Consider the following 841,769-nt stretch of genomic DNA (forward strand, 5'->3'; position numbering starts at 1 on the left):
GTGTGCCTTTGTAAGAGTAGTGGCTCGTGTATTAAGGCAGGGATTATTAAATCAGGTAACTATTTATGTAGATGATATACTGTTGGAAACTATTTTGTAAAGACTGGCAAGCCAAAGAACCTCTTGTCAGATAATGGTCCTCAATATGTATCTGAAAAATTTAAGACATGTCTTGAAAAGACGAGAATTCGCCTTATTAGGATCTTGGCGTATTTTCCGCAAGGGAATATGAGCCAAATAGCTATGCAGGAATTAAACCGACTATGTAGAACTTACTGTGCCAGGAAGCATTCGACTTGGGCTGACCATATTAAAAATTTTGAACAAATTAGCAATAATCTTAAACATGAGGCCACAGGTTTTGCTCAGTGTGAGCTAATGTTTAATCAGGAACCCCATAACATCATTTCAAGTATGACTGATTTTCCAGTTTTAACTCAGAGCTCTTTAAATGAAACGAAAGCACAGGCTAGGGCAAACATACATAAAAGAGCCTTGGATAGAAAAAAAAAGGCATGAAGAAAAAGCTTTCTCCTCTAGTTCTGGAACTGGTGAACAGTATTAGTAAAGATTAAAGAAAAATCAAAGAGAATTTAAACGGAAACTAAAAAGTTCATGCATGTCTGTCATGGACCATTAAGGGTAATAAGCAAACCTCATGCAAACGCATACCGCTTTGAATACCCAAAGAGTAAAAAGGAACTAGGTCTACAGAATATAGTAGATCTGAAGAGATTTAAAAATAACAGTAACTACTTACTGTAAGGAGTCTGCCACTCTCTAGCAGAGACACAGTTTGGCGTGCCGTGTGGTCCCAGTTGGATGAAACTTTAATTCCGTTTGAAGTTTCATTCTCCTGTTCTGTTCTGTCTATACTAGTTACTGTAGGAAGTCTGCCACTCTTTGGTAGATACATAGTTTGACTCACCATATGGTAGCATCGGGATGAAACTTTATTTTCGTTTCAAGTTTCATTCCCTTCCTCTGTTCTATCATAGTAAGTAAGAATCACATACGTCTTCATGTAGTATATAATCTATTAGGCTGTAAAGTCTTCCTAGTAAGTAATCTTCCTAGTGAATAGTCTTCATAGTATATAATTAGTTCCCGAACATGACTATACCCAAATGGCAACTTACTAATGACGGTGACAAGTAAATTGCGGAAGTAATTTCGCGTACCAATAAGAGAAGAAACATGGTTAAAAATAAATAGATAAAAATAAGGTCCACAATAAGGGTTAGTAACTACAAATTGAGAGGCACTTTGCATTATGAAAAGTTATTGAAGCTAGGAATGCATAAATCTAATCGATTAGAATCTGCATAAAGTAATAATTTTAGTGAGAGGAAGGTTGTCTGAAGAGCAGAAAGTGTAAGAATGTAGTGTCCCAGGAGGCAAGCAGTAGCTTTTTAATATTAATTAAAGGGAGATGTTTGGAAGTGGTGTGAGGCTCACACCAAATGTATAGAGTAAAGGGAGAAAGAAGTGGCGAAGTATATGTGTTTTTAAAATGGAGAAATGAAATAAGTAAGCTAATATATAATTAAATGATGGAGAATTGGTGAATAATTTCCATTACGTCTCAATAAAATGGTAGAGAAACGCTTAATCTCCCTTAAGGCAGATGGTAAGTTTAATTGGTAAAAATAGGCAACAGAATCCTACAAATACGGTGGGAAATGCAGATTATAAAACAACGATATGTTAAAATGAAAACAATTTTTAATAATTAGTACAACATAGCAAAGTATGTACTGCTAAGCAAATTGCTTCTTTGGTATACTAATCCATATGATAATTGAGCCAAACAAAAGTAAAAGTTGAAAAGGTTACTCAATCTTCTAAGTTAAAGCAACACCTCAAATAATAAAATAAATTGAAAATTAGCCAAAAAGTCACTATTATGAAGGTAACTTGAATGTATAAAACTATGATTTATGAAAAAAGAAAAGCATGACTGCAAAGTTTGTACAGACCAAATTATGAAGTAAAATGACCCGTTTTCTCGAATGTAACGTGTTGCTAATTGTCTTTCTGACAACATCTCAGTTATTAGAATGATTGCCAGGAAGTAGATTATAAATTGTGCATTGTGTTCGCTTAGATGTAAGTTGAGAACACAAGCTTAGGCTATGTTACCTACTTCTCAGGGACATGAAGGCTGCATGAAAGACTAACTACAAGCTGTAGTGGAAATGGGCGCAAGGACAAATCGATCTGCAGTGAATCATACCCTTCCCTTTTGATAATAAAATATAGTGAAAAAGCCAATTCTCCTACCATATTTCTGATCATTTAGAGAAAAGTGTAGTACAGACGCCCTCCTCAGTGACTACGACTGTGGTGTGAGTACTGTAAAGTAAAAACTACATGTGTGCAAATACTGAAAACTTCATAAATGAAATAATAATAATAATTTTGTAATTACTGTAAAATTTATGTAATTTTTCTATGGAACTTTAAAAATGATTTTGTGAAAGTTTGATATAATATTTTCTATGTGTATACAAGCATGATTATTTTGTATGTGGAGTCTTAAGGAATTTATAAAAATTAATTTCATTTTTACCAGAGGTAAAAAAATCCCTTGTTCCTGTTTATATAATTTTGTTCAAATATAATTTTTTCACAAAAATAAATAGGGCGTGATGAAACAAAGCAAACGCTGAATCGTGTGTGACATACAGAGGCGAGTAAGTACAAATGGTTCAAATGGCTCTGAGCACTGTGGGACTTAACTGCTGTGGTCATCAGTCCCCTAGAACTTAGAACGACTTAAACCTAACTAACCTAAGGACATCACACACGTCCACGCCCGAGGCAGGATTCGAACCTGCGACCGTAGCAGTCTCGCGGTTCCCGACTTAAGCGCCTAGGACCGCTTGGCCACTCCGGCCGGAGACAAGCAAGTGTGCCGGGAGTTACGCCAGTTAACTGTTAGTACGTCACGTTACTTTAACGCGTCCGCGTGTATCGCACAAGTATTGCACCACAATTAAGTATAAAAAAAGTCAAAATTTACATTTAAAACTTTGTAAACATATATTGTATTCTAATAAAGTTTTAAATATCATCTCTTAATGTAATTAAACCAGGAGTTTTCGTAAAAATACACTCTCAAGAAAAAAAGTGGGGCTAAATAATAAAGCTAGAAAGTCAGAATTTCGTCAGACTGTGTCAATGGAGCAAGTTTGGAAGTAAAAGAATAGAAATAACTATCGGAATTCACGTTTTTAAGAAAAATTAAGGGCGCTAAATATTCGACTTGGAAACGTATAAATTTGTTTTATGCTTCAGTTCACCGTAAAAGTAACAACTAAGAGACCACGTTAAGTTGCCTCTTATAGTTTTAAGTAATTTAATGAAAATCAAATTCGTAACTAAAATATACCCATCTGTAGTAGATTGAGTACCTGTAATTTTAATGATAGGAAATTTTGTTTATAACACATGATAAAACCTACTAAATAATAGAGCTATACCAAATTTTAGAACCATGATAGTAATAACATCCAGTTAAAGTTCTAGTAAAAGTATGGTTCAGAGGTAACGATCTACTGGTAGTACCAGTATAAAAATTCTAGAAGGCAAGGTTTCTTTTCAAGCAAGCTGAAACTTCTTCTGTGCTGTCAAACAACTTACCTAAATATAAAACTTAAGAATATTCTAAATTAATTCATATCTATGTTATTAAAGATTATGTGTCAGAGAAAGCGGTCTTTAAGAGACTGCTGCCATATGCATTAGGCAGTAAATAAGAGACGTTCTCTCGGCCGTCCGCTGCGGCATATATATATATATATATATATATATATATATATATATATATATATATATATATATATATATATAGCTCGAGAGACAGGAAAAAGGTTAACTTCGCACTTAGCTACTGTAAGATCCATGTCTGTCTAACGCCGGATCGCGCTCTGTCTCGGATGACGAACTGTGACAAAACGCGTATTTTCTGTAATAACGGATAGTGAACTTGCGAGGACAGTACACAGTCCTGGATCGCTTAGATTTCGCTAAAGTAACTGTTAGTGTGCCGTCCGTAATAATTATAAATCCGCGTGGCAAGTGCTGAATATTATTTCCAATTTTGTGGTGAGCATTTATTTTGAACAGTTATTTGAGCATTAGTAGCCGGGGCGAAGGACTATTTGGTAGGAACGTACCATAGAGGTCGCCTCTGAACTGATAATAATGCTGTTTAAGAGAAAATGATTTACTGTCAATTGAACATTGTGACTTTTGAAATGTTGCACGTGTGATACTTTACTCAATATATGTACGAACTAGGACTTTATACCTTCATTTATAATCATAGTCCTGATCCCGATTATCAGAAAGAGAACAGAAACATTTCTTTCACTGGGATGGACCAAAATGTGAACGTGCTGACTGGAAACTAAGGTTAGTACGTTCTCCATCGCCAGGCACGCGTAAGAAAGATAGCAAAGGCAAACCAACCATCATTAATAAATAATTATACCCGCCGCCCCACAACTCTAAACGTCCATTACTATGCAAGGAGAGATCCTCGCACCACATACGTCCACGGACACCAGAAACGATTTTCGCTCAACATTTGGGCAGGCATTGTGGGTGACCATATCATCGCGCCGGTCCGTCTATCTCCTCGACTTACCTTTACTTTTTGCAACAAACTCTAACCGCTGGACATACGCCTAAAGCGTGTGGTTGCAGCGTGGTGGATCGCCCGCACATAACAATCGTGCTGTGCCCGGATATTTAAACGAACATTTCGACGGCTGGATAATTGACAAAGGTGCTCGTAGGACATGGTCCCCGCGAACGTCAGACCTTTCGCCACTGGACTGTTTCCTGTGGGGATTCTTCGACGTTCTAGTTCACCCACCTAGAAACGAGGAGGAATTAATAGATCGCATTCAACATGCCGCCAGGCACACCAGGACAATTCCAGGATTCTTTGAAAGAGTTCGGCAAAACACCGTTCGACGTTACCAAGCTTATGTCGCGTCAGAGATCGCCAGTTCCAGCAACTGCTCTAAGTAAACAATGTCCTAGCTACAAAAAGGCCCTTTCCAGAGCCGACACAATTTGTAAAAGACTTTCTGTACGCGAACTAACAGTTGTTGACGGGTTTGCTCCTGGTATGCCTTATCATGAAACTACAATGGATGTGTCGGGACCCCGGCGGGTTCGCCCCCAGCCCGCCAGAGTGGAAGGTTGGCGCGCTGCCACCGAACTCAGGGGCCGCCTTGGATCCATCTCTATCTTCCGCAGGCAAATCGTTCGCGGTCAGTCGTTGTCTAGGGCGTCCGGCAACAGGGCAGTCCCGCGCCAATCGGAGAGCGTGGCGCATGGTTTCCATAGTTTAAAAATTGTACCTTCTCGACCTACACAACACTAGTCATTTTGGTTCCTGCTGGCATCTGTTATGCAAGGTTAAAATTTCGTGAAACGTTTTCCCCACCCTGTATATCCAGAAGAAAATTTGGTTGCTGGTTCAGAAAAATAATTTCTTTCTTGTATAAAACCTCTTGAGGTCCAACTCATGAGGATATAAGCCTCTTACGCCATTACTGTTAGGATGTCCCAGCACATAAAAATTCTTATGAGGTACGCGAAGAATTATATATGGCCTATTACTCGGACAATAAGTGCCATTTCTTATGTCTCTCATGCCCGCCGAGGTGGCCGAGCGGTTCTAGGCGCTACAGTCTGGAACCGCGCGACCGCTACGGTCGCAGGTTCCAAACCAGCCTCGGGCATGGATGTGTGTGATGTCCTTAGGTTGGTTAGGTTTAAGTAGTTCTAAGTTCTAGGGGACTGATGACCTCAGAAGTTAAGTCCCATAGTGCTCAGAGCCATTTGTACCATTTTATATCCCTCATGAGAGCCTCTTTCTGGTAACGCGACACCGATGAGGCAGCAAGACAGGAGTTCTGATGCTCAGAAACTTAGATATCATATACATATCCCAGGATAACACCAGGTTTTTCTGAAAATACCTCTTCATGTACATGCAAAGTTATCGCTGCTGTGCCGTCTTAGGTAATCAGATTCAGATACTTTGAATTCAATGAAATTAGCAGTTTGCTGTGTTTCTTGCGTGTGATTCATTTCAATCGGACAATAACCCTACTTTGATTGATTATTGCCTAGTGATAATACGTCCGAGCGGATATACCGTACTCGAAGCGCTTGACAAAACGTTTCATGAATATCTATGGTTTAACGATCTCCGTTCCTAATTTCCTTCCTTGATCCACGCAAGAGGACGGTCTGCGCTTACCTCTCGCACATAATATCCCATACCAGGATAACAGAGGCCGATAAATTATCTACCAATAGAAAAGTGCTCCTTTTTCGAATATCACTTCGCCGACGGCTCCAAATACTTTAGTGTTTTGCATTGGTAACATGAGTAGCCTTTTTATCTGATTCAAACATCTAAAGAAATTGCTAACCACAATCGAAAAGCAATGCACCAGTATCGATTACCTGTTGTACTTGAATGGCAGTTATGCTGCCGTTTACTGCAGCTTGAACTTTCTCGACACTTTCTCTCAGACAACTACGCGTTTTCTCGGAGAGTTCTCGTCTGAGGTCTTGCCTGTCATTATACCTTCACATGTTCAGAACAGTGTACTGCGTACCTTCACTCTGTCCGCGACTGCCAGCCGAAGGGTTACGCGTGTCGTGCACAGTTTGACACGTCTCGTGTAGATTTACTGTGATTGTTATCGGTCACCTCCGCAATATGTACACTATGCTGCGGTGTTTGGCTCTGAGTATTTTGATGCGGAGGCTGCCAGTGTGACTCATGCTGTCCATCAGACATAGGAACCACAGTAGCAACATGTATTGATACCTAGCCTAGCAGAATAATTAAGGGGGGTAGGACGTCAAACGGGCCGACTTGGTGCAGGAGAGGCACCACAGGACATTTTGATTTCCACTGTCTATATTTTTACAAATACATTCAAAAAACTTTGTCAGCATGACCAGGAAGGATTCAGAATTCACACTCATAGGAGTGGAAGTTCGAAAACATAACGAGAAGATATTTTTACATATGAAACTGCTTAATTTTTTTCACATACTGATGTCAGTATTTGTTGCTATAGATACACTTTTCTTCATAAGTAAGAGAGATTCTTCGATGAATTTTGCACAGCATACAATCCATACTTAAAGGTGTATGAAACTCTAGAATTTTCCAAAACTATTAAACACTGTGGTAAAAATTGAGGTAATTAACTATAAATTTTGTGTTTTTTCTAAACATGAAGTTTAAAATATAACAGTTCATTTGCTTTTTCACCAATTAAATAAATTCTAGAGTTTCATACGCCTGTGAGTATGGTATGTATAGTATGTATGCTGTGCAAAATTCATCGAAGAATCTCTCTAACTTATGAAGAAAAGTGTTCCTATAGCAACAAATGCAGCCATTAGTAAGTGAAAAAATGATGAAATTTTGCACGTAAAAATATTTATTTTGTTATGTTTTCGAACTTCCACAGCAATGAGTGTGAATTCTGAATTCTTCCTGGTGTTGCTGACAAAGTTTTATGAATTTACTTGTAAAAGTATAAACAGTTGAAATTAAAATGTCCTGTGATGCCTCTCCTGCTCCAAGCCGGCCCGTCTGACGTCCTACCCCCCTTAAGTACTGAGGAGCACATGCTAGCCCCGTACTTACCCATATTTGTAATTTTTCCTTTAAGAATGACTAGTTTGCGGAACGATTAAAATAACAGTAGTACAGCCGCTTTATAGAAAGAGAGAAAGGGATAATGTAACTAACGGCAAATCACAGTAAGACTCAGGTTTTATAGTTTTGTAACACACATTTGAAGAACACCCGACGTTTGAATTTCACAAAATGGGCATGTTATCAGTGAAACTGAACAGTTCAAATTTATAGGTGTTCAGATAGTAAACTGTTGTGGAAAGCCCACGTTCAGAATCTTGTTCAAAGACTCAAAGCTACCATTTTTATTATTCGAACGGTATCCATGAGAAGAACATTCCGGATCATTTCTTTCCATCCGCGCATGGGGTGATGAAACGGTACAGTAGTTTCCGCTCTATAGGCAGCAGGTTTCGCTGCTGACTCGCACCGGGAAACAGAAACAGAGGCGGCTCCGCAGCCAATTTTATTACACGACGCGGCCGGCCGCGGGTGCAACAGAACCCATGTGGATGGGTGGAAAGAAATGTGTCAGGCTTCATAATACGTATTTATATGTGTCGTGTATTATGCATTTCTTGTACGTGGATGTGAATCTGCCCATGAACTTTCCTAATCCTCTTCACACCTTTCCGTAAAGCGTGGCCACATCTTGTCGGGAAGTAGTTCTGTGGTATAGTAGTGCCAACCTTACTCCTGGATAGGGGATCAGAGAGACAGCACAGGCAAGTAAAACTCAAAGACTTTCAGTGTCACAATATTTGGGGTGGAGAGATTGATCACGGCCAAGTGGTTCGACCACTCCCTCCACCGGGGCCCAGGAAGACCTCCGGGTGCCCGCCATACTCGGGGAGTGTTACAGAAGACGGGTAACTGAGCAGACGTGCCCTCAGTGCGTCTATCTCAATGTTCACGCAGGGAAGAGAGGTATTTGCATATTTGTACTAATTATTTTATTTCCAGCTTCGGATTGTGTAAGGTAATGAATGTGCTAGTTTAATTCCGGAAATTTGACCCCCTGCGTTAAAGTATCTGGTCCCCAGTTTGCCTGTTATCCTCCTTACATAGTGAATGTCCTATGTAAAATATCGGGAGACTTTGGTGGTATACATTTGGCCAACTCAATACCGTCTTACCCGTAGAAATGTGCGTGCAGATTAGTATATAATACACCCGAGCTATAAGTTGTAAAATTGTATTATCTGTAAACTGAAACAATTGGTGCTGTCGCTGTAAAGTCAAGTGATAATGTTTAAAATAAATAGGTAATCAACTGTCATCAATCTTTAACATACCTTAAAAATCACAAAGAAGTTAAAGGAATTTATTTAACATAAAAGCTATAGAATGCAGGGAACCACAAATCAGCGTGTGAACCCTCCAGCCCATTGCCTAGTATCGTACAGAAAGGACACGCTCTCTAGGTAGCGCTCTCAAGCTCCTCTCCCCAGTTACCCGTTGCACAATTTTGATTCAGGGCTTGACATCAACTTTCGTCTGGCGTCGCTAGGCAAGGAGGTAAGACGGTAAACTTTCAAACTACGTGATAGTTCGACAGTAAAAATACTCCGCTTTGCTTATTTTTATTAGCTTATGACGTATGGTATTACATTCTGGGGTAACTCTTCCCATTCTCAAAGGATATTTTTTTGTTCCCTCCCCCCATGAACCATGGACCTTGCCGTTGGTGGGGAGGCTTGCGTGCCTCAGCGATACAGATAGCCGTACCGTAGGTGCAACCACAACGGAGGGGTATTGTTGAGAGGCCAGACAAACGTGTGGTTCCTGAAGAGGGGCAGCAGCCTTTTCAGTAGTTACAGGGGCAACAGTCTGGATGATTGACTGATCTGGCCTTGTAACCATTAACAAAACGGCCTTGTTGTGCTGGTACTGCGAACGGCTGAAAGCAAGGGGAAACTACGGCCGTAATCTTTTCCGAGGGCATGCAGCTTTACTGTATGATTAAATGATGATGGCGTCCTCTTGGGTAAAATATTCCGGAGGTAAAATAGTCCCCCATTCGGATCTCCGGGCGGGGACTACTCAAGAGGATGTCGTTATCAGTTTCTTCAGATTCAGAAGGACGTAGGTTGCAGTAGGTACTGGGAGATGAAGAAGCTTGCACAGGATAGAGTAGCATGGAGAGCCGCATCAAACCAGTCTCAGGACTGAAAACCACAACAACAACAACATTTTTTGTTCAGAAACGTGTGGTTCGGGCAATAAGTGGTGTGAGTTCGCGAAACTCTTGTCGACCCCTGTTCACCAGTCTGAGTACTCTGACTTTGGCATTTCAAATCTATCTTTCACTACCGGCTCTTCTTAAGACTCTCAGCGTATTCCCAGGAGGTAGCAGCTTTCACTCAGTTAATACTGGGCAAACGCCCACTCTGCATTTGGGTCGCATTTCCTTGACTCTTGCGCAGATAGGTGTGCAGTACACTGCTGCATCCATTTTCAATAAGCTACAACAAGAGTTCGCCAACGGCCTTGCAGCAGTGGTAACACCGGTTGCCGTCAGATCACCGAAGTTAAGCGCTGTCGGGCTGGGCTAGCACTTGGATGGGTGACCATCCGGTCTCCCGAGCACTGATGGCAAGCGGGGTGCACTCAGCCCTTGTGAGGCAACCTGAAGAGCTGCTTGACTGAGAAGTAACGGCTCCGGTCTCGGAAACTGACATTCGTCTGGGATTGCGGTGAGATAACCACATGCCCATCCGCATCCAGTGACGCCTGTGCTGTGAGGATGTAACGGCGGACGGTCGGTACCTTTAGGCCTTCATGGCCTGTTCGGGAGGAGTTTAGTTTAGTTTAGTTTTATCGGAGCGTGTACTGGTATGAAATTTCCTGGCAGATTAGAACCGTGACCTAGACCAAGACTCGAACTCGGGGCCTTTACTTTTCGTAGGTGAGTCCTCCACCACCTGAGCTACCCAAGTACGACTCACGACCCCTCCTCACAGCTTCACTATTGCCATTACCCTGTCTCCTACGTTCCAGACTTCACTGAATTTCTCCTGCGAAACTTACGGGACTAGCATTTCTTCTGGAAGAAAGGAAAAGACACGGCCTGGTGAGGTAGGAGACCAGGTACTGGCGGTAGTAGAGCTATGAGGAGGGGGAGGGGGTTGTGAGTAGTACTTGGGTAGCAGAACAGAAAGACAATTCTGTTTTGAAAATGGACAAACAGTTTGAGCCGTGTTGGGCTCATGTATGCATGTATGCGTTGGTTTAAACCTTAGTTCCTATTGTGTTTGGTTTCCCACAGTTATTTCGATTATGGTGTTGTTCGCTCACTCCTTGAGAGGAAGCAGCGGTTTATCTATATTCGCACCTTCTACTATCTTTGGTCTGGTGCTTACAGTTTCCGGCTGCACTTGTGCGAGCAGTCGGTCGGTTGGTGTGGAGCAACGAGGATATCTCCTCGGGATGTAGTTTGGCCAGACCCGCTGGCGGTCTCTACACAGTGTCGGAGTGTGTGGGGCTGTTCGCATTGCTACGAGTTCTGTGACTCACCGATCCTGGACATGAAACTTGAGTTTGGATTTAATTTACCAGCAAGTCAAGACTGTTCACATTGCGCCGTTTGGTTCTCGCTGTTGGCTGTTGATACAACGTGTGTGTTCTAGTTGGCGATGGATTAGCCACCTTCTGGTGGAGTCAAACTGAATTTCGTTTTTTGCAATACAAATGCACCAGCGGAATTTTCTGCCTTGTGGCCCTTAACGTTCCGGTTACATGTCCTGACCGTTGACGTAAATTCAGGCAGTGTTCTTGAGAATGGTTGGGCCGTCTGCCTGTCTCACCTAAGTGAACGTTAGTATTTGCAGTGCTGGCCGACCCCAGAAACTTCTTGTGTGTATTTGTATGGCTCATAGCCGATGGTTTTCAATTAAAGTTGAATTGTTTTAGTGATGTTTTAAGTCATGCGGCTTCAGCCCCCTTAAAATTAAAGTTCCTTGCTTTTCAAGTGTTAGACTGTTTGGCCCTTCAGCCTGATTAAAATATTGTTTAAAGCCTTGGGCCTTCTGCCTACTAAAAATTATTTTACTTGTGTTTTAATAAGTCGTGCGCCTTTAGCTGTTTTAAAATTAAAGTTCCTTGCTTGTCAAGTGTTAGATTGTTTGGGGCCTTCCGCCTAATTTAAGATAAGGCTTTGTTGTTTAAATTTATTTTACCTTGAGTTTTAAGTCATGGGGCCTTCAGCCGTAGTTAAATTAAGGATCTTTGTCTTTAGAGCATCAGAAAGTTTGGGACCTTCAGCCTAATTGAAGATAAGGCCTTCTGCCTTGTGTTTTTTTCTATTTAATTTTACCTTGAGTCTTAAATCATCGGCCTTCAGCCTTCTTTAAATTAAAGTTTTTGCTTTTCAAGTGTTAGATTTTTGGGCCTTCAGCCAAATTATAGAACTTACTTAACGTGAGGCCTTCTGCCTTCTAAATATTCTTTTTGGTGTCTCAATTTTGAGTTAATGGCTTTTAGACGTTTTTTGTAAAAAAATAAAGTGGTTGTGCCCTTAAGGCATAAGATAGTATGGTGTATTCAGCCGATAACTAAGTTCAAGAATTTGTACTGCAATGTTTGGTCAAATAAATAAAGTTATATGTGTTCGAGTGTAACTGACAGCCGCTCAGTTTGGCCCCTTTCCACGGTTCCGACTACCTGTCCTGTCCTGCGGGTTTAGGAGGGCGCATCACAGTAAAACAAAATGGTAATGCAAACCATAGCAAAAAGATCAATTCCGAGCCATTTTAAAAAATTCCGGCAGACCATGTGCTCGCGAAAGGCAAAGGTCCCGAGTTCGAGTCTCTGTCCGCCACACAGTTTCAGTCTCCCAGAGAGCCTGAATTTACTTAGTTTTTTCCATATGCCTCGTTGTCGTTTGACAGTCCTTTCTGTAAGTTTGGTACCCCCTTCATCAGACGTCACTTAACGACTTACAGCAATCATCAGCCTTGTTCTGCAATTCTCTATACAATAACTGAATTTTAAATCTGGATGCGCCATGAGATATGCACTAAAAATCTAAACAAACCATATGTTGGTCTCACAAATTAAAGTTAAATAATTGCATATTTTTATTTCGATGGTCAGAATCAGATTATGCTCTCAGTGTCTTGAATAATTATTGTACATACCTGTACTGCATCCATCCCATACAGGAACTGACGTGTTCTTTCCATTGCTCCAGTCAGATTTTGTGTAGTTCTAAACATTTTTAGATTAAGGGCAAAACCACGCAAAATAGTAAACAATTGATTAAAAATAAAAATTAATCACATCAATCTTAGAGGCTAAATGTTGTCAGTGACATGTACAGACGTCTTCCAACTATTGCTGCCTTGATTGTATTGCAACTGCGTTGGTTTATAATATATGCTGATTTTAATAAAGGGTTCAATTAAAACTATCTGTCACATCGTAATTATTCAAATAATATTATATGTAACTATCTCAGTCGATTCCTATCGTCGTGCACTATAACCTGATAGGCCGATGTCTTTGGTGCAAAGAAAATTTACAAAAGTTATCCATTACTTATCAAATTTCCGTTTAAAAAAAACCTCACGTCGCTGTAACTATTAATGCTTCCACAAGTTATCTCTATAGCATATGTACGCATACACAGATTCATCGTTTTCTCCTCTTTAGAATTGTATATCGTGAGTTCTGTAATAATAACAGTTTGCGCAAATGTGCACAAAGTCACTCGTCTCTTTATGAGTAGGGATGGGCGGACGTGACGTCACATCCTGGTTGTGCGCACTTTTGACAGCTCTGCAGGTCCCCGGTCACAACCAACACGCCCACCAGCCAGCGTGTGTAATTCAAGCGCCTCGCTCGACTAAAACAATGGCGTCATCTCAGTTTATAGTACCGAGGGATCAAAAAGTCAGTATAAATTTGGAAACTGAATAAATCACGGGACAATGTAGATAGAGAGGTAGAAATTGACACACATGCTTGGAATGACATGGGGTTTTATTAGAACATATATATATATATATATATATATATATATATATATATATATATATATATATATATATATAAGTTCAAAAAAATGTCCGACAGATGACGCTTCATCTGATCAGAATAGCAATAATTAGCATAACAAAGCTACACAAAGCAAAGATGATGTTCTTTACAGGAAATGCTCAATATGTCCAGCATCATTCCTCAACGATAGCTGTAGTCGATGAATAATGTTGCGAACAGCACTTAAAGCATGTCTGGAATTATGTTGAGGCATTGGCGTCTGACGTTGTCTTTCAGCATGCCTAGAGATGTCGGTCGATCACGACACACTTGCGACTTCAGGTAACCCCAAAGCCAATAATCACAAGGACTAAGATCTGGGGACCTGGGAGGCCAAACATGACGAAAGTGGCGGCTGAGCACACGATCATCACCAAACGATTCGTGCAAGAGATCTTTCGCGCATGTAGCAACATGAGTTGGAGCGCCATCCTGCATAAACATCGTACGTTCCAGCAGGTGTTTGTCAGCCAGGCTGGGGATGATGTGATTGTGTAACATATCTGCGTACCTCTCGCCCGTCACGGCAGCAGTTGCAAAACCAGAATCTCGCATTTCCTCGAAGAAAAAAGGCCCGATAACGGTAGATGTGGTAAATCCAACCCATACCGTGACTTTCTCGTCGTGCAATGGAGTATCCACGACAGTTCTAGTACTTTCGGTAGCCCAAATTGTGCAGTTGTGGTCGTTGACAGACCCTCTGAGCGTGAAATGAGCTTTGTCGGTCCACAACACGTTACTCAACCAATCGTCATTTTCCGCCATCTTTTTAAATGCCCACACCGTAAATGCCCTCCGCTCCACTAAATCGCCAGGTAACAGTTCATGATGCCAATGGACACGGATAGCATCGGAGCGTACGCCTTAGTGCCAACAAAACTGTAGAGTATGGAATGCCGGTGCGACGTGCGACTGCACGAGCGCTGACTTCCCCGTGCATAGACGAACCCGCTACAGTCTCCATTTCTTCCTGAACTGTCTCAGCAGCATTACGCCTTGTGCTCGGTCGGCCACTACGGGGTCTATCGTCTAAACAACCCGTGGGTTCGAACTTCGAAATCGTTCTCGCCACAGCTGCATTTGTCAACGGACCATTACCCGTTGGAATTCCCTTCCTATGGCGACAGGATGGTAACGCTGAACTAGCACATTCCCCACTAAAAGCGTTATTTCAGGTAACGTCAACTTGCTGCGACTGCTGGCGCATCCGATTCTCTCTCTGTCTCTCTCTCTCTCTCTCTCTCTCTCTCATTACAGCTCCTTTTATACACGATTGTCATGCGCAGTCACTGACGTTTCGCTATCCAGCGCCATCTGCCTGATATTCTGTGAACTTTTTTTCGGTTCTAATAAAACCACATGTCATTCCAAGGATGTGTATCAATTTTTACCTCTCTATCTACATTATTCAGTGGTTTATTAAGTTTTCAAATTTATACAGACTTTTTGATCACCCGGTATATCATATCACAAGTGAAATCCATTTGAAGAAAAAAAAGGATGTAGTATCTATAACAACAATAACAACAACTGAAGACCTAACTCGATTAAAACTAGTGGAAACAGGGAAGGCCGTTACATTTTACTGATGGGATAACATAGTCCCAGGCAATAATTCGGTAGGGAGTCTAGTGGGTGCATGCGTGTGTGTCTGTCTGCACGGTATTGTCAGGAGGGCTCTTATCTGCGAAAGGTTTCGCACTCACCTCGCTAAGTACTCTCCTGGATGACGCAAACCTGTATCTAATCTGGGGCTCCCCAGTCATTCTGCGCTCTCGTAGGAAGTTTATCTAATCTGTAGCTCTGCTCTGTAACTGAACGATTCTGGTCTCTCTCTCTCTCCTCAGCGTGTTCGCTATTCGATCTCTCAGAACGGGTTGCCCCACTTTTTAGAAAAGGGTCCGTCTTAATATGCTGCAAGAAAGGAAACATTTCAAGCGGTAGGATGGAGCAAAGCAAGTGCTTTGGTTCCACACGGTGCAGTGCAAAGTTCTTAACTTTACCGAAGAGTGACGCTGTCTTAATGCTCACAGCTACTACACAAAAGGGCAACTGTGGTAAACTTATCCACATTTCACAGCAACCAGAGACGAAAGTATACTCACAATTGTCAGCTAGCAGTGCAAAGATGAAAGGAAGAGTTAATAGCATAAATATATGGAAACATTGTTACAGAAATCCTTGTGAGTAAGTAAATGGCAAAATAATCACTTTTATCCGAGTTCATCATCACTTTTCTCAATGTCTCGATTATATTCCATCGCTATAGCCCTACCATGCTCAGTATTAGTATAAGATCTGGTGTTTTTTTTACGTGTAGCCTTCCTAAAAAATAAGAAACGTACAAGAAATCAATCAATATTGCTGTTGTTTACAATTTCTTCCCAACGTTCAAAAAGCTGTTCACTGCCTTGCCGTTAGAAATCACCTGCTTTCCACTCGAAGAACTCGTCTAGCCAAGCCTTCAGTTCCACGTCATTACTTAGGGAAAAGCCTGGTAATGCATTTCAGAGAGATCAGAGCAGGTGGAAATCCGATGACACTAAGTCGGGAGAGTACGGAAGACATGGCAGTTCTTCGGCACCCAAGCGACTGAAAGGCTTGCGTGGCGATGTGAGGGCACTGCCGTTTTGTATAAGAACGTCATGTCGCCGATCAGGCCATTGTTGCACGATCACGTTGTTGAGTCACTGCATTTATTGGACGTGAAGTTCCTGATTCAGTGTTTGGTTCCGATCAAGCAATTCGTGGTGGATCATGCATGTCTTTGATGTCTGAATTGTCTGTGAATCGCTTAGACAAATTTTAAGCCCTGATGGGAGGCATCGCTTCTTTGCTACACAATTCACTAATGTCTCCATAACTTCTGTTGCTTTGCTAGCTCGATTAAACTCAAAAAGCAGGAGGTGTCGAAAATGCTCTTGGCGTCGACGTGACACAAAATTTCAATCATTTTAATGCCCCAAAAAGAACATAAGGAATATCAGAAAAAATAAATGAAGGACACTTTTTGGTAAAGCAAATAATTCGCCATCGAGTACTCCAAAACGCATTGCTAAAACATTTCATTATTGACGCAAAATTTTCACCTAAGAAATAAGCAGTGCTAGTGGCGACGAACGAGTTCGGTCAAAAATAGACGAATAAGATCCTGAGAAAAATACCGCAGTCTGACTACTTGGACTGTTGCAGCTTTTATTTCAAACGCAGGGACGTAAAGGAAAACGGCAGAATCTTTAGGGTACGTGCTGAAACAAACATGAAGCGCTGCAAAACAATAGCCGTGCTGACATTAAAGAACGGATGTGTAAGCTAAAAAAAAAAGAGAAAAATGCTAAAGAAACGCACTTAAAGTCTGAGGTGGAATTCGAATGTGGACTTAAAGGTGAGCAAGACTTGAGCGACAGAGAAACGAAGATATGAGAAGATAAAGGAAAAAAGTTACGATTAAGGTTTAACGTCCGATCGACGACAACACATAGGGCGCAGACTGGGATTAGGGAACGACCAAGCTCTTGCGAGGAAACAATGGCCAGCTTCGCGGAAAGTGTATGGAACTCGAAAGTATGAAGTGGACATGTGGCAGCCAAATTGTGTCGCATCGATGGAGGAGTTTCGCTCAGATTGAAAGGCGCTCTAGGCGTCTGTCTTTTATCTCCTGTTAGGACGATCTGGGAAATTCACAGGCATAATGTTGAAGGCAAAGATAATGTGTTTATATTTGTGAGCGCATTATTTTTAACTCTACAGTTTGTTTGCGCGAGTACTCCTGTAAACTGCTTAACGGTTACACCTGTTTCGTAAGACTAATCATCAGTAGTTCTTGACCGACGGCTGCGTCACAGAATGTCAGGAAAAAATATTTCCATGGTGGCTCTTATTAGGGATGGACAGAAGAATGGAAGGGGAAACACAGCGAACAGATGAACAAGCATTGGATGGAAAGTTCGAGCTGTTCCTCAGTTGGGTACAATGCATACAAGAAAGAAACTGACAGATAAATGTTATACCTATGTAGTGCGAGTATATTCCAAGCCAAAACAGAATCAGTTGTCCTGAACTGTTTTCCAGTGCTGTTTATACGATGTGTGGCGTGGCTATTCTTCATGGCACCTTGAAAGCCATCTGCTATAAGAATCGCTCATACTGTGTTTCCATAAGCATATAGATATGCACCTGCATGCCCCGAAGAATGTACAGTCTCCGGCTGCTACAGTTATTCATCTTTGGTTGAGAACTGCAAAGATTTGTCTTAAACAGTTTCTGAAAGTCGCCCCCAATATTATTTGGTTGGCACGGAGAATCGGTTAGAGAGGCCCCGTATGGGTGCTGGACAAACGGGACGCACTCTTGGCTTCAACCTACTGCCGTGAACACGTTCGGGTTTCCTTGGTGGCGCTTTTAGTATAGACACTTGCCTTGTGATTCTGCAACGGGCAGACTGAAGTGACATCATCCAGGGCTACGGTGGGGAGGTTACTTTATCCCCAGGGCATCGGGAGTGACAGCCCGAAAGTGAATGTGTGGTCTTCCTTAGCGGTTGACCGCATTGTGGGACAATTTATTTTCTTAGAGAAAAAAAAATAGCTCTAACAACTACCTTGATGTCCTGGTGCTCCCTGCGTTACCACGACTGGCTGACCACCAAGACACAGACCTTTTCCAACAAGATTAGTGCACCGGTGCATTCGGCTCAGACTGTGTGAGATGTTCTAGACCAGGTGTTTCCACATCGCTGGATTGTCCAATTCCCTGGCCTTCTAGGTCGCCCGGCATTACACCGATGATCTCCTTTCTATGGGGCTATGTCACCAAAGGTGACACTGATACACTGGGCTGAATGTGGATACAGCTTGAATAAAGGTTGAATGCAGTTCGTACTACAAAAGGTATCCATGCTCAAATTGATTGGATGGTATAAACATTTTGTGAGGTAATGTGTCACACAAGCCAAACATAGTGTGAATATCTTAAAAAGTTTGGATGTTACAACACATTAAAGCTGTAGCAACCTTTTGAGACACCGTGTAGTAGCAAAGGTACTTGTATTTATATGCGAAATTGCTTATTAAACCAATAACAGATACTACGGAGACGATATTTACACCATGTAATCAAAAGTATCCGGACATCCGGCTGAAAATGTCTTACGAGTTCGTGACACCCTCCATCTGTAATGCTGAAATTCAATATGGTGTTGGCCCAACATTAGCCTCGATGATAGCTTCCACTCTCGCAGACATACATTCAATCATGTGCTGGAAGGTTTCTTACGGAATGGCTGCCCACTCTTAACGGAGAGCTGCTCTGAGAAAAGGTATCGATGTCGGTCGGTGAGGCCTGGCACGAAGTAGGCATTCCAAAACATGTCAGAGTGTTCTATAGGATTCAGGTCAGGATTCTGTGCAGGCCAGTCCATTACAGGGATGTTACTGTCGTCTAACCACTTCACCACAGGCCGTGCATTACGAACTGGTGCTCGATCGTGTTGAAAGATGTAGTCGCCATCCCAGCTCTTCAACAGTGGAAAGCAAGAAGGTTCTTAAAACATCAGTGCAGACCTTTGTTGTGGTAGTGCCACGCAAGACAACAAGTGTTGCAAGCCCCCTTCATGAAAAATACACCATAACATCACCGTCTCCGAATTTTAATGTTGGCACTACACACGTTGGCAGATGACGTTAACCGGGCATTCGCCATACCCACACCCTGCCATCGTATCGCCACATTCTGTACCGTGATTCGTATCTCCATACAACGTTTAATCGCCCATTGTTTACGCTTCTTACACCAGGCGAGGCGTCGTTTCGCATTTACCGGCGTGATGTGTGGCTTATGAGCAGCCGCTCGACCATGAAATACACGTTTCCTCACCTCATCTACATCTATATACATACTCCGCAATCCGCCATACGGTGCGTGGCGGAGGGTACATCGTACCACAGCTAGCATATTCTCGCCCTGTTCCACTCCCAAACAGAACGAGGGAAAAATTGACTGCCTTTATGCCTCTGTCCGAGTCCTAATCTCTCTTATCTTTGTGGTCTTTCCGCGAAATGTAAGTCGGCGGCAGTAAAATTGTACCGCAGTCAGCCTCAAATGCTGGTTCTCTAAATTTCCTCAGCAGCGATTCACGAAATGAACGCCTCCTTTCCTCTAGAGAATCCCACCCGAGTTCCTGAAGCATTTCCGTAACACTCGCGTGATGATCAAATCTAGCAGCCAGCTTCTACGTCCTCCCTCAATCACAACTGATACGGATACCAAACGCTCGAGCAGTACTCAAGAATAGGTCGTATCTACATCTACATTTATACTCCGCAAGCAACCCAACGGTGTGTGGCTCAGGACACCTTACGTGCCACTGTCACTACATCCCTTTTCTGTTCCCGTCGCGAATGGCTAGCGGGAAGAACGACTGTTTGAAAGCCTCCGTGCGTGCTGGAATCTCTCTAATTTTACATTCGTGATCTCCTCGGGAGGTATAAGAAGGGGGGAAGCGATATATTCGATACCTCATCCAGAAACGCACCCTCTCGAAACCTGGACAGCAAGCTACACCGCGATGCAGAGCACCTCTCTTGCAGAGTCTGCCACTTGAGTTTGCTAAACATCTCCGTAACACTATCACGGTTACCAAATGACCCTGTGACGAAACGCACCGCTCTTCTTTGGATCTTCTCTATCTCCTCCGTCAACCCGACCTGGTACGGATCCCACACTGATGAGCAATACTCAAGTATAGGCCGAACGAGTGTTTTGTAAGCCACCTCCTTTGTTGATGGACTACATTTTCTAAGGACTCTCCCAATGAAACTCAACCTGGTACCCGCCTTACCAACAATTAATTTTATATGATCATTCCACTTCAAATCGTTCCGCACGCATACTCCCAGATATTTTACAGAAGTAACTGCTACCAGTGTTTGTTCCGCTATCGTATAATCATACAATAAAGGATCCTTCTTTCTATGTATTCGCAATACATTACATTTGTCTATGTCAAGAGTCAGTTGCCACTCACTGCACCAAGTGCCTATCCGCTGCAGACCTTCCTGCATTTCGCTACAGTTTTCTAATGCTGCAACTTCTCTGTATACTACAGCATCAAATCCGCGAAATGCCGCATGGAACTTCCGACACTATCTACTAGGTCATATATATATATATATATATATATATATATATATATATATATATATATATATACATACATACATATCGTGAAAAGCAATGATCCAATAACACTCCCCTGTGGCACGCCAGAGGTTACTTTAACGTCTGTGGACGTCTCTCCATTGATAACAACATGCTGTGTTGTGTTTGCTAAAAACTCTTCAATCCAGCCACACACCTGGTCTGATATTCCGTAGGCTCTTACTTTGTTTATCATGCGACAGTGCGGGACTGTATCGAACGCCTTCCGGAAGTCAAGGAAAATAGCAACTACCTGGGAGCCTGTATCTAATATTTTCTGAGTCTCATGAACAAATAAAGCGAGTTGGGTCTCACACGATCACTGTTTCCGGAATCCATGTTGATTCCTACAGAGTAGATTCTGGGTTTCCAAAAACGACATGACACTCGAGCAAGAAACATGTTCTAAAATTCTACAACAGATCGACATCAGAGATATAGGTCTATAGTTTTGCGCATCTGCTCGACGACCCTTCTTGAAGACTGGGACTACCTGTGCTCTTTTCCAATCATTTGGAACCTTCCGTTCCGCTAGAGACTTGCGGTACACGGCTATTGGAAGGGAGGGGAGGGGGGGGGGGGGCAAGTTCTTTCGCGTACTCTGTGTAGAAACGAATTGGTATCCCGTCAGGTCCAGTGGACTTTCCTCTGTTGAGTGATTCCGGTTGCTTTTCTATTCCTTGGACACTTATTTCGATGTCAGCCATTTTTTCGTTCGTGTGAGGGTTTAGAGAAGGAACTGCAGTGCGGTCTTCCTCTGTGAAACAGCTTTGGAAAAAGGTGTTTAGTATTTCAGCTTTAAGCGTGTCATCCTCTGTTTCAATGCCATCATCATCCCGGAGTATCTGGATATGCTGTTTCGAGCCGCTTACTGATTTAACGTAAGACCAGAACTTCCTAGTATTTTCTGTCAAGTCGGTACATAGAATTTTACTTTCGAATTCACTGAACGCTTCACGCATAGCCCTCCTTACGCTAACTTTGATATCGTTTAGCTTCTGTTTGTCTGAGAGGTTTTGGCGGCGTTTAAACTTGGAGTGAAGCTCTCTTTGCTTTCGCAGTAGTTTCCTAACTTTGTTGTTGAACCACGGTGGGTTTTTCCCATCCCTCACAGTTTTACTCGGCACGTACCTGTCTAAAACGCATTTTACAATTGCCTTAAACTTTTTCCATAAACACTCAACATTGTCAGTGTCGGAACAGAAATTTTCGTTTTGATCCGTTAGGTAGTCTGAAATCTGCCTTCTATTACTCTTGCTAAACAGATAAACCTTCCTCCCTTTTTTTATATTCCTATTAACTTCCATATTCAGGGATGTTGCAACGGCCTTATGATCACTGATTCCCTGTTCTGCACTTACAGAGTCGAAATGTTCGGGTCTGTTTGTTATCAGTAGGTCCAATATGTTATCTCCACGAGTCGGTTCTCTGTTTAACTGCTCGAGATAATTTTCGGATAGTGCACTCAGTATAATGTCACTCGATGCCATGTCCCTACTACCTGTCCTAAACATCTGAGTGTCCCAGTTTATATCTGGTAAATTGAAATCTAAACCTAAGACTATAATATGCTGAGAAAATGTATGTGCAATGTATTCCAAATTTTCTCTCAGTTTTTCTGTCACTAATGCTGCTCATTCGGGAGGTCGGTAAAAGGAGCCGCCTAACTGCCATAGTACTTGCAGTGGATCCTGATGCAGTTTGAAATTCCTGTGTGATGGTCTGGATAGATGTCTGACTATTACACATTATGACCCTCTTCAAGAGTCAGCGGTCTCTGCCAGTCAACAGAAGAGGTCGGCCTGTACAGTTTTGTGCTGTACGTGTCCGGTCACGCTTCCACTTCACTATCACGTCGGAAACAGTGACCTAGAGATGTTTAGGAGTGTGGAAATTTCGCGTACAGACGTGTGACACACAAGTGACACCCAATCACATGACCACATTCGAAGTCCGTGAGTTCCGCAGAACACCCCATTCTGTTCTCTCACGATGTCTAATGACTACTGGGGTCGGTGATATAGAGTACCTGGCAGTAGGTGCAGCAAAATGCACCTAATATGAGCCGGCCTTAGTGTCCGAGCGATTCTAGGCGCTACAGTCTGGAACCGCGAGACCGCTACGGTCGCAGGTTCAAATCCTGCCTCGGGCATGGATGTTTGTGATGTCCTTAGGTTAGTTAGGTTTAAGTAGTTTTAAGTTCTAGGGGACTGATGACCACAGCAGTTAAGTCCCATAGTGCTCAGAGCCATTTGAACCATTTGAACCTAATGTGAAAAACATTTGTTTTATTGAGTGTAAAGATACTTCTGATAACATAGTGTATGTGTACGGCAGACAGTTGGGTAGATGCTGAAGGCAGCTTTTAACTGGCCATGTTTATAGTATTCTGTAACATAAACACAGATTTTTACTAATAAATGATTCATTATCTAAGAAAATACGGTCACAACTAGTAGCTCACCACAGATACACAATACATTAGCAACTGCATGAATGAATTGTTCTATTGTCTCAAACTGGGATGTTTATTTAATAAGAATCTAGTAAGTTAATATTTGCAAAATAACTATTTGAGTAGAGTAGTACTGCTGCAGCACGTGCATGAAGACATGACCTTGACTAGGTTTTTGTCATCCCGTTTATGAGGCACGAAGTTTAAGTAAGAGATGGTCATTCTGCGATGTTTAGAGTGCAGTAATGTTACGTCAGGCTGCAGATTATCTAAACAGCCTCCTCCAGGTCACACGACAAACTTGCGTCTCAGCTGTTAGCGGCGCATTCTAACATTCAATCCTTATCTGCACATTACGAAGAAATGAGGCTCGTCTTCCACTAACTTAAACAATACGTAAAACTCTTGTCAGAAATCTGGCTAAAACCACACATATCCTCTCCACCTGTTTATCTCACGTGATATACATTTATTAGTGTCGACGAGCCAAAGTAATTTCAAACCTAAAGACTTCAGTACGTCAAAACCTACTGTAGAAAGACATATTGAATTGTCATTCAATGAAAGAATCGTACATAGACAAAAGTGGTAACTGGTGTCGTCTACGTGACAACAAAAATTATCTCATCAGTTACACTACAAGCCATTAAAACTGCTACTCCAAGAATAAATGCAGATGATAAACGGGTATTCATTGGACAAATATATTATAGTAGAACTAACATGTGATTACATTTTCACGCAATTTGGGTGCATAGATCTTGAGAAATCAGTACCCAGAACAACCACCTCTGGCTGTAATAACGGCCTTGATACGCCTGGGCATTGAGTCAAACAGAGCTTGGGTGCTGTGTACAGGTACAGCTGCCCATGCAACTTGAACACGATACCACAGTTCATCAAGAGTAGTGACTGGCGTATTGTGACAAGCCACTTGCTCGGCCACCATTGACCAGACGCCTTCAATTGGTGAGAGATCTGGAGAATGTGCTGGCCAGGGCAGCAGTCGAACATGCGATCGTGCATTATCCTGTTGAAATGTAGGGTTTCGCAGGGATCGAATGAAGGGTACAGCCTCGAATCGTAACACATCTTAAATGTAACGTACGCTGTTCGAAGTGCCGTCAGTGCGAACGAGAGGTGACCGAGACGTGTAACCAATGGCACCACATACCATCACGCCGGGTGATACGCCAGTATGGAAATGACGAATACACGCTCCCAATGTGCGTTCACCGAGATGTCGCCAAACACGGATGCGACCATCATGATGCTGTAAACAGAACCTGGATTCATCCGGAAAAATGACGTTTTGCCGTTCGTGGACCCAGGTTCGTCGTTGAGTAAACCGTTGCAGGCGCTCCTGTCTGTGATGCAACGTCAAAGGTAACCGCAGCCGTGGTCTTCGAGCTGGTAGTCCATGCTGCTTGCACTTCGTTCGTGCAGATGGTTGTTGTCTTGCATTTTAAACGTTCCCATCTGTTGACTTAAGGGATCGAGACGTGGCTGCACGATCCGTTACAGCCATGCGGATAAGATGCCTGTCATCTCGACTGCTAGTGATACGAGGCCGCAGGGATCCAGCACGGCGTTCCGTATTACCCTCCTGAACCCCAGATTCCATATTCTGCTAACAGTCATTGGATCTCGACCAATGCGAGCAGCCATGTTTCGATACGATAAACCGCAGTCGCGATAGGCTACAATCCGACCTTTATCAAAGTCAGAAACGTGATGGTACGCATTTCTCCTCCTTACACGAGGCATCACAACAACGTTTCACCAGGCAACGTCGGTCAACTGCTGTTTGTGCATGAGAATTCGGTTGGAAACTTTCCTCATGTCAGGACGTTGTAGGTGTCACCACCGGCGCCAACGTTGTGTGAATGCTCTGAAAAGCTAATCATTTGCATATCACAGCATCTTCTTCCTGTCGGTTAAATTTCGCGTCTGTAGCACGTCGTCTTCGTGGTGCAGCAATTTTAATGGCAAGTAGTGTACAGTCATTTCACTGTAAATAGGAACACGACATAATGGTGTGAAAGATGAACATAGACTTATTGAGAGACGTTCCCTACTAAGAATATTGTTCAGATGCAATATGAGCTTTCTTCCACTACAGTTTACACACCATACGGTGCAAAATCACACTCATATCGGCGCAATCGCTACGAAAGTTATTAAACACGGTTTTCCGAACCTGCTTCACCAAAGGAGACGAAGTAAATATTACTGAATTCACATCAAGAACTACTGTCAAGATGAGAAACATAGAAATATATATCGTCGGTGTAACAAAGCAGCCTAAATCACTTAATAAAGCCAAGGCCTCCGGTCCAGATTGTATACCAGTCAGGTTCCTTCAAATTTAGCAGTTACATACAACCGCTCGCTCATCCGTACCTAAAGACTGGAAAATTGCTCAAGTCACACCAATAACCAAAAAAGGAAGTAGGAGTAGTCCGCTGCATTACAGGTTCTTGTCACTAACGTCGATTTGCAAAAGGTTCAAATGGTTCAAATAGCTCTGAGCACTATGGGACTTAACATCTGAGGTCATCAGTCCCCTAGAACTTAGAACTACTTAAACTAACCTAAGGACATCACACACATCCATGCCCGAGGCAGGATTCGAAACTGCGACAGTAGCGGTCGCGCGGCTCCAGACTGAAGCGCCTAGAACCGCTCGGCCACACTGGCAGGCATTTTGCAGAAGGGTATTCGAACATTATGAAGTACCTCGAAGCAAAAGATTTATTGATACATAGTCAGCACGGATTCAGAAAATATCATTCTTGTGAAACACAACTAGCTTTTTATACTCATGAAGTATTGAGTTTTATCGACAGGGGATGTCAAATTGATTCCATATTTTTAGATTTCCAGAAGGCTTAAGACACCGTTCCTCACAAGCGTTTTCTAACCAAACTGCGTGCCAATGAATTATCACCTCAGTTTTGCGACTGGATTCGTGATTTCCTGTCAGAAAGGTCATAGTTAGTGGTAATAGACGGAAAGTCATGGAGTAAAACAGAAGTAATCTCCGGCTTTTCCCAAGGAACTGTTATAGGCCCTCTATTGTTGCTGATGTATATTAACGCTATAGAGAGACAATTTGAGTGGCCGTCTTAGATTGTTTGCAGATGATGCTGTCATTTACGTCTTGTAAAGTCATCAGATGACCAAAACGAATTGCAAAATTATTTGCATATCTGTTTGGTGCGAAAAGTGGCAACTGACCCTAAATAAAGAAACGTGTGACGTTATTCACATGATTTCTAAAAGAAATCCGCTACATTCCGATTACGCGATAAGTGACACAAACCTGAAGGCTGTAAATTCAACTAAATACTTAGGGATTACAATTAAAAATAACGTAAATTGGAATGATCACATAGGTAATGTTGTGGGTAGAGAAAACCAAACACTGTCATTCATTGGTAGCAGACACTAAATAGATTGCTTACGTCACGCTTGTCCGCCCTATTCCAGAGTATTGCTGTGCGGTATGGGATCCTCTTCAGGTGGGACTGATGGACGACATCGAAAATGTATAAAGAAGGGCAGCTCGTTTTGTATTATCGCGAAATAGGGGAGATAGCGCTACAGACATGAATTGGAGTGGCAATCATTAAAACAAAGGCGATTTTCGTTGCGACGGGATCATCTCATGAAATTTCAATCATCAGTTTTCTCTTGCGATTGCGAAAACATTCTGTTGTCACCTACATAGGGAGAGATGATCATCACGATAAAAGAAGAGAAATCAGGGCTCCCACAGAACAATATAAGTCTCGTTTTTCCCGTGCGCCTTTCGAGCGTGGAACGGTAGAAAGACGTTGATTAAACGTTCTGGCAGGACCTTTACAGTGAATAGCAGAGTAATCAGGTAACTGTAGAAGCAGATGCCGACAAAGTAAGAAATATACGTCAAGTTTCCGCTCCACGAGTCTCAGCACATCAGCACATGAAGTGATATTCCTGGACTGCTCTAAGCATCCCCCAAAACTCAAATCACCTTACAAAACATGTGAGAATATTATATTGATCGTAATGCTGTAACAGCTGATTTCTCAGAAAAATTGTGGTATCAAATAACAAGAGAGCCTAAAACTGATGGCGAAGTCGATGAACTTGCTAGTATACGCGCTACTCTCTATATCGACCATGCATCTACTCTGACCAACCAGAACATTATGAACAACTACCTGATAGCCGATATGTCCACATCTGGCACGGATAACAGCTACGATGCGTCGTAGTATGGAAGCAATGACACCTTGGTAGGTCGCTGGAGGTAGTTGGCACCACATCTACACACACAGGTCACCTAAGCTCCGCAGTGAGGGAGGAGGGGGGGGGGGGGGGGGGGAGGGGTCGATGAGCTCTGAGGCCACGTTCAATCACATCTCGGATTGGAATGGGTACAGATCTAGTAAGTTGTGGAGCTAGTACATCAATTGGAACTCGCCGCTTTTTTCTTCTAACCACTCCATCACATTCTTGCCTTGTGACATATCGCATTATCTTGCTTAAAAATACAACTGCCGTTGTCATGGCTGGGTATACGTGGTCTGCAACCAGTGTACCATACTCCCTGGCCTTCATGGCACCTTGCTCGAGCTCCACTGAACCCAAGGATGCCCATGTGAATGTTTTTCAGAGCATAATGAAGCAGCCACTAGTCTGTCTCCGTAACGCAATACTGGTGTGAAGGAACTGTTCCCTGGAAGACAACTGATTCGCGCCCTCCCATTGACATGATGAAGAATGTATCGGCATTCATTGCAACGTTCTGCCAATGCACCAACATCCAGTGCCATTGGTGAAGTGTCCATTTCAGTTGTAGTTGCCAGTGTCATGGTGTTAACATTGGCACATGAATTGATCATCGGCTGTGGAGACCCATCGTAGGGAGTGTTCCGTACACTGTGTATTGAGACAGATTTGTACGCTGCCCAACATTAAAGACCGATGTCAGTTTCGCCACAGTTCGCCTCCTGTCCCGTTTCACCAGTCTGGCCAGCCTACGACGTCCGACATTTGTACTGAGGGGTGGCCGCTCAAACCCACGACATCTGGACGTGCTTTACCTTGTATTCGCCAAGTAATGAAGACACTCACAACAGCACTCCCAGAACACCCGACATGTCGTGCAGTTCCCGAAACGCTCCTGCCGAGCCTTCGGACCATCATAATCTGTACTCGGTGAAACTCAGAAAGTTCGCACGTCTTCCGTATTTTATACACACACAGCACTCTCACTGATACTACATGTACCGTGCATTCGTCTGACTCGCAGTCATTGCTCGCCAGGTGACGGTATTATACCCTGAACGGGTTTTTGTAACCTTTATGTAACCTATCAACATCCCTCCATGAACCATGGACCTTGTCACTGGTGGGGAGCCTGCGTGCCTCAGTGATACAGACGGCCTCACCGTAGGCGCAACCGCAACAGACAGGTATCTGTAGAGAGGCCAGACAAACATGTGGTTCCTGAAGAGGGGCAGCAGCCATTTCAGTAGTTGCAGGGGCAACTACTGGATGATTGACTGATCTGGCCTTGTAACAAAAACCAAAACGGCCTTGCTGTGCGGGTACTGCGAACGGCTGAAAGCAAGGGGGAAACTACGGCCGTAATTTTTCCCGAGGGCATGCAGCTTTAGTGTATGGTTAAATGATGATGGCGTCCTCTTGGGTAAAATATTCTGGAGGTAAAATAGTACCCCATTCGGATCTCCGGGCGGAGACTACTCAGGAGGACGTTATCAGAAGAAAGAAAACTGGCGTTCTACGGATCGGAACGTGGAATGTCAGATCCCTTAATCGGGCAGGTAGGTTAGAAAATTTAAAAAGGGGAAATGGATGGGTTAAATTTAGATACAGTGGGAAATAGTGAAGTTCGGTGGCAGGAGGAACACGACTTTTGGTCAGGTGAATACAGGGTTATAAATACAAAATCAAATAGGGGTAATGCAGAAATCGGTTTAATAATGAATAAAGAAATAGGTGTGCGGGTAAGCTACTACAAACAGCATAGTGAACGCATTATTGTGGCCAAGATAGACGCGAAGCCCACGCCTAAAGTTTATATGCCAATTAGCTCTGCAGATGACGAAGAAATTGAAGAAATGTATGATGAAATAAAAGAAATTATTCAGATAGTGAAGGGAGAGGAAAATTTTATAGTCATGGGTGACTGGAATTCGGTAGCAGGAAAAGAGAGAGAAGGAAACGTAATAGGTGAATATGGATTGGGGCTCACAAATGAAAGGGGTAGCCGCCTGATAGAATTTTGCACAGAGCACAACTTAATCATAGCTAACACTTGGTTCACGAATCATGAAAGAAGGTTGTATACAAGGAAGAAGCCTGCAGATACTGACAGGTATCAGATAGATTACATAATGGTAAGACAGACATTTAGGATCCAGGTGTTAAATTTTAAGACATTTCCAGGGGCAGATGTGGACTCTGACCACAATCTATTGGTTATTAACTGTAGATTAAAACTGAAGAAACTGCAAAAAGGTGGGAATTTAAGGAGATGGGACCTGGATAAACCGAAAGAGTCAGAGGAGCCAGAGGTTGTACAGAGTTTTAGGGAGAGCATAAGGGAACAATTGACAGGAATGGGGGAAACAAATACAGTAGAAGAAGCATGGGTAGCTCTGAGGGATGAAAAAGTGAATGCAACAGAGGATCAAATAGGTAAAAAGACGAGGGCTAGTCGAAATCCTTGGGTAACAGAAGAAATATTGAATTTAATTGATGAAAGGAGAAAATATAAAAATGCAGTAAGTGAAGCAGGCAAAAAGGAATAGAAACGTCTCAAAAATGAGATCGACAGGAAGTGCAAAATGGCTAGCAGGGACAGCTAGAGGACAAATGTAAGGATGTGGAGGCTTATCTCACTAGGGGTAAGATAGATAATACCTACAGGAAAATTAAAGAGACTTTTGGACAAAAGAGAGCCACTTTTATGAATATCAAGAGCTCAGATGGAAAACCAGTTCTAAGCAAAGAAGGGAAAGCAGAAAGGTGCAAGGAGTATATAGAGGGTCTATACAAGGGCGATGTACTTGAGGACAATATTATGGACATGGAAGAGGATGTAGATGAAGATGAAATGGGATATACGATACTGCGAGAAGAGTTTGACAGAGCACTGAAAGACCTGAGTCGAAAATAGGCGATAAGAGTAGACAACATTACATTCGAACTACCGACGACCTTGAGAGATCCACTCCAGACAAAACTCTACCATCTGGTGAGCAAGATCTATGAGACAGGCGAAATACCCTCAGACGTCAAGAAGAATATAATAATTCCAATCCCAAAGAGAGCGGGTGTTGACAGATGTGAAAATTACCGAACTATCAGTTTAATAAGTCACAGCTGCAAAATACTAACGCGAATTCTTTACAGACGAATGGAAAATCTAGTAGAAGCCGACCTCGGGGAAGATCAGTTTGGATTCCGTAGAAATATTGGAACACGTGAGGAAATACTTACCCTACGACGTATCTTAGAAGCTAGATTAAGGAAGGGCAAACCTACGTTTCTAACATTTGTAGACTTAGAGAAAGCTTTTGACAATGTTGACTGGAATACTCTCTTTCAAATTCTGAAGGTGGCAGGGGTAAAATACAGGGAGCGAACGGCTATTTACAATTTGTACAGAAACCAGATGTCAGTTATAAGAGTGGAGGGACATAAAAGGGAAACAGTGGTTGGGAAGGGAGTGAGACAGGGTTGTAGTCTCTCCCCGGTGTTATTCAATCTGTATATTGAGCAAGCGTAAAGGAAACAAAAGAAAAATTCGGAGTAGGTATTAAAGTCCTTGGAGAAGAAATAAAAACGTTGAGGTTCGCCGATGACATTGTAATTCTGTCAAAGACAGCAAAGGACTTGTGAGAGCAGTTGAACGGAATAGATAGTGCCTTGAAAGAAGGGTATAAGATGAACATCAGCAAAAGCAAAACGTGGATAATGGAATGCAGTTGAATTAAGTCGGGTAATGCTGAGGGAATTAGATTAGGAAATGAGACTCTTAAAGTAGTAAAGGAGTTTTGCTATTTGGCGAGCAAAATAACTGATGATGGTCGAAGCAGAGACGATATAAAATGTAGACTGTCATTGGCAAGGGAAGCGTTTATGAAGAAGAGGAATTTGCTAACATCGAGTATAGATTTAAGTGTCAGGAAGTCATTTCTGAAAGTATTTGTATGGAATGTACCCATGTATGGAAGTGAAACATGGACGATAAATAGTTTGGACAAAAAGAGAATAGAAACTTTTGAAATGCGGTGCTACAGAAGAATGCTGAAGATTAGATGGGTAGATCACATAACTAATGAGGAGGTATTGAATAGAATTGGGGAGGAGATTGTGGCACAACTTGACAAGAAGAAGGGACCGGTTGGTAGGATATGTTCTGAGGCATCAAGGCATCACAAATTTAGCATTGGAGGGTAAAAATCGTAGAGGGAGACCAAGAGATGAATACACTAAGCAGATTCAGAAGGATGTAGGTTGCAGTAAGTACTGGGAGATGAAGAAGCTTGTACAGGATAGAGTAGCATGGAAAGCTGCATCAGACCAGTCTCTGGACTGAAGACCACAACAACAACAATCAACGAACTGCATATTCCGTGTAAGAAACACTTCTTCCGGTGTGTAATATGGAAGCTGTTCATAGATGTTTTAAGAGAAATCCAAAAGACGAGCGTTGCGGATAATACAGGAAGCTACAAAACAGGGTGAAGCAATGGGTTCGCAATACCTAATTCATCTACGCTTGTTCCCTTGTATGCAATGACACGATTGCCAATTTCTGTGGACAAATCTAAGTAGGTTTGCCGCCGGAAGGGCAAAAACAGAAACTGCTTCCCAGATCTCGGATGATGAAGCGAATGGACTTTTCTTTGCCCCTCTCAGCCTCCATGTAGCGAAGAATTACCGTTCACAAGAAACCCAGTCTACATAACTAATTGGTTTCTAGTGGTTGTCGTTTTCTCTGCCGCTGTAATCTCACTTGAACACACATATAGTCAAACAAAAAGACTTAAATGAACATACAGACAGCCAAAAAATACAATCTAAAGCATAATCTGAGGAAGATGGCAGCATTTAAAAGGAGAAAATGACAGTTTTAGTGCTATGTTTCGATAACAGAAGAACAACAAGAAAAACTGCAATATTTCAACCAGTTTTGCAGATGAGAGAAAGCTGTTTGGCTTAAAAATGATTACTTCTTTTATACAAATTTCCATGAACAGATTGAAATCTATAATCTATATGTACAAACGAAACCTCAGGACACACAGTGAAGATCCTTTACAAATAAGTCAAAACGCATTTGGGTGCGCAAATAAAATAAAGAACATTATGTGTAGCATGCATAAGGGACTTTTCTTTTAATCTACTGCAGTTTACATAACTAACTCCGACAGTTTCCATCTAAACCGCGCGACAAAATCCACCAAGGAAAGCAATAGTGAGAATCTCTTCTAAGGCTATAGGCAATGACGGAGTCAGCATGGCCATGATCGAGGATGGCGCTGATAGAACCTCTCTTAACTGACATATTTACTTTTTCTCTCGTGAATGAAATATCTCGTACTCCACCGAAAAGAAGAATGATCCGACCCACCCCCAATACGGAAAACCCGCTATCGCTTAGTGATTACCCACCAATCTGCATGTTACCTGCTGTTGCCAAGGCCATGGAGTATATTGTTCAGAACCAAGTTATTGAACACTTGTGTGAATTCATTTTATTTGAAAGATGTAAGTTCGGCTTTCTCAAACATTGTAGAACAAATATTGCACGTATTAAGATAACTAATGACCTGAATTACACCATGGGCAGCCGTGAGGCCACAACACTGACACTGCTAGACTTCAGTAAAGGTTTTCATAATATGAACGTTGCTATACTGCTCAGAAAAATGCGGCAACTTAACTTTTCAGATAAGCTCTGAAGAATGAAACAGCGTTGTGGGAACATGTTTCCTCAGCAGTGTCACAGGAGCCCGTCTTAGTGTCCTCTTTTGTTTTGGTTGCGTGTCAATGAAATTTATTCGATTTTGTCACCCTGTGAGAATCATTCCCATGTCGATGACATCCAGCTCTGCCCAACTGCCAGATTTGAAGGTACAAATACTACGGTTGTCCAGATGAATGACGATCTTTCTGCAGTGGCAACGTGGAGCATGCGAAAACGTCGCAGGTAATCTTAGTATATCAGAAATTAATAAACTCAGAATTCCGCAGGCAATTGCCTACCATCTAAACAACGGATCAGGAAACAGTGAAGAACTTGAATGTAATTTTGGATGAGCATTTAATATTAGGAGAGAGTACTGTCGCTCTTATGTCGGCAACACTTCTGCTTGCCTCTATGCCTTCAAAAAGTTCCGGAATATACACTGAAAAAGCCAAGAAGCTGGTACACCGACCTAACATCGTGTAGGGCCCCTGCGAGCACGCAGAAGTGCGGCATCACGATGTGGCGTGGACTCCACTAATGTCTGGAGTAGTGCTGCAGGGAACTGACACCATGAATCCTGTACGGCTGTCCATCAGTCCGTAAGATTACGAGGGGGTGGAGATCTCTACTGAACAGCACGTTGCAAGGCATCCCAGATACGCTCAACAACGTTCATGTCTGGGGAATTTGGTGGCCAGCTGAAGTGTTTAAACTGAGCAGAGTGTTGCTGGACCCACTGTCCAGCAAGTCTGGACGTGTGTAGTGTCTCATTGTCCTGCTGTATTTCCCCAAATCCGTCGGAATGCAGAATGGGGGTGAATGGATACAGGTGATCGGATAGGATGCTTACGCACGTGTCACCAGTCAGAGTAGTATCTAGACGCATGAGGGGTCCCGTATCACTCCAACTGCAGTCGCCCCACACCAGTACAGGGCCTCCACCAGCTTGGACCGTCCCCTGCTGTCATGCGGGGTCCGTGGATTCACGAGGTTGTCTCCATATTCGTACACGTCCATCCGCTCGATACAAGATGAAACGAGACTCGTCCGACCAGTCAGCATGTGTCCAGTCAACAACAGTTCAATGTCTCTGTAGACGTGCCCGGGCGTGGCGTAAAGCTCCGTGTTATGCAGTGATCAAGGGTACACGAGTGGGCCTTCGGCTCCGAAAGCCTATATCGATTGCGTCTCGTTGAATGGTTCGCACGCTGACACTTGTTGATGGCCCAGCACTGAAATTTGCAGCAGGTTGCGGTAGGGTTACTCTTCTGTCACGCTGAACGATTGTTTTTAGTCGTCGTTTGTTCCGTTCTTGCAGTATCTTTTTCCGGCTGCAGCCGGCCGCAGTGGTCTAGCGGTTCTAATCGCTCAGTCAGGAACCGCGCGACTGCTGCGGTCGCAGGTTCGAATCCTGCCTCGGGCATGGATGTTCTAGGGGACTTATGACCACAGATGTTGAGTCCCATAGTGCTCAGAGCCATTTGAACCATTTTTTTTTCCGGCCGCAGCGGTGTCGGAGATTTGATATTCGGGGTACAGTTGTGAAATGGACGTACGTGAAAATCCCGACTTCATCACTACCTCAGAAATGCTATGTCTCATCGCGCGTGTGCCGACTATAACACCACGTTTAAACTCACTTATATCTTCATAGTCTGCCAAAGTGGCAGCAATAACCAGTGTAACAACTGCGCCAGACAGTTGTTGTCTTATGTAGTCGTTGCCGACGGGAGCGTCATATTCTGCTTGTTTGCATATCTCTGTATTTAAATACTCATGCCTATACCAGTTTCTTGGGCGCTTCAGGATGTTAAACGAGATACGTGCCATCACTGGTTCTGCCGTAATTCCGTTGTTGTTATGTAACTCAGCAAGGCACGAGGAGTGAAAACACAAGACGTTAGAAATAACCGTGAATGTTTGTGTGCGTTACATGTGCAGCATCCGTCGACGTGCCCAAGTCAGTGCTTCGTACAACCAGTTAGGCTTGTCGTAGTCAGAGAGATTGCATTACTACGGCTGGCCTTTGTGACCGAGCGGTTCAAGGCGCTTCAGTCTGGAACTGCGCCACCAACACGGTCGCAGGTTCGAATCCAGCCTCGGGCATGGATGCGTGTGATGTCCTTAGGTTAGTTAGGTTTGAGTAGTTCTAAGTTCTAGAGGACTGATGACCTCAGATGATAAGTCCCATAGTGCTCAGAGCCATTTGAACCATCTGAACATTACTACGGCAGACTGCGGCTACTTCACTGACTACTCAGTAAATACCTTTCGTGCTATCGCTTATCTAACATCCTCCCTGTGCCGACTTATAAAACTAATGTCTTAGATATTGTAACTACTAATAGGCCGGATCTTTTTGACAACGTCAGTATAGAAACGGGGTCTAGCTATAATGATGTCATTATAGAAATTATGATTACGAAAGTTAATAAATCAGTCCAGAAGGCTGGGAGAGTGCTTCTGCTAGATAGAGCAGATAAACGGTTATTAACATCTCAGTTAGACGTAAACTGGCATCACTCATTTCCAATAAGACGCATGCAGAGGAGTTATGGGCAAAGCTTAAGCAGATCGTAAATCGTGCTCTGGAGCGTTACGTGCCTACTAAGTGGGTATAGGATGGAAAAGACCAACAGTGGTTTAATAATGAAATTCGGAGGAATCTGAGGAAGCATATGCTGTAGCACTCTTTGTGCCAAATGGGGCTCACAAATGATGACAAGCGAAGGTTAGTAGAAATGCAAGCGTCTGTAAAAAGATCTACGCACGAAGTATACAACTACCACCGTCACAACTTAGCAGAAAATTTGGCAGAGAAATCGAGAAGAATTCAGGTCCTGTGTAAAATTGCTAAGCTGCTCTAAGGCTTCCATTCAGTCCCTTGTTGATTAGTCTGGCGTGCCAGTTGAAGAGAGCAAAACGAAAGCCGAAGTTCAAAATTTCATATTAAAGAAATCTTTTACACATGAGAACCGTACAAACGTTCCGTCATTAGACCATCTAACAGACTCCCGTATGGACGACATAGAAATAAGCAGACCTGGATAGAGAAACCGCTGAAAGATTTGAAAACAAATAAATTAACAGGTCCTATTCTATTTCACAAGGAGTACTTGTAATATCAATTTTGACCTATTTCTTTGTATCTGCATCGATAATTCTATGTAATTTTGTGATATTTCTTATGTATAAAATGTTGCGTCTTTCATGTAAGTTCTTTGACCATGTTTACATGTTTCAGCTATGTGAAACTTTTGAACGCGTTCGTTTAAATTATGCTTGTGGATTACAATAACTAATGGAATAATGATTATGTAATGTACTGTAAATGACTTGGTCCATAGTAAAAGATAGAGGGAAGCTCCGCAGTTACGGAAATAGCCTGGCGGTGTGGAAAAGGTGTTGGCGCGCAGGTGGCAACTCTTGGCTTGTAACGAGTAAGGAGTCTGGGCTGAGCAGTGCTGTGGTTAACATCTCGTTAGCAATAGCGGATAATTCTGGCTCATCGTCCTGGAGTTTCATGGCCAGAAGAGCTTAAGTGCAGTACTTATCGGCCTCGGATGCTACATCTGGTGATACCATTATCATGGCATTGTTTTTAGCTCTATAAAAACATAATTTCAACGCCAAGAAGGTATGTAAGAGGGCGAGACCAACAGTATTGCATCGCCACCAGGTTAATAACTACTGCAAATTACGCCACCAGTGCTTCCAGCCTTCCACTAAATTGATTGTATTTGGCCATCTGAAGTAGAGCAGGTATTTGTGAGACTTGGTTGATTTTAATAATAATCGTGTGTTACTAAAAACTCTATATTATGCCGGTGATTATCCCTAATCACAAACAAAATGATGGTTCAAACGGCTCTGAGCACTATGCGACTTAACTTCTGACGTCATAAGGCGCCTAGAACTAATTAAACCTAACTAACCTAACGACATCACACACATCCATGACCGAAACAGGATTCGAACCCGCGACCGTAGCGGTCGCTCGGCTCCAGACTATAACGCTCAGAACCGCACGGCCACTCCGGCTGGCCCTAATCACAAACCTGGACAGGAATCCTATCCTAGTGAATCTAATTCCAAGTGTCCTAATTTATTATGAGAAAGTGTTTGAACTCGAATTTAATGTTGTGTTGTCGTTCGCACAGCCAATTATATTTTTGATTAGGTCAAAAGATTGCTTATGAAACAAATTTATAAATTAAATAGTTATAGTTTGTTACACCTTACTTAATTAACAATTAATGAGAAGAATACTTACAATTTCTCATACATACTGGTGTAGGTTTGTTAGTGAGCTTGGTTCTTCAAATCATGTAAGTTTAGGGGTCCTCATGTACTACACCAGTTACTTAATGAAACAAGGGCTCCTTCAGAATCAGTGTAGTTAGAATTTCATTCTGTTTAGTTACTTCAAACCGAGATTAAGGAAGAACTATTTACTGGACTCGCATTCGGGAGGACAGCGGTTCAGTCCCACGTCCCGGCCATTCTGATTTAAGTTTTCGGTGATTTCCCTAAATCGCTTCAGGCAAATGCCGGGATGATTCCTTTGAACACGGCCGATTTGCCGGCCGGGGTGGCCGTGCCGTTCTAGGCGCTACAGTCTATAACCGTGTGATGCCCTTAGGTTAGTTAGGTTTAAATAGTTCTAAGTTCTAGGGGACTGATGACCTTAGAAGTTAAGTGCCATAGTGCTCAGAGCCATTTGAACCATTTTTGAACGGCCGATTTCCTTCCCCATCCTTTGCTAATTCGATGAGACCGATGACCTCGCAGTTATGTCTCCTCCCCCAAATCAACCCAACCCAACCAACTATTTACTGTGTTATCTATTCTAATGCAACTTGGTTAATGCATAGACATAAAGACCTTGTACTGAACAATGGAGAGATAGGTTATGATCATTAGCAGACTCCCTGATTTAAATTCAGAATCATTTCAAGCTTTTCCCTGTTGAGTATTGCTACTAGTTTCATGTGTGTCTGTCACTGGTTTTATAAGCTGTTGTACCTAGTTCATTTAAGCTCCGTGTTGTTGAGAGGCATATGTTGCTATTTACTATCTCATTGGCCATTTGTTTACCTGACTTACTAGTTAGTAGGACCTTTATCTGCAAGGTTAGGTTACTGTGTTATAGAGAGAACAGATATATCGAAAGAGTATAGTGTATGTGTGTCAAGGAAGGTTAGGCCAGCCTTGGCACTGTCTTCTGCTGTATCATTTAGCTTGACACAAGAATGCCTAATTAGGCTGGCGTCCGGTTTTAGTACGTAATTTTACAGCTTGCTTTTTTGCTACGGGAACGTCTGTTCCTGACCCATCGTTTACTATTGCTTATACCCTGCTGAAGTGTTTCGGAAACGATTCCCAGTTTGATTGTTCTATTTCCATTAGTTTATCCCCCGGTCAAAAATTCCTCGCAGAGGTACTGCGTTAGCATCGATTGCCGTTTAAGGTGGTCAGTGGTACCGTTACATCCTCTAAGACATTGGCCCCTTACATAACCTGCATTGATAGTGAATCTCTCACCCAGCACCAAGTCCCAAGCGACTGGAAAAAAGTGCAAGTTACTACAATATATAAGAAAAGTAAAAGAACGGGCCCGAAAAGCTACGACCAATGTCCCTAACTTCTGTTTGCTGCAGAATCCTTGACCATATTCGCAGTTCGAATATAATAAACTTTCTTGAGACTAAGACGCTTATATCCACGAATCAGTATGATATTAAAAACCATCGCTCGTACGAAACTCAGCTTGCCCTTTTCACACATGCCATACTGAGAACTATGCAACAGCAACACGCAGATTCTATATTTCTAGATTTCCGCAAAACAGTGTATCAGTTACAGTTACTGAGGCCTCCACAGCGAGTCAGTCGCTATCGCCGTCATCCAGATGGTGCAAACTCTGATGATGGCCCGTAATTAAAAGGCCGAAGTCAGTCAGAAGTTAAAATCGGCTGCGATCAAGACTGTTTTTAAATAATTTTATTACAATAAGGATCGCTGTTCTCCAACAATGTAATATAAAATTAAGAAATTATTTTATACTTTTAGCGCAATTTAAAAACGTGCTATATCAAAAAGCCATTTTTATTTAAATAATTATTTTGTGCTTTTTAGTCACTTGTGCGTACAATTTGTCAGTTCATTTCAAACATTTCAATTAGATTACAATAGAAATACATGGTAAATTTCAAGTTTCTTTCAAAATGGTTCAAATGGCTCTAAGCACTATGGGAAAATATCTGAGGTCATCAATCCCCTAGACTAACCTAAGGACACCACACAGATCCACGCCCGAGGCAGGATTCGAACCTGCGACCGTAGCAGCAGCGCGGTTTCGGACTGAAGCGGCTAGAACCGCTCGGCCACAGCGGCTGGCCAGTTTCTTTCAGTTTCTCTTCCTCCTACGTAATCATGTGAAAAGACCGTCAAGGTAAAAATGAGTGAGACTCGAACTCGCAAGGAGGCCTACGAGCTTCTCAGTAATCGTTCTTCCTTCGAACAATCTGTGACTGGAACAGGAAAAATGGGAAATATCAGTAGTACACATTATAGCCTCCGTCACCAGCTGACAGGAAATCTGACTAATATTGCATTGTCATCCAGTTCTGTCCGCCTACTTAGCTGGATGGTAACGTGCTTGCCTCCCATGCACATGGTCAAGGTTCGATTCCCGTCCGGGTTGGAGATTTTCTCCATTCGTGGACTGGGTGTTGTGTTTTCACAATCATCATTTCGTCCTCATCATGGATCGCAAGTCGTCCAATGTGGCGCAGAATGAAATAAGACTTGCGCTTGGCAGCCGAGTCGGCCGTCGTGACCGAGCGGTTCTAGTCGCTTCAGTCCGAAACCTTGCGGCTGCTACGGTCGCAGGTTCGAATCCTGCCTAGGGCGTGCATGTGTGTGATGTACTTAGGTTAAAGTAGTTTTAAGTGCAGGGGACTGATGACCTCCGATGTTAAGTGCCGTAGAACTTGGAGCCATTTGAACCATTTTTTTTGGCGGCCGAACCCGAATGGGACATCCCGGTCAACAATGTCATACGATCATTTCATTTCATCCAGTTACAAGCTTTGTTTAAAGTTTCGAGTCTTTAGATCATTGGATAGTTAATATAAAGTCAACTGCAAAATTTGCACCGAGCAGACAGAAATTCTGGTACCACTGAAAAGATGAGTGCAGCAGATATTAGCTTCAATGGCGCTGATAAACAGCGGGAATAGTTAATACTGAACAAAGCTCCAGAGACGGGTGGAATGCCTATCAGATTCTAGTCTGCGGCCGAGTTTGCCTTTCTTCTAACTACAGCCTATCGTTGCTCCCTCGGACAAAAATTGGGGGCTATCTATTCCATGAAAGCACAGGTTACACATAATAAGGGTATTAGAAGTAATCCACAAGCTACCTTGCATTACGCTAGAGGCCCATGAGTTGTAGACTCTTAGAACATATTCCTTGTTTAGACATAATGAGTTACCTTGAACAGAATGAGGTTCTACATTCCAACCGGCATGGCTTCCAAAACCATCGATCAAGTCAGTAAGGGAGATTCAGTATTTCTCAACTTTCTAAGATCATTTGAGTCAGTTCCACACCTTCCTCGTTATGAAATTGCAATCGTATGGGGTATCAAGCGAAATCTGTGGTTCGATTGAGGATTTCTTGGAGTATGGGATACATAATGATATTTTGGTGGAGAGTCATCGACAGACGTAGAAGTAACGTCAGGTGTTACCCAAGGAAACATACTGGGACCCTTCTTGTGCATGTTGTATACAGAGTGTTTCAGAAGTGATGGCCAATAATTCACAGACGGAAAGTACAGGCCCAAAGTAGCTAAAAAGCTCCAATATACATAGGTGCTCAAATCAATCTTTGTCGAGATACAGCACATTTTCTGTTGCGGTTCACGAGTGTCTAAGAACACATGGCATCTCCAAAAGTTAAAGTATGTGTTAGAAATGTTGTCCATGCGCGGGAATGCAACACTGAACTCGTCTCAATCTGCATGAGTAATTTCTCAAGAGAACTGACCTCGGTAGCATTGACCAGGATTCTGACATGACCTCGCACTGAGAAATCCATGAGATTTAAACCCGGAGACCTTGGAGGCCCATGGCACAAGCCCTCCTCTACCTCTCCAGAGTTGATCATAATCCAAGTTAGAAACCGGTGCACTCGTAAATGAAAAAGCACTGGAGCACCGTCATGCATCAACGACGTGTGTTCAATGGGACATCATCTTCTACATCAGGAAATACAGTCCGCAGAAGTCGCATGTATTGCTGCCCAGTCATCCTCTGTGGTAGGAAGTGTGGTCCAATTATGCAGTCTCCGACAGTCCTGCCCAGAAGTTCAACGAATAATGCTGCTAATGTAGTGACACGTGTGTCGCATTTGGATTGACATCAACACAAATGTGACAGCTGTGGTAGTTAAAAACACCGTCACGGGTAAATCCAGTCTCCCCCGTGAACAGAATACTGCTTAAAAACAGGGGATCCAGGATACACTGTTGTTGCTCCCATTGGCAGAAATTCTTTCTAGGGGGAATGTCTGCACTGTTGAGGGCTTGCACTCGCTGGAGATGATACGGATAGAGTACTTGTCGATGTAAAATCTGCCACACACTGCTATGACTCAGGACACGCTCTTGAGTAGCAATCCTCCTTTCGAATGGTTCAAATGGCTGTGAGCACTATGGGACTTAACATCTGAGGTCATCAGTCCCCTAGAAATTTAGAACTACTTAAACCTAACTAACCTAAGGACATCACACACATCCATGCCCGGGGCAGGATTCGAACCTGCGACCGTAGGGGTCGCGCGGTTCCGGGCTCAAGCGCCTAGAACCGCTCGTCCACAACGGCCAACATCAATTCTCCTTGTTGAAGTACATCTACATCTACATCCATACTCCGCAAGCCACCTGACGGTGTGTGGCGGAGGGTACCCTGAGTACCTCTATCGGTTCTCCCTTCTTTTCCAGTCTCGTATTGTTCGTGGAAATACGGACTGTCGGTATGCTTCTGTGTGGGCTCTAATCTCTCTGATTTTATCCTCATGGTCTCTTCGCGAGATATACGTAGGAGGGAGCAACATACTGCTTGACTGTTCGGTGAAGGTATGTTGTCGAAACTTTAACAAAAGCCCGTACCGAGCTACTGAGCGTCTCTCCTGCACAGTCTTCCACGGGAGTTTGTCTATCATTTCCGTAACGCTTTCGCGATTACTAAATTATCTTGTAACGAAGCGCGCTGCTCTCCGTTGGATCTTTTGTATCTCTTCTACCAACCCTATCTGGTACGGATCCCACACTGCTGAGCAGTATTCAAGCAGTGGGCGAACAAGCGTACTGTAACCTACTTCCTTCGTTTCCGGATTGCATTTCCTTAGGATTCTTCCAATGAATCTCAGTCTGGCATCTGCTTTACCGACGATCAACTTTATATGATCATTCCATTTTAAATCACTCCTAATGCGTACTCCCAGATAATTTATGGAATTAACTGCTATCTTGTAGCTAAATGATAAGGTATCTATTTTCCTATGTATTCGTAGCACATTACATTGACATTCAATTGCCATTCCATGCACCATGCGTCAATTCGCTGCAGATCCTCCTGCATTTCAGTACAATTTTCCTTTGTTGCAACCTCTTGAAATGTACTTGATATGTTACAGCGTCATCCGCAAAAAGCCTCGATTTTATCCACAAGGTCATTAATGTACATTGTGAATAGCAACGGTTATGACACTCCCCTGCGGCACTCCTACTTCGGAAGACTTCTCTCCATTGAGAATGACATGCTGCGTTCTGTTATCTAGGAACTCTTCAATCCAATCACACAATTGGTCTGATAGTCCATATGCTCTTACTTTGTTCATTAAACGACTGTGGGCAACTGTACCGAACGCCTTGCGGAAGTCAAGAAACACGGCATGTACCTGTGCACCCGTGTCTATGGCCCTCTGAGCTTCGTGACCGAATAGCACGAGCTGGGTTTCACACGACTGTCTTTTTCGAAACCCATGCTGATTCCTACAGAGTAGATTTCTAGTCTCCAGAAAAGTCATTATACTCGAACATAATACGTGTTCCAAAATTCTGCAACTGATCGACGTTAGAGATACAGGTCTATAGTTCCGCACATCTGTTTGACGTCCTTTCTTGAAAACGGGGATGACCTGTGCCCTTTTCCAGTCCTTTGGAACGCTACGCTCTTCTAGAGACCTACGGTACATCGCAGCAAGAAGGGGGGGGGGGGGGGCAAGTTCCTACGCGTAATCTGTGTAAAATCGAACTGGTATCCCATCAGGTCCAGCGGCCTTTCCTATTTTGAGCGATTTTAATTGTTTCTCTATCCCTCTGTCGTCTATGTCGATATCTACCATTTTGTCATCTGTGCGACAATCTAGAGAAGGAACTACAGTGCAGTCTTCCTCTGTGAAACAGCTTTGGAAAAAGGCATTTAGTATTTCGGCCTTTAGTCTGTCATCCCCTGTTTCAGTACAATTTTGGTAACAGAGTGTCTGGACATTTTGTTCTAATCCACCTACCGCTTTGACATAAGACCAAAATTTGTTAGGATTTTCTGCCAAGTCAGTACATAGAACTTTACTTTCGAATTCATTGAACGCCTCTCGCATGGCCCTCCTCACACTACATTTCGCTTCGCGTAATTTTTGTTTGTCTGCAAGGCTTTGGCTATGTTTATGTTTGCTGTGAAGTTCCCTTTGCTTCCGCAGCAGTTTTCTAACTCGGTTGTTGTACCACGGCTGCTCTTTTCCATCTCTTACGACATTGCTTAGCACATACTCATCTAACGCTTATTGTACGATGGTTTTGAATTTTGTCCACTGATCCTCAACACTATGTGTACTTGAGACAAAACTTTTGTGTTGAGCCGTCAGGTACTCTGTAATCTGCTTTTTGTCACTTTTGCTAAACAGAAAAATCTTCCTGCCTCTTTTAATATTTCTCTTTACGGCTGAAATCATCGATGATTCCCTGTTTTGCGTTAACTGTTTCAAATAGTTCGGGTCTTTTTGTCACCAGAAGGTCTAATATGTTATCGCCACGAATCGGTTCTCTGTTTAACTGCTCAAGGTAGTTTTCAGATAAAGCACTTAAAAAAATTTCACTGGATTCTTTGTCGCTGCCACCCGTTATGAACGTTTGAGTCTCCCAGTCTATATCGGGCAAATTAAAATCTCCACCCAGAACTATAACATGGTGGGGAAATCTACTCGAAATATTATCCAAATTATCCTTCAGGTGCTCAGCCACAACAGCTGCTGAGCCCGGGGGCCTATAGAGACATTCAATTACCATGTCTGAGCCTGCTTTAACCGTGCCCTTCACCCAAATCATTTCACAAATCGGATCTCCGTGAATTTCCTTCGATACTATTGCACTTCTTATCGCTATAAACATGCCTCCCCCTTCACTGTCCAGCCTGTCTGTGCGGTATACATTACAATCTGAGTTTACGATTTCATTACTGTTTACGCCTGGTTTCAGCCAACTTTCTGTCCCTAGTACTATATGGGCGTTGTGACCGTTTATTAATGAGAGCGGTTCTGGAACCTTTCTATAGACGCTCCTGCAGTTTACTATTAGCACATTAATATTGTTAATCCCTGTTGCATTTTGCCTACTCCTACCTTGCCGTGTCTCAGGAGGCGTCTTGTCGGGCCTAGGGAGGGAATTCTCTAACCTAAAAAAAACCCCATGTGCACTCCACACGTACTCCGCTACCCTTGTAGCCGCTTCCTGCGTGTAGTGCACGCCTGACGTATTCAGGGGACCCTACATTTCACCACCCGATAGCGGAGGTCGAGAAATTTGCACCCCAGATCTCCACAGAATCGTCTGAGCCTCTGGTTTAAGCCTTCCACTCGGCTCCAAACCAGAGGACCGCGATCGGTTCTGGGAACGATACTACAAATAGTTAGCTCTGATCCCACCCCGCGAGCGAGGCTGTCCGCCTTCACCAATTCCGCCAACCGCCTGTACGAACTGAGGATGACCTCTGAACCCAGACGTCAGGAGTCATTCGTGCCGACATGAGCAACAATTTGCAATTGGGTGCACCCAGTGCTCTCTATCGCCGCCGGCAGTGCCTCCTCCACATCTCGGATGAGACGCCCCGGCAAGCAGACAGAGTGAACACATGCCTTCTTCCCCGACCTTTCCGCTATTTCCCTAAGGGGCTCCATCACCCGCTTAACGTTGGAGCTCCCAATAGCTAATAAACCCCTCCCCCCGTGTGCCTGCTTGGACCTTGCTGAAGGAGCGGCCACATGTCCTCTCACAGGCCGAGCGGGGGATGCCACACGCCCAGCCTCCACATTGACCCTCCGAGTACTAGGAAGTTTGTCTAAAATTCGTAACACTGTCTCTTCAACATCGGGTGTTATGGATCTGGATCGATCTTCTCGTGCATCGTGTGCAAAACTGTGAATGGAAAATACTGTGACTGGCTGAACGTACGCCTGTCGGACTGCCTTCAGAAAGCATTTTTCTTGGTGGAATCGTGCAGTCGCAAGGGCACTGCCGTTCGCTTTTCCATACATAGCGTGCATGCCAGCATACCCTTCCCTGTTGTAACGTCTGCGCATGGTGCCTTCACGTTCGAAACTGATTGTGAAGCCGGTACGGCACAATGTACGGAAGGGGAAAGGGTAGTAGTTGCGCATGCATAAACAAACAAGTAATCGATCCCATACGTTGAAATACCAACGTAAATGCAGTGGTATCCTACTGGAATTAATGTGGTACCTCAGCAACGGTTGATTTGCGGATCCATGTTTACTGGAGCTTTCCAGCTACTTTTGGCATATACGTTTCATGTGTGAATTATTTACAATCACTTCTGAAACACTCTGTATCAATGATCTAGCGCACAGTGATAATAATAACATTGCACCTACGGGCTTATGAAAATAAAAAAAATAAAAAAAAGAGAGACCCTCAACTACATACTCTAAGCCTCAGAGTTGAAATATTAAAAGTTTAGGCTGGTTTCGTTGTCTAGGGGTTGGGATACGTAGCTGCCGCATTACAAGCCAAATACTGCCGAGTGAACAGTATACAATATGAATACACACATGAATCGAATGTCGAAGGTTCCTATCACCCGGCAACAGCGAATTTTCAATGTAACATAGAAATTTATAAATGAAAGTTTGCAGGTACTATTTTTAACTAATTTAAATGATGAGTACGATAGCAGAAGTGCCTTTAAGAATGTTGTTTATCACTGAAAAACATTTACTGGTGTCGACGGTCCAACAGTTAAATAAAATATAACTTTAATAACAGGGAAACAATAGATTCCTACTTCAGGTATTAGTTATGAGCAACAACATAGCTTGCGAGATATTCACTTGTAAACGCATACTACGCCTTCACCGCAAGAGCCACGGAAACGCCACAAGTGCACAAGTCGGCACTACGAAATATTTCTATCCCCCGCGACCACACGCAAACAGCTCAACGCTCTCCACGACTTTCCCGCGACCGTCCGTCATGCCTTCCCGTGCAGCACTCCCCCGTGTCCTGTGAGACCCGATGCTCCTCCCCCACCTCCATACAGTCTCTCCATTGGCTTCGGTAGTCGCCTACCGTAGTAAGGATCGCTGTGATTGGCTAGAGCGCTCCCGCCATGTCTCCAAGCCGATGCACACTCACTAACATATTGAAACACACACGAAATACTTTATTTACATTTAAATAACTTGAAATTAAATAAATATTCCTGCAGCTCGACCATAAACACGCTCTAACACACATTATTAAATACATAAACAAATTAAATAAACGTGTATCGAAGGAATAGCAACAAAAGTAGGTCTGTAGCGTAATGTCTCTGTGCTTTCTCAAACACAGTAAATATTTGACCAATTTCTTCATGAATAGCCTATATCGGTTACAAACAAAGATATAGACTAATAAATATATTTTTAAGCATGCTGCTACAGTTTTTTTTAGTGTAACTGTGACCTGACGAGATCAATAGCAGTCGGCCTATTTGACCTCCAACAAACCATGTACTATTCAAATTACACGCCTGTAATTTATAGCAACATCGGATGAACCGTTTAGATTTTGGAAACTCGTTGCTGGGTGTTACTTGTATAATTTACAGTCAGATACTAAACTTTAAACTAATAAAGATGTTGAAACTCTGATTACACCATCAGAATAGTCGTGCAAATAGTGGTATTGTACATGTTTCCTTTTAAGGTATGAACTGTGAAATGGTTCCACAAAGTCCGTCATCCTTGGCACCCGCAGCAGACAAATCTCTTTTATCGACACGAAGTGCAATTCTCGGCACATCGTCAACAAGGAATTCCCAGCCACGTGGTCGGCCTGGACCACGCGCTGGGGCTACGCCTCTTGCTCCGGCTAATGTTCGGCACCACGTGGCTGCTGACAAAGCCCGGCTTGCCGTGCAGTCTGTGCGGCCGTGCCAACTCCAAAGTTAGAACATTTTCAGGGCGCCACAACTCGCCTGTTACCTCACACTCCACATTAAGATTATCTTCAGCAGAAAATGGGGGAACAATACTCTAACAAACATTTCGATCTCTTAGCCAATGACATAAAACGTCTGACAGGCCGCAAAGTAAAATTTGAGAACAAACTGAGAATGTTCCTCCTTGACAACACCCTTTATTCCGCCGAAGAATTACTATTATTGTAATATGTAAAAGGTGGCGATAAGAACTACTAATACACATCTGGATATTTATTTTCCTTCATTAAAAACTTACAAGTGTTCAGCATATAGCTGTATGTAAGCTGTGGCGCCATTAAGTTAGTAGACTGTTTTGTCTGGCCCCACTAGCTGAAAGATAGTATTGACTATCCCTCTTGCAGCCCCATTGCCAATATCTATGAGGAAGAGTTGATACCTGTGGGTTCTGGCCTCAGAAACTCTTTGGTTTGCTGGCCAGAGAGGGGGTACCAAGTTTGGGTTCAAATGACTCTGAGCAATATGGGACTTAACTTCTGAGGTCATCAGTCCCCTAGAACTTAGAACTACTTAAACCTAACTAGCTTAAGGACATCACACACATCCATGCCCGAGGCAGGATTCGAACCTGCGACCGTAGCGGTCGCGAGATTCCATACTGTAGCGCCTAGAACCGCTGGGCCAGTCGGCAGGCCGAAGGTTGGGGATTGGCGGTAGCTTCATGACAAGAGATACTCACGAGGTCCGAGCGACTGAAGCCACGAACTACGCAAGGAGGGTCTGTGCAGAGGAAGGATACCGGACTGCTTCACCGGGGTCTGCGTCGACTGCAAGCAGCAGGCCGACATCACGTCGGTTGGTTGGCAACGGTTGTGTCGGACGACCGCTCGTGGCCTGACTGCCCCCTTCTGCCTGGCTGTCATGGGCACCACTCAGCAACCACCGTGAAGCACCATGGATCCATGGAGCTGCTTCCTGATAAACGGGAGTAACATCCTGCAATCCTCATGGTGATTGGTGTCATTGTCTACCCGACTTCCTAATTATTTTCTATTTTGTACTGGACTCCCTGAGTTTTACTCGGCCGGCTCTTCCGTCGTAAATATAGACCACAGTATTGTACTAGGCACTAGATGTCGTTTGAAAATTTGTTGTCATATTATGTTGCCCTTCCTTTCTATTTCATGTCCGATAGTTAATGGCGTGATGAATCAGCTCCTGGTCGGAAATACAGTCGGAACAGTGGTACCGAGCCGGCCGCGGTGGTCTAGCGGTTCTAGGCGCTCAGTCCGGAGCCGCGCGACTGCTACGGTCGCAGGTTCGAATCCTGCCTCGGGCATGGATGTGTGTGATGTCCTTAGGTTAGTTAGGTTTAAGCAATTCTAAGTTCTAGGGGACTGATGACCGTAGATGTTAAATCCCATAGTGCTCAGAGCCATTTTTTGAGTTGTACCAAGGCCCAGGTTGCTATTAAGCAAACAGACTCTTGTGGTTAGATTTAGATGTAAACCACTTCAATTCCTTGATTTTAATTTTATTTGAGATAATGTGAACTACATGTTGAAGTAAGCTGGGCGTTCCTGTCTATGAAAGACCGAGTCATTATTAGCGTATTATTAAGCGGCTCTTGTGGTTCTGCCGAGTGAGATCTCTTGTAGTAAGTGCTCATACGTAATATTGTAAAACGTTCCTTCAAAGCGGCCTTCGTAAACATATTAACAGCCAACTGTCCCCAGGCCTTTCGTCAGAATAAGATTGTTGTTGCTGATTGAAATGAAAAGGTTGCTCGCTTTGAAGCAAGCTTTATCATTGTCATAAATGTTTCCTAATTTGTTTAACCTTTAAGCACAGGTGCGCACCTTAACCTCTGAAACTTTCGACTTGCACTTTCCAAATTTTTAAAAAAAATTTACATTATTTGTTTGAGTAATTGAAACACTCTTGTCATCAATATTACTTATATGTTTTTATGAGTTGCAGAAGGGCATTTAATAAGAGAAACGGTGTCCAGCGCGACAGTAAACAGCGCTGTTTCACGCGATAACGAGCGGGCTCCAAGTCCGGGCTCTTGTAATTATTGTAATATTATTCTTGTTTTGTTTTCTCCTGTAAAAGCTTATACATTTCACAAATTTGTTAATTTGTAAGGAAAAAATTATGATTATATATTGTTAATTAACAGGTTGTGTGGAAAGAAAGTTACAGTGGTGGGTCCTCCCTTCCACATTTTCCTTAATACCAGTAAATACAAAGTATCAATATGGAAAATTAATTTCCAATGTGAATGTAAAATGACTCGTACCACATTATTACGACTTATCGTGCAAAATGATCCCTGGAGCATGAAACTAACTAACCAACCAACCTCAGACTTTCGCAGGTCATGTAGTGATGCATAATGAAGTACTTTTTCAAAGAAACTGTGCAGATTTTCAGTCAGATTTTGATGTGATTTCAAAAATGCGCAAAAATCGACAACTTGCTTTGAATGTTCAGAAGTGTAAAACTGCGCACTTCAGGAAACGAAAGTGTGTAGTATATTGTGACTATTATAAGTCAGATATGGAATCGGCCAATTCATACAAATACCTGGGTTACCGATTTGTAGGAATAAGAAATGGAGCAATCACATAAGCTCAGTTGTGGTTAAAGCATGTGGAAAAATTCGGTTTATTGGTAGAGTTACAGAGAAATCCAATCAGTATACAAATAAGATTTCTTACAAATCACGCTGGGATCCTAGGGTATTACTCAAAGGTGTGGGATCCGTAACAAATAGCACTAACAGTTGTTACTGAATGTACACAGAGAAGGGTAATACGAATAGGTACAGTTTTTTTTCTTAAATCAACGGGGGATCGTCACAGAGCTGCTAAAAGAACTGAACTGGCTGACTCTAGAAGATAGACATAAATATCCCAGGTAAGACTTGTTACAAAATTTCAAGAACTGGCTTTAAATGATGACTGTAGGAATATACCAAAACTACTTATCGCACTCGAAGGGATCATGAGGATAATTGAATTAATTACAATGCACTCAGAAGAGATTAAACAGTTACTCATCCCACTCTTAGTACTTGAGTGGAACGAGAAAAATTCCTAAAAAGAGCTACAATGGAATGTACTCTCTGTGATGCATTTCATAGTGGTTTCCACAGTATAGTTGTACATGCAGATATAGAGAAAAAGCGACATCTATCTTGCCTTCCCGCCTCTCTCTGATTTACCACACCTGTCTGCTTGCATAGCACCTGAAATGCGTTCAGATACTACATGCACAACACACGAGGCTTTCAGGGTAGCCAAGATATCAGACATTACCAACTGTTATCACCCCCATTCCCACTGCAACGGAACAGACCGATAAGAAAGCTAGTTAATTCTGAATTGTCACCGAGTTCTGAGCAATGTTTAAAATTTCAAGTATCTAGCTCATTGGAAGTTAGTTTAAAATGAATTGCAAAATCTGCACTGGACAGATAAGAAGACAAGATAGGGATCTTGAAATCTGACCCTTCCTTCCTACTTGCAGCTATTATCCACACTAGTCTTTTATGAAGATTTGAGAGGAGCGAATATTACAATAAACTTTCTAGTTTACTTATCTTTCCACATAGAGTTGACTCCAGTTCTTCTTGTCTAGGGGTCTGATTCTTGAAGCTGAAATTCTCACATTTTACGTCCTCATGGTTGAATTATTCTAAATAAATTAGAAGGTCGTTGTTGTAGAATTTTTTTGTTATATTCATATATTTTGTCACATTTTAATATATCATACAGTCTTTTGATTTTCCACATTTACAAACCCGAAATTACGTTGTTCGTACAAAATACATGAGTACGTCCGATCGCATCAGATGCATGCTTACTACTCTCTCATTGAGCGGACATAACAGTATCCGAAGGGTCTACAATTTTTCTTGACCAATGAATTTCTGTCAGTTTCGATTATTTTTCATAAATGAATCCAGAAATAAACATAATAAACAGTACTAGATTGCACAATTAATAATAGAAATTTTACATGTGCCAAATAATTTATAATTTCAAATGTTTTTAAAAAATTAACTGTACATTCGGAACTAGTACTTACCGATCATAACATCCAAAATAAAGTGATTCATTTTCACAAATTTTAGCTTGAAATATAACATGCTGTGTATAAAATTATATGAAACTTTTCAGAAAAGAAGCTGAGATAATACTGACCTGTCCAAAATTCGAAAAATAAAATGAAATAATTCATTTTCGTGACTTGAACTAAACCGAAACGTTTTTTTTTAGTCCATTAAATTTCGGGCATGCAGCTGCGCAAATAAAATTTCTTCCAGTGATATTTCGGACGCGAATCGTCCAGCCATTCTCAGAGTAAGACGCAAGACTGACGACAAGGTGCCAAGCGCAGCCGAATATACCGGGTGGTAAATAAGTCAGTATAAATTCGAAAACTGAGTAACTCACGGAATAATGTAGATAGAGAGGTACACATTGACACACATGTTGACACACATGCTTGGAATGGCATGGGATTTTATTAGAACTGACTTTTTGATCACGCAGTACATTGATAAAGGAATCGAATGTCTGTACGCTTTCACCATAGGCGGCGCATGTGTAAGCGAATCTCGTTGCTGACGATCAGCGTCTGTAGCTCACAGACGGGTAACGCCTCGGCGAAGGATATAAGGCCGCGCTTCGAGCTTTATGAGGTTAAGTTAATCCGGACACTTTACTGCAAATGACTTACAAGTTCGTGATGCCCTTCCTCAGTAATGCTGGAATTTAATTTGGTGTTGGCCAAATCCTAGCCTTGATGACAGCTTTCACGCTCTCAAGCATACGCTGAATCATGTGCCGGAAATTTCTTAAGGAATGGCAGCCCATTCTTCACGGAGAGGTGCACTGAGGAGAGGTATCGATGTCGGTCGGTGAGGCCTGGCACGAAATCGGCGTTCTGTAGGCTTCAGGTCAGGACTGTGTGCAGGCGAGTCTATTACAGGGATATTATTGTCAGGTAACCACTCCGTCACAAGCTGTGCGTTAGTGTTAAAAGATGCAATCGCCATCCCCGAATTGCTCTTCAACAGTAGCAAGCAAGAAGGTGCTTAAGACGTGAGTGTAGCCTTGTGCTGTGATAGTGCCACGCAAAAGAACTAGGGGTGAAAGCCCCCCCCCCCCCCGAATTGCTCTTCAACAGTAGCAAGCAAGAAGGTGCTTAAGACGTGAGTGTAGCCTTGTGCTGTGATAGTGCCACGCAAAAGAACTAGGGGTGAAAGCCCCCGCTACACGAAAAACACGACCACACCATAACACCACCGCCTCCTAATTTTACTGTTGGCACTACACACGCTGGCGGATGACGTTCACCGGGCATTCGCCGTACCCACACCCTGCCATCGGATCGCCACATTGTGTTCCGTGATACGTCATTCCACACAACGTTTTTCCACTGTTCAATCGTCCACTGTTTACGCTGCTTTCACCAATCGACGCCTCGTTTGTCATTTACCGGCGTGATGTGTGGCTTATGAGCAGCGGCCCGACCATGAAATCCAAGTTTTCTCACCTCCCGCCTAACTGTCATAGAACTTACAGTGTCCGCTCCGATAGGTGAGTGGAGAGCGTAACGGATTGCCGTCCTACGGGCCGGGGTTCGATTCCCGACTGGGTCGGAGATTTTCTCCACTCAGGGACAATGTTGTGGTCATCATCATTTCATACCCATCCGGTGCTAAGGTTGCCTAATGTGACGTCGAATGTAATAAGACCTACACCAAGGCGGCAGGACCTGTCTCGCAAGTGGCCTCCCGGCTAATGACGCCAAACGCTCATTTCCATTTCCGTAGTACTTGCAGTGGATCCTGTGTGATGGTCTCTATAGATGTCTAAGTATTACACATTACGACACTCTTCAAGAGTTGGCGGTCTCTGTCAGTCAACAGACGAGGTCGTCCTGTACGCTTTTGTGCTGTACGTGTCCCTTCAGTCCCTTAACGTTTCCTCTTCACTATTACATCGGAAACAGTGGACTTAGGGATGTTTAGGAGTGTGGAAATCTCGCGTACAGGCGTATGACACAAGTGATACCCAATTACTTGACCACCTTCCAAGTCCGTGAGTTTCGCGCAGCGCCCCATTCTGCTCTCTCATAATGTCTAGTAACTACTGAAGTCGGTGATATGGAGTACCTGGCAGCACAATGCACCTTCTATGAAAAACGTGTGTTTTTGGGTGTGTCTGGATACTTTTGAACACATAGTGCACTTTAATGATGGCTCGACGATACGCGCACGAAATATCAGAGGAAGGAATTTATTTGCGCGTCTGTATTCCCGAAATGAAATGGTCTATTCAGTACACCGCGATAAGTTGAAATTTATTTGTTGGTTTTTAACCTTGAGAGAGTTTCACTTTGCTCCGAGGAGGTTATTACACCCTGCCTGGGAACCACTGTTCTATGAAGTGCAGGAGTGAGTGAAAGGTCTCTGTTGGATTCCTTTAATGTTAGTTTTTTAAAACTGTTGTCATTTAAGGAATACATTCCACTTCTAAATTTACTGTGGTGTTTATGACTATATGGGAGGAGACTGAGCAGTGGAACGTGTTACTTTTACACATAATCAAGAACGATCTGTCACACTACTACACTTTAAAACACAGTTTATGTGTAATTCATGTCACACAGTCTCATACGGAACCTACATCCGCTTTCTTTTATGTGCTGTATACGATAAGAGACTGTCATACCCCTTCCCTTCTGTGTGAGAGGATGAATGAGCAAATGTATTTCTAGTTGCATGCTTGATGGTAGCAGACAAGCCTGTCTGCTAGAGAACAGTAGGACCAACGTCGGAACAGGTAGCTACGCTTTCTAAAAGCAGAGAGGGTTCTATTCTTAGTATGGTTCTGTCCGTCCCTTGTCATGTTGGTATAGGAAGCTGCCTCTCTCGTCACTTCCGTTTCTATCTGTTAAGCACTCTTGGTAGGGGCCCAGGTCAGCCTGTCAGCGGCGACCGTCTGAAGTGGTAAGATCTCCGGCTAAGCTAAGTCTGTAGGACAATGGATTTCTTAAGTACAGCCTAACTGAAAATTTAATCACTTTTATTTCAGGTTTAGATCTAAAATATCTAATGTTATCTTAAATTGCAACGCAGTGTAATTCGAGTGTGAAGTTCAGAATATCTTCCAGTAGTTGCTTTGTAACTACTTTGTGAGTAAAGTGGAACCACGTGTTGATCAGAACCTCTAACTAAGATCATCAATCTCAAATGCGAATGTGCGTGAGATTATAACGTCTCGTCTTGACAATATTTTTCAATATAGCAACTTTTCTTTGTGTTCAACCCACATGGGGTGTACTTTGTGAGATCAGTACCACGTGCTTATAGGATTGTTTGACCCATCAGGTTAATAGTAAGATGATAGTAACCAGTTCGAGGGTTTTCTTTTGTAATTTGTGTTTCGATGTAATTTCTTTTAATTATCAAAATTATTGTGGAGTTACACTCTTCGTGTAAACCAAGTTGAGCACGTGAAGTATGTGGTGTAATCATCAAAGTAACTCTGAGCTTTTCGGTAAGATTTCACAGAGAGTTAGTATTAATTTAGTATACTAGTGTGTGGTAATTTCATGACGGACGGGACTGCGCTACGAACGTAACTTCCTTGGGTGAAAATTGAATCGGTTGGTTGTGGTTAATTTCCTCTTGCATATGTTTCAACGTTCTTCGTGTGTTATTTTATGAATGCAGTGTTGTATGAAGTCTCCCAATCTTGGCTCCATATTTGATGTCTTCCGTAAGATTACAAACTCACATTTTCACAATCCTAAATAAGGCACCACTTTAGTTATGAATCAAGTTTAATATGCTAAAATTTTAACGGAACAATGATCAATGTTAAAATAAATGTCCAAATATAAACTGATTTATATCTTTTTATTTAAATTGTCTTTTATTTATATATCACCGGTTATCGTAGGATGACTACTAAAAGATTATAATTAATGTTAGTCTGTTTGGGAATTTGGTAAGCTAGACTGGATACCTGGTGAAACAGTTGCTCAGTAATTCAAGGTTAGCTTCCCCAGATAGCTCACAGCTTTTAACCCGTTTTTATTGTCTCGAATATCAGCACCGCTTTCAACACAAATTAATGTATCAACATTACATGAGTGATATCAACTGAAAATTGCCGAGTAGAAATGTGTCGGTGCCGAGGTGGAAGTACTCGATACTCGTTCCGTGTGGCTGGCTGCAGCCGGCCGGCCGGTGTCAGTGGCCGCGCGCTCGCCTCCTCCCACGACGCGAGAGTCGCCGGAGCGGGCGGCGGCGGTGCCCACGGCCGGCCCGGCCAGGCTGTGACGCGGCGTGACGTGGCGGCTGGCGTGTCGCGTCACGGCGGGCGCGCACGGTGGAGAACGCCGAGCCACGGCGCTCCAGTTGGCCGCGCTTAGCCGCCGGAGTTTGCACGCCGGTCTGCGGGATGTCGCGCAAAGGGCGCAGCGGCAGGCGCTGGCGATGGCCGCTGTCCACCGGCGTCACGGTGAGTAGTAGCCTCCAGCCGGAGGCCTCCGCTGTAGCTCCTCTCCTGTCCGACAGCAACCGGACACTCCCTGGGGCTTCGCTACACTGTTGGAGGGGGATCGCCCGCCCCAGAGGCCGCCGCTGAGACGCGATCGCTGTAGTGCAGCAGCAGCGGTCGTACTTGGTTCCCGCGTGTAACTCGCGACGCTGCACTTCGCCGCTGCGAGGCCGGCACGCGGCTGACATTTCCGCTCCGAATCGCCAAGGCTGCGGCCGCCGACGCCGCTAACGGCTCGCGCGCGCCTTCGTGCTCCAGCCGGCCTTTCTCTTCCGCTTCCACGGCGCCAGACATGCTCCTTTGTCACTGTTAAGCCATCTCTGTAAACGATCAAACTATCTGCTAAACATCACTAGTTTGTCAAATTATTTGGCTGCGCGTCTTTGTTTCACATGTCTGTCGAACGTACACTGCGGAAACCCAGTATTCGATGAAACAATCCGACAAACTTCACTACTTTGTCACGTTATTGGTCGGTTTGATGTTCAGTTTCACGTGTTTGTCAAACATATAACGTATAGACCCCTGTAAACGATCAGAGAAACTTCACTAGTTTGTCAAATCACGTGGCTGGGGGTCTTTGTTTGATGTATTTGTCAAACATTGCGAAAACCCTGTTGTTTTTGTTGTGGCCTTCAGTCCTGAGACTTGTTTGATGCAGCCCTCCATGCTACTCTATCCTGTGCTTCTTCTGCACCTAAATCCTTCTGAATCTGCTTAGTGTATTCATCTCTTGGTCTCCCTCTACGATTTTTACCCTCCACGCTGCCCTCTAGTACTAAATTGCCTCAGAACATGTCCTACCAACCGATCCCTTCTTCTGGTCAAGTTGTGCCAGAAACTCCTCTTCTCCCCAATTCTATTCAATGCCTCCTCATTAGTTGTGTGATCTACCCATCTAAACTTCAGGATTCTTCTGTAGCACCACATTTCGAAAGCTTCTATTCTCTTCTCGTCCAAACTATTTATCGTCCACGTTTCACTTCCATACATGTCTACACTCCATACAAACACTTTCAGAAAAGGCTTCCTGACGCTTAAATCAATACTAGATGTTAACAAATTTCTCTTCTTCAGAAATGATTTCCTTGCCATTGCAGGCTACATTTTACATCCTCTTTACTTCGACCATTATTAGTTATTTTGCTCCCCAAATAGCAAAACTTCTTTACTACTTTAAGTGTCTCATTTAATAATCTAATTCCCTCAGAATCACCCGATTTAATTTGACTGCATTCCATTATCCTCGTTTTGCTTTTGTTGATGTTCATCTTATATCTTCCTTTCAAGACACTGTCCATTCTGTTCAACTGCTCTTCCAAGTCCTTTGCTGTCTCTAACAGAATTACAATCTCATCGGCAAACCTCAATGTTTTTATTTCTTCTCCATGGATTTTAATACCAACTCCGAACTTTTCTTTTGTTTCCTTTACTGCTTGCTCAGTATACAGATTGAATAGCATCGGGGAGAGGCTACTACCCTGTCTCACTGCCTTCCCAACTACTGCTTCTCTTTCATGTCCCTCGACTCTTATAACTGCCACCTGCTTTCTGTACAAATTTTAAATAGCCTTTCGCTCCCTGTATTTTACCCCTACCACCTTCAGAATTTGAAAGAGAATATTCCAGACAACATTGTCAAAAGCTTTCTCTAAGTCTACAAATACTAGAAACGTAGGTTTGCCTTTCCTTAATCTTTCTTCTAAAATAAGTCGTAGGGTCAGTATTGCCTCACGTGTTCCTGTAGACGACCAAAAAGCCTGACTAACATCACCAGCTTGACAAACGTTTTGGCTGTCACCTGTTTTACTTTATGCATTTGTCAACATAAACAGTTCAAACACTTGTAAACGATTCATTATCCGATCCTCATTAATCTATCATATTATTTGGCAGTGTGTCGCTTTGTTTCACGTGTTTGTCGTACATACGCCTTGTCGATACGTGTAAACGGTCACCGGTGTATCAAACTTCACTAGTTTGTCAAACATTTTGCTGCGTGCTACTCCGTTTGACGTCTTTGTCGAAAATGGCCAGTATTTGACGTGCCTCAGAAAAAAAGTTGGTTGATGGCAGGAATGACAAGGTATCTTACGTTCTATGCGTCGATATTACGTTGCGCGTGTTTTGCGTAGAAGGGTTTTTCTTTTTTCCTTAAGTGTGTCGTGAAGTTTCTCAATTGTGGAAACTGCCAGTAGAATAGTATATGGATAAAAACAAGAGCACTGACGATTACCAAGATGCTACAGGTCTTGCCTCTTTTCCATACATACTTCACACAGTTTTTGATGTTGCAAGCAACAACCATACAATAATTTTCGAATAAACACACCGCCATTTGACTGACTCCCCACTAAATGGTAGATGTAAAATCATCATCTTGTAAAAATATCAGTAAATAATAGTGGGAACATGTGTTCATCTTTTATATACCAAAGTAAATCTGTTTTGATTAAATATGACGTGCTCCCACCATTATTTAATGATCTCTTTGTAAGATGATGATTTTACATCTGGCATTTCGCGAGGAGCGAGTATTTTTCTTAATTTATAGCCAATTTTGAGCTTGATGTTCTGCAGTATATGTTAATGACACAAACTCAATCACTTCAAAATGGCATAAAAGCCGGAAACCTGGGTCGTAATTAAATAAGCAACAATACAGTCAAATGGTGGAGTGTTCATTTAAAAAATCATCATACAGGAAGACGTTAAGAAGAAAATCTATATTCTATGCACAACATACAATCGGCAGTGCAAATAAATAAATAAATAAAATAAAAAATTGGAGCTCTCTGATTGTTAAACGAACTATGTTTCTTGTCCGATCATACGTGTCTCATTTTCTATCTCTCTGTGGTCCACTACCTTTTCTTGTTCTTTATACACATTTTTTAAGTCAATGCAAGACGTTTTCTCTGCATAGGCAGGCATTCCAACTGTCGTTAAAATTATTTGTGGCAGTATGACAGCTGCTTCGATAGTGAGACTACATTGACAGACTTCGGTTCGTCTCCGTGATTCTTTGAAAAACTCGTGGATATGAACCAGCAAATTTGACAAACAAGTCTGATCGCTACCAGAAGCGTTTAGAGCCGCAAGCTACCGCTCTGGTCATTAAAGTCACAACAGAATGTAGCGACGTGCAATAGACATCAAATGTTTGAGAGTTAAACCATATGGACCGTTATATAAATTTCTGTGTATTCCGCCGTTTGGGCTACTGACACTATTAGATGTCAAAAAGCATGCGAAGCAAGTTCTTTTTTCTTTAGATTTAGTGGCTTTCGAATCGTGCCTATTGAGCCACCTCAGTATTGTAAACGCGATACGACACGGCATTGAAGGCTATTTTCTTGCCAGGTGCAACAATACGAGTGTAAGGACAATACAACACCCAGTCTACGAGCGGAGAAAATTTCCACCCACGCGCAAAACAAGGTTCAGTGTGAATACGGAAACCCATGCCTAATCTCGATCTCAACTAACGTGAGTCTTTAGAGAAATAGAAAAGAAATTTATTTGGCGATCCAGGCTATTTTATTCACAAAGCATTCACAACGATCGCGTACTGATACAGGAAATTTAATGTGTTTATTAACAAACGTCAAATTCGCTTGGAGAGCGCTAAAGGTTTCCATATGCTTGCAAATCTGCTTTCCACCGCAACAGCACAAATTAGGTAGGAGTTAAGCCGTCAAACTATGTACTTGATTGAAGAATACGCATCTGATTTCTCACTGAAAAAAAACATTCGTGTGTTGGCTTCTTGTAAGAATGTCACGCTGCTTTCCTTGTAAGAAAGCCAAACATATACAACTATATGTCACAATTCTACAGTGTCAGGACCGTATCCTGTTTAGTCTGCACTTTATGGTTCTCCGATTTATTGTGCGTCTTGGTTGGGATGCCAAAACTGCCAAGCGAATGTGGAACAGGCGGCTCCAGAACGCCCATATGCAAACACCGTGCGATATCTCCACGACCTCACACGACTAGCGCCAGAAAGGACAACCACATCGCTCGTTCAACGTTGCAGCGTCACACAGCTACGTCATATTCATTTAGTGAGGAAATGAGCTTCTCATCAGTGCATTGGGGACTGGAGCACTACGGACTATCATCAGATCGGCCACTCTTGCAGCTTCCTCTGATGCATGAGAAGGCGGAGGCACATTGGCAGTTCTACTTCCAACGGCACACACGTTCAACAAAATAACACAAGACCACATGTTTCCCTTGCTATCCAGACTTAACTCTACACTGAACCTGTTCCACTGTTGCCCTTGCCAGCACTTTGTCCGAACTCTCAAGGGCTGAAAAATATCTGGTCGCACATTGCTGAGAAAATGTACTCCAACAGTCGTCAACCACTAAGATAGATGGACCCTGCCATAAAGTAGGAGAAGCGCGCAGCGACATATCTATACCGGCCATCGAGGCTCCGGTCGACGTATGCCCACCAAATTGGTTGGAGACACTGTTACTGCTAGATTTGGCAGCTGTGTGTGCTAAATTTCACTCCCTGCTTATCCCCCTATCACCTAAAACTTTAATCATGTGTTCTGCCTAATATTCTGTACATGCATAATAAATAAAGTTTCATTTTCTACTATAGATTTTGCTACTGCAATTTTAGTGGCCAATTGTGTAGTGCCTGCTAGAAATTGTAACAGGTAAATAAAGCGAAGTAGTTTTAGGTGACTCCGTTCATTCAACTGTGGATGCATCGCTGGAAGCCGGAAAGTCCACCTACTTTTTACCTGGCCTTTATCCGCATCTAAATAGGGTCTGCATGTCAATTTATGGATTAGGCTATGCTAGTGGTAGAGGATGCCCAAACGCCTGTCGATAAATACATCTACCTAACAGATATCTCTACAATCACACAGCTGTAAATATAGACAATTTCTTTCATGAGCACGACTTACCTGGACTCCAGAGCAACAAAAATGTATTGTTATATAAACACGGTGGTAAAGTAGTGGTGTACTCTCTATATAGCACAACAATCATGGTGTTACACATCGATCGCCAAGTAGACTGCATTTGTTTTGAATACTAAGCACCCTCATAAATGTGTGTGCATGTTACATTGCCCACTGCCCTAAGTTATGGGGGAAGCTGTTTGTACAAATTATGTTTTCGTTCTAATGGAGAGAAAGCGTTCTTTTATTGAATATAACGTCACATATGCCTTTTGTAAAACTGTTAACACGCCATATACAGACTGAATCAGACGCCCCTACCGACCCGTTTCATGCAACCTGCAACGCCTTAGAAAAAACATGTACAACGTTTTCATAATCTATCGTTTGCTATGCGCAAACTATTAGTACTACAGAAAAAAATGAACAAGACCTTTTTGTTGGAAATTTTCTGTAATTGAATATTTTACCAGGACGTATTTTCGCTGGATACCACCGTTTTCGAGATATTCCAGAAAATCATTTTTAAAAATCACTTCTGAAGGTTTCCATTGAATAATTCGAAAACTACGGCCTCTACCGAGAAAAAAATCCCAGTACTAAATTCAACTATATTAAATTTTCTAGAAAAATGTCCTGTTAGTTTTTCCTGTAGGACTAATAGTCTGCATATAGCAAGGGCATACAGAAATCTTGAAGTAGTTGTAGATTGCATAAAACCCATAGGTAGGGACAGCTGTATCAGTCCGTTTACGTGGGCCTTAATTTGTCTTGCGAATCAACATTGTTCACACAAGGCACTGTATATAGCTTGGTGTTTGCAGTCCTGTTACATTTTATTTCGTAAGGCGAACGGCAGGACGGTTCCCATGAGAAGTTCACTATCCTTACCCTAGTTGTAGATGTGCTCTGTCCCTAACGACTTTGTCATCGATATGCTATTGAAACGTAGAACTAAATTTTACATCGTTTGAGGCATGCCATTAGCAGGCAAAGAAATCGAAACAGGGCGCCAAGTCAACAAATAGCACCACAAGAACAACAACAAAACTCGATGTGGTGATATATTAAATATGGTTCGTCACAAGATTCAATACTTGGTCCACTCTTGTTCTTGACCAACATAAATTATTTCCAGATATATTGAAGGACTCTTCAGAAACTGTGATGTTTGTTGTTTTACTGTGCCTGTCAGAACATGTAGTGAAACCAAATATCACACTACCCTGATGTCGGGTTGGTGTAGAGAGTGGTTGCATAAGATCCCACTTTAAAAAAAGAGTAATATGTTTGTGACGCAAGACAGACTTAAGCAGTACTGAACGATAGCTTGAGGGGCGAAGTGTAAAGAAGCTATTAGTGTTGTCTACAGCAGATACCACAAAGTACAGAACCTGTTTATACGTCGTGTTGAGGGTATAATGGAGATATTTCTATTGATGGCGAGAACAGCATTACACCAGTACTTCCTAAATTTGCAGACTAAAAATTATAGTTATTGCGACCAGTACGTTTTTAGGTTGGTTAGTGCGTCCACATACGCATGGCACTAGCCATCCATTAATGTCAATTTTCCTCTAGGCAACAAGGCAGGTAGTGAAAATGGAACGTGCAGACGCAAAACGGGTAGTCTATACTGACATGCATAGTCCTGTTAGTGGTGCAGTTAAGACCGTGCAGAAAACATTTGGTAGTAAATTATGTGATGAATTTGGCATAAAACTGATAGATGCAGAGACAAAAAGACTAACTCGCTTAATTGGGTACATACAGGGTGTTACAAAAAGGTACGGCCAAACTTTCAGGAAACATTCCTCACACACAAAGAAAGAAAATATGTTATGTGGACATGTGTCCGGAAACGCTTACTTTCCATGTTAGAGCTCATTTTATTACTTCTCTTCAAATCACATTAATCATGGAATGGAAACACACGGCAACAGAACGTACCAGCGTGACTTCAACACTTTGTTACAGGAAATGTTCAAAATGTCCTCCGTTAGCGAGGATACATGCATCCACCCTCCGTCGCATGGAATCCCTTATGCTCTGATGCAGCCCTGGAGAATGGTTTATTGCATCACAGCCGTCCACAATACGAGCACGAAGAGTCTCTACATTTTGGTACCAGGGTTGCGTAGACAAGAGCTTTCAAATGCCTCCATAAATGAAAGACAAGAGGGTTGCCGTCAGGAGAGCGTGGAGGCCATGGAATTGGTCCGCCTCTACCAATCCATCGGTCACCGAATCTGTTGTTGAGAAGCGTACGAACACTTCGACTGTAATGTGCAGGAGCTCCATCGTGCATGAACCACGTGTTGTCTCATACTTGTAAAGGAACATGTTCTAGTAGCACAGGTAGAATATCCGGTATGAAATCATGGCGGTGAATCGAGAAAGTACAGTACATAATGACGAAACCAAAATGAGCTCTAACACGTAAATTAAGCATTTCCGGACACATGTCCACATAACATCTTTTCTTTATTTGTGACCGAGCGAGGTGGCGCAGTGGTTAGCACACTGGACTCGCATTCGGGAGGACGACGGTTCAATCCCGTCTCCGGCCATCCTGATTTAGGTTTTCCGTGATTTCCCTAAATGTTTCAGGCAAATGCCGGGAAGGTTCCTTTGAAAGGTCACGGCCGATTTCCTTCCCAATCCTTCCCTAACCCGAGCTTCTGCTCCGTCTCTAATGACCTCGTTGTCGACGGGACGTTAAACACTAACCACCACCACCTTTATGTGTATGTGAGGAATGTTTCCTGAAAATTTGGCCGTACTTTTCTGTAACACCCTGCATAGAGGTAACAACTGTGGCAATACCTTAACTTATATAACTAACACACTGTATAAGAAATAGTGGTAACACCGTCAGTTGTGCCCGTGTATGTATTCATTTAAGTGCGATCGGTTTCAGTGGTCTAATCAACTATCATCGGTCCCTCTATTGGAAAATAGTGGCCCTATAACCAAATGTGAACACTGCCATAGAAGTTGAATAAAAAGTACTTCCTAATACTAGTTGGCTGAAGGGTTGTATTGGTCACATCACGCACGAGCAGTTCTGTGAAATTCGCTTTTACCCCCTGTTATGGCACAGTATACAGATGGTTGTAGAACCACTATTTGCCATTAGAGGGGCTTGATGACGGTCGAAAGGCCCACCTAAACCACACATAAATACATACAGGCACACAGCTGGCGGTGTTATCACTACTTCTCATATACCGATTGGCTGTTGTCCCACTACCTGCCTGAGGTTGACGATGGATGTACGAAAACTGAAGAAGTTAATTTCAAAGGAAGACACGTTTGGACTGAGATAAGAAGATAAATGGGGGAAAGAGACCGAATGAAATGTAATTCATCTCCAAGGAACCATTGGAAGGCACTAGTCTCTCAAATTAAAATACTCAGATAATACAGTGTGGCAATCAATTGGTTGGCTCTAAGCACTATGAGATTTAACATCTGAGGTCATCAGTCCCATAGGCTGAGAACTACTTAAACCTAACTAACCTAAGGACATCACACACATCCATGCCCGAGGCAGGATTCGAACCTGAGATCGCCGCAGGAACGCGGTTCCGGACTGAAGCGCCTAAAACCGCTCGGCCACAGAGGCCGGCTGACAATTATTTAATGACCACATTTATTTGTAGTGTACTTTTATTTGTGCCAAATTTTCAGTTACTAAAATGATGTGGGACGTAGTATGATACATGAAAAATACAGGAGAACAGCGAACTTTCCCCATTTCTTTAAAAATTCCAGACTTCACACATCGTCCACTGAATCATTCGCACTCCTGACAACTAACTACCACTACCTTCATATATTGTGCAAGATCTACGTTTGATATCATGTCTTATGGTTGCTTCAACATCGTCTAAGTTGTCATTTATTGTCATGGACTCTATACTTTACTAAAGCCCATGAAGAAAGTCTGGAGTAGTTATGCCTGGGGAATGGAGAGGCTATTCAGTGTCACCAAACGCCGACATCATATGACTGGAAAACTTGTGTTGCAGTAATTTCCTTCTCTGAATCCTTGTGCGACCTTAACTATCGCCACTAAGAGTAGCGGTATCGCCATTTTCTTTCTTTTTTTTTTAAGAAAAAGTACCTGTCTGTTCCCACTGATATTGATATGTAAAAGATGTTCGAGACTCTCACATGGGTTTTGTCCAGCCCATAACCTCACATTCTCTTTATTCACGCAATCACATATATGGAAGAGAGCTTCATCATTCATTATGAGCCTCTCTCCAAAATTCTGAATGACTTTGTTATTTCCATCTTGTTGCATAGCACTAAACGACTTTTAAAATCAGTTGGTTTCAACATTAGAGGTACCTGAAGTTTAGAAGCAAATCAGCCTTTTGCTCAGGATGTTGAGCACTATATTTCTGCCATCTCCAATTTTGTGTGACAACCTTCTTGCAGATTCGTCTGAGCTGGCTGTGATCGTACTTCTCATCTTTTCAAAGTCATCTTCAATCAATGTGTACCGATCGATGCCTGCCCGTATTTTTAGCACCAATTACTGTGCCACTGTTGATGTGAGATTCAATGTATCGCACAATCGCCTTGCGCGCCCACTTACCATATTTCTCTAACACATAAATTACACAGCTATCTGGTCATTTAACTGAGAGATAAACATTTTTTTTACTACATCATCAGTGACACATGTTTACGCAATTACACAGTTGGAGGTGAGCCGCCAGCAGTGGTGGACGTGGGGAGAGAGATGGCGGAGTTTTGAAATTTGTAAGACTGGATGTCATGAACTGCTATATATATTATGACTATTAAGGTAAATACATTGTTTGTTCTGTATTAAAATCTTTCATTTGCTAACTATGCCTATCAGTAGTTAGTGCCTTCAGTAGGTTGAATCTTTTATTTAGCTGGCAGTAGTGGTGCTCGCTATATTGCAGTAGTTCGAGTAACGAAGATTTTTGGTGAGGTAAGTGATTTGTGAAAGGTGTAGGTAAATGTTAGTCAGGGCCATTCTTTTGTAGGGATTTTTGAAAGTCAGATTGCGTTGCGCTAAAAATTGTTGTGTAAGTTTAAGCACAGTCTTGTATAATTTTTCTAAGGGGACGTTTCACACTAAACGTAGCACGACACCTTCCTTGAGCAGCGATAACTGAGTAATTGCTGGCAGAAAAAAATTCCTCTATTGCTACTCGCTATTGTGTAACTCTACAAATGGTTCAAATGGCTCTGAGCACAATGGGAATTAGCATCTGAGGTCATCAGTCCCCTAGAACTTATAACTACTGAAACCTTCCTAACCTAAGGACATCACACACATCCACGCCCGCGACGGGATTCGAACCTGCGACCGTAGCAGTTGCGCTGCTCCGGACTGAAGCTCCTAGAACAGCTCGGCCAACGCGGCCGGCGTGTACTCTACCTCTCCATGTTACACCACTCAGTTTCACGAATGTTAGGCTTAATCTTCACCCGACAAGAAAGTCGGAAAAATTTGTACCACAAAACTATACAAATTACTACTTCAAGAGCGCCCATTCCACTGAGAATACAACACAGGCATAGCTTGCACGCATGGAGAAGACATACGTTGTGGAAAAAGGTTCGTCATGATGGTGGGCCACTAAAGCCATAATGCAACGTAAAGTTCGACGCCGTCGGGACGTATGGATGCAACGCTGCTAGTGGGCTATGGAACGTTGCAGTTAAGCGTTATGGCGTGATGACTCACGGCAGAGGATGTGGTGGCCCACATGTGGCAGTCTGTGTGTGTGTAACGGACGCTTGCCATGTGATCGCTTATTTACTCGAATGCGTTATGACCGCAGCGCACTCCATTGCGTCTTATACTCGTCTGCGCTCGGACCTCATTCCGTAACAGATGTAAAGGGAGACAATTATTAAACTATATGAAATTAAATCGTCATAACCTCTGAATCGTTTACGTTAGGGCGTTAAAATGGCACTGTTGGCTGCGAGCCATGATGGGATGATGTTTGGTTTGTAGGACGCTGAGCGGCACGGTCATCAGAGCCCTTACGAAGTCACAGTTTTCACACAGTCCATTTTGTACACAATCCAATCTAGCCACTGTCACGAATAATGATGATGATGATGATGAAATGATGAGGACAACACAAGCACCCAGTCCCCGGGCAGAGAAAAATCTCCATCCCGGCCTGAATAGAACCCGTGATCCAGAAGGAGCATCGCTAGCCACTAGACCACGAGCCGCGGAGTACATGACGGTAATTAGTATGGTTTGGTTTAGCAATGATGTCTACTTTCATTTGGATGGGTTCGTCGATAAGCAAAACTGGCACATTTGGGGGACTGAGAATCCACATTTCGCGATCGAGAAGTCTCTTCACCCTCAGCCGGTGACTGTGTGGTGTGCAGTATCCGGTTACGGGATAATCGGTGCGATATTCCTTGATGGCACGGTAACTACCGAAAGGCACGTGAAGGTTTTGGAGCCGGCCGCGGTGGTCTCGCGGTTCTAGGCGCGCAGGCCGGAACCGTGCGACTGCTACGGTCGCAGGTTCGAATCCTGCCTCGGGCATGGATGTGTGTGATGTCCTTAGGTTAGTTAGGGTTAAGTAGTTCTAAGTTCTAGGGGACTGATGACCACAGCAGTTCCCTAGTGCTCAGAGCCGTTTGAACCATTTTTTGAAGGTTTTGGAAGATGATTTCATCCCCATTATCCAAAGTGACCGTGATTTCGACAAGACGTGGCTCATATCAAGACGGAGCTCGACTTCATCGAAGCAAGAGAGTGCTTCATGTCCTGGAGCATCTCTTTGTGGACCTCATTCTGACTCTGTGGCACCCAGAAACCAGTGGCATGGGCCGCGATTTGCCACCATATTCTGCGGATCTGAACGCATGCCGCTGCTTTTTGTGCGGCTATATTTAAGGAAAATATGTACATCAATAACCCCAAAACCTTCGCTCAGCTGGAAACAGCTATTCAGGAGGACATCGACTGCACCGATGTTCCGACACATAAACGGGTCGTGTAAAATTTCGCTATTCGTCTATTCCACATCACCGCCAATGGTGGCAGGGATATCGAACATGTCATAACCCAAATCCAAATATCTGTAGTGACGCTTGCATGTTGAATGAAATATATGCACACGGTAATTTGTAACTAACTTACTTTTTTTCATGTATTTCTATAATTACCACAGTGTATCTACTGCGGTATTTGAGAAAACGTGTGTCATCCTGTTGAGGAGCTATGGAACATGTTACTGCTTGGTTATTATAGCTCTTTTGGAGAACGGAACTTTACTCTGTAGAACTTAACGTGAATCACGGGCAGATCAATAACGTGAATCAAAGCTTTCACCGTTCATATTTGAAATCAAGAGAGTCGTAAACGTAGGCGCCCAAGTTGATCCAATTTTCCTGAACTTGTCGGAAACATTCGATAAACTTACGCAGCGGAATGAAACAGTATGCACACTTCACGTGGTCAACATGCCGACACGCTGGATAGTTTTCAAAGTGTCGACACTGCAGAAACCCAATATCAAAATTTTGCCGAGAAGGGCTCTTCCACTCCGGTAGTTATCATTATTATTATTACTATAATTATTTTTATTGTTATTATGAGTATTACTATTATTATCAGTTTTCTTCCGTTGGCATTTAGCATCTGTTTATCCAATTAAAAGGTAAATTACGTAAAGTACAGAACAAAAACTGAAGTCGTAACATGAGAATAACAAGGGGATTTTCTAGCCTACTATTGATTGACATATGTGTAATGTACTCACTAAGAGGTTTGGTTACTTAATAAAACGATGAAAATTAAGTCCCATGCTTCTTGACAGAGCGTAGGGGAATGATGTGGGAGACCCCCACCGCCGTACAAGGCAAGGCCCTAACGGCGGTGGATTGCCGTTGCCTTCCTCCGACCGTATGGGGATGAATGATGATGATGAAGACGATAGACGAAAAATATCATAATGTTAACCGTTACCAATGGTGCTGTAGCACAAATATAAGTGCACAAATACACGTTTAACAAAGCTGGTTAAAATTTTACAGGATAATTTGACGCAGATTCTTGTTCTAAAGAACACACTAAAATGACGAAAGCCATGCGATACCTCCTACTTCCGTGTCGGTTCTCCTTTCATCCGGCGTAGTGCTGCAACTCGACGTGGAGTGGCTTCAACAAGTCGTTGGAACGCCACTTCAGAAATACCGGCAAGCGACTTTCAAGTATAACATCTGACGTGTACGGGAATATGCATCATGGATGTAGGAATGCAGGTCGAGGACGCATTGTTGACGACATATGGAAGTTTGGGTCTGGCTGTGAGTCAGTCGTGCACGCATAGCCAAATGGTAAGGTTACCGCTCGCCATACGCGGGGAATCTGGGTTCAAGTCCCTGGCCGGCACAAATTTTCACTATCGTCATTATATTCTACAACCGATGGTTTTCCTTAATCGCAATTGCGAATACATTTAATACACTTCAGAATTACTGAGCCATGCTGCCTCTATAGCCGTCCATAATTGCGAAAGTGTTGCCGGTACAGGATTTTCATTATTGTCATTCCATTCTACAACCGATGGCTTTCCTTAATCGCAATTGCGAATACATTTAATACACTTCAGAATTACTGAGCCATGCTGCCTCTATAGCCGTCCATAATTGCGAAAGTGTTGCCGGTACAGGATTTTCATTATTGTCATTCCATTCTACAACCGATGGCTTTCCTTAATCGCAATTGCGAATACATTTAATACACTTCAGAATTACTGATCCATGCTGCCTCTATAGCCGTTCATGATTGCGAAAGTGTTGCCGGTACAGGATTTTGTGCATGAAATGAACTCCCATAAACGTCAGATAGTCCCCTTTCCGGGCGATCTCGGTGGCCAAATCATGCGCGCGAATTGTCTAGAATGTTCTTCAAACCAATCACTAATAATCGTGGCCCAGTGACATGGCGGATTGTCATCGGCAAAAATTCAGTCATTGGTTGGGAACATCGAGTCCATGAATGGCTGCAAATGGTCTCCTAGTAGCCGAACATAGCCATTACCAACAAGTGACCCAGTCCATCCAATGTAAACACAGCCCTCACTATTATGGAGTCATCTCCATCTTGCACATTACCTTGCTATCAGCTTAGGTCCATGAGTCTGTGAGGTCTGCGCCACAGCCGAAATCCACAATAAGCTATTACCAACTGAAATCGGGACTCATCCGACTAGGTCATGGTTTTCCAGACATCAAGGGTCCAACCGATATAGCGAAGAGCCCAGGAGAGGCGCTGCAGGCGATGTCGTGCTGTCAGCAAAGCCACTCGCCGTCGGTCGTCTGCTGCCATAGCACATTAACGCCACACTTTCCTAACAGATACGTTCGTCGTACGTCCCACATTGATTTTGGCTGTTATTTCACGCAGTGTTGCTTGTCTCTTGGCACTGACAACTCTACACAAACGCCGCTGCTCTCGGTCGTTATGTGAATGCCGTCGGCCACTGTGTTGTCTGTGGTGACGCTCCTCACTTATGACTCTTGTAAATCTGCCTATCCAAATGTCCTGTAAGTTTTTAAAGGAAGTCATCTTCCAGCATTGGCTATTCTTTTATTCTGAAATAACCACTTCATTTCATTACTTAGCTTGTTTTTCTTCTCCTTCTCCTCCTTCTTTTTCTCCTGTCATGCGTTACGGGTTAGGCCTTGCTCGGTCTCTTGCATTACATTTGCTTCATCCATCATTATGCTGATTTTCCGATGTGGCTGCTACCTTTCGAAATATATTGCCAAAAATGTAGTGGTAATCTTGACTATTCCATTCGCAACAAGTAGGATACCCGTTTTTGTCCATTTTCTTAAACCTTTTCGTTGAAATATTTTGAAATCCTTCCTGACATCTGCATTTATATATTTTATGATCTAACGTCTTGTGTGCTGCTATGTTTCTGAATAGTTTCATTTCGTTGGCCTTTATACTTATTTAATCTGTTTATCTTTTTTATTTAGTTTTTAATTGCTCAAGAGTCACTCTCATACAGCAATGTTAATACTGACATAAAATTTAAGATGCATTTCCGTTCATATTTTATTTTGGAGAGACCTTCTAAAGATGCCGTTTAGGTAAGTGAACCTCTGAGTTTTTGTGTTTTTCATGTGGGTCTCCTCTGTATGTTAGCATGGTCCCTGAAGATTTAAATCTATCTACTTGCTCTACGATCTTGTTTCCTATCACTGCTTTTGCCCTTACTGTCTTTATCCTACAGAAAGCAATGGCTTCTATGTTTTGTACTGATTTTGATATGGTATTTATCTTACATGTTTTGTGTGGTTCATAGACATCTCTCTGTAGTCCATCTTCACTATTCGTGAATACAGCTTGATTGTCTGCTAACAGCATCATCATTAGCAATTAGAGAATTTCCCCCTCATCACAAAAAATATTGGTTTGTTTGTTGTGTATGTCTGCCCTTCAGTAATTACGCTAAAGTATTTTGTTGTAAGGTTAGTAGAATAACAACTGCTACCAGTCACAAAATAAGGCGATTTTATTTATTGCCGGCAGGTTTCGAGCTTGTGCTCATCTTCAAGTCGTTTTACATTCGATAACAGATTTTAGTGCTCACTGTTAGAGATTACTGTCTAAATAAAAATGACATTGTGACGATGAATAAATAGACCCAACTGAAACAACTGGAAGTTGCTAAGCGACTTGTGTTGTAAAGTATTATTGTATTCGCATACAGTTGTAGTATCCATGTCGTTTCCGCAATACATTCATCACATTTGTACAAAAATATCTCGAGTTTTTACACATTAATGACATCAGGGTAAATATTGGTACTTCCATGTTATGCCTTAGATGCAGTGGGTGTTAATAATTTCATAAGCACGTACACTCATAACATCTAACGCATTTACATAGGAACACTGAGGTTATAATCAAAGATCTTAGCTGATAGTGGTTCAAAAATGTTACACATACAGAAATGTAACAGATATTATAGATTATGAAAATAAAATTGTTTCATGATTATGGAACCACACTGTCTTTTATAATATATACACTCCTGGAAATGGAAAAAAGAAAACATTGACACCGGTGTGTCAGACCCACCATACTTGCTCCGGACACTGTGAGAGGGCTGTACAAGCAATGATCACACGCACGGCACAGCGGACACACCAGGAACCGCGGTGTTGGCCGTCGAATGGCGCTAGCTGCGCAGCATCTGTGCACCGCCGCCGTGAGTGTCAGCCAGTTTGCCGTGGCATACGGAGCTCCATCGCAGTCTTTAACACTGGTAGCATGCCGCGACAGCGCGGACGTGAACCGTATGTGCAGTTGACGGACTTTGAGCGAGGGCGTTTAGTGGGCATGCGGGAGGCCGGGTGGACGTACCGCCGAATTGCTCAACACGTGGGGCGTGAGGTCTCCACAGTACATCGATGTTGTCGCCAGTGGTCGGCGGAAGGTGCACGTGCCCGTCGACCTGGGACCGGACCGCAGCGACGCACGGATGCACGCCAAGACCGTAGGATCCTACGCAGTGCCGTAGGGGACCGCACCACCACTTCCCACCAAATTAGGGACACTGTTGCTCCTGGGGTATCGGCGAGGACCATTCGCAACCGTCTCCATGGAGGTGGGCTACGGTCCCGCACACCGTTAGGCCGTCTTCCGCTCACGCCCCAACGTCGTGCAGCCCGCCTCCAGTGGTGTCGCGACAGGCGTGAATGGAGGGACGAATGGAGACGTGTCGTCTTCAGCGATGAGAGTCGCTTCTGCCTTGGTGCCAATGATGGTCTTATGCGTGTTTGGCGCCGTGCAGGTGTGCGCCACAATCAGGACTGCATACGACCGAGGCACACAGGGCCAACACCCGGCATCATGGTGTGGGGAGCGATCTCCTACACTGGCCGTACACCTCTGGTGATCGTCGAGGGGACACTGAATAGTGCGCGGTACATCCAAACCGTCATCGAACCCATCGTTCTACCATTCCTAGACCGGCAAGGGAACTTGCTGTTCCAACAGGACAATGCACGTCCGCATGTATCCCGTGCCACCCAACGTGCTCTAGAAGGTGTAAGTCAACTACCCTGGCCAGCAAGATCTCCGGATATGTCCCCCATTGAGCAAGTTTGGGACTGGATGAAGCGTCGTCTCACGCGGTCTGCACGTCCAGCACGAACGCTGGTCCAACTGAGGCGCCAGGTGGAAATGGCATAGCAAGCCGTTCCACAGGACTACATCCAGCATCTCTACGATCGTCTCCATGGGAGAATAGCAGCCTGCATTGCTGCGAAAGGTGGATATACACTGTACTAGTATCGACATTGTGCATGCTCTGTTGCCTGTGTCTATGTGCCTGTGGTTCTGTCAGTGTGATCATGTGATGTATCTGACCCCAGGAATGTGTCAATAAAGTTTCCCGTTCCTGGAACAATGAATTCACGGTGTTCTTATTTCAATTTCCAGGAGTGTACAATGCTTGCTGAGAAATCATGTAATGTTGTAATCATTGTCAAAGTTACTGTTTTTTAACTAGCTGTGATGGGGCAACTAGTAACAGTTTCATTTGTTACAAGTTTCTTTAAAGATGTGTAGAAAAGACTTGTTCACTGAGAATAAGGTGTGTTGCGTTGAAGGTATGTACGTAAATTTCAAGCTCTTCAAGAAGGTTCTGTAGCGATTACATTACAAATAACCTGCAGATAATGCACATTCTAAGCAAAGGAGAGAAAACGAATTTTCTTGAAGAGCTTAAAACTCACATACATACCTCCAACTCAGTACACCTCATTCTCAGTGAATAAGTAGACCTGTGGAATCAGTTACTTCTACAAATCTTTAATGATTCTTTTAAAAACTTAAACTATTTCTCACTGCCCCCTGAGAACTACTCAAAAATGGTAAATGTGAGAATGATTACAACATTATATTATTTACCAGCAATCCCTCCCAGCAATCACTCCGAATAGTAAATGACGGTGTGGTTGTACCAATTTCATTCTCATGATCCCATAAGCTCTGTTATGTTTCTGTATGTGTGACATCTTTGAGTTTCTTTGATGTAAGGTCTTTGATCATAACCTCAGCCTTCCTACATAGACACGTTAGATTTTGTGAGTGTGTGTGCTCCTGAAATTATTAAGAGCTGCTATATCAAACACATAATATGGAGGTACCAATATCTACCTTGATATATAACACACAGTTAACGTGTAAATAATGGAGATATTTTTGTAACAAATGTGATGAATTTAATGCGCTAATGACATGGTTTCTCTAGCTGTATGTGAGTACTATAACACTTTAAAACACACATTACTTAGCAACTTCCAGTTGTTTCAGTTGGGTCTATTTAGTCGTTATCACATTGTTTGTTTCTTCATTTAAACAGCGATCTCCATCAATGAAACGTGTAGTTGAATGTAAAACCTCTTGAAGATGGGCATAATCCCGAAACCAGTTGTGCATTAAATAAATCACCTCCTGTTGTCAACGGTAGAGGTTATTATTATAGACACTCTTAGAAATCGTCACGGAGTTCAGAAGAATCTATTATACTAAAATTAACGTATTTTGATGTGTTATGTGTACTGTGCGAATGATGTAATCTGTTGACGTTCTTAATAACTGCGCCCGTGCCTACTGTAGTGGAGGGAAATTCTTTTTTTGGGACGCCACCACAGTTGCCTTCTACCACACTGATGAATGGATTATAACGTGCTGTAAACACAAATAAGTTTTATTTGTTATGCAGCTTGATAAGGCCTGAGGGTGTGCAAGAAGCTAACGACTAGTTAATGAGATAAAGTTTTTGTTTCACATTAAAAGAACAGAGTACGCTAGAAGATGTCTTTCCGTAAGTGTCTTTAGATTCCTTAAATTTCTAATATCTGTTTTATAGAAGCAAGAGTTTTGCACGTAAACAGTCTTGATAGTTGATAGAACGGACAACTCTCCGCCTTTTGAAGCCACTTCCATTCGGTCCCAGCCGATACAATTGCTGTTCTTCCTTTGTCAAAGATGTGTTTTGTTTTTCAAGTTAATTTTTTGCTGTAGAACGTAAGCGGATTACAAACACGTCCCTGACACGCAATGACCATTCGATGACATCGTACCACCTGAACTATTCATTACTGACCGTTGTGTCTACCTCCTAGCACTTGTTTAGAATCTTTAACGGATATATATGCAGGACGTTTGCGACAGCCTGGCTAATTCATGAACGTGGTATGTACTCAGACGAAGCCGTACGTGGATTCTCTTAAAGCAATACGCTCTGTTAGCTACGCAGCGCTGTGGCGAATGGTAGGCAGGATTTTATGCGAGGTGTGCTGGCTGTGTGCCTAAGGCGAACATTTGTGTAGCGAGCTTGCGCAGAACGTGGCCCCGTATCTGTTGGTACAGCTGTGTCCGATAGCGACAGCCTTTGCTAGGTACAGCTCGCACCTCTTCGCTTATCCAGTCGAAGGTCAGGATAGCGTTATGCGCCCTCGCTATCACACTACAGGACAACCTCACCACGTAACATACCTTGCTGCATTTCATTAGTTATTCAGTCTTGTTCCTCACCCTTCTTCTTTTTTTTCTCACAGCTGTAACTAATTTGTTCTCTTCCGACCATTTTTTACTGCTGCGCGTATGTATTGTGCTAATTTTTTCAATACAGGAATTATGTTTCTGACGAGTACTGTACAGAAACACAATGTAAAAACAAACAAAGAAAGAAAGAGCAGCCGTCTAAGGAATTAGAAGACGGAAGTCCGTAGATGTCTTGTACAGGAACAGTTAATTATAAGTTCAGAAAAATTGATGAATTAGTCGAGAGAAAGAGTTGAGGAAGTCAACAGCGCGTTGGTTCTCTTATGATCCATGCACAAGCAGTGATTCGGCTTGACATTGATTGGCAGAGTTGTTGGATGCCTTCCTGTTAGTTCCCACGTCGGAACGTCAAAATTGCAAGCTGGTGGGAGAGCCCTGCCCATGTTGTTGTTGTTGTTGTTGTTGTCTCCTGTCCTGAGACTGGTTTGATGCAGCTCTCCATGCTACTCTATCCTGTGCAAGCTTCTTCATCTCCCAGTATAATTCTCCAAAACGTCTTCAACCGTGGAGAGATCCGGGGATGTTGCTGGCCAAGATAGGTTGTGGCAACCATGAAAAGTAGCAGAAACTCTAGTCGTGTGGGGTCGGGCATTGTCTTGCTGAAATGTAAGCCCAACATGGTATGCCATGAAGGGCAACAAAGCGGGGCGTAGAGTATCGTCGACGTACCGCTGTGCTGTAAGGGTGTCGCGGATGACAACCAAATGGTCCCGTTATGAAATGAAATGAAATGGCATAGAAACAATCAATTCTGGTTGTCGGGCCGTATGGGGCGGTGACAATCAGGTTCGTATCCCACTGCTCTTCGGGGCGTCTCCATACATGTCTTCGGCCTGGAATCTCATTGACTGGAGTGCAATTGTCTTCAGTGATGAGTCTCGCTTCGGACTGACCCCCGATGACCAGTGAAGAGGTGTCTGGAGACACCCCAGACAGTGGACGGGTTGTCATCGGGCTTGCCAAACCCTAACTTGGCCCCATAATTGACTGACCAATTCGTAAAGTACGGCAGGTGTATTTGCATGTACAAGAGTTAAAAGTCCAATATTCCGCAGTAGCTGTTTTTATTGAAGTCGATTAGATACTCCCACAACCTTTTTCGCAACTTTAAAGTCCCATTTGCACCTGTATATAGCACTATGTTACGTGGCATATATATTTATTACACAATGCTGCAGGTTAACAGTTGGCGAGGGTAGGGAGATTTCTCAGCCTTCCTCTGATAAAACCGTCATCGATGGTGAGAATGTCCAGTCTGTGTTAGAGTAAGGAACTGACATCATTTTATTGATTAAAATATGCTTCTGTCGGCCTATGTCAAGCGATGGACGATACCCACACTCTCACAGGAGCGTATTTTCATTGGTAAAGTGATGACGGTTCCTGATTTTGACACAGACTGGACATTCATAGTTGATGATGGTTTTAGCAATGGAAGGGTGAGAACTTTGCCTAGCTGCGCCAAGTGTTACTCTGCGGCATTCTGTAATAGCTCTCCATATCATATGACAGAGCAGTCTGTACCCAAGAAGATGCAATTTAAAAGCGCGAAAGCTGATGTGTGTGTCTCTTATCGTCTTAAAGAAATGCCACTAGATGCTATTTCACTTTTGATTCTGTGTTGTTTTTTTAACAGTTTCAACCCCAGTATACACAGGGTGGTCCATAGATCGTGACCGGGCCAAATATCTCACGAAACAACCGTCAAACGACAAAACTACAAAGAACGAAACTTGTGTAGATTGAAGGGGGAAACCAGGTGGCGCTATGGTTGGCCCGCTAGGTGGTGCTGGCATAGGTCAGACTGTGTGTTTTTTTTAATGGAACCCCCGTTTTTATTACATATCCGTGTAGTACGTAAAGAAATATGAATGTTTTAGTTGGACCACTTTTTTCGCTTTGTGATAAATGGCGCTATAATAGTTACAAACGTATATGTACGTGGTATCAAGTAACATTTCGCCAGTGCGGACGGTATTTGCTTCGTGATACATTACCCGTGTTAAAATGGAACGTTTACCAATTGCGGAAAAGGTCGATATCGTGTTGATGTATGGCTATTGTGATCAAAATGCCCAACGGGCTTGTGCTATGTATGCTGCTTGGTATCCTGGACGACGTCATCCAAGTGACCGGACCGTTCGCCGGATAGTTACTTTATTTAAGGAAACAGGAAGTGTTCAGCCACATGTGAAACATCAACCACGACCTGCAACAAATTACGATGCCCAAGTAGGTGTTTTAACTGCTGTCGCGTCTAATCCGCACATAAGTAGCAGACAAATTGCGTGAGGATCGGAAATCTCAAAAACGTCAGTGTTGAGAATGCTACATCAACATAGATTGCACCCGTACCATATTTCTATGCACCAGGAATGGCATGGCTACGACTTTGAACGTCGTGTACAATTCTTCCACGGGACGATGACAGATTTTTTGCACGCCTCCTATTTAGCGACGAAGCGTCATTCACCAACAGCGCTAACGTAAACCGGCATAGTATGCACTATTGAGCAACGGAAAATCGACGATGGCTGCGATAAGTGGAACATCAGCGACCTTGTCGGGTTAATTTATGGAGGTAGGAAGGATAATTGGCCCCATTTTATCAGTGGAAATCTAAATGGTGCAATGTATGCTGATTTCCTACGTAATGTTCTACCGATGTTACTACAAGACATTTCACTTCTTGACAGAATGGCGATGTACTTCCAACATGATAGATGTTCGGCTCATAGCTCGCATGCCGTTGAAGCAGTATTGAATAGCATATTTCATGACAGGTGGATTGGTCGTCGAAGCTCCATACCATGGCCCGCACGTTCACCGCATCTGACGTCCCCGGATTTCTTTCTGTGGGGGACGTTGAAGGATATTTGCTATCGTGATCCACCAACAACGCCTGACAACATGCATCAGCGCATTGTCAATGGATGTGCGAACATTACAGAAGGCGAACTACTCGCTGTTGAGAGTAATGTTGTTACACGTATTGCCAAATGTATTGAGGTTGACGGACATCATTTAGAGGATTTTAGCAATAATGGGGTATTTACAGGTAATCACGCTGTAACAGCATGCGTTCTCAGGAATGATAATTTCATAAAGGTACATGTACCACATTGGAACAACCGAAATAAAATGTTCAAACGTACCTACGTTCTGTTAATTTAAAAAACCTACCTGTTACCAACTGTTGGTCTAAAATTGTGAGCCATATGTTTGTGACTATTACAGCGCCATCTATCACAAAGCGAAAAGAGTAATCCAACTAAAACATTCATATTTCTTTATGTACTACACGAATATGTAATAAAAATGGGGGTTCCTAAAAAAACGCTGTTGATATCCGTTTGACCTATGGCAGCGCCATCTAGCGGGTGAACCATAGCGCCATTTGGTTTCCCCCTTCAAACTAGACATTTTTCGTTCCTTGTAGTTTTTTCATTTGACGCTTATTTCGTGAGATATTTGGCCCGGTCACGATCAATGGACTACCCTGTATACAGAGTGTTACAGAAAGGTACGGCTAAACTTTCAGGAAACATTCCTCGCACACAAAAGAAGAAAAGATGTTATGTGGACATGTGTCCGAAAACGCTTAATTTCCATGTTAGAGCTCATTTTAGTTTCTTCCACCTACGCTCAATGGAGAACGTTATCATGATTTCATACTCTACCTGTGCTGCTAGAACATGTACCTTTACAAGTACGACACAACATGTGGTTCATGCACGATGGAGCTCCTGCACATTTCAGTCGAAGTGTTCGTACGCTTCTCAACAACATATTCGGTGACCGATGGATTGGTAGAGGCGGACCAATTCCATGGCCTCCACGCTCTCCTGACCTCACCCTCTTGACTTTCATTTATGGAGGCATTTGAAAGCTCTTGTCTACGCAACCCCGGTACCAAATGTAGAGACTCTTCGTGCTTGTATTGTGGACGGCTGTGATACAATACGCCATTCTCCAGAGCTACATCAGCGCATCAGGGATTCCGTGCGACGGAGGGTGGATGCATGTATCCTCGATAACGGAGGACATTTTGAACATTTCCCGTAACAAAGTGTTTGAAGTCACGCTGGTACTTTCTGTTGCTGTGTGTTTCCATTCCATGATTAATGCGATTTAAAGAGAAGTAATAAAATGAGTTGTAACATGGGAAGTAAGCGCTTCCAGACACATGTCCACATAACATATTTTCTTTCGTTATGTGTGAGGAATGTTTCCTGAAAGTTTGGCCGTACCTTTTTGTAACACCTTGTATACACCTAGTGTACTGTGTGAATTGGCCAGCCAGTTACAAATAACTACTTTACCTGTGGCTGCTCTAGTTTTAACGTTACCTGCAATTACCTTGGCTAACAGGGTCACCGGATCTCTCCCCGATTAAGGATGTTTGAAGCATTATGAGCTGGTCCCTCCCACCAGCTCGGAATTTTGATGATCTGACGCGACAGTTGGACAGAATTTGGCACGATATCCCTCAGGACGACATCCAACAACTCTATCCATCAATGGCAAGAAGAACAACTGTTTGTATAAGGGCCAGAGGTGGACCAACGCGTTATTGACTTGCTTCAGCTCTTTCTGTTGATTAAATCATCCAATATTTGTGAACTTGTAGTCATTTGTTTGTCTGTGTATGCACATAATGTACACTGAGTTCCGTCCCATTCGGATCCTCCCTTCTTGGTGCATCATTTCTTTGTCTTATACTTCTGGAGGCACGCTGTAATTGATATGCAAATTTCAGTCGCACACTATAAAAATTCCTCCTATGTTTACTACCTGTAAGTAATGACGCAGTTTACCTAGCAGCAGTTTATTGTAGTTCGCTTGAACAATGAAGGGTTCTTAGCAGTTTGAGACTGGCAACAGCCATTGCGAAGAAGGGTAGTCGCGTACAGGAGAGCAAACTATAATTACATATTGCTGACGTCAATTTTTTCAAATAATTAACACGTTTTATGCTTGTGAACTATAAATTTCTTGGAGAAAAACAGCTCACCTCCATAGAAACAAAATGGAATGAGTAAACAGCAGTATAAACATCCTGACAAAAAAAACGCCTTGAAAGAGAGGAGGAAGGAAATCAAGTGTAACGGGTTCAGAGGAAATGCGGCGGTATTTCGGTGATTAAAAAACCGAATCAAAATTATAAGGAAGGTGGCGTATGATCGATTTATCAGTACGATGTTGCATCCCATCTGACGTAGAAAGCCGTTCTATCCTCTCCCTCGGCATGCTGGCCGACAACTATTGCAACTGGTCCCTCATATTCCGTACACTGCCAACGGGAGTGGTTGATGTCCAACCTGGTTCGATACATGTCCTACCGAGTAGAGATCTCGGGATCTTGCTGGTCACGAAAGTACCTTAGAATCTTGCACAGAGGCACGGCCCATGTTTGGACGACCGTTGTCCTGCTGAAAAATGAGACGACAATACTGCTGGATGAGAGGTGAGACATGTGGCCACAGGATATCAGTGATGTACCGTTGTGCCGTTAAAAGCTCCCTCAATTGCAAACCAGCCGTGACATGAAGACATACGTGACAAGCCGCCCACACAATGACACCGGGAGTAACACCGCTGTGTCTCTCTAAAGCATTGGAAGAATGGGATCTCTCCATAGGTCGCTCCAAACTCGCCGATGGTGCTCATCCGGAGCGGTGAAGAACCGCGATTCATCATTGGGACACCTCTCATCGCCGGTCCATGCTTTCCTGACACACCACCATTCGAAATGCAGCAGTTTGCGTGCTACCTAACAATGGGACAGTTGGTTGGTTGATTTGGGAGAGGGGACCAAATAGCGAGGTCATCGGTTCCATCGGATTAGGAAAGGATGGGGAATGAAGTCGGCCGTGCCAAGGAACCATCCCGATACTGCCTGAAGCGATTTAGGGAAATCACGGAAAGTCTAATTGAAGATAGCCACACGTGGGTTTGAACCTCTGTCCTCCCCAATGCGAGTCCATTATGCTACACTGCTCTGCCTCGTTCGCTAATGGGGCAATAATTCATAAGTGTGACTGCCGCTAGTCTCCAACCAACTGTTCGTGACGAGATAGAACGTTGCGGATTGTAGGTTCAGGGGTTATGATGTATCTGGTGCACAATGCGGTGATCCTCCATGTAGAGATGAGATGTGGTCTACCAGAACCTTGCCGACAGTATGCCTGCCCTCTCGTTGCCATTCACGCCCGACTACTGCATAAATCTCGATACTGTACGAGTCGTTCAGATGGCCAAACGGGCACCCACAAAGAGGCATTTCAAACCCTGTTGAGTTTCTGATAAAGCTGTCTCACACGGGTGTGCACGTTTTGCATGTACGTCTCAGAGATCACTCAATATCGGACGCTGTTCACCGCCCTTATGTACCTTACCAAGTCTGGTAACAACTCTAAACACGAACAGCACTTTGCTTCCTTGCAGATTCACAGCCTCTCAGTGTTTAACAAAAGAATACCTTGGCCGTTGTAGGCTGTATTGTAATTTATTAAAATCGTGCTGTTAACTACTTCTGGCCATGAGCAAATATCAAGCTCATTTGGTATGTCACCTAAAAGAATGTGATGAGCATGATAGGTAATACATAACAGAGCAAATATGCTTGATAATGGCTAGCGGGCGATATTAGCGATTAGCACGATTTTAATAAAGCACAATACAGTCTCAATGGACAATCTATTGTTTCATTGTACGAAAAACACTGATGCCCTCTTGTGGCGTGTCACCTGGCAGAGAGACGTTTTACATAACCAGCGATGCTGTGTACGTGTACAAATGTACACTGACAAGGGACCACAACTACTGGCTGCTTCACTATTTTTGTCAGACAGTGTACTGCGGAACACAGTTCGCTCTGTTCATTCACGGAAAAGGATGCCCTCGTATAATGACGCGCAAGTTGATGCCGCATTCTTTCACATACGAAAGGCGTTACATTCAATTCCTCGATTTAAATACAAATAACCCGACCAGCTTCAGCACTTCCTTGAAGAAATATCCCTACTCTTGGAAAGAACAACATTTGAGACGTAATGGAGACACTACTGGTTGCCTGTTTTGAAAATAATTTATTTTCCCCCCACAGTCATTACAATCTGTATACGAAATGACAGGTTTCAGTTATCATAGACCATGTTTAGATCATAATAAATATGCTGTGGTTCACAGCTGCCACTACTGTAATCACACTGTCTTTGAGCACATGACTTTCCCTCTGTTGGGGGCAGCAAGAAAGATCATACGAAAGATGTCATGGTTCACACGCAGCACTGCCGAAAGCATGCGGTCAAGATGAGTGTAATATCTGAAGTGCCAAAGTGAAGCACAATATCATTCTCATGATCTAAATACATTGAAGCGGCAAAGAAACAGGTTTAGGTATCGGTTTTCAAATACAGAGGTATGTGAACAGGCAGGATACGGCGCTGTGGTCGGTAACGCCTATATATGAAAATAAGTGTCACTGCTGCTGAAATGACAGGTTGTCAAGATTTAAGGGAGTTTGCACGTGGCGTTACAGTCGGTCCACGAGCGCCGAGGTAGCGATTAAGTGTGGATTTTTCCGTACGTCCATTTGACGAGTGTACCGTGAACATCAGGACCCTGGTAATATATCAAATCTCCGACATCGCTGCGACTGGAGAAAGATGCTGCAAGAACTGGACCAATGACGCCTGAAGAGAATCGTTCAACGTGACAGAAGTGCAACCCTTTGGCAAACTGCTGCAGATTTCAATGCTGAGCCATCACCAAGTGTTAGCGTGCGAACCATTCAACGAAGCATCACCAATAAGGGCTTTCGGAACCCAGTCATGCACCCTTGATCACTGCACGACACAAAGCTTTACGCCTCCTCTGCGCCCGTTAACACCGACTTTGGATTGTTGGTGACTGGAAACATGTTGCATGGTCGGACGAATCTCGTTTCATATTGTTTCGAGTGGATGGATGTGTACGAGTCTGGAGTCAACCTCATGAATCCATGGACCCTTCATGTCGGCAGGGGACTGTTCAAGCGCATGGAGGCTCTGTAATGGTGCTGGGCGTGCGCAGTTGGAGTGATACTGGAACCGTGATTCATGTAGATACGAATCTGACAGGTGACACCTACGTACGCCTCATGTGTGATCACCTGCATCCATTCGCGTCAATTGTGCATTCCGAGGACTTGGGCAATTCCAGCAGGACAGTGCGACACCCCACACATCCAGAATTGCTACAGAGTGGCTCCAGGAGCACTCTTCTCAGTTTAAACATTTCCGCTGGCCACCAAACTCTCCAGACATGACCATGATTGAGCATGTTTTGGATGCCTTGCGACGTGCTGTTCAGAAGAGATCTCCACCCTCTCGTGCTCTTACCGATTTATGTACAGCCCTGCCGGATTCGTGGTGTCAGTTACCTCCAGCACTATTTCAGAGATTAGTGGAATCCATGCCATGTCGTGTTGTGGCACTTCTGCGTGCTCACGGGGTCCTTCACGATATTAGACAGATGTACCAGTTTCTTTTGCCTCTTCAGTGTATATGGGGCGAGCAGTTTCAACTTGCGGTAGCATCATGAGCAAACCGCTGATCTGCATGCCGTCGCTAGATCTGATGGTTTCGAGTCTTCAGCCGGCACCTTCGAGAGATGACCTCCTCTAGCGTGCTCTCATCCGGCACTCGGGCACCTCCAAGCGTCCTGGGTTTGGCATAGGAGGGCACCCTCCCCCCTGGGCTTGTGTTCACTTTGCTGCGGCACTAGCTCACTGGCGTTCAGAGGCAGCTACGTCACCAAGGCCGGCGCTGCGGTCACGGACCACTGCTGATGCAGCACCGCCGGCTTGCGTAAGGCCGCAACCGGGTAGGCGCAGCGAACCGGGTACCTCAGGTTGTCGTAGACTAGTCGAGTACCCGGGTTTGCCTCCCCCCCCTCTCCTACACACGCGGTGCTGCGAGACGATTACGCCTCTGTGTGTTAAGCTGAGATAGCAACCCCTGCCTGGACGATCACACACGCCACGGGACGAAGTCATCAACCTCTCGCTAAGTTCCACAATAAAGTATAATATTACTGACTGAGCTCTACTGATTCCAAGCTCGCCGTAATACCCGTAGAAAGCAACCCACTCCCCATTATGGAGCAACAGCCTCATTGTCGTTACCATGACAAAATAAAAGTAGGGTGTAGTACGTGGAAAAATCCATTACTGTTCTATTACACTAGCAGCAATAACTTTGGCACAGCAAAATACTTATGAATCACTATCCAGAGTAAGCTTACGTGCAATTGCCACTTGAAATACAGACCCCAGACAAGCTTCCATTGGAAGAAAGTTAATGAACTGTTGTTCAACTACAAAAGAGTTTGTCACAGGTCCACGGTTAAGGAATTAGTTGCTAGCGCAGTTGAGCAGATGTAATTTCGATCGATTGCTCACACGGTGCCTGCGATATGTAAGCTATAAAAGAATCTCAGACCAGAGAGCAGTGTTGACTGCGGTAGGATCTGTGTAGCAGTTGTAGTAGTAATAGCTAGCAGTCTGGTGTATCGAGTTGGCTGGGCCGGTCGTGGGAGCGATGGCGGTGCCTGAGCGTTATAGTATAAGGTAAAAGCACCTTGGCGCATATGTACTATTGTTATATCAAGTCCCATGCAAATGTTTTTAAAAAAAATCTCTTAATAATCATCTTTCTTATAAAAATTAGCTTTTGACAATCATTCATCTCAATTTAAAGAAATTACTAATTTCTCCAATCCATGGTCATCCCGATTATTATAAAGATAGATCAGTTGTTTCTTTTATACATGACAAATCTATCGGCCAGCATTGCAGTGGGCTGTGCTAGAAAAATTTCATACAGGAGCAGATATATACGCGTTATCCGGCGACTTCATTGAGGTAAGAATTTTCAGTTTATTAAATATGATCTTTCAGGGCCATGACGCAGCACTGCTGACGTCCAAATTTACCAGTCTAAATTCACAGTCAATTATTGAAAGGTTATAAGTGAGTCACATTTTTATTAGGAGATGAGTCACATTTTATTATTGGTAGTTACGGAATTTTTTATTGGCACGTTACGCTGAATGAGAATGCAATAAATAATTATATTTTTATTTTTGGGAGGTTACGGAATAATTCTGTTAGGAGGTTACAAGTTTGCTTATAAAACACTGGTTGGAACAATTCTTGACCACTTCTCGTGAGTCTCGGAACTTACCCGTAGTTCACGAGGGTATCCTTCTTAGAACGCATTGAAATGGGTGATTTTCGTGATTTTTTTCAAGTAAAATGAAAAGTGATGTTCAGTCTCATGATACAAAGTGATTGCTTAACTTTTTGTCTTTATAAAATAATTTTTGTGTCCACATCGTAGATGTACGCTTCCTTTAACCGCTGCACCAGGTGGAAGTGTAAGTCATTTTCAATATTCCATTAAATTTCGGGCATGTAGCCGCGCAACCAAAATTTCCTCCACTGATATTTCGACCGCATATCTTCCGGCCATCCTCAGAGTGAGTCACAAGACTGACGACAAGATGCCAAGCGGGCCTTCTATGCTCCACCGCGGCGGTACTACGCATGCGCGTCACAGATGCTGGTCGGCGGCAAAGAAATGCGCTTACACATGCGCCGCCTGTGGCAAAGCCGTACAGACACTCGATTTGCTTATCGATGTATGATCGGCGGCAGTGACACCATGACAGCTCCTCTGTTGTTTAATTGCCCCAAGAGACGAATTCCATGCTTTGTCCAAATTAAAACCATTATCTCTATTTATTAAATTATTAGCTAATCTAATTTCTATAGCTTCATTGAAGACGAGCTCTAATTTCCCTTATCTTTGACTGGTGATCATTGTGCGATGTGAAAGAAAGTTGGTGGTAATAATATATGCTCTCTACAACCTCGATGAAGTTCAGATTTTGGAATTTAGTGAGCAGCCCCTTCCGTTTAGCGCGTCGGCTATCTGCAAGTGTCTCTCCCCTCAAAGTTTCTGTGAGATTTGCTCTCGCGATGGCTAAATGTATCAGTCACGAATCTTGCCGCTCTTCTTTGGACCGTCTCAATCTTATGAATCAGACCCAACTGGTAAGGGTTCCACACAGACTAACAATACTCTTACAACTGGGCGAACTGAAGTATTGTAAGCAATTTCCTTTGTTGAAGGACTGTATTGCTTCAGGATTCTACCAATAAACCCCAATCTACTGTTCGCCTTACCCGTTGCTTGTGTAATCTAATAATTACGTTTGAGATCATTTCGTATAGTGACACCCCGATATTTGACGTATGTTACCACTTCCAAAGGCTGGGTACTTATTTTGTACTCGTACATTAATGGGTATTTTTGCTTTGTTATGCGCAGTAGGTAACACATACTAATACTGAGAGATAAGTGTCATTCATTACACCACGTGTTTATTTCCTGCAAATCCTCATTGATTTGTTCACAATTTTTTTGTGATACTACTTTCCTGTAGACTACAGCATCATTGGCAAGCAGTCAAATGGCGGTGTCAGTACCATCAACCAGACCATTTATGTAAATTGTAAAAAGCAGCGGATCTATTACACTGCCCGAGGCCACACCTATTGTTAGGCTTGTTTCTGTTGAAGTCTCCACATTCAGGATGACATACTGCCTTCTGTCTATTAGAAAACTTTCTATACAACAGCATATGTCATCGGATAGACAGTAAGCTCTGTCTTCACATCACTGTAATTCATGGAATGCCCTGTATCAGTACAATGTTCGGCCAGAGCTGACTTGTCTGGCTGTGATAAGCGTGTGCATCTTTGATGCTCCATACATCTATAATGAACGGTGCGTGTTGTTTCACCTATGTACGACTTCTCACAATTTCCGCAAGGAACCTGATGCACGCCCGCTTTACGAAGCTGTAAATCGTCCACAGAGCCGAGTAAAGCTGCAATCTTCGTGGGGGGGGGGGGGGGGGGGGGGAAGATCACCTTAACACTGTTTCTCTAGGTCTGAAGGAGTTACTATCTTTTTCACCATCACATACCTTGAATGCTCTACGAATTTGTTGCGGAGAAAATCCATTAGATTTAAAAATGCTCTTGAGGTATGTGAGCTCTTCTTGCAAAATATCTGCATCGGATATACAGTGCGCCTTATGCACGAAGGTCTCAAGGACACCTGTGGTCTGCTAAGTGTGATGACAGCTACTGGCATGAAGATATAGATTTGTGTGTGTTGGTTTCCGAGGTATGGCATGTCCTAATGTGCCATCAACTTAACGGCAAACGAAAACATCCAAAAGGGGAGGCAGCCGTCTTTTTCTATTTCCACAGTAAATTTGATGCTAGCATGGATGGAATTCAGATGCTCAAGAAATCGATGTAATTCATCCATACCGTGTGGCCATACCACAAATGCGTCGTCCAAGTACCTCCAGAAGACCGTTGGTTTAAAACTTGCTGAGTCCAGTGCCTTGTACTCGAAGTCTTCCATGAATAAATTAGCTGCCAGAGGAGAGAGGGGGCTTCCGAGAGCAACGCCATGAATCTGCTCATAAAATTTACCATTAAACGGAAAATAAGATGATAAAAGCACATGTTCAAATAAGACCGTAATACCTTTATCAAAATGTCGGCCGATAGGAAATAAAGAGTCATTTAAAGGTACCTTAGTGTATAATGATACCACGTCAAAACTAACGAGCACATCCGTACTATTTAGCCAGAACAAAATCCATAGAATTACGAACGTCGTGATTACATTTTCCTACCAATTGTTTTAATAAGGAAGCTAAATATTTGGCAGAAAAATACACTCCTGGAAATTGAAATAAGAACACCGTGAATTCATTGTCCCAGGAAGGGGAAACTTTATTGACACATTCCTGGACTCAGATACATCACATGATCACACTGATAGAACCACAGGCACATATCCACAGGCAACAGAGCATGCACAATGTCGGCACTAGTACAGTGTATATCCACCTTTCACAGCAATGCAGGCTGCTATTCTCCCATGGAGACGATCGTAGAGATGCTGGATGTAGTCCTGTGGAACGGCTTGCCATGCCATTTCCACCTGGCGTCTCAGTTGGACCAGCGTTCGTGCTGGACGTGCAGACCGCGTGAGACGACGCTTCATCCAGTCCCAAACATGCTCAATGGGGGACAGATTCGGAGATCTTGCTGGCCAGGGTAGTTGACTTACACCTTCTAGAGCACGTTGGGTGGCACGGGATACATGCGGACGTGCATTGTCCTGTTGGAACAGCAAGTTCCCTTGCCGGTCTAGGAATGGTAGAACGATGGGTTCGATGACGGTTTGGATGTACCGTGCACTATTCAGTGTCCCCTCGACGATCACCAGAGGTGTACGGCCAGTGTAGGGGATCGCTCCCCACACCAAGATGCCGGGTGTTGGCCCTGTGTGCCTCGGTCGTATGCAGTCCTGATTGTGGCGCTCACCTGCACGGCGCCAAACACGCATACGACCATTATTGGCACCAAGGCAGAAGCGACTCTCATCGCTGAAGACGACACGTCTCCATTCGTCCCTCCATTCACGCATGTCGCGACACCACTGGAGGCGGGCTGCACGATGTTGGGGCGTGAGCGGAAGACGGCCTAACGGTGTGCGGGACCGTAGCCCAGCTTCATGGACACGGTTGCGAATGGTCCTCGCCGATACCCCAGGAGCAACAGTGTCCCTAATTTGCTGGGAAGTGGCGGTGCGGTCCCCTACGGCACTGCGTAGGATCCTACGGTCTTGGCGTGCATCCGTGCGTCGCTGCGGTCCGGTCCCAGGTCGGCGGCACGTGCACCTTCCGCCGACCACTGGCGACAACATCGATGTACTGTGGAGACCTCACGCCCCACGTGTTGAGCAATTCGGCGGTACGTCCACCCGGCCTCCCGCATGCCCACTATACGCCCTCGCTCAAAGTCCGTCAACTGCACATACGGTTCACGTCCACGCTGTCGCGGCATGCTACCAGTGTTAAAGACTGCGATGGAGCTCCGAATGCCACGGCAAACTGGCTGACACTGACGGCGGCGGTGCACAAATGCTGCGCAGCTAGCGCCATTCGACGGCCAACACCGCGGTTCCTGGTGTGTCCGCTGTGCCGTGCGTGTGATCATTGCTTGTACAGCCCTCTCGCAGTGTTCGGAGCAAGTATGGTGGGTCTGACACACCGGTGTCAATGTGTTCTTTTTTCCATTTCCAGGAGTGTACTTTGGTGAACAAATAGTGCTCTTTAAAGCTCTCATAGACAAGTCCTCTAGACGCTCATCCTTACCCATCTTGTGAACTTTAGAAATACCATAAAAACTCGGTGGTACTGCACCTCGTACTTTTTAACTTCTCATGACTTTCTTCAGTAGTGACGAAGATGCACATTTCCAATATGTTTTCCATCAGCTTGTTGTTGTTGTTGTTGTGGTCTTCAGTCCTGAGACTGGTTTGATGCAGCTCTCCATGCTACTCTATCCCGTGCAAGCTCCTTCATCTCCCAGTACCTACTGCAACCTACATCCTTCTGACTCTGCTTAGTGTATTCATCTCTTGGTCTCCCTCTACGATTTTTACCCTCCACGCTGCCCTCCAATACTAAATTGGTGATCCCTTGATGCCTCAGAACATGTCCTACCAATCGATCCCTTCTTCTGGTCAAGTTGTGCCACAGGCTTCTCTTCTCCCCGATCCTATTCAATACTTCCTTATTACTTATGTGATCTACCCAACTAATCATCAACATTCTTCTGTAGCACCACATTTCAAAAGCTTCTATTCTCTTCTTGTCCAAACTATTTATCGTCCATGTTTCACTTCGATACATGACTACACTCGATTCAAATACTTTCAAAACTGACTTCCTGACACTTAAATCTATAGTCGATGTTAACAAATTTCTCTTCTTCAGAAACGCTCTCCTTGCTATTGCCAGTCTACATTTTATATCCTCTCTACTTCGAGCATCATCAGTTATTTTGCTCCCCAAATAGCAAAACTCGTTTACTACTTTAAGTGTCTCATTTCCTAATCTAATTCCCTCAGCATCACCCGACTCAATTCGACTACATTCCATTATCTTCGTTTTGCTTTTGTTGATGTTCATCTTATATCCTCCTTTCGAGACAACTGTTCTTCCAAGTCCTTTGCTGTCTCTGACAGAATTACAATGTCATCGGCTTAAGATAACCGAAAAGTATGAAGTTCTAATAAAATGGTGACTTGTTGGCACAAATGTCATTTTGTGTATATCAGTCTTATTGCATGGACGAGGGATTTCAGCTGATGATATTCCAGAAAGACTTGGCAGGAATGCAGTTTCTATACATAACTGGTGGCTGTGACGGTCATGACAGAGTACGGTCGCAAGAAGACCGGGCTCAGAACGACCACGTGGCACTCTCCAGAGGGAAGACCATCGTTTTCAGCTTACGGCTCTGGCGCATCGTAGTGCATCTGCAGCAGATGGCACCACAGTTACACAATGAACTGTTAGAAATAGGTTACTCCAAAGACAGCTCCGCATCAGACGCAATGTAGCGTGTATTTCACCGATCCCAAACCGTTTGCGTTTTCCGTGGCGTCAAACGAGAGCTCATTGGAGAACAGGGTGGAGGTCTGCTGTTTTTTCTGATGAAAGCTGGTTTCACCTGGGTTCCAGTGGTGAGTGTATGTTGCTTAGAAGGAGGCCAGTTTAGGGCCAACAACCAATCTGTCTTCGTGCTAGACACACGGGACCTAATCCTGGTGTTATGGTCTGGGGTCCGATTTCGCATGACAGCAGGACCACTCTCGTGGTTATCCTATGCTAATTTGTACGTCAGTCTGGTGATTCGACCTGTTGTGTTGCCATTCAAGAACAGCGTTCTAGGGCGTGTACTCCATCTGGATGCCAACGGCATTGCCGCATTGGTAACACCGGCTCCCGTCAGATTACAGAAGTTAAGTGCTGTCGGGCTGGGCTACCATTTGGATGGGTGACAATCCGGTCGGCAGAGCGCTGTTGGCAAACGGTGTGTACTCAGCCCTTGTGAGGCAAACTGAGAAGCTACTTGATTGAGAAGTAGCGGCCCGATATTGCGAGCTAACATACCCAAAGATGTTCGAGCTCACATTCGGTTTCTCTTCGTTGGTATTCTAGCAACCCTACCACAACAAAGGTCAGCATTTAATAACGATTGTGGTGTTGCTCACGCTGCTAAATACTGCATTTTCGGACAACAACAGTCATATTATGTGGCAGGTGTCATTAGAGCACAGTTAATAGTCATTTCACGGAATAATGAAAAAACTAGGCACTCATCTTTTTGTGTTTCCCACGGTGGTCTCGTCGTAAAATCACGGCTCAATTGTTGAAAATCTAGGTGGTTATGATTCCAAGCTCGGATGCAAAGAGGCCTAGCTTTCATCCTGCTATAATCAAAAGTATTTTAGATGTGCTTCACAAACCATTCTTGAAGACTACACTTTTGCTGGACAATGGTGATTTAAAAAAAGCTATCAGCACTCCGAATGTAGGTTACACTTCCTTTCAATTGCAATATCACGTAAACAAAAAACATATTTGAAAACATATTCCTCACAGTCACTGTTAAAGCTCACATTTTATAAGCTGACTACGTTAAGCGTCTTTCCAACATGACGTCCAAGACTTGACTGTTTCAAGGTCCGACTCTCTAACAAGTTAACAACTAACTAACAATTGCTTACGCGCCCAAAATTCGGAGTTACAAGTACGTCAAAGATCATAGTGACAAAAGAAAGAATACACATAAGAATAATATCATTGCAATATAAACATATCGATATATCAAAATTGATATCAAATCTGAATGTTGTCTCAGAAATATGTTAAGTAGTTGACCCGTGGTCTAGGGGTAGCGTCTTTGATAAATAATCAGCATTGGCGGCCGAAGACTTCCGGCATAAGAAGTCAGCCTCATTCTGCCAACGGCCTTGTCAAAGAGGGCGGAGGAGCGGATAGAGTTTCAGCGCACTCTCTTGTCCTAGGGTTGGGAAATTGCCCGTGAAGGAGGAAGAATCAGCAATGATCAACGACATGAGGATGCAGAAGGCAATAGAAACCACTGCATTAAAGACACGTAACGTGTATCCACAGGACATGTAGCCAATAGTTGAAAAAGTGTCAGTATGATCTTTCCATTGGCAAAATATTCCGGAATAGTCCCCCAATCGGATCTCCGGGAGGGGACTGCCAAGAGGGAGGTTACCATGAGAAAAAGATTGAATAATCAACGAAAGGATAATGTTCTACGAGTCGGGGCGTGGAATGTCAGAAGCTTGAACGTGGAAGGGAAACTAGAAAATCTGAAAAGGGAAATGCAAAGGCTCAATCTAGATATAGTAGGGGTCAGTGAAGTGAAGTGGAAGGAAGACAAGGATTTCTGGTCAGATGAGTATCGGGTAATATCAACAGCAGCAGAAAATGGTATAACAGGTGTAGGATTCGTTATGAATAGGAAGGTAGGGCAGAGGGTGTGTTACTGTGAACAGTTCAGTGACCGGGGTTGTTCTAATCAGAATCGACAGCAGACCAACACCGACAACGATAGTTGAGGTATACATGCCGACGTCGCAAGCTGAAGATGAACAGATAGAGAAAGTGTATGAGGATATTGAAAGGGTAATGCAGTATGTAAAGGGGGACGAAAATCTAATAGTCATGGGCGACTGGAATGCAAGTGTAGGGGAAGGAGTAGAAGAAAAGGTTACAGGAGAATATGGGCTTGGGACAAGGAATGAAAGAGGAGGAAGACTAATTGAGTTCTGTAACAAGTTTCAGCTAGTAATAGCGAATACCTTGCTCAAGAATCACAAGAGGAGGAGGTATACATGGGAAAGGCCGGGAGATACGGGAAGATTTCAATTATATTACATCATGGTCAGACAGAGATTCCGAAATCAGATACTGGATTTTAAAGCGTAGCCAGGAGCAGACATAGACTCAGATCACAATATAGTACTGATGAAGAGTAGGCTGAAGTTCAAGACATTAGTCAGGAAGAATCAATACGCTAAGAAATGGGATACGGAAGTTCTAAGGAATGACGAGATACGTTTGAAGTTCTCTAACGCTATAGATACAGCAATAAGGAATAGCGAAGAGGGCAACACAGTTGAAGAGGAATGGACGTCTCTAAAAAGCGCCTTCACAGAAGTTGGGAAGGAAAACATAGGTACAAAGAAGGTAGCTCCGAAGAAACCATGGGTAACAGAAGAAATACTTCAGTTGATTGATGAAAGGAGGAAGTAAAAACACGTTCCGGGAAAATCAGGAATACAGAAATACAAGTCGCTGAGGAATGAAATAAATAGGAAGTGCAGGGAAGCTAAGACGAAATGGCTGCAGGAAAAATGTGAAGACATCGAAAAAGATATGATTGTCGGAAGGACAGACTCAGCATACAGGAAAGTCAAAACAACCTTTGGTGACGTTAAAAGCAACGGTGGTAACATTAAGAGTGCAACGGGAATTCCACTGTTAAATGCAGAGGAGAGAGCAGATAGGTGGAAAGAATACATTGAAAGCTTCTATGAGGGTGAAGATTTGTCTGATGTGACAGAAGAAGAAACAGGAGTCGATTTAGAAGAGATAGGGGATCCAGTATTAGAATCGGATTTAAAAGAGATTTGGAGGGCTTACGGTCAAATAAGGCAGAAGGGATAGATAACATTCCACCCGAATTTCTAAAATCGTTAGGGGAAGTGGCAACAAAACGAGTATTCTCGTTGGTGTGTAGAATATATGAGTCTGGCGACATACCATCTGACTTTCGGAAAAGCATCATCCACACAATTCCGAAGATGGCAAGAGCTGACAAGTGCGAGAATTATCGCTCATGCATCGAAGCTGCTTACAAGAATAATATACAGAAGAATGTAAAAGAAAATTGAGAATGCGCTAGGTGACGATCAGTTTGGCTTTAGGAAAAGTAAAGGCACGAGAGAGGCAATTCTGACGTTACGGCTAATAATGGAAGCAAGGCTAAAGAAAAATCAAGACACGTTCATAGGATTTGTCGACCTGGAAAAAGCGTTCGACAACATAAAATGGTGCAAGCTGTTCAAGATTCTGAAAAAATTTGGCGTAAGCTATAGGGAGAGACGGGTCATATACAATATGTACAACAACCAAGAGGGAATAATAAGAGTGGGCGATCAAGTACGAAGTGCTCGTATTAAGAAGGGTGTAAGACAAGGCTGTAGCCTTTCGCCCCTACTCTTCAATCTGTACATCGAGGAAGCAATGATGGAAATAAAAGAAAGGTTCAGTAGTGGAATTAAAATACAACGTGAAAGGATATCAATGATACGATTCGCTGATGACATTGCTATCCTGAGTGAAAGTGAAGAAGAATTAAATGATCTGCTGAACATAATGAACAGTCTAATGAGTACACAGTATGGTTTGAGAGTAAATCGGAGAAAGACGAAGGTAATGAGAAGTAGTAGAAATGAGAACAGCGAGAAACTTAACATCAGGATTGATGGTCACGATGTCAGTGAAGTTAATGAATTCTGCTACCTTGGCAGTAAAATAACCAATGACGGACGGAGCAAGGAGGACATCAAAAGGAGACTCGCTATCGCAAAAAAGGCATTTCTGGCCAAGAGAAGTCTACTAATATCAAATACCGGCCTTAATTTGAGGAAGAAATTTCTGAGGATGTACGTCTGGAGTACGGCATTGTATGGTAGTGAAACATAGACTGTGGGAAAACCGGAACAGAAGAGAATCGAAACATTTGAGATGTGGTGCTATAGACGAAGGTTGAAAATTAGGTGGACTGATAAGGTAAGGAATGAGGAGGTTCTACGCAGAATCGGAGAGGAAAGGAATATGTGGAAAACACTGATAAGGAGAAGGGACAGGATGATAGGACATCTGCTAAGACATGAGGGAATGACTTCCATGGTGTTAGAGGGAGCTGTAGAGGGCAAAAACTGTAGAGGAAGACAGAAATTGGAATAATTGAGGACGTAGGTTGCAAGTGCTACTCTGAGATGAAGAGGTTAGCACAGGAGAGGAATTCGTGGCGGGGCGCATCAAACCAGTCAGTAGACTGATGAAGAAAAAAAAAAAAAAAAAAGTTAACAGAAATGCAGTAGAATATTACTAGTATCGAGAAGTTCAGGTGAGGTACCATAATGGTTACGTAATTCAAGTGCCATTACAACATGTTTTGACTCAAATTCGTCTATGTTTTGAACCGCACGTGTCGCATTACGAACTCTAAATTAGACACTTGTAGCCCTTTGGTTAAATAATCTGGCTGATGCCAAGTTTACGAAATGCAATGTTAATAAACATATAATAAAAGTAATGGTAATTAACGACCCATAAATTATGTAGGCCATACAGTTGCTATTTGGTTAGAATAATGTTTATTCAAAAAGCAAACTACTAGCAAAAGTGGTCGTATTTAGAATTACGATTACACTCGAGCGCATATCCATTTGACACAATTCTACTATTCACAATCTCATCGTTAATTATGAGTTCAATAATCCACCTAGTTAGCTACGCGAGAAGTTATGAGTTCACACCAGGCGCGCGCCTGCTCCCCGGTCAGAGACTAAGTCCCACGATACCACAAAACGCGAAATTTTCTAAATCGTTTCTCTTCCTAGCTGCCTAAAGACCTACTGTCCACTTTCGCGTCTCAATCCGAACTGTCCGCTTTGGTGTCTCGACCAGAACTGCCCTCTGCCCGTCTCGGACAGCGTTTCCCGCGCGTCGAACATCTTCGCTCAACTGACTAGCGCAGTTCCCTTTCCTGAAGCCGTCCATCTGATTGCCTACAGCTTATTCACCATTACTTTTCATTTTAACATACTTAAATAATCAAAGCTTGACCACTTTCACGTTCTAAATTAAGTAACAATAATATCCATTACATAATAAACGTTAAATTCTTTTACATAAAACCAGTACAATTGCAATTTTGTCATATTATGTCATGATGGAGACCGTGGCTGTTGTTTGAAGAAAAATGTTGATGGTGTTAGGACAGCAACCAGCCACACCATCAACAGTACAATGGCCTTCTTAACTTTGAATGTCACGGCCAGTAGCCTTGCACCAATGTGCTTTCTGATAAATAAATAAAGAACAAAAGTAAGTATTATGCAGTAAATTTTCAGCAGATATCCTTTTACCTAATCATTCAGTAAGGTATCATGCTGTCACCGTTCAATGTGTTTTTTGTGGAGGAAATGATAATCTGAAGACCACAACAACAACAACATGTATTAAACAAATAGAGTTACAAAATTGATATTGACAACGTTTCTCATTTTAATGATGCACCTCTATGCGAAATGTCGATCGTTAAGATCGACCAAATCGTTCAGATTTTAGGATTCAGGTCTTTGTCACAAAACTCGTTAATTTCACTTTAACAACAAATCCTGATCAATATAGGTATGATCAATATAGAAGTTTTATTGGGATCACCATGAAAATTTATGGAAGATGGTGGATGAAAATTAATGTGGCTTGATTCCCTGCATTACTCCAGAATTAAATAGTTATCATAAATGTTTCCCTTTAAAGCCGATCTCAGGTCCGCCATATTTAACACTGCTAGGGCTCCTCGGGCACAAACACCTTCTACTTGGTTTCCCTATGACGTAGGTTATTGTCTGTCTCACTCGCACACTACAGAGCTCAGGCCTCAATAGACAATAGACGCCTGTGAGTTTCCCGAACTCATTGTGAATCTGCGTTCTTTGTGGCATCCGGTCCTAGACGACAGCGTTCGTTTCACAATTCCTGAAGTCTGACGCTTTCGGCCATATACTTAAATGAGAGCGCAATGCTCGTTGTTGTTGTTGTTATGGTCTTCAGTCCTGAGACTGGTGTGATGCAGCTCTCCATACAGTAAAGCTGCATGCCCGCGGTAAAAATTACGGCTGTAGTTTCCCCTTGCTTTCAGCCGTTCCCAGTACCAGCACAGCAAGGCTGTTTTGGTTAATGTTGCAAGGTCAGGTCAATCAATCATCCAGACTGTTGCCCCTGCAACAACTGAAAAGGCTGCTGCCCCTCTTCAGGAACCACGCGTTTGTCTGGCCTCTCAACAGATACCCCTCCGTTGTGGTTGCACCTACGGTACGGCTATCTGTATCGTTGAGGCACGCAAGCCTCCCCACCAACGGCAAGGTCCATGGTTCACGGGGGTCAGTGCTCATTAACTCACAATATCTGATCCAATAATTCCTTTGGGCTGAGGATGTCACGGTGGCCTTCATGGCCCGTTCGGGCATAGTATAGTATTCCAACTTGATAACGCTCGCTCACATACGCTGTTGTAACCCAACATGCGCTACAGAGTGTCGGCATGTTGCCGTAGCCTTCTTGCTCGCCAGATCTGTCTCCAATATAGCACATACGGGACAGCATCATCTCCAGCGTCATTCACAAACAGCATTAACCGTACATGCATGGACAGACCAAATGCAGCAGGCGTGGAACGCCATCCCGCAAACTGACATCCACCACCTGTACAGTCTGAACGCTTGTATTCAACATCCTGGCTGTTACAACAGTTATTAATGTACAAGCATTTCACATTTGCTGCAGCTTCTCTCACGCTGACAGTAACCTGTGATCTTGTAGTTTTAATCTCTTACATATGTAATCTAAACGAATATATTCCCGAAATTTCACTACTCTGCATTAATTACATTTTGGAGTTACGAGTTTTTTCCGTCAGTGAGTCCTGGAGTGTTATCTTCAGTCATTTGCTATAGATAGACATTTTCACCAATGTGTGCTGAACCGTGCGCTCCGAAACATTTGTGGCTGCACAAGCACAGTATCCTGCTGAAAGATCTGCCACAGATCGCCATCTGCCCTACTGTACAGACGGGGCAGTCTTATGAACAGCACGTGGTGATGAAGCGTGGACGACCAACCCTTCGTCGTCCGCTCGTCCGTCCTCGAACCACTTTCCACATAAGTTCACGACAACAGAACACTAACAGCAGACCAAGGTCGCCATTTCCGAGATGCTCGTTTCCTGACGCCGGGTCACAACAATCTGCCGTTTGTCAAAGTCCCTTTTGTCGGTGAATTGATCGGCTTGCGTCTCGCCTACGCTTCTCTTGTAGCATTTGCCACTGGAGTTCGGTCAACATGTCCGTAAGGCTCTCGCACGTACTAGACGAACACTTGATGAGACGCGGCGCTCTTCTTCGAATCTTCCCTAATTCCACAATTATTTATTTATTGCTTATTTATTCTGATTAGATTGGGGCCTTAAGGCCCTCTATTACATCCAATCAGCCACAATACTCACCATAGACATTACGAAAAGTACCCAACAATAGGCGTAACAATAACAACAACACTAATAATGATTTTGGTACTTTCAACATTGCAGCCCAGTCAGCAGTCGTGATAATCTAATATATAAGAAACTATCAGCCTCGAATGCGGTATGTGAAACCAACTTTTACCTAGGTTTCAGCCCAAGTAATTGAGCCTTCTTTAGAAGATATACTATGCCTATTCAGGCTGTTTTAGTTTTATTTCTGGACATGCCCTCCTGGACATATTATAGCATAAGATATATCTTCTGAAGAAGGCTCAATTACTTGGGCTGAAGCCTAGGTAATGGTTGGTTTCATTACCGCAATCGAGGCTGATAGTTTCTTGCATAATAATTATAATAATGAAAATATCTTAATGAACAGCTAAACTCAATTTAAGAAGGCCTTAGGAACTGCAAAATACATGACCTTTATAAAAAATTTACAAATCAAATCAAAGGATGCACTCCAGGAAACCTCTGTTTCAGGAAACAAAGAAAATTCTCAAAAATTAGCCAAATATTTCTCACAACTTCTAAATTGCTCAAAGTCAAGTACGAGATTCCCCACATTACAAACAGAAGACACGAAAGAACGTTCACTACCGCGAACTCAAGAAGAAATTTTTAGTCAAAGAGGTCAAAAATAATAAGTCAGAGGGAGTAGATGGGTTTGTAGATGAACTACTAAAGAGCCTTAGTCCACAATCCTTAAAAGAGATAATTCTATTCATCCAAGAAATCTGACAGACAAAAAATATTCCAAATGATTGGAAACGTGCACTAATTTATCCACTGTACAAATACAGAGAGACATCAGATGTAAACAACTACAGACGCATTTCCCTTTTGCCGATCACTTACAAAATTTTAACCGCGTGTCTTATAAACTAGAACACACATTTTCAGATTACCAAGCAGGCTTTCGACCTAACAGATCGTGCCCGAAGTAGATCTTTAATCTTGCAGCTATTTTGAAAATTAAAGCAATCAGGTCGAAATCAATAGTCTGCACATTTGTTAATTTTAAAACAGGATACGATTCCATAGATAGACTATCCATATGCAGTATTCTAGAAGAGTGCAGACTAGACACCAAAACTCGAAAACTGTTCAAACAAACGCTGTCAGAAGCCAAATCAAAAACTAAATTCTTAGATAAAATTTCGGAACCATTCTTAGTTAAAACAGGAGTAAGACAAGGTGATGAGACTTCGCCACTACTACTCAAATAGTTTTAGACAAAGTAATGAAAGAATTGGAGACTGAACTAAGAAAACAAAACTTTTGGAAGCCAAGAGAACTAGGGTGAGGTCAAGGAAAATTTAACGTTCCATTTTTAGCTTTTGCAGATGATTTACCGACTTTTACCGACAGTGAAGAAACACCAGTAAAACAAAAAGGTTGGCCTGCAAATCTCCTTTGAGAAGACTGAATTTATGTGTTCCTGGTTAGATATTACGAAACTTAAAATAAATAATGGTCAAATCAACAGAGTCAAACGCTTTAAATATCTCGATGAAATTATTAAATCAACAGGACTTGAATAATTAGCACAAGAAAACAGATTTCAAAAAATCAAGAAACCGTCCAGAGTTGTTTCATCCTCGTACAACAAAAAATACGCGTCAAAAGGCACTAATATCAGAGACTATAACACAGTAATCAAACGACACTTACACATGCAAGTGAAACACTGTCACTCAATCGAAAACTGATGTACAAGAAATTAAGAAAGTAGAGAGAAAGATTATTAGAAAAAATTTGAGACCACGATACACACGAGATGGATACAGACTGCAAACCATCGAGACAACAGAAAAAGGGTCACACATCAAAATTGACATCAGAAAGGGACGAGTGAAGTTCTGCGGCCAGCTAGATAGATTACCTACAGACTAACTAAACGTCTATTGGACTATGTGACATCACTTAAAGCATCAACACGCTGGGTAGCTGAAGTTAAGAAGCATTTGACAAAAGCAAAAATTGACGTCACAGACACATCAGACAGGGATACATTTAGAAGCAAAATTGATAGGTGGATATTTACTCCAGAGATGGAACCAAAACCATACCGACCAAAGTGGACCGAAGAAATAAAGAACGCCTTCAGAGAGAAAACGAAGAAATTTGGGAAAATAAGAAGAGCCCTAAGAAAAATTGAAAATCAACTACTTATCTTTCTGCAACGGTGGCATTCGCTAATAATAATAATAATAAACCCCGTGGAGGCCCGGGAAACGAATAGGCCTCCGGAATGTTCTGCCAGTCGTAAAAGGTGACGAAAAGAACAAATCACTAATAGGGCTAACACCCCTTTTAGAGTAATTAGTTCCTTCAGGACAGAACTAATGAAGCCTCGGACAAGCGCCGTCATGGTCTGGGAAGACGCTTGAGCCCTATGCCCGTCCACAATGGTAACGACACTGCTAGCCACACGGAAAATGATTTAAATCCAAATAGAGGTGTTTTGCAGGATATGCTTCCTGCAACCACTATAGAAGGAAAACAAAGACAGAGCATGAGATGGTCAGATGATGTTAACCGACACCTCATGTTCTGTTATTTCCAAGCAACAAACTTAAGAACCAACACAACTGGATACAGATCACAAGTATACACAGCATTTATTACCAGATACCCAGAATTAAAATTTTTAACAGAACAACGACTAACTGATCAGATCCGTGTAATAATAAAAAATAACAAGATACCCCAGTCAGAATTAGAAAACATCAAACAACAAGTACAACAAATACTGGAACAAAATAATGTGCAATCGGAAGAAGAAGAAAATACAGTAATGGACTCAAACATCCCACAGCAAATAAACAAAGAACAACACACATCAATTAAACAATCAGAGGAAAACGAAATCTTAAGACAGCCACCAGAACAAGCACAAATAGAACACGAAGTGACACACATAATAGATATGGAGGAAAAATTTCAGCTGACATATACACAATAAAAAGACACAAATACAGACATTAGACCATTCTTGCATAGACCACCAAATAACCCACAAGTCTAAACAACAATAACAACTATCAACACAATCATACACAGCAAAATAAATGAAAATACAACCATGGAAGAGTTACAACTACTGGTTTATATAGGAGCACTCACTACGCTAAATATACACACAAGGCAGAGATCAGAACCAACCAACATACAGAAGAAATCCACAAAACCAGCATGGCAACACAGGTTACGGACCAGAATAGAAAAACTGTGAAAAGACATCGGCCAGCTAATACAATTTATAAGAAATGAAATACCAGGAAAAAAACGAAAAAGGTTAGGTAAAATCTCACAACAAGAAGCGATATAACAATTAGATGAAAAGAAGCAGAAATTACAGGCATTGGCCAAACGACTTAGAAGATACAAAAAAAAGTTAAAATAGAAGTAAACAAAACCAAACATTCAACACAAACCAAATGAAATTTTACCAGACAATAGATAACACACATATTAAAATAGACAATCGACCAAACATAACAGACATGGAACACATCTGGAGCAACATATGGTTAAACCCAGTACAACATAACAGGCATGCATGGTGGATACAAGCAGAAACAGACACATACAAGATGATACCACAAATGCTTGAAGTGATAATTTTGCAACATGAATTCACCTGAGCAATTAATTCTATGCACAATTGGAAAGCTCCTGGAAAAGATAAAATAGCAAATTTCTGGCTAAAGAAGTTCACCTCAACACATTCACATCTAACTAAATTATTTAACAGTTACATTGCAGACCCATACACATTCCCTGATACACTTACACATGGAATAACTTATCTGAAACCTAAAGATCAAGCAGACACAGCAAAACCAGCAAAATATCGCCCCATAACATGCTTACCAACAATATACAAAATATTAACTTCAGTCATTACACAGAAATTAATGACAATACAACGCAGAACAAAACTATAATTGAAGAACAAAAAGGCTGCTGCAAAGGAGCATGAGGATGTAAAGAGCAACTGATAATAGATGCAGAGGTGACATGTCAAGCTAAAACTAAACAAAGGCCGCTACACTACGCATACATTGATTACAAAAAGCTTTTGATAGTGTACTCCACTCATGGTTACTACAAATATTGGAAATATACAAAGTAGATCCCAAATTGACACATTTCCTAAACATAGTGATAGAAAATTGGAAAACCACTCTTAATATCCAAACAAATTCGAATAATATCACATCACAGCCAATACAGATTAAGCGTAGAATATACCAAGGAGACTCATTAAGTCCTTTCTGGTTCTGCCTTGCTCTGAACTCACTATCCAACATGCAAAATAATACAACTTATGGATACAATATTAGTGGAACATACCAACACAAAATCACACATTTGCTATACATGGATGATCTCAAACAACTGGCAGCAACAAATCAACAACTCAACCATTTACTAAAGATAACAAAAGTATTCAGCAATGATATAAATATGGCTTTTGGAACAAACAAACGTAAGAAAAATAGCATAGTTAAGGGAAAACACACTAAACAAGAAGATTACATATTGGGTAACCACAGCGACTGCATACAAGCGAGGGAAAAAACAGATGCCTATAAATATCTAGGATACAGAGAAAAAATAGGAATAGATAATACAAATATTAAAGAAGGACTAGAAGAAAGATGTACACAAAGACTAACAAAAATACTGAAAACAGAATTGACAGCAAGAAACAAGAGAAAAGCTATAAAAATATTGACCTACTCATTTGGAGTAGTGAAATGGAGTAACACAGACCTAGAAGCACTCAATACATTTACACGATCACAATGCCACAAATATAGAATACATCACATACATTCAGCAACAGAAAGATTCTCATTAAGCAGAAAGGAAGGAGGAAGTGGATTTATAGACATAAAAGAACCTACATTATGGACAGGTAGACAATTTAAGAAAATCTTTATAGAACGAGCAGAAACTAGCAAAATACACAAGGCAATCATTCATATAAATACATCGGCTACACGATTACAATTTCATAACCATTTCTACAACCCTTTCGATTACATAACATCAACAGATACGAAGAAAGTAAATTGGAAAAAGAAAACAGTACATGGAAAGCACCTGTATCATCTAACACAGCCACACACGATCAAGACGCATCTAACACATGGCTAAGAAAAGGCAATGTATAGAGTGAGACAGAAGGATTCATGATTGCAACACAGGATCAAACAATAAACCCAGATATTACACCAAGCATATTATTAAAGATCCCAATACCACAACAGATAAATGCAGGCTTTGCAAACAACAAATGGAAACAGTAGATCACATCACAAGCGGATGTAGAATACTAGCAAATAAAGGATACCCCAAAAGACATGACAATGTAGCAAAAATAATGCATCAACAATTTACCATACAACATAAACTAATAAAAGAACACGTTCCCACATACAAGTATGCACCACAAAATGTACTGGAGAATGATGAATACAAATTATACTGGAACAGAACCATTATAACAGATAAAACAACACCACATAACAAACGTGACATAATACTCACCAATAAAAAGAAGAAATTAACACAACTAATCGAAATATCCATATCCAATACAACAAATATACAGATGCAAACAGGAGAAAAAATTGAAAATTGCATCCAACTGGCTGAGGAAGTCAAGGACATGTGGCATCAGGATAAAGTTGACCTTATACCAATTATACAATCAACTACAAGAGTCATACCACACTATATCCACCAGAACATCAACGCAATACAGCTACATCCAAACGTATATATATATTCAATTGAATCTGATACGAGTTTCAGACTGCTGTATCGGCGGAAAGAGTGTTTCGCAAGTTACTTCTTTAGTAAATGAATGGCATCTCCTTGAGATTCTTTCAATTAATCTTAATGTATCAGCCGCTTTTCCTTCGATTCGTTTTCTACGATCGCCAAACTTGAGGCAGCTACGCCTGTATATCGCCTAGCTATTGTCGTTTCTAGCGGTATATAGTTAAGAATGTTTCCAACAGTATTGGTTCTTCGCTCCATGCTGTGAGAATGACGTTATGTTTCATTACATTGATGGCCAACTGGCAGCCCTTGCACTATTCTTAGGGATGTCTCTATAACTTTTTCTACAATCGCATGACGTTGCAGCTACCTTATATACAGCAAAATTATTGGCAAAAGACGTCAAGAGGCTTCTCACTTTATCCACTAGGACATTTGTTTTCGAATAGTGGGCTGTAGTGAAATAAAAACAATCCACTTATATGCACCTTTTTGAGATTTTTCTCTTATTTGTGCAACTAAAATTAGCAGAAACCGTCTGGCTCACTATTACTTCTATTGGGAACTACCGATTTCAGTATGTCCTGCAGATCAGCTTCATACGCAAGCTGGAACAGGACAAAGAGGTGACAAAAATCACGTAGGTGTAAGATTACAAGCAGTACCTTCAAAGGTACAAAGAGAATCTCAAAACATCGTGTAACCCGCACTTACCTGGCGCTGCAACGCCCAACTAATCGGCAGTGGCACGAACGTCATGAAACTAACGTAAAAGTACAAAGGATACAAAGTGTAAAGATTGTACAGTCACGTGACTCGTGGAACGGCATTGACTGCTCCACTGATACAGCCTGAAGGAGATTATTCCATCGTAAAATAAAGATAATCAATAAGATAAAAAAATTGAATATTAAATAAAATATTAACATCATTCATTTCAACATATATATGTTACAGAGTACAAGATAAAATACAGATATAGGAAACAATCTACATTAAATTGCACATCGCAAATTTTCTTTCATGTTTATACACTTCGTCAAACAGTACGAAATTACTAAGCACATCTAGTTGCATCGAGTCCTTTCGCTGTTAAAATAGGTCGAAGAATTTGCTTCATTTAAAAATTAAAATAACAAAAATACTGACACTCTCAGGGAAAGATCAAACTGGAACAAGGAATTTGGTTACAGAAACAGCTATAGCTTTTAGCAAACAATACTTCTCATACTGGTATACGTGTTACGTGGTAGCAGTAGGGGACAAATGAAAGTGTCCGCTAGAGCGCACGATTTACTTCAGCAAGTGGGAAAATATCGGACGTACGTTTCACTGCTTGTTTCCTGCATTTGTATTTGATCTTTTACTCTATAACACATACATATAGAATTGAACTGGATTAATATTTTTTTTACTTTTAATTTCATTTTATTAATTATTTTTATTCGTTGACGAAAGAATTTCCTTAACGGTTTATCAGAGTACTAGCTAATGATTGTGCACATGTCAAGTAGCGATACAATTTTTCTCCCTTACAGCCTTTCTATTTTTACAACACTTTAACGTCATTCATATCACTGTTGTGAAGCTGCACCTTGCGGTGCTAAGCACGTGTGGGTTACGTGAGGGTTTGATGGATTTTTACGCTTATTTCACGGCATTAGTTAAATGATTCGCATTTCTTCTTTTACCGCCTGTTTTCCCTTTTCCGATTTAGATCGCTAGATTGTTTTCAGGACAGATCGAAACCAGTACTCGTTAATAAAATAAAATATGGTACAAGTTGTGTTTTCTCGTTTTTTATAACAGCTGAGATTACGAATCCATTTACGTGGCGTTAGTCAGAAACTTAGACCAGTTACACTGGTTCAGTGAACTTGCCGCAATGTACCCACGTACTTGCGATCGTGTTACGACACGTCCTGTTAAGGACGTGAGGTATATTGACTCCTGTAGCTACTGCCGATTTTCTGATTTTTCCTTGATTTGTGGAACTAAGCATATGGATATCTGAAATCAGGAGCCACTCCACGCCGTTTAATTGGGTTGTCACAGTGCGCCCACGTGCTCACGCCCGTGTTATGACACGTGCCTCTCCTTGCGCGTCACGTGGGCAGACAGCGGGACACCGCCCACGTTGGCGGAACTGCGGTCCGCAGCTACGGCCTTCCTTCCCAAGGTAAGGCTGGTCAGCCGACTCGCTGACAGCGGATTCGTAAGGCTCTCACCGCCTGACAACTTGCTGACACAATGATCAGCAAAAACTGTCTATTTTTAGGTTATCAGTCTTATAACTGGTCTGATACGGACTGTTACGTTTCGTGTCATCTGCCAACCACCGCTTCTCAGCATAGCATATTCATTGTCCTCAACTATTTGTTGTATGTATTCCAATGAATGCTGAAGATTAAACGGGTAGATAACATAACTAATGAGGACGTATTGAATAGAATTGGGGAGAAGAGGAGTTTGTGGCACAACTTAACTAGAAGAAGGGACCGGTTATTAGGACATGTTCTGAGGCATCAAGGGATCACAAATTTAGCATTGTAGGGCAGCGTGGAGGGTAAAAATCGTAGAGGCAGACCAAGAGATGAATACACTAAACAGATACAGAAGGATGTAGGTTGTAGTAGTTACTGGGAAATGAAACTTGCACAGGACAGAGTAGCATGGAGAGCTGCATCAAACCAGTCTCTGACCACAACAACAACATTCCAATACTCCTATGGGTCTCTTTTTATGTACCCTACGACTCGCTCTAGTAACTAGTAAGCTATTCCTTTGTGTCTTAACACTCTATCGCCCTGCGCCTTCTTGTATTTACTATTTTTGACATACTTTTCTTCACCGATTCTGCGGAGAAGATAGCACTGAGGCCAGAGAAGTAATGGAATAGCGATTTTAGATACACAGATGGCGGTAGTGGCATACAAAGGGTATAGAAGGCCAGTGCTTTGCCACAGCTGTCATTTGCACTCAAGTGATTCATGTGAAAAGGTTTCCGGCTTAGGTATGGCCATATAACTGGAATTAACGTACTTTGAACGCGGGATGGTAGTTTGAACTAGGCGCATGAGACATTAGATTTCGGAAATCGTTAGAGAATTCGGTATTCCGAGACCCACAGTGTCAAAAGGAGTGCCGAGAATATCACATTTCAGGCATTGCCTCTCGCCACGGATACCGTAGTGTTCGACGACCGAGAGCAGCGGCGTTTGTGTAGAGATGTCAGTGCTAATAGACAAGCAACACTGCCTGGAACAAAAGGTAGAAATCAACGTGTGACATAACGAAGAAAGTATCCGTTAAGACAGTGCGGCGATATTTAGCGTTAATGGGCTATGGCAGCAGACGAACATCACGAATGCCTTTGCTAACAGCACGACATCGCCAGTAGCGGTTCTCCTGGTCCCGCAGTTGGACCCTAGACTACCGGAAAACCTTGGCCTGGTCAGATGGCTCCAAATTTCAGTTGGTGAGAGCTGATGGCAGGGTTAATGTGTGGCGCGGACTCCAGGAAGCCACGGGTGCAAGTTGTCAACAAGGCACTGTGCAAGCTGGTAGTGCCTCCATAACGGTATGGGCTGTGTTTACGTGGAATGTACTGAGTCCTCTGGTCCAGCTCAGCCATTCATTGACTGGAAATGGTTATATTCAGCTACACGGAGACCATTTGCATTCAAGGACTTCACGTTCCCAAACTGCAATGTTTCCGAGCTACAACCGTTCGCAATTGGTTTGAGAAACGTTTTGGACAATTCGAGCCCGACATGAATCTAATGGAAAATTTATGGGACGTCGTCGGCAGGTCAGTTCGTGCATAAAATTCTGCCTCGGTAACACTTGCGCAATTATTGACGGCTATTTAAGGCAACGCGGCTGAATATTCCTGCAGGGGACTTCGAACGATCTGTATAGATTCGATGCCACGTCGAGTTCTACATCTACGTTTATACTCCGCAAGCCACCCAACGGTGTGGGGCAGAGGGCACTTTACGTGCCACTGTCATTACCTCCCTTTCCTGTTCCAGTCGCGTATGGTTCGCGGGAAGAACGGCTGTCTGAAAGCCTCTGTGCGCGCTCTAATCTCTCTAATTTTACATTCGTGATCTCCTCGGGAGGTATAAGTAGGGAGAAGCAATATATTCGATACCTCATCCAGAAACGCACCCTCTGGTAACCTGGCGAGCAAGCTACACCGCGATGCAGAGCGCCTCTCTTGCGGAGTCTGCCACTTGAGTTTGTTAAATATCTCCGTAACGCTATCACGGTTACCAAATAACCCTGTGACGAAACGCGCCGTTCTTCTTTGGATCTCCTCCGTCAACCCGATCTGGTACGGATCGCACACTGATGAGCAATACTCAAGTATAGGTCGAACGAGTGTTTTGTAAGCCACCTCCTTTGTTGATGGACTACATTTTCTAAGGACTCTCCCAATGAATCTCAACCCGGTACACGCCTTACCAACAATTAATTTTATATGATCATTCCACTTCAAATCGTTCCGCACGCATACTCCCAGATATTTTACAGAAGTAGCTTCTACCAGTGTTTGTTCCGCTGTCATATAATCATACAATAAAGGATCCTTCTTTCTATGTATTCGAAATACCTTACATTTCTCTATGTTAAGGGTCAGTTGCCATTCCCTGCACCAAGTGCCTATCGGCTGCAGATCTTCCTGCATTTCGCTACAATTTTCTAATGCTGCAACTTCTCTGTATACTACAGCATCATCCGCGAAAAGCCGCATGGCACTTCCGACACTATCTACTAGGTCATTTATGTATCTTGTGAAAAGCAATGGTCCCATAACACTCCCCTGTGGCACGCCACAGGTTACTTTAACGTCTGTAGACGTCTCTCCATTGATAACAACATGCTGTGTTCTGTTTGCTAAAAACTCTTCAATCCAGTCACACAGCTAGTCTGATATTCCGTAGGCTCTTACTTTGTTTATCAGGCGACAGTGCGGAACTGTATCGAACGCCTTCCGGAAGTCAAGAAAAATAGCATCTACCTGGGAGCCTGTATCTAATATTTTCTGAGTCTCATGAACAAATAAAGCGAGTTGGGTCTCACACGACCGCTGTTTCCGGAATCCATGTTGATTCCTACAGAGTACATTCTGGGTTTCCAAAAACAACATAATACTCGAGCAAAAAACGTGTTCTAAAATTCTACAACAGATCGACGTCAGAGATATAGGTCTATAGTTTTGCGCAACTGCTCGACGACCCTTCTTGAAGACTGGGTCTACCTGTGCTCTTTTTCCAATGATTTGGACCCTTCCGTTCCTCTAGAGACTTGCGGTACACGGCTGTTAGAAGGGGCGCAAGTTGCTGCATTATGTCCGGAGAAAGAAGTTCCGACGCGGTATTAAGAGGTACCTCATGACTTTTGTTACCTCAGTGTATTTTCCACCTCATCGGCCCAATGAATTCTAAGTATACTTCCGTAGCAACAATTCTTGAATGGCTTAGCTCTCTTCTTTTACGAGTTTCCCCCAGCCCAGGTCCATAAGCACAGAAATGTGTTTGTTAGTTTAAGGCCACTTTTGACTTAAGCATAATTCTTTCCCTTAAAGAATGTCTTATATGCCTGGGGTACTATGCTTCTTATCTCTTTCTTCCACCATCCGTTATGCCCTATTTTTATTCCACGGTAGCACGATTCCTTCTTTGTTGCCCCCCGCTTTAATGTGACCTCGTCGCCAATTTCATTTCTGTTTCTTTAATGCTTTCGTCTTATTTTTACTCTCAAACCAAGTTCTGCGCTCAGGAGACAGTTGACTCTATTCAACAGGTCCTGCACTCCTTCCTTAGTTTCACGGAGAATGGTCAAGTCAACAGCAAATTTTATCAACCGTATTGTTTCGTTATAAAATCTAATTTCATTTATGCACCTTTCATGTATCTCCTGCATTGTTTCTTCGATGCTGAATTTGAGCAGCAGAGGAGAAACAGTTCTATCCTTCTTTTCAAGTACAACATAGCCACGTATACTGCTCGTTTCCCTGTCCATGACGACGTGTGAATATACAGGCTGAAAAGTATTTAAACCGACAAACTTTGGGAGGCTGTAGGGGACATCAAAACAAATATTTTTCCCTAATGTCATTTTTTCCTATGAGGATTATTTAAACCGGTGGAGGCCGTATTACGCTCTTCAGTTGTTAGAGGCCGTATTACGATCTTCAGTTGTTAGGGAGCGTATCACGCTCTTCAGTTGTAGGCAACTGCTGTCCTCCAGTGTAGTAGTGCATTGTCTTTGTTTACTAATGGAGCGATACACTTGGAGTGAGTACACTGATATGGTTGGTGCGTACTACGTAGCGCAACACAATGGTTGAGTCGCACAGCGGGTTTATCAACAACAATATCCTAATCGCATTATCCCGCATCATACGACCTTTTCTGCTCTGTACCAACGTTTGCATGTGACTGGGTCATTTAGCAGATTACCTGGACAGGGACGCAGTCGCACGGTAAGAACGCTGCAATTTCAGGAAGCTGTCTTGCAGCATGTGGAGCGGGATCCTTCAATCAACACTCGTGCAATTTGCACGTAACATGCGGACGAATCAGGCGAATGTAAGAACAATCCTTCGACAGCAATTGTTACGTCCATTTCACTTACAGCGTGTCCACAACTGGGAACCAGTTGATTATCCACCTAGAGCACAGTTTTCACAGAGGTACGTGGAACAGTGTGAAATGCACCGTGCATTTCCATTCTCTGTGTTGTTTACCGATGAAGCTACGTTAGGGTGTAATGGAGTCTTCAACATACACAATTCGCGTGTTTGGAGTAAGGATAACTCACATGCCACAGTTACTAGCGCTCATCAAGTGCGGTTCTTCGTTAATGTGTGGGTCGGTGTTGTTGGGGAGCATTTAATTGGGCTGTATCTGCTACCTAGGCCATTAAATGGCAGGCACTATTACAATTTTCTCGCCGGAGCATTGCCAGAATTGCTGGAAGGCGTCCCGCTCCCTACAAGATAACGCATGTGGTTCCAACACGACGGGGCGCCGGCACATTTCAGTCGTCGTGTGCGTCGATTCCTGGACCGACGGTTCCCAGAAACGTGGATTGGCAGAGGTGGTCCTATATCATCGCCTGCTCGATCCCCAGATATGTCCCTTCTGGACTTTTCTGTGTGTGGGGAGAGACGCGCAACCTTCTTTACGCAACTCCTGTTGCATCAGAAGAGTATCTGGTTGCCCGGATAGTAGCAGCAGCAGGAACAATTCAGGATACTCCTGGGGTTTTGTCCGGTGTCAGACAGAACATGATCCGATGGTGTAACCTTTGTTTACGGGTCTATGGAGGCATTTTTGAAAATCTACTGTAATTGAAATTTGGTTGTGTTAATGTGTTGTCTCTTGGTAATAAAAAAATGGAAAAGTATTTGTTGGTTTAATTATTTTGTCGCCAGATAAATCTTCCTCTACCGGTTTAAATACTCCTCACAGGAAAAAATGACATTAGGGAAAAATATTAGTTTTGATGTCCCTTGCAACCTCCCAGAGTTTGTCGGTTTAAATACTTTTCACCCTGTATATGTTCCGCAAATCCCTATACAATAAATGGTGCGCCTTCCATTCGAAAATTGAACACTTCCCAGTTTTAAGTGTTTAAAAGTCGAGAGATTAATAACAACTCTGTACTCCTCTGAGCTAGATGTGATTTACTTACTCTTCGGAAATTGTGACTAAAACCAAATCATTCAGTTTTATCAATGAGATTTCAAGACGTAATGGGCATCTTCTTCTCGGCATCAGATTTAGATCAATCTGTCTATAACATGCTGTAGCGTGCGGGACATGTATATCGATTCGATATTGCCATTATTGCATTTATAAAATTTTCCCGGTATTTAGTCTGCAGCATAGTTTCAAGGTATTTACACTAGCTAGTGAGACCCTGTGTCTCTTATATACAAGGTGACAATTGTTCTTCGAAGGAATACATCATTCACATTATCTTGACTCGATGATACTAGTGTTATCGTTCCTATTAGTGTTCTATTGCAAAACCGTCGAATGGTGTTTACATGTCAATCGCACGTTAGATGGATACGCCGTATTCGGCGAATATTTACTGCTGTAATGTAATAAAATAATTTTTTTATTATTTTGTGACTATTAGTGTAATGTAATAAAATAAACCGTGACTTACATAAAAAAGAAACACACATTAATGCAATGGCTCAGCATAAGAGAGAAATAACTAATGTATGTATATTATTAAGAGTGTAATATGTTGTGTAATTTAGCCCGACATGTATAAGCACTCAATACACTAGGTCAGTTCCCAGGCCAGTTACGTAATCGTCGATGCAGCGTGGTTTCGTCTTGATTTCCCAATATAAGATAACAAAAGTAGCATTTACAAATGAAATCCTATAATGGAATTAGAATACTGTCACCAGACCTTTTCTGCCTGGGATATTGTCTAGTAATATAAAGAAAATCTGCAAATCAAATTGTTAAATTGTTAGTAGGTCACTACGGTCTCGTGGAATCTGAAATAAAGTTAATTGTCCTTTGTTAAGGCCCATATATACTTAAGGCAATACAGGTATCAGACTGACAACAGATTGACCAAAATAACCATTAAAGTTTTCGGTTTTTTTTAAGTACAACTTACATTATAAGCTGGTACAGCAAGATGAGCTTTACACAATAACGTCCTCTTAGGTCCGAATCCAAGCAGATAAGATAAGAGAATGACAAAGGAAAGATAATTCATGCATAGAAACGCAAGAGTCCATGGAATAACATGTCCATTGTAGTTCTATCTCTTCTTATTTGGCGTACTTGTCGATTGTTTATAAAATTTATCGTAATATTTAGTTTATGTTTATTTTTAAATCCAAGTCTACCCAGGAGGAACAGTACACTGCTTGCACGATACACGGGAGAGAATTGTCAGAGCATGTGCTTCGACAAGTGACGAAGCGATAAGGAATACCACTCAATCCATGATAAGAAGATTGCAGCACTGCATTGATACCAATGGTCATCACTTCGAACACCTTCTGTAAATGGGCTTTCATGCCACCTTTTAGACCTTCGTTGACCTTCAAAGACCATACTGTTACGCATCACTGAATTAGTCTCGATAGCTTCTATCAGAAAATAAGTATCAAACTATAGCATTATTATAGAAGTATATGAAATAAAGTCGTCACAACTTCTGAACTGTTCGCGTTATGATTCCAAACTGCACGGTTGGTCGCAGGTAACGATGATAATCAGTATGCGCATTATGGTTTGGTTTAGCGACGAAGGCCACTTTCATTTGAATTGGTTCGTCAATAAGGATAACTGGCGCATTTGGTGGACTGAGAATTCGCATTTCGCGATCGAGAAGTCTCTTCACCCTCAAAGGCTGACTGTGTGGTGTGCAGTGTCCAGTGACGGAATAATGGGTGCGTTATTCCTTGATGGCACGGTGACTATCGAACGGTGCATGAAGGTTTTGGAAGACGATTTCATCTCCGTTATCCGATGTGATCCTGACTTCGATAAGATGTGGTTCATGTAAGACGGATTTAGACCCCATCGCAGCAGAAGAATAATGTCGTGGAGGAACGCTTTGGGGCCCGCATTCTGACTCTGGAGTACCCAGAGGCTACTGGAACGGGCCTCGATGATCCGCCATATTCTCCGGATCTTGACAGACGCAGCTCCTTTCTGTGGGGCTATGTTAAAGACAAGCCATACGGCAATAATACCAAAATCATTGCTGAGCTGAAAACAGCCATTCAGAAGGTTATCGACAGCACCGATGTTCCGGCACTGCAACGGGTCATGCATAATTTCGCTATTCGCCTGCGCCACATCATCGCAAATGATGGCAGGCATATCGAACATGTCATACCCTAAATCAGAATAGCTGCAGTGACGTTAATATGTTGAAGAAAAGAGTGTGCGTCTCGTATTTTGTAACAATTTACGTTTTTATTCATATAGTTCAATAAGTGTTACCCGAGAGCTGTAGTCTGGCTTGATGTTGGCGGAATGAAAGTCGTGCGTCACGTCACCTGATGCTGCTAATTGTCTGAATAATGAACGTAAAGGTGTCATGAAATTATCAAAACTGTCTCTTGAGTTTATGGCAAGCAGACAAATCTAGAAATTATACATCCTGTGCTGACCACTACCACTTCTAGTGAAATTATAACAAATTCCGAATACAGTTGGACCACAAGGAAATAGCTGTCTGTTACTCAGAAGCACCAACTTCAGTAAACAGGTAAACCGGCGGATGAAAATCCCTTGTGCCTGAGCCCACAAAGGCCATGTTACAGAGGCGGCGATTCGCTGATGATCGATGGCTGCCCGTAGTCGTTGCCAAGGCGATTATAGTCGAGGTTGAAGCGGCAGCTACAACTGTCTTGCTAAGGCTGTGCGGCTACCAAATACTGTAAGGGCTGAAGGATAAGCCGCGGCCTACTTTCTGCCACGTGGCGCAACGGAAACAAGTAGTGACGTGTTCGCTAGACTTCCTGGTGGTGAGAATGGATTCGCCTGTAGACGAACGGGGCGCCACTTGTGTCGGCTGATGGCGGAGTTCCCTCGAAAACAACCCGGTGTTCTTGTTGTCCTCTGAGGATGTTGGTGAGTGGCCCCAGCAGATGCACCGCATGCAGGCTAGTGCTTTGACAACCTGTGGGACTTGCCTGTTACGTTGTGTACTACATGTTGTGATACAGCGCCTCTAATTTGTAACGGAATACAGGGTGCGGCGTTTAAATCCGGACAAATTTCAATTTGAATTTCCCATCATACCGTACTTCCACCGGAGGGCGCGACTGGCGTTCTTGAAAGCCGTAGGCACCTAGTAAACAGTCAGACCCTCAATCAAAATTGCCCAGATGTTACCGACAAGTGCGGAGTACAACCGAAGAGCCGTGATTATCGGAAGTCTTCACACTGTGCGTTCGACCACTGAAATAATTAGATTCTTCGGGTACTCGAGATCAACTGTTTACGGTATTATGCTTCGGAGAAGTCTGGGGTTCACGTTCTTCGTACTGTGTCCGGTGACGGTGATATTTTGCCACCATATTTCTTTGAAAAGGGACAAACTGCCACAAAAGAAGTTTATCTGCATGTTTTGACCAATGTCGTGAAACACTGGATGGTGACTGTGCCCTCGGGGAGACAACATGTCTTTCAACAGAACGGCGCACCGGCTCACACTAGCCACTTAGTCCAAAACTGGCTCTCGGATAACGTTGCGACGTTCTGGTCAAAGGAGTTCTGAGCCCTGAATAGCCCGGATTTGAACCCCATCGACTACTATGTTTGGAGCGTAGTCGAAATAGTTACCAATAAGACGAGACATCCTAACATCTCTATGCACTACTATCGAAGCAATATGGACAGCGCCGTTTTTAAGAGTGTGTGCGATCGCTTCAGGACAAGACTCGATGCGGTAATGGCGGCTGAAGGTGGTTACATTGAGTAATGTTACTCTTGATAGATGCCACTTCTTACATGTAAAAGATTTTCATTTCCATTTCTATTTTGTGGTAATAAGTTACTTTTTAAAGAAAGTTTTATTTGTCCGGATTTAAGCGCCCGCACTCTGCACATCCGGCTCATTTCTCCTTCTTATGGACAACATTTTGAATTAATCAGCTGTATTAAAATATTTCCACTACTACATACGAGCTCTTTGCATTCCGTTCAGAAGCTGCTTTTTTATGACTGTCTACTTGCCAAATGCTGGTGCATATACAGAGAGACAGCGTTCCAGCCGGTAGAAAATACTTATGATCCGATTTTTCGAAAACTATTGGGTGAAACATTTTATTTTTTCCCAACTTACAGTCTGATATCTTCACTTTATAAAGAACTTAACTGCTTTTTGTTACCCGCTGCTTCAAATTAAGTAAAACATTGCCTTTTCTGAGAGACGGTGTTCCAGCTGATATGAAATTATCATCATCCGTTTTCCAAGAAACTTATTAGATGAAAAAAATTTATTCTGCACGTCTAATAGTCACATACAGTCAGATATCTTCACTTGATGAAGGGCTGAATTGTTTTTCGTTATAGGCGATGGTTGCTGTGCTGCATCAAATTAAGTAAAACATGATGCAAAGTTTTAAATATTTCGCAGAGGTAAATACGCATTCTGTAAACTTCGCGTATGATTGACTTTAGCTCACACATTGCTAGGAATGAAATGTAGATAATATATCGAAATTTTATTTAAAATTGAGCGCAGAGCGATATCTCATTTCGTTCTCCAGTTGTTGGGTTTTATATCCGAAGAACGGTGGCGCGCGACCTGTGCATTCACGTCGCTGTGCATCGCGAATCCTGTGGTCATAACATTCATCATATCTCGTAAACGAATCAAGATATCAGAAGGAGATTTTTTGCCAATGATAGCACGTAATTAAGTATATATACTGTGTGGTAAATACTCGAAACTTTTTAATTCACCGAGATATGGGAGAAACCGGCCGCAGCAATGAGATGTCGTTGGCTCTGGACGCATCCAGACGTCCATAGTACGTAGGGAAAACAACCGACGTGCGTATTCACGTCCACAACACCTGGGGAATGGCGCAGCAGGACGTGTAGGTAAGCGCACAGCAGCGGAAGGTTTAATGAGATCTACCACTAATTACACAACACGGCAAATAGGCACAGGAGTGTGTGCATTTTCTTTCGAGTGCACAAAATCGATACCTTCCCGAAGACAACAGCAACATCAGTGGACAAACATATATCGCTGCTGATCCTGTGTAATAAATAGTTCATGTATATTGATGGCACTATATATGGGCAAAGCCTAATGTTACCTTCATTTCCACGGAAAAATTCGCTGTTCGTTTAACCGTAATGGGTTTTGTTAGTCAAAAATTCCTTGAGCCAATCACAAATCTGTGAGAAAGTCGCCAGGATCTTAAAATAGTTCAAATGGCTCTGAGCACTATACAACTTAACTTCTGAGGTCATCAGTCGCCTAGAACTTAGAACTAATTAAACCTAACTAACATAAGGACATCACACACATCCATGCCCGAGGCTGTATTCGAACCTGCAGACTTTAGGGCCTAGAACCGCACAGCCACTCCGGACGGCGCCAGGATCTTATTACGATATTAACTGACGACGTGGAACCGATAACCGTGTCTTTCGCGAGTAGTATTTTTCCCGAATTCGTGTCGATTCCTTCAGAAATGTCTGTTTTCCTCCACGAGCATCACAATGTTTTATCTTAGGGTGTGCTCAAAGATACTGCTACAGACGGCCTAAGCAGCAGTGGCTCGTAAGTCTACGTATCCGTTAATTCTTTTCCTTTCTGCACACAGGATTGATCCGCGCTGTTTTCAGTCATGGTGAACTTTTCGGTGCGCAAGATATCCTCTGTAAGTGAGTGGTAGGAAGGGAGCTAATTTGTATAACTAATAGGAATTGTGTCAGGGTCTAATTTCCTTTTCTGCTGTAGCTAGTCTTAACTATTTTTCAAGGCAGAGAGTGTATATTTCAATGTATACATCTGCATCCACATCCTTACTCTGAAAACAACTGTGAAGTGCATGGCAGCGGGTACTTCCCATTGTAAGAGTAACTAGGATTTCCTCCCAAAATTGACGAAATGAGTGCAGTAATGATGACTTCTTAGACCAGTCTGCGTGTACTAATCCTGAATACAAGTTACCTGCGGGAACGATGTTAGACGTTGTGGAATGTTGTTGTTGCTGCTGCATTTGTGGTGGTCTTCAGTCCGAAAACTGACTTGACGCCTTTCTACAAGCTACTCTCTTGTGTGCGAGCCTCTTTATCTTTCGTTATTTAGTTAACAGAAAATGGTCTCTAGAATCAATGTTTTCCAGAAACTCGTAAACAGCAAATGGGGAGCAAAATCTACTATCCTGAGAACCACTGCCCAAGCACTGATGGTTCTCAGCAGCTGAATACACCTGCCTGGTTTGGACCACATCAACCCACTGGCAGAAAGTCGACGTAAACCTCAATAAAACATGCTTCATCAAACAGTGTGTACGAAACCCAGACCGTACCAAAGCTTGGCAGAGCTGCAGGTCTTACGAGTCCCATCTCGCTAAGAACGTCTCACAAATTCACAGAGAGGCTCACACAAACCACTGACGATCGACGTCCTCTCATTGACAGCGAACGCGAGCCTGGACGACTGAGATCCCGTAAAAGGTTTCTGAACACAGCCACTGAAGAACCACCACAAAACTATCCACCAGCGCAGGTATCGCCTGCTGGCTCCACGACGAACTGGTAGACGGGACGAACGTGGACCGCATAACAACAGAGGTGACGCCATCGAAAGCAAACACGATCAGGTGGGGTCAAGGCAGCGTGGATCATGACAAGTGCGATTGTTGTGCTGTGCAAGACGTGGAACACCTCCTGGCCGGTCCAAAATATCCATACAGATGCAACATCGACGATTTGTACCTGGACAAGAAAGCAGCCCTGCATATAGCCCAGTACCGGGCTGAAAGATTATGTTTGGTTTCTAGAAACGAAAACGTAAAGTGAAGTCTTCATCTCTGAATAACCACTGCAACCTGCAACTATTTGAATCTGGATACTGCATTCATCTTTGGATTTCCTTTTCCTGACTTTTTCTATTTTTTTTTCCCATCCTTCCCTCCAACACTGGTGATTCTTTCATGTCTCAAAATGTGACTTATCAACTAATCTCTTCTTTTGGTCACGCTATGCCATAAATATGTTTTATCCGCAATTCTTTCAATATCTTCTCCAGATTTTCCTTGTATTCCTTTAATACTTGCTCAACATACCGTTTAAATAACTTTGGGGACAGACTACGAATCCCTCTCACTCCTCTCTCAACTACTGCTTGCCCTTCACGCCCTTCGACTCTTGTAATAACCATACGGTTTCTCTAAACGTTGTAAAAACCTTTCGTTCACTGCAGTTTCTCCCTGCGACCTTCAGAAATTTAAAGAGTTTATTCCAGTCAATAGCTTTCTCCAAATCTAAAAATGCTATAAACATACGTTTACCTCTTCTAGAATACGTCATAGACTAAGTATTGCCTTGCGTGTTCCTATATTTCTCCTGGGAGCCCAAAGTGATCATCTCCGTGGTCGTTTCTACCAGTTTTCCCATTCTTCTGTAAATAACCTGTGTCAGTATTTTGCAACCATGACCCATTTAGTTGATGGTTCTGCGCCACACTTGTTTGTAATTCGGTCCAAACCCGCGTCTGGCTGTCCAGATACAGGTTTTCAGTGATTTCCCTAAATCAGCAGAGGCGAATGTTGGGGTGGTTCCTTTGAAACAGCACGACCGATTTCCTTCCCCATCCTTGACCCTTTCCGAGCTTGTGCTAGGTCTCTAATGACCTGGGTGTCGACGGGACGTCAAAAACAATCTTCCTTCCTTCCTCCTTTGGAATTTTAATGATTAAATTCTTCTTGAAGTCTGAGTATGTTTCATATGCCTCATACTTCTTGCATACCAGTTGGAATAGTTTTGTCATGGCCAGCTCTCCCATAGATGTTATGGGTTCTGAGGGAATGTTGTCTACTCCAGGGATATTGTTTCGGCTTACGCCTTTTAGTGCTGTGTCAAATTGTTCTCTCAGTATCACGTCTCCAGCCATCTCTTCACCTCATTCTTCTTGCCTTTCTATAATACTGCTTTCATTTCCCCTGTATAGCCCCTACATTACATCTGCAACCTTCCACCTTTCCCTTCTTTACCCGGTACTGGTTTGCCTCTGAGATGTTTACATTCATACAGCTGCATCTGTTTGGTTCAAATGGCTCTGAGCACTATGGGACTTAACATCTGTGGTCATCAGTCCCCTAGAACTTATAACTACTTAAACCTAACTAACCAAAGGACATCACACACATCCATGCCCGAGGCAGGATTCGAACCTGCGACCGTAGCAGTCACGTGGGTCGGGACTGAGCGCCTTAACCGCGATACCACCGCGGCCGGCAGCATCTGTTTCTGCAGAGGCGTCTTCACTTAATACTGATTCTTGAAATTTTGTAATCAGGCTCTCGGCGAATAATTTGGGTTTATCTACTATCGCCTACCATTAAAAAAATTACTGCATCACCATGACGCCATACTGCAGATCAAACCAATCTATGTCCATTTGCGCTGCCTTTCTTTGTATATTTTCAATATCACTTATTATCCCTCTTTGTTATGTGATCACACATAATTGAGCAATGTTCACGAGTATTCTGTAAGGAGTAAGAAGATCGAATTTTTCCAACAACCTTCAAATGAACTGTAGTCTGTCACTTATGACAGACGTATGCGATTGTTCCGTAGCACCCACCCACTATTTGTTACACCAAAGTATTTGCAGTAGATGACTGACACAAACTCTGAATCATTGATATTCTTCTCGTAGGATACTAATTTCTTGCCTAGTGAAGTGCAAAATTTTACATTTCTGAATATTTAAAGCAAATTGCGTATCTTTTCACCATTTTTAAATCTTATCAGGTCTACTTCATTATAGATAAAGGCGTGAAGTGCAAACGCTACGATTACTATTAACACTATGGTCCACTTTCCTTAATAAGGCAATTTCCTGAATGACTGACTTTCGTCCTTAAGTTTTGCATACTAACGCACCTGAAACAATAAGTTTTACGTACAGATATAATTATGTACACACAATTGAAAAGTTTTCTTGTCCATATATAGATTACTAGATATGGACAAACATGTTAATGAAATGTTCTGCAGACTAAAACTAAAGAAACTACAAAAACGCAGGAATTTAAGGAGATGTGACATGGAAAAACTGAAAGAACTGGAGGTTGTAGAGGGTTTCAGAGGGAGCATTAGGGAATGATTGACAAGAACAGGGGAAAAGAACACAGTACAAGAAGACTGGATAGCTTTGAGAGATGAAATACTGAAGGCAGTAGAGGATTAATTAAGTGAAAAGACGATGGCTAGTAGAAATCCTTGGGTAACACATGAGATATTGAATTTAATCGATGAAAGGAGAAAATTTAAAAATGCAATAAATGAAGCAGTCGAAAAGGAATACAAGCATTTAAAATATAAGATTGACAGGAAGTGCAAAATGGCTTTGCAGGAATGGCTAAAGGACAAATGTAGGATGTAAAAGCATATATCCACTACAGGTAAGATAGATATTGCCGACAGGAAAATTAAAGACACCTTCGGAGAAAAGAGAATCACCTGCATGAATATCCAGAGCTCAGATGGAAAACCAGTTATAAGCAAAGAAGGGAAAGCAGAAAGGTGGATGGAATATATAGAGGGTCTATACAAGGGAGATGCACTTGAAGACAATATTATGGAAATGGAAGAGGACGTAAAGGAAGATGAGAAGGGAGGAATGATACTGCGTGAAGAATTTGACATAGCACTGAAAGACCTAACTCCAAACAAGACCCTGGGAGTAGACAACATTCCGTTAGAGCTACTGACAGACTTGGGAAAGTCAGCCAAGAAAACCTCTTCCATTTGGTGAGAAAAATGTACGAGACAGGATAAATACCCTCAGACATTACGAAGACAGTAATAACCCGAGTTCCAAAGAAATCAGGTGCTGACAGAGTGAAAATTACCGAATTATCAGTTTAATAACTCACGGCAGCAAAATACTATTACGAATCATTTACAGAAGAATGGAAGAACTCGTAGAAGCCGGCCTCTGGGAAGACCAGTTACGATTTCGGAGAAATGTAAGAACACACGACGCAATACTAATCCTACGACTTACCTTAGAAAATGAGTTATGGAAAGGTAAGGAAACAAAAGAAAAATTTGGAGTAGGAATTAAAGGTCAGGAAGAAGAAATAAGAACTCTGATGTTTGCCGATGACATTGCAATTTTGGCAGAGACAACAAAGGACTTGGAAGAGCAGTTGAACGGAATGGACAGTACCTCGAAAGGAGGATATAAGATGAAAATCAACAAAAGCAAAACGAGGATAATGGAATGGAGTCGAATTACATCAGGTGATGCTGAGAGAATTACGTTACGAAGTGAGACACTTAAAGTAACGGAATGAGTTTTGCTATTTAGGGAGCAAAATAACCGTTGATGGTCGAAGTAGAGAGTATATAAAATATCGACTGGCAATGGCAAGAAAAGCTTTTCTGGAGCAGTTAAATTTACTAAACTCCAGTATAGATTTAAGTGTTAGGAGGTCCCTTTTGAAAGAATTTGTGTGGAGTATAACCATGTAGGAAAGTGACAGACGGACAATAAATAGTTTAGACAAGAAGAGAATAGAAGCTTTTGAAATGTCGTGCTACAGAAGAATGCTGAAAATTGGATGGGTAGATCACGTAAGTAATGACGAGGTAATGAATAGAATTGGGAGAAGAGGAATTTGTGGTACTACCTGAGCAAAAGAGGGGATCGGTTGGTCGTAGAGGGAGACCACGAGATTCTGAGGGATGTAAGTTTCAGTAGTTACTCGGAGATAAAGAGGTTTGCACAGGATAGAGTAGTATGGAGAGCTGTATCAAACCAGTCTTCGGACTGAAGACCACAATAACAACAATAACTTATAAATTACTAAATAACATGATAAGAATCTGGCACATTCTGCATGTCCCAAGAAGTCTGGGTGTTACTTCCATCACTTGTAATTGTTCCCAGCTAGCTTCCTAAATAAGAGGTAATAAAAATAGGTTTTTAGAGGTTTCATTACTGTTCTCATAGCGGAAGTTTGAGCATCTGTGAGGCCCTCTAACTCCGGCAGTAGCTTCATCTTCATGTCTCATGACTGGGAGCTCTAAAGCAGTCCCCGTCCCAAGAATAGCGACACATGTCGCACGGAAGGTCGGCGACCACCTGTAGCGCTTTCTGGCGCATTGTCTGGAGGAGGAGAGGGGGGGGGGGTCTTGTGGTGCGTGTGACGTCAGCATACAGTCGCTTCCAACACCAAGGGCACCTGTGGAAGCTGCGAGCTGCTTACGATCGCTCAAACTGACCTGACCTCTCACCTGCAAGGACGTGGGTTGTTATAAAGCAAAGGACGGCGCTTCTGTTGCCGCAGAACTGTTACTAGACGCCGGTCTAAATTTCCTCTTTCGACAGACTCGCTTAGTTATGTAAAATACAACGACGCTGATTCAGATAATAATCAACTCGATCTTTATGTGGCAACAAATAGTCCTCTAAACGTCCTAACATTGGCAGCACTGTATTCGTCAACAAAGAAGGAGGTTAGAATATAGGGAGATAACGGTCGTTACCTTCGCTGAGCACAGCCAGCAACTCCCAAATGAGTTCTGGTCTTATGTAAAGGCTGTCAGCCTTCAAATGCTAATGGATGGAAGTGTAGTAAAGCAAAAGCAGAATTGCTGAAGTACTTTAAAGAGAAAATTTCAGTAGTACTGCTCCAGTTTATTTCTTTCACCTCTGTAAATGTGGTATAAATATTAGTGGCACTGAGAAACAGCTGAAATCGTTAAAAGTACATAGCTCGATGGTGTCTGTTCGAGATTTGATACAGAATTTGAGGCTGAGTTAGCCCATTACTTCACCACAATGTACTGTAAATCCCACGTACAAAACGGTGGCCACGTAGAACTTTGAAAGTCATTTGTATGGATTCGATGGTGGTTTTAAAAGAAATTGTATAATGATTAACAGCAGCAAAGATGTAGTCCAATTATTTCTGTGGGTACTGGCAGAATTACAAAAGAAACCGAGGCGCAGAAAATTGAAGACGACGTTTGCCATATCGATGGGTAAATAACAGATGACAGGAAAAGCAAAGGCGACATAAAATATAGTCTAGCAATAGAAAGAATGGGTACACTGAAAACGATGAATATGTTTACACTGAATATAAATTTAAATGTTAAGTAGAATTTTCTGAAATTATTCACCTGGAGTGAAGGTCTACATGTTGGTTAATCGTACAATGGAGACAAGAAGAAAATAGGAGTTGTAAGATGTGGTGCTACAGAAGAAACCTGAAGATTGGTTGCCTACATTGGCTAACTAATGTAGAGGTACTCAATCGAACAGGTGTAAAATATCTTTGCGCTACAACTTGACTAAAAAAAGGGACTGATTAATAGGACATACAGAGAAGAATAAAAATGAGTTGATTTTGTATTGGATTGAAATGTAGACAGTAAAAACTGTAGGAGGAAACCAAACCTTGACTAAAGCAATCAGCTTCAACTGCATGTACGTTATTCGGAGAGCCGGCCGGGTTGGCCGTGCGGCTCTAGGCGCTACAGTCTGCTACGGTCGCAGGTTCGAATCCTGCCTCGGGCAGGTTTAAGTAGTTCTAAGTTTTAGGGGACTGATGACCTCAGAGGGAAGTCCCATAGTGCTCAGAACCATTTGAACCATTTTTTTATTCGGAGATGAAGTGGCTTACACAGGATAGAGTAGCATGGAGAGCTGAACCACAACAGTTTCGGAGCTATACTGATTGAAAGTTGGTAAAATTTGGAAATTTGTGGTACGTTCTTATGGGACCAATTTGCTGCGGCCATCGATTCCTAAGCTTACACACTACTTAATCTAACTTAAACTAACTTACGCTAAGGACGACACACACACCCCTGCCCTAGGGAGGACTCTAACCTCCGACGGGGGAAGTCCTAGACCGCTCGGTTACCCCACGCGGCTGAAAGTTGGTACCATAGAACAACCCAAATAATTTTCCGAGTCGTATAGAGCAGGTGGCGAAGTCTCGGCAGCTTCCAGTTCAGTCACATTACAAAGAAAGAGAGAGTTAAGTAGAATTACAAACTCGTTTCCAATCAGTAATTGCCGGCCGGTGTGGCCGAGCGGTTCTAGGCGCTTCAGTCTGGAACCACGCGACCGCTACGGTCGCAGGTTCGAATCCTACCTCGGGTATGGATGTGTGTGATGTCCTTAGATTAGTTAGGTTTAAGTAGTTGTAAGTTCTGGGGGACTGAAGACCTCAGATGTTAAGTCCCATAGTGCTCACAGCCATTAGAACCATGTGAGCCAATCACTAATTCATAATGGCTACGCAATTACGAGATTGTTGGTAGTAGCCACTGCTCTGTAAATTAATTAATTGTAAAGTCGATTAATTTAATCTGTTTATTTATGCATTAAAATCAATTTTCTCCACCAAACTGAAACATCGGATATATTTTTATTTATTTATTTATTTACTTTTTATTTACACGTCAAGTTCCATAGTACCAAATGAGGAGCAAATCTCCAAAGTCATGGAACGCGTCAGTACATGAAACTACAACATAAAAGTAATAACAGGTGAAAATAAATGTTTATGAACCGGTGCCTAAGTAGAGGCCTATCGAATAATGGAACGGAGTAGTTTTCATGATCACCAATCATTTAATTTAAAAAATACAGAAAATGGCGTAAAAAATCAGTTCAAGACATAGAAAGAGATGTTTACTTTATCTCGCTAGCAGATCAGTCCTAGGTCGGACGTCGATACTCAGTGATACTACTCCGTGCATGGGTGTCTAATCCGTCTCTAATGACCACATCGTCGACGAGACGTTAAGCCCGGATCGTTTTCCTTCTCTAATTGACGAGATGGGAAATACCATGTTTATTTGGTTCAAACGTCTGCCGTGAAGGGAGTATTCAAATACACGTAATACATTACCTCAGAAAATATTTGTGAGTTGTCATTTGCCAAAATGGAATTCTCTACAAAATTTGCCGTTTTGCCGTTACCACAATAAATAAGTAGAAATGAATGAAGAACAATTTGTAAATAAAATAATGACTGTAAAGATTATGTGTTGCTTGTAATTAAGGCAGTTAATACACATTGTAACCTGAAACGTTGTCGTGGAAAATAATAATTATCTTTGACTAGTTACCGTAGATCTACTGAGAAATTTTATTTGCACGTTCATGTGAGCTAATTGCCCCACTAAATCTTCATCTTAGCAGTCACACTGTTTACAAGATCTTTGACGATACCAGCTCTACAATTCATGTTTTCGTTGTAATGATGTGCTGTGAATATTATTTTTTAATATCAGTAGTCACTTTGAAATTAATATCATCAGAAGTCCAAATTAAATTACAAAATGGTTTAAACAAGACATCCAGTGTGAAAACTGGGAACTGACCCTGAAAATGAAAACATGTGAAGTCCTGTACATGAGTTCTAAAAAGAAACCGTTAAATTTAGGTTAGGCAACACATATCAGAAATTTCAAGGTTATCGATTCAACTCAATAGCTAGGGATTGCCATTATGAAGAACTTAAATTGGAACAGACACATAGAAAATGTTGTGTGGAAAGCGAATCAACGACGGTGTTTTAGTGGTAGAACACTTCGAACGTACAGCAAATCTACTGAAGAGAATGCCTACACTACACCTGTCCGTCCTCGGCTGGAGCACTGCTGAGCTATATGAAATCCTTGTCAGATAGGACTAACGGAGGACATTGAAAAAGTTCAAAGAAAGGCACCTCGTTTTGCGTAATTCCTAAAGAGTTTCACGGATATGATACACGAGCTGGGTGATTCTTTCTGAATCAAAGAAAATGAGTTGCTTTAAGTTTACCATGTTCTGAAACCCCAAAATGTTGAGCTCAAAATCATTAAAACAAAGGCGTTATTCATTGCGACGAGATCTTTTCACAAAGTTTGATTCACCAACTTTCTCTTCCAAATATTAAAAGATTTTTTGAGTCCCACCCACATATGAAGAACTGACCATTGTAATAAAATAAGAGAAATAGGAGATCACACGAATGAATTTAGGTCATTTTTAAGACGTGGTACTCCGGAGTGGAAAGGCCGAGGATCAGTCTCAAAGTTGTTCTGCGAACTCTACGGCGGGTACTTAAGCCTGAACTGCAGACTAGAAGTGTAGATGTATATTTAAAAGGCAGCGAATTTCTTAATACAGGAAACTATGCTTTTGAAATCTTCCACTCTCTATCAGTGATTTTATCTTTCCTTGTACAAATGCATTTAGCATACGATTAAATGCTGCTAAGACACTAAATACAGTAGTCCATTTATTTACATCTGCGTCTCTTCCCTGCAAGCCACTGTACTAAGCGTGGCTTCATAGGAACATCAAGCTCTTTCTTTCCAATTTCATTCACGTATTCAGTGACGGAGTAAGTATTTAAATTAAAATAAATTTTTAATGTAAAACGGTTTTAAACCAGTCTACAAAGTAGAAAATAATTTCTCTTAGCCAAGTCCAGATTCCTGGCTCGGTAACGTGTTCTGAATATTTTTGAGTGAGTATTTTACTAGCTTCGAAAGTACCTGTCAGATTTATAACAAAAACCCATACGCTCCCAGTTTTTCGTTGTAAATCCTACAAGTTTTTTCATAACTATTAAAAATTCACGATCATAAATTTTCAGAACTGTCTGTATGGGGCTAGGAATCTGTACAGGGCTTCGAGAAATTATTTTATACTTTCTGGTCTGGTTTGAGAACGTTTTACGTTAAAAATTTATCTTTCTTTATATAATTTCTTATATTTTTTACTCCGATTTGAAAAATTGGTGTATCTAAAATTTATTTTTAAACAAATAATTATTTTCTGCTTTTTAGTCTTGTTGTGTGAAAATCTGTGAACGAATTTTAAACATACTGCTGAATGAGAGACATATGTTAGATTTTAGGTTTAACTCAGTGTCTTTTCATCTTCGATACTGTCTGAAGTACAATAGTGTTATACTTACCATCTAATTACATATCAGTGTCTTTAATTGTTATTGTCCTAAGAAAGAAAAATAGGGAAACAAGTAAAATTAATTTTATATTATTTCTTATAACATTTTCATTTCAATATAAATCTTACACCAGTGGCTTCGTCCTTGTATATGTATGTCGCACATACGGCACACATCTTCCCCTACTCCAGGCCCCCCCCCCCCCCCAATCACTGTATCCATATTCTCCTTTCCACTCTCTCTCTGTCCATCCCCTCCTCTCATCTCTCTCTCTACGCCCCATCGCCCCTCCATCGCAGATCGCAGTCAGAGTCCATCTCTTCCTCCTTCGTCTGTGCTATGATATGTCGATCCACAGGTGTACCCCTGCAACGCATTCGGATACTACCCACACAACACATCTGTCGTGCTACTCAGTCTACATTCAGACGTTACTTACCTTTTTCACGCCGACATCAGTCCTTACCGAACAGATCCAGTTCTCAGCTACGTTTAAAATTACAAGTCTTTCACTCATCGTGAGGTTGGTTTAAAATGAACTGCAAAATTTATGCGAAACAGACAGGATAGCAATTTCACAAAAATGTAGTAAAATTACTGTCAGAATGACTCTGCAATCTGTCTTATCCCCACTACGACGGTGGCAAAACAAAGGCTACACTCTCTTCATCGAATATCGGATCTGTAAGTATACTGAACATGCATTCGCGTTGAAAAGTAACTAAACCTAGTCTTTTTCCAGTAATTTCTATTTACATTTCCTAAATAACACTGTTAAACTTTTGTGCAAGATATACCTACCTATTACGATACGGGCAGCACGGATCTGAATCTCGTTTGTCTTAGTGCCTATTTCATAAGGTTTCATAACAAGGAGGAACAGAATTAGGCCCAATAGCGTCTTATAAGGAATTCCCTTCACACATCGAGTGCACTATGCCAGAACGCTAAGTTTGCCAATCGCGTTTCATACTGCAGAGCTTATGTGTTCTTTCCTCGCGATACGTCATATTAGTATTGTCTGTAAATATTTTAATGTGATAGCTGCTATAAATATTGTAACAGGCTAATATCTGGTCCGTTGTCTCTGTTAGCAGCGTCATCTTGTATAATGCCATTCGCAAAGCCAAATGGAAATTCTGTTCAAGTCTCTCTGCGTTTCCTTTCGATCAATCAGCTAAGATACTTTTCTTCTATGCAACGTGCCGCTAATCCTGTGCGCAGGTTCTTTACCTCAGAGGTCCTATTAGGTTTCCTTGTCGTACACTTTACGTTAATTTCGTTTGCCACATGTTCTGTTTATTTCAGCCCCCCCCCCCCCATCACTGTATCCATATTCTCCTTTCCACTCTCTCTGTCCATCTTCTTTGGCCAAATGTCCTCTTTCCCAAACGTTTCTTGGTGAAAATCCAACATCTATTAAGACGTATTGGATTCTTCCAGTCAAAAATTCTTCGAGATACCAGCATACCTGAGAATAAACTTTTTAAGATCGTACCTTGAATTATCGGTATACAGTGTCGGAAGCCTTTGTCAAATATAGGTTGTGCGATATGCAATAAAAATGGACTATGCCCACACGACATCATCGACTTCGTTCAAATTTATGGTATACAGGGTGTCCGAAAAGTCTTTCCCTGATTACATAAATTGATAACTCAGGCTGGAAGTAAGATACAAATATGAAACTGGTGTCTAATTGTTTACAAAGTATCAACGTTTTTTTCACACATCAGTAAACTTCCACATGAGCACCCTTGGTAGCACGTAGCACGTCTAGGCGATATTCAGTTTCCGTCCACACATTAGCCAACATCACTGGAGGGATCGATTCAACTACTGTGGTTATCCGTTTCAGCATGGTTTCAAGATCTGGTACACGTGTTCGCTAGACCTCGTCCTTGACATAACCCCATAAAAAGGCGTCTAATGTGGTTATGTCAGGAGCGCGTGGAGGCCAAACCGTTGGCCCATCACGACCAATCCATCGCCCAGGAAAGGTCATACCGAGATAGGCACGGACGTCCAAACCCCAATGAAGCGGTGCACCATCTTGCTGAAACAAGACATCGGGGTGATACTGAAGCAGGTGAGGAACAACATACAGTTGCAACATGTCCAGATACACTGCAGATGTGATGGTAGCCTCAGCAAAGAAGAATGGCTCGATAATTCGATCGTACAATAGCGCGCACCAAACATTCACCTTTGGACTGCCTCTGGTGTACTCCATGACCTCGCCAGGGGGTTGTAAACCCGAAATGCGCACATTATGGCGATTCACTACTCCACTGACAAAAAAGGTCGCTTCGTCGGAAAAGGCAATTCGTCTGAGATAACCATCATCGTCCTCAATACGTGATAGCATTTCGACTGCAAAGTCATATCGACATGTACTGTCATTGGGCAACAAGGTCTGAACGATTTGCACTTCGTATGCACGAAACAATAAACGTTGGGTAAAATGTCATGGGGAGAGCTTTTTGTCCATCTGTAATTCACGTGAGGCCCTGCGCACCGATTTCTTCGGACTTCGCGGAAAAGACTGCCTTACAGCTTCCACCGTGTCTGCTGAGGTTCTTGGTCGACCAGACCTCGTAAGGTCAGCAACCGATCTTGTGTTCTTGAACTTCTCATACAAGGCTTTAATGCTCTTGAAATCAGGTGGATTCCTTCCAAATGTTGTCTGGAAGTGTCTCTGCACTGTGGTTGGTGATCGTGTCTCATGGTACCACAGGACACACTGTGCCTTAACATGGCTTCTTGGGCACTGCACCTCATCCACTACTTACGTACATCGAACCTAAAACAGAAAAAAAACTTTGATAGTTGTAAAGAATTCGACACAAGTTTCATATTTGTATCTTACTTCTAGCCTGAGTTATCAATTTATGTAATCAGGGAGAGCTGGCCGCGGTGGTCTCGCGGTTCTAGGCGCGCAGTCCGGAACCGTGCGACTGCTACGGTCGCAGGTTCGAATCCTGCCTCGTTCATGGATGTGTGTGTTGTCCTTAGGTTAGCTAGATTTAAGTAGTTCTAAGTTCTAGGGGACTGATGACCACAGCAGTTGAGTCCCATAGTGCTCAGAGCCATTTTTGTAATCAGGGAGTCTTTTCGGACACCCTGTGTGAAACCTTTGGACAGAAATGAAATGACAGGAGTTGGAGGTCCAGATGGCGAAGCGTTTAGGAAAAAGAAACATTTATAGTGCGGCTCTGGCGACGCGTGAACCATTTATGGCTAGCGTAATTTCCAGACAGTGGTTGGTGCCGTGGAAAGAGCACGTAACAGTAACCCGGGGTTCGTAAGGAAGAATCCGTCACCAGAAACTATTTTTATTCAATTTTTAAGCTACTTACACTGCAAATAACGCGAAATATTGTTCAGTGTGTTGTTTCTACTAATATTTTCATATAAGGCGTGAAAAGGAAACGCAAAGGAAATTTTGGGGTTGAAAATAAATTTCCAGGAAGGGATTGTAAGGCGTACACGAGAAATTCATGTATAAAATTAGATAGTCATAGCAAAAACCTGGGGGGCAGTAATTTCCTCGACATTTTTACAAGCCATGTTTTAACAGCTACATGAAGGTTTTAAATTTTCTATAAGAAAACAAACTTAGTTAACATTAACAAGAGGTTCACTCTCATCACAAAGATAGTGACAAATCACTCGTAACGCATGATTTAGCCAGATATAGGCGAAGATAGAGGGTGATGTACAGTGGAATGTATTTTGATGTCTTGTTCTCGGGATACGATTTATTTTTGCTCTCTAGATGAGATAAGAGCAATTTTATTCTTTACCCGACGATAAAAGTAGACACGCAGGGCTGCACTAGAGGAATACATTTGGGGAAAATCACTTTAATAGTAAACGACGCAAATCATTCGTCTTGAAAGACATCTTCGTATTCTTTTCGTCCATTGACAGGAGAAATTGGTCCTCCTGCAAGAAGTCCTTCATCAGACCAGTAAAAAAATAAAATTATATGAGGTTGTTGTAAGTTTCCCAGATTTTGATGAAGTAATGAGAACGTATGTCTATTTTGCCGTGTTCTCATTCACCATTAGCGTCTGGTAGGCACAAGTAGACTCTTCGCAATAATTTTATAAAAATGGTTACACTGCATTGTGTTGCAAACGACAGGGTTACTTTGCATTCTGGTGTCAAAATGGTTCAAATGGCTCTGAGCACTATGGGACTTAACATCTGAGGTCATCAGTCCCCTAAAACTTAGAACTACTTAAACCTAAGTACCCTAAGGACATCACACACATCCATGCCCGACGCGAGATTCGAACCTGCGACCATAGCAGTCGCACGTTACCGGACTGCAGCGCCTAGAACCGCTCGGCCACCGCGGCCGGCACTTTGGTGTCCAAAATCAAAACAACAAACAGAAATTTTGCAAGGGTGCGTTTATTTTTCCAGAAAATAGTGTGTACAGGTCACAGTAAAGTAGAAACAGTGTAAAGAATACAGGACGTTCAGATGGCATGTTGACGGCTCCACTCTAGACGTTCCCTCCTATGAAGACACGCCAGAGGTAAACAGACAGCAGGTCTCCAACATTAAACGCCACTAGACCAAAATCTACTGTAGAATGTTTGTCTCGATACAACACGTCCAGTTGATGCTGCGAGGTCAGATGCCTGTTACGGTGCAGCACTAAGGCGGTATCATTGTGCCCTTACAGCCAAATAACGGACCACTCTTTCACCCTGCCTTGATCTTCGGGACATAGTTTCGATCTCTATAACTTGTCACTTCATCCCAGAAACAACAGAACGATTCACATTAAGCCATCGAGCCACATTAGTTTGCGACTCACCTTCTTACATTCTTCCTGGGGCCCTCCACTGCAGAGAGTCTGATAGGCGCCTTCTCTGTGCCATACTGCACCGTCTATGACTGTGTACTCAGTGACGCGAGTACCCGACAAACACTACCCAGCTTGACAGGTGCCCTGACATCAATGTTGGCATGGTTGCCCGTTGATCGGAATGCCATCTTCGTTGGAGAACACGATCGTAAAGACTTCTGCTGACAGTTTGTATGATTATATCGTGAATTAGACACAGGACTGGGAAATCGCATTTTGTTGCTTTAATTTTGGACACAGGTGTATATATAGTATTTCGGTTTACGTACAGTGCAAGTAACGTAAAAACAAACAAAAAACGAAAAAATCCGAAAAAAGTTTGAGCATAGGGACTGAACTCTTCCCGCTGCTGCCTCTACCTGGAAGCTACAGTTACATAAACGGATCATGTCTCGCACCACTCATTACAGAAGTGCTATCTTTTCTAAACTCTCGGTCATGTGGAGTGTAAGCCCCCCCCCCCCTGCCCCCTCCCGTGCTATGATAGGTCTGTACGGCACAGGTCATCCCCGTGTTCAAGAAGGGACGTCGAAGAGATGTGCAGAACTATAGACCTATATCTCTAACGTCGATCAGTTGTAGAATTTTGGAACAAGGTATTATGTTCGAGTATAATGACTTTTCTGGAGACTAGAAATCTAGTCTGTAGGAATCAGCATGGGTTTCGAAAAAGACGGTAGTGTGAAACCCAACTCGCGCTATTCGTCCACGAGGCTCAGAGGGCCATAGACACGGGTTCACAGGTAGAAGCCGTGTTTCTTGACTTCCACAAGGCGTTCGATACAGTTCATCACAGTCGTTTAATGAACAAAGTAAGAGCATATGGACTATCAGACCAATTGTCTGATTGCATTGAGGAGTTCCTCAATAACAGAACGCAGCATGTTATTCTCAATGGATAGAAGTCTTCCGAAGTAAGAGTGATTTCAGGTGTGCAGCAGGGGAGTGTTATAGGACCCTTGCTATTCACAAGATACATAAATGACCTGGTGGATGACATCGGAAGTTCACTGAGGCTTTTTGCAGATGATGCTGTGGTGTATCGAGAGGTTGTAACAATGGAAAATTGTACTGAAATGCAGGAGGATCTGCAGCGAATTGACGCATGATGCAGGGTTCAAATGGTTCAAATGGCTCTGAGCTCTATGGGACTTAACATCTGTGGTCATCAGTCCCCTAGAACTTAGAACTACTTAAAACTAACTAACCTAAGGACATCAGACACATCCATGCCCGAGGCAGAATTCGAACCTGCGACCGTAGCAGTCGCGCGGTTCCGAACTGAGCGCCTAGAACCGCTAGACCACGGCGGCCGGCATGGTGCAGGGAATGGCAAATGAATCTCAATGTAGACAAGTGTAATGTGTTGCGAATACATAGAAAGATAGATCCTTTAACATTTAGCTACAAAATAGCAGTTCAGCAACTGGAAGAAGTTAATTCCAAAAATTATCTGGGAATATGCATTAGGAGTGATTTAAAATGGAATGATCATATAAAGTTGATCGTCGGTAAAGCAGATGCCAGACTGAGATTCATTGGAAGAATGCTAAGGAAATGCAATCCGAAAACAAAGGAAGTAGGTTACAGTACGCTTGTTCGCCCACTGCTTGAATACCGCTCAGCAGTGTGGGATCCGTACCAGATAGGGTTGATAGATGAGATAGAGAAGATCCAGCGGAAAGCAGCTCGCTTCGTTACAGGATCATTTAGTAATCGCGAAAGCGCTACGGAGATGATAGATAAACTCCAGTGGAAGACTCTGCGGGAGAGACGCTCACTAGCTCGGTACGGGCTTTTGTTAAAGTTTCGAGAACATACCTTCACCGAAGAGTCAAGCAGTATATTGCTCCTGATTAGAGCCCACACAGAATCATACCGACAATCCCTTTTCCCACGAACAATACGAGACTGATATAGGAGAACCGATAGAGGTACTCAGGGTACCCTCCGCCACACACCGTCAGGTGGCTTGCGGAGTATGGATGTAGATGTAGATGTAGAAATATTTGAAAGCAATAACGCCGTATATACTTGAAACGATTATAGGATGCTAGTCAGAACATGAGTGAAGTAGTCGGACGAGAATTGAACCCAGTGTCCGCAGCCGTTGCAGGTGGCCTTGCTCATGCGCTAGGAAGTGGCGTAGAGTTGCGGGTTGTTTTGAACAGAATCCAATATTCAACATGATTTCTGCATTGTATCACGTTACGTTTCAGCGCAAATATTTCTGGAACAATAATAAATACTGAAAAAAGACTTTCACACTTATGAAAGGGACTCATGAAAGTAAATACTATGAGACATTCTGATTATTTGTTACGCAATCAACAACATGAAAAATCACAAAAAGATGTCAGTTACATCCCGAGTTGACAATTGAAATAAACGAAACGCGCCGCTATTGCACTTCCCTAGACGCAAGGGTGAACCCGACGTTGCTCGTAATCATGATGTGACGATGCAACAGGTGCCGTACTTATTACTACACTGAAGAGCCAAAGAAACTGGTACGCCTACCTAATATCGTGTAAGGCTCCCGCGATCACACAGAAGTGCAATAACAAGACATGGCAAGGGTCGACCAATGTCTGAAGTATTTCTGGAGGGAACTGACACTAAGCATCCTGCAGTGCTGTCCATAAATCCATAAGAGTACGAGGGGATGGAGATCTCTTTTGAGCAGCACGTTGCGAGGCATCCCAGATATGCGCAATAATGTTCATGTCCGAGGACTGGTTCAAATGGCTCTGAGCGCTACTGGACTTAACATCTGTGGTCATCAGTCCCCTACAACTTAGAACTACTTAAACCTAACTAACCTAAGGACATCACACACATCCATGCCCGAGGCAGGATTCGAACCTGCGACCGTAGCGGTCACGCGGGTCCAGACTGTAGCACACAGAACCGCACGGCCACACCGGCCGGCCATGTCTGAGGAGTTTGGTGGCCAGCGTAAGTGTTTAAACTCAGAAGAGTATTCCTGCAGCCACTCTGTATCAATTATGGACGTCTGGGGTGTCGCATTGTCCTGCTGGAATTATCCCAGTCCGTCGTAATGCACAACGGACATGAACGGATGAAGTTGATCTTACAGGATGCTTACGTGTGTGTCATCTCTCAGAGCCGTATCTACACGTATCAGGGGTCCCGTATCACTCCACCTGCACACGCCCCACACCATTACAGAGCCTCCACCAGCCTGAATAGTACCATGCTGACATGCAGTGTCCATGGATACCTGAGGTTATCTCCATACCCTACACGTCCATCCACTAGATACAATTTGAAACGCGACTCGCCCGACCAAGCAACATATTTCCAGTCATCAACAGCCCATTGTCGATGTTGACGGGTGCAGGCGAGGCAGGCATGAAGCTTTGTGTCGTGCAGTCATCAAGGGTACACGAGTGGATCTTCGGCCCCGAAAGCACATATCGATGGTGTTTCGTTGAACGACTTGCACGCTGTCACTTCTGATGTCCCAGCACTGAAATCTGCAGCAATTTGAGGAAAGCTGCACTTCTGTCAAGCTGAACGATTCTCTTCAGTCGTAGTTGGTTCCGTTCTTGCAGCATCTTTCTTCCGGCAGCAGCGATGTCTGAGATTTGATGTTTTACCGGGTTCTTGATATTTGCGGTACTTTCGTAAAATGTCCGCAGAGAAAAATCCCCACTTCATCGCTATCTCCGAGATACTGTGCCCCAACGCTCGTGCGCCGACTGTAACACCACGTTTAAATTCACCTTCATTTGATGTCCGCCCCGATATCAGAATGGTCAGCGTGACGGACTGCCGTCCTAAGGGACCCTGGTTCGATTCCCGGCAGGGTCGGGGATTTTCTCCACTCAGGGACTGGGTGTTCCGCTGTCTTGATCATCATTTCATCCGCATCTGGCGCGCAGGTCGCCCAATGTGGCGTCGAATGTAATAAGGCGGCCGGACCTGCCCCATAAGGAGCCTCCCGGACAATGACGCCAAACGCTCATTTCATTTCCACTTCAATTTGATAACCTGCCATTGTAGCAGCAGTAACCGATATAACAACTGCACCAGACGTTTGTTGTGTTTTATAGGCGTTGCCGACCGCAGCGTCGTATTCTGCCTGTTTACGTATATCTGTATTTGAATATGCATGCCTGTACCAGTTTCTTTGGCTTCAGTGTAAAAAGCGTGCTTTGTACAGTTTTCATTCATTTCGCGTGTTCCTTAATTTAAAACCGATGTTAAATGGAAATCTGGGATGTGCATATAAGATAGTGTTAACTTCGGCTGACAATACAGTGACTGTGTGTTGTCTTGGAACCATTACAGTTTACATATCCTGATGGCGCCGGTTTAAGAGTGTTGTTAGAAAACATCGCGCTCTTATAGTTTTCATTCACTTCGTGTCTGGTACGACCTACGTTTAACAAACTGCAATCCTGTTGTTCTACGTCTGTCTGGCGACTGGAACTACTTCCACAACTCACCGAAAGATAACTTTCACTGATTATTACTTTATTACAGTTTAAGTGTGTTGTAGTGCTTTTTATTTCAGTGTAAGAGCAACGTCATGTGTGACAAATGTGGATGTTGACATAGGTAAATTGGAATGTGAGAAACATTTCAGGACTGTTATTTGATGTTTCAGTGGGAGAATCCACCGGAGGAGTTAAAAAGTGTCAGATGAGGTTCTTCCATGGAGTTGTAGGTTATTTAATCGTGACAAGAAAATCGTGGAAGAAGAAAAAAGATTTATGCCCTCCAGACAGAATTAGTAATGGCATATTTTGAATTAGTTAGGTTGAAGGGGGAAGAAACAAAGGGAGCTCGGTGAAGGTGACAAATAAGTCAAAAGGAGAAAAAATCAGAAGTCACATTTCAAACTGGAGTTAACAATCACCTTGACTTCTTACCTGAAATATGGGTAGAGCCTCAACCAGTTTTTGAGCTTAAGCGTGCATCAGTCTCGTAGGCTGGGTGGATAGAAAAGTCACGTAGAAAGCAAAGAATCTTGCTTCTACGGAGCAATCGCGGGAGAGATGTAGGCCAAATGCTACAGGAAAAGCTAGACGCAGAATAGCAGGTCACAAGTATCGTGAAACCTAGCTCCATATTTATGCGATCACTTATCAAACGCCACAAGCCTTAAATAATGGATATTGTCAAACAAAACTTCAAGTGATATGGAATTGAAGATTTTTCACAGAGCTGATTTGAGTCATACTTGACAAACAAAATGCAAAAGGTTGTGCTGAATAATTCAGTCAATGTCGTAGCGGTAGAAAATTTCACTGACTGGGGTAAATTCACAAAAGGAGTGCCACAGAGTTCAATTTTAAGTCCACTACTATTCCTGACATGGGTGATTGACTTTCCACATAACACTCCACAAACAAAATTGGTACTTTTTGCCGACGATACCAGTGTTATTGTAAATCCCATTAGAGAGAAAGCAACAAAAGAGCTTGTAAATGATATTTTAGAAAGAATTATTAAGTCGTTCTCTGAAAATGGGCTCTCCGTAAGTTTTGAAATAAACACACTACCTTCAGTTTTGTACAACATGTAGGTCATACCAACAATTGATGTTGGATATGAGAAGAAGTCAGTAAATATTGTAGAATGTTCCAAATTTTTAGGGTAACGTATAGATTAAAGCTTGAATTTGAAGAATCGTACTACTGAGCTTCTTAATTTCAGCGACTTTTGCTGTTCGTATAAATGAGGAAAAAGAACGTATCAACGATCTGACATATTTTGCACATTTCCACTCAATAATCTCATGGAATAATTTTATGGGATAATTCATGACTTAGAAAAGAAGTATTTATTGCAGAAAAGCGAGCAGTAACAATAATATGTGGTGTTCACCACGGACGTTAGGTAGGTACCTCTCCAAGGAACTGTGCGTTTCAACTGTATCTTCACAAAACATACATGAGCTAATGAAATTCTTCATAAATAATACAACACAATTTGAGGGGAACAGTGATGTCGACACCTACTGCACTAGATTAAAAAATGACTTTTATGTCCTATTACTGAGCTGTCAGTGGATCACAAAAGACGATTTGTCTAATAGCATAAAACGTCTGTCGGGTACAAAACCAAGTTTTAAATCTAACTCTAAAAAATCATTTCTCCTGGAAAACTCCTACTCCATTGACGAATTTCTACTTAAAAAAATGGTGGCCATTAAAAAGTAAAGGAAAAGAAAACTTGAATTCCAGTTGCGTGGGTAGGAATAAAATGATAGTGTGTTCATTAATGTTAAAATGTAATGATGGAGAAATGTGGTGTAAACTGACTTGTCTCAAACCATTTCGATAAAAGAATCGTTCAGATGATCTATGGAACGTGTAAGTAACTAACTAACAACAGAGGCCCAAGCCCACCTTATCGTGCAGTGCGCCAACTAGCGCAGTTATTGGCAGCAGGAGTAAACAGTACACTGTTTTTGGTTCTAGGTCTCTTATTATTCGATGTATCGTTGTAATTTGGATGAGTACCATGTATATCTTGTATCCAAATCAGTAATGGTGTTCGGTAACATACTTCTTACTTCTGTCGGATTGACTTCTAGCCAGCTATACGAACTGCACTACGCCCATCGAGCGAGGCACCGCAGTGGTCACCACATTGTAGATGCAGTGGTCTAAATACCCGACTGGTCAGCCAGATGCAGGTTTCCAGAATTTCCCTAAATCGCTTAATGCAAGTTAATGGACGGCCTTTGTGAAGCAGATAGGATCGACTTTCTTCCCCGGGCAGAGGTTGTGCTGCTTCTCCAACCATCTTGTCGTCAGCAAGATGCTAAGCGTTGATCACCTTTCCTAACATTCCTCCAACAACAAGAAGTACAGTCTTGCGCAGCCAATCACTCAGCCCAGTTCGAGTTTGTATTGTTGGCGTTTTCCAACATTATGTTATGTTTGGTGCAGTTTACGAAATCTGAAAAAATTGTTATGTACTGAACAAAGCTTGCGTCCACATCTGTCTGCTGTAGCTTAATTTCATAACCGTGACAAACTACCACATACTCTCCCTCCGGCAGCTGGTGCCGGACTGACACGCTGTCAAGTGGAGACCGCAACGAGCGTGGCGCCATCTGCACAGTAGCTGCAGTGTGGCGCCGCCGGCGGCTGATGCTGGAACTAACGCAGCGTTAAGAAGGAACTTAGACTCTGCAACGAATCACTTTCGCCTCTCACAATGTTATTAGACCGGAAAAGGAATCTAAGGTACCTGTTTCACTTTTAGTAATGTACGTCTTGAGTGGCGCTGGTTAGGGAGCGGGTACTGTGAAGCTAAAGGCTTTGCACCATTTTACTCAGTGTGTCCGAGTTCCTCTGGTTGCACAGGAACGGCGGGATGATCAAATATGTGTACTGAATCTCAGTTTTCGTTAGAAGTTACTGATGCGTTTGGACGCAAAAATCTTCAGATATTACCGTATTTGCGAGTGCTTTCGAGGTACGATAAATCCTGTGAAGAAGATAATAGCGTAAAATCTGCTACTATCTTTTGAATTCACGTGAAAAACATCGAAATTTATAAAGTGTATTATCTATAAAACGATCCTTTTATTTTCTAGGATACAGGCATGGGTAGGGTGATAAAGTGCTGCGAAAGTGGGGCTATGAAGTAGATTTTGTTCATAGAAATGGTTATAAAAGTAAGGTTTCCATCTGTAAAGCTGACATTGATTACAAAACCGTTCGTGTCTCGAATCGTCTCATTGACATTGAAAATGATAATATTAAGAAAGCTCTTTAAAACTACGGGGACGTTAAATCAATTGCAAATAAACGATGGTCGTCTCGCTTTAAACTGCAGTTATTGGACGGGTTCCACTGTGTAGAGATGGTCGTAAAGAAAAATATTCCGTCTCACAAAACTGTTTGTGGGTATAAGGCACAAATTGTTTATACAGGTCAGGAAGCTACATGTCGTATATGTAACGAAACCGGCCATTTCAGACAGGAATTCCGCGGCGAACTGTTTTTCTTAAAAGTCATTTGATACAGCGTTAGAAACTTACCTTAAATGATCTGTTACCAAAGAATAGCCCGGATCAACTGGTTGAAGATGTTAACGCAGCGGGCCAAGTTGATATACCACGATAATTGTCAATTTTCCCCGTTAACAACAAAGGAAAACGCTGTTGCCACTACTCGTGAAACTGAAATGCGACCGAGAAAACGACCTCTGGAGACAAGTGATAGTTGTTTAGAGGACGAACTGTCCCGTACAACTCTCTTAGTTCGCAAGCAAAAACAGTGCGATGAGAAGGCAGAGAAACCGCAAGGCAGAAAGCGAATGGAAACTGATGAACGGAAATATAATACACATATGGTACCAGAAAATGAAGGGGGTGTAGTCAGTATTAATCTGCAAGAAACAACAAGTGAAGTAGCTGATTGAAAAGACCAGCAGTTATCTGTTAGTAAACAAGTTCAGAGAGTGGTTGCAGAACTGGCGTCTCCATTTGTTTCCCTCGATCAGGAAGTAAGTGATGTTAATAAAGAATAAGGAAGTGGTGGACAAAATGAAATTTCGAAATTGCGAAAGCGGCTGCTGCTGCTCCACACGAGCCGCGAAGTAAAATAAAAAAGCAACCAAATGTGAATGTAGATCGTAACCAAGGGAAGGAAAAATCCGGAAAGGGCGACCCAAACCCAAAGAATGTTCGGTACAAAACGGTCCTACACGAATCACTGGAGGAAAAATCAGAAAGTTTACAACGAAATTAGTCTGCTAGCGGCACAAGAGAAAACCTCAGAAGTAGAATAAAACAGGACAGTAACTAATAAACTGATTGACGTATTATTCCATGTTCAGCCTTCCGAGAAAACTGTTAATAGTTTAACTGAACCCTGACCCACAAAAAACTTAATTAGTTCATCAAAACAACTACATACTGACAGCGCAATGACGCAATATTATTCTGTCACCGCTATAAACATAAATAAAATTACGTCCGGTTTGGAATTATCGGCACTTAAGGAATTTTTTTACGAATTCGCGACTGATATTGCCCTATTACAAGAAGTTCTTGTTGTGGTTGGCAGTAGAGCCAACCCCGTATTGCTAAAGGAGGCCGAAATGCACGCGTTTCAGCTCACGCAGGCTGGCGTGAGGTCTGGAACATGACAAGGGAATTAGAATTGAGAAAAACGGACGTAGCTGGTGGAATACTTAACTTTAATCAATTAATGGAGAACGTCGCTCTTTATGGTACATGATTCACAATATCAATAGTACAGATACTGGCGCCTTGCTAGGTCGTAAGAAATAACGTAGCTGAAGGCTATGCTAACTATCGTCTCGCCAAATGAGGGCGTAGAAGTCAGTGAACCATCGCTAGCAAAGTCGGCTGTACAACTGGGGCGAGTGCTAGGAAGTCTCTCTAGACCTGCCGTGTGGCGGCGCTCGGTCTGCAATGACTGATAGTGGCGACACGCGGGTCCGACGTATACTACCGGACCACGGCCGATTTAAAGGCTAGCACCTAGCAAGTCTGGCGGTGACACCACAGTTCTAATGTCGGATTTAGTAATTCCCGGTTATGTTAGTTACATAAATGTGTTTCACGAAACAAGTGTTGGAACAGCTGTTTTGGTGAGGGAAGGGACTCCAGTAAATGAGGTGGAGCGACTGGAGTCCGGAAGGGAATAGGACTAAATATCTATGATGTGACTATCATCAGCTTGTATGCAACTTCAGGAAATTCTCAACTACTCGACAGGGCACGTTTCTTCAAAGATGAACGGATGTACTTCTTACGGAAAAATCCAAGACAGTTATAACTTGGAGATGATTTTAATTGTGTTTTAAATCGAAAAGATCTGTTACCTAGTTTAAATTTGTCAAGTAAACTAAAACAACTAGTTAGTGGTTTAGAATTAAAGATTAAATGGCAAATCAAATACCCTTCCATTGTTGAGTTCACTAATGTCACGGCAACATCACGTAGTAGAATTGATAGATTATATATTTCTAAAAATCTTGAAACTTCCGTGACAATAATAAAAACCATTCCTACGTACTTTTCAGACCATTCAAGTGTCTTAGCGTGCATAAATCTAACAAGACAGCCGGTTCGCCTATTAAAGAATAAGTGAAATTTCAACATTTCCTTGTTAGTAAATCATGATTTAGAAGACCTGATTAAAGAATCATGGGCAATATGCCTGCGTGCTCGTAGTAGATATGCCACGGCAATCGACTGGTGGATTAAAATGGCAAAGTTGAGAAAGGTTCTTATTCAACACAGTACTCAGAGCGCAAGAGAAATGAAATTCACTATAGAATATTACTGTACTGTTTTGAGAGATCTATATGATGCGGTCTCTCCTCACGTCGGATTGCACACATCAAAAAAGTCAAAGACAAGTTACTTAATATCAAGAGAAATCAAATGGAAGGGTTGAAAATAAAATCGAAGGCAAATTCGGTGTCAGAAGACGAAACTGCTTACCTGTACCATTTAGTGAAGCATCCGTAAAGCGGAAGAAGGACTTTTATTTATGAAATTCTAACATAAAAAGCCTACGAGTCTCAAAACCCATCTGGATATCATGGACGAGATTTACCGCTATTGTGGCGAGCCATATTCTGTAAATCAAAGTAGTGATGCATCCTTGGAAGAATTCCTTGACATCGTAGCCCCACAGCTGATAGAAGATGACAACGAAATTTTTCTCAAGGTTGTGAAGGGGACGTGTATGAGACTCTGTGCGCCTCACCACCAAAAAAATCCCCAGGACCGGATGGTCTGCCAGCAGAATTTCACATCCGTTACTGGCTACTAGTGAGTGCGAAAATCACGGACATTGTAAATGAGGTTATTCAGGGTAAAATGAGTTTGAGGAGAGTGAAATTGTTCTAGTGGCAAGAAATAATGGAAACAAAGATTTAAACAATTTTCGTCCAATTTCGCTGCTGAATTCTGATTATAAAGTAATAGCTAGGCTAGTAAACAAGAGAATTTCATGCCTTAGAGATAAAATTATTCGTAAACATCAGAACTGCACGCAAGGCAGAACAATTTTTCAAAATCTAGTAGGATTCAGGGATGTCATTCCAATAATTTCTGTAACAAACATAAAGTGTGCTTTTTTTTTAATTTTTATAAATTCTTCGACGTAGTAAATCATGACTATTTTCTACGAACGTTGAAGAAAATAGGTTTCAACGGTAGTGTCATACAATTGATAAAGAACATAGCAACTGGAATAAATGCAAACGTAGCGATGAATTGTCAACAATCCAGGCCGATACAAATAAAATGAGGTGTTCAAGGAAATCCTCTGTTCATGTCGCTCTTCGCCATTTCACTGGAACCTTTCCCGCGACATGTCCATACTAGACTGAAAACCTTAACATTATCATGAGATAAAACAGTTATAAGATCCTACGCTGAAGATATAGTGGTCGTTATAAGTAATAATGAAGAGGCAACCACGCTTGCAACAGTGATTGATACGTACTGTAGAGCATCTGGAGCCAATGCAAACGAAAAAAAGTAAGATGTTAAATCTCAGAGGTTTTGGTAATGTCAGCGTCGAGTGGGTACAATTAGTCCGACATTATAAACACATGGGATCACCCTGACAGCATTCCCCATGAAAATGACCGATGAAATTGGGAAGTTGCAGCAGGTAAAGTGCAAGGAGGAGCCATTATAGAGAATTTAACTCGATATATGAACCAAGTTCAAAGAACAAAGTATATCAAATCACGCATCCTTGCTAAAGCTTATTATACTGCCCAGCTGTTTCCAATATGGAGAATGAAAGCGAGGAGATTAATGTCCGAAATCACAAACTATTTGTGGTAAGGTGAAGCGCTAAGAGTACCTGCACTTTAGATCCTAAAAATTGTGAACTAGGATTAATTGATATAACGGATAATACCTCGGCACTTTTTATCAGAAGGCAAGTTAATTTAAAAAGAGACTTGCTAGAAAGCATAACCAGCCTACTTTTTGAGATAATTAAACCTCGAAGCCTGCTTCCCCCGATTGACGCGCAGAATATCAACAGTCGTTTACAGAATGTGAGGGTTTTCTATGTTGAGTTCAGTTATGTAAGTGCCGAAATCAGACAGTCACGACACTTAACATCAAGAGGCATAATGCAGGAACGAAATGAAAACGAAGGAAGGAACAAAGTAGAACAGCAGTTTCCAAAGATTTATTGGACTGAAATTTGGAAAAACATTAGTTCTAATGTGCTGACGTCTATTATAAAAAGTCACGGTACAAGACAGTTAACAGCATACTTAGCACCAATGAAAGACTGTACGCAATCGGACTCTGTGAAACAAATTTATGTCAACAATGCGATCTAATTGACACAATAATTCGTGGATACATTTGCAGTGGTCACATGAATAGTTCTAAGTGGATCCGAGAGCAAATAGCTCTGATTACAAGGACATCCCCTAAGAGTATATCGCTGTCATTGATACACAGGCTTGAAGCACGCTATTTCCCAGAGGCAAAAAATAACGCTGTATACTGGTTGCTGGGAAATTTTGTTAACTACTTCATTAACAAACTAAGATCCGACAGCACCATAGAGTTCAAGGTACACATGCTGTGTGAAAATCACAAAATTAGAAGGTATTCCAATCACAAGAAACAGTTCGGTAATATGTTAAAAATTATATTTGAAAGAATGGGCATTGGTTAATATAAAAAAGATGACTGTGTTTACAGTGATGTATTGTAGTTACCTTAAGGATATTATTTAAATTTTTACTGCATTATTGGTTTATAGTATAAATATGAAAATTGACAGTTTTTGTGGAAATTTCTTTATCGATTGGTTAAAATCATAACATTGTATCTGATACAATGTAATATTCAATGGCTGGCAAATTTCCCCGTCCCTTGTGATGTGTAAGTCAGTTTTCCAGTGAAATATCTTTTATATAGGTCTGATCACTTCAGATAACTAACATTCTACTAATATCAAGAAAGTGTAGTTGGAAGGTTAGCCAACTTTATAACATCTCTTTTCCACCATTCTCAAATATTTAAGAGATTGTGTAATATGATTATTAAATCGCTTTTTTGTGCGATGGGCATAAATCTTCAGTATTGTATATAAGTTTTGGTGACTTCCATACAATTGTCTGAAATGCTCGTACGTAGTCTGACTGAGCTGAGGAGGTTAAATATCAGTTTGGTCTGTTTACGCGTCTCTCACGGAGACTATTTCCTCGTGTACATTAATATATTAAAAATTATCCTAAGAACTTACTGATGTCCTTCTTAAAGTGCTGTTTATGCTTCTGTAACGATAGAAGCACATGTAATTAAAAGTGCAGTTTTTTATTTGTTCAGTGTTTGAAACAATTTGAATGTCTCTAAAAAAACTTTTCTTTCTGTTAATTTAGTCAGTAACGAAATATTCTGTTATATTTCTTTAACATCAGCATAATTGCAGTGATCAAACTATTTTTGTTCAACGCATTACATGTATAACATGTGTGTATGGTTAGTACGTGTACTTACTATATATCTGGAAAGTGTGACGTTGTTCCTTAAATAAATGTTTACAGAAAAAAAGTGGTAACGTGCTTACCTCCCATGCGGCGGGCCCGGATTCGATTCCCGGCCGGGTTGGAGATTCTCTCCACTCGTGAACTGGGTGTAGTGTTGTCCTCATCATCATTTCAGCCTCATCACCGGCACACAAGTCACGTGATGTGGCGTCGGGTGAAATAAGACTCACACTCGGCGGCCGAACGTCCCCGTATGTGACCTCCCAGCCAACAATGCCTCACGCTCATTTCATTTTATTATTTCCATGGAAAATAAAATTATCTTCTTCTTTTGAAAACAAATGCTACTTTTCTGGCCTTCGTTTGTACGTACAAAATAAAGCTATCCACGTCCTAAAGGCTGTACTGAACACTATAGTACTTTAGTTGGCATCGTGAAAACAAAGGAAGATGAAGATTAATCGTCATTACAGACGGAACGAAAGCTCTGGTTGAGGAAGTGTGGGGAACAGGATTGGACGTATCCTTTCGAAGGAGCCAACCCAGCATTTGCCTGCAGCGATTTACGGAAATCATTGAAACCCTGACACTGCATGTCTGGGCGGGAATCTATCATTGTGACACCACAATTCCTGTTGGAGGTCGATAAGTGACAGAAGGCAGATTTCTGAGACTGACTTTGATCCCTGGCACAGAGCTACGAGTGAGAAGCCTAGCACTTAGCCACAATGCGTCAGTATAATCCGCCGTGGACGGCACAAAAAAGTTTATTTACAAAAAAAGAAAAGAAACAGAGTTCGTCTACTATGACAATTAATAATACAAATTAATAAGTGGAAAGTCACTGACTGAAAACAAGTTTGTCACAAAAATGAAAATGATATGTCTCCCTCAGACCGTCTTTAAGCAAAATTCAACCAAGAGTTACGTTCTTGTATCTTGGCAGGGAGTAAATTTAAGTTTTCCCATCTCTGCATGGAGTTAACGTTCCCTCGGAACATTCTAGAGTCAGTGTACGACAAGAATCATATTTAGACAGCGTTTTACAACATCGAGAATCACGAATACAGCCGGCGGTGTCGGAGACGCGCCGTCGGATCTGGGACATATTCTGGGTGAGGAGGACTGACGAAAAAGAGCAGCATAGAATTTGGGACATATGGCTGATGTTTCTCTGAAATTTTGAGGAGGATTGTTCCCAAGTTAGTTTCATGATACAGACGATGATTTAGAGAACTTGGTAGTGCTATGTAGTAATACAGAGAGAATTTTACTTTGTTGAGAATGAGTATTTCTGCCATGTTGTTCAGATAGTATAGTAAGAGTTTAAGACAAATAAGAGGGGATGCAATGACTGAGAGGACGATAAAGCAATCATAGAGTATGACAGTCTCTTCATTTGTTGGTAAGTAGTCGTGATAATTGTTTTTAGACTTGTATAATATGGTGTAATAGTCATAAGTCAAAAATGTATCGTACCCACGCATTCAGTGCCAGTTTCGGATTGCCTGAGCTTTCGTGTGAAAATCCTTGGATAATGGCATCGTTACAGTCAAGTTCGCGGAGCATTACTGTCCTTAAGAGCTTCTTTAAAGCTCGAAAGGAAGTACTTTTTTATATTTCTGCAGTGAGTGAAATGACGCTGACACTTTCTTACAGACTGCAGCTGCGTGTGTTAATTCAAGTCTAAATGATTGTCCCGAATTATCCGTAAGTTTTTTTTTGCAGAAGAAGGTCTCTGTACCATTCAGGATTAATGGAGGAATAGATTCTCTTAAAGTAGGGGTAATAGGGTCTGAGCGACTAAGGTTGCTTGCGTTTTAGATGGGTTAAGCTACAAGCTTACACTCAGCTACTATACTCACAGGGCAAGTAAATCCACATTTACGTGCAGGATGGCTGCGCACAGGTTTGTTGCACTTGCACTTAAAACTAAATATCGTCAGCGTATAGGTGACATTTTCAGTGAGAGAGAGTAGTTGTTACATGATTAACCTGTAAAGAGAAGAGTAATGGGCCCAATACAGATCCTTATGGACCTACGATACTACATCCTTTTCGTTTCAATCATTACACACTGCTGGCGGTACGAAAGGTATGAGTGTAATAATTGTACAGCGCTTGAAAAAAAAGGTTTTACTTTTAAATTTAGCAAGTAAAATACCAAAGTCGACAGTTTAGAAAGCTTTGATGGAATCTAAACAGCAGGTAAAAGTCACCTGTTCTTTATCCATAGTTTTTTCAATTCAACAGTCACTTTTATAAGAGCAGTCGCCATGTTGCTACCTTGTCGAAAACCGGGCTCGTATTCATCTAAACTGTAATTTGATGTTTAGCAATTAGTATGGTGCAAATACACTTTTCGGGTTTGACGCAGGATCGTACTGTGTAAATTGCACTTTATTTCATCGATGCTGCTGCTCGACGTTTTCAGGTGGTGCCTTTCAACAATGACAGCAGCACCTGAAGATGTCGAGCAGTTGAATCGATGAAATAATGTGCAATTTACACAGCACGATCCGGCGTCAAACCCTAGAAGTGTATTTGCAACACATCCATCGCAAAGGCCTGAAAAGTCACAATTAGTAAGGAGTTCGTCAACAATGTATGCTACAGCCTTGGAAAATGCTGGTAGAATGTAAATGGGCCTGTAATAGGAGGACTGTTTGGTAGATTCCTTCTAGGGTAATGGTTTTATGAACCACTACGGGCTGACTTATGGGAAGATGTTGTAGGTCAGGGAACAGTCAAGATGTCCGTGATTTCAGGCAGTAGAGGATCGCCGAGAAGCTTGATCATTTGCATTTTAATTTATCCTTCCCTGCAGCTGCCGAACTAATTCGCGCATTTCGCTTCCGGTCGGTGTTGGTGCTTACCGGGTGCAGAAAATATTTTTCGTTTGTTCCAGTCACCGATACCTTAAGGGTAACGATAGTCTGTGCACTAGTTCGTCGGTCAAGTAAAGATATCGGTGTAGCGAAACAGTCATTTAGATCCTCAATAGCAATTAGAGGTTCAGCTGCAGATTTGAGTTGGCCTGTTTGTAAACGTAGTAGATTTTCCCATAGGACGGCAGGTATGTGAGAAGCTGGTGGGCATAACTAAGCTTTGAATTCATCACAGATCGACAAACTCGGCTGTGTAGTCGCTTGTAGGTGAGATTATTGTCAGAGGTCGGGTGCCGTTTGCATTTCATGTGTGCTGCCTCCTAGACACTATAACGATCTGTTTACGTAATGTGTATACATAAACATACAGTTATAAATGTCCCCGTTCGTAGTCGCTAATTGTAACAGTACGTTTACTTTTGTGCTGCAACATATAGCTATAATCAGCGTTGGAAGTATATTTGAGAACGCCGACCGTGTGCGGCTGTTTCCTGTTGGATCGTCTGATCAGTCGGAAGTTGTATTGGAGAGGAGAGTAAATGGCTATTCAAAATATAATTATTTTTTTGATAGCTCAACATGAATTTCCTAAGGGACCGTAGTTTATCATGCATTTACCAGTAGAATATGGCGCGGAGAAAATATTTCGCTGCATACAACTTCCGTCCGATTTCGACGAAAGAATTCTCTATTTGGCAGAAACATAAAGAAAATTAAATAACTTCATGAAGGAGTGAGACATACATTCTATATTAAATAAACAGTCCACACACCAACTCCATTTAAATCTGAATTTATGGCAATTAATAGATGAACTTACACTGCAATGAAAGATTTGACATGGATGCCGTTTTGACTGGCACTTTTCTTCTCGTAATAAAAATAATTCCTTTGACGTTTTCACATACACGTTACACAATAAATCTACTGCTATGCAGTATTGCACTTTTACTTTACACTAAAATAATATTATTTTTAACGATAATAATACTGCGGCAAGACATGCGCGTCCGACACAAGTTACAAGAGACAAGAGAAAAATGAGTAACTGTTGATCGAGAATATCTCGTACATAAAAAAAGTGTAAAAGTGTTCTTCTTCTGTCCGGTTTTCGCGCCGCGGTTTTCAAAGTCAATAACTCACTGCAACTCTAACGGCGCTTCGAGAATAAACAAGTTACGTCACAGGTGTTCACCTTTTACATTCTCGCAACATTATTTGCTAACTGTAGCTGTTGCCGAGCGACTCCTCGATTAGTGAATGATTTAAAATGATAAGGCAATCACATAATGTTACAACACACATCAGATGTCTGAGGCGGTTGTAAACCATGGTGCATGTTTCTTCGTTTACTGTTTTTAGAGAAGCGTATTTGTTGTATAAACCATTGAGTCTGTTAGTGAAGTTCACTACTTCACTATTTACGTCAAAGCTATTTCCTGCCATTGTCTGCCAAGAAGTATCAGAGGCCTGTATGCTTAGACGTAATTATATGTGTAAGTCACCACTTGTGGTCTGTTCTTTGGGAATTTCAACGCGTAACTCATCAACATCACTTCATGAACAGACAAGCCAAGATCAGAAATTGGATCCGTATGAAAATGGGGATTTGGTTGCGAATAAACTGATGGGCCAGAACATTATCACCACCTACCTAATAGTTGGTATGTCCACCGTTGTCACGAATAACTGCGGCGACGCGTCGTTGCATGGAGCCTCGGTAGGTCGCTGGAGGGAGTTGAAATCACATCTGCACACAGAAGGCACCTAATTGTCATAAATTCCGAGGAGGGGCTATGAGCTCTCACGCCACGTTGAGTCACATCCCAGATGTATTCGATTCGGTTCAGACCTGGCCAGTTGGGGGTGGGGGTGGGGGAGGGGACAGCACATTAATTATAAGTCGCCACTGTGTTCCTTCAACTACTTCACCACAGTCCTAACCTTGTGAAATGGCGCATTATCTTGATGAAAATACAATTGCCGTAGTGAAACATGATCATCATGAATGTGTACAAGTGGTCTGCAACCAGTGTACGATAATCCTTGGCCTTCATACTGCCTTGCACGAGCTCCATTAGACCAGTCGATGACAATGTGAATGTTCCCCAGAGGATGAAGAAGCAGCCTCCAGCTTGTCTCTGTCCCGCGGTACGGGACCAAGGACCTGTTGCCCTGGAAAGTGACGGATTCGCGCCCTCCCACCAGCATGATGAAAAAGGTATCTGGATTCATCAGACCGTGCAACGCTCTGCCAGTGCGCCAACGTCCAGTGTCGATGGTCAAGTGCCCATTTCAGCCGTAGTTTCCGAAGTCGCGGTGTTAACATTGTCAAATGCATGGGTCATCGCCTACAGACGCCCATAGGTAGGAGTGTTGGGTGCACTGTGTGTTCAGACACACTTGTAATCTGCCTAGCATCAAAGTCTGATGTTAGTTCGAACACAACTTGCCGTCTGACCCGTTTTACCAGACTGCCCAGCTTACGGCGTGCGCTATCTCTAATGAGGGGTGACCACCCAACCCTACGACACCTTGGTTTCGCCACGTGTTAAAGACACTCACCACAGCACTTCTCGACCATCCAAGTCGTGCAGTTTCAGAAATGCCCTTGCCGAGCATCGGGCCCATCACAATCTGCCCTCAGCCAAACTCAGATAGATCGCATTCCTTCCCAATTCTACACACGCACAGCACGCTGGCTGATACTACATGCACTGTGTGTGTGTGTCTGACTTGCAGGCATTCCTCGCCACGTGACGCTACTATCGCCTGGAACGATTTATATCGATAGAAGGTCGGTGGTCATGATGTTCTGGCTGATTAGTGTATATCGATAGAGGTATGTGTGCACGCTATATGATAATTAGACCCACGTGGAATCAGTGTACGGTTTGAGCAGGAAGGTATATGCTCGAATTTTGATACAGAAAGATTGTAGTTTAGAAAACTTACGTTAATAACTCCAGTTACAATTACATGTTCATACAAAGACGAAGACTTGAAAGAGCAGACTCAACAGATTCAAGTACAGGTAGTTGTCTAACTTTGAGACAGTTTCTACTGAGGGAGCCAGTCTCAATGAACATGTAATCTGACTGCTTGTTGTCGTTTTTATACGTGAGCACGACCTTGAGGAACAAGTTTGCGCGTACGTATACAGGCATTCCACCCCCTCGTCTGTCACATCTCAGTAAAATGTAACTGGAAATGATACTCGGTTTCGGCCATGTCTCAGACAAGAGTGTGACATGATATACGCATCTGAACTCAATCAAATGAGCTGCATATACATGTGAGCGAGTTGTAGAGAAGAGGTATCACGAATCGTATTATACTGCAGGTAGGAGCAACAACTGGCCCGCAGTCAGTCATAGCCCATCGCCTTGTGAAATGCGATGGGCAGGGGACGAGGTAGACGGACGGCGATTGCTGCGACCCGCGTCCTGTGGCGGCTGGAAATCTGCATTCCGCCGAGACGTGGTTGCCTGACGTGGCGGCAACCCGCACTGCTGCTATGTTTGATGTGTAATCGACCATGCAGGCGTAACATCGCAACGTGTGAATTTCTATCTTTGCCGAGAAAAAGCAACACCCTCGAAGTCTGCTTTCAGATCTGTATCTACATCTACATGACTACTATGCAGTTTACATTTAAGTGCCTAGAACAGGCACAATATTTCTTCACCGTCACACTCTCGAACAATGCGGTGGGAAAGAGGAACACGTAAATCTTTCCGTGGAGGCTCTGTTTTCTATTACTTTATTACGATGATCGTTTCTCTCTTTGTAGTCTGGCATCAATAAAATATTTTCGCATTAAGAGGAGAAACTTGGTAATTTCGTGAGGAGATATAACCGCAACGAGAAACTCCTTTGTTTAAATGATATCCGCACCAACTCGCTTATCATGTACGTGACACTCTCTCCCCTAATTCACGATAATTAATGCAAAACGAGTTGCCCTTCTCTGCAATTTATCTATGTACTCTGTCAATTATATCTGATAAGGTCCTGTAGCGCACAGCAGTGCTTTAACACAGGACGGACTACTGTATCTTTAGCAGGGGACGGACTATTGTAATGTAGACCCGTTGCATCTTATAAGTACCTCACCCGTGAAGGTAATATAGCAAGAGTTGTCATTGTGCTACGAAATTGAATCCGACGTCTACTACGTCCGTTGCCCAAACATTGGCTTCTTGTGGATGTGTTTTGATTAAAGAATGCCTGGTTGCGCCATTTGTGAGTGTACTAATCGTTCTGACATGGTCTAAAGTGTGAAAAAACCGTGTTTGATTCGTAATTGGACTCTTTCAAGTTATTGCTTGCACTGATTACTTTTACTGTAGAGGTATTAATTCTGTAGTTTGATATTATAGTTCTTATTAGCCCACCTCTAAAAGCCTTCTAGGTGAACACTGTGAGAAGGAAAGATTGAAAACCGACCAAACATAGCGAAATAAGTATTTAGTATTTTAGCAAAGAATACGTAGACGGATAATCAGTTTCGTCAGTCCATATCAAGAGAAATGTTGGTTTATGAAAGCAGCCTTGTCATATCACATACTGCTCTTATTGTTTACTCGAAACGTGTAACAAAAACGAAGTTACAGTAACGAGTGTGTATGTGTCGTAGTACTGTATCTACTAAGCATTTAAAAATAAAAAGTCGTCTCAAAACGCCTTCCTGACGCTGTTCTATTCACGAAAGCAATGTAACATAACCTATTTAAAGCAACTGCAGCGTGGACATGACATAAATTAACAACAAGACTACTACTACTACTACTACTACTACTACTACTACGTGATCAGGCCCAGTGGACCGCACGCATCTACAAGTTTCCTCCTCCACTGTATTCTGTGCATTGCTGCTATCTGCCATTCGTCCACATCTATTGACACTTGGTTTAAATCTTCATGGAGTCCATCCCTCCAACGCTTCTTGGGTCTTCCTGGCAGTCTCTTTCCTGTAGGCGTGAAATCCAGGAGCTTCCGAGGCCATCTGTAATCCTCCATCCGGGCCACATGGCCAGCCCACTGCATACGTTTGGCTTTAACAGTTCCTGCTATGTTGGGCTGCTGGTATATTAAGAACAAGAAGCAGTCGTAAAAAATGCCCCACTAATGTTTAGGGGCATTCAATATGGCGATGCCGGCTTGAAATCAACGTACAGCTTAAGTTTGTAGCTCCATCTTTTTTTTATTACACCTGCATAGTTCTGTCAATAAAGCGCAGTCAATTGTTTGCCTTCCTCAGAACATTGGCTACGTGACCTTTCCACTTTCAGTTGCTGATAATGGTTATTCCTGTATGTTGAACTGACCACTTATATTTGTGTGATATATCGTGAAATCGAAATTTTACGGAGTTCTTTTAGTGCTCATGTACATTACCTCATACTTTTCCTTATTTAGGGCCAATTGACACTTTACGCACCATACAGATATCGTATCTAAGTCTTGTTGCAGTTGGTCTTGATCACCTGATGACTTTACTAGACGGAAAATGATAGCATCATCTGAAAACAGTCTAAGAGGGCCGCTCAGAGAGTCTCGCAGATCGTTTATACAGATTAATAGCAGCAGAGAGCTTCTAACACTTCGTTGAGGAACGCCAGAATCAGTTATGTTTTCCGTTGGTCACAAGAAAAGAAATTACAAGAAATCAAGAATCCAGTCACACAACTGAGACGATTCATCATAGCCACACAGTCTCATAAGAAATTTCTTGTGAGGAGCGGTGTCAAAAGCCGCCTGGAAATTAAGAAATATGGAACCAATTTATTTCAGATCATCTGTCAACAGTACTTATTACTTCTTGCTAATAAACAGCTAGTTGTGTTTCACAAGTACGCTATTTTCTGAATGCCTGCTGACTACGTATCAATGGACAGTCTTTTTTGAGGTATTACTCGGGCATGGTATATGCTCCAAACTTCTACTGAAAATCAACGTGAATGATATGGGTCTGTAATTCATCGGATTTCTCGTGTTTCTTTTATTGAGTGTTGGGTGACCTGTGCGAATTTCCAGTCAGTACGGATAATTCGCCAAGAGAGCGGTTGTATATGATTGCTAAATATTTTCTACTGATCATCATTCTCTCTGAGTATATACAAGTATGCTAAGATAGTTATGTTGGCAGCTGTTCTTCATTGCTCGAATTCTGGAATATTTACTTCGTCTTGTTGGGTGAAGGGGTTGCGGAAAATTGTGTTTAACAACTACGCTTTAGTGAGGCTTTCATCGGTAATGTTACAATTGGTATTGCACAGTGAAGGAATTGAATGTGTCTTGCCGCTATGGTATTTTCATATGACAAGAATCTGTTTACGTTTTCTGCCAGATTTCGCGAGAGAGATTCATTGTGGAATCTTTTAAAATCATCTCGCATTGAAGTTCGTCCTAAATTTCAAGTTTCCATGAAACGTCGCCAATCTTGGGAATTCTGAGCTCATTTAATTTTGTCATACTTTTTTCGTTGTTTCTGCAGCAGCATTCTGATCTGTTTTGTGTACAATGGGGCATTAGTACCATATTTTATTAATTTATGTGGTATACGTCTCTCAGTTGCCGTTGACACTGTTCATTGAATTTAAGTCACAGCTGGTGTACATTTACAAAGGTGGTTTGGAAGGAGTAGTGACTATCTCTTAGGAAGGAGCCAAGCGAATTTTTATCTACTTTCTTAAAAAGATATATTTTGCGTTTATTTCTGGAGGATTGGATGTTCTGGTTTTAGTCTCGCCAGAACGATCTTGTGGTCACTGACCCCTGTATCCGTCATGGTGCTTCCTATTTGCTTTTATTTGTTACTAAGCAGTCATATTTGTTTGCGCATCCATTTACGCATTGAGTGGGCTCCTGAATTAATTATACAAAACAATTTTCGAAGAAAGTATTTAGTGCGACTTCGAACAACTTTTTATGCCTACCACCTCTTTAAAATATGATGGTGCTCCGTCTGTGCGCCCTATGTTTTCACTCTGCAGGCAGTAATTTTGCTGAGTTTAGAGGTTAACAATGTTCGCAATATTCATTGTCATGTACAATGATGCCCCACCTACGAGTACGCATGCCAGCAGAATAAACTCATAGCTTTGAACGGGATCACATTTTGGGCCAGCGAGAAGCTGAATGAATGTGTCAACCTACTGCTGCACATGTTGCGCAGAATGTATCGATGGTGTGTCGGTGATTTCGGTAGTGGTCGATCGACTATTCCAACACACGAAGACCGGGTTCTGTACTTTCTCGTAGAACAGACGAGAGTCAAGAGCGGCCCTTTGTGTGGGCAGCGCTGGCCGACGGAACATCATCCAGAGAAGAAAGCCCGCCACATGTTGGACCTACTGTGTCACGAAGGACCATTAGCAACCGTACACTAGCAGCAGGACGAAGATAACGTGTGCCTACCCATACCGCGCAGCAGTATTCCAACAGAGGACGGACAAGTGTAATGTAAGCTGTCTCTTTAGTGGGTTTGTCGCATCTTCTGTGTTCTGCCAACAAAGCGCAGTCTTTGTTTCGCCTCCCCCATAATATTATCTATGTGGTCTTTCCAATTTAAGTTGCTCGTAATTATAATTCCTAGGTATTTAGGCGAAATGACAGCCCTTTGATTTGTGAGATTTATCGCACACCCAAAGTGTATCGGATTTCTTTTAGTACCCACGTGGATGACCTCGCACTTTTCTTTGTTTAGTACTAATTGCCACTTTTCACACCATACAGAAATTCTCTCTAGATCATTTTGTAATTGTAACTGATCGTCTGATGATTATACTACACGGTAAATTACGGCGTCATCTGCAAATAATCTAAGGGGGCCGCTCAGATTATCAACTAGGTCATTTATATAAATTTTCAGTCTTGTCATTCCATTACACCGCAGATATTTCTCTATCTTCGCAACTACGAACGCATTTCATGTATTTCATAACGGCTGAAGTCACCGTAATCTCTGTTCCAAAGCAACTTTGCACAGTAAATCGGAACAACACAGTCACGGCAATATTATACACACCTGGAAATGGAAAAAAGAACACATTGACACCGGTGTGTCAGACCCACCATACTTGCTCCGGACACTGCGAGAGGGCTGTACAAGCAATGATCACACGCACGGCACAGCGGACACACCAGGAACCGCGGTGTTGGCCGTCGAATGGCGCTAGCTGCGCAGCATTTGTGCACCGCCGCCGTCAGTGTCAGCCAGTTTGCCGTGTCATACGGAGCTCCATCGCAGTCTTTAACACTGGTAGCATGCCGCGACAGCGTGCACGTGAACCGTATGTGCAGTTGACGGACTTTGAGCGAGAGCGTATAGTGGGCATGCGGGAGGCGGGGTGGACGTACCACCGAATTGCTCAACACGTGGGGCGTGAGGTCTCCACAGTACATCGATGTTGTCGCCAGTGGTCGGCGGAAGGTGCACGTGCCCGTCGACCTGGGACCGGACCGCAGCGACGCACGGATGCACGCCAAGACCGTAGGATCCTACGCAGTGCCGTAGGGGACCGCACCGCCACTTCCCAGCAAATTAGGGACACTGTTTCTCCTGGGGTATCGGCGAGGACCATTCGCAACCGTCTCCATGAAGCTGGGCTATGGTCCCGCACACCGTTAGGCCGTCTTCCGCTCACGCCCCAACATCGTGCAGCCCGCCTCCAGTGGTGTCGCGACAGGCGTGAATGGAGACGTGTCGTCTTCAGCGATGAGAGTCGCTTCTGCCTTGGTGCCAATGATGGTCCTATGCGTGTTTGTCGCCGTGCAGGTGAGCGCCACAATCAGGACTGCATAAGACCGAGGCACACAGGGCTAACACCCGGCATCATGGTGTGGGGAGCGATCTCCTACACTGGCCGTACACCTCTGGTGATCGTCGAGGGAACACTGAATAGTGCACGGTACATCCAAACCGTCATCGAACCCATCGTTCTACCATTCCTAGACCGGCAAGGGAACTTGCTGTTCCAACAGGACAATGCACGTCCGCATGTATCCCGTGCCACCCAACGTGCTCTAGAAGGTGTAAGTCAACTACCCTGGCCAGCAAGATCTCCGGATCTGTCCCCCATTGAGCATCTTTGGGACTGGATGAAGCGTCGTCTCACGTGGTCTGCACGTCCACCACGAACGCTGGTTCAACTGAGGCGTCAGGTGGAAATGGCATGGCAAGCCGTTCCACAGGACTACATCCAGCATCTCTACGATCGTCTCCATGGGAGAATAGCAGCCTGCATTGCTGCGAAAGGTGGATATACACTGTACTAGTGCCGACATTGTGCATGCTCTGTTGCCTGTGTCTATGTGCCTGTGGTTCTGTCAGTGTGATCATGTGATGTATCTGACCCCAGGAATGTGTCAATAAAGTTTCCCCTTCCTGGGACAATGAATTCACGGTGTTCTTATTTCAATTTCCAGGAGTGTATTTATGATCGTCTGCCTGCTATACCACACAGCTGAACTGCCGCCAGAGGATGGCACTGATGAGATTGTTTGGGCAATACTTATTGTCACCCGTGTGTTTTACTAGGTCTGAATTTGTTATCATATACTCCTATAATCATGAGCTGGCCGTCACATTACTGATGTTTTCCTTGAGGGCGTTCCAGTTTCCGGCAGTGCGTAATACATTACTTGATTGGAAGCGCACAGCTGTTCTAAGGGGAAAAAAATGCCGTGGGAGACCTATAAACTGTAACGCAACGTAATGTGTGACAGTCCTTTCGCTCTTTTTCGTCAAATGAATCCCTCCTTCATGTGTCATAACCTCCAACGACAGTACCAAAAACACCCTCCTCCGATCAAATAACCGCCTGCTCCGTTTTTTCCGCCCTACCTTCGATTTTCTCTTCGCTTCCTAAGATAATCGGAAGGAGGGTACTTTCAGAAACATCGACCTAAGTCGCTTCTGCTGATCTACACAATGCTTAAGTCTTTACGCGTTCGTGAAGGATCTGATTGATGACGTTAGCGGAAAGTGGTGGATGAATTTATGGTAGTCTTTTACACAATGTTGCAAGTCTCAAAGTGCTCTATTCCTCAAATACTGGATACATTTGAGCTGGGTAATTTGCATGCAGTGATTTACATTGCCTCAAGACACGTAAACAGTTTCTAAGTTTAATGCTTCTCTTTCTGCATTAAAACATTAACGTAATATTATACCTTTAATGAGTTGATTATCGGAGCATTTTAAATGTTTAAATTCGATAAGTATTTTATGAAGTACTGAAAAACAAATTTTTGTTGCCCCAGGAGGCCTTTAGATAGGCACCCTGCATCCTATGTTAAAGAAACGGTGGGAGTGGTGAGTGGCTGAGAGTTTTTTGGAGAATAAATATTTATCAAGTTTAAAATCCTTTATTATCACAATCCAGAAAATCAGAGTAGCTGAGCATAACAAAAAGAACATAAGGATATATTTGTAAGCGTGGGTTTCCGCGGCCGTTGTTACTAGCAGTGAAATTCTTCAGTGTATATGACAGCATTATAAATATGTTAAATACCCGACATTTCAGCCGCTGTTGCAAATAACCCTTCACAGTGTGTCTTTCTGGCTGCTGAATGATTTTTTATTTATTGTTATTTCAATTCCAAACAACGGAGCGGGCCGGCAGCGGATCAAACCACTCTTCAGACAAAGACTACCTAAACACTGTTTACAAGATGATTAAAATATATTAAAAATGGCAATGACGCAAGAATTTGTAGAAGCACGTCGCTCGCCGGCATTTACGATTTATACATAAAAACAGCCGGCCGCTGTGGTCGTGTGGTTCTAGGTGCTTCACATCGGAATCACGCGGCTGCTACTGTTGCTGGTTCGAATGCTCCCTCGGGCATGGATGTGTGTGATGTCCTTAGGTTGGTGATGATTAAGTAGTTCTAAGTTCTAGGGGACTGATGACCTCAAATGTTAAGTCCCATAGTGCTTAGAGACATTTGAACCATTTTTTGAACATAAAAACAAGTGATAGTAATCGAGGTTTCTGTAAAATACACATAGATAGAAAGTACTGATGGTTTTTGGAGCTCTTTTGATGACTTCATGTTATAGTGTAATGTAGTCACTATTGAATGTGAACCACGCCATGATGTGATGGTAATGTTAAGTGATACACGAAGATAATTGTCAGGACTAGTCTGCTTTAATGGGTATGACCATGGGGCCCTGTAGGGCTGAGAGGAGTACATCTCGGGTCAGATTTCATCGTTGGAGATTAGCAGCTGGTTAAAACAGATAAGGCATGAAGGTGCATGGACGGCAGAATATAGATGTAGCAGCGCAGTGGGATACCTGGTTTGTTTATTACTGAGTGCGAAATAGGGTGCTGGTACTGGGCTTTGCGATTAACGTGTGTAATCTGAGGGCGCTGTAGGACGAGAAGCATTGTGGAAAGAGGATGAAATGGTACTAGAGGTGATTTGCGGAAGATATGGGGATGCGGAAGATGGAGTGCATGTGTTCCCAGGATTTCAAGTGACTTACAGAATTTAGGCCAGGCAGGTATCCAGTCAAGCCTGGCTGAGGTTAAGATGGGGAAAATGAGGGATTAATAGGTGAGGATAATAGTGGGAGGATGTGGACCCCAGGTGCGGCCTGTTGGTAGTTTTAGTGGTCTTAGCTGGTTTCGGGCTTTGCAGATATGCGTTCCACGTTAGTTTACTGTTGAGAGTTAGTCCTAAGTATTTTCTACATCTACATTTGTACTCTGCAAGCCACCCCACGCTGTATGGCGGGGGGCACTTTACGTGCCACTGTCATAACCTCCCTTTTCTGTTCCAGTCGCGTATGGTTCGGGGGAAGAACGACTGTCTGAAAGCCTCCGTGCGCGCTCTAATCTCTCTAATTTTACATTCGTGATCTCCTCGAGAGGTATAAGTAGGGAGAAGCAACATATTCGATACCTCATCCAGAAACGCACCCTCTCGAAACCTGGACAGCAAGCTACACCGCGATGCAGAGCGCCTCTCTTGCAGAGTCTGCCACTTGAGTTTGCTAAACATCTCCGTAACGCTATCACGGTTACCAAATAACCCTGTGACGAAACGCGCCGCTCTTCTTTGGATCTTCTCTATCTCCTCCGTCAACCCGATCTGGTACGGATCCCACACTGATGAGCAATACTCAAGTATAGGTCGAACGAGTGTTTTGTAAGCCACCTCCTTTGTTGATGGACTACATTTTCTAAGGACTCACCCAATGAATCTCAACCTGGTACCCGCCTTTTATATGATCATTCCATTTCAAATCGTTCCGCACGCCTACTCCCAGATATTTTACAGAAGTAACTGCTACCAGTGTTTGTTCCGCTATCATATAATCATACAATAAAGTATCCTTCTCTCCATGTATTCACAATACATTACAATTGTCTATGTTAAGGGTCAGTTGCCACTCCCTGCACCAAGTGCCTATCCGCTGCAGATCTTCCTGCATTTTGCTACAATTTTCTAATTCTGCAACTTATCTGTATACTATAGCATCATCCGCGAAAAGCCGCATATATTGTGCAAAGCAATGGTCCCATAACACTCCCCTGCGGCACGCCAGAGGTTACTTTAACGTCCGTAGACGGCTCTCCATTGTTAACAACATGCTGTGTTCTGTTTGCTAAAAACTCTTCAATCCAGCCACACAGCTGGTCTGATATTCTGTAGGCTCTTACTTTGTTTATCAGGCGACAGTGCGGAACTGTATAGAACGCCTTCCGAAAGTCAAGAAAAATAGTATCTACCTGGGAGCCTGTATCTAATATTTTCTGGGTCTCATGAACAAATAAAGCGAGTTGGGTCTCACACGATCGCTGTTTCCGGAATCCATGTTGATTCCTACAGAGTAGATTCTGGGTTTCCAAAAACTACATGATACTCGAGCAAAAACATGTTCTAAAATTCTACAACAGATCGACGTCAGAGATATAGGTCTATAGTTTTGCGCAACTGCGCGACGACCCTTCTTGATCACTGGGACTACCTGTGCTCTTTTCCAATCATTTGGAATCTTCCGTTCCTCTAGAGACTTGCGGTACACGGCTGTTAGAAGGGATTAGTGAGAAGGATGGGATGGCCGTGGTTGGATAAATAGAACTCTGGACGATGGAAACACCGAGCGGTGTGACCAATGATTGAGGCTTGGCTTTTTTGTAGTTGTACTTGAAGTTTCCACATATTACACAAACCGACCAAAATAATGACAAAGTCTTTAGTTCTCACATACTGCTAAAAAGACTACCATCGCAATCTGATAAAGTATTGAGGATGAAGGGTGTTAGACGTCCTTTGTTGTTATTTGCTTTTCTTCTTGTCATTGGTCGAAATGGACTTCCTTGACTGGCATTTGTTTAATGCTTGCCAGTGGTGAAAACCTGCAAATGAGAAACGGGCGACAGTTGTGATGTAGCGCTGACTACTTGCTGTCTGGTGCCAACTGAGGCATGCTGTCTGTATCCGTCTTCTTTGTTCATCTTGGCGGATCGCTTGGCTGCTTCCAACGCCTCTCTAACCTTCCTCCCCAACGTAAGTGGCTGTTTTGTCAGTACGCTGGCTTCTAGAAATACTATCTGTCTGGCGCCCTCGTTGTAGTGTTCCGCCACCGGTGACTTGGTGTATTGTCTCAGATGAATATATCATTCATATTTCAACACTCGTGTGCTAATCGGTCATTCCGTCTCGTCTAATTACAATAGTTCTTACTCGCAGCCGATTTCCTAAACTCCAGCTGTATGTAGTTTGTCCACAGCAACTTTCATCAAATCAAGGACATCTTTTATTTACTTGCTGTCTCGGAAAATTGGCTAGATGCCCGCTATGCGGATATTTTAGCCCACACGTTCTCTGATCCGTTGTACTTTACGGCAATAGGGCGTTGTTTTTGCTTCTTTCTGTTCTTCCCTATTACCTTCATTCTTTGTCGACGTAATTTTATCCACCCCATGACCATTGGCTCTAAAGTTGGAGCTGACGTTTAGTAGCTCAACTTTTAGATGTTGCCCATCGCTAAACCTGTGGGCACTCTTGGTTAAAGTGAGCAGGGCGGATTTCTGTGTAGGGTTATGGTGGGACGAAACATGTCTGTCTGTGCTGGTGGATTTTCAGTTACTTCTTATATCCTCCGCCGAGCAGGAACAACATAAAGCATGTTCTTTGCTCTTCTGTCAAATTACATACTGCTGTAGTCTACTAGATTGGCTGCGAGTGTGGACTTGTGAATGTAGGCAGGATGAGACGACAGATTACCACACTCATATGCGAACGTGAAAGATTTATTCGTCTAGGACAACACACCGAGTAAGCGGTGGCAGAACTTGTGGATGAGTGCGCCAAACAGGTAATATTTCGAGAAGCTCGCGTACCGGCAAACCAGAGGTGGATTACACAGGCGATAGAAATATCCAAGCGACCCACCGACATGAATAGAGAAGGTGGGTACCGGCTTCCCGTCCCGGCGTCTTGGCTGCCAGCAGTAATAGCGCTACGGAATGGCAGCTCTCGCAAAGATAAATATACAGGAGGCCGCATGTAAACAGAGTACTCGCACGCCTCAGCCGGCAGCATAGACCCAGTTAACAGCGCTACGTCACAAATGCCGCCAGTTTATCAAATGGCCCAAATGGTTCAAATGCCTCTGAGCACTATGGGACTTAACTTCTGAGGTCATCAGTCCCCTAGAACTTAGAACAACTTAAATCTAGCTAACCTAAGGACATCACACACATCCATGCCAGAGGCAGGATTCGAACCTGCGACCGTAGCGATCGCGCGGTTCCAGACTGTGGCGCCAGTTTATCATTCGCCTGTTTCCAGCATTGGCAAGAAATAAAGAAAACGCGAATCAAGAACGCCTACTTCCATCAATGACAAGAAATAAATCAAGCGCCATTGAAGGACGTCCAACACCCGTCTTTCTCATCCTCAATACCCTATCAGATTACAATGATAACGTCTTCCATCAATATATAAAAACTAAAGTTTTTCTTATTCATCAGTCGGCAATACACTCTGGAGAAGGGCATTTGCAACAGTGCTGACATACCTATGAACTTAATGCCTACCATACAATGTCAGTTTGGCAAAATTCCTGGCTCTAAAAATAAATGTGACTGTACAAGAACAAGAGAAGAAAAGGGAAAGTTAACAAACCAACAAATAATTAAATTTACAAGCTGGAAAGGATAGTATTGGAATAGGGTGTCTGGGAACAAATTCATGACACAGTTCAAAAATGAAATACAATTGGAAACCGTTAATAATAAATCAAGACTAGTTAGACGAAGTGCATCCTTAGAGGCAGCTGAAACTGAAAGTTCAAGACTGAACATAAACACTGAATCGCGAAAGGCAGGAATAGACAACAGTCGTGTTGATAACGTAGGTAGGGATGATTGTGATACTATGATGTTTGCAAAAACTCATGAGCTGGGAGAAGATTTGAACGAAATAAAAGATGATAATCAAAAATTTTAAAAAAACTGACAGAAAATAATGAACCATTTTTGCGTGACTTGGACAAAATGTTTCATCAACATGGTGAAAGTTTCCATAACGACTCAAAGATAAAAAAAAAACATTATAGGACCAACGAAAATCGAACATTCTAATTACAATCAGGTCAGTAAACAACACGATGAAGAAAAAGAATCCGATGTGGTTGAAGCAGAGTCCCGCTTAATGTTACAGCAACAAGACGTTCATCAGATTACTGAGCCGAAGTACAATGATGCACAATGCCGTTGTTCAGATGCACAAGTCACGTGTCTAAATTAATTCAGATGTCAAGCTGATTTGTGATATTTAACGACATTCTTTGATCTCAAAATTAATGTAAAAGAGAAAGATCAATTAGTAAAAGCCATACGTAGTTGGAACACTGACTTTGAGCGAAGTTTGATACAAGAGAATAATGAGTGGTTAGTCAAGAAACCTACAGTGATAACTACTACTTCAGCCGCGCGGGATTAACCGAGCGGTCTGAGGCGCTGCAGTCATAGATTGTGCGGCTGGTCCCAGAGGAGGCTCGAGTCCTCCCTCGGACATGGGTGTGTGTGTTTGTCCTTAGGGTAATTTAAGTTAATTAGTGTGTAAGCTTAGGGACTGATGACCTTAGCAGTTAAGTCCCGTAACATTTCACACAACTACTACTTCAATGTCGAGATCGACAATTTTACTTCCAAAGGAATAATTAAAGTTTCGTGTTTGCGAATTTCTAATGTGCCAGATAAAATTATGGACAACATTAGTATGTCGGTGATTAGGTATGGAAAAAGTGTGGCGTTAAAAATGCACTACATTTTTTAGAGTTCTGAACAAAGTTCCCAGCTGAATATTCGCTAAAGATCGCGATTATAACTTCACAATTGTTGTGGAGAAAAAATTAAGGTAGACCAATAGAATGAAAAAAACAACGGGAAAAGAAGAGAAAGGGGGAGAAGGTCTTCTGTGGGCAGTGGTGAGCTAATTGTGAACCTCACAACGTCCTGAAGAAGATCTCACCAGATGGGTCGAAACGTCGATCAAGCAGAAGTAACTGAGGAGGAAAATGACGTGGCCTGACATTCTACAACATTTTACCTTCTATGACAACGGCATGCGGACTTACATACAACGGAAATATTGCCAAATATTGACTGGCTAACATTGCAAGAAAGCCACTGTACATCTCGAGAGAATCTGCTTAGAGAAAGTGAATAAAAATCTATCAGGTTCGAAACTACGTATGTTCTTGAGGCCCTTAAGTATCATGAAGATAAAAGCAGGCTAATAACAGGCTCTTACGTGCATTCATTTTTTCAACTCTCCATGCATGTACCGAACTGGAAGGAGCTTCAGTAAATGGTGGAGTAGAAAGATTTTCCTCTTCCATCGTACAGTGAATGGCCGTCGGCCTTGCCGCATTGGTAACACAGGTTTCCTTCAGATCGCCGATGTTAAGCGCTGTCTAGTATTCCTACTTCTGACTAGTGTGTGTTATTTACCATCCTGATACGTAAAACCAGATGTAATAGTTGCGTGTATTTTGTATTCTCTGAATTGGTTTACAAATCATACTGTCATTCAAAGCCAACTGTAATATTCTTATACAATACTGTTAATAATAAGCAATGTAACAAACAGAAATACAGTTAACTATACGGACAGCAAAACCACAAAAACTTGTGTAATAACCGTGTGTGTTAACCTAAGGAATAAGCATCAGACTTTAACTAGTTTCTTCAAATAAGTCATGAATTCAGAGGTACGGGATATAACAGTAGGTAGACTACTATTCTGCATAGATAACAATATATGTGATTGGTGCTACACTATTATTCGCCAGTCTAATTAGACACACGTAATGAAGCTGAGTAGAGCAGCAGAAAATATTGCAACTCCCTTCATACCTAACAAACTTCACTTCAGATTTTGATACAAGCAATACAAAAAGAGTTAAGCCGCTCGAAGCAAAACTAGAGCACCCAATTGCTTAATCAGACTGATTTCATGAAAACAAAAGAAAATTTGGACAAGGGGGGGGGAGGGGTTTCTACATCATCATATTTGGTACTCAACATTTCATTGATTCACTATAAACTGTTTAACGTTACTATTTATCACCATTAATCATCAGCTTAGTATTTCCTTTCATTAATACGTAATGTGAAAGCAGCAGACAATTTATCTAATGTGGTCTCTGAATCTGGCATAACCTTACGTAATCATTTTAACACAGAAAATAATAGCAATGTTAATTATGAAATTCTCAGTTATTCTTTCCATCAATTATTTCCCTGGTTAATAACTTATTTGCCGACAATATATTAAAGATTTCACAGTCTTGGCTGAATACAGGTCACTCGGAATTTTCATTTACCATGTTAGGACCCTGCTTGGTTTATGAGCGGGATAAATTACCATGTGGACACAGTTGTTGATTTGGATGATGGTTATTATTCTTAAAGCACATTTAAACTTGCTGGCACACACTATAATACATAGCTGAAACGTCGTACCCTGTAAGCTGTGATCAGTGACGGTGGCGTTGGTGGCAACAACTGCATTAATATCAGAACGGTCAAGAGCAGTTATCCAAGTCGGATTTATTTCATCTTCATAGCGATGATCCATCCCCAATCGATAGCCCGTTTTTCTCCCCATAGCAGTCCGTGGTAGACTGCACTTTCCAAGCGAGGCAAGATGCAACAATACGGCGCATTCCACACAATGCTGGCGCTGTACCTGCTGCCTCTAAGATCACTGGCCACCGACTGACTTTATTAGCGCCCGCCAAAGCGCGCCAAACGTTTCCGCTCCCACCTTTTCCTACGCTTACACAGCTTTCCGTTCCTGACGGAACTACTTCCATCTTTTATACTACACATATCTCATACAGCCCTAAGTGAGTACCAGTAACTATTACATACATAATTACATTATAGCACCTTTTTACATTTAATAATTATAACAAATAGATATCTTTACAATGTTTAAAAGTAAATATTACACCCTTTTTCTTAATATGTACATTCACTTTAATCTCATCGAAGGGTTTCAGTATTGATTTCGCATTAAACAAGATGTCTCTACTTCTGCTTTAACAGTTCCAAAAAAATATTTAAATAAATTCTTTTTTAAAATATGAACAGTAATATAACAGCTTTCGGCTAGAACTTGGATGGGTTACCATCCGAGTCTGACGTGTGCTGTCGGCAAGCGCGGTGCACTCATCCTCGTGAGGCAGATTGAGGAGCACCGGTTACGAAAACTGACAACGTCCAGGAAAGCGGTGTGCTGCGCACATGCCCCTCCGTATAAACATCCGGTGACACCTAAGGTCTGAGGATGACATGGTGACCGGTCGGTACCGTTGGGTCCTAAAGGCCTGTTCGGACGGTGTCTGTCTGTTTTATTGTACAGTAAATACGCAGAGACCAGTCGAACGTAGGTTTCGGCATTGGTAGCCACTGAGGAGTGCAGGCGCGTTACGTGGGTTGCCTACGTCGCAGGGGCGAGCAGTGCCGCGACTTGCGCCGCCTTGACCCAGTGTCGACGCGGGCAAGGCCGCGACTTGAGCTGCAGGCGCCGTCGTAGCGCCGTGGTCGCTCCCAAAGCGGCAAGAGCTCAGCCGGCGGTTCCTGAGCAAGGCTAGTCTGTCTGCCCGCCCTGTACACCACGCTGTCATTGGCCTCTTTCACGCCTGGCCGGCTCATGCTACAGCAGGTAGCGTTTCAGGACACGTACCGACCTTGGTCAAGGAATCGCTCCGTCCGGAAGTTGCCCAACACCGTTACCAGTCTACAAATGGACTCTCGTTGTAACGTTTCTTGTCGCTGCGTTTCTTTTTATTTTTTTTAAAAAAAAGGGATAAGCAAAACTGCAGGATGTACTATTTCCAGCCAGTTGCAGACAAAGTGCTGAGTGAGCACAGCTAAGTGGGTGTCACCACGTCTGTGATCCCAGGATTTAAGTCAGTGTGGCTGTCTCTGACGCCGGTTGTTCTTTGATGTGGTACGGCAAATACAATCAGACACTTCAGTTACATTTACAGAAAAACAGCTAAGACGATTTACGATTGGAATACGTTATTCGAGAATTGTATAAGATAATGCAATGTAGTAAAATCAAATAGGGCAATGCTGAATAAATTAGTCTAAGAAATGGTACTCTAACAGGATAATTTAGCATCGTTTGGGATCACAGCAATGTAACTAAAGTTCCGCCATTTGACTGTATATATCGTTCATTCTAATGCACAATCATAATTTCGGCTTTTGGCCATTTTCAGTTACCAGTACCACGTACCAAATGAAACTCTAGATTCTTTAACTACGGAAACAATCCACAATTCGCTTACATCTAGAGTCTGTTCTGTCCTGTCAATAATGTGACAGAAAACACCCTTACTGCAACCTCATGCGGCGACACGGAGATGCTGGCACGCACTGAACGCAAAACGACGTTGACTCGTTGAGGAATTAGCGCTGTGTCGCAAAATTTCTTATTTCAGGTGAATTAACCCCGTCAGAAGTATACCACCGCTGTATGCTACAGACTCAATATAATAACTCATTTTTCTCTACCGGTCTTTAAAACTGCAACTCTATCCCGCTGGCGTGCAACAAATTTCAGACTTGCGTGAAGTGTACTACCCGTGGTTTGATATGCAAATGAGTATCATTAGCGAAAAATCGCACCAAGAAGCTAGCAGTAACGCTATCTACAACCTGTATATAATGTGTCCAGCCTCTGTGTACAGTATCACACAGTATAGTTTGAAAGCTCCGAGGAGAAATTTGCCCGACTGCATTAGTCATCGTTATTCTATCCCAGCACTTGGTACTTAGAGGTATGAGATAGCACTGGTACACAAAACGATAACCACAGGTTTGCGTAGTCTGAAATTTGGTGAGCGGCTGTGCTTATGATCGAGTTCTTCTGACATTACCGTTCAACAAAATAACGCAAGACCGCATGTTGCCCGCGCTGTCCTGACCTACCTCGATTCAGACAGTGTTCAACTGGGGACCTAGGCAGCGCGTTCTCCATATACGGTCACCCAGTGAAAACATTTCGTTATAGGTTGTTAAGACACTGACGCGCCATCCACTATGGTTGCTGAAGTCTGTAAAAATGTTAAAGCGGCATGGAGCGACGTAACACAAGTTCATTTCAACATTTGGTCACGTAGGTGGATTAGAGCCATTGTCGTTGACAGAGGTGAGAGTTGTGTGTTCTTTACTTTCCGCCAGTATATCCCAAATCACCTATAAATTTAACTATGTATTCTTCCTGCTACAGTGTACGTTCACAATAAATACTATTTTGTCCTTCGTAATAGTGCAGTAATGCCCTGTAGTGTATATCGCAATTTAAAACCATATCGACTGTTATCGAGTGTTTCAAAAACGGGAAAAAGGTTATTCAAAGACTCTGCCAGTAACAACGTTTGTTGACTTGATTTACTAAAGTGACGTGTTTCGAGGTATCAACGTCATCTACAGACAACAATGACATCTATATCTACATCTACATGAGTACTCCATAATCCACACTTAAGTGCCTGCCACAGGACTCACAGAACAACATTCAAGCTATTTCTCTACTGTTCCACTTACTAACAGTGCACAGAAAGAACGAACTCTTAAATCTTCCATACGAGCGCTGATTTGTCTTATCGTATCACAATGATCGTTTCTGGGGGTCAAAAAATCTTTTCGTATTCTGAGGATAATGTTCGAGATTGAAATTTCGTGAAAAGATCTCGTCACTCCGGAAACGATTCTTGTTTCAATGAGTGCCATCCCAACTCACGTATCATATCTGTGACGATCTCTCCCCTAGTCTACGATAATACAAAACTAACTGCCCTTCTTTGAACTTTTTCGATTCCGTACCGCCCAGCAACATTCTAGCTGGGAACGGACAAGCGTAGTTTAGTCAGTCTCTTTAATAGACCCGATATATCTTCTAAGTGTTCTGGCGACAAAAAGCAATTTTTCTTTTGCCTTCCCCACAACATTTTCTATGTACTCATTCCAGTTTAAGATGTTAGTAATTGTAATCCGTAGCTGTTTAGTTTAATTGATGGTATATAAATTTATCTCAATTATCGTGTATCGAAATTTAACGGCATTATTTACGGCCAACTGCCACTTTCCGCACAATACAGATACAGTATCTGAATTATGTTGCAATTCTGTTTTAGTCTTTGTTGACTTTAATAACCGGTAATTGACACCACCATCGGCAAATTATCTAAGAGGGCTGTTCAGATTGTCTGCTACACCGTTTATGCAGATTAGGAACAGCAGAGGATATATAAGACTTCCTTTGGGAACGCCAGATATCAATTCTGTTTTAGTCCGTGACTTTCCGTCAGGTACTACGAACTGTGACATTTCTGACAGGAAAGCACGAAATCAGTCGCACAACTGAAACGGTAAGCCATAGGCACGTCATTTGATTAGAAGTCGCCTGTGAGGAACAGTTTCAAAAAAGTTTTGGAAATCTAGAAATATGGCATCAATTTGAGATCTCTGTCTATGCACACATTACTTCGTGAGAATAAAGGACTAGTAGTGTTTCACAAGAACGATGTCTGCAGAATACGTGCTGAGTGTGTATCAACTGATAGTTTTCCTCGAGGTAATTCATAATACTCGAACACAGTACATGTACCAAAAACACGTCGGTGATTCATCGGATTACTTTCTTTCTTCAGTACTTGTGTAGAAAGATACTTGATAAAATATACATAGATATTAAGGCTATTCTGTAAAGTGTTGACATGTTCTTCGGTCATCTTCATTCATATAAAGTAGATGTATTCTTGTGCTGTGTTAAGTTCCCCCATTGGTGAGGCTTGTTGAATCTTATTAACCACTATTCATAGACTTCAAGGGGACACTTAAAACACAGTCAACTCTAATGTAATGCAATATCTATGTGTACGTCTGTTGAATGTTTTGTATTGCCATTGCCGCCTGAAGGTGAGGTTTGTACTTCGAAACATGATGCCTCATTAAATAACCAGAATTTAAAATGCTGCTATGACCCTGGACAGAGTCAGGGTGGTAAAAGAAGGGAACTAGCTTTTTCAGTTATCTAGCAGCTTCAAACACATTCAGGTCAAAATATCTTGATGCATTCGCTCTTTTAGTTGTTAGTATTAGTCCCCATGTCATGTGGTACAACGCACCTTGTCAAGTAAAGTAACATGATACATGATGTTATCGCACCTGGAACAAGTCCACCCCCAAAAATTCCTCCCCCCTCCCCAGGACATCTTCTTCAGCTATTACATGTATGATCTTCTGCCAGGTGGTAGTATATATTGTTTACTATGGCTGGTTAATGTTCTGCCACTGTGGCCGAGCGGTTCTAGGTGCTTCAGTCTGGAACCACGTGACCGCTACGGTCACAGGTTCAAATCCTGCCTCGGGCACGGATGTGTGTGATGTCCTTAGGTTAGTTAGGTTTAAGTAGTTGTAAGTTCTAGGGAACTGATGACCTCAGATGTTAAGCCCCATAGTGCTCAGAGCCATTTAAACCATTTGTTAATCTTCTGGATTCTGGTCGAGGAATCAGGGAATTTAGCCTATAAATTTCAAGAAGCAGGTGCGCCAACACTTGCAGCTACGAGAGAGTGTGTGTGTGTGAAATCTTATGGGACTTAACTGCTGCGGTCATCAGTCCCTAAGCTTACACACTAATTCACCTAAATCATTCTATGGACAAACACACACACTCATGTCCGAGGGAGGACTCGCACATCCGCCAGGACCAGCGGCACAGTCCATGACTGCAGGGCCTAATCCCGAGCGGCGGCCAAGAGAGCTCACTGCACTGGGGAAGTGGGGTTAACTCTTGTAAAAGGGCGAATATATTTTCATTTGAATGTCTGCCAGGTAAGTCGTTAAGGCCAGTTCCCTTGTTTTACGTCCCTAACTCTGCCCTGGACATATTCGACCTTTTTGTACCATGATAGCAGCATTTTGCATTCAGGTTCCAGACTTTTATTTTACCAAAATTTTGACTTTATACCGCCATAGGTTGGTAACTGATTTAGATTTTTGTTCACTCGGGCAGACGTGTGATGCGATGTAGGTTTTTTTAATTATCTTTCGAACCATGTTTATATCATGGCAATGCATAAAGGTTTCAGAAAACAAGAGGACGATCGTTAATTACACAAGTTTATCTACCTGCTTAAAAAATTTGACCTGATTCCCACAAGTCTGAAAATATAAATGGCACGCGTAAATACTAAAAAAACGTGTTTTTTGCACGAAAAATCGGAAGGAAGCTAGCTTTTTGAATGCAAGTTTTCAATTTTATTGTTGGTATGCATTGCTTCTATTTATCTGAATCATTTTAAGCCGTTTCATTCACGTGGATTTCGTATCTCCCCTACGGATAAAGATAATTGAGTGAAAAAAATGTGTTTCGACTTTACCCATTTATTTACTTCAGTGCAAAGTTTCAGCCAATTCGTACAAGTGATTTCAGGTGTGCCGCAGGGGAGTGTCATAGGACCGTTGCTATTCACAATATACATAAATGACCTGGTGGATGACATCGGAAGTTCACTGAGGCTTTTTGCAGATGATGCTGTGGTGTATCGAGAGGTTGCAACAATGGAAAATTGTACTGAAATGCAGGAGGATCTGCAGCGAATTGACGCATGGTGCACGGAATGGCAATTGAATCTCAATGTAGCGAAGTGTAATGTGATGCGAATACATAGAAAGATAGGTCCCTTATCATTTAGCTACAAAATAGCAGGTCAGCAACTGGAAGCAGTTAATTCCATAAATTATCTGGGAGTACGCATTAGGAGTGATTTAAAATGGAATGATCATATAAAGTTGATCGTCGGTAAAGCAGATGCCAGACTGAGATTCATTGGAAGAATCCTAAGGAAATGCAATCCGACAACAAAGGAAGTAGGTTACAGTACGCTTGTTCGCCCAATGCTTGAATACTGCTCAGCAGTGTGGGATCCGCACCAGGTAGGGTTGATAGAAGAGATAGAGAAGATCCAACGGAGAGCAGCGCGCTTCGTTACAGGATCATTTAGTAATTGCGAAAGCGTTACGGAGATGATAGATAAACTCCAGTGGAAGACTCTGCAGGAGAGACGCTCAGTAGCTCGGTACGGGCTTTTGTTGAAGTTTCGAGAACATACCTTCACCGAAGAGTCAAGCAGTATATTGCTCCCTCCTACGTATATCTCGCGAAGAGACCATGAGGATAAAATCAGAGAGATTAGAGCCCACACAGAAGCATACCGACAATCCTTCTTTCCACGTACAATACGAGACTGGAATAGAAGGGAGAACCGATAGAGGTACTCAGGGTACCCTCCGCCACACACCGTCAGGTGGCTTGCGGAGTACGGATGTAGAAGTTTAAAACACGGAAGTGGCACGATTTAAAAACCTCCAAAACCGTGTTTGCACGTAAAATCCGAACGGTGCACATACAAATGGAGCCATTAGCTGAGTATTAGTTTCAGTCCAATAAACATCTTTGACAAGAGGAGTTAGTCTGTTCGCACAATTTGTCTGGGTGCAGCGGCCGTTCATCGTTCAAACGTAACATAGATACAGTAGTATATTCGAAATATTATTAAAAGGGCCTCTGATACAGGCTAATGCGGAAACATTTTACCCCTAGCTCCTAGTCAAATAGCAACCTAGCAGCAGGACTCCCCAAACCGCAATTCTGTGCCGCTTCAAGTACATCTGTTACAGTGCCTCCATGCTGTAACGATGCAAGTAAATAAAGTAATTTTGTGAGTGGTAGTGATCTCTGAAAAACTTTTCGTGGTGTAGATTATCTCAACTGGGAAAAGTGTGTGGCAGTTAATAATTTTCCCTGCCAGTTCAATGAAAAAAAAAATTAAAAATTTTTCTTAACTGATTTGGCAGTAATGGTTTGGGACACCCAGTAAAACACGTCCGTCATACTCATTTTGCGGTGGGGCTCTAATCCAGCCAGTATTTCGCTCGGTCTGACTGTTCGGTCTACGTCAGTACCAGCGGCAGCAGGACGCCACGTGTGTTTTGCTTCGCTCGCTGTTGTCCCGCTAGTGGCCGGGCAGTGGAGCCGCTGACAGCTTCAGCCCGGGCGGGTACTCGGGCAGCCACAGGTGGTGGGGCTAGCAGCGGCCGGCCAGCTACAGGTGGGGGGTGGGGTGGGGTGGAGTGGGAACCGCCGAGGCGCCTGACCCGCGCTACACGAAGCACGCACAGTGTTCGTCCGCTCTCCGACCTGCGCAACTCGCGAAAGCCAGGCGCCCCCGGCAGCTGAGAGTGGGACGTCGACACACGTCGCTACCACCAACTGAGTGCAGAGCCGCCTCACCAGGCTACAACTCAGGTGAGACGCACACCAGTCAGCAGTGCCACCACTGACCAAACATACGCCTCCGTCCAGCTCTTTATTCACTTAATACCGTTAAACAAACATCGCTGGTTCCTTCGGCGTGTTACACATTGGAAGGTACGAGGTCTATTCGGAAAGTAAGGTCCGATCGGTCGCAAAATGGAAACCTCTGTGAAAATCAAAAATGTTTTACTTGCATCCAGCTACTTCTCTACATAGTCGCCGCTCCGATTTAGACATTTTTCGTAGTGTTGTACCAACTTTACAATACCCTCGACACAGAAGGCAGACGCCTATGCTTCCTGCCACTTCTCTACGCTAGTCTACAGCTAGTCGTCTGTGCCACAACATTGTCTCCATAGCCAGCGGTTCATGTGAGCAGAGCTGAAACTCAGGGAGAGTCTCACCGAAAACGCTGCAGGAGCATCTTCAATGCACCTGCACAGTGTGGCCCAGAACTGCCATGCAGAAGAAAACGCACGACAGCTATGTTATGTGGGGTGCATGACATTAGGCACAATCGCTCATCAGGCCCTCATACTGGGCGGGAAACACAATTGTTCAATGCATGTGTGCTCAGAACTGAAAAGAGCCACGTGACGCGATCGAGGGCATGCTGCAGGCGCTGCCCATCGCATCTGTGCAAAGCTTTATCGGATTTTCACTGTGGTTTACATTTCGCACCGCATCGGACCTTACTTTCCGAATAGCCCTCGTAATATGACTCTGTTGCAATGGTTGTGACCATATCTGAGCTTCTGATTCCGGAAAGAGATGAGACATCACCCCACACAAGAACCATCATTTTAATTTTTGCGATAACAATGAAAGAAAAACTTTTTTCGTACAAATCGTCTTATTGTTTCTCAAAATATACACCTTAAAAATTTGTACATGTTTGCATGCGGTCGCGCCAGTTCTGGAAACATAAGTTATTCTTTCCCTTTTTATTCCTGTGATACTGGCACTTCGAAAACATGCTTTCAGGAGACTTAACACCACCTTTAGGTGATCAAAATGTAGTTTGACATAAGCGAACAAAAAAAAAAAAAAAAGAATTAAGTCAAAAGATGCAAAAATTCATTAGTTCGATGTTCCTCACAATCAACGATTTGTCTTACGTGCTGTGATACAGCTGGCATTTTTATGACATGACTATTATGCGATCTTCCTGATTTAATCAGCAACAGCCCTTCGTCTATCACCTAAGGCAATCTGCATCTATATCTAGATTATTACTCTCTCTAATTTAAAATTAAGCCCAACCACCTTCAAGCTACTTTTCTACCGTTGCACTCACGAGCAGCGCGTGGGAAGAAGAAACACTTAAATATTTACGTGCGCTGTCCGATATCTTTTATTTTATTATGTTGATAATTCCTCCCTGGCAGGGGGGTGGAAAAAAATATTTTCACACTATAAGGAGAAAGTTGGCAACTGAAATTTCATGAGAATATCCTGCCTTAGGGAAAAAGGCGTGTATTTTAAAGACTGCCACCCCAATTCTTGTATCTTATTCGTGGTACTCTCTCTCTCCTATTTCACTATGTCTTCTGTCAACTTTTTCGGTTGTCTCTGGCAATTATATCTGAGACGGATCCCACGCCTCACAACAACATTCAAGAAGAGGGCACACAAGCGTAGTGTAAGCATTACCTTTAATAAGCTTGTTACATTTTCTAGCTATTCTGCCAACAAATCGCAGTCTTTGTTTTCCTCCCCCCCCCCCCCCCCCCCTCCCAACATTGTCTATGTGATCGTTCCAATTTAAGTCATTCGTAATTGTAATCCTTAAGTATTTAGTTGAGTTTCCAGCCTTTAGATTTATGTGATCTAGCCTGTAACTGAAATTGAGCAGATTCTCATGTGGATGATTTCACACTTTTCATTGTTTACATAAAGCTGTCACTTTTTGTACCATTCAACGTCGAACCAATTGTAGAGTCCTTTTCTTTTCACTCTGATATTGGCACCCCGAAAGCTTGCTTGCTGGAGATTCGACAGCTTCTTTACTTGATGAAAATTTCTGTCCACTCAGTTCTAATTTGACATAAGGGAGCAAAAAGTATTCGTTACGCAACACTACAGGTTGGTACAGAGAGAGAGGCATTAGTTGATGTTTTTCGAATATTTTACAAGTTATGATTCAGCTGGCATCCTCATGATTGAAAATGATGCGACATATTTCCTGATTACATCAATGGCTTGTGGCAAATGAATATTTTTGGCATTATCTATTAACTTTTCTTCGATTCCTTTAAGCAATGGTAGCGAAGTTGTAAAAAAATGTATGTTGTTGTTGTTGTCTTCAGTCCTGACACTGGTTTGATGCATCTCTCCATGCAACTCTATCTTGTGCAAGCTTCTTCATCTCCCAGTACCTACTGCAACCCACATCCTTCTGAATTGGTGATCCCTTGATGCCTCAGAACATGACCAGAAGAAGGGATCAGTTGGTAGGACAAGTTGTGCCACAACCTTCTATTCTCCTCAATCCTATTCAATATTTCCTCATTAGTTATGTGATCTACTCATCTAATCTTCAGCATTTTTCTGTAGCACCACATTTCGAAAGCTTCTATTCTCTTCTTGTCCAAACTATTTATCGTCCATGTTTCACTTCCATACATGGCTACACTCCTATTGCATGAAATATGCATGCAAGGAGCTATATTAATTCTTTATTACTGTACCCAGTTTAGATAAGGTACTACCTTCTCAGCATGGAAAAGATTAATATTGCTCAAATCTCACAACAATTTAGGATGTGGAAGACAGCATATTACATATAAAATGTTCATAATTGTGCAGATACAGGAAGGCAATATACGCTGTACCACAGAAAAGGATACGAACCATTAGATAACACATAATGATCCATCATGGTAACAGATAATGTCCTATCTGTGGTAAGGCACTTATTGCCTTTCACAACTGTGAATGTTTTATTTGTAATAATTGGTTTTCCAATTACTACATTATTATGACATCTGAGTGATATTACTTTCATTCATGCCGAGAAACTGATACATTACCGAAAACGCTAGTAATAGTAAAGAAGGATTAGTACAGTCCTATGTCATGCGTTTTACTGCTTTTGGACGGTGCTCGAAGAAAATATTCATACTCGAAATGTACCAAAGAAACAATCGCCTTCTGGGATGTGCTTCATGGATGAACCGTTTTCATTAGTTTCAGTTCCTATCGTACGACATAAACAGCTAACTGTTGGTAACTTTCCAGCTCGTAATACGAGGGTAATCCCAAAAGTAGGTCTCCTATTTTTTTAGAAGTACGTAGACCTGTTTATTTTCACAATAGTTTACATCAGTTTGCAGCTTGACCATTTAGCTATTTTTCGACATAATCACCATTTCTGTCGATGCATTTTTGTAGACGCTGTAGCAGTTTATGTATGCCCATGTTATACCAGCTCGCCACCATGCTGTTCAGAAAGTTATGAACCTCTTCTTTCACCTCGTCGTCGGGGATGAATCGCTGGGGCCACAATTAACGCTGACAGGTACTGTGAGACTCTCATAAAACTCAAACGGGCAATTCAGAACCGGGGAAGAGGGACGTTGAGCAAGGGTGTACATATTCTCCATGACATCGGTCGGCAAACCGTTGCTCTCCTGCAACAGTTTCAGTGGAACATAATCACCCACCCACATTATAGTCCTGACGTGATGCCCAGTGACTATCTCCTGTTCCCCAGGTTAAAAGAGCATTTGGCCAGAAAGCGATTCAGCTCCGTCGATGAGGTGAAAGAAGAGGTTCATAACTTTCTGAACAGCATATCGGCCAGCTGGTATGACATGGGCATACAAAAACTGTCACAGCGTCTACAAAAATGCATCGACAGAAATGGTGATTATGCCGAAAAATAGCTAAATGTTGAAGCTGTAAACTGATGTAAACCATTGTAGAAATAAACAGGTTTATGTACTTCTAAAAAAATATGAGACCTACTTTTGGGATTACCCTCGTAATACACACGTTTTCTCCGGTAGTGTGACGATGTTCTATTCATACCCCCCACCGAATTTGTTTAGCAGTTTCTTACATGAACCGGAACGATCATGTTATTTTCATTTCGGTAACATTGTGCGGAATCCATGGGAGCAGATCTAAAGGTTCACACGAAACATTGCAATCTTGGATATGTCTCAACGTGCTGCTGTTTTACGATAAGTCACATGCAAATTATTTTCAGGTATTAATGGGTTTTTGGAACAACATATTTTAGTCGACCTTCACGAAATTCAGCGGTGTCGGGAGCACTACCACGAAGAGATACAGCAAACCACTTGAAACAGTCTTCCCTGAAAGTGATTCAAAACCTGAAGTGGTAGAAGCAGTTCGATCCATTGTTGTTGGACTAGGACTTTGCGAAAATTGGAAAAATTACGGAAAAGAAATCTTTCCATTTTTACGACACTCTTTCTCTGAACTCTCCCTGGAAGCAACACACTCGGACAGTTTCAGAGTTTTCATTGCTCTAAGAGTGAAAACTGATGAATTTCAAAAGAGTAGCAATGACATACCACATAGCGCCACCTTTCGGTCGTTTGTAAAACTCAGTAACTGTAGTTTTTACCTCCTACAGTTGTAAGTATTTATATGAACGTAAAAAGGTTTCTTTTTCAATTTGAAGAATGGTTAATATTTAACGTTTACCAAAAAAAAAGGTAGCCGCCGTGACCTGGTGGTTTGCTTTCTAAAGCAAGAAATTATGTACTTTTAAGTTTTTCATATTGTGACACCCCAAAATTTGGGATGGCAATCATTAACACAATGACACAAAGACGTTACTCTTTGCGACTAGAACTTTTCACAAAATTTCAGTCACCAACTTACTCCTTCGAATGGAAAAAAGTTCGAAACTGTAATCACTAAGTTTCTCCTTCAGATATGAAAGTATTTTGTTAACTCCTGTCGACGTAGGACGACATGATCATCGTAATAAAATAAGATAAATCAGAGCTCACACGAAAAGATTTGAGGGTGGATTTCGCCCCCGCTCTGGTCGATAGTGGAACGGTAGAAAAATATTTTGAAAGTAATTCAGTGGACCCTCAGTGGTGATAGGAAGCGTAAGTCTATTTACAATTTGTACAGCAACCAGATGACAGTTATAAAAGTCGAGGAGCACGAAAGGGAAGCAGTGGTTGAGAAGGGAGTGAGACAGGGTTGTAGCAAATCCCCAATGTTATTCAACCTGTATGTTGAGTAAGCAGTAAAGGAGACAAAAGGAATATCAGGAGCAGAAATTAAAGTCCATGGAGAAGAAATAAGAAGTTTGAGGTTTGTCGACAACATTGTAATTCTGTCAGAGACATCAAAGGACTTGGAAGATCAGCTGAATAGAATGGACAGTGTATTGAAAAAGAGGATATAACATAAACATCAATAAAAGCAAAGCAAGGATAATGGAATTTTCTCGAATTAAATTAAGTTATGCTGAGGAAATTAGATTATGAAGTGAGACACTTAAAGTAGCAGATGAGTTTTGTTATATAGTAAGCAAGATAACATATAAGCACAGCTGCTAATTGCACATAGAAAGGCACAACGATTAGCATTCCCATATGAATACTAGCAATGTACCATGGAAAAGATTGACAGAGTTGCATGAGCTTGAGTACATTTAAGGGACTCGTTATACAGACAGATCACATCATTACAAAATTTATGTGAACTGCAGGAACATGTTGGTTAACCAGTGATTGGTTAAAAGACTGGCAACTAACATTCAACACAACCAAACGTAATGTTATGCACATGTGGGGAAATCAGGCCCTACAGAGTAAGGAAAAATGCTACGTAAATACTCAGCTTTTCCGCTTTGAAACAAAGTATCTGAAACTATCTGCGCATCTTACACTGATATCTGATATCTAGATCGTTTACAGATTTCCTTACACTCTTTGATTAAACATACGAGGCCGTATGTTTCATTGAAGGATGTATGGAAATCTGCAAACGATCTAGATATCAGCTATCAGTGTAAGATGTGCAAACAATTTGAGAACACTGTCTGAGGGAGGAATAGCTGAATCCTTTTTTACATACTTTTTCATGATTATTACATAAACTATAAAGGTCTGCCTCCCCCCGTCTCCCCCCCCCCCCCCACCCCCACGCGTGTAACTTTGGTTACATTGAATTTCAATAACTGCGACAGCTCCACTTCAGCAAGACAAGTCTTGTGTAAGAAGAACCTACAGCACTGTTAATTTAGCACATCAAGAAACTCAGATTCAAAATCGTTATCACAGTGCCAGGTTCTCCGTACGACTGAGGGATGTGGATCCAAATTATACAGCATATACACATATTTTTTTATTTCTTGCAGATACGTATTTCAAAACTTTGAATAATTCCTTATTTTCCAGTTTTGTTTCAAATACCTTACTAAGCTGCGCATCAAATATGATTTGTATCTTACACCTGCAATTTTAATCTCTTTGTTCCCAGCCTCTTTGTAATTCTGTTAACCACCTTTTCTTCCTTGTCAGCACCTTTCACATTCAGGTGTTTTGGCGTATCTTTAAATTTACAGAAACTCCGATGACGATGCTTACGTTCGGAAGTACGAGTGGGGAAAATAAGAACGAAATACAGGCAGTCAACGGACTTTATTCATAAAGTGTATTTCTTTCTGTGTCATGCATTATGGGCTCGTCAAAAAAAGAATATACTAAAGGTTCTTGTTATTCAAGATTGAAGCTGCAAAGGAGGACCTGTACCAGCGACTAATACCTCCTATACTTCTGCAAAGGATGTGTGGAAATACATAAATGATTGTGGTTCAGCGAAACTCTGCTATGAGTGCAACAAATGGAAATAATTTTAGCTAAAATGTTACGTGTTGTTCATGTTGGACGTCCACTGTCCGGTGAGGTAAATTATCCGTGCAGAACTGCTGAGAAAGTGTGACTCGTCCAAGAAAAACGGGTTCTTACAAAATTATCACCTGACTACTGTTCGTCCACCGGGGTACCCTCCCATGATTGATGAAAAGGACACAGAAAGCTCAAAGGAGTTTAGTGTGGTTTGCCACAGGCTAGTTTAGTCAGGTATGGAAGGTCAAAGAAGTGCTGAATAGTCTCCAATGGTGAACTGCAAAAGTAAGAACCGCTGCAACACACGAAGATTCACTCTTGAAATCGTAAATACTCTCCCTCCAGTTACTGTACAGTGATTTGCCCATTATTTATTGCATTTGTAGAAGTAGATTCTGTCATCAAGCGAGTATGTGAGGTAGCATTGTGCAACGGATTTAATTGGAGCAGCGGATTTTTTTTAACTTTCATCTTATTTTACGTACACGCAACCTGTTTCGCGGAGGAGTTCCCTGTGCAGGTCTTCACGTGAGACTTACCTAACACGTGCTGTCGCTGGTTACCTTGGGTCGCCTGGTTGCTGCCTTTCAGACCTTGGTGTGACCATGTCTGGTCTTTCCTGGAATTCAGATAGCATTGTTTTGGAGGTACAGTTTCTGGGACATTCAAATCACTGCTCTAGTGATACCAAGTGACAAGTATGATGACAGTGTCAAATGAAATATGCGTGCGTAGGAGACGTAATAGCTATTTCTGGCGTCCAGAGTCTTCCCTAGACATTATTACACAGACGGCACGTGAAGAAATCTAATTTGCCGAAGGTTCCTTCATGTTACATCTGCATGCAGTGATTATTCCAGAGCGTACGCTACACATATCTACGAAAAAAGGCCCCATGAAGGAAAAGTGTCAAATTTTTTGCGAAACGATTTATCTAAAATTAAAAACGAAATAGATTAGAAAAACATTTTACTTTTCTTTTAATGAAACTGCATATGAGTTGCCGACTGCGAATTTAAAGTTCAATATGTAACTTAGCATCTCAGCATTTTAAAGGGTTCTATAGCATATTAGCTACACATGATTTCCAGTATCATTCAAAGACGACTCAATTGTTCCTCTAATCTGTTTTATTTATTACCTTCGGAAAAATCATTTCACAAAACATTTGACACCTTTTCTAATTTTTTTTTAAATTTTCAAGTTTTGTCCAGAAAGAGTGAAATTTAACATATTGAAATATCGATCCGTATTCTATCAGTTTCTTCATTACGCTCTCTCAAGTAACTGAATCTTTCTTAGCAAAACTAGACCTCACGATGGTCAATTTGATACCCCGTTTGTCCATTTACCACTATTCGTTTGGTTATGAAAATTAGTATAAGAAACCATTGTACAATTTATAGGGACGCTTGTTTTCACTCTACTCAAACATTTGGTCGAAAGGATGCCTTGAAAGTCCACAGAGCTAGTAGCTACGAACATTCACCTCTGTCAGTGATATAATTTGGTAAGATAGACTGTTGACAGCCGTTGTAGAGAGGATATAAAATGTAGACCGGCAATGGCAAGAAAAGCGTTTCTGAAGAAGAGAAGTTTGTTAACATCGAGTAAAAACTGAAGTATTACGAAATCTTTTTTGGAGGTATCTGTATGGGGTGTAATCATGTATGAGAGTGAAATGCGGACGATAAGCAGTTTAGACAAGAAGAGATAGAAGCTTTTGACTTGGGGAGTTACAAACGAATGCTGGAGTTGTGATGGGTAGATCGCATATCTAATGAGGAGCTACTGAATAAAATTGGGGGAAAAGAATTTTGTGGGAAAACTTGACTAAAAGAAGGCACGTGTTTATTGGGCACATTTTGAGACAACAAGAGATCACTAATTTTGTATTAGAGGGAAGTGTGTGGAGCAAGAATCGTAGAGGGGGACCTACAGATGAATACAGCAAGCAGGTTCAGAAGGATATATGTTGCAGCAGTTATTCCGAGATGGAGAGTCTTGCAGATAGAGCAGTCTTTGGGTGAAGATGACCACGAAAACAGTATGAGTGTCGTTCCTAAACGTCACATACAGTAGCTTCCTCTGTTTTTTCCTCATTCCTGTGCCAGATGAAGGTGGAAATACAGTAAATACTAAAAACCATTCTGCTTTACTTGTTTCCTAATGGCACTCGTCTCTGGATCTTCGGCTGAAGTTGCGAGCACGAATATCTGTCATTATCCACGATTCAGTCTCCATTGCTTGTGGCAGACTTCAGACGAGATCGCGACCGAAGTTCTGCGAGTGACAGAATGACAGAAAGGAACCATCGTAATTAGTCGTGGCCGTACAGGCTACGTTTTCGAACTGTTACTTTGTGGAATAATTATTAATTTGTATTTTCTGCTACCAGTCAGTTTTATTTGTTTTATGTTTAATTGAACATAACACAACGCGTTTCGGACATGTTCTATCCACTTTCAGGGGTATAAAGCATATAGGAACGTGTTATGCAAAGTTGTTAAAGTAGATTAGCTGGAGCGTTGTCTTTACTGTTGGCTGCTGAAGGGACTGTTGGGGTATTTAGAGGCAAGGGAGGGGGCTGTGGTTGGTCAAAAATCGATATCCAGTGACGTTTTATGCTTGAACGGAGCTGTTCAAAAATGGCTCTGAGCACTATGTGACTTAACATTTGAGGTAATCAGTCCCCTAGAACTTAGAACTACTTAAACCTAACTAACCTAAGGACATCACACACACCCATGCCCGAGGCAGGATTTGAACCTGACACCGTAGCGCTCACGTGGTTTCATACTGAAGCGCCTAGAACCGCTCGGTCACAACGGCCGGCGAACGGAGCTGTGTCTCGTTGCTCGTTGTGACCGGCATCACAGACTATGTGGTATACAGATATTTGCATCATTTAATTATGTTGCGAAAATATTGTGATACGCTTTTTTATATGTCATCAACACTTTTATCACAATATTATGTATTATGAATGAAAACTTCCATTTCATCTCCGAGTGTGATATCTGTTCTTTTACTTTTCCGATTTTATGCAAAATTTCAAGATTGTATTCGATTTTCAAAGGATGGACTGCGTCTTTAATGTGTGTTGCTACTGCTAAATTACATTTATACGGCCTGTAGTAGTCTATGTCCTCTTTAAATTGAGTTCTGAAATTTCTGACTCTTTCGACAAAACAAAATTTGTTGCATTGGTTGCAGGTAATTTTGTAAGTGCCAGATGTATCAAGATCTGTATCTGGCGGTTTCTTTCTTGTGATTAAGCTTCATATACAGGATGTTGTTAATGCTGAAGCTCATTTTTATATCTGTGTTTTCGAATTGCCTTGCTAATATTTCTGCCGGCCGTTGTGGCCGAGTGGTTCTAGGCGCTTCAGTCTGGAACCGCGCGACCACTATGGTCGCAGGCTGGAATCCTGCCTCGGGTATGGATGTGTGATATCCTTAGGTTAGTTAGGATTAAGTAGTTCTAAGTCTATGGGAATGCTGACCTCATATGTTAAGTCTCATAGTGCTCAGAGCCATTTTAACGATTTTTTGCTTTCAGATATTATATCAGGTTATGGCATTTTCACATATTTGACTGCTGTGGCGTTGTCAGTCGTGAGTGTACTTTGATGATGTTTGTTCAGTTTATTTTTGGTCTCTTGTGACGGATTAACGAGTGAAGGATCATGGCAATTTTTTATTATGGTACATTTTTTAATTTATATTTCTGGGACACCAAAATGGTAAATGAACAACTGTCGTATAAAAAAGCGTAACACGTGATTTTCGCAACATAATAATTGACGCAAAACATTTGCTACCCACACAGGATGTGGTGTCACTCATAATAAATAACGAAACACAGCTCCACGTCAGGAGAAGACATCACTGGCCAACGATTTGTGGTCTACCACCGCCCCCATCCGTCTCTGTAAATACCCCAGCAGGCACTCCAGCAGAGAACAATAAACAAAAATTCTATGTTTATTCAGTTTAAGACAATTTACTCTCTTTGTCAGAAAAGTTCCAGGAGAGGTCTTTTTACAAAAAAATGGAAAATTGCAGTTACCAAGTAATTATCGTAGCTCATATCGAAGTGGTCCCCTTGGCTATCTAGGAACAGCTGCCAGCGCTTCTAGAGGTTTTGAAAGCAAGCTGGAAAATTTTCAACTGCGATGCTTGTAAGCTCATTTGTGACAGCCCGTTGGATGTCTGCGATATGTTGAGGAAGTTTTCATTTCAGTCGCCGTTTCAGTCACAAAAACATGAAAAAATTGCAGTGTGAGAGGTTGGGCGAATGTGGCAGATGTGGGATGGCAGTAACAGAATGTGTGGCCAGATACTTGGTAACAGATAAGGATGTACTGGGTCTTGCTTTGTCATGCAGCAGGAACCAGTCACAAAACGGGGTGCAAAGTAGAATTGCTTGTCGCAAACGTTTCAAGACTTCGATGTAAATAGTTTGGTTCAGTTTTTGACCTAGAGGAACATATTCATGGGAAAGTCAACCTTTACAATCAAAGAGTGCGATCAACATTGTCTGTTTTCGAAAATTGTCGTTTGACTTTTCTCGAGTCTGGTGATCCTGGATTCCGCCATTCACCAGTTTGACGTTTCGTGTGATAGTCACACTGGTAGCACCAACTTTCATCATCAGCAACAATCTTTGACAGAAATGTGCAATCACTTCTGGCCCTATCCAGCAGTTCAGTACAAATTCTTTGTCTTTTCTGATTCTACTTTTCTGTTAGCATGCGAGGGACGAGTTTTGCATTATGTTTCCGTTTCCTTAAATCTTCGCGTAAATTCTAACGACGCACATCACGTTACAAATTAAGCCCTTCTGATATCGCACACACAGTTACATCACGGTTTTCTTGTAATAACGGCCTTACACGCTCCTCGTTTGCGTCGGTATGTGCTGTGGATGAACGACCACCTCTGGGATCGTATTGCACTAAATCTCTGCCTTCACGAAACCGTTTGCGCCACTCGAAAACACGACTTCTTGAAAGTGCATCGCCTGCATATTCTTGCTTAATCACCGTCCACGCTTCACTAGGGGCTTTCCCGAGCTGAACGGAGAACTTAATATTCGCTCTTTGGTCACGGTCACCATCCATTGTGTCCTCGTAACTAAGGTGCACAAAATCCAAACAGTATTTGCTTAGGGCAGCCCTGCCACCTAATGAGTTTGCACGGACACATTGCCGAGATCATTTCAAGGAGGCACACATACCAGGTAGCACAACACTTGTCCCTTTTTAATACTGCAAACTCAGAAATTAAAAAAAAATACCTTGTCCTGGAACCTTTCTAACAAAGGGGGCCATTTTAAGTAACAATTTGCTGTACCCATAAACGCCTGAAGATGGGCAGAACATGTTCGAAACGCGTTGTGTTACGTTAAATGAAACATAAAACAAATGACATAAAACACATGAAAGCGACCAACACCAGATACTATCGTGTCTGGACGCGTCCTCGACCATACCACGAAAAACGTTGATCTAGTTTTCGGCGTATCAACTTGGATTGTCCAACTTGTCTATGAGGAATTGTGTACCACTGGTAGCCAGGTAACTCGGCCTCAGAACAGTCGTAAAAATATTTTGACCGACAGGCAACGCAGAAGTGTGCCTCGCATTATCGAATATTATCGATATAAAACCCGACAACAATATCTACTGTCAGTGCAAGCATGACGATCTCAACCAGTTGCCGAGCTAACTTTGCGGATGGAACTGCATACGATGCAAATTTCAAGCAGGGTACTATTGCTCTAAAGCAATCTTTATTTACTCATCAACGTCAACTTTGTCCCCTTCAGAGTAAGCGCCTTAGATATAATTCACTTCTGCCTGCTCTGTTTTCTATCTTGGAAGCACTTCCGGAACTCACTTTTCGTTATGGTGTTTACCTCCTTCAGCGATACTGTTTTTATCTCATGCATGGCGGCAAAACGAAGTCGTTTGATAGTTCTCTTCGGTCTCGCGAATAGAAAGAAGGAACAGGGGCCATGTCCGAAGAACACGGTGGCCGAGGTAACATAATGTTTTTGTGTTTTGCTAAAAAATCACGTTCAAGCATTGAGGTGTGAAAGCAGGAGCGTTATCGTGAAGAAATCTGCACGAGTGGTTTTGCCACAGTATAGTTGTTTCCTTTGGATTGCAAGGCGGTAACTCATAATACACCACCCAACCGTAACCGAAGCAAATAGTGAGGAAAACCTTCACATGTAATGGAACGTATCAATTTTTATCGGTGTTGGCTTTGAGGCAGTTTTCGGTGGGATGATTGGGCCTTGGTTTCGACGTCATACCCGTATACCCTCGCTTTGTCTCCTGTTATAACCTTCTTTAGATGTCCTGGGTCGTTGTCGACTTCATACAGCAATTCCTAAGAGATGTCTGTGCAACAAAGGTTTTGCTCGAAATTCACCAATTTCGAAACAAACTTTACTGCTATACGTTTCATGCCAAAAATATCCGAGTAAATTGTTTGCCATGAGCCAAAGGATATGTCATCGTCAGCAATCTCTCTGATGGTGATTCGGCGGTTCTACAGAACCATTTCCTTTACTCCTCCCACATTGTCATCAGTGATTGACGTGCTAAGGCGTCCAAGGCGGTCGCCATCTTCAGCCTCTACTCAACCTTTTTTTTTTTAATTTTACCACTGGTAAACATTTGTCTTACTTATAGTAGAGTCACTAAAAGCCACAGTCAACATTTCGAATACGGTGTTGCCCTTTATTCCATTTTCCAACCAAAATTTAATGCAAATTCTTTGATCCACCTTTTTCGAAAGTGAAAATTCGCCAAGCACTCGAAAACACATATACTCTTTTCGATTGTCATCAGTAAACTAAGTTCTGAAAACAGTTGGAAATGCATACATACATCAGGAACATAGATAAAAAACAGTCGGAAATCGGATGTACAAGCCCACACAGTTAAAATCTCCCGTTATTTTTGATCAATCCCGTATGCGAGACTTCAACGGGCCAAACAACAAAAGCTGGTCTTTAGTTATTTTGTGGGGTGGAGTGTGATCGGATTTCACGTCTTCTCAAATGATGGAACCGTACTGATGGCCGAATACGGTGTTTGACTCGCAATGTGTGCAGGTTGTAGTTTGTTGTTATACCAGATTGACGGTCGTGTTCGGACAAGCCGTCGTCCAGACGGGTGCTAGAAATATGTCCCACCCAATGGACGCAGGGCGGTGGGGGCAAGATTGTGCTACATGGGACAATCATCTGGATTTTCGTGGAATCTGTTGTTTGGTTGGCTAGTTTGGGGCAGGGGACCAAACAGTGAGGTCCTCGAACCCATCCCATGAGGGAAGGATGGGAAAGGAAATCGGCTGTGCCCTTTCAAAGGAACCATCCAGACATTTGCTGAATCGATTTAGGGGAATCACGGAAAACCTAGATTATGATGGTTTCACGCGGATATGAACCGCCGTCCTCCCGAATTCGAGTCCAGTGTGCTAGCCACTGCGCCACCTCGCTCGTGGTGGGACCTGTGGTAACGATCATAGACGCCATGGCAGACGTAGAATACGTATCAATTGTTGCGGACCGCCTAAATTCCTTCACGCTCCATGCCTTCTCTGATGTCAGCGGTCAGCGGCATCTTCCAACAGGATAACTGTCCATGTGACAAGACCAAATTCGTGCTGCACTATGAGGAGCGTGACAGTGAACTCGCGTTGTTGTCTTGGCCAGCAAGCACGCCTGATCTGAATCCTGTGGAACACGTCTGGGATGCACAGGTACTTGAGGTTCTAATGTCAGCAAACGTGAGTTACGGAGATAATATTCCTCGTCTCCCAAAAGTCGGAGACGATTCGATTTTTGGTGCTTCGCTAGGGGCTTGCGTGGATGCGGTAATCTTCTTCCTTAGGAGCAGCTACTCTGCAGATGAAACCCTGAGCTGATTTGGGTACCTGCGGGTATATCGGTGGACATCCGCAACAATAATTACGAAAGTTGTCCAGAACGTAATGCACCGTACTGCTTCTCTTAGCCAAAAACAATGCTACGAATGGGGAACGTTATGTTGGTATTAATTGAAGTCTCCTGAATGAACGCGATGTTTCCGTAACTTCCCACAGATACCGCAGCTGGAGGACAATTTCACAATGGCGACTGCAGGTGAGGTAAGTTACAAGCAACCTGCCGACATTGAATTTCTCACTGCGGAGAAAGAAATTGTGGGAAATATTGACAAACGTTTGTGCCAAATCTATTAAGTATCTGCCGTAGACAGAAGTGCGGTTCGTTGCTGGGAACAGAGGGTGAGGTCATCAGAAGGCGGTTCGGCGGACCTCCACGATTTGCAGCAGTCGTGGAGATCATCCACGGCTGTCACACCTGACACACCTGACCTAGCCCCGTGGGACTTGCACTTATTTGGGCCCTTAAAGGGTGCCATTCGTGTCATTGGTACAAGACATTTTGAGGACGATGAGGAGTGGATTCACGCAGTGAAGCGACGGCTCCGCCACCAGGGCAAGGATTGGTACTGACTTACTTTCTGGGCAATACTCGTAATAAGAAAATTATCATTATTATTATCCATATGAATAAAAATGTAAACTTTCATTTGTTCAGAATAATAGATTACCGTAATTTCTTCACCTATTGCCCTCAAATTTTACACAACGCTGCATTCGAATACACGTGTTTTTATGTATTTTTTAAATATATATAGTAATAAATATCTAATATATAAAGGGGAAACGTTTTTACCATAAATCTCGGCAGCTCTTCAATGATTTACTTTAATATTTACACAATACTATAGTAAAAGATTATTAAACAGCACAAAAGTTGTGTTTATAGCATATCGGTGTTGATTAGAACACAGCTAGAGAATCTCATGTACGATAACGATCAGTAAAGAACAAGGTCAGAGAAAACCGTAAGACGACATGGGCAGAGGAGTGGGAGGAAATGGACATAGAAAGCGAGGAGGAGGATATGGATATAGAGATGGGGTAGGTATACGTGGAGGAAGAGGGAGAAGATTGGCGCAGAAAGGAGGGAGAAGGTGATGGACAGAGAGAGAGAGAGGGAGGGAGAGGGACATGGGCAGGCAGATATGGGGAGAGATGTCGGAAGAGAAGATGGAGAGAGATAGGAAGGAGGAGGTGGTGGACAGAAAGAGGGGAAAGAGAGGGACGTAGACGTAGAGAGGAGGAAAGGGATAGAGACAGGGGAGATAAGGAAGCAGGATATATAGCCAGTGTCCATAAATACTAGAAACGTGTGCTTTTTCTTTTCTTTCTTTTCCATTCATGTAGACTGAGCCAAGGAACGCGTGGCTGGAAACAGCTAGTTATTGTATAAAATATAATATAAAAATACTAATATTTGTTGTATAATATGGAATGCCACTATATTGATGAGTTGTTGACATGTGCAAGGCCCTTCCTCCTGGATTGCGGAACAATTATACTTGCATCATGTTTACGTCACACTAGCAGCTGAGCTACTTCTCAGTCATTTAAGTAACACACGTGTCACAAATAATGTTGGGGATAAAATTGGCGAATCTGTCAAAGTTTCTCTAAGACTTATTTATTAGTTTACAGTGCAACTCTTCTTAAATTGAGTAGTGCAGAAAGTTAACGTGATATATCGTGGCGGTGAATTAACGTTCATTTCGTAAGTGAACTATACGACAAACTTTAAGCAGTATGCAATACGTAGTGAGAAATAGGAGCATAACTTCATTTCACTTCCCATTGTCATGGAAACGTACGGTAGACAATTTCATATAACTAGTTCAATTAACCTAGACAGAAACTATTAGTATTAATAAAATAATCAGTCTTGATCGCAAAACAGATGTTTATCTATGCTAACTGGCTTCAGGGTTGAAACACTATCTCCAGACCATAGAAAATCTTGAAATTTCTCGTGAGTTCCTATGAGGAAAATCAGGAATTATATAATACGTTAACATTGTACAGAAATGTTGTAAGATTAGGAAAATAAAATTCGAAATGTTTACACCCCATCGGTGAACTGCGTAGGTAGTGAATGGCATTGTAGTTTACGTCGGAAGGCACAGTAATCAGTAATGAATAGCGAATGCGTACTATAAGCTATTAAGGCGAAGCTGCCACAAAATGATTAGTGCACCTGGAAAGACGACGTCGATTTAGAAGTGGTGCCCCAGACGGAGTAGCAAATGTACTGATAATGGGTGCAACGTCGTCTGACAACCGATAGTGTAGTGACGTACCTACAAAAAAAATGGTTCAAATGGCTCTGAGCACTATGGGACTCAACTGCTGTGGTCATCAGTCCCCTAGAACGTTGAACTACTTAAACCTAACTAACCTATGGGCATCAAATACATCCATGCCCGAGGCAGGATTCGAACCTGCGACCGTAGCAGTCGCACGGTTCCGGACTGCACAAACGTGTGAAGCAACCAGGCAACCATGCTACGCAGAAGCACTCGTGCTTTCTAGAACGAAATGAGGGCGTTTGGAGGAGGTCAAATTGTGGCCTTGCGAGTCGTGGTCCTTTCTGATAATTGCCGCACAGGGTGGACGTGTTGCGTCATCTGTGCTCTGATGCTGGTATTTGTGGTCACGAAAACACACGAATACACACGTAGACGATGTTCTGGACGTCCACGCATCACAGATGCCCGCCAGAGTCGTCGTGCTGTATGGGCAGCAGTGGCAAATCGTACAGTTACCACAGCACAGATAAGAGGGTCAGTGAGACCAAACGTGTCAATACGAACGGTTGCAGGCCTGTTATTACCTGTGGGACTGCGGGCACGCACACCTTTCGCCCGTCTTCTACACACACCAGAGCATCAACGTATATGGCTCGACTGGAGCCATCAGAGGATCATTTGGTCTTCAGCGTGAAAGCAAACTCTCCCTGCAAGCAAGTGATATTCGTTTGCGCGTACCATATAGATTTCGTGAGAGCTGTCTCGTAGAGTGCACTCGTCCAAGACAAACTGGCCACACCCCAGGCGTTACGGTCTGAGTTGCTATAAGCTACAACTCTCGTTCACCTTTGGTGTTTCTGGAGGGGACGCTTACCAGTACTCGGTATGTGAAGGACGTTGTTAGATCCATTCTTTCGCCGTCCTTGCAACAGGAAGGTGATGTGTTGCTCCAACAGGATTGCGCTCGATGACACACTGCCTTTGAAACTCAACGTCCTCTGCTACATGTCCACCAGCTTCCCATAACCAGCATGATCTCCGGACCAATTGGAAGGTGGACTTTCAAGACTGAAACCGGTCACTATAAACAAAACATCTTTTTTGCGGTCAAAGACTGATTATTTATTAAAATTAGATTTAGACGGCTGTATTTTACTATTATGTTACCAAACATTAGAAAGATGTAAGCGTTGTCAGCCTATGAAATGTAAATTACGTGCTCCGTCTTCGGCAGACGAAAATTCAGGCTAGGCGTAATCCTGCCGTCATCTGCAGCACACCGAATGGCTTAAAATCAGCGACTAAACTTTATAGTTGCCGATGTGCATTCGAATTACATCAGATTAGATTCAGTGTCGTTCCATAAACCCAAAAATAAGATGATTGTCGTGGCTGTAGGACATGTCCGAAAGTATAGCACAAAAAACGTTTGAATATAATACTTTCTACGCTTAAAATCTGTCAAGAGATTGTCGAAATATCTAAATACAATGCAGTAAAATGAAACAGCTAATATTTACAGAATTAACACATTGTCAGAATAAAACATTTTTATGTATTATTAATAAATATATCATACACAAAATACCTAATCTTGACTGTTATGACCAGGTGCCATCAAAACTGAAATCTAGCAGAAAGTTTTACTTAAGCTGGCTTAAGAGTCTGTGTTAACATATTCATCTATAGAGCAGAATGATTTGCCTATCAAAAAGTCTTTCAGACCCTGTTTAAACCGTGGTTTATCTGAAACCAAGATTTTAATGGTTGCTGGCAACTTATTGAAAATGTGTGTTCCTGAATATTGCACTTCTTTTTGGACCAAGGTAGTTATTTTAGGTCTTTATGTCGACTGTTCTTATTCCAAGTACTGATACTATGCATTAAGCCATTGGTTGGAAATAGGGTATATTACTTGCAACAAATTTCATTAAGTAATAAATATATCTACAAGCATTGGTTAGAATACAAACTTCCTTCAGCAGGTTTCTACATGATGTTCTTGAAGCTACACCACAAATGATTCTTATCATACGCTATTGCACCCCAAATACTTTGGCTCGATTTGATGAGTTACCCCAGAATATGATCCCAGATGACATAATAGGATGAGTGTAAGTAAAGTATGCCAGTTTTTTTATATTTATATATTCTACATCTGACATCATTCTTACTGCAACCACAGACCTGCTTAGGCGCTTAAGCAATTCTGTAGTATGCCCTTCCCAACTGAATTTACTATCGAATTATAATCCCGGAAACTTAACACTGTCAACCTCTTCGATCTGCATGTCTTCATATGTTATACACATGCTGGAAGGAAATTTGTTACAAGTTCTGAAATGCACATAGTGGGTCTTCTCAAAGTTTAATGACAGTGAATTAACTTTAAACCATTTATTAATGTCAGTGAAAATTTGATTAGCAGCCATTTATCTGTACTTGACTTCCTACTTATTGTTATGTTTCTATCATCTGCAAACAACACAAACTTAGCATCTGTCAGTGTACCAGACGAGAGGTCATCAATATACAGAAGAAAAAGCAAAGGACCAAAGATGGAACCTTGAGGTACACCACATGTAAATAATTCCCAGTCAGATGAAAACTAACTACTTACTGCACAGATATTTTGCAACGACACCCTTTGTTTCTTGTTAGATAGATAAGACTGAAACCACTTCGCGCCATTGCCAGTGACACTATAATATTGTAATTTACTTAAGAGAATTCTGGTGTTCACACAGACAAAGGCTTTTGACAGGTCAAAGAAAATGCCAATAGCCTGGGTAACAGGAGTTACAGATGCGGCGCGGATGCGGATATCATTCGTTTTATCCGCACCGGCCTCTAGAGTTGGCGAAACGGACATTGACCGAGGGCCGTGTTGCACCTGCGAACCTGTGGGTGGGAGAGGTGGGGAGGGGAGGGATCGTGTTCTCAGCAGAGCGGCCACCACACGCGGCCGGACCCGTTGCTCAGCCGGTCCTGACGTCACAGGAAGGCCTGCGGACCTTGACTCGGACCGCCACTGCAGGCTGCGTGACGAAACTGCGGCCCCTGACACTGCGCTATGGATGCACAGTAAGGTGACAGAAGAAAGGCACACAAAGCGATGAGGCGGCCACAGTCTGATGAGGGGAGAAAGTTTCACTTTCGGGAACGTAACTGTTCATAAAGGTATCGATCACCAGGAGGCATGTGGTTGTTCGAATGTAAAAGTTTGACAGTGCACTTATCGGATGGACGATCTTATAAACACACTGAACAGTCAAAGAAACTGCTACACCTGCCTAATGTCGTGTAGGAACCCCCGCGAGCACGCAGAAGTGACCCAACACGACGTGGCATGTCTGCAGTAGTGCTGGGGGGAACTGATACGTTGAATCCTGGGTTGTCCACAAATCCATAAGAGTAAGAGGGGGTGGATAACTCTTCTGAACAGCACGTTGCAAGGCACCCCAGATGTACTCAATAATGTTCATGTCTGGCGAATTTGGTGGCCAGCGGAAGTGTTAAACTCAGAAGCCACTCTGCGGCAACTCTGAACGTGCAGGGTGCCGCATTGTCCTGCTGGAATTGCCCAACTCTGACAGAATGCACAGAGGACGTGAATGGATGCAGGTGGTCAGACAGGATGCTTACGTACGTGTCACCCGTCACAGTCGTATCTAGACGTATCATGGGTCCCATATCACTCCAACTGCACACGCCCCACACCATTACACAGCCTCCACCAGCTTGAACAGTCACCTGCTGATGAAGAGAACCGTTCAACGTGACTGACGTGCAATCCTTCCGCACATTGCTGCACATTTCAGTGCTGAGGAATGAACAAGTGTCAGCGTGCGAACCATTCAGCAAAACATCATCGATATGGGCTGTCGGAGCCGAAGACCCACTCATGTACCCTTCATGACTGCACAGCAGCAGCGTATTCTGCCCCTTAAGACATCTCTGTATTTGAATACGCATGCCTATACGAGTTTTATTTTTGCGATTCATGAGGTAGTGTCCATCCCTGTACACGTCTATCCGCTTGATAAATTTGAAACGAGATTCGTCCGACCAGGCAACAACAGTCCACTGTAGGCGTTGACGGGATCAGGCGAGGCGTAGAGCTTTGTGCCGTCCAGTCATCAAGGACACGTGAGTGGGTCTTCGGCTCCGGCAGCCCATATCGATGATGTTTCGCTGAATGGTTCGCACGCTGACACTTTTTCATGCCTCAGCACTGAAATCTGCAGCAATTTGCTGAAGGATTGCACTTCAGTCACGTCGAACGATTCTCTTCAGTCGTCGTTGGTCTCGTTCGTGCACTACAGTCTGAAAACGCGCGACCGCTACGGTCGCAGGTTCGAATCCTGCCTCGAGCATGGATGTGTGTGATGTCCTTGGGTTAGTTAAGTTTAAGTAATTCTAAGTTCTAGGGGACTGATGGCCTCAGATGTTAAGTCCCATAGTGCTCAGAGCCATTTGAACCATTTTTTCGTTCGTGCAGGATCTTTTTCCGGCAGCACGATGTGGGAGATTTGATGTTTTACCGGATTCCTGATATTCACTGTACATTCGTGAACTGGTCGTACGGAAAAATCAACACTTCATCGCTACCTTGGAGAAGCTGAGTCCCATCGCTCGTGTACCGCCACGTTAAAACTCACTTAAATGTTGATAATCTGCCATTGTAGCAGCGGTAAGCGATGTAACAACTGCGCCAGACACTTGTAGTCTTACTTATATAGACGATGCTGAACGCAGCGGCGTATTCTGCCCGTTTACATACCTCTGTATTTGAATACGCATGCCTATACGAGTTTCTTTGGTGCTTCAGTGTATTTTAATTGGTGTTGTCTCCCTCTGGAATGACGGCAGCCGGCCGCTGTGGCTGTTGCTAAGAACGGCCGGTACAGTCCTGAACTTACAAGTGTTGCGTCACGCCCTAGTTGTTCAGGAAGCACTTTGTGTCTTATAGTTTCTTTTAAGGTCCATCCAAACCACTGGATTTTAACGATGTATAGCTGAACGAACGTCCTGTCTGTAACCCTAAAAAGTCCATTTGCCGGATTGTACTCTACTAACCTGTGAAACTGCAGAATTCTCAGTCTTTGTAACTTTCTGATTAATTTGAACAAATAAACAGCTACTGCTTCAGAGGCGCCATCAGACCTGTAAGATGGAAAGAAAAATAAAAGTATTTCAGAACTTGCAAAACATTTACGCGAGGCGAGTACATACACACGAAAAACACGGCTGCGGTAGGAGGACGCCTACTGCGTAGTCCGTTAACTGAACTTACTAACAGTATACGTGGCACTTGAATAACGGTCACCGGTGAAAGACAGGATGACAGATCTTTAGTAAGTAAATATTTACCAATAGTAATTAAACATCAGAAAGTACAGCGGAAGTGAGTTAATATTTTAGCGAAGTTCAAAAATGGTTCAAAAATTGCTCCAAGCACTATGGGACTTAACATCTGGGGTCATCAGTCCCCTAGACTTAGAACTACTGAAACCTAACTAACTTAAGAACATCACACACATCCATGCCCAGGGCAGCATTCGAACCTGCGACCGTAGCAGCAGCGCGGTTCCGGACTGAAGCGTCGAGAACCGCTCTGACACAGCGGCCGGCTTTAACGAAGTGACAAAAAAATATAGTGCACTTTCTCAGTACAAAAGGGTATTACTTAATTACAAATAAGCAAACAGATATACCAAAAGGAGTAGCAGTGTTATAAATTTTCCTGAAAGTACTGAATATGTGAACTAAAATATACATGTATGTGTCTTAAAGGCGACATCGGCAGCTGTTCTACTGCACGAACAATGCATAAACATTCAGCAGCCGTAGGACGAGCAATGGCGCAATGCTAGGCATTCCGTCAGCTTAGAGGGAATCACCGACTCGTGTTTACACTACCTGATAATACTACAATGTAGCCTGTTATAGCACGTCTTTGAGAATGTCAAAGCAGACACTGCAGCGAGAGGCAAATTTCTCGTTAAGGGAGTTGTTGCGGTTGTTTTTGGGCTAGCAAGGATTTCATTTCGTATCAGTACGTTAAGTAACCTGCCTTCTTGTCAGCGACGTAAATATTTGAATCATATAGCGCAACGGTGTTCGAAAGAGGATACAAGATGAAGGACACCAAAAGTAAAAGAAAGGTAGTGAAGGGTAAAGGGGTGTATTAAAGTAATGCCAATCGACGGTGAGGGAAACGAGTCTACAGAATCAGGCTCTGAAAGTAGTGCACACGGTTTGATATTTAGTCAGCATGATAGCTAATGATGACCTAAGACGAGAGGGTATAAAATGCTGACCGACATTAACAATAGAAGAGTTTCTAAAAAAAAGAGACTTATTTTAACATCTAATATAAATTTAAGTGTTAGTAAGTCTTTCCTGAAAGTACACTACTGGACATTAAAATTGATTCATCACGAAGATAACGTGTTACAGACGCGAAATTTAACCGACAGGAAGAAGATGCTGTGATATGCAAACGATTAGCTTTTCACAGCATTCACACAAGGCTGGCGACGGTGGCGACACCTACAACGTGCTGAGATGAGGAAAGTTTCCAACCGATTTCTCATACACAAACAGTAGTCGACCGGCGCTGCCTGTTGAAACGTTGTTTTGATGTCTCGTATAAGGAGGAGAAATGCGTACCATCACGTTTCCGAATTCTATAAAGGACGATTGTAGACTATCGCGATTGCGGTTTATCGTATCGAGACATTGCTGCTCGTCTCGATCCCCGAGTCAACAGATGGGGACGTTTGCAAGACAACAACCATCTGCATGAACATTTCGACGACGTTTGCAGCAGCATGGACTATCAGCTCGGACACTATGGCTGCGGTTACCCTTGACACTGCATCACAGCCAGGTGTACTCAACGACGAACCTGGATGCACGAATGGCAAAACGTCATTTTTTCGGATGAATCCAGGTTCTGTTTACAGCATCATGATGGTAGCATCCGTGTTTGGCGACATCGCGGTGAACGCACATTGGAAGCGTGATGGTATGGGGTGCCACAGCATACAACTCTCGGTCACCGCTATTTGGCATTGGCGACACTTTAAACAGTGGACTTACATTTCAGATGTGTTACGACCCGTGGCTCTACCCTTTATGAGATCCTTGCGATTCCTACATTTCAGCAGGATAATGCACGACCGCATGCCTCAGGCCCTGTTCGGCCCTTTCTGGATACAGAAAATGTACGACTACTACCGTGGCCAGCACATTTTCCAGATGTCTCACCATTTGAAAACGTCTGCCCAATGGTGGCCGAGCAACTGGTTCGTCACAATACGGCAGTCACTAATCTTGATGAACTGTCGTATCGTATTGAAGCTGCATGGGCAGCTGTACCTGTACACGCCATCCAAGCTCTTTTTGACTCAATGCCCTGGCGTATCAAGGCCGTTATTACGGTCAGAGGTGGTTGTTCTGGAAACTGATTTCTCAGGATCTATGCACCAAAATTGCATGAAAATGTAATCACATGCCAGTTCTAGTATAATATATTTGTCCAATGAATACCCGTTTATTATATGCATTTCGTCTTGGTGTAGCAATTTTAATGGCCAGTAGTGTATTTGACTGGAGTGTAGCCATATATGAAAGTGAAACGTGGTAGATAGTAAAGAGAGGAAGAGGAGCCTTTGAAATGCGAATGATGAAAATTAGATGGGTATAGAGATCCTGACCTGAGTTCGGAAGGAAACAGAGTTAGGGCTCAAATCGACTAGAAGAAGGGATCGGTTGATAGGAGACGCTCTCAGGCTGTAAGGAATCATCAGTTTGTTATGGACGGACGTGTGCGGGCGGAGGCTGTAGAGGGGGAGCAGGACTTGTCCCACAGTGAGCAGCTACAAGTGGATGTGGGGTACAGTAGCTATACATAGATGAAAAGGCTAGATTAGCACAGAGAGCTCTCTGAACCAGTCTTCCGACTCTAGGCCACTACAAAAACAACTATTCTTGGCGTGACCAGAAGTGCCGGCGATGTGTTCCCCTTATGCGGTCCCATCACTGAGGTGGTAAGTACGTTCCTTGCTTAGCGTGATAAGCTTCCTGCATGTCTGGTCGAGGAACACTTTTCACTATTATCACGCTTTAAGTTGAAAATCCATAAGTTGAATATACGTCATTTTCGTGACATGAAATATTGTGCTTCAGTTTATTTCCAAGCATGCCTGTGACCTGAAAACCTATGTTAGCGAAGCCGTTGGTGCTTAAACACACGAGTGATAATATTTTTGCAAGTGACCTGTTTCATAAAGATGTGAGAGACTGATACACAATCGCAGTTGGCTTACTATGACAACCTACCCTGTTCATACGATGAGCAGCTTGCAGGCTACAACGTCACATACCCACCGGCTAGCGATATCAACACGAACCGATGTACCGCCAGCAGGTAAACCCTAATGAGCTATGAAATGACAATTAAATCAAGACCCTAAGCTGTCGACAGGTGTTGATATACAACAACTGGGACAGTTGAAAGTGTGTGCCCCGACCGGTACGCGAATCCGGTATCTCCTGCTCACATGGCAGACCCTCCTCTATTCATCTGAGCAACCGAGGGCACAGATGACAGTGCGACTGCAGGGATTTATCCCTCGCACGCTCCCCGAGAGACCCATATTCCCGACTTAATGTCCACACACTACATTCGTAGTGCCCCTGTCCACTACACTCATTACTCTCGGCAGACAATCTTACCGAGTCCCGTAAGAGTTCGGGCAATGCGTGTGCATCCAGCACAGAAGAAGGAGGTCACTGGCCGGTTAGCCTTACCATATATGAAGATGGTATCTGTTCTTTCGGACGTGTCCGAAAGAACAGATACTATTTTCATATATTATGAACTATGGCCGGCGCCTAGCTCTGCACGCTCCATTGCCCGTTCCTTCTACGCCTGTTGCCGCTGCGTGCTGACGGGTCGTAAGACGACTGCAGACTTTTCTTTTGCATATATTTTAGTTCTTATCCTTTGTACATTCAGGCATACGTCACATAACCACAACCACTTGCAACGTATTACTTAATTGTATGTAATGAAACCACGCTCGTTTATACTCATAAGTTAACCATTGCACAATTTACAGAATGAGATTTTCACTCTGCAGCAGAGTGTGCGCCGATATGAAACTTCCTGGCAGATTAAAACTGTGCGCCCGACCGAGGCTCGAACTCGGGACCTTTGCCTTTCGCGGGCAAGTGCTCTACCATCTGAGCTCTCAGCCCGCGAAAGGCAAAGGTCCCGAGTTCGAGTATCCGTCGGGCACACAGTTTTAATCTGCCAGGAAGTTTCATTGCACAATTTTTTCTTATTCCATTTTACGAAAACGACTATTCAATGAGGCCCTTAGAGCCCAAGTGAGGCAACTCACATTTTTCTTCTTTTGAAATAATTAATAGTTTACAAGTAATGTTATACAGAATTCAGTAGGACTTCTTGTATTACTTCTTTACCATGTATGTTACCAGAATACTTTCTTTTCTGACCCAAACTAACAATTTCAATAAATTTTGCCCAGTTACGGAACTGATATAAGGGCTATATCTCCTGTGATATAAACACTAAGGTACTTTATTTACTCCGAAAATATACTTGTCAGTCAGCATCACTGTATTTACCTTATGTTAGATAATGTTTGTAAGTAAATGTCAATACTCTCATTTACACTCGGTGATAAATGTCTTCGGCATTGTTAGACTTTCAAACCTGTGGTGACGAAAAGGTGCCATGAAGGGAAATGTTTTTCCATATAATTCTTCTTCTCATCTGTAACACTATGCGTTCTTGTTCAGGTATAGCTTTCAAGCCGAACTTGTGAAATCCCTTGTCCATTGAATGAGTTTCCGTGAAAAAGAGTGTGAATGGCTTACTCTTTTGGTATCTAAATCACGATATTTTTAGCCAACACACGATGTTTGTCACTCTGCTGTTTGGTGAGTGATTTGTACAAGTTTTTCAGAGATGATAAGTGATTCTTTGTCATTATAGCGACATGAAAGAGATTTATTTTGCTTGACTTGGCAATAATATTGTACCAGTTGTAGCAGTCATTGGGGTATAATATCTTTTATGTTGCTGCAGTTTTCTACAGAGGGTAAATCGTCGTCACTAGGTAGATGGGTAAGGCCACTTATATGAACTTTTGGTCTACTATTTTAGTGTTTTCTTTTCACTTAAAAGTAGTTTTATTAACGTAACGGCTATTTTACAATTCCTGTTCTGTCCTGTAGAAGTATCACTGTACAGGGTGTTTCAAAAAGACCTTATAACTTTCAAAATTCATATAAATTTATTGAGATAAGATATAGAGCTGGGTTTAGTGTTGTGTTGTAGGGAAACACATCAAGTTTTCTGACCTTAAATTAAAGATGGTGTACGTGGCTTCCGTTGGTTATCCTGCACACATCCCATCGGAAGCCAATTTCTTCACAAACTCACTGTAGCATTACTGGTGTAACTTGCTCAGTGGCGGCGTAAGTTCTCGTTCCAAGCACAGGTAGGGAAGCCGGCTCAGGAGGTACAACCACAATATCCTTGATGGATTCCCGTGAAAAGAATCGAGTGATGTCAGGCCTGGGAAACGTGGGTGCCATGCAATTGGCGCATCACGGCCAGTCCTTTAACCTGGTAAGTGGTCGCTGAGAAAATCCCGGATGTCAGCGAGGCAATGGGATGGTGCACCATCTTGCATAAAGTAAATATTTCGTTCTTGGTCATCCTTATCGATCTGTGGCACCAAAAAGTGTTGTAACATATCCTGGTATACCGTCCCTTCGATGGTTTTCTCATGGAAAAAAAAAGGACCGTATACTTTGTTCTTCTCAAATGCACAAAAGTCTTTCAGGTTAGGGCTATCGCGGACATGTTGTGATGTGGATTTTAACCGTCCCAAATCCTACAGTTATGTATGTTAACCTTGCGACTTAAGTGAAAAGTGTCGACTTGTCAGAAAACATGATTTTGACCAAGAAATGTTCATCCTCATGTAATCGATTTAACATATCCGCACAGAAGTTCTTGAGAGCAATTTTATCAGTGTCTTTTATTGCTTGTGCGATCGTTAATCTGTACGGTTTCTAATGAAAACGGTTTCTCAACACACGCCAAATAGTCGTACGTGGGATTTGCATCTCGCGATATGCCCACTGGGTCGATTTCGTTGGGCTGTTTACAAAACGTTGTCCCACTCGCTCAACGACATCGTCACATGTTCTTGTACGACCTGATGATTTCCCTTGTCGTACCGAGAATCCTCTCTCTACAAAACATTTATGCCATTCATAAATTGTAGACCTACTAGGAGCGTCTTTAGCGTACTTGGTACGGAAATTACGCAGAACTGTTGTCGCCGACTTCGATTCTTCAAACCAAAACACAGAGCTAGCACGCTCAGATCCAGTGAAGGCAACCATCTTTAACGCAACTGCCGCGAACTCTCCTTACGGTGCAATTCGGCGATAACGAATTACGTGAGACAAAACTTGATATATTTCCCTACAAATTGACACTAAAATCACCTCTGTAGGTACTATGAATTTTCAAAGTTGTAAAGTCCTTTTTGTAACGCCCTGTACATTACAATATGTTTTGTGGATGGTGTTCTTGTTTGACCAAATGGGCACCAATTTCTTGGGAAATTCGAGATCCAGCCACTTCATGCAAACATTGCATAAATCCTAAATTTGTTGACAGCTCGTGCCAACCCAAATTGTAAACATATGAATTACGTTTCTAATAAGCTAAGTACGGGTGGCAGCCAGTCAAGGAATATTTTAGGGAATTGATCTAAAGAATTTTATCTCAGAGGCAGTGCTCAAATCTGTACACGTTTTCTCCCAAAGTAACTTCGAGTGTGCCCACGTGACCCAAGTTGCCTGCCTTTCAGGACCGAGGCAGTCCTGTCCAGCTGAAGCTGATGGGAAGAGACTCCTTCAGTCCTCTGTTGAAGTTTGTTGGCCAGTTCACGCCATGTGTTTAGCCAATAGCGATCGTGGGACGCACGAGTCACATGTGTGAACGCTGGAGGAGAACGCACTCGCTTCTCTCTCTTGTGATCCAGACTTCGACTACGGCAGACGTCTTTTTTTGGGAGGCAGAGCTTCTGACTCAAAGACCTGCCACCAGAAGAACTCAACATGTCCGTCACCTCTCCCGTTGCAAACTTTAGTTTGTTGGACCTCCTAGACTCGACTGCACCTGGTAACATCCTACCCTAGGTGCGCCCCATTATTCCGTCTACTGAAATATGTATGCTCTGTATTTGTCCAAATTTCCTGTTCTCATTTAACTTCTGACCTGCTCGGCAACTCCCAGATCCTAACCGGTCGATGACCCATACACCTACCTATCCTTGTGGCTGACGTGACATCGCAGTTCACGAGGGCGTCGAGGTATCCGATATTCCTGTTGATCAACAGTGTATGACACGGGATTTCTAAATCAAAAGAAAAGTAATAGTAGGAAGAATCACCTATATTCTTGCTCGCCCGGTTAGCCGTGCGGTCCAACGCACGGCTTTCCGGAATGGGAAGGAACGCCTGGTCCCCGGCACGAATCCGTCCGGCGGACTTGGGTCGAGGTCCGGTGAACCGGCAAGTCTGTGGATGGTTTTTAGGCGGCTTTCCATCTGCCTCAGCGAAAGAGGGCTGGTTTCCCTTATTCCGCCTCGGCTACACTATGTCGGCGATTGCTGCGCATACAAGTTCTCCACGTACGCGTACACCACCATTACTCTACCACGCAAACATAGGGGTTACACTCGCCTGGTGCGAGACGTTCCCTAGGGGGATCCACAGAGGGCCGAACCGCACAATAACCCTGAAAGACTGGTTCGGTGAGGGGTGGCGGAGGGGTAAAGTGGACTGCGGTACTCGTCGCGGGGTTGTGGACCACTGCGGCCGAGGCAGGGATGGAGCTTCTCCGTCGTTTCTAGGTTCAAGTGGTTCAAATATCTCTAAGCACTATGGGACTTAACGTCTGAGGTTATCAATCCCCTGGACTTAGAACTACTTAAACCTAACTAACCTAAGGACATCACACACATCCATGCCCGAGGCAGGATTCGAACCTGCGACCATAGCAGTCGCGCGGTTCCGGACTGCGCGCCTAGAACCGCTAGACCACCGAGGCCGACGCAACGTTTTCCTTTCAATACTTGCTCTAAGGGGGATAACGGGCTGCAGGCTTTTTGATACACGGAAAATCTAATAACAAATCAATACTTAGATATATATAACTATGAAACCGGCAGTATACTTACAATGTGCAGCCGATATATTTATCGCCCGGAAAGTTGATTTTTTTTCCCAGATATGTCGATACTTTTTCTATATTCGATAGGCGTTAATGATGTATTTTAAATATCGTTATATCTGATTCCCGGTATTTTTTAAAACATCAACAGTGCTAACAGTTAAGCGGTGGTAACCGGGGCACTCCGCAGAACCGGCAGTGTGAGGCTGGCCGAGACCTCGTATGGCGAAACGGGTTTCTGGAACGTTTGTTGCGTCAGCGGTGCCGGTTGCTGGAACTCATTAGCACGTCCACTGCAGGTGCTTCCCCACTAAGTTTACACGTGTCGAGCGAAACAACAGCCCTTCCGAAATAATGTGTCTCGCAGAATTCTTTGGTGTGACACGTACAGGCATTTATGACTCCTAGACACGATAGACGATGCATCACGGCCCCATTAGATCCTTTTTTTTATGAGCTTCGTTCGCTCTAGTTTCCTGCATGTTACGGAAATAGTTTCCTTCTTGCAACAACACCAATTAAAACCAGCTGAAGCGCGTCGAAATGAGCTGTCGAGAACAAAGTGTCCCTGAGGATTAGAGGGAAAAAAGGAGAAACTACCAACAGGTTGCCATCTCCAGTACGGCAGTTGTAAGAACCTCGACATACAAAAAGAGTGACAATGTAGTTTAAAGAATTGGCGGGGCATCAATGACGACGAATTTTGTGAATGTTAATGTCAATAAAATTCACCAACAGTCATATACTTTAAGACGTTATTTTATTCAAAAAGCAACCAGTTTCGGTATTTCATTATGCCATCTTCAGGCTCCATTGGCAATTACTTACCAGCCGATGTCCCCTGGCCATGATGGGTCAACAGAGAAATATTGTGATGTGGGGCACGGCAGGACTGTTGAAAAGTTGTTGACGTCATAGATCCCCCCCCCCCCCCCCCCCCCTCGGTGACATGGAAGGTGGAAGGCTTGTTTGTAGGGAATGAGCGTGCCGTACTTCCTGCTGAACGCTGTAGTTGCACAAAACGTGAAATTCTCCCGGCCAATAACGATAGTTGTAGTTTTAGGATTATGTCGTGTTTTAGTGTTTTTTTCGACTCGGATAAATAAATAAAATTTAGGAGGAATAAACATTTTTTAAGCATCGGTTAAAGTGCGTTACTCATTTAAGAGGCCTCCCTGTGAAAGGTAACTCCTTCTATTTTCTGGTCGGGTCTAGTTGTTTCAAGAACATCCAATTATGTGAGTGATCTTTCACTAACGCTGACGCTCGTCTACCATACCAAGTGTAGAAGTATGAAACCGGAATTTGGTTGCAATAATTGCTCGTCTGTTGTTTGAAACTGACAGATAATATTGTATTCAAAATAATCTCCATTGAAATTTATAAATTTCTCCCACCTCTCCGGCAGGCTATGAGTGCCACGCCAAAAAAACAATTCTTCTTTTGAAGCAAACCAGTCACCGATCCATTTTCGTACATTTTCATACGTATTGAATTTGTAAGTAGGCTGTTTATGTTTTTATATTGGTGTAGGGCAGTCTAGGGCTGGGTGGCATTGTTGTAATATCCGCTATTGTAGTCTTTGGCTGTTGGCTGTTAGCGGCGCGTAGCGCTGCGCAGTTGGAGGTGAGCCGCCAGCAGTGGTGGACGTGGGGAGAGAGATGGCGGAGTTTTGAAATTTGTAAGACTGGATGTCATGAACTGCTATATATATTATGACTATTAAGGTAAATACATTGTTTGTTCTCTATCAAAATCTTTCATTCGCTAACTATACCTTCCGTAGTTTGAATCTCTTATTTAGCTGGCAGTTGTGGCGCTCGCTGTATTGCAGTAGTTCGATTAACGAAGATTTTTGGTGAGGTAAGTGATTTGTGAAAGGAATAGGTTAATGTTAGTCAGGGCCATTCTTTTGAAGGGATTATTGAAAGTCAGATTGCCTTGCGCTAGAAATATTGTGTGTCAGTTTTAGCACAGTCGTGTGCAATTTTTCTAAGGGGACGTTTCAAATTGTTCAGCGAAAGCATATCCCAGTGATGCAAATAGATGATAGTCGGACGGAGCCAAGTCTGGAGAAGCCGCATGCCTTAGTATTTGCCAACTGAACGCCTCGATCGTTTCCCTCAGCCGTTTTTCTGTGTGTGATGGGGCTCTATCATGGAGCAATATGACTTTATATGGCCTTTTTCCATACTCCTGTGATTTTTAACGTAATGCTCGATTTAAATCTATCATTTGCTTTCGGCAGCGATCAGTGTCAACGGTTTCACCAGGTTTTACCAGCTCATAATAGATGACATCCTTCTGGTCCCATTGTTTTCTTTCCAAAGCGATTTGGTCTTGCAGTGGATGTCGATGGTTCGCCTGGGCTCACCCATCATTTACGACGCTTAGATTTCTCAAAATATATGCATTTTTCACCACCTGTCATTATTCGGCGGAGAAACGGTTTTAATTTGTATCTGGCGAGCAGCACACCAAAAGTGGTCTTTCGTTTTGCTTGCTGTCTTTCATGCAGATCATGCGAAACACATTCTTCCAATTTCTGCGCGTTTCCCATAACTTTCAACCGAAGAGAAATGGCTTTCAGCTATTCCACGAGTTCCTGCTGAATTTATCATCTTCATCCAATAAGATCTGCACTTCGCTGTCTTTGAACTTTTTCGGTGGTTTCCCGCGCTCGTCGTTTCTCACGTCAAAATCACAACTTCTAATTTTTTTGAACGATTCGAAATGCTGTGTTTTCCGACGAGCATGTTCGCCGAAATCGGTGCTCCCGGAAAAAGATCCTGTAAGAACGGGACCAACAACAGTTAATTGCAGCAGATTTCAGTCGTGGGCCATTAACGTCAGCGTGCGAACGATTCGACGAAACATTATCGGGCCGACCGGTGCGCCGAGCGGTTCTAGGCGCTTCAGTCCGGAACCGCGCTGGTGCTACGGTTGCAGGTTTGAATCCTGCCTCTGGCATGGATGTGTGTGATGTCCTTAGGTTAGTTAGGTCTAAGTAGTTTTAAGTTCTAGGGGACTGATGACCTCAGATGTTAAAGTCCCATAGTGCTCAGAGCCATTTGAACCATTTGAACCAAACATTATCGATATGGGCATTCGCAGCCAAAGTCCTACTCGTGAACCCTTGGTGACTGCACAACACAAAGCTTTTTCCTCACCTGGGCCCTTCAACACCGACATTGAACAGTCTGATACTGGCCGGACGAGTCTAGTTTCAAGTTGTATCGAATAGATGGATGTGTACGGGTATGGAGACAATCTCATGAATCCATGGACCCTTCATGTCAACAGGGGACTGTTAAGGCTGGTGGAGGCAATGTAACGGTGTTGGGTGTGTGCAGTCGGAATGATATGGGACCTCTGATACCTCTAGATACGACTGTGACAGGTGACACGTACGAAAGCATCCTGTCTGATCAACTGTATCCATTCATGTCCAATTTACATTCTGACGGAATTGTGCAATTCCAGAAAAACAATGCGACATCCCACATGTCGATAATTGCAACAGAATGGCTCCAGAAGCAGTCTTCTGAGTTTAAACACTTCCACTGGCCACCAAACTCCCCAGACGTGAATATTATTGAGCATATCTGGCATGCCTCGCAACGTGCTGTTCAGAAGAGATCTCCACCCGCTCATACTTTTGCGGATTTATGGACAGCCCTGCAGGATTCGTGTCGTCAGTTCGCTTCAGCACTACTTCAGACATCAGTAGAGTCCGTGCCACGTCGTGTTGCGCCAGTTCTGCGTTCTCGCGGGGGCGCTACAGGATATTAGGTAGGTGTACGATTGTTCTTTGGCTCTTCAGTGTATTATCTCATAAGATAGATCATCATGAGTGCATTATTACATCGTGGTATAACAGAATAGCTTTGCAACCGATGACCATTACAACGATCAAGGATCAAATTATGTCAGTCACTAAATTTAACGGCATAACGCATTAGTTTTACCACTTCTCTTTCTGCTTGATTGGTTAAGAACGATGTACAGCTATTTGAGCTATATATTCTATATGAATATTGTATTTTTTTAAAGATTTTAACGATGTGTTGAGCTGTTATGGTGGTTTGGCTAGTCAAGAATGTTTATGACCTGAAGATGGCTCATGTGTGGCTGAAACTAATAGCCAAAATATAAAAATAAAAACAAATATAAAAATAAAAACAAATAAAAATAGAATACAATATTTCCGATGTTTGCTTCCAGAATTTTCGATCTTTAATATAAAAGCTACTATAGATCACTATCTCCAACATCGACAATGTCCGCAAACATGAAGAAGAGACAGTGCTGCGAAATCGGGTAGATCTGCTTCAAGCTTCCAGTAGATTAGAAGCTAAGCTTTGCTGTCGGTTATCACATATCTAGCTGCAGCCGGTAGGCGAGCGTATTTCACCTTGCGACGATACGTATATGAGCATCACGAACGCAGCCTGCTAAAAATGCGGCTGCCGCCTTTGGACTGGCCGCTGTTTTTGGCTGCCTTGTAGAGGTGACAGTCGCCACTTGAAGCGCAACTGTGCGCCTTTAGGAGGCGGCTTAGCGCGCTGTTGTCTTGTCGCCGGCTCGTGGCGCCGTGTTTTGACGCGTGGGCACGACGCCGCGCGACTGTAGCGGACTACAGAAGCTTTCGCGTGGGGGCGCCCACTGCCTCGTGACGTCACGCGTGCTGCACTGCGGGGGATTCGGGCCCAGAGGCGGCGGCAGCTGCTGCCGGCGCTATTACTGCTCGAATTCTGACGGCCTCTGCAGAACCAGAGGCGCGACACCTGTCTAACGGAACACCTCTCTGTCCTATACGGCTGCCTCTGCTGTCTGCACGGTTACGTGCAACCTAATGTGGGGGTCTGAAGTCCGTGTAAACATTCGCATTCACACACAGCTCCAACACGCATTACTTTCCACGCTCATCTCTCTTCACTGTTGTAAGACTTTTAGCAACAAACTCAGCACATAAAAAGGGTTCGCTTATATTTTAAGTTACCTAGGTGTGATTTTCAGAGCGGAGTACCCTGCAAACCCATGACTTGTTAAACACTTTCTTATCTCTAGAATAACTTAATTTTTACTAAAAACCAGGACTTGGCAACTCCGATCATTTACTGCTTTTATTGAGTCTATAAATGCTAAACATATTGTAAGTATCTTGTTACAGGAGACCTGCTGGGCAACGAACAACAAGCGCTTTTCAAACACAGACATATATACAATGAAGAGCCAAAGAAATTGGTACACTTGCATAATATCGTCTAGGGCCCCCGCGAGCACGCAGAAGTGCCGCAACACGACGTGCCATGGACTCGACTAATGTGTGAAGTAGTGCTGGAGGGAACTGACACCATGAATCCTGCAGGACTGTCCATAAATCCGTAAGAGTACGAGCGGGTGGACATCACTTCTGAACAGCTCTTTGCAAGGCATCCCAGATACGATAAAAAATGTTAATTTGTGAGGAGTTTGGTGGCCAGGGAAGTGTTTAAACAATGAGAAGTGTTCCTGGAGACACTCAGGAGCAATTCGTGACGCGTGGGATGTCGCATTGTCTTTCTGGAATTTTCCAAGTCCGTCAGAATTCACAATGGGCATGAATGGATGCAGGTGATCAGACAGGATGCTTTCGTACGTGTCACTTGCCACAGTCGTATCTAGACGTATCAGAGGTCCCATATCATTCCAACTGCACACGCCCCACACCGTTACATTGCCTCCACCAGCCTTAACAGTTCCCTGCTGACATGCAGGGTCCATGGATTCATGAAGTTGTCTTCATACCCGTACACGTCCATCCGTTCGATACATTTTGAAACCAAACTTGTCCGAGCAGGCAACATGTTTTCAATCATCAACATCCCAGTTTGGGTGCTGACGGGACCACGCGAGGCGAAAAGCTTTGTGTCGTGCAGTTATAAAGGGTTCACGAAAGGGACTTTGGCTCCGAAAGCCCATATGGACGACGTTTTTTTGAATGGCCGCACGCTAACACTTGTTGATGGCGCAGCGCTGAAATCTGCAGCAATTTGCGGAAGGGTTGCACTTCTGTGACGTTGAACGATTCTCCTCAGTCGCCGTTGGTCCCGTTCTTGCAGGATCTTTTTCTGGCCGCACCGCTGTCGGACATTTGATGTTTTACCCGATTCCTGATATTCACGGTACACTCGTGAATTGGTGGTACGGGAAAATCCCCATTACATCGCTACCTCGGAGATTCTGTGTCCCATCGCTCGTGCGCCGACTATAACACCACTTTCAGTCTCACTTAAATCTTGAAAACCTACCATTATAGCAGCAGTAACCGATCTAACAACTGCACCAGGTTATACAGACGTTGTCGTCCGCAGACGCGGTATATATAATTTGATATTTCTAAGGTTTTGGTTTGAAATTGGTGTATATCTGCAAAAGTCAGAACCAGAAGTCTAGAACCGGATTTTTATGAATGCTGCAGTTGAGGACGTATTCATTCGTCGCATTGGCACTTAGTAATTCAAATGTGTCTCATTGACACCCAGTGATTCAAGTATGCCTTTCGATTTAAAGCGACTGCAGTCTCCCAAGCGTCTTGCATTTAGTTTAGCTATCAGCCAGGCAAACGGCCAGTCGCCCTATGTGGAAGACATTAAATATCCTGGGCAACGGCGGACACTGCAGCCAGTGTAGTTACATTTTAACAGTCGAACGAGTTAACGGTTTATGAGTGAGATGCTACTCGTTTTGAAAATAAACTTCCATAATTAGTTCATTACATTCATATAGACTCATTTGCACGGACAAATCAACTCTAATTTGTTTCATTTTTAACAGTGCGAAATGAAGATAAGTCGAGGGTGTCGACAGTTAACCGACTTTTAATGTGCTTCATCGTATGAACATTAATGTACTTGCTCGTACAGCGTAACGCGCTGCGGGCTAGTTCGTGAGACAGAGAGATGCGCTCTACCCCGCATCGGCCCCGAGCGTCGGATTAGTGACAGTGGTCTGGTTCATCGGGCAACTTGAGTACGGTTTTAGGCTGTTGCCCACGCTCGTTTAGGAAAATGCTGGGATGGTCAGCTAATTCCGCCTCAGAGAATACGATAAGCAAACAGACCACGAGTTAAAATACATTAAGAAACAGAAAATAGTTTGTACGATTCTTAGACAGGTGGCACACACGAGCTTCTACTCTCAGTTTACTCTGACGACTCTGGTTTCAGGAAGGGTATTAGTCGGTTGGTTTGTGGGGTGGTTCAGAAATGGCTCTGAGCACTATGGGACTTAACATCTGAGGTCATGAGTCCCCTAGACTTAGAGCTACTTAAACTTAACTAACCTAAGGACATCACACTCATCCATGCCCGAGGCACGATTCGAAACTGCGACCGTGGCAGTCGCGCGGTTCCGGACCGAAGCACGTAGAACCGCTCGGCCACCAAGACCGGCTGACTTGTGGGAAGGGACCAAACTGCGAGGTCAGCAGTCCCATTGGATTAGGGAAGGATGGGGAAGGAATTCGGCCTTGTCGTTTCAAAGGAACCACCTCGGCATTTTCCTGAAGCGATTTAGGGAAGTCACGGAAAACCTAAATCAGGATGGCCGGAACCGGGTTTGAACCGTCGTCCTCCCGAATGGGCGTTACAGTGTCCTAACCACTGCGCCACCTCGCTCTGTAAGGATATCGGACCACAACTTTTAATAACAAGAGAAATATGACAAATCTTGACAAAGTAGACCCCATATTACATGAGATAAAAACTGGGGAATATGAATGTTTAATAACTCTGAAAAGCGCCAGGCGTAGAACACTCAAGACTATGCTCCCACTTTTATAAGCGAGCTTATTCACTGAAAACTGTAGGAAATGATATGACACAATTCCGAATTTATTACAATATCACGCACTGCGAGGCATAGCGCTGGGACCATGTGATACAGTTCAGTATTCAGACGTACGCACACTCTACCTTTTCTCGATCTGTTCGACGCCTGAGAATGCAGTTTTACCCCACTAGAAGGCTTCAGAGCTGGGTAAACTAGCCACAATTACTCTCCCCCACGACAATCTTATGATTTCACTCCGATTGTTTACAGCCGCCGTTATCAGTGCGGAATGGTGAGACAGGGATTAAAGATTATGTTATGTGCAGCATATTTCAAGAAGAAAACTGTCGGCCGGTGCTACTCAACAGCTTCATATCTATTTTTCAAAGGAAGCCCATATAAAGAGTTGGAATGATAAACTCGCCTTATTGTATATCGCACCTTAAGCAAATGACCTCTATGTGGATCAGTATTGCCGTTCCTCCGATTCAGGAAGCTGTGAAAGAACACTTTTAAATTCTGTGGTAGCCTGTACGTCCCCTATCTCAGGATCTCTGCGCAAATACACGTCCCAGATGTTTCAGATTAGTTTGAATTTGCGGTAATCAGGGTATAAAATATTGCTTTGTTAAATCGGTACAATTGGACATAGCTCCCACGCCAAATCTCGAACACGGCTGAATGGGAATTTGAACCCCGCTGCTCTTGGATATTAATCCGTTGTCTTTATCACACAGACCTCTTATTCTTTTTCGTTTTGAGTCGTCATTCTACTGACTAGTTTGATGCGGTCCGCCACGAATTCCACTCCTGTGCCAAACTCTTCATCTCAGGGTAGCACTTGCCATCTACCTCTCAATTATTTGCTGGATGTATTCCAATCTCGGTCTTCCTCTACAGTTCTTTCCCTCTACAGCTCCTTGTAGTACCATGGAAGTCATTCCCTGATACCTTAACAGATGCTCTATAATCCTGTTTCTTCTCCTTATCAATGTTCACATATTCCTTTCCTCTCCGATTCTGCACAGAACCTCCTCTTTCCTTACCTTATCAGTCCACCTAATTTCCAACATTGGTCTGTAGCAGCACACCTCAAATGCTTGGATTCACCCTGTTCCGGTTTTCCCACAGCCCATGTTTCACTACCATACAATTCTGCGCTCCCAACGCAGATTCTCAGAAATTTTTTCCTCGGATTAAGGCATATATTGGATAATAGTAGACTTCACTTGGCCAGGGACGCCCTTTTTTCCCAGTGCTAGTCTGCTTTCGATGTTCGTCTTGCACCATCTGTCATTGGCTAATTTGCTGCCCAGGTAGTACAAGTCCTCAACTTCATCTTCTTCGTGACCATCAGTCGTGATGTTAAGTTTCTCGCTTGTTCACATTTCTGCTACTTCGTCTTTCTTCGATTTACTCCCAATTTACATCCTGTACTAATTAGACCATTCTATTCAGCTGATTGTGTAATTATTCTTCACTTTAAGTCAGGGTAGCAACGTCATCAGCGAATCGTCTCTGATATCCTTTCACTTGGAATTTTAATCCCAGTAGCGAACTTTTCTCTTATTTCCATCACTGCTTCTTCGCTGTACGGATTGTACAATAGGGGCGAAAGACTACGTAACTGTCTTACACCCTTCCTAAACCAACAGCATCGTTCTTGGTCGTCCACTTCCCTTTTGGTTCTTGTGCATATTGTATATTATCCGTATCTGTTGTAGCTTACCCCTACTTTTGTCAGAATTTCGAGCATCTTGCACCGCTTTACATTGTCGAACGCTTTTTCCAGGTCGACAAATCCTATTAACGAGTCCTGATTTTTCTTTAGCCTTCCTTCCATTATCAAATGCAACGTCAGAATTGTCTCTCCGGTGCCATTAGCTTTCCTAAATCCAATCGGATCGTCATCTAATACATGCTCAATTTCCTTTTCCATTCTTACGTATATTATTCTTGTCAGAAACTTGGATGCATGATTTGTTAAGTTGACTGTGAGATAATTCTCGCACTTATCAGGTCTTGCAGTCTTCGGAATCGTGTGGATGATATTTTCCCGAAAGCCAGATGGTATGCAGCCAGAGTCGTAACAAAGTGAATAGTCGTATTGTTCTCAATTCCCCCTATGATTTTAGAAATTTTAATGGAATGCTATCTATCCATTCTGCCTTATTTGATCTTAAATCCTCTAAAGCTCTTTTAAATTCTGATTTTAGTAATGGATCATCTCTTCTAAATCGACTCCTATTTCTTCTTCTATCACATCAGTCAAATTTTCACCATCGTAGAGGCCTCGCTTGGTGCACCATAATTCGTCGGAGAAGTCTTCGTCGACGTCTCTCGTCCCTTCGACGGTTTGTGGCACGACCTTCTCATCTTACGCACACGACTGTTTCGTCTGGACGCACGTCCAAGTAGCAATATTCCACGTGCACGTCTAGCGTAAGGGTCTCATCGGCCGCAACATCAACGCTGTTGCGCGGCAAAGGTCTGTACGTGGAGCGATCCTCTGCGATATGTGAACGAGTCATTCGAGAGACTGCCCGCAATTCGCACTGTATGAAGGCTTCATAGCAGTCTTCAGTAGTCTTCATCCTGCAGCGATGTCCAGCGCCTCCAGGACGCGATTGATCATATACAGAACCTGCCTGGGTCTGCTTTCCAGTGCAGACAACAGACGAGCCATTACATTCACGTCGATCGGCACCACAAACGGTTTGTACTTGTGGGAAGACATTTTTTGTTGGACTACTCAGTAAGGTAGCACACATAAGGGTTAAAATTAAAACCATCGATGTGGCGAATACACTAAGGCGACAAAAGTCTTGGGATAGCAACATGAACATACAGGGTGAAGCGAAATCCGCGCACTGGGGCTTCGCAGCACAACTCCTCACATGCCAGCGATAAAAAAAAATGTCTCTCACAAAATTTCGTACGGCGAATACGTCCGGCAGAAAATGAAAGTTAAAGAGTAGCAATCTGGCAACACTGTAGCTACATGTATAGCAACTATCTCTGTCAGCCCACAGGGCTTGAGTTGTACAGTTGGTGCAGTGGACAGAGTTTTGGGTTAGCATGCAGCAGGTCGATGGTTCGATCCTGGGTTGAGGTCTGGTGGCATCTGGCATTTTAATCGTCAACAGCGATTTCAGCGGGTCCCTTAGAAAACACTTGCACTTACTTACTACAATCGTAGAAATTGAAGATTGGTCAGCTTTGATAGATGCCCTTTTCATGTCATGGAATTTCACAATTTCCTCATCCACTAGACGCGAAACTTGTTTTCTTTGTATCCACCTCCAATGGTCCCAGAGATTAGTAGAAACTATTATTCTTGCCTCATTCAGGCCCATACATTTCGTTAGGGACTTACGTTACCAATTGGACTACCAAAGTGCTTTGCGAATAATGTCCAAACTTGGTTGCTATTTGTATGTGTTATCAGCATGGTCACATGCCTTTCAACACTCCGTCTGGCAACTGCATGCTGTTTAGTATGTATTTCAATGCATCATCATCATCATCATCATCATCATCATCATCATCATTATTATCATTATTATTATTATTATTATTATTATATCGATGGGATTGTGGAAACATCACATCTATTACAGTTAGGAACACTACATTCGAAGCAGTACATTTCACAATTAGCGATGTCGGTATGAATCATGCAGAACAGTATCTGTCTTACATGGAATAGGCACATCTGTAGCATCTCGAAATTTATATTGCTTTTGTAGTTATTCTGTCCTATGAGATGTCATTTCCTTCAACTGTCTATTTCTTATTTGTCTAACCATGTATGTGTTACATTCAGAGTTACAAAATCTTGAAATTTAGGATACATGTGACCTAAGAAACGGCGTATATTACAGTATGAAATGTCAGAATAAAATTATCAAATAAATCAAATACGCCCCAACCCAGGATCGAACCCACGACCTCCTGCACGCTAACCCAAAATTCTGTCCACTGTGCACACAGCAGTCAGGTGCTGTCAGAGATAGTTACCATACATGTGATTACAGTGTTGACAGATTGCCACTCTTTAACATCCGTTTTCTGCCGTATGCATTCGCCGGACGAAACTTTGCGATAGAAATTTTTTTTATCGCTGGCATATGAGGAGTCGCGCTGCGAAGCCCGAGTGCCCGAATTTCGCTTCACCCTGTATACAGAGATTGCGGTCGTAATGCGTAAACAACGTATAAAACGACAGTGCATTGGCGGAGCTGTCATTTGTACACAGGAGCTTCATGTGAAACGCTTTCCGACTTGATGATGGCCGCACTACGGGAATTAACAGACTTTGAACGCGGAACAGTAGTTGGAGGTAGACGCAATGGACATTGTATTTCGAAAATTGTCGGAAAATTCAACATTCCGAGATCCAAGGTGTGAAGAGCCTGCCGATAATACAAAATTTAAGACATCACATATCACCCCGGACGATGCAGTGGCCGACGGCATTCACTTAACGACCGAGTGCAGCGGCGTTTGCGTATAACTGTCAGTGTTCGCAGATAAGCAACACAGCGAGAAATGACCGCAGAAATCAATATGGAGCGTACAACGGGTTTATCCTGCAGGACAGTGCTGCGAAATTTGGCGTTAATTGACTGTGGCAGCAGACGACCGACGCGAGTGCCTTTGCTAACAACACATCACCTGCAGCGCCTCTCCTGGGCTCTTGACCAAACTGATGGCAGGACTGCAGTATGGCGCATACCCCACGATGCCATCGACCCAACTTGTTGACAAGACACTGTAGAAGCTAGTAATAGCTCCACAATGGTGTGGGCTGTGTTAACATGGAGCGGACTATGTCGTTTGGTACAACTGTGCCGATCATTGACAGGAAATGATTACGTTCCGCTACTTTCAAACCATTTGCAGCCCTTCATGGGCTTCATGTTCCCAACGACAATGGAATTTTTATGGATAACAATGCGCTATGTCACTGGGCCACAGTTGTTCGCGATTGCTTTAGACGAGATTGTGGACAATTAGAGTCAATGATTTGGCCACCCAGATCACTCAACATGAATCGCATTGAACATTTATGGGACATACTTGAGGTGTCAGTTCGTTCACAAAATCTACCACAGCCAACACACCCGCATGGACGACAATAGAGTCAGCATGGTTCAGTATTTTTGTAGGCGACTTCCAACCACTTGTTGAGTCCATGCCACGTCGAGTTTCTGAACTGTGCGAGACAAAAGAAGGTCCGGCGCAATATTTGGAGGTATCCAATAATTTTTATCACTTCACTGTATTTTACACCGTCAATAGCCATAGATTTATACAGAAGCGCCTGATGCATATTATCGCGTGATATTCTGCAGTACGCAGTGTGCAAAACGTCATGACAGAAAGACTTTTTCCTTGGCACTGGTCGATGCACTCCAGCAACGGAGTGGTGTTTCTGAATTTATTTCAAGACACGATAAAACAGGTTTCTCATTCAGGGAAATGCTGAAGGCATGCTCCCGGATGACCAGTAGAGGCGTGCGTCTACCCCACCTGTGCCTGATGCTTAATCACAGCTGTAGAAGAAATGGCCTTCGGACAGCTTGTGGGAGGGAAGGTCAGGGACGCATCACACGGAGAGACCACAATCTCCAATCAAGGTTGTGTCACGTGACTAAGAAAAACGCCACTCTGCTGCAAGTGCTGTATACTATCCGCGACCCGTTTTTGTGCGTGTTATGCTATTCTGTGAATTATCACCTTTTCCTTTTTGTTTTATTTATGCCCATTCTTTGGAACGAATTCACTTCACTGCATCCACTGGTGGGTAGCCAGGCCGTGCACATTCTCACCTCCCAACAGCGTGACGTTGTTTAATTCGAAGGCCAGCAGCTTCAGCACCGAGGAATTTTCTCACATCACTGAACTGACAGCCTACAAAATGTACCTTTTTCTCATGTTGAGAAATGAGAACGAGCGATCTGTTTTACCTGAAGAAAGCTTTCTGAAGCCAAGATCCCATCAATATTTTTTTTTTAATTTACACTGTCTAGTTTGGACAGACTTTGTTTTATCTTCAGGTCCTCATGTGACTTGCAGTTCAGAGTTAAATAAATGGTTTTTACGGCTACTTTGATGCAGCTCTCCCCGCTGGTGTATCCTGTGTAGGCCCGGTCACCTCTGCACAGCCTCTGAAACCTACGTACATTTGAACTTGCTTGTTGTATAGAAACATAGGTTTCTGCGGCCATTGTCACACTCCACAAATTTTTTCCGTGTTTGTGACCGCATTGTTAGTACGTAAAATGTTACATATTGACAATGTGTTCACAAACTCATAAAAGTTTTATTTATTGCTTATTGCACTCAAGCCCTCGTCTACCTCTACAGCTGCCACATCCTCCACAATTGTTCCTTGATAGCAAAATAAGTCTTCTACTTTTAGTGTCTTTTGTCCTAATCTAATTCTCTGTGCATCTACCTATTTAATCCGACTATACGTCAAAGGGTAGCTGGAAGAAAAATAGGAACATTTTTTTAATGTCTTGCCGACGACGGGGTGAAGAGAGACAGAGGTCAAGGTAGCACTGGGCGAGGGTAAGGAAGGAAATGGGGCTCACCTTCGGCAAAGGACAGAGCTAGACTTCCACGTCATTCAGTTTTGGGAAAAAAACTTGGGAGACCAGTTTCCTAACAATTCTTAACCAGTAAGAGTCGGATACCGTTTCTGAACACATCGTCATCACGGAATGTTAAACCCAACTGTACTTCCCGTCTTCTATGTCTAGCGATGCAGTGGAGTACGTTTAATCAGGATACGTCCACTTAGATACATCGTACACTCAAATATGATTTTCTCGAGAGCCTAATTAACGCGCATAGCCTTACATCAGCATGCTATGGTCAGCTGACGTACAGATTGACTCCGCAATCTATTACAAGCTTTCAGGGTTGCTTTACAATCGTAAATGTGTCAGTTTGAGGTGATAAACCTTGGTCCGGAAAGCTAAAAGCTGCAGTTGACTTACACTCCGCCTCAGACTAAAGGCCCAGATTCTCGATCCCGATCATGACATACAGAATTCCCGCTGAACACTTTCATAACAGCTATCTGTGGAATAGTACACAGAACCCCCGTGGTATGGTGACAGCGAATCATCAGCATCGGTGCAGCTGGAATATGTGAGTCAGGATAATTGGCGATCGTATTTTGGGACCAATCTTCATTCCCCGTCAGTTTCCTAAGTGGCCGCAACTATCGGCGTTTCTTGTGAGTGCCTCTGCCTCCCTGCTGGAAGACGTTCCATGGGTGATTCGAAGGGTTATGCGGCTGCTACACTATGGTGCTCCAGCCCACTTCGCAGTTAACGTACGGACGCATCTCAATCGTGTCTTTCCTGGTCTATGGATCGGACGAGGTGATCTAGCAGCATAGCCTGCTTCCTCACCGGATCTCAACCTGTGCGAATTCTGGTTATGGGGTAATCTCAAAAGTATCGTGTACGCAGAGCCCATTCCAGATGTGGAGACACTAGAACAGCGTATTGATGCTACCTTTGATACTGATCGGATGCAACCTGGCCGATGTGAACGCGTGAGGTATATGAGAACCATTTTCAACACATACTGTAACTGTGGCTGCATGGTATAGCGCGTATTAGACAGCAGTCTCTGTAACAAAGTATATTAAATAAATTGTCTCTAGTATGGAAAACATGCATTTCCGGGCTTGAGTTCATTAGACCTTTTTTCTTCTCTATCCTCTCATCGACCAATACCTAGAGTTTGCACCTGGTGGAAAAAAATCACCGTGTACATCAGACATTCCCTAAAAAGTAGATACGCAGAGAGGTCTTGCGTATGAGAGACCTCTTTCTGCCTCTCCTGGAAAGAATTCTCGCTGACTGCGACACAGTTCTCCAGACAACACCGGGCGATATTATTGCGGGTACGACAGAACTGTGCGTCAAGATACCACTCCGCGTAAAGATGGCCTCATCTGTGAATAGAATGGATGACGCAAATTCCGGAATCGTAGTTGCCTGGTGAAGAAACCAGTGAGGAAACTGCTATCGATGTGGAAAGTCTTTCGCTAGTAAGCCCTGAACACGCTGTAAGTGGTAAGAATAGTAACAATTGTCATGGAGAATGTTCCACACAGTCGTCTGGATACCCTGTTCAAATGGTTCAATTGGCTCTGAGCACTATGGGACTCAACATCTTAGGTCATAAGTCCCCCAGAACTTAGAACTACTTAAACCTAACTAACCTAAGGACATCACACACACCCATGCCCGAGGCAGGACTCGAACCTGCGACCGTAGCAGTCCTGCGGTTCCGGACTGCAGCGCCAGAACCGCACGGCCACCGCGGCCGGCGATTACTCTGTACTGGCGGGCCAACTGCCAGGTGCTGGCACGGCGGTCGCCTTCCACAGTGTTAATCACATTTTCCTCCAAGTCTGGTGTCCGAACCGAGCGAGGTGGCGCAGTGGTTAGCACACTGGACTCGCATTCGGGAGGACGACGGTTCAATCCCGTCTCCGGCAATCCTGATTTAGGTTTTCCGACATTTCCCTAAATCGTTTCAGGCAAATGCCGGGGTGGTTCCTTTGAAAGGGCACGGCCGATTTCCTTCCCAATTCTTCTCTAACCCGAGCTTGCGCTCCGTCTCTAATGACCTCATTGTCGACTGGACGTTAAACACTAACAACCACCACCACCACCATCTGGTGTCCGAACATTTGGAATACGTCCTTCATGACTTCCTGCTTCCTGAAATGACTAGTCTCACACAAACGGAGAAACAATGTTGCAAACATTGAATCTACATCTACATGACTACTCTGCAATTCACATTTAAGTGCTTGGCAGAGGGTTCATCGAACCACAATCATACTATCTCTCTACTATTCCACTCCCGAACAGCGAGCGGGAAAAACGAACACCTAAACCTTTCTGTTCGAGCTCTGATTTCTCTTATTTTATTTTGATGATCATTCCTACCTATGTAGGTTGGGCTCAACAAAATATTTTCGCATTCGGAAGAGAAAGTTGGTGACTGAAATTTCGTAAAAAGGTCTCGCCGCGACGAAAAACGTCTATGCTGTAATGACTTCCATCCCAACTCGTGTATCATATCTGCCACGCTCTCTCCCCTATAACGCGATAATACAAAACGAGCTGCCCTTCTTTGCACCCTCTCGATGTCCTCCGTCAATCCCACCTGGTAAGGATCCCACACTGCGCAGCAATATTCTAACAGAGCACGAACGAGTGTAGTGTAATTTGTCTCTTTAGTGGACTTGTTGCATCTACTAAGTGTCCTGCCAATGAAACGCAACCTTTGGCTCGCCTTCCCGACAATATTTTCTATGTGGTCCTTCCAACTGAAGTTGTTCGTAATTTTAACACCCAGGTACTTAGTTGAATTGACAGCCTTGAGAATTGTACTATTTATCGAGTAATCGAATTCCAACGGATTTCTTTTGGAACTCATGTGGATCATCTCACACTTTTCGTTATTTAGCGTCAACTGCCACCTGACACACCATACAGCAATCTTTTCTAAATCGCTTTGCAGCTGATGCTGGTCTTCGGATGACCTTACTAGACGGTAAATTACAGCATCATCTGCGAACAACCTAAGAGAACTGCTCAGATTGTCACCCAGGTCATTTATATAGATCAGGAACAGCAGAGGTCCCAGGACGCTTCCCTGGGGAACACCTGATATCACTTCAGTTTTACTCGATGATTTGCCGGCTATTACTACGAACTGCGACCTTCCTGACAGGAAATCACGAATCCAGTCGCACAACTGAGACGATACCCCATAGCTCCGCAGCTTGATTACAAGTCGCTTGTGAGGAGCGGTGTCAAAAGCTTTCCGGAAATCTAGAAATACGGAATCAATGCTGTGGTTTTTGCCGGCGGGGATAGGTCTCCTGACACAACCTTGCTGCCGCCACCCGTCTGTCATTTGCCGTTCCATAAGTAAACCCCATGTCGGCAAGCTCTCGACTCTAATACGGAACCATTCTGTGCAACGCTGTATCACATCCATTACACGGTGATTCAGCAAGAGAAGTGAATCGGACACAACATTACTAATTACTATGGCAGGAAAGGGCCCTATGGCGTGACCTATGAGGAAGAGTGCCACCTTCGAGGAGGGCACATGCATACTGTAAGTGTGGTTGCATGGTACAGCGTGTATTAGACCGCAGTCTGTGTTACAAAGTATGATTGAATGAATGGTCTCTAGCATGGAAACCATGCATTTCCGGACATAGGTTCATTAGACCTTTTTTGATCTCTATCCACTCATCGACGAATCCCTTGAGTTTGTACACGGTGGAAGATATCACCCTGTATGAGGACGAACACTCAGTCTAAAGCTGGGTGCGACTCCATCACGTTGGAACCACATCCACTGTGTTCCAGGAACGTGATGCTGACCAAACTGCGTACACTGTTGGATTTAAGTGGAGAGGTAGAAGAATCAGGCACAGTAAGTAATCACTGCCAGCGCACAAGTTGTCTAATATTCTGTGTTGAAGACTCTTCCCAATTGTAGCGTGGAGATTGTTATCGGCCCAAAAAAGACTCTACTGACTATTTAGCATCCAGTCTCTTCTTAATCAGGTTTCATCCGTGACTAGTAAATATGCAGGAAAGTGAGGATCGAAAATCCACTGCAAGAACCATTGACTGATTACTACACGCGACCCGATGTCAACAAGAATCAAAGCACACAGTTCCTGAGAATGGCAGGGCTGTAGCTGCATTTCCCGTAAAACTATCTACACCATACTTAGCGAAACACTTATTTCACGTGGAGCCTCATCGAGTTGAGTGAGCATTGCGTCTTCTAAGTCGGGAGTCTGTACACCGGTTGGTTATAATTCAACTTTCCCTATTTAAAACGTTAGAACACGGAAACTGATTACCGTACGGGTACCAAACTTGGTAGCATTAACGTCAAGTGCGTGGGCAAGAGAAATAATGCAGAATCAGTTCAATTGAAAAACGTTTAATGTGCTGCTACGGCACATCACATCATTACATACAGATACCATTATTGCTACAAGAGGGCCTCAATATGGCGCCTATCAGTGTTCAGAAGAGTCTGGAACCGCAGGATTGCATCTTGCACTGCAGAACGGAGCATGCTGGCTACCTCTGTTGATATGATGCGCTCCAGATAAGCACACGTATGAACGTTCCTCTTTTAAACCCTGTACTTCCGGTAGCCCACAACCAGAAATTACAGGGAGTGAGATCAGGTGATCGCGCCGCCCAGGCGTTTGGAAACGATCGGCTGATAATTCGATAGTTTCCAAATGTGTTTCATAGGAGCAGGTGAACTTCACGAGCGGTGTGCGGTGGGACGCCATCTTGCGTGAAAACTGTTGAGTCCAATGCGTCTCTCTCCTGTAGAGCGGGTGTGACATGCTGGCGAAGCGTATTGCAGTCCTTGAGCGCCAACCTGTTCAAAGAAGAATGGGACAATGATGAACGTAGGCGTACAGCCACACTGTACGGTGACACGTTCACCATACAGAGGAACTTCGTGCACAGTGACTGGAGGTGAAGATCCCCATGCTGGGCAATTCTGTTTGTTCACCTCACCCGTCAGAGAAAAATGAGCTTCGTCTGTCCGTAGGATGGTCCAGAGTCAGTCCTCGCCAACTTCAGTCGTTGCGAGAATGTGAAGAGCGAAGTGAATACGTTGTTGTGCGTCCTGTAGTCAAGCTGCTGTGCGATGCGCATCTTGTTCGGCTATTATTTTGAGAATGGTTCGAAGCACCTTCCGTATAGTGGACCACGGGATGTTCAACTGTCGATACACAACACGCGAACTGCCCGATGACGGGGAACTGCGCGCAGAGTTGCCGTAGCAACAGCGATTTCATCAACCACCTGTGGCGCAACCGATCGTCGGCCTCTTCCCTGAGCGACGTTTAGTTCTCCAGTTGATTTGAACTTCATCATGCTCCGTACAGCAGCTGGAGAAAGAGGACCCTACCGTAATTCTTTCAGCCGGCGATATTCTCGAAGTGCAGCTGCAGTATTACTGTTGTTTTGAGAATAGAGCTTCACCAATAATGCCCTGCTCATTTTGTCCAAGCTCATGTTTATACGTCAACAAGTGCGCTGCGACTGGTCAGGTGTGTAAGGCTGTGAATCACGATGACTGATCACCGCACCTGGTGGCCATAGTTCGAACAGGACGGTGGACTGTGATGCATAGAAATCGTGCACCACATACAGTGGACATTAATGCTACCAAGTTTGGTACTCGTACAGGTAGTTAGTATCCGTCTTATTACATGTTAAATAGGGTAAGTTCAATTATAACCACCTGGTAGTTCGTCGTCCTCCTCAATCGTTGTACTATGGTACCAACTGTCGTATATCACTTAACCAGGATGTGAGTTGGATGTCTTTTTCGCGCGAATTCGGTCCTGTGCAACTCTTCCGCTTCTCTTATGCTTCCATTTGCTCGCCCATACACAAAAAACATATCCCCATGCTGGGTCACCTGGTTCAACTCCATCTGGTTAGGGCTGATGAAAGTACGAGTAAACACAGACTGTAGTCTACTACAGCAGAGATACTGTGCGCCAGGATTTTTCACGTCAGCTCAAAGTACGCCATCTGCATTGGATCAGATGAGTTATTATCCCAACCCCTGTACGTAAGTGCTCGTCGGTATTTGAATATCCTACAATCTTAGCAACAACACTACTGGCGCATATAGTCCAATGTCAGAGGTAAATATCAGAACGATTTTCTAATATAACTTCCGGTTCCGTCGTTTCCGGACCACGGTCTCTTTACGTCAAACTGATACATTTACTCTTCCATCACCTCTGTATCTTTGTGACGTCATCACGAAATCGCCCTGTATTGCAAAGCGAAAAAGAGTTTAACATTAGACTCCGTTTATCGGCCTAGCGTGGGTAACCTTTCCATGCCTTTGAGGTGCAGTTTGTGGGCAGAGAAAACTCAAGGACACTTTCGCGGCAGTTATCAGTCGGCGACTTCCTCCTGTGTTTTGGAAACTCGCGAGCGATAATGGGACATCGTTAAGGCACGCAAAGTCAGTGCAGGCGATAAGCTAGTCAGGTATTTACCGCCCATGTAGCGAAACAATGTGGTCTGGCGGTAACGAGATCTGCGACGGTGGAAAAAAGAACCACTGCCAGTAGGCGAGATTGGATTCTGGTTTCTATTGGCGATGGTCACTTCTATTCTGGAGAAAAATCAACAAGCAGTTGTTGTTTAGGACTAGGCGGGTGTCTTCACAGTAAATTCTACATACCTAATCAGCACTTAAAAAGCATGTACGTCTTTATACTTTTATTAGCATTTGAGGATTCCCCGTACAGCCACCCACGTGAGTAATGACAACCAACTGATACAGATAGAGTAGAAAATTGATAAAAACGAACAGTAAATATGAAGACATAAAACAAAAAGAAAAGGAAATTCAAATAACATACTGAGACTACAAAACGTTGTTTAGTTCACGTGAGTTAGTTTATACCTTCCTTTTCGCCTCCGTTATAAAGTATGGGTGGGCAATAAAACCTGTGGCTGTTACTAAGGACAGTGACTGAGAAGCCGCAGATATCACAGTAATGACTACGATTGCAGTCAAGACTCTAAGTCTCGACTAGTATTTAACATTCAGTTCCATGTCACATATGTTGGCCGAGTTTCGTTCTCTTTTTTTCTGTGAACCTGTGATCTTGCTGAGTAGTCTGACTTCGATTTCAGTGAGAAGAAGTCGCAATTAAAAGCTGCACGTAGCAACTAAGGTTAGCAATTAACTTTCAACGCTGTGTGCCATCTCTCAGCCGAAGTTCGTACTTCTTTCTTACAAGTGAACCTCCCCATCGCACCCCCCTCAGATTTAGTTATAAGTTGGCACGGTGGATAGGCCTTGAAAAACTGAACACAGATCAATCGAGAAAACAGGAAGAAGTTGTGTGGAACTATGAAAAAAAAAGCAAAATATACAAACTGAGTAGTCCATGCGTAAGATAAGCAACATTAAGGACAATGTGAGCTCCGGAGTGCCGTGGTCCCGTGGTTAGCGTGAGCAGTTGCGGATCGTGAGGTCTTTGGTTCAAGTCTAACCTCGAGTGAAAAGTTTAATTTCTTATGTTCAGATAATCATTATCTGTCCGTCCTATGCGAGGTAACTGCGCCGTAGTATGGGGACGCTACACCTAAACAAACATCGAAACACACGACGCCAGTCGACCACAGCGCACGGAAGAGAGAGTATTCCTGCCAACGAGGCTCCATGGCTGGCAGTTGACTGTTCGCTACTTTGGACGAGAGTGCATTAAATACGTGAGATGTATTCCGTGGGCAATATGAATGCAGCAAATATAGCTCGCTACTTCAATAACGGGGTCAATGAATATTGGAGAGGCACGTCCTTTTGCGGTGCGGTCGTAAAACCCAGACACTTAACTTATTACAGAGACCTCAGTCAACGAACGGACAGATCATAACTTTGCGAAAGTAACGAAAATAAACTTCTCACTAGAGGGAAGACTTGAACCAAGGATCTCTCATTCTTCAGTTGCTCACGCTAACCACGGGACCACGGCGCTCCTGAGCTTACTCTGTCCTTAATGTTGCTTATCTCACGCATAGACTACTTAGTTTGTATATTTTGCTTATTTTTTTCATAGTTCCACACAACTTCTTCCTGTTTTGTCGATCGATCTGTGTTCAGTTTTTCAAGGCCTATCCACTGTGCCAACTTATAATTAAATCTGAGGGGGGTGCGATGGGGAGGTTCCCTTGTAAGAACCTTTTGTATAACATGTTGAATGTATAAGTTACTTCTGGTCGAAGGCATGAATCAAAAAGCTAGTTTGCAGCAAGAAAATTTTTGTACTTGATGTCCTACCTGGCAGCAGCTCTGATATGTTGGAGTACTGTGTGCCATTGGACACTACCTCCCCACCCCTTTCCACCAACGCCCGAGATCAAGGTTACACTGAAAGGTGACAATTCATTTGACAATTGTTGATGCTAACGAATGTGTTAATAAACAGATCTGTATCGTAGCCTAATATTTACATTCGTTCCACATTTAAACATATTTAAGGGAAATTTCATCATAAAAACTAAAACTGCAAGTTAATATCAGAAAACATAAGTTGGGGTAATGTCCAAGGCTCCGATGAGTATTTTTGTGCGTGTTATACACATTATTATTAAAGATGCAATAGGGGTCCGGTATGTAAATTTTACCAAATGTTTAACAAAAGTGTATTTCGAAGACGTCTTATTTTTTTAACTCTACAATACACAAGTTGTTGTTGTGGTCTTCAGTCCTGAGACTGGTTTGATGCAGCTCTCCATGCTACTCTATCCTGTGCAAGCTTCTTCATCTCCCAGTACTTACTGCAACCTACATTCTTCTGAATCTGCTTAGTGTATTCATCTCTTGGTCTCCCTCTATGATTTTTACCCTCCACGCTGGCCTCCAATGCTTCATTTGTAATCCCTTGATGCCTCTGAACATGTCGTACCAACCGGTCCCTTCTTCTTGTCAAGATGAATACACAAGTAGGCTAAATATTTGTGTATATTTTTGAGTATTGCGGTTTAACAGGAAAATCAGCACTGTCCACCGTTTTCACTTGCACATCGTTAGCCTTAAAACAGTCAACCTTCCAACCAAATCTAGACCACGCCGACGTCGCAAGCAGAAGATGAAGAGAAAGACAAAGTATATGGCGATATTGAACAGGTAAATCAGCACTTAAATGGAGACGAAAATATATAAATCGTGGCTGATTGGAATGCGGTTGTAGGGGAAAGTGTTACGGGAGAGGATGGGCTTGGATGGTAGGAATGAGGATGGACAAAGGGTAGTTGAGTTCGGCAATAAATTTCAGTTAGTAACAGCGAATAATGTGTTCAAGAATTACAAGAGGAGAAGGTATACGTGGAAAACATCCGGAAACATGAGAAGCTTCCAAGGTTCGGAGTATCGTAGCAATGAGATCAGTAACTTGTAAGCGTAGGCTTCCGTGGCCTTTGTCACTGTCAATACAACTCTTCTGAGCTCTTGACAACATGCTCATTATATGAAACCGTCCGACGTTTCGGCCACTATTGCAAACGACCTTCCTCATGGCTCCGTGTTGAGCTAGACTATAGTCTAACTCAGCACAAAACCCTGAGGAAGACCGTTTACAGTAGTGGCCGAAACGTCGGACAATTTTATATATTGACGATGCGGTCAACAGCCCTGAAGAATTTAATTCACCGTCCATTTGGTTTATCTATTACGGAGTCATTGTATATCTTCGTAACTCTGCACATTGCTACTGTCACGTATTTGTACAATATGAATGAAGTTGCGATTCATTGATACTATAATCAGAGTTACGACGCTATGATACTTCGTGAAACATAGAACTGGTGTCTCTTCATTGAGAGCATCATGTCAGTCACTGCACCAAGTTGATTCCAAAATGAATTATAGCTGTTTATAATGTACGAAATTTTCCCATGAATGGAAATCATAAGAACGCAGCTTACTCTCCCTGCTGAGTCACTGTAATGTAGAACACGAACAGTAGCAGTTCATTTTATCACGTGTCGGTCCCATTACCCTACGCCTTACATGTGGCTATAGAAGCCGCGAAAAAACAAAAACTTGGAAACGTGAACATGTACTTTCCTGTTAGTGGCACAGTTTCCTCTTTCATGGGAGATGAAAAGTATCGTCGCCACTTAACTGCACTCTGTGGGACGTGGCGAACGATGCAACACGGCTGTGTTACATAAGATGCGCCGCAAACGGACAGGTAGCACAAACCACGGGGGTCACCGTAACAAAATTACCGTGGTGATGTCACTTACACTACACAGTCGCACTAAAGCCGTTCCCCTACAATCCATTACCACTACTGCGTCGCTGCTTATGAGAATTCTTACACTCGGAAGGTGGACGATTACTGGCTTAAAGTGTTGAGGCGGTACGTCAACGCAAAACAAAAGTATCAGTGCGCTGGCCATGATTGCAATGCTATCTGAGGACAGTAGAAACTTACATAAGAACAATGAGTTACAGTCTCCATGGGGAGAGCTATGACATTTTCCTCTGAAACGTGCTGTGACGTCCTCTTATTGGTTGTCACTGATCGAAAGTATCTGGACACCTCCGCCACGAATTCCTGTCCTGTGCCATCCTCTTCATCTCCGAGTAGTACTTGCAAACTATGTCCTCTATTATTTGATGGATGTATTCCAATCTCTGTCTTCTTCTACAGGTTTTGCCCTCTACAATTCCATCTAGTACAATGGAAGTCATTCCCTCATGTCTTAACAGATGTCCTATCATCCTGTCATTTCTCCTTGTCAGTGTCTTTCACATATACACTCCTGGAAATTGAAATAAGAACACCGTGAATTCATTGTCCCAGGAAGGGGGAACTTTATTGACACATTCCTGGGGTCAGATACATCAAATGATCACACTGACAGAACCACAGGCACATAGACACAGGCAACAGAGCATGCACAATGTCGGCACTAGTACAGTGTATATCCACCTTTCGCAGCAATGCAGGCTGCTATTCTCCCATGGAGACGATCGTAGAGATGCTGGATGTAGTCCTGTGGAACGGCTTGCCATGCCATTTCCACCTGGCGCCTCAGTTGGACCAGCGTTCGTGCTGGACGTGCAGACCGCGTGAGACGACACTTCATCCAGTCCCAAACATGCTCAATGGGGGACAGATCCGGAGACCTTGCTGGCCAGGGTAGTTGACTTACACCTTCTGGAGCACGTTGGGTGGCACGGGATACATGCGGACGTGCATTGTCCTGTTGGAAAAGCAAGTTCCGTTGCCGGTCTAGGAATGGTAGAACGATGGGTTCGATGACGGTTTGCATGTACCGTGCACTATTCAGTGTCCCCTCGACGATCACCAGAGGTGTACGGCCAGTGTAGGAGATCGCTCCCCACACCATGATGCCGGGTGTTGGCCCTGTGTGCCTCGGTCGTATGCAGTCCTGATTGTGGCGCTCACCTGCACGGCGCCAAACACGCATACGACCATCATTGGCACCAAGGCAGAAGCGACTCTCATCGCTGAAGACGACACGTCTCCATTCGTCCCTCCATTCACGCCTGTCGCGACACCACTGGAGGCGGGCTAAACGATGTTGGGGCGTGAGAGGAAGACGGCCTAACGGTGTGCGGGACCGTAGCCCAGCTTCATGGAGACGGTTGCGAATGGTCCTCGCCGATACCCTAGGAGCAACAGTGTCCCTAATTTGCTGGGAAGTGGCGGTGCGGTCCCCTACGGCACTGCGTAGGATCCTACGGTCTTGGCGTGCACCCGTGCTTCGCTGCGGTCCGATCCCAGGTCGACGGGCACGTGCACCTTCCGCCGACCACTGGCGACAACATCGATGTACTGTGGAGACCTCACGCCCCACGTGTTGAGCAATTCGGCGGGACGTCCACCAGGCCTCCCGCATGCCCACTATACGCCCTCGCTCAAAGTCCGTCAACTGCACATACGGTTCACGTCCACGCTGTCGCGGCATGCTACCAGTGTTAAAGACTGCGATGGAGCTCCGTATGCCACGGCAAACTGGCTGACACTGACGGCGGTGGTGCACAAATGCTGCGCAGCTAGCGCAATTCGACGGCCAACACCGCGGTTCCTGGTGTGTCCGCTGTGCCGTGCGTATGATCATTGCTTGTACAGCCCTCTCGCAGTGTCCGGAGCAAGTATGGTGGGTCTGACACACAGGTGTCAATGTGTTCTTTTTTCCATTTCCAGGAGTGTACTTCTCCTCTCCAATTTTGAGCAGAACCTCTCATCCCTTACCTTATCAGTCTACCTAATTTTCAAGACTCGTGTGTAGCAGTACATCTCAGATTCTTTGATGCTTTTGTAGTTTTCGCACAGTCCATGTTTCACTGCCATACAATGCTGTTCTCCAAACGTACATTTTCAGACATTTCTTCCTCAAATTAAGGCCTATGTTTGATACTATTAATCACAGTTGGCCACGAATGCCCATTTTGCCGGTACTACTCTGGTTTTGGTGTCCTCCTTTCTCCGTCCGTCATTGGTTATTTTGCTGCCTAGGTAGCAGAATTAATTGACTTCGCCTACTTCTTGAGCATTAGTCCTGATATTACCTTTCTCGCTGATCCTATTTCTGCTGTTTCTCACTACTTTCATTTTTCTTCAGTTTGCTCTCAATACATATTTTGTATTAATTAGACTGCGCTTTCCATTCAACACATGATATAATTCTTCTCCACTTTCACTCAGGATAGCAATGTCATCAGCGAATCGTATCATTGATATCCTTTAACCTGTAATTGTAATTCTACTCCTCAACCTTCCTTTTATTTCCATTATTGTTTCTTCGATGTACATATTGAACAATAGGGGTAAAAGGCTACATCTCTCTCTTACACCCTTTCTAATCCGAGCACATCGTTCTTGGTCATCCACTCTTATTATTTCCTCTTGGCTCCTTTAAAAAATTGCTCTGATCACTATGTGACTTAACATCTATGGTCATCAGTCCACTAGAACTTAGAACTACTTAAACCTAACTAACCTAAGGACATCACACACATCCATGCCCGAGGCAGGATTCGAACCTGCGACCGTAGCGGCCATGCGGTTCCAAACTGAAGAGCCTAGAACCGCACGGTCACACCGGCCGGCCTTGGCTTCTTTACATATTGTATATTACCCCTCTCTACCTATAGCTTAGCCCTATTCTTTCGATCATCTCACACCATTGTACATTGTCGAACGCTTTTACCAGGTCGACAAATCCTCTGAAAGTGGTTAGATTTTTCTTTAGTCTTGCTTCCATTATCAACCGCAGCGTCAGAATTGCCTCTCTGATGCCTTTACTTTTCCTAAAGCCAAGCTGATCGTCATCTAACACATCCATCAAATTCTGATTCTAATACTGGATCGCCTATCTCTTCTATATCGACTCCTGTTTCTTCTTCTGTCGCACCAGACAAATCTTCACCCTTATAGATGCCTTCAGTGTACACTTTGCACATATCCGCTCTCTCCTTAACAGTGGAATTCCTTGCGCCTGAACTCTGCTGGACAGTCTTTCACTTAGTTGTGTGGATGTCCGTGGAAGAATGGCAGCCCATTCTTCCTCAAGAGCCGAAACCACGGAAGGTGGTTAAGTTGGACGCTCTGGTCTGGAATTACGTCGAACTAAGTCAGCCTTGCTCCTAAAAGGTTTCCGTTGAGCTCAAGTTAGAACTTTGGCCAGGTCACCCCATTTCAGGAATGCCAATGTCCACACGCCACCGGCTCAAAAATGCTGTTTCACGGTACGCGGCAATACGGTGTCCCTCTCAGTGATCAATGAACGTCTGCCACTGTTCACGCCCCTTATAATCCCAACCAGACCTAGAAACACGAACAACACTAACGCACTCTGGTGTCTGTTCTACCTATCATACAGAATTGAAACTTTAAACGTTTGCATAATCTCCAAATGAGTGTACTTTGCACAAAGTTTCATTGACATTCGTCCGTAAGTTCTGACTGTTTCACTTTTTCTTTTAGGAAGTGTCCATCCATTTGAAAGTACTTACTGTAGTCAAGCATTGGTATTCCTCTACCAGTTTTAGCCTCATATTTCCCTTGTCTCCATTACCGAACTAAGTATTCTTTGATGCCTCTGGATGTACTCTACCAACAGATCCCTTCTTTTAGTCAAATTGTGTAATAAATTTGTTTTCCCTCCAGCCAAATGTTGTACCTTTTCGTCTGTTATACGCTCTAGCCACCTAGTCTTCAGCAGTCTTCTACAAGACCACATTTCTAAATTTTATATTCTGTCTTCTCTGTCTTGTTTATAGTGTACGTTTCACTTTTATACATGGCTACGTTCCAGTCGGAAACCTACAGAAAAGGATTCGTAACACTGAAATCTATATCCGATTTTTCTCTTTTTCCGAAACACTTTTCTTGTTATTTCCAGTGTTCGTTTTATCCCTCTACATCGGCCATCGTCAGTTATTTAGCTGTCGACACCGACTCTCACAGTTTGTCACGACCAAATCTTATTCCCTCAGAATCGTCTGATTTGATTCGATTACATTGATTTCGCTCGCTTTACTTTTGTTGACGTTCATTTTTCAACCTCTTTTTAAGACACTATCCATTCCGTTCAACTGACCTTCCAGGTCTTTAGCTTTTATTTAGGATTTGTAGCAATGTTTCCTTTCATCTACATTGAAGAAAATTATGAAGATACACAAACCTGCATCGTCACTTGGTCACAATTTGCACCATGTATCCATAGTGGCAACAATTTTGGTATCTGTCACTCGGGCTGCTTCGTGTGCTTCCCATATCCCTCAGTGTAGTTGTGTGAGGCTTCCAGATGTGGGGTTCACCATTCCATTTATTCCCCCACGCACTATTTACAACACTCTAGTTTTCCGTATCGTATTGTAACATTCTGCATACATGATGAGCGACGCAACGTTATCATATTTATTTCACAAACAGTTCAACATGTTGAAACATTACTACAGACATACTAGTATTTTTCTTCATCTACATGTACGAGCATATCATACTCCGCATGCTACCTAATGGTGTACTTTCGGTACCATTATCTGATCCCTCCAGCCCTGTTCCACTCGCGAATAGTGCGTGGGAATAATGATTTTCGGTAAGCCTCTGCATTGGCTCTAATTTCTCGAATTTTCTCCTTTTGGTCCATACGCGAGATGTATATGGGGGGAAGTAATATGTTGTGCGACTCCTCCTGAAAAGTTCTGTCACGAAATTTCAATAGTAAATCTCTCCGTGATTCACAACGCCTCTCTTGTAACGTCTTCCAGCGGAGTTTGTTTAGAATCTCCGTAACGCTTTCTCTCCAGCTAAACTATCCCGTGACGAAACGCGCCACTCTTTGTTGGATCTTCTCTACCTCTCCACCAGTCCTACTTGATAGGAATTCCAGCTAGATGAACAAGATTCAAGAATCTGGCGAACAAGAGCCTTATAAATCACTTCTTTCGTGGATGAGTTACATTTCCTTAAGATTCTTCCTATGAATCTCAGTCTGTTGTCTTCTTTTCTTACTATCTATTTTCTTTGGTCATTCCACCAAGGTCGCTCTGGATAGATACGCCTGGATATTTAACGGCAGACGCTGTCTCTAGCTGTTTTTCATCCATAGTGTAGCTGTGCAGTGATGGCTTTCTTTTCCTATATGTGCGCAATATGTTACATTTATATACGGTTAGGGTCAACTGCCAGAGTCTGTACCATTCATCAATTCTCTGCAGGTCGTTCTGTAAATTATAACTGTCTTCTGGCGTTAGTACTTTGGTATAGGTAACTGCATCATATGCGAGTAGCTTAAAGAGCATACGACACTTTTCTTTTTTCTTTTTTTTTAATAGAGGTGGAGCTCCTCCACGCCCACACCGTCATGATGGCCAACTCAGAAGGTCTACTGCCATCTCTGCATAAGGGTTAGCATTCAGTAAAGTGAGGTGTCGCAGGATGTGGGTACTGCGATGTTTGCGTACGTCTGATTAAGGTTAACCATTAATGCTCGCTCATCTGGAGATAGGTTGGGTCGAAGTCGAACGAAGGGTAGCGGTTTGAAGGGCAGAGGAAAAAAAAGTTCCAAGGCAAGAGCCGAGGGAAAAGAAACCTCTGCGATAGTTAGGGGCCGGCCGCGGTGGTCTCGCGGTTCTAGTCGCGCAGTCCGGAACCGTGCGACTGCTACGGTCGCAGGTTCGAATCCTGCCTCGGGCATGGATGTGTGTGATGTCCCTAGGTTAGTTAGGTTTAAGTAGTTCTAAGTCCTAGGGGACTAATGACCACAGCAGTTGAGTCCCATAGTGCTCAGAGCCATTTGAACCATTTTTGATAGTTAGGGCGGGTGGTAAGAGCAATAGCGGATGTTTTGCTGCCTGCGACCGGTCATGCAAGGGTAGGCTTTGTTAGTAGTGGGTATCATGCATTGCTATAGTAATACAATGATGAACTCGTTTCCTTAGAAGAGTGGAAATCGACTCGAAAGTGTGACTGATTGTTTCATGAATAGACACTCATAAATTGGTTAAAATTTCTTCGCAGTGTAGTGTGTGTTTCTCTCTCTCTCTCTCTCTCTCTCTCTCTCTCTCTCTCTCTCTCTCTGTCTGTGGTGTGTGTGTGCGTGTGTGCGTGCGTGCGTGCGTGCGTGTGCGCGTGTGCGCGTGTGTGCACGAGGGAGAGAGACGGGCGTGAGCTAGTGGGTATTACAGAGAGCACAGCAGAATGTTCGTAATCAACACCGAAGCCAAATCCCAGGGTGTGACACAGTAAACAGGTGTGTTTACGAGGGATTAAGAGGGTTCGTTTCGCACGCCTGTAAAATCAGCGTCCGACTATCCTGATTTAAGTTTCCCGTGATTTCCGTAAGTCACTCCAGACAGATGCCAAGTTGTTCGCTTTGAAAGGTCACGGCCGATTTCCTTCCCCATACTTAAAACAACTCGAGCTTGTTCACCGTCTGTAGTGACCTCGTTGTCGACGGGATGATCAACCCTAAACTTGTTTCCTTCCTTTTTGTATGCTCGTGCGACTTCTACTTGCTCATCCGTTCTTTCCTTTTTCTGAAATCTTGCCAAAGCGATACGCTGTTGCCATATATATTAGCAACATAGTAACCTTGAATTTTTTCGGTACTTTACTTATACGTCTGAAACCTTCAGCGATGTGTAAATCTGTGAACTCTGCAGGTAATAATTTGTGCCCTGCCGTTGCGCAGCAGCGCCTTCTGAACTTTGTGTGGTGTGGCGGGACGTGAATAGTTGCGAGCTGAACGCGCCACCCGCAGTGAAAGCTGTCCGCCTGCCTTAGCGGGAGCTGCTTCTGTTGCAACACGTCTTGGTTGCCAACTAAAGAGTATTGGGAAATACTTTTAATTTTAGTCGCTTTGTAGTGTATGTTGATTAGTAGCAGCCAACGACCTGTTCAGTAGAAAGGCCAACTCACCAGGAAGGTTTCCCAATCTGAGGCTGCAGGTGGTCTGATTGTCTGCTACTGTGCACGATCAGACCTGCTCTCGACCCAATAGCCAGTTCGAGGTCGCTAATGCAAAACAGAGCGGAGGCGCAATATGTGACGATAAGTAATTCGCATGCAAATGCTGTAATCAGTTTACCCACATTTTGACTTGCTGTGACAGTTATGAACTGCAGTAAATAAAGTGCCATTTCTGTCTCGGTGACCTGTATTTAAGCGTACTAAGCCTTCGTATCCAGACGTCTGCCAAAAAGAATTAAATGATTCAAACTGTCTGCTCATATACACACCTAAAAAAAAGATTTGCATCATTTCGGTTCCGAGAGTTCCGGAAACTGTGCAGAAATTTCGAACTGAGATCAACATAAATACCATTTCCGCCCTTTTTATTGCTCATGAAAACCTCACATTGCAAGTTGTACCACCATACAGCGTGACCATCAGAGGTTCTGGTTCAGGTTGCTGTACACACCTGTACCTCTAACACCCAGTAGCCCGTCCTCTCGTATTGATGGATGCCTGTATTCGTCGTGACATGCTATCCACAATTTCATCAAGGCACTGTCGGTCCAGATCCCGCAGAGTGGTTGGTGGGTCACTTCGTCCATAAACAGCCCTTTTCAATCCACCCCAGTCATGTTCGATAGGGTTCATGTCTGGAGAACATGCCACCCTAATCGAGCGTTGTCGCTATCCTGAAGCAAGTCATTTACAAGATGTACACGATGGGGGCGCTAATTGTCATCCATGAAGACGAATGCTTCGCTAATATGCTGCCGATATGCTTGCACTATCAGTCGCAGGATGCATTCACGTATCATACAGCCGTTACGGTGAATTCCATGTCCACCAGCGGAGTATGTCGGCCGACATAATGCCACCCCAAAACAGAAGAGAACCTCCACCTTGCTGCACTCGCTGGACAGTGTGTCTAAGGCGTTCAGCCCGACAGGGTTGCCTCCAAACACGTCTCCGACGATTGTCTGGTTGAAGACATATGCGACACTCCTCGATGAGGAGAACGTGATGAAAATCCTGAGCGGTCCATTCGGCTTGTTGTTGGACCCATCTGCACCCCGCTGCATGGTGTCGTGGTTGCAAAGATGCACCGCGCCATGGACGTCGGGAGTGAAGTTGAGCATCATGCAGCCTATTGGACACAGTTTGAGTCGTAATACAACCTCCTGTGGCTGCACGAAAAGCATTGTTCAACATGGTGGCGTTGCTGCCATGGTTCCTCCGCGCCATAATCCGTAGGTAGCGGTCATCCTCTGCAGTAGTAGCCCTTGGGCGGCCTTAGCGGGGCATGTCGTCGACAGTTCCTGTCTCTCTGTAACTCCCCCATGTCCAAACAACTTCGCTTTGGTTCACAGCGAGACCCCTGGACACTTCCCTTGTTGAGAGACCTTCCTGGCACGAAGAAACAATGCGGACGCGATCGAACCGCAGTATTGACCGTCGAGGCATGGTTGAACTACAGACAACACGAGCCGTGTACCTCCGTCCCTGTGGAATGACTGGAACTGATCGCCTGCTGGACCCCCTTCGTCTAATAGACACCAAGCGAGGTGGCGCAGTGGTTAGCACACTGGACTCGCATTCGAGAGGACGGCGGTTCAAACCAGCATCCAGTCATCTTGATTTAGATTTTCCGTGATTTCTCTAAATCGCTTCAGGGCACGTGCAACTTCCTTCCCCATCCTGCTCTAATACGATGGGACTGGTGACCTCGCTGTTTGGTCCCCTCCCCAAATATACTAACAGATCATCGTATGATCATGTTTTATTGCCGTACACTTCCACTAACTTAGCCTCGATTGTTGCGATGTTTTCTCACATTCAAGTGGAGAAAACGAAACAGTATCCAATACTCCAGTTTATGATTGGGCAGCCTCATTAGAATTTTGGCTCCTCCCGGAATGTGCTGCAGTACTGCGGCGCAGGGATTCGAAGCTATGGGAGGTACGTTGGAATGTGCCTGCAAACAGATAAAAAATAGATACGTAAGCTAATTCTATCGAGGTGATAATTAAACTTGGCGACTAGCCTCGGAGTTCTGGTTATCTCAGAGAGATTTAAAAAGCTTCAGAAGGAACTTTCTACTTAATACCTGCGAAGTATGCTGCTCAGCAAGGCCTCTCACAACTTATCAAGCATTGTTCGTGGTCGCTGACAACCTATACTATCTATCCAAAAATATCCGCACACCTGACACTGGACATTGATATGAGCAGCGTCGACCCTCCACCTTTATGGCGGCTTGATCTCTGCTGGTGGTACTTCCATTGAGACATCTGAATGTCTGTGGCAGCCCAGTCTTCCTCAAGACACGAATCCAGGGAAAGTAGTATTGTGCTTGGATGCTGGGACCTGGAGTGGCATCGACGTTCTAACTTATCCCAAAGGTGTTCCACTGGATTCAGAACTGGATTATTGGCAGGACAGTCTATTTGACGAATGTTACTGTTCATAAAACTGATTCCCTCACCTTATGACAAGGTGTGCTGCGATGCCTTCTTCTCCAAACTGTTCCCATGCTGCACACAGTATATAGTGCTGTAAAAGGCATCCATATCCTTCCGAATTAACCGTTGTCTTCAACGCAATAAGGGGACCTCATTCTAAACATGAACAACATCCCTGTACTGTATCATTAAATCCTCCATATTTCACTGTAAATGCTATATGTCGTGGTAGGTAATGTTCACCAGATGTTCGAAAAACTCAAGCCCTTCCATCGGACTGCGACAGAGTATATCGTGATTCATCGTTCCAGGTCACACGTTTCCAGTCTTCCACTGTCCAATAGCGTCGCTGTATGCACCACCTCAAGCGTTGCTTAACACTGACTGCAGATACGTGTGGTTTGTGAGGTGAACCTCGACCATTGTACGATTTTTTTTTTTTTTTTTTTTTTTTTTTTTTTTTTTTTTTTTTTTTTTTTACTTCCTACGAAAAGTCGTTGTGGTAGATGGACCGCTGGTAGCACGTTGGAACTTACGACTGATTCATTCCGCTGAGTGAGTGCGGTTTCTTACAATCAGTTTGGTCAGTGAAACTTCCTGGCAGATTAAAACTGTGTGCCGCACCGAGACTCGAACTCGGAACCTTTGCCTTTTGCGGGCAAGTGCTCTACCAATTTAGCTACCCAAGCACGACTCACGCCCCGTCCTCACAGTTTTACTTCCGCCAGTACCTCGTCTCCTACTTTCCAAACTTCACAGGAGCTGTCCTGCGAACCTTGCAGAACTAGCACCCCTGGAGAGTGAAAATCTCATTCTGGAAACATCCTCCCAGGCTGTGGCTAAGCCATGTCTCTGCAATATCCTCTCTCCCATGGGAAGTAAAACTGTGAGGACGGGGCGTGAGTCGTGCTTGGGTAGCTCAGTTGTTAGAGCACTTGACCGCGAAAGGCAAAGGTCCCGAGTTCGAGTCTCGGTCCGGCACACAGTTTTAATCTGCCAGGAAGTTTCATATCAGCGCACACTCCGCTGCAGAGTGAAAATCTCATTCTAGTTTGTTCAGTGTTCAACAGTCCCTGTCTTTCTCTGCACGAGGACTGCCAGATATTGTTGTAGGTGAGGCTATTCCTTCGCATTTGCATTTCGCGATCAGGCGTCAACTTGGGGAGCTTCAGATGGGTTTTGGTGTACCTGATGGATTTTCTACTCTGGGGACATCCAACGGCTAGTTCAAGATCGAAGTCACAGAACTCTCTCTTGACTGATCCATTCTGCTATTACTGCAAACAAACCGACACTCCCTGCCAACTTCTGTATTGGCGCTTCTCGTGACATGTAGTGGTCAAATCTGCATTAAACAGGGTGTCCGGATACTTTGGAGCAGGTAGTGTACACCCCCACTGTCCACAGTAAAAAGCTTGCTTGTACTGCCGTACTGGCAGGCGGTCACGTTCAGTTGCGATGACAGTTGCTGGTGTAACCAGTCAGTGTCATTCAATACGATCACGACGACACACCTCGATCGACGTTAACACTCGTGGTGTTACTCGCCTTCACACATGGCAGTGCACGTTTGAAAATTCGAAACGCCTGCCCAATGGTCGTCAATTGATTTAAATGTACTTCCCGGCTGACTCTTAATTCAATTACTGCCACGGGGGTGAGGAGAAAGAACACATCCTGGTGGTACCGGCATTATGCGTATTTGGATGTTCGATTAATGTGAATGGTTTGCAATGTTCCAGCGATTCTATTCGAACTCTATGCTGATGTACCGACAAAGACCATTTTGGCAGATAAACATGCAAGTACGTAAGGGATGTTCAGTTTCTCAATATAGTTGTCGCACTCACACATTATACATACGGTGTAAGAACAATTTCTTGCATTTACATTTTTGGTGTCCCACAATATTGGTTGGCTAAATATTATGACGATACGTTGCATACAACTTTCACAGATATTGTTTATCATATAGTCAAGACCATCCCCCATGAACCATGGACCTTGCCGTTGGTGGGGAGGCTTGCGTGCCTCAGCGATACAGATGGCCGTACCGTAGGTGCAACCACAACGGAGGGGTATCTGTTGAGAGGCCAGACAAACGTGTGGTTCCTGAAGAGGGGCAGCAGCCTTTTCAGTAGTTGCAGGGGCAACAGTCTGGATGATTGACTGATCTGGCCTTGCAACATTAACCAAAACGGCCTTGCTGTGCTGGTACTGCGAACGGCTGAAAGCAAGGGGAAACTACAGCCGTAATTTTTCCCGAGGACATGCAGCTTTACTGTATGATTAAATGATGATGGCATCCTCTTGGGTAAAATATTCCGGAGGTAAAATAGTCCCCCATTCGGATCTCCGGGCGGGGACTTGACAGGAGGATGTCGTTATCAGGAGAAAGAAAACTGGCGTTCTACGGATCGGAGCGTGGAATGTCAGATCCCTTAATCGGGCAGGTAGGTTAGAAAATTTAAAAAGGGAAATGGATAGGTTAAAGTTAGATATAGTGGGAATTAGTGAAGTTCGGTGGCAGGAGGAACAAGACTTCTGGTCAGGTGACTACAGGGTTATAAATACAAAATCAAATAGGGGTAATGCAGGAGTAGGTTCAATAATGAATAGGAAAATAGGAATGCGGGTAAGCTACCACAAACAGCATAGTGAACGCATTATTGTGGCCAAGATAGATACGAAGCCCACACCTACTACAGTAGTACAAGTTTATATGCCAACTAGCTCTGCAGATGATGAATAAATTGAAGAAATGTACGATGAAATAAAAGAAATTGTTCAGATAGTGAAGGGAGACGAAAATTTAATAGTAATGGGTGACTGGAATTCGAGTGTAGGAAAAGGGAGAGAAGGAAACATAGTAGGTGAATATGGATTGGGGCTAAGAAATGAAAGAGGAAGCCGCCTAGTAGAATTTTGCACAGAGCACAACTTAATCATAGCTAACACTTGGTTTAAGAATCATGAAAGAAGGTTGTATACGTGGAAGAACCCTGGAGATACTAAAAGGTATCAAATAGATTATATAATGGTAAGACAGAGATTTAGGAACCAGGTTTTAAGTTGTAAGACATTTCCAGGGGCAGATGTGGACTCGGACCACAATCTATTGGTTATGACCTGTAGATTAAAACTGAAGAAACTGCAAAAATGTGTGAATTCAAGGAAATGGGACCTGGATAAACTGAAAGAACCAGAGGTTGTACAGAGTTTCAGGGAGAGCATAAGGGGACAATTGACAGGAATAGGGGAAAGAAATACAGTAGAAGAAGAATGGGTAGCTCTGAGGGATGAAGTAGTGAAGGCAGCAGAGGATAAAGTAGGTAAAAAGACGAGGGCTGCTAGAAATCCTTGGGTAACAGAAGAAATATTGAATTTAATTGATGAAAGGAGAAAATATAAAAATGCAGTAAATGAAGCAGGCAAAAAGGAATACAGACGTCTCAAAAATGAGATCGACAGGAAGTGCAAAATGGCTAAACAGGGATGGCTAGAGGACAAATGTAAGGATGTAGAAGCTTATCTCACTAGGGGTAAGATAGATACTGCCTACAGGAACATTAAAGAGACCTTTGGAGAGCAGAGAACCACGTGTATGAATATCAAGAGCTCAGATGGCAACCCAGTTCTAAGCAAAGAAGGGAAGGCAGAAAGGTGGAAGGAGTATATAGAAGGTTTATACAAGGGTGATGTACTTGAGGACAATAGTATGGAAATGGAAGAGGATGTAGATGAAGACGAAATGGGAGATACGATACTGCGTGAAGAGTTTGACAGAGCACTGAAATACCTGAGTCGAAACAAGGCCCCCGGAGTAGACAACATTCCATTAGAACTACTCCGCGCCTTGGGAGAGCCAGTCATGACAAAACTCTACCAGCTGGTGAGCAAGATGTATGAGACAGGCGAAATACCCTCAGACTTCAAGAAGAATATAATAATTCCAATCCCAAAGAAAGCAGGTGCTAACAGATGTGAAAATTACCGAACTATCAGTTTAATAAGTCACAGCTGCAAAATTCGTATTCTTTACAGACGAATGGAAAAACTGGTAGATGCGGACCTCGGGGAGGATCAGTTTGGATTCCGTCGAAATGTTGGAACACGTGAGGCAATACTGACCTTACGACTTATCTTAGAAGAAAGATTAAGAAAAGGCAAACCTACGTTTCTAGCATTTGTAGACTTAGAGAAAGCTTTTGACAATGTTGACTGGAATACTCTTTTTCAAATTCTAAAGGTGGCAGGGGTAAAATACAGGGAGCGAAAAGCTATTTACAATTTGTACAGAAACCAGATGGCAGTTATAAGAGTCGAGGGACATGAAAGGGAAGCAGTGGTTGGGAAAGGAGTGAGACAGGGTTGTAGCCTCTCCCCGATGTTTTTTCAATCTGTATATTGAGCAAGCAGTAAAGGAAACAAAAGAAAAATTTGGAGTAAGTATTAAAATTCATGGAGACGAAGTAAAAACTTTGAGGTTCGCCGATGACATTGTAATTCTGTCAGAGACGGCAAAGGACTTGGAAGAGCAGTTGAACGGAATGGACAGTGTCCTGAAAGGAGGATATAAGATGAACATTAACAAAAGCAAAACGAGGATAATGGAATGTAGTCAAATTAAATCGGGTGATGCTGAGGGAATTAGATTAGGAAATGAGACACTTAAAGTAGTAAAGGAGTTTTGCTATTTAGGAAGTAAAATAACTGATGATGGTCGAAGTAGAGAGGATATAAAATGTAGACTGGCAATGGCAAGGAAAGCGTTTCTGAAGAAGAGAAATTTGTTAACATCGAATATAGATTTATGTATCAGGAAGTCGTTTCTGAAAGTATTTGTATGGAGTGTAGCCATGTATGGAAGTGAAACATGGACGATAACTAGTTTGGACAAGAAGAGAATAGAAGCTGTCGAAATGTGGTGCTACAGAAGAATACTGAAGATAAGGTGGATAGATCACGTAACTAATGAGGAGGTATTGAATAGGATTGGGGAGAAGAGAAGTTTGTGGCACAACTTGACTAGAAGAAGGGATCGGTTGGTAGGACATGTTTTGAGGCATCAAGGGATCACAAATTTAGCGTTGTAGGGCAGCGTGGAGGGTAAAAATCGTAGAGGGAGACCGAGAGATGAGTACACTAAGCAGATTCAGAAGGATGTAGGTTGCAGTAGGTACTGGGAGATGAAGCAGCTTGCACAGGATAGAATAGCATGGAGAGCTGCATCATACCAGTCTCAGGACTGAAGACAACAACAACAACATAGTCAAGACCACGTAATGAAGCCAAAACAGTGGATAAAATGGAAATGTAGTTTGTTTATTAACACTTCTCTTTTCACTAATTAAATATGAAATATGAATCGGAATTGGAGGTCATTATCCTATTCTTCTTTTTTAGTATTTTAGATCCCCGTTAATTAATATCTGGTAGTTAATAAGCGAACTATTTTTTATGCTGGCGCATTGTTTGTATCAGCTACCCCCACGACCGTCCAAGGATAAGATTCTATTAATGTTCCGCGCACACGCCTTTCACCATTTTATAAAGTGCAGAATGACGTAAACTATAGCTTTCCGTTGCGCACAACTTTCGTGGGTTCCACAACCATAATAGTTTCCCAGGAGTACTTTTCCCAGCTAACACAAAGTTCGAATTATGTTGCCGGATTCATTTTTACTTCATCTGACAATAAACGTCTCTGATCACTTCGTCACACGTAATGTATTTTAAACGTGCTTGAAGAGTCTTTAAATAATCTCCTAAACGAATTTCACAGTGGCGCAACACTTTTTCATCGACTAGCCCGATCGCGATAAGTGATGGTAGAGAGCTCAATAATGTGTTACATTTTCTTTTATATGTATTATAAAACAAACGTGCCCCCTATAACGTTCTGTCCCGCTTGGTCTTTGCTACTTTGCTTTTTATTTTTATTATTTTGTGCTTTCCTCAGTACAGAGGCTTCTCTCAAACATAATAATTTACTTGGAAATTACGATACAAAGAATAAACGTTCTTAAACTATATTTTCAAAATATTCCTCGGGGTGTTTCGATCTTGTGTGTCCTCTTCCTCTGCGCCCATTCTGCTCCTTGTGTGCTGTACATTTTGGAACCAGGTGGTGATTGGTCGTCCTCTTCTTCTTCTCCCCTCCGGTTCCCACTCCAGTATCAATTTTGGTATTCTGGTTTTCTCCATTCGTCGTACATGCCCGTACCACTGTAATTTCTTCCTATCCATAACGTCATATATTCTTTCTTTTATTTCCATATTCCTTATTATTTCGGTGTTCCTTACCTTTTCTTTCCTGGAGATTCTTGCCGATCTTCTCCAGAAGTCCATCTCTAGAGCTTGTAATTTTTTAATGTGCTTCATGTTAATTGTCCAGGTCTCCGTTCGATACAGAACTACACTCTCTAATATGGATTTGTATATTGATTTTTTAGTTCTGCTCATTACATTCCTGCCCCATAAGACTGAGTAAAGCATGCCAATGACCCTCCGTCCGCTACTAATTCTTTTATTGATTTCTGACTCTGATTTTCCCTCGATTTCTAAAATGGATCCCATATAACAAAAAGTGTTTATCTTTTTAATTTTCTTTCCTTCAATGTATAGCTCATCTTAATCTTTATCCATGTATTCTGTTTTTTGCTAATTAATCTTCAAACCCCAAGTTTTGTGTGCTACTGCTAGTTGATTGCACATACAGTTAGCATCCTCCCCATCTTGTGCTACGACTCCTTGATCATCAGCAAATAATAAATGGTGTAGGTAAACTCCATCTCCTATTTCTAATCCCATATTGTTACATTTACGAGACCATGTTCTAAGGCTAATATCTATATAGATTTTAAATAATGATGGTGACATGGGACAGCCCTGTAAAAGGCCTTCGCTTGTTCTAAATTTCTGTGAAAGTTTATTACCAACTTTCACTTGGCAAATGTTATCTTTAAACATCTGTTGTATTATTTTAATCAAGGAAGGGTTTACGTTTGCCATATGTAGTGCTCTCCAAAGTAATTTTCTCGGAACAGTATCATACGCTTTTTCTACATCTATGAAAATTAATCGTATATTTTTTGATTTTTCCCTATGTTTTTCCAAAATCTGTCTTAATGTGAAAATATGGTCTACACATGATCTCCCAGCTGCGAATCCACGTTGTTCTTCTTGGGTTCTAAAATTTTTTTATTACTTTTCATTATATTGCTTCTTAGTAATACCGTGCAGTTATTAAAGCTTCGTATTTCTTTCCCTTTTTAATTCTTCCCCGATTTAAATATGACGCTAATTGACACGCCTGCCCGCAAAGTACCGTTACACTGGGTGCGCTCTTCTGCCGCTGCTGAGTCGGATGGCTGTGGCTGTGGCGGTGAGCGGCCCGCAACTAACCGGTGCTATCCGGCTGAATGGCAGCCAGTCAGGCAGCTGGCGCCGCTCCTTCGGCCCGCGCTGTGGCGGAGAGCGCCGGCCTTGGTTGGCGGGCAGCGTGCACCGCGTGACGTCACCAAAGAGTGAGGCCGGGTCAGGGGTCGCGGGATGCGCCCCCCCCCCCCCCCCACCCCTCCCCTACCTTCTGCTTGCTCTCGAGGCCGCGCAAGGCATTCAAGGCACACCGGATGGCTCTCTACATCCACAGCGCTGATGGCGGACAAACAACGTCCGTAAACCGTAATTCTTCACAGCCTTGATGGCACGTCGTTCAGTGTTCCCGCTTCGGCACTTTAAACTTTCTTTCCGCCTCGGCATAGGAGCTTGCCGTGGCGTGTAGAAACGAGTCTAGTGTGAGAATAGCGTGAGACAACCCTTTTTTTCAGACTGCATTACAACTGCTACGGCCTGCTATCTTATTAACAGAGGCGTCTTAGCCAGTGGCCATGACAACCACAGAGCAGCAAAGTTGTGCTGGCAGTTGAGAAAAGAATTGTTCAAATGGCTCTGAGCACTATGGGACTTAACATCTAAGGTCATCAGCTGAATGGTAGCCGGCACGGTAGTTCAGCGTGGTCAGTCAGAGGGCCAGTTGCCCTCTGTAATAAAAAAAACCCGAGGTAATGGATCATCAACGAACTGAGACGGGTGTCATTCGACGTCCGCCTAGAGCAGATACAACGAACAAAAACGAACAAAATGAGATTTAAAAAAAAGTGGTCAGCGCAACAGACTGTCAATCCCAAGGGCCCGGGTTTGATTCCCGGCTGGGTCGAAGATTTTCTCCGCTCAGGGACTGGGTGTTATGTTGTCCTAATCATCAGCATTTCATCCCCATCGACGTGCAAGTCGCCGAAGTGACGTCAAATCGAAAGACTTGCACCAGGCGAGCGGTCTACCCGACTGGAGGCCCTCCTCACACGCCATCATCATCATCATCATCAGTCCCATAGAACTTAGAACAACTTAAACGACGCACGACCGTGGACGGCATCCACTAACTATTACATTGGACTGAACAAATCGAGTTTCCATAAGAAGAATGTTCGCGTGGATACCTACTAAAACTGGTAGCACCATATGGGGAGGCTGGTCTTGGTTCACTTCCCCAGGTGGTGTCGGTGAGGGTGTATCTATTTTTTCTTGTCTCCTTAAACTTCACCATAAATTTGTAATTTCCATCTTCCAAATTCCTGTATTTTTCTTATGTAATTGCTCTAAATAAATAAAAGATAACACTACAGTGCGGACAAAACAACTCCACGCAGCCCCACCGCCACGTGCTGCTGCATGGACAACACTCGCCATGGTCTCAGCTGCAGCCGGCCGTTGTGGCGAAGCGGTTCTAGGCGCTTCAGTCCGGAAGCGCGCGACTACTACGACGGTCGCAGGTTCGAATCCTGCCTTGGGCATGGATGTGTGTGATGTCCTTAGGTTAGCTAGGTTTAAGGGGGGTAGGACGACAAACGGGCGAACTTTGAGTAGGTGAGGCACAACAGGACAGTTTAATTTCCACTGTCTATACTTTTACAAGTAAATTCATAAAACTTTGTCAACATGACCAGGAAGGATTCAGGATTCACACTCGTAGCAGTGAAAGTTCAAAAACATAACAAAATATTTTTTTTACATGTGAAATTTCATCATTTTTTCACTTACTACTGGCTGCATTCGTTGCTAGCGGTACACATTTCTTCATAAGTAAGATAGACTATTCGATGAAGTTTGCACAGCATACAAACCATACTTACAGATGTCTGAAGCTCTAAAATCTATTTAATTTATGAAAAAATGAATGAGCTGTTACGTTTTAGACTTTATGTTTAGAAAAAAATCAAATTTTGTAGTTAATAATCTCAATTTTTACCACAGATTTTAATAGATTTTCTCATACACCTGTAAGTATGGTTTGTATTCTGTAGAAAAACTCATCAAAGAATCTCTCTTACTTGTGAAGAAAAATGTACCTATAGTAACAAATACAGCCAACAGTAAGTGAAAAAATGATGAAATTTCATATGTAAAAAAAATTATTTTGTTATGTTTTTGCACTTCCACTGCTGTGAGTGTGAATCTTGAGTCCTTCCTGGTCATGCTGACACAGTTTAATGATTTTTTTTTTTTTGTAAAAGTATAGACAGTAGAAAATAAAATGTCCTGTGTTGCCTCTCCTGCTCCAAGTCGGCCCGTTTGACGTCCTACCCCCCTAATTGCCACCCCTAATTGCGCAGGTGGAAGCAGTGTTTAAGAAGGGTAGTAGGAGTAATCCATCGAACTACAGACCTATACCATTGACGTCGGTTTGCAGTAGGGTTTTTGAGCGTATACTGTATTCAAACATTATGAATCACCTCGAAGGGAACGATCTATTAATACGTAATCAGCATGGTTTCAGAAAACATCGCTCTTGAGCAACGTAGCTAGCTCTTTATTCGCACGAAGTAATGGCCGCTATCGACAGGGGATCTCAAGTTGATTCCGTGTTTCTGGATTTCCGGAAGGCTTTTGACACCGTTCCTCACAAGCGAGTTCTAATCAAGCTGCGGGTTTATGAGGTATCGTCTCAGTTGTCCGACTGGATTCGTGATTTCCTGTCAGGAAGGTCGCAGTTCGTAGTAATAGACGGCAAATCATCGAGTAAAACTGAAGTGATATCAGGTGTTCCCCAGGGAAGCGTCCTGGGACCTCTGCTGTTCCTGATATATATAAATGACCTGGGTGACAATCTGAGCAGTTCTCTTAGGTTGTTCGCAGATGATGCTGTAATTTACAGTCTAGTAAGGTCATCCGAAGAACAGTATCAGCTGCAAAGCGATTTAGAAAAGATTGCTGTATGGTGTGGCAGGTGGCAGTTGACGCTAAATAACGAAAATTGTGAGGTGATCCACATGAGTTCCAAAAGAAATCCGTTGGAATTCGAATACTCGATAAATAGTACAATTCTCAAGACTGTCAATTCAACTAAGTACCTGGGTGTTAAAATTACGAACAATTTCAGTTGGAAAGACCACATAGATAATACCGTGGGGAAGGCGAGGCAAAGGTTGCGTTTCATTGGCAGGACACTTAGAAGATGCAACAAGTCCACTAAAGAGACAAATTACATCACACTCGTTCGTCCTCTGTTAGAATATTGCTGTGCGGTGTGGGATCCTTACCAGGCGGGATTGACGGAGGACATCGAAAGGGTGCAAAAAAGGGCAGCTCGTTTTGTATTATCACGTAATAGGGGAGAGAGTGTGGCAGATATGATACGCGAGTTAGGGTGGAAGTCATTAAAGCAAAGACGTTTTTCGTCACGGCGAGATCTTTATATGAAATTTCAGTCAACAACTTTCTCTTTCGAATGCGAAAATATTTTGTTGAGCCCAACCTACATATGTAGGAATGATCATCAAAATAAAATAAGAGAAATCAGAGCTCGAACAGAAAAGTTTAGGTATTCGTTTTTCCCGCGCGCTGTTCGGGAGTGGAATGGTAGAGAGATAGTATGAGTATGATTGTGGTTCGATGAACCCTCTGCCAAGCACTTAAATGTGAATTGCAGAGTAGTCATGTGGATGTAGATGTAAGCAGTTCTACGTTCTAGGGGACTGATGACCTCAGATGTTAAGTCCATTAGTGCTCAGAGCCATTTCAACCATTTTTTCTCAACTGCGTAGCACAACTTTGCAATGGCTACTGGCCAAGACGTCTGTGTTATTAAGATAGCGGGCCATAGCAGTCGAAATTCAGTCTGAAAAAAAAATCGACTTACGCTATTCTCACACTAGACTTGTTTCTTAAAACAAAGCAAGCCAAATGTGCTTCCACACATTATTGGCGCACACTCAGAAGCCAGCTGGTACCGCATGCACAATAAATTGTCTGAAACTGAAGAGCTACAAAAAATCAGTGAAGCTCACATAATGCAAGGCTGTGAAATCTGGTCGAAACACGATAATAACAGCAGTGAGGTGAGTGAGGTAATTCTAAATCTACACTGATAAGACAAAACAGTATGACCACCTGCTTAATAGCTTTTTTCCGTCTTTGGAACCAAATACATCATTATCTCTGCGTATCAGGGATCCGAGAGTCTGTCGTTAGGTTCGTGGAGGTATAAATGTCTACGCACAGCTCATATAATTCGCGTATATAACGTGCAGCTTATTTGCTTCAGGCGAATTGTCGCCGACACACAAACGTGAGTTCACTACAATGCTCCTCAAACCATGATTCTAGCTCCGAGACGGACAAATATACTGCTGAAAGATAACATCGTCATCGAGGAAGACATCAAGCACGAAGGTATGCAGGTGGTTCGTAGCTGTCAGTGTGTCTTCGATTACTGCCACAGGTCCAGCAAAAGCACAGGAGAATGTCTCACACAGCCTAATACTGCTTCCACCAGCCTGCATCCGAGGTGCGCTGCACGTTTCGAACCGTCCTTCACCTCGATGACGGCGTTTGGGGAGACGACCTTCGACGCAGCGTAGCAAAAATGTGATTAAACCGAAGAGCGGAAAACTTTCCATTGGTTGATGGCCGAATACCGATGATTCCATGCCCTCTGCAATCTTAATTGACGCTGTCGTTCGGTCAACATGTGAACAAGTAGGGTGGTCAGCTGTGAAGCTCCACTTTCAACAATGTACGATGAACTGTTTTGTATCCCGCCTGGTAGGCGGCGCATAGGTCCGCTCCCGTAATCGGAAATGTAGGCCGAATGTAGTAAGTGAGTAGGAGCAGGAAAAGGTGAAATGCCTCTTTACTGCGTATAGGTGATAGTTCTTTTACTGTTGTATGAACATATACAACTGATAATACTTAGCTTCGAACTGAAGTGAGCACGTAGGTGCGAAGCTGTACATCAATCAAGTTACAGTAGCAAAATCTGAAGTGGCTCGCCCACTATGAAATAGAAACAATGTTGCTTGGTCGTCTACTCGGAACCAAAGCACTGAATCTGGAGCGGAGCTCGTAGAGCTGCACAGCGCCGGCTAGAGGGCGCTGTCGTCGGTGTCTGTGTCGTAGTGGCCACCTAAGAACTTGTACCTACGCCGTGGCATCGTAGCTATCGATACCACAAACGGTGTGTTCCGAAACATTTGTGCGTGAACCAGAATTGTGCTCTTTCGGCAGGGATGCCGCAAATCATTATATATCCTACGTTATAGAGCAGGAAAGCCTCCGAAAGCCACTTTCTGTGAAGATTCGAGGACGTCCAACTATTCAGAGCCTAGCGGTACTTTCACTGTCCTTCTACCTCTTTCTGTAGATGCTCACGACAGTAAGGCGTGAACATTCGACCAGCTTCGCAGTTTTCGAGGTATTCGTTCATAGGCTCTGCGTAATAATAACCTGCTATTTATCGATGACGCTTATCTCAGTGGAATTTCCGATTTGCAGCCCACATTGTCGCTACGGTGATCCCCTGTCCCTGTCTGCTCCGCTTACATACTTTTGTTACCGCGTCACTGCTCACTACGCCACGAGGCGGTACCTGACGTCACGGCAGGCAGTGGTTATAATTTTTTGGCTTATTAGTGTACATCGAAAGGACAGACTAATGCGAAATGGAGGTGTTGTATTAATGCAGTACACAAGAATCCATCTAGATTGTATTGGAAGCAGAATGCGACGTCGTCTGGGCAACACCCAGTATCAAAAGTGGGCATAAATGTCTAATTGAACCTTATCACCAGATTTAGCCTACATGTAAGTGAATACTTTAAAGAAATCCTCAACTCGCTAGTTCGTGCATTTGTCAACCCTAGTGTCATCCTCAGTGGAACTTTTAGTCATACAACAATAATATGAGATTATTACCGTTTTGTCAGTGATGGTAATGACAAGACGTCGTGCAAAATAATACTGTTTACTGTCTGTGAAAAACACCCAGAATATAGTATTTCGAATCTCAGTCGTGATAGGTATACTGGGTGTCCAAAAAGAAAAAAAAAAGAAAAACACCGAACAAACTTTAGGGACGGGTTCCTCACACCGGAATAAGAAAAAAAGTTTAGTCAGCAAGAGTTCAAAAGCGCGTACCTTGAGAGATATGGACACTTTCCCATCCTCTACACAATGAAACACATCTATTCTACTGTAATCTCTTTCCTTTTCATGTTCTCGGAAGCGGTACTATGGAACAATACAAGAAAAGAAATTTCTACTAAACATGAGCTCTACAATGTCATCTTCAATGGAAGAGATGTGTTTCACACTAGCGAAGATGAACAAGTATCACAGCTCTTAAAGTACGCTTTTTAGACCCCAAGTTTACGAGTCTCTGTGTCCTTGTTTTGGCCAATACTTCCTGCTGTCAAAACACTGGAAGCGAAGACCTTGCAATAATAGAGATATGTTTCATGGTGTCGAAAATGAACAAGCGGTCATACCGCTTAAAGTATGCATTTTAGAGCCTACGTTTACTCGACATGTTTCACTTACTTCTGTTTAAGTATCCTGTCCCTGAAGTTTATCGGTATTTTCTTGGGACACCTTGTGTATTGGATCTAACAGCAAAAGCAGACTTGATTTCTATGAACGTGTTCACGACGAAGAAATGGTAGTAACAATGGTTACCAAAACTCAAAGAGGAACTGAAACAACAAGAAGGTTGTATATCTTTAGCAAATTAAATAAAAAGGTAATTATGTCATATCTCAAAGACGAGCTCAAAAGATTCACCTCTGGACAGGAGCCTGTTAGAGAACTGTGGCTGAACTTTAATATCTGACTAAGCACTGTGGCTAGTAGAACGGTTCGCGATGGGAGGGGCCGTCTTTAAACAAACGTCTAAAGACACAGCTAAATCTGCACACAAGGTGTAAAACACACCATGAAGCTATAGAAGTATACTAAGTGATACGTATTTAGCTGTCAAATGGGCTGTGGGCGAAGTCTTCAGTGAGTATCGTCCGCAAATCTTACCATAACACCAGTCACAAAAAAACGAAGAAATTCTTATCATATATAAAGGCTCTCGTTGACATCAAAGTTAGTGTCCAAACGCTATGGATGACAAAGGAACTGATATTGATGGTAGTAAAGTAAAAGCAGAAATCATAAATTCCATTTTCAAATGTTTCTTTATGAAATAACCAGTATTAAACGAGGAATCTAGAAATATACTAGAGACCTTTAAGTGGCTCTACCGGCGAGATCGAGAAAACAAAGTGTAATCACAGTATTCACAGAGGCGTTTAAGCAGTTATTCTTCCTGCGCTCCATACGTGAAAGGAACACGGGAAAACCTTAACAAATGGTACAGTTGGAAGTACCCTCGCCGATGCAGTATGCACTGGTCTGCAGAGTACACGTGGTCACACGGAACGTGGACCTCAACATGACTTGCGATAACAACGCTCTGTGGCAGCCGCTGTCGTCTCTCTCTGGTGCACAAACTACAGAGTTTGTTTATAAAAATTTCTGTGCGTAAAATAGCTACATTAGCTCTTAATATGAGCTACACGGTGACTTGTAGAGTACGAATGTGCATGAAGATGTAAAAGACGACCTGGCGTCAAAGTAATTCGAAAAAGTGTAACTTTGATTGTCTACTTTGTGATTATTTTTGTAATTAATATTAATTTTTCTCTTTGGAATATACGGTTTGAACCTGTGTATTATCACTTTTTGTCTCTTTCCCATCCAAATCTAGACAATGTTCAGCAAAATGCCCATCGTGAACTTCACAATATGATGACAGCGACACTCGAAGTTTTTAATTGGTCTCACGGGAATATTGTTTTCATGTATACCATGTATCTTCATTGAGCTTGTAATGCTGGAAATGTTTGTGCTAAGTGTTGTTTCAGTGTTTTTAGCCGATTTTTGAGATTTTCTGTGTACTTTTCCACATAAATTTAGAACACGTTTGTTGGATGATATTTTAGCACAATTTTAACCAAGATGACGGTGAACGTTGTGCAATTTCCATTGTATCAGACATGATGTCATGATCGTATACATCTGGAGGTGGGTGGTAGTTAGGTCCAGCCAGTTACTTTTTTTCTTTTCGTCTTTCACCTGTACAACCTGGATGACCTATGTCATTCAGTGAACCCAGCTTCTTTTCCTCCCAATTAGTCAGCAATGTTGCTTTCCAATAAACAACAGCATCGTCACCGACATACCGGATAGCGCTATTGACACTATGCGATAAGTTATTAGTGTTGTTGGTTGTTGAGTTTGCTATCTGCTTGCTGTATTAATGCCTTGGTCTCCCTCTACAAGTTTTACCCACTCCTTTCCATGACCAAACTGAGTATTCCTTCAAACCAGTCCGTTGTTTTATTTGAGTTGTACTATACATTTCTTTTTCCCAATTCGTATTAGTACCTCCTTATCAATTATTCGACCTACCAATCTAATCTTTGGCTCCTTCATCGTGCGTAACACTTGTGCGACCATTTCGGAATATTTCAATCCATTCGTAGACACTTCGTTGTGGCAAAACGCTGTTCCCGTACTGTACCGAAAATCTTCGATGAATTTCGGCCCCTGATACGGCTTCCGACCACAAAAGACGGATCACTGAATGTTGCTTTTCTCTAGTGCAAATAGACAGCAGAGCAGCCATGATTAACAGCACTTTAGCTTGAAAATTTCAAAGATATAACCAGAAATAAAAAGCATGCGTCATCAACGTAAAACGACAGTACTACCAAAATAAACAAAAATATAACTAAATTACGGATAATAATTGACTTACCTTCGTATCTTTGCAGATGTTTGACAGAGGAACATAAACAGAAAATTGCAACAACACAACAAGAAAAAAGCTAAACACGATAGATGACATTTACTGAATGTATATCAGCTATGTACCTGCATTGCAAGAAGGTAATTAAAAAAGTCTGTTCAGCTATTCATGATGTATACGTTTTCAGGAGATTTGACTGACGAAAAAACTTTCCGACTTTGTGCCAAATAAAAGGGCATACTCTGTCGTTAATTTTAAAGCTAACCTAGGACTGATTTTCGCAGAGGACAGACATTCATTGATTTTCAGACACGCGTGCCAACTTCAGATACTCCCAGCTGTCACAGGCAGCGAGAGTTTCGCACGTGGATGTTCGTCTCGCATACACATCACCGTCATTAAGCTTCGCGCAGTCAGTATTCGATGATATCACCTTCCGGTCGCTGCCACAAGGGCAGCTCCGAGTCGGGAAGAGTGCGCTAATCTATTCCTCATACAGCGCAGTCGTCTGTGCGAATCACAAGACCTTGACCTCCTTCTATGAATGCCCTCCATTCATGCCACAGTCTACGAATAACACGTCGACAGACTTCTTACGACCAAACCTAGCTACCTGACGCAGCCCTCAGTAGGTCAGTACAATGTAACCTCAGCAATCTCGTGAAACAGCGAGTAGATTTATTCCAGAAACCCCCCGATTCTTAAAATAATCCAACTCCCGTTGTAACACCATAGCTTAGACACTACATACTTTTTGTTGATTCATTTTGCTTTCTCAACATTCCATTGTTGAGCTTCTGTAAACGTTGTTTTATTGAACCGATAACACAAAATTATATACTCCTTTCTTTATAAAAACTTTGATGTCATGGTTTGATTCTATGCAATGTAGTGTATCTGTCATTTAAATTCTTTGTCTCATTTGGATGGAACAAAAGTTACTGTACATAATTGTAATTTCTGTGTGAATAATTTTTTGTAGAAATGTCAATACATGCAAATGTTCTGTTTTATTTAATAGTTTGGTTGCTGTTATGTAAACTGCTGACTTTCACTTAGGGTTCTTAGTTATTTTGTATGTAAAAGGTGGTGTGGTTCCCCTCTGGAACGGAACTTTGTAGTGAGCGAAAAATTGTGGTTGGCATGGATGGAAAGGTGGAAAAAAGTGTCAGTCGGAGACGATCTACCAAACTATCAACTGCTCATGTAAAAGTTGCGTATTGTGCTGGTTCCGAGAGAGGCTTTTCCAGACGCTCTCCAATGCCTCGGATGGATGGATAAATAACTGGAACTATTCTGGAATTGATATCTATCATCGCCACCAAGAAATAACAGGGTCCAGCATTTCTACCTGCAAATCCACCTACCAACATGCACTCGCCACCACATTGCGCAATCACTGTAATGGAGCACTATAGTAATGTACAGTGAAGGATCAGCTCATAGGATGTTTTAGTGTGCTCAAGTATAAGGTAATTCATAACTGAATTTATGTACCTACCTTGACGTTTCCCATATCGCAACACCTCTCAGATTCCTCTCTGTTTGAACTATGATTACCGAGTGTCCTTGTTGTGGAAAAAGTGGAAGTCTCAAAGCCAAACAGTTAATTAAATAAGGTTGTTTGATCTTTGGTAAGAATGGAGTATTCAGATTTACTGTGGATTTAGTAAAATTGTGGGAGGTAGTAAATGTAGTTTTGTGAAAGCGTTCCAGCGATTGAAACAGTACAATTCAAAGTTTTGAGGACTTTCAAAGTTACTTATTTAATTATTGATTTGGAAGTAGACGACTAGCAATAAAGACAATTTGTTGTTACTTTTAAAAATTAAATGTTCTCAAAAATGTGACTTATAGAGTTTTGCAAATTAAATGTTTAAAGTGCAGCCTGCTGAAAATCACCCAAAGATGAGCTATTGTCTTATAACCACATAAAGTTGTGTTTTACTGCAGTAAAAGTTGAGAAATATTACTGTTAAAAGTTACATGTTCATGCTGGTTAAGGGCGTGTTTCTTGAGTGTACTGAAAGTGTGTTTAGTTTTCTCTGCTACAGTGTTCAAGATTAACGGCCCCCCTCCATTGAAAGTAGTTCAAATGCACAAAGTTACGTAATTATAGACAGTTTCAATTACTCTTGCTATTTAACTCAAATTCTGTACAATATTGGGTTTCTCTTGTGCATTAAAAGTGCATGTTAATGGTGTAACAGGATCCACAGTTTGTCTGTTGTTCTCATGCTAGATAACGATTAATATAAAGACCACTATATATGAAAACTGTAAATTTCTTTATTCAAAAGACAGTGAGAAGTAATTTGTTAGTGAACTCCATTTAATTTTCATTCTAAGTAGAAAGTTGTTTAGTAGTGAGATACTTAATCTATGCATAATAATTAATTTTGCTGTGAATCATATCCATATTTCATGTCAGATAGGAATATGTTTGAAAAAGTAATGTTGAACCTATGTCCAATTTATGATTCTAAAGTGCACTGTAATAGTAATATTATTGAAAACACGCAGTTTGACCACGCCTTGAAAGCAAAATGTGGATGTCTTTATCTGTTGTACTTATGCTAATAGCCTTGTTCTTCTATAACAGTTAACACTTTCACTTTCTTTAACGTTAACATCTGCTAGTGACAGAATTCATTGCACTCTCGTGTGATAAAGTATAGGCTGTGTTTGCCCATTGAAGTTACTTATTTTCAGTTTCTTGAACAAGAATGTTACTCATTGTTATGCCTAATTAGGCTGGCGACCGTTTTTATTATCATTTGTACACTGTGGATAGGTAATTTATGGTTTGTTACTGTTTAAATATTTACTTAATTCCGACTTTCACTTCCAATAAACCACCTCCGTTAGGTATATCACGGTCGAGACAACTAAATTCCTTTCAGAGGATAACATTGCTCTGCTTCTTTATACTGCAAATGCTTTAATAAAAAGAATTCCATTTTACGATCTGCCTCCAACTTTGAGGTTATGGTGTAGCAATAGCACACGGTATTGTTATACCGTGTATAAAACAGCTTGAAACGTTAAATTCCTTTACAGATGAGTTAATGTAGTAACCCCGATTCTTTAATGAATCCAACTCCCGTGTATAAAACAGCTTTAAACGTTAAACTCCTTTACAAATGAGTTAATATATTAAATGTTTGACGTTTAGCACCTGAGGCCTTTATGGGTAAAGACGTAAAAGGCTAATTATGTTGTTTTTATTAGTGTCGGATTATCTACCCGCTAACTGATGAAAAAGCCAAAAAGCCAATGCTGAAGTTTTACTGTATCAGCAGAGGAAATTAGTAAACAATAACCCTATTCCTTTCATTATCTTGTGGGGGGATTGGTGAGAAAAAGTTCTGAAAACGGTTAAAATAATGTGTCAAGTTATTTGGAAGCTGATAAATGCTTTCATTCACAAATATTGGGTGTTACAGTCGGAGTTGCTGGGCATTGTCAGTTATGCTACTTCAAGGCACATACAGGGTGTCCCAGAAACACTGCGACCAACTTCGAAGGGTTGTAGAGGCTGTCTTGAAGAACAAATCGAGGAAACGTCATCCAACAAGGCTACAGAGCGTCGAAGTTACAGGTGCCAGCGGCTTTAACTAGGCCACCGCTTCGCCAATAAACGTGACTGTACGCTGACGGACCGCAGGCGGAAGGTCTCGCAAAGTTGTTTGTTATTCAGTGATCGCCACTGATAGTCACGACCGTCCATGGAGAGGATGAAGCTATCTGCTGAGTAGAAAGGCCTTGTCTCCTGTGGATGTGATGCTCTGTTGTCTCGATGGATGACTAAATCGGACATCGGTTCCCATCTGTAGTTTATTTTTCTCCTCTAATGCTAAAAAGTATCCAATGTTTTTCGGTATACGGGAAAAAATAAACTGCAGATGGAAATCCAAGTCCGAAATCGTCATCCACCAAGACAGTAGAGCATCGCAATCGTAGGAGGCAAGGCATGAGTATGGACTGCGACCAACTGACGACGTTCCAAGTTACGTAACAGCTAAGAAATGGGACAAGCGACTGCGGGGAACTGGAAGTTAGCTTTCGATGTCAGGCTATCACGATGAGCACGCAGTTAGAAAGGTTGTTGTTGAATTAATCCGTACGTTCTTCCAGCGGAGTCCTCGAGAGTCAATCCGACAAGCATGTAGGCAGTTACAGTTACCTCGTTCGACAGTATACGATGTCGTCCATAAAATGCAGGCTTCATCACAAAATCAAGCCTGAGGACAGACTGCATACGGCATTTGCAGAGGCAGTTCTGGAAAAATTGGATGAAAAGAGGCGTTTCTAGATTTCGTCTGTTTCTCGAACGAGGCTACACACCATACTTCCGACACAGTAAACGTGCTCAGTTCTCACAGATGAACACCCCACGTAGCGAGCGATTTCGAACGTGGCTTTTCGAAAGTGAATGTGTGTCGTCGATTGTTAAAGAACATGGTTAAAGGCCCTTTCTTCTTGGTATGTATACATATACAATCATTGATATGTATATATATTTCAGTTATGTGAACTTTTGAACGATGTTGTTTAAACTGTGCTTGAGGATATAAATAACTACTGGAATGATTGTTATATAATGTACAGTAAATGACTTGGTCCGTAGTTAGGGAACGTAGGGTTGAACGTAAAGGATGTGGGGAAGCCTCGCAGCCACGGAAGTAGCCTGGTGGAGTGGGAAAGGTGTGGTTGGCGCACAACTCGTCCCTTGTGACAGGTAAGGAGTCTGGGCTGCGAAGTACTGTGGTTAACATCTCGCCAGCAGCAGTGGATCACTGTGGCTCATATTCTTAGAGTTTTGAGGCAAAAGGAGATTAAGGGCAGCATTTATTGGCCTCAGATGCTGCATTTGATTATACCATTATCATGGCATGGTTCCTTGCCCTGTAAAAATATAATTCCCACGCCAAGAAGGTCTGTAACAGAGCGAGGTCAACAGTACTGGCATGACCGCATCCCCGCCACGTTAACAGCCACTGGTACCGCCAGTCTTCATCTAAACTGTTTATATTTGGCACTCTGTAAATGGACCAGGTATTTGTGAAATTTGGTTGATTTTAATAATAATTGTGTTGTTGCTAGAAACTCTATCTTACTCCCGTGATTATCCCAAATCACAAACATGGACTGAAATCATAGCCTAGTGAATTTAATTCCGAGTGTCGTAATTTATTATGGAATTATGGAAAGACTCATTCGGCAGCTGCAAAAATACTTCTGATTCCTACTAATGTGTGGAGTTACAGTGGTTAAAGTTCAGTTTTATAGTTCCAGAAATACTTTATTTCCAGTGCATTTTAATACTATCTGCAGTCATTATTTTAAATAATTTACCTTACTTCAAAAGCTATCTGAAAATAGTAAAGTTTATCTGAAATGAAAGAGATTATTAATTGTTTCATCTATGCACTTCGATCAGAATTACAAAGTTTTATCAGTTTTCATTTCATGAGAAAGTGTATGAACTTGAATTTAATGTTGTGTTGGCATTTGCACAGTCAAATGGATTTTGAGTAGGTTATCAAAGCACATTTGTTATTTGAAGGATTATAGTTTGTTGTGCTATACTTAATTAATAATTATTGATAAGAATACTTACTATTTCTCATACATATTTGTGCAGTGTTGTTAATGAGCATGGTTCTTCAGACCGTGAAAGTTTAAGTACCCTCATGTACGATCTAGTTAATGAAGCAAAGCAAAGGCTCCTGCAGAGCCAGTGTAGTTAGATTTGTAATTAATGGCTTCAATCCGAGTTTCAGAAACAAATATTCACTGTGATAGGTATTCTACTGCAATCTGGTTAATGCACGGGCATAGAGACACTGTACTAAGCATTGATTTTATACAGTATGATCATTGGCAGACCCCTGATTTATATCATAATCATTTAATGCTCTTCGCTGTTTAGTATTGCTTCTGGTTTCGTGTGTGTTGGTAATTGGTTCTATAAACTGCTGCATCTAGTTCATTTAAGTTACGTGTTGTTGAGACGCGTATGTTACTGTTTGCTACCTCATTGGCCATTTGTTTGTCTGACTTGCAAGTTAGTAGAACATTTATCTGCAAGGTTGGTTAGTGTGTGTGTGTGTGTGTGTGTGTGTGTGTGTGTGTGTGTGTGTGTGTGTGTGTGTCAAGGACGGTTAGGTTAGCCTTGGCACTGTCTCCTGCTTTATTATATTGCTCGACACAAGAATGCCTAATTATGCTGGCGATTGATATTAATACGTAATATTACTACTTCCTTTTCTGCTGGGAGAACGTCTGTCCCTGACCTACCTGTTTGCTATTGGTTATACTCTGCTGGAGCGTTCCGGAAACGAATCCCAGTTTGATTGTTCTGTTCCCATTAGGTTACCCCTCGGTCACAATTTTCTCAAAAATTGCTCGCAGAGGTTTAACGTTAGCGTTGATTGCCGTTTGAGGTGGTCGGTGTTACCATTACAAACCATTGATGGAATGACTTCTGAGCAAGTGGAATGTTTCACTTATCTGGGAGCAAAGGCAGAAGCGCAGGGGTGCTACAGATTTCGACTGAAATTATGGCCCACGCGTGTGCTTCTAGTCGATGTTATTTTGGAATGCTGCAACATTTTAAATCCACGCTTCCATCACGAGAGACTAAGTACCGACTCTATAAAACGCTGATACGAGCAGTACTTAAGTATGGTCCAGAAACCTGAACGATTACAAAGCAAGGTGAAAGTAGACTGAGATCACACGAAAGGAGTTTACGGAGGAGAATCTTTGTCCTGTGGATGAAAATGGGACTTGGAGGAGGCGACAGAATGCCGTGCTTTATACTGCTATAAGGAGAATGATGTGGTCAAGTTCATGAAGTTGTGTATATTGAGATAGGCTGGAGATGTAAGGGCCGGCCAGTTAGGCCATGCGGTTCTAAGCGCTTCAATTTGGAACCGCGTGACCGCTACGTTCGCAGGTTCGAATCCTGCCTCGAGCATGGATGTGTGTGATGTCGTTAGCTTAGTTAGGTTCAAGTAGTTCTACATTCTAGGGGACTGATGACCTCAGAAGTTAAGTCCCATAGTTCTCAGAACCATTTGAACCTTTTTTTTTCCTTTTGGACATGTAAGGCGACATGATGAGACGATTCCTGCAAGGAGTGCCTGCCGCAGTGAATCTGGACGAAGAAGAGCAAGAGAACGATCGAGGTTTAGATGAAGTAGTGAGGTTGGAGAAGGCGCTAACCGAGTTGGATGCCGTAACTGGAGGTCTACAGCAAAGTTCAGAGAGAAATGGAGAAAAATTATCTATGTGGCAATTCCCATCCTGGGATGTAGTGCCAGTGGAAGAAGAAGAAGTAGCCAGATGCAGACCATAGTTGTACGCGACGAGCTTCAGTGGGATCGATATAATACTGCCCCGCGATATGCCTGATGGACCAGCTACGAAATCTCCCTGTCCCATCTTTTCATTTCCTTTCTCGACGCTGACGTAGCACTCATATTCGCTCGACACTGCGCCCTTTAAGCTCTCTGGACTCCTTTCGATGTGAGCTTTCTTCTTACTTGTGTTTTCTGTAATTTAGAGCATATTTACGAGCCACGTGAGATGAAATTTTTCATTATTCTGGAACTTCAAGTTTAATACCGATTTTCACTCGTAATTCGGGGAATATTTTTACTATCTCAGTTTGGGTCGTGGAGGAACTCCACAAGTTCTTCACAACGATACCCGAATCAACGCATTTCCACGCTACACCGATTTACATCTACATCTACATCTATATGGATACTCCGGAAATCACACTTAAGTGCCTGGCAAAGGGTTCATCGATCCATCTTCACAATATTTCTCTATTGTCCTAATCTCGAATAGCACATGGAAATAACGAACACCTTTATCTTCTCTTGCGAGCTCTTATTTCGCTTATTTTATAATGATAGTTTCCCCCTATGTACAACGGCATCAGTAAAATATTTTCGCATTCGAAAGAGAAAGTTGGTATTTGAAAATTCGTGAGAAGATTCCGCCGCAACGAAAAACGTCCCTAATTGTGTATCATTCCAGTGACATTCTCTCCCATATTTCGCGATAGTACGAAACATGCCGCTCTCCTTTGAACTTTATCGATGTACTCCGTTAATCCGGTCTGATAAGAATGCCAGGCCACCCAGCAGTACTCCAAAAGAGGACGGACAAACGTAGTGTAGGCAGTCTCGTTAGTAGATCTGTTACATTTTCTAAGTATTCTGCCAATAAAACGGAGGCTTTGGCTCGCGTTGCTCACAACATTTTCTATCTGTTCTTTCCAATTTAAGTTGCTTGTAATTATAATTCCTACGTATTTAGTTTAATTTCACACAAAGGTAATTCGAAGCAATCGCGTGCATGCGCCTACACTGGCACAAGCAAACCGAAGCCTTCGTGGCAAAAAAAGACATTATCTATCCATTATAAATTCAACCACTGTTTTCGCCTTATTAGTCTCTTAGTTTTTAAGGTATATCCACTGGATGTCTCTTTCCTCGTGCGCAATCGCAGACGCATGGGAGAGAAGGGCGTGCACAAATTTTGTGGAAAAGACGTATGTGCTTATTGCCGTTCTAGTGTCCACAAGTTGCGTCTTTGCTCGGGAGCTTCTGCTGCGTTTATTACGACGAAATGTCTACAGGAAAAAGAAAAAGCAAAAGAGACTGAAGGTGAAGAGGTATCTAAATCACAAAGTCTCAACTATTTTTTTCGCATTTTGAAACCAAAAACAATTAAAGGAGTTTCTTAGTGGTTGTGTGACGGTTAATTAACTCTCACTGCATCATTCGTATTTTATTCTATAGAATAGTTGTTTATTCAACTTTAACCATAAAAGATCGTATGTAGATTAACATCATAGGACAAATTTAGAAATTTCATAGACGCCAAAATCCCCTACAGCGGAGATTGTTTTCCAATTTTGCATCATCAGTGTCCTTCATTTCTATTTATAGCAATTTATTGAGGAACTACACGTACCCTAACATTTCTTTTGTTCAGATGTGAGGTTACTCAGTAGTTGTGCTATTAAGTCGTAACGGCATAAATACTCGTCCACTCTTTTAATATACATTTTTCAGTTTCAAACATGGCTGTTACTCAGCAATACTAGTTTTAACAGAGGTTTACACAGCGAACCGATTGTAGATAACTGTTAGGTATATTGACCTAGGTTTCTACATCTACTAAGGGTCTCTTCATCAGACTGAAGTTTTGATAAATCGTAGAACTACATTGCTAAAAACCAGTGTTCAGAATTTAGACCAGCTATACTCAAGTCAAAAGTGAAATAAAACCTTCTAGCCTTTGCCACGTGTGTCTAGCTGGGAACATCATCAGTGTTGTTCCTAGCTGGGCACAAGTAGCACTTCTGACTGAGCATAGTTTTTCTACCTCTGACCATTGCTTTTTAGCAATGTAATTTTACAATTTATCAGAATTTAATTCTGATGAAGACATCCTTAGTAGGTGTCGAAATCTAGGTCAATGTACCTAACAGTTATATGCAACCGGCTGGGTGTATAATCCTGTGTTGATACATTTTCATAATTTTTTCGCATATTCTTCTCTGTTTTCCTACTTCGACACTTACGGTGCCTTTATTCTTTACACTAATATGATCGGAGATTTTTTACATAATATTTGACGCTACGGGCATCACATATCAAATTTCTATTCAAATAATCGTTAGAAGTTGCATTCCACACGAACTTTCATTGTCTGTAATCATTTATAAATTTTTAAGTGTGCTTCCTTTGTAGTCAACATACGTTATCGCACATAAATCGCTTCACAGCAAAACATCATCTACACATTACCCAATGAAAAACACATGGGCACCAACTGCCTGTCGTCTGCTTAAAAAGCTCAAAGATTCCCAGCGAAGGCGGGCAGCAATGTGCTTAACACTAGGTCTCCATTTGCAGAAAATCTCGCATGGACAAAAGCAGAAGCGTAGTCGCGCTGTTGGAAATTTACGCGAATGCACAAAGTTGTTCAGAAAAAGCGCATCGTGTGGACGCACCATTGTTGTCCTTGTTGTGGTCTTCAGTCCAAAGACAGGTTCGATGCAGCTCTCCACGCTACTCTATGCTGTGCCAGCCTCTTCACCTCCGAGTAACTGCTGCAACCCATATCCTTCTGAATGTGCCCTCTACGATTTTTACTCTCCACGCTTCCATCCAGTACTAAATTGATGATCCCTTGATGTCTCACAATGTGTCCTACAAACTGATCCCTTCTTTTAGCCAGGTTGTACCATAAATTTCTCTTCTCTCCAATTCTACTCAGTACCTTCTCATTAGTTACGTGATCTACCCATCTAATCTTCAGCATTCTTCTGTTACACAACTTCTCAAGAGCTTTTATTCTCTTCTTGTCTAAACTGTTTATTGTCCATGTTTCACTGCCATACGTGGCTACACTCTGTTCAAACACTTTTAGAAAGGACTTCCTGACACTTAAATCTACACTCGATGTTAACAAACTTCTCTTCTTCAGAAACGCTTTCTTGCCTTTCGCAATCTAAATTTTATGTCCTCCCTACTTCGACCGTCACAGTTGTTTTGCTTCCCACATAGCAAAATTCACCTGCTACTTCAAGTGTAAGAGTTCCTAATTTAATTCCCTCAGCCTCACCTGATTTATTTCGTCTACATTCCATTAGCGATCGAAATCAGACGCTGTTTTTTCACACAAGAAGTAAAGATCGACGACCGAATAAACGTTTTCACTTTAATGTCACTGCCGTGTGTTACTGGTAGTCTAGGGAGCGTGCTAGTAACTTTGTTTTTCCGAGGTGATACACACAACTCCGCAACTGCTCCTCATATACGCAGCAGCTACTGGGAGTCAGCCTATTGCAGCACACGTGGCGTTAATTACACGGAGCGGGAGCGCAGTAGCTGGATGAGACGAGATGGCGCCCGCGACACTGGTTGTCACGCGACACGCGCGGCGACTAAGTGGGTCGGGGAACCCCCTACCTCTCTGGCTGCCGCGTACGGCCGCGCAGCACTCTGCACGGTGCGTGACGCAGTTGCGTAATGCCGGCCGGCGGTGATCGTGATTCGGCACGTGGCACACTCGCAGTCCATAAAATTAAGCACGGCTTCTCTGTTCTCCTTAGCCCTGACCTTAGGATTTGCGAATAAGAAGTTTATATTGGTAATCAATACCTTCCTCTGGAAGAATACACGAGTAAAACACGACATTTCTAAAGAAACTGTTGTGGTGCAGAATGTACGCAACATGAGGACGTTTATTATTCCTGTAATGACATGTATTAGTGACTGCTTTGGTGGATATCATTTATGAACTGACAACTGACTTACGTAAATATGTTTCCACCACACAAAATATTTTCTGTTATTATATCTGAAAATACAATCAGAATTTTTTTTACATTTCTGGTATTTTTTGGATTTGCAAAAAATAGTTCCTTTTGTCTGTAAAAAAAAGAGATGTACAAAAGATATTTGATCGGGAAGTAGGTCAGAGGGAAATTACAAAACGTACTGGAAAACCGTGATATGATGAAAGATACTTCATTCATTTACTCATCACCTCACGTAGCTGCATGTGCACTTTTAGTGCACTGCACAAAGTTTTGGACAGGAAATATGGAAAAATAAAAAGATTTTCTCAATTTAAACATTTAGGGGGAAGTAGTACAAGAAAAGGTTTGAAAAAAGCTGCAAACGAAATTCGCTGTCAAAAAATGGAAACTACGTTCAGATTAACAGAAAATATTTATAATAAAAACTCACTTTCTAAATTCAGTAAACTTTGTCATTACAGCACTGTAATCATACATGAACGTATTTATGGACCAGAAACTTTAGTTTTAAATACAAACAGGGCATATTGAAGAAATTCAAATGAAAGTAAGAAAGATTATTAGGAAACTATTAGGCCCCAGAATTACTGATGCAGAAACATATAGACTGAGAAGTAATAAGGAAATAGAGGTATACACGTACATGGTGACATGAGAAAACTAAGACTTAAATTTTATGAGCACTAAAACAGAAATAAGACTAAAACAAAGCCGATGAAATGGATCGCTGCCATTAAAGAGGATCTCAAAGTAGCCGGTGTAACTCAGGCAGATGTTTCAGACAGATAAACGTTCAGACAAAAGGTATTTGATTGGAAAGTTGGTCAGAGGGAAATTACAAAACATAGTGGAACACCGTGATCTGATGAAAGATATTTCATTCTGAAAGAATGAAACAAATTTGGACGCAAAAGATGGCCAACCATCAAAAATGACATTGATTGATCGTGATCGTACCTCGCCTGGTCCTACTGGGCCAATGCATGAATAATAATAATAATAATAATAATAATAAATGTGAAACCCTTATATCAGGCCAACCCGCATCGGAAACGTATTTTCTGAGTTTTACTCATTATCCCAGGTAGCTGCATGACATGAAATATCCTTGCTATTGGTAATGGTACACTTTTCTGTTCTGGGGGGCTTCCTGTTTGCAACTGCATCATCTTTGTCACCATTCTATAACGTACCTGTACCCTCTGGCGTATAAAAGATTTTGTGACACGTGTACTTAATGTTCTGCAATTAATGGTAACAAGGCATCAATTCCAAGAACAATATTTAAGGAAAGAATGCAGGTTTTTATACCCTGATCATAGCTGCTACGGGCTTTGTCATGTACTACTACGATCGAAATATGAAAATGATAATAACAGTTCACCGTGGATAGCAATAATTACAAATAATTGAATGGTTGAATACATTTAGATCACAGAGTAATTAAGGTCGGCAGCTCAGAAACGAACAAAAATTAAATTTCGTTAATGACTGACGTGACTTTAAAATCACGTATTAACTGGGAGTGAATAATAAAATAGAAACTGAACAAGATGCACTCACTCGAGCATAGATCTTAAGACACGTGTGACGTGAACAAAACGATACTAATTTGGAATACATTGATATTATTTATAGTTGCGAACTCCAATGAAAGGTGATGACCAGCTATACATTATAGAAAGTTGAATTAATTACTTAACTCATGATTCCTGTTTGAAAATCTGCAGAAATATAACCGAAATTTGTTACTGTTTCTTAACGGCTGGTTCTCACAAATAAAGTCGTAAATGGTTTCATTTATAGCAACAACTATTTGGCAGTGCCAATGTTATGAGGATATAATCACACGAAATGTGAAACAGAACATGAAAACATAAGATTATTTTGGCTGCAAAATTGTGAAAATACTTTTTGCATTGTGATATAAACTGCTTTTTAGTAACTTTTGGTTTCACTAATTGTCTGCTGCACTAGTGCAACACTGTTCGAAGAATTGTAATTACTTCTGGCTCTGATTCAAGTAAGTATTTGTATGAAAGTTAGCTGTAAAATGAATCGCATTTATTTTCTTTTCATTTCTTCATTCATTTGTGACTTTCTAGGGAGTTCTGGTGAAAGGTCGGGAGCCTGCTGGTGGTTAATGACTTGGGTCAGTCACCTTTACTCAATATGTTTATGATTTCACTGAACAACACTGTGGAAACTATTAAAAATTAGGTACTTGTACACAACTACAAAACAAATGACTAGACCTTATTTTGCGACGAATTGTTTGTGGTGCGATATAACGTTTTTTATGGTCTCCATTACTGACAAAATGGTCTTCTTGGTTATCGAGCGGTTTGGATGACTCTCGGCCACACACTTATTTTCCTTACTTACCAAATCATCTTATGAGCATACACTGTGCCCATACACGTGCTCGCATACTTATATATTTTGCCTTGCCGCACGTCATCCAGAACAATCACTATTTGGCATTAGTATGTCAACATTTCGCGTCCGTACTTCACACAGTTGATTACCGACTCTCTTCTACTACGGCTGCGAGTGCTCGAGCCAACGATGCTATTTTTATATTAAAAGATATTCCTCGGGCTACGTACGGTATCAACATCCCTGATATTGCCAGCGTGTTTACCGCAAAGCATTGCAACAATTATTTCTTACATATTCTACCAGCATCGTTACAGTTCCGTCAACACCAATTACTATCAAATCTTATACGTACATATAATTTCAAAAGTTGTTTTAAAATCGTAGAATCAAGTCATGTAAAATACTTGAGGTTCGGTTGTGTAGTGCTATAATTCCTTCATTTCTTCTTCAATCTCTTGTTATTCTTCCGTTCTCTTTTGTGAATGTGAAAATCTTTGGCGAATGTAGAACCACTGCTACATCGAAAAAACGAATCTCTGTATAGTTGTGAGGAAATATACACTCACTTATTCAGTAGCTTTACTAGCGTATTGCAGCATATTCTACATATACATTTGAAACTTCCTGGCTGATTAAAACTGTGTGCCGGACCGAGACTCGAACTCGGGACCTTTTCTTCATCTACATTTACTTGGATACTCTGAAAATCACAATTAAGTGCCCAGCAGAAGGTTGATGGAACGACCTTCACAATAGTTCTCTATTATTCCAATCTCGTACAATGGGCGGTAGAAAACCAACATCTATATCTTTCGGTGCGAGCTCTGACCTGCTTTATTATGTTATGGTGACTGGTTCTCCCTATGAGGGCGGTGTCTGAATACATTCTAGTTCAAAATTAATAAAAATAAGTAGTTATTGACTTTATTTCTCGTTGTCAAGCAGACACTGCTATAAACAGCTTTCTTGCATCTGATGCTGAAACGTACTGAGTTTTTTGCAGAAACGAAAATAAATGATGAATGAAAAGCACATGGTGTAAATTTCATGTTGCAAAGAGGCAAAGCAAGTTTAGTTAATTGCCTGAGCTAAAAAAATAGTCAAAGTTGGATGTGACACGCAAGATTAACGGGAATAATTGAAAATGTTTCTATTGGTGACTGAGGACGGTGTACTGAACAACACTGCATCGATATTTATGTCACTTGCAGGCTAATTAGTTTGGTTAGTACCTCCAAGTACTTGTGGCAAGATCAATGCATTAATACTTATTTTCCCCGGGGCAACACGTCAGATGTTGAAGTGGGGACACGTGGATGTAAAACGTTTAGTATGTACTGACAGGCATAGTCCACTTAGTGGTGAAGTACGTCCGTGCAGAAAACATGTGGCCGTAACGTTTGTGACATGTTTGTCGGAAGACTGTTTCATGCAGAGAAAAAACAGCCAAGACACTGATGTGTGTACGTGTTAAAGTACCAGATTTAAAAATATCTACACTACCATATATATGTTACATAACGACTGTGGAGCGTATGACGACCAGATCCAGCAGTTGTTGGGCAAAGACAGCACCATACCTAGCGACACTAGTATTGTTTGCGACGCTTACGACTAATTCCCAGACGGGTATATTGGAGAATGCTTAACTCGAAACTGGGTCGAAAATAATATTCTCTCATATTAAAAGAATTTCGTTGTAAGCGGTTCATGTGAGTAAAAATATATTTCTGCTCAGGTAAAACTTTATTGCAGTACAGTAATTCAGTTTCGTTCCAAATTCACTCTCGTATTTAGAGACCGTAATTTAAAGTCTATGTAAAATATATTATTGGTAATCTTTTGTGAAAAATGTCGTCTTTATAGCATTATTTTTAGTATTAAGAGAACGACAATTGTTCGCTACCGTAAATTCTTTCATAGAATTCGTCATTCGAAAGAGCTTTGCGAACTTCTTTGCATAATGTTCTGTGTATCCGTTGAAATGTAGACAGGAACTACAATGTTCATTTCACTTTCAAATCCGTGGTCCACGTCTACACTGATGCTATCTTTCGAGCTTTAAATGATCACCAAAACGTCTTCGTCTGTCATAATCGACACTGTGCACATCTACTTATCGACTGCAAAGAAGTTCATCCGGTGATTCTAGGACGTTGTAATAACTGAGAAACTAACCCGATTTCTCTGACACCGCGCTTAAAAAATACGCAGTTCCTCTGTTCAAAAACAAAAAACGCGAAATAATTTTCACATAAAATTCACTTTTTTCGATACACAGTTCACCAGCTTCGACATACCCCTAACATTGCATTCGAAAACTGACTGAAGTGTTATTTTATGTTTACACGAGTCCACACCTCTGCGATATTTTAGAAATTACGATATTTTTACGTGAGCTCTTATTAACTGTATTTATTCAGGATCACGATTTCGACCCATTACGCTATTCTCAAGCGATAGCTCGCTAACAAGTGCGAATGCACAGTTCTTCCTTTGAAGACAACACTGCCCCACGTCAAACATGTTAACATATTCCGTGTACCGTACATAACAAGGCAAGAGTCTTTGTCTTTTACATAAAGTAGTGCAACACTTTTCTTCTAATGATCGGTATCGAAATCATGTCATCTGATCACATAATTTTCATTTTACTACCACCATTGTGACTGAATGTGTTTTGATAGTGGTAGTACCCAAACAGAAGATCTAACATAGCCACACTAGAACCAATTTTATTCCTTTGTTCGGCTGAACATAGGAAAACGATCCATAAATACGGGTGGTAAAATAAAGTGCTGAATTACATAGTATTTTGTATGGAGTGCGGTATTATACCGTATTAACCGATTTTCCGTGTTAACTACGTTCGTGTTAAACGTCTTCCCTCAATTATAAGTGCGTAGCCTTCCGCATGGCGAATTCATCAATCGGTTCGCCAGTGGAAGTGTTTAAACTCTAAAGAGTGTTTCTGGAGCCACTCCGTAGCAATTCTGGACGTGTGGGGAGTCGGAGTGTCCTACTGGAATTTCCCAAGTCCATCGGAATGCACAATGGACATGAAAGGACGCAGGTGATCAGACGGGATGTTTATGTACGTGTCACCTATCAGGATCGTATGTAGACGTATCACAGGTCCACATCACTCCAGCTGCACAAGCCCCACACCAGTACAGTGCCTCCAGCAGCTTGAACAGATCCCAGCTGACATGTAGTGATGTAGTGTCCATGGATTCATGAGGTTGTCTCCATATCTGTACACGTCCATCGGCTCGATACAGTTTGGAACGAGACTCGTCCGACCGGGCAACATGTTTCCAGTCATCAACAGTCCAATGTCGGTGTTCACGGACCCAGGCGACGCGTAAATCTTTGTGTCATGCAGTCATTGAGGGTACACGAGTGGGCCTTCGGCTCCGAAAGCCTATATCGATGATGTTTCGTTCAGTGGTTCGCACGCTGCCACTTGTTGATGGTCCAGCATTGAAATCTGCAGCAATTTGCGGAAGAGTTGTACGTCTGTTACGTTGAACGATTCTCTTCAGTAGTTTTTGGTCCCGTTCTTGCAGGATCTTTTCCCCGCAGCGATCTCGGAGATTTGATGTTTTACCGGATTCTTGATATTAAAGGTATACTCTTGAAATGGTCGTCCGGGAAAATCCCCTCTTCATCACTATCACGGAGATGCTGTGTCCTATTGTTCGTGCACCGACTATAACACCACGTTCAAAATCGCTTAAAACTTGATAACCTGCCATAGTAGCAGGAGTAACCGATCTAACAACTACGCCAGACACTTGTCTTACATAGCCGCTACCGCCCGCTTCGCCGTATTTGAACACGCTTCCTATATCAATTTCCTTGGCGCTTCAGTGTATGATTCAACGAAATTACAAAACTGTCGAAGTCCCACAGAAGTTTGTTTTTATGTAAATGGCCACTAGTTTTGGACCTTAGTCCATTATAAAGCCGTCCATAAGACCACCGTAACACCACAATGTGTGTCACTGGTCGTATTCCTGGTATGGGTGGCTAAGTGCGAGGTACTTTGTATACGGCAGTCCAGTGCACGCAGCACTGGCTGAGTCTCTCTAATGCTTTCTGCAAGTCCTTCAGTTTTTTAATAGTTTTCGTATTAAAAGTCCATTTGGCATTTACGTCAGTTAGAAATGGTTTATAGATCGATTTCCAAGCCTGCTTATAATCTTGGTAAGCCCAGAGAATGATGACGGTCATGTTGTGTAGATGGACTGTGATGAAGTACTATAATTTAACCAGTAGCCAGTATATGCAACAAAAGACTAAAGAGCTTATTGCATGACATCTAAGTCTTTGTTTGTCGAAATTTGTTGCGTTTCAAGCTACTGAAATGATAGTAAGTGGCCCTCCACTTGAGGAAAGTAGCTAATGGTGGAAGCAAGCTCCTCCTCTAGGCCGGAACTGTTTTGAAACGGTGGCCAGTGTACGAAGTAGCGTAGTTCAGGGTCATCCACTAGCACATAATCAAAGACAATGTTTATCTCTACACAACAGAACGTGGCAGCTAACGCACTGTACAACAATAAACTGCAGCGCACTTTGCAAACAGAACGGGACGCGCCATATCTCCCCAACGTGTATGCAGTCCCTCTGTGGAGGAGGTTTATATCTACCTAGATTATGGTTTGCACAACACTCACGTTAACACGTAGTAATGCCTGATAAGGACAACAGGCATCGGAACTTTGTGGTTTCGTGCACAGCAGAACTGTGATCGCCTAGGGAACTGGTCGATTCACATATTTTATCTATATTTGGCTTATAGTTATGGGCTACCTTACATTTGTTCACTAATGTGGCAGTATCGTGATTGCAGCATCATCAGTGACCACCAAATCATATGAGCGGTTCTTCATGTAACCTTAAAGATTCAAGCGAGACAATCAACAGCAGGTAGAGGAGGCTACGTGTATAAATGTAATTCCATTTTATCATTAATCTAATCTACATTGTATATAATGAGTAATTAGAAATTCAATATGTCTCGAACCTTTGCGGTCAATGTTAATCAGATCCTAGTGGATCGCAAACCGCGTCTTTTGATGTAAAGAGCTAATATTGGGCTTTTTATTGACTTAAGCAGTTTACACTGTATCGCAGAAACTAAAATTCACATGAACTGCAAAGTGAAGACCGTCAGTCTCAATTAATTGCCTGCTCACCACTGATGCGTAAGAACAGGTTTAATTGCACACATTATGACAGGACTGTGGTAGCTGATGTGTTCTTGGAAGTGTTGCTTCCATGGGTACGTTGACAGAAACAGATTGATGAATCTCTTGCCTTCAACGATCCAGTTGTGTTAAGTTTCTATGCACGGTGATAAAGTTATTCCAGTTCGTATAACGCCTGTTGAGAAACTTTTCTCTCTTACATTCGATACCAATTTCGGCCCTACACCCTATTTAAACAAACATAAAAACAGTATCTGAAGTAACACTCCCTCACACACACATATGAATTGAGGTACTGAGTAGAAGTCATGTTGGTGCATGCTGAAGCAAACTCACTAAATAACAGCCAAAGTTCAATGGATATTTATAAATAATGTGAGTTACTAATGAAACATCAGATATTTTTTTCCTAATGGTCGGTTGACTGTATGTCCTTATAGTTGTAGGTGTGGATAGGCAATGTAGTGCCTCAGCATTATTTTTTATGTATTAAATTATATGACCTTTCATCTTAAAACTTCTTAGAGTAAAATAGGTACAAATGTGAAATCATTTTATTTAATGCACCTTACTTTGAAGAAGTTTTTTCGGTACAACACCCTTGATATACTCGTACGTAATACAATAGATGTTCACTAGGAAACAAAGATATGAGTAATTAAAGCTAAATTATGATAATGAAATGAAAAACAGGTAAACAGCAAATAAAATTAAAAAACACAATGAAAATATATTAGTGTGGTGGCAACACATACACTATGTGATCAAAAGTATCCGGACACCTGGCTGAAAATGACTTACAAGTTCGTGGTGCCCTCCATCGGTAATGCTGGAATTCAGTATGCTGTTGGCCAACCCTTAGCCTTGATGACAGCTTCCCCTCTCACAGACATACATTCAATCAGGTGCTGGACGGTTTCTTGGGGAACGGCAGCCTATTCTTCACGGAGTACTGCACTGAGGAGGGGTATCGATTTCGTTCGGTGACGCCTGGCACGAAGTCGGTGTTCCAAAACATCCCAAAGGTGTTCTGTAGGATACAGATATGTACTCAGTGCAGGCTAGTCAATTACAGGGATGTTATTGTCGGGTAACCACTCCATCACACGCCGTGCACTGCGAAGAGGTGCTAGATCATGTTGAAAGATACAATCGCCATCCCCGAATTGCTATTTAACAGTCAAAAGCAAGAAGGTGGTTAAAACATCAATGTAGGCTTGTGCTGTGATAGTACCGCTCAAAGTAAGAAGTGGTGCAAGCCCCCTCCATGAAAAACACGACCACCGCCTCCGAATTTTACTGTTGGCACTACACGCTCTTCTCTGCCAGATGACGTTCACCGGGCATTCGACATACCGACACCCTGCAATCGGATCACCACATTATGTACGATGATTCGTCACTTCACACAACGTTTTTCCACTGTTCAGTCGTCCAATGTTTACGCTCCTTACATCAAGCAAGCCGTCGTTTGGCATTTACCCGCTTGATGTGTGGCTTACGAGCAGCCGCTCGACCATGAAATCCAAGTTTTCTCACCACCCGCCTAACTGTAATAGTACTTGCAGTGGATCCTGATGCAGTTTGGAATCCCTGTGTGCTGGTCTGGATAGATGTCTACCTATTACACATTACGATACTCTTTAACTGTCGGCGGTCTCAGTCAGTCAACAGTCGAGATCAGCCTGTACGCTTTTGTGCTGTACGTGTCCCTTCAGTCCCTTCACGTTTCTATTTCACTATAACATCGGATACCGTGAACCTAGGGATTTTTAGGAGTGTGTAAATCTCGCGTACAGACGTATTACACAAGTGACACCTAATCATCTGACCACGTCCGAAGTCATTGAGTTCCACTGAGTGACCCTTTCTGCTCTCTCGCGATGTCTAATGACTACTGAGGTAGCTGATATAGAGTACCTGGTAGTAGGTTGCAGCACGATGCACCTAATGTGAAAAACGTTTGTTTTTAGGGGGTGTTCGGATATTTTTGATCACACAATATATGAGAGATTATTCGTAGTCCCTTTCTACAATCCCCTAACTGTCAGCATCTATAGAATCATAGTTATTTCCTTCTGTGGTAGTCCTTGAAGACTGTCCTTCCTGGGAAACGCTCGTCAAGTTGTAACTTTATGTTGTGCACTTTCTCAGTCTTCCTCGTCCCCTTCTTTGACCTCGTTCTCTTAACTCCCTCTTCTTACACCCAAGTCTGGGAAATGGATACAGTATTTTAGAGAACTCACGGTAAAGTGCTTAATCTCCTGAAGATTTTTCCATTTCTCAAGCTTTATTTCAAACTCAGCTTGTGCAAAGGCTGCAGAAGAAGTATTGATGGCGCATCAGTATCGGGCCTCGGAAAGTTTGCTTCTACAAACTCACGATCATGGGTTAGTGAGTACTTGAAAGAGGATTTTCTTTCCTGCATCTGGTCCACCTGGTATTCTTCCGTTGTAATCTGTTTCTTCCTGCTTCTTTAACAACATTATCGTCTGCTATGTCGTCCATCGCTGTAATTGAAAGGAAGTTTTGTTTCTTCGTTTCCACTGCAGAAAACTTTCTGCTCTACAACTTCACTACATCTATCCTGTCTTGGGGAGCAATTGTGTGACTGAAGTATTTCTTTGTCTTTACAGAGAGAGAATAATCTGTATCACGTTCCATATACACTGATCAACCATAGCATTATGACCACCGACCTTCTATCGATATAAACCCATCTAGGCGATAGCAGCGTCACCCGGCGAAGAAAAAGTGCTAGTCAGACACACGCATGTGTGCATGTAGTATCAGTGAGCGTAATGTGCGTGTGTAGAATGTGGAAGGCGCGCGATCTGTCTTAGTTTGACCGAGGACAGACTGTGGAGGACCGGAGGCTCGGCACGAGCATTTCCGAATCTGCAAGACTTCTCGGGCGTTCGAGAAGTGCTGTGGTGCGTGTCTTCGGCACGTGACGAAACCAAAATGAAACCACTCCCAGACGTCGTGGGGTTGACCGGCCACTCCTCATTACTGACGTCGGATATCTTTGGCTGGGAGACTAGTAAAATAAGACGACTAACTGTGGTGGAACTAACATCAGATTTCGATGCTGGGTAGAGTAAAAGTGTGTCTGAGCACACACTGCACCGAACTGTCCTAACGATGGGCCTCCGCAGCAGACGACGCATGACTGTGCCAATGTTAACACCGCGGCTTGGGCAACTGCGACTGAAATGGGCAGTCGGCCGTCGACACTGGACGTTGGCGCAGTGGCAGAGCGTTGCATGATCTGAGCAACTCGATACCTTCTTTATCATGCCGATGGGAGGACGCGAATCCGTCATCTTCCCTTGGAACAGTTCGTTGTTGACACCTTTACAACGGGACGGAGACAAGATGGCGGTGGCTCCATTCTGCTCCGGGGAACATTCACTTGGGCATACATTGGTCCAGTGGAGCTTTTGTAAGGCTCCATGATCGCCAACGTGTATCGTACACCGGTTGCAGACAACGTACAACTCCTCATGACTATCTTGTTTCCTGGCGGCCGTGGCATTTTTCAACAAGATCATACATCATGTGACAAGGCCACAAGTGCGATTTGGCGGATCGAAGAACACAGCGGCTAGTTCCAGTTGATTGTGCCTGCATGCCACCAGATCTGAACCCGATCGAAAACATCTGGGATGTGATCGAACGTGGCGTCAGAGCTCATCGCCTCCTCCCCGCAATTCATGGGCATTATGTGACATGCGTGTGCATATGTGTTGGCAACTCCGTCCAGCGACCTACCAAAGCCTCATTGCGTCCATGCCACGACGTGTCGCCGCTGTTACCCGTGGACATACCGGCTATTAGGTAGGTGGTCACAATGTTCTGGCTGGTCAGTCAACGTGTGACTACTTACAAAGAACTTATGACCTATTATGTCAATATGCTGATTTTGCCTCAAGATGCACAAGATGGCCGGCCGGTGTGGCCGAGCGGTTCTAGGCGCTGCAGTCTGGAACCGCGCGACCGCTACGGTCGCAGGTTCGAATCCTGCCTCGGGTATGGATGTGTGTGATGTCCGCAGGTTAGTTAGGTTTAAGTAGTTCTAAGATCTAGGGGACTGATGACCTCAGATGTTAAGTCCCATAGTGCTCAGAACCATTTGAACCATTTTTTTGCACAAGCTGTATTTGAAAACATGGCCTATTGAGCCGTGCGGAGTGGCCGTGCGGTTTAAGGCCCATAACACGGGCTGTGAGGCAGCTCCCGCCGGAGGTTCGAGTCCTCCCTCGGGCATTTGTGTGTGTGTGTGTGTGTGTGTGTGTGTGTGTGTGTGTGTGTGTGTGTGTGTGTTGCTCTTAGTTTATGTTAGTTTAAATAGTATGTAAGTCTAGGAACAGATTACCGTAGCAGTTTGGTCCCATAGGAATTCATACACATTTGAACATTTATGGCCCATTGAAACATAGATTAAATATTTCTGTAAGTACTCTTAAAATCATGTACATTAGGCTATTGCTGTAATTTCAAAAAATACACATCTCAGCCTTAATTAAAGACAGCAAAGTTCTGTTTCTGTCCACCATTTCACTTGTTGTATTCCAAATGCAGTTCACGCAATGGCTTACAGCTGAGCCAGCCGCTGTGGCCGAGCGGTTCTAGGCGCTTCAGTCTGGAACCGCGCTGCTGCTACGCTCGCAGGTTCGAATCCTGTCTCGGGCATGGATGTGTCTGATGTCTTTAGGTTGGTTAGGGTTAAGTAGTATGTAAGTCTAGGGGACTGATGATCTCATAGTGCTTAGAGCCATCTGAACCATTTTGAGCTTGCAGCTGAATCATCACAGATGGCGGCACAACGCAGGAAATCGCGTTTGGTTCTTTTACTGAGAAGAGTTCTACGCTTTAGCTCCTCAAATGTGCATTTAGATCATTTTCTTGTGAAACGTCGCTTGCACCAGTTGTACTCTCAGCACCTCTGTTGTGATCATCACATACTACCGTGTATTGTCTCTCAGGATAGGCTCACCCCGTCAGAGCGGTAGACTGTTGCTGATTACGAAACATACGCAATTTACAAATGCGTGTGGTATACCAAAGATCTTTGAAATTTGAAATATTCATGTCCCACCTTCGGCTTACTGCCTCAACATATTCCATTTTAAGTCTTTCATATAATTCATAACCTGAAGCCATGGAATACCTTGTAGAATCAAATAACTTACGGGTTTGATGCCGGGTGACGTCATCGAACACCGCCGATATTTCGACAGGAGCACACCCTGCCATTCTCAAGTCACAAATGCAAGGAAGCAGAAATGTGCAACCAAATTTAATACCTCGGTTCACATAGGAGAAACAAGGAAGACATCACACACAGAACAAGTGTCAACACAAACAGAGATAACCAACATCAGAAATATAGATAGTTACTGTTAATCAACAGGTGAAGTAGCACTAATTCTGTCCCTCTGCTTTTTGATGAGAGACAGAGCCGGATTCCAAGCAGCATTTAAACAAAATCCACCATCTCTGTTAATAAGGTTGCTTAATAGTCTGATTTCAACAGCTTCCTTAATAACACTATCCCAATAGCAGGACGTGCGCACCAGTATCTCCGTGCTGTATTTTATAGGATGGCCGGTGTCAAGGCATTGTTCTGCAATAGCGGATTTGCTCGGCTGTTGTAAGCGTGTGTCACATTTATGTTCAACACACCGGTCTTCCACAGTCCTGATTGTCTGACCGATATATGACATGCCACAACTGCAAGGACTACGATAGACCCCAGCCTTCCGCAAACCAAGATCATCCTTTACGGACGCCTACAGGGCGTTAATCTTAGAAGGTGGTCGAAAAACACATTTCACATCATATTTCCGCAAAATACGACCAATACATCTGAATTCAATCCACCCGAATATTCAGTTCACTGTGGAGGTGGAAACGAATGGATGCCTGCCCTTCCTTGATGTGTTGGTCAAAAGGAAGACTGATGGTTCGTTGAGACATTCTGGTTATAGGAAGCCTACCCACACTGAGTTGTAACTGCGAGATGATAGTTGTCAGCATCCAGCTCAGCGTGGAGGAGTACTTCGCACCTTGGTTCACAGGGCCCACGTTATCTCAGACCCTGAAAGTTTGGCAGCTGAGCTATCACATCTCGAAGTCACCTTTCGTCAGAAGGGTTATAGTGAGAGGCAGATCAAACGTGCGTTGCGCCATCAGCGTTCCATGCAACGGGTGAGTGACGATAGCAAAGAATTGGCACCTTTTTGCTGTACGCAGGAAGCATTTCCAAGAGGATTGGCGGTGTTCGACGACGTCACCCGGCAGCAAACCCGTAAGTTATTTGAACAGTCAATTCGCCGGGAAAAGTTAAGGTCTCACCTTGTAGAATGCTTAATAGAGACTTTTTCTCACACCGTTGTAGGTGATATCAGTGGCCATCTATTACACGGAATTTGCGCGCCTGTCCTTGACGCAAGCGGTCTGAGCTGCTTCTGGCGGTTGTGGAGGACACAGCCAAGTTCACGGACGTCTGCCGAGCTGCTGTGTGCTGACGTTAACAGTTTCGAGAGTTGCCCACCGCGAGGAAATTATAGTGTGCCCTCGGTGCATAAATATCTGAGGCTCGTGAAAGCGTGAAGGTGATGCAGAATTTGTCTAGAGGACGCCCCACGCGAGACCGGCCGCTAATAGTACAAATATGTAGGCGAATGGTGGACTTCGGCTCACTGGGAGAATTATAGGAAAGTGTGGTTAATCTTCAAAGGAGACCACGTATAGAACACTAGTCCGACCTGTACTTGAGTAGTACTCACGTGTTTGGGATCCACACCATATTACTGACTGTGAATAATGTCATTTGCATCATTATTTATCGAGGTCTGACTTAAGCTTTGGAAGCTTGTCCTCGTCCATAAAAATCTAATTGCAAATAGTAAATAGTCACATAGCATATGAAATTCAGTACAACTTAATAAAAATGCACGTCGTTTTTTCATTGCATGATCTCTCAAGTGCCATATAAATTAAATAATGTGAGCAGTGATGAAAAAAATAGAGATTGGGAACGAAGTGATTTCGGGATTCGAACCGTCGCCTCGTCCATGAACCGCTTGCGACGCTTTTTTTTCTTTTTTGTTGTTGATCTCATTTTGTTCCTTATTGTTAGTTGCATTTGTTCGGAGCGGACGTCCCATGACACCTGTTCAAGTTCATCTTTGACCCATTATTATTATTATTATTACGGGCGGCTTCCCTTCTGACCGAAGACGTTGAGATACCGTGCCGGTATCGGAATTGCCAGAGTAGTGCACTTTGCTGCTTGCATATTATATTGTTTTAATGAGCTACTAAATGCGTAAAATGTTCGAAGTAAATCCGTGGTCCCGACGTCGTGGCCTCCCCTTCTGAGAGATGAAATTTCGTCCACCATCAGGGGTTCGAACCGGCTTGCCACCGAGTCGAGCGTCGCCGCTCAGGTGTGCGTTGGCGTCCTCGGGTACTGGGCCGGGTGTAAAGGAGTACACAGGTCCAAAAAACTTTGAGACACTCTGAGAAACAAGCTACATATTCGCTTGTGTCGTACCGAGTTCTGACGCGGGGAACTGTGTAAGAGTGGAAAGGCTGACGAAATTCCTCAGAAGTGCGTGGCGCAAATTACGTGCTCGGGAATTCTCCGCGCGTCGAACGGTAGACGGCCGACAACGCACAGCACGACACACTCTGTGCACTCAGTTAGGAAAGCCGCGCGCGCTGTTGCGTACGTCTGCGCAGGCGCTGCGATGCGACCACTGTAAGCTGCGCGAGGGTCTGCAGGCTGAACGAACATAACCTCCGGAGGCCCGAAACCGAATCTGTACCGTAAACTGACACAGACAGCCTGGAGGAGCTCTTTCTACATGGCACCACTTCGGCAACTTGCGCGTGTTTGTGTTGAAGATGAAATGATTAGGGCAGCGCAGACATCTAGCCCCTGTGCGAAGGAAAATATTCAACACGCTCAGGAACCGAACCCGGGACCGCGTGACCTAGAGGCAGCGGTACTGAGCGCTAGATCACTAGGTGCAGTCCGTACACGTTTCCTGAGGCTGCGTATTATGTATCATGCATGAATTTACTAACGAGGAAAAATTTATGTAAAGGAAAAAATAAATGTCACTTTATTTTAGTTTATATGTGTAATAAAAATTTCTTTTCACCTTGTATTAAGCAAAAGATTGTTTAATCTTGTCTCATTACTGCCGTTTACAGAAAAAAAGGGTAACGAACAGTCTAAAACGTAAAAATTGCAAAAATCTTATATTTCATAATATTTTTAAATTTGGAGAATGCAATGTTACATACACTAGGAAACTTCTCGAAATAATTTCTCTCTAAAGTAACGCAAACGAACATTCTCAACTTACAACATCTCACATTCGGTTTGAACAACCCAGTGCCATGCACCTCCATCTTTTCTTTGTCTCAGTGGCTGCTTCCGCCGTATACAAACCGCATTTATACACTCCGGAAAAAAAGCGACGCACTATGAAGGAGTTATGCAAATAGGTCACAAATTGATATTCATGCAGCTATCGACGGAAAACACAAAACTGTAAACCTTCGCGGCCGACCGCTGTGGCTGAGCGGTTCTAGGCGCTTCAGTCTGGAATCGTGCGACCGCTACCGTCTCAGGTTCGAATCCTGCCTCGGGCATGGATGTGTGTGATGTCCTTACGTTACTTAGGCTTAAGTAGTTCTACGTTCTATGGGAGTGATAACCTTAGATGTTGAGTCCCACAGTGCCTAGAACCGTTCGTAAACCTTGGTGGCCGATGGGTGACTTATTGACGCTGGAGTGCCATTTCACTGAGCAGCTGGCTAGGACTACACACGGGACAGGTCGGTATCAGGGCATAAAATCTTTGCGAATTTCGTTCCATTTACTCAGTTGGACAGTAACTATGCCTCGCAGACAGGCGCGTAAACACCAAACGCAGATATCAGAAACTGAAAAAGGACGTGTAGTTGGGCTCAAAGAAACCGATTGGTGTAATCGGAGAATCGTTCGACAGTTGGGTGATTTAAGGCCGAAATCGCGTCATGAAGGAAACAGTCGACCTAGAAAGACGACAGACTTGAGGACGCAGCAATCGTCAGAGAGGCACTCAGAGCACCGGATTCGTCATTATCATCGATCCGACGTGCAACTGGTGCTTCAGAGACCACAGGGACCTCTAATGGGCTGCTCAGAGAGAGGGGGCCGTGCTCACGGTGCCCCTGGCCTCGTCTACTATTGACCTCTGTACACCAAGTAAGCCTGTTTGGAGTGATTCGGGCACATTCGGCCTGAAACCTCATCGCACAGAGTAGAATCGTCTTCGGTGATAAGCCCCGATGACCAGCGGACAATGGTGCGGTACCAACCTGACTGGTGAAAGACAGTCACGGCTCAACAACCAGAAGTGAGGATCTGATTTGGCATTTTAAGCGTAGCTGGATCCATCTGGTTGTCATCCACGATACCATGCAGTACAGCGATATATCGACGGTAGTCGTCGGTTCGTTAGCCTTCACGGGAAGCCATTCTGGGCTTACATGTCAGCAAGATAATGCCCGCCCAAACATGACAAGAGTTTCTACTCCTTGTCTTCGTGCTTACCAAATCCGGCAAGGTTGCTATACCTCTCTCCAACTGAGAATGTTTGGAGGGTTGTAGACAGGGCTGTTCAACGAGCTCGAGATTCTGACGATTTGACGCGCCAATTGGACACAATTTGGCACGCTGTCCCTCAAGAGGGCATCTAAAATCCCAATCGCTCTTTGATTAAAACAACTGTCGAGATCGCAATAACATTTGTTATCATTATCTTATTGCGATCTCGACAGACACTGTTGTCTAAATTTATGTACCCAAATCAATCAATGCTAAGCCGATTAACTGCTTACATAAGGGCCAGATGTGGACCAACTCGTTACTGACTTACTAAATTTTTGAGGCTGTTTCTTGTCAATAAATCACCCATTTTTATGAAGTTGTGATCACTTGTTTGTCTGCACTTGTACATCACATCTACTCATTTCCGTCCCATTCGGATCATTCCTTCGTGGTGCGTCTGTTTCATTTTTCCTTAGAATCGTCTCTCTCGTTATTGTTGTGTTTGACTTTGCTTTCTCGTACTTTTTTCTTGTATTTCACTCAGTTTCTAGACTGCTTATGGTGATCTTTCTTCTTTTATAAAAAAATAAAATATTAGGAAACTACACTCTAAAATGTTAAGGGTTGCTTATAGCTGAATGGAATGTACACGCAGAGCTCAACGTAACAAATATATTACAGTTTAGAAAGCCGGCCGCTGTGGCCGAGCGGTTCTAGGCGCGGCAGTCCGGAACCGCGCTTCTGCTACGGTCGCAGGTTCGAATCCTACCTTGGGCATTGATGTGTGTGATGTCCTTAGGTTAGTTAGGTTAAAGTAGTTCTACGTTCTAGGGGACTGATGACCTCAGATGTTACGTCACATAGTGCTTAGAGCCATGTGAACCATATGAAACAGCTTAGAAAACACAGTCCTGAAGAACTAAATTCGTCATTTCATTTTCTTTTGTAGACAGGAGTTAAAAAAATGAGGTCGAACGGATGAGCAACAGCTCACATTACCCTCCCCTATTTTCGGCTTCTGCGGAACAATGTGCTGTCATCCCTGCACAGATATTCGAACACCTGTTCCTAGCAGAGTTCAAATCGCCATAAAGGCGGAAGGTGGGCTAAATACATACTGAAGTCCAGTAGTATATGTCCCGATAAAAAAGTAAACTCCGCCCGAATGGACAATTAAAGCCCAACGGTACCGTCCGGCCGCCGTGTCATCCTCAGCCCACAGGCGTCACCGGATGCGGATATGGAGGGGCACGTGGTCAGCACAACGCTCTCCCTGCCGTATGTCAGTTTACGAGACAGGAGCCGCTACTTCTCAATCAAGTAGCTCCTCAGTTTGACTCGCTAGGGCTGAGTGCACCCCGATTGCTAACAGCACTCGCCAGACCGAATGGTCACACAACCAAGTGCTTGCCCAGCCCGACAGCGCTTAACTTCGGTAATCTGACGAAAACCGGTGTTGACACTACTGTAAGGCAATTTGCATATATGTCTGGATACTTTTGATCAAACTGTGCTGAGCTGTAAGAGGAGGAGGAGGAGAAGGAAGAGGAGAAACACTGTGCTTGACGATGGACGTTGCAGCCTTCAACAAGGCCACACATAGTGAAGAACGGTTGTGGTCTCAGCAAAAAAATGGTTCAAATGGCTGTGAGCACTATGGGACTTAAAATCTTAGGTCATCAGTCCCCTAGATCTTACAACTACTTAAACCTAACTAACCTAATGACATCACACACATCCATGCCCGAGGCAGGATTCGAGCCTGCGACCGTAGCGGTCGGGCGGCTCCAGACTCAAGCGCCTAGACCTGCTCGGCCACACTGTCCACCTGTGGTCTCAGCAACCTTCAGGTTGTTGACTGTGTCTCTGTTTTTCTATAGTTTTACGCTTCGCGGAATATTCAGGAAAGGCCAATGCTATGGTCAATTGTTGCTGTTCCTTCGATGTCAGGAAGGCGGCACGGCGCTGGTGGCATTGTGCTCTGCCCGTAGAAAGTGTTCCCCTCTTAGCTGTTCTCGCTAGCGGAATTCATCTCTGCTATGCAAGGTCATGAGTGGAAAGCGACGAAGATTTAAATCTAGGTACATAGCCCCCAAGCTACAATATGGTGTATGGCAGAGGGTACCTTTTACCACGACTAGTCACTATCCTCCCTGATCAATTCGAAGCGAAGGAACAACTAACTGTCTACACTTCCGTTCGAGCCTTGATTGCTGTTATACCGTCTTCGCGGTCTTTAGCGAAACGCTCGGAGACGGCAGTAGAATCGTACAGCACTAAGGCACAGGAAACGGGTTTTCTAAATTTTCTCAATTTTTTTCTCGAAAGTAACGTCGCCTTACCTCCCTCTCAATTTCGTGAAGCATCCCTGCAATACTTGCGTGCTGATCGAACCTACCGGTAACAAATCTTGGCTGACCGTTGTGGCCGAGCGGTTCTAGGTGCTTCAGTCCGGAACCGCACTGCTGTTACGGTCGCAGGTTCGAATCCTGCCTCGGGCATGGATGTGCGTGATGTCCTTAGGTTAGTTAGGTTTAAGTAGTTCTAAGTTCTAGGGGACTGATTATCTCCAATGTTAAGTTCCATAGTGCTCAGAGCCAAGTTTGAACAAATATTGTTGAGTATCTCTGAACTGCTTCGATGACTTCCTTTAGTTGGACCTGATGGGGATCGCAAACACTCGAGCAGTATTGCAGTTTGGATTACACTAATGTCCTACATGTCTTTTCCTTTGTAGATAAGACACACTTTCCCAAAATTATCCCAGTTAAGCGAAGTCGACCATTCGCCTTCCATACGACCGATCTTACGTGCTCGTTCCATTTTACATCGCTGTGCAACGACACGTCTAGATACTCAATCTACGATAGTGTGCCAAGCAACACACTCCTAGACCAAATTCTAACACTGCAGGTTTCTTTTTCCTACTTGTCTTCATTACCTTCCATTTTTCCGCGTTTAGAGAAAGCCGCAGTTTATCACACGAAACAAAAATTCTATCCAAATCATCCTGCATCGTCCTACACTCACCCAACAGAAGCAATTTCCAGTACACTACAGCGTCATCGGCAAACAATCGCAGATTCTTACTCATCTATCATCTCATTTTTAATAGAGAATAGACCTACTACGGAAAAGCAACACTTACAACAGTATTATTTGTGGAACTGTTCTTATAGTACGCACCTGTCATATAAAGTTACCCCTTTTACAGCATTTGACCGTGATGTATGACTAAGCTATGTGGAAATCAGACTGTTACCTCCTTTTCCTTAGAGTTTTCTAGCTGTTAGAAAAATACTGATTCTGGGAGCTTTCTGTATCAAGTTCATTAAGTGGTTTCTCTACTGGATTTACGCTCGCCACCCTATCTAGGAGAGAAATGGTTAAGTTTCAGAAAAGCAAAAGAAGTAAATTTGTTCTAATTTCTTGCTGTTTCCTAACATAACTTCACTAATAAATATAACTTTTCAGGATATGGTTCTCAGAAAGGCACAGCAATCTTTTAGCTTCTACACCCACATACATATACTGTTTTGAACTAGAAATGCCACGAATTTTTAATCATCACTATGTGCTAAAAATTTCGTCAAGGGGAACTTCTATGTTTGTATAACCAAGAAATTAAATATTAAATGTTCTAATACCATAGTACACATACTTCAATCTATTAAGACACTTTGTTTGTATCTCTCTCTCTCTCTCTCTCTCTCTCTCTCTCTCTCTCTAAAAAATGATTTGCCAAAAGCCAAAGGTAGGATATGGTACTCTATATCGTCACTCAGTATTTTTATGCAACCCTACTTCAGCGTTACTGAGCCACATAAGCAATTTTCTTTCTATAACTCTTTGTACTTGACTAAATTTCATTCCTAACTGAAAACGTTTTATTTTTACCCCATCAAAACTTATTTACTAACATTCACCTTACTTGTAGCCACAAAGAGAGTGAGTATATTAAAATCATTAAATTTGTCTTAAAACGTCTACTTCAGTTCTTAACGCAAAATTTAACTTCAACACTCCTACTAGGTAAATCATACAATTTTTCTACCTTCACTTTAAAAGTTAGTTCACAACAATTATTTTCACACATTTATTCAGATATAAAATTAAATAAAGCACTTAAAATGTTGTTATAAAAGGTTTACTTGGGATAATCGAACACCAGGAAAGTACCCTATCCAGGTGAATGATTAGGAACAAATTATGTTTAACGCAACAATTACTCAAAAAGTTAATTTTATGTTAATGGTTCTGGCTTCTACGATTCTAATTGTACAGTTCGTAACCTGTGGGCTGTAAGCATTGGATGTGGCGGATAGCCATGCTACGGTGGACACGTTTTTTGTTGAATGGCCTAATTAATTCTTCTTGGCATCGTTTTAACGTCCATAAAGTAGCCCAACAACTTGTACCAAAGCCGTAATAATTCAGCAGTAGTCATCCGAGACCACTGTGCAACAGTTTCCAGACAAGGCATTCCCTGCTCCGTCCGTGTGTTGCCTCTTCCACTGCGCCGGCCGCGGTGGTCTCGCGGTTCTAGGCGCGCAGTCCGGAACCGTGCGACTGCTACGGTCGCAGGTTCGAATCCTGCCTCGGGCATGGATGTGTGTGATGTCCTTAGGTTAGTTAGCTTTAAGTAGTTCTAAGTTCTAGGGGACTAATGACCACAGCAGTTGAGTCCCATAGTGCTCAGAGCCATTTGAACCATCTTCCACTGCTGCCTACAGACTGTGTCCTCTCGTTTCCGCTCGCTTGACAGGTAGCGCGCCAAAAACCCAAGCCACCTTTTATGCTTCCCACAGATGTACTTCGCAAATTACTACTGGTCTTCCAGGGAACGATCAAAGCGAAGACAGTTTGAGACATTACTCCCATGGAGAAAAATCGAAATAGTGCCTTTTGTATTCAATCCTGATGCAATTTCTGTGTTTCATCAACACCCATCTTTTACATATCGTACACAATGTCTCTAAGCGCGTACCGTTTTATACCAATGACAACCGCTACAAATATATAAATTTACATACATGAACATTTTCATTTCATTAATACATGAAAAAACATTATTTAGTAAATTATACACTTCATATATTTCTTTCTACAAATTACAAACACACATTAGCAGGGCACTCTAACATCACATATATCACACTTTCAATAGACTTTGCATATCACAGTTATATTACGAAAAATTTTAAAGACTAAAAATTTTAATAAATTAGATGACTGATTGAATAATAGTGTCCTCGTGCACTCCTGACAATATCCAAGTCTCTGATGAACACACCCCGTCCAGGACAAAGTACTGTGGCCTGTTACTTAAGAAGTTTTCGAGCGACTCCCAAATCTGGAAACCTATCCAAAATGTTCGGACTTCCGTTAACACCCTGAAGTGTGGCACTGTGTTAGACTTTTTCCGGAAATCTAAGCTTAGGGAACCTGCTGTTACATGTCGTCCATCTTTCGCAGGATATCGTGAGGTAAAAAGGGCAAACTGAGTCTTGCACAGGCGATGAATTCTAGATCCGTAGTAATTTATGGACCAGAAGCTTTTCTGTCTCAATAAAATTTATTATATTCTGTTCTGGTGCTGCTTGTGTATACCGTCAATCGGCCATCCATATCGAACTGAGGCAACCGTACCAGATTTGTTTACTGAAAATCAACAGCCATGACATTCAATCTTTGAACAAGCAGTAAAAAAGCCAAGGAGAAATTTGGAAAGGGGTTAAATTTCATGGAGAAGAATAAACCTTTGAGGTCTGCCGAAAACATTGCAGAGACATTAAACGACTTGAGAGATCGTTCGTACGGAATGATTAATCTCCTGAGAAGAGATTATGGGATGAAAATTAACAAAAGTAGAAAACGGTAATGGAACATAGTAACTAAATCAGAAGATTCCGGAACTCTGGTTCTTTCAATTTTTACACGTCCCGTCTCTTTAATTTCCAGTCTTACTGCAATTTTTTCGGTTTCAATCTGTAGTTCATAAGCAGTGAATTATGCTCAGAGCCCACATCTGTCCAGGGAAACGTTTTGCAGTCTAAAATTTCATTTCTAAATTTCTTTCTTGCCAATATGTACCGTGTTTCAAACTTTCCGGTGTCTGAAGGTTTCTTCCGTGTATACAGAACCTCTTCGTGATCTGCGGAACTACTGCACATGTAATCTTTTACAGTAAAAGGTGGCAATTCGCTTTGTGTGAATCGTTGCTACGGTAATGCGTTCACTGATCTATACATTGTGGCTAAACAGCTCGTGTATTGTTTCACAATAGGCTGAAACAATTCCAGGTTGCTCAAGAGCTGTTATCTAAACTGTCGTTGATAGCAAGTGAAAAGCTTTCTCAGAAGCTATTGCCGCCAGTCCCATTCAAACTGGCAATTTCATCCAGGATTTGTAAATTCTCCATTGTGCTCTATCCACTTCCAAAGTCAGTTTGTTCCTTTGCTCTTTAAAATCTAATGGCTCTTCTGTGTAGTTTGTGATACTTTTCTACAACAGTTATTATTTATCTGATTTTGATTGAAGTTTCTCTTAGAATTTAGCGTTAGTAATGGCGATTAGTACTTCATTATTCTCTCTCTTACTTTTCTCTTAGTAAATGGGTGTTTTTAGAATTAACAGACCCAAAGAAAGATGGAAGTTGACGAACAGTATGAAGCATCCAGCTACCGTGTGGTCAGGTATGAAGCTGGCGTAAGATTTAGTTGAGTCACGCGCTCGCCATACAGGAGAAAAAGAGAAAGAGAGAGGGGCGGGAAGGAGGGAGCGAGAAAGAGCACAGCAGGTGAATGTGTGAGTGAGTGAGCGTTGACTGTGGCCTCTTTTCAGCTTGCATCACGTTGTTGCCTACACAACGCAGAATAGCAGGCGAGGCGTATTAACCTTATCTTAACTGCTGCTAACGTTTAAGTTCAGAGGTCTCTCATTACAGGAAACGTCTCTATATGTTTCCTTCTCTGTGTAGCGTACGTTATACGAGAGACTTGCGGTACGTACATCCAGTCTCTCAAGCTGACACAGACGTTTCGAACATGTGACACCTCCTCAGCAACAAAAGAAACGACGGAAAGTTCCCATCGTTCTATGCAAATACTGCCGTTGTCTTATTACATTGTCATAAATTAAATAGTTCCATACTGCGTGTAGTTTATATTCATTTATTTCGTTAATCGTCCATACAACAACAAGGACAAGATTACAAGGCAGCTATTTCCACTTATTGTTTTTCCGTTTCAACCAGATATTCTTCATTAATTTATTGCCTCTATCACGTCGTTTATCCGGCAATTTGACACTATTTTCCCTATTTTTCACCCCAGAAAATTCCGTATGTCACGCTAGCTATATTTCGGATTTGTGTGTCTACTGGTTGTATGCCCATGTCCCCTCTGTCACTATTGGGGTGCATGTACCAGGATATTCTTCTCTTCGGTTTTGAGTCAAAGATGTTGAAGGCACGTTTCAGTCATTTGGAGTCAATGATTCTTTGAACGTCGCCATAAAACCGAACTCGACATTTGGGAGTTGTATCCATGTTTTTCTAATTCAGAATTTATTTCCTGTTACCACCCTTTTCAAGTAAACCCGTTTTTATAATTTCTGCACAGTAGATTCCATAAGATCATTCTTGTACAACTTTCTCTGAGAGGATAAGACATCAGACTCATTACACACACCTGTTTTATGACAGAGTTGTAATGATTAATTCTGATATACATGGAAAGATGTCTTTTTTGTAAATGTTTCGTACGATTTCGGAAACCATTCCTATATTTCTGGCTCTACCTCTCAAGGCTTCTAAATCTATGCCATTGATTGTAACCCATTCTTCCAGTCATTTAAAGCTTTTCTTATTCGATTTATTGTTCCACACCTGATGTTTAACTGGTTTACATTTTACATTACTGTAATTTATTCGAAAGATATTCGCAAGACAGTTTGTTCTGCTGCCTGTTTCGATACGTTAATGTGTTGTCTTTCCGGCTGAAAATCTGTCATTATGGCAACATCGCCTGCAGAAGCCAAACTATTTCCACGCTTAAACGTTTAAATAGGTTCCAAAGATTTTGTTACTCAGGTCATTTTCCTGCGACATGTTTCAGCGTTACTCTATATGTATATATACAAAGTGAATTATACTACGTGAAGCAAGAAATGTAAGTCTTAGGGCTTTTATTCAATGTTTATGGCAAATGCACTTGATCTACTTAACGCTTATTAGGAAGACACATGTACCTACGCGCTCCAATGTGAACACATCCGTCACCAGACCTACAAGTCTCGTGGATGTACTTACTTTTGAGAATTTTGATATGTTTTTTTCTCCAGTGGTTCATATTCGCGCTTCATTTCATGTTTTGAGAATATTTCGTTGACATGTCGCCAATGGGACAAACTGAACGAAACACTTTGCGTGAAATTTTTCAAATTTATCGAACGCAAACAATGACACTGATGGAGTAGTAAATATTAAATTCGACTGCTGTCATCAGTGTGACCAACATGAAACATGGCATACGAATATAGTTTTGGCTAGAAACGTTGCACTTTGGGCGCATACATACACTGATGAACCAGAACGTTATGATCACCTAACTAATAGCCAGTAAATCCACCTTTGGCACGGATAACAGCCCGACGCGTCGTGCCTTGGGAGCAAAGATGCCTTGGTTGGGCGCTGGAGAGAGTCGGCACCACATCTACCACATCCCAGATGTGTTCGATACGGTTCAGATCTGGTAAGTTGGAGGGGGGCTGGGGAAGCACATCAATTGAAACACGCCGCTGTGTTCTTCGAACCACTCCATCACACTCCTGACCTTGTGACATGACGCATTATCTTGCTGAAAGACGCCACTGTCGTCAGGAAACATGACAGTCATGAAGGCGTGTGCGTGTTCTGCAACCAGTGCATGATATTCCTCGGCCGTGATAGTGCGTTGCACGAGCTTCACTGCACCCATCGAGGGCGACGTGAATGTTACCCAGAGCATAAAGGAGCCGTCGTCAGCTTCTCTTCGTCCTGCAGTACAGGTCTCGAGGAGCTGTTCGACTGGAAGACGGCGGATTCGCGGCCTTCCATCAGTATGACGAAGTTGGTATCGGGATTGATCAGGCCACGCAACGCTCAGCCACTGCGCCAAAATCCAGTGCAGATTTCAGTCGTAGTTGCCGATTTCGTGGTGTTAACATTGGCACTTGGGTCGTCGGCTACGGAGGACCATTGTTAGGAGTGTTCAATGCTTTTACTGTGCCCAGCATTGATGTATGTTGTTAGTTCCGCCACAGTTCGCCGCCTGTCCTATTTTAACAGTGTGCCCAGCCTACGACGTCCGACACCTGTAATGATGGGTGGCCGCCCAATCCAACGACGTCTCCACATGGTTTCACCTTGATTTTGCCACTTGTTGAAGGCAATCACCAAAGAAGTCCCCCAGCAGATTCCGAAATGCTCGTACTGAACCTCCGGGCCGTCACAATCTGCCCTCTGTCAAAGATAGATCGCGTGCCATAATTTTCTGGCTGATCAGTATACATATTTTAAGACGTTGATGTACTCCGAACAACCACTTATTCCTTTGGTCGTTGTAGATTCTTCGTGTCATATCACACCAGAAATAGCGAACACTTTTGAAACACTAATATCGTAAATTGATGTCGTAACTCGCAACCTTGTCGTTTAAAATTATACAAAATTTAAAGTAAAAAGACTGCTTTAGTGTAATTATTTAAAAAATCAACTTAGTCGTGAAGATGAATCGATTTGTTAATAAACGACAACACCTACCCCGCAGAGATCCAACATTAAAGTATGCTAATTTTATCTGGGGAGTGGCAATATAGGAAAGTGCTTGCAATTACATACTACTTCTCCACATTCCATTGAATGAATAAAATCGCATAATCAAGAAGGAGTTGCCAGGCATGATTCTACATCTAAAATATGATGTCTATTCAGAATTTTTGCCAATGAAATTGAAGGATGAAAGTCAGGTTTTGCCCTATACAGCTCCTTCTAGTGCGATGAACGTCATTCCCTGATGCCTTAATATATGTCCTATCATCCTGTCCCTTCTCCTTGTCAATGTATTTTACATGTTCCTTCCTCCCCGGTTCTGCACAAACATCCTCCTTCCTTACGTTATCGGTCCACATAATTTTCAACATTCGTCTGTAGCACGACGTCTCAAATGCTTCGATTCTCTTCTGTTTCGGATTTTCCCAAAGTCTATGTTTCACTACCATACAGCGCTGTACTCCCTCGACACTGTTTACTTAATGCTATCAATAAATTTGATTCCGACAGCACGAGCTTTTATATATGTAAATAAGCATTTGTGTGTCTCTTCGTACAGTTAGTGTAGGACGGAAACTGTATTTTAAATGGCTAACCAGAGCAAACACTCTGGAGGCCAAAAAAGTGGACCAACTCAGTCGCGTTCTTTTGCTGCCAATTGTGCTGTTGCGTGCATTCACAGTGTGTTTGTATTCCAGTCGGCGAGTAGACATAACAGGACAACTCGCACCATCTGTAGAAGATAACATGGGCGGTCTTAGAAATCCTGTGGAAAGAAACAGAAACAACAACGTGGTGGAACACTCGGAAGCATAGAATTGGGCAATCATGTCCAGAAATGCCTGAGATATCGCACGTCACAGTACTACATTGAGGTTGTGTGTAGTAGCATTGCTAAGAGTGGCGTACAGCAAAAATGCAACAGATTTTCTTATTTTACTGAAAGCAGGTTGCCTGTATTCAATATTCTAATAATCGTTTCAGTGCGACGGCATTATGACACCCTACTGGGAGGGCATGTACGGCCGTGTCTTACCACTCTACTTGTCGGCGTCGGAGTTAACGACTTGCTGCATCAGTAACCTCCACATCATCCACGTCCTGCATCTCGCGGAGAGCAGCCTTCATTAAGCCGAACAGATAGAAGTCGGAAAGTGAGAGGTCCTGGGTATAGGTTGGATGAGGAAGAACAGTCCAATGAAGTTTCGTGATAATGATCGAAGTAGACGAATTTAATTAAAATTTGTACTGCGGCCGGGAACCCGGGTCTTCTTGCTTGCTAGGCATAAATGCTAACCATTGCACCACCCCAGTAGGAGGGTCAACATTGCTGCACAATATGTAAGAGGAAAATGAATTGAAGTTTGTGTTGGGGAGGGCACTCAGCTTAGGTAGTTCAAGCAGCAGCGTTGGCCGTCGTACTGCGAATATTTAGCATTTCTGCCTCGCAAGCAAGGAGACCCGTGTTCGAGTCACGGTCGCAGCACAAATTTTAATTAATTTCGTCTAATTCGATCATTACCGTAGACAATGAAAAGAGACTTAAATATCCGAGGGAAACATTTAATTATAAGATCTATGAGGCCTTGCGATATCATGGAGAAGGTGAAACTCGTTTGCAAATAACACGCTGAAGTTTGTTCAGTTTACTGAGGCTATGACGGTACACTTCAGAGTTGGTCATTGTACCATGAGAGAGGGCATTACACAGAATAACCAATTCAGAGTCCCAGAATACCGTCGCCACAACTTATTCGGTGGAGTTTGCGGTTTTTCTCGAGAGCAGAGGTGATATGCCGCCACCCAATAGATTGCCGTTTTGTTTGCAGTTCGAAGAGGTTAACTTAAGTTTTATCGGCTGTGCCGATGTTCGACAAAAGAATTGTCACGGACAGCCTCGAAACGTGCAACTAATTCAGTGCAGACGGCCCTTCGTGGCTCTTTTTGGCCTTATGTTAAACGGCGAAGAACCCAGATTAGACTACCCCAACTGGTCGACAAGTGTGCCAGCGCCACCAACAGAGACGTCGCCCAACGAATCGCCGTGCTTTTGTTCACTTCCAGGTCTCCGTAGGCATTCTGGAAGAGTCTATGATTATCTGTGATGCTCTCGTTTCCCGGCAGAAGAAATTCAACGACAGCTCCTTTCTGGGAACGCACCCTAGTTACGGCCCCATTTTGAAGGTTATTTATAGCACCGCCACCTATTGGAACTTTATCAATCTATCGGAGCTCAAGCGTCAAGAACTTTTTCAACCGAAATGGGCAGAGATAAGAAACGTGTTGCATTACTTACTGAACGCCCCTCGAACGTTTTCGTTTCTGTATTTTATAGGCCACTTCACTGCGATCAAAGTACACTTAACAGAAACAATAGTAAATGGGGTAAGAAGCCGAATAAATTATAATTACGTTGTTTCTCTACAAAGGGCCGCCTCAAAGCAGGGGTACTCGTACTAAAACCGTAAAAAGTGTCCCTGGGAAAGCTCTGGAATTTTATCGGTTCGATTCGGGTTGACTCTAAACAACGAGCAGATGGACTTTGTACATCTCCAACCAGCATACAACGAATGAATCAAAGAACGTTACACCTGAGAAAGGCACACGTAGCGAGCAGCGGCTACATAAAACTGTAACAAGTGGCACATCGTATCCCGAGCAGAGGGAAGTCTGTTGTGCTCAGTTATCTCGGCTCAGTCTGAAACTAGCTGGCGTTTGAATCTCTGGGACACGGCTCGGCTACAGACGTCTTGCGTTCCGGCACGCAGGTGTTCCCACAACGGCTGCAGTTAAACGGACCGCTGCGCTCAGATCTCACGCTCAAAAAGGCAAGCACAAGGTCACGTGAACGAAAGCACGTGTCTGAAACATCAGTAGAATACGCAACAGACTTCTCGGAATCAGGTAACGGCACATTTTATGCCAATAATACCACGTCTTGTGTTCCGAGAAAGAAATGAAATTTATTGAACGAAGAGGAGGATGCACTACGCAAATCGCAAGGGTTATCGCAAGCCTTGAGGGTCAAATTAAAGCGGCAGAGGTTTCTAAACAGAGCCATTGATGAACTCACCAGAATAAAAAATAGTAGTCGCCATATTGAGTGAGCATACTAATCACTTTGCGGGTCTGCAGATGGTATAGAGCTCGTTATCCTTCACCGCTGAAGTAAGGAGTAGCAGTTAAGTAGCATGTAGCCAGTCGGGTCTGTGTAAACGGTGGAGTGCAATAGGTCGTGGCAGGAGGGTAGAAGGGAGATATCGTGTTTGAACGTAATAGTTACCGCACCTTGAATGAACTTCATCGATTTGTTGCTGTACTGACGCGCACCGTCTGAAGTGTGTGCAAGGACTGGCTCGAAGACGTCGTAGGTAACAGAAAGCAGTAAAAAGTCTGCGAGGGCGAGTGTTCATCAGAGACAGGGATAAGGTCAGGAGTGCCCCAGGGAAGTGTTGCAGTTTTCTGTATACACAAATGATGTGGCAGGCACGATGGGCAGCAATCTATGGTTGTTCACTCAGGGTGCTTTGGTGTACAGGAAGGTGTCGAAGATAAGTGACTCTAGGTTGACACGAGATGACCTAGACAAAATTGTCAAGTCAACTGATACCACATCACAGCTACAGGTAGTCTGCGTAAATCAGTTATGTTGGCCACTGGGGCGTCGTACATACGGTTCACGATAACACAGCGTCACGTAAGGCCTGAAGAGAGTGCACTGAAGCGCCGAAAGTGGTAGCCATACAATACATGACATCATAAGGACGGCTGTAGGCGTTCAGTTTTCTTACAAACTTCTATTTGGTGTTATCAATGGCAGCTGGCTCTAAATGTAGAAAAATGCAAGTTACAGCTGATGAGAAGAAAATCAAATACGTAATGTATTAGTGTCCTGTTTGACATAGTCACATCGTTTAAACATCTGGGCGTAACGTTGTGAACATATGAGTATTGTGGTGGGGAAGGGGAATGGCCGGTTTGTTGGGACAATTATAGGAAAGTGTGGTTCATCTATAAAGGATACCGCTTATAGGACTCCAGTGCGACCAGTTCTTGAGTACTGGTCAAGTATTTTGGATCAGCAACAGGTAAGATTGAAAGAAGACATCGAAGCAGTTCAGTGGCGAGCTGCTAGATTTATTACCCATAGGTTCGATCAGCATGCAAATGTAACGGATATGATTCAGGAGCTCAAGCGAGAATTCATGGAGGGAAGAAGACGTTTATTTCGATGAATGTTACAGAGAAAGTTTAGAGAACTGGCATTTGAAGCTGACTGCAGAACGATCCTACTGCCACCAACATACATTTCACATAGTGATCAATACTAATAAAGTACGGGAAATAGGGGCTCATACTCATTTTAGTATAGCCCAGTGTTGGATGGAACGTCATACAGAGCACCTCATGTTCTGCTGCTAATACGCTGAGTTTACCATTTGTTACATATTTTTACGAGCTTCAAACAGGAGCGACTGTAGTAATGGATAGGAAGTGTGATGTGGGCTGAGTTGATGACCCTTTGCTCACAGCTCCAGGCTGTGTTGGCTTCCATTGCATAGCTTGAGGCTGCTGTCAAGAGGCATCACTGTGGGGGGTCGCACTCTGGGATGTGAGGGACGTCCAGCACGTTCCATGTGTCCCGCAATGGGTCCATTGCTGTGGCCACCACTGAGGTTGAGCCCTCACCCGTGTTACAGGTAGAGTGGGAGATCATTCTGAAGTCTGGCATGCAGCGAAAAACTTTCCGAGGGGCCGATCATAGGGCCTCCCTGGTTCGTTTGACGAAAAGATTACGGGCGCTATGTGTAGTTGACAATGTTTCTAAGCTGGATGCAATCGTCCACCCTGTTCCAGAGAAAGCTTCTCAGCCCGCAAGATCTGGGCATTCGCAGAGGGTGGGTTTGCTGGTAGTTGGGAGCTCCAGCGTTAGGCACGTAATGGGGCTCCTTAGGAAGATGGCTGCTAAGGGGGGGAAACCAGTGTGCACTCCATGTGCGTAATGGGAGAAGTGATTCTGGAAGTGGAAACGTTGCTTGCGTAATTGCGACAGCACCTAACGGTTACTGCTGCGTGTAGTTGCTCCTCGAAACAGCTGTCCATACGAGCGTCTTTATCAGTGGTTACTCGTGCTTTAGGTACTGGCGCAGTGCACGGCTCTGTTTAAGAACAATAGCTTGCTGCAACCATTGGGACGAGCCGCGCACGTCTACTTTCATACCTCGGTAGTTCTCTGTAAATAATAACCTGTAGTTGTGACCCTGCAGTCAGATAGTCTAAGCATTGGCTAGAATTTCGACTTAATAAAATACAAAGAGAAACAAAATAAAGGTAAAACGAATAATTTAATAACAAGGTATCTATTGCAACATCTGTAGTTCATGTGAAGGACAGAGAATTATCTTGAATAACTTTGTTCAAGAAAGGATCTCTCAAATGAACGGGAAGTGGACCTACGATATTCAGTTAAAATACAGACAGAAAATGCCTTTATCAACTGCAGTAAAGTTACTTTGAGTGCGTTATGAGAATAGTAGCGAAATTCCCAAACTAGTCATCGAAGATACCTGAAAAGTCAGTTTCGCAATAACAATAACCGAAATATTTACAAGTTCAAAACAGAGTTCAACATGATGATTTACAAATTATCATAAGAGATACAAATAACAGTAACTCATACTCAGTCTGTCGTCGGTTCCATAAATCAAGCAGAAAAAAGTTTGTCCTACAATTGAGATCATTCAGATCTCTTGAAACATAAAGTACTTTCAGAAGTTAAAGTATTGTAGCGGCCATTCACTGCCCAGAATCAAACACCTCCACGACCCAATAACCCTCGTTACGACTGGCAAGTCTGCGTCTTTCCATCACTTGACATAAGGTGTTCAAAATCGCTTCCATGAGTTCTTCAGTCGAAAAGTCCCAGTCTCCACTTGATTCCCGTAGAGTTCCGCTACTTTCCGCTATGCAATTGGCTGAAAGATTTCCCCAGCAAAAATTACGATTTTCAATCTCGTTACGAAAACCCTGTGTTCACTAATCCCTGAATCGGTTTTGATGCTCATTATAAACTCAGGATTATTTGTTGCTAAGAGGTCAAATGTGTTTTCACAATACAGCGACTTTAATATATGCAAACTAAAACCTCTGAGCGAAGTAGGTCTATGTCATATCTTTGTGTGAAGATCTTTGTACAAAGAAGCAGTCGTAAAGCACACACTGAATATTGGCAAAGTTTCGACATCACAGTGTATAGAAATAGATATACTGTAAGAGTGAGTGATGTGGTACCAACTGTCATCAAAATGGAAACAGACAGCTGGAAATTAATAACAAAAGCCACCCATACAGTCGCAGTAAGTAAAAAATTAAATTTTGAATCCTAATCGGCATGTAAATAATACTGATGGCGATGCATTACAGCATGTTCCACCTTCTTGTCACAGAGCCAGCACCGAGAATAACTTTTGGAAATGCTGTGTAACCTTATGTACATCACGTGAACAAGAGCTTGAGAGTGTTCGAACACCGGTTCGTGGAATAAATAACTGTTTAAAAAAATGACTGGTTGCAGGGTTCTGTATTTACATTGAACAAACAGTCACAGGTTCTTAAACATCCGTAATGAATAAGCTAAATCTATGACAACAATATTTAAATAAAAGAAATCTTATAAATATTCGGTCACACTAAGGCCATGTAAAATGATTACAAATAAAGGTTTGTTCACAAATAAATAGCTAGAATTCTTGCGCAAGTGCACTTACTGTAAATGACAACGAATTGTCGTTAAATTTTTTTCACACAATTATTTATACCCGCGTCTTTTTGGGTTTCTTTTCAGCCGTGGTGTCCGCTAGTACATACGATTGACCACTTTTAAATTAGCACATTGTTTTATTAGCACTTGCAATCAACATTTAAATGAAGTTATCGGCAAAATAGTAAGCTGTTTATTAATTAGAAACATAAGTATGACAAAATATGAGGTACTGTAACTGTGTTCATTTGCCGTATAATTGTGGATGATCATGATGTTTGGTTTTGTGGGGTGCTCAACTGTGTGGACATCAGCACCCATACAAAGTCCCAATTTGTACACAATCCAGTTTTTTTTACACAGTCCAGTCTAGCCACTCTCAAGAATGATGATAATGAAACGATGAAGACAACACAAACACCTAGACCCCAGGCAGAGAAAACCCCATCTCAGCCGAGAATCGAACCAGGACCCCATGATCCAGAGGTAGCAACACTAGCCTCTGTACCACGAGCTGTGGACATGTACATGTGGAGACTATGATATTCTGACAAACATTTGCGTAATGAAAAGATGTAAAGTGAAAAGATATAAAAATCAAGAAATACAATCGACATAGATATGTAGCTTTCGGAGATGATATTTATAATGCAATTTTATCACCTGAGATATCGTCTGAATCAATTACAAGTCGTTAACTGAGAGGTTCATTGTGCCGATGTTTATTCGCTGTGAAATGTTACCTGCTGTAGTTTTAATGATATTGCAATGTTGTTGTGGCACTGGACATTTTTCTGAGATCGCAAATGTATTCAGATTTGCATTTGTATTTGACTCTAAATTATTATAGACTCTCAAAGGGCTGCGAGACGCCACCTTTGAGATTGTGTGGGAGTCCGCCATTGCTGATCACCCCGCATTATGCCAAGTGAGCGACCATTGCCCAGCTGCCCTCTTTTGGGACTTTCCCACATGAGGCTACACTGCTCACCTTCACCCCTGGCTGGCCTCTAGCGCCTGTTGCAACCCACGCTGAGTCCCATGCCTTGCAGCGCCTAACCGTACGGCAAATTCACCTCACCTCAGTACCAGTTCTTGGCGGCCTATTAGCTCGCCTACATATGCGTAACGTTAGATGTCTGATAATCGGTCTGAAATCCGACAGGAATAGCTGATGTCGTTGTATCAGCTTTCGAGCGAACATTGCAAAGCTGTGTGCAACGGAGGTTTGGATTCGGGTGCCTCCATAAACGTCATCTGTCACAGTGGCAGGTAAAGTTACAGTTCTCAAGTGTATCAAACAACACTGAAACTGGACAGTAGCTGACTGCAGACCTATGATGTGGTGGGAAGAGTGAAGAGTTTTCCTGTTTCAGAATGAGGCAAAGCGTCGAATGCATTGAGGGCCAAAATATGAGTTTAACCTACAGTAAATGGAGGTTGTAGCTCAGGTCTGAGGTGGCTCTGTGATGTTTCACTGACGATTTTTCTTACCATGACTTGGGTAGACTCAGTCAGCTTACCGTGCTGAGGAAACAGGCAGCAAATTTCAACATTCTCAGTCGCCAAGTGTTATCTGTTCTTCTACATCTTCATTAATATACTTTCGACGCTGCCATCTTCCAAAATGGCAACAGTCGCTTCCATATGGCTGCACACGTACGTTCGTACATTGCTGGTTTGAAGGCACCTTATTAAGCCTAAACCACCAAGTCGTAACCCCACAGAAAAATTTCTGGGACCATCTGAAACAGTGATGGGAACGTGAGCGTCAGCATCCCTGCAGTTTGATAGCTCTACAGGGTCTGACCATTAATAAGTGGCTTCAGCTGGGCTAGCCGAATGTAGAAAATGTTTTCACGTAGCTCCGCTTCTCTTCTTAAAACATGATAATTTCGATGGACTTATTGTTATATGGATATATCGTCAATAGTAACAAAAATCAACCATCAGGAATATATGAGTCACAAGAAACACGTCTTTCCTGGCTTCATGAATGGGTATAACGCTACAAGCCACCTCCTACAAAGTCTTATCATCCACTCTTGTCTGCCGACATACATCACCACACAGATCTGCTTGAAAGACTTGCCAATATATCGCTACAAGAGGAAGTCACCTCCTAACATTATTCTAATATTTATGATAAATCCATAAATAAGTATTAAATCCAATATGAAGTTTGCTCTTCAGTGTGTTAAAACGTACATGCACATGTGCATAATGATGACTGTTTGAATTCTTCTCAGACGGAAAATAAAAAAAAAATAATCTTCAAATAGGATACAATAAAATTTACCCTCTGTGGAGAATACTCAGTATTGTAGAACACTCAGTATAATGTCGTTTATTGAAACTGAACTACACTTCTCGAACGATCACTATGTATATACAAACGAATAACTTGTAGACGACAATTCATCAAGAGCGTCGGTGAGGTGCGTTGGAAGTGGTCCTAGTTCGGCGAGGAACTGGATGTACTGCTGCTGCGTTGGCCTTATAAAGCTGGCGGAGGCCAGCACAGTACTCCAACTTTCCCTGTATCTGTGAGGCGACCTATGCAGAAAAAGGTTCGCATTATTCTCTAGCAAGTTCTGTTTGTTTTGAAGAATTGTTTTCCTCTTGGTTGTGCCTGCAAGTGCTTGTGTATTTTATATGGCACACAGGAGTGTCTTGAGTGTAGTCTACCTGGCAGGGGACGTCTGTGGCAGACGTAACCCTCTGTGTCTCAGAGAATGGATGTGGGCATATTTGTATTTTTTTTGTTTTTTTGTGTATCAAATGTGTTCATTGTTCATTGATTAGCCATAAAATTATGACCTGCTGCCTAATTGCAGGTAGCTCGACGTTTGGGATGGATGACAGTATCGACGCGTCGTCGCATGGGAGTATTTTGTGGCCTTGGTAGGTCACTGGAGGAAGCTGGCACCACATCTTCACACATAATCGCTAAAATCCCGCAAATTCCAGAGAGGGGGCCGATGAGCTTTGACGTAAAGTTCAATCCCATCCCAGATGTGTTCTATCGGTTCAGATCTGGCTAGATGTTGGCCCAACACATCAACTGGAACGCGTCACTGTGTTCCTCAAGCCACTTCATCCTCTCCTGGCATTGTTACATGAAGCATTATCTTGTTCAAAAATGCCATTGCTGTTGGGAAACATGATCGTCATGAAGGGGAGTATGTGGTCTGCAACCTGCGTACGATAGTCCTCGGTCGTCATGGTACCTTGTACGAGCTCCACTAAACCCATGGACCACCAAGTGAATGTACATCTGAGCATAATGGAGCCACTGCTAGCCTGACTCCATCCTGCTGTACAGGTACCAAGGAGCTGTTCCCCTGGAAGACGGCGGATTCGCGCCCTCCCATCGGTATGACAAAGAAGATATCGGGATTCATCAGACCATGCAACACATGGCCAATGCACTAACGTCCAGTGCCAATGGTCACATGCCGATTTCAGTGGTAGTGGACGATGTCATTGTGTTAATATTGGCACATGCAGAGGTCGCTGACTGTGGAGACACATCGTTAGGAGTGTTTGATGTACTGTGTGTTCAGACTCATTTGTAGGGTGCCCAGTATTTAAGTATGATGATAGTTCCACTACAGTTCTCCACGTGTATTTTTTTGGCAGTCTGACCAGCCTACGATGTCCGACATCTGTGATGACGGGTTGCCGCCCAACCTCTCGACGTCTGGAAGTGGTTTCACTGTGGTTTCACCATGTGTTGAAAACATTCATCACGGCACTCCTCGAATACCCAACAAATCATGCAGTTTATGAAATGCTCGTGTCGAGCCTCTGGGTCATCAGTACCAGACCTCGGTCAAACTCAGATACACTGCGCGCATTCCCCATTCTACACACGAACAGCACACACACTGATGCTACACGGACCGTGCGTATGTGTGACTAGCAGTCATTCCTTATCAGATGACACTGCCAACGTGTGGACAGGTTTATATCGATAGTTGGTCAATGGTCTTAGTGTTCTGACTAATCAGTGTACCATTACAAGGTAAAATCACACTCGTATTTGTAAGTGTACTTCTACCCCAAATGGCGGATAGTATATACACTACTAGCCATTAAAATAGCTACACCATGAAGATGACGTGCTACAGACGCGAAATTTAACCGACAGGAGGAAGATGCTGTGGTATGCAAATGATTAGCTTTTCAGAGCATTCACACAAGAATGGCGCCAGTGGCGACATCTAAAATGTGCTGACATGAGGAAGGTTTCCAACCGATTTCTCATACACAAACAGCAGTTCACCGGCGTTGCCTGGTGAAAATTTGTTGTGATGCCTCGTGTAAGGACGAGAAATGTGTACAATCACGTTTCAGACTTTTATAAACGTCGGATTGTAGCCTATCGCGATTGCGGTTTATCGTATCGCGATATTGCTGCACGCGTTGGTCGAGATCCAATGACTCTTAGCAGAATATGGAATCGGTGGCTTCAGGAGGATAATACGGACCGCCGTGCTGATCAAAACGGCCCTCGTATCACTAGCAGTCGAGATGACAGGCATCTTATCCGCATGGCTGTGACGGATCGTGCAGCCACGTCTCGATCCCTGAGTCAACAGATGGGGCGTTTGCAAGACAACAACCATCTGCACGAACAGTTCGACGATGTTTGCAACAGCAAGGACTATCAGATCTGAGACCCTGGCTGCAGTTACCCTTGACGCTGCATCACAGACAGGAGCGCCTGCGATGGTGTACTCAACGACGAACCTGGTGCACGAATGGCAAAACGTCATTTTTTCGGATGAATCCAGGTTCTGTTTACAGCATCACGATTGTCGCATCCATGTCTGGTGACATCACGGTGAACGCACATTGGAAGCGTGTATTCGTCATCGTCATACTGGCGTATCACCCGGCGTGATGGTATTGGGTGCCATTGGTTACACGTCTCGGTCACGTCTTTTTCGCATTGACGGCACTTTGAATGGTGGACGTAAATTTCAGATATGTTACGAACCGTGGCTCTACCCCTGCAGAACCCTACATTTCAGCAGGATAATGTACGACCGCATGTTGCAGGTCCTGTACGGGCCTTTCTGGATACAGAAAATGTTCGACTGCTGTCCTACCAGCCCAGTCTCCAGATCTCTTACCAATTGAAAATGTCTGGTCAATGGTGGCCGAGCAACTGGCTCCTCACAATACGCCAGTCACTACTCCTGATGAACTGTGCTATCGTGTTGAAGCTGCATGGACAGCTGTACCTGTACACGCCATCCAAACTCTGACTCAGTACCCAGGCATATCAAGGTTGTTATTACGGCCAGAGGTGGTTGTTCTGGGTACTGATTTCTCAGGATGTATGCACCCAAATTGCTTGAAAATGTAATCATATGTCAGTCCTAGTATAATATATTTGTCCAATGAATACTCGTTTATCATCTGCATTTCTTCTTGGTGTAGCAATTTTAATGGCCAGTAGTGTCGCTAAAGAAAGAGGTGTACTTTCGTTGCCAGTGTCCCGTATGTCGTGGGCAGTGCACAGGGGTTCACATTCACGAGCACGGCCTGACCATTACCACACAGCCAGATGAGTCACGCGACTTGATTGGCTGAGCGAGTGAACACTGGTGGCGGGTGGTAATGAGGCGACCTGGCGCGCTGAATGGCGTCCCAGCGGTGTGTCGTCAGCGACGGGCGGCCGCCGGAAGTGGCCCGCGTCCGCACTTCCGGCGGCCAGCAAGGTCGCTGCCGCCTCTGCGCCGGCTGCTAGTTGCCTGAGGTCGCCACTGCGTGTACACCGCGCTGTAGCTCACCCAGCAGCCGCCTGTGTGAGGGTCGCTGTCTGGTGGACGGCCTGTCACCCAAACAGACAGACAGTGGTCCGGCGCTCCTGGCTGGCTGAGGTGCTCAAGTTGGCACGTCCTGGCAGCCTTCAAAGCGACTTACGTATGGGGAGTGGGATTCAAGTCTAAATGGCCCATGCCTAATAACTGTATCTTTCAGAGATTTAGCTCTGTTTGTTTACTATACATTTTTGGAAATTTTTCACTAGCCTCCTCTTTGATTATAGTAGTTATTGTTTGATGGAGAGCTTGTGATCCCAAAACCGTTTGACCATGCAGACGAACACACTACAGCGTCATGTGCTTTGTTTTTCATTCTTTATAGTGGCAGGAAGGGCAATGGGCACTGTGTGTGTTTAGATTAGATTAGATTAGATTTCCTTTCGTTCCACTTGATCCGTAGTGTGGAGGTCCTCCAGGATGTAGAACATGTCAGAAAAAAACAGTAATATATGACAAATATTTACAACTCAAACAAACAAGCTAATGTACCATTCCAAAAGTCCCAAGTGGAATGATCGCCATTTTTTAATGAACACTATACGAAAGATTCATTTTACAAACACTAATGCACTGGATTTAAAATAAAAATAGTTTTTTAAATGTACTTATAAGGTAATAAAAGTGAAATGGTGCAGAAGTTAGATTGTTGGCCACCAATAAATTTTTAGGCTTCTCCTAAACTCAATTTCATTTGTGTTAAGCTTTTTATGGCTGCTGGCAAGTTATTGAAAATGTGTGTTGTTGAATAATGCACATCATTTTGTACAAGACTAAGTGACTTTACATCCTTGTGAAGATTATTCTTATTTGTATTACTGATTCCATGAATTGAACTGTTGGTTTGAAAAAGTGATATATTTTTAATGACAAATTTCATTAAAGAATAAATATATTGGGAAACAGTAGTTAGTATCCCTAGTTCCCTAAACAGACTTCTGCAGGATGTTCTTGAGTTCACACCACATATAACTCTTACTGCACGTTTTTGTGCCCCTTAAACTTTAGCTTGGCTTGATGAATTACACCAAAAAATAATCCCATATGACATTATGGAATGAAAGTAAGCATAGTATGCCAGCTTTTTCATTTTTGTATCCCCTATGTATCACACAATTCGCATTACAAATAGAGATTTGTTAAGACGTTTTAGCAGTTCTATGGTGTGCTTTTCCGAATTGAATTTATTATCAAGCTGTAATCCCAAGAATTTAACACTGTCCACTTCTTCTATCTGCTTGTAATCATATGTTATGCATATACTCGTGGGACACCCCTTACAAGTTCTGAACTGCATGTAGTAAGTTTTTCCAAAGTTTAGTGACAAGGAATTGGCTATGAATCAGTGATTAATGTCCACAAATATTTTATTAGCTGATCTTTCTAAGACTACACTTGATTTGCTATTTATTGCAATGTTTGTATCATCGGCAAAAAAAACGAAATTGGCATCTGATAATGTTACTGATGAAAGGTCATTGATATACACAAGAAAACGTAAGGGCCCAAAATAGAACCTTGTGGGACCCCACATGTAATTAGTTCCCAGTTGGATGATGCCTGATAGCTTGATACATGTCTCTTTCCTAATAACACCCTTTGTTTCCTGCCAGAAATATAAGATTTGAAGCATTTTGCAGCATTTCCTGTTTCGCTATAATATTCCCATTTATTTACAAGGATATTGTGTGTGTGTGTGTGTGTGTGTGTGTGTGTGTGTGTGTGTGTGTGTGTGTGTGTGTGTCAGAGAAAAAGAGAGAGAAATATATATGTGTTATTTTAAGTTATGAATTACTGATAATGTAGTTTTTTTGATATTAATCTACATCTACCTACATACTACAAAAGCCACCATATAGTGTATACTAGAGGGTACCCTGTCCCACTACTGGCATTTCCTTACCTGCTCCAACCGCAAATACAGCAAGGGAGCAACGACTGCCTGTATACCTCCGAACGAGCCCTCATTTCTCTTAGTTTATCTTCAAGGTCCTTACGCGAAATCTACGCTGGCGCTACTAGAATCGTTTGGCAGTTAGTTTAAAATCCCAGTTCTCTAAATTTTCTCAATGTCATTCCTCGGAAAGAACTTCGCCTTCCCTTAAAGGCTTTCCATTTGAATTTGTAAGCAACTCCGTAATATTTGCATGTTGTTCGAATCTACCGGTTTCGCCCTTAAACTGATTCGAAGTCTTTCTTTATTCCGACCTGGAGCGGATCCCAGACACTCAAGCAATATTCTAGAATGTGTCTCACAATGGCTATACGCTGTCTCTACAGAAACACCACACTTTCTTAAGACTCTTCCAATGAACTCAATTCATCAGTTCGCCTTTCCTACTATAATCCTTAAGTGCTCGTTCCATTTCACAACCCTTTGCAACGTCAAGCCTAGATACTTAATCGAAGTGACTGTTTCAAGCAGGATACTAGTAATGCTGTATTAGAACAAAACAGGTATGTATTTCCTTCTCATCCGCCTAACTTGCATTTTTCTACATGTAAAGATAGCTGCCATTCGTCAGACCAACTAAAATGGTTCAAATGGCTCTGAGCACTATGGGACTTAACATCTGTGGTCATCAGTCCACTAGACTTAGAACTACTTAAACCTAACTAAGGACATCGCACACATCCATGTCCGAGGCAGGATTCGAACCTGCGACCGAAGCAGATGCTGTGTTCCGGACTGAAGTGCCTAGAACCGCTCGCTCACAGCGGCCGGAACAAACCAACTAGAAATTTTGTGTAAGTCTTCTTGTATCCTCCGACAGTCATATAATTTTTGTGAAAGCCAAGGTGGCTTTATTTTAAGATCTTAAGTCCACTTACTAAGTTCGGCAGAATCGTGCTGTCATCTTCAGATTGGCATTACACTCTGCCTATATGTCGTCGACATTTTGAGAAAAAAAGTGGGTTGTTGTTATTTACACTTTAAAGATTATGCTCCAGTCTGTCGAATTTAGTAACTGGAATAAAGGTCTTAAAATCAAGCGATCTTGCCTTCATGTTACTTAACTAGTCTAATGCTGACACATTATCTGCGTATCCAGTAGTTCTGGAAACTGATGTGTTATGCATGGGGATCTTATCAACCTGTACCGCATTAAAAACACCCTGAAAATGACGCACTGAAGCATTGAAACTGGTAGCGACAAAATAAAATCGTAAGGACGACTGTATGTGTTTTTATTTGTCACGATAGTAAACGGGCGTCGTAAAGGATGGACATACAAAAGCTAATGTCAATAAAGAAAAGAAGAAGAACATGGTGCAATTTAATACGGGAGGATGCATCTGTTATAGTCGAGTTTAAACACTGTAGAAGGAAGACTAAGCTATAAAATAATCCTCGCTGAAATATAGCCTATAAAATATGCAAGCAGGAAGCTTGCTCAACTTAGAACGGACAGGTCGACTTCCTGCCGGTTCATGAATTATCTAAGGGAAAAGAAGTCGAAATAGTAAGCTTGTGAAATGTGGCATTCCCGAAGAATGTTCAAAATTGAAAGATAAAGTATGAAGTATGAAGAACTGAAGAGAGAACATCAGGAGAGCAAACCATGCAAGATAGCGCTGTGAGACATATGATATAGCGTCTAATAATAGTTAACTTGTTTTGGAAGGAGCAGTAGAGGTGAAAAATACTTAGATCAGGCGAAGACCAGATTATGTTAAAGAAATTGTTGGGTGTGGTAAGTATTGTAGCGGTAACAACATTAGAACAACATAGGAAAAAATGGAACGTAGCACCAAAACAGTTGAAGCTTTCAAAATAAAAATGGCAGCGACTTCATCGTGCACTCACTTCTTCATCGTCAGTGACCCTGTTCGGATTAAGTTATACTCCATATTACCTTACCACACCAATTATAGGATTAGAATGTACTGCATAATATTATAAGTGCTGCGTTGGGCAGCCGCGAGGTCTAGAGGCCTTGTACGGTCTGTGCGGCTTCCCCCGTCGGCGATTCGAGTCCTCTCTCGGGCATAGGAGTGTTTGTTGTCCCTAGCGTAAGTTAGTTGAAGTTAGATTAGTAGTTTGTAGGCTTACGGAGCGATGACCTCAGCAGTCTGGTCCCATAGGACGTTACAAGAAAATTCAAATTTTTTCCAGTTTTATAACTGCGCTTACAATAGTATATATGTATGAAGGATGTAGAGGAATATCTCACTAGTGGTAAGATAGATACTGCCTACAAGAAAATTAAAGAGACCTTTCGAGATAAGAGAACCACTTGTACGAACATGAAGAGCTCAGATGGAAACCCAGTTCTAAGCAAAGAAGGGAAAGCAGAAAGGTGGAAGGAGTATATAGAGGGTCTATACAAGGGCGTTGTACTTGAGGACAATATTATGGAAATGGAAGAGGATGTAGATGAAGATGAAAACGAAATGGGAGATACGATACTGCGTGAAGAGTTTGACACAGCACTGAAATACCTGAGTCGAAACAAGGCCCCTGGAGTAAACAACATTCCATTGGAACTATTGACGGCCTTGGGAGAGCCAGTCCTGACAAAACTCTACCATCTGGTGAGCAAGATGTATGAGACAGGTGAAATACCCTCAGACTTCCAGAAGAATATAATAATTCCAATCCCAAAGAAAGCAGATGTTCACAGATGTGAAAATTACCGAACTGTCAGTTTAATAAGTCACAGCTGCAAAATACTAACGCGAATTCTTTACAGACGAATGGAAAAACTAGTAGAATCCGACCTCGGGGAAGATCAGTTTGGATTCCGTAGAAATGTTTGAACACGTGAGGCAATACTGACCCTACGACTTATCTTAGAACCTAGATTAAGGAAGGGAAAACCTACGTTTCTAGCAATTGTAGACTTAGAGAAAGCTTTTGGCAATGTTGATTGGAATACTCTCTTTCAAATTCTGAAGGTGGCAGGGGTAAAATACAGGGAGCGAAAGGCTATTTACAATTTGTACAGAAACCAGATGGCAGTTATTAGAGTCGAGGGACATGAAAGGGAAGCAGTGGTTGGGAAGGGAGCGAGGCAGGGTTGTAGCTTCTCCCCGATGTTATTCAATCTGTATATTTAGCAAGCAGTGAAGGAAACAAAAGAAAAGTTCGGAGTAGGTATTAAAATCCATGGAGAAGACATAAAAACTTTGACGTTCGCCGATGACATTGTAATTCTGTCAGAGACAGCAAAGGACTTGGAAGACCAGTTGAACGGAATGGATAGTGTCTTGAAAGGAGGATATAAGATGAACATCAACAAAAGCAAAACGAGGATAATGGAATGTAGTCGAATTAAGTCGGGTGATGCTGAGGGAATTAGATTAGGAAATGAGACACTTAAAGTAGTAAAGGAGTTTTGCTATTTGGGGAGCAAAATAACTGATGATGGTCGAAGTAGAGAGGATATAAAATGTAGACTGGCAATGGCAAGGAAAGCGTTTCTGAAGAAGAGAAATCTGTTAACATCGAATGTAGGTTTATGTATCAGGAAGTCGTTTCTGAAAATATTTGTATGGAGTGTAGCCATGTATGGAAGTGAAACATTGACGATAAATAGTTTGGACAAGAAGAGAATAGAAGTTTTCGAAATGTGGTGCTACAGAAAAATGCTGAAGATTAGATGGGTAGATTACATAACTAATGATGAAGTACTGAATAGGATTGGGGAGAAGAGAAGTTTGTGGCACAACTTGACCAGAAGAAGGGATCGATTGGTAGGACATGTTCTGAGGCATCAAGGGATCACCAATTTAGTATTGGAGGGCAGCGTGGAGGGTAAAAATCGTAGAGGGAGACTAAGAGATGACTACACTACGCAGATTCAGAAGGATGTAGGTTGCAGTGGGTACTGGGAGATGAAGAGGCTTGCACAGGATAGAGTAGCATGGAGAGCTGCATCAAACCAGTCTCAGCACTTAAGACCACAACAACAGCAACACATGTATGAATCCGGTGACCTAGGAACGACGGAGAGGCTTCGTCCTGCCGTAGCCCTCAGTGGTTCACAACCCCACAACAGGTCACAGCGGTGTACCCACATCACCGCCCTCCCCCCCTCCCCACATCGAACACAGGGTCATAGTGCGGTTCGCTTGGTCCCTCAGTGGACCCCAATGCCCCCTCCCTCCCTGCCTCCCTCCCCCCCCCCCCGGGGTGGGGGGTGGGGGTGGGGGGAACTTATCGTACCAGAAGAGTGTAACCCCAAATGTTTGCATGGTAGAATAATCTTACAATAGTACTTTTTCTGCTGTTTTCGCAGTTTGCTTTAAGAACGACTTTGCCACACCGAGGCGCCAACGATTTCATCGTCGGACACATGCATCTAAACTCTTAATGTTACAGACAAGATCGCTGCCACATGAAAGAGAGGGTTCAATGGTTAACGCTGTTTCTACCTGAAACAAAGAGTGTGTATCGTGCCCATGTAACCTTTCCATGACTGCAGGCCCTGTTTACTTTATCGTAAACATGACAGAGTTGTCAGCTCGTTTTGTAACGAGGTATATGATGTGGAGAACAAAAAACGCTTAAACGTCTCCGCGTGAGTGTCCTTGTTATCATGTAGGAAATCCAGTCGATAGTAAATTTTTGACGACGTGTCATGAAACGTTACAGGGATTTCCACCCAGTGACTGTGAATACCATCTGTTAATGATATTAAACAAATCATAGTGGAAGTTTATGGACACCTTCTATGACAGAAGAAAAAAATGGCTCCAAGCACTATGGGACTAAACATCTGAGGTCATCAGTCCCCTAGATTTAGAACTAATTAAACCTATCTAACCTAAGGACATCACACATATCCATGCCCGAGGCAGGATTCGAACCTGCGACCGTATCAGCAGCGCGGTTCTGGACTGAATCGCCCAGAACCGCTCGGCCACAGAGGCCGGCTGTGACAGAAGAACTTATAATGCAATTACATATATATCAGTAGATCGTGGGGACCAATTTGTTGCTCCACTGCAACTGACATAGCCCTGTTAAAATGAAGTATTTCCATGTTGAAAAATAGTATCTTCTGATGTTCAAGTAACTAAACAGCAACAGAATATTTCGGCACATCAGTATAGGGAGATGAGAGGGGATGTGAAGCTTTCTTATTACTGTTATTATTACTATTATTATTACTTTCCTCGCTCGGTGAGAAATGAGATGAAGGATGGCTATATAGATGATGGTGATTGACATAGCTGAGAATCAAAAGCGAGATATGGCGGAAAAGATCGAGATTTTCCAGGCACAGCGCAAGGATGGACGGCAGCATGGTGTTCAAGACGACATGGTACGCAAAATGCTTAACGTTGATCAACTGTATAAAATAGATCAGGAGCATATTGGACACAGAAAAAAGGACCAGAAACCCATACATACAAGTGTGGAATACGTTCAGAAACTGAAAAACAGTCGACTGATACCAAGACAAAAATTAAGTTCGCAGGAGCAGTGACAATCAGAAGGAACGAGAGAATGAAGAAGTATTGCGAAGAAAGAAGCCAGTCTGATCCGAAGGGCTCAAAACGAACCAGAAAGAGAAAGCTTCACAAACACTCTGTCTTTTGTAAGCTCGCATCTTTGCGCCTGGCTGTGTCTTATTCGAACGATACAGCACTGTCAAATCTTGATAACGTTTCTGTGTAGTGAGAAGACTAGCAAGTTGCTTTATGGGTTCAAAAATGTAAAACTGTGCACTTCACACAGCTAAACAAAACCTCGTACTGTGACACTGAAATATCAGTTAATCGCAACTGAAAACACTCAGCTGGTAAAAATACTTTGGGGTCTCAGTGTATAGGCATATTAAGTGTAAAGATCGCATACGCTGAGTCGTAGGTGCAGCAAGTAGCAAACTTTTGTTCATTGGTAAGATACAGCGAAAATGCAAACTACGAGGGAAATTGGTTACTGAACACTCGTGTAACACATCCTAGGTTATTGCTCATGTGTTGTGAAACCTGTACCAAGTAGGAATAACAGGGGACATTGAACGTATTGGAAAAAGGGCTATGCACACACTGGTAAATTTTTATTTCAAAGAAAGGCTTATGTTTCGTACTAGTCAAATTATTTTGCGAGGAATTACGTCTCTGTCTGTGATATTTTGCTTCCTATATCCTTCTTAGTTGGTCCGCAATGTGTTAGTTTGATTCTTCAGTAGCCTAATCCCTCCTCTTTGCCCCTAAAACTTTTGCCGCTAGTCTGATTTCTGCTGGTCCTCAATACTTTCGTCTTTCTCTTATTTATGCTATGTTTAGTTTACAGTTCAATCGACTCAACAGTTTCTGTACATTTTTCACACTTTGACGGAAGACAGCTGTGACATCTGCTAATCTTGATATTTCGTACTGTAACCGAGGCAGATGGGGCGGTTCTAAGCGTATTTGGTAACACTACGGTTCAAATCTCCCTCCAACCACACACATTATCGGCTTTTTTCGATTTTCTTAAACCGCTTAAAGCAAATTCCGGAATTGTAAGTTTGTAATGGCACGTCTGTTTTCCTTAGCCACTCTTCCGCCAACCGACACTGTACTAGGTCTCTAAGGACAACGTCATCGACAACACTTTAAACGCTGATTTTCCTTCTTTCCTTCCGCACGTAAATCCTTAAGACACGCTAGTCAAGTTGCCCAGGATGGTGATGGTTCAAATGGCTCTGAGCACTATAGGACTTAACTTTTAAGGTCGTCAGTCCCCTAGAACTTAGAACTACTTAAACCTAACTAACATAAGGACATCACACACATCCATGCCAGAGGCAGGATTCGAACCTGTGACCGTAGCGGTAGCGCGGTTCCAGACTGTAGCGCGTATAACCGCTCGGCCACTCCGGCCGGCTTACTCCTTCTTTGATACCAACTCTATTCGCAACGCATTTAGCAGGTAGTACCCACATATGTCGGTGAACGTACCTACAAAATTATATCGTTGTAGGACACACAGTTCACGATATGTGATGGAACGAGGTGATGTACAGCGAGAGGGGGGGGGGGGGTGGGAGGTGATAGAGAGAGAGAGAGAGAGAGAGGGGGGGGGGGAGAGAGGGGGGGAGGGGAGGAAGGAGAGGGGGGGAGGAGATAGGCAGAAAGGGGGGAAAGGACGAGATGTACTAATAGGATTGGAATAAATTCATACCACAGCAACGCCAGGTACTTAGCTAGTTGCCAATGTGAAAAGTTAGGTCCTAGAGGACATAGCACAGTATAACATAGAGGACGTTTCAACATAGTAAGAAGTAGCATTCGATATATGCTCTGGATATTTAATCTCTGTCTCAATGAGTTCATCTGTAGCCTTCTTCTGTCACCAGTGTGGTAGCGTTAGGGGCGTGTGGACAGCTTTGAATTCCAGGATGTTCTTTCCTGCTCCAGTATGGCGTGTGCAGGAGGTGGCTTGCGTTAAACTAGTACCATGGTGAGTGCGGAATCGGAAAAGCAACAACATTCTTGATTCTGCAAGTCGTCCGTTACTATCTCAACCTAATACCAGCGGCGCGCTTTGTTGGCGGCACAGTGAATAGCATGATAGTGGTGTTGTGTGAGAAGGTCGCGGCTTTTCTGATATATGGTAGGTGCCTCCGGCAGGCTGTCTGCTCAAGTATACTGCAGTGGCCATGAATAGCAGCCCGGCGCGAGGATGTTCTGCGTTGAATTGACGATCTTTTGAGACTCCAGCAGTGCTGGATGAAGACACCGCAAAGACGCTCTTCCCTTAGCGGCACCGACTCGCGACACGAAACCATCAGGTCTAGTGGACACCATACAAAATGCTAACTCACAGTAGCAAGAAAAGCAACTCTGGAAGACAGGAATTTGTTTCCTGAGGATGTATGCCTGGAGTGTAGCCTTGTTCGGAATTGAAAAATGGACTACAAGCATTTCAGCGAAGACGAAAACTGAAGCGTTGGAAATGCTGAAGATTAGATGTGTAGATCGAATAACTAATGAACAATATGAGGAAAGGCAGACAGCTACTCACCACAAAGACGACATGTTGAGTTGCAGACACGCACAACACAAAGACAGTGACACATTAGCTCTCGGCCAAAGCCTTCGTCAGAATTCCGGTCAGAGCCCAGGCCATGAGCGTATGCGGTATCCTTATGTGTGCGAATGAATGTGTGTGTGTTTCCTTCTCTGACGAAGGCTTTTGCCTAAAGCTAATGTGTAAGTGTCTCTTCGTTGTACCTGTCTACAGCTCTTTGTCGTGAGTAGCAATCTGTCTTTTCCTTATACTGTTGTATTCCAAACTGGAGTTTAGGTTGTTCGAATAATTAATGAGTAGGTACTAAATCGAACTGAGGAAAAAGGAAATTTGTGGCACAACTAGAGTAATAGAAGTGATAGGTTGATAGGACACTGCCTGAGGCATCAAGGAATTGTGAATTTGGTGAAGGAGGGTTGTGTGTTTGTGTGTGAGGGGGGGGGGGGGGAGGGGAAGGGTTAGTATTTTACAAGAAGACCAAAGGATGAATATGGTAACCAGCTTCAAACGGATATCGGTTGCACTATTTATTGAGAGATGAAGACGCTTGTCCAACATAGAGTACCCCGTGAGCTGCATCAAACCAGTCTTCGGATTGAAGACTGTCGACAGACTACTAGTAGTAACGTGCTGGTGTTGACAGAACGCTGGAAAAAAGTCGTAGTTGAGGCCTGGAGGGGATGATGTCATACCGGTTTCGCGGTCTAGTGATGGTCTCAAGATTTTCAAGGTTCACATGCGGAACAATAGTCTCAACATTTAGGAATACATGAATACTGTAACGGAGATCAGATAAAAGAAACTGCGAACAATGCCAGTAATTACAGACGAACCCAGCTTCCGGTCCGTAGGAGGAACTGGGAAGCTTATATAAGGCGGAAATTTCACGGCTGCTGAATACGAAGCGGTATCTACACTCCTGGAAATGGAAAAAAGAACACATTGACACCGGTGTGTCAGACCCACCATACTTGCTCCGGACACTGCGAGAGGGCTGTACAAGCAACGATCACACGCACGGCACAGCGGACACACCAGGAACCGCGGTGTTGGCCGTCGAATGGCGCTAGCTGCGCAGCATTTGTGCACTGCCGCCGTCAGTGTCAGCCAGTTTGCCGTGGCATATGGAGTTCCCTCGCAGTCTTTAACACTGGTAGCATGCCGCGACAGCGTGGACGTGAACCGTATGTGCAGTTGACGGACTTTGAGCGAGGGCGTATAGTGGGCATGCGGGAAGCCGGGTGGACGTACCGCCGAATTGCTCAACACGTGGGGCGTGAGGTCTCAACAGTACATCGATGTTGTCGCCAGTGGTCGGCGGAATGTGCACGTGCCCGTCGACCTGGGACCGGACCGCAGCGACGCACCGATGCACGCCAAGCCCGTAGGATCCTACGCAGTGCCGTAGGGGACCGCACCGCCACTTCCCAGCAAATTAGGGACACTGTTGTTCCTGGGGTATCGGCGAGGACCATTCGCAACCGTCTCCATGAAGCTGGGCTACGGTCCCACACACCGTTAGGCCGTCTTCCGCTCACGCCCCAACATCGTGCAGCCCGCCTCCAGTGGTGTCGCGACAGGCGTGAATGGAGGGACGAATGGAGACGTGTCGTCTTCAGCGATGAGAGTCGCTTCTGCCCTGGTGCCAATGATGGTCGTATGCGTGTTTGGCACCGTGCAGGTGAGCGCCACAATCAGGACTGCATACGACCGAGGCACACAGGGCCAACACCTGGCATCATGGTGTGGGGAGCGATCTCCTACACTGGCCATACACCTCTGGTGATCGTCGAGGGGACACTGCATAGTGCACGGTACATCCAAACCGTCATCGAACCCATCGTTCTACCATTCCTAGACCGGCAAGGGAACTTGCTGTTCCAACAGGACAATGCACGTCCGCATGTATCCCGTGCCACCCAACGTGCTCTAGAAGGTGTAAGTCAACTACCCTGGCCAGCAAGATCTCCGAATCTGTCCCCCATTGAGCATGTTTGGGACTAGATGAAGCGTCGTCTCAGGCGGTCTGCACGTCCAGCACGAACGCTGGTCCAACTGAGGCGCCAGGTGGAAATGGCATGGCAAGCAGTTCCACAGGACTACATCCAGCATCTCTACGATCGTCTCCATGGGAGAATAGCAGCCTGCATTGCTGCGAAAGGTGGATATACACTGTACTAGTGCACACATTGTGCATGCTCTGTTGCCTGTGTCTATGTGCCTGTGGTTCTGTCAGTGTGATCATGTGATGTATCTGACCCCAGGAATGTGTCAATAAAGTTTCCCCTTCCTGGGACAATGAATTCAGGGTGTTCTTATTTCAATTTCCAGGAGTGTATAATGGAATGGAATCTCTCTTGGTATGTTAAAACAGAATGAAGCAGCCTCTCAGTATAATACGTTGTATTCTCTGAACGTGTAGATAGAAACACCGAAGAGCCAAAGAAACTGGTACACGAGTGCGCAGAAGTGCCACAAAACGACGTGACATGGACTCATCGAATGTCTGAAATAATACTTTGACGCCGTGAATCCTGCAGGGCTGTCCATAAATCCGTAAGAGTACGACGGGGTGGAGATCTCTCGTGAACAGCACGTCGCAAACCATTCCAGACATGCTCAATAATGTTCATGTCTCGGGAGTTCGGTGGCCGGTGGAAGTATTTAAACTCAGAAGAGGGTTCCTGGTGCCACTCTGTAAGAATTATGGAAGTGTTCAATGGTTCAAATGGCTCTGAGCACTATGGGACTCAACTTCTTAGGTCATCAGTCCCCTAGAACTTTGAACTACTTAAGCCTAACTAACCTAAGGACATCACACACATCCATGCCCGAGGCAGGATTCGAACCTGCGACCGTAGCGGTCTCGCGGTGCAGACTGTAGTGCCTAGAACTGCACGGCCACTCTGGCTAGCTATGGACATGTGAGATGTCGCACTGTCCTGCTGGAATTGCCCATGTCGATCAGAATGCACAGTGGTCATGAATGAATGCAGGTGATGCGACAGGATGCTTACGTACGTGTCCCCAGTCAGAGCCGTATCTAGAAGTATCAGGGGTTCCATATCACTCCAACTGCACATGCCCCATACCATTTCAAGGTCGCCACCACCTTGAACAGTCCCCTGATGACATGCAGGGTCCATAGATTCATGAGGTCGTCTCCATACCCGTACACTTCCATCCACTCGATACAATTTGAAACGAGACTCGTACGACCAAGTAACGTGTTTCCAGTCATCAACAGTCCAATGTCGGTGTTGAAGGGTGCAAGCGAGGAGTAAAGCTTTGTGTCGTGCAGTCATGAAGGTTACATAGGTGGGCCTTCAGTTCCGAAAGTCCATATCGATGATGATTCGTTGAATGGTTCGCACGCTGACACTTGTTCGTGTCCCAGCACTGAAATCTGCAACAATTTGCGGAAGGGTTGCACTTCTGTCACGTAACGATTCTCTTCAGGCGTCGTCCGTCCCGTTCTTGCAGGATCTTTTTCCGGCCACAGCGATGTCGGAGATTTGATGTTTTACCGGATTCCTGATATTCACGGTACACTCGTGAAATGGTCGTCCGGGAAAATCTCCCCTTCATCGCTATCACGGAGATGCTGTGTTCTATCGCCTAATTAAGCACATTAATGTGGAAACACATATTTGAGGAAATTGGTTATTAGTTATTGAAGTTACTGTTGTTGTGGCTTCCTTTTGAATAGCAAACAGGATAAAAAAACTGACACATTGCACTCTGTACTGTGTGTAGTAGCAGCTAGTAATAACACTCAAACCAGTAAATTATGGTGAGAAAAATTGCTCCGAACTCTCACTAATGACGGCCACAAGCAATAGCATTTACTTCATCAAAATATTGAAATATTACTGCATGAAGTGCAGAACTAATTTTGGACATGAGGGGCTTCTATCTCGACTGACATGAATAACACTAATAAAGATGAAGAACATCTTAAGTGCACTGTTTAAACTCCTTAGTAACAGTAATAGTGCATTTTTAATAGGAGGATTATATGAGGGGGCTCATAAACTGGTACAGTTTCACTAGCCAAGTTTCTTTGATTATTGTAAAAGTAGAAACTATCTCTAAAAGCTAATCATTCACTTAAATTACTTTGCAAAGTAATACAATTCAACACTTGTCTTAATTAACTTCAAAAGGAATCATTCATGATGAATACCAAAACTACTCTACCTTTGGAAATGTGCATAACTTTACTTCTGACAGTACTACCGCAAATCGAATCATTAAAGATTTATAAGTAGTTGTACTTTAATCACCTGTGAAGCAGGTATTCTTGGCAGTAGTATTTACACAGCTTTGCACTGTAATTTTACAAAACTATATTTTATAATAAACTATGGATACTTTAGTAAAATCCTATCCAACTTCAATTTTATGGTTTTAGCTTTTAAATAATTTAGGGTTTCACTTTCCTATTGATTGATCTTTAAATTTTTGTTCTTAAACTTCCTACTTTAATAATTTCACTTGGAGTAGTTCATAAACAAAACATCCAAATTTAACTTTCTTTTGCTACTCCCTTTACTTTAGACAAAAAGTCACTTTCAAACACATGAATGCCAGAATTGTTCATTTAAATCAGGATACTCTGTTTTAGTAGCACTTACGTGAGGATCCTGCTTAGGTTCGTGATCAGGATTGAAGTTGTGGTTTCGAACACGAATGGACGTTTTATGTGATTATTATTGAGACAACACACAAATTAACTGGTCCATGCCAATATACATAACGTAACTGAATGTATGACGTCTGTGAAGCAGTGGCGAAGATTAGTGGCAGACGAAATGGCGGCTAACTGTACACAAGGCTCTTGATGTACGATTTTCAACATATTAGAGACATTCCATCAATCCGTGAATACCAAATAATAGCCAGATCCACATCCGAGGCAAATCCCTTCTAATGCAGCTTCCACTTGTTCTCTTAGCACCGTCGAGGTGTACCGTGCTAAGGCTGGCCACACACGGCGTGCCGTTCACACAAGTGGTCCGCTCAGTCCGAACGCCAAATCCACCTTTTACATCGTGCCAGTGCCACTTTCGTTGTGGGGAAACTTCCGTACAGCGTTTACATATTACAAATACAAGTTCCCTAAGCACTAATCAGCTTTTAAGAAACATACTTCTGTCATAAACATATTAATATGCTGTGCGAAGTGGCCGCGTGATTTGAGGTGTCATGTCACGGACTGCGCGACTCCTTCCGCCGGAGGTTCGAAACCTTACTCTGGTGTTTATATTGTTATTAGCGTAAGTTGGTTTAAGTAGTGTGTATGTCTAGGGACCGAGGACCTAAGCAGTTTGATCCCTTAGGAATTCTCACACACACATACACACACACACACACACACACACACACACACACACACACACACACACACATACACACATTCATATTACAATAATCTAAACTTCAACATTTTGTTTTGCTTTTTTCATATACGGCAACGGCCTTGCCGCAGTGGCTACACCGGTTCCCGTGAGATCACCGAAGTTAAGCGCTGTGTGGCGTAGTGGGTGACCATCCAGGCCGCCCTTTTTCAGGGTGCACTCAGCCTCGTGACTCCGATTGAGGAGCTACTCGACCAAATAGTAGCGGCTTCAGTCAAATATACCATCATAACGACCGGAAGAGCGGTGTGCTGACCCCACGCCCCTCTTATCCGCATCCTCCACTGAGGATGACACGACGGTCAGATGGTCCCGGTAGGCCACTCATGGCATGACGACAGAGTGCTTTTTTTTTCATATATACATTGCTCTAATTTTCTTGCCGTACATCAACGAGTTCAAACAACACAGAATGCACACTTCATAGACTGCAAACACATAGTTCCTTAAAATAAACCTACTCCTAATCGATGTGTTACACACTGGCGAGTATGTAAATGATCAGAGCAGCAGTTCTCTCTGAAAGGTAGAAAGGACACCACAGTGCGCTGATGTTGTCAGTTTTTCGCGTTTAATTGCCAGAACTGGTAGGGTATATAAGGCGAGTGAACAGTGTGATATCTCTAGTGATGACTGTGGAGGATACGCCACGTAGTCGGTGAGCTAGCAATGTTGGCAGATGACTGTGTTTGCAAGGGGACTCATTGTGGGTGGCCAGTTCGGCAGCTGGCTGAATCGTGCAATGTCCCGATTTCTGGGATGTGGCAGTGGTTCGACGTTGGACTGGATGGAGACTCGAGAATGCTGGCACACTTGTCATCAAGATAGTGGTAGACCAAGTCTGACAACTGCGAGGGAGAATCCCTGTATTGTGCACTAGGTCCATCGTGACCCTTTCAACAGGTGAGCCTCTCATCCGAGGACAAGTAGTGGACTCTCTGCACCATTATGGGACAGGCTGCACCTTTGGTCGGAGACTCACCGCAGCTGCACTACTGAATTAGCGTCCCATGCGTGGGCTGCTGTTAACACCACAACACAGACGGCTGCGCTTGGCGTCGTCTCGTGACCGTAAGCATGGAGGAGGAGAAGGAGGGTATTGGTGTTCAACGACAACGAGGTCATTAGAGACGGAGCACAAGCTCGGATTAGGGAAGGATGGGGAAGGAAGTCGGCCGTGCCCTTTCAAAGGAACCATTCCGGCATTTGCCTGGAGTGATCTAGGAAAATCACGGAAAACCTAAATCAGGATGGCCGGACGCGGGATTGAACCGTCGTCCTCCCGAATGCGGGTCCTGTGTGCTAACCGCTGCGCCACTTCGCTCGGTGGAAGCATGGAGATGAGTGGCGCCACAATATGTTCAGCGATTAATCTCGGTTCTGCCCTACCCTGCATCACCACCGTGAGCGAACACGATGGACACCAGGTGAGAAGTTCTCCCAATGTTGAGGAGAAGAAAAAAGACTTGAATCCGATGTTGAAATTACCGTTTATTTATACACCAATGACAGGCGTTTCGCCTAATTCGTGTTATCTTCAAATTGCTCGATCAATGTTGATAAGCAATCAACAAAATTCTTCTGGGTTTGAGGCCGCATTGTCATCTGCAAAATTCCGACGTTTCGGCGACTGTTGGAAGGCGCCTTCCTCAGGGTGTGTCGCTAACTGATGTTATGGATATCGACGATAAAACATCCGAAAAATAAATTACCTTTGTTATGTGCAGGAAGGAAAGTAGAGGCAAGTATTACGCTCCTGTCATGTATTAAAAACGTAACATCCGATAAGTTTACCGGAACGCGTCATGTGGTCCCGTGAATACATGGAAAGACCAGCCCTATACAGGGAGTATAACTGGAGCATATATTCGCCACAATTATTCTTCTTGCGCATGAAAAAAGCAATTTATTTTTGTGGGTGTTTTACCATAGATATCCGTAACTTGATTATCAACCTTTATCGACGAATCTGAAGAGGCCTCTAATCAGGTGAAACACTCGTCATGGTGAATAAATAACCGGTAGTTTCAACATCGCAACCAAAACTGTTTTCTTCACCTCATTCTGCATACTGGTTGCAGTACCACCGCGCCACGGAGTGCAAGCCTCTTCTAACATTGTGCAGCGGCGAGGCGGTGTTACTCTCCGCATCCTTGTGTGGGGAGTCGTAGGGTATGACTTCACGTCACGTTAGTATCGTGCGAAATCGGATGGCACGACGACACGGCACTGACACCTTTCAACCTTATGTGCGCGTTTTCAACAGGACAACGGTCGTACACACTTAGCACGTGTCCCTACGTACAGCTGTGGGCCAGCTTGCCTCATGATATGTTACCAGGGATCTACGATAAACGTACCAACCGAATCAGTGCGCACATCCAGCCTGTGCGGGTGTGACGCCATACTGACCAATGGGGTTATACTGCAAAGTTATTTGTAACTTTGGTTTAATTTTGTGACCACTGTAGTAACCCTATATACTACGCGATGATCAAAAGGTCTCTCCGCAGTTCCATATGATTGTTAGCCGCGCGTGACGTATGATTGTTCGCCTGCCTGGGTTTTTCAACGAAACAACAAACGCACAACGATACTACAGTGATATTCTGTAACCACTCATAGGAGAACTTGTCTTGAGTGAAATACTGAACGGTTATTTTTAACAAGATGGTGCAACCACGCATATAGCTCGCGTTTCAATGGCACTGCTTGCTGATGTTTTTGGTGATCGCATAATTTCACAGGGACTTCAGCATCCACGATCGATGACCTAACGCCACCTGACTTTTTCTGCTGGGGTACAGCGAAAGCTACTGTCTATAAAAATCGTCCTAAATCCATTCGTGAATTGAAAACTGCAATATCCACTTTCACCGCTTCTGTTACAGGAGAAATGTTGCAGCTTGTGTTTGGAGACATGAGTAGATGAATTGAATTGTGTATTCAACAACAGGTCGGACACTTTCAACATTTGATGTGAAAATTTGTAAGTAAAAATGAATATTCAATAAATTAATAACTTGTATTTCACTGAGTTTCAGACCTGTATATTCACTGCGGCAAACGGCACGCAAGGCTAACCGTCATACGGCACTGCGGAGAGACTTTTTGAACACCCCGTAACTCAGCCCACGAACTATCATTTCGTCTCCTTCTCCCTCCCGGGTTCTCACTTTTTTGGGCAGACAGTGTGTATCGAGGAGCGGTAGTTACTAAGCTGTAGTGGACAATCTAAGAACATTTCCTGACGTACGCAAGTAGTTTTTAAATGTCGAATTATTGCACCACCTTTTTCCGTACCATCGGAAAGAGCCTTCGAATAGGACGTCAACAACACAACAATTTGCACTAGTAGCAAAGTAAAAGAGCCACAAACTACTATTCAGCCCTCAGGAGACAGGGCCTCCTAAACGTACACCATGTGATGCCAAATACAACCGAACACGTTACTCAGTATGTTTGCTATTATGACTGTCAGATCAAGTCCTGAAAAGGTTGACGAAGACTGGACGTTGAACTTCATATTTATTTAACAAAACACAGATCCCAGAGCAGACGCTATGAAACGTAGACCTGCAACAACAAGACAACTATATGGGAAATAGAAAAATTTGTTAACATCGAATATTAATTTAGATCTTAGGAAGCCGTTTCTGAAAATTAGAAGGAAGGTCAGAGTTGGCCGTAGTTTTGATGGTTTATTGACAGCAAAATCGATTTTCAGCCACATAATGATCATCTTCAGTGCTGTAGTGTACAAATTAAACTCATAGGCACTGGTGTCAAGTTATTATCGGTAACCAAAGCTATGGGACGATCACAATAACTCATTTCTGAAAAGTATTTATCTGCAGTTTAGCGTTATATGGAACTCAAGTGTGGGCAGTAAAAAATAAAGTAAGAGAAGAGAAAGGGATCTTTGGGTATGCAATGCAACAGAAGAGTTATGAAGATTAGTTCGGGATATTGTATAACTGAGAACGAGTTACTGAATCGAATCGAAGAAAGAGATTTATGACACAAAAACGAGTGAAAGAATATGTCTGTTGATACGGCACATGCTGAGACATAAAGAAACTGTTCATGTGGTAATGAAGACGGCGGAGTGTGGCCGGTAAATATTGTTGCGGGAGACAATGGCGTGAATTCATGTAAGCAGGTTCAGATTGGTGTAAGTTGTAGTAGCTGTGTAGAGGTGAAGAGGATGCGCAATACAGACGATCATGGCGAGCGAACTACATCAAAAGAGACATCGGACTGAAAACCACATAAGGCGACAATGTGTTGTCTGCATACATGTAATATTATACCAGTTGATTTGCGTATTTTATTCGAAATGAGATAGCAGTTGTCAATGGATGATCAGATAATTGATCATTTCTTTGGTTGATACTGGATAACACCACGTTTTAACTTTTCTGCTTAACTTTTGCATTTCTGGGAATTAATTTGAGCTGATGGCAGACAGCGTTCCTGTGAAAGCGAAAATCTATAAATGGGAGTTTAGAATAGAAGATGTACCATGTGCGACCGAGAGGGTTGCGTTATAGCTCTAACGGGAACAGAGAGCAGGCAGTGGCTTTATAACAGTGAGGGCGATCTCCCTACGGCGAGGGTAATGAACAGATGCTAGACGAGCTAATTCCGCTACAAAATCGGTGAAAACAGCCAGGCGCTGTGAGCTAGACGTGGAAAGCGATAACATCTTGCAAGAGAAGGAAGCATCCTGTTGGTAAGGAATGCGGGTGGTGAGGGGGGGGGGGGGGGGTCATGAACGGCGGATGACCTGCTGCAGATCTTCTCACGAGACACAGCGAGCTAAGTTTCGCGTCAAGAAGCAGAGTGTTGGAGTAGTCTAGAACGTCCTAGAATAGTGTTATACACGGAGCATGAGGTGCAGGCAGTTGGCTGCCAGCTTAATGACCCGTGTAGTAAGTGGCACTGCTTTTGTTACGTGTACGCGTACTTGTTGCAAAGAGCGCACACGCGGCCGCCGTAAGTGTAGCCGGAAAAAGGCGAATGGAGTGTAACCAGGGCTCTCCTACAGGTATCGAAAAGGGCACATAGTGCCGGTAGCGGCCCAGAGAATTCACTGACAATAGTATCTCTGAAGGGTCTTACTGTTAAATCGCCACTAGGAGTGAGTTAATTCTTTTCTCTGTAAACAAAGTGACGATTCTATGCTTCTCTGTGGAGAACGAATACTTGAGTTGGGTTTCTGTTCCTGGCTTTTGAGCAGACAGAAATCTCGACCTGTCTTCTGGTCGTACATTACATTACTACTTGTTCCATAGATCGTGAGTGTGACATTTCGAAATGATGCGCAATGCGTCAATTTAACACAAGTTCTCTTTACATGATATAATTCATTTTTTGTTACAGTTGTTACTCCATATCTAAACTTCATTTATTGTCTAGAAGGAGTTGTCATTCACAAATTCTGTTCTTTTGTCTTTAAATATATATTATTCTGATTACAAGCTTTTATGCAATGAATACTTTTTCTCTTAATGATGAATTACCCCAAAAATATGATGCCATATGAAAGCAGTGAATGAAAATAGGCATTGTAGGCTAATTTTCTGATACGTTTATCACAACACTTAGCAATAACTCTTATAGCATATGTAACTGAAACTAAACGTTTCGGCAGATGATAAATGTGTTTCTTTCAATTCAATTTCTCACCAATGCACACACCCAGATATTTTGAATCTTCTGCCTTGGCCACATGCTTCCGTTCAAAGTCTATATTTATCAATTGTGACTTGTTCCGTTTACTGTACAGAACTGTATATACTGTGCTTTCTCGAAACATAATGAGAGTCCATTTGCAGAAAACCAAGTAATAGTTTTCTAAAAGACGTTATTTACAATTTCCTCTGCTAATTATTGTTAGTTGGGTGTGAGTACTATACTTGTACTATCAGCGGAAAGAACTAGGTTTGCATCTTCATGAGTACAGAGTGGAAAATCATTAACATATATTAAGAACAATAAGGGACCCAGGACTGAACCCTGTGGGACACCACTCTTGATACTTCCAGAGTTAGAGGACTCTGTTAATTTTTGCGCACCAACTGCACTGTTAATTTCAACCTTCTGCTGAGGTAGTTTCCGTTCAAGGAGTTTTCGGACAGTATATTACATAGACTGTGTAGATAGAATTTATAAGTATACAGCATACATTTTCTGCATGGCAATGAATGGCATTGGGCAGATCGACGCTGCAGTACCAAATCTCCGAGCCCTGTAATCGGTGGTATACGCACCATAGCTCGGTAGACAGGGAAACAATCATGGTACATGTGTTGAGGTCCATTTACCACTCAGGATGGACGTCATCTGTTTCACAGACAGAGCTAATCAGTATCAATGAACATAGTGGGTCGGTTCGATAAATAGCTACGCGATTTCGGGGAAAGTCAAATATGTTCTCAAACTCTCAAAGTTAGTACACATTTTTGCATTTTTCTGTTCTTTGAAAGTAAATACCTCTAACGTATTTAGTTTTATATTTTCTACTAAGATATATGTTCAACATTACCGCATGACTGAACAAACAAGTGCAGAATTTGGGCTGCCGAAAATCCTGTAACTGTCGTGGAAAATCTATTGCATGACGAGAAAGTCATGCTGTGGAGTGTATTCACCACAACAGTCGCGATCGGACCATTTTTCTTTGAAGAAATGCGGGATGTTGCTTTTCAAACTGTCAGTGTGACGGGTGAGATTTACAACGATATGTTACAGAGATGCATCATACGTATCTCGGCTGATAAACGCCTGCTGGAAGGTAAGAGTTTTATGCAATGTGGCGCTCCACCCCATACTGCTTCGCGTGTGAAAGGTTTGTTGCCCACGTCGTATGGTGGGCATCGTTTGGTAGCAGCCACATCCGTCGTGCCTGGCATCCCGCGTTCCCAGACCTTATCTGTGTGGTTGTTCATCTACATCTGCATCCAAATGGATAATCTGCGTATCACATTTAAGTGCCTGTCAGAGGGTTCATCGAACCACCTTCACAATTCTCTATTACTCCAATCTCGTATAGCGCGCGGAAACAATCAACACATATATCATTCTATACGAGCTCTGATTTCCCTTATTTTATCGTGGTGATCGTCCCTCCCTTTGTAGGTCGTCGTCAACAAAATATTTTCGCATTCGGAGGAGAAAGTTGGTGATTGGAATTTCGTGAAGAGATTCCGTCGCAACGAAAAACGCCTTTCTTTTAATTATGTCCATCCCAAATCCTGTATCATTTCTGTGACACTCTCTCCCATATTTCGCAATAATACAAAACGTGCTGTCGTTCTTTGAACTTTTTCGATGTACTCCGTCAGTCCTGTCTGGTAAGGATCCCACACCGCGCAGCAATATTCTAAAAGATGACGGACAAGCGTAGTGTAGGCAGTCTCTTTAGCTGGTCTGTCACATTTTCTAAGTGGCCTGCCAATAAAACGCAGTCATTAGTTAGCCTTCCCCACAACATTTTCTTTGTGTTCCTTCCAATTTAAGTTCTTCGTAATTGTAATACCTAGGTATTTAGTTGAATTTAGGGCTTTTAGATTAGGCTGATTTATCGTGTAACCGAAGTTTAACGAGTTCCTTCTAGCACTCATTTGGATGACCTCACACTTTTTCGTTATTTAAGGTCAGCTGCTGCTGATATCTTTTCTAATTCGTTTTGCAGTTTGTTTCGATCTTCTGATGATTTTATTAGTCTATAAACGACAGCGTCAACTGCAAACAACCGAAGACGTTTGCTCAGATTGTCTCCCAAATCGTTTATGTAGGTAACGAACAGCAAAGGACCTGTTACACTATCTTGGGGAACGACAGATATCACCACTGTTTAACTCGATGACTTTCGTCAATTACTACGAACTGTGACCTCTCTGACAGGAAATTACAAATCCAGTCACACAACATATTCCATAAGCACGCAATTTCACTATAAGCCGCTTGTGTGGTACAGTGTCAAAAGCTTTCCGGAAATCCAGAAATACGGAATCCATCTGAAATCCCTTGTTAATACCACTCAACAGTTCATGTGAATAAAGAGCAAGTTGTGTTTGACAGAAACGATGTTGGTTGTAGGATCACCTGAAGCCGTAAGTCTGTCGCGATCGTCAGACCACATTAAGGATGCCTAAAGACAAAATCCGGCGACAGTTTCTCGCCATCCCATTTATATGATGTACAGTGCTGTTCACACTGCAGGTACTGTTGATGAATGACGGACAACATGTTGAGCATTTGTTATGAAGAACATCCTCTTTGCAAAAAATCAGTTACTATGCCAATTATTGCTTTAGTATGAAGCGCACTTTTTTTATTTCAATAAAAGCCTAGCTCATTTCAAGCATGTGTGACAGTTTTCACTTCTGTAGCTACTTTATTCCATGAAATATCGAATTTCAAATGTTAATGGACTTTTAGGTCACCCTGTACATATCGTAATGATAGACGTTTATAACGCATGTCAAAATTTAACTGTACTTTAAACTAAATGAAAAAAGATTCATAACATATCTAACGCGCTACTGCTGAAACCATCGCAATGTCTCATCCTGTTCACACAGCCTCAATATTCTTCCTGAGAAAGGCCTGGTACAGTAGTTAAATATGCACATGTGTCATTGTTGTGTTCCAGTACTACACGTTACTGGAGGACTGCTGCCCAGACGAGGACATGGCTGAGGAGAAGCGCGGCCTGGAGCTGGAGCTGGAACTCAAGGAGCGGCCGCCACCTGCCACCCCGGCCGCTATAGTGCCAGCCGACCAGCACGTGGCCTCCACGTGAGTACCACGTGCCTAACCATCTACATTATCTCTCGGTTGTTTGGCTAATGCCAAGCTTTTGTCGCACTATTACAATCTGTTCAAAAGCATCCAGATAACCATATGTGATGTGGAACTGACTATTACATGTAAAGAGAGGCGTACCGTGCAGTTTGAAAGGTGACGGCGAATGCTGTGGCGGCAATAGTGAAGCAATTACGGTATAATAGGTCGGTCAGGGGAGGTTATTGGCTTAGAACATGGTCTAGCCACTGGCTGTAACCATCAAAGACTTATCAACTCTTCTACAGCTACCAAAGGCCATTGTTGGCGATGAAGTGGGAACCTGAAGGAACAAGTAAAGCTAAAGTAAGGCGACGCCCACATTTTCCCATTCCTTCATGGCAGGCTTCTACAGCAACCGGTTTAAAACTGTTTCACAACAAAAACAGACTCGGATGCGAAATTACTTAATGTCAGTGACGCTTTTCACCCTTTTTGGGCGTCACCAGATTGTGTAAAAGTAGCTGTATACATGACACAAAATATAGAGACCAATATCCGGTTACCTTGGTGTCTATATTACATTATATGTGGTTTTATGACTGATAGGTCAGGTATCCAGCCACATTTACACAATCTGATGATGCCCCAAAGGGGTAAAACGCGTCATTGACATTAAATAATTTCGTATTCGGGACTGTTTTTGTTATGAAATAAGACCAGGCAGGCCTCATATAGTGATAGAGAGCGAGTGAGTAGCATAGCGCAGGGCAGTTGTAAAAAATCGCATGAAATCTGTGGACACATTCACCCTCAAGCTCTGAAGCGCTGTCACCATCCACCTAGCACAGTAACTGTGGGTCTGGATTATAGAGTAAATGAGGTACAGTAGTCGATGAGCTCCTCATAAGCGACAAATGTCAGTAGCCAGTGAGAAGCGATGTTTGAAATGGCTCAAATGGCTCTGAGCACTAAGGGACTTAACATCTGAGGTCATCAGTCCCCTAGAACTTAGAACTACTTAAACCTAACTAACCTAAGGACATGACACACATCCATGCCCGAGGCAGGAATCGAACCTGCGACCGTAGCGGTCGCGCGGTACCAAACTGAAGCGCCTAGAACCGCTCGGCCACTCCGGCCGGTCGATGCTTGAAGTGGTGTGGGAGCGACACCACTGCACAGTGGATGACTGGAAACGAGTGATTTGGAGGTATGAATCACACAGTGCCCTGTATCAATCGAAATCCTGGGAAACTTTATCTGTCATCATGTGTAGTGCAGATAGTGAAGTTCGGAGCTGGTGCTGTTACCGTATGGAGGTGTTTTTTGTGGTTTAGTGTGCGGTCCCATTATTGCACTAATGAAACCCAAAATGTAGAAGGATAGGAACAGATTTTAAAGCATTGAGTTCTGCATACAGTACAGGAAAATTTCAAAGCCGATGACTGACTGTATCACGTGACTGTACACCATCTCATAGAGCAGAATCGGCGAGGCAATGGTTTGTGATCAATAGCATTCCTGAAGTGGACTCGCCTGCCCAGAGTCCCGACATGAAGGCAATGGAACTCCTCTGGGATAACTTAGAGCGCCAACCTTCTCAGGTTTCTGCTCGTGAAGAAGAATGGCCTGCCATTTCTCCATAAGCAATCAGACACCTCATTTGAAGTGTCCTGAGAAGAGTTCAAGAGGCCACTAATAGCGATAATAGGGCTCATAATAATATTGATTATAATAATTACACATAACAATAATGATAGTGGCACATATAGAGGGTGACAATTATTGAACTATTGGACACACTACAGATATTCGTATTTAGGTTATGACTTGTTCGATGTGCCTGTCGTCATTGGCGATGATGTGGCGCAGACGAATTGCGAAATTCCGCATGACCCGCTAAAGTGTCGGAACTTCGGTGCTATCGATGATCTCTTGAACTGCTGTTTTCAGCTCAGCAATGGCTTTGGGGTTATTTCTGTGCATCTTGTGTGTAATGAAGCCCCACAAGAGGAGTCGCACGTGTTGATATCCGGAGAATATGGCGGCCAATCGGAGGCCCTTGCCAGTGGCCTCTCGGTACCCCAGAGTCAGAATACGGTCCCCAAAGTGCTCCTCCAGGATATCAAACACTCTCCTGCTTCGATGGGGTCGAGCTCTGCCTTGCACGAACCACATATTGTTGAATTTAGGATGACCTTGAATAATGGGGATGAAATCATCTTCCAAAACCTTCTTGTACCGTTTGGTACACCGCAATGATTATTCGGTGACTGGATATTGCATAGCACAGAGTGACCAGTTAAGGGTGAAGAGACTTGTCGATCGCGAAATGCGGATTCTCAGTCCCCCAAATGTGCCAATTTTACTTACTGAAGAACCCCCCCCAATGAAAGTGGGCTTCGTCGCTAAACCAAACCGTATGCCATTATGCCCCGCGGCCAACCGCGCAGTGTTTAGCAGAAAAGCCAGTTACTACTATTGACCGTGATTCAGGAGAAAGTTTCTGATCTCTGCCTATCAGAACTTACTGTAAGACTCCCAATGGCAGTAGCATGAAACAAAAGCATCTAATCCTGACAAAAAAAAATTGTATGTACTCGTATGTGATTGCCTCACCGTAACCCTGATCAGAGTGACCAGGTAGTGGCCCCAATATCATGTAGTCTAAAACTAAGAAACTACTTAACAGACTGAAACTACACTGACGGAGAAAACACAACACCGAAAAATAACACAGGCCAACGAAAAAAATGTTTTTAATTTGATAGCTGATCTGTATAGATTATTATGAGCCGAATCCAAATTTAGCCTTAGTGAGGAGCAAGGACAAAAAACTAACGTCTCCCATACTGTCAGGGAAGTAATCAAGGTGACTGTAAAAAAAGTGAAATTTCAGGCTCATTAAACATCCTAAAGTTTTAAAGTTCTTTAACATTGTAGCTACAATAGAAACATGTTCTCGGTCTTTTTCATATCCTAAGAACTTTGCAACGACTTGCTTGAATGATACTCATGCTTATTTCTCATTTAAGTCATTGTGGATTTAAAGTTAACATCAAACATCAATTTTCTAATGTCAGGTCCGACAAAGAAACCTTCTTCTAGTTAAGCCTCTGAAAGGTGTGGAAACTTTTGGCAGAGGTACTAAGAATGTGGTCCAACTTTAGGCAAAGGCCGGCCGTTGTGGCCGAGCGGTTCTAGGCGCTTCCGTCTGGAACGGCGAGACCGCTATGGTGGCAAGTTCGAATCCTGCCTCTGGCATGGATGTGTGTCATGTCCTTAGGTTAGATAGGTTTAACTAGTTATAAGTTCTAGGGTACTGATGATCTCACATGTTAAGTCCCATAGTGCTCTGAGCCATTTCAACCATTTAGGCAAAGCCTTTACAAACTGTTTTATTGGGCCTAACTTTATATGCACCGAAGTGGTAGTTGTACGTTTTTTGGATCTGCAAGGTTTTTGCGAGGAATGTTCTTCTTACCAGGTTTTAAAGACGCCCTCACAGGCCAGTTCTTTCTGCACCACTGTTTATCCCTATCCCCACTGTCCTTTCATACAACAAACGTGGAAATTAGGCAAAGCCACCTTGCTGGCTAAGGACCATGCATACTACTTTTAGATCGCCACATATCATCCAACCATGAGCAGAATAGCCTATTTTATTTAGCACTACTTCTGGGTTTTCATAGCTTTCTTTCATACGTACAGGATGTTCAACAGGTATAGATGCATACATGTTACCATTGTGTAATCAAACAGACTTCTAACTAATTTTGGAAGACTCAATAAACAGCCTCCAGTCTTCCTTTTTGTATTCACTACCAAATTCATCCATGAGACTGGGAATGTCTGAGCAGTACAGTAAATCACCTTCTTGTAGTAAAAACTTGGAAAATTGCTGCTCTCTCTTTCTATACTTATATATGCTGGTTCCAGCTGCTAATAAGTTCTTTCCTCTTAATCTAGAGCCAAGCAATTCAGCGTTTTCTGTCGTTATTCCCAAGTCCCTAACCAAATCGTTAAGCTCGGTCTGAGTAAACAATTTGGGCTCTAGACTTTCTGTATTATAATGGAATTCATCATCTGTTTCATCTAAACCACATTGTACATCAGAAAATACTTGTGTTGGAATAGAATTTAAATCATCTGGTGGTTCATGAACCAGCAAATCTGCACCATGTCCTACTGGTCGAATGGCGGACGGAAGGTTGAGCTAGCTTATTTCCTTCTTGTTTTTCGAATTATGACCAGTAATATCAACACTGCAAAAGTATCAATCATCGGAATGGTTTATCGCCTATTAATCTTCTTGAATTAGAAAAATCACCGTTACAATTTTAATTAATGCCACTTTGTAAGAGAAAGTCAATTGTTGATTCATTGACACACCACTCTGCAGGATCAACACTAACGAGGTTGTTTCTTTTTGTTATGTTTGACTCGACAATTAGTTTTTCGTGAAATTCGAAATCAAGAACAATTTTCTTTTCTTCATTTTTAATTTTTGTTTCGTCTGTATTTACTTTTTTTACAACAGCGGCAGTGCCGGAAATATCATCCGTACTACTTCAGCTCGAAGTCGAACCAGCAACATTTTTTGCGAAAAATTTATCTGCTCTGCCAAGCGTTCTTAGAGCATTGGCTTATCGTTCTCGCCTTTCCTTCGATAACGTCCGAAATGCCGCCCCACTTAATTTTACACGTTTGCTTTTTTCACTGTTATTCATGTTAAGGCACTTACAAAATTGTCAACCAACAGTCAAAACAAAAGTAAAAAATTGTAAAAGGAAAGAAAGAAAGACTGTACCTATTTCCAAGCGTACTACACCGCACGTGAGCACAAACCTTTTTGCTTTAAACACAGCACACGAGCACAAAGAGTTTTCCTCTAACCACAGAGCGATGAACCGACCGACTCGGATTACTAGACGTAACTGTGCTGTGAAGAACGACAATGCATAATAATTTAACTTCATTGTCGTCTGTTTCACCGTTGTCAGTGAACAACAGAAGCGCACCTGCCGCCTGGAATTCGTCTCGTAAAGAAAACGAACAGTCCATTTTTTGGCTTCTGTTTCCCGCGTCGCAGGAACTTTAACTGGGACGAAATATGTTCTGAATATTCTTGACACGGTCTTTCTAATTTAAAAAGCAAATAATTTTTGCAATTTCTTGCAGTGAGGTGTGCTGGATCGACTCTTATCCCACTTATTCTTATAACATTTTAGCAGTTTCTGTGGGCAAAAAGGACAGACTACAAAGTTTAAGTAGTCTTGTTGGGACTTGATGTGGTGTGTTGTCATTTGTGTGAACACTGCCGTTATGTCTATACGCGTATGCACCTTTTGTTCCAACATAAAATAAAAATAACCTTTCCTCGAAGAAAAAAACTTTGTTAAGAAGTGTAATATAAAATTTACAATGCCACGTACTATTCGATTGGACAGAGTTGGAACTTTGGTATCGTGCAGGCTGCAGCATTATAAATGAGACAAACGAAAGTTGGTCTCTTCTTCTGGTTTCGCCAAAAAAGTAGCTAAGTAAATAAATAAATAATTTTTTAAACTGTTGTGACGTGTAATTCACACATGATCTCATATCCTGCTTATGATCTTTTCATATAAATATGTGTTTAAAAATGAAAAACATTGCCAGTATCAACATGGTTTTTTTTATACGGGTGCCATTAAATCAAAGCTCAGAGATTTCACATTAATTACAGTAATGGAGGATTGACGTGATAGTTCCCCGTAATGTCTACAAGAAATTTAAGTAGAGTCGGGTTTTACATACTGAGGCCCACACATATTACAGTATTTAAGCTTTTCAGGGGTCCCGGTATTTTCACGGGGATAATATTGTAGGGTTTAGTAGAAGCCGGCAACATTCTCGGAATAATAACGTTTCAAACATTGCATTGTAGATTGCTGCACTGACAGCTTACGTCAAAAAATTTTGAACAATCATGAAGGTGATACCAGGCAGAAACCCAATGTTAAATTCCATTCAGTCACCAAGTAAACTATGTATATTTCCAAGCTTATTTTGTCGAATTTCGCTCTTAAGGCTTATTTAAACTAGTAACTTTTTCAACCATATTAAAAAAATTTGTCGTTTGTAAGCACAGTTATTTCAAAACGTAAAAGGTGAAAATAAGTACAGAGCAAAAAATGCCGCTCCTCTTGAGGTGCCTCCCTTAGGCCCGTGCCTAGTGGACCTATATGAAAATCCGCCACTGGCTCCATAGTCTTTGTACAGCGTTTTGGATATTCCCCACAGTTCGTTTTTCGGCAGTGAGAAGTTCAATGACGGCACGTTACTTGTAACGTACATTACCTACAGACGCCATCTTGAAACTGTCCTGCAGCTACGCTATCTGTCGGAAGTGACGGAAACTTCAAATAATAAAGACGTAACGTTTCGCATTTGTAGCATTGTTTTCGGCTGAAAACAAAAAGTGCGGTGCATTAGAATCTGGGCAACCCTCGTAGAATATTACAGCACTGTCGTGATGATGTACAAAATACTCTACGCAATAGCACAGTGAATTAATGTAAGAATGCAAAAGAGCATTTATGAGATTTGGAAAGTGATAGGGGGGAAGAAATAGAACTGAAGCTGTAAGCTAGTGCAGTGTAACGGAGTGCCGAGAGTCTTGCATGATTATCTCAGTTGATGAGATCATTGCCCGCGAAAGAGAAGGTTACTCGTCGGGTACCCGTTTGGTAGTTTTAACATGCTTAGCAAGTTCGAAAACGCACACTCTGCTATAGAGAGGTAGATTCATTCGGGAGTTTGGTGACAGACCAGAAGTGGATACCTCGCGGTTCGTCTGGCAGCTTCCAGGAAGTTAGCAGTCGTGCAACGCGTCCGCGCCTGTGACAACACTACAGCGATAGCCAAGCAAAGCAACAGCTTTCAGCACACAAACTCGTGTTCACCGATGAAGTGCGTACGATGGCCCCCGTAACATCACCTCTCTGTACTACCGGTGTCTGGAAATTCACCCCCATCCCCCATTTGTGACCTTTACATTTTTCACGATCCCTCGACGTCTTTTCGGTAGAACTGTGCCACACCATCTACACTCCTAGAAATGGAAAAAAGAACACATTGACACCGGTGTGTTGTCAGACCCACCATACTTGCTCCGGACACTGCGAGAGGGCTGTACAAGCAATGATCACACGCACGGCACAGCGGACACACCAGGAACCGCGGTGTTGGCCGTCGAATGGCGCTAGCTGCGCAGCATTTGTGCACCGCCGCCGTCGGTGTCAGCCAGTTTGCTGTGGCATACGGAGCTCCATCGCAGTCTTCAACACTGGTAGCATGCCGCGACAGCGTGGACGTGAACCGTATGTGCAGTTGACGGACTTTGAGCGAGGGCGTATAGTGGGCATGCGGGAAGCCGGGTGGACGTACCGCCGAATTGCTCAACACGTGGGGCGTGAGGTCTCAACAGTACATCGATGTTGTCGCCAGTGGTCGGCGGAAGGTGCACGTACCCGTCGACCTGGGACCGGACCGCAGCGACGCACGGATGCACGACAAGACCGTAGAATCCTACGCAGTGCCGTAGGCGACCGCACCGCCACTTCCCAGCAAATTAGGGACGCTGTTGCTCCTGGGGTATCGGCGAGGACCATTCGCAACCGTCTCCATGAAGCTGGGCTACGGTCCCGCACACCGCGTGAATGGAGGGACGAATGGAGACGTGTCGTCTTCAGCGATGAGAGTCGCTTCTGCCTTGGTGCCAATGATGGTTGTATGCGTGTTTGGCGCCGTGCAGGTGAGCGCCACAATCAGGACTGCATACGACCGAGGCACACAGGGCCAACACCCGGCATCATGGTGTGGGGAGCGACCTCCTACACTGGCCGTACACCTCTGGTGATCGTCCAGGGGACACTGAATAGTGCACTGTACATCCAAACCGTCATCGAACCCATCGTTCTACCATTCCTAGACCGGCAAGGGAACTTGCTGTTCCAACAGGACAATGCACGTCCGCATGTATCCCGTGCCACCCAACGTGCTCTAGAAGGTGTAAGTCAACTACCCTGTCCAGCAAGATCTCCGGATCTGTCCCCCATTGAGCATGTTTGGGACTGGATGAAGCGTCGTCTCACGCGGTCTGCACGTCCGGCACGAACGCTGGTACAACTGAGGCGCCAGGTGGAAATGGCATGGCAAGCCGTTCCAGAGGACTACATCCAGCGTCTTTACGATCGTCTCCATGGGAGAATAGCAGGCTGCATTGCTGCGAAAGGTGGATATACACTGTACTAGTGCACACATTGTGCATGCTCTGTTGCCTGTGTCTATGTGCCTGTGGTTCTGTCAGTGTGATCATGTTATATATCTGACCCCAGGAATGTGTCAATAAAGTTTCCCCTTCCTGGGACAATGAATTCACGGTGTTCTTATTTCAATTTCCAGGAGTGTAGTTGCACATTTATTTATAAGCCAGTGATCTATAATACGTACGAGTAAGTCTGGCTGCCAGCTTTGATACTCTTTTAACATCGCACAGTGAATAAGTACAGCTTAAGGTGTGTGCTCCAGTACAGCTTAATAGTTCACGTAAGGCGAAAATCTATGTCCAGGTAGATGGTGCAACGATGACTATAACAGGATGCAACATTTCTACACCACCATATCGGCGTAGATCGAAAGCCTTTTGGAAGATTTTATGTTCCTGAAGTTAGAATGATCCCATTGTAAGTGACAGTCAAATAAAAACGAGACAGATGGAAGAAACTAAGTAAATTGATTATCATTTCAAAAATTATCGCTATCACTGTTAACACTGTAATTTACGTGAAAATACTGTAAGACGACATGGCATAAGATTTCACTTATGTCTTGACACACTTTTATTTTCCATCAATCTTGTGTGTTTTGACATTCCGTTATTTTCAAAGGCTTTGCTATATCCGTCATATAAAAAAAAATGCATACGTTATTCACGTCCACATTTCCGAGCACGAGACAAGTGCAATCTGCAGTTTCCGTTTATCTCGTGCTCGAGGATGTTGACGTGATAAAAAAAAGTTCAAATAGCTGTGAGCACTATGGGACTGAACTTCTGAGGTCAACAGTCCCCCTATAACGTAGGACTACATAAACCTAACTCACCTAAGGACATAACACACATCCATGCCCGAAGCAGGACTCGAACCTGCGACCTTAGCGGTCGCGCGTCTCCATACTGTAGCGCCTAGAACCGCTCGGCCACTCCGGCCGGCACGTGATGCAATGTATCTAATGTTTTTATATGACTGACAATCAATGCCTTTGAAAACTAGGAAAGTCAAAGCACGTAAGGTTGTTGGAAAATAAAAGTGTGGTCAAAACAAAAGTAAAGTTATTGAAGCTGTTAATACATTTATACCACTCTGAGACAAGACAGTCACTGTCTTCACGGAAAATGTTTGCTGTTGCCTACTGAACGATGATTCTATCCAGGCGTGTGAAGCAAATCGACAGCCACGAATGTCTTTCTTCGCGTCTCCAAAAATATGGAAGTCGCATGGGGAGAGGTGGGGACTGTTTGGAGGCCGTGGGAGGGCCCACATCTTGCAAAAATTGTTTCGTCTAGGCTGCAGAAGTTCCGCTGGGATGTCTAGGTTGTTTTGTCTACGCTTCAGAAGTTCCGTTGGGATGTCTTTACATAGCCTTCGTACAGTCCCGATCTCTTCCTATGCGATATTTTTTTTTATCCCTGAAGCCTAATATCGAGTAGGGCCCTAGCGAGCACGCAGAAATGTCTCAATACGACGGGGCATTCACTCGACTAATGAGTGAAGTAGTGCTGGAGGGAAGTGACACCATGAATCCTGCAGGTCTGCCCATAAATCCTTAAGATTACGAGCGGGTGGAGATCTCTTCTGAACAGCACGTTGTGGGGCATACCAGATATGCTCAATAATGTTCATGTCTGCGGAGTTTGGTGGCCACCGGAAGTGTTTAAATTCCGAAGAGAGTTCCTGGAGCCACTCTGTAGCAAATCTGGACGTGTACGGAATCGCATTGTCCTTCTGGAACTGCCAAAGACCGTCGGAATGCACAATGGACATGAATGGTTGCAGGTGATCAGACAGGATGCTTATGTATGTGTCACCTGTCAGAATCGTATCTTGACGTATCAGGGGTCCCATATCACTCCAACTGCAGACGCCCTACACCATTACAGAGCCTTCACCGGCTTGAATAGCGCCTGCTGACGTGCAGTGTCCATGGATTTATGAGCTTGTCTCCATACCCGTACACGTCCATCCGCTTGATACAAACTGAAACGAGGCTCGTACGACCAGGCAACATGTTTCCAGCCATCAACAGTCATATCACTGTTGACGGGCCCAGTCGAGGCGTAAAGCTTTGTGCCGTGCAGTCATCAAGCGTACACGAGTGTGCCTTCGACTCGGAGAATCCATATCAATAATGGTTCGTTGAATAGTTCGCACTCTGACATTTGTTGACAGCCAAGCATTGAAATCAGCAGCAGTTTGCGGGAGGGTTGCACTTCTGTCACGTTGAACGATTCTTTTCAGTCGTCGGGGGCCCCGTTCGTGCAGGATCTTCTTCCGGCCGCAGCGATGTTTGTGATTTGATGTTTTACCGGATTCATGATATTCACGGTAGACTCGTTAAATGGTTGTACAGGAAAATCCCCACTTAATCGCTACATCGGAGATGCTGTGCCCTATCGCTCATGCGCCGACTGTAACACCACGTTCAAACTCATAAATGTTGATAACCTGCCATTCTAGCAGCAGTAACCGATCCAACAACTACGCCATCCAATTTTTGTCTTACATAGGTGTTGCGACCGCAGCGCCGTATTCTGCCGGTTTACATATTTTAATACGCATACCTATACCAGTTTCTTTGGAACTTCAGTGTTCAATCCAGACAGTCACCCATCATATTGACAGGATCGCTGCAAGTAGTGGATTTCAACAGAGCCGGAATGTAGTCAGAAACGTGGAATACTTCAGCCCACGAGGAATATCAGACCCTCGTAGGACCTAGCACACCGGCAGCAGGCATAGAATTAGCCTACCGCGACGTGCGTGGAAGATAATTAAGAGGTTTCGTACAGGGCTTGTGCCATCAGTAAAGGAAAGGCTTCATCCTCTCAACGTGACTGTGGCAGGGAGGATCAGAGCATAAAACGCATTGTGAGAAACTATAGCCGACGAGTGTACTATGGAAATATAGAAGAAATATAAGTGATATATGCTGTCCTTGAATGGATTAGCGATTTAGATATTAACTATAGATTTTAACTGTAGATTTAGTGTTTTAGTTCCGTTCACTTTGTGAAATTATCCAACTGATATACGTTAGATGCACTTCAGTCGGAGTTGCCACATGCTAAATAAAGAAATAAATAGATATGGATAACATTAGCCCACCAGGATAGCCGAGAGCGCTAACGCTCTGGTTCCTGGAGTCGGGTGTGCGCACCGGCCCCGGATCGAATCCTCCCGGTGGATTAACGACGACGGCCGGTGTGCCGGCCAGCCTGGATGTGGTTTTTCGCGGTTTTCCACGTTCTCCTAGGTGAATACCGGGCTGGTCCCCACGTCCCGCCACAGCTACACGACTCGCAGACATTTGAAACACATTCACACTATTTTACGATTTACACTAGACCCCAACAGCTGGGGTACGCTAATTCCGCCCCGGGGGGGTACGGGGTCGTGGCAGGAAGGACATCCGGCCACCTCTTAAAATTCTCCAAGCCAATTCCGTACTTAACACTACCGACCCTGCGCGCAATGCGGGATTAAGGCAGTAGCAAAAGAAAAGAAAGATATGGATAACATTAGCCATAGTAACGTGTCCTCACAAAAGTAACTGATTCGTGGAGGCATTTACCTAGAATGTGAATCGTTTGTCAGGCAGTCTGATACATGAAATCATTCATGCACTGTTCTCCAGAAAACCATTTCTGACTACTTTGACTCTCTAATTTTCGCGGTCCAGATGTATGCCAATACTAACTCATTTTAGTGGTCAATAGCCAGAATGAGGTGTAAATGTTTTTATGGGACTCTCAAGACTGTTTCGACAGTTCCTAGAGCCATTGGAACGTACGTTACAGCTGTTGACATGAGGTTGTAAAGCGCTGACCTTGTGTATTACTACGTTCGTGGAAAAATGACAGCCATCACAACCGTAGGAGTACCTATTGTGAGAGATTACCACGTGAAGCGTTTCAGTGAATATTTCTTCAGCACAAGAGTCCATAAATTATACGGTCACGCTAGTCGCACGGCCGGCAGAAAACTTGTGATTGCTTGACACACATAAAATATTTTATGAGATCATTCAAAGCCTCAGTTCAAATGCGTCCATGGAGTACGCTACAGCTTTCGTTGCTTTTAAATGTCTCGCAGTAATCTTGTTGCCAACTACGGGTTTTAAGAGCCTTGTCCGTGAAACCTGGATCTACGAACTTATTATAGTCTGTCAAGGTCACCGCGCAAACGGCTTGTGTTGTGGAACGCTGTGTCTAAATTTATGGCACATTTTTCGGAATGCAGTTCATGCTTAGTGGTGGCTATTTATTTTGGCTTGAAAGGTGTCCTGGCGAAATATGTGTCTACTCTGTCGCAGTCATATCTTCTCTGCCTTCTGGATTACATAGAAATCCGTTACATTACTGCAGTGCCATAAAGGCTCTAGCAGTATAAATAAAGCAGGTACTAGGAAGCCACGAACGTCTCCGGATGTGTATGGAGGAAGTAAATAAAAATAGCTTATCAGTTAGTTTGACGGCAGTAGTAGATGTTGCATGGAAATCAAATTAACAGGAAGTGAAAACAGATCATATCGGAATGTTAATATTCGCATTATCATTAGCAGAAAGCATCCGCAAGCGCATTCTTTTCGACAGTAAGGTCTGTTGAAGTCAAATACTCATCTTGTGATCTTTCATGACTGACGAGGCTTCCTACACTATTTTGAATAGGTCATACACTTTCTTCTCCTGTGGCAACGCATTTTAGCATCGGCCAAGAACCGTCTGTGGGATATTGAAAATAACTTGTCAGTGGCAACTGATTCAGCCACTGAAGAATTTAAGTGAACATTTGACTACAATGAAATTTATTAAGGCAAAATCAATGTAGCAGTTTCCAATATACATTGTACATTCAACTCAAACCACTTTGTATTAACGAGGATGCCGTCGTGGCATCAGGGAATAAAGGTAAGTTACACTTAAATTTTAGAGATTAATTACATGTGATGTCATTGTTCTATGCTGCAATTTTCACCCATACATATGAAGATGCTCCCGTATGAAGAATGAAAGTACTAGTAAGGACAATAATATTCGATTTATCGTGATTTATCTGTACGTTAAAGACCGTACATTAAAAGTAAAGTTGTTAAGTGTAGCCGAAATTCTCTGTTAAATGCGCAAGACAGGGCGAGAATATGGTAAAAGTATGTGGAAGACGTTAGAGTGGAGAGGAACTGTTCCGAAGTATGATGAAAGTACTGGAGGGAGTTAGTGTGGAAGGTGGTCCAGTGATTCTGCCAGAGTTTGACAGATCTCTGAATGATCTGACTCCATAAAAAATAGTGGCAACAAACGGTATGCCTTTTTAGTTACTCGAAACTGTGGGAGCAGTAGGAACTAGAAGGTTATCTGAGGTGCTGTCAAAAGTCTATGAAGCGGATAAATAATCAACATGTTTATGGGAAACTGTCATATTTCCATAGAAGGCACTCGGGGGAAATTTAAAAACTGTCAGACTACTACGATGACGGGTTGTTTGATGTGCTGACCAGAATACATCTACATGGATACTCTGCAAATCACATTTAAGTGCCTGGAAGAGGGTTTACCGAACCACTTTCACAATAATTCTCTATTATTCCACTCCCGTAGAGCAGGCGGAAAAACCGAACACCTGTATCTTTCCGGTCGATCTCTCATCTCCCTTATTTTATTATGATGATCGTTTCTCCCTATGTATATGGGCGTCAACAAAATATTTTCGCACTCGGAGGAGAAAGTTGGTGATTGAAATTTCTTGAGCGAATTCCCCCGCAACGATAAACTCTTGTTTTAATTATGTTCATTCCAAATCCTGTATCATTTCAGTGACACTATCCCCCCTATTTCGCGATAATACAAAACGTGCTGTCGCCGGCCGGTGTGGCTGAGCGGTTCTAGGCGCTTCAGTCTGGAACCGTGCGACCTCTACGGTCGCAGGTTCGAATCCTGCCTCGGGCATGGATGTGTGTGATGTCCTTAAGTTAGTTGGGTTTAAGTAGTTCTAAGTTCTAGGTGACTGATGACCTCAGATGTCAAGTCCCATAGTGCTCAGAGCCGTTTGAACCACTTTTTGAAAACGTGCTGCCCTTTGAACGTTCTCGATGTACTCCGTCAGTCCTATCTGGTAAGGATCCCATAACGTGCAGCAATATTGTAAAAGAGGACGAACAAGCGTAGTGTAGGCAGTCTCTTTAGTACATCTATTACATTTTCTGCGAGTGTTTAGCCTCCCCCACAACGTTTTCAATCTGTTCCTTACAGTTTAAGTTGTTAGTAATTGTAATTTCTAGGTATTTAGTTGAATTTACGGCCTTTAGATTTGACTGATTTATACTGTAATCTAAGTTTAACGGATTCCTTTCAGCACTATGTGGATGACCTCACACTCTTCGTTATTTAGGATCAGTTGCCAATTTTTGCACCATACAGATATCTTTTCTAAATCGTTTTGTATTTTTTTCTGATGACTTTAGGAGTCGATAAACGACAGCATCATCTGCAAACAACCTAAGCTGGCTGCTCAGATTGTATCCTAAATCTTTTATGTAGATAAGGAACAGCAAAGGGCCTATAACTCTACCTTGGGGAATGCCAGAAATCACTTCTGTTTTACTCGGCGACTTTCCGTCAGTTACTAAAATGTAGACTTTCGCGGTCGGAAATGTCATGACCATTATAATTATCGGGGCTGTTATGCCGTGGTCGGTTGATGAATTCTGTGTCATTTCCCAACATTTCGTCCCCGTCTGCGGCAGAAGATGTGCACCAATCGTCCACCACTGTGTGATGGCAACAGCGATCGACGGCAAGGGACAGCGGCCAGTTGCACTGACGTTTTCAAAACACGTGACTTCACGCCTCGGCGCGGGAGCGCGCGGACACGGAATTAAGCGGCAGTCAGTAGCGAGCCAGTGGGTGTGTTGGACCTTCATTGGAGCTACAGACCCCCTTGAAGATGTCCTCCGCAGACGGGAACGAAACGTTGGGAATTGACACAGAATTCATCAACCGACCACGGCATAACAGCCTGGATAATTGTAATGGACATTTCCGTCAGTTACTGTGAACTATCTGACAGGAAATCACGAATCCAGTCACATAACTAAGACGATATTCCACAAGCACGCAATTTCAATACGAGCTTCCTATTAGTCACTTTCTGAGCCTCAAGGAACACTACCGCCACTTCTCGAAATTTTATAGAACTTTTAAAGTTTTCAATTGTCTCACCCTTGTAACTGTAAATTAAATGATGAACCATGGACCTTGCCGTTGGTGGGGAGGCTTGCGTGCCTCAGCGATACAGATGGCCGTACCATAGGTGCAACCATAACGGAGGGGTATCTGTTGAGAGGCCAGACAAACGTGTGGTTCCTGAAGAAGGGCAGCAGCCTTTTCAGTAGTTGCAGGGGCAACAGTCTGGATGATTGACTGATCTGGCCTTGCAACATTAAACAAAACGGCCTTGCTGTACTGGTACTGCGAACGGCTGAAAGCAAGGGGAAACTACAGCCGTAATTCTTCCCGAGGACATGCAGCTTTACTGTATGATTAAATGATGATGGCATCCTCTTGGGTAAAATATTCCGGAGGTAAAATAGTCCCCCATTCGGATCTCCGGGCGGGGACTACTCAGGAGGATGTCGTTATCAGGAGAAAGAAAACTGGCGTTCTACGGATCGGAGCGTGGAATGTCAGATCCCTTAATCGGGCAGGTAGGTTAGAAAATTTAAAAAGGGAAATGGATAGGTTAAAGTTAGATATAGTGGGAATTAGTGAAGTTCGGTGGCAGGAGGAACAAGACTTCTGGTCAGGTGAATACAGGGTTATAAACACAAAATCAAATAGGGGTAATGCAGAAGTAGGTTTAATAATGAATAGGAAAATAGGAATGCGGGTAAGCTACTACAAACAGCATAGTGAACGCATTATTGTGGCCAAGATAGATACGAAGCCCACACCTACTACAGTAGTACAAGTTTATATGCCAACTAGCTCTGCAGATGATGAAGAAATTGAAGAAATGTACGATGAAATAAAAGAAATTATTCAGATAGTGAAGGGAGACGAAAATTTAATAGTAATGGGTGACTGGAATTCGAGTGTAGGAAAAGGGAGAGAAGGAAACATAGTAGGTGAATATGGATTGGGGCTAAGAAATGAAAGAGGAAGCCGCCTAGTAGAATTTTGCACAGAGCACATCTTAATCATAGCTAACACTTGGTTTAAGAATCATGAAAGAAGGTTGTATACGTGGAAGAACCCTGGAGATACTAAAAGGTATCAGATAGATTATATAATGGTAAGACAGAGATTTAGGAACCAGGTTTTAAGCTGTAAGACATTTCCAGGGGCAGATGTGGACTCTGACCACAATCTATTGGTTATGACCTGTAGATTAAAACTGAAGAAACTGCAAAAATGTGGGAAATTAAGGAGATGGGACCTGGATAAACTGAAAGAACCAGAGGTTGTACAGAGTTTCAGAGAGAGCATAAGGGAACAATTGACAGGAATAGGGGAAAGAAATACAGTAGAAGAAGAATGGGTAGCTCTGAGGGATGTAGTAGTGAAGGCAGCAGAGGATAACGTAGGTACAAAGACGAGGGCTGCTAGAAATCCTTGGGTAACAGAAGAAATATTGAATTTAATTGATGAAAGGAGAAAATATAAAAATGCAGTAAATGAAGCAGGCAAAAAGGAATACAAACGTCTCAAAAATGAGATCGACAGGAAGTGCAAAATGGCTAAACAGGGATGGCTAGAGGACAAATGTAAGGATGTAGAAGCTTATCTCACTAGGGGTAAGATAGATACTGCCTACAGGAAAATTAAAGAGACCTTTGGAGAGAAGAGAACCACGTGTATGAATATCAAGAGCTCAGATGGCAGCCCAGTTCTAAGCAAAGAAGGGAAGGTAGAAAGGTGGAAGGAGTATATAGAAGGTTTATACAAGGGCGATGTACTTGAGGACAATATTATGGAAATAGAAGAGGATGTAGATGAAGACGAAATGGGAGATACGATACTGCGTGAAGAGTTTGACAGAGCACTGAAAGACCTGAGTCGAAACAAGGCCCCCGGAGTAGACAACATTCCATTAGAACTACTGACGGCCTTGGGAGAGCCAGTCATGACAAAACTCTACCAGCTGGTGAGCAAGATGTATGAGACAGGCGAAATACCCTCAGACTTCAAGAAGAATATAATAATTCCAATCCCAAAGAAAGCAGGTGCTGACAGATGTGGAAATTACCGAACTATCAGTTTAATAAGCCACGGCTGCAAAATACTAACGCGAATTCTTTACAGACGAATGGAAAAACTGGTAGATGCAGACCTCGGGGAGGATCAGTTTGGATTCCGTCGAAATGTTGGAACACGTGAGGCAATACTGACCTTACGACTTATTTTAGAAGAAAGATTAAGAAAAGGCAAACCTACGTTTCTAGCATTTGTAGACTTAGAGAAAGCTTTTGACAATGTTGACTGGAATACTCTTTTTTCAAATTCTAAAGGTGGCAGGGGTAAAATACAGGGAGCGAAAGGCTATTTATAATTTGTACAGAAACCAGATGGCAGTAATAAGAGTCGAGGGGCATGAAAGGGAAGCAGTGGTTGGGAAAGGAGTGAGACAGGGTTGTAGCCTCTCCCCGATGTTATTCAATCTGTATATTGAGCAAGCAGTAAAGGAAACAAAAGAAAAATTCGGAGTAGGTATTAAAATTCATGGAGACGAAGTAAAAACTTTGAGGTTCGCCGATGACATTGTAATTCTGTCAGAGACGGCAAAGGACTTGGAAGAGCAGTTGAACGGAATGGACAGTGTCTTGAAAGGAGGATATAAGATGAACATCAACAAAAGCAAAACGAGGATAATGGAATGTAGTCCAATTAAATCGGGTGATGCTGAGGGAATTAGATTAGGAAATAAGACACTTAAAGTAGTAAAGGAGTTTTGCTATTTAGGAAGTAAAATAACTGATGATGGTCGAAGTAGAGAGGATATAAAATGTAGACTGGCAATGGCAAGGAAAGCGTTTCTGAAGAAGAGAAATTTGTTAACATCGAATATAGATCTATGTATCAGGAAGTCGTTTCTGAAAGTATTTGTTTGGAGTGTAGCCATGTATGGAAGTGAAACATGGACGATAACTAGTTTGGACAAGAAGAGAATAGAAGCTTTCGAAATGTGGTGCTACAGAAGAATACTGAAGATAAGGTGGATAGATCACGTAACTAATGAGGAGGTATTGAATAGGATTGGGGAGAAGAGAAGTTTGTGGCACAACGTGACTAGAAGAAGGGATCGGTTGGTAGGACATGTTTTGAGGCATCAAGGGATCACAAATTTAGCATTGGAGGGCAGCGTGGAGGGTAAAAATCGTAGAGGGAGACCGAGAGATGAGTACACTAAGCAGATTCAGAAGGATGTAGGTTGCAGTAGGTACTGGGAGATGAAGCAGCTTGCACAGGATAGAGTAGCATGGAGAGCTGCATCAAACCAGTCTCAGGACTGAAGACAACAACAACAACAACAACAACAGTATATATTTGTAAAAGTTATGTTACAAATATTGCTAAAAGGGTCACAAACTTGTCCACTTTTACGGTACTTTTAAGGTAACGCCTTAGCTCTTCGAGGTTGTGGAGGTTGTGAAACCAAGATCACCTGAACGAATGTAACACTGCTGAATCGCTGTTAGAGTGGAATGCTGTATGAAGACAATTTTACGTTTCTTGTTTCAGGCTGCAGTTGGCACAGAGCGCTGAGCTGCAATCGAGAGAGAAACTAGACGAGTACGACCCTTTCGACAAGAGGGAGAACAAGAGCGTAAGGTAAGCGAGAAACTCTCGTGATGCACACACGTTACCTGTGACCTACCGGGCACATTACCTCGTATAATACCTAAAACTATACCAAAATTAGTGATTAAAATTCTTCTGGGTAATATGCCGCGTCATTTCGAAAAAACTAACAACAATAAAAACTTGCCGACCAGAAGCGGAACGCTGATTGGCGGTCAGCTACCAATCGTTGACGACATGGATATCCACGAATAGCCCCTTTCCTTCCATCTTCCCTTACGTCATGACTAGCCAATCATTTTAGAGGGCCAATTAAAATTCTACAACGGTGACGTCAGACATCGATAGTCTGTAATAAATAGTAGCACCTACCCCATGCAAAACCAGTCGTGCCCTGAGGAAGGCCGTTGCAATTCGGCCGAAACGTCGGTTTTAATTTATTATTGTTGTTAGTTTTTTTGAAATGACGCGGCATATTACCCAGAAGAATTTTAATCACTATGACACCGGCCGCGGAAGCCTACGTTCTTATATACCAAAATTGTGCTTCCAGTTGTTGAATACAGCGGTGGCGTCCAGGAAAGCCTTGCTCGAGGAAGCTCTCAGTACTTGGAGCTGGTGATGGATGTCTGCACATATATGTGCCATTTCACTTCTATCATATCTCACCATGCTATGCACAGGTATCCTGGCTACGCGCAGACAAGTGCAGAGATTTCGACTCTCACTGTCTGCATTACCATTTTATCACCGAGGACACCCCTTAATATCTTTCCTTGGCTATAACATTTTTATTGGAACAGCACATCAGAAAACAATATACCCACCAGAGTGAAATCCTTTTTGTCCCATTCCATCACACAGTCGACGTCTATAAATCCTCTCCGGTAGAAGGATCGCAGCTTCAGTACTATCTGCCTCACTATGCCAGGAACTGAATAAAATCACTAGCTTCAGGGACTGGGAATATGAGTCTCACGGGAAGCGTGCAAGGCAGTGGCTCAGATGGATAGAGCGTCTGCCATGTAAGCAGGAGATCCCGGGTTCGAGTCCCGGGCGGGCACACATTTTCAACTGTCCACATCGAGGTATGTCAACAACACCTGTCGGCAGCTGAGGGTTTTCAGTTAGTCATCATTTATTCCAGGGAAAAGCTGCACAGTCATTAACAGTATTCTGTTCTTTCGAGAACAGTTACTGTCTTCACATATAATAAATAACTATTCGTAAAAGTGACTGGCTGCAGTTTTATGTATTTACAACTTTATAACAAAATTTATAGACAAAGAATTACAGTAATGATAAAATACATAAAATCAGAGTAGACAAATAAATGGGACGTCACGGAGAAAACTTCTCCACTACTGCGACGAACCCCCTTACAGAGTAAGAGGAGTTGACCACAATGAAAGCTGTCAACTTGGATTTGAATACTTGTGGCTTATTACTCAGTTTATCCATTTCTCCTGGGAGGCTCTTGGAAATGAAACCTGTTGAGCAGAGCACACCTTTCTGTTAAGTGTTTAAGGAATTGTTGTCCAATTTGTACAGTTTTCGTATATGGTGATAAATGAATAAATGTTACAGTTTTATTCTGAATGAGTGAGTATTATCAACAAGAAATCCCTGGAAGGAATTTATGTACAGGGATTGTAGAATTAAAGTCCAGGTACACTTACACAGTGATCTACACGGAGTTCTCGAACTGCAGATGAATCTGACCGACCTTTTCTGGGCTGACAGAGTATTTGGTGAGGGCACAGAATTCGCCCAAAATATGACACCAAACGAGGTAACAGAGTAGGCATAAGCAGAGTAAACAGGCCGTCCTGTTCGAAAATCATTGATAATGGAGATCATTTCAATAGTGAATTCAAAAGCAGTTACTTTCTATGCAACACCTCGAACATGATAGTTCCACTAAAGATTTCCATCTATCCTCAGTCCTAATAATTCAAAATTGTCGACGTCAGTGACTGAATGACCACCTTCGGAGAACAAAATTTCGCTTCTACGAAAGTTCTCTATCAGAAAGTGAAAGCATTCTTTTTTGTTAGAGGTAAGAGTTGATCTGTTCTCTGAAATGAATGTGCCGATGCTACTGTCTGTCCTATTAGCTACATCATTTACATTATGCTCCACACCTTTCACAACAACACTTGTGTCATCTGCAAAGAGAAAATTTTTGAGTCATATGTCGTGCTTTGTGGCGTATCACTGCTATACAAGAAGAGGAACGTAGCCGAAACTGAATCTTGAGGGACCCCCACTTTAGGTGACCCTCGGTCATATTCGAACCACCTCCGTGTTTGTTGACACCAAACGATAATCTTCTGCTTCCTACTTACCAGACGTTAACCATTGTCGAGCTTTCTCTTTAGGCCCGTAATGTTATAACGTATGCAGAGGTATTGTATTCTACACTAAATTAAGTTCTTTTGTTAAATCAACTCTCTTAAGCCTGTTGTCTAGCCTAGCAGGTGCCACACACACAAAAGAATACACAGCGTTTCAAATGGGTATTACCTTCCTCAAGCCAAACGAGAAGATATCAAATAACGTATACTGAGATGTGTTAGTATTCTCCTGCACATTGCTTACTCAGAAACATTTTGGCTGGTAACTACGTTATGTGTTGCACCCTGTTTGTAAAGTGGTTTCTCCAAATAGCATTTCAGTCTCTCAGAAAACTGAACACCCTGAGAGGATTCGTTTCATACGTTATTGTATTATGGCAGTCTTTACCCTTTAGTGACATTGAGCGTGAGAATCACTGATGAAACTCCTCTGAGCTCATTTTAACAAGTTTAATCTTGTATTCATGGTCGCTGAAGAAACAATACAGATGATATGTAGCGTATTGTAAGATACCTCTCTTGAAGTTGTTTCCTGAACCTTCGTAAACAGGCTACTATCTTCTAAGGTCTGGCAGTTCAGTATTTTCAGGATTTCCGTGACGTTGTCCCACTGTTCAAACACGCCTGCGATCATTCATGCTGTCTGTCCTTTTCTCTATATAGTTCAGTATTTCCTGTTAGGATATATAATATGGGTCCTACACACATGAGCATTATTCTAGGATTCACGAGTGTTTTATAACCAATCTCTTTCGTGGAGTGGCTGTATTTTCTCGGTGTGCTGGCGATAAACCCGCGTTACCTAAGACTGAGACTGTTTAGTCATTCCATTTCATATCACTACAATTTGTTTCAACCGTGTATTTGTATGACTGATCATCATTGCAGACTTAAGATTGCAGCCAGCCGGTGTGGCCGAGCGGTTCTAGACGCTTCAGTCTGGAAACGCGAGACCGCTATGGTCGCAGGTTCGACTCCTGCCTCGGGCATGGAAGTGTGTGATGTCCTTAGGTTAGTTAGGTTTAAGAAGTTCTAAGTTCTAGGCGACTGATGACCTCAGATGTTAAGTCCCATAGTGCTCAGAGCCATTTTTTAATTTAAGATTGTAGGTTTTTATTTTGTTTGTTTTATTTTCTCAAATGTTCAATTTCTCATTTATGAACATGCAGAGAAAGTTTACAAACTTTGCACAACTTTGAAAAATCTCTGCGAGATCTGACTGAATACTTGTGGAGCGTGATTCAGTCAGTGCTTTATTATAAGTAACTGCAGTATCAGCGAAAAGTCTGAGACTACTTTTAACATTATGCTCCCCAAACTGGGCTACAGTAATTTTCCCTCAGCAACATACCTTTTCCAGGTATTAATATGTGGTACAAGTTTGAGCGAATTATTCGATGCACCTTAAGATAGGCAAACCAGCTTACATTATCCACTTTCGGGGCAGAGTATGTGACTTGGGTTGCCCACCTTAAGGCGCATAAAATACATATTTTATGGGTCAGTTTTATTTTACACACTCAGTATATCGGGTGTGTCTCCTAAGAGTCATGAGTCGCATTTTCTCTGGTCTTTCAGCAGACATTTTTGTTGTGCATCTCGAGTCATACCAAAGAAATCACCACATCTTTCATAGACATCCAGTGTCTAAGAAAAGCGTCGATACGTTTCCTATTACAAACAATTTTTGAATGTCCATGCCCATTCGATAGACCGGTTCCAAGTTAGCCTATTGTGTCATTTGGTTTAGCGGTATGTATTAACAGGAACAGTAAAACATGAAGAATAATCGGTACTCCAACAGCGATTGAGCAACACTTCTGCACGCTGGTAGCAGTCAGTGTGGGCCAAGGCGGTGCTGTCACTGTTGAAGTGCCGGTTATCCTTCGTCGTTTATTGTTTCTGTTAATACATGTCGATAAAAAAGAGTATCGCAATATCGCTCTATCAAATGGGCACTTAAAATACTACTTTAAAAATCATTTTCTCTGTAACAGTAAGGAACCCGACGTTCTTTGTAGATACTGTGCGCTGTTCGTTTCGGCTGACTCCATCTACACAACGCAAAAATCAAACTGCAAATATTTGCTGAAATACTGGAGAAAAAGCACGTGACGTCTCTTAGGAGAGACACCCTTTATACCTTTGGCATGCGTTGTAGCGCCTCTTTTTCTTTGTAAGTAAGTAAATATGTACAAAGCTAACAAATTTAGATGTAAAAAATCAATGAAAGTGCATTAAATTATTAGTTTTTTGAAGTTCTTTCGGCTGTAAAATGTTTTTAGCCTTTCAGTCTTCTGCAAAAAGGAATTTTTCGGTTGTTCCACTCGAGAGTATGTGAAAAACAAAGATTCTGCAGACATAATTCAAACACTGTAAGTGACAGACCTTGTGTCTTGTTGATAGTCACTGAGATACTGCAAGGTGAACGGGAAAGTGGAGTTGTTTCAGAAGGCGTGGAATCAGCACATCACCTCCTTCTGTCTTGCTATGAGATTTGGCAAGAGATTTTTTTTTTTTTTTTTTTTTCCCTGCGAGCCTTGTTTCATCGCAGAATTACTTACTGCAGTGCTCGTTCCGGCAACCTGCCCGACTCATTGCAAAGCAAGAGTCAGATTTCGCTTGATACTTTTGAAGTATTCCAAGTCAACTACATACGGGAAAGAAATACAAGGATAGTAGGGATATCCAATTCGCATAGTATTTTTATACAAATAGTATGTTTCTACCAAATTTGTTCGAAATAGACACAGGTGTTCCTCAGTTATACTTTTACGTCACCCGTTTCATCCCCAGACTCCGTTTTGCTAGTGCCAGTCCGGTTCTGATGTTGTCCTTGATCCGTCCGTCATTGGTTATTGTACTGCCTAGGTAGCAGAATTCCTTAACTTCATCTGCTTCGTGACCATCAATTCTGATGTTAAGTTTCTCGCTGTTCTCATTTCTGCTGCTTCTTATTACTTTCGTCTTTCTTCGATTTATTCTCAGACCATATTCTGTAGTCATTAGACTCTTCATTCCACTCATCATATCATGTAATTCTTCTTCAGTTCCACTCAGGACAGCAATGTCATCACCGAACCGTATCATTGATATCCTTCCAATTCCACAGGTTCTAATTCCACTCCTGAACCTTTCTTTTAATGCCATCATTGCTTCTTCGATGTACAGACTGAATAGCAGGGGCGAAAGGCTACTGTCTTACACTCTTTTCAATCGGAGCACTTCGTTCTTGGTCTTCCACACTTATTATTTCCGCTTGGCTCTTGTACATATTGTATATTACCCATCTCTCTCTACAGATTACTCCTATTTTTTTCAGAATTTTGAACATTTTTCACCATTTTACATCGTCGAACGCTTTTTCCTGGTCGACAAATCTTATCAACGTGTCTTGATCTTTCTTCAGTCTTGCGTCCATTATCAACCGCAGGGTCAGAATTGCTTCTTTCGTGCCTTTATTATTTTTAAAGCTAAACTGATCGTCTTCTAACACATCCTCATTCCATTCTTGTGTATATTATTCCTGTAAACTATATATACCATACTAATAATCAGTCGTTATCGAATACCTTTACATATCACGACTTCTCACCCTCTCACCCACCTCTTCGTTTGGCTAGGGTTCTGTACCTCCACTACCTCCACAGTAGTTTTTACAAATAATTATGTAAGTAATGATTCTCATATATACGAAATTTGGATCGAATTTCTCTAGACATTTATGAGTTATACTTCTACGTCACCCAATTCGGAGTCTTAGCCGCTCGCCTGTTGGAGTTAGGTCGTTCGTACCCCAACACAAAAATTAAGAGGCGCGCACACAAGTAAATTTTGATTTAGCAGCACATGGAAAGTGAATGAACACACACACACACACACACACACACACACACACACACACACACACACACACACACACATTGTGTGATTGTGTGTGTGCGCGCGCGCGTGTGTGTGTGTCATATGAACATTATTCAGCATATCTTGGATGCCTTGCAACGTGCTCTTCAGAAGAGGTCTCCACCGCCACGTACTGTCACAATTTATGGACAGCCCTGCAAGATTCATGGTGTCAATTCCTTTCAGTAGTACCTTAGACATTACTGAACTCCATGCCACGTCGTGTTGCGGCACTTATGTGCGCTCGCGACGGCCTACAAGATATTAGGCAGGTTGTGGCGGGGCGGGGTTTAATTTGCTTTTCGTCGTTCGTCGTACTGTTCAAACTTAAAGCCCCCCTACCTCCGTACGGCGTCCACTGCCTGTCCCTTTGCTCTGCAGGTGAAGATACTGACAAAACGACGTGAAACCAGCGTTGAAGAAAGATGTCGCCTAATATATAGCCTGCAAAGTCCACGCACACTCTCGTAGCAGTTCCTGTATTGTGATTTAACATAATTTCGGGTGGTAATGAGGTGAATTTCGACTGAAATAAGTGTCCTAATATTTTCAGACTAGTAGCTAATGTTTATTGCTGAATAACACAAATTTACTCGCTACCAAGTCCTTAGTTATTGAAAAACTATTCTTTCATACTTAATTCTCAGTCAAACCACAAACTTCATACGCAAAGCAGTCAGAATTTTGCCTAAGTCCAACCCGACTGGAGATGCGACCTCACAGTCACTGATCCGCTACTATGAGTTAAAAAAAAAATGCTGTGAGCACTATGGGACTTGACATGTGAGGTCATCAGTCCCCTAGAACTTAGAACTACTTAAACCTAACTAACCTAAGGACATCACGCACATCCGTGGCCGAGGCAGCATTCGAACCTGTGACCGTAGCAGTCGCGCGGTTCCGGACTGAAGCGCCTAGAACCGCTCGGCCACCGCCGCCGGCTGAGTTTTACAGTCATACTTTCTTCAGTGGTCTTTATAACAAAAGATGCTTGCCAAATATTCTATAATTAAACACAGAATACGCCACTGGGAATTTTCATAAAGGCCGAAGCTTCACACGCGACTGACTTAACAACAAAACACTCCCGAAACTCCTAACTTTCATCAAACTGGTCGTAACTATGCCAGCGTTAGTCACGACACGTATTAAACGCGAGGAACTCAATATTCCTTCATTTTACACATAATGAGAATTATCATATTTAACATATCTTTCCGTGTCCGAAACTGGCGAGCGACTCTCCTTGATGCTGCTTCCATCACAACATATCTATCTAGCAGTGCGCAGGAACTGCTTGATTCAGATTGGTTGATTTGTTTCACTGGCCAATCAGAATCATCGTTCGAGATCATTCTCGCACCAAAACTGTCCTGTGCCAATCACTATTCACAGGTGCAATTACTTCATTCCAAAGAGCAAATAGTAAAATAATGTTTAACGAATCCAAACGAAAGGAAAACTAAACTTGAAATAACTTTAGAAAATTATTATACTTTCAACTGTTTTTCTGGCTGCCTCCTTACAAAAGCAAGTACCCTTAGACACACGTCATCATCAAAGTGGGCACAAATATCTTTCCCACCCTATGATTGCGTAATGTATTACACAAATTTAAACTTAAAATTTAACGTACGTCCCACATACACACTCTCACTATCTCATTTACTCCCATATTAATATTAGACACAAATAATAATTTTGTCTGATTTCTATATTACGAAAACGAAAAATAATTAAAGTTATAATATGAAAATCTCAGGCAATTAATTAGTTCTCTTTATGTTTTCAAATTATACCAACAGATAAATTGTTATAGTTCCTAACTGAATTTAATTCCCTAAGTGTCAGTTTTTTTACTTTTTAAGTAACTATGATAGTTACAATGTTGAAATTTTTACACAATCGTCTCCTGAATAGAAAAAACTAATTCACCGATTTTGAAAATGATTGAATGATATTTAATATCGTTTGTTTAGGTTCATATGTGGTATGAATATACTGTCGCTCGATGTGACACAGGAGCCATTCTCATGCTGCAGTAGCAACAGGTACACATGACTCATTGGTAGGATGCAACTTGCAGTTTCTTTCACAGCCTCTGCCTCCAACTCTACGGCTTGTACTGCAGTGTATGTTATCGCGCAGTAGCTCGCGATGTCACGAGGTGTACCAGTTTCTTGGCTCTTCATAAACGTTAGTCTAGTCTATGCTACGTCATGTAGAGGCACTTCTGCGCAATATCGCATAGGGCCGCCACGAGCCCGCAGAAGTGCTGCAGCACAACGTGGCATTCACTCTACTAATGTCTGAAGTAGTGCTGGAGGCAGCTGACACCATGAATCCTGCAGGGCTGTACGTAAATCCGTAAGAGTACGAAGGAGTGGAGACCTCTTCTCAACAGCACGTTGCAACGCATCCCAGATATGCTCAATAATGTTCTGGACGTGTGGGGCGTAGCATTGTCGTGCTGGAATTGCCCAAATTCGTCGGGATGCACAAATGACACGAATGGATGCAGGTGATCAGACAGGATGCTTAAGTGCGTGTCACTTGTCAGAGTCGTATCTAGACGTATCATGGGTCCCATATTACTGCAACTGCGCACGCCCAACACCATTACAAAGCCTCCACCAGCTTCTACAATTCCCAGCTGACATGCAGCGTCCATGGATTCATGAGCTTGTCTCCATACATGTACACGTCCATCCGCTCGATAAAATTTGAAAAGAGACTCGTCCGACCAGGCAACATGTTTCCAGTCGTCAACAGTCCAATATTGGGGTTGACAGGCCCAGGCGAGGCGTAAAGCTTTGTGTCGTGCACCGAGCGAGGTGGCGCAGTGTTTAGTACAATCGCCTCGCATTCGTGAGGACGACGGTTCAATCCCGCGTCCGGTCATGCTGATTTAGGTTTTCCGTGATTTCCCTAAATCGCTCCAGGCAATTGGCAGCATGGTTCCTTTGAAAGGGCACGGCCGACTTCGTTCCCCGTCCTTCCCTAATCCGATGAGACCGATGACCTCACTGTTTGATCTCTTCCCCAAAAATATCCAATCCAATCTTTGTGTTGTGCAGCCTCAAGTGTACAAGAGTGGGCGTGAGGCTTCGAAAGCCCATCTCGTTTAGTGGAATAGTTCCCACGCTAACTTTGTTCATGGTCTAGTACTGAAATCTGCAGCAATTTGCGGAAAGGTTGCATTTCTGTCCCGTTGAACAATTCTCTTCAGGTGTCGGTGGTCATGTTCTTGCAGAATCTTTTTCCGGGGATTCCTGATATTCACGGTATTCTCTTGAAATTGTCGTAAGGGAAAATCTCCACTTCATCGTTACCTCGGAGATGCTGTGTCCCATCGCTCGTGTGCCGCTTGTAACACCACGTTCAAACTCACTTAAAACTTGATAATCTGCCATTGTAGCAGCAGTAACCCATCTAACAACTGCACCAGACACTTGTCTTACACAGGCATTGACGAGCGCAGCGCCGTAATCTGCGTCTTTACATATCTCTGTACTTGATTTCGCATGGCTATACCAGTTTCTTTCGCGCTACAGTGTGTATAGTCAGATGCATACCTGAGGAGACCGTTAGATTATCTGAGTGTCTATCGTGCCAGCCCGTGTGTGTTGCAGTTCTAGGCGCTTCAATCTGGAACCGCGCGACCGCTACGGTCGCAGGTTAGAATCCTGCCTCGGGCATGGGTGTGTGTGATGTCCTTAGGTTAGTTAGCTTTAAGTAGTTCTAAGTTCTAGGGGACTGATGACCTGAGAAGTTAAGTCCCATAGTGCTAGGAGCCATTTGAACCATTTGTTGCAGCGACGGCGGCGCGCTGATGCACCTTCTGAAGGGCAGCCTGGGTACGGGCATTCTGGCGATGCCGATGGCTTTCCGCAACTCTGGACTCGCCTTCGGCGCCGTCGCCACGCTGGTCATCGGCTTCGTCTGCACCCACTGCGTCGGCATGCTGGTGAGTGCACTACTCTCAACCTGACACTGCAAACTACAACTCAACGTGCTGTACATCAAGTTCAGTTCTAATTGATTGCGTGTATGTAAACATCTCTTACAAGATAGGGTACCATCCTCATCACTAGATTACCTGGGGTCTTGTTTTTATTACGAAACCTCTTTATCAACGTTAATCCTGCCACATGAAATCCCTACCTACGGCTACGTCTGTAATGGGAGCAGCAGCGCTGCAACATCAGTGCAGTTCAGTAGAGAGCACTGCGTCCTCAATGTTGATCGGGACCATGCGCTGTGTGTGCCCCGTTTACCGCGAGGATGTGACTCGAATCTTAATCACAAACTTACACTGTGTGCGATGTGTCGCTTTAGAACGAAAAGCACGAGAGATACGAGCAGTTCTCAGTCAAATCCATGTACTCAACAGCGACGGCATTCGAACCTTCGGCCGGCATGATGAGAAGCAAAACATTGAAGAACAGCCCAATACTGGTCGCCAACAGCCGCTTCATCACCTGACGACGGCTATTACAAATTATTGACGTATTGTTCCATAAAATTTCGGGTGTATAGACGCAAAAATTTCACTCCACGCCGCAATTTTATGGAACAAAAAAAATATGAAGATGCATATTGACCTATTTATGCCTGTCCGCTTATGACACGCGATCGCAGGCCGACGTTTTTTTAAAGATTTTTCTGGTATTTCACCACCACGAGTGGCTATCATTGGGAAACGCTCGCCTTCCATATCTGGTGTCGGAGTGCACCATACGTCGTGGATATATGCACTCCACTCTCCCACCAGCAATGGAGGCAGCACGTTTGACAACGTCAGTCTCTCATTCCAGAGAAACATCAGAAAAATCATTAAATAAACGTCGCCCCACGGCCCCGAGTCAGAATCCGACAGCCATTACGTGAACAAATGGCCAGGAAAGCCTCACCAATTTTCTACAAATTATTGCTTTCAGATACAATGAAAAGAACGCATCGCAACGCTCTGCCGAACCATGTCCACTAGATTAATTTGACTTCGTGGCGCCCATTATGATCAAAAATACACTATCCGGAAACTTGTTAGTGAACATTAATCTGCTACAAGTACACCCTACGCCTTTATGACGGCTAGAGCTCTGCTGGGGATTCTTTCAATGACTGAATATCTGTGGAGTAATTACAGCTCATTCTTCCTCAAGAACCGAAAGCAGAGAAGTTGGTGGTGATTTCTTTATTTAGTTTTCAGTATTACAGCCTATTACCTTTTTTTGGTCATCAGTCTACTGACTGGTTTGATGCGGCCCGCCACGAATTCCTTTGCTGTGCTAACCTCTTCATCGAGTCGCACTTGCAGCCTACGTCCTCGATTATTTGCTTGACGTATTCCAATCTCTGTCTTCCTCTACAGTCTTTTTCCCTCTACAGCTCCCTCTAGTACCATGGAAGTCATTCCCTCATGTCTTAGCAGATGTTCTATCATCCTGTCCCTTCTCCTTATCAGTGTTTTCCACATATCCCTTTCCTCTCCGATTCTACGTAGAACCTCCTCATTCCTTACCTTATCAGCCCACCTAATTTTCAACATTCGTCTATAACACCACATCTCAAATGCTTCGATTCTCTTCTGTTCCGATTTTCCCACAGTCCATGTTGCACTACCATACAATGCTGTACTCCAGACGTACATCCTCAGAAACGTCTTCCTCAAATTAAGGCCGGTATTTGATATTAGTAGGCTTCTCTTGGCCAGAAATGCCTTTTTTGCCATAGCGTGTCTGCTTTTGATGTCTTCCTTGCTCCGTCCGTCATTGGTTATTTTACTGCCTAGGTAGCAGAATTACTTAACTTCATTGACTTCGTGACCATCAATCCTGATGTTAAGTTTCTCGCTGTTCTCATTTCTACTACTTCTCATTACCTTCGTCTTTCTCCGATTTACTCTCAAACCATACTGTGTACTCATTAGACTGTTCATTCCGTTCAGCAGATCATTTAATTCTTCTTCACTTTCACTCAGGATAGCAATGTCATCAGCGAATCTTATTATTAATATCCTTTCACCTTGTATTTTAATTCCACTCCTGAACCTTTCTTTTATTTCCATCATTGCTTCCTCGATGTACAGATTGAAGAGTAGGGGCGAAAGGCTACAGCCTTGTCTTACACCCTTCTTAATACGAGCACTTCGTTCTTGATCGTCCACTCTTATTATTCGCTCTTGGTTGTTGTACATATTGTATATGACCCGTCTCTCCGTATAGCTTACCCCTACTTTTTTCACTATCTCGAACAGCTTGCACCATTTTATATTGTCGAACGCTTTTTCCAAGTCGACAAATCCTATGAACGTGTCTTGATTTTTCTTTAGCCTTGCTTCCATTATTAGCCGTAACGTCAGAATTGCCAAACTGATCGTCACCTAGAGAACTATCAATTTTCGTTTCCATTCTTCTGTATATTATTCTTGTAAGCAGCTTCGATGCATGAGCTGTTAAGCTGATTGTGCGATAATTCTCGCACCTGTCAGCTCTTGCCGTCTTCGGAGTTGTGTGGAAGATGCTTTTCCGAAAGTCAGATGGTATGTCGCCAGACTCATATATTCTACACACCAACGTGAATAGTCATTTTGTTGCCACTTCCCCTAATGATTTTAGAAATTCTGATGGAATGTTATCTATCCCTTCTGCCTTATTTGACCGTAAGTCCTCCAAAGCTCTTTTAAATTCCGATTCTAATACGGGATCCCCTATCTCTTCTAAATCGACTCCTGTTTTTTCTTCTATCACATCAGACAAATCTTCACCCTCATAGAAGCTTTCAATATATTCTTTCCAACTATCTGCTCTCTCCTCTGCATTTAACAGTGGAATTTCCGTTGCACTCTTAATGTTACCACCGTTGCTTTTAATGTTACCAAAGGTTGTTTTGACTTTCCTGCATGCTGAGTCTGTCCTTCCGACAATCATATCTTTTTCGATGTCTTCGCATTTTTCCTGCAGCCATTTCGTCTTAGCTTCCCTGCACTTCCTATTTATTTCATTCCTCAGCGACTTGTATTTCTGTATTCCTGATTTTCCCGGAACATGTTTGTACTCCCTCCTTTCATCAATCAACTGAAGTATTTCTTCTGTTACCCATGGTTTCTTCGCAGCTACCTTCTTTGTACCTATGTTTTCCTTCCCAACTTCTGTGGTGGCCCTTTTTAGACAAGTCCATTCCTCTTCAACTGTACACCTACTGCGCTATTCCTTATTGCTGTATCTATAGAGTTAGAGAACTTCAAACGTATCTCGTCACTCCTTAGAACTTCCGTATCCCACTTCTCTGCGTGTTGATTCTTCCTTACTAATGTCTTGAACTTCAGCCTACTCTTCATTACTGCTACATTGTGATCTGAGTCTATATCTGCTCCTGGGTACGCCTTACAATTCAGTATCTGATTTCGGAATCTCTGTCTGACCATGATGTAATCTATCTGAAATCTTCCCGTATCTCCCGGCCTTTTCCAAGTATACCTCCGCCTCTTGTGATTCTTGAACAGGGTATTCGCTATTACTAGCTGAAATTTGTTACAGAACTCAATTAGTCTTTCTCTTCTATCATTCCTTGTCCAAAGCCCATATTCTCCTGTAACATTTTCTTCTACTCCTTCCCCTACAACTGCATTCCAGTCGCCCATGACTATTAGATTTTCGTCCCCCTTTACATACTGCATTACCATTTCAATATCCTCATACACTTTCTCTATCTGTTCATCCTCAACTTGTGACGTCGGCAATTATACCTGAACTATCGTTGTCGGTGTTGGTCTGCTGTCGATTCTGACTAGAACAACCCGGTCACTGAACTGTTCACAGTTCTCCTAATCGTTACATCATATAATGTTTTTTTAGGGTTTGTTGTTAGGTTTTTTGAGATGCTAGTGACAATTTAACACTTCCACACCAGCCCTTAAGTGGAGGGCCGCATTACGTTAGCCTTCTATAATTCTTCTGGAGTTACAACGAACAGCACGTCATCTGCAATTGGCACCAGTCCGCTTAAGCTGCCGCTGTCATGTTACTTCTGTGGTATGGGGCCCAGTGCTGCATCCCAAAACTCAACACACTGTCCCCTCTGGACAGCGAACAGCCTTTGTTATTGTCATTTTCACTCCTGAGCGTGTTAGAGAAACATATCTCTCGTGTCACTCCCAGGCAATTATATAGCGCTTCTGGACACCCTAAATCCCTAAGGCGACCGAAGGAAGTCGGCCTCAATATGTTACCGAAAGCGCCAGCAATATCAGTCATCACCTGTTGCTAGCGAAATCGCCTTATTAATTGCGTCTTCAGGGCTCATCTGGTGTAGAGAATAATAGTTTTTCATATATCTTGCCGAGAAGGTGCAAAAGACAAATTGGTTTATAGGATTTGGGTGTCATTGGATCCTTATCTTGCCCTTAACTAATTGTTACCACTTCCGCGTTTTCCACAGTGGGAGGGCCCTTCCTTACAAGAGACACGCATTGTACAGATCGCACAAGTAATATGTAATTGGCCACACAAGGCTTGTATTACTTCGGCAGGGATCCATTTTGGTCCTGGAGATTTTTTCTTTTTCCCTCTTAAAATTATTTGTTGATGTCTTCTTGTGCGAAAGGGTTGGTTGGTTGGTTGGTTGGTTTGTGGGGGTTAAAGGGACCAGACTGCTACAATCATCGGTCCCTTTTCCAAATACTAAAAACACCCACAGAGAATAAAAACGATCAACAGACGATAAGACAGACGACACAGAACAGAAACGTAGACAAAGACCAGACAAGACGAACTAAAATCACACAGAGTGTGACGGTGGTTGGCCGACAATACAAACAAAAAGGGAAAAGCCAACCACCGAGAAACACATGAAAAAAAAATCAGACAAATCGTAGGCCATCGGTCAGAATCAACACAAAACACTCACACACATTAAGCGATAAAATCCTCCTGCCCGATTAAAACGCAGAACTATGTCCGCTATGGAAGAGTCGTCAGATAAAAGCGCAGAGAGCGTATCAGGCAGCGCAAAAGTCTGCCTGAGCACAGTTAAAAGGGCGCACACCAACAGAATATGGACCACCGTCAAGGACGCCCCACAACGACAGGGGGGGGATCCTCACGACACAGTAAATAACTGTGCGTGAGTCGGGTGTGGCCAATGCGGAGCCGACAAGGGACGACTGATTCCCTGCGGTTGGCTCGCATGGATGACCGCCACACAGTAGTCGTCTCCTTGATACGGCGGAGTTTGTTTGGCACGGGTAGGTTGCGCCAATCAGTGTCCCATAAATCGAAAACTTTGCGGCGTAATAGTGCCCGCAAATCAGTCGCCGGGAGGCCAATCTCCAGAGATGGTGTACTAGTGGCCTCTTTCGCCAGGCGGTCAACAGTTTCATTTCCGGGTATCCCAACATGGCCGGGGGTCCAAACGAAGACCACAGATCTGCCGCAACGCGCAAGAGTATGCAGGGACTCCTGGATAGCCATCACCAGACGAGAACGAGGGAAACACTGGTCGGGAGCTCGTAAACCGCTCAGGGAATCGCTACAGATAACGAAGGACTCACCTGAGCAGGAGCGGATATACTCTAGGGCGCGAAAGATGGCGACCAGCTCAGCAGTGTAAAGACTGCAGCCAGCCGGCAACGAACGTTGTTCAGAATGGTCCCCTAGAGTTAGTGCATAACCGACACGACCAGCAACCATCGAACCGTCGGTATAGACAACGCCGGAGCCCTGATACGTGGCCAGCATGGAATAAAAGCGGCGTCGGAAGGCCTCTGGAGGGACTGAGTCCTTCAGGCCTTGTGCCAAGTCGAGCCGAAGGCAAGGGCGAGGCACACACCATGGGGGTGTACGCAGAGGGGCCCGGAAAGGAGGTGGTACAGGGAAACACCCAAGCCAGGAAAGAAGCTGTTTGACGCGTACGGCGATCGGACAACCCGACCGGGGCCGACGTTCTGGCAGACGGACGACTGACTGCGGTAACAGGACACGATAATTTGGATGCCCGGGCGAGCTAAAAACATGGGCAGCATAAGCAGCCACTAACTGTTGACGTCGTAACCGCAAGTATGCTGCCCACAGGGCTGGTCCGGAAGGCACCAGTGGCAAGGCGTATCCCGCTGTGGAGGATTGGGTCCAGCAGCCGCAACGCAGATGGGGACGCTGAGCCGTAAGCCAGACTCCCATAGTCCAGACGGGACTGGATTAACACCTGGTAAAGCCGTAGGAGAGTAGATCGGTCGGCGCCCCACCTGGTGTGGTTCAGGCATCGCAGAGCATTTAGATGCCGCCAACATGCCTGTTTAAGCTGCCGAATATGAGGCAGCCAAGTGAACCGGGCATCAAAAACCACCCCCAAAAACCTATGTAACTCCACCACTGTAAGAAGCTCGCCGTCAAGATAGAGCCGCGGCTCCGGGTGAACAGTGCGTCGCCGGCAGAAATGCAAAACGCAGGTCTTGGCTGCCGAAAACTGAAAACCATGCGCTACAGCCCAAGACTGCGCCTTGCTGATTGCGCCCTGTAGCTGACGTTCAGCAGCTGCAATGCCAATAGAGCTGTAGTAAAGGCAGAAGTCGTCAGCATACAGGGAAGCGGAGACAGTATTTCCCACGGCCGCAGCGAGCCCGTTAATGGCTATTAAAAACAGACAGACACTTAGAACACAACCCTGTGGCACACCGTTCTCCTGGACTTGGGAGGAACTATATGAGGCCGCGACGTGCACTCGGAAGGTACGATACGACAGAAAATTGCGGATATAGATCGGCAGAGGGCCCCGAAGGCCCCATCCATGAAGCGTAGAAAGGATGTAATGACGCCATATCGTATCATACGCCTTTCGCATGTCGCAAAATACAGCGACCAGATACTGACGGCGGGCAAAGGCAGTACGGATGGCCGACTCCAGGCTCACCAGATTGTCGGCGGCGGAGCGGCCTTTACGGAACCCACCCTGAGACGGAGCCAGAAGGCCCCGAGACTCCAGAACCCAATTCAAGCGCCGGCTCACCATCCGTTCAAGCAACTTGCAAAGAACGTTGGTGAGGCTAATGGGACGGTAATTGTCCACCTCCAAAGCGTTCTTCCCCGGTTTCAGAATGGGGTCAACAAGACTTTCCCGCCATTGCGACGGAAACTCACCCTCGACCCAAATGCGGTTGTAAAGGTCGAGGAGGCGTCGCTGGCAGTCCACTGAAAGGTGTTTCAGCATCTGAGAGTGGATGCTATCTAGCCCAGGAGCGGTATCAGGACTAGCGGCGAGGGCACTGCGGAATTCCCACTCACTGAATGGAACATTGTACAATTCAGGATGGTGGGTGCGAAAAGAAAGACTCCGACGTTCTATGAGCTCTTTAATGGAGCGGAAGCCCAAGGGGTAGTTGGCAGAAGCGGAATTCAGAGCAAAGTGCTCTGCCAAGCAGTTTGCAATGACGTCGGAGTCAGTACTAACTGCTCCACTCAGTGAGAGCGCAGGGACACTGACAGGGGTCCGATAGCCATAGAGGCGGCGAATCTTGGCCCAGACCTGCGATGGGGTGACATGGAGGCCAATGGTGGACACATACCGCTCCCAGCACTCCTGCTTGCGTTGGCGGATAATGCGGCGGGCTCGCGCACGCAGCCGTTTGAAGGCGATAAGGTGTTGAGGGATGTCGCTTGTAACGCTGGAGCGCCCGTCGGCGAGCTTTAATCGCTTCAGCTATCTCAGGCGACCACCAAGGCACAGTCCGCCGCCGAGGGGACCCAGAAGAACGGGGAATGGCAGATTCTGCGGCAGTAACGATGCCGGTGGTGACCGATTGAACCACTGCATCAATGTCATCGTTAGAGAGAGGCTCAATAGCGGCAGTGGAGGAGAACAAGTCCCAGTCAGCCTTATTCAGAGACCATCTGCTAGGGCGCCCAGAAGACTGACGCTGTGGCAGTGACAGAAAGATCGGAAAGTGGTCACTACCACAAAGGTCGTCATGCACTCTCCAAAGGAAAGACGATAAGAGGCTAGGGCTACAGATCGAAAGGTCTATGGCGGAGTATGTGCCATGCGCCACACTGAAGTGTGTGAAGGCACCATCATTTAAGATCGAGAGATCGAGCTGCGCCAATAAATGCTCAACGATGGCGCCTCGACCTGTTGCCACCGACCCACCCCACAGATGGTTATGGGCGTTAAAGTCGCCCAGTAACAGGAAAGGTGGAGGCAATTGGGCTATCAGAGCAGCCAGGACATGCAGCGCGACATCACCATCCGGTGGAAAGTAAAGACTGCAGACGGTAACAGCCTGTGGCGTCCACACCCGAACAGCGACAGCCTCTAAAGGTGTTTGGAGAGGTACAGACTCGCTGTGAAGAGAGTTCAGGACATATATGCAGACGCCACCGGACACCCTTTAGTAAGCTGCACGGTTCTTATAATAACCCCGGTAGCCACGGAGGGCGGGGGTTCGCATTGCCGGAAACCAAGTTTCCTGCAGAGCAATGCAGAGGAATGGATGAAGGCTGATAAGTTGGCGGAGCTCAGCTAGATGGTGGAAGAAACCGCTTCAGTTTCACTGGAGTATGGTGTTGTCCATGGCTGAGAAAGGCGTGACGAGACTGGGAAGGGAGATTACGCCGCTGGGTCACCTGCTGCCTCCGATTTAGCACCTGTGATAGTGCTTTCCATGGCGTCTGATGGACCGGCGAGATCGAGGTCCTCAGCGGACGCCAGAATCTCCACCGCATCCTCAGACACAGAGCTGGAAGGTTGCGGTGGGATGGCTGCCACGGCGAGTTCCTTGGGCTGAGAGCTCTTCTTGGGTTTCTCACGCCGTTCCTTGGGTCGCACCGGCTGGGAGGGCTTCACAGATTCAGTCTCCGGGACGGAGGAGGATCGTGAAGCCCTACGACCAGCGGATTGTGGGCACTTACGCCACTGTCGGTCGTCAGCCTTCTCGCTTCCGGAAACCTGGGAAGGGAGGGACCCAAGGGACCCCTTGCGAGCGTGAGAAGCCGAAGAAGTGGGACACTTCTCCGGCTTAGAAGTGGGGACGGACATCCCCGATGGGTGGGATGGTGTTTCTCCTGAGGTAGGTGGTGCAGGAGCAACCAGGTGGGTAGAGCCCCCCACTGGTGAGGGGGCAGGAGGAGTTGTACTACTCGTCGATCCGGCCACAATTGGAGAAACAGACGGGGCTAGCACAGGTGTTGTAGCAGCAGCGTAGGAAGATGTCATTCTCACAGGATGGAGTCGGTCGTATTTCCTTTTGGCCTCATTATAGGTTAGTCGGTCCAGGGTCTTGTATTCCATGATTTTACGCTCTTTCTGGAAAATTCGGCAGTCTGGCGAGCAAAGTGAATGGTGCTCCCCGCAGTTGACACAGATGGGAGGCGGGGCACATGGAGTATTGGGATGTGATGGGCGTCCGCAATCTCGACATGTGAGGCTGGAAGTGCAGCGAGAAGACATATGGCCGAATTTCCAGCACTTAAAGCACCGCATCGGGGGAGGGATATAGGGCTTAACGTCACATCGGTAGACCATCACCTTGACCTTTTCCGGTAATGTATCCCCTTCGAAGGCCGATGAAGGCACCGGTAGCAATCTGATTTTCCTTCGGACCCCGATGAACGCGCCGGACGAAATGTACACCTCGGCGCTCTAAATTGGCGCGCATCTCTTCATCAGACTGCAAAAGAAGATCCCTATGGTAAATAACTCCCTGTACCATATTTAAACTCTTATGGGGTGTGATCGTAACGGCAACATCCCCCAACTTGTCACAAGCGAGTAACCGCCGTGACTTGGCAGAGGATGCCGTTTGTATCTGGACTGACCCAGAGCGCATTTTTGACAAGTCCTCCACCTCCCCAAACTTCTCCTCTAAATGCTCGACGAAGAACTGAGGCTTTGTGGAGAGAAAAGACTCCCCATCAGCCCTCGTACAAACTAAGAAGCGGGGCGAATAACTGCTACTGCCATCCTGAGACTTACGTTCCTCCCACGGGCGCCACCCAGCCACGACAAGAGCCACCTGGCAGGATGGCCGTTGCCGGGAGTCCCTATACCCCAGGAGGATAGGCATCTACTCCTTGGCATACGTGGGGAGTTAACGGCTCAGGCATCAGTAAAGCGATCCCTGTGTTGTCAGGGGGCTACAACCAATAGGGTACATGGCAGGCCCAACACCACAACGGACTGGCTACCGTGCTGGATGTTAGGTAACATGTGGTCCATGGTCGCCGTCGATGCAGAAAGAGGCACTGCACAGTGCAAGGTGTAATCTGCACGCAGAAACAGAGTCATGCCCAAGAGATGGAGAGCGGACAGGACTGCAATTCAACGGTGTAAAAGCTGGCGAAAGGTCTGATCGCAAGATGGACACAATGCACCAAGTAAGGCGCCCTTCCCCAATCGGCTCGCTCTTCGGAAAATTTTGAGAGATGGAGGTCAAACCCAATAGGGGACCATCATATAAGGCCGAAAAGTTTGAGACTCCTTTTAGTCGCCTCTTACTACAGGCAGGAATACTGCGGGCCTATTCTAACCCCCAAACCCACAGGGGGGTAGGTGGTTATGATTCCAAGCTCGGATGCAAAGAGGCCTAGGTTGTATTCAGCTATATTCAAAAGTTTTGTAGATGCGCTTCACAAATTATTCTTGAACATTAAACCTTTCAAAGTTAGCACAATGGTGATGTAAAAAAAAAAAAAAATCAGCACTCCGAATTTAAGTTACACTTCATTATAATTGCTTTTATTGCAATTTCAATTGACACACAACATCACTTCACAATTTAAAACATACTTGAAAACATCTCTCTCAGAGTCACTGTTAAAGTTCACATTTTATAAGCTGACTACGTTATGCGTCTTTCCAACATGACGTCCAACACTTGACTTTTTCAAGGTCCGACTCTCTAAGAATTAAACAACTAACTCTTTAACAACTAACTAATAATCGTTTACGCGCCCAAAAATCAGAGTTACAGGTACGTCAAAGATCTTAGTGACAAAGGAAAGAATACACATAAGAATAATATCATTGCAATATAAACATATCGATGTATCACAAATGAAATCAAATCTGAATGTTGTCTCAGAAATATGTTAAGTACTTAACAGAAACACAGTCGAATATTACTGGTATCGAGAGGTTCTGATGAGGTGCCGTAATGGTTACCTAATTCAAGTACCATTACAGTGTGCAAGTAGCGAAATGTGACATAAATGGCAATTTTTTGATGGCATTCACCAACAAGCTTAAATTTTTCACACCACCGACTGATCATAGACATCACCATGTGACAAACGTCACCATTCTGTAATAATTGGCCGCTGTTATGTTCTTCACGTTTATTTTGTTTTTCAAATGTAGCTATACCCCTACTTGAGATAAAGGGGTCTTAACAGTCAGACAGACAGACAGACGAAGAAAGATCTGATTCTATAAGGTTTTCGTTTTTACCGTCTGAGGTTCAGAACCGTGAAAAGTACGAGGATTGCCCAGAAACGAATGCACTGCATTTTTTCTTCAACAATTCTTCGTTCAACATAGTCAGTATGGTGTTTTATCCACACCCCCTATTTTTCTACACAATCTCCATCCCGTGCTATGGCCTTCCGCCACCACGAAACAAGGGCGTGCATGCCCTGGCGGTACCAGTCCTTGTCATGTTGGCGGAGCCAGCGCTTCACTGTGTGAATCAACACCTCATCACCCTCAAAATGTCTTTCACGAATGGCATCCTATAATGGACCGAACAAGTACGAGGGGGCTAGATCAGGGCTGTAGGCTGGATGGGGTAACACTACCCAACCCTGTTTTGCGATGTCTTCAGCAGTCCTTAGACTTGTATGGGGCGGATCGTTATCGTGTTGCAGCAAAACATCTCCTGGATTTCTGTGGCGCCGAAGTCGCCAGAAGCGCGTCTTGAGTTTCGTTGATCTGTTGACATGTGCTTCTGAATTAATGGTACCGCCTATTGGTATCACACCAATGAGAATCACACATTCACAGTCCCAGAACATGGTGATCGTGACCTTACCGGTAGAAACAATTGCTTTGAATTTTTTTTCTTCTGTGAGGAGTGGGAATGGTGTCGTTCCATCGACTGTCGTTTTGTTTCAGGCTCAAAATGGTTAACCCAGGTTTCATTACCTGTCAGAATCCAGGACATGAAGGCTTCCGCCTCCGCTTCAAAACGTTGCAACGATTCAAGACGATTTTTCTGTGCTATTTGTGATCCACAGTTAGACACCGCGGGATCCATCTTGCACACGCTTCTGAATATCCGAGAGCGCGGATAATTGCATCCACACTTCCTTTGCTGATTGACAGATGCAGCGCCAACTCCCGAGTCGCAATGTATCTGACCTAGCGAATGACATCAGCTCGTTGCAACATGTCAGGTTTGACAGCCGTGGGTGGTCTTCCAGACCGCTGAAAATCGTGGAGCTCCGCCAAACCGCCTTTTGATCACCTCATCCCCTACATGTCCAACGACGAACTGTAGTTCTGTCGACAGCAGATGCTCCATAGACATTGCACAAGCGATTGTGAATATTCCCCACAGTTTCTTTCTCTGCAGTGCGAAATTTAATGACAGCACGTTTCCTGTAAAGTACATCATTTACAGATGCCATTTTGAAACTGTCTTGCAGCTACTGTATCTGTCGGAAGTGAGGCAAACTTGGCGCACTCACTTAGGAGACTTCACATAATACATACGTAACGTTTCGCATTGGTAGAATTGTTTTCGGCTGAGAAAAAAAATGCGGTGCATTACTTTCTGGGAAACCCTCGTATTGTGTGTTCCACATGAGAAACTGCGATAATTCCTCTGTATTTCTGGCACATGATAATTGAAGTAGGCCTTAACTTGAGAATGGAATTTCTGGAGTATATAGAATTTTATGGAAGTCTATCATCGACTATGGGAGAACCGAAAAAGAGCGGAACCGAAACGTTTTAGTTCCGTTACAGTAGTATGCTGAAACTTAAGCTACCTAATCAAGAAATGAAGAGGTGCTCCGCAGAATCGTCTGTGAAATAAATTGTGAAAAACACTCGCTCGAGTAAGGGACAGGGTGAGATCATGTGTGCCATGGCATCAGGGAATAGCCTCCGTAGTAGTAAAGGGAGCCATAGAGGGCAAAAATCGTAGGAGATTGCAATACATACAACTAGTTATTTGGGACATTAGGCAAAAGTGTGTCTGTAAGATGCAGACATTGACACAGAACAAGTGATCGTGGTGGCTCGCATAAAACCACTCAAAACACTGATGACCCAAAAGGATGGCCACGTTTCGAAGTTCGTCGATTCAACAAAATTGTAGGGATTAACTTAGGAACGATCGTACAGACTTTGCTGTAGTTGTGTAGAACCGGAGACTATGCCACTGACAGAACTCTCAGAAGGTATAACACATCAACTAAAGAAACTACTTGGGACTGGCTCGTCCGTTCCCTTCTAGGGTACGTCTATGTTACACGATCCAGACCGGTATCAAAAAAGTTCAAAGTAATGTTGTTCGTTTTCTGTTATTGCTAGAATACAAGGAACGTGCCACGAATATCACAAGTGAATTGCAATATCAACCATACAACATAAGGTTTTCTTATACCGATGAAATCTTGCACTCGAAATGTCAATCTACAGCTTTTCGCTACGACAGCCAAAACAATATTGTTCTATTTCCCATTTAGATAGGGAGGAATGACCATCGATAGAGAAGACACAAATCAGAGCTTTCAAATATTTTCCTACACGCGATTAGAGTGTGGCACAAAAGAAATATACAGTAGAACCCCTCTAATCCGACCTTGGATGGTCCGTCACTCCCGTTAGTCCGACCATGCTGAGGCTCGCGAGCCTGTACCGACTTGTCACTGAATGGACGCCTGTTGCGCCATTGTTGCGGTGTCTATCGTTCTGCATATTGTTATACTGTACGTTATTTTGCAGTTTTATCCATTGTTGGGATTAAAAAAACGTCGTCGTTAGCTTTATTCCGTTTTCTCTACAGTACTTATTACTGTAGAATCACTGCGTGTACAGTTGTCTGTATTTCAAAATGTCTGGATTCGAACGTAAACACGTAACTCTTTCACTAAATGAAAAATTAGCAGTGCTACAAAGACTGGACGAAGGAGATTCGCTCCAGAAAATTGCAAAGAAACTGAATGTAGGCGTTACGACAATTAAGGATTGGAGGAAGAATCGGAAAGACATTGACTCCTATACAGTTACGATTATGGTAATAACACTCTAAAGAATCGCAAAACATTAAAAAAGCCTGAACTTTAACTGCCTGATAACGCATTGTGGATGTGGTTTTGTCAAGAAAGAGGGAAAGGAACTCCAATATCTGGGCCAATTCTCAAAGAAAAAGCAATATTTTTGCACAAAAAACTGGAAGCCGAAAGTAAATTTGCTGCCAGTGAAGGCTGGATTGATCCTTGGAAAACTTGTCAAAAATGTATCCCTGACTTTTTTTTCCAAGAAATTTGTTTTCGTTTTTACTGTAAAAACAATGCATACAGCATAATCATTTCTTAGTTTATACATACAGTAGTTTATTTCTTTGTAAAAAAATTTTTATATACAGTGCTATAAACATTTTTTAGTTTACAGTATATATCGTTTATACGTTATTATGTACAGTACAGTACTGTAATTTGTTTTGGTTTTTCCTTTTAAAACCAATACATATTATAGTGTATGTATACGTTTTTTAGTTAATATACTGTTTAACACTGAGTAAAAAGCCTCTTTTTATATTACTGTAGACATCTTTTAGTTCTTAAATAGTTTAATTTTTGTACTAAATGTCTTTTCATATTTTTTGCAATAAATATTAGATTTTTGGATAATCCGACCTTTTTCTCGTTCCGACCATGGTCCCGGTCCCCAAGGTGACGGATTAGAGGGGTTCCACTGCATTTGAAAGCTGTCTTACACTTTCAGCCAATCACATGAGTACGACCTATGTCCATGTAGATGAAAGTGTTCACGCGTTCATATGACCTACCACGAGCTACGAAGTATTGGAGCAACTTTCTTAGCCCTTTACCGCCTGCGCGTTAGACTTCTCGTGACACATGGATCTCGACCTGACGTCGTTAAGTGGAAAACCGGATAGCGTGAAGCAACTCATTGGATTTATGTTTCCTGTAGTTACGAAATGAAACTAGGCATAAACTTTACACCTAGACGGGAACTGGCAGAAAAAAACTGTTTGCTGTTGCGTAGCTGCACATGCTAATTCCAAATTCACACCTAATTATGGCTGCAGACGCAAGTTTGGCCCTTTCAGTTTCTTTCAAACCTTAGCTGAATCTCGTCTTTCCCACTTTGCACATTGACGTGTACTGGGTATTTCAATGCAAAACTAACATTCGTTATAAAATGACAGTAAGGAATATTATGAAGGGAAAATACTACAACCCTTTATTAACACATATTTTCATCAAATTTGATAGGTAAATTAAACTGTTTAGACTGCAGAATATCATAATCAGAACTTAAAAAACCATGTACCTTATTACGAAAGAATCTCGACAGGTCAGAATTAATGACTCATTGTGGCCGCAGTGATGGTTGTATTACCACTTGATGGGTTAGTTGTGTCATAAAGTACACCACATTCTGATGTTTAAGAAGATATTTGTGATTAAAGGAGTATATTGCAAATAGATTCCTTGCTGCAACTGACAGTGTCAAATTTTATGGAGTACACTAAAAACACACTCCATGGATCATAATGCAGAATTTCACGGCCAGTGTTCTCATCCTTGATAAAATCAGTACATCGAACGGGAATCAGACTGCGGTCTGAGGCATATTTCTGTGACTTGCGTTTAGTTTCTTATTGCCGGAGACATTCCCATACACAGTGAGTATGCAGATTATTCATTTTACAGCGTAAACTACGTTGAAAAGTCAGTCTTAAAATAATTCACCAACTCTCAAACCAACTCCAAAATTAAACTACTGGCCCCAGTTTTGTGCCAGTCGAAATAAAGTTTGAAAAATTGCTTTCCTTCTACACATCTTATAGCTTTCTCCTATTTTCTGATGTGGGGCACGCTTAAACTCAAGCTACTGTTGCCAACGTGGATTGCCCCTCGATATGCAGTATTATTTATTATTTATTTTTTTACCAGTTACCTTATTGAACATGGCATCTTGAAACGTAGTTTTGCGTATCTGGTGGTTATCTTAGAAAATTGTTAAGACTTTGGTGGCCACTTGTTGACAAACTGCCTATTGGCTTCTGTCTCGGGTTCTTCGGCCGACGTTCATCTAATGATTTTATTGACGTTTCGCCAGCACGAGTGGCTGGCATTGTCAAAGCTTCACCCTCCATTGTCAGTTCACCACCGGCAATGGAGGGTGAAGCTTTGACAATGCCAGCCTCTCGTGCTGGCGAAACGTCAGTAAAAACGTTAGATGAACGTCGCTCGAAGAACCCGAGACAGAAGCCAATAAGCAGTTTGTCAGTTACCTTAAAATTTATCAGTGGAATAATAGTTGGTAGTTACCTTAAAATTGATCAGTGGAATATTAGGTCGTAAAAGATAACACAACTATTGTGGTTACATCAGGTGCCTTATTTTACAAATAGAAAATTGTAGAGTGCCAAAATTTAACAAGTAACTTAAAAATCCTATGTACAGATCTGAATCTATAAGGTAAAGAATTACAAAAATCATAAAAAGTCTCCTGTGAGTGTATGAACTAAGAGTGATTTATTGATGGGCCATCACCTTCCTTTTACAGTTATTCGCTTGCTGACTGTGTCTCTCTCCGTCGTTAATTTTCTGCAGTCGGAAAGGAGGTGGTCAATAGCTTTGTTCCCTCCTTTACAGGCGAACAATCCACTCTCAGTTATTTTGAAGCGCTTATATAATATACTCTCAGTTTGCCAGAGCCCATTAACATGGCCGTGAAGTTCGGTATGGTGGCAGACTAATTATCATTAATTGGCTGATCACACGAAAAATATGGTTTCGTGTTTCCTCATTTTCAGTTCGTTGCCTCGCAATGTCCCATTCCTTTCTAAAATCTTATGTCGAATATTTCTTTATCAGATATGGAGTATGAACTAGCATTGTAAATTAGAAACTATTTTTTGGCTGCTAATTGGGTGTAGTAAGTACTGGTATGAAACGTCCCCTTAGAAAAATTATACAAGACTGTGTTTAAACTGACACACAATATTTTTAGCGCAACGCAATCTGACTTTCAAAAATCCCTACAAAAGAATGGCCCTGACTAGCATTAACCTATACGTTTCACAAATCGCTTACCTCACAAAAATCGTCGTTACTCGAACTACTGCAATACAGCGAGCGCCACAAACTACTGAAGGCACTAACTACTGATAAGCAGAGTCAGCAAATGAAAGATTTTAATAGAGAACAAACAATGTATTTACCTTAATAGTCATAATATATATGTTGTTGTTGTTGTCTTCAGTCCTGAGACTGGTTTGATGCAGCTCTCCATGCTACTCTATCCTGTGCAAGCTGCTTCATCTCCCAGTACCTACTGCAACCTACATCCTTCTGAATCTGCTTAGTGTACTCATCTCTCGGTCTCCCTCTACGATTTTTACCCTCCACGCTGCCCTCCAATGCTAAATTTGTGATCCCTTGATGCCTCAAAACATGTCCTACCAACCGATCCCTTCTTCTAGTCAAGTTGTGCCACAAACTTCTCTTCTCCCCAATCCTATTCAATACCTCCTCATTAGTTACGTGATCTATCCACCTTATCTTCAGTATTCTTCTGTAGCACCACATTTCGAAAGCTTCTATTCTCTTCTTGTCCAAACTAGTTATCGTCCATGTTTCACTTCCATACATGGCTACACTCCAAACAAATACTTTCAGAAACGACTTCCTGATACGTAAATCTATATTCGATGTTAACAAATTTCTCTTCTTCAGAAACGCATTCCTTGCCATTGCCAGTCTACATTTTATATCCTCTCTACTTCGACCATCATCAGTTATTTTACTTCCTAAATAGCAAAACTCCTTTACTACTTTAAGTGTCTCATTTCCTAATCTAATTCCCTCAGCATCACCCGATTTAATTTGACTACATTCCATTATCCTCGTTTTGCTTTTGTTGATGTTCATCTTATATCCTCCTTTCAAGACACTGTCCATTCCGTTCAACTGCTCTTCCAAGTCCTTTGCCGTGTCTGACAGAATTACAATGTCATCGGCGAACCTCAAAGTTTTTACTTCGTCTCCATGAATTTTAATACCTACTCCAAATTTTTCTTTTGTTTCCTTTACTGCTTGCTCAATATACAGATTGAATAACATCGGGGAGAGGCTACAACCCTGTCTCACTCCTTTCCCAACCACTGCTTCCCTTTCATGCCCCTCGACTCTTATTACTGCCATCTGGTTTCTGTACAAATTATAAATAGCCTTTCGCTCCCTGTATTTTACCCCTGCCACCTTTAGAATTTGAAAAAGAGTATTCCAGTCAACATTGTCAAAAGCTTTCTCTAAGTCTACAAATGCTAGAAACGTAGGTTTGCCTTTTCTTAATCTTTCTTCTAAGATAAGTCGTAAGGTCAGTATTGCCTCACGTGTTCCAACATTTCGACGGAATCCAAACTGATCCTCCCCGAGGTCTGCATCTACCAGTTTTTCCATTCGTCTGTAAAGAATTCGCGTTAGTATTTTGCAGCCGTGGCTTATTAAACTGATAGTTCGGTAATTTTCACATCTGTCAGCACCTGCTTTCTTTGGGATTGGAATTATTATATTCTTCTTGAAGTCTGAGGGTATTTCGCCTGTCTCATACATCTTGCTCACCAGCTTGTAGAGTTTTGTCATGACTGGCTCTCCCAAGGCCGTCAGTAGTTCTAATGGAATGTTGTCTACTCCGGGGGCCTTGTTTCGACTCAGGTCTTTCAGTGCTCTGTCAAACTCTTCACGCAGTATTGTATCTCCCATTTCGTCTTCATCTACATCCTCTTCTATTTCCATAATATTGTCCTCAAGTACATCGCCCTTGTATAAGCCTTCTATATACTCCTTCCACCTTTCTGCCTTCCCTTCTTTGCTTAGAACTGGGCTGCCATATGAGCTCTTGATATTCATACACGTGGTTCTCTTCTCTCCAAAGGTCTCTTTAATTTTCCTGTAGGCAGTATCTATCTTACCCCTAGTGAGATAAGCTTCTACATCCTTACATTTGTCCTCTAGCCATCCCTGTTTAGCCATTTTGCACTTCCTGTCGATCTCATTTTTGAGACGTTTGTATTCCTTTTTGCCTGCTTCATTTACTGCATTTTTATATTTTCTCCTTTCATCAATTAAATTCAATATTTCTTCTGTTACCCAAGGATTTCTAGCAGCCCTCGTCTTTGTACCTACTTTATCCTCTGCTGCCTTCACTACTACATCCCTCAGAGCTACCCATTCTTCTTCTACTGTATTTCTTTCCCCTATTCCTGTCAATTGTTCCCTTATGCTCTCTCTGAAACTCTGTACAACCTCTGGTTCTTTCAGTTTATCCAGGTCCCATCTCCTTAATTTCCCACATTTTTGCAGTTTCTTCAGTTTTAATCTACAGGTCATAACCAATAGATTGTGGTCAGAGTCCACATCTGCCCCTGGAAATGTCTTACAACTTAAAACCTGGTTCCTAAATCTCTGTCTTACCATTGTATAATCTATCTGATACCTTTTAGTATCTCCAGCGTTCTTCCACGTATACAACCTTCTTTCATGATTCTTAAACCAAGTGTTAGCTATGATTAAGTTGTGCTCTGTGCAAAATTCTACTAGGCGGCTTCCTCTTTCATTTCTTAGCCCCAATCCATATTCACCTACTATGTTTCCTTCTCTCCCTTTTCCTACACTCGAATTCCAGTCACCCATTACTATTAAATTTTCGTCTCCCTTCACTATCTGAATAATTTCTTTTATTTCATCGTATATTTCTTCAATTTCTTCATCATCTGCAGAGCTAGTTGGCATATAAACTTGTACTACTGTAGTAGGTGTGGGCTTCGTATCTATCTTGGCCACAATAATGCGTTCACTATGCTGTTTGTAGTAGCTTACCCGCATTCCTATTTTCCTATTCATTATTAAACCTACTCCTGCATTACCCCTAATTGATTTTGTGTTTATAACCCTGTAGTCACCTGACCAGAAGTCTTGTTCCTCCTGCCACCGAACCTCACTAATTCCCACTATATCTAACTTTAACCTATCCATTTCCCTTTTTAAATTTTCTAACCTACCTGCCCGATTAAGGGATCTGACATTCCACGCTCCGATCCGTAGAATGCCAGTTTTCATTCTCCTGATAACGACATCCTCCTGAGTAGTCCCCGCCCGGAGATCCGAATGGGGGACTATTTTACCTCCGGAATATTTTGCCCAAGAGGATGCCATCATCATTTAATCATACAGTAAAGCTGCATGTCCTCGGGAAAAATTACGGCTGTAGTTTCCCCTTGCTTTCAGCCGTTCGCAGTACCAGCACAGCACGGCCGTTTTGGTTAATGTTGCAAGGCCAGATCAGTCAATCATCCAGACTGTTGCCCCTGCAACTACTGAAAAGGCTGCTGCCCCTCTTCAGGAACCACACGTTTGTCTGGCCTCTCAACAGATACCCCTCCGTTGTGGTTGCACCTACGGTACGGCCATCTGTATCGCTGAGGCACGCAAGCCTCCCCACCATCGGCAAGGTCCATGGTTCATGGGGGGAGGATAATATATATATATATATATATATATATATATATATATATATATATATATATATATATATATCAGTTCATGACATCAATTCTTACAAATTTCGAAACTCCGCCATCTCTCTCCCCACGTCCACCACTGCTGGCGGTTCACCTCCAACTGCGCAACGCTACGCGCTGTTAGCATCCAGCTGCCGCTGCCCGACACTACAATGGAAGACAACAATGCAAACTAGCCACAGACTGCGCACAGCAGAGCCAGTGATTTTTCATACAGAGCGCTATGTGGCGTTACCAATAAGAAAACCTAAACAGCCTACTTACACTGGGTGGTCAAAAAGTCAGTATAAATTTGAAAACTTAGTAAACCACAGAATATGTAGATATAAAGGTAAAAATTGACACACATGCTTGCAATGACATGGGGTTTTATTAGAACAAAAAAAAAGGCAAATTATTGCTAGACGCGTGAAAGATCTCTCGCGCGCATCGTTTGGTGATGATCGTGTGCTCAGCCGCCACTTTAGTCGTGCTTGGCCTCCCAGGTCTCCAGACCTCAGTCCGTGCGATTATTGGCTCTGGGGTTACCTGAGTCGCAACTGTATCGCGATCGACCGACATCTCTAGGGATGCTGAAAGACAACATCCGACGCCAATGCCTCACCATACCACTGGACATGCTTTACAGTGCTGTTCACAACATTATTCCTCGACTACAGCAATTGTTGAGGAATTATGGTGGTCATATCGAGCATTTCCTGTAAAGAACATCATCTTTGCTTTGTCTTACTTTGTTATGCTAATTATTGCTATTCTGATCAGATGAAGCGCCATCTGTCGGACATTTTTTGAATGTTTGTATTTTTTTTTGTTCTAATAAAAGCCCATGCCATTCCAAGCATGTGTGTCAATTTGTACCTCTCTACCTACATTATTAATTAATTAATTAATTAATTAATTTCGATTTGAAAGCGCGTGGATTACTGCTAAGATTTTTTAATTCGAGTGGCAGCTTATTGAAAAGGGATGCAGCAGTATACTGCACACCTTTTTGCACAAGGGTTAAGGAAGTCCGATCCAAATGGAGGTTTGATTTCTGCCGAGTATTAACAGAGTGAAAGCTGCTTATTGTTGGAAAGAAACTAATATTGGTAACAAGAAACGACAATAAGGAATATACATATTGAGAGGCCAATGTCAAAATACCCAGACTCGTGAAAAGAGGTCGACAAGAGGTTCGTGAACTCACACCACTTATTGCCCGAACCGCCCGTTTCTGAGACAAAAATATCCTTCTTGAATGGGAAGGGTTACCCCAAAACATAATACCATAAGACATAAGTTAATGAAAATAAGTAAAGTAGACTACGTTACGTGTCGTAATATCACTCACTTTCGATACCGTTCGAATAGTGAAAATGGCAGTATTAAGTCTTTGAACAAAATCCTGAATGTGGGCTTTCCACGACAGCTTACTATCTGAACACCTAGGAATTTGATCTGTTCAGTTTCACTAATCATATGCCCATTCTGTGAGAGGTTTTGATAATTGTGTGTTAGGAACTGTAAAAACAGCGTCTTACTGTGGTTTAACGTTAGTTTATTTTCTACAAGCAATGGACTGAGAACATGTACTGCTCTATTGGGAACCGAGTCTATGTTGCACACAACATACTTTACTACCAAGCTAGTGTCATCGGCAAACAAATATTTTAGAGTTACCCATAATGCTAGAGGGCATATCATTTATATAAATAAGGAACAGGAGCGGCCCCAACACTGATCCCTGGGGCACCCCACACTTGACAGTACCCCACTCAGGTCCCACATCAAAGCCGTTATCGACATTGTGAATAATGACCTTTTGCTGCCTATTGCTAAAGTAAGAGGTTAACCAATTGTGAGCTATTCCCCTTATTCCGTAATGGTCCAGCTTCTGGAGCAATATTGTGTGATCAACACAGTCAAATGCCTTTGTTAAATCAAAAAATACGCCAAGCGTTCGAAACTTTTTGTTTAGCCCATCCAGTACCTCACAGAGAAAAGAGAATATAGCATTTTCAGTTGTCAAACGACTTCTAAAACCGGACTGTACATTTGATAGCAAATCGTGTGATATAAAATGATCAATTAAGCTTACATACACAGCCTTTTCCATAACTTTTGCAAACACTGATGGCATAGAAATGGGTCTAAAATTATCTACATTATTCCTTTCTCCATTTTTATAAAGCGGCTTTGCTACTGAGTACTTTAATCACTCAGGAAACTGACCATTCCTAAAGGTAAAATTACGAATATGACTAAATACAGGGCTAACATGTGAAGCACAGTACTTTAATATTCTACTAGACACTCCATCATAATCATGAGAGTCCTTAGTCTTCAGTGATTTGATTATTGTCTCAATCTCCCTCTATCACAGAGGAGTATTTCAGACGTCAATCTCGGAAAGGCATTTGCTAAGAAATTTATATGATTTCCTGTAGATACTCAATTTTTATTTAATTCACCAGCAATGCTCAGAAAATGGTTGTTAAATACTGTACATATATCTGATTTATCAGTAACAGAAATATTATTACTGCAAACTGACTTTATATCGTCAACCTTGTGCTGCTGACCAGACACTTCCTTCACAACTGACCATATGGCTTTAATTTTATCCTGTGAATTAGCTATTCTATTTGCATACCATATACTTTTTGCCTTGCTAATAACATTTTTAAGCACCTTACAATACTTTTTGTAATGGGCTACTGAAGCTTGATTGTGACTACTTCTAACATTTTGATATAATTCCCGCTTTGTTCTACTTGATATCCTTATCCCACTAGTCAGCCAACCGGGCTGTCCATTACTGCTAGTACCCCGTTTAGCATGTTCTAATAGAAAGAAACTCTCAGAGCATGAGAAATGTGTTATGGAAAGCATTGTATTTATCATCTATATTATCGGCACTATAAACATCTTGCCACTCTTGTTCCTTGACAAGTTTTGAAAAACTCTCTATTGCTGTTGGATTAACTTTCCTACGTAGTTTGTAATTAAATACGACATTGGTTAGAGTACAAAAACCTTTTAGTGTTAAAATTCGAACATCATGGTCTGAAAGGCCATTCACCCTTTTACTAACAGAATGCCCATCTAGTAATGAAGAAGGAATAAAAATATTGTCTATGACTGTGCTACTGTTCCCCTGCACCCTAGTTGAAAAAAACGCAGTTTGCATCAGATAATATGAATTTAGGAGATCTACCAACATCCTTTTTCTTACACAATCATGTACAAAATTAATATTGACGTTACCACATAGAACTACTGTCTGGTTCTTCCTACAAAGTGAATCAAGAACCCTCTCTAGCTTAAGCAAAAATGCTCTGAAGTCGGAGTTAGGGGACCTATAAACAACAGCAATTAGAAGTTTAGTTTCACTAAATTCAACTAATGCTGCAAAACTTTCAAATATCTGTTCAGTGCAGTGTCGTGATACATCTATGGACTCAAATGAAATGCCGTTTTTTACATACAGAGACACTCCCCCATTCCGCAAGGAACTCCTTGAGAAACAGCCAGCTAATCTGTAGCCTGGTAAAGGAAGCCTCTGAATGATCAAATTATTTAAGTGGTGCTCTGATATACCAATAATTTCAGAGTTAGCATCTATTAGCAGTTCACTAACTTTATCTCTAATACCTCTTATATTTTGATGAAATATGCTAATTCCTTCTCTACTTGGAAACATTACATCCTCTGGAGGTGAGCCCTTAGTTAGAGGTACTACCTTTAAGCAGGTATACCTATCAGCTGACTTCAGTCTAAAAAAGGTGCAGCTCTAACACCAACTACTATAGGAATTTTTCCATGAGTGATATCACTATCACCACCACCCACTGCACTGTCACCTATAAGCTTAGCCAGCCTCCCCTTCCTACACCTATTGAGGTGCAGGCCATGCCTAGTGAAACACCATCTACTGATAGACCCAACTGGCACCACTGAGATGTGATCCATGCCCTCCGCCATTAGTGCCCTCCCCAGCCCCACATTAACGCGTCTAACAGCCGCATTAGGGTGAGGCCGATCATGACGCTGAAACAGTTGCACGAAATGCACATTAGTGCCACCAGTTTGAGTAGCTATCTTAACCAGGTCACCACTGACATCATATTCCCCGTCCCTATCAAGACTGTTCCCTGCTCCACCCACTATCACCACCTCATCTTTCGTAAAATTCTTACGTAACTCCCCTATGCTTTCAGTCACTTGAGCCAACCCTGCACTAGGCTTCACAATGCTGGTGACCTGGTACTCACTCCCCAACACTTTCTGCAACTGCTGGCCCACACCTCTACCGTGGTAACTACCTAGCAATAGAACCTTCTTTCTGCTAGACTTTAATACTAACCCAAGCCTCCTAATTGCTGAGGACTGCTGCAAGTTACCTACATCTACGGCTACACGAGGCTCCTCTCTACTCAAGTCTGACAGTTGGTGGTATCTGTTGCATGTGTGCTAAGTAAAACTGTCTGAGTACCTGCTCCTCCTAGCTACCTTTTTGCCAACTACCAGTTCCCATTCCCCACCACCCTTCACCCTCCTCAACCTATCTAGTTCCTCCTTTGCGCATTGAAACTGCACCTGAAGGGCACAGATCTTACGCTCCTGCTCCTCTATTAACTTGTTTCTACTACAGATTCTACATTCCCAGGAGAGGATCTCCCTAAAATGACCACTGGCTTCCCCACTGCATTCCCTCAATGAAAATAGTTTGAGCAAATCCCACACCGTAATCCACTACTCACAAACCTACGACAGAGCCCACACTTTTCACTCATGGTAAATTTTGCAGTTACTGAAAAAAACTATACGTCTACGTCACGAAAGTTCAGTTACACCAGTAGAACTATTTAAGAACTAAGAAAACAGCTCCTTGTATTAATATTACTACAACACAGCCGATACCAATACCAGCAAAACTTCACAAAATTATTAGCTACAACCAATAAATTAAAACTACCACTGTAACACTAAGCGAAGTGAAAACACTATATGAAAATTTTACTGAAATATTTCACTAGAAAGAATAATAAACATCAGTTGAAAACTAAAGCACGAAAATTACTAACGACTTCAACACACTGAAAACTCTCTAAAACACAGCGAGCGAACGATTACAAAAGTTTATTAAGTAGTTATTTCGCCACAAACGGCACGCAACACCGCTGAAATCTATTAAATTTAATAACTGTATTACAAAGCACAAATAAGTTTGTCAGTACTTAGCTTATAACCGCTACAGCTGCAGTGTACGCCGCAAAATGTAAGCGAGGCTTAGACGAACGACTAAAGCAGACTCGCAAATAACAGACCACTCGAGTCATTAACACAGGAAGAAAGACTGATATTAATGAAAATCCGCTAATAAGGTACTTTTACGGCAAATATTAAAAAAATAAACTTTAAAATAAGTAAATTAATTCTAAAATTTATAAAATATTTATAAATATTTATAAAATATTTTGCTGACTTTTTGATCACCCGGTATAAATAGGATAACAATTCGAATTACGAACACACAGTTAAACAGGTGTGTCTTATATATTTAATACAGTTAAGACGAAGAACCCAATGTAAAACACTGAAATGAACGACAGACGCTTGGAAGGTTGCTCAGACACTTCACTAGTCAAATGAAATCTTCTGCGCATAGTACTTAATGACATCACATATCTGGTGGCAACAGGGAAGACACGACTGATTTAAAAATTTCAGAAAAATTACACTAACACTGGGAAGCTTTACAGCATGAACACCTTGACCGAACGCTACCAAACTTATGGAGTAGTACTTCCGTGCCCGTCTGATAGGTTGGTTCGGATTTCGGCGTTAAGCGAGCTTATTTTCAGTGAAGAAAAAAGTTTTTTTACATACGAAGAATGATGTGAGAATACGACGTCTGTTGGTTGTCGTTACTCGAACTTTTCAGGTAGAGATGGCAATAGATTATATCCAGGGGACTTGTATGTGCACCTTACCGCCATTTTTCGGACTTTGAAAACTGTCGAATCTCTGACAGGAGGAACATGGAAGCATCATGCCGACAGATGGCACCCACAGTTGGCTGTCGTGGGGTACCTGCAGAATGTGTGGTCACAAGGCGGCAAGGAGAGCAGAAAAACCAGAAGAACAGAATCGTTGGGGCGTCTGCTAGCTCCGACGGAAAGACGGATAACAACAGCTGAAATAAGGGCAGAAGTAACAGTGATGTGTCACCATACCCCGTCGGGAACAGATTACTGGAAGTTCGGTTTCATCGAGTTGCCATTTCTTACTTACCGGTGACACAATACCACTTAATAAGAGTGTAGAGGGAAATTCAGAAGGCAAGTTGCTTGGCATTCTGCCTTCCGTTTGTGGTGATGAGATCCAAACCAAACGTGTCCGTAGACGACCTATGAAAAGGTCACAGGAAGCAGCCATTCCTGAGACGCATAGCTCTCCAGCTCCTGAAACATGGAGTTTCTGGATACTACAACGGGACTGACTCGGTATTTGTTGGAGAGAGGCCGAATGCTCGCCAGTACGCGACAAGAATGATAAATCCTGTTGCTAAAACTTTCTCAACCAGAGTACCAAATTACGTATTGCAGCAGGATAATGCGAGACATCACACTGGAGTCCACGCAGCAGACGCCATGAGCGATATACGGATCCTTGACGATCGATTTTTCAGCCGCAGAGAGTGTCTGTGAAGAGATGGGAAGTCGTATACTTTCTTAGCAGCGTCCAGGCAAAATTTTTTGAAGTGACACAGCAAGTGTTTCAGGTATCACTATAAGTTTCTCAGGATGACATTCCAAGGCTGTTTGCTTGCATGCCACAAAGAATACAAGAGTGTATCACACTGGTGTCGACGGTGTACATCAGTTCCGAATGGAATAAAAGTTACGGGGGGAAGTTGATGAAAAACACACACTATTTCAAAAATGCACCAAATCCACAGTTTTGGAGATAGGCAATGAAATTTTGTACCACGCTTTACTTGAAAGTAGCAATTTACGTAGAAAATCCTTTGATTATATCTATTCACCTTTTCTTAAATGAAATTTGAAATTTTTTTAAATGTATGTTCCTTTTTCTCAGAAAGTATTCAAGAGATTTCTACAAAAATTTCTCTGTTTCATCTCTATGTTGTAAGCTTCTTTCATGAGGTATTTGGAATAGGTCAAATGGGAGGATTTTCATATTTTTTTAATTATAATTCCACAAGTACAATTTTAACTTCATGCAAAATTCCAAGCACTTTGTCTTTGCCCCATATCTCAGCTTGCAATCAGAATTTCAAAATTTTCTCTTGAGACAGTGTATATTAGGTTTACAGAAATATGTGTACAAAATTTCGTAATTCCAGCATTCATAGAATCTGACGAAAAGGTACATAAACTTTACAAAAACAAACTTTTCGGGGAAAAAATTTAAAGTTCAACCTAACTTTTTCCTTATTTCACTTCTTCAGAGGGCACCATATTTGTAATGTAGGTACTCTTTCCCTTCAAGGCTTCTCTTCTGGTTTCTTGTTGTCTGTCTTCTTTCCTTTACCAGGTCTTCAAGTGACTTTTCAGCAGCAGAGACGCGCTTTAAATCTATTTTTCTCAAGATGTCTGGAGTAAAATTTCCTTTCTTGTAGCCCTTTCTTTCTAATATCTTCATCCTCCCGGCGTTACCATTATTAAATACAATAACTGAACCGTAAGTTGCAATTCTGACAACTGTAGAAGATGCAGATGTATTTTTAGGGCATCATTTCCATGTGAATGAATTTAGAGACTCATTTTGATTTTTGGTTTTGCTATGAACACACTTTTTGAGAAGTGCAGGATCGGCCAGAAACCTGTAAGTGGGCTTGACAAGACCCCGGATACAATTTGGAAGCCTCTTCTTGTGCATGTACGGGTGGTTATCCCTCTGAGCTTGGCGTGGCAGGGAGGCCGCTTCACACTTTTAATTAATTTTCACGCAGTTCGGATCCGATGTCAACATTGATACTTTGGGAACTTCTTGTCCATGAGTTGTAATAACAAATAAAAAAATAAATCGAAAATTGACATTTTTGGTCAATTTCATCAACGTCCCCCCGTAAGTATCGAATACCTCGTATGTGATACACAGCGGAATGGTGTTTCGTGATGCAACATTTCCATTACCGTCGGTGTATTTCTTTGTTTCGAAGGACGTGCCAGATATACGGAGTATTTGGTGTATCGTAACCAACCCAACTAATTACTTTTTACTCGGAAGATATACACTGATAAGACGAAATGTTACGCCCAACGCGATGCTGGGTGGCGTTGCGGGCACGAGACTCGGTAAGGGAAGTACGGCAGGGGAGCACAGACGGTGGGGAATTATTCTAGCGACGATACAGGCCCCAAGGGGGAAATCGATTCAGATAAGCAACTTTGAAAAAGGGCAGATTGTTATTACGTAGGGCCTGTGAACCAGTAGCTGGAAAACGGCGAAGCTGATCGAACGTAGGAGAACAGAGAAACTACCACTAGGCGGTAAATGGTTGGCGGCGTCCACGAGCCTTGACAGAACATGTGATTCTGAGGTTTGTCTGCTCCGTAAAGTTGGATAGATGGCTATGTTTGGCCCTTGTGGCGAAAGAGTGCAATAACTGTGCACACAAAAGCGTTTCTGAGAATAAGGTTCAGCCCACATTCTTGAACAGTGGGCTTCGCAACAGACGACCCCTACCTGTTCACATATTGACCCAATGACATCGTCAGTTACGTCTGCAGTGGGTACGAAATCGGTGGGATTGTACCGTAGATCAATGGAAAGATTTAGAGTCTTCGGGTGTACTACGCTTTTGCTACACTAAGTCCCTGGTCCTCTCCTTAAATGCTGCTATCGTGGTGAACGATGTGTCTAAACGTGCAGCGGGCCACGGACACAGGTGGGTGGGAACGGTATTGTGCTGTGGGATGTGTGTGCTGTCATTAGGTTAGTTAGGTTTCAGTAGTTCTAAGTTCTAGGGGACTGATGACCTCAGAAGTTAAGTCCCATAGTGCTCAAAGCCATTTGAACCATTTTTGTGCTATGGGAAACATTCTCCTGCTCTTGCATGGGACTAACGGTACTAATAGAGGACACGCCGACTGCTGCTAACCACGTCCAGCCCTTCTTGCCCGATGTCTTCCCTGACGGCGATGTCATCTTTCAGCAGTATGCCGGCAGCGGTGGTCTCGCGGTTCTAGGCACGCAGTCCGGAACCGTGCGACTGCTACGGTCGCAGGTTCGAATCCTGCCTCGGGCATGGATGTGTGTGATGTCCTTAGGTTAGTTAGGTTTAAGTAGTTCTAAGTTCTAGGGGACTAATGACCACAGCAGTTGAGTCCCATAGTGCTCAGAGCCATTTGAACCATTTCAGCAGTATAACTGTCGATGCCTCGGAACCAGGACAGTTATACAGTGGTTTGAGGAGCATTATAGTGAACTCACGTTGATGCCTCGGCGACCAAATAAGCCTTATGTAAGCTCTGTGGAACAGATGTGGGTCGCTATCGGGCGCCATCACCACATACGCAAATCAGCGGCCCCTTGTTTACGCGAATTACGTGATCTGCGCTGAGACATCTAATGCCATATACCTCCACATACGTGACCTGTGCAGAGACATCTAATGTCATATACCTCCACATACGTGACCTGTGCAGATACATCTAATGCCATGTACTTCCACAAACCTATCAACAACTGTTGGATGCCCTGATACGCCGAATCAGTCACCTATTTCGTTCCGAAGACGGACAAACAAGCTGTTAAGCAGGTGGTAATAATGTTTTGGCTCGTCAGTATAAACTAAACTCCGCCCGAACAGGCCATGAAGGCCCAACGGTACCGATCGGTCGCCTTGTCATCCTGAGCCTACATGTGGCAGTGGATGAGGATATGTAGAAGCATGTGGTCAGCGCACGGTCTCCCTGCCGTATGTCAATTTACGAGACCGGAGCCACTACTTCTCAGTCAAGTAGCTCCTTAGTTTGACTGACTGCACCCCGCTTTGCAACAGCGCTTAGTAGACCGGATGGTAACCCAGCCAAGTGATAGCCCAGCCCGACAGAGCTTAACTTCGATGATCTGACGCGAACCGCAGTTACCACTGCGGTAAAGCCGTTGGCCATGGATTTGCCGTTCGTCGGTTGACGGTCAGCGCTATAGTTGTCGATTCACACATTCTGTTCGCGAACTAACAGCTGCTGTTGACTGGTTTGTTCCCGGTACGTCTCAAAATGAAATTACAACAGATATGTCGGGACCCCGGCGGTTTCGCCCCCAGGCCCCCAGAGTGGAAGGTTGGTGCGCTGCCATCGAACCTGCGGGCCGCCTTGGATACATCGTGATCTCCGGCAGGCAAAGTATTCACGATCATGCGTTGTCCACAGCATCCGGCAACAGGGCAATCCCGCGACCAATCGGAGCGCGTGGCGCCAAGATTCTGTAGTTTAAAAATTGGCCTTAATTGACCTGCACATTAGTTATTTTGGTTCCTACTGGCATCAGCTATCCAGACTTAAGATTTACTGACACTGTCTTACTGCATAACGCGCGCGCGCGTTTGTGTGTGTGTGTGTGTGTGTGTGTGTGTGTGTGTTGCAGAATGATAGCAGAATGCTAATGATTGGGGTGCATTATCCTCGTGTTTGTATTTGTTTACTGTTAGTTCCAGTAAGTAGACCAGTTTCGTTACCCGAGGTGCATTCACTGTAAGGTGGTGCAGGACAGTCAAAGTCAGTTTTGTGTTACTTTTTTAATGACGTCATATTTACGTGAATGGTACACTGTGATATGTTTCTGAACAGGTCTTGAAGGGCAGAAGTGGGTTACTGATTAGAAAAATAGAGGATGCTACTTCAGCAAGGACGTACTGCTCTTCATGTCTTCGTAACGAACAAGGTTACAAGAAAGGCAGACATGGTCACATGGTATTGATACGTCTTTTTGCGATGTGGAAGGTTATTCCGGATTGTTAAGGTGAATGGGACACCATTTATACAGGGTGTTTCCATAAGTACGTGCAAAAATTTAACAGGGTCGTGGAGGATTTCCCACTGAGCAATTTGAGGTAGGGAACCTGGGGTCGGATAAGCCAGATTAAGGAGATAATAAGAATGAAACACATTACTGTGTACTTTTTTATTTACATTAATTACAGTTAACTGCAAATACCCTCATTGACACAATGAACGTGGCATTTTTACGGTATCTTACAAAAGTGCTGGACTGGCGGCCATCAAAATCAATGAAAGAATGGCATTGGCGCGCCGTCACAAATATCCGTGATGTGCTTCGAAATACACTACAGGCAGCTTTAATTCTGGGAACCAAAACCATCTCCGTATCCACTGGGGCCTCATACGCAAGTCGCTTTAGATATCTCCAAAGGAAATAATGAAATGGATTCATGCCAGTTGGCCTCGCAGGCCATGGAATATGACCGCCCCTTCCAATCCAGCGACCACGAAATACAGCGTTGAGATGGCTGCAGACATCTACACTGAAGAGAGGCGGTGCACCGTCATGTTGTACCCACATTCCCTCACGAACAGGCAATGGTACGTTCTCCAACAACTCAGTTAGGACTCTTTGCACTAAGATTTAATAAATAATAGATTTTAATAAATATTTATCCTGCAACTGTTTGGCTGTTATCATTTACCGTGAAGAATTTCAACAGTTGCTGTTTCAGCCATCTTTAAAATTTTGACCTTTGCACTAACGTCAAGTACGGGTGGGCCGTTCAGCAGACCTACTGCACCATGACTTCCTAGTAATCACGCTGGTCCTACGTGTTTCCTTTCTGGGAATAAAGAATGTACGTGTAATGAACTGCACAGTTCTTGTAAACTTGTACGCATATTATTTTTGAATAAGCTTGAAAACAATAACACTAGACAAAGCGGTAGACATGTTTACTTCCATACCTCATTAAGCTGACTTCTCCGACCCCAGGTTCCCTACTTCATGTTCTTCAGTGAAGGATTCTCTACGTCCTGTTATATTTTTGTACGCTCTTACGGTAACATCTTGTAGAATGGAGCGCAATTAAAAGTGAAGCTTCAATAACTTAACACTACAGATCAAAAACGTGAAACAGAGAAAAATAGATAAATAAAATATTCTTAATCCTGGTTACCAGTTTCGGCCTTCAAGACCACACTCAGACCAAAGTTCCAGGTCACATAAAGAATCAATGCAGAGAGCTGCTGTATGTGACTAGCTGGTAGGTGCTACCAACTGCTGAGCAGTGCAGCTGCCAGTCGGTGCTAACCAGCGATTCGGTGCACTGGTTTTTAACGTTACATAGAGCGCCTGAGCTTGATCTTGAAGACCGACACTGGTAACCAGAATTATATAGAAAAATTTCTTGCTATCTGGATTGTTCCTTTTATTAAAAGTACGATCGCAGTGTTCTGTGTGTTCTGTAATGGTGCCAAAAATGATAGTAGAAGTTTATTGAGACCCTTTACGGGCGCTGGCACTAGTGTATGCGACAGTTTTTTTTTAGATTAGCTAAGATTAATTATTCATTCCATCCTCCTGGGTGTGGAACAAGTCAGATAGATATATTACAAAAACGTAATTAGAAAAACTTGAGTTTCATTAATTTTATTGATCCTCAGTCGATAAACAGTAAAATTATGTTCGTGAATTAAATTTAAACTTCTAATATTTACAGGTTTAATACTTGCATCTGCTTTCATTAAATCAATCAACCAAACATTTGCTTGTTTCTTGTCTGTCACAACCAATTATTGTCAAAAATTAAAGTAAATTATTCATTTCAGTGATCCTCAGTTAAGAACATTCAGATTATGTAAAAGATTTAAAATTAAACTTACACTATTTACAGACTTAAGACTTGCATCTGCTTTCCATACATCCATCATTCACACAGTAGGTAGTTACTTGGCTGTTACAATCAAGTATTGTCAAAAATTAAAGTATAATTAATTTTCATTAGAATGGTCTACTGCACTTGTTGGGAAACTCATGGATGGAATAGAAGGAGTTGGCCACCAAAAATTCTTTTAAATTATGTTTAAATTGTGCCTTGTCTGAAACTAAACTCTTAATGGTTGCTGGTAACTTATTGAAAATATGTATTGCTAAATACTGGACTCGTTTCTGGGCAAGAGTAAGTGATTTTAAATATTTACGTATTTTGTTCTGATTCCTAATATTGATACTGTGTACTAAGCAGTTATTTGGATAAAGAGATGTATTATTTACAAAAAACTTCATTAAGGAATAAATATACTGAGGAGTTGTGGTTAATATGTCCAATTCTTTGAATAGGTTTCGACATTATGTTCTGCTCATTACTCTTATTATATGCTTCTGTAATCTAAAAATGTTTTTGTCTGTTTGTGCAGCTACCCCAAAATGTGATACCATATGACATAATGGAGTGAAAATAAGCAAAATGTGCCAGTTTTTTTTATATTTATATCTTCTATGTCTGACATCATTCGCATTCCAAACACAGACTTGTTTAGGCTCTTTAGCAGTTCGTTAGTATGTCTCTCCCAACTGAATTTATTATCCAGTTGTAATCCCAAGAATTTTACACTGTCACCTTCTCCTATTTCCTTGTCATCATATTTTATACACATACCTGAAGGAAATCTCTTGGAAGATCTGAACTGCATACAGTGGGTCTTTTCAAAGTTTAATGATAGTGAATTGGCTATGAACCACTTATCAATGTCAGTAAAACTTTGATTAGCTGCCGCAGTCTGTAGCATTAACTATCCCGCGGTTCTTCTCCACGGCGGCAGGTGTCGGTGTCGCAGTCGCTGTGCCGGCGCACCCGCACGCCCTCGCTGGACTACGCACAGACCGCGGAGGCGGCCTTCCTCACGGGGCCCCCGGCTACCAGAGGCTGGGCCACCACTGCCAGGTAGGCTCTGCGCACGCTCCGTATTGCTGCTGCTGGTACACTGCCTGACAAAACAGCTGAACCACTCTGAAGGCGTGGTCGCGTGTCAGTGTAACATCGTACACGTAGACACCATCAACAGGTAGGTTGTGTGAGGTGACAAAAGTCGTGGAATAGCGATATGTACATATGCAGATGGCGGTAGCAACGCGTACACAGGGTGCGAAAGGCCAGTGCGTTGGCGGAGCTGTCATTTCTACTCAGGTGATGTGGAAAGGGGTCCGACGTGATTATGACCGCACGGCAGGAATTAACACTCTTAGTGGTAATTGGAGCTAGACACACGAGACATTCCATTTCGGGAATCCTTAGAGACTTCAATATCCTGAGTTCCACATTGTCAAGATTGTGTTGAAAATACCAAATTTAAGTATTCATCTCTCACCATCACCAACGCAGTGACTCACAGTGTTCATTTAACGACCGAGAGGAACGGCGTTCCCGTAGATTTGTCGGTGCTAACAAGCAACACTGTGTGAAATAATCGCAGAAATCAATATGGGACGCATGACGAATGTGTCCGTTAGGGCAGTGCGGCCACATCTGGCGTCAGTGTCAGCAGACAACCGACGCGAGAGTCTTTGCCAATAGCACGACATCGACTGCAGCGCCTCTTCTGGGCTCGTGGCCGTATGCGTTGGCCCAGAGACGTCTGGGAAATCGTGGCCTGGTCAGACGAGACGTGATTTCAGTTGTGAAGAGCTGACGGTAGGTTTCGACTGTGGCACAGACCCCACGAAGTCATGGACCCACGTTGTCCACAAGTCACTATGCAAGCTGGTGCTGGCCCCTTAGTGGTGTGGGCTGTGTGGAGTGGACTCACTCCTATGGATGCTCGGCTACTTGGAGACCATTTGCAGCCATTCATGCGCTTCATGTTTCCAAACAACGATGGAATTTATATGTATGGCAATAAGCCATAAAAAAAGGTCTAGTGAATAGGACCTCACGTCGCGTAGGCCGTTCGGGCGCGTCGGTGGGGATGTAATGATGATGATTAGAACAACACAACACCCAGTCCCTGAGGGGAGAAAATCTCCGACCCAGCCGGGAACCGAACCCGAGCCCTTAGGGTTGACATTCTGTCACGCTGACCACTTTTTTTTTTTTTACTCTCATTTTGTTCGTTTTAGATCGTTGTATCTGCTCTGGGCGGACGTCGAAAGACACCTGTTTCAGTTCGTTGTTGATCCATTAATTCAGTTTTTTTTAATTACAGAGAACAGCTAGCCCTCTGACCGAACACGCTGAGCTACCGTGCCGGTTCTACTCAGCTACCGGGGGCGGACAAGATAAGCCATGTCACCAGGCCCCAGTTGCCGCGATTCATTTGAAGAACATTCTGGACAATTGGAGCCAATGATTTGGCCACCCACATAGGCCTACATGAATACCATCGAATACTTGTGGCAAATAATCGAGAGGTCAGTTAGTGTTCAAAATCTTGCAGTCGCAACTCTTTCTGAATTATGGACTGTTACAGAGGCAGCATTGCCGTATACTTCTACACAGGATTTCCAACGACTTGTTGAGTCCATGTCACGTCGAGTTGCTGCACAACGTTGGGCAAAACGAGGTCCAACACGATTTTAGGAGGCCTCTCTAGTCTTTTGTCATCTCAGTGTTCAAAATGGTTCAAATGGCTCTGAGCACTATGGGACTTAGTTCCCTAGAACTTGGAACTATTTAAACCTAACTAACCTAAGGAGATCACACACATCCATGCCCGAGGAAAGATTCGAACCTGCGACCGTAGCGGTCGCGCAGTTCCAGACTGTAGCACCTAGAACCGCTCGGCCACCACGGCCGGCTCACCTCATCGTAAATGATTACAGTTGCAGTTCTCTGTGATTGAAGAATGGCCACCATAGTTCATTAATGGAGTTTCTGTTTAGAGTTCATACCTCCCGTGCTTGAATATATAAGGTCCTTGAATACCAGCAGATACTGAGTGATCAGTAAAGGACACGAACACAGCACATACTCCTGAGATAGGGTTTGAAAAGGATCTCATTCTCGGTCTCCATTTGGGCAACCCGTCAAATAGTGCACATGTCCAGATTTGTGGGACATTCGGGTGGACTGCAAGGAAACGTGAAAGGACGCACACTCGTCCTACGGTTCGACCACGTCTGACCACAACAAGGGAGGATCGCTGTGTTGTGCACCATACACATGGTAACCCCTTCACAAATGCGCCTGCCGTCCAGCAACAAGTAATCGACACTTTGAAACATTCTGTGTCGTCTCACGCCATCGGTCGGAGACCAACAATAGCCGCACCAGCGAATTACCGTCCCATGCATGGACTGCCGTTAAGACTGCAACAAGAAACGGTGCGGCTGGGGTGATTCCGTGGACCGATGACGAATAGCGTCGCGTTTTGATGAGATGAATGCTTCGTCGCCGAGATCGCGGCGATCTGGGGAGAGGTTCCATTGTTCCAATGTTTTGGGCAGGCACAGCGTTGTTACTTGCGTCATGGTGTGATGAGCCGTAGGCTGTGCCTTCAGGTCACGGCTGGTAGTAATTGAGGGCACTCTGACGGCACAACACTACGCCACAGACACCCAGCGCCCTCATGCGTCACCTCTCACCCAGCAGTATCGTCCTCCCATTCTTCAACACGACAATACTCGTCCACGCATCATCATGCTGAGGTACTATCATGGTTGGAAAGATCCTCATATCTGAGTGGTATCAGTCCGTCCCAAGGTCAACATTCATAATTTAAAGGACCACCTTATCCCAGGATATGATGCAATGGCCTTTTGATATCTTATGCAGCCAAATCAGTGCATCAATCCAGTTTAGAAAGGGTGCACTGTAATATTGATAAGGGACTTCATATTGTCAAGTAATTTAGAAATTTCACTCAGTTTTATAACCACTGAAAGAAAATGACTTTCCCTGTCAACGCGTGCAGTTTCATCTCATATCCTCATACACTTCTAGGTGCTTCACTTTTTTGTCGTGCAGTGTACATGTGCTAAGCAGCTATCTAATAAAGATAGGGAAAACACGAGGTGCACTGCTCTCTCGAACCACATTAGTTGAGATTAATAAAATGGTGTAGCTTGTTATACTATAACAGTTGCTGCTGCAGTCACAATTTTCCTCCATTTATTTTCAGCACGATTCGTTACGGGAAGTTATTCCTAATAAGTGTATTGTTAGTATTTTACACTATAATTGCAGTTTCCTGATGACTTTACACTGACAGTGTTACGTAGCTACACGGTCTTTGCTAAAGGTCTCGAAACTTCAAAGATGATAATGGAACACTGAAACATAGATCTTAAAATTATACACTGTCCAGTGTCATTAATATGAACACTTGTCAAAACCCTGAATAACCTCCTCTTGCAGCGCCCACCACGCTCTTCTGGACGTCAGATAAACCGCTCTGTTTCCGCACTAGAGTAACTACTGCACTGTTTTACGTGTTCCCCGACATACTTTATATACACTCTATTTCCCGTGCAGCCACCTGCCCTTTGTGAGCGGTTATTCTGCATTGACGTCGAATACAGGAGGTGCACACATTAACGTAATTCTACGGTGTATTAAAAGGAAATGCAAAGAGGGTAAATCTTAAATGACGGATGCGATATATCTACAAACAGAGCACTTAATGGTCTGTAGATCAACTATGTGGTTACTGCGACATCACTAATCCTTAACAGCCAGATATATGCTGGTTCGAATAATTACCTATTCCGCCAAATCGCTAGCCAACTTGGTGTCTGGATAAAGTGCTCGCGATGGTATTCCTTTTTATAATTTTGTAACATTTATATCCTGAAGAAATACGTAAAGATCACATAAAAGTATACACAAAGAACATTTCAGCAGCAAAGACGAATTTTTATTTTAGTGGGCAGGCGAACAAACTGAATATTTACCTACTGTTAGGTGAATTCTTGTAATAATTATATAATGCATTTTTGAGCTCCAGTGACAATTAGTATGCACAAGCAGTAATGTTGAAGTATTACAACAAACTATGTATCAGGTGAAGGATTAAAATAAAATTAATTCTTTTATGTCCTCAAATTGTGATTGCATATAATGTTCTGGATACACTTAATTATCACCCAGCGGAGCTTCGGCGTTTTCTGTGGTGTGATGGCTGTAGTGGAATAGACATGTCCTCCTGGACAAATGATTCTGGCGTAACTACGTGAGCTCAGAGATCAATACTTTAGAGTCTCTTTTTTTCCTTCTTTTCTTTCGTGACTAAATATAACAAATATTGTTCTTCATGTGTAAGGGAACATTCAATTTATTAAAAGCACTACAAAACTGTTGGGCGCGCCACCACATATACCACTCCTTCCTTCATACGCTCCTAACGCTTCTATAATTCACAGTCGCATCATATGCAAGAGCTATCCGGAAAATAAAGTCCGATCGACTGCGAAATGGAAATTACAGTTAAAATCCGATGAAGCTTTTCACAGATGTGTTGTGCAGTGTCTCTAATACGCCCGTCGATCGCGGCACTTCGCTTTTTTCACCTCTGAGCGCACAGTGCACACCTAACGATCCGTAGAAAATTACGAGCACTTGTGACAGATTTCGCCTAATTTCATGCAGGCCACACAGCGTAACTGTCGTGCATTTTCTTCTTCATGACACTTCTCGGCCGCACACTCCAGGGGAAGTGATGAAGATCATGCAGCGGTTTCAATGGAAACTGTTTGGTCTCTCACCGTACTGTCCGTATTTGACCCCCCTCATTTTCATATCTTTGCTCGCATGAAACACTGATTACGAGAACAATATTTTGGCACAGACAACGAGCTAAAGATCAGGGTAGAGATTTGGGGAAAAGCACAGGCAGCTATCTTCTCTGGCGAGGGTATTGGAAAGTTGGTACAACGGTACGACAGGTTTCTAAGTTGGAGCGGCAGCTATATGCAGAAGTAGATGGTACGTGTAGCTAAATGTTCCAAACAAAACATTTTTTATTTTAATTGTAGTTTCCATTTCGCGACGTATCGGATGTTGCTTTTCGAATAGCTCTCGTAACACAGGACCATAGTATTCGCTATAATTTACGTATACGTCTACATGATTAATGAAAGTCAGCACAATCCAGTCATTTTTCTGACAGAGATTTCCAGATGCAAATAACTTTCTGGTCTTCCTAGAAGATTAAAAGTGTGCAGTCTGCCAGGAAGTTTCATGCCGGCGCACACTTCATTGCAGAGTAAGAATTCATTCTGGTACTTTCTGGTCATTAGCACAGCATCAAACTATGGAGCATAGTCGAAATGTTTAGTCGACGAGCAACTCACAGCAGTGCTACAGCGCAAGTGGTGTTTGTACAAAGCAGGGCAATGGCAAAGCACCGCTCACGAATTATCAAAAATATTCATTTACATAGTTCATTCCTTCTAGAGCGCACATTTCAATCTCCCAGTCCTCGGTAGCTCCCCACAAACATTCCCATTCAACAGCAACACTCCAACCAAAAGGTACATTGACATTCTGAAACATTATCTATACACTAATGCTAACATAAAAGGCTTTTTAAATCAAGAATGACGAAAGAAATTAAATTTTGATTTGAGATTAGGAACAAATTCCCCACTGATCGCAAGCATGTTCTTTGCGCCATGACCAAATTTCGAGTCTACTACCCGGATGCACCTGGTATGTACACATACTGACTAGGAGCCCCATGTGTGGGAAGTGACAAAGGTACCGTGATGTTTCTTGCATCTGACGCTCCACATATTGTCAACCTTACAACCACAATATTGGCTGTTAACAGCAACAGGGGGTGGGTCTGGAAGTATCCAGTGGTGAGTACAGCATGAAAATACGAATCGTAGTGGAACTGCTTAGTCGACGAGTAGCACACAGCAGTCCTACACTGCTAGTGGTGTTGATACAAAGCAGAGCAATGACAACGATAAATAAAGCAAACATTGCATAAAATCTACAACAACGGTTGCCGGAGTTGACATATCGTCAGAAAGGAACCAACAGAATTTCGCAGAGTGAGAAAGAAGTGGCAAATGAAATATCACCGTTTCTTCAAGATGAGTCAGTGGAATGTGTGGTGTGGTATACGTTCGACTGTGCGCACAAAGTACATGAGGAGTACGATGATGACGATACCTGCTTATCAAGTAAACTTGATACTGAAAGAGGCGTCGAGCCATGTAGTTCATCATCCTTGTCGGACAGGGAGCAACAGATCCCGTCTCTAGTGCAAAGTAGTAAAGAAGAGTCCTTGCCCAAGGAGCAGATACTAAACATAACTACGTACACGGAAGATCGTCCACGGCATAATAAGGAAACGAACAGATTTCAAATGAGTCCTAGCAACATGACAGTGAAGTGCATAAGAAAAGGTATGAATATTACAGGGAGGTGCACTTGTTACAAAAACTGGTGTTTCCGCGTTTCAAGGATGCTGGATACAATTTGCAGGATATGCACGATAGTGACCTACTACGTTATCCACATCAAATTGCGCGCGATATAGATCACAGTGATTTCAAGGGAAGCAGTGGATGGTTGCATAACTTCAAACAGCGCTGCAGAATTGGAAGACGTAAAACAACGAAATTTCAAGCCAAGCGACAATTTGACGATGCGCGGCAAACTGTGAGATCGGTCAGAAAAGTTGTAGATGAAATAAAAAAAAAACTTATCCCAACGACCATTAAGGAATTTGTTTCCGACCTATCGTAGTTTCAAGAGCAAACGCATGTGAAAGGAACCATAGAAAGTACAGGTACCAAGAGAGCTGTATCAATATCCTCTAACATAAATGCCTTAATGCATTCATACACAATTACGCCGACTGTTAATCTTGATAGCAAATTGTGTGGAAGGTTATTTATCGTGCCGCTAGAAGTTGAATGTGCTCTGCCCAGAGTGAGAAAATGGGCGTAAGAGAACTACAACTATGGTATGAGTACTGCTTTTGGTGAATTGATATGCACGGTAGTGACCTACTACGTTATCCACATCAAACTGCGCGCGATATAGATCACAGTGGTTTCAAGGGAAGCAGTGGATGGTTGCATAACTTCAAACAGCGCTGCAGAATTGGAAGACGTAAAACAACGAAATTTCAAGCCAAGCGTCAACTTGACGATGCGCGGCAAACTGTGGAATCGGTCAGAAAATTTGTAGATGAAATAAAAAAAACTTATCCCAACGACCATTAAGGAATTTCTTTCCGACCTATCGTAGTTTGAAGAGGAAACGCATGTGAAAGGAACCCTAGAAATTGCAGGTACCAAGAGAGTTGTATCAATATCCTCTAACATAAATGCCTTAATGCATTCATACACAATTACGCCGACTGTTAATCTTGATAGCAAATTGTGTGGAAGGTTATTTATCGTGCCGCTAGAAGTTGAATGTGCTCTGCCCAGAGTGAGAAAATGGGCGTAAGAGAACTACAACTATGGTATGAGTACTGCTTTTGGTGAATTCGGTGACACAAATAGCTTGGTTCCTGGCCTGCGTATAAAAATCATACACCTTTAGAGTAAACTATCCCTCCTGAAAAGTGTGTGACACATTTCATAGCACCTGGAACCACTAAACAAATTCACCCGCTGGGTGGCTTTTTTTTTCTTTCATGCAGGTCCCCCTTAAGGGTATTGTTTTTTCATGCAGGTCCCCCTTAAGGGTAACCAGTTTCACAATAAGCTCCACGAAATGCTGTTTCGTATTTGGTTGCATGTCATAACATTCCAGTAATTTTCATCACTCTATTATCCCAATCTGATTTTATATGTTGTCCTTAAGAGTGGATATTAAAATGAACGCCCTGTACAGCTTGTAACTCCCAAGGAGTTTGCCTTCGATCTTCAGGGTACGAATCTTTGCGATCACCTTGCCGGGCAATTTTCATTCGGTGTTCATGGTGCCAGTTAAAGATTTGTTTTGAACACTTAATGAATGTCGACGATGGCTATTTTGTGATGCATAATTCATACATCCCATAGAAGGTTGATCTCTTTACCTCCCAGAAACTCATTTTCTGTCGCCCTCCTGACGCACATGATGAGTCATTGGCAGCTAATACTTTTCCTGACACTGTTATTAACACAAAATTGCGAAATAAGCCGTATTAAAGGTTATTCCACTTGCAACCTCCCACTCAAGGTGTTCTTTTCAAAAAAGAAAAGATAAAAAAAACAGGAAGCCACCCACCAATAAGGAATTATCCGAAAAGAAAGAGCTTCACGTAAGCAAGGGGTTATCGAACCAAATTCTGTCCAATTGGCTCGTTAGATCGTCAAAATGACTAGCAGGACTGACGGCACCCTGCGCATGGTGCTCCAAATGTTCACAATTGACGAGAGATCAGGCGACGTCGCCTTCTGAATCTGCTTAGTATATTCTTCTCTTGGTCACCCTCTACGATTTTCACCCTCAACGCTGCCCTCCAATACTACATTGGTGATCCCTCGATGTCTCAGAACATGTCCTACCAACCGATAACTTCTTCTAGTCAAGTTGTGCCACAAGTTCCTCTTCTCCCCAATTCTGTTCAATACCTCCTCATTAGTTATGTGATCAACCCATCTAATCTTCACCATACTTCTGTAGCACCACATTCCAAAAGCTTCTATTCTCTTTTTGTCTAAGCTTTTTATCGTCCACGTTTCACTTCCATACATGGCTACACTCCATACAAATACCTTCAGAAATGACTTCCTGACACTTAAATCTATACTCGACGTTAACAAATTTCTCTTCTTCACAAAGGCTTTCCTTGCCATTGCCAGTCTACATTTTATATCCTCTCTACTTCGACCAACAGTTATTTTGCTCCACATATAGCAAAACTCCTTTACTACATTAAGTGTCTCAGTTTCTAATCTAATTCCCTCAGCATCACCCGACTTAATTCGACTACATTCCGTTATCCTCGTTTTGCTTTTGTTGATGTTCATCTTATTCCCTCCTTTCAAGACACCGTCCATTCCGTTCAACTGCTCTTCCAAGTCCTTTGCTGTCTCTGACAGAATTACGATGTCATCGGCGAACCTCAAAGTTTTTATTTTTTCTCCGTGGATTTTAATACCTACTCCCAACTTTTCTTTTGTTTCCTTTATTGTTTGCTCAATATACTCGTTGAATAACATCGGGGATAAGCTACAACCCTGTCTCACTCCCTTCCCAATCACTGTTTCCCTCTCATACCCCTCGACTCTTATAACTGCCATCTGGTTTCTGTACAAATTGTAAATAACCTTTCTCTCCCTGTATTTTACCCATGCCACCTTCAGAATTTTAAAAAGAGTATTCCAATCAACATTGTCAAAAGATTTCTCTAAGTCTACAAATGCTAGAAACGTAGGTTTGCCTTTCCTTAATCTTTCTTCTAAGATAAGCCGTAAGGTCAGTATTGCCTCACGTGTTCCAACATTTCTACGGAATCCAAACTGATCTTCCCCGAGATAGGCTTCTACTAGTTTTTCCATTCGTCTGTAAAGAATTCCCGTCAGTATTTTGCAGCTGTGACTTATTAAACTGGTACTTCGGTAATTTTCACATTTGTCAACACCTGCTTTCTTTGGGATTGGGATTATTATATTCTTTTTGAAGTCTGAGGGTATTTCGCCTGTCTCATACATCCTTCTCACCAGATGGTAGAGTTTTATCAGGACTGGCTCTCCCAAGGTTGTCAGTAGTTCTAATGGAATGTTGTCTACTCCGGGGGCCTTGTTTCGACTTAGATCTTTCAGTGGTCTGTCAAACTCTTCACGCAATATCATATACCCATTTCATCTTCATCTAAATCCTCCTCCATTCCCATAATATTGTCCTCAAGTACATCGCCCTTGTATAGGCCCTCTATATACTCCTTCCACCTTTCTGCATTCCCTTCTTTGCTTAGAACTGGGTTTCGATCAAAGCTCTTGATATTCATGCAAGTGGTTCTCCTTTCTCCAAAGCTCTATTTAATATTTCTGTATGCAGTATCTATCTTACCCCTAGTGAGATAAGCTTCTACATCCTTACATTTGTCCCCTAGCCATCCCTGCTTAGACATTTTGCACTTCCTGTCAATATCATTTTTGAGACGTTTGTTTTCCTTTTTGCCTGCTTTATTTACTGCATTTTTATATTTACTCCTTTCATCAATTGAATTCAATATTTCTTATGTTACCCAAGGGTTTCTACTAGCCCTCGTCTTTTTACCTGTTTGACCCTCTGCTGCCTTCACTATTTCATCCCTCAGAGCTACCCATTCTTGTTCTACTGTATTTCTTTCCCCCGTTCCTGTCAATTGTTCCCTTATGCTCTCCCAGAAACTCTCTACAATCTCTGGTTCTTTCAGTTTATCCAGGTCCCATTTACTTAAATTCCCAACTTTTTGCAGTGTCTTCAGTTTTAATCTACAGTTCATAAGCAATAGATAGCGATCACAGTCCACATCTGCACCTGGAAATGTCTTACAATTTAAAACCTGGTTCCTAAATCTCTGTCTTACCATTATATAATCTATCTGATACCTTTTAGTATCTTCAGGGTTCTTCCATGTATAAAACCTTCTTTTATGATTCTTAAACCAAGTATTATCTATGATTAAGTTATGCTCTGCGCAAAATTCTACCAGGCGGCTTCCTCTTTCATTTCTTAGCCCCAATCCATATTCACCTACTATATTTCCTTTTCTCCATTTTCCTACTGACGAATTCCAGTCACCCATGACTATTAAATTTTGGTCTCCCTTCATTACCTGAATAATTTCTTTTATCTCATCATACATTTAATCCATTTCTTCGTCATCTGCAGAGCTAGTTGGCATATAAACTTGTACTACTGTAGTAGGCGTGGGCTTCGTGTCTATCTTGGCCACAATAATACGTTCAATATGCTGTTTGTAGTAGCTTACCCGTACACCTATTTTTTTATTCATTATTAAACCTACTCCTGCATTACCCCGATTTGATTTTGTATTTATAACTCTGTATTCACCTGACCAGTAGTCTTGTTCCTCCTGCCACCGAACTTCACTAATTCCCACTATATCTAACTTTAACCTATCCATTTCCCTTTTTAAATTTTCTAACCTACCTGCAAGATTAAGGGATCTGACATTCCACTCTCCGATCCGTGGAACGCCAGTTTTCTTTCTCCTGATAACAACGTCCTCCTGAGTAATCCTCGCCCGGAGACCCGAATGGGGGACTATTTTACCTCCGGAATATTTTATCCAAGAGGACACCATCATTATTTAACCATACACTAAAGCTGCTTGCCCTCGGGAAAAATTACGGTTGTAATTTCCCCTTGCTTTCAGCCGTTCGCAGTATCAGAACAGCAAGGCCATGTTGGTTAGTGTTACAAGGCCAGATCAGTCAATCAACCAGACTGTTGCTCCTGCAACTACTGAAAAGGCTGCTGCCCCTCTTCAGGAACCACACGTTCGTCTGACCTCTCAACAGTTACCACTCCATTGTGGTTGCACCTACGGTACGGCTATCTGTATCGCTGAGGCACGCAAGCCTCCCCACAAACGGCAAGGTCTATGGTTCATGGCGGGGGGTCGAGGGGGGGGGGGGGGGGGGAATCCAATTACATGTTACAAAAACGAAATTATAAATATTTGCCGAAACACCTGAGGAAATTCACCTGACACCCGGTCGTCGTGGTACATTTCGCAACACCATTTGATAAATGACATACTTTGTAGTAATTATCATGTGTTTTACATCATTTTAAGTCTATCTTTTTGGTGATACATATTGATTTTGCTGTTCTCCATCGTCAATGTAGGATACTGATAACAAGCAGTGAGGTGCTGCTGATGTCAATGTAAACAATGCCGCTACTCCAAAAAATCACAAATTTATTGAATGACTCATAAAAACTGAACAACAGATCGCTGAACACACATAAAAAAAAGTTTTGCGCACCTCGGTGCCGAGAGTTCCAGAACCTATACAGAAAATTGGAATAGAGATCGAAATAAACATTATTTCCGCCCTTTTTATTGTTCAAGAAAACCATAAATTGCATGTTGTACCACTATAAAGCGAGACCTTCAGAGGTGGTGGCCCAGACTGCTGAACACACCGGTATTGTCCTCCTGCATTGATGTTTGCCTGTATTCGTCATGGCATACAATCCACAAGTTCATCAAGGCACTGTTGGCCCACATTGTCCCACTTCAGCGATTCGGCGTAGATCCCTCAGAGTGGTTGGTGGGTCACGTCGTCCATAAACAGCCCTTTTCAGTCCATCCAAGGAAGGTTCAGTAGGGTTCATAGACAACATGCTGGCCACTCTAGTCGAGCGATGTCGTTATCCTGAAGGAAGTCATTCACAAGATGCGCACGTTGGAGGCACGAATTGCATCCAAGAAGACGAATGCCTCGCCAATATGCTGCCAATATGGTTGCACTGTTGGTCAGAGGAAGCCATTCACGTATCGTACAACCGTTACGGCGCCCTCCATGACCACCTGCGGCTTATGGCGTATGTCGGCCCCACATAATGCCACCCCAATACAACAGGGAACCTCCACCTTGCTGCACTCACCGACAGTGTGTTCAAGGCGTTCAGCCTAACCGGGTTTCCTCCAAACACGTCTCCGACGATTGTCTGGTTGAAGTTATATGCGACACTGATCGGTGAAGGACGCGTGAAGCCAATCCTGAGCGGTTCATTCGGCTTGTTGTTAGGCCCATCTGAAACGTGCTGCATGGTATCGTGATTGGAAAGATGGACCTCGTCGTGCAGTCGGGAGTGAGGTTGCGCATCATGCAGCCCATTGCGCACAGTTTGAGTCTTCACGCGACGTCCTGTGGCTGCACGAAAAGCATTATTTAACATGGTGGCGTTGCTGTCAGGGTTCCTCCGAGCCAAATCCGTAGGTAGCCGTCATCCGGTGGAGTAGTAGCCCTTGGGCGGACTGGACGAGGCATGTCATCGACAGTTCCTGTCTCTCTGTCAGTCCTCAATGTCCGAACAACATCGGTTTGGTTCACTCCGAGACGCCTGTACACTTCCCTTGTTGAGATCTCTTTCTGGGCAAAGTAACAATGTGGACGCAATCGAACTGCGATATTGACCGTGTCCGCATGGTTGAACTACGGACAACACGAGCCGTGTACCTTCTTCCTGATGGAATGACTGGAACTGATCGGCTGTCGGACCCCCTCCATCTAATAGGCGCTGCTCGTGCATGGTTGTTTACATCTCTGGGCGGGTTTAATGACATCTCTGAAGTGTCAAAGGGACTGTGTCTGTGATACAACATACAAAGTCAACGTCTGTCTTCAAGAGGTTTGGAAATCGTGGTGTCACAAATCTTTTTTTGATGTGTGTATAATATTACTAGTTTGCGGCAGTCCAGCTTTGAGCCTAAAACCAATTGGTGTACTAAAGAATACTCTTGTCAGCGTAGGCACTGTCGAAGGTATTCGGATCCACTTCGGACCGGTGAGCGGGATTGTTTGGTTTGTCGCAGCGACTCGAATTGGAACTTTGGAGCACCCTCTCGAAGACGTTCTCAGACAAACCCTCGACGACACAGTATCGGTTAACCCGCGCAGCGCTACATACGTAGAGGTGCGCGGTGATACTACACGTCGGCACTATTTGTGTCTCGGAATGAGTAACGTGAAAACTAGCCCCGCGCTGCTAGCGGCCTCTGCAGACAGCCGTTAGAATTTTCTCGCGGATCCACTACGCCTGGGTGCTTATGCTGTCCCGCCGAGCCTCTGATGCTGAAGGAAAGTTTTTCTGCCAGGGGTCACGACTCTGGTTCAGAACGTGTATAAAAATGCTTTTCAGCAATGCTGTGGAGCATAACTTAGAGTAGATATTATGATTTTTGGAGATTTTTTTCTCCACATGCCTGGACCCTTCTGTTTCAGGAGGATCACGAACGGCACCCTCCTGGCTACCTACTACAGCACGAGCGTCGTCTACGTTGTCTTCATCGCCACCTCTGTCAAGCAGGTGCGTATGTGGCTGACTGCTGCCGTATTAAATACAAGGCGGCTCACTCTCTCCACGGTATCCGTGGTAATCTCTCCACTACTGGAGTTCACAGTTTTTATCACTGACTCTAATGGGTCTAACGCCCAGTCGCAAAATTTTTTACTTCTTTTACAAGTGACTGCGCACTAAGAGGGACTAAGCGCTATAATTAACACTGGAAACGTTTTTGGCTATCAGTGACATTTTTTAACTTAATTATACTGGCATTTTGTTTACTCACCCCGGAGCTAGCACAATACTAGATTACTTGCACGTTTGATGATAAGACATGTTGTTGATTCAAAGATGGCGGACGCTAAATGGGAGAACCACCATGCTACTGCAACGATAAAAGCACTGATCGCTCCAACTCAACAACGCCCCAACAACACGGAAATTAGGTGTATGTTTTGAGCAGACACAAAATGACAACTGTTCTACACTCATGATAATCTTCGGATCCTGCGTCATGTCACAGTTTCCCGTTTCCTAGATTGAAATGGGACTTATAAGGGAACAGTTTCTGGAGTAGAAGAGCTGAAACAAAAATCAGATGGCTTCTCTGCCAATTGGAACTGGATTTTTGCTACGTTTGGGACTCGTATCTATGAGAAAACGTACCACCGCAGCTATATCTTGAGAGTGTCTTCATTCTATCACACCATCCTCAATCCCCACTACTGATAAGAGTGTTTTATTTTCTTGGGGCATTTACTGTGCAATCCTTGTTACTACAACACGTGGGCGAGCTTTCATCAGGGGTCTATACTCGACACTGTGTTATCTCCAACGATATTGTGTCCCGTATAGACGCCTGATGAAAAGTTATCCCAGTAATGGGGATTGAGGATGGTGTGACAGAATGAAGACATTCTCAAGATACAGCTGCGGTAGTACCTTTTCCTCATATATATATATACACTCCTGGAAATGGAAAAAAGAACACATTGACCGCGGCGTTGGCCGTCGAATGGCGCTAGCTGCGCAGCATTTGTGCACCGCCGCCGTCAGTGTCAGCCAGTTTGCCGTGGCATACGGAGCTCCATCGCAGTCTTTAACACTGGTAGCATGCCGCGACAGCGTGGACGTGAACCGTATGTGCAGTTGACGGACTTTGAGCGAGGGCGTATAGTGGGCATGCGGGAGGCCGGGTGGACGTACCGCCGAATTGCTCAACACGTGGGGCGTGACGTCTCCACAGTACATCCATGTTGTCGCCAGTGGTCGGCGGAAGGTGCACGTGCCCGTCGACCTGGGACCGGCCCGCAGTGACGTACGGATGCACGCCAAGACCGTAGGATCCTACGCAGTGCCGTAGGGGACCACACCGCCACTTCCCAGAAAATTAGGGACACTGTTGCTCCTGGGGTATCGGCGAGGACCATTCGCAACCGTCTCCATGAAGCAGGGCTACGGTCCCGCACACCGTTAGGCCGTCTTCCGCTCACGCCCCAACATCGTGCAGCCCGCCTCCAGTGGTGTCGCGACAGGCGTGAATGGAGGGACGAATGGAGACGTGTCGTCTTCAGCGATGAGAGTCGCTTCTGCCTTGGTGCCAATGATGGTCGTATGCGTGTTTGGCGCCGTGCAGGTGAGCGCCACAATCAGGACTGCATACGACCGAGGCACACAGGGCCAACACCCGGCATCATGGTGTGGGGAGCGATCTCCTACACTGGCCGTACACCTCTGGTGATCGTCGAGGGGACACTGAATAGTGCACGGTACATCGAAACCGTCATCGAACCCATCGTTCTACCATTCCTAGACCGGCAAGGGAACTTGCTGTTCCAACAGGACAATACACGTCCGCATGTATCCCGTGCCACCCAACGTGCTCTAGAAGGTGTAAGCCAACTACCCTGGCCAGCAAGATCTCCGGATCTGTCCCACATTGAGCATGTTTGGGACTGGATGAAGCGTCGTCTCACGCGGTCTGCACGTCCAGCACGAACGCTCGTCCAACTGAGGCGCCAGGTGGAAATGGCATGGCAAGCCGTTCCACAGGACTACATCCATCATCTCTACGATCGTCTCCATGGGAGAATAGCAGCCTGCATTGCTGCGAAAGGTGGATATAAACTGTACTAGTGCCGACATTGTGCATGCTCTGTTGCCTTTGTCTATGTGCCTGTGGTTTTGTCAGTGTGATAATGTGATGTATCTGACCCCAGGAATGTGTCAATAAAGTTTCACCTTCCTGGGACAATGAAGTCACGGTGTTCTTATTTCAATTTCCGGGAGTATATACATATAATGAGCGGAAATCCCTCGTCCATGCAATAAGATGAATACCCTAAATTGACATATCGTATTTGTTGTGAAAATGGGGCACAGGTTTAGAATAGTTGGTAATTGTAGTACATGTCTTCAAACTGTCAGCATAATGTATCTGACAAAAATGCTCGTATTAACGTCTACAAACGACAAAAAAGCCTTAATCTTAAGCATAGATACTAGTGCAGATTGCGAAAATCAACTGATACTGTGATGGTGGAAAACCAGAGGAGAGATACTGCTGATGTTGTTGAAGGATCACGTGGAATCAGAGCATATTGTACAGCAATACAAGCTATAACGATCTCCGTCCTGAAAGTCATTATCTCATGGGATACGTGATCTGTCAGTGGCTATTGATACAGTTATCAGCAGATACCAGTTCCTGTTGGTGGTTCGAAAAGCCCTGAACCACTTGTGTTGACAACGTAAAATTGGGCAGTACGTAACAACTGTGGTGTTCCAGTAATATCAGTAAGGTCAATGTTTCACTTGTGGTGTCATGCATTGCTGGTACCTCTGAGTCTAGGTTTTAATTGGGTGTATCGGCAAGTGAGAAGTACTTTCGTTAAGAGAAGTTTATTGTGTTGATCGTATGGTATGACAGCTGGTGACTGGTGTCACTGATAACTTACTTTAAGTGTCCTGTCAGTTAGTGCAGATGCATTGACCGATGAGGATACACTTGCAATTAAATATGGCCATCTGACCGTATGTTGCATTGGTGAAAGTCCTACGTCTGATCACCATATCGTCATCCTTTACAATAATGCTACTGGTAGTTTAGTAGTATAGATATCTTTTCTCATTAATGTTCGACATTTATGGTACCACTTTTAGTACAAACAGTATATGTGCTTACGTGTGCCGAAAAGTCTGATGGGATCCAGATGATGCCCATCAGCTTGTTGCAGCAACTGTAGTGGCTGATGTTGGTAGTTACATGGAGTGTAGATAGCGGGGGAAGTGTAAGTACTGTCATCTGGAGGCCCACGTTTGATAGGAGCAGCATGATGTAAAGCAGTACATGATGGTGGTTATGCTGTTGCTGACCAAATGTGGCTGGCTCCATTCTTCACTCTATTCTGCATCTTGGAGGACTTACTTTAGCAGTCACAACTCTATACATATATTTGTATGTTTAGGCGATGAGCAGCTATAATATGTAGGCTGTCTGATCAAAAGTATCCAGACACATCTACATCTACATGACTACTCTGCAATTCACATTTAAGTGCTTGGCAGAGGGTTCATCGAACCACAATCATACTATTTCTCTACTATTCCACTCCCGAACAGCGAGCGGGAAAAACGAACACCTAAACCTTTCTGTTCGAGCTCTGATTTCTCTTATTTTATTTTGATGATCATTCCTACCTATGTAGGTTGGGCTCAACAAAATATTTTCGCATTCGGAAGAGAAAGTTGGTGACTGAAATTTCGTAAAAAGGTCTCGCCGCGACGAAAAACGTCTATGCTGTAATGACTTCCATCCCAACTCGTGTATCATATCTGCCACACTCTCTCCCCTATAACGCGATAATACAAAACGAGCTGCCCTTTTTTGCACCCTTTCGATGTCCTCCGTCAATCCCACCTGGTAAGGATCCCACACCGCGCAGCAATATTCTAACAGAGGACGAACGAGTGTAGTGTAAGCTGTCTCTTTAGTGGACTTGTTGCATCTTCTAAGTGTCCTGCCAATGAAACGCAACCTTTGGCTCGCCTTCCCGACAATATTATCTATGTGGTCCTTCCAACTGAAGTTGTTCGTAATTTTAACACCCAAGTACCTAGTTGAATTGACAGCCTTGAGAATTGTACTATTTATCGAGTAATCGAATTCCAACGGATTTCTTTTGGAACTCATGTGGATCATCTCACACTTTTCGTTATTTAGCGTCAACTGCCACCTGACACACCATGCAGCAATCTTTTCTAAATCGCTTTGCAGCTGATACTGGTCTTCGGATGACCTTACTAGACGGTAAATTACAGCATCATCTGCGAACAGTCTAAGAGAACTGCTCAGATTGTCACCCAGGTCATTTATATAGATCAGGAACAGTAGAGGTCCCAGGACGCTTCCCTGGGGAACACCTGATATCACATCAGTTTTACTCGATGATTTGCCGTCTATTACTACGAACTGCGACCTTCCTGACAGGAAATCACGAATCCAGTCGCACAACTGAGACGATACCCCATAGCTCCGCAGCTTGATTAGAAGTCGCTTGTGAGGAACGGTGTCAAAAGCTTTCCGGAAATCTAGAAATACGGAATCAACTTGAGATCCCCTGTCGATAGCGGTCATTACTTCGTGCGAATAAAGAGCTAGCTGCGTTGCACAAGAGCGATGTTTTCTGAAACCATGCTGATTACGTGTCAATAGATCGTTCCCTTCGAGGTGATTCATAATGTTTGAATACAGTATATGGTCCAAAACCCTACTGCAAACCGACGTCAATGATATAGGTCTGTAGTTAAATGGATTACTCCTACTACCCTTCTTGAACACTGGTGCGACCTGCGCAATTTTCCAATCTGTAGGTACAGATCTATCGGTGAGCGAGCGGTTGTATATGAGTGCTAAGTAGGGAGCTATAGTATCAGCGTAATCTGAAAGGAACCTAATCGGTATACAATCTGGACCTGAAGACTTGCCCGTATCAAGCGATTTGAGTTGCTTCGCAACCCCTAAGGTGTCTACTTCTAAGAAACTCATGGTGGCAGATGTTCGTGTTTCAAATTCTGGAATATTCCATTCGTCTTCCCTGGTGAAGGAATTTCGGAAAACTGCGTTCAATAACTCCGCTTTAGCGGCACAGTCGTCGATAACAGTACCATCGGCACTGCGCAGCGAAGGTATTGACTGCGTCTTGCCGCTTGTGTACTTTACATACGACCAGAATTTCTTCGGATTTTCTACCAAATTTCGAGACAATGTTTCGTTGTGGAACCTATTAAAGGCATCTCGCATCGAAGTACGTGCCAAATTTCGCGCATCTGTAAATTTTAGCCCATCTTCGGGATTTCGCGTTCTTCTGAACTTCGCATGCTTTTTCCGTTGCCTCTGCAACAGCGTTCGGACCTTTTTTGTGTACCACGGGGGATCCGTTCCATCTCTTACCAATTTATGAGGTATGAATATCTCAATTGCTGTTGCTACTATATCTTTGAATTTGAGCCACATCTCGTCTACATTCGCATAGTCAGTTCGGAAGGAATGGAAATTGTCTTTTAGGAAGGCTTCTAGTGGCACTTTATCCGCTTTTTTAAATAAAATTATTTTGCGTTTGTTTCTGATGGATTTGGAAGAAATGGTATTGAGCCTAGCTACAATGACCTTGTGATCACTAATCCCTGTATCAGTCATGATGCTCTCTATCAGCTCTGGATTGTTTGTGGCCAAGAGGTCAAGTGTGTTTTCGCAACCATTTACAATTCGCGTGGGTTCGTGGACTAACTGCTCGAAATAACTTTCGGAGAATGCATTTAGGACAATCTCTGAAGACGTTTTCTGCCTACCACCGGTTTTGAACAAGTATTTTTGCCAACATACCGAGGGTAGGTTGAAGTCCCCACCAACTATAACCGTATGAGTGGGGTATTTATTTGTTACGAGACTCAAACTTTCTCTGAACTGTTCCGCAACTGTATCATCGGAGTCTGGGGGTCGGTAGAAGGAGCCAATTATTAACTTAATTCGGCTGTTAAGTATAACCTCCACCCACACCAATTCGCACGGAGTATCTACTTCGACTTCACTACAAGATAAACCACTACTGACAGACACAAACACTCCACCACCAATTCTGCCTAATCTGTCTTTCCTGAACACCGTCTGAGACTTCGTAAAAATTTCTGCAGAACTTATTTCAGGCTTTAGCCAGCTTTCTGTACCTATAACGATATCAGCTTCTGTGCTTTCTATTAGCGCTTGAAGCTCAGGGACTTTTCCAGCGCAACTACAACAATTTACAACTATAATTCCGACTGTTCCTTGATCCAAGCACGTCCTGTAATTGCCAAGCACCCTTTGACATTGCAGCCCATCCCGCACTTTCCCGAGGCCTTCTAACCTAAAAAATCGCCCAGTCCACGCCACACAGCCTCCGCTACCCGTGTAGCCGCCAGCTGAGTGTAGTGAACTCCTGACCTATTCAGCGGAACCCGAAACCCCACCACCCTATGGCGCAAGTCAAGGAATCTGCAGCCAATACGGTCGCAAAACCGTCTGAGCCTCTGATTCAGACCCTCCACCCGGCTCTGCACCAAAGGTCCGCAGTCGGTTCTGTCAACGATGCTACAGATGGTGAGCTCTGCCTTCATCTCGTAAGCAAGACCGGCAGCCTTCACCAAATCAGATTGCCGCTGGAATCCAGAGAGAATTTCCTCAGATCCAAAGCGATACACGTCACTAGTGCCGACATGTGCCACCACCTGCAGCTGGCTGCACCCTGTGCTCTTCATGGCATCCGGAAGGACCCTTTCCACATCAGGAATGACTCCTCCCGGAATGCACAAGGAGTGCACACTGGATTTCTTCCCCTCCTTAGCCGCCGTATCCCTAAGGGGCCCCATAACGCGCCTAACATTGGAGCTCCCAACTACCAGTAAGCCCACCCTCTGCGATTGCCCGGACCTTGAAGGCTGAGAATGATCCTCTGAAACATCACACATTAGGGAACATTTATATGAAGTGTGTCCTTGATTAGCCTTCATGATGGCTTGATGTATACTGGAGATATTTTCAAGGAGATGTCTGAATATCTGTAGAGGAACAGCAGCCTATTCTTCCCCAAGAGGAGAGACAATTGTGATGTTGGACGCTGAGGTCGTCATTCTAGCTCATACCAAACATGTTCCATGGGCCATGTCGGGCCTCTGGGCAGGCCAGTCTATTCCAGGATTTCTAATATCCACAGACAATTGCCTGACAGAGTCTGCTTTATGATAAGTTGCATTGACATGCTGATACAGACAGTCATCATCATCTCTGAACTGTACTACTACACAATGATGCAAAACATGTTAAATACTTCCATAAAAAACACCACATTCCCCTACCATAACACCACCTCCTCTGTACTTCAACATTACCATTACACATGATAACATACTCCAGGCATCCACCTAATCCAATTGCTTCTATCAGTTATCCCAAGGGTACAGCGTGATTCATCAGTCAAAATGACTCAGTTCCAGTCATCCATTGTCCAGTGGCGTTGCTTTTCACACAACCTAATGTGTGATTTAACATTACCTACAGAAATGTGTGGTTTATGAGGAGTTGCTCAACGTTTGCAACCCCATTGTTTCTTCACTTCCTACACACAGTAATTTTCCTAGATTGACTGCTGGTAATGATTTCCACTCAATCCGCTAATTTGACATGAACATTTACAGCAACCATCAGCAATACAAGTCCCTGTCAATCAGTACATGAAAACTGAGTGGCCTTGGTGTAGCTGTGGATGTTTTTGGCCTGTTTGCTTTACTATAACATCGCCAGCAGTCGACTAGGGCAGTTTTAGTAGGGTTCGGACATTCCTGATCAATCTGTTTAGTCCACATCGAACTTACTGAGCACTTCAGACTGGCATATTCCGCTGTTACTGCTTCTCTACTAACAATACTCACCAAATCATTTTGTACTGGCAAGTCCACCTGTATGCACATCTACTGGTCAATAACACATTATATCGATGTCTGGATATTTTAAATCAGATAGTGTGGCATCCCACAACTAGGATTTATGTCATGCATCAGAATTTTTTATTTCTCACTGGGCAGCACTAACTACACTGAAGAGCCAAAGGAACTGGTACAACTGCCTAATATCATATAGGGCCCCCAAGTTCAAGCCCTAACCGACGTGGCAAGGAGTCTATTAATGTCTGAAGTAGTGCTGTAGGGAATTGACGCCATGATTTCTGCAGGACTGTCCATAAATCCATAAGACTACTAGTGGGTGGAGAGCTCTTATAAACAGCATGTTGCAAGGCATCCCAGATATGCTCAATAATGTTCATATCTGGGGATTTTGGTGACCCGTGAAAGTGTTTAAACTCAGGAGAGTGTTCTTGTGTCACTCTGTGGCATTTTGGACGTGTGGGGTGTCGCATTGTCCTTCTGGAGTTGTCCAAGTCCGTCGGAATGCACAACAGACATGAATCGATGCAAGTGATCAGACAGAAAGTTTATGTACGAGTAGATGTCACCTATCAGAGTCGTATCTAGATGTATATGGAGTCCTATATCACTCCAACTGCACATACCCCACACCATTAAGGAGTCTCCACAAGCTTGAACAGTCCCCTGTTGACATGCAGGGTCTGTGAATTCATGAGGTTTTCTACATAACTGTACACGTCCATCTGCTCAGTACAATTTGAAACGAGACCCGTCCAACCAGGCAACATGTTTCCAGTCATCAACAGTCCAGTGTCAGTGTTGATGGGTCCAGGTGAGGCTTAAAACTTTGTCTCGTGCAGTCATGAAGGGTACACGAGTTGTCCTTCAGGTCTGAAAGCCCATATCGATCATGATTCATTGAATGGTTTGCCACTGACCCTTGTTGAAGGCCCAACACTGAAATCTGCAGCAATTTACAGAAAGGTTGCACTTCTATCTCGTTGAACGATTCTCTTTAGTCATTGGTGGTCCCATTGTGCACGATCTTTTTCCAGCTTCAGCAATGTAAGAGATTTGATATTTCACCGGATTCCTGATTTTCGTAAAATGGTAAAATGCCCACTTCATCGCTACCTTGCAGCTACTGTGTCCCATCAGTTGTGCAGAAGCTATAACACCACGTTCATTCTAGCTTAAATCTTGATAACCTGCCACTGTAGCAGCTGTAACCGATCTAACAACTGCCCCAGACGCTTGTAGATCTCATATAGGCGTTGCCAACAGCAACGCCGTATTCTGCCAGTTTAAATATCTTTTCAGTTGAATACATGTGCCTATACCAGTTTCTTTGTGCTTAAGTGTATATGTCAGGGAAACAGGTTTTCTGCCACACTCCTAGGCCTACTGCTTCACTTTCGTCTCGCATGAGATGTGACATACAGTAATTTTGCTGATTCCTGCTACATACACCTCAATGAGCGAGTGGGATGACAACAACAGATTCCCACAATTACCACGAATTTACCAACCACTGTGCTTCTATGGTTAGCAACAAAACATAACAGCACACATCTCGCAGTAAGTTTCAGAACATGTCTGTAATGTTTACATCATAAGAGATGCTTTGCTTTTGTCGACAGGTGGGGGACCACCTGTGGCAGGAGAAGGACGTGCGACTCTACATGGCAATGGCAATGCCGTTGTTGATGGCCATCGGCCTGGTGCGGCAGCTGCGCTGGCTGGTGCCCTTCTCAATGATGGCCAACGGGTTCATCGTGGTGAGCTTCGGCATCACTCTGGCTTACATCTTCACGGACCTGCCGCCAACTGACCACGACCGTTCCATGCTGGCCTCTCCTGCCCAGATCCCGCTCTTCTTCAGCACAGTTATCTTTGCTATGGAAGGCATTGGTGTGGTGAGTAAACTTCACAAGTAGCTTCCTACCACTTACATTCAGTTCAATGGTATGCCAAATTTAAGAAGACATTTATTAATCAGCAACCACATCAGCCTGTTGATCGGAATTTCTATCATAGATATAAATCACGGAAAATGCACAACAACCGGTAATATTAACTCATTGCCAGCTGGGGTTGTCTGAAATGGATCTAAAACATCGACCCTGATCGGTTCAAATGGTTTTGCAGCTTCTGGCAAGCTAAGATGTGGAGTTCTTTTATTGCTTGGATTAGCCTACTGTGCACATGGTATGCAGTGTCAAACATACTGATTCACATCACTATTTCTCGTATGCCACTATAATTTTTGTGGTACTTTCCCATCTGTCACTCTTAATCCAAGAACTGCACATGATTATATGGCTGTGTTATACTTCATTCCTCAGTTACAATGGATCCAAAAAGTGTGGTTCATATTTTTTTAATTTGCAGAATGGTATAAAGCGAAGTATGACCTAAACGTCTGACAATTTGTGTCAGCTGCTTGCCCTGTCTCAGTCAGTGTCACAGTTCACAAGTAAGCACACTATTTCTGGCACCATGGGAAAGATGAATTCTGTGTCAAAATCAGGAAACACCAGCGCTGTATCTCTAGTTGATGCGTTTTTCAGTGCCTGAAAGTCACGTTCGCATTCTGCCAACCATTCAAATTAACACCTTTTCCAGCATATGATTTAATGGTTGAGCAGTGTATGCAGAGTTTATGACAAATTTTCACTAATAGTGCAGAGGGCTAGAAAATACTGTAGCTTTTTCCTTGTTTGATGGGTTGCCAATATTAAACAGCGGTTGGCTCATAAACCCTCTTCACTAGTAACATGGACACAAGTACATGACTGTCCAAAATTACATTTATCAACACTCAGCGTAAGACACACTGCATGTAGGCTGATAGAATACTAAATAATTCCTCTAACCGTTTTACACGTTTGTTCATTTTTTCTGAAAATATTATAATATCATCAAGCTATACATAAATGTTCGAGGTTTTAGGTCATACAAAACCCCATCTAACAATTTTTCCAATGTGACTGGTTCATTTTGAAGTCCAAATAGGATCCTGTGGTATTTAAAATGCCCCCATGCGATTGTAAAAGCTTTTTTAGGTCTGTTTCTGGTACTATCTCTGTCTGATGGTAGCCACTCTCCTAAACCATTGTGGAGAGCTATGTGCTTCAGCCTAAGTTATCAGTTGTTTCTGTGGTATTTGGCAATAGACAGGTTTTGGTGATTGTTGGAGCATTCAGGTACTTGTAGTTGAATCAAAAGCTGTATTCTATGATGCTATTTGTCGCGTCTTTAAGGACCAGGACCTCAGGTTCCCCAAAGGCACTATCATTGGGTTCTATAATGCCCTCTATCAGATGTTGGTCAATGAACTCTTCCATAAATGGTTGTAAATACTTTTTTATATGATACTGTTTCTTCTAAACTGAAGCTTTATATCTTGTTGGTATGTAATGTTGGGCAACAGAAGACAAGGATAATGGATACTGTACATTAAACAACTCCTTAAAAACTAACAGTAGTGATTCCATACCTAGCTTTTCACAGCCCTGCAGATGACCAACTTTGTCATGTAACGGAGACTCACTGACAGTATGCTTGTGAGCGTGGTGAGTACGTGACCTGTCTATATTCTCTTGATCAAAAAGATCCATTGAGGCGATCATTAAGTCCTTCGATTGATTCACGTCGGCCATATCGAAATTATGCAGGTTAACTGTAGCCATACATTCACCATTCACATTACTTACATACTCTACACTTCTGTGTAAGAAATAGTGCGTTATATTCAGATTCTCGTTCCTTTCAACTGGCTCATCCACACATTACATTTCTTGCGGTAAATCTGTTCCTACAGAAACCAAAACTAATTTCCCTCTACCTGACAGTATATTATCATGGAAACCCATCATAAGCGCGTGTGTATGCAACACAGTGGGCAACACCTTCATGATTGGTTTTGCCTTCTGAAATTGCCTCGCTTGTGGTGGTATTACCCAATGGAAACAAAGTGCTTCCGTGCTCTACTGTATGCTGTGAAAATCGATTTCAGCATAACGTTTAGTAAGTTAGTTGAAGTGGTTCAGTAAGCCCGAGAATCGCAGAATACCGTTCAACAACCTGTGGTAACACATCTACATGCTCGTAGAAATTCTTAGCCCCAATGTTAAACTTGGGCAGTATTTTCTTCAATGAATTTATTTCATTATCACCAACTCTATGCTACATGTAACGTGGAGATCCAAGTCTCTTTTTAGATCTTGGACAACATCGGCCTCGATATCTATTAAAAGTACGAACTTTGACAGAGGCCCGAACAGCGGACTGACGTACTTGGACACGCATTGATATAATAATACAGTGCACGCCTAGGCCCTAGCCGAAATCTAGACTTGCTTCATAAACACTGTAAGAAAAGGACGACTGACTGCTATGCTCCATCATTTAGAAAGTCATGTCACAGTCGCCGTGTGCATCCACATTCCTAATGGAAGGTAACTTGATATTAAAAACACATGTTCCTTGTCACTATCGAAGCTCCACAACCAGCATTCCATCTCTGTACTTAATCGTGCAGTAGTACATTTTATTGTAAATGCTTTCTGATGGCTGATGCAGACCCATACGCTTTTAACGAACGCTTTTGGCGACACCGATTTTCTCGTTTCTTGCTACTGCACTCCTTTGTTTCGGGACCTACTTGTCCACACTCGTAGCACTCTGGCTGACGTCTATGTTTTTGGAGATGGCTCGCACGTCCACAGCGGTGATATTTTATCGCTACGATGCCTGACCCCAATATCTATTTCTTGCAGATTATGGGGATCTTAATAGCAGCGGCCAAATAAGAAAGATCGTCCAGTCTAACCCTACGTGTCATTTCAGTGATAATGCCGTGCAAGAATGCGTCAATGCCCTATTATTGGCTTCAAAGCGCAGCACCCTATTGACTTCCTCGTTCCACGTTAGCTTACATGTTTGGAAATTGATCTCTCAGATCCCGTCTGAGTATGATTTGATGGACTCTTTATACTTCTGAGCGAACGTGTTCAATTTCTCCCTAAAGAAGTGCGTACTTTCCCACTTACGATACTACCGTCATAACGCCTCAGCTAACTGTTGCAAATATTAATGCGTACAACAGGGCCTCATGGTAAGTACCATACAGCTCAGTCTCTCCAGTCAGCCACAAATTGACAAGAATGTCCCGTTAGACGAACCGCCCAGATTGGCTGTAGCTAAAACGTCATTGAGAAACACAGTTATGTCCTCTGTTACCTTGCCGGAAATAGGCGTTATCAAGTTTAAGTGATGCAGATTCTCTAGAAGGAGAGGGTACACTCCCCAAGCTGTCATAGTACTTGTTGCTCCTCGGCAGTCAGTACATCTGCCGATTCTTGTAATGTTCTAATGCCCCAGTTTTCTGTTTAAGCAAGGCTTTTCACCTAACCCTCTGCTCCGTCATAGAGGCAAGGTAATCATCCATACTATCTATGCATGTTTCTGCAAGCGTCTTGTATTCTACTAGTGCCCAAACAATAAAGAAATATACAATACAAAAGGATGTAAGCATGACGTTCACTCTACAAGCCACAAAATACACAAGTAAGCCTAGTTCTTACAGTGTATCAAAAACGTCAACTAGCGAAACATATGGCTAGCACAGCCTTCATGCATGGCATCTTGTGCCCAGGAAGACTTAAACATTCGCACCTGGGAGATGTCAAGAACGACTCGCGGCATTATTATCCCTAAAATCAGACAGGTCAGGAGGTTCACATGGCTGTAGAAGAGTTACCTTTAGCTTAAAATAAACACCCCTGTAATTCACCATAGGCAATGAATTATGCAATGAAAAAGGCCAATTAAAGGGTAAACAAAATGGTTCTCAGTGACCACCCTGTACTATGTGAAGTGTCAACTGCAAGATGGGTAGTTGTAAAGGCGACATCAGTAACTGGCGCCAGTCATAGCGGTGTCAAATTCAGGACCGATTCTACCAACTGTATTGGTTACTCCTGAATTATAGGATTATAGTGGACATGGGGGCTGAGCAGGTGAGGTGGTAGTGCTGCAGGTGCAACGTGTTGAGAGCGGGGAACCCATGACGGTGGCTGTCATATGCTCGAAGGCGTCAGCTAAATAGCGTTGTGTAGGAACATATTTATTATTGGTGATTTTACAATATGGATTGTCTTTTCTGGTGTGGCAGAGGTCACACTGAATCACACACCCGTGCATGGTGAGGGATTTGGGCGTAGCCCTCTGGAGGCTGTGAGGGTTTCTCAGGCCAGGACAAAACAGCAGTGTCGTGCAGGTAGCAGGACCGTGAGTCCAGAGGCGCACGCCTACAGTGACTCACTACCAGCGAGTGCGGCAGTCCTGAGCACTCTCAGACATGAACACACGCTTAGGCGTGTACCAATGGCATACGGTGGCCAGCAAGTGTCGTGAAGGTAGAGGGCCTGAACCTCAATCAGCAGCACAACATACAGCCAGGGAGGCGGTACTCGGGTGCTGCGTCCAACAGGTTTGAAGTCATTCGGTATGGCCCTTCGCTAGGGGCAGGCACAGCTTGTCTGCGTCTTCCATTAGTCAAGGATGTGACCAAACAGTAGTGGCAGCTTGCAACAGCTAATTAACACCACAGTCAGATGGCTGCAGTCCGAGGCGAAGTCCTGTTACAGGCTGCAGAAACCACGCCACGATTCGAAAACCCAGTTACCCTAGCGAGACTGTCATTCCGTCGGAATCAGAGTTCTGAAGACCTGACACCAATCCTGAGGCTTCTGAAACAAGGTTATTTAAACTGGAATTAATGCCGTCACGGCAGGCGATGTGGTCATTTCCTCTCATTGAGCGAAGGTGTCAGTAGTTTAATGCCTCCATACATTTCAACAGTGCTAGGATTTATTGAAGCAGCTGAGCTCGTATGTTACATATTATCAAAACATATTATGTGACTTACAGAATGATGTATTAGGTACTGTCATACTGTACCGTTTGTACTCCTCGTATGCTGATTGTCTCAGTGTTGTGAGCTTCACATGAGGTGTCTGGCAGATCCTTCTTGGAGGATGTTTTCCTGAGTTATAGTTTGCTCATAAACTATATTTACTAATGACCAGTTTTCTTTTCCTTGCGTAATGTAGCTCAATAAAACATAACGTTGCTGCTTCTGGATCCTTAGACAAAATAACAGTTTAAAATTAGATCGTTATTCCACACGGGCTGTTAAAAATTATTAATTATTCCTAGTTATACGAGTGGTGCTCTGCCTTCTGCAACATTGGTGCTCTTTGCATGCCCCACATTCTCATTGTGACACACGGTATGAGTGGAACTTGATTCTCCGCCCTCTGTGCCAAGTAGTAATTTTGAAAGTCTATTCGTGCACCCACAAATTAGATCTAAAGTGCTACATTGCATTCAAGACCTGTATCATATTTACCGACAGCAACAAACGTTATGTACCACCCTGTTTTCCTGCTTTTTTTGTTGTTTGTTTTTTTCGAAATATACGCACACTGGAAACGGAACACCGATTAACTACTATTTAACATTCAACTTAAATTATTTTTCATACTTTCGGATGGAGAGGTGCTAATTTGTAATTTGAGACTTTATTATGTAAGGTCTTTTATGAAATCGCTTTCATTTACGGAAATCATGGTTGGTTTGCAGGTTTCAGTTATTTGAATGATTAACACCCGTACATGGTTTACTTCACAACCCTGAATTCATTGAAGAATATTGCTTTTGTAATATCCAGTTGGACACAGCACCTGGAGTTGCATCCCCTCCTCTTTCCAGTTGAAGATTTCATGTACCTCATCTTAAGTACTGTGACTATGCATGTGTCACTCTGCACCCACCAACAGCACAGATGTGGAAGCTGTCACAACTGGACGACGAAGCTTCCACCAGAAGACTTCAGTCGGGACGAATCCCCAAAGTTCGCGCTCTAAACACTTTTCTCAATGGAATCGACACACACATGTGTTCAGAGGAAATGCATATCACTAGATGCTTTGGCATTCATCTCAGTACAGGCTAATCTCTTCGCCTCAGGTGTTTCATGAACATTTAAAACATCGTAACTCTGTTTTGATATAAAGAATTGTGAAAAGTTGCTCATTAGATGATGTATTGTTTCTTTTCATACTTATATTAATTGCAGAGATATCAGTATCAGTTTCCCTTTTCAAATGGAACTATAGTACTTCCTGCACCTAATATTCTAACTCTTAAGGAATTCAACGGCGTGTTACTCTTCAAATTCGGGTTGGTAATTTCGGAGTGATTATAGTAATTGTGGCTTAGGATTTACCTGTTTCGAACGTGAAACCGATTGCTGTATTATTCTGAAGTTTCTGTTGTTTTACGGAACTGTCAAGTCAAACTGATGGGGCACTTCAGCTTGACGCGGCTAATAGAGTCTACTTACAAAAGAGCAACGGGGTAGGAATGCTTAATTTAAAACTGATAGAAATTACGCTTGGCTACGTGGGATGGGACTACGGTAACGGTTCTCCTCTTGTTTTTGCCTCAGCTTTTTAAGAATGGTGCACGTGAAAAATGGGATGAATTTGTAAAACAGTGAATCTGCGGAGGCACGGTTACGTTCTCGCCTGCAGAAAAGGGTCATTCACTAGTCGCTGATTTCTTTTTCAGTAGCCGTTCACACAACAGCCCTTTTAGAAAACGAACAACTGTTCTCAAGTGGATCACTTTTAGTAGCTGTGCTCGCACTAAATGTTTCTAAAAGGTGTATCAAAAGTTTTCTAGTATCAGATTAATTAAAATATAAAATAATAAACAGCCTTCGAATGACGATGTCGATATATAGTTATTTCTTTTGTACAAAAAACCCGAAGAAGATGTGTTAGACTCAAGTTACAGTACAGACATTCACAAGCAATCGCAATCACTCGTAATTGCCAGTGTTTGGTATCCAGTCGAGCCCTTTGGCGAACACTTTATGCAGGGATGTTCTGTGTTTTCGAATTCTGGCTCAAAGATCCCTCAAATCACTCCATTCAAACGTTCAGTTCTTGGTCACGACTTGCTCAGTGCACCACACAGACTTCAGTTACTCAAAACGTGAAAGTTCACACACAACATCCATAATTTTCAGTTTTCGTCTTCCTTGTTTGTCCACAAACACTTTCGAACATACTGAGCTCAATTTTAACTCATAATTCACGACACCCATTTAGAGCTCCTAGTACACGCGTCCGATCATATGTATAGCCATGCTCAGAATCCGGCTAGAATCCGCAAGGCAATTCTGTAGCCCACAAAGTACGCGCGAACGTCCTGTATTCTGACTGGCTGAGAAACGTCATAGCAAATCCACTATCAGAATTAAACCATTGTATCGCGCGTCTTCTACTACAACCAGTCACAACATACCACCTTTGCAGAGCAATTTGTTTAGACGAAGAAATTTATAAAAGCCACAAATAGCAAACACTCTTTGCCTAATTGAATTATCTGAATATGTTTCTTGTTTTCCCAGTAACAAAAACTGGCGAATTAAACATTCCAAATTTCCTCTGAGCGTATAACTGTCTTGCTCCACTCAGTTGCAGTACCCACGCTACCATGTACTCAGTTAACAGACATAACGATATTCGTCTCCCGTATTAGCTACCATTCACAACTTCATTCTTACTAATAACTAAACATATTGCCTGAGTAATAATTACTAAAAAACAATATTCTGTGATAACATTTTGTTTCCAAAACAGATAGTTCTGACAGCTTAAGAATTCATATTCTGTACGACAGCTACATTGTTCGCCCACAGCCCTTAACTAATGGGAACTAACCTAAAATATTCATCTGTCACGAGAGTTGTGACTCATCGTCTGAATGGAGCCAGCTGCTATCGTCCCATTTCCGTACGGACGATACAAGACGTTACACCTCAAAGTGAGATATAATGATTGTTAAATATTTCTTCGCGTCATGAACTTAATGTCGAGATACACTCCTGCACTGCACTATTATTTTAGCAACTGCAACAAAAAGGTTATCAAAAAATAATGTGGTCATGAACATTTCCTAAAAATTACATTTATAGCATCAAAGATTACAATTCCCCACCGTCTACTGCAATACTTGTTGTAGTCACTGGTGCAAAGGTATCTGAAAAGAATAAAGAGATCTTCTGATGGAAGCTGATTGCGCGCAAAACACGAACAGCGCTGGTCTACTTACTCTACGTACCTCTGTGCTCATTACAATTACGCCAATATAGCCTTTGCATTCTCTGCGAGAGCGACATGAAGGGGAGTTGGGGGGCGGATGTAGTAGATCTCTAGATTCAGCACTTAATATTAGTTCTTGAAAGTTTTTATGTAGCTTTTCACTGGGAAAAGGCTCCAAATCACAAATGCAAGAGTACTTCTCTGTCAGATGTATAAAGTATCCCCCATCAGTCAGATGAGCGACTTCTACGATTTCCGATAGCCTCCTGAGTCAGTGCTGAAGGTAATCGGGGGTGAGCGTACTGCTTGGACACTCCGATTTGCTCATCAGTTAACCGGATCCGTTAAACCGAGTAGCACCAATGCGTCCTCTAGCCCTACCATACCATAATGTAATACAGTGTCCTCTCGCAACACAAAAGCGGTGGTAACCAGCAACAGAATGCTATGTTGTAAATGATGGATGATCCACGTTACTGACTTTTCTCATGATTAGGCAACGCGTGCAGGCTGGTGATCCTCTCAGCGACCTATTCGTGTCCAGAACAGCATGTGCGCCTAACGCTGAGAGACTAGGCAACCCACCCTACCGCAGTGTGAAGCAGCAGTGTGTTAAATACGGACTATAAACACACTGTTACTGACGCCTGCATGTCGGCACAAAATAGAGAACGACTTTCTGGCTCTCTTGACGCTCGTCAAGACATACCATGGCAAAATATACGCGGGTAATCCCAAAAGTAAGGTTTCCTATTTTTTTATAAGTACATAGACCTGCTTATTTCTACAAGGGTTTACATCAGTGTAGCTTGAACATTTAGCTACTTTTCGACATAATCACCATTTCTGTCAATGCAATTTTGTAGATGCTGTGGCAGTTTTTGTATACCCATGTCGTACAAGCTCGCCGCCATGCTGTTCAGAAAGTTATGAACCTCTTCTTTCGCCTAGTCGGTTTCCGGCCAAATGTTCTTTTAACCTAGGGAACAGGTAAGAGTCACTGGGCGCCAAGTCAGGACTATAGGATGGGTGGGTGGTTATGTTCCACTGAAACTGTTTCAGGAGAGCAACGGTTTGCGGAGCGAAGTGTGGGCGAGCGTCGTCACGGTGAATGTGAAGCCCTTGCTCAACTTTCCTCTTCTCCGGTTCTCAATTGCCCGTCTGAGTTTTTTCAGAGTCTCACAGTACACGTCAGCGTTAATTGTGGAGCCAGTGGGCACAGAATCGACCAACAATACCCCTTTCCGATCCCAATAAACGGTTGTCATGACTTTACCAACTGCTTTTCTTTGAATTTCCGCGGCTTTGGCGAAGAAGGATTCCACCACTGGTGTGATTGTTGCTTGGTCTCAGGTGTAAAGTGGTATGCCCGGGCTTCGTCACCTGTGACAATTGAGTCCAGAAAGTTGTCCTGTTCGGCTGTAAGCCGGTGCAGAAATGCGCAGGAAGCATCAACTCGTTGCCGCATGTGGTCCTCAGTCAGCATGCGTGTTACCCATCTTGCACAAACCTTCTGGTAGTTCAATGTTTCAGTTAAAATTCTGTGAGCTGTGCTTCGGGAAACCTCAGGAACCAACGTGCTGAGATCATCCTGGGTGATCCGCCGATCTTCACACATGCTTTGCTCAACCTTCAACACTGTCTCCTCAGAATGTGACGGTCTGCCGCTCCGTTGTTCGTCGTGAATTTCGGTCCGACCAGCTGCAAACTCTCTATACCACTTACGAACATTTTTGACATTCTTCAACGACTCACCATACACCACCGTCAACTGGCGATGGATTTTCATCGGCGCAGTGCCGTTTGCGTTCAAAAGCCGAACAACTGCGAGCAATTCGCACTTGACGGTAACATCCAACGGGAGGTCCATTCTCAACGGCTGCCAAGCCAAGGCTCAGCGCCTCAGCACGGCGTGCGCATGTTTACACACAGCGAGTGAAGCACTCTTCATAACAGTGTGACCAACTGGCACACAGATTTCTGTACTTATAAAAAAGATCGAGACCTTACTTTTGGGATTACCCTCGTAATGTGGATGCTAAAGCTAAATTCTGTAGCTTCCTTGAAATAGGTCCTGGCAAACTTGCTGCGTTCATCCACGAGACAGAGAATCAGTATATACAAACCCCAAACTGATGTAGTGTTCCTTGAAGACCAGAAATGTTCAACACTGTTGCCAAGTGAAGAATCTGCGGGACTTGAGAATTTCGGGTCATTTACATTTTCACACACTGTTCACGAATACGAACGGCTCCGTTTGGTTGGGTGCCGTGACTGGGAGGCATGGACTGTTCATGAATAGTATCGCATTTTGTTCGGCTTTTAATCCTGGTTCTGCACTTCCTCGGATGTCCGTAAGGATCCTTATGGGCAGTAATTCCTCTAATTTTCCCGTTGCGGTCGCTTAGGGAGACGTATGTGGGAGGAAGTAAAATGTCTGCACCCCTTCGTGAGAGGTACGCTCTCGGAAATTTAGCAGTAAATTTCTCCGTGAAGCTCAACACCTCTCTTGTGACGTCTGCCACTGTAGTCTTTTGTATGTTTGCATGATGCATTGTTAATCGAAATCCATACGAAAATCACCTCTCATCTTTCTATCTTCTCCGGCCGCTGTGACCGAGCGGTTCTCGGAAGTTCAGTCCGGAACCGCGCTGCTGCTAAGGTCGGAAGTTCGAATCCTCCCACGGGCAAGGATGTGTGTGATGTCCTTAGATTAGTTAGGTTAAAGTAGTTCTCAGTTTAAGGGACTGATGACCTCAAATGTTAAGTCCCATAGTGCTTAGAGCCATCTGAACCATCTTCCTATCTTCTCTACCGCTTCCAACCTGGTAAGCGTACCAGACTGACGTGCAGTAGCGAAGAATCGAGGACACTGTGAGCCACTTCTATTGTGAATGCATGCTCTGTCGTTCTCTTTCTTACATCTAGTTTTATTTTGTCATTGCTGCATACATAGGTCTGAGCCAATACTTTCAGCTATTTTAGTGTAGCTACTGTCTCCAATAATTAGTTGCCAATTGTGGCATCGACCTGCAATGTGTCTTTGCGACTATTCTTCAAAATCTGTTACTTCTTTCTATGGTGAGGCTACACTTCCAGTCCCCACAGAGGCCGTCGAGCCTCTGTAAGTCTTCCTGATTTCGCCACAACATTCAGGCGTCCCCTCTATCCTGTGTACAACGCTGCTCTCTGTGAACAGCCTGCTGCATCGCTACATCTTATCCACGAGACCGCTTAGATACACAATGTGCCAGATAAGTTATGAGACTAATATTTGTCCCAGGAACATTTTCAAAAACGCTGCAGCTGTGGTTACTCTTTCACGCGCTAGACTAACAGACATACGTTTGGGTCACATCGGTGAGTCAGCCAGAACGTGCACTGCTGCAGCGAAAGTAGCGTTGTGCAAGCAGGGGCAGTCAGACGTAGCACAGTCGATCAAAGACGCGAGATAAGGTTTCACTGTATGTTAGGAAAGTGTCATCATAAATTTACAAAGGCATGCAACGTGTTTACAAGAATGATTTTCTAAGTTGTGCACAAGTGTTCCACTGATTTTCAGTATTTTAGAATGGAAGAGACTGTTTGGAAGATGAGCTACACGTCGACGTCCTTAATCAATTCGGGTGGCTGAAAATGTGGAAAAAGCCAATCATAGAGAAATTACGACCAGAATACTTGCAGTGAAAGTTGATGTCAGTCAGTAAACGTATAGGTCGATTTATAGAAGAGAACGATTTATGCCTGCTTTGTGCCTCATTCATTGAAGGAAGTACTGAGAGCACATAGAATTGCATGCTACGCCAGTGTCATCGCAGCAGTTGATGAAGGTTCTAAACTACTTACACGAATTTTACGTGAGTATGAGAAATGGTGTTTTCAATTGGACCCATAAATTAAACATCAGAGTATGCAATGAGATGAAGTATCGTCCACGAGGCAGAAGTAAGTCAGTTTGGAGAAATCACATAGCAAGACAATGGTGACAGTTTTTCCTATGCTTCTGGAGTGATAAATCATGAATAACAGTAACAGGACATTACTACTTAGGATTCATGTGTCGTGAAGCATCCGTTCCAAAAGCAAGAGTTGGATTCTTCTGCAGGATACGGCAAGAAAGAAAGAATGAATTGATTGTTGATGTTAATAACGATCATCCTCCTTTACCTCCTCTGCATTACTGCAGGTGACGTGTCACTGAGCACTTTTGTTCTGTGCGTGCAGTACACGTGAGTCCCTAGTTGTTTCCACTGCACTGTGTGGAATACGAAGGTTCTGTTATAGTTCACTAATCTGCTGTCTTCAAGTTGATGCTCCCAGCGCAGAAAACAGCACGCAGGTCGTAGGTTCTGTATCTTGATGCTCAAACTGAATTTTAGCGAGGTTCTGTTCTTAAATAATGTATCACTTCTTTGGCATTCCACTCGCGTTTTTTTAATATAGCCACACGAGAAGACTACATGCTTAATACAACACCTTCTGATACGTCAAAGTACATGATCAAACACAATGTTTACAAAAATGTATCATTAAACTATTTGTGGCACATGTCTGTGCCTAATGAATACCGGAGAGAATCTTTTAATACTGAATACTGGCAAACACGTCCTGCCACAGACAACATGACTGTACATCTCGACTGCCTAACCCAGAGTCACGAACAGCCCGAAACACTTCGCGCGCCATACCAGAAAAGGCGTGACGCGATCGATTCGCAAGTGCTTCGTCTGCAATTTCGTCAGTCTTTTGTTTCTGATTTAAATTGCTTTTAATAATTCTAAAATGACTGATTGATAGTCAGCTGTTGAGAGGTATTTATATTCAAAAGTGAAGTCATTCCAATGAGTTGTTTAACTAATAATAATAACTACACTTTAACGTTTTGGCGTCCTTGCTCCGAACACAGCAGCCAATCACAGAGCAGTAGCATTATGCAGGAGGTCTTTCTCACGGGAATGGTACCGAATCTAACATCTGTCACAGGTATCTCACACCACATTTCATCTATATACTTCTTGCATCTTAACTGCGCTGGGAACAGCTTCTTGGAGCCTAATATGATGGCTGACTAAGCCAGAAATATTAAAATGGCAACGTATCGGCTGACTGCGCACTAGTTGTGAACAGATCTTAACATCAAAACGAACCTGCCTGCTCGAACACCCACCATATTCACCCAGTATGGTACCTGCAGACTCTTCACTATTTCCGAAGCGTAAAAGTCCTTTAAAAAGGAAACTATTGGGGGACACCGAGGACATCCAACGAGCTGTAACTGACAGACTGAAGGAGGCACACAGTGAAGGGTACAGGCGTTTCTCTCAGTAACTTGCACGATTGATGTAAACTTTGTGTGGAGGTGGAAAGGGGATTATTTTGAGTCCACATAACTGCCAAACTGAAATAAAGTTCTTAGTTTTGTTGTAATGCAGGTAGTCTTATTTGCTAATTAGGTGCACTGTGCTTATCGTGTTGGGTAACGGCCCTGTAAAACTACCTTCGGGTCGTCCTGAAGTTACATTACATCTCACTGATCCTCGTTGTTAAAAATTATCTAATAAGCTTCGTCAGCTAGAAAGTTCTAAAACTAGTCACAAAGCTGGTTAGATTTTCTGTAAGCTTGTATTTTGTTCTGAAAGTGATCTGCATGGAATCCCTTCTGTAAGCAAACGTTTGCAGTGTCAACCTGGCAGCCGCCATGCAAGGCCTTCTACACTGAAGCCCCAAAGAAACTGATATAGGAGTGAGTATTCAGATACAGAGATACAGTATGTATACAGGCAGAATACGGGGCTGCTATTGGCAACGGCTAAATAAGACAACGAATGTCTGACGCAGTTGTTAGATCGCGTACTGCTGCTATAACGGCAGGTTATCAAGATTTAAGTGAGTTTTAACGTAGTGGCATGGTATTCGAACGAGCGAGGGACACAGTATTTCCAAGGTACCGATGAAGTGGGGGTTTTCCCGCACGACCATTTCACGAATATACCGGGAGTGTCGGGTATCCGGTAAAACAAGAATTCTCGGACATCGTTGCGGCCGGAAAAAGATTCTGCAAGAAAAGGATCAACGACGACCGAAAAGAGTCGTTCAATGTGACAAAAGAGCAAACCTTCCGCAAATTGCTGTAGATTTCAATGCTCGACCATCAACGAGTGTCAGCGTGCCAACCATTCAACGAAACATACATGGCTCTATTTAAAAATAATTGTTAGAGGCAGTCACATCTCCGTTCGTATCCCGCAGCTAATTCACTGCACCTAATACCCTGTAGCTGTTATCCTGCAGTCAAATACTCTATGCAGTGACTAGATTCCCTGTTAATAAAATACACAGAAATACAAAATAAAATATATACGAAAAATTTAAAAGAACTATTCTAAAACCTGTATTTGATGTATACGACGGAGCTTATGCTGAATAACGTTTATTCAAGAAATTACAAATCAGATAAACGGTAAGTGGTCGCACGATATTCAGTTGAAATGCGGACGGAAAATATCCTCATAAAATGCAGTGAAGTTACGTTGAGAGCGTTATAAGAGTGGCAGCAAAATCTCCAAACTAAAGAATCATCAAAGATACACGAAAACTAAGTCTGTTTCACAATCGTGACACACAAAATATTCTCCAGCTCAAAATTGTTCAGAGTTCAACATGATGATTTATAGCTTATCATATGCGATACGAAGAACAGCAACTCATAATCTTCTGTACTCAGTTCCGTAATTTAAGCGGAGAGAGTCTTACTCTGGAGCGCAGTCACACCTCTCGAAATATAAAGTCCCGTCGAAAGTATTGTAGCGGCCGCTCACCGCCCAGAATCAGTCACCTTACCTTAGGCAGGTCTGCCTTCTTCCAGCACTCGACGTTAAGTCCAGAATTGCTCCCATGAGCTCTTCACTCGAAAAAGTTCCAGTCATTACGTGACCCCAGCAGTGTTCCACCACTGTCCAACTCTGGCTGAAGGCCATCCCCACCAAGAACACATCGTTCTCAAGCTCGAATGAAAGCTATCCCTGATGGGGACTGTATAACGTTATAGAGTCTCGCTCGAGATACGTCAGATTGTAACAAAACCTTTAACAATTTTCCGTATACGAAAAATAGGTGAGAGAGTAACTTGTCCTTTCTCAAACTCATATATTACAACGATATTTAAATAAAAGAAATGTTATGAGCATTCTATTCCTGATCAAATATAATAAATACACACTGGAGAGACAAAGAAACTGGTACATGTATGTAATGTCGTTAAGGGCCCTACGAACACGAAGAAATGCCGTAATATGACGTGACATGGACTCGACTACTATCTGAAGCAGTGCTGGAAGAAACAGACACCATGAATCTTGCAGAGATGTCCATAAATCCGTAAGAGTACGCGAGGGGCTGGGGGGGGGGGGGGGGGGTATCTCTTCGTAACATCACGTTGCAAGGCATCTCAGATGTGATCAATAATGTACATGTCAGGGGAGTTTGGTGACCAGCGTAATGTTTAAAATCTGATCAGTGTTCTTGGAGCTATTCTGGACGTGTGGGGTGTCTCATTGTCCTGCTGGAATTGTCCAAGTCTGTGGGAATGCACAAAGCACATGAATGGATGCATGTGATCAGACAGAATGCTTACATACGTGTTACCTGTCAGAGACGAATCTAGACGTATCAAGGGTCCCATATCACTCCAATTGCACACGGACCACACCGTTACAGAGCCTCCACTAGATTGAACAGTGCCCTACTGACATGCAGGATCCATGATTCATGAGGTTGTCTCCATACCCGTACACGTTCATCCATTCGATACAATTTGAAACGAGATTCGTCCGACCAGGCAACATGTTTCCGTCATCAAAAGTCCAAGATAGGTGTTGCCTGGCCCAGGCGAGGCGTAAAGCTTTGTGTCGTGCAGTCACCAAGGGTACACGAGTGGGCCATCGGCTCCGAAAGCCAGATCGATGATGTTTAGTTGAATGGTTCGCACGCTGACACTTGTTGATGGTCCAGGATTGAAATCTTCAGCAATTTGCGGAAGCGTGGCACTTTTGTCATTTTGAACGATTCTCTTCAGTCATCGTTGGCCCAGTTCTTGCAGGATCTTTTTCTGGCAGCAGCGATGTAAGAGATTTGTTGTTTTGCCGGATTCCTGATATTCACGGTACACTCGTGAAATTGTCATACAGAGTAATCCCCACTTCATCGCTACCCCGGAGATGCTGTGTCCCATTGCTCGTGCACCGAGGATAACACCACATTGAAAGTCAATTAAAGCGTGGTAACCTGTCATTGCAGCAGCAGTAACCGATCTAACAATTGCGCCTGACAGTTGTGGTCTTATATAGGCGTTGCCGACCGTAGTGTCATATTCTGCCAGTTTCCATATGTCTGTATCTGAATACGCATGCCTATACCAGTTTCTTTGGGGCTTCATTGTAAGTAGTAGTTGGTTCACAAATAAATAAGCCATTATTCTTGCATAAGTATGCTCACAGTAAATGACTAGATTATCGCTGAATATTATTTAAACATTTATTTATACCTTCTTAATAGAAGCATTTTTTTTTTGGTTCTCTTTTCAATTGTGATGTCAACTAACATATGCGACTGAGCAATTTTAAATTACCACAGTTTTGTAATAGCACTCATGATCAACATTTAAATAAATTGACCGGAAATATACTAAACAGTTCAATAAATAAATACACAATTATGACAATATGTAAGGTATCGGTGCTGTATTTATTTGCTATGTGAATCTCGAATATAGGATGTTCTGCCAAATATTTGCATAATAAAAAAGATCTAAAATCAGGGTAAATTAGTAAATAAAATAGGCACTGAGACATAGTTTTTAGGGGTGGGAGCTATAGTTCAATGCAATCATCTGAGACACCGTTTGTTGAAATCGCATGAAGCGATTAGATGTTGAAACTTCCTGGCAGTTTAAAACTGTGTGCCGGACCGAGACTCGAACTCGGGACCTTGCCTTTCTCGGGCAAGTACTTCTGTACAGTTTGGAAGATAGGAGACGAGGTACTGGCGGAAGTAAAGCTGTGAGGACGGGGCATGAGTCGTGCTTGGGTAGCTCAGCTGGTAGAGCACTTGCCCGCAAAAGGCAAAGGTCCCGAGTTCGAGTCTCGGCCCGGCACACAGTTTTAATCTGCCAGGAAGTTTCATATCAGCGCACACTCAGCTGCAGAGTGAAAACCTCATTCTTGCTTAGAAGTTTTTAATATAGAGGTTCATTGAGATAATGTATATCCGCTGTGAGATATGAACTTCTGTAGTTTAAAAGATACTGAAATAGTGCGTATCATCGGATGTGCTCACTTTTCTGAGATCACGAATGTATTCAGATTTGTATGTGTTGAGAGTCATTGTCGTATCTCAAAGAGCTGTAACGTAGCCATCTTCAACATTTTCTGACACTCCGCTGTTTCCTGGAGCATTGTCTCCTGCACAAAGGACATGGGAATAAAAGACGTCAAAATTCCCAGCTTCGGGATGTTCCCCACGTCCGGTCCTTTGCAAACGCACGTGGCTTGCCTGAAGCGTCGCGCCAGACGACTTCGTTCTATCGGCGCTGGGGCCGCACAGCTTCGCAAACAAATTCAGCTTACCTTAAAATAATCCTTGGTCGTCTACATACCCGTAATGTTACACACTTCAAATTATTGTGGCACATTAGCTGGCTGATTACGAATGTTAAGTCGTACCAGAGGAGACGTACGTAACATAATTAATACATACGAAACAAATGGAATGCTCTACTTACTTGTCAGAACAACCTTGTAAATACTTTTGCTCTGGTGTATGAACAACATGTACCTCCTAGCATATGTCACATTATCACCTTAAATATTCCAAATGCAACGTAAATCATAAAATTACGACACAATAATGAACTGCCAAAATACACATATAAATTTAAATAAACTCCCGTGTTAGATCACTCCTTTCAAGAGTTTTTAGTGCATTTTCACCCATTTTATAGCACCCTTTATTTTGACCACTACATCGCAGCACTTCACTTTCACACACACACGGCACACTGTTGGATTTCTGGTGTCGACGTTAGGTGGTTCGCAGACCAGCAGCCACTGCAGAAAATCGTGTCGCAGTTGATCAAGTACTGCGCCGAACATGCCATAGTTCGCTGTCACTGTCAGTGCTGAAGGACAATAGCTGTCGAAATACGGCTGTGTTGTACTTAACAATAATCAGACTCTTTCCGGATCCCCCACAGAACAGGCACCTAACGACCTCCGCAATGCCAGCCGTGGTGGCCTAGCAGTTCTAGGCGTTACAGTTTGGAACCGCGTGACCGCTACGGTCTAGGGGACTGATGATGTCAGAACTTAAGTCCCATAGTGCTCAGAGCCATTTGAACCATTTGAACCCTCCGCAGTGGAACCAATACAGTCTCAAACAGGACAGCAAGCGAAAAAAGGAAAAAAACCTGATTTACAGAGTAGGGGAAACATACTTGATTTATCTCGACATTTCAAACGCTATGTGTGTGTTTCGTGCTTTGAAATTTGTTCGACATCATAAGTCAACAAACGTTTTATCATTTCTGTACAATATTACCACATCTAATTAGAAACTTTAAAACTAATACTAGCAGCTGTAAAAATCGCCCATTCAGTTCGCATTTTAATTCAGTGTATAACTGGGTCATAATTCATCAATATCGTATTAGTATAATAAAGCACTCAGCCACATAATTATTTTCATGAGCTTTATGTGAAGTTATCTCTAATATTTAATTATAAATCTTTAAAAACCCTGCCGAAACAACACCTCTTATACAATTATTCTACGAAATATACTTCCTAAACCTATGCTTTTATTTTGCACCTAAGCATATGTTCTACTTCCACGAGCAATTAAAGTATGATGTCCTCCAAAGCACCAAATTTTGTGCGAACAATAATTACATACTAACTACATCTAGTATGTGAGAAGCCCATCTGAAATATTACAAGCGTCACATGTAAATAACCCCTGGAAATTTCCAATGCAAATCTTATGTACGATACAGTTTACATTACTCTCTTATGCAAATAACGGAACTAATTTTGTGCTGCCGACCTTCATCCACCATGATTCGTGCGGCCAGTATCAACACTCTTGCACTAAGTCGCTCCTCCATACTTTATTGCATACATTCTATATTCACCAAGTCACCCCTTGCACAAAACAAAAAATATCCCCACAAATTTGTTATGTACTACACGTGAAATTACGTGTATATACATATTTATATCTATACTCACCTCATTCTTCATTCACACAGTGAAACTCTGCCACCGCTGCCTCTAATAATACTTCTTCTGAATCTCACCTTTCTGCGTTTTTTGAACAGCTCAAATTTGTGCCCTCTTTCCGCGTCCACCGACGGACTCTTTCGTTTACAGACAAACTTTGTGACTAACCCTGAAACAACATTTATAGAGTCAAACACACACTTTCCTCATTCATCAGCGTCACTTAAAGGCTGCACATTTTTAATTTTACCCCTCTCTAAACACAGTTCCCTCAAACGATCATATTCAACTTCCTATCTTTTTCTTCGATATTTATGGTACACATTATAATTTAAGAACAAATCTGAATCACATTAGCCATTCTCAGATTCTCCTGATCTTCTTCTAACTCACCTGTAGGATATAAATTAGGAATTAAATCACTCTCAGGATTATTCGTTCCATCATCCTCGCAAGCATCAAATATACTGTCCCCTCCCTCTGAAGTAACGATATCAGTCCCTGCAACATACTCGCAATTAACCATGCAATCTAAGACTTCGTCTCTCTTACGCAAAATCTCAATATTTCCGCCGAATCACTACAAACTTTATCACAATGAACTGCATTAATAACCACCGGTAACTCAACACCATCAACTTCTTTACCTAAAACGTCCGCTACGTCCGCTACGTCCGCTGATGCATTACAGATATCACCAACAATAACTCCGTCAACTTCCGCCAGTACAGTATAACTGCTCCTACTGCATCGCCCGGCAATAGAATTCGCAGTACATTCGAACTTCGCCAAAGTCGGTTCTACCTTTGTCTCCATTACATTGTCTCTACTTTCAGATTGCTGCAACGCTTTCGATTCCGAGCCCCCATGCAACACTTTGCTTTCACATTCATCCTTCCACAGCCATTCATAACTCATTCTTGCATCAAGACCCGTCGCTTGACGTACATCAATAGAAATAAATGCACAGATTCCTCTCCGAATATCTAGATCAGAAGCTTCAAACTTCTCAACAAAAGAACCTAAAACATCACCTTTACCACCCTTTAAAAATAAATCACCCACAACCGCGTATATGCAATGAAACTCATCTCCAGCTGACGAAACTGCAGCTTCACCACCTTCGCAGCTATCTTCACATATTTCCGTCGATGCAAAATCATCTATTTATTTTCACATACTTTACTAGAATTATTGCTACTGACTAGTGCCCCGTCAGGATTCGTCACACATTCCACTTCCACCAAATTCTTATCCACCTCAGTCACTCTTCTGATCACAGAATCTTTCAACAAACATACGTTCGTTCCATCACTCACTTCCATTTCACAAAATAAATTTTTCTCCCACATATGCTCATTATAAAATTTCTCTACACATTTTACAATCTTTCTTGCGTCCTCTTTACGGTTGCGCTTATTAATGGCTCTGAGCACTATAGGACTTAACTTCTGAGGTCATCAGTCCCACATCCATGCCCGAGGCAGGATTCGAACCTGCGACCGTCTCGGTCGCGCGGTTCCAGACTGTAGCGCCTAGAACCTCTCGGCCACTCCGGTCGGATGTTGTGCTTATTCCACATTCTATTCTTACTTTTTATAGTCTCCATCTCCAACATTTTAGGTTCCGCGGCCGAATTTTCGACTCTCATAGGATGTTTAAATTAACTGGTCCTTTTCAACAACGGCTTATTTCGCCATCTCCGGACCTGTGATGCTTCAATTCATTATATCCCGACCTCGTATTCAGGGTTTTCATTTTATGAGGCTTCTGCCCCTCAAATCTTCGTTCACGATTTTGATTTTCGTTATGATAGTTCCCGCTCCCATTTCTCCTGTGAAAACTATTACTGTTATAACTATTTTCGTCATTAGGATTACTCCCGTTTTGGTACCCATTAACCTGCTCCAATTACGTGGCTTCAATTTCAACACTTATTCAATGTTATCAATAAGATCTAAAAACTCTTCTAGCGAATTTGTCGGACTGTGGACAAAATACCATGGTAAAAATTCCGGAAGTCGTCTCTTGAGCGTCATAATCGCCGTTAACACTCCTAGCAGACGATTTATATTCGAAAACATAGCCATCTCACGCCCAGAAAAATCTCATATCGACCCGCCTCCGTGTTTGAAACTTGGTCCATTTAGGAACTCATTCTGAAGGAGGGTTCGCTTCGCTTCATTCCAGAATTTGTTCAGTAAACAACTCTCAAACATTTCATAGGTAGTAAACTAAGCACTCGTTAAATTTTCCCATAATGTTGCACTGACCTTGAGATGTCTTTTAACTAACTGAATATTTGAATCATCCGATATTCCTCTCACAAAACTATCTCTACACGCAGCAAGAAAATCAACTGGATGGTATATTCCATCATTAGAGTAACACTTTGCCATTGCTAAGTTAACCCATCATACCAAACACAGTAGTATACTAATACACTGCTAAAGCATGTAATTCTGGTTTTACATATTTAATCTGTTGTTCCCGCTGCAAAACGTCCTTACTAATCTTTGCTTCTAACTTTTGTCTATTTTTCTTCACCTCTTTTTTCACACTCTACCACTCTACGAGGCAAATTCCCGATGGACTTAATGGTCACTTCCTCAAGTGCATTTTGCCTCAGATCACAATTCTTAACATCACCACCCAGCTCTTAATGTATCTTTCCCAACTTGTCTCCAAAATCTTTTTCCACAATGCCAATTCTGGCGCTGACTAAACCAATCTTCTCTGAAATTTTGTCTATATCTGCCCTTACAGCTTCTAATTTTGAATCAATCATCCCTTTTATATCATATTTAATTTTCATCATCTGAGCTTCTACTGTTACTGCTACACTTGTCTCTACTGATCCAGTCTCTGTCTTCATTGAGCCTATCTCTGTACCCAGTACCATATTGGTCTGAATTTCCTTTAACTGCAGCACTCACTCATTCGCAAATATATATCCCTTGTCTGATTTCGGACTATATGCCCCACCAACATCGTCTCAATCAACTACCACGTTCAGATGTAGGACTAAATGGCCCATTATCATTACCGGAACCCCACAGAGTATGTGATTGCTTCATCGTTGGAAGCCCCATCACTGACAGTGACGCTGCAGTTTCACACAGTTTAACACTCTCGGCGCATGAAAGTCATGCTGACTGTTTCTGTTGTACTTTTGTTGCTCGAAGTGCCGTTGCTAATGAACTCGAAGTCGCAATCGGTGGCTCACTTTATCGCGGCCGCTGCTGCCGTTGAGGTCTCTCGTCCGGGATATGATTCTAATCGCTTTAGAGTTGCAAATGCAACTCTAACTCGCTGCAGTATTCTGTGATCCAGGTCCCAAACCTATTGCGTGATTTGAAGATTCTGTGGGAGCCCCGAACATAAGCTTTTACATCAGTTGAGTGCCTGAGGATTGGCAACAACAACTAGGTGTGGGGACTCAAGAAAGAAGAAGAAGGCAAAGCAGACGCGTGCTGAGTCCTAGCATGCAGCGGCCAGAAGCATCGGAGATCCCGGGCGCTCCCCCAATTTCGGATGTCCCCAAGAGTTGTTGCTGCTGAGTAGTTGCTCTACCAAACAACAATTCATGCGAGCAAACCAGTTGCATCTTTATCAGCGATTACTCGTACTTATTACTTATTAGTCAATAAGCACAGCTGCAAAATACTAACACGAATTCTTTACAGACGAATAGAAAAACTGGTAGAAGCCGACCTCGGGGAAGATCAGTTTGGATTCCGTAGAAATACTCGAACACGTGAGGCAATACTGACCTTACGACTTATCTTAGAAGAAAGATTAAAGAAAGGCAAACATACGTTTCTAGCATTTGTAGACTTAGACAAAGCTTTTGACAATGTTGACTGGAATACTTTCTTTCAAATTCTAAAAGTGGCAGGGGTAAAATACAGGGAGCGAAAGGCTATTTACAATTTGTACAGAAACCAGATGGCAGTTATTAGAGTCGAGGGGTATGAAAGGGAAGCAGTGGTTGGGAAGGGAGTAAGACAGGGTTGTAGCCTCTCCCCGATGTTATTCAATCTGTATATTGAGCAAGCAGTAAAGGAAACAAAAGAAAAATTCGGGGTAGGTATTAAAATCCGTGGAGAAGAAATAAAAACTTTGAGGTTCGCCGATGACATTGTAATTCTGTCAGAGACAGCAAAGGACTTGGAAGAGCAGTTGAACGGAATGGACAGTGTCTTGAAAGGAGGGTATAAGATGAACATCAACAAAAGCAAAACGAGGATAGTGGAATGTAGTCGAATTAAGTCGGCTGATGCTGAGGGAATTAGATTAGGAAGTGAGACACTTAATGTAGTAAAGGAGTTTTCCTATTTGGGGAGCAAAATAACTGATGATGGTCGAAGTAGAGAGGATATAAAATGGAGACTGGCAATGGCAAGGAAAGCGTTAACATCGAATATAGATTTAAGTGCCAGGAAGTCATTTCTGAAAGTATTTGTATGGAGTGTAGCCATGTATGGAAGTGAAACATAGACGATAAATAGATTGGACAAGAAGAGAATAGAAGCTTTCGAAATGTGGTGCTACAGAAGAATGTTGAAGATTAGGTGGGTAGATCACATAACTAATGAGGAGATATTGAACAGGATTGGGGAGAACAGAAGTTTGTGGCACAACTTGACCAGAAGAAGGGATCGGTTGGTATGTCATGTTCTGAGGCATCAAGGGATCACCAATTTAGTATTGGAGGGCAGTGTGGAGGGTAAAAGTCGTAGAGGGAGACCAAGAGATGAATACACTAAGCAGATTCAGAAGGATGTAGGTTGCAGTAGGTACTGGGAGATGAAGAAGCTTGCACAGGATAGAGTCGCACGGAGAGCTGCATCAAACCATTCTCAGGACTGAAGACCACAACAACAACCACTCGTACTTTAGGTACTATGCACGGCTCTGTTTAAAAAGAACTGTTCGATGGATTCATATGGGCGAGCGGCACAAGTCTGCTTACACGCCATGCAGCTAATTCGCTGCAGATAATAACCTGTAACTGTTATCCTGCAATCAAATACACTATACGTCGACTAAAACTGCGGGCTAATAAAATACACGGAAATATTAAATAAAGGATAAACGAATAATTTAATAAAAAAGGTTCTATTCTAACGTCGGTAATTGACGAAGAATACAGAGACATGTTGAATACCGTTTATTCAAGAAAGGTCATCTCAAATAAACTGGAAGTTGACATGTGGAAATCGGGTTTTCTGCCGGATATCAACGTCTTCCAAACACGATATTTCGACGTCATTACTTGACGTCTTCATCAGGTGGAAGACGCTTATATCCGGCAGAAAACCCGATTTCCACGAGATGTCATCAAATCGCCGGGAAAGTTTAAGAAATTACAAACTGGAAGTTGTCCAAAGATATTCAGTTGAAACACATCAATACCTATCCTCATCAAATGCAGTAGAGTTATGTTGAGAGCGTTATGAGAATGGTAGCAAACCGCCCAAAAGTAAATATTCATCAAAAATACACGAAAGCTAAGTCCATGACGCAATCACAATACACAAAATTTTCTCCAGTTCAAAATTGTTCCTAATTCAACATGATGATTTACAAATTATCATAAGCGATACGAAGAACAGCAACTCATAATCTTCTGTCCTCAGTTCCATAATTTAATTGGAGGATGTTAAGAGTCCTACTCTGGAACGCATTCAGACCTCTCTAAATAAAGTCCCCTCAAAAGTTTTGGAGCTGCCGTTCAACCAGCCAGAATCAATCACCTATACGACTGAATCACGCAATTTGCCATAGGCAGTTGTGGCTTCTTCGAACAATCGACATAAAGTCCAGAATGGCTCCCATGAGCTCGTCACTCGAAAAATCCCACTCTTCATTTGACTTCAGCAGTGTTACTCCATTGTCCAATTCTCATTGGCTAAAGCCCCTCTCCACCAAAAATATATCGTCCTCAGGCTCTACATAAATGATTTGACTCATCTTGACCACCTTCCCACACTAAACTAATATCTTACAACAAGTAATAGTCGATTCCTAAATAAATAAGCCAGTGTTCTTGCGCTCATATTAAATGACTACATTATCACAAAATATTATTTAAACAATTATTTATGCCTTGTTAACAGAAGCATCTTTTGGTTTTCTTTTCAGTTGTTATGTCCGCCAACACATGCTATTGACCAGTTTCAAATTAGCACAGGTTTTCCAATAGCATTTGTTATCAACATTTAAATAAAGTGACTGGAAAAACCTCAAGTACGATAAAATACGGGGACTATTCGGAAAGTAAGGTCCGGTCGGTCACGAAACGGAAACCACTGTGAAAATCAAAAATGTTTTATTTGCAACACTTAGCTAGGCTTTCCAGCTACTAGTCTACACAGCCGCCGCTCCGACTCAGACGTTTGTCGTAGCTTTGTACCAGATTTACAATGGATTCGTCATAGAAGGCAGCTACCTTGGGTTTGCACCAAATCTCTACGCTGATCTACAGCTCGTTGTCTGTGCCAAAATGTTCATGTGAGCAGAAACGAAACTCAGTGGGAGCCACTTACGGACTGTATTACGGGTGATCAAATATTTCCCATTGAAAACGCTGCAGGAGCATTTTTATTGTCTCTGCGGAGTGTGAACGAGAATCGTCATGAGGAAGGAAACGCATGACAATTATGTTGGCTCATTATATCAGGAGGAATTTCTAACCAGACCATCACACTTTGTGGAAGAGGCTATTTTCTACGTGTCTTTACGTATTAACGCAGCGCTCAGAACAGCAACGAGCGACGTGATTCGATCGGCAGGCATACAAGAGATACTGTCCATCACATCTGTGCAAAGTTTCATCGATTTTCACTGTCGTTTACATTTCGCAACCGATAGGACCTTACGTTCTGAATAGCCCTTGTATGAGGTATTGATGCTGCATTCATTCGCCGTGCAAATATGAAGAATAGGATAATTTGGCAAAAACTTGTGTAATGAAAGCAATATAAAACCTATCGTAAATCAGTAAATACTCAGCATTCAGGGCTGATAGCTATAGTGCTATGTATCATCAGAGATATCGCTATATTGAAATCACGTGATGCGATTAGAAGTTGTTGATTCGGAGGTTCACTGTCGAAATGTATAATCGCTGTGAGATATTAACTTCTGTAGTTGTAAAGATATTGAAATACTGTAGTGTGATCGGATGTGACACACATTTCTGAGATCGCAAATGTATTCAGATTTGCATGAACTTTATTGTGAGTCGTTGTCGTATCTCAAAGAGCTCAATATTTTCTGACACTCCGCCGTTTCCTGGAGCATTGTCTCCTGCACAAAGGACATGCGAGCAGCAGCCGTCCAGATTCCCACCTTCGAGATTTTTCCCACATCCGGCCCTCTGGTAACTAACGTGTTTCGCCTGGAGCAGCCGTGGCTTCCCGCCCGGCCGCGTCTTTCTATCGACCCTGGGGCCGCACAACTTCTCAAACAGATTCACCTTACCTTGCCCTAATTCTAGGGGGCAGATAGCTCGCCTACATACACTACTGGCCATTAAAATTGCTACACCTGTATAAGATGACGTGCTACAGACGTGAAATTTAACCGACAGGAAAAAGATGCTGTGATATGCGAATGATTAGCTTTTCAGAGCATTCACACAAGGTTGGCACCGGTGGCGACACCTACAACGTGCTGACATGAGGAAAGTTTCCAATCGATTTCTCATACACAAAAAGCATTTGACTGGCGTTGCCTGGTGAAACGTTGTTGTGATGCCTCGCGTAAGGAGGAGAAAGGCGTACCATCTCGTTTCCGACTTTGATAAAGGTCGTATTGTAGCCTATCGCGATTGCGGTTTATCGTATCGCGACATTGCTACTCGCGTTGGTCAAGATCCAATGACTGTTAGCAGAATATGGAATCGGTGGGTTCAGGAGGGTAATATGGAACGCCGTGCTGGATCCCAACGGCCTCGTATCACTAGCAGTCGAGATGACAGACATCTTATCCGCATGACTGTAACGGATCGTGCCGCCACGTCTCGATCCATGAGTCAACAGATGGGGACGTTTGCAAGACAACTATCTGCACGAACAGTTCGACGACGTTTGCAGCAGCATGAACTATCAGCTCGGAGACAATGGCTGTGGTTACCCCTGGCGCTACAGCACAGACAGGAGCACCTGCGATGGTGTCCTCAACGACGAACCTGGGTGCACGAATGGCAAAACGTCATTTTTTCGGATGAATCCAGGTCCTGTTTAGAGCATCATGATGGTCGCATCCGTGTTTGGTGGCATCGCGATGAACGCACATTGGAAGCGTGTATTCGTCATCACCATACTGGCGTATCACCCGGCGTGATGGTATGAGGTCACCTCTTCTTCGGATTGACGGCACTTTGAACAGTGGACGTTACATTTCAGATGTGTTACATGGCTCTACCCTTCATTCGATCCCTGCGAAAGCCTACATTTCAGCAGGATAATGCACGACCGCATGTTGCAGGTCCTGTACGGGCCTTTCTGGGTACAGAAAATGTTCGATTGCTGTCCTGGCCAGAACCTTCTCCAGATCTCTCACCAATTGAAAACGTCTGGTCAATGCTGGCAGAGCAACTGGTTCGTCACAATACGCCAGTCACTACTCTTGATGAACTGTGGTATCGTGTTGAAGCTGCATTGGCAGCTCTACCTGTACACGCCATCCAAGTTCTGTTTGACTCCATGCCCAGGCATATCAAAGCCGTTATTACGGCCAGAGGTGGTTGTTCTGGGTAGTGATTTCTCAGGATCTATGCACCCAAATTGCGACCAGCGAATACCCGTTCGTCATCTGCATTTGTTCTTGGTGTAGCAATTTTAGTGGCCAGCAGTGTATACGTAACGTTACAAAGTCGTAGATAACCTTCAGATTATCAAAATGATGACGTGTGCGTGTGTACGTGTGCAGGTCCTGCCCGTGGAGAACAGCATGAAGACGCCGCAGCACTTCCTGGGGTGCCCCGGCGTCCTCAACATCGCCATGGTGATCGTCATCTCGCTGTACGCCGTCATCGGCTTCTTCGGCTACGTCAAGTACGGCGAGGCCACCATGGGCAGCGTCACCCTCAACCTGCCAGTCGAGGACATGTGAGTACCGGGCAGGCACACCGTTACCCCGTGTACAGCCCATCTCTCGCCTGTCTCGCAACAAGAGTTCCCCTCCACGAGTAATTTCCACAATATTTGTTCTGGAGTGTACACCGCGTCATAATGTGGCCTGATGAAGTAACGTTGAGACCATTACTGAAAGTTGCCTGCATCAGGATATACAATGGAAAAGTCAGCAAGTTCCACCGGTACCTCTACACTCAATACAGAAGCAAATAGCTGAAGCTGAAAATTCAAAAAAAAAAAAAAATGGTGAGCTGTCATTTCGTTTAAGTGTTGTAAGGGGTGAACCGCCCCTTACGTATGTTGCTGCTAATGTATGCACTTGTGTGTGCTACCCCAGGTATTTTACAAGTGTCGGTGTGGAACTTCTTAAAACACGATATCACGTAATCCTGCAACAAACACTACTGACATTCCAACCCACCTTTTAGTCTGTTAATGTCAACAGGCATTGCCCCTTTTAAAAAAGTGTATGTTTGCACAAGAAGCACACTTTCCATTATTCAGTCTGTTGATTGCCTAACAGTGTGAGCCCCTGACTACCAGCCCATTTTGCGAAAACTGCACACCAATAGCACTTTCCGTTTCCGCAATATTTGCAGTGCAGGTTTTATGTGATACATCTCGTATATTAACAATGCAACTGTAAGACCGTTTTGTTGCCTGTCTTTGTCTCTATGTCTGTCAGACTGTTTGAAGAAACTAATCTCCAATATTACACGAATTTTGATGGGTTTTCACAGGAATCTTCAGCGTAGCTTGGGGCAACGTATAGGTTTTCTTCATCAAGATCAGACAACGAAGAAATAGATATCTTTATTGATTTGTCTATTTCTCTGAACACACTGATGTCCAAACCTACTAGCAAACCTTTGATGGGATTTTCATAGGTAATTTGAGCGTCGCTTGGGGGTAACATATTTGCTTTATTTCACCAAGAGCATATCACGCAAAAAAAGAAAATTTAGGAATCTGCTCTGCTTAGTAGTTCGGCTGTCTACCTCAGCGATGACGAAGTACACCAAAGATCAAAATATTGTTTTTGGTTTCTTAGTAAACCAAAGAACCAGTAGATGGCACTGTTGGTTTCTTTACCTCAGTGACAGACGTATTTTCGAAAGTTCACGCCGTTGACACAATTAACCCTTTCGCGGCTACAGTGGCCGAGCATCCTGGCTGCCCGGCCTGCTGACGAGAGGAAACGCAGTGCGGGCCTCGCCCTGTGCTCGCAGAAGGCTGCGGCCACTTCAGGCTTCCAGCATGTTCCGGCGCGCACAGAACCACTGTTCAGTAATGTTCTTCCTAAAAGCAGTATACCCTATATGGTCACAGTGGTTATAGTTTGTGGTAACCACAAAAGACAGCTTCGAAACTAACCAACGCTTTCAGTTATATGTTAATTATGGGCTAAGAAACAGTTTCTTTAGAAAAATGATGGGAAATTTTTTAATAGTAATTCCTGTAACCTGAGACACCGTCGATGCATGTGTCTACAACATATTATAATTTCATTAACATGGAACGAATGTGTTTCAAGATATATATTTTTAAAGTGAGTAATGCGCAGCAAAAACTCCCAAATCTCGGAAAATTGTTGCTAGTATCTTAAATAAGAAATAATTACAGAAATTTAAGACCAAATTGTTTCATGTATCCGGACTTAGAGTTAAAATAATATATTTGGATAACTCTTTTTAGCGAAGCCCATGGCTTCGTTTGTAATTAAAGCCTAAAGTCGATTCTCCAGAGTAAGAAATCGGATAGTAAACGTCTGCCTTCTTCTTGCTCGCTGTTTGTTTTTCAGCTCATCATGTTCAGTACTGTTTACTTTAGAGGTTCCCCATCCACATTTTTGACGCAGGCTTAAAGCTGTCGCTGGCTGAATTTAAAAAAAAAAACTTTTTTCTACATTTATTACTTTTTACTTTATTTGAAACGTACACAGTTACTAAACATCCTAATATTCTTCAGTGTGTGATATTTTTCGAAACGTGTCACCAAGCAGAAAGCAGCATCAAACGTTTTGCATCTTATGCGTGTCATTTTTCGTTGTGAATGAGCAGTACATACTACACAGCGTCTCTGGGAAATCTCCTTTTTCTCCGTAGCTCGATAGTGACCCTCTTTATTCTGCAGTCCGAAACGGCTTTCTTCTTTGGTTGTCCGTGGGATCGCACTTTTACACGTCTGACTACGAAATTTATCGAGCAACTGACGAAGTATTTCCAAACGGTATTTCGCTAGTTGTACCTTCTGTTGCTTTTGTATTTCAAAATTAATTTTTGCATTAAGCACACACAAGTCAGTCAAATGAAAGAATACCTTGTTGTACCACTTCCTTGCCATCGAATGCACTGTACAGCAGATAACAGCATCTTTGTCTTATCAACTGCATCAATTGACTTATTATAACTGACAACACAGGTAGGTTTCAATTTGTTTTGGAACGTTCTATGTTCTTTTTTTCTCTGTCTCCACAAACTCTGGTCTATGAACGGTGGAAAGCATCATGACTTCATTCTTGTCCATCCATTTTAGTACGATTAATGTTCCACAGGTTTTGAACTGTATTTCCCAGTTTTTCTGCTTGTCTGCCAACGGTTGTAGATGTTTCCAATTTTTTCGCACCGTTCAGACTCCCTTTGTACGTTTATCATGAAGCCACAGGAAAAATTCGAGGCTCGAATACTAATTGTCTAAATAAATGATATGACATTTGTTGAGGTATGGCAATAACAAACTGGCAACAACATCGGCTGATTTTCCCCAATCAGCATTTCCAGATTCTACTTCAGCGGCGGCAACAGTGTAAACAATATAATCCAAAATATAATTGATTTGTACGTCACAAAGGACGCAAATTCTTTACACCAAAACGGCTACGTTTATTTGGTTATGTACTGCCTAAATCGGGGCCTTCCTTTGAAAAGTAGCATACTTTTGTCGATCGCCAGGTTTTCAAAGAGTACTGCTGCCACGTGGAATTTATTTTTTGTGTGATCTACAATGAGACATATTTTTTCAAGAATAACGTGAGATGCGGTGGAATTGTCACTGAAGTGCAATAAACGCAGGATCAACTTGTACAAGTCCCTTAGAAAATACTGGTGTCTGACGCAAAGAATCTTTCGTCCAATATTCATTCACATCAAACTTTTTACTTCTCGGCATAAGGAGAGAACATGCTAGGAAGCAATAAAATTCTGCTGGCTCTATATGCTTCTAGCGTGCTAATCTCCTGGGTACTGCTGTCACTTTCTCAGTAATAAATTTATAGTAATTACTTATCTGTATACAGATGACAGAAACGAAAACAAAAAAATCTAAAAAAAATCTAAAAAAAAATCTAAAAAAAGATCTAAAAAAATCTAAATGACTTGCCGACTCTTCGAAGTCTGCTTTTAACCTGCTAAATGTGTTCACAAAACGGCGTCGTTTTGACACTGGATGATTCTCTGTCCAGTCATACTTTCTTTTTCCTGACGAAGTTTTACTTACGTCTTCTTCTTTACCGTTTTCAGAGGGAAAATCTTCTGTTCGTGATGTCCAGGATTCAGCAACACGTCTAGACGCGTCCAACTCTTCCTCGGAAGAAAGCACCGATATAATCTTCGTCGCTACTATTCATAAGAATATTCATTATTTCCTTGTGCGATAAATTGCGTTCCGGCGTGGCAAAGGCTACGCATGCATCGTCGCACCAAAGCGAAAAGAGGACTGGCCGATTGTTAGACTCGTAAGCAAAAAGGGCCCAGAGGAGATAAAAACTAAATCGCTTTCCTACATCAAGAAGAAGACCAGATGATGCCACTTTAGTCAGAAATGCAGAAAACAGCGATTATCCGTTCTATTGTGTACGTTTACCTGCTCCCAAGCTCGGGCGTATATGAATGCCATTAGGCGTCTGGACTTCCTGCCTTCCGGGCGTACATGAATGCCCGTAGCCGTCTGGACTTCCCGCACGCCGGGCGTACATTTACGGCCGTAGACGTCTGGCATTTCTACCTGCCGGGCGTACTTGTATTCCCATAGCAGCGGAAGGGTTAAAGGCCGGAATCACATATTTCCAAATACAAACTAACATTGTGTTTACTGGCTAGAAATACGGATTTACGCTACTGGCCATTAAAACTGCTACACCAAGAAGAAATACAGATGATAAACGGGTATTCATTGGACAAATATATTATACTAGAAGTGACATGTGATTACATTTTCACGCAATTTAGGTGCATAGATCCTGAGAAATCAGTACCCAGAAGAACCACCTCTGGACTTGATACGCCTGAGCATTGAGTCAAACAGAGCTTGGATGGTGTGTACAGGTACAGCTGCCCATGAAGCTTCAACACGATACGACAGTTCATCAAGAGTAGTGACTGGCGTATTGTGACGAGCCAGTTGCTCGGCCACCATTGATCAGACGTCTTCAGTTGGTTGAGACATCTGGAGAATGAGCTCGCCAGGGTAGCAGTAGAATATTTTCTGTATCCAGAAAGACCAGTACAGGACCTGCAACGTGCGGTCGTGTATTATCCTGCTGAAATGTAGGCTTTCGCAATGATCGAAAGAAGGGTAGAGCCACGGGTCCTAACACTTCTGAAATGTAACGTTCACTGTTCAAAGTACCGTCAATGCGAACAAGAGGTGACCGAGACGTGTAACCAATGGCATCCCATACCATCACGCCGGGTGATACGCCAGTATGGCGTTGACGAATACACGCTTCCAATGTGCGTTCATCGCGATGTCGCCAAACACAGATACGACCATCATGATACTGTAAACAGAACATGCCTTCATCCGAAAAAATGACGTTTTGCCATTCGTGCACCCAGTTTCGTCGTTGAGTACACCATCGCAGGTGCTCCTGTCCGTGATGCAGCGTCAAGGGTAACCCCAGCCATGGTCTCCGAGCTGATAGTCTATGCTGCTGCAAACGTCGTCGAACTGTTCGTGCAGATGGTTGTTGTCTTGCAAAAGTCCCCATCGAGACGTCGCTGCACGATCCGTTACAGCCATGCGGATAAGATGCCTGTCATCTCGACTGCTAGTGATACGAGGCCGTTGGGATCCAGTACGGCGTTCCGTATTACCCTGCTGAACCCACAGATTTCATATTCTGCTAAGAATCATTGGATCTCGACCAACGCGAGCAGTAATGTCGCGATACGATAAGCCGTAATCGCGATAGGCTACAATCCGACCTTTATCAAAGTCGGAAACGTGATGGTACGCTTTTCTCCTCCTTACACGGGGCACCACAACAACGTTTCACCAGGCAACGCCGGTCAACTGCTGTTTGTGTATGAGAAATCGGTTGGAAACTCTCCTCATGTCAGCACGTTGTAGGTGTCGCCACCGGCGCCAACCTTGTGTGAATGCTCTGAAAAGCTAATCATTTGCATATCACAGCATCGTCTTCGCGTCGGTTAAATTCCGCGTCTGTAGCACGTCATCTTCGTGATATAGCAATTTTAATGGCCAGTAGTGTAGTTATTTCGCTTTGTGTATTGAAGAACTTCATCAAATTGCTTTACTTCTTCCCGTAGGTTTCACTTACAATGACGTGACAGAAGTCATGGGATAGCGATATGCACATTTACAGATGACGGTACTACGCGTAAAAAAGGAATGACAGGGTAGTGGATTGACGCAGCTGTTATTTGTACTCAGGTGATTCACGAAAGTGGGTTGCCGACGTAATTGCCGCGCGACGGGGATTAACAGGCTCTGGGAATAATATCTGGGACTCGGAAATCTATAGCGAATTCAATATTTCGAGATCCACAGTGCCAAGGGCGTGCCGAGAATACCAAATTACAGGCATTACCTTTCATCACGGACAACGCAGTGGCCGACTGCCTCCACTTAGCAATTGAGAGCAGCGACGTTTGCGAAGAATTGTTAGTGTTGACAGAAAAGCAGCACTGCATGAAATAACTGCAGAAGTCAGTGTGAGGCGTACGACGAACGTATCCGTTAGGACAATGCGGCGAAATTTGGTGTTAATGGGCTATGGCGGCAGACGACCGACGTGAGTGCCTTTGGTAACTGCAAGACACAGTCTGCAGCGCCTCTCCTGGGTTCGTGACCGTATCTATTGGACCCTAAACTACTCGAATACTCATAAGAGTTCCGATTTCAGTTGGTAAGAGCTTATGGTAGGGTTCGCGTGTGTCGTAGACCCCACGAAGCCATGGACCCAAGTTGTCAACAAGGCACTGTGCAAGCCAGTGGTGGCTTCATAATGTCGTTGGCTGTGTTTAAATGGAATGTACATGGTTCCTTGGAGCAACTGAATCCGTCATTGACGATTTGCAGCCATTCATGCACTCGATGTTCCCATGCACCGATGGAATTTTTATAATGACAATGGCCCATGTCATTGGAGCACAATTTTTCACTATCGGTTTCTAGAGCATTCTGAACAGTTCGAGCGACGAATCTGGCCAGACTGTTCACCCGACATTAATCCCATCGCACATTCATGGCACATAATCGAAAGGTCAGTTCGTGCACAGAATCCTGCACTCTCAACATTCGCAAATATTAACGGCTATAGAGGCAGCATGGCTCAACAGTGCTGCAAGGGACTTCCAACGACTTGTTGAGTCCACGTCACGTCGAATTGCTGCGCTACGCCTGAAAATAGGAGGTCCAACACGACATTAAAAGGTGTCCCATGACTTTTGTCACCTCGGTCTATTACACGTATTTTACAGGAGGATCATCTCTGCCAAGGTTACCGGCATGGTACCGCATGTAAACTAGTACACATTTTACTTGTTTCTTATTTGCACAACAGCTCTCACGCGCCGTGTTGTTGTTGTTTGCAGCCTGGCGCAGGTGGTGAAGCTGCTGATCGCGGCGGCCATCTTGTTCACGTACGGCCTGCAGCTGTACGTGCCCACACAGATCGTCTTCTCGCCAGAACTGCGCGCCAGGCTGGGCAGCCGCTGGGAGACCACAGCCGAGGTCGCCTACCGGCTTTTGGTCGTCGTCCTCTCAGGTCAGCGCAGGGACACGAGCCACAGCTCGGTCTCTTTCCTGAGTCCTCCACTCCTTTCTTCAAAATATATTCAGAGAGGGTTTGATACAGCCAGCCACGAATTCCTCTCCTGTGCAAATCTATTCGTGTCGGATTTCTTCTTACTCCTACAGCCCTGAGATATCTTTTAGTACAAATGGTTCTACCACTAAAATACCGGGTGGTTATCATTAACGTCCAACTACTCACGGAGCTACAGTGTGGCCTGGAATGATCGCATGACAGTGAAACTTGGTAGGTACTCGGCTGAGTTAATGTGCAATAGATTTACGCTGGCCAAAAAGAAAAAAATAATTAATTCCAATTTGGGGTACTAGGTACAAATCCGGCGCTGATCTCGTCGACGTCTCTGGTGCTCGTACTGAATAATAGTTTAAGCCGTGGCTAACAGTAACATCAGGGCCGGCGCCAGCCCCAGTGTCGCCCCGTGCGAGCTGCTCAATTGCCGCTCCCCCCCTTTTTCTACAAAACGTTTGTGGAATTTTATTTAAACAAATCTGTAGGAAATGTCAGCAGTCAATCGCAATTTTCGTTTTTACTTTTCAGATATACCTAGGTTTGGACCACTGAGTGGCCAGTCTCAAAGCTTTTAATATGTGCTTACATCTAGTGTGCGAGTAGCATTGTCAAACAAAAGTGCCGGTCAGAGTTTAATTGTTGCTCACGCAAGCGGAGACAGGCAGTCTCCTTAGTAGATCTGTTACATTTTCAAGTGTCATGCCAATAAAATGCAGTCTTTGGTTAGCCTTCCCCACAACATTTTTTATGTGTTCTTTCCAATTTAAGTAGTTCGCAATAGCAATTCCTAAGTACACTCCTGGAAATTGAAATAAGAACACCGTGAATTCATTGTCCCAGGAAGGGGAAACTTTATTGACACATTCCTGGGGTCAGATACATCACATGATAACACTGACAGAACCACACGCACATAGACACAGGCAACAGAGCATGCACAGTGTCGGCACTAGTACAGTGTATATCCACCTTTCGCAGCAATGCAGGCTGCTATTCTCCCATGGAGACGATCGTAGAGATGCTGGATGTAGTCTTGTGGAACGGCTTGCCATGCCATTGCCACCTGGCGCCTCAGTTGGACCAGCGTTCGTGCTGGACGTGCAGACCGCGTGAGACGACGCTTCATCCAGTCCCAAACATGCTCAATGGGGGACAGATCCGGAGATCTTGCTGGCCAGGTTAGTTGACTTACACCTTCCAGAGCACTTGGGTGGCACGGGATACATGCGGACGCGCATTGTCCTGTTGGAACATCAAGTTCCCTTACCGGTCTAAGAATGGTAGAACGATGGGTTCGATGACGGTTTGGATGTACCGTGCACTATTCAGTGTCCCCTCGACGATCACCAGAGGTGTACGGCCAGTGTAGGAGATCGCTCCCCACACCATGATGCCGGGTGTTGGCCCTGTGTGCCTCGGTCGTATGCAGTCCTGATTGTGGCGCTCACCTGCACGGCGCCAAACACGCATACGACCATCATTGGCACCAAGGCAGAAGCGACTCTCATCGCTGAAGACGACACGTCTCCATTCGTCCCTCCATTCACGCCTGTCGCGACACCACTGGAGGCGGGCTGCACGATGTTGGGGCGGGAGCGGAAGACGGCCTAACGGTGTGCGGGACCGTAGCCCAGCTTCATGGAGACGTTTGCGAATGGTCCTCGCCGATACCCCAGGAGCAACAGTGTCCCTAATTTGCTGGGAAGTGGCGGTGCGGTCCCCTACGGCACTGCGTAGGATCCTACGGTCTTGGCGTGCATCCGTGCGTCGCTGCGGTCCGGTCCCAGGTCGACGGGCACGTGCACCTTCCGCCGACCACTGGCGACAACATCGATGTACTGTGGAGACCTCACGGCCCACGTGTTGAGCAATTCGGCGGTACGTCCACCCGGCCTCCCGCATGCCCACGATACGCACTCGCTCAAAGTCCGTCAACTGCACATACGGTTCACGTCCACGCTGTCGCAGCATGCTACCAGTGGTAAAGACTGCGATGGAGCTCCGTATGCCACGGCAAACTGGCTGACACTGACGGCGGCGGTGCACAAATGCTGCGCAGCTAGCGCCATTCGACGGCCAACACCGCGGTTCCTGGTGTGTCCGCTGTGCCGTGCGTGTGATCATTGCTTGTACAGCCCTCTCGCAGTGTCCGGAGTAAGTATGGTGGGTCTGACACACCGGTGTCAATGTGTTCTTTTTTCCATTTCTAGGAGTGTATTTAGTTGAATTTACGGCCCTTATATTTGGCTGATTTATCGGGGAACCGAAATTCAACGCGTTCCTTTTAAAACTCATGTGGATGACCTCACACATTTCGTTGTGGTGAAATGCAAATTTTTCCACCATAGAGGTATCTTTTCTAAAACGTTTTGCAATTTGTTTTGATGTTCTGATGACTTTACTAATGGTAAACGACAGCATCATCTGTAACACTACCTTGGGGAACGCTAGAAATCATTTGTGTTTTAATCGAAGACTTTCCTCCAATTACTACGAACTGGGATCTCTCTGAAAGGAAATCACGAATCCAGTTACATAACTGAGACGATATTCCATAAGCACGCAATTTCACTACAAGCCGCTTGTGTGGTACAATGTCAAAAGCCTTCTGGAAATCCAGGAATACGGAATCCATTTGAAATCCCTTGTCCATAGCACTCAACATTTCATGCGAGTCAAGAGATAGTTGTATTTGACAAAAACGATGCTTCCTAAATCCATGTTGAACGTGTGTCAATAGACCATTTTCTTCGAGTTAATTCATGATGTTCGAACACAATATATGTCCCAAAATCCTGCTGCATATCGACGTTAATGATATTGGCTTGTAAGTGGATTACTCCTACTACCTTTCTTGAATATTGGTGTGACCTGTGCTACTTTCCAATTTGTGGATACGGATCTTTCGTCGAGCGAACGGTTGTATATGATTGTTAAATATGGAGCTTTTGCAGCAGCATACTATGAAAAGAACCTAATTGGTAGACAGTCTGGTCCAGAAGACTTGCTTTTATTAAGTAATTTATGTCGCTTCACTACTCTGAGGATATTTGCTTCTGTGTTACTCATGTCGGCAGGTGTTGCTGTTTCGAATTCTCGCATATTTACTTCGCTTTCTTTTTTGAAAGTATTTCGGAAGGCTGTGTTTAGTAACTCTGTGGCAGCACTGCCTTCGATAGTATCTCAATTGCTACCGCACAGAGAAGGCTTTGATTGTGTCTTCCTGCTTCCATACTTCACATGCGACCATAATCTCTTTGGATTGTCTGCCAGGTTTCGAAACAAAGTTTCATTGTGGAACCTATTAAAAACATCTCGCTAAATTTCGAGCTTCTATAAAAGATCGCCAATCTTGGAGATATAACACAACTACAAGTTTGCACTTACAATACATTACAGTAAATGTCTAAAAAAGTCAAGGAAATTTTTATTTCTGAGGTCTGTTTATGCACTGAGTACAAACTGTGGTTGTTCTTTTTCAATTTCTTCTAGAATGTTCATTAATCTGCATTTCTCCACCCTATGGATGTACCTGTGAATATTCCAGTATGCTGTTGGTGTTATAATTATAGTTTTGTAGTTGTCCACTAAATGAAGATTTACATTTTATATGACATCTCGCAACATTGTATAATACTTTGTTATCTCTGCCTGTATGTCAAAATCTGTTAAGTACGATACATGAATGTTAAAAAGGAAAAAGAAGAAGAAATGTACAGCTATAAAACTGAGTGTACCTACTGTTAATCCCACTGTAAAGGGTTCTCATTTCGTTGTATTATGTTTTGTAGATAACTGAAAATGGGTTAATCTCGAAATTGACATCGCAAAACAAAATTCTATCAATTGGAAGCAAGATGAAACTCTTTAAAAAACCTATATAAGCTGTGGACCTGTAGTTCAAGAAAATAATTTCTTTGTGTGTTCCTTGCTTTCACAGCGCTAGATTTGCACCTGGCGGGAGAAACTGGAACTAATGTTTTCCAATGTAAGTCAGATCCGTATTAACGCACTAGCATATCTACCAAATTTCTCTTCCATAATTACAGGCCATACTGGACTTCTGTGAGTAGTTGCACTTTATTGATAACCACATGGTCCATCTTTTCAGTGAAATAATCTTGCATACTGGCTTATGTAACATACATTAGAATCTACCTTCTTTTATTATGCCAAAAGTATTCAGAATACTTCTTTCAATTTTTTTTAATTTGTAGGCCCAGGCCACCAACCACATTTTAAAAATGTGTGACAAATGTTAGTTTTGACAGTAACTCGAATACATCTCTACATAATTTAGTTACAACAGGGCAACAGCCTTGATGAACTTCTTCAAAGAAAAAAGTTTCCTGGATTGGCTTCTTTCATTTAGATTTCATTGTTGCTTTGGGTAGTTCGACGTTTCTGATATGAAGCTGTTTTCAAGGAACTGCATACATATGAGAAAAAATAATTAGGATCATACTGATTTTGTTCCTCTCGTTTGTATAACCTTGACCAAAGCCTGTCGAGACAGGTTTTCTGATATGGATGTGTTTGTTCTGAAAATGGCTACTCACCAGATACAGCAAAGTAAACAAAATAAAAATAAAATGGAAATGTGTAAGAGCAAATAAAGGAAAGGTTTTTTTTTCAAGAAGTTAAACCATATTCTTGAAAATCGCTACACAGTCAAAATGTGCAGTAATGAAAATCATAATAAAAGGATATTCTAATCCAAGCTACAACAGCTACTGCAGCAGATAAAGGTTATTGTGAGAACATCAGTTATTTGTTGTATATATCCCAATCTCTGTCTGCCCCTACAATTTTTATGACATACCATTCAATGTAGTAGCATGGTAGCTATTCCCTCGTTTCTTACCAAACTATTCCTTTTTCTATTTAGTTTCTTCCACATATTTCTTTCCTTGAAAGATCTGCAGAGAATCTGTTCGTTTCTTATCTTGTCTGTCTACTTAATTCTTAGCAGGCTGTCTCACTCTTTGCCTGTGATAGTCTGCTTCTTGTATCCCCCTTACTCTGTCATACCCAGGGGATCATTAATTAATTAGTATAACAATAGGTTTTGCCCTGAACATGTGCTTGCCCCTGATGTATGCAACCCACACTAACAATATGCGCCCATGCCACCATTGCTCTGCTACTTAGAGCCTGTAGCTGTAACATAACAGTAGCGCCTCGACTTCGTGTGCATGTAACCTTAAACATGGGTCTCATATTCGCCCCATTCCTGGTATGTATTGCCTAGCTCACAGATTTTTGGCTCCACCTCATCTCTTCAACTCGTCTGACAGTACCTGCACACTACATCAACTTGTCTATACCATACAACCTTGTCCTGTGTGCAGTTTGAGCACTGCTTAGCCGTTCCTGTGATCCCGTCACCCTCTGTCCTTACGCGGTCACCTCAAGGTCAGTCTGTCCTTCGCTGCTGCCCACTACACAGAGCGTCCCCCTTTCGCTGTGTTGCAGTGGCGGTGGCGGCGGCGCTGCCCAACCTGGGCCCCATTATCTCGCTGGTGGGCGCCGTCTGCTACTCGACGCTCGGTCTGCTGTGGCCCGCCGTCATCGAGACGGTGGCGCTATGGGAGCGAGGCGTCGGTCCGGCCTCGTGGCATCTCTTCAAGAACGCGCTCATCGCCGTCTTCGCGGTCACCGCCCTCGTCTCCGGTTCCTACGCCAGCATCCTCGAGATCGCAGAGGCCTACGGCTGATGACGTCACCGGCAGCCCGCGACTCTTCCGCGGCCGTGTGTTCAAATACTCCTCGCACATCGTTGCCGGACACACAGCAGACACACAGTGCTATTTATGTTCTCTTATCTCCTATATATGCCATGACTGTGCGACATCTCCCTCGAGGACGCAAACAAGCAGATGCTGGTTGGAAAAGAGTTTTCGAAAACCGACCATTAAACTGCTCCTGCAAAATATTTCTTTACATCAAGCTCTGCTAGTGGTCCTAACACACCAGTGACAAAACGTCTTGCCAAAACCCAAGAATCTCTGGCCAAGGCATCAAAGCGATCACCCGGCGATAGGCGAGCGTTATCGTGCTGCTCCTACATACCCTATATCCACTCTCAGATTCATTGTCATTTATGTTTTTCCATAACGTGTTTGTTTGCATGGCTATCTTCGTAGCAGCTGTAAAAATCAGTTATTATTGGTTTGTCCGTCTGAAGATTGTTGCAAATAATTGAAGAGTATTTCGTAGCACATGCATTTCTCTTTTGTTTATAAAGCATCTTCTGTGGTCATTCTGCCAATATTGATACATATTTGTATATTTTTGGACTACAAAGTTGGAGTGCAGGGAAGAACAGTGGTTCGCAGAATGTATGAAAAAGATGCAGGAAAATCGTAAATTTAAAAAAAAGTACTTTTTTTAATGTCGTTGTTCTTGTGGTCTTCAGTCCTGAGACTGGTTTGATGCAGCTCTCCATGCTACTGTATCCTGTGCAAACATCTTCGTCTCCCATTACCTACTGCAACCTACAGCCTTCTGAATCTGTTTAGTGCATTCATCTCGTGGTCTCCCTATACGATTTTTACCCTCCACGCTGCCCTCCAATACTAAACTGGTGATCTCTAGATGACTCAGAACATGTCCCTTCTTCTAGTCGTGCCACAAACTTCTCTTCTCTCCAACTCTATTCAGTACCTCCTCATTAGTTATGTGACCTGCCCATATAATCTTCAGCATTCTTCTTTTTAATGTAAAGCAACCAAAAATGTAGAAACATCTATCCATGTTTGCAGAATGACCACAGCAGATGCCTTGTAAACAAAAGCAAAACGTGTCTGGTGTAAAATCCTCCTTAATCATCTACAGTAAGCTTAAGAAGGAGATATGACTAACAACTACGTGAAATGCCTGTAGCAACAGCAAAAACAAATTTTTCCATTTCTTGGTGGAAACTGATTTTAGGAATTATTTCTGTGAGCTTCACATGAGGTGTCTGGCAGATCCTTCTTGGAGGATGTTTTCCTGCGTTATCGTTTGCTCATAAACTATATTTACTAATGACCAGTTTTCTTTTCCTTGAGTAATGTAGCTCAATAAAACATAACGTTGCTGCTTCTGAATCCTTAGACAAAATAACAGTTTAAAATTAAATCGTTATTCCACACGGACTGTTAAAAGTTATCAATTGTTCCTAGTTATGACTGACAGTATCAGCATTTATGACATTGTCAGACACCTTGAGAGCATACCAGGGACGTAAAAGCAATAGAAAAAACACTAAAGAAGAAGATTACTATATATAGATCATACCTGCAAGATGCATCAATCCTAGCGTTTTTATACCTTTATCATTGTTGTCAAACATCTTTCAACAAAATTTATCAAAATTATCATTTAATTCAGCCATTGGTCGCACATAACTGAGTACTCCTTAACAACAGGTAACCTTCTGTTAAGGTTTGCATTACTTGGAATGTTATTAGTACGTGCTCTCAGATTTCAGTCCCTAATACCACTGAAAATTATCAACCTAAGTTATACTTTCAGTCGTCGGAAGAGATGCCAGACTTGCAGAGCGAAATGAGAAGTAACACTGGGATCATCAAACAACTCCCAATGGCAATTTTTATTTATTTCTGTTGTGTGTGCATCTTTGAGCAATTTCGGTACCCTTAATAACGCAATTAACAACAGCCAAGAGTTTTAATCGTAATTCTCAATAACGTTTCCCAACATACTTCTGGAATATCAGAGGAGCATAGCTTATTGGGAGCAGCAATTTCTTCTCTCAGTAGACCATTGTTATGATTTTCAGTCTACATTACAGATAAATTTCTTCTCTGTTCATTATTAGTATTTCAGTGGGCTTGCTTGAAGTCATAACACCATACCACCACTTTTCCTTCACTCGTGACAATACCTCCAGATGATTCACGCAACTGACTTGATTTTGGTAGGATTATGTTCCCAAATAAATGTAACTGCTCGCCCACTTCACCATTTACTGCATGAAAATTATTAGTACGGCACTGTGTAACGCTGATTACAAAGACAGATAACAATAACCTGAAGGCATGTGATGGAGTAACGCTCCCAACAAGCTATTTAATATTATTATGAGTGTGGAAACGAATGATTACTGCAATCAGTTTTTTTATATGTAAATGTACCTCCGTTTTGAACGAAGACTTTTACTGAAGGTAACATAACACCTTGCGCGAAATATTTTCAGTGAATGAGCTTGTTACTTAATCTTTACCATAATTTATTTTATAATCCAGTATTAGACGTGATGAAGTTACCACAAAAAATTTAGTGTTACACTGATTAATGACTGCTTTGCTAACCCTTATGCACTAAAGGAAAGCTACTTCGCTTTCTTCATCAAGTTAGTTTGCGTATTTTAAAGTGCATGAAATCTTTACAGGATCAGTTTTATTTTGCCATGTAGTAAATAAATTTCTTGTACACTACAAATACTTACAGATACGTATTTGTACTTAACGCAAAAGCATTGCATATAAATGTTTCTGCAAAACAAAATACATATAGAGCCACAATACACATGTGACGACAGGAACAAGTGTTCCACGTAAAACATGTATGACTTTGGTCGAAGTATTGTCGGGCTGTGTACCTCAGCAGGCCATGAAAAAATGTTAATCCTTCCGATAAGATGAATACATATGACACATCATAAATTGATTGACTGTGTATTATTACGACTACCGCCATGGTCTTTAAGCTAATGACCTCAACGTGTTCGAGTGTCTCGTCGCTACTGAACCATGAAGAGTGCTGAGATACCTGGAATCATGCCCTGGACATAACCTGCTTTCAGTTCAGTTGTTGGGTGAACCCTGCATATTGAACATTGATTAACTGAGGCAGCGTTTCACTGCATTTTTTATCGTATGAGCTGTGAATATCGTGTGATATTTTTCCAGTACAAACGCTTCAAAACGGCTGCATACAAGGAGGCAGACGTCCAAAGATGTACTAGCCTGCAGTTCAGTTTCCTGTGATAAAATTCTGTAGGCTACGAGAACTTCTGTTCCTTGTCGAGTGAGTAACGCATGTACATATGAACAAGTGCTGTATGCTAGCGTACGAGCTCGTAGAACAAGAGACAGTGAAATTCGGACACTGAGATGAAAACTATGAAGTGGATATTTATTGCAAGTAATTGTGTACCTGAAAATGGCAGCTTTTCACAATAAATGCAAGAATCTATTTCCACTGCATCATGTAACCATCAGCTCAAGGCGACAGTCATTTTCAGTGAAATTAATGTTGCTAAAAACATATTTTCAACTAAATTATTTACCATGTGGGAATAAATTTTTGCTTCAAAGTGATAGCTTTATCGAGTGTTGCATAGAAAAGAGACTATAACATCGATCAGTTCTGACTTTGTTGAATTGGCACTATGTTGTTATCCATAAATATTTTTGTGAATATAATATATTTCTGTTAGAAAATAAAATAAATAAATAAAGTGTTAATTCGCCTCACTTTTTACTACGTTATCCTCTTTGTAGTACCTGTCGTGAATAGCATGTCTTTCCATATTGGCTGCAATTGTTTTAGGTGTATAGGCAAATAATGTATGCTTTATTACCTCTGAATTCCAGACATGTTCAGAGAATTCTCACAGACAAAAATTGAATACATAATACATTTGTTTCCAATTATTTCTTCTATCTTTAGTTGCATTCGTTTAGAGTACATGTTTGTAAAATTGACAGACATGACATTTAATTCCCAAGGCAAAAGTACCACGTGGGCACATATACGACATGTAGAGTAAATAAGTAAATTTCAAGACAAATCTCGATTTGTGTAGTGCCTTGACTACAGATTGAATCACAACCTGGTCATTACCTAACATCTTTATCTCATCTCAGTAATAAGAGAAAGCCAAACACGTCATACTTGTGCAGTTTATGCATAAATAACATTTTATTGAGAGGTTTCAGGCTGGCGAATATTTTCTATTCAGAAAGTTACAAGCAAAATAAAATAAAATAAAAACTATCAAAGGATAACTAGATCAGTAGAAAATAAGGATAGAATTACCAGATCATCGACTTACTAGAAATTTATGTACACCAAATGAACATTTTGCATACATACTGTATATTTGTACACGATATATTTGAGGCGGAAATCGAAAATGGTTTTCAGTTAGTGTAATTTTTATGTTCAGCATTAAATTCTGAACAATATTAAAAAAAATTGTATAGTAAATTAGAGTGTACATAAATTTAAAACCAAGTAAATAGGCTTCAGATTCAAGGAAATTAGTGAACACTGAGTTGCTTTTTCTGGCAGCATATTAGTATTTTTATTCCATGTTATGGCTAAACGCAGAATGGCAACATCTGTAGGCATTTGTAACTCTCATATAAAAGGGGACCACGTGTCTTGTTGGGCATTTTTGTAACAACAAAATATTCTTTTATAGAAAGCTACTCCGAGTTCCTTAAAATGTCTCTAAAAGTTTGGAGGTGGAATTTTGTGAAGCATCACATACACAGCTGTGAGATTTGGAAAAGGGGCCGCTATTGAGCCAATGTTATTTCTCCACAACGTATGTTTTCAGGAGACTGCTTATTAAAGTATTATTAACTCCTGTTTGTTTCAAATAACTTTCATATCGATACTGACATATAGGGGCCGATGTAAATTATTATAACACACACACACACACACACACACACAAAAGAATAAAATGGATGTTTTAGATATTGTCGCTTTCCTTCTCTCATATATAAATTTCGTATCTTCATATATTACCTTGAACTACCTAGAATAACAAAAAGAGAAAAAAAAAAGCAGGTAGTGGCCGATTATAAGATCAGGTGCGAAAATCTGGAGCACTTCATAGAGGGGATGACAAGAGGATTTGAACGAATTCAGAAAAAGCAGGAAGTGTATGCGACAGATGTGCTACCAGTATCGTGTATCTCACGTATGCCTCGAGAAAATAAGACGAGAGATTTTCCCACACATGATATGCTTGTACGATAATACGCTGCATTCCAAGAAGACGTTAATTTGGTACCATTTATATCATGTTAAGCAAATGTGTGGACTGTGTATATGTCATCCTGAACAGTACACAGGAAAATACGTTAACGGTCTAACATGTAAGGCCATATCTGGTAATTTTATATCAGATAGAATTTTTCAATTTTTTATTTTATGTCTTACTATTTGCATATTATTGTTTTCAGCATTGCACTCGATAATGTTGCGAACGATGAAATCTAGATTTTACACACGAAATGTACAGAAACATATAATCAAACCACGGTGTTTTACTTCAAAGACTCTACATCTGCATATCTACATCGACATCCATACTCAGCAAGCTACCTGATGGTGTGCGGGGGGGGGGGGGGGGGGGGGGGAGGATACCTTGAATACCTCTATCAGTTCTCCCTTCTATGCCAGTCTCGTGGAAAGAAAGATTGTCGGTATGCCTCTAATCTCCCTGACTTTATCCTCATGGTCTCTTCGCGAAATATACTGCTTGACTCCTCGATGAAGGTATGTTCTCGAAACTTCAACAAAAGCCCGTACCGAGCTACTGAGCGTCTCTATTGCAGACTCTTCCTCTGGAGTTCATTTATCATCTTCGTAACGCTTTCGCGATTACTAAATGATCCTGTAACGAAGCGCGCTGCGCCGGCCGGTGGGGCCGAGCGGTTCTAGGCGCTTCAGTCTCGAACCGAGCGACCGCTACTGTCGCAGGTTCGAATCCTGCCTCGGGCATGGTGCTCAGAGCCGTCTTTTTTTTTAAGTACGCTGCTCTCCGTTGCATCTTCTCTATCTCTTCTATCAACCCTATGTGGTACAGATTCGCAGTGAGCGAACAAGTATACTGTAACCTACTTCCTGTGTTGCATTTCCTTAGGATTCTTCCAATGAATCGCAGTCTGGCATGCGCTTTACCGACGATTAATTTTATGTAGTCATTCCATTTTAAAACACTCCTAATGCCTACTCCCAGATAATTTATGGAATTCAAGCAGTGAGCGAACAAGTATACTATAACCTACTTCCAGTGTTGCATTTCCTTAGGATTCTTCCAATGAATCGCAGTTTAGCATGTGCTTTACCGACGATTAATTTTATGTAGTCATTCCATTTTAAATCACTCCTAATGCCTACTCCTAGATAATTTATGGAATTAACTGCTTCCACTTACTGACCTGCTATATTGTAGCTAAATGATAAAGGATCTTTCTTTCTATGTATTCGAAGCACATTACATTTGTCTACATTGAGGTTCAATTGTCATTCCCTGCACCATGCGTCAATTCGTTGCAGATCCTCCTGCACTTCAGTACAATGCTCCCTTGTTACACCTTCTCGATATACTACAGTATCATCAGCAGAACGGAAGACTTCTCTCCATTGAAAATGGCATGATGCGTTCTGGTATCTAGGAACTCTTCAATTCAGTCACACAGTTGGTCTGATAGTCGACATGCTCTTACTTTGTTCATTAAACGACTGTGAGGAACTGTATCAAACGCCTTGCGGAAGTCAAAAAACACGGCATCTACCTGCGAACCCGTGTCTATGGCCCTCTGAGTCTCGTGGACGAATAGCGCAAGCTGGGTTTCACACGATCGTCTTTTACGAAACCCATGCTGATTCCTACAGAGTAGATTTCTAGTCTTCAGAAAAGTCATTATACTCGAACATAATAGGTGTTCCAAAATTCTACAACTGATCGACGTTAGAAATATAGGTCTATAGTTCTGCACATCTCTTCGATATCCCTTCGCGAAAACGGGGATGACTTGTGCCCTTTTCCAATCTTTTGGAACGCTATGCTCTTCTAGAGACCTACGGTACACCACTGCAAGAAGGGAGGCAAGTTCCTTCGCGTACTCTGTGTAAAATCGATCTGGTATCCCATCAGGTCCAGAGGCCTTTCCTCTTTCGAGCGATGTTTATTGTTTTTCTATCCCTCTGTCCTCTATTTCGATATCTACCATTTCGTCATCAGTGCGACAATCTAGAGAAGGAACTACAGTGTAGTCTTTTCCTGTAATGTTGTCTAGCTGTGGCTAGGCACCATCTAAAACTTTTTAAGGTATGAGACTGGAGAGAAAATTACACTACTGGCCATTAAAACTGCTACGCCAAGAAGAAATATGGATGAGAAACGGGTATTAATTAGACAAATATATTGTACTAGAACTGACATGTGACTCCATTTTCAAGCAATTTGGGTGCATAGATCCTGAGAAATCAGTACCCAGAACAACCACCTCTGGCCGTAATAACGGCTTTAATACGCCTGGGCATTGAGTCAAACAGAGATTGGATGGCGTGTACTGGGACAGTTGCCCATGCAACTTCAATACGATACCACAGTTCATCAAGAGTAGTGACTGACGTATTGTGACGAGCTAGTTACTCGGCCACCATTGACCAGTCGTTTTTAATTGGTGAGAGATCTGGAGAATGTTCTGGCCAGGGCAGCAGTCAAACATTTTCTGCGTCCAGAAAGGACCGTACATGACCTACGATATTCGGTCGTGCATTATCCTGCTGAAATGCAAGGTTTCGCAGGGATCGAAAGAAGGGTAGAGCCACGGGTCGTAACACATCTGAAATGTAACGTGCACTGTTCAAAGTGCCGTCAATGCGAACAAGAGATGACCGAGACGTGTAACCGTTGGCACCCCATACCATCACGTCGGGTGATACGCCAGTATGGCGATGACGAATACACCCTTCCAATGTGCCTTTACCGCGATGTCGGCAAACAGTATCATGATGCTGTAAACAGAACCTGGATTCATCTGCCATTCGTGCACCCAGGTTCGTCGTTGAGTACACCATCGCAGGAGCTCCTGTCCGTGATGCAGCTTCAAGGGTACCAGCAGCCATGGTCTCCGAGCCGATAGTCCATGTTGGTGCAAACGTCGTCGAACTGTGCGTGCAGATGGTTGTTATCTTGCAAAAGTCCCCAACTGTTGACTCAGGGATCGTGACGTGACTGCACGTTCCGTTACAGCCATGCGGGTAAGATGCCTGTCATCTAGACTGCTAGTGATGCGAGGCCGTTGGGATCCAGCACGACGTTCCGTATTACCCTCCTGTACCCACCGATTCCATATTCTGCTAACAGTCATTGGATCTCGGCCAAGCGAGGAGCAATCTCGCGATACGATAAACCGCAATTGCGGTAGGCTACAATCCGACCATGATCAAAGTCGGAAACGTGATGGTACGCATTTCTCCTCCTTACACGAGGCATCACAACAACGTTTCATCATGCAACGCCAGTCAACTGCTGTTTGTGTATGAGAAATCGGTTGGAAACTTTCCTCGTGTCAGCACGTTGTAGGTGTCGCCACCGGCGCCAACCTTGTGTAATGCTCTGAAAAGCTAATCGTGTGCATATCACAGCATCTTCTTCCTGTCGGTTAAATTCCGCGTCTGTAGCACGACATCTTTGTGGCGTAGAAATTTTTATGACCAGTATTGTAAGATAAGAAAGAATAGGTAAAGCGCTTGGACAGTATTTTTTTCCCTGACTCAATAACTGAAGGAATAAGACAAAAGATCCCTAATATCCCAATATTAACCACTAATTTTTCGTAAATTGAATGAACTGCACAACAGTTGCTATATCAACAGTACATGAGTAACGCTCCGTCTTCGTTTTAGGGTTCTGTATCTAAAGCTGTAAGAATGTAATCCTTAAAGGATCACTTGGCTATCCATCTGTCTGCCTGTCCGACTGGTAAAGCCCTTTTCCTTAGGAACGCGTAGACGTATGAAGTTATAATTTTTGTCACGTACTGACGTCTACAACCACTTAGTGGTGCTAAAATTGTAACCTTCTAAGTCAATGCATTCAAGAGATACACCCATTTATTGCACATATTTTGACACTACAGATCTCTCTCATTAAAAACTATAGGGTACTTTACTGTTGGCCTGGAACCACGATATTTGGCAAGAACCAAGATTTCACAACACAACTAAAGGAAAAAAATTGGAATTTTTTTTATTTTTAATTATATCCTATAAAAAAACATTTTTCGCGTTTCTTATCACAGTCTGTCCGAATGTTAAGACCCTTTTTTCTCAGGTGGGACTAGACGCACATTCTAGGGTCTACAGTCCCTTATTGATGTAAAAATGTAAGCTTCTAGGTCATTGAGATTAAAAAATGCAGCATGTCACATATTTTGATACTCAGAAACACACTGATCAGCAATTACAGGGTACTACCCGTTAAGATAGACTTATGAAAATGAGGAACAGGCGATTTTTCGCAGTTTATGTAATAGATAAAGTCCAAAAACTGTTAATTTGCAGTTACACCACACGAAAAATAAATTTTTGTGGCTTGCTATCCAACTTAAAACTTGAAATTAAAGCAGGTGGAACTGATGTGCCTAGTGATCGAATTTATTTCAAGTTGAAACGAATACAACAATCAGACGCAAATAATGTGTATTGCAAATATAGATCTCGGTCACTGTATGAGTACATTCCGCGCAGTTAATTTAAGTTGAAGAAACATTATGTGCTTCGGTGTACTGTACTCTTTACTACTCAAAAATTAAAATATTCTCGAAAGACATGGAATTCTCGGGCCTGTTATCTTGCCAGTATCAAAATCGATAACAGGCACAAATCGTCGAGCTCCTCGATTCCCAGGATGCATGAACTATCAATATAAATAAATAAATTTCTACGGAATCTTCAGAGCGTGTTTCTTTCTCGCTCTTGGCCAAGTTTTATTGATTGATAGATAAGTTCTTAAGTGTATATAATTACTTACATATTACATTTTTAATTTTATGAGCACAGCTTGGTTAGACTTATAACATTTTTTTATTCCTTACAACTTTCACCAGATGGCGGAATTTTAGTATTTCGAAACCGGTAGTGTAAGGAATAAAAATATTGTTGATTTTGAAATTGTTGTGCGGTTCCCTCAGTTTACGATACAGACTTGTACAGTTTTGGCTGCCCCATAAGAAGAAGTCTTTGTGGATCCACCATTCATCTGGCAGTCGCTTTCGAAGTATCTTTGCAGATTTAAAAACTACCAGACCAGTAGGTTTCCCAAATGGATTTCATTGGAAGTATTTTTCTTTGTTCAATATTGCAATTACTTCACTATGAAACTTCTGAAAAAAGATGAATACAGCACTAAAGTGTCACAAAAATGGAGAATATATGGTAAATTCTGACAAATATCCAGAATCAAGTATGAGGGTGATTGTTTTCAGTGATAGTGTACAGATTTCGATATGTAACCTGTGAAATTTTGTGAACATGTGAAAATAGAAAAAGTCGTGCAAGTCAGATAAGCACTATACTCAGATACTATCAGAGCATCATTGGTGTTGTCCGTGCATGATAGAAGTATAGCGACAGAATTAGTATCCACGTACAAATAACATCGATCATTTGTGTGTGGAAACTAATACAAGGTGAAATATAGGTGGTGTAAAGTCTAATATTTGATGATGGAGGGAAAGGGCGACAAGAATCGACGATGTTTTACATGAGGAGACACAGAAAAAGAGAAAATTACAGAAAAAAGAAATGAAAAGAAAGGAGGAGAAGGAATGAGAGAGTGAGAGAGAAAGATGGAGAAGAATAAATTATTGATGAGGAAAAATAAATCGTAGAAAGGAGAAAAATAACATGTGAAAGGGGAGAACGAGAGAGAGAAAGGCAGCAGAGGTGGGGAGAGAGGGAAAAGAAAATAGAAAAGGAGAATGTAAGGACGCAAGGAGAGTGGGAAAATTTGGAAAGGGGGGAGAAGCAGAGAAAAAGTGAGGGAAAGAAAGAGGTAGAGGAAAAGAAGAGCAGAAAGAAGAAATAAGATGAAAAAATGGAGGAAAATTTATAGAAGTCGTTGGAGCAGAAGAAGATGTTTCTCTTATTATAGTTAAAAATATAGTGAATAAAGTGAAAGTACGAGTAGAGGCAACAAAGTTTATTCAAGAAATCCTTGATGTAGTGTAAAAACTCACTGGTATCTTGGCGTGGCATAGGATATAGTACTGTCTCAAAAAAAAAAAAAATTACAGTTCAGTAAGTCACTGGAGAAGTGTTAAGCCGAGCCATTAAGTAGTTGTATGTGCCAGGAAGAACTTCCGTGGCCGCCATCTGCCACAGGCGATGGGCTTGCACACTAAGCTGACAGGCAGCAGGTCGGCAGATTTGTATCCCGCCTATGAAGTGTCGATCGAACCTGCAGCAGGCATTTGACAGGTGTAGTTGCCTGGGTTCCCCAGCGGCACCTTCGTCATTGTCAGCGACGATATTCGGTATCGGCATTTACAGCAGAGCTCTACGCCCTGTATCAGGCCACGCAGTACATCCGGCAAGATAGGCTTTTCAGTTGTGTTATCTGCTCCTACTCTCTACATCTACATCTACGTGATTACTTTGCTGTTCACAATTAAGAACCTGGCAGTTGTTTCAATGAACCACCTTCAAGCTATCTCTCTACCGTTCCACTCGCGAACGGCGCGCTGGAAAAACGAGCACTTACATTTTTCAGCTCGAGCCCTGATTTCTCTTATTTTGTCGTGATAATCATTTCTCTCTATGTAGGTGGGTGCCAACAGAATGTTTTCGAATCGGAGGAGAAAACGTGATTGAAATGTCATTAGAAGATCCCATCGCCACGAAAAACGCCTTCATTTTAATGATTGCCACTGTAGTTCACGTTTCATGTCTGTGGCACTATCTCCCCTATTTCGCGATAATACAAAACCACCCGTCCTTCTTTGAACTTTTTCGATGCCATCCGTCAGTCCCACCTGATGCGGATCCCACAGTAATACTCCAGAACAGCGTGATATAAGCAGTTTCTTTAGTAGACCAGTTACACCTTCTAAGTGATTTGCCAATGAATCGCAGTCTTTGATTTGCTCTATCCATAACATTACCTGTGTGATCGTTCCAATTTAGGTTATTTATAATTGTAATATCTAAGTATTTAGTTGATTTTACTGGCTTCAGATTTGTGTTAGTTATGGCGTAATCGAAATTTAGCAGATTTCTTTTAGTACTCATGTGAATAACTTCACACTTTCCTTTATTCAGAGTCAATTGCCGCTTTTCGCACCACACAGATATCTTATCCAAATCATTTTGTAAATTTGCTTTACTAATCTGATGACTTCACAAGACGGTAAATGACAGTATCATTTGCCAATAATCTAAAAAGGCTACTCAGATTGTCTCCTATGTTGTTAACGTTAGAGAGCCTATTACACTTCCTTGGGGAACGACGGATATTACTTCTGTTTTACTCGATGACTTTCCGTTTAATACTACGAACTGTGACTTTTATGACAGGAAATCACGAATCCAGTCCCATAACTGAGGCGATATTTCATAGTTAGTGGTTAGAAAACGCTTGTGAGGAACGGTGTCGAAAGCCATCTGGAAATCTCAGTGCCGTTCAGAGCCCCTGTGTGCTGTACACAGTCCATCCCTCAGTGCAACGGGTTCAGGAAAGCTTTCACTTGCTCATTCTTGATGGATCCACTGTGATGTTTATGTGGGTTCCTGGTCACGTCGGTCTGACATGAAACGAGGCCGCTGACGCTGCTGCCAAGGCTGTAGTCCTCGTACCTCGGCCCGTCAGTTCTCCTATTGCCTCAAATGATCTCTATGTTTCCGTCTGTTAGCAGGTGGTGCCACTTTGGCAGTACATGTGTCTACAGAAATGTTTGTATCCAGTGCTTCACATCCAATCGCGATCTGCTACATTTTGCGGTGTTCTCCAGCACATATTGATGAGCTATGGATGTTCAACTTTCCTAGGATCTTACAAACGATCATTTCATGTCCACTGATGTTCATTAACTGACACCATTCCTGCCATTTTTACGTTGCACCATTATTATTCTGTCCAGTTAGCTTTCAATTATGGAGTTTGTAAAATTTCGTTGATTGTTGAATTACACAGTTCATCACTGGGATTATTATAAGACACGGTTTCTTCATATCAGAGCAACACACCGCCTCAGCCGTACGCACCCTCAGTCCGGAACCGCGGGACTGCTACGGTCGCAGGTTCGAATCCGTGTCCAACGGGCACAATATTTCGGCGATCAAACATGTCGCCATCATCAGGTGAACTGACGGACTGAGCTCCTGTGAACGTGCCGGCACGGAGATCCGTACACTATGGCTGCTCAGGGGGAACTGGGATCGGTCGCGGCGGCGGCCGATTTAAATACCCTCCGCCCGCGGTGCGCTCCCTCCGCCGTCCGCGCCCCGCGCCACGGTAGCGCGGTGGAACAGATTGCGACGGCGTCTGAGATGACGTCGGTGTGATGGCTCTGTCCGCCGTGACTGTGGCTATAATCTTAGCAAGGCTTGGGAACCAGCGATTGGGTTAATCAAGAATAAATCGAGCAAACGCATAGTTGTGACGACCACGGCGGACAGAGCCATCACACCGACGTCATCTCAGACGCCGTCGCAATCTGTTCCACCGCGCTACCGTGGCGCGGGGCGCGGACGGCGGAGGGAGCGCGCCGCGGGCGGAGGGTATTTAAATCGGCCGCCGCCGCGACCGAACCCAGTTCCCCCTGAGCAGCCATAGTGTACGGATCTCCGTGCCGGCACGTTAACAGGAGCTCAGTCCGTCAGTTCACCTGATGATGGCGACATGTTTGATCGCCGAAATAATGTGCCCGTTGGACACTATAGACCGGCAGTACACCCGTGGATATTTTGATTATCAAATACGCCGGGAGAAACTCAAGAATCAACTCTTAATAGTTCGAAAATGGTTACGAAAATTACCTATACTTAATTATGTGGTTTGTTCCAGTTGATTTAATACACAGTCACAATCGGTGAGTTTAACTTCATGATGTTATTTTAGTGGTGATGTTTTCTTTTCTGTTATGGTTCACAACCAGACTTTTTCACATCGAGGAAGTGAAAATGTAAATAACCATAGTTTGCATGCAGACATTAGCTGGGTTGACATGATTTCAGCTGTCAACATAACTGGACATACAGACATAAATGACAATTGGAACATGATGACAACTATGTTTATTCTAGTCAATTTACAATTATCACAAGCCACTCGTATTTCCCAGTTATCAATTTCAGTCTTTATCTGGAAATGTATGAACACTTACACGCAAACATTCAGGAAGAGTAAGCTATTGTGGCATGCCCCACAAAGCATTTTGATATGAAGGTCCACCAAACAACACTTTGCACAAGAATGTGTAAACTCAGTTTGCAGTCACTTAAAAGATTTCAGTCCCACAGCAAGGATGTGTGTTCGAAGGAAACACTTTGCTGAGTCTCTTATGACGTTCAGTTCTTCGTTTAGATTGCAGGTTCTGGCAATGATGTAGGGATTCCTGTGTTTTCAAGGTACACATGGTTCAGTTTTCCCAATAGCGTCGGCATCACGTAACTACAATGTAGACTACAGTCAAGTACCATTCCGAGTGTTGCTTTCATTTGCCCAGAGGCGTGAACAGTAGAAGGAAGGAATTAACCATAGCAATACCAATGTGGAGCCTTTTATGCCGACCTTATCAGAATGTTCTTAGCTGGTCGTCTAACTGATACTTTAAAATTTGGGAAAATTGTTATTGTTTTCAAACTATCTTCAACCACATCCTGCAATTGTTTTAAATTTTTCAGAAAAACTTAACCCGAAAATTTAAGTTTTAGCATTGGGTGTTACCATTTACAACAAAATTCATATTCATATTTTCATGTTCAGGACGCTTTCATATATCAATTTATATTTAAAAGCGTATTGTAAACAAAAGTCAACGAGAATTAACGAAAATTGTATTTTTTATTTCTTTTCCTGTTGGTCATAAAATACTGTCCTTAGTTTTGGAAAACACGTGTGTATTACTAATATTGTTCTAAATTAACTTTTCAAGTTCTGAAATGTACTTACACGTTAGCACGTATTTAAAAATTGTGTAACATTTTACGATCTTCTTTCTAAGCTTTTTTGAGGGGGAAGGCATAAAGTACCCCCCACCCCTTCAGTAATACGCATGACGGAAAATACGTTGGTATTGCTAGGGTTAATTACAGCTTATTACAGATATCACACTTCACTAGGAGGACAGTAACTATGATGTAATTTATAGCCATGTGAAAATCATTATTTAGGCTGCATCCTGAGTTGATATGGTGTACCTGATGTCTATGTGAATAGTGCTGCAGTGTCTCCTTTCTATTTCTTTCTTCTTTCTGCTAGGAAACAGCTATGTACCCTATAGTGCCAAAAACAACTGTCCTTTCTTCTGTCTCTCGTCCAACACTATCACACATCAGATGATGGCTATCCATGTAGCACGCTGCAGTTAGTATACTTCATAACGAGAAGCTCTAATGCCAGTTTATGATTTACTGCAACGGGATGAAGTTTGTCATAAGAAGGCAGGAGGCAACTGTCCACTAGGCAGAGCATGATATAGCAGAAATAATTAAACCACTTCAACAGGTGATGGCTTAAGCTAGAATGAAGCAAAAGATGATAAAAATTCAGTCTGCAGAACGTTTGAGTAGTCACAGAAACCCTTGGAATCTGCAGTGTTGGCATCTGCACCACTGTTAGTATTACAAATTTGTAAAACAGCACTTCGGCCTTTGTGTGCTTCAGAGTCAGTGGTACACATTTCACAGGGGTCGCAAATGCCCTTTCAGATATTTTGAGATATTGTGTAGTGCTACGAGGACAGCAGGTGAGAACTACATCTTTGTTACAGAGCGTTGGGTGTAATATTAGACTTCATGCTGGCCATTGTATTATGTGCAGTGGAATCGCTGCTATTGGCCCTTTTGAGACAGCAGGTGGTTCTTCTCCACCAAGACAGTAGCCTCACCTGATTCTACCAATACTAACTGTTCTTATGAGGCAACTGGTAGTTGTCTATCACCATGGTGGGCTGCAGTGAGCACACTAAAGCAGAATGCATGTGTGCCATAAGTGTACCACTGTTGCTGATGACTACTTTGGAGACAAAGTATGATGAATACCACACGTTCTCCACAATGGTGACAGCATGTCCACAGGTGCACACAATCAGTTCGGTGTTTGCAGCACACCCAGTTACTGTTGAGCTGCCATGAGACAGCAGGTGACGCTGAACTCACGTGGCAGAAAGAAGATTAGCAACACTGTAGTCTCAGGAGATCCACGTCACCAGGTGAGATGGATGCTGCAGATGTCACTGCGCCTTGTATGACAGCAGGTGGCAGCTACTGCTATGTTGGCAGGTAGCAGCTGATGACCACAGCTGTGGCAGACAACAGGTGTCGGCTACCACTGCAGTAGCAGACAGCAGATTTTGGCTACCCCGAGGCAGACAGCAGGTGGCGGCTATGCCCGTGGCAGACAGCAGCAGGCCCTCTGCAGCTGTCAGAAGCCATCGATACTCGCCAGCGTTGTGTGGGCAGCTCCACAACTTTCGCTGCTCCGGGAATGCGAGCGAGCTCCACCTCCGCGGTACTTGTCCGACAGCAGGTTGTAAGACCGCCTCACTGCGCTGTGGACCTGTAAAAGACAACACACTTCCGTTACTATACTTGCAACTGTCTCTCATACAATATAATGTGAAAATCTGAATCCTCCAATAACCAGTTCTCTCGCTTACCACATATCTAAATCCTAACTCGTCCAAACTGAAGAAAGCTATTGTACCTACAAAAGTAGTACCTCCTGTTTTGTATGTACTAATAAATAAAACCAGTACCATTTACTGCTACACTTCTGTTTCTAAACGAACGTTTTTTTTTTTGTTGTTTTTTTTTTTTTTTGCAGTTACAAAGTCATTTTATACTTCATCTGTTGAAATAGCTCCGTGTATTCCCATTTCCACAACTATCCTGTGACTGCAGTGGGCACCTCGCTGTCGTATTTTTGTCATGTTTACCACACATTGTAGAGCTTACTACACATATGTAAGAGTTACACTGCAATGTGCATCAACATGTGTACCTCCAATGCAGACTTGTCCACATCTATACTCATTCCCAAACGGTCTCCTCCACACTCACGGACAGTCTCTTATCCATGCACATTGAATGACCCTCTTTCCACCAAGCTTCACCACCATCCCCCCCCCCCCCCCCCTCCACACCTCCACACAGACACATGCACATAATTTATAATTTATAAAATGCAATTGCCGCCATTTGACTGTAAGTTTTTTATTATTCATTTATTTAACACTATCATGGTTTCGGTTTTACAGCCATTATCTAGTGCAAAACATTGTAGGGTACAACCATGCCCTACCGACTAATATGTACTCCTGTTGAACAGTTTTAGCCGTTTGAATATGGTCACACTGTGGGCATGCGAGAAGCTGGATGGATGTATCGACGGATTTTGGGTACATTGTCTAAGTGGCGTGTCAACAGTGGTCTGTGGAACATTCTCACACCTTCAGACCCAGTTATGAACTTCTATGTAGTACAGACACACGTCAGAATCGACGAATTGTGTCGTCACGGGCAACTGAGACCCATCTGCTTGCCACATGATTAAGGTCACGTGTGCCTCTGGCAAGGCTACCACTGACACCTTCCACCATCAAGCATGGCTACTCTCTTGTTGCGCAGGAATTGACTAGAAAGTCTAATGGGAGTCTGTTCTCCTCAGTGATGACAGTGCGTTCTCCTTGTATTCGAGTGATGAATGTATGTGTGTACGACGGAGACTTGATAAGAGGCTTCAGAGTGCATTTGTCTGCAACACATTAGTACCATCCAAAGCCTCATGGTGTGAGGGTCCATCAGTTACAGCTCGCAATCACATATGGCGTTTCTGGAGAACTAACCGTTGCCTGTTATATTACACAGCCTGTTATTCCTGTACTATTGCCATTTTTTCAACAGGATTGTGGTGTACTTTTTCAGCAGGATAATGCAGGACCACATACGGCTGCTGCGACGTGACGTCCTCTTCGTAGTGTACATCGCCTACCCCGGCTAACAAGGTCGCAGTATCTCTCACAAACTGAACACTTGTAGGGCAGGATGAAGCAGTAACTTACTCGCCCAGAAGGGCCTGCAAGAATCACTGCCGGATTGCAACAAAAGGTGCAAGATGCTTGGAAAATACTGAATGCCATTCGGTACCTTTATGTTATATTTTTTGGCACCCTTTACTGTGGCATGTGGCAACGGCCTTGCCGCAGTGGATACACCGGTTCCCGTGAGATCACTGAAGTTAAGCGCTGCCGGGCGTGGCAGGCACTTGGATGGGTGACCATCCAGGTCGTCATGTGCTGTTGCCATTTTTCGGGGTGCACTCAGCCTCGTGATGCCAATTGAGGAGCTACTCAACCGAATAGTAGCGGCTGCGGTCAAAGAAAACCATCATAACGAGCGGGAGAACGGTGTGCTGACCACGCGCCCCTCCTATGTGCATCCTCAACTGAGGATGACACGGCGGTCTGATGGTCCCGATGGGCCACTTGTGGCCTGAAGACGGAGTGCATTACTGTGACAAGTGTGTTTCATATGAACTGAATTTTTTTTAGAGTACGCACCTAGAATGATGAACTTCCTGTCACCTTCTTGTCAATAAAATGACCTTGTCCTTGAGACTGCTGCATTTTTTCCGGAACTTTATGTATTGTAACATCCCGATGACTTGTCATTCAGATACATCAGATATTTGATGACTTTGTTAATAACTTATGTTGTTCCTAAGCTACCAAATAATGCATTGAACAATATGACCCACAGTTTTTATTGGTTTCATGTCATTTTTGAACCTAATAATGGCTAGAAAGCCAATGTGAAATAAGTGACAATAAAGACCTTGTAGTCAAGCGGTGACAATTTCATTCAAAAAGTACTTTATGAATGTGGTCCCCAACGAAGGGAGAGTCATTAACTTGTTTTAAAGATGGAACTGTCATCCACTTCACACATTCGTATCATATTTCACGATTTTCAGTGTAATCAGTAAACAGACAATCGAGACGATAGAAACAAAGTGTTACAACATAAAAACATTAATTAAGTTATGAAGTAAGTAAAGATACGTAAATAACAGAAGGGAAGTTGTCTGATTTCCAGCAGGTCAAAGTAGGCTTTCGACCACCCTTCCCCTGACCAATGGTGCCAGCTGCGAAGGTGCATGGGGCAGTGACAGGTAATAATGTACCTCTCTATTTAGGAAGCAGAAGCTGATAGCGACGAAGGCCCCCTGTAGTCCATCGAGCAGCAGCCCGAAGTAGGCGTAGAGCAGCTCCCAGGTGCAGGACGGGTTGGGCATCCGGTAGAGGGACACCAGCAGGTTCAGGCCGAACAGCGGCAGCAGTGCCAGCGTCCCCCGCACCGCCTTCCTGTATAACACAACAGCCGAGCCACCTGCTCACCACTGCACACGCCAGAGGCACTTTTACCCCCGTCATCACGTATGAGCCACTGTAGTACTATCATCACGTCTTTATGTAGTCTAGTTGAGCTAGAGCAATTTTGTGCTAGGGAAATTGAGTGTTCATGAAGCTTAAACACTGACAGTAGAGCCGTGGTAAAAGCTGCTCTTTTGAATAGCGCGCCGCAGCGCATAGTATGAAGCAGTCGCCCTCCGTTTCTGGCGGTGGCGCCGCTGTGGCAATCGCATCTTTGGTGTCTCCCCCTGGTGGTAAAGGGGAAAGGTTGCCTGTTCACGTGCATTTAAGGGGCGCTATGAGCTCGCCAGGTTATCCTTTTCCTTGAACACATCCGCATTGTCCGCCGCCTTGATCCCCCTCACCCCCTGGTGTCTCCCTTCCTCTCCACATCCAACCCGTTGCCGCGCCTTTACCGTTGTGTCCCACCCTCTCTCCATCTCCACACCCTCCATCTCATTTCCCAACGCAACTTCCACCATCTACCCCTCCCAGATGATGAGCTTTGCCCTGACATCTACCCCTCCTACCAACACTAACCCCATCTTTCTGCCTCCTCCTCAGGGCTCTCTCTCCTCCCCCTCCCTTCTCCTGAGTAGCTTCCCCCTCCCCCTCACTCTCTTGTGCTCCCTTTCAGTGTCTCTGCACTCCCTCCTGCCCTCTCTTCCCTCTTCATCTCCTGCCCCATGCGTCTCCTGCCTCTTCATGTACACGCTGACATCCCTACTCTCTTCATCCCGCCGCCGCCCCTGCTGCCCCTTGCTCTCCCCTCCTTTTCCATCCTCTCAGGCTTCTCCCTCGGTAGGTCCCACCTGGCAGCTTTATTCTTCATCTTGTGTGCACCAAGTGGGTTTTAAGTGTGCTGTTCTGGAGTGTTTTTTAATACTGTGGCCGACTTTTAACCTGTACATGTGCATTCAGTGTCTTCTTTGTGTTTTACGAAACGCCAACTCCATTCTTTTAACTTTCTGGTGACTTTTTTAACTGTCTCCAATGAACGTCTCCATGTCAGTGTATTTTTGCCTCCATTTTCTCCCCTTACTCTGTTTTATGTTCTCCTTTTTTATCGCCTTATTTTGAAACATTTTATTCTTATATTAGTTGTCGCATCACTCGGCTGAAGAGCGGCGGATTGTGCCGCTGACAGCCCTCCCCTGCCCATATGGGGCAGGGGAATGAAATTACAACAAAGAAAAAAAGAAAAACTCGCCAGGTTCAGTTGGTCAACCGAGTCAGTGTAGGGCAGCCAGTGTCTGTCTGTCAGCCGGAGTGCTAGTATGTGTTAGGCCGCCAGTCTGCTCGAGTTTGTTCAGGCAATGGTCACTGGCGGTTGGATCCATCGGTTGGTCGGTTGCGCACTGAGACAGAAGATGACTTGTCCGTCTTGAGCGTCGGCGCATGTTAGGTCGCCACGTCAGTCCAGTGGGCCGCGCCGTATAGCGAGGGGTAGTGGCTTCACGGCCGACACGAGAGCAATAAGAATCAACCCACGACATCAGTCTGGCCAGAGCGTGCTTCGACGCCGTGAGACGGGAGATTGGGGCGCGCGTTCCTGCGTCCGTTGAAGCGGCTGGCAGCGGAGGGTTCGGGACAGCGTTTTGGGGTGCTGCGTCAGGTCTTCGCCAGACATCGCAGTTTATTAGAAGTTAAGTGATTCGTGATATCTTGTTTCATTTACTTGTTAAATTCTACTTCTTTTCTTAGTCAGTCTCTCGTCCCCAGCTTGCTCGTCTGTCTCCCGTCCACATTTGTTATGCAGTTACTGTCTGTCTGTCTGTCTGTCTGTCGGTCTGCCGTATGTTAATAGCTGCCTCTGTCATGTTTGTCGGATTCGGTGTTAACGAATTTATTGATTGAAGTGTAACGGCCGAATTCCTGAAATATCTTTTTATCTTTCCTATCATCTTGAGAGGCGGTATATGTATAATGTAGAGCAGGGGAGCACAAACACGGAAAACCGCACGCGTGCAAAGCGAGGTGCAGCGAGGGCCTGCACAGTGCATCGGTTCAACTCGGCATACTTCGCCTCAGCTCGGCTTGCTAGGTGAGGCCGACGCTGTGCGCTGCCAGACGGCTTAGTCATTGGAATACATAAGCGGAAGACAATTACCGGAATAATGGATCCACCTGCTCCAAAAAAAGGGAAAATTTCCGAAAGTCAATTTAAAACGGAATGGAAACCCTCCTACTTTTTTGTGCGTTGTGACGATAAAGCCAAATGTCTAATCTGCGGTACACTAATCACGTGTGTCAGAAAATCGTCTATTGAAAGGCACTACAGAAAATTACATTCAGAAAAGTATAGTGATATAACAGGGGATGCCAGAGAGGAAGAAATACGGAAGTTGCAAACTGTTGCCGAAGAGAATTCTGTATCTAAAAACGAGGTTTGTTGCAAGTACTTTAGCATGTATATTTTGGTTAAAGGTCATACGAAACGAAATAACATTTGTTTGGATTCACTAGTTTTCGTTTTCGCATAAACTATTTCTAACATATCTTTTTTTTTCTCTGCTTTAGGGTGAAGAAGATGAGGGGTGTTGCGAAAGGACTCTCAGGGCTAGTTACAAAGTTGCTCTACGTTTAGCAAGAGCTGGGAGGCCATTTATGGACGGGCCATTAATAAAAAACATTATGTTGGACGTAGTAGAGACAATGAATCTCACATTAGCTCCCGCGTACAGCAGAATACCACTTTCCAGAATGACAATACATCGGAGAATCAACGACATTGCTGAGAATTTGCATGAACAACTGGCAGGCAAAATTGAAAACTTCCTAGCGCACTCCATCGCACTTGATGAGTCCACGCATACTAACGACACGGCTCAGTTAGCAATATTTTTGCGTGGCGTGGACGACGACCTACATATAACGGAAGAGCTCCTGGATATGATTTCGTTGAAGGACGCTGTTACAGGGGCGGATAGTTTAGCAACTGTTGAAATGGCAGCTGAAGGTATAGGACTCCCTTGGCAAAAGGTGTTTTAAGTACCACGGACGGGGCACCAGCTATGTGCGGTAAAGCAAAAGGGTTTATTGGCCTACTGCGGAAAAACTTAACATGCCGAATTTACCTTTCATTCATTGTTTTGCACACCAAGAGGCTCATTGTGGGAAAGTTATCGGTCTTCAAGATGTGATGAAGGTAGTGGTGCGTATCGTGAACTACATTCGTTCTCATGGACTCACCCATCACCAATTTAAAGAATTTTTGATTTCCTTTCAGGAGGAGTATCCAGATACTCCCTACCACGCTGAGGTCCGCTCGCTGAGCAAAGGGAAATTGATTTCCCGAATTTTTCGACTACGCCACACTATGGCTCAGTTTTTGGAGAGCAAAGGACGTCCGGAGCCACTTTGTCATGACCCTGAATGGGTAGCTGATTTAGGATTTTTAGCACACATTATGGCTCTCCTAAATGATTTAAGTCTGAAACTCCAAAAAGAAAACAATCTCATCAACGATATGATCAGCAAAATAAACGCTTTCCGGTATAAACTGAAGCTTCTCAAAAACAACCTTTCAGAGAAAAATACGCAACACTTTCCTGAACTAGGTAAGCGAGATATAAATTGTACCTTTATTAAAACAGCCTGATTTTTATAACCGCTCTAATCAAAACGGTACTATGTTTTGTTTGACAGCATCTGTGTAGGAAGGAGCGCGCTTTGAAAAATACGTCGAGGTGCTACAATCCCTCGAAAATGCGATTAACGACCGATTCCAGGTAATGTGCTGGTATATGACATACAGCTAAATAAAGAAGATTGCGTTACATATGCAAGTGTAACATTAGATTAAAACCAATAGTACACATTACATGTTTATTAAAATCTATCGCATTTTTGTACTTCGAAACAACGGCTTACATTACTTTCATTTATTAACATTGGCTTTGTTATTGTTTCAGGAAATTACCTACCTGCAGCCAATTCTTGATGTTTTTGTGAAACCTTTTTCGATGGATATTGAAAGTGCGCCTTCAGATTTACATTTCGAACTAACTGATTTGCAGAGCGATGTTAATCGGAAGGATGTGTTTTACAATACAAAAGGTTTGCTCCAATTCTACCAGAATTTTCCGAAGGAAGAATTTCCCAAGTTACACAGAGAAGCAGCGAAGATTATTTCTAAGTTTGGTTCCACTTGTGTATGTGAAAGGTTTTTTTTTCTGTTTTGTCTTGTACAAAAACTAGATTGCGTGCGAATATTTTTAATTGTAATTTACAAAGTTCTCTCAGAGTTGCTGTCAGCCAGTCTCTTGTTCTAGATCTTAGTAGCATAACTGCAAATAAAATGAAGAGCGCATAGGAAGATACATTTGTGTTGAAAGCAAATTTAAAATTGTTACCATTACAGTTATTATATAAATCTCTTTTGTACCGGTACACCAATCTAAGCTCTCCACCTAGTGTACATTAGTATTTGGCAATGACGAAAACAACAGGGTAAAACCTTTGAAACAGGTCGAGACAGGCGGCGCGAGCGACACAAGCTAAGGAAGTGAGAGGCAGCGCTGTTGCGCAAAGCCGAGGAGTGGGGGGGGGTCTGCACCGTCGTCAACATAGCGCAGCCGTCTCCTGCACTCTACACTGTGCGATGCACCGGTGCATGCACCTTGTGTGGCCCTGATGTACAGCATGTTTGTATATTTTATGTAAGACTTCATTTCATGGTTTTTTATTTAAATGGTCATTTTAGTATATAAAGTGGCCACCCTTCCCGCGTAAGAGTTTTTCTTTTTAAAATCAAGTGGCACCTTCGGTGGCAAGTTAATTTTTTTAATGTTAGTGTCTGTACCATTTCCATCCCTCCTAGAGGGTGCATAGTTTATGTGCTTGTGTGAGTTGTTAAAATTTTTAGTTTAAAGTAATCTGGTGTGTTGCAGAATTGCATCAGTGTAGTATTTCATAGGTTGTTGTGAGTGTGACTACGGCAGTGCCAAAAGTGAGCGGGAAGGTTCTCAGCCCGAAAGCTCATACGGTCAACATTTGTTCTTTCTGCCTCTAAATAAATTGTAACTTGAAATTTAGAGGGTGCTTTCTGATTATAATTTTACATCTGTTTTTTTTTTAAGGCTTTTTCCATTTGTTGAAAGGAATTTAATTTGCTTTCATCAGTTGCCCATTGGCACCTACTTCCACGCTCACATAGTGTGATTAAATGTGTTAATGTGCTTGATCAATCGCTAGCAAATAAAGTAAATTCATAAGAAAAGGTTTTGAAACAAAAATTCACGGTTCAACAGTATAACTAAACTGAAAATGACCTGTCCTCAAGACAAGACAAGAAGACACCTCCTCATCACTTGCGAAATCACGCCAGGCGAAGTTCGTGAACCAACATCAGGCCGTACTGTATGTGGAATGAGGACAGCTCACATTGCAAAAATATGTCCACAGAATTACATTTGCTGATCACACAATACGTGTGAAAATTCCTGCCGGATGCCTCATCCTAAATTACACCATAAAACGCGAGGAAGATTAACATTCATGATGTCATGCGCGTTGTCACATCGCGCAAGGATATAAACAAACTCGGCGGGAGGTGAGCCTTGATAACATGTTGGGGAATCTAGAAAACATTCTAATGAATGAAAAAGAAGATGAGGAAGAAACCTCACTTGAAAATGTGGATGTACACTGAAGCGCAAAAGAAACTGGTACTGGTATTCAATTACAGAGATATGTAAAGAGGCAGAATACTGTGTTGCGGTCTGTAAGGCCCATATAAGAAAACAAGTGTCTGGCGCAGGCGTTAGATCGTTTATTGCTGTTACAATGGCAAGTAATAAATATGGACATTGCATCTCCGAGGTAGCGATGGAGCGGGGATTATCATGTACGACCATTTACCAGCGCACCGTGAATATCAGGAATCCGGTAAAACATCAAATTTCCGACATCGCATCGGCCGGAAAAAGATTCTGCAAGAACGGGAGCAAAGACGCCTAAAGAGAATCTTTCAACGTGTCAGAAGTGCGAGCAGATGGACGTGTACGGGTATGTAGACAACCCCATGAATCCATGGACTCAGCCGGCCGTTGTGGCCGAGCGGTTCTAGGCACTTCAGTCCTGAACCGCGCTGCTGCTACGGTCGCAGGTTCGAATCCTGGCTCGGGCATGGATGTGTGTGCTGTCCTTAGGTTAGTTAGGTTTAAGTAGTTCTAAGCCTAGGAGACTTATGACCTCTGATGTTAAGACCCATAGTGCTCAGAACCATTTTAACCATCCATGGACTCTGTATGTCAGCAGTGGGATTGTTAAAGCTGATAGAGGCTGTGTAATGGTGTGGGTCGTGTGCGGTGATATGGGACTCCTTATACGTCTAGCTACGACTCTGACAGGCATTGTTTCTGATCACCTGCATCCATTCATGTCCATTGTGCATTCCGTCGGACTTGGGAAATTCAAGTAGGACAAAGCCACACCCCACACGTTCAGAATTTCTACGGAGTGGCTCCAGGAACACTCTTCTGAGTTTCAACATTTCCGCTGGCCACCAAATTCCCCAGACATGAATATTATTGAGCATATCTGTTGTAACGGCTCCATGTAAGCCGCTACATGGCTCGGCCCCACAACTACAGGCACCTGAGTGCCCTTCCGACACTCAGGGAAGAGCCTGATGATAATTAGTGAGATAGGGTTAGGTAAATATAGACGATCATTTTAATATTAGACATGGCAATTGCCTGCAGAGTGTGAATGCGAACGTATGATGAGGTATGCGTGAGATGTCGGCGGTGGGTGTGCTATAGGCATAGTGGAAGTGTAGCCAACCTCGAATCTAGTAGAGCGCGACTGCACTGGACCAAAGAGGCATAAGCTCCACGCGCGTCATTAGCGCTCGTTAGGTTGGCAAATAACCATGTGCGGTGTCTCTGAGTCCTTGCGGCCACGATGTGTGGACCCGGACGTGGGAGACGGAATCGGGGTTGTTGCTGAGAAGACCTGGGTGAGTAAGCACGCTCTGCTCTATCGCTCCAATAGTTAGCGAAGATTTAGTATTCCGTGTTCACTTGAACTTGGAAGCAGCTTCCCTGCTGAGGAAAGCCGCTATGGTATTTCCTAGAATCATCTCGGTTAGGAGAGATAGGGAGATGATTTCTCTTGCCAAGTAATTTCATGGGAATTTGTGTTCTCTGCACTTGGGAGTGAACAGGCGCTCATTGCCGAGTAATACTCAGAATTATTCAATTTGCATTTCAGTGTGAGTGAGAAGGATATATGCAAAGTGTATTTTATTTAAATGTCTTTATTGGCTACTGATTGTGGAGAGATTGGTAACACGTGGTCCGCAGACCCCGTGCATTTCTTGGTGAGAAGCTTCAGCTCGACGTAATCACATTTCGTGATCTAGCTGGGTCTTCTACGTAAATTCACGCGTGTGATTTAATTGTTGCTTCAGAATATCCAGTAAAACTCGCGTAGTTAGTTAAACGTGAAGACGGGACTTGCCCGAATTAAAGTTACAGTTGGAACCATGTGCTCTCTCCCAATGTTGTGCCACTTGGTGTATGGGAACCTTCCTCTTTTATCCGTTAGATAAAACGAATAGAGTGAGTGTTAGTGTGTGTATGTGTGGCTAAATGATGATAGAAATGTGCAGGCGGAAGTCATTGTCGATTCACGGCACATGTTAGCCGGATGTTTAACTAAGTTTACTTAGATATTATACTATTTGTATCACGCCAGCATTCCCTAATAAGTGAGAGGGAATATTTGAGATGGTAATGTTTATTGAATAAATGTGATTGTGTTATTATACAAATATGTTACAGTGACTTCTCCCAGCCACACCATGTTCCCTTATCATTTCACAGAATATTTGGGATGCGTATCTCAGTTAATCACCTGTCTATGTCCCACTCATGGGCATATTTCATTTAATAAACTCTGTAAGGTGGCATTAAAACTTCATTATAATAATATTCTAATTTCTAACTTGATCAAAACCACCGAATAAAACTTTAGTTTGAGTATTGATGCTTGTTGCTGCAAATGGCGGCCGGCGTCTTCTATAGTACAGGTGCCATTTATAAAATTTATGATGCCTGCCGAGGGTGCGGAAAGCAAGTATCATGCACTGCGATATAATTTCCACTCCATCGTACTCTTGCGGATTTATGGATGGACCTGGAAGATTCATGGTGTCAGTTCCCTCCAGCACTACTTCAGACATTAGGCGAGTCCATGCCATGTCGTGTTGCGGCACTTCTGCGTGCTCACGGGGACGCTACACGATATTAGGCAGGTGTACCAGTTTGCTTGGCTCTTCAGGGCAGTTACATCTTGGTAATAGTGGGAACTGAAATCTAGGTATGTCACCATACTCCATCTGAAAGAGGCAACCACACAGTGTGCAGAGCCTTCTGCAATGATTTCCTCAACCACATAGATCATGTGGATAGGAATATGGACCCCAGATCCGGTCAGAAAGATAATATATTTTAGGAAAACACAGTATTAAACTGACATACACATCTATAGGGCATCCTCAATCGTCCCCATTGTAAAGGACAATGAAAAGCTCGGTAACCGTTAGCCATGTATACTGTGCGAAACGACACGCCACGTGGGATGTATTCCTACACGACTTCCAGGAGGTGGTGAACGAGTTGTCACAGGAAGTCATTAAGATAGCAATAGTGACTACTCTCAAGAAGAGCGAACCCAGAGATCTAACACATGAAGTCGTGGACCTCCCCCTGAGATCATGTATGCAACACAAGCAAATTGTTGACCTGGCACTGAGGAGGCTACGTGAGGCGGGTTTGAAAAGGAAAGAGATCTGGAACAGAAAATCACGCGCTAGAGAATTATGCATTCTTCAAAAGTTCCCGTCTGTCTAGCAAGCAGAAACTGCTGTGCCACAAATTTTACTCTGTCTACAATGGACTTCACAGATTGCGCAGAGTCGCTCACATGAACACGTTGGAACTTGGAAAACATTAAACCAAGGAAATCTCTTGGTATTATCATATCTGTCACTTGAAACCATTTAAAATCAGGTGTTCAGTTAGGTTAGAATCAATTTGTACATAGAACATTAAAAGATTAGCAAATTCTAGATGATGATGCGTGGCACAGTCTACATTATCATTTTGTTGAATATCTGCAATTGATGTGTTTGTAACTGTCATTTATTAGGTTATGGTACGATTCCTTGAGTAACGTGTTCAAATGAGTAGCATGGTTGTTACATCATTGCGTCATCGTGTTTATTGCCTGATTGAAAATCATAGTCAGGACTGAATAGATCTTCGTTTTAACTGACACCTTTTTGGTGATATGACAACCTCTGCACATTGACTGAACTAAGCTCAGGATCCAGCCTGCATTTCCCTTTGTGACAGTAGGTCATTGTGCCTTCGTATCGCACTGTTGTTGTCCGTTATCACGCTACAAGCAGCATAAGAATGCTATTCACGTAACGCATGATGAACATCAAATTCAGCAGAATAGTCTCGCAGTAGTATCTTCCATAATTCCATTATGGCCTGTGAGAGTATTTCTGTCCCTTCTCCGCGGTACCTTCTGCACGACCCAAGAGGAGAGCGTACTTTGCTTTTTGCTGTTTAGTGATTACGAGATTGCGGTCATGCCACTGCGCATGTTTGTCCAAACTTTCGGGTGTTTGTTATCAGACACTATTCCAATTGGGATTCCGGGCCATCGCCAGTCTACTCTTGGTTTTTTTTTTATTTTGAAGGTGCCTCGAGAAAGCCGTAAGCGAAATAGACTATAGGGCATGAGCACGTACAGTGGCAGTCACTATGGTGTGTCGTACCACCGTTTCAGGAAAAAGGTGGCAACAATAAAAAGGCGACCACTGGTGGGGATAAGGACATAGGAGAACTAATTTACGTTTCTGTATTTTATTCCAGCGGTAATCCAACAAGAGGGAATCTTATTTTCGTAACATGTAAGGCAACAAGTAAGCGGGAACTGATAGCACCTATAAGTGTCAGATGTGCGAATGTAGGAGCAGGTGTGAGACAGAGTATCGATGCAGGCAAACGGAAACCTGGTTTCAGAACACTTCGGCATTGGGTGACAATGCCGCCGACAGTATCAAGAACAGGAGGAGTATACGTGGTGTAGCCATAATCTAAGAGTAGAAAGTGCTTGGAAGTAAAATTGAGAGGCAATAAGTTAATACTAAGTGTTGTGTGGAAAGAGCACGTCGAGGTAAGAATGGATGCAATGTCGGCCTACCATAGGAGTATGCATGATGGGAAATGGTACTAACACGCAGACAAGAGACACTTCACACCATATATTTAAGACAACTGTAAATTTTAAGCATGTCATAATTATTCTACGCTACTGGCCATTAAAATTGCTACACCACGAAGATGACGTGCTACAGACGCGAAATTTAACCGACCGGAAGAAGATGCTGTGATATGCAAATGATTAGCTTTTCAGAGCATTCACACAAGACTGGCGCTGGTGGCGACACCTACAATGTGCTGACGTGAGGAAAGTTTCCAACCGATTTCTCATACACAAACAGCAGTTGACCGGCGTTGCCTGGTGAAACGTTGTTGTGATGCCTCGTGTAAGGAGGAGAAGTGCGTACCATCACGTTTCCGACTTTGATATAGGTCGGATTGTAGCCTATCGCGATAACGGCTTATCATAACGCAACATTGCTGCTCGCGTTGGTCGAGATCCAGTGACTGCTAGCAGAATATTGAATCGGTGGGTTTAGGAGGGTAATACGGAACGCCGTGCTGGATCCCAACGGCTCGTATCACTAGCAGTCGACATGACAGGCATGTTATTCGCATGGCTGCAACGGATCGTGCAACCACGTCTCGATCCCTGAGTCAACAGATGGGGACGTTTGCAAGACAACAACCATCTGCACGAACAGTTCGACCACGTTTGCAGCAGCATGGACTATCAGTTCGGAGACCATGGCTGCGGTTACTCTTGACGCTGCATCACAGACAGGAGCTCCTGCGATGGTGTACTCAACGACGATCCTGGGTGCACGAATGGACAAACGTCTTTTCCTCGGATAAATCCAGGTTCTGAAACTTCCTGGCAGATTAAAACTGTGTGTCGCACTGAGACTCGAACTCGGGACCTTTGTCTTTCGTGGGCAAGTGCTCTACCAACTGAGCTACCCAAGTACATATCACGCCACGTCGTCACAGCTTTATTTCTGTCTGTACCTCATCTCCTACCTTCCAAACATTACAGAAGCTCTCCTGAGAACCTTGCAGAACTAGCACTCCTAAAAGAAAGGATATTGCAGAGACATAGCTTAGCCACAGCCCGGTGGGTTGTTTCCAGAATGAGATTTTCACTCTGCAGCGGAGTGTGCGCTGATATGAAACTTCCTGGCAGATTGGAACTGTGTTCCGGACCGAGTTGGTAGAGCACTTTCCCGCGAAAGGCAAAGGTCCTGAGTTCGAGTCTCGGTCCGACACACAGTTTTAATCTTCCAGAAAGTTTCATGTCAGCGCACACTCCGCTGCAGAGGGAAAATCTCAATCTGAATCCAGGTTCTGTTTACAGCATCATTATGGTCGCATCCGTGTTTGGCGACATCGCGGTAAACGCACATTGGAAGCGTGTATTCATCATTGCCATACTGGCGTGATGGTATGGGGTGCTATTGCTTACACGTCTCTTGTTCTCATTGACGGCGCTTTGAATAGTGGACGTCACATTTAAGATGTGTTACGACCCGTGGCTCTACCCTTCATTCGATCCTTGCAAAACCCTACATTTCAGCAAGATAATACCCGACCGCATGTTACAGGTCCTGTACGGGCCTTTCTGGATACATAAAATGTTCGACTGCTGCCCTGGCCACCACAGTCTCCAGATTTCTCAGCAACTGAAAATGTCTGTCCAATGGTGGCCGATCAACTGGATCGTCACAACTGTGGTATCGTGTTGAAGCTGCATAGGCAGCTGTACCTGTACACGCCATCCAAACTCTGTTTGACTCAATGCCCTGGCGTATCAAGGCCGTTATTACGGGCAGAAATGATTGTTCTGGCTACTGATTTCTCTGGATCTATTCATTCAAATTGCGTGAAAATGTACTCACATGTCAATTCTAGTATATTATATTTATCTAATGAATACTCGGTTATCATCTGCATTTCTGGTGGTGTAGCAATTTTGGTGGCCAGTAGTGTGTATCAAAAACGTATTTTTCCTTTTCATTTTTATCACGATCACTCAAGTATTTATAGAAAGACATTATTTTTTGGTTGTCATTCTATTCATAAGAAGCTGTGTACAAAGATGGATGTAAAACATTAGCGGTGAAACATTATACGAGGACTGTCCAGTTTTTAGGACCTATCACACCCACTATGGATTCGTCCTGTAGGGCGTCACAAGGCAGCACTCTGAGGACGGCGACAACAACCACGTGCCAGCCTGAAGGAGAACACCTGGGGTGAGCGCCCCAGAGACGTGCCGAATGGAGGGCCAGTTACCAGCGCCGAACGAATGCCAGAACGGCTCGGGGTCTACCTGCCACCTCGACAGCCCAGCGAAAGTGAAAGCCACTTCCTCCACAGCCTGGCAGCCGGCCTGGCGCCGAGTAAATGACAGCTGGCAGCAACCACCCACCGAGCGTTTGTGAATGGGACCGCCGGACCGGCGGCTCGTCCCTGACGTCGAAAGACCCGCAGACGAGTCGGCACCACAACGAGGCCCAGGGGGCACCCCAAGCAGGCACACTCCCCCTACAGACGGCGTGCAAAACCAGGTGGTCACGATCCGGATGAGCTGCCCTGCATTCGTGCACTACGACGCAGACAGGCACCACCGACGGTGGAGACATCAGAAGCTACACACTGTCACGGTGGCAAAGAGAATAAATCCTCACTGGGAGACTGGCTGTACACCAGATCCAGCCCTGTCTCGCCATCTAATCCAAGGGAGGTTTGAACTCTTTCAGCTACCCAATCGAGAGACAAGACCGGCGCACACTACCTGAGGTGAAGTTGTTCGGCACCATGCGAGCACACTGGTTTCTCATTCCCTCCCATCAGACAGCGCGACAGACGGCCAAATGCTCCCAGTTCTAGACGATGCCAACAGCCCAGCTGCCTTACTGATGCTGCACTGGACCAGATAGGGACCCACAGACATCCGCTGCTGCTCCTACATCAAGCGCTGAGTAAAGGGCGGCCCTCACTTTGGCACAGCCTCGCTTTACCTTGATGCTCAAATGGTTCAAATGGCTCTAAACACTGTGGGACTTAACAGCTGAAATCATCAGAAGCTACACACTTAGAACTACTTAACCCTAACTAACCTAAGGACATCACACACATCCATGCCTGAGGCAGGATTCGAACCTGTGACCCTAGCAGCCCCATGGTTACGGACTGAAGCGCTTAGAACCGCTCGGCCACAGCGGCCGGCTACCTTGATGCTTAAGACTGTGCAGAGACCATTTGTGTGCATGTTTAGCGCCATGTTCTACGTGTGTCACTTTGTAAATGTAAATTGTCGTCTCAGGAGCCCTTTTGGAAGGAGAGATAGAATGTTTTGAGACTCATGTAATTCTGTATACTTTCTTGTGAAACTCATTTAATTTTTGGAACAACTGCTCTGGTGAAGATAATTTGTCAAGAGTTTATGTATGTAAATTTAATTTGAAAACTGTGAATTTCAGATGTCTTGTAGCTACAATCAACAACATTACAGTGCCCTAGGAAATAAGCACAACAGATGACACATGTTACTTGCTTGTTTTGATTTTGAAAATGAGTGTGTTTCTGATGATACAATTGTTGTCCATTTATGTATTATGTATCATTCAAACCTAATGTATGACTGGACAGGCGTAATTCATTGGGCCATAGAACTGTGCAAATTCCACGGCATTTTAATATGATTATGGACATAAGCCGTCTATGACCTCATAAACTGTATGAGTGAGTAAAAATAGTGCCACAAAGCCCTTTTAACTGCTTAGCAATAATCTGTCTGACGGCTGTGTTGTAGCAGCAAGCCTTGAGTCCACATGAATCATACTACACTCAACCATGTTCATCTGTAAGTCTTGCAGGCATGCAGCTTTGTATGAGTGTGTGACCGGCGAACGAGAGTGTCACACGTTGGAACCTGCCGCGATTTCAGACAAAGTTTGTCTTCTTAAGGAGGCTGGAAGCACAGAAAAGATATACGGAAACTTTCAATCAAATCAGTATAGTCATTTTGTTTATATGACTGTATCTTCATTTGTGACAAGTGTAATATGTAACCCATGGAGCACCACACGTGTCAGGATACCGGTCGTAGAAACATTGAAAACAATAGTTATTGCGACATACAGCAGACGTAATAAACGCCGAATTTTTGTTGTCGATGGTTTTTGTCAATATGATTATTGCAACAACAAAAAACTCTATTTGAATTCATAAACGGTTCTTGGCCGTCACACAGTTTCGCGACGTACCAGGTGTATCGAAGCATAGTACCGAGTATAAATATAGATAACTCACAAGAAAGCAGCGAGATTTGGTAAAGAGACATCACGCTTATGCAACTAAGCGTTTACTATCTCGGCTGAGGTCTCCTTGCATCTTAGAGACCATACAAAGTATGTAAACACGCCGAAATTTTCACACTCGTTGTTCTCGAAGGTAGTTGATAGTTGAATCTTCCTATTTACACACGTTGAAGTCCTAGTTGACCCCTACACACTCTGTCAGTACGAATCGTATCGGTTATGGGAACTCCGTACCGTCCGCTTGTGAAGCGAATTCGTTGATGGCTGGGTATGACGCATTGCTGGTATACCAGCGGGATAGTATGCCTTGATTGTTTTGCGAAATCTATTACAGCCATCAAAATGTGGTACTTCTGACGCTAAAGATCTGCTTTTGACAGTTTGACGCTCTAGATTTCCACCGGCACCGCAGGTTACACACTGTAGACAAGAGCAACTCTGAGACGTCTTCCGTCTGTAGATACTGAATATGAGTCTACACTGTCTAAAGTGTTTCCACTGCAGTCCACCCCACTCCAAACGATGCACAGGTTGTTGTTTTATTTATTTTTTTAACCTGATATTATTAGGGACATTGGGCTTTATCTTACATTTGACCAAGATTACACACATCCAGTATCTAATTCATCATAGTTACTTAGGAAATTACAATTGTCATATGAGAACTAGTACTAAAATGATTTTAGTGTCTTAAGTGGAAATGTGAGTAGGTTATACCAACTATGAACTAAGAAAGTTAATACTGGCTTTACTTGTACTGCTGCAGCTGCATACACCAATAGTAATAATAGTAAAAGTAATTGTAATAAGGATAACAATAATAATGACGATAATTGCGACAATAATGACGATAATTACAGCGGCAGATAGAAGAAGAATTTATACCTCTATAACACAGATATCTGGGGAGACGAAATTAAAGGACATTGTGTTGTTGTAGTTGTAGAGGTCTTCAGTCCTGAGACTGGTTTGATGCAGCTCTCCATGCTACTCTATCGTGTGCAAGCCTCTTCATCTCCCAGTACCAACTGCATCCTACATCCTTCTGAATCTGCTTAGTGTATTCGTCTCTTGGTCTCCCTCTACGATATTTACCCTCCACCCTGCCCTCCAATACTAAATTGGTGATCCCTTGATGCCTCAGAACATGTCCTACCAACCGATCCCTTCTTCTGGTCAAGTTGTGCCACAAACTCCTCTTCTCCCCAATCCTATTCGATATCTCCTCATTAGTTATGTGATCTACCCATCTAATTCTTCAGCATTCTTCTGTAGCACCACATTTCGAAAGCTTCTATTCTCTTCTTGTCTAAACTATTTATCGTCCACGTTTCACTTCCATACATGGGGCCACTCCATACAATTACTTTCAGAAACGACTTCCTGACACTTAAATCTATACTCGATGTTAACAAATATATCTTCTTCAGAAACGCTTTCCTTGCCATTGCCAGTCTACTTTTTATATCCTCTCTACTTCGACCATCATCAGTTATTTTGCTCCACAAGTAGCAAAACTTCTTTACTACTTTCAGCTCCTCATCTCCTACTTTAATTCCTTCAGTATCATCCGACTTAATTCGACTACATCCCATTATCCTCGTTTTGCTTTTGTTGATGTTCATCTTATATCCTCCTTTCAAGACACTGTTCATTCCGTTCAACTGCTCTTCCAAGTCCTTTGCTGTCTCTGACAATTACAATGTCATCGCCGAACCTCAAAGTTTTTATTTCTTCTCCATGGATTTTAATACCTACTCCGAACTTCTCTTTTGTTTCCTTTACTGCTTGCCCAATACACAGATTGAATAACGTCGGGGAGAGCCTACAACCCTGTCTTACTCCCTTCTCAACCACTGCTTCCCTTTCATGGCCCTCGACTCTTGTAACTGCCGTCTGGTTTCTGTACAAATTGTAAATAGCCTTTCGCTCCCTGTATTTAACCCCTGCCACCATTAAAATTTGAAAGAGAGTACGCCAGTCAACATTGTCAAAAGCTTTCTCTAAGTCTACAAATGCTAGAAACGTATGTTTGCCTTTCCTTAATCTTTCTTCTAAGATAAGTCGTAAGGTCAGTATTGCCTCACGTGTACCAACATTTCTACGGAATCCAAACTGATCTTCCCCCGGGGTCAGCCTCTACCAGTTTTTCCATTCGACTGTAAAGAATTCGTGTTAGTATTTTGCAGCTGTGACTTATGAAACTTTAGTAATTTTCACATCTGTCAACGCCTGCTTTCTTTGGGATCGGAATTATTATATTCTTCTTGAAGTCTGAGGGCATTTCGCCTGCTCCTAAATCTTGGTCACCAGATGGTAGAGTTTTGTCAGGACTGGCTCTCCCAAGGCCATTAGTAGTTCTAATGGAATGTTCTCTACTCCCGGAGCCTTGTTTCGACTTAGGTCTTTCAGTTCTCTGTCAAACTCTTCACGCAGTATCGTATCTCCCATTTTGCCTTCATCTACATTTTCTTCCATTTCCAGAATATTGTCCTCAAGGACATTAATTCGGCTAAAAATACTGGGAAATGATGAAGATCAGAATGGAAAGAGTAGTGCAGAAGAGAAAAAGTGTGCACAGTGACAATGGTAATCGGTATTGCCGCTTTAGTAGATACGACATTACCTATCTTCCGCTTTAGTAGATACGACATTACCTATCTTCTGAAGATAGAGGTGTCATTCAGTTCTGTAGTGTAATGCAGAAAACTGTTTCGGAGTCGGCTTCCTGCTACTCAGAAGGTCTTGCAGAATGTGGCTGAATGATTCTTGATGTTAGTATTAGCATTTCCCCTCCGCATGACTAAGATTTTGTTCAGTCAGCTTGTGACTACCGTATTTATAGAAAGATTTCTGCTTCAGATAGGCCGAGGCACGGTCTTAGGAATGTTCCAGAAACATAGTAGCCACCGCTGGTCGCATCGGCATATCATCAGTCCAATGATAGTCTACTGGTGATTAAAACTGAAACACTGGGGTGGATAGGAAAATAACGTATTTTGCGTATACAGTAGAGCGCAAGCAACAGATGATTGCATTTTGAGCTGATTTTGGGGCATACAGAGTGATAAATGTAGTAGACGGAACTGCCACATCTACTAGCGGCAATATATATAACGAGGCTGAACGTTGAATGGAATAAATTGGATCACGTCATTCCATGGCGATTCAACTCTATGCCAATCTTCGTGGCTAGCCTGTGATGGCGTGGCAGTTTATCGGCAGGTGTTTTCAGTGGAGAGGAGATTTGGAGGATGTGATGGTTGGGACAAAAGTCGAACTCCACCTGTATCGAGGTACATCAGAACGGTATGGAGACATGTGATCTTGTTGAAATACATTGTCAGAGAGTCCTCTAAGGTAGAGCACAGGAACTGGCTTTTACGTACTGAAACGTAACGGCCGCTGTCCAAAACCAGAGATATTGTGTCCCCAATGTAACACGATAATATCCGAGAAGGTGCTGGACCCGCATGATGACGCGTCGAGTTTGGCAACACTTTTTCTTCTCGCAGCCTCCACGCACGGATACGGGTATCGCGATGCTGTGCACAGCACAGGGACTCGTCTGATAAAACACCATGATAACACTGTGCATTCTCTGATGTTGTTGGGAGTACCACACATTCGCGCCTACTTCTGCTGCCGCTTCAGGAGGAGCCGCAACATTGGTCACTGTGCTGGCAGTCCGTGGTGCTCCAGACGTCCTGCAAATACTTGACTTGCTGCAAACAGGCCCATTTTCTGACTCAATGTATGTTACGTGACTGTACAATCCTGCATGAACAGTACACTGAGGTGACAAAAGTCATTGGATACCTCCTAACACCGTGTCGCATCTCCTTTTGCCCAGCACAGTGCAGCAGACGTGGCATGGACTGAAAAGTCGCCGTAAGTCTCCTACACAAATATTGAACCGTGCTGGCTCAATAGCCGTCCATAATTGTGAAAGTGGTGCCGGTGCAGTATTTTGTGCACGAACGGACCTCTCGATTATGTCCTACAAAGATTATTCGCCCGAATCGCCCAGAATGCTCTTCAAACCAATCGTGAACAACTGTAGCCCGGTGACAGCAGCTTTGTCATCCATAATAATTCCGTAATTGTTTGGGAATATGAAGGTTATGGTCTCCAAGCAGCCCAAAATTACAACTGCCAGTCAATAATCGGTTCAACTGGAGCATAGGACCCAGTACATTCCATGTAAACACAGCCCGCACATAATGGAGCCACCACCAGCTTGCATACTGCCTTGAAGAGAACCTAGGTCCATGACCTCGTGGGGTCTGCGCCATATTCTGAACTTACCATCAGCTCTTACCAGCTAAAAACAGGATTCATCTGAGCAGGGCAAGATTATACGGATGTTCGTCTGCTGCCACAGCCCACTAACGACAAGTTTCTCAGCACTGTCCTAACGGATACGGTCGTCGTACGTTCCATATTGATATATGCGGTTATTTCACTCAGTGTTGCTTTCTGTTCGCACTGACAACTGTACGATCATTAAGTGAACACCCTGAGTCCTCCGTAGTGAGAGGTAATGACTGAAATTTGGCATTCTCGGCTCATTCTTGACGCTGTGTATTTCGGAATATTGAATTCCCTAACGATTTCCGAAATGGATAGTTCCAAGTACCATACCGCGTTCAAAGTCTGTTAATGTTGTGGGCGCAATCACGTCGGAAATCTCTTCACATCAGTCACCGCGCACAAATATCAGCTCCGTCAACGCACAGCCCTTTTATGCCTTGTGTACGCGATACTGCCACCACCTATATATGTGTGTATCACTATCCAATGCCTTTTGCCACCTCAGTGTATGTCTGTCCGGCACTGGTCGCTTGGATACATTGAGATCCTTTTTCATGGCGTTCAGTGCGAGCCTCATGAACTTCTCGATTCCATATTCACGTGACAATCGTAGTATCCCGACCAAATTGAGATGCAATACTGCAGAACGATAATCCACGCTCCGATAGAGCACAATCCTGCAACTGTCCAACTCCGACACACGCTAATAGAAGTTTGTTCTTTGAACACAGACGTCTCAAGAACAACCAACACTGAAATGCGAAATATGAAATAGAAACCTTCCGTGTAATACTTATTTGTATACAGAATGCAGATGGTGCAATGCTGACATACGAGGTTTTTTTCCCGAAGTCCGCTCGGCCGCGAAATTAAAACCACACTGAAAATCCGATCAGGGTTTGTGCAAATGTGTTGTGCTCACATGAACCGCTGGCTATGAGGACAGCAGTTTGTTACAGACAAGGACCAGTAAATTTGCATAGAGTAAAGGCGACTCTCTTCTGCAACGACAGTATTGGAATGTTTGTACTACAATGCGACCATTGCGTAAGTCTGAGCGGCGACTATGTAGAACAGTAGATGGAAGGTGTAGCTAAATACTGCGAGTAAAACATTTTTCATTTTCATTGTGGCCTCCATTTCATGACCGAAAAGACATTAAAAAAATAGGCCTCATGCTTTGGTGCGGTTGTGCTGAAGTGTTACTCATTCGAATGTCCAAACGCTAATTTGATGCGTGTTTATACAGTTTCCATGCTGTTACAATTTTAACGGTCAACAGTGTATTGTAGTGTTATCCAGAGGTATGTCTGAGAAGTGACCTGTTTGTGTAATGCAGGCAGTGACTCACCAGACTAGGCACGGATCTAGCTGGGCGCCTATGGACCTCGAGGAGGACAGGTCTGGGAGGATCTCTAGAGGGATGATCACCAGCGGTGGGCGCCGAGGGCGATCTGGCGGCTCCAAAGGCGAATCTCTGCAACAGCCGTCCCAGGGGGCGCGTCAGTGGGTGTGTCTAAGCCTGACACCAGCAGGTCCGTCTTGATCGTCGTAGAGAGGGCTCGCGTCACGTTCAAACTTCAGTACTCTTTAGACTCGGGCGAACATTCTTGACTGCGCTGGTTGAGGTATTTCTGATTACAGTAGGCACTTCGGCCTGGTGTAAGTCTGTGAAGTGCTCACTGAAAGAGAACACACAGAGGGAAATACACTGAAGAGCCAAAGAAACTGGTACACCTGCCTAATATCGCGCAGGGCACCCGCGAGCAAGCAGAAGTGCCGTAACGCGAAGTGGCATGGACTAGACTACTGTCTCGAGTACTGCTAGAGGAATTGACACCATGATTCGTGGGGGCTGTCCATAAATCCGTAAGAGTACGAGGGGATGGAGATCTTTTCTGAACAGTACCTTTCAAGTCATCCCCCATATCCTAAATAATGTTCATGTCTGGGGAGTTTGGTGGCCAGTGGAAGTGTTCAAGCTCAGACGACGTTTCCTGGAGCCACTTTGTAGCAATTCTGGACGTGTGGGGTGTTGCATTCTCTTGCTGGAATTGCCCAAGTCTGTCTGATTGTGGAATGGACATGAATGAATGTAGGTGATCAGGCAAGATGCTTACATACGTGTCACCTGTCAGACTCGTATCTAGACCTATCAGGGGTCGCATATCACACCAATTGCGCGCGCCCCATACCATTACAAAGCCTTCACCGGCTCCAACTGTCCTCTGCTGACATCCAGGTTCCATGGATTCATGAGCTTGTCTCCATACCCGTACACGTCCATCCACTCGATACGAGACTCGTCCGACGAGACAACGTGTTTCCAGTCATCAACAGTCCAACGTCGGTGGTGACAGGCCCAGGAGAGGCGTAAGGCTTTGTGTCGTGCAGTCATCAAGGGTACACGGGTGGGCCTGCGGCTCCGAAAGACCATATCGATGATGTTTCGTTGAATGGCTCGCACGCTGACACTTTTTGATTGCCCAGCATTGAAATCGGCATCAATCTGAGGAAGGGCTACACTTCTGTCACGTCGAACGATTCTCTTCACACATTGTTGATCCCGTTCTTGCAGGATGTTTTACCGGATTCGTGATGTTCACGGTACACTCGCGAAATGGTCAGAGGGGAAAACCCCTACTTCATCGCTACCTCGAAGATGTTGTGCGCCGAAGATGTTGTGCGCAGACTATAACACCACGTTCAAACTCACTTCAGTCTTGATAACCTAGCATTGTAGAAGCAGTAACCGATCTAACAACTGCGCCAGACACTTGTTGTGTTTTATAGGCGTTGTCGACTGCAGAACCTTATTCTGCCCTTATACATACCTGTGTATTATTATACGCATGCCTAGACCAGTTTCTTTGGCGCTTCAGTATAAAAGTGACAAAGAGACTTGGAAGGTCGACATCCAGCGCAGGCGACCGGTACACCTTCATTGAGGCATTCATTTCCAGGCAGAACAGTGGAAGAAATACGAGCATCACCAGTATGGGACATCATATACATGCGACTACCGACTGACAGAGTTAATAAGTCGTGTATTAGTTGCAGGAATAAAACTGGGCGTGAAGCAGACTCTAAATTAATTAGGCTATGTTATAGTTACAGATAGTAAATGTTAGGGGAATGCAGTGACGAAACCTGATTAGGCAACTCTTCTTCGTAGGGGAAGACCTACGGATAAAATTAAAAACTAAGGGCTATGACAGTATCCTGCTGACGAAACACGCCCCCTTACAAAATATGCAGCTCTTGCTTGAATATACACTTTCTCTTCCCTTAATCCAGCTCCATAAAGAACAATAGTATAGAATTTCTGGAAAGAAGGTTTCTTGTAAGAAATATTTCATGTCTGAATTATGTTTCCCTACGATTCTTGCAAGAAATTGGCATGTAGGACATAAAATTTCCCGAAGGTTAGGTTCATGCATTCATTTCACCACAAACACATTCCTGGCGATAGTTCCTAAATATACAAATGTTGTAAGTTTATTTTATGTCAGGCAGATTTTTGTTTTCTAATTTTTACATTTTATTGGGACGCTAGAGCTAGCACATTCTCCCTTAAGCAATACTGCAGAATGCAACAGTAGCAGACGAGAAACTGTTTCCCACACAGGCATCGGTAACGGTGGGCCCGTATGGCACAGTGATAAGACACCAGTTGAAAAATGTTCCTGTTGGAGCGCAAAAAAGGCCACATTCCTCACCAAAAATTTTGGCATGCGAAGTTTTTCGCTCTCTTTTAACACAGAACATTATAAATCCCTGCCCCGTCGCCTCTCTCTGTAGTGAAGCCTTCATACTCAGGATCTCCCTCTTACTGCCACTGTCTACATATATGTCTTTTTTCCTCCCATTGGCACCTTTTCCTGTCTATCTCTCACACTGTCCCAGCCATCATCCATTTCTCTCGCTCTTCCTTACCACTCTCCATCCTTGCAACTTTCACTGCTTCTCTCACCCACTGCCATTGTCTTTGTTCCATTCTTTTTCTCTCCCATTACCACAGTTTCTTTCTTTCTCGCTTACAGTCTGCTGCATTTCCTTCAGCCACCATTGTCTTCATTGTTTCATCTACTTAACTTTAAACTATTTTACAGCCATCGCTAATACGAGGGTTGACCAGAAGGTAATGCACCGAATTCTTTTCTCAGCCGAAAACAATGCTACGAATGCGAAACGTTACGTATGTGTTATTTTAAGTCTCCTGAGTGAGCACGCAAGGTTTCCTTCACTTCCCACAGATAGTGTAGGTGCAGGGCAGTTTCAAAATGGCGTCTGTAGTTGATGTACGTTACAAACATTGTGTAGTCATTGAATTTCTCACTACACTGGGGAATATTCACAAACGCTTGTGCAAAGTCTACGGAGCATCTGCTGTCGACAGAAGTACAGTTTGGCACGGAGGGTGAGGTCATCAGAAGGCGGTTCAGTGGAGCTCCCCGATTTGCAGCGGTCGAGAAGACTATCCCCGGCTGTCACACCTGATATGTTGCAGTAAGTTGATATTTTCATTCGCGAGGGCAGACGTATTAAGACTCGGCTGTCAATCAGCAAAGGAAGTGTGGATGCGATTATCCGTACTCTTGGATGTTCAAAAGTGTGTGCAAGATGGGATTCGCGATGTCTAACGGTGGATCACAAATAGCACAGGAAAAACATTTATTTGTCTTGATTTGTTGCAACGTTTTGAAGCTGAGGGGGAGGCCTTCTTTTCCCGGATTGTGACAGATGGTGAAAACTTTGTTCACCATTTTGAGACCGAAACAAAACGACAGTCCATGAAACGGTGCCATTCCCATTCCCCACACAAGAAAAAAATCAAAGCAACTGTTTCCGCCGGTAAGGTCATGATCACCGTGTTCTGGGATTGTCAATGTATGATTCTCATTAATGTGATGCGAAGAGGCGGTACCGTTAATTCATAAGCTTCTTCAACACATTAACAAAAAGACGTGCTTCTGGCGACCTCAGCGCCACAGCAACCAAGGAGATGTTTTGTTGCAACGCGATAACGCTCGGCCCCATTCATGTCTTGGGACTGCTGAACACATCGCAAAACAGGGTTATACAGTGTTTACCCGTTAACCCTACACCCCTCACCTAGCCCCTTCGAACTTCCAGTTGTTTAGGGCGTTAAAATATGCCATTCTTGAAAGACAATGGCTTCGCTCTGAGCACTATGGGACTTAAGATTTGAGGTCATCAGTCCCCTAGAACGTAGAACCACTTAAACTTAACTAACCTAAGGACATCACACACATCCATGCCCGAGGCAGGATTCGAACCTGCGACCGTATCGGTCGCGCGGTTCCAGACTGAAGCGCCTAGAACCGCTCGGCCACACTGGCCGTATTGAAAGACATTTTGAAGACGATGAGGAGGTGATTCACACAGTGCAGTATTGCCTGCGCCACCAGGACATAGACTGGTACCGAGGGGGCATACACGCCCTTGTTTCACGCTTAAGGTAGGGCCTAGAACGGGGTGGAGAAATAGGGTGTGTAGCTAAAACACCATTCTTTCGTGTGTGTAATTCTCATTATATTCAATAAAGAATTGTTGAAGAAAAAAATATGGTGCATTACTTTCTGGGCAACACTCGTAAATACACCGTAATGGCATCCCGGAACTTATTTCAAAAAGATTAGCTAGCGCATCCCGAGTTTATAGACACAGATCATCTGCTTGCCTCTTCGAACTGATCCAGTGTGCTGCAATTACTGTTGTAAAGGACAACATAAACAAGAAATCTATGGAGAACGAGTGGGAGGGAATCCTACGCGCCAATACACTTAGGTAATCCCAGAGAGCGTTAACTTCCACTGCTTCGAGTGGGAAGGAGCTACCAGTTGTACTGTACGTCACCTTTACCGCTTACTGATAAACTTTTATAGAGGATTGATACAACGAGGGGATCTCTCAAGGTGTTGACTGATCACCTATAAAAGAGTCAAACGATCTTAAATGTCTATGTAGGCACGTTACGTCACTTTTTATGTTTACAGTGGTTTGCCAATCATTGCGCCATGAAAAGATGATTCATTTTGTAACAATAAGTTTCCAGTGTGTCACAGCCGTGTGCACATCTATGTTGCTACATACCTGTATGTTATTCTTCAGGTTGTAATGGTACTTGAATTACGTAACCATTACGGCACCTCAACTCAACCTCTCGATACCAGCAATATTCTACTGTATTTCTGTAAAGTAGTTGACATATTTCTGAGACAACATTCAGATTTGATTTCGTTAATGTAGAGGTACTTTGATACATCGATATGTTTCTATTGCAATGATATTTTTCTTATGTGTATTCTTTCTTTTGTCACTATGATCTCTGTCGTACTTGTAACTCTGATTTTTGGGCGCGTAAGTCGGACCTTGAAAAAGTCAAGTCTTGGACGTCATGTTGGAAAGACACATAACGTAGTCAGCTTATAAAATGTGAACTTTAACAGTGAGGAACATGTTTTCAAGTATGTTTTGTGTTGTGAAGTGATGTTTTGTGTGTTACGTGCCATTGCAACATAAGCAATAAAAAAAGAAGTGTAACTTGAATTGGGGGTGCTGATTAGTTTTTTTCACATCACAATTGTGCTAACTTTCAATGGTTTAATCTTCAAGAATCGTTTGTGAAACACATCTATAAAACTTTTGAATATAGCAGAATAAAACCTAGGCCTCTTTGCATCCGAACTTGGAATCATCACCACCTAGATTTTCGACTATTGAGCCATGATTTTACAACGACACCAGCGTGGGAAACACGAAAAGATGAGTGCCTAGTTTATTCATTATTACCTGAAATGACTTTACTAACTGTGCTCTAATGACACCTGCCACATAATAACTTCGTTGTTGCCCGAAAATGCAGTATTTGGCAGCGTGAGAAACACCACAATCATTATTAAATTCTGACCTTTGTTGTGGTAGCGTTGTTAGAAGGTCGCTTACATAGGGTACAATGGCGTACCGATCAAAATATCCCTAGGTACGTCGATCGCTAACTACATTGCTGAAGATGTCTCCCCATTTACAAAAGATGTATTGAGGTGTGTTTGCTAGCAAGTACTTTATTCAATAGCATATCTGCTCGGATATTGAGTACGCACATATTTAAGACGCGATAATGCGGACCACTATCAAAAGCAAATCACATTATGATGAAATACGGTTTTTTTCAATAGCATTGTAGTTGTGTATAAATTTACTGTGACAATCCTCACAGTTGTTCAGGAATGCCAATCTCTTATACCATTTACCACATTATTTTACTTTCCATGTTAAGTTCAACGCAATTTCCATTGGTAATACAGTAAACACTGAACTTCGGTTCCATTTCTCCCTCATCTCTCAAGCTCTTATTCTTAGCTTACCGATGGTCGGCCGTCGAGGATACATAAAAACTTTGTTTGTGAATGACCTAAAATAGAAATAAAAAGGTGAGATACGATAAACGGTTTTTCCTTGCCTCATCCTGCCCCAAGTCCTGGAATACGGTCTCTGAGGAAATATCAATCTTCGTTAAAGCAATTTCGTAACGAGAGACAGTCTGCAGATAAACCCACCGCTGGACTGAAGATTCCTCATCAAATTCTCACTCAGGTGGGGGACTCGTACACGATCCTGTGTAAGCTATAGCACAACGCCTACGACTAACGAGAGATCGAGCACCCCTGCTTCACGTTCTTGTGCTAATCGAGAAAAATCCGAAGTAGTTTGCAGGTACAAATACTGAAGCAAACTTTGTTTGAAAAAAAAAAACGAAGGAAAATGGTTTAGTATTTTTATTTAGCATTTAGTAATTCTGTGAAATGACAAAGCAGGAACTGCTTCAAGAAAAATGTTGCAGAACCATGTGTGGTTATGTAAATGATAGGTAGTGACTGTAGGAAAATTAAAGAAAGCAAAAGCACTTGTATGAGTGTTAAGAGCTCCGAGGACAAGAAAGTGCTAGTAAACGAGGGAAGGCCGAAACTAATACATAAACGGGCTGCACAAAGGGGACAATCTTGGACACAATATTACGGACTGAGAAGAGAACGTGAATGAAGAGGAAATGGTGGATGCGATACTACGAGAAGAATTTAACAGAATACTGGAAGACCGAGGTCCGTGGAGTAGACGACATCCTCTCAGGATTGTTGAGGTCCTTGGGGGAATGTACCACGACAAGACTGTTCCACCTGGTATGCAACATGTATGAGACAGGTGAAACATCTTCATGCTTAAAGAACAACGCAATAGATCAAATTCCACTCAAAGACCTTAGTACTACCGAGACATCATTTTCATAAATCAGGGTCGAAAAAAAACCGAAACACAATATGTTCAGAAGAATGAAAAGACTGGTAGAAGAAATCCTCGGAGAAGGTCGGTTTGATTCTAACGAAATATAAAAACACTTAAATCTGTAGTGATGGCGTTCTTTTCCCAGAAGATACACTCCTGGAAATTGAAATAAGAACACCGTGAATTCATTGTCCCAGGAAGGGGAAACTTTATTGACACATTCCTGGGGTCAGATACATCACATGATCACACTGACAGAACCACAGGCACATAGACACAGGCAACAGAGCATGCACAATGTCGCTCATCTGCACGGCGCCAAACACGCATACGACCATCATTGGCACCAAGGCAGAAGCGACCGTCATCACTGAAGACGACACGTCTCCATTCGTCCCTCCATTCACGCCTGTCGCGACACCACTGGAGGCGGGCTGCACGATGTTGGGGCGTGAGCGGAAGACGGCCTAACGGTGTGCGGGACCGTAGCCCAGCTTCATGGAGACGGTTGCGAATGGTCCTCGCCGATACCCCAGGAGCAACAGTGTCCCTAATTTGCTGGGAAGTGGCGGTGCGGTCCCCTACGGCACTGCGTAGGATCCTACGGTCTTGGCGTGCATCCGTGCGGCGCTGCGGTCCGGTCCCAGGTCGACGGGCACGTGCACCTTCCGCCGACCACTGGCGACAACATCGATGTACTGTGGAGACCTCACGCCCCACGTGTTGAGCATCTCGGCGGTACGTCCACCCGGCCTCCCGCATGCCCACTATACGCCCTCGCTCAAAGTCCGTCAACTGCACATACGGTTCGCGTCGACGCTGTCGCGGCATGTTACCAGTGTTAAAGACTGCGATGGAGCTCCGTATGCCACGGCAAACTGGCTGACACTGACGGCAGCGGTGCACAAATGCAGCGCAGCTAGCGCCATTCGACGGCCAACACCGCGGTTCCTGGTGTGTCCGCTGTGCCGTGCGTGTAATCATTGCTTGTACAGCCCTCAAGCAGTGTCCGGAGCAAGTATGGTGTGTCTGACACACCGGTGTCAATATGTTCTTTTTTCCATTTCCAGGAGTGTAGTTGAAGAAAGGGAAATCTGCATTTACACCATTTGAAGATACAGAGGAAACTTGACAGTCTTGACTGGAAAACATCAAACAGTGGCTAGCACAGATGTAGATGTTGAGTTTAAAAAGTAGTGACGAGGTTAGAAAGGTACGCAAGTAGAACCATGTAGAAGTTCTGCTGCTGTAGACGACCATGTGACCAATTGTTCGTTACAGTCACTGGCAGCAACAATTTTCGATAAGGGATCTGCAGTAAATAATAGGCAAAAGTGTGAATGACTCTTCTACAGAATTCATTCGGAAGGGAATGGAGGAATGTGGTCGCGTCTCATGCCCATTTGAATTTCTCCTACACCAAGTAATTTTCAACAACGTTGGTACTTTCGACATCACTTTCAAAACTAACTCAACTTCCTTAATGCTATATCTTCCCCTTGCAATATATAATCTGAGCCAGCTATTAATTACCAATGTTCACAGCTATCTAAATTCGACGCAGTAGAATGACTCGAATATATACTTGAATTTAAGTGTCATAGATGGCACCACCATTTGTCACATGATACCAAAGCTATGAATATTTTTATGAATGAAGCATCAGGGAATTAGCTACATTAAAATTAACCGGTGACTACAAACACAAATATCGCAACCTAGAAGTCGATGGAAATCCAAAACATTTGACGAGGAAAAGCCAAAAAAAAATTAGGCAGGTGGTGAAAGAAGAAGATATGTTGTCGAAGATGGACACACGAGGCACAGTGACTGTCGGAGTACTTTTAAAGATGTAAAATTTGCTATTAACGATATTTTCTACAGCGCAAGGTTGAAAGTAATCTGTTATAAACGTCTTTCACGTTATGTATCAATATGAGAGTTGCAAGTCACTGTAATAATTCAAAGACCTACTCGTCTATGGTTTCGTCTGAAAGAGAAGTCTCCTCTTCAGCTGAGTAGAGAGAAGCATGTCTATATGTAAGTCATTCTGAGCAAATCTTTGTCAGACAATCAGGTTGCTTGGTGCAGATTTGAAATACGGTTGGTCAGTGTGACCTGTAGCACATTCCAGTCTTTCGTTTCTGTTGGCCTTACATCGCACCGCACACCGATTAGTTATACAGTTCAGGATTTCCTTCTGCTAACTGTAGAGTTTAGGACTGTCCATTAGGCAGTTACTCGCTTACGGTGAATTGGCCAAATTCCATTTTTATATGATTTTTTCAGGTGTTTCTGTGATTTTCAATTGTGTATCCATGTGAGCAAGGTTAGCTCTTTGTTCAGACTGCGTCTTTGTCTGAATATGCGAGAATTAATAGCTATTTTTTAGTGAATCATCCGAAGATATAGGTTGATTTTCACGCCACTTTCTCACTGTCTAAACACTATTACTTGTACTGTAAACCATATAAGATTATTTTCTGTTTTTTTGTGAATTTTTGTACGCTCGTGTGATCCGTTAGGGGACACTTGTATATGACTACGAAGATGGTATCTGCTCTTTCGGACATGTCCGAAAGAACAGATACGATTGGTGATCTTGCAGCTCTCGAAGAATGAAATTACAATGAAATCCAGACCTTGAGTTGCGCAGAGGGGTTGATAAATATCAAGGGGGACAGTTGAAAATGTGTGCCCCGACCGGGATTCGAACCCGGGATCTCCTGTTTATCTGGCAGGCGTTCTATACGTCTGATCCATCGAGAAGACAAAGGATAGGGCGACTGCAGGAACTTAGCTCTGGCACGCTCCCCGTGAGATGAACAATTCCAACTTACTGTCCACACGCTACATTTGCAGTGTCTCTGTCCACTATACGTATTACTTGCGGCAGTCAATCTACCGATTCCCGTAAGAGTTCGGGCAATGTGAGTGCTTTCGCAGTGAAGAAGATTATTGGCCGGTAAGCCTTATCTATATGGAGATGGTATCCGTTGATTCGGACATTTCCGAATCGGGAATCGGGAATCGGTAGATTGATTGCCGCGAGTAATGAATATAGTGGAGAGGGGCACTGCAAATGTAGTGTGTGGCCTGTAAGTTGGAAGTGTGGGTCTCACGGGGAGCGTGCCAGAGATAAGTCCCTGCAGTCGCACTATCCTCTGTGTCCTCGATGGGTCAGATAGAGAAAGCTTCTACTATGTAAGCAGGAGATCCCAGGTTCGAGTCCCGGTAGGGGGCACACATTTTCAACTGTCCCCGTTAATATTTATCATAGCCTCTCGCAGCTATAAGGTCTAGATTTCATTGTAATTTCACATTTGTGTATGTTGTTCATAAATTTTCTTTTCTGATTTCTGAATAATAACTGGGAAGTAAATTTAAATCCCTCTCTAACTATTTCACTGTAAAAGTCATGCTTCAGTCCTGCGACTTTATGCTCATATGCACGTGTGCTCACTTACCTTCGTCCATGCGAGTGCCATGTGCGAATGTAACATTTATAAAGAAGTGCCTTTGCCACAACTAATAAAGCGATACGGTACCTTGAACATAAACAGTATGTTCCCATTTTATGTTCAATTTCACAGTCGAGAAAGGTAAATACGAATTGCAGAGAACTTCAGTATATGTGCTGTAGTAGTGAACGCATCGAAATTTTACACTCCTATGAAAACTTCTCTGTTGTTAGGTCTTAGGACACATGGTGTGCAACTGCATAGCACGTGTCTCTCCTACAAGGAATGAGGCATTTACGTTGACAGGTTGTTCTAGGATGGCTGAAAAACGTGACTGCAACTTGTCTTCCATTCATTCACGTTAAATGACGGTTTTATACGACCCGTTTCTCTGTGAATGTTTGCCTACTACCTAATATTACATTCAGTGTGTTCAGATCGTGATTTTCTTCATTTATGGATCCAATTTCATGCAATGGGAGAAAATTTCAGGGCATTAATACTGGACCCCATAATTTTCTGTGCATTCAAGTTAAATTAGAACAGGTAGTGGCACCTTTCAAGGTCCTCACCTACCATAAAACCCTAAGTATCGTTGTTGAATCTAGATTTCCAAAGGAGTTAACAGAGTAATACCACGCTCATGTTGCATGCGTTTTGTCAGTGTAAACACAAAGAAATATTAGTACAAGAGCTACAGGGAAACAGTCAGCAAACACTACATTTGAGAGGATTGTCAACATCGTGAACTAAATTTTCTGCTGTTTTCGTACATTAAATACGGCCAATGTTATAATGGTTGTTTCCAATATCCGACCACAGTATTTCTGGCTTTATGTTTGTCAAATCGGAGCTGATGCTCTTCAGTCTTTAATGAATTTCCTGTAGATAGGACATTGAATCTCAACGTTACTTCTCGTTTTAATTCCATCACTGAGCACAGCATAATGCATAACCTTAACAGCTGTCGAAGGCTTCTTCTTCACTATACGGCTGGCCTACAACAAAGCACACAAAATGAAGTGGCGACGGCGCCATGACTCACCTGAAGAAGCTGGGCTCCCGGCAGTGGTTGGCTCGCAACTTGCTCACCAGGATGCACACGATGTGTGCCAGGAACACAGAGTTCACCTGCACACACCCAAATGCGTAGTTCACAAGCCAGAAAAGCATCTGCGTACTGTATAGGAATGTGAAAAAGTGTTAAACAGAATTGTAATAATGCCGCCTAAAATGATCAGCATGTAGGCCAAATAATGCGTGTATTTTTAAATTAGCTACTTGTTCACAATGATTCACATTCGTCAATGTATAAAAAATTCTAAAAATTTCTATGGTAGACTGGGCGCATCGGAAATCTAAATGCAGGACACTCAGACTGTCGCTCAACTGATTCAGTGAAACTATCACATCTACACAGTAAACTTTTCTACGCTATATTTTGTAATGTACCTTCTGTATCCGCTGCTTAACTACTGTATCTCCCAAAATGTATATCAGCTATTAACTTTGTACTTTTTATGTATTTATAGACTAAGAATTTGTCAAAAGTAAATAATATCCACAAACAAAATGTAACACACAATGAAATAAGCAAAGATGTAACTCTTGGAATCCAGTCAATACTTACTGATGCATGATGAAAGTAAAAGGTATGACCTTACTTTAAGGACAGTCATCATACACAGAAGAAACAATATGGTACTTGGATTTGAGTCATGAATCGCTTTCTTTCCACATCAGACATTATTTTCTACAAGACATTGTATTCCATTAATTATGGGAAACACAAAGATGTGGGACATACTAGCATAACAGGTGAAACTCTTTCTTACATTACCTTCTAACACCTATACAGGGTGGTTCATTGATAGTGACCGGGCCAAATATTTCACGAAATAAGCATCAAACAAAAAGACTACAAAGAACGAAACTCGTCTAGCTTCAAGGGGGAAACCAGATGGCGCTATGGTTGGCCCGTTAGGTGGCGCTCCCATAGGTCGAACGGATATCAACTGCGTTTTTTTAAAATAGGAACCCCCGATTTTTGTTACTTATTCGTGTAGAACGTAAAGAAATATGAATGTTTTAGTTGGACCACTTTTTTCACTTTGTGATAGATGCCGCAGTAATAGTCACAAACGTATAAGTACGCGGTATCACGTAACATTCCGCCAGTGTGGAAGATATTTGCTTCGTGATACATTACCCGTGTTAAAATAGACCGTTTACCAATTGCGGAAAAGGTCGATATCGTGTTGATGTATGGCTATTGTGATAAATATGCCCAACCGGTGTGTGCTATCTATGCTGATCGGTATCCTGGACGACATCATCCATGTGTCCGGACCGTTCGCCAGATAGTTACGTTATTTAACGAAACAGGAAGTGTTCAGTCACATGTGAAACCTCAACCACGACCTGCAGTAAATGATGATGCCCAAGCAGGTGTTTTAACTGCTTTCGTGACTAATCCGCACATTAGTAGCAGACAAATTGCGCGAGAATCGGGAATCTCAGAAACGTCGGTGTTGAAAATGCTACATCAACATCGTTTGCACCCGTACCATATTTCTATGCACCAGAAATTGCGTGGCGACGACTTTGAACATAGTGTACAGTACTGCCACTGGGCACAAGAGAAATTACGGGACGATGACAGATTTTTTGCACGCGTTCTATTCAGCGAAGAAGCGTCATTCACCAACAGCGGTAACGTAAACCGGTATAGTATGCACTATCGGGCAACGGAAAATCCACGATGGCTGCGACAAGTGGAACATCAGCGACCTTGGCAAGTGGCCTCGAAGGTTGAATGGGTACGAAGAACGGGCACACTGAGGTGGCACATTGAGAAGGAAAGTTGGCCACAAAACCTTTGGGGACAAGTTGTCCACAAAGCCTGTGAGAGCAAGTTGGCCACGAAAGCTCAGTGGACAAATTGGCCACGAAAGTTGAGCAGCAAGTTGGCCACGAAAGCTGGGCACGAAAGCTGGCCACGAAAGTTGGCCATAGAAACTGGACTTCCTTTTGCTGTGATTGCTGTGTAATGTATGCTATAGATGTTTGGAAAAGCACCAACAAACCTTTTAGAAATAGCAATGGAAAACACTGAACGATGTACTGCATTTATTATACTGCTCATAATTCCCACAACAAACAAAGAAATTAAAGTTTTGTTCAATGTGTCTTCCCACATAATTATGTTCGTTCCTCTCACTACCAAACACAATTTTCCCTCCACTGAAATCAATGTTAGCGGGTTTCATTGTGATGAGTTCGAGAAAATGCCTGACGAACACAGAGCCAGCTACAGAGTGAGTAACGTCTTACTTGCCTGCTGTGGATGTCAAAGATATGACAGAATACTTGCTCACAGGACAAAATAAATATTTAAAATGATGTGACAATGAAATGGATCATTGGAAACGCAATGATCTCATGTGAGTGGAAACCGTTACGATTTGGTGCACATGCAACATAATGAATATATCATGGGGTCTAAAAATTTTTGTACGACATGGCCTCGAAACTGGATTTTTCGTTTTCAATTTGGGAATTTTAGGAAAACTACAGAAAATCCTAATCTGGATGACAAACTGGGGAACTAAAACTTAGTCAGCCAGACAGTGAGTCCCATGTCTTGATCAGTAGACCGTTTCATAGGGCGAGGCTATCGATGTATCAAGGAATATGTTTGCTACAACCAACCAGGAGGGCGAGCAAGTGTGCAAATCTTTGATAAATGGCATGACCAGATACTTCTGTATCAATCGGCATGAAAACGTTAGATTTGTTCGAATGGGACACTATGTACATTATGTTGAAATTGGTGTCTGATGTAAGACATATAGAATGTTGGTTTTGTGGGAAACCCTACACTGCAACAGTCCTGTGGATTCACTTCACTTTCAATAGTCATACCAAAAGATAGGTCTTTGTATCCAATATATTGTATGATCTTGTTGTCAGACGAGAAAGGGGATTCTATTTTTAACCTCAAATCCAATGAACAGTCATCCAGTACAAGGAGATTATCCAGGACAACGTTAAAATCAGGATACCGTGCAGTATTGGCACAGATAAAATACGATCAATCTGAAAATAATGCCTCCAATATATTTTCATCCGACTAAAACAAATGCAAAGAGCACAGTAAAATAGTTAAATAGAGCTAAATTTCAGTTACAGACCATCATTTTCCCATGCACTCGCCATGATTCGTTATTCACTTTGGGCCATGATGAACAAGAGTCTGCATGTCACGGTCGTAAAAATCTGATACACCTGAACCTAGTCACTGTCTGACGACAGCGTCTGAGTCTGGGAAACTTTGTCCGCTTAGTCCACCAGACATATATAGAGCTAGACGGGAAGTGAATGCAGTGAGATACCGCAGCCAATTTTGGTAATGACTTTCACGGCCACAAACTCTCGCGAGGAGTGACATTATGTTGCAAAAGGAAGTTTGCCTACATCTCTGTTCTCACACTGGAAATTTGAACTTACAGCTTAGTCACTTTTGTACTGTAGTGTGCTGAACTGACAGTTGTTTCAGGCTCTGAGACATACAAACGATCCATACCTTGTTCATCCCAGAAACCCATGCACAGTACTTTGTCTGCGACTCTGGAGACCACGGTATTCAGCAAACTACCATCTTGAGCCTCGTACTGATGCAGTTGACTTCCGCCAAATTTGCATTCGATGATTATTTTGGTCTTTTGTAAACATCCACAAACAGCATTTTTTTTTTCAGTCACCAGACTTCTGACTGGTTGGATGCGACCCGCCGTGTATTCCTCTCCTGTGTCAGCCTCCTCGTATCAAAGTAGCACTTCAAACCTACACCGTCAATTATCTGCTGGATGTATTCCAATATCTGTCTTCCTCTACAGTTTTTGCCCTCTACAGCTCCCTCTAGTACCATGGAAGTCATTCCCTGATGTCTTAACAGATGTCCTATCACCCTGTCCTCCTTGTCAGTATTTTCCATATATTCCTTTCCTCTCCAATTCTGTGTGGAACCTCCTTATCCCTTACCTTATCAATCTACCTAATTTTCAATATTCAATTGTAGTACCACATCTCAAATGCTTCGATTCTCTTCTGTTCCGGTTTTCCCACAGTGCGTATTTCACTACCTTACAATGCTGTACTCCAGACGTACGTTCTCAGAAATATCTTCCTCAAATTAAGGCCTGTGTTTGATACTAGCAGAGTTCTCTTGGCCAGGAATACTCTTCTGCCAGTGCTACTCTGCTTTCGATGTTCTTTCTTCATCCGTAATTGGTTTCTTTGTTGCCTAGGTAGTACAATTCCTTAAATTCATCTACTTCGTGACAACCAATCCTGTTGTTAAGTTTCTTACTGTTCTCATTTCTGCTACTTCTCATTACATTCGTTTTTATTCGATTTACTCACAGTCTATTAGACTGTTCATTCCATTCAGAAGATCATGTAATTCTCCTCCACTTTCACTTAGGGTAGCAATGCCATCAGCGAATCATATCATTAATATCCTTTCACATTGAATATTAATCTCTCTTCTGACCCTTTCCTTTATTTCTATCATTGCTTCTTCGATGTGCAGATTGAACAGTAGGGGCGCAAGATTACATCTCATTCTCACACCCTTCTCGATCCGAGCACTTCGTTCTTGGTTGTCCAATCTTACTATTCCCTCTCTATGCTTGTACATATTGTATATCACCCTCTCCCCCTATACCTTACCCTTATTAATCTCAGAATTTCGAACCACTTTTCATTGTCGAACGCTTTTTCCAAATCGACAAATCCTATGAACGTGTCTTGATTTTTCTTTGTTTTTGCTTCCATTATCAACCTCAACGTCAGAATTGCCTTTCTGGTACCTTTACCTCTTCTAAAGCCACACTGATCGTCATCTAATACCTTCTCAATTTTCTTTCAGTAACAATATCATACACATTTCCGATAACCAAGATTCCATAAGACCTTGTCGACATTCAAGCTGTGCACACACAATTCATTGATTTTAATTGAACCATCGTCACGATGATTTGATCGAGACACTGCTCATTGTAAGGAACCGTAGTTGAGCAGAGTGGACCATGGCATGGCTTGGTGAGCACAGCCTTTCCATAGCTACTGAAAAGCAATAAACAGTGCTTCACATTAATCACCTCTAGTTTATCATACCCACACTACTTAAGAAAGCGTCAATTGATTGCAGTTAGCTCCATTTCTCCTGCAATGAGGAGCTCAATGATAAGTTCTATTTTATGCTGACTTCGAGGCTATACATCATACTGGAGCGCTTCCAAGATTCTGGTGTCTATCGCAGAAGAACGAAACCAACAGGTTACTAGCAGAACGATTCAAAAATAAAACTACACCGACATAATCTACATTCCGCTACACTGTTTCAGGGTAACTTTTCTGAAACTCGATAATTGTCTTCCATGACGACGCAAAACCTTGAAATTTGGCTCAAAGGTACTTCAACCTTCCACTGTAATGACACAAAAGCGTGGCGCTCTCCAATGTCAATGTCGGGCTCGGCATCACTTCGAACGGCAAGTGTCGACATATGTGAGAAAATGTGATGTTGGAATGCCTTGTTATTCTGATTTCCGATGATCCCTTGGACACACATGCTTATCCAAAGGAACTTTGCTTCGTAATTCAGAATAACACAGGCACTGCAATATCGTATTTATCCGCCGACACCGGGCAAGCGCCTCACGTGTTAATGGAATATACATAATGGATATGCGGGTTCAGGCTGTAGACGCATGGTTGACAGCTTATGGAAGACTGGGTCTAGCGTGAGTCGTGCACGGATAGCCAAACAGTAAGGCTACCGCCCGCGATTAGCGGAAAATTCAAGTACAAGTGCCGGTCCAGTACACGTTTTTACTGTCGTCGTTCCGTTCTACAGTTGCTGGCTATCCGTATTCCCTATTGCGAATACATTTAATGCATACGAGAAAAGGTCAAAGCTCAGATGTTCCAGGTGTTCATGTGAGCTGTAAGGTGAATTAATGACGTCACATTGGCACCAAATTTCACCAACATTCTGACCAACTCCATCGTGAACCTGTCACACGATGCGAACGTCATCACAGCCCCGCTTACACACGTCTCACCACATATTTTGTCGCTTCTGCTACGGAGGTCAATAACACGACACCCAGCGTTGAAATCACGCTGTTTTCGTATGAGTCGCAGGGGAAACATTTCAGGCATACCGTCGCCCACTATTGACACGCAAAAGGCCTCAAGAGGTGGTGTAAAGAGCGGCAATGAAAACACCCGTTCCCTTGGCTCACTGATTCCCACACATTTTGCAGTCGAGACTAACAATTCGCAGTATGTTCAATAACCTGACGACGTTCTTGGCAACATTTGACATTCCTGACAAGCCCTGGACTATTCAGTCCCTCTGTAAGTATATCGTAGATCAACAACCACAACGAACGTGGTCACATCTCTTTGGAGAGCATTGCGACCGCAATTTTTGGTCTGGTATATTCGATGCAACTGCTACGAATTGTTCAGAAACATTCGACGGAATTTGAAGCAGCAGTATGTGTTGATGCTTTCCAGCCCTCCTGTTTTGCAACATCCTGTGGCATGCTGATGGGGTGGGGTTGGGTGTAGGGCCGATATTGACACATGCGTGAACAAAAGAACAATAGTCCTTCTAAGATGCCCTAGTGCGGCAACAAACTTGGTGCCGCCTGTGCACCTATGTTGAGCACTTTAAAAATGTACCGCCACAGAAACGGCCAGTCACTAATTACTAGTCACCGATGAGACAGGCATCTCTTCTGACTTACTGTAGGCTTTGTATGCAGCCACTCGGCTGAGCGCTGTCTAAATTGTTGTCTGTGACACTGGCGCGTGGTAATGAGTGACTGGCTTTCACCTTACAGATACGTTTTTAAATTGCTGAACAAAGAGTAGCGGCTAGTACAGAGGGTGTCGTCAAACTGCGGGATCTCAGAGGGACCCATTATCGTGCTGTTCACACATGTATAATGTCAGACCAGAAGGGCTGAAAAGCATAAACATCATTCACTGCTTCGGATCACGTTCAGATTTAGTCGAGAGGCTCCAAAGACGTGCGATCACCTTCATTGGGACTGCTGGTCCATTATGTTTTTCAGAGAAGGGCTGAATCGTCTAGGGGGCGGGACGGGGGGGGGGGGGGGTGAGAGATGTTAGCATTGTCAAACGTTGCCAAGAATCCTGTTGCTAATCACACTGCAAACTGTCTTTTTCCATCGCAAAATGTGTGGGCATCGTCGCCCAAAGGCAAGGGTAGTTTACATTGACGCCTTTTATGCCACCTCTCGAGACCTTTGCGCCTCAGTTCTGAGCTTAAATATTTTCGTCGGCCACCCATAAGGAAACAGAGCGATTTGAACGCTGGGTGTCACAGTTCTGACCTACATCATAGATGATTCACAGCAAAGGGTGAAATATGTGTAAGATGGGGTTTGATGACATTCCCATCACGTGTCACGTCCACAGAGGCGTTGGGCACAATTATGACAAAATTTGGCGCCAATGTGACATCATTACCACATCTTACAGGTCATATGATGTTTTACTTCTGCACAGTATAGGTCACATGGACTTTCGAGAGCTGATCATTTATTCGCATGTATCGGCACTTTGCTGTCTGACGCATCGCCGAGCATGAGGTTGACCTCACAGGGCGCTTCACTTCTGCATCCTTGCAGAGGAAGACTGTATGCACCTTTGAGCAAAATTTCAAACTTCTGCGTCGCAATGTGAGAGACTTACAAGCTTTCGAAAAAATGACCCTTACCTTGTGTTTTGAATTGTAGGTCCGAGACTCAAAGTCAACAGACAAATGAGGTGCACTAGTTTGAGACGGATTCTACAACGCTTCAGGTTACACAGCCTCGGGACAGAGTGGGAGACGAGTGGGTGATACTGACCAGCAGGCTGACCAGGCTGGGCACGTAGAGGACCCACTCGACCATGTGGTGGGGCTCCACCCAGCAGCTGGCCGGCTCCCCCTGGGCCAGCAGGTGGCGCAGCAGGGCGTACACAGACACTGGCAGCAGCGGCACACCTGCACAAGAGAGGAGAATGGGGGCCGTCTAGTAGCTGGAACCAGCTCACTGCCAGAAATAGAAAGCTTCACACCAAGACCACCTTAACCTAAAGATACCAAACTGATAATCCGGCACTTTGTATTCTCGCCTGAAAATGAAGAAAAAAGTGCTAAATGAATATTTTCTTGCGGGCGAAAAGTCACGAAGCGACAAAAGCACAAACTCCAATAAACTAAGACATTAGTCACGTCTGTCATGCAACAAATCCAAAAAATGGGACGCTCAGTGTTAACATTAGTTCTGTACAGATTGTGATACGAATAATACACATTTTCGGTAGGAGTCCTTGGAATAATAAGAGGCAAACTTGCAAACTTACATTTTGTTACGTGGATGAAAAGGTCTGTGATGTGGTCATTTCTGGTTTTTATCTCCAAGCACAATGATTGTTCGTTAACATAACGAATTTTATTTAATGTTCATATGTGTGTAAAACATTTTCATAGCAGCGGATGTGCGTTAAATGCTGGCCGCCATTGCTGCAACACTCTCTCAATTCACCTAAAGCCGGGCACAGCGCCCGCATATTTGCTAAAAACTGGCATCATTAATCAAGAGAAGAAAAATGAGCAAGCAGGGCAATCACATGTAAACAGAATTTTAAATTATTTCATGTACACCAGGACGCAGGCAGCCGCGTATGTTAATACAACGAAGTAGCTGATTTTCATTTACGATTTTGAGCTACTTATAAATGTTTTCTAGGTTATCAGCAGCCCTACATATGGAAACCACATTTTTCCTAAAGATAACATTGCTCATGTTCTCCTATTTAAACTGCTGTTTAAGAGAATAGTCATCACACTCCTATGAAGCTAGTCACATATTTAAACAAACAGTAATTGTCGTGAGACGTCAGCTAATACTACACGTACTATTACATGCAATGGACATAAATCTCTTAACAATGTTGACTATATCCAGCTTCTGTGAATCTCATATGAATCGTACACAACTTTATATTTTTCATCAAATATAGAGAAATTAAAGTGCAACAATTTTTGCCCCCTTTATTCATCAAATACATTACAATTTTTTAATGGTTCAAATGGCTCTGAGCACTATGGGACTTAACATCTGTGGTCATCAGTCCCCTAGAACTTAGAACTACTTAAACCTAACTAACCTAAGGACATCACACACATCCATCCCCGAGGCAGGATTCGAATCTGCGACCGTAGCAGTCGCTCGGTTCCAGACTGAGCGCCTAGAACCGCTAGACCACCGCGGCCGACAATTTTTTTAATAAGTTAGTATATTTTACAATACCCATTCTGGAGGTATGTGTTGATCAAAATGTTATGTGAGCTTATTTTCAGCACAGCTACAGGCAAAGAACAATGCCAGTATGTGATGGCTGCTGGGAGTGTGTAATGTTAAGGTACTATTCAGGTGGAGATTGCAAGACGGCAGACACGGAGGAATTACACGTGAAGTTCATCGCCATCTCTCAGACCCTGAGGAAGGTCAATCATTCGTGTGAGGGACATGACAGCATCATGCCCACAGGCTGCAGAGACACAGTGATGCAGAACCAGTGATGACGCAAAGGGCTCAGGACAACGGCGTGGAAATGACAGCAGCTACTGGACTGTGCTGTGTGGGTGGACAGTACGTGGTGGCCTGTCTAACTATGAACACTCGAGACGTTTGCTACAGGAATAAAGCATCATACGTTTTATTTACTGTGTGTACAGAATACTGAACGTACGTAACTTTGACAAATCTGAGTCTGTTCCTGTAACTTTGTAATGCATACGTGCATTCCCTTTACGTCTTTATGCTAATTATTACGCACATTTGTGCGATCTAAAATGCCCAGTAGCAGCCAGGCTACATGTACATCTCACAATTATGTGTCAGTAAGACGCATTAACGATAACATCGTAGGAGGCAATATTGTGCAACCTTATTAGGGCTAAGACCTGACTGTTCGTGAGTAGGATCTTACAATCGGAGACTGTGTTCCGAGACAAACTTCCGTCAGAATGTTAGCAAACGTGACATCAGATCTGCCGGCCGAGGTGGCCGAGCGGTTCTAGCTGCTACAGTCTGGAACCGTGCGACTGCTACGGTCGCAGGTTCGAATCCTGCCTCGGACATGGATGTGTGTGATGTCCTTAGGTTTAAGTAATTCTACGTTCTAGGGGACTGATGACCTCAGAAGTTAATTCCCATAGTGATCAGAGCCACCCACGTCAGATCTGCCTGGCAACAACTATCTAAACGCCCATTGGCTGAGAGTTTATATATATATATATATATATATATATATATATATATATATATATATATATATATATATATATATGAGTAGGAGACGAGTGGAGTGTCCCTATTGGCCGAGGGAGAAAGGTAGCGTTTCTCTTGTGCGCCGGGAAGACAGGGCGAGTTAGCAGCGAGGCGCCACTCAAAAACGAACGGTCGACTAACCAGAGGCGGCTCCAAAAGAACGGTCGCGAGTAAATATAGCAGTGATAAACAAAATATAAAGTGAAGGTATTAATTTCAGTGAACGCCACGTGTCGTGGGCAGTATCGATAAAAATATGTTGTAAACTGTTGAGTATAACGGCGTAGCCAAGAGCCACCATATTTGAAAGTGGGTAATGTGTGATTCAAAGAATTCTTCATTAAAACGAGTATATCAAAAAACGTTGTTAACACTTAACAACTGGCATCCCGACACATCCCACTTCAGCAGGATCACAAACCAACATTGAACTTGGCGCCTGAGCGCCAGTCTGTGCGACGAGGGGCTACCGAAGCAGCAAAACACCAGGTTAGTGATACACAGAGGGCATTGTAACGTACTGAATAATAGTATTGAATATGCACGGTATATCAAAAAATGTCATTAAGAAGCATTCGTACTACAATATTCTAGTACCACTTAATTTTTCTCGTGCTGATGTGATGTTCTGGCGCACAAATTGCTACATAAATGAATACCACATACCTACTTGAAGTGATTATGAATATGTAATTCAAGTAATTTTGGGTAGAGTAAGCAAAAGGAGTTTTCGTAACCAAAGAATCTTTGTCCGAAACATTTTCTTTTCGCATGTAAATGTACACTGTACTTTCTACAGTTAGATTGGATACATTGTATACGGGAATAATGTGCGCTATTTTCGATACCTTTGCTGTACGAAAATTTCACGACAAGTCTGAGCAAGAAAAGCTACTAATGGTGCAGTGTATGCCCATTAAAATCGAAATGGAAATTTATCAGCGCCTGGGACCCCTTTCGTTTCCAATTCTACCTCCTTCGTCATCTACATCTGTACACCGAATCTCACACTAAAATTTGTCTAATTTTTCCTTCATGGTCTTTTCCCGAAATACAGAGTGTATCAAAAAGAATCATCCGACTTGTCACTTCTGTATTTCTGAAACTAATAAACATATAGAATGAATTTCGTATTTTGATATACGGACAACTCAAGAAGTTTTTTCATATCTTTTCTTAGCTGTTCAATATGCCCCCTTTGAGATGCATGGCATAAATCAGTGTGGTTTCGAATTGTTACCACACTGTAACCAGCGTGTCTTGAGTTACAGCCTACATAGCTGCTCTTATGCGATGTCGCAGTTCATTCATTGTTGTTGGTAACGGAGGTAAGCCGGCCGGAGTGGCCGAGAGGTTCTAGGCGCTTCAGTCTGGATCGCGCGGACTGCTGCTGCCGCAGATTCGAATCCTGCCTCGGGCATGGATGTGTGTGATGTCCTTACATTAGTTAGGTTTAAGTAGTTATGAGTTCCAGGGGACTGATGACCTCAGATGTTAAGTCCCATAGTGCTCAGAGCCGTTTGAACCATTTGAACGGAGGCAAATAAACAGTCTTTCATAAACCCCCACAAGAAATACCCACATACTGTCAGGTTCCATGTCCTTGGAGGACAGGAATGTAAGGCTGCGATGGATCCATCTTTCAGCAAACCCTGTGATTTAAAAATTCCCGCACTTCCAGATGACAGTGTGGCGATGCCCCATGCTGTTGGTAAACGAAGCCGTTTTAATCAGTCTCCAACAGTGGGAAAAGAAAGTTCTCAACCATATAGAGATGTGTGCTTCCTGTAACAGTGTTCTCAGCAAAGACAAATGGGTTCTGTGAAACTGCACAAAACACATTGAATTTTCGAGTGTCCCTCTTATGTTGAATAACTTTATGTGGGTTTCCGTACTCCATACTCTCACACTATGACGGTCCACCTTTCGATTTAAACGGTATGTTGCCTCGTCACTAAACACTAAGCGTGGAAGAAAAATGTCATCCTCCATCTAGCGTAGAACGAAACTGCAGAACTCCACTCGTTGTTGTTTGTCACCTTCACGAAAAAGTTGCATTAGCTGAATTGTGTACGGTTTCTCGTGTAAACGTTGACGCAACACACGCCAGAGGGACGTCGGGGGCGTGTTGAGCTGCCGAGCTGCACCGCGAAACGATTTCTGCGGACTCCTTGTGAAACTATGGCGGATGCGTTCGACGTCTGTGTCAGACACTCTGGGACTGCCCGGCGATTTGCCTTTACGCAAACAACCTGTTTTTCGGAATTGTTCATGCCGTCGCCTAATGCTCTGTGCTGTAGGAGGATCCACATGACACCTAGTACGAAAGTCACTCTGAACAGTTGTTACTGACACGCACAAAACAAAACACAAAACGCTTTCTATTCTCCCGACGGCATTTTACTAGAACTGAAATAGGCACACAGTGCTGCTACCTAGCGGGAACCTTGTAAAACTTAAGAGTTTGCTCTTTCCAACCCCCAGTACGTTGCTCACGCACATATCTCAAATAACATAATGGTAACGATATTTTTAAAAAAAATCGGTTGATTCTTTTTCATACACACTGTACTTTGAAAGCTACTAGCCCCGTACACTGTTCATTGTATGTCACTGCGAGGCTTCCGTCACCTGCGGGCGGAACTCCGTGAGCGGCGTACTAAGAAGAACTGCCGATGGATACAATGGTACTGGAATCTGAAGCCGGCCTTAGTAGCCGAGCGGTTCTAGACGCTACAGTCCGGAACCGCGCGACCGCTACGGTCGCAGGATCGAATCCTGCCTCGGGCATGGATGTGTGCGATGTCCTTAGGTTAGTTAGGTTTAAGTAGTTCTAACTTATAGCGGACTGATGGCCTCAGCAGTTAATTCCCATAGTGCTCAGAGCCATTTTTGGAATCTGAGGCTGCGTTCTGACATCGTCGGGTGACGTCACCCGAAAACATGGGTCGACAGTGTTATCATAGTGCGTCCGATCTCCTTAATAAGTTGTTGGCGGGGTCAAGGAAGTTACGTTAGAATCTATTTTATGTACGGAGTAGGTTAGAATGGTGTGGGGGGGGGGGGGGATTCCACGTCGCCTCTGTGCTTGGATACGACGTATAGGACTGCTGCATAGCGGCACCTGCTATTTAAGCGACGCCGAAGGCATGTGTCTGAACTTTCATGTTTGGTAAAGAACGTGAAGAGTACTGTACACTCAATTCTCAGTTATCGGAATAACCAAATAAGTTTTACGAATTGTGAGGTCAGAGAAACATTTTGTTGTATACTCGAGGTAATTCGTAGTGACCTTGAAAACCAAGCTATAAACACCCTTTTTCGAGATATTTATTCAAAGTTGTGCAGGCGTACGTCAATTAACTTTCAATGACAGCCATTTAGCACACGCTTGAACGACAAGCATAAAGCGTAGCATAATATACTCTGAAAAAAAAAGCAGTTAAAAGTGCAAATACATTTGCAAACCATTTCATTCACTGAAGCGCCAAAGAAATTGGTATAGGCATTCATATTCAAATGGAGAGACATGTAAACAGGCAGGATATCTACAGCGCAGCGGTCGGCAACGCCTGCATAAGGCAGCATTTGTCTGGCACAGTTGTTAGATCGGTTACTGCTGCCACAATGCCATGTTATCTTGACTTAAATGAATCTGAACGAGGTGTTACAGTCGGCACACGAACAATGGGACACAGCATCTCCGAGGTAGCAATGAAGTGGGGATTTTCCGTACGACCATTTCACGACTGCACCGTGGATATCTGGGACCCGGTAAAACATCAAATCTCTGGCATTACTGCTGCCGCTAAAAGAACAGGATCAACGACGACTGAAGGGAATCGTTCAACGTGACAGAAGTTTAGCCCTTCCGTAAATTGCTGCAGATTTCAATGCTGCAACGTCAACAAGTGTCAGCGTGCGAACCATTCAATGAAACATCATCTACTTGGCCTTTCAGAGCCGAAGGTCCACTCGTGTACCTTTGATGACTGCACGACACAAAGCTTTAGGCCTCTCCTGGGCCCGTCAACACTGACATTGGACTGTTGATCACTAGAAACACGCTACCTTTTTGGACGAGTGTTGTTTCAAGTTGTATCGAGGGGACGGACGTGTACGAGTATTGAGACAACCTGATGAATCCATGGACCTTCCATGACAGCAAGGGACTGCTCAAGCTGGTGGAGACTGTAATGATGTGGGGCGTGTGCAGTTGGAGTGAGATGAAATCCCTGATACGTCTAGATACGAGTCTGAAAGGTGACAAGTAAGTAAACATCCTGAAACTTCCTGGCAGATTAAAACTGTGTGCCCGACCGAGACTCGGACTCGGGATCTTTGCCTTTCGCGGGCAAGTGCTCTACCAACTGAGCTACCGAAGCACGACTCACGTCCGGTACTCACAGCTTTACTTGTGCCAGTATCCGTCTCCTACCTTCCAAACTTTACAGAAGCTCTTCTGCGAAACTTGCAGAACTAGCACTCCTGAAAGAAAGGATATTGCGGAGACATGGCTTAGCCACAGCCTGGGGGATGTTTCCAGAATCAGATTTTCACTCTGAAGCGGAAGGGAAAGGTCCCGAGTTCGAGTCTCGGTCTCGCACACAGTTTTAATCTGACAGGAAGTTTCATATCAGCGCACACTCCGCTGCAGAGTGAAAATCTCATTCTGGAAGTAAACATCCTATCTGATCACCTGCATCCATTCATGTCCATTGTGCATTCCGACGGACTTGGGCAATTTCCGCAGGACAATGAGACACCCCATACGTCCAGAATTTCAAACAGAAGAGGAAATCTCTTCTAAGTTTAAACAGTTCCGCTGGCCGCTGGCCGCCAAACCTCCCAGACATCAACATTACTATGCATATCTGGGATGCCTTGCAACGCGCTGTTCAGAAGAGATCTCCACCCCCTCGTAGTTTTACGGGCTTATGGACAGTCAAGCAGAAATCATGGTGTCAGTCCCCTCCAGCACTACTTCAGACGCTGGTCGAGTCCGTGCTTACACGATATTAGGCTGGTGTACCAGTTTCTTTGCCTCTTCAGTGTATTAACAGAATCACTACCCTACTGGTATAAAACAACAGTAAGGGGGAATAATTATTTGTAGAAAACTAATGACAATCTACCACAGAAAAGATCCAGTACAGTATCTGTAAGCATATAAGATGCGCCAACCTTTTCACTTGAACGTATTTCCAATACAGATTTTTCCTGTTTGAGGTTTCGAATAAAACTGCAATTTCAGTCGATAGATTCAGAACTACACTCCTGGAAATTGAAATAAGAACACCGTGAATTCATTGTCCCAGGAAGGGGAAACTTTATTGACACATTCCTGGGGTCAGATACATCACATGATCACACTGACAGCTTAGCGAAGCGAGCAATGAGCTTAGGGAAAATCCTAAATCGTAGATTTCCTTAGGAAGAAATGGAAAACTGAGTGGCAATGGGAGTCGATAAAGATTTCAAAAGGAGTACAGTATCGCCAGCTGCAACATGAAACAGAGTTATACCCTTTCTGCAGAGATCATTTATGTATATAGAAAATAGTAACAGTCCTGTCACAATTCCCTGTGGCACTCCTGGTGTTACCCCTTTCTCCGATAAACATTCGCGTCGAGGGCGACATACTGGGTTCTATTAGTTAAGAAATCCTCGAGCCACTCACATATCTAGGAGCCTATTCAATATGCACGCACCTTCGTGAAAAGTCTGCAGTGGGGCACCGTGCCGAATGCTTTCCGTAAATCTAGAAATATCGAATCTGCCTGCTGCCCTTCATTCATAGTTCACAGTATGTCATGTGAGAAAAGGGCAAGCTGGGTTTCGCAGGAGCACGGGCGAGTTACAGAGACTTGGTGACGAAGTTGAAAAGTGTGTCACTTTGAGTGGTAGTTCAACGTTTAATAAAAGCCACTTCGTAAAGCATTATACTGTATAGCTTAATTTTTTATGTACTCTCGCCATCTGGCAACAAGAGTGAACTTTCAGACCAGAGGTCTGGAATTAACTGCAGCAATACAAATCATAGCAGTTCATTGATAAAATCGACAAGTTGGTTTTGTGAAATACTAGAGCTATCCCACAGCGTAATATCAAATTTCTTTGTCCAATATCTTTGTCAAAGAAATTTGATGGTGTAATAGAGGACTTTGTCAAATGTCGTGAAATATTTCATCAAATCTAGAGCCTCTCTGTAGTATTTTTATAAACATTGCCACTAAATACAAATGGTATTTAACGACAAATACAAAATTAATAGAGATGTATGAAGCTGATAAGGCGCTTTACAACGTGAGACATCCTGAATACAAAAATAGATTAAGAAGATTGGAGACATGACATGTCCTAACCTAACTCTCTCCTGTAGCAAGGAATCGGAGTGTTATAGTAAGCATCTCTTCTGCAGATATAACAATTCTCAAGTAGGTATTGTGCTTTGTGACATGAGGATACACCTCGCTGACCACACACAGAAATGTATGCTCATCCATTCCTAAGTAACTATAAGCTCACGTAACAAGTTTTGTTGAATGCTTTTATCATGTCGTCGTAAAACCCACGGCCTCCCCCCGGTACGTTTCCTTTTTTTTCCCGCTTCTCTTCCACATGTGCACACAATGCAATTGTTTTACATGCAACTGCTGCGGTTAATAACAGGTTGTTGTTGTCAGACATCTTGAACTTTGACGAAAAATATGATGACAGTGTAATACCCCTTTTTAGCGCCACGTCAAATATATTTGACGAATATTTGATCACAACCTTTGATCAAATCTTTGACAAAGAAATTTGACAGTGTAATACCGGCGCAAGTAACGTACGAAGTGAAATGGGGCGGTGTGCTCACCCCAGCCGATGACGTAGAAGACGATGAGCGACCTCTCGGGCTTGAAGGCGGCGGCGAGCAGGCGGTGCAGGTAGAAGCCCTCGCAGAACATCCACAGGTAGTTGCTGCAGCGCCAGTACTTGGTGGTCAGCAGTAGCACGTTGCACAGCCACACGTCCTGTGGGCACCGCAGCAAAAGCGAGCGTCACACACCTGGCCACGCCGGTACTCTTAATCTCTGTTCCATTCAGCAGTAAACAAGGACTTTCGTCTAAACCCAGCTTTCAAAATCTCGTTTACGCTAGCGGACTGCAACACCATTCCCCCTTTCATTCATCGAAGAAACCCAAGGATGGCTGACATAGCACACTCCTGGAAATGGAAAAAAGGACACATTGACACCGGTGTATCAGACCCACCATACTTGCACCGGACACTGCGAGAGGGCTGTACAAGCAATGATCACACGCACGGCACAGCGGACACACCAGGAACCGCGGTGTTGGCCGTCGAATGGCGCTAGCTGCGCAGTATTTGTGCACCGCCGCCGTCAGTGTCAGCCAGTTTGCCGTGGCATACGGAGCTCCATCGCAGTCTTTAACACTGGTAGCATGCCGCGACAGCGTGGACGTGAACCGTATGTGCAGTTGACGGACTTTGAGCGAGGGCGTATAGTGGGCATGCGGGAGGCCGGGTGGACGTACCGCCGAATTGCTCAACACGTGGGGCGTGAGGTCTCCACAGTACATCGATGTTGTCGCCAGTGGTCGGCGGAAGGTGCACGTGCCCGTCGACCTGGGACCGGACCGCAGCGACGCACGGATGCATGCCAAGACCGCAGGATCCTACGCAGTGCCGTAGGGGACCGCACCGCCACTTCCCAGCAAATTAGGGACACTGTTGTTCCTGGGGTATCGGCGAGGGCTATTCGCAACCGTCTCCATGAAGCAGGGCTACGGTCCCGCACACCGCGTGAATGGAGGGACGAATGGAGACGTGTCGTCTTCAGCGATGAGAGTCGCTTCTGCCTTGGTGCCAATGATGGTCGTATGCGTGTTTGGCGCCACAATCAGGACTGCATACGACCGAGGCACACAGGGCCAACACCCGGCATCATGGTGTGGGGAGCGATCTCCTACACTGGCCGTACACCTCTGGTGATAGTCGAGGGGACACTGAATAGTGCACGGTACATCCAAACCGTCATCGAACCCATCGTTCTACCATTCCTAGACCGGCAAGGGAACTTGCTGTTCCAACAGGACAATGCACGTCCGCATGTATCCCGTGCCACCCAACGTGCTCTAGAAGGTGTAAGTCAACTACCCTGGCCAGCAAGATCTCCGGATCTGTCTCCCATTGAGCATGTTTGGGACTGGATGAAGTGTCGTCTCACGCGGTCTGCACGTCCAGCACGAACGCTGGTCCAACTGAGGCGCCAGGTGGAAATGGCATGGCAAGCCGTTCCACAGGACTACATCCAGCATCTCTACGATCGTCTCCATGGGAGAATAGCAGCCTGCATTGCTGCGAAAGGTGGATATACACTGTACTAGTGCCGACATTGTGCATGCTCTGTTGCCTGTGTCTATGTGCCTGTGGTTCTGTCAGTGTGATCATGTGATGTATCTGACCCCAGGAATGTGTCAATAATGTTTCCCCTTCCTGGGACAATGAGTTCACGGTGTTCTTATTTCAATTTCCAGGAGTGTATTTAGTGTATCTGGGATTGTTAAGATCCTTAGGCGCCAGGAAGGCATCTGGCCCTCCCCGTAAGATTTTATGTTGACTGTGGTACAAATATAGCACCACTCTTATCCATCATCTATCAGAGGTCATTGGAACAGCGGAAAGTTCCACGGGACTGGAAGAAGGCCCAGGTCAAGGCAATCTATAAAAAGGGTAGAAAATCGGATGCATATAATTACCCGCCAATTTCACTGACATCGATTCGTTGTAGAATCATGGAACATATTTTGTGCCCAGACATAATGACCTTTCTAGACTCTGAGAAGCTCATCTGCAGAAACCAGCAAGGTTTTAGGAAACAGCGGTCATGCGAGAGACAGCTGGCCCTCTTTGTGCATGATGTGCAACAGGCTCTAGATAACGGCTCCCAGGTTGATGGCATATTTCTCGAAAGGCGTTCGACTCAGTTCCGCACTGTCGCTTGCTCCAAAAAGTGCACGCTTACGGTCTATCCGATGACATATGCGGTTGGATAGAAAGTTTTCTAACAGACAGAGAGCATTATGTCGTCCTGAATGGGCAGACTTCAACAGAAACAAGCGTAACTTCAGGTGTGCTCCAGGGCAGAGTAATAGGTCCGCTGCTTTTTACGATTTACATAAACGATCTGGTTGATGGTATTGACAGCGGCATTAGACTGTTTGCCGATGATGCTGTAGTCTACAGGAAAGTAGTATCACACGAAAGTTGTTAACAAATCAATGAAGATTTGCAGACAACAAATGCGTGGTGTAATGACTGGCAGTTATCTCTCAGTATTAGTAAGTGTAACCTACTGCGTATAACAAGGCGAAAATCCCTATTAATTTACGAGTACAAAATAAATGCCCAGTCTTTGGAAGCGGTAACATCCGTCAAGTACCTGGGTCTGACTATTCGAAATGATCTCAAATGGAATGATCAGATTACACAAGTAACGGGCAAGGCGAACTCTAGATTGCGATTTATTGGTAGAATCCTGAAGCGATGCAGCCCTTCAACAAAGGAAATTGGTTACGTTAGTTCGTCCAATCTCAGAGTATTGTTCGTCTGTATGGGCCCCTTACCAGTTGCGTCTGATTCAAGACATTGAGAAGGTCCAAAGAAGAGCGGCAAGATTCGTGACTGGTACATTTACCCATCGTGAGAGCATTACAGATATCACAGAAAGTTTGAAGTGAGACACACTTGAAGATAGACTACGCGCTAAACGGAATGGGCTGCTCACTAAATTCCGAAATCCGATCTTCGCCGAGGATGTACAGTATATTTTATTACCACCAACTTTCAAATCGCGCAATGATCAGCATTCAAAGATAAGGGAAATTAGAGCTCGTACTGGGGCGTTCAGACACTCGTTTTTCCCTCGCACGATCAGCGTGTGGAACAGAGGGGGGAGGGAATATGACTTTGGCGCGAATTGTGCCCTCCGCCAAACACCGCTTGGTGGCTTGCGGAATACATATGTAGATGTAGACATAGGTTGGGTAGCTGCTGTTATGAAGTGTCGTGAAGTCAATTCTTATGGCCGGCATCCCAGAAGATTCTAGAAGGTGCGCGAATTCTATGTCTATTTGTTCCATTACCTCCTAATCTATAATCCGTAATTTAAACAAACTATGTTTATTTACATTATGATCACCTCTTTAACGGCGGGTTGGTCCACTCTTGAAACGCAATACACCAGTAATTCTGCTGGCAGCTGACCGACAAGTCATTGTTAGGTTTCTGCCCTACATGTGTTGCACTGGTCTGAAATCAGACGAATTTCGCAACCAAGACATCGAAATGAGTTTATTATAGTGTCCCTAAAACCACTGTATCACGATTCTGGCTTTGCAACATGGACAGTTAGCCTGCCAGAAGATGCTGTCGCTATTGGGTATACATCGAGCATGAAAAGGTAAAATTCACGCAGTCCTCAGCTGTCATTCAATTAGTACCAGAGGTCGCATCTGCGCCTCAGCTATTTTCCCTCGTAGCAAACTACTGCACACATCGGCCTGCGAGTCTGAGACGGTGCACGGCTGAAGCATCTGTTCGTACCTGAACACGACGATCGACTGGGTATAATCAGAAACGTGGTTCAGCTGACCGGTATAAACCACGGTCCAGTCTCGATGATCTCGCGCCCACTACAAACATAAATCGTGACGTCATCAGATCTGCCTCAGATAGCCACCTACCATGATTTACAGAGGGGCAAGCCGCCATGTCTGCATGATGAAGCATGTGCGCCGTGGCGGGTTGGTCGCTCACTATCCATTAAACAATCAGTCCACGCACCTCGATATGTTTCAGAGTATGTGTCCCTTCACGCTGCGATGGTAGATACTGGTTTAGCCAACAAAAGCAGCGTTGACGAAAATTCAACCAAATACCTACCACGCAATGGCCACATAACTCCAGTCCATGGGCAGTTGCTGAAAGTTAGTTAAACTATCGAGTGTTCGGTATTCTTACATCATTCGTTAAAAAAAATGCCTAAAATTTTATTTATATTGGTTTATTGCCTTTACTCGCTCCTGTGAACGGGAACGCGTTATGCAGATGTTGGTGTCACTCGCGTCCATCTAGAAAAGTTTTTACTGAGTTTAAGGAAGGCGATGTTGGCCTGATATATTCGACGATGCTCTTTGGCTACTCTGACTAAAGGATTCTTCTAAGAAATACCAAATTAAGATAACCTGAAGATGCCTAAATAAGGCGAAACGCGTCGTTGAAAAATAAAAAAATAAAACTGCAACCAATACTGTTTTTAACCAATACTGTTAAGCACTGGTTTTCTGTATGTTACATATGGATTGGAAGAATTTTTATGCAATTTTACTGACCGTCTCTGTTACAAGCTCACACCGCGAAGCGGCCAAAAGCTATTAAGTTCCACCTGATATCTGAAACGTCTTACACAGTCACTGAACCACTACTACTTGCGTCGTAACGCATTCAGTCGTTCAGTAGACGCCTTATAAAGAAATGATCTCCATAGTGCCTCGCAATCTGGACGAAACACGCCACGCGGAGTTCATGTACGACATGAAATGTTCACACGCGAGTATCTCCTAACATAAATCACTCACAAAGGTGAAACACTCGACGGCCGGAGTGGCCGAGCGGTTCTAGGTGCTTCAATCGTGAACCGCGCAACCGCTACGGTCGCAGGTTCGAACCCTGCCTCGGGAATGGACGTGTGTGATGTCCTTAAGTTAGTTAGGTTTAAGTAGTTCTAAGTTCTAGGGGACTGATGACCTCAGATGTGAAGTCCCATAGTGCTCAGAGTCATTTCCTGAAACTTCTACAAATTGCTGAGTACTGTAATCGCCTTTCGTCAACAACACGAGAACCGGCCAAACGTGCGAATTTCTTCATTGTGGCACATATTTGATCACCGTGGTTGAACATCTATGTTCCGAGAAGACGACTAGCGAGCGACTATATCGAGTCACAGATCTGCAGCACATACGTGCTGCGAATTCTGAATTCCTATTGGCTATTAAGCAGCCAATAAGATGAATTGGAGCACATCTATACCCGCTGTATCTCTAATGTCAGCCAACCAGAGTGCCGTAAGTAATTTAGATTAGAAATCTTGTAATTCCAAAAGTAAATTAAATTTAATGAAAACAAAGTACAATCCCTTTCCAGAAAATAAATTACTAATAAATTTAATAGTCAACACTCCTTCTAGCTAACTTTTACAAAATAAAGCTCGCTTGGAGATACATCACAAATTCCCCTATTGCAACAACAACTTTCTGACGCATACATTTGCATAGTTTTAGTACAATATCACATTCTCACTTCATGTATGTCCTCCATTTATTCTCTCAGTCTCTCGAAAACATTCACACAACCAAAAAACGATGAAATAACAATTCTCCAAAGTACTTATATGTACGTCGGAAATCTGAGGTAATGAAACTAAAGAAAATTCCAGAAAATTGGATTATATGAAACTACCCTCTTTCCTGTATTTTCAACTGATGCTATAGATGTATACATCACGGTCTCTCACTTTCACAATTCTAGCACTGTTTTTATGTAATTTAAGTAAAAACTTTTACCTACGAAAACATGGAAATTATTGATTTGAAATTTTAACAGTATTATTGTATTATCAATATAATTTGGTATACTAAGTACAAAAAGGATCTATTGATATTTGTACTTCTTCAAATTCATAGAGAGTGCGTGTAGTGTATTGCACTTAGGCCACTATTACACTATAAAATTTCTTTGTCAAATATCTTTGTCACAGAAATTTGATGGTATAATAGGGAAATTTTGTCAAATCTTGTCTGTCGTCAAATAAATTTGATCAAATCTAGGGCCTCGCTGTATATTTCATCAAAGAAGTCGCTTTGCTTCTGTCCACTGCAGTGTGACATGTTACCACGTGTAGTGCTAGCATCACTGCAGCGTTCTGTCAGCTGTAGTGTTTTTATAAACATTGCCAGTAAATACAATTGGTGTGTACCGACAACTAGAAAATTAATAGAGAAGTATGAATCTGATGAGGCGCCTTACGTAAGGCACCCTGAATACAAAAATAGTTTAAGATGATTGGAGACATGACCTAACCGCCGGCTACGGTGGCCGATCGATTCTAGGCGCCTGAGTCCGAAACCACGCGACTGCTACGGTCGCAGGTTCGAATCCTGACTCGGGCACGGATGTGTGTGATGCCCTTAGATTAGTTAGGTATAAGTAGTTCTAAGTTCTAGGGGAATGATGACCTCAGATGTTAATTCCCATAATGCTCAGAGCCATTGGAACCATGACATAACCTAACCTAACCTAACCCTCTCCTGTAGCAAGGAATCGGAGTGTTACGGTGAGCCTGTCTTCTGCAGATATAGCAGTTCTTAAGTGAGTATTGTGCCTTGTGATATGAGGATACACTTCACTGAGCACATAAAGAAATGTATGCTCATCCATTCTTAAGTAATTGATGTACTACTTGACGTCTTCCACTATAAGCTCGCGTAACAAGTTTTGTTGAATGCTTTTATCGTGTCGTCGTAAAAACCACGGTTCGCCCAGGTACGTTTCCTTTTTTCCCCAGCTTCTCTTCCACATGTGCACACAGTGGAATTAAGGTACGTGCAACTGCTGCGGTTAATAACAGGTTGTCGTTGTCAGCCATGTTGAACTTTGACGTAAAATATGATGACAGTGTAATGCCCTTTTTTGAAGATCTTTGTCAAATATATTTGACGAATATTTTATCAAATCTTTGACAAAGAAATTTGATAGTGTAATACCAGCCTTAGCATTAGTCAAGTACAAGACTCGCCCGGCCTAGTAGACAGCGTCAGCTGTGCCAGTGAGAGAAACAATATCTGCTCTCCGCCCGGCTCCACGGCAAGCGACACTTTCAGTGCTATACGGCAGCTCATAATAATTTGCTACGTTACATATGGATCTTCAACACCTTGCAGCCTACTTACACTACTAGCCATCAAAATTGCTACACCAAGATGAAATAAAGATGATAAACGGGTATTCATTGGATAAATATATTATACTAGAACTGACATGTGATTACATTTTCATGCAAGCTGGGTGCGCAGATCCTGAGAAATCTGAACCCAGAACAACCACCTCTGCCCGTAATAACGGCCTTGATACGCCTGGGCATTGAGTCAAACAGAGCTTGGATGGCGTGTACAGGTACAGCTGCCCATGTAGCTTCAACACGATACCACAATTCATCAAGAGTAGTGACAGGCGTATTGTGACGAGCCAGTTGCCACCATTGACCTGCAACATGCGGTCGTGCATTATCGTGCTGAAATGTACGGTTTCGCAGGGATCGAATGAAGGGTAGAGCCACGGGTCGTAACACATCTGAAATGTAACGTCCATTGTTCAAAATGCCGTCAATGCGAACAAGAGGTGACCGAGACCTGTAACCAGTGGCACCCCATACCATCACACCGGGTGATACGCCAGTATGGCGATGACGAATACACGCTTCCAATGTGCGTTCACCGCAATGTTCCCAAACACGTATGCGACCATCGTGATGCTGAAAAACGAACCTGGATTAACCCGAAAAAATGATGTTTTGCCCTCGTGCACCCAGGTTCGTCGTTGAGTACACCATCGCAGGCGCTTCTGTTTGTGATGCAGCCTCAAGGGTAACCGCAGCCATGGTCTCCGAGCTGATAGTCCTTGCTGCTGCAAACGTCGTCGAACTGTTCGTGCAGATGGTTGTTGTCTTGCAAACGTCCCCATCTGTTGACTCAGCGATCGAGACGTGGCTGCACGATCCCTTACAGCCAAGCGGATAAGATGACTGTCATCTCGACTGTTAGTGATACGAGGCCGTTTGGATCTAACACGTCAACGTTTTGTTTCATTAGTGTGTTATTGAAATATTGGACCTGGTGTAAGTTTTAAACGGCATTCTTACTAATAGGACCATTTTAGTCATGAGCTCTGATATTACAAATGTCAATCTCCCTAACCAATGTAACTGCCATAATGACACGGCAGCACGAGAGAACATAAGATGGTCTGTTTAGCGTACAGTACCGTATATCGGAGTTACGAGGAGAAGGGAGACGCTACCAGATGCAAACTAACAGCACAGTTGTTAGTGAACGTTACCATGGTGTGTGTGCAGTCTTCGCCTTCACAACTGTGTGAACTCTGCTAGTGTTATTTTGAAAGAGGAATGTGAGTGTCTGTGGACGAACCCTTCCACGAGAGCCGAAACCAAGAACGAAAGTAATATTCGACGCTGAGACCTCCAGCGAATACGACGTTGTAACTTATCCCTAAGAGACATTCCATTATCTCCAGGATTCTGGGCCGGCTTCTCCATTTCAAGAATGTTATTGTCCACAGGCCCTTGACTCATAAGACTCGGCTTCATGCTTTCTCGATTGCCATGCTGTTACAATCGATCATTGTCTCTGAACTATTCCTCCTATGCGCGCACTACACAACTGCGGTAAAATGCCTTCCTATGCATCCGCATTCAGCGTTTTATGAAGCTCAATAAGGGGTCCATACCCTAATCACAAAAAACATCCGCATGCCATAACACTACCTGCTACCCCCTGCCGACCGGTGTGGCCGAGCGGTTCTAGGCGCTGGAATCTGGAGCCGAGCGACCGCTGCGGTCGCAGGTTCGAATCCTGCCTCGGGCATGGGTGTGTGTGGTGTCCTTGGGTTAGTTAGGTTTAATTAGTTCTAAGTTCTAGGCGACTGATGACCTCAGACGATAAGTCGCATAGTGCTCAGAGCCATTTGAACTATTTTGCTACCAACCACTGTCGACTACATATGTTGACAGGTAACGTTCTGCGGGCATTCACCACAACCAAACCGTCTCACCGGATTGCCACAAGCAAAATGTTGACAGATTGATTCATGACGATCGTTGTATCACTCAGAGAGAAATGTCAAGCACAATCGGCATTTCACAAGAAAATGTGGGTCACATTATTGCTTTGCTGGCCTATCGAAAGATCTGTGCACGGTGGGAGACTGAATCTCACTACCGAACGGCATCCTCCATACAGTCCAGATTTAGCACCGTCTCACTTCCATCTGTTCCCGATAATGAAAGACGATCTGCGTGGACATCATTATGCTTCTGATGATAACGTTGAGATAACTGTGAGACTGTGGTTGCGGAAACAGAGTGTCGACTTCTTCCGTGAGGGCTTGAGAAAACTTGTTCATCGTGGGCAGAAATGTATCCAATTGGCCGGTGATTAGGTGAAAAAGTGAATACTGGTAATTTAAAATCACATTCTAAGGATTATTTCTGCGTTTGATTTATTAAAATATTCCTATAAAAACCGAGTTAACGAAGTTGGAGGCATTATTTTTCATTCAACCATCGTGTTAGCCGCAGCTGTCGGTCCAGCGTTCACAGTCGCAGTGCTGAGTGAAGTACTGGCAATGATGATGAGTCATCACTTCCATTTTATACCGCATAAATAACGAAGGTATGAAAATATTGACCGGTCGTTGCTGTTACACTTCTTGCAGTAACTGCATGACTCAGTTACATTCAGCACTGCGTGTGTTCCCTGAGGCCTATTTCTCTCTTTGTTAACAAAGAAATATTCGTTTTGTTACATTTTCCATATTTCCATTATCTACTCTCCTATGGTACTGTCTTCTGGAGAAAAGCTACAGAAATCAGCATGGGTTTTGAAAAAGACGGTCGTGTGAAACCCAGCTCGCGCTATTCGTCAACGAGACTCAGAGGGCCATAGACACGGGTTCACAGGTAGATGCCGTGTTTCTTGACTTCCGCAAGGGGTTCGATACAGTTCCCCACAGTCATTTAATGAACAAAGTAAGAGCATATGGACTATCAGACCAATTGTGTGATTGAATTGAAGAGTTCCTAGATAACAGAACGCAGCATGTCGTTCTCAATGGAGAGAAGTCTTCCAAAGTAAGAGTGATTTCAGGTGTGCCGCAGGGGAGTGTCGGTAGGTCCGTTGCTATTCACAATATATATAAATGACCTTGTGGATGACAGCGGAAGTTCACTGAGGCTTTTTGTGGATGATGCTGTGGTATATCGAGAGGTTGTAACAATGGAAAATTGTACTGAAATGCATGAGGATCTGCAGCGAATTGACGCATGGTGCAGGGAATGGCAATTGAATCTCAATGTAGATAAGTGTAATGTGCTGCGAATACATAGAAAGAAAGATCCCTTATCATTTAGCAACAATATAGCAGGTCAGCAACTGGAAGCAGTTAATTCCATAAATTATTTGGGAGTACGCATTAGGAGTGGTTTAAAATGGAATGATAATATGAAGTTGATCGTCGGTAAAGAATCCTAAGGAAATGCAGTCCGAAAACAAAGGAAATAGGTTACAGTACGCTTGTTCGCCCACTGCTTGAATACTGCTCAGCAGTGTGGGATCCGTACCAGATAGGGTTGATAGAAGAGATAGAGAAGATCCAACGGAGAGCAGCGCGCTTCGTTACAGGATCATTTAGTAATCGCGAAAGCGTTACGGAGATGACAGGTAAACTCCAGTGGAAGACTCTGCAAGAGAGACGCTCAGTAGCTCGGTACGGGCTTTCGTTGAAGTTTCGAGAACATACCTTCATCAAGGAGTCAACCAGTACATTGCTCCCTCCTACGTATATCTCGCTATGAGACCATTAGGATAAAATCAGAGAGATTTAGAGCCCACACAGAGACATACCGACAATCTATCTTTCCCCGAACAATACGAGACTGGAATAGAAGGGAGAACCGATAGAGGTACTCAAGGTTCCCTCCGCCACACACCGTCAGGTGAATTGCAGAGTATGGATGTAGATGTAGATTTACAATTGAGTCTTCAAACTACAAAAACCAGCAGCGAGATTAATATATGGGGTCTAAACAGAACATGTCGCAGAGATCTCTATAAGATTCTCTCAGGATACAGGTCAATAAACATTCTCACTGACGATGTTTGTAGTCAGGAAAAAAACTGTGACATTCACAAGCATTGCACAACACAGGGGAAAAACACCCAACAAGGCTCTGCAACTCTCAGAGAAATCCATAGCGGAGTAAATGTGTCAGGAATAGAAGTATATAACATGCTTCTCATCAGTATAGAAAAGGAAATCAATAACATCTTTCCTTAGAGAACAAACTTATTATAAAATGAATGAATTCGTAGAGTAAGAAGGCATGCTTTTGATCAAAAATGGAGGAAACCACATAAATTTAAAAAAAAAGCTTTTAAAAGAACATCTTTACTTATGTTATGAAGACAGAATTGTGTATTCCTAACATAAATTGTAGTGATAAACTGTAAATGTACTTATACCACAGGTTAAAATGCGTGCCATCATTCATTCAACACTATTAAGTATTCACTTGAACTTACTTATGTGATTGAGATAAAAATTTTGTATTTTAATTTAAATTATAATGACAAAATGTAAGTTTAATTGTTTATATGTGGCAATGGGATAAAAACGTGTACTTCCATTCATTCTGGTATTTTAGGCATTGACGTGAACTTATACCAGTAACATGCAGGTTTTAATATTGTCCACAATAAATCGTTCGCAGAAAATAAGTATTTGTATGATGTACAAAATGCTCACACAGTTTTCTATTATTTCACTTGTCCTAAATTACTAGTTCACCCTCTGTACAATATGTAATCAACAGGACCAAATAAAAATCAATTCAAATCAGGTATTTCTCAAATTTTCGGAGGACTGCTTTTAGGATGATGTATTTATGTGACTTAAGGCGGTTACAAGTAAAGGGGAAAAAGTGACAAAACCGAACATTTAGAGATAATTATATGCACCATATAGTCGAGGAAGAACCAGTCCATACGGTCATAAAGAGATGTAGCTATATTGGGTGACTTGAACTGCCTCGTAACTGTTATTTGAATAACTGCTTAATAAGAAATTATCCTCTTTGGATCCAGTGAGATGAAAGTGCACACACATGTCTTTCGTTGCAAATGCTCTGTAAACTGTTGAGATCAGCTGATTTGATGCATTACAAATTGGTAGACTAGAAGCTCTAAAACTGTTAAGGGTTTCCTTGTCATTTATTGACAGTTTCCGTGTTGTTTTGTTTTTCGGGTTCTTCGGAAAACGTTTTTTTTTAAATAATTTTACTGAAGTTTCGCCAGAACGAGTAGGTGGTATTAACAAAACTTCACCCTCCATTGCTGGTGGTGGACTGGAATCGAGCTCGCGGCCTGCAGACTACATGTACCTCGCACACCAACGTCAAAGGCCTTTTCCTTGGTTATTTCCGGTGCGGTTCTGCTCTTGCTACCTGCGTCGCTCGTTCGCTGCAGCACTCGAATACAAGATCCGTTCAACTTTAGGCTTTGTTTTCTTGTCGAAGTAATTCTCATGTTTGTGTGTTTTTATAACTCCCCTGAACAAGCAGGTGTAATAGCTATTCTCTACAGCCAGAACTTTCGTGTCGGCCGGCCTCACACAGCGCGAGCTCTGCCACGGCCGATTTCTCCACCTATTCTAGCATGCAAATTCCGCTTATGTTCTGTGATCATAGTGTCAATTTATCATCCAATAATTCCAACACGCAGTTTTCCGCATGACCATGGTATGCGGTATATTCGCGACATTGCGCGTGGGTCCCTTTCCTCCTTTGCCGATCTGTGATACTCTTTGATCTTCTTCGTCGATTTATGAATGGTCTTTACACCATTTTTGTGCAATATACTGGCGATCTGTCCGTCACTCTAGGAATTTATGGCAGAAGGGGCGTACCGGACATTTCTCTATCCAATGTGTCACTTCACCGAGTGTTTGATTCTATGATACTTCTTATTTAACTGGTGGAGTACCAATTCCTTCTTAGGACGCTGTCACCCACTGTGGTCAATCTCATCCAACGACAGTTGACCAAAGAGGAACAGTCTCTCCTTTAAAAAATGAGGGAATATTGCTTTCATTCCGAGAACTGTAGCTATAGACGTTATCTCTGCTAATACCGAAGCGGTCATTCGGAATGTCCCTTGTAAAAGAACTGAGAAAATACGTACCGCCGGGCTACTACACCGAGCAAAACCACCAGATTGCAAGCTGAAGAAAGAAGAGTTACAAGCTATCAACAGTCTTAAGAGTGTATTGGATCTTCTTCCCGATAAGGAAACTGCAATCGTCTTAATGACGATTGAAGATTATGAGCAGAAGGTCCGGGTCTTATTGGAGCCAATGACGTACAGAAAACTAAGAGCAAATCCGACGCAGCAGAGCACAAGGAATACGAATCGCTTAATCAAGGCGTTTTCTCTCTCGGCGAACTTACAGAGGAATCTGCACATCACAGAAATCCTGCCACCTCGGCTGTGTGGATTACAAAGAATCCTTAAGAATAATGTTCCATTAAGACCTATCGTTTGCGCTCCTGCCTCACCGACGTATAAACTGGCAAAGCACTTGGCCTCTCTGCTCCAGCTGCACGTACGAAAGACTGGCACATACATAAAGGACTCAGGACGTTTCATTGAGAAGCTGAAGAAAATAAAAATTGGATCAAACGATATTCTGTTCAGATTTGATTCTTTGTTTACCAAGTTCCATTCACTCGTTCTCTGAAGTTTCGGTTCCATTTTCTCGCAAGAAATCACCAAGCTCTTTCATGCATGTCTCACCATGAGCTGTTTCGTGTGGAATGACAACTTTTACGAAGAGCTAGAAGGCGTGGCGGCTTAGTCCAGTGGTGGCCAGCTTGTTCACGGAACATTTCGAAGGCCAGGCGATGGACTTGGCACCTTGTACGCCTACGATGTGCTACAGATATGTCGACGATAACTTCGTTCTGAGGAGCCATGGTGAGAGACAGATCGATGACTTCCTAAGACACCTCAGTAGTCTCCATGCCAACATAAAATTTACCATGGAAGTAGAAAAGGGCAAACAGCTACACTTTCTAGATGTGCTGGTAGTGAGAGATGGTGCAAACCTGGAACAAAACGTGTATCGAAAACCGACACATACGGACCGATACCTGCACAAATTGTCAGATCTCCACACGAGCCAAAAAAGAGGCATGATGAATACGTTCGTTACGCGAGCTCGACGGATATGTGAGACACAGCACCTCAGACGCCAGATGCAACACCAGGAAAGCGTTCTGAGGAGGAATGCGTACTCCGCCAGTTATATAAGAAGTGTAACAGACATCGGAAAAATAAATCTCGGGTACGGACATTGTTGTTGTTGTCTTCAGTCCTGAGACTGGTTTGATGCAGCTCTCCATGCTACTCTATCCTGTGCAAGCTGCTTCATCTCCCAGTACCTACTGCAACCTACTTCCTTCTGAATCTGCTTAGTGTACTCATCTCTCGGTCTCCCTCTACGATTTTTACCCTCCACGCTGCCCTCCAATGCTAAATTTGTGATCCCTTTATGCCTCAAAACATGTCCTACCAACCGATCCCTTCTTCTAGTCAAGTTGTGCCACAAACTTCTCTTCTCCCCAATCCTATTCAATACCTCCTCATTAGTTACGTGATCTATCCACCATCTCTTCAGCATTCTTCTGTAGCACCACATTTCGAAAGCTTCTATTCTCTTCTTGTCCAAACTATTTATCGTCCATGTTTCACTTCCATACATGGCTACACTCCAAACAAATACTTTCAGAAATGACTTCCTGATACGTAAATCTATATTCGATGTTAACAAATTTCTCTTCTTCAGAAACGCTTTCCTTGCCATTGCCAGTCTACATTTTATATCCTCTCTACTTCGACCATCATCAGTTATTTTACTTCCTAAATAGAAAAACACCTTTACTACTTTAAGTGTCTCATTTCCTAATCAAATTCCCTCAGCATCACCCGATTTAATTTGACTACATTCCATTATCCTCGTTTTGCTTTTGTTAATGTTCATCTTATATCCTCCTTTCAAGACACTGTCCATTCCGTTCAACTGCTCTTCCAAGTCCTTTGCCGTCTCTGACAGAATTACAATGTCATCGGCGAACCTCAAAGTTTTTACGTCGTCTCCATGAATTTAATTACCTACTCCAAATTTTTCTTTTGTTTCCTTTACTACTTGCTCCATATACAGATTGAATAACATCGGGGAGAGGCTACAACCCTGTCTCACTCCTTTCCCAACCACTGCTTCCCTTTCATGCCCCTCGACTCTTATGACTGCCATCTGGTTTCTGTACAAATTATAAATAGCCTTTCGCTCCCTGTATTTTACCCCTGCCATCTTTAGAATTTGAAAAAGAGTATTCCAGTCAACGTTGTCAAAAGCTTTCTCTAAGTCTACAAATGCTAGAAACGTAGGTTTGCCTTTTTTTAATCTTTCTTCTAAGATAAGTCGTAAGGTCAGTATTGCCTCACGTGTTCCAACATTTCGACGGAATCCAAACTGATCCTCCCCGAGGTCCGCATCTACCAGTTTTTCCATTCGTCTGTAAAGAATTCGCGTTAGTATTTTGCAGCCGTGGCTTATTAAACTGATGGTTCGGTAACTTTCACATCTGTCAGCACCTGCTTTCTTTGGGATTGGAATTATTATATTCTTCTTGAAGTCTGAGGGTATTTCGCCTGTCTCATACATCTTGCTCACCAGCTGGTAGAGTTTTGTCAGGACTGGTTTTCCCAAGGCCGTCAGTAGTTCTAATGAAATGTTGTCTACTCCGGGGGCCTTGTTTCGACTCAGGTCTTTCAGTGCTCTGTCAAACTCTTCACGCAGTATCGTATCTCCCATTTCATCTTCATCTACATCCTCTTCCATTTCCATAATATTGTTCTCAAGTACATCGCCCTTGTATAAACCTTCTATATACTCCTTCCACCTTTCTGCCTTCCAATCTTTGCTTAGAACTGGGTTGCCATCTGAGCTCTTGATATTCATACACGTGGTTCTCTTCTCTCCAAAGGTCTCTTTAATTTTCCTGTAGGCAGTATCTATCTTACCCCTAGTGAGATATGCCTCCACTTCCTTACATTTGTCCTCTAGCCATCCCTGTTTAGCCATTTTGCACTTCCTGTCGATCTCATTTTTGAGACGTTTGTATTCCTTTTTGCCTGATTCATTTACTGCATTTTTATATTTTCTCCTTTCATCAATTAAATTCAATATTTCTTCTGTTACCCAAGGATTTCTAGCAGCCCTCGTCTTTGTACCTACTTCATCCTCTGCTGCCTTCACTACTTCATCCCTCAGAGCTACCCATTCTTCTTCTACTGTATTTCTTTCCCCTATTCCTGTCAACTGTTCCCTTATGCTCCCCCTGAAACTCTGTACAACCTCTGGTTCTTTCAGTTTATCCAGGTCCCATCTCCTTAATTTCCCACATTTTTGCAGTTTCTTCAGTTTTAATCTACAGGTCATAGCCAATAGATTGTGGTCAGAGTCCACATCTGCCCCTGGAAATGTCTTACAACTTAAAACCTGGCTCCTAAATCTCTGTCTTACCATTATATAATCTATCTGATACCTTTTAGTATCTCCAGGGTTCTTCCACGTATACAACCTTCTTTCATGATTCTTAAACCAAGTGTTAGCTATGATTAAGTTGTGCTCTGTGCAAAATTCTACCAGGCGGCTTCCTCTTTCATTTCTTAGCCCCAATCCATATTCACCTACTATGTTTCCTTCTCTCCCTTTTCCTACACTCGAATTCCAGTCACCCATTACTATTAAATTTTCGTCTCCCTTCACTATCTGAATAATTTCTTTTATTTCATCGTACATTTCTTCATCATCTGCAGAGCTAGTTGTCATATAAACTTGTACTACTGTAGTAGGTGTGGGTTTCGTATCTATCTTGGCCACAATAATGCGTTCACTATGCTGTTTGTAGTAGCTTACCCGCATTCCTATTTTCCTATTCATTATTAAACCTACTCCTGCATTACCCCTATTTGATTTTGTGTTTATAGCCCTGTAGTCACCTGACCAGAAGTCTTGTTCCTCCTGCCACCGAACTTCACTAATTCCCACTATATCTAACTTTAACCTATCCATTTCCCTTTTTAAATTTTCTAACCTACCTGCCCGATTAAGGGATCTGACATTCCACGCTCCAATCCGTAGAACGCCAGTTTTCTTTCTCCTGATAACGACATCCTCCTGAATAGTCCCCGCCCGGAGATCCGAATGGGGGACTATTTTACCTCCGGAATATTTTACCCAAGAGGATGCCATCATCATTTAATCGTACAGTAAAGCTGCATGTCCTCGGGAAAAATTACGGCTGTAGTTTCCCCTTGCTTTCAGCCGTTCGCAGTACCAGCACAGCAAGGCCGTTTTGGTTAATGTTGCAAGGCCAGATCAGTCAATCATCCAGACTGTTGCCCCTGCAACTACTGAAAAGGCTGCTGCCCCTCTTCAGGAACCACACGTTTGTCTGGCCTCTCAACAGATACCCCTCCGTTGTGGTTGCACCTACGGTACGGCCATCTGTATCGCTGAGGCATGCAAGCCTCCCCACCAACGGCAAGGTCCATGGTTCATGGGGGTGGGGGGGGTACGGACTTTATGCCACGTTTTCCCATACGGACGGACAGAATCGCAAGTACACTCCTGGAAATGGAAAAAAGAACACATTGACACCGGTGTGTCAGACCCACCATACTTGCTCCGGACACTGCGAGAGGGCTGTACAAGCAATGATCACACGCACGGCACAGCGGACACACCAGGAACCGCGGTGTTGGCCGTCGAATGGCGCTAGCTGCACAGCATTTGTGCACCGCCGCCGTCAGTGTCAGCCAGTTTGCCGTGGCATACGGAGCTCCATCGCAGTCTTTAACACTGGTAGCATGCCGCGACAGCGTGGACGTGAACCATATTTGCAGTTGACGGACTTTGGGCGAGGGCGTATAGTGGGCATGCGGGAGGCCGGGTGGACGTACTGCCGAATTGCTCAACACGTGGGGCGTGAGGTCTCCACAGTACATCAATGTTGTCGCCAGTGGTCGGCGGAAGGTGCACGTGCCCGTCGACCTGGGACCGGACCGCAGCGACGCACGGATGCACGCCAAGACCGTAGGATCCTACGCAGTGCCGTAGGGGACCGCACCGCCACTTCCCAGCAAATTAGGGACACTGTTGCTCCTGGGGTATCGGCGAGGACCATTTGCAACCGTCTCCATGAAGCTGGCCTACGGTCCCGCACACCGTTAGGCCGTCTTCCGCTCACGCCCCAACATCGTGCAGCCCGCCTCCAGTGGTGTCGCGACAGGCGTGAATGGAGGGACGAATGGAGACGTGTCGTCTTCAGCGATGAGAGTCGCTTCTGCCTTGGTACCAATGATGGTCGTATGCGTGTTTGGCGCCGTGCAGGTGAGTGTCACTATCAGGACTGCATACGACCGAGGCACACAGGGCCAACACCCGGCATCATGGTGTGGGGAGCGATCTCCTACACTGGCCGTACACCTCTGGTGATCGTCGAGGGGGCACTGAATAGTGCACGGTACATCCAAACCGTCATCGAACCCATCGTTCTACCATTCCTAGACCGGCAAGGGAACTTACTGTTCCAACAGGACAATGCACGTCCGCATGTATCCCGTGCCACCCAACGTGCTCTAGAAGGTGTAAGTCAACTCCCCTGGCCAGCAAGATCTCCGGATCTGTCCCCCAGTGAGCATGTTTGGGACTGGATGAAGCGTCGTCTCACGCGGTCTGCACGTCCAGCACGAACGCTGGTCCAACTGAGTCGCCAGGTGGAAATGGCATGGCAAGCCGTTCCACAGGACTACATCCAGCATCTTTACGATCGTCTCCATGGGAGAATAGCAGCCTGCATTGCTGCGAAACGTGGATATACACTGTACTAGTGCCGACATTGTGCATGCTCTGTTGCCTGTGTCTATGTGCCTGTGGTTCCGTCAGTGTGATCATGTGATGTATCTGACCCCAGGAATGTGTCAGTAAAGTTTCCCCTTCCCGGGACAATGAATTCGCGGTGTTCTTATTTCAATTTCCAGGTGTATATATTATGCAAACACAGCGTTAAGACTATTTATAAACCTACAAAGAATATCAAGTGTGTCTCGGGAAAAGGAGAATGAGTACCCACTTGCTATGTCGAGAATATACCACATACTGTGCCTATGCCGAAAAGTTTATGTTGAAATGTCTAGACGATCAATCAACATTAGGGTCACAGAACAGTAGCGACATTGCAGGCTGGGGCAGGTGGAGAAATTGGCCTTGGCAGAGCACGCGTTCTGTGGGGCCGAACACACTCTAAAAGTCCCCGACACGGAAGTTTGGCTGTAAAGGAGAGCTATTACACCCGTTTGTTCGTGGAAGCTATAAATATACATAAACATGGGAACAGCGTAAACAAGAGAGAACAAAGACTCAAGGTGAACCGATCCTGTATTCCAGTGCTGCAGCAAACGACTGTTGCACTTAGCAAAAGGAGAACCGCACCGGAAATGACCGCGGAAAAGACCTCGGACATTGGTGAGCCAGGCATACACAATCTGCGTCCGGGAGCTCGACTCCACTATCAGCGAAGGAGGGTGAAGCACTGGTAACGCCAGCAACTCGTGCTGATGAAACGTCAGAGAAATTGTCGAACGTCGGCCGAAGAACCCGACACAGATATCAAAAGGCAATTTGTCAGCCAGATTAGAAGCTGTTTTTGCGTTGTAAACATTAGAACCAAAAAATGGAAGAAAGTGAACATATTAAGAAGAATGGAGATAATGAACAGACAGGCACTGAAAGCGCTAATATTGATGGTTTTCTAAGGCATGTGAAACAATTTCCTCTGTCTGCAAAGACCATCATTGCCCTTAGTCACAACGCAGAGGTCGGAACCGGAACAAAACCGACATTAAGTTATGGGTGTCTATCATAAAGTACACCTCACTGAAGAAACTAACCTCAAGTTCTTGATTTCGGGCCACTCCTGCATGAAATGTTTTATAAGGTTACCTTAAATAATGACGTGAATTTTGATTCCATTAACTTAAGACGCTGAAATCTACGACGCCGAAGTTCAGCGAATATACAGGTGAATGTGTTACCACAACAGAGAAATAGCAGAATAACGAGCAGTTACTTCCATTTGTGCATCCCATTTACCATCTGTTCAACACAAATCTCAAGTGCAAAACAGAAAAATCTGTTTCCAAGCCATACAAGAGATCACCAGCAAGTGGAGTACCAAGCACACAATCTGCTAGTGATGTTGCCGTGCTGGACTCGCAATAGACATTCCTCACAGTAATAACAAATGCGATTATACGTATGTGTGTGTGAGATAAGAGCTCACTTGGAAATTTGTGTTGCTGTATGTAACATTGTTTATTTGTTTGCCTTATCCGCTCCATTGTGGGTATAATCAATAAAATTTATATGTATGGATTAATATAGTGCGTGCAAATGCGACAAAATATTATATTACATTGTTACGTGACATTCCGAAGGTGATATTCGTGAGAGTCAAAGGGACATAAGTGACATCCTTAGAGGCATGGGGTTGTGAGTGCTAACTAGATTATTGGTTAAAACATTATTAAGCTCAACATTCTGAATTTAATTGATCGTTATTGTATGTAGAGATACACTAACAACGACTCCACATGACGCTTACTACAAATAATTCACAAATAAACATATAGTTTTAAATGTCATACTAACTTTGAAGCTCATTTTCTCACAATAGTGATTTTGTCACTTACAGCTCTTTGCTTTTCACCACCTCAGTTGCAATTTATTGGAAATTTTAGTAATGCATTTTGCTAAACACTGATTTCAACAAATAGTACGGGGTGCTCAGTTGTGCCAACCACTGCAACAAGCAATGCCTTCAGGTACCATGTGCAAGATTCTCATATTCTCTCGGTCGCAACGGCCAAACGATTAATCCTACAGGAAAAATAAACAGGAAATTTTTTTAGCAAATTTAGTGTAATTAAATTTTTCACTCAGTAACGTTTTCGCTGGAGTGCATGGTTTTCGAGTTATTTCAGAAAAAATGCGTTTGTAGTTCACTTTCGTTTTTTTAATGATAATAATTCGAAAGCTACAGCCGCTTTTACTATATAACCATATAAAGTTATTATTTTCACAATCTTAGGAACCTGTGGTTGGTTAAAATTGAGGGTAGTGCCAAGTTATATCAGAGGAGCGGGTAGGAAAAAGGGTGTAGTAACAAACTGTGACTCCCCCCCCCCCCCTGCCCCTCCGGAACCAACCTTTGATCCGCATCTGAAAAGAGCGGCCTTATTGGTGGCGTGTCCACTCAGTAAGCGCAAGAGCCTAATCAAACTGAAAAATGGCAGACGCCACAAGAGAGGCGCTGTGCATCATGGACCAATGAGCATGCCTTTCAAGAAGGGTTGGGCAATATATTACGTCCACTGTCATAAATCCTGCGTCAAGACGACAACAGGAAAAAATCTGATAAATTCCAGCTGGTACGGAGGATTCCCTACAGTTGTTCTCCACACACACCAATCGGCAACGTTATAGAAAAGAGGAGTAATGGTGTGCTGTAAGTACCCTCCGCAACATACCGTAAGGTTCAAAAGAGTCGTAACATTGCTGGCAGTTTTCCTTAAAGTATATGAGAGGCCTGTCTTAAACGTACCTGTTATGTTAAGGTAACTTTAAGATGTGCGAGTGTGTGTGAGTGTGAGCGTCTCTCTCTCTCTCTCTCTCTCTCTCTCTCTCTCTCTCTCTCTCTGTGTGTGTGTGTGTGTGTGTGTGTGTGTGTGTGTGTGGGTGTGTGTGTGTGTGGGTGTGTGTGTGTGTGTGTGTGTGTGTGTGTGTGTGTGTGTGTGTGTGTGTGTGTGTGTTTGTGTGTATCGTCATGATCATTCTCTATGATGATGATGTGAGAAGGGAGAGAGTGAAACCCAGAACCTGCACACAGGCAACCCATCTGTAATAGTACCAAAGTGGCCGCCGAGCATAATGTCTTCATCCGAGGGACTTGATGTCGATGCTGTCGATTTTAGGTGAGGGGCCGGCCAGAGTGGCCAAGCGGTTTTAGGCGCTGCAGTCTGGAACCGCGAGACCGCGACGGTCGCAGGTTCGAATCCTGCCTCGGGCATGGATGTGTGTGATGTCCTTAGGTTAGTTAGGTTTAAGTAGTTCTAAGTTCTAGGGGATTGATGACCTCAGAAGTTAAGTCCCATAGTGCTCAGAACCATTTGAGCCATTTTTTAGGTGAGGGGAGCTCAACATCTTGGTCATCAGCGCCCTAACGAAAAGTTAGTAAGCCAGTCTCACGGTTGGAGACGAAGCCTGTCCCTACATGTGCAGCAGTTTATAATGCATTAAAGTCTGTCTTCCTTTCGCAACAACATAGGGATGAGGCCTGACAGTTCACATAATTTCACCACTATCGTAATACTGTATTCAGTATCGATGAGAATGATGGGCAGATCTCCATGGAGACTTAGGGCTGCCCTGACAGCAGTATATAAACGCACATTGCCAAAATATACTGAACTGAAAGTGACACACCGCTAAGCTCACAGAACGGTTGATCCTCTCAACAGAAGAGGAAGCCATGTGTTAAAGGGGTATATCCAATATGTAACCTGGTAAGCAGAACCTCGTTCCAGCAGTGAGGCTGACAAGAAATCCGTGTTGCCTGTGCGGTCACAACTTGAGCGACCGCAGTTTGTTTTCTATAACCTTCAACCATCCAATGGACATATCACCATCCACAGTGTCATATGGCTCTAGTCCATGAGACACAGCGGATAGGCAGGACATTTGGGCAGAGTCTGGTGGCCAGAAGGTTTCTTCCAGCACTTTTCCAATTGCTGGCCATATACCGCTAGCGAAAATATCATCCTCCACGAGGGCTCGAAGATGCTTGTCTCTGAGTTGAGTGCCGCCTCACAGGCATGAGTAAGAGATTTCGGTAATGGAGGGAAGCTATCCCATTAAAATTATAATCGGCTAAAGAAAACATATTGGTAGTTTTAAACTGAGAAATTGGTAGATATAAAGGAACGAAATACAGGAGTAAAGAAGCCACTACTATGGACGTGGCATCCGTGTTTTGGATCAGAATTGGGGCTGGTAATCGTGGTAAACTGTCGCTGGTAATGAAACAGGAACGAGGACGTGGGAGGCTGGCCTTCGATTAGCAGGGAGACAGAAGTGGGTGAGTCTGGTGGCGCTATCGCGGGCAGGAGCGCCGAGCAGACAGTGGCGGGCTTTGCAGGGGCTCAGAGGGAGAGCCAGAGAGGAGAGCAGACAGCCGCTATCTAATCGGCCCTGACAGCTGCCGTCCGTCAGCAGCTGGGCCCTCCATGACCCGCGCCCCACAGACCCCATTACGTTCCCTGTCCGGAGGCGCAGGCGCGCGCGCCATACCGTGATATCTCGAGACGTCACAGCGCAGAGATTCTCCGTGCCTGACAGGGCCGGCACCACTTCAGATGATCGACCGTGCCCTCTTTTTAATACACGCACGCAGCCTGCTAGAGATAGGCAGAAATGAGAACTCTCTTCTCGCGAACCAAAAGGAATCGAGCACACATCCAGGAACCTCAAAAGTACAGAAACCAGTCTCCTTTTTTCAGTGAACCACTTGCAGTGTCCCTTTATGCAGTTAAAAGAAGGATGTGTATAAGGTGGCGCCAATAGCCGATAGAAAGTATTTGTTTGCTATGGTTTAATAGTGTGCGGCAAATGTGTGATATTGTTCTGTTGTAGCCCTGAAAATTCTATATCTCCTGCAACGATGTCTCAGTTTACATTTTACATAGGAACGGCGTTTTATGAAATAACTAGATGACACACACATTCAAAAACACATTTGGTCCGCCGGCCGCGTTGGCCGTGCGGTTCTAGGCACTTTAACCCGGAACCGCGTGACTGCTAGGGTCGCAGGTTCGAATCCTGCCTCGGGCATGGATATGTGTGATGTCCTTAGTTAGGTTTAAGTAGTTTTAAGTTCTAGAGAACTGATGACCTCAGATGTTGAGTCCCATAGTGCTCAGAGCCATTTGAACCATTTTTGAACATTTGATCCAATTAACTGCACCATTCGGAATGACGACTGCTCGGTGAGACTACAGTACAGGCCTAATGTCAAATTATGATGACAAAAATTGTGTGGGCATCCCCTCATTTTGTGAAACGTTTTCCTTCCTTTTTTGCCAGATTGATTAAATGTTTTGAAAAGACCGCATCCCTAAATGATTCCAGGAATGGCCAGTCAGGACGACCTGCCACAGTGTGTGTGTGAGAAATCTTATGGGACTTAACTGCTAAGGTCATCAGTCCCTAAGCTTACGCACTACTTAACCTAAAAGACTAAATTATCCTAAGGACAAACACACACACCCATGCCCGAGGGAGGACTCGAACCTCCGCCGGGACCTGCCGCACAGTCCATGACTGCAGCGGCTTAGACTGCCTGCCACAGTTGTAACCCTGGAAAATGTAGAACACGTCCGAACGAAATTCATTGAGTGGCTCACTACATCAACAAGACGTTTATCACAACAACTCAGAATGTCACGATGGTCTCTTCAGGGAATAATTAAAAAAAAAAGAAAACCTTAACATTTCACCTCAACAAATTCAACATTGCCAACCTTTGAAGGACAGGAATGTGGAGGGGCGATATTCTTTTGGAAATGAGGTGACTAAGACCTTTGAGAAAGGAACAGTCGATAGGGACCAGATCTGGGTTATTGATGAGGCACACATCCATCTCAGTGGTTTCGTCAATAAACACAATTGGCTTCACTGGGATACTGAGAATCCACTCGGTCAGGCTGCTGCTCCACATCATCAGAAAATGTGCGCAATCAGTGAAAAATGCATTATTGGGCCCAATTTTATTGAGAGACCTGTCACGGTAAGCAAAAGCAGACAGGTACTGGTAGATGAAATTGTACCAGCTGCAATACGTAGCCCAATGCTCTAAAATTACTGGTTCATACTGGACGGAAAACGTCCACACCATACTGCACGTATTGCAGATGTCTTTGATTTGCTTCAGGAGATGTTCAGAAGTTAATATCGTTGCCCTGAGCACCTCAGCATTCACTGCAGAAATTGTGGAATCACTCCCTTGTAGTCCCGATCTCAACGCGTGTGGTTATTTCTCACGTGGTTATCTAAATGATGGAGTCTTAGAAGATGCATTTGCAACACTCTAGGATGTTGGTACGGTAATTTCCAAAGAGATTCATGCGGTCTAAAATTATGTTCTCAAGAAAGTCATCGCAGAATTCAGTTCAAGGTTCTACACACTCATTCCTGTAGAAGGAATGCACTTCGAAAAACTTCTGTGCTAAATTTCATCTTGTCTGCTACATCCCAAATTTGATGACAAGAATCTATCATCTCCTATTATGCCGTAGAAGTCAAAATTTCTGACAGCTATTTTGCGCCACCCTGTAACTTCTACAAGTAAACTAGCCATTGTAGTACTATAAACTAAGGTGAAATCCTACTAGATTACAACTAGTGTTCACCGAAAGATAAACTGTAATTTGTCTGTGTCAGTTCCACTACAGTCAATCTTTATCGTTTTCGATGTGTTTCGCAATTTTTTTTAAAAAAAAGCTGCTGGCGAAGGCCTTCTCTCAACAAAAATTTCCTGGCAGCTTGAACTAACAATTGCAACAACGTATGTGGATTCGACCACTCACTTGTGAACAGGCATAGTGGATGTACTGAAGTAATGTATCAACGGACTTGTGTCACAAATAGCAATGGAACATCATCTCTTAATCAAGCGTTCAAGACATTCTCCAGAAAGTTTTGAAGAAGATAAAAGTGTGTAAAAAGTTTGCCCCACCCGCCTGTCGCGACTTGATTAAAACTATAAAGACAGACAATTCTTTTCTGGAAAATATGATCACTGATCACAAGGCTTGGTGTTAACTTATTTATTTTTTATTTATTTAAATGTCAAGTTCCATAGGACCAAATTGAGGAGCAAATCTCCAAGGTCATGGAACGCGTCAGTACATGAACTTACAACATAAAAAGTAATAAGAGATAAAAATAAATGTTCATGAACCTGAAAGAAAAACAGTCCATAAGTTTAAGCAAACGCTATCAGCAATACAACGAGAATCATCTTAATTTTTCAAGGAACTCCTCGACAGAACAGAAGGAGTGACCCATGAGGAAACTCTTCAGTTTCAATTAGAAAGCTGAATGCGAGTGGCAGCTTATTGAAAATGGATGCAGCAGTATACTGCACACCTTCTTGCTCAAGAGTTAAGGAAGTCCGATCCAAATGGAGATTTGATTTCTACCGAGTATTAACCGAGTGAAAGCTGCTTATTGTTGGAAATAAACTAATATTGGTAACAAGAAACGACAATAAGGAACATACGTATTGCGAGGCCAATGTCAAAATACCCAGACTCGTGAGGTTCGTGAACTCACACCACTTATTGCCCGAACCGCCCGTTTCTGAGCCAAAAATATCCTTCTAGAGTGGGAAGAGTTACCCCAAAACATAACACCATACGACATAAGTGAGTGAAAATAAGCAAAGTAGACTAATTTACGTGTCGAACTATCACTCACTTTCGATACAGTTCGAATAGTGAAAATGTCAGTATTAAGTCTTTGAACAAGATCCTGAACGTGGGCTTCCCACGACAGCTTACTATCTATCTGGACACCTAGGAATTTGAACTGTTCAGTTTCACTAATCACATGCCCGTTCTGTGAGATTAAAACGTCAGGTTTTGTTGAATTGTGTGTTAGGAACTGTAAAAACTGAGTCTTGCTGTGATTTAACGTTAGTTTATTTTCTACAAACCATGAACTGAGGTCATGTACTGCTTTACTTGAAACCGAGTCAATGTTGCACACAACATCCTTTACTACCAAGCTAGAGTCATCAGCAAACAGAAATATTTTAGAGTTACTCATAATACTAGAGGGCATATCATTTATATAAATAAGGAACAGAGCGTATCTGCGAAAAAACAAGGAAGTGCAGAAATTCACATAAACCGATTTGATGACGTAAGCGACATACAAGCAAACGTGACGCACGAGTAAAACGACATGCCGAAGATAGAACTTATCTGACAGTTTCATATGGTTGTCTGAACCTTCCATGCGTTTTATTCGAGTGCGGAGACTATGCAGAACGCCCGAAACATTAAAATCGCCATATTAAGTTTTCCTGTTTAATTTTAAAAAGGAAAACCCTCCCTAATAATGTGCAATGTTTGATTTATTGGGTCGCGAACAGGCTTTCGGTTTCTCAGGTCATCTTCGAATGACAACTGAATGTCGCAAACACAGATAAACCTGATGTTGTATTTGCGCAGATATTGGTTGCACGGATCATTTTTTTTATAATTTAGTCGAGACCCTACGCTGTCGACAGGCGTTGATGTACATCAACGGGAACAGTTGAAAATGTGTGCCCTGACTGGGACTCGAAACCGGGATCTCCTGCTTACATGGCAGAGGCTCTACTCATCTGAGCCACCGAGGCACAGAGGATAGAGCGACTGCAGGGATTTATCGACGGCGCACAGAACAGATGCCATATTCATATAGTTAAGGCTAACCGACCATTGACCTTTTTCTGTGTGGATGCATACGTATTGCCTAAGTCTTAGGGACTCAGTAAGATTGTATGCCGCGAGTAATGAGTGTAGTGGGCAGCGACACAATGAATGTAGTGTGTGGACATTAAGTCGGGAATGTGGGTCTCACAGGGAGCGTGCGAGGGATAAATCCGTGCAGTCGTATTATCCTCTGTGCCCTCGGTGTCTCAGATGGACGCCGGCACGGTAACTCAGCGTGTTCGGCCAGAGGGTTAGCTGCCGGCGGTGACAAAAAAAAATGAGTTAATGCGTTATTGAGGAACCTGAACGGGTGTCATTGGCCATCCGCGCCGAGCAAAAGCAAAGAATCATCACGAAAAAAAAGAAGTGTTTGGTCAGAGGACTGCTCGCCCTCTGTAATAAAAAAACTGAGTAAAGGAATCACGATCAACTTGAACTGATGTCTTGCGACATCCGCCCGGACCAAACGCAACGAACATTACCGAACAAAGTGTAAGAAAAAAAAAAGGATGGATAGAGCGCCTGCGACGTAAGCAGGAGATCCTGGGTTCGAGTCCCACACCCTTTCGACTGTCCCCGTTGATGTATATCAACGCCTGTCGACAGCGTAGGGTCTTGATTTAATAATCATTTCATTCTAGAGCGCTGCACGGTCACCGATGATATCTGTCGGAAAGAACAGATACTCTCTTCACATAATTTTTTTTTTTGTTTTTATTAATCGAATCTCGAATCTTTTTGGGCTGATGGGGGTGTGTGTGGAGGAAGATGAATGATTTCTCAAAGCATAACGGGGTGTTAAAATGCTTTTATATTACAGTTTCTTAAAGAACACTTTAAGGAGTTGTATCCTTGCTAAAAATTTACTAAAAGATCTCACTGCTTCAGTTCGACTAAACTTTGACATTAATGACATCAGGCGTGTTATGTGCTATCAAATGGCCTGGCTTCCACGAAGACTGCCGATTTTACGGGAAAAAATGTTTCAAATGGCTCTGAGCACTATGGGACTTAACTTCTGAGGTCATCAGTCCCCTAGAATGTAGAACCACTTAAACCTAACTAACCTAAGGACAACACACACATCCATGCCCGAGGCAGGATTCGAACCAGCGACCGTAGTGGTCGCGTGGATCCAGACTGTAGCGCCTAGAACCGCTCAGATAATCAGGCCGGCTTTACGGGAAAATTAGTTGTTTTCGATACACATCTTCTCGCTGTAATCACTACCTACATGTGTGGCAGTACAGTACAATTCTCACAGTATTTTGGTCCATGTAGTAAACAGGATGTGCAATAAATTTGGTGAATATTGCTCCAGGACTTCCAGAGCCTACCGAAACACGTACGCATAGTTTCATCTGAATCTGCACAACAGTCCGATACTAAATATCACATGTTGTTGTTGTTGTGGTCTTCAGTCCTGAGACTGGTTGGATGCAGCTCTCCATGCTACTCTATCCTGTGCAAGGTTCTTCATCCCCCAGTACCTACTGCAACCTACATCCTTCTGAATCTGCTTAGTGTATTCATCTCTTGGTCTCCTCCTACGGTTTTTACCCTCCACGCTGCCCTCCAATACTAAATTGGTGATCCCTTGATGCCTCAGAACTTGTCCTACCAACCGATCCCTTCTTCTGATCAAGTTGTGCCACAAACCTCTCTTCTCCCCAATCGTATTCAATACTTCCTCATTAGTTATGTGATCTACCCATCTAATCTTCAGCATTCTTCTGTAGCACCACATTTCGAAAACTTATATTCTCTTCTTGTCCAAACTATTTATCGTCCATGTTTCACTTCCATACATGGCTACACTCCATACAAATACTTTCAGAAACGACTTCCTGACACTTAAACCTATACTCGATGTTAACAAATTTCTCTTCTTCAAAAACGTTTTCCTTGCCATTGCCAGTCTACATTTTATATCCTCTCTACTTCGACCATCATCAGTTATTTTGCTCCCTAAATAGCAAAACTCCTTTACTACTTTAAGTGTCTCATTTCCTAATCTAATTCCCTCAGCATCACCCGACTTAATCGACTACATTCCATTATCGGCGTTTTGCTTTTGTTGATGTTCATCTTACATACTCCTCTCAAGACACTGTCCATTCCATTCAACTGCTCTTCCAAGTCCTTTGCTGTCTCTGAAATAATTACAATGTCATCGGCGAACCTCAAAGTTTTTATTTCTTCTCCATGGATTTTAATACCTACTGCGAATTTTTCTTTTGTTTCCTTCACTGCTTGCTCAATATACAGATTGAATAACATCGGGGAGAGGCTACAACCATGTCTCACTCCCTTCCCAACCACTGCTTCCCTTTCATACCCCTCGACTCTTACAACTGCCATCTGGTTTCTGTACAAATTGTAAATTGCCTTTCGCTCCCTGTATTTTACCCCTGCCACCTTTAGAATTTGAAAGAGAGTATTCCAGTCAACATTGTCAAAAGCTTTCTCTAAGTCTACAAGTGCTAGAAACGTAGGTTTGCCTTTCCTTAATCTTTCTTCTAAGATAAGTCGTAAGGTCAGTATTGCCTCACGTGTTCCAGTATTTATATGAAATCCAAACTGGTCTTCCCCGAAGTCGGCTTCTACTAGTTTTTCCATTCGTCTGTAAAGAATTCGTGTTAGTATTTTGCAGCTGTGGCTTATTAAACTGATTGTTCGGTAATTTTCACATCTGTCAACACTTGCTTTCTTTGGGCTTGGAATTATTATATTCTTCTTGAAGCCTGAGGATATTTCGCCTGTTTTATACATCTTGCTCACCAGGTGGTAGAGTTTTGTCAGGCCTGGCTCTCCCAAGGCCGTCATTAGTTCCAATGGAATGTTGTCTACTCCGGGGGCCTTGTTTCGACTCAGGTCTTTCAGTGCTCTGTCAAACTCTTCTCGCAGTATCGTATCTCCCATTTCATCTTCATCTACATCCTCTTCCATTTCCATAATATTGTCGTCAAGTACATCGCCCTTGTATAGACCCTCTATATACTCCTTCCACCTTTCTGCTTTCCCTTCCTTGCTTAGATCTGGGTTTCCATCTGAGCTCTTGGTGTTCATACAAGTGGTTCTCTTATCTCCAAAGGTCTCTTTAATTTTCCTGTAGGCAGTATCTATCTTACCCCTAGTGAAATAAGCCTCTACATCCTTACATTTGTCCTCTGGCCATCCCTGCTTAGCCGTTTTGCACTTCCTGTCGACCTCATTTTTGAGACGTTTGTATTCCTTTTTCCCTGATTCTTTTATTGCATTTTTATATTTTCTCCTGTCATCACTTAAATTCAATATTTCTTCTGTTACCCAAGGATTTCTACTAGCCCTCGTCTTTCTACCTACTTCATCCTCTGCTGCCTTCACTACTTCATCCCTCCAAGGTACCCATTCTTCTTCTACTGTATTTCTTTCCCCCACTCCTGTCAATTGTTCCCTTAGCTCTCCTTGAAACTCTGTACAACCTCTGGGTCTTTCAGTTTATCCAGGTCCCATCTCCTTTAATTCCCTCCTTTTTGCAGCTTCTTCAGTTCATAACCAATAGATTGTGGTCAGAGTCCACATCTGCCCCTGGAAATGTCTTACAATTTAAAACCTGGTTCCTAAATCTCTGTCTTACCATTATATAATCTATCTGATACCTTTTAGTATCTCCAGGGTTCTTCCATGTATACAACCTTCTTTCATGATTCTTAAACCAAGTGTTAGCTATGATTAAGTTGTGCTCTGTGCAAAATTCTACCAGGCGGCTTCCTCTTTCATTTCATTGCCCCAATCCATATCCACCTACTACGTTTCCTTCTCTCCCTTTTCCTACACTCGAATTCCAGTCACCCATGACTATTAAATTTTCATCTCCCTTCACTATGTGAATAATTTCCTTTTTTTCATCATACATTTCCTCAATTTCTTCGTCATCTGCAGAGCTAGTTGGCATATAAACTTGTACTACTGTAGTAGGTGTGGGCTTCGTGTCTATCTTGGTTACAATAATGCGTTCACTATACTGTTTGTAGTAGCTTACCCGCGTTCCTATTTTCCTATTCATTATTAAACCTACTCCTGCATTACCCCTATTTGATTTTGTGTTTATAACCCTATAGTCACCTGACCAGAAGTCTTGTTCGTCCTGCCACCGAACTTCACTAATTCCCATTATATCTAACTTTAACCTATAAATTTCCCTTTTTAAATTTTCTAACCAGTGCCCGATTAAGGGATCTGACATTTCATGCTCCGATCCGTAGAACGCCAGTTTTTTTCTTCCTGATAACGACATCCTCTTGAGTAGTCCCCGCCCGGAGATCCGAATGGGGGACTATTTTACCTCCGGAATATTTTACCCAAGAGGACGCCATCACCATTTAATTATACAGTAAAGCTGCATGCCCTCGGGAAAATTTACGGCCATAGTTTCCCCTTGCTTTCAGCCATTCGCAGTACCAGCACAGTAGGCCGTTTTGGTTATTGTAACAAGGCCAGATCAGTCAATCATCCAGACTGTTGCCCCTGCAACTACTGAAAAGGCTGCTGCTCCTCTTCAGGAGCCACATGTTTGTCTGGCCTCTCAACAGATACCCCTCCATTGTGGTTGCACCTACGGTACGGCTATCTGTATCGCTGGCGGGGTGGGGTGGGGGGGAATATCACATATTATGCATTATTTCAGTCATAATTTCTTTCCACGTATGAGCAATTTGAGTAACACACAGAACTGAAATCCGAACTAGGCTGACACTATTACTCTGATCCATAGAGAAGACGTACTCCGCACGGCAATGGCACACATTAAAATCCGTAGCAGCACAGGACTCTGACCTGTGACCTCTGTCGCGAGAGTCACCGATGCTACCCCGGATTCACGGATGTTCTGCTGCCCAGGCAGCAGCTCAATCACCATGAAGCTCCCTGCGGCAATTGGCTACATTTTCGGGGCCCACACGTACCGTTACTCTTTAGACAACTTCATAATTCTCATCAAAAGCTTTTTCAAAGTTTTTGTTCTTTTGTATTCTCATATTATTTTTTGATAGTTGATGGAACAGTTTGTAGCAGAAGTTTATGTATTTGTTATTACAACTATAATATATCACATTTTTCATATATCTTTCAATGCAAAATATACCTTTTGGTGCAGTCCTCTAATTTGTTTCACGAGCCAATAAATCAGTGGCAATCCCGAATTTGTTGCAGTAAAGGGAAACATGCTCGAAACAGAAACGCTTACAAGTCCGAAAACTGAAAACTTTGGTCTCCTCTGGTTTACGGAGAACTGAGAAGAGAGACCTGAGAAACGAGAGGCAAGAACCGAGAAGTGACAAATTAGAATCGAGAAATGATAAGCTGAAATCGAGAACCGATAACCGTCAACTAAGCAGTGGTAATTAACAAGCGAGGTCGGTTCTTCAGAAGCAGTCTAGAGTTCGCAAAGCTCGGGGTTCTCGCAATTCCCACGGTTGAGTACGTCCCTCTGCAGATCAGACTAACGGTAATTGGTGATAGTATTTGTGGTGTCACCGCCAGACACCACACTTGCTAGGTGGTAGCCTTTAAATTGGCCGCGGTCTGTTAGTATACGTCGGACCCGCGTGTTGTAACTATCAGTGATTGCAGACCGAGCGGCGCCACACGGCACGTCTAGTATAGAGAGACTCCCCAGCACTCGCCCCAGTTGGACAGCCGACTTTGCTAGCGATGGTTCACTGTCTCCATACGCTCTCATTTTCAGAGACGACAGTTTAGCATAGCCTTCAGCTACGTCATTTGCTACGACATAGCAAGCCGCCATATTCAGTAATTAGAATGCATTGTGAACAGATAATATTGTGAATCATGTACCGTCAAGAGCGAAGGTCATCATTAATGGATTAAAGTTAAGTATCAAACTAATTACGACCGCTTTCTGAATTCTAATTCCTTGTCATGTTCCACACCTCATGTCAGTATAGTCCTTCCCTCCTCACGCCATCCTGGGTGAGCTAAAACGCGTGCATTTCGATCTCCACTAATAACAAGGTGTTGGCTCTTCTGCCAACACAAAAGTATGGATCAGTCTTAAAGAAAGTCGCAAAGTTACTTAGACACTTTGTAACGTAGTTTTCGTCCTGCAATGAAAGCGTAGCTTTTCTTGGAGCCGGGAGAAGAGCAATATTTGGTTCTCACGCTGGCACAGTTCATGCTGGCTGCCGGGCCAAGCGAGCCGCATGCTTGCCTACCGCTGCGTGCAATACGTTACACACACTCACTATGAATCTGAAGAAATGTTGTTCAGTATTAATCGAGCTTTTTCATACTCTGTATAACAAATCCTATGGTTAACGCTACCATACAGTTAAAATTTCAAATCAATAAATTATAACCGAGCTGGCATTGTAAATTCAGTTAGATACTGTAATGCATTCGTCTATAGTATCAATTCAGACTATATCGAAGAGACTAGGTTTATATTATCTAATTGTCTCACATTTTCTTTAGTTTCATTACCACAGATTTATGACTTAATAAAAAGTACTTATGAAAATTATTATTTCACCGTCTTTTGGTTGTGTGTGTGTTTTGGAGAGACAGAGTGAATGGAGAACATACTTAAAGTGAGAATGTGATATTTTATTAAAACTATGTTAATGTGTGCGTGAGAAATTTGTTGCGAAATAGGAAATTTCTGACGTGTTTCCGCATGAGTCTGATTTCGTAAAAGGCAGCCAGAAGGGGCGCACTGTATTACATTTATTAGTAATTTAATATTTGGAAAGGAATAGTATTTTTATTTCGTTAAATTTGATTTAGTTTCGGAATTACCAAATTTCTGGTGTAAATTACTTGTGGTAATCTGATTGGCTGACATTCATCATCTACATCAACATCTATACTCCGCAAGCCACCTGATGGTGTGTGGCGGAGGGTTCCTTGAATACCTCTATCGGTTCTCCCTTCCATTCCAGTCTCGTATTGTTCTGCACATTAGAAGTACCGCGAATATAGAAGTACTCGAGATGATCTGATTGGCTGCTTAACAAACTAGCCAATAGGAACTCAGAGTTTCCCGCACGTTTGAATAGGGCTTGTGTCTCAGTTCTATGAGTCGAGGTAGTAGCTCGGGAGCCGTCTTCCTGTAAACACCTATGTTAAGCCAGCCAGGGTGGCCGAGCGGTTCTAGGAGCTTCTGTCCGGAACTACGCTGCTGCTACGGACGCAGGTTCGAATCCTGCCTCGGGCATGGATGTGTGTGTTAGTTAGGTTTAAGTAGTTCTAAGCTCTAGGGGACTGATGACCTCAGAACATTTTGAACCTATGTTAAACCACGCTGATCGAATTTGTACCAAAATAAAGAAATTCGCATGTGTTATCTGTTCTCGTGTCGTTGACGAAGAGCGACTTCACGTTTGAGTATTTTGTGAAATTTGGAGCCTTGTGAATGGTTTACTTAATGGAATATTCGCTTGTGAACATTTCACTTCGTCCATAAATTCTACGTGGCGGGTTTCGTGCAGATAACGAGACATTATGGCGAACACTCCTTTACAGGAAGCCTACTGAACGACTGAATGTGTTAATTCGCAAGCTGTCGTTGGTCAGTGACTGTTTAGGACGTTTAAAATATAGGGTCTGACTAAATATCTTCTGTCTGCTTTCGGATGTGGACTTGTTACAGAGACAGCCAGCAACATTGCATAATTGATATCGGTATGTTAAATACGGACTTGATAGACACTTTCAGTAACATTGCATAATTGATATCGGGATGTTAAATACGGACTTGATAGACACTTTCTTTGTTTTAAGGACAATAAACCAACTGAAAGAAAAATTTTTCACATGTTTTTCAAACGACTCATACAAGAATACCGAACGCTTGATAGTTTAACTTTCAGCCACTACCCATGGACTGGAGATATGTGGACTTTAGCGTGATAGGCGTTTAGTCGAATTTTCGTGATATGATTTTGTCGCCTAAACCAGCGTCTACGATCGCAGAGTGAAGGGGGAGACAACCTGAAACCTACCCAGGTAGGTGGGCCGATTGTTTAAAGGATAGTCAGAGGCCAACCCCCTCCGCCGTATCTTGTCGACCAGTCTAGTCCGAGAATAGAAGACGGTAAAAGGAAGCCAGAGACGCTAAACATAGCGTTTAACGAGTAATTAACACACAAAAACATAGAGATAAGAACAGACTGTCAAACAGATGGTTTACAAATAAGCACTCCATGTCTTGGGAATGAACTAAAACGGTTGAAAACGAGTGAGAATAAAGGCGCCGACTGAATTACACTTTGGTTTTATAGAGAGTCGCTGCAGCATTTGTCGCTTTCTTACCTTCTATTCATCGTGAATCCCCTGCACAGGGAACATTCCCAAGCAACTGAGATAAAGTGCAGATAGACTATATACGCTAAACATTATGGACCATTTCTCTAATATCAGTCTGCTGCATAGTCTAGGCTATGATATATTCAGTTGCCTAAAGAGATAAAAGCGTTTGTTCATAAATCAGGACGGGAAATTCGTAGAAAACAATATGTCCCTTTCACACACAATATTCTGTGAACCGTGGATGCAGGTCAATAGACAGTTTCATATTCCGACATATCCGGAATGTGTTCCAGTATACGAGGATGATGGGTGTTCACCAGATACAGAGGTAAGATCAGGTGTGCCCGAGGAAAACGTGGTACGATTATTTCTTGTGTTCATCTACAGAAATGATCTAACGAAAAGGTGAACAGCAACAAAATAACATTTCCTGATGATGCCGTTGCGTAGAAAAAAGTATCGTCTTGTGGGGGGAATTCAAGTTGACTTCGACAAAATTTCTGCTTGGTGCAATAACAGCAACCTGCCTTAAAGACGGTAAACGTAAGTACCGATGAGGACGAGCAACATTCTTCCAACTTTCGAACACAGTACCAGTAGCTCTGCTCCTCGACTGACTGACTTGGACTGCACGTACAGGAGTAACACTGAGGAACGATATGTGACAGAGATCACAAAGTCAGTTGCAGAGAAGGTGAATGGCCACTTGCTGCTTTCTGGGAGAGTTATTGGACAGTGTAGCACACGTATAAAGGAGACTGGATGCAAAACACTTATGTGACGTGTTCTAGAGTCCAGTTCGAGGATTTGGGATCCCTCTCATGTACACTACTGGCCATTAAACTTGCTACACCAAGAAGAAATGCAGATGATAAACGATTATTCATTGGATAACCATATTATACTAGAACTGACATGTGATTACATTTTCACGCAATTTGGGTGCATAGATCCTGAGAAATCAGTGTCCAGAACAACAACCTCTGGCCCTAATAGTGGTCTTGATACGACTGGGCATTGACTCAGACAGAGATTGGATGGCGTGTACAGGTACAGCTGCCCATGCAGCTTCATCACGATACCACAGTTCATCAAGAATAGTGATTGGCGTATTGTCGCGAGCCAGTTGCTCGGACACCATTGACCAGACGTTTTCAATTGGTGAGAGGTCTGGAGAATGTGCTGTACAGGGCAGTCGAACATTTTCTGTATCCAGAAAGGCCCGTACAGGACCTGCAATATGCAGTCGTGCATTACCCTGCTGAAATGTAGGGTTTCGCAGGGGTCGAATGAAGGGTACAGCCACGGATCGTAATATATCTGAAATGTAACGTCCATTGTTCAAAGTGCCGTCAATGTGAACAACAGGTGACTGAGACGTGTAACCAATGGCACCCCATACCATCACGCCGGGTGATACGCCAGTATAGCGATGACGAATACACGCTTCCAATGTGCGTTCACCGCGATGTCGCCAAACACGGATGTGACTATTATGATGCTGTAAACAGAACCTAGATTCGTCCGAAAAAAATGACTTTATGCCATTCGTGCACCCAGTTTCGCCGTTGAGTACACCATTGCAGGCGCTCCTGTCTGTGATGCAGCGTCAGGGGTAACCGCAGCCATGGTCTCAGAGCTGATAGTCCATGCTGCTGCAAACGTCGTCGAAATGTTCGTGGAGATGGTTGTTGTCTTGCAAACGTCCCCATCTGTTGACTCAGGGACCTAGACGTGGCTGCACGATCCGTTACAGCCATTCGGATAAGATGCCTGTCATCTCGACTGCTAGTGTTACGAGGCCGTCGGGATCCAGCACGGCGATCCGTATTACCCTCCGGAAACCACCGATTCCATATTCTACTAACAGTCATTGGATTTCGACCAACGCGAGCACCAATGTCGCGATACGATAAACCGCAATCGTGGTAGGCTACAATCCGATCTTTATCAAAGTCGGAGCCGGCCGCGGTGGCCGTGCGGTTCTAGGCGCTTCCGTCCGGAGCCGCGTGACTGCTGCGGTCGCAGGTTCGAATCCTACCTCGGGCATGGATGTGTGTGATGTCCTTAGGTTAGTTAGGTTTAAGTAGTTCTAAGTTCTAGGGGATTGATGACCTAAGATGTTAAGTCCCATAGTGCTCAGAGCCAATTGAACCATTTTAGAACCATCAATGTCGGAAACGTAATGGTACGCATATCTCCTTCTTACACGAGACATCACAGCAACGATTCAGCAGACAACGCCGGTCAACTGCTGCTTATGTATGAGAAATCGATTGGAAACATCCGTCATGTCAGCACGTTGTAGGTGTCGCCACCGGCGCCAACCTTATGTGAATGCTCTGAAAAGCTAATCATTTGCATATCACAACATCTTGTTCCTGTCAGTTAAATTTTTGCGTCTGCAGCACGTCATCATCGTGGTGTAGGAATTTTAATGGCTAGTAGTGTTCAAAAGTGGATGCATTTTTGTGAGTTTTTCATGTAAATAATGCAGCTACTGATGGTCCGGCGGTTATAATTAACCTTTGCACGCCGTGAATGGACGGTAAATTATTATTGTTGTTGTTGTATCGTCGGCGCGCTTGGCGTACTACATGGTGACCCAAAATCCGTTAAGAACTGATAATTCTATATTTCACAGAATAAGGAAGAGAGATAAAATTTGACACACTTTTTTGGAATTACATAGGGTGTTATTAAAACAAAGAAGTGGACAAAATGACGAACAGGTGGCACTTCATATGACACAAAAACAATAATTTAGCAAACACGATGTTCTTCATAAAAAAATGCTCAACATGTCTGTCATCATTCATCAACAGTACCTATATTCGAGAGTAAATATTGTGAACAGCAATGTTCAGCATGTTAGTACTGTAGTGAGTTTTCCTGTCAAGACCTTTACCTGTTCGAATACACTTCTTATGGCGAAAATATCTTAAAACTGCAATAGCGAATTCTCCATTCTAATTGTACAGCTTCACGAACAGTATCTTTTTTGGTGGAATCAACACGCCGAGATCGCTGGCAATCTGAGTCCCTCTCTCACTACAACTCATTTTAGACAGGATTCTCATGGTGCATGTTGCTATCCAGCGCCATCTGTTGGCCAATTTTTGCACTCGATAATACTCCGTGTCATTTCAATCATAAGTGGCAATTTTTACCGCTCTACTTTCATTATTCCGTGAAGTAATGCATTTTCAAATGTTTACGGATTTTTGGTCACCATGAACGTCAGTGGGAGGTGGACGGCCGCTCTTGCTAGGTGCAGACGCGTTGGAACGTGTGTGTTTGGAGGTAATCGATAATATGCTTGCTCTGTCAATTCGTATCACGTTTTCACTATATGAAAAGACTCAGTGTGAATTAGTTAATTGTGTATGGTCGCATACAGGATGTTATTAAAGCGAAGTGTAGTTTGAACGGGTTTGCAAGGAACAACAATTCGAATAATAAATCATGCAGTCTGTGTGCGGCAGTGATTGTTATTGGAGGCATACTCAACAGCCTGCTTCCTAAAATGCTAGTAAAGGAATACGTGTAAGTGGGCAGTTAGAAGTGGAGAAGAGCAACGTAGCACCGCAGCAATTTTTTGCACCTGTCGTAGTGTTACACACTGTTCCACAAAACAGTTCTCAAAAGCTTTTCATCAGAAATGATGTAGCGTTTTCATCCTCCTATTCAGGTAGATTAATATATTTTAAGAGTCTTCACGTCCTTCTTGCTACTGTCTCGTTGTTGATTAGGAAACACATTCAGGCAAATGTTATTTTTCACCTGTACACACACTCCATGTTTCTTAATGGAAGATTACAAAGTTCTCACAATATGCACGTATGTTATAAATATAGTTAGCGATTAGCTTTACTCTTGTATTTATTTGCAGGTGGATCCCTATTCAGTATATATATATATATACTCCTGGAAATGGAAAAAAGAACAAATTGACACCGGTGTGTCAGACCCACTATACTTGCTCCGGACACTGCGAGAGGGCTGTACAAGCAATGATCACACGCACGGCACAGCGGACACACCAGGAACCGCGGTGTTGGCCGTCGAATGGCGCTAGCTGCGCAGTATTTGTGCACCGCCGCCGTCAGTGTCAGCCAGTTTGCCGTGGAATACGGAGCTCCATCGCAGTCTTTAACACTGGTAGCATGCTGCGACAGCGTGGACGTGAACCGTATGTGCAGTTGACGGACTTTGAGCGAGGGCGTATAGTGGGCACGCGGGAGGCCGGGTGGACGTACCGCCGAATTGCTCAACACGTGGGGCGTGAGGTCTCCACAGTACATCGATGTTGTCGCCAGTGGTCGGCGGAAGGTGCACGTGCCCGTCGACCTGGGACCGGACCGCAGCGACGCACGGATGCACGCCAAGACCGTAGGATCCTACGCAGTGCCGTAGGGGACCGCACGGCCACTTCCCAGCAAATTAGGGACACTATTGCTCCTGGGGTATCGGCGAGGACCCTTCGCAACCGTCTCCATGAAGCTGGGCTACGGTCTCGCACACCGTTCTGGCGTCTTCCGCTCACGCCCCAACATCGTGCAGCCCGCCTCCAGTGGTGTCGCGACAGGCGTGAATGGAGGGACGAATGGAGACGTGTCGTCTTCACCGATGAGAGTCGCTTCTGCCTTGGTGCCAATGATGGTCGTATGCGTGTTTGGCGCCGTGCAGGTGAGCGCCACAATCAGGACTACATACGACCGAGGCACACAGGGCCAACACCCGGCATCATGGTGTGGGGAGCGATCTCCTGCACTGACCGTACACCTCTGGTGATCGTCGAGGGGACACTGAATAGTGCACGGTACATCCAAACCGTCATCGAACCCATCGTTCTACCATTCCTAGACCGGCAAGGGAACTTGCTGTTCCAACAGGACAATGCACGTCCGCATGTATCCCGTGCCACCCAACGTGCTCTAGAAGGTGTAAGTCAACTACTCTGGCCAGCAAGATCTCCGGATCTGTCCCCCATTGCGCATGTTTGGGACTGGATGAAGCGTCGTCTCACGCGGTCTGCACATCCAGCACGAACGCTGATCCAACTGAGGCGCCAGGTGGAAATGGCATGACAAGTCGTTCCACAGGTCTACATCCAGCATCTCTACGATCGTCTCCATGGGAGAATAGCAGCCTGCATTGCTGCGAAAGGTGGATATACACTGTACTAGTGCCGACATTGTGCATGCTCAGTTGCCTGTGTCTATGTGCCTGTGGTTCTGTCAGTGTGATCATGTGATGTATCTGACCCCAGGAATGTGTCAATAAAGTTTCCCCTTCCTGGGACAATGAATTCATGGTGTTCTTATTTCCATTTCCAGGAGGATATATATATATATATATATATATATATATATATATATATATATATATATATGTGTGTGTGTGTGTGTGTGTGTGTGTGTGTGTGTGTTTGTTTATAACTCGAAGTTGCTACCTGGTAACGGGACGGCAGCATGACGGCCAGGGTGAAGGCGATCTCGAACAACGAGTAGAGCAGCAGTGAGCTGAAAAAGTGCTTGTGCAGCGAAACGCGGTGGCTCTGCAACTGCCTGAAACCAAAAAATAAACAAACATATACACTGAAGCGCCAAAGAAAGTGATATAGGCATGTGCATTTAAATACAGAGATATATAAACAGGAAGAATACGGCACTGCTGTCGGCAGTGCCTATATAAGGCCAACAAGTGTTTGGCGAGTTTGTTAGACCGGTTACTGCTACTACAATGGCACGTTATTATCGATTTAGGTGAGTTTGAACGTGGCAGTACAGTCGGAAAAGGAGCAATGAGCTACAGATTCAACGAGACAGCAATAAAATGGGGATTTTTCCGTACGACCATTTCAGGAGTGTACCGTGAATATCAGGAATCCGTAAAGCATCAAATCTCTGACATCGCTGCGGCCAGAAAAAGATATTGCAAGAACGGGACCAACGACGACTGGAGAGAATCGTTCAAAGTAGTGGAAGTGCAACCTTTCCACCAATTGGTGCAGATTTCAATGCTGGCCCATCAACAAGTGTCAGCGTGCGAACCATTCAACGAAGCGTCATCAATGTGAGCTTGTAGAGCCGAAAGCCCACTCGTGTACCCTGGATGACAGCACGACACAAAGTTTTACGCCTAGCCTGGGCACGTCAACACCGACATTGGACTGTCGATGACTAGAAAGATGTTGCCTGGGTTCAAATTGTATCGAGCGGATGGACGTGTATAGGTATGGAGGCAACATCATGAATCCATGGACCCCGCATGTCAGCAGGGGACTGTTGAAGCTGGTAGAGGCTCTGTAATGGTGCGGGGCGTGTGCAGTTGGAGTGATACGGGACCCCTGATATGTCTAGATACGACTCTGATGGGTGACACGTACGTGAGCATCCTGTCTGACCACCTGAATCTATTCTTGTCTATTATGTATTCCGACGGACTTGGGCAATTACAGCAAGACAGTGCAACACCCCACATTTCCAGAATCGCTACAGAGTGGCTCCAGGAACACTCTTCTGAGTTCAGATATTTCCACTAGTCACCAAACTCACTTCCGCTGGCCACTAAACTCCCCAGACATCAACATTATTGTGCATATCTGGGATGCCTTACAACGTGCTGTTCAGATGAGATGTCCACCCCCTCTTACTCTTACTCTTATGAACAGGCCTGGAGGTATCATGATGTCAGTTCCCTCCAGAACAAATTTAGATATTAGTAGAGTCCATGGTAAGCCGTGTTCGGGCACTTCTGCGTACTCCCGGGGGCTCTACACGATGTTAGGCAGGTGTACCAGTTTCTTTGGTTCTTCAGTGTATGTACTGGGTATTTAAAGCAGAATGAGCAACTACCGAAAACTTTTACTTTTCTTCAAATCGTTTCTGTTCAATAGTTAGTAAAGCCAGATGACGAACATAAATTCAGTAGGGATATGAAGGGATGAGTGGCGCCTGAATGGGATGTTGCAATAGAAATAGTGAAAGCTGCAGAAATAATTGCACAAAAAAGCTTGCAGAAATGTTCACAGAATGTGAGTGGATGAAGATCGTTCACTACAACGGAACGATTCTATAATTATTCTACTTTACACGAAAGGAAAATATTAAGCTGTAAAACGCGATGGACCTACCAATCCCCTTTCCCAGTGTGCGAAACATTCACAACGTACAAAAAATTGAGTTGTATAAAAAGTAGATTTCAGCAAGGCAAAGGGACAAGCTGACTTCGTAAGAAGACGAAACACAGATCATTTTTTAGCGTTGAATGAAACTCACAAAGAAACAAGTAGTGTGAATAACGAAACACGACTTGTTTGCGATTCGTAAATTTTGTCTCAGGTACTAACAGTCTTTGCGTACGAATGCACAACTTCTTGTAGAATTCATCATTAGGTAGCATGGCTCACGAAAATTGGGGTCTAGTTTTTGTCATTTGTACAATATTCAGACAGCGCAAATTACTACACCTTGATAGCTACCTGACAACAACCAGCGGCCAAATATTTCTACTCAGTAAGTATGCTGTACATAAATCATGAAGGTGGTTGTTTTTCATTTGATTATACGGGGGTTCCGAAGTCTTTGCATCTAACGTCCAGGTGTGATACATCATGTAATGGGGAACAACTTTCGTTACAGGCCATATGTTTGATGACGCTTCCCGGCGATGCTAGACATCTTTTTATTGAGTCCGTTGGGCCTGGAGAACAGAGGATTCAGCTAACTAATAGGATCTACTAAACCAGAGTGCTGCATCCTACCTACCCTAGTAAATTGAACACGAAAATCTTAAGAATGGGTGTCTGTAAGCGGAGAAAGATATTTTAGAAACTAGTCAGGAACTCGTCTTACACCTTTCACGAGAGGCAGGTGAGAAACATTGCATACGCATGGTGAGTGCTCACGCCCTTCTGCCTGCCAGGCGAATATATATAGTGTTGTGGTTTGATGTACAGATAATTCTATTGATGTCTAGGGACAGTGTTGTGAACAGCATTAAATCCTCATGTACTTCACATTCAGAATAATAATTATAGCTGTTGAGAGAAGTATGGTTTTAGGTTGGTTAGTACCTCCAAGTACATTTGGCAAGAGCTAGACATTAGTGCTTATTTTATCCTGGACAGCAGGAAAGGTAGTAAACTGTCATGTGTTTGTGGGAAGACTGTTAGTTACACAGAATGAAGAACTAACACAAATGAAGGGGTAAAGATTACTGTGTGTTTGCTCCAGGATAGGGGTAACGGATTCTACATTCACTGCTATCGTACAATTTCACATTTCTGGACCTCAGTAACGATTTATTCACTTCTGCCATAACGTTAGCTTAACACTGAAAATTTCTGAGACACTATGAAATCTAATGGAAATAATAAGGATAATGGACCAGATTTAGTTACAAGTGAATGGCTTGTTTCGTTATGAGAGTAGTGTCTTGTTCCAACGACGCCTCCTTTGCTGGACGTTGCGTACTTTTAGTGATGTAACCACAAACTCCTCCATACTTTCCTCAACAATGTAACCATACAATCATATCAACATTTGTTCGTTCTGTGCATCCGCATGACTTCCTTGAACCAATGAAGAGTATCGGACACTTTCGTTCCCTTTATCGTTACTTTTAGTGTCAGCTCACACACAACTCTGTGGAGGTAATTTAAGCCCCTCCTGCTGTAAACGTTACTGGGTGCAGACTATGTTCTCACTGCGAGAAGATATGTAAGATCTTAGAGACGATATAAAACGCCTAGACATGTTTCTTACACGCCTAATGACAGGTAACAAACTATGGTTAGCATAAAAGAATAGCCTAAAAACTAGGAGAAAGAGACAACCTTTAATAAATCAGTAACAGCTTACTTATTGTGGAAATAATTCAAAAGCCAAGCTCGCTTAAATACTGTATACTGGATAACCGGTTTCAACACACTAATGGTGTCATCATCGGATCTGAATGTAGATTAAAATTTGTAAACCATTTGGATATAACGATACATGAGGCAGACCAGCTGATATAAAATCATTGTCACAAAAAGTGAGAAACAACTGCTCTCATGGTCATTTTTTTCATAAGATACGTAAAACCGAAGTCACAAGACAAAACTATCTGGCACACTAGTGTGCTGACTGTCGTTAGATGAGCAGCGGTCATGTCTCAAATAGTTTTATCTTGTGACTTCAGTTTTACGTATCTGATGGAAAAGAATGACAACAAGAGCAGTTGTTTTATTTTTTTATTTTTGTGACAGTGGTTTTATATCAGCTGGTCTGCTTCATGTGTCGTTATATCCAAGTGGTTTATAAATGTTAAGCTACATTTAGGTCCGACGATGGCACCTTTAGTGTGTTGAAACCGGTTATCCAGTAAACAGTATTTAAGCGATCTTGGCTTTTGAATTATTTCCACAACAGAGTGAGCGCCCCACTACGCACCATGTGTTCACTGCAAAGCTTATTTATTGGTGGAAAGATATAAGATTGCTTCTGACCAATGCCGAAAGTGGAGTAAAACTTGTATCTCAGGATGTGCTGAAGAGGTGATACGCACACTGGACTCGCATTCGGGAGGACGACTGTTCAATCCCGCGTCCGGCCATCCTGATTTTGGTTTTTCGTGATTCCCCTAAATCGATCCACGCAAATTCCGGGATGGTTCCTTTGAAAGGGCACGGCCGACTTCCTTCCCCGTCCCTCCCTAACCCGATGAGACCGATGACCTCGCTGTCTGGACTCCTCCCCCAAACAATCCAATCCAATCCAGGTGATACATAAGGACTGGCTGCTCACAAAAGGAATGATGTTAATGTTATGAGTGTGATGTCAGTTGTTGCAGATCTGCGAAGGGTTGTAGGATGTAGCCGTACAACTTAGGCCATTGACGGCCATGTACGAGCAAACTATCACCGTTTATGACCATCTGCTGCCTAGTTGCTTTACAATGTGGTGAGTGAACCTTGAGGTGCCGATGATGGGGGCGAAACCACAGTCATCTACCTGATGAATGGTTGTATAATATGCAGGGTATTTGGATATTATAAATACAAACGAAAGGGACGAGCGGAGGACACTGAAACAAGCAAGTAATCCTAATAAACATAGCTACGGAAACCGATGTGAAGTTATGCCAATGTTACAATGGTGTTAGTGTCTGGTCCTACGTTCCAGGTATGAGTTCCTAAAGTGAGCAGCAAACACACTGTGCACATGCGCCATTAGAAGTGGTTGCCACAGCTGCACATTCTTTTACAGATGACATCTATTTCAAGTACAGATGTGGTAGTGGTACAGCACTCGAGGCAGCAAGATTGTATCATCAAGCATATCTTCAGAGTAGACAGCAAGACAGTAGTGTGTTCACGAGGTCCCATCAGCGCCTCCACGAGACCAGTTCATTTAATCTCTACATCTGGCATAAAGGTAGACCGAGAACAGTGTCGACACCACGATTGGAGAAGCGTATACTGCAACAAGTTGACACGATGCTGGACGCAAGTATCAGAAGGACTGACGCAGCAGCAAGTATTCCCCGTCCGCCGTACGGTGGATACTATACGAGTGGATGTTGTATCCTTATCACATACAAAGTGTGTAAGCCCTGACTGCACCTGGTTTTCCAGCCCGGATCCTGCTAATGGATCCTTACACCATGTTTGATTGCTCCACAGTTCCTAGTCAACGTGTAATTTACAGACAGCTATAATCTGAACATCCACAGACACGTTTGAGTTTATGAGAGCCCACATGCTACCAATGAAATCAGCGATATTTTTCGTTGGCCTTTCGGGTAGTGTCGGTGGTGATCGGTTGATAGTGTCACGTTTCTTACATCCCCGAATTACTTGTCGTGCGCACATTTATTTCCAGTAATACAAACTAAACAACTTTTTTTATAATGCTCCTTATGGCGAAAGGGTACGTATATGGTACACAGGCACACGTTCATGTGGCTGTTCGGGAATACGTAGCACAAATCTGATATTGCAATTGCCTGCTTTATTCTGAATTATGACACAAAATTCCTTTAGACATGCATTCTGAATTATGAAGAAAAGTTCTTTTGGTCGTGTATGCATTTCCAAAAGACCGTTGCTTCATAATTCAGAATAATACAGGCACTGCAATATCGTATTTATCCGCCAACACTGGGAGAGCGACTTCCAATTAAAATCTCTAATCTGTACGGGAATACACATAATGGATGTACGAGTACAGGTTGTCGACGCATCGTTGACGACATAGAAGTTTGGGCTGGTCTTAGTGATGCACGGATAGACGAATCATTGGCGAACTGAAACGGGTGTCTTGCGACGTCCGCCTCGAGCAGATCCAACGAACGAAAACGAACAAAATGAGATTTAAAAATAAAAATAAAAATGGTAAGACGACAGCTCGCGATAAGTGGGAAACTCGGGTTCGAGTCCCACACCGGCACAAATTTTTGTTTCGTCATTCCATTCTACAGTTGATAGTTGTCCATATTTTGAGATGCAAATAAATTTAATTTAGCACGAATTTTGGAAAACTAGTGTATCAGTCTTGGCTCGCCAATATCACGGCCTGTCCGTTTCCCCTGTTGAGTTTTCTTTGTGTAGCGATATTTAAGAATTATCGCATGTTCCGGCCCTGTTGGTAGTGTAGATGTAATCCACGAGCACGTTGAGTATGGTGGTTAGTCATTCGGAACACATCTGGGATTTTTGAACGTGTGCAGGCATCGATGGTGATAGGTGCTTAGCCTGCCTTTACATGAACGGTGGCCATATGGAAGACTTGTAATGTGTTTACCCTCAAGTGCTAAACTGTAGTTTGTATCCTCGGGAACTCTGCTAAAAGTCGTATGGGAAAAACCATTGGTTTCTGACCTATGTAAATTATGATTATTTTCTTGTTTCATTGTGGTCTGTTCGCTCCCTTTGTTTCTACATATAGAAGTCCATGTGAATCTGACAGAGCTCTTTTTATGTGTACTATTTAAAATAACCACACAAAATTATGTGATTTTTGGTGATCAATAGTAAAATGCTACAGGCTTTGTTTAGTGCGAAAAAATAAACTAGAAGCATTTAAATAATACTTAAATAATTGTGAAAATAAATGTTATATAGCATAAATTAAAAATTTCATAAATTTTTGCCTTAAATCTCGATTTGAACATAAGGGTGCCAGAGACACCACCTTGTGCTATACGTGACAGAAAATTTACCACGCGAGTTAACGTCTTAAATTTCTTTTGAGCAGTTGTAAGATGAGGACGAGAATGTTTCATGCTAGAGTTATCAAACGGTAACTATCTCAATGAAGCCAAAACCTAGGAAGGTTTTGATGTTGGATGCAGATGTTGTGAAGAGAGGTCGACGGCCAGAGTGATGCCAAGGATCACCCATTGGGTTTGGACTGGGAGTCTGAGCAGACCATTACATTTCAGGAATGTTATTGTTCGCATGACATTGACTAGCGGATGCTGCTTGGTATGATATGGTACACTGTCACGCTCACACAATTGAGTCATTGTCTTCGAACTGTTCTGGGGGTGTACTGTAGCTGCAGCTGTATGGGACACATAACGCTGTAAGATGTGTTCACATCCTCTTGCAATTAGCGCTTTTTTGATCTCGATAAGGGGAGCATACCCTGATGACGAACAAGATCCCCCATTACCTTTCACTGTTGGTGGTACACAAGACGAGAGGGTAAAAAAAAAATTCAAATGGCTCTGAGCACTATGGGACTTAACAGATAAGGTCATCAGTCCCCTAGAACGTAGAACTACTTAAACCTAACTAACCTAAGGACATCACACAACACCCAGTCATCACGCAAGACGAGAGGTGATGATCTCCAGGCGTTTGTCGAAACCAAACCCTTCCACCTCAATGCCACAGGTTACAGCATTGCTCATCACTAGAGATCACTTGTTTGTCGTCTACTGCCCAGTGGTGCTGTTTACACCCCCCCACCCCCTCCCCCAAACGCCGCTTAGCACAGAATACACAAACGCCTGGTTTTCGGGATCTGGTTGACTACTGTACACAATTCTGTTTAACGTGCTCCCCACATTGGTTGTGGTAGCTGGAGGGCTGGTAGTACGTTCGAAGTCACGAGTGATTCATTCCTCTGATTCCATGCAATTTTATCTTTTTCATAACCACACTCTACAATGCTTGCCTGTGACTGTCTGTCAGTACCAGAGGCCTTTCTTTTGTTTTAGCTGTGGATTTTCCCTCACATTTCCAATTTAGAATCATGTCACGAACAGACGACTTGGGCAGCTTTAGCAGGGTTGAAATACATGTTACTTATGTGACATTGAATGACTAGTCCATGCTCAAAGTCACTGATTTGTCTCATGTAATCTGTGAATAACATATAAATAGGACCGTTGTCAGTTTACCTTCAGTGACCTGGAACCTAGAAACCTTTAAAATAGCTGATAGGACACTACAGTACATGATCCATTATGCTTAGCCTTTGGATGCACTAGATGTTTTCATGTTGGTGTGATGTGTCAACCTGATGCAGAAGTGTGTGGCTGCTGTTGTGCTCACCCATAGGAGGAGAAGAGCAGGATGGCGGGCGCCAGGCAGGCAGCAGACACAGCCTGGGCTGCCACGGTGACCCAGAGGCGGCGCACCACACCAGGCAGCCGGCTGCAGGGCGAGTAGTCGGTGGGCAGCCGCCACGAGCCGTCAGCCAGGCACTCTCTGCGGGACAGCTCTGCAAGCAGCCAGCAGCAAGTGGGTGATTCAAATGGTTCAAATGGCTCTGAGCACTATGGGACTTACCATCTGAGGTCATCAGTCCCCTAGAACATAGAACTACTTAAACCTAACTAACCTAAGGACATCACACACATCCATGCCAGAGGCAGGCTTCGAATCTGCGAGCATAGAGGCAGCGTGGTTCCGGACTAAAGCGGCTAGAACCGCTCGGCCACAGCGGCCGGCTTACAAATGGGTAGGCAAGTGCTGGTAAGAGCGAGTAGCAGGTGAGCAGCTGCCGTGAGCCACTAGCCAGGCACTCTCTGTGGGACAGCTCTGCAAGCAGCCAGCAGCAAGTGGGTGAGCAGGTGCTGGTAAAGGGGTGTTCTGTAGTGTGAATTATAGTGAGGTGCTGGGGTCCTCAGCACACACAGTAGATGACGCAATGCTAGGAAGAGATGAAAATGTACAGTGTGTGAGTAAAGTAAAAATGGAATGTAGAATATTTCATGTACCTTAAGACAGACTGACCCATGGTGTGGAAGAAGTAACTTAGGCTGCTTATCTTAAGGTGTAAGAAATAAAGGATTTTTCAGAAGTGGTTGTCAATAATTCACAAATGGAATGTACTGTCCAAAAATAGCGTAAAAGCTCCAAAGAAGATTGGTCCACAAATCAACTATTGGTGAGGTATCACATTAATTCGAGTTGGTAACCAGCTCCTAGATACCGCGGTATTTATATTGGTATCTCAAGGTCTGGAATCGACTATCTGTTTGTTTACGCATGCGCAACTTTCCCCCCCCCCCCCCCTCTGTGCACTGTACCGAGCGAGGTGGCGCAGTGGTTAGCACACTGGACTCGCATTCGGAAGGACGACGGTTCAATCCCGCGTCCGGCCATCCTGATTTAGGTTTTCCGTGATTTCCCTAAATCGCTCCAAGCAAATTCCGGGATGGTTCCTTTGAAAGGGCACGGCCGACTTCCTTCCCCGTCCTTCCCTAATCCGATGAGACCGATGACCTCGCTGTTTGGTCTCTTCCCCCCAACCAACCCAACACTCTGTGCACTGTGCCGAAGCGTCCTCACAATCAGTTACGAACGTGAAGGCATCATGCACTGAAGCTACACCAATGAAAAGTACGCTAACATGCACTTCACGTATGGCAAGGTGAACGGTAGTGCCCTTGAGGCTGCACGATTGTATGAGGAAGCTTTTCCTCTCTGCAGGCAGCCCGACAGCCGTACATTTAGCTGGTTACGTCAGCGCCTTAGAGAAAGCGGGAGTTTCGCCCACCATGAGAAGGTCGACCCAGATCCATAACACTCGATGCTGAGGGGAAAAAAGTGTGAAATCTTATGGAACTTAACTGCTAAGGTCATCAGTCCCTAAGCTTGCACACTACTTAACCTAAATTATCCTAAGGACAAACACACACACCCATGCCCGAGGGAGGAATCGAGCCTCCGCCGGGACCAGCCGCACAGGCCATGACCGCAGCGCCTAAGACCGCTCGGCTAATCCCGCGCGGCTATGTTGAGGAAAGAGTGTTAGTATTGTACACGAACGTCTGAGTACTTCAACAAAGAGTATTGCTATCCAAGAGTGTGTCACGAGTCACAGCAGTGCGTCGCGGATTCTACATAGACAAGGACTCTGTCCATATCGTCTCCAGCGAATGCAAGCCCTCAACAATGCAGCCTTCCCTCCTAGAGAGAATTTTTGCGAATGGGTGCAACAACAGTGTGTTCTGAATCCCCTGTTTGTAAGCAGTATTCTGTTCATGGATGAGGCTGGATCTCCCTGTGGCGGTATTCTTAATTACCATAACTGTCAAATTTGGGCCGATGTCAATCCTGATGCAACGCACGTATCACGACATTAGCAGTGTTATTCGTTGAACGTCTGGAGAGGACTGCTAGGAGGCCGCATAATTGGACGACACTTCCTACCACAGAGACTAACCGGACTGCAGCACGCGAGGTTTCTGCGGACTGTACTTCCAGATGTACGTGATGATGTCCCACTGAACCAACACCTGAACATGTAGTTCACGCATGACGGTGCTCCAGCACATTTTCATTTACGAGTGCGTCGGTTTCTAGCACGGACGTATGGTCAACAGTGAATAGATAGAAGAGGGACTCTGCCATGGCCTCCAAGGTCTCTGGATTTAAATCCCATGGATTTCTGAATGGCTCTGAGCACTATAGGACTTATCATCTGCGATTTCTGTCGCTGTCTTTAGTATGAAATATTGTGCTTGAAATATAAGCTGTTCGATTGTACCCCCAATTGACTCAGGCTTCACTAACTGTTTATATTTGGGAAATCGAGTATATGCATTATGGGAAACAGATACGTTTTGCTGCCGATATGAGGCTACATAATGCGGTCTAACATAGATGGTCGATTTGGGTGTTTGCCTCGGATTCCAAGAGCACTTGGCGTTAATCATCTGGATTTATGTGTCTGGGACGATCTCAGAAATGAAGTGTACAGCACTCTCTGTGGTACAGATGATGAACAGTCAAGATGATGCTTGAAGGAATTTGTGATCCACTGCAGAGAAGAATGAGGTATTATAACCTAACTCGAGTACGACAGGTGCCATACTTTCAATAACAGGTACGCGTGTGTAGCACATCGTAACGCATAACGTGCTACAGTAGTGTGTTCTCTCTTGTTAAGGAAGGACATGATGAGCTTTTAGCCCAATAGTATGAGGACTTAACCTAAAAGTTTACATTTCAAGTACATTTTTAGGAACGGGGACAGTACTTCATATTGAAGTGAGCGACGACTCGTAGCGAAACGGCACAAGGGGCTGTCCCCAGTGTAAATCGTTGCCGTGTGTTATCTTTTAAGATATGTGTAAAAAAGCGTCAATACCATTTTTACACACGCCTTCAGTGTAGGAGCATTGTTGAGAGAATGCTGGCGTGGTATAGACAAAGTGAAAGATTGGAATATAATATTTTTAAAAAGGGTTGAGTTATGAGGAAGCTTTAGGTAGAGTATGCATGTGCAAGTGGCTCAAACAGCGAAGAATATGTAAGCTTGTATTCCGGTAAATGAATGTTTTTCTGGATTTTGTATAAAATAAGGGAAGACAAACAAATACTGCGTAGTTATTTCACTCTCACGTGGTGCGTTATTGCGTAGAATTGCGAGAACGAAAGCGGAATGAAAATTATCTTAAACTGTTTCACAGTACACTACAGAAAAACCACTGCAATTATTAAACCTTGTGTCCAGTGGAACAAACAGGCATGCGAGCATTCTGGTGTCTGATAATAATAGCGGTGAACTTAGTCGCCGGCCGCTGCGGCCGAGCGGTTCTAGACGCTTCAGTCCGGAACCGCGCTGCTGCTACAGGTTCGAATCCTGCCTCTGGCACGGCTGTGTGTGATGTCCTTACGTTAGTTAGGTTTAAATAGTTCTAAGTCTATGGGACTGATGACCTCAGATGTTAAGTCCCATAGTGCTTCGAGCCATTTGAATTTGAACTTAATTAAGAAGGCAACTAAAAGAGCTGATAGTAACAACTAACTAGCTAGTCGTAACTTCTCATTGGCAATTAACTCGCAAACTCGATTTTGTTGGAACAACTTTCTTTGTTGTGACAGTGAGTGCAACTCCTGCAAGTTAGACTTCCCTGCAATAACGGTAACTACGCAGGACGGCTGACTCAGCAGGCGAAGCGAAGGGGCTAGCTAATCCTAGAGGCTTGCTGCAGAGGTCACTAGCAGAGCGGAAGTACGTCACACAGCACGCGGAACAAATAGTGCGGAGCTTAGCGTCAGTGTGCATCGGCTTGTAAGTCTTTCTCTGCGGTTTAACCGACAAAGTGTGTGCTCGCTAGTGTGTTTCTGCGAGAGATTTTTTTTTGCATTCTTCACAAGCCGCAGAGGGCACCTCGGTTTAACCACCTTCTGCGATGTGTGTCAAGGTACTGCAACATAATCATCCACACGGATCTGACGACACCAAATGATAACAATAATGCCGTATTTTTACATTTCACAGTTTCATAGCGACAGTCGTATATATGGATCGAATATTTCCCTTACTCTGTTGTGAAATACTAAGCGTATTAGCTTACTTAACATTTTGCTGTAAACTTATTTTGCAATGCAGCCTCGCTGCCTGGCTACAAAGGCGGCTGGTTGCCACGATAACAAAAATTACACAGTGCAGTGTCGAAACATAATTTATTAATGAAACTGTCGGTCGCACAAGAAAATGTTAATATGTTATCTTCTCCATCTCGACTGAACCTATATGGAAACGAACAAGTGCAACGCTGCTTCCCACTGGTGGGAAGCAATCAGAATTTTTCGTAGTCCCCCACATGTGGTATTTTTCTGTTCACATACATCGAAAGCTAGACGCCAATTGGAAACTCAGACTGCCCTTGATTGTTTCACCCACAGCCAGGATACGCCGTTTTGTCGTAAGCCTGCCAGGGACACAAACTAAAGGAGAAAAAGTTCCGGAATAAAACCAACATCTGCCCTCCTCGGAGAGGCACACAAGAATTTCCACAGAGAGAGAGATATCTGTGGTCTTTTACAGCGGACAAGCTTATCCCTCGTCGCCTAAACAGAACCTCGGCTACAAAAGCAAACGCTGTGGAGAGCCAGGACCCGCTCCACAGCCACAGGAGTGCTACACATCTCTTTCACTTTCACACGTGTTGGTCCTGCCTGGGTTCGTCCGTTGTGCCTTCGGTTTCATCGTCCACGCGAACAGCTTACCGAAATAGTAGGTAGATAAATATTTAACCGGTTCATCGAACAGTCAGTCAACAGTGAAAACTTACCTACAGATGTTTAAACGAACTGATCTGACATCAGGAGACTAATCAGACTTTTAACGTAGTGTGGGAACATTTGCAATGTCATGCTTTACCTTTCAGCAGTATTTATAGTTATTTCTTCAGTATGGTTCGTTATATTTTCATTTCGTTGTTCCGAGTGATGGTGATTACATTTGAATGCGTAGAAGTATTCCACCGGAACTGCTGCGAAAAACTGTTGATCTCGTCGTTCTACGGATGTAGAAACTCGTCGACTTCCCCGGTGCTCATATTGAACAAATTCTGCAAGCGTAAATTAATAATAAAATCAACATTATGCCTTTCTCATTTACTTGACCTTCTCTGTCCACGTCCGCTTCCAAATTCATAACAGCAGTTTCATTGCTTTATTTAGGTAGAATCATAACGTAATGATGAGTACCTTAAATAATACTAAAAACTGCTAGCACTTTATTTCCTGTTTTTGTAAGTACGGAGATCAATATTCGTTACGAGAAAAATCCCTTTCTGTGCTGCCGACTTCGTACGCGACGTGAGAGAAGCCTAACAGGCTCCAGGATGATTCATCTTTCCAACACCTCCCACGAGAAGGAGGTAGCATACATTCATGCTTCAGGTTATGTCAACATGTGATGTAAATGGCTGGTGTGGGAGCGGAATCGTTGTAGTTCTGCAAGAAACAAGATGCGAGCATCTAAGGCTGGCACGACCAAACAGCTGTAGTTCAACATCCAGGTAATATAGAGACCACTGCTCTGCACAGTCCTGTCCATTCTTAGTTGAAGTGTGGTGGGAGATGGACGTATTCTGTGGTGCTGTGTTGACTTGTGATACTATCAGTTAGATGAAGAAGGAATTATTGTAAGGGACAGCAAGGGTGAATATGATGTACATATCGGAAAGCGAAAGGAATATAAAATTTTAATATCAATTTTTCATGGAAAGATATTTGAGGTAAGACTGCAGCACTGCGGACTACATTTTAGAAATGATTATTGGAAGCTAGTTGATTTTGTTCACTCGCTCAGAGCCGAAAGAAAGACCGCCCCACTTCCCTGAGTCAGGCATTAACATATTAATTGATTAAGCTGTTTGATTTTTATAGAAATTCTCTGTTAACATTGGACTCCTTTTAAGTCATTGTTCTCTTTGTTAACGATAGTATTGTTCTGCCCTGTGTTATGTGTGAAGCTGTCTTTTTGAATATATATACTTCATTCTAAAATCGTTGTCTTGGGATATCACTGTGTGGGAATAGTTACTCTCTCCCCACTCCATTCTTTGTCGTTACGCATTACCACAAGTGGTACGCAACAGTTGCAAATTTTGTTTGCAAATAGAAATCTTGGTTGCCGCTGCCTGCTTGCTGTTTGCTGTTGTGTTTTCGAGAAATCTTCAACAATGTTGTCAAGACGCGAGGTAAGTGGAAATTTTGATTAGGGCCAGATAATTGTTTTACGTCACTCGCGCATTTTATGGACTACTGGCCACTAAAATTGCTACACCAAGAAGAAATGCAGATAATAAACGGATATACATTGGACAAATATATTATACTAGAACTGACATGTGATTACATTTTCATGCAATTTGGGTGCATAAATCCTGAGAAATCAGTACCCAGAACAACTACCTCTGCCCGTAATAACGGCCTTGATACGCCTGGGCATTGAGTCAGACAGACGTGTACAGTTACAGATGCCCATACAGCTTCAACACGATATCACAGTTCACCAAGAGTATTGTAGCGTACTGTGGCGAGCCAGTTGCTCGACCACCATTGACCAGACGTTTTCAATTGGTGAGAGATCTGGAGAACGTGCTGGACAGGGCAGCAGTCGAACATTTTCTGTGTCCAGAAAGGCCCGTACAGGACCTTCAACATGTGGTCGTGCATTATCCTGCTGAAATGTAGGGTTTCGCAGCGATCGAATGAAGGGTAGAGTCACGGGTCGTAAAACATCTGAACGTCCACTGTTCAAAGTGCCGTCAATGCGAACAAGAGGTGACCGAGACGTGTAACCAATGCCGCCCCATACCATCACGCCATATAATCGGTATTTGAAAACACGCGCGTATTTGAATGCAACGTTGTGTTAAAATTTGAAATCAATCGGATAAGAACCTTCGGAGTTTTAAGATTCTGAACATACGAAAATGTATGTTTTTGCTTATACTAGTATCGCGTGTGGTCGAAATTCGACCAGTTGCTCACTGGACCTGATCCGTAATAGTAAATTTAAATGTGTACAAACGCGTCTGAAATTTTGGCCGCAGAACTGATCCGTAACATATGCTGCATTGTAGCTACATGTATTCTTGAAATAATTCTTTGATTTCTCTTCAATTGTTCGATGATGTGAAGGGAGTCCGTGATACACTGCATTGTAAAATAAATTTTGTGTTAGTGACAGCAAATTACCTTTTCCATTATGACAACACAATGTGAATGTTGTTTTATCGCGTAAAGTCACCTCAGACGCGAAATGATTTGCATAAAAAAATCTGCACTGTAAAGTCATCAAACCGCAATTACAGTTATTAAAATTATTTGTGATTGTGTTCAGGGCACATTTAAATATAGCTTTCAGTACGACAATAGAATTATCGTTACCAACATCTGCATTCTTCCTATTACTTTCTCTACACAACAATTGTGTCGCTCTGGTTCTTCGTCTTTCAGTCCGACCCGTCAACGTTCTTCTCTGAGGCATAGCCTGAAACAAAATAGTTTCCTTATAATAAGGGACGCTGCTGCTACTTAAAATGAAGATACTGAAAATTAGGAATACCTTAAAATTTGTCGTGACGCCAACAGACGAACACACAGGTAGTTCCATTTATTCTTGGACTAAAGTAAGTGAAAAAACGACGCTAATAAACAACGTTATTGTCCCCGATGTCTTCGTTACTACGTTTCGTTTACCACTGTCGTCAACATCAACACCGTAGCAGTTACGGCGCTGTTGCTATCCAGTAAGCGTGCGTTACTGCAAATGAACCATCTGCGACATTCAAACATGAACGTCTGTAGAATAGAACTTAACGAAATGTTGTTACTTTCGTGTGTCGATTCTGCCATAGCACCCGATCGTTACGCGTGGTAAAAGTTGGTAGCAACATCAGAGACAAAGGAATACATTTCTCATTTGTGTCTATGTATACACATGATGATTTTTTCTTTTCTTCATATGTATTGCAAAGTTCCATTCGAATTATAAAAGGATCAGTGCCCTCCTTGTACAATTAATATTAAAAATCGGTACTTCAATTTTCGTGTTCACGTATTAATATTATGATAGATATAAACGTTCGTTTGTTCAAAATCCTAAATTTTTGGAATTTCTTTTCCGATTAATTTCAAATTTTGACAAAACGTTGGATTCGATTACGACGGTATTTTTATGTACCTACGGGAGCGCTATATGTATAGGATATTATGCTTTTAAATTTGAACGAGATATTGTCTACTAGTATTTCAAGTCGTTTTACGCAGCATATTGATTGACCATACCATGAAGATCCCATGATGACAGCACAGCTCTGTCTAAACTAGTTATCCAAATGAAGATGCTTCTTTTCTTTTTAGCGATCTTGGTTTTTCAAATTTTCTTCAGTTATCAGACATCGTAGATGTCAGGAATGTATAGCCATCTATTCTGCTTCAGAGAGTGGGCCACCATCTCTTCTCCACTTTTTTGATGACTCGTAGACGTCCAACGCCATGTCACCTGCTCGTGGTATAAACGTCCTTGAGACGCTTTCTGTAGATGCCCCCAACAGTAGTACACGAACAGCCGACCAGATTCGCGGCTCTCGAGATGCTCATTCCTGAGCGCTGAGACACCACAAGCTGCCCTTGCCAGAAATGCTTATGTCAGTGGTTTTCCCCATTTGCGTCCTGTATCGTCCCTAAAATGATTCACCAGTCGTCTTTGCTACTGTTACGTAAGTCTTTTACCGCCTCACGTGATCGCAATGCTGTCCGGTGGCATTCGGTTTCGCGATGGGCAGTAGCCATAACGTTTTGCTTGATCAGTATAGTTGGTATTGCTGCTTACAAACTAGAACGTGCACGTAGCTCTTAGACGGGTCGTCCTCGGTAGCGATGAAATCGGATCCGAATGACTGTCAGCTTTGCCGCGAATCAACCTCTCCTCCGGTACCCAAGGGCAGGACGAGTTCGCAGATGTCTCCAGCTTGCACCACATTCCACGCATTTCCGACGGCTGCGCTGTGTCTCGGGGCTAAACACGATGGCGGAAACGAGGTTTACGCTGGACCGCAACCCTGCCGAAAACAGACACCGCTGACGTCAGGCCGTGTGGTAGAAGTGGAAGGAGGAAACCACCGAGGTATTTACGATCCGTTCCGGGATGCATGACTGCGAAGGTTTTCAGTGTAGAAACGGCAATTTCCAAGAACGTTTGCCTCTCGAAGCCGCGGGCTCTAAATGATAGATATCGAACGTCGGATTCTAAATCGATCACGCGACTGTAGTAGTAGGCTTCATGATAAATTATTTGTGTATCGCTAAGGGAGCCTACACGGTTTATGTCGGTATTGAGTTGGAGTGTCTGCGGTAGTAGGCATTTCTTCAGCCGATTGACTCACTTGGAAGACTCTAATTCCATGCTTATGTAATGTAGAAAATTCTTTGAATTTTTGTCGGAAATGTGGTCTAATACCGGATAACGAAAGGAGGGACTGTGAACACGGTGGTGGGGCGGTCTATAAAAGTTCGTAAGAAGAGTTCTGACAGCGAAATTCTTTTACAATTTCATTGTGAAAACTGTGGTAAACGGAAGACTATCAGGAAGAACACATGGTTTCACTATTCACAGTTATTGATCCAGAACAGAATAATTCTTGTATCTTACTGGATTAGGGACTTCGTCCTGCAAGCAACAGCATCGGAAATTGACTTAGCTACCAATACCGTATGTGATTTTGCAGAGAAGTGTATCATATAATTGTGACGAACGACAGTGTACCGATCAGTGGACCAAATAAAGTAGTTAAAGCGGACGAGTCGCACACACCGAGAAGGAAAAACCAGAGAGGACGACCTTTAAAGAATCAAATCGAACATATTTGGGTATTCGGTGGTATAGAACGAGAGTGCCGGAAATGCTCTGTGGTAATAAAGTTCTCCAAATACGGGGTGACTTTAGCCAGTTTTATAAAAAGTACTTTATACTACCCAGTAGCAAGGTGATTACTGACGGCTTTCAATCCTACAAGATACTGAAAGCAGAAGAAGTCAACCACGAGTTATTGAACCGTTGTGTAGAATTCGTGTTCCGATGACAGCAGTGTACACACGCAGAACATCGAGTGGCTGAGGAAATCAGCGAAATCTTCCATTAAAAGAGAAGAGCGTCGAGGAGAAAGGAACGAACTCCACTTCTTTCAGTATCTGTATTTTCATAACATGGGGTTGCAAGAACAAGTTGACGCATGTGACACTCTAGCCATATTTTTGTGTGAAGTTGGCAGAGTCTTCCAGGTAGCACACACATCAAATGGACATTCTCGTGACGAAAACGTCGACGACGAGTGAGGTAAGTCATTTCCTTCGTAATTACAAGTATTTTAGTCAACGCTCTTCTTTTGTCGTTGCTGTAGTGACCACTGTAAAAACTGCTCATAACGCCCGCCACTACAGTCGGGGCAGCAATATAGAATCGCACTTTCTATACGTATCGTTTGGAACCCACGGCTTCGATAGACAAACATTCTTGGAAATTACCGTATAAACGGTCGATTCTTCCACATTCCACATTCTGTCGGTGGCAATAACTATACGGCTGGAAATCCAAGATTTGTATCTGGTATCAAACAGTCAAGATAAAATCAGGGATGCCAGAAAGGCAAAGACCTACAGGGAAACGTCCCTATAAGAAAACTCATCGGAAACAATTAACGCAATATTGTGTTTTCTTTTGCAACATATTAGTCACAGTTCTTTGAATGTTTTCATACTGAGAATACTGAATAGCGATCTGTTTTAATTGTTAAAAGCCGTTCAACAGTCAAGATCGCATAAAATATTTCTCTATTTAAGATAACCGGTTTTAAAAGACTTTGCTGTCGCCTTCAGGTCCGTAGCAAAGTGCTTATACATGGGATGTGTCTCATAAGTTAATATGTAACGTTTGATGTAAAAGTTTTAGTTCGGCATTATAAAAACCGTAGTGGACCTGCACATTTACGTAACTTATAAATCTTTATGTTGTAAAACGTGTTCATTTCACACCGAACCCCACGTACAAGATATGAATTGGCTAAAAATAAGCACATTATAAAAGATTTGTCATCACTAAAATATTTAAAAACGTATAGCAGCATTTGGAAAAGGCCATATCCACATATGTGTTGCTCACAGATTCTTGTTGCATCACGCAAACACGGTACACCTGCAGCTGTGTACTTGTGCACCTGTCCAGATTGCGGCATATAAGCGCCACAATAACAACGAAATAAACTATTGCACAGTAAGTACCTTAATTTTTCTATTACGCATGGAATAATAAGAATCTGTAAAGGGGATTGTCACAATTAAATATGTATTTCTGTTGCCAGTAAAGCACAGTTTTGTAATCATTACTGTTCTTAAAGGCCACTCACTAAGGTAATTAATTTTAAATATTGTAAGGGGACATCCTCCTCTGGCATTACTTTTCCTCAACAGTAGTTGTCGGTACCAGTATTATTTTTCGAATTTTCGGCAGGTCAGCTGCTTTTCTGAAAACTTTCATATAATCTTATACAAGGAATGTTATTTTCAAGCTAAGATTTATGAAAATGAATTACTTCATAAAATGTTTTAGTCTCGATGTTATAATATTGGTTACTATGAATATTTCTGGATTCATTTATGAAATAATAATCGAAAGTAATAATGTAACAGAAACTAGTAGAAATTCATTTGTTAAAAAAACCGTAAACACTTTCTGATATTGTTATTACCGCACAATGACGTAGTAGTATGCGTGCCTCTGATGTCATCGGACGTATTTTCGTATTTTGTGCGAAAATGTAATTTCGGCTTTGTTAATGTGAAAAATTAGAAGAGTGGATGATATACTAAAATGTGAGAAAATATATCAGCGTAAAAACAAAAATTCTGCAACAACAATCTTAAAATTTATGTAGTTCAATGCAACCGTGAGGACCTAAAGTGAGATATTTTCAGGTTCAAGAATCAGACCCCCAGACAAGAAGAACTGGAACCAACTCAATATGAAAAACTAAGTGAACTAGAACGTTTATTGTAATCTTCGCTCCTCTCAAATCTTCATCAAAGACTAATAGGGACAATAGATGGAATTAGGAAGGAGCAGCAGATACCAATTTGAAAAGAGAATTATTTACGATCTGTCACATGGTTCCGATGTAAGACCCATCTAGTTGCTGCAACACACTATACAAATGTTGTCTTTGCAGTAACACCTGTCTGTTATACCTTATAAGCTGTTTAAAGTGGATTCCACTATCTAGAATATGTCCAGCATATGCAAACAGACATGCTATTGTCTACCGTGTATGTGTGACGTAACAAGTATCTGTGAACAATATCTTTATGGACATGGCATTTTGCAAAAGATCCTTTATGCCTTTAAATACTTTAGTGATGACAAACCTTTTATAATGTCCTGATTTTTATCCACTTGACATTTTATGCTTGATGTTCAGCGTAAAACGAACACTTATTACAACAAAATGATTTTTGAGGTGTGTAAACGTATAGGTCCGCTTCCGGTTTTTATAATACCAAACTAAAACTGTTATATCAAATGTTAAATGTTAACTTATGAGACATATTCCATGTACATGCGCTTTCTTACAGACCTGAATGTAACAGCAAAGCCTATTGAAACCGGTTGCCTTAAATAAAGAAATATTTTATGCGATCTTGGTTGTTGAATGAATTTTAATAATTTATAGTTCAGTTTAATAGATGGGCATCCACAGCCAAATTTTTGCAAGTTGAATGAAAACCGTTGCAACTGTTGTAAAAACCGTAAACAATTTTATGCTAGGACCATACGACAGTGACAAAAAATATACAGAAGACCAAATACCTGTACTAAGTGGTCAGGCTACTTTTACAATGCGATCGAAACCCTGTCTGCAAATTTTTTAGGAAATTTTACGAAAAGCGATGGGCGGGGAAACGCAGCATGAAACTAGAACCTCTGAACAAATGGGATCAGAGAAAAGCAGAAGCATGAGCAACCTCCGATAAATTTTAAGGAAATGGTAGGAAAATGGGCGTACAAAAATAAAGCGTACTAAAGAAAAGGAGCCAGAAGTCCCACTAAATATTGGGCTTCGCGGCTCTCTATGCTACTGTGCTAATGTGGAGAAAAAGTTTGAGGATGTGAAACTGTATATGTAATGAAAGGATTTCCACAGATTGTATGAAAATTCCTAGCATTTTCCCGATACTAAGGTGGTCAATCGCACTACAAATGATGATTTTCTTAAATTTATCACTTTCACATAATTTACTGTATTTTCGTCTTGCTGTAATACATTTTCGGTATGTTGTTTTGTACATCTTAAGGGATTTAATGAAAATGTTGAAACCGTGATGTATTTCTAATGTCTCCTTGTTTGTTTTTCATCTGGAAAAGATAGCATGAATCAAGTTTGGAGTTCCATTTCCTTTGATGATAAATGTATTTCATCTATAAACACAATTTTTTTCTTTTGTTTACATCCATGTGTTATTAACATAATCCCCCAAATGTCTATTTTCAGAAATTGCTATTGAAAGCAAAATCAAAATTTGATCACACCAATCGGTTTCTCTGTATATGATGTGAATATGATATAAATAATACTGAAATTTCTCTCTATTTGAAAATCTGTACTAATTCTTTGCTGTCTTATAAAATTTATAATTTCAACGAAACTCATATTCTTTTGGTAAGGAGTTAAGATTGACGTAACGCGAGACTTCTGGTAGCAGTGCAGCCACCCTCGTACACACCTCTAATACTCTATAATGCATCACAGGAAACTTTATTAGTCTGCTAAGATATTTCGCTCCTCATGTGTCACTTTCTAGTTCCACTCAGTAGGAACAGCCCCTGCCCCTCCACTCTATCTCACACCCTCACCCACTTTCCGTCACACTCTCACCCACTCTCCCTCACACTCACACTCACTTTCCCTCACGCTTTCACCGACTCTCTCAACGACTCTCTCTCATGCTGTCACAAACTCTCTCTCATGCTCTCCCTCACATTCTCACCCACTCTCCCTCACCCTCTCACCCACTCTTTCTCACACTCTCTCCCACTCTCTGTCTCACTCCCCTCACATTCTCACCCACTGTCCCTCACACTCTCACCCACTGTCCCTCACACTCTCACTCACTCTTTCTCAAACTCTCACACACTCTCTCTCATGCTGTCACAAACTCTCTCTCATGCTCTCCCTCACATTCTCACCCACTCTCCCTCACCCTCTCACCCACTCTTTCTCACACTCTCTCCCACTCTCTGTCTCACTCCTCTCACATTCTCACCCACTGTCCCTCACACTCTCACCCACTGTCCCTCACACTCTCACTCACTCTTTCTCAAACTCTCACACACTCTCTCTCATGCTCACACAAACTCTCTCTCTCTCTCTCTCTCTCTCTGTCTCTCTCTCTCTCTCTCTCTCTCTCTCTCTCTCACACACACACACACACACACACACACACACACACACACACACACACACACACACACACACTCACTCACTCACTTCACACACATGCGTTTATCTTCCCCTGTACTCACGTGGGCAGTGCGGCAGCTGTGAGCTGACGGTGGTCTGTGGAGGGCACGGCAGATGCTGCTCAGATGGCGCTGGGGCTTCAGGCCAGCAGGTCCACCCATCCCATGACAGCGGACACCGATCTGTAAACAATACAGTGAAATGTAGTACATTCCAGTCGGCTAATACCTGACACACAAACATCCATAACTGAAATAAACGTTAATATCAGCAACAGCTCATCATGCTATGGACTCACATGACATGTGGAACATCCTACATGACTAAAAGAAACTTGTTAGCGCTGGGTCTAAGGCTAGCACACCTATCTCGATGCCGTTTCAAATGTGCCCATCGCAAGTGATGTCACCTAATGATGCCACGTTGCCTCTCCCCGCCAGAAGACTCACTGATGAACAATGTGTTGTGTTCAAGATATTAAGTCACAATGCACCATTCTAGTTCTAGAGATAGCACATCAACAACCACAGAGTTGGACAAATCAATCAGAGGATTAATGTACTTGGAGAGAAAAATGAGTTTTTCTTACTTGGCAAACGCAAAGGCTTAGAAACACACTGAGTATCTCGCAAAAAATCCAGAGTTTAACATTAACAGAGACTTAGAAACGATCGCGACTGGAACAGGAGAAGGGAAAGTGACAGTTGTATACAAAGTAACCACCGGGCTTGCAGAGTAGAATTCTTCTCCGTGCGTCTGATGGACCCAGATGTCGCTGTTGGTCGTTGTTCTAGACTGGCATTCAGGAGGACGACAGTTCAAATCCGCGTCCAGCTATCCAGATTTAAATTTTCCGTGGATTCTCAAAATCGCACCAGACAAATGCCGGAATGGTTACCTTGAAAGGGTACTGCCGATTTCCTTCACTATCTTTGCAACAATCCGAGGTTGTGCACTGTCTATAATGTCTTCGATGCCGCAGGGACATTAATCTTCCTTCCTTCCACGCATCTGCTATTCTGCATCCTATGGTCCTCTAGGTTCGTCCATCATGCATTAGTTTACCGTAAAATAACCAGATTTCGCTGTTTTTTAAAACTGTGCACCATGTCAATTTCTGCTATACTCATATATTTCTTAATATCTCAAGTCAACAAGTTTCTCTCATTCATTTCGAGTTGGCCTCTTTGCATTTACTGTTAAATTTACTCATAATTTACGTATACTGCTGGGTTCTTCCGTCGTTAATGAATTCTTAGATATTGTTTTACGTGAACTGCATACGCAGTTGAAAATACGAACAACTATCAGCTGTATAAGGGAATGATGATAGTGAAAATTTATTCCGGAACAAGAATTGAAGCCGGATTTCCCGTTCTATGCTATCCATCGCCTTACCGATTCGGCTATCCGTGCACGACTCACAGTCAGATACAAACTTCCACATGTCGTCGTCGCTGGGTCAAAACTTGTACTCGTACACATTATATAAGTCTCGTACATGGGGGACATTTTAACTGGAAGTAACTGCCCGGTATCGGCGGATGAAGACGATATTGGAGTTCCTGTATTATTAAGAAGTACGGCATAAATTTCAGCCGTCGTCATTTCCTTATACAGACGATGGCTAAGCGAGTATGTTTAACAGCACAAGCAGTGCAATATTCTTCACCCATCCATAAGCTCGAATATTTCCTGAGCGATCCACAGCTCCTTGGCCTCTTCTCTGGCCATGCCTACACCGTCCATAACTGCCTTAATTGGTTACTTTTATGTTATAGGTCACTCCTCATGTACTAAAACAATCTTCACACTTTCACTTTGGTTCCTCCACACCGCATCGGAATGATGCTGTTGTCACAGGATAACACGGTGGCCGGTATATTTTAGTGCTAACATTATTCTCCCAGTAATTCCCCCCTCAATCCACATTCCCACTCCCGATTCTTCAAAGAAACCACGTATAAAACATTTCCAAATGTGCTATGACGTTACATATGAGTTAATGTTTTAAATATTTGACGTTAAGCACGTAAAACGTTTATGTCTGAACTCCAAAACTGGATGGGCGAGGATCATTCCGTGAGGAATAAACTGTATTTCTTTCATTATTTTGTGCGACTGTAAGCAAGGAGATGTTTAGAAAAGGTTTTAAGTTACGTCATATTGAAGCGAAGAATGAAAATCTGGACCAAGACGGGATTCTAATCCAGGACTCCTGCTCATTAAACAGATGTGCTAACCACCACATCACCCCGGCACAGTGGCTTTGCACAACTGAATGGACTACCCTAGCGCGCCTTCCTCTTCACCCCAAATTCATTTTCACACCTCAGCCCACTTGGTATTCCCCATAAACTCGAACACCATTTCAGGGCTCCCCAAGCGCATTGGAATAGCACCTCAGCATTGAACGAAACGAGGGATCCTGTCTGAAACCAAGGCATAGGTGCTTTAATCAGATAAAACTCTTCTTCAGGTGTGACTTTTCAGGCTTTGTCTACGATCTGTTGCAAATACTCTTCTCTGATTTGCCGCCGGATCATACCGTGCAAATGGCATAACATTTCGTCACGTCTTCAGATGGCCGTAGTTGCTGTGGTCGCTACTGCAAGACGCGACTGATGGCCATCAAGGCGTCGAACCGCTGTATAGACGAAATATTGTGGGATTTGCACAACAGGATCCGATGGCAAACCCGAGATGAGTATTTGCACTCTTCAAGTGTTAGACATCATGGCTAAGATTTGGAAATGTCTGCGGAATCATATAGTTTTATTTCCTTACATTATATGTTAAGTTTGTTGTAAGTCACGTAAGTGTTCTCAGACTCAAATACCGTAGTAATATAGTGTGGGTAATTTGCGTGCCCCACTTACACTGCTTCTAGACACGTACAGTTACCGAAGGAGGTGACGCAGCGGTTAGCACACTGGGCTCGCATTCGGGAGTACAACGGTTCAAACCCGCGTCGGGCCAGACTCCGTAATTCTCCTAAATTGCTGCAGGCAAATGCCGGGTTGGTTCCTCTAAAAGGCCACTCCTGATTTCCTTTCCCATTCTTCCCTAATCCGATGGGACCGATGACCTCGCTGTCTGGTCCCTTCAAAGCAATGAACCAACCATCTACAGTTTGTAACTTTAATGTTTTAATTATTGTGTCATACCTTGAATGTGAAGTTGGTTGGTTGATTTTGGGAGACGGTACCAAAAAGCGAGCTCATCGCTCCCATTTAACGTGAGTTATACGTATGAATGAGTAGATACCCCAGCTTTTTAAGTTTTTAAATTCGGTTCATAATTACGCGGAATATTGACAGTCAAATTATTACAGACTCTCGAAGTTTTTCGATAGGCAACCCGTAATTGGGATTGAGAGACTGAGTGACAGTTTAGTATCGTTCAGATGCTAAGAATATAGTCTTATACTGTGGGCATTGCTTAAGAGCGAATTTTTTGAAATTCTACCACTGAGGCAGTGGTTCCCAAGCTTTCTTAGGCCATTACCCCTGAGTGCAATCAGACATTAGCTCTGTCCCCCAGCCTTCCCCCTCCCCGACTCCTCCACCGTCTGTTGCCCCCCCCCCCCCTTCCCCACATTATTACTAACTTTAGATTGTAGAATGAAAGACTTTTCTTGGAGCACTTTTATTTTTAAAATGATAAAAGATGAATGATATTCAGTTTGTGTTCAAAATGGTTCGTCGAAGGAATTCGTGATGCATCGCAGGTGCTACTCACTACCCCTTATCAGATAAGAAAGCTAACTATCAGCACTGAGGGTACACACCTGTTACAAAACATGCTTTCCCTGCATTACTCCCCTCCATTGCGGCATTTGCTTGACCTGCATACTGCAACCCCATTTAAAATTAACCAAGTTAAAAAAGTTATTTGCTGCACTCCATATTTCTGAACTGGAAGCAATTTGAAGACTCTAGACTGTTAATGCTTTGTACCTGACCACAGATACTAATCGTAATAGTAATAGTAACAATAATACTGTGTACAGCACTATAGCAGCCGTCATGTAGTTACTGCTATGTCGTGCTGCCAATTAATTTATTTATCTGTTTCGAAGAGAGTAATGAAGCAATTTCTTAACTACTGCAGGTAGTATCTACAACTTCACAGATTCAGCATTTGTTCCATGTCTCACTTCTATCAGCAGCGATATACGAGACAAAGCAGAACATATTTGTGTAACGGGTGGACTATGTGAGAAACCTGTAACCTCCATCGCATTAATATTACTAACTTGAGAAAAAGTAATTATTGATCATTTATATAATAGCATTAATATTACTAAGTTCAGAAAAAGTAATTATTGGTAATTTATACAATCGGTATTAGAGACTCATTAAATCGTGATAATACGATTAGTAATGATGTTTTGAAAATAATTTAGATTCGTGGCTGAAGCAGAGTCGAATCGTTCAGATTTTACTCCTCATAAAATTTCAGTTTAGCCCTCAGAGGTAGTTTTTCCAGGTTGGGAACCACTGCTCTAAGGGGATGAATTTTTTTAAAAAATATGTCACTATTGAGGCAGTTTTGCAGCTAGAACCACGACAATTGGTATTTGGTATCTCGGTCAGTAACAAAGATATACTTGCTACAGTATTTCTGAAAATTCAACCCCTCAACTGGTGAACCATGGGCGACTTTTCTAAAATAAATCGTTAGTAAAATACTAGTGAAACATTTTTAAAGCTACAGCAATCAAAACTGGTATTTGACTTCATGGTTGGAAATAAGAAAAATACGTGTTTTAGTGTTTTTGGATATAGGAAAATATTTCATTGTGGAAGTGGATTTGCTACTTCCTCAGAAGTACATTTGCAAAAGAACATGCCCTTAACTAGCTTAAAAAGCTTAGAAGGTGCTGTAATTTGTAAACTAGATCAAAGAATGCTACGTGACAGTCATCACGAGAAATCGGCTTTGTCCAAACTGCATAAAATGAAACTATTGTCTAAATCACTAATTTTTCATTAGGCGTAATATAAGTTTATAAAATTAGTTTTGTTGTAATTACTATGGAAACGTACCATTACTGATGACAAAATGTATGCCGCGTTTAAATGTGATGCCACGTACAGGAATATCGATTTGAGATGAGAGAATTCAGTATCGGGAGTGATACTAGCACTGATACCTATACAACCACTTATACGATGTCTCCTTTTTTACACTCCTGGAAATTGAAATAAGAACACCGTGAATTCATTGTCCCAGGAAGGGGAAACTTTATTGACACATTCCTGGGGTCAGATACATCACATGATCACACTGACAGAACCACAGGCACATAGACACAGGCAACAGACCACGCACAATGTCGGCACTAGTACAGTGTATATCCACCTTTTGCAGCAATGCAGGCTGCTATTCTCCCATGGAGACGATCCTAGAGATGCTGGATGTAGTCCTGTGGAACGGCTTGCCATGCCATTTCCACCTGGCGCCTCAGTTGGACCAGCGTTCGTGCTGAACGTGCAGACCGCGTGAGACGACGCTTCATCCAGTCCCAAACATGCTCAATGGGGGACAGATCCGGAGATCTTGCTGGCCAGGGTAGTTGACTTACACCTTCTAGAGCACGTTGTGTGGCACGGGTTACATGCGGACGTGCATTGTCCTGTTGGAACAGCAAATTCCCTTGCCGGTCTAGGAATGGTAGAACGATGGGTTCGATGACGGTTTGGATGTACCGTGCACTATTCAGTGTCCCCTCGACGATCACCAGAGGTGTACGGCCAGTGTAGGAGATTGCTCCCCACACCATGATGCCGGGTGTTGGCACTGTGTGCCTCGGTCGTATGCAGTCCTGATTGTGGCGCTCACCTGCACGGCGCCAAACACGCATACGACGATCATTGGCACCAAGGCAGAAGCGACTCTCATCGCTGAAGACGACACGTCGGCATTCGTCCTTCCATTCACGCCTTTCGCGACACCACTGGAGGCGGGCTGCACGATGTTGGGGCGTGAGCGGAAGACGGCCTAACGGTGTGCGGGACCGTAGCCCAGCTTCATGGAGACGGTTGCGAATGGTCCTCGCCGATACCCCAGGAGCAACAGTGTCCCTAATTTGCTGGGAAGTGGCGGTGCGGTCCCCTACGGCACTGCGTACGATCCTACGGTCTTGGCGTGCATCCGTGCGTCGCTGCGGTCCGGTCCCAGGTCGACGGGCACGTGCACCTTCCGCCAACCACTGGCGACAACATCGATGTACTGTGAAAACCTGACGCCCCACGTGTTGAGCAATTCGGCGGTACGTCCACCTGGCCTCCCGCATGCCCACTATACGCCCTCGCTCAAAGTCCATCAACTGCACATACGGTTCACGTCCACGCTGTCGCGGCATGCTACCAGTGTTAAAGACTGCGATGGAGCTCCGTATGCCACGGCAAACTGGCTGACACTGACGGCGGCGGTGCACAAATGCTGCGCAGCTAGCGCCATTCGACGGCCAACACCGCGGTTCCTGGTGTGTCCGCTGTGCCGTGCGTGTGATCATTGCTTGTACAGCCCTCTCGCAGTGTCCGGAGCAAGTATGGTGGGTCTGACACACCGGTGTCAATGTGTTCTTTTTTCCATTTCCAGGAGTATATAATTCGCCATATGAAATTAAATTAAGTCGGTGGGAACACTCCAGTTATGCAAAGACTCGCAGCCATGTAAAGGGTTGCTGACTCTTTTTATAGTGTGTAGATTTACCAATGAGCAATCGCCATGACAACATACAAATTCGATTAAAGAAAAAACAAAAGAAAGTCAGTGCGGAGCATACAGGTTACGCTGGAGAAGCAGTAGGTTGGGTAAGCTACAGTAGTAATAATATAGTGCATGTAGACGCATGTTGGTAAGCTACAGTAGTAGTAATATACTGCATGCAGATGCGGGTTGGGTAAGCTACAGTAGTAATAATACACTGTATGTAGATGCGGGTTGGGTAAGCTTCAGTAGTAGTAGCATACTGGATGTAGAAGTCCTGGATGTAGAAATACTGTATGTAGAGGCGGGTTGGGTAAGCTACACTAGTAGTAGTATACTGTATGTAGACACGTGTTGGGTAAGCTTCAGTAGTAGTAGTAGTATACTGGATGTAGATATACTGTATGTAGACGCGGGTTGGGTAAGCTACAGTAGTAGTAGTATAAAATATGTAGACGTGGGTTGGATAAGCTACAGTAGTAGTAATACACTGTATGTAGACGCGTGTTGGGTAAGCTTCAGTAGTAGTAGTATACTGGATGTAGATATACTGTATGTAGACGCGGGTTGGGTAAGCTTCAGTAGTAGTAGCATACTGGATGTAGATATACTGTATGTAGACGCGGGTTGGGTTAGCTACACTAGTAGTAGTATACTGTTTGTAGACGCAGGTTGGGTAAGCTACAGTAGTAGTAGTATAAAATATGTAGACGCGGGTTGGATAAGCTACAGTAGTAGTAATACACTGTATGTAGTCGCGGATTGGGTAAGCTTCAGTAGTAGTAGCATACTGGATGTATCCTGGATGTAGAAATACTGTATGTAGAGGCGGGTTGGGTAAGCTACACTAGTAGTAGTATACTGTATGTAGACGCATGTTGGGTAAGCTTCAGTAGTAGTAGTATACTGGATGTAGATATACTGTATGTAGATGCGGGTTGGGTAAGCTACAGTAGTAGTAGTATAAAATATGTAGACGTGGGTTGGATAAGCTACAGTAGTAGTAATACACTGTATGTAGACGCGTGTTGGGTAAGCTTCAGTAGTAGTAGTATACTGGATGTAGATATACTGTATGTAGACGCGGGTTGGGTAAGCTTCAGTAGTAGTAGCATACTGGATGTAGATATACTGTATGTAGACGAGGGTTGGGTAAGCTACAGTAGTAGTAGTATAAATATGTAGACGTGGGTTGGATAAGTTACAGTAGTAGTAATACACTGTATGTAGACGCGTGTTGGGTAAGCTTCAGTAGTAGTAGTATACTGGATGTAGATATACTGTATGTAGACGCGGGTTGGGTAGGCTTCAGTAGTAGTAGCATACTGGATGTGGATATACTGTATGTAGACGCGGGTTGGGTAAGCTACACTAGTAGTAGTATACTGTATGTACACGTGGGTTGGGTAAGCTACACTAGTAGTAGTATACTGTATGTAGACGCGTGTTGGGTAAGCTTCAGTAGTAGTAGTATACTGGATGTAGATATACTGTATGTAGACGCGGGTTGGGTAAGCTTCAGTAGTAGTAGCATACTGGATGTAGATATACTGTATGTAGACGCGGGTTGGGTTAGCTACACTAGTAGTAGTATACTGTGTGTAGACGCAGGTTGGGTAAGCTACAGTAGTAGTAGTATAAAATATGTAGACGCGGGTTGGATAAGCTACAGTAGTAGTAATACACTGTATGTAGTCGCGGGTTGGGTAAGCTTCAGTAGTAGTAGCATAATGGATGTAGATATACTGTATGTAGACGAGGGTTGGGTAAGCTACAGTAGTAGTAGTATAAAATATGTAGACGTGGGTTGGATAAGCTACAGTAGTAGTAATACACTGTATGTAGACGCGTGTTGGGTAAGCTTCAGTAGTAGTAGTATACTGGATGTAGATATACTGTATGTAGACGCGGGTTGGGTAGGCTTCAGTAGTAGTAGCATACTGGATGTGGATATACTGTATGTAGACGCGGGTTGGGTAAGCTACACTAGTAGTAGTATACTGTATGTAGACGCGGGTTGGGTAAGCTACACTAGTAGTAGTACACTGTGTGTAGACGCGTGTTGGATAAGCTACAGTAGTAGTAATTCACGCGCGCCCTACCTGGCGATGGCTGGCCGGAGGAGTTGGCCATGAGGGCGCAGCAGCGGTCGGCCTCGTCGCAGCAGGAGAGCCACCTGCTGGCCAGCTGCTCCTCCCTGAAGCTGTCCCACACCAGCCGCCGCAGCTGGTCGCGGCTCTCCACCACCTCCTGCAACACGGACACGTCGCGCACACCGCTCTTAATTTTCACAATTGTGTTTCATGTCTACGTATACACCAATTCGCCAATAATTACGAACACTGCCTCCCCCGACGTTGCAAGCCACCTGGTGGCGCTGTGGGCACATGACGCCGTAACAAAAGGACATAACTGAAGCACACATGGACAGGTATGGGCTGCAAATTGGGAAATCCATTGAGATAATCGACTGTAACGAGGCGCAGAGTATTATTTTTTTCTGTCAGGTTTCTCTGTTTCGCATGAGATATAACTCTCGCTAATCTAAAACAAATTATGTCAGGTATTCGTACAATTTCACTGGATAATTTCGATATTTTTCAGCTTCAAAGACATATGCGATGCTTTTTAACTAATCTGTTGTACTCTGTAAGTATACAAATGCAACATTGCACTTTCATACTTTTTGCGTCTATTTTTTGCATAATTTTTAATGTTGTTATTGTAGTTATCCTGGATGACAGTTAATGGCCGAAACCGCTAGATGACTAACGGGACAAATAAGCAGCTGATGGTTAAGATGCATTATATAAAGCCTATCCAAGGCTCATAGTAAGCGACAGTGAGTTGTGACGATCAGTTCTATTAGCGGCATTGTTCGGTTATAATTCGCATAACTGCTTACTGCTTCTTTCGTCGTACTGGCAATCACAAATGTTCCACCTACCTCAGTACGGCGTCTGGTCACTAACCCGCTTCTCTGCAACGTAGATACCGTTCTGTCGATGTTAAAAACAGCGTTGAAGAAAAACATCATCAATTCTTACGTTAGCACAGTCCTCATTAACTCTGTAGCTAAATGTCATGTAAATATCTTATAACAGTTTACAGATGGAGGACGATTGTTTCCTCTCTTAGAAAAATGTCAAAATTCAGCAAATAGTTCTTTATTTGCTTTAGATGACAAATGAAATAGGTGCCATCAGCCCGCATTTAAAACTAACAGCTAATATCACTGTCCTCATCTCACAGCTCATACGATCTAGTACACATGCAAGACAGCCAGAAATGTGCCAAAGTTCAACACGAATTGTTACGCGATTTTCACAGCTTATACTCAGCTACAACATGAGTTTTACATTGGGTCGTTCTCAGTGGACTTCTTTAAAAGAAGTTACTCGCCAGCTATTTCGTAAACGATTACGAAATATGCCACGCAGAATTCTTGACAAAGGCAAAGAGTTCACACGCGTTTATCTCTCCTACTAATTCCTTCAGAAAGCTCAAATTTTCACAATCTGTCCGTAAATGCGTCTGCTGTTACGGCAATATAAACAGAACGCAAAATAACAGTACCTTCTTCATTTTACATATAACTTTTTCGGATACACTCAACATGACCTGCGCGTCCGACAGATAGACGACTCTCTCAATGCCGTTGCTCACAACACATATACTACTTGATAGAGTGCCGGAAAAACTTCACTCTGATTGGTTGATCAAATGAACAGCCAATCAGATCAAGCTTTCAAGATCATATTCACACCTAAACTGATTTACTTCAATCAGCATTCACAGATGCATTTACGTCATTTTATGGTGCAAATATTGATAAAATGTTCCACCAAACCAAACCAAACGAAAACTAGTCTTGAAATAACTTTAGAAAATCCTTACGCTACAAATAACTATTCTGGCTGCCTTTTTTACAAAAACAAGCACACTTGTATATACGTCATCAGCAAGTAAGGAGAATTACAGCTTTCGTTGCAATAGATTGTTGCACACTTTCGTATGACCAAGTTAATGTTTATTTAAAAGAGACTGACTGAAAAGTGGGCTACCAGATGCCTCCTTCTACCTTACACAGAACATTTAAAAAATAAAGCAAAAATTTTGGCATGCGAACATACTCGCGCTTTTATATGCTGAGAGAGAAGAAGACAGTGGCAGAGCTAGCGATAACGAGAGCCACTGTATATGACAGTGAGAACGAGAAAGAAAGAGACAGAGAGAGTGGCAGTGGGAAGAGACTGCAGTACTTTTAAAGATGCTGAGGAAGGTAGAACGGTCCAGCTGGTACCCCCACTTTTCAGCCAGAGTCTTTTAAATAAACAGGAACTATTCACATTATTTGTGCTCCGATAGGAGCATTTTCCCGCTAGTATTAAATCTGTTCCGATCGAGATTTCTGTGTACAAGGGTTAATGTCGCTCATTCGTGGATGGAGGTCATATTTCCCGTTACTTTCCCACATGCTTATCACTTACAAGGGAAAAGATAAAGCATAAATACAGGAAGAAGGTGTACTTGACTGTGAAAAAAGAAGCAAAATACAAACAGTGAACGGTCCAACAGTAAGAAAGGAAATATAGAGCAGCCCTGACGAAAAATGGATTCGTCGTTAAGTGGTTACGGTGTTACACTACTATACGGCCGAACTGTGTTCAAACCTGTATCATGCAAGCTTTTTTTTTTTTTTTTTTTGACCGTTCGATTTCTTAAATTTGCGCCTCTGTCCTAGAGTAACGCCCGTTTGCAACAGCGAGATGTAAGGTAGGGACCTATAATGACATTTGATTCTGCACAAATGCTCTATTAACAGCCGAAATGAAAGTGGTGGCTTTCGAATGGGAACCGTAGACGTTTGATGACAAGCTGACTAGTCAACCGAATCCTCCACAGGAAAACATTTCTGGAGTGCCGTACACGGAATCTCTTATCGACACACCTAATTTGTACTATCTGTAAGTGTGTGAGTATGCCTCTTTTCCCCATTTAGGTGTTCGTATGAATGTGAATGTGATCGCTCCGAAGGAAACGACGGAAACATAATAGTTTCTCACTTAAGCTACAACAGGTGAACGTAAAAGTTTCAACAAAAAAAAATGGTTCAAATGGCTGTGAGCACTATGGGACTTAACTTCTGAGATCATCAGTCCCCTAAAACTTAGAACTACTTAAACCTAATTAACCTAAGAACATCACACACATCCATGCCCGAGGCAGGATTCGAACCTGCGACCGTAGCGGTCGCGCGGCTCCAGACTGAAGCGCCTAGAACCGCTCGGCCACATCGGCCGGCTAAAAGTTTCACAATCACAGTTCCTCTGTGCTCTGGCGAAACAAGTTTATAACGTTTTTGAAGTTGCGTTCCGTTTTCGAAGCCTTCACTCTTGAATTCCTCTGTAACATGGTACACACCCGTTTATCTGTTCTTTCATTTCTGCGAGACGTCTGTGTGGCATCCCGCCTGCTCTTACTATTCATCACGTTTACTTACGACGGTAACGTATTCTAACCACATGACTCTTATTCTATAACCAATATATAGTATGAGAACTGCCAAGACTACAGATAGAAAAGAAACATTTCAGTAACCGGACGGACAGTCCCTAACGTTGAGGAGTAAAAAAAAAGAAAAAAAAAACAGACACACACACATGGCCGCTTCCCCATGTCACCTTTGCTGTATCAGGCTGCTCTTTGCTACACTTCTTGTTCTTCTGTATGTTGTTTATTTTTTTTTTACAGTTCAGTACACCTTCTTCCTGTTTTCAGTTTTTAACGGGATGTCCACTGGGCCATCTCACCACTAAATCGGATGGGGGTGGGATTTGGGGTAGAGAGTTTTCCTTGTTAGATTTCAAACGCAGCGGTACCACAGAGGCGCCGCCACACAAGCAATCCACTCGCCAGGTGCGGCCTCAGTTCGGGACAGCCGCCTCCAGATGGCGCTTGCCAACTGGGACCGTCTTCTGCTTCTGCAACACGTCCATCAGCGCGACGTATCCATTCTCGACGGTGTTACCAGCTCTCTCTGAGAGTGCTGTCAACCAACTTTGTTTCCGCGAAACACCACCGCGGATGGGTATCCTACCGCCGACTCGTACAAAAGCCAATGCGCAGCAGACACCCTCTCAGTTCGTACATACGATGTTAAAGTGCTTGTGTTGTTCCTCATTACCATGCAATGATCCTTCAGACGTGCATGCATGTCCTAGGGAACAGGCGCTGCGGTGACTACAGCCGTTATGAAATGCATAAGACATATTCGAACTTGGGAATACGGGCAACCATCAGCATAACTGAATGACGTCAGTGAAAAGATGAGCCGGACCAGGACTCGAACCCGGATATCCCGCTCGTCACGACCGGTCAGCTTAGAATTGTCCGCCCCTGGTAGCTGAGTGGTCAATGATCAGCACGCTGTCTCTCACAAATAACAAGTATTATTTGCTAACAATGTATAGACTAATATTAAAAAAAAGTTCGCTCAGAGGGTTTAGCTACCCTTTGTAATAAAAAAAAACTGAGTGAAGAGAGCAACGAACAACCTGAAAGGGGGTCGTGGGACGTCCGCCACGAACAAATACAACGAACAGTACAGAACAAAATGAAATCAACCAAAAAAAAGTGGTCAGCGCGACGGAATGTCATACCTAACGGCCCGGGTGTTGTCCTTATCATCATCATTTCATCCCGATCGACACGCAAGTCGTCGACGTGACATCAACTCGAAAGGCTTGCACCAGGCGACCGGTCTACCCGACGGGAGGCCCTAGTCACAGGACATTTCCATTTTGCCTTGCCGTTAGGCCCCCCGAGCACGATACACGGCCAAACACAAACTTCCGTATGTCGTCAACCATGTGTCAACAACCTTTACTTCTAAACAACACAGCCACTGCAATATTTTATTTATCCGCCGGCACCGGGTAAGCGGCCTTCAATTAAAATGTCTCCACAGCACAGGAATTTACATAATGGATGTACGAGCACAGGTTGTTGACACATGGTTGACCACATGTGGAAATTTGGGTCTGGCTGTAACACCTACTCGGACAGCTGAATGGTAAGGCGACCGCCCGTAAAAGCGGGAGATCTGGGTTCGAGTGCTGGTCCGGCAATAACTTTCACTGTCGTCATTCCATTATACAGTTGAGGCTTGTCCACATTCGCAACTGCGAATACATTTGATGTACTCACTCAGTTCTGTCACACCTCCAACACAGTTCCCACAATTGCGCTATGAGGCACAGTTTCAGCAGTTCTATTCCAAGGCTACTACAGTTCCGTCTCTTCTACAGACATTTACAAAATTCTACATTGAGAACAGTTCTGACATAGCAGTCCCTGTTTATGGAGGAAAACCATTAACTACAGCTGTCTGCAAAGTACTTTCAGTCACTGTTAATAAGTCGTAGATTCCCACGAGACAGTAGAGTTAGTTTGAGTTGTATTAGGTATAGGAATCCAATGCCATTCATGCAACTACTAATAATTTATAGTACATTTACTATAAATATTCAGTGTTAATACGAGGTCTTTCGAAGAGTTCCGGAACTTTGTCCATAATATATTTATACGCTTACCTTTTACTCATTGTGCATGGTCTGTTTCGAAATACTCTCCTCCACAATTGATATACCGCTCCCAACGCCGTTTCCATTTCCGGACGCAGTCTTGGTATTCCTCTTGGCTGGCCGCGGTGGACGTGCGGTTCTAGGCGCCACAGTCAGGAACCGCGTGACTGCTACGGTCGCAGGTTCGAATCCTGCCTCGGGCATGGATGTGTGTGATGTCCTTAGGTTAGTTAGGTTTAAGTAGTTCTACGTTCTAAGGGACTGATGACTTCAGATGTTAAGTCCAATAGTGCTCAGAACCATTTGGACCATTTTCTTACTCCTCTTGCTGGATCACTCGAAGAGCCGTCTGCGAATTCCTATCTCATCTATCGTTGAAAATCTTAGTCCCTTCAACGGGGTTTTCAGCTTTGGAAATAGAAAATAAAGTCCGCAGGAGCTACGTCTGGAGAGTACGGAGGAAAAGGCAACACGATGATTTCGTTTTCTGTGCAACAATCACGCACCAGCAGGGATGAATGTGCGGGTGCGTTATGGTAATGCAAGAGCGACGAATTGTCTCGCAACATTTCAGGTCGTTTCCTTCTCACACTTTCTCGCAGGCGTCGCAACACGTCCCGATGGTACCATCGATTAACAGTTCTACCCTGTTTCACGAATTTATGACGAGCTAATCCTTCAAAGTCAAAGAGCAATCAGCATGACTTTGACTTTGGACCTGATCTGACGAGCTGTTTTTGGTCTTCGAGAACCTTTTCCAACCTACTGTGAACATTGAACGTTGATCGCAACATCATTACCGTAGGCAAACGTCTCATAGCCAGTTATGATTCTCTTAGGAACATCTCGTTCTCATTTGTCCGATCCAAAAGCTCTTCACAGATTTCCAGGCGTTAGTCTTTCTGGTCTTGACTCATCAGCCGTTGGACGAACGATGGGTGCAACGCGATGCATTTGCAAGGTGGTTTGTCTGGATTTCATGACATGATCCAACAGAAACGTTACATTCTTCTGGAATCTCTCGGACAATCAGTCTGCGATTGGCACGCAATATTTTGTTGACGATCCTGACATGACCGTCTTTGGTAGACGTCGAAGGACGTCCTGAACGACGACCATCTTCCGTCCGGCCGCTTTTAAATCGGGTGAACCGTTCGTAACATCGAGTGCGGCTTAAGCACTCATCATCGTAGGCTTCTTGCATCATTTTTTGTCTCTTTGTAATGATTTTCTTGAGTTTCAAACAAAATTTAATGCACACGCATTGATCCTCTAACTCTGCCATCTCGAAATTGGCAAACTGTGCTACACAACTTTCAACTCAATACAGCACTGAAAGATAACTAACAGACAGACAATAACGAAACTTCCGGCAGTTACAAATCAGACACATGCGTGTGCAGGGACGCCAAGCGCATTTCGCTCCGACACACCATTGGCGCGAAATTACGAATGTTCCGGAATTTTTTGAACAAACCTCGTAAATGATACACTATGAGATCAAAAGTATCCTTACACACCCAAAAACATACGTTTTTCATATTAAGTGGATTGTGCTGCCACCTACTGCCAGTTACTTCATTTCAGCACCCTCAGTAGTCATTAGACATCGTGAGAGAGCAGAGTGGGGCACTCCTCGGAATTCACGACTCACGGAATTCCAACGTCGTCAGGTGATTGAGTCTCACTTGTGTCATACGTCTGTACGCGAGATTTCACATTCCTGTACATCCCTAGGTCCACTGTTTCCGATGTGATATTTAAGTGAAAACATGGAGGGACACATACAGCACAAAAGCGTACAGCCCGACCTCGTCTGCTGACTGACAGAGACCGCCGACAGCTGAAGAGGATCGTAATGTGTAATATAGGCAGACATCTATCCAGAACATCACACAGGAATTCCAAACTGCATCAGGATCCATTACAAGTATCATGACAGTTAGGCGGGAGGTGAGAAAACTTTCAATTCATGATCGAGCGGCTGCTCATAAGCCACATATCAAACTGATTAAAGCCAAACGATGTCTCGCTTGGTGTAAGCAGAGTAAACATCGGATGATTCAACAGTGGAAAAACGTTGTGTGGAGTGACGAATCACGGTACACAATGTGGCGATCCGATGGTAGGGTGTGGGTATGGCGAATGCCCGGTGAATGTCATCTGCCAGCGTGTGTAGTGCCAACGGTAATATTCGGAGGCTGTGGTGTTATGGTGTGGTCGAGTTTGTCATGGAGGGGCCTTGCACTCCTTGTTGTTTTGTGTGGCACTACCATAGCACAGGCCTACATTGATGTTTTAAGCACCTTCTTGCTTCCCACTGTTGAAGAGTAATTCGGGGATGGCGACTGCATCTTTCAACACGATCGAGCACCTGTTTATAAAGTACGTCCTATGGCGGGGTGGTTACACGACAATAACATCCCTGTGATGGACTGACTTGCACATGGTCCCGACCTGAATCCTGCAGAACACCTAGTGTATGTTTTGAAAACGCCGACTTCGTGCCAGGCCTCACCGACCGACATCGATACCTCTTCTCAGTGTAGCACTCCGTGAAAAATGGGTTGCCGTACCGCAAGAAAACTTCCAGCACCGACTGACTATATGCCTGCGAGAGTGGAAGCTGTCATCAGGGCTAAGGGTGGGGCAACACCACACTGAATTCCAGCATTACCAGTGGAGGGCGCCACGAAGCTCTATGTCATTTTCACCCAGATGTCCGGATACTTTTGATCACATAGTGTACTTATGCTTTTAAACTGTGTTGCCACATTTATGTTCTAGTGTCAACCTGTCACAGGAATATATGTTTAGATATTAACAATGTACATATACTGCCACCTTGAACGATAGTATCAGCGACAGTCACATGAAACCAAGACACATGGACCAAAGTAAGTAAACTGTTCATTACTTCTAAATTAATCGCCAATAAGTGTTAATATATGTATCGCACACTGACACAAGACGGACAATGCCTTCGTGGAGCAATGTTTGCAGTTGTCTACATAAATATGATTGTACTCAGGCGTTTCCCTCTTGAAGCAAATCGGCAGCCACGAATGTCTTTTTTCAGATCTCCAAATAAACGGAAAAGGACAGAACGGGACTGTATGTAGAGTGTATAAGAGCGTACCGCTGAAACTTCTGCAGCATAGTCGAAACAATCTTCACAACATGTAGGCGGACATTATCCTGCAACACAACGACACTGTGATAATGCGGGTGTGAACACTTTGCAAAAGCCGAAGCACGCCATCAAGTTCAGACGCACACGAATGTTGACGGTCGACACCACTGTGTCGTAGGATCAAGCTGCTGTTGCTGCTGCTGAATCCCATGTTGGACGATATGCACTGGGCGGTGTGATCCGAAACCAGCGTGGAGCAGAGAGTATTGTATCCTGTCGTCAGATATACAGCAGATCACCGCCTGTCTTTCATTAGAAACTGTGATTAGTCGTGAATGTCCGACAAATAACTTGCCACCTATTTTATCTTCATTGCCCTGCCTGCTCACAAGTGCTTCACGTGGATAGCCGAACAGCTTCGCCGCTTTCAAAATGCTCGTTCCAAGGCGTTGGGCCATAAAAAATCTGCCCTATGTGAAAGTTGCTCATGTCAAAGCATTTCTCCACCAACCAACCGTATCTCTGATAGTGTGATTCCTCATTCGTCTCTTCTCCTCAACTATGCAACGTGTACTCTTACCGTGGACAATGGTCATAATGTTCTGCGTGATCAGTGTTTGTAAAACCAATTTTATAGTGTAAACCGAAAGAAACTTTGTCAAATGAGGCAACTTTTAGCCGTCTATTATCCAAACTGTTATTTTATTGGGCTCCCAATTTCAGCGATTTACTACGCCATCTTCAGGTCCCTGACCAACGTGTAGGAAGATTCCAACCTCGGCTCCGGTCAAAATATGAGCCAGCATTCAAAGACCGGTATCAAGCAGAAATCTGCGGATACCAGTGTTTGAATGCCGGAACCGAGGTTGGAATCATCCTACACGTCGATCAGAGCCCCTGAAGATGGCGTAGTAAATCGCTGAAACTAGTAGCCCAATAAAATATCAGTTTGCATATTAGACAGCTGAAAGGTGTTTCATTTGATATTCTTTAATGGAGAACAGAGTCCCGCAACCATCTCTGGAAAAACGGACGTACAGAGAAATAATCTGGTCTATAATGGAAAGTAGTCATTATGCAGAAAATTCATAAATTCTCCAATAAATTTAGACAAGTTACTGGCGATAAAAATCTATTCAGGTAAAACAAACACCAATAATATTACATTAGTGAATGAAGGAATGCGGTTAGCCTGTCCGAATTGACCTTTCGTTGTTAACATCACTTTAATCATGTTACGCTAAATTTGATGCTACATACACACTAATGTTTAAAAGTATCAAATCACACTATTTTTAAATATCGCGTCAATCGGAAAATGTTTCAAGATTTCATCAAGTAGACTGGGTTAACGCATACTTAAGCGATACACTAGTACATGAAGTACGATTCTGATAATGTCAACGGAAGCGTGCGCTGTCTTTCAGAATAAACAAATATCTTCGCATAAATGCAAAGTCTTTTAGAAATATGTGAGTGTCAGCAGTTCAGTAAGCTTACGTTTCACAGGCAATAAAATGCTGCCGAAAATTCCTCCCTGTTAGCACACAAACTGAAGTTATCACGCGATGCACGTTCTTTGATGTTGCAGTGAAATAGAAAGACTTGAGTTTGCCCTGAACAGCAAACACTCCAGTTTAATTAGGCACTTATTCATCTTTCGTCTGTTTAATCGTTCGCCTGCTACATGTTAAATTCAAGAAACTAAATAAACCGGGTGCGTGGATTACCAGTAAATTTTCAGGATACGTCGAGAAACATGCGCCAACACTGAATGTGAAGTTTACACTATGTTGCGCTAAGTGGTTGAGGGAGGGGCAAGTCAAACAGAACGGAAGATGGCCGGATTAACGGCAGCGGAAGTGCGTGCGTGTAAGCTGCAGCTGCGAGAGCAAACCTCCGGTATAAGCTTTAGCTGCCGATCATCCAGCATCGAAATACGATACATCGTAACATAAATGACACAACGTGACTGAAATGGGAACAGCCCTTAGGTGACTACCTAGGTTTTATGCTACTGCGCGGATGCGCTTTAATAACGAGTGGACGTAATGGTAAATAATCCACACAAGAGATGAGATACGTAATTTCGGGAAAATCTTGAATACCATCTATCAGAACACTCTTTCCCATTATGATAACGCATAGATGAGGAGGAGATAAGGTCGAATTGATTAGGGACGAGCCCAAAATCGGAATTTCCTCCGATAACTTTTTCATATCAAAGTGCTACTTCCAACCTACGTTCTGAATTGTTTGGTGGGTGTATCCCAATCTCTCTCTTTCTTTACAGTTTTTATCTTCTACAGCTCCCTCTAGTACCATGCAAGTTATTCCCTGAAGTTTTAACACATGTCCTATCACAGTATCCCTTGTTCTTGTCCGTATCCTCCATATACTGCTTTCCTCGCCGACTCTGCACAAAACATCCTAACTGCTTATTTTATCGGTCCAGCCAACGTTCAACACTCTTCTGTATCACCATATCTCAAATGCTTAGATTTTCTTCTGTTCCTGTTTTCCCACAATCTATGTTTCCCTATCATACACTGCTGTGCTCAGAAGGTACATTCTCAGAAATTTATTCCTCAAATTAAGGGGTACGTTTGATATTAACAGACTTTTCCTCTCCAAGAATGCCCTTTTTGCCAGTGCTAATTTGCCTTTTATGCCCTCCTTCCATCCATCATGGGCTATTTTGCTGCCTAGGTATCAAAATTCCTTAACTTCATCTACCTCGTGATCAATTCTGATGTTAAGATTCTCGTTGTTATCTTTTCTGCTACGTCTCACTACTTTCGTCTTTCTTCGATTTGCTCTCAGTCCATGTTCAGTGCTCATTACACGGCTCATTGCATTCAACTGATTCTGTACTTCTTCTCCACTTTCACTGAGGATACCATCGCCATCAGCGAATCTTATTATTGATATACTTTTACACTGAATTACAATTCTACTCTTGGGCCTTCCTTTTATTTCTGTCATTGCTTCTTCGATGTATAGATTGAACGGTGGGGTTGAAAGACTACATCCATGTCTTACACCCTTTTTAATCCGAGCACTCGTTCTTAGTGTTCCAGTCTCATTGTTCATCTTGGTTCTTGTACGTATTATATATTACCAGCCTTTTTCTGTAGCTTACTCCTATTTTTCTCAGAATTTCGAACATCTGCACCACATTACATCGTCGAACGCTTATTCTACGTCGACAAATACTATGAACGTGTCCTGAATTTTCTTCAGTCTTGCTTCCATTATCAACCACAACGTCAGAACTACCTCTCTGCCGTGCTTACCTCTCCAAGTCCAAACTGATTGTCATCTAACACACCTTCAATTTTCTTTCTCATTTTTCTGTATATTACTCTTGTCAGCAACTTGGATGTATGAGTTATTAAACTGATTGAGAGATAGTTCTCGCACCTGTCGGCTCTTGCTATCTTCATAAATGTATGGATGATGTTTCCTTGAAAGTCAGATGGTATATCACCAGTCTCATACACTCTACACCAACATGAATATTTATTTTGTTGCCACTCCACCCAATGATTTTTTGTGAGAATTTATTTTGTTGCCACTCCGCCCAATGATGTTAGACATTCCGATGGAATTTTATCGATCCCTTCCGCCTTCTTTGATCTTAACCTTTCCAAAGCTGTTTTTTATTGCCTCTGTCGACTCCTGTATCTGCTCTCTCCTCTGCATTTAACGGTGGACTTCCCATTGCACTCTTAATGCTTTTAATCTAACAGAAGATTTAGATACTGAATCTTTCCGTCCGACAGTTATTTTTTTCGATTTCTTCACAGTTATTATGCAGCCATTCCGCCTTATCTTCACTGCACTGCCTATTTACTTCATCCCTAAATGACTTTTATTTCTGTATTTCTGAATTTCGTCGATCAGCCGAGGTTTTCCTTCTGCCACCTTCCTTATAGCTTCGTTTCTCTTTAGAACTTCTGTGATTGCTCCATTTAGAGACGTCCATTCCTCTTGAAATGAACTTCCTACTGAACTATTCACTATCGCAGTATCGATAGCCCCAGAGAGCTTCAGGCGTTTTTTTTTTATTCCGTAGCACTTCTGTATCCCATTTCTTTGCACATTTATTCTTCCTGACTAGTCTCGTAAACTTCAGTCTACTCTTCACCATTACTAAACTGTTACCTGAGACTATATCTTCACCTGTGCACGCCTTACAATCAAATATCTGATTTAGGAATCTCTGTCTGACCATGATGTAATCCAACAAATCTTCGCGTATGTCCTGGCCTTCTCAAAGTATACTTACACCTTCTATTGTGACGCCTGAATAGATTATTCGCTATTACTAGCTGAAATTTACGGAGGAACTCAATTTGACTTCCTCCTAACTCCCTCTTCTTACCAAGCCCATATCCTTCCGTAACCCTTTTTTCTACTTCTTTTTAGAATTTAATCTCCCTATACGTACTGAATTATACGTTCAGTATTATCATGTACTATCTCTTCATACCCGTACTATTGTTATCTGCGTTGGTTAGAAGTCGATTCTGATGAAAACATGCCTAGCGTTAAACTGTTGACAGTACCTCTCCCATAACGAATCCTTCTCTCGTTATACCATTTTCTGCTGCTGCCGATACTACCCTACACATGTTCACCAGAAATCCTAGTCTTTCTATTTCACTTCACTGACCCCCACTACATCTAGTTTGAGCCTTAGAATTTTCATTTTCAGATTTTATGGGATAGGGAAGGAAGTCAGCGGTGCCCTTTCAAACTAACCATCCTTGAGGAGGAGAAGAGAAAGTGGAAGCCGGGGAGGAATAAATTTCCGTAAGACGTAGCTCTTCATTTAATTTGTTCTAAACGCAAGGAGGATGAATGTGATTTCTCCCTTGAACAAGCAACTTGAACTTCTTTGCCTACTAACAGGGGAGGAGTTTTGCGTTCTGTTGGTTTAGTTGGTTTGTTTGGGGCAGAAAGGGAGCAACATATAGGGTCATCAGTCCCTTTGTATCCTGTACTTTCGTAATGGTGAATTTCCTATTTACGGTGATTCATAATGCATAGGTCATCTCCTTCCTTCCGCAGTTACTGAACACAGTAACATTTAAAAGAGAATAACAAATAAAATGAGTTTGCAGTGCAAACATAGCTGAAATTGTCTCTCACGCACACGCATGCACGCACACACACGCACACAAACACGTTTTCAAGAGAAAACATGGAAAGATGACATTGATCTTCCATAGTCTGGCGTCCCAAGAAATAGTTTATCAAGGGCCCTACCAATGCGGAGGGTATGGAATATGGAGCAAAGGAAGGTAACGACGAGATGGGCTCAGTTCTTCATCTACATCTACACTCAGCAAGCCACCTTACGGTGTACGGCGGAGCGTACTTTGTGCACCACAGCCACTTGCCCCAGTCGCGAATGGTTCTCGGGAAGAACTATCACTGGTAAGCCTCCGCGTAAGTTCGAATCTCTCTGATTTTATCTCCATGGTTTTTTCACTATTTATACGTAGGAGAAAACGATGTATCCGTTGCCTCCTCCAGGGACGTATGCTCACGGAACTTTAACAGCAATCGTGATGCAGAACGCCTTCTTGCAGCGATTGCCACTGGAATTTTCTGAGCACCTCCGTGGAACATTCGCTCTTGCTATACGAAAGTGTAGCTTTGGATCTTCTCTATTTCCTCTATCAAGCCTGTCTGGTACGTATCCCAGACTGACGAACAACTCTGAAGTATTGGTCGGAAGAGTGTTTTGCAAGCTCCTTCGTTTGTTGTTGAACTACGTTTCCTGAGTATTCTACCATTAAATACCACTCACTCTGACATCTGCCTTATCCGCGATTAACTTTACGCACTCTTTCCACTTCAAACTGAAAAAAATGGCTCTGAGCACTATGGGACTTAACATCTGAGGTCATCAGTCCCCTAGAACTTAGAACTACTTAAACCTAACTAACCTAAGGACATCACACACATCCATGCCCGAGGCAGGATTCGAACCTGCGACCGTAGCAGTGGTGCGGTTCCAGACTGAAGCGCCTAGAACTGCTCGGTGACAACGGCCGGCCACTTCAAATCGCTCCGTATGTGTAGTGCTAGATATCTTATGGAAGTAATTCTTTCCAGTCATTGTTCTGCGATCGTGTAATCATACAGTAATGGGTTTTTCAGGCTATGAATTTGCAAAACGCTACATTCGTCTATACTGAGGGACTCTGAACCAATCGTCTTGCTGCACTTCATTACAATTCCCTAACGCTGCGGCTTCTCTGCACACAACAGCATCATACGCTAATAACCTCATGAAACTTCCGGCGTTGTCTTTGCGTCATTTATACCAGCTGAAAATTGCTTCTATCTGGGAACAAAAAGAGTTTAATGTGCTCCTGCTTAAAAAACTGAGAATGAGGCAGCTGGTACTCCACTTTTCAGTCAATCTTCCTCGGCACCTTCACAAATTTTCCCAAAAATTTTGACATGAAAATATATTAGCGCTTTTTTTTATGTGCAGCTCATCTCTCATTCTCGCAAGCTTCTGTAAGTATAGCTCACTGACACCCACCAGTTCAACGCTGTAAGTCACTCCCACCCATCCACTCGCACTTGCTCATTCTCACTTACTCATTCAGCCCAACTCATTTCTCCCACACTGTGATAGTCTGCTGTCTCACAGCCATAGTCTCCGTTATGTCCTACCGTTCCTCTGTCACTGTCTCCCTCTTCCTCTCTCTTACTGCTGTTATCTTATTCACTCCTTCCCACTGCTACTGTCTCTTCTCACTGTCATCATCTCTCTCTTCCTCTTTCTGACTGGCACGGCTACCGTCTCCTGGCTCTTACTCTCTTACACTTCCTTGTCTTTACTCCTCTCCCCGCTACGTTCTTCACTCTTCTCCTCGCACTGTTCTGTCCCTCCCAACTATGTTCCACTGCCACTACCTCCTTCTCTGTATCGCACACTATCATTATCTCTTTCGCTTTTTCTATACCACAACCACTGTTTGCTATCTTTATTATGTTTCGTCTTTGTCCCTTTGCAAGTCTCTCCTTTTTGTGGTACGTTCCTATGGGACCAAACCACTGAGATCATCGGTCCCTAGACTTACAAACTACTTAATCTAACTTAAACTAACTTACGCTAAGGACAACACACACACATTCATGCACGGGAGAGGACTCGAACCTCCGACAGGGGGAGCCGCTCGAACTATGGCTAGGCGCCCTAGACCGAGCAGATATCCCGCGCGGCAACTGTCTCCTTCCCTCTCAACATACAAAAGCGTGAACATGTTCGCACGCCAACATTTTTTGAAAAATTTTTGAAGGTGCTGAGGAAGGCAGAATGAGGCAGCTGGTACTACACTATATTTTTAAATAGACAGTAACACATTCGCCCTTTCTGTGCTCCGAGAGGAGAATTTCTCCGCTGGATCCTTTCTCTTGTCGGCCACGACAGGGTACGTCACTCTTATGAAAAAACTTTATGGATCTGTAAAATTTTGATAGTTGACTTATGTAGAATTGAAATAACACAAAACTAATTTTATACCTCAGACCATTATTACGCGCACTTAACTTTTGCATGTGCTTCACTACTAGAATATGTGGTTCCCAGAACTTACCACACGGTAACGGAAGTGCTTTGAACCTATGTAAATCGAAAACGGATAAAGATATCGCTAAAATTTCCATGGTTGTTCGGGATCTATGTATAGTAAAAATTACGCCCGTTTGCTGTGCACAGCAGTTTTTGAATCTGCGGCTCAGTTTTGATACCCAAAAACCATATTTTTCGGGTGTTCCTTGATAACTGACAAAGATTTTTGAAATTAGGAAGATAATACTTCTAGATAACGTCTAGAGAATGAACCGTTAACGTTTGAGCATTTTGCTACGGCTTGGGTTTTAGATATCCGTTGCTGACGGCAAAAAAGGAGAAAAACGCTTTTTTGGGTTTTCCTCAGCAGCGGCCCAGGAACTGAATACTGCCTCCATAATCCCATTAAAGCACATCATAGACCACGTCAAATGCAAAAAGAACCAATCTATTTGCTCCATTTGCCTAAGCTGGAAGAACCGTACAATATTCAATCTCAAATTTTAACCCTGTACTGTAGGGTAGCTACAGAAAGGAGATTCTTCTGGTGGGTATAACACTGTATTTGGATATGCCTTATGTTACTTTTACGTCTGAAGACTTAACACTGTATTTGGTCATGCCTATATTACTTTTACATCTGAAGACTTGCCTCCAATGAGAATAACCTGATGCATTCTGTTTGTGCTATGATTCTTCAAACCAGTCACACAGTTCGTCTGATATAACGTACGCTCGTATTTTATTTATTAGGCGGCAATGCGGAACTGCATCCGACGCCTCCCGGAAGTCAAGGAACAAGGTATCTACCTGACGCTTTCTGGGTTTCGTGAAATAATGGAGCGAGCTGGACTTCTAATAATCGTTGTTTTCGGAACTCATGTTGATTTCTACACAGGAGATTTACAGCGATGCCATAATATGTGAACATTAAACGTGATCCAAAATTCTACAAAAGACCGACGTATGAAACACGGGCCTATAGTTTCACGCATCTGCTCGACGACCCTTCTTGAAAACGGAAATAATATTTGTGCGTTTTTTTTTCTTTTTCTATCATTACGAACCCTTCGATCCTCTAGAGATCTGCAGTTCACAGCTGCTAGAAGAGGGGGGGGGGGGTGCAAACTCTTTGCCGGCCGCGGTGGCCGTGCGGTTCTAGGCATTTCAGTCCGGAACCGCTTGACTGCTACGGTCGCAGGTTCGAATCCTGCCTCGGGCATGGACGTGTGTGATGTCCTTAGGTTAGTTAGGTTTAAGTAGTTCTAAGTTCTAGGGGACTGATTACCTCCGATGTTGAGTCCCATAGTGCTCAGAAACATTTGAACATTTTTTTTTGAAAATTCTTTTGCGTATGCTGTGTAGAATCAAACTGGTATCCCGTCAGGTCAAGCGGCCTTTCGTCTGTTGGGAAATGTCAGTTGCTTTTCTATCCCATGGTCACTTATTTCTATATGAACCAATTTGTTGTTCGTGCAACGATTTACAGGAGGAACTGCAGTGTTATCTGCGTCTGTGAAAGAATTATGGAAATAGACGGTTAGTGTTGCGGCCTTTTGTGTGTCGCCCTCCGTTTCAAGGCCATTAAAGTCACAGAGTGCCTGGACAGATGGCTTCAATCCGTTTGGTAACATAACATAAGACCAAAACTCCTTAGGAATTTCTGTCAATTCGTTAGAATAAATTTATTTCGAATTCGTTGAACGCTTCAGGATGACGCTAATTTTGGCTTCGTCTGGTTTTTGCTTGTCTGTCTCGTAGGAGGTTCGCATTGAAGCAAAAAGAGTGGTGTACTGAAAGCCTGAATACATCACTTGCTGAACGCCCCTCATACGTAGAATAAAACGGGCTATTGACACACAGCCAGCAGTGGTTCGCTAAACACAACTGGCTTCATTCGCACGAAGTAATCTCCACCTACATGATTACTCTGGAATTCAAAATTAAATTCCTGGCTGAAGGTTCATCGAACCACCTTCAAGAAATTTCTCTACCGTTACACTATCTAAAAGTGCTCGAAAAACGAACATCTAATTATGAGTGTTACCGACAGATGATCTCGATTTGATTCAGTGTTCTTAGATTTACAGACGGTTTTTGTCACCGTTCCCCAAATTCTACTCCCAATGGAGCATCGTCTCAGCTTCGCAAGTAGATTCGTGATTTTCTGGAAGAACAGTCATGTACGCAGTAATTGATGGGAACCTTGTCTCGTAGACAAAATGAGATAGATCTGACACTCCCCAAGGGAGTGAGAGAGACTTTGGACGACGCGAAAAGTCTGAACGATAAAAAGTGTGAGGTGCCACAAATAAGTACCAAGAGAACTCTGTTTACTTTGACACAATTTCAACGAAGCGCTATTCGTCCATGAGGCTCAGAGGGCCATAGACACGGGTTCCCAGGTAGATGCCGTGTTTCTTGACTTCCGCAAGGCGTTTGATACAGTTTCCCACAGTCGTTTAATGAACAAAGTGAGAGCATATGGACTATCAGACCAATTGCGTGATTGCATTGAAGAGTTCATAGATAACAGAACGCAGCATGTCATTCTCAATAGAGAGGAGTCTTCCGAAGTAAGAGTGATTTCAGGTGTGCCGCAGGGGAGTGTCATAGGACCGTTGCTATTCACAATATACATAAATGACCTTGTGTATGACATCGGAAGTTAGCTGAGGCTTTTTGCGGATGATGCTGTGGTATCTCGAGAGGTTGTAACAATGGAAAATTGTACTGAAATGCAGGAGGATCTGCAGCGATTTGACGCATGGTGCAGGGAATGGCAATTGAATCTCAATGTAGACAAGTGTAATATGCTGCGAATACATAGAAAGAAAGATCCCTTATCATATAGCTACAGTACAGCACGTCTGGAACTGGAAGCAGTTAATTCCATAAGTTATCTGGGAGTACGCATTAGGAGTGATTTAAAATGGAATGATCATATAAAGTTGATCGTCGGTAAAGCAGATGCCAGACTGAGATTCATTGGAAGAATCCTAAGGAAATGCAATCTGAAAACAAAGGAAGTAGTTTACAGTACGCTTGTTCGCCCACTGCTTGAATACTGCTCAGCAGTGTGGGATCCATACCAGATAGGGTTGATAGAAGAGATAGAGAAGATCCAACGGAGAGCAGCGCGCTTCGTTACAGGGTCATTCAGTAATCGCGAAAGCGTTACGGAGATGATAGATAAACTCCGGTGGAATACTCTGCAGGAGAGACGCTCAGTAACTCAGTACGGGCATTTGTTGAAGTTTCGAGAACATACCTTCACCGAGGAGTCAAGCAGTATATTGCTCCCTCCTACGTATATCTCGCGAAGAGACCATGAGGATAAAATCAGAGAGATTAGAGCCCACACGGAGGCATACCGACAATCCTTCTTTCCACGAACAATACGAGACTGGAATAGAAGGGAGAACCGATAGAGGTACTCAAGGTACCCTCCGCCACACACCGTCAGGTGGCTTGCGGAGTATGGATGTAGATGTACATGTAGATGTAGACAAATTTTGTGGCTCTTGAATTTACTAAATATCTAGGAATTGCTGTTAGTAAGAACTTAAATTGGAACCATAATAGGGAAATGTTAAGGCGAAAATTAGCAGCAAGCTGTGTTTGTTTGGCAGAACACTCAGAAGGTACAACAAATGTATTAGTCAAGCTGCTTACACAACTCAGCAGTATTTCTGCACAGGATGGGATGCCTACCAAAAAGGATTTAAAGAAGACCACCAGGCATCATGGATGAAAATATCACGAGTATGGCAAATGAATCGAACTTCAGACATTGAAAAGATGTTTTTCATTTCCTCCCAATCGATAGCAATAAAATGAGAGAAATCGGAGCATTCACGGAAAGAGTTAGGTGTTAGTTTTCCCACGCGCGGCTCTAGATCGGGGCTGTAGAGAAAAACGACAATTATGTTGTTGTGCACCGTCTGTCGAGTCCTTGAGTGTGAAATTCAGAATAACAGTAGGCTGAAGAAATAAAAACTTTGAGGTTTACCAGTAACATCGTAAATCTGCCAGATACAGTAGAGTCATTAACGTGGAGTTTAATATTATGTATAGTCTCTTGAGAGGCTATAATATGGATAATAAGAAAAATAAAACTGGCCAGTGGAATGTAGTTGCATTAAATCAATCGCTGCTGAGGAAATTATATTAGGAAATGAGACATTAATAGATGAGTTTTGTTGTCTGAGCAACAAAGTAACTCACAACAACTGAAACAAAGAGGATATAAAATATGGACCGTCAAGAAGAACGTTTCTGAAAATGAGATATTTGCAGACACTGAATATGAATTGAAGTGGTAGAAACTCTTTTCTGTGGGTATTTATCGGAAGAGTAGCCTTCTACGAAAGTGAAACGGGGACTACAGAAGAATGCTACAGGTCAAATGGGTGCATCAGTTGACTAGTGAAGGCTGTCAGAGAATACCTCCAGGACCGATCCAAACTTCCACATGTCACATAGCCTCAACTCTTATGCTCGCACAATTCGTGATCCCTGCACAGGAAGACGAATACTATATCGACATTTTATCTCATTCAGGAATGGATACATCATTAATGGTACAATATCAGTGTTCATAAAGTGTCTGTATCTTCACAATACCATGTCCTGCAGAAATGAATGCATGCCTCTATGGCCTAAATTGACGATATAACGTATACCTAAGCAGGAATCACGAAATATGCGAGGATCAGGGTTGTCACTACGTGGCATGTGGAAGGTTGGATCGATCTTGGAGGCGCGCTCGGATAGCGGCCGTTCGCGATAAGCGAGAAATCCGTTTCGCGTCCTGGTCTGGCACAGAATTCACAAGCAGCTGATGTCATTGCATATTCACAGAATCCAAATCTATTTCGCAATGATTACCACGGCTGTAATCGTCTGTCACAGTGTCTGTTCGTTCAGACACGCATGCGTGGCGGAAGGACGTTGTATTTGAAAGATACAGACTGTACAATCACATATACTTAAACATTAGTGACGTATGGCAGAATGGATATGATGAAATTAATTCTGTAGATTATCTAATTGGTTGGCATTGGAGTAGATATTCATCCTGCTATTTAAAATATACCTTTTACTGCAATTGTCGTTCGACAACGTCAGCAATGGCGCCGAGCCCACAGACCTGCTGGAAAGTATTTGGGTGTATACCCTGTGAGAACTCACGGTAAGGTTTCCGCGCTGGAGGACGAGTGTCCCCGGGTCCCCGGGCACAGCCAGGAGCGGCCAGCGCCGGCCCCGGAAGGCGTGTGGCAGAGAGTAGTTGTAGCAGCGGCCGCACGCCTGCACCGAGAAGGCGGCCGGCTCGAGCGGCAGGTCCCTCAGCAGGCAGAGGCCGGCCCACGCCCCGGGTGTGCAACCCAACAGCGCCGCAGCACACGCCACCTGCCGGACCAGCAACCAACACACCATTTAGCACCACTGCTGCTACACCAAAAGCTGGCTCACCACCGACAAACAAAGGCTCTGTATATCCGTCTTTCCAGAGATGGTTGCGGGTTCTCGGTTGTTCGTATAGAATATCAAATCAAACACCTTTCAGCCATATAATTTCCAATTGTTATTTTATTGGGCTACTAGTTACGACGTGTAGCAAAATTCTGTACTGTCTGCCATCGGGTTCCCCTAAATGGCAGGCAGCACCTCATAACAGCCACGCTAGGAGGGAAACAACCCAACAGCCAAACAGGCGAAGACATAAGGTAAACACGTCGAATATTCCAGTCGATTAATAGGAACCTTTCCTTGCAGAGGTCGCCGCTACATATCCGGTCACGGATTCCTACGCCGGATTTCTATTGGCTCCATCTCACTATACAGGACGGGCCGGTCGAAGACAGACCAGTCTCCATCCGCTACCAATGGCAACCGCTATAGCAGAGTGCCCGAGAAGATATCACCGAAGCCGCTGTGCTGCACCGCCGATCGAAGTACCAGCCGACCGAGAGGAATCACATCTCTGGCTAGATCGACGGACGTCTACATCTCTTGTACAGCCAGCTATTGTTTTGTAGAGGAAGTTACGTTCAATAAACTGTTGGAGAATAAAACAAATTCCAACATCTGTTCCGATCAAAATAGGGGCGACCATTCAAAGACTGGTGTCTGTAGAGTTCTATTTGATACATTGATCACTTCAACCATCATCTACAGACTCAAGATGGCGTAATATCGTAGAAACAGGTAGCCCAATAAAATAACAATTTGGAAATTAGGCGGATGAAAGGTGTTTCATTTGACATTCTACAAGAACAGCCGATATCCTGCAACCATCTCTGAAAAAGCGGACATACAGAGACTTTATGTACAATACATTCATTGCTAATAAAACAAGCTTATGAAGACAACAACGATCAACATCAACGAGAGATGAGTCGGCAGATGACCTTTGAATTAAACACAGTATCAAGGAGAAATCTACGGATTCCAGTCTTTGAAAGTGGCCCCTCTTTTGGCCAGAACCGACGTTGGAGTCTTCCTACACGTCGGGTAACGGGCCTTAAGATGGCCTAGTAAATTGCCGAAACTGGTAGGCCAATAAAATAATAATTTTCATAACTGGGACTCACAGTCATGTGAAATTTATTGAAAGATGCCATATTTACGCCAGTGACTGCTAAACATTTTACGTCGACTATTGCAATTTCGGCCTTAGGCCATTATCAAGTGCAGCTGAAATACAAAATGTTTATAAAATATTTTACAAAAATCGTGTATTTTGACATTCGTCCGATTACACAAAATGAAAAATGCAGCTATGCAACCATGTTTACTTGCATGTTTTGGCTTTAAGCTATGTGTGCTTGATACATGCTGACACATTTATATGTCGTTCTCATTTTCTTCTATATACATTCGTAAGGCTGCTAAGCAGTGCGAGCACACATGAAAAAATTAGTAAGTCACTTATGATAATAAACTGTTTATTTAACAATATAATTCACTCGAGAGAGAATCTTAACTATGAAATCTGATGTATGCTTTTTATTCACAAATCCCTTGTGAGTTGTGAGCTAAACAAATCAGTGCACGCTATCAGAACATAGTTACTCTACGATTTCTTCTCTTTTTCCCTTACTCATCTTTACTTAATTTTATCAGCTCAGAGTTGCAATACACAACGCATACCTTGTTCAAATTTTCAAATAAAAAGATTTCCTAATGTCAGGCGGCAAAGCCATGTACTTCGAAAAACTTTTTCTGCTTCATGTGGCACAAGAGCGGCATTTTTAAATTGGAGACTATCAATTGAATCTAAATGTAAATGGTTAAGAGAGGACTTTTCATCTAACAGAATCACTGAACTGGAACAGAGTGTACGACAATCTTCGTTCCTTTCTTATGCTTATTTTTAAATTTCTTTTCCCACTTTATCAAAACAGCTTTTAATTTATTCACAGTTTTTACACGTGTTCTGCCTGTTTCACTAGTGACACCTCTAATTGCAGCAAACAAGTTATGACAGCGGAAATAAATCCAAAATTTGATTTTATGTGCGAAATTTTGCCTGAAATGTGTAAATTATACATTAATTATTGGGTTAGTCAACCGAAGCGGATTCACTGCTACCGATAGAATCAATTATGCTTTTCAAAACGTTGAAGTTACAGGCACCAATCCAGGACTCCCATTTTGTCAAAATGGGAGATACTGCTAAGGAAATGTCTGGAGCTAACAACATAAACGCTGTAAAACAAGAAGAGGCTTTGAAAAATACGTTTCTGACACAACGAATAAATTTGTCATCATTAGCTAATTTACTATGACTTCCTTGTAAGTTGTGAGCTAAACAAGTGATATGTACCACTTTACTGTATGCTGTAGTATTTTATACGCAGCTTTCACTGTATAAGGCGCAGCATGCTTTACTAATAGCAGTACGTTGCAGGTTTAATACCATCTTATGTTACGGCACCCACAGATCTGTCGAATAATTTACTGATTTTGGTAAAATTTACATTTTCCAAATGTTCACAGTTTATTAGAAACTTTTCGCGTGGACTGCCTTTTTCCAAGGTTCCCACAGTGACATTTATAATTCATCCGTTACTTCACCAATTCATACCTACATTTTTTTACTAGCAGGCCTGCACTGCTGACGTCGTGAAAGATGCAAGAAGAGATTTATCTGCCAATTTTTCTAGGAAAACCTCTTGGAGTGCCGCTTCTGTTCACATATGAAACATGTCTGTAATATTTTGATTTAATTTGGTTGACATTTTGATACAAGGGCAAAAACATATAAAAACGAAAATCACTATAAAAATGTCGAAATAAAAGTTGAATCTCTTCAACTTTTATTTCGACATCTATTGTTGACGTATACATGGTGATTTTTTCCACCTTGTACAATCTCTAGGAATTGATCGATGAGAGGATACGGAATAAAAAAGGTCTAAAGAACTTACGTCCGGAAATACATGGTTTCCATGCTAGTGACCATTTATTCAATCATACATTATTACAGGGACTGCAGTCTACCACGCGCTGTAAGATGCAGCTACAATTACGGTATGTATGGTTTCCTCCTAGAGGTTGGTACTGTTCCTCATAAGTCATGTCTACTGCACTCTCCTGCCATTGTAATTGGTAATGACGTATCCGATTCACTTCTCTTGCTGACTCACCTTGTACTGGATGTGATACAGTTTTGTACACAATGGTTCCACATTCGGATCGAGGGCTTGCCGACATAGAGTTTACTTACGGAAAGAGGCAAATGGCAACGGGCGGTGGGCATCAAAGTTGTATCACGAGACCTATCCCTGCTGACAACAACCACAGCATTCAATGTTTGCATCAGTGTTTCGCCGTTTTTCTCAGACACTGGATGTTCCAGTATCTCCCACCACCACGTACGCAGGAACTCCTGCACGGAGTGCGCCATATAGAATCGGGCGATGTTATGATGGATGATTGGGTGCAGTGCCAGACGGTGCTGTCGCTTTCTTCTCGGTGCGGGACGAGGGTGACGTTGCAGGAGGCTGCAGCGACCGCCTGCCCTTGCAGTATGACGTGACGTAGGATTAACCCATGGACATCGTAAGCCACAATAACTGTCACTTTCGTACTAGCTGATTTATGGCGCACGTTCTGTGGGCGAGGAGAAACAGTGCGTTTCCATTCGTTCCACTGCCGCTTCAATCGTATGACAGAGCCCAGGTTTCGTACATAGTGACGATCCTTCCAAGGAACTCTTCGCTCCCCCCCCCCCCCCCCTGTGGTAGCGACTGACCAGTTTCTCTGTAAGTGCATTGTGGGTTCCGATCATGTGACACTTAAGTCTGTATGCACTCGTATTGTTTGTATTTCTTAAAAATACTGTTAGAGCGCTTGAAGTGGCCTCCCGCACTTTCAGACACTGACTCAAATACAGCCGCCGACTCTCGCTGCACTACGTGAGCTGACATTCTCCTATTAGTTACAGACAGAGCGCATGCCTTGTGACCACATTCTTCATGTTACGGCAGTGCTGCCACCGCTTTTATCCTGCCTTGTCCTTCTATTTAAAAGCAGTCAGTAAGTCAGTGTATGGTAATAAACTACACTACTGGCCATTATCCTGCTGAAATGTTTAGTTTCGCAGGGATCGAATGAAGGGTATAGTCATGGGTCGTAACACATCTGAAATGTAGCGTCCACTGTTCAAAATGCCGTCAATGCAAACAAGAGGTGACCGAGACATGTAACCAATGGCACCCCATACCATCACGCCGGGTGATACGCCAGTATGGCGATGACGAATACACGCTTCCAGTGTGCGTTCATCGCGATGTCGCCAAACACGGATGCGACCATCATGATGCTGTAAACAGAACCTGGATTCATCCGAAACAATTATGTTTTGCCATTCGTGCACCTAGGTTCGTCGTTGAGTACACCATCGCAGGCGCTCCTGTCTGTTCAAATGGTTCAAATGGCTTTGAGCACTATGGGACTTAACTGCTAAGGTCATCGGTCCCCCAACGTAGAATTACTTAAATCTAACTAGCCTAAGGACTTCACACATATCCATGACCGAGGCAGGATTCGAACCTGCGACCGTAGCGGTCACGCGGTTGCAGACTGTAGCGCCTAGAATCGCTTGGACACCCGGCCGGCTGATCCTGTCTGTGATGCAGCGTCAAGGGTAACCGCAGCCATGGTCTCCGAGCTGATAGTCCATACTGCTACAAACATCGTCGAACTGTTCGTGCAGATGGTTGTTGTCTTGCAAACATCCCCATCGAGACGTGGCTGCACGATCCGTTACAGCCATGCGGATAAATGCCTGTCATCTCGACTGCTAGTGATACGATGCCGTTGGGATCCAGCACGGCGTTCCGTATTACCCTCCTGAGCCCACCGATTCCATATTCTGCCAACAGTCATTGGATCTCGACCAACGCGAGCAGCAATGTCGCGATACGATAAACCGCAATAGTGATAGGCCACAATCCGACCTTTATCAAAGTCGGAAACGTGATGGTACGCATTTCTTCTCCTTACACGAGGCATCAGTACAAAGTTTCACCAGGAAACGCCAGTCAACTACTGTTTATGTATGACAAATCCGTTCGAAATTTTCCTCAAGTCAGTACGTGGTAGGTGTCGCCACCGGCGCCAACCTTGTATGAATGCTCTGAAAAGCTGATCATCTGCATATCACAGCATCTTCTTACTGTCGGTTAAATTTCGCGTCTGTAGTACGTCATCTTCGTGGTGTAGCTATTTTAATGGCCATTAGTGTATTTATTTAAGGATAAAATTCACATGAGAAGGAGGTCCAACTGTGGAATTTGATGTTGTTCTATCTTTTTATTCACTTTATCGTAACATAGTTTGTAACACCAACAATAGTTGGATTTGCGTGTATTTGGTATACGTTCTCTGCTAACACTGCACACTAGTATACCTGCATAGTCAAGGTCCTTGGTTGTATAAATACGGAGTAATTATTTTGGCGTTTTAAGGAATTATATTGTAACTGTACCTCTGGTTTGATATGTAACACTCCGTGAATGAAATAATTTGTAAAAGCTCTGTATATTTTATTGGTCCATAAGGAGGGAACGGAAATGCAAAATCTGTAGTAAAGCCCCACCGATACGGAAGTAGTTTGGCGGGGCTAGAAAAGGAGGACTTGGCCGCAAGGTGCTTGATTCCTTTGTGGCGAGGGTTTTACTCGAGTTCTGACTGTGATACTGAGTGGTCAGCGGAAGCCTTGGTCAGTTACTGTGGTGAATTCGAATGTATAAATTAAGGCAAAAAGATGTTGCGTGCATATAAATTAGCCTCGGATGGAATGTAAAGTGGCCTATCGACCATGGTATCGTTACTGGACTTGTCTGGTTAATTTTACGAAGCGAAGAAGAGTTATATCAGGGCCTGGCTAACATCACGAACCATGGTTGCTTTACCGCCAGTTTTATAGCCTCTGTAATTCCGAGCACACTGTTTTTATTAAACTGGCAACTTTGGTAGTAAATTATTTAAAAGTTTTTTTTTACTTCGTGGAGTATGAAGTTTGGCTGGTTTTCAGCACAGTAGTAAATGGTTTACTCCACACAATTTTTCATTTTAAAGTTTTCTGAAGTGTGTTCGTAAAGAAAGCTTATCAAAAGAAGAAGCTGCCATCAAAATGATTAACGACGAAAGTATGAAGTGCTTATAGCTGTCTGTAAGCAAAAGTTATAAAAAGACAGGAGTATTGTTTCACTTTGAACAGGTTTGTAAACTTGTAACTGTTTGTTTACTTGTATGTGCTTTTTAAAGTGGTTTCTCAAGTTGTGCAGTCACTTACAAAGGCAGTTTGACTTTGAGTTCAATGAGAGACTAGTTTCTAGATCCCCTATTAACTGTTGAATTAATTTGGCAGTAGCCATTCTATTTAAATTTGTCACTACAGTTATAATAGAGGCGTTTCTGCAGACCTTACCAGTTTAAGGGACTTCAAAAGCTATTTAAATTGTGTGGTAAATGAAAGTAAAGGCGCTTTCTGAGCAAGTGCAGCAGTCTTTACAATCATTTATTCTGCACCAAAACTTTTCTTGTGAATTATAATTGTAATGCACATTTGTATAGAGTAACGTCTTGTGCAAATTTCTGAACCCCATACTAATCAGTATTTTTCAAATCACTATATTTTTGTGATAGTTATTTAAAATAATAGTAGTTCATGCTATTACCTAGTTCATTATACTCAACAGTATTTTTATTGGCAGTAGCAAGTGTTATTGTGTGATAGTGTGTAATTGCTGCATTTACTAGACATTACATGTTCTACATAAGAACTAATGTGCTGTTTGCCAGGACAAGTTACTATATAACTGTGTTACTAGTGATTAGTTAGGTTATCAAGTGAGATTAGTTTTCTTGGGGAAGTTAATTTCCGCTTTGCCATGAAACTTGATACCTCATTGCCTCATTAGGCTAGCGACCTCATCTATATATAACTACAACGATGCTTTAGTATCAGTAGAACGCCAGTTCAGAACGCGTTGCTTTGCTGTTGTTACTGTTCGACTAACTTCGTGATTACCAAATTATAGTTAGATTCCTTGTCATTGGCTACTGTCATGGCCAGGCAAAACCCCTCACAGAAGGTTAACGTTATCGGCTACTGCCAATTTGGTAAGGGCCGGTAGTGTTTCAAGTAAATATGTGATTTTTTCTTTTTTCCCCTTCCTCCTTTTTACTACGATTTATGAGCTGAGAGTTGTAACGTACAATGTATACCTTGTACAAATTTTCAAATAAAAAATCCATGAACCTCGAAAAACTTTTTTGTACTCGAGCTGATACAATAGCAGCATATTTAAAATAGACGGTATAATTTGAACTTAAATCTGAACGATTAACAGAGGACTTTTCATCCAAATGGAATCTTTTTATTCACATTTCTTTTCCCACTGTATCACAAACGGCCTTTAATTTATTCACAGTTTTTTCACTTGTTCTGTCTGCTTCATAGGGGCATTATTCATTTCCCCAAACTAGTTATGGTAGCATGAATACATCCAAAATTTGATTTTATGTTCGAAGTTTTGTCTAAAATTTCAGCATTAGACATTAATTTTCGGTGTAGTCAACCGAAGCTGCTGTACTCTTTCAGAATGAAATAGCTATGCTTTTCATAACGTTAAAGTTGCAGGCATCGATCCAGGACCGCCATTTTGTCAGAATGGAAGATGATAATAAAGAAATGTCTGGAGCTAACAACCTAAATGCTGTAACACATGAATGCCTCTCAAAAATACCTTTTTGACACACCGTACAAATTTGTCAACATAACGAATTTACTACGAATTTCTTGTAAGGCGTCAGCTAAACAAGTCACGGGCACCTATTGACTGTATGCCATAATGCTTTAATCGCAGCTTTCACCGCATAGGACGTAGATCCGTTATTAATAGTAGTACGTTGTCATTCGTAATGCCTTCAGACCGTATGGCAGCCATAGATCTGTCGGAAAAATTTAATTTTTCTAAATGTTAACAGTGTATTTGAAGCTTTTCTCCTGGACCGTCTTCTTCCAAAGTTCTCACAATGACATATACAATTTCACCAATTGATACCTACTTTTGTTTTTAGTTGTAACCCGTTGTCTGATTTGTTGCTCTGTTTTTCGTAGCTTTTGCTGACGTTCTAAGAAGCAAGAACTGATTTTTCACGAAATTCACGAAATTTTGGATGGTACAGTTTGCTTAAGGGAATGCCAGCACAAAGGAAAGCTGCACCAAGTGCTTCACAGAAGGGTGGATAAGATTAGCGAGAGTCCCATAGGAGAATTTGCTGTATTGTTTATTCGTTTTCAATCCGACATGCTCCACGTTTGTGTTTTTCTGTTGTCACATGCAGCTGAACGTTAAATGACGTCTCTGCAATTACTCTTACGTAGCACGGTTTACAATACAGTGTTTTACCAGCAGCCGAAAATACTTTCTCGCTATACTGAGCCACAAACTGCTGTAATTTCACTTGAATACTTTGGTTCACCTTAGGATTTTTTTCTGAACATTATTACACACATTTCCATCTTCAAAAGGGCTGACTAAAACAGTGACACGTGTCTGCAGTCCAGTGTCGGAGACGTCTAAAGCAAATGCCTGCTCACAGAGTGGCAATAGACTACACAAGCTCACTGTTCCGTAAGAGTGAAACACATATCGAGAATTAGAGGGAATTGCGGGAGCAAGATATGTTTTCTATTTCCTAAGAAACAAATTGAAATGGTAAGTCCTGATAAATGTAACACAGCAGAAATAAATTGCGTCAGAGAAGTTCTTTACTCCTTGAAAGAGCGAAAATCTGAAGCATACAACTATGTAACATACGTTCTATGAGAGATAAGTGGTCATGTATCCATAAATAAGACTTAATAAATTACAGTAATTCATTTAGTTTCTTCATAACAAGCACGTATATGTATTTAAGGAACAGATCAGTGTTACCGAAAAATATGGGCACTATCTTAAAAATCCTAACTCTGCTCATTACTGTGGCGCCAACCAAGCCATACGTCAGGATTACAAAATGCCATTGGAATTAAATTGAGTTTTATTCAGTTTCAAACTGCTTTGAAGGCCAGTTTTAAACATAGTTCGGAGTAACGAAATAAAATTCAGAAACCGCATGGAGTGCCGCTTCTGTTCATGTAAAATATTTTTGTAATATTGTTATTGAACTGGGTTGACACGTTGATGTAAGGGCTGAAACATGCATAAACGCAGCCACTATAAAAATTTCGAAATAAAAGTTGAAGAGCCTGTTGTTGACATGTGCATATAAAAAGACTGCTTTTGATAAACAGAACACAGCTCTAGAATTGAATTTTATGAAGGCAAAGCATCTCGAAAGTTATCCAGATGTTCGTTTCTTTTGAATGCACCTTCTACGTATCAGGCTAATAGCACTCATCTCCTGCAAAACTTATTATTTCGCTGCGACAAATAGTATTTTTATGGCTTTAAATGAAATGTTGTTACCTGTGGACATAATTTCTAAGAAGGAATACGAAAGTAAAAACTTGAATCACACGATGAGAATTGTTAAGCTAAACATCATTAAACAGACTCATACTTAAAGCTGTGGGTAATTTTAAGCAATTTTATGGTGTACTCAAAAAGTGTCTTTTGTTACACCAGGACCAACTTTTATTACGTGAAAAGTTAGCTTACGATGAGCCTTATGCCTGAAACAGTTATAGATAGACTGCTTGCAACTGATCTTACAGTGGAGAATTCCACAAAATTCTATCAAAATGTCTGGATGGAACGGTATACACAGTACATTCGAACGTGCTGAATGATTTTCGGTAGCGCGAATAAGTTGTTTTAGCTCTCATCCCTCTCGTTCTATTGTTGGCCTATTTTCTGCATTAATACCACCTTCGTTACATTTCGACGTACTCAACTTTTCAACTCCCTATGTGTTCAACCATTTGCGACATCGGGCCACTGAAGGATCCACCAGCACATCGATTTCACAAGCACCAATACGTGATTTCTTCTGCTACCGCAAGTCAACGTTCACAATTTACTTAATTAGTACTCGAATTCTACAACAACTTCGCGCTACCGTGTTTCACGAGTTCGAGTCGCCAAATATCCACGACACAGTGGTATTTACAGTGGTAGAAACGAGTACCTGCCAGATTTTGATTATTACGTTACACTCTTCCTCTGATCCAGCAGCACGCCATTCGGGTGAGAGAGGCAATACTTCGACGTCTGATGAGACCAGCGCCTTTACGTTCTGCAACCAGCAACACAGGTCGCACCACTCGTTCCTTCCCGTAGTATGTTTACGAGATACCTTATCATATGATGTGTTTATAGTGAGTTTTCAATTCATCATTTTCTGCCCTCTTTTATACTCATCCGAATAACGCAAACGTAATTTTATGAACTTTCTTATTTTTTCTTTAACGACTTAAAAATTCGAACATCCATAATTGATAGTGATGTGGCACTGTTAGTACGTTTGTTAAGATTCAATATAAGAGATAAATACGCAGTACAGGACTAGGATTAAGACTGTTGAGACAGATAAGCCGTTAATGAGAAAGAATCGGAGGGCAGTTTCTACTTCTGGCACCAGCTGATCGGTGTGCAAGTCTCTTGGAATCAATCGAAAGCTGTTATTGTGGTTAGGTGTCTTTCCATTGTGGGATCTAGAAACGAATGTCTCGTTTTCTTACACATTTCGCAGACTGGGAAAAATTATTGGGGTCTCAAGCAAGGTTCGTGGCACTTGTGGCTAGGGAAATTCCCAATCTGACGATTGCCTTATGGCATAATGGGTACTGCAGATGAGTAATTGATTTGTACCTGGCAGTTCCTAAAGTTAAACTTCATAATATGGATAGGTAACAACTTTGATCCTATGAGATGCGCAGGGCTGACGTGTTATTTCGCAATCTGATTATTGGTATTGTATGATGTGGTGCAGGTTTCATCTACGGATAGCACGCTCTATAAAACGAATGGTTGCATCCTCGCAAAAGGTCGTTCCTCTGGTGTTGTACGTTATTCATAATCGCTACTATTCGTCCTAAGTCCTTCACTTTACTGCATCGCAAGTGTCTGAATAATGGATATGTACCAAGAAAGGCGTCCCTTTTGTGTCACTATTCTTTGCTAACTGGTCGAAATAATCTACGATTACAGATCACAATTTGGCCCTGAGATGTTGCAGTCTTTTATGTTCTCATACACTTATAAAATACCTTTCATCAATGGAAAGACTACTCCAGTTGCTCTGTACAACTTAAATTAATCCATTCCAGATTTCTGCTTTTATGTTACGCCATTGTCAAGTGGTTCCGAAACTGTCATAAATCTGAAATACACGAGAAAATTTTTATCTTTTGGACATTATTTTTCTGCTGCAAGTTTCATAATCTGGCTGTGTACAGTGGTCAGAAACAGTCTGAAAAGCTTGTAAAAGTACTGGAGGGGAGGTTGCGCTGAGAAGTAGCTGTTCAGAAAAAAAATCGATACATAGTGTCATTGCCAAGTTATTTACCATTAACGTTAACCAATCACGTCGACGCGCGCGCAAATTCAAGCAGCCTGCTAGAGACGATGTCGCCAGACTAGTTCTGCGTTTGTTTCCCTCAAAGCGAATAAATGTTGCCTTTTCTCACCTCGGTTAAATTTATTACGTACGAAAAACAAACGTTTTAAATTGCATTAAGCCTTTCAACAAGTGGTAACTCAAGGACACAGAGATGTCTACGTATTACCGCATTTAAACGCTTGCAAGGGTTTGAATTTGCGCGCGCAGCGACCTTATTGTCTAACCTCAATGCTAAACGACTTTGAAACGGCACAACATATGGAATTATTTCTTAACAATTACTTCTCAACACAATATCTTTGCAGCTTTTCAGAGTGTTTCTGACCAACCTACATACAGAGAGATTATGAAACTTACAACAGAGATGTAATGTCCAAAAGGTATTACTTTTTTAACTTCAGTTACATATGTGTATATATCGTATTTATTGGGGTTTCAGAACCATTTGTCTGTGACTTAACATGAAATCTGAACAAATCGTGAAGTAGATGAAGTTCTACATAACACCTCTAGTGGTCTTTTCATTAATTACGCAAATTGTTTCGGAGTACATGGAAAAACAGAAAAAAATACTTTTTGTACATTGGGGAGGTAATAGTTCCTTCTGATATCTCAGAATGTTCTGGTTCTTCGAGGGCACTCCGCGAATATACTGTGGCAGCAATACAGAAAAAGACACGTTTGTCGGAAGAAGTGATTCAGCCTATAAAAAGTCAAAACAACTTTCTGTGAAATTAAAAGCAATAGTGAACACATTAAGAGTACAATGGGATTCCACTGTAAACTGCAAAGAAGTTCAAAGAGAATACCGAAGGCCTCTACGATCATGTTCGACAGTGGCATATTTACCCTCATATGGCGAGAGGTGGGAATACGTAATACACTCGAGGAAAACGTAAAACACGATCGTTTTGGTGGTACAGATTTTATGGTGCTGTTGGGAGGCATAATGTTGCATCGCAGTACTGACCTCCAAACCTTTGAACACGGTACATTCAACCGGTCAGCATTCTTGCAAGACTGTACTCCTTTCCAGCGTACGCGACGGCCTTGCAATAGTGGATACACCGGTTTCCGTCAGATCACCGGAGTTAAGCGCTTTCGGGAGTGGCCGGCACATGGGTGGATGACCATACGGGCCGCCTTGCGCTGTTGCCCCTTTTCGGGGTGCCCTAGCCCGTGCCAATTTAGGAGCTATTCGACCAAATAGTAGTGGCTCCGGACACAGAAAGAGCGGTGTGCTAACCACACGACCCTCCTATCCACATCCTCAGCTGAGGATGACACGGCAGTCGGATGGTACCGATGTGTCACTTGTGGCCTGAAGTTGGAGTGCTTTACTCCCTTCCAATGTGCGTCTTTTCAGGGGTGCATGAGTCCCTGATTTCATTTTTATGGATGACAAATACTGCGTGAAGAATTTGAGAGAGCACTTAAAGACCTAAGTCGAACCAAGGCCGGTATAGATAAAATTCATTTAGAACTATCGACAGCCTCGGGAGAGACAGCCATGACAAAATTCTACCATCTTGTAATCCTGATGTATGAGACAGGTGAAATACCCTCAGACTTCAAGAAGAATATAATAATTCCAATCCCAAAGAAAGCAGGTGTTGACAGGTGTGAAAATTACCGAACTATCAGTTTAATAAGTCATGGTTGCAAAATACTAACACGAATTCTTTACAAACGAATCGAAAAACTAGCAGAAGCTGACCTCTGGGAAGATGACTATGGATTCCGTAGAAATGTTGGAACACTCGAAGCAATACTCACCCTTCGACTTATCTTAGAAGATTAAGTTAAGGAAAGGCAAACCTACATATCTAGAATTTGTAGACCTACAGAAAACTTTTGAAAATGTTGATTGGAATGCTCTGTTTCAAATACTGACGGTAGCAGGGGTAAAATACAGGGAGAGAAAGACTGTTTACAATTTGTACAGAAACCAAATGGCAGTTATAAGAGTTCGAGGGGCATGAAAGGGAAGCAGTGGTTGAGAAGGGGGTGAGACAGTGTTGCAGCCTATCTCCGCGTTATTCAGTATACATATTGAGCAATCAGTAAAGGAAACAAAAAAAATGGAGTAGTAATTAAAATCCAAGGAGAAGAAATAAAATCTTTGAGCTTTGCTATGACATCGTAAATCCGTCAGAGATCGTAAAGGACCTGAAAGTAAAGTTGAGCGGAATGGACAGTGTCTTGAAAGGAGGATATAAGATGAACATAAACAAAAGCTGAACAGGGATAATGGAATGTAGTCGAATTAAATCAGATGATGCTGAGGGAATGATATTAGGAAATGAGACACTGAAAGTAGTAAATGAGTTGTGCTACTTGGGGAGCAAAATAACTGATGACACTCGAAGTAGAGAGGATATAAAATGTAGAATGGCTATGACAAGGAAAGCATTTCTGAAGAAGATAAATTTGTTAACATCGAGAATAGATTTATGTTTCAGGTAGTATTTCTGAAAGTATTTCAGTGGACTGTAGCCATGCATGGAAGTAAAACATGGGCGGTAAATAGTGTAGACAAGAAGAGAGTAGAAGATTTCGAAATGTGATGCTACAGAAGAATGGTGAAGATTAAATGCGTAGATCACGTAAGTAATGAGGAAGTACTGAATAGTTCAAAATGGTTCAAATGGCTGTGAGCACTACGGGACTTAACATCTGAGGTCATCAGTCCCCTAGAAGTTAGAACTACTTAAACCTAACTAACCTAAGGACATCACACACATCCATGCCCAAGGAAGGATTCGAACCAGCGACCGTAGCGGTCGCGCGGTTCCAGACTGAAGCATCTAGAACCGCTCGGCCATACCGACCGGCGTAGTGAATAGAATCGGTGACAAGAGGAATATGTGGTACAACTTGACTAGAAGAAGGGATCGGTTGGATTGGTGGGACACGTTCTGAGGCATCAAGGGATCACCAACTTAGTATTGGCGGGGCAGTGAGAAGGGTAAAAATCGCAGAGGGAGACCAAGAGATGAATACACTAAGCTGACTGAGAAGGATGTAGGTTTCTGTAGTTATTCGGAGATGAAGAAGCTTGCACAGGATAGAGTAGCGTGGAGGGCTGCATCAAGCCAGACTCTGGATGAAGAGCACAACAACGGATGACAATGCGCGACTACATCCATTTGCGCAGGTAAGAGGATCTCTTGGAACGAGACGATACTCGGTGAATGGACTTCCTGCCGGATCCCCCGACTTAAATGCCGTACAGCACGTGTGGGATGCGTTGGGCGAACGTACTTCAATGTAATTTATATCTTTCAATAAAGGTTTCTATTCGTCCCATTACGTACTTATTTCAGTTACCTTCTGCACTATACTGTAGTAGTTCTTTCTATGCATGGTCCAAGTTTCATTGAGCTATTTACAAGGCAGTGAAACATCGTGTGGAAGCTACTTTCGTCCTCAAGTTTTGAACACAAGTAGATTTACATGTAAATGGCCACAACATCCTTCCTAGGCGACGCGTGTCTTCAGAATCTTGATTCTCAGAGCTCTTAGTATGGCTGAAAAAAGCAGTCTGTAGGATGACGTTCTACACTCAAAGGAGGTTTTTGAAGCAATCTGGAAACATGTTACTTATTCATGAAATATGCTTCGGTTAGCGGCCGAGTCGTAGCGTAGTGTTGTGACAAAATTGCAGGTTCATGTCCCCGACATATTTCCTAAAGATGACGAATAAGAGACTCGCCGAAACGTTGCCACAGCACGACACCACGACTCGGTTGATAACCGAAGCAGATTCCATCAGCTGAATTCGTCGAGGAAGCGTGTATTCCCATACGACAGTCATTCTCGTCTGTTGCTTCTATTTCTTCAGATATTGCCGTGACCCGTCTGGCATTTTGAACGAGCAAACTGCGCTTAAGCATGCAGTCCTGCTGCATAACTTTTCTTTTTTGAAGCAGCGTCCAACCTGATTTCTTTCTCTTTCTGGGCCCTGATTACTGTACACCATAGATGGATAATTTTTAATCGGGTCAGTGTTTTTTTTTCGTTTTTTTTCCTATTATTTTTGTGATTATCAATAGCATTAACGAATGTACGGCATATGCCTGGTTCCTATAGTGGGGTCTGCAAGATCCACTCTGTTCATTTTACATAGCTGTAAAAAATTGTCCTCTCTTAATAAAAGTTTCCATGTTTTTCATTATATCCTATGATTATACAGCATTACTGTACTGTACTGTGGCATTATCTGTACCCTCACTATGAAAAATACGTCTCAGGTCTTATGTCATGTAAGCCTCAATTTGTTGTCGACTGTTGGTTAGCAGGTTTTAAATTGACCCCACTTTTAATGTATCCTTTTAGTGCTATTGCTGCTAGCTATTAACTGTCGTATTATACTACTGGCCATTAAAATTGCTACACCAAGAAAAAATGCAGATCATAAACGGGTATTCATTGGACAAACATATTATACTAGAACTGGCATGTGATTACATTTTCACGCAATTTGGGTGCATAGATCCTGAGAAATCAGTACCCAGAACAACCACCTCCGGCCGTAATAACGGCCTTGATACGGCTGGGCATTGAGTCAAACAGAGCTTGGATAGCGTGTACAGGTACAGTTGCCCATTCAGCTTCAACACGATACCACAGTTCATCAAGAGTACTGACTGGCGTATTGTGACCAGCCAGTTGCTCGGCCACCATTGACCAGACGTTTTCTATTGGTGAGAGATCTGGAGAATGTGCTGGCCAGGGCAGCAGTCGAACATTTTCTGTATCCAGAAAGGCCCGTACAGGACCTACAACATGCGGATGTGCATTATCCTGCTGAAATGTAGGGTTTCACAGGGATCGAATGAAGGGTAGAGCCACGGATCGTAACACATGTAAAATGTAACGCCCACTGTTCAAAGTGCCGTCAGTGCGAACAAGAGGTGACGGAGACGTGTAACCAAAGGCACCCCGTACCATCATCGCCGGATGATACGCCAATATGGCGATGACGAATACACGCTTCCAATACACGCTACGGCCGCAGGTTCGAATCCTGCCTCGGGCATGGATGTGTGTGATGTCCTTAGGTTAGTTAGGTTTAAGTAGTTCTAAGTTCTAGGGGACTGATGACCACAGATGTTAAGTCCCATAGTTCTCAGAGCCATTTGGACCATTTGTTTCGATCACGCTGCAGAAGTTTCGCTGGGAATCTCTTACACATCCTCCATATAGCACCGATACCTCCCTACGCGATTGCCATATTTTTGGACATATTCGTTTTTGTCGATTTGTGTCGGACGAAGAAGTGCACGCCTGGATACAATTATGGGTCCGCACACAACCGCAAACATTTCCTCACGGTTATTCCTTTTGAAAGAGCGAACAACTTATTTACTTTTTCCTGTTACACCTTATGCATTCTGAGCTGCTTGCGTCTTTAAGCTTTAAGAAGTCATGTACACTGTACTATAATCGTTATATCATTAGGCTATTTGGGCATCGTTCCTTAGAAGTGACTCAAGCTTTTGTTGAAACTTCTTGGCCGCAGGGGACAGCTCTGCAAGATTTGTACAGAGAGCAGAGGTAAGGAAACACTGAAGTGCTTAGGCCAGAGCAGACGTAAGCAAGACGTCAAAACATGAGGAAATATATCTGTGGGAATTGAATAGCAGAATCCGTTTGCTGTCTTCTTAATTAAGTTCTTACTGTACCAAGGAGTTTCGAAGTCATCGCTTCATCATCAGAGCTGCAGTCACCATTTAATAATTACCCAAATAGGGTGGATATCTGTAGGTGTGATGCACATGTACACACAAAAAAAATGATCGCAGTTGCAGAAAAGTTGGATGATTTATTCAAGAGAAACAGCTTAAGAATTTGAGGAAGTGGATAACTCGTTGGTCCACCGCTGACCTTTATGCAGGCAGTTACTCGGCTTGGCATTGATTGACAGAGTTGTTGGATGTCCTCTGGGGGGGGGGGGGGGGGGGATATCGTGTCAGATACTGTCCAATTGGTGCGTTTGATCGTCAAAATCCCGAGATGGTTGGAAGGCCCTGCCCATAACGCTCCAAACGTTCTTATCTGGGAAGAGACCCGGCGACCTTGCTGTGCTGTAAGGCTACCGCGGATGACAACCAAAGGGATCACACTATGAAATGAAATGGCGCCACAGACCGTAAATCCTGGTCGTCGGGCCGTAAGGCGAGCGACAGCCGGGTTGGCATCGCACTACTGTCTCGGTCGTCTTGGCTGGTAATCGGGGTTCAATTTGAAGCGGACGCTGAAGACAGTTGTACTCCAGTCAGTGACATTCAGGATGAAGACGTGTCTGGAGAGGCCCCAGACAGTAGTGGTATAGCAACCTGCTTGCATAAGGGCCAGATGTGAACCAAAGCGTGATCGACGTCCTAAGTTTGTTCAGCTGTACTCTTAAATAAATCGCCCGATTTTCCTGAAACTGTAATCATTTGTGTCTCTGTACATGTGCATCACATCTAGCGATTTCCGTTCTGTTGGAATAAGTCCTTCGTGGAGCGCCGTTTTATAATTCTTGGATTGTACTTCGTGTTACCCGTTGCGACCCCAGGGTGGGTCGCTAGCCCAAGTCATTTATACCTCTTGTCAATGTCAATGAGATTCACAAACAGCCGAGTAACTTAAGATGTCATTTTATTTTGAAGGCTACGAGTTTCAACATTTCAAAAAAAAAAAATGGTTCAAATGGCTCTGAGCACTATGGGACTTAACTTCTTTGTTCATCAGTCCCCTAGAACTTAGAACTACTTAAACCTAAGGACATCACATACATCCATGCCCGAGGCAGGATTCGAACCTGCGACCGTAGCGGTCGCGTGGTTCAGTCGCGTAGAACTTAGAACTAATTAAACCTGACTAACCTAATGACATCACACACATCCATGCCCGAGGCAGGATTTGAACCTGCGACCGTAGCGGTCACGCGATTCCAGACTGAAGCGCCTAGAACCGCACGGCCACACCGGCCGACTCAACATTTCTTTATGCCATCTTCAGACCCCATATGTATCTCACCAAATATACGAAAATGTCATGTAGAGCCATAAATCTCTGGATATCGTGAATGCAAGCATTTCACTAGTTCTAGCGCCACATTAGTGTAACGCTTGAATTCACGATATCCAGAGATTTATGGCTCTACGTGACATTTTCGTATATTTGGAGAGATTCATATGGGGCTTGAAGATGGCGTAATGAAATTCTGAAACTGCCGGCCTTCAAAACAAAATAAAGTAACATCTTTACACGGCTGTTCGTGAATTTCATTAACATTGACAATTACTTAACTAGCAGTTGTCCTATGTGCATAATGGACCAACATAGATTTACACTTATGTTTGGATTTATCTCGCCCGTAGCTTAAGAAAGAATAAGTGTACGAGTGGACTTAATGGGATTGGACAAACTCCTTAGGCTCAGTGCAAACAGGACTACGCTTCAAATGATGGAAATTGAATGGATATTGCCTTCAACCTACTAGGTTTTTTATTTTTGTATTTCTGCGATCTGGGCCATAGGAACTTGCGAAGGTGACCGGCTGCCATGTCATCCTCTGCCATATGGCGTCATTTGAATTCCGCATGGAAAGCATTCGGTCATCACACCCCTCTGCCGGCCGATTTCGACTTTCCAGGACTTCGGTCCACCACATCTCATCCACTTTGCTCCTCAGTTGGCATTACGAGCATGAGGAGAGTCCGTTCCACGGCGAACTCGCTGTCAGTAGCAGGAACTGAACCCGGCTGCTCCACATGATCTTCGGATATGGAGCCAACGGAATGAGCCTAGCGGACCATGGAAACCGAAGATGAACTTTAATAACTGAATAAAATAAAAGTATTTTGCAGTTTTTTCGTAATAACACTTCAGGTGTCGCCTAATTTTCCTTTACGAATCAGGCAAGCAGAGTCTGTTCGCTGTGGAGCTACTTTTCCTGGTCGAAGACCAACAAGAGCATCGCACAGAGTACCGAGACCTTATGCGTGTTTATCAGTCTCCATCCACAAATATTTCCCTCTCTAGACGGCGTCAGCTTTCATAAGAGGATCGGTGGCCTGGCGCACTGCTTCACAACGTCGTCACGATTTACAGCGAGCCTCAGTCGTTAATTTGACCTACACATTTCCTGCTTTTTTCGGAGCAGTGAGCGAAGAGATTAATGCAGTGATGAGATGAAGTGACTGAGGCTCGTAAACATTTGTAACGAACAGACATCAGTTTTTCGGGGAAACCTTGGACGTTTCCAAAAGAGAGACATGTAGTTTACTTGTTTAGTTTGTCTCTGGTGACGTGTCCTCTAGCTGCGCACTCATGTCAGCTTAGCTGTAAGAGATACTGATTTCCACTTAATATCATACAGTCCGATGTGAGAATTAAAATGAGAATTAAATTGTTTATTAACTAATTAGAAAGTATAGCCGCGCGTAGAGGCCGTGCGGTTTGGGGCGCGATGTTCCGGATTGCGCGGCCCCTCCCGCCCGAGGTTCAAGTTCTCCCTCGGGAATGGGTGTGTGTCTTGTTCTTAGCATAAGTTCGTTTATGTTAGTTTAAGTAGTGTGTAAGTCTAGGGACCTAAAACCTCAGCAGCTTGGTCCCTTAGGAATTCACACACATTTGAACATTTCAAAGTACACCTAGAAAAGCAAATACTAGTTACTTACATATTCCGTAGGGATTTTTCTCTGTTTTGAGTGACATAGTACGGTAGGCATCAGTTTACAGCCTGGTTATACATCCTAGAATAAATACACAGCCTGACAAAAAAAGAAAGAGATGCAAGTGTCAAATTCAATTTATTTCGCAGTAAATTTGTGTCAATATTACTTTTCTCAAAAACTAACCAGAAAATTTCGGACGCTGCTTAAGGAGATGACTAGAGTAAAGTATTTCAGGTGATTCTAAAATCGGTTACTAGATCGTAGCACCAATCAGGAAACGTCGTGTGTACCTAGGCACACTACCCTTATCCATTCCCTGATAACCAGGAAGACGAAAAAGACTCGCTCTCCTATTTCCCTCCTACTAGCATACATATACACATCATTTTAGTAAGTGGACCATGCTAAATATTGTGTCTGTTTGTAGAGGGTGTTTCAAAAATGACCGGTATATTTAAAACGGCAATACAAACTAAACGAGCAGCGATAGAAATACATCGTTTGTTGCAATATGCTTGGGACAACAGTACATTTTCTGGCAGACAAACTTTCGAAATTACAGTAGTTACAATTGTCAACAACAGATGGCGCTGCGGTCTGGGAAACTCTATAGTACGATATTTCCACATATCGACCATGCGTAGCAATAATATGGCGTAGTCTCTGAATGAAATTACCCGAAACGTTTGACAACGTGTCTGGCGGAATGGCTTCACATGCAGATGAGATGTACTGCTTCAGCTGTTCAATTGTTTCTGGATTCTGGCGGTACACCTGGTCTTTCAAGTGTCCCCACAGAAAGAAGTCACAGGGGTTCATGTCTGGCGAATAGGGAGGCCAATCCACGCCGTCTCCTGTATGTTTCGGATAGCCCAAAGCAATCACATGATCATCGAAATATTCATTCAGGAAATTAAAGACGTCGGCCGTGCGATGTGGCCGGGCATCATCTTGCATAAACCACGAGGTGTTCGCAGTGTCGTCTAAGGCAGTTTGTACCGCCACAAATTCACGAAGAATGTCCAGATAGCGTGATGCAGTAATCGTTTCGGATCTGAAAAATGGGCCAATGATTCCTTTGGAAGAAATGGCGGCCAAGACCAGTACTTTATGAGGATGCAGGGACGATGGGACTGCAACATGGGGCTTTTCGGTCCCCATATGCGCCCGTTCTGTTTATTGACGAAGCCGTCCAGGTAAAAATAAGCTTCGTCAGTAAACCAAATGCTGCCCACATGCATATCGCCGTCATCAATCCTGTGCACTATATCGTTAGCGAATGTCTCTCGTGCAGCAATGGTAGTGGCGCTGAGGGGTTGCTGCGTTTGAATTTTGTATGGATAGAGGTGTAAACTCTGGCGCATGAGACGATATGTGGATGTTGGCGTCATTTGGACCGCAGCTGCAACACGGCGAACAGAAACCCGAGGCCGCTGTTGGATCACCTGCTGCACTAGCTGCGCGTTGCCCTCTGTGGTTGCCATACGCGGTCGCCCTACCTTTCCAGCACGTTCATCCGTCACATTCCCAGTCCGTTGAAATTTTTCAAACAGATCCTTTATTTTATCGCTTTTCGGTCCTTTGGTTACATTAAACTTCCGTTGAAAACTTCGTCTTGTTGCAACAACACTGTTCTAGGCGGTGGAATTCCAACACCAGAAAAATCCTCTGTTCTAAGGAATAAACCATGTTGTCCACAGCACACTTGCACGTTGTGAACAGCACACGCTTACAGCAGAAAGACGACGTGCAGAATGGCGCACCCACAGACTGCGTTGTCTTCTATATCTTTCACATCACTTGCAGCGCCATCTGTTGTTCAAAATTGTAACTACTGTAATTTCGAAAGTTTGTCCTCCTGAAAATGTACTGTTGTCCCAAGCATATTGCAACAAACGGTGTATTTCTATCGCTGCTCGTTTAGTTTTTATTGCCGTTTCAAATATACCGGTCATTTTTGAAACACCCTGTATATCTCATCCTTGCTCTTGCTCTTGCTTCCGTAATCGGTAGGGTGTGCTGCGGTATATTTAGATATGCAGATTGGGTGTGCAATGCAACGGCTCTAAGGTGTTTATTAACTGACCGTTGGATATGTAAGCATCACATCAGCCAGTTTAAAAACCACACGCATGTAGAACTCCATCGCAATTTGTCGTGAGAAATCGACGACATTTATATATAAATGACGAGCAAAATAGAATTTTTAAAAATACGACTGTCTAAGGTCTCAGAAATTGTAAACAAAAATTAAAATAAAATAAAATAAAAAAATAAATAGAGTAAAAAGCTGCAGTGAAGAATATCAATAAGTGTACGATTGCTATCCTATTTAAGCAGTGAAGTGTTCGTAGCCCTCTAACAGTACAAAGGTACAGTTTGCACTGAGGTGACAAAAGTCATGTACGTATACAGATGGCGATAGTATCGCGTACACAAGATATAAAACGTCTGTGCACTGGTGGAGCTGTTATTTGTACTCAGTTGATTCGTGTTGAAAAAGTTTTCGAGGTGCTTATGGCCCCACGACGGGAATTAACAGACTTCGAACGCGGAATGGTAGTTTCAGTTTCGGAAATAATTATAGAATTCAATATTCCGATATCCACAAGGTCAAAAGTGTACCAGGAATAACAAATTCCGGGCATTACCTCTCATCAAGGTTAACGCAGTGGCAGACAGCATTCACTTACCGACCGAGAGCAGCGCGGTTTCTGTAGAGTTGTCAGTGCTAACAGACAAGCAACACCGCGTTAAATAACCAGAGAAATCAATCTGGGATTTGGGTCGAATGTATCCGCTGGGACACTGCGGTGAAATGTAGCGTTAATGAGGTATGGCAGCAAACGACCGACGCGAGTGGCTTTGCTAACAGCACGACATCGCCTGCAGCGCCTCTTCTGGGATCGTGGCCATATCGGTTGGACCCCACACGACTGCAAAACTGTGATATGCTCAGACGAGTCCCGATTTCAGTTGGTAAGAGCTGACTGTAGAGGTCTAGTGTGGCACAGACCCCAAAAAGCTGTAGATCCAAGTCGTCAACTAAGCACTGAGCAAGCCGGTGGTGGCTCCGTAATGGTGTGAGCTGTGTTTATATTTAATGGACTGGATGCGTCCAGTGGCTGTAAATGGCCATTTTTGGCTATTGGGAGACCATTTACAGCCAAACAACGATGTAACTTTCATGTATGACAATGTCCCATGGTACAGGATAACAATTGTTCTGGACAATTTGAGCGAATGATTTGGCCACCTAGCTCCCCCTACATGAGTCGCAAAGAACATTTATGGGACGTAATCGATAAGTCACTTGGTGCACAAAATCCTGCACTGGCAACACTTTCGCGGTTATGGACGGCTGTACAGGCAGCGTGGCTCGTTATTTCTGTAGGGGATTTCCAACGACTTGCTCAGTCGACACCACATCGAGATGCTGCACTGCGTTGGGCAAAACGAGGTCCGATACGACATTTACCACCTCAGAGTATCATATGTACAGTGATATAACGCTAGAGAAATTGACTCCACATTGACATTTATTAAGCGTCACAACCTGTATTAACCGAATTCAAGTAATTGATTAATTTAAATCAAATGTGAACAAGTGATTACTGTGCCTCACACTACAAAAGTACCATTACAACTTGTAAACTCCGACAGTTGGCAGATTAAAACTGTGTGCCGGACCGAGACTCGAACTCGGGACCTTTGCCTTTCGCGGGAAAGTGCTCTACCAATTGAGCTACACAAGCACGATTGACGCCCCGTCCTCACAGCTTTACTTCTGCCAGTATCTCGTCTCCTACCTTCCAAACTTTACAGAAGCTCTCCTGCGAACCTTGCAGAACTAGCACGCCTGAAAGAAGGGATATTGCGGAGACATGGCTGAGCCACAGCCTGGGGGATGTTCATTCTGGAATAAGAAAGTTGATTCGGTGCTCTGACATAGACATCCAGAGCAGCAGAACTTATTTCCTGCTTTTATAATCAGCAAAATCTTGTGGCGAACCTGTTGTACAAAATTTTAATTTGCCTTTGTGATATTACAGACCTAACAGATGACTTGCGAAAGAGGCCTACTCACACTGTAATGTAAGAAGCTCCGGGACAGCGTGGTATTGAAATGGAAGTGGTAACGTAATAAAGTAGATGGTACTGTAAGCGTCAGTAGATAACCATCCCCCAAAATACGCGTAACCCCACAGCGGGTAAGAAAAGTGACATCAAAAGATTACATAGGCTCAGTCGTACGTAAATCAAATGTCACTATACCAATCGATGGTTGAATACTGGAAAACTGCAAGTTGTTTATGAAAGAAAGTGCATAGAAACCCCTGTACATTCCAGCGTTAATACTTCTGATGTATTTCAGACTCACGTTAGGTCGGACTAGCACGCAACGTCATGCGTGTACACTATTTGCTCAAAAGTAACACGGCAACGTCTAATAATGCGGAATTGACCACTAGATGCAACGACCGGCAGACCCACCAGAACAAAAGGAAGAGGGGAGTATTGCGTTGTCAGTATAGAAGGAGTAAGAGCGGAATGGGACTGTGAGGAGAGCTCATTGTGTTGTGATCAGAAGAAACTACAACCGTCTGGCCACAACTGAGAGTTCTTTGATTGCTCGGTGAGGTGATACACAGGAACCAGAACACGTGATATATGAGTCCACTTTATCATATAAATCAATAAAAGATTTACTTAACTGTGACATAATGGTCTACCACAGGATTGTCGTATAATTTACAACTGCCACTGACTAGCAAAGCACACTTTTATAGTCTAATTACCAAATTGTTCTCTTGAAGTGCAATGTTTCATATTAACGGAAGTACATGTCCATCTGAAACTGAGAACGACTGGTGTCCTACTCGATGATGTTGACTACCTTAAGTCAGGTCACTGACTGGACAGAGAGCTTCCGTGCTCAACACAATGTTGACCTCAAAGTGAGGGCGCTGCTGTGCAGCGCTGAGTCCCATACGTGGCTGTGGCTTGCAGAGAGACCACACTAACGTCTGTGGTATCGATATGTGCTGCCGTGGCACCGCAGTCTTCGGGCACTACGACACTGATGATCGACCTAGTGGTTATCGATCTCGTCTGGCGCAAAGTTAGCCTATATAGCGCGCGCCTGGGAAGGGGCACAAGTCTCCCCCCCCCCCCCCCCCCCCAGTCGTTTTGTCTTCCCATCTTCTGCCATCCCCACTCCCTGTCGCGCCTGCCCAGCATCCCCCACCCCTCTTATGGATCCTCATCCTCCATTGGCTCCTTTCCCCCTCCCCCCCTTCTCTTTTCCTCACCTTCCCCCCTTTTTTATTGTCCTGTCCTCTGTCCAGTTTCCCCCCACCTGCTCTCGGCTGTGGTATGTCATATTTTAGTGCAGTGTTCCAGTGACTGTTCAGTGTTGTTTCGGCTTTTCCCGTGTTGCAAATGGAAACCATGCTGTCGCTGGGTGTGAATTTTATGTCTTTTGCGAACAGAATCCAGACTGTCGCAGTGTTTTTTAATTGTCTGTCTATTCTTTTACCTGTCTGCTTCATATGTATTTTATTAGCATCATCTTCCCTTTGATCTCTGTTTCAAGTTCTACGATTTTTGCGCCATGTTACCCTTTGTCTTCGATTTTGTCGCCTGTTTTTTATTATACATTATCTTCTCCTTTTTTTACAACAAAGTCTGTAGGCTGAAGAGCGGCATACTAAGCTGCTGCCAGCCCGCCCCCTTCAGGGCGAATCGAAATTCAATAAAGAAAAAAAATGGAGGCACGAGAAGAGGGAGTGAACACGAAGGTGTTAGGAGGCGTGATTCGTGCATGCACTGTGTTGGGAAGCATGCTGGGCGGCAGTGTGAGCTGGCAACGCGTCGGTGATTCTGACGATCATTGGTTGATGGGACTCTGAGTGGACAGCCTTGTTTCTTCTCACAACAGCACTGGAACCATGTCAAGGTTTTTTTTTTTAGTTTTTTTGTTTTATTTTGGGGGGGGGGGGGGTGAGCAAGATTTCAGCACATGAACTTTGGTAACAACATGATTTAATGTACTGCTGTCTCTTGTTGCCTCATTCAAAACTCTCATCAGCTACTTCAGTCTGTGCCATGGGTATTGCTATCTGCCAGTCCTGAACGATTTCCTTAGTGTCAGATTGCCCGTGTCTTGATGGTTTATCAAGTTTAGTCAATTTTTTTTTATTTTGTTTACTGGACCAATTGGTTGCTTGAAGTATTCCAGTCCATAGTTTAAATTGTCACTATTGTCTGGTCTGTATTCCCTGAAGCACGTATGAACATGTTTTTGAGGCCTGTTGAATTAACACCATCTGTCTGTGTGTTTTAGAAGCTTGCTTTGTTACTTTGTGTTGTCTCCTGTGTGTACAACGACCTGCCCGAAGAGCCAGACGAGCTGGGCCTGTGTATTGTTGGAGAGTAAAAGGGCTCGTACCAAGAGCGGCAGTTCATGTGTAATGAAAAAGTATATAAGTCCAATTATAACCATTATCTATCGATGCATTTGTAGTTGCGTGGTGGTGACTTAATTTTAAAACCACAAGTTTGTTTAATGATCCTGTTAACTCTAAAGTCATTTACTTGTCATTTAGAATTTGTTTTTGAGATTTCTATATTTAATTAGAGTAATGTTTTTATGAGAAACTTTGTCTTAATATTTTATGCTCTGTGCTTTTTTTTTATGTACCAAGGAATGAAACTTGGTGTTTGGTTGGAAAGAGGGGGGAAGAGACGAAACTGCTAGATCATCGCTCACTATCTCACTATAAAACTTGCTCAGAGAGTTATATTGTAATAAAGTCAATAACGTTTGAGAATTGTGGCGTACTCCTTTCATTAACTGAACCTTTCGTGTGCTAGCGTAAAGTTGCGCTACAACAGTGATTTCCAATGTGAACTAGTCATTGGATGTCTGCCCAACAACAAATCCATCAGCGACCTTTCAACCCTTCTAAAGCTGTGCAAGTGGATGACTGATGTGATTGTGAAGTGGAAAATGAAGGGCCAACCACAGCCTAACCAAGATGGAGCGGGCCTCACGAACTGACGAACAGGGGTTATCGGGCATGATAGAAGGTGCTTGCAAAAAAACGCATGAAATCAGGGGAACAAATCATCCGTGCATTCCAAAATGCTTCCGGAAGGCAAGCTAACACAACGACTTTGTGTTGGGAGTTAAAAAGAATGGGGTATAATGGTTGGGCAGCTCATCATAAGCTCCACATAGTCAGTGATAAGTGACGCTTGAGGAAGTGTAAACAGCAATGTCATTGGACTGTGTATGACTGTAAAGGAGTGATTGGGAGTGATTAATAGCGCTATAGCCTGCAACAATCCGATAGAAGGGTTTATATTTGATGAGTGCACGAAGAACATTACCTGCCTTATGTGTAGTGTCACCAGTGAAACATGGAGGAGGTGGTGTTACAAGATGTAGGTATTAGCCGTGGTTCAGGAGTGGTCTAGTTATTGCGGTTAACAAAACAGTAAACTCAGAGGGATCTTAAGACATTTGTAGCAATGACTACTGAGTAGAGCAGAGGAACAGCTCAAGGACTCTGACTGGTTCTATCAGCACGACAATGTACCCTGTCATTAGGCAGCTTATACAAGGCAATAGTTTGTGGACCAGGCCAGCTCACTCACAGGCCTACCCTGCACCTAATGGAATAACTTTGACTTAGAATTTCGTCTTCGCTCCAGATTCCAGCGTCCAACATCTCTACCTTCTCTGGTTTTGAGTCTTGGTGACGAATGCACTGTCATTTCTCCACAGACACTCAGACACCTCATTCAGACTGTTTTCAACAGAGGTCAAGCTCTCATAGGCGAACGGTCGACACACCCCACACTAATGTTCACTAATAGGTGTACAGATACTGTAGAAAGAAGAGCGTTTCGAATGGCCAAAGATCTGTTTCAATGGCGAGAGAGTTTAACAGAAATGTTGAAAAAACTGCTATACAGTCGAAGAAACACCTCACAAATCTCGCCATAACCTGCTTACAAAACTATAAGACACGTGTGTCACAGCAGAAAATGTGGATATCATTCATCCATATATGTAATTGGGTGTGCAGATAATGAGGTGTCCAGATGTGTAACAACTGTCAGTCGCGATGAAACGTAAGGTGATCTTGATATTCACTGATCAGCCAGAACATTATGACCAAAAGCCAGTGTGACCACCTTTTCCACGGATAACAGTGGAGACACGTCGTAGCATGGAAGCAATGAGGCCTTCATACCTGGCTGGAGGGAGTCGGCACCACATCTGCACACACAAGCCACCTAACTCCCGTAAATGCTGGGGAGGTGGGCGATGAGCTCTGACGCCACGTTCAGTTACATCCCAGATGTGTTCGACTGGTATCAGATCAGGGAATTTGCGCGACTGGAGGTCTAGCACATCAACTGGAACTTGCCATTCCATTCCTTGAACCACCCATCACACTCCTGGCCTTGTCATACGGCGCATTATCTTGCTCAAAAATTTCACTGCCATTGCAAAATATGATAGTCATGAAGGAGTGTGCGTGGTTTGCAACCAGAATACGATTTTCCTTGGCCATCATGGTGCCTTTCACGAGCTCCAGTGAACCGATGGATGCCCACGTGAAAGTTCACCAGAGCATAAAGAAGCAGCCACCAACTTGTCTCCGTACCTCAGTACAGATGTCAAGGAGCTTTTCCCCTTGAAGACAACGGACTGGCGCCCTCCCACCGGCATTATGGTTCAAATGGCTCTGAGCACTATGGGACTTAACTTCTGAGATCGTCAGTCACCTAAACTTGGAACTACTTAAACCTAACTAACCTAAGGACATCACACACACCCAAGGCAGGATTCGAACTTGCGACCGTAGCGGTCGCGCTGTTCCAGACTGTAGGGCCTCGAACCGCTCGGCCACCCTGGCCGGCTCGGCATTATGGAGAAGGTATCGGGGTTCGTCATACAGTGATACACTCTCACACAGCGTCAACGTCTAGTGTCGATGATCACGTGTCCATTTCAGTCGTAGTTGCCGATTTCGTGACGTTAACATTGGCACATGCATGGATCGTCATCTTCGAAGACCCATCGTCAGGAGTGTTCGATGCACTTTAAGTCCATCTTTATACAGATGGTTGCGGGACTTCAGCTGTTCGGCACAGTAAAACACTTTTCAATTGTCTAAATTTCCAGCTGTTATTTTAGTGAGCAACCAGTTTTGGCGATACATTACACCATCTTCAGGCCATAACCGACGTGTAGGAAGATTCCCATCTCCTGTCAGTAAATGGTTGAGCCTATTCTGACTGGACCAGAGGTGGTAATCTTCCTACATGTAGGTCAGAGGGACATAAGATGGCGTAACATATCGCAAAACTGATTGCTCAATAAAATAACAACTTTAAATTCAGACAACTGCAAGGTGTTTTGTTTCGAAATTTTCTGTACTTTGCTCAGCATTAAATTCTGATGTTAGTTCCATCACAGTTAGCCACATGTTCTTTTTACCAGTCTACCCAGCCTACGACATCCGTCATTTGTAATATATAATGTATGTGTTACCCTGCCCCACACACTTCGGGCACCTGAGAAGTATGGATGTACATATAGACAGCGAGTTCATTATAGATGGGATAAATAGTCAGTAGAAGAACATCTGTTATACAACACAGCATCTCGGAATTTGCATGGAGCTGTGAAACATAGCAATGTGAAATGTAAATCGGCGCTGGATTTTGAAGCCCCCCAATTCCAAGTATGCTTTTATAGTTTAGTTTCTGGAGTATCGGCATGTTAATTTAATATCTAAGAACCACAGCTCTCACATTTCGTTTGCATCGGAAAGTAAAACTATTTTGTGACATATTACAAGTTCCTAATCAGGGGCGCACTATTTAGATTCACCTGAATGCTTCAGTAGTTAGGTTTTTGATTCTCTGTGTATTAAACAAATTTATTAGACACAGTTCCTGCATTTTCGTCTACAGTAGAGTTCTGCAACACATACTGATAGTCCGTTTTCTACATAGTTTAGTTTTCTACTGTCTTTAGTATGGACACGGACTGTGACTGTTGTGTGTGGATGCGAGGCAACTTGGTAACACTTCGCTCTCAGCCCCAGGCTGTGATGGCTTCGGTTCCCCAGCTTGAAGCTGTAGTGGATGGTCACCACCATAGTGGGCCAACCATAGGGATCTGCTGGACATCCAGTCGGTCCGAGTCCTCCGATAGGTCCCCACTCATGGCCAGCCCAGTTACTGCTCTCACTGAGGATGACCCCTCACCGCTGGTCGAGTGGGAGGTCGCCCCATGGCGTAGCAGGTGGCTAAAGACTTACCAGGGGCCTGCACGTAAGGCCTTCCCAGGTGCTGTCTGTGGACTACACTGCTCAGCAAGATGACGTCGTCAGTCCTGTTTCACAGGAAACCTCTCAGCGTGCAAGATCTGGACGATCACAGAAGGTGGGATTATTTATTATTGGGAGCGCCAACGTTAGGCGCGTATGGGGCCGCTTGGGCAAAAAATGGGAAGAAAGCCAATGTGTGTGGTGTGCAAACGGGGTGCAGTCATTCCAGACGTGCAACGGGACCTTCTGAATGCCATGAAGAGCACAGGGTGCAGCCAACTGTAGGTGGTGGCTCACGTGAATACCAATGATGTGTGTCACTTTGGATTGGAAGAGATTCATTCTGGTTTCGAGTGGCAACACAAGTGGTAAAGGCTGCCAGTCTTGCTTGCCAGATGAAAGCAGAGCTCACAATTTACAGTATAGTCGACAGAGCCGATTGAGGACCTGTGGTACAGTGCCGAGTGGTGGGTCTGAATCACAGGCTCAGACAGTTCTGCGACCGTGTAGGCTGCAGATTCCTCGACTTGTGCTGTTGGGTTCCGCTGAATAGGACAGAATTTCACTATACGCAGGATGTGGTTACACGGGTAGCAGGGGCTGTGTGGCATGGACTGAGCGGATTTTTAGGTTGGAGGGTCTCGGGAAAACACAAAAAGGCCTTCAGTCACAAAGAGCGCAGGCCAAACACTTGGAAAAAATTGGTACAGGAGCCATTGGTATAACCGTTGCAAGCGTTAATACAAAGCACTGATGCTCAAATCGTTATAGGCACTGAAAGCTGTCTAAAGCCGGAGATAAGCTGAGCCGAAATTTTTGCGAAGAACCTAATGGTGTTCCGAAAGGATAGGCAAAACGCGGTTGTCGGTGGCGCGTTTGTTGCTGTTAGAAGTGGTTTATGTTGTCGTGAAATTGAAATAGGTATTTCGTTTGAGGTAGTATATGCAGATGTCATTGTCAGCGACCAGAATAAAACAACAGTTGGATCTTTTTGCGGGCCTCCCACTTCAGATGATGCAATTGCTGAAAGGTTCAAAGAAAACTTGAATTTGATTTTAAACATGTGCCCCACTCATATAATTAAACATTAATTTACCGTCGATATGTCAGCCAAAATACCGGTTTTATTCCGGCGGTACACACAAAAGATCACCCGAAATTGTGCTTTACGAATTCTCTGAAATATATTTCCAGCAGTTAGTTCATGAGCCGACAGGTACAGTAAACGGTTGTGAAAACAGACTTGACCTCTGAGCAACAAATAATCCTGAGTTAATAACAAGCAACAAAAGGATACAGGTGTTAGTGAATACAGGTTTGTCGTAGCGAGATTGAATATTGTAACCCTAAAATCCATCAAAAATAAACGAAAAATTTACATATTCAAAAAAGCAGATAAAATTCACTTGGCGCCTTCCTGAGAGACAATCTCCTCTCCTTCCAAATTAACAATATACATGTAGATCGGATGTGGATTGAAATCAAAGAAATAGTGTCTGCAGTAATTGAGAGATTTTTACTAAACAGATTAACAAATGACGGAGCTGATCCTCCATGGTACACAAAACGGGTCAGAAAACTGTTGCAGAAACAACGAAAAAACATGCCAAATTTAAACAGACGCATAATCTCCAAGACTGGCGGTGTTTTACAGAAGCTCGAAATTGAGCGCACACTTCAATGCTAGATGTTTATAACAGTTTCCACAACGAAGGTTTGTTCCGGAACCTGGCAGAAAATCCAAACAGATTCTGGTCGTAAGTGAAGACAAAATCAAAGCCTTCTCTGCGCGATAGCAATGGAGATACTCTCGAAGATACTGCCACCAATGCAGAGCTACTAAACACAGCCTTCCGAAACGCATTCACAAAAGAAGACGAAGAAAGTATTCCAGGATTCGAATCAAGAACAGTTGCCAGCATGAGTAACGTAGAAGCAGATATCCTCGCAGTAGTGAAGCAACTTAAATCAATAAAAGCAAGTCTTCTGGTCTAGAATGTATACCAATTAGGTTCTTTTCACAGTATGCTGATGCAGTAGCTCCATACTTAATAATTATATACAAACATTCGCTCGCGAAAGATCCGTACCCAAAACTGGAAAGTTGTACAGGTCACACCAATATTCAAGAAAGGTAGTAAGAGTAATCCACTAAATTACAGGCCCATATCACTAATGTCGATATGCAGCAGGATTTTGGAACATATATTGTGTTCAAACATTATGAATTATCTCGAAGAATACTGTCTATTGACACGCAGTCAACAAGGATTTAGAAAACATCGTTTTGTGAAACACAACTAGCTCTTTACTTGCATGAAGTGTTGCTATCGACAAGGAATCTCAAATTGATTCCATATATCCTGATTTCCGAAAGGCTTTTGACACCACCACATAAGCAGCTTGTAGTGAAATTACGTGCTTGTGAAATATGTGACTGGATTCGTGATTTCCTGTGAGAGAGGTCACAGTTCATAGTAACTGACGGAAAGTCATCGAGTACAACAGAAGTGATTTCTGGCGTTCCTCCAGGTAGTGTTACAGGCCCTTTGCTGTTCCTTATCTATATAAACGATTTTGGAGACTATCTGAGCAGCCGTCTTCGGTTGCTTGCAGATGACGCTGTCGTTTATCGACTAGCGAAGTCATCAGAAGGTCAAAACAAATTGCAAAACGATTTAGAAAAGATATCTCTATGGTGCGTAAATTGGTTTTTGACCCTAAATAACGAAAAGTATGAGGTCATGCACATGAGTGCTAAAAGGAATCCGTTAAACTTCGGTTATACGATAAATCAGTCAAATATAAGGGCCGTAAATTGAACTAAATACCTAGCAATGACAATTACGAACAATAAAAGTAATATTGTAGAAAAAAGCAAACTGGTGCTTTTCATTTATTATTGATTACGAACAACTTAAATTCGTAGAAACACATAGAAAATGTTGTGGGGAACGCTAACCAAAGACTGCGTTTCATTGGCAGGGAACTTAGCGAATGTAAGAGATCTGTTACGGAGACTGCCTACAGTACGCTTGTCCGCCTTCTTTTAGAATACTGCTGCGCGGTGTGGGATTCTTACCAGACAGGGTTGACGAAGTACATCGAAAAAGTTCAAAGAAGGGCAGCACGTTCTGTATCGTCGCGAAACAAGGGAGAGAGTGTCACTGAAATGATACAGGATTTGGGATGGACATCGTTCAAACAAAGGCATTTTTCGTTGCACAGGAATCTTCTGTCGAAAATCCAGTCAACAACGTTCTCCTCAGAATACAAAAATATTTTGTTGACGCCGAACTACATAAGGAGAAACGATCACCAAGATAAAATAAGGGAAATCAGAGCCCGTACGGAAAGGTATAGGTGTTCGTTCTTTCCGAGCGCTGTATGACATTGGAATGATAGAGAATTGTAAAGGTGGTTCGATGAACTCTCTGCCAGGCACTTAAATGTGATTTGCAAAGTATCCTTGTAGATGAAGTCCAGTGTGTCAACCGCCCAGCCATCTCAGAGGCCACACCGGCAAGACAAAATTCGTGGGCAAGGAATAGGGTTGACTCACACGCTTGTCGTAGCAGCTAAATCACCGCGACAGGCGGAAATATTTACAGGAGCTTTTGCGCGGCGGAAGCGCTGCCGCCGTGTTTATGGTTTGGTAACGAAGGTCAAAGACTCAAAAAGCGCGCTCCTCTTAGAGAACCCCCCCCCCCCCCCCCCCCCCCACACGTGGCCGCTGCAAGCTTGAGGCATTGCAGCAGTATTCCAAATAAATTCAGTAATCAACAGCAAAATTCATGCATGGAACACGAAATATGTGAAAAAAGTCTCTGCTAAATGACACACATGTGTTACTCATCTACACTACGTAAGGAGCTGGATACGTTTGTAGATGAATTTTAACTTTTACAACAGTTGCTTTTCCGCGGGCAAGGACCAATATCAGGTTTACACAAATTCATAAATAGAGATATTTTGACTCACAGTGAGTACACTAAGCAGTTTTATGCGAGCTGCGTCTTTCATACCAGGCCATTTGCCTATGTTGAACACTACAGGGAGTGTGGAAGTGTTTCATTCAAATTTTTCAGCACAACAGCAAAAGCATCAAACTTTAGTCAATTCCGATGCTTTCCAAAACCGTAAGAGGAATGTGCCATGGTGATTCTGTTTGTCCTTAGGTTATTATTGTCTCTCCGACCGAAAACAGGTTACAAAGCATTCACCGTTACGAAAAATATGACATTAATGTTACCAAATTAAAAATGCTGCCTAAGCGCTCAGTCCGGAACCGCGCGACTAGTACGGTCGCAGGTTCGAATCCTGCCTCGGGCATGGGTGTGTGTGGCGCCCTTAGGTTAGGTAGGTTTAAGTAGTTCTAAGTTATAGGGTACTGATGACCACAGATGTTAAGTCCCATAATGCTCAGAGCCATTTGAACCAAAAATGATGCTTGAGATTTTCTGATGGCATTGTTATACTTCTAGACATTATTCATATCTCTAGTGAATGTTCAGATCAGCCGTTCGAGTCCAATAATGGAACTGAGTGAGAGTGAAATGGTAAACAAAGTCTTTACCGATAGCTTCACAGAAAACGTACATACATACAGGCAGTACTAAAAGTACTGTTGAGGACCATGTTATTGACATAACCTCACTTAAACTAATAAATATATAAAGTAATGCTACAGCTTCAATTATTTTTTATCATGACAGTGAGAAATTCGAGCCGGTCTCTGTGCCCGAGAGGTTCTAGGCGCTTCAGTCTAGAACCACGGGACCGCAACAGTCGTAGGTTCTAATCCTACCTCGGGCATGGGTGTGTTTGATATCCTTAGGTTAGTTAGGTTTAAGTAGTTCTAAGGTCTATGGGACTGATGACCTCAGATGTTAAGTCCCATAGTGCTTAGAGCCATTTGAACTATTTGAGAAATTCGAGACTAAAGCACTAAAACAGCAAGACACTCGTGACACCAAAACTACGCTGGCGAACAAATCAGTGTATTAGTGTATTTTTTTGGTTGCTTTTAGTTATGAAACAGCTTAAACCTACAGTTTTTTGGTGCTGTAAATCTATATCTGATCGCAGTGTATTCTATCACGTAAAGTTTTGAACTTCGTTACAAACTAAAAAATTAGCAAAACACATGTAACTATAATGAAAAGTAAACTAATTTATCAATATGGACAAAGGTTTCATTGAATTCGCTCTATATTAGATAAGAATTAAATGACAATTTATTTATGTTTCCTTTCCCTTTTCCCAAAAAAGGGTCTAATATAACATATTACATAGCATGAGTAGCCTGTTTTATGTTTTGGTAAAGTGATCAACCGTGTTGCTTTTCCGGCAGCTGTGATACTATCTTCGCAACAGTTTGATGCGATGATGGAAGTGCTCACATTGGGTTCACTGGCGTCACCTGAATTTCCAGGAAAAATTCGGGATGACTGTTCAGAAAGTGAATTACATGCTGATCCACCCTATTTTCTTTAATTTTTCAATCAACGGACAACAACAGAAAGATAATTTGATGCCTAAGGACTTAGTGACGGCCTCCTTAAATGATGCCCATTTCTGCTTCTCACTGACAGTCAAATTAAACATCGTTTTTCCAAATTTCAGATCCAGCAGACACGCCTTGTTTTCAGTTTTGCTTCTGACAGGTGAGGAAAAATTCCACAGAGATACATAAAACATCCTCCTCCCTTGAGTCTCGCCGCCACAAACTGTTTCATTGTATCAACTTAATGTGTAGAGATGGTATATAATATATGTGAATATGAGGCAGAAACAACAGTGACCAAAGAAGATGCTTTATAAATAAAAGCTTCAGTGTAAAATTCTCTTTAATAAGCTTAAAATGGAGAATCACTAATACATGATTGTAGTAGCTGCTGCCGAAGATGGCGAGATAAAGAAACAAATGAAGCTTGTAAAAGTTCAGCATGCAACCAAATTAATTAATTAATTAATTTGTGGTATGAAAGTTCCACATCATTACGATTTATCGTGAAAATGGTCCGTAGAACATCAAACTAACTAACTAACCCTAAATATTTATTATTCCTCCTGAAACGTCGTGTAAACACTTACATTCGACAAGGCAGCCATGAAATCATTATCCACTAACGGTTCTATTCCTATTCCTAATACTTTATGGAAGTAACGGCAATACGAAGCATTCTTCGTTCCTTTTTCAGTTGTCTCCAGTGAGAGTGGATCTCAGCACAATAGACACTGAGGAATGGAACTAAAGCCGGTCTCTGGACGCAATGTATACTTCCTGCACGAGAAGGTGTACAATGCCTGGTAACCCGTAAAATGGCAGTGCGGTTCTAGGCGCGTCAGTCCGGAACCGCGTGACTGCCACGGTCGCAGGTTCGAATCCCACCTCGGGTATGGATGTGTGTGATGTGCTTAGGTAAAACTGAAGTGATATCAGGTGCTCCCCAGGGAAGCGTCCTGGGACCTCTACTGTTCCTGATCTATATAAATGATCTGGGTGACAATCTGAGCAGTTCTCTTAGGTTGTTCGCAGATGATGCTGTAATTTACCGTCTAGTAAGGTCATCCGAAGACCAGTATCAGCTGCAAAGCGATTTAGAAAAGATTGCTGTATGGTGTGTCAGGTGGCAGTTGACGCTAAATAACGAAAAGTGTGAGATGATCCACATGAGTTCCAAAAGAAATCCGTTGGAATTCGATTACTCGATAAATAGTACAATTCTCAAGGCTGTCAATTCAACTAAGTACCTGGGTGTTAAAATTACAAACAACTTCAGTTGGAAGGACCACATAGATAATATTGTCGGGAAGGCGAGCCAAAGGTTGCGTTTCATTGGCAGGACACTTAGAAGATGCAACAAGTCCACTAAAGAGACAGCTTACACTACACTCGTTCGTCCTCTGTTAGAATATTGCTGCGCGGTGTGGGATCCTTACCAGGTGGGATTGACGAAGGACATCGAGATGGTGCAAAGAAGGGCAGCTCGTTTTGTATTATCGCGTTATAGGGGAGAGAGTGTGGCAGATATGATACACGAGTTGGGATGGAGGTCATTACAGCATAGACGTTTTTCGTCGCGGCGAGACCTTTTTACGAAATTTCACTCACCAACTTTCTCTTCCGAATGCGAAAATATTTTGTTGAGCCCAACCTACATAGGTAGGAATGATCATCAAAATAAAATAAGAGAAATCAGAGCTCGAACAGAAAGGTTTGGGTGTTCGTTTTTCCCGCTCGCTGTTCGGGAGTGGAATAGTAGAGAGATAGTATGATTGTGGTTCGATGAACCCTCTGCCAAGCACTTAAATGTGAATTGCAGAGTAGTCATGTAGATGTAGATGTAGATGTAGGTTAGTTAGGTTTAAGTAGTTCTAAGTTCTAGGGGACTGATGACCTCAGATGTTAAGTCCCATAGAGCTCAGAGCCATTTGAACGATTTTGAACCCATAAAAATAGCATAGAATGTTATTTTAGAGTAGAAGAGAATGGCTGATTAAATGGGGTAAAATGTGAACTTCAGTCAACAGTAGCAGCTTCCAACGTCGACGGAATAACGTATTACTCGTAACCAGTGTCACAAAATCTGATGCTGCCCCAGAAGGTACAGAAAGGGGGGGGGGCGGAAAGGGGGAGACAGTGACTGAAGAAAGGTGATACTCATGACGTGCTCGTGTGTAGTTTCTCCAAAGCTTCTTTGCCTGAGTGCCAGTGTTCCTCCTCGTCAACTGACAGTTCTCTCCGACATTTATATGTCGTGAAACAGTTGTAAGTGGAGATAATATTATGTGTGGTACCTTAATACGAACTCACATCAGTGTGCTGTTTGTTTTCTCTCTATGTCGAACAGTCTTCCCACAAACACGTTAAAAACTTCACGACCTGATGTTTCCCTGCATGGTCGTAAATGCCTGTCAGTACAGCTGTTTTGCGTTCAAGTGTCCACACTTTAATACCTGATCTTCTTCCCAGGGGAAAATACGTGTCAATAGCTTACTCAAGCTACATGTATTTTGAGGCACTAACCAACCTAAAAACATACGACTTGTATTAATATTAGTCTCCAAGTGACGTAAATACTAATCTGATATCGTACAGTACGCTGTTGTCGCTCATCAGTAGAAGTAGCTGCACTTATATCCACAACACTCACACACGGCCGCACGCATACACAAGTGTGTGTGTGTGTGTGTGTGTGTGTGTGTGTGTGTGTGTATACAGGGTGGGGAAAAACTGTGTCACGAAATTTTAACACTGGGTAGCTGATGCCAGTAGGAACCAAACTTATTGATGTTGTGTAAGTCGACAACGCACCATTTTTAAACTACGGAAGCATGGCGCCACGCGCTTAGTTTGGCGGTGGGATTGCCCTGTTGTCATTCGTCTGTTGACGGGCAGTGCTATGGTTGTCGGTTCACACATACAAACGTCCCTCGCCCCATCACTGCCCCAAATGTGATACGCACACGTGTCGAATAGGCCTTGTTGTTTCTCTACACCTCACGTCAGTGGCACTCACATCTAAGCTTCGCTTAGGAACAAACACACATCACCTACGACTTAGTCAGTATGGCGACACAGTATTCGTTTGAAGAACAACGAGATATGATTTTTGTTGATGTACTAGCCGACGGGTGATGCGCATGAAGCTCCACGTTTGTATGAGGAACGGTACCCAGCAAAACGCCACCCAAACCCGCAAATGAGTACAGCAATTCAAGGGCGACTTGGCGAAACAAGTTCATTAGCGGGATATCATGGTGATGCTGGAAGACCTCGAACACGCCGGCCGCGGTGGTCTAGTGGTTCTAGGCGCGCAGTCTGGAACCGCGAGACTGCTACGGTCGCAGGTTCGAATCCTGCCTCGGGCATGAATGTATGTGATGTCCTTAGCATAGTTAGGTTTAAGTAGTTCTAAGTTCTAGGGGACTGATGACCACAGATGTTAAGTCCCATAGTGCTCAGAGACATTTGAACCATTTGAACCTCGAACACAATAGAATGCTGCATCTGAAGAGACTGTTCTCGATCGCTTCGAGGAAGCACCTACGACAAGTACTCGATTGGTTGGATACGACATGGGGGTCACTCATCGGTTAGTCTTGGACGTTTCGATGGATGACAGCCAGCATCTGTTTTGTTCCCACCCCGTCCAAGACCTACATCCGCCTCGCGGTTTGAGGCTCCATGTCACGGATTGCATGGTCCTTCAAGCCGAGATTTGGAGTCCTCACTCGAGCATTGGTGTGGGCGTTGTTCTTAGCATTAGTTAGTTTAAATTAGTTTTAGTAGTGTGTAAGTCTAGGGACCGATGACCTCAGCAGTTTGGTCCCTTAAGAATCCACACACATTTGAACATTTTTAACCCAAATCCTGTGGCGTGCTATGAACAAGGCTAGGGTTTTGATGGTGGTTTCTGCGACGTGTTGCACGAAATTTCGACTTCCTCGCCATTCTGTTGTTTACCGATGAGTGCACCTTCCAACGGGATGGCCTTTAGAACACTCAAAACGTTCAGTACTGGGCAAGGGAAAATCCTCACGTCACGTACATCCACGGACACCAGGAAAGATTTTCGCTCAACATATGGGTAGGTATTGTGGCATTGAGGGTTACCATCTGATTGGAAGGCTGGCGTGCTACCACGGAGTGTGCGCGCAGCCTTGGATGCATCGCGATCTCCAATAGCTTAAGCATTTATGGTCATGCGTTGACCAGAGCATCTGGCAACAGGGAAATCCCGCGGCCAATCGGAGCGCGTTTCAGTAGTTTGAAAATTATGCGTTGTCGACCTACACAACATTAGTAATTTTCGTAGATAAAGATACTAATTATATGGGTTGGAGAAAAATTTCAATAATTACTGAGGAATCTCTCTCCTCCCAGTCACGTACAAAATTCTCTTGCAGTATTTACTTTCTCAAGCCCAAGAACAGCTACAGCCTAAAATTGGTGAAAACCAAGCAGGCTTTAGACCGAACAGATCCTGCCCTGAAGAAATTCTTACTTTAAAACTAATCCTCAGACACCAAAGGATTTCTAGTACCAATATTGTATGTATATTTGAGGATTTTGAAAAGCCTTACGACTCAGTTGATCGTGAATCTCTTTTCCAAAATTTTAGAAGAATAATAAGGGCTAGATAATAAAACTCTAACGTTGATTAAGGAAACGTTAACTGGCACTACATCTAAAGTTAAATTCATGGGAGAGATTTCCAAACCATTTTAAAAGAAGACTGGTGTTAGACAGGGAGATGGACCCTCTCCATTATTGTTTAACTGTGTTTTGGAAAAGGTAATTATAGAATGGCGAGAGCAAAAGTCGATTCAAAATATCATCAGTGTTCTGCCTAAAGGCAGGTTTTCGCTTGGAAGTTCTACAGGCTGTCCGGTCGTCTGCCATCCTCTTCAGGTCTGCATAATTTCCTCTTTCCTTTATGTTGTCTATCACCTTGTATCTCTTTCTTCCTCTCAGTCTTCTCCCACAAACCAATCCTTCCAAATCATCTACTAGCAAGCATTCCCTTCTCAGTGAATGTCCTTCTCTTACAACTTTCAGCAGACATCTTCTCTCACCAACCCTTTTCAATACTCTTTCATTACTCACTCTTTCCATCCAGCTTATTCTCTCCATTCTCCTACACATCCACATCTCAAATGCTTCTAACCTTTTTTGATCCTCTCGTCTCAGTGTCCATGTTTCTGCCTGATATAGTACCACACTCCAGACAAAACGTTTGCCAAGCCTTTTCCTTAGTTCTTTATCTTATTTGCCACATAAGAGTCTCCTCTTTCTGTTGAATGCCTCATCGCTAAGGCAATTCGAGTTTTCACCTCCTTGTCACATCTCAAGTCTTCAGTTATTGTGCTTCCGAGATATTTAAATTCACTTACTTAGCTAATGGTAGATTGTCCTATTTTAAAATTGGGCAGTCTGCGTCTTGTACTGATGACCATACTCTTTGCGTTTGCCGTATTTATTTGCATCCCATATTCCACACAAGCTTCATTCAGATCTTTGAGCATGTTATTCACTGTTCGCTCACTTTCTGCCACTAATACCATGTCATCAGCAAATCTTAAACATTCTATTCTCTTTCCACCAATACATATTCCTATTTTTCCATCTAAGCTTTTCGCAATAATCTCTTCAAGGTATACATTAAACAACAGTGGGGAAAGGCAACAACCTTGCCTAACACCTCGGCCAATGCTGCTTCCTTCTGACATTTCATTTCCAATCCTTATCCTTACTTTCTGGTGTAAATATAGATTCTGTATTAGTCGCATCTCTTTCCAATCTACTCCTTTTCTTGCCTTGTTTCCCAGACTTTTCAACAGTTCTGCTGGTAAATCATCTATTCCACATGCCTTCATATACTTCATCTCCTTCAGTGCCTTTTCTACTTCTGCTTCCAAGATGGTAAACCCCTTTCCATCTTCCGGCACATATTGCTCCTGTTCAACTTTAATTTCGCCTTACATTTCATCCCCCTTATAGAGACATTCAATATATTCTTGCCGTCTGTTCGAAACCTCCTGTGGTTCTTCTTCAAGAGTACCATCCAGTCTTTCCATTTCCATGTTATTCCTCTTTCTTTTACCTTCAAAAACTTTCTCGCTAGCCAGTCTATACATCATTTCATACTTTCCCTCTCTCTCCATTTTCTCTATTTTGTCGCATTTCTGTTGCATCCATTTTTCTCTTGATTCCTCAGTTTCTCTTCTTAATTCATTATTCAGTTTCCTGTTTCCCTATTTGCCTTCTTCAGTTTCTACACTTTTCCACTTTCTGCGCTCTTCCATCTTTTTCAACATGTTTTCTGTTATCGATTCTTTCCTGGTGCTTTGGGATATTCTAATTCCTAGTAATTCTTTGACAGAGTCCATGAGTCCTTCCCTCATTTTTATCCATTTGTCATTAACACTTTCATCAACACTACCTCTTTGCTATTATTCCATAAATCTGTTCTCCAAATCTGATGCCTTTCCTATCTCTTTGAGTCTTTCGTTGCTTAGTCTTTCCTTTACTTTACCTCTCCAGACATTTTTTAACTTCACTTGTATTTCTCCCATCACTAGGCTGTGGTCTGAATTTATATCCGCTCCTGGATAAGCTTTAGCATTCTTCAAACAGTTCCTAAACATTTTTTGTATGAGGATGTAGTCCAGCTGATATCTTTCCCTATTCTAATTTTATATCCATGTATAACGTCTCCTTTTGTGGTGTTCAAGTAATGTGTTACCCACTGCTAATGAATTTTCTTTACAGAAACTAATTAGTCGCTCACCTCTCTCATTTCTTATTCCTAATCCAAATTTTCCTACTGTATCTTCAACTCTTCCTTGACCCACCACTGCATTTCAGTCCCTCATGACGATAATGCAGGCATTTTTATTTTCTTTCTCGATGAGTTCTTGTATTTTCTGATAATATTCTTCCACTTCCTCATCTCTGTGCTGGCTGGTTGGCATATATACCTGTATTAATACCAGATCTTTTGAACTACCATTCAGTCGTATCATCATCAGTCTTCCATCAATATATTGTACCTTCATTACCTTATTTTGCAGTTTTTGCCCTATCAATACTCCTACTCCGTTTATTCAAAATATAGGCCAATCAATCAAGTTAGGTAGAAGTGATATTAGAGTAGATTGCCTCGCCCTTGCAGATGATCTGGAAATTTTAACAAAGGATGTTGCCACAGCTGAAAAACAAAGTGAAATTCTTTAAGAAGTCTCGGAAAAGGTAGGACTATAAATATCATTCGAGAAAAATACATGACATGCAACACGAAATTTTTTGTAAAAAAAAGACAAATAGAAATTCTTAAAGAAGTCTCGGAAAAAGTAGAACTACAAATATCGTTCGAAAAAACGGAATATGTGTGTGTGTGTGTGTGTGTGTGTGTGTGTGTGTGTGTGTGTGTGTGTGTGTGTGTGCGTCACACACATTCTCTAGCTGCGAAAAGCGCGTGTATATTGGCTTTTTATTGTCTATTACTTTTGTGTTAGTTTACACGTTACTTATACACATGGAACGCTAACAATAGTACTACACTCAATTTAGCTTCGTTGTGAAGCTCTTATTTAAATGGACTGAATGTTCTGAAGCATGTACTTGAAATAAAGCAACTTAATACTACTGCATGAAGCTGAAAAGGGTTATGCATTGCTAAATACAGTGCCTTTGTCGTACTATGTAAACCGAAAGTGTGTGCATGGAAGTTCTAGCCAACTACTGATCATACCAAGTGAACTGATAGGCTCAAGCAACGTTTAAAAGAAATTATGTTCCTATTTTACTCTCAGAAGGTCTCTGTCCTGTCGTTTCTCCCTTTTTATGGACAACGGGAGCTGAAAATCGCAGACGCTTCAAGGAGGAGAATAGCAGCCAAGTTCGACCTTTTTTTGTGTGTGCTGCATCTTCATTCGTTACTTTTGCGAACACAGCAAAATGAATTAAGTGAAAAGTTTTTCGTTACGGTGGAATCATTGGCCTTATGTCAACAAGTGGCGATGAATCAGACTTATTCAGACGCAGAACGAATTTCGCAGCAGCCGCGGGACCACTTAGTTTTACGTTAGACAGAATCTGCCGTCGCGAGTGCAGCGCCCGGGGCTTACTCAAAGAAGGCGCGCGTAAACAGTTTACACGAGCTGTGAAATACAGCCGCGGCAAACAAGGCTCAGCGACGCGGGAGGGAGTTGGGTGGAGAGGGGGCAGGGCCTCTGCTATTGTGGCCTCTACTCTGCTACAAGCCCGTCCGCTGCTTTCTCAGAACACATTCATTACCCACTAGCAGAAGATCAGAAGCAAAGGGCAGATTTATAAATTTTACTCTGAACGCAGTGTACACGATTATGTGTTAAGTTCCGCATACGTTCACAGGGAGATACATGCGGTATTGGACGTACTGTGAATCTATGGATTGCTTTCGAGAGCCACGTGAGCAGCGAATAGTGTTAATATTCGGAGACTATGACGTTTTCTAGGTAGCATCATAATTTTATTCTTAACAAAACAAAAATAATATATAAAGCATTATATTAAGGTAGCTCCTTCAGAAGTGGCCTTGGAAGGTCCAACGGTACCGACCGACCGCCGTGTCATCTTCAGTCAATGACGTCACTGGATGTGGATATGGAGGGACACGTATTCACGATACCGATCTTCCGGCCATTGACATGAATCGGTGTTACCATTGTGGCAAGGCTGTTGGCATATTAATGTAGATGTCCAGTAAATAATAGAATGAACTTTTTTTATACAATTTATAACAGTTATTAAATAATAGGATTTAAATAAATGTTCGACGTTCATGTTACTTTAAAATTCAGGAAGTTGCAATGTAGTGGTTGTTTTGATCGTTCACACCAAGTTATATACTTAGAGTTAGAAGGCAGTGTTAGCTTACAAGCGCAGTCATCCAGACTATACAATGCCTTGCACCGAGCGACGTGGCGCAGTGGTTAGCACACTGGACCCGCAATTGGGAGGACGACGGTTCAATCCCGCGTCTGGCCATCCTGATTTAGGTTTTCCGTGATTTCCCTAAATCGTTCCAGGCAAATCCCGGGATGGTTCCTTTGAAAGGGCACGGCCGACTTCCTTCCCCATCCTTCCATAATCGGATGTCACCGATGACCTCGATGTCTGGTCTCTTCCCCCAAACAACCCGACCCACCCCAGTGCCTTGCGAAACTAAAACCAGTTTGGGTAAACTACTGCTTGTGATTGATTTTTCGTAACGCGAAATGTAAATCATGTAGGCAAACTGCAGCTGCCGTCCTCATCATGAGTAAGAGTACTGTGGCAGATATCGACAGACGAATCAAAAACGAGGACTGTGTAGTCGCTACACTCAGAAGGGCCAACCAAACGAATTGCATGGAACTGACAAGAGGAATCCAATACGAAAAATGAAGAAGGATCTTACGGTCAGGTCACCCATGTTATCAAGTGAACTTCTGAACGAGAGAAGAAAGAAGGGGCATGCTGAAAAGATTCGCGAAGCATTGAGCGATCGTAGCTGCAATGGAGGACTGGTTGAGAAGTGGATGAACAGAACTGAAAGAAGAGGTAGAACTTTGCTAAAGAGCTTATTACGAAGGAAGGAACATTGTGGAACGACGTCATTTTTATCAACGAAGGTTAATTTAACGTTTTTGTTTTGGATGGGACAGAATAATTTAGTCTCAAATGTCGCCTGTAATCCACGGAGGTCGCAGTGTTCTTATCTGGGTCTGTACGTCCACATTTGTTCATCGACAGTGTTATGGAAAATACATATCAAAAAGCAGTTCACGTAAAAGTGCCCAAAAATGAGGATATCAAAACAGGTTAAAGTTTTACCAGGACAATCACCCGATACATAATGCTCGCATAATGCTGGAATATTTGTTGTACAGTTGCACTATACTCTTAGGACCACCATCTCAATCTCCAAATCTCAGATTTACTGAGAATGTGTGGGGAGAACTAGAGCGACGTATTAAAAAAACATCATAATCTTCCAAAGCACCTTTGAAGCATCGGTTAAAAGAAGAATGGGACGGTCTGTGTACTAACTGTTTAAAAAAGAACTTTAGCAATATGTCGTAGCGTTTGAAGGAAGTGATACAACAGAATGGGTAGCCAATAAGATATTGAAATATTTATTTTTCACAAAAATTAATCTTGAAATAATTTTTTATTAAAAGCGACAGAATATTAAAGTGAAGTGAAAATAAGACCGAATTTTATTTAAATCATATTATTATAGAAATTTTGTAAGTTATGTTAATAAAGTGTATGTTTGCTACGTGCAAGACATGTAACTTAATACAACATTTGGTAATATATGTTCACTCTTAAACAGAAGATTATAGCAACCAGCCACTTATTACAATGCTATTTATTTATTTAAACAGCGCCGTTACCGGTTTCGAACCGATAGGTTCATCTTCAGCTGGCTAGTTCACGTTTTACATTACATTTCCTAGTTTGTTTCCCCACCTGGCAAAACTTTCTTGGGGTGGTGATGCTAATGAAGAATCCGCGTCATTACGTTCCAGTGCAGGTTGCTTATCATCTTGCAACATCCAAAACTGTATAATGCACTTTTTGTGTATATATATCCAGATAATGTAACGCACCAGTCATTAACTACTTGTATGAGTGGTGCGTTACATTAAGTGCATTATATGCACGTAAAGGTGCTTTGTACAGTTTTGGATGTTGCAAGATGATTAGCAACCTGCATTGGAACGTTATGGCGCGGATTCTTCAAATGCATCACCACCCCAAGGAAGTTTCGTCAAGTGGGGAAACAAAACACGAAATGTAATGTAAAACGTAAACTAGCCGTATGGAGATGAACCTATCGGTTCGAAACCGGTAACGGCGCTGTTTAAATAAATAAATAGCGTTGTAAAAAGTGGCTAGTTGCTGTAATCTTTTGTGTAAGAGTCAACCTATATTTTGTACACAGCCACGGGCTCAATAAGTCAGTTTTTGACAAAATAACACTTGGTTATATTTTTTGCTTATTTTGTTAAGAATAAAATCATGATGCTGCAAAGCAAAAATCTCAGTGTTCTGAATATTAACGCCACTGTAACTTGCCTGAATCAAACCAATACTCCAATTCGTGTCATAGTCGTGTCAGCTGGTCCAGAGTTACTGATGTCACACAAACGCCAAAACGACGAAAGTTGTCAAAGTAACTTACTGAGTACTACTGTTACAGAACTGATACTGTTCACGATGTACATAAACTATCTACAGGATGCCATCGGAAGCTCCCTGAGGGTGCTAGTGCATAATGGCTATAGGAGAAGTCCTAAAGCCAGAAAACTAGCGACATACAGGAAGATCAGCAGGGAATTGACGCCTCTTGTAAGTGTTGGCAGTCAAACAGCCGTGCATAAATGAATGAACTGCATGTTCATCAGAGTTAATGCCTTTTAATTTTCTCGACAGATAAAAATTCAGAAAAGAGGTCTACAAGGAAACACTGACGACTCTTGAAGACAGATAATGCCTTAAAAAAAAAAAAAAAAAAAAAAAAAAAAAAAAAAAAAAAAAACGCTGTCTTAAGTCTCCATGAAATCATCTGGCAGTACTATCTCTACGTAATCACTCAAACTTTGAGTACTGGATATGAGAGTCAGAATAATTCGCATGCGAATGGTACGTGCACAATGCAAAGTGGCCGTCACGGTTTTACTACAAAAAGACGTCAATTAATCGAAAATGTGACCACGAAGACATGGGACTACCCGACGAAGAGCTACAACTAAATTCTAATATGCGCGATTATATCATCCTATTTTTATGAACACGTGTTGACAACTACACTTGTGTCCAAAATTAAACAAAAAACGGAAATTTTGCAAGGTTGCATTTATGTTGCCGCAAAACAGCATAAAAAGGTGATTGTAAAGTAGAAACAATGTAAAGAGTACAGAACGTAATCAACTACTACATGCATAACGGAAGACAAAAATGTTCTTTTTTATCCAACTTAATGGATATTCATACACATTGTGACAACTGGTTAATGTGTTCAGTATAGAGTGTGATCATCTCTGGCACCAATACAGGCATGACAACTATGGAACATGCTGTGAATGATGTCATTAACCTCATGTTGAGGCAGTTACGTTCTTCATGCAGAGCTGCTCGCACGTTTTGGGAAAGTGGTTGGTGGATGCTGACGTGATGCAACCCGTCTCCTCCCTAGTGCATCCCACACGTGCTCTATGGGATTCAAATCGGGAGGGCGAGCAGGCCACGCCATGCGTGCTCTAAAAGGTTGATCATTATCGTCACACGAGACCTCCAGGACACCATTAGAGATCCTCCTCTAAATCTGTCTCTTACCACAGTGTTTGGGTGCCCTCCAGATGCGAATCCGTCGAGAATCATTCTCCAGACCAAACTGCGACTCAACTGTGGGAAGAACATTGGCTCACTGTTCGACCGTCCAGGGGGCATTTTGACAGCTCCACTCTAACGTTCCCTTCTGTGAAGACACGCCAGAGGTAAATAGACAGCACTTCTCCAACAATAATGGCCATTCTGCTGAAGCCTTCTGTACACCGTTTGCCTCGATATAACACGTCCCGAGAATGCTGCGAGGTGAGATGCCAGTTGCTGTGCACTACTAAAGCGGTACCATCGTACCCTTACAGCCAAATAAAGGTCCACTCTGTCTGATGTCATGCTCTCCGGGATACAGTTTCGGTCTCTATAAACTGTCGCCACATCTGAGAAACAACAGAACGATTCACATATTAAGCCATGGGGCCCCAGCAGCTTGCGACTCGTGCTTCCGTTCTTCCTATGGCCCTCCACAGCAAAGAGTCTGGTAGGCGTTTTCTCTGTGCCATACTGCACCGTCTGTGACTGTGTACACAGCGACTGTGGATGTGAGACTACCCTGCAAACACTACCCCGCCGGATAGGTGACCTGACGTCATTACTGGAGTGTTTGTCCTTTGATCGTAACGCCATATTCCGTGCAGAACACGATCGCAATAACATCTGTTGACAGTTTGTGTGATTATACCGTGAATTCGACACAGGAAGGAGAAGTAGCAGTTCGTTGCTTTAATTTTGGACACCAGTGTAGTAATTAGAACGAAACAAAACTGCTGTAACAAATCGAAGGTTGACATGGCTTAGCTAAGGACGCGTTAAGGTACGTCACTAAATCATGTAATAATCTATTAACATAACAACTACAATAACCATTCACAATATCAGCACTCACATTAAAATACTCTTCATGGAGTAAGCAATATCTTACACAGGTAAAATAGTGCAGATACTAAACTGAATAATTACTGACAGTGGCTGAATCAGCGCGCTTGCAATAAAGCTTTACACTTGAGGGCCAAAATAACTTGTAATGAAGGGCTGCGAAAATATGAGGCCCGTTCAATAAGTAATACAACACATTTCTTTCTGAGAGCAGGTTGGTTTTTCTTCAGGATTCCAATACACCATATTACTGCCTCCTATTTGGCTACAAAACTGTATTTTTCGATATGGTCCCCGTTCAGTGTGACGGCCTTACGCCGCCATTGTTTGGAGAGTCTGTATGCCATCAAGGTACTACTTCACTGGTCGTTGTCGGAACCGTCGTATGCTGATTCAGTAACCACCCCATTATCCGCGTAGGCTACTGCTTCCCGCGGAGAGCATCCTTCACTGGGCCAAACAGAATGAAGTCGGAAGGTACGAAATCCGGGGCTGTAGGAGCGGATGAGGAAGAACACGCCATCTTATTCTTGTGAGCTCCTCTCGGGTGTGCAGACTTCTGTGAGGCGTCGCGCTGTCATGAATTGTTTTGTTTTCGATCAGTCGATCACCTCGAATGAGAATGTCCGCACGTTCCGGCATTGCAGGAGTCACAACTGTGAGCAGCCGACTGGGAGCTCGGGCAGGTTTGCGCGACCTTGTTATGACGACGACAGACGCCCCACACAACGACTCACCGTGCTTTTGTTCGTTGCCATGTCTCGTAGACAATCACGAAGTGTCTATGATTATCTGCGATGCTCTGTTTTTCCGCCAAAAGAAACTGAATGAGAGCTCTCTGCTTGAAACGCATCTCTGCTACAGACGACATTTTGAAGACAGCGTTATAGCGCCGCCAATCGTCGAAACTTCATGAAACTATAGCGGGTGAAGCGGGAATAGTCCGCGATGCCCTGAAACAAAGTCCGAATTTTTTAACGTAAACTGGCAGAGAAAAATGTGTTGCAATGCTTTCTGAACGCTCCTCGTATCTCCTAATGTTTAAACGCGGTATGTGCTCCCACATTCTCCTTCAAGCAATGAAAGTAAAATTACGTTCTATTATAATATAAAAAAAAGAGTTTCAAATATGTATACCGAAAACTGAGAAAATAAAATGTAAAACAAAAATATCGGCACTCGATAGTGTCATTTTGACATCGATATATCGAGAGGAAAATATAGCCGATGTATATTGATATTTGTGTGGGAAGTATCGATATATCGATATTACTTTAATGGCCCTAGTTCGTGATGTCGTCCGCATAGAGGCTTGCATGTCACTCACAAATTCACTCGGTTTATTTCATTTTGTTTTTCCTTTATTGAGTTTCCATTTCCCTGAAGTGGGTGGGCTGGCAGCAGCTTAGTATGCCGCTCCTCAGCCTACAGAATTTGTTTAAAAAAAGGAAGAAAATAAATAATAAAACCAGGCGCTAAAATCGATGAATTAAATGGTAAAATGGAGGAAAATTGTGGAACTTAAAATATAAAACAAAGGGTTGGCGGTGCTAATAAAATACACAGGGAGCAGACAGGTAAAATAATACACAGACAGTTAAAAAGCACGGCTACAGTCTGGTTTCTGTTCGCAAGAGGTATAAAAATCATACCGAGCGATAGCATGATTTCTGTTTGGAACACATTGGAAAGATGCACAATACTGAATACTGCACTAAAAAGTTGGCAGAAATATGACACACCACAGCCGAGGGCAGATGGAGGGGATCTGGACAGATGATGGGAAAGGAAAGGGGGAAGGAGAGGAATAACGAAGTGGGGGGGGGGAGGGGGGAAGGAGCCGACGGAGGACGACAAGAGGGAGAGGGGGGCTGGGTAGACGTGAGAAGAGGGAGTGGGGAAAGGCAGAGGAGGGGAATGCAAAAGGACTCGGGGGGGGGGGGGGGAGGGGCACTTGGTTTATGTCCTCTGGCCCACAAATATCTGTCTACACTTCGTCGCTCTTCGCAGGTTGACGTCAGTAACATGGGCGTCATGTTTATTTTGTAGTTTAGGCTTATCTCGCTGGAGATGCACATGAAAAGAAAATACCTTCTGTAGCGCAAATTACTGGAAATGGGGGAAAGAAGTTCCTATGAACACGTCTCTGGACATGCATCATTGCCAAGGTAGATGGTGCTGTACGAATGAACGTCCCTCTGACCACGTGTCGTGTGTTCCTTGTGTGTTTCAGGCTGTGTGACTGGCGCACCATAACTGCTACCAGCAGAATGGCTGGTCGGTAAAGAGGACTGATGACAGAAATCCCATGACTGTGATGGTCTAGTGCCAAAGCCATCGACAAAATCCTTCCTGTAGAGAGAAATCCCCGGCTGATAGTCCTTGCACTCGTTGGAGGTGATAAGGATGATAGTGGTTGCCGTGTAGGATACACATAACCATACTTTGGCATACACGATGTTGGCTGGCCATTTGTCTGGTGCCTGTTCAAAGGTTCGTCTCAGTACAATGTAGAATCAAAATCGTGTGTGAAATCTTATGGGACTTAACTGCTAAGGTCATCAGTCCCTAAGCTTACACACTACTTAAGCTAAATTATACTAATGACAAACACACACACCCATGCCAGAGTGAGGACCCGAACCTCCGCCGGGACCAGCCCCTCAGTCCGTGACTGCAGCGCCTTAGACCGCTCGGCTGATCCCGCGCGGCCTATCCTGTAGAACCCGGACCTCCAAATATGGTGTAGGCACAGTTCAATGCCACGCTGTACGTTTGTCCGTCTGAATCGCCGAAAAGGGGCTTGAAGTGATGTGTGATGTTGTTGGTGGCTGTAAGGATTCTTGTTTAGGTATAGCTTTGGTGCGTGACGACCGTTTCCGTTTGCCTGTCCGTACACAAACGCCATCTCGGCTTGTTTCCGACATGAATACAAGACCATTCTGCTGCTTACAGCACGCTGCGTCAATCACCCAGTCTTCTTCTGTAGTGGTCAATCCAAGGATTGGTTTGCAACAGCTACAATGGCAGCTTGTCTCCATTATGTGCGTCTTTCAGCTTTCCTCTTCATTTCTTTACGCGTGTCACACCCCACATCTTTCACGATTTGATCCATGTACCTCAGCCGTGGCCTTCCTCTTGGTCTTTTTCCCTCGGATATCCCTCTATGATAGTCTTCAGGAGTCCTTTATGTCTAAATAGATGGCCTGTAAATTTAACAATGAAACTCCAGAAGCTCTTCTCACCTGCTCTTTCCAGAACCACTTCGTTTGTGACCTTGTAGATACATTTTATTTTGAGCATGCGTCTATAGCACCACATTTCAAAAGAATTTAGCTTCTGGTCTTCCTCTGTCCCGAGAGTCCATGTTTCACACTCATAGCATGCCACACTCCACACATATGATTTCAAAAATCTTGTCCTGATTTCAAGGCTGATGCTCTTAGATATTAAAATGTTTTTCTTCTTGTTAAAAGCAGCCTTTGCTTGAGCAATTCTACTTCTCACTTCTGCCTTGCTCCTTCCATTCCTGGTAATATTACTGCCCAGATAAGTAAATTTATCAACTTGTTCAAGCAGTTCATTGCCTATATGAACTTGGACTTTCACTTGATCTTTTTCCTCGCATGCCATTACTTTTGTTTTTGCTTTATTAATTCTCATATTGTATTCTTTCCCCATAGCTTTATCCATTCTATTCAGTAGGACTACAAGATCCTTTTCACTTTCTGCTAGGACAGCTATATCTTCCGCATATCATATCTATTCGTTGGCCATGAATTACTACCGACGTCTGTGAATTTTTCCTTACTTTTTTCAGCGTCTCTTCGATGTATAGGTTAAAGATAACAGGGGATAGTGCGCAATCTTGTTGGACACCTTTCCATATCTGCACCTCTTTTTGTTTTGTCTGTCCACGGATAAGTGCTGTCTCGTTTTTGTACAGTACATACCCAGTATGCAACACAAAAGTAAAACACGGCATGTGGCCAGAGGTTCTGCCATTCGTCAACGATGTATTTCCGGACACTTGTTCATAGGACATTTTTCCTCCATTTCCATTTAGGTTCAAATGGTTCAAATGGCTCTGAACACTATGGGACTTAACTGCCGAGGTCATCAGTCCCCTAGAACTTAGAACTACTTAAACCTAACTGACCTAAGGACATCACACATATCCATGCCCGAGGCAGGATTCGAACCTCCGACCGTAGCGGTCGCGCGGTTCCAGGCTGAAGCGCCTAGAACCGCTCGGCCCCTCCGGCCGGCTTTCCAGTTAGGAATCCGTCCCTTCACTTTGTCAGTTTTATTAATGTTCACCTCGCATACCGAAGTAAAATTTGAACATTCCAGCTGCAATACAAGGGAAAAAAATTCTTGTCCGTTTCTTTCCCATTCTCCCTCGTGTGTCCTAGCTGCCGCTCCTTGTGTACACATCTCGTTATGCGACGCTAGAACTGGCTGGACCGCAGTCAGCGTGGTCACGCAAAACGAGATGACCGCCTGCGCCTCAGGTACACACACCAGAGGACGTACTTCTTCACTGTGCCCCGCTCCCCGGCACCTTGGGCGGACGGCCTTCTCGCGGAAGAGGCTCGTTGGCGCGCCTCGTCGCCGGCGCAGTAAAGCTTAACAGCGCTCGTGACGTCAGCGGGTCGCTCACCCCGACGACGGGTCCGGAACCCGAGCCGCGGCGCCGCTTCCGCATGGCCTGTAGCAGGCCTGCCTGTGCCTGCCTTTATGTGCCTGCCCTGCCTCTCATTATACAGCTGCTCCCCCCTCACCTCTCAGATGGGCAGGTCGTCACCCCATTCTGATTCACTGCACGCCGCATCGCAGCGACTACTCCTCGTCTCTCTACCTGTCTCTTCCACGCACCTCCCTATAATCTCTCCCTCCTTCCTTTTTTGCTGCTGTTGTACTCATTAAACTAAGTATTTTATGAATATTTCAGAGGAGCGAAGATTACAATAAATTATCTTGTTTGCTTTGTAAGTATTCTGTTTAGGTTTTTATGTTGGTAACACCACGTAGCGCTGTGTATGAAAATCGCTGACTGTGCAGTATGCAGTCTGTGGCTGATTGGCGTTGTTGGAATATCTGCTATTGTAGTGTTGGGCAGCTGGATGTGGACATACTGTAGCGTTGTGCAGTTGGAGGTGAGCCGCCAGCAGTGGTGGATGTAGAGAGAGAGATGCCAGAGTTCTGAGCGGACGATCTGCACGTGTGTCCGTCAGAAAAAGAAAATTTGTTTAATTTGATGTCACAAAATGCCTTTCATTAGTCAGTGCTTTCAGCAGTTAGACTCCTTCATTTAGCTGGCAGTATTGGCGCTCGCTGTATTCCAGTATTTCGAGTGACGAAGATTTTTGGGAAGTAAGTGATCCATGAAAGGTATAGGTTAGGGCCATTATTTTTGTAGGGATTATTGAAAGTCAGATTGTTTTGCGCTAAAAATATTGTGTGTTAGTTTAGTGATGATCAGAATAAGTAAAGAGAGAACTGTCTGGGTACGTTCAGTTTTGCTCAGCTGTTTGAAAACGAAATAACGTAAGAAGCTTACCAGCACAGTCGTTCATAAGTTTTCTGAGGGAACGTTTCAACGTAGCTTGTCATGATGAGTTGGCTCCAGTTCTTCTTGTCTAGGGATGTGATACTTCAAGCCGAAAATCTCACATTTTAGGTCCTCACGGCTTGATTCCAATAAATAAAGCCGAAATACATTGTTCGCACAAAAAAACAAAATTACATCGGATCACATCAGAGGCATGCTTACGACACTCCCACTCTGCGAAAACAAGATTCGAAAGGGTTTCCAGTTTCTCTTAACAAATGAATTCCTTCTGGTTTTTGTTACATTATTAATTTCGATTATTATTTCATAAATAACTCCAGAAATAAACACAGTAAACATTGCAGGATAGCGTAATTAATAATAGAAATTGTAAGTGTGCAATTATTTCGTTATTTCAAACGGTTCCAAAAAAATTAAATGTACATTCAGAACTATTTCTTATCGATTATAACATAGAACGTAAAATACTTTATAAAGTAAAAAATCGTTTTGATACATTTTAGCTTTAAACATAGCATACTGTGTATAAAATTACATGAAAGTTTTCAGAAAAGTAACTTGATAATATTGGCCCGTCCAAAATTCGAGAAATAATACTGGTATTGACAACTACTATTGAGGAAAAGTAATGTTACAGGAGCATGTCCCGTTACATCCTCCTCTCTCCACCGAAGTGAATACTGTGTCGCGTTAAGATTGGTACAAGGATGTTAGCTGCGGAGAAACGTTGGGTAACAGATGAAATTCTTCCATTGATCGATGAAACAATGTAATACAAATATGATCTGGGAAAGAAAGGAATACAGCAATATGAATCACTTAGAATGAAATAAGGACTGACCCACCATGTAGAAAACTCAAAACAACCTTCAGTGAAATTAAAAGCAAGAGTTCTAACATTGTGTAATGGGGAATCCAATGGTAAACGCAGAAAAGAGAGCGGATAGGTGGAAAGAGTACATTTTGGGACTCTGTGAAGTGGAGGAATTGTCTGATGACGTGACAGAAGAAGAAATTAGAGTATACATTGGTGCTATAGGAGATCCAGCATTAGACCCAGAATTTAAAAGAGTTTTGGAAGATCTGAGATCAAATAAGGCAGAAAGAGTAGATAACACTCCATCGGAATTTTTAAAGTCATTGCGGTAAATGGCAACGAAACGAGTATTCAAATTGGTGTGCAGAATCTATGAAATTGGCAATGTACCATCACACTTTCGCAAAAATTTTATCAACGTAATCCTGAAGGTAGAGAGGGCAGATAAGTGCGATAACTAACCACAAGCAACTTAACAGCTCATGCATCCAAAATGCTAACAAGAATAATATACAGAAAATTGGAAAATGAAACCGATGATCTGTTAAATGACGATCAGTTTGGCTTTTGGAAAGGTAGAGGCATCAAACAGGCAGTTCAGAAGTTGCACCTGATAATGGAAGTAAGGCTGATGAACAGGATTCATCAACCTACAAAAGGCGTTAGACATCGTAGAATGGTGCATGATGTTCTAAATCCAGAGAAAAATAGCGGTAAGCTATTGGGAGAGACGGGTAATTTACAGTATGTACAAGAGCCAAGAGGAAATAATAAGAGCAGTAGACCAGGAAAGAAGTGCTCGGATTAAAAGGGGTCTAAGACAGGGATGCAGTTTTTAACCCCTACTATTCAATCTATATATTAAATAAGCAACGACGGAAACAATAGAAAGGTACAAGAGCAGGACTGAAGTTCAGGGCAAGAGAATATAAATGATAAGACTCGCTGATGACATTCTATCCTGAATGAAAGTAAAGAAGAACTATGAAAATTTGTGATCAAGAAGTAGACGAAGTCAAGGAATTCTACTATCTTGGAAATAAAATTACCAGTGACGGTCAAAGTAAGGAGGACATAAAAAGCGGCCTATGAACGGCAAAAAGGACATTCCTGGCCAAGAGAATCTTGCTATTATCAAACACGTCTTAGTTTGAGGAAGAAATTACTGATAATGTACGTTTGGAGCAGAGAAGTGTAAGGTAGTGAGACGTGGACTGAGGTAAAACCGGAGCAGAAGATGTAGTGTTACAGCAGAATGCTGAAAATTACGTGGACTGGTAAGGCAAGAAATGAGGAGGTTCGTCGCAGTATCGAGGAGGAAAGAGGCATATGCAAGAGACTGATAAGGAGAAGGGACAGGATGACAAAACATATGTTAAAACATCAGGGACTGACTTCCATGGTACTAGAGGGAGCTGTAGAGGGAAAAAACTTTAGAGGAAGATACAGATTGGAATACATCCAGCAAATAATTGAGGAAGTGAGTTGCAAGTGCTTCTCTGAGATGAAGAGGTTGGCACAGGAGAGGAACTCGTGGTGGGCCGTACGAAACCACTCAGAAGACAAACGACTCAAGGTCAGTTGGCTGTATCGGTTGTGTGAAACAGAATGTGCCCGTTTCACTGCAGGCTTTGTAATCTCAGTGTCTGATCACCCTTCGTATGTAAGTATCAGTAACACAACGGAGTAGCTCAGTTTCTGTGTGCGAGATGTAGCTTCTAATGTGAACATCGACGATTTTCAATTAACCGTTCGCCATATCAGTACAATGAATTAGCAAATTATATAAAGTTTAGATTCATTAATAATAAGGTTACAATCCAAGGGCAGTCAATGCAATTCACTACTGTGAATAAGAAACGACTTTACCGAGCCAGAATTCTGTAGCGACGCAGGACTTCTTAGGAGACAGAAAATATATTCATGTTCATAGAAAACAGAACAAACACTCATGTTCAGAGGAAACAGAATACCTTGAACGACTAGAAATTGGACATTCATATTCACAGGACATTTACACTAGTCTGTACTGCAGAAATGATTAGCATTTGATTCATCTCGGTTCAGGATGCGTCCTGTTACCTAGTAGGTATAGGGTCAGCCATGTGCCCTGATAACGAGTTCGATGCGTGATGGCATGAAAGCGAATACGGCGCGAATGGTATCCTGTGGTATAGCCATCCATGCTGCATTCACATGGTTCCAAAGTTCATCTGTGATAGTTGCTTTTAGGTCACAACGTTGCAACTTCGTTCCACCATATCCCACACATTTTCGATTGGCGACGTGTCTGGTGATCTACGTGGCCAGGACAAAATGCCGATATCCTGCGCGACCAAGAAGGTACGTATTTATGCAACATCATGTGGTCATGCATTGTCTTGCTGAAAAGTGGCGTTTGGGGTGTTGTGCAGAAAGGGTATTGTTACGGGTTTCAGGACGTCATTCCCTTAAGGCACATTTGTCACAGCGCGCTGGATACTGACCAAATATGATTTGTAGCACGCCCCACCTTAAGACCTCGAGTTGGCTCTGCATGTCTCGTGCGAATGCAGTCACTATGATGCCGCTCCCTCTCTCTGTGTCGAACCAAAATGCAGCTTTCATTTTAATAAACACAAACTTGCGTTCGTCCGAAAACACTACCCGATGCCATTTCTGAACCCAGTGCCGTCGTTCCATGCACCATTGGCGTCTAGCACGTTTCTGCACATTCGTCAAAGGTAGGCGAGAAGTGGAAGACGCGCACGAAACACCTGCAGTAATAAGCGGCGACGGACTATCAATCCTTATAATGTATGATGTGTTACATTGTTGCACTACTGTGCCAGAGCCGAGGAGAACGCAGATCTGTGCTGCAAATCCATTCGGATGAGGTGTCGATCTTCTCAACGGATGCGCTGGCTGGTGGGACATGATCTACCTCGTCGTGTTCTACGGCCTTCCATGAACTGTACTGCCGTAGTACTTTGTCCCATACTAGCAGCATTTCCGTGGACGGGTGCATCACATTCTTTCATGGCAATAATGCGCCGTCTTTAAAACTCACTGATTTGACAGTACGGTTCGCGCATACTTCTGCGATACATCCTGCACGTCTGCTCAAGTCACACTGATCCATTACCTTCGGCTTATAGTGACAACGAGAGCAGCAGACACATGGCACATTTTACTGGTAGGTGGTGTTGTGCCACCATAGCGAAGTTGACCTTGAACCCGCAGGTCGACATGGTTCAAACGGTAACCATTTCTGCAGAACGTACTAATGTACAAGTCCTGTGAATACGAATGTCCTATCTTTAGCATTCAAAACGTACTGCTGCTTCTTTTTTCTTTTTTTTCGTGACATGCGTTAAGGTCGTTCTTAACAGGACGGAAACAACGTATCTAAAAAAATTAATTCCAGGGCTCCCCAATGGAGTGTTTTAGGAACGTTGGTGTTCTTCACAATTAGTACACAACTGACAGTTGACCTCTATTGTGTATAAGCATAACATAAGCAAAAGGAAAGTAACATTGCTCTTTAGTTACAACGTTGGCGATCAATAACTGTAAAGCTAACAGCAGCAAAGTATCCGGAAACATCCATCTTCAGTTACATAAAGTTAACTCTCTAAAGCTAGTTGTAGAAAAGCAGATACGTGGCTGAGTTTCGTTGGAAGAATTCTAAGGAAGTGTACTTCATCTACGAACGAAGTAATACAGGGTGTGGTGCTTAAATGTGGACAATTGAAACTTTAAAAAAAATTATTAAAACAAAATAGAAATGAAAATTTAAATCCTTTTACACATAAGTAGAGGAGTCTTTCGAGATTATCATTACTCGATGTCAACTCGTTCAGACGCAATGACCGCCTCCATTCTTGTCCTGAGGCGATCGCCCACACTCTTTAAAATAGCGCTGTCCATAATCGCGAATGCTGCTTCGATAGCGGTGCGCAGAGATGCGGCATTAGGGTACCTCGTCTTACTGGTAACTCTTTCGACTACGCTCGAAACATGGCAGTCACTTGGGTTCAAACCTGGTCTAATCTGTGGCCAGAACTCCTCTGATCAGAAATATGGACGTTATCCGAGAACCTGTTTTTGACTAAGTGTCACGTATGAGCCGGAGCGCCGTCCTGTTGAAAGACATATTGAGTCTCCGAGGCCACAGTTACCATGGGATATTACACGCCATTCCTAAAAAAACTTGCAGATAAATTTCTTTTGTGACAGTTTGTTAATTTTCAAAGAAAAGTAGCGACATGATGTCACCCTCACTGGACACAAAACCTAGGACGTGAACCCCAGACTCCTCCGAAACATTATATTTGGCCACTATATAGTAAACAGTTGATCTCGGGTACCTGAAGATTCGGAATATTTAAGTGGCCGAACGCCAAGCGTGAAGACTTTCGACAGTCGCGGCTCTTCGGTTGTACTCCGCACTTGTCCACAACATCTGGGCCATTTTGATTGAAGGTCTGACTGTTTACTAGATGCCAGTGGCTTTCAAGAGCTGGAATCGCGACCTCCGGCGGAACTCCGATATGGCGGGAAATTTAAATTGAAATTTGTCCACATTTAAGCTCCACACGCTGATTAATGCTCGTCAATGTCCGACGCTCAGAAGGTAGGATTAACTCAGCAGACACTCGATTCAAGGAAGAAGATGCTTAATAAACTTTATAAGCACATGGTATAACACAGGCATAGCGCATCATATGTAGGTTTATTACTTAAATCTCGAGAACATGCCTTACGTGAAAACTCGGGCGATATACGGATTGCTTCCACATATGTCTCGCGGAATGACAACGAAGAGAAAAATTATGAAGTTCGATACTATACGCTGGTTTACTGGCAGTCTTTCTAGCACAAATCAGTTGCGAATAGAGAAGGGAAGAGGAAGGAATAATGTTAACAAGAAGTACGCATCTCATTGTCACTTCCGGAGTATACAGTATGTCCCACAAATGTTGCGAGAAACTTCAAGGGGTTGTAGAGGGTGTCTTGAGGAACAAATCGAGGACAGGAACCTGTGTCCAGGAAAGTCATCAAACGACGCTACGGAGCGTCGAAGTTACAGGCGCTGGCGTCTGCCACTAGACTGCCCCTTTGGCAAAGAACCTCTAAAATCTCCAATATCTTTCGGTACACATGAGGAAAGTAATCTGCTGATGGAAACCTATGTGGAGAAGATGTAGCTAGCCGCTGCGTGAACAAGCCTTGTCTCCTATGAATTCGTTGCTCTGTTGGCTCTGTGAAAGGCAGTTTCATGCACGGCTTTCCATCTGCAGTTTATTTTTCTCCTATATACCGAAAAATGTTGGAGATTTTGGAGAGTTCCTGAGAAAAATAAACCCACCGAGGCAACAGAGTATCGAATTCATAGAAGGCAACGCCTGCCTGCAGCAGCTGGCTCCATCTCTGTTGCTGCCGATAGCGGCAGTCAGTCACTATCACTGACTAATAAACTCATACTCGTAAATTAAGGATATTGCTGATGCGTGGAGAAGCAACGGTCTGGTGGGCGGTTTGCGGGTTTAAATCTCCTCGGAGTATGGTCATGCAGTGCATTTCACCTGCGGTCGTCGCACGGTGGCGCTGGCAGCAGCTCACATACGCAGAGGTGTGTTGATGCATGTCAGAGTACGGTGCTGCGAGTAAGTGTGCAGACGTTTTCAGACGTGCTAATGGTCACTGTGTGTTGAAATTGGCTCAAAGCACACGCATTGATGACGTTGTGAAGGGTAGAATACTAGGGCCACCGGAGGCTGATCAAACACAGCAGGTCGTAGCACGGGCCCTCAGTGTGCCACAAAGTGTGATCTCAAGATTTTGGCAACGATTCCAGCAGACAGGAAACGTGTCTAGGTGCTACAGTACGGGACGTCCACAGTGTACAACACCACAAGAAGGCCGATATCTCACCATCATTGCCCGCAGACGACCACGGAGTACGTCAGGTAGCTTTGCTCGGGACCTTGCCGCGGCCACTGGAACAATTATATCCAGACACACAGTCTACACATGACTGGACAGACATGGTTTATTCGCCCAGAGGCCTGCAAGGTGTATTCCACTGACCCCTGATCAGAGGAGAGCCCGTAAAGCCTGTACATGGTAATTGGAATAGTAGTCCCAGGTTATGTTCACGGACGAGTCCAGGTACAGTCTGAAAATTGATTGTCGCTGAGTTTTCATCTGGCGTGAACCAGGAACCAGATACCAACCCCTTAATGAATGGGACGTGTGTGGAGGCCGTGGTTTGCTGGTGTGGGGTAGGATTATGATTGGTGCACGTACACTCCTGCATGTCTTTGACAGAGGAACTAACAGGTCAGGTGTATCAGGACGTCATTTTTCACCAGTATGTCCACCTTTCCAGGGGAGCAGTGGGTCCCACCTTCCTCCTACTTGATGATAACGCACGGCTCCACCCAGCTGCCATCCTGGATAAGTACCTTGAAACAGAAGATATCAGGCGAATGGAGTGACCTGTCTGTTCTCCAGACCTAAACCCCATCGAGTACGTCTGGGATGCTCTCAGTCGACGTATCGCTGCACGTCTTCAAACCCCTACGAGACTTCAGGAGCTCCGACATGCACTGGTGCAAGATTGGGAGGCTATACCCCAGCAGCTGCTCGACCACCTGATCCAGAGTATGCCAGCCCGTTGTGAGGCCTGTGTACGTGTTCATTGTCATCATATCCCATATTGATGTCAGGGTACATGCGCAAGAAACAGTTTCGTTTTGTGGCACATGTGTTTCGGGACGGTTTTCTCAACATCACCAATACCGTTGACTTACAGGTATGTGTCGTGTGTGTGCCCTATGTGCCTATGCTATAAACGCCAGTTTTGTGTAGTGTCACGTTTTGTGGCACCACATTCTAGAATTATCCTCAATTTATGAGCATGAGCGTACATTGCGAGACGTTTTGCCAATGGTCTGCATGCAAAGTCGCGTTTGCTGCTGGACGGGTGGTCTAGTGGCAGGCGCCAGTGCCTGTAACTTCCACGCTCTGTAACGGCCTTGGATTATGTTTCCGGACACGGGTTCCTATCCTCGATTTGTTCAACACTCCCTCTACAATCCATTTTTGGTACACCCTTTAGACGTAGATATCACTTACAGAATGAAATACGAGCTTCTGGAGTATCGCTGCAGACTTGTGACTGGAATCAGAAATTCATACCACATGCAACAAGTCGTTCTTAAGGGGACAAAACCAGCGGCTTTAAGAGTGAATTTTGAAATATCTCAAGGGAGTATTGTAGCACCATTACTTGGTACAGTGCCATTACTGTTCGTGATATATCCCTGTGTCCGCCGCAAGGCACGGTACACAGCGATACCTAGACGCAGTGTGCAGTATGACCTCAGATAGTTGTGATCACTCGCCACCTAGACGTCCCACAACAGAATTCCGCCACAAGAGTCATATAGTACGATCCATTCGTCGACAACTATATCTGACGCCACAGAGGGCGCTGATACTAAGAACTACATCTTTCATCCGCCAAATAGTTCGTAAATGAACTTTCTTCCTCTGACGACAGATTTAAGTGGCCGCACAGATTCAATAGACCAGTTCCAGTTGCAGTTAAGAACAAGTCGGCTGCAGTTATAAACAAGTGTAGTCACGTTGCAGCTGTCATCACCTCTATAAAATTCAACGTGGATTCCGCAAACGGAGTCCCTGCAAAAGTCAGCTCATTCTGTTCCTCCATGAGATCCACAGAGCTGTAGACATCGGCTCTCAAGTTAATGTGGTGTTCCTCGTGACTTCAGCAAAGTGTTTGCTATTTTCCCGTACCATCGATTAGTGAAAAAACTACGATGCTACTGAGAATAGGACCAGATCTGCGACTGGATTCAAGACTTCCTTGCACATTGATCTTAACACAACAAAATCGACACATGTAAAGCTAATTTCGGAAGTATCCGAAGAAAATGTGATAGAACCGTTACTGTTTACAGTATACACTGAAGAGCCAAAGAAACTGATATACCTGCCTAACATAGCGTAGAGTCCCCGCGAGCACGCAGAAGTGCCGCAACACGATGTGCCATGGACTCGACTAATGTCTGAAGCAGTGCTGGAAGGAACTGACACCATGAATCGTGCAAGGCTGCCCGTAAATCCGTTAGAGTACGAGAGGATGGAGTTCTCTTCTGAACAGCACGTTGCAAGGCATCTCAGAAATGCCCAATAATGTTTCTGTCTGGAGAGTTTGGTGCCCAGCGGAAGTGTTTAAACTCAAAAGAGTGTTCCTGGAGCCACTCTCTAGCAGTTTTGGACGTCTGGGGTGTCGCACTGTTCTGCTGGAATTTCACAAGTCCGTCGGAATGCACAATGAACATGAATGGATGTAGGTGACAGGACATAATGCTTACTTGTCTATCATGTCAGAGTCGTATCTAGACGTACCAGGGGTTCCATATCACTCCAACTGCACACGCCCCACACCATTACAGAGCCTCCACCAGCTTGAACAGTCCCCTGCTGACATGGATTCATGAGGTTGTCTCCATACCCGTACACGTCTATCCGATCGATACAATTTGAAACGAGACTCGTCCGACCAGGCAATATGTTTCCAGTCATCAACAGTCCATTGTAGGTATTGACGGACCCTGGAGAAGCGTAAAGCTATGTGTCGTGCAGTCATCAAGGGTACACCAGTGGGCCTTCGGCTCCATATCAATGATGCTTCGTTGAATAGTTCGCACGCTGACACTTGTTGATGGCCCAACACTGAAATCTGTAGCAATTTGCCGAAGGTTTGCACTTCTGTCACGTTGAACGATTGTTGCAGGATCTTTTTCGGCCGCAGTGATGTCGGAGATTTGATGTTATACAGGATTCCTGATCTTCACGGTACACTCGTGAAATGGTCGTAAGGAAAGATCCTCACTTCATCGCTACCTTCGAGATGTTGTGTTCCATCGCTCGTGCGTCGACTTTGACAACACGTTCAAACTTACATTTTGATAACCTACCATTGCGGCAGCAGTAACCGATCTGACAAGTGCGTTGCCGACCGCAGCGCCGTACTCTGCCTGTTTACATGTCCCTGTATTTGATACACATGCCTTTACCAGTTTCTTTGGCGCTTTAGTATATATAAATGATCTAGTAGAAACCGTCGGAACTTCCCTGGCGATGCAGTTGTCTGTAAGAAGGTAGCTACGCAAAAGACAGTATCGAGTTGCAGAAGGACCTACAGAGGACCGATGAATGGTGCAGGCACTGGCTATTGGTGTTGAACGTAAATAAACGTAACATGTTGCGCGTCCATAGGAAAAGATATTAAGTACTGTTGAATTACATTATGATGGCAAATTCCTGAAAACAATATATACCGTAAAATATCTAGGAGTAACTAACCAGAGTCACCTTAAATGGAATGACCACATAAAACAAATATCAGGAAAAACAAGTGCCAGACTGACATTCATAGGAAGAATGTTAAGGAAATTTAACTCATCTTCGAAGGAAATGACTTATAAGGCGCTTCTTCGATCGTTAATTGAGTACTGTTCATCAGTACGGGATCTGTAGCAAGAAGGACTGATACAAGTGGCAGAGAACATCCAAAGAAGAGATGCGGGTTTCAGTAATGGATAGTTTAGTCGGCACAAGAATGTTACACAGATGTTCAACAAACTCGAGTGACAGACGCTACAGGAGAGGTTTACTATTAAAATTTCGAGAGATTACTTTTTGGAAAGAGTCTGACAACATGTTACTTTCTCTCACACACTTCTCGTGAAATAACCACAACGTCAAAATGTAATACACATTATTACCGACAGTGGTTCTTTCCATGCGCCATTCACGAATGTAGTAGGGAAGAGGGCGGGGGGGGGGGGGGGGGGGGGAGATCAGTTAGTGTTGCCAGAAGTACCCATCGACACACAAGGTCTGGTGACTTTGGGAGTGCTGATGTAGATGTAGACTGTCACAGAGTGTATGTTTCAGCTGAGACTGAATTCTAAACTCAGCAGTCACCGACAGCAATCTACACTGAACTACAAAATGAAATGAATTTTTGCTGCAGCCGAGGCCTGAACCCAGGTCTCATTGCTCTCTACGCAGCTGTACTAGCCAGCCTGTACACCGCCGTAGCCGTGTAGGTAACACAGCTGCACTGATAGCCCTAGGCCAGTGCCCTCCTGGACACAAACTTCAGTTCACGTGTTGTTAGCCGGCACGGTAGCTCAGCGTGTTCGGTCAGCGAGCTGGCTTGCCTCTGTAATTAAAAAAAAACTGAGTGAAAAGATCAACAACGAACTTCAACTGATGTCATGTGACGTCCGCTACGACCAAATACAACGAACCATAATGAACAAAACGAAAAAAAGGGTGGTCAGTACAGCTGCCAAGAGAGCAACAAGGCCTGGGTTCAAGCCTCGGCTGCAGCATAAATTTTAATTCATTTCTGCAGCTCCTATCATCATCGAAGATAAAGCTGGGATTCAAATTTCTCAACGGAAATTTAATTATATCACCATTAGATTAGTTAGTCATCGTTTACAAATTAAGGCTAGATCATAATTTAGATCTTTTACTTCAGTGCCACATCTGCATGCTAAACTAAATTTCAGTATTTATTATGTACACCCTCTTAATAAATGACTTAATTGTTTTCTTAGTACTGCCAACACTATTTCTATTATATTCTAACATTGCCCTTTGACGAGACAGTTTCAAGGTGAATAACGTGACCTCAGTACAGTATTTACTTTCTGTGGTGAGAGGTTGACTTCCTGTTACATTTACGTTGGGCGCCGAACGTATTTGGTAAGTACAACAGTATTTTCGTTGACTATCTGGTGTAAGTCGTCAAAAGCTGCGCAAGACTATTCATGGACAGTTCTGTTCAATGTGAAAAAGCTACACTGCCATGGAAATGTAGAAAAATGAATTTTCATCTACGTAAGATCGACGCTTAAAAACGATACAGTAAACTGACCTTAAAAATTAATATATTTTGCTGATTTCAGGTAAGTAGGTGTAAAGAACGATTACTCATCATTTACACCGTTTCTTGTTATCTCTGGAAACAGTATTAACCGAAAATTATCTCTAAGAAACCAGCCAGAGCGATGTCAGTGCAACTATAGTGTAAGTAAATGTAGGGAAACGAGATAACAATTTTAGATTCGTCGGAAGAGTCCCAATGAAACGTAAATCATACACGAAAGAAGAGGCCAACAGTACATTCGCCCAATCTATCCTTGGATACTGATTGTCAATCTAGCACCTTTACTACGTAGGACTAACAGAGAAGATAGGTAATACCATCACAAGGGCGGTCACGTATGTGAGAATCTTACGGAGAAGCTCAACAAACTCCTGTGGAAGACGATTCAAAAAGGCGAGTGTGTCACGGAGGGCTTTATTGTTGAAATTCCGAGAAATTCCCTGACAATAACTGTTAGGTAACGTATAACTTTTTTCCGCATACATCGCGCGGGAAAATCACAGAAATCAGACCTCATATGCAGGTTTAACGAATACTTTTCATTCGCATTTCGTAGATGACACAGGAAACGTTGGAAATGGTACTGGTACAATGACATCATGGGCCACGTCTGCAGCGAACCATTCCGTAAAAATAGCTGGGCAGTGTGTAAAATGTCTGCCAACACAGACCAATTCTGGCCCTCTGTAAGAGTTGTTTACAAAGCAATGTATCCGAAACGGCTCCATTTCGACACCTTCTAAGCTATTTTTACGAAACTATTCACCACGAATATTAGCATGTGTCATGTCGATATGCTACCGTTTGGAACAATTATCGCCGGCCGCTGCGGCCGAGCGGTTTTAGGCGCTACAGTCTGGAATCGCGCTGCTGCTACGGTCGCAGGTTCGAATCCTCGGGCATGGATGTGTGTGATGTCCTTAGGTTAGTAAGGTTTAAGTAGTTCTCAGTCTAGGGGACTGATGACCTCAGATGTTAAGTACCATAGTGCTTAGAGCCATTTGAACCATTTTTAAATAATTATCACACACCCTAAATAACGTACAATGATTCATATCAAGAAAATGTATTTGCTAAAAAATGTGTGCATGATTAAAAAATATCAACAGTTGTATCTGTTATAAACGAAGTTCGTGATGCCAAATGTCAACCTCAAACACTTCTCCAACAGTTGAAGATACCCCCTGCACCTTTACTGATATACATCTACATCTACATGGATAGTCTGAAAATCCCATTCAAGTGCCTGGCAGAGGGTTCATCAAACCACCTTAACAATTCTCTATTATTCCAATCTCGTACAGCGCGCGGAGAAACGAACAACTATACCTTTCCGTGCTAATTCTGATTTCCCTTATTTTATCATGGTGATCGTTTCTCCCTATGTAGGTCAGCGTAAACAAAGTACTTTTGCATTCGGAAGAGAAATATGGTGATTATAATATCGTTTTAATGATGTCCACCTCAAACCCTCCATCATTTCAGTGACACTCCTTCCCCTATTTCTCGATTATACAAAATGTGTTACCCTTCTATGAACGTTTTCGATGTACTCCGTTACTCCTTTCTGGTAAGGATCACACATCGCACAGCAGTATTCTAAAACAGGACGGGCAAGCGTAGTATAGGCAGTCTCCTTACTACACCTGTTACATTTTCAAAGTGTCCTGCCAATAAAACGCAGTCTTAGGTTAGCCTTCCCCACAACGTTTTCTATGTGTTCCATCCAATTTAAGTTGTTCGTAATTGTAATTCCTAGGTATTTAGTTGAATTTACTGCCTTATCGTAATTTATCCGGTAACCGAAATTTAACGGATTCCTTTTAGAACTCACGTAGATGATCTCCGTAGTTCGTTATTTAGGGTCATTTGCCAATTTTCGCACCATACAGATATCTCTTATAAATCTTTATGCAGTTTGTTTTGATTTTCTGATGACTTTACTATTTGATAAACGAGAGCGTCATCTGTAAACAACGTAAGACGGCTGCTCAGATTGTTTCCCAAATCGTTTATACGAGGGCTATCCACAAAGTACATTACGTTTTGGAATTAAAAATAAATAAAGTATTGGAATTTTTTTATATATACAGATGAAAGCCACACTTAAATACTACCTTTCTACATAGTTGCCATTTAAATTAAGGCACTTATCGTAGCGATGGACGAGCTTGGAAATTCCTTCGTCGTAAAATTCGGGCGCCTGCGCCTTCAACCATTTGGTTACCTCTTCTCGAAGCTGTGCGTCGTCATCAAAACGCTGCATAGCCAACCACTTCTTCATTGCTGGGAATAAGTGGAAGTCGCTCGGTGCCAGGTCAGTACTGTACGGCGGATGAGGAAACAACTCCCACTTAAAAGATTCGAGGACTTCACGAGTGGCATTTTCCGTGTGGGCCCGGGCGTTGTCGTGAATCAGCAAGATCTTTGAGCCCAACTTTCCCCTGCGCTTGTTTTGTATTGCTCTTCTGAGGTTGTGCAGAGTTTGGCAATTCCTTTGAGAGTTTATTGTAGTGCCTCTTTCCAGGAAATCCACAAAAATCATACCTTTTCTGTCCCAAAAGAAGAGGTAACCACGTGGTTGAAGGCGCAGGCGGCCGAATTTTACGACGAAGGAATTTCCAAGCTTGTCCATCGCTACGATAAGTGCCTTAATTTAAATGGCAACTATGTGGAAAAGTAGTATTTAAGTGTGGCTTTCATTTGTATATAATAAAAAAAAATTCCAATACTTTATTCATTTTTAATTCCAAAACGTAACGTACTTTGTGGATAGCCCTAGTATACTGTAGATAAGGAATAGCAAAGTGTCTATAGCGCTACCTTGGGAAACGCCAGAAATCACTTCTTTTTTCTCAATTATTTTCCGCAAATTACTACGAATTGTAACCTCTCTGGCAGGAATTCAGATATCCAGTCACACAACTGAGACGATATTCCATAAGCACTCAATTTCACTACAAGCCTCTTGTGTGGTACAGTGTTAAAAGCCCTCCGGAAATCAAGAAATACGGAATCAATTTGAGATCCCTTGTCGATAGCAGTCAACACTTCATGCGATAAAGAGCTAGTTGTGTTTCACAAGAACGATGTTTTGTAAATATGTGTTGACTGTGTGTCAATAGACCGTTTTCTTCCACGTAATTCATAATTTTCGGACACAACATATGTTCTAAAATCCTGCTCCACATCGACGTTAATGATATAGGCCTGTAATTTAGTGGATTACTACTACTACCTTTCTTGAATATTGGTGTGACCTGTGCAACGTTCGAGTCTTTGGGTACGGATCTTTCGTCGAACGAACCGTTGTATATGATTGTTAAGTATTGCATCAGCATACTCAGAAAAGAACCTAATTGTTATACGGTCTGTAGACTGTAGCATTCTCCCTGTTAGGCTATGTATAGTTTCTTGTCGGAGCCTTGCTATCGTAGATGTACAGATAACAATTTTATCTACTTAGAACAATTTCTGCTACGACCAATACTATTGTGAGCTAAATGGATCCAGTAGCATATTACTGTCCAAAATCTCATACGTAGCTGTAAAACTACCCCATTTGCAACGTATGATCTCACTGTTAGTCTTAGTGCCGTCACATGTTGAATTTCGCTGCATCAAATCTGCACAAATTCTCGTATGACCTTTGCTTCTTCATTGTCTCGTTCCTATTATTCTTTTCATACTTAACCTGACATCATGTAATGATAGGATTTTTGTGGTTTGCGTATATCAGACGACACTTGCTCGCAATGTCCGAGACATCACATTTATTTACGACTAGCTTAGCGCCCACTGCTTCGATCACCTAGACTGTATGGCCTGCAGAGATTTCATTTAATCGAATTTTTATGTTGTACACAAATTCCAATACTTTCTCAACTTTTTACACTAATTAAGGGCATATAAGTACTGTCTTTTCCAAATGTACTTCGGAAAAAACGCGATTCCCGTAGCTAGAATTCAAAGTGCTTGTTACTGGCTTTTGCGTTCTTGTGGTGATATTTTCATAACAACTAACAAATATTTCTTTATTTCTAACCGAGAAGTAAAATACCATGTTTCATAAATAAGGCTTTAAAATTTTTTTAATGTAACGAAATATTTTCTTAAAAATTTTCATCCCCTATTGCACTTCTTTAGGTGTTTAGTATCCAGGAACACATAAACAAGAATTTTTTTTATTTCCAACTGTGCAGTCAAGTACCAATTGTCATACATCTAGCCTTAAAAATTCTTTAGTAAATTTTTAGCAACGATTTTTTTTTAAAAAATACGTTCATCCACTATTTTACCCACTTAGCGGGTGAACTTCCAAATTACTCACAGATGTATTTCTCATTTTCTGACAGAGAAACCAAACCGAGTTTTCGTAGTTCTGGCTTCAAAATTTCCTTAATAGCATGCGACATACTTTCAAAAAGATTTCATACCCTATTTCAGCCCTGAGGAGGGGAACTTCGGACAATCCCATCTTAAACGATGCCTACAGTGTAAGATACGATCCCCCTCCAAACTACAGTTTTTAAACATAGCGGTTTTAGCTGGGCGATGACGAGTCAGACCTCGTTTCACCTTCTTACGGGTTGAATTTCCAGAACCACTGAAACATGTCTAATTGAGAAGCGAAATTTAATTTTTCATAGTTTAGCTTTAAAAATACTTTCATAATAAAATATTTTCATAAAACTCTCATCCCCTATTTCACACCTTAGGGGTTCAGTTTCCGAAAACACTGAAAGAAGCTTTTCTTTATTTGTAACCGAGAAGTCAAAAAGTCAAATAGCAATGTACATAGATGTAGGCTTAAAAATACTTTAGTAGTCCTTTAATAATTACATATTATCAGAAAAAGCTCTCATCCACTCTTTCACATGCAAAGGGTTAAATTTCCAAGAATGCTGTAACACGTATTTCTATATTTCTGACTGAGAACCCAAATACCAGTCTCTGTAGGTCTAGCTTCAAAATTCCCTTAATAGGGAGACTTTCAAAATGTCTCTTTATCCCTATTTTATTCCCTTAGGGTTGGAATTAAGAAAAATCCCTTCTTAAACGACGCCTTCAGTATAAGATCCACACCCTCTCCAAATTTTAAGTTTCTACCCCTCAGCGGTTCGGGCTAGGCGGTGATGAGTCAGTCAGGTAGGAAATTGCCTTTTATATAAAGACAAGATGGTGACTATTGGACCACCACCACCACCACCACCATCACCATCACCAACACCACCACCTACCACTACTGCTGCTACTACCACCACCACCACCACTTATTACTACTACTACTGCCTCCTACTGCTACTACCACCACCACCACCATCACCACTGCTGCTACTACCACCACCACCACCACCTACTACTACAACTGCTGCTACTATCACCACCACCAACACTACCACCATCACCATGACCACCACCACCACCACCACCACATACTACTACTACTGCTGCTACTACCACCACCACCACCACCTACTACTACTACTACTACTACTACTACTACTACTACTGCTGCTACTACCACCACCACCACCACTACCACCACTGCTGCTACTACCATGAACACCACCACCACCACCTACTACTACTGCTGCTACTACCACCACCACCAACACTACCACCATCACCACCACCACCACCACCACCTACTACTACTACTACTACTACTACTACTACTACTACTACTACTGCTGCTGCTACTACCACCACCACCGCCACCGCTGCTGCTACTACCACGAACACCACCACCACCACCTACTACTACTGCTGCTACTACCACCACCACCAACACTACCACCATCACCATCACCACCACCACCACCTACTACTACTACTACTACTACTACTACTACTGCTACTACCACCACCACCATCACCACTGCTGCTACTACCACGAACACCACCACCACCACCTACTACTACTGCTGCTACTACCACCACCACCAACACTACCACCATCACCATCACCACCACCACCACCACCACCACCTACTATATTCCCTCTACTACCTTCAAGGCATGCCTAAACCTCCTCCTACACGATCATGAATGGTATAACACTGTGGTGGGAAGCAAATCTTAGGTTCAGTGTCAGTTCACATTTTTTACACATTTGTGCTTGCATTCCTGGTGACTCAACAATAAGAAAACAGTAGCTTCAGTCAGTCTTCTGAAAGGACCCTCCTTTGTATGGTGAAGCTTTACAGACCATTTTGCAGCCTTAAGCCGACTCTTATACCGCGGCATTATGGTACAATTCTGTTCCACTCGCCACGCTTTTCATGAATCCCAGATCGATTGTGACTGATCGATACAGTCCACATCGATTGCTTCACTATCCTTATCGGCTTACTTCGTGAGGTTGAAGTTTACGGAGCTGGTTCCTCTTTTAGAAATTATCCCCAGATTTACTAACATAAACTGGAAGTCAGAACCATATCTTAATGACATTAATATACTATAAGTGGCAGCCAAATGAAAACGAGACAGAAGAAAAAAGTAAGTAAATTGCTTATAATTTCAAAAGTAATCACCGAAACGACTGATACATTAATCCCACTGAGACTAGACGGTCAATGCCTTTATGGAAAAGTGTTTACGGTTGCCTATGGAACCATGGTTGTACCATGTGTATGTCTTCACTTGAAGCATAAAGACGAGCATGAATTTCTTTCTTCAGGTCCTCCAAAAATATGTAAACCCCATGGGGAAAAATCGGGACTGTACACATCAAGTGTTTGCGCGTAGTCGAAACAAGACGTCGCGTCAGCTCCTGGAAAGTCTTGATGACCTTTTTTTTACCGCAAAGGCCCGATGCTGCTTGAGCTACTGGAACACGGTAGCACAATTAACGCACAGTGGTACACGAACACATTCCAAAAACCGAAGTGGGCTATCAAGTCCCAACGACGCCCAGGAATCTTGAAGGACGGCATCATTCTGTTGCAGGATAATGCCCGCCAATATGATCCCTAGGATGTTTTGAGCACGCTTTTGACGTCTCGCTGAGAAGCCCTAACACTTCCTCCACACAGTTCCGATCTCTCACCATGCGATTTTCATATTTTTGGAGCCCTGAAGGAACACATTTTTGGTTGTCGATTTGCTTCGGACGAAGAATTGCGCGCCTCGGTTCATTCACGATTCCTCCGACGAAGTCATTAACGGTCTTTTCTCAGAGTAGAGTACATTTGTAAACAGTCATGGGGATTACATTTGAAATAATAAACAGTTTACTTCTTTTTTCAGTCTGTCTGGTTTTCACTTGGCTGCCCTTCATAGATTTCGTGGTGGATGGCTTCCATCGGCTAATCCACGAAGTGTAATATGAAACTCCGCTGGTCTTAACTTTGACTCCTTTCTAGGAAAAGCTTTTGCAGAAACCGATGTATTTCATTCGGAACGGGATGTCAAAGTACCTCGTTTCCGACAAGTATTTCCACTTAAAATGCGATATTTCAAATATTATTAAGTATCTAAAACATCGATGAAGATATGTTAGTAAGTTTCTTAACACTTTGCATAGACGAAATCTCGTTACATTTTTTAACATTCTCAGCAACTCGAATTGTTTGGTATGCATCATGATAACATTGTCAGATTCTGACGTAATCCTTGCGTAGGGCTCGTCTGACGCCGTGAGAATGACGTCACAAGTTCATAGTACAAAAGCTGCAGCCTCCCCGAAGGGGGAGTCATTTTTTTGGCAGTAGAGCGTGCGAGGGGGGACATTGTCGCAGTGACATTCTTGGCAGAGATTTAGCAGCCGAGAGATTTGTTTGTGATTACAAGATGACGCTTCATCGTTTTTGCTTAGGCTGAAGTTGGGAACACTGACTCACAGGGGCAGCAGCACAATTCATTGGTTCAATGCATCAATGTCATGTTCTTTGCGGAAAGAACAATAACCAACCAAGATTATTCGAAGTGTTTGTTTGTTATTTATGAACCTAAAACATCGCCTCAGATATTCCCATGAAGCTGTGAACCTTTATCTTGGACGACATGTAACGGTAGCATCGATATTACCTATACTTATATAACTTCTTTATTTATTTATCCGCTTAACTGGGTGGTAACATGCTCTCCTCCCATGCAAGCGAGCCCGGGTTCGATTCCCGGCTGGGTTGGAGATTTTCTCCACTCGGGGACTGGGTGTTGTGTTGTCCTCATCATCATTTTATCCTCATCACCGGCGCGCAAATCGCCCAATGTGGCGTCGAATGAAATATGTGGCGACCGAACTTTCCCGAATAGGGGCCTCCCAACCAACGATGCCATAAGCTCATTTTTATTTTTTATCTGCTTATCCATAAAGTGACATATTTTATGTATGCAATTTCAGAAGGAGTGTACTGCAAAAATATTGGAATCATAAAACTATTCTTGTAGTACTGTTTCATGCATAAGAAACTTAGAACTGTAATCAAGTAAGACTTGAAGTCCCTCTATAAGAAAACTCGCTTGGTGGGAATAGAAAAGGTGCACTTGGCGGTCGAACTGAGGCTGCTTTGTGGCAAGAGATACACTCCTGGAAATTGAAATAAGAACACCGTGAATTCATTGTCCCAGGAAGGGGAAACTTTATTGACACATTCCTGGGGTCAGATACATCACGTGATCACACTGACAGAACCACAGGCACATACACACAGGCAACAGAGCATGCACAATGTCGGCACTAGTACAGTGTATATCCACCTTTCGCAGCAATGCAGGCTGCTATTCTCCCATGGAGATGATCGTAGAGATGCTGGATGTAGTCCTGTGGAACGGTTTGCCATGCCATTTCCACCTGGAGACCTCAGTTGGACCAACGTTCGTGCTGGACGTGCAGACCGCGTGAGACGACGCTTCATCCAGTCCCAAACATGCTCAATGGGGGACAGATCCGGAGATCTTGCTGGCCAGGGTAGTTGACTTACACCTTCTAGAGCACGTTGGGTGGCACGGAATACATGCGGACGTGCATTGTCCTGTTGGAACAGCAAGTTCCCTTGCCGGTCTAGGAATGGTAGAACGATGGATTCGATGACGGTTTGGATGTACCGTGCACTATTCAGTGTCCCCTCGACGATCACCAGAGGTGTACGGCCAGTGTAGGAGATCGCTCCCCACACCATGATGCCGGGTGTTGGCCCTGTGTGCCTCGGTCGTATGCAGTCCTGATTGTGGCGCTCACCTGCACAGCGCCAAACACGCATACGACCATCATTGGCACCAAGGCAGAAGCGACTCTCATCGCTGAAGACGACACGTCTCCGTTCGTCCCTCCATTCACGCCTGTCGCGACACCACTGGAGGCGGGCTGCACGATGTTGGGGCGTGAGCGGAAGACGGCCTAACGGTGTGCGGGACCGTAGCCCAGCTTCATGGAGACGGTTGCGAATGGTCCTCGCCGATACCCCAGGAGCAACAGTGTCCCTAATTTGCTGGGAAGTGGCGGTGCGGTCCCCTACGGCACTGCGTAGGATCCTACGGTCTTGGCGTGCATCCGTGCGTCGCTGCGGTCCGGTCCCAGGTCGACGGGCACGTGCACCTTCCGCCGACCACTGGCGACAACATCGATGTACTGTGGAGACCTCACGCCCCACGTGTTGAGCAATTCGGCGGTACGTCCACCCGGCCTCCCGCATGCCCACTATACGCCCTCGCTCAGAGTCCGTCAACTGCACATACGGTTCACGTCCACGCTGTCGCGGCATGCTACCAGTGTTAAAGACGGCGATGGAGCTCCGTATGCCACGGCAAACTGGCTGACACTGACGGCGGCGGTGCACTAATGCTGCGCAGCTAGCGCCATTCGACGGCCAACACCGCGGTTCCTGGTGTGTCCGCTGTGCCGTGCGTGTGATCATTGCTTGTACAGCCCTCTCGCAGTGTCCGGAGCAAGTATGGTGGGTCTGACACACCGGTGTCAATGTGTTCTTTTTCCATTTCCAGGAGTGTAGTTGGTGGCTAGCAGACAAAGCGTTCGCAACTTGTGCGCCGAACGAGACAAGTAGACCTGCAAGATTATTTAATATAACCTCGGACGTGGAAGAAATTTCGCTCATTATTCCTGGCATTCATTAGTTAACTCTGTACTAAGAAAACCCTACGCTAAGTAGAGAATTTTCAGAGCTTGTTGTATAGCAACAGTCATGACGACTTTGCTGCCTTTTTTGTAGCCACAGATCGCTACATTCACAACCTTAGTCTCAAATAGTCAGTTGAGTACTGAAAATTGCATGGAGAAGTTATTTGATTTCCTATCCAGATAATAATATCGTTTTGTTCGAATTTTGTCTTGAGGCCTATGTCTCACCCTTAGTCATTTACCAAGGCAAAGTCCTTTTCGAAGTGCTGCAGTGTTTCCGAGTATCTCATTTTGTTGAATTGAAAAGTAATTGGCTTCTGTAACAACTTTTGTGGAGCAGTAAATTTCTTAAATATTCAGTGAGCCTTGTTTCTGAAATGCTCCATGTGTTTCTCATAGAAGGATAATTAGTTTTATCAAACTAATTACAAAGAAAAGATACAAAGCACTTTGCTTAAATGTCAGTCTTAGTGAAATATCAGTACAGGATTTCATTGCTTGCATAAAACTGTGATCATTCAGAACAATTAATCGCTCGTTAATTTGAAGCCCCTACATAAAGAATAATTACAGCACAGCTTTGTAATTATATTTGTATTTTCATGTGTTTGTAGTTGAAAGTGTGTCTTATTGTGTCTTGGCGAAGCCTTGATCTGAGTCAACTTACAAGATAATTTCTGGGCCTCATGCTAGGTGCTGAGCCAGCTTTTTCCATGTTACAGTAATAGGACTAATGAAGTTAAATTATCATTTTATAATATTTGTGCGCTTTAGCACGTAACTGGCTACCACTACTGAAACTATAATCGTCTCAGGCACCACATGTTTCATTTGTGCTCTAACTAGTATAAAGATGTCAGTATTCACTAAGAAAACAAATACTAATCAGTACAGAGTACAATGTTTGTAATTTCAAGTTAGTAGTGCTCTGCCATTAGCAATCATTTACCTGCTTTAATATGCAGATAACATTACTATGAGCCATTTATTCCATGACGGTTTTATATTCCTTCCGTGTTGTTCATGGCAAACCACTGGTATATTCCAAATTGTTAAGGCTTTCGTGGCCGCTTGTTGACTAATTGCCTGTTGGCTTTTGTCTCGGGTTCTTCGGCCGACGTTCGTCCGATAAGTTTCTGATGTTTCGCCAGCATTTTCAAAGTTTCACCCTTCTTTGCTGATGGTGAACTGGAGCCGAGCTCGCTGCTGCAGACTTTATGCACCTGGCGCGCCACTGTCCTAGGGCTTCTTCGCGGTCATTTCCTCTGCGGTTCTCCTCTTGCTACTTGCAACGGCCGTTCGCTGCAGCACAGGAAGCCAGGATTCGTTTACCTCGAGGCTTTCCTCTTTCTTGTTGAAGCTGTTCTAGTTTTTTCGTATTTCTACAGCTTCTCTGAACAAGGGGGTGTGATAGTTCTTCTCTACAGCCAGAACTTGCGTACCGGCGAATTATATTACATGGTCGGTCTCACTCAGTGCGTGCTCAGCCACGGCCGATTCTCCATCTGCCCCAACCTGTAATGTCGTTCATGTGCTGTAATCCTGGAGTTTATGATCGTCCAGTCATTCCAATATAAACTTTCGAGCATGTGCATAGTATGCGGTATATTCGTAGTAATGTAAGTGGGCACCTTTCCTCCTTTGCCGATCTGAGACACTGTTTGATCTTCTTTGTCGGTTTAAAAATAGTCTTTTGCGTGTTTGCGCAATATATGGCCGATTCTGCCCGTCACTCTGAGAATGTATGGCAGAAAGGCCGTACTAGGCATTTCTTTTTCTGATTTCTCACTTCGCCGAGTGTTAAGTTCTGTTGTACTTCTAATATCATTTTTGGAGTACCCGTTCCTCCTCAGGACACTTTCCAAGTATTGTATTTGGCCTCTGAGGTGCTGATGGTCACATATTCGTCTTGCCTGCATTACGAGCGTCTTAATCATGCCTCGTTTCTAGTTCGGGTGGTGATTTGATAGTTTGTACAGGTATCGGTCCGTGTGTGTAGGTTTTCGATACACACTGTGTCCCAGATTTTCACCATCCATTGTGACCAACGCATCTAGAAAAGATCAGGTGTCTTATTAAGTCACCGAGCTGCTCTTCACCATGGATCCACACAACGAAGGAATCACACATTAGGTGTACAAGGTGCCAAGTCCATTGTCTGTGCTTCGAAGTGTTCCATGAAGAAGTTGTCCAACACTGGACTAAGAACACTACCCATGGCGACGTCTCCCAGCTGTTCGTAGAAGTTGCCCTTCCACGTGAAATAGCTCGTGATGAGACGTGAATGAAAGAGCTTTGTGGTGTCTTGCCGGAAGATGGAACCGATTTGCTCCAGAGAGTCCCTGAGTGACACTTTTGTAAACAAAGAAACAATATCAAAGCTGACCAGGATGTAGTTTGGCGTAAGTTTTAGTTTTTTCAGCTTCTCATTTAAACGTCCAGATTCCTTAATGTATGTGTCAGTCTTCTCCACGTGCTGTTGGAGCAGAGGGGACAAGTGTTTTGCCAGTTTATACGTCGGTGAGCCAGGAGTGCTAGCAATCGGTCTTATTGTTAGTGGAACGTTGTTCTTACGGATCTTAGGTAATCCAGACAGCCAAGGTGGTAGGACTCCTGTGTTGCGCTGGTTCCTCTGTATGTTCGTCGGCAGAGAAGACGTCATGATTAACCCATTCGTATTCCGTGTAATACGCTGCGTCGTATCTGAGCTTAGTTTTCAGTACGTCGACGGATCTAATAGATCTCGGATCTTCTGCTCATAATCTTCGGTCTTCATTACAACGCTCGCATTTCCCTTACCGGCAGGCAGTACCAATATGCTCTTGTCGGCGTTAAGGTTCTTAATGGCTTGTACATCTTCTTTTTTCAGGTTGCAAGCTGGTGGATTTGCTCGGCGCAGTATGCTGGCTGTTTCAGTGCGTATTTTCTGTGCTCTTTCACGAGGAAGGGTCAGAATGGCCGCTCCGGTATTAGCAATGATATCCTACATAGGTATAGTTCACGGGATGATAGCGAAATTCCCTCCTTTTTGAAGAACGGACACTTGCTCTTCGGTTAGTTGACGTTCAGTGAGGTTGACCACTGTGTGTGACATGTCGGGAATCGCCTCGCCAGTCTGCTTTCGGCATCTTGCCAACTTTCTCTTCTGAGAGATTTTTTTTATTTAACAATAAGATATTTCACACTACAGTATAAAATTTTAACTTACTATAAACACTATAGTTTTAATGTTATCACTAATTAAAAACGGAAAGGTGCTGTTTTTATTAAAAATTATTCTTCTATATTTGTTAAGCAGCATTTACGTCTGAAATTGGATATGGAAATTCAAATAAAAGAAAGAGAATATTATCTACATCTATTTCTATATCCTTTCTCCGCAAGTCACTTGGTGGTGTGTAGCGAAAGGCACTTCTGGCACCACTAACTCATATCTTCTTCCCCGTCCCATTAGCGAACGGCGCGTGGGAAGAATGATAGTCGGTAAATCTCCGTATTATTTATAATTTCTCGAATTTTCTCAAATAGCTCTGAGCACTATGGGACTTAACATCTGAGGTCATCAGTCCCCTAGAACTTAGAGCTACTTAAACCTAACTAACCTAAGGACGTTACACACATCCATGCCCGAGGCAGGATTCGAACCTGCGACAGTAGCGGTCGCGCGGTTCCAGACTGTAGCGCCTAGAACCGCTCGGCCAACACGGGCGGCTCGAACTTTCTCGTTGTGATCGTTTTACGTGACGTATGTGGGAGGAAGTAACATGTTGTCTGGCTCTTGCCGGAACTTACCCTCACGGAATTTCAACAGCAGACCTCCCTTTGATGCACGACACCTCTCCTCCAGCGTCTGCCACTGCTCTCGGGCCGACTAAACGACCCATAACGAAACGCGCGGCTCTTAGTTTGACCTTGTCAATCTTTTCTATTAATCCTTCTGGTAAGAGTCCGAGACTGATGAGCAGTACTCCAGAATCTGCCCAAGTGTTTTGTAAGTCATTTACTCGGAAGATGAATTAAAATCTCCTTACGATTTTTCCTATAAATCTGTGTAGCATCTGGTTTTCGCAGTATTTGTTTTATGTGGTCATTCCACTTTCGGTTGCATCGGATAATTACCCTAACGTATTTTACGGCAGTCATTGCTTCCAGAGAATTGGCATTGATAGCGTAATTGCACAGTAGTGGATTTTTCTCCTCTGTATACGTAATATGTTACCTTTATTTATGTTCAGGGTAACCTGCCAGTCACTGCACGAATCATGAGTACTCTACAGGCATTCCACAACGCGGAGTGGCCGCACGGTTTGAGGCGCCATGTCACGGATTGCGCGGCCTCTTCCGTCGGAGGTTCGAGTCCTCCCTCGGGCATGGAGGTGTGTGTTGTCAGAGTAAGTTAGTTTAAGTAGTGTGTAAGTCTAGGGACTGATGACCTCAGCAGTTTGGTCACTTAGGAATTCACACATTTACAGATCTTCCTGAAAACCGCTGTTGTCTAGTGGTATTGCAACATTCTTATAGACAGCAGCATCATCTGCATACAGACCCATGAAGCTTAACTCGCTATCCACTACATCGTTTATACAACGTGTTTCCGTAACAGCGTAAAAAAGTTTAACAGGGCAAAATGGTTCTGAGCACTATGGGACCTAGAACTCAGAACTACTTAAACCTAACTAACCTAAGGACAACACACAACACCCAGCCATCACGAGGCAGAGAAAATCCATGACCCGGCCGGGAATCGAACCCGGGAACCCGGGCGCGAGAAACGAGAACGCTACCGCACGACCACGAGATGCGGGCTTAACAAGGCATAGAGGACAGTTTGTGGTAGAGAACCTGGGCTCGGAGAAGTTACCTTAAGGAGATAATAGAAATAAAATCACATAATTGATATAGTGAACGTGTTATTTATACTGCATCTTATAAAAATGCTGAAACTGACGCCCGACAACCTCAATGCTAGCTTGACAACGGCGAACAAGATTCTGACGCACCCTGACAGATATCCCTGGTGTGACGCTTCCTGGCAGATTAAAACTGTGTGCACGACCAAGACTCGAACTCGGAACCTTTGCTTTTAGCGGGAAAGTGCTCTACCACCTGAGCTACCAGGAAGTTTCATATCAGCGCACACTTCGCTGCAGAGTGAAAATTTCATTCTGGATCCGTCGCGTGTTTCGAATCACATCAGAGGCAGCTTCAGTTCTGGCAACTAATTCCATCTCCGTATCCACTAGGGTCTCATACACAAGTTACTTTAGATATCTCCATAGAAAATATTCAAGGGGATTCCAGTAAGGTGACCTCACAGGCCATGGAATAGGACCTCATCTTCCAATCAAGGGACCAGGAAATACAGCAGTGAGATGGCTGCAGACATCCACACTGAAGTGAGGCGGTGCACCGTTATGTTATACCCACGTCCTCTCACGAAGAATCAAGGGTACGTTCTCCAACAACTCAAGCAGAACTCTTTCCACGAACCTCAAAAAAACAAAACCTGCATCATAACTTTCTAATAATCCGGCTCGTCGTTTCTTTGCAGGAAATTGAGAATCTGTCTGTACATAAACACCACAGTACGTGTAAACTTGTACTTGTGTTAGTTGTAAATAAGGTGGAAAACAGTAATGCTATACAGAGCGGTAGACAAGTTTATACTAAGGTTTGTTTGCAATGTAATTCTACAGCAAACATTCTAGGTTTCTACCGCAAGGTGGCAGTCTATGGCAACCGCGTCACCTGTAAACACTGCAGTACTTGTGCTGTGTGTCATTACGGGAGTTGTGTCGCGCCACGACGGTTTAGACAACAAAAACGTTCGATCAGAGGCTCTGCCTAGTCAGACTTGAGAGGAAGTGAATGACACAGGCGGACGTCGCTGTGTATGTGGCTGTGAGTCAAAGTGGTATCTCTAGAATCTGGAACAAGTCTGCAGCTACAGGATCAGGTGTGGATCGTCAGCGTTGTTGCCGCGGAAGAAAAAAGAGCACCTGTCAACGACCGACATTTGCGTATAACAGCAAGTAGACACCTTCAATTGGACATTTCTACGGCGGCAGTCCCAAACAGGTATAGAAGTGCAGGTGTCAACGCAAAGGATACGAAATGGGCTCCATGAGGAGGGGTTACATGCTAGAAGAACTTTTAAGGCTCCTTCTGGAAACAGGCTCGTGTCACATGGGAATGAAACGGCTCTTTGTAAGCTAGGCAGCAGTGGGCCACAACTCTCGTCTTTGATAAGATCTGTATCAGTCTCCACCATGACGGTATTGAGATTCGTGTGAGGAGGCAACGAGGACAAAGTTTACACTCAAACTGTTTGGTAGGCTGCCGCCCTTGTCAAGGCAGTTCGCTCACATTTAGGGCTGAAATCGTGTGTGGCCGCAGAACATCCCTTATGACAATGTCTGGCAGGACGACTTGTGAGAAGTATCGGGACGACATCCTTGCATGGACTGTGATTCCTTCGGTGGTCATATTGGAGCGGGGTTCACGCTGAAGGGCGACAATGCACGCCCTCATCTCCACAATCTTGTGAACACCTTCCTAGTGTAGCACGTAAGAAGTCGGTTAAAATGGTCTCTACATTCTCCAGATTTCAACTGCATTGAGAAGGAAAGGTCCATGTTAAAACGAGCGGTTGGCCATCGTCCTGTCCCACCAGAGGCCACGTAGAGATCGCTGTGGAGGAATGGAGTAGTACACTACCAGCTTAGCTGGACAGTTTGGTAAGGAGTATGCCTAGTTTTTGCTTTTTGTGTTAAACGATTGGAAATGTATTTATCTTCTTTATTTTCGTATTCTTGAACTGTATCTGACAGAATAAAACAAGTTTTGTGTTTTTTAAATCCAGTGTTGACAATAAAACACTATACAACATATATTTTGACCACTGTATGTAGTAACATACCAATGAAAGTCGAGCCACTTAAATTTAAATTTATCCATGTTATATGACTGTTATTTGAGGGGTACGACTGCACTGTAAGATTTTTACGAACGAATATATACTGCAACTGTAGCTTGTTTCATTTTATTAGCACCACGCGTTTTGGAAACATGCTGCGATCATCACGTGCATTTGCAGTTACTTTTCATTGTGATTAACATGGAGTGAGGTTAGTTCCCTCTGCTGTGTGTGCCACTGAGATTAAGTGTCAAAAGAGATGCCTGTTCAGGAAGATAAATGTGTTATAATGTGTACATTATCTGGTAAACATGATTAGTCATTTTGTTAGTGCATTTACTTATATTTTTATTGGTAATATCGTTGCTGGCACACATAGCACAGTAATAAGTACATAACAACTTAACGCTTTCATTATCAATTGTTTACATCAGTCTAAAGAGTCTTAAAATTGAAGATAAACTACTTTCTATTGTTAAAATACTAGTATACAGAGGCAATAAAAACTAGTTTGTCATAGCTTCTAAAACTCTTTGAACTCATGTAAGCAAAAGATTTTGAAAATATTAAGTTGATATGATGTACTTGATACTGTGCTCTGTGTGCAAGACAACAATATTATCAACAAAAATACAAGCGAATGCACTAACAAAATGACTAATCATGCTTACCACATAATAAACACATCCTGAACAGGCGTCTTTTTTGACACATAACCTCATTGACACACACAACAAGAGAAACTAACCTAGCTTCATGTTAATAAAAAATGTAAAACTAACTGTAAACGCAACTGATGATGGCAGCATCCTGCCGAAAAGAGTCGTGCTAATAAACTATTAGTAAAAAGTGGCTGTTGCAGTATATATTATTTCATGAAAATCCAGTGAGTAAGATTATACACTACAGGCCATTAAAATTACTGCACCAAGAAGAAATGCAGATGATAAACGGGTATTCGTTGGACAAATATATTGTACTACAACTAACATTTGATTACAATTTCACGCAGTTTGGGTGCATATATCCTGAGAAATCAGTACCCAGAACAACCACCTCTCGCCGTAATAACGGCCTTCAAACGCCTGGGCATTGAGCAAACAGAGCCTGGATGGAGTGTACAGGTACAGCTGCCCATGCAGCTTCAACACGATACCACAGTACATAAAGAGAAGTGACTGGCGTATTGTGACGAGCCAGTTGCTCTGCCACCATTGACCAGACGTTTTCAACTGGTGAGAGATCTGGAGAATGTGCTAGCCAGGGCAGCAGTCGAACATATTCTGTATCCAGAAAGGCCCGTACAGGACCTGCAACATGCGGTCGTGCATTATCCTCTGAAATGTAGGGTTTCGCAGGGATCGAGTGAAGGGAAGAGCCACGGGTCGTAACACATCTGAAATATAACGCCAACTGTTCAAAGAGCCGCCAATGCGAACAAGAGATGACCGAGACGTGTAACCAATGGCACATCCTACCATCACGCCGGGTGATACGCCAGTATGGCGATCCCAAATACACGTTTCCAATGTGCGTTCACCGCGATGTCGCCAAACACGGATGCGACCATCATGATGCTGTAAACAGAACCTGGATTCATCCGAAAAAATGACACTGCCATTCGTGCACCCAGGTTCGTTGTTGAGTACACCATCGCAGGCGCTCCTGTCTGTATTGCAGCGTCAAGGGTAACTGCAGCCATGGTCTCCGAGCTGATAGACCATGCTGCTGCAAACGTCGTCGAACTGTTCGTGCAGATGGTTGTTGTCTTGCATATGTTCCCCTCTCTTGATTCAGGGATCGAGACGTGGCTGCACGATCCGTTACAGCCATGCGGATAATAGGCCTGTCATCTCGACTGCTAGTGATACGAGGCCTTTGGGATCCAGCACGGCGTTCCGCACTACCCTCCTGAACCACCGATTCCATATTCTGCTAACAGTCATTGGACGCGAGCAGCAGTGTCGCGATACGATAAACCGCAACCACGATAGGCTACATTCCGACATTTATCAAGTCGGAAACTTGCTGATACGCATTTCTCCTCCTTACACGAGGCACCACAACAACGTTTCACCAGGCAACGCCAAACAACTGCTGTTTGTGTATGAGAAATCGGTTGGAAACTTTCCTCATTGTCAGCACGTTGTAGGTGTCGGCACCGGCGTCAACCTTGTGTGAATTCTCTGAAAAATTAATCATTTGCATATCACAGCATCTTCATCCTGTCGGTTAAATTTCGCGTCTGTAGCATATCATCTTCGTGGTGTAGCAGTTGTAATGGCCTGTAGTGTAGCTTCGAATATTGAAACGTCGACACACAGTTTCCTTCAACTCTACAAATTACTAGAAATATTTTGTACTTGCGAGTCCCTCGAAATCTTCAAATTTTCAAATGTGACCCTTTCAAGGGTTTCCTTCAGGAAACTGATGTCTAGAAATTGACTTTCAAATCCTGTAAATATAAAGAAAACCTTACTGGGCAAGTGCTTAAGGCCCACTTTAGTGATCAGATAAAAAAATGGTTCAAATGGCTCTGAACACTATGGGACTTAACATCTATGGTCATCAGTCCCCAAAACTTAGAACTGCTTAAACCAAACTAACCTAAGGACAACACACAACGCCCAGCCATCACGAGGCAGAGAAAATCCCTGACCCCGTCGGGAATCGAACCCGGACGCGGGAAGCGAGAACGCTACCGCACGACCACGAGATGCGGGCGGTGATCAGCTATCCTGCTTACGTAGCAAGTAGCTGACTCAGAATAGGCCGTTGTATATTTGCATGTTACTCACCTGAGGCCCGAATTAAATTGAAACCGATCGGACAGCCGCGCTACAACCTCGACCTTGCCACCAATCAATGTAAGCATCCGGCTCGTCTACCTGGTGTTTAACAGTACGTTAGCCCCAAGTGTTCTCGGACATGCGTCGGATCGCCGGCGGTAATCTTACCCAGCACTTGCGCCGGCACCCTCCCGCCCTATCCACTTGCCGTTCCGCGTGAGATACGGCGGCTTAACGCCGCCTTAACGCAGGCGGCGGCTCGTAAGAAACGCGGTTTGTGGGCGCGCCGTGTTCCACGGCGGCCGTCACCTCCGACCAGAGTTTATCATACTCACGCCGGGCGACCCGAGGCGTTTATTTTCCAGTTTAATTCGGCGCCTGCCACGTTTACGCGTGGCAGTATTTTGAGCGGCAGCTGTTGGACTTACGGCAAAATAAACCAACAACACGGGCCTTCAGTAAGTAATAAGCCGTCACGTACAGTCGCTGGTCAGTGATAACGAAATGTACTTAGGGTAATGAATGACACCTCTCTATAAATGTAAAAGAGATTCCATAACAAAAAGATCTATAATTGTAAAACTATCCTAGGCTACCACAGAGTGTCGTAAGTAAGGGTAGAGTACAGCAGTTTTCCTATTAGCTTTGGTCAGTTAATGTTGCACCCGTGATACCTGTCCGTTAGGTGTGTTGCATACCTATCTGGCGTTACATCATACGGATTCCTTTCTTTGCGTATGTGATCAGTATCTAACTAGAGTCGCCTAAAGAAAGGAAGCAGTGAACCATCTACGAGCTGAACGAGGATATATGAGCGTTTTAGCTTAAATAGTGGCAATTATTTATTTATTTATTTACAACCAATCCAAAAGAGTTATATGTTTGCACCTGTTACTGTCCTTCAAAATAGTCATCAGCGACGTGTAGAACCCGTTCCCAACAACGACGTGGAGAGCGTAGTACTGGGTGATCAAAAGGTCAGTATAAAATTGAAAACTGAATAAATCACAGAATAATGTACATACAGAGGTACAAATTGACACACATGCTTGGAATGGCATGGGGTTTTATTAGAACCAAAAAATACAAACAATCAAAAATGTCCGACAGATGGCACTTCATCTGATCAGAATAGCAATAATTAGCATAACAACGTAAGACAAAGCAAAGGTGATGTTATTTACAGGAGATGCTCAATATGTCCACCATCATTCCTCAACAGTAGCTGTAGTCGAGGTATAATGTTGTGAACAGCACTGTAAAGCATGTCCGGAGTTATGGCGAAGCATTAGCGTCGGATGTTGTCTTTCAGCATCCCTAGAGATGTCGGTCGATCACGATACACTTGCAACTTCAGGTAACCCCAAAGCCAATAATCGCACTGACTGAGGTCTGGGGACCTGGAAGGCCAAGGATGACGAAAATGGAGGCTGAGTACACGATCATCACCAAACGACGCCCGCAAGAGATGTTTCACACGTCTAGCAATATGGGGTGGAGCGCCATCCTGCATAAACATCGTACGTTCCAGCAGGTGTTTATCAGCCAGGCTGGGATAATGCGATTCTGTAACACAATTGTCATGAACAGTCACTGACGTTTTGCTGCCCAGCACCATCTGTCGGACATTTTGTGAACTTTGTTTTTTTTTTTTTTTTTTGTTCTAATAAAACCCCACAAAATAAATGTTCATGGTGTGGGTTTCTGTAGTCATCTCCTAGTTCATGAACCACGGGCAACGGATGAGTGTGGTCCCGACAGTCGGGATACCAGTAACTTTGGTATTAGGCTGGGCATCTCGGACATATTCTGAGTCGTGGTCACCTTTGTGCTCATACGGCAAAGACTACCAAATCCACCGGTTAGTCCCTCAACCGTTAGGGGTAAAACTCAATGGGACTCGGGGCAAGTAAGGCCAACAACCTGCTTCCCTGGTACTTTAAATATGATGCTGGCAATAATCAGAGCAAAATGCCTCGGACCTTTGGAAGTGACGGAGTCCCACCTCTAACTGAAAAACCAGGGACTCCTAAGATACGACTTGGCAAACAAATGTTAATGAGATGGGGAGCTATTAATATCAATGGAGGCTACTCTTGGAAGAAGGTAGAGCTGGCAGAGACTGCGAGTAAGATGGGGCTGGACGTTTTAGCTGTTGGTGACATTCGGATAAGGGGTGAGAAAGAAGAGGAAGTGGGAGAATACAAGGTCTACCTGTCCGGAGTCAAAGCAGGAATAGCACAATGGAGTGTAGGGCTTTACATCAGGAAAGAAATGGAACCCAGTGTAGTTGCAATAAGGTATGTAAACGAACGACTGATGTGGATAGATTTGACAGTGTGAATTTTAAAATTTTCCCGGCGAATTGACTGTTCAAACAAATTTTGGGCTTGCTGCCGGTCGTCGTTCAATACTTCGCACGATATTTCAACTGGGCACCTGCCAGTCATCTTCAGGTGAGCCGTCGCAGACTGGCGACAACGTCCTCCGCTCCGCAATATATAGCGTACTGTAACTATTCTGCGCATGCTTCGAAAACTTGATAGTTGAACCACACTGCCCGCCGGCAGCGCCCTCGCTGGTGGAATGTCGCCCTCTCCGTTGCTATTTGCCACGGCCGTCGACGCTCTCTGTCGTGTTCGGTTTGAGCAAATGGTGGGGATGATGGGACTCCATGCACTGTCCAGCTGGTAGCCGCTGTCACGGTTCAACAGATTTTCCGCCAGTCGTATTTCTAGGGATTCGTCAATAATGGAGTCCCAGAAAGACGTTGCTGTGGACAAAATCATTGTTTTCTCATACTCCATTGAATGTCCAGTAGAAATACAATGTTCAGCAATAGCGGACTTGCTTGGCTGCAAAAGACGGGTGTAGCGTTGAGATTTTATCAATAGACTGGGGACTCTTCGTCTTAGCGGTGTGGACCTTCTAGTAAGTTTTGATGTGGTCTCACTTTTTACAAAAGTTCCTCTTGCAGGTTCTTTGACACTGATTGGTAACATGTTTCCTGTTGATATCACTGCTTTGTTCAGGCACGCTCTTTCCTCAACTTATTTTATGTTTAATCAAGTATATTTTTAACAGACTGACGGTGTCGCCATGGGTAGCTCCCAGTCTCCTTTGGTGGCCAATCTTTTTATGGAGGATTTTGAAGAGAGAGCGCTTGAATCAGCTGCCCTGAAGCCAACAGTTTTTTGGCGGTATGTGGATGACACTTTCATAGTGTGGCCTCATGGAGAAGAAAAATTAATGGAGTTCCTACATCTCCTCAACTCCATCATAGCAACATCCGGTTCACCATGGAAATAGAGAAAGGTGGTTGTTTGCCTTTCCTGGATGTCCTGGTTCGAAGGAAGAATGATGGTTCTCTAGGGTATTCAGCTTACAGGAAACCCACTCATACTGATTTGTACCTGCAAGCATCGAGTTGCCATTACCCATCGCAAACCATGAGTTTGCTTAAAACACTTGTTCATAGAGCTCATACTGTCTCAGATCTGGATAGCTTACCTCAAGAACTCGCCCATCTAAAGACAGTATTCTGCGAAAATGGGTATTCCATCCGGCAGATTAACAGGGCACTAACAGTTAAAACTAAGAAGCAGGAAGTGAATAAAGAGGAGAACATGCCGGAACAATCCTTAGCTTTTCTTCATTTCGCTGGCAATACCTCGTTTAAAATAGCAAGAATCCTCCGAAAATTTCAGGTAAAAGTGGTTTTCCGCCCACCATCGAAGATTGCGGATCTTGTGGGATCAGTTAAGGACAATCTGTTACTACGAAAGGCCGGAATTTACAAGATACCGTGCCAATGTGGTATGGCTTACATAGGTCAAACCACATGCACCGTGAAAGAACGCTGCACTGAACATCAACGCTACACCCGTTTTTTGCAGCCAAGCAAGTCCGCTATTGCTGAACATTGTATTTCTACTGGACATTCAATGGAGTATGAGAAAATAATGATTTTGTCCACAGCAACGTCTTTCTGGGACTCCATTATTGAAGAATTCCTAGAAATACGACTGGCGGAAAATCTGTTGAACCGTGACAGCGGCTACCAGCTGGCCAGTGCATGGAGTCCCATCATCTCCACGATTTGCTCAAACCGAACACGACAGAGAGCGTCGACTGCCTTGGCAAACAGCAACTCAGAGGGCGACTGAGTTCCGCTATTCCACCAGCGAGGGCGCTGCCGGCGGGCAGTCTAGTTCCATTATCAAGTTTTCGACGCATGCGCTGAATAGTTACAGTACGCTATATATTGCGGAACGGAGGACGTTGTCGCCAGTCTCCGACGGCTCACCTGAAGATGACTGGCAGGTGCCCAGTTGAAATATCGTGCGAAGTATTGAACGACGACCGGCTGCAAGCCCGAAATTTGTTTGAACAGATTTGACAGTGTCTAGCAAGAAAATTAGGATTGTGTCATATATTAGCATTGTGAAGGGACAGATCAAGATAAGATGGATAGTTTTTATTAGGCACTCAGTGATGTAGTTGTTAGAGTAAAGGACAAGGACAGTGTTCTGCTCATGGGTGATTTTAACGCCAGGATTGGAATCGAACAGAAGGGTATGAAAACCTTATGGGTAAATTTGGAGAGAATATAGAGGCCAACAGGAATGGGAAACAACTCTTGGATTTCTGTGCCAGTATGGGCTTAGTAATCACAAACTCCTTTTTTAAACATAAGAACATTCACCGGTATACTTGGAAAGGCAGGGGAACCAGATCTGTCATTGACTACATAATAACAGATCAGGAATTCAGGAAGGCTGTTAGGGACACACGTGTACTCAGGGGATTCTTTGATGACACTGATCATTATTTAATCTGCAGTGAAATTGGGATTGTGAGGCCGAAAGTGCAGGAGATCAGGTCCATATGTAGGAGGATAAGAGTGGAGAAGCTTCAGGATAAGGAAATCAGGCACAAGTACATAACATCGATCCCAGAAAGGTACTAGTTAGTTGAATGTAGTCAATTACAATCATTGGAAAAGGAATGGGCAAGGTACAGGGACACAGTACTGGAAGTGGCTAAAGAATGTCTTGGAACAGTAGCGTGTAAAAGTAGGATGAAGCAAACAGCTTGGTGGAATGACACAGTCAAGGCAGTCTGTAAAAGGAAAAAGAAGGCGTATCAAAAATGGCTACATACTAGACCTCAGGTAGACAGAGAAAGTTATGTTGAAGAAAGAAACAAAGCCAAACAGATAATTGCAGCATCCAAGAAGAAATCTTGGGAAGACTTTGGAAACAGATTGGAGACTATGGATCAAGTTGCTGGAAAACCATCCTGGAGTGTAATTCGCAATGTTCAAAAGGGAGGTAAGAAGGAAATGACAAGTATTTTGGAAAGGTCATGAAAACTGCTGGTGAATCCTGTGGATGCCTTGGGCAGATGGAGGGAATATTTTGAAGGTTGCAGTGCAATATAGCAGCTGCAGAGGATGAAATTAAGTCGAAACTCATCAAATACAGTGGAATTTCAGGTCTTAAATGGCTACACAGGATAATTGAAATGTCGTGGGAGTCGGGACAGGTTCCATCAGACTGGACAAAAGCACTAATCACACGAATCTTTAAACATGGAAACAGAAAAGATTGTAACAGCTACAGAGGCTTTAATCAGCGTTGTGGGTAAAATCTTCTCAGGCATTGTTGAAAGGAAAGTTCGAGTATTAGTTGAAGACCAATTGGATGAAAATCAGTGTGGGTTTAGGCCTCTTCGGGGTTGTCATGACCAGATCTTTAACTTACGGCAAATAATGGAGAAGTGTTATGAGTGGAACAGGGAATTGTATCTATGCTTCATAGATCTAGAAAAGGCATATGATCGGGTTCCTAGGAGGAAGTTATTGTCTGTTCTACGAGATTATGGAATAGGAGGCAAACTTTTGCAAGCAATTAAAGGTCTTTACATGGATAGTCAGGTAGCAGTTAGAGTCGACGGTAAATTGAGTTCATGGTTCAGAGTAGTTTCAAGGGTAAGACAAGGATGCAATCTGTCTCCACTGTCGTTCATATTATTTATGGATCATATGTTGAAAATAATAGACTGGCTGGGTGAGATTAGGATACGTGAACACAAAATAACAGTCTCTCATATACGGATGACTTGGTTGTGATGGTAGACTCGATTGAAAGTTTGCAAAGTAATTTTTCAGAGCTAGATCAGAAATGTAAGGACTATGGTATGAAGATTAGCATCTCCAAAACAAAAGTAATGTCAGTGGGAAAGAAATATAAACGGAGGAACAAAGTTAGAACAGGTGGACGGTTTCAAGCACTTAGGATGCATATTCTCACAGGATGGCAACATAGTGAAAGAACTAGAAGCGAGGTGTAGCAAAGCTAACGCAGTGAGCGCTCAAATGCGATCTACTCTCTTCTGCAAGAAAGAAGTCAGTACCGAGACTAAGTTATCTGTGCCGTTCAATCTTTCAACCAACTTTGTTGTATGGGAGCGAAAGCTGGGTGGATTCAGGTTACCTTATCAACAAGGTTGAGGTTACGGATATGAACGTACCTAGGATGATTGCAGGTACTAGTAGATGGGAACAATGGCAGGAGGGTATCCACAATGAGGAAATCAAAGAAAACCTGGGAATGAACTCTATAGACGTAGCAGTCATGGTGAACAGACTTAGATGGTGGGGTCATGTTACACGCATGGGAGAAGCAAGGTTACCCAAGAGACTCATGTGTTCAGCAGTAGAGGGTAGGAGGATTCGGGGCAGACGAAGGAGAAGGTACCTGGATTCGGTTAAGAATGATTTTGAAGTAATAGATTTAACATTAGGAGAGGCACCAATGTTAGCACTGAATAGGGGATCATGGAGGAATTTCATAAGGGGTCTATGCTCCAGACTGAACGCTGACAGGCGTAATCAGTCTTAAATGATGATGATGGTCTAATAAAACCCCATATCATTCCAAGCATGTGTGTCAATTTTTACCTCTCTATCTACATTATTCCGTAGTTTATTAAGTTTTCAAATTTATACTGACTTTCTGATCAACCGGTATATCGTTAGCGAGCCTGTTCTGTTGATGGTGCGAATGAAGCGGTCTAAAATTATGGTGACTCTCGTGTACGACTGAGATGGTGTTATCATAACGCATTACGTTCCTCCACGGCAGACCGTCAATGGACAGTATTACTGTTCGGTTTTGGAGCACCACCTGCGACCAGCTGTGCGAAATAAGCGGCGACACTTTCTGTGCAACCCACCCATCATTTTGCACGACAATGCGCGGGCGCATACAGCGCAAGCTGTGGCTGCTCTGTTCAGCCGATGGGACTGGGAAGTACTGTACCATCCACCATACTCCCCGGACTTAGGTCCTTGTGACTTTGATTTGATTCCAAAGATGAAGGAACCACTTCGTGGCATTCGCTTCAGAACCGTTTCAAAGATTCGACAGGCAGTAGACGTCTCCATTCGCACCATCAACAGAACAGCTTTGCTAACTTTATACTACGCCTTACACATCGCTGACAACGAGGTCTACACAACGCTGGTGACTAATTTGAAGGACAGTAACCGGTGCAAACATGTAACTCTTTTGTATCGGTTGTGAATAAATAGTTGACACTATTTAAGTGGAATTAAAATACAAGGTGAAAGGATATCAATGACATGATTCGCTGATGACATTGCTATGCTGAGTGAAAGTGAAGAAGAATTAAATGATCGGCTGAACGGAATGAACAGTCTAATGAGTACACAGTATGGTTTGAGAGTAAATCGGAGAAAGACGAAGGTAATGAGAAGTAGTAGACGTGAGAACAGCGAGAAACGTGACATCAGGATTGATGGTCACGAAGTCAATGAAGTTAAGGAATTCTGCTACCTAGGCAGTAAAATAACCAATGACGGACGGAGCAAGGAGGACATCAAAAGCAGACTCGCTATGGCAAAAAAGGCATTTCTGGCTAAGAGAAGTCTACTAATATCAAATACCGGCCTTAATTTGAGGAAGAAATTTCTGAGGATGTACGTCTGGAGTACAGCATTGAATGGTAGTGAAACATGGACTGTGGGAATACCGGAACAGAAGAGAATCGAAGCATTTGAGATGTGGTGCTATAGACGAATGTTGAAAATTAGGTGGACTGATAAGGTAAGGAATGAGGAGGTTCTACGTAGAATCGGAGAGGAAAGGAATATGTGGAAAACACTGATGAAGGAGAAGGGACAGGATGACAGGACATCTGGTAAGACATGAGGGAATGACTTCCATGGTACTAGAAGGAGCTGTAGAGGGCAAAAACTGTAGAGGAAGACAGAGATTGGAATACGTCAAGCAAATAATTGAGGATGAAGGTTGCAAGTGCTACTCTGAGATGAAGAGGTTAGCACAGGAAAGAAATTCGTGGCGGGCCGCATCAAACCAGTCAGTAGACTGATGACCAAAAAAAAAGTTCCAACCATCGTATAAAGGGCTACGTAACGTATAGAAGATTTTTGTTGTACATTGTTCTGCTGTCTGTTATTTAAAAGTAAACAATAGTTCTACAATAGTGAAATTTTCAATGTTTAATTCAGGTTTTATTCGAAAATTTTTGATCTGTAACGTGGAACAGAGGGATGTTATAGTAAAATAAAGAAAACAATACAGATTTATCATGTATTGCCAGAAAATGCAATGTCTTAAGCAAATAGGTTAATTAGAAATAATCGACAAAAATCAAACCAAATCAATACTTCGCCTAACTTATATAAAACGTCTTCCTGTTATTCATAGACGACTTTCGCAATTATCAAGAATAATGAGAAACTCTCGGCTTTGATCATGATGAAGAACGTTCTGCTGAGCACAAAATAACAACCATGTTCGTGCATGTAAGCTCCACATGCATCACAAGTAATTGCTTTGGTTGCATAAACGCACAGATGTTACGCAATCAACTACTTTTTATCACTTATAAAAGGCAAATTATATTCTGCTTTGAAAAATTAAGAAAACCGCAGGACAGCTGCTTAATCCACATTCATTTTTTGGGTATATGGCCAGTTTTGGAACAGTTACAGTTCCATCACCTGGTGTAAAAAAATAAAATCGCTTAATCATCTGAGCTCATCCTCACTCCATTGTGGTCATGGAACCAAAGGTTTTCTGTCATAAGAGTAACAAGGACATAAATGCCATAGCATCTGTTCCCCCGAGCTGCGCGACCAGAAACATAAACCTGTGTCCCAATCTGAACCCACTGTAAAAAAATTAAGTTGTGTGAGAATGTCAACTCCACTTCATACCCCAGCGCCAGCCTTTGGTTTCAGCTCTCGAGGAAGAAAGGGGTGCCATTCCTCCACAGACAAGCAGACACCTCATCTGAAGTAACTCCAGAAGAATTCATTCTATCATAAAGGGTCGATATACTCCATAATGATGTCCACTAATAGGTTTCCCGATAATTTTGACAAAAGAGTGTAGGCAATTATGTCTCTTTCAGCCAGTATCACAATGAACAGAGATCTCAAGTTATAAGAACTGCATTTCCATATTTACTGCATGGGCACAATGAAACAGCGCATGAAACATGTTAAGTATATAGAGGTAAGTGTTTTACCCACACAACAGACTTCCGTCCCTACTGTCCATAGACCTGGGCTGTAGACAATGCCACTCTAAAAATTTTCTGTCTGGTCCACAGAATGTCACTGTGGTCTTCAGTCCAAAGACTTGATGCAACTGTCCACACTAACCTATCCTGTGCAAGCCTCTCTATCTCTGCATAACTACTGCAACCTACATCTCTTAGAACTTTCATACTGTATTTGAGTCTTTGTCGCTCTCAACAGTTTTTCTCCCATTTACCCTTCATTATCAAATTGATGCTTCCTTGATTCTAAATCATGTCCTATTAAATGATCCTTTTTAGTCAAGTAGTGCTATTTTTTTATTTCCTTAATTCGGTTCAGTACTGCCTATTTTATTATTCGATTTACCCATCTAATCTTCAGTATTCCTTTGTAGCAGTACACCTCAAAGACTTTTAAAATTGGAAAGTCAGCAGCCACAGTCCTCTCACACACTGTTCGGATACATTTATTTCATTAGTTAGGAGATTTAACTGTAGGCCTGGGCAACAATATATGTCAGTAATAAAAACTAAGCTTAACTCCGAACAGGCTTTGAAGGTGTGACAGTACCGACCGACCGCCGCGTCATCCTCAGCCCAGAGGCGTCACTGGATGCAGATATGGAAGGGCATGTGGTCAGCACAACGCTCTCCCGGCCGTATGTCAGATTACGAGACCGGAGCCGCTACTTCTCGATCAGGTAGCTCCTCAGTTTGCCTCACAAGGACTGAGTGCACCCCGCTTGCCAACAGCGCTCGGCAGACCGGATGGTCACCCATCCAAGTGCTAGCACAGCCGACACTGCTTAACTTCGGTGATCTGAGGGGAACTGGTGTTAACCACTGCGGCAACGCCGTTGGCCTCTGTCAGTAAAGGAGGCCAGATTTATGTCTTTAGTCGCCATTGACGATGATGACATCGAATAAACTCATATGTAGGGCCGGCCGGAGTGGTCCAGCGGTTCTAGCTGGAGCCGCGCGACCGCTACGGTCGCAGGTTAGAAACCTGCCTCGAGCATAGATGTCTGTGATGTTTTAGTGATTCTAAGTTCTGATGACCTCAGAAGTTAAGTCCCATAGTGCTCAGAGCCATTTGCCCCATTTTTTTTGTTTTTCATAACTAGGCCACCATCCCCTTACACAATAAATAATTTTTCGTCGAATAACAGCCAGGGAATTAAAGATACAGCACGCATAAAATAACGTACGAAATAGTGCAGAAGCGTACAATTTCTTCACTTGACGCACATTTCATCAGACTTCTCAAATTATTTCACAGAATGTGCACAAAAGTGCACTGATCGCTTGCAGTGGGGTCTGCCCTTGTTTAAGTTAGGACTGGAACAGATAATGATGACATGATTTCGCTTTGGGACCGTGAGAATAAAATAAAGGAGATAAAGATGCGTAAAGATGCTTTCAGACAGTCATTTTCGTCCGCTCAGCGTGGGAGTGCAACAGAAATGAGATAGATAAAATACACTCCTGGAAATGGAAAAAAGAACACATTGACACCGGTGTGTCAGACCCACCATGCTTGCTCCGGACACTGCGACAGGGCTGTACAAGCAATGGTCACACGCACGGCACAGCGGACACACCAGGAACCGTGGTGTTGGCCGTCCAATGGCGCTAGCTGCGCAGCATTTGTGCACCGCCGCCGTCAGTGTCAGCCAGTTTGCCGTGGCATACGGAGCTCCATCGCAGTCTTTAACACTGGTAGCATGCCGCGACAGCGTGGACGTGAACCGTATGTGCAGTTGACGGACTTTGAGCGAGGGCGTATAGTGGGCATGCGGGAGGCCGGGTGGACGTACCGCCGAATTGCTCAACACGTGGGGCGTGAGGTCTCCACAGTACATCGATGTTGTCGCCAGTGGTCGGCGGAAGGTGCACGTGCCCGTCGACCTGGGACCGGACCGCATCGACGCACGGATGCACGCCAAGACAGTAGGATCCTACGCAGTGCCGTAGGGGACCGCACCGCCACTTACCAGCAAATTAGGGACACTGTTGCTCCTGGGGTATCGGCGAGGACCATTCGCAACCGTCTCCATGAAGCTGGGCTACGGTCCCGCACACCGTTAGGCCGTCTTCCGCTCACGCCCCAACATCGTGCAGCCCGCCTCCAGTGGTGTCGCGACAGGCGTGAATGGAGGGACGGTCGTATGCGTGTTTGGCGCCGTGCAGGTGAGCGCCACAATCAGGACTGCATACGACCGAGGCACACAGGGCCAACACCCGGCATCATGATGTGGGGAGCGATCTCCTACACTGGCCGTACACCTCTGGTGATCGTCGAGGGGACACTGAATAGTGCACGGTACATCCAAACCGTCATCGAACCCATCGTTCTACCATTCTTAGACCAGCAAGGGAACTTGCTGTTCCAACAGGACAATGCACGTCCGCATGTATCCCGTGCCACCCAACGTGCTCTAGAAGGTGTAAGTCAACTACCCTGGCCAGCAAGATCTCCGGATCTGTCCCCCATTGAGCATGTTTGGCACTGGATGAAGCGTCGTCTCACGCGGTCTGCACGTCCAGCACGAACGCTGGTCCAACTGAGGCGCCAGGTGGAAATGGCATGGCAAGCCTTTCCACAGGACTACATCCAGCATCTCTACGATCGTCTCCATGGGAGAATAGCAGCCTGCATTGCTGCGAAAGGTGGATATACACTGTACTCGTGCCAACATTGTGCATGCTCTGTTGCCTGTGTCTATGTGCCTGTGGTTCTGTCAGTGTGATCATGTGATGTGTCTGACCCCATTAATGTGTCAATAAAGTTTCCCCTTCCTGGGACAATGAATTCACGGTGTTCTTATTTCAGTTTCCAGGAGTGTAGATAGAAAGTAATTTCCGCCATGTACTTTACAGTGTCTCATGGGACGTATTTGTAGATGCAGACTCCGCAGTCGACTGGGACAACCGTCCTGCAGCAGTGCAGAACGGCAACGGACAGTCTTTAGTCACAATGTGAGGACCGTTTGACTTTATTGTGTTTGCTACCGTAATGCAAAGGACATGCCTCAACGGAACAGAGTTTCCCTCCGCTCGCAGACTCCTTTTTCAAATATAACGGTCATACGTGGTCTACATCTGGGGAGCAGATTAGACTCATTGCAACACTATTAATAGTTGACCTACGAATATGAAATTAGTTCGTGATTGATGAAAATGCGCGTCTCGCATCTCTCGATAACTGGCATACAGGATGTCCGGATTAAACATAAGATGTAGTAACTTGAGAAGTAATTAAGATAGCCGGCCGATGGTGGACGAGCGGTTCTAGTCGCTTCAGTCTGGAACCGCGCGACCGCTACGGTCGCAGGCTCGAATCCTGCCTCGGGCATGGATGTGTGTGATGTCCTTAGGTTAGTTAGGTTTAAGTAGTTCTAAGTCTAGGGGACTGATGACCTGAGATGTTAAGTCGCATAGTGCTCAGATCCATTTCTAGTAATTAAGATATTTATTGAAGGAATGGTTCTAAAAGTGTGGTAACTGGAAATGTTTTCACACACCTAATACACCTCGATATACGCACCATTAGCGGCGCGACAGATATCTAACATGTATTTTGCAGCAGTGCATGCGTAAGATTTGTAACAGCTGCACAAACGCAATGACGCAGATCTGGCAGATCACGAACTGGGGCCAGGTACACTTGATTCTTGATAGGTTCCCACAGTAAAGAAAGTGGCGTAATGTCTAGGCTCCTAGGGAGTCAAGCAATCGATGGACTGCCTCTCTCAATGCAGCGATCTGGCGGGACATAGGAAGCAAACACTCCGTTCCAGAAGCCGCTAGTCCCATTTCTGCATTTTACGTGAGTGGGAACACACTCAGTTGGTCTCTGTCCATATTAAACGTCGAAAACGACGTTCTACGAGTGTATCAGACTTTAGCTCCGGGAGAGAAATTACACAGAACACCTTCTGCTGCGGAGTCATGTGGCTACTGGCGCTCGTTCACGTGAACAAAGGAGCATCACGTGCGTTCGCGTCGTAATAAATGTCCCAGGCAAACACAGTAAATAATTCGAGTGGCTATACTCTAGAAGCAAACTGCCAGTAAATACGTCATTTACGTCTCAAGTTATTACATTTTATATCATTACTGGCTTTTTCCCCACGGCTTCGCCTGCGTACATGTGTATCTAATATAATATGCACATCACCCTTCCTGCCCATCACCTACTCACCTTCCTATCCGTCAATCCCCTCCTCTCACTTCTCAGCCCCTCTTCCCTCAACTCCTGTTTCTCTCCTCCTCCCTTCCTTCTGTCCATCTTGTCTTCCCCCTATCTTTTCATCTCCTCCATCCCTCTTCCCACTTCCTCCTTCCCCTATTCAACAGATGCTCACCACTTATCCACGTGTTTTCTGTGTCACAACGCTCACCCATTTTTAGATTCACTGGTGCAGCTCAGACATGATAAAGGCAGCTGGCAAATTAAGCTTAAATTGGCTATGTAGAGTGTTATCAGTGGTTTGGAAAGAAAACAAAATCATCCCTCTGTTCAAAAAGGGCAGTTGAAGAAAATGTGGAAATTACAGAAGCCTCACGCTGCTGTCACACACCTTTAAGCTCTTAGGAAAGATCATAGAAATGAGAATTAGAAAGATAGTAGAACCTTCGCTTGAGGAAGAACAACACGGATTCAAGAAAGACCGAGGTACCATGCATCTCATTTTTGCAGTAAGAATATTGAATGTACTGGGAATGTGGAAGAAATCTTAAGATTGTATTTGTGAGCATTGGAAAAGCTTATGACAGTGTTCCTCGAAATAAGGTATGGGAATGTATGGAAGACGCAAAGGTGCCAAAGTACCTAACTGACTGATACGGTCAAGATGCTAAACCAGAACTGTTATAACTGAGACCAGATAGGCAACGGACGATCAGACTTTTTTGAAACAAAGAGAGGTGTCCAACAAGGAAGTGTCCTACCATCACCCCTGTTTGTAATACTAATGGACAAGATCATGAAATCTATCAAGAAAATAGAAAGCGAACCAAATGCCCTGGTTTTTGCTGGTGATTTGATAGTATGGAGAGAGACAGAAGCACAGAAGAAACTTAATGATTGGAAGAAAACATTCAAAAAGTTCGGACTAAAAATAAGTAAAACAAAGACAGTAAAAATGACTATCAACAGGCAAGAAACAACCTCAAATATATTTCTCGAAGCAGTCAAACTAGAATCTGTTCGACATTGCAAGCACCTAGGAAGCATGGTCTCGAAAGACAAAACCATTCAACAGGAAACTCTCAGAAAGACACAGAAAGCGTCAAATTTTTACAGTCAAATCAGAAATCTTCTCTGGTATGTTAAAACGCCACCAAAAAAAATCGATAATGTACCACACCAATTTTGCACCAGTCCTAACATATGGTTTAGAAACATGTACCCTGCTAAACAAAGACCTCAACAGAATTCAGGAAACAGAAGTAAAATTCGTTAGAACTATAAATCAAACAACTAGAAAGGACAAAATCAGGAATGAGGTGAACAGAAAAGTAGCTGGTATTGAGGTTCCTGTTACGTGTCATAAAGAAACATAGGCTTCAGTGGTATGGGCACATAATGAGGAGCCGGCCGGTTTGGCCGAGCGGTTCTAGGCGCTACAGTCTGGAACCGAGCCACCGGTACGATCGCAGGTTCGAATCCTGCCTCGGGTATGGATGTGTGTGATGTCCTTAGGTTAGTTAGGTTTAAGTAGTTCTAAGTTCTAGGGGACTGACGACCTCAGATGTTAAGTCCCATAGTGCTCAGAGTCATTTGAACCATAATGAGGAAGAAGGACTAAAGACCCGCCAAAAGGTATTTCAACCTGAGACTCGTAGGAAGAAGAGCAAGAGGAAGTTCAAGAATACGCTGGATATAGAGTGTAAGATCAGATGTGGAGGGAAGCTGTCCTGTCACAGAAGACCTATGAACACAGAACGAGATGGAGAGTACTTGAGCACCACACCTGGGAAACTGGAATTACCGTGAAGGATATCTAACAAACAATGATTATTTAAATAAAAATAAATTTGTAGTATACAATGTTTTTAAAGTAGACTGGAAAGTATAACAACTTCTCCTAGCCCCAAGCAGATCCCTACCCTCATGCAGATAATGCTGAAAATATGTAATTATCAATTTTTAAGAGCTATAAAATACTTCTATGCATTTAAACAAAAAACATGGGCTGTGTGCAATACATAATTGATGAATGAATAGTTCACCTCCTTAATATTGTCCTAGGCATGCACCTCACGGTTTTCCTTTAAAATATTGCAAGTACTTTCATAGCGATTAAAAATTCACACTCACAAATTTTTGGGACTATCAGTATGGGCTTGGGACTCTCTATGAGTCTAGGAGAAAATATTCTATACTTATTGGTCACATCTAAAACGTGGCGCATTAATAATTTGGTTTTATTTAAATAATTATTTTCATATTATTACTCTTATGAGTGACAAATTTTTCAGTGGATTTTAAGAATATTGATGAAACTATAAGAAAGAGACAGATTAAATTTGAGGTTTATTTCAATACCTTTTCTCATGATTATGTCTGAAATAGAATACTGTTATAACTACCAACCAATAATATATCATTTATTGAATTGTTATTATAAAAAATGAAATAAAGAAGCAAACAAAATGACTGTCATATGATACTTTATTTCAATACTAAATTTATACCTACAACAACAACCTTGTATGCGTATGTCACACATATTGCACATATTTCCCCCCTCCCCCTCTCTCACTCTGACCAAATTTTCCTTGTCGCTCTCTCTGTCCGTCACCTCCTCACCCCTCTATCTGCTCACCTTCTCCTTGCCCCTCTCCTGACCTACTGCTTCTCCTCCCTTTCTCCATCCATCTGCTATACTCTTCGTTATTGAGCTGCTCCTCCTTCCTCTCTCTGTTCACTTACTTCTTGTCCCTCTCTGCATGTGTTTAGTCCTCCTCACTCACTCCATTCATTTGCTCCACCTCACTCTCTTCATCCATCTACTCCTCCTCGCTCTCTCCATCTATCTTCTCCTTCTCTCTCTCTCTCTCTCTCTCTCTCTCTCTCTCTCTCTCTCTCTCTCTCTCTCTCTCTCTCTCCATCTACTCCTCATCTACTCCTCATCCTCCTCCTCTCTGTCCACATCTTCCACCCACCTTCATCTGTCCATCTCTTCTCCCACCTTCCTCTACCCATCTCCCCCTCCTGCATCTGTCTATCAATACCTGCCTCCCACCTCTAACTATTCACATCCTCCTCTAACTTCTGTCTGCCCATTTCACCCTCCCACCACTGTCTCTCCATATCTTCCCATCACTTCTGTCTGTCCATCACAGGTCCCCACCTCTGTATTTCCATATCTTTTTCATATTTCTGTCTATGGCTCTCTCTCTGTCCACCTCTGTTGGCCCATCTCTCTGTTCACCACTGTTTGACCCTCTCTCTGTCCATCTCTGCTCACAACTCTCTGTGTCCATCTCAGCTCGCCCCTCTCTCTGTCCACGTCTGCCTCACCCCTTGCTCTCCCATTGCCCCTTTCACTGTCCATCTCTTTGCTCCTCTGTTTCCATATACTTCTTGTCCCTCTCTCTATCTATTCCTTTCCCTTTCACTATCCATCACTTCCTCTCCCCACTCTCTACTCAACTGTGCCTGTCCATATGTGTAACACCTGAATTGCATTCCAATACTACTTACACAACACAGCAGACATGCAGAGTAGCCTATATATCTCGCGTTACCTATCTTTTTCACTGCCACCATAACCGAACAGACAGAGAAGATACTAATTAACGTTGCATTGTTATGATAAATGTTCGATATTTCAAGGCTCTGGCTCATCAGGAAGTTAATTTAAAATCGATCATATTTTTACCATACAGACAGATAATCTGGAAAATAAGTTCATGAAATTGTTGTAAGAAGGATTGACAGTTTATAACGATTTTAAATCAGTTTGATTGAAAGTGGGTTTGTCTGGCTGCTCTTTTCATATAATTAGAAAAACTGAATGGAATCCATGTGCCTTCCATACCCCAAACGTCCATAAAATCTTTCACTTCCTGCTTGCGTGTCCATCCATGCACTCCCTCCCCTTCCAAGTGTTCCTGAAAGCTATTGTTCTCGTGAGCTCTAGACATGCTCGGTGTTCTGGGGATGGAAATTATGAAGGATGCTTACAAGGGTGACAGCAATGGTCACACATACTTTTTTTAAATTCTGTATTTCATTGTGATGGCTAGTTTCGTGTCACCTGAATGTGAACATCACTGCCTGAAGCCGATAATGGGAACGAAATCTATTTTTTTAAGGAACGTTGTAGCTGGATGCGGTCTCCCTCAACTAACTTGAATTTCATATGCTTTTCAAACAGTCTCAACAAGTTGGAGGAAATTCAGTTTGCAGTGTAGCAAAAGCCAACTTAATGTGTCCACCCCTTGAAAACATTAAAGATTGGCATTAAATTAAAAGGCGAAAGTAATGCAATAGCGGCATCAATGATAATTGCAGAGAAGGAATTGACAGCACTTATCTATCAAAGTTCTTCAAAGAAAGGTAAAGCAATAGTGACAGTCTCCTTTCGCGGTTTTGTCAATGACACAGATATGTCAGCAACATTTTTTCATACACTTTTGAAATTAGAAAAAGCATGCACAGGGTGGTCCAAACCTTAAAGCTCAAAATTGCACCGGAGTCTAAAATGAGTATTTTAAGATTAGAAACTAATCATTGGAAATAAATATGTCATGTCGTACGTTGTCTTCAATGAACTATGCATTTCAGATACATGTTCGTAAATTGCTATATGTTTGTTGAATATGTTGTTATGCTTCAAAACAGACAACTACTTACTGCTTTGACATTCGGGCTGCTACCTTTAAAATCAATAGACAATCATCTGTAAGGTGTCTGCAGCGGATTTCACTACTGATTAGAGTTCATCACTGCTTGACGAAGATGAAGCATTACTCATTAGAAGAGCTTACAAAAATTTACAGGGTGGGCAGAATAAAACTGGCCCGAAAAATATTTAGTGCACCTTGAGCCAGGCAACCCAATTTACATCATCAGTCTCAGGAGCAGACAATGCAAGTTGAGTTGCCTACATTACGGTGTAAGATGTATTTTTTAGGTTGGTTTCATATTTGCGACTTAGTATTTAAGGTACGGTGGAGGTCGATCAAGTACTCAGAAAGCCAGCCGAAAGTACAGAAGAAAGTTTAGTAAAAGTAGCACCCTAACTGGAATAAATTAACTGGAGAGGATGCAGATTGGCAAGAATGGCCGTTCTAGTAACAGAGAAGAAAGAACTGTTTTCACAACAGAATTTGAGGAGAAGGTATTGATAGTGTAGGAGAAGATACAAAAAATAAGCACCCCTCGACTTGACTGTAATTCACACTTTGAAGACTACACTGTGGAGATTAGATCCACATTGATAGAATAACATAATAACATCTGTTTCATGCCTATCACAAACGACGTGTACAAGCAATGGGGCCAAACGATTTTGAGCTCAAAAGCCCAGTTCTGTCCTTAAATTACCCAGCGCCGTTCTGAAAATCCGAAATTCCTTTGTTTTGTATTGTGCATGCTAGATAACTATTTCAGGCGTAATGTCTTCTCCCTATTTTTACTCACTTCACTGACAAATTGATTACCCATATTCATCTTTTAATGGCTTGCATTTGTTTATGCCTTCCGGCGAAATCTTTTGCAGGTATATTTGTTCCACTTGTCACTGTAATCATTGGCTGCTATCACAGTCATGTAGTGATTTTTACACTTCGTAGCTCCATTTCTTCGGAGATACAATACTATTCTTTCCAGACCTAGCGCCCATACAGCGAGTAGGGTTCTCTTGACGCACGACGTCCGATCCTCGGACAGAACGCTTATGCTCCGCCTCTAATGACATCATTGTTGACGTGACATTAGACCAAAATATTTCTTTCCTTCCTAAATGTCGGGGAAGATTTTCCATAAAATTTTCATACTCTCAATTTGGAATTTGTTCCAATATTCGGCTTCTGAACGACCTCATCTCATAATTAATTTATAATATGGTTCATCCAAAGACTTACGACGGTATTCGTGCTATTCCGCAAAAGTTCCCTTGATAATCTCCAAATGGTAGTGCAGTTTTCTTCACTTTGTAGACAGTAGTATTTTATCTGTACCATTTTGCATCACTATCTCCTGTATTTTGTTTAACAATGGCCTTAATTCTGTGCTGTGACAGTTGCTCTTCCAAGTTTTCATCTCTTCGTAATGTCTTCTCGGAACCTTATCATCACTGTCTGCACTCTTTAAGCTTCCATTTCTGTTCTACAATTTCGTTCACTTTCTCGACTGATTGACTGACGAACATTGTAAACTACAGTAACCATAAGCTGCAACCCAAGTTTAAAACTTTGAAGAGACGGTGCGAAACAGTTGTTAAGAATTTGTAGAAAGCAATATTTACCATGTAGTTTGCTGAAACTGTTGTTCGTTATAACCAGCTTCGATCACATTGATATCTATCCCACATATAAAGAAAACTTACCTTTATACTTGAATACAAAATCAATGTTTACTATACATACAGCTACGTTTATTTAATTGTAAGATCACAAAGTATCTGAGTATAATAAATTTTTCGTTTCTCTAAACTTCACGGCTAACATTTTACACGTTCCTTTGCTGAAGACTGAAATGCAATATAACTTACGATTGAAGGACACATTAAAATACTGCGTCCGTGCAACTAAATAGAAGATTTTATGAAAATAAATCTCTAAATTACATTCCGACTGACTTGTATGCTTACACAACATATTCCACAACTTTTCATCAAATCACATCCAACGCCAGTTTCTAAATAAGAATGAATAGATTAAGCCTCTGATGCCAATGTTTATTACTATACGTACTGATATTTGGAATAATACTGAAGGTACGAAGCCAATAAGAAATAGAAAACATGTTTCTGAATTTAAGCTATGGGTCTTAAAACCACGTAAATCACATAACAAATCACAAGTTTCATATTTGGTAAAAGTATGTATTGGACCAGGTAAGACCATTTGATCCATACGAGTACAGTAAATGTCCAATTTAGCGCGCTTTGCTTGTCTGACAAGGTCCGGACCACGAACTATCGAACTATCAGTATAATATTTGACTATCTGTCTATTACGCACATGAAAAATATTTTGTGAATGCACTCTGAAGTACTAACAAAATCTTCGAAACTAATTTTTCCTGTGTTAACGCTTATCTAAGACCAAATTCTTTTTCTTGTTATTTCACTTCCATCACTCCCACAGTTTTTATAAATTTTGTACGTCATTTGTCTGTCCTTTCGATTTTCTCAGGATTTCTTGTAATTTTGCAGAATAAATACTTCACTCTGCAACAAGACATGGGCCGATTTGAAACTTCCTGGAACATTTATTCTAGAAACAATCCCCTATGCAGTGGCTGGCTACTTCTCCACAATATCCATTGTTCTTGGATTACTATCTAGGCAAGATACGCAGGAGAGCTTCAGGGAAGTTTGAGAAGTAGAGCAAGGGTACTAACGCAAGTAAATCAGTGAACGAGAACTGTCAGTATTGCACGAATAGCCCAGTTGCTACAGCATATGCCCTCGAAAGGCAAAGTTCATGGCTTCGAATTTCGGTACGGCATGTAGTTTTAATCTGCCAGGAAGTTTCTCACAGCTTAATTCGTCTTACTTCGGCGAATGTTTTCTCTAGGCTACATAGTAATAATGATAGCCCAGTTTTTCTTACTCTTACTCTCATTACTGGGAGTGGCTTCAGACGTACTTCCGTCTCATAGTGCGCACACAAAAAACGTGTTGCGCAGACCCTTGAAGTCTGGTCTGTGCATTCCAACGTTGAGCGTGCCGAGTTCCTGACGTCATAGCGTGTAAAAAGCACGTTGGAGAGTCTTTACGACCGTGCAGGGTAATATCTAGCATGTCAGAAATTGTGAACGTGCGTTCAGACGTAGACCAATGAGATGGAAGAACGCCGCCTCCGTCATATGAGGCTATCTCTCTGCAGTACAGGCATGCGAGACGCCATTTTGGCTTTCAATTGAAGCCCATGTGCGTATGCCATTTATAAGCACCATCAAACAGAGGACCTCTCGAAAACCTGTCATTAATTGCACTATTTGTTGAAATAAAACGAAGGGAAAAAAATGGCTCTGAGCACTATGGGACTCAACTGCTGTGGTCATCAGTCCCCTAGAACTTAGAACTACTTAAACCTAACTAACCTAAGGACATCACACACATCCATGCCCGAGGCAGGATTCGAACCTGCGACCGTAGCAGTCGCACGGTTCCGTACTGCGCGCCTAGAACCGCGAGACCACCGGAACCGCATAAACAGTTATGTTATGTGGATTGCACAACTTCAGGCGAAATCTTTAGCGACGCCGTCATACTTGGTGGGAGACGCTAAATTCTAGCCATCTTTACGTTGTCACTGTGAGCTCAGAACTGAAAAGAGCGACATGATGCGATCAACAGGTGTTCTACACGCAGTGCCCAACGCATCTGTGCATAGCTTCATCAGATTTTCACTGTATTTTCCATTTTGCGACCGATTGTTCCTTACTTTCCGAAAAACCCTAGTATTTTAATTTAATTTCGTGCCATGTTTACGTTCCGGGTGGCAAATTTTGCATCATTGTGACGACCATCTGTATGCTCAAGTGCCTGGAACCGCACTAGACACCATTTCACAAGTTTTCGAAAGGTTGACAATGGAATATTCAGCTGTCGTGAGTTCCAGGTTTTGAAAGTATGCCTTTTATAGGCAACAGAATATTGACAATCCATCAAAAATGTGTTTTTCTTGGTACAATTTGATATAATGTCAATTAATAACATACCTACGAATAAAGTTTTCAGGACATGGTAAGATGCAAAGTACGGTCGTAAGTCAACAATAGCCTCTGTAGTGTAAAGAACACAGATGCAGACTAGTAATGTAACACACTATATGTTGTAAATTATAGATTCCAGCAATCAGTCATCCTTTTTAAATTTTATTATGCAGATCTAGATTTGGGCTAGCCATTCTCAATGCATGATTATTCTCGCTCAAGTCATGTGAGTCCCTGCTGATCGGGCTTTACCCACAGTTTATTGAATACTATATGTAGCTGGTTCGCGTCCCATGGGACCCTAATTATTTATTTATTTTTCTAACCTTCACTTTTCTAATAGGTTCTGGTACTACCTTATTAGTTCGATAGACGAATGTTCTATAATATTCGATTTTATTCAAATATAAGTGCTCTCTTTCTGAGAAGTGAGTTTGTTCGATTGGCTTCATCTACAAGACAGTTTGCACTACTTGCAGCGAGATATTTTGCACTTTTTCGTCTCAAGTTTCGTATTTCACACGTTGTAAAGATCCTGCTACTGAATATCAACAGGATGTCAAATTAAACACATTTCAGCCGTCTAGTTTCCAACTTATTTTATTTGGCTACCAGTTTCGGCGATTTCTTATTCCATCTTCAGGCAACTCACCGACATGTAGGATAATTCCACCTAAGTTCTGATCAAAACTGAGGCCAGCAATACCGGTAGTAGCAGATTTCTGCTTTCTCTAGTGATCGCTACGAGGGGGAGTCGAACCCAAGCCGACAAATTGCTATCGGTCTGTCTGACCACCTTTTTCCTCATTTTGTTCGTTATTGTTCTCGTCTTTTGGTCTGAGTGGACGTCACATGACACCCTCTCAATCTCTTCGTTGAACACTTCACTAAGTTTTTTTTTCCCACAGAGGACGCCCGGCCCTCTGACCGAACACGCAGAGGTACAGCGCCGGAACCACCGGGAAAAGACATAAATATGTCGGCTTCTTCTCTAAAATCCGTTATGCTCTACGCTCCCACGATACTTTACACACACTTTCTAAGAAAAATACTGAGCACCATCAGCGCAGTAGGGGCGATGTCACATCAGAGCATGCACGGTCGGAGCAGTTGTGTTCCTTCGCTGGGTTGATCATAGAGCGGCTGATCATCATTTCAGCACTCGACACTCGTTTCTAGTTATCGCAGAGAAAGTCCTCTGAAACATGTTTTCATCCGTTTTATTTGCATAGCAGCACGCGTTCGAAGAGAAATGCAGTAATCATCGTGCGATTTCCGGCTTGCATTCAAAGAGAAGCGGCGTAGTTTTAATGCCATTTCCGGCTTACATTCTAAGAAAGTGCAGTGAGCTATAGCACATTAGCACAAGATCACTGGACGCCAGTAGCTATAAAGTCTCTGAAGTAATCTTGAAGGAATCCTGTCTTCAGACAGACCGAAAGCATTGCCTTCAGGAGAAGTATTTACAAAAATGTATTTCTTAAGTTTAGTTTTCGTTTTCATTACATAAAAATGTATATTGTATTTACACCATTAGTAACAGAAAAATCATCACTCCCAATACGTCATCATAGAATGGATTAGGCACTTACTGAACCTTTATTCATCAGTTGTCATGGAAAGGATTTAACACGTTAGTTAAATAAAGCTTAAGATAAGTGCTTGAAAATGACCCCAGGTTGAAATTGGCCGCTCTCACAGATAATAAAAAGGATACAGCCTACTTGGACCATATTTTGATTCTCGAAAACCTGTCGTGTTGAGTGCAAAATTATTAGAAAAATATTGCAAAGTAATAGAGATGAACAGGTTCTTGGTTTCACTGATGAGAATGGAGCTGAGTTCTGTGTGAGTGACAGGGTAACTTAACGATGTGGAATAATATTACATTTTTGAGTATAGGCAACAGGGTGTAACGGGACATCCTCCTTTAGCATTACTTTTCCTCAACTGTAATAGTCGATACCAGTAATGTTTTTCGAGTTTTGGACAGGTCAATATTATCTCAGTTGCTTTTCTGAAAAATTTCGTATAATTTAAAACACAATATGTTCTACTTCAAGCTATAATTTATGAATAGGAATTATTATTTTGGATGTTATAATCCACAAATACTAATTTTGTTTGTACATTTAAAATTATGTATTTGTAGGAACATCTGAAATCACTAATTATTTGGCACACTTAAAATTTTGATTATTAATTACGCATTCTGGTATTGTTTGTCACGTTTATTTCTGGATTCATTTATGAAATAATAATAGAAACTAATAGAAATTCATTTGTCAAGAAAAATTGTAAACCCTTTGGAATATTGTTATTGCCGTATAATGAGTTAGTAGTATGCTTGCCTCTGATAAGATCGGACGTATTTTTGTATTTTGGGCGGACAATGTAATTTAGGCTTTGTTAACGTGAAAATTCAAAGGACTGTGTGACATATTGAAACATGACAAAATAAATTAATTTAAAGACAAAAATCCTGCAACAACAATCTTCAAAATTATTTACATCAATTCAACCATGAGGACCTAAAATGTGAGAATTTCAGGTTCAAGAAACAGACCCCTAGAGAAGAAGAACTGGAGCCAGCTCTACAATAAAAGATAAGTAAACTAAAATTGTAGACTATAGCTGCAACTAGGAAGGAGGGGGTAGATTACAAGAGGAAGACTTAGGGGGGAGCTTTTTGCAGGGGGAGAATAAATAAATGACTGGGAGTTTCATGGGGTCCGACTGAAATGACCTGAAACATGGGGGAGGACAGGTGGCAGAAACACATGCACAGCCTAATGTATGTTTCTGTGAACACATGCACATCTCTTCGCCAGAACCCAAGTAAGAGAATAACGAGGTGGTCTGGTCCTTTAATTCGTCCATTTTGCAACCCATACCACTTCTCAAAGTTCCTACTTCGGTTGTTCTATGTGACAGTTAATGCCTTAAGGGTTTCCCTTTCTCAGTCAAGTTCTATGAGTTGTTTCACTTGTCTGCACTTCATCAACTCACTAACGACATTGCCCATGAACACTGAAAATGAACGCATGTTGAGAAACTACCCTCCAGCAAAGTGTGCGAACGATGTATCAACCGCCGTGCAACTACAGCGTACACGAATGAACAGTTTCCTTTAAAAAATGGTTCAAATGGCTCTGAGCACTGTGGGACTTAACATCTGTAGTCATCAGTCCCCTAGAACTTAAAACTACTTAAACCTAACTAACCTAAGGACATCACATACATCCATGCCCGAGGCAGGATTCGAACCTGCGACCGTAGCAGTCCCGCGGTTCCGGACTGAAGGGCCTAGAACCGCTCGGCCACCGCGACCGGACGCTATATTATTAATTTAAATTATTATATCATAAACGTATCCAGATATAAACATAGCAAACACTAGAGGATTGTGTAATTAATAATAGAGATTTTAAATGTGCCAGTGGATCGTAATTTTAAATGTTTCAAAGAAAAATAATTTTAACTTTACATTCAGAACTATTACTTATCGAGACTAATGCATTTTATAAAGTAACTCATTTTCATAAATTTTACCTTCAAATATAAGAAGCTGTGTATAAGACCATGTGAAAGTTTTCAGAAAGGCAACTGACATAACACTGACCGGTCCAAAATTCGAAAAATAATACTGGTATCGACAACTACTGTTGAAGAGACGTCATGCTTGAGGAGGATGTCCCGCTATAAGCTATTTCTGTCAAGTGGTAAAGTAACATGGTTGGCGTAGACTTTAAGGATTTTGTCATAGATTGAAGGTAAAATCTTTTGTGTTGTTAGGCCGCGTCGTATTTCTTCAATACGATCAACGTTTCGACGCCTCTGCTAGCATCTTCTTCAGAAGTGGTGTCCACGGTTGACTGAACACTGTCAAAGCCCAGTATCGCGCACTCTTATGAAAGGCAGTTTTCTTGCACTTATGCTGGAGAAGTGGTATTATTGCATAAGATTCCTGTGGCTACTGTTGGCGGAGCACCTACTTGGGGTAGTCAGTAAAGTTTTCCAGCGCTAATGCTGAAAAAATGGGGTTATTGGCTACACTTCCTGTGATTACCATTGGTTATCCGTTGTCATCGGATAGAAAGAGATTTTTCCGGCACTTATGAAGATCCTAGAAGAGGGGCAGAAATGACATTCGTATAGAAAAATGTGAGGCGCTCCAACAACCCACAAGATTTTACAAACAGGGACAGCGGCCACGAAAGCCATCAAACTTAGAAACAAAAACCTGTTGTAAGTCTGTATGTGTCACAGAGAGCAACATCCACTTGTCTGGAGTGACACAGGACAGGCATATTCTGCAGTTGAATAACACAGACCCATTGCAGGAATTTGAATTGTTTCGACTTGTGAACCAACCAGTTTTCTAAGTAGGTTACTCCTGGTGGAAACTTTCAGTATGATGGAGACGGAGGATACCAGTCTCAAAGTTCATCAACCTGTAAAAACTAATACTTATAAAATAAGTAGTGCACTTTTTACTTAAGAAACAAACTCTTTTTCACCTTCCCCTGTTACAGCAGGTGCGCTGGTGTAAGACCAGACCCTGCTCATCCGCTCAACCCTAGTGTATCACGCGCCGCTGAAAGCAGCGGCGTCGCCTTAGAGCAGGGGCGACCTTGGGAGACACAGCACACACTGGCGGGAGCGATGACAGATAGCGGCCATGCGAGAGCGTGCGCCAACGCAGCGCACCCATCTAGCTTCTGCTCAGACGGCAGAACACGTCACTGGATGGCACCAGGATAACGCCTGCCCCAAGTGAAAGTACACTACTGGCCATTAAAATTGCTACACCAACAAGAAATGTAGATGATAACGGGTATTCATTGGACAAATCAATTATACCAGAACAGACATGTGATTGCATTTTCACGCAATTTGGGTGCGTAGATCCTGAGAAATGAGTACCCACAACAACCATCTCTGGCCTTAATAACGGCCTTGATACGCCTGGGCGTACTGTGACGAGCCAGTTGCTCGGCCACCATTCACCAGACGTTTCCAATTGGTGAGAGAACTAGAGAATGTGCAGGCCAAGGCAGCAGTCAAACATTTTATGTATCCAGAAAGGCCTGTACAGGACCTGCAACATGCGGTCGTGCATTATCCTGATGAAATGTAGGGTTTCGGAGGTATCGAATGTAGGGTAGAGCCACGAGTCCTAACACATCTGAAATGTAACGTCCATTGTTCAAAATTCCGTCAATGCGAACAAGAGGTGACCGAGACGTGTAACCAATGGCACCTCGTACCAATACGCCGGGTGATATTCCAGTATGGCGATGACGAATACACGCTTCCAATGTGCGTTCACCGCGATGTCGCCAAACACGGATGCGAATGATGCTGTAAACAGAACCTGGATTCATCCGAAAAAATGACGTTTTGCCATTCCTGCAACCAGTTTCGTCGTTGAGTACACCATCACAGGCGCTCCTGTTTGTGATGCAGCGTCAAGGGTAACCGCAGCCGTGGTCTACTAGCTGATAGTCCATGCTGCTGCAAACGTCGTTGAACTGTTCGTGCAGATGGTTGTTGTCTTGCAAACGTCCCCATCTGCTGACTCAGGGATCGAGACGTGTCTGCACGATCCGTTACAGCCATGCGGATAAGATGCCTGTCATCTCGACTACTAGTGTTACGAGGCCGGTGGGTATCCAGCGCGGCCTTTCGTATTACCCCCCTGAACCCACCGATTCCATATTCTGCTAACAGTCATTGGATCTCGACGAACCCGAACAGCAATGTCGCGATACGATAAACCGCAATCGCGATAGGCTACAATCCGTTTTTTATCAAAGTCGGAAACGTGATGGTACGCATTTCTCCTCCTTAAACAAGGCATCACAACAACGTTTCACAACGCAATGCCGGTCAACTGCTGTTGGTGTATGAGAAATCCGTTGCAAACTTTCCTCAAGTCAGCACGCTGTAGGTGTCGCCACCGGCGCCAACCTTGTGTGAATGCTCTGAAAAGCTAATCTTTTGCATATCACAGCATTTTCTTCCTGTCGGTTATATTTCGCGTCTGTAGCACGTCATCTTCGTGGTGTAGCAGTTTTAATGGCCAGTTTGTAGAACCACGCGCCTACCTATGAAGTAACTTGCGCCAAACGACAAGGAGAACTGCAGACGACTGGGTCAGCACTCAACGTAAACAAATGTTGTGCGTAAATAGGCTGAAAGCAACTGTAAAACGTCGAGGAGTAGCAACCAAGAGCGATCTTAAGTGTAATCATTACATAAAAATAATCATAGGAAGGACATACAATTCGTCGAAGGAACAAGTGGCTTACAAAGCACTCGTTTATACAGATTCCTAAGTATTGTTGGTCGGCTTGGAACCCTTACCAGTGAAACTTGTTAATTTAATTCTTAAACTGCTGAGTGAAACTGAAAGTAAGTGAACCTGCTTAAACTGCTGAGTAAAACTGAACGTACTGTCACTTTGCTTGTCTTTATCATTTCATATCTGACCTACAGAATTATTCCTGACAAATAAACTCAATGTGACTGCTCAAATAATTAACACCAAAAAATGGCCCTGAATTAGAAGAAATCCTAGCAATAACCTACACATTTCATAAGACACTTACCTCATAAAAATCTTCATTACACAAACTACAGCGATACAGCAAGCACCAATACAGCCATCTAAATAATAGGTTCTAACTACTGTAGGCTCTAACTACTAATAGGCATGTGGTTACAAAGGAAAGATTTTGTTGCAGAGCAAATAATGCATTTAGTATAGTTTACCTAAATAATGTGACATCCAGTTCAAATAATTATATAATCGTCCGTGACATACAGTTCCAAAAAATTATATAATCGTCAATAATTTTAAATCTGTGTGGAGTACACGTCCAGGCCGCCCACTCTCTCTAACTGTAAAAGATGCTGAAATGCAGGAGGGTCTGAATTGAGTTGACGCATGGTGCAGGGAATGGCAATTCAATCTCAATGTAGAGAAGTGTAATGTGCTGCGAATACATAGAAAGAAAGATCCCATATCATTTAGCTATAATATAGCAGGTTGGCAACTGGAAGCAGTTAATTCCATAAATTATCTGGGAGTACGCATTAGGAGTGATTTAAAATGGAATGATCATATTAAATTGATCGTCGGTAAAGCAGATGCCAGACTGAGATTCATTGGAAGAATCCTAAGGAAATTCAATCCGAAAACAAAGGAAGTAGGTTACAATACACTTGTTCGCCCACTATTTGAATACTGCTTACCGGTGTGGGATCCGCACCAGATAGGGTTGATAGAAGTGATAGAGAAGCTCCAACGGAGAGCAGCGCGCTTCTTTACAGGATCGTTTAGTAATCGCGAAAGCGTTACGGAGATGATAGATAACCTCCATTGGAAGACTCTGCAGGAGAGACGCTCAGTAGCTCGGTATGGGCTTTTGTTGAAGGTTCGAGAACATACCTTCGCCGAAGAGTCAAGGAGTATGTTTCTCCCTCCTACGTATATCTCGCGATGAGACCCTACATTTCAGCAGGATAATGCACTACCGCATGTTGCAGGTCCTGTACGGGCCTTTCTGGATACAGAAAATGTTCGACTGCTGCCCTGGCCAGCACATTCTCCAGATCTCTCACCAAATGAAAACGTCCGGTCAAAGGTGGCCGAGCAACTGGCTCGTCACAATACGCCAGTCACTACTCTTGATGAACCGTGGTATCGTGTTGTAGTTGCATGGGCAGTTGTACCTGTACACGCCATCCAAGCTCTGTTTGACTTACAGCCCAGGCGTATCAAGGCCGTTATTACGGCCAGCGGTGGTTGTTGTGGGTACTGATTTTTCAGGATCTATGCACCCAAATTGCGTGAATATGCAATCACATGTCAGTTCTAGTATAATATATTCGTCCAATGAATACCCGTTTATCATCTGCATTTCTTCTTGGTGTAGCAATTTTAATAGCCAGAAGTGTAAGTCCCATAGTGCTTACGCCACTGTACAGTATCAGTCTTTCACTCTGTCATCTGCACAGTAGGTGAACTGGCTGCGTCAGACGCTCGCTAACATAAATGGGTTCAGAATCTCTCTTTTCAGTACTTTCATATATGCCACGTGATCTATCATAGCACAAGTATAAATTTCCATGCATTTTGGATTGAGTCTTAATGATAAATAATTTAACTAAAGCCTCTACCTTTTATTTTCACTTCCCGGTAATTTACGAAATTCATGTCCAAATATGCGACCTCATGCGTGCCTTGATATTCAGTTTCCAATGTACACTTAATCCTAATACAAACTTCACTCCTAACCCTGCCTTGACTGTAACTTTGATCATTAGAAGCTTTTAAAAAAACTGCAATCATCAGAAATCTCTTTCTGTTCATTAGATGCTTAGAAGGTGATACTCTGAGACTGCTTGCTGCATATCGGATTATGTTCGACATGATCGTTATACGTATTTAGATAACAGGTTTTTTGTGGCTAGGTGTTAGGCTATCGTACTGAGCTACACACGCTCATCGCACTTGATCTGTCTGCTTTCTTTTATTCAGAAAGTGCTATCAAAATGACCTGCGGTCGCATTCAGTATGATGTAAGGATGTTTTAGGATTCATGTTTTCCAGCTGCTTCGTTTCAGATCTTCTGCATGACTAGCGGACTATAAGCATCAGTCCTAATCTCAGGCTACCCACGACGTTAAAGTGCCACATCGGCGTTTATCAGAGTCGCCCGTGAGTACGACCATAAAACAGTAAACACGATGTGTGGGAGGCAGGACAGACCACGCGCCTCCCAAGAAAGTGACCGGGAGGGGACAAGGCGAACCAAAAGGAGCCCTTTACGATCCCCGCCGTGATGGGGGCGGCCTTTTTACAGCGCTGCTCGCCGAACAGCCGTAAACAGCTTCACCCCTCCCACTGGCCAGACAACGGAGCGTGACGTCGGAAGGTGTTGGCCCATCTCCGCGTCTACACTCTGTATAATGAGGTAGGCGACCATAGGGGCGGGGTGTGTGGTCGCTACTCGCTGTAACAAGAGTGTTAAAAGGGAAATGCGGAATCCTCCTGCCGCAATACATTACTGCATCTAAAAAAGCAAACACAGCGCGTTGCCGTTCATATGACGTACCATATGGAACGGCTACTCTGGTTCGCTGATTGAGGAGACACATCCTTACCTTACGTGTTCTGAAGATCTCTCGTAGATTATTTGCGAAGCTAGAAAAGTATACGTGTCTAAAGAATTCTAACAATATTATCATTCGCATACAGTTCTATTACTTACAGTACACATCAAACTATTTTAAATTAGTCAATTTAAATTAGTTTGGTTGTATAACTAAGGCATATTGTGAAATATTTATCCACATGAAGGACAACTTCATATAACTATGCTACATTCAAAACCGGCTTTCCATGACGCCACATATCATAAACAAACTCTACGCTTCCTGAAGGCAGCAGTTTTCTTCGACGTCAATGTTATTTTAGCTGGAAAATCTACCTAGATTCTAGCTTTTTGCTGCACAAGAGTTTGTTTCTCTTGCAGTGCACTTAAAAAACTGTCTTGTTTGAAATTCATTCACGACTTAAACTTCTGTAGGATTTTGTAGGTTGCTGTAAACAGAACCTGGATTCATTTGAAAAAACAATGACGTTTTGCCATTCGTGCACCCAGGTTCGTCGTTGAGTACACCAACGCAGTCGTTCCTGATTGTGATACAGCGTCAAGGGTAACTACAGCCACGGTCTCCGAGCTGATAGTCCATGCCGCTGCAAACGTCGTCGAACTGTTCGTGCAAATAGTTGTTGTCTTGCAAACGTCCCCATCTGTTGACTCAGGGGTCGGCACGTGGCTGCACGATCCGTTACAACTATGTGGATAAGATGCCTGCCATCTCGACTGCTAGTGATACGAGGCCGTTAGGATCCAGCACGGCCTTACGTATTACCCTCCTGAACCCACCGATTCCATATTCTGCTAACAGTCATTGGATACCGACCAAAGCGAGCAGCAATGTCGCGATACGATAAACCGCAATCGCGATAGGCTACAATCCGACCTTTATCAAAGTCGGAATCGTGATGGTACGCATCTCTCCTCCTTACACGAAGCACCACAACAACGTTTCACCAGGCAACGCCGGTCAACTGCTGTTTGTGTATGAGAAATCGGTTGGAAACTTTCGTCATGTCAAAATGTTGTAGGTGTCGCGACCGGCGCCAACCTTGTGTGAATGCTCTGAAAAGCTAATCATTTGCAAATCACGGCATCTTCTTCCTGCCGGTAAAATTTCGCGTCTGTAGCACGTCATCTTCGTGGTGTAGCAATTTTAATGGCCAGTAGTGTAGTTTTAGGATGATTACCTACATTGTCACAGCCCCAAAGAATCGGCTTTTAATCGTCCTTAGCACCAATTGTTCTCGCGCTGACGCACATTTCTTGCGTCCCTACTCTTTGCTGTGTACTTCTACTTTCCCTGTTGTCGGAACGCTACTGTTTTCGTCATTTGGTTAAGTATCGCTTGCATACATAAAATGACTTCGCATTAGAATGGAATGACGACGAAACTTTGTGCCGGACAGGGACTCGAACCCCGATTTCCCCGGAGAAATCCCGGTTCGAGCCCCGGTCCGGCACAAATTTTCACTGTCGTCATTCAATTCTACAGATGATGGTAGTCCTTATTGGCAATTGCGAGTTCATTTGATGTGTTTCGTAACCGCTGCGGTTACCACAATATCTGTTCCTTTGGACATAACAGAATAATACAAGCGCTGCAATATAGTATATTGCATTGTCTTAGTCTGAACCGAAACACTGACCCGGGGGTCTCCAACATTTCTCCAACACACTTGTTGCAACAGCAAAATTTAGTGTGGTCGTTGGGATCGCTATTACTTGTCAGTACAATAATGTTCAAACTCTTGAACACATTCACGTACAATGACTTCTACAGCTTTCATTTCAGCTCAGCGTATTGTGGTTCAATGACGGGTACACCCGTCGCGGCGCATGTAAACGCAACATGCGACTCTTCTGTAGCTCGCTGGCTTCCATGATACACACGTAAAAAAAAGTTTTGCATCAGCCCCCTGTTCCCAAAACTCCTGAGGATAGACGTTGACTGTGGATATTGTATAACAGACACGGTCTCTTTGACTGTTCAGAGGTGTCACTAAACCCGCCTAGAGATGTAAACAACCATGCATGACTAGCGCCTATTAGACGGAGGGGGTCTGACAGCCAATCAGTTCCTGTCATTCCATGAGGAAGGAGGTAGACGGCTTGTGTTGTCTGTAGTTCAAATACCGCGCTTCGATCGCGTCCGCATTGTTACCTTGTGCCAGGAATGGCTCTCAACAACGGCAGTGTCCAGGCGTCTCGGAGTGGACGAAAGCGATGTTGTTCGGACGTGGAGGAGATGCAGAGAGACAGGAACTGTCGATGACATGTCTCACTCAGGCCGCCCAAGGGCTACTACTGCAGTGGATGACGGCTACTTACCGATTATGACTCGGAGGAACCCTGACAGCAACGCCACCATGTTGAATAATGCTTTTTGTGCAGCCACAAGACGTCGTGTTACGACTCAAACTGCAAAGTAGGCTGCGTGATGCGCAACGTCACTCCCGATGTCCATGACAAGGTCCATCTTTTCAACGACAACACCATGCAGTGAGGTACAGATGTGCCCAATAACATGCCCAATGGACCGTTTAGGATTGGCATCACGTTCTCTTCACCGATGAGTGTCGCATATGCCTTCAACCAGACAATCGTCGGAGACGTGTTTGGAGACAAGGTGGAGGTTCCTTGCATTTTTGGCATTATGTGGGGCCGACGTACGCCGCTGGTGGTAATTGAAGACGCCGTAACGGCTGTACGATACGTGAATGCCATCCCCCGACTGATAGTGCAACAATATCGGCAGCATATTGGCGAGGCATTCGTCTTTATGGACGACAATTCGCCACCCCATCGTGCAAATCTTGTGAATGACTTCCTTCGGGATAACAACATCGCGCGATTAGAGTGCCCAGCATGTTATCCAGACATGGACCCTATCGAACATGTCTGGGATGGATTGAAAATGTCTGTTTATGGACGACGTGACCCACCAACCACTCTGAGGTTTCTACGCCGAATCGCCGTTGGGGAGTGGGACAATCTGAAACAACCGTTCCGCGATGAACTTGTGGATAGTACGCCACGACGAATACAGGCATGCAAGAGGACTTCCTACTGGGTATTAGAGACACCAGTGTGTACTGCATTCTGGACCACCACCTCTGAAGGTATCGCTGTATGGTGCTACAACATGCAATGTGTGGCTTTCATGAGCAATAAAAAGGGCGGAAATGATGTTTATGTTGATCTCTATTCCAATTTTATGCACAGGGTCCTGAACTCTCCGAACCGAGGTGATGCAAAATTTTTTTGATGTGTATACTTCTGAAGTCCCGTGTTTAGAGGGCATGAGTTGTACGTTCGTGTAACTAAGGCATGAACTGGAGTTCACATGCATTTGGTTTGTGTTCCGTCAACTCAACGAGTGACGAAGTGTCTGAACCATGCGAATTCGGTGTTTATTAGAAAAAATCAATTTTAGTGATTCGGGTAATGATGCAGACTACCATAATGCAAGTGAAACACAATCAACTGCTGGAAACAGTTGCGCTCCTACGACAGGGAAACTGGAAGTACACGACAAAGAGTAGAGACGCAAGAAATCTGTGTCGGTGCGAGAACGAAGCAACCTATCGAATGTTCAAAGGCAATTTATCCGGAGTGTGACATCGTAAGTAATCATCCTAAAACTAGTACGTGCACTGCGATATCTGAAATAGAGGTAACGATTCTACAGCATCTGGGACAAAATCCTACAGAATGTCAAGTAGTCAATGAATTTATAGCAAATCAGTTTTTTGAGACCACTGTAAGAAAAAGAAACTCATGTAAGGCAAAAAGCCATATTTTCCAGCGAAAATAACGATAACACAGAAAAAAATGCTCTGTTGAGAAGGCGTAACGTTTGTTTATGAACCAGGGTATCGTAAGGGAAACCAGTTTTCAATGTAACGTAGTTATGCAAAGTTTCTCTTTATGTAGAGAAATACTCTCAGTTCGAAACCTGATACTGACAGTATGTTTGGCAGGAGAGAGAAGGAGATCTGGCGGGATACAGTACTTCATCATCAGACATTGCTGCAATGTCCTGGGGTAACTTTCAAACACCTCTACATTGTCTCTTGGAGAGAGGATGTGTGGCACTGTTGATGATCGCCTTTCCCTAGAACGGTGGTCCCACTGCTGACATTCGAAACGAGTAGGCGATATGCCGACCCCTGTTTCAACGTCTTCCTCTACCACAACACAAACACAACACCAGACCGTACAAGCAGTAATTACCAATCCACAAGACACACAAGACAGAAATACACACTAAACGCTTCATAGTAGATTAGCTCCACTAAGACCTCACCCACGATGGCAATGCAGAGATTTTCGTATCTGGCTCCAACCATCATCAGATATCTGAATTGTCCCGTTAGTCGACCTATGAAGATACTGTGACCGCGAAGCCTAATGCACTGTGTTCCAATAGCGCTGCAGGGCACATTTCTTTTGTATCAAAGTCCGAGTTCTAAGGCCTGATAAAAATCGACTAAATCTGATGGGAGGTAATGGACGTATTTGTGTTTTCAAAACTCGATGCGCAATCGTAGTTGTTGGGTGTTACAATCTCCAGACACTTCAATATCGGTTCCTCCATACGTCAAACGAAGGGATAGCTGTCAAAAAACCAAACTATCCTGCTATGTAGTTCAAGAAGACCATCATCTGCGACCACCAACCGCTGTTTATTTAAACACTGTTCACTCGATTAACAGAGGGAGGACGACAGTTCAAACTCGCGTCCGGCCATCCTGATTTGGGTTTTCCGTGATTTCCCTAGATCACTTCAGGCAAATGCCGGGATGGTTCCTTTGTAAAGGGCACGGCCGATTTCCTTTCCCATCCTTCCCTCACCCGAGCTTGTGCTCCGTCTCTAATGACCTCGTTGTCGACGGGACGTTAAACATTACACTCCTCCTCCTCGGTTAACAGAATAGAAGGCCTGAGAAGTGATTTGCTCCCGCAGAACCGCTGCGGCACTCTATATATAGGTCATATTCTTTAACCTTCAAGCGTCCCACTACGCAGAAGTACAGTAAACTTTCTTAGGTCGCATTCAGACGGTACACAGCAGTAAGCAGTAGCAAGGGCAACAGATATCCGCTGTAAATATTGGCTCAGCAATAAGCGTGGCTCTTGCTTCACGACTTACCCCGACCAAATTAGCGACTTTAGGTCACCTCCTATATAGGTCAAGACAACCAGAAGTTTACATCTGCTGCTACTTACGACATGTGGTCGAAATCCACTGGACACTCAACTATTTTCATTTCAATGACGTTACAAACGGTGCTAATATCGGACAGTAAAACTTACTATCGGTTCGGGCATGACAGTGTACGGTACCACCAAGTTCTAAAAGTCGCGCTCGAAAATGCACTTTTTCAGGGGGTCATATCTCTTGTTCTATTGGCCTCAGAAATATATGTTCAAGTGTTTTGGATCGCCCTTGGTCTAAGATTCATTTATATACCTATCGGAAGAACAGGCATACTGTAGCTATGCCACAGTACAGGCTCAAAATTTAAACAGCACACACTTCCTGCAGCCCTGACAAATCGAGCAAAACGGTTGGTTCTTTTGCACTGATGTGGTCTAGGGCACCTTCTAAGAGCACAATAACATTTTTTCATGGGCTGTTTCTGAGACAATTGCAAAAAACTTTATTTTTGGCTATGGGAAGTACCAATTGTGGGGATGGCCACTTCTGTAGTTCATATTCATGGCAAATGGTCGAAATGTTAACCATACGTTCTTATATGATGTTCTCAGGAAGCTTTGAATTTTTTTTATATATCATTATCATTTCCTGAGAGCCAGAGGTTCAAAGATATCGAAGTTATGCGCGTAAAGTATTCACATAATATGAAGTCTGAGAGGTAAATGTATAATAGTTTTAACTGAGGTAGTGAACACATGGCATCATCGTAAGGTGTCTGAGGTCACGAAACTGTTTTAAGTCAGCATATTCTCAAACAAAAATGGAGATAGTAATAGTGGGGGGCAAAAGTGAGAGCAGACACTGGTCAGCAAAAACAGAGATGACAAGAGACCATACATAACCTTGCGCCGAGTCTGAAACACCCTCCTCCCCCCTCAAATTAACGAACTTTAGCACGTAGGTACATGGGAGGGCGCATTTCGACCGAACTTTGAAACGCGTGTGTACGGGGGAAAAATATACTACTGGCCATTAAAATTGCTACACCAAGAAGAAATGCAGATCATAAACGGGTATTGAGTCAAACAAAATTTGGATGGCCTGTACAGGTACAGTTGCCCATGCAGCTTCAATATGATAGCACAGTTCATCAAGAGTAGTGACTGGCGTACTGTGACGACACAGCTGCTCGGCCAACATTACACAGACGTTTTCAATTGGTGAGAGATCTGGAGAATATGGTGGCCAGGGCAGCAGTCCAACATTTTCTGTATCCAGAAAGGCCCGTACAGGACCTGCAACATGCAGTAGTGCATTATCCTGCTGAAATGTAAGGTTTCACAGGGATCGAGTGAAGGGAAGAGCCACGGGTCGTAACACATCTGAAATGTAACGCCCACTGTTCAATGTGATGCCAATGCGAACAAGAGGTGCCCGAGACGTGTAACCAATGGCACATCCTACCATCACGCCGGGTGATACGCCAGTATGGCGATGACGAATACACGCTTCCAATGTGCGTTCACCGCAATGTCGCCAAACATGGATGCGACCATCATGATGCTGTAAACAGAACCAGGAATCTTACGAAAAACTGATGTTTTGCCATTCGCGCACCCAGTTTCGTCGTTGAGTACACCCTCGCAGGCGCTCCTGTCTGTGATGCAGTGTCAAGGGTAACAGCAGCCATGGTCTCCGAGCTGATAGTCCATGCTGCTGCAAACGTCGTCGAAGTGTTCGTGAAGATGGTTGTTGTCTTGCAAACGTCCCCATCTGTTGACTCAGCGATCAAGACGTGGCTGCACGATCCGTTACAGCCATGCGGATAAGATGCCTGTCATCTCGACTGCTAGTGATACGAGGCTGTTCGGATCCAGCACGGCGTTCCGTATTACCCTCCTGAACCCACCGATTCCATATTCTGCTAACACTCATTGGATCTCGACCAACGCGAGCAGCAATGTCGCGATACGATAAACCACAATCGCGATAGGCTACAATCCGACCTTTATCAGTCGGAAACGTGATGGTACGCATTTCTCCCCCTTACACGAGGCATCAAAACAACGTTTCACCAGGCAACGCTGTTTGTGTATGAGAAGTCGGTTGGAAACGTTCCTCATGTGAGCACGTTGTAGGTGTCGCCACCGGCGCCAACATTGTGTGAATACTCTGAAAAGCTAATCATTTGCATATCGCAGCATCTTCTTCCTGTCGGTTAAATATCGCGTCTGTAGCACATCGTCATTTTTATGGCCAGTAGTGTAAGTTTGACCACAGTGCCTTGAGCCGCCAAGGTGTGGTGGGCACAGTGGCAATGAGGCAGAAAGGCGACAGTGTGAGTGAGAGAGGAATAGCGGCATTGGGATGTACTGTAAATCAATGGGATAAAAGGGATACAGTAAGAGCGAGACATTTACAGGTAATGGCAGTTCCTGAGTATTAGGGCTTCACTACAAATAGAGACTCGGTAAAAGGTTTAGGACGTTCTGTCTTGAAAGAGAGCGAATATGTTCGAGGCAACTGGTTCCCCACTTTCCTGTCAGTCCTATAAAAAGGAGCACATTGGTTTTTTTGTGCCCCGACAGGTGCTTTTTACAGCAAGTTATTTTATTGTTCGCTGAAACCTTTCCAAAAGAGACTGTTACCGCTAAGACAAAATTTGTTAAATTTTTTTGTTTTATTCCCTTGCAATGTGACGAGTAGACATTGTCAGGTTTTGCATGAATTGGTGTTGGACACACCCTACATACACACTGATCAGCCACACCCTACTATCGACATAAAGCCGATCAGCCGATAGCAGGGCCGCCTGGCTATGAATGTCAAACTAACGCAAGGGACACATACACTACGTGTTCAAAAGTATCCGGACACCTGGCTGCTAATGACTTACAAGTTCGGCATGCCCTCCATCGGTAATGCTGGAATCCAATATAGCCCACCTTTACACTTAATTACAGTTTCCACACTCGCAGGCATGCTTTCAGTCAGATGCTGGAATGTTTGTTGGGGAATGGCAGCCCATTCTTCACGGTGTGCTCCACTGAGGGGAGGTATCGATGTCGGTCGGTGAGGCCTGGACCGAAGTCGGCGTTCAGTAACATCCCAAATGTGTTCTGTAGGATTCAGGTCAGGACTCTGAGCGGGCCAGTCCATTACTGTTGTATTTCAGACCCACATGAAGAGAGAGGGAAAACATTTGTATCGCTGTTTACGTAATCCAGTTTCTCTTACGTCACTCTCTTGATTTCTGCTCGAGAAGTATGATGGTGATAGCAGAATTGTCACACTATATTCTTTTAATATGTCTTCTCCACATTTAACCAATAGAGTTAAATAGAGTTGAACTTTCCTGTTTAAGTTCCCCAAGTATCTGCGAGCAGTATAACTGATCGCACTGGTGAACTGCAAACGATTTGTTTTAGAACATACAATATTCTTTCCTGAAACCCTTCCAAGAAATCGGTGTCTTCGGTTCAACTGCCCTCCTGCGGATATTAGGTGTTCGTCCCCCGACTCATATATTTATAGTTGGTGATTACTGCAATCTGCGCTTGATATGTTTAAAAATTGGAATTATTCATAGAAGGCCAGCACATTTTGTTTTATCTAGAAATAAGTAGAGACTGTTGCGAATATGGTGTGTGAGTTGGGGTGGCAATCATTAAAACAAAGGCATTTCGCATTGCGTCGAGATCTTTTCACAAAATTTCAATCACTAACTTTCACTTCTGAATCAGAAAATATTTTATGAGTCCCATCCACACAGGAAAAAATGATCATTATAATAAAATAAGTGAGATCGGATCTGGCACGGAAAGTTCTAAGTGTTCGTTTTCCCCACATGCTATTCAAGAGTGATACGGTAGCGAAATACAAAGCATCAGTCAGCGTGCTGTCCATTAGTAGAACGGAAGGCGCGCGATCTATATGAGTTTGATCGAGGGCAGATTGAGATGGCACGGAAGCTCGGCACGGGCATTTCGGACATTGCACGGCTTGTTTGGTATTCGAGGAGTGTTGTGGGCAGTGTCTTCAACGCGTGGCGTAACCGAGGAGAAAACACGCCCACACGTCGTGGGGTTTGGTAGCCAGTCCTCATTACAGACATCGTACGTCGTAAGCAGGGCAGACTGGTAAAACAGGACAGGCGGCGAACTGTGGCGGGTCTGACATCAGACTTTAGTGCTGGGCAGATTACAAGTGTATCTGAACACATAGTGCACTGAACACTCCCAACGATGGGCCTCGGCAGCTATGGACCCACATTTGTGCAAATGTTAACACCACGACATAGGCAGCTGCGTTTAAAATTAGCACGCGACCATCGCCACTGGACGATGGCGCAGTGGCAGTGTGTTGCGTGGTCTTATGAATGCTGATACCTTCCTCAACATGCCGATGGGAGGGCGCGTTCCGTCATCTTCCAGGGGAGCAGCTACTTGACACCTGTGCTGCGGGACGGAGACAAGGTGGTTGCGGCTCCATTATGCTCTGGGGAACAGTCACGTTGGTATCCATGGGTCGAGTGGAGCTCGTACGTGGTACCATGAGGGGCTAGGAGTATCGTACACTAGTTGCCACTGCCGCCAGGAAACATGATCGTCATGAAGGAGTGTACTTGGACAGGGGACATAGCTGGTTAAGTAATTGTCAATGTCAATTAAATTCTCCAACAGAAGTGTAACTTAAGATGTTATTTTATTTCACTTTGAATGCTGCCAGTTTCACCATTTCACTATAGCACCTTCAAGCCCCGTATGCACCACTCCAAATAAACGATAACGTCATATAGTGCAATAAACCCCTGCATGTTGTGAAAACAATCGTTACACTAGTGCTTCATTCAAAGCATTAGCTCTCGACAAAGACTAAGGGGCTCTACAGTGGAGAGTTCTGGGTTCGATTACCACTCCGGCACATGGGGTTAATCTGCCAGGAATTTTTAGGACGATGCACACTCTGGTGCTTAGTACAACATTTGATGTGTAGTTATGGGCCCGCATCTCGTGGTCGTGCGGTAGCGTTCTCGCTTCCCAGACCCGGGTTCCTGGGTTCCCGAGTTCGATTCCCGGCGGGGTCAAGGATTTTCTCTGCCTCGTGATGGCTGGGTGTTGTGTAATGTCCTTAGGTTAGTTAGGTTTAAGTAGTTCTAAGTTCTAGGGGCTGATGACCATAGATGTTAAGTCCCATAGTGCTCAGAGCCATTTTTTGTAGTTTTGGTCATGTCTGACAGTTAAAATATAGAAATTGAGTATCGGGTTTGACCTTGCCTATTTTAAACTTGAGACAGAACGGCATTATTGAATTGATGGTGGATGGTCCATACGTGTGCGAAGCAGAGTTGTGCAGACCACGATAGAGAGATGCAATTAGCAGCTGTCACTACGTTTTTCACCACGACTTTTATCAAATACTGAATAGTATATTTGAGAAACATTACCTACAGATAACTCCGTATGTAGTAGTCGTTTAGCACTAGTTTTTCGTGAGGCCTGAAAGACATCGATGAAGGCGGTCACAGAGATGATGCACTATTTCTCGGTTTACGAAAAATATTTGAATCGGTACCACACCCACGCTTATTGTCAAAAGTACGATCGTGTAGCGCATGGAGGAAGCAGCAAGTTATCTAGGATGGAGAATCGTCGACAAATGTTGGGGTAACTTCAGCTGTACTCCAGGGATACGTGTTGCGACCCTTGTTATTCACGTTATACTTTAATGACCCTGTGGACAATATTAGTAGTAACCTCGGACTTTTCGGAAATTATGCACATATCTATAATGAAGACTAGTCTGGAAGAAACTGCACAAATATTCAGTCAGATCTTGATAATGTTGCAAAGTCGTTAAAAGAGTGGCAACTTCCTTAAATGTTCAGAGATGAAAAATTGTGCACTTTAAAAACCAAAACAAAAATCTTAGTAATCTATGATTTTAGCATCTATGAGTCACTTTTGGAATCGGCCAACACATGTGAATACATTTTGTAGAGATTTTAAATTGAATAATCGCATAGACGTAGTCGTGGACACAGCGGGTAGCAGACTTCGGTTTATTGTTAAGTTACTAGTGAAAAGCAATCAGTCTAGAAACGAGAATGCTTACAAACCAATCGGGTGACGCATCCTGAGATATCGCTAAAGTGTGTGGGATTCCTACCAAATAGGACTAAAATGTTGAATGTGTACAGAGAAGGGCAGTATGAATGGCGACAGATTCGTTGGATCTACAGGAGAGTGTCACAGAGGTGGTGAAGAAAGTGAAAGGGCAGGCTCTTGAAGAAAGACAGAAACTATCCAGAGAAAGCCTGCTTACAAAGTTCCAATAATTGGTTTTGAAAGATGACTCTAAGAATATACTGCAACCGACTGTATACAGCTCCCATAGGGATAGTGGGGACAAATCAGGGTAATTTCAGCACCCACAGATTCAGTCACATCGTCGCTCTTCATGGGACGTACCCTCTGAAGCGCACTTCACACTGGTATGCAGAGTAACGACGTAAACATAAATGTAGAAGTAGAGAAGCGCCTGCAGCGACCTGCATGTCTACATATACATCCATACTCCGGAAGCAACCTGACGGTGTGTGGCGGAGGGTACCTTGAGTACCTATATCGGTTCTCCCTTCTATTCCAGTTTCGTATTGTTCGTGGCAAAAAGGATTGTCGGTATGCCTCTGTGTGGGCTCTAATCTCTCTGATTTTATCCTCATGGTCTCCTCGAGAGATATACGTAGGAGGGTGCAATATACTGCTTGACTCCTCGGTGAAGGTATGTTCTCGAAACTTCAACAAAAGCACGTACCAATCTACTGAGCGTCTCTCCTGCAGAGTCTTCCAATGGAGTTTATCTATCATTTCCGTAACGCTTTCGCGATTACTAAATGATCCTGTAATAAAGTGCACTGCTCTCCGTTGGATCTTCTCTATCTCTTCTATCAACTCTATCTGGTACGGATCCCACACTGCTCAGCAGTATTCAAGCAGTGGGCGAACAAGCGTACTGTAACCTACTTCTTTTGTTTTCGGGTTGCATTTCCTTAGGGTTCTTCCAATGAATCTCAATCTGGCATCTGCTTTGCCGACGATCAACTTTATATGATCATTCCATTTTAAATCACTCCTAATGCGTACTCCCAGATAATTTATGGACTTAACTGCTTCCAGTTGGTGACCTGCTATATCGTAGCTAAATGATAAAGGACCTTTCTCTCTATGTATTCGCAGCAAATTACACTTGTTTACATTGAGATTCAACTGCCATTCCCTGTACCATGTGTCAATTCGCTGCAGATCCTCCTGTATTTCAGTACAATTTTCCATTGTTACATCCTCTCGATATACCACAGCATCATCCGCAAAAAGTGTCAGTGAATGTCATCCAGGAGGCAATTTATGTATATTGTGAATAGCAACGGTCCTACGACACTCCCCTGCGGCGCACGTGAAATCACTCTTACTTCGGAAGACTTCTCTCCATTGAGAATGACATGCTGCGTTCTGTTATCTAGGAACTCTTCAACCCAATCACACAATTGGTCTGATAGTCCATATGCTCTTACTTTGTTTATTAAACGACTGTGGGGAACTGTATGGAAGGCCTTGCGGAAGTCAAGAAACACGGCATCTACATGGGGACCCGTGTCTATGGCCCTCTTAGTCTCGTGGACGAATAGCACGAGCTGGGTTTCACACGACTGTCCTTTTCGAAACTCATGCTGGATCGTAGTCTCCAGAAAAGTCATTATACTCGAACATAATACGTGTTCCAAAATTCTACAACTGATCGACGTTAGAGATATAGGTCTATAGTTCTGCACATATGTTCGACGTCCCTTCTTGAAAACGGGGATGACCTGTGCCCTTTTCCAATCCTTTGGAACGCTACGCTCTTCTAGAGACCTACAGTACACCGCTGCAAGAAGGGGGGCAAGTTCCTTCGCGTACTCTGTGTAAAATCGATCTGGTATCCCATCAGGTCCATAGGCCTTTCCTCTTTTGAGCGATTTTAATTGTTTCTCTATTCCTCTGTTGTCTATTTCGGTATCTACCATTTTGTCATCTGTGCGACAATCTAGAGAGGGAACTGCAGTGCAGTCTTCCTCTGTGAAACAGCTTTGGAAAAAAACATTTAGTATTTCGGCCTTAGTCTGTCATCCTCTGTTTCAGTACCATTTTGGTCACAGAGTGTCTATATAAGGGTCTTCGTCTACGAGGGAAACGGTGAGCTCAGCTCGCTGCTATAACAGTGATGTCATCCGGAGATATGAATGGCTCGCTGTACACACGGGCCGGGCGTACTGCGCACTTGTGGGGGTCTCCGCGCCCTTGGTGACCAGGTGGAACGGCGTGTGTCGTCACTTCCAGTTCCGCCGACGGCTGGGGTCGCCGCCCATCCATCACGGCGGCCGGGGCTCGCTATAATTCCGCGGCGACTGCCACAAATATCGCCCATCCCACAGCCCACCTCGCTGCCAGGGCGCCCTCTGTCACCTCGTCTCGTCCATCATTCAGTCACAAACGTGATCTGCGATGGGCCACCTGTTACCATGGGCTCGAACGTCTTCCGATAAGCGTACGTGTGATTATTCTTCTTCTTCGCGCAGTCATAAAATTTATTTAAAAATACTGTAACATTAAAAACGGAATGTTTTTATCAAACAAACGTTAATTTTTCCCAAACTCGTGATAGATCTTAACTTACGTTTCCCTTATTGCAGTAAATGAAGCAGGCAAAAAGGAATACAAACGTCTCAAAAATGAGATCGACAGGAAGTGCAAAATGGCTAAGTAGCGGTGGCTAGAGGACAAATGTAAAGATGTAGAGGCTTATCTCACTAGGGGTAAGATAGATACTGCCTACAGGAAAATTAAAGAGACCTTTGGAGAAATGTGGACCACTTCTATGAATATTAAGAGCTCAGATGGAAACCCGGTTCTAAGCCAAGAAGGGAAAGCAGAAAGGTGGAAGGAGTATATAGAGGGTCTATACAAGGGCGCTGTACTTGAGGACAATATTATGGAAATGGAAGAGGATGTAGATGAAGATGAAATGGGAGATACGATACTGCGTGAAGAGTTTGACAGAGCACTGAAAGACCTGAGTCGAAACAAGGCCCCCGGAGTAGACAACATTCCATTGGAACTACTGACGGCATTGGAAGAGCCAGTCCTGACAAAACTCTACCATCTGGTGAGCAAGATGTGAGACAGGCGAAATACTCTCAGACTTCAAGAAGAATATAATAATTCCAATCCCAAAGAAAGCAGGTGTTGACAGATGTGAAAATTGCCGAACTAACAGTTTAATAAGCCACTGCTGCAAAATACTAACACGAATTCTTTACAGACGAATCGAAAAACTGACCCTACGACTTATCTTTGAAGCTAGATTAAGGAAGGGCATTTCTAGCATTTGTAGACAATGTTGACTGGAATACCCTCTTCCAAACTCTGAAGGTGGCAGGGGTAAAATACAGGGAGCGAAAGGCTATTTACAATTTGTACAGAAACTAGATGGCAGTTATAAGAGTCGAGGGACGTAAAAGGGAAGCAGTGGTTGGGAAGGGAGTGAGACAGGGTTGTAGTCTCTCCCCGATGTTATTCAATCTGTATATTGAGCAAGCACTGAAGGAAACAAAAGAAAAATTCGGAGTAGGTATTTATATCCACGGAGAAGAAATAAAAACTTTGAGGTTCGCCGATGACATTGTAATTCTGTCAGAAGCAGCAAAGGAATTGGAAGAGCAGTTGAACGGAATGGATAGTGTCTTGAAAGGAGGATATAAGGAACAACAAAAGCAAAACGGGGATAATGGAATGTAGTCGAATTAAGTCGGGTGATGCTGAGGAAATAAAGATTAGGAAATGAGACACTTAAAGTAGTAAAGGAGTTTTGCTGTTTGGGGAGCAAAATCATTGATATTGGTCGAAGTAGAGAGGATATAAAATGTAGACTGGCAATGGCAAGGAAAGCGTTTCTCAAGAAGAGAAATTTGTTAATATCGAGTATAGATTTAAGCATCAGGAAGTCATTTCTGAAAGTATTTGTATGGAGTGTAGCCATGTATGGAAGTGAATCATGGACGATAAATAGTTTGGACAAGAAGAGAATAGAAGCTTTCGAAATGTGGTGCTACAGAAGAATGCTGAAAATTAGGTGGGTAGATCACATAACTAATGAGGAAGTATTGGATCGGATTGGGGAGAAGAGAAGTTTGTGGCACAACTTGACCAGAAGAAAGGATCGGTTGGTAGGACATGTTCTGAGGCATCAAGAGATCACCAATTTCGGATTGGAGGGCAGCGTGGAGGGTAAAAATCGTAGAGGGAGACCAAGAGATGATTACACTAAGCAGATTCAGAAGGATCTAGGTTGCAGTAGGTACTGGGAGATGAAGATGCTTGCACAGGATAGAGTAGCATGGAGACCTGCATCAAACCAGTCTCAGGACTGAAGACCACAACAACAACATTATGTACTGTGGGATAGTAAATGACTGCCGTCAACTAGCACTCGCCTTTTAGGATGTTTCACTGCGTTTCACTAAAACCCGGATGTATACATACTGGGTTGTTATAATTAAAGTGCAGCTACTCATCCATAGTTGGGCTGTAATTATCAAATGGGCATCGAAACGTGCCAGATGCGTTAATGCGTTAATATGGAACCGATTTGCACATCGAAAAATATTAGATTCAATTTTGCCCACAAGTGCAAATCTGGCGCTGTACTGCATGTCATCGAAGTAGCCTCTGCGCATACAGAACAAACTGTGTAAGCGGTAGTTAATAATGCACTACTGATCATTAAAATTGCTATACCAAGAAGAAATGCAGATGATCAACGGGTATTCATTAGACAGATATATTATACTAAAACTGACATGTGATTACATTTTCACGCAATTTGGCTGCATAAATCCTGAGAAATCAGTACCCAGAATAAGCACCTCTGGCCGTAACAACGGCCTTGGTACGCCTGGGCATTGAGTCAAACAGAGCTTGGATGGCGTGTACAGGTACAGCTGCCCATGTAGCTTCACGATACCACAGTTAATTAAGAGTAGTGGCTGGCGTATTGTGACGAGCCAGTTCCTCGGCCACCATTGAGCAGACGTTTTCAATTGGTGAGAGATCTAGAGAATGTGCTAGCCAGGCAGAAGTCGAACACTTTCTGTATCTACAAAGGCCAGTAGAGGACTTGCAAAATGCGGTTGTGTATTATCCTGCTGAAATGTAAGGTTTCGCAGGAAACGAATGAAGGATAGAGCCACGGGTCGCAATACATCTGAAATGTAACGTCCACTGTTCAAAGTGCCGTCAATGCGAACAAGAGTTGAACGAGACGTGTAACCAATAGCACCCCAAACCACGACGTTGGGAGATACGCCAGTATGGCGATGACGAATACACGCTCCCAATGTGCGTTCACCGTATGACGCCAAACACTGTTGCGACCATCATGATGCTGTAAACAGAACCTGGATTCATCCGAAAAAATGACGTTTTGCCATTCGTGCCCCCAGGTTCGTCGTTGAGTTCACTATCGCAGTGTCAAGGGTAACCGCAGCAATGGTCTCCGAGCTGATACTCCATGCTGCTGCAAACGTCGTCAAACTGTTCGTGTAGATGGTTGTTGTCTTGCAAACGTCCCCACCTGCTGACTCAGGGATCGAGACGTTGCTGCACGATCCGTTACAGCCATGCGTATAAGATTCCTGTCATCTCGACTGCTAGTGATACGAGGCCGTTGGGATTCAGCACGGCGTTCCGTATTACCCTGCTGAAGCCACCGATTCCATACTCTGCTAACAGTCATTGGGTCTCGAAGAAGGCGAGCAGCAATGTCGCGATACGATAAACCGCAATCGCGATAGGCCACAATACTACCTTTATGAAAGTCGGAATCGTAATGGTACATATTTCTCCTCCTTACACGAGGCATCACAACAACGTTTCACCAAGCAACGCCGGTCAACTCCTCTTTGTGTACGAGAAATCGGTTGGAAACGTTCCTCATATCAGCACGTTGTAGGTGTCGCCACCGGAGCCAACCTTGTGTGAATGCTTTGAAAAGCTAATCCTTTGCATATCACAGCATCTTCGCGTCTGTAGCACGTCATCTTGGTGGTGTAGCAATTTTAATGTCCAGTAGTGTAAAAGCTACATTATGGGTTTCTCCTGTGTCGATCTTTTCTGCCTATGTTTTGCTCCTAATCCATTGCATATGGAAACACTTCTGTATATCTTTCGTGCATTCATAGAGCCAGATTTGCACCTGATGACCAAACTTGCAACTAATATTTTTCTGCTGCGCGGAGTGACCGTGCGGTGTCACGGATTGCGTGTCCCTCCCTCGAGCAAGGGTGTGTGTGTCGTTCGTAGCACAAGTTAGTTTAACTAGTAACGTTTAGGGACCCATGAACTCATCAGTTTCGTCCCTTAGGAATCCATACGAATTTGAACATTTTGAATTTTTTACAGCACAAACCGGTCGTGAATTAACGCAATAGAATATCTACATATTTTTACTGCCCTCCGATAATTAAAGCTGTCACTGGACCTCTGTGAGTAGTTGAGTTATGACCACTTGATGCTTTAAAATCGGAATATACTTTCAGACAGAAAAAGAAAACTAGTGCGGAATTTTAAAATCTTAAACATGGCTGTAATTCAGCAATGACAGTAAACATGGAGAGTTTGGAAAAAAAGAAAACAGCTATGCACTTGCAAATAAAGGTATATTAGAATTCTTGACGTAGGTTTCAAGAATACTAAAATTATCTTCTTTAGAAGTTGTAGTGTACGCTTAAGATTACGTTAGTAGTTACAAAAATATTTTAAACGACACAAAGAAGTAAGAACTGTAGAAGGGTACTCACTTGTTACATCAAAAATTGATAAAGTACGCTGAATAAAACCTATCGGCTCTTGTCATATGAGACTTTCATCTTAAGAACAAAAATTTCACAAGCCATAGCTTAAAACTATAGCAAGGTAGCAGTTCAGGTGTGAAGATTAAAGGGGAAGTGTAGTAACCCACATCTAAGGCTATTGTCGAAGGAAACGTTGACTAACATACACTGAAACACAATTCCTAATATTAATGCCATGGATCTCGTTTTTACATATGCCCAGGTGAAACGCATTGATAGTTCTGTTTACAAGCTACAGAATAACAGCTCTTCAGCGAATACCTGTTTTTGTTCCACTGTTAAAGTGCAGTCTTAAAGTCACTGCTTCCACTGGAGTAGTAGACAAAACAAAACAGTCTGGAAGCAGCAGTACTTTTCTGATGATTCCCCAACAATACGTGTGTAAAGATTTGTTGTGCTTTTACAACAAACGAAATCCGTTTGTATCGACAATATCCACGTTTTAAGCAAAATAATCGTTTATATTTTATTACTTTTGTCACATATAGTGATACTGATGTCTGAAGGAAGCAAATGATTTCTTATTTAAATTAAAATAATCTGTTGAGGGAAACGTTACTGATTCAGCCCACAAGAGCTGGCTTTATAGGGACATTCTATATTTATATTTTTAATTAGAAATGAAACTCCTCCAGAAGTACTTAAGATTTCATTTTTATTTGGCTACTAGTTTCGACGGTGCGTCTACGCCATCTTCAGGCCCGTACATTTTGACGATATCAATTGTCTGTGGCTGAGTACTAGAAGTCCACGGTGAGACCAATACGTGCTCCACAAGGAAGGCGGGCAGTTACTTAAGTACTGCTGTAGGAGTTCCATTTTTAATAACAATTATACCAACTGATGTCCACCATCATCCAATTTAAATATGGATGTACGAAGATATTTATATTTAGCTGTATATGACGTTTTCACAAACAGATTTGCCCATGGAATGACTTTCGTACCGACATATGAACTCAGCCAAGACGAGTTCCAACTGTTTCTCGGTGCTGTGAGAAGTCGTGGGGGGAGGGGGGAGCAGAAAATCCAGCAGTGAGAAGCTGCTTTCAAGAGATTTTTGTACACATACAGGCTGGTACATTACTGTCACTGTAATATACGACGATTGTGATTGTATAGCTCATCCAGTTTGTTTCACTTCGTATTTGGCCAAGAAACTGAGCAGAAAAGTGAGGTGACACTTTTGGCAAATTGCACCATATTCTTATGTTTCTAATATTGATATCTCAACAGAAAAGAATAGAGCCACCTTGTCAACTACATACAGTGAAAATGTTTGCCTGCGCAAAACGAGCCAGTAACCATTAGACCAATGTCCATTTTTAATGTGAAAACCCCTTTAAAGAAATTCGTCATCTCAGTTTTGCAGGGCATAAGGAATGGTAGTTTGATTCAGCTGGATGAACTTGTTTCAAACTGTCCTCCCGTTGGTATTCACATTCATCAGCTGAAAAAGCTGTACTCATTGAGTACCTTAAAATAAGGGTGCATCAGGAAGTGAGACAGCACATTGTGAAGCTATACCACGCTCTGATTAGTAGTTTCCACTCAAAAACAGTTTTTTCAGTAACCAATGAATCTGTGTTTACTTTGAAAGTAGAATTACATACGGATGTGAGGACTCATACTGCTGCAGAAGTCAAGTCAGCTACAGCTGAACACTACTTTTTGTGAAATAAATTAATGAAGTTAGGTACCATTCTTTGCACTTACTCTGTAATTTTCTTAGACTCAAGTGCTAAACATGAGAGAAAGGAATGCCTTATATTTGTTTCGCCATGTAACTCAAAATACCATTTTCTAAGAATTCTATGTGTTAAAATTGTTTTATCTTAATTTTTAAGACGAATGAGCTACTTGTCTCTCTTCCCCCTCATACAATGTTTTCTCAGCATCAAAACATTGGATTAAATGAAGCTGATTCTAAAAGACGTCGGTTACTATGAGGTAATGTAATAAATTTCCATATTACATGAATGAAGTTTTGCACATATTATGTTTTTCTGTGATAGAAATATTGATAAATTAAGTGCTTGTATTATTACCATTATCTTTTTTTAACCTAAGGAATCTCTTGAAGTTTTTGGCACTAGGCCAGGAAGTGTAAAGTTTCAGTCACCAGAAACCACTTCTCTTGACAGTTTACCAGTCCAGGAAGTCGCTTTTATCCTCTAACACAAATCACATAGTTTATTGTAGATCATAAAGAAGTTAATGTATTTCTATGAAACTGGTTAAATAAAGGCTGTTTACCTGGTGATGAATTATCTTCTGAAGCAGGGTGCTTGAAATGAATATAGTGTATATTCACCAGAAGTAAACAGCAAGGTTATTGTGTAAAGCAGATAACCATAAAATGGGCAGAATGCTTTTTACGTCATTGGAATTTTGCAGTCACTGCACAATACATGTACTCTCGTTACGACAAAGATAAACAAGCTTCAGGTGAAGTGCGATATACACAATCACATTCAAAATACCTGATCTACTCTTTGCCTCCTTGTCCAGGGTTCAGAGTGGAGTTATTGATTCTGCTACGAAGACACAGTATCCAATGAGCTCCCATTTAATATAAAGCAAGAAATTGAGAATTCCTCTCAATTCAGACAAAAACTTCACTCAATTAGGTAATCTATCTAAAACGTATCCGAAGATCTAGATTCAAGGATTAAATATTTCTGGCAGGTAAGAGTGTTCGGAGTAAACCTTTGTCAAGTAGTAATGTATTGTAAGCAGGAGTCATTATTTACAGGTGGAAGAAACTTTTTGTCTGATAACACGTGTGTAGTGAAGAAAATTCACTGATCAGTCATGACATTATGACCACTGCACTATTATCGATATAAAGCCGTCCACGCGATAGCAGCGTCACTTGGCGAGGCATGACAGCTGGTCAGACACACGCACGGCGCTTGTAGTAACAGAGGGCGTGCTGTCCGTGTGTAAAATGGGAAAGGCGAGAGATCTATCTGAGTTTCACCTAAGACAGATTGTGGTGGGCCGCAGGCTCCCTACGAGCACTTCGGAAACGTTGGATTTGTCGGATGTTCAACGAGTGCTGTGGTGAGTATTTTCAACACGTGGCGTAACCAAGGTGAAACGACGTCCAGACGTCGTGGGGCTGAGCGGCCACCCCCATCCCCCTCCCCCCAAATTACAGATGTCGGACGTCGAAGGCTGAGCAGACTGGTAAAACAGGATAGGCAGTGAACTGTAGTGAAGCTAACATCAGGCTTCAATGTTGGGCAGAGTAAACACTCCTAACGATGGGCTTCGCAGCCGATGACCCATGCATGTTCCAATGTTAACATCACAGCATCGACAACTACGAGTGAAATGTCCACGTGACCATCGGCACTGGACGTTGGAGCAATGGCTGTTGAACCCCTTCTCCATCATACCGATGGGAGGGCGCGAGTCCGTCGTCTTCCAGGGGACAGCTCCTTGATACCTGTTCTGCAGGACGGAGACAAGGTGGCGGAGGCTCCATTATGCTCCGGGGAACATTCACATGGGCATCCATGGGTACAGTGGACCGCGTACAAGACGCCACGAAGTAGACCTTCATGAGGAGGATGTTTCCCGAAGGTAGTGGCATTTTTCAACATGATAATGCGCCCTGTCACAAAGCCAGCAGTGTGACGGAGTGGTTTTACGAATGCGGTGGCGAGTTCCAATTGATGTGCTGATCACCAAACTCTCCAGATCTAAACCCTATCAAACACATCTGGAATGTGATTGAAAGTGGCGTCAGAACTCATCGCCCTCTCCCCGATATTTAAGAGAATTAGGTGACTTTTGGGTGCAGATGTACTGCCACCAAGCTCCAGCGACCTACCAACGTATCATTGCCACGACGCGTCGCCACTGTTACCTGTCCAAATGTGGACACACCGGCTATTAGGTAGGTGGTCATAATGTTATGGCTGATGGGTGTATTAAGAAGCTACCAGTGGGAGGTAAACAGCAACTCTGTAGTATAACTAAATGTGTAGACAGCATCTTGTTTTCAAAGTAGCAAGATTCTTTTCTTTAATTTCTTAATAATAAATTTATCTCATTTAGGCTAAGCAATGCTGTGGTCGGTAGATAAATGTTAATTAATATTAATGTGATGTAAGGTATAATATTTGATTGTCTTTCTTTAATGTGAATCTTGAGTCTTTCTACATCCTTGAAGGTTCTCCTTACTGATGAGCTTATCCTCAGATCTGATTTTGTGCTTTTTACTTGAGAAAGAAGTAATTACCTCCATACACTACATGCTCCGAGGAGTATTGATTACCGGAATACAGATTAGGCAAATTGACAAAAATCTCAGTATTGAAAGCGTACTATTTCACAATTCTTGCTGAGATACATCGGAGAGTTATAAATTTAGGATGCATGTTGGTCTTAAGACCTAAAACCAAGTGAAAGACTAGAGGTTTTAAGAGAACAGGAGTTTTCACTATAATCTACGTTTTTTCACATTTTTCCGGTATTTGTAATGGGTTAAGCAAGTCATAAAATATAAACGCTTATTTTGCGTAAACCTGACATTATAGATATAAACAGATTTCATTTGTTCTCGAAGATAAGAAAAATAATGCTACCTGCCACAGTGATGTGATTTTTTTTCACCAGACCCGTTTCTCTTTATTGAGGTAAAGCATCATCGGTGGTCTGTAATTAACTTATTTACCTTTTGATTTGTACTTACGGTGATTTACTGTTGACTTCTCGCTTACATCTGGAAATGCCGTCTGCTAGCACATCGTTGTTTTTCTATGTTAGACACTGATAATTTTTGGCCTAATTTTCAGATGTTCTGCAGCACTATGCATTTCTTATGTTTTTCACAGCACACTTTTATGCACACCACTGTATTCTGTTTGTTTTAATACTTCAAGTATGAGTTGTTGTTTTTATTTTGTAGTGTTGCCAACATAACCTCTCCACTACTTTGTCTTTGACCTACAACATTTTTATTTTTTAATTAGATTATTGTATGTGTGTAATTCTATTTAATTGTGTTTCTGTGTATTTATGTACTGTGTAAGATTAGAGAAGGAATAGCGATGGGAGAATTTTTTTTAAGGGAGGCGGAAACCTTGATGAGTGGACATAAGTATATAGCAGGGGAATGGAGTGTGAGTTAGAGGAGTAGGTGAGGAGCGGGAAGTGAAATGAAACTTGCGGGGGGGGGGGGGGGGGGGGGGGGTGGAGTGGGAAGGGGTGAAGGGAGGAAAAGGCTCTTTTCTTTCTCATGTAATTTCATCAATTATTCTATATATAGAAACTGGTTTCCAATATTTATTTACTCATTGAGCAACTGTTAATTTTGTGTTAATGCTTTTTGCGTGTGGAAATTTTCTTGGAAAGGGAGGAGGTGTCTACTGATTTATATAAAATTCATATCGTTTTCAATATTGCTTGGTCTATGGTGTTCTTGTTTTAGATGATCTGCAAATGTTGAATGATTTGTACCGTATTTAAATTATCTGATTTTTTCTTTATATCTTGTGTCGAATGTCCAGCCAGTCATTCCGGTGTATATATTATCACAATCTCTGCAACTGAGCTGATAGATACCACATTGTTGGTATCTGTCTATTTTTTATTTCAGTTTTGGGATGTGATTTTGTATGGAATTGTTTGTTTTGTAAGCAATGTTTATGCCTTGTTTCTTGAATTGTTTCCTATTTTATTTGTGAATTTGTTGTATGCCATTTTTTGTTGTAGTGCAAGTTGTACAAGTTAGTGTGGTTTGAATAGTTTTTTCATTATTTGTCAATTATTTTAGTTTCGTTTGTCTTCCATAGTTTCTTTGTGTCCATTTTAATGCTATTTGTTTTATAATGGCTAACTCTTTCTGGTAATTACAAGTGTTTAGGGGGATCCTGTTCAGCCTGTTCAACACGCATCTGATTAAATGTGATGATATGCTTTTTGAGCAGCGTTTATCAAAAAAGAAGCAGCATTTGCTACATAGAAATAAGACTGTACAGTAAGCTGTATAACGTGATTAAACGTATTACTAAAACTAACTTATTTAACATGGCAGTTAAAAAGTACCTATTCAGTAGTACATTCTATATAGTGAAGGCACAAAATACAGAGGTCACCGCTGTGGTCCTGGCGTTATATATATATATATATACACTCCTGGAAATGGAAAAAAGAACACATTGACACCGGTGTGTCAGACCCACCATACTTGCTCCGGACACTGCGAGAGGGCTGTACAAGCAATGATCACACGCACGGCACAGCGGACACACCAGGAACCGCGGTGTTGGCCGTCGAATGGCGCTAGCTGCGCAGCATTTGTGCACCGCCGCCATCAGTGTCAGCCTGTTTGCCGTGGCATACGGAGCTCCATCGCAGTCTTTAACACTGGTAGCATGCCGCGACAGCGTGGACGTGAACCGTATGTGCAGTTGACGGACTTTGAGCGAGGGCGTATAGTGGGCATGCGGGAGGCCGGGTGGACGTACCGCCGAATTGCTCAACACGTGGGGCGTGAGGTCTCCACAGTACATCGATGTTGTCGCCAGTGGTCGGCGGAAGGTGCACGTGCCCGTCGACCTGGGACCGGACCGCAGCGACGCACGGATGCACGCCAAGACCGTAGGATCCTACGCAGTGCCGTAGGGGACCGCACCGCCACTTCCCAGCAAATTAGGGACACTGTTGCTCCTGGGGTATCGGCGAGGACCATTCGCAACCGTCTCCATGAAGCTGGGCTACGGTCCCGCACACCGTTAGGCCATCTTCCGCTCACGCCCCAACATCGTGCAGCCCGCCTCCAGTGGTGTCGCGACAGGCGTGAATGGAGGTACGAATAGAGACGTGTTGTCTTCAGCGATGAGAGTCGCTTCTGCCTTGGTGCCAATGATGGTCGTATGCGTGTTTGGCGCCGTGCAGGTGAGCGCCACAATCGGGACTGCATACGACCGAGGCACACAGGGCCAACACCCGCCATCATGGTGTGGGGAGCGATCTCCTACACTGGCCGTACACCTCTGGTGATCGTCGAGGGGACACTGAATAGTGCACGGTACATCCAAACCGTCATCGAACCCGTCGTTCTACCATTCCTAGACTGGCAAGGGAACTTGCTGTTCCAACAGGACAATGCACGTCCGCATGTATCCCGTGCCACCCAACGTGCTCTAGAAGGTGTAAGTCAACTACCCTGGCCAGCAAGATCTTCGGATCTGTCCCCCATTGAGCATGTTTGGGACTGGATGAAGCGTCGTCTCACGCGGTCTGCACGTCCAGCACGAACGCTGGTCCAACTGAGGCGCCAGGTGGAAATGGCATGGCAAGCCGTTCCACAGGACTACATCCAGCATCTCTACGATCGTCTCCATGGGAGAATAGCAGCCTGCATTGCTGCGAAAGGTGGATATACACTGTACTAGTGCCGACATTGTGCATGCTCTGTTGCCTGTGTCTATGTGCCTGTGGTTCTGTCAGTGTGATCATGTGATGTATCTGACCCCAGGAATGTGTCAATAAAGTTTCCCCTTCCTGGGACAATGAATTCACGGTGTTCATATTTCAATTTCACATAAACCGGAAGAGGTAGCACTGTTTTAAACAAACAAGCCATGTATTCGGGAGGGTGGATGCACAAGGCCTCATCTGTCTTTCTAATTAATTTAGGTTTCACGTGGCTTCTCTATATTACTTCCGGCGAATAGACTACTGGGATGGTTTCCATCGTGAGACCGCGGCCGACTACCTGTTCTATCCTTGTGAGACTAGACCTAGAAGAATGTAAATTACGTTTCTTCTTTTCTTGTTGTTGTTTTCCACTTGTAGCACCAATAAATGTAGAATATCGTTGTGAAATGACCTACACATTATTTGCACACTTTCTTCTGCTACATTGAAACGCTGTAGAGCCATAAAATTTGAAATACGCAGTGGGTACCTGGACAAGAAAGAGGCTTGAAGATCCTTCACCCTGCCACTTGGTTCAGTACGATGATCGCTTCGTGGCACAAGTTCTGCACCCATGGCGCACGCCTGTTATTCGACAGGCAGTTAAACGGCGGTTTCGGCGCTGACAGTAACCGGCTGCCGTCTGACAGTGATGGCACACTATTTACAGTTCCCGCTACTCAGCGTGGCTCGGAAGCTGGAGCGGCTAAGCTGTTGTGTTTTCGCGGTTATCGCCGTTTTACCACGGCGTACAGTGGCGGGCCATGTATAATCACAGGGGCGTTGGCAGCGAACGTGCAATAGAGAGTGAAGGATCATGGGGTATAACCCTAGGCAGAGTAACGGCAGTTTTAACTACCAAAATACACACACACCATTCACCGGATAGGATTAGCAGCAACATAAGGTGCTATAAGAGGGCGATCAGTTTCGTTTTACGAATGGTAAAGGCGCCACAGGGGCAATTCTGACGTTGCGGTTGATAATGAAAGCAACACTAGAGAAAAATAAAGACACGTTCATAAGTTTTGTAGACCTGGAAAAATCTTTCGACAATGTAAAATGGTGCAAGATGTTCGAAATTCTGAGAAAAATAGGGCTAAGCTATAGGGAGAGACGGATAATATAAAATATGCACAACAGCAAAGGGGGAATAACAAGACTGGACGACCCAAAATGAAGTGCTCGGATTAAAAAGGGTGTAAGACAGGGATGTAGTCTTTCACCCCTCTGTTCAATCTGTAGATCGAAGAAGCAATTATGGAAATAAAAGAAAGCTTCAGGAGTAGAATTAAAAGTCAAGGTGTTGTGTATTAATGATAAGATTCGCTGATGACATAGCTATCCTGAGTGAAAGTGAAGAAGAATAACATGTTCTGATGAATGGAATGAAAAATCTATTGAGTACAGAATATTGACTGAGAGTAAATCAAACAAAGACGAAAGTAATGAGAAGTAGCAGAAATGAGAATAGCAAGTAACTTAACACCGGGATTGATAGTCACGAAATAGATGAAGTTAAGGAAGTCTGCCGCCTGGGTAGCAAAATAACCAATGGCGGATGGAGCAAGGAGGACATCAAAAGCAGAGTAGCACTGGGATAAAGGGTATTCCTGGTTCAAATGGTTCATATGGCTCTGAGCACTATGGGAATTAACTTCTTAGGTTATCAGTCCACTAGAACTTATAACTACTTAAACCTAACTAACCTAAGGACATCACACACACCCATTCCGAGGCAGGCTTAGAACCTGCGACCGTAGCACTAGCGCGGTTCCGGACTGAAGCTCCTAGAACCGCTCGGCCAGGACATTCCTGGCCAAGAGAACTCTACTAGAATCAAACATAGTAGTTAATTTGAGGAACAAATTTTTGACAATGTAAGTCTGCAGTGCAGCATTGTATGATAGTGAAACACACTGTGGGAGAACCGGAACAGGAGAGAATCTAGGCATTTGAGGTGTGGTGTTAAAGACGAATGTTGAAAATTGGGTGGATTCATAAGGTAAGGAATGAAGAGGCTTTGCACAGAATCGGAGAGGAAAGGAGTATGTTGGAAACACTGACAAGGAGAAGGGACAGGACGACAGGCCATCTGCTAAGACATCAGGAAATGACTTTCATGGCACTTGAGGGAGCTGTATAGGGCAAAAACTGTAGAAGGAGACAGAGATTGGAATATATGCAGCAAATAATTTAGGAAGTAGGTTGCACGTGCTACTCTCAGATGAAGAGGTTGGCACAGGAGATAAATTCGTGAAAGGCTGCATCAAACCAGTCAGAAGACTGAAGACCCAAGCACCCCCTCCCTCCCTCCAAAAAAAAAATAACAATAATCAGGCGGTTCGCTGACGATGCTGTGGTCTACAAGGAAATATTGCAGTTAGTAGATCGTGCATAAATACAGGAAAAACTGCACGAAATTTCCACTCGGTTTAAAGAATGATAACTCTCTTTGAATGATGATTAATACAAGACAACGGCGGTAACAAAGAGAAACAACAGTATCGTGTCAGATAACGAGACGAGCCGTGAGATCTAGAGTGAGTCACATCATTCAAGAATTTAGGAACTAAGAAGCGGTACGACAAGAGACGAACACGTTAAATCAGTGGTAAGGAAGATAGAAGAACTGCATTCATTGGAGGAATTCTGGAAGAGTGCGGTGCATTTGTAAATTAAATAGCATTCGAGATGCTAATGCTGCCAATCCCAGAGAAGTACTCCAGCGTTAGGAAGGCTCAGAAAGTAACGAGATGCGCTGCTTTTAAGGCAAAAGGTCGGTATAGGCCATACGAAAGTACGGCCGAGATGCTCGAGGGAGTTGGATGGGAATGTTTGGAAGAATGGTGACATTGTTATTTCAATACACTGTTGGGTGTTGTTAGATTTTGTTCACACTCTTTGCACTAGCTGAGCGCGTTCTCCATAAGATGGTCTTTATTTCTCAAAAGCCTAAAATATGACAAATTTACTATTAATATGTAGGTCAAACGTATATAAAATTTAAAATTACAGAACAGATCGTTAAATCAGCGGAATAACATTTCAGAACAAGAAGAAAATTTTGCTATAAATGAAAATAGTAGCAGCAGTTGCAGAGTGTATTTCTGACGCCCGGTGGCGCTGTATTTCCTGCTGTTGCCTGTTTATGCCGTTGTCCGTTAGTACGGCACGGACGACACGGGCAGAACGGCGAGTGTAGTGACCTGCTGCAGGGGGCTGGCACGCTCCTCCGCCTTAGAGGTTGTTGACATCTGCCGCTGCGGCCCGCACTACACAGTGCAGTACTTGACCGCCGGAAGGCTCCATCCTCAGCTGAAGCACGTGTGTAGTAAAAACGATTCGCTCAGGTGAACAGATCGTCATAAATGTTAAAGTATGCCTCTGTTGCAAATTCATTCTGTTCATTGAGGAGCTTGGCAGGTTCTCTGCGTCTCGTAACTTACATTTCCAGTTGTTCTAAAATGTCTAATCGTTTAGCAATTGTTTTCTCCATGTTCTGAAATGTTGTTTCACTTATTTAAGCTGTGCGGCTGGTCCCATCGGAGTTTAGAGTCCTCCCCCGGGCATGGGTGTGTGTTTGTCATTAGGATAATTTAGGTTAAGTAGTGTGTAAGCTTAGGGACTGATGACCTTAGCAGTCAAGTCCCATAAGATTTCACACACATCTGAACATTTTTTGAACTGATTTAACGATCTGTTCTGTAATTTTAAATTTTATATACGTTTGACCTACATATTAATACTAAATTTGTCATATCTAATTAAGTATTTCGTTGTATCATCGCTAGTCTCACTGAACTCTTCTGAATTCTACATGTAATGTGTGGTCTGGCGTCTCCTTACCAGGAGCAGGTTCCAGGTTCAAACTAGTCAATTCCCCAAAAAACAAGCTCAGAGCGTCTTGCGCGAAAGTGGTAGGCAGACACGATATAGAACAAACGGACACCACCATGAATGTTAGATATGTATTTCGCACAGATTCAGTTAGATTACTAATAAGCCTGCTTAAATATTGCACTTATTTTTAGGTTTTAATATAAATTTTCTTTTTTATTGTTTTAAAATCTGAAGATGGCATTGTATGGCCGAAACCAGTTATGACTGTTTCATAAGAATGTCATTGCGTCTATAAATAAACAAAATTGTTTTACAAAATAATCAATCACTCACTCCATTGATAGAATGTCGTTGTTTCTTATTTTTATGACAATGATGTTATATCAGGTGCTCTGCTTCATGTATCGTTATATCCAAATGGTTTATAAATGTTAAGCTACATTCAAGTCCGATGATGGCACATTTAGTGTGTTGAAACCGGTTATCCAGTAAACAGTATTTAAACGATCTTGGCTTTTGAATTATATCTACAACAGAGTGATCGCTCCACTACACACTTTGTTCACTGCTTTTTCGTTTTTATTTCTTTTTTTATTATGTACGGCATTCAAAATCATTTGAATAGTTCAGTGATTTAACAGTTGTTAATGTTGCCTTAGAAACGTTTCGCAGAAATATCCAAGAAACGAAAGGCAGCCGGAATCGCCTTCTGCTGATTATAAACACCGCCAAGTGGTGGTCTTAAGCTCCATCGTTGTATCAAAGCTTTCACCCTTTATTAGTTTCCTAAAGCTGTTCATTCAAGACGTTCCTGCAGGCGTGTACCACCGGTGGCTCGCGCTATATCTTCCCATCCGCCGGCATGTACCACCTGTGGCTCACGTTCGACTCTACAAGCTATGCTACCATCAACACAATATCGTAAGATGTATTACATATGAAACAGGCGCAATAAACAGCTGTTCATATACATGATGAGCCAAAACATTATTATCGCCAGCTTAATAGCTTGTTTGTCCGCCTTTGGAACGGAATACTGGGTATCAGGGATACGACAGTTTGTTGGTAGGTTTGTGTAGGAATGTACCACTAAAGTACGCGTCATTTACGACGGCAGCCGAGTTTAGGTTCGTTCTGCGCATCTGACGTCACAAAACAGTCAGCCAATGAACAGAGAACGACATTGCCAGAGCTCGACTGCAGTGCACAACACGGACGAGTGTCTTCAGTTTTAGAAACGTTCAGTCATAAATAAAGTAACTGAACGAAAGCAATGTCATGATAGCAGACTTTCTGCTATAGAAAGTTTGTAAAAAGCATTCTTTATACCAATTGCTTCATATTCTATTAATTAATTAAAGCAAACAAGCAATAAGTCTCCTAATTCAGGCGATAGCAAGGAAAGGTGTTTGTATTATTCTCACTAACCGCTTTTTCGCAATAAAGAACAGCGGTATTTGTTTACTCCCTGTTGTACTTCGACGAAACGTGAGTAATTCATAGTCATAACAACAGTGTTTGTCGGTATTTTGCGTGCTGTTTTAAAGTCCTCCCGGAGATATATTGAATGACGAGCTGCGGAACGAGAGGTCCTTGGTTCACATCTTCCTTCGAGTGTAAAATTTCCAGCCGGCACGGTAGCTCGGCGTGTTCGGTCAGAGGGTTAGCTGCCCGGTGCAATAAAAAAACTGAGTGAATGGATCAATAACGAACTTCAATGGACGTCAGTGTACGTCCGCCATGAACAATTGCAACGAACGCTAACGAACAAAATGAGATTAAAAAAAGAAGAAAAAAAAGCTGCGTTAGCGTAATGGTTAAAGCGTTTGGTGTCTAAGCGAAAGGTTCTAAGTTCAAACCTTGTTCGCTGCTTAATATTTTCTTTATTTAAAAACAATATCGAAGTGTCTTACTTCATGAACTATATTCGTTTGAATGTAATTTCTTGAAATTTCTAGTAGCAACTAAAATCGACCATACTGTAAGTATGCGCTATGGACTTCTACCTCTGCAAACTCACCAAAATTTCGTGCAATAGTTTACTACATCTAATGCTGCACAATAACTGCGTTGAACATCGAAACAAAATTAAGTCATTTACGAGGGGAAGGTATCAGTCAAGAAGATGTGTAAAAATAAAAATTTTGGGCCAAATAGTTTTTGTGAAATTGTATGATAAAGTGTGTCAAAGCAGTCGAAACACCATGTGTCTGCACAGGCGAGCAGTGCACTGATGACAAAATCGCGCACAGCGCGGAATGCTGGGAGCACATCTCTGTAGCGGCGAAAGGGTTAACGCGGCCGTGGTGGCTTTACTTCATAAACGTAAGTTCGCAAACTATACTATGGGACTGCTTCTCTTGGCGCGTGCAATTGTCAACTGAGCAATCTCCCGCGTCTGGGCGGTCATGTGCGAACTGCCAAGATAAAAGAACTGAAGTATAGATGTCTACGCACATCTCACGTAATTAGCGTAAATAACTGGCCGCTGATTTGCATACGTGGTAATGACTCCCGATAGCGCCCCAGGTGGGTTCCTGGGATTTACATCAGGCGTATTTGCTCGCCCATACATCAACGTGAGTTCACTATAACGTTTGCTCAAACCACCGTAGCACGGTTCTGTCTCAGAGACACGGACAGGTATACTGCTGAAAGGTGACACCGCTGTCGGAGAAGATATCAAGCATGAAGGGATGCAGGTGGTTTGGAGCTGTCAGCGTGTCTTCGATTACTACCACAGCTCCCATCCAAGCGCGGGATAATGTCTCCGATAACACACTGCTCCCACCAATCTGCGCCCGTGGCGCGCTGCATGTTTCGAGCTGCCACTCACTTCGATGAGGGCGAGACGGCCATCGACCAAGTGCAGCAAAAATGAGATTCACCCGAAGAGCCGACACGCTTCCATTGATCGACGGTCGAATCCCGATGGTGCCGTGCCTACTGCAATCGTAACTGACGATGTCGTTGGGTCAACATGTGAACACATAGGGGTGGTCTGCTGTGGAGCTCCGTGTTTAACAAGGTACTATGAGGGGTGTGCTCCGAAACAGTTGTGCGTGCATCAGCATTGTGCTCTCCCGGCATAGATGCCACAGACCACCATCTATCCTACTTTACAGAGCAGACAAGCCTCCGAACCCCACGTTCTGTGAAGAATCGTGGGCGTTGAACCATTTAGGGCCTAGTGGTAGATTCACTGCCCTCCTACCTCTTTTCGTAGATGCTGACGACAGTAGCATGCGAACATTCGACCAGCTTCGCCGCGTTCTAGATACTCTTTCACGGACTCTGCGTAATAATAATGTGCCCTTTGTCAAAGTCGCTTATAAAATTACAATGAAATGAATACCCTTAGCTGCATACAGGCGTTGATACAAGGCAACGGGGACAGTTGAAAATGTGCGCCCCAACCGGGACTCGAAACCGGGACCTCCTGCTTACATGGCAGACGCTCTATCCGTATGAGCCACTGAGGACACAGAGAACAGTGCGACTGCAGGGACTTATCTCTGGCACACTTCACGTGAGACCCACATTCGCAACTTATTGTCCCGCACTATATTCATAGCGCACCTGCCCATTACACTCATTACTCGTGGCTTTACTGCCGATTCCCGTAAGAGTTCGGACACTGTGCATCCGCACAGAAGAAGATGGTCATATATATATATATATATATATATATATATATATATATATATATGAAAATGGTATCTGTTCTTTTGGACATGTCCGAAAGAAAAGAGATCTTTCTGAATAAACGAGAAGTCTCATAATTTGTGGTTAATTTAGTGTAAAATTGCGATATCTCGTGGTTTTAAAAGAATGGACACACAGCATTTTTAAACTATAACGTCGACATATTAAAATAGTGGACTAGGAAGTTCGAAAACGACCGCTGCTGCACGGCGAGAAACAGGAAAAGCAGCGCCGCCAGACGAACGAAAGCACGAATATGCGTACCGCCCCAAAGCAAGAAACACAATTCTGAGCGGCCTCACGATCGTGTTACACATTTGAAACAGATCCAAACTGGCGGTATGCTAGAAGTTATCACATATGCTAGAAGTTATCACATAGTTCCACTTACAACGACCTGTGTGACAGTGTATCTTTGTCCTATGAGATAGGACCCGGAGGAAACACGTTTCACCTCACTAGTGTGGGCCCGCCTTCTAGCTGCGTAGAGTAACGGTGCCTGGCATGGGAGCCCCATTATGCGGCTCATACATAGCGACAGCCGATTTCAGCCGTCTTTCCTTTCAAGTTTAGCACATTTCTCGGATAGTTTGTCGAAAATCTTCAGCATCAGCATTAACAAGAGTTACATCGCTGTACTCTTCTTCGTTTATTAACCTTGGACAACATAATACCTGTGTGTTTTAATTTGTTTTGTCTGGTCTCTGTCAGAGTATTTCATGTCCTGTTTTGTCTGCTGTCTTTCCTGTTGTTCGTTTTTTATTCTCTTCGGGTGGTTTTAGTTTTTATGGAACAAGGGACCGATGGCCATAGTAGTCTGGTCCCTTCAATCCCACAAACCAACCAACCAACATAATACCTGCAATTAAAGTGATATGATTGGTTAGTAAGCTGAGATAAAGTTTTACGTTACCCACAACACAAACACCGTGCACACAACCCGTAGAAATAAAGAATTCAAAGATACACAAATAATGTACCTATTATGCCCTGTGAAAAGCGCATATAACCTTTAACATATGTAATCTAAGTGTAACACAAACACAAAACAAATACACGTCTGTACACATACATTTTTCAACTGAATATAAAGATATATTTTGTACGGCACCTCGAATATGACAGGCTCTTATAATTTCACGCACCCTAACACCCCAGATAGCTAGGTGGTGGGATCTCTATTCCAAATGAATTTACTTTTCTATTTTTTTTGTCCTACTTAACTGCAAGAATATGGTTATTTTAGAAAAATTTTCCTAACTGATAATACCTCATTACGTTATGTCATAGCCTCTTTTCTACCTCCCTAAATTCCTATCTTCCACGCATAAATCGCTAATTTTCAGATTTTCCGTTTCTTACTTACTCTTAAGTCTATAATTATTTAAAGCTGCAAAATTGTTAAATAGCATAAAAAATAATAATAATCAAGTAAGTTTCACATTCTGTACATTTACAATTTCATATCGTGAAAATACGACCTGTCGTAATAACAAGATATGCTCATATGTAAATGGCAGCAAATACAATAAATAAAAATAAAACTCTTGTTTTCAAGCGCTTTCCTAAGCCGTTAAATAAGCACACCGTTGTATTTTAAAAACGACACTAGACTCAGTACCTTGGGTGTTGGAGAGTTGAGTGGACTAAACGCAAAAAAAAAAAAAAAAAAAAAAAAGAAAATTACGTGTCCATTTCGTACTATCGCAGGGCGAGCACCTCGTTTCAGTATCTTGAACTCGTCACGAAAGAGATGGTGTCTAGCTTTTAGGTAACGGCCTTGCCGCAGCTGTGAAACCGGTTCCCGTCAGATCACCGAAGTTAAGCGCTGTCGGACTTGGCTATCACCTGGATGGGTGACCGTCTGGCTCCGAGAGCGCTGTTCGCAAGCGGGCTGCACTCAGCCCTGGTAACTGAGGAGCTGCTTGACTCAGAAGTAGCGGCTCCGGTCTCGGAAACTGATAACCTCCACAAGAGAGATGTGCTGACCACATGCCCCCTCATATCCTATTTCACCAACACCTATTGGCTGAGGATGATACGGCGGTCGGTCGGTGCCGTTGGGTCTTCCAACGCCTTTTTGGACGAGGGGAGTTAAGGTTAAAGGTGATTCATTCTGTCTAGTAAAACTGAGAAATACCGTCCGTCAGGCGGGTAATTCGCAAACTATTGCTATGTATGACGAACAGACTCAAGCATGGTCCTGGATTTACTAAAACGTTTTCAAAACATTGAATTCCCCTCAAAACTCTACTATTTCCTGCCTGGTCATTTTCAAGACAAGAAACACATTACCTCGACGTATTTTGCAAAGCAAGGGTAAACTATGTTACTACTCCTAATGCTGACATATTAGTCAGGAGATGTTCCGCAACTGTTGGCATTTAAAATTCGACGTTTATTTTCTCGTCTCAGCTGCATATTTATTTTTATGACGTGAAAAGCTGCAATCGTCAGCTTTATATGGAACTACATATCAGAATACTGTTTTCTTATGTGTATTTCCAAACAGATAAGACGGGTTGCTTACGCAACTACGCAGATCTGAAGATGACCCAAGGAGATCATATTGCATAAAATGTGCAACTGAGACTGAAAAATTAACGATAAGTTTTAAAATAAACTATTTTATATTTGGCGCTTATTCTACTTTCTTTCAGTGTGCGACAGACTATGACGACGCATAAAGAACAACATTTTGTGACAAATGTCAGCACTTCACACCTGTCTACAACCTTCTAGCAGCCCCTTTCGCTCTATTGGCGGCGGCGAGTAATACCAATTCTGCACGAAATAAAGCTTTGAGGAGACGTCCTGATGCGCAAACATCTTTACTACCGCCCACAACTCACGAAGACTGGTCAGCGGTGCGTCCAAGATGGGCACACCTCACTCCATGCCGTCCCAGATGTACTCAGTAGTGTTGAGGTACGGTCTCCTGAGAGGCCAGGCAAGGACGCTCGTGTATAGTGTGGTTCCAATTAAACTTTCGCTACTTGAGAGGACCTCCACGAAAAACGAGTAATCGTACGGCAACGAAACATTGTGGAAACATTTTTTAGGACATGCGAAACAGAAATAACGAATTAATAGTTGAAAGGCTATTCGGAAAGTAAGGAACGATACGTCGCGAAATGGAAACCACAGTGAAAATCAAAACTGTTTTATTTGCAACGGCTGGATACACCTTCCAGCTGCTTCTCTGCACAGTCGCCGCTCAGACTTAGACATATGTCGTAGCGTTGTACCAACTTTTCAGTTGCCTCGCTATAGAAGACAGCCGCCAGTGCTTTTCGACAATTTTCTACTCCGGACTGCAGCTCGTTGTCTGTGTCAAAATATTATTTTCATAGGCAGTGGTTCATCTGAGCAGAGGTGAACCTCATTGGTAGCCAGTTACGGGCTGTATCGTGGGTGATCAAACACTACAAATCGGAAACGCTGCAGGAGCATATTCATTGCCCCTGCAAGACGGCGGCCGAGAACTGTCGTGTAGAACGAACTGTATAAACAAAAAAATGGTTCAAATGGCTCTGAGCACTATGGGACTCAACTGCGGTGGTCATTAGTCCCCTAGAATTTATAACTACTTAAACCTAACTAACCTAAGGACATCACACACATCCATGCCCGAGGCAGGATTCGAACCTGCGACCGTAGCAGTCGCACGGTTCCGGACTGTGCGCCTAGAACCGCGAGACCACCGGAACCGCATAAACAGTTATGTTATGTGGATTGCACAACTTCAGGCGAAATCTTTAGCGACGCCGTCATACTTGGTGGGAGACGCTAAATTCTAGCCATCTTTACGTTGTCACTGTGAGCTCAGAACTGAAAAGAGCGACATGATGCGATCAACAGGTGTTCTACACGCAGTGCCCAACGCATCTGTGCATAGCTTCATCAGATTTTCACTGTATTTTCCATTTTGCGACCGATTGTTCCTTACTTTCCGAAAAACCCTAGTATTTTAATTTAATTTCGTGCCATGTTTACGTTCCGGGTTGCAAATTTTGCATCATTGTGACGACCATCTGTATGCTCAAGCGCCTGGAACCGCACTAGACACCATTTCACAAGTTTTCGAAAGGTTGACAATGGAATATTCAGCTGTCGTGACATAGCTCGTGCAGTGCTTCAACAGCGCACATTGCGCTCAACATTCTCAACCATGGTAACAGTAACTTCTTCAATAATTTGTGGTACTATTAGCCGTTGGCCTCTCCCAGACTCAGTTCACAAATATCCAGCTAATTCCAACATTCGAAACATGTTCTTCACCCCCAGTGTGGAAAGAGGATCTCTCCTTATTCTTTAATGCGTCGATACTCGCGAATGGCTCGAGCACTACTGCTTTTTTAATAAAACAGCTTTACGAGTAAAGCCCTGCTCACCTTGTCCGAACCCGTGTTGACTGCCTGCAACTGTGATGCACACTGATGCTTGTGTTTCAAGCCTACTGGAGCATTGGGATTGGTGAACATGTCTCCGGGACCGCACATATCGGCTAACAGCACCGGAAATCGTAACACTGAACGATAATTCCACTTCATAAAATTTGTGCTATAAAAGTTAATTCTAATGTGAAAAACAAAAGAAAAGTGTGTCAAAATGTATCCTATTGTAACTACTACATAATGCATTTCTCCCATGTATAAAAAGAAACTTGAACTACAGGCCACTGAAGATGCTTTACATATAAGAGAAGTGAAGCGCGTATGGCAAGAAACAAACTGCCTTTCACTTAGTTGGGGTCCTCATGTAGCTCGGAAATTTCGTTTTCCTGAAAGAACTGTAGAGTTTCTGCAACATATTCTTGTTTACTAGCAATGGCAATGGTATGAACCTTATCAGCATTCGTTACCAAAGCGTCTTTTCCTACAAGATTGGTATTTATAGTTTTAATTATATTTTATCAGAATTAACAATACTACGAGAATTGGTTAGGTTTTTCCTCACAATATAACAAATTTCATGTGCTACTCTAGTCTGATGGAAACTGTCCATTTTTAAGCTGTCTAGGCCTGATTTTAAATCAACAAACTTTTCAAGTACATTTTGTCTGGATACCTGAGGCATGACATTATACTTAAACTTTTCTCTAGTAGCGACCTCTCCGCTTTTGTAGAGTTAATGTCAGTCTTATTTAAAACTCTGTCATAGAATATACTATCACTGATTTTACAGGCAGAAGGCATTACATTTTGCTTACTTTATTTTCATGTCTAATGAGCTATAGACAGGACATTCTCATGAGGACCCCCCGCCAATTTTGCAGAAAGAAGTCAGAACTGCTATTGACGATGCCAAAGATCTTCTTAAACCTTTCCATAAAAAGCAGTTAATCAACATGAATCCGCAGCCGCCTAAGTTACGAACTCAGTTTAAAATCCATAAAAAACACTACCCGATCCGCCCAATTTCCAATAGTATGAACAGTGCTTATCACGGCTTAGCCAAATTCTTGGAAGATATATTGGAATAATCGTTGGTTTTCCATAGCTATTATTCTGTTTCCAATAGTTAATATTTATTTCATAAAATTAAATACGTTCACTCTGATAGAGATAGGAAATTAATTTCCTTTGGCACTAAAAATCTTTACAAAAATGTGCCGGTACTTATAGCCTTCGACATAGTAGAAAATAACTTACGTTCTATCAAAAAAGATTTACCTGATGAACAAATCACCGACTTCATGAACTTACTTCGTCTTGTAGTAAAATACAATTATTTTGAATTTAATGGAAAACTATATCAGCAATTAACTGGACTTGCAATGGGGAACGCCTTAGCAGGATTCCCTACAGATGTCTTCATTAATTTTTTAGAAGTAAAATTTTTCAGTATTTTTTCAGCATCAACTGTAAGCATTCTTTCATATGCTGGGTACGTCGATGACATTTTCATCATACACAAAAAGCCTAATAAAGGTGTTGATAAACTTTTTAATATGTTCAACGAGTTTCATGAAAATATTTCTTTCGCCTGTGAAAGCGAAAATGAGTTCCGGAAATTGAATTTTCTAGATCTCACTCTTACGGTAGTAGATGACAAAGTTAGCTTCAATATCTTCCGCAAAGAAACCAGTTCTGATCAAATTATTCCATTCACCTCAGTACACCAGCGTTCTCATAAGACGGCGTTTTTTCATTCAGCTATACATAGAGCCACCTCCACACCCCTTTCTTCTGAAAATCTCAAATCTGAAAGCAATCTGCTTAAAACTGTGGCTGCCAATAATGGCTATGATCCTTGTATAGTAGATACTATTTTTAGAAGGAAAACCAATAAGAGAGTCACTACCCTAGGCCTTTCTAATAACGAACCTAATGAAAAGAAAAAAATTTTCTCCATACTATTTCTGGGTCCAATTTCTTATAGAATACAGCGTTCACTTCGAAAAAAATATAGCTGTAGAGTAGCCTTCTCCACTAATAACTCTTTAAAAAGTAATATCATACATAACTTGAAACCTACGCTTTCCCCTCTGCATAATTCTCGTGTCTGTAAAATTATTTTCGGCAATTGTCCTGCCTATTACATAGGCCAAACTGACCAAGCTATTGCGACAAGATTTAAGCAAACCCTTGTCGTCAAAAAAGAAAAGGCACCAATGTTCATAATTCAACTTTCGCTGACCATTTGTTAATCACACGGCATACTCCTAAAGATGTAAAAGACGTCCAGATCTTGCAGTCGGAGAACAAAAAAAGGCTTTAGGCTTAACATCTTAGAAGAGTTAGAGATTTTTAAACACCTATCTCTGAAGGACGGTCTCATTCTGAATGAACAGTTGCAATTACGCAAAAAAACTTTTTTCAAAGTATAGAACTGCTAATTAAAAATGGCCTGAGTGGCGATACTTTCCTCAATGTAGTCTCTTAAACATCGTTTTCCTTTCCAGTTTTACGTTTTTATGTACATTTGAACTACATTTCATTTATAAAATAAGACCGTTACGGTATGCTGTAATTTTCATGTACTGATTTCTGATATTGCCTGTAATGTTAAACTGTCTATACAGCGCCTAATTTGCTCTTGTCTGTAATTCGATCACTTCTTGCTAGGTGGCTCGAATCTGTTTTCGTGTCCAACTCGTGGCTGCCTTGGCCTGTTAGCAGTCTAATCTGAAAGTAGCGGCGGTTTGGTGCAGTTGTTACGCTCTAAGCCACCTCGTGGCTGCCATTGTGTTTTGATGGAACATTTTATTCCAACTGACAAATATGTTATATTTTTACAGTTTAATTTTTATTCTTGTGATTATTTCATTTTGACACGAGCTTTTTTGCTCAGATGTTTTTCACCTCTGCTGTAATTACATTTAAGTACACTGCTTGTACAGTATATGGAAGTAATCCTATTAATTATATTGTAATTTTTAGCCAGGGAATCCTATATAATTTGTATTCTGATGAAGACCACCTTAGAGCTGTCGAAACCATGGTCAATTTGACAACAGTTTTATTCAGCCGAGATGGCTATACGTACATTCTGTAATTAAGTTAACGAACGGTTGCTGGTCTTCAGCCTATAACAATGTTTAAAATGTCAACAAAATAGAAAGATATAGTCTTTATTCTGATCAACAAAATATTTACTTTGTCACGTCCTCATATCTTCTCGTACTACGCAAGCGACAAGATCAGAGAAAAATCGCTGATCTTCTTTATGTAGACAGATGTCCACTGATCCTTCCGTTAATTTCTATGCTGTTCTGGGCAGTCTAAGAACACGTTTTCTGAGACATCTTTCGCAGCTGGTCGCTCTCCTACGCGGAACAAACACGCTCAAGACATGACAAACTTCCGTAATACACCAAATTATATTTCTTTTTAAATTATTTTTTTGTTGTTGCACCGAGTAACCTTCCATATAGTCGTTTACTGTGACTATAACTTTCGTAAACGTTCTTTCATCGAAACCTTACATCTACAGCGTTTAAGATAATGTTGAACATTGTATTTCTGCATCTGTATAGGCCTACTGAAGATATTCGTTTAATTGAAGCTAGACATTACAGAGTAAGTGAGTGCGGCATCTTGATTGTGGTCATTTGACGCGCCTTTGCATCATGCTTGAAATCATGAGCAGTGGATTGCAGCTCCAAAAACTCAAGGCATAATAAACATATCTACGAAGAGTATTGTAGTACGTATTGTGTACGTGTGTTGTGCATAAACTGTACAAAATGGCACTATGTAACAATATTGGCAGAAACGACATTCCATTAGCGGAGAGTCGGCCGCTGTGGCCGAACAGTTCTAGGCGCTTCATTCCAGAACCGCGGGACTGCTACGGTTGCAGGTTCGAATCCTGCCTCGGGCATGGATGTGTGTGATATCCTTAGATTAGTTAGGTTTAAGTAGTTCTAAGTTCTAGGGGACTGATGACCTCAGAAGTTAAGTCCCATAGTACTCAGAGCCATTTCAGAGCTTGCGCAGACGATGGTTGACTTATCATCGTAAGTCGTGATTTTTTTTGTTTTTTGTATTTTTCACTCAAGGCACTTTCTTATGATACAGTCATAATCGGTTGCGGCCTTCAAAGGCCATCTCCAGATGTTATGGGCCACATTTGGTGAACAAGTGTTCATGAGTTGACAATGCGTGCTTGACCACTTGTTCGTCAGATACTCCCCCTAGCGTCTGAAAATGGCCTTTGCATACCGAAACCGGTTGCGATTGTACCATAAAAAGCTTTTGAAAGAAATAGTGTTTGGCCAACTTATTTTATTTCTTACTTTCAGACAACTCACTTCATGTAACATTTGACGAAGTTTTTTTCATAAATTTGGAAATATAATATATTTAAATAAAACAGCAAGGCAACTTTTTATGCACAAAATAGCTATATGCTGAAAAGATGAACTTTTTGACATTTCATTTACGTAGACTGCACCAGCTGTTACTGAAATACTTCACATTTCCTCAAATCACTACCTTCTTCCTATTTACTCCAATTATTTTGAAGCAAATAAATCTTTTGTTTCTTGACCAAAACCAGACCTCACCCTGATCAATTTAATAACCCATTTGTCCATTTCGCATTCTTCGTTTGTCTCTGAAAATTGAGACGCATAACAGTTCTGTAATACCGGGTGGTCAAAAAGTAAGTATAAATTTGGACACTTAATAAACCACGGAATAAAATGAAACAGTATATAAGAAAATAGAACCAGTCATGAGCACGATCAGGAAGAAACGCATCTCGTTCTTTGGACATCTGATGAGAACTCCAGAAAACAGAATTAGTAAACAAATAATACAAAAATTGTGGAGTAGCAAGAGCAACATTAAATGGATCACAGAAGTTAAGGAAGATATAAAAGAACTCCAAATTACAGTAGATGACCTAATAAACAACACAGAGAAAACCAGAATACTGCAAGACCCGCAAACCAGACTACAAATGAAAATCAATAAAAGGGGTACAGGAAGAGGGGTCTCAGATGAAGAAAGAAAGAAAATATCTGAAAGAATGAAGAAATATTGGGCAGAAAGAAGAGAAAAACACCTTTCATATAAGAATAGACTCTTAATTATATTACCTAAATATCATATTAAATTATTGTTGAGCCAAATTGTACCCCTGTGTAAAAACGTGTTTACAACTTTGTATTTTTTACTAGGGTGGTCCAATGAAGACCATAAAATAAATAATAACAATAAAACCACGGAATAATGTAGATAGAGAGGTGAAAATTGACACACATGCTTGGAATGACATGGGGCTTTATTAGAACCAAAAAAATTGCTAGACGCGTGAAAGATCTCTTGATGACGATCGTGTGCTCAGCCGCCACTTTCTTCATGCTTGGCCTCCCAGGTCCCCAGACCTCAGTCCGTGCGATTATTGGCTTTGGGGTTACCTGAGGTCGCAAGTGTATCGTGATCGACCGACATCTCTAGGGATGCTGAAAGACAACATCCGACGCCAATGCCTCACCATAACTCCGGACATGCTTTACCATGCTGTTCACAACATTATTCCTCGACTACAGCTATTGTTGAGGAATGATGGTGGACATATTGAGCATTTCGTGTAAGGAATATATTTTCTTTGTCTTTCTTTGTTATGCTAATTATTGATATTCTGATCAGATGAATCGCTACCTGTCGGACATTTTTTGAACGTTTGTATTTTTTTTGCTTCTAATAAAACCCCATGTCATTCCAAGCATGTGTGTCAATTTGTATCTACATTATTCCGTGATTTATTAGGTTTTCAAATTTATACTGGCTTTTTGATCAACCGGTTTGTACAGACTCTTGCTTTCGATACGCTCAAACATTTGAAGGAAAGAATGAAAGAGAGAAGGCTGGAGCAGTGAGCGCAAAGAGGCGTGACCGGCGCTGCGACTTACCGCGGTCAGCAGGCGAGACATGTCCGTGTCAGCAGCGGTGTCAGCGGGAGCAGCTGCTGGTGGCTACCCGTAGCTCCTGCAGTCAGCGGCCAGAGGCGTCGACTGCCCGTAGTGTAGCGGCGGCCCAACAGCTCGGGGAGGGAGCCGAGCAGCTCCGCGCATGCGCAGTCACGCACGCACCGCGACGCTCCTGTGGACGCACGGGTTTCTGGTTGTAACCCGATAACGCGCAGCGAGCTGTCATTTCGTGTAACAGCTGCGATCTTCAGGTGAGGACGTATGGTGAAATTGGTCGAAAAGTGACATTTTCAGATTATTATCCCTTACTATTATTTGATCCATCCTGAATAATTTGATGCACCACTTTTTTTTATCATTTCAAAGTTTCTGCTCTTTATTCCTTCAATTCACGTCACTACTCGTGATAAGAGGCTGGATCCACAGCGTAAACAGAAATGGCGGTATTGCACGTGGATTGTGTGGAGACTCTAAATGGCAAACGAAGACTTACAGACACTGATGAGCTCCAGCAATATTATCGAATGGCATTAAGAAACAATACGAGTACAGAAGACCTGCAAGGGACGAAAAACAGCAGTGTGGGCTACATTCTTCCACGAATTATCCACTGATGATACACTACAGGCCATTAAAATTGCTACACCAATTAGAAATGCAGGTGATAAACGGGTTTTCATTGGACAAATATATTACACTAGAACTGACATGTGATTACATTTTCACACAGTTTGGGTGCATCGATCCTGAGGAATCAGTACCCAGAACAACCACCTCTGGCCGCAATAACGGCCTTGACACGCCTGGGCATTGAGTCAAACAGAGCTTGGATGGCGTGTAGAGGTACAGCTGCCATGCAGCTTCAACACGATACCACAGTTCATCAAGAGTAGTGACTGGCGTATTGTGACAAGCCAGTTGCTCGGCCACCATTGACCAGACGTTCTCAGTTGGTGAGAGATCTGGAGAATGTGCTGCCCAGGGCAGCAGTCAAACATTTTCTGCATCGATAAAGGCCTGTACAGGACCTGCAACATGCGGTCGTGCATTATCCTGCTGAAGTGTAGGGTTTCGTAGGGATCGAATGAAGGGTAGAGCCACGGGTCGTAACACATCTGATATGTAACGTCCACTGTTCAAAGTGCCATGAATGCGAACAAGAGGTGACCGAGACGTGTAACCATTGGCACCCCATACCATCACGCCGGGTGATACGCCAGTATGGCGAGGACGAATTCACGCTCCCAATTTGCATTCACTGCGATGTCGCCAAACACGGATGCGAACATCATGATGCTGTAAACAGAACCTGGATTCATCCGTAAAAATAACGTTTTGGCATTCTTGCACCCAGGTTGAGTAGACCATCGCAGGAGCTCCTGTCTACGATGCAGCGTCAAGGGTAACCGCAGCCATGGTCTCCGAGCTGATAGCTCATGCTGTTGCAAACGTCGTCGAACTGTTCGTGCAGGCGTTTGTTGTCTTGAAAACGTCCCCATCTGTTGACTCAGAGATCGAGACGTGGCTCCACGATCCGTTACAGCCATGCGGATAAGATGACTGTCATCTCGACTGCTAGTGATATGAGGCCTTTGGTATAGAGCACGGCGTTCCGTATTACCCTCCTGAACCCACCGAATCCATATTCTGCTAACAGTCATTGGATCTCGACCAACGCGAGCAGCAATGTCGCGATACGATAAACCGAAACGGCGTTAGGCTACAATCCGACCTTTATCAAAGTCGGAAACGTGATGGTACGCATTTCTCCTACTACACGAGGTATCACAACAACGTTTCACCAGGCAACGCCGTTCAACTGGTGTTTGTGAACGTTGTAGGTGTCGTCACCGGCGCCAACCTTGTGTGAATGCTCTGAAAAGCTAATCATTTGCATATCACATCATCTTCTTCCTGTCGCTTAAATTTCGCGTCTGTAGCACGTCATCTTCGTGCTGTAGCAATTTTAATGGCCAGTAGTGTACATCTATACATTGCATTTGGCCACCTGGTGCTGATTTATGGTTGAAGTAGTGCAAAGCTCAGGCAGCGGTTGCAGAAGAACAATTTAGGCACAGAAATAGCTTGCCACCTGCAGTGATGGAAGCTATTATACCAATATACAGGGTGTTACAAAAAGGTACCGCCAAACTTTCAGGAAACATTCCTCAGACACAAAGAAAGAAAATATGTTATGTGGAAATGTGTCCGGAAACAATTACTTTACATGTTACAGCTCATTTTATTACTTCTCTTCAAATCACATTAATCATGGAATGGAAACACAAAGCAACAGAACGTACCAGGGTGACTTCACTTTGTTACACGGAATGTTCAAAATGTCCTCCGTTAGCGAGGATACATGCATCCACCCTCTGTCGCATGGAATCCCTGATGCACTGATGCAGCGATGGAGAATGGCGTATTGTATCACAGCCGTCCATAATGCGAGCACGAAGAGTATCTGCATTTGGTACCGGGGTCGCGTAGACAAGAGCTTTCAAATGCCCCCATAAATGAAAGTCGAGAGGATTGAGGTCAGGAGAGCGTGGAGGCCATGGAATTGGTCCGCCTCTGCCAATCCATCGGTCACCGAATCTGTTGTTGAGAAGCGTACGAACACTTCGACTGAATTGTGCAGCAGCTCCATCGTGCATGAACCACATGTTGTGTCGTACTTGTAAAGGCACATGTTGTAGCAGCACAGGTAGAGTATCCCGTATGAAATCATGATAACGTGCTCCACTGAGCGTAGGTGGAAGAACATGGGGCCCAATGAAGACATCAGCAACAATGCCTACCCAAACGTTCACAGAAAATCTGCGTTGATGACGTGAGTGCACAATTGTGTGCGGATTATCGTTAGCCCACACATAATGATTGTGAAAATTTACAATTTGATCATCAGAATCGAGGAAGTACAGTACATACTGACGAAACTAAAATGAGCTCTAACATGGAAATTAAGCGTTTCCGGATTCATGTCCACATAACATCTTTTCTTTATTTGTGTGTGAGGAATGTTTCCTGAAAGTTTGGCAGTACCTTTTTGTAACACCCTGTATAGAGAGATGGCTCATCCTGACCATCTTGCCACATGTCTCCATCATCGAACGCAAAACCCGAATGAGTCTTTTAGGAATGAAAACTCTATGTTTGGTTTTTTGTGACGCTGTGATAACCTTTAATGACGGTAATATCGCGTTGTCTGCAACTGCGCTCTTAAAGGGGAACGACAGCGTGACGGTTGGAAAAAAACTCCAAACTTTTTTATCACAGAATTACAGTGTACATATTGATGAATTGGTCCCCAAAATATTATGCGCCAACTCCAAAAAGTATAGATTCTGTGAGCGTTTGAAGCCGAGCTTGCACGGCAGGCCTCGGCGTTAGACAACCGGTTCCGCTCTCACGCTCCACTCGTTGCGTCAGCGAGGTGCTCACTTTTATGAGTAAGCCTGATTTGCTGGAGCGTTGCTTGGCCGGTTTTACTCAGAATGTGAACGGAACTTTCAATAGTTCAATTGCAGATAAGCTCCAGAAATATCATCCAACCGAAACGAACATAGCTTCAAATTTGGCCCATGCTTATTAAATTAATGCACGTGGCAGATACCCTCCAAGTCAAAATCGGCTATGAAATGCACCGATTCTGTGATGATGGAAATGCTAGTGGCGATGCGCTCAGTGACTAAAAGGGTTTTGAGGACGAAAATTAGGTCTGTCAGGTCAAAGCAGCAGAAAGCGGTCATCCGCTAGCCGGAACGATAGTGATTATGAACCAGGCATCGATGACATCCCGTAACTTGCAACCTTTGTCCCTTGTTTATTGGATAAAAACTTGTCAAACTTCATACAGGTTCTTGTCAAAACCATCTTTTCGCGTGGTTGTCGTCGCCCACGCTTCAATTTCCATCCAATTTTAATGATTTATGTTCTCCCTTGAAGCAAACTGAATTCTATTTAGTTCATCGTAGCCTATTTTCTTTATGTTGCTATTTAGTTTCTTTTTTTTTGCCAAAAAAGAGGGGTCCAAAAATGATATTTTTGTCAAATACCCATAATTTCGCCATTTTTTGTTAATCCCTACTATGAACAAAAATTACATCTGCAAGGATCAGGATAATACGTAAATTTCAAAGCAAGAATCCTCGCCTGAAGCGATTTAGGGAAATAAGGGGAAACATAAATCAGGGCGCGAGTTTGAACCATCCTCCTCCCGAATGCGAGTCTAATGTGCTAAGCACTGTGCCACATCGCTAGGTAATACTTTGTTCAAGAATCACAAGAGGAGGTGGTACACTTGGAACGGCCTGGAGATAGGGGAAGATTTCAGGCAGAGATTCCGAAATAAGATATCTGATTGTAAAGCGTGCCCAGAAGCAGATATAGACTCAGATCACAATTTAGTAATGATGAAGAGAAGGCTGAAATTTAAGGTCTAGTCAGGAAGAATTACGTCGCCAAGAGGTTGAATAGGCAAATACTAAGAAATGAAGAGATATTTTTGAAGTCCTATGAGGCTATAGACACTGCGATAATGACTTGCGCAGTTGCCGGCACAGTTGAGGAGAACTGGACATATCGAAAGAGTGCAATCAAAGAAGCTGGAAGGAGAACGGTAGGAACAAAGAAGACAACTGTGAAGAAACCATGGATAATAGATGAAATACTTCACCTGATCGACGAAAGAAGGAAACACAAAAATCGTCAGGGAAATTCAGGAACACAGAAATACAAGTCACTTAGGAACGAAATAAGTAGGAACTGCAGGGAAGCTAAGACAAAATAGCTTTATGAATAAACTATGAGGAAATCTAAAAAGGAATGATTGTGAGAGGGACGGATTCAGCATATAGGAAACTCAAAATAACCCTCGGTGAAATTAAAAACAATAGCGGTAACATTAAGAGTTAAATGGGAACTCCACTGTTAAAGGCAGATGATAGAGCGTATAGGTGGAAAGAGTACATTGAAGCCTTCTATGAGGGGAAAGATTTTTCTGATGACATGTTAGAAGAAGAAACAGAATTCGACAGAGGAAATAGGGAATATAGAAAAAGAATTTGAAAGAGCTTTACAAGACGTACGAACAAATAAGTCAAAAGCGAAGGATAACGTTCTATCGAAATTCCTAAAATAATTGAGATAAGTTGCAACAAAACGACTATTCACATTGGTGAGTAGAATGTATGAGACAGGCGATATACCATCAGACTTTAGGAAAAACATCTTCCATACAATTCCGAAGATAGTAACAGCCGACAAGTGCGAGAATTATCGCATAGTCGGCTTAATAGCTCATGCATTCAAGTTGCTGACAAGAATAATGTACAGAAGAATGGAAAAGAAAATTCAGGAAGCGTTAGATGATCAGTCCGGCTTTAGGAAAAGTAAAGTTACCAGAGAGGCAATTCTGACGTTGCGGTTGATAATGGAAGCAAGACAGCGGGAAAATCAAGACACGTTCACAGGATTTGTGTACCTGGAAAAAGCGTTCGACACTGGGAAATGGTACAAGATGTTCTAAATTCTGAGAAAAATAGGGGTAAGCTATGGGGAAAGTCAGACAATATACAGTATTTACAAGAACCAAGAGGGGACAATAAGAGTAGAATGCCAAGACCGAAGAGCTCGAATTTACTATTCAATCTGTACATCGAAGAAGTAATGCGGGAAATAAGATATGTTCAAGAGCGGGATTAAAATTCAAAGTGAAAGGATATCAGTGATAGAATCGGGGAGGTAAGAAAAAAATGGTAAAAAGTGACAAAAGGAAGGCATAGGATTCAAAAAGACCTCAGCTCAAACCCAATTTAGCAGAAGAGATAATAAGACGCTTGACGTCTGTAAGTAAAATTTCAGGCACATTTAAGAACTGAATTATCCAGACGCACTGATATCGGAAACCCGTGTCATGTTGAAACTGTCTTAAGTAAGAACGGATTTTTACGTGCAACAGTATTACTTATTTTTTATTTTTTTTTCTTATAAATGAGAAACTGCAACAGAGACTTAAATTTCCGAAACAGCGCACTTGGTTTGTATACAAAATTCCGTTTCACATAAAAATAAATTTGTTGTAGAATTTTTTGAAAATAAATATTTTAAATAACTTTGCTAAAACAAATAATTTGTCACTTTTCTTTCTTATCATTTTTAAAGTTAACGAAAATTCGCGTGCATTGTCATATTATCAGTATTAAGATTAAATGCAGACCACCAATTTCAAATACTGCAACATCTAGCAGGTAGTAAACATAGAATGGCCGCTTCACATTCAACGTCTAGAGAAGTTCTTTTAGGTGGAGCAACTTCCTCTTTGTATACCCAAGTTGCAAAGAGTTCTGAATATTATGCAGATTTATGCAACACCTTTCTTTCGTGTAATATTTATTTATATAAATCGAGAAGTTCAGCACTGAGAGATTTTCCTTCGAAATACACAAATTTTGAAACAACAGAAGAACTAACATTAAGAAAATCGTATGTGCCTCACTGCTACGAAGAAACGCTTAGAAATATCAGAGCAGAATGTGGAAATTAAAAAAATTGTCCAACATGACGAATAACCAGAGTCTAGCGGTATGAAAGTGGTAAATGTTGTGGTAGGTGTGCCAAAGTGATGAAATAGTTTACGACTGGTGTTTTCAACTAGAATGCAAAGAAATACCAGCCTCGAATGATATAATAATGGCTCGTTCATTCATTGAATTTCTACAGTTATGGCCAAATGGGGTGTTTTACTCTCACTGAGGGACGCAAGGCAGTCTAAGACCTCTTGCAAGTTTCTAATTCATGAGATATGTAACTTTATTATAGATGATTTACAAAACGTATGTGAGCAGATACGTACATTGTATCCTGAAGTAGGTAAATTAATCTCAAATAGGAAAAAAGTGTTTGTGAAAGCGCCAACAAGAACTGGTTTGTTCATAGCAAAAAAATCCAGATCGTCCACTTCCACCTAGACCTATAGTTACTCGTTGGACGACATGGCTGGAGGCAAAAATGTATTAAGCAAACAGTTTTGAAAGTTTTAAAGTGGTGATTGATGAAGTAAGTAAATATGCCTCTTTATCAGTTGAATTTCTTCATAATTTACTCAACAACAGTACACTAGAAATAAATATTCTCACATACCTACAAATTAGATTTTTGTTTCATTCTATCGAAAAACTAGAAACATCAATGAGCTTGTTAACTGAGATAGTTAATGAAGTGCATGACACTCAGAAAAAAAATTCAGTCTGATGTGCAAAATTGGGAGCTATTAAACAGAAATTTAAAAATGTGTTCGAAAAAAAGAGTGGATTTCACACTATGTGCAAAATTGAAAAGGTTTTGAAAGGGGGAGTAGACGTTCGTGAAATTGAAAATGTGTATGCCAGTGACATTCCTGTGCTGAAATACGCAATACTGTCACCATATGATATTGAAATGTCCTCCTGCCGGTATCGTGCATAGTTTCGGTATATCCGACATCGGTTTCTGATGGAAGACATGGAGAAAGTTTTCGTGATTCACTGCGACAACGAGTTTTTTCAAACCACCACTGCGTCATCATTAATAGTGAGTAATTTGTGGCGTGTTTACAGTTTTATAATACTGAAGCAAAATATTTTTACATTTTTTGCACATTTTTATATATATTTCATATATAAAAATAAAATATATTGAAGATTTTTAGCACATAAAAGTCCGTTCCCTAACTATAAATATATATACTTCACTGAACTTCTTAGATCTTCATTTACTGAACTATATTTCTTCCCAGTCTTAGAGAAAAACGAATCCCATAGCTTGTACTGTCTTCCGTTTAGCCACCTATTTCTTTTTGTGGTCCTGGTTTCCTTCTGTTTTATGGCTACAGTCTCCTGACAGAGCTCGTCCGTTTCTGCTAAGACCAGGAGTTGTCTCTCCACTAATGATGTTGCCAGACCCGAGCCCGTCCAGCGCCGATTCTCATGGGACGCCAGTAATTTCTTCTTTTCAGAAGCTGCACTGTCCTCCAATGTACGGTAATATATTTCCGTCCTCTCTATAAACTGTTTGTTACTAATAATCAGGGATCAGCATTATGCTTTACTATTTCAAACGACTTTTCCAGAAATTTTTAATTCTATTTAATATTAAACAGGAAATAATTCCTAATGCACTGATAGTTATATTCATTTGGTCATAAACCGACTTTTGTCTTCTTAGGCCATCTTCAGATGACAATTAAATGTAGAAAAGACAGATAAAACGAAGTGCAACTTACACAACTATTATTTACGCAGAAGACACAATAAATACAAAAATCATGACGTGTAGAGTGTTTGCGTATTACAGTTTTAGTTATGCAGAAACAGCTACAGTAAATATAAAAGGAAGGAAGTTTCTAATGCGGAGGTACATTTCAGAACTGATGGAAAAATAGTGTTTGTAACGAAATCTTAATTTAATAGGCGAGAAAAAGTTTTACATACAAATATTAGATTTAAATTGTAAATTGAACTTCATTTCTCAAGATTTGGTAAATGTAGCTACACGTAAAAAACTATACTAGTTTTATAGTTAATGTAATTATTTCTGCATAACAAAAATTGTAATACTTTCGTCTGTAAACACTCTACGCGTCATCATTTCTGTATCTTCTGTATAAATGATATTTGTTAGTCACACATAACTTTAATTTTACCGTCCATTAGGCAGTGTTTCCTGTTTCACATTATTATGTTCTAATAAACGCCGATGGAAAATCAGCCAATGTCGTTAGTTATAGTTACAACTTATTAATAATTATTCCTGCAAAAATGGAACTGAAGCGTATGAGATGTGTTGTTACGTACGGTTGCTGTAAATTAAGTGAACGGATAAATTAATTAGTTAGGAGGTTCTCCGCAGAGTCGGCGAGTACAGTGAGGAACAGTAATTTGAAGCGGTCTGCTAAGACCTCGGGAAGTAGCTTCCATGGTACTAAAGCGAGCTGTAATACTGTGAGGGAGGAAAGAAACTGGAAAATATCCAAGACGCTGGAGGTAACAACGTGACCTCATGTACTTTAGTTTTAAATCTGAAGATGGATTCATTCTTCCGAAACCGGCCGTAACAGTACATAAAACGTGAAGTAGACTGTTGTGTTCATAAAATAATACCTGACGGCAGTGGGCGTAATTGGTGCTCTGAGAAGAAGAGCTTCAGACAGGATGAGAAGTTGTTATGGGATGTGTGAAAACAGTCAGAAGGCTAATGAAACATAAATAAGAATACTTTTAAAACAGATGGCGGTGCCTCTGGGTCTCTGTACAGCCATAGACCATATTGCCCACGTGTATATCCTTTGATAACATTGACATTGATTTGACATATACACCACTGGCCATTCAAATTGCTACACCAAGAAGAAATGCAGATGATAAACGGGTATTCATTGGACAAATACATTTTCTCGCAATTTGGGTGCATAGATCCTGAGAAATCAGTACCCATAACAACCACCTCTGGCCATAGTAACGGCCTTGATACGCCTGGGCATTAAGTCAAACAGAGCTTGGATGGCGTGTACAGGTACAGGTGCCCATGCAGTTCATCAAGAGTAGTGACTGGCGTATTGTGACGAGCCAGTTGTGGGCCACCATTGACCAGACGTCTTCAGTTGGTGAGAGATCTGGAGAATGTGTTGGCCAGGGCAGCAGTCGGACATTTTCTGTATCCAGAAAGGCCCGTACAGGACCTGCAACACGCGGTCGTGCATTATCCTGCTGAAATGTAGGGTTTCGCATTGATCGAATGAAGGGTAGAGCCACGTGTCGTAACACATCTGAAATGTAACGTCCACTGTTCAAAGTGCTGTCAATGCGAACAAGAGTTAACCGAGACGTGTAACCAATGGCACCCCATACCATCACGCCGGGTGATACGCCAGTATGTCGATGACGAATACACGCTTCCAATGTGCGTTCACCGCGATGTCGCCAAACACGGATGTGACCATCATGATGCTATAAACAGAACCTGGATTCATCCGAAAAAATGACGTTTTGCTATTCGTGCACCCTGGTTCGTCGTCGAGTACATCATCGCAGGCGCTCCTGTCTGTGATGCAGTGACAAGGGTAACCGCAGCCATCGTTCCGAGCTGATAGTCCATGTTGCTGCAAACGTCGTCGAACTGTTCGTGCAGATGGTTGTTATCTTACAAACTTCCCCATCTGTTGACTCAGGGTTCGAGACGTGGCTGCACGATGAGTTACAGCCTTTCGGACAAGATGCCTGTCATCTCGACTGCTAGTGATGCGAGGACATTGGGATCCAGCGCGGCATTCCGTATTACCCTCCTGAACCCATCGATTCCATATTGTGCTAACAGTCATTGGGTCTTGACGAAGGCGAGCAGCAATGTCACGATACGAAAAACCGCAATCGCGATAGGCTACCATCCGATCTTTATCAAAGTCGGAAACGTGATAGTACGCATTTGTCCTCGTTGCACGAGGCATCACAACAACGTTTCACCAGGCAACGCCGGACAACTGCTGTTTGTGTATGAGAAATCGGTTGGAAACTTTCCTCATGTCAGCACGTTGCAGGTGTCGCCATCGGCGGCAACCTTGTGTGAATCCTCTGAAAAGATAATCATTTGCATATCAGAGCATCTTCTCCCTGTCGGTTAAATTTCGCGTCTGTAGCACGTCATCTTCGTGGCGTAACAATTTTAATGGCCAGTAGTGTACATGATGGTTACAAGCAGTTGTATGCTTCTATTGACAACGTTGTGAATGTCGTCTGTGAAACCTTTCTCTACCTTATCTAAGCGTCTCACGAGAATTATTTACAAGACAAAATTTTCAAACTAATGTCAGAATATAAATACAGAACCCGGGCCGGGCTACGAAAAATTACTAACATCGTACCACAACGTAAATTAGAAAAAAAGCAGTGAAAATAAGAAAATATTTAACATTTTGACTTTAACATCGCTTACCTTTTTACTAGTTAAATGCATACCACACAACGCAGAAGTGTCATATGAGCCAGTGACTCTCTTGTGGACTTCAAGTAAATATATCAGTGAGCCCACAAATTATTTGAATCTTTCTGAAACAAAGAGTAACTTTGCCGTTGTTTATCTTTCCGATTGGGCAGAGGCGAAGCAGAGCAGCTTGAGTGATGAAAAAAAAGAGTACGAAAGTGTTTGTTGGGCGCTCCAGCCGACGCGGTGTGCAAGTATGCTCGCGCCAGCGTGGGCGCGCCTGATTCTTTAACCCGGGCACGGTTTGAGTGGACAGTAGGAGGAAGCTGCATGCAATTCCAACTACTGCCTGTCCCGTAATTATCCGTGGCTCTGGAGGATACAACATGATAGGGCTGTTACTGAAAGAGTATAGCTAATAGTGTACGGGCATTACCCAGTGGCATTACTCTCAAAAACATTGACTAACTTTCTTGAATAATAACCTGCAATAGTTCAAACTTGTACCGTACCTGTATTATCACTCTCTTCAAATATTATTAGCAAGCAAGGTCTCTTTCCTTTCCACGCAACCACCGAGTGTCGTAAAAGTATGAAAACTGATTAACAATATACTGCCAGAATGAGATTTTCACTCTGCAGCGGAGTGTGCGCTGATATGAAACTTCCTGGCAGATTAAAACTGTGTGCCGTACCGAGACTCGAATTCGGGACCTTTGCCTTTCGCGGGCAAGTGCTCTACCAACTCAGACCGGCACACAGTTTTAATCTGCCAGGAAGTTTCATATCAGCGCACACTCCGCTGCAGAGTGAAAATCTCATTCTGGAAACATCCCCTAGGCTCTGGCTAAGCCATGTCTCCGCAATATCCTTTCTTTTGGGAGTGCTATTTCCGCAAGGTTCGTAGGAGAGCTTCTGTAAAGTTTGGAAGGTAGGAGACGAGATACTGGCGGAAGTACAGCTGTGAGTACCGGGCGTGAGTCGTGCTTGGGTAGCTCAGATGGTAGAGCACTTGCCCGCGAAAGGCAAAGGTCCCGAGTTCGAGTCTCGGTCGGGCACACAGTATTAATGTGCCAGGAAGTTTTATTTACTGCTAGTTTTGTCTCTTTGCTAATGACCAGTTTCAGTCTAAATTTTTCTCCTTCAGAAACTGTTCATTCTTGTACTGCATAACAGAGGCTTAACTAATTTACAATTTTGAATATTAACTTTATTAACTTCTCACATAAAGTAACGTAAAATTTCACTGGAAAAACTAATATCTTAACATACAGCACAGATTAACAGTGCGCCATTTCATTTATTTTGTTTTTAGCTTAGCGAGTGACTTCTGCTGCCTTGTTACGTATATTATTGTTCTTACGTTAAAAGTGAATCAATTGCTCATTCACATAAAGTAAATTGAATCTTTCAATAATTAACTTGCCTTTTTCGAAATTTTGCATTACACTACACTGAGGGTACTGAAAGTTTTTATACGAAAAAAAGGTGTAGTTACAGTCAGTCACTTATTTAACCAGCAAAAAGTTTGTTTGCGTGGCCATCCTCTGCAGAAAGCACAGAAACACTTGTTTTGTAAATAAAACAGCCTTTTGTTGTTGCAACTTAATTTATTTTTTGCGGACGCATTGTTCTAAGGCATCATCTGTGACATCTATAACAATACACTTTTGTTATTTTTAAATTATTGAACATTTCACGTCGTGAATTTTTTTTTAATCTTTAGTTACTTACCGTTTTGCTGTGTTCTGCGATGCCTCTCATCTAGTCTGGAGGTTGCATTACCACTTTATTACCCACACATAAGCACAATTTTGTGTTTCTAACTTTTCCACATGGTTCACGACTTTTCTCCTCCTTTTCTGCGCTGATATACTATTATCCTTTTGCTACTCGATACAGCTATTTCTTCGGACACTGTGCTTTTAAAACGTAAATATTATAACTTATTACGTATTTCCTCCACTTGGGTTTGGTTACCTACACGTGGCCAACCTAACGAAGTATATGTTCAAAACCAGCTTCTATTCATGATATTTATATCATGTGTGTGATTTGTGTGTGTGTGTGTGTGTGTGTGTGTGTGTGTGTGTGTATGAGTGAGGGAGAGAGAGAGAGAGAGAGAGAGAGAGAGAGAGAGAGAGAGAGAGAGAGAGTGATTGAGTGAGATAGCGTTATTCTATTATAACTTTATCTATTACTGTAAACAATTAATTGCTTGGCATGTGTACTTGATCATTCAACAGGGTTTTTCTTTCTGCTTTGGTTTTCTGTATGTGGTAATTTTCTTGCTGGGTTAGGAGGTGTTTTACTTTTTACTGTATCTAATTACGTTCATGTATTCTTCTCCAGTGGTTTGTTTGTGGTCACGTTCTCTTAGGTGTTCTGCAAATGTGGAGTGGTTTGTCTCATATTTCCAGGCCCTCATGTGTTCTTTGTATCTGGCATCAAATGTTCTGCTTGTAGACAAAAGATAAAGACACTCTGAAAAATATTGATATTCTACTGGATAAGACAGAGAAACGAAAGTTGACACAGATCGATCCCACTACACCTGTCATCTGAGGCCAACCAAAGATGCACAAACCGAATCTTCCTGTGAGACCAATACTGGATTTCAGAAAATCTTCCACATACAAGCTAGCAGGATACAAGTTAAAATTACTGTCTGAAAATTTCAAAGTACAGGGAGACAGACCCATTAAAAACATTACACAGCTAATACAATAAATAAATGACATAAAAATCCCAGACACACCAACACTCCTCCCATTTGACACAAAAAGCATGTATTCAAACATACCAGTACCAGAAACAATAGAACTCATACATAAGAACCTGAAAATTTATAGTCAACTACTGTATGAAGATATTAAGGACTTTTGTACGTTAATAAAGCTCATAACAGAACAAAATTGCTTCCAATCAATAATAAATTTTATTTACAACAAGATGGACTACCAATGATGCCCCCGTTCCAGAAGCCTTACCAAATATTTTTGTAAACCAAATAGAAGAGATCATTTTCAAAAAAATAGTGACAAAATGATACAACATAATATAGTGTTTCAGGCATAGGGATGACATCCTCTTACCCTCTGCGATCTTCACCACACTCCACTACCCTCCACTCAACACTCTTAACTTCTCCTCGTTCGGACGATTCTACTTTTTCACAACACGTAGAGATATGCTGTCATTTACTTGTATGTTTGATGCGTTTGTTAGCCTTCTGCAGGCTAGCTGTTTTTTTCTGTTTTTTATTGGCTTACAGAAATTGTCTGTACATTCATCCTACAATTGGTTTCTTTACTTCGTAGGTTTTTAACATTTAAAAATGTGCAATATTCCACAGGATTTTCATAAACCAACTTACATGAATTCAACCAAGTACAAGTTTTCACAGACAATGTTTAAAATAAAGAGTGGATGAAACGAAGAATGCTGAAGATTATATGAGTAAATCGAATAATCATGAGTGGCGCTCAATAAATAACGCAACACATTTTTTTCTGGAAGCAGGTTGGCTTTAGTCAGGATTCCTATACACTATACACTATAATCTCTTATCAATTCGTCAGCCTTACGCCTCCTTACTGGGAGGGCCTGTATGCTCTTGTGGTACCACTCCAATGGTCGACATCGAAGACAACGCCTTGCTGCCTCAATAACCTCCCCATCAACAACTTACTGCATCAAGCAAAGCGCATCTTTCATTGGGCGAAACAGACGGAAGTCGGAAGGTGCGAGATTCGTGCTATAGAGTGTATGAGGTGGTTCTAAGTTCCTATGGGACCATACTTCTAAGGTCATCAGTTCCTAGGCTTACACACTGCTTAATCCAACTTAAGCTAAGGACAACACACACACCCATGCCCGAGAGAGGACTCGAGCCTCCGACGGGGGAAGCCGCGCGAATAGTGGCAAGGCGCCGGAAAAAGAGTCCAATGAAGTTTTGTGACCTCCTCTTGGGTGTGGAGACTTGTGTGACACCTTGCACTATCATTCATAAGGACAAATTCGTTTGTATTTTTGTGCCGACGAGCACACAGAAGTCGTTTCTCCAGTTTCCTGAGGGTAGCGCAATACAGCTCCGAGTTGATTTTCGTACCATGAGGGAGGACATCAAACAGAATAACCCCTTCAGAGTCCCCGAAGACCGTCCCCATGACTTTACGGCTGTTGTGTTGCTCTGAAGTTTCACTCCGGAGGAGACTTGATTTGGTGCCACTCCACGGACTGTCATTCTGTTTACTGTTCGAAGTCATGAACCCAAGTATCATCCGTCTGTGACCGTATTCGACAAAACATTGTCACGCTCAGCCTCGTAACACTCAAGCCGTTGCGCAGACGAGGTCCTTTCTACATCTATACTCCGCAAGCCACCTGACGGTGTGTGGCGGAGGGTACCTTGAGTACCTCTATCGGTTCTCCCTTCTATTCCAGTCTCGCATTGTTCGTGGAAAGGAAAATTGTCGGTATGCCTCTGTGTGGGCTCTAATCTCTCTGATTTTATCGTCATGGTCTCTTCGCGAGATATACGTAGGAGGAAGCAGTATACTGCTTGACTCCTCGGTGAAGGTATGTTCTCTAAACTTCAACAAAAGCCTGTACCGAACTACATAGCATCTCTCTTGCAAGTCTTCCACCGGAGTTTATCTATCATCTCCGTAACGCTTTCGCGATTACTAAATGATCCTGTAACGAAGCGCGCTGCTCTCCGTTGGATCTTCTGTATCTCTTCTATCAACCCTATCTGGTACGGATCCCACAGAGGTGAGCAGTATTCAAGCAGTGGGCGAACAAGTGTACTGTAAACTATTTCCTTTGCTTTCGGACTGCATTTCCTTAGGATTCTTCCAATGAATCTCAGTCTGGCATCTGCTTTACCGACGATCAACTTAATATGATCATTCCATTTTAAATCACTCTTGATGCGTACTCCCAGATAATTTATGGAATTAACTGCTTCCAGCTGCTGACCTTCTGTATTGTAGCTAAATGATAAAGGATCTTTCTTTCTATGTATTCGCAGCACATTATACTTGTCTATTTGAGATTCAATTGCTATTCCCTGCACCATGCGTCAATTCGTTGCAGATCCTCCTGCATTTCAGTATAATTTTCCATTGTTACAACCTCTCGATTTACTACAGCAAAAGGCCTCAGTGAACTTCCGATGTTATCCACAAGGTCATTTATATATTTTGTGAATAGCAACGGTCCTACGAGACTCCCCTGCGGTACACCTGAAATCACTCTTGCTTCGGAAGATGGAGAATGACATGCTGCGTTGTGTTATTATAGGAACTCTTCAATCCAATCACACAATTGGTCTGATAGTCCATATGCTCTTACTTCGTTCATTAAACGACTGTGGGGAGCTGTATCAAATGCCTTGCGGAAGGCCGTGTCTGAGTCTCGTAGAGGACAAGCGCGAGCTGGATTTCACACGATCGTCTTTTTCGAAGCCCATGCTGATTCCTACAGAGCAGATTTCTAGTCTCCAGGACACTCATTATACTCAAATATAATCCGTGTTCTAAAATTGTACAACTGATCGACGTTAGAGATATAGGTCTATAGTTCTGCACATCTGTTCGATGTCCCTTCTTGAAAACGGGTATGACCTGTGCCCTTTTCCAATCTTTTGGAACGCTACGCTCTTCTAGAGACCTACGGTACACCGCTCAAGAAGGTGGGCAAGTTCATTCGCGTAGTCTGTGTGAAATCGAACTGGTATCCCATCAAGTCCAGCGGCTTTTCCTCCTTTGCTGCTCCTTGTGGTCTCTCGTTAGGCGGGCACACGCTTTTGAGTTCGCCAACTGGTGACCGAGTGTCTGCACGCTACCAACAGACACGTCCAGCTGAGCAGCAAGGTGTCTGCTTGTGGTGCGCGCAGCACGCGGGAGATCGAACAGGTTGGCGCTATCTTGTTGCGATGATGACGGTCGCCTCGCCCAATGACTCACCGTGCTTTTCTTCACTGCCAGGTCTCCGTGGACATTCTGCAAACGCCAATAAATATCTACGATCCTCTGGTTTCCCCCGGAAGCAAGTCAGTGACAGCCCTCTGCTTGGAGCGCACTGCCGCTACAGACGCCATTTTGAGGGCTACATATCACAAGTCATGAAACTAGACAGGCTGAAGAGGGAATACTCCACGATGTTCCACAGCGAATTCAGCATTTTTCCAAGTGAAACTGGCCGAGAAAAAAACTGTTGCATTACTTACGGAACGCCTCTCATAATAGAGAAGCAGAGGATTGAACTGGAGAGTGACAATACTGATGTCACAACTTGACTACAGGGAAGGTCTCGTTTTTTTGGACACATCACGAGGCATTAAGGAACTGTCAGTTTGATAACGGAGGGAAGTGGGGGTATAAAGTTTGGATGAAGAGCAATAATTGGCTAAGGCAAGCAGGTTAGTCATTATGAAGAATTGAAGAGACTTGCACGGCGTAAATTAGTTCGTATGGCTGCATCAGTCCACTCTTCGGACAGAAAATCTCAACTACAAGTTTTTCCTCCTCCAGCTACACTACTGTCCATTAAAATTGCTTCACCAAAAAGAAATGCAGATGATAAACGGGTATTCATTGGACAAATATAGTATACTAGAACTGAATTGTGATTACATTTTCACACAGTTTGGGTGCATAGATCCTGAGAAATCAGTACCCAGAACTACCACCTCTGGCCGTAATAACGGCCTTGATACGTCTGGGCATTGAGTCAAACAGAGCTTGGATGGCGTGTACAGGTACAGCTGCCCACGTAGCTTCGACACGATATATATATATATATCCTCCCCCCATGAACCATGGACCTTGCCGTGGGGAGGCTTGCGTGCCTCAGCGATACAGATGGCCGTACCGTAGGTGCAACCACAACGGAGGGGTATCTGTTGAGAGGCCAGACAAACATGTGGTTCCTGAAGAGGGGCAGCAGCCTTTTCAGTAGTTGCAGGGGCAACAGTCTGGATGATTGATTGATCTGGCCTTGCAACATTAACCAAAACGGCCTTGCTGTGCTGGTACTATGAACGGCCGAAAGCAAGGTGAAACTACAGCCGTAATTTTTCCCGAGGACATGCAGCTTTACTGTATGATAAAATGATGATGGCGTCCTTTTGGGTAAAATATTCCGAAGGTAAAATAGTCCCCCATTCGGATCTCCGGGCGGGGACTACTCAGAAGGACGTTGTTATCAGGAGAAAGAAAATTGGCGTTCTACGGATCGGAGCGTGGAATGTCAGATCCCTTAATCGGGCAGGTAGGTTAGAAAATTTAAAAAGGGAAATGGATAGGTTAAAGTTAGATATAGTGGGAATTAGTGAAGTTCGGTGGCAGGAGGAACAAGACTTTTGGTCAGGTGAAAACAGGGTTATAAACACAAAATCAAATAGGGGTAATGTAGGAGTAGGTTTAATAATGAATAAAAAAATAGGAGTGCGGGTAAGCTACTACAAATAGCATAGTGAACTCATTATTGTGGCCAAGATAGATACGAAGCCCACACCTACTACAGTAGTACAAGTTTATATGCCAACTAGCTCTGCAGATGACGAAGAAATTGAAGAAATGTATGATGAAATAAAAGAAATTATTCAGGTAGTGAAGGGAGACGAAAAGTTAATAGTCATGGGTGACTGGAATTCGTCAGTAGGAAAAGGGAGAGAAGGAAACATAGTAGGTGATTATTGATTGGGGCTAAGAAATGAAAGAGGAAGCCGTCTGGTAGAATTTTGCACAGAGCATAACTTAATCATAGCTAACACTTGGTTCAAGAATCATAAAAGAAGGTTGTATAAATGGAAGAATCCTGGAGATACTAAAAGGTATCAGAAAGATTATACAATGGTAAGACAGAGATTTAGGAACCAGGTTTTAAATTGTTAGATATTTCCAGGGGCAGATGTGGACTCACAATCTCTTGGTTATGACCTGTAGATTAAAACTGAAGAAACTGCAAAAAGGTGGTAATTTAAGGAAATGGGATCTGGATAAGCTGAAAGAACCAGAGGTTATACAGAGTTTCAAGGAGAGCATAAGGGAACAATTGACACGAATGGGGGAAAGAAACACAGTAGAAGAAGAATGGGTAGCTCTGAGGGATGAAGTAGTGAAGGCAGCAGAGGATAAAGTACGTAAAAAGACGAGGGCTAGTAAAAATCCTTGGGTAACAGAAGAAATATTAAATTTAATTGATGAAAGGAGAAAATATAAAAATGCAGTAAATGAAGCAGGCAAAAAGGAATACAAACGTCTCAAAAAAGAGATCGTCAGGAAGTGCAAAATGGCTAAGCAGGGATGGCTAGAGGACAAATGTAAGGATGTAGAAGGTTATCTCACTAGGGGTAAGATAGATACTGCCTACAGGAAAATTAAAGAGACATTTGGAGATAAGAGAACCACGTGTATGAATATCAAGAGCTCAGATGGCAACCCAGTTCTAAGCAAAGAAGTGAAGGCAGAAAGGTGGAAGGAGTATATAGAAGGTTTATACAAGGGCGATGTACTTGAGGACAATATTATGGAAATGGAAGAGGATGTAGATGAAGACGAAATGGGAGATACGATACTGCGTGAAGAGTTTGACAGAGCACTGAAAAACCTGAGTCGAAACAGGGCCCCCGGAGAAGACAACATTCCATTAGAACTACTGACGGCTTTGGCAGAGCCAGTCATAACAAAACTCTACCAGATGGTGAGCAAGATGTACGAGACAGGCGAAATACCCTCAGACTTCAAGAAGAATATAGTAATTCCAATCCCAAAGAAAGCAGGTGTTGACAGGTGTGAAAATTACCGAACTATCAGTTTAATAAGTCACAGCTGCAAAATATTAACGCGAATTCTTTACAGACGAATGGTAAAACTGGTAGATGCGGACCTCGGAAAGGATCAGTTTGGATTCCGTAGAAATGTTGGAACACGTGAGGCAATACTGAACTTACGACTTAGTTTAGAAGAAAGATTAAGAAAAGGCAAACCTACGTTTCTACCATTTGTAGCCTTGGAGAAAGCTTTTGACAGTGTTGACTGGAATACTCTCTTTCAAATTCTGAAGGTGGCAGGGGTAAAGTACAGGGAGTGAAAGGCTATTTACAATTTGTACAGAAACCAGATGGCAGTCATAAGAGTCGAGGGATATGAAAGGGAAGCAGTGGTTGGGAAGGGAGTGAGACAGGGTTGTAGCCCCTCCCCGATGTTATTCAATCTATATATTGAGCAAGCAGTAAAGGAAACAAAAGAAAAATTCGGAGTAGGTATTAAAATTCATGGAGAGGAAGTAAAAACTTTGAGGTTCGCCGATGACATTGTAATTCTGTCAGAGACGGCAAAGGACTTGGAAGAGCAGTTGAACGGAATGGACAGTGTCTTGAAAGGAGGATATAAGTTGAATATCAACAAAAGCAAAACGAGGATAATGGAATGTAGTCAAATTAAATCGGGTGATGCTGAGGGAATTAGATTAGGAAATGAGACACTTAAAGTACTAAATGAGTTTTGCTGTTTGGGGAGCAAAATCATTGATATTGGTCGAAGTAGAGAGGATATAAAATGTAGACTGGCAATGGCAAGGAAAGCGTTTCTGAAGATGAGAAATTTGTTAACATCGAATATAGATTTATGTATCAGGAAGTCGTTTCTGAAAGTATTTGTTTGGAGTGTAGCCATGTATGGAAGTGAAACATGGACAATAAATAGTTTGGACAAGAAGAGAATAGAAGCTTTCGAAATGTGGTGCTACAGAAGAATGCTGGAGATTAGATGGGTAGATCACGTAACTAATGAGGAAGTATTGAATAGGATTGGGGAGAAGAGAAGTTTGTGGCACAACTTGACCAGAAGAAGGGATCGGTTAGTAGGACATGTTCTGAGGCATCAAGGGATCACCAATCTAGTATTGGAGGGCAGCGTGGAGGGTAAAAATCGTAGACGGAGACCAAGAGATGAATACACTAAGCAGATTCAGAAGGATATAGGTTGCAGTAGGTACTGGGAGATGAAGATGCTTGCACAGGATAGAGTAGCATGGAGAGCTGCATCAAACCAGTCTCAGGACTGAAGACAACAACATATATATATATATATATATATATATATATATATATATATATATGTGTGTGTGTGTGTGTGTGTGTGTGTGTGTGTGTGTGTGTGAGAGAGAGAGAGAGAGAGCTCTGATTTCCCTTATTTTATTATGGTGATCGTTTCTCCCTATATAGATCGGCGTCAACAAAATATTTTCGCGTTCGGAGGAGAAAGTTGGTGATCGAAATTTTATGAGACGATTCCGCCGCAACAAAATCGCGTTTGTTTTAATGATTTACACCCCAAGTCCAGTATCATTTCAGTGGCTCTCTGTTCCCTATTTCGCGGTAATACAAAACGTGCTGCCCTTCTATGAACTTTCTCGGTGTACTCCGTCAATCCTCTCGGGTAAGGATCCCACAATGCGCAGCAGTATTCGAAAAAAGGACGGAAAAGCGTAGTGTAGGCAGTCTCTTTAGTAGATTTGTTTTATTTTCTAAGTGTCCTGCCAATTAAATGCAGTCTTTGATTAACCTACCCCACAACATTTTCTACGTGTTCCTTCCAATTTAAGTTATTCGTAATTGTAATTCCTAGCTATTTAGTTTATGGCCCTTAGATTTGACTGATTTATCGTGTAACCTAAATTTAACGGATTTCTGTTATCACTCTTGCGGATATTGTCACACTTTTCGATATTCAGGGTCAATTTCCAATTACGTTTTTCTCCAATGAAGGGATTTTCCATATCTCCAGGAAAATACCTTGCCTAATTTCCGGATGTGCGCTTCGGAGAACCCCCATGTCGTGGAACAACAGATGAGGGACAGCCCGAAAGTGAACGTTTGGTGTAGCTTCATGCACAACACAATTAGTGGACCGCTCTTTTTTACTAAGCCTACCATTATGGCTGCAGTTCACGAGTACCTGGACATGTTTGAACTCCACGTTGCGCCACAACCACAGAAATTTCAATAACGGGTTGTGTTTCAAGAAGATAGTACACCGTCACATTGGGTTTTTTTTTGTCGGTTCTTGGATGAAACCTCATTGGACAGGTAGGACGGTAGAGACGGCCCAACATCATGGTAACCACGTTCACCATACATAACGACTTCTGACGTTTTTGGGGATAAAGTGTTCATGTCACCTTTCCCTTATCTGGAAACTCTTACCACGGGAATACGAGATGCTGTACTAGCAGCAAATGAAGAAATGTTGGCAAAGACATGGAGAGAAGTTGAGTATCGCCTAGACGTCCTGCGCGCAACAAACGCGGAGCATTTGGAAGTGTACCCATAAAAAGCTTTGAGTTATGCTATCATCTGCAACAAATCGCCCAACTGTACTTAGCATAGTTCCTTAGAAACAAATTTTCTGTCATCAGGGAAAAGCAATATTTCTTCCGTGCCCTCTAGCCCTTTTTCTGAATGACCCGCCGCCTGCAGCTCACCAGCATAGCCTGCTGTTTAGTTCTTAGAGTTTGAGGATTGTTGAGGATGTCGTTCGGCGTACATCATATGTACCTGCAGATTAAAGCCTCTGTCTAAACCATAGCAGAATACTATGATTGCCGCTTCTTGTACGGAATTTTGGGACTCAATTTCTTTGCCAACGTCGTTCACGCACGACGCAAACGCTAATCTTGTTCCGATGCGAACACAAGGTCAAAACGATACGTACACAGTAACTGATGTTGGCGACAGAATTAAGTACTTAGTCTTTAGTCTTCTGACTGGGTCTATGAGGTCCGCAATGAATTGCTCTCCTGCTCCAACATCTTCGTGTCAGAGTAGCACTTGCAACCTACGTCCTCAGTTGTTTGCTGGATGTATTCCAGCCTCTGCCTTCCTCTACAATTTTTGCCCTCTACAGCTCCCTTTAGTGTCATGGAAATCATTCCCTAAAGTCCTAACGCCTGTCCTGCCATCCAGCCTCTTCTTCTCCTCAGTGTTTTCCTTATGTTCTTTTCTTCGCCGATCCTGCCGAAGGCCACCTGATTCCCTACATTACCAGTTCACGTAATTTTCAACATACTTCTATAGCACCACATTCCAGACGCCTCGATTCTCTTCTTCTCCAGTTTTACCACAGTCCACGACTCGCTACTATACAATACACAGACGTACATTCTCAGAAATTTCTTCCGCACATTAAGGCCGACGTCTGATACTTGGAAACTACTCTTGGCCAGTGATACCCTCTTTGCCTGTCCTACTCCACTTTTAATGTCTTCGTTGCTGCGTCCGTAACGTGTTATTTTGCTTCCTAGGTAGAAAAATTCGTGGTCTCTAATTTTTATATTAAGTTTATCGCTAATCTGGTTACCAATACTTCTCATTACTTTTGCCTTTTCTGGTTTACTATAAATCGATATTACTTACTCACTAGACTGTTCACTCCATTCAACAGATCCTGTAATTCATCTACAATTTCATTGAGGACAGCAATGTCATCAGAGAACCTCACCAATGATTTCCTTTCACCATTAATTTTAATCCCATTCCTAAACCTTTCTTTTAATTCCGTCATTGCTCCTTCAATGTGTACACAATTTGTAAAGCAAGGACATCGTTCTTGGTCTCCTATTCCTATTTTTCCCTGTTGGTTCTTGTACATATCGTATATTGACAGTCTGTCCCTACACCTCCCTCCTATTGTTTGTAGAATTTCGAACGTCTTGCACCAATTTACATTGTCGAATGCTTTTTCCAGTTCTACAAGTCCTATGAAAGTGACTTGATTTTTCTTCAGGCTTGTTTGCATTATCAAGTGCAACATCAGAACTATCTCTCTTTGCCTTTACCTTCCAGAAAGTCAAATGTATCGTCTTATAAGTGATCCTTTCATTTAGTTTTTCGTTCTTTTACTGTTACCAACTTTGATGCATAAGCTTTTAAGCTGAATGTGCCATAGTTATCGAACGTATATGCCTGCAATGTTCGGAATTGCGTGGACGATATTTTTTCGGAAGTTGATGGTACGTCCCTAATCTCTTATACTCTACAAATCACACTTAAAAATCGTTTATGCTACTTTCCTCAGTATCTGTGAGTGATGTATCTGACAAAACTACCACAGTCAGCGGTCTACCATATGTAGAAGAGTGAAACTGGAATTTCGTTGCAATAATTATACGTCTGTCTTTGAAACAGATAAAAATATTTTATTCAAATAACCTCCATTGCTATTCATACATTTCTCCTATCTCTCCGACAGACTATGAATGCCAAACCAAAAACACAGTTCTTCTTTTGAAGCGAACCCGTCAGCGAGCCATTTTCGTACATTTTCATACGAATTGATGCGTTGTTCAGCGAGATCGTGTCCCAGTACTGCAAATAGATGATAAGTCTGGAGAATAAGCCACATGCCCTGCTATTTACCAAATGAACGCCTCTATAATTTCCATGACCCGTTTTCCAGAGTGAGATGGGGCGTTATCATGGAGCAATTTGCCTTTTTCCATATTCCGGTCGTTTTTCACGCAATGATCGATTTAAATCGAACATTTTCTGTTGGTAGCGATCAGTGTTAACGGCTTCACCAGGTTCTAGCAGCTCATCATTGATGACAGCCTCCCGATCCTACCAAACACAAAGCATTATTTCCTCTCCAAAGGGATTTGATCTTGCAGTGGATGTTGATGGTTTGCCTGGATTCACCCTTGATTTACGACGCGTAGGATTCTCAAAGTATATCCACGTTTCATCACCTGTCACTAATCGATGGGAAAAAGACGTTCTTTTGTATCTGGCGAGCAGAATTTAACAAGTGGTCTTTCGGTTTACTTGTTGTATTTCATTCAGTTCATGCGGAAGTCATTTTCGCACCTTCTGCACCTTTCCAATAGCTTCCGACCGAAGAGAAACGGCTTCCTGCGACACATCCAATTTTTCCGCGAGTTCCTGTTGCGTTTGTGTATCATCTTCATCCAATAAGACCTTCAATTCGTTGTCTTCGAATATTTTCAGTGGTTTCCCACGCTTGTCGTTTCTCAGGTCAAAATCACCACTTTTGAATTTTTTGAACTACTCGGAACACTGTGTTTTCCAAATAGAATGTTCACTGAAAGCTTTGACGAGCATTCGATGCGATTCTCCAGCACTTTTCTTCAAATGATAACAGAAAACTTATACTGCCTGCAAATCGTAGTTCGTAGACGCAAAACTCGGCATGTTTACGGGTTTGAAACAGATACCGATGTATGGAAATTGGGTTACTGTGTGTTGACATTCGTCGTCAGCCGTTACAGGAAGCAGATGGCACTGTAGACGCGGACTCACAGACTCTACACTGACGGGTAGCACCGTCTATAGGGAAGTTCTGGCTTCATACTTCTACACCTAGTAAGTACAAGAAAAACACGACCACTAAGGAATAGACTTCAACAGAAAGACAGACCGTATAAAGTGTACTGACCATTCTGTACATATATTACTAAAATTTTTTTCTATTTTGGTCATTACTAAATCCGGTATGAATATAGGGTATTTTCTTTTGAAAAAATACCTGATATTTTCTTCACTATGCCAACAGAGGTTGAATCAGTAGCTTATTTCTCAAGAGCAGCCAACACAGATTTAATTGAAAGTGAGTCAAAACGTTTTTCAATATCTAAGGATTCTAGACTCAGTTATAAATCAAGCGGCTTCTAAACGATCCACTGTACAATATCCTTTTATGGAACTTAGCAGGCTGCTGTGTCCGATTATACTCCAAAGAGGGACTGGAAGGGAGATGAAGATTGCACGGATCTAGGCGTGACGTGGTGTCTCATCCGTTTCTATAAATTCTCTGTCTGTTTAATAAACAGACACCGGATGGATAAAGTAAATAATGTGCTCACATCTGCCAAACTGTGTAATAAATCGAAGCTAGCGTCCAGCTTAACACGATGGATGTGGAACTACATCCTGGTAACTGCAGCTGATCACGGTGCGAGGACACCGCTGCGTGTTTATCAAAACGGCAGCCAGATTTACGTTAGATATAAATACGAAGGGTGTCTGGAAAGTAAACATGGGAATGAACCACATACAAGGGTCATGCTACAAATAATGAGACATGGTTTTGTTCTCAGAACGCGTTTATTCTTAAGTGTTATAATTTGTTGATGTTCAACATTTCTTTTACATTACAACCCTACCTCTTACTTGTCTGGTTGGGACTGTGGTGCATGAGCGGGCGTAACTCTTCCTGAGCAAGTTAACTTCTAATTTCTGATGATTGTTAACTTTCGTTATTTAAGATAACCTCTTACTGCTTGCTGGGCCCTTGATGACAGGTTATTTTATTCAAATTGGCCCGACTTCAACTAATTAATTACTGATACAAAATTACTTTCATAATCTCAGTTAATTAAACACGCAATGGATGACTCTCTCTGAAGTTGTTATGAACCATCGCTATCATTATGGAGGGGGTAGGGGTTTGTTCAAGTCTGCAAGCTAACCACTAACAACGCAAGTACCATTATTACTCTGAATTAGCTTTCTTTAACCTGTTAATTTTTTCTATCCTAAAATAAGTTACTGAAAACTTATACATTGACGGGGACAGGGGAAAATTATTTTGCCATTTCGATAGCAGAACTTGACTCTTTAGCCTAACAATTTTTTTTTATTACACAGTTATCAATTTCTGTATCAGGTTCATTTACACTTTCTGGTGATTCATATAAATCTGCATAATTACCCGTACTGATTCCCAGTTGGGATTACTTTCGGTCTCCCACGGGCATAACAAATCATGTCACACTATAAGGTAGAGGGAAAGTTTTATTGCATGTGACTTCATATCAGCAAAATAACACTGCATTCTCACTAGCATGCCACAGTACTCACTGATCGTGATAACCGCTGCTTTGTATGAATATTCGATTACTTGTAGCAAAGCAAAACCTAGCAGGGGCACGCAGGAGGCTGAAAAAATCATGCGCTGACTGGTGTCTAATGAAGTCTTTATCATACTCAGCAGCTAGAGTGCCAGTTAGCATTCAGATAAAGAATAAATAGAAGGCGTCAGTCAATAGAATACTTTACACATTGGGATTAGGAACAGCTGAATGAATTAACTCTCCAGCATACACGTGAAACCAGTCATTACAATATGGACGATGGTTGTACGATCGGTGTCATGAAGTATGATCATTTTCTTACCACTATTGATTGAAATCATCAAAATTATTAAGTCAAATCTGGCTGATGGCCGTTAAGAATTTACTGTAGTGCCCTGCAAAATTAATTAGCAGAAACTCATGTTTCAATTCAAATCACAAAAAGTGTCACCACATCATCAAATTTTACTGAGGCCCCGTCCAATTAAAATTAGGGAAAATTCCTCACACAGAAATGATTTTATAGTCAACTACAGCCATTGCAAAATTCATTGAGTCAATTTATCACGTCTTCTCAGGAACGTACAAGGAATTCATATTTCCACATGATAGGCCATGCGGTTCCACCATCAGTCACAAGGGAATAAACTGAAATATTCATTACAAATCAATAAACCCTGGGCTCATTGAACCTCTGTTTCCGTTGGTAACTGTTTTACGTTAAGAAAACATAAGCCAAAGTCTAATTACTAATCTCTAAGTGCTACTTCCGGAAACTGGCACAAAACATGTGGGCACAGAGAAAGTACAAAGGAAACGACACTAAATACACAAAACACCACGAATAAATTAGTTTGACACGTCTATTTTTCCTATAGCAAGAGTGATAATTCCGCATAATATAATGAATTTCTGAGAGTTAATTGGCGCGAAGTCTTATTCATCACCAACCCACAAAGGAATGTCGCAGCATTCCGAAAATGATCCCATTAAAACATCCTAAGAAATTGTCTATTACTTATAACAATCACATCGATAAACGCTCGCAAAGTTTTCAATTTGTTTAAGGCTCAGTTACACCTTTGGCGCAAATGTGTGCTTTACACCAAGACACACAGAAACGACCATAAAAATTAAATGAATTCCACAAAAACCGTACATTGAAATACATTATATCGTCCGTTCTCTCAGATAACCAGATTCTAGTTACTAATATTCACATGTAGAGGTGCTAAGCTAATGACCAAGTTCTAACGGTTATGACACACTAACTACAATCACTTAATTTGTCAAAATAACCTCTATCCTTAGCTGCCCACGGATTTCCTTTATCAAAACAACAATTTTCTAACGATTCCTGGTTATTTTCATCAACCGATTACCCAAACATTCATACTTTATTCACTCACACTTTTATGAAGCTGTAAAGAGTAATGTTGAAAGTGTGAAAAAAGAAGCAAAGAGTTGTAGGCACTCTCAAATGAAATGACCATAATATGCAATAATGAAGTCTAGTGGCTTCTTCTTGTGCTACACAAAACTCCGATTGTCAACACAGTGATTCTCTCTCTTGAAATTAGCCAGAAAGCCTTAAGTGGAGCATATTGGCAATATTGCTTCCACATGTACCATTTTTCTACGCAGTCTACAGCAGAACTGTGGCCTTACGCCTGCGTTGTTCAATAGCATGTCGTCCCTGTATATAGCTTTTGTCCTGTGTTAGTAGCCCCAGTTTCACTGTATGAATTACGCTGGCGGCATCCTACATCCTTAAGTGGTCCAACCACATGGTACTACGGGCATGAGGGCCCCAAGTCTGGGCCATAGAGTGGATGAGGCAGTGGTGTCTAACACAGTTTGGCGATGTGTTCCCGAGTTCTGAATCTTGTGTATGAGTGTGCATTTCGTGGCCGGAGTTGTTGGAGTAGGTTTTCTTTTGGATTCCTGTCAGGCAGAACATGTAGGAAACGCTAATTGTGTTCCTAGATAGAAATATCCTCTCTACACTGACGGGTGCGCTGATAACAAAACTTTCTGGCAAATTAAAACTGTGTGCTGGACAGAGACTAGAACTCGGGATCTCTCCCTTTTGCGAGTAAGTGCTGAGCTAATGGGTCGTAAGTCGGGATTGTGTAGTTCAGCTAGGAGAACAGTTGGCAGGGAAAGGCAAAGGTCCATGATTCGAGTCTCGCTCCACTACACAGTTTTAATCTGCCAGGAAGTTTCGGTAGTTGAGTTTGTTCAGAGTCTTCAGATACGCATCTGATTTAATGGTTTGCCGTTTTGGCGAATCTTAAAAGACTCTTGTCATGACTTTCACAAACGCTGGAGCTGCCTTGAATGTCTTCATTTTTGGTGAATGTAGTTACGCTGTCACTGGACTGACTGCTTCTGTTTCCAGCTGTAACGATCCGCGATAGAAATGTCTCTTCATTGGACTCATACTGCTTCATCAGATCAGATAAATGGCTTCTCTTTGAATCTTCTCATCTGTTGTGAACATACATCTTAAATAAATCTTTGAATATCCATGTTTGAGTCACTGCACACGCGCATCCAATGTTCAACAATACCTGCAGATCCAATTGCCGAGTTGCGACGCACCGGTCTGTATGAATAACGGCAGTCGCGCGGTGCATTATGTTGAGAGCATTAGCTGTGACAGCACGTCCCGAACATGGCCGATCAAGAGGCTATCTGTGCCCTCCCTGACACTTTAACTCTCTTCTCATACCCTCCGGCAGGACTCCTACAAACTACATCATTGCTGTACACCCTACAAATGTTTATTGATGATCAGCACGGTTTATTTAGTCGAAATTACATTCAAGAGCCAAACAGACTTGTAATGTACATAATATCGCGTAAGGCCCCCCGAACACGCAGAAGTGCCGAACCATTACGTGGCATGCACTAGACTAACGTCTGAAGTAGTGCAGGAGGGAGTTAATAACATGAATCCTATAGGGCTGTCCATAAATCCGTAAGATTTGAAGGGGTGGAGATCTCTTCTGAACAGCACGTTGCAAATTATCCCAAATATGCTCAATAATGTTCATGTCTGGGGCGTTTGGTGGCCAGCGGAAGTGTTTAAACTCAGAAGACTGTTCCTGGAGCCACACTCTAACAATTCTGGACGTGTTGGGTGTCGCAGTGTCCTGCTGCAATTGGCCAAGTCCGTCGGAATGGACAATGGACATGACTAGATTCAGGTGATCAGACAGGATCTTTATGTACGTATCTCCTGTCAGAGTCGTATCTAGATGTATCAGGGGTCCCACATCACTCCAACTGCACACGCCCCATACTATTTCAGAGCCACCACCACCTTGAACAGTCCCCTGCTGACATACAGGATCCATGGATTCATGAAGTTGTCTCCATATCCGTACACGTCCATCTGATCGATGCAATTTTAAGAGAGACTCGTCCGACCACATAACATGTATTCAGTCATCAACAGTCCAATGTCGGTGTTGACGGGCGCAGGCGAGGTAAACCTTTGTCTCGTGCAGTCATTAAGAGTAAACGATTGGGCCTTAGACTCCGAAAGCCCATATCGATGATGTTTCGTTGAATGCTTCGCACGCTGACACTTGTTGATGGCCCAGTATTGAAATCGGCAACAATTTGCAAAAGGGTAGCTGTCCTGACACGTTGAACGATTCTCTTCGGTCGTCGTTGGTCCCGTTCTTGCTGGATATTTTTCCGGCAGTAGCGATGTCGGAGATGTGATGTTTTACCGGATTCCTGATGTCCACGGTACACTCGTGAAATAGGTGTACGGGAAAAGCACCACATCATCGCTACCTCAGAGATCCTGTGTCCCATCGCTGCTGCGCCGACTATAACACCACCTTCAAACTCCCTTACATCTCAATAACCTGCCACTGTGGCAGCAGTAAGCGATCTAAAAACTGGGCCAGATAGTTGTCTTACATAGGCGTTGCCGATTGGAACGCCTTATTCTGCCTGTTTACGTATCTCTATATTTGAATACGCATTCCTATACCACTGTATTTGGCGCTTCTGTGTAATTTGCTTTTGTTTAACATTATTGTTTTCATTGTGTTAACTTGTTTTCGGCTGACAAGGCCATCTTCAGACATTTCTCACTATTATCGCCAAAGAAGTTACAGTCTTTGTGAACGCCGTTGGAAAATAAGTTACAAATCTATACTGAAGAAGAAACGTACGGTAAGTAACAGCTTTGATGGTGTGATGGTAATGCAATGTAGAAAGTTGAACAGTAAATAAATACCTGTATAAAAGGAGTGAACAGGGAAAACTTTAATACAAAACTGGAGCAGCCAGCCTACTTAATAGCTTATCAGTAAAATAAAATAAAATTAGTACCCTTTAACCTCCCCTTCACTTATCGACCTCAATGACAGTGACAAATTAAACCGCGTGCATCTAATGGAAATATGGCAAAAGCAATCGTTACTGAGGTTAATTTGTCTGTAAAGAGCGAGGAAAGGGTTACATCTAAAAGAAAGGAAAAATGCAAATGAAAATGGTGGAAATTAATTTTGAGAAAAGGGTAAAATTAATAAAGAAAGGAAATGTGCGGTCGTTACGTTAACGATCAATTGGCGTTAATTACATAATTGAGATTTGGGGAAAATTATGGTCGCCAGTCCTATGGACAACTACTATAATAACTGGAAATGAAAGATTAATGCACATATAATTAACACTAAAAGCGTGGCAACTGAAGGTTGCCATATGTTGTGTGAAAACAGAATGTTTGTCAGAAGTAATAAATTTCGCTACACTCTGACTTAATTTACCAAAAAATTAATAAACCGGAAAATTGAAAGTTAATTTGGTTACTGAATTTAATAATGAACTTTGTTTCTGAAGCACTATGAAATTCAATGAAATGCGGTTAGTCTTGGACTACCTCAACAATCATTTCAAAAGCTACTTGAATCTAAGCAATTTAAAAATAAGAGATTTAACTTTGAACTTGAATTAAATGATTCTGAACAATTAACAATAGTAAAATATAGTACATAATAACTTGAGCTGCAGTCACAGGTAAGCTAAAATATGGTAACAAAACTCGCACTCTTAATTTCTGCTTCTGTAATCTAAATATTGTAGCCAGCTATGAGTACTTTAACTGAACTTTGAACTTAAAGCAGTGAAATGGAATGATATTACTTAAATGCTGGCGTTTGAATTTCAATGACACTCGGATTCATTCCGAAAAAGGAAGGGACCCTGCTTGGTATTGCAATTGGGACAATGAGCAACAAATGTTCATGCTAAGTTGCTGTAATTATAGTTACGAAAATGGAACAGTTTGAAAAGCTGAGGTCTGCCATACAGTTCTAAAACTTTACGTGCTACCAGTCTTCCTTGTTGGTTGATTGAAGGTTTGCAGTCGTCAATCGACGAGGTGGCGACAGTCACTCATTGTCAGCCGTCGCTCTTGCAGAAGCTGGATGTTGGCGCGCCTTCTTCTCGACTCGCTCACCAGGCGAAACGGGGTCTTGATGTGCGCCAGCTAATGCGTCCCGTCCGCGACACCGTGTCAGAAACTATCATAGCAAGTCAAGAGCAATTACATGCTGCCAAACCCCGAAAACGTGGCAACTCGTGGGAGCGTCACACAACACACCTGCTCCACCGCCCTACTCCAGCCAGACTCTGCCTGCCCACGCTCCATGCGGCAGAGTTAACACTACCAAAGATCCTAAACACTTTGGTTGTCCACACGACCTATCAATGTAATCGTTCGATAGCATAGTTTTCCCTAGGTCAGACCCAGCGAAAAAATGCAAATAATATTTACAAAACAAACCAATTATACATCGACATAAATGCATATACAAATAGTAAAACAATTACAATATATAAAGACACAGAAAAGTCATATCTTCAGGTCACAAAATAAGGAAAAAATGTATAGTACAATAGATGGAAATAGGAGGATATGCATTTCCGGCTTTACAACCTGTTAGGATTACTTCAGGATATATAAAAGATGAGACGTCCACACAAATCAATCACAAGAAGAAAGAATTATCAGTGTAACAACAGAATATGTGATGAAGTTAACACTATCACTGAGATAAACTGAACCGAAAAATGCAGGAAAATGGAGTGTGTGAAAACGTACAGTACATGCCGTCTTCGAGAGTGGGTTGGTAGCGCACTTTAAAAAGTAAAAAGTTGAACAATATACAAATATAAAAGACGCAAGCAGAAAAATATTAACACTATACTCAAAACTGTGCTTATGTAACAGTTTGCATTATATAAATCCACCAAGTGAAATACACTACTGGCCATTAAAATTGCTAAACCAAGAAGAAATCCAGATAATAAACGGGTATTTATTCGACAGATATATTGCACAAGATCTGACATGTGATTATATATTCACCCTCTTGGGTGCATAGATCCTGAGAAATCAGTACCGAGAACAACCACCTCTGGCAGTAATGACAGAGTTTGTATGGGGTGTATAGGTACAGCTTCCCATGCAGCTTCAACACGATAACACACTTCATCAAGAGTAGTGAGTGACGTATTGTGACGAGCCAGTTGCACGGCCACCATTCACCAGACGTTTTCAATTGGTGAGAGATCTGGAGAATGTGCTGCCCAGGGCAACAGTCGAACATTTTCTGTATCCAGAAAGACCCGTACAGGACCTGCAACATGCGGTCGTGCATTATCCTGCTGAAATGTAGGGTTTCGCAGAGATCGAATTAAGGGTAGAGCCACGGGTCGTAACACATCTGAAATGTAACGTCCACCGTTCAGAGTGCCGTCAGTGCGAACAAGAGGTAACCAAGACGTGTAACCAACGGCACCCCATACGGTCACGCCGGGTGATACACCAGTATGGCGAAGACGAATACATGCTTCCAATGTGCGTTCACCGCGATGTCGCGAAACACGGGTGCGACCATCATGATAGTGTAAACAGAACCTGGATTCATCCGAAAAGAAGACACTGCCATTCGTGCACCCTGGTTCGTTGTTGAGTACACCATCGCAGGCGCTCCTGTTTGGGATGCAGCGTCAAGGGAAACCGCAGCCATGGTCTCCGAGCTGATAGTCCATGCTGCTGCAAACGTCGTCGAGCTGTTCGTGCAGATGGTTGTTGTCTTGCAAATGTCCCCATCTGTTGACTCAGGGATCGAGACGTGGCTCCACGATCCGTTACAGTCATGCGGATAAGATGCGTGTCATCTCGACTTCTGGTGATACGAGGCCGTTGGGATCCAGCATGGCGTCCCGTATTTCCCTCCTGAATCCACCGATTCCATATTGTGCTAACAGTCATTGGATCTCGACCAACAAGAGCAGCAATATCGCGATACGAAAAACCGCAGTCGCGGTCGGCTACAATCCGACCTTTATCAAAGACGGAAACGTGATGGTGTGCATTTCTTCTCCTCACACGAGGCATCACAACAACGTTTCACCAGGCAACGCCGGTCAACTGCTGTTTGTGTATGAGAAATAGGTTGGAAACTTTCCTCATGTCAGCACGTTGCAGGTGTCGCCACCGGCGCCAACCTTGTGTAAATGCTCTGAAAAGCTAATCATATGCATATCGCAGCATCTTCTTCCTGTCGGTTAAATTTCGCGTCTGTAGCACGTCATCTTCGTGGTGTAGCAATTTTAATGGACAGTAGTGCAAAAATAGTACTTGATGTGTAACACCTGAAAGTCACGTACAGACAGACCTTGCAGCAGATTGTCTGTCGTGTAATAAACAGACCCGTTACAGCACCTCCCATCTACCTGCGTGCTGCTGACACGAACCGATCGACAACGTGAACCGGATTGACTTGTGGTATTCTAACAATGCGTCAGTTCTCTGCCACACTGAGAACACGTTGAAATATGTCTGGTCGGTTTTGAGCTCGCAGATTGCCCAGGAATAGCGCAGTTTTCATCAGATGCAGTGGTTTCTGGACGTGCCTCCCTGTTGTCACAGAACGAGAGCGCCGCGCCCTAGCCTGCATTAGGCCGTGGTCTTTGAGCTGAGGGAGGGGCAGCGAGCACTCAGCGCCGTGTTTACCTGCCGACATCGACCGCCAGCTGCAGTGCCGGGGCACTCACCCCGCGGCGGCCAGACGGATAGACGTAATTACACCCACCCCCGAGCGATCCCAAGCCTATCATCAACTCCCCGCTACTGCCAACACCACCACCACCTAATAAAGTCCCATTTCGTGTTTCGTCGCATCGGCCTTGGAAAGCTACAGAATCTCGGTAGTCAGTACTCTGCGGTCGAGACAGGCTTGACACGTATTTGGTCTATTTTCTAGAGTTATCTGCGGTCATTTCGGGCTGTCGAGATGTAGAATTTTGCTCTCCGTTCGGGCTGCATGGAACTGTACCCGACAGTTGCGTGTTACATTGCTGCAGCATATAGGAGAAACTCAAACTCCACCGACAGAATCTCGGGGGCTGTTCTCGGATATTTTCTGACGAGGAAAACACGGCAAGTGCCATAACCAGACTTCACAGAGACTTCGCTTACTGGAAGAAGGGTCAAAATAAGCGAAAACGTATCTCTGTTTATCCGTTGATAGAACGACTGTCAAAGTTTTCGGAGTACTTTCAAATGGTTCAAATGGCTCTGAGCACTATGGGACTTGACTTCTGAAGTCATCAGTCCCCTAGAACTTAGAACTACTTAAACCTAACTAACCTAACGACATTACACACACCCATGCCCGACGCAGGACTCGAACCTACGACCGAAGCGGTCGCGCTGTTCCAGACTGAACCGCTCGGCCACGCCGGCCGACTCGGGATACTTTACGTGCCTTTTAGAGTGTATATCCAGGGTGACAATTATTGAACAGCATGAAATAAAGTCGTCAAAACTTCTGAACGGTTTGCATTAGGAGATTCAAACTGCATGGTTGGTCGCAGGGAGTGATGGAAATTAGAATGCACGGTAAGATTTTGTTAAGCGATGAAGGCCACTTTCATTTGGATGGGTTCGTCAATAAGCAAAATTGGCACGTTTGAGGGACTGAGAATCTGCATTTCGCGATCGTTAAGTCCCTTCACCCTCAACGTGTGACTTTGTGGTGTGCAACGCCCAGTCAGGGACTAATCGGTGCGATATTCCTTGATGGCACTGTGGCTACCGAACAGTAGGCGAAGGCTTTGGTTCAAATGGTTCAAATGGCTCTGAGCACTATGGGACTTAACATCTGTGGTCATCAGTCCCCTAGAACTTAGAACTACTTAAACCTAACGACATCATACACATCCATGCCCGAGGCAGGATTCGAACCTGCGACCGTAGCAGTCGCGCGGTTCCGGACTGAGCGCCTAGAAACGCTAGACCACCGCGGCCGGCGAACTCTTTGGAAGATGATTTCATCTCCATTATCTAAAGTGACCCTGATTTCGACAAGAGGTTGTTCACATAAGACGGAGCTCGACCCCATCGAAGCAGGAGAGTGATGTCTTGGAGGATCACTTTGGGGACCGCATTCTGGCTCCGGAATACCCAGAAGCCACTGGCACGGGTCTCGGTTGATCACAATGTTCTCCGGATCTGGACATATGCGGCTCCTTTTTGTATTGCTATATTAAACACAAGGTTTACAGCAAAAAGTACAAAACCATTTCTGAACCGAAAACAGCCATTCAGGTGGTCATCGGCAGCATCGATTTTCCGACACTTCAGCGGGTCATGCAGAACTTCGCTATTCGTCTGCGCCACACCATCGTCAATGATGGCAGGCACATCGAACATGCTATAACCTAAATCTGAATATCTGTAGTGACATTAGTATGTTGAATAAAGTGTGTGCACGCCGAAGTTGATAACTAATTTACGTTCTTTTTAAATGTAGTTCAGTTATTGTCACCCTGCACTTCAGCCAAAGCGGTGGCATAGCGGCTTGCGTTGCGTCTTAGGAATTTTGCGCTCAGTGTTCAAAACCCGATTATAATTTTTACTTTCTTTCTTTTTTTCGCTTATCTACTCACGACCGTAGTAGACAGCTACACCAATGTGAAAATGTGAATCAGTGGATGATGAAATTATTTGGTATTGTTGTCGGTGGGATTGTTGTAGGTTCTCCAGTGCTGCCTACTTGTTCCCCAAAAGTGTGATTCTGTCGACGAGCTAGCATACTCGTTCATTCCTGCAGCCTACAAGGATTGTATTCAATCGATTCTGACCTCCCCTGCTGGTTTTCTACATCTACACCTGCATCATACTACACAGGCCACCTAATGGTGTGTGGCGGAGGGTACTTTCGGTACCACAATCTGATCCCCCCAACCCCATTCCACTCGCGAATAGTGCGGGGGAAGAATGATTGTCGGTAAGCCTCTGTATTGGCTCTAATTCCTCGAATTTTCTCCTCGTGGTCAATGTATGTGGGGGGAAGTAATATGTTGTTTGACTCCTCCTGAAAACTGCTGTCCCGAAATTTCAATAGTAAATCTCTTCGTGATGCACAACGTGTCTCTTGTAACGTTTGCCAGTGGAGTTTTTTTTAGCATTTCCGTAACGCTTTCTCGCTAGGTAAACGATCCCGTGACCAAACGCGCCGTTCTTCGTTGAATCTTCTCTATCTCCTCTATCAGCCTTACCTGATAGAGATCCCACATAGATGAACAGTACTCAAGAATCGGGCGATCAAGCGCCTTATAAGCCACTTCTTTCGTGGATGAGTTAAATTTCCTTAAGATTCTTCCGATGAATCTGAGTCTTGTCTGCTATTCCCACTATATGCTTTATATGGTCATTCCACTTAAGGTCGCTCAGGATAGTTACGCCTAGATATTTTTTTAATCTTATGGGACTTAACTGCTAAGGTCATCAGTCCCTAAGCTTACACACTACTAAACCTAATTTATCCTAAGGACAAACACACACACCCATGCCCGAGAGAGGACTCGAACCTCCTCCGGGATCAGCCACACAGTCCATGACTGCCGCGCCTTAGACCGCCCGACTAATCCCGCCAGGCCTAGATATTTTACGGCAGACGCTGTCTCCTGCTGTTTGTCATCAATAGTGTAGCTGTACAGTAGTGGATTTCTTTTCCTATGTATGCACAATATGTTACATTTATTTATGTTCAGGGTCATCTGCCAGAGTCTGAGCCATTCATCAATTCTCTGTAGGTTGTTCTGCAAATTATTACTATCTTCTGCCGTTGCTAATCTGTTATAAACAACTGCATCATCTGAGAATAGCCTTAAGAAACATCAGACGCTATCTATTAGATCAGTTATATATATTTTGAACAGCAACGGTCCTGTCACACTTCCCTGTGGCACTCCGGATATTACCTTTACATGTGTCGATTTAGTTCCGTTAAGAGCGACGTGTTGAGCTCTATCTGCAAGAAAGTCTTGAATACAATCGCAGGTCTGCTCCGATGCCCCGTAAGCTCTTTTTTTTCATTAAACGGCAATGTGGGATGGTGTTAAATTCCTTACTAAGATCAAGGAACACGACATCAACCTGAGCGCCGTTGTCCACTGCGCTGTGGATCTCGTGGAGGAACAGAGCGGGCTGAGTTTTGCAGGATCTCTGTTTGCGAAATTCATGTTCATTTTTATAGGGGAGCTGTTCGTTTTCCAAGAACGTCATAATTCTTGAGCATAAAACATGTTCCATAATTCTACAACAGATTAACGTCAACGATATACGTCTATAATTGTGTGGATCTGTCTTACAGCCTTTCTTAAAAACTGGAATGACCTGCGCTTTTTTCCAGTCGTTTGGTACTTTTCATTGCTTCAGCGATCTACGATAAATTACTGCTAGAAGAGGAGCAAGTTCTTTCGCATAATCTTTACAGAATCTTATAGGTATCTCATCTGGTCCTGAAGCCTTTCCACTACTAAGCGATTGTAGCTGCTTTTCATTCCGCGATCGGTTATCTCAATATCTGCCATGTCGACGTTCGCACGACGATTGAAAGAAGGGACATTGTTACCATCTACCGCGGTGAAACAACTTCGAAAGTGGGAATTCAGTACTTCGGCCTTCTTTCTGTTATCTTCCAAAGTGTGCCGGTGTGATCGCTGAGAGAATGAATAGATGATTTTACTTACGACCAGAGTCTCTCAGGGTTTTTACACAGGTCGATTGACAACTTCTTACTTTCGACAGAATTGAATGCTTCTCTCATTGCTCTCCTAACACTAAATTTCGCTTCGTTCAGCTTTTGTTTGTCAGCTAGGTTTTTACTAAGATGTAGTGCTCTTTGTTTACCTAGCGCTTTTCTAACATGGCTCTTAAACCATGGTGGATCTTTCCCAACCCTTAAAGCCTTACTCGGAACATACTTCTCTAGGTCATATTGAACGATGCCTTTGAAATTTTTAAATTTGTTTTCCACATTTCGCCCTCATCACAGAATATTTGATACTGACTGCTGAAATATTCTGAAATTTGTACCCTGCCACCCTTGCTGAGCAAATATATCTTCCTACCTTTCTTAATATTCCTTGTAGGTCCCGTCTTCATAGATGTTGCCACAAACTTATGATCACTGATACCTTCCTCTACGTTAACTGATTCGATAAGTTCAGGTCTGTTTGTTGCCAGGAGGTCTAAGACGTTACCCTCACGAGTAGCTAGGCTCAATACCGTTTCTTCCAATTCCAACAGAAACAAACGCAAAATAATTTTATATAAAAAAGCGGATAAAGTGTCACTAGAAGCCTTCCTAAGAGACAATCTACATTCCTTCCGAACTAACTATGCAAATGTAGACGAGATGTGGCTCAAATTCAAAGATATAGTAGCAACAGCAATTGAGAGATTCATGCCTCATAAATTAGTAAGAGATGGAACTGATCCCCCATGGTACACAAAACAGGTCCGAACGCTGTTGCAGAGGCAACGAAAAAAGCATGCGGAAGTTCAGAAGAACGCGAAATCCTGAAGAGTGGCCAAAATTTACAGAAGCGCGAAATTTGGCACGGACTTCAATGAGAGATGACTTTAATAGGTTCCACAACGAAACATTGTCTCGAAATTTGGTAGAAAATCCGAAGAAATTCTGGTCGTATGTAAAGTACGCAAGCGGCAAAACACAGTCAATATCTGCGTTGCGCAGTGCCGATGGTACTGTTACCGACGACTGTGCCGCTAAAGCGGAGTTATTGACCGCAGTTTTCCGAAATTCCTTCACTACGGAGGAGGAATGGAATATTCCAGAATTTGAAACACGAACAGCTGCTAGCATGAGTTTCTTAGAAGTAGATACATTAGGGGTTGCGAAGCAACTCAAATCACTTGATACGGGCAAGTCTTCAGGTCCAGATTGTATACCGATTAGGTTCCTTTCAGATTACGCTGATACAATAGCTCCCTACTTAGCAATCATATACAACCGCTCGCTCACCGATAGATCTGTACCTACAGATTGGAAAATTGCGCAGGTCACACCAGTGTTTAAGAAGGGTAGTAGGAGTAATCCATTTAACTACAGACCTATATCATTGACGTCGGTTTACAGTAGGGTTTTGGAGCATATACTGTATTCAAACGTTATGAATCACCTCGAAGAGAAGGATCTATTGATACGTAATCAGCATGGCTTCAGAAAACATCGCTCTTGTGCAACGCAGCTAGCTCTTTATTCGCACGAAGTAATGGCCGCTATCGACAGGGGATCTCAGGTTGATTCCGTATTTCTAGATTTCCGGAAAGCTTTTGACCCCGTTCCTCACAAGCGACTTCTAATCAAGCTGCGGGCCTATGGGGTATCGTCTCAGTTGTGCGACTGGATTCGTGATTTCCTGTCAGGAAGGTCGCAGTGCGTAGTAATAGACGGCAAATCATTGAGTAAAACTGAAGTGATATCAGGTGTTCCCCAGGGAAGCGTCCTGGGACCTCTGCTGTTCCTGATCTGTACAAATGACGTGGGTGACCATCTGAGCAGTTCTCGTAAGTTGTTCGCAGATGATCCTGTAATTTACCGTCTAGTAAGGTCATCCGAAGACCAGTATCAGTTGCAAAGCGATTTAGAAAAGAATGCTATATTGTGTGGCAGGTGGCAATTGACGCTAAATAACGAAAAGTGTGAGGTGATCCACACGAGTTCCAAAAGAAATCCGTTGGAATTCGATTACTCGATAAATAGTACAATTCTCAAGACTGTCAATTCAACTTAGTACATGGGTGTTCAAATCACGAACAACTTCAGTTGTAAAGACCACATAGATAATATTGTGGGGAAGGAGAGCCAAAGGTTGCGTTTCTTTGGCAGGACACTTAGAAGATGCAACAAGTCCACTAAAGAGACAGCTTACACTCGTTCGTCCTCTGTTAGAATATTGGTGTGCGGTGTGGGATCCTTACCAGGTGGGATTGACGAAGGACATCGAGAGGGTGCAAAAAAGGGCAGCTCGTTTTGTATTATCACGTAATAGGGGAAAGAGTGTGGCAGATATGATACGCGAATTGGGATGGAAGTCATTACAGCAAAGACGGTTTTCGTCGCGGCGAGATCTTTTTACGAAATTTCAGTCACCAACTTTCTCTTCCGAATGCGAAAATATTTTGTTGAGCCCAACCTACATAGGTAAGAATGATCATCAAAATAAAATACGAGAAATCAGAGCTCAAACAGAAAGGTTTGAGTGTTCGTTTTTCCCGCGCGCTGTTAGGGACTGGAATGGTAGAGAGATAGTATGATTGTGGTACGATGAACCCTGTGCCAAGCACTTAAATGTGAATTGAGGAGTAGTCATGTAGATGTAGATGTAGTTGGTTCTCTATCTGCCCAAGGAAATTTTCGGACAAAACATTCAGAATAATGCAACACGATTCCCTGTCTCTGGCACCAGTCTTGATGGTGTAACACTTCCAATCTAAACCTGGCAAGTTGAAGTTACCCCCTATTAAAACGGAATGATCACGAAAATTACTAATGATATTCTACAAGCTCTGTCTGAAGCGCTCTACAACTCTTTTGTCCTCTTGAGGGAATCAGCAAAGGGACGAAACCGTTTCTGAGTTATCAAAGCGAATAGACAGCAAAATTAAAACGAAAAAAATAATGAAACCGAGTCCGTAGCAGGGGTCTAGTAAAACCGATGTTCAGGATGAGTGTATTACGGAAGAATCTAAACCAGTGTGACGCTGCGAGTACGGAAACAAGCGAATAAATAACTGGTGCGCAGTACAGTTGTACTGAACAGTTGGAGAAACTGGATATAATTAATAAGACACAAACAATAACATCCAGCCGATCGAAAATCTTGAATGAAGAAACGGAGGAAAAAATAAACGATCTCATCAACTGCAGAGTGTGTGCTGATGAAACAGAACTCTTCACTGTAGAGAAAACTGTTTTTTAGAGGAATCGGGAGAAGGGAATACTGCATAAGCAAGCATCGAAGACAAACCTTCCAGTTCGCCAGAAAAAAGTGAAGGCAACCCAGAAATCGACCGTTCCACTAGAATTTAACGTAAATTGAACTCCACATTTTTTTATACACTCCTGGAAATGGAAAAAAGAACACATTGACACCGGTGTGTCAGACGCATCATACTAGCTCCGGACACCGCGCGAGGGCTGTACAAGCAACGATCACACGCACGGCATAGCGGACACACCAGGAACCGCGGTGTTGGCCGTAGAATGCCGCTAGCTGCGCAACATTTGTGCACCTCTGCCGTCAGTGTCAGCCAGTTTGCCGTGGCATACGGAGCTCCATCGCAGTCTTTAACACTGGTAGCATGCCGTGACAGCGTGGACGTGAACCGTATGTGCAGTTGACGGACATTGAGCGAGGGCGTATAGTGGGCATGCGGGAGGCCGGGTGGACGTACCGCTCAACACGTGGGGCGTGAGGTCCTCACAGTACATTGATGTTGTCGCCAGTGGACGGCGGAAGGTGCACGTGCCCGTCGACCTGGGACCGGACCGCAGCGACGCAAGGATGCACGCCAAGACCGTAGGATCCTACGCAGTGCCGTAGGGGACCGCACCGCCACTTCCCAGCAAATTAGGGACACTGTTGCTCCTGGGGTATCGGCGAGGACCATTCGCAACCGTCTCCATGAAGGTGGGCTACGGTCCCGCACACCGTTAGGCCGTCTTCCGCTCACGCCCCAACATCGTGCAGCCCGCCTCCAGTGGTGTCGCGACAGGCGTGAATGGAGGGACGAATGGAGACGTGTCGTCTTCAGCGATGAGAGTCGCTTCTGCCTCGGTGCCAATGATGGTCGTATGCGTGTTTGGCGCCGTGCAGGTGAGCGCCACAATCAGGACTGCATACGACCGAGGCACACAGGGCCAACACCCGGCATCATGGTGTGGGGAGCGATCTCCTACACTGGCCGTACACCTCTGGTGATAGTCGAGGGGACACTGAATAGTGCACGGTACATCCAAACCGTCATCGAACCCATCGTTCTACCATTCCTAGACCGGCAAGGGAACTTGCTGTTCCAACAGGACAATGGACGTCCGCATGTATCCCGTGCCACCCAACGTGCTCTAGAAAGTGTAAGTCAACTACCCTGGCCAGCAAGATCTCCGGATCTGTCCCCCATTGAGCATGTTTGGGACTGGATGAAGCGTCGTCTCACGCGGTCTGCACGTCCAGCACGAACGCTGGTCCAACTGAGGCACCAGGTGGAAATGGCATGGCAAGCCGTTCCACAGGACTACATCCAGCATCTCTACGATCGTCTCCATGGGAGTATAGCAGCCTGCATTGCTGCGAAAGGTGGATATACACTGTACTATTGCCGACATTGTGCATGCTCTATCGCCTGTGTCTATGTGCTTGTGGTTCTTTCAGTGTGATCATGTGATGTATCTGACCCCAGGAATGTGTCAATAAAGTTTCCCCTTCCTGGGACAATGAATTCACGGTGTTCTTATTTCAGTTTCCAGGAGTGTATATGTATTCACGACTTTCATGTAGCGTTCAAGATTTGGACAGGAAGTAAATAGGATAAAATAACAATCACTTTTCATTACAAGTAAAGGCAGTAATACTTGCCGAACTAGATCCAAAATGGGCGTTGAAAATAATCGCGCCATACAGCATGGACAAACTAAAATAAATAGTTATGGCGGTGGGAGAAGCATGTGAAAAAGGTGGGAACATTCAAAATGACCGATTAGTGAGTCTACGATAGTTCTGAAGAAGCTAAAAAGGACGGACATCTGGTAACAACCCGAATGTGGCTGCAATGTGTGATTGCCGCAGCGTCTTCATTGGAATCCGAAGACTTGAAATTTAAAACTTGACAAACATCGGCCGATACCTTCAAGGCAAAGCATAGGAAACAGCAGCGACATGTTACCACACACGGCAGCACGAAAGAAAAACGTAAGATTGAAGAGCTATTACAAACCGCACAGACTTTTCAATATCAAACGTGTGTTATAATTTCGCACGATTACTCGGATTTTGTGATCAAAACGGATCAAACCGGGTGCAAATATCACATCATCAATAAACGAACATTGCCGCACCGAGGTGAAAAAGTCACGGAACTTGCTGCCAACGAATTACATCAAATGACCATTCATGTTGTTGTTGTTGTGGTCTTTAGTCTGGTTTGATGCAGCTCTCTATGTTACTCTGTCCTGTGGAGGCTTCTTCATCTTCCAGTTACTCTGACCTGTGGAGGCTTCTTCATCTTCCAGTACACACTGCAACCTACAACGTTCTGAATATGTTTAGTGTATTCATCTCTTGGTATCCGTCTACGATTTTTACCCTCCGCGCTGCCCTCCAGTACTAAATTGGTGATCCCTTGATGCCTCAGAACATGTCCTACCAACCGATCCCTTCTTCTAGTCAAGTTGTGCCACAAACTTCTCTTCTCCCCAACTCTATTCAATACTTCGTCATTAGTTATGTGATCTACCCATTTAATCTTCAGCATTCTTCTGTAGCACCACATTTCGAAAGCTTCTATTCTCTTTTTGTCTAAACTATTTATCGTCCACGTTTCACTTCCATACGTGGCTACACTCCATACAAATACTTTCAGAAACTACTTCCTGACGCTTAAATCTATACTCGATGATAACAAATTTCTCTTCTTCATTAACGCTTTCCTTGGTATTGCCAGTCTACATTTTATATCCTCTCTACTTCGACCATCATTAGTTATTTTGCTCCCCAAATAGCAAAACTCATTTACTACCTTAAGCGTCTCATTTCCTAATCTAATACCCTCAGCATTACCCGACTTAATTCTACTACATTCCATTATCCTCGTTTTGCTTTTGTTGATGTTCATATTATATCCTCCTTTCAAGACAATGTCCATTCCGTACAGCTGCTCTTCCAGGTGATTTGCTGTCTCTGACAGAATTATAATGTCATCGGCGAACCTCAAAGTTTTAATTTCTACTCCATGGATTTTAATTCCTACTCCTAAATTTTCTTTTGTTTCCTTTATGCTCAATATACAGATTGAATAACATCGAGGATGGGCTACAACCCTGTCTCACTCCCTTCCCAACCACTGCTTCCCTTTCATGTCCTTCGACTCTCATAACTGCCATCAGTTTTCTGTGCGAATTGTAAATGGCCTTTCGCTCCCTGTATTTTACCCCTGCCGCCTTCAGAATTTCAGAGAGAGTATTCCTGTCAACATTGTCAAAAGCTTTCTCTATGTCTACAAATGCTAGAAGCCTAGGTTTGCCTTTCCTTAATCTATTTTCTAAAATAAGTCGTAGGGTAAGTATTGCGTCTCGTGTTCCAACATTTCTACGGAATCCAAACTGATCTTTCCCGAGATCAGCTTCTACCAGTTTTTCCATTCGTCTGTAAAGAATTCACGTTAGTATTTTTCAGCAGTGGCTTATTAAACTGTTAGTTCGGCAATTTTCACATCTGTCAACACCTGCTGTCTTTGGGATCGGAATTATTATATTCTTCTTGAAGTCTGAGGGTATTTCGCCTGTCTCATACATCTTGCTCACCAGATGGTAGAGTTTTGTCAGGACTGGCTCTCCCAAGGCCGTCAGTAGTTCCAATGGAATGTTGTCTACTCCCGGGGCCTTGTTTCGACTCAGGTCTTTCAGTGCTCTGTCAAACTCTTCCTGCAGTATCATATTTCCCATATCAGCTTCATCTACTTCCTCTTGCATTTCCAGAATATTGTCCTCTAGAACATCGCCTTTGTATAGACCCTCTATATACTCCTTCTACTTTTCTGCTTTCCCTTCTTTGATTAGAACTGGGTTTTCATCTGAGCTCTTGATATTCATGCAAGTGGTTCTCTTTTCTCCAAAGGTCTCTTTAATTTTCGTGTAGGCAGTATCTACCTTACCCGTAGCGATATACCCTTCAACATTCTTACATTTGTCCTCTAACCATGCCTGCTTAGACATTTTGCACTTCCTGTCGATCTCATTTTTGAGACGTTTGTATTCCTTTTTGCCTGCTTCATTTACTGCATTTTTATATTTTCTCCTTTCATCAATTAAATTCTGTCTCCCAAGGATTTCTACTAGCCCTCGTCTTTTTACCTACTTGATCCTCTGCTACCTTCACTACATCATCCCTCAGAGCTACCCATTCTTCTTCTGCTGTATTTCTTTCCCACATTTTTGTCAATTGTTCCCTTATGCTCTCCCTGAAACTCTGTACAACCTCTGGTTTGGTCAGTTTATCCAGGTCCCATCTCCTTAAATTCCCACCTCTTTGCAGTTTCTTCAGTTTTAATCTACAGTTCATAACCAATAGATTGTGGTCAGTCAACATCAGCCCCTGGAAATGTCTTATAATTTAAAACCTGGTTCCTAAACCTCTGTCTTACCATTATAAAAGGACGACCTTATACTACATTGGTAGTATACATGACCATTCATATACCTACTAATATAGTATAACGTCGTCCTGAAAACTCCTGTCAAAAATCTTCATTTGTCTTCAAGAAAGTTAGCGGGATCTCGATCCTCGAAGTCAACCAACTAATCGAACAATATTCAAACGTGCACACAACTGCCACAAAATCAGGGAAGCTGACCAAAGATGTGACGAGAAATTCATGGATGGAGATGGAGCGCCAACCCTTTTGTGAAAGAAATTCCTCCGAAGCGTATCCCAAGACGTATACGTTTACCGGCAAATAAAGAAAATTCATTCGAAATCTGCAGAACTGTTCTACGCTCATTGCACAGCAAATGGTCATCACAACTGAACGCGACGCAATAGAACTCCATGCATTTCTTCATAATCAGTTGCAAGCACTAGTTTTCGAAAAATTTATCCGTTATGCGTGATTTTCCGCGAAAGTATTTCCACCACGTGAAATCTTGAACAATGCTCACGACGTTTTTTGCCGATCGAGATTCAAAAACAAGAAACATGACTGGCAAATGCGCCTTTTTGTGATGCTAATGGAATTCGAAATTTCTGTTTAGAATGTTTCTACGATCGGTATCGTTCAAAGGAATGCACAAAACCTTCCTAAATCATAAACATAAGAATGAGATGTAAGAATTAAGAATTAATATAAGAATATGAGATTCTGAAGTTCTGAAAATACCATACAAGTATATATTTTATAATAAGTGTATGACACTTATTGTACTACCCAGATGTTATTTTATAGTTAATTAACGTCCTTGTATCACCTAACTTGACAAGAAAAGTTTTTGTTGTAACGTTCATGAACAGATTAATGAAAAGAAATCATGCGTTAAAAAAATATCTTAACTACTTCGAAAACTCTGACCGTCGTTGTTCGTGGCCGGGCTATTGTCTACGGATAAGTCGACATGTTCGCTTATTTTGAACCCCTCTTTCACAGAGTATAGTTTCTGGGAAGTCGTATTATGGCACCTTGCGTGCTCTCCTCTTGTTTTTTTTTTTTTCTGTAAAGGACCAGAGTTCTCCGGTGCTTAGTTACAGAGAAGTAATATAAATATGTTTTGTTCGGTTCGTTATCCGATTTTCTTTGAAGTGTGCCACTATTGTTCACCTTGCTTGTCAGTGATACCTACGTCTATACCTACATGATTACTCTGCAGTTCACAATTAAGTGATAGTAGAGGGTTCATCGAACCACCTTTATGCTACTTCTCTACCGTTCCACTAACAGCGGACAAGGAAAACCGAACACTTAAATCTTTCCGTCAGAAGTCTGATTTCTCTTATTTCATCACGATGATCAGTTCTCTCCATGTGGGTGGGCACCAACGAAATATTTTCACACTCTGAGCAGAAAGTTGGTGATAGGAACTTCACGAGAATGTGCTGCCGCTGCGAAAAACGCCTTTGCTTTAATGATTGCCACCCCAATTCGTATATCACATCCGTGGCACACTCTCCCTTATTTCATCATAATTCAAATCCAGCGGTTCTCCTTTGAACATTTTCAATGCCTTCCATCAGTCATATATGATGCTGGTCCCACATCACACAGCAGTACTCCAGAAGACGGCGGACAAGAGTAGTGTATGGAATGGTAGGAGCGGGAGAGGAGTGGTAAGGTGCCAACCCACTTTACAACCGTACCTCAAAAACAGATTTGTTGTGAGTCTCTTCAAAAATTTAAACACTTGAACACGACTGATCAGTTCAGAAAACTTTAAATAAATTGCAATAACCAGCATTAAAGAACATTATTAACTTTACCACTCTGATTGCTGACAGTAAAATAAAATTGACAATAAACAATATGCAAGTATGACCGTTCTGCTTAAAATAAATAATTACAACACATAATTTCACAAATGATCGAGACGAGATATCACTCAAGACAACCAATTAAACAACAAATCCGTCGCAATCCATTGACAACCAAGAGTTACACAACACTACATCTACATCTACATTTATACTCCACAAGCCACCCAACGGTGTGAGGCGGAGGGCACTTTGCGTGCACTGTCATTACCTCCCTTTTCTCTTCCAGTCGCGTATGGTTCGCCAAAAGAACGACTGTCTGAAGGCCTCCGTGCGCGCTCGAATCTCTCTAATTTTACATTCGTGATCTCCTCGGGAGGTATAAGTAGGGGCAAGCAATATATTCGATACCTCATCCAGAAACGCACCCTCTCGAAACCTGACGAGCAAGCTACACCGCGATACAGAGCGCCTCTCATGCAGAGTCTGCCACTTGAGTTTGCTAAACATCTCCGTAACGCTATCACGGTTACCAAATAACCCTGTGACGAAACGTGCCTCTCTTCTTTCGATCTTCTCTATCTCCTCCGTCAACCCGATCTGGTACGAATCCCACACTGATGAGCAATACTCAACTATAGGTAGAACGAGTGTTTTGTAAGCCTCCTCCTTTGTTGATGGACTACATTTTATAAGGATTCTCCCGATGAATCTCAACCTGGCACCAGCCTTACCAACAATTAATTGTATCTGATCATTCCACTTCAAATCGTTCCGAACGGATACTCCCAGATATTTTACAGAAGTAGCTGCTACCAGTGTTTGTTCCGCTATCATATAATCATACAATAAAGGATCCTTCTTTCTATGTATTCGCAATACATTACATTTGTCTATGTTAAGGGTCAGTTGCCACTCCCTGCACCAAGTGCCTATCCGCTGCAGATCTTCCTGCATTTCGCTACAATTTTCTAATGCTGCAACTTCTCAGTATACTACAGCTTCATCCGCGAAAAGCCGCATGGAACTTCCGACACTATCTACTAGGTCATTTATATATATTGTGAAAAGCAAAGATCCCATAACACTCCCCTGTGGCACACCAGAGGTTACTTTAACGTCTGTAGACGTCTCTCCATTGACAACAAATGGCTTTGTTCTGTTTGCTAAAAACTCTTCAATCTAGCCACACAGCTGGTCCGATATTCCGTAGGCTCTTACTTTGTTTATCAGGCGACAGTGCGGAACTGTATCGAACGCCTTCCGGAAGTCAAGGAAAATAGCATCTACCTGGGAGCCTGTATCTAATATTTTCTGGGTCTCATGAACAAATAAAGCGAGTTGGGTCTCACACGATCGCTGTTTCCGGAATCAATGTTGATTCCTACAGAGTATATTCTCGGCTTCCAAAAACGACATGATACTCGAGCAAAAAACATGTTCTAAAATTCTACAACAGATCGACGCCACACATATAGGTCTATAGTTTTGCGCATCTGCTGAACGACCCTTCTTGAAGACTGGGACTACCTGTGCTCTTTTCCAATCATTTAGAACCTTCCGTTCCTCTAGAGACTTGCGGTACACGGCTGTTAGAAGGGGGTCAAGTTCTGTCGCGTACTCTGTGTAGAAACGAAGTGGACTTTCCTCTGTGGAGTGATTCCAGTTGCTTTTCTATTCCTTGGACACTTATTTCGATGTCAGCCATTTTTTTAACTCGGTAGGGGCAGGGCGGCTATGCGCCACATCTACATCTAATAAAGTGCGTGGCGGAGGGTTCAATGAACCACCTTCAAGCTGTCTCTCTCTACCGTTCCACTGTCGAACGGCGCACGGGAAAAACGAGCACTTAAATTTTTAAATGATCGTAATGATCATTTCTCCCTATGTAAGTTGATGACAACAGAATGTTTTCAAAATCGGAGGAGAAAACTGGTGATTTCAATTTCATGAGAAGATCATATCAACGAAAAACTCCTTTGTTTTAATGATTGCCACTCCAATTCACATGTCATGTCTGTGGCGCTATCTCCCCTACTACGCGATACAATACTGATATTAGTTTTACAAATGGTAGGTCCTTCAGTGTACTTGTTGACCTTTCTCTTTACAGTAGTCCACTTCTTGGCCTCTCTGGTTAGAATAACTTATGATACCTATAGCATTAACCTGTTAGCACCAGACATAGACAAGAAGTCACAGCCTTAATTGAGATGTTTGGAAACGGCAACAAACATATGTAGTCCCAGGCACAAGCACACGTGAAATATTCAATTAAAAGTAATTACAAATATTAGAAGCATCCCTTCGCATTTTTGTTGTTTTGGTCGCCAGTCCAGAGACTGGTTTGATGCAGCTCTCCATGCTACTATATCCTGTGCAAGCTTCTTCATCTCCCAATACCTACTGCAACCTACAACCTTCTGAATCTGTTTAGTGTATTCATCTCTTGGTCTCCCTCTACGATTCTTACCCTCCACGCTGCCCCCCAGTATTAAATTGGTGATCCCTTGATGCCTCGGAATATGTCCTACCAATCGATTCCTTCTTCTAGTCAAGTTGTGCCACAAATCTCTCTTCTCCCCAATTCTATTCCGTACCTCCTCATCTTAAATCCTCGTTTCAAGACACTGTCCAATCCGCACAGCTGCTCTTCCAGGTCCTTTGATGTCTCTGACAGAATTACAATGTCATCGGTGAACCTCAAAGTTTTTATTTCTTCTCCATGGTTTTTAATTCCTACGCTGAATTTTTGTTTTGTTTCCTTTACTGCTTGCTCAATATACAGTTTGAATAACTTCGAGGATGGACTACAAACCTGCCTCACTCCTTTCCCAACCACTGCTTCCCTTTCATGTCCCTCGACTCTTATAACTGCCATCTGGTTTCTGTACAAAATTGGAAATAGCCTTTCGCTCCCTGTATTTACACCTGCCACCTTTAGGATTTCAAAGAGAGTATTCCAGTCAACATTGTGAAAAGCTTTCTCTAAGTCTACAAATACTAGAAACGTAGGTTTGCCTTTCCTTAATCTATTTTCTAAGATAAGTCGTAGGGTCAGTATTGCCTCACGTGTTCCATTGTTTCTACGGAATCCAAACTGATCTTCCCCGAGGTCGGCTTCTACTAGTTTTTCGATTCGTCTGTAAAGAATTCGTGTTAGTATTTTGCAGCCATGGCTTATTACACTGATAATTCGGTAATTTTCACATCTGTCAACAACTGTTTTCTTTGGAATTGGAATTATTATATTCTTTTTTAAGTCTGAGGGTATTTTGACTGTCTGATACATCTTGCTCGACAGATGGTAGAGTTTTGTCAGAGCTGGCTCACCCAAGGCTATTAGTGCTTCTAATGGAATGTTGTCTACTCCCGGGGCCTTGTTTCGACTTAGGTCTTTCAGAGCTCTGTCAAACTCTTCACGCAGTATCATATTTCCCGTTTCATCTTCATTACAGCCTCTTCCATTTCCACAATATTGTCCTCAAGAACATCGCCCTTGTATAGATGCTCTATATACTCCTTCCATCAATCTGCTTTCCATTCTTTGCTGAGAACTTGGTTTCCATCTGAGCTCTTGATATTCAGGCAAGTGGTTCTGTTTTCTCCAAAGGTCTCTTTAAGTTTCCTGTAGGCAGTATCTATTTTACCCCTAGTGAGATAAGCCTCTATGTCCTTACATTTGCCCTCTAGCCATGCCTGCTTAGCCATTTTGCACTTTCTGTCGATCACATTTTTGAGACGTTTGTATTCCTTTTTGCCTGCTTCATTTACTGCATATTTATATTTTCTCCTTTCATCAATTCAATTTATATTTTTTCTCTGTCACCCGAGGATTTCTACTAGTCCTCGTCTTTTTACCTACTTGATCCTCTGCTGCTTTCACTACTTCATCCCTCAGAGCTACCCATTCCTCTTATGCTGTATTTCTTTCCCCCCTTCTTGCCAATTGTTCCCTTATGCTCACCCTGAAACTCTATACAACGTCTGGTTTAGTCAGTTTATCCAGGTTTCATCTCCTAAAATTCCCACCTCTTTGCAGTTTCTTCACTTTTGTTCTACAATTCATAACCAATAGATTGTGGTCAGAGTCCACATAGGCCCCTGGAAATGTCTTACAGTTTAAAACCTGGTTCCTAAATCTTTGTCTTACCATTATATCTGACACCTTCCAGTATCTCCAGACTTCTTCCATGTATATAACCTTCTTTCATGATTCTTGAACCAAGTGTTGGCTATGACTGAGTTATGCTCTGTGCAAAATTCTATGAGGCACCTTCCTCTTTCATTTCTTCCACCCAATCCATATTCACCTACTACGTTTCCCTGTCTTCCTTTTTCTAGTATCGAATTCCAGTCACCCATGACTATTAAATTTTCGTCTCCCTTCACTATCTGAATAATTTCTTTTATTTCATCATACATTTCTTCAATTTCATCGTCATCTGCAGAGCTAGTTGGCATATAAACTTGTACTACTGTAATAGGTGTGGGCTACGTATCTATCTTGGCCACAATAATGCGTTCACTATGCTGTTTGTAGTAGCTTACCCGCATTCCTATTTTTTATTCATTATTAAACCTACTCCTGCATTACCCGTATTTGATTTTGTGTTTATAGCCTTGTAGTCACATGACCAGAAGTCTTGTTCCTCCTGCCACCGAACTTCACTGATTCCCACTATATCTAACTTTAACCTATCCATTTCCCTTTTTAAATTTTCTAACCTACCTGCCCGATTAAGTGATCTGACATTCCACGCTCCGATCCGTAGTACGCCAGTTCTCTTTCTCCTGATAACGACATCCTCCTGAGTAGTCCCCGCCCGAAGATCCGAATGGGGGACTATTTTACCTGCATATGCATGCCTATGTCAGTTTATTTGGCGCTTCACTGTATTACTTGGAGATATACACACTTTCGAGGTGTTATCAAGTGTGTAGCGACAGAACCAGGAAACGTTATATGTGGATGAAGAGCAGTGTCTAAGTGATTAGTTATTAAAATAAATTACACTGGTGCATGATAAGTTACACGACTTGCTCTTAGCCCATAAATACAAGTGGCCATTACCAAATGAATACAGAAATGGCAGATATTGAAATGGCTCTGAGCACTATGGGACTTAACTTCTGAGGGCAGCAGTCCCCTAGAACTTAGAACTACTTAAACCTAACTAACCTAAGTACATCACACACATCCATGCCCGAGGAAAGATTCGAACCTGCGACCGTAGCGGTCGCGCGGTTCCAGAGTGTAGCGCTTAGAACCCCTCGGCCACACCGGCCGGCAGGGAGATACCAATGACATTGCTCTGTGCCCAGTTTACGTTTTACGCAGACTACATGTTTTTCAGTGGAGCAGTCCATTAGTTTGCATTGAACGAAATTTGAACGTTTTTCGTCTGAAGAGTGGAGTGAAACGCTAACCTTATTCCAGATATTACTCCTTCTGTGATGGAACGCTTTCGCAGTGGTGTAATTTTGTAATTAATTTTCGTCTTACACCATTCAGTCTCACAAAACACAGCTTCATTGAAGGCCATCTCATCCCGACAGTTGGCAATTTCGCCTTGTCAGTGTCGCCTTACGGCAGCAAGGTCTTCTACCCTCTTTCCCTACCACATTAAGTCACGACTGGCCTCACACTCCAGCACACTTCAGTAAGAAGGCACGAGCCGACAACGAGCAAACGACCGCAGCGCCATAGTTCTCAAGCTTGTCATGCCCTGCGGAACTACAGCGGGAACGAAGCCCGTTAGCAGCGATGTAAGAGCGGCGCCTTGATTTGTGAAGTATGCAGCCCGCAACATGTGCCTCGGACTCGCTCCGTTTCGGATCTCTGCCAACTGCATCGCCCAAAGCCCTTCTCTTTAGGCACGAGGCTGTAGACGCTACGTGACCCTGCCGGTGCGGCCGTAACGCAAACATGCGATATCCTGGGCGGCCTCTGTGTAACCATGCCAACACACGTACGCGCACACACGTCTGCAACACTGCGTAGCACCATGTTGTTTTAAGCGCCAGCTGGGCCCACTCTCTGCAGTCCAGAACGCCTGCGGTCTGTTTGGCCACGGCGCTGAGTCATCTCATCTCTGTCGAGTGCGTCATTAAACAGACATAAAGAGACACAAGGGGAGGAGAGAAAGCTACAAAAACACATTAACAGTATCTAAAGAGCCGAACATAAACAACAAACGATAGTAAAATTTCGTGACAATATGTTGGAATGTTTATGTATTAAGGAAGAAATAGTGACAAGAGATTTTGCACACATTGGCATTCAACCACTAACCACACCCCTGATTGACCGCAGCTCGTGGTCGTGCGGTAGCGTTCTCGCTTCCCACGCCCGGGTTCCCGGGTTCGATTCCCGGCGGGGTCAGGGATTTTCTCTGCCTCGTGATGACTGGGTGTGTGTGATGTCCTTAGGTTAGTTAGGTTTAAGTAGTTCTAAGCTCAAGGGGACTGATGACCATAGATGTTAAGTGCCATAGTGCTCAGAGCCATTTGAACCATTTGTGAACCACACCCCTGATTCTTTAAAGAAACGAAAATCTAAGTATAAAACAGCTTCAAGTTTCTCATCACTTCACAGATAAGTTTCGTGTCAAAGAAATCATGTTAAACACGCAAATTCTTTACGTTTGAACACGAAAAAACCGCTAAAACTCCAACCTCATTGTACGACTCATAGTTCACTCGATACGACGTAATCAATGACAAGTTTGCAGTTACATGCAGTGGAATATGTGGGTAATGTCTGCTAAATCTCTTGCGAATAGTCTTAGTAAGAAAGAAGTAATAAATTAAGTCGTAGTGCCCTGATCCTGAAATTTTACTGCGCCAACAGCGAAAACGTAAT

General features: G+C 43.0%; 2 protein-coding genes, 1 non-coding gene and 1 pseudogene across 4 annotated transcripts; 3 read left to right on the top strand and 1 right to left on the bottom strand.

Moving 5' to 3' along the window:
* Positions 1 to 56,332: 56,332 nt before the first annotated feature.
* Positions 56,333 to 465,160, top strand: LOC126354753 (proton-coupled amino acid transporter-like protein pathetic). Of its 2 annotated transcripts, none has more exons than XM_050004633.1 (10): positions 56,333 to 56,431; positions 331,894 to 332,039; positions 351,082 to 351,171; positions 361,218 to 361,368; positions 395,964 to 396,085; positions 409,999 to 410,083; positions 419,659 to 419,934; positions 448,413 to 448,591; positions 455,455 to 455,627; positions 461,160 to 465,160. In XM_050004633.1, exons 1-10 carry the CDS (start codon positions 56,372 to 56,374, stop codon positions 461,399 to 461,401), a joined length of 1,524 nt encoding a protein of 507 aa, XP_049860590.1. In that variant the 5' UTR covers positions 56,333 to 56,371; the 3' UTR covers positions 461,402 to 465,160. The 2 variants fall into 2 exon arrangements, with proteins under 2 accessions (XP_049860590.1, XP_049860591.1); XM_050004634.1 differs by lacking the exon at positions 56,333 to 56,431 and adding an exon at positions 175,900 to 176,013.
* On the top strand, positions 437,277 to 437,351 carry Trnal-caa (transfer RNA leucine (anticodon CAA)). The gene has a single exon. It is a non-coding gene; the product is annotated as a tRNA-Leu (tRNA).
* A 10,567-nt stretch (positions 465,161 to 475,727) lies between the features above and the next one.
* On the bottom strand, positions 475,728 to 786,567 carry LOC126354754 (corticotropin-releasing factor receptor 2-like). Its single transcript, XM_050004635.1, has 11 exons — positions 786,464 to 786,567; positions 624,488 to 624,706; positions 603,078 to 603,225; positions 594,318 to 594,437; positions 579,542 to 579,710; positions 571,445 to 571,559; positions 529,961 to 530,117; positions 520,627 to 520,763; positions 512,718 to 512,803; positions 480,853 to 481,033; positions 475,728 to 478,227 (listed from the first exon to the last, which is right to left on the bottom strand). The coding sequence occupies exons 1-11, from the start codon at positions 786,482 to 786,484 to the stop codon at positions 478,093 to 478,095; spliced, it is 1,488 nt and encodes a 495-aa protein (XP_049860592.1). The 5' UTR covers positions 786,485 to 786,567; the 3' UTR covers positions 475,728 to 478,092.
* LOC126356628 (5S ribosomal RNA) lies at positions 479,857 to 479,974 on the top strand (annotated as a pseudogene).
* Positions 786,568 to 841,769: the final 55,202 nt, after the last annotated feature.

Source organism: Schistocerca gregaria, chromosome 3 (assembly GCF_023897955.1).
Source record: "Schistocerca gregaria isolate iqSchGreg1 chromosome 3, iqSchGreg1.2, whole genome shotgun sequence".
Taxonomy (NCBI): Eukaryota; Metazoa; Arthropoda; class Insecta; order Orthoptera; family Acrididae; genus Schistocerca; species Schistocerca gregaria.

Excerpts from the sequence above, each read along its gene's own strand:
- LOC126354754 (XM_050004635.1), bottom strand. The coding sequence starts at position 786,484 with ATGTCTCGCCTGCTGACCGCG. Across the intron at positions 579,711-594,317 it reads ACAGCTGCCGCACTGCCCAC|AGCTGTCCCGCAGAGAGTGC; the intron begins GTGAGTACAGGG and ends GGCTGCTTGCAG. Across the intron at positions 481,034-512,717 it reads CGGGAGCCCAGCTTCTTCAG|GAAGGCGGTGCGGGGGACGC; the intron begins GTGAGTCATGGC and ends TGTGTTATACAG.
- LOC126354753 (XM_050004633.1), top strand. The coding sequence starts at position 56,372 with ATGTCGCGCAAAGGGCGCAGCGGCAGGCGCTGGCGATGGCCGCTGTCC. Across the intron at positions 351,172-361,217 it reads AGGGAGAACAAGAGCGTAAG|CGACGGCGGCGCGCTGATGC; the intron begins GTAAGCGAGAAA and ends CATTTGTTGCAG. Across the intron at positions 419,935-448,412 it reads CTATGGAAGGCATTGGTGTG|GTCCTGCCCGTGGAGAACAG; the intron begins GTGAGTAAACTT and ends GTACGTGTGCAG.